The sequence below is a fragment of the Muscardinus avellanarius genome (genome assembly GCF_963383645.1).
Source record: "Muscardinus avellanarius genome assembly, chromosome: 2".
Taxonomy (NCBI): Eukaryota; Metazoa; Chordata; class Mammalia; order Rodentia; family Gliridae; genus Muscardinus; species Muscardinus avellanarius.
In genome coordinates, this window is record NC_137787.1 from 132812935 (window position 1) to 133731692 (window position 918758).

The 918758-nt window shown below is 37.4% G+C and overlaps 3 protein-coding genes across 19 annotated transcripts in view; 1 reads left to right on the top strand and 2 right to left on the bottom strand.

The window, feature by feature from the left end:
- Positions 1 to 53182: 53182 nt before the first annotated feature.
- NBEA (neurobeachin) lies at positions 53183 to 674866 on the top strand (the record flags this gene model as incomplete). 5 transcript variants are annotated; one of them, XM_080719960.1, is made up of 58 exons in its annotated part: positions 53183 to 53461; positions 108240 to 108471; positions 113189 to 113289; positions 113535 to 113630; positions 118938 to 119059; positions 120455 to 120581; positions 145568 to 145687; positions 148610 to 148756; positions 165636 to 165833; positions 168284 to 168417; positions 185138 to 185246; positions 192192 to 192344; positions 193734 to 193902; positions 199154 to 199233; positions 200135 to 200197; positions 200286 to 200383; positions 202747 to 202839; positions 223977 to 224085; positions 230550 to 230631; positions 230854 to 230977; positions 231771 to 231963; positions 233928 to 234944; positions 236776 to 236993; positions 240887 to 241040; positions 246537 to 246753; positions 248323 to 248453; positions 250752 to 250859; positions 257020 to 257188; positions 259144 to 259239; positions 270948 to 271386; positions 282507 to 282661; positions 284876 to 285002; positions 303112 to 303239; positions 340208 to 340269; positions 377008 to 377072; positions 392566 to 392674; positions 396411 to 396577; positions 443501 to 443625; positions 462763 to 462906; positions 484680 to 484816; positions 562504 to 562621; positions 562939 to 563041; positions 568226 to 568341; positions 583608 to 583720; positions 600960 to 601100; positions 609637 to 609756; positions 620064 to 620216; positions 638134 to 638301; positions 652031 to 652093; positions 652419 to 652508; positions 654940 to 655132; positions 656782 to 656853; positions 658885 to 659040; positions 659570 to 659740; positions 670625 to 670726; positions 672832 to 673028; positions 673776 to 673927; positions 674776 to 674866. In XM_080719960.1, the coding sequence occupies 58 exons, from the start codon at positions 53183 to 53185 to the stop codon at positions 674864 to 674866; spliced, it is 8916 nt and encodes a 2971-aa protein (XP_080576086.1). The 5 variants fall into 5 exon arrangements, with proteins under 5 accessions (XP_080576086.1, XP_080576087.1, XP_080576089.1 ...); XM_080719961.1 differs by having other exon boundaries at positions 246573 to 246753; XM_080719963.1 differs by lacking the exon at positions 652031 to 652093 and having other exon boundaries at positions 120425 to 120581; positions 246573 to 246753.
- MAB21L1 (mab-21 like 1) lies at positions 487406 to 488485 on the bottom strand (the record flags this gene model as incomplete). The annotated part of the gene is made up of 1 exon (XM_080688839.1): positions 487406 to 488485. The coding sequence occupies one exon, from the start codon at positions 488483 to 488485 to the stop codon at positions 487406 to 487408; it is 1080 nt and encodes a 359-aa protein (XP_080544965.1).
- Positions 674867 to 772140: 97274 nt separating the features above from the next.
- The window catches only part of DCLK1 (doublecortin like kinase 1), a gene marked incomplete at both ends in the record, with an annotated part of 363877 nt that continues 217259 nt past the window's right edge, over positions 772141 to 918758 (bottom strand). The window contains 14 exons of one of the 13 annotated variants that reach the window (XM_080690078.1): positions 772248 to 772305; positions 786653 to 786726; positions 792113 to 792226; positions 803412 to 803492; positions 807951 to 808047; positions 808399 to 808476; positions 810193 to 810326; positions 824260 to 824406; positions 827638 to 827757; positions 828198 to 828255; positions 832208 to 832316; positions 834651 to 834735; positions 850960 to 851054; positions 870781 to 870897. In XM_080690078.1, coding sequence (XP_080546204.1) covers positions 772248 to 772305; positions 786653 to 786726; positions 792113 to 792226; positions 803412 to 803492; positions 807951 to 808047; positions 808399 to 808476; positions 810193 to 810326; positions 824260 to 824406; positions 827638 to 827757; positions 828198 to 828255; positions 832208 to 832316; positions 834651 to 834735; positions 850960 to 851054; positions 870781 to 870897 — 1367 coding nt within the window. Of the gene's footprint in view, positions 772306 to 786504; positions 786727 to 792112; positions 792227 to 803411; positions 803493 to 807950; positions 808048 to 808398; positions 808477 to 810192; positions 810327 to 824259; positions 824407 to 827637; positions 827758 to 828197; positions 828256 to 832207; positions 832343 to 834607; positions 834736 to 846336; positions 846394 to 850959; positions 851055 to 851949; positions 851969 to 870780; positions 870898 to 918758 lie in introns of those variants that run through there. The other 12 variants (XM_080690075.1, XM_080690071.1, XM_080690070.1 and 9 more) reach the window with 12 other exon arrangements.

Sequence of the window (918758 nt, forward strand, 5' to 3'; positions counted from 1 at the left end):
TTTGCTCATTGGCTCTCTTCTCCAATCAAGACTACAGAGGCTCCAGAGTAAAAATAGCTATAAAATACAGAGACTCTCCTAAGATTAGATCGTGTTTTGATTTGTTTTTATAATATTTCATTTTCTCTTTACAAAAAAAAGGACTTCCTGCTCATTTTTCTTCCAGCAGTGAATGTGGCAAGCCTACCTCAGACCAGAGCCCTTTTCACACTCTCCTCCCAAATCCATTTAAGCTCCTTTGACCCGCTGCTCTATTTCAAGTGACCTTTTCTTTACATTTGCATAGCCTAAAGGTGTCTATCTCCATAATAAAGAAATCCTTAGCCCAGTAGGTGTACCTTTGGCTTAATAAAATCTTCCTGCAGCTTTTAAATAATGGAAGTTGAGAGATGAAGTTCACTCTGAATCCTCGCCCCCAGCCTTTTACAAATTCCTCAGGATCTCTGAAGCCAGATACAACTTCTCATAGTCTGTGTGACCTGGTCTTTTCCACTGACTGCCTTCTAATTGTTTTCACTCCATTCAACAAATACTTATTGAGTGCTTTCAATGAACCTGGCTTTGCCCAAGATACATCAATTAACAATGAAAACAAAGACTTCTCCCCTCCTCCAGCTAGTGGAAGACAAACCCAACCTGCACAAATGAGGACGTTAAATATATATTAGGTAGTTATAAGTGCTATGAAGAAAAATAAAGGAAGAAAAAAGAGAAGAAATAGCTCCAAATCACCAACTTAAAGCCTCAAAGAAGGAAGGGTGCTGCAGGCCACGGTGGAAAAGGGCCTGAGCTTGCAAGTGGGAAAAATGACAAGGAGGACAAAAACCCAGAAACTGTAGCACTTAGATCTCCCATGACCAGTATTTTTCTAAAATCAAGAAAAATATGAGATAAAATTAAAGCATAAGGTATCCCATTTAATTAAGCTTTCTTGACCCTTCTTGCACCCGAGTCTGAGCTGTCTTAAGAGCGCCTTAGCACACACAAAGCTTTAGAAGCTTTCTCCTGTATTTCCTAATGCTCAGACCAGTTTGTTCTAAGAGTGACCATTTCCTGTTTCTTGTAGAAGGATAAGCCCTATATAATTTTTGGTTTTTCTACCCCCAGCTGTGTTCTTAATTGCTTAGCAGTGGCATCTCATTGACAGAGGCAAGGCTGCTGACACCCTGCCAGTCTCACTAAAATGAAAGCAGCAGTGTCTAGCACCTGAGGCCATTTTGGCCTTCTGGACTCTTCTTCATTTCTCACTGAGATCTCCATGCCCTACTTTGAGGCCCTGAGTCCAGGAGGAAGTCGCCGGCTTACTGGAATTCCTGCCACTCTCATGGCTCACCTCTAACAGTGACTCAGTATCACAAATCACACATAGGTCCAGTCCCCATAATCCTGGGCCCCCAAATTCTGTAAGACCACACATAGTGAAGGGGCCATTGGGGAGTTAGGAAGCAAGGAGCCATGCTCATCATAAAAATGAGTGCACTTGGATCTGTCTTCAGGGAGAGAGCCTGTTCTCAAATCTAGCCATATACTGCAATATGGAAATAAAAGCCCAGTATTTCCAAATCTCATTTCCAATGAAAATCAGACCACTAAGAATAGTTCTTATCAAAATGACAGAAGATAACAAGTACTAGCCAGGATGTACTAAAAGAGAACTTTTGTATACTGTTTTTGGGAAAGTAAATTAATAAGCCATTATGGCAAGCAGTATGGAGTTTTCTCAACAAATTAAGAATAGAACTACCATATGATCCAGCAATCCCACCACAGGGTATATCTCTAAAAATGATATCAGTATGTCAAAGAGACAACTGCATTCCCATAGTCATGGCAGCAGTAATCACAACAAACAAGAGATGGAAACAACCCAAGTGTCCATCAGCCAATGAATAGAAAAAGAAAATGTGACACATATACACCATGGAATACAATGCAATCATGAAAATAAAGAAAGAAGTCCTGTCATTTGCAATACCATTGATGGAACTAGAGATTATTAAGTGAAATAAGCCAGGCACACGATGACAAGTACTACATGATCTCATCCATACATGTAATTAAACAAAGTTGATCTCTTAGAAGTTAAGAGTAGAATTGTAGATACCATAGACGGGGGAGAGTAGGAAGGGAGGATCAGTGGGGAAAGGTTGATCATTGGGTACCAAGTGGTAGTTGGATAAGAACAAGTTCTTATATGCTATTGAACAGTATGATGATGGTAGATAACAACTGCATGCTAAATATTTTGAAAACTAGAACGAAGAATTGTGGATATTTTCACCATAGAGAAACCATAAATGTTCAAGGAGATAGATATATTTACCTTATTATAAACATTGCACAATGTAGACATATATTGAAATATTACATGATACCCCATTGATATGCACAATCTAAAATGTGATATATATATAACATGATATGCACATAAAATTTTGTTTTTCTGTATTAATTACAAAATAAATTTATTAATAAAAAAGAAAGAAAACTCCAAATATTTGTATAAATTTCCCTGTTGTCTTAATGCAGCTAGTAATTCCAATAAATAAATAAATAAATAAATAAATAAATAAAATAAAACCACAGTTGAATTAGGCCAGGTAAGAGCTTTCTGCAGGTCAGGGTTCTGCCTGGAGGTTCCACTCTGTGACTTTGATTTGGTCAGTCATTGTATATTTCATAATGTTCATAGAAGACTAAAATTTAAAACCAAGAGTTGGAGCAAGGATGGCAAGTAATTTCTTTTCTTTGTTTTGGTTGGTTGGGGTTGTTGTTGTCGTCATGTTGTCATTGTTTGGGGGTTTTTCTGGCACTTCTGGGGATCAAACCCAGTCCTTGTCCATACTAACCATATGTTCTATGACTGAGGTCTGCTACCTCCTTTAGCCCCAAATAGTTTCTGAGTTGCATGCTGACTCTGATTTTTTGGTGGCTGCCCTGAGCCTTGTGTTTAGGATTCTGAGGCTACTACTGGATCAGCAGAAAATGTATTCTGTTGAATCATCAATGTCGAATACACAGGCATGCATTTGCCATTCCTTAGCTGAACTCTCCCCATGATGGTTAGTGTTGCTGGTTAAATAAATGTTTGCAGTTGTTCCTATGTCCTTAGTTTTTCAATTAAAATATCTTTTTCTCCAGTTCCATAGAGCCTGGAAAAAGGAGTACTGATCAACTTCAGTTGCCTTTGTTTATAACTCAAGACATGCAAATCAAGGAAACAATGAGAGAGCACTGGTGTAAAAAGGTATACAAGCTGATTTATCCCTCAGATGCCTAAGGCGTAATTCACTCAGAGCTCTTGCAAAAATATTAGGGCAAAGTCTCACTACTGGAAACCAGTCAGGTTTCAGAGTCTTAAATACTTTAATCTAGTTTGATATTTTAACTTAGCAAAATGAGTTTCACTTTAGAATATGAGTGCACATTAATACAGAGCCCAAGTATTTTTATTGTAAAGAGAAACAATAAAAACCAGCACTGGAAAGCAACCTAAAAGTCTTAATTATTTTTATTGTTTTAATTCTTGATAGGGTGATTGAATCCAAGAAAGTAACTGGAAAATGTTATCCTGAACAAGGATATCTTAGAGGTAAGGGCATTTAAGTGTTTGGGATTTTTTAAAAATATGAATTTATGTTGAAATCCAGAGTGAATTTATTTAAGAAAAAAGTAAAATATAAGCAGGTTTTATCTATTAACTCACTCTCTTTTCCATCTAATAAATTCTCTGCCCCAGCTCTATTCAAAATAAGGTTTACAAGTTCTCAGTCTCCAATAATTGCTAACTTAACAGTGTGATAATCTACTTGAGTCAAGGGAATAATTGGTAGATTACTTCTATGTGATTTCAAACCCAATGTGGATGATTTGATATAAAAAAAAAGTCTCCTCCCCTGGGGAGTAGTGGTACAAGCTTGTAATCCCAGTACTTGAGAGGTTGAGACAGGAGGATTGCAAGTTTGCAGCCAGCCTCAGCTACTTAGTGAGAACTTCTTACAACATAGTGAGACTCTCTTTCAAAATAAAGAATAAAAATTAGGGTGAGAATTGGGTAAGGGCAAAATGAGTGATGTGTGCATGTATGCCTCTACCATCTTGTATTCCATTAAGATGTATGACTACAATGCACTGATAAAAAAAAAAATAAGGTTGGGGTATATCTTGGGTTCAATCCCCAATAACACACACACACACACACACACACACACACACACACACACACACACACACACAGCTTTTCCTACAAACCCAAGTGCTTCTTTCCATTCAACACAATATTGATGCCTGAATGCCTGAAGCTTACCAATCAGACTCTTTCTGAATATACTATAGTATTTCCTTATTGCAAAAACATTTCATTTAATTTATCAAAATTTCATTATCTTTGAGACTCTAAAGAAATATCTGTGCTTCAGTAGAAAATTAAAAATTGTCTGTAACATACTCTTCCATTCATTTGGCTCTGATACTAGAGATTTCTCCCAATACTATAAGTTATAGGTAGATCACAGCATTGCAAAATAATTATTATAGACAAGCAACTGAACACTATATCTGTTAAAGGCACCAATCCTCACCACTATGGAAAAGGCAGTTTTGTCTGTTTTTATACACTCATTTCATTAGTCCTCACCTAGAAATACATCCTTTTGTTTGTTGGGGTTTTTGTTTCCTTTTGTTTGTTTGGGTTTTTGTTTTCTTTTGGATTCTCTTTTGAATTGCTCACAGTATCTCCTTGGTTCCTGATTTATCAATATTTAAGCAAGATTTTTTGTGTGTGTGGAAATGGGGTTCCTGGAAGCCCTTCTACTTCCAGGCTACACTCCCAGACCTATTTTATATTTTTATTTGGAAACAGGGTCTCTTAAGCCAGCGTGGCTGGCTTCGAACCTGCGCTATCATCCTGATCCCTGCCTCGATGGCCCCAACACCGGCCTCACCCCTCGGCAGGCTCTGATCCCAGACTCGGAGGCCCCAGCACTAGCCATGCCTCACAGCAGGCTTGATCCTGGCCTCACTGGCCCTGACACCTGCCTCCACCCCTTGGTAGGCTCTGATCCCGGCCTCGGAGGCCCCAGCACCGACCTTGCTTCATGGCAGGCCCCGATCCTGGCCTCCCTGGCCCCAGCACCAACTTCACCCCTCGTCAGGCTCCGATCCCAGCCTGGTTAGCCCCGGCACTGGCCTTCCCTCATGGCAGGACCCAATCCCGGCCTCACTGGCCCCGACACTGGCCTCACCCCTTGGCAGGCTCCAATCTCGGCCTCGGGGGCCCCAGCATCTGCCATGCCTCACGGCAGGCTCCGATCCCAGTCTCGCTGGCCCCAACACCTGCCTTGCCTCACAGCAGGCTCTGATCCCGGCCTCGCTGACCCCGACACCTGCCTTACCCCTTGGTAGGCTCTGACCCCGTCCTTGGAGGCTCTAGCACCAGCCTTGCCTCACGGCAGGCCCCAATCCCAGCTTCGTTGGCCCCAGCACTGGCCTCACACCTCGGTAGGCTTTGATCCCAGCCTCAGAGGCCCCAGCACCGCCCATGCCTCACGGTAGGCTCTGATCCCAGCCTCACTGGCCTCGACACTTGCCTTACCCCTCAGCAGGCTCTGATCCCGGCTTCCGAGGCCCCAGCACTGGCCTTGCCTCATGGCAGGATCTGATCCTGGTCTCGCTGGTCTGGCACCGGCCTCACCCCTTGGCAGGCTTTAATCCTGCCCCTAGAGGCCCAAGCACCAGCCTTGCCTCACAGCAGTCTCCTATCCCAGACTCACTAGCCCTGATACCAGCCTCACCCCTCGGCAGGCTCTGATCCCGGCCTCGAAGGCCCCAGAATTGGCCTTGCCTCATGGCAGTCACCAATCCTGGCCTCACTGGCCCCGGCCATGGCCTATCCACCCAGCAGGCTCCTATCCTGGCCTCAAAGGCCTGGCACTAGCCTTGCTGTTTTGCTGTGCATCGAGTTCTGTTCTCTGCCACTATGAGCAGGTAGTCTACAGATGTTCCCTTTTTTCTTCCTTTTTTTTTTTTTTTTTTTTGGTGGTACTGGGGTTCCTGGAAACCCTTCCACCTCTGGGCTCTTCTTCCAGGGATCCACTTTTTAAAAATATTTTTATTTGGAAACAGGGTCTCTCAAGCCAGCAAGGCTGGCCTCGAACCTGCATGATCCTCCTATCTCCACCTCCCAAGTGCGGGAATTAGAAGCATGTGCCACCACACCTGGCGTTCTTCGATTTTTTTTTAATATAAGAGAGAAGTACATGTCTTTTGCAAAAGCTGGGACCCCAAATACCTAGTGGCAATGAATTTTGTCTTCCCACCAAAGGCAGAGGTCCACAGCTTCACTCCAGAGAGCAGGCTCTGCTGCTCCACATGTACCCTGGCCTCCTGCTCTGCCCAGAGGAGCACAGTGGCCACGAGGGCTGATGACTCCCAAAACCCACAGTGTGGCAGCCCATCCCAGCCATGCGGGGCTCCTTCTGAAACCCCCAAACCCTTTTACCACTTAGCATGTTGTCCAGAATTCCTGAGCATGTGTGGCAGGAGCAGTCTACTTTGGGGGAGATTTCCTCAAAAGTTCAAGGTGGACTGGACTGGATCTGTCTGCCCCTACAAACTCTGGTCACCACCACCACCACTGCTGCCACTGCCATCTCGGTTCTCTCCTACCACCCTTCCCACACAGTTTGTTTTCCAGAATTCCCAAGCATGTGCAGCAGTAGCAGTATACCTTTGAGGATATTTCTTTAAAATTATGAGGTGGATTGGATTGAATCTCTCCCTCTACCAAATACTGACCACCGCTGCTGCTGCCACCGCCATCTTGGTTCTCTTCCAAGCACCCTATATACACAGCATGCTGTCCCAAATTCCCGAGCCTGTGCGGTGGTAACATTCTACCTCTGAGGAGATTTCTTTAAAAGATCAAGGTGGGTTGAATCAGATCTCTGTCTCTCCTGCATACTGGCCCCTGCCATTGCCGCTGCCTCCACCATTTCAATTCTCTCCCAAACACTTTTCCCACGTTGCATGTTGTCCAGAATTCATGAGCATGCATGACAGTAGCATTCCACCTTTGGGGCAATTTCTTCAGAAGATCAGGGTGGGTTGGATCAGATCTCTGCCTCTCCCAAATACTAGCCTCCACCAATACCGCCGCTGCTGCTGCCACTACTGCCTTCCTCCTAGTTCTCCACTGAGCTCCTTCCTTATAGATGATGTCCAGAATTCTTAAGTATGTAAGGAAGGAGCAGTCCCCCTTCGCGGGGATTTTTCCAAAAGTTCCAGGTGAATTGGATATGATTTGTGTTCATCTCCCAAATCCTGGCTGTTGCTGTGGCCATCTTGACCCCTCCCCAATAGTTTTCTTTCCTTTTTTTTTTTTTTTTAATAAGAGAAGATAGCGTGTGTGTTTTGAAGAGGTTGTGGGATCGAGCACTCAGTAGCAATGAATTTTATCTCCCTTTCGGGAGCGGAGGCCCACAGCCTCACTGCGTAGAGCAGGATCTGCTGTTCTGAGTGCACCACAGGCCCACACTGTGCTGCGCTGGCAGCACAGTGGCGCTGAGTTCCTTGGTACACATGGCTCAGCTTCCTGGCCAGCGCTTCTCAGCTTCCCCCACCATGCCTGGGTCATTTATCTTACAGGGTATGTTGGTAAGAGAACCCAGCACGTGTAGCTGAAGTAGTCTTTTCTCTAATCTCTTCTGGGATGTTCTTCCAAAAATCACTTTTCTTGTGTGGCATGCACCTCCTTGTCATCTTGCTTCTAATTCCACTGTTATCCACTCTCTCTCCTGAATTCTAGATAGGAAGTCATGGCTGGAAATCTCTCCTTAAGTTGTCCCAATCAAATATTAAACCAAACTCTGGTGTCCAGGTCTTCTCTGAGGAACCGAGGAATGCATGTTCTTTATGGCGGCCGCGATCAGCACTGTGACTGCGGCCACCGCCATCTTGCCCCCTGAGATCTTTATCCATATTTATTTTTAAAATAACCCCTTGAAAAACTATGAACCCTGGATAATATTTTGTGATTTAATTTTACCCTACCAAAATTGATATTATGAATTTGTTCTTGAAAAATATATGCCAGCTGGCCGGGCGTGGTGGCGCACGCTTGTAATCCCCGCGCTTGGGAGGCAGAGACAGGAGGATCGCGCAGGTTCAAAGCCAGCTGCGCTGGCTTAAGAGACCCTGTTTCCAAATAAAAAAAATATATATAAAAATAGGTCTGGGAGTGTAGCCCGGAGGTAGCAGGGCTTCCAGAAACCCCAGAACCACTAAATATATACATATATATGCCAGCTGGGCATGGTGATAGATTCTTATAATCTCAGTACTTAGGAGGCTGGGACAGGAGAATTGCAGGTTTTCAGCCAGCCTCAACAACTGAGTGAGGGCCTCCACAACTTAGACCCTGTTTCAAAATGAAACCTAAAATATATTGCCTGGGAGTATAGCTCAGAGGTAGAATGTCCTGGGTTCAATCCCCAGTAACATACATACACACACACACACACACACACACACACACACACACTGACACAACTGAGATGTTTCCCACCCTGTATTATCCTTAAAGTGTATTTATTTTAATGTCATAGAAAAAGTAATTTAAAACTGTAAGCAATTTGTGAACAAAAAAAGTTATTCAACAAGTAAGTATTAAGCACTTGCTCCAAGCATGTTCATTTACCAGACCAAGGATCCCAGCATATATGTGTCTCACTTTTGAAAGGTCATCCAGAAAGAAATTTACCTCTCCAGCCTCCACCACCCCAGACAAATAGCCAGGCAAATTGTGGTTCCACGTCTTCAAAGAATTTCTCCAAAGGAACATTATTGTCAGCAGAATAACTGGGCCACCTCCCCAGTCTGTCATGTCATGAGTAAACATGTCTTCCAATTCATCTTAGTCCTTTACCCCCTTCAACCTCAGCTCAAGCTCTCATTTGGCTCCATACTGCCCTTGAATTGGAACTGGAAGAGCAATTTCAGGCCAAAGGCATCTCGAAGAAAGTGAGACCCAGTAGCACGGGAGTGAAATTGGAGATGAAGACATTTCATTCATTGCTTAGTCACAGAGCTATTAAAATTCTTTGAGGATAAACCAGGACTAACGGAGATAAGGAAAACATTGAGCCAGAGGCCAGAACATGCTTAAAAATGTGGAAAAGTAACCTGACTGTGGAACAGTCTAGAATTATGTGATCAAGACCAGCAGGGTAACAAGCAAGACTCTCTTGCCCTAGAGGAACTAAGTCATGGCAGAGAGGCTGACTAGAAAAGAAGACAACGAAAATATCATCTGAGCCTTGTGTTGAGGCACACACCTGTAATCCCAGTCCTTGAGACTGAGACAGAAGAATCCCAGCTTCGAGGCTAGTCTCAGCAACTTAGCAAAATCCTGTTTCAAAATATAAAAGGGCTGGGGCTGTATCTTGGAGGTGGAATGCCCTTGGATTCCATCCATAGAGTGATGTATACATATTAAATATATGTCACTTAGATAGACAGAGTCCGGTTGCATAACTATAAGAAGAATTATTTTGCAGTGTTGTGATCTACATATTTATTGTCTGAGTCATTAATGATCAGGGTACACTAAGGGAGCCTCAGAATGAAGACTAGTCTAGTCAGTGAGTGGATCCTGCCCTGAGTAAGGGCAGAGTACAAAGAAGAAAAGGAGAGAACTGGCCAGGGTTTATTCAGCATGATCCAGAGAGAAATACCAAGCATGGCAAGATGAACTTTCCAGTCACTGGAAAAATATCTCTGTAAATGGAAGAGAAATGATTAATCAGGCTTTTGCTTTGGATCGCTCTCCCAAAGCAACTAATTGCCATCTTTATCATTACTATATTTTTCCTGGATTCCCTAGTCCCAGCAAAGGAATACCCTGCATAGGGGATACCTGTGCTCCCATAACTAGAATTGAATATGTCACATTGTAAATTACCTCAGCCTCTTGTGAATAGATTGCCATGAATCATCTCTCCTGAGGCTTTTCAGCACTGAGCCACTGCAGGGCTGAGGGCCAGACCGGGGGCCCTGCTAAATTCACCAAAGGCTCGTCCTATGAAGCTTCTTGACAGACAGTTCTCAGCATTCTCCTGGGAGTCCCCTAACCTCTATGGCTCCTTCACAATTCTTAACCATGGGAACCATGCGTTGGACGTCATCAATGAGCTCTGTGGAAACAAACCCACTTTGCTGACTTTTTTCCCCTCTTTTTGACAAGCCTTGTTATTGCTCAGTAGCAGAAAAAAATAATTTTGGTCCAAGCCAGTAAAATTTTCAGTTACTTCTAATTTAAAATGGAGCATCTCTCAGGTAAATCTTCAATTAAATGCAGGTGTTACTAACTTTTGTCATTCTCTCATTCAGTGCTCTCACTCTCTGTCTGCAATTCTCCCCACCTGCTCATTTAATTCTCAAGAGGCCTGTGGTCCATCACTGTGATTTTAGACTTAAAATTAAAATCTGATATTATGCTCTACCTTGACATCCATGATCAGGAGTGTCTCCAATGTCTAAACCTAAATCCCTTCTGTGTTCATATGGATAAGGTCTCTCGCCAAGCAACCTTCCTTGGCAAAGGGGCCAATCACAATTCCTATGTGCCCCTGAGTAGTGGGTATTAGTTCCTTGGCACCCTGCAGATGTTTCCCAACAAGCCAACATGGAAACCAGAGGTCACCTTGCCCTCTCAACACTTCCCATACCCTGCCTCTCACACAGCACCCCTGTGTTGTATGTTCTCCTCGGGCCATGTGTTTATGTCACTAATAATCTGCTCTCACCTCTTCTGTCCAGTGTTGGGGGTCCTGTTTTGGGCCATCCACATAACTCTAGAGCAGGAAGGCCCCCTTCGTCAGTGAATGAGCTGCCTCTGCATATTGGAGGTGATTGTGCACCCAGCAACAGCAGCAGGGCAGGAATGGAGATGCCCCTTACATAACTGGCTGCATGTTGGGTGTGAGGAAGTTTCCAGCTCTTGGGCTGCTGGCTAGCATACTTAACGAGTCTGGCCCTGGCTCTGTTGCTTTACCCTAACCACTTTTTGCAGTGGTCAATAGCAGTGTAGAAAGGATTCAGGCAGCCTTTTGGCCTAGGTAATCCTATAAGGTGAATAAGACCATCCCTAGGATCCTTGTAAAAGGCCTTGTTGCCCCTGGGAAGTCTCTTGTGAGATGGCTGACAAGCCAGCAAGGATCTCAGCTTGACTCTCAGCCTGCTGAAAATCAGAGGTTTTCCTCAGACTGAGCTTGGCTCCAGAGGAAACTGCAGGTGCCCCTGGCCACCTCATCAGGCCCTTCATGCTCCAAAGGCAACAGAGGACTCTGCAGATTCTGTCCCACAGCAAACTAGAAATGGTGTGTCAGAGTCTTACTGATTGGCCTACAGCTACGAAACTACAAAGGATGGGTTAGAATGTTTCCCCTGTGCGGACTTGTGGTCAAAATAAATCTTCTCACTCAAATGACCTCTTTTCCTCCTTTGATGCCCTCCCGACATCTTCCCTTCCCACCAAGATTCGTGAAGCTCGTGTCCGTGCTTCCCACCCGACTCCTCATAGCACATTCATTCTTGGTTTCAGTCCACCTTCAGTCCCCAAAACCCATTTTTATAAACTAATCTCTGATCTTCAAGTTGTTAAATGCAATGACAATGTACGTCCCAGTCTATCAGACGGTTGACGCTGCTGCTCACTCCCGCCTACACGCTTGAATATTGCTATCAGTGACACCACTCCAGCTTCGCCATGATTATCCTCTCCTTCTCTGGTCACTTTCCTGTCTTGTGCCTGTAGGCACTTACGACTGCCCCCCCAGTGATGCAGAAGCCACCTCTGATTCTTCTTCCCATGCTCCTACCTCTGCACACATTCTCATTGAGTGACTACGTAAGTCCCTGATTCCCTGCCAGGGTCACTTAAGAGTGACCCAGTGCCTACAACTCCTTATATCCAGCTAAGGAGGCACTGCTAGGCTCTGGGCCCACAGAATATACTTTTAATTTTTTTTATTTTAAAAGAGGTGTAGTGGTGCACCCTTGTAATCCCACAACTTGGGAGGCTGACACAGGAGGAGCTCAGGTTCACAGCCAGCCTCAGCAAACTGGTGAGGCCCTCTGCTAGTGAGACTTTGTTTCCAAATAAAAAGTAAAATACAGCTAGGGGCATAGCTCAGATGTAGAATGCTCCTGGGTTCAATTCACGGTACCAGAAAAAAATTATTTTATTTTTATATTTCCACTGGAAGATTATCTAGGCAGTTTATACTCGATGTGAATGTAAGCCTCTTCTTCTCTCTGTACTCCTCTGGTTAATATTTCATCCAATGGCCTAATTTTCCAGTCATCCAAGACTCTGCCTGCTGTGGCTCCTCCCCTCTAGCTAAGAATCTAATTTTACATCCTAAATGCTATCTTTGGGACTTTTTCTTCCCTCTTATTGCACTGCCTCGATCTTGTTTTTTGTTTGGATTATTGTTCTCTTGGCTTTGAGCGTGCACAAGACCTTTCTTCTAACCAACTTGTACCAGAGTGATGCCTCCAAAATGGCAAATCTGCTTCTGTCAGGCCATCTTCCTACTTAAAATCTATCATGGACTCATCGCTTTCAGGATAAGCATCAAGTTCCTCAGCTTAGCTCACAAAACACATGACTATGTTCTGGCATTACATTCCACTTTTTATCTACGGGAATATAGGCAAGTTATTTAACCTTCCTATGCCTCAGTTTCCTCTACTTGTAAAGTAGAAATTAAAAAAAGCATAGAGGCAACCAGGCATGGTGGCTGACTAATCCCAGTACTTGGGAGGCTAAGACAGGAAGATCGCAGGTTTGAGGACAGTGTTAGCAAGTAGTGAGGTTCTCATCAACCTAGTCAGACCCTGTTTCAAAATAAAAATTAAAATAGGGCTGGGCGTATAGCTCAGAGATAGAAGCCCAAGGGTTCAATCCCCATATAAAACAAATTAGCATATATGCAATAAGGTAGTTGTGAGTATTGAATGAGACAGGGCATATAAAATCCACACACAGTGCCTTGCACATCTATTTGATTTTGTTTTTGCACATTGCCTAGCATATAGGTAGCACTGAGCTACTATTATTATCATTTTTTAAATCTCACCTGCTTTCTCCTGCCTTTGGCTATTCTGGTCTCCTGGGCATTTCTGAATATAATTTGTGATTTCATTCTTCTTGGCTTACGTATGGTGTTACTTCCTCTGCTTACACTGCCTTTCCTTTTTCTTCTTTTAGCTATGCACGTATTTTGAAAGACTCCTCTCATATAATCATTTCCTCCAGGAAGCCTTCCTTGACCTTCCCATTTAATTTCCCCTGTGTTTTTACAGCTTCTTGTCAAAATGAGTGTCTCAAAACTCCATATCCGGCATTAGACTTGATGTATGCCTCCCATGTCAGACTGTGGGTCTCTTAAAAGCAGGATACACCTTTTAAACTCGATGTCGTTTTACTAGAGGTTCAATAAATGACTGTGGGTGAATTAAAGGTGAATCATTTCCCTTTGTCAGTGTTCAGAGACTACACTGATAGGACTATAGGGATATCAGCAACATAAGAGCAGCATAACAATAAAATAAATAAAATCCTGATACATGCTATAACATGTTAATTGACAGGAAAGATACAAGACACAAAGAGCCATATATTATATGACTCAATTCACAAGAAATGAATAAGCAAATCAGGGCCAGGGAACTAGAGAGACACTTCTAGCAAGTATAGATTTCTTTTGGAGCTAATAAAAATGTTCTAGAATTAGATAGTGGTGATGGGTGCACAACCTTGTGAATATACTGGGAAAAAAAAAACACTGAATTGTATGTTATAGAAGGGTTATTTTATGGCATATTGAATTATATTATACTAAAACTATAAAAGAAAGTGTGTAGAACATCAAATATTAACAATGGAAAAAACAGGATGAGTCATCTATCATTGCTATTAGAGGATCCACAAATAAAATCACATTTTAAAAATAAGGATTATATAGCCAGCCATTTTTATGGCTTCTATAAAGCATTTTTACATTTCTTTTCCTCTTGTTTCCCAGAAGTCTTCTGCTATATTGTGCCACCCATTCATAACATCTGAGGCTCTAAACAGTTTCCAGTTAGTTGGTGTTTTGTTCCTGTCTTAAACTTTCAATTTTCTTTAAGTAATTTCTCTTAGTTTTACAACAGTCTCAATTTAGCTCATTCAATAAAAATAAAAATCTATGTGATTTTCAGTTAAATTCAAATGTTTATTTTGCCTATTAATTCCACTTTTAAGATGGACATTTATGGCTATTTGCTTTGATGCCACAGATATGCTGTAATTAATAACATTTTATGTTTCTTTTCCTTTATTGTAGCGATATAACTTCCTAATATCGCTCACTATAAATGTCAAGTTGTACAGAGGCATAAATTGAAAAATTCTTCAGATAACAGAAAAATATAGTGACACTAAACTTGTAATCTCCTTCTCAAAGATGATACAAAGTTGAGAGGTCACTGAAGAAATGCTTATTGAAAGTCCGCTATACAAGCTATGGCTCTCAACCTTTTGGTGCTTCAGAGTACAATTGGAAAAGCAACTATTTTGAGCTGCAAGCTTGAATATATTAAATGTGCCACACAAATCAACAACAACTATTCTGCAACCCCAGAATCTAATGTCTCAGAACATCTCTAAAAGTACCCACTATCTAACTGGTTGTACTTCTGCACTGAAGCCTTGAGGTGATAGTAAAAACACATAATCCAGACTTGTTCAAAAATGTCCAAAATTTTGATGTGATATGTTTTGACATATAAATGAAAGAGCTCCTCTTTGTTACAAACTTGAGTTGCCAATGCCGACCCTGCCCCTCCATCAATGTTCTGTTTCTCAGGGGCGCACATTTTCTTAGTTTTCCATGTAGCAGCAGCTTTCTGAATTAGGTTTCTCTATTAGTCATCCTGGGCCATCATAATAAAATAGCAAAGACTGAGTTACTTAAGCAATAGAAATTTATATTTTCTTATCCTTCTTGAGTCTGGAAGTGCAAGACCAAGATGTTGACCAATTCAATATGGCGAGGGGAGGGCCTTCTTCTTGGCATACACATAGCTGCTTCTGTGTCCTCTTAACAAAGAGAGAGCTCGTGACCCTTCTTATACAAGCTCATCCTCTCTATTAGATTAAGGACCCACTCTTGTGAGCTTTTTATACTCGCATTGCCTCCTCATGTACTCACATGGGAAGCAGGGCTTCAATATATGAACTTTGAGGGGAAGGCACAATCCAATATAAAGTATTTCTCCCCTGGCTCTTCAAAATTCATGACCTCCTCATATGCAAAATATACTCATTCCATCCCTAAGTCCCAAAGATCTTAATTAATTCCAACATCATCTCCAAAGTCTAAAGCCCAAAGTTTCATCTAAATATCATCTTCATCATATATGCGTGAAACTAAAAGTACAATATATCTTGAAGCAAAATTTTTCTCCAGCTATGAACCTATGATGCCAGACAAGTTATGCACTTTTATAATTCAATGGTGAGGAAGGCACAGAATAGACATTCCCATTCTGAAAGGGAGAAATTGGGCAAAAGGAAAGGATGATAGATCCTAAGTAAGTCCAAAAGCTAGCAAGGTAAATTCCATTAAATCCTAAGGCACAATATGAAACCAATAATTCTCTTTGATGCAATACTTTGCCCTCCAGATTCATTGAGATGGCAATACTATCCCTGTGGCTCTGTGGGCAGTCCTACCTCTGTAAGTCTCAGTGAAGATAAACCCACCAGAGGTATTGGGAGATGCATCCTCTCCTGCTACAGCCAGGTAGGAAACCAAGAAGAAGCCAGTCCTGGCCCAAGAGGCTGTGGTGGGAGTGCCTTATGGTGGGAATGATCTCTGATAGACCTTCAGGATTATTCAATCTAAGAAGTCTACAGCCTTCCTTATTTTTGTCTCCTTCAGTTCAAATGGGCAGTGTTCCCTCTTCCTCTATTATGCATAATCTCTTTATTGAGCAATAGTCCAGCCACTCCCATGATAGTCTCTTATGAATACACTTTCTCAATTTTTGGACTACGGAAAGGTTGGGAATTTTCCAAATCTTTTCTTTTCTCCTTTTACTTTCCCTTCTTCTTCTTCCTCCTCCTCCTCCTCCTCCTTTTTCTTTTTTCTTCTTGTGGTACTAGGAATTAAACCTAGAGTCATTCTACCTCCAGCCTTCTTTTATTTTTTTATTTTGGATCTCACTAGGTTTTTGAGAGTCTCATTATGTTGCTAAGACTGTCTTGGAACTTGTAATCCTCCTGTCTCAGACTCTCAAGTACTGTAATTACAGGTTTACACCACCACACGTGGCTCCAAATCTTCAAGTTCTGGTTTCTTATCAAATTATCTTCTCCACTCTCATTTCACTATAAATGTTAGAAGGACCCAGGCACTCAGGCTTCACGTTCAACATTTTGCATCTTGACTAAACATCCAGTGTCATGGCCTGTAACTTCTATCTTCCACTAAATACTAAAACACAATGCAGCCAAGTTCTTTGCCACATTATAATAAGAATCATGATTACTCTATTTTCCAATAACCTATTCCTCATTTCTCCTGGAGACCTAATCAGAATCACCCTTAATATCCATACTTTTTAGCAATATTCTGCTTATGGTAATATAGGCTTTTTCTAGCAAGCACTTTTACTTGTTACCCACTTCCAAAGCTTCTTCCACATTTTTAGCTGCTTGTTAAAGCAGCATCCCACTTCTCAGTACCAAAATCTGTATTTAGTCAAGGTTCTCCAAAGAAACAGAACCAACCTGGTTGTTGGTTTATATAGATGTATATATCTGTATGTGTGGACATATATCTCTCTCTATATATGTATATGTATAACAAAATTATATATTATAATTATATGTTATAATTATATATAACATAATATATATGTGTTTGTATGATATATAAATACATATTTATATAGATATATAAAGAGATTTACAGTAAGAAATTGACTCATGCAATTATAGAGATGGAGAAATCTCAAGATTTGCATTCAGCTCACTGGGACCCAAGAGACCTAATGTTATAGTTTCAGTCTGAGCCTAAAAACCCAAAACCCAGAATAGCTGGTGGTGAAAGATTTATTCTGAAAGCCAGCAGACTTGAGACTCAAAAAGAACTGATGTTTCAGTCCAAGGAAGAAGGCAGGACAAAACTGATGCTCCAGCTCATGCAGTCTGGCAGGAGGAGTTTTCTTTTGTTTGTAGGAAGGTCAGCCCTTTTGTTCTATTCAGGATTCCAGCTGATTGGTTGAGGGCCAGACATAGTAGAGAAAGCCATATGCTTTACTCTAATATTCAAATGTTTTTGTTTTTTGTTGTTGCTGTTTTGTTTTCTTTTGGTGCTGGGGATTGAATCCAGAGGCACTTTACATCTAAGCTATACCCCCAACTCTTTTTTATTATTTTTCAAACAAAGTCACCAGGCATGGTGGCCTAGGCTTGTAATTCCAGTACGTAGGAGGCTGAGACAGGAGGATCACAGCAAAGCCAGCCTCAGCTACTTAGTGAGACCTCCACAACTTAGTGAGATCCTGTTTCAAAATAAAGAATAAAAAATCAGGCTGGAGGTGTAGCTCAGAGGTAGAATACCTTGAATTTAATCCCCAGTACCAAAAAAAAAAAGAGAGAGAGAGAAAGAGAGAGAGAGAGAGAGAGGGAGAGAGAGAGAGAGAGAGAGAGAGAGAGAGAGAGAGAGAGAGAGAGAGAGAGAGAGAAGGAAGAAAAGAAAAAAAAACCAGTCATGTTGCTGAGAGTCTTGCTAAATTTCTAAGGCTGGTCTCGAATCTGCTATCCTCCTCTTTCAGCCTCCCAGTTATGGAATTACAGGTGTGTGCTACCAGGCCTAGCTTGATTAAACCATAATCGCATCCAAACACATCCTCACAGAAATGCCTAGAATAGTGTTTGGCTAAATATCTGGGCACTTTGTGACCCAGTCAAGTAGACACGTAAAATTAACCATTATAGTTTTTCAGAGAGAACTAGTACAAAGGATGGTTCATAAGAAACGTTGGCAGAGTTAAAACAACAAAAATGGGATAGAAACATAAAAGAGGAAATGACCTTAACCAGAGTCGGTGCCCTGTAGTGTTGATTGCCGGGGTGTTGCCACAGCTACTGCTGCTGTTGCAGCAGTGCTGCTACCACTCTGCAGGAAGCCGTGCACCTGCTTTCCCCCAGCACCACGGACACTGGAAGATGCTCACCACACCATCACTGCTGCAGCTAAAGCCAGGGCCTATAAGCACTGTACCGCTAATTTTGTTGCTAAAACCACTGTCTGAGCAGGAACTCAAAAGCCTAAATTTGCCAGCTGTCACTGTCCAGAAGTGCTGCCACAAGCAGGAAAAATATGGTTTCTTTGCCCTTTCTCTAATCTCCTACTCATTGCCTCCCATAGGGCACAGGCTAGGCTTGACCATAAGCTCTCAGGCAAAGGAATCTAGAAAATATCACTTGCAGCTTTTCTACCTCCTACAGAGCACACGGGAGGATTGGAATGGGGCTGAAAGCCAACAGACACTTAACCAGAGCAGTAAGAGTCACCCCATCACCACTATTCCAGTTTTTCCCACATGGACAATCAGCTCTGCCTTTTATTCTTCAAGCCTTAGTAAATGAAAGCTGGTGTGTGTAGTAAACTTTTTTCCAAGGGTTTATGCAACTGAGGATATAATAACATAGGGGGGAAATGTCAAGATGGGGTGTTAAGTATGGTTGTTCCCCTAAGCCAACAGAAAACACCCATGTAAACATTTCCCCCAGAGCTCTCTCCTGGACATGCTCTCAATTTTGGCCTCGCCTGTCTGCCATGCTCAAGTCCTCTACCTCTCTCACTCCTCTGTAGCCCTACATCTCCTCTTCTTTCTCACGTTCCCCACCACAATTCATTCCCTCTGCCTCCACAAGATTTACAATCAGTCTTTATTTGACAAGCCAATCTAGCGCTTCTTGTTTTTTCAGCCTTCTGCATCAAAGTTCTTTATAAAATACCTTCCCTCTCAGATATGAATTTGCCACTGCTCTAGATGACAAATGCAGTTGCAGTCAATTTTTGTCTTCGATGATCATTTTTTTCCTTTCAGTTATTATTGAGATCTTCCTTTGATGCAATTGTGAGAATGTCAAGCCTTTTATATGTGGATCAAATTATGTCTTGCCCTACACTGCACAGTACCATGCACTCAACCTTGTTTCATCTGCAGACACTGCTGTAACAATATGTGTCTTCCATTATATGGCCAAATGAGCTTTACCCATCACTGAAAAGTTGGTGGCCATTCTGTGAAGGTTTTCAGTACGCCCACTGAGAACCTCTGAGTAGCAGATCATTGCAAGGATGACTGCAAACACGATGAAAAAGACATCAGTGCTGACTTTCAAGCAGTTTCCAATCCATATTGGGAAAAATATGACAAACACATAAAAAACATAAATTAAAGGCAGATGCTTCAAGAGCCATAAAGAACCATAGAAACTGGTAACGGACTGCTGTAGGAAGTGGTTGCAGAGCCGGGCCTCGGAGGATGGACTGGGGCAATGAGAGAGAGGAAGGGTGGATGCCACACGAAGGGAGAGAAACAGACAACAGTGCAGTCATGAAGAAATTGCAAGTAGTCAGTATAAGAAAGTCTTGAAATTTCAAATGATCCAAATGATGCTTTCTTTCCTGTTTTTTGTATAATATTTAAATAGGGTTCACAATCACTGCCTTGGCAACAAACTAAAAATCTAGAAGCTTTGTTTTATTATAACCCACCTCCTTCAGATATAAAAGCTGGAGGATAAAAGTACCAGTTCTTCTTTTTTTTTTTTTTTTTTTGCAGGTCTGGGGATGGAACCCAGGGGCATTTGACCTCCGAGCTACACCCCCTTCCCTGTTCTTTATTCTTTATTTTGAAACCGGGTCTCACTGAGTTGCAGAGGGCCTCACTAAGTAGCTGAGGCTGTCCGCAAACCGCGATCCTCCAGGTCTCAGCCTCCCGAATGCTGGGATTACAAGCGCGCGCCACCACACCCAGCTAAAGTACCAGTTCTTAAGGGATAGCGTCAGTACTTGAAAAACACCTGTGAATCCAATATGGGGGGAAAGGGGCAGTAAAGCAGATAGGGTAAAAGAGGAACAGCCTTGGGACATTTCAGATGCCAAATGCTTAAAGGCTCACAATTCTTGGGAAATTCTGGCAATAGATTTTTTTAAATCCAAAGTTCTAATAGTCCTCCCTATGTGAAAATATACTTATTTTGATGTGTATATTTGTAGGCTTAATGAATAGGCCCAAGCACCTCAGCAGAATGGACCAAAGGGGTACTTCTCATAGTCTAGCCCAGCACTGTGTCTCTGTGTGTGTGTGTGTGTGTGTGTGTGTGTGTGTGTGTGTGTGTGTGTGTGTGTGACTTATTGCTATGATCTAGGGTCTTAGTCTATTTTTTGTTAGCTGGATATGAGTAATTTATAGCAGAACATAGGTTTATTTATTTATTGAAGCTTTGGAGGCTTGAAGTCCAAGAGCATTGCACTAGCAACTGGTTAGGGCTTTCTTGCAGTGTCAAAACATGGCAGAGGACATCACACAGCAAGAGAGAGGACCCATGCCAGCCCAGATCTCTCTTCTTCATATAAAGCCACTAATACCATCATGGGGGCCCTCTCCCTCATGATCACATCTAATCCCAATTATCTCCCAGAAGCCCCACTTCCAAATATCATCACATGAATTTAGAGATTACATTTCTAACACATGAACTTTTGGGAGACACATTCCTACTATAGTTTCCAGGAATTCAGAAATCTGGACCTAGATGCCTGGATTCACTCCCTTGCCTATTCTGGATAGTTTCCCTCACAAAGGCTCCACAGACATTTTGAAAATTATCTTTATCCAGCACCATCCTGCTTCCTTCCTGCCCTCCCCTTAGTTCCCCTCCCATGAGACTGCAGAAAAATGTTTACACTGAAAATTACATAGCAAACATAATATGGCAAAATGAAAACAGAAATATGATTTCATCAATGGCTGAACAAATGCCCAATTCATCAAAGGAGAGCCTTGGTAAGACATTTGGGTTGAAAACTAAAGTTTATGCTAGATGGCCTATTCTGAGCTTTCTACTCCCACTCAGCCAACCCCTCATCTCCTCTATATCCCCCCACACCTTCATTAGCACAGATCAAACTTTCTGTGGCTGGAGTGAGGAAAAAATTTAAAGAAAGAAGTATGACTAAGTAGCTACATAAGCCTCAGTTTAATTTATCAAATTTATCATTTACCAGACAAGAGACAAGTACAGAAGGAAACCGAAATGGAAAATGAGAAATATGACTGAGATCACCAAAAGTAGCAGGGCCTATCCAGTCTACATCCTAGAGACAGCAGTGCTGTGATTTGAATATGGTTTTAGAGTCCCCCAAAGCTTTGTGTGTTGAAATTTAACCCCTACAGTGAGACATTACAAGGGTAGAAACAACCCAACTATAGAGTTTAGAGGTGGGGTCTTTGAGAGATGATTAAGATGTAAAAAAGTCATTAGGTGGAGCCCCCAAGATTCAATCCTTGTGGCTTTATAAGAAGGAGAGAGAGAACACAGTAAGATATGTGCTCTCCTGTCTCTTGATATTGGGTTCCATGTGCCACGCCAGGACCCTGCCAGGAAAGTCATCCTCAGATGTGGCCTCTTGACCTTGTGTTTCCAGACCATTAGACAAAATAAACCTCTTTTCTTTATAAAGTTAGATTTTATAATGGTGAAAAACTAATAGAGAAAGGTGATGAGGATTGGATCATTACTGTAACTATACTTAAAAATGTGGAGGTAGCTTAGCAATTGGGTAGCTTGGCAGAGGTTGGAAGAGTTGGAAGGAACAGGCTAGAAGTAGCCTGGAATGTTGTAAACAGATCATCATGAGTGATTCAGAAAATGAGGAAACTAGGAAAGAAATGGTCATGATCAGAAGGCTGAAAGAAATATGGACAATAAAAGCCACACTGACAATTTCTAAGATGCAAGTGAAGGATATTTTATTAGAAAAGGGAGTAAAGGCCACCCTTGCCACACTGAGACAAAACACTTGGTTGAACTGTATCCATGCCCTAAAGCTTTAATAAAGGTTGAATTTTATTTTTATTTATTTATTTATTTATTTTTGCAGTACTGGGGATGGAACCCAGGGCCATTGTACCTCCAAGCTACATGCCCAGCCCTATTTTTTGGTCTTTTTAGTTTTTGAAACATGGTCTCACTAAGTTGCGGAGGGCCTCACTAAGTAGCTGAGGCCATCTACAAACCGCCATCCTCTGGTCTCTGCCTCCCGAATGCTGGAATTACAAGCATTTGCCACCACGCCCGGCAAGGCTGAATTTTAAAATAATAAACTGGTATATCTGGTGGAGGAAATATCTAAACAAAATAACATTCTGGTGGCTGCTTGGTTACTTTTAACCGCATAGAGTAGAATTCAAGAGCAGTGGTATGACTAAAGGCAGAATGTATAATTAAAAAGGGAAGCAGAATGGAAAGATTGGGAAAATTCACAGCCTGCTCAGAAAAGAAGCAAAGAAATGTGTTTAAAGATGTAGCAGAGCCGGGCGTGGTGGCGCACGCTTGTAATCCCCGCGCTTGGGAGGCAGAGACAGGAGGATCGCGCAGGTTCGAAGCCAGCCGCGCGCGCTGGCTTAGGAGACCCTGTTTCCAAATATAAAATGTAAAAAGAGGTCTGGGAGTGGAGGTAGAAGGGCTTCCAGGAACCCCAGTACCACCAAAAAAAAAAAATAAATAAAAATAAAGATGTAGCAGAGAAGCTTGGCCCCCATGGGGTGACACTGAGACACTGAGAGGTGATGGAACCTGATAAGTTGGGTCCTGCACTAATGTGACTTTGTGTCACATGACCTCTGCAGGGCAAGGGAGGGGCTGAAACCCCCGCGAGAACTGGGCGTTCCCGCGAGTAAACCCTCATCTCGCGAGATGCATACCTTGAAAAGGAGAGCCCGCGTCCTCTAGCTTGGACCGGCGCGCGGGCCCCACGGTGCCTCGACCTGATCCCCGGGAGAGCAGTGCCATTAAAACTTTACCTGCCACGTGTACCGTGGACCTCTCTCGTGTTTTTCACACTCTGCCGTACGCACATTATTTTTATTTTACTCGCATTAATTTTTTATTTTACTTATCAGAACCTTTACAAGGTGGACCCTAGTGAGAGATCCAAGGTGAATTTGGGGCATGCTATTAAAAGAATTTAAGGTATTTCTAGTTAATTCTCATGAGAGGATTGTTATAAAATCTTGATCCTGGCCCCACCCAGATTCTCTCTTGCTTCCTGTAAGGAGATGTGATCCCTTCTCTGAAACCTGTTCCATCATTGGCTGTGAGGCCCTCACCAGAGCCTATGCCATGCTATTTGGACTTCAAGCCTCTAAATATGAGCTGAATAAGCGTTTGTCTTTCATAAGTATCTTGCTTTGGGTTTCTTGTTATAGTAATGAAAAACAGATTAGTATAAAAAACAAGACAGAATGTACAAGAAGACACAGCTGAGCTTCCCAGCTCTAAGTATACAACTTCCTAATATTATAGTAATTCCGTGTGTGTGTGTGTGTGTGTGTGTGTGTGTGTGTGTGTGTGTGTGTGTGTGTTCCTGGGGGTGGAACCCAGGGGCTTTTCTACCTCCAGGGTATACTCCCAGACCTATATCTTATACTTTATCTGGAAACAGGTTCTCACTAAGTTTCTGAGCGCCTCACTCAGTACCTGAGGCTGGCTTCAAACCTGTGCGATCCTCCTGTCTCAGCCTCCCAAGCACTGGGATTACAAGTGTGAGCCACCAAGCCTGGCTTAATGCTATAGTAATTCTGCTTACTAGAAAATTGTGCCATAAAGAATGACATGATTTTTGGCTCTTCATTTCCTTTCCTCCTTCAGAGAGAGAACAAAGAAGGTCAGCAGAAACAGGCCTTGAAAGATGAATGGAAGAACACTCGTGCCCTACTCTATAATTTTGATCGAAGGTGACTATAGGGTTTTAGAGAGTCTTAAACTGAAATTTGGCTAGATGTCTGCATCTCAGAAACAAAAAGGCAAGAACATGTGGAAAATTAGGAGGGGGCAGGCATGGTGAGGAGAACAAAGATTCACTAGCTATCTAATGGTAGAACTGACATGTGAGTGTGAAGTCAAGTCAATTACTGGTTTTCCGAGTGGGCTTATCACTAAAATGCACAATATAGGATAGGGAATATGTTTGGGCAAGAAACAATCTTTATGGCATCTTGTCAAAACTAGATGAGGTGGGATATCCAGATGAAGATGCTTAGGATATGTTGGTAGGTGGGTCAAGTGCTCATTTAAAAACTCTGTATCCGCCGGGCGTGGTGGCGCACACTTGTAATCTCAGCATTTGGAGGCGGAGACTGGAGGTCCGCGGTTCGTGAACAGCCTCAGCGACTTAGTGAGGCCCCTTGCAACTCAGTGAGATCCTGTTTCAAAAATAAAGAATAAAAAATTAAGAGGCTAGGAGTGTCACTCAGAGGAAGAATGCCCCTGGGTTCCATCCCTGTACTGGAAAAAAAAAAAACAAAAAAAAAACAAAAAAAAACCTCTGGATCCTTTATTTCCTTGTCTGACACTAAACTACAACATATCCCTCATGACCCAGCTCTAACCTGAATGGGCATATAATTGCTATTTCCAGCACATTTTTATTTTACTACTTATGATAAAGCACTTACCATATTTTGTTATTCCTAATTGTTCTCATGTCTTTCATGTTACATGAAGTGCTGGGTCCTATCTAATTTTGACATCCCCAGTAGTTAGTATAGCTCAGAATGCTTAATGAAATTAATAAATGCAATTGTAAAGTGGTTGATAGAATGCTTGAGGAAATTTGATAATAATGTGTTACATTTAAGGAAATTGCTAAATGGTAGCTTAGTAACCAGTCACTATTCTCCAGTCTTTGGGGTTGTTTGTCTGTCTGTTTCTTGAGCAAGAAAATGGACTCCCACTTTATTTATTTATTATTATTTTTTGCGGTACTGGGGATGGAAGCCAGGGGCATTGTACCTTCGCGCTACACCCCCAGCCCTACTTTTTATTCTTTATTTTGAAACAGGGTCGCATTGAGTTGCAAAGGGCCTCACTAAGTAGCTGAAGCTGTCCCTGAACTGCCATCCTCCTGTCTCAGCCTCCAAAATGCTGGGATTATAAGCATGCACCACCTATCCAGCTTCTGATTCCCATTTTATTTATTTATTTATTTATTTATTTTTATTTATTTATTTTTTTGTTGGTACTGGGGTTCCTGGAGGCCCTTCTACCTCCGGGCTACACTCCCAGACCTATTTTATATTTTTTAATTTGGAAACAGGGTCTCCTAAACCAGCGCGGCTGGCTCCGAACCAGCGCGATCCTCCTGTCTCTGCCTCCCAAGCGCAGGGATTACAAGCCTGCGCCACCACGCCCGGTTGATTCCCATTTTAGATCATGATACCAACTGTTCCCTCTGCCTAGAATTTTGACACTTCCCATCTTTCTCTTCTTGTTTCTTATTTTCAAATAATCTCATCAAAGAAGCACTCCAATCTGAAGGAATATAGTCCCACCCCAAATCCTGTATCTTATCACTCTGTTTTGTTTTCATATTGCAAATGGCACCACCTGCCTTACTATTTGATATTGTCTCCCTGCTCCCAGGCAACATTAGGTCCATGAAAACAGAGAACTCCAGGTCTCATGCACTGTTAAATCTCTGGTGCCTCAAACAAGCCCTCAATAAAATCTGATAACCTACTAAATGAAGTGGGTCATTTGCAAGAGGAGAGAAGATGCTGCTATGAACATTTGTTAAAAATAAATAAATTTAAAAAAAAACAAAAAAACCCAAAACAAAAAAACCCTCAAAACTTTGTAGTTAAACTAATTTGGGTTTGTACATTAAGAAATATAGACTAATGTGGCAGTTTGCCACATCCTTGTGTTTTTTCTCTCTACCCCAGTTTTCTCACTTTAGTGAATCCTGAGGCATACACTCAAGAATCCTGTGTCCTTTATTTTCACAGTTGAGTTGCCGTGATTGCAACCTCAGTAATGATAGACTGGATTCTTTCTAGGATAGCTTTGTTGGAGATTTTATCTCATTCACAACTGCTCTTTTTTTTTTTTTTTTTTTTTAGGTCTGGGGATGGAACCCAGAGGCATTCGACCTTCGAGCCACACCCTCTATCCTATTTTTTTATTCTTTATTTTGAAACAGGGTCTCCATGAACAAAAATAAAGTATGCCATTGCTGAAGGTTCAAGGATCTCCTCTATACTAGCAGGGAAACAGAACATCTGAAGAAACCATATGTGGCACAATTGTTGCTGCCTCAAGAAAGATGTGACCAAGACTCTGTAACACCCTGACTGCACAGTTTGTAAATTGCCTAGTTAAGTCTGGACTCAAACTGTGTTACCCACTTTTAAACTGTGTTAAATTTCTTAGTACTTTAGAGACTTGATAGGGTGAACCCATTTACTGTGACAAAAGGATTACCTTTAAGTTGGTCTTTTACTTTAAGTAAGTAATATTTCTCCTTTAATGAGTCCAACAAAAGAGGGCTATAGTTTATTACCTATGGGTGACATTAAAGAAAAAGTGGACTCTGAAGCACGTGGGATCTAAGAGGAGCCACCAGGAGCACAGTCATCTCAAAGTATCTGTAGGGGATAGGTTCCAGATAACCTGCAGATAAAGTTTGAAGATTCTCAAGTCCCTTGACAATTAAAATATAAAATTGGCCTAGTATCTGCATATAACCTATGCATATCTTCTCGTATACTTTGAGTAATCTCTAGATAATTTATAATAACTAGTACAATATAAATAGTTACCATTCTGTATTGTTTAGGAAATTATAAAAAGAAAAATGTCTATAAACATTTCATACAGATGCCATTCATAAACATTTTCAATACATGGTTTGTTGAATTTGCAGATGCAAAACCTGCAGATAGATAGAGGATCAACTATACACATGTATTCCAGCACACTGTAGGTGTTGGGGAGTCATTTAAATATATCATTAGGATGGTAGATCTTGGCAAAACTATCTTGGGTCATGACTACATCTTCAAAAATAGATATGAACACTTAATAAACTTAAATTGAAATTTTTGAAAATATTTTCTCCTAATTTACATGAGTTTAAATACTTAACTTTAATAATTGTAATTTCAAAATTAGTACTCATCAAAAGGGTTGGCAATCATAGCAGTAGCTATTAAAGACTGATGTTTAAAAAATTAATAGTAAAAGGATATTCCTCTTCAAATTGAATTTATTTATACCTTTTTTTAAAAAAAGTTCTTCAATATCTTTCTTATTCTCTTTTGTAACTGAGTGCTCATATTCTTTTCTTTCACTTTTTTCTTCATATGATAGTCCATTTCCACCTTCCTAGGGAGGTTAAGATCTATACCAGCAACAGTTCTCTAAACGTGTCTCTACTTTTCGGGTTCTATTCCTCAAAGATCTCTTGAGATCTGGGGCATTTATGCGCCACTTAATTTTGCTGTAGGAACTTTAATGAGTGGTCCAGTCCCATTAGGCCCATCAAACTTCACATGTCTTTCCTGACTAACGGACGCTGAATTTCTTATTGATCTTACCAATCTCCTGGGAGGTGTGCTTCCTGAAGGCAGCACTTTATTTTCATTGAAAAGGGAACAGTTAAGTAATGTGGGGAAGGCATTTCTGAACCTGAAGACCAGGTCAAAAACTGACAGTGAGTCATTTATTTTTGTAGAAACTAGTCTGTTTTTTTACTAACAAAGCGATGTTATTTTGTTCATTACAATAACATCAAAGAGAGTGTTGCTATTATTTACATTCAGCCTCCTTTCCTAGGTCAAATAATTAACTCTGGGAAAGGGAGAGTGTAGCAATGAACTTAATACCCTATGGACAGATACTAGGATTTCTTTGGAGGCCCTGTGATGACTTCTTTGGAAACTCTCTAGTTACATATTCCTAAGAACTATGAAGGAAAACAATAGGCACCTAACTTCAAAATAATTTTTTCTGTTTTGAAAACTCAAGTTACTTATTCTCCATATAAATTCATTTCCATATTTCTTTATGCTTTACTTCTAAAAAGAGCATCTTTCCCTCCAAAACCTTTCCATTGTTGACTTCTAAAACCTTGTCATAAGACATTCACTTTTTTTTTATTTTGCTTTAATTAAAATCCAGTTTTATGAGGCTATTGCTTCCCTTGAAACACACACAATTGGTTATTTCCCAAAGGATAGGCTATTGAAAGGATTTAAAAATGGGTTGGTGTACTTTTACCTCCTTATTGCCTATCCCAAATCATTGCTTCTTTAATATGAAAACTCTTCCCCTAAGGATGTAACATCAGTTTGACATCTAGTCACACCACCATGTCTATTCCAGAACATTGTCTCTACCCAAGGCCCATCATGGTCACTTGGCTTCCCTTTTACACCGGAGCAGTTTGTTAATCTAACATGTTACCTAACATGTCCTTGATTTCTTAGTTCTGAGACCTATTACTTTTTCTTGAATTTATCCTCGTATTGCCCATGTTTTATGCATTGTTATGAACTCAACTGTTCCATATGAAAAGCCATAATTTTAATATCTATAACTTCTTATGTTGAACTTTCAAACTATCTCATTCCTTACTTCAACTTTACTTGTTCTTTGATCTCAGAACAACCTAGACCTCTCATTCATTTTGCAAATTTATCAGAGCTGGAGTTGTAGTTTAGTGGCAGAGCACTTGCCTAACATGTTCGAGGCCCTGAGCACAATCCCCTGCACTGTAAAGTATAATTTTCCAAATTGATTAATTGTTCCTGTCTCAAATTTATTATTTTTAGATGAAATAGCATTATTTGTGATACAATATAACAGAACTACATGCAAGTTAGCATTTTTAGCTTCTTTTATTATTTTGGTATAAAAGGCCAGAAAAGTTTTTTTTTTTTTACTGCATCAATACTATTACCAACTTCTCCATTCCTATATTCAAGCCACTGAATGAAGCTGGAGACTACCCAGCAACCAAGAGATTGTTCTACTAAAAAAGGTACAATGTCCAATCTCAGCAGAATCCTCAGCAAGGACAACTGTTCTTTTACGTGATACTATTCCATTTCCTCCCCAATTATCTATCACTGATTCATACCTTTAACACCATGTTGGCCCCTTATTCTACCATATGCTCCTTTATTTTCAGTAGAACCACCTCTTAAGTAAAAGACACAAATAGATTAAACAAACCTTTCTTGCTTCTTGTTCTCAAGGAATGAATTAGTAATAGTGCTTATGATCATTCATTAGAATCCAGTATTATCATGTAAATAATTTAGATAGAATTGTGGTTAGAAATTAGGAAATCCAGAAATTATAGAAAATATTTTTTCTCTCAGTTTTGCTTCACAAAGAATGATCCTCAATTCTATAAACCTTAGGATTGCTCTCCAAAAAAAAAAAAAGAATAAAAAATAGATGACACAAAAAGACTATTCACATATTCTGAGTTCTTCATTCTTCAGTTAACAGGAAATTTAGACTAGGATGTTGTCTTTATTTTATCAAGTTCAGTAAATGTACCTGTGTACATTTATACATTTGTTCAAATGTATACATATAAATTTGTATAGCCACATATATTCTTTTGAAAGAAATCATGTTTTATAATACGATTTATTATAATTATCCCAGTCTTTAAGCTAGGAGGCAAATTGTTAGGTGATCTCAAATTTCTACTCTTATCTTAAAACTAGAATAATATTTCCTCCCCCAAAAGAGAAAATAATAGGAAACTTGATATGAAAATATTCTGTGTTGCAGTCATCTTCCCAATGATGTCTGCCACTTTTAATAGAATGTTTAATTAAGCCAGGTATATTAGTTAAGAGATAGCATTGCCTGATGTGTTAAAAGTCTAAGTTAACAGAAAGGTCCCAAGATGGAATTTTTTTTTTTTTTCTTGCTTTGCAGTCCATGTTGGGACTGCGATTCTGTTCCATAAAGTCATCAGAGGGCTGGGCTTCTTATTTCTTCTGTGACTAGGGAGTGCCTTTACCTGCATGGCCTCAGGTGGCTTGCTAGCATACTACCCATCAGTGAGTGGGAAGGGGGAAAGGATGCTTTTAAGAGATGTGATAGGAGTTGAAGACTTCATTTCTGGTTGAATTGGCTGTACTCTGGGTACAGTCATTGTGAAGGGGCTAAGCAGTGTATTCTTTATTCTGAACAATCAGAAACTCACTAAAAATTTAGAGATTTGATTACACATAGAGAGAAAAGATAATGAAAGATGTGTTTTACATCACTTCTTTAGTTATCAGAACATCCAGACCCACCTTTCTTTCTACACAAAAGATACATTTAGGCCCTTCACAGTGATAGTCAATCAGTCTATAAAGTCCAAAGACCTGGCTCCTTATAAGTTAGAGGATAAGTTACTAACTTTTCTCATATTCAATCATAGAATAATAATAAGATACATGCAATAAAACTCTTTCTGGGCTAGGAGAGATTAGGAAACACACAGATACCCCAATTATTTATTAATTATAAAATCCTGAAAAGAATCAAATCCTCAAACTTTCTGCCATGGAATTGCTTATTCAGCCTCTGGATCTATTCTTTGGCAGACTCATTCATCCATTGTCCTCCATGGCCAACTTTGAGAGGCTCTCTCTTACTCATTATTCACCATGGCTATATGGGAATGGACACAGGAAATAAATCCTTCTGGGGTGAAGTAGGAGGTGGGGTGTGTAGCTTTTACAGCTGCCTTATGATGGTGCAAGTTTGGGGCCCAGGATTTCCTTAGGAGTATCATTAACAATCTAGCTGCTGAAAGCAATTTTGGAAAAAAAAGTTTTGGAGGGAAGGGTTCCTGGGGATGGAACCCAGGGGCATTCCAACTCGAAGCTACATCCCTAGCCCTTTATTTTTTATTTTTATTTATTTAGATTTTTTGTGGTGCTGGGGATGGAACTTAGGGGCATTCTACCTCCAAGTTACACCCCCAGCCCTATTTTTTAATCTTTATTTTGAAACAGGATCTCACAGAATTGCAAAAGGCCTCACAAGTAGCTGAGGCTGTCCACGAATCGCAATCTTCCTGTCTCATTCTCCCGAATGCTGGGATTACAAGCATGTGCCACCATGCCCTGCCATCCCCAGCCCTTTAAAAATTTTTTTTTTAATATTGAAACAAGGTCTTGCTAGATTCCTGAGGGTCTCAATAAGTTTCTTTGGCTGGCCTTGACTCAAACCTGCAATCCTCCTGTCTCAGCTTCTCAAGTACTAGGATTATGAGTGTGTACCATCATGCCCAGCAACATAATTCTTTCAAAAGTGTGTTAGACTCCCCAAATTTTTGCTTTAGGTCATTTTAATAAGCAATTTGAATCTATCAGAGATCTTATTTAAATAAGAGTAAGCCTAAGAACTCCTTGACTTTTACTTACTGACCTTTGGGCTCTCTCTCTCCCACTACAGTATTGCCTAATTTACAGTAGCAGTTTGAGGCCAGGTGTCTTAGTTGTGAAGGCAACACTCTTATTCTGAGTTTTGGAGTTGGGCCTCATCGTTTGTCTGCCCTGGTTTGGAGCCATAACTTAATCTCCCACTAAGCTGCCTCTTAAGAGCCAGGTCTCACAGCTGCTTCAGTGTAAGGAAGTAGTTGACGGGGTTACTGTGCAGCTCCTCCTAGACTTTCAGCCAATTTAGATCTCAAGCCACAGCCAGAGAACCTTTCCGGCTCTGTCTTGGTTGACAGCTCCAGCCTGAATTCTCCCATCTGTTTGAGGCTTTGCTGAAAGTAGCAAGAAGCAGGCAACTTACATCCAAGATCTGAGATAAAATGTTCCTTTAGAGTCCTAGGCTCAGGAGACATGTGCTCTGGGTCCATGACAGATAATGGTTTTACCAAATGTTTTTCCATGTCCTTTAGAAGGACTCACCAGCTGTATCATTGTCTTCTATTGGGGAACTCTGAGCTAATGCCATATATTTCATATATGGTTCTGTTCAGTCACTCCTCCAGGTATACATTTTATATTAGTTAGCCATAGGCTTGGCAGTTATAAGGGTTCTGATAAGAGTGGCTTAAACAAGGAAAAATCATATTACCCTGGTCCAAAATAGAACAAGCTGGTAGGGCAGCATAGATTTACATGGCTGTCATGAACTCAGGTCCTTCTGTTTTTCTTTTACCTCTTCACTGGGGTATGACCCTTGTAATTCAGAAGAGATGGATTATCACCATATCTGTGTGCTAGCCACGGAAAGGAGAGAAAGGACCCCCTTCAGTGACACTCACAAACCAGTTTATGAAAGCTGGCCACATGGCTACTGAGGAACTGTGAGGGCAGCTGGGGAACTAATGCATGAGGGTAGCTAGAATTCAGAAGGGGCTGGTGATGGTGCTGGGTGGAAGGAATTAACCACCGGTGCCACACTCATCTACTCTAATATTGAGAATTACGTGTGATAGTTTTTTACTTTTATTTTCAACTTATTATATGAGTTGAAACACTAAAAAAATGCACTAGCAAATAAAACAAGAGAGTATTCTTTTTTACTCCATTTATGTAATACCAATCTTTGATGGTCTTTTAGCCTACCAGAGATGAGAGACAGAAATGAGCAGAATGAGACTATTCGGATTAGACTTTACTTTCTAAATACTTTCCTAATAACTGAATCCAAATGTTGGATTAAAAACTTAAATGTTACTTAATTCTTCTTTCTATCTCCAGTCAGCCCTGCATCTAAGATATAATGGGTATTTCCACAGAAAGACTTCAATGAAAAGATAGTTCACGAATTCACTCTATTGAATTTAATGTCTCTCCATTTTCTAGCCAAAATGAATCTTTAAGCTGTACATTTCCCTTACATAATGATCCACACTCATGAAAAACAAATTATATATGGAACTGATATAATACTAGGAATAAACTCTGAAAATTGAGGTTGCTCATCTTTGTGTTAGGAGACAATGGCAATTCTCCTTTCAGTTTAATGACTTTTATACGTGTTGAGAGTTACTTGAGTCTGCTTTTCCTCGTCATCTATTTCTGTCAGTGCATGTATCTGAGAATGGATAATGGGACTCTACTAGCAGCAGAAGGGAGCTTAGATGATCAAGTCCAGCACATCACACCCTGCCCCAAATGCAAGAGAAGTAAAGGTAGTATTTTTCTGAGTACTTTTTCAGTGCTTTTACAGCAGAAAGCACTGAAAAGGACAGGTGGGAGAAAGGCTCAATTTTAACTTGCTACCAAACTTATAATGGGAATACTATGGGTTATTCTATAAAAGGAACTAGGAGAATCTTACTGAAGAAACCATGACAGACAGCTACATAAGCATTTTGTTCCTGAATCCATACTCTTACTTTATACTTACACCTATGGCTATTCTGAGGACTTGCTGTTTTTATTAAAAAATAATTAGTATCTTAATAGATTTACATAGCTTTATTTACATAAAATTATAGTTTGAAATCATGACCCATTTCAAACAATAATATAATTATTTAACATTTTATTTCTACGTGAAACAATTAAGTCTGTCTGGCCTCCAGAATGACCTTTTGGGTCTTTTGAACTATGGTATCTTGTAATGGTAGATGGTTTGGGGTCAGAAGTTTATAAATCCATAGTGCTTGAAATCTCTATTACACAGGAAGGAAAAAGGGATGGTAAGTTGACATAAGTAGTAGTGTGTGTGGAGCACAACATTTCAAACCCTTTGCCTCTGCTGATTTCTTTTATTTCTAGTTTCATATGTCACAATTAAAACCTGGGGAGCTATCTGTAGGGCATTTCTTCTCCTATCATATGTACCTAGAACCTATGCAACAGGCCACACCAGATCTTGAGAAAAAAAAAAAAAAACAGGAATGAAATAACAGAACAGCCTCAGAAAAACTGCTTAAACATACTTAAAAATATTCGATAGAGTCGGGCGTGGTGGCGCACGCTTGTAATCCCCGCGCTTGGGAGGCAGAGACAGGAGGATCGTGCAGGTTCGAAGCCAGCCACGCACGCTGGCTTAGGAGACCCTGTTTCCAAATAAAAATGTAAAACTAGGTCTGGGAGTGTAGCCCGGAGGTAGAAGGGCTTCCAGGAACCCCAGTACCACACACAAAAAAATTCGATAGATCCACCTATCAATTGATTGATTGACAGACATTCTAATACTATAGGACTATAAACTGACCTTTAAAAATCATATCATCATTCATTGTACACCTTTCTCTAGTGCCTACCAAGCATTTCTGAGCCAAATATAAAAGAGGAAACAGTTCTCAGGCCAGTGAGGAAAAGGACAATTACCAGTCAGGTACCAAGAGTGGCAACAGAGAGCGGGTGGTAAGGGATGTTCTCATATGTTCTAGTCTCTGTGGCAGGTGTGTCTCATAAAATGAACTCATTTCATCCCCACAAGAACTCTTCAAGGTACTATTAACTTGAAATGAAACTAAAATTTAGGGAGATTGACTTTTGACTATTTGCAAGGCCTGTCTCACATCACAGTGGCTGTGTATCCACTACACCAAGCACTCCCACCCCCACCCAGCTTCGTAAGGGGCCACAGGCCCCACAGTATTGCCACTACCCAAGGAGTTGGAGGAGCTTTCACAAGGGAGGGGTGACTGGAGTCCATTCTTATGGGATGAACCCAGTCCCACAGGAAGGAAAGGTATGAAAGTCTCTCCAGACAACTGAAAGAGCACATAGAAGACATAAAAGTTTGTGTGAAACTTGGAGTTTAGGGAGCTGTGAGAATATTAGCAAAGGAAAGCCACTGTGGACTCCAGAGGAAGCCTGGCTAAATTCAAACCTCTACTGCTACATTCTCAGCCTTCTAACTCTGACAAGTTTTTAACCTCTTCTTTTTCTTTTCTATGTAACAGATAATAATAGTACCTATTTAATAAAGTTGTTGAGAATTAAGTGACTCAATATACATAAAGGGATTTATACAGTGGCAGGAAACCAGAAAAGGTTTCATGAATATTACAGAGTATTATTATTCTGAAAGTGCTAGACTATAGTGTTAAGAGGAGATAATGCAGAAGGTTAGTTTAGATGAGAAGGTTCAGGCCAGATCATGAAGTAACTCCTATATTGTATTTTGTATAATTGGAATGTCATTGAAGGATTCAAGGTGTCAGGTATGTGTGTTTTATATCATTAGTTTTAGCTCATCACTTAAAAATATCTTTGTGATGTCAGCGTGGAGAACAGATGAGAAGTGAGACCTGAGTCAAGAGACCGACTCTGTGATTATTGCAATAATCCAAGAAGGTCCCACAGGGTTCTGAAACGAGCCAATAGTGATGGAGTTAGAACAGGACAAAAAAATGCTTAAGAAGAAGCATCAGTCGGACTTGTTTAACAGAACAGAGGCAGGCTAGAAGAGTTGGTGGAACTCTTAAAAGAGAGGGAGGCTTTGAAAATTTTGCTAAGATAATAAAATCATGTCCTATTAAAAAAACAAAAGAATCCAGGTGTGGTGGCATGTTCCTGTAATCTCAGTACTTGAGAGGTTGAGGCAGGAGGATCACGGGTTCTCAGCCAGTCTCAGCAAGACCCTCCACAACTTAGTGAGACCCTGTTTGAAAATAAGAAATAAAATAGGGCTGGGGATGTAGCTCAGTGGTAGAACACCCCTGGGTTTAATCCCCAGTACCACCTCCGCCCAAAAAAGTAAAAAAGATGAACATATCCAGTCACAAAATACAGGTATAATTCTTTTTGAAGCATTACCTAGAGGATCTTGTTTTTTGGAAGTTTAGAGTTAGAAAAAAAAGATGCTTCATATTAAAAGTAATTTTATCATAGAAGGAAACATCCAAATTAGAATTTTATTGAATAAAATTGATAGTTTAAATTAATAGTTTACAGTAAACTTATAAAATACACACATACATAAATACATTATTTTCCAGTAAGGTATAATTTCATGAAAAGAGAGGACAAACAAACATAAAGGTTATATTATATTACTGACTTTAATTTTGCAAGAGTACAGATCAAGCAGAAACAGCTGTTTGAACGCCAGGTGTGGTGGCGCACCCTTGTAATCCCCACGCTTGGGAGGCGGAGACAGGAAGATTGGGCAGGTTCGAAGCCAGCCGCGCTGGCTTAAGAGACCCTGTTTCCAAATAAAAAATATAAAAATAGGTCTGGGAGCATAGCCCGGAGGTAGAAGGGCTTCCAGGAACCCAGTACCACAAAAAGAAAGAAAGAAGAAAGAAAGAAAGAAAAAAAGAAAGAAAGAAAGAAAGAAAGAGGAAAGAAAGCTGTTTGACATCCCAGCATAGACCCCCTTGGCTTCCAAAGTCTCAAAATGAGCACATAAATACAAATGATACTCTCAGAACAAGATAGGATGCCCCAAATCTATAACTTTCTATTCTTGCTATTAATATGCACATGAATTGCTCCTGACATATCATATCAGTGGACATTATTTATTCTGGATTTGCCTATCCAAAGAGAACTTATACCAACACTTTATTTACTTCTGTTTATGGGAATATATGAAAGTAGAGCTATCACTTGGATGTGACCTCAACCCAGGATCAACAAGGCAATCCTGTGGGAGAAATCAGTTTCACTATAATTTCTAACTCATTATAAGCATTGAATAAAAGCTAACTACTTGTAATCAAGTGTGCTTTAATGTAGTTGGGTAATTAGATTGCAGGTATTTATTTTTAAAACAAATCCCTTAATTCTGACGCCTACGTAAATGCTAGTTACCAGGAACAGAATCAACTGCTTGGTTGGTGGTAAGATGTTTTCGGATCGCTGGAACATTTATAAATTTGTCAATGTCTTGTTTTCTAAAATTTCTCTGAACTGTTAATTACCTTCAGTAAATAATTTTCCAACAACAAAGACAGTAAGAATGAGTAGAATATTAAGTATTGATCTCATATGAAGATGTTAACATATATGAAATTTAATACTGTATTTAATATATGTGCTTTTATCCAATACATAATTTCAATTACAGGTTAAGTTTTGAAAAACTGTTTCATTCTTAAACCATAAGAATTTTGCAGACCAGTTTCAGCACCAAGGATAGTAATCTTTCTGGATAATAGTGAATGCTATAATACAGACCAGTAAAAGCTCTATTTCTAACTTTAAATTAAGTGCCAGGTTTATATGAGTGAGTATAGAATAATATTTAATAGCACAGACACAAGGGAAACATTCCATAAATGCTTTTTTTGTGTTTGTTTTTGGTGTTATTCTTGTTATATGTGAAGCTGATGTAATAAAAATACTTAAATTTCTTCTTAGTCACAGACACTCATTATATGAGAAAAATTAATGATCCTAATTAAGTATTTTCTTGTGGTATACCTAGTAGCTTTAAATATAGAACAATAATGAATCACCATTTATCAATTTTATAAAAATTCAGAAAAGAAATATATAAAAATCATGAATTGAGGTTCTTCAATCAAACTTTAATAAAGCTTACTGAAGGAACTAAAAATAGTATTTTAAAGAAAAATTATTTTTCCAAACAAAGCTATAGGATTCCCATAAGTTATGATTTTTTTCATAGGAATTTTCACCCTTACTTTTCTACATTATTTTCTACTTTATTTGAAGAATAAAGTAAGTTAGTGACTGTTGACCAATTGTAGTGTATTGTGTATTTTAAATTGAGGGTAAGGAAAAAATCCACCAAAACAGTTAGGCAGTTAACTTTACAGAATTATTATCTTACAGAAATTATCAGAGTGTTAATGGCCATTCCAAGAATGAGCTAATATATATGCATTTGATTCCCATACATGTTCTTTTTTTCTCTTCTTCTTCTTTTTTTTTTTGTTCTGGAAGTTGAACTTGATGGCATCCTACCTCCAAGATACATCCTTCACCCAGCCCTTTTAATTTTTTTATTTTGAAGCAAGGTCTTATTAAGTTGCTGAAGTTGGCTTTGAATCTGTGATCCTCCTGTCTTAGCCTCCCAATTACTGAGATTACAGGCATCCTTCTATGTTCAGTTTTAAGTAAAATTGTTTGGAAATGGTTGGCCATTTTGAAAAAAAATCCACTGACATGTAAGTAAATATATATGAATTAATACACTTTCTTCATTAGAAACTAAGGAATGTGGGTTCAGTGCAATTTTGCATTTGGCCATTAATTTGTTGATATGTGAGTAACAAATATGAAAGTTTTTGAAGCCATCGATACCTAACAAATTGTAATGGGTGGAGCCACCTTTATGTTGACATATCCTGATTATAATGCCAGTTTATACTTAATAAAATTTAAGTCTAATGCTGAACCTGGGCAACTAGTACCTAACCCAAGTGCCAGGAATACATTGTTGAATGGCCAGAATTCAGGAAATATACAAGTAGACTTTCCAATAGTCCATTACCCCAGTAGCTTCTAACAGTTCCCATGATCTTTGTTCTGCTTGGAACAAAGGTCGTGGGAAAAGAGGGACATAATATTTACAGAAAAAAACCCCCTTGATCCTGAGGTCTGATCCCTTACTGGCATACCACTTACTTCTCATCTTTAAGTGAGTCTGAGGTTTGCTTGTGGTTACTATAAACATCTAGCTAGTGGCATTTGGTGGTCAGTTTTGAATTTAGAGAGATACAAGGCAATTACCTACTGACCATAATATGTGCCCATGCAAAGGGGGTTTTGTTAAGCATTCATATGCACATTGCTCTGGTACAATTTATCTATCAAGTAACTTTAGCCAGTAAACATGGTTTCATGTAAACATAGTATAATTCCCAAGAGAAATTTGTCTGGAGATTCAACAGAGCTTTACCTTGTCATTCAATTAGAGAATGGGTTATAAGCCGGGCGTGGTGGCGCACGCTTGTAATCCCAGCATTTAGGAGACTGAGACCGGAGGATCGCGGTTCTCGGACAGCCTCAGTTACTTAGTGAGGCCCTCCGCAACTCAGTGAGACCCTGTTTCAAAATAAAGAATAAAAATAGGGCAGGTGGTATAGCTCGAAGGTCAAATGCCTCTGGGTTCCATCCCCAGACCCACAAAAAAAAAAAAAAAAAAAAAAAAAAAAAGGGTTACTGGAAAGTCTTCTAAAATCTGGCTAAGCTAGTATTTGACTCCACATGTACTGTCTTAACCTCTACCACATACTGCAGAGCATCTATCCTTTAGGGGTTGATGCTTTTGTCAAAAAAAAACCACAAACATAAGAACATTGGGAATGAGGTACAAAACTGCTTTGCAGATTTTTGAATATATCATAGTTAGCCTCTTGTCTGTCATGTTGTCCAACATGTTTTCAGGGTTGTTTTTTTTTTTTTTACTGTTTGCCCAACTTTGAAATGTCTGCTCTGCTCCTAGGGATTTGTGGTTGTCTCATCTCTTTTTCAGGTTTGCCCCAAATTGCTTGTCTCACCAGTTTGGATTCCCGACATTTGAGTCCTGACCACTAGCTCCGTGCACTGACCTTGCCAATTACCTTTAAAATATCACCCCTCAACTTCTGCATTTATCAAAACTGCTTTCCTGCTCTGAGTCTGTAGCTGTGACTCATTACTGCCTGCATTTCCAGATTGCCGGAATTACTGTCTCGGTCAAGACTGCAGCCAAAATTAATGTCACTGCTTTCTCTGTAATATTCTGCACTTCTCAAAGCATGATCACAATTTCTCTCATTTATGTTTACAACAACCCCATTCTCTAACAAGAGCTGTTCATTCCCATCTTACTGCTAAGAAAACCAATACTCAAGAGGCCAAACAATCTCAGAATGAACACAGTGATGATTCAATACTTGCTAGTTTTGAAGACTTCATTCATCCTTGAATTAATGTTTAAAGAATCTTAACAGTCCTTTAGATAAATGATTTTATTCCAATTAAACAACAACAACAACAACAACAACTAATTCTCCACCGGGCATGGTGGCACACCCTTGTAATCCCAGCTTTTGGGAGGCTGAGACAGGAGGATCGCGGTTCACAGACAGTCTTAGCTACTTAGTGAGGCCTTTTGCCACTCAGTGAGACCCTGTTTCAAAATAAAGAATAAAAAACAGGGTTGGGGTTGTAGCTTGGAGGTACAATGCCCCTTGGTTCCATCCCTAGTACTGCAAAAAAACAAAACAAAAAAACCCAAAATCAAAACCTAATTCTCCTATCTTTAATAGTTGAGATTGCCTTGTATTGCAATTAATCTGTATCAAATTGTTGAATTTATTGAGTTGTTGAAAGTTCTTCCTTTTAATTTCTTTCCTCCTTTCACCCATAATTCAGACTTTTACTATTACCATCATGAGCATTGTATATTGCTAAAAAGTTAACTTCTAAGAAAGTCTTAGCCCCTGCCTTAGTAGCTACCAATAGAGTAAGGAAAAAAAAAACACACACAACAAATGACTACAATACTATCTTATATTTATACCTAAAAATTAAATACAGGTCAATTATCACTCTCTGAAATCCTATTATTTACATAGGTTTTCCTCGTTTATTATCTGTGTTCCTGATTACAATGTAACACGAAGGACAAGGACTTTGCTTTATTCACTGTTATATTTCCTTTACTTTGGAACTAGCTAAGGTTGAGGAAATACATTAAATAATCTGTGTAATAAGGAATAAAATGTTTGTTGTCTTTTGGACTTTAAAAAAATCAATCATATTATGTTCCCAGTAAATAAAGACTACTTATTAGATAAATTCAATGTATTTCACTAACTGCGTTGGTTTTTTTTAAATTAAACTTCTTTTTAAGTTTATTTCTAGCCTTATCAAATAGGACATATGTGTTATTCAATTAATATATAATCTTTTAAATATAGAATTCTTTTCATTTTCTGACTAATAAATATGTGCTGTTAGATAACATTTCTGTAAAGTTCTACTTTATGTTTCCATTGCTTGATACTCTTCAGCCTGTGCTCTGATAATCTATAATGGATGTTTCAGACAGCTACTATGTAAAATATTAATTCACTTGTCTATTGGTACATTTCATTTTAGGTTAATGCTTATTGAGTGGTGGATGGTCACAAAGCTCCCAAGGGTTGATGTTTCAATTAAATTGACTGCTTCATGTTTACATGCTGCGTTCTGCTTTCCATTGCATCTTTGCTGTTAACTCTGTTCTGTGTTATAAGCAGTTATATTTCCAATGGCATTTTCCTTACTTAAACATCAGATTACATAGTATAATTCCAAAGTAAATAGACACATCTGCATTTACCTGTAAGACATTAATATACATTTTACAGTGATTATATTTGGAGATGGAGGTTTAGCCTAGTGGTAGAGCTCTTGCCCTGGGTTCTATCAACAACAATGACAACAACAACAACAACAACAACAACAACAACACACACACACACACACACACACACACACACACACGTTGTTTGTTAAGTTCAGTAGAAGTACTGGGACAACAAAGACATTATTAGAGTTGGGTGTGGTGGCATATGCCTGTAATCCCAGTAGTTGGGCAGTTGGGACAAAAGGATTGCAAATGCCCATTCAGGGCAAATATTTTAGAAAGATCCTGTTTTAAAATAAAAAATAAAATAGGGCTGGGTAGGGGTGTAGCTCAGAATTAAAATGCCCACCCCCGTGCCAGCATCCAGTAATTTAGTGAGATCTTGTTTCAAAATTTAAAAAAATATATTAAGGCTGGAGGTGTAGCTCAGAAGTAAGATGCTCTGGGTTCAATCCCCAGTACCATGTTTCGCTCTCTCGCTCTCTCTCTCTCTCTCTCTCTCTCTCTCTCTCTCTCACACACACACACACACACACACACACACACACACACCACGACATTATGAATTTTATTTTCTTGAGTAGGACAATTCCAAAGAAGAGCAGAGGTACAAATATCTATTATTAACTTATATGGCATAGGAATGACCCACAGCGTTTTGGGTTCATGACACCCCATATTCAAATTCAACACAGGTACCTAAGAAATACTTTGGATAAGTTAATCCCATGAAATTCCACTGTTCCCTTACAAAAGGAAATCAGGATCAACCTCTTGGCATGAAATTCTAGACTGACCTTGTTAACAAAGAAAGCAAAGCCAGGCGTGGTGGCGCACGCTTGTAATCCCAGCATTTGGGAGGCTGAAAAAGGAGGACTGCGGTTCGAGGACAGTCTCAGCTACTACTTAGTGAGGCCCTTTGCAACTCAGTGAGACCCTGTTTCAAAATAAAGAATAAAAAAATAGGGCTGGTGTTATAACTTGGAGGTAGAATGCCTCTGGGTTCCATCCCTAGTATTGCAAAAAGAAAAAAAAAACCGCGATATCAAATGATTATAATGAAAATGAAAAGTAAAGACCTCATAGGTACTGTAGCAATAGGACAGAAATCTGGCTTAGGCCATCAGAGATTTCTGGTAGACTGCTTTGCTTACTTCTGGGGTTAGTGAGTTGCAAAAGAGTACTTTTTATTGTTTTTTACTCTGTTGGCTTTGTTTTTATAAAGTCTTAGAAAATATTAAGTTCATAATATGCTTTCTTTCCCTAAGACTGGCAAAAAGCAAAGTTATATTGCTAATTTGGTTTAACACACTTAGTTGAGATGAAACATTTAAGTTTGAAATAGAAATGGAAATCATTAAGTGTGCTGTAAAATAAACAAATATTGGTTGTATAAAGGGCGATTCATTAAAAAAAGAAACTGAAAAAGATAATAATGTCCTATTTGCTTTTTGAAGTCGGGAAAGTCAAATCATTGAAGAAAGAGAAAATAAAGGGAAATTAATATAAATTGAAAACTCAAAAAATTACTAAGCCCTCTTTTTGTATCAATTTATAATCACATTTTTATCATCTATTGAGCACCTATTACAGGCACTATCCTAAAATATTTGTATGTTTTATTTCCTTAAATCCTCCAAGGACTACAAAGGAAGTTATATTTTAGAGGGGCAGAAATAGAGGTTCACCAACAATTTGTCAGAATCTAAATCCAACCTAATTTCAAACCCATTCTTTTAGCTATATTCCATACTTCAAAGGATCATTTGGGATTAGGATGGGGATGGTGTAAATACAAAATCAAGTGAAATGTTTAGGAGAAAGGTTTTATAATATAACCATGAAAACTCTCCACTGTTCATGAATGGAAACAATATGGTATGAATTACGAGGGAAGCCATGTGGCTACCATCTCACTATGCCACGATACATACAAATAGCCCGAAACATGCTATGCTATCTGTTTTTACCATTGCAAAAGAAATTTGGTTGAGCTTGTTTAATATAAACAAAGAAACTAGTGATAAAACTGGGGCCAACATAGGACATTCCATTTACTCCTCACGAGATTAGATCAGCCAAACAGAAATGAAGTTTTATATACACATTTATGTATACTTAAAAGGGAACTAAACCAAAAATACCATTAAGCACCCGATCCCCTAAGGTCTCCTTTTATGATTTTTCATGTTGCTTTTTAGATTACAAGCAAAGAAGTTTGATGTAATGGATAACGCAAAATATGTAAGAGTCAATTCTCAAGTACAAGGGACAGGTCAGGTACACTGTTCTATTTCTTTTTACTTTTCTTTTCTGATCCTGCTCTTTTAAATGAAAAGAGATACACTATAGTTCTGGGAAATCAAACTATAAGCCTCAGATTGTCTCCAGGCAGTGCCTGCTAATTGCTCAATGAGCTACTTGTTTCAAGCCAGTTAATCCCTGGCTGCTGGCACCAGAGCAAGGCTCTAATCCAAAATTGCAAGCAATAGTACCAGGCTCTGATTGGTTCCGTGCACTTTCTCAGCTGGGCTAGAGTTGAGCAAGATGCTGACTCTTGCTGGTAGAGTCTACCCATCAGAATACTATTCCAAAGAATCCTTGGGTATTTCCTCCTAGCGTTTCCTTTCCTTCCTCTATCCAGGGTATAGTGCTTTTTTGTATAGAAATATAACGATAATACTTTTCAACAGGGACTAGGAAATTAATGGTTGGTCAGATATATTTAAAAAAATCTCTGCCAGAAAAGCATAATAAGGAGTAATATATTAATGGGACTATGAAATTAAATTCTGGTTAATCTTAATGAATATAATTAAAAACAATTTGCTTATTCCAAGTGATTTTTGTCCAGAAATAAAATACTTTCCAGGAAGCAAAAAGGCTAATGAAATTTTCTTTACATTTAAAGACAGAGATCGAAGACTAGATTGATAGTCACTGGTGGGCAGCTTTCGCCAAATCGCACACACACACACATACACACACACACAAAATCATGACGATGCTGTCCTTTTTAAATGACACTTTTCTGGTCTCATTAATATTTGGTAATTTTGGTAGAAAGCAAATAATGGCCTAAGTATAGGTCTCGATGTGGTGTGTGTGGGGGAGTAAGCAGGGTTGAAGCTTTAGTCAGCCGATTCTAATTTTGACTTTCTTGCTCAACTGACTATACTCCATTTCATATTAGTATTTAAATTTGAAAATTGGGGACAAAAGTATCCTACTTGATGTATTGTAATGAGGATTATAAATAACTTGGCAGATAGGAGATTAATGGTATATGATATCTGTAAGTGTTAACAATAATCAGCAGGTAAAAATCACATAAACTCTTTAATAAACGTCTTTCTCTCTCTCTATCTCCCTTCCTACCTCCCTCTTTGGGGTACTGGGAATTGAACCCAGGGATATTCTACACCCCAAGCCCTATTTTTTGTTTTTGCATTTTGAAACAGGATATCACTAAGTTGTGGAAGGCCTCACTAAGTTGCTGAGGCTGGCCTTGAAACTGGCATCCTCCTGTCTCAGCCTCCCAAGTACTAGGATTACAAACATGTACCACCACTGGGATTACAAGCACTCACCACTGGGCCCAGCTAATTTTCTTCCTTTAACTTTGTACACCACACCCAATGGCAATGACAGTGAAACAGATGTCATTGTGCAAAACAAGAAGAAACTTACTGTTCCAATGTTCGTTAGCCTGAAAACATTGTGTGTGTGTGTGTGTGTGTGTGTGTGTGTGTGTGTGTATTCTTTTCTTCTTTTTTTTTTGAATTTCAGTGAAAGGGTTATGTAAGTGACTATACAATATTGGCATGTGATTTTCCTACCTTCGGCAAATAAGCCAGAGAAGATGTAATCATTTAAGTGAAGATTTGTCAACCTATGTTATCTGAAAAGAAAAACTAGAATAATTTTTTAAAGGTACAAATGGGTAGAGCATTTTGGATCATATTCCTCTAGTGGGATCATGCATGTATTTATGAGGGTGGCATTTACACTGGCAGGAATTTCAGCAGGGGAGATTAGGAGGAGGGTGCTGTGGACAGAACACCATGGGAAGAAAGCAGTGTGTTCACTGGGGACAGAGAGCAATGCACGTTGGCCAAAGTTTTGTTTTCCAATCTGAGGACCACAGCATTATTGAAAGTAGCCTGTGAATACATACACATTTCCGGTATTTTTTGGTAGACAGAATAAAGGTAACTGCATTTATGTAGTATGGATGTCTATTGGTTTCCTAAAACTACTATAACAAGGTATCATAAACTGGGATGGGGTGTAGGGGTGAAAATGTATTCTCTCATAATTCTGGAAGTCAGAAGTCAAAGGGCATGGTGTGAACATGGCCATGCTCTGCCTGAAGGCTTTAGAGAAGAGTATTTCTTTGCTTCTACCTTGTATCTGGTGGACGTCTGAAACCTGTTTTCTTTGGCATATAATAGGTTAACTGCAATCTCTGCCTCTGTCTCCACACAGCCTGCTTCCCTGTGTGTCTATCTGTCTAGGTTTTGTTTACGCCCATACCACCCTGAATACTTGTGATCCTGTTTGTTATTCTTTTCTTATAAGAAGACACATCATCTTCAATTAAGGTCAATTTTACTCCAGTATATACTTGTCTGAGCTTGATTCTATCTACAAATAACTTATTTCTAAATAAGATCACATTCAAAGGTACCAGAGATTAGAATTTGAAAACTCTGGAGGGATTACAACAATTCAGCACACAATTGTGTGCGTGTGTGGTGTGTGTTTCAAACATATGCAGCTGTGTGGTTTTCTTTTGTTTGGGGTACTGCAGATGAAACTTAGGGGCATTCTACCTCTGAGCTATATCCTCAGCCCTATTTTTTATTTTTTATTTTGAAACAGGGTCTCACTGAGATGCAAAGGGCCTCATTAAGTAGCTGAGGTTGTCTGTGAACCACGATCCTCTTGTCTCAGCCTCCCAAGTACTGGGATTACAAGCATACACCACCATGCCCAGCTCTGTGTGCTTTTTAAAAAATAAAAATTATTTAACTCAAATTTAAAAGTTATGCAATTATTAAGGCCCAAATATATCTGTTCTTCACAATATATTTTCTCAGCTAATGGATATTAAAATAAATCACAAGAATAAATCTGTAGGTAGGAGTCTAGCAGTCAGCAAAATACTTTCAAGCGATAAAGAGTTGTGCACACTCAAAAAGGTTAGAAGACATTGGCATAGGCCTCAGGCCAGGAACAGAATGAGATAAAATTTGAAAGAAAGCCAAAGTGTGTGGGGCCTTTGGTAGCAAGACAAAGACTCTGGACTTGCTATGTTAGGCAAAGAGAGTTACTGGTGAGGTCCTGAAGAGATGACATATAGAGAAGTGTGTGTGTGTGTGTGTGTGTGTGTGTGTGTGTGTGTAGAAACTACATGTATGCAGAAACTATACACACATACACACACATATATGTAGAAACTAGAGTGACTAATAAAGTAAAATTCCTGGACCATTAATCTCTCCATCATAGAAAGATTATCTATGTGACAATAGACTGAAGGAAAATGTGTGTGTGGAGACATGGAGATCAGGTATAAAGTTTCCAGCATCCAAAACAGGATGATTGCAGTGAGAATGCAAGGAATGGGATGCCTGCTAGACCTGCAGCCAGGAAACATGGACAGAGGTGCTGCTATGGCAAAGAGGTACGTACATATGGTACAATCGTGCGTATAATTTTGTGAGACTTGAAGGTACATGTGCACATTAAGGTGTCAATACTATCTCTAGTTCGTTTTTTTTGGGGGGGGATTGGGGGTGGAACTCTAGAGCATTGTACCACTGAGCTACATCCCAGCCCTATTTTTTAGTCTTTCTATTTTTGAAACAGGGTCTCACTGAGTTACAAAGGGCCTTGCTAAGTAGCTGAGGCGGTCCGTGAACCGTGATCCTCTGGTCTCAGCCACTCTAATATTGGGATTACAAGTATGCGCCACCAAGCCCAGCTTCTAGTTCTTTTTAAATCCCAAAGTACTTCTATTTTGTATCATATTTTTTATTATTATTTTTACATCTTAGTGAGGCTGGGTACCACACATTTTTCATCGATTGACTTGCTAATTCATTTTCTGTGTATAAAGACAATATTTCTCCAAAGAGAAAATTCAAAATCACCCATTTCAACTAGGCCAGATTTTTGCACATAGTAGGCACTCAAATTTTTGTGGGTTGGTAAGCATCAACATTTCAACCTTTCAAAAAATGGGCAAATTACATCATAAATATGGGATTTTGGGTTTGTGTTTATGTTCCCTGTTTAGGAGAAAAATTAGTAGAGTAAAAAAATTAGATATTAACAAATTAATATTTGTTGAAGGAAACTGAAGTTTAAGTTCGATGAAGAAATTATAGCCTATCTAGGCTACGTGACTTCATGTCCCCAAGCCAGGACTAGTTGTATCCATTGATCTTGAAAGAATCTGAAAGCTAGATTAATGAACATCTCACTGTAGTCTCTGAGGAGTTATGGAGTAGTACAAATGCCAGAGGATTGAAGTTCTAAAGACAAAGAAAGGTAAATTTTTGGAAATCCATAGCAAGTTACTTAGTAGCACCAGAAATGATAATAATTTGGAGATAAATATTTCATTTAATATTGCAAAAATACAGAGTTAAGAGTATACCCAATCTTCAAGTAGCTTGTTCTTGATGTCCTTTTGGATAAGTTAGAAAAATATGGGTTAGTTCTTAGTACAGAATTATAGCTAACAATAGTTGAAAAATTATATAAAACAAGTGCTTATAAATAACTTAAATTTCAAATCAGTAGTTTTCAAACTCTTGACCATGACTTACAGCATGAACTAAATTTTGTAGTATTATCTAGTAAATATATGCATATAATTATTTGTAAGTATAGAATATATGTTATGAAAACAGTATCTAACCTTACAAGGATGGATATATTTTATATTTCCTACTTGGTGTTTCCATTCCATTTCATTAAACAAACAAACAAAATCCCTGCTGGTTACAATCCACTAAATCAATGTTATGATTCTCTTAATGGGTTGGGGCCCACAGTTTGAAAACTGTGAGTTGATTTCAACTAGAATGTTAATACGGAGCTGTTTTATCCTTTTCCATCAACTATATGAATGAAAATGAAAATGTGGAATATTCCCAAATTTTCAGATACGAAAAAGGATAAGACAACAAATTATTTGTAAGATACATTCAGCACTAAGAAATTTCCAGCAGAAGAAATTTAAACAATTAAATAGAATTTTGAATAAAAATAAAATTTTAATTTAATAGATACAGTTCTGTACTTTATAGCTCAAAATCTACATGTAAAGATACATGTTGGAGATAGGCTATTGTTGAAAAGCAGAATGTCTAGAAACAAAACAAACTCAGCAAAAAAAAAAAAAATCTTGGCTTTTCAGGTTGATAATTTCAACGTAAAATGGAAGTGGAACCAAAATTATTTGAGAACCTACTGTATGCCAAACATGAATCATTACTATATTACATGAATCATTACTATATTACATGAATCATTAGTGTCATGCTGCTGAAAATCCCCAAACCAAACTAAACAAATCGAGTTTGATTTGGGGTTGCATCAATGGGAGTTAGATTTCTAAAGGCTGAGGTTTAGGTAAGAATTTCTTTCTGTTTTATACTGGTTCTAACCCATGTAGAATTTGGGGTTTTCTATTCAGATAAAGTGTAGAGGAAAGCAAAAACCTTGTTCTTTAAAGAACAGGCGAAGGAACTGGCCAAAATGGTACTCACATATAATCTTAGTACTTGGGCGGCTGACGCAGGAGGATTGCAGTTATGAGGCAACACACAGTGTCTTTGTGAGACCCTGTTTCAAAATAAAAAATTAAAAGGATTGAGAGATGTACCTCAGTTGTAGACTCCTTCCTCAGGGGTTCAATCACTAGTACCACAAAAACAAAAACTATAAACAGGTGAAGGAAATGGGAATATTTACAGTGAACTATTATTTTATCGATTCATTTAAAAAACATTTATTTTATGTAAATTATATGCTGGGCATGTTAGATGTGAAAAACACAAAAATAACGACAACATGGTCTTTTCCCACAGCCAGTATAGGGAAACATCATTGATTGTTGCTAAATACCGAGTACCTTAAGTGAATTAGCTGCTTTAATCCTGGGAAAGAGCATAGTCATCCCTCCATTGGGTTGGGTAAACTGAGGTTTTGAAGCTCATCTGATCTAGACTGCAAATAGAAGAGGGTGATAGAACCGGAATCCAAACCCAGGTTCTCTTGACTCTGGAGCATGTGTTCTCAGCCACCGTGCAACGGTGCCTCTTAAAATTCAGATTCATGGGCTTCTTATCCTTGAAGGGTTGTCCTTTGAAAGTGTGGCCATGACAGAATGTATACAAATTTATATTCACCATGAAACATGTTTTAAATCTGGAGATTTAAAAATGAACATTTTCTATTATTATCAAGCTATGTTTTACTTTAAAATATGTGAATATAAGTGCTAAGTTATATGCATATTTGCAGAAAAATAGTCTTTGTAGGCCAAACGGAAACAGACCTGCTGTCTTTTCTAAATTTTATGCTTTTGGAGATAGTATTGAGAACATATAACTGTATAATTGTAAAGACTTGTACGTGTTATAATTGGTGTTACATGTGTTTATAGGTCACTCAACACACATTGTGCCTATATACTAAAGATACAAAGACCCATTTTACTGTATGCTAGCTGCTGAGTTGAAATTATTTCATTGAATTCTCACTTCCCTATGGGAAGGTGTTATTGTCTCTGTTTAGGGAATGAGCATACTGAATTTTAACTAGCTTGAGCAGACTGCACAGGTAGTAAGTTATGACTGTGATTCAAAGGCCCATGCACTTTCCACAGTGCCATACCACCTGTGAGGAGCTGACGGGCTACTGGAGAACACTTTAATTGGTGAGTTCTTCTAAAGAGCCTTGAAACTGAAGTAAGTATGCAAAAGAAGTGGAGTTTTCCTAATTTGAAGTAGTGATTTTCCTCACTTCTCATCTCGATTAAGGGAAAAATGAACAAACAAGATAAAAAAACAACAACTCCCCAAATGCACACATGTTGCTTAAGAAACCAAATGGGAAAAATTAAAACAGAAATGTTAAAATGGTATTAAGCTATGCATTTATAAAAAAAGAGAGAAAATTCAGGTTATCACTGTCTCTCAAAGCATCATGGAAGATGTTTAAAAATAACAAGAGGTAGAACCTGTATACACACACATAGATACCTATGCACAGTGGGGTAAAAATTGTGTGATGATCTTTCTGTCTGGATTTATATATTTAAAAAGATGCATCATTTTAAGTTTACAAATGAGATAATTTTCATAGAAATGGATGATAGTTGGGACAGACAAAAGTGCTATAGATATGTCACAGGATTTTTCAAGTCATACTATCAAGACTAATGTTTCATAAGTTTCCCATTGTTTCAACCATGTTAGCATTTTGTAATTTGATTGTTAATTAATTTAAATGGACCTATTGATTATAACTTTTTTGGAAAATTTTGCGTGGCTATCTTAAAAATTCAATCACTCCAGTGCAAGTTTAAAAACAAACATACCCCAAAACTATACCTAAGCACTATTTGAGGAACTTTGTTAGGACCTGTAGTACTTCAGATTTTTTCCATGTTTCCACATCCTGGAAGTTAATTTAACTAGTGAGTCCAATTACATATGATGAATTTGTATACTGAGTTTGAGATGACCATTAAAATTATTTGAATACCTCAAATTTCTGGTAGCTTGTTATATATATTTGTTGAAAAGGACAGATCTTATAAAATATTAAAGAAAAATTCATTCTATTATATCGGGGAAGAAACCAGCAGTCACACTTAGTTTTAATTCAAAGAAACCAGCAGCAAGATTACTGTGCCCATGTTAATTTCTTGAAATCAAAAGTAATTTTATTTTATTTTATTTTATTTTTGCTTCTGGTCTGGGAAGACATCAAATCGACTTTCCTCATGGATCAAGGCTGGCAGTAAAATCACCTATATTTTTACATAATTAGAAAATCTTCTGAACCATACAGGCCTCTGAGAAAGGGAGTCATCATTAATCGGCATCATACTTGTGGATTTTTAGGGTAAATGGGTGGGACATGGTGCTCCCACCAATGGACCACACAGTGTCACGAGTGCCGCCTTTTTAGGCTGAGAGGCGAGTTAAGGAGCTGTTTGTTGTTCAGAGCCCTTACAGAGCGGACCCCTGTTTGACAAGTTCTATTTTAAGTCGCGCGTGTGTGCAGGTGTCAGACTCTTTCACGGATGTAGGAAAAAGACCCGCTGCACTCCATCTGCATCCTTCCCCTGGCAATGAAGGATCGTCCCTCCCGGTGTGTTTGTTTCTGCTTTGCCAGCCACTTTTCCTTTTGGGAAATTCCAGGGAGGGCAGGCGGACAGGGCTTCGCTAAAGGGCAAAGTGGGGCAGACAGAGGTAGAAGAGAGAAGAGAGGAGAGAGATAGAGAGGAGAGAGAGATAGAGATAGAGAAGAGAGAAGAAAGAGAAAGAGCGATAGAGAGGGGAGGGAGAGAAAGAGAGAAGAGAGGAGAAAGAGAGAGAGAAAGAGAAGAGAGAAGAGAAAGAGAAAGAGAAGAGAGTAGAGAGGAGAAAGAGAGAGAGCGATAGAGAGGAGAGAAAGAGAGAGAAGAGAGGAGAGAGAAAGAGAGAAGAGAAAGAGAAGAGAGAAGAGAAAGAGAAGAGAAGAGAGGAGAGAGGAGAAAGAGAGAGAGAGCGATAGAGAGGAGAGGGAGAGAGAGAAGAGGAGAAAAAGAAGAGAGGAGAGAGAAAGAGAAGAGAGAAGAGAAAGAGAAGAGAGAAGAGAGGAGAGAGAGAGAGAAGAGAGAGTGAGAGAACAGAGGGAGAGAGAGGGAGAAGGAGAGAGAGGGGGGTCGTCTGCCACTCCCCTACCTTACTAGTATGTGGCGCGGGCAGTGGCAGCAGCTGGATGCGATCGCGAAGATGATGAACCTTCTCCTAGTAAAAGACTATAGAGGGCAGGAGGAGGTGGCAGCGAAGGCAAGACATGCACGCTGCCTCCATCCCCACGGGAGATCCACCCTCAGGGACCCAGCCCAAGGAGGCCACCCCGCGCAGCCCCCGCCGCTGGCCGGGCGTCGGGCGGCGTCCCCGGCACCTGCTCACCTGTCTCCGCGCCGGGGCGGCTGGGGGAGGGCGGCGGGGGCGGGGCGGGGCGGGGCCGAGGGAGCCGCGCGGGCTCCGCCCCCGGAGGCTCTGCGCAGGCGCAGTGGCCGCTACCGCAGGCAGGGGGCGGCAACATGGCGGCGTGAGCGGCGGCGTCGGGGCTTCACAACAACAGTGGCGCCCGGAGCGGCGGCGGCGGCAGCGTCCGTAGCGCCGGCCACAGCCCGAGCGGCAGCACCGGCTCGCGCCTCGGCCAGCCGCCGGCGCCCGGGGCTCGGGGCCGCGGCGGCAGCATCTCCGCGGGGCCGGGCGGGCGGGCGGGGGAGCGCGGGCGGCGGCGGCACAGCTGCTGGGCGGCACTGCCGCGCTCGCCGGCCGCGGGGAGCGGCGCCGCCACCGCCACCGCCACCGCCGCCGCCGCCGCCACCGCCACCGCCACAGCCGCCGGGCGGCCGGGCCGAGCGCCGCGGCGCCGGTGGATGCTGGGGCTCCGAGGCGCCGGCCGGGGGGCGGGGGCCGCGGCAGGTGTAACGGTACCGGCGGGGGCGGCGCCGCTGCGCTTCCCCGCTCCGCCTCGGGAGGGGCGCCCATGGCGAGCGAGAAGCCGGGCCCGGGGCTCGACCCGCCGCCCGCGGGGCTCCTCGCCGTCGGGGCCGGGGGCGCGGGCGGCGGCGGCCTCGGCCTGGGGGCCGGCGGGATGGGCGAGCTGCGAGGGGCGTCCGGGCCCGGCTCCGTGGTGCTCCCCGCGGGGATGATCAACCCCTCCGTGCCGATCCGCAACATCCGGATGAAATTCGCAGTGCTGATCGGACTCATACAGGTCGGAGAGGTCAGCAACAGGGACATCGTGGAGACGGTGCTCAACCTGGTAAGGGAAAAGGCGTGCCCCCTCCCTCCCTCGCCTCCCCGCCCCCACGCCCGCCCGCCCGCCCGCGGCCACCAGGGCCACACGCGCGGCCCGGCCCGGCCCGGCGCACAGCTCGTTCCGCGGGTGCAGCCCACCCCGCGCGCTGCCAAGACACGCCACCCTCCTCTCCTCCTCTCCTCTGGTCCTCTCCTGCCACCTGAGCGCGGTGCCCAACTTAACACCGCTTCTTCTCACTCCCCATGACTATTGAGTACAGCGGTCCTCGCCCGGGAGGTTTGGGGCCGACTTTCGAGTTTAGTTATGGGGTGAGGAGATCGCCCATCCTCTGGGCTTCTTTCTCCCACACTCTTAATTGCCCGCGGTGTGGCCCTCCGAGGATGACAGCCCTGCCCCTGGAGCCTAAATTCCCCTGTGCCACTGAAATGTGAGAAGCGCATTTAGCTCTGACTTGAGCAGCTGGGCTGTGATGTTTTCGAGGGAGGAAGAAAATGATGCAGTTTTGTTTGCATCTGTCTTTAAATATATTCCGAGGCTGTGATGGAGAGTGTTGTGCCAGTATCCACCCCCACCTCTCTCTCTTAGGCAGTCTTCCCTTCTTTGTAATATTATTCCGAATATGCTGATCTTTTAGTCTTTTTTTTTTTTTTAATGCACTCAAGGTTTAAAATATAAGGGCACCAAATCATACAGGTTGGTTTCTATAGTTGCATTCAGGAGCATGGCATGTGGATAAAGACTAAAGGAGAGATGTTAAATGCAGTCCCAGGTTTTGGTTTCTTTCATGATAAGAAAGAGTTACTGCATAACTGTGTATGACTTAATGTTTTGCGCTATCTACAGAGAGGCTAAGAAGCTTCCAAGATGACAGGGGAAGGAAGGGGAAGACAGAAGGAGAGGAGAATCATAAATAGAGCTCAATTAAGAGTAGTCCATTCTTAGTGCTTTGTAAAGGCAGTTTTCTCCGCAGCAAAGCTTTTTAAACAGTTTCATCTGCAATATTTAGTTTTTGGCATACTGTACGGTTGGGTTTGGAAGGCAAGGTGTAAATCAGAAGCAATCAATTGACTATTGTATTTGGTGTGGAGTCACAGGAATATAAAAATATGCTTGCCAAGGGATTTTATAACACTCACGCAGCCTTGAATTTTTGGCAGAGCAATTATTTTTATTTGATGTATTGAAAAACTGAAAAAGCTGCAGCTACGGCAGTAGTGCCCTGAGACACGGATTAGATAACATCTAGGGCTTATGAACCTCTTAAATTCACAGAAAAGTTGAAGCCATTTTTTTCCTTTTTCCATGGTGTGACAAGTCAAAGATAGGAAGTTATATCTCTTTACTTTTTTTTGCTGTTTAAATACAAAATATCACTTCTACTTTGGGATACCCTTGAAATAAATCACGATAAGTCAGCATAAGTTTGGGAGAATGTAACTCCGTTGATATAACCAGTTGTCTTCAAAACAACTGGTAGAAATATGATTTTCTTGAGTTTTATTTTAGCTAGCTGCAAATAGGTTGTCACACTTGCTTTTTTTCTTTTATTTTCTTTTTAAAGGAAAAGATAAGTGTCTCAAAAATAAGTTAACGTGTTAGCTGGTACTGTACATCTGTATATTTAAAGGAACACATTTCAAGTTTTCTTCTCAGTTTTTGTCTAACCCGTATTATTTTTACTTTAGATGATGTTATGGTAGTATTTGTATGCGTACTTAGTACATTTTAACCAGTAGAGCAGTAGAGCTTTCATAAGCTAGAAACCGATTTGAATGTGTAACCAGTTTACACTTTGCAGCAGTAGCAGTATATACTAGGTCAGTTCTTAACAGATGGGGATCTTTTGATATACAGTAGACTACAAAAGGGAGTGAAATATTTTTCTTTCAGATGAAAAGAATTTAACTCTTTGATGCAATGCAAATCTACCATGAAGTATCTAACCATTATTTTAGAGATCAAGTTTACCATTAAGCATAGAGTCCTTACAATTATGGCAGTATGAAATGGTATATTTCCCAATCCACTTAAGATTTTGTGTCTCCATTGAATTTTGGAATAACAAAAGTTTAAAATTTCTTTGTTTTTTTTTTTTAAGAATGCAATCCATTTTTAAATGGACTCTTTTGGGGCAGAGATTAAATGAGCTGTTTATTATTTAGTTATATTGATTATAGAATATGAATTAGTCACTTGAAGTGAGTGTAATATTTCTTGAACTGTATGTAGGTTTAGAGCTTTATTGTTCCAAAAACACTCATGACGAAAATGTCATGTGAAATTTTAATCTGATTCTCAAAATAATTGAAAATCACAGGTATTTAAAAATTGCTGAAACTTAATTCTATTTATTTAGTAGTAACAAAACCAATAAAATTCATTTAGGATACTAAGTGGTTTGTTAGAGGTTGAAAACCTCTAATTTTTGAAGTAAGCTTTTCATTAAAAAAAAATAAGTTAAAGAACAGTATAAGATGAAAATAGTGAATCAATCTATCAATGTGCCCTATATGATCAAAAAGGGAACTAATGAAACTTCAAAACAGTTTTAACTTTAAACAATTACCTTTGTCATGGCAACCTTTATTAAAACATTTTTTTATTGTTTATTCTTTCTATGTAGTATGAGAATACTAATGTTTCACTTTAGGTCATATTTTATACTTGCCTTGCCCCCAAATTAAAAGTTTTGCAGAGTAAAGTTTATGTATTAAAATAGAGTACTTTAACACAGCTATGCCTAGGATTTTTCTGCTTTGTTTGTCATTTCTACCACCCAAGTGGATTGTGGGAGTTTGGTGAAGAATCACCAGTGTAATAAGAAATACAATGAATGAGTTCACTGTAGGTACATGTGTTAAGTACACTATTAGAGTTGACTTAAAACATTCAGTTATGGGATGGAGAGTATCAGGAAGATGAGTAGTTTGTAACCAATGTTACAGTGAGAGTATTGTCCAAGACTTTGCATTGTCGCTCTACCAGTGAACGAAACTGATGGACAAGTTTTGACTTCAGGAGGCATTATTTCATGTGACATTACAAAAGAGTTTAATTATGTTAAGGAGATTTATTGGCTGGTTTTGTTTTTTAAAGCAGGTACACCACTTAAATCTTGTTGCTTCCTTTGTAAACATACTTGACATGTGTTTATATTAGGTTTTTCCTTCCTTGAAGTAACTGCTTTGTAAATACAGAATATTGTGTAATAAATATAAATACAGAATTTGGTTTATAATATAGAACTATCTTATCACAGATTTTAATATAAATAAATTAAAAATAAAATAGAGGATTAATATTTACTTAGCAAAAATTTTACAGTAGTGTTTTCTGAATAGCTGTCTTATATAGAATAACTCTATAGTTGTAATTATAGAATTAATTGTAGATGTAGATATTTTCATAAATTCCTGAATTCATAATTTTTTTCATGATTTACTATGAGATGTATCATTGTTTCTTTAGTTTAAGAAATCGAGTTTCCTCTAATTTTATTTTGTTACATTCTAAGTAGAGTGTTTATTGTATTGAAAGCATAACAAGATGCCTTGAGGGTATTTTGTGGTTTTTAAGTTCCTCTCCTCTTGATTTATAAGGCATGGTATTTTTGTCAAAAGTGAAATTTTAAGTTAGTTTTCATACTTGAATATGACAGTAAGTCTTCTTCCTTAAGAATTTTTTTACTTGCAGCTTGATACCCAGAATAATATTATCTTAATGATATTTAGAACTTCATAAATAAAAAGGTATGTTTTACATTTGAATTGAATTTATTAAAAATATATATACAGTTTCACTTAAGTGACCTCATGGTGGTCTTTAATACTTATAAAACCACATTTATTTATAATAATTCTACATTTTAATTTATGTTCAAATATATACTGTTTTATACTAACTTGTATATATTAATCTTGCTATGGAAAATTGAATATGCAAATATTGGAATTTTTAATATCTTAAGGAGTTTTGAGATTTTCCACAGAAACATTGATTTAGTTATATATAATGACACTAAAGCAGAAAATATTCTGAAGCATATGATCAAGTTATATTAATTTTAAATATTTTATATATTGGTAGATAGTGTTTGGCACATATTTGTACTGTTAATTACAAATATCTCAAGGTTTCTCTTCTTTTGCTATTTTTTCCAAATAATGTAAAGAAATTCATTGAGTCCAGCACATTCAGTACCATTTTATATACCAGTATAGCTGTGTTATATTCACTCATCTGCATTTTTACTACTTACTCAACATATTGTTATACAGACTTTCCAGAGGCTTTCCATTTTGTGTCTGTACCTCTGCTACCTTATGTACTGTCATCCTATTTCTGTTGTATCACACATCATTCTCTATTATTATAGGTATGTTTGTTTCTCCTCTTAGCCTGTGAATTCCATGAGGAGAGGAGCTGACAGTTATGCATGTGTATGTGTATACACACACACACACACACACACACACACACACACACACATTCATATTCATGTATATTGTACTTCTGGCCCTTGTATATGTTAAGTACATGTAGGACATCATTATTGGACAGTAATAATGAGGACCAGTTTTTGAAATTGTGTTTAACAGTAGGGTCTAGATCCTGGATCCTAAAATAAATTAGACTCACACAAATATGTCGCTTATTCCTATAAGTAGATAGTGTGTTGAGTATGTATATGTTCCATGTGTAAACATTACTACTGGCATTTGGGAATAAGTAAAAATTTCATAATTACTTTACAGTAAACCTATATGTATGATCATCTATAAGTACATAAATGGGTCATGTTATTAAAAGAAAATATATCATGCATTGAATAGAAAATTTGAAAATTAAACATTGTTAACATGCTATATTACCAAGAATGATGGACATCTCTCCTTTTTGTATATCTAGTTACATTCCTTTTTTTTTTTGTAATGGTGCCTCAGTTTTCCTTTAATGAATGATTTGTTACCAAATCTTAATTCAGCTGGTTTAGATTGGTTGACCAGAACATCTGCCTTAATGGGTGGCTAGAATCAGTGATTGGTTCAGGGATGAATATTTAACTTAAAGGGGAGCCACAGAGTCAGTTCCAGGACCTGTGCTAGAATTCCTCCAGTGGGGATGCTGTGAACACATAAACTCTTAAATTATACTGTAAAGTCTGTCTTGGAGTTTGACCAAACCAAGAGAGAAATAGCTTGTTGATTTTGTTGGAGCACATAGTGTCTGTGTCTGTGGTGGCTGTCTTCTAAGAGATAAATGATCTCTCAAAAATGAAAAAAATTAAAAATAAAAGTTTAAATATGTAATTTAATTTTTATTTTAAGTGCATTATTAGTACTTGGGAGGCTGAAACAGGAGGATTGCAGGTGCTAAGCTAGCCTCAGCAACTTAGTGAGATCCTGTTTAAAAAAAAAAAAAAGGTGGATGGGTAGATAAAGGTATAACCTGAAGGTAGGAGTGCCCCTGAGTTAATCCTTTGGAGGAGGAGGAGGAGCAGCAGCAGCAGCAGCAGCAGCAGCAATAGTAGTAGTAGGAGGAGAAGAAGAAGAAGATATTATTGTTGTTACTAGTTTCAAATCAGTCAACCTTGAGTTTTTATCACTTGTAAAATGGAAAGAATCCTTACAAGCATATAATTGCTATCTGGAGTTGAGACATTATGAGAAACAGAGCTTAGATATTGAAATGGAGTACAAGGTAGTAAGGATTTTACTGTTCTCTAGCAGGGTTTTTTTTTTTTTTTGGTGGTAGTACTGGGGGTGGAACCCAGGGGCTTTTTACCTCTGGGTTATACTTCCAGACCTATTTTATATTTTATTTGGAAACAGGGTCTCACTATGTTGCTGAGAGCCTCATTAAGTAGCTGAGGCCGGCTTCAAATCCGTGTGATCCGTGCCATCCTCCTGTCTCAGCCTCCCAAGTGTGGGGATTACAAGCATGTGCCATCATGCCCAGCCCTAGCTTTTTAAGGAATATGGAGCAGGTTTTAAAATGTTTTTTTCTCTTACTTTGCTCATGCAGCTACTGAGGATGAAATTTTAGAGATGGTAGAATCTTTTTTTTTTTTTTTTTGGCGAGTCTGGGGATGGAACCCAGGGACATTTGACCTCTGAGCTACACCCCCTGCCTTATTTTTTGTTCTTTATTTTGAAACAGTGTCTCACTAAGTTGTGGAGGGCCTCACTGAGTAGCTGAGGCTGTCCGTGAACCCTGATCCTCTGGTCTCAGCCTCCCAAATGCTGGGATTACAAGCATGCACTACCACTCGCAGCTTGGTAGAATCTTTTGACTATGAGTAAAGAAAAATACAGTCTTTTCAAGTAAGAGAGGTTCTTTCTGCCTGCAGCTTTCTGCCTTCTATCCAAAATAGAAGAGAATCAAAATCCCAAGAGATTTTTAGGTTGGAAATCCATTTTTTTAAACCCCATGCTAAAGTTAGAGGAAGGAAAGACAGAAGGTTTTTTTTTTGTTGTTTTGATTTTTTTTTTTTTGCTGTTTTGGGGATGGAACCCAGGGATATTCAAACCTCTGAGCTACACCCCCTGCCCTTTTTTAAAAAAAAAATTCTTTATTTTGAAACCGGGTCTCACTGAGTTGCAGAGGGCCTCACTAAGTCACTGAGGCTGTCTGTGAACTGTGATCCTCTGGTCTCAGCCTCCCGAATGCTGGGATTACACGTGTGTGCCACCACGCCTGGCTGAAAGACAGGAGTATTTAATTAATTAATTAATTTTGGTGGTACTGGGGTTCCTGGAAACCCTTTTACCTCTGGGCTATACTCCCAGACCTATTATATATATTTTTTGAAACAGGGTCTCTTAAGCCAGCGAGGTTTCGAACCAGCCCGATCCTCCTGTCTCTGCCTCCCAAGTGGGGATTACAAGTTGCGCCACCAAGCCCGGCAAGACAGGAGTTTAAATTAGGTAAAGTTGTATTCCATAAGCTCCTCCCAAGCACCTCCAGCAGTATACTCTTAGCCTCTAGATTAAAGTTACAATCCAGTTATAAAGATCTTCAAAGTAGGGACCAAGTGATAGAATAGCTATGCCTCCTCACTTAGCTTGCTGTTTTCATTTCTTCAAGGAGGATCATTAGACTGAGGGCAAGGGGCTAAGAGTACTGGCGAGAAAGCCTGTTGCAAAGAGACTGAAACTTAAAGCTGAAACCTAAGTTGATTATATTTCAGCGAGATATATTTGAGTTGCAAATATAATCCATCGACTCAAATAGATTACCCAAAAGCTTACTGAGGTTTTAGGGAAGTTGTATTTCCGAAGAAACCTCAAGCCTGGTAAACAGAAGCCTATGGTCCTTTACTTCTAAGGTGATTCTGAGCTCCCAAGGCTTAACTAAGAGGAAGTGTGCTGGTAAAGCAATGCAGATGCTAGAAGGGGTATCTGTGGCCATGAGGATAATGGAAAAGCAATATCTTTGGAGATTGTAAGAATGAATGCTTCCAAAATTGGCTGACCAAGAAATTCCATTTGCCAGGGCAGGGAATTTTTGCCATGAACTGTGCCTTGAATTAGTGGCCCTGGTTTGCTCTTCTAAGTAGGAATTGTTATCCTTATCATTGTTACTGTTTGCATTCTTCCTGTACCATTGCATACTAAGTATAAGAGGATGGTTGAATTTATTATGTAGCTATGTATTGTCAGATTATGAAATAGTTCCAAGAAAAATGTATATTTAGAACTGACCAACAATGAAGTTCATGTATGTTTTTGTTTTTCATTCCATGGTGTGGTAGTGTGTACATTTTCTTTTGTGGTTAAGATGGTAATGTTGTTAAGCATGAGTACCATGAAAGTATGGAAGGAAAGGAGTGTATGAGGTGGATGGCAGCCAAGGGCTAGATGTTATAGATGTCAGTTGATTTTGGCTGCCTAGCCTTCATTTTTTTTTTTTTCTGCTGTTAATAGTTCTAGATTTTTTCATACTTGTTTGGAAAGTCATTCTTTCTCCATTCTTCATTTTTATGGTTTGGGGAATCACTGAACTCCTATCTGCTCTTCTTGACTAGACACAGAAATTGACATTTGGCTTATTAGTAACAGATACTGGCTATAAACATTTAGCTGCATTTCTTAGCTTGATAACTTCTTTCATTCTGCTATATAGAAAGGAAAAGGGGCTTTCACTGGGGTGGTGAAGAACATCAGGATGTAAGACTAGAGTTCACTGGCAATCTGCCATGCTACAGGTGGCATCTGCTTGAGACTGGAGTTAGCACAGAGGCAACTAGAAACTAGAGATGGATTGCTCATGGCACTTTTGGAACCCCCTAACTCAGTTGTATCTTCAGATGTTTCACTGGATTAAGCTAATCTGTTTTCTGAAGAAAAATTACCTGTGGATGAGTATGAGAGTTAAGTGTATTTTTATGATATAAAATAGTTGACAAGCTAAATGTCCAGCAATAGAAAAAAGTCAATTTATTTCACATTCATGTTATGGCATAGCTGTAGTTGTTAAAACTTTCTGTGCCTCAGTTCCTTTATGTATAAAATTGGGATATCTCTTTCATGAAATTGTACAGATGTACTTAGTTTATACTTTTGTTGTTATTATTTTTATATTAGTCCTGAGGATATCTGATCTTGGAAAAAATAACCTAACTAAAACTGAGCCATTTTAGAGTATCTGAGCTTGGTGAACCTGTCAGGGAGGGGATCTCAGATACTCACTCTTCATATTTCTTAGTGAATCATGGACGATCTGTTCTCAATCCTACAGAGTCTTTAAATAGTATATAGAGGAGTTTTCCTTGATTTCCTAGTTTAAGCGAGGAGGGTGAAAAACCAGGGCAGGAATAGGCATGAGGTGACATGAGTCTGGAGCCTGCTACATCTCTTCTTCCCTCACATGGGTGAATAGCACATGCAGATGTAGTCAGACACAAGTGATGATCCTGAGCAAGTAATTCCTCCCTCTGGGAGTATTTGCTTAGATATTTAGAAGAGTACTTGGGTAACAGCCTTGGTGCAAGTTAGACTATTAAACACTATTTAAGGATCAGTTTGTTTTAGAAAATAATATTCGCCTATTATCTTAATGTTTCTTAAGTATTTATAGTGCACTTGTGAAACTGAACAGTATTATCTAATATCAGAATAACCCTCTTTTTATAGATACCATTCCTTCTTTAGAGATAGATGAAACTTAAGGCTGCAGGGAATGTGGAGAAGTAGATAAGGTTATTAGGTACTGAGTAGCTAAGTTGGGACTCAGACCTTTCTTTTTATAAAGCTAGGGATCTTTCCTATTCCTAAACAAAATATAGCTACTTAGATGATCATTTGAAAGGTAGCTCTGTGTAAAGAGAGGACATTGGACTGGGAGGAGCCACCCAGCCTCTGAGTTGGTCTGTGGTAGGAAATGCTTCCCCTGGGGAGTCAGGACAGGATTCTCAGAGGAAATCAAAATGAATGCAGGATCATTGGATGGATTTGTACAGAAAATATTTAGCAAGAACTGTATTTTTTTTTGAGTTTTGGGCAATTAATAAGTTATATAGTATTATATATTTTAACTGGCTTTGAATTTTACACCTTTTGCCAGGCAAATTTTTGATGCTCTAGATAGTTCTTGGAACCAGAATTATATTATGTATTAATATATAGAAAGCTGGGCGTGGTGGCTCACGTCTGTAATTCCAATATTTGGGAGGCTGAACCCAGAGGATCACAGGTTCATGGTCAGCCTCAGTTACTTAGTGGGGCACTTTGCAACTCAGTGAGACCCTGTTTCAAAATAAAGAATAAAAAGTAGGTTTCAGGGTATAGCTTGGAGGTAAAATGCCCCTGAGTTCAGTCCTCAGCACTGGAAAAAAAATATATATATATATATTATAGAAAAAAGATTTTATGGATTTCTTGTCGTATTTTATATGTCTGAGGTAATTATATGGACCACAACATGTATTTACTTGAGTAAAAAAGTGACATATAGGAGGAATTATAGGAGGATGTGGTTAATATAACTTCTATTAATTGCAATTCTTCTCTTTACTAAAGTAGAACAAACATTGATTAATACAATATTTTATGGGAGTGTAAATGTCTACGTATATATCATTTAACAAGTACTTTCATCTACTGAGAGAAATAACTTGCAGTTGATTTAAAGATAATAAATATTTCTACTGTTACTTAAAGCCTTTTCACTTTTGGGAAGGGAACTGGCTCTTAAAGATTGGGTTTACATTCCTACTTTATGTTTTGAATATCGTTTCCCAATTTCTTTGAAGTAAATGGGGATTAACTTTAATGTAATGAGTAAAGTATGGTTGAGGTAAAGGGGTATGTCTAACATTGAAAAGATGCTTAGTTGCAGAGATGATACTCAAAGCTAAATCTTCCATTTCTAAGTTTGTTGCTAATTAAAACATGCCATTATTTTTAATAGTGATGAGAGGGTGTAGCATATAATATGATAGCAACTTATATTCATTATAGAATCCTTATTGCTAGGTACTGTGTTGTGTTAAGCATATGGCATACATTTTTTCTCTTAAACATTTTGACCTGGCATGTAAAATCTTCAATAAAAAATATAAAGCCATTTTTTCAAGCTTAATGAAATTTGCTTATCTTAAAAGGGAAGTGTTTCATCTCTAAATATATGCATATTTTCTTACAAAATGTCATAGAATTATTTCATTTAGTTTATAGTAATTCTTTATAACCAGATAACCTTTTTATAGTCCTTGAATTTAAAATAAGCATTTAAATAATTTTAAACCTTAGGATATATGAGTTAATGCAAGAAGGTTTTCTTTATTACACTGTATGAGTGTTACTTCCTAAGCAGTTATTATATTTCTTCAATTGTTATGTTCTTTCATCTTTTGTCTAAAATACTTCTGCTCATGTTTCAGGACCTACCCCTTGATTTAAGTGGCACTTTCCCCGATATCCCCCTAACAGTTGTTCTTCTCACCCTGTGCTCTCCCACAGCATTTTGTACCTCCCTCAGATTTAATACTTGTACATTCTGTTTTAATGATTTGTTTGCTTGTCATGCTATCATAGAGACTCTAAATTCCTTGGAAATTAAAATATTATCTTATTCACCTTGCTATTATGAGTACTTAACATTGTATCTGGTATTGTGGTGCTTAATGAACTTTTTTTTCTGAATATATTTTCACCATTGATGCAGTAAGTTTACTTGTTTTTGTTACATCTTGCTTAGATATAAATCTTCTCTTTCTGGGCCTTGCTGGTTTTTCTAATTTCTATGTGCCTCTTGCTTTAGCATTTTATTTATTTATTTACTTTTGAGTAGAGGAATGGTAATGACATCTAGGTATGTATATGACTGGTTCATGCTTAAAAGAAAGTTTTCTGAATATTTAAGATGGGTAAGGAGTTGTGGTGTATTCAGATCTGGTGAACAGTCTAGTCTGTCACGTGCATAGATGAGGATATTGAAAACCAGGTAGATTAAGATCCTACAGTCTTTCACAGACTGGAAATTAACATTCCTTTCATTTCATCATGGTGTCTGAAGTTCTACTTTGCTTCAGTTTATTTGGGGTTCTGATTTATTATAACTTTTGTGTAGATGCACACTTAAGGTTTTTTTTTTTTTAGCAGTATCCGAATACTAAAGTGATAGTTAAATAATTTACTGAATAATCTAACGTAGTGTTCTTTTGCCATCGATTGCCATAGAAAGATATTCATTCACTACATAAAAAAGTATTTCATAATTTTTCCCTTCAAATTACTCAGTTCATCACAGGAAATAGAATAAGCAGATAAATTACAATAAGACGTAATATTGCAGAGTTATAAACAAAATGTTGCAGAGACATTAATGCTATAGAGACTTAAATTTTCTTTGAGGGTTCTGGGGAGGCTTTATTGGGCATATGACTTGTGTCTTATGTCTTGAAGGACAAATAACTGTTAACCAGAATAAAAAGGACAGGAATAAAACAGCTTTCCCCCAGTGAGATAGCTATACAAGGGCACAGGGTCATGAGAGCTCTTTTCATGGTTATCTCCCAAAGTATTTACTGCAAAGTGTAAGAAATGAGATCAACTTTACTTCTTGCAGAAATTATATTTTTATTACTCTAGTAGTCATTAGCTTTTATTAATTAATTTTATTTAATTTTGCTGTAGTTTTCTTAAGCTTGCTCAGAGTGCTAAGTGAGATTAGTCAGTCACAAAAAAGAAGAAATTGGATGCTTTCCCTAATATGTGAAAGCTAAGGAGAAATGGGTAACAGGAGGAACTCTAGATGAAGAAGGAGAGTCTGTAGAGGAGCAAATAAGGCAACTTAACTGAGGGGATTGGAGGGGGCAAGAGGGAACTCTCTAACGCATATGATGTACTTAAACATATGAAAGTCAATCAGTAAGCCAAGCATGGGAAGGAGGGATGGGGAGGGAATGGGGTGGGGATTGGATAAGGACTAATTGTGTGATGTGTGCATGTATGTCTACACAAATCTTTTATCTCATTAAGATGTATGACTACAAACCACCGATAAAAAATTTACAAAAAGGTGGTAAAGTTTATTAGCATCAATTCACTGAATTATTTCAGGAGTTCTCTTTGTGTAGGTTCTCTCATTTGAGTTACCAAGACTTTGGACACCTTGATTCAAACCAAGTGATTTACTGTAAGAAATTGGCTCCCAAGATCTGTGTTTTGCTGAGCTTGAAACTGGAAAGTGATGATCATGCAGTTCCAGTGCATGTCCAAAGGCCTGAGAACCAAAAGAGCCAATGGTGTAAATTATAGTTTGAAAGTCAGTAGGCACAAGACGTGAGAAGAGCTGCAGGCAGAAGACCCATGCCACCCCAGCTCAAATAATCAGGCAGGAGAAGGTATTTCTAACCTGTGGGATGGTCAGTCTTTTTGTTGTACTTAGGCCTTCAATTGATTGGATGAAGTAGTCCTCTTTACTCAGTCTGTTGATTCACATGTTAATCTGATTGGAACCCCCCACAGATACACTCATAGTAATGTTTAAGTAAATATCTGGGTGCCCTATTGCCCCATCAAGTTGACACTTAAATTTAAACACCATGAGGGTATTTATTTTTACCATCAACTCTCCTTTCTGTCTGTTTTTCTTTCTTTTTTTTTGGCTATTGAAATATATTTTAGCCGGGCGTGGTGGCGCACGCTTGTAATCCCCGCGCTTGGGAGGCAGAGACAGGAGGATCGCGCAGGTTCGAAGCTAGCCCCGCGCGCTGGCTTAGGAGACCCTGTTTCCAAATAAAAATGCAAAAATAGGTCTGGGAGTGTAGCCCGGAGGTAGAAGGGCTTCCAGGAACCCCAGTACCACCAAAAAAAAAAAAAAAAAAAAAGAAATATATTTTATCCCATTGCAGAAAAATCATATGCTTGTTTACATAGTGGATGAATGAAGCATAAGAATAAGGGAAGGACAAACTGGCAAGGAAATTAATTTTGAGTATATCATAATTCAGAAGAGAAGATTAAGATGAGTAGATAAAAAGCAGTAGATCTTTTTAAATCTCCCCAGCCCGGCAACCATCATTCTACTTTCTGTCATAGTGAATTTGACAACTCTTAAGTCTCATTTGAGTGGAATCATACAGTATTGGTGCTCTTGAATCTGGTTTATTTCACTTAGTGAAATGTCTTCAATGAGTTAAAGTTCAAACCAGTCTCTATTAATAATACAGATGAAGTCTTATGATCCTATATTTGTTATATGTTGTATTCGTGAATTCATTGTCTACTGGACAAGTCTCAGTGTGCTTTCAGAACCAAAAAACTATGGTTCAGTAAGCAAAAATAATTTCTATTAGACTTAGGTTATTTCTTTATGTTTCTTTATTATGTAGAATGAAGAGAGAGTGGACCATAGCAGTATTTCTTTAAACATTTGCTTTTATCTCCCATTTGTTTTGTTCCCACTGTGCAGTTGTTCTTGATTATTTGAAACATTTTGGTAAAACTCCATCTCTAGTTTGAACCTTCTATATTCTAGTATTCCTCTTCCTTTGTTTCTGTGCCTAAAGTAATTAGACTGGTAGGACAGTTTCAAAAGGTGGAGGAGGTGAAGAGACTCAGGTCAAGCCAGAATTCTTTTGAGCAGGTTCAAGTGAAAAAAGACCAGGAATGCTCACTCATTATTTTTGTCTTGTCACTTAAAAGTCTATGGATGACAGTAGCTTATTTATTACCAGTAATTACATCTAGTGGTTTCAGTGCCTTTTGAATATTCCAGCTCCTCCATCATTCAATAGTAAAACAGCCATAATTCATTCTGAAGTTGTGATTGGGGGAAGTGACAATTGGAAGAGATTGCTGATACCCAGTAAAACAATGTACTGCTGATAGGCCTGGTACATAGTAAGTACTTGATAAATATATTTTATTTTAAATAGTCATGATAAGCTATTTGAAACCACTAATAGCCTTGTAGTTGAAATGCATGGGTATTAAGTTAGGGCCTTGGGAGACTGTGGTAAGTTTGTGGTTTTTTTCAGTGCTTACCCTTACCACATGCAAGAGCAGAAGCTTTGGGCGTTTGTGAAAGATGAATAAAAGAAAAGAAAGAGGAAAGGATGAAAATAAGCAAATTGAGGGTGCTGGAAATTATTTCTAGTTTGATCTCTTAAAATCAGAGTTCCATATATTATAACATTTTATCAAAGTAGGGTTGATGAATTGTTAAAATCTAGACAATTAAAGCTGGTCCATTATAGTTCACATTCTATCAGGATCACCTTGAGGAGGAATTGTTCTCTAATTGCTTTGGTAAGATTCCTGCTTTGTCAACTTTTCTTCCTCGGTAAAGAAATCCTGTCCCCTTTATCATTACCATTTATTTATTTATTTTTCAGAAAAATATAAAGAAAATATTGATATGCAGCTATACAATGTGTTCATAATTTAGCAACATGTTATTACAAGAGTAAAAAAGATAACCCAAAGTTTATTGAATAAAAATGCTATGGTAAGCCGGGCGTGGTGGCGCACGCTTGTAATCCTTGTGCTTGGGAGGCAGAGACAGGAGGATCAGGCAGGTTCGAAGCCAGGCTCGCTGGCTTAAGAGACCCTGTTTTTAAATAAAATATAAAAATAAGTCTTGGAGTGTAGCCCATAGGCAGAAGGGCTCCATCCCCAGTACCACACACACACACACACACACACACACACAAAAAAAAAAAGCTATGGTAAGGTAAGGATATGGATAACTTTTTCTTGTTCAAAGATATTTTAGTAATGTAGTATAATCTAATTCTATAGTTTATGAAGCTTATACATATATTCATAGTGTTTTTTTTTTGGGTACAGGTGATTGAACCCAGTACCCAGGGGTGTTCCTCCTCTGAGCTACCCCCTCACCACTATTTTATTTTGAAACAGGGTTTACCGTGTTGCTGAGGGTGTTGCTGAGGCTCACCTTAAACCCTCAATCTTCGTCTCATCCTTCCAAGTATGAGCATTACAGGTGCGCGCCACCACACAGTACTTCTGTTTATCATTGCCTTTTAAAGGAATGATTTTACTTTCTTCAAATCAAATTAGTTTTTTTTTTCACTTTACAAAATTGAATGTATATAGCTGAAAAATGTCAGGTCAGATAGTATGTAATAATGCAGCAACTACTTACAAAGTAGTATATTTACTTGTCCTGGTTTTAAGAACTGAGAATTAATGTGTCTTTTCACATTGTAAATTTATTTGGTGTATCTGTTCCTATGAATAAAAGATGCTAAGGTTGAATTCTGTGTGTTTTCTAGGTGTTAATCTGTTCACCTGTTGGTTCATTGCTATTATTGTTAAAGTCATCCACTTGGCAGACAGCAGGCCCTAATTGGGTGGGATTGTAGGTGTAGTCTTTTAAACATGGACTATCTACATTTGATTTAAATGGAATGTAATCCATTTCCTTGGCCTCATTAGTACTACACAGGGACTGACTGAAGTAATTGGTCTCAATTCAGCAAGATTCCCTGAATGGTCATGTTTTGAACTATTGTCATTTAGGCATTAGGATCAAAATGGTTCATTCTTAGGGTGACAAATTTACTTATTTTAGGGGTTGATTGAGTAGATGTGAATATTTTTTTCCAGTGAAAATAACTCAATACATAAATGTGTGGAGTATGTTGAACAAACAGATTTTAGTCATTTTTGCTGTTTTTTTAATTAAAATAGAAAATATATACATATATTGAAAATAATGTTTAACCTGGTTACTGATGTGCATTCTGAAACATTAATTAATATCTTTTAGTTAGTGCATGACAAACTGTTATTTAGAATGACAGCAGAACCCAATTACATTTAAAAATTATGCTGCCAAGCTCTGAAATAAATCGAAGATGACCTGCTTAGAAAATTTGAATATAGACATTTACAACAGAAATTTTAATTTCATTGAAAAAAATGATTGGGGTTTTAGATCAATATAATGATACATTCTATATTCTAGAACATTAATTTAGTATCTTTGTATATCCAAAGACTAAAGGTGGATACATGGGTAGGTAGTTTATGGGAATAAAAATAATTCGATGTGTATACCTGTGGCATATTGTTAGTTGTTAAAGAGGGGCTCTATTAAAGTGGTTTATTTCTGAGGAAATGGCAGAAGTCTTATAAAAGGATAGCAAGTTTAAGGCCAGTTTGGGCAACTTGTAAGACTGTCTCAAAAATAAGGTTAGATAAGAGGGATGAGGCAGGGGATTGGCAGTGTTGCTCAGTATGTAGGTATCATGTTTGAGGCCTATCCCCAGTCAGTACTGCAATAAAATAAAGGAAAAATGAAAAACAGAATATTTAAAATGACACATGTGGATTGCTTCTGTTACTTGCCTTATAATTTTATTGGATAGCATTGATCTGGAGGGGATGTTTCTGAAATCTATATAATTTCAAAAATAAATGGACAATTAGAAGTATAGGGAAAAACTCAATACAGGAGTGGTGGTGCACAGCATGTGGGAGGCTGGGACAGGAGGATCATAGGTTCGTGGCCAGTCTCAGCTATTTAGTGAGGTCCTCTGCAACTTAATGAGACCCTGTTTCAAAATAAAGAATAAAAAATAGGGCTGGAGGTGTAGCTCGAAGGTAGAATTTTCCTGGGCTCAATACCAAGTGCCACAAAAAGAAGTATAGAAAAAAAACTCAATATTCTAGCGTGTTCTTTCGTTCTCTGTATGTATGCATATATGTGTACATATGTATGTATATATATATATACACACATACATAATCCTTATATTGTTTAAGACATTATTAATACTTTGGGTTTTCCTATTATCCAGTAAACCTCATCCTAAGTAATGGCATTGACTTAATAGCACAGTTTAAAAACCACATATCATTGGGGAAAAACTTGTTCTACTCTGGTAAAATTTGTCTAAATAATTCATGGAAATCAATATGGCAACAAATTAAAACATAGTCAACAACTACTTTGGAGAGCAAGTTGTAAATATTGTAACAGAGTTGAAGAAATAATTATTAGAAGAAAATGTAGGAGTTTGTTTTACAGTTAGATGAAAGTACTGTTATTTTCAATGGTGCTTTGTTTATATTTGTTAAAAAATATTTCTCTTTTTGTGTGTGTGGGTCTGGGGATGGAATCCAGGGGCATTCGACCTCCCAGGCTGGGAGGTCTTACTAAATTTTTTATTCTTTATTTTGAAACAGGGTCTTACTAAATTGCAGAGGGCCTCACTTAGTAGCTGAGGGTGTCAGAGAACTGCTGGTCTCAGCCTCCTGAATGCTGGGATTACAAGTGTGCTCCACCACACCCGGCTAAAATGCATTTCTTCCGGCTAAAATGTATTTCTTAATGAAATAAGTTGCTTTTTGTGGGCTAATGCAAAGTAATATATAATATAATGAGTGAAAATAAGAAGTATATAACTGAAAGTATATTTTCACAGAAACCCATGTATTTCTTGCTTACACCAAAATTCAAGAAATAACTCTATCTTTACCTAGAAAACGGGATGTATATTTTGTGAAGGTTTATTAACTTTACAGTGAATAACTTACCTTGTATTAGATTATCTTATATTTAGGTTGTTATTTTGGGTATTATATATTATGGAGGCTATATTTTAAACAGGCCTCTGATTGAATACTGGAATTCTAGAATGTTAATTTCAAAGATCTAGATGTTCCGATATGGAAGCCTAGGCATAGGGAAGTTCCTGATTAATCTGGTCTTTAAGTAACCACACTGTAGGACTGAATTTCAGGCTTTGAATTTCTAGCATAGTAGTTATCCTTCCTATTATGTTTATCTCAGTCCCTTGGGTTTGGCTGATATATTAGTTTTCTAGGGCTGCCATAACAAATACCACAGATAGGGTATCTTAATAATGGACACGTTTTTGATCACATTTCTGACAGTTGGAAGTCTAAAATTGAGGTGTCTGCAGGTTTGGTTTCTTCTCAGCAGTTCTCCTTGATGTGAAGATGTATGTTTTCTTCCTTTGTTTTCACATGTTCTTTATGTCTATGTCCTAATCTCTTCTTTTAGGGACACCATTTACACTGGATTAGGGCCTATCCATATGAAATTATCATTTTATCTTCATTATCTCTTTAAAAATCCATCTACAAATATATTTTGAGATTTTAAGAGTTAGGATATCAACATATGAATTTGGGTGAGATACAGTTCAGCCCATAATAGCTTGTCATAATCAAAGTGAAAATAAGCAAAAAGAGAATGATGGTAATCAAAATGTATGATTTTTTATTAGTACAGTTTTACTTTTCTAATAAAATAAATTTCCTTTAAAAATGATACCATTTTTCCATTTTGTAAAATCTATTTTATGCATCCTTTTTTAAATTTTTGTGGTACTGGAATGGAACCTAGGGGCACTGTACCTCCGAGCTTTAGCCCCAGCCCTAGTTTTTAAGTCTTTATTTTTGAAACAGAGTCTCACTGAGTCACAATTGGTTTCTCCAAGTAGCTGAGACTGACTGTGAACCTCTTCCCGAATTCTGGGCTTACAAGTGTGTGTCACCATGCCCGGCTATTCATCCTTTTACATGCTTCTACTTTTCCCTTTCTTCTCCCTCATGTTTTTATTTTTACATTCCTTCATATGTACATACAAAGGTATTGTTCACAGGTTTCACCTTAAGCCCACTTTTGATTCTTTTCCTTAGGTAATCACCTGTTTTTAATATCTGCTGCAAAACCTGTAGAAAATGGAGGCCTTTACTTTTCTTTAGTAATAGGAATAATAATAATAATAACAATAATAATAATCCTCTGTTGTAACAGGCATTCGATAAATGCTTTACGTGTATTAAATCTTACAACAATCCTATGAGGTCTGTTGTGTTTCATAGGTGAGAAAACTAAGGCTAAAAGAAGATAAAGGTTTAAAAGAGGCATTACTTTCTATGCTTACTACCTCCTTTTAAGAGTTTGATTTGCTGCTGTGTCAGACCCTAGCTGTAGTCTCATTGAAACAAAAGTATGAAAATAGTGTCACGTGTTAATAGCTTTTGTGGTAACTATGGCATTTACTATGTCAGACATTCAGCACACTTAGCTGTTGACATTTACATATATTAAATTTTTGATTCTTTGAGCTCTCAGGAATCTGCATGTCCAGGTGCAAAGTCATCCAGTGTTTTCTCTTCTCATTGTGTATAAGCACCAAGTTCAGTAGCTTGATATATATGGCATGTCATGATTTGCCCTTGCCTCTTTTTCTAGTGACATTTGTTTCTCATAGATTCTATCTGCTTTAGCAATATAATAATAATAATAATAATAATAATACACTCTTAATTTCTGGAGTTGAATGTATTCTCATTCTCTCCTTGGAATTTCACATATTCTTAGTTCCATTCAGAAAATACTTTTATTGATCACTTACTCAGGCACTGTCTGAGTTGTGTTTGTTTTGTCTCTGCACTCTTGAGAATGATGTAGGAGCCCAAAAGAAAATTAGTGCTTAAGGACTAAAAAGGAGTTGTTTTTAGTCACAGTGTGGGCTGTCTTGAAGAGAATATGCAAAATACCCATTTGTATTTAGCCAACTGAACTTTAAATGAGGAGAGGCAGAAGGAAGTAGGATTGTGAAGGAAGAACAGGGGAAAAGAATTTTCTAGGTTCTAGAGTTGTTTAGTAGGTAGACATTTGATCCTTGTTGGATCAAGTTAATATTGGAGCAGAGCCAGGTCCAGGAGCCTGGAAACTAGATTAGAGAACTATTGTTAGTAAGATCAGGGTGCTCAGAGTAGAGAACCCATCATAGTAGTATGACTTAGGAAATTGTCACTAAAATTGAATGGTGTTTTGTCTTCTGAGTTGGCGGTACATGTTACAGTCTATTTACATAGCATTTAATATCAGCGGCATTCTTAGATGGTCTTAAACCATGAAGGATCTCCAAAGATGTGATGGAGAGAAGCAGATTAATTGAAACATACAGTTACTTCTGGTTGATTGGTGACTCCCCATACCTAGACACAGCAGAATTGGAAAGTTAGGAAAAAAGGCTTCACATTCACATGAAAGAAATGTGTGGAAATTAGGAAATATTAAGTAGCGTTATCGGGCTGTTGTGGTATAACTAATCTGAATTGAACTCCTGGCTCTGCCTTTTCTTTGCTTGTGACCTCAAATAGAAGTGTGTATCAGATACCAGCTGCCAAAGTGTCACAGAGGAGAAAGTGATTAGCTATTTGGAGAAGTCAGGAAAGATTTTAAGGTGGGGAATTCCCCTGCAATTGCTTGGGAGAAGTAATTGGAGTTTGCCGAGTAGACTTCTGTTCCCATTTTACACATAAGAACAGTGAAATGTGGTGAATATGAAGTTAAGGACTTTGGGCAATGTGGTGCAAGACGGCTTTACAGGAGAGTGTTCCATATAGGTTGATCTGATCGCACATGTCCTGTCATCCTTTCAGTGTTGTATTTCTCTTCTGAATGTGGGCTGCTTAGAGAGGACAGCCTGCTTTGTGATGACATGTATATATAATTATCAGTGTCTCTTCAGGCTCCATCTTGTACTGCTTCTTTTAGGCCATTAATAACCATGTACTTTACTCTCTATATTTAGATTTATAAATTAATGTGTAAATACATTTCATTCAAATCAGTTTTTGTATCCTGGTTTTCTATTAATACCTTGGCCTTTTTGGTGTGACTAATCTGAATTTAAGTCCTGGCTCTGCCTTTTCTTTGCCTTGTGACCTTGAGCTAAATATCTCTCTCTGAGCTTTTCTTTCACTTTATCTACATCTACATTATATATGTATGGATATAAATATATGCTTATCTTTCATATATATGAAAATAAGACGGAAAAGATGTTATTTTCCTCATTATTTCCCTCTCAGGTGAGAAGTGTGTATATGAGAGAAATATATTTGTCATATATATATAGACAAAACATTATTAATAATTTCTACTACTATACACAATGTTCATTTAGCACATTGCTCTTTAAAGTGTGGCCCATCAATGAGTTTTGCATATTTGTGAAGTGTGTGCTGGTCTAAAAGGAGAGGAGGAGCTTGTGCCAGAATGCAAGTCAGCTATGTGACTAAGCACATTATTTATTTCAACTAACTTTTTTTCCTTCATAACAAGACTTTCCTGATGGAGGCAGTGTATTGATTCATATTTTACTTTCTTTGATCTCATTGGTATGAATATAGAGTACTTTGGTGTGACATTTGAACACAATATAATATATATATATGTATTTGATTGTTATTTGATTGTGGTATGATAATAGATTTTGGATTTGGATTCAAATCCTGTCTTTGTGACAAATTCCTTGGCTAGTTGGGCAAGTCCTATAAAATATTCTAAGCCTTAATTTGCCTAACTAAAAATATTGAATTAAATATTTGTGGTCCATATAGGCTTGGAAATGCTAATAATGAGTGATTTTTAATTCCTTCCTTTCTTTAATCCCCTCTCCTCTCTCCCTCCCTCCCTCCCTCCCTCCCTTTCTCCCTTCCTTTTTCCTTCTTTCTTTCTTTCTTTCTTTCTTTCTTTCTTTCTCTCTTTCTCTCTTTCTTTCTTTCTTTCTTTCTTTCTTTCTTTCTTTCCTTCTTTCCTTCTTTCCTTCTTTCAGAACATAGACCTTTCTTTCTTAACAGAACATAGGCCTAGTTAAAGAAGAAAGTAAGAACACTGGAGTAGAGACATACTTTAAGAAGCTTTTTGTTTTGTTTTGTTTTTTGAGTAGATATTTTATTAAGTTCCTGTCAGCCATATGCCAAGAAGTTGGTGCTAAGGAGATGATGATTGATGAAACAGTTTTTGCCTTCAAGTACTGTCTTAGTTCACTTTTGGTTACTATAATAGAATATATCTGAGATGGGTAATTTTATAAATAATAGGGATTTAGTTTGGTTCATGGCTGTGTAGACTAGGAAGTTCATGTGCTGGCAGTTTCTGGGTGTGGGCCCCCTGCTGCTTCAGGAGGGACATGCTTCCCACTTCCCTTCAGTGGGAAGTGGAAGGGCAATTGAATATTTGTGAAGGAAACAAAACTTTGATGTAGACTCATATAAAACAGTTTTTTCTTGTGCTAACTAATCCAATCTCATGAGTTCATTTTATTTAATACAATACTTTTGTGATTTGCTCATGTTATATTTGTCAACATTTTGTTACATTTTGTTGATGAGCTGCAAACCATAGTATAAATATGCCAGTTTATTCATTTTACTATTGATTTAATTCTGACCTGTTTCCAGTTGTTAGCTATGATGAATAAAAAATTTTTGAACATTCATGTACAAGTCATTTTGGGATTTAAAAATATTTATCTTTTGGGAAAATACTAAAAATGTGATTATATGGGTCAGAAAAATGGTATATGTTTGATTTGATGAAAGCCTGCCAGACCTTTTTCGAAAGTGTTTAAAAATTTTATACTTCTAACAATGTGAGAGAGATCCTACATTCCTCGGCATTTCCTATGGTCATTCTTTTTTGCTATTCTGATGGGTGCATGATCAAATGTCGTTGAGGTTTGTATTTGAATTTCTGGGATGGCCAGTGATATTGAGGCATTTTTTATGTCTTCATTGGCCTTTGTCAGTCTTCTTTTGTGAAATACCTGTTCATAGCTCTTGTCAATTTATAAATTTAAGATAAATTATAGGAACTCTGTACACATCCTATTTTGTTTATCTATGTTTATAGAATGTATGTTTATTAAAACTTTTAGTTTACAAATTGTCTCTACCTAAAACTATGTTTTCATGAGCATGTTTTATTTTATTTTTATTTTTATTTACTTTTTTCTGTACGAGGATTGAACACAGGGGCATTGTACCTCTGAGCTACACCCCCAGGCCTTTTTATTTTTTATTTTGAAATAGGGTCTCACTAAATTGGAGAGGGCCTCATTAAGTAGCTGAGGCTGGCCTTGAATTTGCGATCCTCTTATCTCAGCCTCCCAAGCATGGGATTGCAAGCATGAGCCACCATCATGGATCATGAACATGTTTTATTTATTTATTTATTTATTTATTTATTTATTTATTTATTTATTTATTTATTTATTTGGTGGTGGTACTGGGGTTCCTGGAAGCCCTTCTACCTCAGGGCTACACTCCCAAACCTATTTTATACTTTTTATTTGGAAACAGAGTCTTGTAAGCCAGCGCGGCTGGCTTCGAACCTGCGCGATCCTCCTGTCTCCACCTCCCAAGCGCGGGGGGATTACAAGCGTGTGCCACCATGCCTGGCATAATAGATTCTGATTAAGCAAGGGAATACCAAGCTTGCTGGCATGGGTGCATATGTATGAGTGGGGAGAGTTTTAAGGAATGTATCCAGAAGTAATATTTCATACAGCTGTCGGTTTGAAGGAATAGCTGTTTTAGCCAATGAGGAAGGAAAATAAATGGAGTGTACTTTGAGGCCACATTTTCAATGTAAGGACAAAAGAAATGATAGGAAACAGAGCCAGATCTTAAAAATCACCTGCTCTGTGACCCCTAAAAATTCTTGTTCTGGAAACTTGATCCCCAAATCCATATGTTAGTGGTAATTGGAGGTGAGGCTTCTGGGAGGTAGTGAGGATTAGATGATCTCATGAGGTATGGCTTTAGTCAAAGAGACCCAAGCCAGCACACTTGCTCTGTGTTGCCATGTATGACGAAGGAAGAAGGCCTTCACCAGACGCTGGTGTGGTACCATGGGCTTGGACTTACAGCCTTCAGAACTGTGAGCCATGTAACCTTCTATATGCTTCATAAGTTACCTGGTCTCACATATTTTATTACAACAACAGAAAATGAAGGAGGACATCATCCTTAACTTATTTTGTTCTTTTTGTATAATGTCTGACTTTATGGGTCTCCCATGTAAGTCATTGGATGGCTATTACACTGAGTTATGGAATTCACATGTATTCTACAAATATTTTATTTTGGTGCTTTAATGAAGTAGAAACTGGGAAGAGTAAAAGCTAGAACATATGAAGAGCTTTAGGCCCTATAATTTTCCTGAAGTTAGTATTTCAGATAGCAGAGGTATCAAATAGAGATTGTGTTTCCTTCATTACAGTGACAGGCTTCTAGTAAGAATTTTTATGTGTGAGAATTGATCCATCAAGAGTATAAAGCCCCACTATCAGATAGTCTATTTTAATTACCCTATTTGAATCATGGATCTTGGCTCTATTTGTATAAAAGTTTTAACTGATAATATATTAGTGATCTATTGGTATATTTTACTTTGCTAACAGTTCCAGACTTAATAACTAGGTTAACTACTCATATTAGTTGTACAAGCTCCTCAAAAAATTGACATTGAGAAGGAAGACAATGTTAACCTTCTATATAGGGTGAGTTAAGCTTAAGTTTGAAATCTAGAGTCCTTTAGTGGGGAGAAAAGGAGCTATGATGATGAGATAAACAAGTCAGTAAGAGTTAATCATTTTGACTTGGTTTTGAGGCACTTGAGATAGGAATAGCATTGTTAGGCTTTACCAAAAAAGGCTTAGAACCTGAACCTCTGTTACCTTGCTGTTGGAGTTTGGAAAGCATGTAATCTACATCAGAGAAGTTAAGTACAGCTTCATGGTTAATTTACAAAATGTGATTATTGCCAGAAAGCCTAAAAATTTGCTTGCTCCTTTGAAAAACATTTCTGAATTATTAAATAAATCTTGATTTTATATACCTATTTTATATTTTTATTTGGAAACAGGGTCTTTTACGCCAACGTGGCTGGCTTTGAATCTAAGCGATCCTCCTGTCTCCGCCTCCCAAGCGCGGGGATTACAAGCATGTGCCACCACGCCCAGCTTATTTTACTTTTTGAGGATGAATATTGTGAAGCCAGGAGTTACTCATCAATTTTTGTGAGTTCTGGCAGCATGTTCATCTGCTTCTATTACTAGGCACATGTGTCTTGTATAGTCATGCACCGCAGCATCATGGTGTTTGGTCATAAATGGGCCTATGAGGATGATTATGGTCCGATAAGATTATAGTGGAGCTAAAATATTTTATATTGCACAGTGATGTAGTCTTTGAATGTTGTAGTACAATGCATTAGTCCTGAGTTTGTAGTGATCCTGGTATAAACAAACCTATTGTACTGCCAATCATATAAAAGTACAATGATACAATATATAATACTTGATTATAATAATAACCCTGTTAGTGTTTTTCATATTTACTGTATTACACTTTAATCTTTATTTTAGAGTATACTCGTACTTACATAAAAAAGTTTGCTATAAATCATTATGATTGATTGCATCCTTATATATCCAGGCTTTCTGTGTCTCTTGTCTCTTGATTACCATAAAAGGTCATTCGGAATGATTGTCCTATTTAGTGTAGGTTTGTGTGAGTACACACTATGGTGTTTGTACAACGATGATGTCACCTAACTATAATACAGTTCTTAAAATGTTCCCTGTCACTGGATGACATGCAGTGTACTAAACACTAACAAAAAAGTTATCTCAAATGCCACCAAGTTTTGTATTTTTTTAAACTACTGCCAGTTTTTGCAAGTGACCTTCTTATAATGGAGTCAATGGGTTGCATCATGGCACCTTTTCCAGAGTGCTAGTTGGAACTCACAGCATCATGCTTATGAAATATTTTGGGGTATAGACTTGATTAAAGCATGCAATTATCTTACTACATGTCTATTATCTTACTGGCAAGCATATCTATTTTACTGTAGAATTAGAAAAATATTATAAATGCTTATTCTGACAAAACTAGAGTCAAATAATCCTTCATATGTTCAATGATTTTTATAAAAATAACATTTAAAAATGTTTCTTGATGAGTGAGAGTAACTTAATCCATTATTTGTTTTTCTTTCCTTACTGACCCAAAGTGGCAAAGCTTTGTATCAAGTAGGCAATTACTTTGTTATTTTAGTAATTGTAAATTTAATTAATATTTTAATATTAAGAATAATGACTAGTTGCTTGAGTTTTATCAAGCTCAGTATTTTAAAATGTAGCTTTGAAAATTAAAATGCATTAAACAATATGAATTAAGCATCACTGAACCATCATTTTACTGACATATGAGGTTAGTTCTGAGCCATGTTCTCACTTGTGTACTGATTCTGTGTCACAGATGTCTGTGACTAGCCTTTCTCCCTTGTAAACTTGGTGTGGTCAAGTGATTCAGCATGAAACTACTATTTGTTGAGTGCTATGGTGGATGAAGACAGGCAAGGCATAGTTCCTACTCACATCACAAGTTGGAGACAGATAATGAAACAGTAACGAGAACAGAGTGATAACTACTTTTATAAAGATATGGACAAAATGTAGGTGCTTAGAAAAATGGCACTAAACTGAAGACACCTCTTCAGTTGGAGAATGTTTTCCTGAAGGAAATAACTCCTGAGCTTAGTCCTGAAAGATGAGTTGTCAGCCAGATCAAGGGATTGAAGAGAAATTTTAAGCATGTGCAGAAGCTTAGAGACCTTAGGTCTTTAGACTTTTATTTCTTTGTCCTATTTCTGTAACATTATCTCTTTTTCAGTAATAAAGTTTCTTTCAATACTGTCCATATCCCCTCCTCTGAAATCTACATGCTTTTCATTCTCTCAAGTCCTCAGTACCTCATGATGAGGAAAGAGCTTGCCATTCCCCAGGCATTTTGCTTTTGGATGAGTTTCTTTAAAAAATCACTTTTTTTTTTAACAGTGTCTTCTCACTTCTGTTCTATACCTGTCTCACCCTGCTTATTCTCATTTTTATTACCAGTTCTTATTAATATTTTGGATATCTCTCAAAGACTTTTGATGCCTTGCTTGCAATTTTTCTTAGTACATTTTGTCTTTCTAAAGCATCATGGATAATTTCACCTCACAGGTAAGCCCCCTCCATAGCAGGCCTATCAGATTTCTTTTCATTCTAACAACTTCTATTTTCATGCCATATATATATATATATATATATATATATATATATATATATATATATATATATATATATATCTCCTTTTTGGCATTGAGCCTTAGAATCATCAGACCATTTTTATGATCTTGAATGCTACATTTCCTTACAGTGCTATTTTGATAGCAACATATACTTCCATGACCAATGCCGGTAATCTGACATTTGCTCTCATTTAGACATTTGGTTTCTTGAATCTTTTTGGCTCATTCTTCTTTTTACCAAGTTCAGATGTGATTGCTATTTCAGTCATGAATGTTTGTGAGATTCTTTAGCTTAATTGGCCATGCACTTATTTTCCCCCTATACTGTCATATAAGCATACATATTTAAGTCAGCCTAGCAGTGCTGAGGAAAAAAGTTGCATCATCATATTGATTGATTAGAAATTTATGTTCTTCAATATTATATGGATTCTTAGTATGTATCAATGGATTCTTAATGTTTTTAAAATTACATGCGTAGTAATTTGCTGTAGAAAATTAGAAAGTACAAAAGAGGTAGATTTAAAAATAGTATTTATTATAATTCTTTTGAGAGTTACCAATATTAATATTGGTGCATATATTTTCAGATATTTGTGTGACCTGTGAATAAGTATGCTGTGATAAGATAAATTTAGACATTTTTCAGTACTTTGAGTTCATTTAACTCCTATTCTCAATAATGTAATGGTAAACACAAATCCACACCAGTTTGTGATCTAGAATATTGCCAACATTGTCAAAGTTCCCTGTGTGTTAATTTTTGAGCCCATTTTTATAATCTTCCCTAAAGTAAGTGACTTCATAAGCACTACATATATCATTTCCTTCCTTTTTACATGGTTTAAAAACATATGCATATTTCAGTCATTTGTTCAGTTATAATAAAAAAGGTGAAAATGGAAACCTGTGCTTCCTGTGATTTTTTTCTCTCCCTTAAACATGACAACAATCCTATAAGATAGATTCTCTTTATTTTCTGAATTTTACGTATGTGGGAGCTAAACTCAGATTCTGTGTTTATGTAAATTGCCTATGGTTATATATTTGTTGTCATTTTCTGAATTTTAACCCTAGCAGTTCATCTCAATTCCCAGATTAGCAATCATTTGTATATTACTCAAATTCATAGTAATCAGGAATATACAAACTAAACTGTGATTCCTGCCATTCATGCATATGTCTATCTGTGTTCTTTCTGTTTCTATATATTTATATATATGTAAATTACCAGCTGATTATCTGTAGAAACATTGGATTCTGGAAGATAGTGTAGTACATTTTTAAAGGGCAGGAGAAAATAACTTTGAATCTAGTAATATCCTATCCAGGCAAATTAACATTTCAGAATAAGATAAAAATAGGGACAATTTCAAACATACAGAGATCCAGGAAGTATCCATTGATCATTGTTGAATGAATTACTAATGGATGCACTCTAGCAAGAAGAGCAATGAACCAAGATAAAATAATGGGATACAAGATGTAATGATGCACAAAGAAAGCAGTAAAACATGCTGTTAAGTCCAAATATAATTGAAAAATTTACTTGGAAGGTGGGAGAGGAAGTGTAGAGGAGAATAAAATAGTACATAAGGTTCTAATCCTGTTCAAAGGAAGGTAAGATGTACTTGATAATGTTAAACTTAGCCAGAAAAAAAAATTTCTATATAAACTGCCAATGATGGTAATAATACTGTCTACAATTTACTAAGTGTTGACTATGTGCGTTAAATGTGTACATACATATGTATGTAAATATTTTCTTTATAAAAATTTTATTTAGGTTATAAGATATGCATATATATGCATATACAAACATTTATATTTTGTATTTTTACTTACATATTATGCCAGCACAAATAAAAATAAAGATACCTACCAGTTATTTAATGCATGCAACATTTCAGAAATGGAGGAGAAAGGATGGGGGAAATGGAGATGGGGAAATGTGAAAATTAAGCCCTTCTAGGTTGTAACAATGGTGGTGTCATATTTACATCCCTTAAAACCTCTCATAAAAGCAGCAACTAGGACAACTGATGGTAAAAAAAAATATGAACAACTTTTTTTTTGTGGTACTGGGGATAGAACCCAGGGGCTTTCTACCTCTGGGCTATGCTCCCAGACCTATTTTATATTTTATTTGGAAACAGAGTCTCACCAAGTTATTGAGAGCCTCACTAAGTAGCTGAGGCTGGCTTTGAATCTGTGCTATCCTCCTGTCTCAGCCTTCCAAGCACGGGGATTACAAGTGTGCACCACCATGCCCAGCTGCACAACATTTTTAATAAAAATGAGTGACTATATCTCATGTCCCATTTAATATGAGTATGTGGGTCAAACAGTAGACAGCAACATGGATTATGGGGAAATAGCCAATGACCAGGAGTGATTCAAGGGAAGAAAGACTAAAGATGTCATAATATGAGGAAACAAGAAATCAGTTTCAAGGGTTCACCTCTAGTAGTGGTGTCCTCTGACCAGGGGCTCTGAGTTACAATCAGAAATCAATAGTTGCAACTGGGAGGGAGTTTATAGGTTTTAGTTTGTAGGTTTAAAGACAGTGTGAAAGGTCTTGAGAGGACAGGTGTGCCATTCAGTATTCTGTGATGTTCTCAAGAAGATTGGCCCTACAATGAGGGGAAATTTGTGGAAGTAGTACACCATTATATAAGTGTGGGAACTTTGTGAGTAAAGAAGGGAGACGGTCCAGATATTACTAGGTGAAGAACCAGAGAAGATGCAGCTTAGGAGGTACTGAAAGAGAAGTCTCTATTTAGAAGACTTAATTTTTAATGTTTTTTGGTAAGAATAGTTAAATCATTTTATTTAAACATGTTTATTAGGAAATGATTGCATTGGAAGTTATATAAAGATATTGTGAGATAAAAGTAGATAATGACCTGAATATCGTATCTGTATGAAAAGAAGACATCAGGGTAAATGGCTACAGTCAGAGGAAGCACCCAATCCAAAATTATAAGCAAGTGACAGAATCTCTGAAGGACACTATGAATATGAGATGGAAAACTTATACATGATAGAACTTAGGAAAGAATTAAAACAATTGAACACTCACCTAGAGGCTGCAGAAGAGGGAATAGAATTCACAGAAAATACAGGGAGAAAATCATAGGCTGAAAAGGAGAAGAATGAAGAAAATATAGTTAAGATAAGGATTCCACAGAAAGTACAGAAGCAAACAAGAAAATAAAGATCAGACCCAGACTGGGTCTGACCAGTATAACCAATGTGGAAATCAGTATGCTGGTTCCTCAAAAGGCTAGGAATAGAACCACCTTATAGCCCAGCTTTATCACTCTTTGCTATCTTTCCAAAAGAATTAAAATTAGAATACTATAGTGATATATACTTATGTTTATAGTACAAATACAAGCTTTTCTAAATATCACAAGAAATGTAAAAGAAAGATGAGAGAGTAAAAAAATAGATCATAGAGAAGGGACATATGTTTTCTCTAATATGCCCAAGCTAGGGAGTAGTGGTAATACCAGAGGAACTCCAGATGATGGAGGGGAAATCTCAGCAAAGCTTGAATGGAGAGATAGGAGAGGAAGAAAGCTGAGGTTGTTCAATGGAGGAGCTACATATGAATATGTTTAATAGTATAAATATAATGTGGTTAACCTGGACACTCTCTATTGGGAGGGGGGAAGGAAAATGGAGGGGGAAGGGCATGAAGCACAATCTAAATGTACACCACTTTCAATATGTTCCACTTATAAAAAATTAAAAAAATAAATAAAACTTAAAAAATAGATCACAATTTGATATTTCTATTATAAAAGGTGTTAATTTTGAAATTATTGGATACAACTAAGCCTATACTAATCATATCAATAAAGTGAGCTTAATTCATTTATTAAAAGATTTCTAGCATTGTTAGGTAACATTCAAATCTGTGTTAATATTAAATCTAGCATATAAATGACATATATATGCTAGATGTGCAAATGATTCATAAAGGTTAATAATAAAAAGATGGTCATAGGTGTTGGATTTTGTCAAGTGCTTTTTCAGTGTCTTGAAATGATCATGGAATACTGGAAAATGCAAATAAAAAAGAGAAAATGTAGTTTTGGTATCTTAACAGGATAGAATTTCAATTAAAAACAAGGGAAAGGCCATTTTGTAATGCTGAAGGTTATATTCACAGTGAAGATATAATGGGAATTATTATATCTTGTATATAAGGTGAGCTCTTAAAAAGCAGAAACTATATATAGAATTTGCAAGAAGACATTCAATTTAAGACATAGTGAATTCAGAAAATATTCACAGTGATGTAGAATACCTTAAAAGCATGATCCAAAGAGTTGATCTTACTAATAGCAAACTGTAATCCTTACTTTGAAGGACTATATGATATTACTTTTGGGTACGCTTTGAGACTATATGATATTACTTTTGGGTACGCTTTGAATATATCAGAGGCCAACAAAAAACTTCAATAAATTCTGAAGAACAGAACTATAGATGCTTGTCTTGACTTGTGATGATAATGTTTTGAAGGACCCATCATGAGTTGAAAATTAGGTCAGAACTACATTTGTTACATCTAATGGATCCAACATCCTAATACCCTACTGTATCAGTTGTTTACCTTGATCAAGGTATCATGGCTGCTGGGTTCTGTGGCTTCCTACTGTTGCCCAGTATTGTGAGAGAGTATCCTTTTGTATGCTAGTCTGGGACAGGATCAGAATTCCAAATTTCAAATACAGGGTCTGTCTACTTGCTATGACTTTCACCATTAAAAGTTGAAAAAAAATCACTGAGTCAAACTCTTCTAAGTCAGGGATAATCTGCAATGAAATAACATTCTTAGCCAGACATGGTATGCACACTTGTAATCTCAGTACTTGGGGGGCTGAGACAAGAGAATCACAAGTTTGAAATCAGCTTCCACAACTTAGTGAGACCCTGTTTCAAAATAAAGAATAAAAAGTATAGGGCTGGGGATATAGCTTAGAAGTAGAGTGCCTCTGGCTTCCATCCCCACCCATTACTACCCTCAAAAATAAAAGAAAGAAAACATCATTCTTTGACCATAAGGCAATTAATTTAAAATGAAAAAAAATGCCAAAAATGTCAGGAAAGAAGAAAAATTATGTATAGAAAACCTTGGATAAATAGATAAAAGAGAAGTTAGTAGAATTTGATCTATTGCTAATCAAAATAAATTGTAGTGGCTCATATAAAACAGTGTATGACTAAGATTATATTGTGGGAGGAAGATAATTAAGGTATATGCATTTTATAAGAAATGTGTAAGTGGTTAATGAAGAAGCATGAGGTAGGTAAAATTCAATCCTGCTTCCACAAGCACTGTGTACATATACATCACTATCACTGTGAACTACATTATGATGTGAGACTGCACCAAGATCAGTACTCAGAAGTAATCAATAAAAATTTAATTAAAATGATACTTCAAAAATACACATATTTGACTTAATGCTCAAAAATATAATGATATCACTAAATTACATACAATTCATCCCAGTGGGTAGAATTTAAATGGCTTTGATTCCATCAGGATTTTAATTGTTATTATACCTTTTCATCTGTGTACATTTTATAACTTAACTTGAATTTTTGTTTGATTTAGGTTTGGTAAGATGTTTTATTTTCTAATCTAGATCATAAAGGGCATAGTCTTTCAAGTCTTTTATGAAGTACAAAATATTTGAGAGTTAGGCCTGGTGGTGCACACTTGTAATCCAAGCATTTGGGAGGCTGAGACAGGAGGATGGATGGTGGTCTGCAGACAGCCTCAGCTACTTAGTGAGGCCCTCTGCAACTCAGTGAGACCCTGTTTCAAAATAAAGAAAAAAAAAAAGGCCTAGGGGGTAGCTTGGAAGTAGAATGCCCCTGGGTTTCATCCCCAGTAACCCCCCCCCCCCAATAAAGACATATTTGCTGTCCTTCAAAAGGAAATCAGTTTAATGCTGCTGCTGCTGCTTATTATTTTTGTGGGTCTGGGGATGGAACCCAGGGGCATTCGACCTCCGAGCTACACCTCCTGCCCTATTTTTTATTCTTTATTTTGAAACAGGGTCTCACTGAGTTGCAGAGGGCCTCACTAAGTAGCCGAGGCTGTCCGTGAACCACGATTCTTTGGTCTCAGCCTCCCGAATGCTGGGATTACAAGTGTGCGCCACCACGCCTGGCTCAATTCAATGCTTATTTTTATGTGTTTTTGCTTACTAATTAGAACCTTTTAAAGTAAAAAATTTTATAAATGCCTTCTCATAAGGATATATGTACAGTCCTTTAAGGGAGTCACAATTTTGCCTGGTTGTTATTACCAAAATATCTTCGTTTACTTCTTAAAAAGTTTCTCTCAGACAGACATTTTGAATAAGTAAATTGTTTTTGCCTTTACCTTGGGTATTGCATACCGTATAGTTATATTTTAGTAGAGTTTGTAGTGCTTGGTATCTTAGAGCCAGAAAATCTTAGAAATTATGTAATTTTGATTACTCCATTTTTTTTTTTTTAATGTGGAAAGTGGGGTGAGAGCAGCATACTTTTCCCAAAAGTTTTAGCAGAGTCTTGTGTAAAGGCTGGGGTCTAAATCTCCGTCCCTTTTGCCCCATTGGACTTGATTAGTATTTCTGTGAGAAGCTGATACAGGGTTTTAGATAATAAGTTCAAATTATGTAGATATTGAGGAAACAAAAGCTAATTTAATAAAAAGACTCTTGAGAAACAGTGTTGTGATCTAACTGTTGTTATTTAGGTAGATTTGTTTGGCAGTTGTGTTTGGTGTTGATTTGAAGAAGGAAGACTTAGTGAGACGCCAACAAAGTTAATATGGAAGTGAGTATAAATGAAGAAAATTTGAGTCTCAGATATCTGAGTAGGTTAAAAATATTACAGCCTAACAGTCGGACTTGGTATAAAAGAAGCCAAGGTATCAGTTTTATATGACTGGGCCTAGTGCATAATTAAGGAAGGGATTTTATTTTAGAGACATACAGTAACCTTTTCTTTTCTTCATTTGTAAATGTCTTACAAAGTCAGGTATGGTGGCACATGCTTATAATCTTAGTACTTGGGAGGCTCAGACAGGAGGATCGCAGTTCCTGGCCAGTCTCATCTACTTAATGAGGCCCTCCACAACTTAGTGAATTTCTGTCTCAAAATAAGGAATAAAAACATAAGGCTCAGTTTGTAGCTTGGAGATAGAATGCTCCTGAGTTTAATCCCCAGTACTGCAAAAGAAAAAATAAAAAAAGGAAAGAATCTTATAAAAGAGTTGATAGTCCTTTTCCATGAGGTTAAAGATTGAGGGGTGTATGCCATATTAAATATGCATTCTGTACTACTAAGATAAAACTCTTAGTTTAATTATTTTTGTTTTATTTGTTTTGTTTTAATTTTTTATCCATAAAATAGATTCTTTGTTATTTATATAGGAAGGAAAGTTCTAAAGTATGGGGGTGCATACTTTAATATTTTTGATATTCAGATAAAAATGGAAAATAGACACTATATTATTTTTATTGCCTAATCTTTGATTATTTTTTTCATGTATCTAAAATGTCATTCATTGTACAGCTGCATTTTAATTAAAGCAAGTAAGTAGAATAAAGTTTTGTTTTATTATCAAAGCATTTTAACTTTTAAAAACTTTAAAAAACTTTTAAACTCAGTTATCTAAGTATTATTCATATTACAAGACATGTGAAACCTCGAGTAGTTAAAAAATATTGTTTTATTAAGGGTGTTTCAGGTGGTAGCTGAGCTACCGATATTCTATAGTTAGCCATAGTTAATTTTTGTAAAATAAATTCAGCAGTACATATAATAGGGACTTTTTTTTTCTGAGGTCCAGAATTCCAAGATAATTTAATCATGTAAGACATTAGTAAAACAAACCTGATAATAAAACTTAGAGTAAAAACAATTGCTTCTATTCTTTTTATTATACATATGTTATTTTTCTTCCATAAACCAAAGCTTATTGTGCTTTTTTGATATGTGCACAAAGTTTATTTTAAAATGAGTAGATGTTTATTTTTGTAATTTGATCTGTATGTTCATGAGATATTTGAATCTCAGGAATCCTTAAAAAAATAAAACCCCCAAATTAACAAACAATCCATATAACTACTTTCTTCTCTTTTCAATATTAGTTTTAGCTTTAAATGAACTAAAGCATTGTCTTCCTTTTTACAACTAAGGTCATATTAAACAATATAATGATGAAAGTTTATTGAGGTCAATTCATGAGATCTGAATAGACACAAATCAGGAGAAAATAAACCTTAAAATTGACATTATGAATTTTAAGAATAACTGTACAGATTTTTTTTGTTTGTTTTTGTGGGTCTGGGGATGGAACCCAGGGGCATTCTACCTCTGAGCTACACCCCCTGCTCTATTTTTTATTATTTATTTTGAAACCGGGTCTCACGGAGTTGCAGAGGCCTCACTAAGTAGCTGAGGCTGTCCGCGAACTGTGATCCTCTGGTCTCAGCCTCCTGAATGTTGGGATTATAAGTGTGTGCCACCATGCCTGGCTCTGTACAGATATTTTAATAAACATTTAAATTCTCAATTTAAAAACTTTTCCATATAAGTGAGAACTATATCCATATTATAAAATAATCTAGTCAGTGTACTCTGTTAGAGAACTTCTATAATAACCTTTTTTGACCAATAATATGTAGTATTATTTATATACACTGATTTTATTTATTTTTTTCACTAAGGGCACATATAGTTATATTTAATTTTTGATATTCAGATAAAAATGTAAAATAGACACTGTATTAGTTTTTATTGCCTAATCTTTGGTTATCTTTTATTCATGTATCTAAATGTCATTCATTGTACAGATGCATTTTAATTAAAGCAAGTAAGTAGAATAAAGTTTGTTTTTATTATCAAAGCATTCAACTTTTAAAAACTCAGTTATCTAAGTATTATTTACAAGTAGGATTTAAGTTTTGAAGTAAAATGCATATGACTATAACTTTTACTTTTAGACTTTGATGTAATCGTTGCTGTATTATTTATAAATAGGCATTACTGTGTTTGTGTGCATACAGGTATATACATTAGAGCACAATGAAGATGGTTTATGAAGGGATTTTTAAAGTTTTATGGTAAAGAAATGGAGTTTATTACTTTGTTCTAAAATCTAAGTATTTTATTTCACTGGGAAATATACTTTGTAGTAATTTTTTCATAACCTGCTTGGATTTTGTGACCTCTGCCAACTCATTTGTTATATTACAGAAAGGGCTTTTCTCTTTCTGGTGGAGAGGATAGAACCCAGGGCCTTGCATCTGTACTGTAGGCTACACCCCTAGCCTTGGAATGGCTTTTTCTTGCATGTGCACATTTGTGAAATTATGTATCAGGCTTATTTTCTCCTGATAGATAATGGAGAATAAGACTAGGACGTTGCCTTCTTGGAACTTAGGCTATTTTTATGGAAAGTAGATAATATACACATAAATCAAGTTCAGGTTGTACATAGTGCTATCAGTGAAGTGATATGTTTTGATATAAAATTAGTGAAGAAATACTGTAGGTAGATTAGTCAGTGAATGTTTCAGTGACTAGGTGGCAACTTAGACTGAGAATGGACATATGAGAAAGAGGCAGTTATGCAAAGAGCTAATAAGAAAATATGGCACGCAGAAGGAATAGTGAGCAGAAGCCTGGGAGTGGGGAAGTAGACCTAATAGGAACTGGTTAAATCTCAGTGATCAAACCTATGTTTCATCATGAGATGAATTGGTGAGGTAGACATAAAGAAAGTTTATCAGTTTTGGTAGATTGGGAACAAGTGTGGATTCAGTTAAAAGAGCACTGAAAAGCTTTAGGATAGAGGGGTCTCACAATCTCTTTTTTTATTCTGAAAGAGATCACCTGTTGTAGTGGAAGGGGGACAAGTGCATTGTTGTTATATTTTGCTTTGTACAGTTAGGTTTTAAAGAGATTTAGGAATGGTAAAATGAATCTTTGTTTTTTAATAGTAATATTCTTACCAATTCTGGAACCCTTTAGTTTTTGTATTGAATCAAATTTCCATAATTTTTCTCTTGCCTGAAGAACTGTATTTCTTGTAGTAAAAGTCTATGAGCAGTGTATTCTCTCAGCTCTCTTTCTTTTCTTTTGGTAAAGTCTTTATTTTGATTTTATTTATGAAATGAATTAGGGTTTTCACTGTCAGGTATGAGTTAGAATTTAAAAAGAATATAGTTGTTTGGAAATTAACACTTTTTTTTTTACTTCATTTTACTTGTTGAGTTGGCTGCTAGTAGCCAAGTGTACTGCTAGTAGTCAAGTGTCTGCTATTATAGCCAGTTGTTATAGTCAGTTGTATATGTTGTAGTCAGTTGTTACTGTATTTGTTAGTAGAGTCAATTTTTATTAAATACTTGTAAAAGTGCTTATATTGCTTTTGGTAAACTACATGTTGTTTTAAGTATATTTTAAAGACATGTTTTGAAGTCAGAACTTACTGTGTGATAGTTACTGCCTTTGTTTACTCCTCCCTTCCCTAGAGTTTTTATGGACTGTATTTGTAGCAGCGCTTGTTATACACTTGGGTGTTGTTATTTCTATACCACAGAAAGATTGCCAATAGGAATTACATGTAGAGGGGACTAGTGTAAAAGAACTAGGAAACAAGTAATTTACTATTTTGCTTGCCTTTGTTTCTCAGGATCATTAACTTTTATTATGTTCATGCCAAAATTACAAAGTATTTTGCTGTTATTTATTAAATAGTTATCCAAAAGTCATTTATCATGCATGGTAATGGTTAACAGCAGATCTCTGAAGCTTGATGACTGTTAGAGGTTCATGTATGTGTCTTGGGGTGTGTGATTTCTCTGATACTATTTTTTTACAGTATTGAGAATACCAGGATTTAAATTCTGCTATTCACACTAGCTTTTCAACTGTGGTCAGGTTTACTTAACTTAGGTTAACTTCTATTTCTTTGCGTGTGATATTTATTGTCAGTTGTGAAAATTAAAGGGGGCTATATGCAAAAAATTATTTAGCTGATAATAAGTTTATAAAATGGCAATTCTTAATTATGTTTCCACTTATTTCTTTTGTTAAATTGCAATAGATATGGCTTAAGTTTGAAGATTTATTTATAAAAAATTAATAATGGAAGAGCTTTACAATTTATATTGTGTCCAGCACTAGAAATAATTTGTATTGGCATACACTGCAAGATAACTATACACTACAAGAAAGCAAGAAACATGCAGGGAAACAGAATAGAAGGATGAGATAATCAAGAAAAATGTGGTCATCAAATTTTGCTCATGAAGTTAATTTTTAACTTTCTGGCAGCCAAGGCAAAAAGAATAATACAATATCTTTAATTCTATTTAATAAAAGAAAGCATACTAATTTGTTGGTATACTTTAACATATCTTCCCAAATTTTATATAGGAGAAATGTATTTCTTTATAAAGGGACACTGTCAATGTAATGGATGATGGAAGTCACCTCTAATTTAGATGTCTAAGGAGATGGTACATTATACTACTGTCTTGTATTATATCCTGAAGTTGCTTATATTAAATTTTTTATTGGTGCATTATAGTCATACATCTTATAGGGTACAGGCATCTTATATGGTACATACATCTTATATGGTAGAGGCATACATGCACACATTTCTCATTTAGCCCTTCACCATTCCCACCCCATTCTGTCCCTCCTCCCTTCTCATGTTTGGCTTAGTGATTGACTTTGGTATGTTTGTGAATATACATCATGTGCATTAGAAATTTCCCTCTTCCCATTTCTAGCCCGCTTAGTTAAGTCTCCTAATATGCTCATCTATGTTTTTTTCTTCTTTGTCTAGAGTTCCTCCTTTGACCCCTTTTCTCCTTTTGCATTACTTTTTCATCTTTATGTCCTGTGTATTAAGTCATATTAAATGTAATATGTAGTGGAGCCATCATGGATTGCACAAAAGCACCCTGGGATCAGAGAGGAGGATACTCTTAATTTTGAAAAGAGGTATTTCAGAAGGCCTTATTGAGATGGAAAAATTTAAACTGAGCCTTGAAAGATTATTAAGGTTTGAGACACAAGAAAGAATGAGTCTTTGTGTGTGTTTGTGAAGAACATGAATAAAAGCAGGGAATGTAAATTATACAGTGGTTACATAGATGAACATGGCAGATTATGGGTTTAGAAAGATTGGGTGAGGCTAGAGCTTGCAGGACCATGCATGCTAAGGAATTCAGTCTGTTTTTAGAAAATCATAAGAGGGTTTTTTTTTTTTTTTAAAGCCTGGGACATCTGTGTTTTGGGAAGAATTATAGTGGGAGAGGAATTGATGACTTGGATAAAATTGAGGTCTTATTCTCAGGCCTAATTTATTTCTGACTAGTCTATTTTGTTTTCTTTTTTTCTTTCTTTACCCTCATTTTACAGACTTTTGTTATTATGAGTTAGGTTACTATTGGTTGCTTTCTTTTCTAATTTGTTTTGCTATGAACTAACACATTGATTTTTTAAACAAAACGTAATTGGTACTATAATCTTAATTTCTAAGTGTACAGATTATTTTGCCAATTCTTATTTGCCAATTTTCATTTTTCTTCTTGGAGCCCCTCTGCATTCTTACTTTGTTTCTCTGCTTTCTATTTTCTTTCCATTCTTTCCTTTTCTAGGCCATCCTTTTCACAGTCCTTTATGCCTCACATCTCTTGGAGTTTTCTCTCTCAAGGGCACTTTCTATTTCCAACTGCATTGCATGGTATCACATTCGCTACCCTTCTGGTTTCAGTGCTTATCTCATTCTTTCACAAAAACATTCCTAGATTAGACTGTCATTGTATTCTTTCTTTCTCTCTCTCTTTTCCCTCTCTCCCTCCCTCCCTCCCTTCCTTCTTTCCTTCCTTTCTTCCTTTCCTTCCTTCCTTTCTTCTTTCCTGTACTGGGGATGAAAACCAGGGGCATTCTACCTCCAAACTACACCCCAGCCCTGATTTTTATTCTCTATTTGAAACAGGGTCTCACTGAGTTGCGAAGAGCCTCACTAAGTAGCTGAGGCTGGCCGCGAACCGTGATCCTCCTATCTCAGCCTCCCAAATGCTGGGATATATTCTCCTTTTCTATCTCTGAACTGGATTGTCCCATTTATTTTCTTAATGCTCTTACCAGAGTCCTTGGCCATAATTCTGACTCTGGGGTTACCAGCTAGGCAGATTCAGCCACCCACCACCTCAAAAGCCCAAGCAGACAGATGAGTGGTAGGGATGTAAGAAAATAATTTTTTAGCAAGTCTATACTGGGAAGGAACAGGAGAATCCGTTCAAAGCCCTGTCTTCCAGTACTGACAGTAGCTCTACAAGTATATAAGGAGAAGAATTGAATAGGGGCAAAAAATATGCATAGTCAGGCAGTCTTGTTCAAGCTGTGGTCTAGTTGATGATCATCTTCGGTTGGGTCTGTGTGGTCCTGTTGGCACCTGGTAAATTGTTACTGTTTTAAGTAGCATTCAGTTGTCTTCATCTTCTTGAGATGATCATTCTTTGAGGCTTGCTGTTTCTGTAACCTGAGAGGAACTAAGGAAAATAACTCAGAGAAAGAATTGGCTAGAGTAGCAAAATGAAGTCAGTCAGGACAATGACTAGATTTTTTTTTTTTTTGCAGTACTAGGGATGGAACTCAGGGGCATTCTACTTTTGAGCTGCACTCTCAGCCCTACTTTTTATTCTTTCTTTTGCTGTTGGTTTTGTGGTCAGCTGATGTTTTGACAGTTACCTTAAACACCAAGATAGAGAAATATTCTGACTACAAACATAGTCACACCAAGTCTTTTATCCTCACTAACTCTATCTCTTGAATACTATTAATGTTTTTTTTTTTTTACTATGTTGTCATTTTGAGAAGTTTATAGATAGAATCTCATAGTATGTGACCTTGTGAGATTTATTTTTTCTAGTCAACATGAAGTCTGCGAGATTTATTCAGGTTGTTGTGTATGTCAATAATTTTTTCCTTTTTATTTCTGAGTACTATTCTAATTTGTTTAACCTTGCACTTATTGAGACATTTGATTGTTTTCAATTATAGCTGTTATAGATTAAGCTTCTGGTAACAAATGTGTACAGATTTTGATGTTGATTTAAAATTTCATTTTCATGGGTTAAGTTTCTAGCAATATAGGCCCTAGGTAATTTACTAATGTTTATCTAGTTTTAACAATAAATAGCCAAACTATTTTCCAAAGTGACTGTACCATTTTACTTTCCCAAAAGCAATGTAGGGACCTCATTTTCCTGCATTCGCATCAGCATTTGATATTGATTTTAGCCAATCTGATATGCATGTAGATCTCTTCATGCTGTTTATATATTCTCTTTGATGAAATTCCTCTTCATGTCTACTGCCCATTTTATAATTGTTACGAGTTTAAATTTTGAGAATGCTTTATATACTCAAGTATTAGTCTTTTTTCAAATATATAGTTTGCAAATATTTTCTCCTAGTTTGTAGCTTATATTTTCCTCCTCCTCCTCCTCTTCCTCCTCCTCCTCCTCCTCCTCCATATATATATATATATATTTTTTTTTTGGTGGTACTGGGGTTCCTGGAAACCTTTCTGTCTCTGGGCTACACTCCCAGACCTATTTCATACTTTTTAATTTGGAAACAGAGTCTCTTAAGCCAGCGAGACTGGCTTCAAACCAATGCTATCCTCTTGTCTCTGCCTCCGAAGCATGCGCCACCATGCCTGGCATTGTAGCTTTTATTTTCAACCCTTTAATATAGTCTTTTTCAGAGCAAAATTTTTAATTTTGATGAAGTCTAATATATTAATATTATGTTGAGTGAATCTTGCTTTTGGTGTTATGCGTATGGTATTTTTCGCCCAATTCTGGGTTTCAAAGATTTTGTCCATTATTATCCTCTAAAAGAATTAGAGTTTTTCCATTTAATATTTAAGTTTAGTGACTTAATTTGAATTAATTTTTGTAAACGTTTATCATGAGGGTCATGTTTTGCCTAGTGATGTCTAGCTGCACTGACTTCATTGCTCAAAATATTACTCTTTTTTTTCTTGAGTTGCTTTTGAACTTTTGTTTGAAGTTAGTTGGCCCTAATTGTTTAAGGACTATTTCTAGTCTTTTTTTTTTCCTGTTTTATGATCTATTTTATAAAACTGCCAGTACCACATGATCTGGAATTACTATAGCTATAGAATTATTGTACCTATATAATGATTTCTCACATCCTATTTCTTTGTTCAAAAATTTTAAGCTATTCTTTCTTTGCATTTTATATAAGTTTAAGAATTTTATGTATCTATAAAAATTGTCAATATTTTGGAAAGAGTTGTATTTAACTGATTTGTTAATTTGGGGGAGAACTGATACATTAATTATGTTGAATCTTTCAATCCATGTACATGGTGTATCTCTATTCATTTAGATCTTTTATTTATTTCATTAATGTTTGGGATGAAAGTTATGTACATAGTTTGTTAAGTTTATACAGGGAATTTGTTTTATAGTTATTATAAATATATTTAAAAACCAGGTGTGGTAGCACACACTTGTAAATAAGCATTTGGGAGGCTGAGACAGGAGGATTGTGGTTTGTTACCAAGTGAGGTCCTTTGCAACTCAGTGAAACCCTGTTTCAAAATAAAGAATAAAAAAAAGGGCTGGGGGGGGGTATAGCTTGGAGGTAGAATGCCCCTGGGTTCTATCCCTGAAAAAAAATATATTTTAATATATATTAATTTATATATATATATTTAATTTTTCCATATATTTGTTGCTAAATTATAGACATGCAGTTGACTTTTGTATGTTGATTTATCCTGTGACCTTGTTGAACTCACTTGATGGTTCCAGTTATGTTTTCATAGAGGCACTGGGCCTTCCTTCCTTTTCCTCTCTCCCCTTCTTTCCACCTCCCTCTCCTTACCCTTCTTTTATTTTTTTCCTCCTCAGATTGAACCCAGGGCCTTTTGGATGATAGGCAGGCACTATACTACCAAGATACACTACCAACCCCAGTTCTTTGGGATTTTCCATGTAGATATATCATAAGCAAATAGGGACTTTTATTTCTTTTTTTTTTTAAAGTCTGTATATCTTTTATTTCCTCTCCTTGTTCAGTTCCTTTGCCTACATCTTCCAGTAGTAACTTGAATAGCAGTAGTGAGAGTAAATACCCTTGCTATTACCCAGTGTTGGGAGTAAGCACTTAGTTTTACTACTACATATTTTAAAGGAGAAGTTTTTTTGTAGATGTTCTTAAGTTGAGTGAACTTTTCCTTTACTTTGTTTCCTGAGTATTGTGAATGTCTTCAGTCTTTTCATATCCTTTTTATATGAATTGATAAGATCAATATTTTTTCTTTAGCCTCTTAACATGGTGGATTACATTGATTGGTTTTATTTATTTTTTTATTTTTATTTATTTATTTTTTGTGGGGCTGGGGATTGAACCCAGAGGCGTTCTACCTATGAGCTACACCCCAGCCCTATTTATTTTATTTTATTTTATGTTATTTTATTTTATTTTGAAACAGAGTCTTGCTAAGTTTATGTGAGCCTCACTGAGATTCTGAGATTGGCTTCAAACCTATGATCCTCCTGTCTCAGCCTTCCAACAACTGGTGTTACAGGCATGTGCCACCAGGCCCAGCTCTTTGAGCTTTTTTTTTTTTTTTATGTTTTTGTTTTGAAGTGGTGTCACTAGTTTGCTGAGAGTCTTGCTATCTTGTTAAGGCTGTCCTGGAACCTGTGATCCTCCTGTTTCAGCTTCCTCAGTACTGGGATTACAGTTGTGCTCCACCATGCCCAGCTACATTGATTGATTTTTTTAATCCTAAAATAGACTTTCTCTTGGAATAAGCTATACTTAACCATGGTGTCTAACTCATTTTTTAGTACAGAAGTCTGTTAGTTAATATGTTAAGGATACCTGAATACATGAGGAATATTGGTATGTAGTTTCCTTCTTTCCTTTTTTCTGATTATAAAATTTATTTGGATAGAGTTTATAGTATTTCCCTATTATTCTTCTAATGTCTGTAGTGGTATTCTGTGTTTCATTCCTGATATAAGTAATTTGTGTTTTTTCTCTTTTTCTTTATCAATGTTGCTAGATGTTTGTTACTTCTATTAATTTTTTTCAAAGAACTGGTTCTTTTATTGATTGATTATTAAAAATTTAAATATATTTTTATTTTGATAAAGTATATATATAACACAAAACTTGTAATTTAAATGATTTTTATGTGTATAATTCTGTGCTGTTAATATATTCACAGGATTGTCGAATTATAGCACTGTTTTCAAAATTATCATCTTAGATAGAACCTCTATACCTATTAGGTAATTCCTTCCTACAAATTACTACCCCAGCCTTGGTAACTTGTAATATACATTTCTATGAACTTGCCTACTCTAGTTATAAAAGAGGAATAGTACAATATTTATATCTTTGTGGCTGGCTTATTATTATCATATATATGTATATATATATTTTGTGTGTGTGTGTGTGTGTGTGTGTGTGTGTGTGTGTGTGTGTAACTGGGGGTGGAACCCAGAGTATTTCTACCGCTGGGCTATACTCCCAGACCTATTTTATATTGTATTTGGAAACAGGGTCTCACTAAGTTGCTGAGAGCCTCACTAAGTAGCTGAGGCTGGCTTTTAGCCTGTGTGATCCTCCTGTCTCACCCTCCCAAGCTCGGTGATTACATGTGTGTGCCACCATGTCTGGCCTTATCATAATGTTTTTAAGTTCCATTATTATTTTAACATGTAATAGGACTTCATTCCTTTTGATGACTGAATGATATTCCACTTCATGAAATATACTGTTAAAAGTTGTTATAAATCTGTAACAGTTAAAGTATAGTATTGAAGCCAGGTGTGGCCAGGCATGGTGGCCATGTAACTTCAGTACTTGGGAAGCTGAGACAGGAGTTTAGGGCCAGCCTCAGTTACTTTGTGACATCCTCTGCAACTTAGTAAGACCCTGATTCAAAATAAATAATAAAAAAAATAGGGCCGAGGGTGTAGTTCACATATGGAATTTCCCCGGGTTTTAATCCCTACTACTTAAAAAGAAAAATATAGTATTGTCTTCCTTTCTTTGTGCTCATGCTTATTCATATTCTTTTACTCAGATGGGAATAGGACAGACAGAAGATAATTGAACTTATACATTAAGTTTTTCAGTATAGTGATTATGCTGTTTAACTCCCAAATTTATGTTTGGTTCCTTTTGTATAATTTCTCTTAAATTGATAATTTCTGTTTCTTTAGGTCTTATTATTCTGTTTTCTTTGTCCATGATTTTTCTTATTCTTAGAACTATTTAAGATAAAGTCTTGCTGGGCGTGGTGGTGCATGCTTGTAATCCCAGCATTTGGGAGGCTGAGACGGGAGGATCTCAGTTTGAGGACAGCCTTAGCTACTACTTAGGCCCTTTGGAACTCAGTGAGACCCTGTTGCAATATATAAAGAATAATAAAAAAAATATGGCTGGGGGTGTACCTCAGAGGTAGAATGTCTCTGGGTTTCATCCCCAGTACTGCAAAAAAAAAAAAAAAAAAAAAAAAAAAAAAAGAAAGAAAAGTCTTTTTCTACAGAGTCTAAGCGATGGCTGGGCTTCCTCATGGGTAGTCTACTAACCATATTTGGTTATTTCTTTGTTTTTTTTCCAGTTAGAAACTATTAGACTGTTTTTTCTTACTGTAGAGGATCAAATCCAGATCATGCATGCTAGCAAATGGTCTGCAATGAACTATGTATTCCCAGCCTTAGAAACAGAATATTTTGGTTATTATAGTGTAGTATAGCCACTTTGAATTACGGATCCTCCTTTTCCCCTGTGGGTGGGTGTTCTGCTGTAGTTTATTATTTGGTGACTCTTCTAAATTAATGTTGTCTGCATTCTCTGTTGTGCATGATCATTGCGGTCTGCTCCATTAGTTTGGTGGTCAACTGATGTAATTTTTCTTTTATTGGTGCATTATAATTATACTTAATAGTGGGATTCATTAATGTGTATTTGCTCATGCAATAATATAGTTTGGTCAACCTTATTCCTCAGTACCTTCCTCCCCTTCCCCTATTTTGATGGTTTCCCTTCTATTTTCATGAGACTCCCTCTACTTTTTCTTCTTTTTGTCTCTAGCTTCCACGTATAAGGAAAAAAAATATGGCTGTTGACTTTCTGAGTCTGGCTTATTTTGCTTAACTTGTTCTCAAGTTCAATTTTCCTGAAAATGACATAATTTGGTTGTTTAGGGCAGAATAAGACTCCATTGTGCATATATACCACATTTTCTTTCTTTATTCATCTGTTGACATACACCTAGGCTAGCTCTATTACTTGGCTATTATAAATTGTGTTTCTGTAAACATGGGCATGCATGTATCATCATAGAATGTTGACTTTAATTCTTTTGGCTAAATATGGACCAAAGAATTGTATATTTTAGTCTTATGGTGGCTTCATTCTTAGTTTTTAGAGGAACCTCCGTACTGATTTACATAGTACCTATATCAATTTGCAATCTTACTAACAATGTATAAATTTCCTCCCTGAATTTATTACTTGTATCCTCACCAGCATTTATTATTTGTATTCTTGCTGATTGCTGTTCTAACTGGAATGAGATAAAATCTCAGTGTAGTTTTGATTTGCAATTTTCTGATTGCTAAAGATGTTGAACCATGTATTTGTTAAATAATTTGTATCCATAACATGTTTTTTTTTTTTTTTTTTTTTTGTGTGTGTGGTACTGGGGATGGAACCCCGGGGCATTCTACCTCTGAGCTACACCCCTGATCCTATTTTCTATTCTTTTTATTTTTTGAAACAGGGTCACATTTTTGTAGCTTTAGTTTTCTCATTTCTTCTTCATCTTTATCTTCATCTTCTATCTTCTTTGTTGTCATCTTCATCTTCTTTTTTTTTTTTTTATTATAGTGCTGGGAATTGAACCCAGAGCCTCCCACATGTTAGGCAAGTTCTTTACCACTGAACTACATACCCACCCCATGATGTTGTCAGTTAACTTAAATGCCTGAATCCAAGAAAAAAAAAATTAAAAGAAAGAAACAAAAATACTTTCTCATTTTTTGAGGATTGGCTCTGTAATGTAAAGCCCACGGCTAACTAGAGGTGAAAGCTTAGGTTCTTATTTTGCCTTTTCTGAAGGTAAAACCTGCTTTAGGCATGTACATGACTTTCTTAATACCCCTATGTGCTTTGGAGCTTTGGAAAGTCCTTATACCATGTACATCTCCTTTCTTCACTTGGATGGTCTCTTGCTTGTTCCAAGGCTGATGTAGCCAGTACTTTTGTCTTTGAATGCTTTCAGCAAGTGTCCCAGTCCTGGGAATGCTCTGTGTTGCCAGAAACCAAGGTCACTCTTTGACCTCTCTTTGAGGGAGCTGTCAGACAGCAGCCACAATTCTTTGAGAAGGAAGCCTGTATTGCTGCTTCAGGAAGTAGCACAGGCTATATCCTCAGGGCTGCTGCCAGTCTGGCATGTAGGGTATGGTACCTGGGAAGTAGCATTCCACAGCATTCTTCACCACTAAGAGTAACTCCTTTCTTCAAGTTTGGTTCTGGCTGTTGCATATTATTATTATTTTTTTTACTGGTTCTAGAATTCTTAAGTTGATCCTGACATGTTTTGCCAGCTTATTAATAGCTTTTATGAAGCAGTATAGTCTTGGAGTAGCCTGTTCTGCCATTTTTTGGTGATGCCATCCACAGCTCTTTCTCAAAGATCTGCACCTCATCTGAATTTGCTTATGTTTGACCTTGTCATGTTGTATAACTTCACTTATTTTCATTTTCCTCTTATATGAGTAATTAACAGGATTTTTAGCGAAGAGTTCTTTAAAGCCATTTATTTCTAGTTTATGATAATATCAAACCATTATTCATTAAGGTTGGGAATGAATGTTTCTCTAATCTTGATAGTTTGATATAACATTAAGCCTCTTTAATATATTAAAATTATACTTTAGAAAGACCAGCCCTCTCTAGATAAAATAAATACACAACATATGCTATATATATATATATATATATATATATATATATATATATATTATTACTACTACTACTTCTGACAATGAGATCAGAGAGCCATAACTACTCATTTGTAATTAAGTGACATATAGAAAGGGGCACTTTTTAATTGTGTTTTTAACTGTGAAAGATGGCAACTTAGGCCTAATGGTTAGAATTGCAGGTTTTAATTGTTAATTCCTTTTTCAAGCAGATTTTTTTCTTTCTTTTTTATTCCATGTTTGCTGTTGACAGGTTTTGTAATAGTACTTGGCTATACCAAACTTTGCTAACATAGTTAGAGCTGGTTTAAGAGATTAGTCTAAAAATTCCTCCAGTGCTCTTTTTAGTATACACATCCTTCCACAGATTTCTTCAAAGGCTTATAGGCATAACCATCAGTATGTACTTCTTTCAGTTTCATCTGTATCTGCATCATTAAATTTCTTTTTTTTCTTTTTTTTTGTGGTGCAGGTATTGAATCCAGGGGCATTCTACCTCCAAGTTACACCCCCAGCCCTATTTTTTATTCTTTATTTTAAAACAGGGTCTTACTAAGTTGCAGAGGGCCTCACTAAGTAGTTGAGTTTGGCTGTGAATCTGGATCCCCCTCTTTCAGCCTCCCTAGTACTGGGATTCCAAGCATGTACCCCCAGACCCAGCTCAGTTAATTTTCTTTTATACTTTTATTGGTGCATTGTAATCTCACATCATTATATAGTTGATTTCTGTATATGATTTATTTCTAGAGAATCTCTTCTGAGTAACTAATCTCTGGTCTATAAGATTTGTAGTAATGCTGACTCAAGTCTGTTTGGTATATCATAATGAATAAATGGAATTTTTTTAGTTTTATGGCATGATGGAAATGATACTTGAGTTTGCTTTGGATCGATCTCAAACTAGTAGCTGAGAGGGTAGAAAAGCCACAATAAATTTGTATTTCTTGGAAACAAAACTTAAACTGGCCGAGTTACATGGTACTTCAGAAGTTGTAGATCAGATGATTACAAGTTTCTCATTGTTTTTTTTTTATTAGAGTGAGGCATTTGTATACACTTTTTTTATTGGTACATTGTAGTTATATATTGTAGTGAGAGTCAAAGTGATGGTGTCATACATGTACACATCACTTGCTGTATTTCTCTCTGCATCCCAACCCATTACCCCCTTCTGCCTCCCTGTTAATGCTAGTGAGATTGGTAGTGATACCTTCATATATGGACATAACATTATTTGAACTATTCCATTCCGCAGGCCTAGTTTCTTTCTTTATTTTATTTTTTTTTCGGGTCTGGGGATGGAACCCAGGGGCATTCGACCTCCGAGCTACACGCCCTGCTCTATTTCTTATTCTTTATTTTGAAACAGGGTCTCACAAAATTATAGAGGGCCTCACTAAGTTGCTAAGGCTGTCCACAAACCACGATCTTCCAGTCTCAGCCTCCCGAATGCTGGGATTACAAGTATGTGCCACCACGCCTGGCCTCTTGTTTCTTTAATTTTCCAAATGTAATACTTTTATTGGTGCATTTTAGTCTCACATATAACGTAGTTCAAAGTGGTAGTGACATACATGCACACAGCATTTGTTGGGCTTTCCCCCAGCTCCCTTCCCATTCAAGATATTGAAATTGGCATTGGTATTCTTATATATATATGCACAATGTGAGTGGAAGTGTGTCTTTCGTTAGTTCTCCCTCCCTCCACCCCAGTGCTACCTCCCTTGCTCCTCTGGAGTTTCCTGTTATCTAAACTCCCTCCTATGTACTTCTTACTCTGCTTTAGCATATGGGGGGAAACATACGACCTTTCATTTTCTGTGACTGGCTAATCTCACTCACTTAACATAATGTTCTCTAGTTGATCTTTTTTTCTGAAAATGACCAATTTTTTGTTCTTTACTGCTAAGTAGAATTTCATTGTGTGTATATCCCATAATATTGTAATCCATTCATCTGCAGATGGACACCCAAGTTGGTTCCATAATTCGGTCATTGTGAATTGTGCTACTATAAAAATGGATATGCATTATCACTGTAATATTCAGATTTCAGTCCCATTGGAAAGATACCCAGGAGTGTCATAGCGGGATTGTATGGTGGATCCTCTCCTAGTTTTCCGAGGAATTCTCCATACTCATTTTCATGGTGATTACAGCAATCCAGTCTATCAATAGTGTAGAAGAGTTCCCATTTTACCACATTCTCTTCAGCATTTTTGTTGTTTGACTTAGTATAGTTTTGATTTGCATCTCCCTGACTGATGTTGAACATTTTTTTTTGTATGTATTGGCCATTTGTATTTCTTCTTTTGTGAAGTGTTTGCTTAGTTAAATTGCTCATTTTTGGTTATTAGGTTTTTAGTGTTGTCTTTTAAGTACTTTGTATATTCTTAGTCCTCTCTCTATTAGAGGAATAGCAGGCAAAGATCTTCTATTCTGTAGGCTCATTTCCCCCCTCCCACTGCATTCACCAGTCTCCTTTGACTGTTCTACTCATCTTTCGTTTCTTTTAATTGAAATCACTTTTGTTTCCTATTTTCTCTCTGACTTACATATATGAGAGAAAACATATGACCCTTAACTTTCTAAGACTGGCTGACCTCATCATAAGACTTTCTAGTTCCATGTATTTTCTTGCAGCTGACATAGTGTTTGTTTGTTTGTTTATTTATTTATTTATTTAGCGGCACCAGGGATGGATCCTAGGGGCATTCTACCTCCGAGCTATACCTCCAGCCTTTATTTTTAATTAAAAATTTTTTTATTGAAAGTAAATGGTATACATTTAAACTGTACTTGATACCCTCCCCCACATTTCCCTTCCCCCCTCCTAACAATGAATACCTAGGGTAACCATGCTATATTCATACTTTTACACATATTTGGAAGTAGCCTCTCATTAATCAAGTTCGGCCTTCTTCCTCTCCTAGCTTTCCATTCAAACTTTGCTGAGATTTCCCTTCCATTATCTGGAGTCCCTCTGGTATTCCTAATGCTCCCTAGTTTGGGCATATTAGAGGAAACTTATGTCCCTTCTCTTTCTGTGCTTGGCTGATCTCACTTAACATAATGCTCTCCAGGACTTTGCATCTTCTCTCCAGGACTTTCCATCTTCTTACAAATGACATGATTTTATTCTTCTTTATAGCTGAATAGAATTCCATCATGTGTATTTCCCATAATTTTGTAATCCATTCGTCTGTTGATAGGAACCTAGGTTGTTTCCATATTTTGGCTATTACAAATTGTGCTGCTATGAACATAGGTATGCATATATTGCTGTAGTTCTCTGTTTTCAACCCCTTTCGATAAAGTGGTAAAGCTGGATCATATGGTGAATCTATTCCCAGTTTTCTAAGGAATCTCCACACAGATCTCCATAGTGGCTGAACTAGTTTGCACTCCCACCAATAATATAAAGGAGTTCCTCTTTCCCCCACATTCTCGCCAGCATTTGTTGTTATTTGATTTTTTTTATGCTTGCCAATCTGACTGGGGTTAGATGGAATCTCAGCGTAGTTTTGATTTCCATCTCCTTGATGGCTAATGATGAAGAACATCTTTTCATGAATCTATTGGCCATTTGTATCTCCTCTTTTGTAAAGTGTCTATTCAATTCGATTGCCCATTTCTTGATTGGGTTGTTTTGCTAGTGTAGAGTCTTTTGAGCTCTTTGTAAATTCTGGATATTAGCCCCCTATCGGAGATTGGTAAAGATCTTCTCCCATTCTGTAGGCTTCTTCTTTAGGTTCCTGATGATTTCCTTTGACGAGAAGAAAATTTTTAGTTTGATGCCATCCCACTTGTTAATTCTTGCTTTAATTTCCTGAGCTTTGGAGGTTTTGTTGAGAAAGTTACTGCTTGTGCATATATGTTGTAGTGTTGAGCCTATGCCCTCCTCTAATAACTTCACAGTCTCTGGTCTAATTTCTAAGTCTTTAATCCATCTTGAGTTGGTTCCTTTTATTCTTTTTATTTTGAAACCGGGTCTCACTGAGTTGTGAAGGGCCTTGCTAAGTAGCGGAGGCTGTCTACAAACCACGATCCTCTGGTCTCTGCCTCCTGAATCCTGGGACTCAAGTGTGAGCCACCACACCCAGCTTGTTCTTTTATTTGGCTGAGTATAATTCCATCATGTGTATATACAACTTTTTTTGTGTGTGTGTGGTACTGGGGTTCCTGGAAGCCCTTCTATATCCGGGCTACACTCCCAGACCTATTTTTTTTTTTTTTTTAAACAGGGTCTCTTAAGCCAGCGCAGCTGGCTTCAAACCTGCGCGATCCTCCTGTCTCTACCTCCCAAGCGCGGGGATTACAAGCGCGCACCACCACGCCCGGCTATATACAACATTTTGTTTATTCATTCATCTGTTGAGGGGCACCTGGGTTGGTTCCATATTCTGGCTACTGTGAACTGTGCTGTTATAAACATGGGTATGCATGTATCATTATAGTATTCTAATTTCATTTCGTTTCGAAAGATACCAAGGAATGGTATAGCTGTGTCATATGGTGGTTCCTTTTCAGAATGTTTAGGCCAACCCAAGGTCAGAATTTAACAGACAAGCTAATTGCTTATAAAGTTGAAGTTTGGATTTGTTACAGAGAAACACACACATAAATTTGAGACAAATGTTTAATTTCTAAAGACTTAAATGAATTTTTATTGCTTGTATGGACTCAAATGAAGACAAACTTTTTTGCATTTGGATCCTAGTTCCTCTTTATTTTATGACCCTTTTTATGATTTTAAAGACCCTGTTTCTGTGATTTCTTATCTGTAAAATAAAGATAATAATAGCTTTTTAGCGGATGTAAGGCCCCATCATGTTATATGAAGTATTGATATTGTTTTTTTATTATTCATCCCAATTACACCATACTCTGTAGTAATCTATCCATAGTCGGTGAATATCTTTTAAGTAATGGGTAGTTCATACTGGTTCTTGCTTCTAATTTTACTCTCTGTATATTCCTAATTTTGTTTTGTTTCTTTTGCTCTTTCACAAGTACTCATATTTTATGTTTTATATAATTTGTGAGCTGACCTTTTTTTTTGGAATAAGGTATACATACATACATGCACATCCTTTTTTTGGAGGAATTTAGCACTGTTCTTGGGGTTTTTCTTGTCCATTGGTAGATCCTAATTCCTAGAACAGTGAATTCTAGACATTGGCAAATAAAATGCTTGTTGAAGGAAAAATAATGACTGGATATCTTCAAAATACAAAATATTTTTATAAAAAGACATAGGACAGAAGACAAAAAGTTATTAGTCCTCAATCTTTCATTCCCTAGACTGGAAGGATTTCAGTTTGTCAATGTTCTTCTTTAAATATGATGCTTATAACTGAATATAATTGATCAATACAGAGTAAAAGAGCACCAATATTTTATTGTTTGTGTATTTGTCTATCACTATACTGAAAGTAGTATTTGGTAGAGACAAGAAAAGCATTTAACTGATTTGGAATAATGCCACAAATAAAAAATATTTCTTCTAAGTTAACTTTCTTTCCTCAGTTCATATTTTTGTTTTTTAAAGTATTACAGTATCTGACATATTTCTGTTAAACTCTAATTAATATTCATCATTTCAACATTTATTGTAATTGTGCTTACATTGATTTAATATATCTTTATCTTCCATATATGAATATTAGACCCAGCTATATTTTCTGTAACATCTAATATTATACAAGAAGAAAATAAACTTGATCATAAAATTTATCCTTAGTGAGCTCCATATTTTCTGTTGATCACTTTTTTGGGGGGGTGGGGTCTGAGGATGGAACCCAGGGGCATTTGACCTCCGAGCTATACCCCCTGCCCTATTTTTTATTCTTTATTTTGAAACAGGTCTCACTGAGTTGCAGAGGGCCTCACTAAGTAGCTGAGGCTGTCCTTGAACCGCGATCCTCCAGTCTCAGCCTCCCGAATGCTGGGATTACAAGCATTTGCCACCATGCCGTGCTCTGTTGATCACTTTTAAAGGCCAACCCCTGTTTAGGAATTTGTCATGAATCCCCCTCAGTAATCATACACTGTTGTTTACTACATACTTCTAGGTTTGAAATCACTCTTCCCTGTCTTTGTGAAAATTAGATTGCTGTTTGCTACCTTCACTTCTTACATCATTGTTCTTAAATTTTGAGTCAAAATTAATTTCATACCAGAAGATTTGAAATTATTTAGTGTAGCTGTGTTTTCTTATTAGTTGATTTTGTTATCATTTCATTTTTATAAATAATTTCCCACTTTACCATGTTATTTTTTTTTTCTTCTGTTTACTTTCAGCTGGTTGGTGGAGAATTTGACTTGGAAATGAACTTTATTATCCAGGATGCTGAGAGCATAACATGCATGACAGAGCTTTTGGAGCACTGTGATGTAACATGTCAAGCAGAAATATGGAGCATGTTTACAGCTATTCTACGAAAAAGTGTTCGGAATTTACAGACTAGCACAGAAGTTGGGCTAATTGAACAAGTATTGCTGAAAATGAGTGCTGTAGATGACATGATTGCAGGTATGGGGTTATCTGACAAGAAAGTATAATTAAAATGTTTGCAAAGTTTCATGTACTTCTCTTTATATTGTGTAGGTAATACAGATTTGTTGAAATTACCTTGACTTAAAATAAGTAGGAATATATGGATAATTTGCCATTTGTAGAAATAAAAAACATGAAGATCAGAAGAATGCAAACATAATTATTATGTTTGCTTTTTGAAGTTTTAGAAAATCTCAGTATTGTAGAGTAAGGATTATAAAATCTAGCAGGAAATTAAATAGTATTTTATATAGTAAATAATTAAAGATTTACATAATTAAATCATATTTCAGTTTTGTATGATCAGTGAGCCTTTTACAAAATTATCTCCATTCCATGCTCTTTAGTTTGGTATATATGGAAGGATCACAGATGAGACTACTAAAAGCCTTAGGATGAGCATGGCATGTTTTTTGGATGTGCCTGTTTTACTTTAATTTTTTTGAGGAGAATCTTTATAATAAAATAATAAACAGATAAATAGTGGACTAGAACAACTTTGCATAAAATTTCAGGATAAATATACTGTTTGCTTGTTATGAGTTATTTCAAATAATAACTTAAAAATCTAGCCATTTTTACCTCTCTGCAAGTTAATTCACCTGGGTGGTTAGAAGCACTTTAGTAGAAATGTTTTCAGTGATGGTCCTACAACCTGAGTTATTGCCAGCAAATAAGTTTAGAATTCTAAAATGTTGATTCTTATAAACCATAGATTTTCAACATAAATATCTTCTGATATAAGTGTTTTCAAAATTCCAAACGTGCCAATCTGACTCTTCATAATTTAATATCTGATACTTAAAAGTCCTCAAACACTCAAAAATGTTTTTTAATGTCATGACTTATGCATTTAATTAATTTTAAACATATGTTGAAGAAAATATTGAGTAACAAAAAATGGAAAGAACCATTAGTTGAGTCCATTTTAAATTTAAATAATACTTTAAAAATTGATTTTCTCAATACATTGAAATTATTTCTAAATGATTTCAAAGTGGTATGTCTAGAATGATTTAATATTATATGTATTGTGTACTGCTGGTTAACTTGATGAAAAAGGAGACTCAGACTTAAATTTCTTATCTTTTTAATAAACATATTGTACTACTTATGTAACTTTTAAAATTACTTCACAGGAATTTAATTGTATAAACTTGTATGTACACATGCTTTATAAAGTATCCTGTGCTTCTTAAGTTTTTATATCTGGGCATAAGCTCTTAAGTGTATGTGAGTGTATATTTTGTAAATAAAGTGGCTGCCACATTGCAGAGCACAGTTTAGAGAAGCGTCTAGAGTGGTATGCACAGTAGCTCACCAGAGTGTAACAAATTATCATCAGGATATATGATGACAGTGAGGAAGATAGTATCATAGAAGTTTATGTCTTGACACTTTTTATTGTATAAAGCTTCTGTATTCTCTTATCCTTTCTTCTAAGTAAAAATGACATTGATAATTAAAAAATATTCACTCTTATGCTGGGCTTGGTGGCAGATACCTGTAATTCCAGTACTTGGGAGGCTGAGAACAGAATTGTTGGTTCAAGGCCAGCCTCAAACTTAGCCAGGCCCTTAGCAATTTAGTGACACCCTGTTTTAAAATGATAAAAAAATAAAATAGGGCTGGGGGTATAGCTGAGAAGTAGAATGCCCCAGGTTCAGTCTCCAGTATCCTCCCAAAATAAATGAATAAAATTTACTTTTTTGCTGTTTTAAGCATATTCTTCTAAGATCCTTGATGATGCAAGGATAAGAGAAAAGGGAATGAGCCTTCAAAAAATACTTGTACCTTGCTGGGCGTGGTGGCACACGCTTGTAATCCCTGTGCTTGGGAGGCAGAGACAGGAGGATCACACAGGTTCGAAGCCAGCCGCGCGCACTGGCTTAGGAGACCCTTTTTCCAAATAAAAATGTAAAAATAGGTCTGGGAGTGTAGCCCAGAGGTAGAAGGGCTTCCAGGAACCCCAGTACCACCAATAAATAAATAAATAAATAAATAAATAAATAATTAAATAATAAATAAATAAAATTAAAAAATACTTGTACCTTACTTTTTAGTAGAGAATTAAAATTTAGATATAATACTGTAAGGAATAATGAATACCCACCAAAAACACTCTTAAATCTTCATCTCTGAAGAAGACTTAATAGTGTTATAGTATGTTCGAAGAGATATTTTTCAATTAGTTATGTAAACAGATTGCTGAAATGTGTTTAAACATTTACAGTAAATTGATGAGATTTTCATAGTCAGGTTATTTTTCTTTTAAATATCTTACTGTCCAGAAAAGACAACCTGTTATAATAATATTAAACTGAGCATATACATGTTTCATGTACAATATGTCAGAAATTTAAAAATTTTTATAACTAAATACAAGTTTAGTAGATCATTTCTGGAGATCTGTATCATATGTATTGCAAACAAGATTGTGATTTTCTAAAAAATGTATTTGTATGTAAACCTAGCTGGGTGTAGTGGCACGTTTGTAATCCTAATATTTCAGAAAACTGAGACAAGAGGATCACAGGTTTGAGGAAAGCCTCAGCAAGTAGTGAGACTCTCAGCAACCTAAGGAGACCCTGTTAAAACAAACAAACAAACAAAAGCCAATAGGGCTGGGGGTGTAGGTCAGAGGTAGAATGCCCCTGGGTTCAATTACCATAAGCATGCACACGCGCGCGCACACACACTCCCACCCTTCACTCTGTTGATGATTGCCATTACAGTTAATTGCTGAAAAATGAAGCCTGTTACCTTAGGTTTTTAAAGGTACTTGATTCTTATTTAGAAGCTGAATTCTTACCTGCCTCCCTTCCCTCCCCTTCCCTTCCCTCCCCTCCCCTTCCCTTCCTTCCCCTTCCCTTCCCTTCCCTTCCCTTCCCTTCCCTTCCCTTCCCTTCCCTTCCCTTCCCTTCCCTTCCCTTCCTCCCTCCCTCTCTCTCTTCTTTCTTCTCTCTCTCCTCCCTTCCTCCCTCCCTCCCTCCCTCCCTCCCTCCCTCCCTTCCTTCCTTCCTTCCTTCCTTCTTGTGGTACTAGGGATTCAACCCAGAGATCTTCTACCTTTGAACTATATCCCAGACCTTTTATATTTTTGTTTTGAGTCAAGGTCTTCCTAGGTTGCTGAGAGTCTCACTGGGTTGCTGAGACCGTTCCTGAACCTGGGATCCTCCTGTTGCAGCCTTCCAAGTACTAGGATTAAAGGTGTGGGCCACCATGCCCAGCTCAGACCTGCTTTATATGTAATAATATTTTTTCTTTTTGGTGATACTGGAGTTCCTGGAAATCCTTCTACCTATGGGCTATACTCCCAGACCTATTTTTATACTTTTTTTTAATTTGAAAACAGGGTCTCTTAAGCCAGCATGGCTGGCTTCAAACCTGCCCGATCCTCCTGTTTCCAACTCCCAAGTGTGGGGATTACAAGCCTGCGCCACCACGCCCGGCATGTATATGTAATAATATTTTTATATGCTTTTGTTACTTAAATGGTGAAATATTTTGTTTAATTAAAGGATCTTTCTCAAAAGTGACAGTACCTATTGTCACAGTTTTATCAAAGAGATTGCTTATTGTCATATTTAGTACAAATCAACTAATTTTTATTAAGAATAACCAATTTTAATATTAAAATACACAGACATTTAATGCTTCAAATTTCAGATATTAATCTTTGATATAGGATAATATAAATTCTATATTAATAACATTATTTCAGTTTATCCTAATCTAACCTCTCTATTAACTGGTGATAAATTTTTAGGATATGTATATATGTATATAGGTTTGTATTAACTCATATAGTATAATTAATGTTTAGAAATTGCTATAGAAATTGAGAAAATAATGTATAAATATTTAGATATTTGATTTCTTATTAAGAACATTGAAATACTAATCACAATGTACAGAGAAATTTAACAAGACAAGAGAGTAAATTTTTTCTCATGATTTGGTGATCTGATGTTTCTGTTATATGCACATAAATGCTCACATTAGCATAATGTATATTACTAGTACTGTGTTTAGATTATACTTCCACCTATAAATTATTGGATTATAATAATTCTAGAGCTATATTGCCTCTTTGAATCCTGACTCTACCACTTGCTAAGGATACATTCTTGGGCAATGTGATCAAGTTATCTGTGCCACTGTTTACTCATTTATAAAGAGGGATAATTATGGTACCTACCTAATAGTCTTGCTGTGAAAATTTGTTAATTCATAAAACCACTTGGAGTACTATCTCACATACAGTAAGCACTCAAAATAGTTAATAGCCTAAGGAATATTTTAAAAACACACTTTTCTCCTCTAAGAATAGATAGTTCTGAAAGAAAATTGGTTCAGCTATCATTGTTTTATTTGAAAATAACCAATTTGGAATGTTAAATCTATGTACTTTTGCATATTTTTATGTCCTCTTTCTTACACATAGCAAATTGGTGTGTGTGTGTGTGTGTGTGTGTGTGTGTGTGTGTGTGTGTGAGAGAGAGAGAGAGAGAGAGAGAGAGAGCGAGCGAGCGAGAGCGCGCACACAAATTGTTAATCAGAATGGCTATTCATGAGGACATTTAGCTGTACTAGATATATGGAGAATTGATAACATTTGCTGTTTCAAAAAGTATATTGACAGATGGCAGCTCATGACTAGAGTTCAGAATAACTTTATTTTCCTTTGAAGATCTTCTAGTTGATATGTTGGGGGTTCTTGCCAGCTACAGCATCACTGTCAAGGAGTTGAAGCTTTTGTTCAGCATGCTTCGAGGAGAAAGTGGAATCTGGGTAAGCTGTGGTCAGAGGGAGAAGTAGTCAGTGTCAGCCCATTAATACTTAATGTTCAGCAGTTGTCCCTAGAGAGCTGTTTGTTTGAATTTTTAATGGAAATTGATTTCCTCTTAAATGGTTTAGTAAATGCTTTAAAATTAATTTTCTCTCTAGTTAGAAAACAGTCCAGAGACTAAAGTGGCATATTAGGTCCTATTACTAAATTTGTACAATGACATTTTTTTCTTTTATTGTTTTTTCAGCCAAGACATGCAGTAAAATTACTGTCAGTTCTTAATCAGATGCCACAAAGACATGGTCCTGATACTTTTTTCAATTTCCCTGGTTGTAGTGCTGCGGTAAGTTTTAATTACATACGTTTCTGATTATGTATTCTTGGGTCAACTAGCCCATCTCTTGCCATCTCTGATTTATTTTGTGTTTCTATACTGTTGCCATTTCTAGATTGTCATATAAATAATACTACACAGTATGTTATATTTTATAATTGGTTCCTTTCACTTGCAATAATGCTTTTGAGATTGTTTCTGTTATAGCTTTTATTAGTAGTTTTTTCTCTTTATTCTGAATGGCATTGCATTTTATGGGCATATCATAGTATATTTATCCATCTACTAGTTAATGGACATTTGGGTTTTCTAGCTTTTTATCACCTATTTTATTTTTTCATATTTTTTCATTTTTTTTGAAAATGGTATACATTTAAATTGTGCTTGGTGCCCTCTCCTCCTCCCCCATTTTCCCTTCCCCCCTCCCAACAGTGAGTGTCCAGGTTAACCATGCTATATTTATACTTTTACACATATTCAGATTTAACCCCTCCATTAATCAACCTCAGCCTTATTCCTCTCCTATCCCTTACATTCTAGCTTTGCTGAGATTTCCCCTCCATTATCTGGAGTCCTTCTGGTATCCCCAATGGTCCCTAGTTTGGGCATATTAGAGAAAACATATGTCCCTTCTCTTTCTGTGCTTGGCTGATCTCACTTAACATAATGTTCTCCAGGTCTTTCCATCTTCTTATGAATGCCATGATTTTATTGTTCTTTATAGCTGAATAGAATTCCATTGTGTGTATTTCCCATAATTTTGCAATCCATTCATCTGTTGATGGAGACCTGGGTTGGTTCCATCTTTTGGCTATTACAAAAATATGGAACACTTCATGAATTTATGTGTCGTTTTGTTCAGGAGCCATGATAATAATTCTCTATCGTTCCAATTTTAGTATATGTGCTGGTGAAGCGAGAACTTACCTATTTTAAATAAAACTGCAATGAACATTTGACCACAGATCTTCTTGTGGACTTATATTTTCTTACCTCTATGTTAAATACATGAATGTGACTTGTTGATTTTATGTAAGTGTATGTTTATCATAATGAGAAACTGTCAGATCATTTTCTAGAGTGAAAAATTTTGTATCAGCAGTGTGAGAGTTCTAGTTCATCTACATCCTAGACTTTTTAAATTTGAGACATTTAACTGGTTATGTAACTACAAGTACCTCATTGTATTTTTAATTTTGCATTCTATCATGACAAGATATTAAGCATTTTCTATGTATCTATTGCCTATTTTCATGTCTTCTTTTCTTATATTTGTATTTACATCATCAGTTCATTTAAAAAATTGGTTGTCTTATAATCTCATTCATTGTAAATTTAGATTACAAGTTTATCTACTAAATATATATATATATATATATATATATATATATATATATATATATATATATTGTCAAATATTTTCTCCCAATCTGTGACTCGTCTTTTTATTTTCTTACCGTTATTTCTTCAGGTACAAACCATTCAGTTTTATGGTATGTGCTTTTGTATCTGAAGATATCAACAAGGTCACATTTTTTCTCTTACGCATTCTTCTTCTAGGCTCTTCTAGAATGTTCTTCACTTCTATATACATTATTGAATAAATTTGTAATGTTTTATTAACATTTCTGCTGTGGTGTTGTGTTATATTGATGGAAAAATTCAGAGAGAATAGATCACCTTAACCTTTATTGAGTATTCCAAGTTCACAAATAGAGTATCTTCTTTCATTTCTTTGGACTTAAAATATTTTGTATAAAATTTCAGTATATAGCTTGAAAGATAGCATACCCGATTTTTTTCTCTATTTTTTGTTTAATGCAGTATTTTAGTTTTAATTCAGGGCCTAGTAGACCTGGATAATGAGAGTTATAATGCAGAGATTATAAGGTTGGGGGCAAGAGATCACATGAGTATGTAGAGTAATGAGGGAAAAGAAATGCTTTTTAATACCCCAAAGATAGTGCTATAAGTAGTCATTTTTGCTGAATGAAAATGCTGCTGGTTATATTGTTCTTGAAGAAAAATTGAAAACCACAAACTTAAACCTGTGCAAGTTTGTTTCACTGGTGTTATGAAGTTTTTTTATATGTAATAAGTAATGTATATGATTCTACAGATTCATTTTACTATTCATTGTCCTCAGTATTTATCCTCTTCACTTAGTGTTCTGATGCATCTGTGCATTCTGGTTTAGAAAGACTTGTGGAGGTTTTAACCAGTGATAGCCTTGACAAGAAAACAGTATTTTACTAGCAAATAAAACAATAAACTGCATTTTACTTGTAAACAAAATAATAAATGTGTTAAATATTTTTTTAAAAGGCCAAGAAAAGTTACATTTTTTGGCACTAAAACTACATGTGCCAATTGCTTAAACATTAAGATCTAAAAGGATATTTTATGCAAATTGTATTTATTTAAAGGGTTGCACTCTTCATTTTAAATTACGTGTTTATGTGTAAATGCAAATGCATGCATGCATATACATACATATATACATATATGTATATACGGATATACATATATACATATACATGTAGTTTTAAAAATAGCAAACAAATTTTTGGCTAGAGATTATTAATTGAAGAATTATTGGGTGTTTTCTATATCTTAAGTCACAATGTTGGGAATATAAATTATAATATAAATATAAATATAAATTATACTCATTTTTCTTGAAGAAATCTAATGGATAAGTACAGAAAAGCTTGCTCTAAGCCGGGCGTGGTGGTGCACGATTGTAATCCCCACGCTTGGGAGGCAGAGACAGGAGGATCGTGCAGGTTTGAAGCCAGCCTTGCTGGCTTAATAGACTCTGTTTCCAACTAAAAATATAAAAAATAGGTCTGGGAGTGTAGTCTGAAAGTAGAAGGGTTTTCAGGAACCCCAGTACCACACACACAAAAAAAAGCTTGCTCTAGAAAGGACTTATAAATAATACTGTAGATTCAGATACTGAAAATTATGGTAGAACAGTTAAAAGAAAATTGAAGCTGGGGTGAATCCAGGAAAACTTCACAAGTGAGGGGCATATTAGCCTGGTATTAAGGAATAACTATAATTTCGCTGAAATAAGTGTCTTGGATAGAAGTATCTTTGGACATTATATCTAAAAAGGGGAACTGTCAAAAAATAGGCAGAATAGCTGGTATGTTTAAATATAATTTGAAATATGGAGTAAGGTAGAAGATGATAATAAAGGTGAAATGGTTTGTTGGAGCCATATGTATGAAGAGCCATGTGTATGAAGAGCCATGTGTATGAAGAGTCTTGTATCAGCTGAAGAAATTTAGACTTTTCTGTATGCAGAGCATTTTTAATATGGAAAATAGTTGCTATATTTTAGAAATGTCATTATTAGCAATATGAAAGGTATAGTTGGAGAACAGATCAAATGTAAAATTGTAATGGGTATCTTTTATGTGAAGGAATTTGATTTGTTCTAGGAAAATAGATAAATCAACTTACATTTTTCTTGACAATCAAGTCAGGCAATCAACTATTATTTCATTTATTCTTTAGCATAGTTGGATTTCATTTTGCTATTACTGCCAACTGAATCCTATATTATTTCTTTTTTACTTATGAGTGGATCTGTTACTCTTTGGGTCACAGATTTCAGTGGTTAAGTTTCTGGATAATAAATCTCATGCTTTCCCCTCCTTTATTTTAGTGTCATGAGCATTATAAACATTATCACGAATAGTTGTTTATTTAATATTGATTTTTTTCAATTTCTGAAGTTTATTTTTTTATTTATTTTTTATTTTTTTTGGTGGTACTGGGGTTCCTGGAAGCCCTTCTACCTCCGGGCTACACTCCCAGACCTATTTTTACATTTTTATTTGGAAACAGGGTCTCCTAAGCCAGCACGTGTGGCTGGCTTTGAACCTACGCGATCCTCCTGTCTCTGCCTCCCAAGCGCGGGGATTACAAGCGTGCGCCACCACGCCCGGCTCTGAAGTTTATTTTTAAAAATTTTATTGGTGCATTGTATTTATACATCATAATGAAGCAAAAAAAAAATTGTGTAGACTCAAATGCACACATCACCCAGCCTGCCCCCTCCCAGTCCCCACCCCACTCCGTCTCCATCCCTCCCTCTCATGCTTGGCTTAGTGGTTGACTATGATATGAATTAGTACATCTGTGCGTGCGCTTTAAAGAGTTTCCCTCTCCCTTCCTCCAGTCACCACAGTTAAGTTGCCTTATTTGCTCCTCTATAGGATCTCCCTTTTTACCAGGAGTTTCACCTAAGACTAATCTCACTTAGCATAATGTCCTTAAGATCCATCCATTTCCCTGTAAATGCTGCATTGTGTTTTTTTTAATGGCTGAGTAAAATTCCATTGTGTACATATCCCACAGTTTTGTAATCCATTCATCTGTTGATGGACATCTTGGCTGGTTCCACAGTTTGGCTATGGTGAATTGTGCAGCTATGATCATAGATACACATGCATTAGTTTGGTAGTTTGGTTTCCTTTCTTTTGAGTAGATACCCAGAAGTGGTATTTTTGGATTGAATGGTAGATTTGTTTCCATTCTTTTGAGGATTCTCCATACTTTTTTCCAAAGTGGTTGCACTAATTTGCAATCCCATCAGGAATGTTTTAAAGTTCCCCTTCTCCACATTCTCACTGGCATTTGTTCATTTGTTGTTTGTGTTTTGAATCGTTGCCATTCTATTTGAGGTAAGGTGAAATAATCAGGGTAGTTTTGATTTGCATCTCTCTGATTGCCAATGATGCTGAGCATTTTTTCATGCATTTATTGGCCATTTGAATTTCTTCTTCAATAAAGTGTCTATTTAGTTCGCTTGCCCATGTTTTTATTAAATTTTTTTTAGTGTTGAGTTTCTTGAGTTCTCTGTATATTCTAGATATTAGTCTTAACATTCTTTAGCGTAGTTGTTTTTAGCATTGAAGAGTCATCCTCCTGAATCCAGTGAAATAGTCCTGAAAACTAGCATAAACCATAGAAAACTGCAAGTTTTGAGGCATATGTGGAAAGGACTGTATACTGGTGAACTTAGAGGATGAAAGTTTTGAAGTATAAACTGAAATTCAGTACGTAACCTAGAGATGAAATTACATCACTAATATTTGAAAACAATGCTCCTATTGACATATGCTTTTAAAGAACATTAGGTATGCATTATTTAAATACAGTAATAGTTTATTTTAATGTAATTGTTCACGAATATTTGGTATTTATGCTATGATCATTTTTTAATCTTTGCAGGCCAGATTTGACTTTAGTGAGATCACATTTCTCTTAACTGATACTTTATCTTATTTCATTGCCTTGTAGGCAATCGCATTGCCTCCTATTGCAAAGTGGCCTTATCAGAATGGCTTTACCCTCAACACTTGGTTTCGAATGGATCCATTAAATAACATTAATGTTGATAAGGATAAACCTTATCTTTACTGGTAAGTAATATGCTTAATTTTACGATTTTTTTCTTTTGAGTAGTTCAATTTTGTCTTTTATAATATAGTATTAGGGTTGCATATTAGACTTTACATACATATAAATGTATTAAATCTATTTAGACATGGTTATATAAATTTTATTCATGTTTCAGTTGATTCTAGGTGGCTTTTTTTTGCCCTTACTGCTCATTTGCAGTTTAGGAGTCAGGGGTTGGAGATTGTCCATGTCTAGTCATTTCAATGTAGATTAATTATAGAGTACATAGGATGGCTGGAGCCTGATCTAAGAGAGGAAAAAATCAAACTCCCTCTAAATTTCATTGACTTTGCCCTTTTCCTTATTTTGCTCTATGAGCATAATTGACAAATGCTTTAAAAAATAATTATCAAGCCATACATAGCGGTACACACCTATAATCCCAGTAGTTGAGAGGCTGAGACACAAAGACACAGGTTTGAGGACAGCCTGAGGAACATAGCAAGATTCTCAGCCACCTAGTGAGACCCTGTTTCAAACCAAAAATGTTAAAAAGGGTTAGTGGTATAGTTTAGAGGTAGAATACCCTGGTTCGATCCCTAGTAACACATATATGCACGCTTGCATGCACAGACACACAAAGACACACATACTAATAAATAACACTAACAATGTGAAGGTATAATTATAGTAACACAATTTAATGTATATGTGAAAATTATAATAAATATTTGATAGTTGTTTTTTCTCTTTGATTAAAATACTGTTTTTGGTTAACTATATTATTTATTGAAGTTTGCTCTGGCTTTTTTTTTTTATAATTACAAGCTATTTTCAAAGGTATAACAGATTTAGAAGGCAAATTGCTATTGAAAATATGATCTGTATATGAAAGAATTTTGTATTCTTTAATTGACTATGGTCCTTGAGAGTAGACAAGTTAACTTTTTAGATTTTTGTTGATCATTTGTTTTTTATGTATTTTTGATATTTTAAATAAAAAAATTGGGGGGGTGGTACTGGGGTTCCTGGAAACCCTTCTACCTTCAGGCTATACTCCCAGACCTGTTTTTAAATATTTATTTGGAAACGGGGTCTCTTAAGCCAGTGAGGCTGGGTTCGAACCTGCGCAATCCTCTTGTCTCCACCTCCCAAGCAAGGGGATTTCAAGGGTGTGCCACCACATCTGGCTTAAATTAAAAATTTAAAAGCTCTAGTCTTCTATTTTTCAGCTTAAATTCTTTACCTTTTAGTTATTGGAAACCCTTTAAGTTTGTCTTTATTTTAGTGAATATTACATTTCTGCTATCCAGGGAAATATACTTTATTTTTATTATTTTTATTACACTTAATACATACTAGATTTATATTTCTTTTAATCAGAGGTTATTATATGATTCTCATGTTCTTTACAGTTTTCGCACTAGCAAAGGAGTTGGTTATTCTGCTCATTTTGTTGGCAACTGTTTAATAGTCACATCACTGAAGTCTAAAGGAAAGGGTTTTCAGCACTGTGTAAAATATGATTTTCAACCAAGAAAGGTAGGTAAAAGTTAATATTTCTGTTGAGTATCACACATTTCGTCATTCCAGTTGTCTTGAAACTTAACATTTTATGACTTGTGAAATATTATTTTCACTGGTTTTCCTTTGACTCTTAATGCTTTTCTCCTATTCTCTGCATTTTCTCTTTACAGTTAAGAGACATAAAAATATGTTTGATTTTTTTCCCAAAAGATCAGTCTTTTGACCACTTGTAGTATGTTTCTCTCACACTCTTTTATTCTCTCTCAGTCAATCTGTCCTACAGCATTCTATGGTATTTAAGTATTTTTGAGTATTTACTGAATATCAGACACTTTTGACAGTGAACACAAGAAAAATCTCTGCTTTCATGATGCTTATGTTTTATTGGGAAATTTTATTTAATTATATGATAGCCTTCCAACTCTTACTATTCTTAAATTCTCATCTACTATGAGATATTGCCATCAGAGTGTCTTTCTTGACCCTGGGCCATATTCTGAATATATAATACTGAATTTACTGTCTCTAGGTCCATATCTGTTCATGTTCCCAAGTTCTCTGGTTAAGAAGCCTGCCATTGTCATAATGGTGGGGATTGATGTTCTTTTACTACTTTTTTTGTTCATTGTTTTAATTTGATTTTCAAGCCTCACTTAGTATCTCTAAAATACATGTTTCCTTTTTAAAATTAATTTTAATTTGTACACTATAGTGTCATATGATAGCATCATAATCGTGGATTATGTTGACAGTGGCATATATTCACACAGTACTTTGTGCCTACTTGCTGTTTAAATTCTTCATACTGTTCTCTTCAACTTGGATGATGTATCTTTTTGAAATGATTTTACATATTAACATCCAGTTCATCTTTACTGATCATATTTCACTGCTCAAACTGTAATTTACTTCTCACTAACTATAGAATAAAATGTTAGACTAGTCCTTTATGATTTGAATGTTTTGTTTCAGTTTTTACTTTTCTTTTTCAATTTTTTGTTCAGTGTCTGGAATAAGCTACATTTATTTGTCTCCTTCCCTTCCATTCCAGATCTCTAAATCTCTCTCCACTTGCGTATTTCTTTCATGAACTAGTTGTTCCATGGAATCCCTACATGATTTATTGTCTTTCCAGATATAATTTATCTCAGGGCATTCTTCTTTAGTATCTCTTATGGCAATTATTTTGTTTAATTTGATCTTATTCACTTATATGTACATTCTTATTATTTTTGTGGTACTGGGGATGGAACCCAGGGGCTTTTCTACCTCCAGGCTATACTCCCAGACCTATTTTATGCTTTATTTGGAAACAGGGTCTCACAAAGTTGATGAGAGCCTCACTAAGTAGCTGAGGCTGACTTTGAATCTGTGCAATCTTCATGTCTCAGCCTCCCAAGCACTGGGATTTGCAAGAGTGTGCCACCACGCCTGGCTATATGTACATTATTTAGTGACTATTGAGGTCTTTGGATTCACTTTTGTATTCTCTCAAATGCCTAGCAGAGAATTTTGAAGTTAGTAGACTTTCAATAAGATTTGTCGGGTAAATGAATAAAATATGACTTTAACAGCAAAAAGTAATTTTGCTTTCTAACGGAATAAGTTACATTTATCTGGACAGCTAACTTATATGAAACAGTTCATTTCTCAGTAGAATGAGATTAATGGAAAGTTTCTACTGTTGATAAAGTGAAGGAGAATGCCTGTTACTTTGTAGTCTATGTTCTTTAGATAGGTAATATAAAGATAGTAAGGGCATGAAGACCAAATGATGTAAGTTGTTGCTTTTTGGCACTCATTTCCTTTCTTTCCCTCCTGTACAATAATATATAATGAAAAATAAATTAATTTTTGGTGTTATACATAGGTAAGAGCATTATCCATAAACAATGAAAAAGGTTTTATCTTTAGGAGATAGTGTTTTATATAGGTTTAATGGAAAATAAAAGTATTTAGAATGCTATGAGCTGTTCTTTATATTTTTATTCTGATCATAAAATTTTGGCATACATTAGATATAGTTTATTTATATAGTTATATTTAATAATTTATATATAATCTGTAAGCTTGATGTATATTTACAGATATTATAGTCTTTTTATAATTTTTGTATCTGTTAAATTGTTTTAATAATATATCATTAATTTAAATATATTTTAAAGGCAAACTTTTATATGTGAGCTTTATATTCCTTTGCAGTTTTGAATAATTATGTTTGAAGAACACTTGAAAAAAATGTTACTTGAATTACAATGTTTTTTTGTTCTTTTTTTGCATGTAGTACTGGGGATTTGAACCCAGAGTTAAATTTTTATTTTGAAAAAGGATCTTGCTAGGTTGATGAGAGTCTCACTGTTTGCTGAAGCTGTCCTCAAACCTTTTATCCTCTTGCCTCAGCCTCCCAAGTACTGGGATTACAGGCCTGTGCCCGCTAAACCATCATTGTTCTTTTCTTCTTCCTCCTCTCCCCCATATATGTCTCATTTTTCTTTACCTACTTTTCTTTATGCCTTTTATCCCTCCTCTTCCTCCTCTTCCTCCTCCTCCTCCTCCTCCTCCTCCTCCTCCTCCTCCTCCTCCTTCTTCTTCTTCTTCTTCTTCTTCTCTCTCTCTCTCTCTCTCTCTCTCTCTCCCCCCCCCCCTCTCTCTCCCTCTCTCTCCCTCTCTCCTCTCTCCTCTCTCTCGATAGAACCCAGGGGCTAAGCAGCACCAATGTATGCCATTGTCAGCATGATCCATATTATGATGTGGGACTATAGTGTACCAATTAAAAGGGTATACCAATAAAAAGAATAAAACCTGGGCAGCATTGGGGAGGCTGAGACCGGAGGATCGTGGTTTGTGGACAGCTTCAGCTACTTAGTGAGGCCCTCTGCAACTTAGTGAGACCCTGTTTCAAAATAAAAAGAATAAAAAATAGGGCAGGGGGTGTAGCTTGGAGGTCAAATGCCTCTGGGATCCATCTCCAGACCCACTAAATAAATAAATAAATAAATAAATAGAATAAAATATTTTTTATTTCTTATTTTGAAACAGGGTCTCACTAAGTTGCAGAAGGCCTGTGGCTCTTGGTGAACCATGATCCTCTGTCTCAGCCTCCCAAGTACTGGGATTACAAGCCTGTGTAACCACACACAGCCTTTCTCCTCCTCCTCCTCCTCTTCCTCCTCCTCCTCCTCCTCCTCCTCCTCCTCCTCCTCCTTCTTCTTCTTCTTTTTTACCCTTTCTACCCATTGTTCTTTTAACTTTCGTTGGGTGCATTAGAAACTGTCTTTAGAGATTCAGACCTTTAATTTGCGTGTATGTGTGTGTGGGGGGGTACATGACATGTTTGCACACATCAACCCCTTACAGTTATAAATAATTAGCTTTTTCAGAGTAAAAGTTAGGCAGGAGTGGTGGCACACACTTGTAATTCCAGCACTTGGGAGATTGAGAGAGGAGGATCATGGTTTGCCGAGTGCCTCAGCTACTTAGTGAGGCATTCTGCAATTTAGTGAGACCTTATTTTAAAATAAAAAGAATAAAAAATAGGGCTGAGGGTATAGCTTGGAGCTAAAATGTCCCCAGGTTCCATCTCTAGTACCACAAATACACATAAGAAAAAGCAAAAGTTAAATGTTAAAACTCCCTATTTGATAAAACAATAACATTTATTTGGGAGAGAGATTCATCTTACTTTTATATTCTGAATCTCATTTCCTGTTACTGAAAGTTTTGCTAATTTCTGCTTCAATAATTATGGTTTCAAAGAGGAGGAATAAACCTGTGAAATATGTCCTTACTTACTATGCCATAGAATAATGGAGTCTAGGATCCAAATATTTTGAAAACTATTGTGAAGCTAAAAGTTAACAAGGGGAAAAAAAAGAGAAATATATAACTAATCACTAGATTTATAAGTTATAGTTCATTCATCATTAGGTAGGGTTTCTAGAGAGATGTTTCTACGAACCTGCATTTTTGTTTCAGAATAACCAAACATTTCAAAGTCTGAATAGAGATAGAATTATGAGTTCCTTCTCACATGTTTAACTACTGGTCCCTCTTCTAGGTATAGGATTTTTTTTTGGGGGGGGCACACAAATGTTTTAGGGCAGATTACATTCTACCCATTGGAATATTGTCTTATGATTGTATTAAAATTCTGATGGATACAATGAGCCCATATTTGGTAGGCAAAGTGTCTTTTATTTTTCATTTTTGTTTGTATTCTTATAATGCCATTTTTGCTTTGTGATATAATAAAGAAAATATTTATTTTGGGTAATATTTTCATAAATTTTTAAAAAACTTTACATGACAATAATATGAATCTTGCTTTTATGTTTAAGAGGTGGTAACAATAATTTTTACAAATAATATTAATTTAACAATCATTATTGTATTTGGAAAATCATTTAAAATTCAAATATAAATTTCTTCATTAGAATATCAAGTTATTTTTTAGGGAGAGGGAATTTGAATCTCCAGTGGTGCCATAAAAATTTCACTGCTTTTCATACAAAAATTCTGACTTCTTAGAATGGAGCTGAAATGTGCCAAAATAACTTTAAATTTCAGTAGAACTTATTAGAAGTAAAGATGCTTAGAATTACAGTTTTTATGTTATGAATGAGTAATTTTAATAAAAAAGGTGATTGTTCTCATCAGAGAAGTTTTAGTAAACTAAAGACTATAAATAAAAAACATTAGAAGTTAAAAACCCAAACAAACTTTTACTAACCCAATAAAATTTAATCCATTTTTATTCTTTTCTTTCACTGTTTTCTTATGAAAAAACACATTACCACTTGTGAAAACTCTTTGTGTAGATTCACTGATTCTAAGGGGACTTAGTAAAAGTGGGGCTCAGAAACTAATGTGGGTTCAAAAAAGCTTTCTTAAAAGATTCTCATAAACCTTGAAAATCATAATGAATTGATTTTAGTGTATTTCATTATTCAAGAAAAATTTATTCTTTTAATTTTTTATTTTTTAAATTTTCTTGGAGATAACCTAACACATTAGTGATATCTTTCAGTTAGGGATAATTGAACCCAAATAAAGAGTTACTACTCTTTCAAAAAGAAATCAATACATTAAAAGTTTCTGAGCCAGGAGTGGTGGGACATGCTTGTAATCCCAGCATTCAGGAGGCTGAGACCAGAAGATCGCGGTTTGCAGACAACCTCAGCTACATAGTGAGGCCCTCTGCAACTCAGTGAGACCCAGTTTCAAAATAAAGAATAAAAAATAGGGTACGGGGTGTAGCTCGGAGGTCAAATGCCCCTGTCTTCCATCCCCAGACCCCCAAACAAACAAACAAACTTTGTTTCACAGTATTTTTTTAATTTTTAATTTTAATTTATTTTTAATTTTTTATTGGTGCATTATATTCATACATCATATTTGGGTAAAAAACTTGTGTGTACATACATGTACACATCACCGGATTTAACCCCTACCCAATTCCCGCTCCATTCCCTTCCCCTCCTTCCTTCCCTTGCCTGGCTTAGTGGTTGACTTCCATATGTTTAAGTACTTTGCATGTTTTAGAGAATTTCCTTCCCCCCTCCCATCTCCTCATTTAGGTTGTCTTGTTTGCTCCTCTATAGGATTTCTTTTTTCATCTAAAGTTCCTCCTTTGACCCATTTCCCCTTAGCTTTCACATATTAGGGAAAGCATCTGATTTCTAATTTTTTGTGACTTACTAATCTCACTTAGCATAATGTCCTCCAGTTCCATCCATTTCCCTGAAAATGATGTAATAGAGTTTTTTTAAATGGCTGAGTAAAATTCCATTGTGTACATATCCTACAGTTTTGTAATCCATTCATCTGTTGATGGACATCTTAGCTGGTTCCATAGTTTGGCTATGGTGAATTGTGCAGCTATGAACATAGATACACATGCATTACTTTGGTACTTTGGTTTCCTTTCTTTTGAGTAGATACCCAGAAGTGGTATTGCTGCATCAAATGGTAGATTTGTTCCCATTCTTCTGAGGATTCTCCATACTGTTTTCCAAAGTGGTTGCACTAATTTGCAATCCCACCAACAATGTTTTAGAGTTCCCACTTCTCCACATCCTTGCCAGCATTTGTTGTTGTTGTGTTTTGAATACTTGCCATTCTAGTTGGAGTTAGGTGAAATCTCAGGGTAGTTTTGATTTGTCATCTCTCTGATTACCAATGATGTTGAGCATTTCTTCATGCATTTATTGGCCATTTGAATTTCTTCTTTTGTGAAGTGTCTATTTAGTTCGTTTGCCCATTTTGTCATTGGATGATTTTTTTTTTTTTAGTGTTGAGTTTCTTGTCTTCTCTGTATATTCTAGATATTAGTCCTCTATTGGAGGGGTAGGTGGCAAAAATCTTCTCCCCTGCTGTTGGCTCCAGTTGAGGTTCTTGACAGTTTCTTTTGCTGAACAGAAGCTCTTCAGTTTCATGCAATCCCACGTATTGATTCACCTTTTAATTTGTTGTGCTTTTGGAGTCTTGTTGAGAAAGGGTTTATCTGTGACTCTGTGTTGCAGTGTTGGACATATGCCTGTGCTTCAGGGTCTCTGGTTTAATAACCAAGTCTTTGATCCATCTTGTATTGACTCTTGTGCAGGGTGAGAAAGTGGGATTAATTTCCAATTTTCTGCATATTGTTAACCAGTTTTGCCAACACCATTTGTTGAACAGGATATCTTTTTTCCAGTGTATGTTTTTGGCCCCTTTGTCAAAATCAATTGGTTGAAAGTGTGTCGACTTGTTTCTAGGTCTTCTATTCTGCTCCATTGGTCTGTGTATCTGTTTTTGTGCCAGTACCATGCTGTTTTTATTACAATGGCTTTGTAGTACAGTTTAAAGTCAGGTATTGTGATTCCTGCTGCATGGGTTTTGTTGCTGAGAACGACTTTGGCTATTCTGGGCTTTTTGTTATTGCAAATAAATTTAAGGACTGATTTTTCAATGTCTGTGAGGAACGATCTTGGTAGTTTAATGGACATTGCGTTGAATCTGTAGATCACTTTTGGAAGGATGGCCATTTTAATGATATTTATTCGGCCAGTCCATGAACATGGAAAATATTTCCATCTTCTGAGATTTTTTTTTATTTCTTTTTTCAGTGCTTTATAATTTTCTTTATAAAGATCTTTTACCTCCTTGGTCAAGTTTATTCCTAAGTATTTTATTTTTTCATGGGAGATCTTCGGTGGAAGTGTTTTCTGAATTTCTTTTTCAGTGTATTTATGGTTGGTGTACAGGAAAGCTTATTTTTTAAGATTGATTTTGTATCTAGACACTTTGCTGAATTTGTTGGATCAGTTCTATAAGCCTTTTGGTTGAATTTGTTGTGTTTTCTAAGTATAGTATCATGTCATCTGCAAATAGTGAAAGTTTGAGTTCTTCTTTTCCTATTTGTACTCCTTTGATTTCCTTTTCTTGTCTTATTGCTCTGGCTAGAGTCTCTAGTACTATATTGAAGAGAAGTGGTGATAATGGACATTATTATTTCGTTCCTGTTTTTAGGGGGAATTCTTGAAGTTTTACCCCATTTAATATGATGTTGGCCGTGGGCTTATTGATTTTGTTTATATGATGAATATCATGGATTGATTTTCGTATGTTGAACCAGCCTTGCATTCTTGGGATATACCCTACCTGATTATGGTGTATGATTTTCTTTATGTGGTTTTGAGTGTGTGTTGCTAGTATTTTGTTTAATAGTTTTGCATCCAAAGTTCATCAAAGAAATAGTCCTATAGTTTTCCTTCCTTGAACTGTCTTTATTTGGTTTGGGTATTAGTGTGATATTGCCTTCATAGAATGTATTTGGGACAGTTCCAGTTTTTTTCCATTTCACGAAATAGTTTTGAGAAGTATTGGGGTTAGCTCTTCTATAAAAGTTTTATAGAGTTTACTTGGTAAACCATCTGGTTCTGGGCCTTTGTTTGATGGTAAGCTCTTTATTGCTGTTTCAGTCTCTTTGATTGTTATTGGTTGGTTTAAGTGTTCTATATCTTTTTGACTCAGTTTAGGAAGGTTGTATTCATCTAGGAAGTTGATTTCCTCCAGATTTTCCATTTTGATGGAGTATAGTTTTTCAAAATAGTTTCTGATAATCCTCTGGATTTCTACACTGTCAGTAGTAATGTCTCCTTTTTCATCTCTTATCTTCATAATTTGGGTTGATTCTCTCCTTTTTGTAGTTAGTTTTGGTAGTGGTTTATCTATCTTGTTAACTTTCATAAGAAACCAGCTTTTGGTTTTGTTGATTTTCTGTATTTTTTATTCTCTATTTCATTAATTTCTGCTCTAATTTTAATAATTTCCTGTCTTCTACTGGCTTTGGGGTTCAATTGTTCTGGCTTTTTAAGGGATTTAAGGTGTGTCATTAGGTTATTTATTTGAAGATTTTCTGTTTTTCTTATGTGAGCACTCAGTGCTATAAATTTTCCTCTTAATACTGTCATAAAACTGTCCCAGAGGTTTTGATATGCTGTATCTTTATTTTCATTTGTTTCTAGAAATTTCTTGATTTCACCTCTTACATCTTCTATGACCCATTCTTCATTCAGAAGCATGGTGTCCAGTCTCCACATGTTTATGTTGTTTCTCTGGGTCTTCTTATAGTTGATTTCTAGTTTCATTCCATTATGGTCTGAAATGACACAGGGAAGTATGTAACATTTTTTGAATTTGCTAGTGCTTATTTTGTGTCCCAGGATGTGATCTACTTTGGAGAAGGTTCCGTGAGCAGCTGAGAAAAATGTAAACTGCTGTAGTTGGTTGAAATATTCTATATGTGTCCAACAGGTCCATTTGACTAATGGTGTTCTTTAGTTCTGAGGCATCTTTACTGACCTTTTGTCTGGAAGATCGGTCTAGTATTGTGAGAGGTGTGTTGAAGTCTCCCAGTATTATTGTATTGGGATTTATGTGGGACTTCATGTCACAAAGAGTTTGATTTACGAAAGTAGACGCATCTATGTTTGGGGCATAGATGTTGATTATTGTTATTTCCTCTTGCTAGATTATTCCTTTTACCAGTAAAATGTGACATTCTTTGTCTCTTCTAATAAGTTTGGGTTTGAAGTCTAAATTGTCTGATATCATAGTTGCTGTTCCTGCTTGCCTTCGAGTTCCATTAGCATGGATTACCTTGCTCTAGCCTTTTACCTTGAGTTTGTTCCTATCTTTACTTGTAAGGTGTGTTTCTTGTAAACAGCAAATGGATGAATTCTGGTTTTTAATCCATTTTGCCACTTTATGTCTTTATATTGGGGAGTTGAGGCCATTTACACTCAGTGTGATTATTGATAGTTTTTAATTCCTAACGTGAAGATTTTATTACTCTTTGAAAGACTGTTCTTTTTTGCTTAGTTGTCTGCTGGATGGGAAATCTTGTTTCTTTGTTTCTGGTGTGTATTACCTATTTCTTCTTTGTAATTAATCTCCTTGAGTATTTTCTCTAGTGCTGGTTTTGAAGACATAAATTCGTTCAGTTTCTGTTTGTCATGAATGCTTCTTATTTCCCCATCTAATTTGATAGATAGTTTTGCTGGGTAGCAAATTTTTGGCTGAAAATTGTTTTTTTTTTTTTCTTCAGAGTTTGGAATATGTTATTGCAAGCCCTTCTGGCTTTAAAGACTTGTTTTGGGAAGTCCGGCATGATTCTAATTGGTTTGCCTCTGAATGTCACGTGGCCTTTTGTTTCTGTTGCCTTTAAGATTCTCTCCTTGGCTTCCACATTGGTCATTTTGATAACTATGTGGCGTGGGGATCCTCTTCTCTTTTCCTGTCTAAAGGGAGTTCTATAAGTTTCCTGGACCTGTGTATTGACCTCTTGCTTTGTGTTTGGAAAATTTTCTGCTATTACTTCCTTGAAGAGATTATTTATCCCTTTGGTTTCACCGTATTTTTGCTCCTCTATTCCAATTATTTTTAGGTTAGCTCTCTTAAAATGGGCCCATATTTCTTCAATGTTAAATTCCTGTCAGATTATTTTTTCTAAATTATAAACTATGCATTCTTTTTTAGAGTAATTATCTTCTAGGTGTAAGGTTCTATTCTCCATGTGGCCTAATCAATTGTGTTTATATTTTGAATTGAGGCCTTTACTTCAATGATTGCATCCTTTATTTCTTTTAGACTCTCTCTAAATTTTTTTGAAGGTCCTGTATTTCTTTCTTTTTTTTTTTTTTTTTTTTGGGTGGTACTGGGGTTCCTGGAAGCCCTTCTACCTCCGGGCTACACTCCCAGACCTATTTTTACATTTTCATTTGGAAACAGGGTCTCCTAAGCCAGCGCGCACGGCTGGCTTCGAATCTGCGCGATCCTCCTGTCTATGCCTCCCAAGCGCGGGGATTACAAGCGTGCGCCACCACGCCCGGCGAGGTCCTGTATTATTTCTACAGTTATATTCCTTATTTGGTCTTTTGGAGATCTTGAATTTCTGTGTTATGAGGTTCTGAATTTGTGGGGTTGTGGGCATTCATTGCTCCATTGTTATTCCTCTTTTCATCATTTCAGAATTTTTGGCCTTCTCTGGGTTCTTCCCTTGGTCACTTCCAAATCACTTAGCGTGCTCTTGATCTCGAGTCTGTGGTAATCTCAGTTACCACTACTCCTTTACTGCATTGTATTGAAAAGTCTCAGACACTGGGAGTTCATCGAGGCTGCGTGAGATCATGGAGGGGTACCAGGCTCTGTGTTTTCCCACGGGGAGCTGCGACTAGGGTGTGGTATCTCTGACATTGCTACTCCTTCACTGGGTTGGACTGCAAAATCTCAGTCCTAGGGAGATTTTTTTCAAAGCTGCCCAAGTCCCTGGGGGTGCAGTACTGGTATTTCTTCTTTAGGGGCCGCAGTTTCACTTATGGTTATTGAGTGTGCTGATCTGGAGCAGTCTAGGGCACGGTGAATGCACCACCACCTCTGGCGATATGGCGCTGCTGCCACGACCTTGGCAGGCGTGAGCCTGGCGTATTTCTTTTCTGGTTTTGAGCTCTGTTCTGAGTCCCTGGAGTGTGTGATGAGTTTGGTAGGTTGTTGAGTACGCTGATCTGGAGCTGTCACAGGTGTGGTGAACTCGCCACCACTGCTGGCAATATGACATTTTTGCCGCACCCTAGACCGTAAGGCTAGTGTATTTCTTTTCTGGTTTTGAGTTCCGTTCTGAGTCTTTTTTCTCTGGGGACTGGTGCTGCGAGGCAAGATGGTTCCAGCGTGGCTCTGCAGCCGCAGTGCGGGCTGGTTTCTTTTCTGGTCTCCGATTGTTCTTCTATTCTTCTTTTTCTCTGTCCCTTGTATTTACAGTTTTTATTTCTCTGCTGATGATGTTTTCTGGATCTAAAAAGTGCTTATTTTGTGGTAATAGTGATCTATTGTTAGCAGGGCTCGTAAACGCTGCTTTTCTCAGTTGCCATCTTCACAGAAGTCTCAGTATTTTTATTTTTAAAAAACGTTTAAAAATACTTTTATTGTTGCCATATATATATATATATATATATATATATATATATATATTTTAATTTTATTGGTACATTGTAGTCATACATCTTAATGGAATAAAAGACTTGTATAGTCATACATGCACACAACATCCAGTTAGCCCTTATCCAATCCCCACCCCATCCCTTCTTTCCATGCTTGGCTTAGTCATTGACTTTGATATGTTTATTTAAGTACATCATATGTTTTAGAGAGTTTCCCTCTTCTCCCCTCCCCTCCCCTCAATTAGGTTGCCTTATTTGCTCCTCTTAGGATTTTCTTCTTCATCTAGAGTTCCTCCTGTTACCCATTTCTCCTTAGCTTTCACATATTAGGGAAATCATCTGATTTCTTCTTTCTTATGACTGACTAATCTCACTTAACATAATGTCTTCCAGTTACATCCATTTCCCTGTATATTATGCAATTGTGTTTTTCTTTATGGCTGAATAAAATTCCATTGTGTACATATCTCACAGTTTTGTAATCTATTCATCTGTTGATAGACATTTTGGCTGGTTCCATAGTTTGGCAGTGGTGAATTGTGCAGGTATGAACATAGATATCCATGCATTAGTTTGTTAGTTTGGTTTCCTTTCTTTTGAGTAGATACCCAGAAGTGGTATTGCTGGATCAAATGGTAAATTTGTAGTCTCACATCATAACTTAGTTCATAGTGGTAAGGACATACATGCTCACAGCATGTGGTCGGCTTTCCTCCAGCTCCCTCCCCTCTCCCCCTTCTTTTTCCTAATACAGGATATTGAGATTGCATTGGTAGTCTTGGTAGTCTTACATATGTACACAATGTCAGTGGAAGTGTTTCCATTAATTCTCCCTGTTTCCCCCCCTCCACTCTCCCTAAAACATCTTTAGATCTATCTTCACTGGGGATTTCCCTCCATTATCTGAAGTCCCTCTTGTGCCCTGATTACTCCCTAGCTTCTGCAAATGAGAGAAATCGTATGACCCTTCACTCTTTGTGGCTTGGTACTGTCACTTAACACAATGTTTTTTAGGCCCAACCATGTTTTTTCAAATGATATACCTTTGTTCTTTTTTATTACTGAGTAGAATTCCATTGTGTGTATTTCCCGTAATTTTGTAATCCATTATTCTGCTGATGGACACCTAGGTTAGTTTCATAATTTGGCTATTATAAATTGTGCTGCTATCAGCAGATACTTATGTTTCACTCTAATATGATTTCATTCCCCTTTGAAAGGTATCCCAGGAGTGGTATAACTGGATCATATAGTGGATCCATTCCAAGATTTCTGAAGACTCTCTACAGTCATCTCCATAGTGGCTGTACTAATTTGCAATCCTACCAATAACACAGAAGAATTCCTGTTTCCTAATATCATCTCCAGCATTTATTGTTGTTTGACTTCTTGATGATTGCCATTCTGATTGGGATTAGATGATGGAATCTCAGTATTTTTTCATGTACCTGATTGATAATGATGTTGAAAAATTTTTTATATATGTATTGGCCATAAGTATTTCTTGTTTTGTGAAGTGTGTATATTAGTTGAATTGCCTATTTCCTGATTAATATTTTTATGTTAAGTATTTTAAGTAATTTGTATATTTTATTTTATTTTATTTTATTTTATTTTATTTTATTTTATTTTATTGTGGTACTAGGGATGGAACCCAGGGGCATTCTACCTTTGAGCTACACCGTCAGTCCTATTTTTTAGTCTTTTTATTTTTTGAAACAGGTTCTCACTGAGTTGTTAAGAGCCTCATAAGTAGTTTGAGGCTGTCTGCGAACCTCGATCCTCTGCTCTCTGCCTCCCCTATGCTGGGTTACAAGTGTGTGCCACCATGCTATGCAGTAATTTGTATATTTTAGGTATTAACCCTCTATCAGAGGTATAGCTGGCAGAGATTTCTTCTGTCGGTTTTCTCTTTAGAATCTTGATGGTTTCCTTTGATGAACTGAAACTTTTTAGTTTCATGCCATCCCATTTATTAATTCTTGTTTTAATTTCTTGCTCTTTGAATATCTGATTAAGGAAGTTACTATCTGAACTTATATGTTGGAGTATTAGACTTATGTCTTCTACTAGTAATTTCAAAGTTTCTGGTCTAATTTCTAGGTCTTTGAACCATTTTGGGTTGACTCTTGTGCAGGGTAAGAGGATAGATTTAATTCCATTTTGCTACAAATGGATGACCAATTTTCCAAACATGATTTATTGAAAAGGCTGTCTTTTCTCCAACAGGTATTTTTGGCACTGTTGTTAAAATATAATTGTGTGTGGATTTGTTTCTGTGTTTTCTGCTTTGTTCCTGTCTTTGTGCCAGTACTGTTTATTATTATAGCAATGTAGAGTAAAGTCAGGTATTGTGATGCCTCCACATGATTTTTATTGCTGAGAATTGTTTTAGTTTTTCTGTTGTTTTTGTTTTTCTGTATGAAATTTAAGATTGATTTTTCTTCCTCTGAAGAATGACATTGGTATTTTGACATGGATTATATAGAATTCATAGATCACTTTCATCAGAATGGCTGTTTTGATAATATTCTGGGTATCGGAAAGCATAGGAGAGCTTTCCATCTTCTAAGATCTTTCATTTCTTTCTTTAGTTTTTTATAATTTTCATTGTATAGGTCTTTAACTTCCTTGGTTAGATTTATTATTGGTATTTTGTTGTTTTTGAGGTGATTGTGAATGGAATTGTTTTCTGGATTTCTTTTTCAGTGGATTAATGGTTGGTATATAGAAAAAGCTACTGATTTTTAAAAAGTTATACATAGATATACTTATTTTTGTGGTATTAGGGGCCTTATACTTCCCACCTCTACCCCCGTCCCTTTTTTTATTCTTTATTTTGAAATAGAGCCTCACTAAATGGCAAAGAACCTCACTAAGTAGATGAGAGCGTAGGCTGGCCGCGAACCTGCAATCCTCCTGTCTCAGCCTCTCAAGTACTGGAATTACAAGCATGTTCTACCATACCTGGCTTATTTTATATGTTTAAATCAGGGAAGAATCCAAAGTCTTTGCCTTTCCTATTTTTTTTTTTCAATACTAGGGATGGAACCCAAGGGCATTTTCCTTCTGAGTTATATCCCCAGCCCTATTTTTTATTCTTTATTTTGAAACAGGTTCTCACTGAGTTGCAAAGGGCCTTACTAAGTAGCTGAGGTTGTCTCCAAACCGCGATCCCCCTGTTTCGGCCTCCCAAGTGTGGGAATTACAAACGTGTGCCTCCACGCCTGGCTTCCTTCCCTAATTTTTTAAAAGATTAATATTTAATACTAATATTGAATGCATTTCCTGTCACTTTTACAATTAATCTTTTATTGATGCATTGCAAGTGTACATTATAGAAACATTGATAGATAAATTCATATATGCACACACAATCACTTGGCTTGCTTTCTTCCACTACTCCACCTTCCTTATACATGGTAATGAGATTCATAATGGCCCATTCTTTATATGCATATAACATTGTTTTCTCCACCTCCCTCCTCAAGACTCCTTTCCCTCTGTTCTTTTCTCCCTCAGTTCCTTCCTACTATTTTGCTGTTCTCTTTCCTCATATTTATGAAGTTTCTTTTCCTCCTCTATATTCATTAGCTTCCATGTATGAGAGAAAACATGCTATGCTTATTTTGAGTCTGCCTTATCTCACTTAACGTGATGTTCTCCAATTTCATCCATTTTTTGCAAGTGATATTTTGTTCTTTATTACATAGTAAATCTTCATTCTGTGTATATATTACATTTTCTTTATCACATTTTCTTTATTCATTTTTCTGTTGATGGACACACAGGATGTTTCCCTAACTTGGCTATTATGAATTACACTACTATAAACATGGGTGTTACTTGTATTGTAGAGTAGGCTGATTTGAATTGTTTGAGAATGTTGACTTAGACATTGGCTATTAAGTTTTTAAAGTTATTTATATATTCTGGATATTAATTCTCTTTTAGAATAGTATCTGCAATTATTTTCTCTTATTTTACAGGCTAGCATTCTATATTCTGGTGTCTTTTGCTGTGGAAAATGCATTTTAATTTAATGCTGTCTCATTCATTAATTTTTGGTATTATTTTCTAAGCTTTAGGAATGCTTTTGAGGAAGTTAGTGCCTGCACCTATAAGTTGGAGTGTATACCCTATGTTTTCTTGTAGCAGTTTCAGTTTCTGGTCAAACCTGTGAGGTATTTGATCTATTTTGAGTAGATTTTTGTGCAGGGTGACAGGGATCTAGTTTAATTCTTCTGCATTTGAATATCCAGTTTTCCAAGCATCACTAATTTAAAAAGGTTGCCTTTTTTATAACGGTTTGGACTCCCTTGTCAAGGTTTAGATGACCATATCTGTGTGGGCTTGTTGGGCCTTGTATTTTATTCCATTGGTCGTATGTGTCTGCTTTTATGCCAGAACCATGCTGTTTTGTTACTATAGCTCTGTAGTATAATTTGAAAGTGTGTATGCCTCTTAAATTGCTCTTACTGCTCAGAATTGTTTGGGCTATTCTGGGCTTTTTATTTGTCTATATTAATTTTAATGCCTTTTATTCTTTGAAGAATGTCAGTTGGTTTTTTATTGGGATTGCATTGAATATCTACATTTCTAATATAGCCATCTTAATAATATTAGTCTTGCCTATGCATAATGTGGGAGTTCTATTTTCTAGTGCCCTCTTTAATTTTTTTTGTTCAGTGTTAAATAATTTCTATTGTAGAGGTTTTTCATTTCCTTGGTTAAATTTATTCCTAGATATTTAATATTTTTTCAGGTTATTGTCAAGGGAAGTATTTTTCTCATTTCTTTTTAGTGGATTCATTATTATATCTTGATTTTGTATCCCACTGCTTTGCTGATTTATTGATTCCAGATGGATTTTGGTGCAGATTTTTGGATCTTCAGTATAAGGTTATATCATATGCAAATGCTGATGACTTCTGTGTTTTCTATTTGTATCTCTTTCTCTTGCCTAATTTTTCAGCCTAAAATTTTCTCCTATATTGAATAAGAGTGGTGAGTAGAGGAAATGCTTTATCTTTTTTCTCAATTCAGTGTGATTTTTGGCTTTGGGTTTTTATATGTTCTTTATGATGTTGAAGTAAAATCTTTGTATCTCTAGTTTTGTATCCCTAGTTAGTTCATTGCTTCTTTTTATTATTATGAACAAGTGTTATATTTTGTCAGAGACTTTTTTCAGCATCAGTTGAAAAGATCATATTATTTTTATCCTCAATTATATTTATGTAGTGAATTACATTTATTGGTTTACATATATTTCACCAACCCTGCAACCCTGAAAACCAACCTGTTCATGATGTAGAGGCTTTTTAATGTATAAAGGATTTTTTTTATGTCTAGGCACATTAGGGATATTAGTCTATAGTGTTTTTTTTTTCCCCCTTCATGTGTCCTTAGCTAGTTTTGGTATCAGGGTGATACTGGTTTAATGGAATGAATTTTGAAGTTTTTCTCCTCTTTCTATTTCCTGGAATAATTTGATGAGCCTTGGCTTTAGTTTTTCTTTAGAAGCCAGCTGAGAATCCATCTGGTTGTGTGCTTTTCTTTGTTGGAAGGCTTTTCAATGTCATTGCTTGTTAGCAGTCTGTTTAGATTTCCTATATTTCCTTGGTTTAATTTTGGTAGGTCTGATATGTTTAGAAAAATCTTCAACTTTTCTAATTTATTGGAATAATAATCCTTAATAATCCTCTGAATTTTAGTGGTGTCTGTGAAGACATCTTATTTTTCATATCTAATTTTATTAATTTGGGTCTTTTGTATAGTCTGATTTTTCCAACTTATTTATCTTTTCATATAACCAACTCTGTTGGATTGATTGATTGTATTGCTATTTATAATTCTTAATTTTAGCTCTTAATTATTTTATTCCTTCTATTGGTTTTGGAATTGGTCTGTTGTTTTTCATGTCATTTTTTGATGGGATACATCATTATGTTCTTTATTTGGGATCTGAATTTTTTTAAATTTAGATACTCATTGGTTCAGTCTTTTCCTTTTTAAAATTACCTTTGTAGTTTGTCAGAGATTCTAGGATGCTTTATGTATGTCTCATTTTATTCTAAGAATTTAAAAATTTTTTTCTTCTAGCACTCATCATTCCTATTTATATTGTTCAGTAACTACATATTTATGCAATTTCTGTTTTTTCTTGGTGCTGATTTTTTATTGCATTCGTTTTGATCTAAGGAGATTTAAAGAATTATGTGGATGTTTTTAAATTTGCTAAGACTTACATTGTTATCTAAAACATGGTATGGTTGAGGAAAGTTCCATAATCAGCTGAGAAGAAAGTGCATTTAGTTTTTTTTTTTTTTTTTTTTTTTTGGTGTACTGGGGTTCCTGGAAACCCTTCTACTCCCAGACACCTATTTTTTATATTTTTTTATTTGGAAACAGGGTCTCTCAAGCAAACATGGCTGGCTTCGAACCTGCACGCTCCTTTTGTCTCTGCCTCCCAGGCACGGGGATTACCACGCCTCGCTTTGAATTTAGTTTTTGTTGAAGAAAATAATCTGTAGATGTCTGTTCAGTCCATTTAGTGTCTAGTATTTTTTTAAATCTGAACTGTTTTTACTGATTTTGTCTGGTAGCCTATCTATTGATAAGACAGGTAGGTTGAAATCAACCATTATTATAATATCAGGGTCTGTATGAGTCTTTATATTAAGTAGTGTTTGTTTTACGGAGTTAGGTGCACCGATGTTTGAGGCATGAATATTTAATATTATCATCATTTTTATTGTCCCCCGTATACGTAAGAGATGACTTTTTTTTCTGGTTAATTTTGACTTGAAATCTGCTTTGTTGGAGATAGGAATAATGTCTGCTTGCTTTGTGACCCCATTTGCATGAAATGTGGATTTCCATGTTTTTCACTTTCACCCTGTGTATGTCTTTGTCAGATATGCCACTTACATGGCACATATATTTGGGTTTGGTTTTAATCTAACCTCTGAATCTATGTCTTTTTATTTCTAAATATGAGACCATCTGTATTCTATGTTATTATAGATAGATTTTAATATTTCCTTTCATTATTAGTTTGCTCCTAATGTTTAATTCAGTTCTAATTCTTATTTCCTTAACTATTCTTCTAAGAAAATATATCTTTCCCTAAACTCTAGTGTTTGTTTTAAACTTCTATATGTAGGATGTTTTTAAATCTTTTCTGAAATGCTCTTTTGGTAGTCATGAATTATTCTAGTTTAGGCTTATCTTGAACATTTTTTATTTTTCCTTTGATTCTGAAGGCAAGCTTTTCTGGATATAGCAGTTGTGGTTGGCATTTGTTTTTTTCAGGGCTTGAAACACTTAGTTTTAAGCCTTTGTGGATTATAAGGTTGAGAAATCAAATATTTTATGGTTTACCTCTACATGTGACCTATTTTCCTTTGAGTCTTTGGAATTATATCTAATGTGTTTATGTATGTATGTATACATATGTAAATATAACAAAATATATAAAACAACATATATTTTATAAATTTGGAATTTTAATTGTAATGAGTCATCTAAAGGTTCTTTTGATCTTGTTGGAAGGTTTTTTTTTTTTTTTTTTGTAGTACTGGGGTTCCCGGAAACTCTTCTACCTCTTGGTTACACTCCCAGACCTATTTTATATATAAATATATTTATATAATATATCATATATATAGTATATATGATATATTATATAAATATATTTTATATCATATATAATATATTATATGTAAAATATATATTATATATATGTATTATATATATATTTTTTATTTAGCAACAGGGTCTCTTAAGCCAGCGAGGCTGGCTTCGAACCAGCATAATCCTCCTGTGTCTGCCTCCCAAGTGCAGGGATTACAAGCGTGTGCCACCATGACCGGCGGAAGGTTCTTTTTTGATCTTGTTTGTTTTGGGTTCTAACTGCCCCTTTTATCCCAGTGTCCATCTCATTCCCAAGATTTGGTTACTTTTATTTCATTATTTCCCTGAAAACATTTTCAATGCCATTAGCCTGTATTTCCGTTGTTTTCTATATTCTAATGATATTTTATTTTGGTTCTTTAATATTGTTCCAGAGATCTTTCATATTCTGTCACAGTTTCTTATTTTTAAAAATACTGTCTATATATTGGAGGTTGCCTATCTTGTCTTCCAGCCCTGAGGTTTTATCTTCTACTTGATTTTATATATTGGTGAGAATTTCTACTGAATTTATTTGATTTATCATATTTTTAATTTCCAGTGGTTCTTTTTCAGAGTTTCTCTTTATTGGGATGCTTTTTCACACCCTGTGTTTTATTTCTTAGTTCATTGCTTAGATGTTCTTTTAGTTTCTTAATCATTTCAAGAGTCAACTTTTGATTTATTTTTCTGGGATTTTAACTAGCTCAATATTTGTAGTTTCAGTTATTGGGAGGGGTGGCTCTATAAATTATGGGAGATATCTTGTTGGTCTGTGTTCTATGATCTTATATTTTAATATCTGTTGAGATGGATTTTACTATTTTATTTCAGTGTCCTTTAGTGAGTAGTTACCTTTGCATAATAAACCCAGGGCTGTGGATATATCTTAGCTTCAATACAAGCAATCAGCATAATAAACATGGTAAATTCAAGTTCAAGGAGAGATTAACTGCCAATAACAGGGGTAACTTAAGAGTAAATCATATACACATATTTTGTGAAAGTTATTACTAAGCACTTTTATAGCTCCATTTACTAAAGAGAAAAAGGGTGAGAAGTAATATGGAATAGGTTGGGAAGATTAAGAATTACTGATAATATACTAAATTAATTTGGAAGTAGATTAACATAATAAGGACAATATGGGGAAAAAAGAAATGAAAACAAAATAATGGTGGAGAAGGGATGAAGGACATAGATAAAAATGAGGAAATAAAAAGGACTATGGATTAATGAAGGGAATGGAGATGAGAATGATGAGAAGATGTATCAAGAGAGAATACAATGAATTAACTAACCATGTAAAATTAGTGCTCTGAAAAAAGAAAGAATATGGGAAAATAGTAGAAACCAGTTTACATCAAGCAGTTAATGCAATAACAACCATGAAGAGATTTAGTTTTGTTCTTGCTGAGGTTTTTTTTATATGGATCCATTTTTATCCATGGTTTTGATTTAAGAATCTCTCTTCTATGAGGAAGCTTGTGTGACATAAATATGGTACTGTTTGTTTTGAGCTCTAACTCCCCTGGAGAAACTTGTTAGGGGAGTCTCTATGCAGACCTGTCTCTTCTTGCTGGGAAGCATTTATGAAAAGTACCTATTGGAGAACCTCAGGATGTTTTAGAGCAAACTTCACCCTTAGAATAGCTATTTTATTATAACCAAGCACGGGAGTTTACCTTATCCATTTGTTGGCCAGCCCCTCAATCTACAGACTCATCCAGCTGCACCACACTCCTCTTTCCCATGTGTGTGTAAGGGTGGAGTGGAGGGCTAAGCTATGTTGGATTCATCACTCTATCCAGACCATTCTGAACATGTAAAAGGAGCTGTGGGTCCTGTGGTAGGTTGTCACAGGGACACTGCTTCCCACTCAACCCTGATTCATCTCAGTTCCAGCCCTTTTGAGCCATGCTTCTTGTCCCAGGGCTCAGACTGTTTCAAATGAAAGCAACCTTTATTCTTTGCTAGGCTTATCAGTAGAATGGCATTCTGGCTCCCATTGCCTTCTCCCAAGTCTGTTACAGTTTCAATTCTGTCCCAGAATCATTCAAGGGATGGGTACCCACCAATCCAGTGATAACTAAAGCTCAAGTGGCTGTTTTGTCTTGGGTATTAACAAGGTAAATATACAACAAAAGACAAAAAGATGGAAGGAAGGAAGAAAAAGGAGAAGGAACAACATAGGGAAAAATTAAAAACAAAAACAAGACAAAACAGGTAAACTGCAGGAATTTCTGGTTTCCCACTCAGGAAGTCCAAATAAAGAATCTTTTTAAGCTGTCACTGATAATTCATTTTGCCTCTTTCTGCTGGAAAGTATTGAAACTTTCTCCCTCACCTCATTAATGTATAAGAACTTATTCTGTGCTCAGACTGCAAATTTGCTGAGTAGTAGTACCCATTTATCTTAAATTTGATGGGAGAATTTATTTTGGCTCTGTGGGAGGGAGCTTCTGTGAGCCAGTGCATATCGAGCACTGTCTCAGCCTATTTCTTTTATTAATTCTGTTTTAGAAACGAGTATTTCTTTTGCCGGGCGTGGTGGTGCACGCTTGTAATCCCCGCACTTGGGAGGCTGAGACAGGAGGATCGCGCTGGTTCGGAGTCAGCCACGCAGGCTTAAGAGACCCTGTTTCCAAATAAAAAAGTTAAAAAATAGGTCTGGGAGTGTAGCCCGTGGGAGTGTAGTCCGGAGGTAAAAGGGCTTCCAGGAACCCCAGTACCACCAAAAAAAAAAAAAAAAGAAACCAGTATTTCTGATTTCCTCCAGGTTGCTAGCTCTCTGAGTTGCCTACTAGCATTATCCCACAGCTATCCCCTATCCCACCTCAATATACTGTCCAAGAACCTTTGTTTTAATTCAGTCTCAGGGAGCTGCTATGATATTATGAGTGCCTCTGTTATTTTGTTTTTTCTCCCTTTCTGTTCATTAAAACTTTTATCTTCTTAGCTGCATTCTTTACTAGCTTTTTGACCTTGTAAACTGGATGAAAGCATTAGCATATTACCTGATTTATGGACAGTGTTCAACACATGTTCCTTACTACTGATATTTATATAAATATGCTGTATTTTGGTATCTCCTGTTTATTTTTGTATCTTTAAGTTGTATTATGAATTTATAAGTTCTTAATATAAATATGTATGTTTTGATCCTGGTTATATATTTCTTTTATACATTTATTTTTGAATCTAAATTTCAAAGTAGACCTCAGTACACATACCCAGTGTCAGTATACATATATAGTCTCCAGGTTTATTCTGATTTTCTTTACTCAAAAATATTAAGTAGAAAGTTGGGATCTCTTGAAACATTTAAAAACTCACTCATGTCTGTATAGTATGTTTTAATGTTCCAAGAAGACAGAAAAATAGATTTACCTAAAAATAAATACTATGGCCTTAACTGAGATAAGTTCTTTCATTCATTTTATCTTATCATTCATATGTTACTGTTATAATCAAAAGCAGACCCTGTGTTTGGTAACCCTAAGCCTGATCATCTTTCTTTATTCCTAATAGTAAGTAAATAGTACCACTATCAATCTAAGTGGAATTAGAAATCATTGTAGACTCCTCTTTTCTATATCAATACTTCTGAGCCATCTTTGATAATTCCACCTCCTGGTCCTTTGTTTAATTTACTAGTGCATTTGTCTTGGTACAGGCTCTTGTGTTTTCTTACTTCAAGTGTTGCAGTGGTTTTTAGACTTATGTATATCCCCAGTTGCTTAACTATCCCACTTCAACATTGCAGTTAGTTACTTTCCTAAACTATGGTGATGATCACTTAACTTTTCTGCTCAGAACTCTTTTATGATATCACATTATATAAAAACCAAAGGCAAGATTTCTAACGGTTTCCTACAAATTTCTTTACCATCTGATCTTTTCCTGATTTTCTTGTTACATATAAATACTCAGATGTTTCATTATGCCTCTATGCTGAACCATATTAAGATTGCTTTGCCTGGAAAGTTTCTTTCCTTAGTTTTTGTTCAATAATATTTTTCATCCTTTAAGCTTAAAGTTTGATTTTACTCAGTCACTTTTTCTATGATAACATTCCTTCTCTGTTTGCCTTTTCTTTCCCTGCAACTGTCAGTCATTATATGTTTTTCCAACATTTTGTATTTTAGATATTCTTCATGTTTGTTTCTTTACTGAGCTCTTTTTAAGAGTGTATATATTATGTTCATTATAGCTACACATACAAAGACAGTAAGTGGGAATAAAGGTGAGAACTTGGCATGAAATAGGCTCTCAGTAAACAATGAATGAATGACTTTTAAGGGGTAAATAATGTCAATTTTATCACAAATCTCATCATGAGGATATAGTAGATAAAAAGTAAATAGAAGTTTATCAAATATTTATAAATCATCTGTTTTTATTTTTATTTATTTTTATTTTTTATTTTTGGTGGTACTGGGGTTCCTGGAAGCCCTTCTACCTCCGGGCTACACTCCCAGACCTATTTTTGCATTTTTATTTGGAAACAGGGTCTCCTAAGCCAGCGCGTGGGGCTAGCTTCGAACCTGCGCGATCCTCCTGTCTCTGCCTCCCAAGCGCGGGGATTACAAGCGTGCGCCACCACGCCCGGCCTAAATCATCTGTTTTTAAATACTTTAGAACAATAGTTCTTTGTTCTCTTCACTAGGCTATTAGCTCTGAAAGTAATAAATATTGAATCTAAAAATTATTATAAAAACTTAAAACTCGGCTGGGTGTGGTGGCGCACACTTGTAATCCCCTTGCTTGGGAGGCAGAGACAGAGGGATTGCGCAGGTTCGAAGCCAGCGGCTTAAGAGACCCTATTTCCAAATTAAAAAAAAAAAAGTAGAAATAGGTCTGGGAGTGTAGCCTGGAGATGGAAGGGCTTCCAGAAACCCCAGTACCACCCCAAAAAAAAAAAAAAAAACCACTCTGTCAAAATTGACTCTTAAAATGATTTTTGACAGTAGTAACTACAAAATGGGAACTCAAGATCAACTCATTTATTGGTTCTTAATGAATACTCATACATTATTAAATTATAAATATATAATCATTACTGGTTTTAATGAATTTTAGTTATAGAATTGAAACTATATCTTATTATGAATGCTAAAATAGTATTCTTTTGACAGGTCTTTTCTGCCTGTGCAATCCAAAATAGAATCTTAGGTTATTCTTTCTTAACTTATGTTGTGCTCCTTTACCACTATTATCATAGTGATTTGTAATTCCTTATTAGTTTCATGTATGTCCCTTTGACTAGATTAGTAATTCTAAGAGAACTGGGCTCATGGTTTGGATGGTCAGCCTTGCCATATGGAGTACTTGGCATAACATCAATGTTATTAAATGAAGAACCCAAATATAATTGTATTTCCATAATTTTGGATCATGGTATAATAGAAGAAGACTATCAGCTTGACAAGGGACTCTAGTTCTGTCTTCATCACAGATTTATTCTTTATGTGGCACTTTTTTCATCTTTACAGTAAGAAATGGAAGGACGAAAAGGAGAAAATGCTAATGAATGGTCATTGATAGTCCTTGAAACATTCTTTTCTTTTCCTTGGCACTAGGGATTATCCAAGAACCTCTAGCATGCTAGGAACGCCTTCTGCCACTGTGCTACATATCCAGCCCCTGTTATTTTTATTTTCAGACAAGTTATCACTAAGTTTTTCAGGCTGAGTGGCCTTAAAATTGCAATCATTCTGCCTCAGCCTCTTGAGTCGCTGGAATTATAGTGCTTGGGTTTCAGATATTTTCTTAAAGAATGTTATGCAAGTTATAATTGAATTTCAGATAATTATAAACTATATATTGATATTTTAATTATTTTTATTTAAGTGGTACATGATCAGCATTGTCCATATTTACAATCGATGGAGGAACAGTGAAATTCGGTGTTATGTTAATGGACAGCTGGTATCCTATGGTGATATGGCTTGGCATGTTAACACAAATGATGTAAGTTTATTATTTTTAATCTGTGTTTTAATGTATTTGAAAATACTGTTACTATAAAAAATTAAAAGTTTGGTAGAGTCTTACTTTGAATGTTTATTCTTTTTATTGAGTCTGAATATTAAGTTTTTTATAAAATTACTAGATATGATTAATGAGGGTCTACATTCGAATATGTGTAAAATTATGAATATGGCATGGTTACCCTGGACAATCATTGGTGGGAGGGGAGAAGGGAAGACAGGGGTGGGGGGGGAGAGGGCACCAAGTATAGTTTAAATGTATACCATTTATGTTCAATAAAAATAAAATAGTTATTTAAGGAAGTCTTAAAAAATAAAAATTACTTGGATATATTATTAATTGCTTTAAGTAAAGAAACATCAAATTATTCTATTCTTTCTAGAATCTCAAGCACTATAAAAATGTATCTTGCCTTTTTAGGGGGATATAGAAGGAAGACTTTCAAAAGAAGGAATAACATGTCATCACTATCATTTATTACTATGGTGATAAATATTATGAATAAAATAAAGAATGTGTAGAAAGGAGTATAGAGAAGGGAGAAGCCAGATTGTCCAGTTAGGATTTTAGTGAGAAGAGTTGAACAATTATCACTTCATTGGGAACAGTAAGAGCAAAGACTTTAGGGCAGAAGTGGGAAGTTCAGGAATAACAACCAGTTTTTCTGAAGCAGAGGGTGAAAGGGACAAAATAGAGTTAAAAGTTTAGGTAGATACTAGTGGTCATAACACAAAAGGCCTCATAAGCAACAATGAGGCCTAGCTTTTCCTGTCTTATCCATCTTAAAAATCCTTGGGTGATTTTCACTAGATAAGTAATGTCTACTTTAAACTTTTAAAACATCAATCTGACTGTAGCATTGAGAATATCTGAAATTACTATAAAAGCAAGAATAGCACTTAGATGACTTATAATAATACAAAGAGATAATATTAGTTTCCACCAGTGTGTTAGTGATGGAGGAGGTGACACAGTTGGATGTGTGTGTGTGTGTGTGTGTGTGTGTGTGTGTTTCTGGGGATTGAACTTAGGGGCATTCTATCTCTGAGCTACACATTTAGCTCTATATTATTTTATTTTTTATTTGGAATCAGGGTGTTCCTGAGTTGGTGACAATCTCATTTAAATTGCTGAGACTGGCTACTGGCTTGGAGTCTTCTTTCTCAGGTTCCCAAGTACTGGGATGGCAGATGTGCTCCACCATGCCTGGCTAACACTCACACACTGTTGGATTTTAAATAGAGGGGAAAGTCAAAACCTTGAGTCAAAACCTCAAGGGTGTTTACTATTTCTTTACTATGGGCCCTTCTTTGTCTTAATCTTGGCCTATGAGACTCTAAGTAAAAAATATGTTTTAATGTCCAAGCATTTCCAAAGCCAATCATATACAGTCTTTTTAGCATACTTGGTTTCAGAATGAATTTTTTTTCCTGAAAACAAAATTCCCTTTTCTACACATATGTTTTTAACTTCCATCTCATGGAGGACAGGGTTATAGTCTCTTGTTTTGTATTCTGTTAATAGCACAGTATTCTCAGTCCATAGTTTGTTTCCCAGATCAGGGGATGGCACAGTATGCACTTTAGGCAAAAATCTGACCTTCTATGTGTTTTGTTTGATATGGAACCTAAGAACCTTGAGTTTTACATTTAAAACATAGTTTTAAAGACTTCAAAAAAAAAGTATACAACAAAAAATACATGTGGCTTGCAAATGGTATAATTCATCTTATCTTTGCCTTTATAGGAAAATTTTTCTTTTCTGCCCTATACATTCATAGTTCATCCAGAGTCAGTATTTAAGAGAATATTTTTCCAGAATTAAAACACACAGATGAAAGTCTACTATTTGTTTGTTGGAGGGTATAGACATTAGTTAATAAGATATGTATATGTATATATATTTACTTTTTCTTGAAAGATTTAGATTTTTGAATGATTTATGACAGTATTTTAAGAAATAGAGAAGCCTGGGAGTAATACACATTTACATCCTTTATGTAGTAACAGATTTGGTATTCATACTTTTAGCTATAGATTGCATATTTAGTAAGGAATTCTTATATTTATATTTGATTCACTGTTTTTGCTATTTTATTGAGGCGCCAAAGGGATATGGAATACACACACACACACACACACACACACACACACACACACACACATATAGTCATGCTTATTGGAGTTAGGGTGTGGTCTTATCCTATGGTGGTGGAGGAAACTGAGCAGTGACTGCTTTCAGTGGTCTGGGTGGATGGGGTGTTAGAAGCAGAGGTGGGAAGGGTTATAAGAATGGTGTTATAGTGCTCAATTTCTAAATAGAGAGCACTACTATATTCTGTGCTTTAGTCAGCATTTTAAGCCATCATTCTGTATTGGACTTTTTAGGATGCCTACTAGTATAAGAGAAGGAACAAACCTTTTTGTGATGTAGAAAAAGAGAGGAATGTATCCATAATGGAGAAATAAAGTATAATTTAAAAGCTTCTTTGTGTTTATAGTTAAAATTTGGAATAATCATTTCCTTCATTTGCATGAATCTTTATTTGAAAGAGCAATTCTAAGTCACTAGAATTTTAAAATTAGTTTTGTTTTCATGAAATAATTATAAAGTCTTTTTCTTTTAATGGTAAAATTTGCAAAGTGGTCAGGTCTGAAGATAGGGGTATATGGTTACTTATTTGCTTAACAATAAATATATAAGGCGTTTAACTGATTTTACTTTTTCTAAATCTTTATTGGCTTTTATTATTTAAATACTCTATAAAGCATTAATTGATGTTTTACTTTTGCTATTATTATGTTATAAGGTATTTGTGATAATTAAGAAAGATATCCTTGTTATCTGCCATTACAAAGTAATAATTAATAATTTGGTTTTTTTGTGACTTTTAAAAAATAGAGCTATGACAAGTGCTTTCTTGGATCTTCAGAAACTGCTGACGCAAATAGGGTATTCTGTGGTCAACTTGGTGCTGTATATGTGTTCAGTGAAGCACTAAACCCAGCACAGATATTTGCAATTCATCAATTAGGACCTGGATATAAGGTAGGAATAACTATCTTAGTATAAATTTTAGTTTGAAATGTGGTATAACATAATCTAATATTTAGTAAAAGTCTTTCTTCGTTGTGATTTAAGAGTTATCTCTATTTTTTGAAACTTAGCTATTATGATGTTTGTCTTACTTACAGGTTGTTTTTTTTTTAATTTTCCCTTCATAAACTTTTCGATTTTTTCAGAATGTTTTCTAATATTGCAAGCAAATCTTATCAAATTGATAAAAATAAATTTTATAAACTTATACTAGTTACTATGCTATTAGAAATTTTACATTTTGAAATATTTGTACTATATAATGGACAGATGAAATGACTTGTCAAATTAGAAGTGATGTGGGAAAATAGTTAATGATATGTATGACTGAAATTACTCAATTTTAGCATCTACTTTTCCTTGTCTTTTGTAATAGGTCGGAAAGATGGTAGAATAGGTAGCATTCTAGCCGGGCGTGGTGGCGCATGCTTGCAATTCCCGCACTTGGGAGGCAGAGACAGTAGGATCATGCTGGTTTGAAGCTAGCCCTGCTGGCTTAAGAGACCCTGTTTCCAAATAAAAAAAAATATGTAAAATAGGTCTGGGAGTGTAGCCCAGAGGTAGAAGGGTTTCCAGGAACCCGAGTACCACCGGGAAAAAAAAAAAAAAAAAAAAAAGTAGCATTCTAATTTTCCAAAATGAATTATTTACATTATTTATTTAATTATTATATTTTATATAATTATATTATTATAATTATATTATTTAATTATTATATTTTTGTATTTTTTCAAAGTGAAAATTTTAAGCAATATATAACATTAACATACATGAATAGGTTTTTAATGAATGGCACATGTGGCTGGCTAGGACAATATGTACAGATTTTATTTAAATTGCATTGGGAATTGTAACATTCTAAAATATTTGGAGCTAAGAGAGAATTATACCCTATAAGTTAGTGTTGATACTTTTAACTTCTTGTGTTGAATTGCTGTAACTTTTTTTTCTTTTTTGGTGGTACTGGGGTTCCTGGAAGCCCTTCTACCTCCGGGCTACACTCCCAGACCAATTTTATTTTATTTTTATTTGGAAACAGGGTCTCTTAAGCCAGCGTGACTGGCTTCGAACCTGTGAGATCCTCTTGTCTCTGTCTCCCAAGCGCTGGGATTACAAGCGTGCGCCACCATGCCCGGCGAATTGCTGTAACATTTTAAAACTCAGTTTTTAAGTAATGGGAAGGTTGTTTTATGGAAGAGGAGTACTAAATATTATAATATTGTATATTTTGCCTTTGTATTTTTCTGTTCATATTTCTGTTTTTATCATTGTGCTGAATGTTGAACATGTAACAATTTGAGATTACCTTATTAAAAGATCTGTTTTGAGCTGGACATGGTGGCACACACATGTAATCCCAGTACTTGGCAGGCTGAGACAGGAGGATCACAGGTTTGAGGACAGCCTCAATAAGTAGTGAGACTCTTACCAAACTACGAAGACCCTGTTTACTCATAAGAAATAAAATAGGGCTGGGAATGTAGCTTGGAGATAGCATGCCTCTGAATTCAATCCCTAGTACCGCAAAAAAACAAAACAAAACAAAAACTGTTTTCAGTGATTTTTAAAAATCAAAATAGCTACCATAGTCCTGTTATTTTTATGTCAGAATAATATTGTTTGCTACTGACTTTTTAATTTTTTGTTGCACTAGTTCTCAAAGTAAATTATTGCCAATATGATTCTATTTTTCCTACATGGGTTTTTTTGTTATGCTTGAATCCTGATTCTACCATTTATTGATTTGGCAGGGGAGTCTTTCTGCCATTCATGTATTTTACTAATAGGCAGCCGTTCCTCCTTTTTTATTTATTTGCTTTATTCATATTAAATTTCAGAATTAATGGGAGTTTCCTCACAGCCAAAAAGGAAAAGGGTAAAATATAAACAGTTATATAGTTCTTCTATTCAGAAGGAACATTGTCCTGAACAGCTTTGAAAACTTAGTAATTTGTTTTATGGCTCTTTTTTTGTCACTTTAAAAAAAAAATAACATCAGTGGAAATAACAGTTGTTTTATGTGACCTTGTTCTATCTGTAGCTACTCTTATGAAACAATCTGTCTCTAGTATCTTAATATAGACAGTAGAGAACCTGCACCAGTGTCAGAAATTTGAAAGAGAAATAATTTTATTTATAGGCATTACATGAAAAAGTGTTTTAGTAAATTTTGAAATTTTTTGGCTTACTGGCTTCTTGGGAGGGTTACTGTGGGCATAAATGTATCTTTTCAATTCAGAATACCAAAAGTAAAATTGCTGTTGATACAGTTTGCATCTACAGGATATTAGTTTGCATCTGCGGGAACTTTTTATGTTAAAAAGATTTCTCTAAGCTGGTTGTGGTTATTCCCACCTGTAATCCCAGTACTTGGGACATTTGCGATAGAAGAATCACAGGTTGGTGAACAGCCTCAGCAAATAGTGAGACTTTCAGCAACCTAAAGAGACCCTGTTTCAAAATAAAATAAAATAGGGCTGAGGGTGTAACTCGGAGATAGAATGCAGCTGGGTTCAATACCCACTACCACCACCCCCAAAAAAGATATTTATAGAAATTTAGAGAATGGAAAAGAGAAAAGGATGTAAGTTATAGGAACAAAGCTTAATGGTTCACTATTATAGTCTTAATAATCCTAGGTAAAAGGCAGATTCACTCTGAGTGAAAGAGTAGAGGACTATATCTCAAATTAAAAATGTGTAATATATATTAACTAGTTGACTTTTGACTTTAATCATGATGCTTAAATTATCTGTGTTATGTAATAGTATTTATATTTGTTTACTTAAGTTATAATGAATTTTTTGTAGTTGTAGAAGTCAGACTGCTCTATGATTCTGAGCTTAAATAGATAAAATGTCAACATATGAGCTCTGAAATAAATGGATTAATTTTCCTCCAAATAATGTCTTCATCAAACTGTAAACTATCGAGCCTATCCTAAGTTACTTTGATATATTGGTTACTACACTACCAGGCAATTTTCTTGCTGTATAAGGCTTGGTTTTGGGTTTTCTGCACTTGATTATTTTTTGAACATAGTTAATGAAGGAGGGTTTCACTTACCAAATTTATTTTTAGATTTGTAAGTAATTCTTAAAATAAGAGATGCTCATTGTAACTTTGTCTAGCAAAATAAAATTTACTATGCAAGTTTATTGTAATGCTTTATTTAATTGGAGTTATTGAATGCCAAGAAGATTATGAAGTCATATGTAAGAAGTCATATGGCCTTTAACTTAGGGTTACAAAATTAAGTATTTTTGATATTTTTAATTATTATTGGACATTTTCTAATTGTCATTTAACTTCCTGTAACAAGTAATTGGTCTCCACTGACATATTTTAATACTTTGTATTTTTTTCAAGAAAATGATAGCATAATAATTTTTATCGCTTTATTATGATAAAGGATTGATCAAAGAAAATGTGTTAAACAACCTCCAAAATTAAAAATTATTTTGAAAGGATGGAAGGATATACTCCTACCAAACAGCTCTTCCTATAAATAACCACTTAAACACTGTGGACCTATAGTACAGCAAACATTTACCTGAGGACTTGGGATAGAATCAAAGCAGGCAGGTTTAGAGGGGAGAAAAAGCACAGAACAAGTGGTCAGAATGGACATAGTTTTACAGTTTTTACTTTGACAAAAGAACTTTTTTTGCCAGGAAAATTAGAGTAAGAAGAATTGGGGCAACCTAGCACTCTATGGAGATTGATGGGTAACCTCAGAAAAAAAGCAGTGAATTATGTACTTAAAAAAATTAATTCCACATCTTTGTTGACTAATGAAACCATGAATAAGCACAGCAAACTGGTAAGAAATTGTGAATTTGGTCTTACAACTGAACTTAGGCCTGAAACATCACACATGGGAAGGTATGGCAATGTTCAGTTTTATCTAAACACATGATTGATTACCTATAACAAACATATCAATACTTGAAAGAACAGTATACTCTCTAGAGAATGATATCTACAGTGTTCAGTATATAATCAAAATTACTAGGATGAGTGTCCTAAAAAGAATCAGGAAAATGTGATTTATTCTCAGAATAAAGGAAAATGAATACATGCTAACTTTGAGGTAACACAAATGTTAGAACTATTATTTGTGATCTTTTATGACTAGTGAGGTAAAGGAATATTTAATTGCAAATAGATAAAATGTAGAAAATTATCAGCCATGAAGTGAAATAAAATGAAAGTGTTAGAATCAAAAAATCTACTTGAGGTCAGCAAAGTTTTTATATAGACTTATTAACAGATTTTAATATAATTGAGAAATAAATGAACTTGCACCTACACTGGCAATATTAGAAGAGAGGTAGATGGGTGGGGTAAGGAACAGAACTATGGAGATGTGTGGGTCAGTTTTGAAATGTCTAATATGCTAAGCATAAAGGAAGCGGGCAAAATATTTGAATAAATAATCATGAAATACTAACCAGATTTGGTAAAAGATAAACATGTACAGATTGAAAGAACTCTGCCGGGGTCCAGCCCTAGAAAGAGTCGAGGTTCGTGTGTTGGTGAGAGAAGAGCCGAGATCGAATGAGAGAAGAGCTGTCACACGAGACCAGGTTCAAACTTCTCCGCTTTATTCAGGATTTGTTACAATTTTTATATTTTCTTTTTGGGCAGAAAAGCAAGGGCATAGCCATGCAAGCAGGATCTCCAAGGACAGGAAAAGTTTTATTTTTTACAGAGTTTAGAGCAGGGTGCCAGACATTTAAATAATCATAGTATGCTTCACAAGGCTGACTTGAACTTAATCTTCTACATTGGCCCAAACTAAGGTCGGTTTGAACTTAATCTTTGGCCCAAACTTTATCCTTGGGAAAAAATCGTTGCTGCCTGAGTCTCTCACAAGCCGTTGCCCATCAGTTTTAGTTATAATGCTTATACATAAAATTCCAGTTATACATATTGATCCAAATAATCCTAAAATAATTTTTTTGAAGACGGAAATGCTAAACATACATCATGGGGGATCTACGCCTTTGCGGGTCCCCTGATCGAGCTCTCTCAAGATCTGCATGAGATGCTGTAGCAGAACTCAGTAAACTCTAAGCAAAATAAATTCAGAGAGCTGATTTTGGCACATTGTCGTCAAACTGGAAAGCTGTAGGTAAGAGAAAACATTGAAAGAAGGCAGAATTAGAAGTTTAAAGGGGAACAATGATTTGAATAGATGCACACTTCTCATCAAAAAACAGAATCATAGAGATGGAAAGAAACTACAAAATTTTAGAAGAAAAAAATAATCAAGAATTCTTCATCCAGTGAAAATATCTTTTAAGTCAGATAAAGAATTAAGAGATTAGCCCGGTGTGGTGATATATGCTTGTAATCCCAGCCCTTGGGAGGCAGAGACAGGAGGATCCAGCAGGTTTGAAGCCAGCCTTAGCTATGTAGTGAGGCTTTCTGCAACTCTGTGAGACCCTGTTTCAAAATAAAGAATAAAAAAAAAAAATAGAAAAAATAGGGCTGGAAGTGTTGCTCAGAGGTAGAATGCCCCCTGGGTTCCATCCCCAGTACTAAAAAAAAAAAAAAAAAAGAAAGAAATTTGTGGCCATAAGACCCACTTACTGACTTAACAGAGATACTTAGATCATTAAGAATGAATGATAAGTAGGTGTAGTGGCACATACATGCCTGTAATGCCATACCTTTGAGTTTGAAACAGGAGGATCTTAGGATCAAGACCAGCATTAGCAATTTAGTGAGACTGCCTGCAGCCCATCGGAACACTGTTTCAAAAAACAAACAAAAATAATAATAAAGTCTGGGATGTAGCTCATAAGTAGGACACCCCAGGGTTCAATCCATAGTATCACAAAAAGAAAAAAAAATGAATGAAATGAATGATGAACATTAGAAATTATAAGCATGTAGGGATAAAAAGAAAATCTCATATACACAACTTATTAAAGCCAATATGATTATAATGTAACTCATAAGACAACAGTAAATTTCTGGGGAGTGAGTATAAGTGGGTCTACATGTTTGAAAATTTTCTATACATTTTACTGGCTGGAGATCGACACTAATTGAGTACTAATCAGTGTCATAATGACATTAACAAGAACAAAGTCATAGGTCTTTTGCCTTTTCTTGAAGTGCAAGTAAATAAATATTCAGTATTTCTTCACAGTGTATATTGAAGACCTTTGTTTTAAAACAAAATAACATCAGTTGAAAGGAAGAACAAATGAATAAATGTTAACTAATGGAGGTAAGGTCAACTAAATATGAATTAGTACTGGAGATTAAATTCAGGATCATTCTACCTCAGAGCTACAACCCTAGCCCTATTTTTCATTTATTTTGAACCAGGGTCTCACTAAGTTGTGGAGGGTCTCACTGAGAACCTGTGACTGGCTGCGGACCTGTCATTCTCCTGTCTCAGCCTCCTAAATGCTGGGCTTAAAAGTGTATGCCACCACGCCTGGCTTCTGATTTTTTCCATTCATTCTTTTAGTGATTACTTATCATCAATATTTATTATTAAAGTTATACACTTTTCAGATTTGAAAGGCTTTTTCTGAATAGAAGTTCTTGTTTGAATTTTTTCTTTGAACACTTTGAATATTGGTTCTGCTGTGTTCTGCCTACCTTATTTTTTGGATGAGAAGTTTGCTATTGATCTTATTGTTATTCCCTTGTAAGAGAAGAATCATTTTTCTCATGGTGCTTTCAAGATTTGATTTTTTTTGGGTAACTTTAGTGAGTTTTAAATTTTTTTTCCTTCAGTGTTTAAAACAACTGCCATTGAGGCTGTAAAATAGAATGTTCTCTGTATGAAAATAAAATTACAGATACAGATTCTTTTCTAGGTATCAGAGCGTATACTTTTTTATTTCTTAATATGTTTTGTAGTTTACTGTTAAGGCATGTTTTTATTTTACTATATGATTTCAACATTTTAAAATTTGATGAAACTTGTTTTTTGAACCAAATTATGTCTTTTGCTTAGTTGTTTCATATGTTCTTGAAAAGACTGTTGTTTACTTCTTACATATAGTGTTCTTTATTAAGGTACTAAGCACCATTGTATATTATTACTTTATGTATAATTACTACAAACATATTAATGTCTTTTTCCTTTTAAATTATTAGAATAATTTTATTGGCATATGATTTTACCATACTGTCCACTCATTTTAAATTTATGTCACTTATTTTCATTGAACTTATGAGTCAAAAAAGCATTGCTACAATCCAATTGTAGTACATTTTTTATCACCTCAGTAAGATCCATCATTCCTATTTGGATTCACTCTTCCTCATTCTTATATCTTTCTTGTTTATTACTATTTTTGTAACTTTTTTTCTGAAAATCTTAAAAGAAACTATTTAAAGAATATGAAGATTCATATATGTTTTGTTTTAATGCCTTTATATATAAATTTAAAGGCTTAGAAATACCCTATGTATCACAGATGAGAAAGATAAGACATTATTTTTGTTTACTATATTTATGTGTATATATATTTTATACATTTTTTAACATCTAAAAGTTTTAGAGTAATTACTTCTATATACCAAAGTAAAGCTTTAATGGTCTTTGTATCATGGACTCAGAAAAATTGATGCTATTTTTTTCCAAGTGAAAATAAGTTGTGTTAGATATCTTCCATTACTTTTCCATAAAAAGATGTTAAAATTTTGAGAGACTATATTAAAGTTCATTAATTGCAGTGCAAGCATTCTGAACCAAATGAAAAAAAGGTATTGTTTCAGATAAGGAAATGTACAAACATCTCACTATTTGGCAAAAGCATACCTTGAAGTAAACTAATTACAATGTTTTTAGCCCATTTTGCAGTATTTTCATTCAGGAACTTTTATTTTTAAAAAGCAGATATGCTGAATTCTTAAGCACCATAGTAATAACACTTTCCTCTCCCCCTTCCCCCAAATAAAGAGAATTATGAAATACTTCACACTAATTGTGTGATGGTTTTTTTTTTTTTTTTTTTTTTTTGGTGGTACTGGGGTTCCTGGAAGCCATTCTACCTCTGGTATACACTCCCACGGGCTACACTCCCAGACCTATTTTTTAACATTTTTTATGTGGAAACAGAGTCTCTTATGGCTCCGAACCAGCGCGATCCTCCTGTCTCCGCCTCCCAAGCGGGGGATTACAAGCATGCGCCACCACGCCCTGCACACTAATTGTTTTTAAAGGATAGTATAGCCAGGAGCCAAAGAAGAGTGATTTGTCTATAATGTTTTATTGGAGTTATCTCTGTTTATGTGAAGCTAATTACTTTTCACTTAAATTTATTGAAGATTATAAACTACTAATTATTAGTAGAAGACTCTTAGCTCAAAAGAAGATTTTATTGTAAGTTCAGAACAGGGCAAAGAACATTTGTCTTTTCATATTCATAGGTAATGCTGGTTGTGTTTTTCAAGATATCCAATTCTTTTATAATAATAGAGGACCCTGCCTTTCTCAACAAACTGCCCTAAAATAGCCCAGTTGACTGAAAGACTGAATCAGGGGTTTTAACAATAGTAGAAAACAATAATTTATGATTGATAAAATCCAGATGAAGACCAAATTCAAAGAAGATGAAGTAGGATAGTGTATTTTAATATTAAGAATTAGGATTAGGTAATTTCACTATAAATTTTGGATTTTCCTTTCAGACAGAAAAGTAGTTTTAAAATTATTAGAGGAGAATAAAAATGATTTTGTTAAGAAAAAATTCACATACTACTTTATACTTCTGAGGACATTTATTAGAGCACTCCTATGCATAGAGGACTGTAATAGGTGCAAGACTGCAAATTACATTTAAGGAGCTTACAGCCAGGAAAAGGAAAAAGACTTAGGAAAAATCTAGAAAATAAAGTTGATTGAACTTCTAATTCATGGTGTAATCTACAAATGTTAAGTCCCATGAGATGATAGAGAAGACTTTTCATTGTTAGAACCAGGAACTACTATAGAGAGAAAACAGGTTTGATGCCTGTTTTTATAAATAAGACATCTCTATAAATTATATTTTTATCTTTATAGCATACTGGTTGATTTTGCAATTTAATTTTTTATAAGTTCCAAGCTAATAATACATCCATTCTTTATGGAACTACATGCATGTTAAAAATCTTTGCTTATATTAGAAGAATCAGTTTTGTGGAATTGTTTGATATTGATAAATAATGGCTGAATTTGTTATGTCTTCTATTAGTATATGTCTTCTATTAGTAACTGTTACTATCATCTTGTAACATCACTGTGTTAAATGATGTTTCTCTTGGACTTCTATTCTTCTTCTATTAGTATATGTCTTCTATTAGTAACTGTTACTATCATCTTGTAACATCACTGTGTTAAATGATGTTTCTCTTGGACTTTGGTTTTTATCAGTGATGTGTTTTTTATTATATGAAATATTGCAGTGATTATAGGGCTAATACATGACACTTTTGCTAATCAAATATGTGCCATTATCTAAACTTCTTTAGATTTTATTTAGTTATTTTTTAATATGTTGATGTAATGACTTCATTTCATGCATTGAAATTTCCTTTGCTAATCTTTTGTCATGCTTATGACTAAAACCTTTATTCTCTTTATTCTTGTTTGTTAAAGGGTGGTAATAATGATTGCAGGGCAGGCAATTGAATAAAATTCAACAACATATTGAATATTTATTCTACTCAAGAAACTATCCTAAGCTTTAGGGATTAAAATGATTAAGATCTACTCTTAATGAGAATATAATTATATCCCTAAATATTTGTAAAGTTTGGTATACCAGAAAATAATTATAATGCAAATACTATTAAAATTTGTTGCAAGGTGATTAATTTAAGCCACAGAAGATTTAGGAAATCTTATAGAGAAGGAAATTTTTTTATGGTTCTTAGAAAATACTTAAATTTCAAAATATGAACTAGAGGTGATGATAGTATTTGTGAGAGTGGACATCTTTGAAAGGATAGAAGCAGTAGGTATAGGGCATTCTTTTGGGTTGGCTCATAATTAGGTATGATGATTGAATACACAATAGGGATATTGATGTATAGTGAAATGTGAGGATGATTATGATAAGTTTAAATTAGTTATTGAAGGATTTGAACATCAAAGTAATGATTGTGAATCTTATTTTTAACTCAAGTGGAATGATTATGGAGAGAGTAATAGGTATCTAGTATATACATAGTAAAGTTATGTATATAAAAGGTATATACATAACTATATAAGTTTAATGGAGAATGGCTATATTCTTGACATTAGTGGGTTTTCTAGAGATTAATATTACAAAGTATCATGCTGCGTTTTTAGCAATTAGATAAACAGCTTTGTTAAACAATTTTCTGGTATATTTTCTTACACTTACATTAAGCAAGTCTAATTTTAGGTTACTAGGGTTTCATTCAATGAAGATTTGTCTCAATAGCAACCATCTTGCAGATACTAGGATGTTCATAATCATAATGCTGTATAACATTACTGTAAAATTTAGGGTAAATATTTTCTGTTTAACAATTATGAAAAACTCTCAACATAAGAAAATGTTTAAAAAGTAGAAAAGGAGGTAATAATAACAGCAACTACCATTTTGGGTACTTTCAATGAACCAGATAAAGTGCTTTATTTATATTGTTTCATTCTATGTTTTAGGTATGTAGCAGTGGAGCAGTAAATAATCAGTAGTTAATGGAGATAACTAAAATTCAAGTCAAACTACTTTTGAAGCTAAACTTATAACTGACGATATACTTTTTATTTTTAGCAAATGCAAACCTTAGAAAGCCTGTTTTAGTTTTAGAGTAGGGTTAAAAATAAAAAGCAAAACATAAATTTAAAGAACAGTTAGTAGGCCAAAAAATGTAAAATAGTCTCAGTTTTATTCTAGAGACCCTGGAGAATCTAGTTCACATCCGTACCATCCTTTCCTTTCCTATCTCATCATCACACTGCACTGTCCTAGTGCTTCTGTTCTCTTTTGTATCTCCTTGACCCACCCACCCTTTCTCCCTCCCTTTTCCTTTCTTTCTTTCTTTCTCTCTTTCTTTCTTTCTTTCTTTCTTTCCTCTTCCTTCTTTATTTTTAATTTATTTTTTATTTTTATGGGGAATATATTAAAAATGCCATAGGCACTTTTTTTGTGTGGTGGTACTGGGGTTCCTGGAAGCCCTTCTACCTCCGGGCTACACTCCTAGACCTATTTTGTACTTTTTATTTGGAAACAGGGTCTCTTAAGCCAATGTGGGTGTCTTTGAACCTACATGGTCCAAGGAATAATATTGAGAGTCAACCCCCTTCAGAAACAATAACAAAAGCCAACCTCCCTGCAGAAGTAGATCATAAAAAATAAGAATGTTTTTTAAGAAAGAGGTTATTAAAACTTTGACTAGGAGTAGGAGACTATCAAAAATGACTAGGCAGCTTAGAAAATAATTGAACTTCGAGACTAAATGAAAGATTCAGCCATTTGATTAAATATAGCTCAAGATTAATAAGCTATAAGGCAAATGAGAGTTTAATAAGAATGTATCATAAGAACCAATGAAATGAACAATAATGTGAGTCAAATTTAAGCAGCTTAAGAGATATAAGAAGCTTGCCATATATCTAATTAGAACACCAGAAGGAAAAAATAGAATGAGGTAGTGTCAATAAGCAAATAATGATTGTTTGTACCTCTTCCAGAAATTATAGAAATAAACAGTTACAGGAAGGGTAATGAATTCATACAATTTAAATTAAAGAAACACTAGGTAGTGATACTGTATAACACCCAAGATAGGATACTATCTCAAAACCAACTAGAAAAAAAAGACAGATTAACAAGAATATAATTACAACTATACTTGAAGTGAAATGTTCCAGTGTCTTAGTAGTGTTTTACTGTCCTTCATGTTCAAAAGAAAAGAGCTGATAAGCTGGAAGTGAATACTTTTAAGTGACGCCCAAAGAGGCTTGTCTTTTGCTATTTATGCCTTTGTATAAATACAATCCTCCTGCCTTTGACACTGTGGGTTAGGATCTCTGAGTTGCTTCTAAAAAAAAGCTGATGGATGTCATTCCTAAGACTTATGTAATACAAGAGTCTCTGTCTTGCTACCAGTTGAGGTTTTGCTTTCCTGCTGGCTTTGTAAAAGTAAACAGCATGTTGTATACTGCCTGTGGAAGGACTGTGTGTCTGGAAAGTGCATGCAGCTTCTAGAAATTGAAGGCTGCCTGTAGCTGAAAGCCAGAAAGAATTTGGACTTTCAGTCATGTAACTGCAAAAAATGAATTCTACCAAATCTTGAATGAATTTGGAATTGTATTTTCCCTTCCAGTTTTTGGCCAAGTCTACAGATGGAAATGCCACCTTGTAATTCCTTGATCAGAGCCTGTGAGGCCCATGGCAGGGTGTTCCTGCATTCCTATTATATAGAAGTTGTGGGACAATGCATGTGTGCTGCTTTAATGTTTAAATTGGTTAAGCTGTTTCTTGGGAATTCATATGTACTATAGAAAACAAGTATTGATACTGAGTAAAGCTTGTCTTTGAGCACAGAGGAGGAAAAAGACCACTTCAGACAAACACAGAGTTTACTATCAGTAGGCCCCTGCGATAGCAATTTCTAAAAGATGTACCCAGTTAGTAAGAAATAAATGAGATTCAAGAATGTAGATGGAAGGAGAGGCATGCAGAAATAACAGTAAACATATGAATATATCTGAATAAAATTGATAATAGTGGTAATAGTGACATCAGGTTTCTGAGATGAAGGAAAAAAGTGCGACTAAATACTGGAATGTAATTTAGATGAATATATTAGATTTTAGACAAGTGATTCCTAGTATCATAAATAAAGCATTTATGAATTTTATTCAGATAATAACTGTTAAATTGAATATGCATGTTAAATTTTTAGAGGCACCACTCAAAGAATAAAAATCGAATGTTTAGCATTAATGTCAGTGAGTTATGAAAAGCAAACAGGAGAGAATTTTATTTTATCCAAGAAAAGGGTAGGAAGAAGGAAAAAATATAGAAATAGTGTAAACCAGCCAGGCGTGGTGGTGCACACTTATAATCTCAGCATTTGGGAGGCTGAAACAGGATGATTGTCATTCACTGGTAGCCACAAATACCACTTAGGTCCTTTGCAGCTCAGTGAGATCTTGTTTCAAAATAAAAAATAAAAAATAGGGCTGGGGATGTAGCTTGGAGGTAAAATGTCCCCCCCTAGGTTCCATCCCCAGTACCACCAAAAAAAAAAGTAATAGTGTAAACCACCCAGATAATATGGGAAAATAAAAATAAGCATATAAGTTATTAAAGTAATTATAAATAGGGATAAATTCTCTGATAAAAAATTTAAAAAGACAAGTTAATTCTGATGTGGCAGCTTATGCCTGTAATTCCAGCTACTCAGAAAACCTGGGTTGGAGGATCCAAAGTTTGAAGCCATCCTCTGCAAATTAAATTTTTTTTATCACCCCAGAGGTGTAAAATCTATAAAAACTTGAGTTAAGCATCAAATATACAACTATGGTAACCTTGAAATAATTAATTTTGCCAAATTAATTAATTGAAACTCAGGACTTCATGGATTAAAGAAGTTCAGTCTCTAAGTAAAAAATACTAAGGGGTGGGGATGTAGCTCTGTAGTAGGGCACCCCCCTGTGTTTTATCTACTGGGGGGAGAAAGATAGGCTAGGTGTAATAAGACTCCTAACTATGTGCTATTTATAAAGGTAGACCCAAAACATAAGTGCACAGGGAGAATAAAAGGGTAAAAAAAGTTATACCAGAGCTATAGAACCTCAAATTTTTGATGGTAGAAATGATAGAAATTAGATATAAGAGCTGGGCGTGGTGGTGCATGCTTTTAATTCCGGTATTTGGGAGGCTGAGCCAGGAGGATTGTGGTTCTTAGCCAGCCTCAGCTGCTTAGTGAGGCTCTTTGCAACGCAGTGAGACTCTGTTTCAAAATAAAAAATAAAAAATAGGATCAGGGGTGTAGCTTAAATGTAGAGTGCCCTTGGGTTCCATCTCCAGTACCACACACACACACACGCACACACACACACACACACACACATACACACACACACATATTATATTATATATGATATATATTATATATGTTATATATATTATATATAATATATATCATATATGTGATATATGATATATATTATATATATAAGTGTGTGTGTGTGTGTGCGTGTGCGTGTGTGTGTGTGTGTGTGTGTATAAAAATAGAATTAAGCCGAGCATGGTGGCTCACGCTTGTAATCCCCGCGTTTGGAAGGCAGAGACAGGAGGATCGTGCAGGTTTGAAGCCAGACACACTGGCTTAAGAGACCCTGTTTCCAAATAAAAATATAAAAATAATAGGTCTGGGAGTGTAGCCCTGAGGTAGAAGGGCTTCCAGGAACCCCAGTACCCCCCCCCACACACACAAAATAGAATTAAGGCAGAAAGAATTGCTAGAGACAAAAATGAATTATTGTATAATGACATAATTTTTAACTTTTTTTGAATTTTAATTTTTTATGATTGGTATGTTGGTCAAAACTAAGAATTTGATAATAGTACATTATTTGGATTTATTGGTTTATTTTATAATATTTGTTGTACTGTTTTTCTATTAAAAAGGTATTTAAAATTATTAGAAGGTGTGAAATTTAGCTTCTAATAATGAACATTTTTAGAGTTTGATTTTAATTGGTGGATATATATATATATATATATATATATATATATATATATATATATATGGATGTATTGGTTTGTTATATTTGTAGTATATATTCCTGTAGCTATCACTCAGAAGAAAATTGAAAGCTAAGTTTTTCCCAATCTCTGTCTTAGCAAAACTCTTTGATAGTATTTTGTTAAGATGTTCATGTGTAGGTTCTGCATATGTATTGAACCTATTGATTCATGCTGTTAGTAGAGGCCAGCTTACGGTTACTTAAAAGTGAATCATAACTGCCTGGAATAGGATCTTTATAACCTTATTTGGTACTTGAGTGCTGAAATATAATTCCTTTTAATTTTTTGTATACACATTGAAAAATAGAGGCCCAGATTACCAAATATGAAGGATTTTATTTTGACTTACTACTTCTTTCCTCATATTTTTAAATATGTAAAACTTTTAGAATCAGGCTTCTAGAGCAATTAGTATAATACTTGATGCAATAAATAATAGCTGTTATGTTTTATTGCATTTTATTTTGTTTTTTTTCTTATAAAAGAGTAGTAATATTTTTCCTTCTGAGATTTGCTTCTAAAGCAACTACTTATACAACTATTTGCCTTTGAAGGGCTGACATCCGATAAAATAGTCAGGTACAGTATTGCAAGATTAGTGTAGTGGTATATAACAATAGGTTAGAGCCAATTTTAGTTTCTAAGCTACTCTTGAAGTTCCACTGGAATTTTCTATTGTATACCGTGGTAAGCTAAAAAATGTACTGAATTTGTTTGTACACATTTGATTTAACCTTGTCATTAATTTTAGAGTAAGGAAGTTGGAGTCATATTAGTTAAATAATTTCTTTCTTTTTTTTTGTGGTGGTACTGGGGATGGAACCTAGGGGCCTTCTACATCCGGGTTACACTCTCAGACCTATTTTATATTTTATTTGGAAACAAGGTCTCTTAAGCCAGCTGAGGCTGGCTTCGAACTTGCATGATCCTTCAGTCTCAGCCTCCCAAACACGGGGATTACAAGCATGAGCCACCATGCCCAGCGTTAAATGATTTCTTAATCAACAAAGAGGTAGGTAGTGGCAGTCAGGATTATAATGCAGATGACTTCATATCAGTTCAATGACTGCTGACTCTTACAGCACAAAACTTGGAATTATGTCCTGGCATTTCCCCTTCTAGATTTTAATTTCTTTAAAATTTTGTTTTCATAATTATATAGTTGAAAATAATAGTGATACTGATTCCTGTGATTATTACAAAGGTTAAATATTATCATTTTTAGATTTATTAGATTCATTTTTACCACATCTAACAGTATTGGTAGAAAGGTATCTTTCTTGTTATATTTGGTATATCACTAATTCCTATTTTTCATATAATGTAACAAAATATTTTTTTCCCTTTTTGGTGGTACTGGGGTTCCTGAAAGCCATTCTACCTTTGGGCTACACTCCCAGATCTACTTTTATATTTTTATTTGGAAACAGGGTCTCTTAAGCCAGCGAGACTGGCTACGAACCTGCGCGATCCTCCTGTCTTTGTCTTCTAAGTGTGGGGATTACAAGGGTGCGCCCCCATGCCCGGCTGTAACAAAATATTTTAATGAACTTCTTTTTTGAGTTTAACATGGATATGTTATATTGTTTTATATAGCACTGGTATTTAATTAGTTGATTTGTTTTTCATAAAGATGCAAGTTATTTTTACATAAAGTTTTTTCCAGTCTCAAATGATAGTCATTTTTTTCCAATATAAGTAATTCACTGCCAGGAACTGTTTCCTTATAGAAGTACTTTTGCTAAGTGTTAAGAAAAATTAAATTTATACTATCAAGTATCAAAGTAAAATTGTATTTACAACTACGATCATATGATTTTATGTATTTTCCAATAAAATAGTTTTATAAATAATAAAGTAATGAAAATGAAACCATGAAGATATGTCATTATTAGTGTAATAAAATTTAACTCTCATAGAATTAAAATGATAATAAAATATATAACACCATTGTCTCGTGACAGATACATGGAAGGCACATAACATATTTCTTATTTTATTTTTTGTCTGCTTTAAAACTTCAGAGTTTTACAATACTGTCTTTAAAAAGAATATTTATTATAGTTTTATTGTTTCAGAGCACCTTCAAGTTTAAATCTGAGAGTGATATTCATTTGGCAGAACATCATAAACAGGTTCTGTATGATGGGAAACTTGCAAGTAGTATTGCTTTTACATATAATGCTAAGGCTACTGATGCTCAGCTCTGCCTGGAGTCCTCACCCAAGGAAAACGCATCGATTTTTGTACATTCTCCACATGCTCTAATGCTCCAGGTGGGTGAATAGTAGCTTTGTTTGCATGCTCTTATTAGCTTTATACCTTAAACCTTGCTTATCTATAAGGCCACCATTTCTGATTTTGTTTTCTTTTTTCTTTTAATTTTTTAAATTTTTATTGGTGCATTGTGGTCATACATATTAACAGAGTACAAGATGGTAGAGGCATACATGAACGTATCGCTTATTTAGCCCTTCCCCAGTTCCCACCCTGTTCCCTCCCTCCTCTCTCCTCATATTTGGATGTGTTTGTAAATGTACATCATTTGCATTAGGGAATTTTCCTCTTCTACCCTTCCATCCCCCTCAATTAGGTTGTCTTATTTGCTCATCTATAGATTCTCCTTCTTCTAGAGCTCCTTGCAGGACCCATTCTCTCTCTAACTTCCACACATTAGAGAGAGCATCCGATTTTTTACTTTTTGTGACTGACTAATCTTACTTAGCATAATGTTCTCCAATTCCATCCATTTCCCAGAAAATGACATAATTTTGTCTTTATGGCTGAGTAAAATTCCATTGTGTACATATCTCATGGTTTTATAATCCATTCATTGGCTGATGGACATCTTAACTGATTTCACAGTTTGGCAATTGTAAATCGTGTGGCCATAAACATTAAATATGCATGCATTCGTTTGGTAGTTTGGTTTGGGTAGATACCCAGAATTGGTTATTGCTGGATCATATGGTAAGTTTGTCCCTATTCTTCTGAGGATTCTCCATACTGTTTTCCAAAGTGGTTGCACTAATTTGCAATCCCACCAACAATGTATTACTTTCCACTTCTCCACATCCTCGCCAGCATTTATTGTTGTTTGTGTTTTGAATGATTGCCATTCTAATTGGTTTTAGGTGAAATCTCAGGGTAGTTTTGATTTGCATCTCTTTGATTGCTAATATTAAGCTTTTTTTTTTTAATGGTGGTACTGGGGTCCTGGAAGCCCTTCTACCTCCAGGCTACGCCCCCAGACCTACTCTCTCTCTCTCTCTCTCTATATATATATATATATATATATATATTTTTTTTTTTTTTTTTTTTAAATTTGGAAACAAGGTCTCTTAAGCCAGCGTGGCTGGCTTTGAACCTGCATGATCCTCCTATCTCTGCCTCCCAAGCGCGGAGATTAGGAGCGTGCACCACCACGCCCGGCGATATTAAGCATTTTAAAAATAAATTTATTGGCTATTTTTATATTTTTATGAAGTGTATTTAGTTCACTTGCCTGTTTTTTGATTGAGTTATTTGTTTTCTTAGCAGTGAGTTTCTTGAGTTCTCTGTATATTATTCTAGATATTAGTCCTCTTTTGGAGGAGTAGTTGGCAAAAATTTTCTCCCATTTTGTCAGCTCTGTGTTGAGATTCTGTATAGTTTTCTTTGGTGTACAAAAGCTTTTCAGTTTAATGCAATACCACATATTGATCCTTTTTTTACTTTCTTGTGCCTTTGAGCTGTTAAGAAAGTTTTTACCTGTACCTGTGTGTTGTTTTCAAATTCATTAAACTTAGCTTTTGTCTCCTATTTTTAAAATTTTTTTGCAAAATATATTTTCAGTACACACAATGGAATTCTTCTCAGCCATAAAGAAAAGTAAAATTATATCATTTGTAAGAAAATGGAAGGACTTGGAGAACATTGTGTCAAGTGAGATTAGCTAATCATAGAGAATGAAGGGTCCTGTGTTTTCTTTAATATGTACAGGATAGGGAGTAATTGGTCCATAAGAGAACCTCCAGATGATGAAGAAAAACTTCAGGGGAGCCAGGGAGAAGATATAAGGGTAAGGGTGGAGGAAGACTTAGGTTCATTAATAGAAATACTACCATAGACTATGTGTATACATATGAATATATACCAGCTTCAGTCTGGATACTTTGTATTGGGAGGGAGGAAAATGGGGAGAGTGGGTACCAAGAGTGTGTGCATGTGTGTCATTGTCAACATGATTTACATTATTATGTGGGACTATAATGTACCAATAAAAGCACACACTATATACATGTATGTATATATATATTTCCTAGCATTGCCTCTTTAGAAATCTGTTCTCTTGTATTTCTATGTCCTTTCAGATAAAAACTATTGATTACCTGAACAAATAATTTTTAGATATAAAATATAGTTTAAGAATTATTTACTCTCTAAAATAAAAATTTTATCAATGTCTTTACATTCATTAATAATATGTAGTATTTTAAAATAACTTTGGACTTTAACTTCATATTGTCAGTCTCAATTGAAGATTTCAAATATAGAGTTAACAAGATACCTTATATTTTATTTTATGTGTATATGTGTATCAAAATTTTATATTTTGTATTTAAATTTTATAATGGTTTCTTAAAATGTCAAATATGTTATTTAATTCTTTGAAGATATTTGGAAAAAAGATATAATGATAAAATATGCCATAGAGTTTAATAAACATCTTTGTTTTTGAATTTAGGATGTGAAAGCTATAGTAACACATTCAATTCATAGTGCAATTCATTCAATTGGAGGGATTCAAGTCCTTTTTCCACTTTTTGCTCAACTGGACAATCGGCAGCTCAGTGACAGTCAAGTGGAAACAACTGTCTGGTGAGTGTCATTTGAATGTATAAATCTTGGTATATTTAAATACTTAAATTTGGCTTAGTATACTCAGTGCTGTTAAATGTATTACAGTACTTGGATTTTGCTTTAGAAGTGAAAATAAATATTTGTTCTAAACTAAGGCAGATATATATTTACCTGATACAAAATAAAACTTGATTTAGATTATTACCATAAAGTAATGCCATCTTTGATAATAAATGAAAAATTCTTACTAGATATAGCACAGTGATTATAATATTCAGTTGAGGAAATCATTAGGTGAACAGTATTTAATAACAGTTATGTATTTCATATATATATATATGTATATATATATGTGTGTGTGTATATATACATATATGTTTTGTGTTTGGAACTGGGTATTGAACCCAGGGGCATTCTATCTCCTAGCTATACTCCAGCCCTATTTTTTATTAATCATTTTGAAACAAGATTTCACTAAGTTGCTGAGGGCCTCACTAATTAGCTGAGGAACCTGTGATCCTCCTGTCTCATCCTTTTGAGTACTGGGATTACAACATGTGCCACCACACTTGGCCATATCTTATATCTTGAAGGGTAGCAATATTTCATAATGATACTTCCATGACATAAGATTAGCAAAATATCAGCTTCGCTTTAAATATAGTTTATATGGGAGAATCTCGATATAACCAATGGCATATGCATTTTTATGAATGCAATCTTTTAATGAAGTTAATTTCATGTGTATTTTTATAACTTCTCTTATTTTTATTAAAAGTGTATTGGGCAATACACTGATTTACTTTCCTATTTAATATGTATTTAAGATATCAAATGTGAATTTAGTAGTGATTTTTTACTATATACATTATTAATATGAATGCTTTTGGACTTTATAGGCCAATACATAAACATTAATTTTTAGTCCAAAAATAAAATATGAATACTTAATGAATATGCACACATATACATAAGATCCTTTATGGGTCATCCAATTTTGAACTGATGGAAAAACTAGTGAATTAATCTGTTGGATATATTTTAGATCCACTGAAATGTGATAAGTGGTTTTCTTAACTGAATTAGCTGCTAATGGCATTGTACTTTAGTTTTATTAAGAATTTTGTTTCTATATTGGGACTGTCTTTGTGTAAGGTGTAAATATAAATGTCATTTGTGCAAGTACAGCATTTAGCTTCCAGCTAAATCTTGCTTTGTTTTATACCAATGTACTATAAAGATTGGAGTTTTGAAAGCCTAAAGTTTTTAAGTGAAAAGGAATTCTGAAGTTATGTCCTACTGTGATACTACTTCGCTGTGATATAAATAATTTCATTGGGGTGATTTAGCTTAGTGGAAAGTCGAACTTTAATCTCTAATTTTAGGCTTAATTAAAAGTATTTTTATTACTCCATTTAAGTGAGACAGGATGCACTATGATTGATAATTTAAAAATTAATAAGCGCTATGAAAAAAAGTTGGGAAAACTTTGTAACTTAGATATTCTTTATGAAATAATATTAAATATATACTTTTTTAGCCTGAAATCAATTTTGTTTCTTAGTGAAGATTTAGAAAGATTACTATATTTGAAATATTTATAATTATCACAATAATTTATTCTTTCTGAACAGCTATTTTAAAATCTTAGTGCCAAAATCATATTTAAAAGGTTATCTGGTCCATCATTCCGGACACATGTTTTTTTTTTTTTTTTTTTTTTACTGCCTGCATTCAAAACTCATTTGAGCATGTATTATGTTTTTCTATTTAAATTGTATTTATTTCGTCAAGGAGATAAAAGTCATGTTAAGGAGATAGCATTCTGATTTTTTTGTTTTCATTCTTATTTTATATCATTCACCTTAGCTTTGTCCTCTAGTTACAAATTCCAAATTTGTCTGTGATATTACGTCATATTCTTAGTTTATAGCTAATTGAAAACATAATAGAAAAGATATCATTCTCTTTTATATTAACAACACTTACCCAATTTTAAGTTATATCGTGATATAGTTATGTGCTATTTTAAATTCTTATCTATTACTTTTTTCGTTTTTCGAGTTCTTTGTATTCGAGATTTGCTCTTTTGTAGACAATTGTACCAGTCATATAGTCTTTGTTATTTAGTCTTGAGAGTACTAGTGTGGAAAAGGATGTGCATCAGTGATAGAATCATTCATTTTAAAATGTTTTAAGAAGTTGCTAGGGCTGCAGTGTGGCTCAATGGGAGAGCACTTGCCCAGGATACATAAAGCCCTGGATTCAACCCCCAAGAACCCAATTCCCCCTAAAAAAGCAAGTTGTTCAATAGAGTATTTTTACTCTATTTGAAGAATGCAGACCTTTATGCAAGGGCTTATAGAATTTATTTTATGTCATAAATTCATAAAAATGAATGAAACCTTGAAGAATAAGGATATATTCTTATTTTTAGTCAATGTTAAATTATTGCAGATGGATATAAATAACATGGAAGTTTTTTAATCTTCCAGAGAAGATTCAACATTTTTTTTTTTTTTGGAAGTCTGTTTTGCATAATAAATACATGGCAGAAAGTTCAATGTTGTCTAATTTTTTAATTACATTTTGGGCAAATTATACTAATCTTTAAAATAAATTTTTACTGTCTTTTATATTTCAATCTAAAACATGTACTTTTTATTTTCCATGTACTTTCTTTACCACGGAGTCTCTTTTTATGAAACCTTTCACTGTTTCTATAAGCCTTACGTCTTTTGGTACTATATTATTTTTCAACTTGGAAGAGTTTTACTCAATAGTGGGTTTAGAATTAAAATAATTTATTGAAAGGATGGTCTTAGTTTCTGGAGCCTCTGAAGATAGGCTTTATTTGTGTAGGAGAAATTTCCTAGATTTGCTTTATTCTAAATTCTACAGACTATAGTTGTTCCTCTGTATGTGTACATATAGCCAGACAAATTTAGGTTTGAATTTTGAAGTTGATTATCATTGCGATGTTGAATATGTTTTTAACTTTATTGTACCTCAGTTTCTACCACTATTAAATTGGAATAGTAGTGGTTCACAGGATTGTTTAGGTTGAGTGCAATAAAATATATAGATCACATATAGAAAGTATCAAATAAAAGCCAGTCCTGGTGGTGCACACTTGTAATCCTAGCATTGGGAGGCTGACACAGGAGGATCGGTTTGCAGACAACCTCAGCTACTTAGTTTCTTTGCAACTCAGTGAGACCCTGTTTCAAAATAAAGAATAAAAATAGGTCTGGGGGTGTTGCTCGGAAGTAGAATGCCCCTGGGTTCCATCCTCAGTATCACAAAAAAAAAAAAAAAAATCAAATACATTCTGGTTTTCTTGATTCTGATGACAAGGAGATAAGTGGTCCTGGTAGTGTACGTTTGAAATGTTATAGATCTCCCATCCTTGAGAAATATTACTTTATGTGAGCTTTACTTCTTTTACTAATGATGTTATTGGCATTAGAAAATTACTTTTTTAGCCAGGCACAGTGATGCACACTTGTAATTCCAGCCTTCGGGAGGCTGAGACAGGAGGATCTCGGTTCGCAGACAGCCTCCCCCCACCAATTTTCATTTTGATACTGAGTCTTGCTAAATTTCTCTGGCAGGTCTTATACTTGCAATCTTTCTTCCTCAGTCTCCAGTCCTGGGATTTTAGGCATACAGCCATGTACCTGGCTGTCATTTTAATTATGACAAATACAGGTTGTTTTATAGACAGATGGAATATAGGATATTAGGAAATCTCAAAAAGCCTATTAATTTATGTTAATGATCTTATTATATTAAGGGTCCTATTATAGTCTAAAAGTTTATGACTCATTTCTTTATGTAGTGAACTTAAATCATGAATTTTCTTAAAATCATCTTGTTATCCAAAGTTATTTTAGTAAGTGACTTGAATTGTACAGCCCTTTAATAACTAGTCAAGCCTTCTTAATACTTAAGATTTTATTGTTAAATCCTAATTGGTATTGTTGTCCAATGTGAAACAATAAAATTAATTACTTGGAAAGTTTAAATATTTCAGTATCTAATTACCTTAACCAAATTTTGCCATATACCTCTTGAGTTAAATCCCCCAGCCCTCCTGTTTTATTTCTTATTTGGAAATAGGATCTCACTAAGTTGCAGAGGGCCTTTAAATTGTTGAGGCTGGCTTGAACCTGCAATCCTCCTGTCTCAGCCTCCCAAGTACCGGGATTACAAGTGTGCACCACCACACCTGACAGACTATATTTCTGATTTTTTTATTCTGGAAAAAGTACCTATTATATATACATTGTAAAAAAAATGTATTGCTTGCTTATAATTCAGCTGACTTAAAAATGAAATGTGATTGCTTTTCCTAGTCAAAACAAGTAAAGTTAATACATGTTTTTAATTTTGAAAACCATTTAAAAGTTATTAGGCTATAGCTTATTTGTATACTTTTTTCATATTTTTCATAATGAATATACCACTGGAACTTAGTCATATTTGCTTGTTTGCCTTCTTTTAAATAATTCACTAAGTTCACAGTGAAGTCATCTTTAATGTGAAACATAGGACATAAAAATGCATTAGATGAACATGTACTCAATATTTTAAAAAAACCAAATAAATTTTATTAATATTTAGCTAGGATAAGATAGATTTTAAAATTGAATTTAATTTTCAAATTAATTTGTAAGGAGTGAAAAATAAAATATATTAAGTATTCTGCCTGAAACCTAGGGAAATTTTAATGTAATGGTCAACTAGCCTTTACTTCTTTGTAAGGCCACTCCTTTTTTTTAATCTCTGGAATTATTACAGAAGAAATCTAATAATAAAATTTATAGTACATCTAGTGATTTAATTAGTTTATCACTTGTTAATAAGAAAGGACATTTTTGTTTTTCTGGATGGTTCCCACATATTACCAGGTACAGGAAACAAATTGAATGCTTTTTAAAGTCTTTCAGGTAACTTATTGAATTAAAAGTAGTGAATTAAAAATAGTATATACTTTCCCTTGGATTTACTAGAGAAAATAAAAATAAAAAGTGTAATACATGTATGAAAATGCTAAAAACAAAAGAAGAGGAATAGAATTGTAAACAACATAAAGTAAGCCAATAACAGTCCACGCAGCCTAGTTTTATGGTCTCCTACCAAATGACAAAAGCTCACAAATTCACCCTAAATCCAAAATTCAAAAAGCAATCTTTAAGGAGAAATCATTTCATTTAAAACATGACAAAGAATGTAGTTCTTGGTTTTTAGTACACTATAATTTCGCTTTTTTAAAGTATAGTACTAAAAGTATAACTATCTGTCCAGTAATAGAATGCATGGCTGATTATCTTTCAACCTAAAAGAGCACATAATTCATTTACTGGCCAGAATAAAACCATTTAGTTAAAACACATAGAAATAGCAAAATATAGTTCATTATTTTTGTTATATTTTAGGTAGAAAGAAGGTTCATTTATTAATAATCTGTTCTAAAATATCTCCTAAAATTTTGACTTTGTTCATGGATTGGAGCTTCCCATACAACTATTTATTTTTACTTAATGATAGTTTTATTTTTTTTCTGTGCAAGAAGAGTCAGGGCATGGTACCTGGCTAGAGTGATGAATTTTCTATAGTATCATTTGTTCTGATCCTTTGTTAAGAAGTTTAAGTGTTCTCTAATGACAGTGCCTCAGTATACTTAAGTGTGGGGACAGATGCTTTTTTCTAGCTGCATGGTGCAATTTTTGGAACATGAAAATACTCGCTTTTCAGTGTTTACCTGATATAGAGGAGAAATTTTCAAATTACTTTTTCAAGAGAGTTTAGTGATCAGGTACCATATAGTTTTATGAACATTGGTTTAGTTCCATATCTTTTGGAATTTATATAACTTTTGTCCTCTGTAGATCAATTGTCATACATATTATTTCAGGTGACATCATTGGAGATCTCTTCTTTGGTAACCCAACATAAACATGAATGACCTTTGCAGGATCACTTTGACATTACTTTTTTAGAGATAGTTGGGGGCTTAAAAGGGGTCTTGTTTATATGGGAATAGAGGTTAATGCCTTGCTTACCAGCAAAATTTTCTGCTTTTCAGACTTTAATTTTTGTTATTATTACAAGGTAGTTCAATCTGAAATTTGGAAGGCAGGTTACAATTCAGTCTCAGGTGAAAGAATAAGGGAGGGTACTTCGATATTGTTCTTTCTGCAGTTAGAGTTGAATCAAAGCAGTTAGGTATTTGGTATGTACCCTCTGTAACTCTGAGAGGCAAGTTAGTACATCTCTAATGCAGTTGGAAAGCTCATCATTAAGTAGGTTTATGAACATAAGGAGTTTTAATAGACTATTATTAATAACAAGAAACTAGGGGTCAGAAGTTTAGTACTGATCATTTCTTGTGAATGAATATGGAAAACAAGTGTCAGATGCCTATGGGTATTTGGTGACAAATATTTCTGTAGTTGTGCTATAGGGCTTACATTAATATTTTATGCAGTCATGAGTGGGACCAAATATAGTTTCTTCCAGCAGGTTGCAGTGGAACATTGATGAGGATTCAGTGTCAGACTACAGATGCTGACATTAATCATCCAAAATTATAAATAGGGCTCCTTAACTACATTGACATAATTAATTATTTAAAACGTCAAATTAAAATATGTATATAACTGCCTTGCAACTAGATTGATGCTGGGGACACATAGAGGAAAGTTTTGTGTGTCTACCCCTCAATAATTCATTCAGTAATAGTGGAGGTCCTATTTTCTGGTGTCTTTATGTCTCTTAAGAGTTACAGACATCTACCTATTAGAGTCTTAATTACTATACAATTCTTTGATATCTATTACTTTACAGTTCTATGCTGACATTTTCTCTGGTACTTGTAATGAAAATAGTGTTGGAATCAATCTACTTTAGATTCTATTTTTGCAATTTGCCATTATCATTTGGTAAGGATGCTCTGGATCTGGTTATTGAAGATTTTTATTGACATATTTTGTAGATGGATAGACTTAAGTACTTTGAAAACATACATGCATTATTTTTTAACAGACCCATGGAAATAAATTCAGCCTGAGTATTAATTGTTTTCAGGAAGATGGGGCCATGCTTGTGCCTCCATTGTATGTCTGACAGATAAAACAGGAATGGCAAGGTGTTGAGGCATTCAAGAAAAATTGGAGTAGAATAAGAATTTTCTTCATTTTGTTTTTTCGGGTTTTCTTCTTTTCTTGTGACAAGTAATGTGAAAAATAGGGGAGATTTATTTTTTATGTCCCATGTAGCAGTTTATGGAGTACCAAAGGTGAACCTGATTTAAGAGCATTTTTAAATTATTTGTAATATATTTCCTCAAAGTTGCTACATGATCCTATATGAGGAAGCTTGAGTCTACTATTCCGGAAAACTGATCATCACAAAATCAATGGGTACTAAGGTACAATGTGATAGGAATAAGTAGTTCTGGTGTGCTACTATTAAGTAGGATGACTACAGGACTGATAGTGTGCTATACATTTCAAAAGCTAGAAGAAAGGATATTGAATATTTTAAATATGAAGAAATGATAGATGTTTGAGGAGGTAGAAATGTTTAACATAATTTAAACATTAAGCTGTGTATACATGTTTTTAAAAGATTGTATAGTTCCCTCCACTAATCTGTACAAGTTTATGTTTTTATATATCAGCTAAAAATAAGTTTTTTAAAAAGTGTGTTTTTGATCCTGGTATGGTGGCGCATTTCTGTTATCTCAGTTCTTGGGAAGCTGATAGAAGAGGATCACAGATTCGTGGCCAGTCTCAGCAACTTAGTGAGGCCTTCAGAAAATTAATAAGAGCCTGTTTAAAAAATAAAAAATAAAGGGCTAGATTATATGTAACTTAGAGATAGAACACCTTGAGTTCAATGTGCAGTACCACAAAAAAAGTATGTATTTGTAAGGGTAAGCAACAGCTGCTTTGGACAAACATGAGTTACAATTAATGTCCTGGATTTTGGTCCATAGTGAATTTTATAAAAGTTGCAACAGAACAAAGTTGTGAATGATATAATTCTTAGAAAATATTTTTTAATGAACATATCAGCAAGATTTTATTTCAATAGAAGGAAGAAATTCTTGTTTCTCAGATTGTGTATTTATATGAACAACTTGAAAGCTTTAAAAAAGAGTCATGACATCCATCACCATTATAGCCAGAAACTAGACATTTATGAGAAGCAAGGATATATGCTCTAGAGAGAGCATAAGCTCCACAAACATGTATAGAATGCTCAGAAGGCAAAAGGAAACTTTCTGTTGCCTCTTATAAGAAGAGATGATAGCCCAGGAATCTTGCAGACTTTAATCTGTTTACATAATTGTGAATGAAGATTTTGCTGGTCTTGGTGGTGCACCCTTGTAATCCCAGAGCTTGGGAGGCGGAGACAGGAGGATCTTGCAGGTTCAGAGCCAGCTGTGCTAGCTTAAGAGACCCTGTTTCCCAAATAAAAATTGTATAAAAATAGGTCTGGGAGTGTAGCCCGGAGGTAGAAGGGTTTCCAGGAACCCCAGTACCACCTAAAAAAAATTAAAAAAAAAGAATGAAGATTTTGATACAGAATTTTTGTGAAACAAAATCAGTTTTTATCAAGAAAGTCTAGATACAGATCCTCAATAAATTGACCAAGCACACACAGACTTATAATATTAGGAAGCAGATTATATCTCTAGATTAACAATATAGAGTAGGATGCCGAATTTAAAAATGCCATTAATAGTAGCTTCATAAAGGGTATGTATTTAGATATAAATTTTATAAATCATACACAGGATTTGGGTGCTGTAAGTTACATATTGCTGATAAAAGAAATCAAAGACTAAATAAATGGAGAGTTATATTTCTGGATAGCAATACCCAACATATTAAAGATGACACTAAATCAATATGTAGATTTAACAGAATATCAGTCAAAATCCCTGAATATGCACAATGATATGGAAAAGATGGCTCTAACATTTATGTGGAAAGATAAAATAATAATTGAAAAAGAATGAAGTTGGAAGAATTATAATTACCTAGTTTTTACTATAAAGCTATGTTAATGAAAGCTGTTACATTAGGAAAGCGATAGGTATGTATCATTAGAAAATAATAGAGTTCAACAGTAGTGTCACATTTATTGATAACTGACTTTTGTTAAAGGTGCAAAAGCAATTCAGTTGAAAAATAGCCGTATCCAACAAATTAACCTTGAGATTATATACAAAATTAACTAAAGTTAAGTTTAAATATTAAACATGAAATACTACATTTAGAGGAAATAGGTTAGGTCAGGCAGAACCTTCTGAGATATGACATTAAAACATTTTTAGCCGGGCGTGGTGGCGCACGCTTGTAATCCCCACGCTTGGGAGGCGGAGACAGGAGGATCGCGTAGGTTCGAAGCCAGCCGCGCGCGCTGGCTTAGGAGACCCTGTTTCTAAATAAAAATATAAAAATAGGTCTGGGAGTGTAGCCCGGAGGTAGAAGGGCTTCCAGGAACCCCAGTACCACCAAAAAAAAAAAAAAAAAAAACAACACATTTTTAAAAGAAAAGAAATGATGTATTTGATATTACTTCATCAAAATTAAGTACTTCTCTACAAAAATTCAGTGAAAAGATATGCTACAGACTTTAGAAACAGAAAATCTTGCTTGGCGAAAGATTTATATCAAGAAATATAAAGGACTTTCAACCCTCAAAAGACAGGAAATAGTTTTTGAAAACAGGCAAAAGATTTAAACAGAAACTTCACCAAAAAGAATATAAGGATGTTGAAAGCTCATGAAAAGGTATTCAATATCATTTGCTAATGGTGAAAGATACAGTAAAACGACTATGAAATACCACTATACACCTAGTTGAATGGCCAAAATAAAAAAGTACTCATCGTGTAAAATGTCAGCAAGGATTATCAGAATAACTCGACACATTGTCAGTAGGCTTGCCAAATGGTACAGCTCATGTGGATATAGTTTGGAAATTTATTTTAAAATTAAACACATACCATATAATTAACCTTCTTGGTTTGTATATTCATTTATAAGAAGAAAATGAAAAATGTTCACACACAAACCTTTATGTGAATATTTTAAGTAGCCCTATTCACATGGGCATATGCCTTTTACAAATGAATGGATATTTAAACTAGTAGATCCATTCATACAATGATATACTACCCATCAATTAAAAGGAATGAACTCAGATGAATGGATCACTACACTATAAGATATACACACAATAGAATTCTACTCGGCAATAAAGTACAAAATTATATCATTTTTAGGAAAATGGAAAAGCCTGGATAACATTAGTTAAGTGAGATCAGCCAGGTACAGAAATTGAAGGGTCATATGTGTTCTCTCCCATGTGAAAACTAGAGTAAGTTGGATTTAAGAGGGACTTTAGATAATGAAGAAGAAATGCCATGGAAGAGAAGGAGGTGGTTCCTTTTTGGGGGGTGGAGAATCATAAAGGAAAAACTTCCATTGATAATATGTACATATGTGAGAATACCATTGCCAATCTCAATATCCCCTATAGAGAAGAGGCGGGTGTGGAGGGAACAGGGTGGAGGTGGGGGACAAAACTGTCGTGATAGAGAAAAGCAAGTATTAACCTGAGGCTTTGGATACTGAGAGGGTGTGACTGTAAAGCTGGTGTGAGTACAAGTGAGTTTATTGATGTGATAGGAAAGGTCTTTATTTTTATTGTGATATTGATTAAATCTGTATATCTGTGAACTTTCTTAGAATTGCCCACCAAAAAGATTAAAATAAAAATCAGTTATTCATAGTTAAAATAAGGCTGTGTATGTATGTTAAATTACCAGTGCCAATCTCAAAGTCTTGTATGGGGAACGGGTGGGAGTAGGGTGGGATCTGGAGGGAAATGTTCAAATAATTGTTTGCATGTATGTTTCTATCACTTTCTACTTCAGTATGATGTATAATATGTATAATTACATTGTACTAGTAGAAGCATAAAATAATAAGTCATATTTACTGCATATTCTTTAAAAATAAAACAAATTATAAAAAGAAAAGTCCCTCAAGATCAGATGTTTCAGTTTTCTGTGTAGTCACCCATTTTTCTGTTTATGTTTTTGCATTTGCTAACTTCAGTCCTCTTGGGGTATGACGTTAATATTTCTTCTGTTCAATAGGCTCAAAGTTGAGCCAGTACCCTCATGGAGGACTTGATTTGATCTTGAGGGACATTAGAGTATTGCATAAATAGTTAAGATCATCCTGTTATTATTTTTTCTTTCCAATTTTGAACATCTTAGATTCACTGTAGGTGTTAGAAAATTATATAACTAAATTATAACTAAATTCCTGAAGTTTGTATGCATGGTTGTTAATAGCGGTGTCTGCCATATGTAACATGTCCTTCATAAAGGACTGGTTCATTTCCTGAAAATGATATAATTTTGTTCTTTATTGCTGAGTAGAACTCCATTGTGTGTATATACCATAATGTTAGTGCATTATGAGAGTCATTATGTGAGTTGGTGGTAAACTGCAGAACTATGGCTTTGAGAGTTATTTTTTATCATTTGAGTATTTCTAGCAAATATTGAATGTCCATACTAAGTTTGTGAAAGGAACTTATCAAAAGGCTGTTTTGGCTGGGCCTGGTGGCGCATGCTTGTAATCCCCACGCTTGGGAAGCAGAGACAGGAGGATCACGCAGGTTCGAAGCCAGCCTTGCTGGCTTAAAAGATCCTGTTTCCAAATAAAAATATAAAAATAGGTCTGGGAGTGTAGCCCAGAGGTAGAAGGGTTTCCAGGAACCCCAGTACCACCAAAAAAAAAAAAAAATAGGCTGCTTTGTTCTCAAACTGTACATTTGTTGTATATCATATACTAATATATAGTAATATATAAGGAGGTTTGAGATTAATCCCTTTACATATGTATGCCTTAAATCTTATGTCCTTCACAACACAGATGGACCATATTTAAATTACAGGGTTTTTTTTTGTGTGTGTGGCACTGGGGATTGGACCCAGGGGCATTCTACTTCCAAGCCACCCTCAGCCCTATTTGAGTTTTCATTTTTGAAACTGGGTTGTATTTAAATTGTGGAGGCCTCATGTTACTGAGGCTGACCTCAAACCTTTGATCCTCCTGTCTCAGCCTCTATGTTATAGGCATACATGACCATGCCCAACTAAATAAGTTTTTTTTTTTAAATTTCAGGATTTTTGCTGTGGTTGTCAGAAATAGACTGATGAAACAAAATCATAATCTATTATAATAAAGAAAAATGTTAATGTGCAATAGCCTAACTTTATATAGAGCCTCTATAGGGTACTCTTGAGTACCCATGACCAAAAATGCTACCCACTGGTAGCAATTTTTATAATTTTGCCATCCTCTTATCAGGCTGAAGGAAAAGTAGAAATTATTGAAGAGAAATTTTATGTCCAAGGGTAGGCCTGTTGGTTTCATGTACTATCATATCTATTCTATCTGTCCTACATTTTACTGTGTTGCATTTCACTGTTTTCCTTGTTTGACCCCACAGATAAATGTATTCTCTTTACTTTGGCATGAAGCTCCCCTTGATGCGTGTACTGATGAATGGACAGTGTATGTGTTAGGACTGTATGGAAACTTAGCAGTGGTCTTTGGAGGTGTATTTTCAGTAGTACCTTGTCTGAAAGTGGCTGGCAAATGTGCTTTCTGTTAGAAACTTTTTTTTTTTTGGGTGGGTCTGGGGATGGGACCCAGGGACATTCGACCTCTGAGCTACATCCCCAGCCCTAATTTTATTTTTTATTTTGAAACCTGGTCTCACTAAGTTGTAGAGGGCCTCACTAAGTAGCTAAGGCTGTCCATGAACTGCGATCCTCTAGTCTCAGCCTCTGGGATGCTGAGATTACAAGCGTGCGCCACCACACTCGGCTTTTGTTAGAAACTTTTAAGTTAGATTTTGATTTTCAACTGTGAAAGAAGTTGAGTGTTGTAATTTATTGAGATGGTAGGTGTGTGTGTGTGTGTGTGTGTGTGTGTGTGTGTGTGTGTAACTGAGAACTAATTGTCTTGGCTGTGAGATTATTTTGGGTGTGAACTTGAGTTGATTTTTCTTTTGGTTCTGTTTCATAGTGATCACTCATCTAGAAAGAGTTTTGTAGTGACAGAGATAATATAGAATTTATGGTATTAGATGTTTTACATGATTATCATATGTGAAAGATTTCAGTGTGATTCAGTATTTAATTAGGCTACTAAGACATGAAGCCTTTTGAAAATGTCAAAAGATTTTCTTCTTTACTGATACCTTAAGTCTTATTTGGAAATTAATCTACTGAATTTATTCTGATCATTTTTTTGACTCTATGGCTTCTCAAGATTCTCAAGAGATTAAACACATCTTTTTAAAGGGGAAGGAGAGTTTTGGAACTCAAGGGAAATTTTAAAATTTTACATAAGTTAGCTACATTCTTTTTAATAAATGGTATTTATTCAAAAAGTCAATCTAGCTGTGATACTTTGCTTATTTTAGAACAAAGCAAATTGAGTAGCCAGCTTCTGTCTTTTATGAGCTGCCTTTGAAATCATCTTAGATTACATATTCACTCTCAATTATTTTAGCTGTAAACTAGGTGCACTTTTGTGATATGTTTTTTTAAATAATAAAAGTACCTCCAAGATAACAAAACTTCTTGTATCATATTACATAAGTTATTTACGTTAGTTATTTTGGAAATTAAATGGAAAAATTGGAATGGATGAAGTTATAGTAACATCAAGTCAGAATCTACATTTGTATAAATTTTAATGAAATCTTAATATAGTATATATGTTTTCATTTAAATTATTTATGATCATACATAGCTACTAAATGTTCCCAGGTATTTGTGGGCCAGGACTGCTGTGGTATTCTTTAATAATATTAGAATGCTCTGGGGACATAATATATTAAGTTATTATAGGTACTGTTACACTATTTCTTTCATTTTTCTGAAGGCCTAGCCCTCATCTTTTTATGATAATTGAAATATAAATTATTTCCTTACCCAGTTGAAGCTTATTAATAATGGGAAGATGGTAATTATTTTTGAGAAAAACCAATAATTTTTAGTGTCATTTTCCTTAAAAAGAGACAGGTTTAAAAACCCTTAACCATTCCTGAAGTAGAATTGCTACTTATAGAACTTATGTTGTAGTATTGTCTATTGAAAAGTTTAGCAATTTTATACCATGACATAATAATTAGCATTCTTTTCATCTGTCAAGTAAAATACTCCTCTGATGGTCTGTTCCTACTTATTGCTATACTTTTCAAGAGAATGTTCTATGTTGCGTATATTAGTTTAGGCTGATACAGCTACTTGCTTTTCGGCTTAACCTATATATTTAGATCCTCTACAGATGAACTGATGTGTTCTAGACAGGAAGTGGCATGTAGGAGATATAGGAATGGGCTGAAGTATCCTTTATATTTGCCTTTGTATCTAGGGGAGTTGGAAATAGGCAAGAATGGAGAGAAATTTTGTATGGCAGTACACAGAATTTTGCAAGTTTATTGTGATCCCTGCAGCAAACCGATGCATTTTAGTTACTGGTAAGTTTGTTAAATTATGTTTGAAAATTTACCTCTTCGAAGATGGCCATCTATTTCCTATTACGTCCACCATGTCAAATATATCTTTTTTTTTTTAGATTTTTTTGAAAAGATGTGGTATTGCTATTGCATTGGGTTTTAGGTATTATCTTAAAATATTTTAGCTAGTGAATGTATAAGATTTTTTAATTTTTGTCATGGTTAATATTGAAGTGAAATGAACATTTATGGATAGCCTGGTCATGTGTTATGATCTTGGAATTTTAAAATTAATATTTCTGATTTTGTAATGGAATTGCACCGTATTTAGAGGTCCAAGTTAATTTATTAGATGTTTGAGAATGACTAGTTCTTCTGAGATAAAAATAACAAAAATCCATTGTATCCTTGTGACAGTGATTTATTCTGAGAAATATATATATATATATATATATATTTTTTGCTTTTAGGGACCAGTGTAAGGCATTTCTAGTTTTTCCTTTTGGCAGTGCTGATGTTTAGAAATCCACTTTTTCAATAAAGCATTAACTCATGTCTAGTTAAAAATTCCATGAACATATTAGGAAATTGTGTAATCTCTATACAGTAGTTTTCTTTATTTTTTTTAAACATTTAAGCAGAAGTGTTAGCTGTAATATAGTACTTAAGCAATTGTTTGTGAAGTGGCCTTTGACTATTGGTCAAACTGATTTAAAATGAACTGGATTCCTTAATACCTATACTTCTTTTCAGAAACATTTAAAAAATCCCATGGGATTCATTGGTAGTTTTATTTTTCTTAAAATATCTATATTTAACTTAGAACAGACTAAAATATCATTGATTTGTAATATTATTTTATATTTTTGTGGTTTAATGCTGTAGGGCCAATTAATATATTTGAATTTTAATTTTCTGTAATGAAGTACTTTATTTCTGGATAGTATATTTTTCTAGCAAATATCATGCAGTCTTAATCTATGAGAACTTTTCTTATTTAAACAAAAATGCCACATTACTGGATAAATGTGTTATTTTATAAACTTATTAAAACTAGAAGAGCTTAAATAATTTGGAGCCTAGAATAGCTTCATATTCCTTTGGGGCTTTAATAATTTTCAAGTTTTCCTCTTTACCAAATTTTCTCAACTACTTGTAAGAATGAGTGCTGTTGTGTTTAAAATATATTTAGAAATTTCTGGCTTTATCCTTTCTTAAAAACATAAATAGGTAATTTAGGGAACATAATAAAGCATTTTAGGTAGATAATATTTTAATTCCTGATAAATTCATAGCAATTTATTATAAGCTATTAAGCACACACAATGAAGGAAAATATAATTTGAATTTTAGGAATACTATATTGATATGATGCTGTTTAAAAATTTTATATATAACTGAAAAATATATTATCGAAGCTTTATGTAATGCAATCATTTTATTTTTCTTTTGTTTCTTCATTCATTCATTAATTCATTCAGTCATCCAACAGTCATACTAAGTACTTAATCTTTGAAACATATCTTTCTGTGCTTTTATATGTTTGTGTACATGCTGTGTAATTAATTACAACTTTTCATTTCAATCTGACATGAATCATTGCTCTCGTGAACTTTTCTGAGGGCATATGTGGATATAAGTGATGTTACATATTTCCCTGGGAGTTTTTTGAACTAATTGTTTTTGAAAAATTGGTCAAATAATAAATTTATTTAAAAATAGGTATGTGCCCTTCAAAATAGTTTTGCATACTTATTTAAAATTCCCAATGATAGCCTTTTACTCAAAGTAATATTATGGTGAAATTTTCATTATGGAATGTGATATGTGTGCATGCACAGGTGTGTGTGTGTGTGTGTGTGTGTGTGTGTGTGTGTGTGTTTATATTGATTTAATTGAAGTAGGAATATATGAAACTGATATTTAACTAAGATATAAAACACACGGTTATTTTCAACTTATATTTATTTTAAAAGGACAAAACTCATTTTCTTATGCTTATGAGAAATATATTTGTGTGTAAGGTATAATAGCATATGTCAGCAAACTAAGATTAGATTTGAATATGTTTGTTAGCTTTTGCCATAACAAATTGCTGAAATGGAACATTATGTAATAAACATTTAATGATTACAAAATGAAATTATCTGTACTTTACATGCAGTGCTACTCTTTTGGCTTTCCTGGTTGAACTACTTAAAAGTTCAGTAGCCATGCAAGAACAGATGCTGGGTGGAAAAGGCTTTTTAGTCATTGGCTACTTACTTGAAAAGGTAAGTGTTATGTATTGATGGTCCTCTTATGTAGCTTTCATAGTTGAATGACTAACAACCAATACTTATATTTTCTATAATTTCCCTTTCCATTGACTATATTGACTGTGCAGTGGTCATATTGTTCCTAATTCAATAACATTTTTATATTATGGCTTAGACATAATTATAGACATGAAATCGAACTGGATATTAGAAGTGTAAATAAGATTTTGAGTGAAAATAGAAAATAAAGAAAAATTATTTTAACTACTTTTATAAAAAATTTGCAAGTACTATTTCTCTTTTTGTTTCTTTGCTCTCTTTATATTCATATTGAATTTTTAAAAATCTTGCCATTTACCGGGCGTGGTGGCAACACACTTGTAATCCCTGTGCTTGGGAGGCGGAGACAGGAGGATCACGCAGGTTCGAAGCCAGCTAGGAGACCCTGTTTCCAAAAAAAAAAAAAAAAGGTCTAGGAGTGTAGCCCAGAGGTAGAAGGGCTTCCAAGACCCCAGTACCATAAAAAAAAAATCTTGCCATTTTGTTTAGTTATTTTTTTTAAGGTTTGCTTTATTTTTCAGTTATAAGATCAAAATCTTTAGAGAAAGAAATATTTTTTAGCATTCTTTACCCATTATATTTGAATATTTAAAGCAATTTTTTTGTCAATACCTAGTATGAACAGTTTAAAATAAATGGGTTTAGTTATTTTTATATTTTATGATTTCTCTTTTTTATGTTTCCTTTGCTTTAGTGGCAATTGTATTATTATGGTAATAAATATTGAATTTCTAATTTTTGTCTTTCAAGAGATTGGTAAGCTACATGATTTCTTTTAAAAATTAAAATGAGGCTTTATGAATAAAGGGTTTACTTAAAAATAAAAATTATTTCTCCTCATTAGCATTCTTTTCTTACCAGCTAACTTTTTAATACTCAGCTTCTCTAAGTATAAAACTTTTGAGAAATAATAGAGATGAGTTCTCACCTAAAAATAAAAAACTTATTTTTACTTTGGGAAAGAAAATTGAGAAGGCTTTTGGAGATAGTTTTTATTACATCTCCAGTTATGTTACATTTGAAATATTTGTAGACTGTCTTTTCCTTGAAATAAGTACTGCCCTTTCTTTAAGGATTAGTGGTTGATCATTGGTAGATTATTAAGTAGACAGTATTAAGTAGACAGTAGACAGTATATCATTGGCAATATTCTTTATACACTCCCCTCAGTAACATTACTTAGAACTCTATTACAGCTCTTTGGCTTTACTTTTTTTTTATGATGGAATACTATTTTCTTATACCTAAAATATTAAGAGTTGTTTAGAAGACAGATGATAAACTACATTTTACGTGAATTAGGTGCCATGAAATGTCTGTTGGAAGAGTACTGTGTATGGCAGGTTCATTTTCTGGACCTTCCCTGTTAATACTATATTTCATTTATTTGTTGAAAATTTAGCAGGATAATTTATATGAAGTGAACTTATACTTAAAACTTACCTTAAAATTAGAAATACTATCAGTACATTCAAGTAAAATGAAAATATATGCTTGTACTATCAATTTAATTGGTAAAAAATATCTCATTGTCATTTTAGTTTTCACACATAGCTATTTTGAATTTTGACTGGTATGGCATATTATTATATGTCTTTATTAAACGTTTATCTTCTCTGTGCCATGCTTGGTGACATACTTTACCAATTGTTTCTGTTCCTCTGAGACCCACAACTCTAGGCAGGCAACCTATTCCAGATACTTAATTTTCATTAAAAATACAATATATTTTTTGGTTTTGGTTTATTTTGCTTACAATAATGTTTTCAAAATTTATCTATGTTATTTAACAGAATGTCATTTTATTATGAATAAAAATATTCCATTTCATATTTATACCACAATTTGTTTATCCACTTGTAGATATTTGTGTTGTTTGCATCTCTTGAATACTATGAATAATACTGCTATGAATATTAATGTACAGGATTTTGTGTGGACATAGGTTTACATTTCTCTTGAGTAGATTTTAACTAATATTTCATTTGTTGAGTTCTGTTTTACCATTTGAGAAATTACCAGTGTTTTCTAAATTGACATCATCATTTTGCATTTCACCAGCAGTAGTTGAGAGTTTCAAGTTTTCCACATCTTTTTGAACATTTGTTTTATATCTCTTTTTTTATTAAATCTTTGTAGTGGCTTGAAATTTGTGAAATAGCCCATAATTTTTTAAGAATTTGAAATTTTGGGATAACTAATAATGGCTCTCTTGCCGGGCATGGTGGCGCATGCTTTTAATCCCAGCATTTGGGAGGCTGAGACCAGAGGATCAGGGTTCACAGACAGCCTCAGCTATTTAGTGAGGCCCTTTTAAACTCAGTGAGACCCTGTTTCAAAATAAGGAATAAAAAATAAGGCAGGGGGTGTAGCTCAGAGGTCGAATGACCCTGGGTTCCATCCCCAGACCCTCAAAATAATTAAAAAAATAAATAAAATAAAAACGGCTGTCTCACTTTTAGTTATCAGTCTTGTCTCTTTTCTTTTACTTCCTTTCTCTCTTTTTATTCCCTCTTTGTATTTCTTCCTCATGTTTATAAATTCTAAAGACTGATTTGATTTGGTCCTTACTCCTGGAAAACATTGCATTTTTCTTTCTGTGTCTTACTATAATTGAGCTTATTTATTTATTTAGCTTTCATTATCCTATAAATCCTAATTACTCTGAAATTTTTCTCCCACTTTCAGTTCTGTTTGGATGCTTACTGATCTTCACAAATTAGAAATTATTCAAAATATGTCTCTTGATTTTTTTCTCTCAAATCTTTTTTTCTGTTAGTCTTTTGTATCTTAGATTACCATTCATCAAGTAGTTTAGACTGAAGACATTAATTGTTTTTGACCCTTCTTTTACTCACACTAGATCTACACTCTCAGCAAATTATGTCATCTTACTCTAAGAATATACCCAGAAGTAATGATTAGGTCTACTTCCTAACGTTATTATTTATGACATCCATTGATATCATCTTAGTCCAAACCATCATCCTCTTTAACTATTGGCTTCATACAGTTCATTTTTAATTATATTCAGTCTAGTCATCCTAAAATGTCTCAGATATAGTCCATCCTTCTCACAGTTGTCTTATAACTCTCCATGCTTTCTCCATTTCAGCCACATTAACCATACAAGGGCCACTTTGCGTTTCCCTTACCACACTGCTTTATTTTTAAGCAGTTAGTGGCCAGGATAGTAGAATTGATAATGGAGGTTTTATTTTTAATATCTTATTAAACAATCACTTATCTTTAATATGTCATAGAATTGTAAATTAGGTATTAAGGTAGTTTAGGAGAGACCTGCTTACTAATTGCATTTAGGTTGTTTCATAGAAAAAAATAATGTGGTTTTATTTCTAAATATGAGTTTGAAGAAAACTTAAGAGGGTAATATGATATTTTAGGGGTATAGTTTATAGAAAATTTTGTTCTTAGCAGCTCAGTCATTGAGGAAATGCACTCTCTTGTGATTACTGGGAGTCTAGTGGTAGGTGGCTTATCAGTCATGGCCTTGGTAGGAAGCTGATGGCTTGATCAACTTGGGTTTTTGAGAAGAGTTTAATGCAAGGCTCTTCAAAAAGTTGTAGACATTGTTAAAAGAACTCTGCAAAGTTTAAAGTACTGTAACTCAAAGAGGAAGATTTCAGTTGTAGGAGGAATCTACCTGGATGGAATGTGGTCTTTATTAAAAAAATACAGTATATAGATTTGGAGTAACAAGGGAACTTCCCAAGCATAGAAATAGGATAGGGTTTGGAGAGCCAACAGAGCATGTCCAACAAACTGGGCTATAGGCTTGGGTTATCTGAGTCTCAACAGTCTTATCAAAGACCCAGGTTTTATCTGTATCTCTGCTGTGCCACCTGACCTGTTGATTTTATGTTGTAGCTGGTATCTTTTGGGTTATAGGTAGGATACCTGGTGTCTTAGAGATACAGAACCTCATATCTAGGTGTTCAAAAAAAAGTTTCTTTCTCCCAATTACTAAACAAGATTGTTCCCTTAAATTTGATTAATCAACTTTTGTTTTGCCCCTCTTTGAACCAACATTTGTTTCAATGAAAATGCTAAACCTTGATGCTGGGTCTCTGAAAAAATTATTACCTTCCTCATCCAAACAACAACAGCAGATGATCAGTATGATTGGATTAGGTTATTAGAGCTCATCCTTGGATTCTTTGGGAGGAGCAAAATGTATTGCTTTAATTCATTCTTTTTTTACTTTTTGTCACTGTGACCAAAATACCTGACAAATATAGCTTAAAGGAAGAAAGGTTTATTTGGAGCTCATGGTTTCAGAGGTCAGTCCATGATTACCATCTTCAAGGCAGGAACTACAGTGCATTAGGGGCATGGTAGAGTAGGAAAAGCTGTTCTCACTTCATGGCTACCAGGAAAGAGGGGGAGGAGGAGAGGGAGAGGGAGAGTCTCCAAGTGACCCATCTGCTCCAGCCATACCCACCTTAGGACCTGGTTGCTTTATTCAACACATTGATTTTTTGGGGAGCATTTTATATTGAATACATAACATGAATACTGGAGAACAACTACTGCATGATATATCTCTATCAATGTGAATAATTTTCCATAATTTACTTAATATATAATCATGCATGTATACACACACACTCATACACACACTCTCACAATAGTTTTTATAATAAAAAATAAAATTTTTTGTAATCCATTATATTGTGGGCTACTCTAAATAATGGAAAGATCTCTTATTGAATAGTTTCATATAAAATTCATTGTTTCTACTTGTTTTATTTATATCTGGCATGGTTGCTGTAAGTGTAATATGTTTTTTGGTACTGTAGGTTGAACCAAGGAGCATTCCACCTTTGAGCTACATTCCCAGCCCTGTTATTTTTTTATATGCAACAGGGTCTTGCTAAGTTGCAGAAGAACCTTGCTAAGTTGCTGAACCTTAAACCTTAAATCCTCTTTCCTCATCCTCTCATGTTTTGAGATTACAGCCATGTACTACCACATCTAGCTTATGAATATTTTTCTAATTTCTCATTTTCCATTTCCAAATAAAGTTAGTCATGTCTCATATAGTACTTCTTAAAAATTATGTATTACTAACACCTAATGTCATGAGTCAAATTCTAGAACTTTGACTATAATGTACCATAAAATTAAAAAAAATTCTAGAATTTGCCTTTTCATATGTTTCATGTTTTTATTTATTTTTATAATACATTTTATTAGTGTATTATAATTATATATCCTGTGATTCAGAATGATAAAAAAGTACATGCACATATCACTTGCTATATTTCCCTCCATGTACCTGCACCCTGTCCCCCTTCCTCCCTCATAAATGTAGTGAGACTAGTAGTGAAACATTGTGTGTATGTAACTATATTTGAATTTTTCTCTTTCTCAGTCCTTGATTTTCCCCCTAGAATTCCCTTCTCCCAGGATCCTCCCACTGGTTTACTGTTTTTTCCCTCTCATTAGACTGAAGTCATTTTTGCTTTCTATTTTTGCTCTAGCTTCCACATATAAGAGAAAACATATGACCCCTGACTTTTCGAGACTGGATGATCTCAGCATAATATTCTATAGCAGAGCTTGCATTTTTTGTGAGGTTCAGATTATGCTCTTGCCTAAGGTTTAAAGATTTAGATCTATAAATTGTCCAAGCATATATATTTTATTTTATTTTATTTTATTTTATTTTATTTTATTATTTTTGTGCTACTGGGGGTGTAACCTAGGGGCTTTTATACCTATGGGCTATACTCCCAGACCTATTTTTTACTTTATTTGGAAACAGGATCTCACTAAATTGTTGAGAGCCTCACTAAGTAGTTGAGGCTGGCTTCGAATCTGTGTGATACTCCTGTCTCAGCCTCCCAAGTGCTGGGGTTACAAGTGTGCTCCACAACGCCCGGCTAAATTGTTCAAATATAAATAATTTAAAATTAGGCTCTACTTAATAAAAAGAAATATCAAACAAAAATATTGTAAAAAATCAAAGTAAACATATTTCAAAACTATTGGATATCTTCCACCCTTTCCTAATCTCTTTGTGCTTTCTCATATCTGTTCTATTCTTATTTTGTTCTTGAATTAGACATGGATTCAGTTAAACAGTTACTGATTAATTAGAGAAAGGATTGGAAGGACAAAAGGTGAATATGATAGTGTCTTTCTATCAAGAATAAATTGCCAAAGCTGGCCAGGATCTTGTGATCTTCCTGCCCCAGCCTTCTGAGTCCCTGGGATTACAGGAGTGCACCACCATACCTGGGTAAATCTGAGGATCTTGAAAGGCAAATGAGGACAGCACATCCAGGAGAGTCAGATTTCCTTTCTCAGAAACTATGGATAGGTCACAATAGTTTATGTTAAAGCAAGGTGTGGTACTTATGTCAATTTGAAACTCAGTTTTAACTTTGGAAGAAAAAATTTATTGCAGTTATAAGGTTAATTTATTTTCACTTGGGTTTGGAGCTAATTTGAATGATAACATTTCTCTTTCCCATTATTGTTGTCGATTTCTTCTCTTCCCCTCACCTCCTTTTCATCATCACTATAATTATTTTGCTCTAATTTCTGTGTCTTAAGATTTTTTCCTTATTTTCTGAGTTTGTTTTCATAATATATTTTATTTCTTCATCTTGAACTGAGAACTGCTTTATTTATTTATCTGCAATTGTTCTGGAAAGGTCTTCAGATAACAAGCTTTCACTCAAAGAAATATGCTAATATCCTCAGTTTCCTGATGTAATTAAAATTTCAATAATAAGTATGCAATTTTGTATTTTGCAGTTAATCTATTTGAGATAGCATATGAAACATTTATACATATTTGTGCTAGGTCAACAATCACATGATTTGATATTATAGATACTTACACATGAAATTTCTATTTTTCTTTTTTAGTCATCAAGAGTTCACATAACTAGAGCTGTCTTGGAGCAGTTTTTGTCATTTGCAAAATACCTTGATGGTTTATCTCATGGAGCCCCTTTGCTTAAGCAGCTTTGTGATCATATTTTATTCAATCCAGCCATCTGGATACACACACCTGCAAAGGTCTGAATTTTATTCCCATTCGTATATAAATAATTTAGTGTAATGTTATAAATTATATTTACTGGACATATATATAAAGTATATTTTGGCTTACTTTATAGTTAATCCAAGGTAGTTACATTAGTATTAAGAGAACGAAACATTAAATATATAAATATTACGCTGGGTGTGGTGGCGCACGCTTGTAATCCCTGCGCTTGGGAGGCGGAGACAGGAGGATCACTCAGGTTCGAAGCCAGCTGCACTGGCTTAAGAGACCCTGTTTCCAAAAATTTAAAAAAAGTATAAAGTAGGTCTGGGAGTGTAGCCCGGAGATAGAAGGGCTTCCAGGAACCCCAGTACCACCGAATAAATAAATAAGTAAGTAAGTAAATAAATAAATAAATAAATATTAAAGTGTATTTACCTATAAACATTAAGGTTGATATACCACTTCATTTTGGTATTTTAGATGTAATTCTTTCCAAGTAAGAAAATCGGATACATCATTTATTATAAAAATAGGAATAGAGAACATATACTAATTGTTTCATAACCACTGTGATTTTCACTGGAAAATTGCTTTTATTTTGAAACTAGAATCAATATCATGGCTTTTAAGTAATACTTGTGTTAACTAAGAGTATATTTCAAATACATAATTTTCTAGAAATCAACATGAGAGTTTTACTATTTTACTTTCCTGAATATAGTTCTATTATGACCTAATAGAAATCAGCAATGAAAGGTTTTTTTTTGATTTGGCTGTCTTTTTTATTTTTATTTTACATTTTAAAATGTATCATGTACCAGCTTAGATAATACTACATTTTGACTTGTATTACAGTTCATCTTATCAATTGAAGTCACTGCGAACCTCATTCTTTTAAACAAGGTGTTTTACTTTCCATTTTTGTGCTCACCTAATTAAATTTCAAAGTCAACTATATATTATGGAAATAAGTGAAGAAAATCAGAAATGACATGTACTTTTAGGATATGTGATAGAAATACATATTTTTCAGAGATACTATAGGTGATTAATGTTAGTTCTCTTCTTATGAAAAACAAACTTACCAAGAGCTACTGAACTATATTGGTTTTAAGAGCTATAGTCTAGTTGACTTTTAAACAATTTGATGTTCCTATTAGATTAGTTTAAATTGTTGAATTATTTAAAAGTATTTATCACTAGATCTTTAGATAGATTACCTTTATTAGATTATTACAAAATAAAAAGTGCCTTTATTAAAATCGATTGTATTAGGATGTTGATTTTAATTATTTTCTTTTTAAAATATAAATTATATGGCCTTTACTAATTTGCATTTGAATTATAAAGAATGGATCTTTGTAAGCACATGAGACATTTGAATTTTATTGTAATAAACTTCTCAAATTCTTTATTAGGTTCAACTTTCCCTGTATACTTATTTGTCTGCTGAATTTATTGGAACTGCTACAATCTACACCACCATACGCAGAGTAGGAACAGTATTACAGCTAATGCACACATTAAAATATTACTACTGGGTTATTAATCCTGCTGATAGTAGTGGCATTACACCTAAAGGATTAGGTAAGTATACCACTACCACTATGTTTACATTTTTTATGATTGTTCTTTATCCTCAGTACTATTATAAATATCAGTGTGTATGACTATGAAATTAGTTGCTGAACTATTTTCTTTTTCATGAAGTAGACTGGTATGTTGGAAATTGTTTAGGGTAAAAAGGTGTTTATTGCTTTTCAGCATTAAATTACTTTGGTATAAAGGCAAATAAAAATAAGCTATAGCCTCCTTTTTAACCTAAATGTGCTTTTTTATTCAGGAAGATACGTTCATAATATTAAAAAAAGATAAATAATACTGGCTACAACCAATTCTATATTCATTTATATTCATTTGTTATCTCTCTTTATATCTTAATTCTAGATTAGCCCCTTGTTCTAAGTATAGTAGAAACTGATTTAGCCTTTCACAATTTTCATGTTTTAAAATATAGCCAGTTTTTCTAACTGTATAGGAATATATTCTTAAGGAAAATAAAACAATATCAAAGAAAAATATTTATTGCCAAGTCACAAGGAAAACTATTACAGGTTTGGCATGTTCTGCCATTTCTCTTTGCATAAATATATAAAAATATTTAAGTTTTTTGACAGAATTGAAATTTTTTGTTTTTTCTCAACTCTGTGGTACTAAAAGAATGTAGCATTTACATTGTCTTTAAAGTTTATCATGTAAAAAGGTAATCACTTTTATGCTTTTTACTTATATCTTTGGTTTGTTTAGAATTGCTGATAAGTATTTTTAATTTTTCTTTAAGAAATGTCCTATCAGTTAATAATTTTACCAATAATGTATTAGGGCTCTTAACATGCTCACAATAACACTGAATAGTGCAATTTGATCACAGTCTTTTTGAGAAGGGAAAATAGCACTTTATCATTTTGATTTTGATGTAAGCTTCTTATTATTTTATGGATGGGGCTTTAAAATTTTTTGTTCATACTCAGACCTGTTTTTGTCCTTAATACTTTGTTTCATTACTTTTAAGTTGATAATGTTCAAAATTCATTGAATGGTTGTCATTCAATGGTTGAATTGGATTCTCTGTTGAGTTCTTTCTATGTTAATATGTTTAACAACATGTAATTATATATACAGAGATTTATTCAGACACATAGAAAAGTTCTATCTACAACTGCTGGTTTTACAGGTTAACAAACTGAAAGTTGGTAGAGTGACAATACTGGAATTTGATTCAAATCTCTGACTCAGAACTCTTGTTCTGAAACTTTGCAATATGATATTCTCTAAACAGGTTATATATTCACGCATGTTAATGTATACACAAATCATTAATTTCTAATTTACAAAACACTTGCTAGAGTTCTCATATCAGATTTCCCAATATTTTAAATTTTGCTTCATATACTTTATCATCCTTCATTTTCTCTTTTTATGAAATACTCACACATATTACTTTAGTCAGCTGTTCCTTGCTGTGGTCATAATACCTGAGAAGTACAATTTAGAAGAGGAAAGGTTTAGGCGGGGCGTGGCGGCGCATGCTTGTAATCCCCAGGGTTGGGAGGCGGAGACGGGAGGATTGCACAGGTTCGAAGCCAGCCGTGCTGGCTTAAGAGACCCAGTTTTCAAATAAAAAGTATAAAATAGGTCTGGGAGTGTAGCCTGGAGGTAGAAGGGTTTCCAGGAACCCCAGTACCACCAAAAACAAAAACAAATAGAAGAGAAAAGATTTATTGGAGCTCATAGTTTCAGAGGTTTCAGTCCATAATTGGCTGGCTACAGGCAGAATGTGGACAACAAGGCACATATTGGAAAAAAAGCCACTTTCACATGGTAGCTGGAAGGACAGGCAGGGAGACAGGAAGCAACTACGGACACAGGCATATCCCAGTCACTTTCCTCCTCTAGCTATGCTTCACCTGCCTAAATTACCACCCAGTAAATCCATTCAAATTATTATCCATCAGTGGATTTATCTACTGATGAGATTAGAGGTCTGATTTTATTATTTCACATCAGAACACTTTTGCATTGCCAAATGCATGAGCTTTTCCAGGGGACATTCTGCATTCACACCATGACACATATGCATATTTTTCACATCAATTGTGAATAAATTATATTCATAATGCCTTCTTACCCCAAACTGATTTTCTGCAAATTCTGTATAACATCACTCTTTATAATAGGATAACTAATTAAAATCATAATCTAGCATTAATACAGTTTTGTAGTTTAATGGAAAGCTCCTACCCCAGTTTTACCAATTACCCTCATGTTGTCTTTTCTAAAGAAGTATTCAATGTAGAATAGTTATTTCTGTGTTTACTTGTCTTTCATTACCTTGACATATTTGAAGAATACAGGTAATTATTTTTTAGAATGCCTCAATTTGTATTTGTTTAGTATTTTCTCATGATAATTGAGGTTTTTGTAAGGAATAACAGAAGTCATTTCATTTCTTTCTTATTATGCCAAAGAGGTACAGGATATTCATCTACTTGGATGTTAGTTAACTTTGAACATTTGACTAGGGTATTTTTTCATATGAAACTGCTATTTTCTCCCTTGTCAACATTTGGTAGAGAAATACAGTGAGACTATGTAAATATCCTTTCTTAAAGTTTCAATTACTTGTTTGGGTTTGTAGGTAACTCTTACCTTAATTGATTTTACTGTGACAACTGCCAAATACAGATGTGTTACAAGGTATTTAGTAATTTGCATATAATTGTAAAGAAGAACTTGTTCTCCACTTACTTTTTAGTTTTTTATTAGTATACATTTGTGGATTCCTATTCAATGTTAAATTAACAGTTGGCATTTTTTCTTTGCAGAGGGCCATATAGTATGTATTTCAGGCTTACGTTGCTAGTAAGCCTCTATTATGGTTAGTCAGCTCTGCCATTTGATTGCAGAGAAAACATGGGCAATATATAAATGAATGGTCATGGATTGTTCCAGTGAAACTAATAAAAACAGATAGCATAATGGATTGGATCAAAGTTTGTGGTTCTGGGTTATATCATTATTGTGATGCTTACATTGTCCTAGATTTGGTTAGCAGGACCTTCACATGGAGTCTTGGGTCTTTATGACAGACGCCCATAAATTTATAGTAGTACTTCCTTACGTTCTGATACAAGATGTTCATGATTCATATTATATATATGTATATGTTAGTTCAGACTAGAATCACTTATTCCTCCAAGGAACTCTGGTTTTCTTGGTGGATATCTTTAAGAAACCATGCTCTGGATTTTAGGTGTGTTTTTTGCTGCTTGGATGCCATTGCTTCTGGGCACTCTTAGTGCAAAGATTAGCATATATGTAGGTTCAATTTTATAGTGGTAGCAAAAATATAAATAAAAATAAGTAAATTATTTCTAAGAAAATGACTCTGTGCACTGAGAAGGGAGTGAGGCATGTATAAACAGGAGGGGGATGTGGCTCAGTTCTGGGGCGTAGAGTCAAGTGAGCATGTTGGACACATTGCTGTCCCAGCCAATTGCTAAATATTCAGGAATCTTATCAGGCTGATTATTAAATCATTAGTAGTTTGAACTTAAAATAGGTCATAGTGGGAGTGACTACACAACAAAAATCATAAGTATGTAAATGGTGTAAATCAGAACCTCATTCCTGCAACCCTGTGTATAATTCCTTTACAGTACACCAAGGGTTTTTCCCTGCCAGGCTACTATTAGTTTTCAGTTTCTTGACCTTTAAAGTAGTTATATGGGTGTTCACTTTGTAATAGATCGTTAAGTGATGCATTTATTTATTCTTTCTGTATTGTATGTGTGCTGTATTTCACAAAGAGATTGTAAAAAAAATTGATACCATTTGTCAATTAGAAGGGAAAAGGCATATTGTATATTCTTGATAAGAGTGGAATAAAGTTTGGAGAGCAGCCTGGTAAATGAGCATACTTCATAATACTAGGAGGAATTGATTATTTGGATGATGATAGCTTATAGGTATAATAATCTGCATACAAACATTTGTTAGGTAGATAAGCAATGTTTAACACAGAGGGATTATGCCTTTAAAACTTATAAGCAGCGATAAAAATCCTGGCTGCTTCAAGAAAACTGTATTGTTCAGTGGATTTTCATGAGTCTAGCTGTATTTCATTTTTTATAGTTTTTTTTTTTTCTTTGCCGTACTGAGAATGAAACCCAGGGGCGTTCTACCTCTGAGCTGCACCCCCAGCCCTATATTTGTTTGTTTGTTTGTTTGTTTGTTTGTTTATTGTGGTACTGCGGATGGGACCCACAGGCAGTTTAACTCTGAGCTACACCCCCCAGCCCTATCTTTTAGTCTTTTTATTATATATTATATATTATATATATATATATATATATATATATATATATATATATATATTTTTTTTTTTTTTTTTGCGGTACTGGGGATTGAACCTTGAACACAGATAGGGCATTGTATCTGTGAACTACATTCCCAGCCCTATTTTTTAGTCTTTTATTTTTTGAAACAGGGTCTCATTGAGTTGTGAAGGGCCTCACTAAGTAACTGAGGCTATCTGCAAACCCCAATCCTCAGGTCTTCACCTCCTGAATGCTGGAATTATAAGCATGCACCACCACGCCTGACTAGCTATATTTCTTAAAGTGTATTTTAACTATTGTATGTTATACATATTACATATATCACTTCATCTCATTTTATTGGTAATAATATATCTTATAATCGGTTATTTTCTAATTTATACATTTTGATGATACTGTGATTTGTTACTTGACTTTTCATATTCATTTTATTTTATTGACTCCGAAAGCATTTACCATGCCTATTACAGTATGTATTGTGTATACGTATATGGAAAAAAGTGAAAATCAAATAATTCTAATAAAGTAGAATGAAACACTTTTTCTATACTTTTTAAATAAAATGTGTGGAGTGGAAAAGGGAAGTCTTTAAATGAAGATATGTTTAATTGATTCTGGGAGAAATATTGGGAAATATGTTTATAAAACATAAGAAAAAATATCCATGCATATATTTAATGATTATGAATTTATCATGTGTAGTAATATTAAATTGGAATTTTTGAAAGATCTTTCTCTCAAATTTGATATTTAGTAAATAGTTTGAAATTGTAAAAATCCTGAATATTAAATTTTATGTACTCTGAGATTGAAATTATACATTAGTATTAATATTATTATTTAAAACACATTGAAGAATTTTACAATATAACATTATTGCATTAACCTTGTTTAGTATCATGGATTTTTTTTTTTTCTTTCTTTCTGCTCTATTCTAGATGGTCCCCGGCCATCTCAAAAAGAAATTATATCACTTAGGGCATTTATGCTGCTTTTTCTGAAACAGCTAATACTAAAGGTAAAATAATTTCATATAATTTAGATTACAGTATGTTAGGTGAAAAGAAACTTTTGGCATTGTTAAATTAGCAATAACTAACTTTTATGAATTACTTTAAAAATTTTGAAATATGGCATTAACTTTTGTTCAACTTAACATTCGGTTAATGTTCTTTGAGATCTCCATGTTGGATGTAGCAGATAGGAATAAAAATATGTGAATAAGAATGATCATAAATGTCTTATTCTGGGGAATGGTTCATATTCAGTTTAAGACAACTTACATAGTGTATTTTATCAAAGTTGAAGACAAAGGGGTTTTTTGTTTTGTTTTGTTTTGTTGTTGTTGTTTTTTGTTTTTTTCGAATCTTGGGAAAGAACCCAGGGTCATTTGACCTCCAAACTATACCTTTTCCCCCTGTTTTTTTAAACAGGGTCTTACCAAGTTGCAGAAGGCCTCACTAAATAGCTGAGGCTATCCGAGAACTGCAATCCTCTAGTCTCAGCCTCCCGAGTGCTGGGATTACAAGTGTGTGCCACCACGTCTGGCTTGAAGATGATAATCAAAAAGTTGATACTGTAAACTCATATTGTTTTAGTGAAACAGGAAAGGATTAGAAAATAGTAATATACAGTTAATGATCAAAATATAATAATTTTTGGTAGTTTCAGTCAATGTTAACTTTAAAAACAGATATGATTTCCTAATTGGTTATATTAATACAACATATTTATTTAACTATATTTTAATTTATAATATATTTATTAAACTTGGAATGATATAGTTAATGAATTATAAAGTATTGAGGATTTTAAATGGTTGTTTTTCTTAAGGTTTTTTTTTAAATGGTAGTTTAGATGTCTTTAAAATTTTGACTTTAGACTTAAATTAAGTAATAAAATATTTTTTTTAAAATCAGGATCGAGGGGTCAAAGAAGATGAACTTCAGAGTATACTAAATTATCTTCTTACAATGCATGAGGTAGGATATATGATCTATTATGGATATTTAAGTTATTTGATACTTCAGAATAAAATTTTAACTAAGTATTCCTAATTCTTATATGCAGGATGAAAATATTCATGATGTGTTACAGTTACTAGTGGCTTTAATGTCAGAGCACCCAGCCTCTATGATACCAGCATTTGATCAAAGAAATGGAATAAGGTATGATTATGATAATAGTATTAAAGTTTAGTGGAACACAGTTGTACATCCTAGTGTATTTTCTATTCTATGAGCATTTGAATAAATATAGCAAGATTTTATACATAAAGGAATCAATGGAGAATACTTGCTGTTATTAATTATCTAATGATCTAATTCTCAAGTAAACTTACCAGTGGTCTCAGGAATCGAGAAGACTAAATAATTATTTCTTTAGCAAAGACAGTTCAAGTAATGGAAAGAGCAGCTTCCCCTCTGCCCCTTTTCTTCTGATTTAGTTATTTTTAGAATAGAAATTCTGCCGGGCGTGGTGGCGCATGCTTGTAATCCCAGCATTCGGGAGGCTGAGACCGGAGGATTGTGGTTTGTGGACAACCTCAGCTACTTAGGCCCTCTGCAACTTAGCGAGACCCAGTTTCAAAATAAAGAATACAAAATAGGGCAGGGGGTGTAGCTTGGAGGTCGAATACCCCTGAGTTCCACCCCTGGACGTGCCGAAAAAGAAAAAAAAGAAAAAAAAAAAAAAGAATAGAAATTCTGCAGAATTCTCCATGCTCTCTCTGAGGACAGCCACATTTGTGGGCTGTGAGATTTTACTTTGGTTCTGAAGTTCATTATTCTTTTTTTTAGGGCTTTCTAAATATTTATTTTTCATATGTGTGATTTTCCTATTATGAACCTTCTCCTATTTTCATATTGGTCTTGGTTTCTCGAAGTTCTGAAGCCAGGCGTGGTGGTGCATGCTTGTAATCCCAGAATTCAGGAGGCTGAGATCAGAGGATCACGGTTCACAAACAGCCTCAGCTACTTAGTGAGGCCTTCTGCAACTCAGTGAGACCCGCTTTCAAAATAAAGAATAAAAAATAGGGCTGGGGGTGTAGTTCGGAGGTCGAATGCCTCTGGGTTCCACCCCCAGACCCGCAAAAAAAAAAAAAAAAGTCTGACAATAGATTTTAATGTAAATACATGTACATTTAGGGAAATGGGATTTGAAAAATAAATCACCTTCCAAGGAAAATAATCTCTAGAGTTTACCTCTTGTAGTTTATTCTTCAACAAAATAAAAAAATGGAAAAAGGTAACATCTTATTTCCTTTTTTAATAATATAAAATACTGATGCAAGTACAACAAAATGACATTACCTTTAAGCTATTTGTCTCCTTTTATAAATGTTACTGAAATGTTGTTTAAAGTATATTACATCTTCTGTTACTTTTTTGTTTAGGCTGAACAATTTTACCTTCAAAATATATCATGACATTTTTATTTTTTAAGAAGATACTTAATAAAGTAAATGCACACTCTAATTTTTTATTTACCATACTAGCCCTCAAGAAACTTCTTAAATCTATAATTAGTTGCATACATAGTTTTCATTTCCTCCTTTTGCATTATGTAAAAAAACATGTATAAGTACTAAAATGGATATGGCCTTGCTTTTATATAGTATTTGAATTGACTATATATATATATAGATTAGATTATGTGTTAATATAGGCTTTATATTTACTCCAAATAATTTAAAAATTCTCAAAATGTTTTGGGTAAAAATTAAAATAATATATAATCTTTTTAATATAGGAACCAGAAATTACAAATCTATCAGGAAACGAAGTTGAGTTTTGTGTTGCCATCTGTATGGCTTCTTTATTCTTCCTTCTGTATGCCTCTCTGAACAGAAAAAAAACATTACTGTCCTAGTTTCTTTTTAAAATCAATTTCTAGCTAAAGAGCCCAGGAAACACCAGATATTGTTTTTCAGACTTATTACAAATTCCAAGGAATGAGAAATATGTGTGCAGGACCTATGGTCTAATTAGCCATAATGAATAAAATAAGGTTACTAAGATCAAATATTGGGGAAAATTATAGGAGAAGAGGAGAATTAGAACTAATTTAATGTATATCTCAAAATTAAGAATTTTTTAATGTTTATGAACAACCAATCACACACTTGCTCTTTTTTTTTTTTTTTGTAGTACTGGGGATAGAACCCAGGGGCATTCTACCTCCAAGCTACACCCCAAGTCTTATTTTTTATTCTTTATTTTTGAAACAAGGTCCCACTAAGTTCCAGAGAGCTTCATTAAGTAGCGGAGGTGTCCGCAAACCTGCAACCCTCTTGTCTCAGCCTCCCAAGTACTGGGATCACAAGCATGTGCCACCACACTTGGCTCACATTGCTTTTTTGAGTGTATATTTGAAGGTCAAACTTAATGAAAAATTTTAAAACTTAATGAAAAGAACTTTAACAATCCTAGGAAATACTTTATATATATGTATTTCTAATTTATTTATAAAGAATTCATTGTTTTTTGTGTTTTATATTAAGTGCTTATAAGTTAATTTATATATTTTTTAGGGTGATATACAAATTACTGGCTTCTAAAAGCGAAAGTATTTGGGTTCAAGCTCTGAAGGTTCTTGGATACTTTCTGAAGCATTTAGGTCATAAGTAAGTTGACATTTCTTACAACAAATTATCTATCAAAATTTATTTTTATGAGTTTTGTATCTAATGTAATGTGAAATTTGACTGGAAGAAAACAGTATAAAATGTGATAAAAGATGTAAAATATTTTATAAAGTAATATTTTATATATAGAATATACGGGACATCACAATTAAACATAGTTTATTTCTGTTCTATTTTTGGAAAAGAAAATATTAATCATTTTAAGAATATAATAAAATATTTGATCAAAATAAAATACATAAGGATTGATTTCAATTAAAACTTTCTTGACCCAGGGAATTTAATATATCTTGCTTGAGCTCACGCTGAGAACTTGAGTGTACGTGCTGTATCAGTATTATTTGTTTATATTCTTTTCTGACAAGGGTTTATTATTCATGTTTCTGAATTGAAGATCCTAAATTAATTGCCTCCTTTTTTCCTAAGTCCAACATTTTTTTCTGTAAGCAATATCTACTAATTTAATTATTGCAGTTTTTATTATGTTGTCCAGTGCCTGATAGTCTTTTATACATCCATTTTCTGTACAAATTAACCTAAGGAAATAGTACTATCTCAAGTACTGCTAGATGGTGTTATTCACAGAACCTTACTGTTGTCAGTTCTTTCTGGTGTTTAAATTTACAAAGAGTTCATTGGTAAAATTAAATGAGAACTACACAAAATTCATGTCAGACATATCAAACATGTTGTGTAGTCTAGAAAGTTGATACAAGTTGATTTGGTTTTGGTACCAAATCAATAGTTGAGTAAAAGAGAATAGAGATGTAGATATAGAAAACAGTTCAGACAAAGCCAGGATTACACAAAAGGTTTATTGTTTATGTGGGTAACTTTTAGTGTGCTAGGTGAGAGAATGCCCTGGAGTGAGAAGAATATGCACATTACTCTATGAGATGAGGATCACTCATGTGGCTTTGATTATAAAAGAAACTGACCTGGATAAAGTTAAAGGATTTTACTGTAGGTGCACCTCATTTTAAAATCAAAAAAGAAGATTAAAAATAAAAAGCTGAAAATGCAGACAATGCAAAATTTAAAATAACAGGCATCTTCCCATATAAGCATGAATGGTTAATATATCTTTTTACTCCAAATTTATAGATAATTCAATAAGAAAGATACCTTTCACTAATTCAATTACTAGCAAGATTGTTAATAATTCTAAGGTCTATCTAATTGCTTAAAGCTATTAAGATTGGGTAAAAGCTATGAAGAATTAAGAGAAGAGAAAATACAAAAAGGATAGGGAGAAGGTTTAATGGTAGAAAATCTCGCAAAGTTTCAGGGAAAGTACACTTTCTGGAGACAAAAGACTACCTCAAGGTGCAAAAATAGAACCCTTCTTTTAAATAATAGGTGCATCATGGTTGATTGTAAAATTCTTCTTAGAAGAAAAGCAGACAACATGCATCAAGGGTATGCAAATGAAACATATTTATAGGAATCGGTTTCTCTTTGTGGCTATAGAGAAATAGAATGTTTTTTAAATTGTGAAAGCAAAAAGTTTACCTTTGCCCTTTCCCTCCTATACACATGGAAATCGTTTGCAAATGGCTTAGTCTAGGAAAATTTAACTATCAAAAGAATTGGCAGGTATCAGTACATATATATCAAACTAGGAAATAATAGTTAAGACTAATCAGTAGATAAAAGACAATCACAAGAAAAATAGTGTTGTTATCACGTCATAATTATGATTTAAAATTTTAACACTAGTTAAAAAAAGAAGTAAATGAATTGCTTCCAAGGAAAAACAGCTATTAAACCAAAGTCATGAATTATAAGTAAAAAGAACTTTGGAAACATTGGGGGAAGTAAACCATTATACAATTAGAAATGAAATTGGAAGACTCTCAAAGAAGACTCTTTAGCTATCATAGAAATGCAATTAGTATGTATAGATGAAAATAAAAATGTTTAGAAGAATTAAAGGGAAAATGATAGAGAAGGAAAAGGAATTTCAACAATGCCATAAATGAAGTTTATAAAGAGGTAAAGCAAAATAATAGAACAAAACACATATTTAAAGTTGTAAATTAATGAATTCCCAGCATAAAATCATGTCATCCTTGTTCAAAGGCATACTGCAGACAGGAGAAATTGACCTGAAATGGTCAGCAAGAATATGAAAGTGGAAGCCAAGTTAACTAAGTAAAAGGGATGCTGCCAAACAATTTTTTTAACCATATGAAAGTTGTTTCTGTAAATAATTCTTGAGAAAATTGCCAGGGACAAAGATCAGCCAATAAAGTATATGTGAAGATCTTATTAAAAACTGCTGACAAGCACTGAGTATAGGTAACAGACAAACTGAGGTGATAACTGTTTAGTGTACAGAGCAGAATTTTCATTTATATCCCCCAATAATGTAGAAATGACACTGTTATACTGAATTGAGAGAGGACTGAAGAAGGAAAGTAGAGTGAATCCAAAGCGTCAAAGGCATATAAACTGAGAAGTGAAATACTAGAAATATGGCTACACGCTGATGCTGTATGAGAGAGGAAAAAGAAATATGATAACTTTATTATTGTTCATAAGAGAAAAATACTTTCTAAAGAGAATTAACTTATTTTATAGTTACAAAGATAAATATTTCAACAAAATTATAAAGCTTCAAACTATTGAAAAACTGATAAAAGTAGAGGCAGTATATCTAGTGGAGCTTTTTGAAAATATATGAAAGTCAGGTACATAAAATATGACATAGCTAAGATTAGACATGTCTATTATAAAATAAAATTATGTATCACTTAAAAAATACTGCAACTGATCACAGCAATAAAGCCTAGTTCTAAATGTAAGAATACCCAAACCAAACAAAAAAAGTGATTTAGAAAGACCGAGAATAAAAGGATGAGTAAAAGTTAATTAATGTGGTAACAATGCAAACAAACAAAAAAAGAGAAATAATGATTGTAGTGTTGGACAGATAGGAATACAAGTCAAAACAAACATTAGATAAAAAGGATACTTTATAACGTTGAGGGTTCAGACATTCATGAAACAGAAATTGCAAGGGAATAAACAACCACCTGGAGTTTAAAACTCTAAAACAGAATTTAACTCACCTATTTTAGTCTACAAAACTTAAAAGGAAAATAATCTAAAAAGATAAATCTTGCCAGGCATGATAGCCCACGCTTGTAAATCCCCTCACTTGGGAGGCTGAGAGAGGAGGATCATGCAGGTTCGAAGCCAGCTGTTCTGGCTTAAGAGACCCTGTTTGCAAATAAAAAATATAAAAATAGGTCTGGGAGTGTAGCCTGGAAGTAGAAGGGTTCCATCCCTAGTGCCACCAAAAAAAAAAAAAAAATCTTATTGATATGATTATACAATATTAATATAAAATGATACAAGATTTTTACACAGCAACTTCAGAACAAACCAAAAAAGTATGGAATGTAGCTAAGGAAGGTTTAGAGGAATATCCATAGTCATCCATTTGTAATAAGGGAAGAATAAAATTAAGATAATAAAGTTAGGAAAAGAAAAAAAGTAAATGAATGTAGAAACACGTAACAGAAAAGTAGGAATTAGTGATTCAGAACATAGAAAATAATTAAATAGGCTGATTTTGAACTATCATGATAAAATGGATAAATTAAAATTTAATATCTCAAGAAAGGGCAAAATATAAAAATGCAAAATAAACAATAATTTCCATGATTGATGTAAAACTGAGGAAATTGCAAGAATCTTTAATAGGAATCTTTGCATGAATTTCACCAGAAATTGATAAGATAACTTAGTAGAAAAATGGGCAAAGACCATCCTGGGCATCTTTCCAAAGGGCCAAAATCAGAGAAGTACAGTAATATATGCATACCTGTGTTAATGCACATGGATATGCACAATTCATAATATTCAAATTATGGAACCAACCTAGGTGTCTATTAACAGATGGATGGATTGCAAAATTATGGGAAATATATACAATAGAATTCTACTCAGCAATAAAGAAGAGCAAAATTATTCATTTGTAAGAAAATGAAAGGACCTGGGGAATATTATATTAAGTGAGTGTGACCCAGTCACAGAAGGTGAAGAGTCATATGTCTTCTCTACTATGAAGAAGCTACGAGGTTGGAGTAATAAGGATACCAGATGGATTCCAGATCATGGAGAAGAAACCTCACTGGAGTTAGGGAGGTAGTCTAAGAGAAGAGAAAGGGGAAGACTGAGGTTCATCAACTGAAATATTACCACCAAATATGTGTACATATGTGAATATACCAATGTCAATCTCAGTACTCTGTATTGCGAAGGGGGAGATGGTAAGTGGGGAGGGCACCAAGTGGTGTGTGCATGTATGACACTGTCAACATGATTTACATTATGAAACGAGTCTACAATACACCAGTAAAAGCACATTATATAAAAAATGAAAAAAGAGAAATGAGAAAAAAAGTGTCAGCTTATTAAAGGAAACGTGGCACATAAACATTTAAAAAATGCCAAATTCTGATTATAATAAGGGAAATACAAATGAAAACTAAAGTAAGATCCCATTTTAGATTGAAAAAATGCTTTATGTTGACAGAACTACCAAAATCAGTATGTGAAACTGAGCTTAATTGATTTTTATCTATGGCTATTATAATTAGAAATGTATCACGTTTGCACATTGGATATGATGTCTGTTCAACTAGTTATTATTTTATGATAAAAGAAGAAATCTAAAGTTTATATAAAGAACTTTTGAAATTATAGATCACCTGTGGAATAGTATACATTTGTTAAACTAGCAAAATAAAACTACTAGCTGAAATAACAATTATATTGTTAAATGATTTAAACAGAAGTAAAGATATATACGTTTTCAGTGCTATGAAATAAAAATATAGTAGAATACATGAGAATCAAGAAATCATTAACAGTTCCTAAGAGAAATTGGGGAAAATAAAGCTGGATGTGGATTATTTTAATTTTTAACCATGTGTATATTGTCTATTGAGACATTTCTCAAATAATAATAATGTTTTAAAACCTACACATTTAAAAATAAGCAACTAATGTAATATTGGAGGAATTTTTACTAATGATGTTATTAACAAGGTTAGATTGGACAAAATCAGTGACTAATTTATTAAAATAGTTCTCTTGGAGCAGTCATAGAACAAAAGCACTGAGGCTAATACGAAATTGTTTGCTTAATTGTACAAATTAAGTCAAAATGATTCCTATTGATGTGATTATAAAAGTTAAATCTTGCAGTATTCTCACTATCATGCAGAACGAGGGAGAAAAAAAGAAGTAAATAGACCAAATAATAGTATTTGCATATATGAATCTACACTGTGTGTCTCACTCTCATGTACAATTACTATAGAACAATATGATAATTATAAAAAATAGTGTGTAAAACAAAGCCTGGATAAGTTGATAGTTAATAAATAGATTTAACTGTTTAATAAAATACATGTAGGATCTACCTTAACCACATTTCCTGCTTGATCTTAAACATTTCTGATCTTCTGACTTACTTTTATAAAGAAATAAAACTATAGTGTTTACCTCAATAGAATGGTTAATCACAGTTTATATCTATGTGATAATTTGAATAGTTAGTAAAAGGATAATGATATAATTTATTTCTTCAGTATGATTAGATGTTTATATGAAATAGATGAAATTTAAATATAAAAAATCAGCACCATTCATATCAACAATGAGGCAAATGATCTCATTATAATTTAATAATTTAAATTTTCAAGAATTGAAATAGAAATAAATCACAATTGTTACAGAGGAAGAATATATGTCATATATTAGATAATTTAATTGTATACCTATAAACCTAATAGAATAATATTTAAAACTATTGAAAATAAAAAGAATCTCAGCCAACTCAGCATCTGAGTAGGAAGGGATTGAGACTGAATCTACTTGATCTGGGTGGATGGGCCTGATCTAATACCTAGCATATAATTTCTGTCAAGTACCTGGAATATGAGTTTTGATAAAATCTATAAACTGAATTAGAGATATATTTGGCATTATATTAAAATGGGTATATATCTTCTCTATACTTTAGAAATCATAACTCTCCGTGAATGTGGGATAAACTTATGGGCTGGCTTCCATAAATCTTGGCATGTTTGCACTATTAATCAAAGGTAACATCACTCACCAGTCATGTGTCATGTTGCTATCATGCATTAACTGATATGATGTGATGAGAAGAGCACTTTACCCCTATGGTATTTCCCTCATCCCTAAAATGACCCTGATCCAACCATGAGCAAGTACTGTACATCCCCAAACTGAGGAACATTCTACAAAATACCTGTCCTATACTATTCAGAATTGTCAAGGGCATGAACACAAAGAATGCGAAACTGCCATAGATAGGAGAATCTAAAGAGAGAAGGTAGCTGAATGAAAAATGGATCATGAATTGGATCCTGAACAGAAAAGGGACATCAAATAAGGTGACACACTGAGGGGAAAGGGAGAGAGAGGGGAATTTCCTAATGTACATGATGTATATTCACAAACATAAGGAGGGAGTGGGGGGAATGGGGTGGGAATTGGGTAAGAGTTAATTGAGTGATGTGTGTATGTATGCCACTACCATCTTGTACTCCATTAAGATATATGACTACAGTGTACCAATAGAAAGAAAAAAAATAAACAGTAAAAATTCTAATAAAAGCTGTGTTGGCAAAAGTTAAAGAAAAGGGACATCAGTGAAAAACTGGCAAAATCTCAGTAAAGTCTTTAATTAATAAATCAATGTAGATTTCTTAGTTTTGACATACTCTGGTTAAAAAGATGTTAACATTGAGAGAAGCTGACTGAAAAGTATATGAGAATTGTCTTTTTAACGTTTCTGTAAATCTAGAAATTTTCTATATAAAAAATTATATAAAATTGAGAAGCCAGGCTTGGACATACAGTATAGGATAGAGTGCTTGCCTACCATGTGTGAAGTCCTGGGTTTGATCCCAAGCACTGTACTTTCAAAAACCAACGACAAACACAGGACAAACACACAACAACAGTAAAACAAAATTGAGAAGCCAAACATACATATATGTTTGAGCAGAAAGCCACGATGTGTCTGCAGGGAGATGTCCTGAATTCTAACAAGTGGTTCAAATGAATAAACAAAATGTCTAGATGATGCTATGTCAAAATGCAACTGTGATAATTTTAGCTTATAAATTCTCCTCTCTTGTACTGGGGATTGAATTCAAGGGCATTCTACCTCCGAGCTAAACCCCCAGCCCCAATTTTTTTTCTTTTATTGTATATTTTAAAATCATAGTCTCACCAAGTTGCAGAGGGCCCCACCAAGTGTCTAAGGTTGGTCACAAACCTGAGATCCTATTTCAGCCACCCAAATACTGGGATTGCAAGTATGAACCAAGCCCCCGGCATAAAATTTTTAAAGCAGGTATTCTCAAATGTTTGCTCTGGAAATAAAAATTCTCAATCTGGTATATTTGTCTAATGTCTTAATTTTAAATGCTATCAACTCTGGGTGAGTTTTTAAGGTTGTCACATTATAAAATACATCATTGGTAGTTAAATGAACTGGCTTGCTGTCTGTAGTTGTTTCTTATAGGCCTTTTATATGTTGACAAATGTTTATGCTAATGGCATATTTCTTTTTTAGACTAGTGGAAACTAATTGTTTTTCTGTCAGAGCCAGTTTTTTGTAACACAAAATATGCTATAATACAGATTTTGGGAAGAAAGCTGTTTGGCTCCTATCAGCCAAATGTTGGTTACTATGTGTACTTGGGTACAAAAGAGCCTTGGTACTTTTTCTTGGGAGGGAGTTACTATCAAAGAAAACAGGAGAATTGGTTTGGGATTTTCTAATATGGCTGGCAAGCAGCTGAAAAACTATGTTAGGGCCTAAGATAAAGACAGAATGCAGCAGCTTTTGATAGGTATTCGGCTTTCAAAGATTCATGCCTGCTGTCTCCTTTTCTCTTGCCCCTGCCCTTACCCCTGCACCCAGAGGAAGGTAAGCATTGGCTTCATGTAAGCGACTACAAGAAGGACAAGAGGTAACTACAAAGTAGGGCAGGTCTTCCTGTCCTTAAGTTTGTGAGTGTACAGGGATTAGAGTACTAGGTGTTAGCTTTAGTTCTCCATGTATAAACAAGTTAACAAGTTTTACACTACAGGTAAAAAAGATTAGAGGATGTTTTGCTTTCTAATACCTGCAAACATCCCATCATTTAAAATGTATAGCAGCCAGGCCTGGTGGCACATGCTTGTAATCCCCATGCTTGGGATGCAGAGACAGGAGGATCACGCAGGTTCGAAGCCAGCCGCACTGGTTTAAGAGACCCTGTTTCCAAATAAAAATATATATTAAAAAAAGGTGTCTGGGAGTGTAGCCCAGAGGTAGAAGGGTTTCCAGGAACCCCAGTACCACAAAAAAAAAAAAAAAAAAAAAAAAAGTATAGCAATGAGATCTGACTTTGATTATGTGAATCATGACAAAACTTGCCGGGGGCCATTCCACATGCCTTTGTTTCCAGTATTTGGCAATTTGAGACAGAGGATCTCAGGTTTGAGGCCAGCTTCATCACCTTACTGAGACTCTCAGTAATTTAGTGAGAACTTATTTTTTAAAACAAAGTTTAAAAGGAGGCCTGGGATTATAGCTCAGAGATAGAATACCAGGGGAGAGGAAAACAAAAAAGTATAGCTGAACACACAAAATTAAGGGATTTTTTTCCTATGCCAAAAATGAAAATCAAGCAAAATATAAAATCAAGACTTAAGAAATAAGCTTAATGTAAGGAAATTAACAATTCTAGTCTAATCAAGATTAGAAAGACTTCAGAAATAATTAGTGAGGTAGAACTGCAAAAATCACCTAGAATGATACACCAAGAGACAAAGATGACAAGCTTGAAAGAAGGGAAGTTCACAGAGAAAAAGTGAAGGGTTTTTAATGTGGCTAATATAGGTTATAGGTAGGGGGAAGAGAAAATGGGGAAGAGGCAGTATTCAAGTAAGATTACTGATGTTTCTTGCAGGAGTGATGAAATACCTGATTTTTTAGAATAAGCTGTAATCAGGAAAAATTAAGCATCAAATCTCACTGCAAAGTGAAACTGCAGAACACCAAAGACTAAGGTCAATAAAGGGAAGTTGGCCCTACTGTTAAAGTACAGATGGCCCATGTTTATAGACAGGCAGAATTAATATTTTTAAATGATCATATCAGCAAAAGCTGTCTACAGTTTCAGTGCAATCCTTTCATAAATCCAAATGATACTCTTCACAGAACTAGAAAAATACAATGCTGAAGTGCGTATGACAGAACAAAAGATCCAGAGTAGCCAGAGTAATACCAAGCAAAAAAGAGCAATGCTGGAGGCAACACAGTAGCTGACTTCAAATGATACCACAGAGCCTTGTAACAAAAACAGCATCATGCTGGCATATAAAAATAGGTACATAGACTGAGAGAATGGAGCAGAAAACAGAAAGAAGAAACTTGATGAAAGTAACACTGGAGAAAAGACAGACTCTTCAAAAAGATGCTAGGAAAACTGGATATCCCTCTGCACAACAATAAAACTGCATCTCTGTTTTTTACCCCATACAAAAGTTAAAGTGGGGGCTGGGTGTGGTGGCACAAGTTTGTAATCCCAGTGTTTGGGAGGCTGAGATAGGAGAATTACACAGGTTTGAAGCCAGCCTCAACTACTGAGTGAGGCTCTCAGCAACTTAGTGAGATCCTGTTTCCAAATAAGGTATAAAAAGGTCTGGGAGGGTGGCCCGGAGGTAGAAAGCCCCTGGGTTCCACTCCCAGTACTACCAAAAAAAAAAAAAAAAAAAAAAAAAAAAAAAAAGTTAGTGAATCAAAAGCCCTATGTTTTGGACCAGAAACTACAACTGGTAGAAGAAAACATAGGGTCCACATTAAAACAGGCCCATGCAAAGACTTCATGAATAGTGCCCCTTAAATCAGGAAATAAGGGAAAGACTCAATAAATGGAATGCCATCAAATTAAAACTTTTGAACAACGAAGGAAACAACACAGTGAAGAGACAACTGATAGAATGGAAGAAAACCTTTTCTAACTACTCTTCAGAGGATTAATATCTAGTGATATGAATAGAAGAGTGAAATGGAAATTTGATAGACTGACCCAAACACTTAGAAGATTTTCATGTATAATGGAGGTGCCATTTCAGATAAATGAAGTACACATTCAGCAACACAGTAGCTGACTTCAAATGGTACCACAGAACCTTGTAACAAAAACAGCATCATGCTGGCATAAAAATAGGCACATAGACTGAGAGAATGGAACGGAAAACAGAAAGAAGAAACTTGATGAAAGTAACACTAGAGAAAAGACAGACTCTTCAAAAAGATGCTAGGAAAACTGGATATCCCTCTGCACTCAGTAGCTGCTATATTTAAGATCTATGATTGTTATGTCATCACTTTTTAACATGGTTAGGATGTTACTTATTTTAAAAATTAAGTGATAACCACTGATTAAAAAAAACATTTAAATAAAACTAATTTTCAGGCTAAGAAAAAAATCAATGAGGACTAAGAGTGGCACACACACACACACACACACACACACACACACACACACACACATATATATATATATTACATACATACATTACTGGAGATGGAAAACCAGGGCCTTCTACCTCTGGGCTACACCCCCCAGTCCTATTTTATTTTTTCTTTATATAGTTGTTGAGAGCCTAAGTTGTTGAGACTGTTTTTAAACATGTAATCCTCCTTTCTCAGCCTCCCAAGTCCTCAGATTACCAGCGTGTGCTGCCATGCCCATTGAAAGGTATAATTCTAAAAAGGTAAATAAAACTTCACATGCAGATACACATAAAAGCAGAGCTGAGGTATAGAAAGCCAAATGGAAGAGAAAGCAGTAGCTTACAGATATTAGCATCCTTCTTATTTTTTCAGTTTTTTATTGGTGCATTGTATTCATACATCATGATGGGATAAAAAATTTGTGTAGACATACACGCACACATCGCCCAGTTACCCCTCTCCAATCCTCACCCCATTCCCTTCCCAATCCTCCTTCCCATGCTTGGCTTAGTGGTTGACATCTATATATTTATTTAAGTACATCATGTGCTTTAGAGACTTTCCTTCTTCCCCCTCCCATCCCCTCAATTAGGTTGCCTTATTTGCTCCATCTGTTTCTTTTGAAAAGAACACTAACACAAAAAATCACAAAGGAAAAGTTCAGGCAAGATTTCTTTGTCTTGAGTAGCATACACATTTTTTTTCAAGCACACATATTAACTATACAAATTGTTGAAATGAGAACATCAAATAGATTCAGTAAATTAATGACTTTCTCTACCCACATTGCAATTAAAAAACAAATCATGATAAAAATCACAGAATTTGGAAATATGCATTCTTTAATTCATATTAAGAATTTTGTGAATTATACAATCATCAGATTGTGTGTATATGAATGTCTCTTTTTTTTTTTTTTTTTTTTTTTTTTTACGGGTCTGGGGATGGAACCCAGGGGCATTCAACCTCCGAGCTACACCTCCTGCCCCATTTTTAATTCTTTATTTTGAAATCGGATCTCACTGAGTTGCAGAGGGCCTCACTAAGTTGCTGAGGCTGTCCGTGAACCGCGATCCTCCAGGTCTCAGCCTCCCAAATTCTGGGATTACAAGTGTGTGCCGCCAAACCCGGCTGAATGTATCATTTAAAATCTCACTATGATGTATAATTCTATTGCACTAACAAAATTCTAAGAATAAAATAAAAATTTAAAAATACAATTCTGTATATTTACACTTGTGTGATTTGGTCTAAATGCTATTGGATGCAATTTATAGCATAAATAGATTTTAAAAAGAAAGGTACTTTTGGCTTTTTTTCCCAATTTTTCAATTTTATGCTTAGATCTCTAAGTATTAGCCTAAGAAGAAAAAGCAAGAAATAACAAAGGACAAAAGCTAATAAAAAATAAAGCAAGACTATTAAGCTGAAAAACATTAAGGCTGAAAAGCTATCTTATTCATTTTGAAATACTTTCTGTTGAATAGCAAAGTAAAGAAAGGATAGGATACTATCTCATGTACTATTACCAGTATAATTTTTTTTTTTTTTTTGGTGGTACTGGGGATGAAACCCTTCTGCCTCCAAGCTACACTCCCAGGCCTATTTTATATTTTATTTGGAAACAGGGTGTCTTAAGCCAGTGAGGCTGGCTTTAGACTTAAGTGATCCTCCTGTCACTGCCTCCAAAGCGTGAGGATTACAAGCGTGGGCCACCATGCCTGGCTACCAGTATAATTTTGATGGTAAAATTGAATAAAGACTATAAATGTAAGAAAATTTATGTTCAGTCTTCTCTATGAATATGAATCCACCAATTTTTAAAGTATATATTTTAACCAACTTGAGCACCACTGTAGAATGCAATGATGGTTTAACACCAGAAATCTCTTTTTCTGTGATATATGCACTAAGAAAAGAAAGTAGCTATATAAGTGCAAATGTTTTAAATAAAATTTAGTAACCATCATCATACTTCTTAGGAAACCACAAATAGAAAGCAATTTCTTTAATTTGATGACATATCTACTTAAAACTTAGTATTTTTATGTATCACTGAGTAATAGTGAACAATTAGAAATATTTCCTTCCAGCATATTTAATGAAACATTAATGAAACCTGCTTTGATCACCCATGGCCAGCAGCATCCTATTGGGTAATATATTGGTATTTATGGAACATTCCATCTAAAGTTGTTAAAGAGTTATTTTCAGGTTCATGTGCAACATTCTCTAGGATGTCCTGAGACCATCACAGAATTGAGTGAGGTTAAATTAACAACAGAAATAGGGATATTACAAAATTTTTGGAAAATAAACAATATAAATGACCACTGGGACAAAAGGAAATTACAAATAAAATTAGAAGATAGTTTGAACTTAATGCAAATAATACTATAACATAACCCAATTTATTGAATCCCTGTGCATTGCTGACAAAATATAAAATTTTGCAGCCATGCTCTAAAAGGGTTTTCTGATTTCTTAAAAAGTATAAAAAGAATTTGTCATACATCTTGGTAGTTCCGCACTTAGGTAGCTACTCAAAAGCTATAGCGTATTTATATCCATTCCCTAACATGAATGTTCTCAGCGCCATTATTCATAATAACCCTAAACTGGAAAGAAGCCAAGAGTCCATCTATTGATAAATGAATACATAAAATTTATGTTAGTGCAATGTGAAACTTTTGCACAATTGAAACAAAGCAAACTGTGGGTACATACTATGATATGAGTCCTAAAGCATTCTAAGTGAAAGAAGCCGTATGCAAAAGCCTGCATGATTTATTTTATATGAAATGTGTAAATGCAGATATGTGGTTACATGTAGCAGTAGAATTATAAAAATTTCCTTACACACAAAAAGGATCGTGTCCTTTGCCATAAAATGAACAAATAGATGAAAACAAACAACACATAAAGAAATTTTAATATCATTTTTGACTATGGTGTAATTAAATGGAGATAAAATAAAAAGTGAAGTTATACAAAACTCAACTTATTAGAAATTAAACCAATGTCAGACGGTTCGTAGGGAAGAATATAAAATAAAAGGGAAATCAGAAATGTATCTAAAATTATGCATCATAGCAAAAACTTAGATGTAAATATTTTTATTATTAAAAATAAGGGTTAGCCGGGCGTGGTGGTGCACGCTTGTAATCCCCGCGCTTGGGAGGCGAAGATAGCAGGATCGCGCAGGTTCAAAGTCAGCCACGCTGGCTTAAGAGACCCTGTTTAAAAAAAAAAAAAAAAAATTGGTCTGGGAGTGTAGCCCTGAGGTAGAAGGGCTTCCAGGAACCCCAGTACCACAATAAATAATAAATAAATAATAAATAAATAAATAAATAAATAAATAATAAGGGTTAAAATTTAGAGAAATTTTAAGCCCAGCGTGGTGGCACATGCTTGTAATTTGGAAGTCAGAGACTGGGAAATTGTGGTTCGCGGCCAGCCTCAGGTACTTAGCAAGGCCCTTTGCGACTCAGTGAGACCCTGTTTCAAAAAAATAAAAAGACAGCCGGGCGTGGTGGCGCACGCTTGTAATCCCCGTGCTTGGGAGGCAGAGACAGGAGGATCTCACAGGTTCGAAGCCAGCCGCGCACGCTGGCTTAGGAGACCCTGTTTCCAAATAAAAATGTAAAAAATAGGTCTGGGAGTATAGCCCGGATGTAGAAGGGCTTCCAGGAACCCCAGTACCACCAAAAAAAAAAAAAAAAAGACTAAAAAATAAGGCTGGGGGTGTAGTAGCTCAGAGGTACAATGCCCCTGGGTTCCATCTCCAGTACCACACACATGCACACACACACACACGCACGCACGCACGCACGCACACACACACATACATACACACACAAAAGAATTTAGAGGAATTTTATACTCGTAATAATTAAAAGACAAAAAGGTAAGGTAAATTATGAGGTACAAATTAATATGGGATGAGGCTACTATCAAGACATAGAAGCTGTTCAAAGGATTAATAACTACGAAGATAATTTTTGAATTACCAGTAAAATGAATGAAACTATTTTGTACTTCATTAAGATAAAATGGAGAGAAAGGGTTTTTACAATTATAGGAGAGATTATATTAATTGTAAGAAAATGTTACTTTATGGCAACATACAAATACAAAATGTCTACCTCTAGTTCTTGGTAATGACATCTTTTTATTCCATATATATATATATATATATATATATATATATATATATTAATTAATTTATTTTTTGCGGGTCTGGGGATGGAACCCAGGGCATTTGACCTCTGAGCTACAACCCCTACCCAATTTTTTATTCTTTATTTTGAAACAGGCTCTCACTGAGTTGCAAAGGGCATCACTAAGTGGCTGAGGCTGTCCACGAACCTCGATCCTCTGGTTTCAGCCTCCCAAATGCTGGGATTACAAGCGTGCGCCACCATGCCCAGATTTCTATATATTTTTAAATGCTCACTTTTGAGGTTTTTCATACAGAGATACACACATACATATGCCTTTTCTTCATCAAATAAACTGGGAATTTTAATATCAGATCATTAATTAACAAAGTAAAAGTACAGGAGCCCAGAACACAACTCATTCTGTTTTACTCAATAATTATCTGTTAAAGTAATAGACATTTTCTATTTTCCCTTAATTTATTGCTGTGTTTTAATATAGCTTCCTATAAACATTATTTATCCATGTATTAATGAGTTCCAATAGTTTTTTTCATTCCTAACCTTAACGTAAAATGCTGAAGATATGTAAGTTATTCCTTCAAACAGTCTTTTAATTATCCTCATAAATTGAAGGAGATTAACAGAATAATGTTCACTAGCTGAATAAATAATGTTTTTTTGCTATAGAAGTCATACTGCTTATTAGGCAAAAGAAACCAGAAAGGTAAATAAAATTATGAATTATTTCTTGAGTACCACTTGAAATTTTTAAAACTGCACCAAATAAGGAGGCATACTTATGTAACTTAATAGAAAGACTCAATTATATAAAGGTAGAAATAGAGCAAATCAATTAGCAAACATAATGTCCTGGTTAAATAATCTCAATTTTTACTTAAAGTTTTAAAAAACTTTTGAAGCCTAGCTCAAATGAAGAAATGAGGAAAAATGTCATCACAATTTTGAAAAATAATGTGTATTATTAGTCTATCATCAAGGAATACACTAAAAGAAGAATAGAAAGCTCAGAAACATCTTTATGTATATATGTGTATTTGATAGAAACATAATTAAAATATAAATTATTTAATAAATAACAATGAGAAATTGTTTAATTTCTGAATCATAGAGAAGTCTTACCTCAACCTGTTGGAATTGTGTATTTCCAGATCAAGTTGCTAAGGAGAGATGAAAGAATTTCTCATGTCTGAGCCAAATGCAAAAAACTTTAAGTAGTAAAACAGGTACCTTCTTGCTTAAAAAGAAACATAAAGAAACAAGGAAAGTAGCACCACATAAAGCACTCACTCACAGCATGAAGAGCTAAAGAATGAACCAGAAGACTGTAGTTACCTCATTCCCAAACCTGAAAAGTCATTAGGGTCCTAGATTTCCCCCTATAATTCCTAAACTGGAGTGACAGGAATTTATTATGTCTCCTTATTTTCTCTTTCTTCCAACATTGGGTGGGTAGAAGTAGATACTATATGAGGCCAGGAGATGAAAAACTTAAGACTGGCCCTGTGTGACAGAAATTGAAGTTCTAGTTCTTTCCATTACCAATTTTGCTGATGAAGCCAAAGCCTAAAACAATTGCACTTTGAAAAATGAAATAATAGTTTAAGTAAACTAAATGATAGTGGAAGATCCTTTTGAGTATGGCCACATAATATATGGATGTTCTGGATTTCTAGTAGGTCTATGACCTCAGCTCTCCTCTCAGTCCGAACTCAAGCCTTTGGGCTTTAGAAAGAATATGTTTTCCCTCATATGCAGAAGCTAGGGAATAAGTGGGATACAAGGAAGGTGGTCCAGGGGGAGGTGGGGAAGGGAAAATTAACAAAGTAGGCACTTCCTTTGACATTAGGTACACACCTGAGAATACCAGTGCCAATCTCAGTATCATGTATGGGGAGGGGAAGGAGTGGGAAGGGGGGATGCTCACCAAGTACAGTTTGCATGTATGTTCCTCCCGCTCTGAACTACATTATGAGCTGTGACTACTGTGCACCAATAAAGGTGTGTATGTACACACACATATATGTACAAGCACATCGTGTGTGTGTGTGTGTGTGTGTGTGTGTGTGTGTGTGTGTGTGTGTGTATGTGTGTAGTAATGCCCAACCTTAGGGGACAAAACAAAGGATTTTTAGTTAATAAGAGTTAAGAGAATAACATTATTGTTCTATGGGAACGTGGTACTGCCCATGTTCTATGACAACAAATTATAAATGTGAACAAAGTACACAGACGGAAGGTGAAAAGGTGGCAAGAATACCATGCCAGTGTGACAGGAAAAGGAAATGAATAAAAGACATAGGTAGTATTTAGTCCAGAGGTAAACATTGAGGAAAAGGAGGTAATTTTCCATAATATTTGAGATACAGAATAATTTACAAAAATATAAATTCAGTAAGCTCTCAAATATAACAAAGGGAGATGAAAAGTGAACTTAAAGTGCTAAGGAAACAATTTTATGAGATGGAATAGTGAAAAAGCAACATAAGGGGCAAAATAACCTAAATAACCAAGCAGATGAAGCAGAAAGTCATTCCACAAAATAATGAATCTGTGTAGAAATAGTTTTCCATTCGTGCCAGAACATGCAGTGTTTAAATTAGTATAATGATAAAGATGTCTTAAAAAAATAGAAATAAACTCAAATGGTTAAACATTTATCTGGCCTCAGACTTCTTCCAGTTGAATTAAATGACAAACAAAATAAAGCAACTTCTGTAAATTCCAAAAGGAATGATGGAAGAATATAGTACTCTGCCAGGTTAAGTATACACACGTGAAGACAGAATTCTGAAGATAGGTACCTTGATCTTTTCTTGACTGACATCCATCCAGCTGCAAATGAGTCAAAAGAAAGAAACCAGAAATGGTTAGGAGAAAGTCAAGGAACTGAGTTCCCTTAAAATACACAAAGATCTAATAATCCTATATAAGAGCAATGCTGGGATGAACATATTTTAAGTGTTTCCAATTTTGGTGATGGCCAAATATCAATATAGTTCATAAAAATTAGGTGACCCCAAGTGTGAGAATGTTAGTTATCTGTCTTTAAAGGAGTTTATGCTGTATAAAACTGAGATTATGTTAACTAAAATTATTTTATTCATAATTACTCTTTAAACATCTTAAAGACTTAATATTTTCCATGGTAAAGAAAGCCACAGGTCCCCCCCCCCCTACCCGTTTCACTCCATTTCTTAACTTTCTGTTAAATAAAAGTAAAAATTATAGTTGATACTTTTTACTTAAAATTTACGGGAACTGAGGATGATAGAATGCTATGTTTAACATATATGAGGCACTGAGTTTCATCCCCAACACCACACAAAGAAAGTAAAATTCAGTACTAATTTCTTCTGTCTTTAATCAGTCTCTCTCCTGTACTTTCCTCTTTTTCTCATTCTTGTCTCCATGAAGAGGTTTCTGGAGTTTTGTGTATTATGTTACTTTTGAGTAGTAGAATTTAAAATTTTTCATCTTATATTTCTCTGTACAATGTAAATTTCTATATTGTATATCAGGAATATCAAATATGTTCAACAGTAGTAAATGGGTAAATTAATCATGCTTCATTTTTATTATCAATTTACAATGAAGAAGACACATTATAGATGGAAGCAAGCTTCAAATTACATAAAATATTTTCACCACAGTGATGCCATTATTATTTTTGTCATATATATTTATGTCCATAGTAATTAATTTGGAAGAACAGAAACTGATATTTTATAGTAGATTATATATTGAGTTTTCTCTCTCTATATATATATTCTTTCAGTTTATTCCAAGACATATTTCTTAGGTTATCTGAAAATAGTTTATGTTGTGAAAGCAATTTTTTAATAAGTTTCAGTGAAATTAGTATGTTAAGCAGCTTTCCATTTACATTTACATGAATAAAAAGTTATTTTTTAAAAGTAGATTATACTCTTGATTCAAGTGGGCAGAAAACATAAATTTCAATAGCTGAAGTCTGTTTAGGTCTTAGAGATGAGCAGATTTATGATGTTAGTTTCTCCAGTAAATGTCCTACGGAAGTCTTTCCTAAATGGAATCAGTATAGCTAGGTCTTTGATTAGGGGCCCTATGGGAGACAGAATCATGTTATGGATAGGGTCAGTACACTCATTTCCTGCCTTAGATGGAGGATGGTGTTTTGGGCTCTGTCTGGACTGCTGTGCAGCAAAATTTTTGGTAAGCAATTTAAAAAATGCAAACTACAGGAAGAAGCTTAACCATCTTCCCTGGAATTTGCACAGTATTCTCTAAGTTCTCCCCAAACCTAGAATTAAGCATCTGTATAAACATTTACATTGCAGATATAATCAAGAAGGCATGGATTTCTTTGGTAACTGAAGTTGTAGTGGCACAATGAAGAGATTATCTAAATTTCAGATAGCCTAATTTAGACACAGCTTTTGCCAGCTCTGTAAAGCAGAGAGACTTATCAAGGGCAATGTTTTGTTTGGCACTTGTTCTTTCCTGATTGGAAGCAAATGAAAGCTTCTGGCCTTCTTTTCTTGGGTATGGCTTACATTAGAAAAACCTTAAGCTTTTCTTTCCATAATCCGATAATATCCTTAAATCCAACTTTTTGGGATTGGGTTGTTGTTTTTGATGGCTAGTTGACCTTTCACGATTTTATTTATTTATTTATTTTGCGGGTGTGGGGATTGAACCCAGGGGCATTCGACCTCCAAGCTACACCCTCTGCCCTATCTTTTATTCTTTATTTTGAAACTGGGTCTCGTTGAGTTGCACTAAGTAGCTGAGGCTGTCCGCGAACCTTGATCCTCTGGTCTCAGCCTCCTAAATGCTGGGATTAAAAGCATGCGCCACCACGCCCGGCTGACCTTTCACAATTTTAAATAAGTGTTTTGCAAATACAGAGACAGGACAAGTGCCCTAACTTAATTTTCCTCCCTGGACTAAGGGAGACCGGGTGAGGGGACCATCTATCCTGTCTTTGTTGTGGAGTGTAGATGCCAATGTTAGAATAGAAGATTTCCAGGTGAGTAGTAGCAGATAAATGGTTCCTTTCATTTCTGTCTTGATTAAAGTAAATAATAGCTTCTGCAACAATTAAATTTTATTCACTTATCAAACTATTAGTTTATTTCCTGTTCTTTTAAAATCCAAATGGGTTTTTTTCCCCAGAAGACGAGTCTTTCATGCACAGATGAAGAGACCTAGGCAGCTTTTTCCACCTTTTGGCTCCCTTGTCCTCACCACATAGCTTCTATGTTTCTGACCTGGGAAAAGAGCATACAAGATGTGTATAAGTTTATTTTCTATGGGCCAGACCTAAAAATGGTCCATGATTTTTTGCTCACATTGGCTAAATCTCAGCTAAATAAAAGCTGGAAAGGTAGTATTGTATTGACCCAGGAACAGGAGTTTGATGGTTATATAGTCAGCATATGTCATCATTGCCAAATCCAAACAGGGAGCAACAGAAAGTCAGAGAGACATGAAATACTGAGGATATCTCAGATCTTGAATTCTGAGAAAGTGACAGAAATGAGAAGCATGCAGTCATTCCCTGTGCTGGAGCTAAATGTCCCATGAGACCAGTAGTAGAGAGGGCCTTCTGTACTGTTCTTGAGTGTGTGGGGCGGGGGGTTGGTGAGGGGGCAGATAAAATCAGCCAGTGGTACGTAGACATTTATTGTTCTTTATTTAATTCATGCTCGATCACAAGTAGAATCACTGATGATATATGGGATTATCTTGCTTTATGATTCTTAACATGAAGCTCTAAAGTATTGAGTTTTAACCATAACTTTAGATTTTTTTTTTTTTTTGCTATACTGAGGATCAAACCTAGTGAGTGGCATTCTACTCTCAACCTATACCCCCAGCTCTGTTTTTTATTTTTTATTTTGAAACAGGGTGTCACTAAATTGCCGAAAACCCACAATCCTCTTGTCTCAGCCTCCCAAGTACTAGGATTATAGGCGTGTGCTGCCACACTGGACTACAAATTTTTTTCATGCAAAATATAGTTATAGACTATTTTATAGACTTTTAATTATGTGTCCTGCTTTGTTAAGGTTAATAATTTTTAAATTAGTTAAACTAACTTTTGAGTAGTTTTTAGAAAGTTGAAAATAATAATCTATAAGGTTAGATAAGTTGTTTATGTTGCATTCAGTTTGTATGGATATTTTATTTTAGAATTGGTTATATAGTAGTGTTGGGACTTTAGAAGACATCTATGTTATAACTATTTTTCTTTTGTAGATGAAAGCTAATGAAAACAATTACTTGTCAGATTCTGTAACTGTTTATAAAAGTGCTCTCTTATCCCAAAGTCATGTGATCAGAGGATCCAGTGTGTTTCATGGTGCTTTGTCTTCCTTTCTCTCCAGGAGAAAAGTTGAAATTATGCACACCCATAGTCTTTTCACTCTTCTTGGAGAAAGGCTGATGTTGCATACAAACACTGTGACTGTTACCACATACAACACACTTTATGAGGTAAAGTAACAAATATGTTATGAAAATTCCAAGTGTATACAATGGAGACCTTTGTCATCTGTGTGATTGAGATCAGTAGTTGGTTAGGTAGTCTAAACAGCCAGTTAAAGCCAGAATCATTAAAAATGAAGATGAACACATGTCTTTTATTTTTATTTAAAAAAATATCCACATGCTGTTACTTGGCAGTGCTTTCGTGTTGTTCTAGGGCCTTTTTTTCTTGAGCATGGGTTGGTCGCTTGGCATTGCAGGCTTTCTCACATAAACTGTACACATTTTATAATTAATGTATTAGTTCTACTTCCACTATCTGCCTTTTCTCCCCCCTATCTTTCTTTCTTTCTTTCTTTCTTTTTTTTTTGGTGGTACTGGGGTTCCTGGAAGCCCTTCTTCCTCCGGGCTACACTCCCAGACCTATTTTATATTTTTGAAACAGGGTCTCTTACGCCTGCACGGCTGGCTTCGAACCTGCGCGATCCTCCTGTCTCCGCCTCCCAAGCGCATCTCCCCCCTATCTTTCTAATGTATACCAACTACCAAAATTATGATAGAGTTGATGCTGAGATACAATGTAGGTAAAATTTTTTTGTTACAGTGACATGTGGAAGCATTGTAGATCTTTATCATTTCAGTTTAGAAATCCCTTTATCATCTCTTCTAATAGCTGACCATACAGCTTTGGGACAAGTATTTTTCTATGAAAAGCATATTTTATCTAATAAAGTCTCTTTTTATTTTTAAATTACAATAAAATGTTAGGTCTGTTACCTATGTTAACCGTAATTTTACTGTGCCATAACTAATCTTCAGTGATCTTAGTTCTATAACATAAGGGTCTGCAAACTACCAACACTCATTTTTTTGTGTGACTGCAAGTTCCGAATGACTTTTACATTTTTCAAGTGGTTGAAAATGATCAAAAGAAAACTGTGACATGTAAATTTGATGTGAAATGCAAATTTTAGATCCATAAATGGTTTTATTTTCTTACAGCCACAATTACTTGTTTAGGTATTGCCTATGGCTGCTTTTGCACTACAAGTTATGTACCTCCAACAAAAAATGTCCTCCCTCCAAGTTAAGTACCTGCAACAAAAAATGTCCTACTCTCATCCCTTGCACTGCACTCAGCGCTCTAGGAATCACAGCATGCAAAAGTCAGCAGGCTTTCCTGTACCCCATGTATTGCCTAGCCTACCTTGAAAAATATCTTTATTAGTGCATTGTAATCATTCACCATAGAGAGGTTCAAAGTGATACCATTGTACATGTTCACAGCATGTGAGGTGTTTTCCTCCAAATCCCACCTTGCTGCCCCTGCTCCGTACATAGTAGTAGATTGGTAGGGATACCTTTATATACGGGTATTACATTGTTAGAACTGTTTCCTTCATCGATTCTCCTTTTCCCCCTCAGAATACTATAGTAATACAGGTGTATCCATGTTTATATCAGCACAGTCCACAGTGATTATCTTTGTTTTTAATGCCAGTGCATACCTATCATGTTAAGCAGGAACAATTGATTTTTAATTTCATACTTTATAATTCAGTGGACTGTGGATTATTTTGTTACAGGTTTAGATGGAAAGGCATTGTGTCTATTATACAAGGACATTATAGAAATGCTTAAAAAACTCATTTACATTACTAGGCTTTGTATACATAATATATTCCTTTTCAGAAAAGCAGTACTTAGAAAATTTAGAAAAATAAGAGACATTGAGCCAGTTATGGTGGTGCATACCTATAGTTTCAATACTTGGGAGGCTGAGATGGGAGGATAACAGGTTAGAGACCAGCCTCAACAAAAGAGGAAGGCATATCTGAGATTCCAAATGAAATTGTTATATAATTTTAAATTCATGTAGGAAAAAGTCAGACTTCTCAGTTTTATTTTTTTTCATCTAAGCCATGACTCAGTCCAGCTCAAAACCATTTTTTGCATAGCTCTTAAACAGGGGATAGTTTTTATATTTTCAAATTTCAGCATTCAGAAATAAAGTTGTATTGGAACCTATCCATGTTTATTCATTAAGTGTAGTTTATGGTGACTTCATCCTTCAGTGACATAGGCAAGTAGTTATAACTGAGACTGTATGGTCCACAAATCCTCAGATACTTAACCGACGGTTTTTTTTTTTTTTTAATAAAATTTGCCAATTTTTGCAGTATTGCCCTCTCCTATTTTTATTAAACATTGTACTTTAATCTGACATGAGAAATACTATGTATCCATTACAAAAATTCAGAAAATATAGCAAAGGCTCCAAATTATCTACAGTATCTCCATTAATACTTAGGTTAAAAGTATATAGTTGTTTTATTTTCCCTCAACCCCCTCTTCCTCTCTCACACACATACCTCTTAGAAAGTATTACACATAGCTTTATGTACTTCTATTTAGCAACATATTGAAAATTGTTTTATTATAAAATATTCAGCTATAACTGAGGAGAGCAAACTTTTCTGGTAAAGGAACACTAAAAAATTTAGGCTTTGTGTGTTATATGATATTTGTAATAACTAGCTCTAAATTTACATCTTGAAGCAGCCATAGATACTATGAACCAAATAGGCTATGTTCCAATAAAACTTTATTACAAATCAAATGGCAGGCCAGAAGCGATCCAGAGGCCTTCGTTTTCTGATCTCTGATCTGTAGCTCATGTTTTGCTATTTTAGTTCATCTTTTCTCTTTTATTCTCTCATCAGTAAGTATAGGAGTGGCTGCCTTAGGTAAATGAAGAGACCTTTTTGCTCCTCTGATTTTTTTGTTTCTAGTCTCCATATGCCCACTTCATTTCAGTCATTTCAGGGTAGATTCACTCCTCAGAGCAATGCCATTGTCAAAATTATTCAATCTTCAAACTTTAGTGATAAAAAAGGATAAGACTTCAAGTCTTGCAGCTTGGGTTAGTTCATGTTGTGAGCATCAATCAAGTATTGTACTTAGTTATAATTAGTTGATAATTCAGACGTTAAGACTTTTCTTTTTCATTGCTTCTTGGCCTTTTGGCTAAGATCAGGTGTAAAACTTCTTAATCTTTTTTTTTCTTTTTTTCTTTTTCTTTTTTTTTTTGTTTGGAAAGATTAGGTTGACTAAAACAGTGTTTTATTTTTTTATTTTTTGGTGGTACCGGGGATGGAACCCAGAGGACTTCTACCTCCAGGCTACACTCCCAGACCTATTTTATCTTTTTTATTTGGAAACAGGGTCTCTTAAGCCAGTGGAGGCTGGCTTCGAACCTGCGTGATCCTCCTCTCAGCCTCCCAAGCGTGGGGATTATAAGCGTGCACCACCATGCCCGGCTTAAAACAGTGTTTTAAATTAAATATCACTACACCTGTAAGAAAGTATAAAATCAAGTGCAGAAATAATAAAGAACTGTGTCATACCTATGGTATTGATAATGATATTTTAGAATACAATATAAAATAATTAGTTATATGTTATTTAGCAAAGTGCTTTGAAGTCATGTTAGGTAAAGACTATGTTATGGTAATCTTTAAACTCAAATTTAATGGGATGCATATAATAAACAATATTAAAGCATAAAATGGACTTTTTAGGAGAATATGTTAGGCAGTATCATATAAGTTTTAATCATCCTGAAAACTAAAATAATATAAAAAAGCACTCCTGTATCTAGTCTGTGTTTTAAGGTGCATTGTGAATGATAAGGACTGGGATTCGGTGGGTCAGAAAGAAGCTGTCATAGTTGCTGCTTAAGTGTAAAGTCTTTCTATAAAAAGGGAATTACAAAATAATTCTACGTATAATATAAAATTTAAATGTATAACTTTGGGCTCAGATCTATGTTTGTAAATAAGATAATTATGAAGTTACTTTTGTGCTTAGAATTCAGTGTCTCGGCCTTTCACTTTTGGAGTGGCCTACATTCTACCTTGAACATGAATTTCTTACCTTTCTAAGTAAATCTCTATCTATGTCTCTCAAGAAATGAGTTTAGGTTTCCTATGCTGTCCTGGATATTTGTTGCTGGTCACATGAACTTTTTAAACACTCAAAATGTGGCTATTGTAAATAAAGGCTGGTTATAGGTATTAAGTACATATTGAATTTTATGTCCGTATCTCGCTTTGACCACTCCATATTATTTTGGTTTTGTTAGTTCTTGTGCATGTCTTTTGGCCAGTCCAGTGCACTTTCCTTAAAATGTTTATCTACTTTCATTTTTTCTTATTTATACCATTATTCCCCTTCCCCCTTTGTTATGGGCAGTTTACCATGTTTTACTGCTTAATTGAGGAATTCATTTGCTGTTGCTTTCAGAACATTAATTAAGTGAATTGTCACTAGAAATATAGTTTCACTTAGCAACCATGTTTTCCATTCTCAGACATTTAGGAGAGTGTGGGCACACAATAGATTCTTAATTATTACATGTGGAATTGAGTTTCTAAACATATTTTATAATTTTAAAGAAAATTATAATCTTGAATATGTTATAGTTTTTAAGTACATTCACATATAGAAGTGTATTTAATCTTCTTAGCAGGTTTATTAAATAGGTAAGGCAATTATAACTCTCACTATTAGATGATAATATGGGAATTTTAAAAGACAGTAGTGTAAACACTGATGATGCTTTGCAGTAAATTTTGTTTCCCAAGCAAGGCAATTTCTTTCCTTTTGGTGGAGACATTATTGTCTCTTCTTTCCTATAGAGGAATATGACCTGGTTTTCTCTCAGCGTGCCTGCAGTTATTTTGAATCTTGTGTTTGTAACCAGCTTGTTCTGGGATTTTGGCTATTGGGCTCTAGGTATACACCAGGGCCTTTGGGGAAGACTGATGTGAAAAACACCTTCTGAGTACCAAGCACTAATTCTTCATTCTTATATGGTTTTCAAAGATCTTTTTTTCTGTTTGAAAGCTTCATTTATCAGTAGTGCATATATGAAGTGCTCCACTGAGGAATATACTGACACTACTTAGTTTTAACAGCAAAGCATTTAATTGCTAACAAAAAAAATGAAAGTGAAAAGAATGGTGTCATGCCTAACATTTGAAGTAGTAGTAGGCCAGTATATTCCTAATGCACCCATGTAAATTTCTTGTCAACTTCATCTGAACAGAAAAGGAGGAGTGACACTTCTGGCTGTCATGGTCCTTTTCTGATCAGAAGGGATAAAAAAAATCATCCCTGTGTTTTTATTTATTTCTCTATTCTTCACTTTTATAAGATAGCCATGTCCAACTGTCTGTAAACTAAAATTTATAATTTTACCCCAGTTTTTTGTATTTTACTTAGGTTGCACTATTTTAAAAGGATCATTCCAAATATAATATGTCAAAAACAAACAGGAAATTAATTCACTGATAGAAAGTGATTCACTAATATAAACCTCATTGGAATTATATGTGTGAATAGAAATAAACATGAATTAAAGCCTAAAATATGAATAATTATGTGTATCATTTATGTGTCAGGTACTGATGCTGCCTGCTAAAATGTAGTAGAGAAGAAGGGATATAAAATGTAAACTGTTGAGTCTATGATTTTAGGGCAAAGTTAGTAAATGTTTTTAGAATTGTGTTTTTCCTTTGCATGGTCAATTTGTCCCCTTTTTGTTATAATTATTTGAAAGAAAACTTTTTTTAAAACATAGTAAATGACAATAGGTCACATTTTATTATTTATTTATTCATTTATTCATTTATTTATTTTTAAGTACATCATGTGCTTTAGAGAGTTTCCCTCTTCCCCCTCTACCATCCCCTCAGTTAGGTAGAACAGGCCACATTTTAAGTAAGACTTTTCAAGCCAGGTGTGGTGCCGCACGCTTATAATCCCAGCATTCGGGAGGCTGAGACTGGAGGATCACGGTTTGCAGATAGTCTCAGTTACTTAAGTGAGGCCCTCTGCAACTTAGTGAGACCTTGTTTCAAAATAAAGAATTTAAAAAAAATAGGGCAAAGGGTGTAGCTCAGAGGTAGAATGCCCCTGAGTTCCATCCCCAGACCCACCAAAATAAATAAATAAATGAATAAATAAATAAATAAATAAGACTTTTACTTTTTAAAATATATATATATTTTAAAGTAAGGACCCAGAATCAGACATTATTTTTTGTTTACTTTTTTCTATTTTCAAAAATTAATGATGACACAAAGAATCAAATATTTATAGTTCAAAATATAGCTATATTATAAACATGCTAGACATACACTGAAAATATATTTCAAACAATTAATTTGTGAAATACTTAATCTTTCCTATGTATATATTGGTCTGTTTTTTCTTTATCTAAAACAAATAAAAACTGAGAAATATAACTTACACTGTTTAAAAGTATGTGAAAATCATTAGAGCTTTTAGAAGAGATATTTCTTTTGACTTGAGGCAAACTGACATTTTTACTCATTTTTGTATATCTATATGTTGCAAATATGATTTAAGTTAACCTCTAAATGGAGTTCAAATTCTTCATGTTTCAGATCTTGACAGAGCAAGTGTGTACTCAAGTTGTACATAAACCACATCCAGAGCCAGATTCTACAGTGAAAATTCAGAATCCAAGTGAGCAAATGACAGTTCTTTATCTTCTGCAGTAGATACACGGAAACCTGGGAGGATGAGTCAGAACTATTTCTAACTGCTTAAGTCATCATGATGTTGACTAGTTCTTAACCCTTTCAACCCTTGAAACTCACCTACCATAGTGCTAAGTATTTAGTTGAAAAGTAGCAAGACTTGATACAGCTATAAATCTTTAATTCAATTTTTTTTGTTTGTTGATAGTGATTCTTAAGGTGGTGGCCACTTTGCTAAAAAACTCTACACCAAGTGCAGAACTAATGGAAGTTCGTCGTTTATTTTTATCTGATATGATAAAACTTTTCAGTAATAGCCGTGAAAATAGAAGGTAAGCAATTTGAATTCTACAACAGAAATTTTATTCCACAACTAGTTTTTTCCTCTATACTTAATTTTCATCTCTTACAAATAAAAAATTCAAGCCTTTCTCATAATACTGAATAATCTTAAACTTTATAATACATTGTATATTTCTTTGATATATATTCAGCTATTTTATATGCTTTTATTTAATTACCCATATATAATTATGTATATCAACATATTACACACAAATCTGTTTTTAAAGTGTACTGTTCTTGAAACCTGTCACCAATCGTCCTTTGGATTATAATTGTCTTGGATCTGCCTGTATCATCTGTGCTTTTATGCTTTTGCGACTAACACACATTCAGAAGCTGGTTAGTGAGAACATGAGGTACAGTCTGATGCGAGGAACTTTTACCTGTCGTGACTTTCTAAGCCTTTTATTTAACAAGTTTGATTATCTATTGTGTGGAGCACTGTGCTATGCAGGCTAATCTTAGTTTACTCTAAGTACAATTCAGTTGGGATGACAGCCACAAAGTGACGATTAATTTATGATGCATAAAGTGCAGCTGAGTGCTAAAAATGATGAAAATAAAGAGTTATACTTATTAAATTTCACTGGGAGAGTTAGGAAAGATATTTTGGATGGTAATTAGGTTTTTTCCTTTAAAGAAATGAGGAAAAGCCATAAAATATAGAATGCTTTGCTGTACTTAGTTCAGATAATATTTTTACTGTTTTATCCAAATGTCAAAATAGTACATTAAATTTAATTTTTGTATTTTTAATGAGGTCTTTTTTTTCCTTCTTAGATGTTTATTGCAGTGTTCAGTGTGGCAGGATTGGATGTTTTCTCTTGGCTATATTAATCCCAAAAATTCTGAGGAGCAGAAGATTACTGAGATGGTTTACAATATTTTCCGGATTCTTTTATATCATGCAATAAAATATGAATGGGGAGGCTGGAGAGTCTGGGTGGATACGCTTTCAATAGCCCACTCCAAGGTAACAAGGAACTTAATACTTGATCCTAAGTTTCAGCTTTAGAGGAAGGGGCTATAAACCTTCTTCTGGTGCCATCTTGTGGCCATCTTAGATTATGGCAGATTTCCTTATCCTAGTTTTTTTTTTTTTTCTTCTTTTTTCTTTTTTACACCCTCTGTTCAAATCCATTTTATAATTAGGAATTTTAGGTTCTGTATTTGTTCTTAGTATATTTGAGGACTTGAGTATAAGCCAGTTGCTATTTTAGCTAAAATATATCTGATAATTCTTATAAGAATATTTTATGAAAAAGTATCTGAACTTTTATTTTGTGGTACTAAGGATTAAACCTAGGAGCATTTTTCTTCGAGTTACACCCCTACCTGTTTTTTTTTTTTAATTTTGAAATAGTGTCTTGCTAAGTAGCTGAGGCTGGCTTTGAATGTGATTCTCCTATTTCCTATTTCACCCTCCCAAGTTCTGGGATTACATGCGTCACCATGCCTAACTTGAAATATACTTTTAAAGACATTTTTAAATAAAGGAGAATTTTTCACTTTCAAGTGTATCATAAATATATTTAAATAGTTTATTGATATTTCAATTGCACTATCTTTATTTTTAATCCTAAGAATCTGTCTGTATTACAAATATTTTACTTTTGGCAAATGAAAGAGTGAAGTATAGAAGGATGCATGTATTAGATTCTGGAAATTCATATGTAGGATTTCTCCTCTTTCATAAAAGAATCCTGGGTTTCTAAAGTTTGACTTTATTTAGTTGTAATAATTATTTTGTGAATTTTTTAGGAAACTGATTTAGTCTTTTTAACAGGGCTTAGGACAGTTTTTTAAGAGGATAGATGGTAATCTGTTAGGATTTATGGTCTTTACTGACTCTGATGAAGCTATTCACCTTTGCAATGTAATGAGAACGCAGTCTCATGATATATATGTTAATTAACATGGTTGCATTCTATAAAATTTTACTCATCAAAACATGATAAATAGATTTGGCCTGTGGTTTATAGGTTATCATCTGTCACTTTTGAAACTTATGGAAATTAAGAAGTTTTTGTTGTTTTTTGTGGTACTGAGGATTGAACCCAGGGGCATTCTTCCTCCAAGCTACACCCCCGGGATCCCCTTTTTTATTATTTTTCATTTGGAAACAGGGTTTCACTAAGTTGCAGAGGGCTTCACTATGTAACTAAGGCTGGCCATGAACCTGAAATCCTCCTGTCTCAGCCTCTCAACTACTGGGATTATAAACCTGTGCTGCCATGCCTAGCCTTAAGGAGTTTTTATATCATGATAATACCTAAAGGTCAAACTGTATTTTTGGCTTATCATTTAAACATATATCTGTGCCTATAAAAAGGGTTTTAACTTTTAAGAACACCTCAGAAGTTTTTTTCTGTTATAAATTGACATTTTATATTGTCTTCTCACATATATCATTGCTTTAACAAATTTGAAAGTAATAAAGGAAAAGACAATGCAAGTCTTTGTCCAATATATATATCCTGACTATTCCTAAGTAATTCTGTGTATAAGAATATATTCAAAGGAGCTTGTGTATAAAACTAATAGTTATATGTGAACTGTTTTTAATAGTTGAGATAGCGATACACAGGAGCAAGAGATGGCAAAAACTAACATAGTAATAGTATTTTGGAGATTGCATATTATTAGTTGTAAATTTTTTGTGTAAGCCCAAATGAAGGTATAATAATTAACTGTCATACTGGTTTGGGTAATGAAATACTTTTGCTGGTTTACCTGTGTGAGTTTATAGCTATATTTGATGATTATTTCCAGTTACTAAATAAAGTGAAGCATGTATTTTAAATAGATTATTATATACTGATTTAAAATATTAAAATGCCTGGTACCATTTTTGCTAGTCTTACCATCATTTTTTGTATTATTTATGTTTTTCTTTTTGACATCTCCAAAATTCCTCAATGTTTACTTATTTCCAAGGTCACTTATGAAGCTCATAAGGAATACCTAGCCAAAATGTATGAAGAATATCAAAGACAAGAAGAGGAGAACATTAAAAAGGGAAAGAAAGGGAATGTGAGCACCATCTCTGGTCTTTCATCACAGACAACAGGAGCAAAAGGAGGAATGGAAATCCGAGAGATAGAGGATCTCTCACAGAGCCAGAGCCCAGAGAGTGAGACAGACTACCCTGTCAGCACAGACACCCGAGACTTACTCATGTCCACCAAAGTGTCAGATGATATTCTTGGAAATGCAGATAGACCCGGAAGTGGGGTCCATGTGGAAGTGCATGATCTTCTAGTTGATATAAAAGCAGAGAAAGTGGAAGCAACAGAAGTAAAGCTTGATGATATGGATTTATCACCAGAGACTTTAGTGGGTGGGGAGAATGGTGCCCTTGTGGAGGTGGAGTCTTTGTTAGATAATGTGTACAGTGCTGCTGTAGAAAAACTCCAAAACAATGTACATGGAAGTGTTGGGATAATTAAAAAAAATGAAGAGAAGGATAATGGTCCATTAATAACATTAGCAGATGAGAAAGAGGAACTTCCTAATAGTAGTGCATCATTTCTCTTTGACAAAATGCCCAAACAGGAGGAAAAGCTTCTTCCTGAACTTTCTAGCAACCACATCATTCCAAATATTCAGGACACACAAGTCCATCTCGGTGTTAGTGATGATCTTGGATTGCTTGCTCACATGACTGGGAATGTAGACTTAACTTGTACATCAAGCATAATAGAAGAAAAAGAGTTCAAAATCCATACAACATCAGATGGAATGAGCAGTATATCTGAAAGAGACTTAGCAGCATCAGCCAAGGGGTTAGAGTATGCTGAAATGACTGCTACCACTCTGGAAACTGAGTCTTCTGGCACCAAAATTGTGCCAAATATTGATGCAGGAAGTATAATTTCAGATACTGAGAGATCTGATGATGGCAAAGAATCAGGAAAGGAAATTCGAAAAATCCAGACCACAGCTACGACACAAGTAAGCTATCTTATATGAATTCTAGAAATAAATAAACAAAAATGCTTTGAATAGATATTGAGTTGTTGGCAGCAAAGAGGAATCATGTCTTATAAATTCCATCATATTTATATTCATCTATGGTTCAACAATAATTTATAGACATGAGTGGTATGATGCCATGTCTATAAAAAATTTAAAGTATCAGAATTATATTTCCAATTCTATCACATTTTTTATGTAACTTTGTTCAACCTTTCTGGGTCTAAGATCCTTATGTAGTACAAGATGCTGTACTAGATTAAAATATGACCTTTAAGGTCTCTATCAGTTCTAAAATTTTGTGACTCTGTGACTACATTTATACATTTTATATCTGATCATTCTGAATATTTGACCAATTTTAAGCTTTTTAGTTTCAAGCCCAATCCTGTCCTGTGGATTATAGAAAAAGGGATTTATGGCCCAGATTGAACTGATAAATGAAGGGGAAGGGTAAAAGTAGCTATTATTTATCAAGTATCTATTATGTTCTGAAATTTTTCTTCTCAACCATGTGGATAAGAACTTGTTATGAAAAAATTAGAGATTCATAGACCTGGTAGTTAGGAAATGTTAGTGCTACAAGTTTGACCTCTCCAGAGTAAAGTAAAAAAGCAGATAATATTTTCTGATATATGTGTTAATTTTTGAACTTTGAATTGTGACTACTTCCTTATATTCTGGGCTCAATAATACATTATGGCCAAGACTTTAAGAAATTATGTTACATTTACCTTTAGTGTTTTGGATTTTGCTAAGCCTCTGGTTTTCACTTGTCGTTTAGTGTCTTTGAAGGTAAATTTAACATGTTTTCATTATAGGTATACGTATAATAATTGTAATGAGTAAGCCATGCCTTACTGGTGTCTTTGTATTCCAGTAAGAGTTCTTCATAAAATATATTCTCTGTGTGGGAAAGGTATTTTAATTTTTTTGTTAACTGCCAATTTCCATTTTTGAGGCAGTTGAACTACAGTGATAATTTGCAGGGGATGGGAATATCAAATTAGGTACAAGTTGGAAATAAAGGAAAACTTGGTACATCACATTTTGGACATGATAATCACTAGGTTTGTCTGTTTTTCTTTGGAAGTTTATAGGCATCTTTCTGGTTTTTTTTTTTTTTTTTGTGGTACTGGGGTTCCTGGAAGCCCTTCTTCCTCTGGGCTACACTCCCAGACCTATTTTTATACTTTTGAAACAGGGTCTCTTACGCCAGCGCGGCTGGCTTCGAACCTGCGCGATCCTCCTGTCTCCGCCTCCCAAGTGCGGTGATTACGAGCGTGCGCCACCACGCCCGGCTCTGGTTTGTTTTCTAACTTATCAAATGCATCTGTTTCTTTTTAACCAAGTTATTGTGAGAGAAATAGATTTTGAAGTTAACTTGAATCTGTTAAAGTAACGTTTCTTCTTTTTTGGGTGTTATAGTTACAGTTGGTTGGTGACAAATAACCTATATTCTTTATTTCACCTTGGTCATTTCTAGAGGAAGTCATGATGTGTTGTAAAGACCATAAGACAGGGCAGAGAGAATCTGATTTCATATGTAAACTTTGGTGTTAACCTTAGGTGTTTGATTACCTTGCTTGATACCTTGCAGTATTAAAGCAGAAGCTATGATGCTAGCTTTTTCAGCTCAAAATGGTTCCCATGTAGGGAATTGCAGGTGACTATTACATGCATAGTGTATGGACATTACAGAAGTCCTGTTACTCACTTTATTATTCTGTTTTCATTTGTAAATCAGGCATGTCTCTTGTATTCCACACAGGTTCAACCTTTTTTTTTTTTTTTTTTTTTTTTAACCTAGGCTGTTCAGGGTCGGTCTATTACCCAACAAGACCGAGATCTCCGAGTTGACTTAGGATTTCGAGGAATGCCCATGACTGAGGAGCAGCGGCGCCAGTTTAGCCCAGGCCCCCGGACGACAATGTTTCGGATTCCTGAGTTTAAATGGTCTCCAATGCACCAGAGACTTCTCACTGATTTACTGTTTGCTTTAGAAACAGATGTACATGTTTGGAGAAGGTAGGCCTATTTTCTATAAATAAGACTAAAATAAACATCTTATTGGCATCAACTTATTTGTGTTATAAATAAGACTGACAAATTAAGTTCATTAAAATAATTAAACATTTAAAATTGTGAATAAAAATATTTTCATAAGGGTATGAGGACTGGGACCCACATCATTAGGTATGGGACAACTTAAGCTGAAGACAGTGCAAAAGCAAAAATTTAGTTGGGCGTGGTGGCCCATGCCTGTAATCTCAGTCTTGGGAGGCTGAGACAAGGGATCACAGCTTCAGGAGATAGATCACAGGTTGGAGACAGCTTTAGTACCTTCTTAGCAAGGCTTGGTTTCCAAAAAGAAAAATATATATATCTATAATAGGGATGTTGGTATATCTCAGAAGTAGTTTGCCCCTAGGTTCAATCCTGTGCCCCCCAAAAAAGCAAAATTTTAAAATCTGGCATTGGCTATATTTCCCCTCCCTCCCTACCCCCCTCTCTCTTCTCTCTCTCTCTCTCTCTCTCTCTCTCTCTCTCTCTCTCTCTCTCTCTCTCTCTCTGTGTGTGTGTGTGTGTGTGGTTGTTACTGGGAATTGACTCTAGGGGTAGTCTACTTACAAGATACTCCCAGCCCTATTTTCTTAAGGGTCTTGCTAGGTTCCTGAGGCTGTCCTCAAACCTCTAATTCTATGGTAACAGCCTCCCAAGTTCTGGGATTACAGGCATATGCCACTATACCTGCTGGCAAATCCATTTTTAAAGCTTAAACCATATACCAGATTTTTGGTTGATATTGTGTAGGATAAGTTAAACTGTATTCTATTAACCCACGTTAGTATATTTCTATAAGTATAGTTATGTTAAAATAAAGTTTTAAGCTGGGCGTGGTATCGCACGCTTGTAATCCCAGCATTTGGGAGGCTGAGACCAGAGGATCGCGGTTCCTAGACAGCCTCAGCTACTTAGTGAGGCCCTCTGCAACTTAGTGAGACTCTGTTTCAAATTAAAGAATAAAAATTAGGGCAGGGGGTATAGCTTGGGGGTCAAATGCATCTGGATTCCATCTCTAGATCCGTAAACAAACAAACAAACAAACAAATAAAGTTTTAAAAAGTAAAAAATAATGATTTAATGAAAAACTTTGTTTTATTTAAAAATCAACTTACATTTTTAATTTTTTCTGTTAAATTAAAACCGTGTACTAAATTTATTCTTTGTAACACTTTTATAGCATAATAGAATTTTTAAATCACTTATAACATGTAAGTTTTTAGAGCCTAAGCTATTTAAACAGTTAGTGGATATCAATTCAAATATAATAGTTTAAAGAAAATGAATCTACATGAATTAAGTTATTGCTTTTTCTAGTTTTCAGGTGAATTTTCTAATAGCAAGTATGCAGCTTTGAGTGTTGATTCATCTACATAGACACGTATGCAAATTAGAAAGCTGATGGCCACAAGTAACAAAGTACTTCACCAGCAGCAACTTGGTTGCTCTATGACATCTAAGATGCCAGTTGCCTTCTCTGCTTCTCCTGATTGTCCTGTTAGGATCCAGCTACTTCAGTTCCCACTATTAATAAATATAACAAATTGGCCCAATTAAAGGCAGAAGCAGGCTTCTTTCTTCTTTTTTTCCCCCTTTCCTTTGTGGTACTGGGATTGAACCCAGGGACATTCCACCTCTGAGCTACACCTCCAGCCCTATTTTATTTTTTATTTTGAAACAGAGTCTGAGTTGCAGAGGGCCTCACTAAGTTGCAGAGGCTAGCCATATACTTGTGATCCTCCTGTCTCAACCTCCCAAGTACTGGAAGTAAAGGAATGCATCACCATGACCAGCTTTTCCTCTTCCTTTTTTCCCTCTTCTCCTTCCTGCTTTACTTCTTTTACTTCCTGTTTTTATCCACTTTTTTTTTTTTTTTTTTTTTTGGTGGTACTGGGGTTCCTGGAAGCCCTCCTTCCTCCGGGCTACACTCCCAGACCTATTTTATATTTTTGAAACAGGGTCTCTTACGCCAGCACGGCCGGCTTCGAACCTGCGCGATCCTCCTGTCTCCGCCTCCCAAGCGCGGGGATTACAAGCGTGCGCCACCACGCCCGGCGTCACTTTTTTTATTTATCCTAAAATAAGTACCTCCAGAAAAATTTCCTCTGTGGTTCAGCAGGATCACATGCTTATTTAAATCACTCATTTAAGGGAATTGGATTATAATGACTTGTTTATGTGGACGAATACTGGTTAATATAACTGAGCAACTGAGGTGAGGCCAACCTTCACTATGCCCAACAGAGCTCAAAAACAGAACAAAATCTAGAATGGTTTAACATGGAAGAAATTATAACTACAGAGAAGCCCTCAAGTCTGCCATAAGAAGTTTTTACTGGTGATTTTATTTGATCAATTTGTTCTTATGTACTTATGTATTATTGTTAATGTATGCTAAATTACCTAGTGTTGGATATGGTGGTACACACCTGAAAATGAAATTTCAGTACTTGGGAAGCTGGGACAGGAGGATCACAAGTTCAAGCCTTGCCTTAGCAACTTAGAGAGGCCTTTCATAGCTTATTGAAAGCCTGTTTCAAAATATACATACATACATACATACATACATACATACATACATACATACGGCTTGGGTGTAATTCAGAGGTAGATGATCCTCGTTCAGTTCCCAGTACCGCAATAAGTAAAATAAACTAATAAATAAGTAACCAACTAACTATGGATGGTAACTAAAAAAATTGAAATATATTACTATTAACATGAAGATTAATATATAGAGGCAAATAATGTAATTTGCTAATATACTACTTAGAGTCCCCGAGTGAGCAATACTCAGCTTTTTCTAATATCAACATTCTGTGTGTCCTTGTTTTCTTTTTTGGATGCTTATGAAATTCTTAGAATATTATGTCATTATTTTTTTCTTTCTTTCTTTCTTTTTGGTGGTACTGGGGTTCCTGGAAGCCCTTCTATCTCTGGGCTACACTCCCAGACCTATTTATTTATGGAAACAGGGTCTCTTAAGCCAGCGCAGCTGGCTTCGAACCTGTGCGATCATCCTGTCTCCGCCTCCCAAGCGCGGGGATTACAAGCATGTGCTACCACGCCCGGCCTTATGTCATTATTTTTCAAAGATTGAACTTTATTTTTAGGATAGAGAACATATCTTGAGAGACAAGATATAATATATAATGTTTTACAACCCTAAAAAGATGAGAATCATTGACTGAAGTTCGGTCATTGGATAATCTCCCCGCCCCCACTAGAAAACAGTTCATATTCTTGACTGACACCAAACTTAAAACAGTGTTATTTGTTTGGACAAAACATTTTCTCATGTTTTGCATGAGAAAACCATGCTCTTGACCTACTTGGAGATTTGTTGTTGTTGCTTGTTTGTATTTTACTTAATAAACCCCTGCATTTCTACCATTTATTTATACTTCTGTGACCAGCAGGGTATGTCTTCAGCATGTGTGGTGAAAGTCTAGGCCACGGTCAGGTGATATAACAAATTGAAACTTCCTACAACATAAAGCTTTCAGCTATCTATCCAGTTGTTTTGCTTCTAAATGCAAAACAACCATATTTGGCTGAAATAAATACTTTTATCTAAATTAATTAACCTAGTAATATGTCTTAGAATCTAGTTACTATGAAGAAGAGAAAAATGAGTTAAAATACTTGGATACAAAAACCCAGCAGAGGTGAATATTTACTTTTTGATAATATTATATCTCAGTTTTAATTTTTTCTAATAGCTCCACTTTACATTTGTCTGGCTTTTCTGAATATTTTCTTGTTATTTTTTACTTTAAAATGTTATTCTAAATAAACCTTGTGTTCTTAGCCCAAGGAAATGTTCATTTGTGTTTTGTTTTTTTCTTCTATTCTAGCCATTCAACGAAGTCTGTAATGGATTTTGTCAATAGCAATGAAAATATTATTTTTGTACATAACACAATTCACCTCATTTCCCAAATGGTAGACAACATCATCATTGCTTGTGGAGGAATTTTACCTTTGCTCTCTGCTGCCACATCACCAACTGTAAGTACTTTGGCTCCATCTAGTGGATATATTTTATAATTACATGAACTGAGCATTTCAGTAGCATCTGGTACTATATAAACAGATGAATTTCAGCAAAACAAGTTTTCCTAAGGAACTTCTTAACTATTTAAATTTATATTTAAACTTCCTTTTCAGTGTTAGATTCTAGCTATGAGTTCTTATGAAAATATTTGTCTAGTAATTATGATGAAAGTTTGGAAGAACTAACAACTACCAATGATTTAATTTTACTTTCCCTATTGTATATTTCTTCAAATCTGCAGATAAACTGCTAAAATCTTTTTTAACAGTTTTATCTGACTTTATTTGTTTCAATATTTTAAATATAGCTGTATCTCTTTGTTTCTTTGTAAAATATCAAAATGTGCTAATATAATAATCTGAAAAGCATTCAATGTTAATTATATGTCATTTAAATTATAATAGGTCAGTGTTAACTTTATATTTTAGTTGATTCTTTAATAATATCTTTTATTCAGAGATGGGGAATATCTGAGTGGTAGAGAACTTTTCTAGAATTTGTGATACCCTGGGTATGGTGCCCACCACATAAGTGTGTGTGTGTGTTTGTGTGTGTGTGTGTGCGTGTGTGTGTGTGTGAGAGAGAGAGAGAGAGAGAGAGAGAGAGAGAGAGAGAGAGAGAGAGAGAGAGAAAGGGAAAGAGAGAGATATTATACTTTTTTATTGTCTCTGTATATTCTGTGATTTTGGTACTCCTACTGGGTCTGATTTTATGTTATTTGAATAAACTGCTTCCTCCAAAGAAAAACCCAGAATCTTTCTTCCACTTTTTATCTGGTAGAACCATAGTGAGTACTGACTACTGAGTTTTTGTGTTACTGAATTGTATAACATTCTTGGTAAAATTTACAATGTAGTAGAAAAAGGATGAAGAAGATTGAATATAGAAGGAAATTAAACCTGAAAATATAGGCTTTTTAAATTTAGATTTAAAACATAAAAGGACAAGAGTTATGAAACAAGGGAGAAAGGAAACATTGGCAACATATGGATGGAAACATTTGAAACCAATGTTTGAGTGTTCAGGGTACTTTTAATCAAGTGCATGGAGTTTTTACAGTTATGCGTCTTTTGAATAAGTGGGAGTAATGATTGCTACAGCAGTAGTTGGCACAAATTTTCTGTATTGGGCCAGATAGTAATTATTTTTAGGATCTGTGAACCATATGGTGTCTGTCCCAGCTACTTAACTCTGCTGCTGTATAAAAGCAGCCATAGTACATAAATAAATTGCATGTTTGTTTTTTAAAACTTTAATTTTTAATTTGTGCAAAACAAAAAAACTGATGTTTATATAAACAGTTGTTATAACAAGGAGTGGGGCAGATGTATCCTGTGGCCCATAGTTTGATGAACACTGAAAAAAGGCATGAACTCCATATAAAATAGCACTGTCAATGGATGATGCCATAGTGTGGAAGCTTTATTAGTTATTACTAATAATTAAGAACTCAACAGTTATTAGGGCTTAAGATAAATTCATTCGTTCCTATTACATTAGAACTTAAGTTTGTCTTACCATTTATTAAAGTTTAATTTTAAGAACAATGTCACTGAATATTGTCATCTTTATGCTCTCCTACAGGATTTGTACAATTTTAAACTCTTTCATACTCTTGTTTATCTCATATCAGTGGTGAAACTTTGTTATTCTCAGGATGGTTTTACATGCTTTCCAGTGAATGTGTCATGAAAGTAGAATGTTTTCAAATTTACACTCATATTTATTGTCAAAGATCAGAGAAAACAAACAGTTGGTAATTATTAATTATGAATCTAATCCTCTATAAGTTTTTTAATAGAAATATAATTCTTCATAGGAGTGAAACTTAGTACAATTTATAGTTATCTTATACAGAGATGTAATTTAGTGTATCATTGAGTTCTTTTCTAGAAAAGTGTTAAGTTGTAATTAGATAAATACTTTAATTTTGACTTATAGGAAGGACTTTGAAAGAAAATATAGTATGGTTTCTTTATAGAAAATTCTAGAAGGTTAGTATAAGTAGTTTATTTCCCAGAGGCATTATGGTAATTCATTTGTTAAAATGTTTCATTAATCATATAGTAGGAAAAGATATTTGTTTTGTAAAATAGAGTATGCATTATTTTTTCTATGAACTATACATATATATTATTTGGTTGGTGTTACTAAAACAATAAATTGAAGTCTAAATATTTAATCTTAATCACATGTAATTTATAAAATGAATATCTCTTCTGAGAATTTTGCTTTTAATAAAATAATCCAATATAATTTTAAATATATTATTTTGTGTTTCAATTTTACATTGTATTTTTATTTAATTTTAATAATTTTCTTTTCTTGTACTTTTTTGGTCTGTTGTCTGTTTTGTCTAATGCATGTCCAGGGTTCTAAGGTTAGTATTACATATGTAGTAATATTTTAAGTTTTCAGTTTTAAATTTAATTTTTACTTATTTATGAAAATTTTGAATTTGTTATATTTTGAGTTTCCATATCATCTTTATTATTAGGCATATTCTTTGTATATTTTTATATATTTTAAAGTTTCATTAAAAGGGTTATTTTCCAGTGTATCAATGAATTGTTGTTTTATTATTCACCATAATGACTCAACTGTTGTTATATATTTAAAAGTCATATGTGCAAATTTTAACTGGTTCCATTTAACGGAAATAGGATAAAATGTAGTTATTTTAATATTTAAAATTAATTGTAAGTGATCTCTTTTTTTAAAATTTGATTTAAGCACTATCCTAAAATGCCTATATAATATTTTCTCATATTTATAAATTATTTTGATATAGAACACAATAAGAATTCTTTTTTTAGATTGTTTTAAGAATGCATTTTACTTAAAATTTTAATTTTTAGTCAGAATAAAAATTTAAGTTATATGGGCAGTTTAATGTTTTTATAAAGCCAGGTGTAGTCACACTCCCATATAATCCCAGCATATGGTAGCTGAGACAGGAGGTTCATGGTTTGTGGGTAGGTTCAGCTACTTAGGCCCTTTGCAACTCAGTGAGACCCTGTTCTAAAATAAGGAATTAAAAAATAGGTCTGGGAATGTAGCTTGGAGGTAGAAAGCCCTGGGTTCTATCCCTAGTGCTGCAAAAAAAAAAAAAAAATTATAATTTTTTGTTTATAATTTACTCGTTCCAAAATGAAAACATATTTTGATGCTTAGACCTGTAGACTAAGAAACAAATGGAAAATAAAACCACTTTTAAAAGTTAGGTAGAGAAGCTGGGTGTGGTGACGCACAATTATAATCCCTGTGTTTGGGAGGCTGACAGCCGAAGCCAGCATCAGCTACTTAGTGAGGCTCTCAGCAACTTCCAAATAAAATACATTTAAAAATAGGGCTGGGAGTATAGCCCGGAGGTAGAAAGCCTCTGGGTTCCACCCCCAGTACCACATACACACACACACACACACAAAAAGTCAGATATATCATAATCTCAGTAATCCAAAATTTATAAAGAATGTATTTGAGAACACATCTCTACATATACTAAATTCTAGTATTTTGAAAAGTTACATAGAATATTTGATAGACTTAAGCAATGACCACATCTTTCATTCTATTATAGAACACTAAGTTGAAAACAGATTTAAAATAAATTTTTATTAAATATTTTGTCATGATGACAGATTTTAAATTCATAATGCTATATAGACATACTATATGTAATATGAGTTATACCCATGCTATATATGAAATGGTGCTATATAGACATGAAGTATTAGTAAATAAAGAATGTGAATTCAATTATTTATTTATTTATTTTTATTTATTTTATTTTTGTAGTACTGGGAATTGAGCCAGGGGCATTCTGCCTCCAAGCTATACCCCCCAGCCCTATTTTGTTTTTCCTTTTGAAACAGGGTCTCCCTGAGTTGCTGAGAGCCTTACTACTTTGCTGAGGCTGCCTTTGAACCTTGTTTCAGCCTCCCAAGTACTGGGACTACAGGTGTGCACCACAATGCCTGGCAAGAATCCGCATCTAAAATGCATAAAAATATATATAAAAATAGGGCTGGGAGTATAGCCTGGAGGTAGAAAGCCTCTGGGTTCCACCCCTAGTACCACACATGCACACACACACACACAAAGTCAGGTAGATATATAGTCAGCCATGGATACTGAATTGGCATAATACTGTAAGTCAGTGATGAAAAACAAATTTTTATCTATGTACAGGCTCCTGTTAGAATGGCTTAAATGCTATTTTGATGTGAAATGGAAGGAAGAAAGGTTGTTACTTTTTATATGATATGTAGAACTGAGTCTATTTAGTACTAAAAGTTCAGTTCTTTAGTGCTTGCAGTAGTGACTTACCAGTTTTATTACCCATCTTGGAAAAAAGTATTTAAGAGTTTCTTTAGTCCCCTCACTCCCAGTCTTTCCCCTGACATTTCCGTGTTATTGTCCTACTTCTTCCAAGCAGGAAGTCTAGGTAGAATGATGGCTATAAACAATGTCAAAATGAAACATTAAAATGGAACATAAATCTATTCATATGCTCATTATATAGCTCAATTTATCATTTGGTTAAGAGGTAAGTTTAATCAGTATGGCTAGTTAGCCTATTTTCAGAAAAGTTAAACAGTAGTATTTTTATTTATAAAGCATGCCTTTTCTTTGCTCCTTAGGCACTGAGAAAATGAACTCTAGTTATAAGGAACCCACATCGTTAACATGTTATACAGTAGGCAATGGAAAATAAAATGAGAAGTGTTGCCATTGCTTATGAAATGCAAAGTTACACAATTTAAGAAACAATGCTTTGTTATATTGTCTCTGAAAGCAGTAAATTAAATTTTTTCTCATGGAATATTTAGTAAAGTATAGCTTCCGATTGATAAAACTACTGATTTTTTTAACTGCTAATTTTTATAGGTCACAAATTAAATATCTAGAGGAATTAATAACCCTCTTGTTATTTTTATCCTACGGTTTTCTCATGCATATGGGGTACCTAGTGGTTTCAGTTTATTCTAAAATGGACAAAAAATATTATACATTCTACTTTGACAAACATCTCATTTTGATATCGAATGAAATTACTGTATATCACTCATTTTATTCATTTATACTTATAAGAAAGACAAAAGCATATTTTTAGAAATGAGAATAAAAATTTGGGGAAAGAAAACAATATTCTCTCTTTTTAAATTAATAAAACTAAAATAAGCACATATTTGTGGTGTTCTCTAATGATCCTTGTGAAACAATTTTAAGTTTTAATGTAGTTTTTTTAAACAAACTAATGACATTTAAAACCAGCACTGATTTCAAAATGGCCTTTTACTTTATTCAGAGATAATCGATAGGTAAATAACTAAAGTGACATAGTCTGGTGATATATATGGTATTAGTTCATCACTTATTACTAAATATACTTATAATAATGTTTAATGGTTCACCTGTAGAATGTGCTATACTATTTATATTTCCAGTTTTCAACAAGGCTTAATTCTTCTACTTTTTTAAAGACGGAATTGGAGAATATTGAAGTGACGCAGGGCATGTCGGCTGAGACTGCAGTTACTTTCCTGAGCAGGCTGATGGCTATGGTGGATGTCCTTGTGTTTGCCAGCTCTCTAAATTTCAGTGAGATTGAAGCTGAGAAAAACATGTCTTCTGGAGGCTTGATGCGACAGTGCCTAAGACTAGGTGAGTCTGTTGAGGGTGGCAGTGCACACTCAAGAGCTGCTCACAGATTATTCTTATGCAGCTGTATGCTACATAAAAGCCTCGATGTGAGTTGACAAGTTTGCAGTTTAATGATTGTCTTCTAATTCTTTAGAATTACTAAATATTAAAACCATTTTTCACATTTGAGATTTTATGGAATTTGCAATCTTTCTTTTAAAATCGATGACACTAACATTTTTCAATGAAGTAGTTTTAATGCAAATCTATTTATAATCCTGTGTCCATAAACTAGTCCTGATGCTCTGGGCCCACAAACATGTCAGAAAGCAAATGATTTAGCCCTGTGTAGATGTTTAGATAGGGAGGGGGAGTTGCTTCTGATTTAAGGAAGGATCAAGGACTTAGCTTTAAAGTGGTGAACTAAAATCTACTGTTTTTTTTGTTTTATATTTTTAAAATATAGGCAATCTTAGAGGAATTATTTCATATTTATTCATATTCATATTTATTTTTATATTCATAAAATATAATGAGGGATTGACAACCTAGGGATCTCTCTGGAAACCAAGAAGTATAAGTTAATTTACTGTAGGCCATCATTAACAATTTTATTGATATTAACAGATTGAAATTTGTAAGAATGGCACATTGTTTTTTAAATGCCTTAACATCTTGAAACCAACATTAATTTGGTTATTCTGAGCATTTATTTCCAAATATAAGGCTTTACTACTGATTTTATTTTTACTCTAATATTCCCTAGCAAATTTAGTTTTTATCACCCACAGGAAACTTTTATAAGTGAATACTAAAGCAAATACTGATTTATCACTTCTTAATGTGCTGTTGACTCTTCTAAGCACTTTACATATACTAATTAATCTTCACAAGAGCCCCCTAAGGGAATTACTGTGTTTATTATCATCATTTTAAATTTGAAGAAACCATAGCACAAATAGTTTAAACAGCTGGCCCAAGATCACACAGATCATAAGTCAGAGAGACAGGATTCAAGCTCCTGTGGTCTCATTTAAAGTCTATACGATTGATGACAATTCTTTACTTCCTTTTAAATGAATATGTAGAATGCTTATTCAGAAACCCATAGACTTGCCTACCATGAAGGACTGTAGATATTGAAACTTAGAGAACATGAATATTCCTGAAAGGAAATTTATTATCAATATTGTCACCAGGATAGTCAAATTAAGGGCAGAAGACTTTATTTTTAAAATTTTAGGTCAAATGTTAATTTTATTTTAACAGTTGTTATTGATACATACAATTTGAAATTGTGAAAGATGATGGATAATAAAATAAGGAAGAATATGTTGGGAATTTCAGCAGCCCTGGTAATGTTCTATTACTTCAGCTAGCTTATAATATATAGATATTTTTTTTTATTTTTCAACTACATAGTATATATTCTATGTGCATTGTACTTTTATTTTATATCTCATAAATTTAAGAAATATTTATTGAACTAATTTAAGAATAATAATGAAGAAGAAAATAGAAAAAGGAAATTAGCAAGTCATTCAAGTCAAAAATTTGTACTAACATATGCTTTTAATTTTTTAAAACTAGTTTGTTGTGTAGCTGTGAGAAACTGTTTAGAATGTCGACAGAGACAAAGAGATAGGGGAAACAAATCTTCCCATGGAAGTAGTAAACCTCAGGAGGTCCCCCAAAGTGTGACTGCCACAGCAGCATCAAAGGTAATTAACCATTTTGATGTTAAAGAGAAGTTACCTGGAGAAAATTTGTTTCAGTTTATGAGAATAAGTGACATGGTATTTGTAATCAGACAGCTCTGGGCTCTGGTGCTAGTTTCTCTGTTTCATAACTATGTTAACAAGATTTTAAAATATATTTTTATTACTTTACTCTAGTCTCACATCATAATATAACTCATGATAGTAACGTACAGTTTTCATATTGGGGTTATTGAATGATAATACTCATAATTTCTACTTCACAGGATTCTTTTAAGAATTACATCAGCACATAGAACTAAAAAATTTTGGTGGTTTTTATTTTTAACTGTTAGATATAGATATATTGTTAGAGTGCAGTGTATAAGTAATGCACGTTTTAAATGAATGTGCTTTTGATAATAGATATAGCTAGCAGAAATGTACTACTTGCTCACCAAATCAATGAACAGTATAGAATGTGTTAGAAGTTTACTCGTAATTTTCATTCTGTAGTAAGTCTCTACCATATGCTTACGTGACTGTTGGCAGGACATCCGGTTTCACTAGCATGACTTGGAGAGTCCTTTGGGGCCTTGACCTCACTTAGGCCGCTGAAGCCATACTATAGACTTCCTTTAGTTCTTCAAAAGAATCCTTTATTTGACCTATTTGGCTTATACATGGTTACTTTACTTGAAATGTTCTTATTTTTCACCCAGCTAAGATCTGTTCACTTCAAGGTTTAGCTTTTCCTCTGTCAGACAATCTGGGCATGGTGGTAGCACCTGCAGCCCCAGCTACTCAGGAGGCTGAGGCCAGAGGATCTCTTGAGCCCACTACCTCCATAGCAGCCCAGGCAACATAGCAAGGCCTGTCTCAGAGAAGAAAAAGGCTACTTTTTCAAGAAAACATTTTCTGACTCCCCCCTCCCCAATTTAGGGCAGGCTCCTCTGATATACTGATAAAACTCAGTATATCTCTGATCGCTTACTACACTTTTAATTAGATGTTTTATATTGACATAGTAATTTTTTGCTTAAGAAATGAAAGTATGAAATAGAAGCTTGGTTTTTACAAGTTTCTTTAAAACTCTTCAGTTATAAGTAGACTTTAAAACTCTTTAAAACTCTTTAAAATGGCTTTAAAACTCTTCAGTTTTAAGTAGACTGACCACTTATTTATCACGTCTGCTGGTTATTTGTAGTACTGTATCCCCTTTCCTTTTTCACTTCCTCTCACAGGAATATTCACAAGATAATTTGACCTTATTTCAGTACTCACAGATTCCATAGGGCACATAATTACTTAGGAAATTAAATACTAACATGTCAACAATCTGCCTAATATTTGTGTAGACTGTTAGGTTTTAGGGAGCATATCTTGTTTATTTTTATGTCTCTGGAGTGTTTATGGCAGTGAGAGCTTTGTGAAAGGAATAATTCTGAATTGGTATTCTGCCTCTACATCTACTGACTTCCTGATCTGAGACACATTGCTAAGTCTGCTGTGTCTCAGTCTTCCCACCTAAAAAATGGATACAAATCTTAACTTATAGGGTGTTTGTATCAATGAAATAAAATTAATAATGTATTAAAGTGCTTAGTAATTGCTTGCATGAAGTGAACTTTCAATGAATACTGATTGATTTTCTTCTCTAGCAGTTAAGCACCCAATATATACTTAAAAAATGAATAAACTAGTATTCTGGAGAGGTTAGATCTGAAATCCATCTATACTTTATTTAGTAGGAATAGGGAGCCTTTCAAGATTTTGAATCCAAGTGTTGCTCTGATTTTAGAATATGGACAGAAAAGCCCAATGAAAAGAAAACATCTAGCCATTTGTTTGAACTAGTCAGTATCTTGGAAGAAGCTTAGCTATAAAAAAAAAACAAGAGAGAAGTGGTAGATGTAGGAATATTAGGGGAAGATTTTATTTCGTAAGAAAATACATTCCAGGAAAAGGAATAAATGGACCTGAGTGGTACGTGGTTTAGTTTGTTTGCTTTTCCCCTCCCTGTGCTTATGTGTTTCTTATGTAGTTCTCAGATCCTCAGAAGTCCCCAAATAATTCTTTTCCTAGGACACTCTTACCTGCCTGTATGAGTCTATAGTCATACTTATGCTGATAAAGAACAGAAACACTCAGAAGAAAAACTGTGATATAAGCAGAGAACAAAAGTTATTGTCAGTAAATATAACTTAGTGAAGAGGAAATAAGCAATGTTACCAGTTTGGCCTAAGTTAAAATATTGGAAATGATACTTCTTTGTAATTTTCTAGAATATGTTACTTTTTCACAATTTTCTTTCTGTTTAAGACTCCCTTAGAAAATGTTCCAGGTAACCTTTCTCCTATCAAGGATCCTGATAGACTTCTTCAGGATGTTGATATCAATCGCCTACGTGCTGTTGTCTTTCGGGATGTGGTAAGTTATGTCTGCTTGGCTTCCTGGAAAAAGCTTTCCACTGTCATTTAAATTATAAAATTTAAATTTTATAAGGTATTTGCATATTAAAACTAAATGCTCTAATGTTTGAGTTTATTATGTTCTTATGATTATGAAAGCCTTAGCTTTCTCTGAAAATGTACTTATATATCAAGTTTTAAAAATGATGTAGAATTTTGATGTAATTTGTTCACATTTTAAGAGTAGGAGTAACCCTGAACTACTATATATTTCGCTTTATCATCCATCACTTACTTTTTCTTTAAGCATTCCTTGGCCTATCTCCAGGCACTGAATGATTTGTTTTTAGTTGTGGTATAATGGAGGAAGAGAATTAACTCATCAGATGCCAGTGGCAATTCCTTTGTGTGTGTGTGTGTATGTGTGTGTGTGTATGTGTGAGAGAGAGAGGGAGAGGGAGAGGGAGGGAGGGAGGGAGGGAGGGAGAGAGAGAGAGAGAGAGAGAGAGAGAGAGAGAGAGAGACAGACAGACAGACAGACAGACAGACAGACAGACTGACTGACTGACTAGGGATGGCACACAAGGGCATTTTACCTTTGAAATACACTCCCATCCCTATATTTTCATTCTTTATTTTGAAACAGGGTCACACTGAGTTGCAAAGGGCCTCACTAAGTAACTGAGGCCATCAGAGAACCATGATCCTCCTGTCTCAGCCTCCCAAATGCTGGGATTACAAGTATGCACCACCACGCCCAGCTGGCAATTACTTTTTTTGGAGACTAGATACTTTTTAAAAATGAATCTGCATTTAAAAATACAGATATCTGTGAGAATTTGTATTAGAAAGATAGCTAAGTAAAGTATAAGAAAAAATAGTTAAGGAGATTTCATGAAACCCTTCAATAATGTGGTCACTTACAGTAAAAAATAACACTGGCCTTTCCATAAATTGTATAGAAACATCAGGTTCAGTATTGACAACACTCATTAATATAGTTATTGTAAACCATCTACATTAGATTCTATTTTTCTTTAGTTAATAATTCCAAAAATGTATAAGAAAGTTTATGGTTAAAAATTTAACTTAGCAATAAAATAAATGAAATGCTTTGTGCTAGAAAGTGATTGAGTCATATAGAGTAATGCTGAATGGTAGGAACTCCTATTTTTCTATATATTAGAAAAACTGTACCTTTTTATATATACCTATTTATAAATCAATAGGAAAATTACCCACAGAAAAAAAGATACAACAAAAATAGGCCATGGTAATAAAATGTGAGGAAATACAGAACAACAAACATAATAAAAGTCTAGAAAGAACAAAACATTTTTCACTATTAAATAAACTATTATTTTTTGTGTTACTAAAGATTAAACCCAGAGACATTCTACCTCTGAGCTATGTCTCCAGCCCTATATTTTATTTTTTATTTTGAAACAGAGTCTCACTATGTTGCAGAGGGCCTCATAAGTAGCTGAGGCTGGCCTTGAACCTGGTATCCTTCTCTCTCAGCCTCTCTAATACTTGGATCATAAACATGTGCCACTATACCCAGCTTGTAAACTAAAAATTTTAATTATTAATGTTCTGTATATATTGAAACACAGTGTGTAAGTATAATGGATATGCTTTGTATAGCTCTTTACCAATACATGTTAAAATCTTGAAGTATTTGTCTTATTATACAGTAGTTCTACTTGCAGTACCTACAGGAAATTGACAGCATTATAAGTACACAACAGTTTTGTTTTAGCTTAATAGATCTTCTCATATTTAGTTAGTGGAAAACATAGCCACTGAAACTATATTTTTGAGATAAATTTTGTGACACAAAAATAATCCTGATTTTTTTTTTCCCTGGTGTTAGGGGTTGGACCCAGGGACACTTTGCCAATGAGATACATTCAGCTCTTTTTTGCTTTTTTATTTTGAGATGATATCTCACCAAGGTGCCTAGGCTGGCCTGGAATTTGCAATTCTTCTGCCTCAGCCTCCTGAGTAGATGGGATTACAGGCCCCTGAGACTGTGCTGGGCTCATAGATGTTTTGTAAATAGGTTGTAAAATAATCTAGTAGTGGCACTTAGCTTCTTTCCTGAAGATAGGGAATTGCATTAAGCACTGCTAGGGTATACCTTCCAGACATCATCAAGGTAATATGACTAATGTTTTTTGAGTTTACACTATCAAGCATTGAATCTTTATTATCCTAAGGTTCTAACTTAGGGCTAAGAGAAAGTTAAGACTGAGAAACATCAAGACCACACAGCTAGTATTAGGTAGAGTAAAAATCTAACCAGATTTTTCCAAAGCATTATCTTTTCATCTGTTCATATTTCATAGCTTCCAAGATGCCTTTCTCATATTAAATTGTCTGTGACATTTAGAAATGTTTTTCAAATGATAGTTCTTTAGAGTCAGTCACAAGTGATAGTATTTTGAATACTATGCTAAGAATTCTACTTTGCTTTTGAAATTTTTAAAGTCTGTAATAAACTTTAGTTGCCTTAATTTCTAAAACAAATGAGATTCCAGACTTTTAGGTTTTAAAGAAATGTATGTGTGTGTATAAATATGTATACATAAGCATCTATCTATTTGATCTTTAGAACAAATAACTGTTAGGCTATTATCTGAAGGAGGAGAAATTTACTGGTTATTTTTCCGCCTTAAATCTTCCCTAGCTGTATTACTTTTCAAGTATATAGTTTTCTCATAAGGCTATAGGCATAAACACACAAACATTTAAACTTAGATATTAAGGATTACTATGCATTTAAGGATTTTTGAGTACATAATGACTATATGGCAGGAGAAAAACTTGATATAATATCGGAGTATACATTTTTCTTCTTTCTCTGATCTTTCTTTCTTTATTTCTTTCTTTTTTTTTTTTTTGGTGGTACTGGGGTTCCTGGAAACCCTTTTACCTCTGGGCTACACTCCCAGACCTATTTCATACTTTTTTATCTTTTTGGAAATGGTCTCTTAAACCAGCACGGCTGGCTTTGAACCTGCGTGATCCTCCTGTCTCCGCCTCCTAAGCGTGGGGATTACAAGCCTGCGCCACCACGCCCAGCTCTCTCATGCATTTTTTTATGATGATGATATTGCTATTTTAAACTCATGTGAACTGTTTAGATGCAAATAAAATAGTGACGTGGCAAAGTTTGTTATGTGGTTAGAAAAAAACTTTGTTTTCAGTGTTTTTCAGGAAGCTAAAATTGATAGTAAAATTCATTATAATTAGATAAGCTAAAGTAAGTTTTAATCTTTAAAAATTGAGGAAAGGCTAAATGAGCGATGTGTGCATGTATGCCTCTACCATGTTGTACCCCATTAAGATGTAAGACTAAAATGTACCAATAAAAAAAGTTAAAAATTGAATTGGAAGCTAGGTGTGGTGGTGTGCAACTGTAATCCCAAGTCTGAGACAGGAGGATGGCAGATTAGAGGATAGCCTCAGCAATTTAACAAACTTTAAGCAACTTAGCAAGACCCTGTTTCAAAACAACAAGTAAAATAGGGCTGGGGGTGTAGCTTGGAGTTAGAATGCCATGTGTTTCAGTCCCCAGCACCACACACACACGCACACGCGCACACGCACAAGCACGTGCACGCACACACGCACACACCCCACAAATTGAAATGGGAAGTTTTTCGTTATCTTAGTTGAAGTGTTAAAGTTTTTGAAGAATTTCAGAGCTCATTGATTATCTAACTTAAACAAACTTGAGTAATGGAGATACCCATTTTTTAAGCACAAAGACAAAACTTAATAGAGTTTATATCCTCATAATAATAAAATACTTAAAAGATTAAGCTAATTTCTATAAAAATTTAGATATTCTCTAGATGTTTAACTTCTATGTATACCATGCTTTATTTTTTAAAGACAGAAACAAGAATAAGCAGCACAATTGGCATAAAGACCTGAATATAAAAAGAAAAGACAACTCTTTTTCATGCCAGGTAGAAGTTTAGCGTGACCACTACCATAATTCATAGTTCCTGTTATTTTTAACTCTGCAACCTCACAGCTGAGTGATTGTCTTTCTTCTTCCCTCTCTTCTTCCCTTCTGTCCCTCTTTCTTCTACATATATTTCTTGAATGGCATCTAATTTTCTGATACTGAGTTTTCAGTTCTAGAAGTGAACTATTGTAAGAAATATGATTGATCACAGGTAGAGCTGTGTGTGCCGTCTGTATTTTGTTAGTATGGTTGCACTTCATTTTCCTTTATAACTGCTTAAGTATTTGATACTGTCCCTTTTCTCTGTTTATCACTTCAGCAGGATAATTTAAGGAATATACATTTGAAGTACTTCCTAGAAAGCTACCTGTAGAAAAGGTGTTACCACAGTGCATGAAACACTAAATCCATATTATTTCAGAATAAATTTTATCTATTTTGGTCATTTTCTCCATTAACCCTGCTAATTCTCTTGCACAATATTGAATAATTAGTAACTGTTTTCTCAGTTATTATTAGTAATAATTATTAGTAAATTAGTAATTATTAGTAAATAATTAGTATTTGTTTTCTCATAAATGCACATATAATCTGAATCTTATTTGTGTTATACTTAAATGAAGTGAAAAATATAAAGTACGTGATAATGAAGTTAATAGAATTTAATGTACACTTGTTTTTCTTATTTCTGTCATATTTTTTTACCTATTATCTATGGATCATAGCTACTACTAATAAGTGTGGCTTGGATCACTTTTACCTAGCTTACAGAAAAGACTTAATAATTGCTTACATTTTATTCCTTAGATACAGTCTTATGGAAGTGGTATTAGAGGTCATATAAGTTAGAGTTCTTATCATTATTCCTTTAAAAGATGGGTATGGCTTTTTGAAGAGCTCTCTCAAGATTCTTTGAAGCTCTTACATTTTTGGAAAGCAAACCTATTATGAAATTAGCCTTTCAGTTAGATTTCTGTCTGCTTTTTTAAAATTATCTCTAAAGTTAACATGGACTACTTTTTTCAGACACTGCCACTTTTCTCTTTTCCTCTGGAAAACTCCATTTTATCATTCAGTTTTTGAAATGAGGAGCCTCAAATATTGGCTCTGATTTAGAGGCCATTTTGTCTATGCAGAATAGTTGAATTTTTTTTTTTTTTTCATTACTGGGGATGGAACCCAGGGGGATTCCACCTCCCAGCTACAACCCTGGTCCTATTTATTTTTATTTATTTTTATTTTTTAAAACAGAGTCTCACTGAGTTGCGAAGGTCCTTGTTAAGTAGCTGAGGCAGTCTGTGAACTGAAATCCTCCAGTCTCCACCTCCTGAATACTGGGATTACAAGCTTGTGCCACCACCCGGGCAAATTATTTTTTTATCTGTTAATGCTGAAGATTTAATCAGTACTTTCTCATGCTGCCCATATCGCCCTCCTAAGTCATGGTGAGCTTGTATGAAGTTCATGTTTTATGGTCTCCCATTGTTTTTACTCCCCAGGTTTTACTCCTGTAGTTTCTTGCTCAGGTAGTAGTATATTAGAATTTTGGATGTATTCCAATTATAATTTATTGTGTTAATTTTATCCATTTATAATATTTAAACTCTTGATTTTCAAAAATAAAGGACATTGATTTTTTTTTTTTTTTTTTTTTTTTTGGTACTGGGGTTCCTGGAAACCCTTCTACCTCCGGGCTACACTCCCAGACCTATTTTTATACTTTTTATTTGAAAACAGGGTCTCTTAAGCCAGCGTGGCTGGCTTTGAACCTGCGCGATCCTCCTGTTTCTGCCTCCCAAGCGCGGGGATTACAAGTGTGTGCCACCATGCCCGGCTAAGGACATTGATTTTTATTTTGAACTTTGTGCCATTTGTATATTTTATAAGCGTACATGCTGTATTTCAAGTAGTGGTTACAAATGGTTAAAAAATCAAAGGATTAAAGTTTGTGGTATATTTAGCAAAACTTTAATATTTTAGTATTTTGAAATTACATTTTGACCTATAACTCAAATGATATATTTTAATGTTTATATTAAACTCACATGACAGTAAAAAATATGTTTAGCAGGTTCTAATATAAATTAATTGTATTTTTCTCTATAAAGGAAGCAAAGCAGGAATAGTTATTTATATTTTGAAACTCACATACAATTTAAAACTTTTGAGTGTAAAATTGAATTTTTATTTTATACAGGATGATAGCAAACAGGCACAGTTCTTAGCTCTGGCTGTTGTTTACTTCATTTCCGTTCTGATGGTCTCTAAATATCGCGACATATTAGAACCCCAGAGAGAGACTGCAAGAACTGGAAGCCAACCAGGTAGAAACATCAGACAAGAAATAAACTCTCCAACAAGTACAGGTACGTAATATTTTTAATTTAAAATTTTATCATCATTTATCTCTTTTTCCCATCCATATTAAATTGGACCTTCTCATAATCATCTCTAATTTTATAAATAGTATATAAGTGGTAACTTATGTTCTTTAATTTCAAAAAATGTATGAATTTTTATATTTACTATGTTTTCATTTTATCAGCGCAGCTTTTATTTTATTGTTTTCTACTCAATATAAGTTATTTAGTTATAGCACTATTTAATGAACAAGCAACTCACACTTAAATTCACACTTAAAAACATTTCCTCTAACCAACCTAGATCTCCATCAACAGATGAATGGATTGCAAAATTATGGGAAATACATATAATGGAATTCTATTCAGCTATAAAGAAGAATAAAATAATAGCATTTGCAAGAAGATAGAAAGAACTGGAGAACATTATGTTAAGTGAGATTAGTCAAGCACAGAAAGAGAAGGGACATATGTTTTCTTTAATATGCCCAAGCGAGGGAGTATAGTGGTAATACCAGAGGGACTCCAGATGATGGAGGGGAAATCTCAGCAAAGCTTGAAGAGAAGGATAGAAGAGGAAGAAAGCTGAGGTTGTTCAATGGAGGAGCTACATAGGAATATGTGCAATAGTATAAATATAACATGGTTAACCTGGGCACTCTTTATTGGGAGGGGGGAAGGGCACAAAGCACAATCTAAATGTACACTGTTTTCAATATTTTCCACTTATAAATAAAAAAGAGAATATATAAAAAAATTTCCTCTTAACTTACATAACCATGAAAGGAGGAGTTCTTTATAGAGTTGTTCAAGACAAGGACTAAAGCAAAATATAAATCTTTATAGCATAGCTGAAAAATAGCTTTCCTTTTCTTTCTTCTCTTCCTTCTTTCTTTTCTTCTTTTCTCTCTAACTTTCTTCTTGTTGTATACAGTGTCTAAATAGTCTTATCAGTTGTTCATGATATGCAAACTTATTTTTTAAATTTTTACAAGTTGCACAAATTTTATACAAAGTAGACTACTCAACTAAAATCCAACATCTGGAAAGGTAACATCATAGACAACAATGAACCATCTTGGGTTATTTTATTCTTCTCATTTGCAAAACACACTCATGTTGCGGGAGTTCTTACTAATCAGCTTTGCCTACTCTGCTTGAAAACTAGAAATACATTTTCTAGCAACTAATATTTCAATCCCATGAGGTGCTTTCTGTCATTTGCATTTCCTGCCAGGTGTTTTTATCAAGTTTGTTTCTCTGTTTTTTACAGAATAAGTTTGATATCTTAATGGTTATTTCCTGTTCCTTCTGATTAATTTCTAGTTATGATTATCTTTCCTAAATAAATGCATAAAATCTATAGAATTAAATGGATATTTTAAAAATGAATATAAATTAGTGGTCAAATCTCTGCATCTTGTTTTTTCATAAGCATATCACATTTCATTTACCTTTTACTGCTGTTTGGAGATCAGAGTTATTTTTTAGCTATAATATTTTGCTGTTGTAAGTCATATTTACTTTTAACATTTAAGCATGTCATTGTTCTCCTGTAATATACTTTCATTTTTTTATTTTAGTCTACAAACTAAACATCATTATGACATTCTAGTTTATATCCTTTCACCATTTAAGACACTATGACCTTATCATCTTAACTTTTTTCATTTTAATGCATTCATATCCATCATAAATGTGTAAAATAAGCAATATTGTAGTGAACCTTTCAGTTCTGATTTTCTTGGGTATTTGTCTCTATGTATGTTCTCTAAAATTCTCCTCAGTATATTATTTCCTTTCCCTGAATGCATAACTCTTTCTTTCCTCAGAGATACATTATTTTTTTGCTAGTATTGTTTGCATGTCACAATAATACAGAAGTAGTATGGGTCTTCAGTGGATCCTGTTGTAGGTTGTTACATGCTGCCTCAAATTTGATTCCATGATTTTCTCCACAGTTGTGGTCATACCATCTATCCCTCATCCAAGTTTGAACCATGGATTCCTTGCCAAGTTAATTCCTGAGCAGAGCTTTGCCCACTCATTTTACAAAGGTAACATTGACATCATCTCCTGACCTGTTTGGTATTCTTATTTAATGAGTTGTTATAAAATAAATCTTCATGAGGTAATTGTTTATGGATAAATATATGCCTCAGGTTTATAGAGATATCACATGTTGTATTTATGCCTGGCTACTGAGAGCAATGTCTAGCTATTTTATTTGTATTCTGTTATATTTAAGTATCATCTTCAAAGTAAGTATACTTAATTAAATATACATTAATATAACAATGGTGGCATACACTAGAGATTGTAAAAGAGTCATACCTTAATAGTAACAGTAACTAGTAACAAGTAGTGGGTCAGATTAACAAAAGTTTTGTTGCTGAAGAACAAAGGGTTGTAATAGGCAGAATGGTGTGATGGTCTTTGGATTTTCCTGTATACATACCTTGCAAAGTGTCTGGGATGGTGAATATGGTGGATACTCCTGTGTTTACATTGTTATGTGGCACAGTGCTTTTATGGAAAAATAAATAAAAAGGGTTGGGAGTGTAGCTCAGAGATAGAATGCCCCTGGGTTCATTCGCCAGTATCACAGAAATAGCTGTGTATATTATTTTATTACTTTTCTTTGTGTGTACTGGGGATGGAACCCAGGGTCTTTTTGCCTCCAGGCTACACTTCCAGACCTATTTATATTTTATTTGGAAACAGGGTCTCACTAAGTTGCTGAGAGCCTCACTAAGTAGCTTGAACTTACACGATCCTCCTGTCTCAGCCTCCCAAGTGCTGGGATTACAAGCGTGCACCACCACACACAGCTAGGTGTGTTTATTAAATATATATAAATTTATATTTTCATGTTATATATGAATTGGACTGACTTTTGTCATACTTGTAAACTGTTTTTCATGAACTCTATGCTTCCAAGCAGAGAAGGATGGCAATGTCTTTTCCTGAGTTAGAGAAGATCAAACAATAAAGCTAAAGTTAAGATCTAAGAGATTCTATGATATGTGTTATAAAATTTAATAATTACAAGTGAAATATCTTGATATTCAGGACTGATCTAATTCTCTTAATCCTTGAAATGATATCACCTTTATCATTTTATGGATTTGTTAGAATAGTTTATGTTTTGCTTTCTAATAATAGAAGATCTATACATAGGAAAATCGGGTCTAGAATCCATTTCTTTCATTGTAGCATAATTTATATTATATATATACAGATGCAGTATTGTAACTGGCTATTTCACGAACATGAGGATGCATTTTTTAACTTATAGCATTTCTGGCTTCATTTTGGATGCACATTTACAATGGATATGCTGATCTTTCTGAGTTCCAATTACATCAACATGCCTCCATGACACTTTTTGCTCTCTCAGTGTTTTTGAAATAGAACAAAACAGGTTTAGATGTATGTGATTCCCATGAATGGCATTACTACCATTTCAACTTAGATTAGATAAGTATGCAGAAAGCTTATCATGACATCATAAACTTTAAATATTTATATCCTCAGTAATTGTTCAAAATATTCATAGACATTTCTTTTGGGAAATAATTCTTTGCTTAAAACCTTTTATTTAGCCATGATGTATAATAAAGTTGTGTGGTGGCGAAAGTTTATTTCCAATGTTCATTTCCATCACCTAATTCTTTATCATAGCATCCTTTTTTTCTTTCTTCTACTTAGTGAGAGTCTCACTAAGTAGCCAAGGCTGGCTTTGAACCTGCGTAATACCCTGTCTCAGCCTCCCAAGTGCTGGGATTACAAGTGTGCGCCACCATGCCCGGCTCCACAAAATCTATTTGACCTACAGATTTCATTATCTTCTGGTATATAACCCAAAGTGGAACTGCTATACCATAAGGTAGTTCCATTTTTAATACTTTGTAGAATACAAAATACTATAGATACTATTTTCCAAACTGCCTGTACTAATTTACATTCCCACCAGAATGTAAAGGGCTTCCCTTTTCTCCACTTCCATTTAATTACTTGTCTTTTGTCTCTTTTCTCTTCTTTTCTTTCTATCTTTCTTTTTTTTGTGTGTGTGGTACTGGAGATGCAACCCAGGGGCATTCTACCTCTTAGCTACACCCCCAGCTCTATTTTTTATTCTTTATTTTGAAATAAAGTCTCCCTAAATTGTAGAAGGCCTCACTAAATAGCTAAGGCTGTCTGAGAACCACAATCTTCCTGTCTCAGCCTCCCAAGTACTGGGAATTACAAGCATGTACTACATACCTTTGTCTTTTGTCCTTTGTCTTTTTAATCATAGCCCTTATAAAATGGGTAAGGTATTGACTCACTGTACTTCTCTGATGCTTAGTGATATTGAACATTCTTTGATGAGCATGGTAGCTTACACTTGTAATCCCAGCATTTGGGAGGCTGAGATAAGAGGATCATGGTTCCAGGACAGCCTCAGCTATTTAATGAGGCTCTTTGCAACTCAGTGAGACCTCCTTTCAAAATAAAGGATAAAAAGTAGGACTGGGGATGTAGCTCAAAGGTAGAATGCCCCTGTGTCCATCTCTAGGACCACCAAAAAAATTGTCAAAATTTACTTTTTTCGTTCTCAGAAAGCAAGGAAATTCTTATAGTAATCCAAATGGTATTAATTTTAGAAAAACTGTACAATCTTCAAAAGAACAGCAAAGATCAATAGTAATATATCTCACCTTATTGTTGTCCTTTCTCCCAAGTTCTTTGATAGCCGTTACCAGCAGCTAGCAGCCCCTGGAAGGGAGTAGACCAGGTTTGGTTTGGAGTTCCTTAGAAAGCCCTATCCCTAGAGCATTAAAACTATTTGAGCTGTCCATATATACTGTCTGGATAATTCCATTTATGGGACTTATCATTATTTGGTCTTATTAGAGTTTGCTTGATAGTAAAAGTCCTATCTTCCAGGCATTTAAAAAAAAAAAGAAATCATCAGTAATTTTTTTTTTTTTTTTTTTGGCAGTACTGGAGATGGAACTCAGAGGCATTCTACCTCCAAGCCACATGCCCAGCCCTATTTTCTATTCTTTATTTTGAAACAGGGTCTCACTGAGTTACAAATGGCCTCACTAAGTAGTACTTGAGGCTGTCCACCAGCTAAGATCCTCCTGTCTCAGCCTCCCAAATGCTGAAATTATAAGCGTGGGCCACCATTCCTTGCTCAGTAAATTTTTTTTAACATTGTAGCTGCCTAAAGTGACAGTGCCAATTGGAGCGAACAAAAACTTTGCCTAACTTTTTGAAAAGAAATTCTCAGAGTGTGATACCCATATTTCTGATGCTGTATTCAGCCTAGAAAAGACCAAAGAAGGCCCTATCTCTCACTTTTGTTAACCTTGAGGCCCCATACAAATAGGAAGTATAGACTAAGGGAGTGTGTTAAAACTGCAGGAGCCTCTAACACAGGGAGCCTCTAACAAAGGGTAGAAGATTTACTAGTTCAAGACATTTAAGAGAATGTCTGTCCAATCATTTGCTAACCACTAGGTAACTGAGTAGAGATCTGTGGCTATAGATGATAAAAAACGGATTTTACAGAATTAGCTCAAGAAAGCCAATAAACAGGACAGTAACAGACTTTTTGGGAGGGGTCTAAGTTCCAGGATTGCCACATTATATTATTTAAAATGTCTAATTTTTGAGGAAAAAAGTCATGAGCGAACCAAAGAAACAACAAAGTATGATCTGTACACAAAAGGGGAAAGTAGTCCATAGACAATGCCTGTAAAGAGGCCTAGATATTCCAAAGAGACTTTAAAATAGCTACTATATATATTCTCAAATAATTAAAAGGATCCTTTTCTAAAGAATCAAAAGTATGAGGATGATGTCTCATCAAATAGAGAAAATAAACAGAGTTAAAAATTGTAAAGTAAAAATTAAAGAACCAAATAAAAATTCTGGAGTTGTAAATTACAGTAACTGAAATGAAAAATTTACTAGAGAAATTCAGTAGAAAAATTGAAACAGAAGAAAATGATTAGTATATTTAAATATATTCCAGTTATTCTAGAATTAGAAATAGAGCCAAAAAGAATGAATGCACATGTAGAGGCGAGGGAAGAGAAGTGAAGGGAAAGAGAGAGTATTTGATGAAGTTTTGACCTGGAAAATCCCCAAATTAGTGTATTAGTAATGTGTACATCCAAAAAGTTCAACATCTCCATGTTGGGTAAATTCTAAAAGTCCCATACCTAATCAAAGTATCAGTTGGAAGACATTTTTGGTTCTTAACTCTATTTTCTCAAACATCATCTGGTCAATTATGGGTCTATTTTTAGTAATAACATTGAGTTCTCCTGAAGTTGTCTTCTTTTCATATGGAAAGAAACAAACAAATCATTGTAATAAGTAACTACAAGTAATTACTTAACTCATTATCATCTTTTTTAGTGTGTAAAAATAAACTTCAACAGTAACTTTAAAATCTTATGTATTTTTTCTCTTGGGAGTTGGTTAATTTTTATGTAACCTAATCTTGTGCATACATATTTAATGTAATCAAAATATAGTTTAGTTACATATGGTTCTCATGTTTGATTTTATATTAAAGTGATTTGGTTTCCTTAATGTTAACTACTTGAAGAACAAATGCTTAATATAACTTCTAGTGCTGTGCTAACAGCAGCTGTATGTTTCTTTCATGTTAGTCCTTATTTAGAAAGTTTGGAAAATAGCAAGTTCAGTACTTTAATATGTAAAACACATTGAAACACTTCATAAATCACTGTAAAATAGGAATTTTGGAGGAAAGAATGTGATAAATGAGGTCACTATGTAAACATCATGTTCTTTGCTGAACTTAAGCCCATATTTTTCAAAAATATTTTAAATAAATTCATTTAAATCAATGAAAGGCACTAAGAAAAAGGGGCATCTGGCATCCAATTGCCGGTTTCTGACAAGTTTAAGATCACTCAGGCTAGTACTGTTCTGCTTTGTGTAATGACGTAGCCCATTGCTACAGAAACTGATGAGAACTACTGAAACTTACAAGCCATTGTCATTCATACAACCTGCACAGATGCAATCGTTTATTCTGGCTCTGCTATTTATGCCTAACTTCCCATTAAAGTCACTGGGATAAGTCCTCAAAGAACTTTAGTGTCACAAGATGGAATCTGGAAATAAAAGTTTCTAAGCTAACGTTTATGGTATCAGTTGAAAGCATGTTCTTTAAATGGTATTAATAACTTCACAGTCTCTGGTCTAATTTCTAAGTCTTTGATCCATCTCAAGTTTATTCTTGTGCACAATGAGAGGTAAGGATTTAATTCCATCTTTCTACAAATAGATAGCCAGTTCTGCCAGCACCATTTGTTGAAAAGGCTGTCTTTTCTCCAGCATATGAGTTTGGCCCCTTTGTAAAAGATTAATTGACTATAGGTGTGTGGGTTTGTTTCTGTATCTTCTGTTCTATTCCACTGGTTAGTCTGCCTGTTGTGCCAATACGATGCTGTTTTTACTACTTTTGCTCTATAGTATAATTTGAAGTTAGGGATTGTGATGCCTCCTGCATGGTTCTTATTGCTGAGAATTGCTTTGGTTATTGTGGGTCTTTTCTTTCTCCATATAAAATTCATGACTGATTTTTCCAGTTCTATGAAGAATGTCATTGGTATTTTGATAGGAATTGCATTGAATCTGTAGATCACTTTTGACAGAATAGCCATTTTGATGATATTTATTCTGCCTATCCATGAGCAAGGGAGATCTTTCCATCTTCCGAGATCTTCTTCAATTTCTTTCTTTAATGCTTTATAGTTTTCATTGTAGAGGTCTTTTACATCTTTGGTTAGGTTTATTCTTAGGTATTTTATTGGTTTTGAGGTTATAGTAAATGAAATTGTTTTCTTTCTTTCATTGTGGATTCATTGTTGGCATATAGACATGCAACTGATTTCTTTAGATTGATTTTGTATCCTGCAACTTTGCTGTATTGGTTAATCAGCTCCAGTAGTCTTTTGATTAAGTTCTTTGGGTCTTCTAGATAAAGGATCATGTCATCTGAAAACAAGTTTTAATTCCTCTCTTCCTGTTTGAATTCCTTTGATATCCTTCTCTTGTCTTATTGCTGTGGCAAGAATCTTAAGGACTATATTGAAAAGGAGTGGTGATAGTTGGCATCCTTGTCTTGCTTCTGATTTTAAAGAACATTCTTGAAGATTTTCCCCATTCAATATAATATTGGCTTTGGATTTATTGTATATTGCCTTAATGATGTTGAAATACTTTCTTTCTATTCCAATTTTCTTATTGTTTTCAACATGAATGAGTGTTGAATTTTGTCAAATGCCTTTTCAGCATCTATTGATATGATCATGTGGTTTTGTTTCTCAGTTCTATTAATGTGGTAAATAATTATATTGATTTGCATATGTTTAACCAGCCTTGCTTTTCTGGGATGAAACCAGCTTGGTCGTGGTATACAATTCTTTTGATATGGGTTTGAATGCGTATAGCATGTATTTTGTTTAGAGTTTTTGCATCTATATTCATCAAGGATATTGGTCTCTAATTTTCTTTTCTTGAGGTATCTTTATTTGGTTTTGGGATTAATATGATACTGGCCTCATAGAAGGAATTTGGGGAAATTCTATCTCTTTCAATTTCCTAGAACAAGTATTGAAGTACTGGAATTAGGTTTTTTTTTTTTTGTGTGTGTGTGTGTGTATGTGTGTGTGTGTGTGTGTGTGTGGTACTGGGGTTCCTGGAAGCCCTTCTACCTCCGGGCTACACTCCCAGACTTATTTTATATTTTTTATTTGGAAACAGGGTCTCTTAAGCCAGCGCAGCTGGCTTCAAACCTGCGAGATTTTCCTGTCTCCGTCTCCCAAGCACAGGGATTACAAGCGTGCGCCACCACGCCCGGTGGAATTAGTTCTTCACTGAAGGTTTTGTAGAATTCAGCTGGAAACCTGTCAGGGCCTGGGCTTTTCTTTGATGGCAGAATCCTTATTGCTGTTTCTCTATTTCTTTGCTTGCTATTGGTTGGTTTATGCTTGCTATGTCCTCTTGGTTCAATTTAGGTAGGTTATATGTGCTTAGAACTCTATGGATTTCTTCCATGTTTTTCAAACTATTGGAGTATTAAGTTTTCAAAATAGTTTCTGATAATCCTTTGAATTTCCTCACTGTCTGTGGTGATGTCTCCTTTTTCATTTCTGATTTTAATGATTTGAGTTGAGCCTCTCTTTCTTTTGGTTAAAGTGGCCAAGGGTCTGTCAATCTTATTTAAATCTTTTCAAAGAACCAGCTTTTTGTTTTGTTGATTCTTTGAATTGTTTTTTTATTCTTTATTTCATTTATTTCTGCTCTGATTTTAATTATTTCCTGCCTTCTGCCGGCTTTGGGATTAGGCAGTTGCAGTTTTTCTAGGTCCTTGACATGTTTCATTAGGTTAATTACTTGGTGACACTCTGTTCTTATGTGGGCACTCAGTGCTATAAACTTTCCTCTTAACACTGCCTGCAAAGTGTCCCATAGATTTTGATAAGTTGTGTCTCTATTTTCATTTAATTCCAGAAATTTCTTTATTTCTACACTCATTTCTCATCTTACCCACTCATCATCCAATAGTGTACCATGCAATCTCCATGTATTTAAATAGTTTCCTTTGATCTTCCTGTTGTTGATTTCTACATTCATTCCATTGTGGTCTGAAAAAATGCAGGGAATTAAATTATGTCTTTTGAATCTTCTGGTGCTTGCTTTGTGGCCCAGGATGTAATCTATTTTGGATAAATTATTAGAGGAGGGCTCAACACTCTAACATATAGGCACAGGCAGTAACTTTCTCAACAAGACCTCCAAAGCACAGGAAATTAAAGCAAGAATTAACAAGTTGAATGGCATCAAATTTAAGTTTCTGCTTATCAAAGAAAACCATCAAGAACCTAAAGAGAAAGCCTATAGAATGGGAGAGAAGATCTTTCTTTACCAGCCACCACTTATATAGGAGGCTAATATCCAGAATATACAAAGAGCGCAAAAGACTCTATAGTAGCAAAACAAATAACCCAGTCAAGAAACAGGCAACTGAATTGAATAGACACTTCACAAAAGAAGAGATACAAATGGCCAATAGATACATAAAAAGATGTTCAACATCATTAGCCATCAAAACTTGATTAGCAAATAAAAATTACGCTGAGATTCCATCTAACCCCAAACAAATGTTGGCAAGGATGTGGGGAAAAAGTAACTCTTTTGCATTGTTGTTGGGAGTGCAAACTCGTTCGGCTACTATGGAGATCAGTGTGGAGATTCCTTAGAAAATTGGGAATGTATTCACCATATGATCTGGCTATAGCGGTTACTTCTGGGTATCTTTCCAAAAGGGTTGAAATTGGAGAACTACAGTAACATATGCATACCCATGTTCATAGCATCACAGTTTGAAATAGACAAAATATGGAACCAACCTAGGTCTCTATCAACAGAGGAATGGATTGCAAAATTATGGGAAATACACACAATGGAATTCTACTCAGCTATAAAGAAGAACAAAATCATGTCATTCCTAAGAAGATGGAAAGACCTGGAGAACATTATGTTAAGTGAGATCAGCCAAGCACAGAAAGAGAAGGGACATATGTTTTCTCTAATATGCCTAAAGTAGGGAATATTGGGGATACCAGAGAGTCTCTAGATAATGGAGGAGAAACCTCAGAAAAGCTAGAAATGGAAGGGGGGTAGGAGAGGAAGAAGGCTGAGGTTGATTAATGGAGAAGCTACATCTGAATATGTATAAAAGTATGAATACAGCATGGTTAACCTGGACACTCATTGTTGGAAGGGAGGAAAAGGGGACACAAAGGGGGGGAGAGCACCAAGCACTGTCTGAATGTATGCCATTTTCAATATGATCTACATAAAAATAAAAAATAAGTGGTATTAATATATATTGAGAAGAAACTAAAGTATGTTTTGACAACTGATCTTTTTTATTTGAAATTGCATTTGTTTATATTTCTGTGTAACATCATCACAGGATGTACTATATATAATAATGGTCAAACTACACAATACCAAAAAGTCTTAATTTTATTTTTACCGAGATACTTATGACTTCAAAAATGAAGCAGTAATTTTGGTATTTCAGTAAGAATTCTGCATACTTTACTGATTCAAAATTTAATTAGTTTCCTGAACATCCCTCCTATTTATCCTTCTTTCTTGGTGGCATATTGCCAGTTTTTCCTTAAGTTAAATATTACAGAAACATCTCAGTTTTTCTCTCCTCATTTCTAATGTTATCTTGTTTTTAGTTTTAATCTTTTCTCATAAGGTTTTATTTTTAAAAATCTATAGCTGCGCATAGTGATACATTCCTGTAATCCCAGTATTTGGGAGGCTGAGACAGAAGGATCCCAGATTTGAACCCAGACTCAGCAAGCTTGTAAGATCCTCTTTCATGATACATAAAATACAATATGGTTAGGGGTATGACACAGAGGCCCCTAGGTTCAATCCCCACTATCAAACAAAAAAGAAAGAAAAATGAAAAACCAACAGTTATCTTTCTAATTGTTTTCTTCTCTAGAGCTTTACCTAGTATTATTGAGATTGTTTTCTCAAAACTTTGATGCAATTATTTTAATTTTTAATCTTTGAAATAATAATGAACATAACTACTCTATCTTTCATATTGATCATTCAGTTTTTAATATTATTACCTTATATCTCAGATTAATGTTTTCTTCACTTCTTTCATTGACAGAAGTGACAAGAAACCAACAAAATGAAGCCTACTTAGTACATTATAACATTGAAAATGTTATAATAGAAAGAGGAAATTATAAAAAGGAAAAATAAAGAGCGTATAATGAAAGAGGAAAACTGCATTATAACATTGAATTTTGAGGGATGTATATTTTTAGTCAATTGAAATGAATATTAACAGTGGGAAAGAATGAAATGAAGATGTTATTTTTTTCAAAATTAATATGTATTTAATATAATTGAAATTAAACGAGAAGGAAAACATTCTGTTGCTTTTGAAACTTGACAAAATTATTCTGAAATTAATCTGAAAAAATTAACAGATTCGCACCTTTAGTAAATTTGAATGTCATGCCTTTAATCCACATTCAGAATAGGAACACAGCTGTGTAAGGAACAGAATCCGAAAATTGAGCCTGGTACTAAAGAAGACCCTAATGTTATCTTTAATCCGTGTGTGTGTGTGTGTGTGTGTGTGTGTGTGTGTGTTGTGTGTGTGTGTGTGTGTGTGTGTGTGCGCGCACGCATAAAACTCTGCACAAGTGTTGACCCCTCTCAATGACAACATCATCAACGCAACATTGCTCTGTGCTCTCACTAGAGATGGGGAGAGCTCTTGCTGTCCTCAAGGTTGCTTTTGACAGGTTGGGCCATCTCCTGACTTCTAGTCCTAATAACCCTCTAGAGTGAACAGTAATAACAATCATAAAAACCTAAGAAAGTTTTAAAGGATTTGTAGATTTAGAGTTTTGAAGAAATCTTAGAAACAATTTAGTCTGCCTTTCTTCTTTTAGAAAGAAAACAAATACAAATTAAATACAAATATATACACAAACACGTAAACATACTAAAATAAGAATTAAATTAATTGAATTTCTTAATTTGTGTTTCCTTTCTAAAATAAGAAGGAAAGACCATATATATAATGTAAAAAATGAAAGTGATTTACATATTGTCTCTTACTATTTTCTTCTTCAAAATGACTTTAAAAGATAGTTATGTATCTATTTATCTATACATATATATACATACATATACATACATATATACATACATATATATACATACATATATATACATACATATATATATATATACATACATATGTATAACAATTTTACTTAAATTAGCTAATCATTTAGAATTTGTTAATATTTTATTATATGGATAACTTAAGTATAATGAGAGTTGATAAGAATTTGACACTTTAAAGATATCTTCCATTTCATCTATTGTATTTTGCTCAAAATATAGAACACTTCACGAACTTACATGTAATCCTTGCACAGGAGCCATGCTAATCTCCTCCAATTTTAGTATATGTGGTGCTGAAGTGAGCACTATTTCATCTATTTTAAATTAGTACACTAAATACATTTGATATCTATGCAGTTTTTCAAATTGAATTTTATATTACTTTACAAAAATAGGTATGAGTATTCCAAAACAATCATATAATCATAAAGGCACATATTGGTATTATTTTAATTAAATAATTTATTTTTGAATTGATCATTTTACATGCTTCACATTTTTCAGATTCTTCAGTCTTATATTTAATTATAAATTAAAGTCTTCAACTAATTTAAATATTGCAGACATTTATTATCGGTTACTGAAATGCCAAAGAAGATATAAAAATGTTTCATATTTTTAAGAAAAATAATAATTTTAAGGAAGTATAACAGTCTTTATTGCATAACTGGTAGTTGACAAAGAAAGGATGCAGGGAAAATTATTTATAAGCTTAAGAGATTGTTATGAGAATAATTTCCTGATATTAGTTTTGAAATGCCAGATGACCTTTTTTAAAGCCATGGGTTCATGTTGATGTCTACTTAACAAATTGACAGGTGAATGTGGATGATATTTCAATGTAATTGTGTTATTGTAACAAATAGGACTACAAAATTTGTGTTTCCTATGTTTTATTTTCTTTATTCTTATGTGAAACATTTTATAAATCATACAGATTTTCACTTGTGTAGCTTTTTAAAATAAATTCCTTTTGTTACAGAAACACCTGCTGCATTTCCAGACACTATAAAGGAAAAAGAGACACCAACTCCCGGTGAAGAGATACAGCTAGAAAGTACAATTCCTCATACAGATTCAGGAATTGGAGAGGAGCAAGTGGCTAGCATCCTAAATGGGGCAGAATTAGAGACTACACCAGGTCCTGATGCCATGAGTGAACTCTTATCTACTCTATCCTCTGAGGTAAAGAAATCACAAGAGAGCTTAACTGAAAATCCCAGTGAGATGTTAAAGCCTGCTCCGTCCATATCTAGCATTAGTCAAACCAAAGGCATCAATGTCAAGGAAATACTGAAAAGCCTTGTGGCTGCCCCAGTTGAAATTGCAGACTGTGGCCCTGAACCTATTCCATACCCTGACCCAGCACTGAAGAGAGAAGCGCAAGCTATTCTTCCTATGCAGTTTCATTCCTTTGACAGGTATGTACTGAACTTATTATTTACAGTGCACTATGAAGCAAAATCAGACTCTTTTAATATTAGAGTGTCTCACAAACATTATACTTATTACTGTAGTAGTCCTGCTACAGATACTATCCAAGGTGTCAGGCATGGTGGCACATGCTTGTAATCCCAGCATTTGAGAGCCCGAGACAAGAGGATTGTGGTTTGTGGACAGCCTCAGCCACTTAGTAAGGAACTTTGCAACTCAGTGAGAATCTTTTTCAAAATAAAGAATAACTAATAGGACTGAGGGTGTAGCTCAGAGGTAGAATACTTCTGGGTTCCATTCCCAGTACCACACACACACAAAATACTATCAAAGGAACAGGTCAATGTGATTGATCAATAAAACATTTTAATAATACATCTCAAAAAAGGAGTTCCAAAATGACATGGTGCATAGCATATTGATTTGGAAATAGGTAGCCCAATATTATGGTTATAGTCCATCATCAGAGGACCATAGTACACCGGAAAAATCATTTTTCTCTTTGGATTTATTTTTTATTGGTGCACTCTAGTCATACATTTTAATGGAGTACAAGATGGTGACTTTTTTTATATGTATAAAGTGGAAGAGGTGATAGGCAAAACCTCTCTGAGATTCCTCTGGTTCTGAAATTCCATTGTAGTATTATAAAAAACTATAATTATTCTTGGTTATTAAATAGGTTGCTCTAAGTATTAAAATTTATTTGAAATTTCAAAGAAAGTGTATTGAAATAATAAAAAATCATTTGAAATATTTTTTCTCGTGGGATGTCTAGTATCAGTGTAAATGCCATATTTTGTGGCATGTATTTGAAAGGGAATGTTTTTGAAAGGCATTTTAGATATCTAAACTAATTACAATTTGGTCCATATATCTACATTTAAATATTAAAGCATTCAAAGAATTATAAGAAATAAATTCTATTTCTGTTCCACTCTACATGCTGTAAAATGATAACTCAAAGAAGCAGAATAAAGTATTTGAGAACCTAAGGATCTGCATGTAGAGTATGCCTTATTATGTATTTATTTATTTTTAAATATTTAATGGTGCATTATAATTAAACATAATAAAATTCAAAGTGACACATTCCTGTATACACACAAGAGCTCTTGGTGTCTCCTTCATATGTCCCTCTTTCCTCCCTGTACATGCTAGAAAGATGGGTAGTGAGTCTTTCATCTATGGACATAACATTATTTGGTTTACTTAAAAACATGTGAAGCATTAGAAAAATACTTTAGGTAGTCAGTGATTACTAACAATAGTTATTAAAGTTAGACACGGGCATTGATGTATATTCCTAACTATTTTTCTATGTTAATGTATAAACTAAAGAATGTGTTGGTTTACAATTTGAGTTACATCATTGTTATTGATGTTTAAAATATTTTTATATACCCAAATTTTATATTTGAAGATGTATAAATAATACACAAATGAGGTGATTGATAAGTATTTTATTCAGAGATCAATTGTTTCTTAAATTGGAACGTCAAATATATAGTCAAATATGACATAAATTCCATATTGCTTTCTCTAAAATAGCCAAATTGCTTTGTTCTAACTGAAGATCTTGAATTTTTAGGATTTAGGGGTAGAGTTGTGACAATAAAGCCATTGAGTTAGGATGCATTATCCTTTTCATACACAAATAGGATTTAAATCTTGCCTATGCACATTTTAAACAGTGTTTTACATAGTATCTCTTGGAAATTTGTCCAATCTAAATGGCAGTGAACTTACAGAGTATTATATTTGCAAATAATCATCATATAAGGTGAAATGTGTTGTTTCAAAAGTTTTTATAAAGTAAAATAAACTAAATTATATAAAATATGCTATAGAATATACTATAAAACTGAATTTTGGAAGTTTTCTCTTTTTAATAGTTTATATTAATATTATATTCCTTTTTTCATTCATATAGTAAATGTTCCTTATGCCATTTTACAGTGATGCCCTCTATCTTGCATATTTGGCTTCTGTTCACAGAGTATAGTTTTATATGTGTTTATGAGTTGGTATAAACATAATTGTGGATATCTGTAAGTCTACATCTAGAAATAAATGTTATGATAATTTAATATAGAATTAGGTTTTACAACCCATTTAACTTTAAATAATATCTTTAGATTTTTAAAATAAAAACAAATATAGAGAATTATTGTGGTTTGCATAAGATAATTCACTGGAATAAGTATTAAGAATTTTTTTTAATTTGGGTTATTGTTAGAAATTTTTAAATTAAACCTCAAAGCAATTACTTGAGTGCTAATATTCTTAGCTACTCAAATTTATTACTTTTGAGAATATTGCTTTAAAAATAGAATTTTTCATTTGTTCTTGGTAGCATTTGTGCAGAATGCAATGGGAATGGAATTATTATTCTAAATTATGTAAGTAGAAATGAAATGGAAGAGCACAAAGCATATTTCAGTTCTTTTTAGGAAAAGAGTCTCCAGTGTAGTTAATATATGCAGTAGCTCAAGTACTATCAAATGTAAATGATGAGGTGATATTGATGAAAGGAGGGGATTGAGGTCTCAGGGGGCACCAATGACGGATTGAACAGAAGCGGCCTTGCACTGCACGTAACTCAAGTCTGTCGTCTTCACTGCTCAAAGCCATAATGGGAGGTGGCAGTCTGAAATGAGTTGCCACGGCAAAGAGTATTATTTTTGAAATGCTTTCACACAAATCACTAGGCCCTGCATACAACTTAGTTTCATGCTTTAATGTCATCAGGAGGCACAAATTGGTGTGTCTAATTGTTTGCCACCTGCCAGCAAAATGAGCTGCCAGCCAGCCAGACGGGTTTGATTGTCTGTCAGCCATTCAATAGATTGAGAGTGACAACATCAAAAATTTAACTTCAAACTCTGAAGCTTTGAACAGCTTTTCAGAGGCATCATCCCCACTACTGCCTCTGGACCACTGCATTTTTCAATTATCTTTCCAGTGTATTGATACCGTTTGCCTTATCTGTCTTAAGGTAGCTGTAATTACATTATGAGATATATAAACATATTTCTGAAGCTCTAAAGTCTGAAATCCAAGTTATGACATGTCTTTTAACATCAGACTGACTCCTTTGAAAATTGGATCCAAGATGACAGGCTTTAGAATGAACGTCGAGAATTATTATGGGTCTTACTCTTCCAATAAAGCATTTTTATTTTTATCTTTAGTTAAAAAGTTGAAGCTTGGTGGCTAGGTTCTTTGTAATAAGTCATATTTCCAAATAATATTGTGTAAACCCAATGGAAATCACCTATGATTTTACTTGTGTTAACCAGTTACTTATTGGGTCTATTGCAAACATGCTAACAATGTATTTGTTGTACTTTTTTCTAGACTGTAAGTTTGAAAATTATTTCCTAAAACAACCGATATGATTTTAATTATGTTAACTTAGGTTCTATACAGGGTAGTTGTCTCCATTCAGAATGAAACTTATTAATTTTAGTCTCTTAAAGTTTTTTTTCATTGAGTAAGTTGTAACCTCAAATTTAGAAACATTTAGAATTAAACTTTTTTCTTTTAGAATTAGACATTTCATCAGATTATATATGAAATAAGATATAAATATTATTTGCATATATATTGAAAGTCTTATTCCTTTTATTTTCTCCATTTTGCTGAACATACAGATTTAAGGATGTATTTTTGGTTACACTGTGGTCCTAACAAGTGTATATTAATGAAGTATAAAAATGCTAGAGATCCTTTAGTTTTGTTCTGTAGTTTTGTTCTGAAGAAATGAAATTTCTATAGAAGAAGTCCATTATGAACAATTTTTCTAAATTTTTATTACTGTGAGTTAAAGAGAAATATTTATGATGGTTTTGTTTCTACCAGGAAAATTAGATATTCTCATTCTAAAATTTACATAGTAAGTTGCAGAGTTCTTTAGTACTATCAATAGGTTTCGGTATAGCTCTCTGGTTTATTAACTATTTGAGCTGAGGTATTATTTTTGGTATACTAGTAACTGTTACTTTTGGCTTTCTCTAGAACCACAATTAAGCTTTGCCAAGTTGTTTACAAAACTAAAATTTTAGCCCTGTGTATTCATAGACTTGCCATGTTTTGAGTATTTGGTACTTACTTGTGATTTAGCGCGGTCTTAATTTTCTAGGTTTCCTGATTAACATTTGGTTTCAACAAAAGACAAAAAAAGAAGGCAGTGTACTTCTCTGTGGATTTTTTATATTATTATGTTTTTGAAAATTTTATAAGTCTTGGATATTGTAGAATGCTTAAAACTCTGTTGCTTCTTTTACTGACAGACATCAATCTTACATAAGTTACATGCTTCATCTTTTTTAATATTTACAAACCTGCTTGTGTTTGAATTACTATGTTTGACATATTCAGGCAAACTAATGTCTCAAATTTTTAAAAATTAGCTTCTAAATGTTTCATGCTCTAAAAAAGAATCTTTGAAATAAAATCTATTCTGTAAAAAATATTAGCCTGAAAAAGCAACTTATTTAGACTTCATATTACTAAACCTAAAGTATAGGGTGGGTATTGTCTCTTCAGTTTTATTTAGGCTGAAAATTCAAGGTAAATAATAAATAATCAAGAAATATTTATAATAAATAAACAAAAGACATGTGTAATAGAGTTGATAGGATTTTTCCAGTGATTTGTTTAAACTTAGAATTAAGTAAGAATGTGAAAAAGTGTAATTACTTTAGGACTTTACTTTCTGTACTTATTGCTTTCTAGTTTTTGGAAATGACATTTTGATTAGATCACTTAAATGATGAAAAAGTCAATGTAAGCCAAATTGATTACAAATCTGCCAAATGTCGCAATTTCTATTTCCATCCAATGAAATCTCCATTTTTATAATGCTTGGAGTGTCCTGGATATATATTCTAGTGCCAATTGCCAGGAGATGCACTTTTGACTAGGCATGGCTGTATCCCAATTCCCATAATGTTGCTGCCTTTATCTCTCTTGGCATTAACAAAGACAATTCAGTGAGCTGATTAAAGTATCTCTTTTTAATAGGTATTTTAATGAAATACTCAAGTTATTTATTATATATATGTCTTTTCACCTATTCCTCTTTTCAAACATTTTTAAAGCAGAGAAGCATAATAGATGAAAACCTCAGAATTATCTTGTCATTTCTGATGAGATGCAGTAAACTATATTCTAAAATCTTTTAATACTACTTTCTCCTAAGTTTCCATTTCTTTTTCAAAACATTTAGCCACATATAAGTCTCATTACAGAAAGAATGATAATGTGGAAATGAGGAGAACTGGCTTTCAGTAGTTGATCTCTATGTATTTCTGTGGGACCCAGTGCCCCAACCCATAGAATAATATGATTAAGCTGCCTTATGTCTTTAAAAAAATACACAAAAGTTTAAAAATCCTATAATAAATGAAATGGCTTTATAATTAGTCTCAAAGAGCAACAGATGCCTATTTTTCAGTATGGCTAAAAAACTGCAGTCTCAGAAAAAGATAAAAGATACTGTGTCTCCATTTCAAAAGCTGTCACCTCACCTCAGCCCATGGCATACCTCAGGTGGATTTTTCTGTTTTCTTCCAACTAGCCTATTTCCTGGTGTCCTCCCTCAACTCCAAATTGATCTCCAGCTTTTATACCAGAGACATTTTCTTAAATGTAATGCTGATGGTGATTCTTAAATATTTTGTTATTTATAAAATAAAGGAAAAATGCTTTCATTTGGAACAGAAAGTCTTCTCCGTTTGCTGTAAGGATCTGTATTTGAAGTTCCTTCAGTCTGTGTTGCTGTTTCTTATTGCTTTGTCTCGCTAAGATTTATTGTAGGAATTTTGAACACTTTTTTCTCAACTTGACAAAGTCCCAGCAACCTTTCTGATTCAGGTCATTCTTCCCTGACAATGCACATCTTGTGCTCCTGAAAAGTCCTGGCATAACTCAGATCAGGCAATTACTGAACTACACTGCACAAGCAGTGGGCATGTCTTACATGTCTTTAAATCTCCTAAAACTGTCAGTGTAGTTACATCCCTTAACCTATTGGGTATCAATAAGTGTTATAGAAAAGAACAGAAAGAAGAAAAAGATTCTTATGAGGAGCCATGAATAATTATAACATTCTCTATTTTAAAAGCCCCCCCCCTTTTTTTTGGTGGTACTGGGTTTCTTGGAAGCCCTTCTACGTCCGGGCTACACTCCCAGACCTATTTTTACAATTTTTTATTTGGAAACAGGGTCTCCTAAGCCAGCGCACATGGCTGGCTTCGAACCTGCGCGATCCTCCTGTCTCTGCCTCCCAAGCACGGGGATTACAAGCTGCAGGTGTGCCACCACGCCCAGCAAAGCCCTTTCTTATCTTTAATATCTCACTTATATACTTAGGATAAACCACCAGGTATACAGATAAAGCAGTATCCTTACTTTTACAAAATTTGCAGAAGTAATGAATGGAGACTCCTTCTCCCTCCCCCACAAAACTGTCCTTGGACAATATTTCCTGTCTTTCGGCACTCACTGGTTTGTTAATCTTATTCACTTTTCTGGAATTAAATAACATCTAAATGCTGATTATTCTTATGTCTATATCTCATTCTAAATGGCTCTCTGAAACTAGAGATTTGTCTACCCATTATTTGGATGATTAATATCTTAGTAGATATTGTACTCCAACCATAGTCTTCCCTATTGTAATTAATGGCATTTAACACTTCCTGTTGCTTAAGGCAAAAAATGTTTGCATCTTCCTTGATTTTTCTCACGTCCACATCCTGTCCTGCAAATCCGGTTTAATTAGTCTAACCAAAATTTGACCCACTTCTCACCAGTGTCCCTCTGCCTTTCTGATCCCACCTACCATTGTTTTTTTCTTTTTTGTGTTATTATAGTATCACCCTATCCAGGTTCCTCACTTCCTTAAGTCTGTTCTCATAGCCCCCAGAACGATCCTTCTATAAGCTAAGGTCATTCATTCTAAGTCCTTAATGGCTTCTGATCCCACTCTGAGCAAAATCCAACATCTACGCCATGGGCCTGTGATCTGAGCCCTTCTTGCTTCTCTCATTTCATCTCATGCACTCTCCATGTTGCTCATTCTTCTGTAGTCACACAAGCCATCTTGCTGTTCACTCTGCCTGCCACACCATTCCCTATATATCCTCATGGCTTGTTTCTTCACCCTTTCAGCGTTTTTTTCAATTATGACTTTTTTTGTCAGTCTTCTCTGAACTGCCTTTTGAACAATATTGTCTATCCTTTTCCATGCACTATTTTTCTTATAGGACTTACTGTCGAAAGAGTATGTTTGTTTGTTTATGTTGTATTTCATGATGCTTTCATGACTCATGGAATGCAAGTTCCAAGAGGACAGGATTTTGTTCTATATAAAACTCCAGAACTTAGAACAGACCCTCAAGAAATGAACTGCTCAGTAAAGATGTGTGAAATGAATCTGTGGGTGAGAGAATCTTAGATCATATCCCAAGTCTCTATCATTGAGATACGATGAATTCAGCAATAGAAAAACTCATGTGTATTATGTGATCACTGTGTGCATTAGAGACATAATAACTCAATGAAAACTGTTGTTGAAGTGAATTAGATTGAGATATTTTTGGCTTGCACTATTTTAATAACCTTTACAACCTTATAGTATATAGAGATTATAGTAAGTATAAAATTATACAAGTATTTTGTAGTTTTCAGTTTAAAAGTATAGAATGGAGATTTGAAATTGTGTGGGGAAGAACACAAAGAATATTCTTGAAATTTAAAAAATTCAGTTAGTAAAGCATTTGTAGCTTGGAGATTCCTTCGGTATCCATCACTATGAATGGAAAGTCTTCAAAAAGAGTGGAATATTTAAATAGTTTGGATCAGTGCTTCTTACCTTTTATGTTTTTTAAATTCAAATTAAGTGCTATATGGTCATCTTAAAAAATATGTGAGCCCAAATTTATGTATATTTCAGTGTATTCATGTACATTGTGAATTAACAATGGATACTTAGACTTCTTGGTAAGACTTTTGCTGTAGATGGATAGTTAATCAGTGGGAAATAGTGAATAACAAATAGATTTTCTAAGAGTTTAACATTCCTATGTTCAGATATAAGTAGTTGAAAATACTAAAACATTCTGAAAGATAATTATCAACATAAGTTACTAAATTTTCTTTAAAATTATTGGTGAAATAGATTTCTAAGGAAAAATAACATATTTAGATGTTAAGGAATGGGCAATACTGATGAAAAAATTACACTGAGGACAAGAATGTATATATTTCTGGTTTTAGATACACAATTTGGTTGTAGTAATCACAGGGATATTGTCCTCACAAATTCAACAAGCTTAAGTTTCAGAAAAAAAATGAGAAACCAGTCAAATCCACCTTCTCACCTTTCTTCGTCAGACTTTTATCACATGATCATTTTAGCCTTCGAACATATCAATGTTGAGAAAATGGAGTTTATTAATATTACTGAAGACTTCCTATTGGTCCTAATTTGGTATTTTGCGATGCATGGACATTTCCTAGGTTTTCAAAGTACCATCCTATGTGGAGGGAGCAGCATTGGAAGAAATAGAGAAACACTAAAGAAAGCAAAGTTGTCACTTCATCCTTCACTGAAAGAGAGTAGATTTCCAGGGGGCACTGAGTAATTTTTTAATGTGTTGGCGCACTGTAATTACACATTTTTATGAGGTATGGAATGGTAGAGACATACAGGCACACAAGGAAGGTGGTAAGCTAAATAAGTCCGGGAACTTCTTGAATCCCTTCAGATCTTAAAAGTTGCTCTGCTCTTCCTCCCTCTTTCTTTATACCTGCTCAGTCCTTTCAGTCTTTCCTCACTGACTTGTTTTTCTTCTATACTGTCATCCTAACTGTTCCCTTATGGACACATGCTGTTTGTCATTCTTCTTGAAATATGTCATCTAACACTATTCATAGGGTTTTTGTTTATTAGATGTAATGACAGTAAAAGTATTCTAGGATTATTGCTTCTTTCTATCTGATACTGTTGTTAATACAAACCAGACTACATTAGTACTTTGGGAGCCATAGCAGCAGCAGCAAAAACAACAACAATAATAATAACAACAACCACTTAGAGTATTCATGCCAAGTGATTTATATGCACATCTTCTTTTAACTTGCTAAGAGTCTTATGCAGTACATACCATTAGGAATCTAATTTTAAAAGAATATAAAATGGAGTTCAGAGAGTTTTACGTGTTCAATACTACACAGCTAGTTATTGTTAGAGGTAGAATTGTAACTTAGGTCTGTAGGATACTAGAATTTCAGCTACTTACTGTGCTACTATATTTGGATGCCCTGCTGAACTGCCAAACTCTACTGAGTTTATTAGTGAAAAGTCTGGAGATTTTACCACCAATCATTATAATTCGGATGCTTTATTGTTTAAGTATATTTTTCATATTATAACTATTTCTCATATCTTGTATACTGGATATGACTGATAGTCTGTTATATAGGGGTTTTATCAATAATGATCTATTCGAAAGCTTTAATAATAGTTTTTTCCATTCTTTATTTTATACATAGGAATTTTTGAGAGAGGCAGAAAAAATGTGTTATCATTTTACTAATGGTATTTTTTCAAATTAAGAATTGAGCCAGGCGTGGTGGCACACGCTTGTAATGCCCGCATTTGGGAAGCTGAGACAGGAGGATTGCAGTTGGCAGACATCCTCAGCTACTACTTCGGCCCTTTACAACTCAGTGAGATCCTGTTTTAAAATAATAAAAAAAATAGGGCTGGGGTGTAGCTTGGAGGTAGAATGCCCCTGGAGGACCACAAAAAAAAAAGAATTGAGTAAAATTAAGAACAATAATCTTTATAAATTTAGATTGTTTTGAAACAATTGCCGAGGAAATTAACAAAATTGTTTCTTTGAAAAATGGTGGTATTAAGGAGGCTTAAGCAGTAGGCCATAGACTCATTTGAGAATGGACCATTGATATAATTAGATATTTTCTTATTATCAAATTATCTGATTATTATGGAAAATCAGTTACAGGTAAAAATAAAATACAGATTTTTGAAAAAGTCATAGTTTGGATATTTTTGTACTATTAGTTACCAGATTTCAAGCATTACATTTAAGCTTAAACCATCTCATAAATATATTTATAGGTAAATAAATCCAATGACAACTAAGTAATGCTTGGGAGATAATTTGTGAAATAAAGTTTATGGTGCTCTAAGTTGAGGGAAATGGAAACTTCACTTTAAAGACAGAGATATTTATATATGGAAAATAGTTTTTATTTATATTTTAATTGACTAACATCCCTTTTTATTATTTAATTTTACTATCAAGTTTCAGAAATTTTTATGAACTTTATCTAAAAAATACCATTGAAATAATGGGGAAAATATTTAACTACTATATTCAAAAAGTCATAGCTCAAAATATAAATAGATTTCTGCCTAAAAATCTATTATATCATCTCAGTTCTCTTTTTATTATAATATTCCCACTATGTAAAACAACTCAAGTTTTTCAGAAAAATAAAAAATCTGTGTCCTTAGATGTTATTTATTATTCTACTTTAACTTTCAGGTTTACCATGAGCAAACTTTAGAATGTGGCTGTCAAATATTTCTTTATTATTTTATTTTATGAGTATTTTACACATGGAGACTATGATATGGATAAAATGAACATCCCATGAATATTTTGTCAAAAATTATATGTGCATATACAAAATCTGCTCTTTAGCCCATGTTCCCAAATACGCATTGATTCATGATTTTAATACATTTGCCATTTTAAGAAATATTTGCAAACTCCAAATTCTACATTAATGATTTTCAAATGAAGTTTATTAAACAATACACTTTAAAATATTTCCTTATTGTTCATATCATTTTTGCTGATGAAATTGCGATCATGAGTAAAAGAAAAGAGAAGAGGGGTAGGGAGGCAAGAGAAAAAGGAGAAGGATGAAGGGAAGATGGACAGGAGAGAGGAAAAAAGGGAGTGAAATTGAGCATGGACTGTATGTATCTGCTTTACAAAGCAGGAATAGAAATCATCCTAAACCTCATGTTGTCATTTTTTTTTTCTTTCTTTCTCTGCAGGAGTGTTGTGGTGCCAGTAAAGAAGCCACCTCCAGGCAGTTTAGCTGTTACCACCGTGGGAGCCACCACTGCAGGAAGTGGGCTGCCAACAGGCAGTACCTCTAATATATTTGCTGCTACTGGAGCTACACCAAAAAGTATGATTAATACAACAGGTATTGTCCTTATATATTTTTGTGATACCTCATCTTTTTCTTTCTGTTTCTATACTTTCATTTTTTTTCTTATTTGATCTTAGAAGTTAAAATAAATACCCTGATCATTTAAAATAATTGTAAGAAGATTATGCCTTATAACTTTTCAGAACATGTCTCTAGTTCTAAGATGCAGTTTTTAGTGGCTGTTTTAGGGGACAATATTGGTTTTTGTTTTGAGTTTTCTCAAAGCATGGTCTTCTTTCAGAGTGAAATCAATAATATTTGGGGAGCAAAAGTGAAACATAATTTGAACACTAAAGTTTAATATGTAAAAATTAGTAAATTATATCAAGATTATTAAGACATACTAAAAATGTTAGTGAAAGAACATGGATTTGGTAACATTTACTTATTGAATCCAAATATTTATTCTTTGCCAAATCCCCTAGGGAAGGCAGAGCTCCCCCAAGAACCTTGATGATATGCAAGATCCTCAACTTGATAAAAATTAGTGTGACTAATAGCCATTGATTGACATTAAATTAATTTATATTCCTAGGTAAAATTGCATCCAATTCATTGTCCAATAATTTCCTAATGATTCTAAGAACCAAAAATTTCAAATCACTATAAATTTTAAAAGCCTGCCTAAAATATTTTTTTTTGTAAATTTCCAGAAATGTTCCTATGTTCCTGTTGATTATTAGCTAAATAAATCCTTACCCAAATCTTTGTGATTCCATTTTAGGTATTTATACAACGCAAGATGATCCCTGACTTTTCTTCCCTGACTATACTAGTCTTCTCTTCTCCAAACTGTATAGCCTTGAACTTTTCCATTTATTATCATTACTTAGATTCTTCCCATTTTTATTAATTTCGTAGCTCTTCTTTGTGCTTTCTGTATCTACTTGTTTATCATACCACCTGAGTCTGACATACCATGAACAGCACGTTTATGGGGTTGTAGTAAGTAGAATGTACTCTGTTAAACAAATATGTATATATTAGCAAATCAACATTATTAATGGCATTGTGCTAAATAATATATATCTTTGGTTTATTTATATTATAAATAAATATTTATATTTGGCTTATCTGAAGACAGTAATGTCTTTCCACTATTATAATATTATTTCTTATACTCATTTAGTTTTCTAGAAATAGCAATAAACTATTATTTTTACCAAAATATATATCCAAAAGTATTAAGGTTTTAAAATATTCCAGTGTCATAGAAAAAAAAAACTACAACTAGTGTTTTTTCTTGAATAAAGTCCTTATTTTTCTTAAGACTTAGGTAAATGAAAAAATTAAATCACCTCTTTGTATGAGACAAGTCATGATGTTTTCCTTTAATTTATATTTTAAGAATTAATAATAGATATAGAACATATGGTAGCAAAAAGTCTAGTGATAATATGAAATATTTAATATTATAATGATAAATAAAATTAAGCAATAAACTTCTTAGACTATTGTTATGAAAAAATTATAAACCATCATCTAAACTGTGTATACTGTCCAGTTAAGATGTTGGGATTTATAGAAGCTGTATAAATGTTATAGTGGAAATTCCAGTAAGAAACTCAGTTTTATGGGAATTAGTATAAGATATGATAATATTTAGGAACACTAGATGTCCCTCAACTCCATAGCTATTTAATATACTCATTCGTCATATTATAGAAAAATCTCTTCTAAAATGGCATCTTCATATCATTGAGGAGAACTCATTATTTAAAAATCAGGTACAATTATATTCATTATAAATGTACTTAGGTGATCATCTTATCAAAATGAACATTTGATGCTATAGAACCAAAAATTTATGCTCAGACAGTTCATTGTAAAATATGTCTCAGATAATGAAAACTAAAAATATTTCAACACAGCATTAAAGAATTTTCACATTTAAATTGCATTGTTTTATCAGTTTTATTTTATCTAGAATCTTTTTTTCATTTGTTGATGTCTTTTATTTATACATCATTTGTAATATGTATTGTTAGAGTAACATAAGTCAATCAACTGAATTTAAATGCCATAGCTGTTATTTAAATTTATAATGAACTTATTAGCAAAACTACTTAGTAACTAGTGGCCAGTTGGCTTTTGTAGAATTCTGTTTTGAAATTCAGATGAGTAATTTTTCATAATTGATATTAAAAGATAAAATTATTTTGTTAAAGAGCTAATATTTAAGACTAAAAATTATTATTTTGGGAACAGGTGCCGTGGATTCAGGGTCCTCCTCCACTTCTTCTTCTTCTAGTTTTGTGAATGGTGCTACCAGTAAAAATCTACCAGCTGTACAGACTGTTGCTCCAATGCCAGAAGATTCAGCTGAAAATATGAGGTATGTCTTCTACATGTTTTTTTTCTCCTTCCTTAAAAAAAAACCACATTGAGAGCAGTAAACAATAAAAACATATATACAATAAGAATTCCTGGGAGTGTAGGTTAATTACATATTTATATATATTATATATTTTATAATTATATTTCATAATTATGATATTTGGACTAGCTTATATATTTTTTGAAGATTTAAAGAAGTTTATTAGAAAGATAGAAATACAGAAAATAGAAATAAAACCCCATGCCAAAATGGCATGGGGGTGACTCGAAATGAATACACCCATGGGCTAGCTTTTAAACATCAGTGTTATTTTATTTCAGAATGTATGTAAGTATACATATTAAGTATATGGTTATTTCTTTGTCTCTGGCTTTTATTTTCACCATTGTGTTCACAAGATTCATCCATATTGTGTATTCCAATAGTTGGTTAATTTTCACTCCATTTCTCCTCCTTTTGTGTATGTACACTCTAGTTTCCCAATTCATCTTAACATTGATAGGCATTTAGAATTTTCCAATTTTAGATATTATTTTTTTCCTTTAAAATTTTTTTATTGGTGCATTATATTCAAACATCATATTGGGATAAAAAAAAAACTTGTGTGTACAAACATGTACACATTGCTGGTTTAATCCCTACCCAATTCCCACCCCATTCCCTCTCCGTCCCTCCTTCCCTTGCTTGGCTTAGTGATTGACTTCGATATGTTTAATACATTGTGTGTTTTAGAGATTTTCCTCTTCCCCCCTCCTTTCTCCTCCTTTAGATTGTCTTATTTGCGCCTCTATAGGATTTCCTTTTTCAAGAGTTCCTCCTATGACCCATTTCTCCCTAACTCTCACATAACTAGGGAAAGCATCTGATTTCTTATTTTTTGTGACTTACTAATCTCACTTAGCATAATGTCCTCCAGTTCCATCCATTTCCCTGAAAATGATGTAATTGAGTTTTTTTTTTTTTTTTTTTGATGGCTGAGTAAATTTCCATTGTGTACATATCCCACAGTTTTGTAATCCATTCATCTGTTGATGGACATCTTGCCTGGTTCCATAGTTTGGCTATGGTGAATTGTGCAGCTGTGAACATAGATACACATGCATTAGTTTAGTAGTTTGGCTTCCTATCTTTTGGGTAGATACCCAGAAGTGGTATTGCTGGATCAAATGGTAGATTTGTTCCCATTCTTCTGAGGATTCTCTATACTCTTTTCCAAAGTGGTTGCACTAATTTGCAATCCCACCAACAATGTCTTAGAGTTCCCACTTCTCCACATCCTCACCAGCATCTGTTGTTGTTTGTGTTTTGAATGATTGCCATTCTAGTTTGAGTTAGGTGAAATCTCAGGGTAGTTTTGATTTGCATCTCTCTGATTGCCAGTGAGGTTGAGCATTTTTTCATGCATTTATTAGCCATTTGAATTTCTTCTTTTGTGAAGTGTCTATTTAGTTCATTAGCCCATTTTGTTATTGGATGCTTTGTTTTCTTAGTGTTGAGTTTCTTGAGTTCTGTGTATATTCTAGATATTAGTCCTCTATCGGTGGTGTAGGTGGCAAAAATCTTCTCCCCTTCTGTTGGCTCTCGATTGAGGTTCTTGATAGTTTCCTTTGCTGAACAGAAGCTCTTCAGTTTCATGCAATCCCATGTATTGATTCTCCTTTTAATTTGTTGTGCCTTTGGGATCTTGTTGAGGAAATGTTTATCTGTGCCTATGTGTTGCAGTGTTGGACCTATGCCCTCTTCAAGTAGCTTCAAGGTCTCTGGTTTAATTTCCAAGTCTTTGATCCATCATGAGTTGACTTTTGTACAGGGTGAAAAAGTGGGATTAACATCCAATTTTCTGCATATGGTTAACCAGTTTTGCCAACACCATTTGTTGAAGAGGCTATCTTTTTTCCAGTGTATGTTTTTGGCCCCTTTGTCAAAAATCAATTGGCTGAAAGTGTGTGGACTTTTTCCTGGGTCTTCTATTCTGCTCCATTGGTCTATATATCTGTTCTTTTGCCAGTACCATGCTGTTTTTATTACAGTGGCTTTGTAGTATAGTTTAAAGTCATGTATTGTGATTCCTCCTGCATTGTTTTTGTTGCTGAGAACTACCTTGGCTATTCTGGGCTTTTTGTTATTCCAGATAAATTTAAGGACTGATTTTTCTATGTCTGTGAGGAATGATCTTGGTAGTTTAATGGGCATTGCGTTAAATCTGTAGATCACTTTTGGGAGGATGGCCATTTTAATGATATTTATTCTGCCAATCCATGAACATGGAAGGTCCTTCCATCCTCTAAGATCTTCGATTTCCTTTTTCAGTGTTTTATAATTTTCTTTGTAGAGATCTTTTACCTCCTTGGTCAAGTTTATTCCTAGGTATTTTATTTTTTTATTGGAGATCCTGAGTGGAAGTGTTTTCTGAATTTCTTTTTCAGTGGATTTATGGTTGGTGTACAGGAAAGCTAATTTTTTAGGATTGATTTTGTATCCAGATAATTTGCTGAATTTGTTGATCAGTTCTATAAGCCTTTTGGTTGAGTTTGTTGGGTTTTCTAAATATAGTATCATGTCATCTGCAAATAGTGAAAGCTTGAGTTCTTCTTTTCCTATTTGTACTCCTTTGATTTCCTTTTCATGCCTTATTTCTCTGGCTAGAGTTGCTCTCTAGTACTATATTGAAGAGTGAAGAGAAGTGGTGATAATGGACATCCTTGTCTCATTCCAGTTTTTAGGGGGAATTTTTGAAGTTTTTCCCCATTTAATATGATGTTGGCAGTGAGCTTATTGTAGATTGCCTTAATAATGTTGAGATATGTTCTTTCTATTCCAATTCTCTGCAGTGTTTTTTATCATAAATGGATGTTGAATTTTATCAAATGCTTTTTCAGCGTCTATTGAGATGATCAATGTGATTTTTGCCTTTGATTCTGTTTATATGATGAATTACATGGATTGATTTTCATATATTTAACCAGCCTTGCATCCCTGGGATGAACCCTACCTGGTCATGGTGTATGATTTTCTTGATGCGGTTTTGAATGCGTGTTGCTAGTATTTTGTTTAATAGTTTTGCATCCAAGTTCATCTGAGATATAGGCCTGTAGTTTTCCTTCCTTGAACTGTCTTTATTCAGTTTGGGTATTAGTGTGTATAGAATGTATTTGGGAGAGTACTGGTTTTTTCTATTTCGTGAAATAGTTTGAGTAGTATTGGGGCATTTTTAGATATTACAAATAATATTGCTGTATAGATAATAATGCATTAAGTAATTATTGTGGGTGCATTATTATGTGGATACATACCATGTTAGTTGAGTTAATAACTTAGAGTGGAGTTGCTGTTTCATAATTTTTGTGTATTTGCAGTTTTACTGGATAATGCCAAATGACTTTCCAAAGTGCTTATTCAAATTTGATAACTCAACAGCAGAATATGAAAATTCCAATTGCTTCACATCCTTGTTAGGACTCAAATTGTCTGGCTATTTTAAGATTTTGGAATTATAGGAATTATTTTAGTCATTTTTGTGTAAGCATGGTGACATTCCATTGTAATTTTATTTTTCATTTTCCTGATGACTAATGAGGTTGAATATTTTTTAAGTGTGTGTTTGGTTATCTTCTTTTGTAATTGGTTATTTATTGAAATGTCTGTCTAATTTCTTTTTGATAATTGGGTAATATTCTTATTAGTTAGGAAAAGTTCTTTATATAGTTTGAGACTGAGTACTTTAATGCTTATATGGTTGGCATATCTTCTTTTTAACATGGTAACTAGATTTGTTTTTCAAGGATCTCACATAAACGCAATCACACAGTATAGATTTTGTGTCTGTCCTTCTTTTATTTAGCTTAATGATTTTTGTGATTCATTCATGTCTTTTTTTTTATGAGCATTCCATTACTTTTTAGTGCAGAGTGTTAGTTCATATTATAGCTATCCCATGGTTTTATTTATCTATTTACCTGTTGATAGGCACTGAATTTTTTTCAGTTTGTAACAGTTACAGTAATTTTATGGACACTTGAATATATATAAGTCTTGGCATGGACATGTTTTTGCTTCTGTTGAGTAAACAACTAAAAATAAAATTGCTGGTTGAATAGTATGTGTATCTTTAAATTTATGGTAAAATACTGATCTGATTTGCAGAGTAGGTGTGTCATTTTATAGTGCTGTCAGCAATTTGTGGAAGTTTCTTGTCAATACTTGATATTTTGCTCTTTTTAATTTAAAAACTTATAATGACTAGGTAGTTATCTCATTTGATTTAAGTTTCCATTTTCTAAAGATTTGTCATGGTGAATATTGTTTCCTTGTGTTTATGGGTCATTGAAATCTTTTTTTTTTTTCCTTTTGGTTGTATTGGGGTTCCTGGAAATGCTACTACCTCCGGGCTATACTCCCAGACCTATTTTTATATTTTTATTTTGAAACGGGGTCTCTTAAGCCAGCGAGGCAGGCTTTGAACCTGCACAATCCTCCTGTCTCCACCTTTCAAGTGCGGGGATTACAAGCGTGTACCACCACACCCAGCTTTCATTGAAATATTTGCTATTTTAAAAAATTATTTTATTGAGATATAATTACTGTTTGTTTATTATACACGTATGTTCTTTGTGAGATATATTGATTCCAATTTTTTTTCATTCTGTGTTTTACATTAGATTTACTTAAAAGTGTTAAGAAGAAAAAGGTTCCAAATAAAAAAGTATAAAAATAGGTCTGGAAGTGTAGCCCTGAGGTAGAAGGGTTTCCCAAAACCCCAGTACCACCAAAATAAAAAAGTTTGTTTGAAACGGTCTCACAAAATTGCTGAGGCTAGCCACAAACCTGTAATCCTCTTGTCTCAGCTTCCAAGTACTGGGATTACAGGACTGGGCCAGCGAAAATACAGATTTTTAAAATTGATATTTAAAAAAATTAGAATCCATTGCTAGTATTTTTAAAGAAAACCCGTTTTAACTATAAAAATATAGACAAGTTCAACAATAGAAAAGAAAAAGAATTGCTATTAAAACCTTTCACTAGCCGGGCATGGTGTCACACGCTTGTAATTCCCACACTTGGGAGGCAGAGACAGGAGGATCGCGCAGGTTCGAAGCCAGCTGTGCGTGCTGGCTTAGGAGACCCTGTTTCCAAATAAAAATGTAAAAATAGGTCTGGGAGTGTAGCTCGGAGGTAGAAGGGCTTCCAGGAACCCCAGTACCACCAAAACACAACACAACAAAACAAAAAACCTTTCACAAAAAAAAAGCCATATTAGGAACTGGAAAGCGTTAGTTGGATGAGATGTTTGCATTTTAACTATACTTGACTAAATCTGTTACAACTTGTAATTTATAAGAATATTAAGTTTTTCATGCTATAATAAAATATCAGGAGGAGCTAACATAATTTAACCGAAATAAATTATTTTCTAAACTAAGGCATTAAACATTCATACTAATTTGGATTTTCATCTTTAAGAAGAGATTATCCTCTGTGAACAGCTAAAAGTGCTGGACAAAAACCAAAGCAGAACAAAAACATCTCTTTTTTCATACTTTGTTTTAATACTATCTTTTTCAGTAAGAATTATGTTCCCATTGCTGTGGCCCTAAAATACCTAACCACTACAACTTAGAGGAAGAAATAATTACTCACAGTTCTGGAGGTTTTCAGTACCTGCTAGGCAGAGTCAATTCTATGAAGCTCAGGGTATGGTAGCAGGCAATAGATAAAACAAGGGGAGAGAGCCAAAACTCCACTGACCTACCCCCTCCAGCTTTACCCTATCTTTCTACCTTACCACCCAATAAACTCACTAACTCACCAATGGATTCATCCATTAATGAGATTAGAGACTTCATTATTTAATTATTTTACCTCTGAAAAGTTTTTTGCATTGTCAGAACGTAATTCTTACAGGGGACATTCTATATCCAAAGCATAATATTATACCTCTTATTTTACATGTCTTAGTAAGAAACAATACTTTTTTTTACCCTCTGTACAGTCAATGAACTATTAGTCAGTGAACTATTAATAATTCCTTAGAAGTATTAAAATAAATTAATTTTAATTGGCCACAGTGACCCATGCTTGCTGCTGGGGAAGTTGGAGCAGTTGGATTGCTTTAGTCCTAAAGTTTAAGACCAGCCCTGACAATATGGCCAGATGTTGTCTGTAGAAAAAGAACTTATATTTGCTTTCATTTATCATTTCCAGAACTCTTTGTTTGTGTAAATCAGTTCTTGAATAGGTATCATATTCCTTACATTTGCAGAACTTCTTTTAAAAATGATTGTATGTCATCTTCATGAATTCTCTCAAGTTTTGTTATCTGAAAATGTCTTTATTTTACCTTCATTTCTGAAGGAGTATTTTGGCTATATAGAGAAAGGTATGTTTATACCTTTTAGAAGTGGGTTTGAAATCAAGTTAATTCCATGTCTTTTGTCTTGCATTGTTCTAAAAGGAATGTTATTCTCATCTTTGTTCCTCTTAAATTAATGTGTCTTTATTATCTTTTTTCTTCAAACATCCTCTCTGTTGTGAGATTTTATAGCTTAATTAAATACATCTAGGCTAGTTATTTATTAAAACGTTTGATGTTTTCTGGCTTTCTTGCATCTCTACTTTTATAATTTTTATTGTCTTTGGAAAATTCTCACTCATTATCACACAGGGTATTGTAACAAACTCACAGAAATTCAGCAGCTTAGAGCAACATCCATTTATTAATTATCTCACAGTTCTTGGTCTAAAAGTTCAACACAGCTAATATTGGGCCCAAATCTGGATATTAGCAGGGCTTTGTCCCATGTTGGAGACTGAATAAAACTTGCTTTGGGCTCATTGGGTTGTTTGAAGAATCTGGTTCCATCTAGCTGAAGGAGCTTTCTCCTTTCCTGATGTCCATCTAAGGCTGCCCTCAGCTCTTAGAACTTTCTTTCTTTCTTTCTTTCTTTTTTTTTTTTTTTTGTACATGACTCCACCTTCAGAACCAGCATCACTGTGCCACAGTCTTTATTTCTTTTTATTGGTGCATTGTAGTCATAGATCTCAATGGGGTACCAGATGGCAGAGGCATACCTGCATGTATTACTCAGTTCCTTCTCTAATTCCCACTCCAATCCCTTACCCCTTTCTTCTTCTTGTGTTTGACTTTCTGATCGACTTTGATATGTTTGTGAATATACATCATGTACATTATAAAATTTCCCTCTTCCCCCTTCCATCTAACTCAGTTAGGTCACCTATTTGCTGATCCAAGGTTGGTTTCTCCTTTTTGTCTAGAGTTCCTCCTATGACCTATATTCTCCTTAGCTACCACATATTACAGATAGCATCTGATTTTATACTTTATGTGACTGGTTAATCTCACTTAGCATAAGGTTCTCCAGTTCCATCCATTTCCCCACAAATGATGTAATTTTGTTCTACTTTATGGCTGAGTAAAATTTTATTGTGTACATATTCCATATTTTTGTAATCTATTCATCTGTTGATGGACATCTTGGCTGATTCCATAGTTGGCAATTGTAAGTTGTGTAGCTATAAACATAGATAAACATGCATAGTTTCCATTCTTTTGGGTAGGTACCCAGAAGTGGTATTGCTGGATCATAAGGTAGGTTTGTTCATATTCTATATACTGTTTTCCAAAGTGGTTGCACTATTTTACAGTCCCACCAACAATGTATTAGAGTTCCCACTTCTCCACATTCTCACCAGCATTTTTTGTTGTTTGTGTTTTGAATGATTGCCAAGATTCTACTTGGAGTTAGGTGAAATCTCAGGGTAGTTTTGATTTGCATCTCTCTGACTGCTAAAGATATTGAAATTTTTATATATTTATTGGCCACTTGAGTTTCTTCTTTTGTGATGTGTCTATTTAGTCCCCTTGCCCATATTTTCTTAAGTTCTCTGTATATTCTAGATATCAATCTTCTATTGGAGAAGTAGTTGGCAAAAATTTTCTCCCATTCTGTCAGCTCTCTGCTGAAGTTCTTGGTTGTTTCCTTTGCTGCGCAAAAGCTTTTCAGTTTAATGAAATCACATGTATTGATCCTCCTTTAATTTCTTGTGCCTTTGTGGTCTTGTTGAGAAAGTTTTTACTTGTGTCTGTGTGTTGAAGTGTTGGACCTATGCCCTTTTCAAGGAGCTACAAGGTTTTTGGTTTGATTTCCAAGTGTTTGATCCATCTTGAATGGACTCTTGTTCAGGATGAAAATATGGGGTTTATTTCAATTTTTCTACATATGGTTAACCAGTTTTGCCAACACCATTGGTGTAAGAGGCCTTTATCTAGTGTATGCTCTTTGCTTCTTTGTCAAAAGTAATTGACTGTAAGTGTATGGATTTGTTTCTGAGTCTTCTCTTCCATTATTCTATGTGTCTATTTTTGTACCAATACCATGCTGTTTTTATTACTATGGCTTTGTAGTATAGTTTGAAGTTAGATATTTTTATGCCTCCTGCATGATTTTTGTTGTTGAGAACTACTTTGACTGTTCTGGATGTTTTGTTGTTCCAAATGAATTTAAAGACTGATTTTTCTATATCTGTGAGGAATGATCTTCTTTATTGAATGTATATTGCATTGAATCTGTAGATCACTTTTTAAAGAATGACCATCTTGACTATATTTATTCTGCCTACCCAAGAACATGGAAGATCTTTCCATTTCCTAAGGTCTTCAATTTTTTTTTAATGTGGTATAGTTTTTCATGTAGAGGTCTTTTACTTCCTTGGTTTAGGTTTATTCCTAAGTATTTTATTTTTTTTCATTGGATATCCTGAGTGGAAGTGTTTTCTGGATTTCTTTTTCAGTGGATTTATGGTTGACATACAGGAAAGCATCTGTTTTTTTTTTTTTTTAAGATTGATTTTTGTATCCAGACACTTTGCTGAATATGTTGTTCAGTTCTATAAGCCTTTTGGTTGAGTTTCTTGGGTCTTCTAAGTATATTATCATGCCATCTACAAATATTGAAAGGCAGTGGTGATAATGGACATCCTTGTCTAGTTCCTGTTTTTAGGAGGAATGCTCACAGTTTTTCCCTGCTTAATATGATGTAGGCTGTGGGCCTATTGTTGTTGACTTTCTGATATTGAGGTATAGTTCTTCCATTCCAATTCATTGCAGTGCTGTTATAATGAATGAATGTTGGATTTTATTGAATGCTTTTTCAGCATCTATTGAAGTCATGTGATTTTTGTCTTTGGATCTGTTTATGTGGTGAATTACATGGATTGTTTTTTGTTAAATCATCTTTGCTTCCCTGGGATGAACCCACCTTGGTCATGGTATATGATTTTTTTATTTTGTTTTGAATGGGTGTTGCTAGTATTTTGTTTAGCAGTTTTGTGTCTAAGTTTGTCAGTGATATAAACCTATAATTTTCTTTTCATGAGCTGCCTTTATTTGGTTTAGGTATTAATGTGATGTTGGCTTCATAGAATGTATTTGGGAGGGTCCCATTTCTTTCTGTTTCATGGAATAGATTGAGGAGTATTAGGATTTGCTCTTCTATAAAGGTTTAATAAAATTCATTTGCAAAACCATCTGGTCCTGGGCTTTTGTTTGATAAGCTCTTTATTGCTGTTATAATCTTTTTTATTGCTATTGGTCAGTTTAAATTTTCAATATATTCTTGACTCAATATAGGAAGTTTTTGTCTATTTAGAATTTTGTCAATTTCTTCTATATTTTCTATTTTGTTGGAGTATACTTTTTTAAAGTAGTTTCTGATAATCCTCTGGCTTTTCATGCTGTTGGTGATATTTCCTTTTTCATCTCTTATTTTAGTAATTTGGATTGATTCTCTCTTTCTTTTGGTTAGGTTGGCTAGTGGTTTATCTTATTTATTTATTTATTTATTTATTTATTTATTTATTTATTTTTGAGAAACCAGCTCTTGGTTTTGTTGATTTTTTTAAATTTTCTACCTCATTGATTTCTGTTTTGATTTTAATAATTACTTACCTTCTACTGGCTTTGTTTGGGGTTAGACTCTTCCTGTTTTTCGATAGCTTTGTGGTATGTCATTGGGTTATTTATTTGGTAATTTTCTGTTCTTATTTGAACAGTCAGTACTATGATTTTTCCTCTTAATAATGCCTTGAAGGTACCAGAGGTTTTGCCATGTTTTGCCACATTCCTCTTATACTTGGCATTGCTCTGATTTTTCCTTCTTATATAGCTTTCCTGCCTTCCTGTTTTGTCATACTTCTCTGACTCCAGCCAGAGTTTTCTGCTTTTTAAACTGGGCCTATCTATACTTATGCTGGGGTTGGGGTTGAGTTATTCTAGCCTGGTTAAGCCGGGTTTGTGTATTCTTATTTGTTTATTACTCATAGTGCATCATGGGCTTTATATTTTTCTACCTTTGCTTTTTATTTAGTTAGGTACCAGTTTCTGAGAGAGTACTAGTCAGTATTTGTGGTCCCCCCTTACCTTTAGGATTTTGATCCTGTACTTCAGAGAGATCACCACACCATACCCTTTTGTAGGAGTAGGCTGCTGTCAGCTGCTTTCAGCTGCTCACAGGCTCACTGTTCAGGGACATGGTGTTCTTCCCAGTTGTTTGGTTCAGGCTCAGTGTTAGTCACATGTTTCCATAGCTCTTGAAAGTTGGGTGTTTCCAGTGGCTCTGCCTAGTTCCAAGTAATTAGGGGCCTCTAAATATCAGGACTCATGATGTTTTCCTGCCCCTCTCCAGGATACAGGGAATTTTTCTCTTTGTTTTATTTTGTTTTGTTTTGTTTTTGTTTTTCCTTCACCTGGGCCTTCTCTTATGCCATGAAAGTGAAAGGGTTTGCTGGCTTCCTTGCAGGTTCTTAAGACTTTAATTCTGCTTTATAGAGGGGATAGGACGTGCTTTTTACTTTTTCCTGCTGTAGTACTTCTCCTCCTCTCAGCAATGGAAGAAGTTCTTCAGTCCCTCCCACTGCCTCCTGTCCTCCTCAGCAGTACTGGTGAGATGAGTGTAGAAAAAATTGGCAGTTATAACAAACTTCCCTTTTGTCTGCAACTCTGATAATTTTATTCTTTCATATTAGCTCACATTTCAACTTGAGAAGTTTTTTAAAATTTTGAGCTGGAATCTTCTTCCTGGCTTATATGGTCCTCAGTGCCCTGGTTCCTGTGCTCTGCCGCAGCTGAGCAAGCTGTTGCATCCCATGCCTTCTTGGAGATTCCTATCTTTCCTGAAATTTTGAATTTCCAGGCTACTTCATTGCCTGACAACACTGACTTTCATATGAGTCATAACAGTTATGAGTCTATAGATCATCTGGCATTTTCTTGTGATTACTGAGGGAATGACTCTTTAGCTTTAAGTGAAGACGCCATTTATTTCTTTTTAAAAGTTCAAATTCTTAATTAGTAATTTTAAAAAATATCGTGAAAACCGTATACTCTATTAACAACCACTCTGTAACTGCTACTCCAGGAAACACATTCTTAGAATAATCATTGCATATGAGTGGTTTACTGGGGAATGGTTTTGGTAACACCACCTGTAGAGCAATGAAGGAGATTGGTCTGAAGGAAATGTGGAACAATTTTAAGAGAGGTCAAGGACATTACATGGGTAAGCTCTGAAAGTGGAATGGCCTCCAGAGATGGATGTCCTTAGTTGAGGTAAGGGAGCTGGGTATTATTTTATTTTTACTATTATTGTATTTTATTTTATTTTTTTATTTTTCATTGATCAGGATTTGAATGCAAACTACTCAAGAAAGAGTCTCCCCTTGAGTGAAGCAACTCCCTTTGTGGGAGGGTTTCAACTTGAGCCATGACTCTATATCCTCCTCAGAACTTTCCAGGGAATCAAAGTTTCTGTCTTAAAGGAAAATCTCAATGAGACACTAACGTTTCTATTATATTAGATTTTCTTTGGTAATATTTTTATTTAGTCAGAAATTTTAATCCTTGTATCATCTATTTAAAATTGCCTTGACCCTTTATATTACTAGTTTTGTGATTTGGTCTAGTTAAATAACTTCTATTCTTAACTTTGTATTTTTTATTTCACTGTAGTTAAATTTTGTGGTATTTTATTTCATTAGTTGACTGGGAAGGAGAGATTGTTGCATTTCCATGTTCTTTTATTTGTTTTCTCTCTAGAACATAGGCAATTAACAATCTCCAAAAAGTTTTTCTAAGAATCTGAAGATATCCCAAAATTTATTATTATTATTAAAGAATGTTTATTTGGGATTTAGTGTGCTGTATAAACAAGTAAACTTCTTTTATATGAAAGAATTCTGTTAAGTTTCAATTTCTTAATCTTGTATAATTTCATTTACTTTCTTAATGTGTATATCAGGCAGTTAAAAATATGTGTGAGTCTGTTTAGAGGGAATGAAGAGAAAAAGTCAGCTTTAAATTTATGAGATCATGAGGAAATAAGATAAGCAGGCATTTTATTTCAACATCATGTTTTGCTTAATGGAGGTAATGTTAGAAATGTATAATTTAAAAAACTGTGAGTAGGCCATTATGTCACAGATTCTGAGATTTAGAATGCCTTTACTCATTCGGTATCTTGTATGTTAAATTATATCATATCAGAAATTTAGTAAAACCAGACAGAAGGTTTAAGATCAGTAGCTGTCAATCACTGGTCATAGTATGTAGTTGATTAAGAATTTAGCTTTATATAGTTTTTCTATCATTAAACTCTTCTAATCTTGTCTTTTCATCTATGAATTTTTTACCAAAATAATTTTATTTACCTATACTTGAATTTCCTAACTTACATGTAATTATTTGATTAGTTGGAAATTTACCATGGAATTCACTAATATAATCATCTTTTCTATAAAAGCTGTATATTTATGTCTATTTATATTTGATCATTACTTTTATTCTATATTTTTATTATAACTACCCATTTATGTATGTTTTAAGAAATTAACATTTCTGAATCAAATTATTGTTTATTATATCTATGATGTGCTAAAGACCTAGAATAGAAAATTTAAAATAAAAGTAAGTAAAAAGTTTGTAATTTTATATAATTGTGCAAATATAATGGAGTTAATTCAAGTAGAATTCATAATGTATAAAGTATCCTTAATGTGAATAGAATTACAGTTTTTGTAGGATTCTAAAACAGCATTAAAAAATCAACACTTTTTATGAACTATGTTTACAAATAGATTAATTTAGACAACAGGAAACAAATCTTTCTCTTTGCACTATTCATGTATTTAAAATCAGTAAGATCTTGGAAGTTTCTTGAGGCCAAACTTTGTAATTGGTAAAATTTTATAATTTTATGTGTGGGTTTTCAAACATTATTTTCTCTCATAAATTATATTTTTATTCATATAAGTTTCTTTAATTATGCATGACACTTTCTTACTACAGATAAAAGTCAATACACAATTCTTTTTCAACCATACTAATAAGTTCTGTCTTTTAAGTCATATTGTTTTAATCCTGGCATAAGAGCTATAGAATTTCATCTGAAACATTTTTACTTCCTTTGAATGTTGTGTTTTCTACAGTTAGTAATTTTGTTAGAGTGGCTGATAAATTTCTCAAGTGCTGAGAGAAATTTCTTCATGGAAATCAGTAATGCTCTATCTTGAAAGAGTTTACCCTTGCTATTACAAAAAATAGTCAAAGACAAAATAGTCACCAGTCAAATATCGTGAGCACAGTTAGTGTGACTGAAAGGATAAGGAATAGAGAGGGAGGGGGGAATAAGAGGCATAAGCTCTGAGTGTGCCAGCCCAGACCTGCAAATTCCACATGGGGGCCAAGAACTTCCCAAATAGTAAGGCATGAGGTGCTATGCTGCAATTATAAAATGCACCCAAAGATGTTAGGGAAAATTCCCAACTAGTGCACCTTTGCATTATTTCTCTGTACAAAGTATCTTAGACTGTATGAATGTTTTTAAATAAATGAAAGTTTAAAAGAACTGAAAATTTATTATTTAATGTTTTCTCTAAAATAAATGTACTAATTATTTCTTACAAAATAACTTGTTAAAGAGTACTTTGTTTTTTATTTTGCTGCTATACATTTATTTTTTATTTTAGAGAGAAATTCTACATATTTTCATAGTATGTTAGCTGTGGTTTTCTCCCATAGAAACATGGTTTAAAGTTTTTGTTACATGTTAACAGGTCACTTTCTCATATATGCCATAGAATTGGAAAAAGGGGTTTTACATTGTTTCTCTGAGAAGGAAATAGAAATAAAAATATAGGCACTCTATGACTTTTGTGAATTTTTTAAGGGGGGTGTTATTCTATTTTTGCCAGATGATAAAGGAGGGTGTTTAAGCTTAAGTTTATATCTCTGTTGTTTATTTTGATGAATTAAATTGCATAAGAAGGAAGATCACATATTTTTTCACAGTATTTACTCTCCTTTGAAATACATTGGAGAATAGGTAATTATTAGTCAAAACAACAAACTATTTCTTCACTGTAAAAAGTGATAATGAAACTTATACACTTAAAATATTTTGTTGTTAATTAGTAGAAAAGTCTAGAGGTATTAGTTGTTAATGATTTTCTATAATTTAAACTCTGATTTCTTGCTATATAAATATTATATTGTTCTCCCTTTTAGAAAATTTAAATCACCATTACAGAATTATATATAAAAATAACAGCCAGGCATGGTGACACATGCCTGTAATCCACACTATTTGTGATACTGAGACAAGAGGATCGGAGCCTTGAGGCCAGCCCCAGCAAATTAACAAGGCCCTCAGCAATTTAGTATGACCTTGTTTCAAAATAAAAAAAATTAAATAGGGTTGGGAAGAGAACTCAGAGGTAGAATGCACCCTGAATAAATTCCCCAGAACATTAAAAACATTTAATATTGTATTAAATTTTATATGAAAAATGAAAATGTTAGCAAAAGATCAATTATAGGTATTTACTAACCAAGAATGTTTTTATCTGTTATCCTGAAGTCAAAGTAATTTATCATTAATTTCTATTTATATACATATAATAATCAGTTATGTAGAATAATTGAAGTCTCTGATATAGTATTTTTGCAGTTCTGAAATCTCAGAACTGTTAAGAAACCTTTGAAGTACAGGGTGAAAATACCAGGATCAGTGGCACATGATTGTAATCTTGGTACTTGAGTGGCAGGGATAGGAGACAGGAGGATCAGAGGTTCACGGTCAGCCTTAACAAATTAGACCTACAGAAACCTAGGGAGACACTGTTTCAAATAAATAAATAAATAAATAAATAAATAAATAAATAAATAAATAAATAAATAAATAAATAAATAAGGCTGGAGGTCTAGCTCAGAGGTAGAATGCCTCTGGGTTCAATCCCTACTCTCCCCTCATACACAGAGTGTGTGGGGAGGTGGAGTCTAAAGCTAGAGAAAAATATTTTCCTGGCTTTAGTTAGATAATGGTACATTAAAGTCACTCCTGTAGTTATGATGTGAATGTCCATGAACCCAGTATTTTTCTAAATTAATTTTACTACTGCTTACTAATCTTAAAGTATTCGTACCTTGTTCAAAATTAAGCTCAGAAATTATTAATAATTTAGACTTTTCTCTCTTTCATAAAGTCACTCTGATGATTGATTTTTATCATTCCTGAGTAACAGGAATTAGTTTAGTTGGGAAGTCATAGGACATGGTTCTGGAGATGAGAAGGATTTGAAATACTAGGTCCAAAAAAGATGATTCCTTTATGTTCACTAAAAGTCAGGGATGATTTACTATAATTATTATTATTATTATTTTATGGTATTGGGGATGGAATCCTTCTACCTCCAGGTAACACTCCCAGACCTATTTTATATTTTATTTGGAAACAGAGTCTCTTAAGCCAGCAAGGCTGGCTTCAAACCTATGCGATCCTCCTGTCTCAGCCTTTTAAGAGCGGGGATTACAAGTGTGCGCCACCACGCTCAGCTTGATTTACTGTGATTATGATTTATTAAGTCGTAAGAATTCAGGTAGCCTGTTTTGTTTGTTTATTTTTTTTGGGGGGGCTAGTGTTGAAACCAGTACTTACTAGTAGCTAATACTCTCACTAGAACAGTTATCCTCAGAGTATTCCTAGATCAGCAGCAGCATCCCCTGAGAGTTTATGGGAAGTGTGCTTTCTCATATACACTAAGAGCTTGAATCAGACTGTGGGAGAGGGTCTGGTGGTCTGTTTCAATAGACCCTCCTAGCATTCTGATCTACACTAAGGCTTGAGGACAGCTGTCTTAAAGTAGGTGTTTCAGGATTAACAGAGTAGATCCAGGGATATTGGAAAGTCACATCTTCATCAATTCTAAGCCTCTAGAATTCAAGTCCATTTTTCTTGTTAAATGGTGTCCTTCTAGAATATTTTATCCACATGTATGTGGAAGTGACTCAATCCCAGTTTCTTCCATGCTTTCTTCTTTCTCTATAGCTGCTGACCCAGATCAGAGGAAAGACAGTTAAGTGAAATTGCTCATTGTGACACTTTCAGTGTTCAAAGATGTGGAACACACTGTTCTAAGCTGGAGAGCAGGATCCTAGATTATTTTCTAATCTCTGTGTAGTTACTTAAGCATTAGCAGTATATTGCAAATCACTCCATGGTTACTTGTCTCTTTTTTTCATTTATAAATTTTTCCTCAAATATAATAAAAATGTTACCTAGGCATTGTATCAAAACTATCTTTCTTTCTTTCTTTAGTGGTACTTGAACCCAGGGATATTCTGCCTCTGAGCAACATCCCAGCCCTATTTTATTCATTTTTTTTTTTTGAAACATGGTCTTACTAAGTTGCAGAGGACCTCACAAAGTAGCTAAGGCTAGTAGTCAACCTGAAATCCTCTGATCTCAGCCTTTCAAGTTCTGGTATATTACAAATGGGTGCTACCACACCTAGCTCAGAAATGTATTATTTTGAAGCTCTGTTTAATTTCTTACTGGTCTTGTCTTCTGTGAGAAGAATGTGATTTAATGTACCTTTTTTTTTTTTTTTTTTTTTTTGGTGGTACTGGGGTTGCTGGAAGCCCTTCTACTTTCGGGCTACACTCCCAGTCCTATTTTATACATTTTTATTTTTTGAAAACAGGGTCTCTTAAGCCAGCGCGTCTGGCTTCGAACCTGCGCGATCCTCCTGTCTCCACCTCCCAAGTGTGGGGATTACAAGCGTGCACCACCATGCCGGGCTAATGTAACATTTTTATATAGTGATTTTTTAAAAATGTATCAGACTGGCAATATGTAAGAGTAAGTGCAGGTGTGTTGTATTTAAAGTATCAGTTATAAAAACTAATATATTTCCCTTTCACTGTGTACCAGGTCCATTTCTACATACTTGACATGTCTTCCCTTATATTCCTATTAGGTCTTGTGATCATTATTTTGTAGGCATAGAAGGTCTGGTGTTCCCGTAATCACCTAGCTAGCATATAGAAGGCCAGGATTCCAGTCCAAGAAGTCTTAAGCACTTAACATTTACAAGAAATAGATCTGTTACCAAATTATTTGTTGCTTAAGCAAAAGTATTTTCTTCACTCATTTTTTCTTATGTAGAGGCCTCATTGACAATATTTTTCAGAATGCCAAACAGTTGGTTATGTAAGGCCATTAACTTAAATAGTGAATTATGTACTTAATAATGTAGGTATTGATAAAGAAAATAATGGGCTCGTGAAATGAAAATTGCTTACTTTGGCTAAACAAGTCAACTGAATTCCAGTTACTTCTATAATTGTCTAGTTTTTTTTAGGAAATACCTTCTTGAAAGCAGTAGTTAAATTCTTTGTAAGTGGCATAGTGACCATGTAGTAGGTGTTCAAGGCTATTTTCTTTGATGAATAGACAATGGAGATGTAAAATAACCCGTTTTATGATACTCATAGTACTATAAGCAGTCTTTGCCCCTATTAGGTTGCAGAACTCTGATTTCTTTTCACATTATAGTTATTCTAATTTAGCTGCAATCTTTTAAGCATCCTGTAACTATATGTGGACCTGTACAATATCCCTTTTACGTGAAGCTTGTTATTATTCCACAGGATAGAATTGGAATTTTGTTATTTTAAAGACTTTAATTTGGAAGTAAAGTTTATTTGACATTTTATATTGAATTATATTTATTAGTTTTTATTTCTTAATTTCAACAGCATCACTGCAAAACTTGAAAGAGCTTTAGAAAAAGTTGCTCCTCTTCTTCGTGAAATATTTGTAGACTTTGCCCCATTCCTATCTCGTACACTTCTTGGCAGTCATGGACAAGAGCTATTGATAGAAGGTATGATTTCTCTATATATTCTAATTATTTTAGTTTCCTGTAATGTATCTATTAATCATGGCATGAATTTTGCTTCTAGAGGAATATATACTTACAAAAGAATATTGCATCCATAAATTCTAAGAAGAGTTTCAATATATGCTTTCTCTTTACTTATTTTCTTAATATCATTTTGCACAAAGCCAATGACAAAATTTTAAAAATGAAGAACTTTGAAAATTGTTTGAGTGGGTTGATTTGGCTCTTCTAATACCAGTCTTATCAGGGATGTTGTATATTCACTCAATAGGGTAGTATGTTTCCTAAATAATCTCACATATTCATTCTAGTTCTGAGAGCTGTGTTCCTTAAAGTGACCTTTTCTATTCATTTAGCATTTATAAGCACCTTTAATGAGAAGATAATAACATTGTGAAGACATCTGTAAGTGGGAATTGGGAAGCTATCAGCTTTTACTCAGTAGTTGCTTGAGTAGAGTGAGAAAGCAAAGAAGATAAATCCACTGTAGTGAAAATATAATTTATATACCTGTAGTTAAGAGAATGGCCTTGAAAAACATGCTTAATTCAAGGTTGTTTTGTGTGTGCGTGTGTGTGTGTGTGTGTGTGTGTGTGTGTGTGTGTGTGTGTGTGTGTGTGGTACTGGGGTTCCTGGAAGCCCAGCCCTTCTACCTCCGGGCTACACTCTCAGACCTATTTTATATTTTTATTTGGAAACAGGGTCTCTTAAGCCAGTGCGGCTGGCTTGGAACCTGTGTGATCCTCCTGTCTCTGCCTCCCAAGTGCGGGGATTACAAGCATGTGCCACCACGCCCAGCTCAACTTTTGTGTTTTAAAAATGGTTTTGTTTTATGACTTTCTGAGCTGCCGAGAGGGGTAAGGATGATCCTGTAGGTGAATAGTAACTTTAGGTGCCATTTTGGTGGTCCTTGGATTTAGCTACCTTGAATACTGTTTTTGCTTTCATTTCCTGCTTTCTATAGAAGCAGGGAGGTTTCCCTATGCCTGTTTTATTATGGTCTCTGCTGTTTTTATACATTTTTTTAAATAAGTGAAAACAGTTATAGACTTAGTATCTGGGACCCACCAAGTTGAATTCTAGTTTCACTACTTTACTCTGTGGCCTTTGTGAGTTACTGAGTTATTCCAAACCTTAGTTTCCCTTCTGCAAAATAGACTCAGTGATAGCACTTGTGTTTTTGTGAGAGTTAAATTACACAATGCACTTAAAGCTCTTTAGACAATGGCATCCAGTTACAGAGTTGAACAGAAGAGATGCCAGCATACTCTGGCTTAGGCAGTGTGAGCCAGAAGGACCGCAGTTGAATATTAAGCCAAGAGCAGTAAAGATAAAGGGATCTTTGGCTTGACTTTGAGTGGTGGGGGAAGGCCTTTGTAGTTTTGAGAAGCATCAAAATGTCACTCTGGATACCACTCTTGTCATTGTCATTATTATTGCTTCTACTACAAAGTAAAGTAGAAAATGTTCCAACAATGAACTTGAAAAGTTCTTGTAAACTTCAACATTATTTCTTGGACAAAGATTGCGCCTATAATTCAAATAACTTTGTTCTAGATATGTAGGGCTGATTACAGAAAATCATGGGTTCATTCCAATAGGAAGAAATATTTATATCCTTAGTGACGGGATTTAAAAGACTTGAATATTACTTGAGCATTTAATTACTGGATTTCATCTTGTCTGCTTATTATGAGGCACACAACATAAAATCCAGTAATTAAAATTAAGTATAGGCCAGGTGTGGCGACACACACTTGTAATCCCAGTGCTTGGGAGGCTGAGACAGGAAGATCACACGGGTTCTAAGCCAGCCTCAGCTACTTAGTGAGGCTCTCAGCAACTTAGTATGACCCTGTTTCCAAATAAAAATAGGTCTGGGAGTATAGCCCGGAGGTAGAAGGCCCCTGGGTTCCACCCCCAGTACCACCAATAAATAAATAAATAATAAAAAAGAAAATTCAGTATGGTATTTGTTATGACAAAAGCATATCAAAAGTACTGTGGAAATGAAGACTAGCTGGTTTGCTGATAACTTTTGAGGAAGCATGCCCTTGTAACTGGATCAGACGTCGTCATACCTGCCTGGTCTCACTCCTGCATGCTCCTAAAGCCTCTTCCTCTTCTTTATACATTATTGGGAAGTTTGTTTGTATTTCTTGTTTCTACTTAATTCTTACAATAGCTCAACTCTATATTCTGAATTCCAGATAGATTTTGAGTTACCTAGCATGGGCAACTCAAACCAGATATTCTACTGATAACTCAAATTCACTTTATCCAAAATTTACTTATTGTTTCAAATATATTTTCCCTCAATTTTATTGATTTATTTTATTGCTAATATAACTATCAATGTAAACATTTGAGGTAAAAATCAGATTTAAAAAAAATTTTCCCTTAGACTTTGATATCTATAATTACTTGGTGACAATTTAGTATTTTCAGAAATAACATTAATTTGGAGCATAGTTCTTCAAATATTATTTATATTACAAATGTTTTGCCAATGTCAAGCTATGTTTTAAAACTTTCCAAAATAGCATATGTATTATGCTAGCTTAAAGTGGAGGCGTAGTATTAGTTAATGAATTCCAAAGATTATCAGTATATTATTTCTTACTTCCTTTGCTTTTTAAAAATTATTTTGAATTCCTTGTACTTATTTGCTTCTGAGGAACAAGAATGGTGATTATATTTTTGTGCTTTTCTGTAATATGCATTTATAATTGGAAAATTGAATAAACTTTAATTGAAAAACAATCTTAAATGTTTTCTTACTCCTTATAAAAGTCTTTTATTTGTTCTGTATTTATGTATATCTTTGCCTGAATTGTACAGAAATTCATAAATACTGTTCAAGATACAGTAAAATAAAACAAGGAATAAAGCTAGTAATATAGTAATATTAGTAACAGATCCTATACTATTATTAAAACTAAGTCATTGATTCTGCACTAAGTTAACTAGTAGTTAAAGCAGTGGGACAGTAAGTTGTCATAGGGCTAATATTACTGGATGCTAAATTACTTTCTATGGTAATTTTGTGTTCGAATGAATTACTCTAAGATAACTTTATAAAAGCCCTTTGTTGAACAAAGAACATTCCTGTGTATAGCCCACTTTCCAGAATTTTCCACAGCCAAACATTTGGTCTCCAACTTATTTATTCTCATAAGTACAGTGAGAAGGTAGGAAAAATGACTAAGTAATAGACAACGATTTTTTCCTGGATTTCTCTAAGCTTACCTCAGATATTCTGAATTCAGCTGAACATTAACAACATCCTCATTGATAACAATCTATGAAGGTTAAGCTATATTTTTAAAGAGACTAACTAGAACTGAAATACTGAAATAAGTTAGATATCGTGTTCATTTGTGCTTTTCTGGATGAATTCAGTTTTATCATACAACTTTTCTATTCCTAAAGAATTTTAGAATATCCAATTTTTGAAATTGCATAGATATAATATTTATGTCCTTTTTGATGATGTTAAAATAACATTTCCTTATAAAAGAATAATAACATACTAAATTTTATAGATCGTGAGTTTTGCTTTTTAAATGCCATCTCACTTGGCAAAATAACAAGTTGACAACTTTAAGATATCCTCAAAATTCTGCTTGTTCATATAATTAAAAAATCTAGAAACTTTGCTGTGTATAGAAATATTCATTATTTCTCAGAATTTGTTTATAACTGTCCTTTTCAGACTGAAATAATCCCTTGTTTCTTTCTATAAAAGGAATTCAAGCCTGAAAACAAGTTATGCATCGCCACATTTTCTTGCTCTTGCACAGCTTTTTCTTCTGCATAGAATTCTTTTCCTTTTTTCTTTCTCCAAAGTAATATTCATCTTTTGAGTCCTGTTTCAGGATCTGTCATTATTATTTGATTTCTCTTTTCTACTTCAATTTTATTTTATTCTATATCATTATTAAAATTATTTGTTAACTGTATGTATGTTAACTGTATTTGTTAAATGAAGTATCTTAAGGTTTATATTGCCATTTCCTAGCTTAGATTTTGTTACATGACAGATATTCATTATTTTTTCTTGTATTTGAATAAAATATTATTTTGTTACTGATAATCTTTGATAAAGTTGAAAAATAAGAGATAGGGAAAATTTTATATTCTCTAGTGAGAATTCCAGTATTGATCAGCTCTTTGTATCATAAATTTGCTACTGTACTCATCCAAGGGTTAGTCTCTTATTCTCTATCCTAGCCTGCCTGGATAGCAATGCATGTCTTTTCACATTCTTATTTTTATTTCCTTCATCTCTTTTCTCTGTTCTCCTCTCCCTCCTCCTCCCTTCTTCCTCCCTCCCTTTCTCCCTCTCTTTTTCTTTTGATGTTAGAGATTTAACCCAGAACCTTTTGCATGCCAATGAAGTGATCTACCATTGAGCTATAGCCCCAGCCCCCACTTTTCATTCTTGTTCATTCTTTTTTCTCTCCCTCCATTTCTCTTCTCTCTATAATGTGATAAGTTTTTGCTTTTTCTTAAGAAAAACTGTCACACTTTGGTGAAGAACACAGTATATTTATATGATAAGTATATCTCCACCCTAGCTATAGAATATTTCTGTTTAAGAAATAGTGCATCTAATGACTGTATCTCATGGCTTTTGATTTTATTATGCTCATGTGTATGGTAGGAACAGGCAACTGAAAATGTTTTTATGTTTTAAGAGAAGACAATTACTCTTCAAGAAATCATGAGCTATATTAAATTGCATCTTTATTCAGTATTTTTCATGTACTGTATTTTTCATGTACAGTATTTTTCATGTATGATTTTTCTCATAGAATACTTAGTCATCTGTAGTTTTTATTAGTCATTTAAAATACAGGCTAAAATAATATCTTTTCATTTTCTTAATTTATCACTTTTATTAATCAAATCATGTTAAATTGTTATATTATTCTACAACAATGTAATTCACTTTTTTAAGATCACTAACACTGGCAATTTTGTGTAGCTTTTGGTTTGTCTTCTAGGAATTATTGAGGATTTCTAAAGACATGAGTTATTTGAAGTTTATTGATTTTCCTGTAAAAATTTTCAATTTTTTTAAACTTATACATTTGTTTACACATTTGTATAAAATTTGCTTAGAGTAGGTATGTATGTGGGTATGTAAGCATACAGCCAGTGATGACAAAACAACCTGTGGTTCAAAATTGTTTGATTTACATGACTTCCTACAGCAATGGTGCATGCACTCCAGAAACCTTGTAGGCCAGTATAGAGCAGAGAGGAGCTCACCTGAGGATTTAAGGAAGCAGGGCCAATTGTACATTGGGTGCTGCTTGTCAAGAAGTATAATAGATCTTGAACATTTCTAACAAGGAGTCCTAAGTTGCTATTAATGATACAGAAGCAGTAGTCATCTGGGTGTGGTGGCATGTTCCTGTAATTGCAGTAATTGGGAGGCTGAGACAGGAGGATCACAGGTTCTCAGCCAGCCTTAGAAACTTAGCAGAGCCCTCTACTATTTTGTGAAACTTTGTTTCCAAATATATATATATTTGGAAATATATATACATATATACAGATACATATATATGTATCTGTCTATATGTATGCGTGTGTGTGTGTGTGTGTGTGTGTGTGTGTGTGTGTGTGTATGGCTGGGGTTGTGCTCAGAGGTAGAATTCTCCTGTGTTCAATCCTCAGTACAAAAAAAAAGGAAAGAAAAAGTAGAAAAAAAGCATCAGAGAGTATGTTTAGGAGTGAATAGCCTTATATACCATGAGTATATGTGTATTATACACACTCTTTTTAATGTTTTACCCAAATACAATGACTGGGTCAGTAGCACTGAACACACTTAGAATGCAAACCATAGTCTCAAAAAAATCTGGACTCTTAGTGTGCCCAGTGTAGTCTGAACAAAGGTGAGGGAATTCTTGGGAAAATAAGTATTTTCAGGACTTGCTATAAATGTTAGTGATTTTCCTACGATTGTTTGGAATATCAAAATGCAAATATGATAAAAAATTGTCAAAAGAAATCAGGAGGTAACTTTAAGAGATTCCGGTGATCAAAGGTAAGGCAGTTTGAGTATTAGTATGATAACTGCAGTACATTAATACACATGAATATGTTTAAATCCACAAGTTCATAGTGATAATTTTGAAATGATTAAGTCAGATATATAGATGATAAGGTACTAACTCCTTATTTTATGAACTAACTAAAAGGACATTATTGTTTATTCTCTATTTTCTTTGTGAATTGATCATTGTGTATAACATTAATGGAGGAAGTTTTCTCTTTATAGAAATATATCATCTGATAAATGATGGAGAAATATGAGGTTAGATTGCCATTTAACATCTACTAAGGAATTAAAGAATATAAACAGCAATGACTACCAACATCACAAAAAAGAGAGAACTGGACAGCCATCTTGGAAAAATAGCATCACCAATTAAGACTGACTGAATGAATAAAATGATACTGAATCTTATTAAGTCTATATACCCAAAATGTTGAACTATACAATGGGAATTCAATAAAAATTTGTACTTTAGCAATTCTGGAGTATAAATAGCTGGTTTCTTAAAAATAAATTACATTTAGAAAAAGAGAGGGATCCTATAGCTTAAATCTAAAAATAACTAAAGATAATCAGTTAAAATGAAGTTGTTAATAGATACAACTATCATTTAGGTAATAAAATGATAAAAAGAAAATTATTATAAAATTTAGGATAATGGTTTGCTATAAGTGGTAGGTTTTGTTTAGGGCATGACACATAGAGGGCATTAGGATACTTGACGAAGTCTTTTTCCTTAGTGGTAAAGTGCTTATAAGAGTATTTGCTTCATAAAAAATCAGTTATCTATTTTTATGGAATTTTGTTGTATTTTACAATTTAAAAACTTTTCTGTTTGTGCTGAGAATTGACCTGGACATTTTAAGTACTAATCTACCACTGAACTACATCTCCAGTCTAAAATAAAATATTTTTAATTTTCTCTTACGGAGATGATTATAAAAATTTTTTCAGTGACACTTAAGACCTAAATAATGGTGTAATTTATAATCTTCATGGTAGACAGGATCATCATAAATAAGGTAATTGGGTTCATGTTAGTCTATCAATTTCAACAAAATTTAATTTAAAAATTCTAAAATTATTTTCATGAAATTTAATAAGCTATTTCACACATTTTTGTGGTTGAATAAAGAAATGAATATAACCAAAATAATTTTGAAGTTAAACAAGCTATTATAATTAAAACAATATGGTTGTGACACAGAAATCGATCACTGTGTCAGAATAAATATCTAGAATCATGCACATATGGTATCGTTATGTATCAGAGTTGCCACTGCAGATTTATGAGAAAGAAATGAACAGTCCAAAAAGTGCATGTAGATCAGTGGAATACCCTTTTGTTTATTAAACAAAAAAGTAATTAAATCTTTTCTCATTTAATTCAGGAAAATTCCCATTAAAATAGTTGAAAAGCAAAACTTCAAATGTTTTAGAAAAATAAAATACAGGAAAATATCTGAAACACCAAAAGCAAGATTTTTAAAACCAGACAAAAAAGTACAAAATGTAGAGTTTGAGAAATATTTTGCTTTATCAACACTATTTTGTTTTATCAAAGAGCACCATTACAAAAGTGATGAGACCCATAGTAGCACCAGCAAAATGGTAACTGGAAAGCTCCAAGTCCTCATCTCCCAGAAATCCTGAATAAAGAACAATATGTGGAATATTAACTTTGTTTGAATTTTTAGACCCCAATAAGAAGCTGTAGTAAAGAATGAAATATCTTGTCAAGAAAAAGCCACACTTAAAATAGTAGAAAATTCCATGGTATTATATTTGTTCTTATACCACATCCTTCCCAATTCATTCATAAATTTATGTTTAGTAGGAAACTGTTAAATTGCCATTTCTTCCTTTAGGATAGTTGTGTGGTGGCTGCCAGCATAAGTGGCTTCTTTCTAACTCTAAGTACTGATGGAAATGGTGGCATAATTTGGATACCAGACTGAGGTCACTGAAAATAAGTGGTGGGTGCCATGGCATATTAGAGATTCAGAAGGTTTGCAGACTCATTTGTAAGTATGATTAGAATCAAAGGCTTCTAAGCAAAACGTAGTTGAGCTTCTCACATTTGTAAATACTGGGAATTGTAATAACACATATAAGAACCGGGCATAGCGGCACACGCTTGTAATCCTAGCATTTGGAAGGCTGAGACCGGAGGATCGCTGTTCATGGACAGCCTCAGCTAGTGAGGCCCTTCGAACCTCAATGAGACCCAGTTTCAAAATAAAGAATAAAAATAGGGCTGGGGTGTAGCTTGGTATTAGAATGCCCCTGGGTTCCATCCTCCTCGGTACTGCAAACACACACACACAAACACACACATACACACACACACACACACACACACACACACTCACTCACTCACTCACTCACACATAAGACATGAAATGTACCCCCTGAGTCTTTAAGGTTTTTCCCTATAAAAACAGATTGTAAGGGCTATGAGCAGTGGCTATGTTTTCCATTGCCCATGTTTCAACAACGAAAATAATGTGCTCAAAGAAAAATGGAAGCCTGGAGCCAGGGGTGGTGGCACACGCTTGTAATCCCAGCATTTGGGGCTGAGACTAGAGAATCACAGTTTGCAAACAGCCTCAGCTACTCAAGAGAGGCCCCCCGCAACTTAGTGAGACCCTGTTTCAAAGTAAAGAATAAAAAATAGGGCAGGGAGTATAGCTCGAGGTCAAATGAACCTGGGTACCATCCCCAGACTCGCAAAAAAAAAAAAAAAAAAAAAAAAAACGAAACCTGGCTCATCAAAGGCACAAAAACAAGTTTCAGAAGCCAACCCTAAAGAAATGCAGACCCTTGACCACTTAGACAAGGTATTTAAAACAGCTATTTTAAGTATACTCAGTGAACTAAAAGAAAATATGAACTGACAACTAAATAAGATCAAGAAACCATTTAATAAATCAAAGAATATCAACAAAGAGAAAATCTAAAAGGAAAATTTCAGAAGCTGAAAACTAAAATAGATTAAGTGAAAAATTTCATCAAATGAGTTCAAGAAGCCAGGCGTGGTGGCACATGCTTGTAATCCCAGCATTCAGGAGGCTGAGACAGGAGGATCGCAGTTTGTGGACAGCCTCATCTACACAGTGAGGCCTTTTGCAACTCAGTGGAACCCTGTTTCAAATATAAAAAGACTAAAACATAGGGCTGGGGGTGTAGCTTGGAGGTACAATGTCCCTGGGTTCCATCACCAGTACTGCAAAAAAAAAAATTTTTTTTTCAAGAGAAAACAAGAAGAAGAAAGACTCTGCAAACACGAAGGTTATGAGAAATTATCAAGTTGGAAGACAAAGAAGAAAGAATGATGAAACATGAACAGAGTGTAAGGGACTTATAAGAAACCATTAAGAAGACTAGTATAGGCATTACAGAAGTTTCAGAAGTAGAACAGAGGAAAAAGTCCAGAGGCCTATTTAAAGAAATTATGATCAAAGAATTCAAGCTCAACCTGTTTCTACTAGAATAAATCTGAATAGACACATATTTATATACATTATAATCCACTGTTAAAGTACAAAGAGAATTTCAAAACGAGGAAGAGGAAACTGACTTGTTATGTACAAGGGAGTCTCCTGAAGATTATAAGCAGATTTCTTAGAAACTTATATGCAAGAAGACAGTGTATGATATATTCAGACTGCTAAATGTTTTTAAAAAAGCTGTCAACCAAGAATACTATTTCAGCAAAACTTCCCTTTAAAATTGGAGGTGAAATTAAGATTTTTTTTTTTTTTTTTTTGCAGTACTGGGTATTGAACCCAGGAGCATTCTACCTTCAAGCTACACCCCTAGCCCTATTTTTATTCTTTATTTTGAAACAGATTCTCACTAAGTTGTGGAGGCCCTCACTAAGTAGCCGAGCCTATCCACAAACCTGTGATCCTACTGTTTCAGTCTCGCTGAAATACTGAGATTGCAAGAGTGCGCCACCACACCTGGCTGAAATGAAGAATTTCTTAGTTAAACAAGATTTGAGCAAATTCATTACCACTAGACCTAACCTACAAGAAATGCTAAAAGAAGTCCTTCAAGTTGAAAGGATCTAGACTGTAGCCTAAAATCATCTGAAAATATGAAGTTATCTTGTAAAGATTTATAAAGACAAATACATCAGTCCATTGTGATTTTTGCTCCGCAATTAGTTCTTTTATAGGATTTAAAAAAAAATAAAATTGATTATGAGCCTATGTTAATGGGTGCACAGTATGTAAATGCATTCATGATATCAGTAATGTTCAGTTGTTGTAGTGATATAAAGGAATAGAATCTTTGTCTATAATTAAAATTAAATTGTTCAGTTTAAAATAGATTACAATAACCATAAAATGTTTTCATTCACATGTTAACTATAAAGAAAATATTTCTATAAAATATAAAATTTGAGGGATAGAAATCAAAGCTTATAACAACAAAATTTTTAACATATAGAAAGTACTAAGAAAAGAAATGAGGGACAGAAATGTAATAAGGCATATATAAACCATAGAATGACACTAAAATTTTTTTCATTATTAGTAGCTACTTAAAATTTAAACGGACTAAATTTCCTAATCAAGACATGCATACAGCCAGGCTTGGTGGCACACTTCTGTAATCCTAGTACTTGGGAGGCTAAGAAAGAAGGAGTACAGGTTTGAAAACAGCCTCAGCAATTTAAGTGAGAGATTCTCAGCAACCTAATGAGACACAGTTTCAAATAAAAAAATATTTATCTGGGAGTGTAGCTTGAAGGTAGAATGCCTCTGGGTTCAATTCTCAGTACTCCAAAAAAAAAAAAATCTTAATTTCACCTCCATTTTTAAAGGGAAGTTTTGCTGAAATAATATTCTTGGGTGACAGGTTGTTTTTTTTTTAGCAGTTTAAATATATCATACACTGTCCTCTAGCATATAATGTTCCATCTCCAATACTCCCTAAAAAAAAAAAAAAGACTACATAGACTGATTATATCTAAGAAAATCTCAACTACATGCAGGTTACAGAGATTCACTTGAAATCTAAGTACATGAGTGAGTTGGAAGTGAAGTAGAAAAAGATATTCTGTTAAAATAGTAACCCAAACAGAGCAGAAACATTTACACTATTTTATTTATTTATTTATTTATTTATTTATTTATTTTTTTTTTTTTTTGCGGGTCTGGGGATGGAACCCAGGGGCATTCAACCTTCAAGCTACACCCCCTGCCCTATTTAAAAGACATTAAGTAAAAGCTGTCGCAGAGGTAAAGAAGATAATATATGAGGATAAAAGTGTCAGATCACCAGGAACATAAAAACATAGTGTTTATGTACCCCAACATCAGGGTTAATAAATATAAGAACAAATATTAACATAATTGAAGAAATAGATCTACAATAATAGTAGAAAGCATAAATATCCCAGTTTTTATAATATATAAAACAGCCAGACAGAAGGTCAATACATTAATAGTTGGATGGGACAATACTAAAGACCAGTTGGACCTGCCAGCCATATTCTGAGTACTCACCAAACAATAAAAAAATGTACATTTTTCTCATATATACATGAAACATTCTCAAGAAAAGATATTTTAGGCCAGAAAAAGCCTTAATACATTAACTAAGTATTTTATTAACACTCAGAATAGATTGGAACTGGAAATCAATAGCAGAAGGAAAATTAGAAACTCTCAAAATACGTAGAAATTGGGACACTCTAAATAATCAGCAAGTCTAAGAAGAAACTTTAAGGAAACTGTAAAAACTCAAAAACAATATACTAAGACTGTAGGGATGATGGGAAAATGATGATAAGAGAAATGTATAATTATATATACAAAAGTAAAATGAAAGTAAGATCTCAAATCAGCAACCTAACTTTGCACCTTAAGGAACTTGAAAAGGAAGAACAAGGTAAACCCACAGGTAAGAGCAAAAAAGAAGCATTAAAGATTAGTGCAGATAGAAACAAAATGGAGAAAAAATAATGATAGAGATTAATGAAACCAAGAGTTGTTTCAAGTAAGAAATCTGATGCTCTCCCTAATATCTGGAAGCTAGGGAGAAAAAAGGTCATAATAGGAACTCTAGATGAAAAAGGAGAAACCATAGATGAACAAATAAGGTGATCTAACTGACGGTGATGAGAGGGGGAAGAGAGAAATCCCCAAGTGTGCATGAAGTACATTCATAAACATCAAAGTAAATCAGTAAGCCAGACATGAGAAGGAGGGAGGAGGGAGAGAATGGGGTAGGAATGGGGAAGGGCTAAAAACGTTATGTGTGTTGGTTTGTCTTTACCATCTTATATCCCATTAAGATGTGGGACTACAATAAAAATATAGTACTAATAAGTACTATAATAAAAAGTATGACCAATAAAAACAAATAATAAAAAATTTTTAAAAATGAGAAAGGGTATCAGAAAGCCACAGCTTATTGCTTAAAAATAAAAGACTTGTATCTCTGAAAAACAAAAACTAGCTACAATCAGAAATGAAAAGGGTGACATTACAACCAATGCCATAGAAATATAAAGAATTAGAATAATATGGACATTTCTACCCTATCAAATTGGATAATCTGAGGAAGTGGTTAGGGCCTGAAAACAGATACCTTCCCAGATCAAATCATGAAGTTTCAGACTGAACAGACCTATAAAAAGTAAGGAAATTCAATCAGTAATAAAAAATAATCTCAATAATGAAAAAAAACAAAAAAACAATAAAAATTCTTCCAAATATTTAAGAACTAACACCAGTTCTCATCACATCATCCGAGAAATTTAAGAGAATAATTCTAAACTCATTATGTAAGTCTCTTGTTACCCCAATACCAGACCAAATAAGAGCACTAAAAGACAAAAACAAAAATACTTTGAAATCAGTATCTTTTAAGAATGTTTAGCATATAGTCCTCTACAAAATACCAGCAAACTGAATTCAGTATATTAAAAAGTATTAATCCCATGGCCAACTGGGATTTCTTCCTGGAATTCAGGGATGATTTGGCATGCAAACATCAACCAGTGCAATATAACACATTCTCAGAGGAAGGGAAAAAACTCATGTAATTATTTCAGTTAAGGTAGAAAATGCAGCACCCTTTCATGAAGAAAAATACCTAGAAAATAAGGAATAGAAAGAAATTGCTAACACAATATAATAAAGTCCATATATAAAAATGAGCCCGAAAATTATTAACAATGAGAGGAAACAAAGATTTTCCATAAAGTCTGGTATAAGATGACGATACTGAAGGAGAACAGGGAGTTCGACTCAGAGTACTCAGAGAGCAAGGTTAAGAAAAAGACATACAATTGGGACAGAAAGAAGTAAAATTCTCTGTGTTCTCACATGACATCATCTGTGTTGAAAAATCTGAAGATCCCTCAAATGCCTATAGAAATTACAAACAGAGCATACAAATTTAATCCAAAGCAGTTACATTTTTATATACTAAAACGGAATGGGCTGAAAAGGAAATTAAAAACAATTTCACTTGTAATACATGAAAAAGTACTAAAATGCTTGGGAATAAATTTAACCAGAGTAACAAAAGACTTGTACACTGAGAAGTGCAACACATTACTGAAAGAATGTATAGAAGACAATGATGTTTTTTGCAGAAATAGAGAAACCTATTCTAAAACTTATATTGAATCTCAAGGGATCCACATGAAAAATTTCTGGAGACTGTTTGAACAATGATGTAAATATACTTACTACATAACTCTATACTTAAAATGGTGAAGATAGTGATTTTCATGTTTTATTTATTTTACCGTAATTTTAAGAAAAGTAAGAAGTTCATATATACACTGAAGGAGGTTCTATTTCTAACATTAATAATCAGAACTGTCCATATCTGAGCCGGGCGTGGTAGCGCAGCTTGTAATCCCCGCGCTTGGGAGACGGAGACAGGAGGATCGCTCAGGTTCGAAGCCAGCCTCGTGGGCTGGCTTAGGAGACCCTGTTTCCAAATAAAAAAGTATAAAATAGGTCTGAGAGTGTAACCGGAGGTAGAAGGGCTTCCAGGAACCCCAGTACCACCAAAAAAAAAAAAAAAAAAAAAAAGAACTCTCCATATCCAAGTTGCACCCAAAAAGCCACCATTCAATAAGAAAAGCTCAGTCTTATAGAAAAAGGGGCTAAAACCAAAACTGCTAATTTGCAGATGAGGAAAATACAGCTTGTTAACAAGCATGTAAAAATACTCATCCTCTCTTTCAATCAGATATATAGGTAGTAAAATCAAATGTAATAATTTCACTTCCGTCCAATTTGAGAAAAACTTTATATTAAAAAATCTGTATTGCTAAGTATGTAGACTCTCTTACTAGTGGTATAAATTGATATAATCACCTTTTTGAATAATTTTACATTATAAGTTTGAATATGTTGAAGCACCTTGGCTCAACAATCTCATTTGTTGAAATATAACACGGAATAAGTTTTGCATGTATATACAAGCAGATGTATATATAAAATAATGAGGTTCCCATGAAACTGGAAACATGCTCTTAAAAAACAGATCAGTAAAGAAATTAATGGGAAAGTTAATAATTCCTTCAGAAAAGTGAAAATGTAAACAATATACTAAAAATTATTGGATATTGCAAAATTTAGTTCTGAAAGATATTTATACTAATAAATGCCTGTCATAATAAAAGAAAGATCTCGACCTAACATTTCCCCACAAGTATTAGAAAACAAGAGCAAACAGCCCAAATTTCATAGAAAAAAGAAAATTAGGAAAATCAGGACAAAAGTCAATGAAATAGAAAGGAAAAAAAAGCCAGGTGTGGTAATCCTACTACAATAAAACAAAATTACTGATGAGTATCTTATACTCATTTGTTGGAATATTGTTGAAATCTCTTCAATGAACTACGATCTTCAATGGACTACTATTCAGCTGTAAGAATGAAATCTAAATTTTACAATAACATACATGAACCTAATGAACATTATGTTAAGTGGAATAAGCCAGAAACAGAAAGACAAGTAAGATACTTTCTCACTCATGTGGAATCTAAAAAAAAAAAAAACTGATCTCTTAAAATTAGAGTGGAATCATAGTTATCAAAGGTTGGGGTTGATGGAAGAGGAGGGTTAGAGAGATTATTAGTACAAGAGGTACAAAACATTTGTTAGGAAAAGTAAATTCAGGAGATTTATTGTAAACCTGGTGTTTGTATTTAATACTGTACTCTCTTATTGAAAATGCTAGGAGTAGTAAAGTGGTCTCATTGTACAAATAATTATGTGAGATTATGCACCTATTAATTGGCTAAATTGAGCCTTTTCTTCTTTCCTCTCCTCTCCCTCTGTGTGTGTGTGTGTGTGTGTGTGTGTGTGTGTGTGTATATACACACATATATATGTGTATATATGCAGTATAATTATATGTAAAGATGTATATTTATATGAAACATCTATTTCAGACATCAACTTGTATATAATAAATGCATTCAATTTATCAATTTAAGTACTGAAAGAAATAGTCCTAAAAAGTTTCATGACTGAATGTGACAGGAATCTTTTGACTATGACACCAAAGGCACAGATAACATAAAAGAGAAAAAGATAAATAGGGCTTCTTGAAGATTTTTAAATTTTGTAGATTAAAAGACAATATTAACATAGTAAAAAGGCAGCTTTACAAAAGGGAAACATGTTAAATAGTACCTCTGAGACGTACACTTAATTATGTTTCATGTGGTAAATGTTGCATTATGTGTATTGTACCACAGTAACAAAATAAGAAAAAAATATAAATGTGGAATTAAGTAAATCCTATTAAATCAGACAAAAACAGAAAACTCATCATAGCCATGTACAAAGCCTAGAAAATAGAATCAGAGTTAACCTGTAATTCTGCTTTCTGCACAGCATCAATTTCTGTATTTATTTTTAGACTTTTTTTCATAAATAAGTTTTGAGGTAGAAAACAAATTAAAAAGTCAACTTTAATTTATAATAATTTATTTATTTATTTATTGGTGGGTGTTTGTTTTATGCAGAAAAGACTACCAGAAGGCTGGAGTGCAGCCCCGTGATGAAGCACTTCCCTAGAGTACACAAGGCTCTGGGTTTCATCCCCAGCACTGCAAACATAAAAATAAACTTTAAAATGTTAATAATCATCTGTCAGAAGATACACTACTTACTTCTATTCAGGCTCTATGCAGGCCAAAAAATAATAGACAATCCTAAATTCTTCAAAATTGAACGGGTGCTTGTGCATGCCTGTAATCGTAGTACGTCAGGTGGCTGCGACAGGATAGCAGATTGGAGTCAGCCTCAGCCACTTAGTGAGACCCCATTTCAAAATAAAAAGTAAAAAAGGGCTGAGGGTACAGCTCAAAGATAGAAATGCCCCTGACTTCAATCCTCAGTACCAAAAAAAAAAAAAAAGATTGAATAGAAAAGTAAAAACTTTCACACATCCAAAGCTGAGTGAAGCCGGGTGTGGTGGCCCAGCATTCTGGAGGCTGGGGCCAGAGGATCGTGATTCGTGGACAGCCTCAGCTACTTAGCGAGGCCCTTCACAAGTCTGTGAGACTCTTTAAAAATAAAAAAGACTTAAAAATAGGGCTGGGTGTGTAGCTTGGAGGTAGAATGCCCTTGGTTCCATCTCCAGTACCAAAAAAAAGGAGTGAATTTATTACCAGCAGATTCATATTATAAAAACTGTTAGAGAGCCGGGTATGGTGGTACACACTTGTCATCTCAGCATTCAGGAGGCTGAGACAGGAGGATTGCTGTTCGCGGACAGCCTCAGCTACTTAGGGAACCCTTCTGCAAATTAGTGAAACCCTGTTTCAAAATAAAGAATAAAAAATAGGGCTGGGGCCGGGCGTGGTGGCGCACGCTTATAATCCCCATGCTTTGGAGGCAGAGACAGGAGGATCGTGCAGGTTCGAAGCCAGCCGCGCGCTAGCTTAGGAGACCCTGTTTCCATATAAAAATGTAAAAATAGGTCTGGGAGTGTAGCCCAGAAGTAGAAGGGCTTCCAGGAACCCCAGTACCACACACACACACACAAAAAAAGGGCTGGGGATGTGGCTCGAGGTAGAATGCTCCGGGGTGTCATTCCCAGTACTGAAAAAAAAAACTTAGAAACATTTTTAATCCATTATTAATGATGAGAGAAATAAAATTGGATGTATACAAGAGAAAAATACAAGAAATTGTTAATATATTGATATAAATCAAATATTATATCCTCCCTTTAGTTGATGCAGAAAAAGCATTTTTGAAAATTCAACATCAATTCATAATAGAAATTTAGAAAGATAGGACCCAGAATGAGAAAACTCAATCCAAAGTTAATGTCTATGAAAACAGTAACAACTAATGTCACACTCAGTCGTGGAAAGCTAGGTGAGATTGGGAAGAGGACATGTTTTACCCTGCACTATGTTAACATTTTTCTGTTTCTAGCTAGTGCAGCAAGGCACAAGATAATAAGAAAATACAAATAATAAGAAAAGACAAAATGCTTGGAGAAAAGAAAGTAAAACTTCAACTTGAGATGAAATTATGTTTGTAGAAAATCCTTAAAATCTGTCATATATTATTGGCACACTGTGGAAATGGTAAAATTTCTTTGAAAAATAATTAGACATTGATTTTCCAAATTCAGCATTTATTTGACCCCACAATTCCAATTATAGTTAGTATTCAAAAGATGCAAACATACACCTACATATAAACTTTTTAAAAATTTCATAGTAATGTTCATAATCACAACAGTAAACAACACGTATACTATTTTCATCAACAAAGGAACAAGTTAACAAATACTAAAATATTCTTATGATAGATGACCATTCAGCAATAAAAAGTAAATGCAGTGTTAATACTGCCTGCAAAATGCATGAATCTCAGAAACTTTGTACAGACAATGTGAAGCCAGAATGTGAATCCATATTGTATTATTGTTATGAAATGCTAGAAGAGAAAAGAATGTTTATCTTGCAGAACATGTATATACTGCAGTCGCCTGGAGTTAAGAGTTTCTACAGGATGGGCTAGGAATATGCACAAGGTAACATTTGGGGAGGTGATGAGAGCGGCGGCTCCATGGACATATAGATTGCGCTCGGTCAAAGATAAGTGCACTCAAAGGGCTCACATTGTATCACGTAGAAACAGCAGTTCAATAAAGTGATTTAAAGTAGAACAAGTTAGTCTTATTGTTAAGATAAATGTGTGGGGCTACCCATTTACTCTTCTTCTATGAAAGTGGTTAATAAGAATAGCACATAATTTCATGGTAAGGAATACTTTGAAGGATTTTGAAGGCAAATTTGAGAATAGTAGAAGCAGATTCAGGATTGTAGGATGCAACAACAATATCAGCAACAATTGGACAATGAAACAAGAGGAAGGCAAGAGGGGTCGAAGTGCCACTAAAGATTTTCATGGAAGAGATTTTATACCTGTTATGAGACAGAGGAGGAGGAAATGATGTGGTCCACAACCAAGGAATGCCAGCAGCCACCAGAAGCTGGGAGAGGCTAAGGACTGACTACAGTTTCTGGAGGAATATGGCCCTTTTGGCTTCTTAATTTTAATCCAGCGGTACTGATTTCAGACTGGCCTCCAGAACTGTGAGAAAGTGAGCTGCTGTTGTTTTATAGCTACTCTCTGGTAACTTATTATAGCAGCCAGGGGAAACCAGTGTAAACAATGATGAAAGTACGCAAATCTTTGCAAAACAACATCACACATGGAGAGAAGAATCCATGATGGATGTTTGCGGAGGAAAGGGCTGCCTTGGAGGTTCCTGGGCAGGTGACTCAGAGGAGGGGACCAAACTGGTTTTAAAAGATAAGCAGGAGCCCTGCATGGTGATTGGAGCCTGTGATCCCAGTAATTGGGAGGCTGACACAGGAGGATTTGAGGCCAGCCTCAGCAACTTAGACCATTTCAAAATAAATAAAAAGAGCTGAAGTAGAATGCCCCCGGGTTCAATCCCCAGTACCACCAAATTAAAAAAAAAAAAAAAAAAAGAAGAAGAAGAAGACAGGAAAAATGACCCTTGGAGATGAAAAAAATGAAGATGCTTGATAAGGATAAGGATGAGGCCAGGCGTGGTGGCGCACGCTTGTAATCCCAGCATTCGGGAGGCTGATCACGGACAGCCTCGGCTACTTAGTGAGGCCCTCTGCAACTCAGTGAGACCTGGTTTCAAAATAAAGAATAAAAAATAGGGCAGGGGGTGTAGCTCAGAGGTCAAATGCCCCTGTGTTCCATCCCCAGACCCCCCCACCCCCCAAAAAAGGATAAGGATGAAAATAATGAAAAGTTCCAAGAAGGGCTCAGACCACATGTGAAGTTCACTTTGGAACGGAGCAGGGAGATTTCTAAACTTGGGCAATTTGTAGATGAGGAACAGACATGAGTTGAGGAAAATGTAAATGGAATTTTCTGTGTCCATTATATTTACTCAGTTTTCCTTTGAGGTTATTGTAAGTCAGTGATTTGTTAATTTTGTGTTCAAAACAGTAGCTTCTTTTAATAGGCCTGATATATTGATGACTTGGAAAGTTAGTTTTTCTTATAAATAAATAGAGATTAAGTCATTTTCCAAACAACACAAATGTTCACTAAGTGTACATGTTGAAAAATATTTTTCCATCACATGTAAATTCTGAGTTGAAAAACAATTACTTCTATATTCTTTCCTTGTAAATAAAACATCTTAAATTGTAGAGTTTAGTATTTCAATACAGAAATCTCATTTAAGCCAATATAAGTGACTAATCAAAGATTTAAGATTTGTCAGGAAGAATAGTTTTACTAATATGCTCAAATAAATTAATTTTTTCTCAACTAAAATATAATGACTAAAGCATACTTACTGATCTGAAACTCTACTCCCAAAGTATTAAATAAAAATATAAGTATTGATTCGAACTTGAGAAGGAGGTAGGGGGGAGGGAATGGGGAGGGCATTGGGGAAGGGCTAATTATGCATGTATGCTTTTACCATCTCGTACTCCATTAAGTTGTATGACTACAATACACCAATAAGAAATTAAGAATAAGTATTGATGTTAAGTTAGATAAACCATATTTACTATAGGAATCTACATTTTAAAATATAGTCAGAGATAAAACATTATTTTGTTGTCTCCCAGGAAACAAACCTTAGAAATAAAGCATACAGGAATGCTCTGTGAAGATGCTCTGTGAAGAGGGCTGACCACCTAAAAGTTTTAGATGGCATATCTGAAATATCTGCTCAGAAGTAGAATGCCCACAGTATGAAAAAATAGTCATCAGTGGAAAATGAACCTGACCTTTAATAATAAATAGGTCATCTATTTTGATAAGGTGATTAAAAATGTTATACAAACTAGTGTGCAGGGCCTGTATCATGTATTTCATAACAATTTTAAATGGAAATTACTTTCTATTGTTCTAATGAAGTTAGTGCATTTTTATAATTTTATGTAGACTAGGGCAGTACCAAGAAAGTTGGGATGGAGGGTTAATATTAGATTCAGGCAACTGGTATGGACTTGATTGTCTTGGCACATAGGAAATTTCAGTGCTCTAAATATACGCAATAACGTGATGAGAAGGTCTGTATATTCCATGAAATGTAGCACATTGAATGGATTTGGAGGTACTCATGTAGTTTATGTTGAAACAAGGTATTTTTACTTGTAAGAAATTGCATGTTGATTTTTATATAATGTCTACATATCTGGTAAGCTACATGGAATCTTCAAGAAACTAAACTTGAAATCAGGATAGAATTTTATTATACTTTCTGAGATGTATATGCATGTTAGAGAAGTATGAAAAAAACTGGGGAAGAAAAAAACCAAATTGGGCCTGGCATGGTGGTGCAGGATTGTAATCCCCACCCTTGGGAGGCGGAGACAGGAGGATCACGCAGGTTCTAAGCCAGCCTCGCTGGCTTAAGAGACCGTGTTTCCAAATAAAAATATAAAAACAGGTGTCTGGGAGTGTAGCCCGGGGGTAGAAGGACTTCCAGGAAACCCAGTACAACAAAAAAAAAAAAAAGGAAAATTTTAAAATGAGAATAACTTACTTAGCATTTCTATCATGTTATGATTTTATCTTCCAACTTTTTAAATATTCTTGTTATGAACATACTGTGGCTCAAAATTATTAATAAATTATGTTAGCTTGAATTTATTTGGAAGCAGTCACAGTTTGAATATAGAATGCCCCTCAGGAAAAAAATTAGGTATTGGTAGTGCAAACATTTTTAGAGGTAAAGTAATTGAATTACAGCTCTAATTTCATCAGTAGAGAATCCTTTGATAGATTAATAACTTGAATGGATTTACTTGGTGATAACCATAGGCAGTAACTTGTGTCTAGAGGAGGTAGACCATGAGGGTTATGACCTGTGGCTATATTTCTTCCTGGTTCCCTCCTATTTCTCTCTCTCCTTGGACATCATCAGGTGGCTTTTCTTTTGCCATACCCTAATGACCCGCCATCAAACAGTTTCTGCCTTAGATCCAGCCAACCATGGATTGAAACTTTTAAAACCTGGAATGCAGTGAGCCCACAAATCTTTCTTCCTCTCAGTTGAGCTTGTCAGGTATTTTGGTCACAGCAATGAAAAATCTGACTAAAACAGTAGCTGATGGCTTTCATTGTCCATCTTCATTTTACTCTAAGTATAGTCTTGATAGATTGATTTTACTCTAAATTGAACCCCAAGGCATTTACCTCCAAACTATACCCCCAGCCCTGTTTCAGAGATTCTCACTAAGACACTGAGGACCTTTCTAAGTTGCTGAGGCTGACCTTGAGCCTGCAATTCTCCCATCTTAGCCTACAAAATACTGGGATTACAGTTTTGTGTCAACATGTCTGGACATATTTTTATTTAATTATTTTTTCAGAATACAAAATGAATTAGATATTTGTTTTGATTTTGTAGTATATCATATATTTAAATAAAATACCTGATTTCTGTTTCTTTTTTGTTGTTGTTGTTATGATAGAGTTTTAGAAATCTTGTACCTGGATCAGTAAGCATGAAATATAACCTTTGGCCCCAGGTGGCAAGTATATACAAGGATGATGAGAGATAGTAATATGGAAAATTCAGCCAGTTATAGACAGAATTCCTACATATGAACAGTGGTCTACCGTGAGTCATGAATCAGTAACATCGGAGAATGGTACCAAATAGCAAGAACACACATTTGTGGTCTATTAAGTGGGTAATCTATTAAGTTTTTTTTTTCTTCAGTACTGGGGATGGAACTCAGGGGTATTCTACCTGAAAGCTACACCCCCAACCCTATTTTTTAGTCTCTATTTTGAAATAGGGTCTCACTGAGTTGCAAAGTCTTCACTAAGTAGCCTAGGCTGTCCACGAGCTGTGATCCTCCTGTCTCAGCCTCCCAAATGCCGGGATTACAAGCATACGCTATCACACCCAGCTAACCAGTATTTTGACCAGCATCTTTAATGGCATACTAAACAATAGCATAGCATAGCACAGAAGAAAGTATCACTGTGAGATGAAGTACTATTTTCTAAAACATATCAGATCATGATGTAAAATCTATTGTTGTAGATTTAGATTTTTTAAAGTTTTTAAATATTAATATGCTCTTTGTCAGCCAAGAAGTTTAGTATCAAAAAAAGGAAAGAGTTGTAGCTCAAAATTACAACAACTATTTCATTTTTAAAGACTACACTAAAACCAGTTATTTTAATTTTCAATCCAGATTTTGATTGACTTAATTAAAAACTAGATTCAGATTCAATAATTTAGTAATTCTAATAAGAGTACCTAATCCTGAGATCTTAAGATAAACTCTAATATTAGATGTTTCTAGGAAATGTAAGTACTGATTTATTAGTAATAGTTCAGTTGTTAGTCATATCCACAGAAAGTATGTTTTAAACACCAGTACAGCTACACAGAGTATCTACAATCAGACCTTTGCCTGGTGCTCAGATTGTCAGTCCTTGATCTCTACTTTCAAACTGTGAGGTCAGGCTCAGGGCACATCAACTTTGACCATCAGTCTCCTGTCTGTCCTCCTCAGGTATCAAAACACAATTTTCTGCATTGCAGATGACCCTTAATTACTGGGAGTTACCACGACTTATGTGGACCCTGGATCACAAGAGAAATAAACCATCAAGAGCTAACTCTTGCTAAAGAGGCTTGAGAAAAATAAGTGGAGAGAATGGACATTTCCTCAGGCTTGGCCCTGGCGCAGTTACCCACTTCTGCTGTCCTTCTCTTTTGTACTCACTTTGCCCATCATGTGTTAGGTTGATTTTTTTTAAAGGCCGATATTAATACATGTGTGTGTGTGTGAATTGAGTTTTGAAATAGGGTCTCACTGAGTTGCATGTTCCTGAGAAGCCATTTCTAAAAATAATGACCACCAGTTAGCTATTGAATGGTCTGATAAAATTAAACTCAGTATATCATAGACCAATGGGAACTAAGTAGTTATATTTCAGCAATTTTATCTGTTTTTTTTTCAAAAATTTTAGCTTTTAAATCACGTTAAAAAATACAGCTGCAAAGGAATGTGAAGTGCTACTTGTTATAGTATATTAATGATTTTAATTCTTTGAGGAGTTTTTCTAGCATTTTTCAAAATTTTGTGTATAGAGCCAGGTATGGTGGTACACACTTGTAATCCCAGCATTCAGGAGGCTGAGACAGGAGGATCACAGTTTATGGACAGCCTCAGCTACTTAGTGAGGTCATTTGCAAATCAGTGAGACCCTGTTTCAATATAAAGAATAAAAATAATAGGTCTGGGGGTATAGCTCAGAGGTAGAATGCCTCTGGGTTCCATCCCCTCTACCGCAAAAAAATTGTGTATAAATTATTATATTTGGCATTCAGAGCACAATGTGATGTTTTTATGTATTACTTGCTTAGTGCAAACATATTCCTCTAGCATTTCTCTGCCTGAACATTCCTAGTGATAGAATTCTGTTAAATTATAACTCTTATTAATAAATTAATATTTCCAAATTATTTTTTTAAATTCCCATTTTTGCAGCCGTCTTCAATTCAGCTTAGAATTTCCCCTTTCTGTGGTAACTTTGTTTCCCAGAAAGCTTTGCATTTGCAAAGTGAGCATCTATGGTTTCCTGTCACAGTGTGCTGGACCTCATAACACCCTGATATTTTTCTTATAGATGAACTCTATTTCATTGATATCCTTTGAAAATTTTTTTCGTTATAAACTTAATATTCCTCCTTCAGTTATTGCAAGATAATTAGTACATCTTTAATTTTTATGACAAGAAAATGCAAAACAAGGTTGTGAACGTTTTTTTCATACATAAGTTGATCAACTAAGGTCATTTTTTTGTTTTTAACTCTTAAGCTAGTTAGATTTAATAGAGCTATGATTCTCTTTGGATTTTTTACAGAGGACTAATCTTTCCCCCTGTGTCTGATTTTAGGTCATTTTCCCATGTAGCCTCCTTTCACTTTTTTTCCTTTTTCTTTTCTTTTCTTTTCTTTTCTTTTCTTTTCTTTTTTCTTTTTTGGTATATACATTGTTCTTTCATATAGAATTGACCCTCACTCTATTTTTGCTTAGTATCTATCTAATGGGATTCAATCGATTATATAAAAAATAAACCCTAGCCGGGCGTGGTGGCGCATGCTTGTAATCCCCGCGCTTGGGAGGCAGAGACAGGAGGATCACGCAGGTTCGAAGTCAGTCACGCGCGCTGGCTTAGGAGACCCTGTTTCCAAATAAAAACGTAAAAATAGGTCTGGGAGTGTACCCCGGAGGTAGAAGGGCTTCCAGGAACCCCAGTACCACCAAAAAAAAAAAAACCCCTAATATGAGGAATATATTATGGGAAAGCTACAATTTATACTTGTGATATCAATTTTAACTGTTAGGTTTTTTTAAATTTCTCCCTATATGGTAATATGACATAGGATGAATGGCATACATTATTCATACATAAAGTGTTCTCTCAGTACTATATATGATTAAAGACACTTTTCCCATTAAACATTTTTTATTAAAATTTAAAACTATGTACTTAAAAAGATTAGTAACTAAAAATATAGGTAATTCAACAGCAAGACCATGATACATTTAATTTGAAAATTATTATCACATTAAATATGTTTTCTATTTACCTGTTTGTTTAATTGTAGAGAGAATTCTTGGTGCCAGGTACACTCTCAAGAACATGAGTATATCAATTTAAGTAGATCCTGTTTTACAAATAAATAATATTTCTGATTGCTGCTCTTGGGATAATTCCTAAGCCTCTTTTTCCCTAGAAATGAATAATTACACATTACTTCAAGTTAAATATTTCCTGTTGGTGTTTTTAATTCCACCATTTTATTGTAATTACAATAGGAATTACTTTAATGACATCATTTGTTTGGCTTACTGAGTCAGCTTTCTAAAATGGTTCTGAGATAATCCGTGGTTTCCTCACTTAAAATAGATCAAGTTATACGCATGGGTCCTCCATTAGAATTCAGGGTTCTTTAGCATATGGAACGTATCTGTTTCATATTTGTGCCTGACATGTAGTGAGTACACAGTGCTGTTCTTAAAACTGAATTACTGAAATCCTTTACTTCTTAGAAAAGAGCTCTTCTGGCCGGGCATGATGGCTCATGCTTATAATCCCTGCACTTGGGAGGCTGAGACAGGAGGATCACACAGGTTCAAAGCCAGCCTCAGCTACTTAGTGAGGCTCTTAGCAACTTAGTGAGACCCTGTTTCCAAATAAAGTATAAAATAATTCTAGAGTATAGCTCGGAGGTAGAAAGCCTCTGGGTTCCACCCCAGTACCACCAAAAAGAAAAAAAGAAAAAAAAAGAAAAGAGCTCTTCTGTTTTTCATAGGTGTTTTCATGGCTGCTTACTTGGTACTAGATGTAAATTTCCAGTTCATACTGTTTCAAAAGTTTACTGATGCCGGGCGTGGTGGCGCACGCTTGTAATCCCCGCGCTTGGGAGGCAGAGACAGGAGGATCACACAGGTTCGAAGCCAGCCGCGCGCGCTGGCTTAGGAGACCCTGTTTCCAAATAAAAAAGTATAAAAAATAGGTCTGGGAGTGTAGCCCGAAGGTAGAAGGGCTTCCAGGAACCCCAGTACCACCAAAAAAAAAAAAAAAGTTTACTGATACAATAAGATGAATTCACATAAATAAAATTATCATTGCTTTTAGCTTATAAATAGATCTAATATTTTATGCTACAAGTCTTTTTTATTTCAAAGGAATTTACATACTGATTTCTTTATCACTATTGAACTGTTCTTTGGTATATAACATAATTTGGCTCTAAAATTTAACTCTGAGTTGTGGTTAGGTGTGAGTTGAATGTATAATTTTTTGGTTAGGCAAAATCATTTTGTTAAAATAGATTAGCGAGCCCGGTGTTGGTGGTGCACGCTTATAATCCCAGTACTTGGGAGGCTGAGACAGGAGGATCGGGGTTCGTGGACAGCCTCAGCTACTTTAGTGAGACCCTTTGCAAATCAGTGAGACCCTGTTTCAAAATAAAGAATAAAATATCAGGCTAGGGGGTGTTGCTCAGAAGTAGAATGCCCCTGGGTTCAATCCCCAGCACCACACACACAAAAAAAAATAGACTAGTGATATGAACTATTTGCATATATAATTTGTAGCACATTATCCCAATAAGTTATTCCTTTGTTAATATGTTCATAATTATTTCTGTGAATTTTCAAGGGTTTTTTTGTATGTGTATATTTAGGGATTGAACCCAGGTGCACTCTCCCTCTAGCTACACTCCCAATTGTTATTTATTTATTTACTTATTTATTTATTTGAAACAGAATCTCACTAAGTTGCTGAGGGCCTCACTGCATTTGTGAAGCTATCCTCAAACCAGCAATTTTCCAGTCTCAGCCTCCCAAGTACTGGGATTATAGTTGTGTACCATCACACTGGCTTAGAACATTTTCAAAGTTATAAATTGAAGGAACTTTCAAGCACCTATCTCATTCCCTATGAATGAATAAAACTAAACTGATTATTCATTTCTATGTACTATTTTGCTTTAAATGGAAGTCAGTAAAAAAATTTTGGGTCAAATTTTAAAAATGTTTTCTTTGAGCTAGGTAAGTTTTACAAAGGTCTTGTTTGTTTCTTCACTGTACTTCAACAAATTAGGCCTATAATTATTGGATAATGTTAATGTTCTCTTGAAAGTAAGGTTCACTGACTGACTCTACTGGAGCCTATCTTAACCTGAAACCATGTTCTGTTTTTTGTCATTTATGCCTTAATCAAAATAATCAAATAAATTTTTTTTGTAGTGGGGTTCCTGGAAACCCTTCTACCTCCAGGCTACACTCTCAGACCTATTTTATACTTTTTTAAAATTTGGAAATAGGGTCTCTTAAGCCAGCGCAGCTGGCTTTGAACTTGCGCAATCCTCCTGTCTCCGCCTCCCAAGCATGGAGATTACAAGCGTGCACCACCACACCCAGCCAAATAACTTTTTTACTAATTTCTCAGTTTTTTTATCTTTGACTTCATGAATGCATTGTTATAAAAAGAAAAGTGATATGTAGGATTTCCATTTTATGTGGTATATTTACTTAACTATTTGAAAGCAAAGACACCAGAATGTTTCTGAATAAAAAAATTAAAAACCTTAAATACGTATATTCCTACAGAAGCAACTTGAAATTTATTAAAAATTGAGAACTTAGAATTATTAATATATATTTATTTTAGAATTTAAATAAGTGAAAACTAAAGCTTAGGTAGTTTGAAACTCTCTAATTATGTATTTATACTGTGTTTTAAAGGAGCATTTCATAGTTTATGTTTTTTAACATGAGAGCATTACTATAAACATCATTATTTACATGTAACTATTTTTACAGTTTAATCATATCACTATTATATATGGCATATTTTCGCCTCTCTTGATTATTAGTATTTCTTTTTTAATGACCTGCATTGCTAAAACACTTGTATAACTCTAGATAATTATTTGGGACCATGCTCTATTTTCACAATTTTAACCAGACATAGGTTAGTAGTTTTAGAATTTCATTTGAGGCTTTTGAATTTAAAAGAGCTCAGGGAGAAAAGAGGAGTGGTACAGGAATAACAATTGGTTATATAATTAAATTTAACCCAAAGAGAATTGCAAGGTCTAGATGATTTATGATAGTGAAAATATTTCCTATATCCCTTATTTAATCTTTATTCTTTGCTGTTTGATTAAATAAGGAAGTCAAAGGTGGGCAAGACACTTTGTTCATTTGACATCTTATGCATACCTTACAAATTACTGTGTTATGTTCTTTGAAATTATAATTTATTCTAATTATATTAGCACAAAATTTCTAGATTATTTTATCCATACATATTTGCCTTATCTCTGTAACCGGGCTGTTAGCTTCTTCAAGCATAAGCTTGGCTTCAATACAAGTCCTATAGTAGTTGATTAATGGTAATTTCTTTTTTTATTGGTATATTGCAGTTGGACATCTTAATGGGGTACAAGATGGCAGAGGCATACACTCACACATCCCTCAAAACACAGGCATCTGCAAATTTGGCTAATATCAGAAATTGTAGTCCATTTTACTATATATAAATGAAATGCAGTATTTCAATGAAATGTGCAAACAAAGGTGAAAGTCACCAGAGCAGAAGAGAACAACACTAAGCATTAATACATTGCAGAAATAGTTTTTCTAATATTTTTTGGTGAAATACCACAAACATGTGGTTTCTGTTTTTAAATATCTTTTATTGGTGCATTTGTCTCGCATCATAATGTAGTTCAGAGTGATAGGGACATAGTACACACAGTAGTTTCTAAAGTATAAGTAACAAAATAGTAGACTTGGGATAATGTTTCACAGTTAATAGGTATTATTAATAATAATGTTTATAAAATCATTAGAATATTTTCTCCAGCTTAGTTCATACTGTGGTCTGATCACTAGCAAAATATATGTAGGACCTATTACAATGGATTCAATTTTTTGTATTATTTTCTCATATTGTTTCATTTACACTGTCATTATGTAGACTAATTAATGTTGAGTCTTGAATTTTGTGTGTGTGTGTGTGTGTGTGTGTGTGTGTGTGTGTGTGTGTGTTAGGGGTTCCTGGAAACCCTTCTCCGGGCTACACTCCCAGATTTATTTTATATTTTTATTTGGAAACAGGGACTCTTAAGCCAGCAAGGCTGGCTTTGAACCAGTGCGATCCTCCTGTCTCCGCCTCCCAAGTGCGGGGATTACAAGCGTGTGCCAGCAGGCCCGGCGAGTCTTGAAATTTTTAAACCTGCTACTATGCAAAAAAGAAAAGAAAAGAAAAGAAAAGAAGACAAAAAGGAATAATCAATAAGATTTCTAGGCAAAGGAATGGGGATGTAAATCAATGGTAATGCACTAGCCTGGCACGTGGAAGGTCCTGGGTTCAAGCCCCAGTGCTACAAAAATTAAATTAAGAATTAAAATTTAAAAAGATTCCTAGACTGTATCAGATCAATGATTTAAAAAATAGAGACTTTTTTAGTAAATAAGTAAAATGATTATTTGGATATTGTGTAACTATACTTAAAATTATCTTTCCTTCTGAGTAATCTAAATGTTCTATACATCAATTTAAAAGCATTTTGTAACCATTTCCATTTGGAAATGGATTTTTACTTCTGAACATATGGAATTTCCATAGGGAAATGTGTATTATCAAATTACCTTGGAGTTACTTTTAAATTAATGTTCATTTTTATGAATCTTTAAAAATATTTCATGTGAGACAGTACCATTATTTTCTGACATTTAAGAAATTAAATCACACTTGTGTTATTTTAATAAATGCCTGCACTTCTCATATGAAACCTTAAAGCCAGATGTGCTTTACACTTCAGACATTTGGAGATTTAAGAAAGCTTTAGGTGCATATTAGTATATTTCATAGCATCTTTAGGGAGTTCTTGGGTGGCTCCTTAGTCAAATACATAAACATCACTGCAGTGACACATATTCACACTAAATGGGGAAAAGATTGTAAATAGCATAATATTTAGATGAAATTTTCTTCATAATTGAGTTTGTGACATTCTTCCAAGAAAGCTTTTGGAATTTGGTGGGAGAGGCTGGGGGGGGGCATTGTAAAATACCATGGCAGTATACCTAAAAAAATTGTACCTTTAGTTCTAAAACATATAGATGTGTACATGTGCCTTGAGATGAGTTCATAGTTTCATTGGAATACAGCCATTCCCATCTGTTATTGTCTTACCTGCACTACTGTGGCCACAATTGTGAATTGAGTGGTTGTGACAAAAGCTCTTGTTACTACAAAGTCTAAAATAGATAGCAAAGTGTTAACTATCTGGCCCTTTGCAAACAAAGTTTTCTGACCCCTGATATTTATGATATATCCAGAAATGTAAGTTTTATTTCTATTCTAAAGACAACACAACTGTCATGGTGTGTGCTGAGTTTTTAATGAGCTAAGGAAATGAATGAATGGTCTCTATCACCACAGTATTTTGAGAGTTTGCTTTTTCCTGTTAAATTTATTATTATTTTATGAGTGCATTGCAGTTACACATGTTCAATGTTGTAAAACATACATGCCTATAAAAAGAAGCTATAATAATTTAGTTACATTTACATAAGCCTATTCTTGCTCTTTAGATATTATTTTAAGTTTTTGAAATAAATATTACAATTGACTAAATTCATAATTCTTTTAAATTAACATCTCCGAAAGAACATGTAGGCAATTCTTGAAATGCCCAGTCAAAATAGTAACTAATATTACCTATACACATCACATGTTAATATTACTATAGTATTAACAAAGGCAATATAAGCCATTATGGTCATTTTAAATATGTAAACCTTAGTCAATTCAGATGACTCAAATAGTAAAATTGAAATGTGTGTGTGTGTGTGTGTGTGTGCGCGCGCGCGCACACACGCATGTGCGTGCGTGCATGTGTGTGTGTGTATGTGTGTGTGTAGAGCTAGGGATTGAACCTGGGGCATTCTACCTCCAGGCTACACCTTAGTTCAATTTTCTTTTTTATTTTGAAACAGGTCTTCTTAAATTCATGAGGTTGTTGCTTAAGTTTCTGAGGCTGGCTTTCAACCCGCGATCCTCCTATATTAGTCTCTCAAGCACTGGGATTATAGGTGTGCACCACCACACCCAGCTGAAAGTAGTTTTTACAGAGAGAAGCCTACCAGTTCACTGATGGAATATGGAAATGAAGTTTATGTTTCAGAAAGAAAAAGTGAAAAAAATAGTGAAAAGCACAGGAAGTGGCTGTTACGCTGGGGGAGCTGTGTAAGCACTGCCTGGGTCCTGCAGATGCTCCTTCTGGGATGTGCTGTGTCTTGAGTGCTTCACAGTAAGCACCATGTAAAAAGGACAGAGCAGAGATTTTAAATTAATCACCAGCCACACACAACCGGAATCGGACATGAAGCATAGGAGCCGTTCCTTCTCTCCTTCACATTGCACAGGACGTTCCTACTCTGCTTTACTATTTTATGCCTCTTTGGGCCTCGCATGTGTTTTTTGCCTACACAAGCTCAGCATCATCCAACTCAAATGGATACTCCTAGACAAAGTTGCTTACTACCCTTTCTCTGCTCCTACAATTTGTATTCTCTCTCTTCCTTCCTTCTTTCTTTCCTTCCTTCTCTCCTCCTCCTCCTCCTTCTCCTCCTCCTCCTCCTCCTCCTCCTCCTCCTCCTCCTCCTCCTCCTCCTCCTCCTCCTCCTCCAGCTCCTCCTCCTCCTCCTGCCTTGCACATGCTCCAGAGCTCTACCACTGACCTACATTCCCAGCCCTTTCTTTTCTTTAGAGACAGGGTCTCACTAAATTTCCCAGGCTGGCCTAGAATTTGTAGTCCTCCTGCTTCAGCCTCTCACGTCACTGGGATTAAGATATGTGTCACAATGCCCAGTTTGCACTTTGTAGTCTCTTTGAAAGCCTGAGGCTTTATATCATCATTTGTTTAAGTAGTCCCACTTTCTTCACTTCTTTTTAATGTTAGTACCTGTGATAACTGTTGGCACATTGAATACTGTGTGATCAGTACCTGCTTTTTTAATAAATTGGCTTCTTGTTCTTTAAAATATCCTAATATTTTCTCAAAATCTTAATTCTCTCATCTACAGTAGATATATATGCTGTAATGATGATTTCTAGATTTATTGACTCAGTACATCTTTTTTTGAGGATATATTTAAAGAATCTGATCAGAGATGTCAGTGAGAATCTCTTTTGGAAAGAGGGCCCTTACTGAAAGAAAGCATTGATGTTATTAAAAAATAAAATCAGTAGTATGATTCCGTGCATATCCCTATGATGCACGACCCCCTTCACTTCCCAAATTTCCATCTGCCAGAGATGGAAATTCTTCACACTACATTAAAGCTTAAGGGTTCTTTCATTTGACCTTTAAATTCAGGAGATGCAGAAAGTCAGACCACAGATTGACTTAAGACTCCGGCTGCTCTTCATTACAACAGCCTCACTGTGTCTTTCAGTAGTTTTATATTGAAGATATCCATTTCCCCCAAGGCCAGGCTTCTAGTTTCACACTCCTCTTGGTAGTTTCCAGTCTGTCTTTGTTGCAGGTTTTGGTTTTCTGTGTTGTTCTTGTTGATGAACGGGGAGGAAGTATAGTTGTGAGAGTGGAAGCTGACTTCCTGTGCCCAGTTAAGTGTGAACCCGAAAGTGTTTTGGATTATCGTTTACTCAGCTGTATCCATCTATTTTGCTGTCTAGATCTGAACCACTTCAAATTTCTCTGTCTAATTAATCTTCTCAAGTCCATGAATCTTAGCCACTCAGCTATATATCTTTCAATGATATAGTTCATATTGTATTCAGGAGTTCTTGCTAGATAGTTTCCCACTGCTAGAGTACCCCTAATTTCCAAGATTTCTTCCTCTGGGGTCCTCATATATTGTCTGCATTCCAGCTATTTACTTTATGCTGCAAAACTAGGATGTTTTCAGTGTTGAGTTAGTATTTCTGATCAGAATACTTATTCTGGTGAATATACAATTTTTTATGGTGAAAATGATCTATTAGTTGGCTCCTACTGTAAACTGGAGTTTTCTCGGGCAAGCATGGCTCCTTTGGGGCTACTTCTTAGAGGACAAGGCACCTGTGCCAGTCCTTAGTATCCTCCCCTGAATGTTATAACTTGCTCCAAATTATTCTTCTTAGCATTCAAAACCATCTATAATGTGATTTATCTTTTTTTTTTTTTTGGTGGTACTGGGGTTCCTGGAAGCCCTTCTATCTCCGGGCTACACTCCCAGACCTATTTTTACATTTTTATTTGGAAACAGGGTCTCCTAAGCCAGCGCGCGCGGCTAGCTTCGAACCTGCGCGATCCTCCTGTCTCTGCCTCCCAAGCGCGGGGTTTACAAGCGTACGCCACCACGCCCGGCTATAATGTGATTTATCTTAATCTTTATCTGTCTTTACATTTTAACCTAACTCTCAGTTCCACTTTCAAATACTCACTGTACTCTAGACATCTATCCCCTGAGCTTTAAAAGGTTTGTCAGGTTTTTCTCTTTGTTTTCTGCTTCCTCTCTCATTTTTTGTTGAAACTGTTGCTCTCCCCCCCACCCCAGTCTACACTGCCTTCACACACAAAAAAGGAAAGAAAAAGAAAAAATTGTCGATGTTATCCAGGAATCAACTATCACGACCTTTCCGTAGATTGCCATCATTCTCATGTTAAATTACTTATGTAGCAAACATAAAATGGGATGTAAGTATGTGCCTTGACTTCAGGTCCTAATTCTGTCATTACTGAGTGACACACATTAGGATAGTCGCTAATTTCTCTTCATTTACCTATTAAATGGGGCAATAATAAACATTTCAAAGAGTTATTAAAAGGCCTGGCATGGTGGCGCACCCTTGTAATCCCCGCTTGGGAGGCGGAGACAGGAGGATCGCGCAGGTTCGAAGCCAGCCTCATGCGCTGGCTTAGGAGACCCTGTTTCTAAATAAAAAAATATAAAATAGGTCTGGGAGTGTAGCCTGGAGGTAGAAGGGCTTCCAGGAACCCCAGTACCACCAAAAAAAAAAAAAAAAAAAAAAACAGAAGTTATTAAAAGAATCCAATGAACCTGGTGGAGTGGTGGTGCACGCTTGTAATCCCAGCATTCAGGAGGCTGAAACAGGAGGATCAAAGTTCATGAGCAGCCTCGGCTACTTAATGAGGCCCTTTGTAACTCATTGAGACCTTGTTTTAAAATAAAGAATGAAAAATAGGAATGGGGATGTAACTTGGAGGTAGAATGCCCCTGGGTTCCATCCCCAGTACCACAAAAAAAGAAAAAAGAAAAAAAGGATCCAATGAGACAGATATAAAAGTGTTTTGTAAATTATAAAGCATGTGAATTTTATATAATCTTATATTTAAATAACAATATGGAGTACTTATTAAAGTGTAAAAAAGAATGTCTTATTACTAGAAATGTTTAAGTTCTAACACTGTACTTTGCTTGTAAAATGAGATATCAAATGAATTCATTCAATTAAGGATTTCTTGCAAGATACAGAAAGGATAAACTCAACTTTATTGAGATGTACACCTGTAAATATTTGCCATTTGCTATGTATAGCATTACCAGAGAAATTCAACTTTCTCGAACGTATGATCAAAGCTATAGTCATTGTTTATTATTTATATCTTAAATTTTCAAATATGGGTGTCATTTTTTATAAGGATAAAATGCTAAGATAATTATTCTTTTTCAATACTTCTAGTAAAACATTGACCTTTACCAATTTGTTTTGGCAATATTCTTTTTTTTTTTTCTGGTGGTACTGGGGTTCCTGGAAACACTTCTACCTCTGGGATACACTCCCAGACCTATTTTTATACTTTTTTATTTGGAAACAGGGTCTCTTAAGCCAGCGTGGCTGGCTTCGAACCTGTGTGATCCTCCTGTCTCCGCCTCCAAAGTGCAGGGATTACAAGCATGTGCCACCACGCCCAGCTAGCCATACTTTTTTTTAACAGGTAGAAATAGTTACAAACTAAACTGTAATTTTTGGAAGATAGATAAATCCTCTAAAATACCCTCTGTATTTTTATTGTCATGTATTCATCCATTTTTTGGTGGGGGAGAGAATTCATTAGTTCATTTGTGGGGGAGAGAATTCATTAGTTCATTCTATCCAAAACTTATTAAAGAAAGAAAACACATTAGGAAAGGTGTGTGATTCTAGGGAAGTTGAAATTACAATGGCTTTTTAAAAATACTGGAAGTCCTATTTACAAATTGCAGTTTTGTTCTCCTGTCAGTGTTATGATCCCTTTGGGACAAAGCATTATTTGTATATATTTTTCTTATGATGAAATAATACTGTTTCTAAGAACTGACTGCTTGTATTACATAGAAGATTTTTTGAAGTTGTTTTTACATTAGTCTCTGAGACATATAAAATGCTTTTTATTTTTAAGATATTATGTTTTCAAAATTAATACACAGAATATATGATAATTCTTTTTACAGAGCCTTACTAAGTTGATATGCTTACATATCTTAATTATTATCCTGAGGCCTTTTACTTAAGGTTTTCTTCCTCAGAATCAAATAGTTGAGTAACCAACAGGTGATAAATGTTCCATTAATCTTTCTGATTCTCTAGCTCCTGAGCCTGAGAATTGCTGATCAATTACGCTGATTGTCTGTTAAATGAGCTTTTCACATCTGCCTCTTATTTCATTAGTTAACTGTCTGCCCAAAGATCTGATAAGATGGAATACCAGGGCCTTTTTACAGCTTGTTCTGTCTGTCTGTACAATAAGGATAGGGTCGTTAGCAAAATGGGCACAAAAGGGTATTTATCCACTACCTACAATAATATACATGCTAATGTCTACAAGGCATTTGAGGCTGTTTATTGAAATCATCTGAAGAAAAAAAGAAAAAGAAAAATAGGTTCACTTCAACTTTGCATTTAACAATGGCCAATATAAGGCCAAAGCATTTCTTACAATAGGATTGTTTTATTGATTATATTTATCCTCAAAAACAAGAAAAAAATGAACTATTCAGTTCTTTGAACTAAAAAGCAAAATAGTAAAAAGCTTTTAGAAATATATTTTAAGTTAGCAAACAGCATGGCTTATATACTCATCCAGAGATTGTTATTAATTCCTGGTTACATTTTTTATATGTTGGTATTTTTTAAAACTAGTAATTACAATCTATTTTCTTATAGGTAGCAGTCATTCTTTTCGGAAAAAGTCTTGATGGATAATGAGTGTCTAAACTCTTTATAGAAAGAATGTTACAATAGGAATACTACTAATTCACAAAGCATTATGAGAACTCAATTAGATCATGTCAATAAAACATATAACAGTTCTCAGATAGTAATCACTGAGTAATAGTCATTATTACATACATATTACATTCTTTTAAAATTTTTTTTGGTATTTATTAGAGTTTGTAATTACATTTTATAAACTATTTGGATGTTTATGAATTATTTTAATTTGGTCTTTTGGAAGAAAAGCAGATATTTAGTGATTATTGTTCAGAATAAGAGCAGCTCTGCTTAGTTGTCAGTTTCAATAATCATCTCTCCCTTTGTTTAAAAATTAAAAAATATTTTGACCAAATAATAGCCAAAACCTAAAGTTGTTTTTTAGTAATTTCACATCATCTTGAATATCTGAATATTTTAGAATTAATATAAAAGTATGTGTTTGTGAATGGAAACATTCACTTTAGGAGTTCTGTTTTAATAAACAAGTTTTGTGTAAGTTAAAGTTCTCTCCTGAGTGGACCTGGAATGATGGCTTTGATGACTGCGGCTTCACTGTGTCCCCTTCTTTGTTGTAGGCCTCGTGTGCATGAAGTCCAGCACATCCGTGGTGGAGCTGGTCATGCTGCTTTGCTCGCAGGTACAATCTCATTCACTTGATTCAGAGTATGTGGTGATGAATAAAATGTCTGTGCACATGTATGTGTGTATATATAACTTTTAAGATCTCCATCTCTTATTATAGAGATGAAGGGAATGATCTTTGTTGGGCTATGTTTGTACGTAGATAATCTCACCAGGTAAATACGGTCTCATTCTCCATCTTTCTTCTTCCACTCTCATTAGCTCAGTCTCTCCATCCTCCATTGTTCCCTATTGTTTTGTCTCTTCATATGATTGTGTGTGTGATATGTCTTTCATTCTATATCTCCCATGTTTTAAAAATGATACAGCATAATTTATATCTTTAAACTTATTGGTTACACTGTTTCTTCTCTATTAGGTTAAAGAAAATAAATAATTTAAAAACTAAGGTTTTTCTTTTTTCACTCAGTAGCCAAAGTGTATATAATAGAGTTTATTAATTAAAGGTTTTCCATATTCTAATTTCCTCTTTTAACACATTATGCCTTATAATTTGTATATATCAGTAAATTCTAAGAATCTATTTGAGGCTATTTAGTTATCAAAATTAAGGATAGAACTGTAATTGTTAGTATTCTTCATTACTAACAAATACAGGAAACTAAAAAATAATATATATTTTAATTTTTCTGATAACTTAGAAACTTTCTTCTTGTGAACACTTTCAAGTCTCCTAGTGCTCCTGATTATCATCTAAACATTAAATATTTTACAATAGCAGAATGAAAAGGAGCTTACATATGTTTATAATAAGTAGCTATTAAATTTATCCCTAGTTTCCTCAATAGAAAGAAAAATACATCAAAACTGTTTCTAATAACTGGCCTGAGGTCTGCCTAAAACCACAGCCAACTCCCAAATAAACAGCACTATAGCTTCGATTGATCCTTTAAAATGCCCACAAAAATAAACTAAATAAAAAGAAAAGCTTACCTCTTGGTTTCCAGTTTTTAGGTTTACTTACTTCAAGAATATGTTCATAGGGAAATCACTAGGTCCACCTCCATTGTAGGCAGGAAAATATTGAAGGAAATAGGTTAAAGAAAACAACATTCCTTGCAGGAACTCATCTGCAGGACATTTGAACGTTTTGTCACCTAATGTTGAAATCCTGGGTTCAAGACACATTACAGAAGATGTGTCTTTGAGATTCGTGAGGCTCCACTTTTGTTTTTTTAAAGGCTTTTGTGGCAGTAGTTTAGAATTCCTTCTTCCTTAGCCCTGGATTTCACTGCAGTTCAGAGAAATAAAGAGGGACGTAGCATTAGGATCTAGTGTCTTTGATGGCCTCATCATCTAATCATAGGTTTAACATTACTCATTTGCTGGCTCCAGGAATTCCTGCCATTAAGGGCCCTAGAGATGAAACTTTGCCTCAAATATTGATTGAAAGGAAGAGTGAGAAATTTAAGCTCTCTGTGCAATGCACTTTCTTTCAGTGTTTCAGCAAAGTAATATTATAAACATAGCTTTTAGTTTGATTTAAATTGCATTTTTAAAATAATTTGGAGTGTGTCCTAAACACTCTGAAAAACTTAAATGTGTCAAATGATTCAGTGACTTTCTGTACCTTATTTAAATGACTTAAATTAAAAGATATGCTGGTCAGAAAAATAGTTTTACTTGTTTTGTTATTTTCTATTAAAATAAAATGTTGCTTCCCACAAAATATTTTCTTAAAGAAGCAAATTATTAATCCTCTTTCAAGCTAGTTTAGATGGAGGATGCTTACTAGTCTACCATGAAATTAAGCTTATAAGACCATCGTTTAGATCATTAGTTACTCTGCAGATATTTAAAAGCTTGCGTTTAAAGTCATACAGAAAAAAATGAACATATTGTCAAAGTTTCTTAAAATAATTAGCCACTTTTCTCCACTGCTCAAAATCCTGATGATTTGTTTATGTTTTCACCCATTAGCAGGGCAACCATAGCAGTGGTGGACCTTTGATAAGGAGAGATATAGTTAATGATGCTGTAGAGATTGCTTGGCATAGCTCCCGCCAAAGCAGCCTTCTCGTCTACAGGCCTTAATGCATTTCTTCTACAGTGGAGCAGATCCCTGTAGAGTTAGCATGGTTTTGTAGGCTGTCTTTTGCCAAGACAGAAGGAATTCTGATGAATCTTTAAAGCTGCAGACCCCTGAGCTCTTTCTGCTTTCTTTATCAGTCAGCTCTTTGAATATATTGATATCTTTATATGATGATGAGCAGTATTAGTACTAGTAAAAGTAGTTAATATAAATGAATAATTATCTAGATGCACTATATATGCCATATTGTATATGTTTTTTTCTACATTGAAAAATATAAGTAAGCTATCACCTGCACTGTTATTAAGTTCTTGGTTAGAATAACTTTCCAGTGAAAGTGGAAATTTGAAGTTTATCAATTTGCTTAAAATATGGTTATTCCAAAATTTAGATAAGCCATGAAAAATAAAAATTGTTGGAGAGAACAGGCAGCTAAGGAATGGGGGAAAGAAGGAAAATGCGACTTTTTCGCAGCATTTTGTTTTTCTTTGACACAGCACATTAGATGTTTTTATTTTTCTGTTCTCATTTTCATTTTGGAAATTTCATGTTAACTACTACATATTATTAAGGATATTGGGTTTTATTTCCTTCTTATCTGAGCTCTTGAAGAAAATTACTTTTTGCCAGTAGTTTGTGTCCAAAATATGGTCTAAATTTCCATGAGATCATATTACAAGTGTCTGAAGGTACTTGTCAAGGATAATTCAGTTCATATGGTCGGCCTTTTAAACTGCAAGGGACACAGCATCCAGTCTACTCCCCAGTACAGTTTTACATCTCTGTGAAAAAATACATTATAACATTACAAGTTTAAAGACTAAGGTATCAACTTTATCATTATGATACAGATACCTAAAATGATTTTCATAATGTTCTGGATTATTTTCCATTTCGATCCCATAACACAAAATTAAACGTTAAGAGTTAACTATTTACTCATTTTAATTTGCACTAAAATTGAAATTAGTGTCGTCATATAAAAATGGTTTTCTGTCATTTTAAAGTGAAATGAACTATAGGAAAATACTTGTTACATATTCAGTTTGACGAAGTCCATCCCTGGTAAGTGCTGTGCAGTGTTTCCTGCAGCTTCTCAGTAGATCCTAGGGCCGTGATAGTGCTGTGTTAAGTTTCGCAATCAGCTGTGGTTACGGTGCTTTCCGTTATTCTCTACGTGTACTTATTTTCCTATTACATTATTCTTAGCATGTTGTGTTCTTTGATGAATAGCATATTTGGCTTTCTGATAAACTTTTTTAGGTACTATAATAGTTTCTAATTATTTCCAGATTTTTTTAAGGAAGTTTCTAAGAGAGGTATTGTAGGAAAAAATTAACTGATGTGATCCCATAGGATTTCTTGAAGTTTTCATAAGTAAAGCTTAGCAGATGTCACTTGCATTTTTCTGTGCCTTATCTGTCAATAGAGAATGTTTTATAAATTGAGAAACTTTATATAGAAAATAATGTTTCTCAATATTTAAGTGCTTTCTGACTTGAAGGACTGATTAAGCAAATGCATGCTTAATAAATCATTGTCATTCTTGTTAAAACCTAAAGATGTATACACAACATATAGTCTCCTGGTTTAGGATCTCTGTCTGAAGTTACTCCATGAATTATCTTGTGGTTTGTTTGACGTTATTCTTTTCTAAGTACTTCATATACCAAAGTAAAAACGATTCTGGTGACTTCACTGATGTGATGAAGGCATGACCCAGGACTTTAAAGACAACACTAACAAAAGAACCACAACTGAAGAGCAGCCTTCCCTTTCAAAGTGATTTGGGCTTTGAACATTTAATTTTTTTCATTTTTTTTCTCCGATTTGATACAGTTTAGTCAGATGGCATAAAGAAAAAATATACATTTTTTTCTCCTAGAATAATAAAAGTAAGATTGAGATACTAAGACATACAAATAAGATGAATACAGAAACTTATTAAGTAATATTCATTCAGGAGTAGGCAGGATTGCATGAATTTTTAGTGAGTGTAATAAGATTTTAAATATAAGAAAACCAGGGAACTGGGAACAGTGCTGCATGATGATATTCTCAATACTTGGGAAGTTGAAACAAGAGATTCAAAGGTTCGAAGCCAGCCTCAGCATCTAGGGAGACCTTCAGCGACTTAGTTGAGACCCTGCCTGCTTAAAACAAAACAAAACAAACAAACAAAAAAAAAACAGCCAGGTGCAGTGACACACACTTGTAATCCCAGTATTTGGCAGTATTTGGGAGGCTGAGATAGGAGGATCGCAGTCCGTGAACAGCCTCAGCTACTTAGTAAGGTCCTTTGCAACTCAATGAGACCCTGTTTCAAAATAGAGAATAAAATGTAGGGGCTGGGGGTATAGTTCAGAGATAGAATGCCCCTGGGTTTCATCCCCAGTATGGAAAAAAAAAATGGCTGGTTGTATCTCAAGGTAGAATACTCCTGGATTTAGTCCCCAGTACAAAAAGAAAGGAAAGAACCTGGGAAAGAAAAGAGGGAGAGAGGAAGCCAGGAATGAACTACATTTTTTTCAGGGTCTTTGGAAATATTATGAAATTCTAATTATATAATGAAATTATGTCATATTTAATTCAGCTTCTTATTTTTAATATTGTGATGGTTATTAAGCATTGCCATTCTTCCATTTCTCAAAGAGTCTAATCTATCTGTGAAGCTTGCAAGTTAAACAGATGAATTTGAAATCAATGAAAACCTATTAAAATGTGACACAATATTTTTAATTCAATATAATCAAGTACTACCCATGTACTTGATTCAAAAAATTTATTCTAAAAACCAACAATAAGATTATTTTGGTCAGGACTGGGGATGTAGCTAGGCAGTAAGATGCTTGCCTGGAATGCACAAAGCATAAGGTCCTGGGTTCAGTTCCTTACACACACACACACACACACACACACACACACACACACACACACGTTTCAGTGAGATAGACTAAAGGTAAAGGCTGAAACCAGTAGGCTTTCTGTACAGCACAAGCATGGAAGGAATTTCAGGCTGTGGAAATAGTGACCAAAGATCTGTAGAGGAAAGAATGTATTATATGCTCAGACTCTTGACTGAGCACATCAGAAATAAAGTGGCCAGACAATTTATTTATTTACCTATGTTGGCACATTTTTAATACATAATACAGTTTCTTTCTCAGAGCATTTTCAATATATTATTAGAGTATGTTATTTACATAGAATTGAGGCTGACGATAAATATATAGTTTTTAAACAGTTTGAGATGTTTCAAGGTCATTGTCTTTGTAGGTTTAGCCTCTATTTTTAGGAGTATAATTGCTGTCCTGACTAAGAAATTTCTACTTTTTTCTTTGGATGATGGCTTTTCCAATTCTTACCTGTGATGTCAAATCATTCCAAGTTAAAAGGACAAATTGGGCATTATATTATTCTCTACATTATAATCATTTTCTTGCCACAAAGTTATATATAGTATTCTAAGAATAAATAAAAGTCAAAAGGAAGGTTGGAAATGTGTTAAGGCATGAGGATTATTCTCAACTAGGGTAATAGTAAAGATTTTAAATTATTAGAAAATTATATATAAAATATCAGTATTTTAAAGGAAAATAAAATGGATATGAGTAGGAAATGATCAGAAAATGTTTATTTAATGTATCTTGGAGAGAATACCTACAAAACAATTTCACCTACATGGGAATGTTTATCATATTATCTTCTCAAGTATTTATAGTATTTCTTGATGAAAATTTAATCAAATTTTAAACACTATATTAGTAAAATTGTTTTTATCACTTTCATAAGGTCTTTTACTATGTATTTCTTTTATTTCAACCTCTAGATAACTGAGCAAAGAATATAATTTTTAATGTAAATTTATTTGAACCAGCATATGAAAATATAAAATTATCCATATTATTGAAGTACCTAGAAATGTTTCTACATAAATGTACAAATCAGGTTAAATGTACCTGTTTCCTCAAATATTCATAATTTCCCTATGGTGAAAACTTCCATAATTGTTGGCGAGGGTTTTTTTTTTTTTTTTTGGTACTAGAAATGGAACCAAGGGGTGTTCTACCTCCAAGATACACCCCCAGCCCTATTTTATTCTTTATTTTGAAACAGGTCTCACCAAGTAGCCGAGGCTGTCCACTAACCGCAGTCCTCCTGTCTCAGCCTCTAAGCCTGGGATTATAAGCATGTGCCACCACACGGGGATTCTCATGAGTGGTTTTGAATGTAGTGATTATTGTTATGCTTGTCCCCTGCTGTGTGGCAACACACCAGAAGGATTTGCTACCATCTAACAGTAACTTAAGCCCTTTGATCCGCTCTCCTCATGCCTCCCTCCATACTCCTCACTCCAGCAAATGTTAAGGTGCATACTGCTCTCAGCTTCTACCAGCTCAACTTTGTTAGATTTCACATGTGGGTGAGATAATATAATACTTGCTTACCTGTTTCCTTATTTCACTTATTTCTCTATTTCTATGTTGTGACAAATGACAGGATTTCATAATTTTTATGGCTAAATAATAGTCCCTGTGTATATGAACCACATTTTCTTTATCCATTATGAAAGTATTGCAATAAAAATGAGAGTACAGATGTCTCTTTTACATTTATTTTGGCTGAGCTGGGGATGGAAGCCACTGAGCTACATCTTCAGCACAGATGTCTCATTAACATACCAATTTCCTTTCCTCTGGATATATACCCCAAAGTGGAACTTCTGGATTATATGGTAATTTTAAATTTTTTGAGAAACCTCCATATTGTTTTCCATAATGGCTATTCTGATTTATATTCCTTCCAACAATGTACAAGTTTTCCCTTTCTCCATCCTGGTCAACACTTTCTTTTGTCTATTGGGTAGTAGTCATTTTTACTGGGGTAAGGTCATAACTCATTGTGATTTTATTTACATTTTTGTATATTTCTTGGCCATTCGTGTGTTTTTCTCTTGAGAAATGTTTGAGTGTTTTCTCTTATTTTGTAAGTTGTATCCTCACTCTGTTGATTATTTCTTATGCTGTATAGAAACATTTTAGTTTGATATGATGATTTCAGTTTTCTATTTTTGCATTTGTTTTCTGTGTCATTGGACTCTCGTCCCAAAAATATGTTCCCATTCCAGTGTTCCGAAGTGTTTCCACTGTTTCCTTCTAATAGTTTTATAGTTCTAGGTCTTATATTTAAGTCTTTACTACATTTTGAGTTGGTATACCTGGTGAGAAATAAGGGTCTAGTTGTATTCTTTTGCAGGTAGAATAAATTTTGAGTTGGCTAATTTTATATTATAAAATATTTTAAGCTGATTATATAGTATACTCAATTAAGAACACACATGCATACACTTCTTGCTGCCTCCTCCTCCCTCCTTAAAAATGAGTTAGTGAGATAAGGTAGTAAAATCTTCACATATTGCCATATTTTTATTTGATCTGTTTCCTTCATCAGTTCTCCATCTTCCTCTCCATAATGCTCAAAAATAACCCCCTTCAACTGCTTTACAGATCTGTCTTCATATAAGTTTAGGTCCCCTATGTTTCTGTTTTCTATCTACCTTCCACAAATGAGAGAAAGCATACCCTCCTTGACTTTCTGAGACTGGCTAATCTCACTTAGCATAATATTCTCCAGTTCCATCCATTTTTCTACAAATGACATAATTTTGTTCTTCTTTATGGATTAGTAAAATTCCACTGTCTACATATGCCACCTTTTCTTTATCCATTTATCTGTTGATGGACACCTGGATTGGTTCCACAATTGGCTTATTGTGAATTGTGCTGCTATGAATATATAGTATTTTGACTTTAGTTCTTTAGTATACTAAGAAGTGGTTTAACTCAGTTGTATGGTGGTTCCATTGCTAGTTTTTTAAGGAACCTCCAAACTGATTTCCATATTGACTATCCTAATTTACATTGTCATCAGTAGTCATAACTTATATGTCATATAATACTTGCATTTATGTATGTTAATTAACTTGTATCCAACCCAAATTCTAAAGACAGATGGAGGATGATGGATAAAAGTCTAGAACACATATATCTGAAAATATAAAAGTAAGAGAACCAATAGTTTTTTTTTCATATGCATGAATTCTCATAACCCTAATACAATTAAGACAAAAAAGAAATGAATGGGCCTTGGCCACCTGTAAGATCAATTGCATTTATCTGTGGCAGAGAAGGAGTAAGGATATTTGGAACATTAATAATAAGCCCACCTCCGTGACCCAAACCCCTCTTCATACTTTGCTACAAAATTCACCATTTTCCCTTTCTCCCATTTATTTTTTTCCTGTGTTTAGCGTGTGTAAGTTCTTTAGGCACAGTCTTGGCATTCTCATGCCTTTAAAGACCTGACCATACAACTTAGAAGAAGGAAGATTTATTTCCATACAGTGTTTGAAGATTCTAGGGTCCAGTCCCTGTGAGGCCGTGGACCATGGATCTCAGGGCAAGGTGGCTGGAATTGAAAGAAGGTGAACACAAGGCTTCATTCCTCACATCATGGAGCCTGGAAGCAAGAGAGCAAATGAGGGGAGGGGAGCCACATTTAATCCCCAAGGCTGCAGCCCTAGAGACCACCTTCTCCAGCCACACTCTATTGGCCTTAGCATTTGAGTACACAAATCTGGATAATAAAATAGAGGTACCCATATATATATTTGAGGGGGTACTGGGGGTGGAACCCAGGGGCATTTTACCTCTGAGCTAAACCCTGAGCCCTAGTGTTTAGTCTATTTATTTATTTGTTGTGGTACTAGGAGTGGAACCCAGGGGCTTTCTATCTCCAGGCTATACTCCCAGCCCTATTTTATACGTTATTTGGAATCAGGGTCTCACTAAGTTGCTGAGAGCCTCACTAAGTACCTGAGGCTGGCTTTGAACCTGTGCGATCCTTCTGTGTCAGCCTCCCAAGCACTGGGATTACAAGCGTGCACCACCACGCCGGGCTTAGTCATTTTATTTTTTGAAATAGGGTCTCACCGAGTTGTGAAGGACCTCGCTAAGTAGCTGAGGCTGTCTGCAAACTGTGATCCTCTGGTCTCCACCTCCCAAATGCTGGGATTATAACCGTGCACCACCACACCCACCCACCCCCCCATATATGTTTTAATTGTATGCTTTTTTATATGATGAAGGCATAGTCTTCTTTATCTGTTAACATTTCCTTTAGAATAAACCTTATGTCCAGAATTTCCTTGTTTTGAAACTTTCTATGCAACCAATAGAGAAAATAAGTTTTACATAGTCTTATCATTTTCTTATATTTATTAAGAACATTTAAAATTATATATTGTTCATTTAAGATAATTCAGAAAAATACTTAAGAATGACACCAAGCTTTAAAGACTTCCACATTGAATAAATGCTATTTGTTTTAGTTATGCTTCAAAATTATATGAGATTAAAGGTCTATTTCATCAGTGATAGAAATGCTGATTTGCTATCACTGTGCTACTTGTATGTGCTACAGTATCTACCACATAGTAATTTATTAATGACTTGAGGTAATTCATGAATAAACATTAATATACCAACTTCATTTTGGGTCACCCCCTATATTATTCTGTAATAATATAGGGCTGTACCTGTTTTTTTTTTTTTATTTCTATCTTTGTACTAATAAACTCATTTAAATCTTAAAAAAAAAAAAAAAAAGCTGGGCGTGGTGGTGCACACTTGTAATCCCAGCGCTTGGGAGGCTGATACAGGAGGATCACACAGGTTCGAAGTCAGCCTCCGCTACTTAGTGAGGCTCTCAGAAATTTGTGAGACCCTGTTTCCAAATAAAATATAAAATAGGTCTGGGAGTGTAGCCTAGGGTTATAAAGCCCCTGGGTTCCACCCCCAGTACCACCAAAAAAAATTAATATAAAACTGCTAAGATTATTTGGTTTAGTTACTTTTATTTTGATCAAATATAGGTAACATAAAATATATCATTTAACTGTATAATTCAGAGATGCTAATTATATTCACAATACTGTAATTGATAATACTAACCTGTATTTATTTCCAAAAATTTTTAACAGCACAAACAAAATTTCAAGACATAATAAGTAATAACCTCCCAATTCCCCTTTCTGTTTCCTCATAACTCATCCACTTTTTGTTCATATAAATTTAACAACTATTAATAGTTCATCTTAAATAGAATCGTGCATTTTTGTGTGTCTGGTTTACTTTTCCTGTTCTTAGTTCTTCTATTTCAAGCATATTTCAGAACTTTATTTCCTTCTTTATGGTTGGTTGGATGATATCCCATTGTATATCCAGTACCAGATTTAGTTCTTCCCTTCATCTCTTGATGAACAATTGGGCTGATTCCACGGTGTGACTGTTATGAAGAATTCTGCTGTGAACACTGGCCTACAGGAATCTGTCTGAGTCTTTTTTTGGCATCTGAGTAGGAACAGAATTGCTGAGTTGGGTAAATCTATGTTTAACTTTTTGAGAAAGTGCCAGAAAGTTTTTTTTTTCTTCCCAATGGCATACTCACTTCCATGAGGAATGTACAAGGGTTCAAGTTTCTCCATATCTTCTCTAACATTTGTTATTTTATTTTGATTTGATTTATTTTTATGATAGCCAGCTTAATGAGTTTGAAGTGATATCTCTCTGTGTTTGATTTGCACTTCCCTAATAATAACGTTGAACTTCTTTCATGTACATATAGGCTGTTTTTATGTCACTTTTGGAGCAAGTGCTATTTAAATTCTTTTGCCCATTTTATAATTGGTTTGTTTTATTTATTTATTTTTGTTGTTGTCAAAGCTGTATTCTATTTATTCTTTGTATATTTTCTGACAGATGATTTGCAAATATTTTCTTCCATTTAGTGGATTGTCTTTTTACTTTTTTTTTTGGTGGTACTGGGGTTCCTGGAAGCCCTTCTTCCTCCGGGCTACACTCCCAGACCTATTTTTTATATTTTTGAAACAGGGTCTCTTACGCCAGCGCGGCTGGCTTTGAACCTGCGCGATCCTCCTGTCTCCGCCTCCCAAGCGCGGGGATTACAAGCGTGCGCCACCACGCCCGGCGCGTCTTTTTACTTTTTGATAGTATCTTTTGATAGACAGTTCTTAGTTTCAGTGGCATTTACTTTATGTTTTTGGTTTTATACATATAAATCAACTGTCTAATTGATCTACCTCAAGCGAATTTATTTCAGTGTTTTTTCTTCGTGTGTGTGTGTGTGTGTGTGTGTGTGTGTGTGTGTGTGTGTGTGTGTTTTGTGGTACTGGGGTTCCTGGAAGCCCTTTTACCTCCGGGCTACACTCCCAGACCTATTTTTTTATATTTTTGAAACAGGGTCTCTTAGGCCAGCACGGCTGGCTTCGAACCTGCGCGATCCTCCTGTCTCTGCCTCCCAAGCGCAGGGATTACAAGCATGCGCCACCACGCCCGGCTTGTGTGTGTGTGTTTAAAAAAAAAAAAAAAAAAAAAAGATGTTTTATTACCACCAGCAAGCGCGGGCTGTATGGTGTGCTGGGCTCAGGGAAGCACTGGACTGGGTGGACGGGAGAGTCAGGGAGGCCGGCACTGGGGCCTCAGTTGCATTTCTGGCAAGGGGTGCTCTTCAGGAAGGATTCATGGCAGGCGGTGGCTAAACCTCCAATGAGATTAAGAAATTCTTGAAAGTTGAGCTGCCCGTTACTGTTGAGGTCCAACCTCTTCAGCATGCGGTCAAGGACGCCAGGGTCCTTCTGGTTCTTGGTGAAGGCACCCAGTTCTGTGTTCATGAAGGCTATGAACTCTGTCTTGGAGAGTTTGCAGCTGGTCCCGTCCCTCCCAGTATACTTCTGGAAAATGGCGATCAAGGACTCGATGCATCACTCGGTCTCTGTGGGCATTTTTGCAGGCTGGAGAGCGGTGAGGCTTGATGGAGAGGACAGGCTTGATGGCTCAGTGTTTTTTTTTTTTTTTTTTTCTAAGAGTAACATAGCTTTAGCTCTTCAGTTTGAGTCTTAAATCCATTTTGAGTTAATTTCTGTATGTTGTATGAGGTAGAGGTTCAACTTCACTCAAAGCACATGAATAATTGTTTTTCAATGCCATTTGTTGGATAAATTTTTGTTACCCAGTGAACCCTTATTGAAAATTAATTAAGTATAGATGCTCTTGATGATTTTTGTAACACAAGAAGCAGTTATTGTACATTTTTAAAATTTAAAATATAGCTGGGTGTGGTGGCACACACGTGTTATCCTAGCATTGTACGTTTTTAAAATTTAAAATATAGCTGGGCGTGGTGGTGCACACTTGTAATCCCAACATTTGGGAGGCTGAGACAGGAAGATCATGGTTTGCAGACAGCCTCAGCTACTTACTGAGGCCTTTTGCAACTCAGTGAGACCCTATTTCAAAATAAAGAATAATAGCCAGGCATGGTGGTGCAGGCTTGTGATCCCCACACTTGGGACAGAGACAGGAGGATCGCGCAGGTTCGAAGCCAGCCGTGCTGGCTTAAGAGACCCTGTTTCCAAATAAAATATTAAAAATAGGTCTGGGAGTGTAGCCCAGAGGTAGAAGTTCCCCAGTATCACCAAAAAATAATAAAAAATAATAATAAAAATAAATAGGGCTGGGGTGTAGCTCAGGTAAAATGCCCCTGAGTTTTATCTCAGTACCACAAAAAATTAAATATTATAAGGTTGAAAAAGATGTTTCCCTTATATTATTATTACGTAGGATTAATTAGTATTAGCCATTTAAATTGTATCCTGTCAAACTATTTCTATAGGTGAATATAAAATTAATTTTGTTACTAATAGAAATAACAATATTATAGTATACCAATAGTTTTTCCTCTGATTCTCTAGACCATACTCTAGGCATATATTGTCCAATGGAAATCAAACACGAATAACACAAAATTATAAGTTTTCTAGCAGTCACATTAAATAGTATAAAATGTATGCTAAGTCATCAAAACCAGTTATCCATTTATACTTAGAATACCTCTCAGTTCAAGTTAGTCAGATTTCAAATTCACATAATAGCCATATGTGGCTAGTAGATGCCATATTGGTCAGGACAGCTCAGTCTACTATATATGATTATCTGTGCTTTTGTCTAATGTCCATATAGTTCAAAACAAGAACAAACTGTTCCATAATCCTAGAATTAAGTAGATCACCAAAGATGAATTAATTTTGTGTAAAAGATTCTTGCATTGGTTAGAAAGGTATGATCTCTAAGTTTCTTTACAACACTAAAATTCTCAGTACTGTTATACACCTTTTACTATATGATTATTCATGATATATATGAATATAATTTAATACATAATTTTGCTTCATGACAATGAAGTGCATCATTTAAGATTTAATATTGGGGCTGGATGTGGTGGCACACACCTGTAAACCCAGCACTTGGGAAGCGAGACATGAGGATGGCATGTTTAATGTCAGCCTGGCAACTTAGGGAGACCCTAATCACAAAATACGAAGTAAAAAGGGTGGGAACATAGCTCTGTGGTAGAGTGTCCCAGGGCTCATGGTACCAAATTACATAGTACTCAAAAAAATTAATACTGGAAGTCCTTCTATTCTTAAGTAGTAACATATACCAGTGACATGGAGCAATATATTATTTGCTAAAGCATTAATTGCGTTAGTATGTGCTCCAAGTCTGGTGTGTGGAGTAACTCAGTAGAAGCAGAGCATCATCGGTAGCCCAGTGCAGAATGGTTGTTCCCTAGTTGTTCTTGAAAACAGCAGCTTTCATGTGGGCCTTTTGCTGTAGGACATGGCATAAGCCCTGGTGTATTCGTGAAATATGTGGGCTTTTGGCTGTAGGACACATAAGCCCTGGTGTATTCACGAAATATGAATATATGCAAAGGCCTCAGGATGTACATTATGAGAAATATTATGTCTATTTTATGTTTATATCACTTGTGGACCTTTTTGAAAGGTTAAGCGTGTATAATAAGTTACTGCTCTCCAACAATTTTGTGACATATAATACTTGATGTTAATGGTGTAATTTCCTTTTTAATCAATATTTTACTGTATCTTTTTTCCATCGTAACATTTTCAAGATCATTCTACTACTGGCACACCTTCTCTTAGCTCTAAAATAATGACAATGGCCATCCTCAAAAGAGATACCAACAGTACAATATAAAGACAAACAGTAGCACATCAGTCATGACTCAGAGGCGTAATAGCTATTTTTGTTGTTGTTTTTTTCCCTAGTACTGGGGATTGAATCTAAATCCTCATGCTAAGCAAGCACTCTCTACCTCTGAACCCCAACTCTAGCCCTTTTTACTTTTTACTCTGAGACAGGGTCTTACAAGGTAGTTTCTCAAGGCTGGCTTTGAAACTCTGATGCTGCTGGCTCAAGCTCCTAAGTACCTGAGATTATAGACATGCACCTCTGTGCCTGGCTCATATAATAGCTTTTAATAAATGTACTGTGTTGAGCACGTCTAAAAGGTTTTATTGATGCTAAAATCACAAAAATTGGGAAAAAGCAGCCATTGTTTTATGGATTATGAAGCAGCATAGGATTTTGATTATTTTAATTTGAAAAATCATAGAATTTTGATTTTTTTTATTTTAAAAGGCTTTTCTGTCAGAATTAATTTCATAAAGTGAAGCTCTTCAAAACCATCTCTATTATTAAATCTTAAACTATATATTTAAACATAATAAAAAGTAACATTATAATGTGGCATAGCTGATTTAATTTATAATTTAACTTTTTTAATGTACAACCAGTCACAGATTTGAAAGTTTATAAAAACTTATTTTATTTGTAACTTTTTCTACTCCAGTAGATCTTAAATATTTCCTGTTTTCATACTTAATACAATTTTCATCTTCAGGCTAGGTATGTAACTCAATGATGGAGTCTAAGCTTAGCATGATCAATGCATTGGTTTCAATCCCCAGCACCATAATTATATATAATATATTATGCATAAATGTATATATATATATAATGTAAATTTTAAAAAGGAAGGAAGAGAAAAATAAAAATCATTCCCTTGATTTATTCTGATTATTTCTAGCAGCAGATATTTCATCAATGAAACTAAGTACCTCCAAGAACTCAGATGCAGGATACAATGTTTTATGATATGCATATTAATATGTGGAAGATGATCTTGCAAAACAATCTTCTCAGCAAGGAAGAATGCCCGCAACAACTGAAAGTTGGCATACTGTTTGTTCTCCATATCTAAAAGTTCTGCATTTGTTGATTCAACCAACCGCAGATCAAAAATTTCACTTTTACTGAACATGTGCACATTTTTCCCAAACCAGTACAGTATAACAGTTATACTACATTATAGTAATCTGGAGATTATAATGGATAGGAGAATATGCATAAATTACATGCACATACTACACCATTTTATGTAAAGGATTTGAGAATCATGGGTTTGATATCCACAGGGGATCATGGAACAAATTATCTATAGATACTGAGGGATGACCATGTGTATATGCTGTATACATTAATAGTTACAGAAGATGCCCCTTGAAAAAGCATTTTATTTTTTTAAAATGTGTATTGAACCTGGGGGCATTCTATCTCCAAGCTACATCTCCAGCCCTTTTTGTCTGTCGGTCTTGTTTTTTCAAAAAGGATCACTCTAGATTCCTGAGAGCCTTAGTACATTGCTCAAATCTGTGATCCTCCTTCTTTCTCAGCCTCGCAAGTACTGAGATTACAGGCATGCACCATCATGCCCAGCTGACTTGGCTTTATTATAAGCAAATACAAGTACATATGTGTGCGTGTGTGTGTGTATGCGTATGTGCTGTGTGTGTATGTATATTGCTAAAGACTTTTGTATTTGTATAATATACTATATATGTATATTGGTTGGAACTTTTGTAATAATGTATATGGAACTTATGAGCACACTTTAGCGATCTACTAAAATTCTTGGAAATACTTTTATTTATAACTATATTTTAATGGTACACTAAATATTCTTTTGTTAATCAGTTAGATGTATTTCTCTATTACCTAATGGTTTTTCTATGATTGACCTTTATATCAGTAATCTTCTGTTTAAATTACTGCTTTTATTCATTTTATGCTTAAAATGTTCAGGGAGCTTTTAGTAAAATGTTCATAAAAATTAATGATAAATACTTTTTATATATTTATTAGTTTGCTTATTTTTCATGTACCTTGAAATATTGCACATCTCTGGTTTTTTACTCTATATTTTTACTTTGCTCCTTGGACTTATTAACTTCCTTAGCTTATTGCACAAATTTATGAGTATGTCAATTATAAGACATTCACTTTGAAAATTTTAAGGAATAAATCTAAATCCTTTTGTGTGAGTTAATTATAAGTAGACATTAAGGATATAGGAATAATAAAATCAATCCAGGAGTTCCAGAAGATTTAAAATCTCAATTTATCCTTTCATTTTCCCCTTGTAATATTTTCCACATTTTCAACAAATTAAGCAGGTTGAATCACTAAGGATATTAAGTGGGTCTATTTAATAGTATACAAAGAAGAAGAAATGAGAAATGTGCATTGAGCTGACATAGATGAGGAGAAACTGATGGGGGAAATTACGTTCTTGGTCTGGGACTTCTACTAGGTCATCTAACTACCATAAAGTGATTGTGAAGAGAACATAGGGATTTCATCGTCATCCTTCTGGAACTTATTTGTCTTCAAAGTGTTTAGTTTCAAAGGGTCCTACATGAGATTCAATTCCCTGGAAAAGTCCTTCATCTTAAGGAAATTTTATGCATCCATGTAGAAGAGTTAAAAAAAATATCACGACAAAACTGCCTAAAGATTTGGCAGTCTCTGCAAAAACTTCAAGCATTCAAACTTGAAGTTAAATATGTTTCCCCATGAAGAGAAGACTATGATGCCTCAGAGTAATTTATACCTTTTGTTAAGTCATTCATTTTCTTCAGTACCAGACTGAGAGAGTGTGTGTGTGTGTGTGTGTGTGTGTGTGTGTGTGTGTGTGTCCATGTTTCTCAAACACAAAAGACCTTATATAATGTTTTCATCTATGTTTCTCAAACAGCAAGACTGTGTAAGACTCAGTGTAAGACTGTAGATATACTTTCTCCGTCATTGCCAGCTGCGTGTCCTTGTTGAAATGATAATAAATTTTTATTTTTCCTTTGCATAAATTTTTATGTACCCATTAACCTTGCTTTAAGCACTTTCACTAAATCGAAGTGTCAGAGAGGAGATATATGTGTAAATAAAATCACTACAAACATAAATAATTCTGTTTCAGAAACAATGCATAATGATTAATTGAAGAAATACTGGGCTAGGGATGTAGCTCGGTGGTAGAACATGTATGAGGGCCTGGGTTGGATTCCTAGCACCATGAAAAAATAAAAAAAAAAATTATGATGATGTGAAAATAATGATGTAGGCTTTATGACAATTCCTAATTTTAAAGCTTTTTTTAAATTTTTTTTAAGAGGCATGGTGTCTCTGTGTTGCTCAGGCAATCCTCCTTCAGCCTCCCTTGCACCTAGAACTATGGGTGCATGCCACCACATCTGGCCCTGTCTTCAAAGTTTAGAATTGTTATTTCTTTTACATTCTTGAAGATTTATTGCTTTCCCAGAATAAATTCTCATTAAACTATTCTCCTTTCCCATAGGAGTAGGTTACAGTTTTTTCCCTATAGCTTGGGATAACCAAAGAAAAAGATCTTTTTGTTACACGTACAGGATACTTTTTCTTTCCTGTTCCATTTTTTTCTTTATACTGTGCATTTCTGATTGCTACCCAAATTGTTGAATTTATTTTACCTAGTAAGTAAAGGGATACATCTTTTCAATTAAAGATGCTTTAAAAATTGATTATATGTGCTACTTTTAAAACTATAATTTAGAAATCATTAAATGAACCTTGAAAATCACATTTAATCCTCAAGGTTTTTTTTAAATTTTTTATTGAACATAAATGGTATACATTTAAACTATACTTGGTGCCCTCTCCCCCCCACCCTTCTTTTCCCATCCCCCTCCCACCAATGATTGTCCAGGATAACCATGCCATATTCATAATTTTACACATATTTGGATGTAGACCCTCATTAATCCAGTTCAGTCTTCCTTCTCCCCTATCTTTCCATTCAAGCTTTGCTGGTATTTCCCCTCCATTACCTGGAGTACCATTGGTATCCTTTACATTCCCTAGTTTTGGCATATTAGAGGGAACATATGTACCTTCTCCTTCTGTGCTTGGCTAATCTCACTTAACAGAATGCTCTCCAGGACTTTCCATCTTCTTGCAAATGATATTATTTTGTTCTTCTTTATGGCTGAGTAGAATTCCATTGTGTGTATTTCCCAGAGTTTTGCAATCCATTCATCTGTTGATGGTGATCTGGGTTGGTTCCATATTTTGGCTATTACAAATTGTGCTGCTATGAACATAGGTATGCATATGTTGCTATAGTTCTTTGGATTCAACCCTTTTGGAAAAGTACCCAGGAGTGGTAGAGCTGGATCGTATGGTGGATCTATTCCTAACTTTCTTAGGAATCTCCACACAGACCTCCATAGTGGCTAAACTAGTTTGCACTCCCACCAACAGTGTAAAAGAGTTCCTCTTTCCCCACATCCTCGCCAGCATTTGTTGTTATTTGATTTCTTTATGCTTGCCACTCTGACTGGGGTTAGATGGAATCTCAGTGTAGTTTTGATTTGCATCTCCCTGATGGCCAATGATGTAGAACATCTTTTCATGTATCTATTGGCCCTTTCTATTTCTTCTTTTGTGAAGTGTCTATTAGTTCTTTTGCCCATTTCTTGACTGGTTGTTTGTTTTGCTAGTGTAGAGTCTTTTGAGCTCTTTGTATATTCTGGATATTAGGCCCCTAACAGAGTGGTGGCTGGTAAAGATCCTTTCCCATTCTGTAGGCTTCCTCTTTAGATTATTGATAGTTTCCTTTGATGAGAAGAAACTTTTTAGTTTGATGCTATCCCACTTGTTAATTCTTGCTTTAAATTCCTGAGCGTTGGAGGTTTTGTTGAGAAAGTTACTGCCTGTGCCAATATGTTGTAGCGTTGAGCCTATGCTCTCCTCTACTAACTTCACAGTCTCAGGTCTAATTTCTAAGTCTTTGATCCATCTTGAGTTGATTCCTGTGCATGGTGAGATACAGGAGTTTAGATTCATCTTTTTACAAATGGTTAGCCAGTTCTCCCATCATCATTTGTTAAAAAGTATGTCTTTTCTCCAGCGTATGAGTTTGGCCCCTTTGTCAAAGATTAATTGGCTAAAGATGTGTGGGTTTGTTTCTGTATCTTCTATTCTAATACACGGGTCAGTGTATCTGTTATTGTGCCAGTACCATGCTGTTTTTACTACTTTTGCTCTATAGTATAGTATAATTTGAAGTCTGGGATTGTGATGCCTCCTGCATGTTTCTTATTGCTGAGAATTGCTTTGGCTATTCTGGGTCTTTTCTTTCTCCATATAAAGTTCATGATTGATTTTTTTAGGTCTCTGAAGAATGTCGCTGGTATTTTAATGGGAATTGCATTTAAATCTATAGATCAGTTTTGGCAGAATGGCCATTTTGATGATATTTATTCTGCCTATCCACGAGCACGGGAGGTCTTTCCATCTTCCAAGGTCTTCTTCAATTTCTTTCTTTAATGTTTTATAGTTTTTGTTGTAGAGGTCTTTTACATCTTGTATTAGGTTTATTTCTAGGTATTTTCTTGGTTTTGAGGTTATAGTGAATAGAATTGTTTTCTTTGTTTCTTTCATTGTGGATTCATTGTTGGCATAAAGAAGAGCCACGGATTTCTTTAGGTTGATTTTGTATCCTGCGACTTTGCTGAACTTGTCAATCAGCTCCAGAAGTCTTTTGGTTGAGTTCTTTGGGTCTTCCAGATAAAGGATCATGTCATCTGCGAATAAGGATAATTTTAATTCCTCTCTTCCTATGTGAATTCCTTTGATTTCCTTCTCTTGTCTTATTGTTGTGGCAAGAGTCTCAAGGACTATATTGAAAAGGAGTGGAGATAGTGGGCATCCTTGTCTTGTTCCTGACTTTAGTGGAAATTCTTGCAGTTTTTCCCCATTCAATATGATGTTGGCTTTGGGTTTAGAGTATATTGCCTTAATGATGTTGAAGTACATTCCTTCTATCCCAATTTTCTGGATGTTGGATTTTGTCGAATGCTTTTTCAGCATCTATTGCTATGATGATGTGGTTTTTGTTCTTGGTTGTATTTATGTGGTGAATAGCATGTATTGATTTGTGTATGTTGAACCAGCCTTTTTTTTCTGGGATGAAACCAACTTGGTCATGATGTATTATTCTCTTGATATAGTTTTGAATGTGTATAGCTAGTATTTTGTTTAGAATTTTTGCATCTATGTTCATTAAGGATATTGGTCTGTAGTTTTCCTTTCTTGAGGTATATTTATTTGGTTTGGGGATTAATGTGATACTGGTCTCATGGAAGGAATTTGGGAGAGTTCCATCTCTTTCAATTTCCCAGAACAAGTTATGAAGTATTGGTATTAGTTGTTCACTGAAGGTTTTGTAGAATTCAGCTGGAAACCCATCTGAGCCTGGGCTTTTCTTTGGTGGAAGAATTTTTATTGCTGTTTCTATTTCTTTGGTTGCTGTTGGTTGGTTTAGGCTTGCTATACCCTCTTGGCTGAGTGTAGGAAGGTTAACTGTGCTTAGAAATCTATCAATTTCTTCCATGTTTTCAAGTCTATTGGAGTATAAATTTTTAAAGTAGTTCCTGATAATCTTTTGAATTTCTTCACTATCTCTGGTGATATCTCCTTTTTCATTTCTAATTTTGATATTTTGAGTTGATTCTCTTTTTCTTTCCCTAATTTCTGCTCTTACCCATTCATCATTCAATAGTGCATCATTCAATCTCCATCTTTTTGAATAATTTCTTTTGAGTTTCCTGTTGTTGATTTCTACTTTTATTCGATTATGATCTGAAAGGATGCAAGGAATTATATTACATCTTTTGAATTTGCAGGTGCTTTCTTTGTGTCCCAGGATGTGATCTATTTTGGAGAAGGTCTTGGGCTGCTCAGAAGAATGTGTATTCTCTAGTTCCTGGCTGAAATATTTGAAGATGTCTATTAGGTCCATTTGGTTGATGGTTTCCTTTAGTTCTAAAGAGTCTTTACTCATCTTTTGCCTTGAAGATTGATCCAGTGGTGTGAGAGGCATATTAAAGTCTCCCAGAATTATTGTATTTGGGTCTATTTGGGATCTGATGTCCAGAAGGGTTTGTTTTACAAATGTGGTTACACCCACGTTTGGGGCATAAATATTTACTATCATTATATCTTCTTAGTATATTGTTCCTTTTAATAAAAGGAAGTGCCCTGATTTGTCTCTTCTGATGTGTTTTAAAGTCTGTTTTGTTGGATATCAGAGTTGCCACCCCTGCTCTTTTTTGGTCACCAATAGCATGGTATATCTTTTTCCATCCTTTCACTTTCAGTCTGTGAATGTCTTTGGCTGTAAGGTGAGTTTCTTGCAGACATCATATATTTGGATTATGTTTCTTAATCCACATTGCCAATCTATGTCTTTTGATTGGTGAGTTAAGTACTTTGACATTAAGAGATATTATTGAAATATGATTTTTGTTTTCTGCCATTTTGTGTTCTGTATACTTTTGGGTGGTTTGGTCTTTCTTCTTTTCTTAAATGGCTCACTTATTAACTTCCTCTCTTCTCTTGTTCTGACGTCTGCTTCTTTTTTTATGGTTTATTTCTTTAAGAATTTTCTCTAGTGAGGCTTTGAATTCATGAATTTTTTAAGATTCTTTTTATCCTGAAATACTTTTGTTTACCCATTCATTTTGGATAGTAGTTTTGCTGTATAGATTAGTTTTGGTTGGAAGTTATTTTCATCCAGGGTCTGAATCACAATGTACCTGTCTCTCCTAGTATTCATGACCTGGGTTGTATAGTCTGGGGTGATTCTTATTGTTTTGCCTCTATATGTCACCTGTCCTTTTGTTCTCACTGCTTTTAAGATTCCTTCCTTGGTCTCTATGTTGGTTATTTAAGTTATTATGTGGCTTGGGGTGGTCCTTCTTTGGTCCTGTCTCAATAGAGTTTTGTATGCCTCCTGGACATGAAGATCCAAGTCTCTTTCCATGTTTGAGAAATTCTCTGAGATTATTTCTTTGAAGGTATTACAGATGCCCTTGGTCTGCACCTCTGTCCTATCTTCAAGGCCTATTACCCGTAAATTAGGATGCTTCATATTATCCCATATTTGCTGGATGTTTAGGTTTTGTTGCTCTAAAGATTTCTGTATATCACTGACTGTGTTTTCGGATTTGGATGTACTGTCTTCTAACAGTGATATTCTGTTTTCCATTTCATCTAATCTTCCAGAATTTCTTTCTATTGCTGTCTTCATTTCACTTATTGACTCCTTCATTTCATTCCAGACCTCTTTCTGATTCTTTCTTAGTGTTTTTAACTCATCTTTCATCTCCTCTAGACTTGTTTTAATCCTTTCATGATATTGTAAATCAAGATTCTGAACTCCCCTTCTTGCATTTCTTGTAGGTCAGTATTCGTGATTTCTGTTGTCTCTTCATTATTCCTGGTTCTCGTATTTATAGCGTTCGCTGTCCTGTTTTTCTGATTTCTACCCATCGTTTGTGAGTATTATGTTTAGTCCAATCTTAGGAGTTTAGAGGTATCAGCAGGTCAGCAGTGCTTTTCCAATGGTGAGGGTTGGGTGATAGGGGAGGATCTGGGGTGACGGATAAAGGAGACGAATTAGGTAGAGGATATGTTTAGATTGAGAAAGACTTTAAGTATAATAAGGTAATATCTTGCTGAGAATGAGAGAGAGTTAATTAGTAGGACTCTTGTAGTTAGTAAAGTATGGAGATATGGAATTCTTTGAGTATTAAACAAGGAGGTATATTATGGGGAAAAGTTTTGGCTGAAAAGAGTAGATAGGTTAGTGTGGAGAAGTTTGTAAGAGGGGTGGGGGAAGGAGCAAACAAACATAAATAAAATATCAACACAAGATATTAAGACTAACTCTTATGTAATCAAAGAAAAAAAAAACAACCAAAAGAGGAAAAACAAAAAAGAAAAGAAAGAGGAAGAAAGAGGAAAAAAAGACAAGAATAAAATAAAAGGAACTAGCAGCTGTGTGAAACTAGAAAACAAAGCAAACTATCAAATATATATAAAAAAACAAGTAAAAGTAAAAGAATGATGGGGGAAAAAAAACAAAAGAGCAACAACCATAACAAACCAAAAGCAATATACAAACAAAACAAAACAAAACATCAACAGCAAAAAAAAAAAAAAACAGTCCTACTTATTTACGATTATGGGGTCAGGTCCATATAATATTTGAATGTCTGATTGCTGTGGTAGTTTTCAGAATATAGATCAATGTCTCTTAACTTTATTTTCCTCTTCTTAAGTCACTCTCTGGGTGTTTGGACACCTTTTTTTCCTTTTACTGCTTTGAGTTTAGGTGTCAGGATGTCTGGTGTCATTTATTAACATGTCTGTTAATAAATTCTGTACAATTCCAAGGTTCTGTGTATTTCCAACTTGTAGTCAGTGCCTCTGCACTCACCACCCTAGACTCACTCGCGTGCTTCCCTACAGCAGGGGTGGAGGATGTCCAAAGTAGACGTGGAACCACTCCCTGAGGCCCTGTGCAGTTATTGCGTCTCGATGAATTTTCCTGTGCCTCTGGAAATTCTAACTGGGCTAGCTGGTGTGGTCCCAAGATGTTGCTGGTCCCTAGACACACACACTTACTGCCAGAGCACTGTCAGTTCCCAGAGTGCAGGCTGGGTGCACTGCTATTACTGGACCCCAGTGTGAGAAGGTGCAGATGCCTAGTGCCTGGTCTTAGGCACCACCAGGGTGAACTGGGCTGTGCTCTCTAGACTAGAGCTGAGTCTCCAGCTGCCGGGCAAGCGCAGACACCCAGCGGTGGGCCAGGGGTGCGGGGTAGGCACACATGGGTCCAGGGGCGCAGGCGCAGCGTAGTGTCCAGCAATGGTCTCTGGGTCCGGCGGTGCATACAGGCTGGGGACCTGAGGGAATCTCACGGGCGCACAGAGGTTTGGCCGCCAGGGAAGCAAGCCAGCTGGTAGGGTAAGTGCGTGGGCTCCTGAGGGCTGCAGGGACTAAGTGCACAAGGTGAGAGCCAAGTTCAGGGTTGGGGGTGGCGCAGGCACAGGCAACTATCTGGGGTCCTGGGGCGCAGACAGGGTGCAGGAGGACAGTGCTGGGTTCTGGAGCCTGGGACAGATGATCAGGGCAAGTGCTGGACCTGGGGTGCATGCTAGGACCCGCAGCTTCCCTGGACACACTTAGATACCTGGCTTCCTTGATCCTGGCATCTACGCGGAACTCTGTGTGCCGCTGTGGTCCCAACTATGGTGAGCGCACAGGATTCTGGCGTGGGCACCGCTCTCTGCTTAAGATGAGGCTCTATGATCATTTTCATTCTCAGGTTATTTTGCCACGGTGGTATCAGTCAGGACTAGGGAGTGCAGTTTGGGCCAGCCGCCTGTGGCGGCCTGGTTGTATCTGCAGTAGGTCTTTGTTTCTCCTCCTCCTTCTCCTCCTCCTTCTCTTCCTCCTCCCCCTCCCCCCCCCTCCTCCTCCTCCTTTTTCAGTGGATCTCGAGTCCAGGGTTTCCGCCGAAGTACCTGGATCTGTTTTGGTCCCTGGGATGTTGATTAAGACACTGCCTTCTAAGTAGTTGAACTTTATTTGTTTCAGCTACTGAGAAGTGCTGTGTCCCTCAGTCGCCATTTTGAATCTCCCCTCTCATCCTCAAGTTTTCTTAGAGGAGCATATGCTGTATTTTGTGAGGAAAATTTTAGTATCTCTTTTCTGCATCTCATTTATTATCTTTAAAAAGTTGTTGAAAGAAATGAACTTGTTCTCTTCATTTCCTTAATAGATCCATTTGTTTACATTACATCAATACAAGGAGGATCCACAAAATGTCGTATGGTAGCTCCCAGAAAATAGCTGGTTAAAATTTATGTTTAAGCTGTGCGTGGTGACCCACACTTTAATCCCAGCGCTTGGGAGGGTGAGACAGGAGGATTGCACAGATTCAAAACCAACCTCAGCTACTTAGTGAGGCGCTCAGCAATTTAAACCGTTTCCAAATAAAATATAAAAAATAGGTCTGGAAGTGTAGCCCGGAGGTTGCAAAGCCCCTGGGTCCCACCTCCAGTGCACACCAAAAAACTTATGTTTAAAATTTCTATACTGAGCTGATGCCGGATATCTTAAAATTTTTCTTTTGATTAGCTACTATGCAGACCAGGTGATTGAAAATGGTAATAAAACCTCCATATTTTCAAGTATCAGGTTTAAGTCCATTCTTCAAGGAACTTAGGATGTACATTCTTTATTTAGTTATCTATCATTTGTAATTATAAAGTTAATTTTTCTTTTTGGAAAACAATGAAGATTAGTTAGTTCCCCAAATAACACTTTAAACAGTGGAAATCTGGAAATTGGTAGTTTTATAAATAGGATATAATTGTAGACCATTTAAAAATGTTAAAAGACTAAAATGTACAAAACAATCTTATTGCTCTGCTAAGTTATAAATCTATGAAAAATTATGCATTTTTATTAAGTAAAAGACAATGAGCTTAGTGTGTGTTTAAATATTTTCTCAATAACTTGAATAATAACTTAAAAACTCTGAAAAAATAAAGTAAAATCTAATTTTAAAATAAAATAAGATTGAAACATCTAAAAATTGTTTTTCTACATTGAGTGCTAGTTTTACGGCTTCGGTTACTACTTCTACTTAGACAACCCATCCCCACCCCAGGCTGCAGTAGAAGGAGCTGGAGAGCTGGCACAAGCTGTACAGTGGAACACCTGCCGTAAGCACAAATGTGTGTGCACTTAGCTGTAAAATTCTTGTTTACTACTCTTATTACTTATGATGCATCCAAGGAGATGAATATGTATATGCTGAAACTTAGTATATCACCTGCCTGGGAAGTAAACATCTTATACCCCAATCTGAAAACCAAAATGAGAAACCCTTTTTCTTCAGAAAACACAATTAATATCATGTTTTTGATCTTGCATATTGTTAATAGCAGTTAATATAAATTGACTGGATAAATTTAATAATCAAAATTGGGAATTATACCTGCTGAAGAAGTTTGAAAACTCTTAAAAACTGAATTACACTCTTAAAATTATGTGCAATCTACTTTGACCATTACTTAGGTCAAGTTCTATAAAACTATTCTTACTCCCAGACTAATATATAACCCAGTAGTATGTATGATAGATAAGAAAATGTTCTTGTTTGGCTGCAAGCAAGCAAGTAATAGAACCAGGGAAGAGGTGCAGAAAGGAATATAATATTTCTTGTCTATGTCTATAAGGATTATTTTTATGTTTTCCATAAATATCAATAACTTCTGTAATTGAATTCTTGTTGCCCTGATGCTATAGTATAAACACTGTGAAAACTGCATCATTGATTTTTTGGGGGGTCTTATTATCACCAAAATGAATAAAATATGGATTTTTCTTAAAAAAATTATACTTAAAATGTAATCATAGAGTGTGCTCAAAAGAATGTAAAGAATAAACTGAGGCTATAGAGACATAAAAAATCATGAGTCTCTTTAGTATTAAACTTCCATGTTGGAAATACTGGTTTTTCAACTTGTGTTATTTTAAAATCCTATATGTGAAGACAGGAGCTCAGATCACATAAAGAACAAGATGGACAGAAGACTCTGAATCTTCTTTCCAGGGCATAGAGGAAGACATAAAATATCTCCTAAACCTTAAAAAAAGTATTTGTTTTCTTCTTTTGGTGATTAGCGGGGTGGGGGGGGAGGAAAAAAATTATTCTTCTATAGGAGTAGAGGAACATCATATTCAGTTCATCATAATCATCTAGAGCATCTCAAGAGGTCTCGTTACCTATCACCTGGCTTCATACCTCTGGTAATAATGAGTCGAATTGCATGTTGATTGATATTTATAAGTAAATCACTAATAAAATTTATTAAATACTACTTAGATTGTTCATGAAGTAGCAGGTGCTAAAAATTAAAGCTACTATAGCTGGGCATGGTGGCAAACACTTGTAATCCCAATTGTTTGGAGGCTAAGACAGGTTTGAGACCAATATCAGCAATGTATTAAGACTCTCAGCAACCTAGAGAGACCATTTCTAAACTACACACATATATATCTAAGGGTTAAAACCACATCTCTCCATCTCAAAAAGACCAAGACAAGATCAAGGATGTTATAATCTTCTGAAAAAGAAATACAGTAAAGTCTGTTAGTATGTTATTTAAGTTTAGATTCCTTCATGAATTGTAACCAAACTAATTTTATATAAAACAAATAAAGTGCCAGGTGTGGTGGTGCACGCTTGTAATTCCTGCGCTTGGGAGGCGGAGACAGAAGGATTGCGCAGGTTGGAAGCCAGCAGCGCTGGCTTAAGAGACCCCGTTTCCAAATAAAAATATATAAAAAATAGGTCTGGGAGTGTAGCCCGGAGGTAGAAGGGCTTCCAGGAACCCCAGTACCACCAATAAATAAAAATAAATAAATAAATAAATAAATAAATAAATAAATAAATGGAGCAAGGTGTGATGACACTCGCTTGTAATCTTAGTACTTGGGAGGCTGAAACAGTGGATTACAGGTTCATGGCCAGCCTCAGCAACTTAATGAGGCCCTCCACCTTCTGCAACTCAGTGAAACTCTCTTTCAAAATGAAATAGGGCTGAGGGTGTAGCTCAGATGTAGAATGCCCCTAAATTCAATCCCAGAACTAAAAAAAAAAAAGTAAAAGAAAAAATTTTATACACACTTACTTTTTGTTCTTTCTGTTTTCCGAAGAAAGAGCTTTCCTTGCCACTTTCAAGACACCCATTGCCCTTTGCCTTCTTCCACATTTCCATCACCACTCATTCCTTATAACCAATGTCTCTATCTCTGGCCGGTAGAGCCTACAGCCATATTGAAGTCTCTTCGTTCTGTGGACTTTAAGACTATCTTTCTCTGAACCCCTGTCCATTTTTTTCTTTGCTTTCTCCACATAACTGTCAGTTACTGTCTACTCTAGTCACCACCTTCTCTAACTTGGTCCCATGGCCAGCCCAATGCAGCCTGCTTTGCAGCCATGCCATTCCAACCACCAATTCAGGGACTTCTGGTATTGCCATCATAGCCCAGCATTCTGACATGTGGGGAAACTGACACGGGAATAACATACAAGCAAATGCAGAGATATGTTTCTAATGCTTACATAGAAATAAAAATTCCAAAAACTTGGGGGAGGAAATGAAAATGTGACAGTCATACCGTCATAAAAAGGATCAAGAAAATTCTCTTGGGCAAAAGGACTTGTGGTGCCCTCTTATTTGTTCTATTCTTTGCACAGGAAACTTTGAAAGGAGAATAGCTAGGTAACTTTAGGCCTTATGAGAAGCAATTGAAATCAAATATGAACCTGTCAATAATAAAACATTGTCATCAGACCAAAATCAGGAATTACTTGCCCATCTATTGACAAAGCAATTCTGGAGAGGAAAAAAATTACATTGATAAATTTTATTTTTTTAGCATTTTGTTTCCATAATTTTTAAAATAACAGATAAAACTGCATTTATTTACCAGGTAACACATGTTTTGAATTATACATGCATTGTGAAATTAGAAAATATATCTAATTTACATATATATCACCTATCATCACTTTTGTGATAAGAACACTTTACATCTACTTTCATAGAAGTTTTCAAGAGTACTGTGTATTAAAAATTATTAACTATAGTTGTTATGCTGTACAATGGATCTATTGAATTTACTCCTCTCATCTAACTGGAATTTGTTATTCTTTAACCCAAATCTCTGCAGCCTACCTAATTCTACCCCAATCCCTGGTAACCACCATTCTACTATCTACTTATTTGTTTGTGATTTTTTAAATTTTGTACATTTTTTCTTTACCATAACGTTTTAGTCTTCAAACAAGACCACTACTTGCTGCTAAACAATAAGGGGAGAAGATTTCAGTTTTCCCTTACTATAGTTATATTACAATTTCAGAGTATTTTAGTGTTTCTAAACAGAATTTTAAGTTCAATTCTTTATTTTCTTCCTTAAACAACTCTTCTCCTGAAATCAGTTGCCTCTGGGCTCCAGGGTAATTGACTACATTTTTTATCTGCCTATCACTAAATTTACCCCAACCTTTGGAATAGAACTGAAGATTTACTGTACATATAATATACATCCATTATTCTTTCAGCCTCTGCTTAGCGGTGGCTGAGATACTTCCATTCACCCTTATTTGGAGAATTTCCATTGCTTCTCTACTGTGTCATTTCATTGTTTCTTCGGTCTGGGTCAAACTCCTCACTTTTTCCCTTTTAGTAGTGGTCACATATGTTTGATTCTTTATCTTCTTTTGAGTATCTGGTAGCTTTTCACTCCCCTGCTCCAGGAAACTAGGGCTTGGTCATGTGACTTTTCTTGGCCAGTGAAATGTAGGCAGAAGCTACAAGAGCCAATGCATGAACAAACCATTCTCTCTCTCTCCATCTTGGTTGTCAATAATGTTCTAGACAGTGACTGTGTTGTCAGTCTGGCCCCCAGAGAGGGATTGACAACGATGCTATAGGGCAGAATGTGGGCAGTTGACACAACAGAAAATAAACCTTTGTTTTTTAAATCCCTGAGATTTGGAAATTGTCCCAGTGTGATCTTTTTTCTTCTGTTTGGTCTGCTCACTTTCTGGCAGAGCATTCCAGAAGCAGATTCTTGAGTGAAAGTGAATGAGGAAAAGATTTTTTATGTATGTTTGAAAAAGAGATATTATTGATATTACTATTCTTATATTCTATCAATATTTTAGCAGTCCAGTGTTTTCTGAGGATTACACTCCTCTTCATTTGAAGGCATTGCTTTCTTCTGCCTTCCACTTTTACTGTTAAGAATCCTAGTTTCTGACTGGTGATTCTTTGTATATACTCTTCCTCACATTAGCCTTTTCCTTACCGCTCATAGTCTACAATTTTATGAGGATATTTTTTATTGTGGAAGTCATGCCATAATGTCTAATTCCTGGAAAACAAATTGAATTTCTTTGAAAATTTCCTATCTTCAATGTATCGTATTTACTTTTCCTAAACTCCTACTTACTGAATACTGACTGGCTTTTCAAAGAAAGAGCCTCCAGCTTTCCTATTTCTTACTTCTTTTGTTTTCCACTGCTATATTTTTATTATGCCTCAATTATCATTTTTCTATTTTCTGCAAGGTATGTTACTCTTTTTCAAAGCCTTTTTATATTTGCACTATCTTCATATATTTGAAGAATATTAGTAGAATTTTTCCCTTGTTTTATTTTTATTTTCTAGCTTTCATCCCCATCTCCTCAGCCCTACCATCTTTTTTATGATTGTTTTAGTCTGTATCTTTTATGTCAGTGTGCCTACAGGACTGTAGGCAATGACTTTGAAAGTAATATTGTGTGATTAAAGGGAACTTTATATTTTTGTCTTTCTGAGCCAGTGTGTATATATAAATGTGTGTGTATGTGTGCAGGCTTTTTTGTTGAATAATGCAGTATATCCTGCTTCTGTTCTTATATTTTGATAGATTGTTTATTAGTTCTTTCAAAAGCTTCTTTTTCTATCATAAAATTTCTAATGCTCCTAAAATTCAGCCTATATTTTTGACTCTTTTTTTGTTTATTATTATTCTTAAAGGCCTTTTACCTAATTTTGTGTGTGTGTGTGTGTGTGTGTGTGTGTGTGTGTGTGTGTGTGTGGTACCGGGAATGGAACCCAGGGGCATTGTGCTTCTGAGCTACACCCCCAGCCCTATTTTTTTGTCTTTCTATTTTTTAAAACAGGGTCTCACTGAATTGCAAAAGGCCTGGCTAAGTAGCTGAGGCTGTCCACGAACCCAATCCTCTGGTCTCCACCTCCCAAATGCTGGGATTTAAAGCCTGTGCCACCATACCCAGCGCTCCTAATATTTTTATGTTTATAATTTTCCATCCCACATTCTTTTTTGATATACCATTTTCAGTCAAAATTCAACAAATGCTAAGGACCACATTACTTATGGATTTCCACAAATTGTCCATTCTTATTCATTAGTTTCATAATAATATACCATTTTCTTCAGTCATATACATTGAAAACTTAATTTTTAATTCTCTCTTCCACTCTAGCCCCAAATTCAAGTTCTTCCCCAGACATGGTATCTCTTCTTTGTAATGTCTCTTATTTTCCATTTTCTTGTTCAATATATTATCTTGAATTTCTGTTGTCTCCTTTATTAGGGACATATAAATTCCTACTCTTTCCTTATGCTAAAAAATGGCAGTGCAGCCAGGCATGGTGGCACACGCTTGTAATCCCCGCGCTTGGGAGGCTGAGACAGGAGGATCGCACTGGTTTGAAGCCAGCCTCAGCTACTGAGGCTTTCAGCAACTTAATGAGACCCTGTTTCCAAATAAAATATAAAAAAGGTCTGGAAGTATAGCCCGGAGGTAGAAAGCCTCTGGGTTCCACCCCCAGTACCACCAAAAAATAAAAAAAATAAAAAATGGCAGTGCATTCTTCTAAATCAGATTTCTTTAATAAATTCTATGCTAATATGGTATCTTTGGCTTTCTTTTTTTAAAACATCCTTAGCTTAGAGCAGACTTATTTATGCTGTTTCCATGTAAAAGATTACAAAATTATGGTATATACACACAATGGAACACTACTCACCAATTTAAAAAAAGAACAAAATTAATGTCATTTGCAGGAAAATAGATGGACCTGGAGACCATTATGTTAAGTGAGATTAGCCAGTCACAGAAACTGAAAGGTTACACATTTTCTCTTATATGCAGAAGCTAAGGAGTGATCTAGATTTCAGAAAGACTTTAGATAATGGAGAAGAAACTCCAGTGGAGCCAGGAAGGTGGTATAGAGGAAGAGAGTGGTGAGGAGAGGGAGGATCAGTGAGTGAATCACTTCCATTGACATTGTATACATTTGTGAGAATACCAGTACGAATCTCAGTACCCTGTATGGAGAAGGGGGTAATGGGAAGAGGAGCCTGGGAAAAGACCACTAAGTGCTGTGTGCATGTGTGTTACTATCACTCTGAACTGCATTATGACATGAGACCATAATGCACCCATAAAAGTATTAAAAGTAAACTATCATCTCATACCCGGAAGGACCCCGTGGTCTGGGCCCCCTGGCCCCGACCCTGGGCGGGTGGGCAGGCGCTGGCGGGGCGCCCCTAGGCGACCCCCCTATCCACCCGGAAGGACCCCGTGGTCCGGGCCCCTGGCCCCGACCCTGGGCTGGTGGGCAGGCGCTGGCGGGGCACCCCTAGGCAAACCCCTCTCCACCCTGGAGGACCCGGTAAAAAAGGAAAAGAAAAAGAAAAAAGGAAAATATCGGAGAGGGGTCAAGGAGGTGGCAGATGCCAGGATACTGGAGATGCAGACAAAACTTATCCAAATGAACTGGAATTATTGGAAAAATTCCCCGCTAAGGAGGACTGCTTCTTCTCTACATTGTTAAGAATCTTGGACATCACCTGTAAGGAGAGAGACTTTAGCGGAGACCAAGGAGAAAGGCAGTGCTGAAAGCGGTCTCCGCGTTGGCGGTGGATTCTTGTATTCAGGAGCAGAAATCAGAGCCTACTGACCTTATTTATTTATTTTTTTTTTTTGGAGAAATTACACCAAAGATTGAATGCTACCGTCGCACATGCTTAGGAAGACTGGACAACATTCAGAGTGGTAAAAGAGCTTGGGAAAGATTTGAAATGGTGGAGGCAGTGGCAATGGCAGTGGCCAGTACTCAGGGGAGGCAGAGATCTGATGCATTACACCTGGAACCTTTAAAGTAATGACCCCAGAGGCAGAATGCTACCACCATCACGCACCCTCGAGAATGTGGAACAAATAGTTGGGTGAAGAGGGTGCTTGGATTAGAGCCTGCCGAGGGGTGAGGCCGGCGACGGACACAGCAAAGCTGGGATCGGAGCCTGCCGAGAGGCAAGGCCAGTGCTGGGGCCTCCAAGGCCGGGATCGGAGCCTGCCGAGGGGTTAGGCTGGTGCCAGGGCCAACGGCCGGCATCGGAGCCTTCTATGAGGCAAGGCCGTTATGGAGGCCTCTGAGGCCGGGATCAGAGCCTGCCGAGGGGTTAGGTTAGTGCTGGGGCCAGTGAGGCCGGGACCAAAGCCTGCTGCGAGGCAAGGCCAGTACTGGGGCCTCCAAGGCCGAGTTCAGAACCTTCTGAGGGGTTAGGCCGGTACTGGGGCCAGCGAGGCTGGGATTGGAGCCTGCCGTGAGGCAAGGCCGGTGCCGGGGCCTCAGAGGCCGGGATTATAGCCTACTGAGGGGTTAGGCTGGTGCTGGGGCCAACGGCCAGCATCGGAGCCTTCCGTGAGGCAAGGCCGCTATTGAGGCCTCTGAGGCCAGGATCGGAGCCTGCCGAGGGGTTGGGCTGGTACTGGGGCCAGCGAGGCCAGGATTGGAGCCTGCCGCAAAGCAAGGCCGGTGCTGGGGCTTCCGAGTCCGGGATCAGAGCCTGCTGAGAGGTTAGGCCGGTGCCGAGGCCACTGGCCGGCATTGGAGCCTTCTGTGAGACAAGGCCGCTACTGAGGCCTCCCAGGCCTGGATCGGAGCCTGCCGAGGGGTTAGGCCGATGCCGGGGCCATCGGCTAACATCGGAGCCTGCCGTGAGGAAGGCCGGTGCTGGGGCCTCTGAGGTCGGGATCGGAGCCTGCTGAGCGCTTAGGCCAGTGTCGGGGCCAGGGAGGCCAGAACCGGGGCCTCTCATGAGGCAAGACCGCTGCTTGAGCCAGCGAGGTCTGGATCAGTCCACCGGGTAACCAGGCCACAACTGGGGCCGTCAAGAGTGGGATCGGTATTTGCAACACGGCATGCACAGAGAAATATCGCAGAAAATTAAAACCAGATGCTTCCCCTAATCAGCAATAACTAGGAGGAAAGGGGCAACAGGAAGTGGTCGAGCTATAGAAAGGGCCCTACAGTGAAGTAATTAAGGTGACCAATCAGAGGGTATGGAATAGGGGAGGATGGAGCCTCTTTAAAAAGCAGGAGGTACATAAACATATGTATCAAAGTTAATCACCAAACAAGCATGGGATTGAGGGAGGGGGAGGGAATGGGATGTGGACTGGATGAGGGCTAATTGGATGATGTGTGATTGTATATCCTCTCAAGTCTTATATTCCAATGTGATGTATGATTACAATGCACCAATAAAAATAAATTTAAAAAAAGCTAGCATCTCATAGAATAAATGCAAATTCACGAAATTTTTATTTCAATAGAGTTTTTAAGATATTTTTCTCTGTAATCTTTTAGATAAGGTATAATTTGGAATGCATTGGAATGCCTGGATATGTATTTTGTGAAATGTTATTGAAACTTCTCTTAATTGTAGAAATTTATACTGATTCAAGAGACTTAGTATATAAACAGTGTTATAAAAAATGTTTACGAAGTTGTAAGAATCATAGTGACATGATTCTTCCAATATAGAATCAGTTTTCTCTTTACTATCACAAAAATGTCAGGCATTTCTAATAAATCTATGTGTTTTGTGGAATCTTGATTTGTAATAAACATAGTGTATATAATAGTAATATTCAAAAGATTATAGTAAGTTATTTGGCTAAAATTAGGAAAGGAACTTCCTATAATTGTTTTTGACAGAAGTAACTTGAAAATTTATCTAAGTTGTGTAAAATGGAATCTCAGTATGAGCATTCGGTACATTTTAATTAGAAGTTTTGTAGCTAGAACTCAGTGACTTTGCACTGTCCTCAGGTTTCTGTATCACTTCCCCAGGTGTTGATTCTCTCTCCTTGGGAAATTAAGATCATGAGTTTTTCTTCTATAATTCTTCATACATTTACATAAAGCAGGGGATGTTTGCATACCCAAGAATGTTCTTTGGGGGACCACATTTATTCCCAGCATGTGCAAAGCCTCAAGAGGTAATGTGATCAGGAGGAAAGTGAAGGGTTGACAGGGAGTTTGTGTTTTTTTTGTGAAGGTGAATTTATGGGCAGGGCAACTGACCACCTCTGTGTGGCCAGCACTTCATTAATTTTTAAATGGTTGTTAATAAGACTTAATTTATTTAATTATTTAAATTTAGTGTTTATTTTTAATATAAATCAAATTATATTGAGTAATAACATGAATATTAAAAGATTTCAATTATTGGTATAGTAACTGTTATTTATTAATAAATACCTATTTCATCGATAATTAAATATTGCTTATTTAGTAATCTGAATAAAAACAAACCAAGACATGTGTACATGCTTGTTTGTATGACTTTAAACCTCATTAAGGTGTGTAATTACAATGCATCAATAAAGTATAAAAAGAAAAAAACAGAAAATCTGAGGTGTAGCAGAATCTATAGATGAATGATGTATTTGATAGAGGCTTACATATAGAGATGTAGATATAGTTAACATGGGATATAAGTACGTAATTAGTAGGAATCTACATATGTACATATACTATGTGATTAATAGGAATTTCTATATAAGAATACATACATATATGATTAAACATAAATGTATTAGAGTTCTTAAAGGAGTTTATATAATTATTTAAAGAACTATAATTTCAGTTTTAAAACTGCTATTTACCACCTGTATTTAAAAAAACACAAGTTACCGGGCGTGTTGGTGCACGCTTGTAATCCCCGCGCTTGGGAGGCGGAGACAGGAGGATGGCGCAGGTTCGAAGCCACGCTGGCTTAAGAGACCCTATTTCCAAATAAAATATAAAATAGGTGTGGGAGTGTAACCGGAGGTAGAAGGGTTTCCAGGAACCCTAATACCAGCAAAAAACAAACAAACAAACAAACAAACAAACAAAAGAAACACAAGTTGAAATTATTTGAATAGACCAATCGCCAGAAAATATATTTAAATCATATTCTAAATATGCCATAGGAAAAGTACAAAATATGCATTGTGTTTTCCTAGTTCAAAACATTATATAGTCCTCATTTATGTTCATTATGATGTCCCTGACCCCGTGAAAGTGCATTGCACTTAACTGAGTTTTAATGTTAAATACATATTTTGTTTTCAATTTTCAAAACAATTTATTTGTATTTTTCCATGGAGGTTTTAGTCATTTGGAGTGTATGTATAACTATTACATTTCATTCCCAAATTAATCTAAATATATAGTTTATATTTCTAATTTTTGTTTTCGAATTCCAGTGGATGATATTTATATTGGAGATTAAGGTTTTATGCTCTAAATATTTTTTCTAGTCCTTGTGTGCATAATTACATCAGATCTCTTGGTAACCTGTGTTTTTTTTATTTGAAGGAAGCGTCTGAGAATCCTTTGTACCTGTGATCCTTACTTTCATCTCAATCAGTATCAAACCTGAAATTTCTAGGAACTTTTAAAAGCACTATATAAACTCTGTGATTCAGATCTACTTATTAAACTTTGATTTCTTGCAAAATAACATTTGTTAAAGTCTTGTAGAGACATTTAGGAACAATATAATATGGAAGTTATCAACAACATCAATACAATCCCTAGACCAGATGTTACTCTCATTTACATGCTCATTTTTCTTATATTTGGTTTGGTTTCTCCTTTAGGAATGGCAAAATTCTATTCAGAAGAATGCAGGACTTGCATTTATTGAACTCATCAATGAAGGAAGGTAATTAATTTTACAATTTTTGGACAACTACTCAGTGTACATTTTATTCCACTGGGCAACTGCTCTTTCCTGCCATCTGTTCCAAAACTGATAAAGTATCTCTGAGTAAAATAACTTATAACATGGGCATTTACACTTTAAATTAACAAAGTTTAAAATGGTAAACATATTTATTTCTGAGAAACAGGTGTATATGAAATGAACTTTGTGAGGTTTCTGTGCGAGCTTAGCCACAGCTTACCAAGTAGGAAAGTTGTTTTACATAGATCAAGTGAAGCCAATCTGCAGCCCCATCTGCCACTCCATCTGTTTTCAGAGCTGGGCTCAGTGTTCATCCCTCAGCCTCTCATCAGTTCCCTCAAAGTAGCTTTCTCTGAATGTGTTACTGCTCAGTATCCACCTGAAAATGTGGAGGTTGTTAAATACAGAAAGCGCAGTGATCTTGCTTAGGAATTTATATGTTCCATTATTAAAATGTTAGAAGTAAAATGATGTTTCACATGATTGCTGTATTTATCACTTTGTGATGAGTGGTTGTTAACTGTGGTTTTTGCAGTGTTTTATGGGCAGCAGCGGGTATGTATGACGGATGTAGCTGTCACCCTTGTCACCACGTATAGTGTCTCGCAGCCCAAGGCCTGCATCCTTTACAACTTGCCTTTCCTGTATGATATAGGGTGTTCTATTAAAAATAGTTACTGAGCATTTGACATAATTTGTTTATTTGGAAACAGACTAAATTAGATTGATAAGGAAATAATGTTCACTGTACATAAAACACTTTTTGTCAGGGGGGTGTCATGAAAGAAAATCCCTTGATAAAATAGTTTACAAATGGTATAAAAGCCCAGGTTAAAAATTAAATGTCACTTAGTATTACTGAGCTTTCTTCTGTCATTGCACTAGACTCTGATAAAAAGCCTCTATTTTTATAGTAGCTCATCATTTTGATATTTTATGATCTAATCATTTTTGTCATAATAATACATGTCATATAAGGAAAGTTTTGCACTACTGCAATACAAGCGATGCAGAAAATTTTTATAACACAAATAATAGTTTACATAATGTAACTCATTATTTCTTACAAAACCTCTTTGTGATAAGAATAGGTAATAATTGCTATCTATTTTCAGACAATGAGAAAAACAATAAAAAAAATGTTTTTCGCTGGGCGTGGTGGCCCATGCTTGTAATCCCCGCACTTGGGAGGCGGAGACAGGAGGATCTCGCTGATTCGGAGACAGCCTCGCTGGCTTAAGAGACCCTGTTTACAAATAAAAAAATATAAAATAGTTCTGGGAGTGAAGCCTGGAGGTAGAAGGGCTTCCAGGAACCCCAATACCACCCAAAATAAATAAATAAATAAATAAATAAATAAATAAAATAAAAAAATAAAAAATGTTTTCAAGTCAACTCAGTTATGTCAGTTTTAAAAATAAATTAACATATATGCTAATTTGCTATGCATTTCAACTGAGAGTAAAGAAGAATTATTTTATTACCAGTAACTCTCCTAAGAGCCAAGAGAATTGAACCTCTATTACTTAAGTTGATTGTTATTGACTTAGAAAAGGGGAGTGGAGAGTAGGGCATGGTGGCACAGCTTGTAATCCTGTGCTTGGGAGACTGAGACAGGAGGATCCCATAGGTCTGAAGCCAGCCTCAGCTACTTAGTGAGGCTCTCAGCAACTTAGTGAGACCCTGTTTAAAAATAAAATATTAAAATAGGTGTGATAGCCCAGAGGTAGAAAGCCTCAAAAAAAAAAAAAAAGAGAATGGTGAAAATTCCGCTAATATGATTGAGAGGTATTATGTTTCTGATATAGTTTAATGCAGTGCAGAGTTTAGAGTTTGTTTTGTATTATAAAAGGAGTTGAAAATAGATAAAGTTTTAATTTTTAATCATAGACGTTTACTATAATGTTCTTTGTATCACCCTGGCACTACTGTGTGTGTCTTTATCTTGTGGTCGAAGACTTATAGACAGATACAAAGAATAAATCTCCTTTTTCAACCTAGGACTTCTTGTTCAGTATGAGTTTTGATAATATAAGAATGAATATTATTTGATACCTAAGACAGTTAAAATTGATGGTGCCATAAAGGTTGGTTTCAAGACTGAATAGTTGATAGTTAAAAACACAGATCATGGGTGAAATTTCACTTATCTTGATTTAATTTTATCATATTCATGTTCACATGATACATCAAGATGGCCTTTTTTAAAGACTTTTATCTGATCCAGGCATCGTGGGCCACACTTGTAAGCCCAGTACTTATAAGGCTGAGACAGGAGGATCACAGGTTCGAAACCAGCCTCAGCACTTTATTATTATTATTATTATTATTATTATTATTATTATTATTTATTTTTATTTGGAAACAGGGTCTCTTAAGCCAACTGAGGCTGGCATTGAACCTGCGGGGTCCTCCTGTCTCAGCCTCCCAAGCGCAGGGATTACAAGCGTGCGCCACCACGCCTGGCTTTTTTTGTTGTTGTTGTTGTTTGTTTTTTTGTTTTTGTTTTTTTCTTTTTAGGTTTTAGTCTTTTTTTTTTTTTTTGAAACAGGGTCTCACTGAATTTCGAAGAGTCTCACTAAGTAGCTGAAGCTGTCTGCAAACCGCGACAGCTTTTTTTGGTCTCCCCCTCCCGAATGCTGGGATTACAAGCGTGAGCCACCACATCCAAGCCTCAGCACTTCAGCAAGACTCTCAACAACCTAGTGAAACCCTGTCTCAAAATAAAAACCAAAATAGAGCTGCGGGTATAGCTCAAAGGTAGAATGCCCCTGTGTTTAATCCTCAATATGAAAGAAGGAAAAGAAGGGTGGGAAGGATGGAGGGATGGAGAGAGGGAAAGTTTTATCTTCAGAAGAGGATGTCGAATAGAAAATACTGGAATATTTCAAAGATTTGTCTTTACTCTTGACTGTAATATCTTAGAAAAAATATAATTTGAATTCATTCATGTTCAGAGCATGTGTCAGAAATTGAAAACTCTAAAAATAAACCTAAACTGAGTTACTTGAAAAATTAGGTCCCAAAGATCATAGATAGGAAATTTTGAAATTATTATCAGCATGTCAATAATTCAAGTGGACATAAAAGAAACCCGAGTACAAAAATTGTGGCAAGGCTCTCTTGAAGATAAATTGTGCCTTATGCTTTAGAAGAACTATAGTGACCTTGGAAGGCAGTAGAAGGAATCACAATGTGTAAAATTACTTCAGTAAAAATACATTGACTTTACATAAATAAGTAAATAAATAAGTAAATTTGTCATTTTACTGTTCATAGCAAAAGTTTCTTGAAAAAACCAATTTCGGAATAAAAATTCAAACACAAATATCTATACATTTACAAGAACAAATTGTATATGCATGGTGAAATCGCTCCTCTGCACCTACTACATACCAAACACTCTCATAAGAACCAGGACATACAAGTAGTTAAGAATCGGAGGGATAAGTTAACACTAGACAACCACATACGTTACAAGGATGCTGCAGGGAAGATGGTTCAGGTGCTGGTGCATTAAAGAGCAGAGCCCCTACCAGCTGGAGGGGTGTGTTACACCACGTAATAGTTTTTAGGATTCTCAAAGAGTATACCAAGGAAAAGGGAATGCGAAGATGAGCCCTGGGACATGATTAAAAATATCCGGGTGGGAAAAAAATAGAGTACTAAAATTCTAGGCATTGGCCATGGTGTAGTTCAAAGGCCTGGAGGCAAAACATAGCAAAATATGTTGCCACCAAGGTATTTGAAGTCATCCAGAAGCTATTTAAGGGCATGTTATGTGCTGGACATATAGAGACAAGAGTAATCCCTTCATGGAAAGGGTCATTGGCAAAGGTCATGGCATGAAAAGATTTATAAGCTGTGCTAAGAGAGCTAGGGATTAATGGAAAAGGTTTAGGCATAGCCTGCAGCGTGGTGAATGGATTTCAAGGGCTCATGACTGGAACAGGGATACTGATGTGGGGTTTTAGGAATTCTGGGGAAGATGATAGTGTCATGAACTAAAAGTAGCTGTGGAAGATGATGAAAGAAATGAATAAATTTGAGGTATTTTTTAGAAATTAAATCAGTACAACTGCTGATAAAACAGGAAGGAAAAGATCAAGGAAACTTAATTTCTGGCTTTAAAAACTGTATATTTTGGCATGTCAGTCTAGTTCACCTGGCGAGCACCATACAGAAGGAGAAGCATGGGCTGGGTGAGAGGTGTTCTCACTTTTGGTCACTTGGGCATTGTAGCACTTTAATAGACATCGAACATTTGAGTCTTGACCTCTCCAAGGAGAGAGCTGAAATAGAAATTTAGATTTAGCAGTCTCTATTTGTACTTGCTGAATTATGGAGAAAGATACAGATGTGATGCTCAGGCAGAGTGTATAGAAGGAGTGGGAAACCCTGGGCCACACATCCACTGCTGTCTCCTGGAAACCTCTTCCACCACATTTGTATATGTTTGACTGTTCTTCTATTATTGCAGGGATCAGTGTAAATACCTTCTCTAACAGAGACTCTTTCACTGTCTTCTTGAGTCATACACCCATGGCATAACTGAGTTTTAATACTGTGATAGAATTATCTCGTTATCTTCTTTTTTGCTTGGATACATCTATATCCCTCACTTTAAACATACTTTCTTTAAGAAGTGTGTGTGTGTGTGTGTGTGTGTGTGTGTGTGTGTGTGTGTGTGTGTTTTCATTGTCTTATTTGCTACTATAAATCTCTGGAGTATGAAATAGTACTTAGCATGTAGTTAGTGATCACAAGTATTTATTTGTAGGAATGAAGGAAAGAATATCATGTAGAGTATTTGAAAACGAATAAATGGTCAATGAGTATATTTTTAAATTAGTTTTAAAAGGACCACTGGATTCAGTTGCAAGAGGGCCATGGTAAAACTGTCTAAACTTACACTGATAGGTACCAGTGTGCTAAAGATGCTAAGTGTAGACCTGGCCTCTGCCCTGATAGCACTTGCAGTCTAGTAGGCAGTGCTCCTGTTTGAAGTAATTAAAGTTATAATTATAATACAGGGTGTTGTGGGAATGCAAAACTAAGGGGACTACCTTTTAGGAAAGTAGTGTTTTACATAGAGTTGTGGAGACAGAGCTGGATCATTGTGAATCAAAGAGTGAGAAGTTAGTGGCAGGGAATAGGGAGCAGTAAGAGGTGATATAGACAGAAATTACTTCTAGAAAGAAATTTGGCCCAGAAGAGGAAAGGTAAGGTGGTTACTGACAGCAGGTAGAGTTAATTTGGTGGGGAGGGTGAGCTTATTTTTTAGAAGGAAGGACTTTAGTATTTTTTAAATGCTGATGGAAAGAAGCCAATATGGTGCAAGGACAAGAGGATGGTACTGAAAGAGGAATGCTGTAAGAGCGGTGGGCTAGGACGAAAGGATTGCCATTTGTGGCAGGGCTCTGAAAGGATGCAGGCAGTTCAATGGGCAGCAGGACTCGGAGCTCTCCTGTGATGCCTCTCTTTTCTCTGAGATGAGACAAAGAGAATCATTTGGTGAGAAATGATGAAACTGGAGGCGACTCATGATATGTTTGACATGAGTAGAGAATGATGTGATTATTGAAAGTAGCCAGTGTACATAAACAGGAGTGAAAACACTGAGGAACCCATGAGGATTGGAGTGAGCGTGGGTGAGCGGGTTGAGGTTGCTGGCCTTGACAATGTAATGTTTTACCCAGAAGTCCACAACACAAAGGAGTGGGTGCTTGCTTTAACACGTTAGCAATCTCTTCAGTGGACGCCTGCCTCTTTGCACCCTAATCTACGTGTCTCCCCCTATTCTGTCCTCATCTCCATTTTGCACTGGTTCATAGCTAAAGGTTGGTGCCTGTTATTTTTATGACTATTTCTATGGTGCCTGGTGTAAACTGTAGCATACATATATTATTTGTACTGAGGTCAAGTACCAGGTCTCCTGAAAACCTCCTAGTCTATAGGCATTTAACATGGCTTCCCTCTGACATTGTTCCACAGGCTGTAGAACCTCTCACTCAGTCTCTAATGGTTAACCTTCTTTAGTTGTTCAAAATAATATATATGACGTTTATTACAGCTGCTATATATACATGCACTTAAAAATGAAAATGTTTGTGTTGTTACATATAATGCATATTGAGAATTCTTCTGACTCTCACCTTTAGTTTGGGTCGTTTATTTCAATTTAGGTCTTTTTTATATAAATTCAGTGAGTTCTGGCTCAAAAAAGTGCCAAAATTGAATAGTTGGGATGCACTTACAGAAAAGACATTTGTCTGTCTACCTGGCTGCTGTTGTTGATGCTTACTCTGTGCTAAGCACAGATTAGATAGTTCACACACACTTTTATCACATTTTCTGGGACAGATAACATTTTTCTTAACTTTTTCAACCTGTTTAAAATGAAACATTAAAAATCCACTTCCCCTTGGTTGTTAGAATATCAGTCTTTAATTTGTCCTTGTGGGAATGAAGATAAAAATCTTTAAGTGGAAATTGTTATAAATGTTTATCCTACTTAACAGCTACACTTGTTCATCAATCATAGCTGGAGAAAGCAATTGTGCAGTTGTCTACAATTAACAGGACAAAAACAGTTGATGAATGTGCAGCTGAATTAAAATACTCCCCAGGACAGGCTGAAATTATAAACTGGATCATTTAAAGGAATCTAACAAAGGATCTTTGTAATTAAAACAAAGCAAGGTTAATGGGATGTAAAATTGCCTATAATATCCTGGCAATAATAATTGGAATTTAAATTATTAAAATATGAATTGAGGAATAGGGTAAATAGACTTTACAGAACTTGAGTCATCTTTTGAAATAAATTAATTGTCTAAAATAAACCTTTATCACTCTATTGAAAAGACTACAGAATATAATTAATGAATATTCACCATAAAAGCCAGAATGTATTCATGTTTAGCACTAAATTTAACCTGATTTCAATTTTTATTTCATTCTTTAGAGTTAGAGGAAATATGTAGCTTCTTTTTCTTGAGTTTTTAAGATGAGGAACATATTGCATCTGAGTATGATTTTTTAATACTGATATTGGCCTCAATTTTTATTGTAATATTACTTAACACATATTGTTTAGTATTTAAACCAGGAAAGTTAAGCAGTAAATTACAGTTGTAATAAAGGGGAAAGCATTTACAGGGATTCATAATACCAGGATTGGCCACACAGGTTGGCAGCCCCTTTCCTTGGGAAAGGAACCCTTCCACTGAAGAAGCACAGCAGAGCTTGGGAATGCCGCCACAGGGCCTCCAGAAGCACCGTGTTTCTTCCTAGCATCATTGTACCGCATTGTGGCTCCTTGCACTGTTATGCCTGTTTGCTTTCCAATTTGTCTCCCAAGCTTTCTTTCCTAATACTGATATGTATTTCTCTGCTCTTATTATTAGAAGTTAGTAGAACACAATGATACAAAGGAGGCCCTTTTCTCCGTAGTCTCGCCACATCTCTGGTCTTGAGCCTCCTGCTCTCACTCGCAGGCTTTATTCTGTCTCTTCTTTGACTTCCTTGTACCTCTTGGCATTGGCTTCCTTCTACATGTTACGACTCCAGCCTGTTTTACTTGGACTCTCAGAACTTAAGCCAAGGGCTTGATGATTTGGCCTGGAGTTAAACCTAGATTAGAGAAATCTTCTGACTAGTATTTCTGGACTGTCATCCTAATCACATGGAACCTTGGATTGGTCTCACCATTTTGAAAAATAATTAGGCATAAAGATGAAAACATTCGGTACATTGGCCTGTTGTTAGTTAAATATTATTTTCTAAAACATTTATTGTCTATAAAGAGGATTAGGATATAAAATGTGCTCTATTTCACTTTTAATAGAGCATAATTTGAAAACCATTTTTCTAAGCCAGTATACTAGGATTATATCTAGTGTGTCTTAGAACAATCTTAAATTGCCCTGTCCTTCTGAGAACAATGTTTTCTAAATCTACTTTAAGCCATAGGATGAGTAAATTATGTAAACCCTCCATAAGGATGTTAAACCTTCTGAGACTAGATTACCACAGAAGAATAAAGAGCTAAGCAATTGCGATTGGAAAGGGAAAGGTGGAAGGTTTGATATAAACTAAGCTTTCTGAGTTATAAAGTAGTTAAGACCACAAACAGAAGACTGTAAGTCCTTGTGTGTAGAGCACTAAATTAGTATTAGAAGACCTAAGGAGCCTAGCCTAACAATGTTAGAAAAATGTGTGTTTTTCCTAATGTTGCTGATAATGCTCTTTCTGAACTAGAAAGGCTTTACAAATATTTTCTAACTTGATATTTCTTTAAGGAAGATGCTTTCTTTTCTAAAAGAGAATGTTTTGGGGGGAAATGAAGAAGAATTAGAATCAAAGATATACTTCTCAGGAAGTATACTTCGTGGTGCAGGAAGGCCATTTTCAGGGTGTTGATTTTGCTATTTTCACCAGGTTGAGTCAGGAGTCGCTGGTTAATTTAGAATGTTTTAAAGGGATGAAAAGTGAATAGGGACTTCTGTTAAAACTTTATGGGTTACTCAGTGCTGGGAGGTGACCTGCTTCAGAACATTTCATTCCACACACAGCACATTCTTTGAGGTATCTTAGGTCCAATAAATGGCTTAGGACTTCCCCAGGGCCACCTTTCTCCACTATAAATTACTGTCTAGCAGAGAAGGACTACCTTGAGAGTATATACCTAAAATAACAGTGCTGTTGAGGTTTTCAGCCTTTAACCCAAACTAAAACAGGAGGCCGATATGGTTCTGGCAGATTCTTTTTGCCATCAGCAGAAAGAATAGCAAACTATCTGTAGAAAAACACAGTAGGCCTGTGGGACATTTTCTGAATAAGACCAGAAATGACATCACAACCAAAGATGACTGAGTATGATGGAATCCAGTAAGCATGAAAACCAGCAAGAAGGAAAATACTGGACCTGTGAGTACTACCAAGACCAGAACTGTAAAATAAATGAAGTAAGACAGCACAAATTGTAATGAATTAAAAGAGGCCATTCAAAATGAACAGGAGGAGGTTTCTGTTGGCTTCTCCCACTGTTCATGAAGACACAGCTCAAGCCAATGGAGATGAGCCCTGAGTTGCTGAACATAGGGCTGGCCTGGCTGGGAGGTCTCTGTCCTATGGCGCTTCCACAGTGTGCTAGGGCTACAAGAGGAGACGGGGCTGGGCGCCAGCACCTGCTTTTATTTCCCCTCACAGCCCAGCATGAGAATTTCAGGGGAAAAAAAAGAATTAAAAAGTAAAGGGACAGGAGGTTGCCCTAATGTGTACCTCATGAAGCAGATCACCATGAACACCTGTGGTGTATTGGACTAAAACATTCAGTGTCCAATACTCAAGGCAAATGGAAATTTGACAATAGGTTGGTCCTGAAATAGTTTCTTTCTGAGACAAAAGATGTCCCTGAATACAGTAAAATGCTTTCAAAAGAATGAGGTCACACAGAGCTCCCAAGATGTCGTGGTGCAAGAAGGTCACTGTCGTGTAGTTGACACAATGGGTTTCCATTTCTTGCTGTTTATCAACATGGATGGCCACCTCTGTGAACCTGATGGTTCCAGTGAACCATGACAGCAATCAGAGGACTCCCTGCTGCAGCACACAGCCAAGGTGACACTTGAAGACACTATGCTAAATGCACTAAGCTTCTCATTAAAGGGACAGATCTGCATGCTTCCAGTTATGATGTTCCTAGAGCAGGCAAACTCATAGACACAAGTAAAATGGTGACCACCAGGGGCCAGAGATGAAGGAGATGGTAATAGGGACTTATTTTTTCATTAAGTAAGGAGTTTAGCTTTTTTAAGACAAAAAAAATTCTGTGAATGATTAGTCATGAAGATAGCAAAACAGAGTGAATATACTTAATGTTACTGGAGAAAACACTTATAAATGGGTAAGTTCATAAATTGTATAGTATGTGTATTTTATTACACCTTAAAAATTACTTATTACTCAAATATTTACTTAAGATACTTAAGTGTATACTTAAGATATTTATTTAAGATACTTAGGAATATATTTACCAAAGGATTTTGGTACTTACGCATTTTAAATTTCAAAACATTGTTAAAAGAAATTAAAGACGTTTTATATAAATGGAAATGCCATCCATGTTAATAGTTGGGAGGAGTTAATAATTTTAAGATGTCAGAGATCTGGCCAGGGTGGCATCCCCGCTCTCTCAGGAGGATTAGACAGGAGGAAAATAGGCAAAAAAAAAAAATTTAAAAAAGTATATATATATGCTTGGGGGTGTAGTTCAGTGGTAAAGTGCCACTGGGTTCAAATCCCAGTACCATACCACAAAATAAAACAATCAAACAAACAAACAAAAAAAAACCACATATCACAATGAAATACCACTTCACACTTACTAGAATGGCTGTAATTTAAATTTTTTTTTTCTTTGAGGCTCTGGGATGGAACCCAGGGGCATTTGACTTCCAACCTATACCCCACGCCCTATTTTTTATTCTTTATTTTTGAAACAGGGTCTCACTAAGTTGCGGAGGGCCTCACTAAGTAGCTGAGTCTGTTTGTGAACCACAATCCTCCCGTCTCAGCCTCCCAAATGCTGGGATTACCATTCCCGGCTTGTAATTTTTATTTTTTTTATTTTTTTGGTGGTACTGGGGTTCCTGGAAGCCCTTCTACCTCCGGGCTACACTCCCAGACCTATTTTTACATTTTTATTTGGAAACAGGGCTTCGAACCTGCGCGATCTTCCTGTCTCTGCCTCCCAAGCGCGGGGATTACAAGCGTGTGCCACCACGCCAGGCTCAGCTTGTAATTTTTTAAATAAACACAAATATTAGCAAGGATTTTCAGAAATTGGAATCCCCCCCACGTTGTTGGGAGGGAGTGTAAAATGGTGCAGACACTATGAAAGAAAATTCTGCTATTCCTGAACAGGTGAAACAGAATTACCACTCAGCACTTCCACTCAGAGATGTTTTTTCAAGAGAATTGAAAACATATGTTAACACAAAAGACTTGTGTCCATGAGTTGATCACAGCACTATTTCTAATATCCAAAAAGTGAAAATAACCCAATTTTCCGTTGACTAGTGAATAGATTAACAAAAGTGATATATGTATCCGATGGAATACTATTTGGCCATTAAAAGGAATGAAATACGGATACATGTCATAACATGGATGTACCTGGAAAGTATGCTACATGTAAGAAGCCAGACAAAAAAGGCCACATGTGATATGATACCATTTAAATTAAATGTGCAGGATAGGTAAATTTACAGAGACAGAACATAGATTAGTACTTACCAGAAGATAGGAAAAGGAGGAAACTGGGCTAATGGCTAATACGTTATGAGCATTTGTGTTTGTATCCAATAATATTAAATGATTTTTAAAGTGATGAGATTAGCAGACATTCATGTGCTGCCTCTCAAAAATGGAGTCAAAGCCAACTCTGAAAAGGAAATAGAAATTTCATCCTCCCTGGAATTTGATTTTCTGAGTTTCTCTAGCAGTCCAGATCTAGGGCTGAGGAAGGAGACAGGTATTCATCCAGGCTTCTGTGTTCCCAGAGCTAGTGTAGTGGATGTGTCGGGAACCCAGGAAGGTGCTAGCAGGAGAATGGTTAACATGGGAAATTGTGGGGCAGGGCTTGATGAGAAAGGAGGTGACTTTGGGTAGAAGATGAAGACTAGGAGGAGTGGAAGGGCTGTGCTTTAGAGAAAATCAAGAGGTTCTTTTTGCCTGGGGCGGGGGTTGGGCTCATGATGGGAGTTGAGTGCAGCAAAGGTAGGAGGTTGTGATCCAAGGGGAGGTTCTGGAAGCTTAAAGATTTAAGAAGCCAGTAGAGTGATTTTCTGATGTGAGCTAAAATTGAAGATCTTTAGAGTTATATACATGAGGGAATTTTGAGCTATTGTGGCAGGTGGTTTTCCAGTGCATGACCCAGAAGGATAGAAAGATGTCTGTTCTATATAAATAAAACAACGTAGATCAGTTGACATATAACTCATGAATGTCAGAGATAGGGCAGAGATGATTGATAGGTTTTCTCTGGTGTGTGGGAGGCAAGAGTCTTTTGTTATATGGCCCCCAGCCCCACCCCGTGTCTCTTTCCTTTGCCAGGCTAGTGCTTTGCTCCTGGGAATAGTACCTATTAACCAATCACACCAAGAACCTTCCCTTCCTGCTGGCTCTTGGTAATGTATTTAAGTTTTGTAATCTGCACAAATTTGCACATATTAGATTTCTTCTGGACTCAGCCTTGGGCATGAGGTAGACGAAGCCTTTGAATTGAAGGTTCAGTTTCTCACATCTCCTCTCTTTTGAAGCCTGTGTATAAACCTATAAGCAAGTAATTTCACCAAAGGTTACTATTTAGAGTTTTTCCTTCAGTCCCTCTCTTCCTCCCTTTTTCCTCCCCCCCCCCCTTTCCTCCCTCCCCAGTGCTGGGAGTGGAATTCATAGTCTTTCTTTTAACTTCTTTTGTTTTTTAGTCGTCCTCAGTTACTGAGGTTAGGCTGTGTGTGCTTGTTTGCCCTCCGACATTATTTATTTGCAGAGGAAATTGGACCTTATTTGCCTAAGTCTCATTTCTTACAGACTCCAGCCACCTTGTTTTCTTGCTGTAATTGGTGTAGGTAGCCTGTGGACGGGCACTAGACAGCCTTCCTGTGGAGTGCCTCTGCCCTCTCAGACTGACTAGAGACGGAGGTCCTGTTCCTGTTCCCGGGAAATGCCCCCACTGTCTTGCTGCTCTGTACTCCTTTCAGCTCCATTTCCAGTGCTCCGGCACTGACTGGGAAGTTGTTTAACCAAATATTATCATGGAGTAATTATATCTACTTCAGAGCAAGCACAGATTTTTAAAATGTTGAATTCACTGCTGCTTGGAATTTACATGGCTACCCTGAAATCAAAAAATCAACCACTTCTCAGTTTTTGCGGAAGATGTCACTCCGCTATTACAGATGGTTTAGTGGAAAAGCATGAAAGCACTGACATGTAACTTAATCAGTAATAGAAATATCAGGAGATATATATTATTTTGCTTACATGTGTTTATTAGTGAACAAAGCAAGTTTGACATGGACAGGTAGAAAGTAATGGAGAGTATAGGCAGAAATACTGTCAGTGGTATTTAATAAATACAAAAGTTAAAACAAAGTTCTGTGTATCCTATTCTGATTGAAATTCATGACACCTTGAGCAAGAAAAAATGTTAATTTACTTCATTAATGAGAAGTGAAAATAAAGAATTATGATCTTGAAAATAATACTTTAGTTTAAAATTTCAAGAGAGAATAACTAGGCAGTGAATGAGTATTACAATTGAACTTAAAAAGGGAAGATAAAATAGAAAGATTTAAGAACTATAGATCCTAATGCCTTATTTATAGATAAATGTACTGAAAATGCTACATACACTTGCCACCTAAGGAAAAGCCAGAAGGCTTTGAATACTTGAAATATTTCTTGCAAAAAAATAACGTACAAAAAAGTCTTAGACTCTGATTTTTTTTTTTTTAATTCTGGGGATTAAACCCAGAGGAGTTCTAACTCCAAGCTACACACTCAGCCCTATTTTTTATTCTTTATTTTGAAATAGGATCTCACTAAGTTGTAAAGAGCCTCACTAAGTAGCAGAGGCTAGTGGAGAACCTCCTGTCTTACCCTCCTAAGTACTGGAATTAACAAGCTTGCACCACACCACACCTAGTTTAACCATGGCTTTTGATCTACAAAATGAAAAGGATTAGTGTTAGATTGCCATATATAAAGGTTTGACTTTAAAATATGATTAATGAGCCAGGCGTGGTGGCTCATGCTTGTAATCCCAGCATTTGGGAGGCTGAGACAGGAGAATTGTGGTTTGTGGACAGTCTCAGCTACTACTTAGTGAGTCCTTTTGCAACTCAGTGAAACTGTTTCAAAATAAAGAATAAAAAATAGGGCTGGGGGTGTCACTTGGAGGTACCATTCCCCTGAATTCCATCCTCAGTACCACCAAAAATATGATTAATGAAGATGAAATGAAAAATTAAAATTATGAGAAATATTAAAATTATAATTTGGAACAAGATACTTGATTTTTCTGTGCACTGATTTATTTCTTAAAAATGTAAATGATACTTTATAATTCTTGGGATTCTGTGAAAATTAAGTAGTACGTGTATGCCAGTTTGTTTATTGCATAGCTCTTGATAAATGTTTTGGTGATGGTTGTTAGGGCCCTCTTCATCATCATCCTGTGGCTTAACCCAGAAGTCATTTTCTTCTCCCTCTCATGGTTCCGACCCACTGGGCTCAGCTAAGCTTACTTCTTTCACTCTGGGGAGCTGCTTGTAGCTGAGTCCATTTAGACTAGAGGAGTTGGAGCCCCTGTCTTCTCTTTTAGGCTCTTCATGTGATGTGGCCTGCATGCAGCAGGGCAGCGGAGAGGGGGAGAGGGAGAGAGAGTACCAGAAGTTAAACGCTCTAGGGCCTCTGTTCCCTGGCCACAGTAGTCAACCGGCATCACTTCTGCTGTATTTTGCTGGGCAGAGGAAGTCACAGAGCAAGAGATCTAAGAGAAGGGAAAAGACTCTCCTTTTTGATGGGGCAACAGCAGAGTAGCACTTCAGAAGAACATATGGATGGAAAATACTTTGGCAGCCATCCATCTTGGAAATAACTTCTGCCACAGGTTACAAAAGAAGGTTGAAGGAGATGCCTGTGTAGATGTGAAAAAAATTTCAAGATACATTGCTAAGTGAGAAAAGCCAGTGCCCACTGTATAATATACTGTCAGTGCTAGAAAGTGGGGGAAAATATATGTTTGTATTTTATATATTCTCTTTAAAGTCTGAAAACAAATGCGTGAAGCGAACAACAGTGGATGGCTGTAAGGTTGGAAATCTCGTGACTAGGAGGTGTAGGAAGAGGCTTTTCTCGGATGTCTTACTTACTATATATTTTAAGAGTACTTTGAATCTTCAAATAACATATGACACATTTTCTGCCATGTTTATATATTTTAGATTTATTTTACTGTAGTTACACCTTAGAATTTGGAATCTCAGTATTTAAATGAACAGTAGATGTCATTTAGTTCTATGATCCCTATTGATTAAAATGGAACTCCATTTTGTATACCAATATGTTAATGATTCTCCTTTGTGTGAAAACTCATTTACAAGGTAGTGAATTCTGTTACATAAACATTTTAAAACACTCCAACACAAATCCTTGATTTTTATTAACTATCCTTGTTGAATTAACTTAGTCACTGGTTTGAATGCAGCACTGTTTAACAGAGACATTGCTGTTGACAGTGTTATGCCATATAACTCCATTTCAAATTTCATAAAATTTCAGTTTTAAATATATTAACTTTATAACCCGGCCTTATCATTGATTTATGCATAAATGATGCTCGAAAGAGTAGAATTCGATTATTGTAAAAAATTGGACTAACCAAAGTTATTTTTCTTTTTAGATTACTATGTCATGCTATGAAGGACCATATAGTGCGTGTGGCAAATGAAGCAGAGTTCATTTTGAACAGACAGAGAGCTGAGGATGTGCATAAACATGCAGAGTTTGAGGTAAGATTTGAGTAGTTGATTAAGTTGTGCTTGTCTGATATAAGTCAACCATTACCTATTTGTAATCTTACATAAGAAATATTTTTTTAAAAAGAAAAATTTCATTGAAGGCATTTCAAGTCTTGTTTTTAAAAGCTTTTGTAGCCAGAAGAGTACTAATTTATTTCCATTTCACTTGCAACATGAAGAAATTGCTTTTACCATGTGCCTATCACTAGGTAGACTGAAGTTGTTTTAACTTACTCTAAGAGTAAAGGCAAATAAAATTTATATTACAGTTGTTTTTAAGTTGGCAAAGTTTACATACCACTGGACATACATGAGTATATGAGTATATTTTATGGTTTTATGAACAATCTCCTAAGACTCAATAAATCTGATCTCAGTGTTTTAAATATAATAGTTATTCAGTATTTCAGTTCATTCAATTTATAAAACAAAGGATGTTTCAGACATATTTAGATGACCTGGCTTAGGCTGGACTCTTAGTGGCCTTGAATGTAATAAATAACTCCACCGATTTATTCTCCTGATGCAGCATGCCAACAAGTGTGGTGTGGCTAGAAACCAGAGCGCACTATTGCAGTTTTGATGAGGTTTTTATCTCAGTAAAACAGGTTTCTGAGTCACACAAGATGATGGACTAGGTCTAGTGATCTCTGACCTAGCCAGCTGAAAAGCATAAGACGGAAAAATAGCTTTTATCGCTCTCATACACATAACCTCTGCTTCATTTGGCCAGAAGAGACAGCAGGCACTTGTCTCTCAGAATTGTAACAATCTAATTTTGAAAAAAATACCAGATATTTTAAACTTCGATAAAAGTATAGCGACAAGCGCTTATCAACATGAAGTTTTGTATAACTCGAGCAATAAACAAAGCATTGGATATTTATCAGCATAGTATGTAGTAATTTGGATAGCAAGAAAAACATTGAGTTATCTCTTCTTTGAAGAATATGCTTATGTACAAGATATGTCAGAACTCAGCAAAATAAGAATATTCAATTAACTTTCAAACTCTGTTAGTAAATAAAATTTAGAATCTTAACTGAATTCCCTGCAGGATCAGTTTTGAGGCAATAAGATTTCCACTAAGAAAATCAGGAGATTTTGTGGGGATATGAATTTATCAATATTTGTCATGTGAAAACATTTAAAATAGATTTTTAAGCATCCAGATATTAGTTATGAGCTTTAATACATATTTAACTGAGGAAGCATTATGCTAAAGACAGTGTTTCTAAACCTTTTTTATTACTTCCCTGAATTCCAATGAAATTTTAACACCACCACCATGTTGTGTATCTGTTTGTGACCTTTTTATGTATCTGTGAACTATACATTAAAACATGAGATTTCTTTACACAAACACACACCACTTTTTACCCTATTAGAGACAAGATCACTCCAATTAGGGTGCATGGTCAAGGGTAATAAGAGGCATGAAGGGGACATGGAGACTTAATGTTTTCCCATAGTACATACTCTTACTGTAAATCTGAGTGTAATGCCATTTTACTTAATGTGTGAGTGCACGTTGTTTTTTAACCCAAGTATTTATACTTCTTTTCAGATTAAAATGATCTTAATACATTGGTGGTGTGTGTGTGTGTGTGTGTGTGTGTGTGTGTGTGTGTGTGTGTGTATAAGTTACCAAACATATCACTTTTAAATTGTGAAAGACTTTATAAAAGTCATGACATTATACTGGGACTTCTTGATGAATTTCTGTATTTCCCATATAAGCCTATAATTAGGAAAAATACATTTAATTTAAGATGGGTACTACATAGTTGAGTGTTTTAGTTAACTATTGTAATTGTTAAGGAAGAAAAATGAAAATTTAATTTTACTCTCCACTGAACTAATGAAATATTAACCTAATTACTGAGGCAGATCTTTGTACTAATTGGTGATTCCCTGTACAAAAAGATAAATTGGAAAATGAATTAATCCTTCTTAGATTACTGTAAGGTTATTTCTTACAAAGAGATGACTTGTGTTAGTAGTCTGTATCAATAGACAGAAGGAATATGTTCAGATACATTCTGTGAAGTAGGTTTTTGCATAATAATGATGAATAGGACTTGGTTATATGTATTTTCCCAGATGTATGAGACTTTTTCTTCCTAGTTTTATGAATTGTATTATATATTTGCCAATGCTAAAATTTATAGTCAAACTGACCCTACTATACAAAAAAAATCAAACTTACGATTGAAGAGATGATTCTTTTCATGTTCATAGTGAACCTTTTGACACACAAAGGGATCTGTTGATCAGCTGTGCATTAATACCAGTGAGCAGGATTGCAGACAGCTAACATGACAACTGAGTATTAGGGAAAAGGGGAGAGAAGAACAAGGGAGTAATTCTTATGAGACCCTCTGAACACATTAAATTTTAGAGTTGGGCCGGGCGTGGTGCCGCATGCTTGTAATCCCCGCGCTTGGGAGGCAGACACAGGAGGATCGCACAGGTTTGAAGCCAGACGTGCTGGCTTAAGAGACCCTGTTTCCAAATATTAAAAAAAAGTATAAAATAGGTCTGGGAGTGTAGCCCTAAGGTAGAAGGGCTTCCAGGAACTCCAGTACTACCAAAAATAAATTTTTTTTAGAGTTGAAAAGGAACATAGACAAAAACCTCACTTTACACATATGAAACTGAGTACAGTTTTTTTGTAAAAATGACATTTTCATAACGTACAAATCAAAATCTAGGTCTTTTTCATTTCTGAGTGACATTTTTTTCTCCTATACCACATTGCCACTCATGAAATGGAAAACTATAAATTAAATGACAAGTTTGCAATTTACAATGTAATTATCAGGAACATCCCTTTTATTTTAAATGAGAAGTGCTTTATCAATTTAAAAAGAGCAAGCTGGACGTGGGGATGCTTTTAATCCCTATACTCAGGAAGTTGAGACAGGAGGATGCAGGTTCGCAGCCAGCCTCAGCTACTTAGTGAGGCCTTCTGCATCTTAGTGAGATCCTGTTTCAAAATAAAGAATAAAAGAGCTGAGTGTAGTGGCTCAAGTTTGTAATCCCAGCACTTGGGAGGCTAAGACAGGAGGATTGCACAGGTTTGAAGCCAGCCTCAACTACTTAGTGAGGCTCTCAGCAACTTAGTGAGACCCTGTTTCCAAATAAAATATAAAAAATAGGTCTGGGAGTATAGCCCGGAAGTAGAAAAGCCCCTGGGTTCCACCCCCAGGAAAGAAAGAAAGAAAGAAAGAAAGAAAGAAAGAAAGAAAGAAAGAAAGAAAGAAAGAAAGAAAGAAAGAAAGAGAAAGAAAGAAGAGAAAGAAAAGAAAGAAGAAAAAATAAATTTTGGGGTTTAAGTTGGAAGTAGAAACCCTTTGGTTCAATCCTCAGTACCAAAAAAAATTTAAAAATCAATCAATCAATAAATAAAGTAGATTTACATTTGTAGGAAATCATTTGTTTGTCAAATGATTATTTTTCATATTAAAGTCAGTTTGTCAGAATTAGACAGAAATGTAAGTCATTAATTACTTTATTTAGAACTATTCAAATTATTTTACATATACTTTCCAAAGATTATTATTTTACTATTTTGAAAGATATGTATGATTTCTTTAAAACAAAATATTAGATTATATTATATGTTTTTAAAATTGAATTTTTTAATCCTTTCACTTAATGTTAAAGATCACTTTTATTATATACAGTAAAACAGTTCATCATTATATACTGTATTTGTTTACAGTCGCAGTGTGCCCAGTATGCTGCTGATAGGAGAGAGGAAGAAAAGATGTGTGACCATCTCATCAGTGCTGCTAAACATCGAGATCACGTAACAGCAAATCAGTTAAAACAGAAGATTCTCAACATTCTCACAAACAAACACGGCGCTTGGGGAGCAGTTTCTCACAGGTGAGTGAAATAGATTAGAAGTAAATAATAACTCATGGGCTAACTATAATATTTAGAAATAAAACCATAACCACAAGCTTAAAGTCGTTTAGAAAACATGATTTATTTTAGTACTAGAGGTTGAACGCAAAGACATTCTGCCTCTAAGCTACATCCCCTACCCTATTTTATTTTGAATTTTGAAACAGGCTCTCACTAAGTTGTGGAGGGCCTCACTAAAGTTGCTGAGGCTGTGAGCCTGTGATCCTCCTGAATTTAATGGTTCCAAACTTTATTTGAATGTTTAGAAAAATTCTAAACTTTTAAAATTATTTCTAATGGAAATTATTTCTAATTTATAATAATATATAACAATGTAAAATTTTGGGAAGTATTTTATACTACTGTTTCATATATAATAGGTTTTAGGTATCTGATGTGGCTTTTTTAAAGTGACTACATTTAGCCGGGCGTGGTGGCGCATGCTTGTAATCCCCATGCTTGGGAGGCGGAGACAGGAGGATCGCGCAGGTTCGAAGCCAGCCGTGCTGGCTTAAGAGACCGTGTTTCAAAAATATAAAATAGGTTTGGGAGTGTAGCCCAGAGGTAGAAGGGCTTCCAGGAACCCCAGTACCACCAAAATAAATAAATAAATAAATAAATAAATAAATAAATAAATAAATAAAGTGACTACATTTTATTTATTAAATTTATATTTAATTTCTTACTTTGTTATTACATTTATATTATTCTCAATATTACATATATACAAATAATAATATAAGCAATTACTATGAAGAAGTAATATGTTCTTTGTAAATGTTTTCTTCCATAATTTTCCATTCAGACTTAGAAAAGTTTTTATCTGAAATAAGAATACTTATGACATTATGATATAACTAAAGCCAGCATTTCTTTTGTTTATGAATTAACAGTATTCTCATGATTTATGGGCATATTTTTGTTTGTCTGCACAATGGAGTTTTCTAGAAAATTAGTATTGCGCCTGGTCACTATATTTAGATTACTAATATTCTTCATTTCTATATCTTCATTCTATTTGAGGCCATTAAATGTTTTTATTAAATCTCTAGCAGAGTTTGGTAGTTTGTTAAATGTAGGCAGGCCACTATTAAGAAGCATTGTGGGAGCAGTGGTGTTAGAGAAAGTTTGCCTAATCTGTATTGGGATTATAGGTGTAAATAGATTAGGAAAACTTTATTATTTTTGAATTTATAGTAAAATTAAAATATAATATCCTTAAAAATAGTCAACAGTGAATGTTTATTTTTGTTATAATAATGATACCCCACAACATCTAACACTTATTGAATATTTGATGCATGTCAAGCACCATATTAAGAAATTTATGGAATTATTGTATTTAACCTTCAGAATATCTCTGTGAAGAATGATGCTGAGGTTTTCTTCATTTTACAAGTTGAAAATTAAGTTTACAGAGGCTAAAAGCATTGTACTTCTAGTACTATACAGAATATATAGTTAGTAAGATTTTTCCAGGGAGACTCAGAAATAGAACCATAGGATATATGTGATATTTACATGTATAGACTAAATTTAACTAAAGGACTTTGTTTATGTGAGTATTGAAGCTGATAATATATGATCAGGGAATAATCAAAGAGGCTGGAAACTCAGGCAAGATTTCTATATTGTACTCTAAAAGATGAATTACCTCTTATCCAGGAAACCTTAGTTTTTGCTAAATCTTCAACGGATGGGATTAGATCTGCCCACATTTTGGAACATAATGTGTTTTACTTAATGCTACCTGATTGCAGATGTTAATCATAACTACAAAACACCCTCTCTACAACAGCTAGATTGTTTAAATAAACAACTAGACATCACTTCCCCACATTGACACAGAAGTTTAACTGCTAAACAGAGTAACAGTAACATGAGTATTTAGCCATCTGTAGATCTTGTCTCTTGTTGTGTCATTGAATCAGGCATATCTACATAGTTATATAAGTCAGGATTATAGTATTATCTTGCTAGTAATTCAGCTGATATGGTTCAAGATATTGCCTCAGATGTATAAAGCCATGCATAGTCTGTGTTATAATTGGTGATTGACGTATGATTAGAATACAGCCACAGGCCAGTGCCCTCCATAGCAGCACTGACATAGCACCATGTCTGATGCATCCCTGATAGCTGGTCAGCTGGTCCTTTCCCATATATCACTGGATTGATACAAAGAGTGGTTGACCTTTCAAAAAAACAGGTATCTTTTTTTTTCCCCCCGTTCCTACTGGTTCCTACTGCTGTCTAAAAAAAACGAAATACTTTTTTTAAGGTACTTCAACATTTATTAATTACCTTTTCTAAATGCTTTCTCTGCCATAAAATACTTCTATTATCATCTTTTATCAGCTGGGTCACTGAACTCTAAATCTTCAAACATAGACCTTGTTTTCTATAATGTTTGTTACTTTTATATTTTATTTGGAAACGGGGTCTTTTAAACCAGCTAAGGCTGGCTTCGAACCTGCGCGATCCTCCTGTCTCCTCCTGTCTCAGCCTACTAAGTGTGGGGATTACAAGTGTGTGCCATCACGCCCAGCAATATTTGTTACTTTTGATAAACAAATAGGGCTTAGTATTTTTGCCTTTATTCTCTAGATAGTTTTATGTAGGCTTGTTGTTTAGAAATACTACAATATGTTGATTATTCTCATTTTATTATATCTAGCTCAGATCTCCCTCCTGTCTTCAATCCTGTATATTCATCTTTCCTGGCAGTTTACTCTTGAAATATTCATCTTTCTCCTGAGATGTTTTAACTGAGCTCTTGATATTTTTTCCTAGTCCAGTTTCTCTGGCATTTTTCGCCATCCCAGCCAAGGACAACTCTACAACAACCCAGGGCCTAAATGTTGCTCTTAACCTGACCTCTCCATATATTTCCCCTTGAGCCCTTTTGCAACTCTTAATGGCTTTGCAACAAAATGTACCTGGTCTTAGCCCGTGGTCTCACCATTACATTTGATCCCTTTGTCCAGGCCACCATCAGTTATGTCCTAATTTATTGTGGCAGCATTTTGAATGATCCTCCTGTGTTTTCTCTTGTTCCCTTAAAATTTATTCTCAGAACAGTTGCCTGGGTGTGTTTGTTTATTTGTTTGTTTGTTTTAGTTTTTGTGGTACTGGGGATTGAATCCAGGGGCATTCTACTTTTGAGCTACACCACTAGTCCTATTTTATTTTTTATTTTGAATAAAATAAAAATAATTTATTGTCAAACAAGGTCTCACTAAGTTGTGGATGGCCTCGCTAAGTTGCTGAGGCTGGCTGCGAACCTGCAATTCTTAGCCTCCCGAATCCTGGGATTACAAGTGAGGGCCACCATGCCCAGTTGCCTGGGTGCTTCTTACTAAAATTTAGATTCATTTTTCTCCTGCTTAGAAACCTCCAGAGCTGTACAATACAAGACTACAGCCACTACTTACATGTGGCTTTTCAAATTTAATCCATTTAAGTTACATTTAAATGAAAATTTGGGGGTCTTTTTGGTATTAACAAAATTTCAAGTACTCAGTATTCACATGTGTCTCTTGGGCACCATATTGGGCAGAAAAGAACATGTCTATCATTACAGAAAGGTCTTTGTGTATGTGTGTACATGTATGTAAGACTGAGGATTGAACCCCAGTGAAATTCTATCTCTAAGCCACAGCACCAACAGCACCAGCCCTTTTTCTTTCTTTTTTTTTTTTCTTTTTCTTTTTTGAAACAAGGTCTCGCTAGGTTGCTAAAAGTCTTGCTACATTGATGAGAACCTGTCCTGGAACCTGTAGTCCACCTGTCTCAACCTCCCAAGTATTGGGAGTACAGGTGTGTACCATCATGCCTACTGCAGAGTCCTCATTGCACACTGTTGCTCTAGGGACTTCCCAAGTCACTGGCAGGAAAATCTGTACATATTACAGTGGCCTATGGGCCAACACACCTTGGCCTCTTTAATGCTTTCTGCTCCCCCAACCCCCTTCTCCCCCTTGGTCCTTTTGGTTCTAGTAACAGTGGCTTTTTGCTTGCAAGGCATGCATGCTCTGTTTATAATACTTTTCAAAAAAAACCCATAGAACTAGCTTCCCCACTTTTTTCTGGCCTGATTTCAAATTGTAGCTTCTCAAAAAAAATCTTCTGTAGACACTGAAATTTTATTTCTTCCCATATAATGACCCTTTGATTTTCAATATATAATTTATTGATTTTATGCATTTCATCAACAGATAGCACTTGAGCTCACAATTTTGCTGCATAGTGGTGAGCAAACTTGCCTCATACTTTTGTAAATTAGGAATATATAGAAATTAATATTAAATAATTATAGGTATAAAATATATAAATACAAATTGTAGCACATGCCAGGGGGAAAATGTACAAAGTACTTTGAAGGAGTGCACATGAGAGCAAAGCTTTACTGTAGATCAGGGAAAGATCCCTTTGAAGAAACCCTGGTTAAGCTGAGATTTGAAGTGATGAGTAGGGTGCTGTCAGCCAAGCGCAGGGTGTAAACCATCCAGGAGAGAAATATTGCAGAGACTCTGACCTTAAAAATTAATGAAATGAGCAGAAAGGAGGCAGGCACGCAGAGCCCAGCGCGCGGTGGCTCACTGATGAGGCAGGAGAGTAACATCTGAGCCAGATGATTTAAAGTCCTGCAGATCATGTTAAGGATTTGTGACTTTATCCTGCATGGCATGAAAAGCAATAAAGGATTTTGAACAGAAGAGTAACATGATCTGATTTATGTCTGGCTGCTATATGAAGACATATACTGGGACAAATAGGCAAGTATGGTCACCCTATTTATAGCCGAGTTCAAATGCCTGCTCTTTCCATGGCGTTCCCTGGCTTTCTCGATCTTTCTAACCCTGCTTCCTCATACTTTGTTATTGTCATCTCGGTTGCAGTCCTCAGTAATATATCACTTCCTACTCTATAGCCATGTGATATGCCTGTTTCTTCCAATAGACTAATAGCTTCTTAAGTGTAAGGATTGATTGATTATTAATGATTTTTAGATCCCTATTGTCAAATATATGTTAAGCCTGGAGTTTCATCCCTATATGTCTACTTGCCCTTTCACACAAAAATGACACAATTTTTTTAATCATATAAGCCCTTTAATGTTTATTTTTAATCAGTGGTATTACTAACATATTTTAATACTTGAATTTATATTTCTTATTGCTTCAAATACATAAGCCCTAAGAGTGTAAATTAAAATCAAGTGATTTTAATAAGCTCTTAAGCTTAGTAGTCATGTGTGTTCTTTAATTTTATTCTACTTTTTCATGTAATCATTACCAGTAATATTTTGTTTTCTGATAAGATTTTGATAAAAACATATTTATTGAGCACAGCTATGTATTAGCAGGTATTATTTTCATGTTTTATAGATAAGAAAGTGAAAGCAGCAGAGGGTGAGTGGCTGGCCTGGTGTTCATAACTAAGTAGTAGAGGTAGATTTGAATTTGGATCCATCTGCCCCTAGAGCCCGTGCTCATTGCAATAGTGTCAAAGATTATTAAGTGTCATATTATGAAAACTATTAATCAAAATTATAAAAAATACAAAGCACTACTTAAATAGCAGAAATACTTGTAAATATGGGGCTTCATAAATTATTTCTGCTGTTTTATATTCCCAAGAACTGAACTGACAGGACTGCTGCCCATAAAAACCAAGACCGAGTTTACAGTCTGAACTGAATAGGTTCAATTAAATACTAAATCGATAGTGAACAAGATACCATTCTCCAGGCACAGTTAGCATGATCCAGTGCCCCACAAATATTTTAAATGTTTAGGATATACTCCATAATTACCAATACTTGGAGAACCAAAAAACTCTCACCATTTCTCAAGAAAAGATAACAGATGCCAATCTCAGAATGACAGAATATAAACGACTTCAGCACGGCCATTATAATCACGTTCCATGAAACAAAGCCAAATTGTCTTTAAATGAATGGTCTCATAGAATTTCTCAACAGAGAAATAGAATTAAAAAGAACGAAAAGAAAAATTTTTAAATGCCATATGTAAAATAAAAAACATAACGAAGCTCAATAGTAGAATAAAGATGATAGGTGAGTCAATAAACTTGAGAGATCAAATGAAATTTTACAATGGAAAAGGAGAAAAAAGCTTGAGCGGGAAATACACAGAGCTCCAGACACCCATGGGACAATATCAGAAGATCCCATATCGATATTACTGAAGTATCACAGAAAAAGAAAGAAATCAGTAGAGAAATTTTTTAAAAAATGTTTAAAATGGCATCAAGCTAGAGACTCCAAGCAGAATAAACTCAATAAATCTATACCTGGACACATCATAATCAATCTAAAAACAAAAAATAAAATTTCATTCATGATAGCTTCAAAAAGAATAAAATATTTAGGTATAACTCTAACCAAGGAAGTAAAGGCCCTTTATGAAGAAAACTACAGAACACTAAAAAAAAAAAAAAAATACATACACAAAAAAAGACCTTATAATATGGAAAGACCTCTGATGTTCCTGAATAAGCAGAACAAACATGAAAATGACCATATTGCCAAGAGTTATATACAGATCCATAGATCCAATGCAATCCTCATTAAAAAGAAATATTCTTCATAGAAATAGAAAAAACACCTCTGAAATTCATATGAAAAAAAGGAAAACCCGGAGCACTTTTTAGCAGAAAAAAAAAAAAAAACAACACACACACACACACACTGGAGATATCACAATACCTAACTTCAAACCATGCATTACTATAGTAATAAAACATCATGGTGTTGACACAAAAATAGACACATAGATCAAAGGAATATAATGGAATATACAGAAACAGATTCTCACATCTGTAGCAATTTGATTTTTGACAAAGCCAAAAACAGATGCTGAAGAAAAGATGGTCTTTAAAACAAACAGTGCAGCCGGGCATGATGACACACTCTTGTAATCCCTGCGTTTGGGAGGCAGAGACCGGAGGATCGCGCAGGTTCGAAGTCAGCCCCACTGGCTTAAGAGACCCTGTTTTCAAATAAACAAATATATATATATTTATAAATTTATAATATATATATGGGCCTGGGAGTGTAGCCCGGAGGTAGAAGGGTTTCCAGGAACTCCAGTACCATTAAAAAAAAAAAAAAAGTGCTGGGAAAACTGGTTAATAAGCACATGTAGAAAAATGAACTAAACACAATCTGTCACCCTACATAAGAGTCAACTCAAGATGGATAAAAGATCTCAAAAGTACATCAGAGACTTTGCAAGTACTAGAAAAAGGCATAGGACCAACTTTCTAACACATAGGCACCAGTAGAAACTGTCACTGAGACTCCCAAAGCCCGGGAGATAAAAACAAAAATCAACAAACAGGATACTGTATTAGATTTAAAAGCTTCTGTGCAGCAAAGGAAACTATTAGTGACCTAAGGAGAGAGCCTACAGAATGGGAAATAATCTTTACTAGTTATTCTTCTGATAGATGATTTATAATCTAGAATATATAAAGAACTTGAAAAACTCCATATGAAAAAAAGCAAAGGACCCAATTAAAAATGTGCAACATATCTGAATAGAGACTTCTGAAAAGAAGAAAGACAGTGGCCAATAAACATGAAAAACTAGATTGAGATGTCATCTAACCCCAGTTAGAATGATTGCCATCAAGAACACAAACAACAAAAGATACTGGCAAGGATGTGGTGAAATAGGAATGCTTATGCACAGTTGGTGGGATTGCAAACAAGGACAATCAGTGTGGAGGTTCCTTAAATGACTGGGAGTGGAGCCACCTTAACAAAGTGGCCATACCACTTCTGGGGATTTTCCCCGAAAGAACTGAAATTAGATTACTACCCTAGGACACATGCATTTCCATGTTTATAGCAACTGAATTCAGGATACTCAAACAATGGAACCCACCTAGGCATCCATCAACAGACAAATGGATTTTGAAATTATGGTATATATACACAATGGAATTCTACTCGGTCATAAAAAATAATGCAATTAGGTCATTTGCAGGATAATGGATGGAAATCGAGAATATTATGCTTAGTGAGATTAGCCAGTCACAGCAAATGAAAGGCCAGATGTTTTCACTCAAATGTGGAAGCTGAGAAACTGGGAAATAAAGAGGACCTCAGATAAGTGAGGGGAGACACTAGTGGAATGAGGAGAGGGGGTAGGGGGGACCTGATGATAGAAACTCTTCAGTAACCTTTTGCTTATACATGAGGTTACTTGGGTAGATATAAAGACTATGGAGGGAGGAGCAGAGCGGGAAGGAGGGAAAACCAGTGAATGCTGTGTGCGTGTATGTACTTAGCATGCCACTCTGATGTATAATTATAATGCACCAGTGAAAACTAAATTAATAAGTAAATAAAAATAAAATTTAAAAGAACTCTAAAAATAGGTCTGGGAACATCTTTAAAGGTAATTCCTCAGCTGTTAATACTAGTATCTGTTAATCTATGCATTATATTATAAAGAATTACAATAAAATATTTAATTGTTTTAAAATTAATTCAACTCAGATTATTGTTTCTATGCAAACACTGATGTATCTAAAGCATATAAATTACCTTTCCCTACAACTGATACCTTTTAAGGGATTATATATTTTATAAAATCTATCTAATATGAATGTACCATTCTCTAGTACCGATTATGATTTTTTCAGGAGGGGGAAAGAAAAATTTTCCCTAGCAATTTAAAAGAGTTTAACATGCCACATAAAAACAGCTTAAAATAATATCAAACAAGCATTTTAATATCAAACAAGCATTTTAATTAGGCATGTGCTCTACACCAAATAAATATTTGCACTACAAGTTGCATTGCTATTTATATCAATGATACCCAGGTTGGACTAAACAATTTGTGATCTTAGCAACACAGTAACACTCTAACTTCCAAGTTTACTCCTCCAATCCCCACCAAAACAAAACCTGCTTAGAAAATAAAGTATAGAAATGACATAGTGTGTATGTCTGGGGATGGAATCCAGGGGCATTTGACCTCAGAGCTACACCCCCTGCCCTATTTTTTATTTTTTATTTTGAAACCGAGTCTCACTGAGTTGCAGAGGGCCTCAGGAAGTAACTGAGGCTGTCCACAAAAATTATAATCCTCGCCGGGCGTGGTGGCTCACGCTTGTAATCCCAGTGCTTGGGAGGCGGAGACAGGAGGATCGCTCAGTTTCGAAGCCAGCTACACTGGCTTAAGAGACCCTGTTTCCGCATAAAAATGTATAAGATAGGTCTGGGAGTGTAGCCCTAAGGTAGAAGGGCTTCCAGGAACCCCAGTACCACCAAAACAAAAGAAAACAAAACAAAAACAAAAACAAAAAACTCCCGCAATCCTCTGGTCTCAGCATCCCAAATGCTGGAATTACAAGTGTGTGCCACCACGCCTGGCTGTATTTTTTAATGCTATGAAGCTTTAGTAAATGCTATATTATAACTTCATGAGACCTCTGTAAATAAACTAAATAGGTTCAAATGAGAAGACATGATTTGGGATTTTGGCCCTATTCTCTGATTTTAAAGTGAAAATAATACCTTAATATCAATTAAGCACATTAAGTCCAAACGGAGGTAAGCAGTAAAGCATAAAATATTCTATGATGTGGGAGAACTGTAAAGTTAAATCTGTATAATGTTATGGGTTTGAAATATCCTCGTACAGTCACATTCACTTTCTCTGCCTGACCCTACTCCTAGTTCCTTTGTTTCAAACTCTCAGTGCTGTCTTATATGATGAGTACAAGCTGCAACCTCCAAAGTTCGGTATTTAAAGAAATCCAGTTTAATTTGCTCTGGGATCTTTTCTTGAGGCTGGTGGAGAAAATCCAGTCTCACCTCTTCATAGGGCCCCCCCACACAACACAGACACTCTAGGGTTAGGTTGAAAACCTGGAAATCCTGGGCTGAAGAATAGCTCAGCAGTAGAGCACTTGTCTACTAGGCGTGAAGTTGTGAGTTCACCAGTACCAAGGGGGGAAAAAGTCCAAGAAAGACCAGTAATCTTATAATTGTAAGATCCAGGGGTCTTTATTTCATTCTGGTCTCAGATACCTGATTTGATTTGTACTTGAAGGTAGGACTCTTTCTTTTCCTATTTATTTATTTATTTATTTATTTATTTATTTATTTATTTATTTATTTGGTGGTACTGGGGTTCCTGGAAACCCTTCTACCTCCGGGCTACACTCCCAGAACTATTTTTTATACTTGTTTTGTTTGGAAATAGGCTCTCTTAAGCCAGCGCGGCTGGTTTAGAACCTGAGCGATCCTCCTGTCTCCGCCTCCCAAGTGCAGGGATTACAACGTGCGCTACCACGCCTGGCGGTAGGACTATTTCTGGCAAGAAAAAAAAAAAAAAGTCTTCAGTTTAAATATCAAGAAAAAGAGTTGAGGCACTTAGGGTGTAGCTATATATATCCCGGCATTTCACTGGGCGCCCATCATTTTTAACTATGTTGGCATATTCTTATGTCACCTTCCCAGCCTTGAATTGCTATTAATGCAGACCCTGGGTATTTCTGTCTTTTTACCTCCTAAAGACCTTCACGATCATCCTTTCCTGAAGGACAATTCAGGTACTATTTAAAGGAATATGTCTGCTGAGAAGATAAGGGAATTCTCATGCCTCCTGGATTCATACCTGATTGTTGTAGAGAGGTTGGCATAAAATGGGGTAGAAATCTTGATTTTTTTTCTGATGCACTTGGATTCCCAGGTACAACCACCCTAAGACATCTGTCTGATACAAAGGTATTTTAACTACGGAATAAGTCCCCCTCCCCTTGGGAATTTGAACTGCTGATAGTCAACTCTTCACAGTGGAGGTTACTAATCCCAAACACCCTAATAAACACTATAATCTAAAGTTAGGTTTTTTAGTGATTTGCTGATTTAATAAGCAGGGAAGAATCAGTGATGCTCTCTGAGTTGCTGTCGTCATCCACTGGACAGTTCCCAGAACTGAAAGACACAGAAGGACCTGGTATAGAGCAGAAGATGATTATGTTTAATTGGCACTGCCTGTGGCATGTTCTAGTGAAAATGTCTACCAGGAAGTTGACCTAAAGTTCCAGATGACAATAGGTCACTATTTACACATGCTATCACCTTCTCTGATAGAATCTCAAACAGACATTTTTGATCTTCAGCAAACCATCCCTCCCTCCCACTCCTCCAGCAAAAGGCATCTAGGGGAACATCCTGGATTTACTTCTTTCCTTCAGTCCTCCCTCTACTTATATAATCCACACCCAGGAATCTTCTGCCAGCATGTCCCTTCAGCAGTACATCTCAAGTGCTCTTCTGAGCCCTGAAAATAGAAGATGGATTCCTCCCGGGAAGTGTTTTGCTATATAGATTCTCCAGGGCCAAGGAATGAGGATAATATTATGCAAAGTTAGAAAGTGGTCAAAGTGATATAGCACTTAGTTAGTCTGAGATAGTTAAGGGAGGAAAGAGGGGAGGCGGGGAGGCGGACCACGGAAATCGGCAATCCAAAAGGGAGCATCCAGAATATGGTTATGAGATTGTGAGAGTGATTAAGTAGAAGGGAGTTAGTCCAAGATTGTGGTAATCGGAAAGTAAAGACACTGAGTGCATGTAATACTGTGTTTGGCACTTGCTTTGAATTAACCAAGAAAATTCCAGCATGTTCTGTCTTCAGGAAATAAGAGGAATGAATGGGTGGAGGGGAAACAGGCCTGGTAGAGGACCTCGAGTGAGGAGAGAGATAAGTTGGTGATGCCAGATTGGTTGGTTCATCAAGAGTCTTAAGCAGAGTCTAAAGTTTCTCTTCCTTAAAACAAGATATAAACTGGGCGAGGCAGTGTATTCTTGTAATCCCAGCATTCAGGAGGCTGAGACAGGAGGATCACAGTTCAAGGCCAGCCTCAGCTACTTAGTGAGACCCTCTGCAACTTAGTGAGACCCTGTTTCAAAATAAATGAAAAAAAATAGGGCTTGGGTTGTAGCTCAGAGGTAGGATGCCCCTGGGTTCCATCCCTAGTACTGAAAAATATATATAATGCAAATAAAGACAAGTAGAAAATGTATTTCAGTATTGCAGACCTTAAAAGACTCCCAAAATTGATTTTCCCTGATAGAATTCTAATAGATCATATTCGTAAGAGTGATTATTTGGAAGGAGTAGAAAATGTAGATCAATAGAGACTGTAAGGGCCAGAAGAAAACATGTCTGTTATTTGGACATAAAAGTGTTCAGGCTGAAACCTCTATGACCCAATTGATTGCTAACATCATTTCTGTGGCTTTTCCTCTAAAATATATAGATTTTTTAAAAATAGGGTAATTATTTTAATACTGCTACAAGAAATAAAACACTTTTTAAAATTCATAATATATACAGTTAGAAATACATAAAACACAAATGAGGATAATGGGGAAAATCAGTTTGCTGATAAAAATAATCAGTGTCTCAAATATCACATGAGTTGTTTAACTACAAAAAAGTCATTAGTTTTAAAACAATAATTTGAAGCTGGGTGTGGTGGCACATGCTTGTAATCCCAGCATTTGAGAGGCCAAGACAGAAGGATTGTGGTTTGAGGACAGCTTCAGCTACTTACTGAGGCCCTTTGCAACTCAGCGAGACCCCGTTTCAAAATAAATAATAAAAAATAGGGTTAGGGTCTAGCTCGGAGTTAGAATGACACTGAGTTCCATTCCCAGTACCACAAAAATAAATAAATGTGATAAGTAAAATAAAAAATTAAATGCGAGTAAAATAAAAATAATGTGCGTACGGCGGAGTGTGAAAAACACGAGAGAGGTCCGGTACATGTGGCATGTAAAGTTTTAATGGCACGGCTCTCCCGGGGATCAGGGCGAGGCACCGTGGGGTCCTCGCGCCTGTCCGAAGCTAGAGGACGCGGGCTCTCCTTTTAAAGGCATGCATCTCGCGAGATGGGGGTTTACTCGCGGGAATGCCCAATTCTCGCGGGGGTTTCAGCCCCTCCCTTGCCCTGCAGAGGTCATGTGACACAAAGTCACATGAGTACAGGACCCAACTTAACATTCCGGCCTTTTGATGGTAGGGATAATGGATGACGATTGGACCCTCTAGCTTCTTCCTGCTGTCAAGGGGCGTCGTCAGGGGCCCCAGGCCGGGAGGAGTCGGGAGTTCAGTCCCCCAGAAGGGGGTGCAGGTGGGTGCATAGCTGCAGTGCGAATTGGAGGTTACCCTGGACAGCTTAGTGATGTGTGCTTGAGGAGGCTTGAACTGGCAAGGGCTATTAAAGAAAAAAACAAATCATGAGATTGAGCAGGCGACCAAAAAGGAGACTGGTTTACTCAGTACCTGGAGAGCTACCCTGAGCTGGCAAAGAGGATGGAGGTTGAGGGATCCAGGAGCCATCAGTCTTCAGCCAGGCTGAGTAGGGCCAGCAGAGGGGCCTGGTCTGGAAAGGTGCTCCCCCTGTGTTGAGGCACCTGGGGCTCATCCTTTTCCAAGGGCACTGTTCCAGTGGCCCTCCTGGCCGCACGCTGGGCACAGTCTGATTGGTGGGCGTCGCTTCGCCCCACTTCAGGCAGGCTCCTGGAGGTAGTTGTCATTGCAGTCCTCCACACCTAGGTGGCGCTCCAGAGGGCTGAGCCGCCACCGCCAGCCAAAGGGCAGCTACCAGGGATCTGCTTTTTGGCAAAGTCAAGCGTGTACGCTCCATTTCCGCCTGTTTCTCTCTGGAATTAAAACTTAGATGCTATGTTAAGGTTCTGTCAGCTGTGACGGACCTATACTCACAAAGAGCACGTCCCGAGACGGGTGTCCAGCAAGAATGGCAACGCGGACTCCGCACGGGCAGAGGGTGTCGCCCCAGCCCCGGCGTTTCCCACAGCACCTAGGGCGCGCCCACGCGGGCCGTCCAGCAAAATTGCAGTCTGGCGCGGGCCAAGATGGCGACTGTGACATCACCAGGCAGCGACTATGAGCCATCACAAAATGGCAGCTGGCGGGAAAATAAATGGAAGCTGATGGGGGAGAGCATTTGGAGGGATACCAGACCACTTAGAAAAGTTCCTAACTGTTCCTGGGCCACCGCAACCTATTTCCCAACTCGTATCAAGGCAGACAGGCTCTCAGGGCATCTGCTAGTATAAAGGTTCGACTCCCCATAATTGGTTCGCGGGCGGAAACGAAGAACAGGAAATGGGCGTCCCCGATTTCCCTGCTCAATCGTTCGGAAACAGAGGTTAAGAGATAGGGAAGAACGTCTTCATTCCTTCTCAAAACCGGAGGATGACCTGGTCATCCGCAGCGTGGTCCCAGTGGACCATGGGACAATGGGTCACCAAGCGCTTGGATTTTAAGGTCCCAGTGGACCGGAAGACCCAAGTCCGGAACCCGCTAACCAAGGGAAGGAGGCAGTTTACCGGAGTATAGTGATGTCGGCCAGCGCTGGCTGTGACAGAAGCGCTGAGAAGCTGCTGGGGGCGCGGTGGAACCAGGGCGCGCGGATGCCGGTGGCTGGTGTGGACGGCACTGGCGGCTGGTGGGATCAGTGGGGGCGCGCAGGCGGCGTGGCTTGCCGGGCCCGCGGCGTGGAGACAAAATGGCTTCCAGGCACGCGCCAGACGCTGAGGCTGGGCCCCGAGGAGCACCGCCAGTGAGACTGGCTCGGGGCGGGTGGGGCAAACCGGCCAGAGGTCCCGGCGGTGACCGGAGAACCAAGCTGGAACGGTGCTTTAGGAGGTCCAAGCGGCAGGCAGAGGTCCTGGCCCGCGCAGGCGGTTGGCAGGCAGAGCAAGTGCCAAGCTGCCTGGCTCAGGCCGGAAAGATGGCCGCCGACTCCTAGGATTGGTTAGGAGTGGAAAGTGGGAGGGATTAAAGATGGCGAGGCCTCCAGTGAGGCCATGAGGTGGGAGGGGTTAAGGATGGCAAGGCCTCCAGTGAGGCCATGAGGTGGGAGGGGTTAAGGATGGCGAGGCCTCCAGTGAGGCCATGAGGTGGGAGGGGTTAAGGATGGAGAGGCCTCCAGTGAGGCCATGAGGTGGGAGGGGTTAAAGATGGCGAGGCCTCCAGTGAGGCCATGAGGTGGGAGGGGTTAAGGATGGAGAGGCCTCCAGTGAGGCCATGAGGTGGGAGGGGTTAAGGATGGAGAGGCCTCCAGTGAGGCCATGAGGTGGGAGGGGTTAAGGATGGAGAGGCCTCCAGTGAGGCCATGAGGTGGGAGGGGTTAAGGATGGAGAGGCCTCCAGTGAGGCCATGAGGTGGGAGGGGTTAAAGATGGCGAGGCCTCCAGTGAGGCCATGAGGTGGGAGGGGTTAAGGATGGAGAGGCCTCCAGTGAGGCCATGAGGTGGGAGGGGTTAAGGATGGAGAGGCCTCCAGTGAGGCCATGAGGTGGGAGGGGTTAAGGATGGAGAGGCCTCCAGTGAGGCCATGAGGTGGGAGGGGTTAAAGATGGCGAGGCCTCCAGTGAGGCCATGAGGTGGGAGGGGTTAAAGATGGTGGGGCCAAGATGGCGGCCCCCCAGTGATTCCACGTGTGCAAGATGGCGGGCCAAAGCTGGCGACCCCCCCTCCCCAGTAATCCCATGTGGCTGCTTACCGGAATGGCCAGGCCCAGGCAGCAGGGGTGGGCAGGCACAGGGTGAAGGGCGCCAGGGCGCGGGTCCGAGTGGAGGAACCAGCTGGAGCGCGGGCTGGACTTGGCGGGCTGGGGGCTGTTTAGCAGAGTGGCGGCCACCTAGATGGAGGAGGCAGGCGGCCCCGGCAGGCGGGTCTAAGCAACTCCAGGCGCGGAGAAGACATAGGCGCGCGGTGTGGCGCAGTCCGCGGGCGGCGCGGTCCCATTCCAGCGGCGGGCGGCGTGGGCAGGCGGGAACGGCGGTTTTAGGAGGTCCAAGCGGCAGTGGCGGGAGCAACGCCTGCAAGCGGAGCGCTGCTGTGGGACCTCACAGTCGAGCTGCTGGCGGGTCGGAGAGTCCGGGGCTCAAAAAGAGAGTAAAAAGAAAAAGAGAAAAAAACGAAAAAAACGAAAAAAAAAGAAAAAATGGGGAGGAACCCAAGAGTTCTCCCGGTTCGGCACCAAATGATAAGTAAAATAAAAAATTAAATGCGAGTAAAATAAAAATAATGTGCGTACGGCGGAGTGTGAAAAACACGAGAGAGGTCCGGTACACGTGGCATGTAAAGTTTTAATGGCACGGCTCTCCCGGGGATCAGGGCGAGGCACCGTGGGGCCCTCGCGCCTGTCCGAAGCTAGAGGACGCGGGCTCTCCTTTTAAAGGCATGCATCTCGCGAGATGGGGGTTTACTCGCGGGAATGCCCAATTCTCGCGGGGGTTTCAGCCCCTCCCTTGCCCTGCAGAGGTCATGTGACACAAAGTCACATGAGTACAGGACCCAACTTAACAAAATGAATAAGTAAATTGATTTTATGGATTCTCACATTAATGTAAACTTCTCCTTGACTTACAAATGACATAAAATGAAAACTTGTTTGACCATGTGGAATAACTGCTTAAAGTGAGTTATATTAAGGTCCTAAGGCCCTTTAGTTCTTTTTTGTTTTATTAATACATTGCAGTAATACATTATAGTGAGGTTCGATGTGATTCAGATCACTCATGTACACGAATCTTGGTGTACTTCCCTCCACATCTCACCTTATTCCCCCTCCTTTTTCTCTACATGTGTTAATGAAGTTAGTAGCAGTACCTTCACATATTGCCACGGTTTACCGGAACTGTTTTCTTCCTCAATCCTTCTTCCTCTCTCTAACTTCTTCCCCTGAAACTCTTCCAGGACTCTACATGTCTCTCTCCACATTATTTAACATCCCTTATGTTTTTCCATTTCCTCTCTCACTTCTACATAGAAGAGAATATTGACTACTAATAAAAATATACATTAGCTACAGTAAATAATGTTTTTCAAGCCGTAGCATTTGGTATCTTGGCAAATTCTAAGACATTTTTCTTGCAGTCATTGAAGATGATATATTTTTCAGCTGGTAAATAAATCTCTGAGCTTTTTTGCTATGATTTTTGTTTTATAATCTTGCTTTGTGGGAGCTGTGGGGGATTGAACCCAGGGATATCCTGCCTCCAAGGTACACTCCACTCCTTTTCATTTTTTATTTTGAAACATGGTCTCACTGGGTTGCTGAGAGGCTCAGCCTCCCAGGTTCTCGGATTACAGTACCAAGGAGGTGTGTGCCACCATGCCTAACCTATAATATTGATTTTTTTATTTAGACATTTTTATTTAATCTGCATTCCCTGAGACTGTATGCTCAATTTACTGCATTTTTACATGAAAAGACATTAAAGATTTTGGAATTTGAATTCTAATCACGTTTTTTCTTTACAAATATTCTCTTTTATAACTGCATATATTTTTTGTAACTGAAAGGAATACATTAGCTTACAGGTATATTGCTGTATGTTATGTGCACACTAACATAGTATCATTGGATCGTGAAGCATGTGTTAATATTTGTGCTCACATGTAGTTTAGTGTCTCTTGTCAAGAATAAGAGCTGCCTGCTTGGTTGGAGAGTGCCATTGCCCTAGAGTGCTGTATTTTGAAGTCATCTGTCATGGATACATGGTAGAGAGAGAAGACTATTTATGTTTATGGCATTTTAAGTAACTGAGTTAAGCCCTTTGGAATATAGAGAAAAGGCTTGTTTACTGTCATCAGTATTCACTTAATCCTGCGACCTTGACATGAGAGCATTCCCATAAATCTCCCTGTGGGAAGTTCAATAAAACAGACGGACATCAAAATGCAATGATTGCTTCAGCTTCAGGAATTAACCATGGTATGGAATAAATATGACCCAAACAGATATTACAGGAGCATTATGCCAACTGATTCTTCTAACAAATAATACTAGAATACAATTATTGATGAAATTTTAATTTGGTTTTCTGATAGTATTTAATATTTCTAACAGTCATATTATTAAGTGAAAATAGGTATAAATTATGTGAAGATTGTTACTGGCTTTTTTGAAAAGTGGTTTTAAACTTTGCTACACCCTGAGTCCTATAAAAGTTATATTGCCAGGATATCTTAATAAAGCTTTGTTTTATATTGTCTTATTGCCTTACAACTCTAGTTAATTTTCTTTAATATTCACTGTTTTTTATATTTGTAATATGTAATTTCTCAAATATATATATTTTGGGGGGGTGAGTCTGGGGATGGAACCCAGGGGTATTCAACCTTCGAGCTACACCCCCTGGCCCATTTTTTTTTATTCTTTATTTTGAAACCGGGTCTCACTGAGTTGCAGAGGGCCTCACTAAGTAGCTGAGGCTGTCCGTGAACTGCGATCCTCCGGTCTCAGCCTCCCGAATGCTGGGATTACAGGCGTGCGCCACCACACCCGGATATTTTAAGTATCAAGATAGAAACCTGAGAGAGTAGAAGAATATGAGGCTTGAAAGAAAAAAAGACCAATCATTAACATAAATCCTCAGAAAAATAAGGTGAGTCAAGAATCTTTACTAGTTTAATATTAGACCACTAAAATCAAGTTTAAAAAAAATTTCCATGAAAAGACGATTGATATATGTTAATGAATAAATGGTCAGATATTTAGGTTTAGACAGCTGAGCCCCAAGAATACTTTCTTTTTTATAGATTTAGTGGCATACACATGTCATCTCAGTACTTGGGAGGCCGAGACAGGAGGATCACAAGTTCATGAACAGCTAAGCGAGTAGTAAGGCTTTCATCAACCTAGTGAGTCCCTGTTTCAAAAATAGAAATCAAATAAAACCGAGGGAGTAGTTTGGAAATAAAATGCCCCTGTGTTCAATCCTCAGTACCACACACACATACATACTTTATTTACTTTATTTTCCCAACAGTTTTTCAAGCTGCTATTACTCATCAAATTTGATTTATGTGCTATATCTGGAAACTACAAACTATAATATATACATAGGGACAGCGTTAGATACTGTTTACTTCCAAGTTATTTTTTTTCTATTATCATTATTCAGTAAATAGTTACCAAATTGTACTCAACAACCTCTAAACAAAGATTCTATTCAGAACTATGGAATGGGGTAGTACATAAATAGATTCTGTAAGCTTTTTGAGTCTTAACATAAGTCTTAAAAATTGAGGACAGCTGGCTTTGGGATAAAGAGAGAGTTTTGAGAACTAGGCAATAAAATATGCCAAATATAAATGATCACATAGTCATTTTTAAAGCTTGTAAACTAGATTTATCCAAGTAAACAAGCTCAGTATTAGGGCACTGTCGTTCACATTACTAAGCACTAAGTTAATACATATACGAAGCAGATGACTGAAGAAATGTTTGGTTAACTTCTTTAGGTTAGGCCACTTAGTGTATGATACCTGATAAATCATTAAAATGTTCAACTTTCAGTAAAGTTGATACTGTTATGGTCAAAATTAGGTGAATTTTGGATCCAAGTATTAACAGTTCAAGGGCACGTGAGTGAAGAGACCCTTGTAATTGTTCCCTGGAAGAAGAGCATCATATCTGCTGATACTTAATTTAGTTCGCAGTTTGAGGACAGCCTCAGGTACTTAGTGAGGCCCTTTGCAACTCAGTGAGACCCTGTTTCAAAATAAAGAAAAAAAATAGGACTCAGGGTGTAGCTCAGAGGTAGAATACCCTTGAGTTCCATCTCCAGTACTGCTAAAAAGAAAAAAAATGACTATTTCCAATTAGCAAAAAATTTAAAAGGAGCCGGGCGTGGTGGCGCACACTTGTAATTCCCGCGCTTGGGAGGCAAGACAGGAGGATCACGCAGGTTCGAAGCCAACCGTGCTAGCTTAAGAGAACTTGTTTCCAAATAAAAATATAAAAAATAGGTCTGGGAGTGTAGCCCAGAGGAAGAAGGGCTTCCAGAAACCCCAGTACCACCAAAAAAAAAAAAAAAAAAAAAAAATTTAAAGGAAATTTAAGTAATGACAGTATTTTTACAATTTTATTTTTCTGGTTTAAGTATGTACAGGAGCATATTTGATCATCAAAATATTCAACAGCATATTTCAATCCTGAAAAATTTATATAAGCTTAAAAGATATCTTACTGCCCTGATTTTTAACTACTTTATAGTTTTTTATACTTTTACTCTATGAAGATAAAAACATTTATTAATTGGTATATATTTACAAATACATAGAAGTATATCGATAGAATATTTAGTAGAAATAACTTTCTTAAGTAAAACTGGGGCAGAGTATTTTTTTTTTCCTTTTTTTGGTGGTACTGGTGTTCCTGGAAGCCCTTCTACCTCCGGGCTACACTCCCAGACCTATTTTTATATTTTTATTTGGAAACAGGGTCTCTTAAGCCAGAGCAAGTGGCTGGCTTCAAACCTGCGCGATCCTCCTGTCTCTGCCTCCCAAGCGCGGGGATTACAAGTGTGCGCGACCACGCCCGGCCTTTGTAGATATTTTCAATCAGAAACTTGGTCTTTATTTTTTAAACTTATGGGCCATTTTATAGGGTGGTTGTTATGAACATTTAAAAATATATATTTTTTTCATCTCTCAGTGTTTAATTTTGTCAATCACCTTGGTACTACTTCTGGTCCTCCCAGTTGTAAAGGAGACACAGAGCTTTTGAAAACCTCTACTGGATTGTATATTTATCAAACTAGTTAGAATCTGACTTACAACTTTGGTGTGCAATCATTTTCTTTTTTGTACTGGAGCCTAAAAACATTAATTCTCAAGAATCTTTAGTCATGTTCACCCAGTGGTAGGCTATATTGTACACCATAGTCATATGCTCCTTGACTTCAGCAAGTTTTAGGAAATTCATCAAAATAGATTTAAGAAGGTTACAATGTGTTTTAGGAAATTCATCAAAATAGATTTAAGAAGGTTACAATGTTTTATAAAAAAGGAAATCTTAGAAAATTTTATTATTCAAACAATAATATTATATCAAGCATCATCCTCCTAAGTTTAACTTTTTGTTTTTCTTCCCCTCATTTTTATTGAATCATGGTTAAAGACATGCTCCATTGATCGCCTTCACTCACAGGAGCCATGTGCAACTATTTGTTATATATAATACAAATAAAGGATATGCATTAATGTTTCTTTTTTGTAAATACCTAACAAGGTGGCACTTTAACTTTTGTTCCCCAAAACTACATGTGAAATCATTTGTGAAGTTAAAATTTATAATCAATGAAACAATTCTAGCTTTTTAATAACAAGTTATCTTTAACAACAAGTTATCTTTAATAACAAGTTATATATAAATTAGAAAAATTAGGGAATTTAGCAAAAAAAATTAGGCCTACTTTCTTTTTTTCTTAGTTCACAGTTGCCACACTTAGTATAAATCTGTTGTTTATAGTTGCTGAATACATGATTTGTTGCTACTTGAATATTTGAACAGTGATGCCTCTGTTAAATATTTTCTCCTTCGAAGTATTTATGAGATGAAAATGTCTAACTAGGATTCAGTTTGTTAGGAATTCATTGGCTACTAGAAATCATGTAACTTTATTGTTGTTTGTCCCGTTTTCATTTCCACCTTTTTTGGTGTTGTTCATGGATGCAGTAGTGAAAGAAAAATGATCTGTTATATCCATGATCTCGAGGTTTTACTACAGCAGCCGAGCAGCTCACTTTTACTCAATGCTACATTAACTTTTCCATTAAGAGTACTGTTGTAAAGTTGGAGCCCGTAAGCATTGTGAAGTTGATCTCTGTTGTTTGTTCATTTCTGTGGCTAATATATTTGAATGTCTCAATTCTTCTAGAGTGAAAGGCTTCATCACTTTGTAAAGATGTTTTTCTTCCCTTTTAAATTTTATTTAATTGCATTAATGTTGTTTAAGGGTCTTTAAACATTTTTATAAGATGGAATTTTTGTCTTTTCCTTCTTTAGAACTTCTCCCACATAAACTAAAATATACGTTATTATTTTCGTAAAATCCAGATTTGTAGTGATCTTGTTAAGCAGAAAAGCCAAATGCTCTAGTGTCATGGGTGTGTTTTTGTTCTTTACTCTTATTCATTCCATGAATTATTCTGATAGTTGTCTATAATTGTTCAAGAGGTGAGGAAGTCTCCAGAAAGCTGGAGTCTTAAGGGAAGAGAGATGGTGAAAGGCATAAAATTATCTCCTGTTTGAATTCTTAGATTTGAGGAACAGGAGATAAAAAATTACAGAGTAGTTTGGAAGGGGGTTGTGAAGTTGCAGGCATGCGCGCTAATAGTAGCAGTCTGCAGAAAAGCTGTGCATGCCTGCTTAGAGTTAACCACGTGGTACCTCTTGGGGCAGCCTGGGGAGCTCATATGTTGAGAGGCTGTGCCCAGCATTCCTAGCAGTTTTAGGCTTCTCTTCATCCTGGTGTGAAAGGATAAATTCTATGACAATGAAAAGGCTATGACAATCAGATACATTTTGTTTTCCTTTCCTAAAGAGCTAAAAAATAAGGAGCAAACAAAAAAATCAACCTTACACTTTGTGGTCAAGTTAGTTGTTTGTTGCATTTTGACCAAAGAAAAATGAAGAGACAGATATCCCCCCAACTTTGGGAGTGAGCTACAGTGGTACCAACATTACTGATGGTGATCAAATGCAGTAATACTGAGAGGCAAGAAGCAGCCACAGCAATGGTAAAACAGAAGGCAGAGAAAGAAGCTAAATGGCCAAGGGTTGTGGAGAGAGAGACATGGCAGAAGCCAGTCCTGTGTCCCTGAAGGTCTGCAGAACCAGCTTAGGTTGAACTGTGGAGGCTGGAAAGGAGAAGCAACCATACACTGGGGCATGGAGATTAACAGAATGCCCTTTTCTGTATTCCAATAATCTCTATTCACTGTATTTTGTTGTTGTTTTTTGTTTTGGGGGGTGTTTTTTGTGGTACTGTGGTACCACAAAAATGTGGGAGCATTCTACCTCCAAGCTATACCTCCAGCCCAACTTTTTATTCTTTATTTTGAAACAGAGTCTCACTAAGTTGTAGAGGGCCTCACTAAGGAGCTGAGGCCGGCTGCGAACCTGAGATCCCCTGTCTCATGCGATCCGGTTGTCCCAAGTACTGGGACTACAGCATGTGCCACCACGCCCCGGTTTCACTATAGTTTTTAAGGTTAACTTCCTCCAAATAGAAAAGTTTTCATCTGAAAGAAGTTTTACCATCTTTTAGAGATTTACATTTAACCTATCATCTGATATAACAAAGTTCTCTTTCATTCCATAACTGTTAAAGTTACCTCTCCCTTTTGCTTAGATCCTTCGGTAGTCATCTGCACCTGTCCAGTCCAGATTTTTTGCCTTCCGGTTGTGCCTGTCTGATTTTCAGTTGCTTTCTTGGCTCAGTGCTTTATCATATGCTGTCTTGGGAACTGTCTGGTTCCTTGTGCATTCACAAGAACTTCAACATAAATTCTAATACTTTTGCCAATATAGTCCCATCTTTGTGTATATACACCCACATACATAAACTCATACCCTTTCTGAAACAAAAATACTGATTGGGGTCTTTCATTGAAATTTCTTCTTATTCTGATCTTTACAAGCTCTGTACAAATCGCATTTAGAAATTCAGAAAAGAGCCATATCTCAGCATTTTTCAAAGAACCATTATAGTTATTCTGATGGCAGTCTACCTTTAGTGTTAGAAGTACAAAATAAAATATGACTAGGAGATCTTACTGTCTTGAGAATGAAAAGAATTTAGATATAGAGTGTGATAAGTGTGTGTGTGTGTGTGTGTGTGTGTGTGTGAATATGTGTGTCCATGTGTATGTGTCTCTAGGAATAGGCCTATACACAGTAAATCTATTTTTGCTTTATTATTTTTTATATTTCAGAGATCCATGCTTCCAGAAGTCTCTTGGGCCATCTGTCTGGTATATTCCTTAAGGAACAAAACCCTAATAATGCATCTCTCCTTCACAGACTTAAGTGTGTTTTACTAATAGAATCTAAAAAATAAAGATTTCTGACTCCTAGGAATGAATATCTGTGTTCAAGTTTCAGGAAATGTAGTAGGTCATTCTGAGCATGTTATGGCGATTTCCTGACATATTTGAACTGTATCATGACATTGGCTGGCTACTTTATAGCACCAACTTGTTAAGTTAGCTTTGTAATTTTTCTTCATGTGTTAGTAAAGAATGTAAGTAAAATCAAGTGTTCTATTTTTTTTTTTTTGAGGGGGGAATCCTTGGGTAAATTTTAGTTTGTAAGTACATTAAATTGATGGATTTAAATTTCTACTATGCAGCAAAATGGATCATTAATTACCAAAAGTGAAAGAAGACAAAGAAATAGGTATCACCTTTGGCTTGACTTTATGTTGAAGTGCGGCATACATACAGAAAAGTACATATGTCACAATTGAACAGACCAATGAATTTTTAAAACCGAAAATGCCTATTCAGTTATTACCCTAGATGAAGAAAGAGAATATTACCAAGACCCTAGATGCCCCCTTATTCTCCTATCCTGCCAAAGTAACCAAATACAGTCGTTTGTACTTCAGGGTAATTAACCTATGAAAGCACTACCCTAAATTTGAAAACCATTATATTCATTTTACCTACTTTTGTATGTATATAAGTGAAATCACTTATATATATATTATTTATATTATATTATTTATAGTATAAATAGTTGTTGTTTTGTTTTGTTCACTATTATGATTGGTGTTGCCATGAACATGCTTGTATGTTTATTTTGTTTTAATTATTTTTAGAAACAAACATATTTTTGTTAGGTGCATACATAGAATTGAAACTATTTAACCATAGTAGAGCCTTGATTTGTCTTTATTATTCAACAGTAGTAAAGTAATGGTGTAGACCTATTTATTTTTACTACTTAACAAAACTTCTAAGTTGTTTGTTTCCACTCTGTGGGTTGCCCTTCACTTTTTTATTTCTAGACCTCTCAAATGCTTATCATTTTCCTTTTGTTAGTGACTTTTGTTTCTTGCTTAAAACACCTTTAATAATCTTAACATCACAAATGTGTTCTCCTAAGTTTTCTTCTAAAACCTTTATTGCCCTGACCATTACTTGGATTTGAACCCTAACTGGAATTGTGGATGGCATGTGGTAGAAGTCAAGAATAAAGCTTCTTTGCCCAGCTATTCAGTAGACCCAACACTACTTATTGAAATTTTCCTACTTTACTGGGATGTCTGTTCCCAACTCTGTCTTTCCTCTTCAGTTCGGTTGGCCAGTTTGTCTCTCTTTGTGCCACACCAGCTTAATTACTACAACTGTAAATAAGTATCAGTAACTGGTAGGATAAGTCCCTCAGCGCTGGGATTCTCGCAGATTGACTTGGCCACCCTTGGCCTTTGCATGCCCATGTTAATTTTTAGATATACTTTTGTTGGTTCATTATAATGCAGCATAGGGTGATAGAAACATGCATTTAAACAACATGTGATATGTTTCCCTCTGGATCCCACCCCATGCCCTCCCTTTCTCCATACATGTCATTGGGATGAGTATGGAGAGTTTTGTATATATACATAGCATTGTCTGATCATTTTTAATCAGCCTACCTACCAGAAATTAGAATATTGATTAAGAATGCATTGAATCTATGGAATAAATTATGTAGAATTGACATCTTTACAATATTGATATACAAATAATATAATTTACTTGATATATCTCCCTATTTATATAGGTCATCTTTAACTTCTCTTGGTAATAACACATATTTTTCTATGTGAAGGTAGTGTACATCTTTTGTAATATTTATTCCAAGAAATTTGATGGTTTTTGCAGCTGGTAAAATTCTGTCATATTTTAAGTTTAACAATAAGTGTGAGCCTGAGAGAACACAGTTCTTTTCCTGTGTAGGTCTTTATCTAATACTCTTGCCACAGTTACTTACTGATTATAATAATTAGTTTTTACTTTCAGTTTTCTGTGAGCTCAGTCATATTCACTGCAAATGCTAATAGTCTTTCCTCTCTGTCAACTTGCATACCTCCTGTTTTTTCACTTTACTGTAATGACTAAGATCTCTAACACAGTGTTGAGTGGGAATGTAATAGTGGACATCCTCATCTTCTTCCTAATAGCAAGGGAAAGTTTTAACTATTTTGCCTTTATTGGAGTAGTTGTCATAGTGCTTTTTGTGTTTTTTATATTTATTCTTATCAGACTAACGACATTCCTTTCCTTTTTCTAGTTTGTTGCAAATTTTTGTCCTAAACAGGTATCCAATTTTGTTATACATCTTTTCTTCATTAATCATAACTGTCATGTTTTTTCTCCTTATGTGGTAGCTGAATTGATTGCTATACTAATATTAAGCTCTTAAAGGTAATTTTTAAACTAAATATGATTTTTCAGACTTTAAACTTCTCAAGAATCTAATTGTCAACTGTTTAACAATGTCTTTAGCACATAAGTGTGCTTTTGTTAGATAACTAGTAGTTAAATTAATATGTCATTTGGGAAAATATATCCCCTTCCATCCAAATTAGTACCTATGAGAAAACTACATTATAATATGACACAGCAGGATGCTGTGCCATGTACTGTTTAGGATAGATGCATAAGAAGCAGCCTCAGCCTCGAGAGCTGTAATATAATTTGTGAGAACATACTGATTCTTTGGTGATGGTAATGTTAATATAAAGCAATATTTAATATTTGAGTGAGGCATCAACTAGCCTGTATCTTCTATAAAGAAATAGATGAGTCTTCAGAATTCCAAGCCCAAGGAATGGCATAGGGTTGAAACAGCAGACTTGAGAACATTAAATTATCCACAATAAAATATGAGAATGATAATAGTTAAAGATAAGACTGCAAAGTGGGGCTCAAATTCAATCAAGGAGGATCTTGAATGCCCAGCTAAAGATTAGACTTGGTTCTGTAAGCAATTCAATTTTACAGATAAGAGAATATATCTTGAGAGGTCATGACCTGCCTTTGGTGATACTAAATCAGAGCTGGGAGTTCATAATAAAAAGAATGTATCTTTCTGATCCTTAATAAAATATTCTAACCCCACCAAACTAGATTTTATGACTCATTATTTTACTGGTATTACCTTATATCCGTAGTGATAGTTTGTTTCTTGTCCTTTTAAAATTATATTCTTCTAATTGTATTTCCCAGTTGCAAAACTAAATTGATGACGAGTGGAAAAAAAACAAGTATTCTGTATCCATGACAGATATAATAGGCATTCATGTCATATGATACTGAATGTTAAAATGAGGTCACGGGGCACTGGAGAAAAGGAAACAAGCAATATAGTACTGCAGGGTGATGAATGTGAGGGGAACTATGTTACATAGGGTACTAGCGAGGATATTCATCATTGAGTGCTGAAACCCTGATGACACGATAACAAGGTTTTTCTAAAGTAGCCGTGATACCCGAATCCAATAGAATCACTTCATGATGACTTCTTTTTCCATATAGCTCAGTGTTGTCTTAAATAAGGGGCCAGTGGCCACACCATTTGTTTGGAATGACAAAAATGTCTGTACCATTTTGTTGTTTCCTTTTTCTTAATAACCAGAACAAATAATTTTATCTAGCACACATTTTATGCAACTCAAGGGTTGACTTTTATAGTAACAAATAAAGAAAAGGTGAAAAGACATAAGTATTCAGTTGATAAAATACTGATAGTTTTATTTATTTATTTATTTATTTATTTATTTATTTATTTACTTACTTACTTACTTACTTACTTATTTTATTTTTGGTGGTACTGGGGTTCCTGGAAGCCCTCCTTCCTCTGGGCTACACTCCCAGACCTATTTTTTATATTTTTATTTGGAAACAGGGTCTCTTAAGCCAGCACAGCTGGCTTCCAACCTGCTTGATCCTCCTGTCTCTGCCTCCCAAGCGCAGGGATTACAAGCCTGTGCCACCATGCCAGGCTAGTTTTGTTATTTTAATGTAGCTTTTTGGATAGTAAATGGTGTTTTTCAGAAAACTTGTATTGCGCATAACAATTAGCAGTAAATAATTGAAAATGAATGAATGAATGAATGAGTGGGAAAATGAATTGTTACTGTCATTCCTTAATAATCCTGGAAGTAAGACACTCCTCTCTCATTCATTAATTTTTAAATAGGAACTTAAAATGTTTGCCTTCCTCACTATTATATTATTCACTTTAGTAATAACAATATCTACATTTTGTGACACAAACTAAAATTCATAAGCTAAGTTGAACTCAAAATGAAAATGATCAACTTTAATAATAAAGGAAACTTTAGGTCAGTTTAGCCTCTAGGTCTGACTCCATAGGCTATATTTCAAACTTAAAGTTTTTCCAGCAACGTCAACAACCATTCTGGTGCCCCCTCAGCACATCTTCTCCTCACTCCATCTTCCCTTTTATCGCTTTCAGACCAGCAGGTACTGATTCATAATACATCCATAATACACTTGCCTTGTCCTCTCTCCATAAATACAGAAATATTGGCAGAATATATATCTTACTACACACTGATACATACCAGTACCTCACAGATTTGGGAAATTTAGAACTGTAGAGGATTCTTGGAAAGGAAATTTGACATGCTCCTTAGAGAAGATCAATTAGGTAGGTATTAATCACCAGGTGTGGTGGCACATGTTTGTAATCCCAGCATTTGGGAGGCTGAGGTAGAGGATCATGGTTTGCAGATAGCCTCAGCTACTACTAAGTGAGGCCCTTTGCAACTCAGTGAGACTCTGTTTCATAATAAAGAATAAAAATAGGTCAGGGGTGTAGCTCAAAAGTAGAACTCCCCTGGATTCCATCCCCAGTACCGCAAAAAATAAAAAAGTATTTATCAAAATTGCCCATCTAAGTCAGGCGTGGTGGCGCACACTTGTAATCCCGGCATTTGGGAGGCCGAGACCAGAGGATCGTGGTTCGTGGACAGCCCCGGCTACTTAGTGAGGCCCTCTGCAACTCAGTGAAACCCTGTTTCAAAATAAAGAATAAAAAATTGGGCAGGGGGTGTAGCTCAGAGGTCAAATGCCTCTGGCTTTCATCTCCAGATCCGCAAAAAAAAAAACAAAAATGCCCATCTAAGAATACTTCTTGAATCCGTGAATTAGGTAGCCTTAAAATGAGCAGGTTAGAGTAAGATAATATTAAGAGCAGAGTTGAAAATATATTTTACTTTTTTTGTGGTACTGGGGATGGAACCCAGTGGCCTTCTACCTCCGGGCTACACTCCCAGACCTATTTTTATATTTTATTTGGAAACAGGGTCTCTTAAGCCAGCTGAGGCTGGCTTCGAACCTGCGTGATCCTCCTGTCTCAGCCTCCCAAGTGCAGGTGCAGGGATTACACGCGTGCACCACCACGCCTGGCTAATATAAAATATATTTTAAAAGTCAGAAAATAATGTCAGCCAGGAACAAGTCGTATCAGTGTATTAATTGTAAGTATCAGTATGTAAGAGAAAGAGGAGATGGAATAGGAATTGTCCCTTAATGATCAAGTATAGTTGACACTAGTTGAGTCTTACTGGGCTCCACAAGCTCAGAGTAATTATTGTCAAGTGATTGGTGGAAAGAATTTCTTTAAAAAATATTTAGATTGGCGAACGGAAAAGAAATGAGAGACCACTGTGGGTGACCATGGTAAGAGACATGAGTGTCCTCATGCAGCACACACCAGCCCAGAGGTAGCAGTTAGCACAGGGGGTATATTTTACGTAGCTTCATTGCTGGGAAAGATATGGAAGGATATAGCAACTATGTGAAAATTGAGAAAATGAAAAATAATAATTATTCATAAAAGTTGACCTTAATGACAAGAATAACATTGACAAAAATTTGTTAGTATTTTAAACACAAATAGGCAAAATAATTATGGTATAAAAAACACATTTGTATGTGTGTCTGTTTTACACGTGTTCTTAAATGTCTGAGATAAATGTATAACTTGTGTTTGGCACAGTAATGAAGAAGCCAGGTAGAAAGGTATTGGCATATGGTTGGCTGGCCATATGAGAGTCCCATCTGAGAAGGTAAATCTAGTGTAGATAGGGGATTTCTAGAGCTAATCTAGATAAACTGCTACAGGGATTCTAAGACCAAGGCCCAGCTCCACCTATCCTGAAGAAGCCACTGAGTTCTACAGCACATTTACTTATGCTAAACTTTATACCTAAATGGATTTGCTCCACCTTTAATAAAAGTTACTAAGCAGTAAATTATATCCAAGACATTATGTATTACCCCCAAGGAATGCAAGAATAATGTATCTCTGGACTTGATACATAGTCTAAGGAATAATAATTTATTCAGTAAACAATCTATAGCCCATTTTGTTCAAAGCTTTTTTATTTATGCTATTTTAAACATATTTGACTATTTTAAATACAACTCAAAGGATCTAGCACATTGAATGATACAATTTTTAAAATACTTTTTCATTTTCAATTATGTCCATTTTGCAAATGGACTTCTAGGGAATATAAGAACATAATATTGTACTGTTTCTATAGATAATTGTGAACTCACTTGAGGATCATCATGCAGAATTCAGCTGGGAGATCTTACCTACTTTTCCCTAATACCTTTTTCTTTCCAAAGTGTACTGATGCTACCACTAGCTCCAGTGTCCTTTGTTTGAAACTCTCCATTAATAAATGAAAAATGTTTAGAGAGAAAAAAGATAATTACTCTGATTTGATCACTAAACAATTATATACATGTATCAAATTGTCATACTATACCCCATAAAAATGCACACTTATTATGTGTCAATTTAATAATTAAAAAAGAAGTTATATTTTTTCCCAAACATGTTAGTTGGAAATGTTCTAACATGGTATGTACCTAATAGAGGGAAACCTGTCCTGAGTTGGTTTCATGCAAAATAGACACGGACTCTGTCTACCTGTTCAGCTGGCTTTGTGTATGGCTCAGCACCATGCCATGCACCTATGGAAAGTGGTTCTTTATAAATAGCTAATAGTTAAAAATAAACTTAACATCTCTATGTTACATCATTTCCCCATCCTTTCTCCTTCTTGGCGATTTTTGTTATTTTCTATATAAATTAACAAAAAATGTAGTGGTATTTTATGTAATTTTATTAACATGCCATGTTTTAATGTTTTCTGAATGGATAATAGAAAATATGTTTTAAAATACATAGAGGAAATAAATTTATTGTAAAACATGATACATTTTGAAGTTGAATAAGATAAATTTGGGAAATTTTTAAAGGCAAGATTATTCCATATTAGCATTTTCTTTTTTATTTCTTCTAGGAGGAAAATTGATATGTCTAATAGAATTTTAATCCATATATTTGTAAATTAAAAAGCAAATCATCTCTGCCCCCAAATTATTTTACTACAGTCTGAAACTCTTTCAGAATGCTTTATTTCTTCTAATGTCACTTGTGGTCATTATTTCACAAATGAAAATGTCCTATACACTTAATAGCAATCATCTTAGTCTAAAATTTTTATCTCTGATTCTAAATACTTAAAATAACTGGTCATGGAATAACTTGAGGATGATATAATTCTAGAACTAAGTAAATGAAGAACCTGTGAGATAATACTTACACTGACTAAAAATTGAATACAGGCAAATGAAAAAAAAATAATTCTTGGTTAACTAGATTAAACAATTATTTTGTAACAGTGATTAGCCATTAGGGCAAATAAGCCTGAATTTATTTGATCATTTTACTTTCTAAAGCTGTGTTTAAAATATATTGAGTTTTTTATGATTGTTGATAAATGTGGCTGCACTAAGCTCAAAGCAGAAGATCAATGTTTTCAAAATTGAAACAGTATAGGTTTGTATTGATTAATGTGGCTAAATAAAAACGAGAGGTTTCGTAACAGCTTTCTTAGACAGGCTCTCCCTAGTAATGGCAACCTATCAATTTTAGCTTTCCACTGATAAATCAGCTTGAAAATTGGATGTCAAAATTTTTTTCACTGAAGTAGTGATTTTTCTGTGCCCTTTAACCTTTTCTGATATATTAGATTGGTTTATAAGACTAAGCTCTATCTCATGGAAAGCAATTGTCAAATTGACATTTGGATAGATTTCAAATGATTTTATCATCTATTTTCATCCATTTATATGAAGCACACATATGTATAATCATAGACATTTTAACTCCTCAACTAGAAGGATTGTTTCCTTTGAGAGATACTGAAATTCCTGTTCCAGAACTGCAGATGTTCTATTTATGGATCTTAGAAGTTCAAAGAAGGTCAGAATCTCCACTGGAAGATGAGGGCACATGCTTCCAGAAGTATTTTAGTTTTCATTGAGTACTGACATTGATTGTTTCTTTTCTTAGGGATTGATTTTCCCTCCTTTATTTCCTTGAAAAATACTAATGGGTTAATTAATGGCAACTCTGTCATGTTACCATTTGATCAATAGTACTGTGGTATTTTGTATTACCAAAAACAAGCAAACAAAAAAAAACTGAAAGCACTTTCTTATTCATCAGGAACCTTTACTAAGGATTTGAAATAACACTAGAAAAGATTTGATTAAAAGCACAGAAAAACAAGCTTAATTTGAATTTAATAGGGTAGACTTCAGTGACAGCTGACCATAACCTACCTTTGTGCCTACATGGCCGGTTTTAAGTTAGTCTGAGAATGTATTGATTGTGAAGTTTCTGTTGTATAATTACTTTTTGCAAAGAAAAAAATTGCATGGCGTATTGATCTCCATGGGAGGGTTTGAGTAGCAGTTTCCCTTGGCTAACAGTGAGTGTCATCTTTCAGCCATGATAAATGGTAACGCTCTGGCTCAGCATAATTACTTTGTGGTGAAATGAACCTCCTATCCCCTTTCCTTTCCCAGCAAGGAGATATAGTAATCATCTTTATCTGAAAGCCATGATTTACTGAACTAATCATCCTCTTAATAGAGGAAAATCTTTTCCCCCCTAGAGTATGCCCAGTTTTTGCTAAATGAAATAGAAATGCATTATGAAAGGATGAGATTTTTTAAATTTTAGAATCTACAAGTATACATCTTTTTAATGACTTCTCAATTATTCTGATCTGTTTTTGCTCATCAGTCCGCATCCAATTTACTAGGCAACCTTCAATCTTACATTGGGTATAAATTAAAAGCGAAAAGATAGAAATGGTCAAATCTTATACATTTATTTTGGCAATAGGAGAAAATCATTGCATTAATAAACTAAGTTTTGTGACACTACATAATAGTTATTCAGTTAAAATATGCTCTGGTTATACTTTTTATAGATTTTTTTTTTTTTTTGCAGTACTGGGGATTGAACCCAGGGACAATCTATCTCTGAACTATACCCAAGTCCTTTTTTTAATCCTTTAATTTGAAACAGAGTCTGACTAAGTTGAGGAGGGGCTCAGTAAGTAGCTGAGGCTGATCTGAAACCTATCCTCCTGTCTCAGTCTCCCAAGTACTGGGATTACGGGCTTGCAGCACCATGCCTGGCTAAAAGAAAACCCTCAATATTGTTGTTATTGTTGCTTTTTATAGTACTGGGAATCAAACTCATGACCTTGTGTATGCTAGGCAGGTGCTGGACCACTGAGTTGCTTTGCCAGCCCTATGATTTTTAAGCATTAAACAATATTTTTGTTTTGTGAATTATTTTTCTATGGTTTTCCAGAGTAATATTATTTTTCTCTCCACTAAGAGGCAAATAAAATGATGCTCAAATGTGAAAAATATTTAGTCCCTACCACTTCTAAAAAAATTAAGATAATTTGTTTTGTTTGTTAGCTATATGACAAAGATGTTTAATGTATTATCAATTTTTCATTAAGCCTATGCTATATTTTGCTGAAAATAGATCTGTATTTACTTGCCAGTACTTTAATATTGCCCCTGGGTAATGACTTTTAGTTAAGTAATGTTATTTAAAGAATATCTGGCAGTCATTTTAGATCACTTTAAGACTGCTGTGAAGGGTTTGGATAAAGGTCATTTTCAATGATTGTGCTTAGTTAAATAAATGTGAAAGGTTTCACAAAGGGATTCTTGCTTTTCAGTGTGCTGTCATAAATTTCCTCTTAGCACGTCTGGGAATACCAAGTAAAATGTAGTTGTTTCTGCCTTGAAGGCAGTCTATTTTATATTTTCTTTCCCTTTGTTTATTTTCTCCTTACAATTCTGTTTATTCCCACAACTGAGCACAAAGGTTGCATTTGTCATAAATTAGATCCACCACTTCTGACAGTTTGTGGAAACCCCTATATATTTTTCTCTAAACATTTAGAAATAGTCGATTTCTTTGCTGGAAGTTATTGCAAACTATTTTTATTTTATTTCACTTTTTAACCATTCCTCCTTGAATGTGACCCTGGTGCACTGTTTGCTCCCATTCTGGCCACAGCTGCCCTCTTGCTGTTCACAGCTAAAAAGTGAAATCAATGTTGGTCTAACAAAATGCAGATGAAAGCCATTCTGATCATAATAGTCATTTCCGTAATTTTATCAGCCTTCAATTACTCCTGTGATCTCTGGAAAGCATTGTTTGCTCAAGTAAATACAGACCCAACTTCTGTGTTGAGATGGGCTGTCTTCTAGGAAGATAATATTTCCTTAAAGCCATAAGCATTGTGAATAGCTCATCATTACAGAGCATAGTTTTCTAAAGTAGCTATTGCTTTTGTTCCCCTAAGGAAAGATTATGTCTGTAATACAGGCATTTATCATTTAAATTCTAAAAATGTGTACTCTATGCAAAGATTTAACTTTATTCTCCTTGTTAACACAACTTAAAATCCTGAAATAAAAAAATGCTTAAATACCTCAATCCAAGTTCTCATTGATCTATTATTTTAAAAAATATTTATTTCAACAAGATTGGATGGAAAGCTCTGTTGTAGCTGAAAGCTTCAGAGGTCACAGAACTACAGTGAGTTTGATGGAAAACAGCTTTTCTCTTTCCTATTTTAAATGGTTCCTACTTTGATTACAAGCATTTATTATAATTATCAAGAGATTAGGCTATTGTTATAGAACCCTGGTAATGGAACCATTTAAAAGGAATATAATGACAGTTTATTGGATTCTGCAAAAGAAAAGAACACAGATAAAGTGGTCATTTTTGTAAATGGTTCGACTGCTGGCTGAGCACACTAATTTTATTATTCTATCTTGGTTCATTTGCTTAGCAGTTTTTATGGCCAGGGGTCTAATATTTTCTAATATGTAACCTGTCCTCTGATCATTTCTGTGATTTACATCTTTATAGGATACAGGTTTATGTATACACACACAAACATATATATATACATATGCATATACACACAAACATATATAATTCATCATCCTCTGATATGTGGGCATTGTTTTAAAATTTTATATCTGTACAATGTTTTTCTAAGATAGTTTAATACTAACTTATACTTTGAATTTTAAAACTTAGTTGTTAGGATGAGTTCACTCATTTATCACTTCTAATTGATACATACCTTTTCTTTTAGTTGTAATAAGACAATCTATGAAATAAATACCAAGGAAATTAGTAGACCTACAGCTTATTTTGTGCTGGTAATCTTTTCTAAACAAAATCAATGCAGTTGATATTCAGGGTTGATATATTTGGGGTCTTTTCTAATTTTGCAAAGGCAAAAATATAGACCTTAACAATACATTTTTCTTTCTTTGAGACTTCAGTCTGTTTATAGCCAGACACAAGAAAATACAAGATATAAAATTTTAAAAGAGCCTATATTCAATACAGTAGATTTCACTGTTCTTTTCCTGGACTCTGAACTAGTAGAATTGCAATGTTTGCTAAAAATACCAGTGAAAACAATTAGAGAATTGCTGTCTTCTGAGAAAAGAAACCAAGGCACTAAATGTATGTCAGAAGTGCCAGTGTAGGTAGAAGGCTCGAGCTCAGAAAGACAGTTTCTGGTGAGGTGAGAGATGGGGAGGGGCCAGAGTGCTGTTTTAGAAAATATAGACTTCCTGAAGCAAAGATCCCCTAGTGGACACCTTGCACAGCAGCTATCTTGAGCATAATAGGCCTTCAAGAATATTTTTTGGAAACTTACTTTGTTTTGTTTTTATCAAAGCAGCATAGGGAGGACCGCTTTTTAAATCCTATATTTTATATTTCTTAGAAAAATTTCAAGTCATATTATCCACACCTTATATTTCCTATTGTCACTATACATATAATAGTAATGGTTTTATTGCTTTAAAATTATCCAAAAATTTATAAATTACTTGGTATATACCATTAGAAGGCTTTACCTACAGTTTAAAGTTTCCTAGAGAAAATAACTCACTGTAAGAGTATGGCCTGCTTTTCTTTATTTCTGAGTTTATTGTTGTATATGTTAGAGGAATTTGAAATAGTAGTTATATGCCTGGTAGTGGTAAAAAAAAAAAAAGGGGGGGAAGATGGTGGGAGACATCATTCAGAAGACTGTGTTTCATACTAATTTAATACTATTTAACTTAGTTCCATACTAATTTAATGCTAAGGTTTTCTTTTAAAATGTTATGATGTGTAAATATGCATGCATTCATCTTTTAAAAAGGCATATATGTTTAAGAATTGTAAGTGCATAGTGGTGTGTATAAATTAAACAAATAAATAAATATTATGGAAGTATAGACCATGAAATGTTTCCAAAGAATAATTTCTGTTTTCCTGTGACTCTTATAATAGCTATACTTAAAATGATTAGAAAAAAAGAAATTTCCATATATTAGTTGAACACTATCCCTATCATTAATTACCAAACTAATTAATTTTGCATAACAACTTAGTTTTATCTTGGTCCTCAACTGTAAACAGTATCACTCAGAATGCTTATGCTGATCACATTAATTTCATGAACAGAAATCTGCTCTGTAGTGATGCTAGAATTTGTTTAGAAGAGTAACCTAAAAGCAGTAGTATTCTTACTTGTGAGGCTGAGGCAGGAGGATTGCAGGTTTGAGACCAGCCTCGGAAACTTAGGGAGATCCTTAGCAGCTTAGCACGACCCTGTTTCAAAATAAATAAGAACAAAATAAAAGGTCTGGGCGCGTACCTCTTTGGGTTCAATCCCCAAAACAAAAACAACAAAAAAGCATTCTCAGTAGGAGGCATCATGAGCATATTTTTATCTTAGATCAATAATTTTAAATATTTCTACAAAGGCCATTATTCATATTTATACCCAGCATTACTTAAGAAGTCACGGAGACTGAGATTATCATTGTACTATTTATGAAAATGAAAGCACCAGCAGAAAGGTTTGCGTTTCCTTGCTGGAACTATAATGAGGCAACGGAGAAATACTGGAAATAAAACAAGGAAAACTTCACTCATTTAAGCACACCACCAAAAGAAGTAAGAATTTCACTTCTAGGAGTTGTTACCGTTTTCTGATCCTTTTTAAATCTTTAAGAGACATAATTTTTATGTGCCAAAAGGTGGCAAAATCTAAATTAAAATAATATTGTATGGTTATTTGTTGCCTTTATCCTGCTTGTCATTAATTAGACATTTCTCTGTAAAAATATTAATTTTATTACTTAAGAAGTACTATCTCAAATGGTTTTTGGAGTGATACATAATACAAAATAGCTATACCATACTACTTTCTTGTGTGTGTGTGTGTGTGTGTGTGTGTGTGTGTGTGTGTGTGTGTGTGTGTGTTACTAGAAATAGAACCCAGAGGTATTTTCCCTCTGAGCTACACCCCCAGCCCTATTTTTTTTTTTTTTTTTGCATGTCTGGGAATGTAACCCAGGGGCATTCAACCTCTGAGCTACAACCCTTGCCCTATTTTTTTTATTCTTTATTTTGAAACAGGATCTCACTAAATTACAGAGGGTCTCAGTAGCTGGGGTTTTCCGAGAACCACTATCCTCTCAGCCTCCTGAATTCTGGGATTACAAGTGTGTGCCATATGCCCAGCTTCCCAGCCCTATTTTTTATGCTTCATTTTGTCACGGGGTTTCACTCAGTCGCCGAGGGCTTCACTAAGTAGCTGAGGCTATAGGAACCTACAATCGTACAGTTTCAGCCTCTCAAGTACTAGGATTACAAGCTTATGTCACCATGCCCGGCTCATACTTCTTTCTTAACATCCAAAAAATTGTGGCTTGCAAAGCATAACCTCAAGGGTTATAGAAAAGTCCAAGGAGAGTATGTCATGATTGTTGATGACCTTCCAGGTCACAATCAAATATTCCATTGGGAATTATTTCGAGTTATAATTGGATTGGTTAGCCCTTGAGAGCCTGTACCTTTGGAGTCCAATTCAGTATTTGTAACCTAGTATTCTTCTGAGAAATACTTCACAACCTCACAAGACATCCCTACCACGATGAGTAATTGGTTTCAAATTTATTTAATCAATATAATTTGTCCAGTTATCCTAAAGTTGAAGGACAGGATAGAAATTGCAGCAGAATTTTTAGTTCTGTTCATTATCTTAGCTACCCAGTAATAGTAGTGGGAACTTTTTCTCAAAATACATTTTAGTACATTAATAAATATAATAATAAAATATTTTGAAAGTTTTTCTGATAAAAAAATATTCTGAGTATTTCAGAGCTCCTACTGGATGATTTATTTTATTCCAGAAAATTATAAGGTCAAAAACCTAGGGTAATTTCATGTGATAAACACTGGGTATAAAATATGAATTTCCATCATTGATTATTTGATACTTACCTTTCAAGGAACACATCAGATGAATACTATTCATATCTGAAAGCATTATTCTGGGAGCAAAAATGTATGCAGTTTTTTAACCTTAGGGGGAAAAGTATGTCTTGAAGGACACAGGAAAGGAAAATCTTGTGACCATTTGGATCCATTTACCTGCCACTTATCCCACCCAGAATTCCTTCTGCTAGACTTCTTATATATATTGCACCTGTGTACAGTAGGAATCCTGCAAGAGCAGGATTATAACATTACACACACACACTAAAGAAATTTCGTACACACACATATATAATAAACACATTAAAGAAATAGGGAAGAGAACTATTTATGCTACCCAGTTCCTTCCTTCTTTCCTTCCTTCCTTCCTTCCTTCCTTCCTTCCTTCCTTCTTTCCTTCCTTTCACTAGAAATTGAATCCTTTAAGATGCACTTCTAGCGCTTTTTATTTTTCATTTTGAAACTGTCTCATTAGGTTCCAGAAGGCCTCACTATGTTGTCAGAGCTAACTGGAAACACGCAATCCTAAACCTTCCAAATATTGGGATTATAGCCATGTGCTACCGCACCCTACTGACTCTGACCATATCTAGTGCTCTCAGTTCATTTCTGAAGCTTCAGTTTTTTGTCTGATATTTTCTTTCAGCTTGAGATGTTTCCCAAACTCTAACAGCCCTTTTTATCCTGAGGCTCTTTCCCCTCTTTCCAGAAGAATTCTGTGGAGAAGCAGCCTTTCTGTCAGAGTCTCTGTCACCGTACACCCTTGCCAGGACAGTCGTTGCCCTCAAGACCAAACCTCAAAAACAGGAACCCGCCCTGGGCTGACTCCTCCAAGTAGCCCACTTCTGTTTCCTCTCAGGAGCCCGCGGGTGGTAGTTGTGGTTGTTTCTATGTGGCTCAGATTTTATAGCTGTTACCTGTGGGACATTTAATTTGTCCGGAGATTATTTCCTCTGAAGTAGAAGCAGAAGCCACGGTAGGAGCTCTTTTTCATTGCACTCTTTTTGTCACAACTCCGCCATTATCCCTGTCACACACACGGCCCCTTATTATGTAGGTCTATCTATAAAGTAGAATCTAATTCTGACCCCTTCCCCTCCATTTCCAGTGCTACCTCCTGCCATTTTCTCCATCTTGGACTTCTCCAACATTCTTCTAATCTGCCTTTCAGGCTCTTCTTTAATCCTTGCCATTTATTTATTTATTTATTTATTGTCTCTGAAAGATGTCAGTTTGAGATACAGTACCTCTTATTACTATCCATTTATAAAACCTTCCAAAGATTCCTTCAAGACTACAAGTAATCTTGTTCAGGCCTAACTTTCAGAAAACATTTTATCCCCTTATTCCCTAGGTTACCATTCATTGTGTTACTTAAACACATCAAACTCATATCCACAATATTGCAGGCCTTTTAAGTTTACTAATATTTGGTAAATTTAGTAATTTTTGTTGCATTAACTCCCAACACAGCTCTTAGAATGTACAGTTACTCAAAACAACCACCAAGCACTGTCATTTCTTTCTTTTTCTTTCCTTTCTTCTCTTTCTTTCTTTCTTTCTTTCTTTCTTTCTTTCTTTCTTTCTTTCTGTGATTTCCGTTCCCCTATAGAAACAGTATTTATCTCTTAAGACATACATAAGAGAAAAGTTTCTAGCTATTTTACAAAATGCTTTTGCCATATTTAAAGAGCTCATTAATCAATAAGATCTGTCTGTGGCTTTAGAAAGGATATGCTTTCAGGAAAGACAGAGGTCATATATTATGAGCTAAATGTACATCATTTGATGCTCATTTATATATAGATTAAAAAACTTCTGTAGGTCAATCAATGTACTATGGATTGGTGAATTATAAAGAATATACTGAGCCGGGCGTGGTGGCGCACGCTTGTAATCCCCGCGCTTGGGAGGCAGAGACAGGAGGATCGCGCAGGTTCGAAGCCAGCTGCGCGCGCTGGCTTAGGAGATCCTGTTTCCAAATTAAAAAAATGTACAAATAGGTCTGGGAGTGTAGCCCGGAGGTAGAAGGGCTTCCAGGGACCCCAGTACCACCAAAAAAATAAAAAAAAGAATATACTGAGATTTCTAGTCATGTTTTATGTCATTGTTTTAAGCATATAAGCTCTCTTTAAAAGAGGAACTATGAAATTGATTACTGGATGACAGGTGTCTATATATAATTGTGGGTTATGTGACATGTGCAGAAAATCTAAGATTTTCTTTGATTCAACATGTAGGCATGGTAGTGCTTGCCTCTAATCCCAGTGCTTAGGTGACTGAGACAGGAGTATCTTATATCTAAATTGGAAAAATAGTTTAAATCACTTCAAAAAATGAGCAAGAGAACAATTAAATATTTAATTTTAATTCAAAATTTAATTAAGTATAATTGTAATAATTGATATTTGAATCTTTAAGTGAATATTTAAATATATTTAAATCATATGATCATGTATTACACTAACCTTCAAAATACCAGTTTATGCCTGGACGCTAAAAATTGGTTCAAAATTAAATGTTATTTCTAAATACCATTTTTTACTGTTTTTGAAATATTTTAGCTATTAAAATATAATGAAAAGGATTGCTGTATTAAATACTAAACTGTTCAGCTGGGCGTGGTGGCGCACGCTTGTAATCCCCGTGCTTGGGAGGCGGAGACAGGAGGATCGCACAGGTTTGAAGCCAGCCACCCTGGCTTAAGAGACCTTGTTTCCAAATATTTTTTAAAAAGTATAAAATAGGTCTGGGAGTGTAGCCCGGAGGTAGAAGGGTTTCCAGGAAACCCAATACCACCAAAATATACATATACATATACATATACATATACATATACATATACATATACATATACATATACACACACATACACACACACATATACACACACACACATATACATACTAAACTGTTAAATTTTTTCTTTCATGACCCTTTTTATCATATTATTGGTATGGAAAATATGACTTACAAAGGAAAGTCACTTTTTAAAATAGTTTTGTTTTTCAGTAACTAGTATTTATAGTAAAAGGACCAACAAGGTGGGAGTATAGAGTTTGATTGGCTTCTGAACAGACACAAAGTTGAAAGTTTTAACCAAGTTGAGAGTGTTTATAAATAGAAAGTTATTTGTAAAAAGTATTATTTCCAGTTAGTTTAAAATAAGTTATATGACTTTGAGAGGGGTGGAAATACTTTCCTTTGGCCTCAAAAATATCATAAAGAATCAAATACAAATAGAACAGCTTACACTTGATTACTAAGATTAGCACACAGCCTACACAAACTTCACAAAGGCAGACTACATTGCCACCAGTCTTAATTTACTATGTCATGTTTTTCTCTTTAGGTTAAATACATTGCAAGCTTTTCATTCAAAAGGATAATAAGCTACTAAAATCATGTTTTTAGTTCCACAGACCCTACTAAGTTGTTGTGAAAGTTACTTTCACTCCATTTAGTGTGTATTAGACAAGATGCAGAAAAGGAAATGCGTGTTTTTAATTCATAAGTGTGTTTAATATTTAGTAGCTTTGAGGCCTTTGAAGGATTATCTTAGTCATAATTTTGTTTTAAAATGTATAAACATTTCAAAATGCAAAAACATTTTGAAGCAACAATTAATAAATATTACCTATTATTTGCATACAGTAAGTACAGTGGGATTGCAAAACCCTCTTGTGTATCATCTACTAAGAAGCTCAAGATGTAAAAGCATAAGGCATTAAACGAACAATTACGATCAGCAAACGACAATATAATGATCACTTTCCAAATCTTCAAGAAGAGAATTTTAGAGAAAAGAATGGCGATGGCATGTGATATAAAATAAATATTAGAAATAGAGTAAAGAGGAATACACAATTAATTTCCAGTTGAATATACACAAACATTTTAATGAGAGGAAGAGCCTAGAAGTAGGATGACTGATACAGACTTGGAGAGAATACTCGAGGGGAGGAGAGAGTGATTCTAAATAAAGCAACAGGGAGATAATATGGGGAAAAGGGCTTTCTGTGGACCCTGATAAGTAGCTGAAGAAATTCACTTCTCTATCTCCATCACTTCAGTAAATGTTGCATTAAAAAAAAATTTAGACCTTTATAAAAGCATATACAAATTTCTTGAATACTTAGTGTAATTGAAATGCAAAAATAAACACTTTAGTTTATATGAGTTGATATAATTAGTATTTTCTGATGAACCTGTAGAAAGTAAGAACATTAATAAGAACTATGATTTCTATATAGATGGAAAAACCAGTAGAGAAGTTGTCCTTTACCCAGCAAATTGAGGGGCTAGGATTGAACTCAGTTGATTAGACTGTTTTCTGCCAATGCTCATTTGTATATGCCAGGCACTGGGATAAATATTTTATATTTCTTACATCAATGTTATGAAGTAGGTTTCATTTATCCCCACTCTGAGCGAAGGAACTGAGGTTTAGAGAATTTCAATAGTACAAATCACAAACTTAACAATTTTAAGTTATACACCAGGCTTGTAAATATTATGTAACTTGTAAGATATTTTTAAATAAAATATTTTATGGTGTTTAACAAAAAATTGATTTTTTGTAGTGGTAGACATAGTCATAAAGATATTTGAAAATTATACAATTTAGCATAAGGATATTCCTCAAAGTAATTCCCTTTCTGTGGGATTTCTTACAGCAATAAATTTCTGAAATCTTTTGGGGAAGAATTTTTAATTACCATTTCTAAAAAGATTTAATCCTGTCCACCATAGCAGTAATTATTAAGATGAAAGAATGCCCCCTTTTTTCAAGTAGGATAATTGCTCTGTAGAATTCTATGTTTCATAAGTAGTTTTATAATTTGGATAATTAAAATTAAAGTAATTATTTTTCCCTAAGATTGCTTTACATTGAAAATCTAGCTTTAATTGAAGGAAAAAAATGTGACTCGGCTCTAAAAAGCTTTGTATGCTGTTCATGGGTGCGTGCACACACACACACACACACACACACACACACACACACACACACACCTGAGTGAAAAGAATAACTGGTTAAAGTTGCAGGGAGTGAAAATACAATTCAACATTTGATGATAATATGATTAAATTATCATTGAATAAAGATTTTTATTTTTAATTTTATTTTATTTTGTAGTACCAGGGATGGGATCCAGGGGCCTTCTACATCAAGCTACACCTCCAGACCCAGGCTTTTTTTTTTTTTCTTGCAGCACTAGGGAGGAGACCCAGGGACATTCTACCTTCGAGCTGCACCCCCAGCCCTATTTTTTTATTCTTTTGAAACAGGGTCTCACTGAGTTGCAAAGGGCCTCACTAAGTAGCTGAGGCTGTCCACAAACCATTATCCTCCTGTCTCAGCCTCCCAAATGCTTGAATTACAAGCATTTGCCACCACACCCAGCTCCAGACTTATTTTTTTTTTTGGAAACAGGGTCTAATTTGCTACGAGCCTCACTAAGCTGTGGAGGCTGGCTTTGAACTTGTGATCCTCCTGTCTCAGCCTCCCAAGTACTAGGATTACAAGCATGTATCACCACACCCTGCATGAATAAAACTTTTTTTTAAAACAAACAATTTTTCTTTACTCTCCAAATCTTCCTGTTTAATGGTTCAGAATACTGTAATTCTTGTCAGTGTTAATAAAGTACAAAAGTATACTGAGAGTAGTAAATCGTCCCTTAAAACTGTTGTCATTAGAATCTTTCCTCTTACCCACCCAGATCTCTAGCTTAGGACCCACCCGGGGATGCCCTTAAACTGCACAGTGGCAGTGCTCTGGTGGGACGGCTCCTCCTCTTCTTTCAGAAATCAAGGAAAGTGCAACTGGGGAGCTGACACCCCACTCTCCATCAGCACTCTCAGCTCACTTTGTTCTAGTTTACTTGACATTGAGATTTTACAAATATTATAAATAATTAATCCATTAGAATTGAGCTAAATTTACTTAAAGGAAGTGCTCCTGTGTCTAACAGTAACATATAGAACCCAAACAGATGCTCATGGATTGTAGAGTAGAGATGTATCCAAGAGGCTTTCAAAAAAGACAACTCCATACACGTAGAATCACACCAGGCAGTGGAAAACAGAATTAAGAAAACTCAAGAGGAAAAGGAAAACCTACTAAACTTACCCATATTTTGTTTATTGGGTCCTTCTCCCCTCCTGAATGTCGTGTGTGTGTGTGTGTGTGTGTGTGTGTGTGTGTGTGTGTGTGATCCCTTTCCTTATGTTTATAGAACTATCTCTTTCTCAAATATGGCAACCATTACTTTGCTTTCCTTTATCTGAAAATGTCTTCACTCTTCCTTTATTCTTGAAGCTATTTTTACAGGTGGTAGGACTGTCAGATGATAGTTTTTTCTTTCAACACCTAAAATACTTTGCTTCCATCCATCCATCATTATTTCTGATGGAAATATGTGGCGATTCTCATTGTTTTACCTCTCTAGGTGAGATGCCATTTTTCTCTGGATGCCCTTTATACTTTTCTTTGTCCTCACTTTCCAGGACTGTTGGCCTCTTGGCCTCCAAGTCTGGGATATATGTGGCAAAGGGAACTGTGGCTATACTGTTTATTAGATTCTGAGGCCCTTAACCCATCTGCCTGCCCTCCACTTTTCAGAGCCTTCTTATGTTTATTTTACATATATATAATGTTAAGATTTGTTCTTTTGCATTTATGGGAGAAATAAGGAAAAGTATGTCCATGGTGACAAATTTGAGATAACATTAGATCTCTGGTTTTTCCTGGTGAATTCAATCATTTACTTATTTTAACATTATTTTAAGGAAAATCATTTTAGCAAGATTTTAACATAGTTCTCTAAACTTTTGGGATTGGTCTATATTTATAAGGACAGAAAACACTGTGTTTTAAATTCACCACAGATACATACTTTATCATAATTATTCATCAAATAATCATTATTTTGACATAGAAATCAGGTTATAATTTTGATATTTAAATAAATGAAGACATAATTCAAATGTTTATAATTTAATGAATTTTACATATGTCCAATACTATTTTATATATTATATATTTATTATATACATTATTATGTGTATCATATGTTATATTGAGCTATAGAAAACAAAATTACATAGCCATAAAATCTACGATGTCTTTCAAAATTAAATAATTTTTCAACTACGATATAGGTCTGTATTTTTGTTGTTTAAAGGTATCTTATTAACTTGAGTAGTTATTAAAAACATTCCAGAAATTGTGCTAGGGATATAATAAGCAAAATCTATATAAGTCCTACCTCATCAAACTTAGAGTGTTCTCCTTTAACAAAATATTAAAATATAAAATGTAATAAAATCTATGAAATCACTAATATGGTTTTATGAATAGTGCTCCTCAGGAAAATTAAGGACTATAGTTTTAAGTATATTATTCTAAATACTAAACACAGAGAAACAGCATCTTAAGCAATGGTATTTATCACCATTGTTTATTGAAATTAAATTGAAAACAAACAAAATATCATGAGATGTTCCATTAGATATACAAAGAACAAATTTCAGTAATTTATGAAATAGTTTATGGATTTTTAATATTGGTTTAGAGTATAAAGACAATATTACCCAATGATGACCATGGTTGTTAATGGTTTATATTAGCTAAAAGCTGTAAAATCATCCAAGGACTCTGTTAGCATTAGAATCATAATTTACCAAGACAATTACCACATACTGGAATTTTTTGCAGCTCTAATTCAGGATTATTAATAATGGATAAAATTGCACTTTTCTCAGGTTGCTGAGGGCAGCAGGGAATTATTTCAATGAATATTTCAGCACATTATTTTAATCATTGCTCCACCAAATCCAAGTGGGCAATATTTTATACTTCTTAATTCTGTCTACTAAGAAGCCACGGTCATTAAATTGCAAACTATTTGTACTGAGTTCTATCCTGTGATTTACTAGCCTCGTTAAAAACAGTGTAAAAGAAAGCAAACTGTTCCATTAATACTTGTAATTTGATGTTGCATTTGTTACTAAACTCCCCGTGATTAATGGGGTTTTTTAGTAGCAGAAAGAACCTTGTAAAAAAGAAAGAGTTGAATGTTATAATGCCTAAAATATGAGAATATTTCTATTGTAAGTTTTGTTCATTTTTAGAGAAAGCATATGTATGCAAACACAAGTGTAAAATATAATCTCAGAAATCATTCCAATTTTCCAGTGATATCAAATAAGGCTTTAATTTTGTGGAAAGATGAATGTCCATTTTTATTTTTATGCATAATAATACCACTTATTTATGTCCCCATATTTAGCCAATTGCATGATTTCTGGCGTTTGGATTACTGGGAAGATGATCTCCGTCGAAGGAGAAGATTTGTCCGTAATGCCTTTGGCTCCACTCATGCTGAAGCCCTCCTCAAAGCTGCCATAGAATACGGTCAGTACTGAAGCTTCTTAAATACATTCTACTTCTGCACGTCAGGTGACCCTTTGTGGTTGAGAATTGCTTTTTTTCTTACTGGTATTACATGTTCTTCATGTTGAAAGTCAGAAATATTTTATTCTGTTTTACCCTTCAGCTTTATTTAGGTTAAACTTAAACCAGTATTCTTTTTACAAGAATAAAGACTCCAACATACCTTTGATACAGCCTAAATCTAGAATAAAATCATCAGGTTTTTTTCCCCAAACTTTGGTAACCAAAGCCCACAGTAGAAAAAAATAAATTATGTTATAATTATTTTTGCATACTTACATATTTTATGTAAATCTTATATGGTAATATAAATCCCTGGATTTTATATTTATATTTATTTATTTATATTATAATCCAGGGATTTATATTACCATATGTACATATTTTGTGAATATGTACAAATGGTAATATAAGTACATGTATGCTGTATGTCAGTATATATACACATTTACATACATATATGTAACTGAAACAAATGTATTATTAACCCCATTTGTGTATTATCTATATTATATTCTTTTCAGATTAACAAAACAAAATTAATAATCCTGTTACAAACTGCAATTTATTCCTTATTATCCAGTTAGTTACAAATGAAGTGTGAACAAGATGGTCCTCAATTTACAATATTAGTAATTATCACACTAATTTCAAACTATACTCTTAAATTTTTCTTTATAAAATATGCAATAATAGTAAATGTAAACTTTCAGAATTTTATAAAGCACATATTTGAAGGAATAGCAGTAATGAGCATTTTCTACATATTTTTAATATTTACTTTCATCCTTACAATTACTTGTATTTTATGGTATTAATTTTAATTTATTTAGGAGTTATAAAGTATATATTTTAAAATTTATAACATATAATAAATAGTTTTATAACTATACTATTCTTGCTCTTGATATATTATGCATGTAAAAATTTTAATACTATTAAGTACAAAAATTTTAAAATTTGTCATCCCCTAACCTATTAATTGATGTAACTTAGTAAGGCTCAAAACATTACTAAGTAAATACAATAGGTGAGACTTTCTTATGAAACTATTATACCTAAGATTAAAATTACAAAGTAATTTTATACAGCATAAGTAAATATAGAAAAAAATGCACTTGGCCTTACTGTAGGGAATTTCTTTAATCAACTCTAAAAATCACCTAAGGATTTCAGCACCCTAAGGATTGATGTCAATTTAAAGTGAGTTGTTCTGTTCATGATTCTTAGAAATACTGCCTACTTAGCAGTGGCATGCTTTATAATATGAATTTAATATTATTGAAACTTTACTTCCACAATAACGTAGAGTTTTTGCCAATTTTACCTGAAATTAGAAACATCTAGAGACAATTTGTAAGAGAGGTTAGGCTATATGATATTAATAACAGTTCAGTTGCCCTTTTACGACATTTCATATTCCACAAGGCTATTAAAATTATTTTTATTTCTCCTAAAAATTGATACTTTACATGTTTGATCTGGAAAATATTTCTATTAGTAAAATAGTGTCAAAGTCATTCAGAAACCAGTTTTTTAGACTTTACCTTAGAATCTTTTTGAGACTGATAATCATTTATTGGCAACATAGTAACTCTTGTTGATGAACTAAAACATAATGCTCTTATTTGGAAATAGATAAGAGGTGTAGGTAATAGTAAATTTTATCTATGTGTACTCTACATATATTTTAAAAATTGATTACTTATGAATTTTATGTGCTAAATCATCAGTACTTTTCAGAAACTGTTATACCCGTGAGTTAGGTTCTTTGAGAAAAGAGACGTCTTTTTAAATTTTATACATATTAAGAACAATGGCCATATATATGCAATAAAATATTTAGAAAATCTTCATGGTTCCTAGAATTCCTCAATGGTCATTGTCCAGGATTAAGATTGTGGCATTGAATACCAAAGAGAACTTTAACGGTTCTAACTCCAGAAATGGTTGTAGAGTATACCTCTCTTGCCCTTCCTAACAGTTTACATCAGTGGACTTTCAGAGCTGACAGAGTTGGCAGTAAACTATGGAGGTGGACTGGGGAGGCATCTCTACAGAGAAGTAGAGGAGGAATTACACACTGCCGAGAGAAAGATGTAGTATCATACTTTCTTTGAATTACCTAACCTACATATAAACATTTCTTCAAAGTAATAGGAAATAAATTACAGTAATTATTATAAAGCACTTCATCCAGTAAAAATAGATGTTGAAAAACTTAATTGAAAACAGATTTTTGTGTGTGTGTGTATATATATATATATATATATATATATATATATATATATATATATAATTTTTATTCTTTTTGGTACTGGGGGTGGAACCCAGGGGCTTTTCTGCCTCCAGGCTATACTCCCAGACCTATTTTATACTTTATTTAGAAACAGGGTCTCACTAAGTTGCTGAGAGCCTCACCAAGTAGCTGAGGCTGGCTTTGAACCTGTGTGATCCTCCTGTCTCAGCCTCCCAAGTGCTGGAATTACAAGCACGTGCCACCATGCCCAGCTCAATTCTTGTATATTTTAAACAAAGATTTTGTATTCAGACGTCCATATAAAACTAAAAAAAAAAAAAAATTAAATGTACCCATCATCTCAATACTCTGCCATTAAATATTTAAATGTGTTTAAATGTGCTGTCTGGCAGTATGCAGACTAATATCCAATTGATTGAATGCTTTGAGTTTGGGCAGTCATAAATTAAGGGTATTATCTACAGAATAAGCCTTCAAATTCTGAGTTAGGGCAAGTTGAAATTCATCTTATTTCTTACTCAATCACAGTATCTTAACTTCCCCATTATTAAATTCAGTCCTGAAAATTAAGCATTAAATGTACAAAGTCTCAGATGTGAACGCTAATCAAAATGTGTCTTTGTTCATCTACATGATAGCAACAACACTGTCTCAGGAACAAAATAATGCATTATGGATGCATTTTTCAGTGTGGCTTAGAAGTATTAGAATCAGTAATCAAAGTCTCAGAATTAATTAATTTATTTATTTATTTATTTATTTTGGTGTCACTGGGGTTCCTGGAAACCCTTCTACTTCCGGGCTACACTCCCAGACCTATTTTATACATTTTTTAAATTTGGAAACAGGGTCTCTTAAGCCAGAGAGGCTGGCTTTGAACCTGCGCGATCCTCCTGTCTCTGCCTCCCAAGTGCGATTACAAGCGTGCGCCAACACGCCCGGTAAAGTCTCAGAATTTAAGTAAATTGTATATTCTGGGAGAGCAATTTTAAGCACTTACGTAGGAAATATTTACATGGCCATCCAAATCCTTGGGATTTGAACCAGGTTCAAGGCTCAGCTATCAGTGTACTACATGTGTTTCAAGAATTTAAACACGTATTAGTGTAATAGAAGTGAAACATGTAAACACTTATTGTGATGGCACATGCTTGAAATCCCAACATTTGGGAGGCTGAGACAGGAGGGTTGCAGACAGCCTCAGATAGTGAGTCCCTCTGCAACTCAGTGAGATTTTATATTAAAATAAAGAGTAAAATTATAGGACTAGGGTATAGCTTGGAGGTAGAATGCCCCTGGCTTCCATCACCAGTACTGGAAAAAAAAAAATCTTGAGTCACTTTTGTGTTTTTTTCCTGATAGTTTAATTTCAGTCAGACACTTTAGATTATAGTCAAGCTTTAGTGTGATGGGAAGGAATAGTTAGCCACAATTTTATTTTATAACATGATTTTTGCCGGGCATGGTGGAGCACACTTGTAATCCCTGCGCTTGGGAGGTGGAGACCGGAGGATCGCACAGGTTTGAAGCCAGCTGCGCTGGCTTAAGAGACCCTGTTTCCAAATTTTAAAAAAGTATAAAATAGGTCTGGGAGTATAGCCCGGAGGTAGAAGGGTTTCCACGAACCCCAGTACCACCAAAAATAAAAAATAAAAAATATGTGTGTGTGTGTGTGTGTGTGTGTGTGTGTGTGTGTGTGTATAGTATGATTTTCAAGTAGATATGTTATTTTCAAGTAAGATGTATTAGTACTTTTTATAAACAAGATTGCACATAATTTCAAGAAAACAAAGGACAACAATTTTATTTCATATTTACTTTGAAAAGGGTTCCCTTTACTTTCATTATTAAAAATTTTGTTGGACCTTTTACAATTGGAAGATATACTTTACACTGACCAAGTTTTTCGTGCTTTTTAGTAACACTAATTAGTTGAATAATTTATGAGGTTGTCATGTGCAAAAGATTTGGTGTGATTCGATATACTTCCATTCTCTGGTGTCGGAATGTGATTAATAAAAACCTAGAGGCAGGCAATTTTTTCCTTGATGTTTAATGTTCTAATTTTACGTGTAATTTTTTAGGAGTTTTCTAATTGTACAATTTTATGCAAGTGCAAATTTAATTGATTACCGAGAATTTTCAAAACAATAGCAATGTAAGAATATAAGAAATACATTTTAAAGCTCATAAACTCATCTTCTGTCCTGCAGGATTTCTTCTTCGGGGCACATTAACTAATAGGGAAATAATTGAAAAAGAACGGTTCTGTAAATTGTTTATATATTAGAGTAAAACCTACACCAATCAACTTATGGTATGTGTCTGGCACTTAAGGATTATGGCTGCCAAAAGAGTGCAAAATCTTAAGTTTGATTATCTTCGTTGACTGTCATTTATCATTTAGGCCTCTGTTTTCCTTCCATAAAATTACAGTGAAACAATGTTTCATCAAAGCCTAAGATCACAAGTGCCTCCATTTCTCTGATCAAAGACATCATCTTAAATAGGTCTGATCGGGCGTCGCAAAAGAGGGCAGGCCAGTGCAGCCTGAGGGGGAAAACATAGGACAAAGATGACAAAGTTAATCAGTCATTTTTTCTTTGGCAATAAATAATAAGATATGCTGAGAACTGCAAATGAGAACATTCCTAGGTGCCTCGGAGATGTGTCTGCTTAACACCTGATTTATCTAAGCTTGTGAAGCCATCAAGATTTGACCTTGATGAATAAAAAGCAGCTCCGTAATGAATCTGGAATGAAATTAGCTTTGAAGGTGTATGCATAGCTACTGTAATGTGCTACTTGCAATCATCAAGAAATAAGAAAGATACTGAGAATAAAAAAATCCTAAGGTGGCTTTACAGTTGTTGAGAAGACAGTTATGAAATTATCTGACTTCATTTTTCAGGGTTTATGGTGAGTATGGCATTTGAGAATGATTGTTTTGTACCTAATAAGTTTCTGTTTGTGTGATGTGGAGATTGTAGTGAACCTTTATTGTTGTTCATTGATAACTCCATTTCAGCTGGTATATTATTAGTTGTTTCTCGATATTTGGAAGGAAATAGGTGATCTGGTTATGACTGCAGCATTGATTGAAAAGTTAATGATGTAAGCTTTTTGTTGTTTTGTTTTAAGAAAGGAAGAGAAAGACATGAGGGAAGCGTATGTCAGAAACTTTTGGCATCGGTCTGACAATTTAATCCCCATACCCCTGTCTTCACCCCATAGTTTATATGGCCTCTTCAAGTAATTTAAATCAAATATATAAAAGCTAAATTACAAAATATGTTTATAAAATGCCTTTTTTGAATATTATTTAACATTTTCTTATCAACAAATACTCTAACAAACCACCTGTTTTTGCATTGAAGATTCTGATGTGTAGTGTTCAAACACATTCAGAAGAATCAAGTGACTTTTTTGACACAGAAGCATTTATTGAATGGCTCTGCATGCCATGCATGTTCTAGATGCCGGATTCTAAGAGCAGGTAGTTCACTAGAGTGGTTCTCAACTGCGCAGAGCGGGAGTGTGCTGCTGGCCTCTAATGGGTAGAGACCAGGAATGCTGTAAAATAGCCTACCGTGCACAGGAAGACTCCCTACAACAGCCACAGCAGTACCCACCACCACTGAAAATCCAGCCCAAAGGTCAGTAGTACTGAAGCTGAAAGACCCTGGTCTGATGGAAATGAATGAAGTCACCATAGTGGGACCCTGTAGTGCCCGAAGGAGCACAGGAGGCATACACTGAGCCCGCCTGCTGCCCAGCATAGGCTTCATAGGAGAAATTGCTTATAGATTGTCTCCAGAAGAATTTACCAGGTGATCAATGAAGTAAAGGCCCAGTAATAACAGAGATCACCAAAGCATGGAAGCCTAAAGGGGCCTGACTGATTCTTTCAAATAGCCTCAATACCGTGCAGTTGATAACAGACCATTTTGTAAAAGTTTCTAAAAGTATTTTTATTTTAGATGTTTTGTATTCTTAAATAAAATAAAAAGTACTCAGGAACTAGAAGCAGGACTTCTGTCTATTCCATTTGGAGCATCCTCATTTATACAACACCATGCGTATATTACTCAGTTGACATTTTTCATTTAATTGATAATTGACTAATTTGATGGAATATTTTACAGAGAGCATTTTAACCACATTATTTGGGTAACAACATTTAAGGATGTGTTCTATATGGATTAAACCTAAGAGTTTAGTATTTTCAAATTCCAAAACATGATTTTTATATGTTTGTGTTTTGTTTCCATGAAGAACACTAAATGATGTTCCAGAGGAGGCAGTGACAAGACTCCACTTACGGACTTATGCCCAATTGGCATGGGACTCAAGTAGCGCACTCTTCATATCTTGCCTGGTTTAGACAGATTCTTTGTGAAGTATATACATAATCACATTCACAACAAGTAAAACTCACTATGATAAATATTTATATTAAAATACATTAGGTATGCTAAGTGTGCTCAGTGAAGGGGACTGGCTAATTGAAGGTAAGGACTACAGCTGGAGTTGAAAGAATGAGTGGAAATCTTCCCAAACCAAGGAGTGAAGTGGAGACAGGGCTACACCTCATTGTACAATGTATTTTTGTTGTTGTTGTAGCAGGTCTGGGGATGGAACCCAGAGGCATTCGACCTCTGAGCTATACATACCCCTGCCCTGTTTTTTATTCTTTATTTTGAAACAGGGTCTCACTAAGTTGCGGAGGGCCTCACTAAGTAGCTAAAGCTGTCCGCGAACCGAGATCCTCCGGTCTCAGCCTCCTGAATGCTGGGATTACAAGTGTGCGCCACCACGCCTGGCTTCATAGTACAGTGTATTTAAGGAGTGGGAAGGGAAATAGTATGATGATAAGGCTGAAAATTTATTTTGAGGTCATATTATGAAGGCATTTGTCAGTAGACAGCCACTAATGCATTTTTCTTTAGGAAAATAGCAAACCATAGACTATTGTCTATGTGGCATGCTAATGTGGTAGATAAGCTAAAACTCAACCCAAATACCATTATGTTATTCAACAGCATTGCTATGAACACATTCGAAAGTTTAACTGTGAAAGGCATTACTGAAAATTTCCCCACTGTAGTAGAGTCTACTTGCTAATTTTTGGCAGACTCTTAGAGCCTATCATCATAAATATGCCCAAATATGATTCATGAAATGCAAATTATTATTCATGAAATATATTCCATGTCAATTATAAAAACGTATTTTTTGGATTTATTTTTATTTATTTTGTTCTTTTTTTCTTTTCTTTTAATTTTTTTATTGGTGTATTATATTCATACATCATATTGGGGTAAAAAACTTGTGTGTACATACATGTACACATCACTGATTTAACCCCTTAAAAACATATTTTTATGTTTTAGGTGTTTTTAAAGTGGTTTTAAATAACATATAGAAGCATCATTTCTTAGCTACACTACTTTTAATAAGGAGGAACTTTTGTTAATTATCTCTTTCTTCCATGTCTCTGAGCCAGTTCCTTACCTATGCAAAAGATCTCTTAGCCCTATTTTCCACAATCCCATACTTTTAAAGTAAATTTTTCCCATGGAACTTTATGAGAGACTTTAAAAAGAAAACCAAACATCATTCCCAAAGTTAATACCGTCCTTGGCAAAGGAAGTTCCCCACCCTTTCAACCCTCTATAAAGTTGCCTAGTTTATCTTTTCTTTCTATTTTTATTCTTTTATTGGGACATTGTAATTTTGCATCATATTGATGTATAGAGTGATAGGAATATACATGTACACAGCACTTGGTGCACTTCCCTCCAGATCCCATCTTCTTCCCTCCTCTCCCTGCACATGTCATTGAGATTGGCATTGGTACTGGGGATGGAACCCAGAGACTTTCTACCTCCGGGCTATACTCCCAGACCTATTTTATACTTTATTTGGAAACAGGGTCGCACTAATTTGCTGAGAGCCTTACTAAGTAGCTGAGGCTGGCTTCGAACCTGCGCGATCCTCCTGTTTCAGCCTCCCAAGTGCTGGGATTACCAACTTGCGCCACCACGCCCAGCTACATACATAGCATTATTTAAACTGTTACCTTCTTTACATTTCTATACCCCTGTCTTTCTTCCCTAAACCCCCTCCACTGCTCCACTGAAATTTTTGCTCCTTTATCTGAGGTCTGTTTTGTGTCCTAATTTCTATCTGGCTTCAAATTACAAGAGAAAAGACACAACTATTCATTTTCTGAGACTGGCTCTCTTGCTTAGCATAATATTCTCAAGTTCTATCCATTTTCTGCAAATGATATAATTTTGTTCTTTTTATGGATAAGTAAAATCCCACTGTGTGTATATACCATAGTTCTGTGATCCATTCATATATTGATGGATACCTAGGCTGGTTCTATTATTTAGCTATTGTGAATTGTGCAGTTACAAACAGATATACAGGCATCATTTTAATATTCTGATATAGTTTCTTTAGAAAGATACCTAAGGGAGGTATACCTGGATCATATGGAGATTTCATTCCCAATCTTCTGAGAAACCTCCACATTGATCTCCATAGCAGCTATACTAGTAGAAAAATCCTCACTAAGAGGAAGCTCAGGAAATTGAAACAAGAATTAATATATGGGATGGTGTTAAATTAAAAAGGTGTTTGCAGCAAAATTAAACATTCAGAGTCTAAAGAGAGATACTACAGAGTGGGAGAAGACCTTTGCTAGCTCCTCCTCTGATACATTGCTAACTAATATCTAGAATATACAAAGAGCTTAAGAAATTTTACACTAAGCTGACCACAGTGGTACTAGTTTTGGGGAGGCTGAGACTGGAGAATCGAAGCTTAAAGGAGAACTGCAGCAAGTAGCAAGACTGGTAGCAACCTAGTACGACCCTGTTTCAAAAAAAAAAAAAATGAGGCTGGAGATGTAGCTCAGAGGTAGAACACCCCTGGTTTCAATCCCCAATACCACCACACACACAAATTAACACTAAATAAAAATAACCAATCGAACTCAGCAATTGAACTGGATAGTTCTCAAAGAAGAAATACAAATGGCCAATAAATATATTAAAAAATGTTCACATCCTTAGCAATCAGGGAAATGCAAATCAAATCTACACTAAGATTCCATCTAATTTCGGTTAGAATGGCAGTTATCGAAGAATATAAACAATAATAAATGCTGGCTAGGATGTGGTGAAATGTGAACTCATATACACTTTTGGTGGAACTGTAAAGTCCTACAGTCACTGACATTTCCTTTCATTGAAGGATTGCCAAACCTCCCAGTTTCTAGTCTACCTCAGGTCTACCTTGTACCCCTCTGGACATATGTAGGTCTTTCCCTTTCTTCTTCCCTCCATCCTTCTTTTCTTCTTTCTTGAAGACAAACAGGATCATTATAGGAATTTTTTTTAATTCCAAAAAAAAATTAGAGGAAGGAAATCACCTATGTCACCCCAAAAGATATTGTTCTCTTTACCATTTTGATATATTTATTTCATGCTAGTCTTTTTCTGTGCATATTTTAGCACAGGGACCAAGCACTATGTTGTACCAAAGTCACAAAGTTGAATAATGCATTATCTCAACTCTTTGTGATATTCAGAGTTTTCCAAACTGGTCCAACTTTTCCATATAATTTATCATGTCTCCCACAAGTAAAATGTACCATGTGCTTTTAATATAATAAATTTTTAAATAATTAGAAATCATTGTAACTTCAGGGCTAATCAAAATTCTACCAAGCAATATCGAGGTTTAAATGCAAAGAGATTTGATATTTACCATCATGTTTATTCTTAAAATATATTTCATCAAATTTCCTTTAAAAGCATAGAATGCATTTTTCTACATTGACTTTTTAAGAATATTAAGTTAACATTACATGTTTATACAGTGTTTCACTTAAATTCAATAACATTTTCTTGCACCTTTTTAATTGCATTTTCTTTTTAAAAATGCTGTTTACGGATATCCCTTCTTTGGTCTGCTCTAAAAAATTGCTTACATGTGAATATTTTGAATTAGGAATAAATGAAATTCCATTTTTGCTGTCAGAACCAAATTGTAAAAATGCATTGCATGTCTTTGAAAATCAGTATACTCTATTAGCAGGCCTGTCAATATAAAAAGTGCATTCCATTTCCACCTCTTGCTCTAATAACCTTCCCTGTGTTACTCTGAAGCAGTTCACATAATCAGAGTATATTGTCAGCTTACTGGAGTTGGGGAAGCATGAAATGAAAATCACGTTAATATTGATCCAATTCTTTTACTTGCAAGTGTCCTTGATGTCCTTTTCCACTGAGCAATAACTTGCTGCTAGGTAGCCATTTTCTTCTCCTCTTTCTTTAATTCCAATAAATTGTTTACAAGCATAACTAATCTGAATAAGAATTTTACACTTGGAATAATTCCTGTGAACATTGGATATTAATTAATACCCACAATGCTAATACCACATTTATTGCACCTCTGAAATAATTTCCTCCAGCTTTTCAGAGGACAACCTAACTGAAGGTGTAATGTTGGTCTAGTTTAAAACAAACATGTCTGTACAAATTTATCTTTGGTGAAAACACAGAGGATGCTGTGCCTGGTTTTATGTAACATAATGAGGTGCTAAAATGGACCACACAAGTCATCGGTTATTGACTGAGGTAAGCACTGTTCTTTCTGAATCAGGTTCATCACAAATTTAAAACTAGTAATTTGTGTCTTTAATTTTATGGCACTGCAGATATCTATTTTGGATTATTTAATATAGTCTCTGTCAACAAAAATAAAGTGAGAATCTAGTTTAGGACTCAGTCAGACGAAAATACCCACAACTAAGAAAGCAGGAGTTTGATTTCCAAACTCATAGATTTATGTATGTATTTATTATATGTGTTCAGGACCTACTCATATTTTTAATTAAAGTATGTTTGCAACAACAAATTCAAATCGCTTATGTGGGTAGAAATGGCCCATTTCATTTGAGGAAATTATTTCATATGATGATTTTATGTGGATAAAATGAAGCTCCTGACTCAGCATCAGGCATAAAATAGAAAAGATGTTTCAGATTTTTAATTATTCTATTTAATGTAGTGTTTTAATCAGTACCATTAACAGTCTTTTCTACTGAAAAATCTTTTTTTTTTTTTTTTTTTTTTTTGCAGTACTGGGGTTCCTGGAAGCCCTTCTATCTCCGGGCTACACTCCCAGACCTATTTTATATATTTTTTATTTGGAAACAGGGTCTCTTAAACCAGCGAGGCTGGCTCCGAACCTGCGCGATCCTCCTGTCTCTGCCTCCCAAGCACGGGGATTACAAGCATGCACCACCACGCCCGGCTGAAAAATCTTTTTAACAATTCTAATTCTATACAAAAAAATAATTATTTTAGCCCTTAATGTTCAGTAGAAAAATGATGATATCATCATCACTTAAATTTATTAAGGAATAAAATACATTTTTCTGTGCTGTAAAGTAAAATACAAATTAAATTTAGAATTTAAATGATTTACAAAGGAAAATTTTTACTTGATAGTAAATAATTGTTATAGAAAACTGTGTTCCATACATTATCTGTTAGTTCATCTCACACATACACTAAGGTTGGCATAAAGTTTTTGAGCAATATGCTTCTCAGTATAATAAAAAAACATTCTTTTCAGATATTTTTAAGTGTTCAATATTTTAAATTTCTCAGTAATAGATTGACTCATATGTATTATTGCGTGAGATCATACCACCACGCATAATATAATTAATTGAAAAGTATATTTATCTTAAATTCTTTTCTTTTAATAGAAGTTTAATAATATCATTTAGAATTACTAAAAGCAGTGGTCTATAGAAGTATTTGTTGCTCTGACTTGAGTTTTAATGAGAAAATAATCATCTGTATTTTAATGTTTTCCAAAGTTGTCATGTCATTAGTGCTTTTATTTATTTATTTTTATTTTTTATATATATATTTTTTTTGTGGTACTGAGGTTCCTGGAAGCCCTTCTACCTCTGGGCTATACTCCCAGACCTATTTTAGATTTTTATTTGGAAACAGGGTCTCTTAAGGCTTCAAACCTGCTTGATCCTCCTGTCTCTGACTCCCAAGTGTGGGGATTATAAACGTGCGCCACCACGCCTGGCTCATTAGTGCCTTTAAATGAAAGTATTTACATTTGAGAATAAATTGCAGCATTTTGCCTTTTTTTCATAATCATAGATTTTGCCAAAATCCATTAACAAGCTAAAATATTATTAAATTATATAGAGAAGGTAAATTTTCCTTTGAAAAAGAATATAATCTTATAAATCTGATTCCTGAATGTTTAGAAACATTAGAGCTTTCCAGTGTTACATTTAGGTAAAATAAAAATGAGGCTGAATGTCCATCCTGCCAATCTCCCTTATAAGATCTCCTTTCAGAGATGTAAAGGAAGTCTGTATGGAGAACATCATCTTTTGTTGAGGAAGCAATTATTCTCCTTCAACTACTCAAGATTTAAAACACTTATATTTAGATATCTATATACAAAATCAAAAAGAATGTCAAAAGTGCTGATGCTTATGTAACTTCATTTAATAATGTCTTTAAAGCCGGGCGTGGTGGCGCACGCTTGTAATCCCAGCATTTGGGAGGCTGAGACCGGAGGATCGTGGTTCGCGGACAGCCTCAGATACTTAGTGAGGCCCTCTGCAACTCAGTGAAACCTGGTTTCAAAATAAAGAATAAAAAATAGGGCAAGGCGTATAGCTCGGAGGTCAGATGCCCCTGGTTTCCATCCCCAGACCCGCCAAAAAAAAAAAAAAAAAAAAAAAAAAAAACAGTTTTCCACAGAAAAAAACAGTTTTCCACAGAAATACTCTTCACATGACTCAAAATGTTTAAGGATTCATTATCTCATTCTAATTTTTGCAATAATACTGGGAGAATTTGGTTGAAAAATACTTATTATTCCACATCAGAAAATGACATTAAAAGATTGGTCTAGATTTTTAAAAATATGTTTCTAATGTGTATCGAAGGAAAAATGAAGAATGGAAAATCACATATTCCAGTTTCTTCATTTATGAGAAGACATTAAAGGACGTAAAAAGCCGTACATGAAATTATCAGTAGGTGCATTACATTTATGTTCTCATGTGCCTGCTGAACAAACATTTGTTGCTTCATTAATTTTATGCTTGATGGGGTAGAAATTAAAGTCCACTAAGAGACCCCAAAATGTATAATGATAATTTGTTATGAACTATTTCTGTGATACAAAGTTATACAGAGAACAAGAGGGATAAGAGAATTTTGTGTAGAAGAAATAATATGTCAGCGGGGTGGTGGCACACACTTGTAATCCCAGTACTTGGGAGGCTGAGGCAGGAGGATCATGGTTTACAGTCAGCCTCAGTTCTTAGTGAGGCCCTTCACAACTTAGTGAGACCCTGCTTCAAAATGAAGAAAAGAAAGTAGGGCTGGAGTAGTAGCTCAGAGGTAGAATGCCTCTGGGTTGAATCCCCAGCACTGCAGAAAGAAAGAAAAGAAAGAAGAAAGAAGGAAGGAAGGAAGGAAGGAAGGAAGGAAGGAAGGAAGGAAGGAAGGAAGGAAGGAAGGAAAGGGAAGGGAAAGGAAAGGAAGAAGGAAGGAAGGAAGGGAAAGAGAGGGAGGAAGGGAGGGAGGGAGGAAATATGTCAGATTTATAGGTTTGAGACGGTGTGGCTTATTTAGAGACAAACACATTCTGAAGAAGATGAGGCACAAAGAATCCAATTCAGTGGAATGGTGAAGTTAAATAAGCAGGGACCAGAGCATAAACTCTCATGCCCTGTTTTTAAATTGTATAGCTAAATAATATTGGAAATACATTCTTATGTGATTTGTATATGAAATAGGTAAATGATAGATGCATACATACACACACACATATACACATTGACAATCAACTTTTCTATAAAGGGCAAATTAAGCCATATATCCATATTTTATATGCACAAAAATAACAAAACTATATACTATGCTAAAACTAGTTTGTTGTGGTATTACATCTTTCCTTTTGCACATTATACACATGGGCTTCTATTGTTGTGAATTGTCTTACAAGTTTTTTAAAGTTAGCTAGTGGATAATTCCTTAAACTACTAGGTAGTATTTTCCTTTACATTAATTGCTTATATTGATCAATAGAAAGTAATGTATTGAGAAAATGAACCAATACTTCACCTTGATCTTTTGACATTCCAGGTAGATACAGGTTTTGATATTATTTAAATAAGTAAATGTGACCAAGTTTTAGTTTCTGTATTTTAAGTTATACTGGTTAAAAATATCAATAACTAAAATTATATAAATAATATAGTAACAATAGAGTATATTTAACAATACTAGAAACATTTTAGTTCTATTAATTCACTTTTAAAATATACCTTGTTCACAAGGATCCCTGTTTTTTAATCAAAAGTTTATGAAAGATGAAATTTAGGTTCAGGTGATGCAGTGCTGTATATTAGATAACATTTTCACACAGAGCCTATTCATGTATATATCTTTACTAATAAGTCTTTATATAGAATGCTTTCATATGTTTGTTATTGTAACATCATATGAATAAAAATCTGATTTTTGATTAGGCTTCATTAATCTGTAAATTGGTACATTTTTTTCTTCTGAAACTTGAACATTTTGTGGAATTTTAAATTTTATAGTAAGTAAACATATATGTCTATCCTCTCTAGCTCCACACATAACTCACATTTTCAAATCTAAGGCATTCTGGTGGTTTGTGGTTCGCTTGTTAATTCTTGATGAATGGCTGAAGAGGCCAAGGAGTGCACTCAGTCCAACATGTCTTCTGAAGATAGATGATCTCAAATAAATTCTCTTCCCAATCACATTTTGATTTGTTGGGTGATAAACCAATTCTTTCTAAGGACAGTGTTTACAGCCTTGTAATGAGACAGCCCTCTGAGACCTTACCTCTTTTTGCTTGTAATTTTGATGAATGAAACTCTAATTCATAAAGGATATTGTGATTGAAAAGCACCTTTAGATCTCATATACTTAATTTAGATAAATGTTTGTTCTAGTGCCATAAAATCAGGAAGTTTACTGAGCTGATAGCGGTTCAACAGGGATAAGTTCAATAGGTTGGTAGAGACTCCTTTCGTATGTATCTTGTAAAGACTTGATTGTTTTATGGCTATAAAATTGAAAGTTTTACATACATTTTTATATGACATTTTCCTTACTGGTAGGTTTTTTTTTTTTTTTTTTTTTTTTTGTCCACACAAAAGTAATGTAAGGTTTTATTTACTTTTACATGGTTTTGAAACAAGGAAAAACTTGCTTTGTTGGGCTGACTCGCACTGGAAGGCTTAATTGACTTTCATCTAAAGACCTGGGTTCTGTTTCATATATATTTACAGGTTCTCTCCAGTTCTGTGCAAATTGAAACAAATTACTAAGATTTTTAAGATATCTTCAGATCCTTGGACTTAGAAATATGCAGAGGCTTCTGTCATTTTTCAGTTTTTCAGTTTTTCAGTTTTCAGTTACTTATTTACTCAGGACTTCGAAGGGCTTGCTTGGAGCCAGGCAGTGTGCTGAGTACTGAGAATACAGAGAAGAACAGGTTTCCAGTCATCGGGATAAATATGTAATTATAATTCCTGAAGCCCTTCAGGATTTATGAGGGCCGAAGAAAGACTAAACAAAGCTACCTTAAGAAATCAGAGAAGGGAGCCAGATGGCGGTGGCACATGCCTGTAATTCTAGTACATGGGTGGCTGAGACAGGAAGATCACAGATTCCTGGCCAGCTTCAGCAACTTAGCGAGGCCCTCAGCAACTTAGGGAGACCCTCTTTCAAAATAAAATGAGGCTGGGGTTGTAGCTCAGAGGCAGAATGCTCTGGGTTTAGTCCCTGATACCACACTAAAAACAAAATGAGAGAAGGGAAAATGGCTGAGGAACTTGAACTTAAGGTCAGCATGTTAATGGCACACCCGCTGGGTGCTAAACACTGAGGCTACTGGTATTAGGTTCTGGCCTCACAGAGATGCAGACGGGTAGCAGATTCCCACTCTACAACATGTCCTATGTCCATTGTGTAAGTTCTAACTGGTAGTGATAGGTGATCTGAAGCTGGTAACCAGAGGGTAGAGGCCTCGGCTAGCATTCCAAGAAGACAAGATGCTGCCCTGCAGCCGGAGTCTTGCATTCAGTGGTGTTGACTGGGAGAAGTTAAACTAAGCAAGAAAATCTCTTCAACTTATTTATGTTGTATAACAATCATCTGACGAAAGCACTGAGGATAGTGTGAGGGAGGCAGCTGTGGAAGCCCCTGGACAAAGCCAGGAAGGCTCAAACCAGAGCAGCGACAGTCACCTCACTGGGCACATAGTAGGGCTTTTGGCCTCAATGGTTTGATTCAAAGAGGAGAAGGAGGAGCAAGAAACAATTGGTTCAGTTAAGGAGATGTGCAATCAGTATTCAATGGGTGAAAATGTAGAAATATGGCTACAAAGACCTCAGTGGAGACCTCTGCATTATTAGTCATTGCATTTACCTCTTTTGTTAAATAATACAAACTCCAAATTTCTCTAATTAGTTACTAACCCAGAAGCAAACGTATTATAAAGAGAGATAGCCCCATATCTTCTCTCATATGTGGAAGCTAGAGAGAAAATAGTAAATAAAAGGGACTTCAGATAAATGAGGAAAGAGACCAGTAGAATAGAAGAAGCAGGTTGGAGGAGAGAGGTGAGGAGAAGAAAAGGGAATCTGGACAAAGGAAATAGTTCAAATAATGCTCTGTCCATTTTTGAAAGTATCACTGCCAATCTCACAAACATGTACAGTGAGGGGGCAGGAGGGAAAAACACCAGGTGGTGTGTGCATGTATGTTTATATCATTTTGAGCCTCACTGCGATGCATAATTACAATGCACCAATAAAAATATATTAAAGAAGATAACTATCCCCAGTATATTGCCATTGTGCTGTCTTTACATCACCAAAAATCAAATAAAATTAGGGAAAGGTTCAAAGCATTTAGGAATCTATCCTTAACCCTTTATTCCAGAAGTAAGATTCATCTAAAGGTCAATGAGAGAGTGCACATTTGACTCCCTCACCTCTAATGAGACAAGGATTTGTGATCATACTTATCTCTAAAGTATGGCTACAAAGACCTCAGTGGAGACCTCTGCATTATTAGTCATTGCATATACCTCTTTTGTTAAATAATGCAAACTCCAAATTTCTCTAGTTACTAACCCAGAAGCAAACGTATTATAAAGACAGATATCCCCATATCTTCTCTCATATGTGGAAGCTAGAGAGAAAATAGTAAATAAAAGGGACTTCAGATTTGTCAACATACATACCCAGCAGTCCTTCACTCTGTATTATTAATCTATATATTAGCAGTGCTGTCTAAATGCTGTGATCCAGCCGAGCTGGAAGGCAGGCTGTCTTCAGCCAGTGGCACGCTAGTGGTTTTGTGACTTGACTGTATTCTTCAGCATGGGTTTTTCTCCTCCATGGCACTTCTTTGAGTCAGTTTGCTAGTGTTTTAGCAAACAGAATTGGCCTTCAGTCACTGACAAAAGGAAAAAAGAAAAGGCCAGCACAATGCAGTGAAGGTTTTATGGCACCTCCATGCACTTCTCGGAAAGTGGTTGTGCAAACACCACGAGACAGTGATGTACTGTTGGAAATCCCATTGCCCGGGCCTGGGAGAGTTGACCAAAAGCATTCTGAACTATAACTGAAGAGAATATTGGCTAGAGGCTTGACATGATTTGGAGAGCAATTGCCTGTGTGTGCAACACCATAACATCTCCTAGAACTAAAATATAGCACCGCGCGGGACTGATTTTATTAGACACCCAATCCCAGGAATACATCCACCATAGCAAATGAGATGTGAATGTATTTCCTTCCAAATTGAATTTCAATTTCAGGTAATATGAAATAGAGGCATTTCTTACCTCTCTCTGTGTATATAAAATTAAGTCTGTATGTATATATGTATGTGTACGTATGTATATATGTGAGTATAAAATTTATTTGCAGTTTAAACAATTTTTGACTCATCATCATCTACTAAAGCAGGTATCTGAATGCAAAAACGTAAAATATTTTTCAATCAAATCTATGAAGGATTTAGATATATTTGTTTCTAGTCCTTTACGTAGTTTGACATATTAATGCCAGCTCAAAATTTATTATGGTATAATTTTTATGTTTATTTTTATATATTTTTATTTTTACTTTTTATTACTTTATATGCCCAGACAAGACTATCATTTCAGAAAACCAGTATGTGATTCATTTATTGCTAAAGGAATGACTTTTGTGAAATAGGTTTATGTAAGCACCACTTCTAATTCCATGTTTCTATACTTTCCATTGGCAACCATTTTTCCCCTACAATGTAAATGTTTTCTTGATTTCTTTATATCTTTTGCATCTGCTTTCAAAAATCAGCTAGTCAGTTAACTGTATAATTTATCAAAACATAATTATGTAAAATTATGTAATTATATGAGTCAGAAAGCATTAGTTTGAGGTGATGTACAGATTTTTTTGTAGAACATGCCCTGTTATCAGTGTTACATGATATTGATTAGAGGTCCCTTGAAAATGCAAATAGCCTTCTCAGCCTATTTCCTCACCTATAAAAGAAGGGCAGGTGATTAAGCCCAAGCAAAATAAAAATGTAAAAAACGTTCTATGATTGTGCAGTAATAGGCAAATGCACCACATAATTATCATAAGGTAACCAATTATTTCTAATACCCTCTGAAAGTGCAGACAACCACAGTGACCTAAATTGTTATATTTTCATTCTGATCAGGCGCTGAAGAAGATGTGGTGAAGTCAAAGAAAGCATTTAGAAGTCAGGCGATCGTGAACCAGAATGCAGAGGCCGAGCTGATGCTGGAAGGAGATGATGATGCGGTTAGTCTGCTCCAAGAGAAAGAGATCGACAATCTTGCAGGTAAATGTTTAAGGATTTTTATTCCGCTTATTGCAATAAAAACACAAAAAGATACTGAATTTTAAAAAATCTATCTCTTGGTGAATAAAGATGTGCAGATAGTTGTCACAATGCTTAATCATATGACTATTAATAATTTATTTTATCTCATTTCCTGGTACTGAAAAGAGGTCTGTAAATAAATTAGTATTTTACTGACCACAAATAATAGCACCAACTTTCTATGTAATAAAGAGCAACTTTTATATGGAAGAATAGGACACAGTCTAAATTGTTCACGTAGAACTGTCCATGGCATTGGAATGTGGGCAGGATGCTAGACCCCTCTTTGACTTGCATTTGTCTCCAACCTGCTGATAGCCATGAAAAGTAGCCCTTTCAGTCAGGTGACCATGAAATTTGTCATTTCTCCCTGCTCTCATTCTTTGGAATGTCCTTCCTTATTCCTGTTTTACCCTCTGGCCTCCTGCTGCTGATCCCTGTCACAAGCAGACCTTCTTCCCCCACCAACCTCAGTTTCACAGTGTCCCAGTGCTGATCTCGGGTCAATTGAGGGCAGCATCGGCAAGGGCCACTTGGGGTATGGGTGGATATCTGGTGTACTAGCTGGTACCATCTTTTGGTTTCAGACCATTTTGAGACTCTTTATAAAAATACACACATGATTGCGTGCACAATTTCAGAGCATTCACAGAATCCTAGAAATCAGTTTGTGGAATCATATTCTAGACCTCAGGTTAAAAGCTCCTGTTTCAGAGAGTCTTAGAAAGTGCTGAGTCTTACCTTAGTTCCCTGGTTTCAACCTGTATGACATTGGGGTGAAAGGTGGCAGTCAAGAGGAGCAACTTAGATTTATTATCCTGTTTACAAAATCACACTTCTGCTTCCAGGAACATACTGGCATGGCTATAGGAAAGCCTCCAGTGCCAGTTAGAGACTTCTCTTTTTACCAAGAGATGTTACTGTTATTCAGAAAGTAGAGAGGGCATCTGATTCTTCCTCTTCTAGATTAAGAAAATATTTAGTAAGGTTATTCTACCATCAATGCCTGGGTATGCCTGTGCTAATAACATTTCTGTATTATGAAAACTATTTTTTTCCTAGTTAAAACCAGTCTTGGATCTGTGACTAAAAGTTTGCCTCCAATTCCAAAATAAATGTTCCTATTTTGGTCTTGGAAATGTGTACAAATGAAGCCCACTGATTCTGTCTGCTCACAGATGTGTTCCTCTTTTCCTGGTATCATCCTTGATCTCAAAGATCATAGAAAATTCACAAATGTGATGCCTGACTTTTAGATAATGTGTGTTGCCTTTCCTTATTCACATATACTAACACATATGTTTTATACTAATATAACTTAATTTAGACTCTCTGGGCCTTTGTTGGATGAAGATAATTAATTAGTTGATTCAGATTTACCTAGTCCCTTGAAGTATATCAATGTAAAATCTGCCCGAGAAAACAGTAACAAAATCCAACAAATATTAATTATTCCTTTACCTTTCCCTTATTTATTTATTTATTTATTTATTTGTTTGTTTGTTTGTTTATTGGTGGCACTGGGGTTCCTGGAAGCCCTTCTACCTCCAGGCTACACTCCCAGACCTATTTTACATTTTTATTTGGAAACAGGGTCTCCTAAGCCAGCACGCAGCTGGCTTCTAACCTGCGCGATCCTCCTGTCTCTGCCTCCCAAGCGCGGGGATTACAAGCGTGCGCCACCACGCCCGGCCCTTTCCCTCCTTTAATAGTAGGTAATTATTAATATTCATTTATGTTTAGCAAACATAAAAAAGAAACCCTGGTTTGAATCCTCAGTATGCCCCCAAAAAAACATCTAATTTGTGCAGTGTCTTACTAATTCACTCTATGAAGATACCTCTAGCTTCTGACTTTTTTTTAACTTTTGCATGTTTATTTATTTTTTAAGTTTTTATTGGTGCATTGTAGTCATAGCTTCTGACTTTTAACAGATTGTTCTTTGAACAAATCCCCCACCCATATCCACCTGGTCCTAACTCATACTATTCTCATGGAGCCTTCTGTTTGGAAAATGTGCAGTCTTAACATCCTTTACCAGTCTATAGCGTTCATTTTTAAAAGAGCAGCCTCACATGGTACTTGGAACCTTGAATGCAGTGGAAGAGAACTGGAAGATGTATGTTTTATGAAGGGAAAAGAAAGAGCTATAGAAAGTCTGCATAATGTACAGGAAATTAGAAATGTATTGTGTAAATGGTGGGCCTGTTAATTAATCTCGACTGTCATGGTAGTGGCAATTTTACATAAAACTCATCTTTAGAAGTTAATTACAAGCCAGATCTCCGAGGCTTAAGAAGTGAGCTATTAATAAACTTTTAGACTATATAAATATATAACCTTTATTCTAAGAAATTATAATTTTTAAATAATGATGTCTTCCTTATTCATAATTTGTCATCTAAATACACTGATAATACTACACTGCCTAAAGAAAACCCACCAGCGAAGGAGACCTAAAACCAAATTAAAATCGAAGAGATTCTAAAATCTACATATATTATTAATATAAGCTCATGTCTATTTGTTCTCTCAGAAATATTTTATAAATCAATTTTTTATTCCCATCTTAGAGATGAAAGTTACGCATTTATCTTTTCTTTATTTACCTTAATGATATGTCTTACACTTTATTAATATAAGAAATATACCAGCCGGGCACGGTGGCGCACGCTTGTAATTCCAAAATTAGAGTGGCTAAGACCTGAGGATCGCGGTTCGTGGACAGCCTCAGCCACTTAGTGAGGCCCTTTACAACTCAGTGAGACCCTGTTTCAAAATAAAGAATAAAAAATAGGGCAGGGGTGTAGCTTAGAGTTCGAATGCCCCTGGATTCCATCCCCAGACCTGCAAAAATTAAAAAAAGAAAGAAAGAAAGAAAGAAAGAAAGAAAGAAAGAAAGAAAGAAGGAGAAAGAGAGGTAGGAGAACAGCCAGCACATCTTTCTAGGAACCAATGTTGAGACAGCTGTGTGTGCAGCAACACAGTTATCCTTCACAACAACCGGATGAGGTAGAAATTGTTACTACCACCAGTTCTATAAAGGAGGCTATGGAGGTCAACAGAGATTAAGTAACTTGTGTAAGGCTAAGAATTATCCACCTCTTGTAATCCCGGAATTTGGGAAGATGAGACAGGAGGATTGCAGGATCAAGGCCAGCCTTAGCAAGTTAGTGAAACCGTGTTCCTCAACAAAAAAGACTAATAGAGTATAGTTCAGAGCTAGAATTCCCATGAGGAAGACATTATTATTTAAAAATTATAATTTCTTAGAATAAAGGTTATATATTTATATTTAAATATAAAATATGTTTCCTTAAAAACACATAGACGCCGGGCTTGGTGGCACACGCTTGTAATCCCCGTGCTTGGGAGGCAGAGACAGGAGAATCAGAATCACGCAGGTTCAAAGCCAGTCGCGCTGGCTTAAGAGACCCTGTTTCCAAATTAAAAAGTATAAAAACAGGTCTGGGAGTGTAGCCCGGAGGTAGAAGGGTTTCCAGGAATCCCAGTACCACACACATACACACACAAAAAAAATACATAGCACATGATTTAAACACAAGTACACCAAATTACATTTAAAAGTGTGTTTCTGGGTGCATGTCTGATAGTTAAGACTTCTTAAATGAGACAGAAATGAGACCCTCTTTGAATGGCATCATTTTATACTGGCTCAATTATATTATACTTAGAAGTCTATAGGCATATAGACTTCATATAGTCTTTCTGTGTATTATATATTTCTGTGTCTGTGTATTGCTCCAAGTCATACTGGTAAGTTAAAAAATTTAATAAATGGTAGGATGCCTTTTACCAAAACTTTTCTTAAATATCAATCTTTTCTCTTGTTTTCTACATTTTGTTTGGAACTTTCTAATTTTAATAAAGATAAAATATTCCACAAAGTCCTATAGCTTTAATGTCATACCATTTTTGTTTCACTTTTAGTTCCCTTTCTTGCCAAGCTGTTCATCTCAAGAGGCAAGTTAAATGTGTGTGATTACTAATTACTCAGTTTATAATAGAGCAAATGGTTACTATGATTATAATATAGAAGTATGCCAATCGATTAAGTAATTATTATATTAATAACACCTAACTTAATTTACTAATTGCTTTTTTTGGTTTGTAGTGATTCACCAAAGTGAATTAGTACCTATGATTTCAAATGTGCCTAAACATTTCAATTTACTAATATTTTTAGTTAAAATATTGAGAATAGTTGGTATAACAACTACTTTAGAGTCTCATTTATTTTAACTTGAACATAAAACTATTTTTTTAGAAATTAGAGAGAGTAACTGAAATTTAATATTAACACAAAGTTATGTAAATAGACAAGTGAATCACTTAATTCAAGATAGAATTGTATTCCACTGGTGAATTGTATTTTATACTCCTAGAGTGTCACATATGATGAGTGACAATGGAAACATTTTACATAGGGTAATTGGAATTCATACAGATCCCTTTATTGTTACTTTCAAAACTTAGTAATCGTACTAATTTATGGAATTCTAACTTAATGATGCTGGTGATAATGATAGTCCTTTATACTTTATTATTAGTTCTAAAAACTGTAGTAGTTTTATTTTTCTTATATACATAAGCTATTATTTCCAGAAATGCATCCATTTAATGTCCAATAACTTAAGAGATTTTTCACAGGCCTAAACTAATATCCAAATTTCTTGTCTTGCCTGAAACTTCCTTTCCATCTCTCTATTCTACACTCCCCTTTATCTCTTTCTATCAACAGTACTACCCATTTGGGGGGACCTATGTAAAATATTATGAAATATTCACTGGCCAATTTCATAACCCCCATGACATTTTTTGTTATCATCTTTTTGGAAACAGAATTGTCCCATATACAATGTATGAATCAGTGATTTTTGGCATATTCAGAGTTGTACAATCATCACCACAATTAATTTTTAACATTGAATTACTCCCAAAGAAGCCCTTTGACCATCCCCTACAATTCCCGATTCCCTCTCTGTGAGGCTACACAACCACTGATTGACTTTCTACTTGTATAGAATTGTCATTTCTGCATATTCCATTTCAGTAGAATCATATATAATTTTCCAATTCTGATTTCTTTCACTTAGGATAATATTTTCAAAGTTCATTCATATTGTGGTATATTTCCCATTTTATGGGAAATATTTCATTTTTATACATATTTTAGTTATCCATGCATTGGTTGGTGGACATTTGGGTTGTTTTTACCCTTTGGCTGTTATGAATAATGTTGTTATAAATGTCCATGTATGAAATTTTGTGTGAACTTAAGTTTTAATTTTTTTTTATACATAAGAGGGGACTTGATAGATCAAATAGTAACTGTATGTTTAACTATTTGCAGAATTGCCAAATCATTTGCCAAACTGGCAGCATCATTATGCATTCCCATCAGCAGTATGGGAAGGTTTGAGTTTCTCCATTTCCTCTTCAATACTTGTTCCTATCTTTTCCTTAGCCACCCATTACATTTTGATTGTATCATTCTTTTTTTCTATTAATTTATTTTTTATTGGTGCACTGTATTCATACATCATAATGGGATAAAAAAAAAAAACTTGTAGACATACATGCACACATCGCCCAGTCAGCCCCCACCCGATCCCCACCCCATTCTCTCCCCATCCCTCCCTCCCATGCTTGGCTTAGTGGTTGACATATAGTATTATAGCAATTTATCCAAAATTAACAGTGATAATCTCATGTAACAGTTTCATTTGTCTGATACCAAGCTTTTGATGACTTAAAGATAACATTTCAATATTTCTTTTTGCTTTCTTTCTTACCAGAGAATATTTTTTTTCTTTTTTTTAGGTGAAACTATCACACATTTATTTATTTATTTTTCATAAAAAATCTATCCTAATGTGGAATATGGACTCTAGATACCCAAAACGATCTAAAAAAGGAACAAAGCTAGAAGATGTATATTTTCTGATTTCAAACCATATAAAGCTACAATCATTGAAACAGTGTAGTACTGTTCTAAAGGCAGATATATAAACCATTGGAGTTAAATAAAAGCCTAGAGATAAATTATTCCATATATTGTCAAGTTATTTTTGACAAAGTTTCCACAAACATTTGGTGGAGGAAATAATAATCTTTTAACTAAATATTGTTGAAAAATAATAATTACATGAAAAATAATAAAATTGGACCCTTCCCTAACACCATATACAAATATTAACTCAAAGTAGATAAAAGACCTAAATATAAATCTTAAGACTATATATTTTTAGAAGAAAATCTGGGTCATTAAACCTCACAACATTGAAATTGGCAGTGATTTCTTGGATATGATTTCAATGGCACAGGCAACAGAAGGGTAAACAAACTCCCTAAAAATTAAAAAAAAATTGTATATCCAAAGACAATGTAAACAGAGTTAAAAGTTACTGATAGAATGGGAGAAAATATTTCCAAATGCTATATCTGAAGGTATATTAATATTCCAACTAGAAATCCTAAAAATTAGCAACAATAAAAGCAAACAATACAATTTAGAGATAGGTAAAAGACTAACATAAATAATGAATCTCCACAGATAACCAATCTTAGTTGTCTGTTGGATGGAAAATCTTGTTTCTCTGGTTCTGGTGTGTGTTACCTAATTCTTCTTTGTAGTTAATCTCTTTGAGTATTTTCTCTAGTGCTGGTTTTGAAGACATAAATACCTTCAGTCTCTGTTTGTCATGGAAGCTTCTTATTTCCCCATCTAATTTGATAGAAAGTTTTCCTGGGTAGGAAATTTTTGGCTGGAAGTTGTTTTCTTTCAGAGTTTGGAATATGTTACTCCAAGCCCTTCTGGCTCTCATGACTTGGTTTGGGAAGTCTGGAGTGATTCTAATTGGCTTGCCTCTGAATGTCACTTGGCCCTTTGTTTTTGTTGCCTTTAAGATTCTCTGCTTGGCTTCAACATTGGTCATTTTGACAATTATGTGGCGTGGGGATCCTCTTCTCCGATCCTGTCTAAAGGGGGTTCTATAAGTTTCCTGGACCTGTGTATCAACCTCTTGCTCTATGTTTGGAAAGTTTTCTGCTATTACTTCCTTGAAGAGATTGTTGATCCCTTTGGTTTCACCTTCTTTTCCCTCCTCTATTCCAATTATTCTTAGGTTAGCTCTCTTAAAATGGGCCCATATTTCTTCAATGTCAGATTCCTGCTGTCAGAATTTTTTTTTCTAATTTAGAAACTATGCATTCATTTTTGGAGTGATCATCTTCTAAGAGCGAGATTCTATTCTCCATGTGGTCTAATCGGTTGTTTGTACTTTGAATTGAGGACTTCATTAATTGCATCTTTTATCTCTTTTTGGCTCTCTTTGAATTCTTTTCAAAACACCTCTATTATTTCTACAGTTATTTTCCTAATTTGATCTTCTAGAAATCTCTGAATTTCTGTTTTATCGGGTTCTGATATTGTGGGGTTGTGGGCATTCATTGTTCCATTGTTATTCCTCTTTCCCATGATTTCGGAAGTTTGTGCCTTCTCTGGGTTCTTCCCTTGGGTCACTAAGACTTCACTTAAGGTGCTCTGGATCTTGAGTCTCTGGTATCTCAGTCCCCACTACTCCTTTACTAGGTTTTATCACAGAGTCTCAGACCCAGGGAGTCAATAGAGGCTGCTTTAGACCATGGGGGAATGCCAGGTTGGGCGTTCTCCTATGGTGTGATATCTATGCCACCGCCACTCCCCCACTGGGTCAAGTCCCTGGGAGTGCTGTACTGGGATTTCTTCTCTGGGGGCTTCAACTTGACTCACTGTTGTTGAGTGCACTGATGGAGCTGTAGTGGACTCGGTGAATTTGCTGCTGCTGCCGCCGGTGGCAATATGGCGCCGCTGCTATGCCCTCGGCCGTGAGGCTGGCATATTTCTTCTCTGGTTTTGTGCTCCGCTCTGAGTCCCTGCAGGGTGTTCTGAGCTCAGCCACTGAGAGCTTTAGATACTTCCTGTGGCAAAAAATCTGCCAAATCCCGCCCGGCTGTTCCGCAGCGGCTCACCTCGGCTCGCTGTCCGCTGCTCCTCTCTGGAGCCTGGTGGGCTGTTGAGTTCGTTGGTCTGGTGCTGTCCGGTGAACTCGCCACTGCCGCCAGCAGTAAGTCACCGCTGCCATGTCCTTGGGCGTAAGGCCGACATATCTCCTCTGTGGCTCTGAGCTCCTTTCTGAGTCCCCCTCCTCTTTGGGGCAAGGTGCTGCAAGGAAAGATGGTGCCCGCCGCTCCGCACTGCGGCTCCAGCCACAGCACTGCGACCTGGTTTCTTTCTGGTGTCTCGTTTTTCCAGCCCTCTTTTTCTCTGTCTCTTGTGATTACATTTTTTGTTTCTCTGCTGATGGTGTTTTCTGACTATGAAAGGCGCTGATTTTGTAGTAATAGAGATTGGTTGTTAGCAGGGCTCATAAGCCCCGCTTTTCTCCGTCGCCATCTTCCCGGAAGTCTTCTATCATTCTTAAGATACCACATGAAACTTCATATTTTAGATTTTTACATATTTTTTCTCTTACCTATAGATTCTTCAAAGACAGTAACTATATATACTTAGATTTATTTGAACCACAAAGAAGTGTTGTAACACACTCAGGTTTCCCTTATCCTTGTGGTTAGAGGAGAGCTAATTGTGGAATTAATTTGCACCAAAACCAAAAAACAAAACATAACTACTCTGAGAAATTGAAATAAAGTACTTGGGGGCTCAAATTATAAGGTTATCAAATTATAAGGTTATCAAATTATAAGGTTATATTGCTGACTGACTCTTTGACATAAATTACTCCATTCATACTTGACTCCTTCCATGATATGGTCACTTAAAATTACATTGATCTTTGTTCCATTACCACTTCTGCTAATTATGTCATTTTAACTAAATGTCTTTTAATTTCCCTTTTATAGGGTCAAAATACCACTGCTATCCTTAATTTTAAAAATTTTGTCACATGCCGGGTGTGGTAGTACACGCTTGTAATGCTTGGCAGGCTGAGACAGGAGGATCTCACAGGTTCGAAGCCAGCCTCAGCCACTTAGTGAGGCTCTCAGCAACTTAGTGAGACCCTGTTTCCAAATAAAGTGTGTGTGTGTGTGTGTGTGTGTGTGTGTGTGTGTGTGTATAAAATGGGAATATAGCCTGGAGGTAGAAAAGCCCCTGGGTTCCACCCCCAGTACCACCAAAAAAAAAAATTATCACATGGAAAAAATGTTCTATAACCAATAGTTTATAGTGGTATTTTGAATATTTGTAGAAAGAATAGTTAGGAAAAGGAGGGAAGAAGTGTTAGAATGTAAGAGTTGGATTTTTTAATGTGAGATTTTTAAAGGAGTAGGATTATAATCCTACACACACACACACACACACACACACACACACACACACACGAAATCTGAAACTCAGCCGATGTGGTGGAGCATACCTGTAGTCCCAGTACTTGGGAGGCTGAGACAGGAGAATCACAGGTTTGAGGCCAACCTCAGAAACTTAGACTCTCAGCAACCTAGGGAGACCTTGTTTCAAAAGAAATAAAAGGAGGCTGGGGTGTGAATAAGAAGTAGAATGCCCCTGGATTCAATCCCCAGTACTATACACACAAAAAGAAAAGAATACGAAACTCAAAGAAAATGAATTATGTGAGTTAAGAATGAGAGGAATTTAGAAGTAATACAATCTAATAGAAGACACTTCTGTCAGTGGTGACTTACTGTGAAGCCTGTAACAGTTTCTAAGTATCCTTTCCCTGAAGCTCTGGGGACAACATATAATTTTCTTACTGAAGACTAATCAAATTGTTTCCCTTTCTTATAGTCATTAACCTACTAATTCAAAATGAAATAAGGTATCAAGTAATGATAAGAACAGGGGTGAGAGAAACTTACTTTGTGTTATTCTCAAAGTAAGAATTTCTACTTCCCTAAGTCGCTTTTTGACTACATTCTAACTCATTTACTCATTCATTGACATCTAATGATTCTCTAGTGCGTATTTATAAAATGCCGGTGCTCTGTCATGGGGGAAAAAAATCTCAAAAGGATTAGCTCTCGCCTGCCATGGGGGCACACGCTTGTAATCCTCACACTTGGGAGGCTGAGACAGGAGGATCGCACAGGTTCGAAGCCAGCCTCAGCTACTTAGTGAGGCTCTCAGCAACTTAGTGAGACCCTGTTTCCAAAAGTAGGTCTGGGAGTATAGCAGGTAGAAAAGCCCCTGGGTTCCACCCCCAGTACCACCACCAAAAAAAAAAAAAAAAAAAAAGGATTAGCTCTGCTATTACCAACTTTTAGTAACTTGGATAACCAAGAAGTTATGATATAAAATACATGTTCCCTAATAAATGAAAACAGACAGTAGAGCTTATCAGTGAGATGATTTAGCTCGTTAATATTCTAACTTGGAATATCCAGACACCTGAAGCAAAGTTGTTTATATAGAGTTTGAAATGCTGCATGAAAAATTGAGCTAGAAAGTAGGATAAAACAAAATATGGAACTTAAGAGAAGGAAAAACTCAAGATTCTGGCAAAATACAATAAAATTAAACTACACAATTCTAGCCAGGTGTGGTGGCATACACTTGTAATCCCAGTACTCGAGAGGCTGAGACAGGAAGATCGCAGCCAGCCTCAGCTACTTAGTGAAGTCCTCTGCAACTTAGTGACACCCTCTTTCAAAACAAAGAATAAAAAATAGAGCTTGGTGCGTAGCTCAGAAATAGAATGCCCCTGGGTTCAACCCCCAGTTCCACAAAAATAAATAAATAAATAAATAAATAAATAAGGAACTACACAATTCTAAAACTAAAGCTTTTTGAAGAAATATGGTTTTAAAAAAACAAACAAGAACGTGTGTCCACAGCTCGGGGAGTTTCACTCCAGTTGTTCCGTGTACTGGGGACAGTGCTGTGGGGAAAGCCCTGCCCCAGGTCAAGGCCAGGCCTGGCTGCTTCCGGCTGCACAGTGCCGACATGTGGACATAACATTCTTTCCTTCACAGAACTATTATTTTTGAAAAAAAGATTCTTCCAGACTTATTTTTATGTAGTTTTTAGTAACAGAGTCAACTACAATTAATTCAACCTGATATTTGAATGTGGGGAAAACGTCCTCTAAACATTCTGGACTGTCTGAAATGCATTTTGCTCAGGATTTTTCCCTTAATTTTTGAACCCATGTGTATTTCAAGGGAAATTTAATCCATATGTCCCTGACTCACTCACACTTAACTCATCAAAATGTTGTTTAGTAGAAGCTATTTGATGTTGGAAAAGCCTTATGAGTCTTTATAAGTCTTTTTTCTCTCTCTTTGAATTAGGAAGTTGCTTTGCTAGTCATAAATAGTATACCCAAAGGGTTCACATTCCGCTTCAAACACAGAATTCACAGAGCTCTTAGAGACAACACTAACATGAGCTATTTCTTACAAAAGCCATAAATATTGGAATTTATAACTTATTTTTAAGTCCATTGGAGAGCCGTGTAAATAAAAGCTTTACCTTGAATATCCATCCTTCTTTGCCACTCTCCATTGTGTTCACAAAGTCTGCAAGGCCATTTTGGACCTACATATACTTTACTGCATATACATATATTTCTGTGTTTCCAAAATTGTATACTCCTATCAACCGTGGATTTCATAGTCTGTAAAATGCTTTTTAAAAGGTACTCTTAATAGCAACAACATCCCTGCTAGCCAGACTTTGCAAAGTTAAGATATAATAAGAAGCCAGGCGTGGTGGCGCACACTTGTAATCCCAGTGCCTGGGAGGCTGAGACAGGAGGATAGCACAGGTTCAAAGCCAGCCTCAGCTACTTAGTGGGGGTTCTCAGCAACTTAGTGAGACCCTGTTTCCAAATAAAGTATAAAATAGGTCTGGGAGTATAGCCCAGAGGTATAAAAACCCCTGGGTTCCACCTTCAGTACCACCAAAATATAAAAATAAAAAATATATAATACAAAAACACAGTTCAACTATATTTATTAGACATCAACCACAATTCAAATCATGCATTGTTACTTTTTTATTTTAAAAATAAGCTCTTTTGTTAGGACCAAGTGTTTCACAAACCACAATGGTGAGGTATTTTTCTTCCTACTACAGTGTCTTAGTTGAAATACATTTTTGGTTTTTACCTTTTTCTCTGTTTACAGAATTTCTGTAGAAAGTGATCCCTCCATGAATTTGTAGTCATGCTGCCAACCTAAAAAATAGGGGTAATAAGCAACTAACCCATCAATAGATCACCCGCTCAGTGTGTGGAGTACTAAGCTGTCTCGTGTCATTGTGTGGATAGTGTATGAATGAGGATATTAATCACCTACTGAAAATATATGAGTCATCTTGCTTGTTACACTTAGAGGGAAAAGGTGAGATAACAAAACTACTTCTCTGCTGCCAAACTGGATGTTTGCTTCTTGGAGGGAAGAAAGAGATGAGCTGTTCCGTGTCTTATCACCACCATAGCTAGAAAGCCCCAGTGCTCTCTCTGACAGATTTGGCATGACTTTAAGATTAGGTGAAAAACTGATTTTGCCACTATATTTGGAGCAGTAGTATACAAAAGGACCAATGAGGCTCTCTGTGTACTGAAAAAAAAATCTTTTTTTCATGGCTTGGTGCTATGGATCCTAAGGAACAGCCTACAGAAAGTTCTTAAACATAAACAAATTTTCATGGCAATCTGAATACAGATATTCTAGTAGAATATGCTCTACCAGTTCAAATCATAAGTCCAGTAAAAACAAATTTAGTTCTTTTCTTCAGAAAAGTAGTTATGTTGTTTTATTGATCAGAAAACTACTGATTGCAGTGTTTTATATTTTTTCTTTGAATGTTTTGCTGGGTTTTTTTTTTTTCATTTTTCAGTTGTTAACTTATACAGTAGTTCATTATAGTCCCTGAGCTCTTCCAGCTAAGTTGTATATGAAACAGGAAGGCTAAGAGCCAGGTGTTGAGAAAACAGCAATCAGTTGATAAATTTTACATCTAGGATTGATTTATGAGGATATTCCTATTTATCAGTTTTAATTATTTGGGTGGAAAAAGAAATAAATAGTTAAGAGGTAAATGTAGATGGGGATATAGGGCTGAGAGATGTAAATAACGTCTGTTAAAAATCTATAGGCTAATAACTTTACAACTCTGTGATTAAGGTATTATACTTTATACTTCATTTTTCTTTTTATATACTTTTATTAGTGTATCACAACACATGATAATTAAGTCCAAGGTGATAGAAACTTCTTGTATGCACACAGCCCTCAGTGTATTGTACTTCATTTTAAGATGTATAAAGTTAAGTTCCAACATGTTCATGATTACATTTGAAGCAGAGTTTAGCCAATATTTAAATATACTTTATTTTTATACTTTTAATTATAATTGTACATCACACTGAGGTATAAAGGAATATATATGCACTATTTCTCTCTTTCCAAAAGCCTTTTTTCATTCCAGTACATCAGTGTCTGGTTTGTTTTTTTCCAAGGTGCAGTCTATTTGTGGGTTAACAGACCAACTAAGTGGCTTAATATTAGCATTATAGGTAAATGAAATTTAAAAAAAGAATGGGTTAGAAAAGAAAATATCAAAATGTACACACTAAAAGAGAACTTAGAGGACCTGTTGGACCCTTGTTTTCTAATGCCAGACCCCAGCTTCACTTTGGTTGGACTTAGTTGTACAAGCAAAACAAATTTAAACATTGAGCATCTACTCTATGCAAGACATTTAAATTGAGTACTTGGAGTAGAAAGTCACATATGCTAACAAACTTCTTGATAATAAGATTCCAATCTTCAGAGCTGAGTCAGTTGGATATCTATCCAGCATTTTCAAAAGCATACAGAGGTTTGAAATGGAGATCCATGTTGGGCTTGGAATTCCTAATTAGCCACTGAGATCACCTAAAGAAAGTGAGAATAGATGGAGCAGGGAGCAGTAGGCCAACCTCAGGTCCACGTAAGGACGAGGCAGGTAATGTAGCCCATCAGGCAGCAAGAATCAAGTCAATCAGTAACAGGAACAACAGACTGTGCTCTAGAGGTCAAGGACTCTGCTTCAGCATGTTTCAACCTAATGTTACTTGGAACACAGGTATTTTGCAAGATGCTACTGAGGAAAAATGTACATAAATATGCTTAGAAAATTATGGATTCAAAAATAAAGTGTTGTACCGTTTTTTGTTTGTTAGTTTTGGTTTTGTTTTGAGGGTGCTAGGCATTGAACCCAGGGGTATTCTACCTCTGAGCCACACCCCCTACACTTTATTTATTTTTAATTTTGGAACGGGGTCTAAGTTGCTAGGGTCTTGCTAAGTTACTAGGGCTGGCCTCAAAACTGTAGTCTTCTGTCTCAGCACCCCCATCCTCCATAGTTATTTGGGCTGCAGACATACACCCCCACACCTGGCAGTGGAATGACTTTAGCTTATTAATCAGTATATATTTTCTTGACATGCTGGAGTGAAGCCAATGAAGTGAACAGAAGTGAGGAACTAGGAGATAGAAACAGATTTCTCGATGCTTAAACCAGGGAAGAAGAGAGACGCTGGCAAGAAGGAAGCTGGAGGTGGCACTGGAGAGTACGCCAGTGCACAGTAGAACAGCTTGCACAGAAGGAAAGATGTATTTCCTGGAATTAGAAAACAGAGATAAAGGATACATGTAGTTAAACACTTTTCCCTTATCTCATAATTATTTCTGTATATTGCTTTCTTTTTATACTATAGTAAAAGTTCTTTGTGGGTAAATTTTATGCCTCACGGTGTTCTTTCCTAGTACCCCAAACAACACTACACATCCAATAGTTTTTGTTGAGTGTATGTATAAATGGATGCTGAGTTAAATATGTCTGTGTGCAGTGGGGCCTGGTGGTTCATGCCTCTGATCCCAGTACTTGGGATGCTGAGACCAGAGAATCACAGGTTCACAGACCAGCCTTAGCAAGTTAGTGACACTCTCAGCAACCTAGTAAGACCTAGTGTCCAAAAACAAAAAATTTTTAAAACCCTGGAGATGTAGCTAAACACCACTGAGTTCAGTCCCTAGTGACACACACACACACACACACACACACACACACACACACACACACGTCTCTCTACATCTAATTGACAAAGAAGAAGCAATGTATACACAAAGAAAATATGGCAATTACAAAGTTACTTCATTTAAAAAATAATAGTCTGCATGCAATATAGCTAAAATGACCAAATGCATTTTAAATCTCTATGGTTTTTAGAACATTTTAAAATCTTTTTTTCTGAAATTTAGTACCTTTCAACTTGAAATTGATTTGCAAAATGTATAAAAGATGTAATCTGTTAATTTAAGTGGCTTTTTATTGTAACATGTAGTGACATGTATCATTTTCTATACAGTCAGGCTGGACAAATGTACACAGATGAAATCTATAGGCAGAGGTTGCATAGCATGTGACAAATAAGTGTTAGGTCAAAAAGAGAATGCCCCTGTCTTCAAGTAACTTGTGCCAAATAAACTTCTAAACACATATATTCAATGTATTATAAGCACAGCACTAAAGATGTGCCTATGAAAACTATGGGAAGAGAAAAGCAAGCACTTGGTTCCACCTAGGGTGCAAAGAATTAACCCTCCTAGTACTACAGATTTAAATCATATCTTCTGGTTTATTCACTCATCCAGTCTAGCAAGAATTTGCTCTTCCCAATCATTAAATGATATCCTACTGCCATAAAAGAGTCATACCCTTCCAGAAGGTGAAAAATGTATTCCATATGTTGAACTGAATGTAATATAATCAGAAACACAAATCCCAGCTAGCTCACCTATTAAATCAAACAGCAGAGCAAATTATCACACTGAACACTAAACCTATTGCTCCTTTTTTGTATTTTTGTTCTAGAAAATAACTCAATGCTCTTTTACTTAGAGTATTTGCATTGCAATCTTTTTCTTCTAAAATCACTCATTTTTCAGAAAATTTATGAGTTTTTGTTGGTTTCGGTTTGTTTTTTGTTTTTTTTGTTTTTTTTTTTTTTTTTTTGTTACCAGGGAGGAACTCAGGGGCATTTTACTTCCAAGCTACACCCCCAGCTCTACTTTTTATTCTTTATTTTGAAACAAGGTCTCACTGAGTTGCAAAGGGCCTCACTAAGTAGTAGTTGAGGCTGTCCATGAACCACGATCTTCCTGTCTCAGCTGGGATTACAGGCATGTGCCACCATGCTTGTTGGTTTCTTTTAATATCAAGAATTACCTGCTCTCAAAAAAAAATAGAAAACATAAATGGTAGGTTAAAGGTAGAGTATACCAGATTGTTTCTCAGTACTTGTTAAATTATATATTATAAGCACATTAAATAAGATGAGGTTTGAAGTAATATTAGGGTAAAATGAATGTTCTACCATGAAGAACAAATACAGTGCTAAGTTGCAGGATTCAGTTGCTTCTCCAAGAGGCCTGTGTTTTTTCTATGTCTGTTTCAAGCTGTGGTTGAGTTTTTCCAGAGATAGATTTACTCAGATCTCATATATTGATGTGCCGTCTTAAGTACCTGTCTCATTTTGTACAATAATAATCTCAGGAAACCAGTAAACTTGAGGGATAACTGGTTATTGTTAATATCAATCATAACAATAGATTGTACTCAAGAAATACCAAAGAGCATCTCAAGGCCATTCCGTGGGCATAGTGAGCCTCTGTGTAAAGTTTGGGTTTACAGAGTGTTTATAATGGATAGTTTGAGGCAGTGTGTGTGTATTGAGGAGGGGATAGTGCTGAAATTAAAATTTATAACCTTTATAGTATGTATTCTACAAGTTGTTCAAATTATTTTCTAGTTTAAGCAAAAAGATTCTGTAATTATTTTCATGCAAGTAAAGTTTTTGAAAATTTTAGAGGATCCTTATTCTGGTAATTTTTTTGGACAACTCCCAACATTCTGTGTACATAAAACATTTGCTGTCTAGGGATTTTATTGCTATGATTATTTTCCCTTCAGGCTTTAAGATGCCTGAAACCCGGGAAACTGTCCCGGAACTAGAAGTCTAAAATTCTTTGCAGTATTTTTCTGAGATCTTCTCTCTCCCCCAGGCACATACACAAACACCTCTAAAGCTTTCCCAGACTTACAACCCAAGTTCCAACTTCCTCATATCCTTCAATAGTTTAAGTTCTTTTAAGATTAAAAACATTTTATTCATTTAATCCTATGGGAACATATTTTTCTTTATAAATTGATAGTGCAATACTTAAAGTGTCATGAGTCCAAAGCAGTGGCAGATATTTTAGCAATGTTCTACCACCCATGCTGTGTCACTTACCTACAAGTGTTATCACATTAGAGAAACAGTACTAACAATTTGCTCCTGGATCATACCTTGCCTCGATTATTTTCAATGACATCCTTTTACACTGAACATGACTTCAAGATTAGTTCTTGTAAGTAATGTTACAATTTTAATTTCAATAATTTTACCAAGATTAGCCAGTGTTTATTATTCCCAAATAATTGTGTTTTACATATGCTAGGAGAAAATTAACATGTTGTTTCAAAGTGATTATGGTTGGAGAAAATCCATACTGTTATTAAAGCTTATATTAATCTTAAACTAAATTTAGAAAATGTTCAAGTGATTCTAAAGTATATTTGTATTTTTGTGGGCCCAAAGTATAGTTTTTGCCAACTAAATGTCAGTAATTAAATAATCCTAGAAATGCCTATTTTAATTAAACTTTAACTCTTTTTCTCGATATTTATTCTTTGCAGTGCTTCATACTAAAACTTGTAGAGAAGCTTAGCATTGTTTATATATTTAATTGCCATAATTGCCTTTTTAAAATAGCTAGAATGCTTTTTTGTGTGTGTGCAGCACTGGGGATTGAATCCAGGGGCAATCTGCCTAGAAGCTACATTCCATACCTATTTTATTTTTATTTTGAAACAGGGTCTCATCAGGTTGATGAGAGTCTATTTGCTGAGGCTATCCTCGAACCTGCAATCCTCCTGTCTCAGCCTTCCAAGTACTGAGATTACAAGCATGCACCACCACACCCAGTTTAAAATGCTTTTGACCTGCCTGAAAATTAGTATCTATAGCAGAGAGAAAAATAAGCAAACAAAAAATAGACCCTGACCTTTGAAAACTGGCCTGACCTTAATGTGCCTTGGTATTGTAGGGAGCTGGCATGTAGCTCCCAACAATGCCATGGTGTTCTCTTGTTGAACATAAAAAGCCTTGCAGAACATCAACATCAAGCAAGGCCCCATCATACCATCATGGTCAATATCAAAATGTGAGACCAAAAAAAAAAAAACCAAAACACCCCCCGCCCCCCCCAAAAAACCAGCTCTGTAAGTTTGTCTAAGCACAACAAACATGGTCACTGTGCTTACCATAAAAAAAACCAAACACCTCCCTCTCCTGGCTACTAAGAGAAACTGCTACTTTCCAATTACAATTCTTTAACCTGCCTGTAGTCCTCCCTCCCTCCAAATAAGATGCAAAGATACCTAGATACCCAGTCGCAGATTTTGTGCTGCTTCCTGGGGAGCCCAATCAAGAGCAAAGCTCTGTCTCCTCAGCCCTTTCCCAAATCACTTCACCAAAGTCCAGATCCTACAGTGAGGCCTTCAACACCATGGTCCTCCGAAAACCCCTCACCGCAATGAGGTGCGAGCCCAACTTGCTCAGCTACAGGTGTGCTCATGGTGGTCTCTGGCAAGCTTGGACACATCTGTAGACCACCATTTATGAGTAGCAGAGTGTTGGTTAAATAAAAATGTAAGAGAATTTTGTAAAGTTCTATTACAATGTTAATAGATTATTACTAGGCTTTCTAGGCTTGGAATTTTGATTTTCATCAGCATAATCCAAACCCACAAGTATTTAACATTCTGCTCTTAAAATATACTTGATGAATAGTTCCCTTTTAAAATATAAAACATGTGTATTTTCTGCTCTGAAGACACAATGAGGTTTACCATCTCCACTGATTAAAGATCCTGTGGACCTAAAGAGAAGTTAATTCTTTCCAAGATTCCATTTGGGTAATCTTTGGTCTAGCTCAGATTTTAAATTAACATTTAAATGAATGGTGAGTAATACCCCTAACAGTCTTTTAAAATTAATAATGAATTTATGTTTTTTAAACCTTATACTGCCAATTTGTAAGAAGTAAAAAAAAATATTTTCCTTTTAATTATTACTTTAGAAGGTAGAATTTTAAATTATCGTATGCATCAATACAATAGAAAGGTTTTGCCATTCGTTACTCAATTATTCTTTAATATCATTACTTCTGGGTGTGCTGAGGATATTATTATAATTTATCCTTTTATTACTGGAGTAATGATTAGAATAAATATATTTCTAGTCGATCCCCAACTCACTGCACCAAGCAAAGTGTAGGAGGCTTGATTTGTCATTACTCAAGTTATCCTACAGAACAGAACCAGTTCGCTCACCATCTTGTTTGGCCTACAGAGAGGCTGCCCTTCTCGAACCTCTTTATTTGGAAAGAGAACTGAGGTTTTCAAATAACCAGGTACCATATGGAAGATCTGCTGCGTTGTGATTGTGCCTTATGTAAACATTTTAATATCAGATCCCTAAAATCCAGAGGCTTCCCCAAAGGGGATTAGAACATAATCCCCTCCCTCTATTGCTGTAGTGGATTAACTCTGTCTTCTCTCTGTGGCTGGTGTGCTCCCTGAAGGCTACAACAAAAAGACTCGGTGCTCCTTAAATGCTCTATGGAATTGGAAGCTGTAATTGGAGATTTCCAAAGGACAAGGGGGAAATGGCACACTATTAAGGCTGAATATTTCACGATGTGTCTTTCTCAGAAGAAATACCAGTTTGGAGCCCTTTTAATAAATTCCCAGAAAATCTCCAGTCAGTAGAATGAAATTGGGAGTCCAATCAAAAGGATGTGCAACCCCCTTTCTGAAACAGAGAAATTAGTAGAGGAAATGTGGTTCCCGTTTAAAAGTTCACGGATCATATACATAAAATTCTTAATATATTCCAGTAAATCAGTGAGTATGGTTTGTATAGTTTGCCTCATGATTTTTTTTTCAATCTTCCCAATATAATCATTTAGATATGTTAAATTATTTTTTTTAAGGGAAAGAAGTTGTTCGCCATATTTAATCTTTTTGGCCATTCTCCGTCTTCAAATGCCAGAATCTCTATGGAAACATAAATCAGGAGTCTTCCATATTTAGAACGACTTGCTCGGAGCTCTCAGCGAGGCCCAGCGGTGTGTGAGCGCACCGTGTCCCCGGTGTGACTCGGGCACCTCCTCCCTCACCTTGCCCGGGTCTGGAGGAGCCGCAGGATTCCTCCCGAGAGCGAGGGTCCGCGGCGCCCGGCCGCGCAGGGGTTAAGGGAGGACCGCGGACCCTCCAATAAACACAAAGGAGGGCCTGGGGAATAGAAACCCAAATCCACTTGTAATCGTACCAGAGATTCGGGCATAATTACTTGAGCAACCTAGATTAAGATTGATGAGCCTTTAAAGTGGCGCTCAGACCGGCCGCCTCGCCCTTTGGAAAGAAAACCCTGGTGGAGCCGCGGTGCGCCCGGCTCCGCGTGAGCCAGCGCGGGCGCGATGGGCTCCGCAGCCCCCGCCACCTCCCCGGCGGTCAGCCCGGCCCGCTGCCTTCCCGCCTGTCACCGGGACTCCGCGACCTGCATCTTGGGGGGGGGGGGGGGCGGGATGCTGATGCGCCAAGGTGCCTAAGAAAGAAAAAGAAAAAGGAGGGCGTCCCCGGATTCCCTAGTCCTCTGTGACACATCTTAGTTTCACACCGAGAATGCCTTCTCCCGGGTGGGATTTTGTTGACAGTTAATCCCCCTTAGCGTCAGGATTCTTAATATGAGAAATTAAAATGGAGGGACTTCGAAGTAAACACCCGAGTGTATACACTAAAAATGTTTTTTCAGAAGCCTAGTCCATCTGGTTTCAAAAGTTGGGAAATTATAAGACGCTCTTATAAGACGCTCTACTTATAAGATGCTCTAAGATTCGTATTGTTTAAGTATCTTACATTTTCATCGTTTTCGCCAATTCTTTGTTGGAAAATGATAAGATTGTCCTTCTTTTCTCGGTAAAAATTTTAATGTCCATGTGTACACCGCATATGGATATTTGAGACGCGCCTTAGGACACCCATGTTAAAAGAATTTTCCTGCAAGATGCCAACCCCGTACAACAGTGAAATTCACACATTTCCATCCTTCCCTTCTTTCCTGAGCCCCCTCTCACCTCCCCTTGGGAAGCATCAGAGGAGTGCAATTGTTTTTAGGGATGGTTAGTCTTTGAGGGCAGTGCTCACCACCTAAGCTCTCTTGGAAAGTAGGTGATGCTCAGCATGAACCGGGGCATCATAGAGTCGGTTCTGCACTTTTAAGTTGGTTAATGGCAGTACCTCACCAACTATTTAGTATTTCTAGGCAGAAGTTGCAAACGTTTGTGGTGTGGGTCACTTGTTTGGTATCCAGGACGATTGGGCTTTTGTCGAATTATTTGTGTCTAGTCTCTTTAATAAGGTAATTATAAAAACCCACCCAGAACCTATTTAACATGAAAAAGTCTGTCTGCATGATCTAGACACCACTCTTTTTCTAGTGCATCTTTGAAAATAAAAACCTGTGGCACCTTCTGGGAGGGAGCAGCAGAGGGCCAGAGGGGACTCAGCCTGACTCCCTCCCCTTGTCTTGCAGGCCCAGTGGTTCTCAGCACCCCGGCCCAGCTCATCGCTCCTGTGGTGGTGGCTAAGGGGACCCTCTCCATCACCACGACGGAAATCTACTTTGAGGTAGATGAGGATGATCCCGCCTTCAAGAAGATCGACACTAAAGTGAGTTAAAGTGGTTCCATGGTGTACAGTTCTGGTGGCTTTGTGGCAGGAAGTGGTTCAGTTTTGCTGGGTTTTAAATGACAGTGGGGGAGGGGAGCACATTCTCTTCTTTCTCATAGAAAATAAAAAGAATGGAATAACACATGCTCCCTTTTATGAAACTGAAGAATATATTAAGTGTTTAAATCCTGTGTTACCAGAGCACACACATTTACACAATCTTTCCTTAAGAGCCTTTTGTGTGCACTTGGGCAGATTTGTAGTTAGGCCAATTGCCCCCAAGTCTCTTGGGTGCAGCATCTCAGCCCTCTCTGGGAAGACTAGGAAAGGTCTTATGAAATTTCGTGTTCAGATCACTTTAAATTTCTAAAAGTATAGATTGCAATACGAATTATTATTTATTAAAATGTTATAAGGAAACTGGGGTGGGAGCCACTTAGGTATAATTTCATCTCCATTATTACATCCATTTTTCATCCCTTGAATTAAGAATGGATTTTACATATGGGTTTAAGAGAAAGAGAAACATTCTCTAAAAGCTTTCAATACACACACACACACACACACACATATATATATATGTATATATATATACAGTCTGTACTGGCACTCAGATGTTTAAAGGTTATAATCTTTGGATGTAATGCTGAAAATATGCATTAGGATCATTTGAAATGCATAAATATTCATTTACTTAATCTTATAGATTTTAAACGTCTGCTAACTAGAGTAAGTCCTCACCTCAACACTCTCTCTTGAGATCCATGTTATTGTTTTAACTTGCCTGTTACTGTGCAATTTGCAAACTTTCCCCCTGAAGTAAGAATTTAAAATCAAGCATCCAGCTAGCTATTCTATAATTATTTTTGCAAAGATCTCCCTTAAAATGTTTTCACAATTACTCTAAAATAGCCAAATATCCCTGGAGTTTCCAGAACTTTATTATTTACATTTAACTAAGGAATCAAAGCGCTCTAAAACAGTATTTTTAAAGAAGCAATTGAAATTCTAGAGCTTGCCACCACCTGAATTAACTAATTTAAGGCCCATCAGTGACCAGCCCTTTCAGTACTTGTTGACTATTAATACACTGCAGAAGATTCCACTTGCTGCTCCCAAAGCTGCTAGTTTTTAAAGAGAGTTTTGAATGTACTGTGTCTGATTTTAAAGAATTAAAAGCTGGTCTTGATGGTCTATCAGCAATTTGTCCTATTAAAGTAAAAAAATATTTTAATTTTCTTATTAATATATTCTGCTAATGGAACCCTTGTTTGCATAAAACGATATTTGACATAAGGTATATCAGTCATAAATTATCTTCATTTTATTAGCTTGGTTTTCATATACAAATATCACAAACTTTATTATGGCTCTAAGTTTCCCTTTACTCGGTCCGATTTTTAACTTGATAATCTCTACCACCATGATAATTTTTTCTTATATTATAAAAAAATGCTACAGTAATACCAGAGGGAGCAAGCTTTCAAGCTTCCTGCAATTTAAATTGTGTTGGTTGCAGAAAAGAATAGCTGTATAAGCAAGTTAGAAATTGAGAGGAGATGGTTATAGGTTATAGTCTGTACTTATGCAAAAGAGCGTTTCTTCAGTATTTTCAGGTTTACTTTAATGATTTCTTTAGCATACTTGTCAAAATGTTTTAAATGTTAGGAGCAGTCGATGTTAAACTGAAGCATTGCATCTTTTGATAGAAAAAATTTAAGGCACAACACAACTTGTATTTTACTTCATTTATTAGCTTCTAATTAAATAAAAACCAGCAACAGAAATTAAAATCTAAATCACAAAAGTAATTATCCAGTGTATTTCAAGTGCATTTTTCAAATATATAATTCAGATATTCAGGCGTTATTATATAAGCTGAATTCAAATTTCTTTGAATATATTTAAATAACATTTCAAGTATATTTATGGAATGTTAGAAATAGAACAAGCAATATATTGAAACAAAATGTAAACTTTTTTAAAGTTCAGACACTTTCAAAGACAGATAAAAGTACCAAGAGGAAATAAATCTACCTTTAAATGGTATCTTTGTTAGTGAAAAAAATGTCTGGAAGTACCCAAATGGCAATTTAAGTTCTGTTCACCAAATCACAAAACACCAACATCCACACTTTCAAAGACAATGTGAGATCACAATATTTGTTACAAACCGAAATATACATTACACTTTCCTTCAGATGGCATATCCAAATCGGTGTACTCACAGACAGCCGCACCTAAATCACCAGGACTGCCATAACCCTTTGAGAGGCAGAGTGTCCTCTGTGGTCTGCAGTACAGCTGGGCTGTTTTCCTCGCGTTGTGTACTTTTCAAGGAGATATGAAATCGAGTGTAAAGATGTCTTCTAATACACGGGCTGTGGGTTTTTCTCCATTGCTTCCCCTACTTTCTCTCCCCTTGGAGGGGCGGTGAGATGATGCCTACACACTGTATTGTTACTCCTTTTAAAGGAAGAGATTGTTTGCACTGTCGAGTGGGATATTAGGAAGGAATCGGACAGGAAGTTTACATGTAATTAGGGCTTTGAGAAGAGCAATCATTTCGGTTCTTGGTTAGGTCGTCCTCTAAAGTTTTTCCAAACTTTTCGGGTTGGTCAGGATCTCCCTTGCCAGTCGCCACGTTTGTTTGGCAGCGTTCTCCAGAGCCGAGTGAGGTTTGCCTTGAAACAGATCTAAGTTCGGGAGGAAGTAGTGGGGACACCGCCGGCACTGCAGGCAGGAGATGAGTTGCAGCAAAATCCCGTTTAGCCGATCCCCCAGGCAAGACTCGTCCCAGTCCGACTCCCGGGGGTGCTTTTCACACTCGTAGGACACCAGAGTCTTCATGTGGTAGTTGTTAAGGGGCTGGCCGGGCAGTTCCAGGTGCCGGTCCCGCAGGGTTTTGAGGATGGAGAGGCATTTCTTTCTGCAACCCCCCATCTGCAGTCTGTTCTCGGCTTCGGCGAACTGCAGCACCCAGGCGTCGCTCTCGGCCGAGCTCTGCTTGCCGGCCAGGGAGTGGCACTCCTTGGACAAGAGGTTGAACCCTTCCGCCTTGACCTCCGCCACCCGGTTGGGCCCTGGCCAGGGGATGTGGGGAAGCGGCCAGTGGGCAGCGCTCCGCGGCCAGATCCCGGTGCACTTAAAAGCCGGGGTGATCTGCACCACGTACCTATCTCGGATTCTCAGTTTCACTTCGCTGGTGTCCGCCACCATCTTTACCACATCCCGGTAGCTACATTTGTCGACCGCTTGAGCCACCAGCGTCTGAAACCTGGACCGGATTTTGCGCGCGGACAGGTAGCCGGAGGCGGTGATGAATTCCACCCAGAGGGACATGCTCCTCTTGCGCCCGTCGCTCAGCTTCAGCACCGCGCAGCCGGGCAGCGAGCCGTCGTCCACGAAGTTGAACACCCCCATCTGGTTGAGATAAAGCACCACTTCGAATTCAGTGGGGGAGATGACCTCGAGGCCCTCGTAGCGGTTGTCCATCTCGTTGAGAGAGCTGATGAAGCGGGGCTCCTGCACCTCCACCTCCTTCAGCACGTCCGAAACCACTTTGCAGACTTCCCGGATAGTTTTGGCAATGGCAGCTTTCCGGGCTTGGCATTTTTCATTGTAGTACTTATTCAGATGGTAGACCAGCTTGGCCTGGGCCGCGATCATGTTGGGGCAGAGATCCGGATTGTACACCGGAGTCTCGCAGTAAGCTGTGGGATCCAATGCGGCTGCTAGTGCCGGAGCCAACTTCGGTGGAGAAATGGGCCGCAGCGCTCCGAAACGTGTCAAAAGTGCCTCGGCGACTGCTGCAGCGGTGGCCTCCCCGCCGCCGCCGCGCTCCCCTTCCTTTTATCTTTGAGCCCAGCCGGTCTTAAAGTGAAAGATTGTTCTCCCCCCTCTCGCTGACTCTCTTCCTCTTTTAAAGGATCCTGGTCTGGGAGACACGCTTGGAGAGATCACCTTCTCAGTAATAAAAACAACAGTTGTGCTGAGACCCAGCAAAGCTCTTCCAGTAGTCAAAATAATCACCCCTTTCCGTATTTATTTACGCTTTCCCGTAATCATTGTGTGTGCAGGACTGTTAATCAGATGGAAGAAAAGTGAGCTGAGTGTGTGCTGGGGGTGAGTGTGCGTGTGTGTATATGTCAGAAGAAGCTGCTGTTGGTTTGTCTAAGAGCCCAGATGCACTCGTGTGGAAATTATAAAGGCAGGGCCAGACAGGCGGGCGGCCAATCGCCACTGGGCTCGTCACGACAGCCTCCTTCAGCTCCAGCCCGGCTAATTAATCCCCCCTCGTGGATATAGGCACACAAACTAAAGGTAGGAGGCTGCTGCCGGCAGAAAAACCACCCAGGCCACCTAGACAGTTTGGAAATCAAGAGGAATATCTCAGCTTTGGTATTACTTGAAGCATATTGACGTTTTGAAATGACTTGGCAAAGTGGTTCTCTTCCTTGCTGAAAACCTTGCTTGTCTTTTTACGCTGAAACGCAAATACAGGTGTATTAATGGTCATCCATCAATTAGTGAACTAGATGGGGCTTTCCAAAATAAAGTCACTAACTTGCATTTAGAATAAGATAATTAATGTCCGTTAATCCTTGGGGTCTTTTCTTAATGCAGGCTAAAAGTTTGCTCTTTCGTGTGCAGTCTACTGGCATACAGAAGTTGATGTTACATGGAGTAATAATTGAGTAATAGCCTCTTTCTGAATGGTCCTATGTATTAGAATGATTTTTTTAAAAAGCCCTTAGTGATGTGCTCTTCTTTTTACCTGTTTTTTCCCCTCATTAGCACTTGTTGAGAGGAATCTGAAAAGCATTGTTGAGTGTGGTAGCTTTTGCCCCAGTTGAAGTTGGGATGTTTAAAAAATATGTAGTACCACACCCCTACACACACACACACACACACACACACACACACACACACACACGGGTTATGCATGTTAGTAGGCTTACCCAGTGTTCCCAGGAGGTCACTAAGCCATATATATATACTTTTAGAAATAATGTTAAAAATAAGTTATCTCTGGGATTGAGAGGTTATTTTAGTTGATTTCATGATAAACTATATTTTAATACATGCAATTCAGGAAAAATCATCAAGATCTAACCTACTGAAAAATAACTATATAAAGATCTTGAAGGTTTTGGTTTTCTGGCTTGTTTACAGTTGTGTAGTTAAAGCTATATCTCCTTTCTTAAATATCCTTAGGGGTGACCTGGCAATGGACTTCTAATTTTATACTATTTCAGGCTATTTAATTAAGGGAGATGGTTAATAATTTCAAAAAATCAACAGCAGTCATTTCGATTTTTTTGGATTTAAATATCATTTTGGAAAATTAGAAATCAAAATAAGAAAGGAAAGCAGTTTTATGTAGAACCCCCTCCCTTTAGTGGTATCTGTCTGTCCTCGATCTGCAGGAACTACGCTACTGAGGGTAATATATTTATTTCAAAACCTGGGTGGATTTTCAATCGCTACCTTTTATTTAAATGCCTTCTCTTTCAAGTTAAGAATATTGCCAGAGAAATCCTCTAAGTCCGGGTAGAAGGTTCCTACGCACTTACTGTCAGAGCCACTTTTAACAAGATCTTGTTGAGGGCTCCCACGTTTTACTCAAGCTTTTGATTTCATTTATTTTTCCGCACAAGTAAAGCACCGCAAAGCCACCTATAATTTACTTTATTCTTAGCTAAAAGTGATAGATTCCGATTCAGGTGAAAATAGTACATTACACTTGGGGTACAGGGCATCCGTCTATCCCCTTCCCCAAGACCGTTCCTTTCCCTTAAGAGTGGGGACTGAGAACCCCAAAAGCCGCACCCTACTTTGCTGGCGTCGCGGGTGAACGCATCGCTACCTTTTGGCAGCTGGAAAAGGAGGCCTAGGCACGTCAGAGCCCACGGGCCCGCATTTTGCAGAGGGGCTAGGAGAGGTGCGGAGCGGGGATGGGGTCCTCCCAGGAAAGGCCACCCCCACCCTCGCCCAGCGCGGTCCCCACGCGCTCCCGCTCGCCTCCAGCCGGCCTCCAGGCACTCCTGAGCCCTCTGGCTCTACTCGCAGACCCAAGGATTTTATTTTTGTGTGCGGGTTGTTTAAAGACCATTCTTAGTGTTCCGGATTTCTCCTGGTCAGCTCCGGACCACACTCTCTGCCCACGGACCCCTCCACCCACCAGCGGTCGCCCGGGTCCGGCGATTCGCCTGCCTGGGGCATTTGCGCCCAGCGCCCGGGGCCAGGGATGCTCGGCCGCCCGGGTCCGCTCTGGGCCACCTGCAGCCGCCTCCCCGCGCCGGGCCGGCTCGAGGCCGGGCCGCGGGGCTCGGGGGCCGGGGGCCGGGCCGCGGGGAGGATCTGGGGCGCGGGGCTCCGGGCCGGGGGCCGGGCCGCGGGGAGGGTCTGGGCCGCCGGGGCCGGGCGCGCAGGTGGCGCTTCTTGGGGCGCACCGCGCAGCTTAATTGGGTTAAAGCGAATCTAAACACCCAAGCACTATGTGCAAACTAATTGGTGCAACCGGGCCTTTTCACTAACGATTTGCACTCCGAAAGAGAAAAATAGATGGTGAGAAAAGAACGCCGAAACTCGTTAGCCCTAGAGTGCTTGGAGGAAGTGAAGCCCTTGGTGTCGAGGACGCGGGGACCACGCTTTCGGAGCGGCTCCCGGGGCCTGACGGTGATTTACATACACAGGGTCCGCCGGCGCCGCTCTCACCCGGGCGAACCCGGCGCCTAGAATAATGCCCGGCGCTCCGAGTGCTGGTTGCAGCAACACAGTGATTTTCTATTGCGCTGAACACGTGAAATGAATTGCCTTCGGTAGCCGGTTCCTTTCAGCGATCTTAACGCCCCTCATCGAGGAAAGGAAAATTAAACTATCTTGACACTGTTTTCCATCCCTTGATCTTTTTTTTATTGAAATGACCTACGGAGAAATATTAAAAATCGTGCATTTTTGTGTAATTCCCCTGATTTAAATCTACGTTTTAGAGCGAGATTTGATTTGTGGGAGTAATGTATTTAAGTACTTTCTAGTCATTTTTAATGTCATCTGACCTAGAACTAGTTACTTCAAATGATGCAATCCATAAATGGTTTAAATTCCATTCTTACTTATGTGAAAGAAATATAAAAGAACTCTGATACTAGTCTTATTGGTTTTGCTATAAATATAATCTTCGGGCTAGTACAAAAGCTTATGTGTGTGTCATGCTTTAAGATAGAAGTGCTTGATTGTTTTCAGTGGTATGCATGCAGGCATCTTTGACATGAGCTAATAATAGAATAATAATTGAAGAAAATTGACCTAATTGAAGGAAAAAGCAGCCCAAGAATCTCATCATTTAATGATGGAGATGCTAGCATTTGAATGTTACTTGAGATTTTAAGGTCTGAGTTTTTCATTTCATTTTCTTAGTTCACTAGTCAGCCTTGATTTAAAATACACCAGTTAGAAACAGGTCCAATAAAGACACAGAGCATCGTTATCATAAATGTTAGAAGTACTAATGAATACAAAATATGTAAATGTGCTGACGTTTAACAGTGTGAAGCATTCCAAATAACAATGGCCAAACAATGTATCTTGAAGTAAGTACTGTTTGTTTCCTAAATCATTTTTCCACTTCTTTGGACCTGCAATTAATGTGTAAACAATCTCCATGCTAGGTTTATAGAAAAACTATTAGGTTGAGAAATGTAGGACTGAAAGGTTTCTGTGCTTTATTTAAAAAAAAAACTAATTTAAATTTAAATCACATGTTCACCAGTTTCAGCAATTGCCATCTTTTCCCTGGGAAAAGGTAATGTTAGTTAAAGAGGATGTGCACACGTGTTAAGTGCTCATATAGATATCATTTTGTGATTTTTTCATTATCTGCTGACTGCTAGTTTATTCACATGTATTCATGAACTTATAGTTTTTTAATATATGCTTATTACACTGGGGAGATAAAAAGAATATGAAGTCGAGTTTATTAAATTATTTATCCTTACTGTTGGAGTGGCTTTGAAGGCTCATTGTATGCATCTGATTCACCCCCACCTCTTTTTAAAATGTACCCAGGCTATTTCAACTGTTTCATTCTGCCAGACACAATATATTTCTTTTTTTACACTAGAGAAATTAAAGACAGATATTTGTGCAGGGTTTTCTTTATGTGACACATTAAATAAAGCAAAATAGAGAGAGTTTTTCTGGTAATCTAATTTGATGGCATCTATACCTTTCTTCTTGTTGTGACTCCTGGTATAAGAGCACTCGAAACAAAATAGCTTGAAAGCTTCAAAAGTTTTCGTGATTGTGTAAAATAGTCATTCTATGTCTTACTAGCAGGCTCATTACCAAGTCAAGCAGAAGACTGAGGTCACTGTTTATACAGTTTAGATCTAATTTTATTTCTTCAACCGGAGCGTTGTGAGAATTGTGGTTAATTTCAAAAAAATATTTATTTTCCTCTTATTTGCCTCAGCCTAGTACACAATTGTATGTTCACTTTTGTGTTGGCAAGTGGTCTTTTTTTTACCTACAGTATTGCTTAGAAAACTTGATATTGGTGCTAATAAGTGTTGAAAAGAAAAGTAACTTTGGGAATAAAGACGGAAGTTGAAAGTATACCTTACAAGGATTAGCGTGCCTGCTCGATTTGCAGACTTTCAATAATTCTGGGTAAAGAAAGGCCAAACTTTTCTTATGGTAGAAATTTAAAGTCTGGCCTATTTATGTCATTGTCTCTGTTTAGTCGCTTCATTTGGATATGTACACAGAGGTGCAGGATATTTTAAGTTGCATCTGTAAACTGAAAAGCAAAATAGATTGAAGGAGAGGTTATCAATCAGAAGAATTTCTCTTGTTTTTTTTTAATAATTGTAACCTCTACCCTCTTCCAAATATTTATGGACAGTGGGTTTAGTCATTGATTTATTGAGTAATGTTGATTCCACCATTTTAGTGCCTTATTGACCCTTTGTAAAGGCAGGGTAGTCTTTCTAGTTGATAAAACTAAAATTCTTCTAAGATTTCCATTAATATTTTCCTCTCGGGTATTATAGAAATAAAGAGATAAATAGGCTCATGCAACTCCTTTCCACACGAATAAATGAAAATCAGGTGCTACTTAGCCAATAACTAATATGAATTTACACACATTTGCATATATGACTACAACCTTAGTGCTCTTAGTGTGCTACAGTTGGACTGCACATCGAGGAAACAGTGGACTCAGTAGCCATGAGTCTGTTGATCTGTACATGTGTGGTGGGTCACTCAGGACTGCATGGCTCTCATTATTGTTCCATGCTGTATGTGATTAAGCCACTGAAAATATTCAACATGACCTTGAAACTAGAATATGGTACATAGACCATCAACTTCCAGTGATTGCATGTCTAAGATAACCTTTCCTATTTCTAATTTATAGTTTTGGAGCTGTTTTTCTTAATGAGCAAAGCAATTCCTCTAAACGAGGGTTTATTTTTTAATGATCAGCAACTAGAGTAATAATTTAAAGTGATAATTACCTCAAATAGAAATTATTGCCTCTTATTACATATATGCACTAACATGAATGGAAAAAGAAGGCAAAATTAACCTACACATAAGAATTTCTTTTTATACTTTTGCATATAGGTGTAGAGATTATAAACATTTTCTGTGAATAGACTACCTATATGGTATTTCATTTTCACTTACATGTAACTATTCTCATTGCTTTTATAATACACATTATAGGATAACAATGTACTATAAGATTAGAAACACAAAGAACATAATCTATGAGATATGATGTTTCTAATGAACATTGAGCCCAGAGATAGAAAAAGTATAGCTTTGTTTATATGTGAAATCTTTTCTTAAGATAGGTATATTGATGCCTAATTTGTATATAGTATTATCCCACTCTTTGTTTTTTCTATATGAATGTAACATCATCTGCATTCCTCAACTAAATTAGCAATGTTTGAGGCATATTTGTAGTGTTACTATCTCTGTGGCACTAGAGGAAGAAGCACACACAAGCTCTCAATATTATATATCACTTTAAATTTTGAGTAAACGACTCCTTCTTTTGCATGGTGTACGATAAGGCTCAGGAGTTAATTATACCAATATTAATTAATTGCACATTATTGGAACATGTGTTTCTAATCCAAATGTTGTATAAATATACATTGTTATTTAAATTTAGGTGGTTGCACATACTCCAAACAAAGAATTATTGAATTGTAGGAGTGCAAACATTTTCATCAATAATGATACTCTTTAAAGAATTTGATTTTTAAGCTGGGTGTGGTTGTGGATGCTGGTAATCCCAGCATTTGGGAGGCTGAGACAGGAGGATTGCGGTTTGCGGATAGCTTGAAGGTGGAATGCCTCTGAGTTCCATCATGAGTACCGAAATAAAAATAAAAATAAAAAAAGAAAGAAAGAAAGAAAGAGAATTTGCCTTTTACAACTTGTAATGGTACTACTACTCTTTTATATCTTTCCCCAAGATATACAAATTATTTAAATGCTCTTTTATATAAATGGCAATTACAATAGAAATTTTAATGTTATGCATGCTTACAGGCCTATTAAAAAAGAAATTATTGCTTTCTTAATAATCTTAAACCATTTTTAGGAAATACACTGTTTTTATGGTTCGCCAAATAGCCTATGCATGCATGCTTGTGCATGCGTGCGCACGCAGGCACACACACACACACACACACACACACACACACAAACACAGTCTTTCACATAGTAAAAGATTATATTGGCTTCTATACATCTTTAAATTAACTTGTTATAAGGAAACAGCTACTAAATATAGAATTCTTAATGCCACCAGGAAGGAATATCATATTTTCAAGATGGTACTATAATAACCTTTATCAGTTTTCAATAATACCCTAAGTTTCAATAATACCCTAAGGTTGGCGCCAAATGGATTTTAAAAGTACTAACAACGAGAAATTCCAACAATATTTATCCAGGTACCTATACTATGTCAATTTTAAATATCATAAGCTTTTGATCTTGAAATTAAGCTTAAATATTGCTAGACATTCTCTTCATAGAAAGAGACTGTTTAGATATCCACCTACCATAATATGTATAAATATACATAAAAATGCATTCACTAGTTTAAAATTTTTACTTGTTTATAACAAACCAAGGTTAAATTTCCTGCAATCTTAACCTGTATTTGATAAGCAAAACGCATAAGTCATCAGAGGGAAAGATGGGGCTTGGGCTTTGCTTTTGGGTTTGGGGTTTTGACTAGCAAATTCAGTTCTTCATTTGTTTTGCTCTCCACGCTGCATTAGCACGGTTTTCCCCTGTGTGCATCTGCCAGTGTACAATTTAGCCACGGGCATCTGTAGACCTTGTGGTGATCAGTATTGCAGGCAAAAGCCATATGTGTTTAAATAAAAAAAATCTCTTTATTTCATTTGCTGTTTTAACTGGATGGATAACTTTTGTGCCTCAAGACAGAAGAAGAAAAAATACAGAAATAATTAATTGCCTCTATTCTTGAGGCAGTTTCATTTCCCCCTCCAATATGGAATGCTTGTCAGCTTTCCTGATAAATGACTGCATGTATTTGCATAGATTTTACATTAACACAAAAATTAGTTTTATTTGTGGAAAACTAGTTTACATAATAATATAAAACCTAGTGTTATTGATTATGTTTCTAAGCATTGATGACTTTAGAGGGATTGCAGCATTCTAATTTTTCAAAGGTCGGCTTAACCTATTTCTTAATTTAAACTTTCTTTTTAGATTTTTATACTTTTGTGTTAACTAGATATAGAAATATATTTCTAAGATTTTAAAGTTTTAAAAAATTCTCTCCTACATATAAACCAACTTCAACTGTTTTAGACCCATAGTTGGTAAACACTCATTTAGATAAAAGATTCTGGGTTTTTACTTTTTATCACAGAATATTTTTAAATTCTCACTACCAATTGCATACTCTTCAAATAATTGTAGAATCACATTTGTGGGAGTGACTTTGATTTTTATAGTAATGTTACCAAAAGTATGGGTGCCATATTGGTTATGTGCAGTTGAGCTCAGGCCTGGAAAGTTATGCATTGCTTGCAACCTAATTTAATATGTATCTGAAAAGTATTCTCTCCACCTTCAATCTCTTTCCTTGAATATGCTTAATTGATCACCCTAACCCACCCCTTTAAAAAAACAACAACAACAACAACATTCTGCCAGGGCTGTATGAGTGTGGAAAACAATTCTACCTCTGTAAGTGGCAGGCAGTAGATGTTTATTCATACTGTAATCTGGCATCTTGTTGTCTAGAGGCAACCTGCTAATTATGTGCTATCATTGTATTATCCATGTTATGGAAAATTCAAATATGTTCACTGCTGTTAGTTACATCACAAAGCTTTTCATAAAATACACTTGATCCTCTAGAAACCTACTATACTTAATGGCAACCTAAACCAAGAGTGTCTCTGCCACTTCTTGATTCTGGGACACCCTGGGTGCCAGCTGTCACAGCTCAGCTAATGATGACAAATGCCCCTCTCTATGCAGATTGCGAAGCTTGCAGGCTGCTGTGAAAGGCAACCAGATTACCTTTCTTCAGATAGTAACTTAACCTTTTAAACTCATGTCAGAATGAAATGATCAGCTGTGGTAGTTTCAATATCTGTATCTTAAAAAACAAAATCACAACAATATCAAAGAAGGCTTTTTATTTTCTAATATTTGTATAATTTACAGTGTATTACCCTTGAATGCTATAAGTGAGGTTTTGTGTAAGGTACACTTTATAACAACTCTAGAGTATATATGTAAACCCTGTTTATCAATCAGGTAGTATCAATAATCAAGAAAAATATCCAGATTATTTAGTCCCCACCCCCCCAAAGAAAGGCTAGTGAAATTTTGAAGGAAAATGTGTTTTTTTCTTTCTTTACCTAAATGATAAAGCTTCTAGTCTCCCAATGTGTATATAGACCCAGCCTATTCAGGATAAATGGACTTATTCTTACTTTTAAAAAAATCAGTAGATTATTGCATAACTATTTAGAGAATACTTGTTTCTACTAGTTGTTTTTTTTTCTAAAAATTTTAAAACTTGAGATTTTGTCTTGTTAATTTTCTTTATATGATTTTTATATTATGATAAATAAACTTACATGTATTATTCAAGACAATAAATAGCATTAAACATAATGTAATACAAGGGGATAAATTAACTATTAAATGATATATGCTTTACAATTGCAGCATTCTTCTCAATTTACAAAAGACCTGTATGCATTCATTTGATACTTAAAGTAATTCCATGAATTCAGAGAGATGGTTGATAAGGAAGAGACTCCAATACTTAAGTAGTATTTAATCTCCCTTAATCTTCACAACGGATATCAGTTCCCATTTACAAATAAATAGATTGAGATTTAGAAAGGTTAAATGTCTTACCAAGGGTCACATAAGTAATTGCAGAGCCAGGTCTGCTTGACTGTGGCTGCTCTTAGCACTATTGTACCTAGACTTTATATTGCAGAGATAAGGATGGACATAATTATATATTTCCTGTCTGTACTCAAATACAATTTAGTATTAAATACAATTTAGAGTAGTAACTGCAACTCTAAGTAAGTTTCATTTTAAAAATGAACCTATAGACTTACATAACATTAAGAACATGATTCTTTGATGATAATTAACACCAGGCTCTGTAAAGGAGGCTTTTCTAAAATACTGAGAGATTTTATTATGAGTTTTAATTTTATGAGTATAGTGTATTGATCTATCACATAGGGAGAACTATTAAGGAAAGATATATACTATTTAGTGAATATCAGATTGGAATAATTCATCTAAAGATCCACTTCATTGTAAAACCTCTTAAGATATATATGTGTATACGTCTCTAAAGTGATGAAGAGAAACAATTACTTTAACAATTATTTGGGTAAAGTATCTATAAACTTTTATTTTATGAAGATGTATCTGTATAATTTTACTCTGTGATAGCAGTGAATTATAAATGGCAAAATATTATCTTTCTATTCAAGACAGACTGAAAACTCTTTATCACGAATTTAAATGAATCATTTCCAAGAAAACTATGTGAATTGTTTTTGTTCCTTAGTAAATGGTCCTTTGGTACAGATATGGCAATGTAAAGGTTCCTTTTCAATGACACATTTTATTATGTTCTGAAGTCTCTCTATACATTTCAATTATAAGAATAGTACTTAAAATTACTACTTGTACTATTGCTTAACAATTTGTATTTCACAGCATATAGAATTACGTAAACCGTATGGTGAACATTTTTTTGAGATGTATCAAGCAGTTAGTATCAGGATGAATAAATTAATTTTGCCTTAGAAGCTAGACATCACTGTATACTAGAGGAGAAAAGAACTCTAGAGGAGAATACTATGTGACCCTCATCACTGTCTGGGTCTTCTCTACACCATTACCTGTGGTTATCAACTAACTCTACCTTTACCACTACCAATAAGAAACTTATTACCTATTAAAATACCTAGTTGTGCTTATAAGCATTCAGGTTGTTAGAAAGCTCTAATACTGAGTGAAAAATCTTCCTCCTTGAACCTTTTCCCTTTTGCTCCCTACTCTTCGTCCTGTATAGTCTGATGCCTTTACTAGAAACTAGTCCTTTAAATTCAATACAAACAGTGCCGAGATTACAATTTTTTCACTTTACAATTGTGTGAGAGTGGTATGTATTCAATGGAAAATGGTATGCTTTCACAGAAACACATTCCGTACTTTAAATTTTGAATTGGGATCCTTTCCTGGGTGATATGTGGTCCAGCTTTCTGTGGAGATATATTTTGGGCAGCTATAGTGACTTCAACTCCAAGATCGTGGGGGAAACAACCCACACTCTACAGTGTATCTTGTGGCTAAGATGTGATGTTTAGTGGGTTAAATGTTTTAAGTACATTTGTACTTAAAGTATTTTAAAATTGTCATGGTTTTATTAGGACATAACCCCATCACAAATGGAGGAATAGCTGTATATGAGATAGCAGATTAAAGTTAATCGGGCCTTGTACATGTTTTTTGGTACATGTTTTTTTGTCAAGTATAGTAACTAGAATCCATCAATCCCCAAATGGACTGGTGAGTACAGAGAGACCTCTGCTAAGTGAAACATAGTCATTAGCATTTTGTGTACCACTGTAACCCTTTTGAAAAATATTGTGTGTCAATAAATATCATTTGTTTAAACATGTTACTGAGGTTCTAAGGACATGACTTGCATATTTTTCCAATTCCTATCTTGCTATTTTTAGATATTTTCCTGTGATTTGACATGATAACAAGTTATTATTAGTTTGGATAGGAACAAACGTGATGGTTCTTTCTTTTTTTAGGATTTGATTGGCACCATATAATTATATATAATCACGAGATTCAAAGTGGTACATTGATACAGGCACACAATCTCTTGGTGTGGTTCTTTCCCCCCCTTCTACCTCCTTCCTCCCTCCTCCTACATACTCACAAGGTTGGTAGTGATACCTTTATATATGGACATAATGTTATTTGGCTCATTTCTCTCTTCAAGCCACATTTCCCCTCCTCTTCTCCTTCCCCTAACACCCCTCTGTGGTTCCACTGGTCTTCCTCCTTATTACTATGAAGCACTCTCTTAACACTCCTTTCTAAAAAATGTTCATAGATTGCATATAGAACATCCGTACCAAACTAGAATTTAACTTAAATGAGCTCAGTGTTTTGCTCATCATAGATATAGAAAGAAGCCAACTTGTGGATAGATTAAATTCACTGAATATTCTCCAACCTCTGTAGTTTTTTTCCATCTGCTTCAAATCCCAGTACTGGTTGTTCATGGCTTTATCAGAATAGATAACTAATAAGCCCCCTTTAAAATTAAGTATATACTTTGCATATTTTGACACACCAATTTTGCTCTGTCAATAAACTTTGCATAGAATGGAATCTATAGGTGTCCCATGTGCTAGATTAATGCACAGGAAAGCTAATAAACTTTAATGTAAATATTTTTAGGGCTAATCGATGTATAATAGGACTCATATTAATATTTTAACCTTTTGACAGTATTAATAGTTTTCAATTTAGCGGAGGTAAATGCTTTTAAAATTGATATATTTAGTAAGTCAAAGTCAATGTGAAAACTCTTTTATTAAGCTAAAATTGTCTCACCAATCGGTACCTACTCTGCTTAATTATTTTCTTACTGTGCTGTGCCTGGAACTGAATATCCAGGGTGCCAAAGTTAGTGGATATAGAACAAAAAAGGCTTAGTTAAGTAATTGATCCATTGTTGGAAAAATGCATTTCAGTATTAAATAGTAAAAGGTAACCAATATTAAGTAATTAATAATACACAAAATCCATTTTTTATGGTGCTGTGTGTATTAAACAAAAAAGAATAAGGATGAGCGGGCGTGGTGGCACAAGCTTGTAATCCCTGCGCTTGGGAGGTGGAGACAGGAGGATCGCGCAGGTTCAAAGCCAGCCGCGCTGGCTTAGGAGACCCTGTTTCCAAATAAAAAATATTAAAAAAAAATAGGTCTGGGAGTGTAGCCTGGAGGTGGAAGGGCTTCTGGGAACTCCAGTACCACAAAAAAAAAAAAAAAAAGAAAGAAAGAAAGAAAAAGGATAAAAATCCCATTTATGTTACTTTTTGTGAGCATTAATTATCTTAAAGTCTTAAATTTCTTCAAGTGTAGGCACATGTTTTTATTTGCCAACTTTTTTTGGCCCCTAAATGAAATTATTTTGTTACTACTTTATTTACTGTTGCTGTGACATGCAGGCAATAAAACACAAGGACAGGCTGCCTCCGATCATAATGGGGCTCTCTTGCAGTTTGTGTCTTGAATGGCGAGTAAAGAAGCGCGGGGGCTTTTACAAAGCAAACCTTCTCAAGTGAAGAGCTGCCCCATCTGCTTCATCTGGTGGCTTATGCAATAAGAGGTGTTATCACATGAATCTGAACACACAGCAGTTGTTTTTATGAACTCTTCCTGTGCTTTGAGGAGTTTATAAGTTGCCTGCTCCATTGTGCACCAGTCCCAGCTGACCCAAGCACATTCTGCTGAGCATATTTGGGGCATAATTAGAACTAATGAAGCCTGGAACACAGCTAATTCTCTAAGTGATTTATTCTCCTGCTTTTGTCTGATTCCTCGGGATTCTTCAAATAATGACCTATGCCACTCACTTTTTTCCTTAGCTTTGTGTTGATATAGCAACTCTGTTCTTATGTTTGATGGGCATAAAAAATAAATTAGGTATTTGAAAAGCTGAGAAACATGTTTCAAGGTAAAAGTTTATATTATTTGTCAGCCCCCAGGGCAGATGGGAATGCCAGTTCTCTGCCATCTTTTGCTTTTGTTTAGCTCTCAAGATGTTTATGGCACCTGTGAGTAGATAATGGGATTGAAAACATCAAATGATAAGAGCCTCTTAAAAACATGTGCTGCTGGGAAATAAAACTTACCAGTAAAATAATTGAAATTTATTAGTGGAAGATTTCTGTTTCTGAATCAGATTTTCCAAGGAAATTCAAAGACTTTCAAAATTCTATCTAAATAGCCTTCGTGCTTCGAGGTGTTTCAGGCCAATGGCTTCCTGTGCTGGCAGTGTTGAGAACGGCATTTCTCTACATGCCCTTGCCAAGTGGTCAGTGATTGAGAAGCCTGTCACACTGTAAATCCCATCAGCTAGCTTTCCTTTCCTGTTATAACTGTTTCAGTGAGTGGCACTTCTGTTGTACAGGTTAAGATCTGGTAGCGTCCTGAGGGCATACCAGAATGAGGACAGACACAATTGCCAACAAAAGAAGGCTATAACTTCATTAAAGCCTAACACTTGGTAAATAAGATACCCACGTCTCTCCAGGTAGGTAGCTTTTGTAGCCTGCATGCTGTTTGGTCTTCTCTTGTCTAGAAACAACAGTGAATTCATTGCTAGAAATAGCTGCTTTTATCTCTTGACCTCAGTATATAATATTCCCCTTACTCTGGAGCTCAGATAATAAATACCTTAAGGGCAAGTACTGCTTTACTCAGTGTACTGCTTTACCTGAATCAATGAAGATAACCAACTGGTTGACCAAGGATTGACTGAGCAACCTGTTACAGATTCCTGATTCTCATTACAAGATACTTAAATGCTGCATCAGATAAATTCTAGTCTTACCTGTGCACCCTGACCTAAGGGTTTCTTCTCCTTGTATTTTAGACTCAGCCTGAATGTCAACTAAACACTCAAATAACACAACGTAGCACCTTGATGAAGAAATCATCTTTAAAATTTCACATAGTTAGCAGGTGTGGTGGTGCATGCTTGTAATTCCAGTACTGGAGAGGCTGAGATAGGAGGATTATAGGCTCATAGCCAGCCTCAGCAACTTGTGAGGTCCTCCGCAACTTCATGAGAACTTAGTGAGAACCTATTTCAAAATAAAGAATAAGATAGGGCTGAGGGTGCAGCTCAGAGGTAGAATGCCCCTGAGTTCAATAGTTCAGTCAGCAGTCAGTGTATGTGTGTGTCTGTCTGTCTGTCTCTCTCTCTCCTCTCTCTCTCTCTCGCTCTCTCTCTCTCTCTCTCTCTCTCTCTCTCTCACACACACACACACACACACACACACCACACAAGTTTCACATCTTTTAAAAGAACAAAGTAACTGGAAAATATTCTCAGTATTGTGCTAGATGCTTGGTCTATATTACTGCACCTTCAGCCTCTTCAGAATACTACAAAGTACACACTGCTACTCTGGCTTTATTGTTAAAAAGAGGGGACTTGGGCAAGTCAAATAACCCCTCCAAGCTTCCAAAATTAGGATTTTATAGGGTGGGGATTTTCTTCCATGCCAGCTGGTCCAAGAGCCTGGAGCCCAGCTCCTTAGTCATCATGTTAAACATACCATCTCTAAATTTGTTTTTTTTTAATCTTCAAAATAGGATAATACTATACCATATGATTGTTTCATGTATTAAATAAATTTATATATAGAAAAATCTTGTAATACTTTTGGCTTGCTTTGCTCAAGTCTGCATGCTAACTAACAGCTAGAATTCAGTCCAGCTCTGACTCTAGACCCCTGTGCTGATCTAGTATATTATAGTATAGTATAGTATATCTAGTATAGTTCTTAAGTGAATATTTATTGAAAGAATAATTAGATGACTATAACTTGTCCTATCCTTTCCAATTGAATAATTTTGCTGGTCACTTTGATAGCATGCTACAGTGTTTATAGAATGAGTGAATGGTTTTCATTTTGTTCTCCAATAACTATTTATTTATAAATGCGCACTACTCTTAAATTTGTACCTCTAGTGAAGACCCTTATTCCAAGCTCATATATCCAGTGGTTTCTTCCAGATCTTTCCATATATGTAAAATGCCTTTTTTCGTTCTTTCAGTGGTGGGCATTAGACCCAAGGCATCACACATGCTAGATGAATGCCCTAGCTCTGTGCTATGACCTTATCCCTCATTAGGCACATTTCAAACTTAGATCCTGAGAACCTACTCTTCCTACAGTCGTCCTGTCTCGATAAACGGCAGCTCCTTTCTTCCAGTTGCTTAGGCCACCTTGGCTGTCATCTTTGACTCCGGTCCTGCTTTCATGCCTCACAGCCAGAGCATAAACAAATCCTCCAGAGTCTGACCACCTCTCACCAACCTTACGGCATCCACCAGCTTCTGAGACGTGCCCTGGCTCCTCCCTTGTCCTCCTCCTGCTATACCCCTCGCACTCTTTCCTCAACAGAAAGACATGCCATTCTTAAGCTCAGCTTTACCTAATTGTAAATTTCCCATCTCAAAGTAAAAGTCTAAATCCTTAAACCAACCATTTAGTCAGTGCCACCTTTACCCCCTGCTTCTCCCCTTTACCCTTCCGGCCTCATCACCTGATACTGTCACTGTCGCTTTCTCTTCACCAAGCGTGTCCACAACCACTCACTACAGGGCCTTTGCATTCACCGGTCCTTCTATATAGAACTCTCTCCTCTGTATCTGCTCCTCTGTCCCTCAGCCCCAGCAGGTGTTTGCCTTCTCTAAAGTTACAATATACCTTCAACTCAGCCACCCCAGCCCCCTTCTCTGCCTTCTTTCTGTTCCCTTTCACTTACCACTGTTTAACATGTTTTTGCTTGTTTATCATCTTTAATATGTCTCTACTGATTTAAATTTAAGTTTTTACTGAGGGTATGGACTTTGTATCTTTATTGCTACATAACTAGAATCCTAAATAGTGCTGCTTTATAAGGCATGATCAATAAATATACATTTAAATGAAGAAAGGCAAGACAGAAGAAAGGGAGAGAAGGTAGAAGGCAGGAATGTAGGAAAGAATGAATGAAGGGAGGGACTAGCTAATTCTACTAAATATTATGTTTATAGTAATGCTATTGAAGTTACAATTTCTTAATTGATAAATTATAATGGTCTCCTGACATTGTTTACCTCCTCATTGTTGACATTTTTTTCTTTTGATAAAAGGAATACTAGTAGATATTGAATGCTTATTCTTATAAGATCTAGTGCAAAGGCCTATATATGTGTGCATGCAGTAAGAAAGTGGTTGAGGGGAATTTTTCCTGTGGCCCTTATATTGACACTGGTACCAAAGCCAAAAGCAAAGAATTTCTCGCTGTCCATCTTCTAAGGATGAAAACAATCAGGGATAGTCAATGGAGCTTACATTCTAGTGGGGTGAACTCAATTAACAAGTAATACATAAGTGAGTATATGAATATATTACCTGTCAGGTGGCCATAAATGGCGTGAGGGGTAGGTATGAGTATCTCACTCTTGGAAACATAAAACTTGAAATACTGAAAGGTTACTTAAGGTCTTCTAGTTGAAGATGGGACTGATTCTCTGTGACCTCACCTTCCATGCGGCTAACCAGTATGCCCTCCATACCACCTCCATTCATTACCCTGTTTTGCCCCTCACCTCTCACCCCTCACCTCTCACCCCTCACCTCTCTGATTATTCACCACTAATCTGACTTTTTTCCTCTTTCTTTTCCAACCCCCAAACTACATGTATTTCTTCATCTTCTGATTGTCCATTTTGATTATCATCTCTTTATAGATGTATCGCAAATCTCTACCACCAATCCTAACCTCTAGGTGACTTCTTCATCATGCATTTTCTTCCCTGGAGGACTGGTGTCTCACTTCTCCTGTGTTTTTGCCACTGACTGGAGTCACTGTTCTCCTTCTGAAGCGAGTGTTGTAGCCATTATTGACTGCTCTGCTTTCATACCTTCTCTACCACTGTGCTCTTTTTTTTTTTTTTTTTTTTTTCGGGTCTGGGGGTGGAACCCAGGAGCATTTGACCTCCGAGCTACGCCCCCTGCCCAATTTTTTATTCTTTATTTTGAAACAGGGTCTCCCTGAGTTGTGGAAAGCCTCACTAAGTAGCTGAAGTTGTCCGTGAACCGCAATCCTCCGGTCTCAGCCTCCCAAATGCTGGGATTATAAGCATGCGCCACCACACCCGGCCACTGTGCTCTTCTAATCATGCCTTGAGGGTCCTCCTCCTTTTCTGGTGTCTTTGCAAGTGTTCCTTTCATGCCCACCTGCTCCAGCCTGGCTCAGGTCTTTGTCACTTGTGCCTGACTGTGGATTCCTCTTTCTGTCTTTCCGTTTTCTAGTCCCTCACAGGGAGAACTGCTGGATTGACTTTTCTCACAGACTGCTTCAGTCCTGTTTCTCCCTGTTCAAAAACCTTAGATTGACACACAGTTTGGAAGGAAGGAAAGCAGAGATGGATGGAAGAAAGAGAAGGACAAGTATAAGAAACGCCTTCTTTTAAGGGAAGGAAAAGCCTTCTCTGGTATTTAGGCACTTTATCATCTAGCCACAGCATAAACTGCCAGTATGGATTTCTTCACCCTTGGATTCTATATATTGACCATTTTCAAACACAGTTCTCAATGTTTCTTCCCTCTCTGCATTTTTATCTCTTAATTTTCACCAGAACTTTATATTTTATTCCTCCCTCTAGATCAAATTTATTTCTCCTCTTCTTCCTCCTCCTCCTCTTCCTCCTCCTCCTCCTCCTTCTTTTTTCTTTTTTTTTTTTCTTTTTTGCAGTACTGGGAATGGAACCCAGGGGCACTCTACCCCCAAGCTACACCACAGCCCTACTTTTTATTTTTTATTTTGAAACAGGGTCTCACTAAGTTGCAGAGGGCCTCACTAAGTAGCTGAGGCTGGCCCCGAACCTGTGATCCTCCAGTCTCAGCCTCCCAACTACTGGGATTACAAGTGTGTGCCACCATGCCTGGCTCAGATTCCTTCTATAATATTAATATTCTATAATATTCTTTAATTCCTTCTATAATATTCTTGATCTGAATGGTCTTTCCTTCTCAATAATCCTACATCACTTACGTTTTCCATGATTGGTACAGTATACATAAGTGCAAGATTTTAAAAAGTTACTTAAATTTATAAATGTCTTTCAGTCCCAAAATGAATTCAGAATTCTAAGGTGACAACCAAATTTTACCCTTTGTTTTATATTTACCCCAAAATGCCTTTATACATACATGCCTACATATATACAGAACTATAGATATAGTAGATTATAATACATAAATGTCCAGTGATAGAAGTTATCCTAATAAAGTATCAAAATATAGAGAGATGATAGGGAAGCTTTAGTGATTATAAGAAAAATTAATAACACTAGTTTTAGTAACCATTTCTTCAATAAAGTGATCACAAATTTGACTTCCTTACATTATATTTCACCAAAGATACCATGAGAGTTTAATATATTGAGCTCATTGGATAAACTACCGCCTTCTATTTTTTTCTTGATAATTATGAAAAATTAAAATTCAGTAAATAGGTTGAGATTCTTCACAGCCTTCTCAGATTGTCACTGTTTTCTGAGCATTTAAAAAACTGTATCATGAAGCAATTCCTGGGTTCCTTTCTGTCTTATATGGCCACCAGTGGCAGTTATGAACCTTCTTTTATTATTAGATTCTTCCCTGAAGACATCTAATCCTCCACCCAATTCAGTTAAGTACTTCCTTCACGGAGAATTTAGAAAGATTTAAAATAAATATTTTCAGCTGGGAGTGGTGGTATACACTTGTAATCCAAGTACTTGGGAGATTGAGACAGGAGGATCACAGGTTCATGGTCAGCCCTATGTGAGGCTCTCAGCAACTTAGTGAGACCCTGTTTCTAAATAAAAAATAAAGTAGGGATGTGGAGGTAAGGGGATATAGCTCAGAGGTAGAATGTTCTTGGGTTCAATCCCTGTTACCTCAAAATTACTTAATTAATTAATATTTTCATTACTCTAATACTTAAAAAATATTATAAAATCTCCAGCATTAAATATGTGCTTAAACAGTGTTTGAAAATTATAATCCTCAGCCGCTGATAGCAAAGGGGCATCTTGCAGAACATAGAACTGCACAGACTTGCACCGTTTGTAGAGCTTTTCAGTATTAAAGTGAGGAATGGAAGAAGGTCCCTTCGAACTTCATGGAGGGGCTTAGACAAAGAGCTACTCAAGTCATTTGGCTCCCAGGTCGTTACTGAGCATCTCCTCTGCTCCCCACTGTTTGTTCCCTGTGAAGCCCTCCCTGCCCTCATGGGGTTCTCAGTTCTGTAGGGATTGCAAACCGCAGAGTTTACACTTAGGTTCAGTGGGCTAAAGTACTAAGAATGGGAGAAGAAGAAACTATGGTGTTCAGAGAGGAAAGACTTTAAACACAATCTGAAAAAGTATTACGAATGAAAAACCTGAAAAGTGACTATCTCAGTTCTTTCAGTAAGAATGTTGAGCATGGGTTTTTCTCTTTTCATCCTATACTCAAGGACTAGACTAATATAGGGGATGTATAGCTCATAGCTTTGACTCAAAAGGCAACTATATGAGAAAGACAGAGAAACTGTAGAGAATACTTGGGTACACCTAAGACCATTCTAACATCTCTGACTTGGAGTCAGAAGCTCTATCATTTGTGGTACAGAAATATTGGAGCAAGAACTGGTTTTCTGGAGTAATGATGAGATCTGTTTTAACCACTGTTTGATGGCTTTTCCAGGCTTATGTCTACTTTTCCAAGGAAAGTAGACATAAAATAAATGCAAGCGATTATGGCAAGCATGGACTGAAGCAGGATAAAGTTCAAGAGTGATTTAAACATATTTAGGGCATACATAAAGGAGCACAAAAGTCATTAAAATTGAAACAAAGAGCTAATTCATGGAGCTGTATCTCCAAGACCAAGAGAAAGAAATGATATCATTTTCTTGAAGACATAGACAATTGAAAGATATCTATTTTCCTCGAAGTTAAAACCTACATGATTATTAGTATTACACTTTATTTATTGTACATACTAATAACAGAGGGTGAAGCGGTTGGTTTGGGTTATATAGGCAGAGGTCTGAAAATGTAGCAGGAAGAAGCTGTTGCATTGTAGAAGGTAACTGGAGATAGAATTTTGTGGACGGCACTTTAACAAATTGATGGTGTAACTTCAATTTTCTCTTGGCAGTAAAAGTACTGAGACCTAGGTAGAGGTTGAGGAGGAACTTGGGTGTTTTAAATAATCAATAAAAGGAACAGAGGTAAAAATGTTTTTCAAAAACAAATAATAGGATTGAGGAGGAACAGTAGATACCATGATGGAAACCATGAATTTGTAATAGCATCAATTTACATACATAAAGTCAAAATATCTATGTCATTCAGCCATCCAGATGTGAAAGAGGGGAGAAAATAAATTACTGCATATATCCAGGGATGAAGATTTGTGGAGAACTTATGGTAGAAGAATATGGGTGTGAAGAAATTAAAGATATTTACGTGAACCCTTAGACTGATAGATGACTGGTTCTAAACTAGAGGAAATAAAGTGCAGTCAGGTTGATAAAGTGGAAGAAAATGGAATGATGAAGAAACTGCAAGTCTTGTCAAGAGGGAGGCTGTCAAATTTAGCGTATAAACCTTCAGGACATTTAGTAAAATTTGGATTTCAGACAAGCACTTCTTTTTAAATTCAGGTTTAACTTTATGTGACAACCCTAGATGAGGGTGAAGAATAGGTGTTGTAAAATTACTAAGTAGATGAGTGGGTAAGATAGGTCAAACATAGGAGGAAGAGTAGATCATGAAACAGAATCTGGCCAGAGATAGGCATAGACTGCTAGAGTTCAAAGAAGCGAAGTGAGCCAGGCATGGTGGTACAAGCCTGTACTTTGGAGGCTGAGGCAGGAAGATCACAAGTTCAATGCCAGCCTCAGCAAGTAGTGAGATTCTCATCAACTCAGTAAGACCCTATTTAGAAATAAAAATAAAGTAGGGCTGGGGAATATAGCTCAGAGGTAGAATGTCCCTGGATTCCATCCCCAGTGCCATAAAAATGAATAAATATGAAGGTACAGAACATATTTCTCTGTATGGATACTGAACACTCTAAAAGGGGTGGTAAGATTTTGGGTGGAGAGGGACAGAAAAATCTTTGGGAAAGGAGAACCAGAAAGAATAGAATGAAGAGTGTCATGAGATGGTGAGAACAGACAAGTCCCAGAGCCTGCACAAAAAAGGAACAAATGGACTAAGACTGGTGGCTGGGGCACTGGAAGTCAGAGGACACTTTGAAAGATCATCCATACTTTAGTCTTTGGGTAATTTTGAGATTTTTTGATAAGTTTTAGCATCAACAGCTGATAATACTGGACTTTCTTTACATTTCTTCTTGCAGCCAAGACAGTCATAAGCTGTTGTTAAAGACCATGGTATTATATGGGAAAATATTTTTAGGGGTCAGCCCAAACTTTTCTCTACTTGGTTTATTTGTTCCCAATACAACCAAAGTGTCTCTCAGCATATTTAGATAGGGCTCAGTCATATCTGCTGTATATGAAGTTCATAAAACTGACAAAACACTTCCTTTATTTTCAGAGTGAGAAGACCCCTTGACTAGAAATCAGAAAGCCTGGATTCTAAGGCTTGCTCCATTTTGAATGAATTGTATGATCTTTATTAATGGGCTCTGCTTCCAGCAGTATAGGGTGAGAGCTTTAGAACAGATGATTTCCAAAGCCTCTTTTACCCAGCTTCTTTTAAAACCATTCAGTACCACACACACACACACACACAAATTTAAAACAAAATCATTCAGTTAATATTATTCAACTTTGGTCAGCACAAAATATTAGCAGTTTTAACTTTAAAGGTATATTTCATCATGTGAAGCACATACATTCCTGAAAGTTAGCAGGAAGCCATATTATGAATTGTAATATATTAAGTATATATTTTTATATATTACATAATTTAATTCTGTATTTGGTACCTTCTTTTCCAACATTATTAACAAAGATATGATGAAGATATAGGGGGAAAATTCAAGCGTTCCTCTAATTCTTTGACAAAGCAAACAGGATGTAGATTTTTTTAAATGCCATATTGTGATAAATTAAGGTGTTTATCATAAGCCCTAGAGCAACCTCTGAGAAAATAACTAAAATATATGCAATCATTTCTGGATATCCATCAGGGACTGGTTCCAGGAACCCCTGCAGCTAACAAAATGCACAGCTGCTCAAGTCCTTATATAAAATGACACAAGATTTGCATATAACCTACACATATATTTTCATATCCTTTAAATAATCGCTGGATTATCTGTAACACCTAAAACAATGTAAATATTTTGCAAAGTAGTTGTTATGCTATATTGTTTAGGGAAAAATAACGAGAAAAAATCTACACATGTTCAGTACAGGCATAATATTTTTTCTAAATATATTTGATCTATGATTAGTTGAATTCATGGATACAGAACTTTTAGATATAGAGGGCCAACTCTATGATATAAAATAATCTATTAATGGAATTAGTGCATTACAGTAAAATATTCACTTTGTATAAAAGAATGCAGTCAAAGAGGAATAGATTAGTAGAAAAAGACATAAGGGATATCGAAAAATAAAATGGCAGGCATAAATCTAGACATATCAGTGACAACATTAAATGTGAATGGACTAGAAAGTCCAATAAAAAATTAGAGACTCTCAGACTGAATTGAAACAAGATCCAAGTATATAACTTCTACATACAACCACGTCAACTGTATGCTTTGACTGAGTTTGATTCAAAGATACAGATGGGTTGAAAATAAAATGATATGGCATACAATTAGCAATCATTGAAGAGTTAGAATACTAACTAATATCAAACAAAATAGACTTTTACATTAAAAATCACCAAAGATAGCAAAGAACATTTTATTATAATAAAATGATTAATTGGTTGGAAAGATACAGTATTCATAAATGTATGGACACTTAACAACAAAGACCAATGTATGTGAAGCAAAAACTGATGGAAGGAAAAGGATATATAGGTCTCCAATAAGAGTAAAAGACTTCAATGCCTGACTTTTAAAAATGGACAGAAATAAGTGGAAGATAAATGAGTAAATAGAAGAATCAAACAATAGTCTAAAACAACCAGATCCAATGTATATCTATACAACACCCCAACCGACAAAAGCAGAAGTCTTCTGTAACATATGTGGAACATTCTCCAGGATAAACTATATGTCAGCATAAAACAATCTTCAGTAAATTTTAAAAGATTGAAATATTACAAAAAAATTCTCTGACACAGTAAAATAAAATTAAAATTTAATCTATGTGACACAGATTGGATTGAGTTAAACTTTAAAAAAGAGAAGATTCATAAGTAATATAGAAACCTACTGGAGAGACAAAAATGGGTGGTAAAGATGGGAGTAGAGCATAGAGTTGGAATAGAACACAATAATTTCTCCTAAAAAGTCTGCCGTTTGTAACAAGGAGCATCATATATGTGATCTTCCATAGGACACAAGCTTCCATTTCAATGAATGGAAGTTGTAGAACAAAACAAGGAAGATTATTCTAACAGTACTTTCTAATAGGCTATAGACAACATTGTCCCTTCATGTATTATATCTCTTAAAATACATTTTTTAATTCTGTATAGGAAAGTCAGTCAGTCATAATTTATAACAGTTGTTTTCAAAGGATTTCCATTCTCTAAAAGCTAAAAGAGATAAAATAAAATAAAATAAAATATATAATTACTATAAAATGCCTTTTCTCAAAAGTCAAGGCAAAACCTTAGTAGCAGAAGCAACTTAGTGTAGAAAGCCTCTGCTTCTTCCAGGGCTGAAGCTAGGACTCCAAGCCAGTCCTTTTAATGGGTCTTTTTCAGCAAAATAATGCCTCCTCCCACCCACCCCCAACAGATTTACCTAACTTCTAAAAAAATTCTTGTATAACTTCTTTATGCTTTTGGATTTTTTCATTAACTTCATTAAATCAGCTTTTTTTTTTCAAGTCTAAGGATGGAACCCACGAACATTCTGCCTCCGAACTACACCCCCTGCCCTGTTTTTTATTCTTTATTTTGAAACAGGGTCTCACTAAGTTGCAGAGGGCCTCACTAAGTAGCTGAGGCTGGCTGCAAACTGTGCCTAAATGTTGGGATTACAGGTGTATGCCACCATGCCTGGCTCAAAACAATTTTTAATTGCCTGGATTTTCTAGAAAACCTTAGAGCAACTCTTTACTTCTAAGTCTATGCAGCAATCATACAAATTTTGAAATCTTCAAATAGCAAATTCAGATATTTTAAGGATGTTAAAACAGAATCTGTGGAGATTCTATTGTACAAAACTCAAAAATATGATCTCCAGACCAGCATTTGCTCCAACTCTCATGAACATTGCCACTCAAGGGATTCAGACAGTCCTCAGGGAGGAAGGTTTGACCAAATGCTCCTACTTTGTATGATCTGTGCACACACACATAAACCATGACTGCAAAACATAAATTTATTTTGCCAGATGGTCTTAATTTCTGTATTTCTCTGCATTAACACACTGCTTTTATTACTGGACAGTGGAATTTTCAAAGAGGTTTTGATCAAAAATTATTTTACTTGTTATACTCCCCTAGAATGTAAATTACACTGTTGTAATAAGTTAGGCATACTCTTTCATTTATACCCTGGAAGTTCACCTAACTTGTTATTCTTCCAGTGAATTAATTGATTCCTTAGAGTGCTGAAGATGCTAGCATCCAGATTGCCTGCTTTACCTGTGAGAGATTAATGTGCATATCAGGAAGATCTGAGTATATCTGGGTATAGCATCTTTCTGTTATCTTTCTGTTTTAGAACTATTGATCCATCAATTTAGATGGCACCCTGAGCTACAGAAATGGATAAGATATGGTGTATAATCTTTTAATGACGCGCAAAATGAGACGTCTAAAATTTTAGAGGTGCCTAGGGGATTTCAGATTACCTATTTATAATTTTATCTAATATTTTGTAGGTAAATATTTTTATGGTTTTCCATTAATTTTCTGCCAAATATTTAAAGAGGATTCTATTTAGAATAAAGTCTACTTGAAATGAATATTTATGTTTTGGCTTACTATAATTTCTTTATAAGATTGGCTATTATTTTTTGCTCTGAATGTGTTGTTTTATTCTTGTACTATATTTTCCAAGCACAATTGTTATTTTAGAAGGAAAATTGTTTAATGATAGATTTATAACATTGTCAGTCTTGGCATATTTTGATTTGTTCAAAAGCTCTATTTTAAAGGTCATATAAATCAAATTTCATAAAGGAAATGCATTGGAGATGTGCTTAGTAGACATTTTCCTGGGCACTAAGAATCACTTGCTTAAAAGCATATTTTATTGTTTATGTATGAGTCAGATACTTAACCCATAACAACTTTCTTTTAAAGAAAGTCCTCCCTGGGTTAAAAACCTTTGGTTGTCGTTCCTGTCCTTTATATGTATTCAGTAAAAATCACCAACATCTCTCTCAGGAGCTGTGGCAATGATCATTAGTAGCTGATCATTACTGTTTAGTTTCTTCCTCCCCAAGAAAGCCAGTTCCTATCTACTGCCAGTGCAATGGGGCAAAGACTGGAGTCCTCTTGTGTAAATGCCTGGTGGAATCAGAGACACTGTGCCACTTGAAGGCATCCCAATTTCTTTATTTTGTAAAGATGGTTGTAACAATAGCAGATGATGAAATGCTCCCTTAAATTACTAGAAGACTGAGGATGGCTCTTTAACATTTTACAAAAGCCTTCTCTGGGATAATTAGAAAAATAGATTTCCCCCAAAAGTGCCACCGTCTTTCTAATAAATTGTACATTCTCCTTGCCTATTTAATTTATGCACATGACCTCTGAGAATATCTTTGCTTCAAATCTGAATCTTAACAAATTTTCATTTTAAAAATACAGAGCCGGGCACGTGACACATGCTTGTAATCCCAGTATTCTAGAGGCTGAGACGAGGATGGCAGCTTGTGATCGGCTTCAGCTACTTAGTGATGTCCTTTGCAACTCAGGGAGACCCTGTTTCAAAATAAAGAATAAAACATAGGGCTGGAGGTGTAGCTCAGAGGTAGAATTCCTTTTGGTTCCATCCAGTCCTGCAAAATAAATAAATTAATTAATTAAAAATATAGGCTATATTTTTTAGTTACCTACATTAATTGTTTTAGTTCTCATTGTAGTTTTATTTATTTATTTGCCCCTGGGATGGAACCCAGGGGCATCCTTCCTCCAAGTAATATACCACCAGTCCCATCTTTTTATTCTTTATTTTGAAATAGGATCTCACTGAGTTGCAGAGGGCCTCGCTAAGTAGCTGAGGCTGTCCTTGAACTGAAATCCTCTTTTCTCAGCCTCTCAAAATGCTGGGATTACAAGTGTGCACCACCACGCCCAGCTCATTGTAGTTTTATTAAATGATATCTACCCTTACCTGTGAAAATGCTCCATTAGTTTTCCCCTAATACCTTATGGTTGGCCACGTCTGGACCAAGTGACACATACTTTTCTGATATTTTTAGTGAGCTGTTCCTGACCTTCTGGTTGATATTTGTATGATATTGCTTAAAGAGAAAGTAGGCAGTTGTAGAGTAGGTATTATTCCTGGTCTTGGATCTATAACCCAAGTTAATCATAATCACTTGTAGAAGTAAATAGTCTTGCCACAGCAAAAAGTTTGGGGTTTTCTTATTCCAAATGAGAGAAAATTGATGTAATGCTCCTTCATCGCATTTTACAGCAAGGCCTAAGATCTGTTTACCTGGTTGAAATTCAAATTGTTTTATTATGGTGTCAGTTCTTTGGTTTTGGCAGCACTTCTAAAGTGTCTGTTCACAAAAAGACTCCCCTAGTGAATGAATGCTAGTGTTGACACCACCTAACAAGCGGGGATTATGTGTTTACAGAAGGAGTAATATGATAGGTCAAGTATAAGAGGCACTTCTCGAGAGTACTTCAGCCCGTAATGAGTGACTGACTGGGAAGTGCTGAGCTGCCACTCTGGCTGGGGTCCGCGCTGATGCCTGCCTCCCTTCTCCAAAGCACTCTTGATCATGTTCAGCTGCTCTGTTCTCATGTGGGGAATAATAGTAGAGTAAAGCTGCTTTTCTGTCTCATTTTTCTTGCTAATTTACACATTCAAGCCATTTTTTGTTTGCCACCCTTATTTGCTATTCCCTTTTGTCAAGGCACTGTTCTCTTCTTTGCCTCGGGCCTAAGAACTAATTTGAGCTTCTATAATTACTTCATGTTTTACACCTGTCTGCATATCATGCACCGCCTTGTCTCTGTGCTTAAGCTGTATATTTCCCTGCAGAAAAGCTAGTTTTCATATACAAGGACTCCTAAGTTTCCCCCCTCAGCCTGCAGACAGAAGAAACACAATCGGACTGTTGCGGTATCCTCAGCAATGTGGCTGACCTTTGCAGTTCACGAAGGACAAATGAACGCTGTCTGCTCAGACAGTTTGTGTTAAGACATTGTGGAGCAGAGAGCTTGCGCTTTGTTCCTCGTGAATGAAGCGATGGTTGTAGTCATTTTAAAATCATTAAGACTCTGAATGCGCCGTCTCATTGTGCAGTGTTGGCTCCACGGCTGTGCTTCTTCTTTAATAGCAGCTTATTAAATTTGGGTCAAGCGTACTCCGAAGAGTATCACAATGAAGAAACTGTTCTCAAAGTTACCTGTTTTAAAAAAGGCAATTGATTAGATTTTTAACTTAAGTGACAGCTGCAATTCATTGCCTCTTCTTTGTGACGTCCTGCAGCCTGAGCCGCCTTTTGTAATTTGGGCTTCATTTTGTAAGAGCTTTCTTGAATAATCCAGGGTTGCTTTCCACTTGGAGCCTGCTCCAATCCAATTAGGAGTTTAACAAGGGTCATATTAAGGAGACTTTACACTTGGTGTTTGCATCATTAGCCAGAAGACTGTTATGTGAGTGCATGGCTGTGTGTCAGGCAAGAGGGGGAAAGGCTGCGGGGAGGGACAGACACAAAGCTGTCATCTACCCTGTGCTGTGCCCTTCGCTGATGGAGGCTCAGCAGGCTAGCAACAACATTTCCAGTTGTCTTTGGGGGCTGTTGCCTTGTCAGATGGCTGGTATATAGTTGTTGGAAGGTTACAGGTGCTAGCTGGGGCTGATGAAGAAGAGTGTGTTTTTCGCCTACTCTTTTCTCTTCTGGTAGTCTGTTGTGATTGGACAAACCACCGGCAAGACGTGAAGTTGAAACCTCTTGAGCATTCATTATTTTTGATGAGATGACAACTATCTAGGCTCGTGTTCTCACTCCTCGTGCTCTTTCCTGCCTTAAAAAACACGTAATTGTTCATTCTGTAAAATATTATCCTAGGAAGTAGAAGCTAATTTTTTAGGGGAATAGTTTGGAAGAGGCCTTACAAAGATCACTTACCTGCTACTGACGAAAACACAGAGTCCATGATGGTATTTTCAGAACTGTGTGACTTGAGATAGCATTTTATCACAGACCATTGCATTATATTTATATCTGTTAATGTGATTTAGCTATATTATGTCACTGTTTAAAGAAAATGATTTATTTCCAAAGAGAAAAGACAACAGAATTCTGCTAATCGGGCTCACATGCGTGGGATATTGCTGGAGAATTGTTGGCTTGCCCTGCAAGCAGCGCTTTGTGCTGCTACATACAAAGTAAAGATTTATCTAAAAATAACACTTTCATTGTTCCTTTCTTACCTCCTCAACCCATTAATAGGTACTTTAGTATCATGAGAGTTTTCATAGTTTAATCCCCTTTCAAAAGCTTTTCAGAATAAAAGCTCTAAATGGTCCTCAGTATTAATTTGATGTGACTTCTGTACAATATGGTTTAAAACTCTCAGAAGCACATTTTTACTGCTCACCCTTTTTCATTTGAGCAGCGTGCAAAAATACCAGCTAAATGTTTATTGGAGTCTCAAACGTGAGCCTCTTTTGTTGCTTTCTTGCATAGTTTTCCAATTTAAAACAATTCTCGTCTTGGCAATATAACCGTTAATCCTCAAGAATATTATTTGGAGTTGTAAATTATGTTTTTAAAAATATATAAATGTCTTCTTAATATTGATATTTTTCCAAGATATATTTTTAGTCTTGGATTGGCCAAGAATTAAGAGCCAGTAATGAAGTCAGCCTGGCAAATAGCAATCAGGCTTGATTATATGCACTCGGTTACATCTTTGTTTATATTTGGACCACAGTATCTTCAAACAGAAGAGCTCCCCATAGTAAAAACTCACTTGGTTTTTTCATCTTTTGGTGCTTTTGAATGCACATCTGTCTCTCTAAAAAATTAATACATGGCAAATATAATTTTTGCTATCTACAAATCACTTAATGCTGGACCTATCAAATCCATGCCAAATTCCATTTTCTCAACTTCGTATACATCTGTACAGCTACCAGTATGGGTTAGGGGAATAAAACCCTATTAATTATTTTAAAGTCCACATTCTTCACTGAGGTTTAATGTTCACATTTTTCAAGGAAATGTGTGTGTGTGTGTGTGTGTGTGTGTGTGTACCTGTATACAGGTATGCACACATAAACATCTTTCAAAGTGAAAAAGGTACTGATGTTTTTAAAAATATTTTTTGAAGTACCTGCTAGTGCCAGGGACTGAACCAGTGAAAGAGGAGAGTTCATACAATAGCACTCTCCCCTCTAGAGCATTAGTGGAGTGGGAAGACAGGCAGAGATCAAGTAAATGCATAAATCAGTGTAAATCCATGACTGTAAAGGTGCTGGTGTTTGGGGAAGGGTATCTAGCTAGCGAGTTTAAGGATGGTTTTTCTGAGAAAGTGACTTTGAGGTTACCTATTGAAGACATCTTTCTATTTAAAAAAAACTTACTTTCTTCCCAAAGAGCTGAAAACATTTCCACATATTCTTTTGACTCCACATTCACAAAAACAATCAAACTTTGGACTGATAATATATTAAGTAAAAGATCATGTAGAAAAAGCCATCTGGGCCTAGCATGATGGTGCACACTTGTAATCCAAACATTTGGAAGGCTGAGACAGGAGGATCTCGGTTCATGGACAGCCTCAGCTACTTAGTGATGCCCTTTGAAACTCAGTAAGACCCTGTTTCAAAATAAAGAATAAAAAGTAGGGCTGAGAGTAGTAGCTCGGAGGTAGAATGCCCCTGGGTTACACCCCCAGTACTGCAAGAAAGAAAAAGAAAGAAAGAAGGAAAAAAGAAAGAAAGAAAGAAAGAAAGAAAGAGGCACTTGGAAAGAGGTATAAGTAATTCTGATTTCAGAGGAAGGATCTAGGACAGGATGTAAGCAAGTGAATTCTAAAACTGTTTATTTTGTTTGTTTCTTTCTTTTCTTTTACATTTTTTCCTTTGGGATTCTCCCTCCCCTGCAAAAGTGCATTCCATGATTTATCTGCTCTATGTGAGAGCAGTTTGGAATCTTCTAGTGTTGAGTCAACACTGCTGGAAGCAGCCTGTCTAGGTTCCTGAAAGCCAAACATTCAGTGACATCACCCTAAGAGCCTGAAACCTGCCACAGTGGCAGATTCATACTGAACCTATATGGTAAAAGCAGAATAGACTTTGGTAAATCCTGCAAATAAGCCTCACACTGACTCCACCCCGGATGTATATCAGCACACCCTCAGATGTCCTGATACAGTGCATGGGATTTGGCCTGGCAGATAGATTTGGGGAAAGGGTTTCTAAATTCTTATAGTTTCCTTCCATTCCTTTATAGGATCTGGAAATGGAAAATTATAAAACTTAAAATTAAGTTTGGAGTAAATTTTCTATCAATTATTTTAAGTTTTATGAGCATATAAAACATAATTAAAGTTTGGTTTCTCAGTGTATACGAACGTAGTTAATGATATCACTTACCTTTGAGATACAATAATAGTTCCCCCTCATTGATTAAATGATGGCTTCCTTTTTTAATGATTTTTTTTTGGGGGAAGGCATGAAAAAGTTTACTACCTAGCAAATATCTCAATGTAATTGTAGACTCTGTAAATTTGAAGATACATTTTTAGACTCTACACTAATAACCTTTAGAAATTAGTCTTCCCCCTATCATGAATCAAATTTCTATTTTGCTTTCAAAACCAGCACATTTATTTTCTTTCTGAATATAAAGGTACCATTTGTTAAATGTTAAAAGCCAATATACAGTGGTAAAAATGAAATTACCTGTAACCCACAGCCCAAAAATAAAAATTGTTTGCATCTATAATATATTTTTGCTATGTATGTATTCATAAATAGAAAATGTACTTTTATAGATTATTGAATACAGATTATTTTATAACTCTTCAACCCAGTTTTTCATGTAGTATGCATACAGATGAATTTCTGTATTCTTCTTAGGGACACATAGGGCTACACTGAGGCCTGAGCTACATTTTAAAAGGACTTTTAGTATGTGCATTATAATTATACCATCATAGTGAGGTTCAGAGTGATACAAACATATCTGCACACAGCACTTAGTACATCTTTCCTCCCAATTCCATCCTGCCTCCCTCCGTATACATTTTAGTGAGATTGATAGTGATACCTTTATAGATGGGCATAGCATTATTTGAATTGTATCCTTCTTCAGTCCTCCTTTTTTCTCTTTCCATATTCCCACCCCAACTTGAAACTACATTTTAAGTGTGCAGTTACATCTTAGGAGTAGCAAGAACACAGTTTTGAAGAGAAAGTTTAAAAATTAACTTCCTCAATAACGACAATTTCCTCAGCAAAAAGGTTAATACGATAAAATAGTCTCAGAGGCATTTGTGAGCATCACTCTCTTGGAATCTATTGTGTGTGGAGGACATTAAAATAGATGATATTCAATTGATTGATTTTAATTAATTGTGTGTGTGTGTGTGTGTGTGTGTGTGTGTGTGTGTGTGTGTGTTTTGCTGGGAATGGAACCCAGGGGCCTTCTACCTCTGGGCTACACTCCCAGATATATTTTATATTTTATTTGGAAACAGGGTCTCACTAAGTTGTTGAGGCTTTGAACCTGTGCAATCCTCCTTTCTCAGCCTCCCAAGTACTGGGATTGCAAGTGTGAGCCACCACACCCACCCAGCTTAATTAAAGTTTTAAAGGTAAAAAAATTCCAATTTAGGCTGTAAATTTAATTATATGTTTTATTTTATTTATAAATGTTTAAATTTGTATATAAAATAGTCTATTCAGTTAATCTTTAATTTGAGTATAAATAAATATAGATATGCTATTCCTGTATCACTTAACACCAGCTCATATGAATTTATCATATGCTCTTAGATGTTTCTGATTTCATCTATTATTTTGTAAGTCTGGTTTATTATTTATTATTTATTGTTTAAATATTTATGGATATTTTGTTAAATTTATCTATCTTCCTTATTAGATTTTTGAAGTGTTTGAGAAGTCAGATATATCAATGTAACAATAGTAATTTGACATTGTTACATGGAACTGTGATATTAAGCCCAGGCTTCAAGTCTGATGGTAGCCAAACTTGGATATAATTCCACTTAACTTTTCAGACTTTCACTTTTCTCATGAAAAAAAATAAAAAAACTGGGACCATTAGGACCTATCTCATTGAATCTTTGGTAAGTTTAGTTTGTATATAAGAACTAAGAAATGTGTTGGACCCGATAAATTTTAGTGTCATGCCACTCTTTCTGGCAAAGTCAAAAGGTAATCCTAGAATTAGTATTTGAGATAAATTGTTTCATTCTAATTCTTTGATATAAACAAGAGCCTAGAATGACTTGTTTCAGGTCTCCTAACCAAAACCATTGCCACAGTTAGGAGAGACTGTGAGTCATCTTGTCCAGGTTCACAGTGCAAGAGTCCTTTCCTGAATATCCCCTTTGAAGAGGTACAGCCAGACATTGTAAGTGATTGTGACCCTTAGGATCTTTTGTTAACTTTTTTCTCTTCTAACTACTCTTTAGTTTCCCCCTCCTTAAAGCTATCTCCTTTAAACCTATCTCCTTTCTTCCCTCTTAAGCCATTCAAATTAGGCTTTTGCTTCCATAACTCCTTTGAAAATATTTTTATCAAGGTCATCAAGGACTACATTTTGATGATATCTGCAGCGTCCTGTCTTTGTTGGGTTTACATAATTTAATCACACCCTCCTCTTTGAATCACCCTCTGACTTTACCTTTTAGATTTTAGTGTCCTAACTAGAGTAATTGCAGTGGGGGTGTGGGAGAGCAAGAATGGATGGACTGGGGAGATTTCAGGACTGAAGGGGATGGAACCTCAGAACTGATTAGATAGGGGAGATGGGGGACAGGATGACTCTCAGGTTTCTGGCTGGGGATAGATGATGTTCTCAGAGAGTGAAGGTTGGAGGAAACTGAGCTTGAGTAGATCTAGCAAATGTAAAGATACTACTTTTGGAAGTAGTAAAAGGAGCCCAGGAGACATGTGCAGTGCTAAATGTGAGTCTGGGCTCAGGGAAAGTAGACCTCTTTTCTAGTGAACCTGTGAGACCTCAGGACACAGATGGTAACTGAAGTCATGGAACTGGTGAGCTGAGTGGAGAATTGTTTTCAGAATGCCCATGAAAGCAGAGTTTCAATATCAGGGCATCTAACAACCTACCAAACAGGAAATGAATGAAAGTGAGCTGGAAGTGGGTATTTACAGTGTGTCTTTCAGAAAGGGGCATTTGTCTTCTTACCCAGAGAATGGCCAAAGTGTCTAAGCTATGACAGGTGTGTCCCTCACACAAGAAACTTGCTTAAACTGGTTTATTGTGGCTTTTGTTTGACATTTAGCCATTGTTCTGGCACCAGGAGCCCAACCTGTCTTCGCCCAGAGGAAAATCTGACATGAGGTAGTCCTTGTTTTTTATGAAAGTTGGCACAAATTCTGTACATCACCACAATAGCAAACAAACTCAAAGATTTGTACTCACATATTCTAGGCAGGGAGAGAATACTGATTGGAAGGGCAGATCTCCATTCCCAGGTCATTCTGGTCAGAAATAAAGTATCAAGGTGAAAGGAGATGGTGAGGACAAGCAGTGTAATGAGGGAATAGGGTGAATGTCACCTGTATTTGACAAATGCCTGAATGGCTCCCTTAATGAAAGCAGAGGGAAAGCAAGTAGTCCAGTCTGCTTGGCCAAAGAGGTGCCTCTAAATTCTTACCTCTGGCCGCTAATCTAAACCAATTTTGTATGGGCTGTAATGCCTTGGCAGCAACTTTGCGGTGTTGTTGGTACAAGGATGCCAGCCTCTTAAAGATGGAGAAGGAAAAGAGGTGTTTGCAATTGTTATTTAAGGAATAGACAAAGAGGTCGTGGGGATAAGCCAGGAGAGTTTTTGATATATGGAAACTAAGCAAAGGGTTTCAAGAAAATGGCCAGGCCAACAGTGTCAAATCCGAAGGGTCAGTTGGAGGAGGATTGCAAGTGTTCCCTGAATTTACCAAGGAGATATAAGCAACTGTGGAAAGGGATGTTTCAACAGATTGCTGAGGGCTTAATTGCACTAAATATTTTTTTTTAATTTTCAAGGCAAAGATAGGAATTTATTTAAATTAAAGTTCATCTTGAAGATTTCAAACCTACTTCTATCTCATTATGATGTTGAAATGTGAAGTGTCTAACCTAAATATAGAATTCTGTTGGAGATTTTTCATTAGATCAACCCAAGTACTTGTTTATCATTCACATCACACTGTTGAAAACATCTGAAGTGGGTTTGTACTACAGGCGATGCCAGAATTTCTAGATAGAAGAGATTAAGACCAGGAGAAGTTAAAAGGGGACTTGAAGGAGAAATGCATGGGTCTTGCTTGAAGCTGTGTGCTTCCATGCCCTACGTTACAGGTCCAGAGGTAGTGACGTCTTCTAAGGTTTTTCTTCACAAGTTAGGCTAAGGTGCTTACATATGAGCACCATCACACATCCATCCCTCTCTTGTCATGCTTGATATGATTATGTATTTATATAATATCCCTTACTTGCAAATATAAATACTAATGTGTCCATCCACATTTTCAGTTGTTTTTTGATACTGTCCTTCTTGCTTCTGTGGGTGAATGTACTCTGGGTTGGGCTGTCAGTGCTGACCTTAGGGCTTGATATGCACCAGCCACAAAGCAGGGTTGTGTGATATGATGGCTAGGTTCTACTGGTAGGAAATCCTGTATGGTTCCAAATGTTACTGTTTTTCTTTTTATGCTGAGAAAACTAAGTTTAACTTGAAAAGGAATAAAAAGGAAGAAAGCAAGATGAATGAAGGGAGAAAAAAATATTTCCTGATCATCTACTAGGTGTCGAACATTCTGGTAGAAAATTCCATACCTGGTTTCTCCTTTAGTCTTTACAACTTTGTGAGACATTAGTTTTAGAGTTGAGAAGACAGGGTCATAGAAAAGTTCAGTAAGAATTAAAACTTTTCTATGCTGGGCGTGGTGGCACACACTTGTAATCCCTGCGCTTGGGAAGCAGAGACAGTAGGATCGCGCAGGTTTGAAGTCAGCCATGCTGGCTTAAGAGACCCTGTTTCCAAAAAAAAAGAGTATAAAATAGGTCTGGGAGTGTAGCCCAGAGGTAGAAGGGTTTCCAGGAACCCCAGTACCACCAAAAAAAAACAAACAAAAAAAAAAAAAACCAAAACTAAAAGCCAATAGGAAATAAGAAATATAGCTGAGATTTTAGCCCTTGACATCCGATTAACATCCAGGGCTTTTGTCAGTACACAATACATCATTTCCTCTTACTCAATTTTATATTTGATTTCCATTATGATCACTTGATTTTTACATAATATATTAATAACTGAAAAATAACTTTTAAAACTGGATTACATGTGCACAGTTCAAGTTTGCTATTGAAGGCATTTTTTAAAAAAGTAATTGTGGAGCCGGAAGTGGTAGTGTACTCTTGTAATCCCAGCATTCAGGAGGCGGAGACAGGAGGATCACAGTTCTGGTCCTGCCTCAGCTACTTAGGTCCTTTGTAACTCAGTGAGACCCTGATTGAAAATAAAGAATAAAAAAATAGGGCTGGAGATGTAGCTCAGAAGTAGAATGTCGCTGTGTTCCATCCCCCCCCCCCAGTACTACACACACACACACACACACACACACACACACACACAAACACACACACAGTAACTGTGGCCAGGTATGGTAGTGCATGCTTGCAAACCCAGCATTAGGGAGGCTGAGACAGGAGAATCGCAGTTCGAGGACAGCCTCAGCTACTTAGTGAGGCTCTTTGGAACTCAGTGAGATCCTGTCTCAAAATAAAGAATAAAAAATAGGGCTGGGAGTGTAGCTTAGAGGTAAAATGCCCCTGGGTTCTACCCTGAGTACCTCAAAAAATTAAAATAAAAAAGTAATTGTGATCCATTTAGATATTGGCAGTATCAGGTAAATACTCAAAAGCTTTGCCATTTCTAAAAATCATTTTTAGTATTGAGATGTTTTTATTTATACACTAGCTAGCATTTGTCAAATTACTACCTCATGGAAGAACTCTTCAAATTATTGTAGAATTTGTAACTAAGTACATAAAAAATTTCAAAATACCGTATTTATTATTATAAAATGCAATAATTCCCTTTATGTCTCACAACACTAAATATACTTTAAATTTACTTTAACTTACAATAGACTATTAAATACAGAGTCTATGAGAGATTTTAGAAGCAAGAAGTACATATGATAGAAAAGGGAAAAAGCATAATAATTATTGAGTGTGTTATCCATGAATCTAGCATCTTTAAACCTTCATCAGGCATTGATTATAATGTATATATATATATACTCTAAATTACTCTAATGCAACAATTCTACTTGTATGTACTTAGCAATGATAAATAGATAAGAAAGGCAACATTCTTGCATACTATACTGCTAATTTTTATATACACTTGAATGAATATCAGTTTTTAAATTTTTTAACTATTAAAAAATCCTCTTTAGGATTATACATATAAGAAAAGTTAAATATACTATATCTTATTGAACATACTAGTAGTTACTTTAGAGTACTGCCTGTAAATAATTGCTCTTAAGAGAGTGATTAAAAAGTATAGCTTAAAATTGCATCATCAGTAAATACTAAAAGCTTTTTATGTTGCTGCTGTTGTTGTTGATGATGATGATTCATAAGTTGGTTGGTTGGCTGGTTGGTTGGTTGGTTGGCTGGTTGGTTAGTTGGTTAGTTGGCTGGTTGGTTAGTTGGTTAGTCGGTTAGTTGGTTGGCTGGCTGGTTGGTTGGTTGGTTGGTTGGTTGATTTTCTGATGCTAAGGATCAGACCCAGGGCCTCCTGCTTTACCACTGAGCTACACTCCTCACCGTAATGAAGGGTTTTTAATGTCCAATGTAGACATTTGATATTGTAATTGCCTATTATTTAAAGAATTTTTGTAACTCTTCAATATGAAGTGATAATTTCAGAATAGACTTTTCTGTCAGTCTGCACATTAGGAAAGACTTTGACTTGACTTATTTTCTCAAATGAATCTTAATCTTCCTCCTGTTAACACATAGCAGAAATGGAATGACCTTCTTAACAGGCAGGCATTCAGCAAACCTGTTTCCCCCAAAAAGAGAGAGACAGAAGTCAAACTCACCCTATCTTGAACTGTCAATGAAAACAAAGGTTTTGCGTTTAACTTCTAACACATTAGTTGTACTACAGGTACATGATGGGAAGTAGAATCTTGAACACACATCTTCTGGGTATCAACTAAAATCTAGCCGAGTGAAACTAGTTATGAGGATTCCCGAAAGGTGAAGGAGAACATTAATTTCTAAATATTCTCTATCTCCGAATTAAACCTGATCTGAAGACCCCATGAATCAGGTCCAAATCGTTGGTTATATGGACTAGTCATCATTCAAGTTACCTCAAAAAAGAGGCTGTAACTTGGGAGGCTGATACAGGAGGATCTTGGGTTCACGGCCAGCATCAGTTACTTAGTGAGGCCCTCTGCAACTTAGTGAGACCCTGTTTCAAAATAAAGAGTTAAAAATAGGGCTGGTGGTATAGTGCAGAAGTAGGATACCCCTGGGTTTAATCCTTGGTACCAAAAAAAAAAAAAAATAGGCTGTATAATAAAGATCTATGTGAATAAATTTCTATCTGAAATTTGAAACTAAAGAATGGAGTTAGTTCTATGAAGCTACTGCTTTCTCTGTTCGTCTTTCACAAACGACTTGATCTGCTAGTCTGAGCATTTTTACCTTCTTGCTCAACAGATAGTCTCCCTGTTTTTATTCATAGCTTGCTTCCTTGGGTTTTCGGCTAGCCAGGTCCCATCTTGGCCCCTTGGCCTCTCACTGCATGGGAACATTTCAGCATGGTTCCTACTGCCATTGCACAGTTCTTCCTGTTTCCTACTTCCAGTTCTCTACAGAGAAAGTCTGACTCACTCGGCTCATTCTCTGGAGCCAGGGCAGATCGCGCACTCTTGGCAGATCTCTGGCTCTGCTGCCCTGGATTCAGCCTGGAGGAGCCACCTCGTGGTCCTCATAGGTCTGCCCCCTCCACGGGAGCCCTGCAGGGGCCATGTCACCAAAGCAGAGTGCAGGCTTTCTTGTACTACCTCTTAGTAGGATTGATTTTTCTAAGTTGTGCTTTGGGAAATACTATAAATAAGCCTTGAAACTCAGCGTAAAAATATTATTGAAGATATTATTCATTACACTATATGGTGCCCTTTTTGAAAACCCCAGCATAAATTTATTTCTAGCTTAGTATTGGAATAATTGGGTAATTATTCCTGAACTGTCTGGTTTCTATCTTATTAACTTTGTGGTTAAATTATTACCTCTTTTTCAATATTGCCTGTTGGGAGTTTACACATTTGTGGTCCAAATACGGGAAGTGTAAGTGACTCTGTAGTGTGCTGTTTACTATCAACCTTGTATGTGGATTTATTGCCTATTTTTAACTTTGTTTTTTAATAGGTTTCTAATTTGAATTACATTTTATTTTTCTGTAAATCACTTGACATCTTTTCAAAAGCAAAGTATAGCTATAAATTAAATAAATTGTAACACATTTGAGGGTGTGTTAAAGTTATCAGCCAGTTTTGAGTTAAATGTGAATTATTTTTTAAAAAATTAACAAATAATTTGAAAATATTACCATCTTACATTTTTCTTTATTTATGTAATTTAGAAATCATCCAGCTACTTTTTTTTTAAAGCATAAAATCCCTTTGGGCTTAGAAATATCTTTCAAATAAAGTTTGAGATTAGAATAGGTTTTATTACCCATTAATCATTTTTTGACATAACTTTGTAACATATTCCTATTATGAAGAAGCTAAATACACAATAAAATTAACTCAGTTTAGATTGTTTTCACCTAAACTCTTTTCCTAAAACACAGCCTCTGCCCCTCCAACAATAACATACCCTGCAAATTATTTCTATTTTCCCCACACTGTACTTCTTGGCTATTCCTCTTTTTTCAAAAAAGAAAGAAACTGACATGAATTTTACATAAAAGAAGCCCTTGAGGTGGAAAGTTAGGGAAGGCTTCATGGGTTTATAGCAGACAAAACGTCGCTTACATTTTGCTGCTCAGTGGTTTGATATACTCATTTGCTGATGTGAAATGACGAGGGCTTACAAAACAGGGTTTTGTTTTTTAGCTGCCTGTGGACCTAGCGGGGCCTAACAGAACCCAGTCAGCAGGTCATTAACTCTGGAGAAAACAGCTTGCATTAATATGCTCTAATCCGGTATAATTAGTCAAATTACTGCACGCCGACCCCCCTGTCATGTGCTGTCAGACTTGGCATGCACACTGGACGGCCTGGGTCCCTCTGGAATGCCACCCTCCAGCAGGGAAAACTGCTCATTTGTAGTGGTTTTGAACTCCCCATAGCAAAGCCTGTGAAAACAGAGGTTGTGGAGGAACTTCTACTATTTCTTTTGAGTTAAGACATTTTTTTTTCCATCAAAAATAGCATTTTGGTGATTGAAATGGAATCTTGTAATTTTTGCAAGCACATTTTCTGTAGCACATCTATGTAAGTCCAGGAGAAATTAACACTAGCATGACAAGAATCTAAAAGAAACGCTTACCATTTGATGGGCTATATTCCAGTATATATATAGGAGTGTGCATTCGTCTGTGTTTGTGTATGTGTGAGTCTTTTTCCAGTAGGGTAAGAGGTTATTAAGCTCTAAAAGGGCCACATTAGCATAAATTTACAAGAGCTCTTGTTCTGGCGGCATGATAAAAACCTGTGTTACCTTTGCATTAACACTGAATTGCTTGTTGTGCTTTTGGCAATGACAGATAAGTCAGTGTAATTCCCCATTGCAACTGAAATGATGCTCCAGATTCCAAACGCATCCTGAAGATGTCACTGACAATAATCTTCAAAGAACGGCCAGTGAAAGTGGGCTGTATGTTTGTAGGATGATATACTGCAAATGACAGGAAGAATTATGTGAGTGAAGACGAATCTGTAACATATTATTAAGCAATTTCACGAGAATAACAGGGATAAAAGGATAATGGATGAGGGTGTCATTATTACCTTCATGTAGAGGGAAAGCAAAAGCAAAGGTAGAAAGACAAGATTAATTGAGGAAGGGTGAAGCGTTCATTGCTCATCAGCTCTTTTGTACTCTTTGCTCCTGAAATTCCAGACTGGGGGAGAAAAAGGTGCTCAGACCTGCATTTTAATGCAGCTGGTAAGAAGGAGTAGAAAACTGACATGGCACTTTTTAGTCACCTCCCTTTTCATAAAAAAAAAAAATACAAAGTGACTATGACCATTTGAATCTTCTGAAGTCACCACAAAGATCTTGCAGGATGTTTAGTCTTTGTGTGTGGTGGCTTTCCATATTAGTTATGCTTCTCAACGTCAGAATCATAATATTTCAAAATGCATTTTTCCATTCTGTGCCAAAAATATGTGCTCTTTTAAGTTTAGAAATTCACTTTTGGTGGTGAAACATTTCAAAATTTCTTACATTGTTGTTCTGATTATAGAGTTAATTCAGGAGGCATATATTGTATTTATTTATGTGCTTATTTATTTATTTGTTTGTACTGGAGATTCAAGCCAAGAATGCTTGACCACTGAACTGTGTATCTCAGCCCTTTTAATTTTTTATTCTGAAAGAGTCTCACTGAGTTGCCAAGGCTGGCTTCACACGTGTGATCCTCTTTCCTTGGCCTCTCTAGTGTACCTGTGTTTACAGGCATGTACCACCATGCCCAGCTTATTGGGACTGTTTTCTATGCACATATCCATTTCATGTAGTAGCGGGTTTGGGTTTGTTTTTTTTTTAGATATTGATACATATATTTCCCTTTATTAAATTAAAACTATAGTAAAATTTTTAAATACTTAAGTCTTCATTTATATGCTTTATATATACAATTTTAAAATGCTCAAGTCCTCATTTATATGCTTTCCTTTATTATCTGTTTTCTATATATTTTCATTTTGGCCAATTATTCGAAAGTACATTATATAACACACAGTAAGATGGTAAGAAACCATTATAATGTAGCAACCACTTTCCGTCTGTCTCCTGAAATCTAAGATTACTTTTGGGACATGAGTTTCCTTCTGATTGAAATTTACTCCTGATATGAAATTAATCTTAAATGTATTAGAGACCTGAAAAATATAGACTTCTATGAGCTGAGCTCATAGAAGAACCAAGTGATCAAATTACAAGTTTAAATACAGAACCAATGGATATAAAGACATGAAGATTAATTTGGGAATATAAACCCTGTATCTCTCCCTTGTCTATCTACATAGCATTTTAGAGAGAAAAGAAACAAAGGTCAGGAGTTAGGTATTAGTGAGAATAAAGAATCATGCAGGGTTGATACCCAGCTAACAACAAGGAGTTTAAAATGGGCATGCTGCATATATACAGACATGCGGAGTGGTATATACCATCTAGGAGTGCTACTCTTCTTCTGGTACTGGCGATAGAACCCAGCCACCTGTGCCACACATACAGTCTACCATTGAACTTCGTGCTCAGCCCCATCCTCTTTTTATTTTGTAATAGCTTGCAAACCGTTTTTCTGAATACTTCATCATAGCTAGTCTCTAACAGCTATTTTCTAGTGAGCAAACTAGGATTCCAGTTTCAGTTCTATAAATAGGAAAACTATCCAACAGAAAATGAAATGAGTTAACTCAGGTCATTCCATAGTAAATGGTACTTCCAAAAATAAAATCATCTTCAGACACCTTCCCAATGTACTTTTTACTCATTTTATTTTTAAATTTATTATTCATGCCACACTATGTTTTTTTTTGTTGTTTGTTTGTTTGTTTTCGTGGTACTGGGGTTCCTGGAAGCCCTTCTACCTCGGGGCTACACTCCCAGAGTGTATTTTTGGAAACAGGGTCTCTTACGCCAGCGCGGCTGGCTTCGAACCTGCGCGATCCTCCTGTCTCCACCTCCCAAGCGCGGGGATTACAAGCGTGCGCCACCACGCCCGGCTTCACACTATGGTTTTTAAAGTGTATTTCATTATTTTTTATGTATGTACTTGTTTATTTATTTGTCTGTTTGGTCCTGGGGTTTGAACCCAGGGGCATTCTAACTGAACTATACCCCCATATATTTTTATTCTTTTGAAACTGAGTTGCTGAGACTGGCCTCAAACTGGCCTCAAACCTGAGATCCTCCTGTCTCAGCCTTCCAAATATAGGATTACAGGCATACACCCCTGTGCCTAGTTTACGTCTGCCTTTTTAATTGCCTTACATGTTTCTTCTAAAGGAGCATCCTGGCCTTGTGTTTTCTACAGAGTAAGGGAAGAGAAACTAGTAGTTGCAGATGCGTCACAGGTACCTCTGTTCTAGGCCCTTTGGGTACCCTACCTAATTTAATCTTCAGCACTGCTGAGGAAGATCTTATCACCACTTCAATAAAGAGAAAACAAGAATGGCAGAGACCGCATGTCCTTTGTTTAAGCTCCCAACCAGGCAGTGTCAGACTTCAACCTAAGTTCCCCTGGCCCCAAAGCTCATGTTCTTTCAAACGCTATGTAGCCCTTCACACTTTTCCAGACTATAACTTACATGCAGCCAAAATTATACTGTCTTTTAGATATCTATCCTGTATTTTTTATCTGCAAATGTATAAAACCAGTGGCGTTTTTCTGTCCCCATGGTCCGTGGTTTCCGCATGGCTACGACCTGGCGCGTGCTTCTCCACCTGAGCCCTTGGGTCTCCTGCACCACTACTCTTCCTCCTGCCACAGGCTCGGTGTAGACCCCCCAGGACACCCCTCCACCATCTCAGCTCTCTGCTGCAGACATCTCAGCCCTCTCTCAAACCTTCCTTGTGTGCAGATGGCCCCCACACCCCTCTAGTCTGCTCTCTCCCTACACGTTTGTATTCTTACCGGCTGCCCTGCTGAACAGCTATCTTGCTCTTCTTTGCTTGCCTCAAGTCTAATCCATCGTTCTTTTTCTAAGTTTCCTCTTAATTTCCCAACCTTAAAAGACATCATTCTTATAATCACCCAGGTTTTGTTTCCAATTTGTAGTATTACAGATATACTTTGTTTGGTACTTGGGGTTGCCAGGAACATTCTAACTCTGAGCTACACCTTATACCCCAGCCTCATTTTATTTGGTTTGTTTATTATTTGAAACAAGATTTCACTCAGTTGCTGAGGGCCTTGCTAAATTGCTGAAGCTGGCCGCAAACCAAGATCCTCCTGTCTCAGCCTCCCATACCTTGGGATTACAGGCCTGGGTCACCACACGGGGCTTCAGAATTCGTCGACCTGAGGTTAAAAGCCTCTCCCACCTTCTTAGAGTGTTGGAATCCATCCTCCATTCTTTACTAATCAGCCATTCTTCAGTATCAAATACCATCTTTAATAAACCATTCAGATAGATGAGTCTTTTCTTTGAACTTCTAAACACTTAGTTTTTACCATTTACTATGCATGTATACAGTAGGTCTTTTGTTATATATTTGCCTCCTCACTTCCTAGGAGAGTAAATGTCTTAAGGGTGAGAAACATTGTATCTTACACATAGAACACTTAGAACAACCTAACAAGGCATTCAATAAATGTTTGTTTAATTGAATTGGATTGTCTAACAATCTCAAATATATTTTATAATTATTTCTGTGTGAGATAGCTTAGACTTTTCTAATGTTAAATTTTATTTATTTATTTATTTATTTATTTATTGCTTTACTGAGGCTGGAACTCAGGGGCATTCTACCTCTGAGCTATACCTTAGCCCTATTTTTTATTCTTTATTTTGAAACAAGGTCTCATTGGGTTGCAAAGGGCCTCACTCTAAATAGTAGCTGAGGCTACCTGGAAACCAAGATCCTCCTGTCTCAGCCTCCCAAATGCCGGGATTACAAGCGCGTGCCACCATGCCTGGCTCTAATGTTAAAATTCAGTATCAATCTTCCAATTAATTATCTGATATTTAGGAGTATCTTTTCGTTCTTAATTTACACATCACAGTTTGTCATTATAATAGTCTTGCCAGCATACACTTCCTTTGTGACTTTTTGGAATGGGCACTTTGTTAATACCGGGTGTGCCAAGGAGGGAGGGCTCTTCGTCCATAAAGTTTACTGCTTTACTGAGAAGATCTGTCTTTTCTTAGGACATTTGATTCAAATTCATCAAACATGACGATATTCTTTCACATTTGTATTGAGGGTACATGAGGGTAGTAAAAAGGAGAATATGGAACCCTTAACTAGATAATTAGAGATGTTTAGTCCTTATAATCATGCATCCCCATTTTATGAATATGGAAACAGATTGAGAGTGGATAGGACTTGGCTTAACCCCCCCCCACCACACACACACACACACACACACACACACACACACACACAACATGTGGCTCTAGATGCCTTGGTGCTAGCACCAAGGATGTTATATGACAGGGCTTCTTAACCTTGACTCATGTCTTCATCCGATTGCCTCAGCTTAGAGAAGGCGGCAGGAGTCACTGGTCATAATTATACCAGGTGATGGGTAGACTGGCACTTCTCATCAAACTTACAGTTTTATGAAAGGAATGAAAACAGCTTCCTACTTCTTTGCGCAAATTCTGAATCGGGGGAAGTACACATCATTTGGGTCAGAGAGAACATACTCTGCATCCTGCTGAGCAGAATCCATTCCCTGACCCAAATGATGTTGATACCTGGTGCCTCGTGCCTGCAAACAGGGCAGCCAGGTGAGAGACTGCTGCACTCATGACTGTAAGAGAGCATTGCTAAGGAGCCCTAGGTCCTAGGTTGGTAGAGGAAGACCAACAAAGCAAAATTGGCTCCACTCTCTCCTCTGCATTTACCTAACTTTGTACTGCACTGTAAAGGAAAAGAAGTGAGCCCACAGAACTGTTTGACTGACACAATCTACTTGCCTTTCAGTCATTTTTTCCAAAATGTTTATTAGCTTGTCATGCTTAGATTTATCTCCCTCCCTCCCTCTCTCTGGCTCTCTTTGTCTTTCTCTTTCTTTGTTAATCCAAACTGTCCCTAACCAACTGTCAAAACTTCTTTTGTCTTTCCTTTTATGAACTATTATTAAATATGAATTTTGTTTGGGGAAAAAAGGTAGAAATTTTCTTCTGATCATGTATTACCCAGATTTCAAACATCTAGTCTATGTAATAGCACACAAAACAACACTCCTCATTTTCAGATCATTTCAGTTTCATTCAATTATTTTCATTTATAGGTTATCCTAATTTTATTTTCAATTGTAACTTTTAAAAAGGTGGGACCATTAAGATCTCTTTCTTTGGCTTTATATACCACCCATCACCATGACACACCGAAATATTCATGTACTGAGGCTTCTAGGAAGAAAGGTTATCTCATAAGATTTTTAAGCATCCATGAGAGAAATATTCATTTATTTTGAAAATGATTTCATCTTTTAAATACCATTTAGTACAACGTAGACATGAGTGTTTTAGTTCATTTGTTATCACTCTAATAGACTACCTGACATTGGGTAATGTATAAAGAAAAAAGATAATTATTTGGCTCATGATTAGAAATTCCAAACAGCATAGCAGGGGTGTGCAGCAAGGGCCCACCTGGCTGTGCCGCACATGGCTAGAAAGTAGAAGGGGAAATGGCCACATGCAGAAGGGGCACATGATGGAGTGAGGAAGCAAGAGAGACTGGGGAGGGCCAGGTTTGTTCTGTTATAATAACATGTTCTCTTGGGAACTAATCAATAACTGTGAGACTTAACATAGGGAGACCAGCATTAATCCCTCCACAGGGGTGGTCACGACTCAGTCACCCAATCACCTCCCACTAGGCCACACTTCTTAAAGGTCCCACCACCTCGGTAGTGGGTGAGTCCTCCATGATGCTGGAGGGCTAAGCCTCAGCAGAAGTTCAAGAGGACAGCACTTGAGTGGACATGCTGCCCCACAGAGCGATGAAGGGAAAGCACAGTGCAGGCTAGAGAGCTGCTCAGGCGGAAGCCATGCATGACATTGGCAACATGGCCAGGTAGAATAGTGCTTCAGTGAGGAGAATGCACTGGGCTCTGACTTGGAGGAGGCCCCCATACCTGTCCCTGCACCAGTGAGGTGCAAACATGTCTTCCCCTTAGCTCCAGGGGCACTGAGGACACGGGTCCTTACAGGATAGAGACTAGAGGGTTGTGGGAAGGGATGATTCGAGTATCTTGTGCAGCACCAAGGAATCTGGGACGTCTTGCCAGAGAAACCCAGGGACACCAACCACATGGCCTCTTTTTGTTTTCCTTCCCCCTGCCCACTCTAAGAATCCATCTTTTGTCTCTCCTAATTCTGTCTATATCACCAGCTCCCAACTTGGTTTCTTTCTTGAACCTACAGGGGAAAAGGACATAAGTTTCTGGCTGCCCACAATTCCCTTCTCCCTTCAACCAGCACAAAGTCCATGGGAAGTAGGTCAGCATATGTATTTTTTCAGTTAGAGAAGCTGTCCTTGAGACTCTTATTTCTGATAGACCCTTCAACTTTCTTTCATGACAAATGTTTTGCTGATGGGGAGACATCTGCTGAAGAGAGGTCCTCATACTCGGTTCTTTGCATCCCTGCTTTGACCACAGAAGAAAAACTTCTTTTCAGGCTTTTGTTGTCCCCACGGGAAGGAAATTGCCGCTCTGAATTGCCAGAGCTTGATATATTCATCGGGCTGTAAAACCTCCCTCTTGTAGGGTCAGTGTCATGTTGTCAGTGCTCCCGGGCGGCAACCTCACCCAGACATAACCTAGTCCCTCAAAGTAGGCTACCAGCCCATCTTTGTCCATCTTGTTTTGTAGAATGAGTGAGCTTAAGTGGTCCCTCTGGAAGCCCAGCCAAATTTTCCCCAACAGGGCTCTCAAGGTATGTATAGCCCAAGATCTCTTTTCATGCTGGATACTGAAGCCCTTGCTTTGACTTCAGGGCCACACCAAAGCTCCAATCCAACCTTAGCCAGAATAGCTGTGAGATGGGAATGAAGGAGACCAACGATTCATTCTTATTTAAAACCTCCTAGTTTTACATCTGGTTATTATTCCTCCTTGTATATTTCCTTCATCAAAAACTCTGCAGGAAAAGGCAGAATTGACAGGATATAAGAAGCCAAATTATAAGTTCTAATCCTGATTCCAAATTATCATGAGTATGAATTCTCAGGAGTTATTTGGTTGTAAGAAACAGAACTTAAGCTAGCTTAATTTTAAAAGATTTTATTGAAACAATTAGGAGTAGTTCATAGAATCCAGTGTCCAGTGCAGTCAGAACCTGGGAAAAGATTAACTATGAACTGAGAACTAAAAAGCCACTGGTCTCGGTTTCTCTCTTCCCAAGCCACATCGTCCCTTGTCTCTACTTCTGTGTCATTGCTGTTTCTTTTCACAGATCAGATTCCCCTGAATCTCCTTGACCAAGACCCAGAAGCAGTCACTGCTGTTCCCTACAATTCATGGCTGCCCTACTGCCAACTACAGCTCAGATTTCAGATTCCCAGGAGAGAGAACTAGCTAGCCCCTACTACAGGTGTCTACCCTGGTCTGTCAGCCACAACCAGCAGTAGGTGTGGGCCTCTCAATACTCTTGAGAAAATGGGGGAAATTCTATGAAAGAAGAGATGTGTTTGGGACATACACTCCCCAAAGTCAGGCTCCTTTAACTAACCGACTGCTCCATTTCCTCAGTATATTACTCAGAAAGAAAGAAAACAGGAATCCCCAACCCATCGTGGAAAATGACAGCAGGATTCTCAAAGAGGAACCAGCCAGTGGCCCATCTGATAGAGGGAGCAGGGAATCTTAAACAGACAGAGGAGCAGAAGCAGGGAGGAACCTGAGGCATGAGGTCCTGAGTGGCAGAGGTGCGATGGTGTGTGAGTTGGGGCGCAGGGAGAAGCTGGTGGCAACCCGGACCCGCAGCAGCAGCTGCTGCAGGATGCCAGGGTGGGACAGACGCCCGACCACAGCTCCACAGACACTGGAAAACCACCCAGGCACCTGCAGAAGGCCAGGTGGAGCTTCATCCAGAAAATAGAGGAAAGGACGGATTTGAGAAATGTTTGGGAGCCAGAGTCAACAGAATTATCTAGCCACCAGATGAAAATGAAAGATGAAGTGGTAAGAGTAGTTACAGATAAGGCCCCAGTTTTCAGCTTGAATTTCTTTCCGAACAGTGGTGCCACTCACGGACAAATCTTACAGGTCTAACACTGATCCCTCTTACTGTTCTGAGCTAGACATTTTTTCCTCTACTCTTCTATTTAATCACCATAATGTCCGCATGAACCACATTTTGTTTTCACTATCTTCTGTATAAGAAACAGACACCTTCGAGATTTCTGAATACTTCAAAGTGCTAAATTGATTTCTGTCTGACCTCAGAAGCACCCTGCACTTAAGGCACTTTTCGTAAGGAAAAAGAGCATCTTTTAGGGAAAACACAAGTTTTATTTTTGACTCACCGCATCGAATGCCCTATGAGGAATTAAGAGGAGGGGGAAGAGGGCCCTGGGCTGAGGGTCTGCAGTGCAGCGGCAGCCTGGGCTGAGAGTAGAGGGGTCCCTCAGGGGAGGAGGCTGCCCAGTGAGCTACCCGAGCTACTCGCCTCGCCTGGGATTGCCTGACATCATAAAATAAAGTTGTTTTCAAATACATTGACCTACAGTTTTTCAGGGTATTCATTTTAATTTCAAGAATCCTTTCTAATCCTTCCGTATCAGTCATTATAGCCCTACATTTTAGATTTTTACTTCTCTTTTTAAAATATATTTATAAGCTGGGTGTAGTGGCACACACTTGTAATCCCAGTACTGGGGAGTCTGAGATAGGATCATGGGTTTGTGGCCAGACTCAGCTACTTAGTGAGGCCCTTTGCAACTTAGTAAGACCCTGTTTCCAAAAAATAAAGAATAAAAAAATAGGGCTGGAGTTGTAGCTCAGAGGTAGAATGCCCCTGGGTTCAATCCCCAGAACCGCCAAAAATAAAAAAAAATTTATATTTTAGCTATATTTCCTTCTTCTGCTCTTTTTCCTTTTTCTTTTCTTTTTTTTTTCTTCCTTTTTTGCAACTTAGTAAGACCCTGTTTCCAAAAAATAAAGAATAAAAAAATAGGGCTGGAGTTGTAGCTCAGAGGTAGAATGCCCCTGGGTTCAATCCCCAGAACCGCCAAAAATAAAAAAAAATATTTATATTTTAGCTATATTTCCTTCTTCTGCTCTTTTTCCTTTTTCTTTTCTTTTTTTTTTTTTCTTCCTTTTTTTGTGGTGCTTGGGATTAAACCCAAGGGACATTTTTCCTTCGAGCTACACTCCCAGTCCTTTTTATGTTTTAATTTGAAAAGCAATCTCAATAAGTTGCTGAGGGTCTCACTAAATAGCTGAGGCTAGCCTCAAACCTGCAAGCCTCTGCTTCCGGTTTCTCAAGTACTGGGATTATAGGCATGCACCGCCACTGCCTTTGCTCTTTTTCTTTCATATGTTTTTCTGTTCTTTAAGATTTAAAGGGAATGTTAACATTCGTGTGTTTTCTTCTTCTTTCTTTTTTATAGTTGGGACACTTAAAATTAAGAATGCATATTGGCATTTTATTTCCATCACGTTCCACAGTAATGAGTTAATGTTTGTCATTTCCTAAGTGTTGTGTTGCTGTGTTCATTCTGAAGAGAAATAGCGGGAGCCCCATGAAGTCTGTCTTCCGGGCACTGGAGACAGGAAACCGGGAAGCTTCACAGTGCGCTCTCTGCCACACGTTACCCAGTCAACTCAGAACCATACGGAAGAGCTGTGCTGCAGATTTTCAGAAAGAGAGAATGAGCCTCCCGCTCTCTTGAACGTGTTCCAAAGGAATATGTCAGATCCTCTGGGTAAATTCCAGAGGGACCAGTCAGGAGTGAGCCAAGTGTTGTGGGTGCGGAAGGGAGTCAGGGGCGCCCCAGGCCTCCCCTCCCTTCCCCTCTTCTCACTGGCCTGCTCCCAGGGCCCCAAGTACTTAATGGTATTTCTATAAATTCCATTTAACTGGGCGATCCTCAACAAATTAACTGCATAGATTATGTATTCTACTTAGCATAAATTCTGCACCAATTTCTATCATTGAACTTTGTTACCATTTTTAAATGTCTTCATGTCAACCTGGTATATTAAACTGAGTTTGCCATATTTATCCAGCAAACCTACTAAGGCCAAATATTTTCCAAGGTAAAGACAAAGGCTAAATTACATCCATTGGATTTTCTTTAATATTACTAAAATATAAGCATCTGTGTATGTAGATGTGACTTTTGTACATAAGCTTATTGATTTATGTATTATAGTAACAACTCTCTTCTAAATAAGGTTTTCCACAATACTGAGCCATCATACCTGCAGGTCCTTACCTGGATATTGCTAATCAGCATGCAAAATATTTGAGAACAGATTACCCAGATAGGAGGGAGATTTTTATTTAGATAGTTATCGCAAAAGAAGGTGAGGCACAATGTACTCTCATCTTTGAGCAGACCTCTTTTATTTTCTTTGTAATTTAGAGAACTAAATTGATCTCATTTACTGAGAAGTCTGATAAATAGCAAAATTTATTAATTATTCTTTTTCAAACACCCTACTGTGTTTCAGGAAATACAGAAAGCAAATTAATGCTAAATGTAAATGAGTTATGTTGTTTCTATCAAAGCCTATTAAGTGTAATTGCTTAATATATTTACTCGCCTTGTGTGTCAAACCAATTCAGATTGAATATTTACCAAGCTACACATTAAATATAGATAAGTAGCAAATATTACTATGTTAGTTTTAAAATTTCAGAAAACTTGCCCCTATTTATGGCAAAATGAGCTTCTATATATGAGAATTCTTAGGCAGGATACTTAGTGCCTTAGTTTGTTTATCATAAATGCTGCCATGTTTGCTTTCGGTCTCTCTCTCTCTCTCTCTCTCTCTCTCTCTCTTTCTCTTTCTCCCTTTTTTTTTTATTTTGGTGTTGCAAGTGTGGTACTAGGCATTGAACCCAGGGGGATTCTACCTCTGAGTTACACCCTTAGCTCCCTTTTTTGTTTTGTTTTGAAACAGGATCTCACTAGATTGCTAAAAGTCTATGTTGCTGAGGCTGTCCTTGACCCTGTGACCTTTCTGTCTCAGCCTTCCAAGTACTAGGATTACAGGCATGCACCCCCACGCCCACTTGCTTTTGATCATTTTTACTAAGTAAAATCTTACAAATACAAGTCATATCCACCCATGGTTCCATTCTCTTCCCCTTTCTCTAGGAACTTTGCATTATTTTAGGGATGCATTATTATAACTTGATCATCATGTTCAATTTAGGCGTCCTGCTCACGGTTTTCAGTTTTTCAAGAATCCAGCAGTTTTGCTTCAAGAATCACACATTATGATAACTTTTATCAGGAGGTCTGGCCAATTATATAGCAATCCAGAAATACTGAAACTAGTCATCATCAAGAAAACCCGTACAAATTCAGTTTGCCTTTTGTTTTCTCTCTAGACATTAGCTGAACAGAAATAAAATGGGTTAAGTGCACTTTTAGTGTAAGAAAGTTCATCCACTGAAAACATTTACATGTAATCACTCCTTGGTATTTGATAAAATCAAAAACAATTTCATAACTTGATTAAAGTTGCAATAGTCAGCAAATTTGAATGACAATTATGAATATTTACCGTACTTGGAATAAGGTTAATATTTTAAAACAAGGTTGACAGGAGAAAAATTGTCTTAGTTTGCAAAAAGGAAATTTATTTCTTTACATGAAAATTGGGGTCAATAGGCCATAGCTCGCCTTGCTTCTACAGGACTGAAATGAATTAAATAGCGCAGTAGTAAAGCAGTACTGAGCACACGCTTATGACACAATTATACATGAAAGCCAAGTTAAATCATCACACAGTGGAAACACATATTTTGTGTAAGAAAATGCAAAATGCAGATCCACTTTACCTTAGTTATGTTGGGATAGCAACACTGGTCTCCACTTCTTGTGCTGATTGAGGAACTCATGGTCTTTTTCAGGAAACAAGGGTAGCAACCTTCAACTTCTGGACATCTTCCAGGCTTAGTTACTACATTCTGTCTCCTGATGAATTTTATTGTGATGGTTAAAGACTTATTCTTGATACAGTAGAAGCAATATTCAAACCAGCCCCACATACTATCTGTAGAAGTATTTTGTGGAGAGTTATGATTGTGAGTTTTTTACTCATCCTCAGATTCTCTTAAGTGAAATAAAGGTGGTAACTTTTTAAATCACATGCTGCAGTTCTAGGTATCGTGCTATGTGCCCAGCACCCACTGTCTCATCTGCAACAGCCCCTGGAGGCAGACATCACTTTATCAATTAAGCTCTGAGAAGTTGAACATTTGACCAAGGGAGCTAGGAATGTAGCTCAGTGGTAGAGTGCTTGCCTAGCATGCACAAGGTCCTGGGGTCCATCCTAGCACTGCAAAAATAAATAACCAAGCATTTAGCCGAGGTGGCCAGGCAAGTATGTGACAGTTACTATATGTAGTTAATATATAATCTATATTTGCAGTAGTGGCATTTTTTAGGAATATATTGCAAACATGTTAATATAAAATGCACCATTGAATTTTATGATTGAGTATGAGTGGGAGTCTTTTTAATAGTCAGCATGAGTAGCATTGATATATATACTCAAACACACATGGAGTCTTGTATTTGACTCTTTTGGTTTCAGTGCCAGTATCAGCAATTACCCTGTGGAAAATGTTAGTAAAATCACTAACATATATAAAGCATGTTTTATTATATGATCATTTACTTATATGTAGGTATATAGTGAACAAAGAATCAACAGCACATATTCCAGATAGCTTTACTTTGAATGGTTATATGTGAATTGAATAAGATCCATACTATGATCTATAGGGTACTGAAATAACCATGTGACTCATAGCACTTATTTAGTTGGAATGTGGTTTTCTTAAGAATTTTTTCTCTTTAGTTCCTTGTGTCAGGTTATACAAACAGTCCAAGTCGTCATGTCCTCAGTGGGTTGTATTTATTTATATTGGCACTTCTCTCACAACATTACAAAAAGCAGAAAATATGTTATGGCCACACTTTTGCTCATTATTTCTCTTTACATTATTGGTTCTCAGAGTAGGAAAAAACAAGTAGCACTCCGGCTACCTGGTGATCTTGACAAGAGGACTGTTGTTGAAGATCAGAAATTTTAATATCAATAAACTGAATTGAAATTTAACAAAGTTAAATTTTTAACATGACATGGCTTCTGTGTGGAAAGAGACAGAGGCGGTCTCATGTTCCTTTCCTATGTGTCCATATTTTCAAAGTAATCTTTGTATATATTTCTCTCCAATAATGACACTTCCATTTTGCTACATTAATATGAAGTAACACGGATTACCTGTGTTAGTATATCATTTTAATTACTGTGCAAAAAATGATATGTAATTGAAACAAAAAGCATTGTTTCCAATCCTAATTTTTTTCCCCTCAAGTCCATCCTGTCAAGCTGTAAGCATGAAAGTTATTTTCTGGTGGTGTGATTAGATTGGGGCTGAACTCTCCAGCTGGCAGGCCTGTCTATGACTGGCGGCGGCCTGTCCCCAGTGCTTGTCATTTCCTGACATGCCTGACAGGATGGGGACAGGCGCCCCAGACAGGTTCATTAGATGGTGTTTTCTACAGCTGGGCTAAAAATAAATAAAAAATAAATAAATAAATAAAAGTCTGTGCTTTGTCAAGGCCCAGGCTATAGGGGCCCTTCTTGTTGGTTTAAACCAGGGCCTTGTTTTGACAAATTTTGATCTGTGCAGTTTTTAGATTTTCTGACACATTTTTGTTTCCTTCCCCTTTGGCCTGCACCTTGTGCTCTCTGCCTTGTTGCTGCTTCAGAATCCTAACACAGTCCTCCCAAGAGAAAAAGACCCACAGTTATTGAGGGAGGGGGGAGGGAGGGAGGGAGGGAGGGAGAGAGAGAGAGAGAGAGAGAGAGAGAGAGAGAGAGAGAGAGAGAGAGAGAGGGGGGGGGGAGGGAGGGAGGGGCGGAGCAGTGCTACATAAAATAGCAATGGTTAATCTAGTTCCATGATAATCTGCATAAGGAAAAGAGAAACAACCTTGGGATTTGCCATAAGCCAATTACAAGAAAGGTTAAGAGTTTTTATGGTGCCGGAAACATGCCATCTACATGAGAACACAGGGTCATTACTAGCAGTCTACACTGTCAAATACACTGCTCTTTAGAACTGCCAGGAATTTAAGCTATCTTCATTCTTGAGCTTTTAGGAAGCTGACAGTGTTCTGCCTGGGTTGAGAGGCTTTGATGTCAGAAAGAAAAATTACTGAAGATTATAGAATACCTGCTCATTAAAACCAGAAATAAATTCCAAAATCAAATTTAGAAAGATGTTTCTTTGTCAATGTGAGGAACCCTTTAAAGTTAACTGGATTTGCTGAAAACTAGCTTGCATTTTGAAATATACATGCATACAGGGCCATGATGTACCATTCTCATTCCAAGATTTAAACATTTAAAATTGTTAATATTGGAAAGAGAAAAATATTTTTAACCAAGAAATTATTCTTCCTGGTTTGGACCTGTAATTAAAAAGTAGATATTGTCATCTTTACCCTAGGCTTACTAGCCACAGCCTCTCCCCTTTCTGCATTAAAATATCTGATAGCAGCTTTCCACTGGGAGAAACATTCGATCTTAATTTTTAGTAAGTGGGATATGCCCAAGTAGATAACTTTTGACCATATACGTTCAATCTTAGCAGCACTGTCAGCTATCTTTCCTTTCACATCATATAAAGATACAAAATGTAATAATGTTTGTGTCTCATGTGCTTTGTCATTGGGGTAATAAACAGCGTCCCTGGAAACAGATCAAGCTTCTCATTCACAGAAATCCTCGCTGCTACCTTTGCTTTGTATTGTTAGTTTCTCCCCTGCCTTAGTTCTCCCGTCTCTATGACAACTGTTTAAATTGGGATGGGCAACTGTCATCTGGAGTATTACTGAGAGAAAAGTGTTAGTGAGCACACAGTTCCCATAGATAGAGCATTTCAATATAATCCAATTTTAATTGAGCTCCAGAGACTTTGATGTGCTGCAGAAGGTTGGGAGAGAGCTATTCCAGTGAGAAATTAAAGCAGCCCAGCCAGGCTTCCCCACTCCAGACTGTCACCATTTTAAGCAAGCATTAGCATCAGACTTAACCTGCCCCTGTGGACCATCTCACTTCTTTTTGCAGCTTTTCCCTGATTTATTTTGCCATATGTAAAGGCAAAGCACTTTCATCTTTTTATATATGTTTTTACATCCGTTCGATTAGGCTTGAAAAAGACTGTTCCGGACCTGAGATTCATTTTAGGCTGCCTATTGGACTTTGCTTCAATGGTTCATAAAAGAAAGAGAAAGTAGAGTAGGGATTAGTTTGAAATTGTTAGCTATCCTATATTAAACTTTCTTTTTAATATTTCCTTGTAAGACCCAATCTTAGAGCTAAAAATTTGAAGGGAGTATAATTTTTATTTAGCTTTGATTTACCATTGCATTTTACTTTAATGTGTAGATGCTTGGGCATTTATTAGAGGCTAGGATTTTTATTTCAAAATGCATTAAAATATCTTTTCTTCATCAGGGAAAGCTAGCTTGTATAAGCTGAACACAGATACATCAGTACTTAATGGAAAAACCAATAATCCTTTAGTTCTTGTAAATGGGGAGAAAAATTGGTATTTTTCATATATATTTAAAGAATGTGTCCAGTGTTTCAAAATATAATGTTCAATAATATGAAAAATGACATAAAACCATTCTGTTAGGTAAAATAATTAGGTACCTATGAAACACAATATTTGCGCGGTCATAAAGCTTTATTATATGTATATTAAACTTAAGAAAATGGTTATCTACTTATGACATCCTGAGACATCTGATCTATACTGACACATTAAAAAATTAACATGCCAATATTTAGAAATTAGTGTGCACATATGTGTATCACAGATACTTGTAGTAAAGGAAGTCGATGATGCTCTTAGTGCATGAAGCCTCAGCGTCTGGGCCCCTGACTTTCAAGGCCCACTGAGTGATGAGAGTTTCTGAGAATCATCTAGTGGTGTCATTTTGCTAAGACACCTTTAGAGAGCTCTGAAGAAAAGAGCCTCTTCCCCCAAGTATTAGTAATTGGCTGTTATGGTTTTTTTCCCATTCTAAATAAATATTCCCTTATGTAGCTAGTTTTTATTTGTGACACTGTATTATTTTTCTTTAGAATTCTCCCCTCACTTTATGGGATATAGTTATTCCAGACTTTTCCTTAACTAATTCTCTCATGGATGGATGTTTGCATCTATTCTTTTGTCGTGATCAACAGTTCTGTATTATGATCAATCAGGTACATGTTTTATCTGGCTTTTGTGGGAATAAATTTCTATAAATGTAATGGCTGGCTCAGAGGGTATGTGTATTTGAAATTTGGATAGATTATGTCAAATTTTCCTTGATAGGCCTCATGCTATCTTGCAAAGAAGTCGTGAATACTTGTTTTCCTCACAGCAAGCTCATTATTACCAAAATGCTGGATTTTTGCCAGTATGATAGGTCAAAAAATAGTATCTCCATGCAGTTTTTATTCTCTTGTTAGGGAGGGGACTGAACATATTTTCAGTCATTCAAGTAAGAGCTACCTGTAGTGTATTTTCTATTATTTGAGTTTTTTAAGTTTACTGCCTTATGTCTAGATTACTGATAAACAGTGTGTTTGTGGCATGCATGTTTTTGAATGCTAGATCTCATAGATCTATGCTATTTAGTGATACATCTGTACACATACATAAATATGTGTGTCTGTCTGCTCCCTTCTTCTTGCTTCCCACTTAGGTGGATTTGCCATCTCTCCATGGAACACCCTCCCACACGATAGCAACATCCTTTGTAAGGATAATCTTTTAAAGTGTACCTACATGCCAGTAATAATCCATCTGCTCTGGCATTTAAAAAGTCAACTAGTCTTTTACCCCAAAGTCTGGCACAACATTACTGAAAATATACTTAGCTAGATTTAGTAACGCTACAAGTATATTTACCATATAGACTTCTATCGCAGATGGACCCCATTCCTCATAAATTAGTTCACCATGTGGATATCTCTAGTATGCATTTTTATTTATTTACTGAGGCGTGCATGCTGGAGACACACACGGGTGCTTCGTGGGGCTGCTCGTGCTGAGCGCTGGCTGGGTGCCACTCACTGTGCTGATCACCAGGGACGCCGTCCAACAAAAACTTTTCACTAAGACAGAAATAACCTGCATACGTGGAGAAAATAACATCACACATTCGGCTTATTCAAACTGTTAGCGGGGAGCAAAACTTTAATAACAGATTCGATATTTTTATTTGTTCATATTTTAGTCACTGCTTTTCATCCCTTTAAAGTAGTGAAATGTGGATAGGTTAATTGTTTTTGCTGTTAACACATTTCCTTTGCAGACGCTCGTGTTTATAGAGGAGATAAAGGAACAGAATGATGGTCATGTATAACGTTTGGACTGACTGAGCCGCTTAGTTTTCACAATGTTTACAGTCCGCCAGTACTCTTAGACCCAGGAGATGGCAGAGAGGTCTATTTGCCTGGCCAGAAATGGAGGCATTTTCCATTTTCGGGAGCCAGAAATGCTACAACAACTTGCATTTCTCTCGTAGCTTTACCTCAGTCTAGAACAAAGCACCAAATCTTCTTAATTCTGTCTCATGAATATGTCTATCTTCCCACTCTCCCCATTTACTACACTATCTTAGATAAGACTCCCTCTGCTTCCGACTGGCTGAATTCAGAAGCCAAGTTAGCCTGCTTCAAGTCACTCTGCATGTGCTCGCAGAGGGCTTCTTCCAAGACATAGGTGGGCAGAATCGTATGTGATGCTCCTTGCACTGCTCTCCCCAGCATTCTATCTTCCTTCTGGCTACAATGGATGGAAGATAAAGTTGAAAGTCACCATCTCTATTCATCCCTTCTGCAGTGAGGCCTCTGGAAGGCCTCTTGCGATCAAATGTGATCTCCTTACATTTGGGACAACTGAGATAAGAACATTAAATACATAGCTCATTTAATTATTTCAACAAACCAATAAAATACAATTTTTAATAGACTTTTATTGGCACATGAACATCAAAATGAAGTTCAGGCTGATAGGGACATATATACACACAGAACTTGGTGAGCTTTCCCCCGGGTGTCTTTCTACTCTCTCCCCAGGCTGTACATGATACTGACATTGATATTGATAATTTTGTATGTGTACATAGAATAACCAAACTATGGAACCAGCCTAGGTGTCCATCACTAGATGAATGGATTGTGAAATTATAGAATAATGGAATTCTACTCTGCCATAAAATGGAATTCTACTCTGCCATAAAAAGAACAAAATTATGTCATTTGAAGGAAAATAGATGGAAATAGAGAATATTATGCTAAGTGAGACTAGCCAGTTACAGAAAATGAAGGATCTTATATTTTCTCTCATGTAGAAGCTAGGGAGAGATTGTGATACAAGGTGAACTCCAGATATAGGAGAAGAAACCCAAATGAGTAATGGAGGAGGTCTAGGGAAGGGAGATGGTTCAGGGAGTCTAGGGGAGGGAGATGGTTCAAGGAAACTCGATGAAAAGAGAATTTCTCTGTCACCTTATAGCAAAGGCCTAGACAGAAATCCTGAAGTCCACCAGTGAAAGTACCTCTTGGCCTTGCTCACCAAGGTGTCCCCAACACTTGGTGCAGTATTTGGAACCTAGTAGGTGCTGACTCCATTTGAGTTTGACGAACAGATGATGTGTGATGCTAAGAGACTTTGCCTATAGACAGAGAACTTGCTCGTGAAACTCAAATAAAACACAGAAATGGCAAGTTCTTAGTGAAGTAGAATTTGCTGCAGTTAGACAGTTTTACAGGTAAAAAGTTTAAAGTAAACAGAAGGGGTAAAATCAGTCCTAGAGTGTGTCCGTAATGCGGAAGAGACTTTTAGAAAATACTTAACCCTGGAGATATGATTTTCATTGCCTATAAGTTGGGAGGCTTCTAATACCCCTCCTTGCTCTTTATTATTATTTTTTTGTACTAGAGATTGAATCCAAGGGCACTCTACCTATCTCCAAGCTACACCCCAGACCTTTTTTAAATTTTGAAACAGGGTCCCATTATGTTGCTGAGGATGTTGCTAACCTGCTGAGGCTGGCCTCAAACCTTTGATTCTTTTTTCTCAGGCTCCCCGGTACTAGGATTATAGGCACATACTACCATGCCATTAACACCTCTTTTTATTCTTATTACATGCTCTAACAACCTTTTATTATTCTTATTACAGTTATTAGTGAAAAACATCCATGTATAAGCAAGGGGCATTTACTAAGCTGTGCAAAATTATACTGAGTTGCATTTCTTGAAGAGCCAGCTCAAGTCCAACTGTTAAGTAAAACATAAGAACAAATTTCAGGAAATAACCAGAACTTATTAGACCAAGATGAGACATAGAATCCGAAGGAGGTGAAAGAATCATTCCCTTGAGCGGCCCTTGAGGAGTTGAGGGGGAGCCACTCCTCTCTTGGCCGAGGGCTCTGCAGATCCTGGCAGGGAGGAACAAGACGTCTCCATTCCTCCAGCACACGTATCCAGCCCTGCACTGTACCAGCCTATCCACAGGACACCTTTCATGTTATTCCACTGACCACTCACAGCAGCCCTGTGATGTCAATATAATCATTCTCATTTTATATGAGGAAAAACTGTGTTATAGATATGTTAGGGAACTTTCCTGAAGTTATAGAGACTGAGTCTTTCATCCTACAAGATCCAGGTTCCTTCTACCACATCTCAGCTACTCAGGAGGCTGAGTCAAGAGGACCAAGAGTTCAAGACCAGCCTGAACAACTTAGTGAGACCCTGTCTCCAAATAAAATATAAAAAGGCTGGGTGGTGTATCTCAGTGGTAGAGTGCCTCTGGGTTTAATCTGTAAAATTAATTTAATATTTGAAAAAATACTATTTTGATTCACCAAAAGAAGTGCTAGTGAAGACCGCACTGACTGGTACACACTGGTGGGAGGAGCAACTGTGCCACCCCAAGGTAACTCTCACTTGGTAAGCAAATCCAGAGGACCTGCCAATGCAGGATGGGTTTTATATGAACATCTCTTGGTGAGAGAACCATGCTAGGAGAGTTCTGGATGTAAGAGAAAGAAAAATTCCCATATGTCCCAAGGTTGAGCCTCTGAATGCTATGGGGTTCTTGGCTTTTTGGCTGAAATTACACTTTACAAACTATGAACTCATATTTTATGAAAATAGCTTTCAATCCCTAAAAAATAAAAGTATTTCAAACATGCCTGTAGTCCCAGTACTTGGAAGGCTGACACAGGAGGATCACAGGTTTGAGGATAGCCTCAGCAATGTAATTAGACTTTAAGCAACCTAGCAAGAACCTGTTCCAGATTTTATAAAAATAAAAAGGATTGGAAATAATAACTCAAAGGTAGAATGCCCTTGGATTCAATCCTTAGTACTATAAAAATAGAGTTAACTTTTATTATTTAGAACAGCTTAAGTTTATAGAAAATTGAGCAGATAATACAAATATGTGTATGTGGTGGGGGGAAGTCAGGCTCTTTCCTTCTCCAAAGAACAGAGACATGAAGCCTACATCAGAAAATAAGGCTTTGTATCATAAAACTTTCAGCTACAAGCAACGGATAACCTAACTCAGATGGCATCAGTATAGATAGATGCATACCAAGTAGTGTGTACATGTATATACTTTGAATCTCATTATAATGTATAATTGCATTGAGAGAGGGGGGGAGGGAGGGAGGGGGAGAGAAGAGTGAAAAAAAGAGATTATCATCGAATATTAAACCTTGGATGTTGTTGGTCTCTTAGGATGGACGGAATCAGCTGCTCCTGGCTGTTTTGAACACCCAGGTTCATTGCAAGTCTGTCATCCTTGTTATGGCTTCTTCCTCAATGTGCCTTTAAGACCTAAAAAAAATCAGCCTAAGTTCAGGACTTTTCAGAGGAAAGAAGTACATCATTACCACTTGCTCTCTCTAAAGAAGGGGGGAACTTTTCCAAATATGATCTACCCCTGGGATTTGCTTTGGGGTCAATGTGACCTGATTCAGAAACCCATGGAAGAGAAGATCGTATCTGAATGTGATCAGAGTTGTTATTTGTTAATCAGAAAGATGGAGGTGAGGTATGGGGGGAACAGAAGTAGATTCTGAGTAAGTGCTAGTACCTACCAGAGTTTCTTTTAAGAAAGCCCAATAAAATGCAAGTAGGAAATTCTCATCCGGCTTCTGAAAAACTGGAATTTTACTCAAGCTCCAGTAACTCATTTTTTTACTCTTTCCTACCACAGATACCCAGTGACATTATAATTGTTCTCTGCTTTGTTTATACTTTTGCTATTATGGACCAACTCCATATATACCCTTAGTTCAACCATTCAACAAATATTTTACTGAATTTCTACAAAGACAAAGGCACAGTGCTCAGTAACAGGGATATGATAATGAGAAACAAATGGTCAAAGAGCTTAGTCTAGTTTAGGAGATTCCATTAATAAAGGCTATAATAAATCTGCAAAATTTGTGGTATTGTTGTGAAGGGAAGTTGTCTGATACACGGTGCCAAAACAATATGCAATGAGGAATTTTAAATAGCCAGAAATGGGGTTGAAAAAACAGAAAGTAAAAGGAGAGCCAGAGAAGGAGTAGAAGTGAACCAGGCAAACTGAGGAGGGAAGATATTGCAGATGGTGAAGATATCGTGCTTTGGCTCTGTGGCAGGAAACTGTGGCATGCTCAGGGACTGAAAGGCCAGTGTGGCTGGATCCAGGAGGGCAGATGGTACAGATGCTTGCAGGGCAGGAGACATGATGACGTATGTACCTGTAGACCCAGGTCATCTCTTACTGTCTTGGCTTCTTCTTCCTCACACCTCCTTATTACCTTCTGATTCTGTTGATCATGTTTTCACGATCTTTTGGCTTCCTCCCATTCTTCTGTGGATATCTTCTGAATATATCACATTCAGATCATCAAGAGAGATTATCTGACTGCATCAGCCAGCCAACATTCATGATAGCATGGCTCTGGTGGACAAGGGTTAAACAGTTAGGACTGTCCTATTTATATTAACTACTTATTTGTGTGTGCTTCTATTGATGCATTATAGTCTCACTTCTTAATGTAAATCATGTTGACAATGATAAACATTCCCCCCATCTGCCTCCCCATTTCCCTCCCTCCCAATTCAAAGTACCAAGACTGACAATGGTAGTCACATGTATACACATAGTCTATGGTAGTAGTTCCATTAGTGAACCTCTGTCTTCCTCCTTCCCTACCCTTTGATCTACTCCCTGGCTCCACTGAGGTTTCTCCTCCATTATCTGGAGTCCTTCTTATATCAATTGTTCTCTGTCCTGCACATAGTAGAGAAAATATATAATCCTTTACTTTCTGCAATTGACTAATCTCACTTAACACAATATTCTCTAGATCCTGTTATCTTCTTGCAAATGACATAATTTTGTTCTTTATTGCTGTGTATATTTTGCATAATTTTATAATCCATTCATCTGTTGATGGACACCTAGGTAGGTTCTGTAATTTGGTTATTGTGGATTGTGCTGCTATGAACATGGATATGCATATATTACTGTAGTTCTCTGGTTTCAGTTCCTTTGGGATTCCATCTAACCCAATCAGAATGGCAATCATAAAGAAGACAAATAACAATAAATGTTGGTAAAGATGTGGAGAAAATAGGAACTCTTCTACACTGTTGTTGAGATTGCAAACTAGTTCAGCTGTTGTGGAGATCAGTGTATAGATTTCTTAGAAAACTGGGAATGGATCCACCATATGATCTAGCCATACCACTCCTGGGTATCTTTCCAAAGGGATTATGTTAACCACTTTTTATATTAACTGACCATCATGTTCAGACCACTGTGGCCAGGGTGGTGGGATTATTAGTAAAAAGCATGATACAAAGAAACTTCTTAGAAGAGGGTAACATCCATTAACCTGTCCAATCTGGGAATCAACTTGAGACCATTAGTGACTGGTTTTAATTACTATATGTTATAACTTAAGTGCATATCAACAAAAGTATTCATGATTCATTAGTACTGCTAGATTACTGTTCTATACTGGACTCTGTGCTAAGTATGAAGAATGCCAAGATGTGTTGAGAATCTTTATTCTTGATAAGTATACTGGCTAGCAAGAGATACCAACAAGTAAGCCAGCAATTATGATCGAGTTTGTGACTAATAAATGCTGGGTATAGAGTTAGGATAGGGAGTAGCAGGATCTCCTACCAGAAACATTAATAGAAGTTGATCAAAAGAACAAAACAGAGAGCGATTTAACAGGCAAAAGAAACATTATGTTAGAACATGGTACACTGGGGGTCTGAGAAGTGTTCTGAATGGTTAGAAATAGCTAAACAAAATGCATTTCATGGATAAATGCAGGGTTTTATCGATCAATAGTTACTGCTTTTAAAAGACTTAGTGTGTACCATAGTATACATGATATGTATGCATGTAAACAGATATAAATATAAACTCTACTATGATTTTATAACATATGATACACATTAAAAATGTTTAAAGCTATAATGAGTAAGGATCAAAACGTACGTTTCTGTTTGTATCATGTACAATTTTCTCCAGGTTAACATAAGGAAATGCCAGCTACAGAATAGATAGTTTAACCCTGAAGTTTTAAAATATTAAGATTTCTAGCTGGGTGTGGTGGCGCATGCTTGTAATTCCACGCTTGGGAGGCAGAGACAGGAGGATCATGCAGGTTCGAAGCCAGCCGCGCTGGCTTAAGAGACCCTGTTCCCCCCCCCCCAAAAAAAAAATAGGTCTGGGAGTGTAGCCCGAAGGTAGAAGGGCTTCCAGGAACCCCAGTACCACCAAAATAACTAACTAAATAAATAAATTATTAATATTTCTTTCTTCAATGAATACTTCTTGCTACTTTTCTGTGTGTTTAAACTTTCTTACAGAAAAAAAATTTAATATTATAAAAGAGTTATTTCATAGACCATTTAGACCTCCATTGGAAAGCAATTCTCCTTTATGTCAACCCTTGAGCTAAGGCTAACTTGACTATTACAGTAATAATTACTTCAATTCCCCCCTCTATTATTGTATCATTTCTTAGTGCACCTAAAATTTTAATATAAAATATTTTTAAATGAGAAAATAATTTTGCTGACAAATTATAGTACCCCCCAAAAAAAATCAGACCTTATTACCAAATTGGTTCAAAACAAATTTCCTAGCTCAGAATTCCAACTGTTCTGAAATAGAAGAAAGTAAATCTAAAGGCAGAAGGCATATAAATATAACTAGTTTACAATTATTCACAGTGAAATTAAGGTTCTAGTTTCTAGAAACTAGAAGCTGTTTTCTTTTTCTATAAATTTCTTGTCTCTTCCACCCCCATCCCTTTTTAAAATAACTGCATAGAAAAAAAATATAAGATTTTAGAGTGTGCCAAGTTTGAGAAAATGATGAAACACAGCCAAAGACATAATGATTACACATGGGGACATTCATGAACAGGACAGAAAAGAAGCAACTCTGCCAATATCATTCTTTCATTCTGAGAGTTTTACCATAATTTGGAGAGTCGTATTGAAGATGAAGTAGACACAGAGGACTCCAGCTGCAACTTGGTTTGTTTATAAATTAAATTGTTAAATATTTTACTCAACATAACTCGATTGAGTTGCTTTTATGTGCACATTCTGTGAGGAATACATAAATAGAGTGCAACCTAGTCTCTACCCTCTTGAAGTCAAGTATTTTCAGGGAGATGTAGGTAATAAAATAGATCAATTTAAAAGTACTTAACACCTTGTGAGAGATACTATCAAAGGTATCAAAGGTACACATAATACTCTTTTGAATGAGTTCCTGATTTTCTACTAATGATTTTAGAATACCATTTACATAGCGATTTGGAACGGTGCCACCTTTCTCTAGTCAAAATAGCCTCTAGTTGTAGCCACAGCAGTGATTTCTGAAGTACAGATTTTATCATCTCACCTCTTTGTTTAAAATCTTATAGTGGCTTTTCATTGTTCTCAGACCAAAGTTCAAACTTGATAGAAATTGCAAGATCTAGCCTTGTGTCCTGGCTTCCTGCCAGCCCTTTATTATTTTATTTGACTTTGGCTTCTCTCCTCCTGGTGTATGTTCAGATGGCCTGGACCCACTGTACACAGCACCCATTTTACATACATATTCCTTCTGCTTGGGACACTGTTTTTGACACCCTTTACCACACACACCACTATGCCTGTTATTTGTGATTCTTTATCACACCGTGAACTCCTGAAGGTCCAGTGATTTCTCATGGGTCATTTCATCAATATTTGTTCAGTGAAACTCACAGAACAAAATAAAATTGATAAGTCATAAGGATAAGCTTGGTAGAAGAAGCTGGTCACATTATAGGATGTGTATAAGATAAGAAGAACCAATCTTACAGTGTTCACTACTAATAATAAGATTGGTCCCTGATACCCTAAATCATTGGACTTTGTAGTTAGAGGCCATTGGACTTGGGGTATCTTCTAGAATGCAGACTACCAACCAATAAAGAAACAATAGTTGTGGCTGTTAGTTCAGTGAAAGATTATATACTGTGGTCCAGGTATTATAGAATACCTTTGCCTATGATGTCATTAATGAAGATTAGAGCCAGAAAGAAATCCAGTGTGTGTGTGTGTGTGTGTGTGTGTGTGTACATGTGTATGGGCACACACACCCCTACCTACATAAAAAGGTAGCTTGGAGGTAGAATGCCCCTGGGTTCCATCCCTAGTACCGCAAAAAAGAAAAAAAGAAAAGGTAGGGAATTATTATAGCAGTATCCTAACATTTGTTAAATGCTTTCTGTATACATTATAAAATACAATCTCACCATTACCCCGTGAAGTTAGGTACTATTACTTTTTCTATCTTATGATAAGGAACCTAAAGAACCAAAAATGTGCTTGCCTCACAGGAAGTAAAAGGCAGACTCTAGAGAGGCCTAAAATCTAAGGTAAGCAGGTATGAAGATTGCTGAGTTAGAACAAGCTCTCTATTGGGATGCCAAATATAGTGATCCCTTATTTACCTTTATCTCATCTCCCCCCATGCCTGTGTACCAATAATAACAAGAATGCTTACACTCAGTATTATAGAATTGTTCAGTTTTTACTGAGAATGTGATTTCTGGATGCCTTCATTTTGCTGGCTTAGTTTCTTGATCATTTTTATGTAACTTATGCTTAGACCTTGGATATTTTACCTCTGAGCTACACCCCCAGCCCTATTTTTTATTCTTTATTTTGAAACAGGGTCTCACTGAGTTGCAGAGGGTCTCACTAAGTAGCTGAGGCTGTCCGCGAACCACGATCCTCTGGTCTCAGCCTCCCGAATGCTGGGATTACAAGTGTGTGCCACCACGCCCAGCTGGTTAGATCAGTTTTAACTTTTCCCATTTCCAATTTTATACTACTGAGTTGTTTTCATCAGGATTAATTATTTCCATGTAAATTTTACAAAAGAAATTTGATTCAGTGATCAATTTTGGCACATATATTATATTGATTATAATGCAGACCTTTGACAGTTTTGACTCATATTCATTATTAACTGGATAAAAGACTAAAGTTAAGCTGTTCTGTCAGATATTTGAAGATTTTTTTTATTTTGCAAGGGTATTTATTTCAGTTGTTTTTTAAAGTTTTTCAACCTTAAAAAATAATTTTATAAAACTATATACTACATTGCACATTTTTAAGTTAGCCTCTGAAATTTTCCATAAGTTTAATCATTTTTAAAAGCTATATTATACAACATATTACTAAATAGTTCTATTTAAGAATAAAGATTGTTATATCATTTTCACATTTATCCAGAATAATCAAATAAATATAGTAGATTATTATCATCTATTTAAAAATATATGAATAAGTTTCTTTTTCAAATAGACATTTTATAGAATTCCTTCCTTTGAACTCATTTTCTTTCAGTTTCTCCCAAAAATTTATCTGCCCTAAAATATATTTGAAAAGATTTTTAAATTACTGTATTATACTAATATACAAAAACATGTTTAAACTTATCAAATTATTAATCTTTTAAATTCACAAGACTATAAAATTTTAGGTGCTTAAAAGTTTTATTCTAAGATGAATTATCATAAATATTAACATGCAACAAGATAAATATATTGTGCCATTTGGGTAATAATTACCAAACCTAAAAAAGTAAAAATGATATTAGAAATTCATCTTAGTGAAAATGAGTAGTTAATATATATATACATATAAATATTATTGCTAGAAAAACATAGGAATCAATATTAGAGCTACTCCTAAGTTTTGTTTTTATGAATGTATTGAAAATCTTTTTAATATACATAAATAGAAAGATGCCAAGGTTTTATTATAGCAGGGTTATTCATTATTTGGTATTATTTCCAAGTTCTATAATAAAAATCACCTAGTGACCTATCATGGAAAAGTTATTTTAAATTATCTCTCTCAGCTGATAGCCCATATAAATACAACATCTCTTCCTTAAAACATAAAGAACTGGGAAACCATCTGACTTGCAAAAGTATTATTTTTAATCCAGTCCTTGAGCATATACTTTATAGCACCTCCACTGATATTTTGAGTAGGTTCTGTTTAAGGCTTCTACCTGCTCAGCAGATCTTATCCCAGCCAGAACACCAGGGATAAGCACGTCTTTTTATTTGTAGTGAGAGAACAGAGATGTGCAAAAAGAGATGGGAAAGAAAAACTGTGGTCTTCTGTCTCTCTGGGCCTGTGGTGGTCACCAAGACCCCTGAGAAGCAGAGGGAGGAGGTGCCACCCTGGCACAAGCCACACAGCAGCGGTCAGCCAGAGGTGGTCTCCAGCGGTCCTTTGAGCCTCAAGTTTCTTCCCTCTTATGGATCCACTTTTCCCCAGGGCTTAGAATCCTCTTTATTTAGCTGACTAATGTGAAAAAAGTGTGGATGATCATGTGTGAATGTCATTCTGAAATATCTTTTGAACTGTTTTTTTATTTAGTATCTTTACTGTAATCATAAACCATCAACAACAACAACACACACACACACGTACATGTATATGGAATTATAAAAGTAATGAGGACTTGTAACTTTGCATTGCTTTTCCAAGGCCTCCTTTAATTCAACAGTTGAAGCTACAAATCAATTAAATGTGATGACTTCATGGACAATGAAAAGGGCAGGTTCAGCCGTCTGCAGCATTTTCATCAAGTTTTTAACAGGAAATACAACCTGATGCAAAATTTAGATTTTTACTTTCAAAGAAAAGTCTTTGCAGGGTCCTCATATGTGCATTGGATGACTTGAGAACAGTGAAGCCATCACTAAACACATACTTTTTAGGTTACTCTATATTAGCTGCCTTAAAAGAAAAAAAGAAGATGAAACTGATTTGACAGCCATATACATGTTTCTGACAACATTATACACGTCTGATACGCATGAGTGCCCAGCAGCCCCGTTCTTCTCCAGCATGATCACCAGATAATATGTGTTAAGCACACATTTGGGTAGTGGTTTCCAAGGGGGTTCTGTTATGTCTGCCTTCGATCGCCTTCCCTGTGCCTCAGCGCAGAGGTGGCTGCGGGGCAGACCTCAGAGCAGGAGGCCAGCACTCCTCCTTCCTTCACTTCTTTTGGATACAGGCACTTTGCTCAGAACAGTTCAGTGGTCATTTATTGATAATCACAAATTCCATAGGCTTTGGGATAAAGATGGCTTAATATTCTTGTCTGTGACCTGTATGATGTATAAAAATTATGCTCACTCAACTTTCAGAAAACAAACCTAAACAGGGTAGTTAGTATTTATTGATTAGAGCTCATCATATATCAAATAATCTGAAGAGGCAGGCACACACAAGCCAAATGAGATGGGAAGGTTGACTTAACAAAGAAAAGAAAAACACAGACCTCAAGTAGAGATGAAATTATTTAAATGACTTGGGAGAATATCTTGGGCTATAATGAAAAACAAACTAAAAGAGTTATTATAGAAGGTCCTGAAACTTATAGGACATTATGTAACCAGTATAGGTATAAATAAAACACAGGCAATTTTATAGTATCAGTTCATATTTCAGACCTGGGCTTGCTGCCCAGACTTTTATAGAAACATACCATAAACTCGGCATTTAATCGACTATAAATGATATTCCTTTACATTCCTGAAATGTATACAAATCGATTAAAGTCTTCATCACTTGCCTGCAGTAGCATCCCATCTGGTCACTGTGCCTCCAGGCTCAGAGCCTTCCTCTTGGTGCTCCGGGTGCTCCCCGGTGGTATGTCCAAATCCCACTGTGGATCAGCCTGGATCTGCTCAGGGGAGAGAAACCACATAGCAACCTAGGGAAAGTGTCACAAATAATTACAGTACAAAGTATCACAGGAGACTGGCACTTGAAGGCAGTGGCTGGTAAGAAATATAGATAATCCTGTAGAATAACTAGCACTATAAAGAATATTCTAGTACTCTTAGGGGTGTCATAGAACCCAAGGATGGAGGAGCCTGCTGGAGCTCTGTCCTCTAGAACTTTCCTATTCTCTGTGGGGCCTGGTGAAGCTCTTGGTGGGAGGGATCCCACCAGAGACACTACAGAACTGCCTAGAGTTAGGGGAAGCCTGAGAAATCCGTCCAGCATGGGTGCTGCTGGCCATCACACACCACAGACCCTGGACCCTGGAGGGAGCTGCCAAGGGAGCCCCGGAACAGGAAGAACAGACTTCCTGCAGTCTCTCTTCATACCCTTTCCTGACATCGTCCATCATCTTCCCAGCTAGCAGAGGAAAAATATGTAAAGAGCTCAAACCCATCTTCATTCAAGGGCACAGAAAAAGTAATTAAGGGTTAAGGCAGAACTGAAAGGCCATAAATTCAAAATTGGCACACTTTATAAGGTAAGAGTTTTACATGGAATTCTGGAGGAGTCCAGCGAACTTAGGTGTTTTGTGCTATTTGTTTGATTAAATATTCATTCCATCATAGTTCCCAAATGTAAAAATGAGTAAAGATATTACTCTGTGTGTATACGTTAGATATTTCTATACATACAGATATTTAGCTATCTTTCTGGCATACTAGTATTTGTAGAAGGGTTCCAGCACTGCTTTTTGTTTGTTTGAGAGAGTATCTCTTTTTTACTCATTTTACTGCTTGGGTTTTCAAATGGTATTTTAATTTTTTAATGAAATAACAGAGTTAAATCTGGCATGGTGCACATGCTCGTAATCTCAGTCCTTGGGAGGCTGAGACTCAAAGGTGGAAGGAGAGCCTCAGAAAGTAGTGAGACTCTCACCAACCTAGCAAAACCCTGTTTCAAGATAAAAATAAAGTTTGGCTGAGGGTGTAGCCGTGGGGTTCAATCTGCAGCATTACTACTACTAGTGGTAAGAGTTGAAGATATTTTTAACTATTTATCTTAAAATATGTCTTACTTTAGACACACAAAAGAAGTTAGCAATCCTGTATTAGTATTTCTTTTCCTTTTTTTTTTCTTAAGTATGTTGGGAGCTGGGCGTGGTGACGCACACTTGTAATCCCAGCATTTGGGAGGCTGAGACCAGAGGACTGCAGTTCGCAGACAGCCTCAGCTACTTAGTGAGGCCCTCTGCAATTTAGTGAGACCCTGTTTCGAAATAAAGAATAAAAAATAGGGCAGGGGGTGTAGCTCAGAGGTAGAATGCCCCTGGGTTCCATCCCAGACCCGCAAAATAAATAAATAAATAAATAAATAATTAAATAATTAAATTAAAAAGTATGTTGGGCTATGAAATTCAAATCTGGAAACCATTAAAACTAAATAAGAACTCACAAATATAAATTTTGGCAAGTCACTGTAACCCTTTTGTAAAATGTTTAAAAAGACATTTTGCACTTAGAATCTAAAAACATTTGCCACAGGATGTCCAACAAGAACATATTAACTTAGGAGCATAAGTTACAACTAAGATAATATACTTTACATTGATTGTCTCTGCTTAAACTAACCAATAATAGGTATTAGTGGCTGTTCAAAAAAGACAAAAATCAGATGAAGTTAGGAAATTTTTCCAAGGTACTATTAATGAATACCAGAGCTAAGATTTAATATGAGTCTGGCTCCAAAATGTTTCAGGACTTAATAGGTGTCTGGCTGCTTCTAAACCCTTCTCATTTCTAGAAGACAAAAACTGAATCATGTGTTAGAAGATGTGATTGTTTAAATTTTTAAAAGGCTAAAATATTACATATATATATATATACATTTCATATTTATTGCTCAAAGAAAGGGAATATAAAAAGAATTTGGAACTTGTTTTCAAAGCTTAAGACATCAAATGTATGCAAGACTCAGTCACTAGTTTTCATTAGTATATACCAATGCAAGTAGAAAAAGTACTTATGTATTGTTAATATATGCTGGTGTATCAAGAAGGAAAGTGTATATTGCAGACGGGCAGCTGTTGCTTGATTGAATATGGATGGTTATAGATCAAGTGCAAATATGGCTGGGTGCTGAGATGGTTCCTGAAGCCCAGTGTTGAAGCCAGGCTCACTGTAATTACCTAGGCCTTCCTCTTACTTTAGAAACACAATTGCTGCCGGGCATGGTGGCGCACGCTTGTAATCCCCGCGCTTGGGAGGCAGACAGGAGGATCATGCAGGTTTGAAGCCAGCCGCGCTGGCTTAGGAGACCCTGTTTCCAAATAAAAATGTAAAAATAGGTCTGGGAGTGTAGCCCGGAGGTAGAAGGGCTTCCAGGAACCCCAGTACCACCAAAAAAAGAAAGAAAGAAAGAAACACAATTGCTAATGTACCCCAGTTGCTGCTACAATAAGCCATCACATCTCCATTCAGGCAAGAGGGCGAAAGAGGGCGATACATGACTCATTCTATATGCTTTTCTAAAACATCTTCAGCTGCCTAATGTCCTTCCTTAGAGTTGCAAGGTTATTTTAGAAAACAGGGAACAACATTGTCATGATTGGCTTAGACAGTGGGTCAGCAAATTCTGGCCCCATTCCAAATTCATCCTCTTTTGGGTGAATAAAGTTTTCTTGGACCAGAGACAAACGTATATACGTACACATTATCAATGGCTGCTTTCACGCTACCATGGCAATGTTGCAGAATTTCAACGGAGACCACGTGGTCCACAAATCCTAGAAATATTTCTTATCAGGCCTTTTATAGGAGAGGTTTCCTGAGCCCTGGCTCAGGCCAGTCATGATCCATTGCCTGGAGTGACCAACTGGACACTTTGGGGAATAATTGGGCTTCCATTAAGAGAAGAAGAAAGGGGAGAAGGAACATTAAGAGAACCAACAGTGTATGTCACAAATGACTACGAGGTCTAAGAAACTATGCTAGACTTGAACATGGTCACATGTTTTCTGTTTTAAGTCACAGGGCCACCTTAAACATGTAATTACATTCCTCATGAGCAAACTAGGTCAACTTAGAAAGGCAGAAATTTGGCAGATATCTCCTTATTTACTTGATCTACAATATTGTGATATGTCATGAATTCAGAAAGATAATCTCCAATATACTGACTAAGATACTGTCAAAGTATTAAATACATCTCTTATTGATTGCACTTCCCTTTAAACTGTTTTAGGTTCTTGCATACACGGAGGGGCTTCATGGAAAATGGATGTTCAGCGAGATACGAGCTGTATTTTCAAGACGTTATCTTCTACAAAACACTGCTCTGGAAGTATTTATGGCAAACCGAAGTAAGACCTCTTAAATCACTTGAGAGAAAAATGTGCTCAGATTTGGATGTTATTCATGTACATAGTATACTATCTTGATTTTGCCAATGTATTTCTTTGACAAGCTCTCGCTAAAACAAAAATTCTTTAAAAGTAAAAAAGAATTGATGTGTTTGAAAATGTTGACTGTTTCACATGGGCAGAGTTATAGAGAAGGCTGATTTCTATGAAGACTCATTACCTCCACAAATAAATCATGAATCTTGAAAATTATTTCTTAAATTGATGGTTAGCTCTACTGTGGTTTTCTAAATCATGTTCTTTTCTTCTTACCACAGCCTCGGTAATGTTTAATTTCCCTGATCAAGCAACAGTAAAAAAAGTTGTATATAGCTTGCCTCGGGTTGGAGTAGGGACCAGCTATGGTTTGCCACAAGCCAGGTAATTATATCATATTGCACATTATCTATGGTTTGTTCGTATATTTCATTCTCAATATGACAGAAATGTCGATGCGGTTGTACCATTATCATTATTTTAGAGACCAATGAGTTTTTATTCTCTGTGGGCTATCTGTAGGGAAAGTGGTTGCGAAAAGAGCTATTTTAAGAATGCCAGAATAGCTTGGACAGATTTTTATTTAAAACATATCTGAGTAAGTAAAAAAGTTAATGCTTATCATACTTGTAATGATAGGCATAGAATGAAAGCATTTTTCTTGCTGAAATTTTATAGGAAATATACCCCATCCTTGAAATTTTTGTGATTAATTGCTTTGTAATAGCATATTTATAAATGATGGGTATTAAGTGCTTCTTCAGCAAAATAATAGTACTCTCAGAGTTAACTAAGATTAATTGTTATTAATTGTGGTATAGTTTTAAGCATTACCTAAATCTTTCATCTTGATGGTTTGGAAGGACTGTTTTGAAACCTCTTTTTATTAAAAGATACTAATCTAAGCAGAAAACACAGTAATTATGGATATTGTTAATATCAATTAGTATACTTTTGACTGCAAGTTACGAATATCAGAGTAAATGTAGGGATTTTTTAGCCACTTACTAGGTAGGGGTGTGTGTGTGTGTGTGTGTGTGTGTGTGCATGTGTGTGTGTGTGTGTGTAATGTAAATGATCTAGAGTTAAGGCATTGTCAATATTGGTTCAGAGCTTCAATGATGACCAGGACCTCAATTTGGCCACATGTTTACAAAATCACCACTAATGCACCAGGCAACCCACCTTCACACCATTACAGTTAGTAGGAAGAAGATACAGAGGATTTCTATTTAGGCTTCTCTGTTTTAGGGAGGAATATGTTTCTTAGAGGCCTCCAGCAATCGAATGGGTAACTTTCCCACTCCTAAAACAGTCAAGAGTGAGTTTGCTGGCTTGACCCAGTGATTTCCTAGAATTTATGGCAAATATACCTTGCCTCCTTCCTGCCCTCTACCCAGAGAGAAGAGGGATTGTGTTGCTGCAGAAGGGAGATGGGCTTTGGTAGACATATAGCCATGTCTACCACAGGACTATTTTGTCCCTGAGGATTATCACATGCAGTGCACCACCTGGAGGGAAAGAAAACTAATCTTTGTCTATCTTCCCTTAAATAGGTTACAGACATTTTAACAACAGGAATTGTGTTTTACTTACCTTTAATCGACAGCACCTTGCAAGGTTTCTAATTGCAGAAGTGCTTTTTAAGTGCTTTTCCTCTGGAGTTTCCTTGTTCCACATCTTATCTCTTCTCCTTAAGAATACTGGGCAAGGACAACTCACAGACCTGTGCGCACATACTCAGGACATTTGCTAGTATAAGGAAAGATTCAACTGAGATATTAGTAGATGATAAAGTGCTTACATAAAACACAGGTCAGAGCAAAAACTGCATTTAGTCCATCAAAGAAAATGAGGTCAGTTTTGCAAGACTTGTTCTTATTGAATGAAAGCTGACTCACAGTAACCACTACTTCCTTTCCAAAGTGCTTACAATTTTTTAAATCATCAGTTCAAGAATTTTTCCAGGAATGAGCATTAAGAACTCACATATAGATCTAACTTTCTTCTTTTTAAGAGTAATCTGCTGCCTCCTGGCATCTTTCTTAATAACCATGATTGCTAAGAGATTACTGAAGGGGTTTCTAGATGGCTTGTGTAATCTTCCATGCTCTCTGGCTTGTCGGAACCTGAATTAATTTGAAAAACAACCAGCGGCTTTTTTTCTATCTTCCCTACCTATTATAAGTATCAATTATCTCTTCATATTTGATCTCTCTTGGACTTTTGGAAGATTGTTGATCTGGATAGAAAACCTGGAAGTAAAATAAACGATCTGCAGTGCTGCTTCTCTGTTACTGCATAGCACCATATTAGCTCTACACACCCTTTTGTTGGCCTTGGCTTGTTTCCTCCTGAAGGCTCAACTCATTCTTAATTTCCTAATAATGTTCTTCTAGGCTTAGTCTCCTGAGAGATTACATGTCTAAGAGTGCACGTCTCACCTCCAGAGGAGTCTTAGAAGTAGTAGAAGGGGTCTGGGGGAGCATGGAATGTAGGCTTAGCCCTGCCACTTATAAGCTGGGTAACAATAAGAGCCTTGGATTTACTAGAACTCAGTAAATATTGGTTGAACATATGAATAAGGACAGGCAAAAGAAATGACAGTCATCTACCATAAAATAGGGATAGTTTCTTTGCTGGGATATTTGAGGATCTTTTTATAGTACAAATGTATTTTGTAAAGTATAAATACACACATACACTACACACACACACACACACACACACACACACACACAAATGCATACATACATATAAGTGGGTGGACAGGTGTATACATGTGCACATCCAAAAGCATGTGCTGGGCTCATGTGTAATATCTCATCAGAGGGCTATCAAAGGGCAAAGATAATGCCTGGCTCCTACAAGTAGAAGGTCTATGGGATCTTGATAGAATCCTAAAGGAAATCCTAAAGGAAACATTATCAAATTAAAAGGCAGATATAAAACCAGAACAGTTGACTTCAGAATCATTTAGCCCACTTCTTGGGCAAACCCACCAAGGGGATCACATTACAAATAGGATTGTTGCTTAATGAGCAAGGTTTAGAACAAAGGGAGTATTTCCATTAAGCTAGCATAGGCTAATGAATACTCCTTGAATTAATTAATGTTCATAGCTGTTGTTAACTGAGCACTCCCCATGTGCCAGGGACTGTACTCTGTGTTTTAGTGTATAAGTATGATTTCCCTTAATTCTGAAAACAGCCACATTCATTTTATTATAAATATCGACACATATTCATTGTACAAAGTAATGGGTTTCACTGTAACATTTTCAAAAACACAGACATCTTTCTAAAACAACCAGATTCTTAAGACAATGAAATTGTCATCTTATTTTACAGATAGAAAAATTTAGACTTAGATGATGAGTTTCTCATCTTGACCACTTTCTTAATTTCCAATGTCCCTAAAAACAATTTTCTTCCCACGGTGAGGAGAAAACACTAGCAGACACTTGCCCATATTCTAGACTTCATACTGATTACTATTCTTTTTTTTAATGTGTTTTTTATTTTCTCAGTGCAGTTAAGGTAATTTTGCATTTGATTAGATTTTCCATTTGCAAAAAATAAAGCTGGTTGTAGTTATAGAGATGATGACCTAAAATGGTTGCCTTTGCTATGATGCTCAATACATTTTACGTTAAAGTTTCAGCAGTAGATTGTACTTCTTTTCAGTGACATCTTCGTGAAACTGGTATTTGGTGGTTGCAGTATTCATTAACAGAAGCTCCATGAAAAAAATAGTGGGAATCAGGGGAAATGAAGGTGGTAGTGTCAGATTTGAATTCAAGGTTTGAAAAACTGTGCAGTACCCAACAGGGACACACATTCCGTTAGTAGTCAGGCTGATTTATGGATAAAAACCAAATATCACCTCTCTTTCAATTGATGAGTCTTATGTTTTCAAATAGCTATTAAGTGGTTAAGATATTGTGTTAGTCCATTTTGTATTGCTGCAGAGAATACCTGACTGGGTACTTTGTAAAGAGGCTTATTTAATACACAGTTTTGGACATCAAAAGTCTGAGATCATGCAGCCTCATCTGTTCAACCTCTAGTGAGCCCTCCTTGACTGTCACATCATAGAGAAGCAGAAAGGGAAACAAGTGCATGCAGAGGGACCAAGCACATAAAGTGGCTTCATGTTATAACAACCTATTCTTTTGAGTTAACTCAATCCAGGAGATCAGCATGAACCTCTTCCCAGGACAGTGCTCTATGACTAATAGAGAAGCAGAAAGGGAAACAAGTGCATGCAGAGGGACCAAGCACATAAAGTGGCTTCATGTTATAACAACCTATTCTTTTGAGTTAACTCAACCCAGGAGATCAGCATGAACCTCTTCCCAGGACAGTGCTCTATGACTAATACCTTTCAGAAGACCCCACCACCAACCCAGGCACCAAGCTTCTAGCACATGAACCTTTAGGGAACATACCACATCCAGACCATAGCAGATATCAAGAACTTAGGGAGTAATGTAGATGTGACACTTAATGAAGAGAGCTGATAGGTGTTTCTCTTGGCTAAGGCGTGCCATAAAAAATTATTAAGACACTAAGAGTGCCACAAATTTTTAAAGTTTGGGAACTTTGCTGATCACTTTAGAAATCCAGTAGTTTTATCATATTTTCTAAGTATACCAGATTTAATTAATTTTAGATAAATAATTTGAACCTGGAAAGTATAATTTGCACAAATTATCCTGATTTATTTGATTTCATTTTATTTTGGTGGTACTGGGGATGGAACCTTCTACCTCCCAGACCTATTTTTTTTATATATATTTTATTTGGAAACAGGGTCTCTTAAGCCAGCAAGGCTGGCTTTGAAACTGCGCGATCCTCCTGACTCCACCTCCCATGCGCGGGGATTACAAGCGTGAGCCACCACCACCACGCCTGGCTTCTTTTTTTCTTTTTATTAGTACATTGTGGTCATACTTCTTAATGGGGTACAAGATGGTAGAGGCATATATGCACACATCACTCATTTAGCCCTTCCTCACTTTCCACCCCATTCCTCTGCCCCTCCTTCGGAACCAGTACAGTTTTTCAATTATTTGCTTTTTACCTCATGCAAGAGAAGGATTTTATGTGCGTAAGAGGTTTTGCACACTGTGTATATAGACACAGGGGTGAGAAGCTCAGAGACAGTCATCATTGTTATGCCAGATTTGAGTCATGCTTTCAAGCAGGGGACTGACTCGATATCTGTCTTGCATGGAGTGGATTTACTGTATTGCTTTAAAAGTACTTGATCTCGATATATTTTGAGTATCTTTGTTCTTGTCTACTTGTAAATAACACACTTGCAGCTATTTTTCACAAATAGAGTTACTTTCAACTGGCTCATCCTACATAATTATCTTCTCTATAATATAATTCACAAATACTGATTTCAACAATTACAAGATATTTTAAAGTTCATCATCTAAGAACAAACCTTGAATCATTTTAAGTTGAATGATACTGAATCAATATATTAGTTAACATAAGATTTCTTTAAAGCAACGAGTTAAAAGAAACTGTTTGTCCTGGTATGCTTAATTGCTAGGAGGATATCACTGGCCACTCCTCGACAGCTTTATAAATCTTCCAACATGACTCAGCGCTGGCAAAGAAGGGAGATCTCAAACTTCGAATATCTGATGTTTCTTAATACTATAGCAGGTAAGACATCTCACTCTAAGCTCACAATATGTTTATGTTTTCCAAAACATAAACATATTGGTAATATGACTTGATATGATACGTTTTTCTCTTTGGAATTCAAATGCAACATTAAAATAAATATTGACGTGCTCACATTAAATCTTATCAGAAACTGTACAAGCTAATTCCAGCCAAGGCTTTGGCTGCGCTTATTGTTGAAGAGGCTTTTCCTTGCTCTCCTTCTGCCATCTCCTTTGCTGACAGCTTTGTCTGAAGGTTTATTAGAGTCAACAAACCATTGCCAGGGAGTGTCTGGAAATAATAATGGGGAAATGTAATTTCACTACTTTGTCATTCTCAGCAATAGCAGCCAGACAGGAAAATAACAACAGGATGCTGCCTAGTACACATGTCACCTAGATTATGGCATGATTAGGTTACAGCATCTTTTTTATTTTTCTTAAAATTTTCAAATAAAAAGAAGAACTCAAACTACATTTTCTAAATGACGAGGAACTGTCATGAACCTTGGCAGTCACTATGCTTATGAATTCAAATGAGGTAGTGGCTTTGCTTTACTGCTAAATCAGTGGTTGTCAGCGGTTAAATATATATCTATGGTATTTAAGTACCTCATTCTTTTTTCTTAAGTTGACGTCCAAAAGACCTTATTCATGTTGAAATACAAGAGTGTACATCTATAACTAGGCTCCATGAAAACTTACTTTTTTAAAAAAAACCGGCGCATTGTAATCATACATCACGATGACGTTCCGAGTGATAAAGGCATACAGGCACGGAGCAATCAGTAGGCCCTCCCCCAGCTCCAACCTGCCCCTTCCCCCTCCTCATACAAGACATGTGATTAGCATTGATAACAGTGTATGCCCATCGTGTCCACTCAGATGTTACCCTCTTCTAGTCTCCCTCCCCTCTCTCCCCTCCCTCATTCCATTAATGTTTCCTCTTCTTTGTCCAGAGTCCCTCCTTTGTCCCAATTTCTCTCAATGAGGGAAAACATCTCCAACTTTTTACTTTTTGTGACTGACTGATCTCAGCATAATAGTCTCCACTTCCATCCAACGCCTGCAAATGACATTTTGTTCTTCTTTATGGCTGAGTAGAATTCCACTGTGTATATATCCCATAATTTTGTAATCTATTCATCTGTTGATGGATACCTAGGCTGATTCTACATTTTGGTAATTATAAATTGCGCTGCTATAAACATAGATATGCATGCATTACTATAATAGTCTTGTTTCAACAAAAACTTTTTACAGTCAGATGAATATAAATAATTACATAAATGCATATGTTACTTGTGATTATTGTTTTGTTATGAAGGAATGATCACAACAGTGAGCTTAGAGCAACACCTGCTTTGAATCGTTGCTTTAGAAAGATAACTACGGCCAAGTGTGGTGGTGCACACTTGTAATCCCAGTACTTGGGAGGCTGAGACAGGAGGATCATGCAGGTTTGAAGCCAGCCTCAACTACTTAGTGTAAACCAGCCTCAGCTACTTAATGAGGCTCTCAGAAACTTAGTGAGACTCTGTTTCCAAATAAAGTATAAAAAATTAGGTCTGGGAGTGTAGCCCAGAGGTAGAAGACCCCTGGGTCCTATCCCCAGTAACACACACAAAAAATAACTATGTAACCATACTCATTTTAAATCTATGTATGGAAGTATGAATATAGATACTATAGGCATATATTAAATATGTATGACTTAGACACATATTAGGCAGACAGGCAAATATTATTTGTCAACAAAAAGGGATAGATAATCCTGAAATTTCTTGGCATTTTAATCACTTAATATATACATATATCCACACTTACACTTATGTATTAGTATATATAACATATATACATATATGCACTTATATATTTTCAAGTAACCTATTTATTCCCTCAGAGTTAAAAATGTGCTAATGTGTTATACTATCTAATTAGCACATTATTTACATACATAGAATGAACTTCAAAACCTGAAATGTTAACCAGGTGCAGTGGCACATGCTTGTAACCCCCATATTTGGGAGGCTGAGACAGGAGGATCTGCTGCAGGTTTGTGGCCAACCTCAGAAACTTAGGCCTTCCCCACCTTAGTGAGACCCTGTTTCAAGATAAAAAATAAAATAGGGCTGGGATGTAACTCAGGTAAAATGTAACGGGGCTCAATCTCTAGTACCACAGAAAGAAAAGAAAGAGAAGAAAATCTGAAATGTAAAGAACTTAAATCATTAGCATTTACCCCTCAGTATTTGAGAAGTTTTGGATCCAGGTGGTACCCTGCCCTGTGAATACCAAAATCTGACCATGTTCAAGATTCTCATATAACCTATACCCATCCTCCCATATACTATGTCATCTCTAGATTACTTATAATGCCTAACAAAATATAAGTGCTATGTAAATAGTTGTCATACTGAAATGTTTATGAAAAAATGACAAGATTATGAAGCTCAGTGCATTCAATACTGCCTCGATTTTTAGAAAAATAAATCGAGCCACTAGTGGTTGAGCCTGTGGATACAAAAGCCGCCGAGAGAGCCAGCTATATTCAGGTAAACACAGCAGCAGAAAGAGCCTAAGCTTCAGTCCCAAGGAGAAAAGAGAGAGAGTCCCAGATCTGCCAGCCTGTCATAAAGCATAAGTTGGATTTTCAAGTCTTACCTCTATCTTGGGCTTTTAATTGTCAATAGCAAAGTTTAAAATGTTTGCATGTATTATAACAGATATGTTTGGCCCTAAGCCATCTTGGTTTATACTATTATTTTAAATGTGTTCTTGCTTTTTCTAATGTTTTATTCTTTTTTTTGCCACACGAGTAATTTTTTGCCCATCTCATTAGTGATTTATACTGTTAGTATCTTTTTATTTGTTCTCCTACAAATATGCTTAAATTTTTAAAAGCCTCCTAAATTGTATTTCTCCTATTTTGGGGCTCAAAAATGAATCAAGATAAAAACTTTAACCTAATTTTATTTTTAGTCATTGTCATATTTAAAAATATAATTTTCGAGCTAGACCCAGATTGCTAATGTCTTATCTCTTGAAATTCATATCGCATTGCATATTAAGAATTTTAAACTATTAAAAATTTCTTCTTGCCGGGCGTGGTGGCGCACGCCTGTAATCCCCGCGCTTGGGAGGCGGAGACAGGAGGATCGCGCAGGTTCGAAGTCAGCCGCGCTGGCTTAAGAGACCCTGTTTCCAAATAAAAATATAAAAAATAGGTCTGGGAGTGTAGCCCAGAGGTAGAAGGGCTTCCAGGAACCCCAGTACCACAAAAAAAAATAAAAAAATTTCTTCTTATTCATACAGTATATTATATTTAGACATATGGTTCTACACTGGACTTTTCAGTATACTATCCTCTTTACATTTGTATGGAATGTTTTTTCTGTATTCTCTACATTGTCTTTCTTTTATCTGTCCTTGGAAGATTTGTCAGAATTCAGGGCCAACCAGGCGTGGTGGTGCACACCTGTAATCCCAGTACTTGGGAAGCTGATACAGGAGGATCACAAGTTCGAAGACAGTCTCAGCAACTTAGTGAGGCCTTCTGCAACTTAATGAGACCCTGTTTTAAATAAAAAAAAAAAAAAATAAGAGCCAGGCATGGTGGCGTATGCTTGTAATCCAGTCTCAGCCTCTCAAGTACTGGAATTACAAGCATGTGCCACCATGCAGACAGCCTCAGCTACTTAGTGAGGCCCTCTGCAACTTTCTGAGACCCTGTTTCAAAATAAAGAATGAAAAATTTGGCTGGGGATATAGCTCAAAGGTAGAACGTCCCTGGGTTCAATCCTCAGCACAAACACACACACACACACACACACACACACACACACACACACACACATAGGACTGGAGTATAGCCTAGAGGTAAATTGTCCCTGGATTCTATCTCCATACCAAGAAGAAGAAAAAAATAATTCTGGGCCGTACCATAGACAAGCTTATCCCTCCCCCTCCATGTCTGTGCTAGTTCTTTGAAACTGCTGTATAGTGATCAGGGTGCTATGCCTCAATTCCAGCTCAGTTTCCAGTCTAGCCAGCATTCATATTAAATGGTTCTGGTAACCTAAGATGGGATGCACTCCATCCTCTGGATGAAACATGCTCTAGTTTATTGTTTTAAAGGGCTCTTCGAGTCTCCTTCCTTCCCACTGCATTTTACTCAGGTCAGGTAGATTTCCCACAGGCTGGCACAGGGCCACTCTCCTCATCACCTGCGCCATGCCTACTGCTTCCTGGGAGCCTCCTTCTCTAACGCAGGAAAGATTGTTTTGTCTGAAACTGGATAGAGATGAGTAACAGTTGGATCCCTTCTAAAATTGCACCTGTGCAGTCCAGAGACAAATATACCTTTTTTCTAGTTTGATCAGTCTTTGGATTTCTGAACCCGAGCTGGTGTATCATAAGGGAAATTTTAAAGTATCTCCTTTTCTTCTTTTTTGAATTAGGAGACCTTATTTTATCTCATGACATAAATAATGTATAGACCACTGATTTATTTTAAATGAATTCAGCACTTTCTTTACAATTTTTATAACTAAACATTAAAACAATGAGATAAAAATGGAATAAATGGAGGGACTGTAAACTCAGAGCACTTACAGTCCAGGTAGATAAATTAAATATACATAAGCAAGAACATTGTAAGGCAGCTAATGATATTAAGTCCTGAATAATTGCTGCAAATCATGAGTACTGTAAGAGCCAAGCTGAGGGGAGAAAACTTAAAATGTGTTTGGATGCTGGGTGTGATGGTGCGTGCTTATAATCTCAACTACTTCAGAGGCTGAGGCAGGAAGATCAGCAGGTTTGAGGCTAGGCTGAACAATTTAACAAGACCCCCAACTCAAAATAAAAAGGCAATGGGGATATAGTACAGTGGTAGAGTATCCTTGGGTTCAGTCCCCAGTACTGAAAATAAAAAGTGTGTGGGGAGGGCTACTATGGGAGGCGTTTAGGGAAAAATTAAATTTAGAGCTGTGCCAATTTATGCCAGTTTTATGTATATGGTATATTCAGTGACATAAGTATCATATCTTGACTGGAGCAGAGAAGGACAGTTAATATTGGAGCTATAGGTAAGAGCCAGATTATTAAGCAGCTATTAGGAGTCAGTAGTCCGTATGGTTTTGAAGTAGAGGGAAATACAGTAGAGAGTCTTAGGAAAATTAAAGTGATGATATGTATGATGCGAGTCAGAACTGAAATAGCTTCAAGTTAGAGCTGAGAGGAGGGAGTAGTATAGACATTGATGGAACACAGCAGATTATTGTCAGTTTGTTCATTTTTGGTAATAGGTACTAAACACACTATGAATTGCACACTACATCTTGCACTGCAACTACAGAAGCAAGTAAAGTACGTTTTTCTGCCTTTGAAGAGATCATAGAATAGTTAGGAAAACAGACATGTATATCACTAATTCCATCAAAAAGTGTTAAGTATTCCAATGGGACCATATACAAAGCCATTCGGGGCCACAGATCTGGGAGACATTATTTATAACTAAGAGATCAAGAAAATTTTCTCAGAGGTGAAATTTAAATTAGGAATTGGAATCTGAGCAGGAATTCACTAGAAAGTAAGCAGAGAACCCTCCAAGAAGAAAGAAAATATAGGGTGGAGATTTGGATGAGGACAGTGGCACCAGGCATGGGCACAAGATAGAGAAGTAAATGATGCTGTGTGTGATGGGATCGTGCAAAATGTTTTAGTCACTGAAGTTTGCTCTAGTTCAGTGCTTCTGATAATGTAATCCCCTGACCTTCAGCATCTATACCATTTGTAGACTTGTTAAAGATGCAAATTCTCAGACCCCTCCTCAAATCTGATGAGTCAGAAGCTCTGGCTGTTGAGCCCCCTTTCAGATCCTGCCTTTCAGCAAACCTCTATAGATTTGCGCAAGTTTGGGCACCATTGCCCTAGCCCTTAAAGAGCTCACGGTCAGACCAAGATCACATATAAAAACACTTAGAACACATGAGAAAGAAAGCAAGTGCCACTGGGTATAATAAGATTTAGAGACAGGAGGGATTAGTATAAGATAGATGGACTTTAGCTCTTCTTCAAGGACTTTGTCAGACATCAGTGATTATCCAGGCAAAATGACCTTTATAAATAGAATGACAACTGGAAGAAGTTATGACTATAATATCCTGAGCTGCTCTGCCTGGTGCTATTCCTATTAATTTCTTCCTTGCCATCCATCCTTTTGAAGTTCTAAGTAGGAGTGCTAGTCTATATGAGTACCAGCCTTGAAGATGTGGGTGGTGGCTTTACACCAGGATTAAAAATTTGTCAGGGCAGCAGTTAGAATTGTCTATTCCCCTGAATTGTGTACAGCAGTGTATATCCACTCATCTCTTCTTATTAAAACATCTTTCAGGATTCCCTAAGGATCCTAGAATAAAGAGCACTTTAGAGATGTTAAATTGTACCACCATCACTTTTGTTAACATAGGTTCATAATCATGTTGTTTTGTTGCACAGTTATTGTTCGGTAAATATTTCTTTGATTGAACCTTAAGATTTATTATTTCTATAGAAGACATTAGCACTGTTTTATTTATTAATGCATTGTAGTCATACATCTTAATGGAGTACTAGATGGTAGAAACATACATGTACATATCACTCAATTAGCCCTTCCCCAATTCCCAACCCATTTCCTACCCTCTCCCTCCTTCTCATGTTTGGCTTAGTGATTGATATGTTTGTGAATGTGCATTAGGGAATTTTTCCCTTCCCCCATCCCATCTCCCTCAGTTGGGTCGCCTTTTTTGTTCATCTATTGTAGCTCCTTCTTCGTGTAGAGTTCCTCCTATGACCCATTTTCTCCCTAGCTTCCATATGTTAGGGAAAGCATCCAATTTTTTTTTTTTTTTGTGACTGACTAATCTCACCAAGCATAATGTTCTCCAGTTCTATCCATTTCCCTGTAAATGACATAAATGACATAATTTTGTTCTTCTTTATGGCTGAGTAAAATTTCATTGTGTACATATCCCATAGTTTTGTAATCCATTTATCTGTTACTAGACATCTTGGCTGGTTCCATATTTGGCAATTGTGAATTGTGTGCCTATGAACATAGATATGCAGACATTAGTTTGATAGTTTGGTTTCCATTAACCAAGGAGGTAAAAGACCTCTACAAAGAAAATTAGAAAATATTGAAAAAAGAAATTGAAGAAGACCTTAGAAGATGGAAAGATCTTCCATGTTCATGGATAGGCAGAATAAATATCATCAAAATGGTCATACTTCCAATAGTGATCTACAGATTCAATGCAATACCCATTAAACCACCAAGAACATTCCTCACAGACATAGACAGATCAGTCCTTAAATTCATTTAGAACAAACAAAAAAAAAAACCCCACAGAATAGCCAGAGTAGTTCTCAACAACAAAAACCATGCAAGAGAAATTATAATACCTAACTTTAAACTATACTACAACGCCATAGTAATAAAAAAAAAAAAAACAGCATGGTGCTGGCACAAAAACAGATACATAGACCAGTGGAGCAGAATAGAAGACTCAGAAACAAATCCACATACTCAGAGCCAATTGATTTTTGACAAAGGGGCCAAAACTACATGCTGGAAAAAAGATAGCCTGTTCAACAAATGGTGTTGGCAAAACTGGTTAACCATATGCAGAAAAATGGAAATAAACCCCACTTTCTCACCCTGCACAAGAGTCAATTCAAGATGGATCAAAGCCTTGGAAATTAGACCAGAGACATGAAGCTCATTGAAGAGGTCATAAGTCTAACACTGCAACACATAGTCACAGGTAAAAACTTTCTCAACAAGACCTCAAAGGCACAAGAAACTAAAAGGCAGATTAATAGGTGGGATTGTATTAAACTGAAGAGCTTCTGTGAAGCAAAGGACCTCAACAGAGAGCCAACAGAATGGGAGACAATTTTTGCCAACTATTCCTCCAAAAGAGGGCTAAAATCTAGAATATACAGAGAACTCAATAAAACAACAACTCAATAAAATGGGCAAGGAAACTAAATAGACACTTCGCAAAAGAAGAAACTTAAATGGCCAATAAATGTATGAAAAAATGCTCAACATCATTAGCAATCAGAGAGATGCAAATCAAAACTACACTGAGATTTCACCTAACTCCAACTAGAATGACAAAATACAAACAACAACAAATGCTGGTGAGGATGTGGAGAAGTGGGAACTCTAATACATTGTTGGTAGGATTATAAATTAGTGCAACCACTTTGGAAAACAGTATGGAGGATCCTCAGAAGAATGGGAACGAACCTACCATATGATCCAGCACTGTTTTTGACAAATTGTACTTAATAGCCCAGTAATTTGAAGTTGAGAAATTATTGGCTTCTAACTTATTATAGTAGTCTTTTGTGGGGAGCCAGGAGCATAACTGGGTATTCTACCTCTGAGCTACATGCTACATCTCCAGACTTAAAAAAAAAAAAAAAGATTCTTTCTGAATTTCTTAAGGGTCTCCCTAAGTTGCTAAGTTGCTGAGGCTGACCTCAAACCTGCAGTCCTTCTGTCTCAGCCTCCCAAAGCATTGCTACCACTCCCTGCATTATGGTAGTGTTTTTAAAGCACCTCTTTACTTACTGTTGATACCAAGATTCAGGAAAAAGATTAAACACTAGTATTTTTATTATTTCTTTGTTTTGCTTGAAGTAATTTTTTATATCAACATTCATAAAAATAGCAAAGTGTAGTTAGCATTAATTAAGAGATAATGTGCCACACGTTGTCCTGAGGACTTTATGTTTATTTACTCATATAATTCTTAAAGCTGCCCCAAGAATTAGGTTCTCTTCTCGTTCCCATTTCATAGATGAGTAACTGAGGTAGAGAAGTTAAATAGGTAAGTGGCAGAGCTAAGTGGCAGATTCTGACAGTCGGCCTCAGAGCCCTGTGCAGGATGTGGCACCGTGCAGCTCCAAGATCTTCATGACACTTATCCATTGCATCATCAACATTGACTAACTTAAAACAACTTCATCATTTTCTCTTAGATTTCATCAGAAGAATCCTTTGCAGTTTATGTATTGTGGTGACCTTTGTAGATACTGATATTCTAGTACTAGATGGGGGGCGTGGAATGATTGTCTCTGATGTCAAACCTGTTAGTATTTTTAGTGAAGGTCATGCATCCAGAGAAACAGATACTAAGTGGAGAGTTGCACTAAGCACTTTATTGCACAGTATCCTTAGATCAGCATCAGTGGGAAGAGAGGAAAGAACTGGGTAGAAAGAGAAGCCGAGTTGAGTGTAGTTGCAGCAAAGGCCTCAGTAGGTCCCACGGGCAACTTGGAGCTGGGCTGCTAGCTGTTCAGAGTTCTCTTGCCATGAGGCAACGGGGCAGACCTTCATTACCTCCACTCTGTAGTCCTTGGATGCAGACTCCTGGGAAGGACACATGATCTTCATCTCCACCTTGATCTTCTGGCGGTGGAGTCCCAGGAAGGGACTTGCTCAGCACCACCAGCCATCAGCACTCCCAACATCTACTCGACTAGTGGTTTGCAAACTTCAGCTCATGAGAATTAAGCCTTAAAACAAACACACATTACCAGGACTCATCCCAGAAACTCTGACTCAGTAGATTTGGAGTGAGACTCAAGGATTTTCACTTTTTATCTTTTACTTTTGTTTGTTTATTTTCATACTTTTATCGATGCATTACAGTCTCACATCATAATGTAGTTCATAGTTATGGTGCCATCCATGCGCACGACGCTTGGTGGGCTTTCCCCTGAGTCCCTCCCTACTCTCCCCCTGCCCCATACGTGATACTGAGATTGACATTGTATCTCACATATGTACATAATATAAATGGAAGTGATTCCTTCATTCATTCTTCCTATCTGCCCTGTCTCCTTCGCTAGACTACCTCCCTGGCTCCACTGGAGTTTCTCCTCCATTATATGGATTCCCTCTGGTATCCCAATTACTCCCTCACTTCCATGTAAGAGAGAAAACATATTACCCTTTACTCTCTGTGACTGGCTAATATCACTTAAAACAATGTTGTCCAAGTCCATATCTTTTCCTGCAAATGACATATTTGTTTTTCTTTATTGCAGAGTAGAATTTTATTGTGTGCATATCCCATAATTTTGTAATCCATTCATCTGTTGATGGACAGCTAGGTTGGTTCCATAATTTGGCTATTGTGAATTGTGCTGATAAAAACAATATATATATATATTTCAGTTTGGAAAGAAAAGATTTTCATTTCTAACAGGTTCCCATTTATTGCTGTTGCCATGAATCCAGGGATCATGCTTTGGCAATCACTGCACTATACCTATATTTTTTATAAGATGTACCTAAATATAATTTTATTAATCTTGTATAGTATTGTCTGTACCCCATATTTTTACACTTAAAATAGTGCGTCCTTAGCATTTTATGTCCATAGCTCATCGTCTCAGAGAGATTATTAGATTACAAGGGGGAGAAAAACAGTTTTGCTCAGTAAATATTCATGAAATGGAACTGATTTAATATTTATACTTTGTAAAGGCTTGCATGATTCAGTGATGTATTGTATAAATTCACTAGAATCCAAACCTTTTAGATTAAACAGAAGTGTTACAGAATTGGAATCTGGTTAAGAACATGAAACAATCATTTCTGGCTTCATGTTTTTAAAACTAGGTCAGCATCACTTAATAAATTTTACATCTTCTATAAACATTGTGATTCATTTATAAATATAGGTGAATAGGTTTATTTATAAATCTTACTTATAAATAAAATATTATATATTTACGTAAATATTATGGTTAGTAATATGGTTAATTCTAAGACATCTTTTTCCCCCAAATATTTTACATAACATACAAGATATATTTTATGACCTATTTTTTGCTCTTTTTCTTAATGTCTCTCATATTTAACCGATTTATCATCTCTAGATGCTTTAAAAATAAGACTGTATGGCGTACGGCAGCAGTATCCTGGTGTTAGTGCTTTACATGGGCTTCTTAGACCCCCATGTGAAATATGTATACATACACATGTGAACACATGTGAACCTATAAAGATATATTTTCACAGAAATAACTATGCTTTTTTGCACTGTATAGTGAAAGAAATTTTTCAGGTATTCCAGGATATTGTGTTTCAAGGATTCTTACCTAAAAGCCTTTGTTTTATTCTATTTATAAAATAAATATTCACTGTGGAACCTGAGAAATATGGAAAATTGTATCTTTACAAATTAAATCACTTAGAAGCCTGGCCACAAATATACCTTTTGACGTTTTGGGAATTCTTCTGTTTCTGTGTGTGTTGCTCCATTGGGAACCTGCTACACATACTTTCTACTTTTGTCATTTTATTAAATATTCTCTGAAGGCTTTCTTTCTAAAACTACATGTGAGTCCAACTTGGAACTATGGCACAATTTATTTAAGTGTTTTTAAAAGAACACTAAGTTTTGGAAGATTATGTGAAAGAATTTTAGTGATGCTTAGAGCGCCACTAAAAACGTATTTTCCAGCTCTAATTCTCAGAGTTGATCTGATTTCTGTTTATCGCATTCTGGAAGAAACAACCTATGCCTCATTTTACACCTTATTAAACAATACTAGGAAAAAGATGTTAAAGTCTGGCATTCTTGCATTTTTATAAAAAAAAATAACAGAGTGATTGCTAACATCACTTCGTGAAAATGCTTCTTGACTTGAGAATCTTTTAAAGGATTTTTTTAGTTGTTTTTCATATGATCAGCTAATGAATTCAGCACAACTTCCCCAACCCCAACCTTTTTCTGCTGTTTAGCATTTTCCACTTTTTTACTCTGTGATGAACAAGCCCTCCCTGGTTAATTATGTATATATTTAGCTACTGCATGTGTTGGGCTTATTATTGTCATCTAATTAGATGTAACTTGAACTGCTTGCTTCTAGAAAAATCATTAAAAATTCTTTCCTAATGACCTAGAGATGACAAAATGTCTGTAAAGTGTGAAGAAGCAGACAAGCACAGGAACATCGCTCTTAAAGCCTGTTAATCCAGATGCTGCAATCATCTAATTAAACAATATTTTGCTGTCATTAACATTTTCACCAAGGAATTGCAGTTATAATTTCTTTGTCAGCTGTCTCTAGATCACTTTACCTTCAAAACTAAAGTGCCACATAAAAACATTAAATTGGATGGTTTAATTAAAAAGTTTTTTTTTAAATGAAGAAACATATCTAGTGTTCCTGAGATCTCATTTACTGTGCTTCACTTTTATTGTTTGAGTAGATTAGTGTCATAGGCTTGCAATCTTGAATATCTATCATCTAAGATAAATTCTTGTAAGCATAGTTAGCAAAATATATGTAATGTATATTCTGTACTTACCACTACTGGAAAAGAAAGGCCCTACCAATTAGAGCACAAGTATACTTATTAAATCTCAGCTATCGTCAAGAAAAAAAGAAACAATTGATAAATAAATATTGAGATGTATCAGAACCTAACAGATGGTAACTTTGGAAATATTTTACTTTTTTGGTTAATTTAGTAAATGAATTGTTATTCCTTTCACAAAGGTGTTCAGTAAATAATTAAAGGAATAATGCTAATTCATCAAAATGTATGAATTCGAAATCCCAAAGTACCACTTAATCATTCTTTTTCTTTCATATGACATTAAATATATTGTGCGTTTTTAATTCAAATCTGAAATGTGTATTGACTGTGTTGCAAGACTTTAATTTAATAATAATTTCCACATAATTTATCAATTTGTAATTAATGCCATTTTATTCATTTATGGGGTTTATGTATTTACTTGAATATAATTAGTGCTCAACTAATTTTAAAAATTACTCACTTTCCTTTAGAATTTATTTTAAAGACCCTCTCCAGAGATTATTAAAAGTGGCTTAAAAATTCAGGATAGTAGTGAGTTAGGACAATTGGCATCAACTGTTTTGTGTTTTATGTATGTGTTTTTAAAGTGATTGTTTCTTTCCTTTGTATTTTTCCAAAAATAGCATTAAACTGTTTTATTAGAAACTCACTTTTATTAAAAATCTAATGTCTTCAAATATGCTATTTTTATACTCTGTTCATTTGTGCAGACATTTAAATAGTGGGTTAGTATAAATAGGTTTTATTTAATTTTGAGAAGCATTCAATAGTATATGTTATAAAACATCATCAAAAGATTTAAAAGCAATTATGAAGTCTAATTTTAGCTATCATTTGATTTGTGTAAGTAATATAAGTTATGTATATAACATCAACATAATTATAGAAAATGACACATATACTGGAAGACCTACTTTTTATTAATTCTACAGATGTTTAAGTAGAACAGTTTCCAAAAAAATGGCAGAGCACTAAATTTGCCACGGACCTATTTAAAATCCCAGAAAGAGCCGGGTGTGGTGGCGCACACTTGTAATCCCCGTGCTTGGGAGGCAGAGACAGGAGGATCGCGCAGGTTCAAAGCCAGCTGCACACGCTGGCTTAGGAGACCCTGTTTCCAAATAAAAATGTAAAAATAGGTCTGGGAGTATAGCCCGGAGGTAGAAGAAGGGCTTCCAGGAACCCCAGTACCACCAAAAAAAAAAAAAAAAAAAAAAAAATCCCAGAAAGAGCTCTACCCAGTCCACCTGTACTCTGGTTCTATACGTGTATAATTAAATACTGAGAATAATCAGGTGGTCTAGGTTAGTATGTACCAGAGCTTTCTGTAATAAATTTTAGAATTTTATAGTTCCTATTTTATAATCATGGTACTGTGTTAGCAGAGCATTTTTGTGAAGAAAAATTTAAGTAAGGGCTCTAAATTCTTATATTTATTCTATTAGCATTATTTCGGGTGATAAACTCATGAACTTAAAATACATTGATTCATTGGTTGATCCATCTAGCTGCAAACATTTTCTTCTAGTTTAAGGTATATATTCACCATGCTCTTCTTTCTCTCATCCATACTTCTGTGCCTTTGCATATTCTTTATCCACTAGATAAATTGTTCTGCAATTCTTCTGCTTAGTTTGGATTTCTTTGTTCATCTTTTAAAATTTGGCTCCTTTAATTCTGTGTTTATCATATGCATATCCATTCTATCAACAAACATTTATTAGTTACCCAAGTATGCACCAATGCACAAAGATTTTTAAGAAAACAAACCTACCCAACCCATACACCCAAGCATATAGACAATTGAAGAAGCAGAAAAGTAAACTATGACATGTACTCGGTATAAGAAGACATCTGTCTGTGTGTGTGGTGGGGAATGGAGGAGCCCTAACTAGATCTAATCACATCTGGGAAATGCAAAGTTAAAGTGATAAACATAAGACTTTCTAACAGCTACCTATTTATTTAAGACATTTTCACATCAGTACTCAAAATAACATGTAGGTTAGCTATATCGTGCCAAGTTTCAGAGAGCTAACAGACAAAATAACTACCAAAAAAAAAAAATGATTGCTAAATGAATTAACTTGGTTGTATGCTTATAATAGTGGAATGTCATTTCCTCATCATGAACAAGGTAATGCCTGCATATTTTTGTGATGTTATGGTATATGTGGCGTGTGCACCAAGACATACTGAATGAAATCAATATGCATAAATACAATGAAATAGCAATTCTGTTGAACTAGAATAGAAATTTAGAAAGTCACACACGATCATTACACACTTATATAAGAAAATATCTTGCCCATCAAAAGTGTCGTTTGGATCTTGTTTTTTAATTCGGCCTGTTCATATGTTCTTTTGGTACCAGTTAAGGGAGCCAGCGCTGTGCTCCCCTAAACCAACTACATCCCACTGTGCCTCAGTATACCACCTTCAATATTTAAATCATTTCACCAAAAGCAAACAGACAAACCCAGCACCAGCAGTTTTTTACCAAAACGGAGAGTCCTGCAGCCCCCCAGACAGTGAAACAACATAGGACTAAAGATAATCCTTTAACTGGGAGAGGGGCAGGTGAATGGCATTCTTCTCAGTGCTTCTTCATCTCAGCTTCAGAGCACTTCTGTTCATTTGCAGATTCTCTCCATTGGTTCTAGATAAAAGTTTAATATAGTATTCTATGTACTGGGGATATATATAGAAATTATATACATATATATGTACATATATACACATATATCTGGCAGAATAGCTGCAAGTGTGCAGTTCAGCAGGGTGGCCTTATCTATTAAAAGTACAGAAATTACTCCATAACCGATTAATGTATGTACATTTTCATTTCTCTTTTTCTTTACTAGGACGGACATACAATGATCTCAACCAATATCCAGTATTTCCATGGGTGTTAACAAACTATGAATCAGAAGAATTGGACCTGACTCTGCCAGGAAATTTTAGGGATCTATCAAAGGTAATTTTTAAATGTATAGAAGTCAGTTTTCTCCATTTGGCTATAATATAAAGGTTTTCTATTAGAGCATGTATATCCAATTAATGATTACAAGGAAGTAAACCTGGTTGTTTCCTCCTTTTGTAGTTAATGTCTAAATCTCACCAATTTATACCATAGGATTTAAGCTACAAGAAGATAAATTGATGAAATCATAGGCAAAATGAAGTGGGTATTTAAAAAAGAGCAGACCTAGGGAGAGGATGTTCAGATATGGTAGGCTTTAAAAGTCATAGAAATAAACATAAATCAGCATAAAATATGACAGCAAATTATATCTGTGATATATTCTTTAGGTTATAAGGCATGTTGTCTTGACTATAAAATAAATACATATACACATGCACACACACATATACACATACACAAGTATTTTATATTAGGGGAGCTTAATGCTGAAAAGAAAGTCAAATAAGTTTATCATGGGTCTGTTTATACACAAGAAATATAGCCTAAAAAATGGCAAGAAATAATGTAGATTAGAAATAAAAGGCAAACTGGGTGTGGTACCTCAGACCTAGGAGTCTAAAATAGGAGGATCATGGGTCTGAGGATAACCTCAGCAGTTCAGCAAGGCCCTCTGCATCTTGGTGAGACCCTTTTTTCAAAATAAAATAATAAAATAGGGCCGGGGTATAGCTCAGAGGTTGAATGTCTCTGAGTTCAATCCCCCACATCACAATCAAATAAATAAATGGCAAATTTTGGGTTCATTCACCCACTGAAATATTTGAAATGCAGCAAAGAACTAGGAACTAAGCCCAAGAAGGTGCTCTGTATTGTAATATAATGAATCATGCTCCTTGAGAATCTGTATCTTATATACAATATAGATATTGTGTGTATGTGTGAGGGAGAGACAGAGACAGAGAGACAGAGAGAGAAAGAGCAACAGAGACACTAATCCTAATTCTAATTCGTAATGGTTTAAGGACCTAAGACCAGTCCATGGTAAAGCCACAACCCATTCACTCTAACATCATCTCTCTTTTCCATCAAACTTATCTGGCTTAGCACATTCCACAGAAGGTTAAAAGCTAAATGTGTATCGGGGAGGGGGGCAGATTTAAGGAATTCATAGGGCAGGATAAGCCCTGTGAATCAGGGAAACATCATTGTAATCAGTTGAAAATTAATCCCACAGCTGGTTTTTAAACTCAGCTTGCCTGCCTTCTCTTGCTTTTTTGTGCCTTTGAAAGCTAGGCTACATAAGTTCTTTATTCCAGTATCATGGCTATGTGACCAAAACCAACTTCTCTTAGCCCATATGTAATATGAGAAAGATATCACTAGATGACACTACTCTACCTGACATAGTTATTAAGGTCAATTGACATGTTTGTTTCAGAATATAACATGGTACTTGGAAAAAGAAGTGCTTCATGAATTATAGTTAACATGATTCCACATAGAATATTTCTTTAACTGTTTACTAATTTATCCATATTATTGTGTAACATTTACTCTCCAGTTCTTTTATGGGACTTACATATCAAATCTTGATTTCTACTTCATTGGTAATATTGGTTTTGGTGTTATAGGTACCTGTGGTACCTAAGAGATCAGTTAGCTAGCATAGTGACATATTACTGAATTATAGTTACTGAATCATAGACATAGTTTTTAAAATGCTAGCAGTTGAATCCTAATATGCTGGCAAATATGGCATGTTTCTCAGTGCAATCCAACAAAAATCTTTAACCATTGGTCACGTGAAAATAATTAGCCGGGCGTGGTGGCGCACGCTTGTAATCCCCGCGCTTGGGAGGCGGAGACAGGAGGATCACGCAGGTTCGGAGCCAGCCGCGCGCGCTGGCTTAGGAGACCCTGTTTCCAAAATGAAAATGTAAAAATAGGTCTGGGAGTGTAGCCCGGAGGTAGAAGGGCTTCCAGGAACCCCAGTACCACCAAAAAAAAAAAAAAAAAAAAAAAAATTATGCAGACTCAGATAGACAGTGGCATTGTAATTCATGGGGCCTGCCCTCTTTTATCTAAAGGATGAGATCAGTCCCCCCAAAATTAAACAATAAGTTAGTATATTTTATAGACTTACACAAGCAGCAAAAAAAATAGTGGTCAGGAATAAGAGTTCGGGGGCCAGACTGCCTCAGCTGAAATCCTGATTCTGCCACTCACTAGCTATGAAGCATTAGATAAAGTTATTTACTTTCTCTTTGCAACAGTTTTCTCACCTCTGTAATGGTGATAATAATAATAGTGTTACTGTAATGAGTTGGTGAAGTGATAAGGATAAAGAACTTGGAAAAGTGCACAGCACATCACTATCAGTCAGTGCTATATATATAATAATAGTGCTAGACATGGGCCATGTACTTGAAAATGTGTTTTAAATACTGATGAGTATATGCTACTACATCCATGGTGTGTCTTTGAGTGTTATATATTTGGGTTGCCAGGGTTGAAGTGAAATCTTTGGGCATCAAACAAAACCAGATTGACTCATCAGTGCCAGGATATTCTTGAAACCATAACCCCGCCAAAGAAAATATAACATTCTTTATGATTAATAAGGATTATAGAAGGCATCCGGCAAAATATTTTTGGCATAATAGATTTTTAATTTATCCATGTAGAAAATATGAGATAAATTAAATGAAGAAGTCACTATTTCTAAAGTAACAGGAAGATATGAACATTCTTCAGGTTTCTTAAGCTGACTTCTTTACTATGTATTTCCGTTGGCTGAGCTTTTCTTTTTGTGACTCACATGCATTGTTCCAGCTTTATATAGTATTAAATAAATAGTAGAGGAAAACAGATGAAGCCTAAATAAATTAGGCAACTTGATTGCAAAGCAAGCCTGGAGTCCTTCATGTTTGTGAATAGTTGAATCCATAAGCTCTTAAAAGATAGATAGCTTTCTCTTCTAATTCTACAATATCCCATGCCTTAGCAATTTGTCCTTTCTATTCTGTCACACTAACATGATTGGAAAATGTTACCAAATTAAAGCTTCCTGATATGTTAATAAATTACTCTTGCATTGTTCCCATGCTTCACTGAATTTCTTAATAGGAACTTCTTACAAATGGTCTAGAAACCCAAGACTATCCTGCATAAAAGCCATTAATAAACAAGATTCTAATGTATGAAAATATATCTTATTATATGCCTAATGGGAAAATGACATTTGAAGTATAATAATATAATTGGAAGGAAAAACTACTTTAGTGTAATATTGCTGTAGTGAAGAGATTCCACTAAAAAGCACATGAAATTCTTGTAGGTATAATAAGTACTACAAGTGAAGAATTTAATAGAGAGTTTGTTGCTATTAAAAAGCTTTAAAAAGAACTAGAATAACTGAATATTAATCAATTGAATCTTTTTTTTTTTTTTTTCGGTACTGAGGATGGAACCCAGGGGCATTCTACCTCTGAGCTACACCTCAGCCCTATTTTTTTTTTTTTTGTCTTTTTATTTTTGAAACAGGATCTTACTGAGTTGCAGAGGGCCTCACTAAGTAGCTGAGACTATCTGTGAACCCATGATCCTCCTGTCTCAACCTCCAAAGTACTGTGATTACAACCATACTCTACCATGCACAACAAAAGCAGTTGCTTCTAAACAAAGATTGGGAGTTCTAATCCAAGTAATAATTTTTAGCACTGAATAATTCTAGAATGTATTTCAGTAAACATTTGTGGCCCCAAATAATTTTTATATTTTATACTGTATAAAACATTAAAAAGCTATGAAATGTCGATCTATACATAGCTATTATATAAAAGAAACTTTGCCAGGTGCTAATTGAAGTAGCCCTCAAGAAATATTCATTGTTTAGGAGTGGGAAAAAACAATAGGCAGCAGATTGCTTGTTCTGTATATAGCATTATAATATATGGATATTAAATCAGAGATAAATGTACATGAAGCTGATGAAGCTTAAGCTTTAAGGTTTTTGCTTTCAGATGTTTATCCCTATGCTTTGACCTTAAGTTTTTATGTTGAAAGAGTTCAACATATTAGTGTATATAATGCATCTATCACATAGTGGGATTGGTAGCTACTAAGTGGACTTCACAGTTGTCATTTGGGCTTCACCATCTTTGGTCTGACTGAAAAATATCTAGTGAAAGATCAGTTGATTCAATGGATTTATTCAATGAAGTAAAAAGCAATACCATCAGTAATTTTTATGCAATAAATAAATCTGCTTTAGAGAATCAAATTATCAAAATACCAAAGTTAAATGTTTATTGAAACTTGAGATGGACATTTATTTGAACGGAAGTATTTTATACTTATATTCTTACTCTTTACCTAGACCTCTTTATTATTGATTAATTAAAGAGCACAGAAGCGCCAGGCGATGTGGCTCACACTTGTAATCCCCGTGCTTGGGAGGCGGAGACAGGAGGATCGCGCAGGTTTGAAGCCAGCCTCTCTAGCTTAAGATATCCTGTTTCCAAATAAAAATATAAAAAAATAGGTCTGGGAGTGTAGCCGGGAGAAGGGTTCCATCCCCAGTACCAAAAACACAAACAAACAAACAACAACAAAAAAAAAAAAGGATCAAGAAAGATTTTATCAATAATATTTATTAGACCTCTCTTTTGATTAGACATCACAGAAAGGCCTACTTATTGCACATAAAGGTTATAGGCTACATGTATTATTTGACATGATGGGCAGCAAATGAAGCAATCTCTCATGGACATTTTTTTCAGTACCGATCAACAGCAGGTATAAAGATCCCCTTCCCCAGTTTATACAGATATTCGTTATGGAGATATGACCTGTGTGAAATCTATCTTAAAATACGACATATGCTGGTGCTGTAGTTATTTACATATACTCATATGGACTTGACTCTTAGATTATAGTGGTTACATGACTTTGACATAAAGCACAGTCTCTGCTCATTAAAGTGTAAATGGAATTTTCTTATTTCCCAGTCATGCCCTCTGATAAATGAAATAGTTTCATCACAAAACCAAGCCCTGCTTATATTGACATGAGCATAAGACATCGCACACCCACACCCATTCACTGAGTGGGAAAAATATATTTTGTTAACACAGGAGTTATTTGACTGACAGATGATGATAAGCATAACCATTTCCCCAAATTATTATGCCACTTAAAAAGAGGAAGTGATAATGCCTTGAGGCTTTGAAATGTGATAATGCAAATGGATGCACTGAAGTGTGAGCACTACTCAAAGGTCCACCCTTGATACTGCCAAATGTCTACCACAGAGAACAGTAAGCTTAGGTAAGGTAGGAATGCACAATTCTGAGAGCTGGAGAAAGTTTCTAGAGTTATTTTATCGTTCTTGTCTTATCTTTTTTTTTTTTTTTTTTTTTTTGTGGGTTTGGGGATGGAACCCAGAGGCATTTGACCTCCGAGCTACACCCCCCCGCCCTAATTTTTTTTATTCTTTATTTTGAAACAGGGTCTCACTGAGTTGCAGAGGGCCTCGCTAAGTAGCTGAAGCTGTCCGCGAACCACGATCCTCCAATCTCAGCCTCCCGAATGCTGGGATTACAATGCTGGGATTACAAGCGTACACCACCACACCCGGCTCACCACCACGCCCAGCTCGGCTCTTGTCTTATCTTGTAGATAAGTTAACAATGTTTACAATGAAATTAATTTTTTTGACTTTAGCATATAATCTATCTACTGCTAAATTTTTTAAATCACCAAGTATGGACAAAACTACTGAGTGTCTTAGTGGCTAATTATAATGATATAAAACTTACTCAAACTGCATGTGTAAATATAATTATATGTCATTTGCCAAAAAGCCTTCTGCCAATTTGAAATATTTGTGTAAATGTATGTTAAATGCCTCCTTAGCCTATACCGAGCAGTATGCTGAAAATTGTTAGGCTTGCTTTTATAGCAATTATGAAGGAGAACTGTTTTAAGGGTAAAGTATTGATTGGCAGTATTTGGCTGCTGTTTTGAAACTCATGAAAGAATCAACTGTTTAAATTAGTACTTTTATTCATTCACTCATTCTTTCATTATATAAGCATTAATTGCCACCCTATTCTGTGCCAGGCAATGGAGATACAAAGACAGTAAGAACTGGTCCAGACCCTTAAGGATGCATAGCTACTTTTAGTTTACCAGTTGCACATTTTCCCCCCAATTGAAGAATAAAACAAGACAAACACAAGGAAGCAGATTAATTCTCAGACATTGTGGTAACTAGAAATAATAAGGTATTTGTTTATAACTCCACCATCTTGTTGGAGACACACAGTAGGTGACAAGGAGCTTTATGGATTTATACAGAACTTCCAAATAGTCATAAGCTCTGTCCACTTATGCTAAATTTCCCCTTTCTCCTCTTTTCTTGTTTCTTCCCATTGAGGCACTTGTCTGCCCTTTCAGAAAGAGGAGAAAAAACACTAGCTGTTAAAGATGGAACTAGTGAGATTAGGAGCGCTGTGTAGTGCATGCTCAGGAGAGAACTCATCTGTGGAAAGGAAAAGGAAGTCTTCGTCAAGCACTTCACCAACCAGAGGCCACATCTGTTTAACATACAGCACAACTGGGTCAAACAGTCTCCCTTAGCCTTTTCTTCCAGCTGAAATCGAGTATTACATAATTGGAGATATTCTGGAAACTAATTTGTAGCCTCATCGTCATCCTTCTACTTAATCATTAGAAACCTAGACACAGAGCCGGGCGTGGTGGTGCACACTTGTAATCCCAGTACTTGGGAGTCTGAGACAGGAGGAGCCTGCAGGTTCGAAGCCAGCCCCAACTGCTTAGTGAGGCTCTCAGCAACTTAGTGAGACCCTCTTTCCAAAATAAAAAAAATTAGGGCTGGGAGTATAGCCCAGAGGTAGAAGGACTTGTGTTCCATCCCTAGTACTACCAAAAAAAAAAAAAGAAAGAAAGAAAGAAAAAGAAAGGAAGGAGGAAAGAAACCTAGACATAGAAAGAATTAAGAGACTCCGTTATTTTTATATGAATATTTTTACTTTTCACTAAGATATTTAAAACTAATTTTCTTAGGAATTATTATAGTATGATAACAATGGCAGCCAACCTGTGGGATTGTCCTAGGCGTCTTACATGGTTTTTCTTGCTTTATTCTCACAACTCTAATGAAATACACTGTTTAATAGGTCTAATTTGCTTTTGAATATTACCTATTATTTCTCTGTGATAGGTAGGTGGCTATACTAAAAATTGCAGTAAGTCTAATGATTAATTTTAATTTTCTGAATCTGGAAGCCCTACATTTTTCCTACAACTTTTGTTGTTTTTTAAATTTTTTTATTGGTGCATTGTATTCATACATCATAATGGGGTAAAAAAAAAATTTGTGTAGACATACGTGCACATATCACCCAGTTAACCCCTACCCTGTCCCCACCCCACTCCCTCCCCATCCCTCCCTCCCATGCTTGGCTTAGTGGTTGACTACCATATGAATAAGTACATCCTATGCTTTAGAGAGTTTCCTTCTTCCTCCCTCCCATCCCCACAGTTAGGTTGTCTTGTTTGCTCCTCTATAGGATTTCCTTTTCATCTAGAGTTCCTCCTATGACCCATTTCTCCTTAGCTTTCACATATTAGAGAATGCATCTACTTTCTTATTTTTTTGTGATTGATTAATCTCACTTAGCATAATCTTCTCCAGTTCCATCCATTTCCCTGTAAAGGATGTAATTGTGTTTTTTTATATGGCTGAGTAAAATTCCATTGTGTATATCCCACAGTTTTGTAATCCATTCATCTGTTGATGGACATTTTGGCTGGTTCCATAGTTTGGCTATGGTGAATTGTGCAGCTATGAACATAGATATACATGGCTTAGTTTGTTACTTTGGTTTCATTTCTTTTGGGTAGATACCCAGAAGTGGTATTGCTGGATTGAATGATAAATTTGTTCTCATTCTTCTAAATATTCTTCATACTGTTTTCCATTCCAAAGCGGTTGCACTAATTTGCAATCCCACCAACAATGTTTTAGAGTTCCCACTTCTCCACATCCTCACCAGCATTTGTTGTTGTTTGTGTTTTGAATGATTACAATTCTACTTGGGGTAAGGTGAAATCTCAGGGTATTTTTATTTGCATCTCTCTGACTGCCAATGATGTTGAGCATTTTTTCATGCATTTATTGGCCATTTGAATTTCTTCCTTCGTGAAGTGTCTATTTAGTTCACGTGCCCATTTTTTTAATTGGATTATTTGTTTTTAGTGTTGACTTTTGTTTCTTAACAAATATTTATCTTTTTTCTTTTTCTTTCTTTTTTTTGTGTTTTGGTAAAAAGCAAAAAGCTCTCTTTAACATCCTACAGGAGAGAGAGAAATCTTGTGCACTGTCCTGCACAGTGAATTATTAATGCTTCATTACTTCAGGTCCTGTTCCTTATAAGAAAATTAATAGCATGTTTAAAATTGCAAAGAGGAGGTTTGATCCACGTAAGAGAGCAAAGTTTTCACACATTTTTTGAAACTCACATTTTTCCAGCGAATAATGTAAAGTGTACTTATTTATAAGAACAACCCAAAACACAGGAAGCAGAAAAAGGACTTAGTTTGCTTTGAAAAGTTTTGCTTTGGGTTTTGTATTCCATTTTCATTAATTTTTACTTTTTGTTATGAAAATGTTCAGACACAAAAAAAGTACCAATTATGGACATTATAGCTTTTTGTTGTTGTTTCACTGAGGTATATTAAAGTAAATTAAAGGTATCATACTTTACACCCAAATAAAATTAACATTTTCCAATATAATAATAATTATAACATCTTACAAAATTTATAATTATTCCCTAATATCATCTAGCACTGTATTAATATTAACCAAGCTTTTCCAGTTATCTCCCAGGTGTTTCTAAAAATTGGTTTGTTCAAGCCATGATTCAGTCCACAACCACATAATATCTCCGATTCTTCTGTCTTCCAAATGTCTTATAAACTAGAATAGCTCCCAACAACCACCCCTATTTTTTTTTTTAACCCAGGGGATTCTACCACTGAGCCACACCCCCTGCCCTATTTTTTATTCTTTATTTTGAAACCGGGACTTACTAAGTTGCTTGGGCCTCACTAAGTAGCTGAGGTTGTCTGTGAACCAGGATCCTCCGGTCTCAGCCTCCCAAATGCTGGGATTATAAGCGTGCACCACCACGCCCAGCTCCCCCATTTTTTTTTTTTTTTTTATAATACTGATTTACTAAAGAAATAGGTCATGGTGGTTATCCTGAAGAACATCTCACTTTCTGGGTTTGTCTGTTTTTATCTCTCATGGTATTCTGCTTGTTTTAACTGGTAAGATCTTGATGTGTACTGATTCAAATATAACTAAGGATTAGTAATAAGAATTTATATATGGAAAATTTGATCTTTAGTACGTATTAGCTACAATACAACATTACTATAACCTATTAAATTTTATCAAACTTAAAATGTTCACATTTAAAATATATTTTTGGCTGGGCATGTTGTACCATGCCTGTGGCCCAGAACTTAGGAGGCTGAGACAGGAGGATCACAGGTTCAAGGCCAGCCTCAGCAACTTAGCCAGAGGAGACTCTCCGTAACTTAGAAAGACCCTGTTTCAAAATAAAAAACAATTTAAAAAATAGGGCTGGCGGTATAGCTCAGAAGTAGATGCCCTGGATTTAATCCCCAGGCTGTCACAAACACACACACACACACACACACACACACACACACACACACACACACACACTGTTTCTGGGTCATATAGTTGGAAAACCATCTAGAAGTCTATGCCTGAAATAAGCTAAATTCTTGACCAAATAGTAAATAAAGGGAAGACCAAAAGTCTCCAGCATTATCCTTTCCTGGCAGTAACTGTTAAAGTTTTATGTATATTCTTCAGATTTTTTTCACTGAATATTTAAATGAAAATATATTACATATGTACTACCGAATTTTCAGAGAAACTTAAGTAATGTATGATCCTGTTTTAGCAACTGGCCTTTTAAAAATTCTAGCACTATTAATAATTTCACATTATCTATAATACATTCTCCACAAACCCCTTGAAGTTAACTTTTAAAGCCTAACTCAGACATTTTTTCTCCTTAAAAACCACTCAATGACTTTGCACTGTGCTTACTTTAAAATGTATTCCATCACCCTGATCTACAAAGCGTGTGATACAGCCCCTGCCTCTTTTCTCAGCTCATCTCATAAACTTCTTATGCACTGTGTTTCAGGCACACTATCTTTCTTTCTGTTCCTTGAACATGCCCTCCAGGTCTCCCTTAGAGCCCAGCAATAACTTATATTCTCATACCCCCGAATTCCATCACTGACTCCTTCTTGTCATTCCCACTACAACTCAGAGGTACCTCTTCAGAGATAACCCTCTCTACCTCCCAAACACTGTAATCTTGTTATTCTGTTTTCAGCATCAGTAGAGTACTTAGATCTAGTATTTTCTTACTTACCTAGTTCTTTATTTAGATTCATCCGTCTCTGCCTCTATGTGTAGATACTCACATACTTAACTGCACAGATGAACCTACTCATCTGAATGCAAGTTTCAGGAGACCAGGGGACTTTTTTCTTATTCTAGGGTCTACAGTAATTTCTAGTAGCAAATACTCAATGTTTATTGAATGAATTCATCTTTGAATCTTTTCCAATCAGGCTTTCCAAATAGCTCCATGATAAACATCAGTATGGGTGTATCATCATTTGTTGAACCAGTCTCTTATTTGGTAGACTCCAGCTTTGGTTTTGTCATTTCTAACAGTGTTGTCTCTGATTATTTCCATATTATAAATTCCTCAGAGTGGAATTACTGTATCAAAAGTGTATACATTTTTTGAAAAATGTTTTGCCCCACAAAAATTTATACTATTTTATATTTTTACCAATAATATGAAGAGACATCATCTTTTCCTACATCTTGGTGAATCCTGAGTATCATGAAACTTAATAACTTTTGACAATTTAGTGAGTAAACATAGTTTTTGTTTGACTTTTAATATTTGTAAGTATAGTAATAACTACTTATATGGGATAGAAAGTCAACTTAAACTGACTTTAATTTAAAAAACAAAGTGTCTACTGGCCCCAGGACTTGGTAAGTTGTGGAAACTTCAAGCTGAGGGCTTACCTAGTATCATGGGGATGCCACATCTCTTTTACTCCTTTCCCTGACTTCATTCTTAGTCAGCTTTTCTCTGGTGCAGCAGTGATGTCTTGGTAACCACACTAGAGAGAACCCCAAGGTTCACTGAATCAACTTGAATAATGTGCCCATCTCTGCACCAATAATAGTGGCCTTGTGGATAGAATATACTAATTGACAGGTCCAGATCATATGCCTACCCTTAATGTTAGTTAATACGGTCAGCCCCCTGCACCAAGTAGACTGGGGATGAGGAAAGACTGGTTCACAAAGGGAGGAATAATGAATCCTAAATAGGAAAAAAATAGATGGGCATGGTGGTGCATGCCTGTAATCCCAATACTGGGGACACTGACACAGGGAGATCACAGGTTTGAGGTCAATCTCAGCAATTTAGCAAAATCCTCAGCAACTGAGAGAAATACTGTTGCAAAAGAAAAAAAGGCTGATGTTGTAGTTAGAGTTGGAATGCCCTAGGGTTCAGCCTCTAGTACAAAAACAAAGCAGAAAAAATAATATTCACTGCCATATAGAAGCCAGTACTGTTCTTTCCTACTTTGATAAGCAGTTGGCATCCATTGTTCTCTGAACCGCCCCTTGGTGTTTGCTCATTTATCTCATCAGGTTCTTATTAGTTTCTTGGTGATTTGTAAAAGCTCAGTTTGTGAGAAAACTTGCCCATTTCTTCTATGTGCTAAAAGCATTTTTCACTATTTTTATTTTTGACTAAGAGCTTAGTCTAAATGTCCCGTGTGGAAATTTCATTTAATATTATGCTATCAACTAGTCTTCATTCATTTAGCATTTGTTTTTCATCTAAACACACCCAGGTATTGTATGAGGTGCTGAGAATTCAGAGATGAATAAAAGATAAGGCATTCATTCCCTTTAAAAGCTAGTATACTGGGTAAAAAAAGGTTATAAACTTGGCTAACTCTTACCAGATGGTGTCATGTTAAGCTTCACAGACAGAATTTGAACTGCTTCCAAAAGAATGAGTCGCAGTTTCCCAGTAAGATAAGAAGGGAGGCAGAGAATTTACTTGAGCACAGAAGCGTCTGCAGAAATGATTTCTACGTTGTCATAACTGAGGATTTCCAGAATATGTCTTGTCATTCAAGACTAAAAAAATGAAAGAGTTAGCAGTCCTGAGGCCTTTTCTAAGGATCCTCAAGCCCTTGGTCCTTATAATGAGATACAACTCAGACCTGTTAGAAGCTCAGAGATGTTGAGAATGTTCAAGCAACTAAAGTTGTACCTAGATGCTGAACAAACCACTCAACTCTACCCTGCTTCGAGCTATATCCAGCACAAAGCTTTAGCTGACTCCGTAAAATGTATAGCCATCGGCTAGCAATATGACTTTGATATGACTTCTTTTGCATCCTTATCCATAATATAAGAGCATTGAGCTAGTAGTGATATAAGATGCTCTTCTTTTTGGATGCTCGGTGGCAGATGAGGAAGCAAGGAGGTCGTTATGGAAGAAAAAGAATCACAATGAGATCCAAATTTTAGATTTAGCAGTGAAAATGCAAAGCAGTGCTGTGGAAAGGTACTCAGGTACCTGTTCTCTCCTCATGAAATTAGGTTCATAATGAATGCCTTGCATTCACTGACTTAAGAAAATCAACCTAGAAAATGGATGTGAAGACAACATCTTATACAAATACATTATTCATGAGCATTTGTAGCTACTCTCATGAGCTCATGGATGTTTTGTATCTTTGTAGAATCTTACCATGAACATCACAGGCATTTCCAGTGCTTTAGGATATAGCCAAACTGTGTTAAGATTACTTGAAAAACATTTTATTCCTAAAAATTATAATCTACTTTGATGACATTAACCATTCCTTAAGTTATTAAAATATTTTTTTTTTTTGCGGGTCTGGGGATGGAACCCAGAGGCATTCAACCTCTGAGCTACACCCCCAGCCCTATTTTTTATTCTTCATTTATAAACAGGTTCCACTAGGTTGTGGAGGGCCTCACTAAGTAGCTGAGGCTATCCGCGAACTGTATTCCTCTGGTCTCAGCCTTCCAAATGCTGGGATTACAAGCATGCACAACCACACCCGGCTAAGCCATTCAACATTTATTTTTTGTTTATTAAGTGAATCTTGCTTGGCACTCAGATTTTTCTCTAGAAGCCCTTCTAGAGTCTCATATAATACCATTTACTCAATAAAATTTTTATTTATGTAATTTTTTTCTTGGCCACTTTTGCTTATTTAGTTTATGTGTACATATTCCAAAAAAAGGACTTGCTATAACTTGGAAGAAAAATATCGATGATTTAATGCTAAAGAAACAGAAAGGAGAAAAATAGGAAAAGAAAACTAAAGAAAAGCCTAGTTCCCAAATACTTGCCAAAGGGAATCCCTCCAGTATTCGTCAAGGTGCAACCTAAGGAGCACTTGTTCTGTTGCATTTTAACAGATGTTATGAGAATAAAAAGAAGAATATGGTACATGTAAAAATAAATGAATAAATACAATAAAGGGAAACATGGGAGGAGAATAATTTAAATATATCTACTTAGAATAGCATTTCTCGGTGCCTTAAAGAATGGAAATCTGCATAGCTGTCAGGACTTTTTATTTTATATAATAAAATCATGGAATTTTTCAGGAAAACAAAGCTATTTTGCACTTAATTAAGTCGGAGGTCTGAGACAGGTTTCTCTCTTTGGTCTTTGAAAAGGGAAAATTAGAGAAAATCCTCAACATGATTTCTTCCAACAGTAAAATAGTGTTTCATATAGACATAGGAACATTACACAATAATTTCTCATAAATTTTGCAAAGAATGTAAATTTCTTTATGAGTCATTCTTGATTCTTTCATATTAAAATGTGATTTGCAACTTATATAGGTTTTATAGCAGTTGTTAAAGTTTTGTGGATATAGAAATTACACACACACACTATATATATATATATAGTATATATAGTATATATATATATATATAGTGTGTGTGTGTGTGTGTGTGTGTGTGTGTGTGTGTGTTTTACTGGGGATGAAACTCAGGGGCATTCTATCTCTGAGTTACACCCCAGCCCAAGTTTTTATTCTTTGAGATGGGATTTCACTCAGTTGTGGAAGGCCTCACTAAGTAGCTGAGGCTCAACATGAACTTGCAATCCTCCTCTCTCAGCCTTTCGAGTACTGGGATTACAAGCGTTCATCACCACACTCAGTACATTTTTCATTTTGTGCATGTTCCATTTCATGATTTTGTTCACAAGAACAAAACAGCAATAGATGAAATATCAAGTTTTAAACTTTTCTTGAAATCTTTTTATATGGTAGCCCTTACAGAATAGTGGTTGTGCTTTTGACAGAAAAAGGAACTGGCTCTTGATATAGTAGCTATGATAAAAATTGAAGAAGATTGCAAACTGAATTTATAAATTTCATTAACTATAGCCCTGCTTTTTTTTTTACTGGAATTTTACCTTATTCACTTGCCTTGTTCAAAGGGACTTTGCAATATTTACTCAAATTTAAAAATGAGCAAATTTGTGATCTTATCAGTTGGTAGGTAGGTGGATAGGTAGGTAAATGACTGGTGGAAATATATGATATAATATGATATATGATGTGATGTATCTTTTTGGCTCTAATAAGAAAACATGTTACACATGACAAAAGTCTCATTTTCTAAACATTTTGAAACTTAAAAATATGATTTATTTTCTGACCACTAGAAGTTACTGATAGAAGATTAGTAATACATGACAAATCATTTACATTATATTTAATAAAATTAATTTGTAACTGCATTAGACAAAAATTCTAAATTGGAAATATATTTTAAGAAGTTACTAATGAAGGCATGGACTGACTTAATACTGTGCAGCTGTTTTCTACAAAGCATTATTCTGTAAAACACACTAGTAAAGTGACTTTAATGAAAATTGAGTAAAATGGAAAATGTAAATATTTAGTTTATCCCTTTTCCAGTAGTTGAGGAGAAGGCTGGAAAAAATTAGAGGAAGGGCCATGTTCCCTTTTCAAGAATGTTTTGGGGGTCTTAGAGAACAAACAATATCAGATAAGGTGATCCCTATGGATTGGGCAGACATTTTATGCATGTGAAAAATCTATTAGCATATTCAAGACAGAGGAAAGTATTAACCATTTTCAGTGGTCTGAAAAATATACTTATTAAATTAGAAAGCATATCTTCATATCTGTTATGGTATTGAAAATTTAGGGAACTTTAAGTAAAAAATTCAGTATTTGAGTTCAGCAACAAAATCTACATTCATCCCACTTTATAGTAATTACTCCTTTACCTTAAAAAGATCTGCTTTTGTTTTAAACATTAAGATTCTATATAGGGTTTAACAAAATTACTTTGCTTTATTTACATCAATTTTAAAAGATTTCATAGATAACCAATGAAATTTAACACAGAATAAAGTTTAAGTATTTTTACAGTATATTTAAACCAAAGTTTTGTACTTTTATACTTTTTTTGGGGGGGGGGTGGTACTGGGGATAGAACCCAGGGGCCTTCTACCTCCGGGCTACACTCCCAAACCTATTTTACATTTTATTTTATTTGGAAACAGGTCTCGCTAAGTTGCTGAGAGCCTCACTAAGTAGCTGAGGCTGGCTTTGAGCCTGTGCTATCCTCCTGTGTCAGCCTCCCAAACCTGGGAATTACAAGCGTGCACCACCACGCTTGGCTATACTTTTATACTTTGGCAAAAATGAAGACAGAAAGTTTAGGAACCAAAAAAGGTTAATGATCTTGTACACAAGAAATGAAACTGTAAAAAAATAAACGATTAAAGTGTTTAGTCTTTGTTAAGCCAAAAAGTTAGCACAAAGGGAACATAATTTACAAATAATCTTAATATTCAGGATAAGCATCCTTGCAAATAAGAGTTTGTATGGGAATTCTACCAGACGGTAACTGCTAACACGATTGTGTTATTTGAATTAGTCTCCAGGGACTTAAAGGCTCGTGGTATTTTATAAGTGAATCTTTCTCTCTAGTGTAACATTATGTGTCCCATTGAAACACTAATTTTCTACTACTACTTTTGTTAAAATTAAGCCTTGGGGGAAAGTTCATAGTCAAGCAGTAATATTAAATTTTGAAATAAAGGACTAACATACTATACTTGATATTCATCTTTTGCTTCCATATAAATATTTATTTTATAGTATGCAAATTAAAATAATTGTGCTATTTGATGAGTGGGCTTCATATATACTATTGAGCCAAAATTAGGCAAAAACTTCATCTAAGGCAGTTTGTTATTTGTAATCACGAGGAATTTGTGCTAGAAAGTCTAATGACTCAGCTGGCCCAAGAAGTTTGAAACAATGATCCAGTTACTACATGTTTTATTGTAGGAGTAAAAAAAAAGACCATATGTCTGAACATTAATTGTGTATTCTACAGGGATTCGCATCATGATGAGTAAGTAGTGCAGTGGTTCTCTTAGGAGAGGTCTTAGTGGACTTTGAAAAAGGAATTTTCCGGGGAATCAGATTTGTCTGGATTATGCATGTCTCTGTTAGGTTTGTGGTGTAATAAAAAGCTTGGATGCTCCAAGTAATAACAGAATGGAACTAGCATCCCTACAGGGTTTCCTGTAGAGGACTGTGGTCTTCACACCTTGGTGACATACCATTTTTATGACAAAGTTTTCTTTGATATGGTCATCTCTGATGCATTGATCACCTACCACAGCAACCTTCTCCCCCTTACATGTCCTGTACTCCGAGCTAAATTCTCATTATGTGTATCAAGTAGACAGGAAAATATCATAAAAATATTAGTTTGGTCTTTGCAGTTAAGACGGAATCAACTCTGGTAATGCACTTTATCAGAACTTTTAGCCAAATCTAGAATCTTTGCACATATGAATAATCTTCTTGGATGATTTTTAACAAGGACAGTGATTTTATCAAAATCCACTTCAGTAAAAATACAGTACTAAATAACTTATTTATGCTCTATGGTTGGGATAAATTAATAGTGTAATACTTTCAGGATAAAGGCTCACCATCTAGATTGTCCAAAATGACTGTATTAAACAATATGTTTCCTTTTATCTTTTTATAGCCCATTGGTGCTTTGAACCCGAAAAGAGCTGTGTTTTATGCAGAGCGTTATGAGACATGGGAAGATGATCAAAGCCCACCCTACCATTATAACACACATTACTCAACAGCCACATCCACCTTGTCTTGGCTCGTTCGAATTGTGAGTATTCTTTAAGTTACAGTTTGCCTTTACTACCTTAAGGTTTTGAAGGAAGTAAATAAAATAAAAATAAAATTTATTATTATTATTATTATTATTATTATTATTATTAGAGGGGGTATTAGAAATTGAACCTAGAGGCATTCTACCTCTCTGCTACACATCCAGTCCTTTTTATGTTTTTGTTTTGAAACAGGGTCTCTCTAGGTTGCTGAGAGCCTTGCTACATTGCTGAGGTTGTCCTTGAATCTGAAATCCCCCTGTCTCAGCTCCCAAGTACGGGATTTACAGGCATGCACCACCATGCCCAGCTTTGTTATTCATTTTAAAGACTGAGGACCAATAAAGTAGAAGTTAGACATTACAAACCCTAGCAAAAATAGAATTGTTTTATTTACAGCGTTGGATTAGGAAGATGAATAATTGTGAGCTTCTCCAGCCTAACTCAGTTATTTAATTTTTAAAACTTACTAGTGATTTATTTATGATGCTGGGGTTGAACCCAGGGCCTGGCGCATGCTAATAAACACGCACTCTATCCCTGAGAGATAGTTTCGGCCCCCTCAATCAGTTACAGAGGCTCCAATCTTCTGCAGTACTTCCCCACTGCTCTTTTCTCACTTAAGAAACACACTGGCCCTTCTTCCCTGACACTTTCACTATTGATTCTTAGGCAGCATGTTTTAAAACTATGTTTCAAGCCGGGTGTGGTGGCGCACACACTTATAATCCCAGCATTCAGGATGTGGAGACTGGAGGATTGCAGTTCATGGGCAGCCTCAGCTACTTAGTGAGGCCCTTTGCAACTTAGTGAGACCCTGTTTCAGAAATGAAAATATTCAAAGAGAGGGCTGAGGGTATAGCTTGGAGGTACAGTGCCCCTGGATTCCACCCCCAGTACTACTAAAAAACAAAACAACAACAACAAAAAATCTATGTTCCAATTTTTTTGGACACCTCTCTTTTACTTTCTCTTATTCCTAAGACAAAATATATTACATCTCTCTAATCTTAAAAAAAAAAAAAAGAAAAAGAAACAGAAAAGCCTCCCCTAGCTTCTGCATTTTGCAAGTCTATAGCTCCTGTCCCCTGTGGTGAGTTGTACTGGAAGCTCAGTCTTTTCTGGACCACATTGCTGGGACCTGCTAAGGCCACTAGTCACCCCCCATTCAGTCTTTTTGTTTCTTGGTGGTACTAGGGTACCTGGAAACCCTTCTACCTCCGGGCTATACTCCCAGACCCATTTTTATACATTTTTATTTGGAAACAGGGTATCTTAAGCCAGCGCTGCTGGCTTGGAACCTGCGTGATCTGTGATCCTCCTGTCTCCACCTCCCAAGCGCGGAGATTATAAGCCTGCACCACCACGCCCGGCTCCCCCCATTCAGTCTTTAGCCTGACTGACTCAGTTCCCACCCTCACTTTACTGATGTGTTCATGCAGAGGTGGCGGCGGGTCCTATGGACAGAGCTTCTCACTCCCACTGCCCAGTCTCTGAAGCACCAGATACATCGCTCACTTCCTTCCCTCATGGCTCCTCTGACAATATCCTCGCCTGGTTTTCTTCTTATTGTTCTAAATTCTCTGCTGGGTCTCGAGATTTATTTTCCTCATTCTCTATTCCCTAGGCTTTTCCTACATTCAGTTCCAAGATAGTGACTTCCAGCTCTGACTTCATTGTAGACATTTCTTGTGGGCCCTTGACTTCTGTTTTCAAGCGTCCATTGGGTATTTTTCCCTGGACATTTCTCAATACCATAAACACCATTTTAAAATGAGAACTTCTCTCCCTACTGTGAATCCTCCTGCTTTTTCTAAATACTTAAATAGCAAGATCATTCACCCAGTTGTCCCATCTAGAAATTGGGAAGCTAGCCAGGCATGGTAGCACACACCTGTGTCCCAATACTTTAGAGGCTGAAACGGGAGGATCATAGGTTCAAGGAGTCAGCAACTTAGGCCCTTAGCAACTTAGCAAGACACTCGTTCAAAATAAAAAAAAAAGGGCTGGGTGTGTAGCTCAAAGGTAGAATGCCCCTGGGTGCAAACAAGGACTGGAGAAAGGAATTGGTCCTAGATATTTTCTCTATTTTACCACCCCTTACTTAGGTTCTGCCAGCTAAATATCTGTCTAATCTATCTCCTTTTCTCTATTACCTCCGGCACTGCCTTTAATTTAGATTCCCATTATTTACCAGCTAGAGTATTGCAAAAGCTAAGCCAGGCATGTAGTGTACATCTTCAATCCCAGTATTTCAGAGGCTGAGAGAGGGGGATCACTGGTTTGAGGCCAGTCTTAGTAACTTAGCATGACCCTGTTCCCAAATAAAATATTAAAATGGCTGGAAGTGGAGCTCAAAGGTAGAATGCCCCTGAATTCGGTGAATAGTGCCAAAAATAGAAAATAAAAGTAAAAAGAAGAAACAGATGAAATTAATTTTCATAAATCATTTGTTAACTTAGTATACCCAAAATGTTACCACTTCAACATATGCATTGTCAAAGTTACGTTTTTTCATGGCAAGCCTTTGAAGTCCAGAGTATATTTTATGTTTACAGCAGATCTCGGTTTGAACTAGTGACATTTAGTGCTCAGTGCTCTCATGTGGCTACTCACTACTTACCGTATTAGACAAAGCAGGTCTAGAGTTGTTTCCTGAGGACTCCTCTGGCCCAAGGATCTTATGCTATACTGTTAGAAATAGCAGTATTATTAGCGTGGTCTAATGGCTTACTAAACACTTACTAAACTAAGTGTTTAACCTAATGGCCCAGGGAATTGTGACTTCTTCACTCCCGTCCCAAGGAGTTTATGATGTAGAAAATGCATTACAATTTATGTTGCTAAGAATTTGTTCAGACAGATGTAATGTAGATTAAAATAAATGCCTGTCCTTTACTTTTCAAACCTTAAACCTAAAGTCATTAAACTTATTATTAGGCTCATTCAATATCCTTAGTATAACAATTATAATAATGCATAAAATGCTAATTAACTACATACCTCATTATTTTGAGTTAAAAAGACTCCAGTGGAATTGGTGGAAGGGGTTTAGAGGAAGGTGAAGGGGGGATAGAGTCTTAAAAAAGGTAGCAATTGAAATAATGTTATGTGCCTTTGTTAAACTAGCAATGCCAATCTCAAAGACAAGTACTGGGAAGGAGAGGGAAGGGATGGGCCTGGTGTTCATGGGTGTTCCTATCACTCTATAGCTCTGTAAGATGTATAATAATTATACTACAAATATTATACTACAAATATTATACTACAAATATTATTTTAGACAAACTACTAGTGAAATCACTTGTCTGAATTACAAAGCACTAAAGACTGTTTCCTTGATAGCTGTTGTTGGACAAAAGATGGATAAACTAACATATCAGAGTTTGGAATTTCTTCAGATAAAAACTAATGATAAAATGACATATTTTATTTAAAACATTTTTAACCTTATACCTTTCCCTGGACATAAAACACTACCCTAAAGTATCAAATCTTACTCACAAGCCACTTCAACCCTCAGCAATCCATTCAGCTTCCAAACTCAGCATATCCAGCCTTCCTATTCAAAACTTATTTCTCAGACATTTAATCATAATTCTTTGGAAGTTTTATAAGTTGTATATAAAAAAAGCAATTTGTGCCAGACATAGTGGTGCACACCTACAGTTCTAGTACTCAAAAGGATCACAGGTTCGAGGCCAAGCCTCAACAATTTAGCAAGGCTCTTAGGCAATGTAACAAGACCCTATTTCCAAATAAAAAATAAAACAGAGGAGAGGGTGTTTCTCAAAGGTAAAGATAGAATATCCCTTGGTTCAAGCTGAAGTTATACAAAAATTAATTAACTTGTAAATACAATAATTAGAATTTGAAATTTTCTTTATAGGTTGTGGGTTGTTTTGAAAGCTTATGCTAAAGCCTTTTTTTTTTTTGGTGGTACTAGGGGTGGAACCCACAGGGTTTCTACCTCCAGGCTATCCTCCCAGACCTATTTTTATATTTTATTTGGAAACAGGGTCTCACTAAATTGCTAACAGCCTCACTAAGCACTGAGGCTGGCTTTGAACCTGTGCAATCCTCCTGTCTCAGCCTCCCAAGCGCTGGGATTACAAGCGTGTGCCACCACGCCCGGCTTATGCTAAAGCCTTTTTAAATGATATATCTTTGAAAGTATGCATTTGTAACAAATAAAATAATAGAAATATTTTTGCAAGTATAATAATTAAAAAAGATAATGCCACTGAATAAAATATTTTTGCCACAATTAGCTTGAATACTGATGCTTAAGGACAATGTTTATTTACTTAGAGAAAGACAGGGAATACTTAAGCAAGAGCTTGGTGATCAGAAGGTACATAGGTTAATTAATAGAGACTTGGAAGATTTTGAAAGATATTTCTGGGGTCTTTTAAAAGAAATGGAGGGAAATAAATTTCTGGAGTTAAAGAAAGGCCAGTAGAAAGAATGTTTCATTTTTTTCCTAGAATGTGACCTTGAAATTTTTTCAGATGTAAAACGGAATAATTATCCCTACTGTGGAAGATAATAATGAGGATCCTTAACTGAGATAACAGGGTGGCCTGTGCAGAAAGGCACTCAGTAATCATTAGCTCCCTTCCTTTTTGGCTTTTATTATTCTTCACACTACTTCACATATATGTCTTTTCTTTGCTCTAGTTAGGTTGAAAGTACTACCTTTTAATCCAGGGATGTAGTTTGTTTGGGACTTTTAAATAGCATGAAGAGATAGGAAAAGAAGCAAATTACAAGAGAAGGGCATTTAAAAGGTTCTTATGAGATGATTAAGCAAAAATTACATAAGGCAGAAGAACAGAGGAGTTGGGTGGGGGATGGATTGCCTAGAATGGAGTCAATTGATCTGTAATCATTAAAAGGTAGGAAAGGTTGTTGGTGTTCTTTGAGAGGACTCAAGGGTATAGTGTAGGACAAGTGTTTCTCAGTGCAGGCCCACTGAATTTGGTTTGCTATCACTGACAAAGGACTGGATGGTATGACTTAAGCTTAGGGGGAATATAATCAGAAGAAAGCCTGCCTTTGTCCACTTACACTGTAAGGCCTGACCTGCAGCTTTGAAAGCCCAGTGAGTACCAGTGTCTTAATTTCTAAAATTGCTGCTTAGTATTTATTCATTTATATATCTTATCTCCCAAGCTGAAAGCTTTTTCTGGTATAAGACTAAAATATATGCTGATATACCCATAAAATAAATGGTTCCATCAACATGCACCTGGGTGTAAAACTATAAAAATTCTCTAAGCTCCTGCAGTGCCTGATGCTCTCTGCTAGCCAGGCATGAGTCAAATGGACAGAGAGGCCTCGCTCTGCACCTTGAAGGTAATAGGGAAACACATGGAAAGAAGTAATCTCCACAGTAATCAGAGCCTGGAAGATCAATACTCACGTATAAACATAGGTTATCAATTTCTATTAGTACTCCATTCCTGGAGCTGCTGGAGGCCTTCAGGAACAGTGAAAATATATGTCAGACTGAAGTATGTGGCCCTAAAGTGGTTTTTAATTAGGTCATTTTAAAAAGCTGCTTAAGATGGTAAAATGTGGAATTCTTCAATATTCTGTTTTTGGGTACCATCAGATTGATACAGATTATTTCTGTTACCAGAAATAGAGTTCTTCAATTTAATACTTGTCATTATGTCCATCAGTGCTATTCTTAGCATCCCCTTTAAGGTTGAAAACTAGAGAGAATTTCATGATCTAGGTTGGGGTAGAGATCAGTTTTTAGTGGCTGATGGTAAGAAGTGAGGTTTTGCATGTGTGAGTCTTCACTCTCTCTTTAAAAGGTTAAAAGACAAGGAAAAATCTGATGTCTCTAAATTACATTCTGCCTACTCTCTGCAAAGAAAAAGTAATGACTTACATCCTAAAATAATGACAACATGAGTTCTAAAGATACAGCCTTTTGGTCAAACTGCTGCTAGTGCTTAAGAACTGAAAAGAAAAGCGTTCTCTTATTCTTTGACCTATCCCTGTCTCTCAAGAGTAACCTTGTATATATAGGTATACTTAATAAACATTTTGCTTTGCTATGTTTTTTGTGTGTGTGCGGTACTAGGGATAAAACCCCGAGGTGCAGCCTCTGAACTACACCCCCAACTCTTTTATTTTTTTTATTTCTGAAATAGATCTCACTAAGTTACCACACCTGTGATCTTCCTGTTTCAGCCTCCCAAGTACTGGGATTACAGTTGTGCATCCGCCTAACAAACATGTTTTGAACACTCTGAGCCAAGCTTGGGGCTGGGATACAGAGATCCCAAGACCCAAGAAGCCCGGGAGGCCAGTGAGCTGGCTGTCAGGGAGTTTAGCACTAAGTACTTGGCACAATGTATAAAGTTGGTAATAATTTTATATCTTTGTCAGGTGAGATAAGTCAAGTTTTCTTTCTATTATTTTCCTTAATCTTACCTAATTCTCATAATTACCCTCAAAATAGTGTCAGTCCAATTTATACAAAGGAAGGAGGACAGTTATTTGATACAATTACTCAAGGTAACGTTAACTTGCCCAGGAGAGATGAGTAGCTCAACTAACACACAGATTTAGTTCTGTCATATTTCATTCAATTTAGTACCGCTACTTTTAGACTTTTTATATTCCAGTTTTAATTAACTTAATTTAGTGATTACATATTTTCTTTTACTACCTGGCCTTTAGCAGTAAATTAAAAGTCTACAAAGTAAGTTAATTAGTGAAAGACATCTTGTAAAATTTGTATTCCTAACCTAATTTTGCTGACATTTATTTGTCTCTCATATCACTTAAAAGTTTTCAGCAGCAATATGGGCCTCCCAAGTACATATGTGATTTTCAGGTGAATTACTAATGTCCCCTTACTAATTTATCATTATATGATTCTTGATCTTTTCTCTTTCATCATACTCTATGTCATTCAGCACTGAACATGAAATATTAGTGATATATTATGAACTTAGGAAATTGACTACATCTAGCCACACCAATTCCAGGAAGATATTGAGAAAGTTGAGTATTTACAGCTGTTGCCCCAAAATAAGCAACCCTTAAGGCTAGCAGCAAGCAATGGAGTTTAAAAGTCAAAAATAAATGTATTATAATGTTTACCACATTTAAAAGAATGAGTAGTGATATATTCAAAAATACATAAACGTTTGGGGAAATGTCATGTATATTTTTAACATTATTGAACCTAGACATAGTATATCATTTATCCTTGACATAAGAAACAAAAATTAAAGTTTAGAAAAGGAAATTTTATTTATCCTTGCAATACTTATAGTCAACTAAGAATTCCTTAGTAAAAATATTGCCTAATTCTTTTAAATTTGGAAGCAGCTTAGTGACATTGAGAAACAATGTGTCTCTCCCAACATAAGAACTATAGAACCAGCATTTGAATGAAATGCTTTAGGATAGGGTGATAAAGCTGTCCCAAGGTTTTCTGCTCTGGGAGATTGTCCTAGATGACAGATACCACGTTAAACTAAGGTAGCAGTCACAGAACCCGAGGACTAGCATTCATCCAGTCTCATTTGTACACACTTTATTTTATTCCTTTATTCAACAGACTATGTATTTAGCAAACGATACCTACTAGGAGTTGTACTAAGTGTTGGAGATAAAATGGTGAATAAGAAAGTCAGGGAACCTATTCACAGAGGAGACAAGTCAACGGTCAGAACACAATGTGACAAATGCTCCGTGACGTTCCAGAAAGCGAGGGCTGCCTGTGAGCACACAGAGAGCCTGGGGAAATCCAAGGGAGTCTTTCAGGGGAGAATGGCATCTTGGAGGACAATTAAGGATAAACAGAACTTGGATAAGGACAGTGAGGGAAAGGGGTAAGTTTGCACCTGGTGGAGGGGCTGTCAAACACAGAGGACAAAAACTGGAGCAGCATGGTAAGACCTTAGATTCGCATGCAGAAGGGGATGGTGAAGTAGACAGGTTCCGGATCATTCAGGCTCTTGTAAGACCAAATGAGTAGTTGAAACTGTTTCCTAAGATCTGCTAAGGAGCTGTTAAAGGGGATTAAGCAGGGATTTACATGTTTAAAGATCATCAGACCACAGTGTGGCTCTAGTACTTGAGTAGCTTATTCCAGCTACTCTTAAGATGGACATTATTCCCTGCCTATTTCCATACTGCAGTGGTCAGTGTCAGAGTGACTTCTCTTATCGCAGCATTAGTATGTATGGGTTTAGCTATTAGAAAGATAATTTGAGTTATGAGGATCATGCAAAACCATTTATTATAAGATCACAGAGCACTGGAACCCCATCATTTTGTAATTCATAAGATACAGTCCAAGAATCCAAAGGACCTGCCAACATGTGGAGCAACAGGTGCCCTGGTGGCCGAAGGGGCCAGACCCACATCTGCTGGTGCCTCAGTGTGGTGTTCTCCCAGCCTGCACTGCTTCCCTTCAGAGGGCTCAGAGCCACTCACATTTTATCAAGGAGTGAGCACATCTGTGTTTCTAATCATCACATTACGGATTCTGTTTCTGCTTAGGAACCTTTCACCACCTTCTTCCTCAATGCAAATGATGGAAAATTTGACCATCCAGATCGAACCTTCTCCTCCATTGCAAGGTCTTGGAGAACTAGTCAGAGAGATACCTCTGACGTAAAGGTATGCTCTTTCATTCGTTGATATCAATTTAAGTTTTTTATTTTTCATTTCAATGAATGTATATTTTATATTACAGCTTTGTTCCATCATGTTAAAATTAAATGCTACATCTTATCTGAAAGGAAATCATCTTGAGCATCATAGAAAATAATTCCGGGTTTTTTTTATATTAGTCAAGGAAGGTATTTTTGTTATTTCAAAAAATTCCCATCTAATTTAGATGGAACAATCAGGATATGGAAAGAAAAGCCCACAAATTGCCTTTCCTGCTGTTCACTCAATATTTGGCCCATTCCATAAAACACAGCGGGAATTGGATTTGACCTTAATGTGTCATATTGCTATAGCTTGCCCAGCTTTGGGTTTATGTAGCCTGGGGCAATTAATAAAGCATTAATGACAAGACCCATTTAAAATGTAGGCTTTCTGTAGAGCCTTAGCTTTTACTCCACTGTGCCTGGGGATACTAAGCAACAATACATATTAGATTAAACCAACACACACACAATATCCAGGAACAGCCTGAGAGCAGAGTAATTTTACAGTTACTCTATTTATTTAACCATTGTTAAATATAAAGGTTTGTTATTTTTATAGGAGCTCTTGTTTTAGGAAAAGAAGATCATACTCAAAATAGTAAAATTCATTTGTTCATTCTAGTTGTTGTTTTTTTTTCTTACCCTGCTAATAAGATTACATGATCAGGTCATTGCATGGATAAATGTGGTTCTTATTTTAAGACTTCTTTTTACTCAAGGCAAAATTTTCTCATCACTGTCACTCAGTATAAAAATATCATAGTATCCCCCTTAGAGTCTTTACCCAACAAAGGGCTGTGAGTTAAAGTAAAACTTGCCATTTACTTATGTGGGCTTTTCTGTTGCAAAAACATTTATACAAGATAGTTACAGTGTTACCAAACTAAAAAAGAAAATTTAATAAATGCAACTGTGTGTGATGTGTGTGTGTGTGTGTGTGTGTGTGTGTGTGTGTGTGTGTGTGTTCAGTGTTTATTCACGCGCACCCATGCATACGTGCATGTTTAATGGGGATTGCACCCAGGGGCATTCTACCTCCAAGTTGCACCCCCAGCCCTATTGTATTTTTATTTTGAAACAGGGTCTTGCTAGGTTGATGAGAGTCTCACTACTTGCTTAGGCTGTCCTTGAACTTTTAATCCTCCTATCTCCAACTCCCAGTACTGGGATTACAGGTGTCTGCCACCACACCCAGTTCTGAACACAACTTTTGTTCAGTCCTTTTCCAGAGCAGAAAACAAAGGAAATAAAGCCATGCAGACTGTAGCATATTCCTGTGCTTTATTTGTTACTATCAAAGTTAATGTAAGTGAATATTCATTTATACATCCAACATATTCACCTTTAGGGAAAAAAAGAGAATTTAACCTGAATTCTTACTATATTAAACTCTGAAGGTCCACACTTTTCCTCTAACAGGCATTAATTTTTCTGAGGAGTTTAAAAACTCTAAGATACTCATACACCATCATTTAAGCTTATTTACTGCAAATAAAATCAAAGAAGGTATCTATTTCTTATTTATTACCACTTTAAGAATAATATAGCAAATTGGAGTCCATAGGCTTTCATGGATTAATAATATCTTGAATTAACATAGCACTTATAAAATACACTCAATTAATACTATGTAATGGAGGCATCCTGTCACATTTAAAATTATGCCTTGAAAGCGGGGCTTGGTGGCACACGCTTGTAATCCCAGTGCTTGGGAGGCTGAGCCAGGAGGATCACACAGGTTCAAAGCCAGCCTCAGCTACTGAGTGAGGCTCTCAGCAACTTAGTGAAACCCTGTTTGCAAATAAAGTATAAAATAAGTCTGGGAGTATAGCCTGGAAGTAGAAAGCCCCTAAGTTCACCCTCAGTTCCACCAAAAATAAATAAATAAATAAATAAAATTATGCCTTGAGCAATATCCTTGTTATATCAAACTATTTCAAGTGAAAGTGCATGCTTTCTATTACTTGACATCACAAGGCAAAAAGTGGCTTTTCAACTTAATTCAAAGATCCACCCTCTCGTGCCCACACAAATACTGGGGTCATTCTGATGTAGAGATGCAACTGTAGTTTTGGACTTTACTTTCTAGCCTAAGAGCTGAATTGCTGCTTTAGACCACCAGATATTTTAGCAAGTTACATTTCAGTCTCTGGTGACCAATGGCCTCTACCAGACTTTGCCCTCCAAACCCCCCCATTGGTTTTCCTGTTGGGAACCATTTCAGCATCGTTCACGTTTTGTGACCAATTGTGCTATTTGGGCTCCTGGGGTAACATCAAGGACAAAGGCCACCGCACCAGCGCGCCTGTCACTAACTTCGGAGGTTTTTGTTTCTCATCCTTAAGCTGCCTTACCAAACAAGCGTGGACTGTTTTTCCCCCAAGACTTAATTGGTTCATAAGGAGCTCATTTCCCCAGCTTGACATTACACAGATTGCTCTCATTTTCAGTTCTCTTCTGCCGCCACCCCTGAACCTTTCTGTATGATAATATGTCTTGAATATCTTGCTGCATGGACCTCCTCTTTTCTTTTCAAAGGCTGCACACTACATACATATACAGTATTTATTGCAGTCTCCTGTTGACGCAGAGTTCTCTCTCTGTGATTGTTACTGTTAAACCCAAGGCCGCAGTCAGCATCCTTACAGGGGCATCTTGGCGAACTTTGTCTATGTATGCAAAGGGTAATTCCTGCTAAAGGACCGGCAGCTCAAAGACTGAATGCATTTTAATTGTTTAAGATATTGCCAAAGCAGCATGCTCAAAGGTAATAATTCACTCCCTGTAGCAGTATGTGAAGTGCCCCCTTCTCTACTTCCACATCCTCACGATTACATCAAACACTGGGACTTTCTAATATGGGAAGTGAAAAACGGAGCTGTCTTTGTTTTGGGTTGCATTCCTTTGATGTTCAGCATTTCTCATATATTTTTTTATTTGTAAAGTGACATATATCTTTTGCCCATTTTTCAATTGGGTCTTATATTCTTAGGAAAATGATCTTTAAAATTATAGAAAGTTGCACGGTGAGCACGATTCCTCAGTCTTTCAGCATTATGTTTCAAATGTGTGTGTGTGTGTGTGTGTGTGTGTGTGTGTGTGTGTGTGTGCAACCAGCCAAATATATCCATCTCTCCCCTTCCCTTTATAGCATCATAATCTGAGTCCCTATGACTGCAATATTAGAGGAAAGATAAGGGGTTTTTGTAAGTAACTTGAAATTTTTCCAATTCATGATTAGACATATTGATTAAAGAATACAATACTTTCCACTCTAAAATAATTGCCAGTTTCGCAGGGAAGAATAGGTCACTCTGAATATTAATCATTGTATTAACTGTGTGTTAAAATCTAAATGTTTTACTTCTCATCTTAAAGGTGTAAGATAGCACTTCTAGTTTAAAGGAAATGTATTTTCACTTCCAGAGAAGTGTCTGCAGTATCAGCTAACGTGGGCAGTCCAGTGGGCGAGAGGTGGAATGCAGTAGATGGTTTTATTCTGTCTCTCTCTATTAATGCCAGTCTCTTCCTGTGCTAATGAACACAAGCTGGGGAAGAAAGGGTCTGCCGCAGTGACCTCTCAGGAGAGCGGGCTCGGGAGCTGAATCAGACCAGTTGGTCTTTACTTTTTATTTTTTATTGAGATTTTTTATTTCTCTCTTCTAGCATAGTCTTGCTAGCAACGGTATCCGACTTCCAGAAGTACTTACACTAATTTCCCTTAATGCCTTCAAAAGTTGTTATATTACTTTTTGATTAGCTATGTAGATGTCAGAAAAGGTAGCTGTGACAAAATGTCATTAAGGTGACATAGTGTAAATTAATGCAGTTAATGGAGGTGCTCACCACTGACTCAGTGACCCATTATGAGCTCTCCTGGAATTAACGAATGCCCAGGCATCAATCTTTTGAAAAAAGGGAAGAAAAGAAATGGCAGCTTTAAAACCTTGCAGTGAATTATATTAGAAAAGTGAAAACGTCTGGGTTGGATTTGATTTCACTAGGAAGCCATAAAATGGTCTGCTCTCTCAGCAAAATATATTAAACCGAAATGTCAGATTTGATGCAATAGGTATACAATTATGATAGTGTTAATAGTGGTCTTCTATCATTCTAAGACATACTTTCAAGTCCAATTTCTCAGCAGCTTGAACTTGTCATAAGCTTATAAATTAGAAATTGTGTTTGAGGATATTTTCTTATTTTTGACAGAACGCATATAATACTATTAACTGTTCCGTAGGGTTTTAGTATAGCTGTTAAAATAAACTAGAAATCACATTTGCAGACACAAAATGCCTGTTACAATATTCATTTTGCCATTTCTTTAATAATTCTCAGTGTCTTTCGGCATGGTTTTTCATTTAGAAAATTTTAAACTACTTGGGCTTCTTCCATAAGAGAAGCTGATTAACGGCATTTATCAATGGGAGGAGAGTACGCAGAAGAGCAGCTGTCCTAAGATGAAGAGCCAATGTAGTGTGCCTCTCAATAGGAGCATGCTTAGAAGTTATAATGGTAGCCTGCGTTCTTGAATTATACTTAACAGTTTTCAAACATGCCTTTTTGCTAGTTATTTATTACAGTCCTTAAAACAGGCCCTGTTTTATAAAGGAGATTCCCAAAGATTAAGTGACTTGCTTAAGCCGACAATAGACAGGTAGTGAGGCACCCAGAACCAGCCCACAGATCTAACCACACAGGCTATACCAAGTGCTCGACCCACTGAAGGCATGCTGCTCACCCCCGTGTCATCACAGGATCATATCCAGCCATTTTAAGTGTTTTGGAGTCAAACTATATTTTAGCCACCTATTGCTGAGTCACTAACCATCCCAGAACTTAGTGCCTTAAAAATAATAATGCCCATTTATTAGATCTCTTGGATATAGTTTTTCTCTGGTCCGTGTTAGGTCTGCTGGGATGAGCCACTTGGGTCTAGAAAATTCAAGATGACTCCACTTACTTATCTGGAGCCTTGGAAAGGATGGCTAGAACAGCAAAGTGCCTGCCAGACCTCTGTCTGTCTACAGTCTTTCCAGCAAAATCAATATACCTATTTTGGTAGTTGGTTACCAAGACGATAAAGAAATGGAAACTGCAAACCACAAAATGGCCAGGCCCAGAAGTCCCAGAGAGCTTCTTCTATGATATTCTTTTGGTCAAAGCATGTCCTAATGACAGCTCAGATTGAGGGAGAGAAGTGGACCCCACTTCTTGATGAGACCAGCAGGAAAGTCACACTCAAGGCCACGGGAGGTCTGAAGGGTTGCTGTGGCTGTCGTTGGAAACAATCTGTTACAGTCTCCTCTGCAGTCAATAGACTTGTTCCCCACAAATCTCTTCCCAGTGTTGGATCAGGCTCAGAGTCTAGTACCCGGTGATCTGTACCGGGCCCCAGTGCTGAGATGGTATAGCCATTCCTAATTCGGAGGCCTGGATAGTAAAAAGACAAGGAAATACTGCTCTGCTCATGGTGTGAGCAGACAGGAGCAGGTGAACCTCTGCAGACACACTGACCAGAAAGAAGGAAGTGTGGGAGGTGCATAGCACTTGCTGGTTCATAGCAGTTCTGAATTCCAGCCAGGCACAAGGGAGCAAGGACTGTGCTGGATTAGGGCCCAGCGCTGCTACTAGGGGATGGCTTCCCAGTCTTTTTATGTGAGTCTCAGTTATACCAGGCATGGCCAGTGGTCACCTATTAGTGCTCTTCTTTTCTGGAGTGCTCAGATTAATATGATATAGGTCTTAACTTCCCCCACTTCTATGGTTGGGAACAGTTCTTTTGGCAACTTTAAAATCTGCTCTTTCTCAATCTTTTCTTTTGTCTTTTTTCTGTGGGGAGGTACAGGGAGAAGGGAGCTACAGATTAATCCCAGGGCCTCACACATGCTAAGCACACTTTCTACCACTGAGCTACACATTCAGCCCATAAAACCAACCTTTTCTATATTTAAGTTGAACTATTTAACACTTTATTTTTATTTTTATTTGTGGTACTGGAGATGGAACCCAGGGGTATTCTACCTCCAAGTTATACCTCCAGCCCTAATTTGTATTCTTTATTTTGAAACAGGATCTCACTGAGTTGCAAAGAGCTTCACTAAGTAGCTGAGACTGGCTGTGAACCACGATCTTCCTGTCTCAGCCTTTTTTTGTTTTTGTTTTTGTTTTGTGGAACTGGGGTTACTGGAAACCCTTCTACCTCCAGGCTATACTCTCAGAGCTATTTATATATTTTTTATTTGGAAACAGGGTCTCTTAAGCCAGCAAGCCTAGCTTCGGACCAACACGATCCTCCTGTCTCCGCCTCCCAAGCTCAGGGATTACAAGTGTGCACCACCACGCCTGGCTCTGTCTCACCCTTTCTAATGCTGGGATTACAAGTGTGCACCACCATGTCTGGCTCTTTTTTTTAACACTTTTTAAACCTTTAAAATACAGCTAGAATAAACAGGATAGCATTTTTTAGACTGCAAACATTTTCCCTCAGTAAGTGCAGATTTCAGAGTTTATTCTTTTTCTTTTATTAAATAAAGTTCTTCATTGGCTCTGTTTGTATCTGGAGGCATTCCTCCAGCCATCTGCACTTTCCCCAGAAGGTTCTGGTGGTATTAAAATAACTTTAATATCTTCTGTAGTTTAATATTTAATGAGCACCTGCTGCTTAGGAAGGACGTGTAGCACTGAGAGCTGGGAGGGAGTTAACAAAATCTAAGCTTCACAAAAGGAAGCTTGAAAATGTGCCTTTGCCTATACTATTATTAATATTAAATACTAAGTTTTGGGGCCTTTATGAATCTAACTTAATAGCATTCAGTGAAATTATGTTATAGTGGCAAGTAGGTTAATAATAACCACGTATTTTATATGACCTATACCTTAGGAAAGACGATAAAAGATAAACTGAGACTCTTTGGGCTGCTAAAGTAAAAATCTGTGCTGCTATATATCCATGCAGACATATACTCCTATCTTCCCTTGAGGAAGCTTATGTAGCCTAGTTCTGAACATAAAACGAGCACAGATAACGGATGAAAGGTGTTAAGGAAACTCCCTGGCTCCTCTTGGTTTATAGCATAGAAATCACCCTCCACACCCAGCTGCTGCATGGGTGCACCTGCCTTTCCCCCTCTTGGCCCTTTTGGGATGCCCTTGTAACTCAGTGTCATGTAAAGAAAATGTATTGTGCAAAGATCAATGGTCTTTGCCATGTCTGCCAACTTTTATTGATGTCCCTAGTTTTCCAGACAATGAGAATTACAGCAGAAAACGGTATGCATGATGTTAATACATTGAAATCATGAGATTATAATTATGCATTACTGATTGGGTAAAACTCTCTGAGAATAAGAGTAATTTCTTATTTCTACATTTTTAAAAATTTTCTTTCTTTTGTTTTTTCTTGCACCAGAGATTGAACTCAAAGGTCTTCTACCTCCAAGCTACATCTGCAGCCCTTTTTATTTTTTATTGGTAAAATGGGTCCCACTAAGTTGCTAAGGGTCTCATTAAACTGATGAGGATCACAAACCTGCGATCCTCCTGTCTTATCTTCCCAAGTACTGCGATTACAAGTGTGCACCACCATGCCCGGTTTCCTACTTTTTCCTTCTAATCAGTGATCACACACCTTTGCCAAATTGCTCCTTGGGTGACTGACTGACAGTGCCCCACTTCCCAGGTGGAAAATCAAGCGCATCTCAACACTGCTTACAGAATGTTGCTGAAGCACCTTCCACTCCCTGTCCTCTAGTGCAGCCACATTGCCATTAGCAAAGAAGCCTGTTTACCTTATAGCTTTTCTTTCAGCCCCTTCATTTCCCCCTTCACATAAGATCATTGAAATTTTACTTTGCTGGATTCTCTCCCAAGCGGTCCACTGTGGCCTTGAGGTCTTTACATAGGTTATTGTTGATCCCTATTTGCCTCTCAGTGTGAGCCATCCAATGTCTGCACAGGCCCACAACTTGACTTACTCATCCCCATCCCCTCCCCTGCCCTGTCAGCTCTGTTGCAGGTCATCTGTCTTTGACATAGTCCCACGTGTGTCCTGCTCCGCACCCCTCGCAGCTGCCCTGTCTTCCCTCTGTGCTGGCTGTTGCTGGTTCTCCTCCCCACAAGCACAGTGGACCGAGTCTTCCTCCTCTCCAGTCCACCCTTTATTTTGTCACCCAGTATCTTTCAGTACAATAAATTTGACCATGTCCAGAACTTTTCTTTAAGATTTTGGTCACTAATAAGAGGTAATCCAAACAACATCACTTTCATCAAACTTCCTCCATTATCTGGCCCACTATGCCCCTGCCCTCGCTTCCCTCATCCTGGTCCACTCCCCAGTTCTCCCTTCCCTCCACCTATATACTCCTCTTCTGGCCCTTCCTCGACAGAACTCCCTGAGGGTCTCCTGACCCTTCCTCCCAACTTCACCTTAGCCAAGATCTACTCGAATGCTCCATCACCAAAGAATTTCCCAACTTGCAGTTCCTGCCCTCCTTTCTGCTCCTCCTTCCAGCTGTTATTCTTGTTCCTTAAAAGCACACCATCCCCTTAGATGGACTTTGAATTACTTGATGGAAAAGCCAGGTCATGTCCAGTTTTTGTTTTGAGTACCCATCAGTGCCTGGAATTCAAACCCTTTACTATGTAAATAAGTAAATGTCAGGGAAGTATGTAAAGAATTTCAGAAAGATTTTTATTATTTAAGTGACTTAAAGAGAAGAAAACTTTGATTCTCAGAAATCTAAGGTCCATTAATGCAGAAAATTCATTTCTATAAACCTGTTTATGTTCCCATAATGGTGGGGGAAATGAACGTTACTATTTTGTCCTAAGGGATGGGATCAGATTCATAGACGGCATTGCTAAGATAAACACCCACTCATGCTGTAACAGATATGTTGGTTTTAATGAGAGAACCCATGAAGGAAAAGCTTTTGCATATGCTTTCTCAGAAAATTAAGGACCTAATTTATTTGAAGGCCTCAGTATCTGGTGGTTTTAATTTTTTCTGTGCATCCCCAGAGAAGACCACAGTAGATTCAAATTTCGGATACTACGTTATTAGTGTTGATCATATTACACAAATAAATGTCTTATGTTCCTCACAATGTAATTTGTTATTAATTTAACCCTTATCTTAATATTTGGGAAAAGATTATGTGAATGGCATACACAAAAATTATAGCGGTTTGCTTTGCTTTTCATTTTCTCCCACTAAATTAAATAACAAGTAAAAACTTTTTGGTTTCAAATCAGTTTTCTAAAGCAACATAATCCTTATACTAGACATTATGCATCATGTACAAGGATGACTTGAATCCAGTTGCTTACAACATTCCTGTATATAAATAAAACAAGCTTTCTTTGCAACTACTTTATTAAAACACCTACATTTCAGTGTTATGCAGTACATGTTTAAAACTAAGCAAAATGTTGCATATCATCTCTTTTTTGCATCCAGTGGTTTGTACAAAAATAATTTAGTTGTGGCTGGGGTTTATACAGTAGTATGTGCAAGACCTTGGTTTCTATCCCCAGCACTAAAAAAATATATTTTGTCAAGTGAAAAGATAAAACATAAATCTCTTTATAAATATTGTGTATTGTAATTACTACCATAGTCATAAAGAAAAGTAGAAAAATTATGTTATTTTTAACATATGATACTGATAACTTATTATTTGAATAGTTCATTAATATTCAGAATAGGTGTTTAAGTACATTGACTTGATATACCTTTATGTATTCAATTACTGATATTGTGAACTATTTTTAAGTGTTATACTTGTTTTCTTTAACTAACTTGTGGTGAAATAAATTGAAATGGATAACATTTTAAAATATTGTTTATTAGAAACATAAATTGTCAAGCCGGGCGTGGTGGCGCACGCTTGTAATCCCCGCGCTTGGGAGGCAGAGACAGGAGGATTGCGCAGGTTCGTAGCCAGCCATGCTGGTTTAAGAGACCCTGTTTCAAAAATATAAAATAGGTCTGGGAGTGTAGCCCGGAGGTAGAAGGGCTTCGAGGAACCCCAGTACCACCAAAAAAATTAAAAATTAAGAAAAGAAATATAAATTGTCAAGCAAATTGTTCAAGAGAAATGTTTAGTCTTCTCAGATTCTAAAATTAAATGAAGAATAGAACTAAAACCTTGGTCTTACAAATTAAGCATTTAAGTCCATTTATAGTTGGTAAATTATAAGTTAATAATTTTATTCAGCCGATTTTTGTCAAGGGATTTAATATGCTGCATTTTTCCCTGGCAGGAGCTAATTCCAGAGTTCTACTACCTACCAGAGATGTTTGTCAACAGTAACGGATATAATCTCGGTGTCAGAGAAGATGAAGTAGTGGTAAATGATGTAGATCTTCCCCCCTGGGCAAAAAAACCTGAAGACTTTGTACGGATCAACAGGATGGTAAGAGAGATTTTTTTTTTTTTTTTCTGCTTGAATAGTCATCAGGACACTAAAATATTCTAAAGTACTGTTTTGGTTTTAACTTTTACAAATTGCCACTTAACATCTATAAATTCAAGAAAAAAGAAAGAAGCATTTCACTGTGGTCTTCTGGCTGTGTTCTTTATTGTAGCATGGATTTTCTTTCATGAGGACTAATCAAGGAATGGTAATTCAGTTAGGTTCACTCCCTAAGGAGAATGCAATCAGAGGAGCGTCTGTTGACTGATATCACATTTTCTAAAGTGCCTAAAATAAATACTCATCCTTTATTTTTGTCAACTGTAACTGATACATGCATATAATTCCTCAACCCCTGTTTCCAAAAAACTTTCAAAACAGGAAAAAATTACATTTGGAGCATATTTATATGTAGGAAATTTAAGCTGTGAAACATACCTTATGATGTAATATGATTCAGTAGAAGAGAATACCTGCCTTGTAAACACTCTTTTTAATGTGTATGACAGATGTCTGTGTGTTCAAATAAGAAATGTGTAAAAAGAACATTTGCATGTAGGAATTTTATGGATTTAAATATATTTTATATTTTGGATCTCAATGTGGTTTTGTTACATGGAAATGAACCACTTTATAAAACAACCTCTCTAGTACTATTATTCATGGTCATTTGAGGGACTATATCAATAAAACCAGTGACCTAAAATAGTTAACCCTTTTCACCCACTCTCAAGTTTTTCTAATTCTCATAATTATGTTTTACTTCTTTTTATAGTTTATTAAATTTTGATTCAGAATTGAAATAAGTTCCACATATTGCAGTGGGACCTATGCATACTTCAGTCCCCTTTTCTGTAAAAGCTTTATTGAGGTATGATTCATATACCATAAAAATCTACCCACTGAAAGTGAAAAAAATCAGTGGGGTATAGCCTATTCACAGATTCTTGTCACTACCACCACAAACAATTTGAAAGCATTTTTATCAAACCATAAAGAAACCCCAAACCTATTAGCAAACCCCAAACCAACTTCTCCATTCCCCCCAAACAACCACTAATCTACTTTCCTAATCTCTTGCTTTTGTTCTTTCAATCTCTCTGCCTATCTGGACAGTTGTTATAAACAAAACCATGCATATATAGTTCCTTCCCCCCACCCCAATAGACAGGTTTTTACTTCACTGCCATTAACATATTTTGTTTCTAAGAAACACTCTTTTTAGCTGGTCATGGTAGTACAGAACTATAATATCAGTACTTGGGAGGCTGGGACAGGAGGAGCACAGGTTTGAGGACAGCTTCAGCTAGTAGTGAGAGTCTCATCACCTAGCAAGACTGTTTCAAAAAAATAAAAATAAAATGGGGCTGGAGGTGTAATTTGAAGGTAGAATGACCCTGGGTTCAATCCCCAGCACCACACACACACACAAAAAAAAGAAACACTCTAGTTTTAATGTACTTTAATTTACAGAGTTGTTTCTTACAATAGCCCAGTGTTTAAAAGCACCAGCCAGATAGATAGACATATGTGCAGTCCTGTCACCCACCTTTGAGGGAATTTTGTGTGTTGCATAAATGTTATGTGCATTCCAACTTACTTCTTAATCTGTAAGTTTACATTTTCAGACATATGGAGTTATTTCATACTATTATCCCCGAACGATTAATTATTGCTTCAATTTATAATGTGTGTGAGGGATTGTACTTCTGCAATGCATACTTCTAAAAGTGTGTAGTACTAGGGATTGAACCCAGAGGCATTCTACCTCTAAGCTACACCCCCAGCCCTATTTATTTCTGTTTTGAAACAAGTCTCACCAGGTTGATGAAAGTCTCATTACTTGCTGAGACTCCTGGAACCTGTGATCCTTGTGTCGCCTCCCAAGTGCTGGGATTACAGGCACACAGGCTTGCTCCTTCTTAATGTCTTCTCTGCCATGGCTCACTCTCTCTTTCCAGCTATCATGATCTCTTCATTGATTTAACTGACAGTTGATATGGCTTTAAAGAAGAATTGGCATTCCGATACTGGTGCTAGAAAAATGGGTGCTGGAAAAGTGCATAAATATATGCCAAAAATTGGGGCCCTTAGTTCTTACTTCATGTCATATAGAAAAATTAACTCAAAATGTATCATAGAAGTATAAAACCCAAGAGTATAGAAATTCTAGAAGAAAACATAAGAAGTCTTTGTGAACCAAGGTTAGACAGAGATGTCATAACTATGACAAAAGCATAGGCCATAAATAAAAACATTGACAAGTGGACTGTATTAAAATTTCTTTTTAAATAGTGCTGTTATAGCCAAAATATGGAACCAACCTAGGTCTTCATCAACAAATGAATGGATTGCAAAATTATGAAAAATACACAGAATGGAATACTACTCAGCTATAAAGAAGAACAAAATCATGTCATTCTCAAGAAGATGGAAAGACCTGGAGAACATTATGTTAAGTGAGATCGGCCAAGCACTGAAAGAAAAGGGACATATGTTTTCTCTAATATGCCCAAACTAGGGAGTATAGGAATACCAGAGGGACTCCAGATAATGGAGGGGAAACCTCAGCAAAGCTGAAGTGGAAGAGTAGGAGAGGAAGAAGGCTGAGATTGATTAATGGAGTAGCTACATCTGAATATGTGTAAAAGCATGAATGTAGCATGGTTAACCTGGACACTCATTTTTGGGAGGGAGGAAGGGGAAGTGGGGTGGAGAGGACACCAAACACAGTCTGAATGTATGCCAATTTCAATATGATCCACATAAAAAATTAAAAACTAATAAAATAGTGCTGCTAAATAATTAACAGACAAGCCATAGGCTGGGGAAAATACTTTTAAGCACATATAATTAGAGATTATTTTCCTAGACTTAATAAATTTATTACTGATATGCGTACTTGAAACAGAAAAGATAGCCATGCTTCTAAAGACCAATCTGCAGGGCAGTATCATACCCAGAATCTTTTGAATGCAGGGATAGCTATCAGTGATTATGTTGAGAAGCCATCAGGTAATTAGTAGCAGTATAAAGTAAATAAGACCATACATTCTTAACTAAATCTGCAGAAAAATGAGTGCTTTTCTGATTTTCAACTAGCATGTTGGGTGGTAATACAGTCCAACTAAGTAAGCTTGCCAGATAAATGACATCCCTAGATTTTCTACTCGTGGGTATCTTTCTAAAGCTTATTGCCCCTGGCTTACTATCCTCCTATGCAAAGGATGGAACTGAAATCTAAAAATCAAGTCTGTTTTCCTCCATACCCATTATTATTGTATGAAGTGATAGAACTCTGTATCTGTCTTGTTTTCTTCTTTAGATTGACAGCTATCACCATAGCTCCCTTTAATGCCAAAATGATTATGGCTTGTTGCTTATAATCTCTTCCATGATAAAAAAAAAACCCTTTGTATCAATGCTTTACAGTGAATAGGGATCATTCAAGTGCTAACTAAGCCAGGCTCTGGAGAAAAAGTAAATTTTTTAGCTCAGCTAGAAAGTTATTTTAGCTTCTACTTGGCATCATTTGGCCATTGTCTGATGTATTGAAGATTTAGGAATTACGTACTGAAAGACAAAATGATAAAAAAAAACACCTGCCCTTATTAATTAAAATAAATGTTATTATAGACACTATGCAGTTTGCATGTCTTCTTAGCTACCACCAGCTCCTGACTACCTGGGCTTCATATCCCCTCAGATGTAGCTGCCTACATTTTTTTCACGAATTTCCTCAATCTAAGAAGTATTGCTGATGACTGCTACAAAACAGGATGGATACCTAATCTCAGTTACTTTATGCCATGCCCCGTGACAGTCCTAAATCACCTCAGTGTGAAGTTAACCAAGGTAAAATAATGATGCCTGAAATCCCAGTACTTAGGCGGCTGAGACGGGAGGATGGCAGGTTCAAAGCCATCCTCAGCAATTTAGTGAGGCCCTCAGCAATTTAGCATAAGTTTAGAATAAAATAGGGCTGTGGGTATAGGTCAGAGGTAGAATTGAACTTAGAGGCTCAATCCCCAGTGCCATACACACAAAATGACAATAATGCTTTTAATCTATGCCAATATTTTAGTATCTATCTTTTGCCAGATACCATGCCAGAACCTCAGGCTTATCATTCTTATAAATCCTCAAAAAAATCTGTGATAAGTAAAACCTGCACCCCAGTGAGGTCAATTAACTTACCAAATAACACCTACTTATAAAGTACTAGTGTTCTTAGCCATAGTCTGTCTCTAGGATAGGTCAGTAGCGGTCAAAGTAGCTTGGGGAGGGTGATGGGTAAGAAAAAATAGATGAGTGGGAAGCAACCCTAGACCTATATCAGGGCCCAACTACAGTGACTTTTTGGACCTGCCCTTTGGTCCCCATATCTACTGCTGTCACCTGCCAGCCTTACCCCATAAGGGTGCGGAGGAAGGGGGCTAGCCAGGAAAACCTTTGCTTATATACAGCTGAGGAGCCCCCATTCCCTTTACTCAGCAAAGGGACAAATGATTTACTTGGAGAAGTGAGGCCAAGACAGGAGGACTGCAGGTTCTAGGCCAGCCTCAGCAACTTAGTAAGACCCTGTTTCAAAATTTTAAAAAAGGGTCGTGGTGTAACTTAGAGACAGAATGCCCCTGGGTTCATTCATGCCCAGTACTCCCCCACACACACACAATGGAGAAAATGACATTCACTTACATTCTAAGCTTTGGAATCACTGGAGGTTTTTTTTTTTTTTTTTTTTTTTTTAGGGGTGGGTGCTGGGGATGAAATTCAGGGCCTTCCATCTCCGGTCTACACTCACAGACCTTTGTTTAATATATTTTTTGGAAACAGGGTCTCACTAAATTGCTAAGAGCCTAAGTAGCTGAGGCTGGCTTCGAACCTGCGTGATCCTCCTGTCTCAGCCTCCCAAGTACGGGGATTACAAGTGTGCACCACCACGCCCAGCTGGAATCATTGGATTTTAAAGCTAAAATGAATCCTTTACTTGAATGAGGAGATTGAAGCTCAGAGAGCCAGAATAGCTGGTGGAAGGCTTGAACCCAAGTGCTTTCTAACTGGGTGGACCTGGCATAGTAGACTGGAATTCTGAATGTAATAGACCCACATGTAGTCTTTACATTTTATATTAAATACAGCTTTATAGATGACTTGAAAATCAATCTAGATTTTTCATCAAGGACTCTCTGCCTGACTAATTATTCATATGATCACATAGTTGTTTTTTGTTTTTGGTTTTTTGTGGGACTGATGTTGTAACCCAGCATCATTTTACCTCTGAGCTATACCCCCAGCCTTATTTTTTACTCTTTATCTTGAAACAGGGTCTCTGAGTTGCGGAGGACCTCACTAAGTAGCAGAGGCTGTCCGCGTTCCGAGATCCTGTCTCAGCCTCCCAAATGCTGAGATTATAAGCGTGCACCACCACACCCAACTCACATAGGTTTTGTAAAATCCCTTAAAAACACCTAGTTCCCAATTGCATATCACTTGTGGTTTTATGGTTGGGCTTGGGGGAGGGGTTGTTAGGGGTGGAATCCATGGGCATTCTACCCTGAGCTATATCCTAATCCATTTTGTTTTGTTTTGTTTTGTTTGTTTGTTTTGGTACTGGGGATGGAATCCAGGAACATTCTACCTCTGAACTATACTCCTAGTCCCATTTTATTTTTTATTTTTAAACAGGGTCTCACTAAATTGCTGAGGCTGACCTCAAACCTGTTATCCTTCTCACTCAGTCTCCCAAGTAGTGGGATTATAGATGTGACCCACCACATCTAGCTTCACTTGAGTTTTAGTACGAGAATTAAAAGATTATTCATCGGCCGGGCGTGGTGGCGCACGCTTGTAATCCCCGCGCTTGGGAGGCAGAGACAGGAGGATCACGCAGGTAAAAAGCCAGCCGCGCGCGCTGGCTTAGGAGACCCTGTTTCCAAATAAAAATGTAAAAATGGGTCTGGGAGTGTAGCCCAGAGGTAGAAGGGCTTCCAAGAACCCCAGTACCACCAAAAAAAAAAAAAAAAAAAAGATTATTCATCAATAGAAACAGCCTTTGATATGTTTGTGAATTATATCATGTACATTAGGGAATTTCTCTTCCTCCCTCTCACCCCCCTCAGTTAGGTCACCTTATTTGCTCATCTATAGTATCTCCTTCTTTGTCGACAGTTCCTCCTATGACCCATTTTCTCCCTAGCTTCCACATATTAGGAAGAGCATCCAGTTTCTTACTCTTTGTGATTGACTAATCTCACTTAGCATAATATTCTCCAGTTCCATCTATTTCCTTGTAAATAACATAATTTTTTTCTTCTATATGGCTGAGTAAAATTCCATTGTGTACATATCCCACAGTTTTGTAATCCATCATTTGTTGATAGACATCTTGGCTGGTTCCATAGTTTGGCAATGGTGAATTGTACAGCTATGAACATAGATACACATGCATTAGTTTGGTAGTTTGGTGTCCATTCCTTTGGGTAGATACCCAGAAGTGGTCAGTTCATTTCCATTCTTCTGAGGATCCTCCATACTGTTTTCCAAAGTGGTTGCACTAATTTGCAATCCCACCAACAATGTTTTAGAGTTCCCGCTTCTCCACATCCTCACCAGCATTTGTTATTGTTTGTGTTTTGAATGATTGCCATTCTAGTTGGAGGTAGGTGAAATCTTAGGGTAGTTTTGATTTGCATCTCTCTGATTGCTAATGATATTGAGCATTTTTTCATACATTTAATGGCCATTTAAATTTCTTCATTTGTGAAGTGTCTATTTAGTTCACTTGCCTACTTTTTGATTGAGTTATTTGTTTTCTTTCTTTCTTCCTTCATTTCTCTCTTTCTTTCTTTCTTTCTTTCTTTCTTTCTTTCTTTCTTTCTTTCTTTCTTTCTTTCTTTCTTTCTTTCTTTCTTTCTCTTCCGGGTCTGGGGATGGAACCCAGGGGCATTTGACCTCCAAACTATACCCCCTGCCCAATTTTTTATTCTTTCTTTCTTTATTTATTTTTTGGTGGTACTGGGGTTCCTGGAAGCCCTTCTACCTCCGGGCTACACTCCAGACCTATTGTTACATTTTTATTTGGAAACAGGGTCTCCTAAGCCAGCACACGGCTGGCTTCGAACCTGTACGATCCTCCTGTCTCTGCCTCCCAAGCGCAGGGATTACAAGCGTGAGCCACCACGCCCGGCCTTTTATTCTTTATTTTGAAAAAGGGTCTCACTAAGTTGCAGAGGGCCTCACTAAGTAGCTGAGGCTGTCCAAGAATTGCAATCCTCCAGTCTCAGCCTCCCGGATGCTGGGATTACAAGCGTGCGCCACCACACCTGGCTAGTTATTTATTTTCTTAGTGCTGAGTTTCTTGAGTTCTCTGTATATTCTAGATATTAGTCCTCTATCAGAGTAGTCAATCACTAAGCCAAACATGGGAAGGAGGGAGGGTGAGGAAATGGGGTGGAGATTGGGGAAGGGCTAAATGAGTGATGTGTGCATGTATGCCTCTACTATCTTGTACTCCATTAAGATGTATGACTACAGTGCACCAATAAAAATAAAAATAAATAAATAGTAAAAAAAAGAGAGAAACAGCCTGAGAAATGTTATAACACCATAAAGACTATTTAGACTCTGAAATAGCTTCTTCCTCTTATTTTAACAGAGAATAAAGTACATGTATACTATGACAAATAATTTTATAATTACTCAGAATACTTTATTGCAAATAAATTAAATATAACAAAGTATTTACTCCTGATACTAACATTGCCAGTTGAAGAGCTGACATCTATTACTATACCTCTTACTTGTTGCATCTTGTCATTTTAAACATTAGAGCAGTGCTGGATTTTACGCTAAGCACAGTGGTATGTGTCTTTAAAATAAGTCCCACCATATAGTTACCCATAAATGTGTAGTCCTTAAGCCAGGTGTGTGTGCCGCTCCAGCAACCAACTATAAGGTTTCCGTATACCTGGGTGAAGTCACTGTCCCTCAAAGGCTCATTTGCACATATTCTAAAGAGTTAAGTTTCACAACTGACTAAAATATGAAGGACAGGTGCTTGTCCATGTCTGAAAATAACATAAAACATTTTCAGAAATGAATAGTGAAGCCGGGCGTGGTGGCACACACTTGTAATCCCCGCACTTGGGAGGCTGAGACAGGAGGGTCGCGCAGGTTCGAAGCCAGCCTCAGCTACTTAGTGAGGCTCTCAGCAACTTAGTGAGACCCTGTTTCCAAATAAAAATAGAAAATAGGTCTGGGAGTATAACCCGGAGGTAGAAAGCCTCTGGGTTCCACCCCCAGTACCACACACACACACACAAAAAAAAGAAATGAATAGTGAATTCTTTTTTAAGTAATGAGTTCCAACTTGTATTCATGAAGAAATAAGGCACTAGGCTCTCTGTTCTGACCAGTTTTCTATTATTTTATTGATGAAGGTAGAAGGACTTGTGAAGTAGCCCTTTGCTGCATGGAATCAAATAACAATTGTATAATTTGCATAAATGAATATTTGCTGCACATTTGGGGAAACTGAGTTGCCCCGGTATTTGATCCCTGCATTACCCAAGAGCAGTTCCAGGGTAAATAGATCCTATGCAGGCAGTGCCCAGCACATAATGGGTGGCTTGAGAAGTTTCTTCTTTCTGTCTTCTGTTGGATCATCCTTAGGTTTAATGCCCCTGAGTTCAATCCTCGGTACCACCACCAAAAGAAAAAAAAAATACAGAATAGAAAGGGGGAGAGCTCCCACACATCTTTTGATAGCCATCATTTGCTTAGAATTGGAGCAGAAAGGCAAACCCAAAGCTCTGCCTGTGGCTGGGACAGTCACCAGCTGCAGAGCCATGGACAGGTGTCCTGCCACACGCACTGCCTCTCCGCAGTGCTCCTCGGTGCCCCGGCTGCTTTCCTTTCACCGAGTTCTCTCCTTCACAACGTCTTCCCATAGGTTTACCCACTCTAGGTTTTGGTCAGTGTTCCTATCCTACTGTTGTTCCAGTGACCTACATATTGCCAATTTTTGTGAAAGGAATATTTATTTGGTGTATATTTCTATAGTATACAAAGCCTGGGCACTGGAATAAAGTATAGAAGTGTTAAAATATTTTTTATTTCCAAATATTGTTCTGTACCATTAAAAGTTTCTTAGCCATGTGTGGTAGTGCATGCTTGTAATCCCAGGACTTGGGAGGCTGAGACAGGAAGATCATGGTTTGTGGCCAACCTCAGCTACTTACGCCCTCCACAACTTAGTGGGACCTTGTTTCAAAATAAAGAATAAGCCGGGTGTGGTGGCGCACACTTGTAATCCTGCACTTCGGAGGCAGAGACAGGAGGATCACACAGGTTTGAAGCCAGCCACACTGGCTTAAGAGACCCTGTTTCCAAATAAAAATATAAAAATAGGTCTGGGAGTGTAATGCAGAGGTAGAAGGGTTTCCAGGAACCCCAGTACCACCAAAATAATAATAATAATAATAATAATAATAGTAATAATAATAATAATAATAATAATAAATAGGGCTGTGGATGTAGCTTGGAGATAAAATGCCCCTGGGTTCAATCCCCAGTACCACGAAAAAGAAAATAATAAGTCTCTAACTTCATATTGACTGGGTAGTTCATATGAGATTTTGGTCTTATGAAACAGGTTTAGAGAAAATGTGCTCAGTATATTCGTAATTTGGACTAGGATTATCTTCAGTTATTTGAAGGAGTCTTTTGTAATGAGCCTAAAGTATCAAATGAAAATGTCATATATCCCAAAGAAGTGACATTCACAGTGCTAGAAAGACTTCATCTCAGCATGGATTAGTGTTCTGTATCCATGAGCATTCCCTCCTCCTTCTTTCAAGTTGTCATTAAGAAATTCAAGGCAAGAAGACAAAATAACAAAGCAATGATATCGCTGATTATTTAAATGTTCAGCTTCATTTTACTATGCCAACAATTAAACAAGTCTTTGATACATTATAGCAGCCTCAAGTGTGCACAACCTTTTTTTTTTTTTTTTTTTTGCATCACTAAGGATTGAATCCAGGGGCATTCTATTGCTGGGCTACACCCCCAGCCCTAATATTTATTTTATATTTTGATGCAGGGTCTCACGAAGTTGCTTAGAGCCTCACAAAGTATCTGAGGCTGTCCTGAACCTGCAACCCTCCTGCCTTAGCCTCCAAAGTACTGGGGTTCAAGCATGCTCCATCATGCCCGGCTTTACAAAATATTTTTAAAAGTAAAATGGTAGCCAGGCATTGTGGTGTATACAATTAATCCCAGTACTTGGAAGGCTGAAACAGTAGAATGGCAGGTTCATGGCCAGCCTCAGCAACTTAGTGAGACCATCTGCAACTTGGTGAGACCCTGTTTCAAAATAAGAAATAAAATAGGTCTGGGGGTGTAGCTCAGAGGTAGAATATCCCTGGGTTCCAGCCCTTAACCACACACACACACACACACACACACACACACACACACACACACACACACACACACACACACACACACACACACACACACACACAATGGTATTATGATTTTTTAATGATGCATTTGTTTTAGTCCAGTGCTGTTATCGTTGTTGCTTAAGTTGGGGACAGTAACATATCTAATTGGTTAGAATTGTCTATGCTTTGTAAATACAGTGAAAAGAATTATTGTTTTCCTGAAAAACTGTGAAATTCAAAATTTGGTCTCATTAGAAATCCTAGACAAGTAATATAGTCACTTTCAGTAGACATTTCAATACATTTTAAATGCATTGAGTTTATACATCAAGAATGGCTTGCTTTATTTACCCAAGGCTAGCCTGATTATGACTGACTTACTCATGAAACATTAATAAAGAATTGTGTTCAGTTCTAACATGATTATAATCTGACCTCCTGACAGAGGACAGAAGTAGAAAGTATCTCAGATAGCATTACCCTGATGCTGGGTCCATCAATCATAATCTACCCTACTTAAAATTTGTGTTTTGAAAAAAGGCCTTTTGGGGGTGTGCAGTGATCAACTCGCCCGTGCCCCCGCCCGGCACATGCCTGTTGCCGAGACCCGGTGCAGAGTGATCCCAGCCTGCAGCGTGTTCCCTGGCGCTTTGAGGTGCAAGTGTCTGTCTCAGTTAACTTTTGCTTTCACTGCACTACACCTTTACAAAATGTTAATATTGGAAAGAAATCCCTTTTGTGACAGATAATGATTTGAAATTGGGGGTAATTCTAAAACATGAAACACCTTGCTTAAAAAAAGAACTCTGAGGAGCATTTATTCAATTCAATAGGGAACTCTTAGTGTTGCAGGCCATTTTGCATGGGCGCAGTGCATCAGTGAACTGGCAAGGATCTCTGCTCTCACTGAGTGTGCTTTCAGTCAAGAGATAATGAGCAATAAATAGGCAAAATTTAAAAACCAGGCAAGGGCTGGGCGTGGTGGCGCACGCTTGTAATCCCAGTATTTGGGAGGCTGAGACCGGAGGATCGCGGTTCGTGGACAGGCTCAGCTACTTAGTGAGGCCCTCCACAACTCAGTGAGACCTGGTTTCAAAAATATAGAATAAAAAATAGGGCAGGGGGTGTAGCTCGGAGGTCGAATGCCCCTGGGTTCCATCTCCAGACCCGCAAAAAAAAAAAAAAAAAAACAGGCAAGGTAAGGGATCAGGAGTACAGGGAGGGCTCAGATTGCCTCTCACTGAGGCAGAGCCGGGAAGGAGGCCAGGGGAGGAGCAGAGTGACATTGCAGACAGCAGTGACATTGCAGAGTGACACTGCAGACAGACATTGCAGGCAGAGGGGACATGTGGAGCAGGCCACCCAGGCGGGATGTGCTTGGCGAGGAGACCAGTGTGCCAGGGTGGGGAGAGCGTGTGGCCATCTACTAGGAGAAGAGAACCAACAATAACCAGTCGCACAGCTCTTGAAGGGCCTCAGGAGCACTGTGTCTTTCACCCTGCCTGAGCAGCACGCGCAGTCATCTCGATGCTTTGAGCAGAAGTGTGAAAGGAACACTGGCTGAATATTGGGAATGAACAGGTGTGGCATCAGGGATCTGTTCAGAGGTACTGGGAGAGATGATGGTGGCTTGCACTGGGGGAGCAGTGAAAGTAGTAAAAGTTAATCCAAGCTGAGCATGCTGGCACACACCTGTAATTCCAGGGCTTGGGAGGCTGAGATAGGAGGGTCACAGTTTGGAGGACAGCCTCAGGAACATAGCAGGATGTCTTTCCCAGCCCTAACCTCAACCCTTGTCACTGTTTTGTTATTTTTTTTTATTCCTTCCTCTTGTAACAATCACATCTTGTCTATTATTTTAATTAGCTGAACAATAAATATTGACTAAACACTTCTTATTCAATGATCATTTAAGAGTGATAGATAATCCCCATCTTCCCACGGCTTACTCTCTGAGGCCCCAATATTATACTTTTGAAACAAGGAAGTATTAATTGGTAATAACCCCATTCCTTTGTTGAGCACTTTACAGTTTGTATGTAAATCAGTCTCACAAGTAATTTTGTATGCATTATCTTCATTAAGTGACAGAAGGGTGTCCTATGTTCTGAGTAAATTCACAAGAGAAAAGGCAAGTTCTGGGGAACTCAAGAAGCACACAGGGGACTGACTCAGAAGGGTAGTTACGACTTCAGAAATACAAGGAGGAGGAAATGCTTTTAGATTAGGGAGAAAGGAGCAGGGAAGGCAGAGAGGTCACCTGGAGTCTGTGCACCTGGAGTCCAGGACATGTATCAAGGTTTGAGAGGCCTGGACCAGGTGAGGCTTAGGCTGAACGGAGGAGCCCTGGGAAGCCGGAGACGGAGGATGCCCTGTGAGCCTGTGAGCAAGGTGGCTTCAGGAGCCAGCGCCCCCAGCAGGATGCAGCGGATTGCAGTAGAAAGAGGTCACAGTTGGCTGCAGAGCGTTTGGAGAGCGATGAGGACAAGGCAGTGATCCTGTGTATTATACATTCAGTAACCAGTTAAGTCATGAAACAATTTGTCAAGGAACAACTTAACCCCTGAGAAAGAAACATTTAAAACAACTATGTTCCTTTACTTAAAGCAGTTGGAACAGTTGAAGTAGTAATAGCTAAAACTTGTGTTTAATCACAAAGAAAAGATGGCATAGACACATTAGAGGTAGGAATTTAATTTTCTAATTGCCACCTGCAATATATGCAACTCTGTTCTGAGGATATTTTATTATTAAAAAAATGGGGGTAATAAGAGAAAAGAATGGGAACTTTTGTTTGTTTGTTTGTTTCCCATCTCTAGAAGAGATGGTAATTCAGTATACTCTTAAAAAAGAATTCAGGAGAAATGACCACTTTTACAGTTAATGTCAGTAGCCTATTTTTCTTTTTCATAAGTTTCAGAAAGGCTTTATGCCAAACCTATTAGAGAGAGATTCTCTGCTGTCTAATACCCATGAGAAAAAATGGAAATTAGAATTAGGTAAGTATTATCCATCTAAGTGATACCCTCTCTGCCTTCCTATCTCTCTTTATTTCCTTCCTCCCAGATCCCCAGGGTAGAGTTATGGATTGGGAATTGGTTTATCTGGGCTTAAGGCAATTGCTTCTGCTTTTAGATATGCAAGTAGATGGTAAAGAAAGCTATTAAGACCATTATGACACTAATAGCTTCTTAATCAAGTGTTTTTTTATATTTTTTCATTTGTAAGAATTATACTAAAATCTTGTTTCAAAGTCCACAGTGAGTTCATTTATGAAAACAGTTCAGAAAAGAACAAATAGCAGTTGTCATGTATTTAGTAACAGATTAATAACTATTTATAGTACAACAAAAATCCTTGGTATCAGCTTCAGCTTATATTAGATGCTTGTGCTTTAATTAATGTGATAGCTAATATTCAGTTCTTAGATATCCATTTTACTTTGAACTGGATTTAGCTTTTAAATGTTCTAAACTGGATTTTTTTTTCCTTCTGTATAGTAACTGGCAAGACAGAAAATCTATAAGACTTTATTTGTTTAGCTTCTGTCTCTGTCATTTAATTTTATAACAAAAAAAAGTACTGTACAAAATTTTTTTGTCATGTGGTACTGAGGACTGAACCAAAGAATACTCTACCACTGAGCCTTTTATACTTTTTATTTTGAAATAGGGTCTCCTTAAATTATAATGCACTGGCCTTGAAACTGATCTTCCTGTCTCAGTTTCTCAAGTACTGGGATTATAGGTATGAGCCACCACACCTGGCTCATAGAAAATTATTTAACAATAACTATCATTTGATTAACCATGCTGCCTTTCTAATATACGGACTAAAATTTATTAAAGAATAATCAAAATAATGTTATAAGTTTGCTTTAAAAATCATTACAAACAACTATAAGCAAATTTTAAAACTTGAGACAAAATGGATGAAAACTGAATAAAATAAAAATATTGAGATTTATAAGCCTAAGAAACTTGGTAAAATTTTTCTGTCCCCTCAGAAAATTCAATACCTATATTATTTTCTAGGCAAAATTTTACCAAATTTTCAAGAGACATTTATACAAGTTATTTCAGAAAACATAAGAAGCCAGGCACTTCATGTTATGATGATAGGATGATACTGATTCCAAAGTATTTGAAGTGAAAAAGAAAAGAAATAGGACCTGTTTCATGTATGGCCATAATACAGTATCAGTATACTCAACGTGTGTGTGTGTGTGTGTGTGTGTGTGTGTGTGTGTGTGCGCGTGTTGCATTATCACTTTGTGGTTTAACCCTTTAAGATCAGAAGAAACAAATCTGAGCATGGTAGCAAACTCCTGTAATCTGAGTATTTGGGAGGCTGAGATTGGAGAATTAAAGGCTAAAGACAAGCCTCAACAACTTGGGGAGAACCTCATCAACTGCTTTAGCAAGACTCTGTTTTAAATAAAAAGTAACAAGGTGTATAACACAGAGGTAGAGTTCAATCCCCAGTACCAAAAAGTTCAGTTTAATTTAAAGAATAAGAATTTTGGCTCCAACAAAAAACATGGGAAAATCTAATTGATATATGACATAGAAGAGAGTATAACCACAATGTTTGAAACCAACAAGGAACTGTTACCTGAAATACCCAAAGAACTTTTTCAAATCAACAACATAAAGACAGAAACCTCCATAAAAAATAGCAAAAGGTATAAACAGTAATTATAGAAGAGGAAATTCAAAACACCAGCAAGCATATGAAAAATATCCCAAATTTGTCAATAGTCAGGATGCAGTTTAAAACGAGATATTGTCTTGTGTCTATTACACTGGCCAGAATTAGAAACTCAGATAATGCCAAAAGTCAATGGAGACTTGGAGATGGAGAAACTTCATGTACTGCTGGAGGGAGTGGAGAGAAGACAGCCATATTGAAAAGCAATTAATTGAGCACTTATATAACTCAGACAGACTGTGCACAAATCCATTGTGGTGACACACCAGTACTGCTCCAGGTTACGAGTCCAAACAAGTTCTCACAGATTCAAAACGCCTGCCGAGGGGGGGCGGGCAGGGACATTGATCACAGCCTTGTGTCACCTGGTGTTAGAGGCAGCCCCATGCTTATTGTTGGAGTTCTACGCAGCCCTGAGAAGCAATGGAGTCGCTGCACAAGTAATAGCATAGGTGCATCGTAAAACCCATGCTAAGTGAAAGCACTAAGAAATAAAATAAAATCTGTAATCCTAGACCGTGTTATAGATCAAAACCACATGCACACAAGGAATGAGTAACGCTTTATAAGAGCACGTGCAAAGGAGACATTAACACGCTAACAGTTGTTGGTCCTGGGGGAGGAAGGAAATGAAAGTAGAAGATTGAGATAAAGAAAATAAATACATTTTAAGAACTCAAATTAGTGAAAGCCATAATTCTCTCTGACTCTTGTGATTGCATGAGGCATTTCATTCAATAATGGTTTTACTTTAACAAAATAATAAATTTTATCAATCCTTTTTTACTGGTATCTAAGATTTATTTATTTATTTATTTATTTATTTTTTTTTTTTTTTTTTGCACATGGTTGCTACTTAGCCAATCATCTTGGCAAAAATCTTCCTTTAAACAATTCTATAATGACTCTCAATCTGTGTGGACCCATTTGGGAAATAGTTATTTGATGATAAATCTACATTTATTCATTTTTTATCCTTTCATCTGTTGCACAAGGCATTGAAAATTCTACTAGTGATATGATTTTTTTCTTAACTAACTAGTTACAATGAATTAACAAAGTCATCTATACAAATTGACCAAACCAATATTGTAGACATAGCCAATATGGAATTTTAACTAACTTCTCCTCTGATCTATTTTCGACTCCCATGTTCTGGTCTGAACAATGATATACAAAGTGTAGAAATTCTGTTTAGTTTTAGTAAGGAAACTCTATCCTTCCACAAAATTTAGTTGTCTACATTTCTGAATAAGAAGCAGCCACGATAATTGTTGTAGATAAAATACTAACCAAAAAAATGTAAAGGAATGAATCAGGAAATGGATTGAAGGGAATACATTACTAGTTAATTTACTGATCACAAGAAAAGTTAAAAAGTTCTATTCAGAACACATGTTTTGAGCCAGGCGTGGTGGTGCACTCTTGTAATCCCCGCACTTGGGAGGCGGAGACTGGAGGATTGCGCAGGTTTGAAGCCAGCCACACTGGCTTAAGAGACCCTGTTTCCAAAAATAAAATAGGTCTGGTAGTGTAGCCCAGAGGTAGAAGGACTTCCAGGAACCCCAGTACCACCAAAAAAAAAATACATGTTTTGCAAATGAAATGGAATTTTGAGAGAGTTAATTTCAGAAGTCATTTATTAATTAAGTGAATTACAGATTGTTTTCAATACCTTAGAATTCAGGGACATGCTGCCGGGCGTGGTGGCATATGCTTGTAATCCCCGCGCTTGGGAGGCAGAGACAGGAGGATCGCGCAGGTTCGAAGCCAGCCACGCGCGCTGGCTTAGGAGACCCTGTTTCCAAATAAAAATGTAACAATAGGTCTGGAAGTGTAGCCCGGAGGTAGAAGGGCTTCCAGGAACCCCAGTACCACCACCAAAAAAAAAAAAAAGAATTCAGGGACATGCAACCAGAGAATGAGAAAATGGCTTCATTTGCATATTAAGTGACAGCTCTAATTTAGAGAATAGTTTTATATGGTGATGCATAGCTACACTGCAGCTTTCTGTTGAAATCTGAGTCCTCTTTAAATCAGTAAGAAGTTGGTGAATGAATGCAGTAAGGGAGAGGCCCATCACAGGATCAACAGGAAACCCTACTTGCCTATCAGGATACCACTAGGAAGCTCTGATGGCTTCTTAGGAAACAAAAAAGGGTTTTTTTTTTTTTGTACTGTGGTTATTTACTCTGAGTAATTAACATTTTTTCCCCACTAGCTAGCAAATATCCCAAATTGCCCAGTGAATCCCAAGCTCTATATCTGAGCTGAGTTAATTCACAATAGAGGAAATGAATTTCTTCTCAGTCACCTTAGAGGTAAGCTGGAAGATTTTAGGCAGGAAAATTAAATGCATATCAAATTTATTTAAAAATTATTTAATTTTAAATTAATGTTAAAAATTAGAAATGAAATTATTATAAAATGCCATTAAAACAGCAATATAAAATTATTTTTTCTTTCAAACATGAATGTTTTGTAAGAATTCAATTGAATATTAAAATTCATGCTGTATATATAATAGAGCCAAGAGAAAGACATTTTCAAAACAGGAAATTTTCATCTGGGCCTTTGTCTTATTTTAAAGGTGGTATTTTGCCAATTCTAGGAACTGGAGATCTAATACACATAAATCAGATAGAGGAATGTGAAGAGCATATTCTTATTTATACAAAATGTTTCACAGAAAGAAAAACCTATAAAGCTTTGCTAAGTTTGGATATGGTCTCTCATATTTTTTTAACTCATTTCAGGCCCTGGAAAGTGAATTTGTTTCTTGCCAACTCCATCAGTGGATTGACCTTATATTTGGCTACAAGCAGCGAGGGCCAGAGGCTGTTCGCGCGCTCAACGTGTTCCACTACTTGACCTACGAAGGCTCTGTGAACCTGGATGGCATCACTGATCCTGTGCTCAGGGAGGTAGGTGTGAGGGCTCGTGATTTTCCAAAATTTTCTGGCATCCCTCAAACTCAGATTTGACTTTCCATTTCTTTCTGTCTACATTTTTTCAACATAATTCTTTACCACATATATATGTCAAAACAAGTGATGAGACCAGCATGTTCCTTTTTTAATTGCAGGCACTGTTTTATTGTTACCCCAGAATCTTCATTAAAATTCTGAATACATTGTGTTATTAGTGAGTGAAACCAGGCTGAATATTTAAATATGAGTAGCTTGTAGTAAAATAACCTGCCAGCATATTTTTAAAATAAAAACAAAGGTATAATCTTTTAGACAGAACATTTGAAGACAGGTATCAATGAAATAGGTGCATTGATAGAATTTTATTCCTATACATTCTCAACCTGAAGTGTTTGTAACAGTTGGGAATCACATACTGTAGTATAAGTATTTTCAGTGAAAATATTCATATAAAGTATTGTTTAAATCACTTCCACATTGCGTAAACTGCTTTCAGATGGGTGGGGAGCATGGAGATGCAGCAGCTGCTACATAAGCATTGCTGCAAGGAAGCTGTATCCCGATCTTCCATCCTCTCCCGTATCCACCATCTGCTGTATGCAAAACAAGCCATCATCTCTGCATCTCCGGGCAGTGGAATGCTTCTTTTTAATTTTTTAATTTTAGAGATAGAAAATGTGTAGATTTGGCGAATGAAGCTCTACTAAAATAATTTGCATCAGTATAGTTATTTCTTATATACCGCTATAAAGCCAAAATGATTCTATTTGTGTGGTTCCAAGCAGAGAAGAGGAAAGGGAAGAGAAAATCCTTGTGATCATTGATCATTGAACCCTTAGGGCTGAATATTCAGAGAACACATTGAAAGCATATTATGAGAGGCAATATCATATCATAGTATATGCACAAGGAGATGGAACTGAAGTGAATAATGAGAGAGATACCAGGCAGTATGAAATCACTTGGTGAAATAAAGAATTTTCTCTACAAATGTAGGTAACTGTCATAGTGTCTCTAGTTGTGTAAAATCTTTAATTAGATTATTTAGTGGGAGATAATTCTTAGCTTAAGGCTAAGATTATTCCTTTTACTATATACCTTTGCTTAACACATCCCTATTATATATATATTTCTTACAAACTCAATTTTTAGTTTAGAACCAATACCTTTTGGAATCAGAAAGGAAAATAAAATAATTTGAATAGCTCTTTCTTACATTTCTAAGACCAAATTGGTTTTTGACTTTTAAACATCATAGACATTTTGGGTCCTGGCTATTTTATTATACATTTTTATAACTAATAATAAAGTTCTGTCCCTATAAAGAAAGTTGCAAGTTAACTCTGTTGGGCATAACACAATACACTGAGCATCTTGTATTGAATAGGATGACAGTACAAGGCAGCATTAAAATGGACAGAAAGCCGGGGGTGGTGGCGCACGCTTGTGATCCCAGCATTGGCAAGGCCGAGACTGGAGGATCGCGGTTCACGGACAGCCTCAGCTACTTAGTGTGGCCCTCTGCAACTCAGTGAGACCCGGTTCCAAAGTAAAGAATAAAAAATAGGGCTGGGGGATGGAGGTCGAATGCCCCTGGTTCCATCCCTGGTGCTGAAAAAAAAAACAAAAACTGACAGAAAAATAGCAAGTTTTTCCTATTTAAATGAGGCTTAAAAGAAATAAAGAATAGAAATTATAACTAAGACTGTACATGATTATAGTATATATTATTTGAGTTCTTTAAAAAATATCCATTTCTCCAATTATTGCACCATTATTTTGAACAGTGGAAAACTCAATATTCATAGGCCTTAATCAGCAAACTTTAGGACTTATTAATGAAACATTACATTAAAATGTGTATCTTTAAAGTTTCATTGAGTAGGAATAGTTTGACCACATGATTGCAAATTATATAGTTGGTCTAAATAGTATATTACCTCACAGTGACACAGACTGTCTAATGCTAGAGAACGTTGACTCTAGACTCTGTCTGCTTTTAGCATTCTCATTCTGAGAACACAATTGTGGGATACTGAGATTCCATTTGAGAGATTCCCAGAATCAAGTGATACACGTGTTCTTCTCCCCAAACTCCTTTCCCGTGTCCCTGACTCTGTCGGCAATTAGATACTAAATGTGAGGGAGCAGACCCTTGAAATACTGGTACCTTCCTTCCCTGCCAGCACAAGTGTCTAGGTTGCTAAGGAAAAACACATGCCTGAATCCCAGTACTTCAGAGTCCACGACAAGAGAATTCCAGATTCAGAGCCAACTTCAATTTAGCCAGGCCCTCAGTGACTTGGCGAGACCCTTTTTCAAAATAAAAAGTAAAATATATCTGGGGTGTAGCTCAGAGGTAGACCACCCTTGGGTTTAATTCCCAGTACAAAATTAAAAAAGAGACACTTTATTTCCTTGAGACCAGAAGGAGACCATTTAGTATGGTATAGACATAACAGAGTAAATGATTTTAAGAGTAAAATGAGCTAATGTCTTCTGTCCTGACCCCCAACATTACTCCTAATACATTCACATTAATGTTAATGGAAATTAGTCAATTAGAACCTAGCATATTTCCACACAGAAAAGTTCTGCATACCATTGAGGAGCTTGGAGATCAGAACCTTCCGGTGGATGAGAGCTGGTTACTTAATCTCGTGCTATCCCAGTTCTCTCTATAAAGGGAAAACAATAGCCATTTCCCAACACAAAAGCACTTAGCATCTATGGTCACAAGAAAGAACCCAGTGGAAAACTGGAATGCAGTCTAACATATTCACCATTTGGTAGTCATTTTGCATTACCCCTGTGAGTAGGCTCTCTGGGAAGCACAATACCTTTTATAAAAACACTGGAGACTTGAACTACTATACCATGGCTTCAGAGCTGATCTCCATCTCAAGGCTTGAACAGAGGCTGGTGCAAAAAGCAATTCAAAGAGTTAACCCCTGTGCCAAGGACATATTTCAGTGGTAGAGCCCTTGACAAGAATGTGCAAGACCCTGCTTTCCATCCCCAAAACTATATGCAAAAAAGTTAATCCTTTTATTGAGCTTAATATATTCCTTTTATTTATAATGACTCTCTGGGTATTTTTTAAATGCCAAGATTCTACATAGATAAAACCAATGGCAGGCTTCTCACAGTTGTGCTAAACTCCAGCTAGCCTAAGGAATATGGGAATTTTTTTTCTCATGTTTAAACACTGATTTTAAGAGAATTAAGTATTATGTGATTATCTACACATATCTTCCTTCGTTAAAAATATATTCTACAGTCTGCCTATAACTCTGAGCTTTGAAGTTAGTGCTAAAATTTTGAGAAATGGCTTAAGGTTATTGATTCATTCTTTCTTGACTGGTGAAATCATGACGCAGCACTAACCACACAGCAATTATGGCATTAAAATGTCAAGAAATTAGAGGTCAGAATAACACATAAGCTTCTTCTCCATGTCAGATTAAAAATTGACATTCTTTGACAGCCTAGGATCTCTGGCTGGGAAAATTATGACAGCTTAACTTATTTTATACTTGTAAAGCAGTAATTGATAATAAACTTTATCATGACAGCCTCTGGGCAGAAACATGACAGTACAGTTCTGCTACAAAGCTCTTCTTAATATGTAAACACTAGATCTGTTGGATAGGAGATATTAGTTAAATTGTCTTTAGTCTTGGCTTACATCATAATCTTCTGGACACTTTTCTGAATGCGTGAACTCAACCGACTACTTGGACTGTGCTTTTCAAACATGATAATGAGTATCTTATCTGTTCTTAGACATTAATAAAATTATGTGATTTGCTTTATATTTATACTAAATACGAGATGGCCAAGAATTGCATTTTATGACCTGCTTGAGGGATAACGAAGGGAAACCTTCATTTCTCATGGTTTTCTAACTCCTTGCTACTCAGGAGCCTCCCAGAGCCCAGCAGTATTAGCATCACCTGGGAACTTGTTAGAACTTCATGTTAGAAGCTCAGGCCTCCCTGACCTACTAACTGGGAATGTGCTTTCACTGAGATACAGAGGTGACATGAGACACTGAAGTTTAAGAAGCAGTGAGAAAAGTGTGTTAGAATCACTTGGGAAGCTTTTTGTGTTCCCTGCAGAAGTAGAGAACCTGGGACAGTGAACCCTGCTAGACCTCTCACTCAATTTCAGCTCATTGCTCCTTTGTCCCCAGTGCTGCTTCTTCTGCTGTTTTAAACACACAAATACCCTTCCAGCGCCATCTAACCTGCCATCTACTGTATCCTCCCTATCCCAGGGGCATTTCAGAATAGCCCAGAAGAGACCCCAGGCAGGTTAAATATTTTTGTTCAAGGACACACAGCTATATTGCATTAATACCAGGACTTAGGTGAGGTTACCTGATCCTAGAATCAGTTTTTCTCTAGTCCCATTATCTTCTCAAAATTAAAAATAACAATATGTACCAAAACTTACTAATTTAAAGGCTACCATTCCCCTTGCATACAAAAAATGATTCTTAAAAATTTAACCAGATGTGGTGGCGCACGCTTGTAATCCCCGCGCTTGGGAGGCAGAGACAGGAGGATCGCTCAGGTTCGAAGCCAGCCGCGCTGGTGTAAGAGACCCTGTTTCAAAAATATAAAAATAGGTCTGGGAGTGTAGCCCGGAGGTAGAAGGGCTTCCAGGAACCCAAGTAACACCAAAAAAAAAAAAAAAAAAAAAAATTAAGGGAGACCAAATATGTATTTCCTATTTGTTCTATATTTCTAATGCAAACTGTAATGTTCTCCTCTCTCTCTCTCTCTCTCTCTCTATATATATATATATATATATATATATATATATATTTTTTTTTTTTTCTGTACTGAGGATAGAACCCAGGGGCATTCTATCTCCGAGCTACACCCCCAGCCTCATTTTTTATTCTTTATTTTGAGCCGGGCGTGGTGGCACATGCTTATAATCCCCACACTTGGGAGTCGAGACAGGAGGATCGCACAGGTTTGAAGCCAGCCTCGCTGGCTTAAGAGACCCTGTTATTTTGAAATAGGGTATCACAGAGTTGCAAAGTGCCTCACTAAGTAGCTGAGGCTGTCCTGAAACTGTAATCCTCCTGTCTTAGCCTTGTAATGCTGGGATTATAAGCATGTACTACCATGCCCAGCTTGTTTTATATATAATTTTGAATGTGTCAAAGCTTTCAACTCAGTATAATTTCCAGAAATTATAGAAGGAAAATTATGATTTAAAAAGGAAACTTTAAGCTGGGCATTGTGGAGCATACCTGGAATCACATTACGGGGAGGCTGAGACAAGAGCATTGTAGGTTTGAGGCCAGCCTCAATAATTTAGCTAGGCCTTCAGCAAATTAGTGAGACTTTGTTTCAAAATAAAAATAAAATACAGCTGGGGGTGTGGCTCAGAGGCAGAACACCCCTGAGTTCAATCCCCAATACCAAAACAAACTCACAAAATCGAAACCTTATTAGCCATTTTATTAACCATTTGTTCTAATTACTCCTCAGAAAAACAGTTTTATCAGTCTTTGAAGGTTCCAAAGGGCCCACAGGATTGTGCCATAGTTAGTAGAGATTATTCATGAAATGAATGCCAAAATTATTTATCATGCTTTTGTAATGGGTGGAAAATATTTCATTCTAAAGTTGTTTTAGTAAATGGTCACACTTATGCCCACAGGGGTAATGATCCAAGCCTGTCTGCCTCAGAGAACAGCTGCATGTACACGTAGGTAGTACGGAGGGGTGGGAAGGCTGGCTCTGGTTAGAGTCTGTATCACAGCCTCACCACTGGCCTTTGAGCATGTTGAGCCAGTGACTTTACTTTCTTCTGGACCTTTGTTTTCTCACCTAAAAAATGATGGCATTTCTCTTTCGCAAAGGGTCTCCCACATTCTTTAAAGGCCCCCTCATCACAGCCCACTCGTTGCCTCACTCTTTCCTTATATTTACACTTTTTAAGATTTTTCTTTCAGCATGATTAACTTTTTCATCCATGTTATCAAGTGAACCAGCCTAAGTGTGGCCCTGGCATTAAAGTGGCACCTGCTCAGCAAGAGAGAAAATGAAGGTAATGCTACCGCAGGAGCTGCATCACACCACACAAATTGTGGACAAGACACTTTAAGTTCTAAGCTTATCTTAAAACCTGTCATCGCACCTACAGTTGACATCAGTAAGCCAGGAAATGACTTACATGACTCTTCATTGACAATGAGAGGTGCACACGGAAGTACTGTTTTGCTGGCTGCTGTGAGAACATAGGCTTATGTTCTAACATGCGATGTTATTCATTTATAGAGATATGCATTTATCTATTTTGTATTTAAAATATTAAATACATTTTAATATTACCAGCAGTCATACAAAATATTGTATCTCTAGTTTTCTACTACAGTTTCTTGGTCTTTTTAGCTCTTTTCTCCTTTGATCTTGCTCTTTGATTTGGGGGTGATTACACAGCATCCGTTTGGGTCTGCTATGGTGAAAATATGCTTACAGGAAATAGACTAGATCCCTTCAGTTTCTACTTTATTTTCTTGTTGAAATATCCTTTGCTACTACACAGAGCTGACACATAGGGCTGTGGAAGCCCAACAGGACAGATGTGCCTTGAGCCAACACAGCTACACGGCTGTCTTTCCCAAGAAGATGAACTGATAAAATTTGGAAGGAAAAATGCACTTGCCATCCTGGAGATATCCTAGAGATAACATTGAAGGCCACTTAGACCTCTGCCTTTTCTTTCTGTGAATTTATGATCACTTTTATTTCTCCCATTTCTGACTCCTTTCTGTATATGACAAGGGATATCAACACCACCCTCTGGATCTGCCTCAGTGAGTCACAGTTCAAAGTTATTCCTTTACACATCAATATTCAGGGTTCTTCTGCTTGCTAGGTATTTGGAAAAAATGATGCCAACAAATTAGTAACAGAAAGGCCAGCAAGCATTTCCTAAAACCATCCATCTTCATTTTCCTTCTACAAGTAACAGAAGTTTTACTGAGCTAAAATAATTAACATTTCAAAAGCCAAATTGAAACACAAAGAATGCCCTTACATTTTAATTATTGGAGTAGAAACACACATTGGGTGTTTTAGGAAACTAAAACATCACCCTGAGAGCAAAAGATAGGTTCACCATGTATTTGGTATGTGTTCCTCTTCAGGAGCAATAGGGCTTGCGTGGTGAAGATTTGACAAAGAAAGTTTCAATATAGAAATCAGTTTCGAGAGAATTAATGACACACATTCAATGTTGATTACTTAATAAATCTTTAATTTAGATTTATCTTTTCTCTTCGTAATTACTGCAGTTCTTAGCAAGTCTATGATCATCAATCGTCCCTACAAAAGCATAAATAATAAAGCCAGTAAAAGTCGGATGTATGTCGTTTGTGTGAGATATGCTTTTATTCTCCTCTTCGTGTTATTTTTTATTGTGTGGTGTTGAGAAACACTAATTATTGATTTTCAGAAATTAACAGCAAATGCTTTCACAAGCATCGTGTCATATTTTACTCAAGGGAAGAAAGGTGAAAATTGCAGCCTGATGTTTGATAAAGAAATAGCTGGAAGGGATTTCTTTATCTTCTGTGAACATAGATTTTAGTTTTATTACACAGTTGTTACCTCAGCATAAATTAACAGTTATTCAAAACACAGTGCATGTTTCAATTTGTTGAAGTGGATATTGTTCAGAGTACTCAAGCATTTCAGTTAGATGTTTAGGACTCGTTTTTAATGGGGTTTAGCATATTATAATGAGTCCTAAGTCCATTTAAAGTCTCAATATAGTCTATTTAGGTCAAAGTCCATTCTGTTCTGTTCAATACATGCAATATTTTCAATCTGAATTTGGCTTAGTAAAAGTATATGCTCTCAGTTTGGAGTATTTATACCTCCACCTGGTGAACCTTAGTCTGTGTATCATTCCCATACCAAGCAAGTATGTATCCACTTTTATCACTCTCACTGTTATTTTCTTCCCATGACCAGACACTCCCATGAACTTAGAAAGGCCATCCCTGCACCACTCTCATTCCTCTTCCGGCATCCCTGTCTCCCCTCAGCTTCTTTCCCTCCATACACTCTACTTCCTCATCAGCCACTATAGAAATTATTTTATGTAAACTTATGCAACCAAGGAGAATTTGCCAGGGATGCTGTCCTGATTCCACTGTGTGGTCAAGCATTTCTGCATCATCCTCTGCTTATATATTACATACGGTCTGCCCCAAAGTGAGCAAAGAATCCTTAAAAGAGCATTTGCAAAATCCCTTGCTTCCAGCTAGGTCAATCTCAACATCATCCACAACAGACTATCTCAGTTCTTATTTTGATGATTAATAAGTAGAGATTCCAAAGAAACTCCAATAATGGCATCCCCACCAAGAAGTTTGTAATAGTGCTTATCTTTTAACTATGGCAAATCTTAAATAAAAACACCACTTTCTTGGATATACTTTGGTTTTGGTCTGTCTTACCCAGACATGATGTGAAAGGTAGCCAGCATTTATCTCATTTGTATTCCTTAATACCAATCCTATTTGTGTAAGTCAGGAGCTCAGACATCACCCTGTCAAAAGAATAATAAAGACATTCTTAAAAAGGAAGGAAATTTAGATGCATGCCACGACACGGATGTACCTTGAGGATATTAATGCTAAGGAAAATAAGTGGTCCCAAAAAGATAAATACTATGACTTTAGTTATATGAGGTTTCTTGAGTAGTCACATTCATAGAGACAAAAAGTAAAATGGCAGTTGTCAGGGACTAGGGGAAAAGAAAGTGGAGAGGTTTGTTTTTGTATTTATTTATTTATTCATTTATTTATTTATTTATTTTTGGTGGTACTGGGGTTCCTGGAAACTCTTCTACCTCTGGGCTACATGCCCAGAGCCATTTTATATATTTTTAAATTTGAAAACAGGGTCTCTTATGCCAGCACAGCTGGCTTCGAACCAGGGTGATCCTCCTGTCTCTGTCTCCCAAGTGTGGGGATTACAAGAGTGCACGCCCAGCTGAGAGGCTTGTTTTTAGTAGGTACAGACTTTTAGTTGTACAAGATGAAAAGGGTTCTGAACACTCCTGAACCACACGCTTAGAAGTGGTTAAAATACTAAGGTTTATGTTACATGTTGTTTCAGTTGCTGTGACCCCAAAACTCGGCTACACAACTTAAAGAAGGGAGATTTACCTGCTCACAGTTCTGAATTTCAGTTCGGTCCCTGTTAGGCCGGGTTACACTGGTGGCTCTCAGGGTACGGTGGCAGTAGGCAGAGAGCAAGTCCCCGCCCCACATCATGGAGGCCAGAGCCAGAGAGAAGCAAACTAGGGGTTCAGAGGAGCAAACACAGTCCCTGAGGCCACACATACCCTCAGGGACCCACCTCCTCCAGGCACACCCCACTTGCCTTGTTACCACCCAGTCAATCTGTAACAGTGGATTTATCCACTGATGAGATTACAACCATCATGACATAATTCTGTCACCTCTGAACATCACATGAGCTGTTTTAGGGGACATCCTGTATCTAACCATAGCATGTACATTTTTAAATGTTTTATAAGAGGTAATGAGTAAAGTTTAATAATGATCCTAGTAACAAAAATATGGGCAGAACAAAGTAGTTGGACAAGGGAAAGTGGAGTGCCTACAAGTTGCCTCTCCGGGACCTTAGGGTACAGAGGGAGCCATTAACAGAGCCTGGCAAGGGAGGTAGCTGCTCCACAGGAACTCTGATTATGGCTAGAAAAATGTAACCTAGGCACCAGGCAAAGAGGGCATCTAAGAAACACTTCCACCTCCTGTGTCCTGTCCTGAGCTATGTGTCACTGACGGCACCTAGTGAGAAGGCCGAGAGCAAGGGGGCTTGGTGGGGCACTTCCATGGAAGCCCGTGGGCCAGAGCCACAAGAGGTGTTCACCTCAGCCATCAGTCCCCCTTGAGCTGTTCCCTTCTCCAGGCTAAGCAGCCCTATTGAGACATCTGGGGAAGGTCAGCCACCACCAGCTACATGAAAATGTGTGCACTGTTCCAACTCAAGTACCCTTATTTTAAGTAGAAAAATTGAATGAACTTGCCACCAACAGCACTGAGCCGATACAAAAGGAAAGTCTTCTGGATGGAGCACTTTCTATCCAGAGAAAATAGTTTTTATTTTTCACCTTCCTTTGTTAAGTCAATTATATAATGTCATCATTAATACCTCATCATTCCAAGGAGGTAATAGGAATCAACAGGAGGATACGACCCCTCTTTATACTGAAATAATGAAACCAAAAACTAAGGAAATGAACAAATTGGAATGAATACCCTACCCTCAAATATTGTCTAACACTATCTACTAATTAAAGCAAATGTCCTTTTTTACTCAGGTTACTAAATATTTGCTTAAATATTCCATAATTTTGCTGGAATTGATTTTTGGTTTTGCCTTAATTCAGTTGATAGTTAAAATCAATGGAAAACTGTTTGTTCTTCTAATGTGATTTCTATGAAGAGCTAGAAGTTGAATATAAAACACTGTTTAAATTTTTTATATAGCTTAATGTTTATAAAGCAAGAAATAATAAGGTTCATATATTATTTGCTTGATTAACTTTGCTCCTGGTTTTCTAGCATTAAAAAGTAATGCTTTGTGTGATCTTGTTTTATTACAACTATAAACCAGAGACAAAAACTTATCACTTAAAATACACAGTGCCATTAAGTAACTTCCCTTTTATCATTTTGGACTTCTCAAAGTCCCATTGTTTTTAGTTTACTTTTTCTTATTTGGTATTAGTAGAATTGTAGGTGGAACAGAAGGCTAATATAAATCACATATGTATTACTTTTCTTCTGTGTCAAATTTGTATTTTCTGGTTAATACAAATAAAATATTGCTGAGGGTACAGATTAGAGGTAGAATGGTCAGGGTTTGATCCCTAGCACCACAAAAAAACTGATTTTATTCCTGAAAATTGATTTAAAAGCTTACACAACAAGGGAAATAGATTATTTAGGACATTCCAGAGCCTACATTGTTTAACTCCCTTGTGTGTTTCATAACACTATAGACCTGATGGCATTCCATCTGAAGATACTAAATAATGTTTACAAAAAGGGGGGGGGACCATGGATTGTAAGGATTCTATGCAATAAAAATATATCTGAGTTAAACTTACCTATTTTGTTAAAAACAAGATCCACACAAATTTGTATCTACTGTATACCAGAGATAAGGCGTGACTCCTGAACTTTGACCTACCTGTTGTCTCATTTTCTTTTACCTTGGCTCTGAATTCTTTCAGATGATCAGGCATATGTATGCTCTATAGGCATACATTCTTCGTTTATTTCCTCTTCTGACCAGCTTTCAGTTTGACCCATATTCCCCACTCTGCCCCATTTGTGTTCTGCAAATATTTTGGGGGTCTCTCTTAGAACTAAGCTACAGTCTTGACCTGCAGAGATTCACAGTCTGAGCAGCAGTCATACATGCATAATTGTGTGTTAAAGGCCATAATAAATAGGATAGGTGTGCTGGGAGAATGAGGAGGGTGTTCATTATGATTTATGATTTATGGCGTCTAGGGAGAAAGAATTGAGAGCCCTGACCAAGGTGAGCATCAGAGGAGGCTTTCTCCTGCAGAGGGAGTAGATCTCAGAACAGTGGCTTCATTGTGGAGATTCATGGGTTGCCTGGGGTCCTGCATCTCAGGGGGCAGCTCTCCCAGGCACAGTACCTACTTGCTCCAGAAGGAAGATACTGACGATTTTTGAAAAGGGAGGATAGAAACAGGACACGGGGAGCAGGTCAATAAAGACAGTAAGTACTCACTTTCCAGTAATGTGTCTGGTAATCACACATACACACACACACACACACACACACACACACACACACACACACACACATAGAACTTAGAGGAGACAGCTCACTTTATCAACATCAGGAAGACCTGTACATTTTTAAGTCATAAGGCAAGGAATTACTGAAAGGCAAGATTATAAGATAGCTAAAAGATAAATATTACAGTAGGATCCTTTGGGTCATGGGGTTTGGGATGCTCATGACAACACAGAGGGATCTGAAGGAAATAAACGTTCAAGATTGGTACAAAATTGTTTTAGTGAAAGGCAGTTGATCACATTCCTCATGCCTTTTGGGAGCTATTTAAAATATATGTGCAAGTGGTGCCCTGCTTCAGTACAAAAATGACCAGAACGGTCTATACAGAAGTTTTCTGGGAATTTTATCAGTTTCATAAAATTTTCTAGCATAATTTTAATACTTTTCTTTCAGAAACAAAAGTAAAGTCAAGCAAAGCATCTTTGCCGAGTCACTCTTTCAGCGAGCATTTAAAGGCTACCTAATTTCAAGGCACTGATTTAAAGATTAAATGTGTTTAATTTTATCCCCCACTCCTTGCCCTTTGGGGTTCCTTTTCCTGAAGAAGTAAAAACACAGGCAAAAAATATTTATTGTTAGAGAGATTTTAGCTGTTTGTGATACATCAAGCTAGAAATTGGACACTTGCTAACCAGGCAGCTTTAACAATAAAATTACTGCTCGTTTTTTCAAATAATTCTCAAGAGTTTATTGTTAGTAATGTGAACCTAACCAGAAATGGCTTCTTCCCCCTTTTATAATCATAAATCTTGCATTGGAGAGACAAAGTGTGATGGTATCTATATGAATACAATTCAGTTAAATAGTCACATTTTGCATGAGTGGACACCATGCAAATAAATGTATACATTAAAATTGGACAGCACTTAAACAGATTTAATAATTCATCCCATTGCCTCTGCAAATAAAAGAGCTAAAGCCCCACTTAAGGAATTGCTAAAATATGGAGGATAATGAGGCATTCACATTTAATATTGCTAATAAATTAGAAAGTTCACGTTTTTATTGATAAACATTTTCTTGGAATGCAGTCTAGGAAGACAGATTGTTAAATTTAAACACTTTATAAATGAGAGCTATAGCTAGAGATGTGATTAGTGGTGGTGATATGTCAAGAGCCATCTACCAACTTACCTGCACTCCTTCCAGGACTCAGCAATGGTTTTCATATTTCACTTTTATGTGCAACCAAATTGCACACAATTTTAAGGGGAAAAATTAGTACAGTAAGAAAATAATGATCATAGTAAATATTGTGCTTCTCCTCATTGACTTAAATTACATACTCATAATAGTTCAGAAAAAATATTCCTTAGTCTAGCTTAATATATGTTGAAATATTTTACCTATCGAATTTGTTTACAGAAGAAATACTCAAGCCTATAAAATTATCACACACAGGCATATTGTACAGTTCAGTTTGCCACCTAAATTGTTTTTATAAATTGGAAGCCATAAAAATCTCGTTAATATTTTCATCTGCATAGACTTTAATAAAATAACATATAGCTTAGGATACCCAAAGAATTCTTTCCTTCCTGAGCAAGTTCTCTCTAAAATTTCAGGAAACATTTTTTTGAGAGAAATTAATTAATACCTTGTTCAAGGTAAATGTATAGTACTTCAGAATTTATCTTCAAATAGCATGGGAGGCTAAAATATGTTTTAATGAAAATCTTGCCATATTTAATTATTACACAAACATTTCATTATTCTACCGATTGCCCTTTGAATTGACTGGAATGTCTGATTTTCTGATTTCTGCTATTTGGTATTAGTGGTGGACTTTATGTCTTATCCTTTTTTTATTTATTAAGATTCCAGAAACTTATTTCATTAGAGATCTCCACACATTTCTCCTTACAAAGGACTTTATTATGGTATATGCACTGTCTTTAGTGTTAAGATTGTTCTGTGGTCTGTAGCTGCATGCCTGAACAAACAGGTCAGCATTTTCACATTTAACCCCAGCTTCTGGTAATAAGAATACTGACGTGGTTAACTGAAGCATGTTTGGAAGAAGAAGCAAAGCTTGTCTACAAGATACTAACACTTGGATGATTCTGCACCTTGAGAAAAGAGCACCGGTGAATTTTCTGGACTTTTTTCATGGCTGACTTGGGATACACTTGCATTGTCAAAGAGTGTGTTGACCTCTCTCTCTGATGCATATTGATTATGACAATCACCCTCCTTGCCCTGCAGGCCATGGAAGCACAGATACAGAACTTTGGACAGACGCCATCTCAGTTGCTTATCGAGCCACATCCACCTCGGAGCTCAGCCATGCACCTGGTAAGACTGAGCAGCATGTTGAGGGTTTTTTTCTTTTTTTCTTTCTTTTGTACCTGGGTATAGAGCAAATAAAACAGTGGTTTTTAAGCAAGATTTTTAAACGCTTTTCAATTTATTAGTTAATGCTTCCGTCTAAGGATGTACTGATGCCCCAGGGAGAATCGCAGGAGAGAGCATAATTCTTTCTTTCAGTCCTGCTTATTAAGCTAGACCAATTTTGGATTCAAAAAATAGCCATCTTCTCTGTGTAGGCCTCTACATAAACTCACTTGTGCACATACAGGCGTATAGACACATGCTGGCACCAAAATTAAATTAGATTTGTATATTATACTGAAATATCTTAACACAATATGATACTGCTAAATTTAATTTGGGGCAGCTAGGTGGATTAAAGAGAGTAGTTCATTTTATGAAAAGGAAAGAAATACAGAAATAATTGATGGCCCCTACAGAGAAGCTGTTGACCAGAGTGAGAAAGAGGAAGGGTTCCAGGGCCAGACCTAGGCCAGGCCCCATTTATCCCACTCACTAGTAAATGACTCAGGCAAGGGGTTTAGCTTCTCTGTATTCACATCTCAGCTTCTGTAACATAAGGTAAAGCTGGGACCTACCATTGACAATGTAATGACCCAAGCTTGCACAGTACTTAGACCAGCCCTGCAACACAAGCTCCCAATGAATGGTAGCCGACAACCTCTCCATTCTTGACTCTTATTAAACTCCTATTCCCATTTTGCAAGGGAAAAACATCCACATTTTTCATTTAATCCAAAATTGAAAAGTTCATCTTCATAATAAAACAGTCCCTTTCTAGTTAATTAGCAAAGAGTGAATATTTCTCTTTATCAAGTCAAGAAATGTAAACATTTTTTAGAGAAAACTACCTTAGAATATGTTTTTTAAGCCATGATATTTCACTAGTGCTTCTAGTTAAGAGACAGTAAAAACATTCCTAAAATGAATTGCAGTTCATCAAGTTTTCTAGCCCATCATCAAGACAACAAATACCCTCATTTTAGAGTAAGGACTTTTGGAATATGGCCCATAATATGTATGTGGAAACAAATTTAGAAGTTGTTATTTGTGACAAAAGGGTTGTTCATGCCTTTTATTTAGTTAACAAATTATCAATTACTTATCAAATTCTACTGAACCTCTATACATCTCAGATATGATCCTAAGTATTGGAGGTACAGAGAGAAAGAAATGTTGGTCCTAAGATAATTTTTTTCCTGTCCACAATAGATCAGCCAATCAGTTACAGCCCCCTTTTTAGTCAGTAATGAAGTCTTTCAACTGCAGTTGGTCCTTCTGTGTGATAAAAACAAAGGTTTTCAGGAAGCTCAGGCTGTTCCTAGACAAACACTCAGCCACAGAGTAGACACAGGGACGTGGGCTTGGAGCCTCAAGCTTCAAGATGAGGCATTTTTAATAAACTGTCCAGGAGAATATCTCTAACACTTTATTTTATGAAATGGTTTGGCAGAAGAATTTTATTTCTGCCTTAGTTTTCTCTGTTTAATAACACTAATAAAAATAGTTATCCTGGAGCAGTGCCCAGTCAGAATTCATTACTTTCCTAGGGGAAATTGTTAGAGACTAAATTGGCATGGAGCTGCTTAAAAAGAAAGATCTAAGATTTCTATGTTAATGTCACAGAGGATTCATCTATAGAGGACGCAATTATAAAACATGTATGGAAGCTAAATAATAGTTATTTCTAGTATTCCTGTTTTATATTTTTATGTAATATCATTTCTAGTGTTTAGTAGTACTTTTAGTATCTACTTTCTAATCAAGTCATGTACTAGATATTTGAGAAACAAAGGTTAAACAAAGAAGAAATAAGGAAAAGCATTTGGCCCTCAGTCAACCCGCAGCTGAGAAGAGAGAGGAGGCATAAACTGTAAACAGTCAGTGCCAGGGCAGAAATGTGTGCAGAAACACTGGCGGGGGACACTCAGGCTGCTTGATGGAGGCTGTTCTATTTTAATTATTTAGATTGTAGCTGCAACCCCATATCAGCCAGATAGAAATGGAGATATCAGTCAGTTCACTTTGTATTTCATGTAAACAGTATCAGTCTACCGAGCTGATTTTTTTAACTGCACTGAACAATCGTATCACACCTTGTGGCCTGACTTTTCATGCGTTACTCTGGCCATCTCCAAATCGAGGCTAATTGTGAGAATGCAGTGTCCTGTATCGGTGATGTCACAGAGTCCCTGCTGGCTTCTCTGTGTGCCCTGCTCAGTACATGCTACTCTGTTTGGGCAGGTGTTGGCCAGGAGGACCGCGCAGAACTCTGGGGCCTCCCCGCATGTGCTCAGGCTAGCCTTGTCTGTTTTAACCTCCTTCTCCCCAGACCTTCCACTAACCTGGTTATCCCTTTTGTTTCTTTCTGTTCTCTTCCCTTTCTACTCAACAGTGTTTCCTTCCACAGAGCCCACTCATGTTTAAAGATCAGATGCAACAGGATGTGATCATGGTGCTGAAGTTTCCATCCAACTCTCCGGTGACCCACGTGGCCGCCAACACCCTGCCCCACCTGACCATCCCTGCAGTAGTGACAGTGACCTGCAGCCGACTGTTTGCAGTGAACAGATGGCACAACACAGTAGGTATGTTGCCTGAGCAAGACACTCGCTGAGCAGTGAGGGTAAGAAGGGTTCTCTGGGGCAGCGTGGTACCAGATAACTCACAAGAGACAGCAGAGCAGATGTTGTCAAGTCCCACTAAATGACTAACCTGCCCTCTCACCGCTGCTGTGTGTCCCAGGGCACAGAGGGCATGGCGCGTGACTCAGTGCATATTTGATAAATTGAAATCATTTTACAAATAATTCAGTTCCCCCACCCTACTGTACCACATTCCCCCCAGAGCTCCATATTATCCCATATAAAACAAATGGGAGTTTGAACTTGGGTTTTCCAGATGGTAGCTTCAAATCCTCTCTCTTCCTTGTCATTCATTTATTTAGCAAATATTTGAACACCCATTATGTGTCAAATAGTCTTAAGCACTTGTAATACAGCAGTTGTGAACAAGGCAAATGCTGTCTCTATCCTTGTGAAGCTGCAAGGCTTCAAAAAAAGACAAACTGAACCATTCAATGATTTCACATGGGTTTTCTCCAGATTCCTTCCTGAAAGTTGCAGCCGGTACATCTTCAAGTGATACCGGCCTTTGCAAAAATGTAGACGCACTGATACTTATTTGACCCTAGGGCAGAAGTAGATGTGCTAAAGGATTTAGTTGACCCAGCTCAGCACTTAAGATCTGCCTGGAAGCCCCAGGATGCCCTCTGTCTCCAGGACTGAGCATATGAGCCCTGTTGAGTTAACCTGAATCTTTCTAGCCTACTGACTTCTGCCTTGCTCTGAAAAGTGCCGTGATTTATACTGCAGCTTTATCTCCACAGTGTCTAAGCGCACCTATTTTACGGTTATTGGCGATATTATCAACATGGGGTAACACAATTTCCATTCCATCAGAAGTAAGCAGAAAACATCTGAAGGAAAAATATGACTTCATTATTCACAGGAGTCTCAGTCTCTAGAAACATTTCACATCAAGAGAAAACTGTACAGGCTAAATTTTTCTTTTAAATTATCCAAGATTAGTATATATAGAATCACAAATTAAAATGAACTCAACCAAGCCCTGAACGTTAATCTCCTGAAAGTAGCTTTTAGTATGACTAAGACTTTGGTTTGACTTGATTTTACACCTTCGCTTTGGTGGTCATCTGTTGAGAGCAGGTCCCTTGAGTTGGGCCCAGCCTCTGCCTTACCCTGCCTCTGGGGAGCCCACACTCCCACCATCCCTGATTGGAAGAGTGGCTTTTCCTCTGACTTCAGATTCATTGATTGCTTTGTTACCTTAACTTTGTGATGGGTTCAAGAAATGTTATGTTCCTCTATTTTCACTCAAGCTTTCTCTTTTTTTTTTTTGCATTTTAATATTTTTATTGGTCCATTGCAATTATACATCATAATAAAATTCAAAGTAATATAAACAGACACGTGTATCACTTGGTGTATTTCCCTGCATATACCTGTCCCCCCCAGCTTTTTAAAATCTTTTTTTTGTCAGTCTACATCTTAAGTGGAAACCTGAAATCTTTTGTAATGCTTTTTTTTTTAAAAAAAATTAACTATAAAGTCATATGACTGACTCATTCTTAAAATGTACCAGAGTTTTTAAGCATTTGCTTATATATTAACACCGCTTGTATGGTGTTTTTCTCTTTCTCCCTTTAAATCTGTAGGCCTCAGAGGAGCTCCGGGGTACTCCTTGGATCAAGCCCATCATCTTCCCATTGAAATGGACCCACTAATTGGTATGTTAACCAAAAGAATGTGTTTTCATGAATACTGACTCTCCACAGACTCTTACATGGTTATTTTTCACAAAGGATAGTTGGATAATAATTTTTTCAGCCACAAAATTAATGTGCAAATAGCATCAAGTTACCATTGAGGAGCTGTGCAAATCATAATATGCCATCTAAGAACTTTTTGCTACTAAACCAATTACTTGTGACATTTTCTTGATATTTTAGGAGGTCATTTAAGTTGATTATAAACAAAGCAAATCATTACAAACTGCCCTTTGTTTCAGCCTAAAATATCCTTACAACTCTATATTATGTAAAATACAAAGATTCAAAGAGATCATTAAAGGAAACTAATGCTGAAGAATGTCTTTTCTAGAAAGCCTTTTTCAATAGGGCTACACATTTGCAAACTCATGAGCTATAACTCTTTGAGGAAAGTATTAAGATAGTTTTAAGTAATCACATATACTTTTTGGCCATATGATCTGGAGCAAGCCCCTTCATCTTTCCAGGTCTCTCAGTTTTATATTGATGAGGTGGTTTATAATGTTTATTCTGCCCATCTTCTGAGATCATTTAGAAAATTAAATTAGGAAAATTACCTGAAAATGCTATGAAAAACTATTATGATATATACACGTTATGGTTTTGTTTGTTTTTTTGTTTTATGGTACTGGGGATGGAACTTACAGGCATTGTACCTCCGAGCTACACTCCCAGCCCTATTTTTTAAGTTTTTTTTTTTTTTTTTTTTTTGAAACAGGGTCTCACTGAGTTGCAAAGGGCTTTACTAAGACAAGTTATGGTATTTTATTCTTAGATTAGTTCAATTTTTATCTTCAAACTGAGAGAGAGAGTATCTAGCCATTTCTGTTATACCCCTATACAACATAGCGTTTACATGTCTAAGGGAAATACAAAGCTTAGGACTAAGAACGTTTTACTGTCTCTTCCCTCTGTCTAAGAGACATTGACAGTTAAATATACAAGTATATGACCATGGAAAAGTTGATGGCTCTCTTCTAATTAGTCAAGGCCCAATTATAGGGTTTTCCAGTGATCCAGGACCTTTGTTTTGTTTTGCCTTACTGCCTTTTAAATATATATTTTCTTTCATTGCTCATCTTCCCTAGTAATTATTTTTATAGTATTAGCAGATATCTACAAAGAATAGCACTTAGATTTAATTGATGTTAAGAGAGTGGTGGTGGTGGTGACCTCCTACATCTGCATTTTCTACTTAAGAATTCAGCCCAGGGATTACTCCTGAAAGGATGGCATGGCATAAGGGACAGGCTGGCATCCAGACAGGCACTGGGGAAATCAGATGTGCCTCTGAGTTCCTGACTTTATTCAGATGCAATCCCAGTGCTGCGCACCGATCCTTTGCCTGTCTCTTTCCTCCCAGATCTCACTCCCATCTTTATTATTCCTCTCTTCCCTGCCAGGCCATTCTGGAAAGGCCTTCTGTTTGTTGACAATCCAGGTCTTTAGAGCTGCTGACCTAAAGCTCCCTGTGGGGCTGCCCACATAACATCCCTCGCTCAAATCTCCACCTTATTCTTTTCACACAAATTGTAAATACCACCAGAAAATGCCAGATTGGGGAAAGTATTAAGATATCTTTTCTCATATAACATACTTCACATAGTATTTATCCTTCATTTGGTTTTGCTGTATGCGAATGAGCTTGTGCATAACAAACATCTAGAGAATTAAATGTATTTAAATATTTTTATTCTATTTAAAATTCATTGTCTTAAATTCCTCATACTGTTCTTATTTATTGGTGGAGGAAGAACTTAGATTTCTGGCATAGTTTTTAAATGTATAATATGGCTCATAAATAATCACTGCTACTGAGGAAATTTATATTCCTCAAGGGAAAATGTTAAAATCTTAATAATCTGGTAGCTTTAAAAACTTACTGCTACATAAATGAAGCCTAAAAGTATTTTCCCCTTTGCTCCTCTGAATGCTTGATGAAACTCTTGTAATCTTAGTTCACATTCTTTGTTTTCCACCTATTTTTAGCCAATAACTCTGGTGTGAACAAACGGCAGATCACAGACCTTGTGGACCAGAGTATTCAAATCAACGCACACTGTTTCGTGGTCACAGCAGATAATCGCTATATTCTTATCTGTGGATTTTGGGATAAGAGCTTCAGAGTTTATTCCACAGAAACAGGTAATCTTAACTCTGATATAGCATGTTCTCTTTAAAATGACCCTGGTTAAAAATCAGCTCTTCATATGAACTCAACAGTAAAGGCATTTCCATCATTTGCCAACATTGGACCAGTGGTCATGATTCCAATTAAATGTTTACATTGTAAGCTAAATAACTAATTCTGACTCCATCTATTCTGAACTTTGGCATGATTCCTACATTCTTAGGACAGCTGCAGTCATTGTCTTCTTCCCTAAATTCTTATCCAATAAAAGACCTTAAGCCTCTCCTTAGTCTGAGCCCAAGTCTAAAGATAAAAATCATGATTGTGTTATTTTATAATCTCCTTCCTTAAAAATTCTAAGTAAACAACTTGTATGAATTTTCAGAAGCAAAAATGTAGCTGTGATCAGATTTGAATTATTTTGTAAATCTAAGGATCTATAGATTTAGTTCTTCCAAATCTAGTGGAATAAACTTAGGTTAAACTTATGACTATCTAAAGAAAAAGAGTAAATTAAGCTAAACTGTCCTTTCTGTGCTGCAGGGAAATTGACTCAGATTGTATTTGGCCACTGGGACGTGGTCACGTGCCTGGCCAGGTCTGAGTCCTACATTGGTGGCGACTGCTACATCGTGTCTGGGTCTCGCGATGCCACCTTGCTTCTGTGGTACTGGAGTGGGCGGCACCACATCATTGGAGACAACCCCAACAGCAGTGAGTGCTTGTCTACAACTATCCTCCCAGATTGCATTTACTTCAATAGATTTTGCCTTTCTGATTTAATGTATAGTTTCTCCTGAGAGTATGAGGATTTAAAAATATGAAAGCTTAAGTGACAAAAAAATTTTATTGTAATGTAGCTGGGTTAAAAGTATAAACATTATCAATTACTATCACCTTCGGCCTGAGGAGACTCCCAGATGCCCTCGTAGGATCTTCTTGGCCTCCTTACCCAATATCCACACCTCCCCATGCTTCAGAAATTTCACCTGGCCCATTCAATCTCATTATTTCTCTCAACAAATATGATTTCTCTCTTTTCTGAGTTGCAATTAGATTTTATTTATGCCTCAATGAATTTACTACTTTCTATCATGTGTATAGGAAATATCTGTATTTATTCATTTGTGAACAACCCCTTCCGAACAGGAATTGGGACACAAAACTGAGTAAGACCGTTGACTACTTATAATGACGCCTCACATAGTTTTTATACAGGAGTGCTCACTAAAAAGTCTTCTAGGAAAAGAAGAGAGGGCTCCCTTCTAGTAAATCTCCCTTGTAGTAAGTAACTTGGGGAAACACTGCATATATTCTGTCTCTGTATAACTTCTGAAGTATTATACAGGCAAACACGTTGACATTTGTTTAACCCACAGTTTCTCAAACTTATTTCTCCATGGAACTTTGTGTTCATGGAAGAGCAGTAATTAGTCCTTGGAACTGTTGTTCTGTGAGAACACTGAAGAAGATTGTGTTTCTGGGTCCTGGCACGGTGACATATATGAGAGGTTTTCAATAAACAAATAAGAAATTGCCTATAAGGAATTACTGCTCTCCATGACCAAGCTTTCAGTAGTTCAAATGTATGTATTTTCTGTAAAACAAAATGGTTTCTGTGCATGATGAAAGTGGATGGTACCTAAACCAAGGTTATTCAAATTGTAACTCACACACTCGTCACAACTTCAATAGCACCTCAAACATGAGTTTAGGGAATATCTATGCCATGCCCATACCTACCTAGGACAAAAGAGGGAAGAATTTCCCAGGAACCCTGAGCATCTATAATGGAAGTACAGTGAGAACAGACAGGAAATATACAAGACACCATGTTTCAGCTGATGGGCCCAAGGCTGCTCCCCCGGAGGTTCAGCCTGTGAGAAGCACTGAGTGTTCACCCTTCAAGGCCACTCCCTCCCCAGGTCACGCACTGTGGCCAGAATACTGCAAAGGCACAAGATGGCTTTGGATGGATGGATGGACAGGAACAAAGACCCCATCAAAGCTTAGGAGACCATACAAATATTTGTAGTTAGGTTACTAGAAGATTGAACTAGATGACCAAATAATAGGAGACTTTTTTTTTTTAGGTACTGGGGATGGAACTCAGGGGCATTGTACCTCTGAGCTACACACCCAGCCCTATTTTTTTTTTTATCTTTTTATTTTTGAAACAGGGTCTTACTGAGTTGCAGAGGGCCTCGCTAAGTAGCTGAGGCTGTCCGTGAACTGCAATACTCCGGTCTCTGCCTCCCAAATGTTGGGATTACAAGCATGTGCCACCATGCCTGGCTAATAGGGGACGTTTTATTCTTACTACAAATAGCTGGAATTGGACAATGGGTAAAAAACTCAGTGTGTTGTCAATTCTACATTATTACTAAGTATCTTGCTCTAGATACTAATGAGTTAACATACTATTGATTCATCTAAAACTTTGTCCTTAAAAAAGTTCGTCTGTTAACAGAATTCTAATGTAGCTGTGTATGTGTGTGTGCACATGTATAAAATACTTGGCCTGCCGGGCGTGGTGGCGCACGCTTATAATTCCTGTGCTTGGGAGGCAGAGACAGGAGGATCACGCAGGTTTGAAGCCAACCGCGCTGGCTTAAGAGACACTGTTTCCAAATAAAAAAGTATAAAAATAGGTCTGGGAGTGTAGCCCGGAGGTAGAAGGGCTTCCAGAAACCCCAGTACCACCAAAAAAAAAAAAAAAAAAAACTTGACCTACTAATGATGGCTTTATTATTCTCAAGCATGTGACAGCATCTCACATATTTTACCTAATTATATTTTCACATATTTCCAAATTTTTTAATATTATCTTCAGAGTAATGTAGCAGTCCTTTAATTAACTGCTTAATATTTAATTAAGCAGTGGGTCCTTTATAGTATCTTTCATACATGTGGTGAAAATTAAGTTATTAGAAAAAAATCCAAAGAAGCAGAATAGAGCTTTAAATATAATTAACATCTTCAAAAATGAAGCTTAGAAGTGATGCAAATATTACTTCCAAAAAGAGGATGCATTTCTTAAAAGCTGCTGTCTGGTAGCACAGATAAGATACTTTATATAGTATACTGCTGTGAAGTAAAGAATTTTAAAGAAAAATGATAAATTATAGTAATTATCCCTGTTGGCTACTTTATTTTCTAATGACCTTTTAAACCAACAATAGTTGGTTTTTATTAGATAATATTTTGTACCATAAACATTTTGGCCATCCGTAAGATACTTTCACTTTACATTTTGATCATAAATTGATAATTACATAAAATACTGGCTTCCGTTTTATGCCATAAGAATAATACTAAAATAAAAAGTCAGATTTAGTATTTGACAAAATTAACTCACTCATGAATCACTTGTCTAAAACAAGCAGCCTAGTGGCATAGGTATGCCTGACTAGAGCAGCCATGCATACTGGTAATTCAGCCTCTGTAAAGGCGATCACAGTGCACCCTGAATTGACTGTCATATCTGTAACCCACTGTGATATTGACATAGACATACCTAATCATTGCCATCAGAAAACTTGCAATATGAAAGAAAAAGGTCTTATTTTTTCTGTCCCAGTTTAATCTGCTCTATCTACCAATTCACAGGTCAGAGAATCAGGCTGCATATGTTTTCTGTCTCATAATGCATTTCTACTCAGAAGCAAAAAGCTAGTGATGTCTGAATTCATATTAAAGTGCATGACACAATGCCCCTAGGTTTTGGAGGTTGAATATATTAACCTAGACTTGAGGGGAAACTCCAAGCATGAAACATAATATCCCAGTAGTCAGCCGAGCATGGTGGCACACTCCCATAAGCCCAGTATTTGGGTGGCTGAAAAAGGAGGATCACAGATTTGAGGACAGCCTCAGCAAGTAATGAAACTCTTATTAACCTAGCGAGACCCTGTTTCTAAATAAGAAATAATAGGACTGGGGATGTGGCTCAAAGGTAGTATCTATGGGTTCAATTCCAAGTACCACATAAGCAAATAATTTTTTTTTTTTTTTTTTTTTTGCGGGTCTGGGAATGGAACCCAGGGGCATTCGACCTCTGAGCTACACCCCCTGCCCTATTTTTTATTCTTTATTTTGAAACTGGGTCTCACTGAGTTGCAGAGGGCCTCACTAGGTAGCTGAGGCTGTCCGCGAACTGCGATCCTCGGGTCTCAGCCTCCCGAATGCTGGGATTACAAGTGTGTGCCACCACGCCCGGCTCCACATAAGCAAATAATAATAATTAGTATTGTTATTATTATTATAGTATCCCAGTAGCTGTTATAATCCAGGGAGTAGCCTTGCTACACACACTGAATTGTTTTGTATGACAGAGACCAAATCATACATGTTTATTACAACACCATGTAATGAGAGGCTGTGTTATCTAACTGAAATTGCAGTATAAATTCAAATTACTTTAGTATTTTGTCTTTTTACCATTGTTATTAGTATATTGTAGTGGACAGCTCTACAGTAATTCCAGAGAAAAAGTGAATAATGTTTGTAGATTCTTTTTTTAGGTAGATATAGGAAAGGTCTATGGTTCCATTGTGTCAAATGTATTGTTGTGACTAATTTAGACATCTCAAAAGTATTAGTCTTTCTAATTACTTTTACAATTTTAATGAATTTGTCACAAAGACAATGAAAATAGGTTATTACACAGAGAATTTCAGACCATAAAAGAAACAAGCAGAGACTGCCTACCATATGTTACAGTTGAATGATAGTTGTTTTATTAATGTATCTTATACTAGTAATCCTCATTGCTATTTTTTTAAACGCATGGCTTTGAACACAGAAAATTATCTTGGAAATTTTAAATAGGTCCCTAACTAGATAAGAGAATTGCAAAGATGTGAGGGACAGATGCTTTCATCTGAAACAGACTTACACAAATTCTGAAACTAATTTGGAAGTGATAAAAATTAATTTGCGCACTTTAATTGGTAGCAGCCTCCTGCATGAAAGAAAGCGGAGCGAGCAGGCAATTTGTGCTAAAAGCTGATTGAATTTTTTGTCAGGCAGGTATCTTGGACTTGGCCGCTTATCCTCTGGAGCCCCTCTTTGCAATATATTACAACCCATCTCTGACTGGTGTTCTTTAAAAGGATCAATGCTATTCTTGTTGAATCCCCAGAGTCCAAAATTTCATTGATCTTGGGACTTGACATTTCTCATTACGCGCTGTAGCTTCCAACAAGATAGTCACAAGAGGGGCAAGTTAACATTGTTGTCTCTTCAATAGACACTGAAAATACATTGGGACCTCAGCGCAAAAGCCAATCTGCTCTTAAAGTATGTAATTTAAATGTTTATACTAGATATAAAGTGCTTTATTGAGAGCTTGATGATACATACATATGAAAGTTTTAAAATCATAGCAATATGAAACTTTGAGAGGGGATTTACTGCTCATCTTTTCAAATCAAATCTACACATATTCACAGAGTAATATCTCTAAGACATTGCTATGTGCTGCTCTGTGCCATTTTTTAAAATGTGGTCTTTCAGCTCATGTATAAGCATTATGCGGACTGCAAAAGGAGAACCCGGTTGAAAAGGAGTGTCCAGCTGTGCACACACCTCCCCAGCTCTCTTTGTGTGGCCTCAGCTCTGGTGCTGACCCTCCCACCAGCCACAGCCTGTCACACAACATCTGCCAAATCACGTCCCCCTTTTGTCTGCACCCAGCCTTCTTTAAAATGACTATCCTGGTGCCCAGCTCTACAGCCACCACTGGCCAGTAGTACTATAAGAGATAAGAACATGGACAAAGACTAGCCTGGATATATTTTTAAAGTATAATTGTATTATAGTTATGACATTTTTTTTTGTACTGGGGATGAAAACCAGGGGCCTTATACCTCCAGGCTATACTTCCAGACCTATTTTTCATATTTTGTTTGGAAACAGTCTCACTAAGTAGCTGAGGCTGACTTCGAACCTACACAATCCTCTTGTTTCAGCCTCCCAAGAACTGGGATTACAAGCGTACACCACCACACCAGGCTTATAATTATGGTATTAAATGTATATGTGTGTTAGACAAGTTGGTGTTACTGTTCAGAGCAAGGAATCTTATCTGTGGTTTATACTATTAAACCTGGAGTCTTTTTACTAGATAGGACAGGAAGCACAGTCAGCTGTGTAGTAACTCTCACCTAGCAGGCCACGTGGTGGTACATGTAATGGAACAGCCCAGCCCAGACCGGGACCCAGTGGACCGCTCTTGTTCTGCCTCCTCATCTTAACATCTAGAGACATCTTAGAGTTTGGGTCTGGAAAGGGGGCTACTTTCCATTGAGTCTCTGATTCACTTCCTTCTTTATGGGCCATGAGTTTTCCAGAAAGGTCTTTCCAGAAAAGTTGAAAGCATTATGAAAAACCAGGTGATACTTCATTCTCTGATCAGATAGCTGTAGCACACAGACCAGTGGGTGTCCAGACACCACACACCACCCAGCTTCCTTTGGGAGGGTAAGTGAAATCTTTAGTTGGTTGTTTTGGGAATATGAGGGAAAGATTGTGACCTGGATCTCGGATTTGTACTTCAGGCATTGATATTTGCTCAGTAACTATAGAGCTCAGGAAAATATGGCTGGTGGCATCTCTGAAGAGGGAGAAGAACTTAGAGGAAAAGAATACATGGGTTCATCACCGCCCTCTTCTATTCCTCCTTGAATACCCTGATATGCAGTCACATAACACATCACAGAAAATTGACATTTTCCAACCCATGGGCAGTCTTCACTTGTGCTCTCTCTGACCTCGGGATATATGGGCCTAGGCCTGGTTGGGACCCAGACCAGACCTCTGTGGCAGCCCCCCATTACCTGAGAACCCATATCTTAAGATAAGGGGTTCCCCACTGGTCCTTTTTCTCAGTGATCCCTGCAAGGTTCTAGTATAATATTTTGAAACAGCTCTTGAAATCACAGCAGCAGTGAACTACTATATCCTTTAAAAAATTGCCTTTTCTGGAATTTTAAATAAAAATTCACCGTGTAAGTATAAACATGAATGAAAATAGCTTCTACCATGATTCTGCTGTGGCCTTGCCAAGGCCAGAATGCACCAAGGGGTCCATCCTCTGACTCTGGCAGAACAGCACTGAGAGTGTGGGACGCTCCACTGTCCCCACGCAGCTCCCATTCCTAAGGACCAAAGCTTCCCCTGTGCAGCAGCAGCCCACGATTGAGACTCAATTAAGAACCATGAGTAATCTTTACTTTTACCTTCTCTGTAAGACCATAGACCATCGCATGGAAAAATCTCTCCTTGTCGGTGCTAGTGAATAGCAGCACCTGCTACCATTGTAATGCCCCCCCCCCTTGATTTCAGGAAGATTGGAATGACTAAATCTTTATACTTGGAATTCCCAAATGCTTGCCTGTGAGGAATCTCAAAGTCAGGCATGTTTGTTCTTTATCATTTACAGCCATTCCATCACACAACGAGCATTTGTGTTGTGATGAGCAGGGATGAGGGCGGGGACGCTGTGGTCCTCAGGGGGGAGCTCTCACCTGCACCTCCCTCTGCACTGGGCCCTTTAACCCTGAGCTACATCCATCACCTGTGATGTGACAGTGACTGGATATTCCCAAGATTTTGAGTAATTATTGGGGTGTGTGACACCTGTCCCTGGCAATGAAATATAGGAAATACGCTTTCTCCTGCTACCAATTTCCCAACTCAAAAAGCATAGCATAACATTTTATTTACTTTTCCCCAGCCTAAGCTGGAGTCTCTTAAAAAAAAAAAAAAGGAAACAATGCTTTGGGGGCTCCTAGACAATATCTTTTAATATTTTAAGTTCTATTGAATTCAAATGATCTGAGAAAATTATAATGATAACTAAAACATTGTAAACTTTAAGTCAAACAGAAGCCTTTAAAAAGCTTATTTCCTAATAGAAAGTATATAGAAAACCTAAGGTATATATTTTTAATATTTTGTACTTTTTTCTCAAATCCCTGCAACAAAATTAGATGGCTTTTTAATTTTTTCCTCTAACATATAAGTGAAAGCTTTCAAAAACTCTATTTTATATAAATTTTATCTAACACATCATTTCAGGGTTTGTCAGTTTACCAATCTCTCCAAGATAAAATAGTCACTTGGAAAAATAAAAGATAATAGCACACATAAAATCTTATCAATCCTTCTCTTACCAGGGAATTCAGGGTATCTTAGAAACACACCTATAAAAATTATTTGAACATGTTTTAGGAAAATCTAGGACTACTGAAAACATAAATGAATATTCTACCAATATTCAAAACCATTAAAACAATATGCATAGATTTAGATAAAAAGGCAAACCAGCATGCGTGGCTGGCCGTGCTCTCGCCTGATCTAAGGGATGGATGCCTGGGAAGCAGAACAGCAGCTGGTGGGTCTACGAAGACATACAGGAAACTGTGAAGACTCCCTGGAGAGGCAGGAGGGTGTGTGTTAGTGAGGAGGATGCCCGCAGGCCGGAGTGGAGGGTGTTGGGCGCATTCTTAGATAACACAGTTTTCCCTCTTGCCCCTGTGGGGCAGAGAGACAGCGGCCAGTCCAGCCGCAGGCTGGCCGCACCGGGCACATCATGGAGAAATGAGGGGCTCTCCAGGACGTGGGTGCTTCCGCAGCCCTTGAACCCTCAGGCTGCCCTGCACCTGACCCTCTACAGAGAGCCAGTGGCTTCAAGGCAAGATACAGCTCTCAGCAAGAAGAGTGCCAAGACCATGATGCAGAGATGGGGCTATGGGGATCACCCCACCCAGAATATCAGTTCACAGAGATGAGCAGGCACCATGAAGAAACTCAAGCACTATGAAAGAGCTCAGTTCAAACACCCTGTTTCAGGTGATAGAGAATAAACAGAAGAGAAATAATGTAGAACGTTTAAAAAGATGTTCTCTCAGACATAGAAGAGGGACATGAAAGTTACTGAAAATCTGTACTTCTTCAACTGGTGGGGGGTCCAAAACCATTCACTTTATTCCCTTAATCCTGCACATATAAATACGTAATATGTAATCAAAACATTTTAATTTTTAATTCTAAAAATATAGGAAAGTCAGGGAGTTGAAAAAACTGACAACTTGAAAGGAATGCATGAACTTGGAGGAAAAAAATAAAATGATCTACAATAATGTGCCTCAAACTTGCATAATGCTCTGATCCCGATTTAAAAAGAATAAAATTGTCATTAACACAAGAGAGAGAACGAGAGAGAGAAGGACAGGACTGGTCTCAAACTCCTAAGAATGTGCCTTTGAATCTCCTGAGACATGGTTTGAGAAACACTGACTTAATTAGTTCATCTTAAAGCATATTTCAATTTTAAATTTCTACAGCGAGAACATTATTACAGCATAGATTTTGACAGCAGAGAGAGGTTTTATCTTTATAACTGGTTTAATGAAATTTTACAGTATCATTCAAATGCAAGTCTGAAATTGAAAATTTTTTATAGAACTTTTTACCCTCAAGAAAAACATCCACAGAAGGTACATAAACCCTAGGTTGTGAAATACCAAAAGTTCTAAAGAGTCACAGTTACAAGACATGCCCTTTAAAGGGGAAAACAATTGTTGGTGAAAGTGGCAACTTACAATGAAATAATTATAGCAATATATATGCACAAAGACATCATTATATATAATGATGAAATTGTAGATACAATTAAAAGTAACACACCTTCCTCAGTGCAGTGGTGGACACCTGTGATCCCAGCTTCTTAGAAGGCTAAAGCAGGAGGATTGTATGTTCAAGGTCAGCCTGATCAACCCAGTGAGACTCGGCCTCAAAATAAAAAAGGCCAGGAATGTAGCTCAGTGGTAGAGCTTGCCTAGTATAAGTAAGGTCTTGGATTTAATAACCAGTAGCTCCCCCCAAAATTAAAAATTTATATCCAAGATGAATCAATGTTATACTCTGAGTTTGATACAATCATTTTTAAAAACTAAAAGAGAGAAATGGGAAAAGAAGTGTGAAGTTCATGGAAATAGTGGAATATTTCAGGGTATCAGTAAGTATTGAATCTGAGTGATCCAGGTCCAAATTTTATTGTTACTAAGTCCCCGTGTCCTTCTTTCTGATCACCTGGCCCTCAGTAGTGAGTCCCTTCAGTGATTTGGGTCTTCATATTCTGTCCAATATGGCCAAGGTTGAGTTTGGCTTTCTTTCTTGTTTTATTTTTTGTCGTTGTTATTATTGTTCACTTGTTTATTTTGTTTTGCCTTTAAAGTTAATGACAATTTTTTAAAGGTCAGTGTTTTATACAAGTTTAAAGAATTTTCACAAATTCTCACACAGCTCCCTGATTTTTGTTTTTAGAATTAAAGGATTTTTGAGATATTGATTACTTAAGTATTTATTATATATGTACCTACCAAAGAAACTACTTGAAACCAACCCAAGATGGCACCCCGCCACATTTACCTTCCACATTTCCTCTTTCCCCCACAATCCTGAACCCTAAGACTTTACAGAGTCCCCAACTCCATCTCAAGCTGGCTTCTCTGGGCAACTTGCCTAGTCAGGTGTTGGGCGTGACGTCCTCTTAAGTTTGCCGGTCCTACCATTCATCCTGATTTTCTCCTCGTTCACATAGAGATGGTTTTGAGTCCTGCTGCTCTCTGTGTGCACACAGCACGTTTGTTCCTCCCAGCATAATTGCTGCTGAGTGTTAAGCCCACAGAAGGCCAAGGCTGTCTGATGTGGTTTGCAAGAGTCCAGTTCCAGTACCTCATCCCTCTCCATAATCCCCAGTCATCGCCCACTTGGAAGAACGCCTGCCCTTAGAAGGACTGGTTCATTTCTGAAAGCACTTCGTATGTTCTGATCTTCATTGCATTCCGAATACCCCAATTAAACATCTACACTAAAAGCCCAAGCAAATTCGAGGAAAAATGCTTGTGGAATAGGAGTCAGCCAGTGCGTCTAGCTGGGTTTTCACCAGTAGAGAATTCAAAAATTATCTCTTCTTTCCTTCACTGCTCTCCTCACACCCACTTCCCTGTCCCCCATCACCTCAGGGAAAGTGCCTCTGCCTGTTTCGTTGAAGATTTTAGGGAACATTTGTAAATGGGTAATTGCATGGGTTTCAGAGTTGAGCCCCGACTCAAATCCAGCACTTGATAGACATATTAACTTGGGAACTGACTAACCTTGCAAAACCTTGGGTTTGTAGGCTCAAAAATGGGGATAGTAACTGTACCTAATACAAATGTTAATGGAATTAAGTGAGTGACACATGCAGCTTGAGATGGCACCTTGCCAGGCACTGAGCCTGCTTCACAGTAACCAGGAGAGAAGACACAGCTGTCACCACCACTGTCACAGTGTCCCAGGCACGTCGTCTACGCTGCCTATCCTGTCATCTGCATGCTCGCTCTCGAAGGCCAGGTGGTCAGGAAGTAGGGACCATAAGTATGCCCATTGCGCAGATGAGGAAATAGAAAGATTTGGTGCCTGTGGCCACACAGCTGGTACTGTCCTCACTAGCCATTGCTGACCCTCTTGGAGGCGTTGGTTTCCATGGCTGCTGCTCTGTGTGTCTGCTGAAGGTCGGCAGTGCTCACCACTGTGGTTTTCTTGCAGGTGACTATCCAGCACCAAGAGCTGTCCTCACAGGCCATGACCATGAAGTTGTCTGTGTTTCTGTCTGTGCAGAGCTTGGACTCGTTATTAGTGGTGCTAAAGGTCAGAAGTCTTTTCTTTTCATTTTACACCTTTAGAAAATGTACCATTTTCTCAATCTAATCACAGTTTATTTCTTCCAGACAAATACAATCTCGAGGTTCTTTGCAGTTATTTGGTTTTACCATTAATATTTATTAATATGAAATATGTGTAAAATTTTATACAGCATTTTGTGGTCACCACATTTTAACCATAAGGCTGGTAAATTCTGTTGCAACCATCTCTAGGATGCAGCCATTCAATAGAACATTTAAAAGACAAGGGGAAAAATGTCCCCGATGCTCTGAGGGGGTTGGTTTGGAATGGCCTTCCTCTGCAAGGTCCTTTCTCTGCAAAAACAGGTTGGTTTAAAGGAAATAAGACCATTTGGTTCTTTTGTCTATTTGTCCAAGTGTCATTTGGGGAAAAATTGGGAAACTGAGGCTTCAATTGTGGCTCACCTAACAGTGCTCATGGGAGACTCAAGGCAGAAAGGAGCCTGGTGCTTGGGAGAAGCTCAAAGACCAATGGGGGGGCGGTGCTGGCAGCCCAAGATTTGCATCTTTTATTTTAAGTATGGTGGGAAATCATTGACATCTGTTGTAGTCAAGGTGATGAGAGGATCAAGTCTGTTTGTTAGAGCTAATGCTGGCTGCTTTGTGGAGAATGGGTACTCTCCCTTCTCTAAGAGCCAGGGGCCATGTTTTTTGTTTGTTTGTTTTCCTTCTTAGAATAAAAGAAGGTGATAGAGAAAGTAAGCAACACAAAAGTAGAGAAACATTTTCTGTAGACACTTGGTGATATTAGAAGGTGACTGGTGGCAATTTTCTTTTTGCCCTCCCCTTTTTTCTGGAGTTCTTACTTTAGCAATCAGGAAACTAAATTTTAGTGTAGTCCTATAATGTCTCTTGTTTGGAAAAATATGTGTGTATTCAAATTAACTGATTGAAAAGTGAAAATATAATTTATTCACAGTTTCTGCAGGTTTGGTTTGGTTTTCAGAGTAAGAAGGTAGACATATAATTCCAAATAATATCAAGCACTTATTTTCAGGAGTCCCCAAAAGCTGTTGGGCAAAAGAAGTCCCTCCCTTCACCCCTTTAATACTCTTGCTTTACTATTTATTTAAAGACAGAAAGTAAGCTGGGTGTGGTGGTGCACGCTTGTAATCCCTGCGCTTGGGAGGCTGAGACAGGAGGATCACACAGGTTCAAAGCCACCCTCAGCTACCTAGTGAGGCTCTCAGCAACTTAGTGAGACTCTGTCTCCAGATAAAATATAAAATAGGTCTGGACATATAGTTCGGAGGTAGAAAGCCCCTGGGTTTCACCCCCAGTACCACCAAAAAAATAAATAAATAAAATAAAAAATAAAGACAGAAGTTGTCCAAATTCTTTAATTTTACTTCTAGATGTTCTGTATAGAATACAGAAAAGATTAAACTTATCTGACAACAATATATTTTTGTAATATACAATATTAAAATGTTACTGCTCACCAGGTGTGGTGACACACACTTGTAATCCTAGTACTTGAGAGAATGACACAAGAGCCTCACAGCTTCTCAGCCAGCCTCCACTACTTATAGAAGCCCTCACAACTTAGTGAGACCCTGTTTCAAAATAAAGAATAAAATAGGTCTGGAAGCGTACCTGAGAAGTAGAGTGCTCCTGGGTTCAATTCACAGTAATAATAATAATAATAACAACAACAACAACAACAACAACAGTGCTACTAGAAAATTTTCTTGCTGCTACTAAAAAAATTTAGCAACCATTCTGGTAATTCTCTTAGACCTTCAGGAAAATCATGTGAAAAGCACATTAGGAGTAACCTTGTGAGCCGTGCAGGTTTTCATTTTCACATAATCTATCAACCATGTCCCTTTATTATGATTAGTACCAAAAGATGGAAAAGATCCAGCATTTACCTTAAAAACAAGGCTTACCATAGAATGTGGGAGCACTGGAGACAACTGTGTTATTAGACAGTGACTGCCCCGTGCGTGGCCCTGGCCAGCGCACCCTCTCCTCTGCCATCTTCTCTCAGCAAATCCATGCTGACTGGGTGAGGTTTGGGGCTGGCAACTCGCATCGCTGACTCCGGGCCTTGATGTTCCCCTGCAGAGGGCCCTTGCCTTGTCCATACCATCACTGGGGATTTGCTGAGAGCCCTCGAGGGACCAGAAAACTGCTTGTTCCCACGCCTGATTTCTGTATCCAGTGAAGGCCACTGCATCATATACTACGAACGAGGACGGTTCAGCAACTTCAGCATTAACGGGAAGCTTCTGGCTCAAATGGAAATCAATGATTCCACACGGGTAAATCTGCATGTTTGGTGCTAAATAGGATGGAAGCCAAGAGATTAATGGCTTTATATTCAAGGACTCATAATAGAACTTCTCTGGCATATGTATAAATACGTGTGGTTTAGAAAATATATAAATTTGTGTAGATCGATACTTTGAACAAACCCCACATTTCTTCAGCCCCAAGTAATTAACTCAATGAATTTAGACTTCGGGGACCACAGCTGTTGCTTGATTAGAATTTAGACCCTTAAGGAGATGTTTTTAAAGCTTTTTTCATAAGTAATTGTTTCAGCACTGCACCCTGACAGCATGAAAAGTTTATTTTTTAAAAGTCCTATCATTAGAACCCAAGACCAAAATGACAAATACCCAATTGCCCTTCATTCACAAGTGAATTATAATCACTGGCTTTTCAGTATTAAGAGCTGCTCTGAAAAACGCTTCTGCCATTTGTTCTAAAAGTCTTGACATTGTTAATATTCAGGATTTAACAAAAGATCACGTTACTAAACTCTCAAGTTCTTCCTAGATTAGACTGATAATGTTCTCTTTCAGGCTTTCATAATTTCATTAGCTTAATTTGTTTTTAATAAGATCCTTTGTAAGAACTCTGATGAATTCCACATTGACAGTTCTGTGGACTGGACTTTAGACCACTTGGACACTGGCTGAAAGGAGGCGGTTGTTTAGCGGGGATGGGCGAGTGTTTCCGAGTAGTGGCTGTTGATTGTGGTTGGTCCCTGCCTTTTTCTGAAGGCCATTCTCCTGAGCAGCGATGGCCAGAACCTGGTGACTGGCGGGGACAACGGTGTGGTGGAGGTCTGGCAGGCCTGTGACTTCAAGCAGCTGTACATCTACCCCGGATGCGATGCTGGCATCAGAGCAATGGACCTGTCCCATGACCAGAGGTGAGCGCTGAGGACAGAGGCCACCCCGGAGCCCTCTGCACCTCCCAGGGTGAACTAGAGCGAGGCCCCAGTGTCAGATGGAAGAAGGACTAGCACAGAAAAGGGTAAAATGAGGGGAGGAGTAGAGACCAAGGAAAGGATTCGGGCAAGAAAGAAACAGGAAGGGAATAGGAAGGAATTTCAGAAATGAGTATGAGGAAGGCAGGCACCTCGCCCAGGTTTTCAGGGCCCAAGGCATGAGCTCATTCCTACCACTGTCCCTGACTTCACGTCCTCCCCTCTTCTCCTCCTGGACTTTCCTCAACTGAGATTATGTGAAGGAAACATTTTGGCAGAGGTTGGTTTCTAGCTAAGAAGATTCAGATTCCAGCAAAATAGATATTGTAGACTCCTGGTGGCCTCCATTTGAAAAGATACAAGGTGCTCACTCACTACCTAAAGCGCCCCCTCCCTCTCACTTATTCCTCCCTTATGCCCAAGGAGAATGTGCAGTGAGAGTCGAGTGTAAGGGGTGGACTGATTCATGAAAACCAGAAAGATCAGAAAGAGGGAGAGAAAAGCCAGAGACCCTGGAAGCAGTCAGCAGCCCAGAGGGAGGAGGTGTGCTCGCTGAGAACCAGCGGGCCCCAGGTGATGCTGTAAGCCGCCGTGCCAGTGGGATGTCTGAGCTCCTCAAGGCGCAGCATTCAAGGATGCTCAGGGCTAACTCAGCTTCCCTCTGCAGAACCCAGGAGGATGTTTAGCGGTTCTCATCTCAGCCAACTTGAACATAGGTTAAAGTGTAGTGTGTATGGTAGCACCACACAAGTGAGTTCATTCCGTCTTAACTGCTTTCTCTGCTTTTTCAGGACTCTGATTACTGGCATGGCTTCTGGTAGCATTGTAGCTTTTAATATAGATTTTAACCGGTGGCATTATGAGCATCAGAACAGATACTGAGGAGAAGCGCAGGAGCGAAGCCACGTTGAGCTGAGAGCACAAGCGCCTCACAGAAAGGCAATATCTCCGGTGGAAAAACCTCGTCTACATCGACCTCTGTTTGTACATTCCATCACACCCAGCAATAGCTGTACATTGTAGTCAGCAACCATTTTACTTTGTGTGTTTTTTCAGGACTGAACACCAGCTGCTATCGAGCAAGCTTATACCATGTAAATTATATGAATTAGGAGATGTTTTGGTAATTATTTCATATATTGTTGTTTATTGAGAAAAGGTTGTAGGACGTGTCACAAGAGACTTTTGACAATTCTGAGGAACCTTGTGTCCGGTTGTTACAAAGTTGAAGCTTTGAACCTAACCTGCATCCCATTTCCAGCCTCTTTTTAAGCTGAGGGAAAAAAAAAAAAAAAACCACGTTTGATACTTTGTACATCAGATGCATCTTATTTAAAGGGATACTTTTGTAAAAGTAAAACCTTGTATAAAGAACAAAATGTTTCTTAATTTTCTTGTGGAGTTACAACTTGCATGTTCTTTACTCCTGATGTCTGGATGGAACAGGTGTGTTCACGCCGGTGAAACAGAAAGATCTGTCCAAGGACAAGGTTTAGAGGAAAGGGTTGAATTTGGGCTCAATCAAGTAATATTTGACATTTTCACCAAAATATAGTTTGCACTTTTTAATATAAAGTCATCCCTTCTAAGTGAAATTTGCTCATAAAGCATTTGGATACTAAGCCATTATTTGCCATTTTTGGTACTTACTACAAAGAAAATTCAGCCCTACCCTTTATAATTTGAAGACACAGCAGAAAGGGGGCTTAGGGATGAGGTCCTGGTTTTTCTTGTATAAATAGGAGTCATGATCATTAGTTCCATAGTAATGACTTCCCAGCACCTGGACATCTCTTCCAGAGTCATCCCACTGGCTTAGTGTGTATACATTAGGGGAGGAGAATGATGCTAACTTTTTTTTTCCTCTTTGGTTCTTGAATAGATTAGTTTCTTTAATAACAAGTTGGACTTTGTTACAACAATAACTGAAGTTATTCTTTTAGGTTCTCGTGAAATTCTCACCTGAAGCCAATTCTTGGCCTAAGGCACTTCATCTTTTATGATATAAAACGATGGCTATCAAATGATTTTCCATACGTTGTACTGATCAAGTTATACACCCAGGGGTATATACACTTTATTCATGTTTCTTCTTTGTATATTTGGTGACTGTATCGTCATAGATGTACATATTGTGTCGGTAGGGCTATGAGGCATGTTACAGGAATGTAATTTTCTCAGAATTTACACTCACTTGCAGTCATTTATTTAAAAAGATAAAACAAGATAATGGGTTCTTTGTATTGGCACTTTGCACCAGAAACATATCATTATTTATTGGTGTGCTTACTTATTTGTTATCCACCTTGTACTAGTAAGTTTTAGCTCTGAATTATTCCTTCTTCATTGTTGTTTGTATTTATGAAATTCTGAGATTGGGGAATCAGTGTAATGATTAAGTTATTCATCACCAGGCTGTAAGCAATATCTTGAGTTTGTAGCTTAGAATGGGGAGGATACTGAACATCTGGAAGACAAGTTCATTTCATCTTGAGATCATGGTGAAATATTTTGGATATATAAATTCCTTAAGCTATTGTAACCATGTTTTATTGCAAAGATGTAAAATATGCCAGATGTGTGTGAGTTGGAAATCAAAAAAAAGAAAAATAAAATATGCAAAGAATTCACTGATTGCCTCACATTTCATCGGTCACTCCGTGAGCATTCCTTCATTATGTCATCCTACGAGTTTGAGCAATCAACAGTGCCTCACAGAAGGGCCTCCCGCTCCAGGATATGAAATCAAGTCCTAATGAGGTCCTGTAATTTGCAGAAACTTGAGCTGCTCTGCTTGACCATCTGGCAGGGATTTGGAGCAACAGTGACCAAGAGAAACAGCCCTTGTTTATGCTGCATAATCCACTCTTGGGTTATTTTTTCATTTTTTAATAAGGAACTTGATGGTTAAGTCTATAACAGATTCTTATATGAGTATTATCAAAATATGCTATTTGCACTCGAAGCCATGCTCTGTAGAATTCACCATCAACTAAGCGTGGCGCAGGCAGAGGCTGGGAGACCCAGAGGAGGCCAGCAGCTGCTGACCGTGACAGGTGGGCGGCAGGCGCACAGCTCAAGGGATCTCGGCCACGCTGTTTGGCCTGGTGGTGAGGCAGCAACCTGGACGGACACCGGCAGTGGGAGAACTGCAAGCAACGCTGCCATCTGCACTGCCAGGATGAAAGGGACATTCCTACCAGGAGCCTGCGAAGCCTGGCTCCTCTCACTCGCCATCCCATTCCCAAACTGAAAAGTTGGACCTTCAACCCGACCCCTCTTGACATCACCCCAGCAGGCTGATCACTGCATACAGTGTCTTGAAGCTACCTCTCCTTTCTAACACCATCATCTGGACTATCCCAAAACCGGCCACCCAGTGGCCAGGTCTCTGATCTCATGCTTTACTCTGCTGCCATTGGCTATACCACCAGCCAATCCAGAGTCTCCCCAGGCTCAGCACTTTACAGAGCCAATACCAATGGCTGAAAAATGATGTTCTTAAACTCTTGGTGAAGAATCTAGAGCCCCATCTCTCCATGATGTTTCTTAGGCACATTTTCAGCAACACTAATTAAAGGGATAAAGTCCAAACACCTTAGAGCACCAAAGTCCTTCAGGAGGGACACATTCTCACCTGTCTCTCTCCCAGGTACTCATACCCCAGGACAAGCCCTCATTTGCAAGTGAGAACTCCTCAGCATGCTAGCCCCAGTGTTTTCCCTGCCTGGAGGCCACCTCTGCCTACATCACACACACACACACACACACACACACACACACACACACACACCCGCATTGCCCAGGCACCCAACGTGAGTACCTGCCATGGGATTTTCTCTACAAAAAGAACAAAAGTGGTAAAACTGGTATCTGTTATTAGAACTTAGAAGGATGGTTAGTTTTAGACAGAAGCAGTGACCGGTAAGAGCCATGAGAGACTTGTAGGTCACTGGAATTCTATTCTGGGATGTTGAGCTCCATTTCAGAGCTGAGTTTGTCACAAAGGTGGGTCCAGTTGGTGAACATTCACTGAGCTGTACAGTGATGATCTGTACGTGTCCTATCTTATACTCCAACATGAAAGTGTACTTTAAAAATGTTAAATATGTCCTGTGCTCACCCTGGCTCTTGGGACCACTAAATTTGAAGCCAATCATTCCTGCCTGCCCCTTTCTCCAGTGGGCTGCAGGTCAGCGCTTTTCTTCTCATAGAAGCCCGTCTCCAATACTCCAGATCCAGAAACCAGCCCTCCACTGCCCCAAGGGTACCGTCCTCACTGCATGTGCGCGCGCACACACACACACACACACACACACATACACACACACACTTTAGTACCTCTTAGTCCACTTGGGCAGTTGTAACCAATTATCTGAGACTGGGTAATTTATGAGCCACAGAAATTGATCACTCAGCCGCGTGGTGGTGCACACTTGTAAGGCTGAGACAGGAAGATTGCACAGGTTCAAAGCCAGCCTCACCTACTTAGTGAGGCTCTCAGCAACTTAGTGAGACCCTGTTTCAAAATAAAATATAAAAAATAGGTCTGGGAGTGTATCCCAGAGGTAGAAGGCCCCTCGGTTCCATCCTCAGCATTGCAAAAAAAAAAAAAGAAGAAAGAAAAAAGAAATTGATCACTCAGTTCTAAAGGCTGGGAAACCAAGATCAAGGTACCAGCCAACTTGGTGTCTGGGGGGGCCCATCCTTCATAAATGACAGGTTCTATGGCCTCACAGAGTAGAAGGGGCAGATACTTGGCACCCTTGAGTCTCCTTAACAAGGACACGAATCCCATTTGTGAGGGTTCCACCCCCTCCCAGGAGGCCCTGCCTCTCAGTGCTACCACATTGCAGGTTAGGGTGCAACATGAATTTGGAGGGTGCAAACACTGAGCATAGCAGCACCCACATCCCTGAATTCTCAATTCTTATCAGTGTGTGTCTCCCTTCCTCCAATGATAACTCAGCTGTAGGAGTTTCCCTTTTGGCATGTAGGCCATTTAGCACAGAGTATGGTCACTGTCATTTTTATGTCTGTCTTCCTCACAACACTGTGAACCCCATGCTAAACACTTATATCTCATGAGAGTCACAACCAATCCAAGTGCGGTGGCACATGCCTGTTAGCCCAGGACTTAGGAGGCTGAGATAGGAGGATCACAGGTTTGAGGCCACTCGGCAGCTTAGACCCTCAGCAACTTAATGAGACCTTGTTTCAAAATTAAAAAAAAAAAAAAATAGAGCTGGAGCTGGGGCTCAGAGGAAGATTGCTCCTGGGTTCAATAACCAGTACCACACAAGAAAGAAAGAGGAAGGAAGGAAGGAAGGAAATGAAAGAAAAGAAAGGAATGAAGGGAAAGAAAGAAAGAGAAAGAAAGAAAACAAAGGAAGGAAGGGAGGGAAAGAAAGAGAAAGAAAGAAAAGGAAGGAAGGAAGGGAGGGAGGGAAAGAAAGAAAAAGAAAGAAAACAAAGGAAGGAAGGAAGGAAGGGAGGGAAAGAAAGAGAAAGAAAGAAAGAAAATGAAGGAAGGAAGGGAGGGAGGGAAAGAAAGAAAAAGAAAGAAAAGAAAAGAAAGGAGAAAGGGAAAGAAAGAGAAAGAGAAAGAAAGAAAGGGAAAGAGAAAAACGAAGGAAGGAAGGGAGGGAGGGAAAGAAAAAGAAAGAAGGAAAGAAAGAAAGAAAGAAAGAAAGAAAGAAAGAAAGAAAATGAAGGAAGGAAGGAAGGAAGGAAGGAAGGAAGGGAGGGAGGGAAAGAAAAAAGAAAGAAAGAAAAAGAAAAAGAAAGAAAGGGAAGGAAAGAAAGAGGGAGGGAGAGAGGAAGGAAGGAAGGAAGGAAGGAAGAGAAGAAGAGGAGGAGGAGGAGGAGGAGGGAATGAAGGAAGGAAAGAAAGAAGGCAACCAATATCTCTATAACAAAAGACCCAAACCCTTTAGAATAAAGACCCGAAGATCCAGGGAAAACTTCACTTTTATGCTCAGTTTCAGTGACGCAATAGCCCTGTACAAATGTGATTGGACAAAGAGTGTGTGAGCTAATGTTACGGACTGGGGAGGGCGACCCAGCAGGGTTCATTTGTTTGATTCTTTTTGATCTCATGGGTGCAGGACAGAACCCCTTCTGGAAGAGAGTCTTAAGATTTACTATCACATAAGGTAGGCAGATATTTCCTTTAAGGCCAGCTCTTACCCAGAAAGACAGAGGAAGATTAGATAACTATCTTTTATTTGTTTGGGGGAAAGGGTTCTAGTTTCTATAACCTGCCTGGGGAAATAGGAATTATAGTTTCTCTATATAAATAGGATTATAAATAGAAAATTACAGTTTCTTCAGGGGAGAATAGAAGATGTGAGACCAGAGGGCAGGAGAAGGTCAGTGTCCTTTAGTTCAAGGTACTCAGCACACTGAAGCACCAAACTTTCGGGGCTCCAGTGAAGGAATAAGCAAACACAAAGGTCAACTTGGAACTCGGAGGCCTGGGTCTGAGTCCCGGATGCCCTGCTCACCAGCTCTGGATCTTAGGCAAGTTCTTCAATCTTTTCAAGCTTCTCCAGTTGTACAATAGACTGGAACCCTTATGAGGTTCCACAATTTGCAAATTATAAAGGGCTACATAACTGTGAGGTATCCCTGCTGACCAGCCTAATCCTCAGACACTAGTTCCAGTGCTTTTCTGACTTGGCCAAACCTCACAGGTGAGTTTTTAGTGGCATCTACTCTCTCCATGGAGAGGCCGAGCTAGGGGTTCACCTCCACCACATGTAGACAGAAATCTGGATTTCAGCTCTAGTTAGCACCTAGTAAGAAAGAAAAATTTTGTTTAGTTTAGTTTTGTTTTTCTGTAAAGCCCTTTCCCAGTCGGCACAGAAATAAAAACAGGAAACCACTCAACGCCATAAAAAAAAAAAAAACCCAGCTTTTTGGCAGGGCCTTTTATGATTGATCATTCTTTTGGAAATGTTTTCTCTGCTTGCTTCTAGAGCCAAAGGCCTAGTACGGAGAGCTGCAGTGTTAGGCTTGGACACCTCTGCAGACTTTCTTCCTGTCTCATGGCAGAAATCCCCACAGGAATGGTTCAAAGACGGAGGGGTTTCACAGCTGCAGGCCAGCATCCCTGAGATAGATGGACCTAAGCCGGCCACTCAGGCTGAGGGAGGCTTCAGGGAGAGCCCAGCTCTGCCTTCCCTGGGAGAGCTGGGGTGACCAGCCATGGCGCTATCCAGAGAATCCTCACTTCAGTGCTGCTGAGGGACCACAGAACCCAAGTAGTATACACATCTTCTCTACCACCTAGGAAAGGGAGACCAAAGAAGTCACCGCCTCTGTCCCAGGCAAGGCACAGGTGGAAGGTGGCAGCCTCCCCACCTGCAGCCCTGCCCTCCTTCCAAACAGCTGGTGGGACAGGGCCACCCACCCGAGGGAAGCTTAAAACTAGAGGCCCAGGAAAGCCCATGGTGCAGGTCAGAGTCAGAAGGCCTACGAAGCAAGGGAGCTGGGCCAAACCCCAGTCCAGGGCAGGAGGAGATGAGAAGAGCTGTTCCAGCTCCCACAGACAGGACAGCAGGAAGCCAAAGGGGTGAACTGTCTCCTCCCCCTTTGCCCCACCCAGGGCCTCCATGGACGGTGAGGCCAGGCCACACTGGAGAGGACCCTCCACTTCAGGCTTCAGTGAGTGCTGTTCTCCTCTGAAACACCCACTCAGAAGTCCTGTTTAATCTAAGCAGCCCCTGGCCCATCGAGTGGACTCAGTGAATCCTAGCAGAGGCCCTGGGCAGCGCTGGCCGTCTGGAGCTGCTTACCTAGTTCTAGCTGGGACCTGCATTCCCAGCCCCAGTCTGAAGACCGAGGACAAGAGTCCTGGGTCCAAAGTAAGATCAGACAAACAACCAGTAAACATGTGTGTGCTTAAACATTTCCTTTCAAATGAAATTATGAAACCCCTAGATCATCTATCATTAGTCATGTCTTTCTTTTTTTTTTTTTTTTTTTTTTTTTTTTCACATGGCATGTAAAGTTTTAATGGCACGGCTCTCCCGGGGATCAGGGCGAGGCACTGTGGGGCCCGCGCGCCTGTCCGAAGCTAGAGGACGCGGGCTCTCCTTTTAAAGGCATGCATCTCGCAAGATGGGGGTTTTACTCGTGGGAACGCCCAATTCTCGCGGGGGTTTCAGCCCCTCCCTTGCCCTGCAGAGGTCATGTGACACAAAGTCACATGAGTGCAGGACCCAACTTAACATTCCGGCCTTTTGATGGTAGGGATAATGGATGACGATTGGACCCTCTAGCTTCTTCCTGCTGTCAAGGGGCGTCGTCAGGGGCCCCAGGCCGGGAGGAGTCGGGAGTTCAGTCCCCCAGAAGGGGGTGCAGGTGGGTGCATAGCTGCAGTGCGAATTGGAGGTTACCCTGGACAGCTTAGTGATGTGCGCTTGAGGAGGCTTGAACAGGCAAGGGCCTTTTCCAAGGGCACTGTTCCAGTGGCCCTCCTGGCCACACGCCGAGCAGTCTGATTGGTAGGCGTGGCTTTGCCCCACTTGAGGCAGGCTCCTGGAGGTAGTTGTTGTTGCAGTCCTCCACACTTAGGTGGCGCTCCAGGGGGCTGAGCCGCCACCGCCAGCCGAAGGGCAGCTACCAGGGATCTGCTTTTTGGCAAAGTCGGAGTGTATGCTCCATTTCCGCCTGTTTCTCTCTGGAATTAAAACTTAGATGCTATGTTAAGGTTCTGTCAGCTGCGATGGACCTATACTCACAAAGAGCACGTCCCGAGACGGGTGTCCAGCAAGAATGGCAACGCGGACTCCGCACGGGCAGACAGAGAGTGTCGCCCCAGCCCCGGCCTGTCGTTTCCCGCAGCACCTAGGGCGCGCCCGAGCGGGCCACCCAGCAAAAGTGCAGTCAGCTGGCGAGAAAATAAATGGAAGCTGATGGGGGAGAGCATTTGGAGGGATACCAGACCGCTTATAAAAGTTCCTAACTATTCCTGGGCCACCGCAACCTATTTCCCAACTCGTATCAAGGCAGACAGGCTCTCAGGGCATCTGCTAGTATAAAGGTTCAACTCCCCATAATTGGTTCGCGGGCGGAAACGAAGAACAGGAAATGGGCGTCCCCGATTTCCCTGCTCAATCGTTCGGAAACAGAGGTTAAGAGATAGGGAAGAACGTCTTCATTCCTTCTCAAAACCGGAGGATGACCTGGTCATCCGCAGGGTGGTCCCAGTGGACCGGGGGACAATGGGTCACCAAGCGCTTGGATTTTTGGGTCCCAGTGGACCGGAAGACCCAAGTCCGGAACCCGCTAACCAAGGGAAGGAGGCAGTTTACCGGAGTGAAGTGTTGCCAGCCAGCGCTGGCTGCGACAGAAGCGCTGAGAAGCTGCTGGGAGCGTGGTGGAGCTGGGGCGCGTGGATGCCGGTGGCTGGTGTGGACGGCACTGGCGGCTGGCACAGGTGGGATCAGTGGGGGTGCGCAGGCGGCATGGCTTGCCGGGCAGACGGCGTGGAGACAAAATGGCTTCCAGGCACGCGCCAGACGCTGAGGCTGGGCCCCGAGGAGCACCACCAGTGAGCCTGGCTCGGGGCGGGTGGGGCAAACCAGCCAGAGGTCCCGGCGGTGACCGGAGAACCAAGCTGGAACGGTGCTTTAGGAGGTCCAAGCAGCAGGCAGAGGTCCTGGCCCGCGCAGGCAGTTGGCAGGCAGAGCAAGTGCCAAGCTGCCTGGCTCGGGCCGGAAAGATGGCCACCGACTCCTAGGATTGGTTAGGAGTGGAAAGTGGGAGGGATTAAAGATTGTGAGGCCTCCAGTGAGGCCATGAGGTGGGAGGGGTTAAAGATGGCGAGGCCTCCAGTGAGGCCATGAGGTGGGAGGGGTTAAGGATGGAGAGGCCTCCAGTGAGGCCATGAGGTGGGAGGGGTTAAAGATGGCGAGGCCTCCAGTGAGGCCATGAGGTGGGAGGGGTTAAGGATGGAGAGGCCTCCAGTGAGGCCATGAGGTGGGAGGGGTTAAGGATGGCGAGGCCTCCAGTGAGGCCATGAGGTGGGAGGGGTTAAGGATGGCGAGGCCTCCAGTGAGGCCATGAGGTGGGAGGGGTTAAAGATGGTGGGGCCAAGATGGCGGCCCCCCAGTGATTCCACGTGTGCAAGATGGCGGGCCAAAGCTGGCGACCCCCCCCCCCAGTAATCCCATGTGGCTGCTTACCGGAATGGCCAGGCCCAGGCAGCAGGGGTGGGCAGGCACAGGGTGAAGGGCGCCAGGGCGCGAGTCCGAGTGGAGGAACCAGCTGGAGCGCGGGCTGGACTTGGTGGGCTGGGGGCTGTTTAGCAGAGTGGCGGCCACCTAGATGGAGGAGGCAGGCGGCCCCGGCAGGCGGGTCTAAGCAACGCCAGGCGCGGAGAAGACATAGGCGCGCGGTGTGGCGCAGTCCGCGGGCGGCGCGGTCCCATTCCAGCGGCGGGCAGCGTGGGCAGGCAGGAACGGCGGTTTTAGGAGGTCCAAGCGGCAGGCAGAGGTCCTGGCCCGTGCAGGACGTCGGCAAGCAGAACAGGTGCCAGCATCACCCAAGGAGCCTGGCTCCGGGCGGGTGGAACTGGCAGCCTGGCGGCCGGTGGAGCCTGCACGCCCCGGCGGTGGTGGCTGCGGCCGCAGTGGCAGTGGAAGATGGCCTCCGGTGCTCCAGAAGAGAGCACATGGGCGGGAAAAGATGGCCACCGGCTCTCAGCAGAGCGCGGGGCCGAAAAGATGGCTGCGGGCTCTCAGCAGAGCGCGGGGCTGAAAAGATGGCCGCGAGCTCTCAGCAGAGCTCGGGGCTGGAAAGATGGCCGCGAGCTCTCAGCAGAGCCCGGGGCGGGAAGAAGGCCGCCGGCTCTCAGCAGAGCGCGGGGCTGAAAAGATGGCCGTGAGCTCTCAGCAGAGCTCGGGGCCGGAAAGATGGCCGCAGACTCTCAGCAGAGCCCGGGGCGGGAAGAAGGCCGCCGGCTCTCCCGGAGAGCGCGGGGCTGGGGAAGAAGGCTTACGGTCCAGGCAGGCATGGGGCGGCAGCGGCGGCAGTGGTGGGAGCAATGCCTGCAAGCGGAGCGCTGGTGTGGGACCTCACAGTTGAGCTGCTGGCGGGTCGGAGAGTCCGGGGCTCAAAAAGAGAGTAAAAATAAAAAGAGAAAACAGAAAAAAAAAAAGGAAAAAAATGGGGAGGGACCCAAGAGTTCTCCCGGTTCGGCACCAAATGATAAGTAAAATAAAAAATTAAATGCGAGTAAAATAAAAATAATGTGCGTATGGCGGAGTGTGAAAAACACGAGAGAGGTCCGGTACACATGGCATGTAAAGTTTTAATGGCACGGCTCTCCCGGGGATCAGGGCGAGGCACTGTGGGGCCCGCGCGCCTGTCCCAGTCATGTCTTTCTTGATTAAGTAAAGTCAGCACCTGAAGTGGGATTTGAAATGTTGATTGTTCCTCATTTGCCAAAATCAACCTCTAATGTTGATCTGGCATCTGCTACCAGGGGAGAGAGGTTGAGGATCAGGGTTCCTGAGAAGAGGTCGTCCCCAGTACCTGAATCTGGGAGGCGGTGACCAAGGGTGTGCTGGGTGGGCTGGATGCCCAGGGTGCGGGGCTTCTGCCCAACTCAACCCAACTAACTGGCTGCTCCTCCTGCCTTGGTGGTTCAGGAGAGCTGAGAGTGAAGCAGGTGTCTAGGCAGGGTAGTAGAACCCACCGGTTTGGCCTCACTGACAGAGCAAAGATTACAGCAAAAATCTCCTGTGAAGGAGCCTGCCGTGCACAGTCGTGAGAGGCAGGGAAGGCACTGGTAGAGCCCAGGGAGAGGCAGCAAGCATCCCAAATCCTGGATCTACTTGTCATACGCAACTCTTACTTCTCTCCCAGGGCCCCACGAAGAAGAGGGATCCCTAAAGGCCTGTCTCTAAAGGCTGATTCAGGACCATGGCTGGAGGCAAAACTCCAGGTAGGGAATGGGGCTGGTAGGATGCATGAGAACTCAGCTCTCCAAGCACCTTATCTTGTGCACCCTGGGGACTGAGGGTAGGAGCTACGGAGGAGGGAGCCCCAGGTGCTGTCATGCCCCTTGCCAACCTGAAAGCCTTCATCCTTGAAGAGGAGCCCCTGCCATCAGCTGGGCTTCGTAAAAGCAGAGAAGTCAACTTGAGATAAAAGAAACTGAGAAGTGACTTATCCAAGGGGTCCTTGGAAAATACCCCTTGCAGGACTGCAGGGTGGGCCAGTGGCCATGAACAGTGTTCCCAAATGGTACAATTAGAATGTGGAATCCAACACAAAAACTTTCTTTAAGTGCATTGCTGAGCTGACACAAAAAGAAAGATTCCCCAGAGGCAAACCACAGAGTGAGAGTAGGAGGCCTGGCCCCTGCAAAGGGCTGTTCTGGAGCCCAAGGTAGACAGTGCAGCGCCCCACTGCCTAGATGAGGCTGGGAGCCCTCAGCAAGCCTCGGTGCTCACTACTCGAGCCAGGGCTGCAAGAGTTTGTTTTTGTGTGTTGCTTTTTATTGTAAATTTATTTGTGTATTTATTTATTTTGAGGCAGGGTCTCACTAAGTTGCCCAGGCTGGCCTTAAACTTGTGATCCTTCTGCCTTGGCTTTTGAGTAGCTCAGTTAGTAGCTAGGTGTGCACCACGGCACCGAGGATGGTTTGGTTTTTGAGTGTGAAAATAGGAGACCATTGGCTCCTTTAGTAGAGATGGAGCAGTCAAGATTTGAGGCCTGTAGGGAGGATGAAGGCATTCACAAAACATGTGTCCACATGTAACGGGAACCAGGAAGAAAGGCAACTATGCCATCCCAAGGTGTGTTTGCTGCTGTGACCAAACATCAAACTAGTCTGGAGCTTTCGGAAGAGGCCAGCCAAAAACCAAAGCAGAGACGGGTAATCACGACAACACTGAGTTATTATTAATAGTCCTGTTGAATGCCTCCTGGATGCCTGGCAGTTCTTGAGACTTAAGCATATTATCTGAACCTCACAACAACCACAGATGGTGGACATTAGCATTCCAATTATTCAAATGAATTAAAAAATCCCTGCAACTCATAGAAGTTGAATATCTTCTCCAAGGATACACACAAAAAGGTTTCCTCACATCTAATTCCAAAATTAATTTATGGTTATATATGGGACTCTGAGAAAACAAATGAACGAGGTTTCCACAGCACATGCAAACACAGCTTTTATGTGGCTTTTCCTAATATTAGTAGCATTTGATAAAATTCAAGGATGTATAATATGAAAGCAGCTCAGAGAGGTTAGCCCTCAGAAGTGCTAAGTTAGAAGGACCCAGGGTTATAGCCTTCTGGAAATCTAGTCGAGTAAATCGTGTCTAAATTGCAGTGCTGCTGCTTAAGTACTTGAGAGCAGTCGACCTCTGCGACGTGTGCTGGAAGGGGCCTGGACTGCACATTGCTGGTGAAGGAAAATCTGGATGTTGTGAAAATCATGCCTGTGAGAAATGAGGACCACGATAGCTCAGGAATGTTGAGGAGCCTGGCGGATAGCCTCATGGGAGGAGGGCTTCTCCATTCATTAATTCAGCCTTTGTCTTTTGCCAAGTGCTGTGTGTGAACCTGGGCTCAGGCAGTAAGCAAAACTCTCTGGTGGAGGCAGATGGAGGTTCGGGATGGTTAACAAACCCCTCATCCTCTCAATGAAAAGTATAATTGCTGTGCCAGTGCTGCTCAACAGAGGCAGAAGGACCGCATGGGCCCATGATTCCATGGGATCATATCATGTAATACCAAAATCACTGCATTATCTGGGCTTGATGGCATACACTTGCAATTCCAGGTCTTGGGAGGCTGAGACAGAAGGATTGCAGGTTCGCAGCCAACAGCCTCAGCAGTGTAGTGAGGCCCTCCACAACTTAGGGAAATCCTGTTTCAAATTAAAAAAAAAAAAAAGGATTGGGGTGTAGCTTAGAGTTAGAGTTAGAATGATCCTGTGTTCAAGCCCCAATGCCATCAAACAATTTAAGATAAAAAAATTAAAAATCACTGCATTAGTACTATTTCATTTTTAAAGAAGCTATATCCAAATGGTCGCTCCTACTGCTAAATGGCTATATTCCAAACTCAACTCACTCTCTGCTCTTGTTAAGAGAGCTCTAGGGCCCAGGCAGTCCTCTGTCCCTCAGCGAGGATGTCTCTCCAGCTAGGATGAGTGAGAAGAAAATTCGGCTACAATGAATTTTGCAGGCCTGGAGATCAGCAGCCAGCTTTAGCTGAGAAGGGAGATGGAGGATAGTGTCTGCCTGAGGGGTGGCTGTGGGAGGGAGGGTCCTGCCCAGGTGAGGGGGTGGGCTTGGGGACTTCCTCCTTCCCTCACCCCCATTCCTCGCCCTTTCCTCTGTTGTCCCTCCCATCCTGCCTCCTTCTAAAGCATTTCCCAGCCTGTGCAGTTAATAGGAATTTAAAAGTGTTTTGGAGAAACATGAAAAAAAAAAAAAAAGACAAATAAGTGGGAGAGAAAACAGGAATTCAAGGGCGATATCTTGGGAAGTGTTTAAAACGGGGAGGGGATGTGATTAGAGAGTTTTCCCAACACGGGCGCCTTTGTTCCACTTGGACAGAAGAACAGCATGCCTTTGCTTCATGGAACTGCGTACGTTCCCCCTTCTTCCCTCCCCACACGTGTACTGATGCCTTTGTGCATCTACACAGACTTATTTGAACTGCTCCCTTCCTCCATCCTCCTTTTCCCTCCCACTACCTGTCCCAATCACCATCCACTCTTCCACTGTCTTCCTCCTCGTTTCACTCAAGTCCCATTTAGTTTCCTATTTCTGTTCTGGCTTCCACGTTTGAGAGAAAACACACAGCCCTTGATTTTCACAGACTGAGCCATCTACTTAGCACAGCTTCCCTTAGGTTCCCTTAGATTACAGGTGTGCGCCACCACGCCCGGCTAGATTCACCCATTTTGCTGCAAATGTTGCTCATCTTTATGGCTTAGTAAAATTCCACTGTGTGCATATACCACGTTTTCTTCATCTGAGTGTCTTTGGAGGAGCATCTAGGTTGGCTGCATAATTTGGCTTCTGTGAGTTGTGCTACCATAAACGGGGGCGTACATGCATCGCTTGCCTTTTTCTCCTAAAGTTGTATTTTGCGTACAAAGAAAGATCCTCTCTTTCCAGAAGGATCACTCAGCCCAACTTGATGAAGCCGTTGTCCTTTGCATACTGAGGGAAGCACTGCTGGCAGGGGTTGAGGCCGTATTTCTGGATCAGACCTTGCCAGTTTGAACAGGTGCAGCAGGAGCAAGAACCCTGGTGGAATTTTTGTGGATGGCTCCAACAGAGATACTCTGGCCCATCTTGCTTTCTAGACCTCAACGAGGAAAAAACATCACTTAGCTTTTATTTATTTATTTTCATTTTATTTCTTTATTTTGTGGTACTGGAGATAGAATTCAGGGGCATTCTACCTCTAAGCTATACCCCAGTCCTATTTTTTATTCTTTATTTTGAAACAAGGTCGCACTAATTTGCAGAGGGCCTCACTAAGTAGCTGAGGCTGCCTACAAACTGCAATCCTCGTCTCAGCCTCCCAAGTACTGGGATTATAAACATTTACCAACACACCCAGCATCACTTAACTTTTAAAGGGCCATAATATACAGCCTGTAAGACACAATTTTGGGCTGGACTATTCCCAAAGGAGATATCTATCATGTAGTCCCTTTCACAGCCTAAGAACTTTAGCAGCACCCCAGGGCATATCTGATTCCTGACAGTAGAGGCTCTGCTGTGTCCCCTGAACCCGACTGTGTGAGTTTGCTTCAGAAACTCAGAACTGAGTGCTGGAGAACGTGGCTGCCTAAGTTGGAGTAAGGAGGTGCTTGTTCATTTCTTCTTAAACTTCACAAATACGTAGTAATCAAATCACATCTTGCTAGTTATGAAATGCTGTCTTCTTCCTCAACTCCAGGAAGGGATTTATAGTCTTCCCAGAGAAAGTCTCCTTTTTGGGATTTTCATACATAGAGAGTACAGAGCTTTCTGGGGGACTGTGTCTCCTTGTTAGCCAAGTCCACAATATTTTGCTTTTTTTGTATAAACAAAAACCACCTTGTGCTAACTTCCAAACATATACCTAGTCCTGCTCCTTGCAGCAAAACAAACTGATACTAGGAAAAATGATACCAATCCTACTAATACCAGGAGCCACAAATATCCCTGGAAAGTATCTGTTGCCTCAGTAACAAAAATCCTCATAGCTCATCTTCCTACTCGATTTGACAAGATGGATGCAATGAATTCATCTCAAATTTATTTCTTAGTTAGAAAATTTTAAAGAAGGGACATTAAAAAAAAAAAAAACACCCTGCATCACAACTTCAAACACCGATCTACAAAGTTAAAAGGTCATGAGTAGCCAGGCATGGTAGTGCACACATGTAATCCCAATGGGAGGTACAGACAGAAAAATTAATAGGTAAGAGGCCAGCCTCAACAAATTAGTGAGACTCTAAGCAACTTAGTGAGACCTTGTTTCAAAATTAAAAACAAAAATTAAATAGGGATGGGGTGTGGCTCAGAGGTAGTATGCCCCTGGATTCAATCCCCAATACCACAAAGAGGAAAAAAAGAGAAAAGATCATGAGTGTATACATTGACTTTCGTAGATAGAATGCAGAGTTTATAAAGTTATCGATATTTGGTCTATGGGAAGACTCAAGAAAAATGCAAACAGTTGTTGCATTATCCCTGGCTGATTTCTGCGTAAGGTAGAGGAAAGTATGGAGGTGGCCAATGTTTGGGAATTAAATCCAGTTGTTCTTCATATAAAATGCTATAATGAGAAATCCAGACCTGAAGTTCTAAGGAGAAAACTGGCACAAGTTTAGAGGGGAAAGCCATTGAAGTAAATGGCCAGGCATGTGGAATGTTGGCACACGGATATCAGGGTGACCCTCTGAGAAAATGAGGTAGACAACTTACTAAGTTTACAAAGAAGGGCACACGATTCAAACAGTAAATAGAAGTAAAAAAAAAAAAAAAAACTGGCAAGAATCAGGAGTAAACCATTTTGATTCTATATTGGCAATATGGAGGCTTAGTTATTTTTAAAACTATCCACTACAAAATATCTAAAAATACCAGAGATGACAAGAATATATGAGAGGTTACCAGAGGCCAAGTTATGTATCTCGAGAGGTAAATTCTAGGAAGTCTGCAATTACCATGAAGCTATTTGCCAATTCCAGTTTTCAGGACCCTGAGAAGAACAAAAGATAAAGAATGGACCAATTGAAGTATTTGGAACAAAGCCAGCCATTCCAATAAAGCCAAAACTCCTAAAAGGCTATTCTTAAAATGAGTGAACCAGAAAAAAAAAAAGCAAGGGAATTTGTTTCTCTTTGGCTTTGTATGGAGAATGGCAAGTCTCCACTAAAAATTTATAATCACAGCCCAGCCCATGACTTATGTGATGTGGAAAGCCCCAAGACAAGAATTCAATTTAACATGGCCCTAGTTTTTTCCTTCACTGGGCACCTGAAAAAAACTGTAAATTTGCTTAATCTCTCTCTCTCTCTCTCTCTCTCTCTCTCTCTCTCTCTCTCTTCATTTCTCCCTCTCTCTTTTGAGGTGTTAAAATGTTTAATATGTTTTATATTTTTAATATGCAATTTTATATTTTGAATTTCTCTTGGTTATTTTTAATAAAATGGAGAAAAAGGAGAAGTAAAAAAAAAAAAAAAAGAATCATACTCTATTCACAAATGACCAAGCCAGGTTGGTGTAGTGGTGCATGTTTGTAATCCCAGTACCTGGGAGGCTAAGACTGAAGGCTCATAGGTTCATGGCCAGCCTCAGAAACTTAGTGAGGCCCTCCACAACTTAGTGAGACTCTGTTTCTAAATAAAATAACAAAATGGGGCTGAAGGTGTAGCTCAGAAATAGAATTCCTCTGAATTCTATCAGCATCTAGCGTGCACACACACACACACACACACACACACACACACACACACGACCGAGCTGGCTTAAAAAAAATAACCAAAATAACCTTCACAAAATAAAAAGATGCTATTAGTAAGACACGAAACTTAATAGACAGGTTACATGGAAGGTGAGACTCAACTGAAGAATTAGCAAACTGAAATTGAGTTTGCAGTAACATGGCAAATATGCGGACCTGGAGGACAGACTGTCTAGCTGGAGTCCCAAAGGATGGGAGAAAGTAGTATTCAAAGAGACAATGGTTGAGAATTTTCCAAAACTTGTGAAAGACATGACTCTGCAAATGCAGGAAAGATAATGATTCACAAGCAGGACAAGCCTAGAGGCATTGGAGTGACAACAGAAACCAGCCAAAACAAAGAAGACAGGAGATACAGGTCACCCTATAAAGCCATAATAGTCAGACAAAAGGTTTGACTTCTCAATGTGAAAAAGAAAAAAAACAGAAGACAAAAGAATGTTTTCAGTGTACTTGGGAAAAAAATAACAATGTGTTGATTTTTTTTTTTTCAAGAATGAGAATGCAGGAAAGATATTTTCAGGGAAAAAAAATAACATTCTTCAAGCAGAATAAGAAGATCACAGAAAAAAGACAGGAGATGCAAGAAAGAATCCCATGCAAGAATCTGATATACACATGAGTAAATCTAACCAATACTGAAAATCAACAACAACAATAATGTCTAATATGAAAAGTAAACATAAAGCTAAAATTCAAGTCCTGGACAATGGTATCCCATAAATGGAAGGGAACTGATAGGTGGTAAAGTATTACAGAATCCTCATGTTTTTTTTTTTTTTTTTCTAGAAAGCCCATGAAAGAAACTATGTTAGTGTCAGCTTTCTGTTACTATAACAAAATGCCTGAGGTAACTTACAAGGGATAAAGGTTTGTTTCTGCTCATATTTGGGTGGATTTCAGTCCATGACTTGTAGGCCTTTTCTGCCAGCCTATGGCAGAGGCATGTGGTTCAATGCATGGCTGTGCATGAAAGAGAGAGGGAGAGACCAGGCTGCCACCATCCCCTTTGAGGGCATGTTATAAATGATAGAATACATCCCACTAGGCCCCACCTCTTTTTGTTTTTGATACTAAAGATTAAACCCAGAGACATTTTACCTCTGAGCTGTACTTCCAGCTCTTTTGAAACAGGGTCTTTCTAGGTTGCTGAGAGTCTTGCTACATTGCTGAGGCTTTCTTTGAACCTACCGCCCTCCTATCTCAGCCTCCCAAATACTGAGATTAAAGAGCGCCCAACTTGGCCTGGCTAGATCCCACCTCTTAAAGCTCCATAGGTTCACCTTCTAATTGCTCCATGGGCTGGGGACCAAACTGTGGCAGAAACGTAACACCTTAATGACCCACAGGGGGCCAGAACCCAGCACCTCTCCCAGCCTTATCAAAGAAGCCTCTCCCTGTAAAGGCAGGATAGACCCTCATCCCTCACTCTACCCTGGGGCCTCCCTCTCCACTGCATAGATTAACAACAGAAAGACATTAAAGCTTGTTTTTGTACTACTCTTAAAAAATAGACTGTGACACTTTTTTTTTTTTTTGGTGGTACTGGGGTTCCTAAAAGCCCTTCTGGGCTACGCTTCCAGACTTTTTTTTTTTAAATAAATTTATTTGGAAACAGGGTTTCTTAAGGCAGCGAGGCTGGCTTTGAACCTGTGTGATCCTCCTATCTCCACCTCCCAAGTGCGGGGATTACAAGCGTGCACCACCACGCCTGGCTAGACTGTGATGCTTTAAATACAAAACTTCTTCTGAGATTATGTTCAGTGTCAGGTGATTGATCAGAGGAGGAAAGTGACCAGGTCCCAGGCTCCACACCTGTCTTAGAATTAACAAGCTTTCAAGATAGCCAGCATGGAATGTTACGGATTGGGGAGAATGTGGTTTGGGGAAACTGTTCCCCGGGGACCCCTGCTAGGGTCCCGGACAAACTTTCCCCCAACCCATAACAAAACCCAAAACAACCCAAAACAGAAATAAACTGCGGGTTCTTGTCCTAAGCTAAGAATAAATATGCATAACTTGGACAGTTGCTGAAGATTTAAAGAAGTTTATTACAAAGCTAGAAATACAGAAAACAGAAATACAGCTCCATACCAGACTGGTATGGAGGGGTGACTTGAAATGAATACACCAAAGGGATTACACATGGACTCAGCCTTTTTTATACCCTTGACCTCCATCTTGTTCACGTAATCCTGGTAATCCTGATGTAGTAAATGTCCCTGTAAGGTACCTCCCCTTAACCCTGTAAGGTACCTCCCCCAGCCAGGTGTGGCTAGGCAACTCCTTTCCTGAAGGGCAAGGTCAAACCCTGCCCCATCCTCCCTAGATTATCAAGTAGATCTGTCTTTAGAAAGAGGAAGCCCTAGCTCTCTTCTATTGACCTGTTAATTACTTTGAGCTAGGTTAATTTACATTGGAATAGCTGCCTGTTTTACAGAAACCAAGTCCTTGCCTAGATTTGCCCCTCACCCACGTCTGCCGCCATTTTGATACAACTATTTTTGAAATATATCAATTATTTTCTTTTGAAATATATTAATAATCAGAGCTTTCTCAAATCTTCCTGGGCCCTCAAATCTTCTTAGGCCATTCCCAATACTGGTACATGGAATCCACACCTACTATCTCCATTCTTTTTTTTTTTTTTGGTGGCACTGGGGTTCCTGGAAGCCCTTCTATCTCTGGGCTACACTCCCAGACCTATTTTTACATTTTTATTTGGAAACAGGGTCTCCTAAGCCAGCGCAGGCGGCTGGCTTCGAACCTGCGCGATCCTCCTATCTCTGCACCACGCCCGGCTTCCATTCTTTTTTGATTGTTTTTGTCACTGGGGATAGAACCCATGGGCTCTCTACCTCTAAGCCACACCCTCAACTCTTTCATTTTTATTTCAAAATAGGGTCCTGCTAAGTTGCTGAGGGTCTCTTTAAGTGGCTGATGCTGGCCTTGAACCTGCTACCCACCTGTCTCAGCCTCCCAAATACTGGAATTACAGGTATGTACCACTATGTCTGTCTACAACCTCCATTCTTAAAATCAAGTACAACCCACAGAGCACAAATTCCAAACTCTTTGTTTATTAATCAAAATAAACCTCAAGGTCTAGGCTTCTTTTCACCATTATCATCAATTTTGCTTAGAAACATGTTCATATATATGTATACATATATATATAGGGTGTATATATACATGTACTACTATTAAATATATATAGATTGTACTACTCTTAAAAAATAGACTGTGATAATTTAAATACAAAACTTCTCCTGAGACTATGTTCAGTGCCAGGTTATATATATATATATATATATATATATATATATATATATATATATATATATATGGGTTTTATATATATGTATAATTTGCATGTATATATACCCTATATATAATATAATAGTATGTATTATATATTTATATATAAATGCAATGTATTTATTCAAATATATTTATTCAAATAAATACATATATATAATACACTCACAGGAAGTTTCTTTGGCATTGAACTTGACTTGATCCTAACCTGCTCATGTTTGTTTTGCTGTAGATGAGAGGAGCTAAGTGTCAGAAGAGGCAGCTCACATTTTCTGCTGCCATTTTAAAAAGTAGACAGGGTGAGCCGGGCATGATGGCACATGCTTGTCATCCCAGTATTTGGAGCCTGAGACAGGTGGATTGCAGGTTCAAAGCCAGCCTTGGCAACTTAGTGAGGCTCTCAGAAACTTGGTGAGAACCTGTTTCCAAATCAAAACTAAAATAGAGCTGGAGTATAGCTCGAAAGTAGAATGCCCCCTGGGGGTTCCATCCCCAGTATCTCTCTCTCTCTCTCTCTCTCTCTCTCTCTCTCTCTCTCTCTCTCTCTCTCTCTCATACACACACACACACACACACACACACACACACACACACACCAGACAGAATTAACAACGAATGGCTACTTTTCTGGACTTCCTTAAGTGGTACCCTTATAAGAACAGGCATGGGATGGTTTTAAAGATAAATATTTCTGGATGGCTACAGCTAGAGGGATGTGAAATGAGCTTTGCCTCAAACGAGCATTTCCTGGTGAAGTCCAATTAGCAATCACCCTCTGCTGATAAGCAGAGGAAGAAAAGTAGAATATCAACTGGTAGGTCCAGAGACTCATCAAACTGACTGCAAAGGGCTTAATAATCAGTTTCAAACGCAAGGAAGAAATGTCTTTAGAAATTATTCTGATAAGATGGCATTCTGCAAATGTATTCTGATGATTATGCATTCACAGACCAAAATGCTCCTGTAAAATAGATTCCTCCTGTAATAATGTGTATTGCAATGTGTAACTTGGGATCAGAGTGAGACCCCTTACCAGAGGGTGAGCATGGACAGAAAAAGTCTCCTAAGAACAAAACCCCGTGTGATATGGAATTTTATAATTTTGCTGTTTCACTTTTTTTTTTTTTTTTTGTGGTACTGGGGTTGGAACCCAGGGGCTTTTCTACCTTCAGGCTATACTCCCAGACCTATTTTTTATACTTTGTTTGGAAACAGGGTCTCATTAAGTTGCTGAGAGCCTCACTAAGTAGCTGAGGCTGGCTTCGAACCTGTGCAATCCTCCTGTCTCAGCCTCCCAAGTGCTGGGATTACAAGCATGTGCTACCACGCCCGGCCTCACATTATTATTATTATTATTTTATTAATTATTATTATCATTATGTGGTACTGGGGGTGGAATCCAGAGGCTTTCTACCTCTGGGCTATACTCCTAGATCTATTTTTCACATTTTATTTGGAAACAGGTTCTCACTAAATTGCTGAGAGCCTCACTAAGTAGCCGAGGCTGGCTTCGAACCTGCGCTATCCTCCTGTCTCAGCCTCCCAAGACGGAGATTACAAGCGTGCGCCACCATGCCTGGCTCATTTTGTTTTTTTGACATGAGATTGTGTCTTTTGTTTCCTTGTATGGGTCCAGACATCTAATCATTCATTTCACCTGTAAAGTCTATATAGCTCAAGAACTTCCCCAAGGTCTCAGCGGTAGAGCACTTGCCTAGCATACACAAGGTCCTGGGTTCTATTCCTGGTACTGCAAAAAAAAAAAAAAAAAAAAAAGAACTTTAAGTTTTGTCATCAAGTCCTCTGCATAGAGTAAAAACTATCGAGACTACTGAGAACAAGAGCCTGCTTTCTAGCCAGGCGTGGTGGCGCACACGTGTAATTCCAGCATTCAGGAGGCTGAGACAGGAGGATCACAGTTCTTGGACAGCCTCAGCTACTTAGTGAGGCCCTTTGCAACTCAGTGAGACTCTGTTTCAAAATGAAGAAGAAAAAATAGGGCAAGGGTGTAGCTCGGAGGTCAGATGCCCCTGGGTTCCATCTCCAGACCTGAAAAAAAAAAAAAAGGGAAACAGCTTTTGCTGTCAGGGCTGCTTTCTTGGGAGGCTTCTCTCCTCAGCCTGCAGAGGCACCTCATTGTTGTTGAGTCCTCATGTAGCTCTTTCCTTCCCTGTGAACTGTGAACGTGGGGGCAGAGGGAAGTGGAGAGACATAGAAGGGACAGGGAGAGAAAGGAATCTGATGTCTCTTCCTCTACTTACAAGGCCACAAACCTATCTGATTAGGGCCCCACCCTCATGACCTCATTTAGCCTTCATCACCTTTGTAAAGGCCCTACCGCCAAGTCTGGCCAAAGTTGGAGTTAAGATTTCCACATGTGCCAGGCGTGGTGGTCCACGCTTGTAATCCCAGCATTTGGGAGGCTGAGACAGTAGGATCACGGTTCACAGACAGCCTCAGCTACTTAGTGATGCCTTTTGCCACTCAGTGAGACCATATTTCAAAATAAAGAAGAAAAAATAGAGCTGGGGGTATATCTTAGAAGTAGAATGCCCCTGGGTTCCATCCCCAGAGCCATGAAAGAAAGAAAGAAAGAAAGAAAGAAAGAAAGAAAGAAAGAAAGAAAGAAAGAAAGAGAAAAAAATTTCTACAGGTGAGTTCCAGGGAGCAGGGCAATTCTGTTCCCAACAAGAATATTGTTACTAGAGTTCGCAGGTAACAGGTGAGAACACAGCAAAGCCGCCCACTTGTGCAGACCGCTCCCCAGAGGAGGAGCATGGCCTCCATGTGGTTTTGCATCTCGCATCACTCAACTGCAGAAATGGCGGTGGCAAGGTCCTTCACAGGGTTTGCGTGAAGGTCACATGATGTGAGCTGTGATTACAGGCCCTTCATGTAGCGGGAGACCAGTACCTTAGAGTGCCAGATAACTTTTCTTGATCTTCATCGTTCCGTGTGCTCCAGAATGGGAAATCAAAATGGTGTGACTGGGCAGTATCACACCATAAGAAACTTGCATGGTTACAATACTGGTTATTTTAGGATAAAGGGCTTCAAATTTATTCCTAGCTTATCAGGGTTAATTTTCTTCTTTTGGTTCCCTTGTACCAAAATCTGAACAATTAAGATTGCTAGAAATATTTCCTCTGTCTCATTCTCTGAAGCTGCCTTCCTTTTACTCCCCAAAACACAAAGGGATTAGGATTAACAGAAAAACTAGTAAAAGTGTGTCCTTCATGGAGATCAGCCATTTCTCTAGCAGCCAAACACTCTGTCCTTAGCTCTTTACGCTGAGATTGTGTTGAACTATGTCACTAATGTTATTGACAGGTTGATGGAAACCATCCCATCTGAACTCTCCATCTCTGATCCAAGCCTGTTCCCTCTGTCACAAAACTTGAAATTAAGAAAATTCCAGAAGGAAAAGGGTGTGTGTGTGTGTGTGTGTGTCTATGCTCTTGTGTTCTGGCTTTTATACTAAGAAGGTCATTTACAAGAGAGAAGGGGGAAAAAAATGAAGCAAGTGGAAATGAAATTAGACCTGTGTTTATATAGTTCTCCTCATTGGCCCAGGACGTATTTTTGAAAGTTTGTAAACTAGCCTTCCAGTTTAAATTGAATAAGTAGGTGCAGCTGAGTAAATGGAGAGACCTGGGTTTGCAGCCATGTGTTTTCACTTTAAGATTACATTGAAGAGGAACAGAGGGGGTTAGAAACAAAAATAAGAAAGAGAGATATAAGACAGGCTATGTTTAAAGGGAAAATGTGAGAAAATGAAGAGTCAAAACAGAAGTCCTCCTTGCTGGACCCCAAGGGACTGGCAGTCACTCAAGCCTGTCAGGCGCGAGAGCAGCCCCCCCAGAGCTGCGCCTAAGATCTGGGGGTGAAGGGGGACCTGCAAGGAAGAGATTCCACACCTCCAAAGGCCAGGTGCTGGGACAGGGCCTTAAAGGGTCAAGAGATGGCCTGGAATTAAGACCACGTCACCTGGGAGACTTTCCCCCAGGGAAGGCCATTTGTCTGCTCTTAAAGACCAAATTAAAACTACTGGCCTGGTTCTCTAAACAAATAGGAATGGGCTGCAGTGTGTCCTCCAAAAGTCCATGTGTTGAAGTCCTGACCCCCAATACTGCAGAAGGTATTTTGAGATCAGGTCTTTGGAGAAGGGATTGAGTTAAAATGAGGCCACTAGGGCGGGGCTCCAACACGCCATGTCTGGTGTCTTTATAAGAGGAATAAACACTGGGGTACCAGGGCATACACAGAAGATGGGCGAATGCACTGTGAGAAGATGCTCGCCTGCAAGCTGAGCAGAGAGGCCTGGGGGAAACCAGCCCAGTACACCATGTCTGCTTTGATAGTCCTTCTGGATACCTTCTTATGTATTACCTTTTAGGGGGACTGCTCTCTGCATGTCACCCCTTAGGGACCCCTTGTTTATCTCCACCTTTTTCTCACAGGGCAGGGGGTCAAAGTAAGCAAGGTTCCACAGGAAAACATCCAACCCATCCCAACCAACCACATCTGCTAACTAGCTCCTTAACAGATGGAGGCAGAGACCCCCAAGAGGGCCAAAGCTTGGGACCCAGGAGCTAGGACAAAACAGATCTCCCAACACAGTCTCAGAAGGCGCCAGCCTCGCCCACAGCTTGGTCTGGGGCTTCTGGCATCCAGAATGGCGAGACCATAAAGTTCTGCTGAGTAGGCAACGGCAGATCCAGGAGATGATCCGTCCCCCTACTAAGCGCCTCTCTCTAGGGAGCCTGATGGGATTTTCTCCTGTCTGGTCCCAGCTGCCATCTGCACATCAGGAATGTGAGGGGCCTGATGATTCGGTATCTGTCGTCTACAAGAGCCCGGCTGCCCCGAATCTCTTCATATTCAGCCCCCATCCCTACCCCCAAACACCCAAATCTTTCTCCCCCACCCACCATTCTGGCTCTTCTCTCCAGAATCACCTTCAGACCCATAGCCCTTGGCTGCGCTGATTTTAGGCTTTATTTCCTTAAAAGTCTTCCTTCTTCCTATTTTGCCAACCAAGCTGGTAATTGCAAGCTCTCTGGGGATCTCTTTGGATCCCCTAACTCACAGCCTGACATATATTAGGTACTCAGTAAATATTGTTGAAAGAAATAAATAAAAGAAAAAGTAATACAGGTTGTAAAGACAGTTGCAGTAGACTTTTGCTATGTGACCAATTATCCCAGACTTCCCAGTTTGTTCTCATGGTTTCTGTGGGATAGGAATCGGGAACGGCTAAGCTGGGTTTGACTGAGCCTGGCTGAAATGTGAAAGATTTGCTTCCAAGTTCACGGTGTCAGTCCCTTGCGGATATGAGCAGAGACTTGGTTCCTCACATGCGGAAACCTGAGGATCTTCAGGACATCGCAGCTGGCTTTCACTAGAGTGAAGGACAGAGAGAGAGAGAGAGAGAGAGAGAGAGAGAGAGAGAGAGAGCAAGCCCAAGACAACGACCATAGATATATTATTACTATCACTTATGTATGGTATGGATACAGTGTGTGTGTGTGTGTGTGTGTGTGTGTGTGTGTGTGTGTGTGTGTTACACAGCATGGGAATTCCAGGAGGCTGAAATTACTGGGACCATCCTGAAAGCTGCTGGCCAGGATGGGCATAAGGTTCAAATCCGTATGGATGGGCATAAGGTTCAAAGCCTGATGCTACTTGGGGTTTCCAAACACTTACTTCTGCTATTTGGGGACAGGGGAGGAAGGGTCTGGACTGTACAGGTCCGATGGCAGTGGGCAGTGGCGGGGGGACCAGGAGAGAGCCTTTGCTGGGAGGCTTAGACTGGAAGGGCTACGGGTCCTGAGCCTCATTCCCCCTTTCTGTTGGGGCTCACATTGATTTCTTTTACACCCTGGGCGCTGTTTAGATCATCAGAGCTGCCCCTTGGCAGCTGGTGGGAGCCAGCCTGGTGGGGCGGTGGCTCCTCAGGAGGAGGCTCCTGGGGTCTGGCTGCTCCACCAGCAGAGAAGCCCACTCTGGCAGTTGCAGAACCAACAGTGTCTGGCTGGATCATTTTACTTGACGTGACCGCTGCCTGCCCTCCTCGTCTCTTTCCCTATCTGCCTTCCTCTCTCTTGACCCTGTTTATTATTATCAGGAAAAAATAATGGGCCCACACTTCAAAGAAGCAAGGGACTCCTGTTTCACAAATCTGCTGAGGCCTCAGCTCTAAGACAGCCTAGTTAGTGCCCCTCCCGCCTGCTGTGGAAAGCTGGGGCCAGATTGCATCTCCCCCAGCCAGAGAGCAGGGTCAAGGGGAGACCCAATCTGTGACCCACTTAAAGGTGCCTGAAATGTCATGGCTACTAACAGGGGCTTCCTGAGTGTTCCTGGCTCTGCAGGACAAACCTGAGACAAAAGCTCTAAGAATCACAAGACTGAGTTTCTCCCATCAGCATGTTGCCCTTTAATAAGGATATGGGACATGGAGGCCCAACTTTAACCCAAGAAGAGAACTGGGGAGAATGAGCAGCCTCTGGGCCCGAGGCGTTTCCCACCGTGAGTACCGGAGAAGCAACTGACCACCGCCAAGGCCTAGTGCTGCAGGACAGCAAAGCTGGCCAGAGGGCCCTCGCCGGGCTGATCAGCACAGGGAGAATGAGTTAGGGAGCCCCTAGGACTGGCCCTGTTCCGCCTCATCCCACAGCGCCCAGAAGGCACAGTTCCAATTCCCCACATGAACTCTAAGGTGCTGTCCTTGTGCCCGCCCTTTGTACACTCACCCAAACTATTAATTTCCCTTTTCAGCTGTGGAGGAAGATCACTGTGGCCTTAGCCTGTGATACTAAAGGATCTTTAAACCTCCCGCTCACAGGGCAGGGCCAGCCATGGAGAAGGTAAAGGCAGAGTGGAAGAGCTAGAAACAGCTTGGATGGATGGCTCTTCTCCATCTCAGCTCCATAAAAAATTCAAAGCATTTTACTTCTTTCTAGAATGGAGACAATTATATCTACTTCGTAGACTTATCATGAGGGGGAGGGGAAATACATGATAAAATGCCTAGGATACAATCAAATGTCTAATAATGATAATAATGTCTTCTTTTTCCGTTTTTCCTTGGAATGGATTCCCACAGGTGGGGCGATGGGGGATCTTTGCTACAGAGAGCTTTGCAGAGATGACAACTGTAAACATCCATGCAACTTCTGTTCTGGTGCCCCCCTCCCCTGCCCCGCTGTTTTCAAATTCCACAGCCACAGCCTGCACCCGGGGTGGCTCAGGACACCCCAGAGGGTCGCTCCTTGCCAGTGACTCGGGGCTGATTCGGACTGCCACATGATGAAGTGATTTTCCTTCCCTCTTTTATTTCTTTCTTCTTCTTTTTTTCTTTCCTTCTGAGACAAATGGAAAAATAATTTGATCTCCTTGAATCTTTTAACCCTTGGTATTTTCCCCCCTTCACACCCGAGCACCGCCCCTTGATAAATGAGAACATATGTGTTGAAATCGCGTCCTTCACCAGCCTGACTCGGGTCTTCCTCCTCTCGGGGAGGACATGTTTCCTTTCAAACCTCCAGAATAAATTCATCACAGCAGGAAGAACATTATTTTTCTTCAAAACTCAAGGAAAAAAAAAATCAAATCCCCTATCACAATTATATGGTTTCAGAAGGAAAGCGTTGCCCTTTATTCTGAACGTCTCTTCTGTCCAGCTCTGAAGGCCTTGACTGTGGTGATCTTGCAGACTCAACACAGCTGCTTTTGCAAACTCTGCACTGATTCATTACTTCGGGAGCCAAAGGCTGACACAAGCATAGTTGGAATATTACGCTGGATGTCGATCTGCGTCGTGGCCTGACTTGGGAGCTTCTTCCTCCCTACATATTTGCCGTTGGACGCTCTCAGTGGAATTTTTATTTTAAAAATAATTGTCAATACGGTTCTTTCATCTCAAGGTTGAACTTGCTGAAAAGTATGCTGTGACCCTTACGATTGTTCCTCTCCTATTTTGGTCCTTAAGCAAATAGACCCCTTTTTCTGTTATCAACAGCCCACAAATGCTCAACGCTGTAGAAATTAAATTGGGGGGGGTTGGCGAACTCCTGCAGCTGACATTAGAGAGGCAGGGTATCTTCTTGAACTGAAACACCCGCCCAAGAATTCCTATAAACTTCCTTACACTTCATTTTAAGGCAAACTTCCCCACGAGGAGCGTTCTCGGCCCTTGCTGCCAGGCGTCTTTCTGTTTATGTGGACTTTGTTTACATGTGCCCCCTGTTAATAAAAATCTATAGTTAACAGACGCACTCAAGCACCTTGGAAACTAATTTTCTTTCGAACTCAAAGCACTTTCTGGGAAGGAATAAAAGGAGGGAGAGTCGGGTTGGCAGCCCTCCATCGCGTGGCCATTTATTGTCATGGAATGCAGCAGAAGAAGGCTCCCGCTATTTTCTTTTGATTTTGGTGTGTAAATCTGCTCTCACCTGAAGCTTGACCACATGACAGTGCAGACACACATTAAACTGATTATTTCTGTCTGAGCTGTGTGTAGAATGTGCACTCTAAATTGCACATAAAAATGCTCTCCAAAATAGTACCACCTGCCTACACAAGTATCATTTTCTTTCATAAAGACAGACCCAAATGTGTCTCTGGGATTCGGCATCCCCTGGGCTGATGAGGATTGTCGCCTGTGCGTGTGGGTGCAGGCTGGGACTGGACAGGGGCTGTGGGGCTCTCAGCCTCCCTCCCGGCTCCTGTCGGTGGCCTTCCCCTGATGCTTTTGCTCAAAAGGTTGTCTTCACCCCTCTCAATTGAGACAAGCGATGACTGTGTGAAGCAGGGCAGGTGGGGGAGAGGCTGGAATCAAAAGGATGGAGCACAAAGAGCCCAGAGCAGTCCAAACCATCACAACACAGGAGCACAGACTTCAAAAACAGGAGAGCTGAGACAGGAGGATCAAAGGTTCCAGGCCAGCCTCGGCTATGGAACAAGGCCCTCGGCCACTTAGCAAGACCCTGTTTCAAACAAATAAAAAAAATGGGCTGGGGGTATTGCTCAGAGATGGAGCAACCCTAGGTTCAACCCCAGCACTAAACAACAAAACCAAAGCCAGCAGAAGAGATAAACAAACCTAGGGAGGAAGAAGGAGAAAGGATAGATGACAAATAATGCATAGAGTGGTTCTGTTTTTGTAAAGGCAGAATAAAAACTTAAAGGCAAGATCAGATTATTAGGACTTTGCCTGTGAACAAGAGAGGCTGTGACGCCCCGCCCCTTGTCTTTCAGCATGTGCCCCACCCAGGCCAAGTGAGAGAAGGAAGGGTTCTGGAAAGAGAAAGGTGTTTTGCCCCCTTAGGGACAAGCTGGGAGGCTTTATTGTTGTAAGAGCGCTCTCTTTTTCTCTTTTTTTGTAGTATTGGGGATGGAACCCAGGGGCATTCTACCTCCGAGCCACACCCCCAGCCCAATTTTTTATTCTTTATTTTGAAACCAGGTCTCACTGAGTTGCAAAGGTCTCACTAAGTAGCTGAGGCTGCCCTCGAACCGCGATCCTCCTGTCTCAGCCTCCCGAATGCTGGGATTACAAACGTGTGCCACCAGGCCTGGCTTGGAAGAGCTCTCTCTGGCTCCCAAAGCCACTCTGTTCAGTGAGGGGAGTCTGGTCCCATCTTTGGGATTGGTCTCACAAATACTTCCAATTCCCTAATTGAGATAGAATAGGAAAAATGAAAAATAATAGTTTAAAAAAAGGAGACAAACTGGAAAGGAAGCAGGAACTGTAGCTTTAAAATCTAGAAACTTCATAATCCTTAGTTTCACCTGACTCACAGGTGAAACTTCTGACCATTCTAACTTGGACAGAAAATCCTCAATAGGTCCACACTGGGTTTTTTTTTTTTTTTTTTTTTTTTTGTTTGTTTGTTTTTGTTTTGCAGGTCTGGGGATGGAACCCAGGGGCATTTGACCTCCGAGCTATACCCCTGCCCTATTTTTTATTCTTTATTTTGAAACCGGGTCTCACTGAGTTGCAGAGGGCCTCATTAAGTAGCTGAGGCTGTCCGTGAACCGCGATCCTCCAGTCTCAGCCTCCAGAATGCTGGGATTACAAGCATGCGCCACCACACCCGGCTAGTAGGCTCACACTATTAATCACAATGGCCCCACCACCACCTGAGAGTCCTGAGGTGTTTAGTAAACAAACACCATGAGGAAGGTGCCACCCAGACACCTTCCATGGATGCCCAGAACCTGAGGATTCTGAGGGAGTCCAGGCTTCCACCTTTGCTGTGTACGCCCACCCACCTCCTCATGGGGTTCTCCTATAAAAGAAGAACTATGAGACCCCAAAGTCTCTCTCTCATGAGTTGGCCCGCAACTCTCCCTTGAACATGTATTCCCCACTTTCCTAAATAAACCTCTGTCTTTGCCTCTGACTGGCATGTGCTGATATTCTTTTCTGCCACAGAAGCCAAGGCCCCTGCCCATCCTGAGTTCCTGAGGTGAAGATGGACCTTCACCCCCTTACACTAAGACTGAGGGTTATGTGTAAGAACTAGATAAAGACCTGAAAATCCTCGCTATCCTCTGGGTCATTTTAGGCTCTGGACACATGGTTTGAAGGCTGTAAGCACAGAAAAGAATGGCTGCACCTTGACAGCAAGGGCCAAATAACAGGACCACAACTTTCTGTCAAATTTCTTTTTGGCTGGAAGGCCTGAGGGCAGGCTGCTTTCCCAGGTTTTGGTTTGGCCTCCATCCCTAAGGTCTGGGGCCTTTCACCTGGATCTTCATACCACTTTTTGCTTTTATTTTTCATTGTAGCCAAGCTCCTCAAACACAGTCCGTATCCCCATTCTATATCAGACTCTGTAAGTGGGCTGTCCTCCTGGCACCCTGATACTTCCCTCCCCCGGCACAACCCATCAAGGAGCTCTGCGTCCAGAAGGAAGCTTTGCAGTTCACCTCTTGAAGTCTCCGTGTTTTCTGACGCTGCTGATCTTGGCCTCTTCCCTTCTAGAGTCTCCCCTGTCTCTGAATTTCCAACACTGCTCTCTCCTATTGTCCTCTGCCTTTTCTGACTGTGCATTCTTCATTTCCCTTGCAGATTTCTGTTCTTTAGCCCTGCGATGACTAATTTTATGTGTCAACTTGGCTGGATACAAGGTGCTTTTGGTCAATTTCCTGCTGTGTCATCTGTGAGCAAGGTGTTTCTGGGTGAGGGGAGCATTTGAATCTGTAGCAGCTGATGGTCCTCCCCAGAGTGGATGGGCAGCAGCCAGGGTGTTGTAGGGCTGAATAGAATTAAAGGCTGAGTAAGAAGAGCTTGATTCTCTACCTGATGGTCTATCAAGCTGGGACATCAGTCTTCTTGTGCCTTTGGATTTGGACTGAAACTTACATCATGGGGTCTTCAGCTTCTTGGGCCACTGGGCTACAGATCTTGGATTTCTCAAGCTCCATAATCTCATTAATCAATCTCCTTCCTTCCTTCCTTCCTTCCTTCCTTCCTTCCTTCCTTCTTTCCTTCCTTTTTTTCTTGTGTGTGCTACTAGGGATTGAGCCCAGGGAAGTTCTACCTCCAAGCTACACTCCTAGCCCTAGCCCTATTTACTATTATTATTATTATTATTATTATTATTATTATTATTATTATTTTGGAAACAGGGTCTTCCTAAAGTTGCTAAGACCATCACTAAGTTGCAGAAAGGCTGGCTTTGAATCTGCGATTCTCCTGTTTTAGCCTCCCAAATACTGGAATTACAAGCATGTACCACCATGCTCAGCATGAATCAATTTTCTGTTTGTTTTTGGTGCTGGGCATTGAACCCGGGCCAGGGCTTCACACATCCTAAGCACATATGCTATCACTGTGCTACACCCCCAGCCATAGACAATTCTTTATTTTTTTAAATTGTAGTACTGGGAATTGAACCCAGGAGCATTCTACCTACAAGCTATATCCACAGCCCTCTTTTACCTTTTTGTTTTGAAACAGATTCTCTCTAGGTTGCCGAGAATGTCACTAAGTTGCTGAGGCTGGTCTCAAACCTGCAATCCTCCTTTATCATCTTTCCGAGATTATAGTTGTGTGCCATCATGCCTGGCACAGCTAATTTTTTATAATGATTCTGGCTATCTATCTTCTATCTATCTATCTATCTATCTATCTATCTATCTATCATCTATCTATCCATCATCAGTATCTCCTATTGGATCTGTTTCTCTGGAGAACCTTAACACAAGCCATTGTTGGTACTGAGATGGATTTCAAATCATGAGTATCCTTATGAGAGGCAGAAAGAGATTTGCCACCTTTCTTAGTCATCTTTTCATTGCTGTGACAAAATATTTGGCATAAGAATAGCTTAAAAGAAGCCAGGGATGGTGGCACACCCTTATAATCCCCACATTTGGAAGGCTGAGACCAGAGGATCGTGGTTCATGGACAGTCTCAGCTACTTAGTGAGGCCCTCCGCAACTCAGTGAGACCTGGTTTCAAAATAAAGAATAAAAAATAGGGCAGGGGGTGTAGCTTGGAGGTCATATGCCCCTGGGTTCCATCCCCAGACCCACACACACACAAAAAGAATTAAAAATAGGGCTGGGGGTGTAGCTCAAAGGTAGAATGCCCCTGGGCTCCATCCCTAGTACCACACACAAAAAGAGAAAGAAAGAAAGAAAGAACAAAAGAAAGAAAGGAAGAAAGAAAGAAAGAAAGAAAGAAAGAAAGACTTAAAAGAGGAAAAAGCTGGGTTTGGTTGCTTGTGCCTGTAATCCCAGTTTAGTGAGTGAGACAGCTGAGTGAGACAGGAAGATCACAGTTTCAAGGCCAACCTCACAATGAGCAACTTAGTGAGACTGTTTTTGAATTAAAAAAAAGGGCTGGGTTCAGTCTCCAGTGACAAACCAAAAAAAAAAAAAAAAAAGGAAGAAAATTTTATTTTGGCTCATGGATTCAGAACACGGTCACGTGGCTCTGTTGTTTCTGGGCCTGTGGAGAGGCAGGACATTGTGGTGGAGACTGTGGCAGAGCAGAGATGCTCACCTCAGGGCAGCTGGGAAAGAGAGAGGAAAGGGCCAGGGTCCTAACTCCCGCTTGAGGGCGCTCCCCCTCTGACGTAACTTCCTCTCACTGGGCCCCACTTCCTCATGTTTCCACCACCTCCAATAGCACTACAGGCTGGAGAACAAGCCTTCAATCCGTGGGCTCTTGGGGGACACTCCAGATCCCACTATAACAACCCAGAAGAAGAAACTCGGAGCATCCGTGGGATCCAAGACAGAAATGATGCCATGGCAAGCCAAGGAAGATCAGAAACATCCAGAGGCTAGAAAGGACAAGAAACAGATTCTTCCCATAAAGGAGAAACCAGCCCTGTCAACACCTTGACTTTACCCCAATGAGACTTATTTTATACCTCTGGCCTCCAGAAGAGTAAGAAAACAACATTTTTGTTTTTAAGGTGCTGAGTTTGTTACATCAGCCACAGGAGACTAATACAGACTCTAAGAGCTCCTCATTAAGAAATATGTTGCACATCTTTCAGTCTTCATGTTTCCTGGCCCAAGTATTTGGCACCTTTGATCATTCCCTTTGGAAGCCTCCTTTTCCTTAGCTCCAGCCAGCAATCTTTTCTGCTTCTTCTCTCAACTCTCTGGCCTGTCTTCATCTGCTTAGTGAGCATCTTCCCTGAGCCCCAAAGTAAATATTGGTATGTTCTGTATTTTACCCTTGATTAGCTTTTTCTTTCAAAGTACACATTACCTTGAAATTATGTCTGGATCTTGATCCTCATCCTCAGCCCCTATGAGCTCCTCCCTTGCATATTAAACAGCTGCCTAGACACATGTAGCTGGATGCCCCAAAGATGTATCAAACCAAGCAGGTCTCAAACTCTTCCCTTCCTTTCCACTGATCTAAACCTACTTTTCTGAAGCCGGGCATGGTGGCGCACACTTGTAATCCCCACACTTGGGAGGCGGAGACAGGAGGATCGTGCAGGTTTGAAGCCAGCCGCGCTGGCTTAAGAGACCCTGTTTCCAAATAAAAATAGGTCTGGGAGTGTAGTCTGGAAATAGAAGGGTTTCCAGGAACCCCAGTACCACCAAAAAAAAAAAAAAAAAAAAAAAAAAAAAAAAAAAACCTACTTTTTTGGCAACAGGCACAGCACCCAATCCACCCACAGAACCACTAGTGATGGTTAATTTTATGTGTTAACTTGGCTAGGTTAAGGTGATCAAACTCCAGCGTGGTGCTATAAAGTATATCATATGCCTGTAATCCCAGTACTTGGGATACTGAGACAGGAGGATCACAGGTTTCAAGCTAGTATCAGCAAGTTGGCCAGGTCCTCTCAGCAACTCAGTAAAATCCTATTTCAAAATAAAAAGCAAAATAGAGCTGGGGGTGTAGCTAAGAGGTAGCATGACCCTGAGTTCAAATCCTCCTCTTCCTCTTCCTCCTCTTCCTACTACTACTACTACTACTACTACTACTACTACTACTACTACTACTAAGATATATATTTTATATGAAACATGTTTTATGCACATATGAAATGGTTAAATATATACATATATGCATATATATACATACATATATACATACTATATATATATATATATATATATATATATGTATTTAGAGCAAGAGAGAGTTATAATTATGCCAATAATTCCTGAATGTAAACATTTTAAATAGAAACATATTTTGTAAGCTTGTTTTGACACTTTTGGGAGTGGTATACCAGGAGATACAAATAAAGTAGCTGGAGTCTCTAGAACTATAAGGAACTGACTGGAAAGGGAGGACTCCTCTTCCTCCTTCCTTCATACTGTGAGGCTGGGCTGTAGTTGAGTGTTTGCTTTTAGTTCTTTGGTTCCCTGGTCAAAATTGTTTTCTTTACAATCGCTTTAGCCAGGGTTCAGTTTCCCTCAACTCTCCATAGTCTCTACTAGAAGCCTCTGTGTGGATCCTCCATCCTCATCTTTTCTTTTCTTTTCTCCTCTTTTCTTTTCTCTTTTCTTCTCTTTTCTTTTCTCTTTTCTTTTCTTTTCTTTTCTCCTTTCCTCTCTTTTCTTTTCTCTTTTCTTTCTTTTCTTGTGCGCCTGGAGATTGAACCAATAGGGACTCTAACTCCAAGTTTTACCCCTGCCTTTTTTTTATTATAAATTATAATTTTTTGTTTTGAAACAGAACCTCACCAAGTTACTGAAACTCTAAGTTGATAAGTCTCGTCTTAAATCTGTGACCCTCCTGTCTCAGCCTCCTAAGTAGTAGGATTACAGGCATGTTCCACCACACCTTCTCTTTCAATGGTAAAAATGGGATCTTCAGCCAAGCATAGGGGCACACACATATAGTCCCAGTGCTGGGGAAGCTGAGACGGGAAGATCACAGACTTGAGAGCACCTTAGCAAGTATTGAGATTCTCAGCAACCTAGTGAGACCCTGTGTCAAAACAAAAAAGTAAAAGGGGGCTGGAAATATAGCTTGGAGGTAGAATGCCACTGTGTTCAATCCCCAGTAAAACACAACACACACACACACACACACACACACACACACACACACACACACACTTTAAGGTTCATTAATTGGATCCCATTAGCATGACAAAGAAAGCCCAGCTCTTGTGGATACTTCTTTAGAAGCAAAAGTCAAGCTGGGTGTGGTGGCACCTATTTGTAACCCCAGTACTTGGGAAGCGGAGACAGGAGGATCGCAGGTTTTAGACAGCCTCAGTCACTTAGTGAGGCCTTCTGTAACTTAGTGAGAACTTGTTTCAAAATAGAGAATAAAAAATAGGGCTGTGGGTATAGTTCGGAGGTAGAATGCCCCTGGGTTCCATCCCTAGTACCTAAAAAAAAAAAAAAAAAAAAAAGAAGTATAGGGTCAATAGATACGTTATTCTTTTAAACCCATGGAGTATGTGCCATCAGTAGGAAGGAAGCACTGTGTGTGTGTGGTGGGGGAGGAGTACTGAAAATTAAACCACCCAGTGATGTTTTACCTCCAGGCTACAACAGCCTGATTTTTATTTTAAATTTGGGAATAAGTTGTCGCTAAATTGCTAAGGCTGGCTTTGAACCTGCTGTCTTAGCCTCCCAAATACTGGGATTACAGGCATATGCCACCACACCCAGCCCAAGCAATTTGGTTAAAGAGGACACCATTAAACCTGGCGTGGTGGCGCACTCTTGTAATCTCAGTACTTGGGAGGCTGAGACTGAAGGATCTGGGTTTGTGGCCAGCCTCAGCTACTTAGTGAGGCCCTCCACAACTTAGGGAGACCCTGTTTCAAAATAAAAAAAAATAGGGCTAGGGGTGTAGCTCAGAGATAGAATGCTCCTGGGTTCAATCCCCAGTATCTAAAATAAATAAATAAATAAATAAATAAATAAATAAATAAATAAATAAGGAAATCATTAATAGCAGGAGCCCAGACCATTTGAGAGGCAAGAGGCTCAAAGCCAGATGGAAGGTGGGACCTCCAACAGGAGGGACCCTCTCCCTAGGAGACCAGAAGGAAGAGGCATGGACAGAGGGGTGGGTGAACCTGAGGGGGTCAAGTAGCAGGAAGCTGAAACATTTTTCTTTGAGGGCCCCTCATTTCTGTGAGGCAGGAGGCGAGATTCTGCAGCGGGGTGGAAATCCCGGGAAGGCAGAAAAGGAGGCTTCTTGCCGCCTGGCTTTGAGGGACACACAGAACATGCCTGGCTCTGTGCGTGGTCTTGCAGCTCTGATCTGACAGCCCTTAGCTTCGAAGGATGGGAGGAGGGGAGGCCGAGGGGAGGGATGAGCCAGGTGGGTGGGAGGAAGGAAAGGCAGGAAGCTTAGGTAAGAGAGCAGCGGAGGTGCTGAGTTGTGGTGGAGGGAGGGAACCAGGACAGGGGCCCAGGGGAGCAGCGAAGATGGAGCCAACTGGACAGAAAGGGGCCTGGAGAGAGGAGACTGGGCTCCAGACCAGAGAGTGGGAGGGCCACGTGGGGGATCTGCAGGGAACAGCTCTGTGATGACGAGGTCTGGGTGTGGCTGTGGGCGTGAGTGATTGAGCTTGAGAAGCCTGCAGAGCTGTAGAAATGAAGCAGGGCATTCCGGGACACCAGGAGGGGAGGCCCCATGTCCAGCGTGTCAGAGGGACCGAGCTGCTACCCAGGAGGAGTGGGATGGGCTGGCCCAGACCAGGGAGCAGAAAGAGCAGAAGGGCCAGCTGGGAACCCGGCTGCGGACAGACCTGTGGGAGTGACACTTGCTGAAAGAAAGCCATCCACCCAGTGTGCTGCCCTCTGTGGGCCAGACCTTGCCTCTGTGTGTGTGTGTGTGTGTGTGTGTGTGTGTGTGTGTGTGTGTGTGTGTTTATTAGGGATTGAACCCAGTGAGATTCTACCTCTAATGGACACCTCCAACCCGTTTTATTTCTTTCTTTTTTTTTTTTTTAGGATTTTAGAATGCAATTTATTTATTTTTATTTATTTTTATGTGGAATATATTGAAAATGGCATACATCCAGACTGTTCTTGGTGCCCCATCATTCCCCTTCCCCCCTCCCAACAGTGAGTATCCAGGTCAATCATGCTATATTTATATTTTTACACAAATTCGGATGTAGCTTCTTCATTAATCAACCTCCGTCTTCTTCCTCTCCCATCCTTCTATTCTAGTTTTACTGAGGTTTCTCCTCCATTGTCTGGAGTCCCTCTGGTATCCCTAATACTCCCTAGTTCGGGCATATAAGAGGAAACATACGTCCCTTCTCTTTCTGTGCTTGGCTAATCTCACTAAACATAACATTCTCTAGGTCTTCCCATCTTCTTGTGAATGACATGATTTTGTTCTTTAAAGCTGAGTTTATTTCTTACTTTGAAACAGGATCTCGCTAATTTCCTGAGGCTGGCCTCGAACCTGTGACCTTCCTATCTCAAGTTCTGGGATTAGAGGCATGCACCACCATGCCCGGTAGCGGCCTGCATCACTTCTAAAGGCAAAATATTTTCCTGGAGTCACAGAGTTAAAGTGGAGAGGTATTAAACTCAGCTCTTCAGTTACTATAGGAACTAAGCCTTGTTCTGTTAGTTTTAGTATTGTTATCATTATTATCTTCAGTGCTAGGGATGGAACCCAAGGCTTCCTGCAGGTAAGAGAAGTAGTCTGCCACTGAGCTACAACTTCAACCCTGCTCAAATTTTAGAACCATCCTGTGACTGATAACTGTATTTTTAAATCTTGGTAATGAAGATTAAACCCAGGGATTTTCTGCTTCCAAGTACACCCCTACCCCTGTTTTATTAGAAAATGGTTTGCTTTTAACTCCATGTCTGGCTAAAAACAGTATTTTGTTGAAAGAAAATCATGCTTTCCATCATGATTCTAGTTTTTTATTTTTACTTTGGCCCTTCTCCTTGACTTATGTTGATTCAGATCCTCCAGGTGTGGTGGTCCATGCCCATTATCCCAGTACTTGGGAGGCTGAAACAGAACTTGTCCTGAAACAAGTTCAAGGACAGCCTCAGCAAGTAGTGAGACTCTCATCGATTTAGTGAGACCCAGTTTCAAAAATAAAAATAAAATAGGGCTGGGTTGTAGCTCAGAGGTAATGCCCCTGGGTTCAATCCCCAGTACCTCAAAACAAACAGACAAAAACAAATCCCCCATCCCTGGTTTCTTTCTGATCTGCTCCACACCTTTGTTGCTATTTTAAGTGCAGGAGGCCCCTGGTTCCCAGCTAAGGGAGGTATGGCTTACCTGTGCTGGAGGTTGGCAGCTTTCAACTGAGCTCCTGCTCCTGGAAGGCCACTGCCTTGGCCCACATCCCACACTCCTGGGGTCATCCCACACCCAGTGACTGGCCATATTGGGTCCAAAGTACCAGTCACGTTCCGTCCATGTAAGATGACTGAAGACCTTCCCAGTGGCAGAGCTCCCCACTGGGAGAGCTGGCCCTTTGCTGTGCAGGACCCCTCCTTTCTAATCCTGATGCCTTTGTCCCCCACAGGTGTGGCTCCTGAGAGCAGCCCCCCAATATTTCCTGCATTTAAGCCTCCATCTCAGAATTTGATTCTTAAATTCTAGTCCACCAGATTAGCAAATAAAAATATAGGATGTCTACCTAAATTTGAATTTCAGAAAAACAAGAAATAGTTCTTCAGTATAAGTACGTCTTATGCAATATTTGGGACACACACACACTATCTATCTATCTATCTATCATCTATCTATCTATACATCTATCTCTATACATATGTAATTTTGGTTTCAGTTTTCTCATGACTAACAATGCTGACCTTCTTTTTAGATGCTTATTAGCCATTTATATGTCTTCTTTGGAGAAAAGTCTATTCTTTGTCCATATTTTCATTAGGGTTATATAGATATCTGAGGTCTAAGTTCCTTATCAGATATATGAACTGCAAATAAATAGCCTGTCAGAATAGTCTTCTTTCACCTAGAATAATACTGTTAAAGCTCATGTTGCTTTATGAGTAAGAAACTTTTTCCTTTTTTCTACAGAATAATATTCCACTGGTTAGATGTACTTTGTATGTTTATCCGTCATCATCTGATGGACAGTTGAGTTGTTTCTAGTTCTTAATTATGATGGAAATATATGCTACAAATAATCATGTGTAAATCTTTCTGTAGCTAAATATTATTTCTAAGGAGTTTTATTATAATAAGAGAATATACTTGCCAGGCGTGGTGGCGCACGCTTTTAATCCCCGCGCTTGGGAGGCTGAGACAGGAGGATTGCAAGGGTTCGAAGCCAGCCTCAGCTACTTAGTGAGGATTTCAGCAACTTAGACCTTGTTTCCAAATAAAATATAAAAAAGGTCTAGGAGTATAGCCCGGAGGTAGAAAACCTCTGGGTTCCACCCCTAGTACCACCAAAAAAAAAAAAAAAAAAAAAAAAAAAAAAAATATATATATATATATATATATATATATATATATATATATATATATATACTTTGCCATGATACCTCAAAGGTAAAACTCTGTCTCTTATGGTGCCAGTCAGGATTCAACCATGTAATCAGAAAGACACAAGGACACACACACACACACACACACACACACACGGATTTAGCATGAGGTACTGGCTAGCTAAGCAAGTCAGAAATCCTTCAGGCGGCCCACAGGGAGGAAAGATCAGGATGCGCTGCCCCAAGGCAGGTATAGAAACTATTGTCCAAATAAGGCTGAAGCCCTCTTTTAAGGCCTTCTAAGTCAAAGTCATTGAGTTCTGCCCACCCAGGATAATCTTCCTAATGTGAAAGCCAACGGATTGGACTTGAATCCATGTGCAAAATCCCTCCACAGCAGCGCCTATACTGGTGTGTTCGGGTGGACACCTGGGAGAAGAACAATGTGTGTTGCAACCAGCCCTTGCTTCCTTTCTGTCCTTCAAGCCTTCTGAAAGATCCTTTTTCGTAGTTCATCTAGTCTGAAAACATTCTGGAAAGTGAATTCTAAGAAATATAGTTCCGTATCGTAGTACCCCAACAAAGCCACCACACCTGTGGTCTCAAATTGAAGAGTCAGTAAGGGTCTGCAGTTGGCCCAACTCAGGTAACATGGGCACCCCAAGCCACACTGCCATGGCCGGGGGAGGGCCGGGATGCATGAGCCTGAACCCCAGGACCTTCTCTTGACTGGGCAGGTGGGGGATCATCATGGGTAGCTCCACGGTGTTACCTGATTGAGGCAGAGAAGAGCAAGTCTTTAAAGGGATTGGGGTACTGAAAGACCAACAAAGCAAGCCTCTGTTTTTTGGAGACCCCACAGGACAGAGCATCACAGCTAGCACACAGAAGGCACGTCATAAGGGCAGCCTGAAGCCCAGAGAACTGCTGTGGGGCCCAGAGGCTCCCTCAGCTCTGCGGCTTCTCCTCTCGCTGCCTCTTGCTGAGACTCCAGCAAGGGCCAGGCCCGCCGCTCCCCGCAGTCCCTGCATGGGCTCTGGTTCCTACACATCAGGACTGGCTTCCCGGCAGTTAGCGCCTTTCCAATTTCCAGAAACAGTTGTTACTTTCCAAGACATTCTTCTATCTCTGAGCACCGCGGCCGCTTGTTCACACTCTTTTTCCTCTGCAAGTCTCTGGCAAGCACCATCTGGCTGCAGGGAGGAGACTGATCACCGGGCTTTGGCTGCTGCACAGTCTCCTCCTGGGGGGCTTGAACATCCCCTGGAGGTCCCAGGGAGAAGGTGCTCGGCCTGTCGGCCCCACTCAGCCAAGGCAGCTGCTTGGTCCCCACAGCACCATCATGCTGGGGATTCTAGGCCACTGGAAATGGTGCCGAACCCTCTTCTCATCAAAGGGTCATGATCCTTCTCATGATCTCATCTGAATCGTCCCAGCAGGGAGGGGAGCTGTCAATGTGTGTTCACCCTGGTCTCATCCCCTGTGCTGTTGGAAATGCTCTGGCAAGAGAAGAAACATCCCATTCCTGCTCCTATGGGTACGGGTCCCTGTGCTTAGGACAGTAGCTCTAGTCTAAATGGCATTGGGCACTTAACATTTCGGCAGATGAACAAAGATGAAGGAAATATTTTTCTGCCACTGAAGAAGGTCGGGGTGGGGGACATGGAGGCTGGTCTTCACCTTCATTTAACAGAGTCAGTACCTGAGCTAAAGTTAAGAACTGTACAGGGCTGTCCTGACAATGCAAGGGGGGTTGGAGAGCTGGTGGTATGACTTTCCCCATCGACACTCTTTTCAAGCCCCTCTGCCCCTGTCTTCCGTTGCAGGTATTAGAGTTTGTGGTTCCTCGTAACACAGACCTTTCCTTGTGCTGGTCCTGCCTCCTGGACTGGAAGCTGGCAAGAACAGGGCCGGGGCTGCCTCACCTGGCGCGCAGCAGGCGCTCCCCAAAGGGGTGTTGACTGAGCGAGTATGTTCTTCATGTCATCTGGTAAGCATATTTAATTCAAAATATCAGAGCTTTCTAGGAAGACAAATTAGTTTTGCCATAGCTCTTTCATTTTAAATCCTAGTTCTGATTTTGTCCCAGACTGTAAATAGGCAGTATCTATTGAGTATTCATTTTATGCCAGGGAGATTTTCTCTCTCTCTCTCTCTCTCTCTCTCTCTCTCTCTCTCTCTCTCTCTCTCACACACACACACACACACACACACACACACACACACACGCTAGGATCTAAGCATGTTACCTCTGAGCTACATCCTCAGCCCCATCCCCCTCCTTTTTGTATGTGGACTAGGGATTGAACCCACAAAATTCTACCTCTAAGCTACACCCCAGCCTTTATATATATATATATATATATATATATATATATATATATATATATATATATATATTAGATAGACAGATAGATAGATAGATAGATTTTTTTGGAAACAGGGTCTTGTTAGGTTGCTGAGAGTCTTACTACATTGCTGAAGCTGTCCTGGAACCTGCAGTCCTCCTGTCTCAGCCTCCCAAATACTAGGATTACAGGCATGTACCATCAGGCCAAGTTATCTCCTGTCTTTTTTATCTTTTGTTTTAGCCAGGCGTGGTGGCACATCCTTGTAATTCCAGTATTTGGGAGGCTGAGACAGGAGGATCACACAGGTTCAAAGCCAGCCTCAGCTACGGAGTGAGGCTTCAGCAACTTAGTGAAACCCTGTTTCAAAATAAAATACAAAATAGGTGGGGGAGGGTAGTCTGCCCGTAGATAGCCCCTGGGTTTCATCCCCAGTACCACATAACAAAAAAAAAAAAAATGGGATCTTACTAAGTTGCTGAGAACCTCACTAAATTTCTGAGGTTGATCTTGAACCCAAAATCTTTTTGTCCCAGCTTCCCAGGTATTGGAATTACAGGCATGTGCCACCCAGTCTGGCTTATTTTTTCTATCCTTTATTCCAATGTAACAATTTTTTTTTTTTACAATCTTCCTTTTAAACTCAAGCAACAGCTTTATTCTTAAGAAGTGCATAATTTAAAAAGAACAATAAAAAAGCAAAGTTGAAACTGGGAGAGTTGTGCTGCTGGGCGCCCCCCTCCCATGCTCTAAAATGCTGTTGCAGAGGTGCGGGTGGGGCAGCTGGTTAATCCCGGTGTGGGTGTGTTGCCTGGGCTTCCAGTTAATCAGATTCAGTGTGACTGAATTGACTTTTGTTTTTCTTCTGGTGAGCTTTAGAGAAACCTTGTTTACTTTCTGTTTGTGTTGCAAGATACAAACAAAACTACTGGCACCTCAGACCTCCAGACAGGTCTGAGGAAAGCAGGAAAGGGCTCTGGAGTGGTGGAAGAACTTGGGAGTCAGTGTCAAAGGCCAGGGGCCTGGGGAGAAAGTGTGCAGCCTCCTCAGCCTCCCCTCCCGCGAGGCCCCAGACAACAGAGGCAGCAACACAAATAAATAGAAGAGCTGTTTCATTAAAATCTCGGTAAGTATGGTCAGTTGTGAACTGGCTCCCGTGACCTCTGGAAGAAGAGAGGCCATGTTAAAGGCAGCCTGGCCCCCAGGCCAGTTTCTGGAGTGAGACAGGGACGGGGCTGCTGAGGGTCAGCCAGGGTAGCCTCCAGCTGGAGGGGAATGTCAGGCCACAGCAGCTCCAGCAGCCTCCCAAGGAGAGGCGTTGTAGCAGCTGAACAGGGGAGGAAGAGCTGGTATGCAGGAGTCTACAGGCCACCTGGAACTTCCAGCCTTATGATTAGTTGTGGGGAAACTGAGGCAGGCTGGTGTTTCTGCAAAGCATGTAGTTTTAGAGTCAGGGAAAAAAAGAGTGCTTTTTTATTATTATAATCACTCCACATAACCCTTTCCAAGATGCCCAGCTGGTGCCTGCTTGGAGATGGCGCAGGCCTTAAGCACCAGATTCAGTGCTGTCTAACATGGATGGGCAGCCAAACCCACCACCGATCTTCCAAAATTCCCAGTTGCATTAGGTATACATCTCCTTATAGATTCCTTTGTATGTCTCTAGGCCTGTGTTTTCGGAAGCTCTGCTGCATAGCAACTGAATTAGCATCCAGGCTTCCTGCTTAATTAATAAAATGAGCCTGCGTACATCTGCAAGCTTCCCAAGCAATTACTGTGTTTCTCCCATTTCTATGTGGAATTCAGTCTGTTAGCACAAGAAAACATGGTTTACCAAATGATGATGTTTAGCCTTTAAGATTTTTTTCCCCTTACTCTTCTTTCCCGGTGGTACTGGGGATTTAAGCCAGCAGTATTCTACCTCAGAGCTATACCCGTAGCCATTTATTTGTTTGTTTATTTATTTGTTTGTTTATTTATTTATTTAGTTTTGAAACAAGTTCTCACTAAGTTGTTGAAAGTCTCACTAAATTGCTGAGGATGGCAGTGAACTTGCAATCTTGTCTTGGCCTCTCAAGAACTAGGATTACAGGCATGCACTTCCAGGCCCAGCTCTTCTCTATATTTTTGTAGAAATACAGATATTGGTGTCCTTAGGATTTTCTCAAACATTGAGTGAATAATATAGGTTAAAACTGGTTGAAGGTAGGAATTGTTTAATTTCTATAGCATTGGAGGTCAAGGTGTGTCCTCTACAGTCAAGCTTTTATTGATCTGGGAACAGACACTTCTTAGCTGTCAGATCTGATATCAGTTTCTATAAGAGCTCACACTGGTCCATCCATTCATTCCTCTCAACTCAAACTCAGCAGAACTATTCTTATTTTATTTTATTTTATTTTATTTTATTTTATTTGTGGTACCCAGGATGGAACCCAGGGGCACTGTACCTCCAAGCTCCACCCCCAGCCCTATTTTTCAGTCTTTTTAGTTTTTGAACCAAGGTCTCAATGAGTTGCAAAGGGCCTCACTAAGTAGCTGAGGCTGTCCTGGAATCATGATCCTCCTGTCTCAGCCTCCGGAATGCTGGGGTTACAAGTATGCACCACCACAACTGGCTAGCAGGACTATTCTTGAGTCTGGTCTTACAGTCCTCCTGAGAAACAAACATGCCCATATCCATAAATAAACACTATTGTTCTTAGTTTGTTCTTTGGATCCGTTGTATACAAATTCCCTTTTCTACACCTCAGTCTGTGGGGAGCATTGCTGTATTTATTTATTTATTTATATATTTTGCCCATCCATTCCCATTGGAAGTGGGTTTACCTCTCCTCATCTTTGGAGTTGTTTTTCTTGGTAGATCATTCTTATTAAGCATGGACTCGGTGAATAGACGAGTGTCACTTGGGAACAGCTCAGGGATATTGCAAAACGTAAAGCAGTCAGTGCAAACATCTGCAAAACTTGGCAACGTGCTGTGGTTTCAATGAGCACAGGCCAAGTCCTTGACAGGCCACAAGGTCCTCAGAGGCTGCTGTGCAGGGAAGATGTAGGTGGGGAAAGGGCAAGAAATGTCACTTTGCGCTGCAGATACCAGGTGCAGTACGAGTCACTGTCCAATCTTAGCCTTCACAAGTGTGTCTAAACTGTCCTCAGCCCATTCCAACAGGTCCTTCGGTAGCTTTGAAAGAGGCTGAAAGCCCAGACCTGTTTCTTTTTTTTTTTTTTTTTTTTTTGAGGGTCTGGGGATGGAACCCAGGGGGCATTCTATCTCCGAGCTACACTCCCAGCCCTATTTTTTATTCTTTATTTTGAAACCGGGTCTCACTGAGTTGCAGAGGGCCTCACTAAGTAGCTGAGGCTATCCGCGATATCTGATCCTCCAGTCTCAGCCACCCAAATGCTGGGATTACAAGTGTGCGCCACCAAGCCGGCTCCCAGACCTGTTTCTTAAAGGGCTCCTCGAGCGGGTGCTGTCTACACCCGGCCCCTGAATCTCTGGGTTCCACTGACTGGCCTGTTCCTCTGCATCTCTGCACCAGAGGGGCTTGCATCCCACACTACACAGTGGCCTCTGTCTGTGGCCACTGTATACTCTAGCCTCTGGCTTTGCCATTCTTCTCAGGCAACCAGCCTGCTCAGGCTCCTGGTACTCTGCCTCCTCCTCAGCCAGCAGCCCTGGCCTCACACAGGCTCCTCTACCCACCAAGGAGCGCTGACTTCTAAGCAAAAAGGAGCCAAGCCTCTCTGGAGTCTAGTGGTCTCCATGGATTGCTCTTGTTTCCAGAGCTTGAGTTTTTCTCTTGATGTTTTGCATTCGCGCTTAGGGCAGGAGAAAGAGCAGCCTCCTTCTCAGTAAGGGATTCTTACTAATTTCAAGGTTTTGAACCCAAATGGGAACTGCTTGGGGTCCACAAAGAGGAGGCTGGTATCCCAATCTTTCTTTTCCCTTAGCACTGTTTTATGTCTCTAAGATAATTTTTTGTTGTTGTTTCAAGTTTGAACCTTGGGATGTTGGCTTCTCTTTTATGATCATGGTTAAAGCATTCCATCAAGTTTTAGCCTATTTACTTCGGAGCCAAGGAATGTTTTCTGTACCTTATAAAACCCTCTATGCATCAAATGGCTAATATTTGACCTCACAGTAGAGCTGCATGACTTTCATGGGCCCTAAGCATCTTTGCTTTCATGGGCTTCTTCCTCCATAAAATAAATAAATGAATAAATAATTTTATGACTATGCTGGCATAAGATACATATAACACAGGCTGAGCTTGTTATTGTTACATTCATTTCTTTTCTGATTTTAATAGAAAAATAAAACCATTTTCAAGAGCCCTTAGAAGTCTTGTGGGTCCTGGGCTCCCTTCCTGCTGTGCCTAATGGATAAGGCATCCCCAGGTTGAACTGCCAGAGGCTGCCCATGTCTTGGTATCCTAGCAACCTGATCTGGAGCCCAAAGGTTCTCAGTACCTGCACCACGACACTGAGCTGGTCTTGGTTGTTTTCTATTCCTCTCTCCTCCTCCATCTTCATTGGAAATTTTCCAAGGCTAGGGACCAGGACATATTGATCCTAGAATCTCACCCTTACTCCTATGCCCTCTTTAGCTATTCAATGAAAATTTATGGAATTAATTAAACTGAAACTCTAAGGTAAAGTTACACAGCTGTATCATACAGATGAAGGTTTGGAAGTCAGTTAATAGCACACAGAATATTTCCCAATGAACTATGTTCTACCCACCCCTTTGCTGCCCAGAGGCTAGGCGAGTAAAACAACCCAAGGGCAAACTGTTTGCACTGTGTATGGGAGCCAGACTTCACGTTATTTTGGAAACATTTCAGACACATCCCCAGGTGGCTCACATGTCCCCACCCCCCGCCCACACGCCTTGCTCTGTATTGGTCTGCTTACTTGACTCTTCCCTCGTTATTCTGTAAATTAATAGAGCAAAACAAGTGCGTCCACAGCACGGTATATAAAAAGTGCTAAGCAGAAATGTGATGACTTCAGTGATAATGTGCTGAAATCACACCAGATGAATCTGGCCAATCAAGGTCGGGCAATGGCTGTGCTGAACACACCCCACATCATTAAGTGGCAGTGGGTTGACAATGATTTCTGACCCGGGTTCCTTTACATGAGGCGTTTATGTCTTTCTGTAACCTCTAGTTGTGAAGTCTTTGGGTTTCCAGTAGAAAACTTCTGTGTCAGTCAAGGCCCAGGGGTGATGGAGCCTATGGCTCTACCATGCACCAAGGAGGAGGGATTATCCTCCATGCAGATTATCCTCTAGGGATGCCTGAGGTGAAGAATCTTGGAGCTCAGCAAACAAGATGTAGCCAAGCAGACCATGGGGGCCTTGTTAGCTGCCTGCTCAAGGTCACTGGGAGATTGAAGAGGGATCTTGCTGGTGCTCTGGGACCATTCCCTGGGGAGTGAGATAATCCACGGGTGCCCCCTGGTGGTTTTCCCACCCAACTGCAGGGCTCTGAAAGCAGGGTGGTCTTCAGTGGGGAGTGGCTTGTCCACCCGAGGAGCAGTTTCACCTCTTAGAGAAAGAATCAATCAGGGGCAGAGGAGCCCGAGTGCTTTAATTAAGTGCCTGACATTGTGGGATGTCTTCTTAGTGAGTCTATGCCCAGTTAGTCTATGTGGATTGATTTTGCGATTACATCTTGAAGTCCGGCCGCCAGGAGCCTTGATAAAATCTTTACATCTACATTAATCAGGGAAACCAGGTAAGCACCTTGGCGCACTTGCCAGATGTGTCCAGCAGATGAAGGCCTCCACGGAGGGTATCCGTGTTCTGGGGTTCGTGTGAATTGTCAGCTTCTGCAGCCAAGAAGGCTGAGCAGGGAGAATGGGGTAGGGTGGGTATGGCTGACAGGGACCTGCCTAGAGGCCTTGCCAGGAGCTGTGCAAGGGCCACAGGTCTCCATTCTTGAGCTGTCAGCCCTTATGCCGGAGCAGAGAGCTGCGGTCCACAGCCGGGACCCTGCCTACCACCACTAAGTAGTCATCAGGACTTTCCCTAAGAAGCAGGAACCATTCCACAGATTAGGACTCAGCCTATGGAGAAAACCATGATGTCTTCATTCCCATGAGCAGTGAACTCACCTCATGGATCAAAACATCTTTTAAAAATTTATAAACCAGGTATTTATGTGTTAACTTAATGTATTGTACTTAACCAAGAGAAGTTTAGAAAGCAAAGCATTGCAGGTTACATGGTTCATAGGTAGATAAAATATGTAGGCAGATGATTTTCTTACCATGAAATATAGACTAAAATTGTAATGGCTGCTGGAGACTTAGCTCAGGGATAGAGCATGTGCTCGGAATGTCTGAAGCCCCAAGTTCAATCCCCGGCAGTGATGACGCTGGTGATGTTGACGCTCATGGATTTCAGACATTGAATCCTTTTCATAAAACCAGAGAACCAAACGCTTAATCCAGAGCCCAAATTATTATATAATTTAGCGTTAGCACACGATCACAGCTTGGCACCCGCAGCTCTTTCAGGTTTAAATATCATGGCTCAATCAGGCATGGTGGCACAGACCTGTAATCCTAGGTCTTGGGAGGCTGAAACTGTAAAATCATAGGTTCAGGATCATCCTCCGCAACTTAGTGAGACTTTAAACAATCTTGTAAGACCCTGTTTCAAAACAAAATGAAGCAGAGCCAAACAAAGGCTGGGGGTATAGCTCAGAGGTGGAATGCCCCTGGATTCAATCACCAGTAAACACACACACACACACACACACACACACACACACACACACGTGAGTTGTTGCTCAGCCAAGCATGGTAATACGTGCCTGTAATCCAAGTACTTCAGGGACTGAAACAGGAAGATTGCAGGTTGAGGGCAGCCTCAGCAACATAATGAGACTCTCAGACTCTCAGCAACCTAGTGAGACCGTATCGCAAAAACAAAAAATAAAAAAAAAAAAGGCTGGGTGTATAGGTCAGAATTAGAATGCCCCTAAATTCAATCCCTAATACTCCACAAAAAATTATGTCTAAAAGTTTTCTTTTAGTAGAAGTATGCACTAGTTCACCAAAATGAACTAAGCTGGATGTGGTGGCACATGCCTGTAATTCCAGTACTTGGGAAGCTGAAACAGGAGGATTGCAGGCTGGAGGCCAGCCTCAGCAACTTAGTGAGGCCCTCTGCAACTTAATGATGCCCTGTTTCAAAATAAAGTAATAAAATTGGACTAGGGGGGGTCGTTCGGATGTAGAATGCTCCTGGGCTCAATCCCCAGTAACCCCACCCCTACACAAATAAATAAATAAATAAATAAATAAATAAATAAATAAAGTGAGCTAAACGTGCTCCATTTATGACAGCAATCACACACTTATTTAACGGATGACTAGACTGGGACTTTTAGGACTTTGGATGCACTTCCTAACTGAATGGGGAAGAACAAAGGGTAGCTGGCCTCCCCCCTCCCTCCCTCCCTCCTTCTGCACTGAGAATATGCTGTTCTCCACACGTGCACCACCCCGGTGCTCCCTGAATGCTCAGCTGTAGCAACCATACTTTCTCCTGGCTTCTTGGGAAAAAGACAGGCCTGGAGAAGTGATTCCTGAGAAAAGCAATACCCCTCAATGAAACACTGGCCATAAAACATAAAAGAGGGGCTCCCCTCCTCTCGCCAACAGTAATGCGTCTTCCACTGGGTGCTGCCATCCGAAGGCTTCAAACGGCAAGAGAGCCAAATTTGAAACATTTGCCGCATTAAGGCAAATTTGAACTTAGCCAGGATCTTTATGGGCCTTATAAATATTTATACTTAATAACATCTGGGCCTGAGCTTTAGTTTCAAAGCTCATGTTTGCTGAATGAGTCTAGTTGTGTGTGTGTGTGTGTGTGTGTGTGTGTGTGGTAAATGAGAAGAGAGGCTGGGAAGGATACCTTTCGTTTGGTATTTTAACTTTCATATTCTCTTAGCATATCTCACAGGATCCCACGCAGAGTGGGTTTGATTTATTCATTTTATTATGAATCCAGAAGCACAGAGTGAAGCAGGATGGAGGAAGGGGGTGAGGGGAAGGTGGGCGCTCTCTCAGGACCGGCTCGCACAGCTGAGGGTTGCGCAATTATGCGCAAATGTCAGGGCCCCAAGTCTGCTTTGCCTGAATTACACGATTGACTGTCCCAAAGGCCCGAATTTCCTCTCAATAATTGCATAATGTTCTCACTTTGTTTTAGCTAAGGAGACTTAGTCATGAGAATCAAACAAATGTTGTTGGTCTCTTCAAGTTTTCCAAAAGCATTTCAAGGACTGATTTATTATTTCTGGATAGGTCAAAGTCAGCCACGTTTGCATAGCCAGAGAGCAATTATAACTTTTGAATTCAAAGAACAAAAATGTGTGAATGCAAATGAAGCCAATTCCTCAGTTTGGGGAGAAAAGAAACCTATTCAAAAAGCACCGCTACTTAGTTTGGATATAGATTTATGCTTTTAATCCAATCCAATATGTTTGCATGTTGTGGACGTTCACTTTCAGCAAAGCAAGGAATCTTACTTTGAAGACTAATTTAGGAGGTAGAAAAAGCTATTCTTCCTATTTGTTCTCTTGTTCACTACTCAAAACTTATAGGAAAAACAAGACTTTTTTTTTTTTTTTTTTTACTGGCTCTTAAAATGTTTTAGGGAAAGTCAAATCGTTCTACCAACATCTCTGAAGCAAAAATGGCAATGTAGCCCAGCATGGTGGCACATGCCTGTAATCTCAGTACTTGGGAGCCTGAGACAGAAGGATCACAGGATGGAGGACAGCTTCAGCAAGTAGTGAGACTCTCATCCACCTAGTAAGACCCTGTTTCAAAAATAAAAATGAAGCCAGGCAAGGTGGTGGATTCTTTTAATCCCAGCATTCGGGAGGCTGAGACCGGAGGATTGCAGTTCGCAGATAGCCTCAGCTACTTAGTGAGACCCTATTAAAAAAAAAAAAATACACTTCCGGGAAGATGGTGACCGAGAAAAGCGGGGCTTAAGAGCCCCGCTAACAACCAATCTCCATTACCACAAAATCAGCGCCTTTCATAGCAAGCCAGAAAACACCATCACCAGAGAAACAAAAAAATCACCAGGCTCCAGAGAGAAAGCGGACTGAGAACAGAGCTCAGAGCCACAGAGGAGATAACTGGCCTCACGCCCGAGGCCGCGGCAGCAGCGCCATACTGACGGCGGCAGCGGCAAATTCACCGGACGGCTACAGCAAGCCGAGGTGAGCTGCTGCGGAACAGCCAGGCGGGATTTCTCGCCGCAGGTAAAATCTAAAGCTCCCAGTGGCTGAGCTCAGCACACGCCGCAGGGATTCAGAGTGGAAATCAAAACCAAGAAGAAATACGCCAGCCTCACGGCCGAGGGCGTGGCAGCGGCGCCATATTGCCACCGGCGGCAGCAGCAGAGAATTCACCAAATCCAGTACAGCTACATCTGCGTACTCAGGGCCACCGAGGAGAAATCCCAGTACTGTACTCCCTGTGACTTGACCCAGTGGGGGAGGGGCGGTGGCAGAGATATCACACCATAGGAGAACGTGCAACCTGGCACCCCCCACAGTCTAAAGCAGCCTCTATCAACTCTCTGGGTCGGAGACTCCGTGATACAACCCAGTAAAGGAGTAGTGGGGTCTGAGATACTACTGACTCGAGATCCAGAACACCTTAAGTGAAGTCATAGTGACCCAAGGGAAGAACCCAGAGAAGGCACAAACTTCTGAAATCATGGGAAAGAGGAATAATACTGGAGCAATGAATGCCCACAACCCCACAACATCAGAACCTGATAAAACAGAAAATCAGAGATTTCTAGAAGATCAAATCAGGAAAATAACTGTAGAAATAATAGAGGTGCTTCGAAAAGAACTCAGAGAGAGCCAAAAAGAGATAAAGGATGCAATTAATGAAGTAAAGGCCTCAATTCAAAGCACAAACAACTGATTAGACCACATGGAGAACAGAATCTCGCTCTTAGAAGATGATCATTCCAAAAATGAACGCATAGTTTCTAATCTAGGAAAAAATATCCGACAGCAGGAATCTGATATTGAAGAAATATGGGCCCATTTTAAGAGAGCTAACCTAAGAATAATTGGAATAGAGGAGGGAAAAGAAAGTGAAACCAAAGGGATCAACAATCTCTTCAAGGAAGTAATAGCAGAAAATTTTCCAAACATAGAGCAAGAGGTTGATACACAGGTCCAGGAAACTTATAGAACTCCCTTTAGACAGGATCGGAGAAGAGGATCCCCACACCACATAATTGTCAAAATGACCAATGTGGAAGCCAAGCAGAGAATCTTAAAGGCAACAAAAACAAAGGGCCAAGTGACATTCAGAGGCAAGCCAATTAGAATCACTCCAGACTTCCCAAACCAAGTCATGAGAGCCAGAAGGGCTTGGAGTAACATATTCCAAACTCTGAAAGAAAACAACTTCCAGCCAAAAATTTCCTACCCAGCAAAACTTTCTATCAAATTAGATGGAGAAATAAGAAGCTTCCATGACAAACAGAAACTGAAGGAATTTATGTCTTCAAAACCAGCACTAGAGAAAATACTCAAAGAGATTAACTACAAAGAAGAAATAGGTAACACACACCAGAACCAGAGAAACAAGAGTTTCCATCCAACAGACAATTAAGATTGGTTATCTGTGGAGATTCATTATTTATGTTAGTCTTTTACCTATCTCTAAATGGTATTGTTTGCCTTTATTGTTGTTAATTTTTAGAATTTCTAGTTGGAATATTAATATACCTTCAGATATAGCATTTGGAAATATTTTATCCCATTCTATTAGTAACTGTTAACTCTGTTTACATTGTCTTTGGATATACAATTTTTTTTTATTTTTTAGGGAGTTTGTATACTCTTCTGTTGCCTGTGCCATTGAAATCATATCCAAGAAATCACTGCCAATTTCAATGTTGTGAGGTTTTATGACCCAGATTTTCTCCTAAAAGTTTATAGTCTTAAGATTTATATTTAGGTCTTTATCTATTTTGAGTTAATATTTGTATATGGGATTAGGTAAGGGTCCAATTTTATTCTTTTCCATGTAAGTATTAGGTTTCAACAATATTTAGTTAAAATATTATTATTTCCACCACCAAATGTTCGTGGAAACCTTGTCAAAAATAACTTGACAATATAGGGAAGAATTTAGCTCTAGGCTTTTATTTAACTCCAATGGTTTATATATCTGCCTTTAGAATAGTACTACACTGTTTCAATTATTGTAGCTTTATATGGTTTGAAATCAGAAAATATATATCTTCTAGCTTTGTTCTTTTTCAAGATCGTTGTGGGTATCTAGAGTCCATATTCCATATTAGGATAGAGTTTTTTTTCTGAAAAATAAATATATAAATATATGATAATTTCACCTAAAAAATAGAAAAAAATATTCTCTGGTAAGAAAGAAAGTAAAAAGAAATATTGAAATGTTATCTTTAAGTCATCAAAAGCTTGGTATCAGACAAATGAAACTGTTATGTGAGATTATCATTTTTAATTTTGGATAAATTGCTATAATACTAGATGTCAACCACTAAGCCAAGCATGGGAGGGAGGGATGGGGTGGGGATTGGGTGGGGGCTGACTGGGCGATGTGTGCATGTATGTCTACAAAAGTTTGTATCCCACTATGATGTATGAATACAGTGCACCAATAAAAATAAATAAAAAAATAAAAAATTAAAAAAATTAAAAAAAATATGGCAGGGGGTGTGGCTTGAAGGTCAAATGCCCTTGGGTTCCATCCCCAGACCCACAAAAGTAAATAAATAAATAAACAAATAAACAAATAAATAAATAAGAAATAAAAATGAAATAGGACTGGGATGTACCTCGGATATATATATGTCCTTGCGTTCAATCTCCAGAACCACACACACACACACACACACACACACACACACACACGAAAACTAGAAGAGTTCTGTATGTCAGTTAAGCCAGGAATTAAAGTGTTAGTGTTTCAAGCTGGCATGGTGGTGCATGCTTGTAATCCCAGCACTTGGGAGGCTGAGACAAGAGAATCATGGTTTGAGGATAGCTTCAGCTACTACTTAGTGAGGCCCTTTGCAACTCAGTGAGACCCTGTTTCAAAATAAAGAATAAAAAATAGGGCTGGGGTGTAGCTTGTAGGTAGAATGCCTCTGGTTTCCATCCCTAGTACCGCCAAAAAAATAAAAAAATAAAAGAAAAAGTGTTAGTGTTTCTTACAGAGAAAACCGTCAACTTGGAAAATAATTCAATGGTAAGTGCTGTGAGTGAATTAAAAAGATTTACCCCAGATAAACCAAAATGCAGATAACTGAGGGATAAGCCCATAGCAGATACATTCAAATAAGGACAGGTGGATTCATGCAAGGACATTTTGACATGTAGGAGCAAAGTGATTTGCTCAAATTCACCTAGAAATTAAATTCTCAGGGCTGGGAGTGTGACTCCATGGTAGAGCACTTGCCTAGCATGCTTGAGGCTCTGTGTTGGAACCTCAGCACTGCCAAAAAATAAAAATTAAAAGCCACTTGGGAATTAAGTTCTCCAGAATATATCCCTGTGACTGTAGTCCTTTGGATAGCAGTAGTTATGCTTCTTTGACTTTTTTTTTTTTTTTTTTTTGGTTTGTTTTGTGTGTGTATGTGGTACTGGGGGTGCAACCCAGGGGCTTTTCTACCTCCAGGCTATACTTCCAGACTTATTTTTATACTTTATTTGGAAACAGGGTCTCACTAAGTTGCTGAGAGCCTCACTAAGTAGCTGAGGCTGGCTTCAAAACTGCACGATCCTCCTGTCTCAGCCTCCCAAGCGCTGGGATTACAAGCGTGCACCACCACACCCGGCACTTCTTTGACTTTTTTTTATATTAAGGATTGAACCTAGAGACATTCGACCTCTGAACTACACCCCCAGCCCTATTTTTTTGTTTTGAAACAGAATCTCTTTCAATTGCTAAAAGCCTCACTAAGTTGCTGAGGCTGGCTTCAAACTGCGGTCCTCCTGTCCTCAGCCTCCCAAGTACTGGGATTATAGTCACATGCCACCATGCCTGGTTTCTTCACCGACTTTTATGAGCTGCGCTAGCATTTTTCTTGTTTTCTGCTCCTAAGTGGAAGTATGAAACTTTAGCATTTTTTTTTTTTCTTCTTGCAGCACTAGGCATCAAACCCAGAACTTGGCAGATGCTACACATGTGCTCTACCCTGAGCTCTCCTTCAGCCCTGGTCCTCCTACCGCCCTTCTCTACCTCAGAGCCCCCTCTGGGTGTGAACACTGTCTGTTTGAAAGCAGAGCTAAACTCTATTCCATAATTAGAAGCAAAGGGTTTGAGAAAGTGACTTTCCCCCCACCCTCAGCTCATCATTGAAAATATGATGGAAATCAGGAGTGAAGCAGAAGATAAACATCCTACTCCTTGACTTGGACATTTTTTTTTTTTTTTGTACAAAGGTAGAAGAAGAAGCCTTTGGAAGGAGATAAAAGGTAGAATTACGTCTCACTTTCCTAACGATACAGGCACTATAATAACTTTGGAAAAGTAATCCTCAACATGATACCCATAGGAATATGTCTAATAAGTAATTTGAAATCATATAACATTCCTGCTGTGGAGCAGCACCAGGGAACCGTGAGGAGATTAGATTTATTTTCTCTCGTTTTTGTAAATGAGGCTGAGAGGGAGGAAGCGGGGCATCGCCTACTTAATACTAATATTCTGACATTGTGTGACTATGTTTTTAGGCCTGGATCCAAATGGTCCTTGGGCAGAGAGAAACTGAAGCTGAAAGCTGAGAACCATCAATCTCCAAAGCTGAGCTTTTTCAGATGCTTTCTGAAAAATGAGTATGCACACGACGTCCAGTGCATCCCTGATTTCTAAAGGCCGGGGACTCTGGGAACAACGTGCTGATGAAAAGAAATCCCAGGAGCAATCGGCAAAACCTCGCCTTTGAAATAGAGACTCAAATTTCAGGAATAAAACAAATGATTTTTTTAGCATAGTCAGAAGAAAGCAAACGCTACTTGAGTTTTCAAGCCTTACACAAATTTCTCGTGCAAGAAAGAGAAAGGGATGGCAAAGATTTCCAGCCAAGAATTCTTAATTTAACAAAAAGAATACTTGTGGGATATTAGTACAAAGGAGCTGGTCCTGGCCAGAGTCACGTGAGTATTTTTCCTTAAATGGAATAGAAACCCCTTTAAACTTTGACAGTTCTGTTGGACACACTCTCGTAGAATGATAGGTACTTATTTATTTATTGACACTTGCTGGATATCAAACACTAAATTAAGTACTTTGTAAGCTTTTTGTTCTTTTTTTTTTTTTTTTTTCTTCAGTACTGGGGATGCAACCCAGGGGCATTCTACCTCCGAGCTACACTCCCAGCCCTATTTTTTATTCTTTATTTTGAAACAGGATTTCACTGAGTTGCAGAGGGTCTCCCTAAGTAGCTGAGGCTGTCCATGAACCGAGATCCTCCTTCTCAGCCTCCCGAACGCTGGGATTACAAGCGTGCACCACCAAGCATCACTGTAACAGTTCAAGGCCAAATAATAATGATCACAGTGATGATGACGATGATAATGATGACAATAGTGATGGTGATAGTGATGCTAGCTGTTGAACCAATACCTAGCTGAGGCACAGGGGAAAGGTTAAACCCTCTGAAGTCTAAGGTAACCAACCAGCCACCTGGGAGCCCCCTTCTAACATTATAGGTGAATAAAGAGCAGGGCTCAATAGGTTTGCCCAAACAGGTATTTCAAGGGCGTCCTCAGAATCTGAGAGAAGAAATGACAGGACACGCGATCATGCTGCATAATGCTAGAATGTGAACAGCAAGGGCAAGGGACGTTCGTACCACATTGAACTCAGGCTGAGAGAGCAGCAGAAGAGAGGTCTGTAATTAGGAGCAGCTAGTTCATTCAGGGCGAGCGAAGGGCAGCGTTTCTGACAAGCCTGGGTGCCAAGATCAATATTATCTCATATTAAAAAGTAATTGAGGCTGATACGAGGCTTTTGCAGATCCAAATTCACCATGACCAGGAGAAGAACAGGGGGTGGGGCGAGCAGTTGAGGATAGCAACTAATTTTCAGTAGCTTGGGGAAGGAGAGGAAGAGAAGCAAAGGAAATTCAATACTGCAGAACTTAAAGCCCTGGGCTTGTGGAGAACAAAAGAAAACACGACTAATGGAGTAGAATAATCAAGGAAATGCTCTGCATTCATGGGGTATTGGGTCCTTCAAAGACCTCTGCAAATAGTCCAGGGGAATCCATGGCTCGACACCTGTGGGGCAGTATTATTTGCAAGCTTCTCAGTAGAGAAGGTGGCTGTTGACAATGGTAAGAAAGTGCCAACACGGTGGTGATCCCATTCTTGGCCTTGAAGGGATTAGGATCCAACGCCACCTGGGAAGAGAACAACTTGGCCGTGGCCCAGGGCCCCACCGCTTCGTGCTCTTTTTGTCAGTGGGTGGGGAATTTTCAGTGTGGTCTCCTGAAAGATAAGCTCACCTCGTCCCCCACGCTCTGTCTTTGCAGAATAAAGTTCTGCAAGACCTCTGTTTACCAAGTACCCAGTCAAAGTCAATAGTAAGACATTTGAATATGGATAATGGAGAGTTGGATATCTTTTATTCTAGTTTTCAAAGCTGAGCATATTCTAAAGCAAGGGTCTATACCTCTTGGAGTTTAACCACCCTCTGAAATAATTTGGAAAAGCTTTGTTCCACCAACCCATATATTTGACATTTAAAGGTTTTCATCATAAATTCATGCAATTGCAAAATATGTGACTTCTGGCATATTGTAAAATCCTGCAATTTAATATATAACTGTTATTAACTTTTTTTTTTTTTTTTTGAGTGGTACTGGGGATTGAACCAGCTTGGAGCTACTCCTCCAGCCCAGTTTTATTTTTTTATTTGGAAACAAGGCCCTCTAGGTTGCTGCGAGCTTCTCTGAGTTGTCCAGGCTGTCTTCAAATCTGCGATCCTCCTGTATCAGTCTCCCAAGTACTGGGACTACAGGTGTGCATCACCATAGCCAGCTGGCCTATTTTAAATGAATCCAATTGAATGATTTAATACCCACCATCCTCCTTAAGAATGCAAATACAAGCTCTTCTTTAATAAAAGGAAAATTTGTATCATTCTCTCTCCTCCTTAACATTGTATTTTCATTATTGATCTCTTTAATATTTATCTTCATGCATTATATTTTGTATTTATCTTTTATGATCACATGGTTATACATTTCTGTGATGTGTGTGTGTGTGTGTGTGTGTGTGTGTGTGTGTGTGTGTGTGTTCTGCAGTTTGGAGCTCAAACCCAGGGACTTGTGCCTGCCAGGCAAGCATTCTATCTCTAAGCTACTTCTCTAACTTTATGTTTAGGGGTTGGGGATATAGCTTATGGGTACCTAGCATGTGCAAAGTCCTGGGTTCGATTCTTAGAACTAAAACTAAAAATAAAAATAAAAACAATTATAGATTTTAAAATTTTTACTCTGGACTGAGGTAGTATAATTGTTAAAAAAATTACCATAGTGATACAAAGATTTTCAAACATATTATAACTAGGTATGCTGATGCGTACTAGTACTTGGGAGTCTGAGGCATGAGGAGCACAGGTTCAAGGCCAGCCTTAGCAACTTAGTGAGGCCCTCTGCAACTTAGCGAGACTCTGTTTTAAAATAAAAAAATAAGCCGGGCATGGTGGCGCACGCTTGTAATCCCCGCGCTTGGGAGGCAGAGACAGGAGGATCGCGCAGGTTCGGAGCCAGCCGCGTGCGCTGGCTTAGGAGACCCTGGTTCCAAAATAAAAATGTAAAAATAGGTCTGGGAGTGTAGCCCGGAGGTAGAAGGGCTTCCAGGAACCCCAGTACGACCAAAAATAAAAAAATAAAAATAAATAAATAAATAAATAAATAAATAAATAAAGTAGGGCTGGGGGTAGCTCAAGCCCCTGTACCAAAATAATAGTAATATAATAATAATAATATTAATAATAATAATAATAATAATTTTACTTTTCTGGTGTTGTTGTGCATCAAACCCAAGTCCTCACACATGCTAGGCAAGTGCTCTTCCACTAAACCATATCCCCAGCCCCTACAGTAAAAATGTTTATAGATGTATGACTTCATGAACTGGAAGGAAATTTATAATGTCCTGAATTTTTCTTCATTTGGTATCCTGGAGGTTTTTATACCTTGGAAAAAGCTGCAAAGTAAGTTTGTTTTGTTTTGATACTGGGGGTTGAACCCAGGGGTATTCTATCTCCAAGCTACGACCCTCCAGCCCTTTTTATCTTTTATTTTGAAACAGGGTCTCCCTTAGTTGCAAAGGCCGGCCTCCAACCCGAAACCCTTCTGTCTCAGCCCCTAAGACTAGGATTATAAGTGCACCACTGCCCCCAGCTGCAAAGTAAGTTTTTGTTGTTTTTTTGTTTCTTGTAATATAGGAGGAAAACTGTGGCGGGAGAGGGAAACAGGCAAAGTTTGTTCTTAGGCCAACCAAGCTATAGGAGAACAAGTCACAGAAGTCGAAGAGTTGGGAATTGGTTCCCTTAAGATTACTTACATGCAAGTTCCAGGTGGAAAGACCTGTGTGGGGTCCAGTGGGGACCCGTGTGCCGACCACTGCCCCACACTACCCTCTGTGGAGTGTGTGGAGCCAGGGATGCCACTCAGAATCTCACAGGACAGGGCCAGGGGAGCGATGCCAGACAAGTCCCTGCCAGGCAAGCTGCACCACTTGCCAGGTAGCCAGGAGTTCTAACTGCCGGACGTCAGCTGCCTCTGCTTCGAAGGCTTGGAAGGATGGAGGACTAATCAGGTCATCACGCATGTGGAAGTGGGATGTTGGGTGCATGTTAATTTTCTTTCTTACTGTGGAGATTCCCATTGTTTCTATCTAGCAACTCTCAGGGGTAAAGCACCTGAAATAGTCCTTTCCTGTTATTATTCAGAGTCGGTACCAGTAGGAAAGAAAATAATTACCTGAATGCCTTTGTCCCTCCCTCTTACCATATTATTAGATGCCATGGGAGCCAGCCCTGCCCTGAGCCCCCTCTTCTCTGGGTTTGCTTTCCTCGCTGTTTCCTTCCATCTCTGTTCTTGTGAATAGAAACTATGGCTTCAGAGGGCTGAGGATGTTGGGTATGTAAGGGCATTCGATTATAGACCTGAGCTGCTGTGTTCATGGGAACCCAACTACTATTTGGGGTACTATAAGAAAGGTATACATGAGCCAGGCATGGTGAAATCCCAGTACTTGGGAGACTGAGACAGGAAGATGGCAGGTTCAAGGCCAGCTTTAGCAACTTAGAGAGACCCTCTTTGAAAATAAAATTAAAACAGGGCTGGTGGTATTGCTTGCAGGTAGAATGCTCCTAGTTTCAACCCCAAGAACAACAACAAAACCCCCAAACAAAACAAAAAAACAAAACTATACATGTAAATTGTTGCTGTACAAAACACATGTGAGTCTCTAGTTCACCTGGAGAGGTTTGGGGGGCCCTATGCCCTGTCCCTATTAATTAATTAATTAATTTGTTTTTGTGGTACTGGGGATGGAACCCAGGGGCACTCTACATCAGAGCTACTTCCCCAGGCCTATTTTTTCTTCTTTATTTTGAAACAGGGTCTCACTGAGTTGCAGAGGGCCTCACTAAGTAGCTGATGCTGTCCACAACCTGCGATCTTCCTGTCTCAGCCTCCCAAATGCTGGGAGTACAAGTGTGCATCACCATGCCTGGCCGCTGTCCATAGAGAAACCTCTTTGTAGCTGAAAGGAGGTTGAGGTTTGGCAATCTAGTGAAACTAGCTTCAGACTATGGGCTATGAAATCAGACAGATGCAGCTTCAAATCCTGGTTCCGTCTCTTACTGTGAAACCTCAGAAGGTCTTCCGACTCTTCTGAGTCCAAGGTCACTTATCAAGTGTGATTAGTGCTACTAATTACTTCTTGGGGTTGTTTGGAAGATTTGAGGAAATAATACACATACAGTGCTAACATAGCACCTGTCATAAGTAAGTATCCAGTCAGTACTAGAGGTTCTAGCCAAGAAAGTTAGCCAAGAAAATGAAATCAAAGGCAGCCAGAATAGACAAGAAGTAAAACTCTCTGTGTTTGGAGATGACAGGATGATCTTAGCACATGCCCATGATTTGTTTATGTTGGCTAACCTGACCTTTGAAGTGACAGTTTTTTCAGATAAATTTGAGAATAGAATTGGCAAAATGATTATTTTATTTTACTTTCTGGGGTACAGGAGATTGAACTGGAGGAGTTCAACCTCTGAGCTACAACCCCTGTCCTTTTAATTTATTTTTTATTTTAAGACAGGGTTTCTCTAAGTTGCTGAGGCTGGCTTCCAACCTGTGATCCTCCTATTTCAACTTCCGAAGTTCTGAGATTACAGGCTTGCTTCAACACAGTGGGACTGGAAAAACAATTTTCAAACATAAACTGTCCTTTTTTGAAAAAAAAAAAATTCAGGCGAGCAATTCAAGTGGGCAAGCCACTTTGTCCTCTGTTTTTGTTAATTGTGGTGAGAGGGGGTCAGGCAGCGTGTCGGGGGCTACATTAGGCATGTTTTCTGTTTCCCAAGCACTCACCCACCAGCAAGAAGCAGGAAGGAAGTCTGGACTGTTGGCCTGCATCTTGCTAGGTTTGGTCTTAGAGCTCTTAAAGGGCAAGGGGCTCTTTGACAGGGGAGGATGCCCTGAGAGTCTTCTGGGGCTTTCTGAGGTTGAGGACATAGCTGCTCCAGGTAGTAGGTGCTCAGAAAAAGTTCCATAGTGGAAGCTTTTTTGGGTGCAACAGTCACCCCGCTGGGAAGTTCTGCATCTCTCCTCTGGCCTGTTCCAGGAAACATGTTGGACCATGATTCCTCTGAATACAGGGCTGTGTTCACCACTGTATACTCAGTGCACAGAATCGCGCTGGCCCATCGCAGTGTAATTCTAGTTGCATGCTCAATTAAAAAGTTTGCAGTAAACATGAGAAGGAGGGAGGGGGAGGGAACGGGGTAGGAATTGGGGAAGGGCTAAATGAGTGATGTGTGCATGTATGCCTCTACCATCTTGTATCCCATTAAGATGTATGACTACAACACACCAATAAAAATTTAAATAAAGAGAAAAAAGTTTGCAGTAGCTAAACTAAGACTGTGAAAAGAAACTGGTGATATTAATTATAATTTACAAAAGCAAATATATCTAAATATTATTTTAACATGTGATCAACACAAAATTAATAGGATTTTTTTTTTTTACTCTTTTGAACCATCTTTGAAATCTAAGGTCCACTTCATATTTATAGGATATCCCGTTTGGACTATATTTCAAGTGCTCAGTAGCCAGATGTGGCTTGTGGCTGCAGCCTACCATCTACCATAGACCTGAAACAATGGCTAGCACATGAAAGTGACCTGTACCTATTTACTACTATGCAATTACATTAGAGTCTCTAGAAGTTTAGGGCTGCTGGAACAACAGAAGTGTGATGGCTTAAAACAGTAGAATGTACTCTCTCATGTTCTGAAGGCTGGAAGTCCAAGATGGGAGTGTCGATAGGGTTGGTCCTGTGAAAGGCTCAGAGGGAGGATTCCTTCCTGGCCTTTCAGCTTCCAATTGAAGCAGGTGACTCGGGTCGTTGTCTGGTTTTTGGACCCATCACTCCAATCTTTGCCTCTCTTCCCAGGGCCTTCTCTGTATGTCTCTCCTCTGTTTCTTAGAAGGACAGTTGCAGGAGTTCTTAGAAGGACACCTTGGATTTAGAGTCTCCCCCTAATCCAATATGACCTTATCTCCAGTTTTATTTTAATCATATCTACAAATACCTTTGTTTTAAATAAGATCATCTTCTGATTGTTCAGATGGACATCAACTTGGGGAACATTATTCAATCCACAGAAAAAATTGAGGTACATACATATACATATACATATACATATACATGTATATTTGGTGGTACTAGGGGTGGAACCCAGAGGCTTTCTACCTCCGGGCTATACTCCCAGACTTATTTTATATTTTATTTGGAAACAGGGTCTCACTAAGTAGCCGAGGCTGGCTTCGAATCTGTGCGATCCTCCTGTCTCAGCCTCCCAAGCGCAGGGATTACAGGCGTGCGCCACCACGCCCGGCTGAGGTACTTATATTTTGAAATAGCTCTCAGCTGATTTTCTATGCGGTGTAGGCAGGGAAAAAAATAATATTACCTTATTGAATTCCCAACAGCCTTGCAACAAGTGATCATTATCTTATTTTTACTGATGGGAAATTGGAAATTGTGAATTTTAGTAATTTTCCCAAGTTCTTGCAGCTGGTAAGTGTCAGAGCCTGAAACTCAAACCAGTTCTATGTGACTCTAAAGCCCATGCTGGTATTCAACCCCTTTCTGTGAATTCTTCTTAGCTGACCACATAAAAGCCCTTTGTGGAAATGTTTCCTGCTTGGTATGTCTAATCACTGAATCAGTGACTCCATTTACACACTGTATCAGAATGATTTCTCCCTATAAGAACCATGTTTGCTATTGTGAGCAGATGTTCTCATAGTTTTAGGAGGATAAGAGAAGGATTTGTTCCTTTTCATTTTAAATCCAGAGAGATGCACTTAGCATGCTTCTTTGAAAACCATCATCCGAGCTGGGCGTGGTGGCGCACACTTGTAATCCCCGCGCTTGGGAGGCTGAGACAGGAGGATCGCACGGGTTCAAAGCCAGCCTCAGCTACTTGGTGAGGCTCTCAGCAATCCAGTGAGACCCTGTTTCCAAATAAAGTATAAAATAGGTCTGGGAGTATAGCCCGGAGGTAGAAAGCCCCTGGGTTCCACCCTCAGTACCACACACACACAAAAGAAAAAGAAAACCATCATCCGATTTAGGAGTAAAAGTCAGCGTGTATATCCAGTGGTGAAGACACCGCCTGGGTAGGGTCTTGTGAGGAAATGCTTGGGAACTGATTCAACATTCTGAAGAAAGGACCCAAGGTTACTCCCTCAAAAGGAGTATTTATTTATATAAAAATCAATATGGAGAGGAGGGATCCTTCCTTTCAAAGTGTGTATTTTAAGATTTAACGGGGTCAGAAACTTATAGGGCAACTAACAGAGTGATTCTAGATAGTTCTCATGGGAGAGTAAGATGGCAAAACATTCTTTTATATACAAACATTCTTTTATATATGAATATATATAAAACATGAATATATATAAAACATATATAAAACATTCTTTTATATATGAAGAGTGAAAACAGCCTTTTTTTTTTTTGGTACTGAGAATTGAAACCAAAGGCATTTTACCTCTAAGCTAGACCTCCTAGACCTATTTTATTTTTTATTTTGAAACAGCATCTCACTGAGTTGCTGAGGGTCTTGCTAAATTGCTGAGGCTGGCCTCAAACTTGGGATCTTCCTGTCTTGGCCTCCCAAGTACTGGAATTATAGGTATGTTGCACCACACTCAGCCTAAACATGGCCTTTTTTGTGGTGCCTGAACCTTGGAAAGCAGCCAAGAGGAGGCTTCAGGGAGCCCCCCCCCAATGGTATTTTTATTGTTTTATTTTCTTTGCAGTACTGAGGATGAAACCCAGGAACATTATACCCCAGCCCTATTTTTTTTATTCTTTATCTCGAAACAGGGTCTCACTGAGTTGCAAAGGCCCTCACTAAGTAGCTGAGGCTGTCTGCAAACCACGATCCTCCTGTATCAGCCTCCCAAATGCTGGGATTACAAGCGTGTGCCACCACGCCCAGCAGTATATTCTTGCCACAGACCCCAACATGTCCTTGAGGGTCCCATCAGGACCTGAGAGGTGACCACAACACCCTGAATCAGCAGGAACTACTGGACTGATGTCATCCTCACATACCTCCTCCTGTCCACACCTCGTGACAGTCTCCTCTACCATGGGCCTCCAGATGTGTCTCTCTGGAGATGGCCCACACGCTCCCTTGAATGTCTATTTCTCATATCCCTACATAAGCCTGTCTACAGCTCTGCCCTTCTTGGAAGTTCTTTTCCAACCCTTGTCCCTGACATGACACGCTTCATCCTTTCTGGTTACTTCTTACTACATTATTTTTTGGGTGATACTGGGGTTCCTGGAAACCCTTCTACCTCCGGGCTACACTCCCAGACCTACTTTATATTTTTATTTGGAAACAGGGTCTCTTAAGCCAGCACAGCTGGCTTCAGACCTGCACGATCCTCCTGTCTCCACCTCCCAAGCGCAGGGATTACAAGTGTGCGCCACCACGCCCAGCTTCTTACTACATTTTTATGAATGAAGTAGAACCGCCCACAATGACAATGGGCATCTCCAGCACAAGGTGAGTTGGGATGGGCAGGCCCGTGTCAGCTCAGGACTAGCTTTTGGCAAACTGGAAGCCTACCACCAGACCTCAGCAAATGGTATCCATTGCCCCCAGCCCCTCCCTGCCCTCCAAGCCCCCCAGTACTGACCAGTAGGTTCATGTTTTGCTGATCTGGAAGAGCAGCTTCTTTCCAGCTGTGCAGGAGCGCCCTTCCTCAAATCAGCAGCAGCCCTTGGCAGGAACCGAGAACATCTGTTGCGCTGTGATGTTGCCATTCTCCGGCTGGGTGTCTAAAGGGTGGGCTTTTGTCTTTAAAGTTTCTGATAGGGGTCTCGAGAAGACACTGACTCTCTTCCTCTTCCACATCAAGGACAAAGGGTCATGGGTCCACCTACCACATGGGGCGACTTGCTACTGGTATAAAACAAAAACGAGCGAAAGTAAACACCAAGTCCAAACCCAAAGCTAAAGAAAGCACAGCTTATTGCGTTCCTGCCAGGGTAAACTGAAACGACAAGATCGTGGCTACACTGAGAAAATACCCATTCTGTCATGTGAACTGTGGGTTTATGTTTGCTTTTCAGAAGCGCCTCTGTTTCCAGCTGCACGGGTCCTGCCTGCTCTGGTTTGCGGACTGAAGGCCTGCATCCACTTATGTCCTCAAGTTTGTATGATGAAGCTGTAGCCTGCAGTGAGGTTGTAGAGATGAGGCCTGTAGGGAAGTTAGTAAGGTTAAACATAAATGAGGGCCTGTCATGGTTTAGATGGCCCCTAACAGCTCATGCGTAGAAGGCTTGGTTCCCAAAGCAGCAGTGCTCAGAGGTGAGGCCTTTGGAAGGTGATTGGATTATGATGACTTTGACCTCATCAATCCACAGATGGAGTCAAAATGTAAGGTAGAAACATAGAAGGAGAGGCCTATTTGGAGGGAATGGGTCTTCGGAGGTGTGCCCTTGGTGCTATATTTTGTCCCCAGCCCCTTCCTCTCTCACTTTTTTCTCTCTCTTTCCCCTCTTCTCTGCTGCCATTAGGTGAGCAGCTGGGCTCCACCATGGGCTCCTGCCGTACCACAGCCCCCCCCCCCCCAAAGGAGCCAAGTTGCCATGGACTAAAATCTCTGAAACTGAGCACCCCTAGGTCCTTCGACCTTTCGGTTGATTTTCTCATAGCAACAGAAGACTAACACAGAACATCAGAGTGAAGCCCTGACTGAATAGAATTAGTATTCCCCCTCCCTCAGAGCAGGCAGATACCAGAAAGACTGCGTGAACACAGGGCAAGATGACGGCCATCTGCCGCCCAAGGGCCAGCCCTCACCACAGGCGCCTGGCTCTTGGGCTCTCCAACTTCTAGGACAGTGAGAAAATAAATGTTGATTAAGCCACCTGGTCTGTGGTATTTTGTTGTGGCAGCCTGGGCAGATGAATAGATTCAGATGCTCAGAGAGAGGGAGCTCAGACTCTCCTTAAATCCTGTACCCCTTTATCTTTCCCGTCCTTTGTCTCCTCATTGGTGCAAAAGAGACTTCATCACCCCATGTGTAGGGTTGCTGATGGCGACCCCCACACCCACCCCCCACACAGGGGAGTGAGACTCTCTCCCACGTGGGAAATTTGCGGTAAGGTTTTCTGACCAAGCTTGCTCTGCCAGGCTATCACAACTCCTCGTCATTGGAGATGGGGACGGAGGAGTTAAGTACTTTTTTTTTTATTATTTTGTATTCGTGCACTTAATTTTTTAAAAATATTTTTATTATCTTTATTTCTTTCCATTTTATAGATGAGCTCTGTGAGCCTGGCTAGTCAATTCAAATCCTATTCTCTGGGTTATATGATTTTTACTTTTCTCTGTGTCAGTAAAGGTGTAAAATGTTCTCTCAGGTCCTTGCTTTGTCTAAAATCATGTTTTCCCAATAGTATTTCTGTTTTATACTCATCTTTTCAAGAAAATTATATATATATATATATATATATATATATATATATATATATATATATATTGGTACTGGGATTCCTGGAAACCCTTCTACCCCCGGGCTGTACTCCCAGACCCATTTTTATATTTTTATTTGGAAACAGGGTCTCTTAAGCCAGCATGGCTGGCTTCGAACCTGCGCGATCCTCCTGTCTCCGTCTCCCAAGCGCGGGGATTACAAGCGTGCGCCACCGTGCCCGGCGCTGCAACATAAATTTTTTAGGAAGAGAAAAATGAACTTACAACATATGAGAGCAGAGGTTTCCAAAATAATGAGGAAATACAGTGTATACAAGGGTATATAGAGATGTGAATTTCCTCACAGGGTGAATGTACTGTGCTGGTATTGGAAGTATAAGACAAATAAGAATCTCTGCTTTCAGGGGCTTGGAATATACTAGAGAACATCTAAAATAATCAGTCTTCTTATTCTAAGCTTAAAAAAAGTAACCTTTCCAACCTTTCCTACTGCATTTATTTAGAGAAATAACAGTAACAAATGCCAAGTGTGTTTTAACAGAGCCTATCACAGAGCCTGGCTCACGTGCACTTGTTCTGGTGAAGGAGCGTTGCTTGTGACCTCACCCACCGCACACAGTGAGGGCTCCCTGCAGCACTCAGCTTTTGTAGCTACTGAACATCAGCAAAAGTGAATTGCCATTAGGGCACCAGATCGGGGTGGTGGCTGTGTGATACTGTGAATGTACTAAATGCTGCTCAATTTTACCCTTCCAGGTGGTGAACTTGGTGTGATGTGAATTTCACCTCAATTAAAAACAACAGCTAATTGCTACTTGAACCAGGTGCTGGGCTAAGATGTACTTAAATACTCAGAACTAAAGGCCAAGAGTGATTATTAGGAAAAAAGAAACCACAATATTAGACTCCCAAATTACTGGTGATGCTTGCAATAACTTATCCAGCAAGTTGAACATGGATACATACCAGGCAGGACAAAAATAATATGGAGGCCTGAAGGAACGGTTAGGCCAAGAGCCTTATTCTCTTCCACTCCGAACCTGAACTTGACCGCGTAGCTCAAAGTTGTCTCATCTAGTGAGGCGGTTTCATAAATTCCTATAGCATGGCTCAATACCTCTCTCTCAGATTATGATGGTTGGGACAAGTGTCCCCCAAAGGCCTGGTCCCCAGCCTATCAAGCTATTGGGAAATGGCGAAACCTTTAAGAGGTGGAGGGATGCCTTTGGGTCATTGGATGTGTGTCTCTGAAGTGTATTTTGGGACTCGAGTCCCTTCCTCTTCCTCTGGTTTCTACTTCCAGGTTATGAGGTGAGCAGCTATGTTTTCCCACATGCTCGCACCTCACTACAAGCTCAAGAGCAACAGGACTGGAACCTCCAAAGCTGGGAGCCAAAAGAAACCTTTTCCTCTTTCTAAGTTGATGACCTCAGGTATTTTGTTACAGTGATAGCAAGCTAACTAATACACCATTACCCTCTATTTAACTTTTACCACAGAATAGCATATTGAACCCTGACCTTGTGACTTCTCTGGCCTAATCTATAATATTTCCTAGGCTTCAGATGCATGGAAACGTACAATATAATCTTCTTATTGTTATTGTTACTACTTGCCCTTTGAAAGCCTTTAAAAAAATGCTTCTACTTTTAAGTGGAATGCTTTATTTTCACATGGGCAGGCACGCCTCCTCCTCCTTCTTGGATTCCTCCCAGTGGAGGATTAAGGCCTAGTAATTTAATCACTCAGCCTCACTGGCCTAGTTCCTACGGTCTTGGTTACATCATAATTTCCTTTCACCAAATAGTGTATGTTTGCTGGCCAACTATCTTATTTCTTCCCTTCCGTGCAATTGTGGGAAGAAAATGGAGCTGGTGCCTTGAAGCTCTGGTTTCTTTTCTTTGAGGCGATGTTCAGGCCTCCAGGCTTTCTTAGCTGCCTGAACTGCAAATTGCTTTTGGGTTCAACCAAACTGATCAGTGCTCAAGATTTGAACCTTTCTCCTCTGTCTTCTCCTCCTTATTATCCAACATCTGATGCTTTGCAGAGTTGTTTTTGTTTTATTTTCTCTCCCAAGGGCAATGGGGCTGTGGTTGGATTTTTGCATGTTTGTTTCTTTAATCTTTGTACTTGCCAGCTCCTGCCCCCCAAGGGTGTTCTGTGACTTTCAGTAAATTCAAATGTATTTAAGTTTGTGGCTGTTTCTTAGTACACAAACCACTGGACCCATGATTCATATCCTAATGTTGTCACTTACTAGCCTTTTGATTCTAGGCTTATTTCTTAATACCTATTTGCATAATTGTGAGAATTCACTAAGGTCATCCCTGGGCAGGGACTTGAAGCCTAACATCTGAGAAACAGTAGGCATCCCATAAATGTGTGTTGTATTAACAGAAACATTATTTCTGTCTTTTGAAATACTTCTAATCTGAATCTCTGACTAAAAATATCCTTTACCAGGGCCTGGAAAAAATGAACATTTATTGTGGTAGGAACAAAAATTGGCATACTTTTCTGGACAGCAATTTGAATCAAACATATTAAAAATCTACAAACTGTCCCAGAAATTTTAATTCAGGAATTTATATGAAAGAAATAGTTGATCTGCACAATGAGGATGTAAGACATAGGAAAAATCAAAACTGTTTTTGTTACTTTCACACTCAACTCAGAACAAAAAAAAATTTTCAGTGACAAAAAAAAAAAAAATGTGTGGGGTTTTTCACCACACACCAAATAATTTGCCAGGGTATTCTGAGGGCGTGTCCCCCAAATCAATTTAATTCTGACACTGTCAACTAGGAGATAGCGTAAGAGCTCAGAACTACAAGATTGACCCTATACTTCAGGTGCCAGTCACAAGTTCCAGGTTGTGATGCAGGCTTCCAACCAATTGGTTATAAATTGAGGTTCCTGCCGGGTGTGGTGGCGTACGCTTGTAATCCCTGCGCCTGGGAGGCAGAGACAGGAGGATCATGCAGGTTCGAAGCCAGCCGCTCTGGCTTAAGAGACCCTGTTTCCAAATACAAAGTATAAAATAGGTCTGGGAGTGTAGCCCGGAGGTAGAAGGGCTTCCAGGAACCCTAGTACCACCATAAATAAATAAATAAATAAATAAATAAATAAATAAATAAATGTTCCCATAACCACCCTTCTCAGGGTCTATTATTTGCTAGAGTGGTTTGGAGAACTTAGGAAATGCCTTACGCATGTGTATACATTTATTACAAAGGATATAATCAAGGATCTTGATAAACAGGCAGATAAAGAGATACATAGGGTGAAGTCTTAAAGAGCTTATTTTCCAGTGGAGGTGGGGGAAGCCATCTTTCTGACACACAGATCTTTTTGCTGACCTGGAAGCTATCTGGACCTCATAGTTCTGAGATTTCTATGTAAGCTTCATTGTGTAGGCATGATGGATTATTAATTCTATTGAAAGCACCTTGTCTCTTCTTAGAAGATGGAATAGGGGAGCTGAAACTTCTAAGCTGAAATCATGGTTTGGTCTTTCTTGTGATCAGCCCCAGTACAAGAGCCCACCAAGAGTTGCCTTTTGTTAAAACAAAAGACATTCCAAATGTCCAGGGAATCTAAGCTAGGATTTGGAGGCAAAGACCAAATCTGATTTTCTTATTTTACATACAGGCAAACTTACATTGAGGCTTTTCTATTGACTATTCCCAGATATCTGCAAAACTCCTTCTTAGCTGCTCCTCATCTTTGCTCAGACCTTCTTAGAAAGGCTACGCTGCCACTTTATTTAATAATATCGCTGGGTTGCTCCCAGCAGCGCTTTTGATCACCTTGTCCAGGTTTATATTTTTTCCATAGCAATTATGGCTTACTAACTAGCACATTTCATTGATTTGTGATGTATATGTTTTTCTATAATTTCACATATCTGATACTAACATACACCAAAAAGATCACTTATATATGCCAATTCATGGGTAGCCTTTTCCCAACCTATAATGGTAATTGTAGCATCATAGAGCACACAATGATGGTGTATCTTGAAATTGATGATATGGTAGATTGTTTGCAAAGATAATTGCAATTACTTCCCTCCTGGCATCCACACCTGTTTTCAATGTGATTTTGGAGCTCCTCTGTTTTCTCACCCCTTAAATTTTTTGCCTGCTGTTATGGCTTGCTTTGATCAAGAGACTGTGGGGAAAATGAGAACAAATTTTAAGCCTGGGCCTAGAATTGACCTGGAGGTCAAGAGACCTTGTACACTTCCTTTTTCTCTCTTGGAACTCTGCCTCTGCCATGTGACCAGCCCCAAGATAGCCTGCTAGAAGATAAGGGATAGCTATCCTTATTGCCTCTATTGCCCCAACTGACAGCCAGGAAACCCCAAGAAGCAGAGCTGCCTGGCCAATAGGTGGATGATCGTGGATGCATGAGACAATCCAAAAGAGACAGAAGAACCACATAGCTGAACTTTGGAAAAATGATTGAGCCGTGGAATCGTGAACTAAATGACAGGAGTTACTTTGGTGTGGTTTATTATGCAATAACAGGTAGCAGATACTAATAGTGTCTGAAATGCAATGAGATATGATGAATAGCTTTTTTTTGTGTGTGTGGTACTGGGGTTCCTGGAAGCCCTTCTACGTCCGGGCTACACTCCCAGACCTATTTTTATATTTTTATTTGGAAACAGGGTCTCTGAAACCAGTGAGGCTGGCTCCGAACCAGCGTGATCCTCCTGTCTCCGCCTCCCAAGCGCAGGGATTACAAGCATGCGCCACCACGCCCGGCGATAAATAGCTTTTTATTGTTGATAGAGCATGTTCCTCCACATAGATGTAGGGAGAAAATATTTCTTTCTTCACCCACTGAAAGGTTCATGGCTGATAACCTTATAATTAAAAGGCAGATTGATCAAAGCATAACATTTATTTACCAAAACGTGTGTGTGTGTGTGTGTGTGTGTGTGTGTGTGTGACAAGAAGGCTTTAAAAATAAAGCCCAAAGATCCAGGGAAAACTGTATTTTATGGACAATTGCATAGGAGTATGATTAGAGAACAAAAGGATGTCATCTAATGGTAATAACTTAGGCAATTAGCAAAAGCAGTTCAAATTCTTATTGGCCTCCAGGTAATGATCCCTCTGGAATGAGAGTCTTAAGATCTGCTTTCAGGGGAGGCCATCAGAGAATTTTTAACAACCTGCTGCAGTGGAGAAGGTCCTATCTTCTTCTGTGGTTTGCCAGTTTCCTTCCATTTAAAATAGCTTGCCATTTTGGGGGGTATCATGTTTGGATTAGTCATCTTTCTATGACTGTGACAAATTAGCCGAGATTAACAATTGAAAAGGAGGAATTATTTATTTTTGCTCATGGTTTTGGGGTTTCAAGCCATGGTTAATTGGCTCCATTGTTTGTGGTAAGACAAAGCATCATGGGGGGTGGGTGGGTGTGTGGAAGGAAGACCTGCTCATTTCTGGAGAGAGAGGTGGCATTCATAGGAAGCTTATAAAACTCATTAAACCATGAATCTATAAGTAGACTAATCCATGAATGAGATCAGAGCCCTCACAATTCAATCACCTCCACACAAGACCCACCTCTGAACACAGCTACACCAAGACCAAGACTTCAAAGCAACGGCTTTTGGAGGCCATTTAAAATGTGAGAGGGATTTGTGCTTCTTTAGTCTTGTGGATGTGGGCATCTCCTCCATTGGATGATGATGACTATTATTTGAATTCTTATATGGATAAGTGTGGGGATGCTCTTAATTTTGATAAAGACTGAAAGTAGAATTGGTCTTCATTATTCACAGATTTGGTATTTTCTAATATGCCTACTCATTAACATATAGCTGTAACCTCCAAACCGATATATATTGAACTTTCATGGTCATTCTCAGATATGTGCAGACAGCAAAGTATTTGAGTCAGCCACTGTGCAGTTTCCAGCTGAGACTGGACAAGCAATGCTCTGCCTTCTTGTGTTAGCAATGTGTTGGGTTTTTTAAATTTCTCTCTCTCTCTCTTTTTTTTTTTTTCTCTCAGTGCACAGGGCCTTGCTCATGCAGACAAATTCTCTGCTACTGAGCCACAGCACCAGAATCAGGCCAACAAGCATTCTTTTGTGGTCTATTTAGTGTTTTTAGAGCCACTTTTTTTTTTTTTTTTTTTTTTTTTTTACATTTTTGTGTATTTGGTTGGTAATTTAAACTCATCCTACTGGAATTATAAGTGATTCCCCATCTCTCCTGTTTTTGCTTAAAAATCCTTTTTATTGTATAAAGAAAAAAACATTTTGATGTATTTAATCAAGCAATCATAAAATTGTTACTCAACAAACTACTGCCATGAGGTGGGAAACACATTCTCACTTTCATGGTCTGACCTATTTTTATGTTTCTGGCATCTGGGTTTCTGGGGTTAAAAATACAAAAATCAAACTGTTAAGAGAAAACTAACAACTTTCAACAATTTCCTAGTTTAGTGCTTACATCTACTGAAATTGTTATCCTAAAGGGTTTTCTAATCTTCTATTTCAATTCTACATATGCTAAAATTTAGTTAACACCTCTCCTCTCTGTTAACTGATCATTACAATTCTTATTTGCAGCTATTAACACATCAAAATGGTGTCTGTTAGTTGGAGAGTCATATAATTGCCTATGTTTACTTTTTGTGTACTCAGGGTTTAACAATTGTTTGTTGAACATCTTTTCTGTATAACTATCAAAAGCCAGATTTGTTTTAAGTAAACAACCCTTTAAGTTGAAGAGAGTTGTGGGCCACTGTCCTACTCCCACACACAAACACAATCTATTTGTTTACTGTAGAAATTACCCTTTGAGAAGGGAATTTTACTTTTTCAAAGGGAGTCCCCATCTGTCTCCTTCTCCACACCAGGACAGGAGAACTGAATCCCTAGAGACTCTTACCAAGAACGAGCAAGAGGAGGAGGAGGAGGAACCTAAAGATGGTTCTTTTTACACAAACCTTGGCTCTGTTGACTGTACTTTACCTGGACAACTTTCATTGCTGTTCCTCTGAATCAGCATCCTTCTTCCTTTGTTTCAACTGATGATGGTATTTAAGCCTGAACTCCAAGTCATGGTTTGGGACATCCTCATTTCCCCTGGGTATCTCCTACATGTACATGAGGTATATACCTTACTAAACTTGCCTTTGTTTTTCTCTTGTTAATCTTTTGTTACAGGAGCCTGTCCCACCTCAGAGTTATGAAGTAGAACCTTATTTTTTCTTCCCTACTATAATATATGATACATAAAACCTTTTTTTTTTTTTTTTTTTTTTTTTTGCGGTACTGGGGATGGAACCCAGGGGCATTCTACCTCCAAGCTACACTCCCAGACCGCTTTTTGTTTTTTGTCTTTTTATTTTTAAAACAGGGTCTCACTGAGTTGCGAAGGGCCTCACTAAGTAGCTAAGGCTGTTCATGAACTGCGATCCTCTGGTCTCAGACTCCCGAATGCTGGGATTACAAGCGTGCGCCACCACGCCCAACATGAAACCTTTTTTGTTAACACTCTTATTGTTCATTATGACCCTCTTCCTCCAACTCTCCATCCTTTGCTCCCCAAACATTGGCTAAGTGCTACCTCTTTTGTAGATGCAGTGCTAAGTGCTACAGAGAAAAACATGGGTGAGACAAGTCCATTCTTTTAAGAAGCTCGGGGTGGGACAAGCATGCAAACATTCCATTGCCCTATAAGAAGAGATGTAATCATAAATAATGTTAAATAGCACTGCAGCACACAAAGTAGAGACGATCCAGTTCACTTACTAGCAGCAGCAGAGGTGAGAGTGATTAGCAGGGACTGCCCCAAGGAAGAAAAGCATGTGTGGGGTTTGGCAGGTTAATCAGAACTGGGCTCCGTGGAAGAGAAGATGGTGTGAGTTTATTCCAGGCTGACGATAGAGCACTAATAAAGGACTGTGAGTCATTTGATTTGCCTGATGAGTAGAGTGTGTTGGGGAAGAGAAGAGGCACAGAGAGCAGATGAAGCAAGAGAGAAGGAAGTGGGGCAAAAAAGTCTTTATTTTAGAAAATAACAGTTTCACTGGGATCTAATTCACACAGTATAGAACTTACCCTTTTTTTTTTTTTTTTTTTGGTGGTACTGGGGTTCCTGGAAGCCCTTCTACCTCTGGGATACACTCCCACGGGCTATACTCCCAGACCTTTTTAACTTTTTATTTGGAAACAGGGTCTCTTAAGCCAGCGTGGCTGGCTCCGAACCAGCGTGATCCTCCTGTCTCCGCCTCCCAAGCGGGGATTACAAGCGTGCGCCACCACGCCCGGCCTAGAACTTACCCTTTTTTTTTTTTTTTTGGTGGTACTGGGGTTCCTGGAAGCCCTTCTATCTCTGGGCTACACTCCCAGACCTATTTTTACATTTTTTAAATTTGGAAACAGGGTCTCCTAAGCCAGCGCGCGCGGCTAGCTTCCAACCTGCGCGATCCTCCTGTCTCTGCCTCCCAAGCGCGGGGATTACAAGCGTGCGCCACCACGCCCGGCGTGAATTTACCCTTTTAAAGCGCACACTAGCTGGCATGGGAGTACATGATTGTGATACCAGCTACTAGGAGACTGAAGCAAGAAGAGCCCAAGTTCAAGGTCAGCCTAGACTCTGTCTCAAAAATAAGAAATAAGAAGGGTTGGGATGTAGCTCAATGGTGGAACACCCCTGGATTCAATCTCTAGTACTGGAGAAAAAATGTGCACACTTTATGAGTTTTTGTTTATTCACAGTTGTGCATCTATCACATTGTGTATTTTAGAACATACTCAGCGTTCCCCCAAAGACACCTATATCTAATAGCAGTCACGCCCAGCTCTTCCCATCTCCCTGTTAGCTACTAATCTCCCTTCTTTCTGTGTGTGTGTGGGTTTGTCTGTCCTGAACATTTCGTGTCAATAGACTCTTAAAATCCACAGTCTTGATGACTGGGCTTCTTTCTCTCAGCATGACACTCCCTGAGTCTATTCAGATAGTAGCATGACTTGGCACTTTATATCTTTTTTTTTTTTTTTTTTTCTTTTTTTTTTTAATTTTATTTTATTGGTGCACTGTATTCATATATCATAGTGGGATACATACTTTTGTAGACATACATGCACACATCGCCCAGTCAGCCCCCACCCGATCCCCACCCCATTCTCTCCCCATCCCTCCTTCCCATGCTTGGCTTAGTGGTTGACATCTAGTATTATAGCAATTTATCCAAAATTAAAAATGATAATCTCACATAACAGTTTCATTTGTCTGATACCAAGCGTTTGATGATTTAAAGATAGCATTTCAATATTTCTTTTTGCTTTCTTTCTTACTAGAGCATATTTATTTTCTGTTTTTTTAGGTGAAACTATCATATATTTATATATTTATTTTTCAGAAAAAAATCTTTCCTAATATGGAATATGAATTCTAGATACCCAAAACGATCTTGAAAAAGAACAAAGCTAGCAGATATATATTTTCTGATTTCAAACCATATAAAGCTACAATAATTGAAACAGTGTAGTACTGTTCTAAAGGCAGATATATAGACCATTGGAGTTAAATACAAGCCTAGAGCTAAATTCTTCCCTATATTGTCAAGTTATTTTTGACAAGGTTTCCACGAATATTTGGTGGTGGAAATAATAATCTTTTAACTAAATATTGTTGAAAAATAATAATTACATGGAAAAGAATAAAATTGGACCTTTACCTAATCCCATATACAAGTATTAACTCAAAATAGATAAAAGACCTAAATATAAATCTTAAGACTATAAACTTTTAGGAGAAAATCTGGGTCATAAAACCTCACAACATTGAAATTGGCAGTGATTTCTTGGATATGATTTCAATGGCACAGGCAACAGAAGAATATACAAACTCCCTAAAAAATAAAAGAAAATATTGTATATCCAAAGACAATGTAAACAGAGTTAAAAGTTACTAATAGAATTGGATAAAATATTTCCAAATGCTATATCTGAAGGTATATTAATATTCCAACTAGAAATCCTAAAAATTAACAACAATAAAGGCAAACAATACAACTTAGAGATAGGTAAAAGACTAACATAAATAATGAATCTCCACAGATAACCAATCTTAGTTGTCTGTTAGATGGAAACTCTTGTTTCTCTGGTTCTGGTGAGTGTTACCTATTTCTTCTTTGTAGTTAATCTCTTTGAGTATTTTCTCTAGCGCTGGTTTTGAAGACATAAATTCCTTCAGTTTCTGTTTGTCATGGAAGCTTCTTATTTCTCCATCTAATTTGATAGAAAGTTTTGCTGGATAGGAAATTTTTGGCTGAAAGTTGTTTTCTTTCAGAGTTTGGAATATGTTACTCCAAGCCCTTCTGGCTCTCATGACTTGGTTTGGGAAGTCTGGAGTGATTCTAATTGGTTTGCCTCTGAATGTCACTTGGCCCTTTGTTTTTGTTGCCTTTAAGATTCTCTGCTTGGCTTCCACATTGGTCATTTTGACAATTATATGGCGTGGGGATCCTCTTCTCCGATCCTGTCTAAAGGGAGTTCTATAAGTTTCCTGGATCTGTGTATCAACCTCTTGCTCTATATTTGGAAAATTTTCTGCTATTACTTCCTTGAAGAGATTGTTGATCCCTTTGGTATCACTTTCTTTTCCCTCCTCTATTCCAATTATTCTTAGGTTAGCTCTCTTAAGATGGGCCCATATTTCTTCAATGTCAGATTCCTGCTGTTGGATATTTTTTTCTAGATTAGAAACTATGCATTCATTTTTGGATTGCTCATCTTCTAAGAGCGAGATTCTGTTCCCCATGTGGTCTAATCGGTTGTTTGTGCTTTGAATTGAGGCCTTTACTTCATTAATTGCATCCTTTATCTCTTTTTGGCTCTCTCTGAGTTCTTTTCGAAGCACCTCTATTATTTCTACAGTTATTTTCCTGATTTGATCTTCTAGAAATCTCTGATTTTCTGTTTTATCAGGTTCTGATGTTGTGGGGTTGTGCACATTCATTACTCCAGTGTTATTCCTCTTTCCCATGATTTCGGAGGTTTGTGCCTTCTCTGGGTTCTTCCCTTGGGTCACTATGGCTTCACTTAAGGTGCTCTGGATCTCGAGTCTGTATTATCTCAGACCTCACTACTCCTTTACTGGGTTGTATCACAGAGTCTCCGACCCAGGGAGTCGATAGAGGCTGCTTTAAACTATGGGGGGTGCCAGGTTGCACGTTCTCCTATGGTGTGATATCTCTGCCACCACCACTCCCTCACTGGGTCAAGTCCCAGGAGGCCCAATACTGCGATTTCTCCTCTGTGGCCCGCAATTTGACTCACTGTTCTTGAGTACGCAGATGTAGCTGTACTGGACTCGGTGAATTCACTCCTGCTGCCGCCGCCGGTGGCAATATGGCGCCTCTGCCACGCCCTCAGCCATGAGGCTGGCGTATTTTTTCTTCTCTGGTTTTGATTTCCACTCTGAATCCCTGCAGCGTGTGCTGAGCTCAGCCACTGGGAGCTTTAAATGCTGTCTGCGCCGAAAGATCCCGCCTGGCTGTTCCGCAGCGGCTCACCTGGCTTGCTGTAGCCGTCCGTTGAGTTCGCCGCTGCCGCCGGCAGTATGGCGCTGCTGCCGCGTCCTCGGGCGCGTGTGTCTCCTCTGTGGCCCTGAGCTCTGTTCTCAGTCCGCTTTCTCTCTGGAGCCTGGTGGTTTTTTTTTGTTTTTCTGGTGATGGTGCTTTCTGGCTATGAAAGGCGCTCTTTTTGTGGTAATGGATATTGGTTGTTAGCGGGACTCTTAAGCCCCGCTTTTCTCGGTCGCCATCTTCTGGAAACAGGGTCTCTTCGGCACTTTATATCTTTATAGGGTGGAATACTGTTTGATTGTATGGATATACCACATTTTTCTTTTATCCATGCACTGATTGATGGGCATTTGGGTTGTTTCCACTTCTAAGGATCAGATTTAACATAAAGATTATTTTATGGGTAAGTACTATAATCCCAGTACTTGGGAGGCTGTGACAGGAGAATCACAGCTTCAAGGGCAGCCTCATTAAGTGAGAAACTCTCAGCAACCTAGAGACCATGTTTCAAAACAATAAAAGTAAAAAGGGCTCAGAGATAGAATGCCTCTGGGTTCAATCCCCAGCAAACACACACACACACACACACACACACACACACACACACACATACTGTTATATAGAAAAATTTTCCCCTCTTTTTCTTGTCTCCTCCTCTTCCTCCTCCTCCTTCTTTTTTTTCTGGAGATGGAACCTAGGGCATAGGGCTCCAAGCATGCGAAACAGGTACTTTAGCATTTAGCTATACCCCAGCTCAAGAAATTGCATGAATATTCCTTGAGATCTAAATAAATAAGAGTATTTATTTATTTATTTAATGAATATTGTACTGGAGATTGAGCCCAAGGTGTTCTATCTCTGAGCTATACCTCTCACCTCATTTTACTTTTTATTTTGAAATAGGGTCTAAGTTATCAAGGGCTTGCCTTGAACCTGTGATCCTCCTAACTCAGCCTCCCAAACACTAGAAAACGAGCCTTTTAAAGTAGAGCTGCATTATACCTCCTCCCGGGTGCTTCTCTCCAGGAAGGAGACAGGCTGCCTCTTCTCATCAGCACTGATGGCCAGATGTCAGCCCTTGAGCTGGTCCTGCTTCTTCCACCACCAAAGCTTCACACGCATTCTGTTGCTCCTCCGAATGCTCCTCTCCCTTTGCCTCACTATCTCCTACTCATCCTTCCAGTTGCAACTCAAGGCTCACCTCCTCCTAGAAGCCTTCCCTGACCTCCCTACATCCACTGAATTTCCCTATTGGTCCGCTCGTGGTATCCTGCCTCTTATTTATCAGCTCAATCATGGCTGCCATTTTATCTGGGCAGTTACTTCATGATTGCTTTTCTGCCTCTAGACGGTAACTTCAGGAAGCAGGGGGGTTATTTGATTCTCTGTTGTATACTCAGTACCCAACATTGTAAGTAGGTTCTTAATAATTATTTGTTGGATGGATGAACAAATTCCACACCAAGAAGCTTGCAATAGACCCTGTAGACTCTGCTGAAAGAATAGGAGCAGAAAAATAACATTATTAGATTTAAAAAAAGGTAACCTAGCCAGCAGGTTTGAGACAAGATGGGCAGAGGTTAAGTGGACCAGTTCAAGACCTGTCGTATGAGGGCAGGTGAGAAATGACGAGACTAAAGCTGACAAAAGTTAAACCCACAGTTAGAGAGCAGAGAGTGGTCCTGATGATGTTCAGAAAGGATGATGGATATAAAACTTAATGACCTACCAGGGCTGCTGTCTGGATGGAGGCGAGAGAGGAGCATACCATCTATCGATCGGGGGAATAAAAGAGACCGAGGAGGTTTGCGGCAAGAGACAATGGGGTCAGTTTTAATGAATTTGAGATTTCTGATCGGCAGCCTTATATTTTTAGCTTCCCTTTCATTATAGCAGTTTTTTAAAATTGTCATCCTGGGAATTGAATGCAAGAACATTTGTTTTCTGGGCTATATCTCCCAGCACTTTTTATTTTTTCTTTTGAGACAGAGTCTCTCTAGGTTACTGAGAGTCTCCCTACATTGCTGAGACTGTCCTCAAACCTGGGATCTTGATCCTCCTGTCTCAGCCTCCCATGGACTGTGATTACAGGTGCGCTCCACCACACCCAGCTGGTAGCAAGTTTAACACAAGGTGACTTTATTCCTGCTTTTTCTCACTTGCTGCTGCCTTATATTTGCTTTTCTCCCTTTCCTACTTAGTGAGATTTGGTGTTCTGTCCAAAGATCTTTCTTTTTTCTTTTCTTCTCTTTTCTTCTTTCTTTCTTTCTTTCTTTCTTTCTTTCTTTCTTTCTTTCTTTTTCTTTCTTTCTTTCTTTTTTTTTGGCAGTCTTTGTTCAGGTTTAGCCTAGTGATAAAGAATCTCTGCAGAGGCAAATGCCACGTGAACAGCTGTGCCACGAGCCTTTCCCCGGCACCTGTTCAGTGCAGGCGACATATTTCTTCCTGTAAGGCTTGACTGCCTGCCACTTCCTGACCTTCGTGATGTACTCAAACAACCTGAACATCATCATCCTTCTGGACTGAGCATTGTCCTGTCTTAGCTCTTTGGAAACAGGAGAAGACATAATCTTCCTGTAGATGTGGGAAGGAGCCTGAAAGGTGCAAGTCACTCAGGTCTGAACCTCATTTTGACCACTGCCACTTCAGTGATGGCTGTGAGAGGGGAGGGCACTCCCACATTCACTGAGGGACTTCCTTCTCTGCCCTTACCAAGGTTTCCTTCCTTCCTCCCTTCCTTCCTACACCGCCAGCCCTTTTTACCTTTTTATGTTTTTATTTTGAAACAGGGTCTCCCTAAGTTCCTCAGGCTGGCCTCCAACCTGTAACCCTCCTGTCTCCTGTAACCCTCCTATCTCAAGTACTGGGATCCTCCTGTCTCCCAAGTCAGGGATGTCAGGCAGGTGCCACCATGCCTGGCAGAAACTTACCATCTTTTACTTTTCTTAACAAAATGTCTTTGAAAGGGAGATGACACTTGCTGTGCCTGCATATTTAAAACTCCCATTCATTTTTCTACTCTTTCTCTGCTCTCTTGGTATTTGGGGGAGCTCCTGGGCTGATACCCCAAAGCAAAGGCTTTGAAAGCAGCCTCAGAAGAGATTCTCTGTGGCCTCATTCTAACCCAAGGCAATAAGAGAATTCCTCTGCCCCACAGATCATAGAACCAGAACCTCTTTGTTTTTCCCCAACGCCAGTCATAAAACCTAGAAATATTACTCAAGCCCCCCCCCCCAACTTTTCTGTTCAAGAAAGGGCCATAAAAGAAATTCGCTGACCTACCTTATTTGATTGTGGGTGGTAAGATCCTCAGTCCAGAAAGGGTCCTGCCCCTTATCTAGCAGGAAGAAATGCTCACAGATTGCTCAAGCTTTCTCGATCAATGGGATGAGCCTTGCTGCACGTCCCCCTCAGTCTGTCACTACTAGACCATATCTTTGGTCCAGTCACATATCTACACAGCTGTCCAGGCTTCATTGAAGCTAAACATAAAAAGAGATAGTTCACTCTGGGTCTTTGAATCTTCAATCTGACGACTCCCATGCTCTGTAAAACTCTGATCAAATAAAAGTGTCTTTCTTTTCTCATGCTAACCTGTCCTTTATTATAGAGGTGTTGCCCGTGACCCTTTCTGATGAGCAGAAAAGGGATTCTCACACTTTCTGCTCCTATACAGACTCCTCTGAAATCACTTTCACTAAGGCCCCCCAGAAGCTAAATCCAGTATACACTGAGAGACCAAATATCTAAGTGGACAATGGCCAGGCCACATATAAAAATGGAACTCTGATCCATAACCTGCAGCATCCTGCCCAGGAAACCGACCCCTTATCTATCACAGACAGTCCAGGAAGCCAGCCTGCTCTACGCCAGACCTGTCATCGGCTTCAGCCCCAAATGCTCAGGACCTGATAAGTGACTTTGATAACAAATTGCAGCATCTTTAATGCTTGTCTCTGTTTCCAACTTACTCCAGGCAGAGAAAGCCAAACAGACACCTGACCATATCCACAGGGCGCTCTGCTTCCGTTTCGACCACCTCCCTCTTTCCCTTGCCCAGGTGAGCCTGCCTTTCTCCCCGGTTAAGCTTTCCCCAGTCCTCTGCCCACATTTGAGTCTCTGCCAAAACAGAAGTGACAGAGGAAGATTCCCTGCTATAGCAAACTCAGAAAAAAAAAAAAAGATTTTGCCTTTTCCATTTGCTGGTATCTGTTTACTTCTACAACCCTTCACTTTTTATCAGAAAATTACTCAGCTGCCTTCAGCACTACGGGTGATGTGCTCTGAAATTGCCTCTCCTCAGCCCCCTGATCTGCTGTGCGGTCCATCCTGTGGTGTGCGGGATGACTTTTCTTCCCTGCCAGGGTCACCCAGGGCTCCCTCCTCAGCCCCTCTCTCTACTCACAGTCCTGAGTCTCCTTAGGTAAGGGCACGCATGCTCAAAGGTTTCCACAACTGCTGTTACGTTGCATTCCCAAGTCACTGTGTTCAGCCCAGACCTATTCCTTTCTCCCCCTCTTCCTCCTGCTCTTCCTCCTCCTCCTCTCTCTTCCTTCTTTCTCCTCTTCCCTTCTCCCTTCTCCTTCCTTCCTCCTCCCCTCCCTCTTCCCTCCCTCCTCTGTCCCTCCTCCCTTTCCTTCTTCCTCTCTTCCTCCCTCCTCCTTCTCCTTCCTTCCTTCCTTCTCCCCTCCCTCTTCCCTCCTCCTTCCTCCCTCCTTCTCCTCCTGCTCCTTCTTTTGTGCTGGGGATTAGACCAAGGGGCATTCTACCTCTGAGCTACTCTCAGCCTTTTAAAAATTATTTTATTTTGAAACTGTCTTGCTCAGTTGCTAAGGACCTTGAATACGTGCACCACGGTGTGCTCCACCATGGCTCACACTAGACTTGTTCTAATGACTGTCTCCCCCAGGTGCTCCATACACACCCAAATTCAGCCAACTTCAAGGTCAGTCACTCTCACCACACACACACATGCTCCTCCCTTCCCCTGCCCTCCTCCCTTGGTCATGGCATCCTCACCAAATCACCCAAGGACAGTAACTAAATGCTGCAGATTGCTTCAGCCTCCTCTCTATTTCTCTAGGGCATCTCCTCCCTCAGCCCTGCTACCACTGCTCACTTCAGGACTAGGTCGTCTTAAGATGGCATTCTACTTGCCACACTTGTCCCTTTTCAAACAATCCTCCCTCTATTGGCAGATTTATCCTTTTAAAACTCAACTCTGAAGCTGGGCATGGTGGTGCACACTTGTAATCCCAGCACTCGGGAGGCTGAGACAGGAGGATTACGGTTCACGGACAGCCTCAGCTACTTAGTGAGGCCCTCCGTAATTTAGACAATGTTTCAAAATAAAGAATAATAACTAGGGCAGGGGGTGTAGCTCGAAGGTTGAATTATCCTGGGTTCCATCCTCAGACATACAATAAATAAATAAATAAATAAATAAATAAAATTAAAATAATAAAACTCAACTCTGGCTGGGCATGGTGCACTTTTGTATGTAATTCTAGTACTTGGGAGGCTGAGACAGGAGGATCATGAATTCATGGCCAGCCTCAGCTACTTAGTGAGGCCCTCCACAACTTAGTGAGACCCTGTTTAAAAATAAAAATAAAAAATAGGGCTGGGAGTGTAGCTCAGAGGTAGAATGCTCCTAGGTATAATCACTAGTACCACACACATCAAATTAAAAAACAAATCTCAACTCTGAAAATGTTGCATCCTGCCTACCAAAATTTAAAGCTCCTTCATTATTGAATATGGCCAAGTCCCCACCATGACCTCACCAGCCACATTTCCTGCCATTTGAGACTTGATGTTCCAAGAAGACACATCACACGTGTAGACACTCGAGACTCTGCAAGGCTGTGAGCTTGTCCCCAGGTGGTGTCTGAGTTTCGATGATGTTTTGTTACTTGCATCCTTGTTGGTGACCTACGGTCCTACCTTGGCGTCCTCAGAGAATGTTCGCGGCCAGCCGTTTGATGCCTGTGAACAGATCTCTGCTCGGGTGGCTAGCTGGCAGGAGGGCTGCACCGGATTCAGCCAGTTGTGATTCATGAACTTCAGAATTCTCTCTGTTGGAGGCCTTAGTTTTTACTTGGCTGAAAATGAAGAAAAATATATGTCTTCTAAGAAGGGACATTTCAAACTTTTGCCCTCAGGAGTTTTTACCGGCTCATAAAATGAGTGTCTGCTTATGTTACACACAGGGCCCTTTCCTTCCTGGGAGCTCAACAGGGCAAAGCAGGTTCCCTCAGCTCCCCAGGGAGAGGGGAGCCTTCCCAGCAGGAGCTCTGTCATCCACAGCAACAGGAAGAAAGGAAGTCAATACCGAGGGCAACTGCTGATTGCTGAGGCTGAGGGTTGTGTGGAAGGAAATAATGGTCTGGTGATTTCACACATAAACATTTTTAAGATGCCAATAGGCAGCAGGCTGACTTTCACATCACATGTCTGTAAAGAGCTTCAGCATTTAGGCGGGGCTGGGAGACAAGAGGCCCTCCCCCTACTGCCAAGACCACAGCTTGAGGGGAAGAAGGGGGCTCCTCCTTTTCCCAGATTGCGCCTTCCTGATTTACAGCAAGGCTTCCGCAGCTGACTACTCAAATCTAAAGTTACTGCAGCTGCCTTTGCGCTCCCTCTCTCGCTGTGTGAATGATGGCGCGGAGGACAATGGAGTGGAGTCAAAGAAGCTCTGGGGGGCCAGCTCTGGCTGCAACTCGGTCCCCAGTTACTATTAAGACTGACACTGTGGAGAGGAACTGACTTTTTATGGAGCAGGGAGGTACGAGCACTTAGCAGGGGGAGGCTGCCCATGGCGGCAGGCAGGCAGGTGGCATCCTACGGTTCTGGTGCCCTGACATTGAGTCATCATGATCCCCCAGTACACATGTGCACACCTACACACCTACACTCAAATACACATCTACATACCTATATATACACACCTACACACAGTAATCTATACACCTATACATGCACACACACAAATATGCACGTACACACCTGTACATCTATACGTAAATACGTATCTACATACCAATTATACAGACCTATACACATACACACACACAAATATCCAGGGCAGTTTTCCAATTGACAGTCAACACACATTTGGGAGGAAATCCTATTTTAATCAAAGCTAGAAAAATTCTAAAACCTAACACCTATGAGTTTCCTAAAGACTTCATCGAAATGTGTCTCTAAACACTTCAGTTTGTATTTGAAGATGAAAGATCCACTTTTAATTTTTTTCTAAATACCATGAGTGGAGCATTTCTTTTTCTTTTTTTTCTTTTTTTTTTTTTTTGGTGGTACTGGGGTTCCTGGAAGCCCTTCTACCTCCGGGCTCCACTCCCAGGCCTATTTTTACATTTTTATTTGGAAACAGGGTCTCCTAAGCCAGCGCGTGGCTGGCTTTGAACCTGCGCGATCCTCCTGTCTCTGCCTCCCAAGCGCGGGGATTACAAGCGTGCGCCACCATTCTCGGCTATCATACTTTTTTGGTGCAAATGTGTTGAGGGACGAAGTCTCTGCTGTCAGAAGGCTCTGAGAGGAGCAGGATGGAGCCACACAATCCCGTCAGTGCCATCTTGCAGAAAAGCTGACCAAGTTGTGAGCATTTTACGATTACCCACAAAACCACGAGGCAAAATAAATACTTTGGGCAAATCAGCAGGTGCCTGTGTTAGAATACGGCCTCCCTCCCATCCCAAGCGGGGAATTTTCAGATTTTCAATTTAAAAAACCAGTGTGAACTGTTACCTTCCTTTATAAAGTAGGTAGAAACAATAGAGGCTTTTTATAAAGCAAAAATGGTTTGCTCAGCAAGATAGTAGCGAACTTAGAAAATGGTATTAAAAAAAACGGAATATCTGCAATAGCGAGAACGGAGGGGACCATGTCAGGAAAGAAAATTGAAAATGTCTGGGTTGGTTTGGGCCTTGATTTACCTGTTGAAAACAAAGGGATATTTCACATTCTGAACAATGAGCCTATGCTGACAAGTTCACTGCTTAATCAGAAGGACCCAGCAAATTAATAGGTAATTCTGATGGAATAACGAAACCTCTCTCGGGTGGAACATTAATTATCACCCTGCTGTAAGGGGAAGGTGACAATGTGGATTTGTCCAGGGGAAAAAAGGCAGGAGAGAGCTATTTTCAGGGTCAGTGGATTTCTACCTTTTTTTTTTTTCTCCCAGAGAAAAGAGAGACAACCTAGGAGAGAAGGCTGATTTTTTTTTTCCTGTGAGTGATGAGCTGAGAAGCTTTGTGAGCAGGAGATAACCCTTCTCTAGGAAAGGATTAACACATGGCCAGCTCCTTTGTTTGCACAGGGAGGCTGCCTTGTTGCTCAGGGAGAGCAACTGGGTACCTCGGCAAAAGCCTGGTATGTCTGATGCTTCCTGGGTATCCATCCACCCTGCTCCCCTTCCTCCTTACCTGGCCTGGGAACCAGGCATCTGGAGCGACTTCATTTTGATATTACCTAACAAATTCTGAGCACGTTCATGCAGCTGGGAGATGAGCCAGTCTGCACCCATCTCCTGGCATGATGGCTTGAGGGTTTGTGAGGTTCTGCTCCCTGGAGCTGAACCTCCTGCTCCTGGAGCTGGACCTCCTGTTCTCCTTGGGGCTGGCATGAGAAGCCTCCATCTTAGTGATGCTGGGCTCCTCCCTCCGCTCTGAGTGTGCATGTGTGCATTTCCCATTTTGGGATGCCTTCCTTCTATTTTTCTTGCTGATTCTTTCTTCTCCTTCAGGCCCTTACTCAGGAGCTTTCTTTCCCCTAAGCCTTTCCCTGCTGAAATCTAGTCCCCATAGCAAGGTACTAAGAGGGTGGGAATAATCAAACTAGAATGTTCAGAAGCAAGGCCTTTGGCAGGTGATGAGGATTCAAGATGGTCATCAGGGTGGAACCCTACAATTGAATGCTGGTGGCTCTATGAGAAGAGAGGACAGAGGGTACACAGTGGGCTCCCCATTCTTGCCATGTGATATCCTGTCTGACCTTGGCCTCTGTCAGCGAGAAGGCCATCCCCAGGTGGAGCTTCTTGATCTTGAACCTCTGGTCCTAGGAGCTGAGCTGAACCTTCTTCCTTCTCTATAGCTTGCCTTGTGGTGTTTCATTTGCAACTAAAAATGGACTGATGCAGTTCCTCCTTCAGGAAGCTTCCTTGGAATGCTCCATCTCCATTAGGAGAATCCCAAAAGGATCCCCAGGTGTCTCATCCTGTGCTTTTCCTGTCACCCCGGATCACGCTGCATGGCCATGCTCTGTGTCCCTCCCCGGCCTGTGAGCATGCGAGAAGCAGTGGTCAGGGTTTTATCTGGTGGCACCAGGGCCCAGCAGAGAGACAGGCACATGACAGGAACTTACTGGAGGTGGGAGCAGATGACTTACCTTGGATAACAGAAGGTGGGAAAGGGGTGCCCCAGGCTAAAATTCCATTCAGTCCATGCTGTGTGTGTACCTGTGCCTGTGTGAGCTCACATGTACAGTAAATAGAGATGATCCTCTGAGAGGATCGTAAAGGTCCAGGAAGAATGGATAAGGAAGTGCTAGATTTAGAAGCTTTTTAAGAAATGTCTTCACCCCTGCTTCTCATAGGGATGCATGAGTGGAGCCATGGATGACATCTTCTTATCTCACTCATCCTGTCACTGGGGGTGGGGGGATTATGCTCCTGGACCAAGAATGTGGAAGAGGCCAAAAGCCATGTTAAGTCCATGTCAAGGTATGTTCTAGGATTCCACAGAGCATCTCCTGGAATGGTGTGTGTGTGTGTGTGTGTGTGTGTGTGTGTGTGTGTGTGTGTGTGTGGTGTGGGTGTGTGTGGTGTATTTGTGTGTGTGTGATACTGATGGTTGAACCCAGGGGACATAGGGGTATTCTACTGCTGAGCTACACCTCCAGCCATATTTTTTATTGTTGTTGTTTGGAAACAAGATCGTGTTAGGTTTCTGAGAGTCTCATTATGCTGCTGAGGCTGTCCTCAAACTTGTCATTCTCCTGTCTCAGCTTCCCAAGTACTAAGATTATAGGCATGCACCATCATGTCCGGCTCCAGAGCTGGTTTTGAGGAACACATGTTGATATATTAATATTTCCCTTCCTTTTAGAATCTCTAAATGATAAAACTATGTCTTAAGATTGTGATAACTTTCTTCCCAATGGCTTTTGTTTCTTTTTTCCCTTTCACTTCCTCCCTTCCTCCCTCCCTTCCTTCCTTTCTTCCTCCCTTCTTTCTTTCCTTCTGTCCTTCCTTTTCCATCATCTAGGTGTTTCCTAAGGTGACATTTGAATTGTTGTAACAGAGTGGGTCACAACTGATGGCTGGCTTGCAAGCAGCCTGCACTGTCTCCACATGCTGAGAGCCAATCTCGGGCTAGGAGGGATGCTGTGCCTTGACAAACTGGTGTTCTACCATCTGTGAGTGATAAATCAGTTGTCCCACCCCATGGACATCCAGCGTAGATTTCTCAAAAGGATGAGAGTCTAAAGAACAGAAACGGCATCTAGTTTATCTCAGCCTGCACCATGCATCACTCACATAAGGTCTTCAGAAGATGGACATGGTACAGTATTTTTGTATGATAAGAGGTTAAAATATCATGCTAATTATGATGGCAGAGAGGACTCTGGGAGGCCTTCTACCTCAGAGCCCAGGAGCCAAGCCAAAAGTAGCATGGGGTGTGTGTACCATGGAACAGGCAGATGGTAAACACGCATCCCAAGTTAGAAAATTAAGTCACCATAAACACACAGGTCTTGCTAAGGTGTATATGTCATTTGGAGTCTCAATAAATGCCACACTTGCAGCTCATGATATCTTTTCTTTGCCTTTAAAGCCTTCTGATCCATAGTAAAAATAAGAATGGGCAGTGGAGTTTTCCTTTTATTCTCTAAGTCTAAATGAAGTGTCTTCCGTGGTGTTGGCACTCACTCAAGACACAGTTGAATGAATGATTTGGAAGTGCAGGCAAGCTGGCTGAGACATCTGTCACAGTGCTGATGGCCAGCGTGGCTTTGGCTGGTCCAGCTGGCTGGGTGTGGCTGCTGATTGTTTTCTTAGCGCTCCTCCTGGAGTTAGGGGGAGCAGACTACCTTCAGAGAAAGAGCAAAGCCTTTCTTCCACATAGGAGATGGTAAAGGAAAATTCAAGGATGCTTTTGTACCTGTGTCTTGCAGCTTATTTGCCTCTTTTCCTAACCCTCTCTCTGTGCATAATGAATGACACCTTCCCAACCCCTAGTCCAAATGGCCCGGAGACTTGGAAGGTCTTCCGTCCCAATTCCCATATGTGACACTTTTATCATCTTTCATCCCACAGTCCTCTTTGAGATTTTTTTTTTTTTTTTGCGTCAAAGCCCATTTTTCTGGCGGCAGGTTTTGGTGAGTCTGCCAGCTTCATATAGCAAGGCAAGGTTTTTAGGAAGCAATCATGTGAGCTATTGTTTCACAGCAGCTGGCAGAAGAATCTAGAAAGGACCCAGTGACTTCACTACAGAAGAGGAAAAGGGGCAAACAGCAGCCCCAGCAGCAGCCTGTGGGTGGCAGGCAAGGTGACTGTAATTTTATAAGAGCTTGGAGATATTTTGGCACCTTCATGTGACACCAGGGGACCTCCAGTCACTCTCGCCGGCTGGCTTTTCAATCTCGGAGCATTGAAACACTCAATTAAAAAAAAAAAAACAACTTTATTCCATTGTACAGTTTTGTAATTTACTCTGAGGTCAATACTGCACGTGGAAAGCCTGATGGGAAATTGCTATAAAAATGGCAGCTAATTACAGGTTAGTGGCTAAAACAACACTTTTCTCTGGAGAGCTTATATGCATAGGTTGAAGGATAAAATAGGCCTGAAAGATATTTGATTACTTTGTGTTTATCCAAGTCACTGGCCCAGGCAGGAAGGTGATATATGAAAAGGGACATTTTTGGAATAGTTGTTTTTGAATTATGCTCATGAAATACACACTGTGCTTCGGAGGACATGTGGGAAAGCTAGACTCTGACCGCATGACTAATTGTTAAAGCCTCATAGACAGAGAATTCACCCCCAAGAACACAGCTGGGCTACTCCTTCGTGGATTGAAAGTGTCAATTCTGAATTGGACTGAAAGGAAATTTCACTCTGTGATGGCCATGTGAACTGAAGAGCACACCCAGCAGCTAGGGTATTATGTTCATACACCAAGAACTATTATTTTATTAACTTTAAGAACATGTTTTACATAAAAACAGGCAACATCAAAAAAGCTCAGTTGATAAATAAACATAATATATCACAGATGATTCCATTCCACATTAACCTACATTTATTAGCTTAAACTGAAGGATTAGGGAAAAACTTGGATCTCATTCCATCTTTAATCATGGACACAAATTGTTTGAAAGTTATTTCATTAGGATTCTGAAAATCAAATATTGACCTTACCTATGCCATCTGATCCATGCAGCAAGTGATAAATTCAGTATTTTCAAAGGAAACATTGAATTTTTTTCCTCCTACCAAATCAAAACCTTTCAGAAACTTGTTTAAATGTATCAAGTTCCCAGCCTACCTTCTTAGTATGCATGAGCAAAATACTATTTAATTTCACACTCAGCTAATCCTTTAATAATTTTCTTTCAGCCAGAATGAAAAAGGCTATTATTAATTTTCTAATAAAATTTTTAAAAAAGTTATTGAGGATATGACTCTAACCTTGGACCAGTTTCAATTTCTTTTTATTTATTCTGAGAATACAACAAAGATTAATGTCAATGGCAAGTGAGAAATTGTCCCTAGAGAACTACCCAAGGTCTTTTTCTTACCGCATTTCATTGAACTGGAATGAACTGACATTATTAGAATCTTTAACATCACTTAAAGCTCTACTTTCTTTTAATACCGGCTGTGTAGGCTTTAGAAGTATTACTTAAAATTAATAAAGTATATCACAGACAAAATATACAATTTTACATTAAAGCAACATTAAGGGTCTCAGTTTAGTTTACAAAAAAAAAAAGAATATTGAGGAAATTTACAGGTATGGTTTAGTTTTAGAGATTACTTGTCCATTAGGGAAAAAGAATAAAACTAGATCTATCATTTGTCTCCATGGGCAAGATATTGTGAACTTCATGATCAAAACACCCACCAGTTAGATGCTCATTTACTGAAAAATGATCACCATGGTTTCAGTGTTGAAGCCAACAACAACACTGCCAACAAAACAAACAAACAAAACACACCAACCAGAGGCGTTCTAAGCCTCTACATTGAATTTCCTGTTTCCCACCAGTTTATGACCCTTAATGTTACTGGATAGATGGTTGCATATTTGAGATGATTAAAAATGAAAAGACTGGCTTAAAAGCACCTCCTCCTTCCGTGTGTAATTACATACAAACTAAAGACCTCATCTGACAGTCCCAGGGACCCCATCTGTAACTGTTCCCTGCATTAGCACCAGTGAGCCAATTTTTAAAGCACTTTTGCAGCTATTAAGTATTTAGTGGGTCCTCAAGTTTCATTGATTTATTTACCTTTAAACAAACAAAAAAGTGTGAAGTATGCTATTTTACACCATCCATGTCTGAATTGACACAAACGTTAATTTTGGAAGTGCTTTTAATCACTATTTTCCCCAACAGATGAGAATGGCTTTGTGAAATTTGATGATTAAGTAAGAAAAATCCATATCTCCAAAGAAGTTTATATTTGACCCATTATACTGCATGCAAAATAAGGGCCCATTTGTTAGTATTTCCCCAAACTCCTGATGGAAATGGCAGGTAACACTTGGTAAAGGCTGACCTTCTAATTGATCAACTTCAAGTTTTTTAAAAAAACTTTGGACAAAAAAAAAAAAAATCATGTGGCCGTTTAAAAAAAGAATGATTTATGGATTACAGAAAATGTATGTTATCTACACTACATGCTAGGTGATCCATTAAACAATGTCAACAACAAAGAAATGGCATCCAAACAAATAATTGTTTTAAAACTATCATCCTAGATCTTGGTGTTTTCCCACATTCTGTATTTGTGATTGAGGAGCCATACCAGATCTCTTTCTTTCTTTCTTCTTCCTTTCTCTTTCTTCCTTTTCTCAGGGGAACTGGGAAGAAGTTGAGAAGAGAGGGAAATGAACCTTCACTCTTTGGTGCAGGCCCTGGATAGCAAACGTGAGCCTGGGGCACATTTTTATGGTCAAATTAAAAACCTTTGAGAATAGGAGTTTATCATGGAAATGCTGACAGATCCTTACCCAGAGAAGGGCTAGGGGCAACACAGTAATATTAAGAAAGCTATCCCTCTGCACAGTCGAGCCTTAGCACGGAGGATAGAGTTGTCTAACGGATGCCGGTGGCAGCAAACCGCCATGATTTAATGTGCCTGAGCCCGGGCCATACGGTAGCTCCATAACCCTCTCGGTCAATTTTTCTTTCCTTCTTCTTTTTTCAACAGAAATATGCCTCAAAGGGTAAAGGATTGCAATTTTAGCCTTCATTCATGGACATATAGCTTCCTTTCAACAATATCTGATGGGCCTGCTAACCAGCACCCTTGGGGGTGCTCAGCAGGTTGCAGGAAGGTCGCATTGAATACAAAACACCAAGTGTTTTCAGTAGTTTATTCACATTTTTTTCTCTGCTATTTTAATATGCACCACGTGTAAGTTAGATGAGGGCTATGGTAAAAACATCTTCAATGACTGAAATCTTACTTTTCCTTCTAACGATCTGGAGCAAATCACATATTCATTGATCAGGATGAAAAGATGATTTCTGCTACAAGGTTAAGAAAAACTGTGTTCATTAATGTGAACAGTTCTCAGCTACGGAGATGATTTACACGATGCAAGGAATAAAGGAGTTTTCCCTTAACTAGTCTACTACCAAACTGAAAAGATGAATCTTAAAATCCCCTTGAAAATACCATACGGTTGGTCATGTGTCAGCAAAGGAAAGACAGTTCCCATCACCAGGCTACCACCTTAAAAGCTATATTAAATACTTGGAAAAAAATACGGAAATACTCGTGGCAATGATTAAATTGATAATTACAGAGATACACTGTCATGATGGTACATATGTGTTCTATGATCGGTGAAATAAAAAATAAGATCAATTTGGTTATAGACATTCCTTAAAGAATACCACCACTTAATTATTTCAAACTTGAACTATCCCAAGAATGTCAAGAAAAAAAATGAGAAAAAGCACTGGCTAAAAGCAAAGCAGTCTGGATACACCAACGTCATCGGCATGCCTTGTGCTTGTTCGTTAACCCTCAGAGTACATCTCTGACATTCAAGACCTGGGTAGCTTAATGCTGGAAAGATTCCATTCCATCTGATTACTCAATATTTCTACTTGACAGGCTGCATTCCACTGTTGATTCAGCATAGACCACTGGGATCCTCGGGCTGAATGGCCCTGCATTCTTCTGAGCTTGCCCCTCTGCAGCGTGCTGAGAAAGAGTCCAGAGTCCCCTAGGTGTTGGTGGAAAAAGGCCTGAGCTGTGCACTGTAGGTTTTGTATACTGGATACTGTAGCAAGGCATTTAACATCCACAGAAAAAGCAGTGATTCAGAGAAAAAAGAAAAAGAGATGACAATTCTACTGCAAGCAGGTCTCTGTCCATAGGATTCTTCATATTCACACATTTAGAGTCGAGGCCAAGCTCCCTACCTTAGAATAGCGATTTGCTTCATAGTTTCAGAGAAAGCAGTGGTTTCTTGCCAGTTCAGTGTCCTTTACTAAAATGGAATCGGCCTACTACATTAACACCTTTCCTGGTGTTCTGCGCCCCACCCCTTATGTCCCCCAATACCCAATTCAAATGTTTATAGATTTATGCTACTTTGTGGTTTTATGCACTACCATTTTCAGACTCTTGAAAAGAAGGGAATTAAAACCCTTCCATAAATGTGAAATATATACATACATATATACCTAAATGTGGAAGAGCTGAAAACCATCATTCTAATTTCAAAATCTATGTGAATATAGACCATAGTTTAAGGGTTAAGAGTAAGAGCTAGCAATTGAAGGTGTGAGTTTGAAAATAAAGAACTGACTATAGAAAGGCCATTTGGATATGTCAAGATTTTTGGATAGTAAAGTACATTCAGAACTAAGAAAATAAGCACTACTGAGCTGTTCAGATACAAATGTCATGATATATCACTGTCTGGTTGTTTCCTGAACCCCAGAGCTGAGGGCATTTGATTTGGGTCCACGCCTCCAGGATACCCCTGTGTCCTTCCCTCTGAGAACTACTGTGGTGAGCAGGAAGTAAGTAGCAGGCTTTCATTCCGAACTGCAGTATGTTCCAGAGAACTCTCAGGACTGGAGACACAGACCTAGAGAGAGATTTGGTAACAAGATTGAAAGTATAGGTCATGGGCAGAACTTGGTCCAAAGACAGAAAAATGATATGTTCTCCCACGCAGCTAAAGGCAGTGTGGAAATCATCATAGAGAGTAGAGGTTTTATCCTCAAGTTCATCTTCTAGATGTTATGTCTTGTTCTTCCTAGGAGATTCTATAGGTAACCTAAGGGGGGGGGGGCGCATGGAATTGGTGTGTTTCCTTAAAACATTCAGAACGTTCTGGATCTTGTTCCCATTGTGCTTTTCTCCTCAGCCATCATCTTGTAAATCACTTGCCTCTAACTCCACTGTGCCCCAGCTCCCCATTGTATGGATTCCATACTGTGTGTGGATTTTACACTGATGACCACGAAATCATGAAAAAAGAAGGAGAGAAAAAGCACAGAATCTTGATTCCTCTTCCTGTTGGAAATTCCAGCCCTGTAGAGCACCTGGCAATTTATTGCTCTTTTCCACCAGTTGTTTCTTTCCTGTAGATGTCTAATACAGAGCAGACAGACCCTCACTCTCCCGGCCCAAAGGAAGCCACAGTGACTGCATGAGGAGGGTCTGCACTAGCAGCAGCAGATGTGGAAGCAGCATTTCTGGGGCGTCACCAGTACATCTTCGTATGGAGACAATTTGGGGGAAGGGGGTACCGTCAATTTCCTGGGTCAGGATGTTTGCCACGAACCCAATTCCCTCCGCTCCCCACGTGGGACTCACTGCAGCAGACAGTCATGCTCTAAAGAAAGAAAATCCCCTTTCTTAATAGGATTGTGAAGGAGAAAGAGGGGCGCATGTGCGGAAGTGATAACTCTCCCATGATCAAACGTACAGAAAAGGACAAGCAGGAGATCATCCTTGATACCCAAGTGTGGACATTTCTGCATCTTAATAACACCCCTCGATCTGTGACAAAACCAAGAAACACGTGTGCTTATATCCAAAGGCCTGAAACATTCCCCAGCAAGAATTCTCCACAAAATTCTATGCACTCAGAGGGTTAACATGTGCTATATTACAGACTGTAGATCCTAGTTTGACTGATGAAAACATTCATTGCTTCTGTGTTTAAAAAATTTGCAAATTAGCCTTAACCCTTTGAGGACCCTATTAGCAGCAAATTACCATCATCACAACCACCACGTGCCATCTCATTCAGTAAAGGGAAACCGCTACAAAGATACCCCAAAACACTCTCTGTTCTGCCATTCAAGCATCGAGTGCTAGATAGATCAGAAGAAACTGTTTTACATAAATTTGGGGGGGGGGAATCTCAGAGTCTCAAAGGGTTAAGCTAGGACTTTGAGTAAAAGGGTCTCATTAAAAGGGTGAGTTGGGGGAGCGAACAGTCTCGGAGGAGCTTGGGGAGTAGTCTTCGGATTCCGAGTTGAGTTCCGGGGGAGCAGGCTGCGCCTTGAACCGGCTCCTCACATCCTGGTTGCGTCTTCGTCGGAAAACCTGCCTCTCCTTATCAAGAGCGGTGGTCTAGCAGGGGCATAAAATGAGAAAGAGGACAATTAGGCCGAGGGAAGTGGCATGATAAACTCTTTCTAGAACTTTCTGAAGTTGGGAAAATATACTGGCTGATTACCCTGTCCATTCTGGCTCATGTTTGTTGGGAGTCGCCACCCTTGGAGGGCCCTTTTCTGCCTGAATGGAGCTCCATAGAGGACCTGGTCCTGACATCAGCTCGCACAGGTAGGATGGATGAAGTCTCAGGGTGAACTCTCCCTAGCCCTACCCAGACTTCTGCTGGTTCCACATCTGTTACCCTTGGTGGCTCTGAGACCAGCCAGAAACACCCCTCTGGTAAGTGGAAGCCTCTGTCCTTTGTGTGTGACATGTAGGCATGCCCCCTGGGCCACATTGATTGGCATGCAGCTGAGAGCAGCTGACTAATAAAGACAAATGATATAGCCAGACATAGAAACAGAGCCACAAGCTCACCCCTTCTTAGCAACTCCTGACTGTTTTTTTTTTAATCATTATCTATTATTATCTATTGATGAGAGAGTGAGTCTGAGCCTCGGGAAGGGTTGCTTTCATTTTAATGCCTAAACTGGAGCATAGCTTTGAATGCAATGAAACCAAATAAAAAAAATTTCCCATTTGCAATGTTCACCTTGCAAAGCTCACTTGCATGGTAGTATATAGCAATTTATGAAACTCAGATTCACTTCTGTAGGTATTCCAACTCCCAGTCTCTACGTCTCGTTTTCCTGGGAAAACCTCAGAGGATCCCCAGGACATTATCTGGCCGTGGCTCTGGAAGCTATTATGACATCAGAATGGGGAGCAAAATGACCGCATCATAGATTTAATGGGTGTGAGGAGGAGCGGAGTCATGGTAGGAAAACTTGCACAGAAAGCAGAAGAGCAGGTACAAAGCCTGAAGAAAAATGCAGAACGCATATAAAAGTTGAAGGCGTCCTTGTTTGAAAGTCCCTCTTTAAGAGGATATAGCCTGGAGGTTATTCTGCTTTTAAGAGATTACTTTCCCTTGCTAGGGATATATGCCACCATTTTTCCTCTTGAAAATTTACTGTTAGCTTCTTCAAAGAACTGAGATAAATTTATAGCCAGCCTGGTCCTGAGAACAAAGTGAGAACTAAGCCTCTTGTACAATTGCCCTATAGCATTAGAACAATCTTGGATCTAAAATAAAGCAATCAAAGTTCCAAAATGAAGCAATAAAGAGAGAAATAGAGACAGTGTGTAGAATCGGTACAGTAAATGGCTTCGTTAGGCTGAACCATTCTACTTTTAAAACGATCCACACACTGAATAACAGTGTTACGAACCAATGAGGACAATAAACTTTAATAATCCCCTTCTCGTTCCACTAGATTGCTAATACAGTGATTCAATAACTGGTTTGTTGAAATGTCTACCTTTGATTCTTCTACTTGTTGAATTTTTAAGGACCCTCATATATATGGATCTTGGTCTTATAGCCATCGATTTTATGAAAATTTTAGCATCATAAACCTAAATTCCTAACTTTATTTAAAACATTGTAAAGTTACAACACATGGTATTTGGCTTTCAAAGCAAACTGAAAACGTTCTGTTTGTGTGGAGTTGAATGTTTGTCAAAAACAGATGTCTATTTAGTCTGACTTACATAAAAAGCATGCTGTAGTTAATCCAAGGGTAATATAAACTCTTCTCCCAGTCATAAAAACGTAGTTCTATTTCTACCTTCTTGAGGAAGAAAATAACCCATTGGTTTTGGACTGAATTCTGACTAGAGACACAGGCTGTCAGATGTGGGGAGAAAAGCACATGGGGTTTATGGTCAGGAATTTTGTGTCCTGCTCTGTCACTGGCTATGGGAACAATTCACTCCATTCTCTCATCTGTTCAGTAAGGAGCAGGAATAATCCCTTCCCACTCTCACAGAGTTGTAGGTTAAAATGAATGGTCTAAACAGCTGAGATTTCCTGAAATATAAGGTGTTCATTTTTTCTTTATGATTTGATATAAGAGAATGTCTTAAAATTAAGAAACTACAGGTCACAGGAAAGCAATGAAGAACAAAGCCTCATGTAATTTAACACACAGTACCTTCCCTCCTTCTTCCCTTCCTCCTTATCCTTGGCACTTTCTCAGCATTTAATGCATCACCCCATACAATGATCCCATAACTGGCTTGTTGAAATTGACGTCTACCTTTAATTCTTCCTGCTGACTTTTAAGGACCCTCATATATAGTTCTTGGTCTATCCCAATCAATTTTATAATATAATGTATGATTATTCATCTAGTTTCTCCAAGTCACACTCTTGTCTGAAGCTACTAAATAAGACATTTCTCCACAAATATCCTGATCCAGTATAGGCAGCAGTCGGGTGGCATTAACAGTGATCCCATGCTTGGATGATTTAATCACCCTCACTTTTATCTTCATTTTTTTCAAAACGATAAGGCAACCATATTATCTTCTTCACTTGTCCCTCTGCCTGCTCAAGAGGTTGGTTTTTCCCACTCCTGCCAATCTCACTAGTTAGCAGCTTTCTGAATGTTCACCTTTTCAGATGCTGCTGAACTTTCAGTTGCACCATCTCCAGTGTCTTCATGACACTTATTTTTGGGCAGAGGTATTGGTCATGAGCATCCCGTGGGCTAAGGGTGGTTGTTTCTAAGCACTATAGACTCTTGAAAGAGTTGAAAGAGGCTTATAAAGCATCCTCATTCAATGCTCTCTCTATACAGACAGGCAACTGAGGTCCAGGCAGGAGGAGAGACCTGCCTGTATTGCATTGCTAACTAAAAACATAACACTTCTCCTGCAGAAGGACCAAGCAATTTATTCCCACATACTCTGAAGTCTACTGAACAGAATAAGGGAGTCCCTGTACCCCAGAAGATCACTCCTTCTCCATTCCTATCATAGTGGGCTGGGGAAGAAGATCTTGGACCACAGGTACCATAAAAGGCAAGAGATGAGGGTGTTCCCTGCCACTGAACAGCGAAAACTTTCTCAGGAACTGCAGGTCAGGATCCAAGTCCATCCCTATTCTGATACATGATCTTGATCTTATCACAAAGATACAGCTTCTACCACCCAGATCCTCCTAATACTTTCAAAGGCCACAATTAATATTGTGCACTCTCAATACACTGGCTCTCAGCAATGTTCTAGAAGAACTGGGCATAGTGGCTCATGCCTGTAATCCCAATACTTGGGAAGCTGAGACAGGAGGATCTCAGGTTTGAGGAGAGCCTTTACTATGTAGCAAGGTCCTCAATAACTTAGTGAGACCCTGCCTCAAAATAAAAGTAAATAAAAATAGGGCTGGGGTGTAGTCGAAGGTAGAATGCCCCTGGATTCAGCTTCCAGAATGACAACAACAACACAGGATGTCTCTGTCCACCAACCTCTTCTTCCTGGTCCCTGGATCATTCTATTCCCAGCTCTATGGCCCTTGGCTCATTTCAGGAGCACCTTCCTTCTCTCTTCTCATGATCGTCTAGCACGTACTGCTTTCTCTTGGTGTGTCCTGCCTGCACCATCACTGACTCTGTTTTTCTCACCATGTTGTAAGATTCTTTAGACAACTAAGTTGGCACCTTGGGCATCCTCTCTGTACTCTCCACAGTTCATAGCACACAACAGATACTCTACGAACTTTATGGTTTTTGAAATATGGGGCATCTGCTGAAGGTCACCCATTTTTCTCTGGGGCAACTGACTTGTAGTACATCCAGCACACAGCCGACAGATCAATTTCCACAAGTTTGGAATTATTTACAATTCCCCGTGAAGTCTACTTCCTTGTCCTAGTCTTGGCAATGACTTACAATGAAATCTTCCAGTGTCTCATTGCTATCATTACTCTAAATGATCCCATGACATCATAGGCTCACCATCTCCCTTTAGCAGACCCTGGATTTTCCAGTATAGCAGTATACTCTGCCCACCTTAATTAACCATTAACCTTAACCTTAACTTCCCTTTGGTCACCTCTCCATTCCCATACTCTGTGATTCTAGTAAAGAGGATCCTACCCTATCTCTGGGGGCAGGACGGGGATGGGTTTGCCACCCAAGATCCAGCCTGAGCTTACTGCATTCCCTGATGCCATGACTGGTTCAGGGTGGGCATACGCCCAGTCAGTAGAACACAGTGAGACTTGTTTGGTACCTCTCATTATCTATTCTGTGCATATCTCCCAAATACCATGTAGTCTATGGTACAGTTTTTGTTTTTTGTTTATTGTTTGAACCCAGTGCCATTCTCTTCAACCCTTTTTTATTTTTTTACTTTTTTGAAACAGGGTCTCTCTAAGTTACTGAGGGTCTTGCTGAGTTGCTGAGACTAGCCTCAAACCTGCGATCCTCCTGTCTCAGCCTTTCAAGTAATGGGATTACAGGTATGCACCACCATGCCTGGCTTTGAATCTCAATTTTGAAAGGATGGTAGGCTTTGAGCTGCTTCTCATATTAAGTCAAGACTAAATCCAACTCAGTGAAGCAGGTTTGAAGGACAGAAAGAAATCAAGCTTTGACTAAGCACTGAATCCATCCATCACTGAATTCAGACCCTACCTATGTACCTTTCTGGTTATGTAAAATTATTTCCTTTTTGCTTAGGCCAGTTTGATTGTGGGTTTCTTCCCCTGACAGCAAAACAGTTCTCACTTACATATCTCTAGATGTATTTTAATCATTCTCACCTCTACATCTTGACTCAAGCTGTTCACCAACCTGAAATGACCTCAGCGCCACTCTGTCCACTCTAATTTACTTATTCTCTGAGTCTTGAATGCATTTTGCCTTCTGCACAGCAGTTATCTTTCCCTAAGCCCCGCAGGCAAGAATTTTCTTGACCAAATTTTTGGTACTTAATTGCACCTTGACCTCTCTTTATCTTTTCTGTGCATATCTCCCAAATACCATGTACTCTATGGTACAGTTTGAAACTTCTCTATATTTTTCAAAATGTTTAGAAAACTGTGGCCTACAGTTAGGCCTGTGTTATATACTTTTGAATTTATACAGAATTGTTTTAGGTGGTTATGTGCTTTCTGAATAACAACAACAAAAAATAGAACCCAAAGTAATTCTATAAAACAAAAGAGTAAGAAATTAAAAGCATTCAGAGTCCTAAATAAACAATTTGTTTTAAATATTGTCAAATTCTGATGTTAGATAAAACTGATATTATACTTGTGCATTTACCCATTCAAAAACATTTATCATCATCCAGTTTCTTACCAGAACAAGCGCTTTCATATATGATATGTTTGGAATTTTAACTGTGGCTATAAAATTAACTTGCCTCTAAAACATGAATTCTGCAGCCCTCATATGCAGTGCAGGACTGATAATTCACACACACACACACAAACCCCAGAACTAGATGCTATTCGATATTTTTTTTGTGTGGGGGCACTGGGGATTAAACTCAGGGGCATCCTACCTCTTAGCTATACTTCCAGCCCTCTTTGTTTTTAATTTTGAAACATGATCTCCCTAAGTTGCGGAGGGTCTCACTAAGTTGCTGAGGCTGGCCTCGAACCTGCAGCCTTCCTGTCTCAGTCTCCCAAGTATTGTGATTATGGGAGTGCACCACTGTGCCTGGCTTCTTGTTATCTAATTTTTGGAAGATATTGTGATAAAATTATGTAATAAAACTGATAACCCCTCCCCTAGGCATTTGGAACATAATTCGTGCTCTACAATGTTGCATCACAAATTTAAATCCTGAGCCCCTTCTGACAGGCAGCCTTACTTTTAATCAGTCACAAAAAATTCCCAAATGTCAAGCCAATTGATCTCTTTCCCTTGCTGCCTATCTTTGCAAAGTATGAGTGTCCTCAGATACTGGCTTGGTTCTCCTTTAACTCTTAAGACTCCCTATCAGATCTCTTATTTTATTCGTTGTTTTGTTTTGTTGGAGCGGCGAGCATAGACTTGCAGTAGAAATCCCAAGTGTTTCCTCTACAAGTTACCACTTCATTAAGAGCTCCTACGAGAGTCTGAAGACTGTGTTATCACATTTTGGTGCTAATTATTACAGGTTAGAGGTGAGCAAGAAATCTCTTGAGAGTCTGGTGTTGACCAGTGGTAACCAAATATGAAGCTTTAGCCTACTTACTCCAAATATGTATGTAATAGAGACAGCTATTCCGTTTTAAGGGGGAGAGCTATAAAGTGGCCTGGTGAAGAGAATAGTTGATAAAATAAAATGGCATGGAGAATGAGCTAATTTAAACCTCTTCCATGAAGAAGAAACACTGCTTTTACCCACTTTAAACTGTGAGCTTTTGACTATCATAGAGTCCTTGGAGGTAACCAGGGTGAGTGTGAAGCTGAGGCTTAGTAAAATAATGCCTGTCACCTCAGCAACTTTGGGGGCTGCACACACAGTAGCTGGAAATCTTGGAAGAATTAATACCCATCATATTTGAGTGCCTGCCATAACACCAGGCATATACAAGTAAAAGTCAATGCTTGCCTAACCAGGAGATTTATTCCAATAATAGAGACATCTAATGACTTTGGCCAGTGGCCTGTTTTGTTTCATTGTAAGGACACACTCCTCCACAGAATACTCAGATATTTCAAATCCTTATTTCTCCACATTAAATTCGGAAACTAGCATAAATACATATGGACTACCATCTGGCGCATCTAGGCAATGTTAAAGGAAAATACGGCAATGGAGGAGGAAGGTCAGGAGTGAATGGAGAGTGTGAACTGAAGCATTATTAGCTTTGTTTTTGCTGGTCTGAGTCACTCCACATTTCTGTAATGCTTGTCTGGTAGCTTTAGTTAATCCCTTTGGAAGCAGCAGTAGGTGGAAGTAAGGAGAGTTAGCTTTTTGTCCTAGCTCAGTTAATTATGTGACCTTGGACATGTTTTCTAACCAGGCAGAGCCCTGGTTTCCACACCCATCCACTGAAAGGGGCGGGGCTACCGTGTGTGATCCCTAAGGAAACCCACCTATGAAATTCTATGAATATGCTTAATATCACCATCAATCTACTCTAATGGGTTATGTTTTTCCCTCAGCAAACAATAGGTCTTACAGTCTGTGAACCAAAACTATTTCTGTCCTGCAGGATTCACAAGGGAGATGCACCTCGTTTTATTTCGTGGGGCGATGTTTTCTGTCATGGCAGTAATTGTTGGATCTAAGTAACTGCATTTTTCAGAGGCAAACGTTGACTACTTTCCCTTTTTTTGCTTTTCTTAATTTATTGCTAGCCATCACAAATTGTATTCATTTCATTAATAAAAGAACATTATTGTACATTTTGCCTTTTAGCCCATCCATTATTCATACTACCTAGGAGACTGAACCAGGGATGCAGCTGCCAGGGCATTAATCTCAGGAAGCCTCTCCTTTGCTTACCCTCACTCTGTAGGGACTAAGTTACAATTTGCTTGCCATTTTGGAAATGTTTTGCTTACTAGCAAAATTAAACTGACAAACTGATTGAAATAGCCACAATCCTCATTTTATTGGGCTTACTGTCATGCCTATTATGGCTCTGGTTTGTTTTGCTTTCATGTCCCTTCGGGGCCTCCCCAGGATCGACAAAGTATCTGGAGACATGGCATGGACTTTCCCTACAGATGACCATAAAAGGGACAAGAAGAGCTGGGCGTAGTGGTGCACACTTGTAATCCCAGAGTTTGGGAGGCTGAGACAGGAGGATCACATAGGTTCGAAACCAGATTCAGCTACTTAGTGAGGCTTTCAGCAACTTAGACCCTATTTCCAAATAAAATATAAAATAGGTCTGGGATAATAGCCCGGAGGTAGAAAAGTCCCTAGGTTCTATCCCCAGTACCACACACACACACACACACACACACACACACACACGCGCGCGCGCACACACAAAAAGGCCTGCTTCAGATGGATTTGAATTGCCTTCCAAGCTACTTCCTAGGTGTGACTCTCTTAAATTCTATTCCCCATTTTCCTGGGAGAGCTGATCCTGTACTTCTGTACCAGCAATCTTAAACCTGGTGTCCCCTGTCCACTTGGTTCTTAAGAGAATCCCATCTGGACTAGCAATTGGTTTCTGACTATTCCCTACCTAGGAGTTACAACTATGGCCTCTCAGGTGGGGTTAAGTTCAGGCTTCCAGTGGCTTGGCAGCCTCTGTTTTTCTTATAGAAACTAAAAGGAGCTGCCAAGTTGTTTGCTCTTTATTATAGTAAGTGAGCTAATAACAACCAGGGGCATGGTTTGTCTCAAGAAAATCTATGCAGGTTTAGAACCTAGTCAGCAGGTGAGTTACAGGACGAGTCCTTTATTTCAAAAGCAACTTTATCTTTCTCAAAAGGCTTACTCCTGGGTTGCCAAAAATGGGAATACTATCCTAGAACATCTCATATACGGTTTGATTACCCACACTCTAAACTACCCCAAACTCTTCAAAACACATCTGTCCTGAAAATCAATGAAAGCACGGTCTCTTCTCTAAGATATCCATTCCCTGATGTCATGGGATTTGCATTCTTAAAGGTGCTACCTTTTAATTTTTTTTTTTTTTTTTTTTTTGGTGGTACTGGGGGTGGAACCCAGAAGCTTTCTACCTTCAGGCTATACTCCCAGACCTATTTTATGTTTTATTTGGAAATAGGTTCTCACTAAGTTGCTGAGAGCCTCACTAAGTAGCTGAGGCTGTTCAATCCACCTGTCTCAGCCTCCCAAGTACTGGGATTACAAGCGTGCGCCACCACGCCCGGCTACCTTTTAATTTTGACACATTTTTCTTCTCTCTTTGAATAGAAGTTGGGAGACTTTTTCTGAAAAAGGCCAGGTAGTTAATATTTTAGTCTTTCAGAGAACATGGTTGTCTGATACAGCTATTCAACTGTAGGCAAAAGAAGCCACAGGCAATTTGTAAATGAATGAATGTAACTGTGTTAAAACAAAACTTTATTTACAAAACCAGAAAGTGGCGTAGATTTGGCCCATTGGCCATAGTTTGCCAGTCCTGCCCCTACAGGACAGCATTTTAAACTGGGGCTGGGAGTCTCCTGTGGACACACAGCTCACTTAAACCTCACCACAGATTTGAAAGGTAAAGAATACTCTTCTTTTTGTAAATGAAGAAACTGAAAATCAAAGAAGATGGCTGAGCACAGTGGTGCATGCCTGTAATACCAGTACTTGGGAGGCTGAGACAAGAAGATCGCCAGTTCAGGACAGCCTCAGCAATGTAGTGAGGCTCTTAGCAACCTAGAGAAACTCGGTTTCAAAACAATATATAAAAAGGGCTGGGGTATAGTTTGAAGGTAGAATGCCCCTGGCTTCAATCTCCAGAGAAGAAGAGAAAAGAGAAGGAAGGCAGGGGAAAAAAAAACCTGCCCAAGATCATTCTGCGAAAGTGGGGTAGATTGGATCCAGACTCCAGAGCTACAGTCTTTGTATCCACTGGCCTGCCATCTTTAATCAAGCTCATTTCATCTCAGTTTTCAAGATGTTTTAATTTCCAAACATGGCATGCATGTGTGTTTCACATGTATTTGAGAACTGTTTGCCCCTAGCATAGGAAAATTTCCTTCCTTCCTTCTTTCCTTCCTTCCTTCCTTTCTTCCTTCCTTCCTTCCTTCCTTCCTCTTCTCCTCCTCTTCCTCCTTCCTCTTCTCTCTCTCTCTCACTCACTCACTCAGATTGAACCCAGGAGCATTCTACCTCCTAGCTACACCTCTAGGCCCTTGCAGTTTTTTTTTTTTTTGAAAACAGGGTCTTGTTAAGTTGCTGAGGGCATTCTTAAGTTGCTGGGGTTGAACTTGTGGTTCTCCTGTCTCAGACTCTCAAGTAGACTGGAGTTACAGGCGTGTGCCACCACACCTGGCGCACACTCTTTATTTATAGAATAGGTGCTAACGTTTATGATTAAGTATTTTACATTCCTTCCTACACATTCACACTTGAGAAAGTCCAAATTTCACCAATGAACATCACTGAGGAAACTTCTCAAAGTGTGGCAAGGATGCATATGCAGAAAGGAGGATAGATGTTCACTTTTAAATACAAAGTAGGGAAAGTAAAATCAAAATAAATATGATGTCACAAAATATTCAATCAATACAGAATTGTCAAGAATCTAAGAAAAATGTTTATAATCTCACTTCAGTTTATACCCAATGAATAAGACTTGGAATGCCATCACACTTTTTCATTTCTAGTAACAAGTATGTTAAATTAGAAAAAGATCCATATATGTTGTTGGGATCCTCTCTTAAGGAGCCTCTGAAAACAGAATAAAACGAAACAAAATTAAGCCTCAAAGAGTAAGCCACCTGTCTGACTTTGCAAAGCAACACAGATGACCTGCTATTCCTGTGTTTCTTTCAATGACCATTTGTGATACTGCAACAGGCATTGGGCTCCTCATGTTCTGAACTTGCTGGCCTACTAACTCACTGCTGGGTATCCAGGTACAACTGCAAGACCAATCCTCATGCTTTCCCGCCATTTTTCTGTCACTGCAATTGGAGTGGTTTTGCAGCTTAAATCTATGCTTTTCTAATGTACAAAACTTAACCCCAACCCAGACCTTTCTGTCACAGAGGGAGCCTCAGGATGGGGTGAGTGGGTGGCTAATGCCTTGCTGGAACAGGGGCATCTGCCCTTCCTCCTGGCAGCTCTGACACCCAATGGGGAATGTGTTCTCAAGGCCTAGCCGACTTGGCACCCAGCAACCCGCAGGACCACGCATTGCAAAGTACTGCGTGTATCCGGCTGCTGGCCGAGGTCCGCCCCAGAGCCCTGCTCCGCCACACTGCGCATCCTCCCTGGCTTCCATGGGAACAGTTCTTTCAAACCTGCACCAAGTGAGATGCATTTAACTGACCCCATTCCTTTTAACAACTGAGCATGACGGCATTTAATAGCCTCGCAAAGACTGTGCGCGGCTGCCACTGCTCTGGCTCATTACTCACTGCTTCAGGATGGTGCTGAATCCAATATGCACATTTTAGTCACGTCATGCCTGGGAACCCAACCACCCTTTTGTCCTAGCTCACCTCCCCGTTTCATCTTATGTAGCAGTTTTAGCTTACGCCTTGTTTTGCTGTTTGCTTTGTTTAATTGGGTTGCCGTGTTCTGGCGGCTGTGCTATTCTGCGTGCTGAAGATGCAGAATTCTTTTTTGCCTGTTATTGGCCACAGCACCTGCCACAGTGACAGCTTCACTCGTGGAGGGTAGAAATGCAGGTGACCTCATCCCTTTTGGATAAGGCCACCTTTTTAGGAGGGAAAATATAACAGATGCAAATGTTTTCCAGTGTTTTGCAGCTGAGAAAATCATTGGCTTCCTGGGCCCCAGGAGTGTGGAATAGCCCCAGGAGCTCATGCATGGGGGCAGTGTCCCTTGTGGGTTCTGGGAGTTTGGAGTAAAATCTCCTCGATAAATGGACCGACCAGAGGATGTTGCTTCCCAGCTGTTAATTGGAAATAATTCTCTGTTAAGAGGCGGAGGATGAAGGACAGAAGGGAGAAAGTGGACCCCCACCATTTCTCCACAATCACCAAAAAGCCAATTAAAAAGATCATGCCAATTCTGGGAACCCAAGGAGATGGCTTTTCCAGCCTATGCCCTCCTCTGAGCAGCTTTGCAAATCCAAGTGCGACTCCCAAGTGTTCTGCTCCAAGAATTGAGAACAGCTCCCAGCCCTTGGAGCACTTGTAAACACAACAATCGGGGAGCAGGGATGCTCGCCTGTAATGATTGTTTATGCTAGAAAGTTGGCTGACACCATGGTTAGACAAATGCTCCCACTTCTATGGAGATAAAAGGCAAGCCTTTGCAATCAGCGAAGAGAGTGTGTTCGTTCTGGGGCTAAATGGCATTATAAAACTTCCTAATTAAGCATAGATGCCGATGAGTTTTTAGCATCATTTCTCCAATTTAGCTTTACATACTGAGTGCGCTGTTTAGTGCAGCATTAACTATAAACATTGTTGTTACTGCCCCCAGCTGGAAAACAGAGCAGTTTATGTGTGGAAGAATAAAGAGATTATCTCCCATCTGCTACCGCCCATTATTCAGGGATGTGTCATTTTGTCTGCTGATGGGAACCATCGCTAGGATTTTAGCTAAATGGCCCTTTTATACATAGCTATGTGTATTAATTATTGTTTACTTGGTATCTTGTTCCCACCCTTAATCCTACAAATTTAGTCACTTAAATTTCCAGAGCTTTATCTTTTCCTTTTGGAAATTAGATGAATTTAGGTGTGTCATTTTTATTCTGCAAATATGTACAACTGTAATTAGACCTACTTGATGCCTATTTTTAATTGTACATCAGCTTTACACATATATGTCTGGTTAATATGCCGGAGGACAGGAGACATACAATTAAGGAAAGGATGGCGCATGGTGTGATTCAATTTATATAAAGTACAAAATCAGGCAGAGCTAATTAATGTGGGTAGACTCCTGGGTCAGTGTTTACCCCCAGGGTGAAGTGACCCTCTTGGAAGGGCCTGGGAGGGGCCCCTGGGATGCTGGGAATGTTCTGGATCTACGAGCTGCTTACAGGGGCATGCTGAGTTTGTAAAAATCCATACAGATGTGCTTTGGCGATGTACATCCCTTCTGATGTATATTATCTTTCAGTAAAACAAGGTGGGTGGGCCATCTTCCATGTTAAAAAGTAAAAAATCAGAGTCTGCACAAAGGCAAATTATGATGAATTCACCATTCCTTCACCCTCCCTCACCCCCCCCCAAATGGTCAGAAATAAAACAAATTTCTTTCTACATCTAAGCTAATTTACTTAGGTAAATAAAAAGGTGAATGTGCAACTCCTAGATACATCTCAGTCTGGAAGATAAAAATAGCCTTCTCCTTAAAAGTGACTTAAAAGATCTTATAGGGGCTTGGATATTTTCTTTTTATTTTTTTCATGGGTCTGGGGATGGAACCCAGGGGCATTCAACCTCCGAGCTACACTCCCTGCCCTATTTTTTATTCTTTATTTTGAAACAGGGGCTAAGTTATGGAGGGCCTCACTAAGTAGCTGAGGCTGTCCACAAACTGTGATCCTCCAGTCTCAGCCTCCCGAATGCCGGAATTACAAGCATGCACCACCTGCCCGGCTGGATATTTTTTGCTTTAAGTAGATTTGAAAATTATATTACACTATTTCAGTTGTTAGAGGGTGCTCATTTCTGCTTTCCTAAGTCCTTCCTTTTGAGGGTTTAATTACATAAAAATAATTAAGAGAATTATTAAGGGGCTAAAATTATACACATCTATTATATATATGTATGTATGCATACATATCCTTCTTTCCTTGCTGGTTTGCTTTTTTGTAAAACTCTGGCAGTCTGATCCATGAAGCAATGTCATGTAGACACTCTATTGCTGCCAACAGGCTCCATCATTTGGGGAAAACAAATGCCAAAAACAGTGGATTTTTTCTTAGCAAACACTGAGATGTAGAACGTTACCTGGAGATCATTTCAGAGACATTAAGATGGAGGAAAGAAGTTTCCTAGAACTTCTCAGAGTTCATTTCTCAAACCATCAGAAACCACCCTGCTTGTGGATAACGTAAAGAGACACACACAATGCCCCTCGCAGGAAATGCCAGGGCCATTGACTGGAATAGAAAACTATGGGACAGAATTCTTATCCCCATTAGGAAAAAAAAATCAATATTGCCCACAGACCCTTTTGCTCAAGCAGATAAGCCAGCTGAATAATCTGACAGTTACAAAATATTGAAAAGTAAATTCATGCAATAGCTAGTACATAGAAGGGTTTCCAGGGGAAGAGAGGTAACAATAAAACAAAAACAAAAACAAAAAGGTGGAGAATTGGAAAACACAAGCTTACCAACACACACAATGCATTCTATAGCCCACTGTACTTGGAGGCACTTCTAATACTAACGTGTAATGCATTGTTTCATCCATCTAAGAAGGTCAAGGTTGGGCTTGATGACTTTAAAATGACAGTATATACTTCTATAGAACATACACCTGAGGTGCTATTGTTCTTCCATTCATTAAGGGACATAATGCACTGAAAATCATCATTTTAATTAGCAACATCAGGCAAATGCTTTGGCATTAGCACTAAATATACTGTCCTTTTAACCATAAGGAAAATTGATACTGAGCATGTGCAATGGAAAGAAAGCTGGCAAATGTCAGTGTGAATAATGGGTGAAAAAAAGGAATGAGGGGGTGTGGCATCTCAATCAAGATTAAAATGAAACCGATAAAGCAGCATATGGACTGGATAACAAATCAAAAGCATGTTTATCCACTGAAGGAACTGGTTAATGGAGACTGCCAGCACGTTGCCATGGAAACACTGACTGTTGAGCTGCACCATCTCATACCTTATCCAATACATTCCTGGTTGTTGGTAGTAGTCCAAAGACCCTGATCTCTTGATGGTAAACCCGTGGTCCAGCTGAGCAGAGAGAAATGGGGCAACTCAGTGGATCAACATTGTGCTAGAGAATTATGACTCCAGACCAAGCTGTTCTTCAACAACTACATAAGTATATATAGTGACGATGCCTCTTCTTCAGGATAACTAGCTAGTATCTTAAATCTGCACATTGAAAATAAAAAAGGCAAGAAAAGACACTAATCCCTCTTGCATATATTGCAGGCCAATTTGCTAGAATAGATCTATTTTGTCAAGTAAGTTTTTGAATACACATTTAATAATGTCCTCCCGATTTCAAAAGATATCAACACCTCTTTATATGCCATAGAATAAAAAACACTTTACAATGAAAAGTAGTGAAATCAGGTTAGCCTACTAAGAGAAATCAGATTGGACTTCCCCACATCACCCCATTAGGCTTAAATTTGAGGGATTTATAACTATGAAATACAGGGGGAAAAATTAGGTTTTAAATCTCTCATAAATCACAGCAATTTGGATTTCTTTAAGAGTTGATCTTCAAAAACAGACATACTCTTAAAGGTGAATTCTAATTACATTTCTGAACTAAGGAGATATACTATAAAACAGTACATTTTCTCTATGCAAATAAGAAAAATAAAATAAAATGAAAAACTAGGTTTTACTATATATAAAAATGCCTGTGTTCAGTTAAGTATTTATGATTAACCAAAGATACAATAATTAGGGGACAGGATAAGTTCCCAAAGTTGTTCATCCTGGAATAAGATGTTAGCCTTTGACTCCCTGGGAATCAAAGATTCAATCCTCAAACCTGGAAAACGATAATCATGCTTGTGCTCACTATTCCCCGTAATGGGATGCAACCTGCACACTTTGCTTTAGAAAAAGGCTGGTGGGTTCTTTCAGGTGTTACACTGGTATGATTCTCATGACAGTCTCTACTTCTAAATTCACAAAGGCATTTCAAAAACATGCCAGGGCGCTAGGCGTTTAAACTAAAACTGCACAGAGGATTTGGTGTTCTGATTAGAAACTAGGCTATCCCAGTATACATGAAGAGCAATTATGCTTTCATCTTTTAAAAAATGCACATGTATGTATATGTATACATGTATGTGTATATATATATACATATATATTTCTTTTTTTTTTTAAAGGACACGTGCTCCTAGGAAGATGGTGTATGCTTCTGTTTTAGACCACAAAGATGGCTACACAGTAACTAGTTCTCTATTGCCATCTACAGGCCAAGTGTCATATGACAGGGCATGAGGTCTTTTTAGAGCCAAGGTTTTTTTCAGTATCACAATTATATGCCCGTTGATTAGTATGGATTTGTTCAATTAGACTGAAATGCTATATGTGCATGAGCAAAATGCAAAATAAGAACGTTAATGCATTAGGAAAATTATCAGTTAAAATAATAAACAACATTAAATGGGAGGAAATAAATTGAAACTGACATCTTAGTCATCGGTTCTTCATCAAGCTGAGCAAATCTAATAATGCCTCCCTCTCCTCCCTCAGCTTTCAAAAAGTCCACCGTTAAAATGTCATCTCTAATTTCATTTTATGTCTATAAATTGCATTTAATAACCTTTTGTTTCCGTGTGTGTGTGTGTGTGTGTGTGTGTGTGTGTTTTAAATCTACCAACTACTAGAAAAGGTAGCAGAGGGACAATGGAGTCTTTCTAAAGGTAAGACTCTTTGGACAGCAATGGGCTGCCACCTAATCATGGCGTTTGACCCAATGTCAGAACACCTTTCCCCTTTTCAGAGAGGGCCCATGATCCCTCGAACTTCTAGCTGATAATGGCTGTAAAAGCCAACTTGAGGCTCTCCTGTATCCTGCATATAAAGCTATCATTTGTCCTTTCTGTAGTCTTAATAATGTAGGGGGGAAAACAGAGAAAGAAAAAATGACGACATGAGGGGTAAGTGCATGTTCAGTTACAATGTCATAAATTACACCTGTGAATAGAGTCTATTTGTTATCTGACAGTTCATTCTATTTTCTTTTTTCATTCTAAGAACCAAAGAGTGCAATGGCTTGCTTCATAAGCATTGTTGATCTCCAGTAGGTAGTTAGGTTTCTAACTTAGGAGAGAGAGATATCTGCTAAAGACTAATGGTTTGTCTGTTGATTCCCTGAAAAATAACAACAACAACAACAACAACAACAACAACAACAACAAACCTGACACTTCAATCCAAATAGTTTTCAATTTTTTTCAAGGGTATATATAATTTCCAAAAAAATCAGTCCCATGATAGAGGCCGTTTAAAGTAAAATACATTATTTACCAGCCTCCAGGGAGAGCACATATGCTCAAGAAAAACAAAAACAAACAAACAAACAAAAAGAACCAACAAAACTTGGCCAAAATGAAAGTCATACTAAAACCAGCATTTTTCTAAATCTACCAGATTTTCCAAATCTTTCAGATAGAAGTCATAACTGTTTATATTAATTACAAAACTTCTTATGATGTGGGTGAACAAATAATTGTATCAGATTATTAGTCAAGTGGTCTTTTATAAAATACGCCACTTGCAAAGGATATTTCTTCTGTCTCCCAATTATATTCTGCCTCCGAATAAAATATTGTTATTTGGCAGTCATACTTAAGTTTGAAATGGATTATTATTTAATGCCAGGGTTCCTTTTCCTTGTGATAGACTCCTGACACTTAGTCTTTGCACTTAATAATGGAAAAAAATATGGGATTATCCAATGCTATTTTGAAATTTAAGAACAAAAGTAGCTGAACTGGACAGTTTCTCATTCACATCCCTCCCTTAGGGCTCTTGACCGTCCTGAGGCTTCTGTGGAGGAATGCTTGTAGGGGAATAGTCTCTTAGAGAAGGTGCATACATGCATACAATATGGCTGATCAACTTCTTTGAAACAGTACCTGAAATTTACATTGATATTCTCTTTCATACTAATGATGACAGTTAACATGTGAATTGTGTGGAAAAGCCGACAACGTACTTTTTAAAAACATACATCTCAAAAAAAAAGCCAATTAATTTGAATCGGAGTTAAATTAGTAATAAAACTGTGTGAGGGATGAAGAACATTAAATAAACAGGTACCAAATATGTAACTCAGCATTATACAGGCCACTTCAAAATTTATAAATAATATTACTAGTGTGTGCAGTTTTTGTGGAAAACATGTTAGTGGAACATGAACTGGAAAATTGGCATTAAAAAGTGCATTTGAAATGTTCCACTCATAGGCCGGGCGTGGTGGCACATGCTCGTAATCCCCGCGCTTGGGAGGCAGAGACAGGAGGATCGCGCAGGTTCGAAGCCAGCCGCGCGCTGGCTTAGGAGACCCTGTTTCCAAATAAAAATGTAAAAATAGGTCTGGGAGTGGAGCCCGGAGGTAGAAGGGCTTCCAGGAACCCCAGTACCACCACCAAAAAAAAAAAAAAAAAAAAAAGAAAGAAAAAGAAAAAAAGACAAAAGAAATGCTCCACTCATGGTATTTAGAAAAAAATAAAAAGTGGATCTTTCATCTTCAAATACAAACTGGAGTGTTTAGAGACACATTTCGATGAAGTCTTTAAGAAACTCATAGGTGTTAGGTTTCAGAATTTTTCTAGCTTTGATTAAAATAGGATTTCCTCCCAAATGTGTGTTGACTGTCAATTGGAAAACTGCCCTGAAGTTTCTGCCCTAAGTCATTATAGGACTCCCAGAATAGTGTGAACAAACCATTATTGAGCAACCGAGGCAAACTTAACTGGAGACTAATTAAAATAAAAGATCAGAAAAAAAAAAAAAGAAACAAAAGCAAAATGACAAAGAGGCGGGAAGGCACTCTGTCTGGGGTGGTAAGCCCTGAGCCCGAGCAGAAGAGCAGTCCTTTTCAGGGACAAGAGTGCTGGCAGCCCATTCCAAAAGAAAATTCTAGACAATTAGAACCAAACACTTTGGAATAGACTTGCATCTTGAATGAACAATGAAAACAGAGCGTAGGAGGTTTGGTTTCTTTGAGCATCACCATGAGATTGTTATTAGCAAAAAGGACGGAGTATCAGCTGATAACAGAGAACACTGACCGTATATGGAGGACATGGAGGACAATTTACTTTTACACTGGATTTTCTTAGAAAGAACTGAAGAGAGGGCAAGAACAGCGTGGCGTTTGGAAACCTCGGTGGCACTGAGGAACCTCTGGAAGGGTATGCTTTTTATTTGGTGCCCTTTGCTTGCTCACATGCCAGTTACCCACACACATGGAACTCACTACTGAAAATGTTCAATTGAGAAACAAGAAATGCAAGCAGGAGACAGTGTGTAGGCATGCATTGGAACCATTTGCAAATTCTGGAAGCCCATATCGAATGTTTAGTATCCCTGGTTCTGGGATTGGTTGTAACCAATAAGTCATTATTTATCTTTAGCTTTATTTGGAGTTCTAGTCAAACCAAAAAAAAAAAAAAAAAAAAAGAAAATAGAAACACCCATAAAATGAATTAAATATTTGGTTTTGCTCGTAAGAATGAAGGATGCTGCAAAACATAAATAATATCTAAAAATTCAACATTATAGTGTTTTAACTTCTTTTTTCAGAAAAGGAAAGCAGCTCAAGTGATTTTCACATTGGAAATGCTGTTAAAATTTACATACTCTGGAAAGGGGAAATTATTAAAAACTCAAGTAATCTGGGATTCGAATGTATTTACTCTAGAATATGACACCAGGAAGTATGAGTTTTCATTATTTCTCAGTCCAATTTAATCTTTGCCTAGAGCAGCTATCAAATTGCATGTAGTGTGTGTCTGCATGTATGGGATGGAAAGAAAAAATTAAAAAAATGAAAAAGGGAGAGTCCGTGCATAGCTGCATCAATAAAATGGCAAATGTTAAGAGACTTTCCACTTTAAGAACAGAAATTTCTAAGGAGAAAGACATTGTGACTTCTTTGAGACACAGCAATCCGATCTCACTGAAAATCGTATGGTGTAAGCTTTCTGCTATGTGTTTGCTTTCGGGTAGGTCTAGCATAAAGATCTGTAGTGTTCCAGGCTCTCTGCTATTTTGTCTCTTTCAGCTTCCCTTGCCTTCAGGTCCTGGCAAAAGGACACTATGAACTCTTTTCCTGAGAACCAAAAAGTTTGCATTGGCACAGAGTCCAGTATGGGGGAGATTTTTGCTTTAAAAAAATAAATCGTGAAATGAATATGGACTGCAAGCCACCCTGGAGGCAGCGGATGACAGGACATCCAGGGAATTGGTCTGTACGCACGCGTGCACACAAGCCCCATCCCTCCTCTGCATTACGTGGTGGAGCTGTCTAAAGGAATGTCCGCTTCTGCTGTCTCAGGGTAAGATCTCCTGAATAATGCCTGTCTCTGAGATGGGTTGCTTTTAAAAGTTACAGGTGGATATTTCAGATGCTTACTGCTATGACAGAGACTCCAGCGGCCGTGCTGTTGGGCTTTGGGCCTGTGTTGAAATGCTTCTTTATCTTTCCCGCGACTGACAGCTGATGTTCATTTTCTGGGAGGCCATCATCCTAGAAGGGGAAAAAGGGAGATAAAGAAAGGGAGGAAAATGAGACACAAAGAAAATGAGGCTACAGTCTTCTAATCCCAGGCTGTGATCTCAGAATTCAAACGTGAGAAACAAACCAAACCAAGGTGCTCTCATCAAACATCACCCTGGCAGTCCTGCTCCCAGGTCTCGTCCATTTCCACATTTGCTCTACAATTAATTTTCTTAGTGTCATCTGACCTTCAGAGGTGTGTCTCTGAATTTTTTTTTTAAAAAAATCTGTGGTGTGTGTGGTTTTTATTTTTTGACTTTCAATAAAAAGTAATTTTCAACCTTGGTTCTAGGAACATATGTTAAAGAAAAAGTTAATTTGTGCAATAAAAAATTAATATGCCTATCTTTTTCCCCTCCATTCTAACCTATCATTTATGTCTAAAGCCAAGGTAACTGGCAAACCTGGGTTTATGCCGTGCCATAAATAAACTCAACTGGACATTCTAAAATCTCAGATGACCTTCCAGGCAGAAAGTTCTTCCTGGAGTTTTAAGTACTCCCTGATGCCTTCAAATCATCTGTTAGTATGAAGTATTTCTTATTAAAGCTCATTTTAACTAAGGCTTCAGCTCTCTGCTGAAGCCATCCATTACTGAGGCTGGATAATCTGTTCTCCCGCACTAAATACTGTTAGAATAACAAGAGGCCAGGGTATGTGCAACCACTTACTAGTTCATGATGAAAAGGCTTCATGTTCCTTGAAGGCAGAGACTGACTTGTTCACTATAGAATGCCCAGGTCTTAGCACAGAGCCTAGGCATGTAGCAGATGCTTAATAAATTATTATGGAACAAATGAATGAATGGACATTAAAGTGTTTGCTACTATCTGTTAAACCAAAGCCCTGGCAAGATTTCCAATATCATTCCTCATTTTTCTTCTCTCCTTGCTCTCCATCACTTCACATAATGTTTCTTGGTTCCATCCAGGAAAATAAATCTGCTTCTCTCCAAGCCTGATGTGTTTGCTCTTTGTGCTAGAGCTGGTCTCTGCATGCAGTCTATTCCTCCTTTTGGCATTTGGCCATTTATTTATCCAATGACATTAACTGCATGTTCACAGTGGACCAGGCATCACGGTAGGTGGTGGGCATGGCGAGCAAAAATAAGAATAGGTTCTGCTCTTCTACACTCTGTGGGTCCTCTGCTTCCTTGAAAACTTGAGTCTGAATGGACTGTTCCAAGAGATTTTTCTTTGATTCAGTGCAATTTATTCTTATGGCTCTTTTATAAGTCCTTAATGCTTTTTCATTCTATCAAGTTGCACTAATGGCATTTTTGGTATTGTCTCTCTATCCATAGACCCTCCATCGATTTATATCCATCTATCTACCTACCTATCTATCATCTGTCATCATCATCTACCTATCCATTTATCTATCCTTGCCCTTTTGTGCCATATCTTTCACATTTTTGAAGTCTTTAACACAAGCACCTAGTTTAGTGTTCTGCACAAAGTGGGTTTTCAATTATGATATTATTAGACTTCTGGATTAATGGCTAGAAGAAGTACTAGTTAACATATTTATTAAGACAGATCTGAAACTAAATCTGGAGGAAGATGTTTTCCAACAATGCAGACTGAATTTAAAAATCTGCTTTGTGTAAGAGTTAGATATAAAGTGAAGATCAATTAGAACAGGACGATGCTTGAGAAGGAAACAGATGAAGATCCCCTTACTCAGACTTTTTGTTGTTGTTGTTGTTATTGGTTACTGAGGATTGAACCCAGGAACAAGGATCTATGAAGTGTCTACTACATCAAGAGCTGTGTTAGGGATGGCAGTTGGTAGGAAGAAGAAATACTCTCCATTCATTAGAACCCTGCAGGCTAACTGGGAGAGAAAGGATGTGCATACCATGCCAAATAGTGAAACAGATCAACAATTAAAAAAGAGATGCCATAGCAAGGTGTGGTGGTGCATGCCTATAAACCCCATATTTGGGAGATTTAGGACAAGAGGACTGCAAGTTTGAGGACAGCCTCAGCAACTGAACAAGACCTAAGATCTTATTTCAAAATAAAAAATAAAAAGGGCTGGGAGTATAGTTCAGAGTTAGAATAATGCCCTTGGGTTCAATCTCCAGTAGCGAAAGAAAGAAAGAAAGAAAGAAAGAAAGAAAGAAAGAAAGAAAGAAAGAAAGAAAGAAAGAAAGAAAGAAAGACTAGCCTCACAGCTCAGCTAGAAACCCCAAAGAGTCCAGAGGAGAGAGAACATGCTTCCCACTGTGTATAGACAGGGAAAACTTTGTGAGAGATATGGGATTTGATTTGGTCTTTAACAATGTGGAGAAGGCTCACAGGCAGATAGGAGAGAAAGTAAGATTTTAGGATATAGTACGTGCAAGCAGAAGCCACAGGCATGCTTGCCAGACAATAAGCCAAAGCCTGGTGTGGCGGCACATGCCTATACCAGTGTTTGGGAGGCTGAGACAGGAGGATAGGAATTTTGAGGATACTCCCAGCAAACCAGTGAGATCTTGTTTTGAAACAAAACAAACAAACAAACAAACAAAAACACACTGAGGGTGTAGCTCAGAGGTAGGATGCCTGTGGATTCAATCTCCAGTATCACAAAAATAAACAAACCAACAAACCAATAAGCCAATCAGTTTATCTTTAGGTAAGAGTTTATATGAAAGAACAGTGGGAGAAAAAGCCCAAAAGAGAGGAAAAGATTGGCATAAACTAGTCCTAAAAAAATTCAAGCATCAAAGGCTTAGTCTTGATTAGGATTAAAACATTGCTTTTTAATTATAGGGATGTAAATAAAAGACAGATGAAGGATTACATCCCCTTACTCAGACTTTTTGTTGTTGTTGCTATTGGTTACTGAGGATTGAACCCAGGAACATTCTTCCTTTGAGCTACACCCAAGGTCTATTTTATTTTTATTTGGAAATAGAGTCTTGCTAAGTTGTTGAGGCTGGCCTCTAACTTTTGATCCCCCTGTTTCAGCCTCCTACGTACTGGGATTACAGGCATGTGTCACCACCAGAAAATCAGACACTTTTGTAGTGCACTACCCAGTTTCTGGCTCTATAGGCAAAAGAGAACATGGGTGAAAAGCATAAAGAATTTGAATTATGTGGTCCAATGTTTTAAACCTAAGGGCAAATTCAGTGGTGTATATAAATGTTTTTATTGTTTGTTTTTAATAGATGAAACAGGTCTCTGGAATTCAAGTTGCATGACCACCTTTAGAATATAAGAAGCTTTGAAAGGATTTAAACATTTCACAAGGCATGAAATGATGCTGAAAGTCTTACAAATATTAGCACCATGCCTCAGACATAATTTGGAGTTCTGCCTGAATAAGAGGGACTACCTTCTTACAGTAGCACCTTGTTGGGCCTCAACTCCAGCATCATATGTGTACTTCTAACCATCTCTTAATAGAGTTCCAGGCTACTTTTGCACAGTGATTTATATGAACTTTGAATTATAGAGTAGTTCAAAAGGCATAATCAGAGAGAAGATCGAAGACAGGTTTGACTTTTTCCTGGAAAGATTTTAAGTTAACTGGTCTCTGAGACCAGAGGAAACAAGGACAGATGAGGGAGAGTTGATTTAAATTGTAGGGGAGCAAAGGAAAGAAAGAAAGAAAGAAAGAAAGAAAGAAAGAAAGAAAGAAAGAAAGAAAGAAAGGAAAGAAGTCAGAGGAAGGTTATGTAAGGGTTAACTGTTAGTGGTCCTGCTCTGACAATGTACCTAGATATTCTCTTTTATCCTCAAACTAGCCTCTACCATATGTTATTAGTCCCATTTGGAAGATGAGCAAACTGAGTCTGTGGAAAGAAAAAAATATTTGGTCAGCATTGCACAGCTACAGAGTGATCTTGCTTAGACTCAACCAGACCTGAAGCTGTGTTCTCTATGCCACAGCACACCGCATCAGCGAAGGGCATTCACTAGCTTGACATCTGCCTCCAAAGGGCTCTTTGTAGTGAGTGTCAAGTCACAATAGTCAGTGACCATTTTTCCATAATTAAGGGTATGAGAATTGAATTATAGCTGGAGAAAACAACAATGACAACAACAAAACACAAACAGAATACTTGGACAGTACTTAATGGCTCCTGGAAACCATCTGGGGGTCAGTAAAAGGGACAGGGAACACATCAGGGGTGTGTCCCTCTAGAATGCAACTGGAACATCTACGTCATAGGAAGTCTGGGTAGCCACTTATCTGGGGTGAGGCCCTGGGGCCCTAAAGGGCAGGGCTCTAGGATCCTGTTTGCAGCAGCCAGCACTGGAAGGCCTGGCTGACACTGGATAAAATGAAGTTACTCTTTGGCAACAGTGTGCTGCTGTGATTGGCACTGGCTGTGTTTAGCAGTCTGGGTGTAAGTAAGGAGAAAAAGAGTCCAGTTTCCATAGGAGCAGCCCCTGTTTGACGTTCTGAGGGAGCTTCACCTCTTGCTGAATAATCTCACCTCCTTCTTGCTCCATCACCATCAGCATCGTTGCCAGAAAGCTGCCGGATCTCAAGCTAAGAGTTTGCTTTCTTACCACCTCACGATGGATGTGGATATCATTTCCCAGCCCTGTCCTGGTCCTAATCTCCTGTCAGGGCTTGTAGCAACTCTTTTAGATGCTGGGGACTAGAGGTTCAGGCTTCCAGCTTTAAATTCTAGTGAAGGTTTGAGCTTCCCTGGGGTTATTAGTTCATGTTGAAGCAATGAAAGTAACGAAACAACTCCCGCAAGTTGTCAGGGATGCTTTCGACTTCATAAATCTCAAAACATTTCAGAATTTTCCCCCTGATGAAATAAAGTGTCTCAGCTAGAGGAGGTAACACACACACACACACACACACACACACACACACAGGGCAAATGAAAAGTCTGTAGTTTCTTGATAGATTTCAAAGGCTTTCAGCATAATTGGATTAAAAGATATAAACAACTAGCTTTGCAGGGATCTAATCTGTACCTGAACCACAGGGACCGATGGCAAAGATTTAGGTAACTTACTGTTTTGCATCAATAAAACAAATAGGGCCATTAAAAACATACATTTGTATATACATCTTTATCACCATTATTCAGAAGAGATTATGTGCCAAAAATGTGCTACGAATTTTCTAATCGTGACAAACCTGGCAATATTTTACAAATAGTTATAGTATTATTACCATACGTTCTGGGTTGGGAGTCATTTCTGAAGTTTGACACGGGCTGGTTGTGGTTTGAGGTTAGTGGTTTTTTGATTTAGAAAATTCCCATCCACCACTTGGCAGAGCATTGCAACTGACAAGAAGAAAATTAGTTTGCAAAATGGAAAATGAACTCTCCCAGCTGTCTGCAGGAGACTCGCCTTCTGGTCTCGCTTCTCCAGAGGTTGCTGGGGAAGAGGTGTGGGGAGGCATGTGGGGGCTCGGAGGTGAGGTCACTCAGTAGAGTGAATTTCTCTCTCTCCTTGGGGAAACCATCTCAGGGGTCATGTATTAGAAACCTTCCTCCCTGTGTGGATTTTGGGTCCTGAATCATGGATCTGGTTTCCAGTCTATTCGTTGCCAGACTTTATTATTAGTAATATCTGCAGATTTATGAGAAGCATTTCAGTCTTGAGCACTTTATTCCCAGAATATTCAGAATCAGTTTAAACAATTCCAAGTTCCTTAAAGTGCTTTTTTTTTTTTTTTTTTTTGCAGTGCTGGGGATGGAACTCAGAAGTATTCTACCTCTGAACTACACCCTCAGCCCTATTTAATTTTTTATATTGAAACAGGGTCTCTTGCTAACCATCCTCAGCTGCACTGTACCCAGGACCTCCGTCCCTCTTCAACATGGCACTATGCATTCTTTCTGTCTAAAATTTTCACTGCTCTTGGGAGAAAATGCGAAGTAAATTAAGGTCAACCTTGAAGCAAGGAGACAATAAGATGCCCAAATGGAAAGTTAAATTCCATGTCATCATTTCTTATTTATGAACGTAGGTATTATTACAATATGTCATTAGGGCTTGCTTAATTTCTAACAAAGTCTACCAGCACAATGAGGGCATCCATGTTTTTGTGTGGGTAGGACTGAATTAAATTAGTCAGCATGGAATATCCTGGGAGGTTATCCAGGCTCCTATCTTTCTCTTTCTCTTGTTTCTTTTCTTTTGGAATATCTTGGCATAGCAGAATCTTTTCAAAAGAGTAGGTAGTGAGCTAAAGGGGATAAAATAAAAATCTTAAGATCAGGAAAGTGATGAGAAGTCTTGAATTGGTACATAACTAGACTTGACTTACTTAAACCAGTCTTTTCTACTAGAATAAAGTTCCTCAAACTTGGTCTCACATTATGATGACCTTGACCTTTGAGAAGTCCTGATGCCTAAGTCTCAGGACAAGCAAATTATGTTAGAATCTCTGGTGGCAAAATCCAGTCATCAGTCCTTGTGCTAGAGACTCCAATCAACTTCATGCTAGACTCCTTTGTGTCTCAGTTTCCTCGTCAGCAAATCAGAAAAAAAATCATTTGAAGTTAAATAGGTTACTAGACTTATAGCACCCTGCAGTATCAGGAGAATAACAAGGCTAAGGTGAGCCAGCCTTTTGAAAACAAAAAGGCAGTGAAAGCAAAAAATATGATGCTAATTTGGTCCTGATTACAAATAAGAGCTTTTGTTTTGGGGATGTATATTCAGTTTGTGAGCTTATTCCAACCTACACTTTTCTGTACATAAAGCTTCTTAGAGGTGAGTTAGCTTTCACCTGCTCCCTAGAACGATCAAGAAATATCATTGCCTTTTCATTCTTATATATGCCTAAATCCTGTGGTTCTACATTAGATGAATAAAAAGGTAAATAAACGTAGCGGGGACAATTTCTGCTGGTATTTTGTAACTTTATTGAAGGGATTGTGTTAGTTTCTCCTAGGTGTGAGCAAGATTCCTAACAAGAATAGCTTAGAGGAGAGACAGATTTATTTTGGCTCATGGTTTCAGAGGATTCAGTCTATGGTCAGCTGACTTGGGGGCAGAAACATCACAGGGGGAGGGAGCGGCAGAGGAGAGTCGCTAAGCTCACAGCAGCCACAAAGCAGAGAGAAAAACAGAGAGACAGAAGAGGCCAGGGACAGATAGAGCCTTCAAGGCCATGTTCCCAGTGACCTAATTCCTCCGGCCATGCTCCCATGCCTATGGTTTTTACCACCTCCTAGTATATCCATTCCAATCATCCATCAGATAAAGGAATCTCTTGATGAGATCAGAGCCCTCATGGTCTATTCACTTCACCTCTGAATGTTGCTACACTGCCTAGCCTATGAGTGGTTGCAGGGCATTCCAGATCTGAATCCTAACAGAAATTGTCTGGAGAAAGCAGCAGAGCTGATAATGTACCCCTTATCTACATGGAGCTTGTCATATTCAACTGGGATCGTGCTTTGGGGTTAAGGTTCTCCTCAATCAAACTGCTTATATGCCAACACCGAGCACAGTTTGCACAAAACTGAGCACAATTAGCACCTAACAATGTAGGACACAGTTATTGACTTGCTCAGACTCAACCTCACTGTATATTCACTAAGAATGTAGGGGTGCTGGGGCTTAAGAAAGCCTCCTCAGTTCCTGTAAGCATAGGGTCCTCTCTCCACCCTCATTAGAAGTGGAGAAGTGGATCCTAAGTTCTCCATTTCACAGATAAAAATTTTAAAAAAATTACAAAAATTACCAAAATAACAAAAACAAAAAACAGGTTTGAAGGAGAGAAACTGCTGTCCCAAAGTCACACAGGTTAGGGAAGGAGGACTCTGCTCAGAGTCCCCATGCCTCACCTCTGCACGGGGCTGCATGCTGATGGTGCTTTTGTTTATCTGGGTCACCAGGACCATCCAAAGACGCCTTATTCATTCTCGCCAAGGATACTGAGGAGCAGGGTGGGTTTAGACCCAGAGTGTGTTGACAATAAATGTGAGCTTAAAGGAAACTCCTGGTGTGAGGTTAAAACAAGTGACTTTCGCTGACTTGATTTTTCGATTCTATTGCCCTTATGCTCTACTTTCTGTTTCATAAGAGGCCGCCTTTTCAATTCCAAGTGAGCCAGGTGGAAAGGTCACTGTGCAAGCAATGGAGAAAATTAGAACTAATGAGCGCACAGGAAGCGCTTTCTGCCGACTTCCTTAGGGGTCACATAATTATTATTACTTTTCTCCCCCCTGAGGGAACATCCTTTGTGGTGATCAGATATAATTTAATTGCCAAATGCAAAATGTCTTGTTAAATGGATATCCTTTTAAATTCCTAATTTATTTATTTTGATGGCTTGGTTGTTGGTGTGTTGCACTTGGAGACCTCAACAAATATTAAACGCTCGGTTGTGAAAGGTTACTTTTTAAATTTATTGTTTGGAGATAAAGAAAATAAGCAGTTTTCTGGTTTAACTGCTATCAGAAATAATTTCAAAGGTGAATCACTCAGTTTCTACACTAAGTTTTAAAAATGTCTTGCTAAAACCAATACAGATTCTTCACACCCCCCCTTAAAACATAGTCTGTTAGAATTTTATAAAGGGCCTTCCTTCTTCCCTTCCTTTCTTCTTTCTTTTTTGTTTTAGTTCTCCTAGATGGTTACTTAAATGTTATCCTGACGTTTAGAAAACATTTTTAGAGAATCCAAGAGGGAAAACTGAAATGGCAGTAAAAGCCCCTGTGCCAGAGGGAGCCATGGGACCTAACTGCCCACAACGTGGGACCATATGCAAAGCTATGTGTGACTCAGGAGGAGGAGGCAGAGGGTTAGTGCTGAGAAGTGTGCAGACTGTGCTAAGAAAATGAGCACCCAGATTTTGAAAGGTAAGAGCTAGAAGGCTTTTTTATTTTGTTTCTCTACCCCAGGTGGCTTGGGATCATACTGATAAAGTATCCTTTGGTTTGGAATCAAGGTAAGGGATTATGTTGTTTCTAACAGCACTCCAGACCCTGCATGTATCGGAGTGCCTTGCTCACATGCACAAAGCTATTTGCCATCCAATGGCTACGTCCTGCGTCCTGCAGGAGTGGACCCTGCTGGACCTTTTCTTTCCAGTCTCTGGCAGGACTGAGCTCTGCATCCCTTCCTGGCACCGTCCACAGCCCCCTCCCTTCAAAGACCAGCTGGGCTAGCACTGAACACTGCCCTTAACTGTCTGGTTGCATCAGACATTGCCCCCTGGAGGGTGGGTCTGGTGGGCAGTGAGAATAAAAATGTATTGAGGAATTGCAAATGGCTGTCACCTATGAATCTCTTTTCTTTTGTGGCTCATTAGGAGCCTCCAAAGGCCACATTTCAAATTCAGACTTTCCAGTTTATTCTGTGTGGTCACCCTGTCTCAGTTTTTCTAGGCCAAACTGCAATTTGACAAGTTGTAGACCTTGGGCATTTAATTAGCTCATGTAGATCAGCCCAAACCAACCGCGGCTTCCCAGAGAGGCTGCAGCAGGCTTGTGGCTCTTCTTTCCTGCATACACAATGGAAAGGCACTGTGACCTACACAAGTTGGTTTGGAAAGGTTACTGACTTGTACTAACAATCATTACATCCTGTCCACATCATACCCTTTTTCAATACTCACTGTGCTTTCCTGTGTAACAAAAGGTTACATAGGAAAGGCTGCATAGGACTTTAAACACTGGGGCTGTGAGTGAGGACCCAGGGCTGCTAGTTCTGGCTCAAATGCAAGCATGGCTGCTTTGAACAAATCACCTCTGCATAGCTTCATCTGCAAAATGGGTGCAGTGATACCCACTGGGCTGATCTTGTAGGCTTGTTACTAGGCTCAAATAAGATGCAGCCTAATCTTTTTGCTTAGCACTCTGGGGTAAATGCAAAGGTTGGTGAGGCTGGACGTGAGTGTTTCTGTCTCACTAAGCTAGGGACTGAGAGATTAGTACCTTTGCACATTTGGATATTCTGCTATATGAAAAGACTTGAAGTAAACCTTTGCTCATCTTTGTTTATATGCTCCTGTCATACAAACATACTCGTGCAGTGGAGTGTGGAGAACCAGGTGCAGACTTGTAAAGCGCTGGGAACTCAGGCCCTGGCCAGGAAGTGGCGGAACATGAATAAGACCCCCAGTTCTTGTCACCTCACACGTAGCCACCCCACCTTTGGACTGTGCTTTCAATCATGCTTTGTCTTCCATAATTAGTTATTTTGAAAAGAAACCACTCAATCGTTCACCAATGTGACAGTTCAGAGAAAGAGAACATTTTGTTGGCTACAACTTACAGCCCGATCATTCAGTGCAGTAGGGAGGCTGGAAAAAGTTGTATTTACATGGGCTAACAATGTTATCAATGTCCATTGCTATGTCCGAATGCTTATCTATATCCATATCTATAACCTGTCTTTTCTTCTGGCAGGAAGAAACAATCCATCTAGTTTTGAAGCTTCCCCATCTATCAGCAGGGATGACAATGGTAACTGGGTTAGACAGTTATAAAGTTGTGGGGGGAAAAAGACAATCAGTTAATGTACATTTGAGGTACAGTGCTGGAAGACTTTGCAGTGAAGCCATCTATGAGTATTAACTACTACTACTATTCACCAAAACAAATTTTATCAATCAGTTGTAGAGTGATAAGAGTTAAAAGAAACAATAACTTTGCTCTGGAGGATTCTTTCAGAGTTTAAGAAAATCACTAGACCCTGGACTTAAGGGACAGACACAAAAGCAGCAGCTGGCAGCTTTTAGGAATGCAGAGCCTCCAACCTACTGCATTAGAACCTGCATTTAAAGGAGATCTCCAGGCTATTTCTGAGCACACTCAAGTCTGAGGAGTTTTGCCTTGGAGCGCTCCTAAGTGTATGCTGAAACCCTCAGGTCAATTTGTACTTTTTAGTAGGTATGACATAATAGCAAGACTGACTCAGACAATCTGTTCTGTGTTACTGATGATTAGTTGGCCCCAACCTGGATCACAGAATGAAGGGTGTGGGGTACAGGATAAGGATTACATGCACCTCTCCAGGTAGGAGGCAGTCCCACTGGAATTAAATGTGAAATGGGCATACTAGATACTTTCATGGAACAAGTGTAGGACCCTGTAACTGGCCTGGCACATTCAGGGGGAAGAACAAACCCAAACACTTCAACATTTTTAAAATGAGGCAATAACATTAGAAAATATGCAAACAAGTTTTTATAGGAAGGCTAGGAGAGGGAGTTAGGCACTTACATTAACCCAGGGATGCTCAAGGACCTGCACAGCGGAGAATCGCTGATCCACGTTCACCAGCAGCATCATGGTGATGAGTTCCTGTGAAGGGGAACATCAGACTCCACTTATCTGACTTTGAAGATGACAAGCTGGGTGTTGGCAAATGCAGACCTTCTCTTTTAGTTTGGAAATGCATGTGTAAAAGCTCTAAATCTTAACTGTACCAATACACTTACCTGTGACTACATGAATAGCACCTTCAAAAGGTAAAGGAAAGGTGAATTTTTGGCATTGCAGTTATATAGCTTCTAGTTGATAGAAAAATAAAATAAATATTTAAATGAATTTCATACAATTGTTTTAGTAGAAAAAATAAATTATTCAAGTTAAAGAGCCAGTAGTCCTTTCTTGCATTAGAGTCTTAAAATTTAAAGCCAGGTTCTTAAATTAGTTTTTATAAAAGTCCCATTTTAGAAAGATTTTAATTAAATTTTCACTTTGAAAGATGGAAAGAAAAATGGAGTTCCCTTCTAATTTCCAGAAAGAATATTTATATCTGGAAAAAATAAAGGTGTAAAATTTCCAATAGCTGGCTAGTAAAATACAACTGGTTTGCAGGGCTGGGGGCTGCTGGGAGCCTGAACACAGGGACTCAGGCTTGTGAAGCACATGCTTTATTACTGAGCCAGAGTGCTGGTCCAAGAGAATTATTCTTCAGGAGCTAAACAAATGTTTCGAAGTTACTTCAAAACTCTTCAGACTTATCAAAACGAAGAGAACAGAACTATTAAGGGAGAAATGATTTGATGGTTCTGAAATGAATGAAATTCCCCTATTGTTGGCCAGGGCCACACAGCGTTGGTCTTCACAGTGAGTTTGTCATACATCTGTCCAATTGGATTAGAAATTCTCACATAACATGATGGTTAGATATGTGCTATTCAGTTCCTCACATTACATAGCTCTGAGTACCACACGGGGGTAGGGATGATAGATCTCAATCTACCTTAGCTGTCTTTGCGTGTGTGTGTGTGTGTGTGTGTGTGTGTGTGTGTGTGTGTGTGTGTGTTTTACTGGGGATTGAATATTAAATCCAGGCTGTCCTACTTCTGAACTACACGTCCTAGCTCTTTTTATTCTGAATCAGGGGCTCTCTAGGTTGCTAAGAGTCTCACTAAATTTCTGAGGCTGGCCTCAACCTGTGATCTTCTTGTTTTAGCTTCCCAGATACTGGGATTGCAGGTGTAGACCCCCATGCCTGTCTTCTTCATTCGCTTTCTAACTTGGACCAGGAATTATTAAAGCAAGGACTCTGTGTGATGCCCTTTGCCAGGTGCTGTAGGGATAAAGGAGATGGTCCCAATCTGTCAGAATGTAAGCTCTCAGGCTATAGCGTGAGAGCATTAAGAGTTGGGCTTTTCTAGAGAAGAGCCCACTACCAGGTGAAAGCACCTCCAACCCTACCTGCACCAGCCCTGCTCCTTTCACCTTTCCTTTGATGCTTTTCTCAGCTGCCTTTATTTTCCTAAGCCCAAAGGTGGATTCCTAGATGGTTGAAGATTGTGCCCAACTGTACATACTTTTCTATGCAAAATGGTTAGGTCTAAGGGGTCAGTTTTTTTGTTTGTTTGTTTGTTTTTTTTTTTTTTTTTTTTTGCTGTACCAGGGATGGAACTCAAGGGCATTCTACCTCCGAGCTACATCCCCAGCCCTATTTTTTATTTTTTATTTTGAAACAGGGTTTTACTAAAGGGCCTCACTAAGTAGTAGCTGAGGATGTCCATGAACCATGATCCTCCTGTCCCAGCCTCCCAAATGCTGGGATTACAAGCATGTGCCACCACACCTGGCAAGGGGTCAGGTTTTAAATTGGACTCATATTCACAACATGGAAAAGGGAAAATCTTACACACTGAGTGACCAAAAGATGATTATTTTTTACCATCAAATTTTCAAAAATTTATGTCAGTACTTGGAGATGTGATACAAGTTGAATATCTACTACTCAAAATGCTTGATACTAGAAGTGTTTCCAATTTTTAATTTTTAAAATTTTGAAATATTTTCATATATAAAAATATGTGATGGGAATGAAACTCAAGTCTTCATAGAGAATTCATTTAAGTTCATATACACCTTAAACACATAGACTGTAGATAATTTTATACAATATTTTTAGTGTACCTTTGTGTGTGTGTGTGTGTGTGTGTGTGTGTGTGTGTGTGTGATACTGGAGATTGAATCCAGGGATATTCTACCTCCAATCTACATCCTGAGCCCCATTTTATTTTTTATTTTGGTACAGGGTCTTGCTAGGTTGATGAGAGCCATACTACTTGCTGAGGTTGTCTTTGAACCTGTGATCCTCTTGTTTCAGCCTCCCAAATACTGGGATTATAGGTATGCCCCACCATGCCTAGCTATATATCTATTTTGACTTTACTCCTCTCATGAGAAAAGAAAGGTGTGGAATTTCTACCTGTGACATCATGTTGGTGGTCAAAAGTTTCAGACTTTGAAGCATTTGGATTTTGGATTTTCAAATTAGGGATATTCAATCTAAATAAATTTTAAACAGATTAATTACAAGATTTTGCTTTTTCCCCCAAACGGCAACTAATATTTCATTGTTAGAGCTTTACAGTTTTGGAGCCAAGTGTGGTGGTGAATGTCTGCAATTCTAGCTTCTTGAGAGGCGGAGACAGAAGGATCGCAGGTTTGAGGCCAGCCTCAACACCTCAGGGGGACTTTCAACTCATTGAGACCCTATTTCAAAATAAAAATAATTAAATAAAATAAAATGATCTGGAGGTGTAACTTGGAGTTAGAATGCCCCTGGATTCAATCTCCAGTACCAAGTGGGAAGAAAAAAGTTTTATAGTTTTCTTAGATGTTGACCTATTACTATTTTTAAATTGTACATAAATATAAAATAAGCACTCTACCCTCTTTTTTTGCTTGTTTGTGGTACTGAACATTGAACCCAGGAACATTCTACCTCTCAGCTACATCCCAGCCCTATTTTTATTATTATTATTATTATTATTATTATTATTATTATTATTATTATTTGGTGGTACTGGGGTTCCTGGAAGCCCTTTGACCTTCGGGCTACACTCCAGACCTATTTTTTATTTGGAAACAGGGTCTCCTAAGCCAGCGTGCGCAGCTGGCTTCGAACCTGCGCGATCCTCCCGTCTCTGCCTCCTAAGCGCGGGGATTACAAGCGTGCGCCACCATGCCCGGCTTATTTTTTATTTTTGAAAGAGGGTCTTACTGAGTTGCAAAGGGCCTCACTAAGTATATGAGGCTGTCTGTGAACCGTGATCCTCCTGTCTCAACCTCCCAAATCCTGGGATTATAAATGTGCACCACCATGCCCGGCTTCTCTATCCACTTTTAAGCATACAGTTTAGAGGTACTCAGTACATCTACATTGTTGTACCACCATCCCTCTCAGAGATTGATGACTGAATTCACTGGGATAAGCACCATATGCCTTATTCCTGCCTACTTCTAAGCCCTAGTTATCCTTCATGGTTGAATTAAAACCCTAGCTTCCCCATAAAGTCTTTCTTGACTATCTCAACCTATGCTAATCTTGAGTTTTCTTCTCTTTGAATAACTGGTTGGTTCACTTATCCATATGCTATTAATATGCTGAATACATATTGATCACTAGTTATAGGCCAGTAATGTTTTAGATGTTGATGATAGAACAATGAATAAAACAGACAAAAATCCTTGCCTTTGTAGAATTTGCATCCTTGTGGGGAGTGTTTGGAAATAAAATACACAAATAGGATCTATCCTGCTATCCATATCTGTCTGTATGTCTGTCTATGTATCTCTCTATCTCTTCATCTTTCCTATCTTATTTATATTTGATAAAGGGGATTAATCCCAGGGGCTATGCCTCAACCCTATACTTTATTTTATTTTATTATTTTTGTTTTGAAACAGGGTCTCCATAGGTTGTTGAAAGTCTTGCTCAATTGCTAAGGCTGTCCTTGAACCTGCAATCCTACTGTCTCAGCCTCCCAAGTACTGGGATTACAGGCATGTACCACCATGCCCAGCTATATATATCTATATTGGTGGATAGATTAGGTAGTTACATGGTTTACCAGAGGGACATAAGAGTATAAATTTCATAGAGAAAAATAAAGCAGATGAGGAGGACCAGGCCAGCCAGGTAAGGCTTAAGAGCTACAATTGGTCTGGAAAGGCTCAACTGAGAAGATGACATTAAGTCAAGACCTGAGAAATCTGCAGAAATCTGACATGAGTTTGAGCTTGGCAAGAATGGGGCCCGGCAAGAGGTCGTTACAAGCTAACTGGGGTGACAACAAGGTGGAGGTACTTGAGAAATACTTGGGAAAGCCATGAGTGGATGGTTTGGCAGCTGAGGTCTTGGGAAACCTAGTAATTGCAACTACAATGTGCACATACATAAAATGTATGATAGCATCCATCTCTTCTCACACAATGATTTGGAATCAATAATTTCATGAAGACACCCAGGCTAAATGAAAGAGCAAGGCACTAGAATCATACCTTTGCAGAATCAGAAACATTATCCCAGTATGGAGAAGGGAAGTCCACTTGCCCCATCAAGATCTGATCGAAAAGCACTTCCTGGTCATCACCACTTCTGTTTAGATGAACAGAAAAAACAGCATTAAAGTGACAACTTGAGGCATGTCTTGTCCTTCTTACACACTGAGCCCTTCTTTTTCCCCAAAGTGTGTAAAATATGTGATTTAAAAGCAATTGAAAATGTCAACATGTGACCATTTTTTTAAATTAAGAAAGAATGAGTTTTTAAACTGTATGAGGAAGACACATAATTTAGCATGCATGGCATGGAAAATATAACAGGCCTGCGAGTGAGGGTCTTATGTTCTTTTCCTGCTGCATGCTCCTTTGTGCAAGAAGGGCAAATAGCTCATCCAGAGAATAGAGAGATGCTTTGTTGGTGCTGAATAAAAGATTGCTGCCATACCCACGAAATGGAGGGAAACCGCACAGCAGGATGTAAGTGATTACACCAGCTGCCCAGATGTCCACCTTGAGGCCATAGCTGGAAAAATAAGTGATGTCAGAGTTAGCAAAGTCAGGTCAGGACAAATTATAGGGCATGCTAGAATAGATGATTCTACTATTTCAAACCCCAAATAAAACTGAATTACAAAAAAAAAAATGTTACAGTAAACACTGAACTAAAGCCCACCAGAGTTCAAGGAAAGAATTGAAAAAAAAAAAAAGAAAGACTAAGGCATACGAATAAAAATTAAAGAAATGCATGTCTAGACTACTAAATACCAGTAAGGGAAGGGTTTCGGCCAAAAAAATCAGTATCCTATCAATTACAGTCATGTCAATTAAGAGACAGGGATGAACTCCTGAGACAATCTAGCTCCCTACTCTTTAGAAATAACAATTATTTATAGAACATTTTCCAGTTTATAAAGCACTGGAATACATTATCTTGTTTTTACTCCCCAACAACTTTATGGATTGTTCAAGATGAGTATTGTCTCTTTATTTTATAGAAGAGAAAACTGAGATGCAGAGGATGAGAAATTTTGCCCATGATAGCACCATCGGTCAGTGGCAGAACTGGGCTCCACCCAAGGTCTTCAAGAGCCCAACCAGCTCTCCTTCCTACCCTGAGAAACCCCTCCCCAGGCTGGCGGAGTATGTCCCAGGAGGAAATGTGGCTATCCCTGAGGCAGTATTATCCGAAGGAGGTCAGGAAAGGTTCTGATGTTGGCCTCCACACTCACTCAAATTCCACAAATAAAAACGCTCCCATTTCTTCATATCTTACCCGAGGGGTTTCCCCGTTGGGGCTTTCTTCTCAGTTTTTTATCGTTCTGGTCCTTGGGTCTATGGAATAAGTAGAAAAGCTACCTCCACCTGGCCAGAATGGAGAAGGCCATCTGGATTCCCAGGTGTGGGTGGAAATGACTAATGAAAGGAAGTGGGGCTGCCTCACCTCACCACTCTAACCTCCCAAGTGAAGTTCAGCACCTCAGAGCCCTGATTAGGGCTCTCAGTAAGAAATAGGTAAGAAGGTGTTTTCCTGAAAACACCTTTGTCTCAAGCCAATCTGAGTTCAAATATTGATTTAGCCACTAACTGGGCAGAAGCTTATGGGATACTATTTAACCCTCTAGTTGGAGAGTTGCAGTGTATTCATGTGCTAAATGTACTATTTACTAGAAGAGAATTAAGTGAGTTTAAACCTGGTATATAGTAGGTCTTTAGTAAGTAATAGGCTACCTCACTTTCCCCATTCTAGGATAGAGATTTTCATTCATCTGATTCTGTACATAGAGACTATGAATTCCCAGTGGTTCTGATGCCTATGGGTATTTGCACTCTGCAGGAAATCAATGGATCTCCAAGAGGACCAAAATAGGACCAGGGATGGATAAAGGCTGTTGAGAGAAATAACCACAGGAGATTATAATCACTACACACAGCAGTGCCTGTTTCTTTTTATCTCCAAAAGCGAGTTAATCACCACTGTTGTATGTTGCTCTGTTAGTCTGAACATTTTTTACTCTGGAGTTAATAATTTCTGTTCTACCTTTAACAGAGGCCAAATGGAAGCCCTAAACAAGATTGTAGTCACTGGCAACTTGATTGGGAAAACACTGGAAATGGTTCCCCACTGTAGAAGTTAAAACAAAAAAGGAAAAATAAAAAAGAAGGAAAGAAACCTGATAGCTGATTCCAGTTCTTTTTTTTTTTCCCAAATATAACACCAAAACACAGGAGAAGCATTTACCCAGTCTCTGCAATGATTTCTGGAGCCACGTATGTTGGGGTGCCACAGACTGTGTACAGGGGGCCATCGACAATGGTGGCCAGTCCAAAGTCGCCCAGCTTCAGTGATTTGCTACCATCTTGATGCTCATAGACCTAAAACAGAAGGAAAAACACCGTCGCCTTAAAACTAAGCACTCAAAAGCTTTCTTTGAAGAAATGAGGGACAATGTAGTTAAAATTTAATGTACATAATAGACAAAGAATTCAGACAGTTATGCGAGGATACACATATAAGAATATCTTTAGATTACTGCAAATTTGGAAACACAGCAAAGAGCTAACAAATGGAAATTCATTAAGTAAATTATGGTACATTCATAAAATGGGATGTACGTAACCATTAAAATGGTGGTGTGGAATTATATTTCTTAAAATAAGTTATGTTTGGGAAGTAAGGATATCAGCTTTCAGATGCGTTTGTATAACATGTACATTAAAGCAAAAAAAAATGTGTGTAAAGACAAAAGTTGGAAAGAACACAGTGTTGATGAGAATGTCTCTGGGTGGTAAGATTATGAATTTTTTTATCTTATGCTTCTCTGTATTTGATGTTTCTACAATTAAAGTTGATTTGAATAATAAAATTAGGCATAGAAAGTCTCTAGTGAAATATGTTCAGTTTATGGAAATAATTACTTCTTTACTCCAAAGTATGGAAGGCTTTAAATATACAATTCTTTAGTGACAGAACACACAAAAAACTACACACATATTAAAATACTTTATTTTCAGTGTCCTACATTTCCAACAAGATCTATTTACATTTTTATTAATAATTTAAGGAGATATTAACATTTCATTTCACCTGTGGCAATTTGGAAAGATTTACCAGGTGTAGAGTCAGCAGTCTGTCCAGGTTTCCTTATTAAGGTAGTAAAGTTTCTAGTCTTTCACTCAACAAATCAAAAAAAGGATACTCGTGACTGTAGGCAAGTATTTAACTGCCTTAATTCTAGCCCATTCCAAATGGTTATGCTCTTGAGATTATCCAAATAACTTTATTGATTTCAGAGAGGATCAAAAGGCATCCAGAATTCTTATTCCATGCCCCCCCCATTTGAAATAAACAGAATAAAGAAAAGAAAACCACAGTAAAATTCTAGTGTTTCCAGCAAGGGCAATCTTCAACAGAGCCCTCAAAGAAAGAGCAAAGTTTTCACATACATAGGAATAATTCATCCAGCAAGTGGGGCTTGCATGCACTTCTGTTATCTCTCTATGATCATCTGGTATACCTCCTGCACAGCAAGACACATCTCCACACATCAGGAGCATAGCTACCATTCACATGCATGTCTTCCGTCCTTTGGAGAAAGTAAATTAACTTTGCATTCGACCACAGCACAAGCTGTAGATGTTTGGCAAGCTAAGCTACAATATCAGCAATGACCATGTGCATCCAACTGCTTTGACAGAGGCAGGTGGTCAGATTCTCTCCTCTGGAGACACTGGGTAGAAATCATTCTTATATATCTTGTCCATTCTCAGAACATGGAGTCTTCTCCCTAGGGCTCTAGATCAGGATCCAATCTGAGCTGTCCTGGTGCAGGCATTCAAATGCCTGGGGCATCACTTGGACCTGGATTGTGAGGGCAAAGGCAGTGCCTTGTGCAGTGGGATGGACTGAAGCAGCTGTGCAGCACTGCTTACCACAAACAGGTCTGAGTTAGGACTTTGAGGCTATAGAGCTGCAGAACACAGTATTGCTCCAGCCTAAATGTTCTCCAGCAAAAGAAATACCTAAATCGTAGCCTTCTTGTGCCCGCCATTCTGGTCATCCAAACAACAAGCAAATGTTTTTCATGAAAAGAAATATGAGATGGAACATCTAGTAGATGGCCTGTCTAGCTTGTTTCCTCCAGAGAGTAGAATTGTTTACTTCCTTACCAATAACCTTTCTAAGATTCCAAATAACCTCTTGCTTTGATGTCCTGCTAGGTCCAAACATTCATGATGTGTGCTCTGTGAGGCAGTGCAGAGTTTGACCTATTTGACCTCATTTATGCAGGAATTTTGCAACTTTTTTCTAAACATAGGGTCTATATCACCTTTTCTTTCAAAAGTTGGACAAAACCAGATGTTAGATTCATTAAGTCCCATTTTAGTTCTGCATATGCTCACACAATGTACATGGGACAGGGTTTGATTTTTAAGTATCTACATTTTAATGGAAATTCCATCTTACATATGGCCATATACTAATTATATTTAATATAGGTGATCAGTATAGTTCAAACTTTTCTTTGTGCTTTTGGGGATTGTACCCGAGGGTCATTCTACCTCTGAGCTACACCCAAGCCCTATTTTATTTTTTATTTTGAAACAGGCTCTCATTAAGTTGCTGATGCTGGCTGCAAACCTGCAATCCTCCTGTCTCAGCCTTCCAAGGACTGGGATTATAGGTGTACACCACTACGCATAGCCTCAAACTTTTGATAACTAAGAAAAAATGTGAAGCCCTGGGTGAACTGTACTTCAGAAAAAACAAAGAAAGAAAGAAAAAGGCACTAAAACTGTTACCTAAAATGAGGAAAACAAGAAGTGCCTACAAGTAACAATATTTCAAGAAAACAAAAAAAAAATAAAATACATTAAATCTATAATGTAAGTTTGATTTCTTTCTCTGTAGCCGTTTGTACAATACCCCCCACCTTGGCTTTTTCTTTTTGGTTTAAATATTAAATAGTAGAGTTTTCAGGGACATAAAGAAGCTCAAGTGATATTTAACAGAAACAACAACAAAAAAGGCTTAGAGACAAAGGCCTATTCCATGTAATTGGACACATTTCAAGACACAAATACATTAGAAACGCTTCAACAAAATGTTTTTGCAGGTGAATAAATGCCCAGGCCTCTGGTTGGAATTCTGTTTAACTTATTGTCAAGCAGGGCAGGAAACAAGGTTACTTTGGGGTTTTCTCTGTCAACACTTTGCAAGAAGGATGGAGAAGAATATATTCCAGTGTTCCTTTTCCTCCAATGGGAAAGAACCTTTCCTATAAGGCATAAGGAGTCTTCTCACAATTGGGGTCACCTTTAACATGGCTGCAGCCCGGGCTATGTTCACCCTTATCTCTTACCCAGCCAGCTACAGCGGATCCTTCATAAATGTAACTAAAACTTTGTTAAAACCACAGGTTGCACCGGGCGTGGTGGCGCACACTTGTAATCTCTGCACTTGGGAGGCGGAGACAGGAGGATTACACAGGTTCTAAACCAGCCATGCTGGCTTAAGAGACCCTGTTTCCAAACAAAAAATATAAAAAAATAGATCTGGGAGTATAGCCCGGAGGTAGAAGGATTTCCAGGAACCCCAGTACCACCACAAAACAAAACAAAACAAAACAACCCCCCCCACACACACAGGTTGCTCAATACATCTCTTTTCACACACACACACACACACACACACACACACACACACTCTTGAAAAATCATCTCTATTTTCCCCAGTGGCAGCTATAAATTCACTTTCAGCCAACTTTTTAATTCAAAGTTAGAAATAGAAAAGACTTCTCAAGAGCTCCCATCAGAGATGCTGAACCCTTGGTTTAGACTACTCTTGGAATCATTCTGACTTTGCTCCTTATAATTTCTTCTCATCCTGAACCTTTGGCCATCGCCTTAGCAGCCTGTGAGTGTAGACCCGGACAGCCTGATTCAGTAGGTGGGGCTCTGGTGTAAGAGGACCTTCTTGTTTTAAAGCCTCTATAAAGCATGGCCCGCACGTGAAGCGGGAGGACATCAATTGCCAGTCAAGGAGAGCTCACAACATGAGATATAATTTAATGTTCATCCCAGGCCCTTTAAATACTATAGATGTTCCCCTGCATCTTAAACACTGAGGGGCTATTAAAGAGACGGGGATTAGTGCAAATTACCCAGTATGTAGTGCTTTCACTGTTTTAACTAAGCAATAAAACTGTGTAATTGTACAACACTAATTGAATGCAGCTACACATAATTGTGGGCTGCCATATGTATCCTATTACCATAAAGACTGTCAGTATTTTGTAAGCGACTCTTGTGATCATTGCAGATGGCTACAGTCAGAGAAGTTGTTCTCTAGGGTTTATTATATGGCTATAAAGACATCCCATGATTTGACAGACTAAGTGTGTTAAATGGTAACAATTATGAAATAGGTTCCAATTAAAGACTGAAGGCATGTCTTACCAAGAAGAGATATAGTGAAAGGTCAGGTGTGTAGATTTTGGGGCATACTCGAATTTCTTTTCTTAAACAGAGGTTTTATTTTTGTATCTTGTTTGTTTATTTGGGGTTTTGCACTAGTAGTAACTTGCTGAACAGTAGATGTCTGGGCATATGCCTGATTTCCCTTGGATGGGAAACTGAGACCATTTGGAAAAGTTATTTGAAAAACTAAAACATTTAATATATAGTCATAAAATGCAGCCGGTGGCAATAAAATATTATGAAAATTCATAGATAACCTGAACCCTGTCAAATGCTTTCTGAGATTCCCATAATTGAGAACTAAAAGCGGACTACTATAACAGATGTTTTGGAACAAATGCAATTCTTAATGTTACTACAAATTCAAAGATAGCCCTGTGGAAGTATTGGCTAATGAATCATTAGTAAGCACTGAAATCGTTTTCACAGAGGCGCTCACTAGGTGCTAAAACTTATTTCACCGAACAGAATTGAACAAAAGTGGCATGAAATTGACAAAGCCACGTAAAAAGGTCAATTGACTTTTTAACATATATGGTATCCCCTTAAAAAGATATGGATTCTCCTCCAACTATGGTGTATGGACTCTATGTCCCTTTCTAAGAAAAATTAAATTTAAATCTTTTATTTTTAAGAAACCAAGGATAACAAAGCTTAAACAGGAAGTTCGTTTGCAAAATGCACTTTCTAGTCACGTGAATTAGACCTCCTTAAAAAAAACACACACACTTTATATCCACATGTGAAATATTTATGAAATCCAAAAGTTAAATAAAATAATGAAAACAATACAATTTGCATAGAATTCAGAATGGAGTGAGTAAGAAGAGAGGCAATATTACAAGAAGTAAAATCGTGTCTCTGAGTGTTCCACTGGAGATAGCTGGGAAGATGGAGAAAGGAGCGGAAACTCCAGGAAACCTGATTCTCATCCTTAATTTAAAATAGTCATGAAACTATCTAAAAAGGGGGTCTATGCAGCTGCAGTGAGATACATGAAATATGCACATTCCGGATCTTGTTAGGAAATGTATCCTAGGATTTTTTTTTCCAAACTGTGGGAACTCGGTATTATACGTTTAAAAAATATTATAACATTTTTGTCACACAATGAATATCTAGTATGATACTGTAGAAAAAAAAGAGAGGCCAGATCACTATAGAGGAAAAGGAACTAAACTCACTCACAAACTTGTCACCCTGAAATAACCATTGTTAACATTATGAGCCAAGGGCTTTCAGAGCCGTCTTTCTCTTTCTTTTCTCAACTTCTTTTTCCCTCTGGATAATACACTTATTTTCAGTAGCTGTTGGATATTCCACTCTATGAGTATACCATAATAATAATCCTGAAAGCAGCTACTACTACTACTACTGTTTATTGCACACACTCTGTGCCAGGCATGGCAATGAGGACTTTATGAGACATTTTGCAGATAAGAAAATGGAGATTCAGAGATATTATGTAATTTGCCCGATAAGTAGCAGAGCCAGAACATAAACTTGGAGATAGCAGAGCTCATGATTCTAACTAGAATGCCCTTCTGCCACACCATCACGCCCTTATTTAACTATTAAGTACCCTAAAGCAAATTGTTTCAATACATATTGCTTATTTTTCTGTAACAAAAACACTGAGAGCTAGGTGTGGTGGCACATGCTTGTAATCCCAGTACTTGGGAGGCTGAGACAGAAGGATCTAGGTTTGGGGCCAGCCTCAGCTACTTAGTGAGGCCCTCTGCAACTTAGTGAGACCCCGTTTCAAAATAAAGAATGAAAAGAATGGGTCTGGGAATGTATCACGGTGGTAGAATACCCCTTGGTTTAATCCCCAATATCACAAGAAATAAAAATAAAAACAAAACACTGAGATTGCCAGGCATGGTGGTTTACACTTGTAGTCCCAGTACTTGGGAGACTAAGACAGGAGAATTGCAGGTTTGAAGTCAGACTCAACAAGTAGTGAGACACTCATCAACCTAGCAAAACTCTGTTTCAAAGTGTAGCTTGGAGGTAGAATTACCCTGGGTTAAATCCTCAGTCCCACAAGAAACAAAAACAAAACAAAACAAATAATTGAGATGAAAAATCAATCTTTTTAAAAGGATACCATATATATTTAAAAAAAATAAACTGACCTATTTTCATGGCTTTGTCAATTTTACTCACATCCCTACACACACACACACACACACACACACACACACACACACACACACGCACACGCACATCTCTGTATATCTATCTTATTCCCCCTACCTTGGTTACATTTCTAGGAGTGGAATTACTTGGTCACAGGTTATACATATTATTTAAGACTTTGGCTGTCTATTACCAAATTGCATTTGGGAAACTTCTACTAAGTGTTCTTCCATCAATATATGAGATAACTGGGAAGTCCAGGCCCTTGAGAAAAAGACCCACGGTCAATGCTCAATACAGAAACTAGAGTATTATTGAACCAAATCATGCTTCAGGGAAATGTTGTTTGGCTCCTAGTTTCCTTAACTTTCATCCAAATTTAGAAAGCAGATTTTTTCCCCCCTAAACACCATAAAAAAGAATCATCCAGTTTTTGCTTGAACACGTAAAATAACTTTTCAGTTATAATAAAGGCTATTTAATTTCCAAATGGGTATAATTGTTAGAAAGTTTTTTCTTATAGTAACCCTAATTTCTTTCCCGTTAATAGCTTTAGGTTTCGCACTCTCAAATATAGTACAGAAAAAAGAAGAAAAAATAAAAATTAAAAAAAAGTTATTGGCTTCCATGTAGCAGCTTTTCACATAGCTGATGAGTGACATCCGTGCCCACGTGGCCCACCCCTTCTCTGGGTCAATCCCAGGGCCCTGACTTGATGTGTCAGTTATCACCATCAGAGGTAATGTGGAATGGGAAGTCAAAGCACTCCTTTGATGGATACTCTTTCAGTGAGAGAACTCCAAGGGTAAATTATTTTTTTAGTAGTTATATTGGGACACACTGAATCTAGGGTCAACCCATGATGACCTTGAAAATCAACCCAAAACCCATGAAAATCAGTCAGGGAAGATTTTCCTGTTCTTCTTTTTCTGTAATTGTCAATGAAAAAACTATGACCGAATCACTTAGTCCACAGGGATATGTTTATCTGTTATTAAATCTCACTTTACTGATTCTGGAACTCTGTAGACCAAAGATATCTTTGAATTTCGGTTCTGAAATTTGGTGCAGTACATCTTCATTTTAAGTCATAGGCAATTTGGATAGGGCAGGGCTGGCGATAGACTCCTAGACCACTGGCCCCTTTCCTTGGGTTATCTCCAGTCTCTAATCCACACACTTTGGTGGTTCAAGTTCACAGTACAGTCTGCCTTTTGTACTGGGGGTTTCTGGATATGCAAGTCAGAAACTGCATCTGTACTGAACATGCACAGACATTATGTTCCTTATCATGGTTCCCTAAACAGTACAGTATAAACAACTATTTACACATCATTTACATTGCACTAGGCTTTATAAGTTGTCTGACAATTTAAACTATACAGAAGAATGCGCATAGGCTCTATGAAAATACTATGCCATTTAAGGTAAGGAAGTTGTACACTGTAGACTTGGGAATCTCCACAGGGAGTACTGGAACCAATCCTCTGTGGATCCCGAGGGACAACTGTACAGGAGACAGAGCATAAATCTACCCAGACCTCTAGACATGGTCTAGTTGTGGGACTTACTGATATTAGCTGTCATAATGAAATGGTTTGATTTTGGGATTAAGAGTGAAGGGTTTAAGGCAAAAAGAAATCCACTATATTGTGAGATTTACATTGTCTTTTTTCTGTGGTACTAAGAATTGAACCCAAGGGCATTTTACCACTAATCTATTTTACCACTTCAATCCTCCGTTCCATTTTATTTTTTATTTTGGAATAGGATCTTGCTAAATCATCATGTGCTGGCCTTGAAATGAACCTGAAATCTTCCTGGCCCAGCCTCCCAAGTACTGGGATTATAGGTGGTATTATCTTAAATGGAAATCAAGAAGAGTTAGAACACAACTGGGATCATAGCTGGGCAAACAGGAAGAGGTGCTGCTAGATGCATCCACTTCACGAAGTGAGTGAGGGTCCGGAGTTGCACTTGTCACTTTGTGGGGAGCTTGAAACAGGCTTGAACACTGGGGCAGATGGCTTCTAAAAGAAAATTTCTGATCAAGAGAGACATATTCTCTGAAAAACTAATTTCTCCTAGAAAATATTGAGGAGTTTGGGAGAATTTTTTGTGTGTGCGTGTGTTACTGAGGATGGAACCCAGGGCCATTCTACCTCCAAGCTACACCCCCAGCCCTATTTTTCATTCTTTATTTGGAAACAGGGTCTCACTAAGTTGCAGAAGGCCTGCCTTCCTAAGTATTTGAGGCTGGCCACAAACCTACAATCCTCCTGTCTCAGCCTCCCAAGTACTGGGATTACAAGCATGAGCCACCACACCTGGCTGAAAAAAAAATGTTTAAACATTTATTTTTATACTTGAAGACAATGACTATGTTTACATCTGGAACCTAATAAAATTCAGGATGGGAGTTATATTTTTGCCAATAAAAAATAAATTTCTAAGGAGGTGACATCTGTGTACATATTTTCTCAGCCGTTCCTTGGGAGAAATAGGAGGTGCGATTTAGGATTTTTGTTGCCAAGTGTACAAGCTTGCCATCTAGTGGTGACTCCTGAAAACTGAAGGCATTCCATCTTTATAGTTTTTGATGTTTTAAACAGAAGTTCCTTTTTTCATAGGCCCTAAACTATCTTGCTGGTGCCTGCACACAGGTGCACACACACACACACACACGCACGCACGCACGCACACACACACACACACACACACACACACACACACACACAATGGCCCCATGCATTGATGCATCTGGTGAACTACTGTACTTGCCCCACTCAGCAAGGTTTATACTGATGTCAATATGACATGACTCTTCAGTATTATGGATGAGTTGGCTTGGGCTTGGCACATGGGCTCTGTCCCCTATTTGTCAGGAAGTATCACTCATTCACTCATTTGTCTGTCTCATCCATCTGCCATTTACCTGTCACTCATCCCTAGGATTATTACACACTAGGCTTGATTAAAAAAAAAAAAGAACCTCATAGAATCATTGACATAATGAAGTTGGAGGAAAAACTATAGCCGTGATGCAATAATAATTTTTTTTTTGGTGGTACTGGGGTTCCTGGAAGCCCTTCTACCTTAGGGCTACACTCCCAGACCTATTTTATATTTTTATTTGGAAACAGCGTGTTTTAAACCAGTGCGGCTGGCTTTGAACCTGCGCGATGCAGGGATTCTAATTGTGCGCCACCACGCCCGGCACAATAATAAATTTATAAGAGGCGTTTCTATGGTCCAGTTCCCAGTTTTCATCTGAAATATAACTGGAAACCTTACTATAAGTCAGATCCTATATTCTCACTAGTATATTTTAACATGACCAAATACTTAAGAGCTAAATAAATAATTCATATGATCAATATAGATCTTTCAAGCCAAGCTACATTTTTATGTTTCTTACAGGAATTAAAAATATAAATGATAAGAGTTCTATATACCCAATTGTATTACATAAAATAAATATTATAAATGATAACTTGCTAGTTATAACAACAATTAATAAAACAACTAGAAAAATATTATGTTAGCATCTAATGATTCAGAAGGATTTTGGAGGCTTCCTAATGGAACAGTGAAACAAAATATGCAGTGAAGTCTTTATTTGCTTTCTGCAAAGTACACAGTGGATTTTAAAACTTTATTTTACCACAGTGTTTATTTGAAGATAGTCTACCTACAGCTCTAATTTTACCATGAGGTAGAAAACCCCTTCATGGATGAATGGTAAAATTTAAAAAGTCATATAAAACCAGGTGTGGTTTTGCATGCCTGTAATTCCAGTACTTGGGAGGCTGAGACAGGAAAATCATAAATTTGAGGCCAAGGTAAAGTAACTTAGCAAGACCTTACCTCAAAATAAAAATGGCTGGGATATAGCTCAGCAGTAGAGCACCTCTGGTTTTCATTTCTAGTACCAGGATAAACAAATGAGTAAATAAAAGTAATGTCAAAAAAAGGATGAAAAGGTGATCTTTACTATATTAATATATAATTATGAAGCAGTTTTACTTTTATGAATAACTTACTTTTTGTTACATGTAAAGGGGGAATAAAAAGGAACCTTAAAGGAGGTTCTAAACCAGGCATAGTGGCTCACACTTGTTATCTTAGTACTTGGGAGGCTGAGCAGGAGGAGCGCAAGATCGCCAGCCTCGGCTCCTTAATGAGGCCCTCCGCATCTTAGTGAGACTCTGTTTCCAAATAAAGAATAAGATAGGGCTGGGAACATAACTCAGAAATAGAATGCCCCTCAGTTCTATCCCCACTACCAAGTGCACACACACAGGAGGTGCCAAAGAGTAAAGCAACTTGTTCAAGGCCATGAGACCAACCAGTGCAAGAGCACTTGGTTTTGAACTTGTGTGTACATTAGTCTGTAAATCTTGAATGTGTGAAAGTGTACCTGCCATGACGGTTCTTGCTTATTTCCATAGAATGTTTAACAATACATGAAATCCTAACTTTGTTAAATGTATTCTATTTTTGTATTTTATTCTATAATAGACTTACCTCTGCAAATTTTACGAACCCCTAGCCCCCTGTGGGAAGAAATCGTTAAACTGCAAAACAGAATCTCGAAGCTCTTTTCGTGTAGATATTTTAAACCTATTTTATGAATGTACTGTGATGGTCTCTCTGCATATTTCAGATTCTTAAATTAGAAGAGAAAAGAAAAAGGGGAGAGAGAATATTTTTGTTTGTTTTGAGTAATTTAAATTAAATTATATTCCAATGAGCACAGTACTTAAGAAGTCTCCTACAAATTGTAATTTTAGTAAAAGTACACTGCTACGCAATAATTTAAGGCATTTACAAAAATAGATAATGTTCTAGCGAGGAGGAAGTAAATAACTGGTGCCCAAAACTGAACTGCAAAGAACAAGGGGGAAGGAAAGTGAAATTGTTATTTTTCAATCACTTAAGTTCTAAAGCTTACATAAGTCATTAAACAAAGGACCACTTATAAGTCTGTTCCCAGGAGACAATTCTACATGATTCAGGACATGGGAATAATGAATGCAGACAAGAGAAAATTGCTTCAGTCCATGGAGAAGAGAATGTTTAGGCTGCTGCAGAGACGTGGAATTTGAGGTGCAATTAAGTTAGGGCTCTGTCATTTGACCTCAGCTTCCTTCCCCAGCCAGTAGCTGCAAGATTGCCAACATGATTACAATGAACTAATGGTGTGTGGATTTATTTCTTGAATGTCCACTCCAGGAAGGAATGTGTCCTTCTTGTTCACTGTCCCAGTACCTGGCTCATAGTGAGCACTTAATCTCTCTCTAATTTCTAGATTTCTGCAGTCTAGTGGTTTTGGAGTAGTTCAGAACTAGTTTGAGATCTTGGCTCTTCTACTTGTGAGATATTACAGTCGTGGGCAGGTTATTTAACTTCGCAGGTACCCAGTTTTCATACCTTTGAAATGGGACAGTAAAAGAATGTACCCCACACAGTGGTTGTAAAGATTGAAAGAAATATGGAGCCAAGTGTGGTGGTGCACGCTTGAATCCCAGTACTCGGGAGCGTGAGACAGGAGGATTGCAGGTTTGTGGGCAGCCTTATCTATTTAGTGAGGCCCTCAGGTACTTAGTGAAACCCTGTTTCAAAATAAAGAATAAAAAATAGGGCTAGAAGGTAGAATGCCCCTGGGTTCAATCCCCAGTATTGCAGAAAGAAAGAAAGAAAAGAAAGGAAGAAAGAAAGAAAGAAAGAAAGAGAAAGAGAGAAAGAAAGAATGAATGAATGAAAAAAGAAATAAAAGAAAAAAGATATGTACTATCAAGCCCTTGGCACAAGGCTGAGCGGAGCTGGTGGTCCACTGCAGAGATTCTACCCGCTTTTCTTTGTGTACTGGCAATGGAGTTGCTCATTTGTTTCTGAACATCAATGTGCACTCAAGTCACCTGGGAGCTGGTTGCAGTGTGCATTTCTGTACCCTGTCACCAGACACCAAGAACTGATTTGGTAGAGCTGCCCAGAGCCCGGGATTTGCATTTTATTTTATTTATTGACTTTTTTTTTTTTTTTTTTTTTTTAGTACTGGGGATTAAACCACGGGTATTCCACCTCCAAGCTACCCCCACTAGATCTTTTTTTTTTTTTTTAATATATATTGAAACAGGGTCTCACTAAGTTGCTGAGTCTTCCCTTGAACCTACAATCCCCTTGTCTCAGCCTCGTAAGTACTGGGATTACAAGTGTGTGCCACTGCACTCAGCTTGGATTTGCATGTAAACAGGCCTCTGGGAATAATTGTTGCAGGGAGTCTTTGGACCACACTTGGAGGAAAAAAAAAAACACCTACTATAGGAAGAGAAGTCTCAATTCCCAGGCATTTGAAGAGATGGACAAGGTAACAGAAATGACATATTTTGCATGATGCTCAGAGATGTATAATAGAAGCAAAAAATAGCTAGACTCTTTGGGGGAGATATAAGTAAGATATTATACATGTGTGTGTGTATGTGTGTGTGTATACACACACACATACATACATATGTATATATAAATATAAAAAATTTCCAATCTGAAGACAGTAAAATTGACGCTGCTTGCATTTTCCCCAGGGAAAGCTCCCCCTGCCTGGTCTCTGCCTCCCACTCCTTTCTGTACTGTCCCCTTAATAACTGGGCTAGAAAGGATCCTCGTTTGCTGGCATGGAGAACTCTCGATGTTTCCCTAGATGTATGGAGTTTGTGAAAAGCAAGTCAAACAATTGTAGAAGGTAGATGTCTTTATATTTTTATTTTATTGGTTTATTGGATTGAAACCAGGGGCATTCTACCTCCAAGATATACCCCCAGTCTTATTATATTTTTTGTTTTGAAAAAACTGAGTGGCTGAGTCTGGCCTCGAATCTGTGATCCTCCTGTCTCAGCTTCCCAAGTACTAGGATTACAGACATGTGGATCTATGCCCTGCTTCTTTTTTTAAATCAGACTTCATCATGATTATTTTTATGGTGAGGGAGTGGTGTCTTTGAAAGCCCTTATGACTTAGTTCTCTTAGGTTTTATATCATATCATTAAAATGTAAAGCTAGCAGATAAAATGTCTAATAGAGCTTCCTTTCTCTTGCCAGGCAAAACTTTCTAAGATAAAAGTGCTATAAATAAGTAATATATGTGTAAATGCTCCTGGTCGCTATCTTGCCCTAGCCCAAGAAATTAACTATAGCTATAGACTTTCTGGACTAGGTCTTTTGTTTATCTTAGTAAAGAAATACTAATACACCAGGCTTTCTTTCTTTCTTTTTCTTTTTTCTTTTTTTTTTTGGGGGGGGGAGGTACTGGATATAGAACCCAAGTGATTTCTATCTTCAGGATATACTCCCATACCTATTTTGTATTTTATTTGGAAACAGGTCTAAGTTGCTGAGAGCCTCACTAAGTAGCCAAGGCTGGCTTTAAACCTGTGTCATCCTCCTGTCTCAGCCTCCCAAGTACTGGGATTACAAGTGTGCCCCACCACACCCAGCAACACTAGGTTTTCTTAATGGCATATAACTCTACAAGCAACTTAAAAGGCTAGTCCTGTGAGATACTGAGGCTAGCTCGCAATGAGCCTTCAAAGCAAAAATTTACCAAAGAAAGAAAAGAACAAAGGGGAAAGATTCAATTCATTGGTAAGGGCTGGAACTCAGGATGCCCTGAAGTGGTCACTCCTCTTACCAGCAGGTTCTCTGGCTTGATGTCGCGGTGGACGATGTTCAGGCTATGCAGGTATTTGATGGCGCTGGCCAGGTTGTACAGCATCCCACTGGCATCTCGCTCAGTGTATTTGTTGGTGGAAGTAATGGCATCGAAGAGGTCTCCACCCTGAGAAGAGAACAGCCGGCGAAGCGGCACGTTAACAGATGGGCGATGGGGCCGCCTGTGGAGGGGACTGACAAGCCATAAAGGAAATGAAGAATGGATGCAGGACCTTGGGTTCCTAAGGGCTTTCCCTGCCGCTTGCCTCTCAAAGGACCAAAGACTTTATGGTGATTTCTCTGCTCATTATGAAAGATAGCCACATTTCCCACAGAGCTCACAGAGGGAACAGGGTGAGGACAGCAGACACATGTCCATCTTCACACCAGGGAGCCGGAGGTGAAGCTGGGTCCCCAGCACAGTGGCCTCGGGGCACGTGGGCATCCCAGTGGCATGTGTCACCTGCTTCATACCAACTGCCAGTTCAAGAGCAGATTCAAAATTCTAAACATTGCAAAGTGCACACCTAACAAGACATTCTGCTGCCTTGTGACATAATTAACACACACACACACACACACACACACACGTACACACACACACACACACACACACATACATGCACACTCTCTTGATTCTCTCAATTTAGCTGTCTTGCAGTGGGCATAGTGTTTTCTTTTTCTATAATGTGCTCTTTTGTAAGGAATGGAAAAGAAAACCAGAAACTATCATGCCCAAGATGAGACAGAGAGAGAGAAGAAATTTCAAAGAAATTTTTCATCTGAACTTTTGTTTCTCCTGTTCCTTGTTAATTTATTGCTACTTGGAGAAACAGAGTGATTTTAGGCTCCAGTGTAAGTTGCATTTATTTGAAACTTTTCCAGCGGACATGAGAGTGATTTACCAAAACTGTTTGCACCGCTATTGCTTACAATGCACCCAAACAGCTGAGCACTGTACACAATTGTGTTTGTCTGTTAATTGATGTGGTATAGAACTTCACTTTTCTTTTTAATATAGGAAATGCAAACGATAGTCCTGTAGCTTGACAATTTTCAGATGTCAGTATTGGGCCTGTGCTCCCTGTTTCCTTGTTACTGTCTCTGCTTTGGAAATTTCTCTCATTGTCCCATAAGCAGCAGTTCTCAAACGAAGTACATAAGATTTCTCATGACACATACTTTCTCTCTCAATTTCCTGTTGCTCTCAAAAAGCAAGGCTGCCATACATGTTTGCAGGTTGTCTACAGCACAAGAGCAGGCAGGTCACTGTAGTCAATGAGACCAGCGCCTACACAGTAGGACCGTGTGGCTGTATATGGTCCCAGCATGATTGAACTGGGCATCTATGACCCAGGTTCCTGTCATCTCTTTTCTCCTTTGTCCTCAACAAAGCAGTCAACTTAACCAGACCTTTCTTTATAAGTCATGTTCTCATGACACCCTTCCAGGCCATGTCATGTCTAATTACTCTGGGTGATGGAATCACTTGCTGTGGACCCCCTAGATTGCTGTTTTAAGGCATCACCATCCACACAGGTTTCTTCTATGGGCTCTTTATACAAAGCATCCTGTACACAGATGGTCCCTCCCCTCATGAGATAGAGCTATTTTCTTTCTCTTCAAAATATCACCGCTTCCTTCCCAAAAGACTAAATACTCTCTGTTCTGCCCCAGCCGGCACTCCAGTTTGTATGGTTTCTTCTGCTGCCATTTCTTAGGACAGTTATTTTTATGCTCCAGGTAGGGTGTTTCTATTTCTTCTTCGGTTGTCAAAACAGGCCAAGTTCACCTGTCCTCTTTAGGACCCCTTTTCCTTCTACTCCTCTTTGCCTTTCTAACTCCAGTGGATTTCTGAAAGCCCACAGCAGGCCCACTTGTTCTATGAGACCTGCCCTTCTCTGAACACATAAGCTATTTGCACATACACAGACTTGGAAGACGAAGTTCTATTCCTGCTAATTAAGCAACTTCATTCTTAACTGCTGCTTCACTGTTTTCCAGCCCTTAACTGTTCTATACTTCAGACACTCCTTGGTACACCACAGGAGGCTTCGATTTAAAGATGGCCTTACCCAGACTCCTCAGGGGAACATATGGAACCTTTCAAGGCAAGGCTGGGGGCTGGCCTCCACTTTCCAAGAAGCTTCCAGACCTGGCCTCAAGGTAGTTCTGGGTCAGATGAAATTTAAGAATATAATTTAATGGCACAATTGAGGAGTCCCAATGCTGGACCCTCTCTGGCCTTGTTAGGATATATTGGTCATGCAGAAAGAATGCATAAGAATTGCTAGTTGCAATAAAGACCTTAATATAGTCACGTGACTAGCATATGTTTGACAATAAGACTAAGCTTCCCCACAAGATATGTGTTAAACATTTAAGTCTTTGCCTCTTTTTTTTCTCATCTCCAAATTTAATTTGGTCTCAGCTCTCCAAAAGTCAGCTAACAACAGGCAGCTAACCAATAACAACAGGGGTTTAATCAATTGTTAACAGCACACAGAAGGGCATAGGGGTGGTTCAAAACTGTTGGTATAAAGAGTAATGTCATATAAAAAGACTGTCCTTGATGCTAGAGAAAGTATAATTTGATCACAGAATACCACTAATAAAAATCTGAATAAATAAAATTGACCATTCTTTGTTGGAATAGCATTTTAACATCTTTACCACAAAAGTATTGTCACATTTTTCTCATCTTCCAGTCTCAAATGTGACTTTAATTTTGTTAGCCTCAGACACGACCATAATCTTAGGTTACTGCAAAGAGACCCTGCTCCTGCTCCTACAAAAGAAACGCATTGTAACTTGAAGTAGAAAAAATACTTTACCTATAAAAATAAGGTAAACCAACATATCTAAAATATTAATGCCAATATCATGTGTGGGCAAAGGGAGGGGGTGGGGAAGGAGCTGAGAAGCTCACCAAGTGCTGAGTACATGTATGTTCCTATCACTGTGCATGTTAGTGAGATTGGTAGTGGTACCTTTGTATATGAACATAGCATCTTTGGAACTGTTTCCTTTATCATGCTTTTTTCCCCTCTCCTCACTTCCTGCCCCAGTACCCTTCCACTATTCACTGTCCTCTCTCTTCATTTACCTGAAGTTTCTTTTGTTTTCTGTCTTCTCTAGATTCCACATATGGGAGCAAACACATTACCCTTGGCTTCCTGAGACTAGCTGATCTCACTCAGCATTATATTCTCCAGTTCTATCTATTAATATTCTTAGTCACCATGTCAGTTCGTAGAAATGAGAGACTGGATGCTGGTGGGAGGAGATAAAGAGTTCTATAATATAAAAAGTTGTGATACCTTCTATAGAGGACTTGTTTTGCCTTCAAAGTACACACCTTTACTAATTCCATGACAAGATAGAGTTCAGTTGGCACATCCATCTCCTCAATCAGAAGAACAATATTGGGATGCTTCACTCTTCTTAGAATAGATACTTCATTCTGGATCATGTGCTCCTGTCCCAGGGGAAGGTCATCTTAATCAATATACACGAAACACACAAGGCACTGACTCAAAAGAGAACAACTACCCTGAGGATGACGGGAGATGTAGTTTGGTAAAATACAATGATGATCCAATAGCCTAGAATTGCCAAAAGATGTTGAAGGTCCTTAGATGATTAAATCAGAACCTATCACAATTGTGACTTCATATAAAAGGATAAAATAAAACAAATTTTAAAAATCAAGGGAAAAGTAAAATAAACAAAGGTATGGAACAGAAATAATCTCCAGTCATTCTAACTGACCTTTATACTAGGAATATCTATAAAGTTATAGTCTAATAAGTCAATAACATTCTATTCTACCAAAATGAACTTGTGTTTATTTGGGAGCTGATCGTTTTTTTTTCTCTGCAGAACACTCTATATCATAAGGATAAACTTTATACATACTTTGCCTCGACATTTGCTTTTCTTGATAATTTTCAGAGCATACTCCCTAGCAGTTGACCTGCAAAGAAAAAAATGTAAATAAATAAAACCTACTTTGAGATCAATCAAATAATTTTGTTAGGGATTAATTTCTGATCCCATAGATCCTGTATCACAGTGTGTATATTTTGTGTTTCTCTTTCCTCTTTTTTTAAAAAATATATGTAAATGTTTATGGATGACCAAGTGTAAGGATAATAAACACGAGCATAGACAAAGCTTGAGCTGTTTATATGCCCTTCCTATTGCCCTGTTTAGTTCCTTCTGATGTGCGGTTCCTCCTGTCTCTTGGAAGTACAGGGCAGTACAAAGCCGATGTGAATTCCTGCCCTCCTTCTTGTCCTGTCTCTCTGATGGTTCTCTATTCACCAGGATGGCTGTGGCAATTCCCTGAACGGTTCTCACGGCCACCCTGACGACTGTCAAGAAGCAAATTATACTCTCAGATCTCCATTCAGTGTGCAAGTTCTGCCAGAGAACTCAGGGGTGATAGTGTCAAGGTATATAAAAAAGGGTAAAGTCATTTCTGGAGCCTCTTGGGACTCTATGGGCCTTTAACATCTCTCTCATTTTACAGAAACAAAATGAAGGTGACCATTAACTTACTTTCCCAAAGCTTCATTCTCAGCAGCATAAAAGTCAGGATCCCCAGTGCCTAGGGTCCCTGCTTCCCATATAGCCCAACCAACACCACCCTTCCTTTGTGATGGATGTGGGAAGAAGGGTTATGACCTCTTCATTGCTACCTTTGAGTAGTTTCCTTTGTGTGTCAATATTTTTTTATCTTTTCTTTTCTTTCTTTTTTTTCTTTTTATGGTACTGGGGATGCAACCCAGAGGCCTTTTACCTCCGGGCTTTATCCCAGCTCTATTTTATTTTTTATTTAGAAATAAGGTTTTTCTAAGTTGATAAGAACCTCACTAAGTTGCTGAGGCTGACTTAAAATGTGCAATCCTCCTGTTTCAGCCTCCCAAGTACTTGGATTATAAGCATTTGCCACTAGGCCTGGCCAATGCATACTTAATAATCACAACAAATTCCTAGTTCACAAGCTGTGCCCTGATGTCCCATGAGTGCTTTTGCAGCTCTCTCACTTTGCCTTGAAGGACTCAAAATCCCCCACAAAGCATCCTTGAAAGAGAGCATGATTGTCCTAGCTGAAGTCCTAGTTGACTAATTTTCTTTAGCACAACCCAGGAACCTATGGGGCCCTTTGAAAAGTTACTCCTGGGGCATAGGACCTGTCAGTGCACCAGAAAAGGATTTGCTGGCACAGGACCACAGAAGAAAAAACGGGTGCAACCCTGCTATTGTGCCCATTGTTGTAGAAAAGTCATGCCTGAAGAGCACATTATCAACACAGGAGGAACACCCTTGCCTTTGCTAATACATATTCATCTCTTAAAATATGGCACAATATACCTATGAGCAGTGTGTGCCATGCATAACATTCTCAGATCGCTTTTATTTTCTTGGACCTCTGGAAAGTATTAGAAGAATATTTCATGATACCTCTGGGGAGAGAGGGCATACGCCATATGTCCTTGTTCAGCAGGAGCTGAATACTAACACTTTTGGAGCAATCTGGTATTTAGACTGTGAAGTTTCTTACAGTGAGACCCAAGATGTGAACTTGTGCAAAATGGGCGCAGCCCAAGTCAGAAAGAAAGAAATTCTGGACATCGAAATGAAAAATATCTAGGGTGAGAAGACAGGGATTGGGACAAGGATGCCATCCTGCTCCATGGACGAGCTAGGAGAAACAGCACATGGCCACCAAGTCAGACTGAACAGATGAGGGTGCTGGCAGATACCCAGCAACCCCGCAGCCAAAGGCCATGGCGAGCTGCTAAGACTGGGATTTTTTGCTACAGTGAAAACGATGCTAAAAAAAGAGTTGAATTTCCTATCAGCAGAAGTTATCAATGGAATACAAAATGATATAAACCTGAACCCAAAGCACCCCTCCATCCACCACCTTAGGAATGGCTTTTCTGATATCAGGTCTGCCTTATCTGCACACAGCCACATGTGATGCATGTGATTTAAGCTCAGTTAAGCCAGGGTCTTGTGGGAAACATTTTTATTAGAAAAAGTAGAGAAGAGGTTAATGGAATGGGTTGGGGAGCAGTCTGATCTATGCCTTGCTAAGAACCTATTAGCTGAGTGGCTTTAGGCATTTCACTCCCCCACTCTTTCTATAAAAATGAGACCAACAACAATGATGCGGATATAATGGGAGTATCATGATAATTAAAGGAGATAGCCTAAGTGAAGGGCTTTGTAGTGTATGCTCAGTAGGCAGTGGTGGCTATTTTAGGAGACGGCAAGTCCAAGAAAATCATGAGACATTTTCCATGTTGGGGAGGTAAGGCCACAAATATCCAGCTCTGTGGTGAGCACTGAGGAGTTGGAAGATAAGAAGAGAAAGGTGACCAGGCAGCATCCGCTGAGGTGCTTTCAAGCTACCTGGTACTCATGCCTGTCCCTTATGGAGAGTGCCTGCTCTGCTATGGGTTCACTTTTGTGAACATTCTAGCTGTCAGAATGGATTGGGGCAAAGTTCGAGTTCCATAGTGTGAGGTAGCTCAACGCGGGATGGACTGGGCCCAAGCCTGAGGTCACTCTGTGGTAGTTTACTGCAGACCATGCTACATTAGTTGTCGAAGCATCCTCTAGCATGGCAAGGGACACAGAAGGCACATAGTGGCTACTGGCCAGAGGAAGAGCCTTGTGATGTGTGAGGCCTCTACAGACTTCTATCTCTGATGCAGCACTGATCTGTGTTTGTAAATTGAAACCCTTGGGGAACTACCCTTGGCTCTTCTGAGCTAATGTCTTCCCCTTTGTCTTCTGGTCTGAGGCATCTTCTCTAAGCAGTAGTACAGAGGATAGGAATCTGATTCTTAGACAGTGCCAAGGGACTAGTGGATTCTCTAGCCCCCCATGTGGAGCAGAAACGTGTACCCAGGCCAGCCCTCAGAAAGCCAGAGGACAGAGGGCACTCATTCAGGGAATGGGGCAAGCTCTCCTTGACATTTTGATACTCTGCCCACCTGGCTCTGAAAAGAGGCTGCTCCCTAAAAAGGTCCCCCAAAAGCAACTGCCCAAGAACAAAAAATTCATATCTGACCTTGAGCTGAGGGCTCATGGTTGCCTTAATCTGTAACTTATTCATTGTCAGTCTCTATTATGTAGTTCCAAGCAACTGTCCTTGAACCCAGGGCCCTAAACCCTTCCCCTTAGCTCACAGAGTACCTGGATCACCCATTTTAATATATTTTAGTGTATTAAATTCCATTTTTCTTGGCATGAGCATATGCATTTGTGAGTGGGGGGTGGTGGTGCTGGGGATTGAACCCAGGGGCATTCTACTTCTGAGCTATACCCCAGCCCTATTTTTCTATACTTTATTTTGAAACCGGGTCTCACTAAGTTGTGGCAGAGGGCCTCACTAAGTAGCTGAGGCTGGCCGTGAACCCAAATCCTCTTGTTTCAACCTCTCAAGTACTGGGATTACAAGCATGCACCACCATGCCTGGCTGAACATATGCATTTTAAAGCCTTTCAAGGTTATTCTTTTATATAAGGTTAGGATACTACATATTAGAGATACAAATGCTGTAAGAACATTCTAACCTCTATAAAATACGCATCAAACAAGTATAGGAGAAAACTATTCAATGTGTTAGAAAATAGGAACTTACCTGAAAGAGCTGGCAAAGTTTCAAAGTACATTTAAAAAAAAAAAAACAGCCCCAAACTCAGAGACATTAATTTATAGAGCATCCCCAGAAATCACTACATTTTTCAAGTCTGTGTTCGATGGTTTTCTTTACTTTTTTTTTTTCATCTGGGGTTGAGAAAATAATTTATTCCATATGTGCCACAGACTGCAAATAGAGACGCAATTTTGGAAAACAATGCCAAATGTTTCCTTTAAAGGCCCACACAAATGATAGCCGCCTCACCTTTCTACACATTCCTTGACAACAGCAAAATTCCCATCACCTATTGTCCTTCCGACCTTATATCGCTCTGCTATTGTGGCTGGAATCTGGAAGCCTTCCTCCGGCACTTCTGAAAGAATCATTAGTATGTTTTTACTGGTAGAAAAGGGGACACAGAGGTTACACAAAGGAGACATTTAGAAGTATCATCTCATAGACTGGAGCTGATTCAAACTTAATATGTCATTTTCTGCACATGAGGCAAAGCCCCCCCCCCATGGACCTTGTATATGCTCAACAGTTTTTATTAAGACAAATGATAAACTAAAAGAAAACGTCTGTCATCCACCTCCACCTATACATGAGCAACTTTGGTTTCTTGAACACTGGGGATACTAAGGAGGAAGTTTCACTTTTTTTTTTTTTTTTTACCCCATGCCAATTTTATCAATAGCATTTCCTCAATGCCCACGGTGTATGGAGAAATGACATTCCTATGAATGATGCAGGAGGAAAATGCAGTCCTTAAGGGACTCTGGGCTGCTTGACATTGTACCAGCATGAAAAATGCCCACTGTGTGGACACTTAGCTTTACTACATCCTGAAATGGAGATCTCCGTAAAATTCCTTATGAACTAAGCATTGACTGCCACCCCTCCCCAGTATCAGTGAGCAGATTTGAGACAAATGTTCTCACCAGCAACCTGCATGACAGATGTTGAGCTGAAATTGCACTATCTGTTATGTCTGTGAACACAACAGTTTTGTACTTTCAATTATGTTAGTGCCACTAACAGAACACATTTTCCCCCTGAAAATGCATTTTGAAATATTTTACAAATGCCTAATAATGCTTTAAATATCCGAGGCCATAAAACTAAATAAGCCATGCTTAGGTCACATAAATATACTGGATAACCTTTAACATGTTAGGGGTGTAAAAAGCCTTTTATAGCCGAGCTCTAAAATTTACATGCTTTACAGTGATAAATCCTAGTTCTCCCCCAGGCAACCTGAATGCAAAATGTGACGGGAGTCTAGCGGGTTTTCTAAATATGCTCTTCTTCCGAATTTCCATCCTAAATAGAGACTAAGCATTTCTTTTCAGAATGAAATGAAAACCCTCGGTGGCTTTCTGGTGATTTTTGTATATTTACATTTAGTTTGTGTTGTTGGGGAATGAGAAATGGGGACTCAATCATCAGATACCTGTTTTTGCTGGTTTTAGGTGATGTTCATACTGTACCCCTCTGCGTTCTAGAGTGGATGGAATTTCTGGAGAGTGCTGTCTAAATGTAGGACACTTACTGCTACTGTTACTGCCCTGGGCATTTGAACAGCCTCTTCCTCTCTTTCCGGGTGAAGCTACTAGAAGCTATCCAGATGATCTCTAGAATAAAGTGAGGGCTGGAGCCAGTGCCTCCTCCCTTAGCTCACCCAGGAAAGAAGTCATGATTTGCCTCCATTTGAAGGACTAAGCCTAGGGAATTTGCTCCATGGGAATGAGAGGAGATGGTTGGAGACGTTTCAAATCCACTGCAAAGCACCTGGATTCACAAAACATCTCCCAAATGGCACAAACATAAGGCTTTTTAGTAAGTGGGTAATGCAAGTAATCATTCTTGGCTGTTGGGGTAAGTTTGATGTTGTATATGGGAAGCGGGAGGTGGCACTTTCATCTTCCCTTCCAGCGGGAGCATTCACCGGGTTATCCATCCAAAGCGCATGACCTGGAAGTGTTTTAGGCTTTTGGGAAGAATCCACAGCCAATGGCTTATTCAAGGGCCATTCCATTTTATTAGGCAAATATTACACACTGGGATAAAAGAGACTCATAGGTTGCTGAACTACAACCTTTTGGAAATGCCAAAAAGTCTACTATTCCATGGTAACCAGGAAATGGTTCTTTTTGGGTGGTGGTGGAAATAAAGACAGCTTTATAAAAATACTTTAGATTCTTGTTTTTTGAAAATCTAATAATCTGCAATGGTATTTAGAGTTCAAGTAAAATCCATATTTTTGTCTTTAAGGAAAGAAAATTGCTTAAAAGTTTGAAGTATTTAAGAAAATACTATTTCGAAGTTAAATTTAAATAGTTGCACTTATAACATATTTCTCAAAATAAAACCAATAAGGAATAAATAAACATAGCTTTCAGTTAACAAAATAAAATACAATTTAAAAGCATATGCTGAATTTACTTTTCTTAGTGAAAGCTGTTATTTTTTACAATAAATTTAATTCTATTTACGACATATTTGAATTGACTCTCATAAGTCTTTTCCTGTGGGGGTCATCTTCAATCCCACCCTCCTGTCACTGACCCCCAAGCAATGCCTGGGTTTGTTCATTTCCTTCTGCTTGAGCTGTTATAGTTTCTCAGAGTCAATTTAGCCACCCCACCCTCTCCCCCCCTTCACAAGTTGTGCCTTCTCCTCAGACACCAAGTCCCAAGCTCATCACCTTCCCCGGGGCCATCATTTTCATCCATCGAGCTGCAGACTTTGGTGGAAGCAAGAGAAGTGGAGGAGCCACCATGCTGAGAGCCCTGTGAGGGAAGAGAAACAGAGAATAAAATGTTGGGTCAGAGTTTCCATGTGCTAGACCCAGAGCCTAGGATCTCAAGAGATAGCTTCCCCCCTGCCCAGAGAGGACTTGGTCTTCATCCTTGGGAAAGGCAGTCTTTAGACTATTTACTGAGGGCCACATCTCTCTCCCTCCCTCTCTATTAACCAATACTATTATAGTAGTTAACCAATAGTGGGTTAACTACTAGCCTGGATTGAGATAATTATTGTAAACATGGATGGCCTATGATTTCCTATTCCCTTTCCTCAAAATTTTAGCTCACGGGTTGGGTCTGACAGATTTCAGGCATCTCACCTCAGTCTTGCACAGTCTATTGGCAAACAAGCCACAAATATGGAACTATTCTGATGTTATCCACTATCTTTTCTATTGTTAAAATAGAAAAAAGTTCTCTTCAGTTTGTTTTCATAAAATATCCTGGAAAAAAAAAAGACTCACCCTTTACCACAACATTAGGATAATTGTAAAAGAGTGTGTTTGTTAATCCACTTAAAAGCACCGGCAGTAAACAGGTTACTAGTTTGTTAAATGTTACATAATAAGTCTGAGGTAAAAGCAACCATAAAAGCCAAGGTCTTTCCCTTGAGGTTTTGGCTTTTAACCCAAGACCTGTAGGAGCAAACAGGGAACAACTACATTAGATAGCTCAAAGGACAAGAAGGACACCAAATATAATGTCTGGCTAGGGGGCAGTACTGTAACAATGAATCTATCTCTGCATCTATTTCCTGAGGAAACAATTTGCACATTGCAATGCTATTTCTAAATAGCCAACACAGCTTGTCCTAAAAGATCTTCCTTCTGTTTCCCTGGGTTTATCCACTTGGTTGGCCTGATGGGAGCAGGAGGCGGTGAGGGGGCGGCCTTGGCGCATGGTGCCGGCTGTCTGTGGAGCAGAGAGAAGGGAAACAGCGTCTGTAGTTGAATGGATAATGAAGAGGTGCCGAGAAGCAAACTTGACCTACTTTTCCTCTGCTTACCTGTTCCCCTTCAACCTCCTCCCATTCCATCCAGCCTTAACTGTGTACAAAACAAGGGGGAAGACAGGTTTTATATAGTTCATTATACCCAACAGCCTTCTGCATAAGGAACTCAGAGATTTCCGTTTTCATAAAAAGGATAGATGTAGATAGGGAAATACTACTTAAATTACCACATGACCATTTGAGTCAAGCACACTGTAGAATGAATTCCTGGGGGTGATGAAGATAAGCAATCCCACTGGATGAATTCACCAAAGCTGAGAGTTGACATGATTGGGATGAAAGTTAATAGTACCGATACCTCTGCTTCCCTTTAGAACATTCTAGAAGTTTTGTCATGATTCTTGCATACCTCTGAATACAGTTTGTATTATTTTCCAATATGATGAAAAATCCCCTGTCAATAAGCCTGATGGCTTGAGCTGTGCTTCCATCTTCTCTGATCCAGCCTCCCTTTGTGACCAGTGGCACACTGGTGGCGCATGTCAGGCTAGAAAAAGGGATTCGGATCCTAACCCTTGACACAAAATTTCTCTTAGTGCCACACTAACTACAGATTCATAACCCACTGAGTGGAAGGGACTATAAACACAGAAGTTTCTAAGCCATGCTCCACTGACTTTTATGAATATCTGTTTGTGAAAACCTTGTATTTATATTACTGGGTTAGGAGGCTGAGACAAGGTAGATTTATTATGTTGATTGTTGGAGAAAATAAACATTAACATGACCACATTTGAGGAAAAGGCATGTGTTTTCCAAAACAATGAGATCCTTTCTCTCCTGTGTCATTTCAAGGCAAGGGTGCTCCAAACAGGAAAGCACTAAGTCAACGCGAAGAATGTAGACCTTCTCTGCTGGGCTCCCTTCATTTTCTTCCAGCAGCATCACAAATGGTATTTAATACTGTAGACACATTGTGGTTTGGGTGGCAGGTGCTGCCACATCAGGCGGTATTTTAAATTTTAGAATACAAGGACACATTCTTTCATCGAGCACTCAAGTTATTAGACCAGTAGTGTGTTTCCTAGCAAAGATATTTACACTTTTTATATTCAGTTCCAAAAGCTTGTTCTTCTAAAGAGAATATCAGGTACTCAGTACAGAACTTTGACTCAGAGTATATGAAAACATCTTTTAAACTGTAACATTTTGTAAACTTGCTGGATATTATCCATTAAACTGCCTTATCAACTATGAATTGCAATTTCAACAATATCACCAAAATGTTGGATGCCCTCAGAACCTGCCACCATGCTCCTGTGTTTTCTCTGACATAAGAATTGAAATCCATCAAGGCTCTCACACTCTTTTTTTAAAAAAATAGAATGAACACAGGTTTGTTTACATCTATAATTGCTTATTGTCAACTTTAAGTTTGTGTTTTCTGAAATGTGTTCTAGTTCACTGGGAGCAGTGTGGCATGCCTGCAATCCCTGTACATGGAAAGCTGAGATGGGAGAATCACAGGATTGAGGACAGCCTCAGCGAGTAGTGAGACTCTCCACAACCTAGAAAGACCCTGTTTCAAGATTAAAAAAAAATTTAAATTGGGCCGGAGGGTGCAGCCTGGAGGTAGCATTTCCCTGGGCCCAATTCCTAGCATTACAGAAAGAAAGAAAAAAAAAATAAAGAGAAAGATAGGGAGGAAGCAAGAAAGAAAGAAAGAAGGGAAGGAGGGAAAGAGAGGGAGGGAGGGGAAGGGGAAGGAAAGGAAAGGAAGAAATATGCTCCAGGTCATTTCAAATTTCCTGCTGTCTGAGGGTAGCAGATGACTGACAGTTTTAAGAAAAAATTTTTACTTTACTTATAAATAGGATAAATAGAGTACTCTGCAAATGGAAAGTCCCTGCTTGTTATGCTCAGATATACTAAATATATCAGATTTCTAATTGTGTTACCTCTTTTTTTCCCCCAAAGAAGGTGAACACTAAATACTTTTTCAAAACTCAACCATTTATGAATTCAAAGAGCTTTAGAACTAAAATGGATCTTAAATATTATCTATTTCACCCCACATCCATCCATAGAGCAAATTCTCCACTACAGACAGCCCGTCTAGGTGGTCAAATGGCCTCTGTCCAAACACTGCCACTATTGAACTTATCACTACCTGAGATGAACCCTTAATTGTTAATATGGAACAAAGTACTATTAATACCTCTCTTTGAAGGATCCAATTTCCTAGGTGTGCTCTGACCAGCCAAGAGCAGAGAAGGTCAAAGATTTCTCCCTCACAAATAGAGAATTAATTCATTTCAAGATCATACTGGCTTATCAATGTGCCATGTGGTAAAACCTTTCCCTAAGCTCACAGGTGTGTCTCCTTTTTTTTTTTATTCTGTATTCAAGAGGCTGATGTTTTGGACCAAGTCCAAGACTTCACATTTATTAACATTAAATGTCATCTTTATTACACTCATATCCTTTCAGCCTGCCATATTTTAGATTCTGATTTTTATCATCTATATTTTTGTGCGCTCTCTCTTTCTGTTGAAGTCATTCCAGTAATCACCTTGGCCTTTTGAGTTTGGTTGTTACTAATCCAGCTAAATATACCAGCTTTGCCTCTCCTGGAGCATTCTGATTATTACCCACAAGTCTAGTTGAAGGATTTAAAAAATAGTAAAGAGAAAATAAGTTATTTATTCTTTAGAATTGACTGAAGAGATTACCCAACCTTTCAAACTTAGGGCCAACAGAAGCCAAAAAAGCCCACCTCTATCTTTGATTGCTTCTCAATGAAATCGATTTACCTATATGGTTTTTCTGAGGAAATACACCATTTAGAAGGTGCATGCTGCAAAGATTCTATGTTTGCTTCAGTCAGATTGCTAGTTCCAAGGCATCTGGGTGTACAGTACAAAACATACAGCTATTTTAGAAGTGAATGCAATTAGCTGCTCTGAGAGGTGTTGTGAAGTTTGAAATGTCATCACCTCCAAGCTGATTTAATAGGAACCATTTGGGCAGGTTGCTGACACCTGGATGCTTTTATGGCACACCTTCATGAAAGAACTGCCATAAGTAAGAACACAGCTTAAGTGTAGCTATTTAGCCTGGGATCATATAACAGATGGAGAACATATCACACTTTTTGAAGTAAGCGAGAAAGCTGACAGAACAGCTCTAACCACATTTTACCAAGATGTACCTGATGACTGTGAATTAAAAAAAAACAGTTCATTTAAAATGTTATGAGTCACTCTTGCCACTTGTATTAATGTTGTCACCTAGGTGGGGTCCACACTGCAAGGAGATTTGGAAAATATCTAATTAATGCAATTGATGATCCAACCAAGGTAGACAGATCTCACCACCCAGCTTTAGGTTTGGCTGGATAATTGTACTATGTCCACTTCACATTGTGTCCTGGCATACAGTTATTGCTTTGTTGAGTTAATACTGACTTGGAAAATGGTTAAAAAGAATTTACAAATCAAGTGGTCACTGTTATATGGTTTCTGGGTCGACTTTATGAAGGAAACGTAAGCAATAAATATTTAACAATCGAATGGTTATCTCAGTATCTTTACTTTAGGTCTACAGAAGATGACCTGATTAACAACAGTAAGCAACAACCTTGGTGTAGAGAGTTTGAGACCCACAGGATTCTATGTGACATAGATAAGCTATGCGTTTATTTTATATTCCTAAGTGGTTAAAGAACAATAAGTTGGGGGCATGGATCTGCAATGATTAATAAAACTTCTTTATTTGAAACAAGGAACAAAGGTAGTACCTTTTCCAAATTCCTTTGTCTACATTCTTCACATGTTCAACCTAAACTAAACTTTGTGACATAAATAATAATTTATATAACAATGTATATTGAAAAATTAATAAAGATTTAAAATTTTATAAAGATTTGGTTAAGTTGTTTAAGCACCCAAAAAACTATTAGTCATGAAATTGGTTCACTAAGAGGAGGAGAAAAAGAAAATGGAAATATTGGAATTATGTCTATGCTAATGAAGCCTTGGGAGCTATAAATTTAAAAAAATTACTGCATTTATTTACAATTGGACCCATTCTGTTTGTTGTATCAGATAGTCTTCTTTGCCTTTACTTTCCAATCATTATACTCAAGTCAAAATCTAAAATCGTGATGTGAACCATTTGTCTGAAAGACACCACACCACTGGGTAGGTATAATACCTCTACTCATGAGTTACTCTTCATAAAACTGTGGTGTGAAAGGGGACCAGGAAGTCATTTCATGCAACTCTTCCCAACAGGGTAGTTCTCTCAATGGGATTCCCAACATTTAATGAGGGGGGTTCACTATACTTCTGGGTATCTGCTACATTTTATTTTTATGAATGTACTTGGGAATTTTAAAAGTTTGGAAGCATTTCCTTCAGTTGTGGCATTATTTCTATGGACACTGATTAAACATATCATGAAATTAATAAAGAGAACCAATTAGAGCCAATTAATTTAAAGTTAAATATAGCAACTATGTCAGATTTAAAACTAAGATGTTAGTCTGGCATGGTGGTGCACGCTTGTGATCCTAGGACTTGGGAGGCTGAGACAAGAGGATTGCAGGTTCACAGCCAGCCTCGGGTACTTAGTGAGGCCCTCTGCAACTTAGTGAGACCCTGTTTCAAAATAAAAATAATAAAATTGGGCTTTAGGTGTAGCTCAGGGTTAGAATGCCCTTGGGTTCTATCCCCAGTACCACAATCAAACAATCAATCAATCAACCAATCAATAAAGTCAAATGTAAATAATTTTAATGTAAAATATTTTTTCTTTTTGGGGAGTACTGGGGATGGAACTCAAGGACATTCTATCTTCAAGCTATACTTCCAGCCCTATTTTTATTCTTTATTTTGGAACAGGGTCTCAGTGAGTTACAAAGGACCTAAGTAGTAGCTAAGACTGTCCTCGAACCACGATCCTCCTGTCTCAGCTTCCCAAATGCTGGGATTACAAGCATGCACCACCATGCACGGCATAAAATATCTTTTCTAACTTGACCCTCACAGAGTTTTCTGTTCCCCTTGATACTATATTACAAATAAAATGTAAATTTTTCTCTGAGCTAAAGTTGAGGAATCAAATATTTTATTATAATTAATGAATTATATTTTGTAACTTATTTATTGAATATATAAATTTACTCAGTGATTTAAAAATAGATCATATATGTATATATATTCACATAAACATATACACATAATTTTTTTACCCTCCATATTAGATGAACTTGGAAAAATACTTTTAAGCCTAGGAGACAGCTAGCAGTTTAGAAGAAAACACATGCTAATTTCTTTTTTTTTTCAATCAGTTGCCAATTTGTCTGACAAATTCACCCTTAAGACAACCCTGAGAAGAAGTTATATTACTGATTGTATGTATGTAACCAACTGAAAGAGGATTTCTCATTGGACAATCTTCTTCTGTTGTTTTTATTGTCAGCATTTTATATTTCCGATGTCATGTTGTACTATTCTGCATTCTCTCAAGTATCACTTGCCAATGCCAATCACAAGAACATCCTGTACATGTCTGTGAAGTCACCTTTAGCCCATGGCAGCCATTCCAGTTCCCATTTCTACTCAAGCTTTCTGAAAGAAACTCACTGAACAACATAGGCAGTTTTTCCTGTTTATTATTTAGTTATTCTAAGATGGTCAGTGTCACAAAGTTAACTTCAAGAGAAACAACATGGTCCAGTGTGAAACACAAGGTACAACATTTTACAAAGAAACCACAGCACACAATGGTAGATCTTTCCAAACTGGTAGTTCAATGAAACATTTCATTAATTCTCAGTTCTACAAAATTGCTGATGGCCTCAATTGATGAATTTTAAAATATACTGCCGTTTTAACCACTTTAACATCAAATGCTCTTTCTTAAGAGGAGAATATACATTCAAGCAACTCAATTCATAAGCAGAAAGTACATAACCTTTTTATAAGGAATATACCCAAATTTGTAACATTCATAGTGTATTTCAAAGTAAAGAGTCTTTAGGAGAAAAAAAAAAACCCTCAATTTCTTGCTTGTGGATGAGTATAAACTCCTCAAAAAAATCACAAGAAAGTTAACTTCTAGAGTTCTATGCCTATAAGCTTTCAGATACTACTACCCTGACTTAAAAACCATTCTGTGGCCATATATAATACAAACACTCATGTATTACATGCATCATTTTTACTATCTTGGAATTTATCCATCATCTTTACTAAAATAAACCACATTTTAAAGACACCACATATCATGCACCCTTAAAAATTATAGCACAGGCTTCTGATTTCCTATTTTTTCCACATGCTTTACAGGCACAAAATTACAAATGTTTTTCAGCTGACAGTATAGCAAACTGTATCAGGCAAATGGTATACTGAATTCAATATACCTCTAATTTTCTCACTATACCACTGTGGGATATCTTAATCAAATAAAGTTGTCACAACATGCACAATTAGAGGTGCTAGCAAGGCTAAAGAAAATGTGCATAATGAGCAAATGTATACATAGAGTAATTCAATCAATTAACATTTTCAAGTGTATATATATTTGTGTAGATATATACACACATATAGCAAGTATACTCAAAATACAGCAACAGTGTCTTAAAAGAACATATAGAATTGCCTTACAGGTTATCTGGCTTTTTTATTAGACATCAAATAAAACACACTTTGGATTCTCTTGTATTCATGTCTCTACATTATATCATACTACTCACAACTCTATAAATCAATGTTTTATTTTTTAGTGAATATTGATTGACAATCACTAGTCATCAATACACACAAATGGAAAACATCAGTTGTAGTATTCCATCACTTTAAGCTTCAAAGATCAATACATTGAAATACAAATATAAATGTGTTATTTGATAGTTCACACAATATTGGGTTTGTCTGTACTCCAATTCTTTCAGATAAGTTAGTACTAGTTTAGCAAAAAAACAGCTTTTGAAATTAAACATGCCTTGACAAATGTTTCAGCACATCTCTTTATGACATAAAGGTTTATAAGAGCCAGTAACTTATAAGGCTGTGTCACAAATGCCATACTTTACTACTTATGGTCTACACACACACTAATACTTACATAGGCACACCCACATACACACTGAGCCCTGCAAATTCACATAAACATCCACACACCTGTATAGATATATGGCCACTATGAAAAATTTAGTAGTTCACTAGTTAAAATATATGGATTTATATTTTAAAGATATTCTTCTATATTTTCCTTTACTTTTATTAAGAAAGGTGGCATTTAGACTTCATTGTTTTTAATTGAAAAACAAGAAAAGACCCAATCATGGACAGGTCTACAGTAGTTGCAAACCACCCTTGCTGGTTAACATGGGGAATGCAAATGCTACATTAAAGCTGGTTCAAACCTTTTAGAAAAAATTCATTGGCTTTAAAATATTTAGATGAGCTAATATATTTATGCAGGGACATGTACAGATGGGTGGGCCTGAATCCTCTTAAAAACCTATTAAAGTACAGAAACACTCCAGATTCCCCCCCCTGCTTACTTCCTAGGCGTGATAAAGAAGAATATCTCATGTGGCTTTTAGAACCACAGTCTTTTAAATTCACACGGACTCTATGTTTTATGTGTCACTCAGTTTTGCATTTCTAAAATGCCAAAAGAGCGAAATATTTCTAATATATTTTCTACAATATCTATGTCTAGGAATAAAAGTAAATGCAAATGAAAAAGGCTCAAGATTTCAACTATAGTGTCTTCAAAGCACTTTTAAAGATTGCCATAAGGACAAAAATACATGGCTTTTGCTGGAGCGTTCCCCTGCTCAGTAGATCAGTTTTAAAATTTGGTGTCTAATTTGGCAAGAAGAATTCTGTAAGTAAACAAATTTTAAGTGCCTATAAATCACCAATTGGATTCCACCAGTGAACTGAAAACTTCTGGCTTGTTGCTAAGGATTTTTAAAAAAAATTTCTGCTTTAGTATAATAGAATTATACCCTGCATAGAAGAGATCTCAAAGTCTATAAATGGTGTGCTATTTCAATCTCTCAGGGACTTTAGTTTTAAAAAGTAAATGATATATATTGCCTCTGAACAGTCCTTTAATAAAAGTCATATGCTCAAAAGATTAAATGCTGTGGAATAGCATTTCCCTTGGAACTGCTTGAATGGAAAGTTGGCCATGATATCTATCGGCAATTAGTATGAGTCTAGTTTCTTTAGCCACGTCTAAACAAAGCCATGGGCTTTATATCAATTGGCAATATCTGACGCTTATACAGAACAAATAGCATTTATTGGACCTCTCTAAGCAGTAGTTGTCTATAAGATTGACAGTGGCGGGAAGTTGAAATTACTGGAATTTATTTTTGTTCTGGACCATCTGACCCCCACTAGATTAAAGTTAACTTTTCCACTGCTTTCTTTGTATTTTTGACAGTTTAGTCAAATACATACTAATCTTTTATGGACTCGGCTGTATTAAGTAATGCATTTTACGAAGACATAACTAAAACAGACACAGGGCATGGGCAACCTCACAGATGTTTACCGTTTCAGCTAAGACAAAGCAGCCTTTTGATCTCAGCAGGAGTCTCTGTTCATTTCTATTGGAAACAGTTTTTAAAACCTGAAGCCTGGGACAGGTATTATCATGAACTGTTCTTTCAAGATGGAATGGTTCAGTGTGTAGTTCTCAAATAACCTGCCAGAAAGGTATCCTTCTCTCCAACAGACAGGCAGGCTGAGGCACTAATTATTACATAGCTAAATTTTCAAATGCTGGTAGGTCGCCTAGACTTTTTGTTTTTCTTCTTCTATTTTGGTTAGAATATTTTATTCAGGGGTAAAATGCCACAGTAATATAGGTAACTATAAACCAGATGGTAAAATTTGCTAGTTGAACGGTTTACTAAGGAGATAAATCAATAATATTGAAAACAGGAAATGACAACTGAATTTTACTCCATCTTGAATCAAATGTTTTTAAACTGTCTTCAAACAAAATGTGAAAAAATTTCAAGTAAATGCCTCCAAATGGCATTGTATATTTTAAATTTATCACCTACTGAGATATGTCAAGCCTGGAGAATACTGAAACCATGCTTTATAAGTCTTAAATTGTTAGTGTTTGAACTAGTAAAAGTAAATGATCACAGGATATGGCTTAATACAAAAGACCATACACATTAATTTTAACACTCAGATTTTAAGACAATCATTTTATGTTTAAGCAAAGCTGAGTATAATTTTTAAAATAGAAGACTAGAAGAGCAGAATTAGTAGGTTAATATTTAACAATGGGTTATAATCATAGACTTACTTGATTTGACACAAAAGAAGTTTTGCATATAAAAATTTCCTAAATACTAGCAAGATTCAAGATTTATCAGAATAGAGATGTGGATATTTTAGGCCTAATTTATAAGCACCATTTAAGAGAATTTTGATTCTCAATTTGATTTTTGGAGGAAGTCTAGACACACTGTTTTTAAAGGTCTGTGTGTTAAAAAAAATTCTAGATTCAGCCTTTATATATTTGAAAAATTACATATATGGTTATAGGAAAGAATTATGAAATTTATGCTAATGTCATTGAACAAGTCCCTCATGTTTCTATATAGCTCAACTTATCTTTATGCTATTTCCAGTATAAGGCAACTTTGAAAAATAATATTTACTTGATAAGAAAAACAAGGATAGCACCTAATATCTAATTTTAGTTTTCATAAGATGTGTCCTTAACATGAGTTTTTTCCCTCAGAAATATCAGCCCCCCTCAGTGGAATGTGGTGGAGTACACCTGTAATCCTAGTACTTGGGAGGCTGAGATAAGAGAATCACAGGTTAAAGGACAGCCTTAGCAAATAGTGAGATTCTCATCAACCTAGAGAGACCCTGTTTTAAAATAAAAATTAAAAAATAAGGCTGAGGGTGTAGCACAGAGGTGGTGTGCCCCTGGGTCCAATCCTTAGTATCACAAAGGAAAGAAAAGAGAAAAAATCAACACAAAAAAATCATAGGAAGCTTTTTCTACCATCTAGAAAGAAAAAAGTCTAATTGAATATTCTTATTATTTTATAATAAAAGTACCCCTAATAGACCAGCTATCCAAGTTTTTTTTTAAAAAAAATGTAACTTTAAGGAAAAATAGATCTGCTGATGTCATTTTGATCTGTTGTATAATAAGTACAGAAAAATTATATCTATATGTCTACTTCTGAATAAAAAGAAAGCCTCGCCTATGAAAGTTTGACTCTATAATGCTATGTCTTTAGTATATTCTTGTACTTGGTATTGGATCCATATATGAAATTCATCTTATAGCCAGGCCTTGCACAAAAATCCAAGCTATTAAGCAACATTGTGTTTAAACTCCCCCCATGCAAGTCAAATTGAGGAGATGTATTTTAAAAAGAAATCTTTCCTTCAAGGAGGAACATCATGAATATAAAATGCCTACCTATTTACTTTTGCATGATTTGGTCTTTATCATTTCAAAGTATGCAAAACTCTTTTGTGTTTTTTGCTGTTAGACGTTTGCTTAGGAAACATGAAACCTTCGCCCAATCACAAACCATATACATTGCTCCATTGTGTCTTTTACACTGAGTCTCCTACTGAGTCCAAATCATCCGAAGACAGGGGGCGATACAGGTCCTGTAAGATGAAGGGCGGTACAGATTCGTTTACTTGGCTTTCCTGGGTGCCCTGTTGCTCTCTTAAGAGCAACTCTGAATGGGCATCCGTGGTTTCAATATTATCAAACCTTTTAAAGTCATCAACTTGGGATAAGAGGAAAGATAACCACAGAGAAACCATCTACCTTAACAAAATGATGCTCATTTTGCCTTACCACCTGGAAAACTGCTGCCTGAGTTATTCATGAGCTTTTGCTTTCCTTTCTGTCCAGTTGAATTCCAGCTCCTGAGGTCTGCTGAGGTCAACTCTGCTACTCTGTGTCTAGACAACTCTTCCCTGAACATTTCCTTCCCATTCTGGGTAGGAGAGGAATGTGCTCACCTTACAACATAATTTACCAGGAGCCCCAGTGGGCATTCAACAGATTCTTATCCCAGAGCAGCAACTCAAGTGTTGCATTTGCATGTAGCATATACCCAGCAAACACTGCCTTTTCAAACATTTATATTTGGATGTCAGGAAGAACGTACAACCCCCCCCCATCCCTTCCCAAGGCACTTTGCCTATCCCCCAAATACCTGCCAATGGCCACTCTTCTTCTTCCCTCCCGCCCCTTTATGCTACTCAATCTGTCTGTTGGTAGCCAGGCAACCAGCTCAGATCCGAAGAGTCTACAGTTAGCTTTTTCTCTATTCCATACCACCCACTCTTCACATCATCTGATCAGTTAATCTACAAAAGTCAGTAATGTGGGAGCATAACGAGGAGCTTCATTCAACCTACACAACATAACACATTTCTATTTGATGTCTTAAGAAATGAGACCCAAAAAAGTTCATGGATAGAAAAAGAGCCTCCAAGATCTGCTTCTGTGACCAGATACTTCTAGAGAGTAATTTAAATAACTGTGTTGGAAAGATAGAAGGAGGGGTTGACTTAGTACATTGACACCCATAATTTTATTAAGAAAATGATCTGACATGAAGATTCTTATTGTATAAGACTATTCTAAATTGTCAAAGGAAGTAACATGATTGTTATGTGCATGTATAAATATGTAACAATAAGTCTCAATATTATGTATAATCATAATGCAGCAATATAAAAACCATACACCAAAAATCTTCAGAAAGAACAGAAAAGCATAATCTTGTGTACAAAAAAGATGATTAATCATAACTAATATAACTAAAAATCCAGATTTTCATATTTATAAATAAAGAAAATTTCTCAATGTTCCTTTAAAAACAGCTTTTATATTTTAAAATGGGGTAAGAGGTGTGTGTGTGTGTGTGTGTGTGTGTGTGTGTGTGTGTGTGTTGGACTGGGGGCAGCCAACTCATTTTCCTGCCTATGTTGCTAGGCAACACAGAAGGAAAAAATAGAAGTAGCTACCGTTTTCTAATTTGCAATAAAAGAAGTTAATTTATTCTTTGAAGTATCTTCTTTTAGCACATGCCATCTTTCACTTATTTCAGTATTTCCTGCATAGGAGTATAGCCAACCATTTGAGAAGGATATTAACCAAATTTGAAACAGGACCAGTTTTTAGGGAGATGCTAGGCCCATTTTAACTGGCAGAGGTTATTTGATGCAGTTGTCTACACACCAAGATGAAAGCCCCTCTCACTAAAGCAGCTGGGAACATCTCCATGCACTGACATAGTACATAGACGGAAGATGTTCATAAATTCAAAGGCTTGAAAACAGAACCATCTTTGAATATATGTAGCTAAATTCAAGAGCTTGGAAACCAAATCGTCTTTGAAAATAACCAGTGTCCTGCTCACAACATGTGCTTAATAAATGTTCTCAGATGATGATAAGCCCTCTGTCCCCCTAAAACAAATGGGATCTTTCTCTGTCTCTGTCTCTTTCTCTCTTATTCTCTTCCCTCTCTGTACTTGCATTAGTAATTTAAGTGGCAAAATGAAGAATCTGTCAGTGAACTATACCCTATAATCATTTCCCAAGTGCTAAAAATGTTAATTATATAAGCGAGTGACTACACAGCTGGATGGAAATTTTCTGCCTCAATTGGACAAAATCCTAGTGAAGTGAAGGATGTAAGTTCTAACCTCATTCTGCCAACAAAGTACATTTGAGTAAAGCTTTATGTCCCTAACATGGTGAGGTCTACATAATAAATAAGGAGGGAGAGAGACGCTCATATCTGCAGCAGGGATTCTCAATCATTCTAAATTTGATCTCAATTAAACAGGAGCTACATCCATAAATCCTGAATCCAAGTTTAATTGGATCAAAGGATAAAGAGGGATTTCTATGCTAGGTGTACTCTCCAAAGGATACACTTCAAGAGAGAAAATGTTCTCTGAAAGAGAGCTGGCCCTTCCTGTGCTGTATCTAATGGCTGTTCCTATAGATTGGGCTTTGCTGGGTAATATTACGTGAAAAGAATGACCACACAGTTCTTCGTCCACCCAAGGATGGTTGGGCCTGTAGGAGATTCAAGGAATTTGGCCATTTTAAAAAATGTAGTTCATTAATGTTTTCTGTACTTTAAAATGCCAAACTAGATAGGCTGAGAAGGAAACCTTAGGAAAAATACTCAAAGGGAACTGGAATAGAGCTATCAGGCTTTCTATCTGGAAAGACTGTTTTGTTCTTTTAACTGAATACTAGAAAAGATAACAGACTTATCTAAGATAACACATTTAGCGGAGAAGCTGGTGTTGAATTCCAGGTTCCATCGAATAACTGAAAGAAACTTAGCCAGGTCAATAAGTTGAGAAAGAGAATAAAACCTGATATTTTGTGTAACAGATTTCAACAGGAATGGGGGCTGACTGAGTCCTCATTGTTCCCCAGTTGTGTTTGTGTGTGTGTATGTGTGTGTATGTGTGTGTGCATGTGTGTGCGCGTGTGTGCTACTGGGACTTGAACCCAAGGTTGTTCTACCTCTGAGCCACACCCCCAGCCCTATTTATTTATTTATTTATTTATTTATTTATTTATTTATTTTGTGGTACTGGGGATGGAACCCAGGGACATTCGACCTCAGAGCTACATCCCCAGCCTTATTTTTTTATTCTTTATTTTGAAACAGGGTCTCACTGAGTTGCAGACAGCCTCACTAAGTAGCTGAGGCTGTCCACAAACTGTGATCCTCCAGTCTCAGCCTCCCAAATGCTGGGATTACAAGCATGCACCACCATGCCTGGTTTTATTTATTTATTTATTTATTTATTTATTTATTGAAATAGAATCTCACTACGTTATGAAGCGCCTCGTCAAAAGTTGCTGAGGGCCGGGCGTGGTGGCGCACGCTTGTAATCCCTGTGCTTGGGAGGCAGAGACAGGAGGATCTTGCAGGTTCGAAGCCAGCTGCGTACGCTGGCTTAGGAGACCCTGTTTCCAAATAAAAATATAAAATAGGTCTGGGAGTGTAGCCCGGAGGTAGAAGGGCTTCCAGGAACCCCAGTGCCACCAAAAAAAAAAAAAAAAAAAAAAAAAAGTTGCTGAGGCTGGCTTCAAACCTGCAGTCCTCCTGTCTCAGACTCCCAAGTACTGGGATTACAGGTGTGCACCAACACACCTGGCTCCTCTTCCCCCATTTTGAGATGACTGATGGTTCTGACTATTGAAAGACCTGACGTGAGCAGGATACTCGAAGAGGAAAGCTTCCATCTTGGATGAAGCTATATTTATGAGATTTAGAAGTGTTATTTTAAAACACATAATAAGAGAAACCAAAATCAAGGATCCAGTATTAGAGTGCAATAGCTTTGCTTATTAAAATATTTGGTGAGCAGCATCATAAACTCTCCTAAAGGTTACACATTCCCCCTACCTTACTTCTAAAATCAGGGCTGTGAGAACCTTTTATTTCTTTTATCGTATCTTCTCCATATCCCCCTTCCAATTCTCTTATTCCTGCCTTGGTATTACCACAACGGACAAACCGTACAGGTTGTGAGAGCACAGGAACAGTAGCGCCTCCACCCTGAAGAGCTGATCCTCTCCCCTTCCTCAATATGAAGAATCTAATACTATTTCCAGCAACCCTTTTACTGTGGTCTCCAAGCTCAGCCAAATTTTTCTGCTATTACACAAGAGGCTCAAAATAAATGCAAGTCGTGATGAAAGAGAAAGTGCCTAGAGTGGGTTTCATTCACAAAACCATGTCTCCTATGTTCTCTTCTCCAGCTCCAGGGGCTTAGTTGCTCTTGACCACCATCCTTAGCCACACAGCAACTCCCATCAGCACTCTCCTCCCCCAACAGCACATTTCCTTTTCCTTAGGGGCTAGTGACCAACGATGATAGCTAATAAAACTCATTATAACTGAGGAAGCTTATGAACCAGTATTAGTAGAGTCTGTGCATTCAAAAGCAAAAAGAGGATGGTCCTTAAAAGTGAAACAGCCAGTGTACATTCTTCTGAGATTTGGAAAAGGTGATGGGTAAATTAAAAGCCCTGGGTTCTAGCTACACTATAGCAATGATAAGTGACCTACTGTCGGTCACCCCCTGCCTCTAGTTATTCCTGGAGTCAGGCAGCACAATTTGCTTCTGCACCAAGGCTCAGACAGATCTTAAACAGGTAGCTTGCTTGTTTCCTTACCCTCTGCTTCCGCAGGCTTCCTGGGCTGGTGGGTGACGGGCTTGGCGACTTGCCGGAGCGTGGAGTAGAAAGCTGGCTACCAGGGGTTCCATTAACTAGAAATACAAAAAGTCACACACAGAGAAAAATGGCATGTTAAAGGGTTTTCATGACAATTTATCTTCTCATAAAAATAAACAGTTAGAGGAGGACATCTGCTAAAATTTAGATACCCATTTATCTGTACCATGAAAAAAAGCCTTAGGGGGAGTAACAGTCTTCAGAAAGTCGCTGTTTTATGAAGTCTGTGTTTAACAGAGGAGCAGGTTACATAATAATTTTTAAAATGTACTTTTAACAACTCTGCTGATGAATTTATTAACAATAGCTTTATTTGTGCCGACAGAGATTTCAGGAGTGTGGTTAAGGTCCTGAGGCATTGTTAGTGGTATTCTTCCTTAATTCTTTAATTTAGATAGATGCCCAATTCTAGCCAGTAGGGGGAAAAAAAAATGTTAGCACAGCTCACAAGGGACATTCCCAGTGACTTGATTAAACAGATCACTGCATTTTTAAAATAATTATTAACTCACTTCTAGAAGTTCTACATCATTTTGTACCCCATCCATCCCTCTAGCCTGATTCTCATGGTCCTGACTTGAAAGTAATTGGCCACAGACATCCACAGAGGGACTCCTCAGTTTGTCTTTGCTGCCACTGAAAAGGAAAGCTACTTTCCCACAGGTTCAAAGCACTGGAATTCAATCAGATTCTCAAGTTTTACACACCACTGTCATTAAACTGAGATACAGCTGCACACCCCAAACCAGCAATTCTTTCCTCTAAACAGCATCACCTCTCGGAACAGATGAAACATACAGAGGCAGGTATTATACTGATAAAAATGACAACATTAGCTCCACTGAGTGAAGAAGGAGCAGGAGACGCACACATCCTGGAGGGACCACCACTTGGCAGGAGGAAGGGCGAGGGACCATGCGTTCCACTTACCTTCTATGAGTTCTAACATGGACACAGTCTCAGTGTTTGACCTGACAATAGCAAGATACAAAAATCTCTTCTCAGCCCGAAGCCGAGCACCAGCACCCGCGGAAATGGGAAGCCTGTGGATTAGTTAGGGATGGCTAAGGCTGCGCCCAGAGCAGGCTGAATGAGGTGCAGGATTCATCAGCAGATGCCTTTTCTGCGTAAGGCTGACGTCTTCCAGGCGGCAGTGGGAGGTGCGGGTTCTGTCTTAGGCTACATCAAAGGTGTCAATTAAGCCTTATGCCAACGGCGGCGGGAGGCGGTGGAGCCTCTGCTCCCCCCACCCTGCGCGCTCCCTCCCCCTCCCTCGCTCCCTCCGGAAGCCCCAGCCTTTTCAGTACTTTTCACTGAATCATAATGAAGCGCCTCTGGGGGGCAAGAGCCCCGTGACTCATCCGAAAACCCAGATGACAATAACTTCTAAAACCTGGCAACCACTAGGTAATAAGGACACCCTCACAAAATTCACTGGCGAGGTACAATGTTTACTGATGTCTCATACACCATGTCTCCACAAAAACTTAGCCCGGGGAAAGTGGAAAGCACCTTCTTTTATCATCTCCTCCAAAGACCTTACAAAATGTTATAGAAAAGAATGTTATGTGGATGTACAAATGCGCCACAATAGAACCCGTTACTCTCTATAATTATTATGCACCAATTAAAAAAGTCACCGACCTCATGCTGCAATTATTTGTAGTTTTGCCTTGAAGTGTATTTGGTGACTCCTTTTTAAAAAATCAAAACAAGCCAGATGTGGTGGTGCATGCCTGTAATACCAGTCTATGGGAGGCTGAGATAAGAAGACCCTAGGTTCAAGACCAGCCTCAGCAACTTAGCAAGAACAACCAGTGAGGCTCTATTTCAAAACAAAACAAGCAAAAATAAAATAAAATAAAATAAAATAAAATAAAATAAAATAAAATAAAATAAAAAATGGGCTGGGAGTATAGCAACTTGGAGGTAGAACTCCCAGTCCCACAAAAATGAATAAATATCAAAACCAAACCAAGCCTGCAGTGTTCCTCTCTGTGGAGTGAAATGGGAAGCTTGGAGTGCTTTACTGTGCTTTCATGCTGTAACATTGTATTTGCTGAATGAGTTTCATGCTCAAGACCCATCACACTGGACTTTCCAGCCAGTGGCCTCTAGTGGAAGGACCCAGAAATAGAGCAGGACTCAGAAAGTGAAGGGCAATATGCTTTTTCTTATATTTGGAAAGCTAGAAGGAAACTGGAAAACAAACAAGACTTCAGATAAACGAGGAAAGATATAAGTACAATAGTGGAAGAGGATTTGGGGAGGAAGGAGGGGAGAAAAAAGAAGACCTGATGAAAGAAACAATTCAAATAACGCTATGAACATATATGAAGTTATCAATACCAAGCTCAATAATATGTACAGGGACAGGGTGGGGTGGAACTCTGAGGGAAACACATGAGCTCTGTGCATGAACACTGCTATCACTCTAAAACTCATTATGACGTATAGCTACAGTGCACCAATAAAGCATATTAAAGAAAAACAGACACTGGGCATGGCGATGCATGCCTGTAATCCTAGTTCTTGAGAGGCTGAGATAGGAGGATTACAGGTTGGAGGCTCTCAGCAATGTAGTGAGACTGTTTCCAAATAAAAAAATAAAATAAAATAGGCCAGGACTATAAAACAGTGACCGAGGTAGAATTTACAACCAATCAGGGAAGATATGCCCTGCTGGTTGACCAGAGAACATGTTTTATGAATTTAATATTTTATTTGCCTACCTCTATTTCATGTTACATCTTTATGTCATGTCTAAAGACTCTATAGATTATGTAAAAATGGTCAAATGGAGTAACAAACCCAATATGTATGGTGTTTGCTTTGGGGACCCTAATCTTAACAACTTGACAAAAAAATAAAGAAAAAGAAGAAAACAGTCTTATGTGTAAATACCTTGCTTTAAAAATAAAACAAAACAATAACAAGAAGTTTGTACTTGGCATATACCCATTGTACATAAATCTCAGTTTACTAAAGACTTATTTTCTATGTACCAGTCAGTGCACTTGAACATTTTCCTAAATGCACACATACCCGTAAATGCATTTATGTGGGTATATATTGTCTCATCTAACCCTCATAACAATTATATGATGTAGGCAGTATTATTTTTCTCTATTTCATAGATGAGGAAATTGAGTTATCAAGATGATGAGCAATTTGACAAGCAAATGGGGATCAGAGGCTAAAATCTAACCAGGCAATCCCAAACCACTTTCTTACCATCCCTTCCCCTGCTGCACTATCCTCTAGCCTCTGGGGAAACCAGGGGACAAAACTAGTTATTACCATAAAGCATTTTGAGAGAGAAAGGATTATATGCTGCCATTGGGATTCTAACAGGTTCAAATTACTGGATTTCTACAACCAAGGGGGTCATGGTTGGTCAACATTCTCTGGAGTAAAGAAGTGAGCCAGGTGAATTTGTGGAGGTCTAAGGAAGGAAACGTGTCCCAACCTCAGGGGACTACATGTCTCAGGGGAGGGCATGGGAGAGGGAATCAGTGTCATGGATGGAAAAAAAAACCTCTGTAAGTCAGCTGCCCAGATATATGGAGTGGGAGAGAGGGGAGAAGGACATTTTGAATGAGGATGAAGAAACAGACAGGGGCAGCAGAGTATGCAAAGCATTAAAATCCATGTTTAGGAGTTTGGTTTTTATCCTAAGGGCAATGAGAATTTATTGAATGATTTTAAGTCGGAGCCAAGAGATCATATTTGCATTTTAAAAAACCTTCAAGAGCTCTTGCCTGGTCAAGAATGGATAAGGAACAGTACTGAGGACTAGGTTCGTCCTTCTGGGAAGGTCGAGGTAGGACAAAGTGGGTGACATTCAAGCATCCCATGGTGTGGCTGGTCCAGGCTACACAGTGGTGGTGAAGGGTGAAGATGATTAGAATGTTCTATATATATTTAAGAGGTAAAAACTAGGACTGTAGCGCTTGGTAATTGTTGATTGAAAAAGATTAAGGCTAAAGGGAGCAAGTTTGGAAGGATGATAGGGAGTTTGGACATGTGAACTTAAACGATGTCTGTGGCATCAAGTTGACGTGGTAAGTTGATGTAGATTTTCCTGTTTTAGAGGAGAAAACTGACTTTCAGAAAAGTGATTTGCACAAAGACAAAGAGCTAAAAGGCGACAGAGTTAGAGCTGAACTCAGGTATGTCTTGTTCGGAAGATTGCTCTTTTCCAAGGAATCGCCTTTCCTAGCACCCCAGGGCAACCCCAGAGGTTCTATCCCCTCCCCTGAGCCGAGGACCTCTAGGTTTCTCTCCTCTCTGGGTGTCCTTGATCCACTTCCTTTATTTAAAGCCACTGGGCTCAGTGCTTCCATTTGCATTGCCATCTCTGCAGAAAAATGAAACTCAAGTGCCAAATATACCATTTACTATGAAACAAATTTCAACACTGAAAAAGTTAGGAGCAGCCTGAAAGTTAGGAGCAGCCCATGTTCTCAGCACCAGAGGTATATTCAGCCTCCTTCTGCCCCCAAAGCATTAGAAACTTCTTAAAATAATTCTTGATCACCAGAAGGCATTAAGCACCTTATTGTTGAATCATTCCTGGAATAAATAACTTTCTTGCACAAGCAACTTTGATGCTTGTATTTGGTCCACTCTTATTTTAATTTAACACCACAAGTCTCTGGGCACCAATAAGAACGCTTTTGTTATTTGCTTGCAGTTATTAAAATTCAACTTACAAAAGGAATTATTTTCCAGAAGCCCTTATTAACCAATTGTTTCTCTTGAATGGGAAAATCAACTTAATATGGCTGTCGCTAAATAGCCAAGCAAGTCTAGCAATGAATTATTTCAATCTCAGTTCACTAAACTCAGAATTAATAAATAATTCATCAGCACCTTATACCCAGTTTGTTACTGTCCTATACCCAGTTCTGATTTCCTTACTCAGATCTGTCTGGGTACATTTTTCTTTAGTCCTGGATTCTCTTTCTCTGCTTGTCAACGCTTGAGTGAAAGGTGCTAAACTTCAGGATGGGTTACTAGCAGATACCATGATGATCAATTCCTTATCTAGCCACCAAAGAGCCATGGGAGAAATTTGACTCTGGGGCTAACTTCTGTCTCAGCACAAGTCCATGCCTCTTCTTTTCAACTCAGCTGTCATCTACGCCCATCAGGGATCCAACAGTATACAGTTTCTCCTTATCTGTGGTTTCACCGTCTGCAGTTTCAGTTGCCTAAGGCCAACTGCTGTCCAAAAATACCATTTTATTTGGTGTCATGCCAGCAATAACCACTCAGAAGTATTGAATGTCTTTCCTTACAGTACATTGGTATATCTGTTCTACTTTATTATTGTTGTTAATCACTTACCATTCCTATTGCATAAATTCAGCTCTACCATGGTGGGTATGCATAGTGAAGAAGCAGTATAGGTAGAGTTTGTTGCTATCCTTGGTGTCAGGCATCCATGGGATGACTTAGAATATATCCTTCGCGAATAAGGAGATATACTATATATTGGTTATATATTGCTGAATAATACTCTTCAGAAAGTGTCTGGCTCCACCTTTTCCTTCGTCATTATTCAGACAGCTGATCCTACTCTTTTTTTTTGGTGGTACTGGGGTTCCTGGAAGCCCTTCTACCTCCAGGCTACACTCCCACACCATTTTTACATTTTTATTTGGAAACAGGGTCTCCTAAGCCAGTGCGTGCAGCTGGCTTCGATCCTCCTGTCTCTGCCTCCCAAGCGCAGGGATTACACGTGTGCGCCACCACGCCCGGCGATCCTACTTTTTTATTAATTGTGTGAGAATATGATTCTTTTCTAACAAAGGATTCGCTTTATTTAAGTAATCACCATTTTGTAACCTTGTGTAAGGTCCTGTTTGTGAGGTCTAACTCCAGAAAATTGCGAATGCCAATCCCTCCCCCAGCATTTCATTCTAGATGAATTAGCCAGTTTGTTAAGACTGAAACCACTCCCCCACCAAAAGGAGAACCATGCGGAAATTTGCATTAGAGAGATAGAAACTGGGCAGGCCTCCAGTTCAGTGTGCTTGAATACCTGACTTCCCTGGTGGCAAGACCCTTTTTGCAAAAAGTAAACTTACCTTGCTGAGCCATTTTGGAACATATGTCTTTTCTTAGGACATCATGGAAATTTATTTCTAACAGTTGAATACACAAATCCAGGGTTATTTATTAACCCATCTGCACATATAGTATGTAAGTTAGTACTTTCTAGAATCTTATTGGTCCCTGTCTCTAGGAAGCTTACAACTGAACATGAAAATTACTAAAACATTGTAGATTTGAAAACATTTTGCTGACTTTGATCAATTTATTGCTTTTTAAAGAACTTGAGGCCTTATATATGTTAACTGAGTAATCCCTCTATAGTTAAAAGTGTTTCTTCTCTTTATCGCTGCATTCCTAAGACTCTCAGACACCAAGTGAAAGCTAAACGTTTGTAAGTGTCTCACACTGGTCTGAAATCAGAAAAATCCCAAATCAAGCAAGACTTTTTAAGTAAAAGGTAAATAATTTTTTTCATTCAAAAATATATTATCCAAACACTAAATCTAGTGGATTGAAAAATAAAATGCTAAAACCAGTAGATTCAAATATAAAGTCCACAGGGGCCAGGCATGGTGGTGCACACCCATAGTCCCAGTACTCCTGAGGCTAAGACAAGAAAATTGCAGTTTCAAGGCCAGCTTCAGCAACTTAGTGAGAGCCTGGTTCACAAGAAAAAACAAAAATGGCTGGTGGTGTAGTTCGGAAGTAGAGGGTTCAATCCTAGCACCAATCAATCAATTAATAAAATAAATAAAATTCATAGGTGATTGATTACAGATTGACCTAGGAGCACCACACATTAGAGTATGAATCTCACTAGGAATTAAAATAAAAATATATGGGAAAAATTAAACTTCTGCTGCCTTGAAACTCCTAAGAAAAGAAAAACACTATGAAGTATCTACAGGATACATTTAAGGACATGTAGCTCTCTCTGGGGAGAAGCAGCTGTGGAGGGCTAACAGACATACATGTGACTATTTTAAAATATAAAGTTCTCTTGAAATAAAAGATCAGAGCTTAGAGATGATTCCCATCCCAGCCTGAGTCTATTATTTGTATTAGAATCAGAGCATTGGTGAACTTTTGATATGTCCTTTCCCTCTTTTGATGCATAGATATAAAAGCTGGTATCAAAAATGGTCATGAAGAAAGGATAATTTATAAGTCACTAAGATATCTACAAACTGCTGAAAGAAACTCCAGACACTAAACACAGTCCACACACACTTCTGTCACCCACTACAATTATCCTCTTTGCTAGCTAGAATGAATACGCTTGCTCAGGACTGGGCACCTGAAAGATTTCCTTTAAAGCTCACATACATTGAAATATGGTTATGGTAGGAGAAGCGACATCTATTCAATTCCATTGGATCTTCATTGCTTTTGTTCATAAAAAGATTTTACCAAGTATATTTGCACTTATGATTTTGTCCTGTGATCAAAGAAAACCTAATTAGATGGTCTAATCAAAGTTAAAACAAAAATAAACAAAAGCAGTGAAAAAATAACTAGAAAACATATATTAAGTATTACATGGTAGAACTGTAATGATTTTCCTGCAGTTCCTAAATGTTTAATAATGAGAGCACACTATTTTATAATGAAAGTTTTAACAGTGAATTTTATTTTATGACACAATAGAATTTAAGTAAAAATAAACTTGAAAGTAGCAATCTTCACTCATCACTGCTTAATATTGCCTTTTTCCTTTTCTTTTTCTACAATGTGTTTTTATCCTTCAGGACAGTCTCCATGTTCCTACAAGTATATATAAGCTTCAATAATTCAGCTATGACGAAAAGTCCTGGCTTTTCTTTTCCTTTATTTTTTATTGCAACAGCAAGCAGCATTTTGGATATAAAACTCACCTTGTCATTTCTCTATCTTCTCTTAGCACATAGAGAGGCTCATTTATTTCTGCCATTGTACTTACTGTGTTGAGTGGAGAAAATGTGTTTGCATATGTGTGTGTGTATGTGTGTGTGTGTGTGTGCGCACACATGTGTGTGCATGCTTGTCTGTGGATTTAGGAGGAGGCAACTCAGGCATATTGCCAGGGAGTTCTGGCTTCCAGACTTCTATGGTCTCTTACTCCTTAAGCCTGGTAGAGTTTGTCAGTTCCCTAAAATCTCCTTTCCTAGTCCTTGTCCATTGCATGGTGCATTATTGAGAAGAATTAAAGTAAGAAAGCAAGAACAAGCAAGAAAGATCATAAGGAGTTAACAGAAACAAAGAGAGAAGAGATGTCTCTCTAAAAGAGCAGAGGAAAGGTGTTTTCCCCTAATTCTAGCTTCATAGATTCTCACCTTTAGGTGATAGAGAACTTTGATTTTTCTCCAAAGGGACCAAAATAGGAATAATGGAAAGGAGATGTCACCAGGAACAGAGGAGAGGAGGATTTGTGAGTTCGTTTTTAAATAAGTAGTTATAAGAAGTCCCCAAACCTTATAAAACCTAGGTAACCTGAAAAGTTCCTAATATTTCTCACCTCATTCATGCAGTCAACATTTACCTGTTACCCACTATGAACTTCCAGGGACCATAGCACGTACAAATAACTCCTGCACTGAGACCTAACCACCTGGTAGGATGGCATAACATGTCACCTGTGGACTGGGAGCCAGTCAATTTTATTCAGGACATCCGAGCTGGAGAAGACCCTCAACCAAGAGATGGCCAGGGAACATTTTGCAGAGATCTGTAGGGCAGAGTGGGGTGCACTGGCTTTTGACAGCTGAAGGGGTAGAGGAAGACATTCTAGGCCAAGTATGAGGAATAAAAGCACAGGGTAGAAAGGCCCAAGGGGCCTTTTCCCAACTGGGAAAAGCTTACATTCATTTCTAGGATGGGAAAGTGGGCGATGTGCCTAGAGAGGAAGACCTTGGCCAAATCAAGGAGGTCCTTCCCTTGAGAACAAGGAGCTTGGACTTTGGCAAACAGTGAGCAACAGCAGCAAGTGGGAAAGAGCAGAGGACAGAGGCAAGGAGGGAGGGCAGGTGCCTTCCATAGCCTGTGAGACATGGAGGAGTCGCAGAAGAGTGTGGAAGCCATCCAGAAGGAAAAGGCACAATGGCATTGTGAAGGAGAGTGAGTGGGGGAGGGAGGCCATGACAAAGTGAATGTGGAAGGGGAGGAGAGACAAAGCAAAGATGATTTCAAAGTAAAAAGAGAAAATATTAATAATAAAACAGAATCATAGAGAATCCTTTAATATAAAATGGAATTTTTGAATCCCTATCTGTTGGGATTCAAGAACAGGTTGTGGTTACTAGGAGGAAAATAGAGACCCAAGAGCACAAAAAGTCTGGGTGGAGGAGGGTTCTGGGCTGAGAATACAAAGTCCCTCTGATCCTTCCCCACCAGTTGTCGAAGGGAGTCAGCCCTGGGGCAGCCCTGAAATGGCCTCAAGGACAATATTTCAGATAACGTTTCATGACCACTGAAATGGCCAGTGGTGTCTCCCTGATGAATCCCATGACTGCCTTCCAGAGGCCTCTTGAGTACTTAGCATCCAGCACTTCTGGCCTCTTCCTCCATCTGGGTCCTTCCTGCCTCTTTGACCTGTCGCTGTACTCACTGTCTTCTGGCCTGCTCCAAGAATGACGTGCGAGGTTTCATGTTCATCTTTGCACATCTCTCAGTGGGGAGAGCTGCGGTGTCTCATGTTTCTATGATTTTTATCACTATGATGTGTCAGGGTCCCCCAGATACATAATGTCAGCTCTATTCTCCTGACTTAAACACAGTTACTTGTCCCTAATTGCCTGCCGACACTTCCAAAGCATCGCTCACTTCACATATCTAAAATGGACCTCATTCCTCACCTCTCCTCCTCACAGGATAGACCTGCTCCTCACCTCTGAGTCCTCTTGTCCAGTTAAATTCCTTGGGAAGCCTTCCCCATTCCTAACAGTGCCGTCTCAGTTCTATACTGACAGTTCTTTCCTGGGTAACACAGGGACCTTTCAGAGCCTTTCTGGCTCCTCAAATCATGAAGCCACCCTTTCTGCTATGGTACCACTGTCCCTAAAATGCAACTGTGATCTTCCATAGCCCTGCTAAAAATTTCATTTCATCTCCTACTACTTAAACCATGATGACGGTGATGACCACCACCACCAACAATACATGCCTTCATGGCCCTGTGCAATCTGATAAACAACTGGGCTACCGTCATGTTTTTCAGCCCTTTCCTAGAATTCCATTGTTCCTTTGTAATGAACTAGTAACTGTTCCTTAATATGCCATATGCTTCCATGGATTTGTATCTTAATTTACATTGGAAGAGAATTAATGCCCTCTCGGCCCTTTTTATCCTGGCAGGATTCTTCCAGTTCTGACTTCTAAGTCCCTGTCTCTTTGAAGCCTTCTCTTTCTCTCACTCTACTAATGAGATTGAATTCCCTCTTCCTCTGGGCTTTCAGGACACTATTACAGTAATATATATATATTATGTGTTTATATATACCTATATATATAACCAATATATATGTTATATATATAACATATGTATAATATATATATTATACATATGTTTGTCTCTCAACTAGTATATAGACAACTTTGAAGGTGAGAACTATGGTTTAATTATTTTTGTAACCTTGAGGCCTAACACATGTCTGGAATACAGTAGATACTCAAGAAATGTCTAATTAACCTGGGGCAATAGCAGTAAGCAATTATGAGAGGTTTATGTAGGATGTTGAGTCCAAGTAAACAGTAAGTCAAGGTAATGGTTCCAAGCTTTGAAGGGTATCTTTGAAGATCTTTCTGGGGTAAGGAGTGGGGGAAGTTGATGGGTAAAACGAAAGAGAATGGAAAGAAAGATGAGTTTTATATGCAGGAAAAAGTTCTAAAAATGCAAGGGGTGAATCACCAGCCTCTCGATTTTCATGGTGCATATTATTTTCAACAATTCCCTTGGAGTCTCAAAGCAGAAAAGATCCCCCATAAAATGTATGAGGCTGAAATCTCTGCCTGGAAAGACTGAGCCAAAGATTAATAGCTAGCAATGTGCCTTTGAAGGTGTTAGATAGAAATCAAAAGAATTTGACAAATTGGACTAAGTGAACTGATTAAAATTCTCTTCACTTCCCAGCTTTGATTTTTGTCTTATCTGCATATGTTGCATAAAATATTTTATATAACCATACAAAGTAAAAATTGAATAGCATAAATAAAAAAGGTTTTATGATTTCTGGAGTCACATACAAAAATGTTTTATGCCTAGGGAATAAGAGATGGTTCTTCAATAATGGCAGAAGTTCATTACCTAAGGCATCTGCTTTTCTCTCTTTCAAATGCTTATCCCTGTATTTCTAGTACCTGGCACCACTGATGGTCTATGGTGGGCTCTCAGTGCATACTGAATCAATGAATGGTTATTGCCAGGAGTGCCTCTCATTAGGCATAGACTCTAAAAGCATCCCTCTACTTTTTTTTTTTTTTTTTTTTTGGCGGGTCTGGGGATGGAACCCAGGGGAATTCAATCTCTGAGCTACACCCCTTGCCCTATTTTTTTATTCTTTACTTTGTAACCGGGTCTCACTAAGTTATGGAGGGCCTCACTAAGTAGCTGAGGCTGTCTGTAAACTGAGATCTTGCCATCTCGGCCTCCCGAATGCTGGGATTACAATCGTGCGCCACCATGCCCAGCATCCCTCTACTTCTTGGGTGTTTAGTTCCATGGCCTCCTATGGATACCAAAATCTGCATAAGCTAAAGCTTCCTTAAATCACCTAGGTTACTTTGAGTGTGTGTGTGTGGTACTGGGGATTGGACCCAGGGGCATTTTACTTTCGAGTTATACCCTTAGCCTTATTTTTACTTTTTTAATTTTGAAACAGGGTCTTGCTAGGTTGATGATAGTCACTACTTGATGACTGCTGTCCTTGAACCTGTGATCCTCCTGTCTTAGCCTACCAAGTACTGGGATTACAGGTATGTGGCACCGTGCCTAGCTTTCTGGATTACTTATAAAGCCTAGTACATACTACATAAATAGTTGCTGTATTGTATCACTTAGATGATCACAAGAGGGGAAAAGTCTGCACACAGTCAGTACTGTAATATTTTTTAAAATATTCTGGATCTGACATTTGGATCTAATATTTGAGTTGGTTGAATTGACAGACACAGAACCTGTATACAGTAGGTGACTATTCTTTAGACTATCTGCTTCTGAAGGGCAAAAATGCATATTAGTTCTTGCTTAAATTTCTGCTTGGAAAGCACTCAGATGAAGGGTTCAGTTATGTTTATCATGCTTTCTGTGGACTTAAGTTGAGGAGGTCATTTTATGAGAACAAGTTGCCTATGTGTCTAAATGCAACAAAAACTCCAAAACAACACACACACACACACACACACACACACACACACACACACACACACACACACTCCCTGTGTTCTCAGGGATCCAAGAGATGTCAGATTTTTGAAATTTGTAAATTTTAAGGAGAACTGAAGCAAGGAAACTTCAAGACAGGTAAACATGGTTCTCCTATAATTTTCTTTCTTTCTTTCTTTCTTTCTTTCTTTCTTTCTTTCTTTCTTTCTTTCTCTCTCTCTCTCTCTCTCTCTCTCTCTCTCTCTCTCTCTCTCTCTTCTTTCTTTCTTTTTCCTTTTTTTTTTTTTTTGGTGGTACTGGGGTTCCTGGAAGCCCTTCTACCTCCGGGCAACACTCCCAGACCTACTTTATATTTTTATTTGGAAACAGGGTCTCTTAAGCCAGCGCAGCTGGCTTCCAACCTGAGCAATCCTCCTGTCTCTGCCTCCCAAGCACGGGGATTACAAGTGTGCACCACCACGCCCGGCCTTATAATTTTCATATTAAGAAAACAATATAAAGATAAACTAAATTTTATTGGTCTGTATGGAAATCAAGTTTGTGCATATTATATTCTTATTTTTGGAGATACCTTGTTATAACTTTTCCATGCAGATAAATGAATTTATTTAGGATAATTTAATTTAATTTTTTTTATACTTTTGAGGTAATAGGGGTGGAACCCAGGGACATTCTACCTTAGAGATACACATCCAGCCCTATTTTTTATTCTTTATTTTGAAACTGGGTCTCACTGAGTTGCAGATGGCCTAAGTAGCTTAGGCTGTCCATGAACCGGGATCCTCCAGTCTCAGCCTCCCGAATTCTGGGATTATAAGCATGTGCCACCATGCCCAGCTGGATAATTTAATTTTAAATTACACATTTTTAAAATGATGTGTGTGTTCCAGAGACAATTACATGTATAAAGTGTTAGCCTACATTACACACTCTTTATGAAGCTCTTATATATACTTGTTTCTTTAAGAAGCAACTAAAATCCATTTTTCAAATTTCTTAATGATTCTGAATCCAAATTCTCAACATGTAAAGATCTTGAGATTCAATATTCTTTTGAGGTATTATTGAGTTTCCTGATTTCTCTTTCTTCAAGCTCCATTCACATTTTGGGCCCTTTCTGTAATGGAAATGAATAATAATTCAACAGGTAGGTGAGTTATGTCATCTATAAATTATTTAGGGGGCCCTGACCTCTATGATTCTTGAGTGGGGGCTCTTTTCTTTCATCTGTGTCATTACCACCTAGAAAATGCTTGACATTCGTAGGCCTGTGAATGATATTTATGAATGTGTAAATGAACTCATAAATCACTTTCAGCTTCTTTTAGTCCTGAGAAGAGGAATGGGTGAGGGACAAAAGGAAGATTTATAGAGGATTCATGTTCTTGTTCTAATGCTGACCTACAAAGGAAAGTTTCAGTCCACCATAGCAAACAGCATGAGGTTGGTGTGAATCATTCACCTTCGGAGATATCTGTGCTGGAGGGCTAATATTTAGGTTTATGTTGCAAGATATTATGATGTTGTACACTGCAAACTCAAATGAGGTACTGAAATAGCTCGTCTCCAGATTTGCTAGAGTGCCCGGAGCCCCTAGTGTCAGCCTGGTGCCATGACTCTGGACAGAGCAGGGACTTCAACCCTGCCTCAGCCTTCTCATTTCTACAAACACAAATCATAACGTCTTGTCCTATTTGGTTGTTGTTGGAAGATTATTGGAAGGATCATAAAATATCAGGGAGATAAAAATCTTATGTAAACTGCTCTTTCATTTTAAAGTATAAATTAACTTGGGGCAAGGGAAAGCTCATCAAATGCATGTGTGTATGTATATCCCTATTCCTAGCTTCATTATGGTGTGTGATTATAATGTATCAATAAAAGTATATTAAAATTATATGTACATACATATATATATATATATATATGTATGTATGTATAAATAAATTAACCATATGCTAGGGTATGGGTAAATGTCCCTCAAAGGCCCATATGTAAATAAATAGGCTTTGTTCCCAGCCTGAGGTGCTATTAAGAGGTGATAGCACCTTTAAAAGGTGAAGCCTATGCTGGGTGTGGTGGCGCACTCTTGTAATCCCCCTGCTTGGAGACAGGAGGATCCTACAGGTTCAAAGCCAGCCACTGGCTTGCGACCCTGTTTCCGAATAAAAATATAAAATAGGTCTGGGAGTGTAGCCCGGAGATAGAAGGGTTCCCAGGAACCCCAGTACCACCAAATAAATAAATAAATAAATAAATAAATAAATAAATAAATAATGAGGCCTCCCAGGCATGGAGGTGTACACTTGTAATCCCTGTACTTGGGAGGCTGAGGCAGTAGGATCACAAGTCTGTGGCCAGCCTCAGCTACTTAGACCTTTTGCAACTTAGTGGGACCCAGTTTCAAAATAAGGAATAAAAAATAGGACTGGGGGTGTAGCTCAGAGGTAGCACGTCCCTGCATTCCATTCTCAGTACAGCATATTAAATAAATAAATAAATAAATAAATAAATAAATAAATAAATAAGGAAGCTTGTTGGGAGGAAGTTAGGTCATTGAGGGAGTGCCCTTGAAAGGATTATGGGATGCCCCTCTTGTCTCTGTCTTCCCTTTCACTTCCTGGATGTTCTATGGTGAGCAGCTTCCTCTGCTGTATCTCCTACCATGTCTTGCTGCCCCTGCTTAAGTCCCAAAGCAATGGAGTCGATTGATCATGAACTGGAATCTTCAAAACTGAGAGCCCAAGTAAACTTCCCCCTTTTTTTACATTGATTGTCTCAGGTACAATAACAGAAAGCTGGCTAATATACCATATTATACCATATTGTTAATAGCAGCAATGTCAAAACACTGCTCAAATCTTAACTTTATAATATGCTTCAATTTCTAAATAATGGAAGGGAATGCATTCTGGAAGTAAAACTTAAAAACTGAGATAGAAACTACTTCAAATTTTAGGCTAATGTTTTAGGAGGAAAAAAGGATTCTTTACTGTTTAAAAGTTGGATTCATGGTGATAGTTGAGTTTAGGACAACATCAATGCTTATGGGACACTAAAATAAAATCATTCATGTTCTAGTCCTTATGACTTATAAAAACAATAAATAGATTATTTTAAGAAAACTGTGATGTCATGAGTAGAGCTATAACTTGGTGCCCCTTTCCTCTGGTTTCAAGAACCACAGTTGAATATGGACAGAAGCCTGGGCCGGAGGAGAGGGAGGCTTCACTGACATCCTGCTCCTGCACTTGCTGGGATAAGAAAATAAGAGAGACAGCATTACTGGACTTCCAACCCCTGGCCAGGTTCATTGGGATGGAGGTGGTCTTGAGTGCACGCATTTGTGACTGGGAACTGACTGCTCTATAAACCCTCTAGAAATTAGAATTATTTGGAGGAAGGTGGTATGGGATAAAGCTAGTCAGAATCAAGGTAGAGTCATTATTTATTATAAGCTGAAAATAAGTTCATATTGTAACCAGGAAATGGCTGTATATCACCTCTTCTAGGTTGAAACACAGAAAAGTGAAAGTTTTCGATTGATGTATAAAAATTTCACATTAAACAAAACACCTCTGGTGTCAGCTAGTTTATTTTGCCCTGAAAATTAAAGATGTCCTGAAAGAAACGTGGAATGTCTTAGAACATATTGATTTTAGGGTGGATTTAGATTTCACTTTTTATGGAAACAATAACACCTGTCATAGCTCATCTATCACACTTCCAAGTTAGTGCTGGTTAAATCAACCAAGTTGTTTTTGTTGTTTGTTTGTTTTTTGTTTTTTGAGGTATTGGGGATTGAATCCAGGGGCATTCTACCTCCAAGCTACACCCCTATTTTTATTCTTATTTTGAAACAGAGTCTCACTAAGTTGCAGAGGGCCTCACTACATAGTTGATCCTGGCCACAAACTCAGACCCTCCTGTCTCAGCCTCCCACATACTGAGATTACAAGCGTCTGCCACCAAACCCAACACCAACCATGTTTTAACTAGAGTTGAAAAGTTCTCCAGAGAAAACAATAGAAAATGGAAATATTCACTTTGGGCATGGTTCATGAAAAGCCTCAGCTAATTAGTGATGCCCTTCACAACTCAGTGAGACCCTGTTTCAAAAATTAAAGACTAAAAATTGGACTGGGGGTGTAGCTCGAAAGGACAATGCCCCTGGGTTCCATCTCAGTACCACACACACAAAAAAAGGAAATATTTGTTTGAAACAACCTGCTGATTTTGAGGTAGTGTGTCTACCCACTTTAAACTTCTAAAGGGAATAATTATGAATGTTGGCAGTAATAAATACCTGTATTTGAGTTTCTAAAATTATTTTTAGTAGATGGATATAAATCTAGAGACACTAAATAGTGACTACATTATTGATTATTAATTAAAATTATTTTCTGTATTCATAATTATATTTTTAAGATTAATGTTTCCTTTTTTTTTTTTTTTGGTGGTGCTGGGGTTCCTGGAAGCCCTTCTACCTCCGGGCTACACTCCCAGACCTATTTTATTTTTGGAAACAGGGTCTTTTAAGCCAGCGCGGCTGGCTTCAAACCTGCGTGATCCTCCTGTCTCTGCCTCCCAAGCGCGGGGATTACAAGTGTGCGCCACCATGCCCGGCTAATGTTTCCATTTTTAACATGTGCATTCTAATTTGATTTGTCTACTCTCCCTCTTTTGACTTAAGGGGACAGGAAAATAAGAAAGAAAAAAGAAAAGAAAGAAAGAAAGAGGGAGAAAGAAAAAAGGAAAGGAAGAAAGAGGAAATAGAAAAGGAAAGTCCAGAAGTACCCATAACTGTTACCCATAACTGTTAGCAACAAAAAGTTATACTTTTATATATGTATCAATATATATATTATAATATATTGATTCTCTTAAAGTATATATACTGTAAAAAGCATAAGAATTAGGCTAATAACTTATTATTAAATGTCCTTCCATCTTAAGTTTTTATCAGTAATATATGCTGAGAAGAAGAAGAAAGATTCAGTATAATTTATAAATGTCAATGTTGGGTTGAATTGGAAACTATTTTTTAAAATATTTGTGAGTTTTGTTTGCAGCACGAGGGATTGAACCCAGAGCTGTGTGCATGCTCTGCAAATCTCTACCCTTGCACCATGCCACCAACCCCCATACTGATTATTTATAATAGCACTAATAGCATTTCAGTATGTGGGGGTCCTCTTTTTTCTTCCATGATTGCAATAAATAGCTAACATTCTAGAGGCAATAGGCTGGCTGGGCCTATGACCTCTTCTTTGTTGCTCCATGGGGGTTCATCCTACAGTCTAGGTTTGATTAGAGGAGATGAGAAATGTTCTTTGGCAAACTCTTAACATCTTCCACAGACCTCAATTTTAACTTGTCATGCAGTTGGTGGACAAGCAAGGGTCTTTGAGAGAAGTATTATGTGTGGCAATTCCGGGATTATGCTGTCGAAGTCCTCATCTGGATGTGTGGGTATCTCTCTTTAAAGGAAGTACTTTCCCTAATATTCCAGGTAAGGGATGCTCTTCAGAGACAATGTTCTCTTCTCTCTTCTGTGGGATTTGCCATAGCCCAGCCATTGGATGGAGGTGGAAGAGGGGTGTGGCTTCTGGCATCTGCTCTGCTCATTGCCCTTTCAGTCTATACTCTGAGTATTTTGAACTCTGCTCTTGGGCAGCAAGGGCTAAAGATGGACCTGGCCACTTGGAGGCAAGCAAGCAGGAAGGTAGAAGGAAATCATTTCTGTAAGGCCTATCTGTCAATGAAGATGAGCACGCCATGTCTTTCTCCAGGTTACCCAGAATCAAGTAGTTTTCTATTATCCATTACCCAGGGATTATTAAACTTGGATGACCATCAGAATCCTCCAAAGGGCTTGGGAAACACCAGCCTCCTGGTCCCCAGCTCCAGAGTTTCTGATTCAGTGGGGCTGGGGAGGGGCTCGAGACCTGGCATGTGCTCAGGTAATGCTGCTGGGCTGAGCACCACCGCCTCATCCCCTGCTATGATATTCCTAATCAGAATCACCCAGGAGACATGCTAAATCTGAAAGAATTATCTGTGGAATCTGAAAGAGCACGGGGTTTGGGGCGGTCAGAATGGCAAGCTTTACCAAGTTCCCAAGTGACTTTCATGCACTCTATATTTTGAGTCTCACTGTCTCACCATTTAGCAAAGACTTATTTTAGGGTAGCATCCAAACTAGATGAACTAGGCCATCAAGGGAAGTGGTCTTTACCCACCCTTACACTAAAGGGCAGATGAGCAGTACCTCAGGTGCCAGGCATGTTCTGAGACTTACTTCCTGGTGGGCTGTCGTGGAAGCCTTGTTGTGGGAAGGGGACAGTGGCCATCCATCATTGCTACCTTTGGAGTGAGTGTCAGGGGGAAATTGGTCTTTGGAGAACTGACTAGGAAACAACAGTAGTGGGAAAAGTCTTAAGCAGAAGGTTTCTCTTATGAACAAGTCTGGGCAGGGTGGTCCAGCTCTTCTGCCTGTTAAAGAGTTCCTTGGCAAGCAGTGTCAAACCAGAACTTTTTTACATTCCTCTGAGCCATGCCAAAAGAAGCCCCATGTAGGCCCAACAATCTCTGTAGCTACTTTAAGAGCTTCTGCATCTTCATGAGACCAAGTGACAATCACTTTGCAGTCCACATCATTTAATAATTCCCATTTGGCAGTTCATATAATTTAATAAATGGTTCTATAGTGAACAGACCTTATACTAGAGACAAAAAAAAAAGACCTTACGACCAACTTATGTCATTTTAAGACCTAAGGCAGGAAGGCAGGGCTGAGACGCGCCTCCTCTGAGTGTACAGCCTCCTCCAACACTAGCACCCAGCCCACTGTGGGACGGGTCTTGTCAGAGTCCCTGCAGTAACAGAACCTGTCACACCCTCCCAAGCTTATCGCTTCTAGACCGGAGCCACAAAAGGAAACTGAGGCCGGAGTTTGAGGTGTGTATAACTCAGGTGCTGAGAAGACAAATTGAAAATCCTTCACAAACCAGCCCCCAGGAAGAACAAATATCATAACAGAAATTTCTAGGCCTTGAGAGATTAATTTCCACAGTGGAAAGGATAAAAACCAGTGGTGTGCTTCCATTTGCAGGTAAATCTGGGTTTCCTGAGTCTCACTGACTATATTTTTCTAAACTCATTTTTTCCCCCTTACCGCCAACATGCTAGACTCCGGTAAATCTGTTCAAGTGCTCTAACATGTTCTAAAATTATAAACCGGGATCTACACTGTCTTGAAACCCTCCTGCTCTGGCTTCTCACACCCTCTGCTTCTTGTGCGTCAGAAGCAAGGCACCTTTTTTGGGCTCCTCTGTGCTTACCTGAGCTGGTAGAGGCAGGAGATTTGCTGCGCCTGGAAGGTCCTGGGCTCTTGGTGGTGCTTCTGCGGGATGATGAAGCTATTTTGGTGTAAGAAGTGGATTTCACCACACGACATTCTAGGGAAAGAACAACAAGCACACATCAGGATTGTGTAACAGTATACCCCATTTCCTTTTTGGGGGGAGTATTGGGGATTGAATGCCTATTCACTTTTTTTTTTTTTTGAAGCAGGGTCTTGCTAAGCTGCTGAGGTTTATGCTACTTTGCTGAGATTGGCCTTGAACCTATGATCCTCTTGTCTCAGCCTCCAGAGTACTGGGATTACTGGGATTACTGGCATGCATGTAGCCATCATGCCCAGCCACATACTCCATCTTGAAATACACAATCAACTGAATATAGAAATATATAAGCATCTCCATTAACAAACACATTCTTCCTGCCAGCCCGGTGCTTGGCTATGATAATGGAACCAGAAATCACTGAGTAAAAGGGCAGGCTGGGTTTCTTAGATATCTAAATCAATAATATTCCAAACCTCTTATTGACAATATAATACAATACTATGTATTCTTTGTCCATAAAAGTGGATAAAGGGAAGCTCTTGTTGGGTTTCTCTTCACCTACTCCTTGAGTTATCTGTGTATGTGTATAACGTTTAGAATAAATTGTTCTTTATTCCAAGAAAAATGTTAGAGGCAAGGAAAACATCATAAACCAAGAAATGTAGTGATGGAAGATTCCCCCCATCATAACAGGTCCAAGTTTATTGTCCTGGAGGTCCTCACAGTGATAGTTGTGGGTGTTTATGATGTGTGGGAAATGACACATTTGCTGCCAAGTGATAACATTGGTGAAGAGGTGCTATGGTCCAGCTACAGGGACATCCTGTGAATGTGTGTCACCACATAAAGCTGCTGGAGCTCCCCAGCAGCTTCACATTGTGTCTGTGAAGTTGTTTTGACCTGAGGATGAGAAACAACTTTGTTTTCATTAGATTTAAATTCCCAGTGTCTGTGTTCATTAAATTCAAGAATAAGTATCCTGAGTAGCAAGGAACTTTCTATTTCTCTCTTAGTGAGCTACCCTGATCAATTCTGATATGCATCCGAACATCTTGTTCTTAAGAAACCACTCTGAGTAATTAAAAGTCTTTATGTGCTTTTAATGATAATCAGTGTTCACTGTATACAGATAAGTATAAAAGATATTGAACACATATCAAATAACTTATAAACCATAATCAAGTGAAACATTTTTAGGGGGAGGGGATTACACAAACTTCTAGAATTTTTTCTACTTGCTTGTATCTTTAAAGAAAACTGGAGTTAATCTGTATATAATGATCTGTTACCAGCCCTTTTTCACACTCCAAAATCTTTTGAGGATTTTCACTACTTTTTAATCTCTGTCAAGCATTTTACTGTATAAAATCCATAATTAGCCAAATTCTACTACTGGACATTTAATTTGTTTTCAGTATTTCACTGTAATAACTACTCAATAACAGCTTGTAAATGAGCATGCAGTTAAATGATTATCTCCTTAGGGTAGATTCAGTCCCTGGCAGTCACTTCAAATCTAGTGTTTAATAACGAGAAGCCAAGGGCGCATGGTAGGTGCTCAGAAATACCTGCTGAACGAAGTACGTTTGATGGGGTTGAAAGAGAAGAACTACTTAAAAGCTCTTGACAAATTGCCCTCTTGAGTGTCTGAACTGGATCATACTTTCCCATAGCATGATTCATCATTTGTCTGACCCCTGGCTGAGGCTGAGGTTAGGTATTATCTTTCTATTTTTTTTTTTGCAAATTTCTAAACAGATCTATCATTGCTTCAAATTTGAATTGGTTTGACTGCCAGTAATGTTGTACATATTTTTTTTCCATAGGCCTAGTAACCATTTGTATTTCTTCATTTGCAATTACTTATTCATGTCCTTTGATCATTTGCAGTTGGGATTTTCTTTTTCTAATTGGCTTGTAAAAATGTGTTCTATATTAGAATTTTATTTCTTAATCTGTTATGTTGTAAATATTTATCTTTGTAGATAGTTGTTGAAATATGTTACCCTTTTGAGTATGGTATTTTTTTTTTTTTTTGGTGGTACTGGGGTTCCTGGAAGCCTTTCTATCTCCGGACTACACTCCCAGACCTATTTTTACATTTTTATTTGGAAACAGGGTCTCCCAAGCCAGCGCGTGTGCGGCTGGCTTCGAACCTGCGCGATCCTCCTGTCTCTGCCTCCCAAGCGCGGGGATTACAAGCGTGCGCCACCACACCCGGCTGAGTATGGTATTCTTTTAAAGTATAGTAGTTTAAAGTTAAAATGTATTAACATTTCCAGTATATGTTTTTTAATTCTTTTATACATAAGTAACAAAGAATTCCAAATTCCAGATTGAATGCTGATGTCTAACTTAATCTTGGAAAATTTTACCCTCTGTCCATGCAATTTCCAATTTTCAATTTTGTTTTGTTTTGTTTTGTTTTTTGGTGGTGGGGATTGAACCCAGGGGCATTCTACCGCCGAGCTACAACCCCAACTTAATTTTTTATTCTTTATTTTGAAACAGAGTCTTTCTAAGTTGCAGAGAGCCTCACTAAGTAGCTGAGGCTGTCCACGAAACCTGTGATCCTCCAGTTTCAGCCTCCCAAGTGCTGGGATTACCAGCATGCACCATCATGCCCGACTTCCAATTTTCTAAATTCAAGACATACTTCATACGTGTGGGTGTGGTGGCGCATGCTTGTAATCCTAAAAACATTTCTCTCCTCATCCACTCTGAATGAATAAAGTAATTTATATTTTTTAGTAAAATACAAATGGGACTGTACATTAAATGCAAATGTTACAAGACTTGAACTGGAGAAAAGACATAGAAAAGGGCCTTAAAAATTGAACCAAGCAAAGAGGAGAGAAAATATTTCATGAAGGAGAAGGAGAAGGAAGTGGGAAATTCTGCTTTAGATATTAGTATTTGTGGCTGTCTATGCCTTTTTTCTTTCAGTCAAAAGCATTTCATAGTCAAGGGCATTGTCTAACTTGCCCAGTTTTCCCCAGCTGTTATTTGGGCTACCGGGACTGTTCAAGTATGCCCAGGTAGTTCTGCAGGGAATTTTATTTCTCATAAAAGGAAGAGGAGAAGGAAAACGAGGAGGAGGAACAGGAACACTACATTTAGGTAATATCAGCAAAAATCAGAAACACCAAGGAACCAAAAAAAAATAATGCAGAAGATATGATTAGATATAATCAGAAACACAAGGGTTATTCAGATGGGGAAAAATGTCCATGAAGATTTTAATTCACAAAACAGAGTTTTGAAATGCGTGGAGAAAACCTCAAATTAGCTCAAGACTCTCCTCAGAACTGACGACACATCTTGGAGTTTGTCCTGGACTTTGGACACCGCCCTAGCCTGTTGGCAGTAAGTATATTGAAAGTCAAACTGGATTGCCATAACGTGGCCAGTCCCTGGGCATGCTTCTGGGTACATCTTTATCAAATGCCCACTCTGTGCCGGCCACTGAGAGCTGCAGGCAGATGCAGAACAATACAAAGCTGGAACTTGGAACACTTGCCACCTGGTAGTGGTGCATAGAGTCTTTGTGTGTATGTGTCTATGTGCCAGCTAGCCATGTTTTTGCTAATTTTTATTTCATAAACCTCATATTTGAAAAATGTTGTTTAGTGTAATGAATTGCTCTTAAGTAACAATAGTTTTCTCATATTAAATCAAAATCAAGAGTCTAAAAAGGGCAGAATGACCTGGGATTTTTTTTTGTCTCAGGTCATGGACACTCAGAGGCCACATAAATTTAAAATAATAATTTTAAAAAGCTCAGCGTCTACTTAGCAAGAATGTGTAGTTAAAATAGAAAACTACCAGATGGTGCACATGGTTAATAACAGCCATCTCAGAGCCACAACATGAATTAAAATGTTGATTTTAGGGTTTATCTTGTGTTGTTGGTCACAGGTGCCAGAATAGCTGGTTATGGCTCCAACTACCAACCAGGGCTTTAGACTAGCATAAGAGAACGGGTCTTGCCACACTAAGTTGACTTTTTTTTCTCCAGTGACCAGAATGATACTAGTTATTTTAGTCCAGCAGCTCAGTCTCAACAGAGCAAATGTAGGCATTTCACTGAAGTTTTGAAAAGAACTTGCAGGCCCACGCTATGCCTCTAATTGCTTCCACTGCTTCTCCTGCTCTTAGTTCTCACCATATTATTAATCAGTCAACAGTATTCACTTGCTGGTCTGCCTCCCCACTCCCTTTCTCCACTGGATACCATCTAGTGCTTGGTGTATTAACAAGTAACTGAATAGTGCTTGGTGTATTCACAATAGCTGCTCAGTACATGTGGCTTAAATTGCTACCAGTCCTGTGTGAACTCCTAGTATTCATTGAACTAATCCATTCCATCACTTTACAGATGAGGAAGGAAACTGAGTCTCAGAGAGGGTTAAATGGCTTGCATCAGAACTGAAGCTCTTGGATTGGTGGCTTTCTTTTTGCTCTAGTATCTGATTTTGTGGGCTGAACATGCCGTTGCTGCATGGTTAAGAAAGCCCAAGAAGTCCTGTCTGTGCCCCCAGTCACAGGCAGAGGAGTGGGTGATGGTGGACCCTAGCAAAAGTGGCAAACAACTAGTTCTCATATCAACAACAAATTAAAATTTCAAGGTACTAGAATTCACTTTCTATCAAGCTGTCTATTGGACCAAAGAAGAAGAAACAAGAAACTCTCTTTCAGGAGTATAGTTATAATGACGAAATAACTCCGGGGATCATGGAGTCTGAAAGATAATTATGAATGTTATAAATCTTGTACCACTTGCCATCTGGGTTTAAGAGTGAGGCTTCACGAACCATATTGGGGATTAGTAAAATTCTGAAAGACTTGGGCTGAATATCAGAAACAGACACAACACAATATTATAGTAATTACTTCTTTTTCCCACCCTAGGGTCACAATAAACCTAGTTAAAGAATATTGTAGCACGGAGGCATAAATTAAAGGGGAAAATACACAAAAAAACCTCTCTTTCCTTCCAAAGAAAGCTTAGGTTTTAACTATTTTAATTAATTTAAGTGGGAATTATATATTATAATATTTAAAAATGCAGAGAGGAGAAACAAATGCTGAATTACTTTAGAGAGAATGCCAAAATCATTGTCAGCTTAAAACCACAATTTGGAAACACTGTGAATAATATGACCTAAATGGCCAGTAAATAGAAAGGATTTTTGTTTACACAAAGGACAATTTTCACTGCCTCCAGCAGGGATGAAAGTGGCATCTCTTACATGGGGTGCCTGCCTTTGGGGGGCAATCACTCCTTCATTATCATAGTTTGGGCACCTCTAAATTGTACTGACCAATTTCCTAAGGAGGCTGCATTTTCTTTGTGGAGATACTAGACAATACAGGTACTCTTTAAGAAAGACAATATTGAAGGCCTGTGGTAAGTCACTTGTAGGAAGCTTTTGGACTTGCTATTAAAGACTGCAGCCTACCAAAAGTATAGTTTTTTCTAAGTAATCATGTTCAAGTCCCTCATATGAAATGGTATAGTATTTACATATAACAGATATGCATCCTGCTATATACTTCAGATCATCAGTAGATTACTTAAAATACTGAATATACTGTAAGTGCTACATAAATACTTGTTCTACTGCATCATTTATGGAATAATTATGAGGAAAAATGTCTGTACATGTTTGGCAGAGATGTTATTTTTTTTCAAATGCTTTTGATCTGTGGTTTGTTGAATCAGATCCTCATGAATATGGAAGGTCAGCTACACAGGGCTATCCTCCAAAAGTGACTATCCTCCAAAAGTCCATGTGTTCAAGGCTTGGTCCCCAAGAAGGTGCTATTGGGAGGTGGTGGAGATTTTGAGACGTAGTGCCTAGCAGGAAGGTCTTAGGTCCCAGGAGCATTCCCTTGAAGGGGATTATGGGATCCTGCTCCTGTCTTCTGTTTCATGTTCCTGACTTGAGGTCTAAACAGTTCACACTACCAGGAGTCCTATAATGATGAGCTTCCTTCACCAGATGCCCCGAACAATGCGGCTGACCAGTCTTGGAGTGGAGCCTCCAGAACTGTGAGCCAAGACAAAACTTTTCTATTTGTAAGTTAATGGCCTCGGGTATTCCCTTATAGAATCTCAAAGCTTATTTATACATATAAGAAATCAGACAAAGCACATGAATTAGGTCTTTGGTAGCTGAAGCTCCCATAACAAGCAAGTTATGATTAAAATTCTACCTTGGAAAGTTCCTACACTCATAATTCTTTGAGGTTAAAAAGCTTCATCTTCATAGAGTCTATACTAAGATTAGCTTTACAGATGTTCTGGGGATTTGGTAAGATGGAAGTTAAAACATTTCTCACCTTCAGTCAGGACACTCGAGAAATGGGCATTCTGTGATGGACAGATTTAGAGACAGATGGTGATGTATAGGGAGGAGGTGGAACATATTACTTGGCCACATTCCCGGTGGCATGAGAACCTCCATTTAGGCACATCCTCCCCCCACTCAGAAACAGTTGGTAGGTAGGCTGAAGTGCTACAGAAGGTGCTGAGGAATAGCAATGATTACAGAATTCCACTGCAGGCACCAATAGCTCACCTGAGCAGACAGCATTTGTGCAAACAAGAGGCCCACTTGTACCTTTTGGAGAATTCTGGACAAGGTAAAAGTGAAGACCCTTGGGTGTCTAGACAACCTGGGTGGCATGCTCCATGCTGGTTAAGAATCACTCTTTCAATAAGGATTTTTTTTTTATTCCTCTAATATCTTTTTTAAAATAACCAGAATGCAGGCACCGTCAGGCAGAGGCCTCCTGAATTATATCTCCTTTGCATTCAGTTGTTCTGAACTGTTGAGGAGTTGGTTCAAGTTCACCTGGAAGAATTCATTATGAGCAGGAGATGCTGTGTGCCTTCAGCCCTGTCCTGATGACAAAGACAAGCTTCTTTGCATTTTGGCCAGGGTACAAAGCCTCCAATTGGAACAATATTCCCCTCTGTCACCATGTGCAAAAGAGAGCCAGGAAGCACATTCAGTTCTGGAGACTTTTTATAAAAATGGCACAGGTTCAATGACAAAAAGAGAGAACTGGCAGTTGAGGCGCCCCAATTCTCCCAAAAGTTGTTCTTACATGGTCACATCCTCCATGTCAGAAGAAACCCTTGGCAAATATCAAGGTTATCAATGATTTCCTAGTCAACTCTCCTTCAAGAACATTCCTTCTGTCTCCATCCGTGGTTGCCTAGCTCTCCTTGAGCATCCCTATTGCCAGGTTCACCACTGGATTCACCACCTCGTGTTACTCGAAGTTTTCAGCTCTCATCACCCTGGAGTAGTCTCCAGCTTTCTTGCAGGGGTGAGAGGAATAGATCATTGCTTGTATAATTGGTGACCAAAGTCCACTTGTATAGATTTATGATTCCCATGCTTCGCAGCAGCATGGTGGTAAATGCAGGCTCTTGGTGGGAAGGATTGGTGTACATCTTTCCAGCTGCATGCTCTAGCGAGGACTGAGGCCTGTTCTGTGTTTGCGCTCCACAGGTTTCCAAGTCAACACTAACACAACAGCAAGACTCCTGTCACTACCGCCTCTGGGCTTTGGAACAAGTGCTACTTCCCTAAGCTCCACATGTAGCATGTCTTGGATAAAAGCAATCAAAATGGAGACATTCTAAAACATAGACCTTGAAAAATGAGGTCTGAAGCAGACGGAGTTGGAGGCAAAGGCATCAGCTGGAGTGGCTTAGTGGGATAATAAGTCCCCCAAACTGAGATTTTTAAAGTGCTTTCTAAAAATATCAGCACGTGTGTCTCTACCAGCACCTCCACCAGCCCAGCACAACCTTCAGAACACCAGCTAAGCACTCCAGCTGGTGCCCACGTGCTCCTGCTCCACGTGGCTCAGAGGCACGGGCTGAGAGCTGATACGTTATATAACATCTGCACAGGGCTTCAAAGCACTGGCATTTTCTGTATTAACATCGCACAAGTCACTACTCAGATCTACTGTTTTGATAGCATGAATATGTCTCTAAATACTTTTCTTCTTCCTAACAGTCACCTAGGAGGAAAGTTAATTTTCTTCTAAATAACAGTGCAGAGGTGCTTGAGGATCCCCAAGGGAGGGGACGGTTGGTTTTGCTCCAAAAGATTGCCTGGTCCTCTAGGATCTTGCTGTCTTATTTCCATCACCCCCGAGTGTCTTTGTTCACATGGTCTCAGTTAGCTCATCTTGCAATGTCTGAGTTTCAGCCCAAGGGGAAAGGAGAAAAAGAGGAAGGGCTCCAGACACCATGCAAGAAAAGCTGTTTCTTCTGCCTGGTCCTCATTTTCTAAATCGACACTGCCTTTGCTGATGTTTCTTCCTCCCACAAGGCAGTCACAGGGTTTAGTGATCTGTGTTACCTGCATCCTTGGCCTTTACATTCTAGATACCAGTGGTACCTTAGAAGGACCAAGAAAGTCTTCCCACATTGCTAAATGTCTCCTGGTGGGGAAATTGTGCCTCTGGCTGAGAACCATAGCTGGATGTCTGCATTAGGCAGTTGCCCCCAACCCCAGGAGTCTTCAATCAATTCTTAAATGCTTCTTTGATTGTGTTAATGAAGCTTCCTGTCTGGGCCCCTAGACAATGCAGTTTGTGAATTCTTTCTGCAGGTTTGGGCATCAGAATTAATAGTCAGGGCTTTAGCAGATCTACTACAAAGGTGACACTGCTGACACTGTTGAAAGTCTCTCGATAGTCTGTTACCACAGGACCAGCGCCCAATGTTTCATCCATCTTTGAGATCATGAGGAGGATCAAGGATGAAGCCTTGAAATGCTGGTGGTTTCCTGGTTGAGTTTTTTTTTATTTTCTTGGCAGTACTGGAGATGGAACCCAGGGACATTTTACCTCTGAGCAACACCCCCAGCCCTATTTTTTATTCTTTATTTTGAAACAGGGTCTCCCTGAGTTGCAAAGGGCCTCACTAAGTATCTGCAGCTGGCTTCGAACTTATGTAATCCTCCCGTCTCAGGCTCCCAAATGCTGGGATTACAAGTGTGTGCCACCATGCCCTGCTTGGTTGAGAATTTTGGAGGACAGAGGAGGTCATGGGAGCACAGGGGAGAAAAAGATGACTTCTGTGCTGTTGTGTCAGACCGCGGTTCATGATCAGCTTCCCTCCAAATCAAGACCTTTCCCTTCCGGATACCACCTGACTTCTGCAAGGACCCCAAAACAGTGCTCTCCTGGCCATTTTAGTTGAGATGTGGAGATTTGCAATGCTGGTCATTAGGCCTGTTTGCATTACCATGTGCTTTGTAGCTCCTCAAAACTCAGTCTTGTCTTCCTGAATCTGAATGTAAGTGTAGCCTATAAGTTTGCTTTCTCCATAACAACAGGAAATCATCAGCAGTAGATATATTCCAGAGATTAACCATTGTTTTTTTTTGGGGGGGGGTGTTTTTTTTTTCTTCTTTGACTGTCCTCTGTTTTATCAGGGATGGTTGTCTCTCCCCTGGCTGATGCAGCTTCACCAAGAGTACATTTCACCTTTTTAAAGGCATAGCAGTTACTAAAATTGGGTAGCCCCTCTCAGCTGGCTTGGAGCTTTTTCTCATTAAAAAAAATCCCACATGTCTACAATAAGGGGTTTGAACAAATCACAGAAAGCAAGGGCCCTTTTCCCAATGTGTCATGCTCTCCACATAGTTTTGGTCAAGTGCAATGCCTTTTGGTCTTCGCTGAAGTCTAAGCACCTTGAAAGACTGCACATACAGGTGGAGAACAGCCAGCTCACATTAAACAACACAACTCTGACCCAACACCTGCAGCAAGCCGCCCAGGAAATCTACCCCTTTTCTATCATAACCAGCCAGGAAGGCAGCACATTAGAAATCAGATTTGTAGGAAATCAGACTGCTATCTCCAGTAACAATCCAATAAGCCAAACAAGAGCCCCAGCAACAACCAGCCTCAAATGGCTAGGACTTGTAACTGATAGCTTCCGTTCTTTTTGTCCCCACTTCTATTTTGGGACCAACTAGAAAAATCCATATATGCCCCCACACCATTCACATAGGATGTCCTACTTCTAGACAGCCTGCTTGCAGCCTTCCCACACTGACAGCCTCCATTAGTGCACCCAAGCCTTCCAAGACAAAGCTTTCTCACTGTTTTGCCTGCCTTGAGTCTCTGCCAAAATGCAGATGGTGATGGCCGACTCCCTGCTGAAGTGTGCTCAGAATAAATAGTCTTAGCTTTTTCCACTTGGTTGGTCGTTTATTTCCACTACACACATGATTATCTCACAGATATTACTGGAGCGCTGTCTATGGGGATGCAGAAATTTTGTCTTTCTCACTCATTCCTTGGATTTCTTCTACCTATGTTTTCATGTTACCTTCATAATCAGCCTACTGCTTCTGCCAATTTGTCCTCTAACACTGAGACTGACGCCATTTTTCGAAACAGAGTAGCTAACCTGAGTTGAGGGGGCACAATGCATGATATAGGTTTATTTGGCAGAGCACCCACCTTTCAGAAAAAGAACTATTCAGCATCCCCTGGAAATCTAACCTCTTTAAGTGAATAAACAAAAAGGTGCAGTGACAAGTTTGCTTTCTTCTTTGTATCTATGTTTCTTCCAGTACCCTCCCCAGAGTGGAGGGTGGTGCTGCCCACTCTAGGAGCCAATAGACTCACTAGATCCTTGGGACCTTCTACTAGACCTATGACAAGCTGCCAAGGGAAAGAAGGCTGAGTGCAGAAAGAGAAGATGAGCATCCCAGCCTCACACTGAACCAGGACCTGTACTCAGTGGCTAGAATCATGTGGATAATGCTGTACATCACAGCCTCTCTCTCTCTCTCTCTCTCTCTCTCTCTCTCTCTCTCTCTCTCTCTCTCTCTCTCTCTCTCTTGTTCTCTCTCTCCAAACATGCATTATTCTCTTGTGGCTTCCATAACAAATTACAACCAATTTGATGGTTGAAAATAAACAAAATAAATTTTCTCTTAGCTCAGCTCTGGAGGCCAGACGTCTGAAATCAAAGTGGCGGTGGCTCCATAGTTCCTCCAAAGGCGCTAGGGAATGGTCTATTTCTCATCTCTTCCAGTTTCTGGTGGCTCCAATCATTCTTTGGTTTGTGGTCACATCACTCAAGTCTCTGCCTCTGTCTTCACGTGGACTTTTCTCTGTGTGCTTGTGTTATTGCTGTCTGCTTCTCTTTATGAGGAGTATTGTGGTAGCATATCAAGTACAGCTAGGCAAGCTAAGATGATCTCTTTATCTCAAGATGCTTAATTATCCATTCATCTGTTGATGGACACCTAGGCTGGTTCCATAGTCTGCCTATTGTAAGTTGTGCTGCTATGCACATGGATATGCGAGTATCATTCTAATATTCTGACTTCGTTTTCTTTGGGAAGATGCTCAGTAGCACCATCACTGGGTCATATGGCAATTCCTTTTCCAATCTTCTGAGAAACCTCCATACTGGTCTCTAAAGTAACTGTACTCGTTTTCAATTCCACCAATAATGTAATAGGATTCCTACTTCCCCACATCCTCGCCAGCATTAATTATTATTTGTGTTCTTGATGATTGCCATTCTAATTGGAGCTCAACCATTAAAAAAAAGAACAAAATCACACCATTTGCAGAAAAATGGATGAAACTCCAGAATATTAAAATGAGTACAGCCGGTCCTAAAGAAAGAGTAAATATATGTTCTTTCTTATATGTGGAAGCTACAGAGATATTTATAAATAAAGGCAACCAGAGAGATGAGCAGAGACCCCAGGGGAATGACTGAGGGGGATTAGTGAAGGAAGAGGGAGAGGACAAACCCATAAAGAATAGAATGGTAGAAATAATGCTATGAATGTATACAAAACTGCCAGTTCCAATCTTAAAGACTTTAGGGGTAAGAGGAAGGAGGGACCTGATGCTGAGGGAACCAAGAGTTGTATGAATATATTTTTCTGACATTCTGTAGCCCAACATGATGAAAAATTACAGTGTGCTCAATGAAAAAAATTACTCAATTATATCTGCAATAACTCCTTTTCCAAAGAAGGTAACATTTACAAATTGATATATTTCTGAGAACAATAGGTAATAACAGCATATATGACATAATTTTGGTTTAACTGAGAATTTTGTCAAGAAATCTATTCTAGCCAGGTTTAAGATTATGTCTGTAATACTAGTACTTGAGAGGTTGGGACAGGAGGATCACAGATTCATGGCCAGCCTCAGCTACTTAGTGAGGCCTTCTGTGATTTAGTGAGACCCTGTTTCAAAATAAAGAATAAAAAAATAAGGCTGGGAGTGTATCTCAGAGAGTGTGAACTCAGAATGCCCTTGAGTTCAAGCCCTAGTACCACAAAATAAAAATAAAAATAAATAAAAAACTTACTCCACTGCTTTGAACTTTTCTGTGACTCCTCATGGTTCCATTGGCACATCCTCAGCACTGCTTTTAATTTGTTTTTCATCTTTTGTGGTACTAGGGATAGAACCCAAGGGAATTCTACCTCTGAGCTTCACCTCCAGCCCTATTTTTTTATTCTTTATTTTGAAACAGGGTCTCACTGAGTTGCAAAGGGCCTCACTAAGTAGCTGAAGCTGTCTTTGAACTGCAATCCTCCAGTCTCAGCCTCCCAAATGCTGGGATTACAAGCATGTGCCACCATGCCCGGCATCAGCATTGTTTCTAAAATGCCTGCCTACCTCAGCTCTTCTCTCTTCTTTCCTTTGGATTCATTGTCTTATTTTCTTAAATATGCTAAGTATCTTCCCACTCCTGGCTATTAAAATATTAATTTTTCTGAACAAGAAACATTTCCTTCTTACTATTACCTCACTGGTGAACTACTGCTTTTACTTCCCTGTTCAACTTGAGTGTTTTTCCTTTGCAAACATTTCCTGAGACCCTGCTGTTTTTGGTGCTGGGATACAGTAATACATCAGTAGAAAAGGTACTTGCTCTCATGGAATCCAGTAGAGAAAATAGGCCTTTAACAAAAACAGGAACAAAAGCTAATTTTGTAAGTGCTTTGCCAAGAATTACAATGTTAATATGATGGAATGGCTGATTAAGAAGTTTCTCTATATTGGTCAAAGATGGTCTCTTCATATAGAAGACACTGAAGCTGAGCTTTGGACATAGGAGAAGCCAGCCATGATGGGTCCAAGGGAAGAGAGGAAGGCAGAGGCAGATCAAGTCGGGCTTGAAAGATCAAGCGAGGTTAAGCAAAACACAAATCAAGGGATATAATTAAGCAAAGGTAGTGATATGATCTGACTCATGATTCCAAAAGATCACTCTGGATGCTAAAAGATTTCAAAGAGGCTCACATAGGTGAGAAAGACGGCGGCTTAGCCTTGGGTGGAGGTAATTGGAGGTGGCTGGAAGAGAGTGACTTGAGATACGATGAGGGAGTGGAGTCCACACAACTTGAGTGTGGGGAAGGGGGATAGGATAGTCCCAGTGCACATGGTCTTTGTCAGTGCACTGCTGAGTCCTGCGGGGACCTGTACAGCGATGTGGCTTTTTGCGCTCACATGTAAAAGATTCAGAGTCTTCCTCAGCCTACTGAGTTCCTGTAGGATAAAAGGTGAGCTTTTCAGGTCTTTAAAATTGCAGGTTCTTTGCTTTTTGCTGGATGTCCTGAATTAGAATGATTAGAAATGAGACCTGGAACATTAGGGAAAAAAACACATTAAAAACTCAAGTAATCTCAATGATGTGAATCCACAGACCAAAACAATTTAGCCATTCCATGCTGTATGTATACCAAAAAGGCTGAGGGAAATCCAGAGGCTCAGAGCTTAAAGTGATTGCGCAATGAAGCATTTGGAGAAAGAGACTTGTTTAAAGTGGGAGGAAATAAATTAACAAGACCAAGCAGTCTTGAAAAAGCAGCAAATCTCTCTCCCAACTCAAATTCGCAAAAACAACAACCTATCATCCCCAGACCCAGCTGAAAGCAGGCTTGAAATAACAAGATGTCCTCTTTACTAACAACTCTCAGCCACCTGGTCTTCATTAGCTACAAGATGGGAAGGATCTGAAAAATAGATAAGAAATAAGAAATAGATAAATTACTCCTCAAGAACCGAGAACTAGAAAAATAAAAAATTCTCCCAGAGAAAATAAAACAAAAGAAACTAACATCAACAACAAATGAAACAGCATAAAAGTATAAACTGAAATAAGATTTGATGACTCTTTCCTTGGGTGAGGCTCCCTTATGATGAATTTTGTAAGTATATATGTTTGGTCCAGTGGTCTGCAGGCTCCTTTGTGCCATTCATAAAGGATAAGGTATGTTTTTTAAAAAAATATCCTGTTACTCTCTAATGAATTTATGACTAGTCATATCTTGGATAGTAATCATGTTTCATCCTCTGCCATTAAAAATAGTCCCAAGTGCTGTGCTGTCCAATAGCATGGGCCATTTTGGTTAGGTAAGCTCTCCAGCACCTTGCTGATTATGTGGTCCATGGGACACCAGCCTCAGCATCACCTGGGCCCCATTCCAGACCCATGGAATCAGAACATGTACTTTTACCAACATTCCTGGTGCGTCATATTTACATTAAAGCTTGAGAAGAAATGTTCTATAACTGTATAGGGAAGCCCTTAGATCAGTGGTTCCCAAATATTAGTGAGAATAAAGATGATTTACAGGAACATGTAAAAAAAAATAAAATAAAACAAGAGATTCCTGAGGCCAGTCCCCAGAGATTTCAATCCCATTGTCCAGGAATCTGGAGTCTTCACTAAGATGATGATTCTGGTACTCAAGGGATAACATGAGAAACAGGAATGTAGATGGTAATAAATAAAAAATTCACAACTCTGGAAAGATTACATAATAGACTTAAGTATCTTATTTAGAGAGCAATTTTTTATGGTAGTATTTCCAGATTTCCCTATTGATGAGAATCACTTGTAGCCGGGCGTGGTGGCGCATGCTTGTAATCCCCGCACTTGGGAGGCGGGGACAGGAGGATCGCGCAGGTTCGAAGCCAGTCGCGTGTGCTGGCTTAGGAGACCCTGTTTCTAAATAAAAATGTAAAAATAGGTCTGGGAGTGTAGCCAGGAGGTAGAAGGGCTTCCAGGAACCCCAGTACCACCAAAAGAAAAAAAAAAAGAATCACTTATTTATTAAAAACTCGACTTCCCAAGCCCCCTCCCCAAATGTTATAAAACAATGGGTCCAGAAATTTATATTGTAGATAATACCCCAGTTGGTTTTGGTAATTAGGGAGAACAGAACTGCTGAAAAGTATACACTTGAGAAATGCAAATTTCATGGGACAGATAGGAAGGACACTGCAAGGTAGGTCTGTCTTGTTCAGGTAACACTAAGTCAATTAGAGCAGAAGGACCGGGTTCTTGGTGGGAGTAAATGCTCATATATAAGAGAAGCTTCAAGAAAGATACCCATCGTCATCCAGATGCTCCGAGAAGTAAGCACTGAGCTTGGTTGAGAACAGAGATCATCTACCAGTAAGGGTACTTAGAGTTGAAGAGAAATGAGCCTGGCCTCATCCTGAAAAATTGCCTCCAAACCTGAGTTTGCACGGGGACCTGAGATTTTCTCATCACTGCCCTCTTGTCTTGAGGTAAAGACAAGACCTGGGAAGGAAATGTTCTGATCAAAACCATCTTTGAGCCTGCACTGTCATCTCAAAGAGGAAAAACAAAGATCCATTGGGAGAGCCAAGAACAAAACCCTAATTATAAGTTCAAGAATTCACATTCAGACTCTTGTATATAAGAAAGGAATTAGAATGTGACAGAGCAAAGGACAAGCTGACATGGTATGGTTATAAAGAGACCAAGTGATGCTAGAGAATCCTGATGTATATCTACTTCTGAGTAAAGTCTTATTGGTATAGAATTTAAGAGTTTTTGGCACCAAATAATAGGGACAATCACAAAGGCAGGTAATTTCACCTGTTGTTAGATGTAAAATTAAAATGTATGTGCTTGGTAGACATAAAAAATGAATAATTTAATTAGGTACATTCAACATAAGACCTTCCAGTTTATATTTCTCTCTCTCTCTCTCTCTCTCTCTCTCTCTCTCTCTCTCTCTATATATATATATATATATATATATATATATATATATATATGTCATTATAATCTGCAGGTTTGTGATCCCATGATGAATTAAAGCAATACAAGACTTACAATGCAAAATCAATGAGAAAGTAATGATTATAGGGTCTGAAGAAACTTTGGAAGTATTCTGCAAATGTTTTAAAATCACAATTATTATGAAGATAAAATAAAGGAGCTAAAATGACAGCACCACTCAAAGCAGGGAATTAGAATTGTCGTGGAAATTCCCTTGGACTTCAGGGAAAACTAGATCATACAGGCTGTACAGGTCCTTAGGAAAGCCTGCTTTTGCTTCCAAGGAGATTCTAAGAACTATGGCCACCAGGCATGTTCTCTGGCATGGTCTAGAGCTGTTAAGCAGACTTTAGAATTAATGTCCTCTTCTTGTGGTGGTATAGAAGTATCTACCCCAAAGAAACAAATTGAGTTAGCACAAGTCCTTCATTGGTGCCACATAAGCAATGTCCTTTAAAAAAAAAAAAAAGAAAACCAACCTTCTGAAGAGTGCCGCCAGGGAGATCCACCAGCAAAATTAAATTAAGTCCTGCATGTAAATTAGTTTTCTGTGAATCACTTATGCCTACGGGTTTCTAGGGTACTCTTTGAAGAAGGCAGCATGAGCAAAGCCAGGAAACAGAGATGAAATAAATTCTTTCCTTTTCTTTTTCTTCATAACTCAGTACAGGAACCAGACAACGCCCACATGTTAAGGACTGCTTTTGTAGAGTCTGTAGATAGCTCCTCCACAGCAAGTTAGGTTATTTCATTTAAAGATTAAACAGGATTAAAAAAAAGGGAAAAACCTAGAGACAAAGTCTCACAGGTTTAAGTAAAGATAAATTTCTAGAAATGACACTTGCTATGATTTTAGTAGATTCTACATTTCCCATGGTCCATTCTCTCTTCAGTTCTTCTTCAATCCTCATTGAGAAGGCAGCGGGGTTCTCTGCTGGATGGCATTTTCCCTAAATGTTAGCTTGCATTCAGTTGGAAAGGAGTAGTATTTCTGAGTTGATTTTTGGCAAAGTGAAAGTTTGCCTCCATTTAAATCTTGCTATTTACAGTTGGTGGTCATTAGGTTGCACACTGGAATTTGGTGGTACATGGCAATGTAAAAACGTGAGGCAATTATATGTGGTCCAAGTGCCACTGGTTCCCTGTTTGAATGAGGAGGAAAGGTGAACCTGAAAATAGCTGAACCCAGGAGAAATGGGCATTTCTGGTGAATTTCTCAGACTTAGGCTGGATTTGAGCTCAAGTGGACCTTTGAGTACAAAGAGGAAAGACCATTGTCACTGCTAACAATCAGCCAGTGCACTTGCCTGATCTCTGTGACCCTGGCTGCCCTGTTTGCTGGAGCTCTGTCTGCAGGGTCTGGTTGATCACACCCCCAGGGTAGCTGCACCTGCTTCTCAACCCTGTCCTTTCACCTTGCTTTGAGTCAAAGTCACCTTCAGGGAGGCACTGACTGCGTGGGAAGAATGATGAGCAAATGAGAATTTTGGAAATTCTGGCTTGGGAAGAAGGGCCATTCTATTATGTTTAAGACAAAATTTCCAGTTTCTCATCTTGTGAATACCTGCGGGAGAGAATTACCTATGATCTCACAATCATAATTTAATTATGTATGTCATGTGGCTAGGCTGTATTTTTTTAAGGACAGAGTTATACCAATAAAAACAGAAGCCATCAGAAGAAAGAATGTCCAGATATACAGATGAAATGCAATGTTATGAATGGAGAAATTCTCTTGGAGTGAAACAAGTTTCTAAACAATTTTTTCTTTCTAGATTTTTTTCACACCAATGCAAAAATGTAAGGAAGGCATCTTACACAATGGAATTCTGCTCTGCCATAAAGAAGAAAAAATATGTCATTTTAGGAAAATGGATGGAACTAGAGAACATTATGTGAAGTGAGATTAGTACAGAAAGTGAAGGGTTATATGTTTTCTTCATATGTAAAAACTTAAAGGTAGGGAGAAATTGGGATACAAATAGGAGAAACCCTACTGGAGCGATGGAGGGAGGTGGTGGAGGGACACTTGCTGAAAGAAACACTTCAAATGATGCTATGTACATACTCAAAATGATCAATGCCGATCTCGATATCATGAACAGGGAAGGGGAGGGAGTAAGGTGGGACCCAGGAGGAAGCTTATCAAGTGCTGTGTACATGTATGCCTTATCACTCTGAGCTTTATTATGATGTGGGATTAAAATCAACCGATAAAAGTATATTAAAAATAATCATCTAATTCTTGTGGGTAAATCTATGTGTCTCACTCTGAAAACCTGAGATTTCCTTTCCTCAATTTTGACAAAAATCCTAGTATTTATTATTCTGGTTTTTTTTAATATTCACCCCTAATTGTTTGACTTTTCTTCTAATAAGAATTATCCTTCACATCAACTGCCTAATAAAATGGTTGGTTGTATAGTTTAATTTTAAAAGACCCTCTTCATAAAGCTTTATCTATTTCCCCTTCTAATTCCAAATGACAGGCATTAAATTACATCTTTGGGTACATGTGATTAATCTTCAGATCTGAAGTGAAGAAAAAGGTTAGAAACATCTAAAGCCTCCTTTCTTTTTTTATTAGGAAAAAGTAGACTTTGGGTTGAAAACTTGATTTATTTCCCTTAAATCTATCTGAAGATCACCTTTACAAAAGGGACTCAAATGTGGCTTGAAATGAATTCCCCATGCAGTACTTATGTAAGTCCCTGGGTTATAACATTTCAGGGCTAATAAATATTGTCATCATATGAAGGCAGACATCTAATCAGATGGTTGCGTAGGGTTTTGGAGGGATTGTGGTCTTTCAAAAGGGCTTGGTTAGAAGGGAGCTATTATAGTTGACTTGTAGCCGGGCTGCATGAAATCAGATGATGTTCGATTAGCATCTGGCCCTCAGCCATCAAACAAATGAGTCATTAATGTAATCTGCAAGTTATCTCTAGCAAATAGATTCACACAAATGATTTCAGTAGATAACTGCAGTTCAAATACTCAAATATTTACCAGATTAATTGCAACTGTTTGTAATTTACTAGGAAAACTTTTATGTCAAATTTGGCTCTTCTAAAACAAAGTCAAGCCATGTTCAAAGATGCTCAATTTCACATGGAGAGGATTAGTTTTCCTTTCTAAAAATATTAGCAGAGGTGCATTTAAGTAAATTTTAAAATATGCACTTATTGTTAGGAAATAAATATGGAATCTTGTTTTCTTCACGCTTGGCACATCATGTACCTGATAAAAATTAAAGAAACTTAAAACATCATTTGGGCCAAGGGAGAAGACATGGAACATTGGGATTCTAGTGAGGTCTACAGGATCTCACTTAGAAAATTGTGTTCATAGCCGGGCTTGTAATCCCAGCATTCGGGAAGCAGAGATCGGAGGATCACGGTTCTCAGCCAGCCTCAGCTATTTAATGAGGCCCTTTGCTGCTCAGTGAGACCCTGTTTCAAAATAAAGAATAAAAAATAGGACTGGGGGGATAGCTTGGAGGTAGAATGCCCCTGTGTTCCATCTCCAGTACCGCAAAATAAAAAAATAAAAATAAAAATAAAAAAGACTAAAAAATAGGGTTGGGGGTGTAGCTCAGAGGTATAATACCCCTTCCATCCCCAGTACCACAAAAACAAAGAAAATTATGTTCATATAAGTAGAATATAAACATCTTATGCATAATTGCTCACTTCTTTGAAAATGACCTATCAAAAAGGGCTTGTGATGAATTTATTTTTTTGTAAAGATGATACATACCAGTATAAAATTTTAAGCACTGTAAAAAAGTTAAGAAAATACTAAATATCCCTAAAGAAAGGTTTAGGAACCATGTCATTCTGTTCCATCCAGGAATCCTCTGTGCCTTCTCTTGGCTACCTCTTTTTAAAGTGAATGACCCAGACTTATTCCTCTCCATTTGGAGCAGCTGAGAATTTATCAATGTTCTTTCATTTTTCTTTTAATTATTTAAGTTACTTCTAATTTTGTTAGGAATTTAGCAAAAGACATCCTGTGGTTCCAGTTGATTTCACCATCTTTCTTTTTAAAGACTTGGTGATATATATTAATTTTTAAGAAGGAACTTGACTTTTGATTCTCCTAGTTACTGCCCAATCCTTATCTATAACATTTTTATTTTTATAAAATAAAATAATCTCTTACCACCTGGATTACTGCTTTCTCCCAAATCTTTTTTTTTTTTTAGTTCATGAAGAAAAATGAAGTGAAATGCACTAATGGGCTATTATAGCTACATAGATGATAATGACATATTTACTTAAAATGCATCATAAAAGCATAGTTAGTGATATGCATTGTTTATAAATTAAAAATCAAGCTATAAAACTGATAGGATGGGGTGCATATGTATGTGGTAAAACGTAAAAACAGGATGCTTATGAAAAGGTTTTAAGTGTTATTCTCCCTAGGTCAAGATGTTGAATTTAATTTTTCCTATATATTTTATGCCTTTCCAATTTTCTACAACATACAAGTATTTATTTTTAAATGTGAAATGTTCTTAAGGTGTTGTTGTTGTTGTTGTTGTTGTTGCTGTCATTGTTGTTGGTACTGGAGATCAAACCCAGGGCACTGGGCTTTCACCACAAGCACTTTACTGAGCTACATCCCTAGCCCTGTTCTAATTTTTTTAATGTTTTTTTAAATTAAAAAAATAACATTTTTTAAAATGTTATTTTTTATATAAATGATTCAAACAGTACAGAAGGACTATCTCTCACCTACTGCCTCTAATATTTAGTTCATCATGTCAAGGGTGAAGAATTGTAAACAATTTCTTGGGAAGTCTGTGACAAAAGGCAATTATGTTATATAAGCATACAAATATGTACTTATTAAATTCTATAATAGAATTTAGTTCTCTTTTACTAAAAGAAATAATGCTGATACCTCCATTTTCCCTCACTTAACAATACTTATTGAATAGCTTACCATATTGGCTTGTTTAAGTTGATTTAAATCTTATTACTAACAGCATAGTTCTTTATTAGATGCTTATATCTAACTTATTTAGCCACACTTCTATTGATGACTTTTACTTTTTTCTCTAGAATTTTTGCAATTATAAATAAACTGCAACAGAACTTGTACTCCTGCACACTGCACAAAATTTTAGAGATAGAATTGTTGAATAAATGATAGGAGACAGATGTGCCTTTAAAATTTTATAGACTGGTGTTGTCTGGCACTGTTCACATCAAATGTGTATGAAATTGAGTTTCTTCATGATTTTATAACACTGCCTTTACCTACTGAGTAAAAATGGGACTTCACTGTTTTGTCAGCTCACATGTCTTTCTTAATTGGTGAACTGAAAACAATTTTTCCCATATATTTAATAAGCCACTTGAACTTTTGCTCTTGTAATCTATTAATATGCCTCATCCACTTTTTGATTATTAGTCCTTTTCTTTATTGGCTGGCAAATATTCTTTGTAAATTATGAAATTTAGCCCTTTGTAGAACACATTTTTTCACAAGCATAGTATATTTCCTTTGTCTCCTCACTAATTTTTATAGTGTTTTGTCCATTCAAAAGTAATCATTTTATATTGGTTGGCCAATATTTTTAAAGGTTCTGGAAATTAATTATCATTAGGATACCATCAAATATGATATTTTAATAAAAGGTCACAAAATACTTTCAAGGCATGTTTTCATTAGGCAGGTGACATTACTGATTCTGAAAGTGACCAATAATGTTCATGAAGATTGCACTGTGCAGTTGTTATAATGAAACAGCATTAAATGTCAAACTTGGCAATCTTTTGAAAAAAGTATAAAAATACAGACAAAAGGCCAAAATGCATTATCTATAGCTTTTCTAAAGCTTGCCGCCTTTCAAATTACTACTTCCTTGTAAGAGCTACAGGAAGTCATGGTTGATTTATCTCTAATTTTAACAGTCCTTTTGTAAAACAAAATGACTATATGGTGAATCTAGGTTTTTAAATGTAGAGTTTTTCTTTTTCTACTTGGATAAAAATGAATTAAGTGTTTGGGGTTTATTTCTGGAGTGACGAAAATGCTCTAAATTGCTTGCAGTGACAGTTGCACAACCCTGTGAAATGCTAACAACCACTGGACTGTCCACTTTTGGTGCAGGAAATGTATGGAACGTGAATAAAATCTCAAGAAAGCCGCCATAAGGAATAAATTGTGGTACGATTGAGTAGAGCTGTGTGCAAAACAGAGTCCTGTGTTTTGTCACCATATTGCCGGTAGCACTTCTGCACCAGCGAGGAAACAGCGCCATCAAGAAAGTGGTTTTCAGGGACTCCTCTTTTTTATATTTTTGTTTGTTTTCTGTTTTTTTATTGGTGCATTGTAGTCATACATCTTGATGAAGTACAAGATGTTAGGGGCATACATGCACACATCACTCAATTAGCCCTTCCCCAGTTCCCACCCCATTCCCTCCCCTCTCCTCCTTCTCATATTTGGCTTAGTGAGACTTTAATATGTTTGTGAATGTACATCATGTACATTAGGGAACTTCCCTCTTCCCCCTCTCATCTCCCTCAGTTAGGCCATCTTATTTGCTCCTCTATAGTATCTCCTTCATATAGAGTTCCTCCTATGACCCATTTTCTCCCTAGCTTTCGCATATTAGGGAGAGCATCTGGTTTCTTATTTTTTGTGTGACTGACTAATCTCACTTAGCATAATATCCTCCAGTTCCATCCATTTCCCTGTAAATGATGTGTGTTTTTCTCTATGCTCAGTAAAATTCCATTGTGTACATATCCCATAGTTTTTTAATCCATTCATCTTTTGATGGACTTCTTGGCTGGTTCCACAGTTTGGCTATGGTGAATTTTGCAGCTATGAACATAAAGACGCATGCATTAGTTTGGTAGTTTGGTTTCCATTCTTTTGGGTAGATACCCAGAAGTGGTATTGCTGGATCAGATGGTAAGTTCATTCAAGTTCATTCACACTCCTTCAGGGACTCCTCTTTAGAGACATCCTTCCTCCTGGGTTTTTTTGTTTGTTTGTTTGTTTGTTTGTTTGTTTTGTACTGGAGTCTGAACCTAGGGACCTTTCAGCTACTTCTAAGCTATACTCCTGGCCCTACTTTTTAAATTTTGAAACAGGTGTCACTAAGATGCAGAGGGCCTCACTAAGTTGCTGAGGTTGGCCACAAACTACTATCCTCTTGTCTCAGTCTCCCAAATACTGGGATTATAAGAGTGCACCACCAGGCCTGGCTTTCTTTTTTGTTTATTCTCATCTTCTCTTTTCTCTTTTCATATTAATAATAATAAATAATAATAATAATTATTATTATTATCATTCTCTTGGATGGGGTAGAAAGTAAGGCAGATGGAGGGTGCTTTTCTCAATCTTCCTTTCTATGTTTTTGCTGTTCTTCTTGTCCCTGGGATTATACAATTTTACTTCAGTGTAGATGCTACTAATAACATAAAACATAACAAAATATAATATGACATGCTACAGTATGGACTTTAGCGTCAGGTAAAGAGCATTGCACAATTCAAGGGATTTATTTTGGCTGGTACCAGCTGAATTGTTATAACAGTCTCTTAGGTTCTAGCATGCACCCTTCTTAGGCAAATGTGATATCATCTTATGCAATCACTATTTCTTAGAAAATTCATTTCACCTCTCTCCTTAAGTACCTGCACTAAGTATTACTGGCAGACTTTCTTTTTCTTTTTTTTGCTTTTTACATTTTATTTTGTGTAAGCTCTTCCATTAAAATATAACACAAAGAATAAAAGTATAGGCATTGCTAATCATTTCCAACCGCTTTGATGACTGTTGACTCTAATCATTAAGTTCTTCACCTCCAGAGTACGAGTCAAAATCAAGGTAAACCACCTTCTCTTTCCACAAATCTTACATGAGTTATTGATGAACAAAATTCTTTCAAACCAATTTAATTTATCCTAATCATCCTCAACACACATAATTGGGAAAACACTGTCAAGTTTTTCTAGCCATTTACCCATATATTGTGAGGTGCTTCTGTGTTTTAGACTTAGTAAAATGTGAGTCAGATATCAGTATCCAGTAGACAGTGAGCCAACAACTAACTGTTCTCAAGCATTCTGAAAACACTACATGGGCTCCAGGATCCAGACCCCTTCAAGGAGTACACAGTCCACAAAAGCTTTTCAATCCACCCTTGAGCATGGATAGCCAGCCATCTCACAGCCATGGCAGTTTCTACTTCAGTCATGTCTCTCTGCTCTGTTCTGTACCTGTGACAATGACTGGTAGTCCCTCCTGCTTAAAAAAAAAACAAAACCAGAACCTTTACCTGTTCATTTTGAGATTTTGACATAAGATAAATAGCTTTATATGATTCTAGGGTTTTTCTTGGCTGGAAAGATAAATAAAAAGTACCTGGTATCCCAGAGGAAGAAAGAGGCACACAAAATATGGTCAACCATGTTTCTACATGACAACATGCACACACAGACTGACTGGCTTTCAACAGTGTGATAGCAAATTGGCGTCCCAGACAGAAAGCTGAGCCTGGATGAATAGGAGGGACCTGAGTATTTGTCTAACAAACGTTGTTGAGTGAAGAAAGCAAAGTCAAAAAGCAAAGACATCTACTAAATCCTGGCAGTTCATCCTTAAAGTAGCCTGAACTACTAGGAAGACAAGGGGGCCTCCAGTTGAATAAAGAAAAGGAAAGGATGCAAATAATCAATGCATACACTACTCTTATTTTCACTTTCTTTGCCTGAGTAAATTATTTTCTTTACATTATAACAGAGGCTGTTAGCCATGCCTGTATTTATAGCATGTAGGTACATAGCTCTATGAGGTTTTTCTTTTCTTTCTTTTTGTGGTACTGCAGATGGAACCTAGGGGTCTTCTGCCTCCAGGCTACATCCCCAGTCCTATTTTATTTTTTTTAGTTAGCAACTGAGTCTTATTAAGTTGCTGAAAGCCTCACCAAGTTGCCGAAGCTGACTTTAAACCTTCAATCCTCTTGTCTCACCCTCCCAAGTACTGGGATTAGAGGTATGTGCCACCATACTTGGCTTCTATAAATTATTATTTGTTTGTGGTACTGGGAATAAAACCCAGGGGCATTCTACCTCTGAGCTATATTCTCATCCCTATTTTTTATTTTTTATTTTTGAAACATAGTCTCACTGATTTGCAAAGGGCCTTTTTTAGGGGCATTCTACCTCTGGGCTACATGCCAGCGTTTTTTTCTTTTCTTGTTTTTTTTTTTTTTTTTTTTTTTTTTTTTTTTTTTTAAACAAGGTCTTGCTAGGCTCCCGAGAATCTTGGCTATGTTGCCAGCAATCTTCCTCTCTCAGCCTTCTGAGTACTGGGATTATACTTGTGTACCCCCACACCTGGCTATAGTGATCTTGTTTATAACTCATTATGTAAATAATATAGCAAAAAATAGAGAAAGGTCTAGTATACGAACTTAGGAAAAATTCACTTTTAGAATTTTTAATTGACTTTTTGGTGAAAGGAAAATATCAAGTCTTAGTGAAAAAATAAATGATTATATCTACAAGCATCAAAAAATTTAAAAGTACTCTACAAATGCCACATTAACCTCATGATTCATTTTTTGTCTTTTTTATTCCAAACTTCTGAAAAGAATACAAGGAAGAGTGTTTTGACATCATTCAGATAAGGACATTGGATAAAATATTAAACATAAAGAATCCCCAAAAGGAGAAGAGATATTTTAAATATTTATTTTGAAACAGTGTAGAAAGTTAATAAAATTTGCAACCAGAACACACGAGTTTCTGAGAGATTTTGCCTAGACTGTGTAAAGGAACAAAAACAAAAAGTCAGTGAAATCTTCGAAATATGCTGTTGGAACTCAATTAATAGAACAAGACCAAATAAAGTGATCTATTTTCTTTGAAACTCTTTTGCAGAAAACAGCAGTGTTCTCACAGGAAAGACCAGTAAGATTTCACTGAGACGTGCTCTTCTCATGTCTCTTATGCATTTTAGTTCAAGGATCAAGACCAAGAAGATGTGGACTCATCTTCCAGATGAAAGAGAAACAAATTCACACTCAGAACATTTCAAAATAACATGGTTAATGCACTGGGGTAGAAGCCAGAGGTAGTTACACAGGGGGATCTGGAGGCCCAGATAAGAGACAACCCATGGGTGTGGGTGAACCTGGTCAGATTCATGGAAGAGGCAAACATTGCAAATTGCAATCTTTTTTAATGTATTCTTTAAATTGGTATTGGGAATTGAACCTACCCCTGAGCTCCACCACCAGCACTCTTTTTTTTTTTTTTTCTTAATTTTGAAACAGGGTCTTACTAAGTTGCCGAGGGCCTCAGTATGTTGCTGAGGCTGGCTTCAAACCTGTGATTCTTCTGTCTCACCCTCTCAAGTACTAGGATTACAAGCATGTGCCACTATACCTAGAAAAGTTGTAAATTTTAGAGATCATGTGGTAGCAATGAACCAGGTAAAGAGAACAGAAGGTGCTCCAGGATACTGGACAGCATGGTCCAGTGTGGGAGAGGTGTGGGTCAGCAAAGCATAGGAGTGGGGAACTGCATGAACCCACACTTGTAATCCCAGTACTTAGGAAGCTGAGACAGGAGAATACGGTTCGCAGACAGCCTCAGCAACTTAGCGAGGCCCTTCGCAACTCAGTGAGACCCTGTTTCAAAAAATAAAAAGACTAAAAAATAGGGCTGGGGTGTGGCTCAGAGGCAGAATGCCCCTGGGTTCCATCTCTAGTACCTGAAAAAAAAATTGGGCTAGGAGTGTAGCTTGGAGGTAGAATCCCCAGCACCACACACACACAAACACACATACAAAAGAATGACACTTGGCCAACATTGCCATGCCTATACTAAGCAGCAACAACAAGGCAGATTCAAGAACATTTTCTCTTCAAAGGCTATTTATTACATCAGAAGGACAAAATGAGCAGTAGACATATTTTTCATGTAGCCCACCCAACCAACTTTTATCATTAGCTGGAAATTTTATTGGTGGCTGATGGTAAGGAATGGTTTGAACCTCCTTTCTCATGATATAAAACATGGGAATTATAAACCATCAACTTAAGAAAAAAAATAATAGCACTACAAAACTTGATTCAGGAAACACTATTGGGACATACCTCCTGATACAAGATGTAAGTGATGACATTGTATTTTACGTTTAAGTACTTACTTAGAGGACTGGTTTACTATATCTTAAATATCTTAATTCCCTTTAATTTTCTATTTCAATTTTTAAGTATATCATAATTAAATTCCACTGGGAATTGAGAGACCATCACTTACAATAACAGGAAAGATTACTAATATGGTAGAGGTCTTTGAATAAATATGTATCTGAAGACATTATATATCTGGAGTTAAGATATATGATCTAAAACAGTACAGAGCATATGTGGTTGATTAGTTTAATCATTTCTTTGGGTCTGGTTTTCTTGTATTCCCTTTTATTACTGCTTCTAAAGGTCTACTTTGAACACACACTGAAACTTTATGAAAGCCTAATAAGTCCCAATTACAAGTACAGGATTATTTCCTAGAACTACAAAATGCCTATAAATGTCTTATCCTAGAAAAATAGGCCATAGTAAGAATTCTCTTTAGTGGTTGGCTTGATTGTGGTCTCAGCCCAGTCTCCAAGGCAAATATTCTATTTCTTGAAAGAAATGAAAGATATTATTTCCCCCAAGTCCTTGGAAGAATATTTCATTATGCCTTATATGTATGTAAAGAAATGCCTGAAATATTGGATCCTACTGATAAGAGTGAATATTAGCAGTAAACATTTCCTATCCTATATGATGCCACCCATGAACAATGAGAATTGAACTAGAAGAGTTTGATGGTTCTAAACAAAAACAAAAAAAAAAAAATGATAAAGAGCTGAACGTGATAATCAGCCCAATTCAACCCGTACACACTGCATACCTGATTCATCACTCTGTACTCCATATGTAGGTACAATGATGTGTATCAGTTAAAAACAGTAAGAAATTGAATGCTCTCCCTAATATGTGGCAGCTAGGAGAAAAAGGGCCATAGTAGGAATTCTAGACGAAGAAGGAGAAACCAAGATAAGCAAATAAGGCGACCTAACTGAGGGAGATGGGAGAGGAAGAGGGAAATTCCCTAAAGTAACAATGTACATTCACAAACATATCAAATTCAATCATTAAGCCAAACATGAGAAGGAGGGAGGGGGAAAAATGCGGTGGGAATTGGGTAAGGGCTAATTGGGTGATGTGTGCATGTATACCTCTACCATCTTGTATTCCTTTAAGATGTATGACTACAATACACCAATAAAAAAATTAAAAAAGAATAAATAAAATTTAAAAAGTAAAATATACTTGGCTCTGGCCTCACTATTTTATTATATTTGTGACAACTTTGAATTAAAAAAAATAGAGGACCACCTAGTTGGGTTAAAAGGAATTGCAAATTATAATCTTAAAATTTATCCAGGCATAAGGTAGATAGCACAAGGCAGTTCTTGGTTTTGTAAGACTCTGGTGCCATTTTGTTTGTGTTCCAGTGTCTGGCTGCAGCGCTACCTTCTTGGGCTTTAGAATATGATATTTTAATTCCTAAGAAGGCAAAAAAAATGATGCTCTGTTGTGGGGTTGCACATGTGTACGACGACTGACACTGGATATACCTCAGGGTTTCAATCTGGACCTTTTCTTTTGTCAAACAAGAGTTGACAATTTCAATTCTGTATTATCAAAATAATGATAAAAACAGGAGACACAGGTGTCATGATTTCAATAATTTCCCCTTTTCCTATTGTTTCTGAGCCTCATCATAACAATTCCTTTTCTTTTAATTAAAAAAAATTTTTTTTGCAGGTATGTGGATGGAACCCAGGGGCATTCGACCTCCGAGCTACACCCCCTGCCCTATTTTTTATTCTTTATTTTGAAACACGGTCTCACTAAGTTGCAGAGAGCCTCACTAAGTAGCTGAGCCTGGCTGCAAACTGTGATCCTCTGGTCTCAGCCTCCCGAATGCTGGGATTACAAGTGTGAACCACCACACCTGGCTACAATTCCTTTTCTTAATGCTTCAAAGAATTTTCTTTTTTTTTTTAATGTTCCCAAGCCCCAGGATAATAATATGAGAAGAGGCAGCTTATGTGTGACAGTCTTTCAACATATAGGTAAATGAGAAGAGAGGAGAGAGGAGTAGGGGTGGAAAGGAGAGGGAGAGGGAGAACAAGAGAGGGGGGGAGGGAGGGAGGGAGGGAGGGAGGGAGAGAGAGAGAGAGAGAGAGAGAGAGAGAGAGAGAGAGAGAGAGAGAGAGAGAGAGATCGAGCGAGCACAAAAGCGCAGTTAAAAGTATGCTTGGTAGTATCCAAGGGACAACTTCTGACCTGACTTTCATTTCAGGCTCTGGAGCACTACCTAAGCAAGCAGAGAGGGAGAAAACCTTATAGAAATGTGGTTTGGCTTCTGTGGAGAAGGAATACTAATTACAATCATTTCTCGGGACTGCTTACCACTTGCCTAATTACAATGCAGCACAGTGACGAATATGTAAATCGTTAAGCACATGTCAGATTAACTTGTGCAAATTTTAACTACAACACTGAACTCCATTCCTATGTAGTCAGTCTTCATAATTTATCACTTCTCTATTCTGCTCATTGGCCTATAACTTACAGCCTTGAAAACTTACCAGAAATGATCAATTGAGGAAGGAATCAAACAAATATTTAGAGTAACAATAATTTTGAAAAACATGTCAAATATAAATCAAGATAAGGGAGGAGCCACTGGAACATATACGCCTGCTCTTTTATATCACAGGCTATTTTTACATTAAGTTTTCCTTAGATGTATTGATGGTTTGGAAAGAATGGAAACTAATACATTTTTTAATAAAATTCCTAAGGAACAAACATCTAGCAAATTTTATGGTCAATTTTTGAAGTAACATGCAATACATTTTTTAAAAAAATTTCAATTACATTTTTGCATGTCTTTTTATCTATTTGTATTGGTTTATTATAATCATAACTCATAGTGAAGGTCAAAGTGATGTAGACATACATGCACATAGCACTCTCCACCGGAAGGACCCCGTGGTCCGGGCCCCTGGCCCCGATGCTGGGCAGGTGGGCAGGCGCTGGCGGGGCGCCCCTAGGTGAACCCCCTCTCCACCTGGAGGGACCCTGTGGTCTGGGCCCCTGGCCCAGACCCTGGGCAGGTGGGCAGGCGCTGGCGGGGCGCCCCTAGGCGAACCCCCTCTCCACCCGGAGGGAGCCCGTGGTCCGGGCCCCTGGCCCCGACACTGGGCGGGTGGGCAGGCGCTGGCGGGGCGCCCCTAGGCGAACCCCCTCTCCACCCGGAGGGACCGGGCCCCTGGCCCAGACCCTGGGCGGGTGGGCAGGCGCTGGCGGGGCACCCCTAGGTGAATCCCCTCTCCACCCGGAGGGACCCCGTGGTCCGGGCCCCTGGCCCCGACCCTGGGCGGGTGGGCAGGCGCTGGCGGGGTGCCCCTAGGCGAACCCCCTCTCCACCTGGAAGGACCCTGTAAAAAAGGAAAAGAAAAAGAAAAAAGGAAAATATCAGAGAGGGGTCAAGGAGGTGGCGGATGCCAGGATACTGGAGATGCAAACAAAACTTATCCAAATGAACTGGAATTATTGGAAAAATTCCCAGCTAAGGAGGACTGCTTCTTCTCTACATTGTTAAGAATCTTGGACATCACCTTTAAGGAGAGAGACTTTAGCGGAGACCAAGGAGAAAGGCGGTGCTGAAAGTGGTCTCCGCGTTGGCGGTGGAGAATTGTATTCAGGAGAAGCAGAAATTGGAGCCTACCGACCTTATTTTATTTCATTTTTTTTTGGAGAAATTACACCAAAGGTTGAATGCTACCGTCGCACATGCTTAGGAAGACTGGACAACATTCAGAGTGGAAAAAGAGCTTGGGAAAGATATGAAATGGTGGAGGCAGTGGCAATGACAGTGGCCAGTACTCAGGGGAGGCAGAGATCTGATACATTACACCTGGAACCTTTGAAGTAATGACTCCAGAGGCAGAATGCTACCACCATACACCCTCGAGAACGTGGGACAAATGGGCGAAGAGGGTGCTCGGATTAGAGCCTGCCAAGGGGTGAGGCCAGCGACAGACACAGCAAAGCTAGGATCGGAGCCTGCCATGAGGCAAGGCTGGTGCTGGGGCCTCCGAGGCCGGGAATGGAGCCTGCCGAGGGGTTAGGCTGGTGCCGGGGCCAACAGCCGGCATAGGAGCCTTCCGTGAGGCAAGGCCATTATTGAGGCCTCCGAGGCCGGGATCAGAGCCTGCCGAGGGGTTAGGCCAGTGCTGGGGCCAGCGAGGCCAGGATCAGAGCCTATCGCGAGGCAAGGACGGTGCTGGGGCCTCCGAGGCCGGGATCAGAGCCTGCTGAGGGGTTAGGCCAGTGGCGGGGTCACTGGCCGGCATCGGAGCCTTCCGTGAGGCAAGGCCGCTACTGAGGCCTCCGAGGCTGGGATCGGAGCCTGCCGAGGGGTTAGGCCGATGCCGGGACAATCGGCTAAAATCGGAGCCTGCCGTGAGGAAGGCCGGTGCTGGGGCTTCCAAGGCTGGGATTGGAGCCAGCTGAGGTGTTAGGCCAGTGTAGAGGCCAGTGAGGCCAGAACCGGGGCCTCCCATGAGGCAAGGCCGCTGCTTGAGCCAGCGAGGTCTGGATCAGTCCACCAGGTAGCCAGGCCACAATTGGGGCCGTCAAGAGTGGCATCGGTATTTGCAACACAGCATGCACAGAGAAATATTGCAGAAAATTAAAACCAGATGCTTCCCCTAATCAGCAATAACTAGGAGGAAAGGGGCAACAGGAAGTGGTTGAGCTATAAAAAGGGCCCTATAGTGAAGCAATTAAGGTGACCAATCAGAGGGTATGGAATAGGGGAGGATGGAGCCTCTTTAAAATGCAGGAGGTACATAAACATATGTATCAGAGTTAATCACCAAACAAGCATGGGATTGAGGGAGGGGGAGGGAATGGGATGGGGACTGGATGAGGGCTAATTGGATGATGTGTGCTTGTATATCCTCTCAAGTCTTATATTCCAATGTGTTGTATGATTACAATGCACCAATAAAAATAAATTTTAAAAAATTTCAATTACATTTTTGCATGTCTTTTTATCTATTTGTATTGGTGTATTGTAATCATACATCATAGTGAAGGTCAAAGCGATGTAGACATACATGCACATAGCACTGGGTGTGTTTCCCCCAGATGCTGCCTCACTACCCAACCTTCTCATACATATCAGTAAGATGGGTCGTAATAAACTTCATAGATGGGCACAGCATTACTTGAACTGTTTCCTTCATTTGCTCTCCTTTTTCCCTCACCATTTCCCTCCCCCCAGTCTCCTTCAACCATTCTACTGGTCTCTCTCCTCATTTATCTAAAGTTCCTTTTGCTTCTTATTTTCCCTCTAGCTTCCACATGTGAGAAAAAAATGCAGCTCCTGACTTTCTGAGTCTGGCTTATCTCACTTAGCTCAATGTTCTCAAGTTCCATCCATTTTCCTACAAATGACATACTTTTGTTTTTTATGACTGAGTATAATTCCTTTGTGTGTATATACCTTTGTGGTAGGCATTTTTAAAACTAGAAAATAAAAATCTCATTTTTTTTCTAAAATCATACCTATTTTATTATGAATAGTATTGCATACATTCACTAAATATTTTCTTCATGAAGTAGCCAATAGCATCTTGAAAAACACACTTCACAAGAATTAAAATGAGGCAAAGCTCATATAAATAAGAAAGAAAAATGTTGAATATGAGCAATGGAAATATCTAGAACATTTGGGTAATACAACATGCGGATAAAGAAATGTAGACATAGGGTGAAAGGATGAATCTGATTCCTTTAGCTTTAAGGGGTTTGTTTCAATAAAATAAACATGTATTATTCTCCAAGCTTTCTATATGAGGACTATACAGGTATTCACTACCTCACAGAGGGTTGACAGCCTTCACACAGTTGATATTTGGGGCTGGGTAATTATGTTGTGGGGGTTGTTCATTAAAGGGTGTTCCCCAGTGTTCCTGGTCCTTACCCACTAAATGCCAGTGGTATCACCCTTACTTTCAACTGTGACAACCAAAAATGTCCCCACTATTGCCAGATGTCTCCTGAAGAGCAAAACTGCCCCCTGTCCAGGTCCATTGCTTTAGAGAATGTAGAAAGAAAAATTCTATTAATGGAGTTACAACTGAAAGGCACTAGTCAAGGTCACTATTTTATACAAGGATAGGGAACTTTTCTTTGATGAGGAAAAAAATTATACTCAGCAAAAGGAAAAACTCGACAGTGTTTTTTTTTAAAGGTGGGTGGTGAGAGAGTGAGAAGAAATAAGAAATAAGGAAATGTTCTCTCTCACTTACAAAATTAAGGACACGGGATGTAAAATTAATCTAGCAAACAGAGCAGATTATAAAAATATACTTCAGCTCCATATTATGATTTAAATAGGGAGATGAAAACTGAGAGATAAAACAGAGGAGGCATAAGTAGGAAAAGACAGAATAGGCAAGATGGCAGAGGTGGGTGACCGTGGGGATAGAAATGGGGCAGAACTTTAGAGGTCAGACACAGGAGATTGGGAAAGATGAGGTTCTTCCAGCCCTCCGCTGTGCTTTCTCTGCCTTTTTCTTCCTTCTCTCTGAGGCCTTGAGCACAGCCTCCTTACCCCTCACTGCCAGCAATGACTGCCGCATGGGGGCTTGGGAATTGGGGGAGTGGCAGGATGGGACACTTGCTAAACCACAGAAAAAATTTTAAAAAAATCTTTTTTGAGAGAACATTTGTGTTGAGACTAGAGAGCTAACTTTTGAGGATGGGGTAATATAAGCCTAAGTTAGGGCATTGGCAAAAGAAATGGAACAGAAAAGAGACATTTATGTTTAGCATGATACTTTAAAGGGTTATGCAAGTTATTTGTTTTTATAAGAGTCAACAAGAAATTTAGGTTCACTTTATACATAGGACATATCTAATGACTAACACACTAGTTCAGTTTACTTTGACTCAGATCATTTTAAGTTAACCAATGATCTCTATTTGACTCATAAGAAGACTAAAGCCCAGGGAAGCTAAATAACTTGCTCATGGCCAAAGGGCTAGTAAAGTTTGGAGTCAAGGATGAAACTCAGGCTTCCTGAATTCCAAACTCCAAGACTTGATTGCAATGAAGCCATGACACATGGCTCTCTTCCTTTACCAACAGAGACACTGTTTGCTATAGTTTGGATCTAGAATATTTCTCAAAGGCTGATGTGTTAAAGGGCTTGCTCCCCAGTCCAGGGTGCTCTTGAAAGGTTGTGGAGCATTTAGGAGATGGGCCTAATATGAGGTCTTCAGGCCATTGGTGGTATGTTTTTGCTCCATCATAAATTCTTGCCATGATGTGACATGATGAACCCAAAGCAGGGCCACCAGTCATGGGCTGAAATCTCTAAAAGTGTGAACCAAAATGGACCTGTCCCTTTATAGATTGATTATCTCGGGTATTCGTTATAGGGACAGAAACACAGCACTAACCGACTTCCTACAAAGAATGTACACGTGGCCTCTGCATCCTTCCAAACACAGGGCTCCAGAGAGCTACCCTCAGTCAATGTATGTGCCTCCTGGCTGTGTACTATGCTTCCTGACAAAAGGAGGAAATGGTACAAGTGATGTGCTGATAGAACCGCCATCATTCTGCTGCTGTGGAGGTAGATTAGGAAAGAGGAAACAGCATCAAGAATGACTAAGGACTGAAGCCTGGGTGACTTGGGGGGGTGGGGTGGCACTATTAACAGAAGTAATGGAGGTGAGAGCTGCCCTGCCTTGAATGTGACTTTAGAGGTCTTGAATTCCTAATGAGAGGTAGAGGACTCACACTCACAGCAGAAGGAGCTCTCTAGAGGAAGACAAAGGCAAGGCCTTCTAACCCTTCCAGGGATTTCATCCCCACAAACAGTGATTCTGAAGGGTTATATATGTTACTCATTCTTATAAGAGTCAGGACAATATTTAGTTTTTCTTTACATGCAAAAGATAATGACTATAGTTCAAGTTCAGTTTAACCACGGATTCTAAAGGTATACGTTTGTCCAAAATACACTGTCCAGCCAGGCGTGGTGGCGCACGCTTGTATTCCCCGCGCTTGGGAGGCGGAGACAGGAGGATCGCGCAGGTTCGAAGCCAGCCGTGCGCTGGCTTAGGAGACCCTGTTTCCAAAATGAAAATGTAAAAATAGGTCTGGGAGTGTAGCCCCGAGGTAGAAGGGCTTCCAGGAACCCCAGTACCACCAAAAAAAAAAAAAAAAAAAGAAAGAAACACTGTCCAAAGCATGCTTTAAGAGAGATGAAATGAGGTTCTAACATCCCAATTTAACAGATATTGCTATGAATCATCTTGCAAAGTAACAGAATTCTCTTGTAATTAAAATAAAGAATTTAAATTTCCATATGCCAGGTTTCATTTAAATGGCAAGAAAGGGTGTGGGGGAAAGAAAATGGCTCTTCAGCAGCTTCCCCAGTAAGAATCATGAACAATTTCAGTAAAGCTTCACAAATGAAGTGTTAAACTTTAGATGCTTAATTAGAGCAAGATGTTTTGACTTAAAGAGAGTTTGGGTAAGCTGTCCTTTAGCTGAGATGTAAAAGGCAAGGCCTCTGACCATCCCTGGGATGTTCCTTCAACTTCATTGTGTTGGACACAGTGAATTAGAACACCCTGGGCCATGTCTGCTCATCACTGGGAAGCAGAGGTGCGGCTTAGAGAGAACCTTGACTGACAACTTGTTAAGCAGGTTTCTAACTGGGAAACAGCTGTGCTTTCTATTATGTAGCATTTAATGTTTCATCTTGATCTTTGTTTTTTACCTTTATATAGATTTTTTTCTCTTTCTTTGCCATTCACTTTATTAATGTCTTGGTCAAGTTATAAACATGCTATTGGTACCATATGGTTAATATCACTCAAACAGTCTTTAATATTTTCCAAGAAACATAATATTGTATTTAATGTTCTCAGGACTAATTTCAATCTAAATTAATGGTTAAGGACAAACACACACATATTCTCTCTCTCTCTCTCTCTCTCTCTCTCTCTCTCTCTCTCACACACACACACACACACACACACACACACACACACACACACACACTTTTTACTCCCTTCAATGCCAACTTTAGATACACAGCCTAAGAAACAAGAACATTCAAGTATGCTTATAATAATCTACTAAAAACAGACTGACATAATTTCTCTTCAAAAAGCATAAAATCACCAAAACAAAACCTCTCAGATTCATTGATGGACCCAACAATGCTTATGTTTCTATGCACTTTAGTGAATTATGTACATGAAAGAATATTTGATCTTAAGAATTCTTCATCTGATTAGTTTCTTTTCCAGTGAAGCAAATATCAAACAGGGCCTTATATACTTATTGGCAGATATAAATCCATGGAAGAGACCCCAATTCCACTTTTTTTAAAGAGTTTAAAGCTGTGTATACATATGCTGAATGGTACAAATAACATTCCACAGCTATGTATATTCCAAACGAAGTATTATTGAAATAGTATTTATAACAGCTTAACATATAATAGGACATTTCCAGAAATAAGCAAACTTCAACAAGTAGTGTTTTTAGTGGAGAAAATTCCTAGAGGTCCTGTGTGGCAGGGATTCTATTAAAGATTGTACTTGGAGCTCTAGTAGGAAGAAAGGGGAATAGGCAAAGTGGTAGAGTGGTGGGTGTGGAAGGTTTATAGGTATAGCTCCTCGACTTTTGAAAAGAAGGGCTGGACATAGTAGGGGGAGATGCTGGGAGAACCAGGAAGGCTGATCTGGGTTAGCAGGGACTGTGAAAAGCAACCCGAGTGAGGGGAAGTGCAATTTGTGATTTTTCAAAGTAGTCTTGACCTCTTTTCTTGGGCACTGACAGCCTCTGGTGGGCAACAAGTTGGCCAAATCCCCCAGCAAAACTGCTAAGGGGCAACATTGGCTTCTCTGGCCCATCTATTATACTTTTAATCCTCTAGTCCCTTTTACTGAAAGACTCTCCCCTTAGCTCTATTCGACTATCTCCTTCATAGCACTTTTCAGAATGTGAAATAACCAGATGTACCTTATTGTCTATTCATTCCCTTCCTGAGATTTCCATGAGGCCAGAGACCTGCTTTGTGTTTACCTTTCAAACACAGCATCTCAACTAGTAATGCTCTTCAAACAGTAATACTCAATAACAGACCATTGAAAGACAAACAGAACCCTCACCTGGTCCCTGCCTCCTCTCATCAACTTACAGGTACAAAGACTTCATGTCACCCTGTAGGTAAAGTCTCCCATCAGTCTTACCTCCAACCCAGTCTGGATGAACATAGTGTTTGACACAACAATATCCATTTTGTTTGGGTTGCATCAACAATACCCCTAGCTCCAGCGGTGTGCCTTGATTACCCTAAGCCAATCATAGTTTCTTCTGGTGTAGGTAAGCTCATCATTTTGCTCTGTGGTTGAGAAAAGAGAAGTTCCTACCCATAACCCAGGAACCAGGAAGAAGATCCCTGAGACCTCTCTTTGACCTTTCTACTCTCATAGGGTGGAAGTTCTTGGGGTCACACTGAGAGCCCAGGAGGTTAAAGCTTACACACCATGAGGATGACAATGTCAAGTCCTTTCCAAAGACATCAAGCTATAACCCTGAGAACTCAAAATCTTCTGACTCAAATCAACCCTAAGGGATACCTCTGTTTTCTTTTTCTTTTAAAACTGTCAGGGCTGAAATTTCCTGATCTCTATCCCACTTACCATTATAAGTCCCAGCAAGGTATCATCTAATTAACTGAATAAACATGATCTAAATGAGGTTTAACTCTCCCAGAGAGTGTTTTACTTAAAAAACTGAAGACAAACTGATTTAAATGTATCTTTTATTGTTAGAATGTTTTTGGAACTGTATATAAAACCCCATTGTTCTTTCCCTCTTTAGGCCACCCTTACTGCTAGTTTTCAAGATCACTGGATCCCATTCCTACTTACTGAATCGTCCAGAGAGGGAAGTTAGATAGATTCAGCATTGCAACCACCCAGAATCTGAATTCCTTCCTGATCCTTATATGTGTGACTCATAAAAAAATAAGAAAAATAAATCACTGAAATAAATGAAGGAATTAGATATTTTCTAATTTTTCTTTGTTTGGTGGGTCAAATAACCCTCTTAAAAAAAAAATAAGGGGCCAGGCATGATGGCACACTCTTGTAATCCCAGTACTTGGAAGGCTAAGATAGGAGGTTTGTGGCTAGCGTCAGCTACTTAGGTAGTCCCTCTCAAATTAGTGAGACCCTGTTTCAAAATAAAGAATTAAAAAAAAAAAAAGGCTGAGAATATAGCTCGAAGGGAGAATACTTCTGGCATTTTTTTTGTAATCCCCAGTGTCACAAAAAATTGAAAAATAAAGAAAATAAGGAACACCAAAAGAACAGCAAAGCCTTTTGATATTTGAATGAATACATCATAGACTGAGGATAATGCATACAATATATTTTAGGAACCATGAGATTTCTAACGGGAAATAATTACTCTGATTGAAGATTTGGAAAGACCTCACAGAAGCAGCATTTGTGCTAGATTTTGAAGGAAGGGAAAGAGCAACAGGCAGAGGTGAAGAGAGGGAGTGAAACCTCTAAATCTGGCAATCTGGGGAGTGGTCCTGTTGATATATGTTGATGAGAAATAACTGGAAAAGGATAGAAATGCAGCTTGGGAGCAGATGTGGAGGACTCTGAAGTCCTGTCTCAGTTCAGCTGGCCCTAGAAAATCATAGAGGATTCCTAGCCAGAGAGTGATATAACTGGGGCTGGTCACATGGTCTGAGAATGGCTGAGAGGAGAAGTCCTTGAGACCTACCTCAATGTGGGGAGGTTATAGCAAAAGAAGATGTTATGCCATGAGGCTGCTCTAGGCCTAAAGGTGATCCCATTCTCCTGTCAATAGAGACCTTGTCACCAAGTCCCCAGCCACCAGCACACCTCCCCCAACTGGACCAAGGTCAGAGGACACAGTGACTCAAGGAGTCAGCCTGAGTATGGGTTCCTCAGTCTTTTGTGAGTTAGCTTAGGTCCCGCATCACCAATACCTTTAATGTCATTTTGGGGGGGTGTTTTCTAAAAGAATAGCTTAAAAACAAAAGTAGACAACATCCATATTTATTGGTAGAAACTACCTGAATAAACAATTGGTATTGTTATATTATAAATTATCTTTGTTTAAAATATTATTTATAAGAACATTGGATTCTTTTTCTACAAATTCTAGAGCTTTGAGATTTTAGTCGAGACAGATTCATACCTTTAAAAATGAGCTTCTGAGTTTGGGATCTTAAAATAGGATTGTCCTGACATTTTAATACAACTCAAAAATAATAATGATTGGGGTAAGTTTATTTCTCCCTTCTCTTGATGAATTTTAAATTAATAACATATGAATAATACAGAAGAGATAAAATGAAAAGCAGAAATAAGAAAGTTTTAGAGGTATTTTAGAGGTGTTTTAAATAAGAACAGATATTAAGAGATAAGTCTCAGCCAATGCTACCTATCATTTCTCCACAGAAGATGAAACATTTCTTATCATACAAAGAGACAGGCTATTTAGTTAATCAAATCAAACAGGAGAAAATGTTGAGTTAAGGACAAAGAGAAAGGATTTGGATTATGCTAATTCTAGGCCACTGAACAATAGAAGCTATTCAGTTTGCTCTGTCTTGGGAAGCAGTCCTTTGTAGGGCCATTTAGGTAATCAACTCCTATTGTCCTTGTTGTTTTTCTTACAACTTGGGGCTGAGAGACAGGATTCAGATGGCAGGAATTGTCTTGAATAAAAAACCATTATGCTTTTTTGCAACAAAAATATGTATTTTATAAGACAATAGTAAATAGAAATCATGTTTCCAGAAGTTTCCCTATCTCAGTAAGCAAAGATGAGGGCTCTTAAGCTGTCATGAGCACTCCTGAGTGTGTTCATATTGTGTCAGCCCTAACGGCACATATTTCCAATATCATATAGTACAGACTATTGTATGCTTTAGGAAAATAAAAAGATGAGGCTGAAAGATGGACAACAGACTGCTAGAGTGTTCTGGGTCTGACCCAAGGCAACTCTCCTGGCCTGACTGGCCTCATGGCAGGGGTCTGGGCCATGTACTCATGTACACAGTCACCCCCTTCATGAGGCATACACCCCAAGAATCTAGTGGATGCCTGAAACCACTTGAGAGTACGAAATCCTACGTATACTATGTTTTCCCCATATTTACTTACCAGTGATAAAGTTTATAAATTTACCACAGTAGGAGATTAACAATACTAATAAAATTGTAAAATAGAACAATTAGAACAATATATACTGTAATCCAATTGTGAGCAGCACTACTCTTGCTTTTGGGAGTCATTATTAAATAAAATAAGGATGAATCGAACAAAAACACTACCACTGTGACAGTCGATATGATAACCTAGATGCTATTAAGTGGTAAATGGGCAGGTATCATATATAGCATATATCACCGAGGGTTGGGTCATGTCTTGGGCAGGATGGAGCAAAATTTCATCACCTCACTCAGAATGACACACAATTTAAGACTCGTGATTTGTTTCTCTGTGGTGTTTTCCATTTAATAATTTTGGACATGGCTGACTATGGTTAACTGAAACCACATAAAGTGAAACCAAGAATGAGAAACTCCTATCTTAGTGCTTTCTTTGAAACACCCATTACTTCCTCCTCTCAATCTTATCTCTCCAAAGTAAGTTTTAAAAATGCATATGAAGCTGAAAATTATGTATAAATGTGAAAGATACCCTCCAACCCCCACACACATCTTAAGGGTAGGTCCCAGAGCCAGGTAGGCCTTTGGGGAATTTCTTTGGGGAATGCTGGCTGCCCTCCATATGGATTTAAAGATTTAGTTCCTTTCAGGCATTTGCATTTAGGAAGCAAGGTAAAACTTAACTGGTGGTATCTGGAGTGGGATTTCTGAGAATGTATATAATGAGAAATGCCTAGTAAAATGTAAACCCTAAATAAACTCTGGGTTTTTTATTCCTATTTTTTTTTCATAAAGGGTAAGGATGCCAAAATGTTTTCATGGGAAGGTATTCAGCAGGGTTTTTAAAGTCCAGGGTAGAGAAGAAAGTGAATACTGATAGATTCGGAAGGCCAAGAAGCATTTTGGGTGAGAACTAGTCTTTTAAACTACAAGGAAGGGTAAAAGAATGTAGACCATCCCAAACTTTATTATATTTAAGAGAAAACCAAACCTTCCCTGGACATGAGACTTTATCACCACCACTGGGAAGAAGCCTGTTTCTACAGCTCTACTGTGAGAAGCTTCTAGAAGTCATCACCAAGCGCTCTGCTCTCACTGAGGTCCTGCTTCAACTTACCTGCCATTTTGCTTCCTCTGCCTTGGTAAAAACACCTGCACTGATAAGCTTCTCCCTGGTCTCCTCCAGGGGCTACTTCCTGAAGTGTTCAGGACTAGGCTAGAACAGGAGAGCTACAAACCTGAGCACACATTCTCCAATTCCTTTAGCAGAGCTCTGCTTATCAGAAAGACAACGCAGGACAGGTCACCTGCAACTCCCTTCACTGTGATCCTTCTCAAATGCAAATCACTTGCCCTGAAACCAGTATTAGTGTGCTAATATTTAACACAATGATAAAATAGGACTCTGTAGAAATTGAGGCAGTTTTACAGCTCTTAAAGTCAATCGGTGATCTGCTTCTTTATAGGATCTGCTGTTCTCTCTCTCTCTCTCTCTCTCTCTCTCTCTCTCTCTCTCTCTCTCTCTCTCTCTCTTCTTTCTTTCTTTCTTTCTTTCTCTCCTTCCTTCCTTTATTTCATACTGGGGATTGAACCCAGGAGCATTCTACCTCCAAGTTACATCCCAAGCCCATTTTTTTACTCTTTTGAGACAGGGTATCACTAAGTATCTGAGGCTAGCAGTCAATCTGCAAACCTCCTATCTCAGCCTCCCAAATACTGGGATTACAAGTGCACACTGCCATGCCTGACTTCCTGACTTCTTTGCATCCTGCTTATAGTTTTTATCATTAAAGAGGCATGCAGGAGGCTCTCAGAAAATGTTCTTTTGATTTCAAAGAACTTGGAAGATGGGTGCTTATGCCAGGTAAATGCCTTGTACCACACAGTGTAGGTGTGAGCTATCCTGGACCATAGCTACTTAGCTTTGACTGATGTTTGCTCCAAGGGGCTTCTGTTAAGTCAGTTTCACCTGAAAATATAACCCAGGTGGATTCTAAAACCTTGCTAAAGCAGGGTCCAATCATGCTTTCCTAGATGCTTGGATAGAGAGAAAAAAGAAAACCACCTAATCTCTCACCAGCACCTTTAGAAAATGCATTTCCCCCAACTATACAGGGTTCATACCATAAATTATTTCCTCTTGGTTTCCTATCTTAAGGAATACTTTCCTGAAACCGTGTCCAACCCTAACTGTTCCAATACAATTCATCACCTGTCACTTCTATTTTGCTTTTCTTTGGTAAGAAATCTTAATTTTTTTTTACTTCTTTCTTTGTTACCATCCTTTCAAAGAAATTATTTTTTAATGAAAAGTCACAAAAAATGTTATCCTCTTGGCTATCAGGGTTTTAATTTTCCCACCAAGTAAATCTGAAAAACAGCAAACATATAATAAAAATTTGCTGCTCAAACTCCCTATGACATTAAGCTGAAATGGAATAAATATAATTTATACATTTGTGTCAACTAGTTTAACCTAGCAAACCTGTGTTATAGGTCATACACAAATTTTGAAAATGTTTAAAATGTTAAGGCTCATGCTTCTAGAAAAGTTGAAGTTATAGAGATAGCACAGTATAGAAATATAAGTTGATTAGAACATGGAAACCTGCTGGGCGTGGTGGTGCATGCTTGTAATCCCTGTGCTTAGGAGGCAGAAACAGGAGAATTGCGCAGGTTCGAAGGCAGCCACGCTGGCTTAAGAGACCCTGTTTCCAAATAAAATGTATAAAATAGGTCTGGGAGTGTAGCCCGGAGGTAGAAGGGCTTCCAGGAACCCCAGTACCACCAAAAAAAAAAAAGGAAACTTAAATATAAACTTAGAACTGGAAGGTGACTATAAAATGGCATTGATTGGAGAAAATAAATACTTGTTCTCTCATATATATATATATGCACATGTATATGTGAAATATAATTGTTTTATGCTTTGTAGTCTCACATCATAATGTAGTTCAAAGTGATTAAGGATTAATCATTTCTTAAATTCTAGCCTGGATTATTTTTCATTACAATTTGGTGATGCCTGTATAGGAAAGACGTAAGAATTTTCAAGAAATATAAAGGTGTATTCGCAAAAGTATTGTCAAATAAAAATAAATAAAATAGTAACATCATTTTTTCTGAGGCTGCCAAATTCTTGGCTGATTGTGAGCCAACTTCACAAAAATCCAGGAGATTTTTGAAGGCAGGGATCATAGCTTATCCATCACTACATCCCCCGCGTCTAGTTTAATGCCTGGCAAATAGGAAAATTTCGTAATCCAATCAAATATAAATAAGAAGGAGATTATAGTCATGTCTCAGGATTTGTCTGGCATTGGTTCTAGGACCTTCGTGGATAACAAAATTCATAGATATGCAAGTCCTGTATATGAAATAGTATTTGCATATAACCTATGCACATCCTCCTGTATTCTTTCATGTTTACAGGACTTGTAATACCTAATACAATGTAAATGCTATTGAAATAGTTGTATGCTATGTTGTTTGGGGACTAATGGCAAGATAGAAGTATATATGTTCAGTATAAATGCAATTAAAATAGGTTTGATCTACAGTTGGTTGAATTTGCACATGAGGAACCTATAGACATGGAGGGCTGACTGCACTTGAAACATAAAAAAGAAAAGGTAATTGGAAAGAGCTGGTGATTTTAGGACTATTTTATGAGACAATCAATAGCAAATAAATACTACAGAGAAACATTTATTGTTACATTATGCTTTGGCTTTGGGATCTTTAATAAATATTCTCCAACTTTCCCATGAGAAAATTGCTATACCATGGGCTAGAAAACATAAAATAAGCTCAGTAAAGCTATCATATTAAGCATTTAACACACTTAGTTTGTTAATCTTTAGAATATATCATTATTTTGCAGAAGGAAGAAATGAAAACATCTTTTTCCCCCAAAGTCACAGAAATTCAATAGTGCTTGGCCAACAGTAAGAACCTTGCAGATAGAAATCACTTGTATAGTAAATAATGTCACATGGATTTGGGTTCTTTAAAACATAGCATCTTAAATTCATCAGCCACAAAGACTATACAGGCTCAAACTATATTCCCTACTTTTGACTTCTACGGTTATCCTTTCAAAGCTATATTCTAAAAGTTTGATTAAAAATAATAGTACCAGTCAGGCATAGTGGTGCATGCTATAATCCCAGGACTTGGGAGGCTGACACTGAAGGATCACAGGTTCACGGCTAACCTCAGCAGCTTAGTGAGGTTCTCTGCAACTAAGTGAGACTCTACTTCAAAATTAAAAAAAAAATAGGGCAGGTAGAATGCCCTTGGGTTTCATCCCTAGCACCCAAATACCACCACCACCACTACTACGACGACGACGACGACGACTACTAATAATAACAATAATAACAATAATAAAAGACTAAAGTGCTATTCGAAGTTACCTAAGCATTCATGAAAATGTTTAGTTACTGTTTTACTTGTTTTATCACTAATCTGCCTAGGTTACAACAAAATAAACAGTGAGAAAAAGCTCTTATTCCAAGTTAATTCAAACTTTCAGGAGTGACACACACATTTACAAAGAAGAATGAATGTCTTTTAAGAATAAACAAGCAAGTCATTTGAAGAAATTCAACTTTAAGGACAGGAGTCTCAGGTCAATATAGTTCTTAAATCTAACCTTCAGGCTCTAGGGGATGAGGTACCAATCACCTGCCAAAAGGATTTGGAGGTGCCAGTTAGTAAATTAAATGAAGCCTGCAGGGAGACCCATAATAAATTTTCAGAGTGCTAGGGAGCAAAACTATAAGAATCTCGTGGGAAAAAGAAAAACTAAATAAATACTTGTAGTAAATAAGCCTTTGCATTTGAACACAGAAACTAATCAGCAATTCTCAGCATAGGAAGAGCTAAGGAGTATTTGAAAGGGCTGTGGTGAAGCCTAGTAGCTCTGCCACTCAGAGCCTGGATACACAACAGATCCAAGCAGTACACTCCACTCAGAGAAACCTGGGCCTCTAGAAAGCCGCCTTCCGCCCTCTGGCTCTCCCTGGCGATGGCTGCCTTCCTTTGCCTCCTCTTGATTTCTTGCTCACCATGTAAACTTTCTGGCTCTGATTCCATCTAACTCCAGTTAGAAGGGCAAACATGAAGATTACAAACAATAATAAATGCTGGTGAGGATGTGGGGAAATAGGAACCCTGAACACTGTTGGTGGGATTGCGAATTAGTACAACCAACTGTGGAGATCAGTGTGGAGGTTCCTCAAAGACTAAGAATGACAATACCATCTGACCCACTTACACTATTCCTGGGCATCTTTCCAAAGGAATTAAAGTCTGAATATTATAGTGATACATTCATACCCACACTTACAGCAGCACAGTTCACAACAGCCGAACTAACTAGGTGTCCCTCAACAGATGAATAGGTTATGAAACCGTGGTATATACATACAGTGGAATTTTACTCAGCATGAAGAAGAACAAAATTGTACTTATCAGGAAAACAGATGGAACTAGAGAATATTACTATGCTAAATGACATTAGGCGGTGGCAGAAAGGGAAGGGTCATATGTTTTCTCTCATAGGCGGAGGCTAGAAACTGGGAAACAAGGGATTTCAGATAGATGAGGAGAGAGACCAGTAGAATAGCAGAAGGGATGGGGAGGGAAGGAGGGAGAGAGAGAGAGGAAAGGGGAGACCTGATGAAGAAAACAGGTCAAACAATTCGACGTACACTTATGAAACTATCCAAACCAATTTCATTAACACGTAGGAGGAGGGGAAGGAGGGCTGGGATCCAAGGGGAAACGTGCCAGGTGCTACGTGTATGTGCGATTCTATCACATGAAACCTCAGTACGATGCGTGATTACAAAACACCCATAAAAGCATATCAAACACGAAATGCCAAGCCCCGCCTGAAACAGGAGCAGACAGCAAACACTCAGTACATGTTCTAGCTTCTGTCCACTAATCCTGCACTTCTCCTTTGTCTCTTTTAACCTTTTCCCTATTCGTTAGAGTTACGCTCTCCTCTTATTTTCCTTTCTCTTTTAGTCTGTCCTCTAGATATCTTTTCTCTAATAAGACAAAATATAAAATTTGCAATGTACATACACGCAATGAGCCTGAATGCACACACATAAACACACACACACACACACACACACACACACAGTCCCAATTTAGGATGGTTTGACTTACAACTTTTCAGCACTGCATTGGTGCAAATGTGTATTCATATAATCAGTTTTTCACCTTCAGTATAATACTCAATAAAGTAAGAAAATACATAATATTTTATTATAAAATAGGCTTTGAATTAGAATATTTTGTCCAACTACAGGCTAATGTAAGTATCAGGGGATATTTAAGGTATATTAGGCTAAGCTGTGATGTGCAGTAGGTTAGGTGAAGTACGTATTTCAACTTAGGGTGGGTCTAATGGGATGTAACTTCACTGTAAGTTGAGGAGTATCTATCTTGTCTATTTATCTATCTATCTACATATATAATGCTATAAATGTACATATATCCACATATACTATAAATATATATATCATACTATAAGTTAATGCTCATATACACACAATATATTATATATACCTATACTTATAGCATCTAAGTATATACATATATTTATTATTATGTGTATAGATAGATAGATGCTCCTCAGCTTAAAGTGGGGTTAAATTCCACTCAACCCAACATAAATTATATATATATATCATATTTCTATATGTATATTTTATATATATAACAGTTAGTATCCATCTATACTTACTTTGAAACAGGTTCATTGAATTGTGATGGAGTTCAGGACATGCTATCCCATAATATGACATCTTGGAAGATAAAAAAAAATTTAGACCTTCTCACGGACCTCTCCCAACTCTGCTTCCCTGAAGCAGGTCATCAAACCTGGGAAAGATTTTTTTGCCGATGCCTTGAAGCAGATCAGAAGACCCTCGTGTGATAGGTGCCTTCCTTATATCTGTAGGACAGGAACATCTTGTCTCTGAACAGCAGGGACACTGAGAGGATCTGAACACGCAGTCCTTTCTAAGCAGCCCCAGTTTATCATACTTAGCTCATATCCTCTTGCCCCATGGTATGCCTCCATGACTGTCCACTGTTCAACCCTTGCTTAAAAAACACTTGAGTTTAATCACTTCTTTGGACCTTTATTTCCTATGAAGACTCCTGTGTGACACAGAACACATATTACATAAGCCTGTACATTTTTCCCCTGTCAGTTTGTCATAGGTACCTCTGCCATCAACCGAGGATATTAGAAGAGGATTTTTCCTCCCCAACAACTGCACCTAACTCGAACAATTGCGCTAGTTGGAAGCAGAGGGATGTTAGATTCGCTTTGTTGGGGGCCCTTAGCATTTTGTATGATCAGTACCCTTCACAGGTTGTCCTG